Consider the following 1,031,210-nt stretch of genomic DNA (forward strand, 5'->3'; position numbering starts at 1 on the left):
CTGGCGGGAACTGCGTCCTTCTGAACCCAGATCAGGCCCAGGGAGACCGTGGGGGCGCCGCGGCGGGCGGGGTCTGGGTCCTCGGTGGTGACTGAAGCCTCGGTTCGCTCTTCTGCAAGGTGCGAATCCAGAGCCTCCAGCTCGGGAGGGACCTGACGTGCCGGACGCGTCCAGCTCAGAACTCGAGGCGCGGTAGACACTCGGCAAAGGCCTCCGGCGTCCCTGCAGCCGTGGGAGGAGACTGGGGACGCCCGGAGGAAGACGCTGACCCGGCGAGCACCTGAGCGCCCACCTGTGGCTCATCCCGGAGACCGCCCCCTCCCCCGCGACCCGGGCGGGGCCTGAGGGGGCGTGGCTCCCGTCTAGCTCAGCCAATCAGTGCCCCGGAGCCGCCGCCCGCCCCCTCCTGAGGAGACAGCGCTTGCGTACTCGGGCCGCGGTGCTCCTCGGGCCCCGCCCCCGGGGCGGTGCTGACGCTCGCGCCGACGCGCTCGACGTCGGGCACGTAGACGCCGGCGCCGCGCAGCCGGGCCCGCTCCTCCTCCGCTCCGCCAGTGTCCGGCCGCGGGCCGGCCTTAGTGACTGGGGCGGCGGGCCCCGGGGCCGCGGCGTGGGGCGGGCAGGCGGACGCCGGCCGCGGGCTGCTTTCGTCGGCTCCCAAGCTCGCCCGGAGCGAGCAGCCGCCCGCGAGCCGCCGCGGAGCCTCCTCGCCCGCTCCCGCCGGCGAGCAAGGTAAGGGAGCGGGACACTGAGGCAGGCTCGGGGCCCAGGCGTCACCGGCGCGTCCCGGTCTCCGCGGCGGCCACGCAGCCGATTAGATGTCTCCGCGGGGAAGGGTGCGCTCCGGGACGGGTGGGGGCGAGGCCGCGGCGCCGGGTCGCGCTGGGAGAGCTCCGGCGGGACCCCCGCGCCCCAAGGGACGGCTCCGGGGACTGCGCGCTGCCCCTTCCCGAGCCCCGCGCCCCGTGACCCGGGCGCTGGGGCGAGGGGCGGGGACCTGCGGCCGCTGAAAGCCCTGGCCCGAGCGGGCTCCGTTGTCAACGGTCCTCACCCCCCGGGGTTCGGGGCTCCCGCCGCACCTGATACAGGAGGGGAGGAGTGCGGCTCGAGCAGGCTGGAGGTCACCATCCCCATCAGGTGCGCCGTCTGGGGCATCCCCCTCTCAGGGGTCCACCGCGCCCCCAATACTGCCCGAAAGGCTCAGAAGCGACTTCCCCTTTCCCTGGCGCTGTCTTTATATCCCAGACACTTAATAGACTCTCGTAATCTCACCTTTCACTTTTCCCTCTTTCCTAGCCGCCGCCGGCTGTATCGACCTACTATGTTTCCATTGTGGATTTTTTTTTCGGTTGTAAACTTACGTAAGTTAGGTTGACCAACCGTTGCAGCCATTGGATTTAACGAATCCGGTTCCTTTTAGTGCTCACCAAATCCAGCCCAAGAATTCAGGGAGCCGTCAGTTCTTCCCGGGAGCTGACTGCACACATTCCTGCAAGATGCCTGATAGATTTTGTACTTGTCAGTTTTGCTGGTTGTATGCTCCTTCTGTGCTTTTTCTGAAAAATGATTGGGTGACATGTGTTTTGACTTTCTCCCCCCCTACCCCCCCCCTCCCCACCCCACTGGGAAGTAAAAAAAATAGGTAACAGAAGCACACTTGTTTTCAGCAAAAACAAGTACAGCTTTGCAAACAGACTACCCCAGGGTTTGCCCTTTTTTGTGAGGGTAGTCCTCTGGGATCTTGACCCCTTCCCTGGATTTTTGTCTATGTTAATGTCTTCATGTTGTGTATTTTTGCACTTAATATTTGCCCTGTGTATGTTTTCCCAGCTTATTTACACACAAAGCATAACAGATCTGAGCATAATGAGGCTGCCCATCTTTTTAGCTACAGATACCTGTAAAGTTGCATATTTGTGGGAACCTGTATTCTGCGCTTAATGACTGTAGCCTGGGTCTTTCATTTCAAGATGATGTGCGAGGTGATGCCGACCATCAGCGAAGCAGAAGCCCCCCCTGGAGGAGGTGGAGGCCATGGTTCCGGCTCCCCTTCACAGCCAGATGCAGATTCACATTTTGAACAGTTGATGGTCTCCATGCTAGAAGAAAGGGACCGCCTTCTTGATACACTGAGAGAGACTCAAGAAACGCTGGCCTTAACCCAGGGGAAGTTACACGAGGTTGGTCATGAAAGAGATTCCTTGCAGAGACAGCTCAACACGGCACTTCCACAGGTATGAGTGCTTTTAACCTGAAACTATAGATTTTTCTCCACTAAATGTTTTTTTATTGGTGTCATCTTTTGTTAATGTTTCAGATGAGTATTTTCCGTAACGATTTGTGAAATGATAGTTGCTGGTGTTTGTAAGTCAAATACAAAGTTCCTAGGGATTAAACTTCTTAGGGAGAACAAATCGTTGTACTCTAAAGTCATGTGAAAATACCTCATTATTTTCATTCCTATCTTTGGGAACTGCCTAGGTTCAGGAAGTTCTCCTTTTTGAAAAAGGGCTCTGAAGCAACCAATCTATTTGGTGCCTCCATTCTGTTGTCTTAAGCCTTTTCTGGCTAAACTTGTACTTCCCATAGATTATCTCATGTATTTCTAATTTCCTAATGTAATTTAATAGACAAATAGGATTGATTTCACGGAAAAAAAATATTATTTTGATAGCCCACCTTTATCAGAACATCTAGGTTTTGTAAGTCACATTTGTTTTAGGGGATAGAAGACTCGAGATTGATTGCTTAGCAACTTTTTCCTTGGCAGATGAGAATTTTAAAGCTTAGGCCGGGTGTGGTGGCTCATGCCTGTAATCCCAGCACTCTGGGAGGCTGAGGCAGGCGGATCACCTGAGGTCAGGAGTTTGAGACCAGCCTGGCCAACATGGCAAAACCCTGTCTCTACCAAAAATACAAAAATTAGCAGAGCGTGGTAGCGCGCATCTGTAGTCCCAGCTACTCAGAGGCTGAGGCATGAGAATCAGTTGAACCCGGGAGGTGGAGGTTGCAGTGAGCCAAGATTGCACCACTGCTCTCCAGCCTGTCTCAAAAAAAAAAAAAAAGATTTTTAAAGCTTAGAACAACTGAAATTGTTTCTCTGAGTATGTTACATTTGGACCAGTGTTTGAAAGACTTTGCTCATGGAGTTGAATGAGGATTTACTTAATGGTAGGTAAAGGGAGAAAGTAAAAACTAGAAGAGTGTAAGGTGAGTGGCATGGGGCATAGTGGGAGAGAAGTGGGTTATTTATGTGTTTCAAAGCTGTCTAGGCGCCACGTTACTCATCATAAGTGCCTTTGGGGTGCATTCAGGTAGACCCGCATAAGCACACATTTATACTCGCATGATGGGTCTGCAGTGATAAATTAGTAAATGAATAAGTACTAGCCTTAATGTGTTTCTTGGCTGTAGTCAGTTCTCCTGAAAGATTGATAAGCCAAACGTGGGTTTCCTTTTTAGCAACAATAATTTGATGTTAGCGCTCTATGTTCCTTTTTTGTTGGATTAAAGAATCATTAAGATTTTTCTTATTTCGATCTTATAAATTACCAAGTTTATTTATGTTGAATTTTATTACTACAATTTTAAAAGAAGTAGCCAATTTATGTTTTACCAGGATTTTATTGTATTTGTAGTTTAAGGTACACGTATTGAAGTGTATATCAAATACTAATATACTTAATAAGGTAGGTTTTGGAAAGAATGGGCACACAAGACATGTCAGGGAAGTGACAGGAGTTTTGTACAGTTAGTCGCAGGCTGTGGAGGTTGTCACACACACTGGTGACATGGTTGCTCAGTGATTTGTTTCTGGCACTGCTCAGTGTAGCAGCCTGGGAGTGCCTAGTTCAGTGGATAACATGATGATGCCGACGGTTCACGTTACCACCTGAGCACCTGATTCCAGCCTTTCAAAAATGGAAACTATTAAGTAAACTTGTTTTGGACCCTTCCCTTTCCTGGAATCTGGTTCATCTTTGGTGGCTGGTAGTGTGACCAGATAATGAGTCCAGGAAGTGCATTTGTGCTCCTGGCACATTATGGAGGCAAGTTAGAGTGTACTTAAAAATATACATAACTATAGCATACAGCAGAAAAATTCACAAATCGTAAGTATACATCTCAGTGGACTTTTCACAAAGTTAACACACTTGCATACCACCACCCAGATCAAGAAATGGAACATTACCAGGCTTCCTAGAAGTCCCCTCCTAACTATTCCCAGTAGTTGTCCCCCAGAGCTAACCAAGGTCTTGACCTTTCACCATTGATTACTTTTGCCTGTTCTCGACTTTGTTTAAGTGAAGTAAAATAATCTGTATGTTTTGCTTCTTCATTCTGTCGTTAGCATCATGTTTGTGAGATGCAGCTTGCTCATTCTCACCTGCTCTCTGGTCATCCCGTGCACGAACAGACAGAACTTATTCTTTCTACTGCTCACAGACATTTGGGGTTGTTTCCAGTTTTTACACATGCTCCCCTAATATTGTTTGTTTTTTGGTGCAGATGTCTATAAACTTTTTTTTTTTTTTTTTTTTTTTTTTTTGAGATAGGGTCTCACTCTGTTGCCCAGGCTGGAGTGCAGTGGCATGATCTCGGCTCACTGTAGCCTCCACCTCCCAGGTTGAAGCAATTCTCCTGCCTCAGCCTCCCAAGTAGCTGGGAATACAGGCACGCATCAACACCCTCCGCTAATTTTTGTATTTTTTGTAGAGGTGGGGTTTTACCATGTTGCCCAGGCCGGAGGATATGTATACACTTCTGTTGGATTTCTACAAAGAAGTGGAATGCAAATGATGGTGTGTGCATTTGTTCAGCCTCAGTAGAGAGTGCCAAAAGTGGTGGTTGTGACAGTTTGTACTACCCCAGCAATGTATGAGAAGTCAGTTGCTCCTGTACTCTTCAGCACTTGGTATTGTTGGGTCTTTACATTTTAGCTGTTCTGGTGGCTGTTAGCTGGTAGGTGGCTCAGTATGGTCTGAATTTGCTGCTCCCTGATGGCCAGGAACATGCAGAGGTAAAGCATCTCTACCTGTGTTCACTGGCCACCTGGATGTCTTTTGTGAAACGGTTATCTTTTGCCCATCTGTTGATTGGGTTGTCTGTTTTGTTTTTTACTGATTTGAAGGAGTTTTCTCTATATTCTGAGTACATATGTGCATGACAGATTGTTTTTAGACTCTTGTGTTTGCCTTTTCACTCTCTCAGTCGTATCTTTTGATACATAGAAGTGTAAAATTTTTAATGTAGCCCAGTTGATCCATCTTTTCAGTAATGTTTAATGCTCTTTGTGTCCTGTTTAAGAAATTTGCTAGGTCAAGTTCATGAGATATTCTACATTGTCTTCTAAAAACTATTTTTTAATCTTCCATCTGAAATTGACTTTGTTTATGGTATGCGATGGGGCCAAGAGAGTCTCTTTCTTTTTTTAAATGGATATCTAGTTGACCTTGCATAATTTCTTAAAAGACTATTCTTTCCCCAGTGTACTACATGCAGTGTCATCTCAGTCCAGTGACTGTAAGTGTGTGGGTCTGTTTCTGGACTCTCTTCTGCTCCTTTGATCTTTTTGTCATCTTTGCACAAATAGCACAATGTCTAAATTCCCATAGATATAGTCTGTCTTGAGATCTGGTAATTTAAGAAAAGGGTACTCACTCGGTTGCCCAGACTAGTCTCCAACTCCTGGTGTCAAGCGATCCTCTCACCTTGGTCTCCCAAAGTGCTGGGATTACCACTGTGAGCCACCACACCTGGCCCTGTAGATATTCTTTATCAAAATGTAAAAATTCTCCTCTTCTTAGTTTGCCAAGAGTTTTTTAAAAACCATGAGCAGGTATTAAATTTCTTAACATGGATTTTCTGCATCTTTTGAGACAGTCATGTGATTTTTCTGTTATGTGGGAATTTAACTGTTTTTGTTTGTTTATTTTTGAGATGGGGTCTTGCTCCATTACCCAGCCTGGAGTGCAGTGGCACCATCATAGCTCGCTGTAGCCTTGAACTCCTGGGCTAAAGTGATCTTCCCACCTCAGCCTCTCAAGTAGTTGGAATTATAGACGCACGCCACTGCGCCTTGCTTTTTTTTTTTTTTTTTTAATTGCATATTGTTTGTAGCCTGGGGAAGCAACCTCAGGAGCTCCTGAGAAAGAGCACCTCCCTTTTAAAAAAAATTTACAATTGTAGAATAATTCCAACCTGATCTTGATGTATTCTCCTTTTACTGGATTATATTTGGTAGTATTTTGTTTAGGATTATTGCATTTATATTCACGAGAAAGATTGACTTATAATTTCAGTTTCCTTCAGTGCCCTTGTTGGGATTTGGTATCAAGGTTATGCTGGTTTCTTAAAACAAGGTGGAATGTATTCCTTCTTTTTCTACTCCCTAGAAGAGTTCCTAGGAAATTTGTGTTTTCTTCCTTAAATGTTTGAAGTAATTCTTTGGCAAAACCAGCTGGTACAGGGTTTTCCTTGTGAGAAGGAAAAATTTTAGAATTAATTTTGTAGGTAGATGTAGGATTTTGAATATTTCTTCATGTGTCTATTTAGATAAAGCATTTTTCCCCGCTAGAGATTTGTTCAGGCCACCCAGACTTTCCAATTTGTAAGTTTAAAGTGGTTTATAATCCTTATTATCTGCAAGATCTGTAGTGATGTTCCCTTTTAATAATTCTTGATATCAGTAATTCATATATTGTCTCTTAATCAGTCTTGTTGGGGGTTTGTCAATTTTGTAAGTTCTTTTAAGGGACCAGCTTTCGGCTTTACATTTTTTTCTACTTACATTTTTTTTCTATTGCATTAATTTCTACTTTTTTTTTTTGCTTTTTTTTTTTGTTTGATTGAGAGAGAGAGAGAGATATATATATATATATATTTTTTTCCAGGCACAGTCTCATTGTGTCTCCCAGGGTCAAGTCCTTAGATACTTGAACTGGATTTAACTCCCTCCTACCTTTTGTGTCATTGTTTTATATATTTCAGTTTAATTTATATTTATTTTTAAAAATAGAGACAGTGTCTTGCTGTATTGCCCCAGCTGGTTTTCAACTCCTGGCCTCAGGTGATCCTCCCCACTTAGCCTCCCAAAACAATGGGATCCAGGCGTGAGCCACTACACGCTTTTAGCTGCATCTTACAAGTTTATGTACTTTAATTTTAGATATACTTTTTGCAGTATCATAATTATTTTGTACAGTTAATGTTTATTTAGATTTATCCTCGTAGTTTCCATTTTTGTTGCTCTTCATTCTTTATTATTGTTTCATGTTTCTGCCGGGGATTATATTTCTTGTTTTTTTTTTTTTCTTTTTTTCTTTTTTGAGACAGAGTCTCGCTCTGTTGCCCAGGCTGAAGTGCAGTGGCACGATCTTGGCTCACTGCAACCTCCATCTCCCGTGTTTGAGCGATTTTCTTGCCTCAGCCTTCTGAGTAGCTGGGACTACAGGCATATGCCACCACATCCGGCTAATTGTTGTATTTTTAGTAGATACTGGGTTTCACCATGTTGGCCAGGCTGGTCTCAAGCTCCTGACCTCAAGTGATCTGCCTGCTTCAGCCTCCAAAGTGCTGGGATTACAGATGTGAGCCACTGCGCCCAGCCTATATTTCTTTTCCCTGAAGAACTTCTACGGTATTTCTTTGAGTTCATATCTGTGGATAATGAATTGTCATTTTTGTTTGCCTGAAAATTTTCTATTTTGCCTTTAGTTTTTGTTTTGTTTTGTTTTGTTTTGTTTTTTAAGATGGAGTCTCGCTCTGTCACCGGTCTGGAGTGCAGTGATGTGATCTCGGCTCACTGCAACCACCGCCTCCCGGGTTCAAGCAATTCTCTTGCCTCAGCTGCCCGAGTAGCTGGGACTACAAGCACGTGCCACCACGCCCAGCTAATTTTTGTATTTTTAGTAGAGAAGGTGTTTCACCATGTTGGCCAGGATGGTCTCTATCTCTTGACCTGGTGATCTGCCCTCGTCAGCCTCCCAAAGTGCTGGGATTACAGGCGTGAGCCACCATGCCTGGCCTTTTTTTTTTAAAATGTGATGTTTCACCATGTTTCCCAGGCTGGGGTCAAACTCATTGGCTCAAGCAGCTGCCTGCCTCAGCCTCCCAAACTGCTGGGATTACAGGTGTGAGCCACCGTGCCCAACTTGCCTTCAGTTTTGAAGGATGATTTTGCTGGGTATAGAATTCTGGGATCGTGGTCATTTCCTTACACCATTTTGTAGCAGCGAATTCATTGTTTTTTTAGCTCGCTTCCTTTTTCTTGACAAGTCAGCTTTTGGTGTTATTGTTGTCCCATTTGAAGTAATACTTCTTTTTATTTTCCCCTCTGGTTGCTTTTTATTTTTATTTTTTGGAGAGGATATGACTTTTACTGAGTTTATCCACCAGAGTGGAAATAATGTTTGTGCAAAACCAAATGTTTGTTACTATAACTCTCCATCACAATTAAAATCCAAACAGTTTTTTGAAAACAGTCAACTCAATCAAAACCCACTACTTCAGAATCAATAGCTTCTTTGAAGCCACAGTAACAAATATGGTTAAGACTTGAATGTAGAAATTTGTTGGTTGGAAAGCTAATTAAACTTCCAACTTGCTCAAGTAGAATTACAGAAAGGCAGAATTGTGTTTTTCACAGAGATATAGTTCACTGGAATCAGCCACACTGGACAGCTGGTAGAGTGTTTAGGGTCCTGAGATAATAAGGAATCCAGGCAGCCTTTAGACAGTCTGCTGTTGTCCTTTCTTCCCAATTAAAGATTTGTGGATGTGTGGAATGACACCTTTACCAGCAATTGTAGACTTGAAGAGAGAGCCCAATTCTTTATCTCCACGAATGGCAAGTTGCAAGTAATGAGGGGTAGTATGCTTTACTGTGAAGTCTTTTGATGCATTTCTTGCCAGTTCAAGTACCTCTGCGGTGAGGTACTCCAGGATGGCTGTGCTATTCACAGCGGCAGTCGCGCCCACACGTCCAGGACTGATTGTCCTAGATTTCAGGTGTCAGTGAATACGGCCCACCAGGAACTGCAAATTGGCTCTCTGTGAGTGGGAAGCTGCCTTTGTTGGCCTTTCTGGAGTCCTTCCCAGCCTTACTGCCAGCCATTTTCAATTCTGCTGAAGCTCAAACAGGCAAGGCAGAGAAAGGACTAATCAGACACACAGCAAGATCTCACCAGCTACTCATTCCTCACACCAGGATTTGAAGCTGCCTCTGGTGGCTTGTAACATTTTCTTTGCTTCAGGCATTAGCAAAACTTGGTATTTGTTGTATTGGTGGCCTGGTTCCTAATCAATTTTGGAAGTTTTGGCTCTTCTCTCTATAAATATTCCTATTTTCCACTCATCTTCACTCAGAGGGCCTCCATTTTTGTGTACATTAGGCATTTTTTTTTTTTTTGAGATGGAGTTTCGCTATTGTTGCCCAAGTTGGAGTGCAATGGTGTGATATACATTAGGCTTTTATCATGTCCTATGTGTCTCTTGTGCTCCTTTCCGTATTTTCTAGACCTTTTCTGTGTATGTGTCTAGGGGTGTGTGTGTGTGTGTGTGTATTTAGTTTTTAGAGACTGGGTCTCTCTGTTGCCCAGGGTGGTCTTGAACTCTTGGGCTCAAGCAGTCTTCCTGCCTTGGCCTCCTAAACTGTTGGGACTACAGGCGTGAGCCACCGTGTCCGGCCTGTGTGTAGGGGGGGATGTGTGTGTGTGTGTGTGTGTGTGTGTGTGTATATTTTTGGGACAGGGTCTCGCTCTGTTGCCCAGGCTGTAGTGTAGTGGTGCAGTCTCAGCTCACTGCAGCATCTGCCTTCTGGGCTCAAGCGATCCTCCCACCTCAGCTCCTGAGTAGCAGGGACTACAGGTGCGTGCCACCACACCTGGCTAATTTCTGTATTTTCAGTGGAGGTGGGGTTTTGCCATGTTGCACAGACTGGTCTCAAACTCCTGGACTTAAGTGATCCACTTGCCTCAGTCTCCGAAAGTGTTGGGATTACAGGCATGAGCTAGCATGTGTGTATATATATATACATACATACATATATATATAAATCTATATGTATATAAAAATTTTTGAGAGACAGGTGGCTGGGTGCAGTGGCTCACGCCTGTAATCCCAGCACTTTGGGAGGCCAAGGTGGGTGAATCACTTGAAGTCAGGAGTTCGAGACCAGCCTGGCCAACATGGTGAAACCCTGTCTTTACTAAAAATACAAAAAATAGCCGGGCATGGTGGCACATGCCTGTAATCCCAGCTACTTGGGAGGCTGAGGCAGGAGACTCACTTGAACCTGGGAGACGGAGGTTGCAGTGAGCCAAGATCACGCCATTGCACTCCAGCCTGGGTGGCAAGAGCGAAACTCCGTCTCGGGGTAAAAGAAAAAGACAGGCACCCTGTTGTTGCCGAGGCTGCAGTGCAGTGGCGCGCGTGATCACTGTTCACTGCAGCCTCAAACTCCAGGGCTCAAGCAATCCTTCTGCCTCAGCCTTCTGAGTAGCTGGGACTATAGGTATGTGCCACTGTGCCCAGCTAATTTTTAAATTTTTTGTAGAGGCAGGGTCTTGCTATTTTGCCCAAGCTGTTCTTAAACTCCTGACCTCAAGTGAGCCTCCTACCTTGACATGTCAAAGCACTGGGATTACAGGTGTGAGCTATTGTGCCCAAAATCTAAAGTCCAGATTTTTTTTACTGACCCATCTTCCACTTCACTCATCCCCTCTTCATTTGTGTCCAATCTGCTGTTTAGCCCATAGATTGAGTTCTTAATTTCAGTTATAATTTTCAGTTCTAGAGTCTGCTTAATTCCTTTTACTATTCTAGTTCTCTAGTGAAATTTTTTCCTTTTGTCAAGTATATTTTTGAATAGTTGACATTTGCATCTGATAACTCTATTATATGGGTCACCTCTGGATCCATTTCTGTTTTTCTTTTTTCTCTAGGTTCATTTGTTGATACGCCCATTTTTGTTTTTTTAATTGAGTCAGACATTATGTATGAAAAACTGTAGAAAGCGCTGGGTGATGCTGTCTTCCTTCAGAAAGTTTCCCTCTGTCATCTGGCACATGCCCAGAGTAGGGACAGATCATCTCAGCTCAGTCAGGGCCTGGGTGACCAGAGGCTGGGATTCAGTCAGTAAGCGTCAGTTGAAGCTGCCTTCCCCCAACCTCCTGCTCCTGGTGTAACCATCCGGGGGTTCCATCTGAAACCCTGGAGTGTTTCCCAGGGCCCCTCTTTCTTGGCGTGTCCTGGAGCCCAAGTTTTGTCTCCTTAACGCCATGAGACTACTGAAAGCCCAGCTTCTCGGCCAGGTTTGCAGAGTGTTGGGCTCATTTCCTGTGTCTCCCTTTTCTCTGGGATCTTGGCCCCTTAAGTCCTGGCTGACTGTCAGGCCTGTACTTCTTTTTGTCTCCCCAGACCCTTGGGGCTTTCTAGAGCTCTGTAGCCTCTACTTTCTGCTGAGTTTTCTTCCCAGTTATCAGTGTACTCCTCCCAAATCCTTCCAAATTGTCAAATGCACTGACAGAAAGAGTGGGGGCTCTGAATAGTGGACTCACCTCAGTGGGCCTCTCTTTGGTTTGGAATGTTGGTCCCTTCATTTGTGGCTGCCTTGGCATCTCTTTGATGCCTGCAGACTTTCAAGTCATACTCACCTTTTCTAGTTTTTGGTGGGTTGCCGGGCTACAGGCCACCCCGCGTATCACTGAAACTGGAGCTGAAGCGGGCGTGCTCTCTCTGTCTGCAGCATATGTGGAGTCTGGAGACATTGGTTATCATTACTTGATAGGGAGCGTACAGAACCCACTCACCTCGCTTAGGCTACCTTGTCCAGTTTCTTTTTTTTTTTTTCCAGTCTGCTTCTCATGACATTGTCCAGTTTCTAATCAGAATCCCCCATTTGCCCCTGCCCAGTCACTTAACCACTTAAAGACAGTAGAGCAAGTGGCCCGCCCAGCGGGAGACACAGCCCTTGGCCTCCAATTCCCGTCTTGGCCACTGTGTGGGCTGTTCCACCCTGCTGTAGTCTCTACTCTTCCCCATGCCCTGTGTCAGACCGAGGGAGGGTTTGTGATGACATATCTGGCAGTGGCAAAGAAGGAGGCTAGGGAAGTAGGAGAGGTTGTGTGTGTGGTGTTTAGTCTTACTTTGGAGATGGGGTCTTGCTATGTTGCCCAGGCTGATCTCCAACTCCAGGGCTCAAGCCATCCTTCTGCCTTGGCTTCCTGAGTAGCTACCACTACAGGCATGAACCAGTGTGCCCAGCTACCTAATGTTTATTCTATGACTTGATCCCATGTATGTTTTCTTTTTGAGTGCTGATTTTTTTTTTTTTTTTGAGATGGAGTCTTGCTCTGTCACCCAGGCTGGAGTGCAGTGGCGTGATCTCGGCTCACTGCAAGCTCTGCCCCCTGGGTTCACACCATTCTTCTGCCTCAGCCTCCCCAGTAGCTGGGACTACAGGTGCCCGCCACTACATCCAGCTAATTTTTGTTTTGTATTTTTAGTAGAGACAGGGTTTCACCATGTTAGCCAGAATGGTCGCGATCTCCTGACCTCGTGATCCACTGCATGCCTTGGCCTCCCAAAGTGCTGGGATTACAGGCGTGAGCCACCGTGCCCGGCTTTTTTTTTTTTTTTTTTTTTTTTTAAGAAGGAATTTTGCTCTTGTCGCCCAGGCTGGAGTGCAATGGTGCGATCTCAGCTCACTGCAACCTCCATGTCCCAGGTTCAAGCGATTCTCTTGCCTCAGCCTCCTGAGTAGCTGGGACCATAGGTGCGCATCACCATGCCCGGCTGATTTTTGTATTTTTAGTAGAGACGGGGTTTCACCATGTTGGTCAGGCTAGTCTCGAACTTCTGACCTCAGGTGATCTGCCCGCCTCAGCCTCCCACAGTGCTGGGATTACAGGCATGAGCCATCATGCCTGACCGACCGACCGAGTGCTTTTTTTTTTTTTTTTTAAAGCAAATATTGCCTTTGGGCTTCTCTCTAATTTCATTTTAAAGTTTCAGTTGCATTTTCAAATGGAGATTTTATTTTAAACTGGAGTGCAGTGATTTTTACAGTCTTTTTGAAAGCAACAAATGAGATTTTTAGAAGACCTCTTGCTTGAAGAACTCTTTTGTGTGAAACCTAGAAGAGAGACTGTTCACCTTTCATTGCAGGTGAGGTCCTAAATTTTGCCAGTCTCTGTCCCAATCTGCCAATCCCTGAAGCAGGGAGTACAAAACTCAGAAGATTCTAAGGAATGAGGTCTTCAAATCAAATCCAAACTTAGTGAAAAAGAAGTCTACCTGTGTCAGAGGTGTTCCCTGTCAAAGTGATGGGTGAGCTTCAGCTGGTTGCAGTGGAAGGTGTGCTGGATGGATTGAGGAGGCGAGAGGGTGCAAGACAGCCCATTTAGGAGGCAGTTCCTGCAATGTGGGCATGAAGTGTTACAGCCCAAACTAGGATGCTAGAATCCGAGGGCAGAGGGCAGTAGAAAAGAACAACCTGGCGGAATTGTGTAGGACTAGAGGATGACAGCCGAGTGGCAGATACCAGGGTCAAGCTTGCGGGGAGAAGGGGGACGGGGGTGGGGGAGAGTAAAGAGGAGACACTGGTGTTTGGCGGTGTTGAGAGGTATTTGTGGTTGTCACAGCTAGGGCAGGGATGCTCCTAAACATTCTGCAGTGGAGCCCCCTCAACAAAGAATTATCTGGCCCCAAATGTTGGAAGTGTCCAGGTTTAGGTATAAAGAATCAGAAGCTTTTCTCAAGTATTGCTGTTAGGTTGGTGCAAAAGTACTTGCGGATTTTGCTTTACTTTTAATGGCAAAAACCGCAATTATTTTTGCTTCAACCTAATATGATGCAAAATTGGCTACAACTGTAATTTGTTGAGTGCTGCAAACAAGGTACTTGCTAAGCTTAGCTTTAGTGAACAAATTAGGAAGAATTGGAATAAGGTAAAACTAGCTAAATGACTCTTCCCTGAGAATAAATACTAATGACTGCCCCTTCAGATGGTGCCCCCTCATCTGCTTTACTGACTGTTTCTTAGTAGTAGTTGGCAAAACACCTCTTAAAATACCATGCTTGTTTTCATCGTCTTTGGTGTATGAAATAGTTGAATATATCCTTTCAGAATAATATTTGGCCATTTACATCTCTCTTTTGCACACACTGAATTTGCCATCTTGTCTTCCTGTTCCTACACCTTTAATTGTCAGCAAGGAGACAGAGTCCTTCCTCCTATTTTGTTGAGCCCTGTGTGAATATTACTGTTCTAGGCTCCTGCAGTCAGTGGTAGAGACAGACAGGGTCTCTGCCTGCAGAAGACTTTCACAATATACCCATGCTCAAAGCAGTTGCAGGTTGCGAGACACATCCAGATAGAATGAAGTGGTTCAGAAGAAATCCATGATCTCGACTGAGTGGGGTGGGCTGCCAGGCACACTGTGGTCCAGAAAGGTGAGGCTTTCGAGGGGATTGGCTTAGAGCTGAGGGATGAAGGCTAAGAGGAACCAGGTATGAGAGCTTTCTTGGCAGTGGGGCTACTTGAGCAAAGGCCAGAGCAAGGGAGAGCTTAGCATTTAGCTGAGTCAAAGCTGGGGTCTGTGGCCGTGGTTACTTGGCCTGGAGGGAAGGGAAGAGTGAACATGGTAAGGTTGGCTAGGTAGGTTGGGATGGGATCAGACAGAGGTGAAGACTTGCTTGTTTTTGTTTTAAGTACCTTAGGGCTTCAGTACTTTGCGTGCATCATGGCCTCAGGGGAGGGAATGATGTGATTTAGCTGCGTTGTTATTTATTTATTTTTATTTATTTATGTATTTCTTTATTTAAGATGGAGTCTTACACTGTTGCCCAAGCTGTAGTGCACTGGCATGATCTCGGCTCACTGCAACCTCCGCCTCACAGGTTCAAGCGATTCTCCTGCCTCAGCCTCCCAAGTAGCTGGGATTACAGGCGCCCGCCACCGTGCCCAGCTAATCTTTACTAGAGACGGGAGTTTCACCACGTTGCCCAGGCTGGTCTTGAACTCCTGACCTCAGGTGATCCTCCCTCCTTGGCCTCCCAAGTTTTTAAAAGATCATGCTATGTGGATAATGAGCTGGGGATGGAGGGAAGAATGGACCTAGGGTGGAAACCACTGGTTAGAGTAGAGCCACTTCGAGTGCATGGGTTTGGGCTATAAAGTTAGTGCTGTGAGCAAAAATTAAAAACTCTTGCCGGGTGCGGTGGCTCACGCCTGTAATGGGAGGCCGAGATGGGCAGATCACGAGGTCAGGAGTTCGAGACCAGCCTGGCCAACATGGTGAAACCCTGTCTCTACTAAAAATACAAAAATTAGCTGGGCGTGATGGTGCGCAGCTACTCGGGAGTCTGAGGCAGGAGAATCGCTTGAACCTGGGAGGCGGAGGTTGCAATGAGCTGTGATCGCACCACTGCACTCCAGCCTCGGGGACAGAGGGAGACTCTGTCTCAGAAAAAAAAAAAACCTCTTAACATCACCCATCACATAAAGCACAGAACAATGTGTACCTTTTAATTATCATATACATAAATGCATACTGTTTTAATGCAGTATACATAATGTTTATGTATATAGTGTATACATGAATGTATTCAGGTATTTTGAGTGTCTGTATGTGCCATGCACCGTTCTAGGTGCTGAATATTCCATAGGTAAAAAGGGTTATTTAGCCCACATTTTTTTCGTTGTATGAAGAGAAATGGAAAAAACCAAACTTACATAGTTCGGTTTGAGGAAGTTAAATGCATGGATGATGTAATGTGGGAGCACTTTCCACTTTTCGTTGATGTTTGTGTAGGCAGAACTAGGGAGGTGGTTTTCCTTGGGAGTTTCAGCTGCCCACTGTACTCCTCCACTCTTGGCCACCGTGCCTCGCAGGTGCCTTACCTGACTGCCATGCTGTATACTTTCATTTGGGCAGGCTTTGGGCTCCTTAAATTCAATATTGGCTCAAACCATCTTTCCCCCGCATCCGTACCCCGTCCTGTGAACGGTAGTTTTCTACGTAGTCAGGTGGCTATGTCTCTTCTTTTCTTTTGAGATGGAGTCTCATCCTGTTGCCCAGGCTGGAGTACAAGGGCACAATCTCAGCTCGCTGCAATCTCTGCCTCCCGGGTTCAAGCGATTCTCCTCCCTCAGCGTCCCAAGTAGCTGGGACTACAGGCACGTGCCACCGCGCCCTGCTAATTTTTGTATTTTTGTAGAGACGGGGTTTCACCATGTTGGCCAGGCTGGTCTTGAACTCCTGACCTCTGATGATCTGCCCTTCTTGGCCTCCCAAAGTGCTGGGATTACAGGCGTGAGCCACTGCTCCCGGCCCTATCTCTTTTCTGCGCTAACCTTATCCTTCTAGTCTCCAGGACCTGTGGGATGGACCTTTCCATCTCTTGGAGGTTACCCCTGAGGCCCACTGACTCTCAGACCTGAACCCTTTGTCTTCACTGGGTTGACTCCCATGGCCCCTGTTCTGGAGCCTCTCTGCAGTATCTTATCCCTTTTTGCAGCAAGATCTTTCTTTCTTTCTTTTTTTTTTTTTTTTTTTTTTGAGACAGGGTCTCACTTTATCACCCAGGTGGAGTGCAGTGGTGTGATCGGGCTCAAGCAATGCTCCTACCTCAGCCTTGTAAGAAGCTGGGACTACAGGTGTGCGCCACTATGGTTGGCTAATGTTTTTTCTGTGTGTGTATACACACATATATATACACATATACATATACTATATATATACATATACATATATATGCACATACACACACACACACACACACATATATATGTAATTATTATTATTTTGTAGAGCAGGGGGTCTTGCTATGTTGTCTAGGCTGGTCTCGAACTCTTGAGCTCAAGTGATTCGCCCACCTCAGCCTCCCAGAGTGCTGGGATTACAGGCGTGAGCCACCACACCGGGCCAAGATCTTTCTAAAACGCATGTACAGCTGCCTTTCCTTTGCTCAGAACACTTGAGCTCTCCATTCCTCCTCGGGCTGAAGACTCCTGTGTCATCACATCCTGGCCCAGCGCCTCCTTTCTCTCCCAGTTGTGGATAGTTCCTCACTTGCAGACTCCTTTTTTTTGTACAACTTTGTAAATAAGCTGTTGTCTGAGATTAGGCCTTTCTTATCTTCTACTTGCCAACTTCATTCTAGCTACAACCAAGTAATTTGGTGCAGCTCTTTCAGCGATCCGGTTTTGCCCTGTGTATACTGATCCTCAAAAATGCCCATATTCTGATGCAGTGGTTTGACTTCAGCTAAGTTTTTTTTTTTTAGTAGATACAGGAGTCTTTATGTTACCCAGGCTGGTCTCCAATCCTGGTCTCAAGCAATCCTCCTGCCTCAGCCTCCCAAAGTGTTGAGATTACAGGCATCAGCCACTACACCCGGCCTTTTGTTTTTTGTTTTTTAAAAAATTTGTTTTTAGAGATGGGGTTTCACTCTGTTTCCTAGGCTGGAGCGCAGTGACACAATCACAGCTCACCGTATCCTCAGCCTCCCTAGCTCAGGCAGTCCTCCCACTTCAGCCTGTTGAGCAGCTGGGACCACGTGCATGTACCGCCACACCTGGCTAATTTTTTGTTTTATTTTTGTAAAGATGAGGTCTCCCTGTGTGCCCCAGGCTGGTCTTGAACTCCTGGGCTCAAGTGATCCTCCTACTTGGCCTCCCAGAGTGCTGGGATTACATATTGATGTTGGCCCTAACAACTTGTATGGTTAGATTTTTAAATTCAGGCGTTTGTAAGAGTTAAAGTCTAAGTGTGTGTAGGTCCCACTGCGCTGGGGCTCAACATCTCTCACTTGCTCTCCAGCCATGCCTCATCTCACCTCTGCTTTTTTTTTTTTTTTTTTTTTTTTTTGAGACGGAGTCTTGCTCTGTCGCTCAGGCTGGAGTGCAGTGGCACAATCTGGCTCACTGCAACCTCTGCCTCCTGGGTTCAAGCAGTTCTCTGCCTCAGCCTCCCAAGTAGCTAGGATTACAGGTGCCGCCACCATGCCCGGCTAATTTTTGCATTTTTAGTAGAGATGGGGTTTCACCATCTTGGCCAGTCTGGTCTTGAACTCCTGATGTTGTGATCTGCCCGCCTTGGCCTCCCAAAGTGCTGGGATTACAGGCATCAGCCACCGCGCCCGGCCTCCCCTCTGCTTTTTGTATCCCTTCGAGGCTCACAATTCCCAGAGCTCTCCTTCTTGGTGATAGAAAGTGGGGCCACTGCCTGAGGTGTGATTGCAGACCTCTCCTTTGACTCTCTCTCTGCAATTACTTGTTCCTGGGAGACCTTCAACCTCATGGTTTTAGTGTCCATGGTGTTCCCTGCTCAAATCACTTCTTCCTGGAAGTTGCAAAGAGGTAATTTTTCCAGCTCTCCATCCGTGTACAGTGATGAACAGATATTCCTGTGTGAAGAAGAGTGTTCTCCTTTGTTCACTTTCCAGCTCTCTCAGTCACTGAGGACACTGCATATTAGAGTCAGGCATCGTCATTACTCCTTGGATGCTCATATTGTCCCTTTCAGATTGGCTCCTGTGTCTTTTTGCCAAGACCCCATTAGTTCTTGAGTGCTTCATTGCTTTCTGGCACAGAAATTTGTCCCAGGCCTACTTTGTACTTTTCCTGCCTCAGATCTGAAATCATTCCTCTCAGGAGCCCTGGTTCCCTTTAGTGGGAAGTGGCATTTAGAAATCAGCATTTGGGGCTGGGTGTGGCCACTGTCACGGGGGTAGCATCTGGTTGTTTTTTTTTTTTTTTTGGGGACGGAGTCTTGCTCTGTCGCCCAGGCTGGGGTGCAATGGCGCCATCTCAGCTCACTGCAAGCTCCGCCTCCCGGGTTCAAGCAATTCTCCTGCCTCACTCTCCCAAGTAGCTGGGATTACAGGCCCACACCACCATGCTTGGCTAATTTTTTTTTGTATTTTTAGTATTGATGGGGTTTCACCATGTTGGCCAGACTGGTCTTGAACTCCTGACCTCAGAACTCCACCTGTCTTGGCCTCCCAAAGTGCTGGGATTGCAGGCATGAGCCCCTGTGCCTGGCTGAAGGTAGCATCTTTTATGTCCTTTCATTGGACAGAGCTAGAAAAAAATGTTCATTAAAAAACCTCCAATTTCATACTGATTCTTTAAAATAAAAGTTTTTTCCCCTTATTTTATATTTACACAGCTTAAACTGATGATTTTGATTTCTAATGGTATTAACATTGTTTTCCTTATCTATGATATTCATAAAATGGGTTCAGCATTTTAATACATTGTTCTTACAAACAACCCTTCGAGTGAAGTTTAGGATTCCTTAGCAATTCTTTTGGCTTTAGAAATAAATACATCTTGAGAATATATAGTTAGAGTAATGGGTTTAAAACAATTTGTTGTAACATAACCAAGGTAATTACCAATTTGATAAACAGGTTCATTTGTTCCTATTTATTCTTAATTCAGAGTTTGCATTTTGTAAACTTTTTAAGTAGCTGGGACTACAGGCATGCGCCACCACGCCCCAGCTTTTTAAGTGTTGGCATTACAGGCGTGGCTCACTGCGCCCAGCCAAGTTTATTCTTTTTCAAACCAGGTGTGGTGGCACACACCTGTAGTCCAAGCTACTTGAGAGGCTGAGGTGGGAGGATCGCTTGAGACCAGGAGTTGGAGGCCAGCCTGGTTAACATAGCAAGACCCTGTCTCTCAAAAACACATTTTTTAAAAAAGTTTATTATTTTTCAGCCAGGTGCAGTGGCTCACACTTGTAATCCCACACTTTGGGAGGCTGAGGCAGGTGCATCACTTGAGCCCAGGTGTTCAAGAGCAGCCTGGGCAACATGGTGAAACCCCGTCTCTACAAAAAATAAAAAAAATTAGCCAGACTTGGTGGTGCACATCTGTAGTCCCAGCTACTCAGGAGGCTGAGGCACGAGAATCGCTTGGGCCTGAGAGATGGAGGTTGCAGTGATCCAAGATCATACCACTGCACTCCAGCCTGGGTGATAGAGCAAAACCTTGTGTAAAAAAAAAGTTTATTATTTTTTAAATACACAAAACATTTACATGGTTCAAAAGACCAGAACTTTGTAAAAATGTAAACTCAGAAGTCTTGCACCTAGCCCTGTCGCACCCACCTCCGATAGGTGGGGTGAGGACGTGTCTGGTTTGCATGGAATAGTCCCGGTTTTTGCCTGTTATCCTGGAGCAATTAGTGACAGTGCCTTCTTTCACTCTCAGAAATGAAGCATAGCTAAGGCTTTGTTGGCGCCTGCTAATGCTAATTTAGAGATGTGGACAAAATGGTTCCACTTTGTGGATTTTTTTCCCCTGTAGCTAAAAGTAAGGGCTTGGCTGAATCCTGTAGACTTGGATTGAGGTTCTCTTGGCAGGGGAGGTCCAACCATGGAGTTCATACTCTTTTCACAGAGTCTCATTCTTATTCGGAGGAGGAAATTTCATTTTACTCTGAAAATTTGGGAGCTTGAAGCATATTGTACATTTCCAAGTTTTTCTGCTTTGCAAAGGGCTAATTATTCCTCCTGCCTATGTAGTTTTAAACCTTTGCCAGTACTAATATAAAAATTGATTTCAAGTAGTGACATGCTGAAGTTGTTGAATCATATAGAAAAGTTAAAGTTCTACTTGAGATGAATCAGTGTTTCTGAGCGATTGATCTCTTGAAATCTCTTTTTTTTGAGACAGTTTCACTCTTGTTGCCCAGGCTGGAATGTAGTGGCACAATCTTGGCTTACTGCAACCTCTGCCTACCAGGTTCAAATGGCTCTCCTGCTTCAGCCTCCCGAGTAGCTGGGATTACAGGCATATGCCACCACGCCTGGCTAATTTTGTATTTTAGTAGAGACGGGGTTTCTCCTTGTTGGTCAGCCTGGTCTTGAACTCCCGACCTCAGGTGATCCACCTGCCCCCGGCCTCCCAAAGTGCTGGGATTACAGGCGTGAGCCACCACGCCCGGCCGATCTCTTGAAATCTCAAGGTGCTGTGAGGAAGCTAGTGCAGTCTCTTCCACCTTAAAAAAAATTTGTGGGGGAAACATGAATGACAGCCAAGGTCATGGTATCCTACGTACCCTTAAAGAGAGATGTGGCAGGATGAGATGATTTCGAATAGCCTGAGTATTAATTTGAATAGTGTGACGTGGTATTTCTTTTCATACAAATTAAAATCTAAAGAACTTCACTTGTGATTAAGTGTGAGATCCCATTGATGCAGAAAGGCTTAAAGAAATTCCAAGTAAAATTTTACTTAGCAGCCCTGTGGCTCAGCTCATTTTCCTCCACCATAGATGCTGAGGTGTTCACACTGGAGGGCGATCTCAGCAGACAGGCACTGTGCTCTTTGTGTTACCTGAAGGCACTTTACAAACAGGAATTCAGTGCATTGCCCTTCCTCTGTTTCTTTTTGTGATTGATGGAGATCTGCTGACTTAAATGAATAGTTATTTATTTATTTATTTATTTATTTTTGAGACAGGGTCTCACTCTGTCATCCAGTCTGGAGTGCAGTGGCATGGTCACAGCTCACCACAGCCTCCACCTCTCTGGGCTCAGGTGATCCTCCCACCTCAGCCTCCCCAGTAGCTGGAACCACAGGCATGTGTCACCACGCCTGGCTAATTTTTTTTTTTTTTTGAGACAGTCTTGCTCTGTCGCCCAGGCTGGAGTGTAGTGGTGCGATCTCGGCTCACGGCAACCTCCGCCTCCCATGTTCAAGCGATTCTCCTGCCTCAGCCTCCCGAGTAGCTGGGACTACAGGTGCGTGCCACCACACCTGGCTAATTTTTTGTATTTTTAGTAGAGACGGGGTTTCACCATGTTAGCCAGGATGGTCTGGATCTCCTGACCTTGTGATCCACCCACCTCTGCCTCCCAAAGTGCTAGGATTACAGGCGTGAGCCACCGCGCCTGGCCAGTCGCCTGGCTAATTTTTGTATTTTTTTGTAGAGACAGGGTTTTCCCATGTTTCCCAGGCTGTTCTTGAACTGCTGGGCTCAAGTGACCCCCCTGCCTAGGCCTCCCAAAGTGCTGGAATCACACATGTGAGCCACCACACTCGGCCAGTGAATAGTTTAGAAGCAGGCCATGTGCGTCCTTTCTGCCTGCCTCTGTAGGTAGATTCCACTCCGCCTCCCCTGTGTGGATTCCCACATTGGAGCGCAGGCTGGGTGGGTGGCAAGGAGAGCAGTAGGTTTGTGTGGAGCATGGGCTTGGAGCCAGCTGGACTCGCATGTCCCCTTTCCCTTGCTACCTTTGTCACGTTCCCTCATCACTGAGCCTTCTGTTTGCTCACAGTAAATTAGAGATAATAATCATTTGGGTATTTTTTTAGCAAATTCGTATTGTCTACTGTGTGTAAGGTACCGTCCAGGGGCTGGGTATATGGATGTTTGGGAGATAGAATGAGATCATAGTGAATGTTTATTGCCTCTAAGCCTCTTTATAGGAATGAGCCCCCACTGAAGCCTCGTGACAGTGCTATAAAGCAGGACACTGTTATGACCCCATTTTCTAGATGAAGAAATTGGAAACTCACTCAGGATCCCATAGATATTACATGGTAGAGGCTGTATTTGAACCCAAGCAGTCTGACTCCAGAGTTCTTCAACTGCATGAAAAAGAGTGGGCACAACAGTATCCTTCAGACCCCTCTGCCCCCTTATAGTATTACTGGAGTGCACACACTTATGGTTCTTTAACGGAGGGACTTGTCTCTCAGTTAGATCCCCTTCCACCCCTTCGCACCTACTCCACCTTTGAGCATCCGGGGCAGCTGCTTGGGCTTCCCCTGCCTGGGATGGGAGCCTAGTCTGAGCAAGGTGCCTGCCCATGTGGCCTGCTGCCTGGTGCTATTCTGTCCCCATTGTTGAGCGTAGCCTCTGGCACACAGTAGACACACACACAGTGATGCATCCTAGAATGATGAAATAATTTCCTAAACGGGATCTTTTAACAGTTACCTACCTGTTCTTCAGTGGCTCATCTAATTCTGTTCCTAGCTCTTCCACGTGGTTAATCCAAGGCATTCAAAGTTTCAATTTTTTTCCCCTTCTTCATTGCTTTTTCCAGAAACTTTTTCACAGTGCAGAACAAGGGGATTTAAGTGTGCTATATGTTGGCTTCATAGCAAGTGTATGACACTATTGTTTGGTTTCCCATCAATCAACTCTTGGCCCATGATAACATTAAAATTTGCTAACCTGCAATTTCGTTGGTATTTTGATGATAACTTGAAACAAATCACTGGAACAGTAGAGAAGCAAATAAAACCAATGGCTTTGAAACATAATAGAGTCGCGGTGGCAAGGCCAGTCCCCTACCCCACTGCCTTTGGCACGTGGGAGCTGCCGATTAGCAAAGTGTGAGAGCAGGTGGCTCAGGAGCCAGTGGCGTCTTCTGGTCTGCCATCACTTAATCTGCTGGAGTCTTGTGTTACTTTTCCACATGTATAAACTGGGTGGACTGGGCCCTGTAGTTTAAAGCTTTCTGGAAGAAGCCAGTCTCCGAAGGGTCTTTTTCCATAGGTAAAACCATGCAGAGTGGCTCAGGGCAAAGTCAGCTGCCCTGGGGAGCCATTTGCTGAGACCCTCAGCCTCTGCTTTACCCTGCCCTCGAAGGGGTCCTAGGAAGACAGTTGGAAAGCCCTAGGACTAGCGATTTGATCCCTTTCAGCTCTCTGATTCTTTAAATACTCTGTAGTTCCTGCACAGTTCTCTCTCTCTCTTTTTTTTTTTTTTTTTTTGACAGGATCTTCCTGTGTCGCCCAGGCTGGAGTGCAGTGAGATCAAGGCTCACTGCAGCCTCGACTTCCTGGGCTCGAGCAATCCTCCCATCTCAGCCTCTCGAGTAGCTGGGACCATTGGTGTGCAGTGCACCACCATGCCCAGCTGAGTTTTGTATTTTTTGTAGACCCAGGGTTTCGCCATGTTTCCCAGGCTGGTCTCAAACTCTTGGCCTCAAATGATCCTTCTACCTCGGCCTCCCAAAGTGCTGGGATGACAGGTGCGAGCCACTGCACCTGGCCTGCACAGTTCTTTTGTTGCAAATTGTAGAGAAAGGTAAACTTTGATTCCAGTATTCACCTGCAGAAGACCTGAGTGAATGTTTGGAGATGGCGAGGTGATGGAAGTTGGCGAGGGTCAAGGGAGAGGAACACTGGGAAGGAAATCCAGTGTTTCTGCTGAAGGGATATGCCCACGTCCTTTAGACATGGGACAGAAAGCAGGATTTTGGTGTCTTTGAATGGGGGATGTAAATCCTACCTTGAGTGTAATGAGGCTTTGTGACAAAGGCAAAAAGTCAAAAGGGAAATGGTGAGAATTTTTTTTTTTTTTAATTTTTATTTTTATTGATCATTCTTGGGTGTTTCTCACAGAGAGGGATTTGGCAGGGTCATAGGACAATAGTGGAGGGAAGGTCAGCAGATAAACAAGTGAACAAAGGTCTCTGGTTTTCCTAGGCAGAGGACCCTGAGGCCTTCCGCAGTGTTTGTGTCCTTGGGTACTTGAGATTAGGGAGTGGTGATGACTCTTAACGAGCATGCTGCCTTCAAGCATCTGTTTAACAAAGCACATCTTGCACTGCCCTTAATCCATTTAACCCTGAGTGGACACAGCACATGTTTCAGAGAGCACAGGGTTGGGGGGTAAGGTCACAGATCAACAGGATCCCAAGGCAGAAGAATTTTTCTTAGTACAGAACAAAATGAAAAGTCTTCCATGTCTACTTCTTTCCACACAGACACGGCAACCATCCGATTTCTCAATCTTTTCCCCACCTTTCCCCGCTTTCTATTCCACAAAACCACCATTGTCATCATGGCCCGTTCTCAATGAGCTGTTGGGCACACCTCCCAGACGGGGTGGTGGCCGGGCAGAGGGGCTCCTCACCTCCCAGTAGGGGAGGCTGGGCAGAGGCGCCCCTCACCTCCCGGGTGGGGCGGCTGGCCGGGCGAGGGGCTGACCCCCCCACCTCCCTCCCGGACGGGGTGGCTGGCCGGGCGGGGGGCTGACCCCCCCACCTCCCTCCCGGATGGGGCGGCTGGCTGGGCGGGGGGCTGACCCCCCCACCTCCCTCCCGGATGGGGTGGCTGGCCGGGCAGAGGGGCTCCTCACTTCCCAGTAGGGGCGGCTGGGCAGAGGCGCCCCTCACCTCCCGGGCGAGGCGGCTGGCCAGGCGGGGGGCTGACCCCCCCACCTCCCTCCCGGACGGGGTGGCTGGCTGGACGGGGGGCTGACCCCCCCACCTCCCTCCCGGACGGGGCGGCTGGCCGGGCAGAGGGGCTCCTCACTTCCCAGTAGGGGCGGCTGGGCAGAGGCGCCCCTCACCTCCCGGACGAGGCGGCTGGCCGGGTAGGGGGCTGACCCCCCCACCTCCCTCCCGGACTGGGCGGCTGGCCGGGCGGGGGGCTGACCCCCCCACCTCCCTCCCAGATGGGGCGGCTGGCCTGGCGGGGGCTGACCCCCACCTCCCTCCTGGACGGGGCGGCTGCTGGGCAGAGACGCTCCTCACTTCCCAGACGGGGTGGCTGCCGGGCGGAGGGGCTCCTCACTTCTCAGACGGGGCGGCTGCCGGGTGGAGGGTCTCCTCACTTCTCAGACGGGGCGGTTGCCAGGCGGAGGGTCTCCTCCCTTCTCCGATGGGGCGGCTGGGCAGAGACGCTCCTCACCTCCCAGACGGGGTCGCGACCGGGCAGAGGCGCTCCTCACATCCCAGACGGGGCGGCGGGGCAAAGGCACTCCCCACATCTCAGACGATGGGCGGCCGGGCAGAGACGCTCCTCACTTCCTAGATGGGATGGCGGCCGGGAAGAGGTGCTCCTCACTTCCTAGATGGGATGGCGGCCGGGCAGAGACGCTCCTCACTTTCCAGACTGGGCAGCCAGGCAGAGGGGCTCCTAACATCCCAGACGATGGGCGGCCAGGCAGAGACGCTCCTCACTTCCTAGACGGGGTGGCGGCCGGGCAGAGGCTGCACTCTGGGCACTTTGGGAGGCCAAGGCAGGCGGCTGGGAGGTGGAGGTTGTAGCGAGCCGAGATCATGCCGCTGCACTCCAGCCTGGACACCATTGAGCACTGAGTGAACCAGACACCGTCTGCAATCCTGGCACCTCCGGAGGCTGAGGCTGGCGGATCACTCGCGGTTAGGAGCTGGAGGCCAGCCCGGCCAACACAGCGAAACCCCGTCTCCACCAAAAAAATACGAAAACCAGTCAGGCGTGGCGGCGCACGCCTGCAATCGCAGGCACTTGGCAGGCTGAGGCAGGAGAATCAGGCAGGGAGGTTGCAGTGAGCCGAGATGGCAGCAGTACAGTCCAGCTTCGGCTCAGCATCAGAGGGAGACCGTGGAAAGAGAGGGAGAGGGAGACCGTGGGGAGAGGGAGAGGAGGGAGACGGAGAGGAGGGAGAGGGAGAGGAGGGAGAGGGAGAGGAGGGAGAGGGAGAGGAGAATTTTCTTTATCACATTTGTTTCTGTGCTTATGGAGAGGATTGCTTGTTAATGTGGTGTGATATTGAGGTTGTGTGTAAGAGCATGGCCTCTGGGTCTGGGCTGTCCCCTTAGCTCTCCGCTGCTCACTGTGAGACGTGCCTCACAGACTCGTGGTGAAGATAGTTAATTCATGAAGCTCTCAGAAGAGAGCCTGGTATTTAATAAGCATTCAATACATGTTAGTCATTCTTCTGATAGTCATTATTGAATGGGCTAAAGAAGTTTGGTTTTGGTGAAGAATGCTTTTCCCTGTAATTCCCAAAGTTAATTGTGATCAGTAGAAAACAAAACCAGAGAGGCCGGGCATGGTGGCTCACGCTTCAGGCTCCCAGCACTTTGGGAGGCTGAGGTGGAAGGATCACTTGAGGCCAGGAGTTCGAGACCAGCCTGAGCAACATAGCAGGACCCTATTTTTACAAAAAATCAAAAAGTTATTTGGGCGTGGTGGTGCGTGCTTGTAGTCCCAGCTACTCAGGAGGCTGAGGCGAGCGGATCGCCTGAACCTAGCAGGTTAAGGCTGCAGTGAGCTATGATCATACCACTGTACTCCAGCCTGGGTGACAGCAAGACTTGTCTCTAAAATGAAAAAAAAAGAAAAAATGAAAAAGAAGATGTAAACAATATGGAAACATATGGTGTCCACAGTAACAGTCTCTCCTTGCACTCAGTGTGTCCACAGTGGGTGTATTGTCTGAAGGGTGCATTCATGTGTGAGAAGAATGGATGAAATTCAAAATTACTCATATTCAAAATATGAGTAATGGGTAAAATAAGCCTGCTAAGTCAAAGGGCTTGTTACGCACTACCTGTGTGATCTGCACAGAAAAATTATTGTGAGGATTCTGACTGGGTCACAGTGTCTCTGGGAAGGTGGAGAACCGGGTTTGGAGGACACTGGTTAGCCAGGCCCTGCTAGCCGGGCCCCATTTCCCCGTAATGTCTGTGCTCCGAGGTTGTCACCAGCAGATGCAGTAGAGGCTGGGAGAGCAAGTTTCTGGTGCTTTCAGCCCCTCGTCTGGGCCACTTGCTTTTCCTCAAGAGTGGACCATTTCCCATCCATAGGAAGAGGCTCAGATGCTGGGTGGCCAGCATGCCTGACAAATGGCAACAGCATGACTAAAACCCTTGACAGCTGTGCCTCGAGATCTGAAGAGAGCAGTTTCGCATTTGCTTACATGGTGGTGGTAATGCTCCTTCCCTCTAGAATTATCAGGAAAAAATGCCATGTGATTCTCTCCTCTCTGCTCTGACTTTCCTCTAGAAAGAAAAAAGAACACATATTGAATGAAAATCCAAATCAGATGTTTGGGTTTCCTTCCTTCCGTCAACTTTTCTGTTATATCACTGCCCATGTTACTTTTATTCCTGTTCCTGATTACTCCATTTAAAGGAGAAAGGTTCATAAACAAGAAATATTGCCTTTTTGGTTGTGTGTAGGGGGGTGCTGAGCTGAGTGGTAGAAGGCCTATGCAGGAGGCAGTAGTGGGTGGGTAGAATAAAGGTTTTACATCGGAAAGAATCTACATTCCAAGGTTGTTTTCTTGTACAAACCATAGAAATACTTGTTCCTGAAACAGTTTGATGATGAATTAGGAGACTGCTTAAAAGCACATTCCTGTAGATAGGGTCTGGGTGCTTTTCACAAACCCATGAATGCCTGGCACTTTCTTTTTTGTGTTCCCCAAACTATTTTTACTATAAATGGTTGTTATTAAAAGGCCCAGGTGCTGCCAGGAAGTGACATTTTCTAGAGTGTACCTAGAAGTGTTCATCCCAGAACCTGTTCATTAAAAGACTTCCAGGCTGATCTGTCCCACGGTGCTGGCCTGAAAACATCAGCTGCTGCTCAGAGGGCTTCCCTGGGCTCGGGGAAGAGCTTCCCTGCCTCCCCACCTTAGAGTGCTGGTTCTCCTGTGCTGTGACTCACTATGGGGATTGCTGTTACATTCATCTTTACGATTCTCTTAGAAGTTTACAGTGATACTGCATAAAGAGATACGGACACTTACCATAGTAAGTTACAGTCACTTTTTAAACTGCCAGTAATTTAGAGGGTAAGTGTCTAGATACAGTTATTCTGTCATCATTAAACAATTTTACCATGCCTTTTTATTTAAAGGAACATGTTCTGGGCCGGGCACAGTGGCTCACACCTGTAATCCCAGCACTTTGGGAGGCTGAGGCAGGCAGATCACTTGAGCTCAGGAGTTTGAGACCAGCCTGGGCAACATGGCAAAACCCCGTCTCTACTAAAAACACAAAAATTAGCCAAGCATGGTGGCGCACACCTGTAGTTCCAGCTATTTGGGAGGCTGAGACAAGAGGATCACTTGAGCCTGGTAGGTTGAGGCTGCAGTGAGCCAAGATTGCACCACTGCACTCCAGCCTGGGCAACAGAGTGAGTCTCCGTCTCAAAAGAAAAGAAAGAAACAGATTCTGGGTAGGCCTTTTGTTAGCTGCAGCTTTAGAATAAAATGGTTTTCTTTTTCTTACAGGGGTCAGACACCATAGGATAAAATGTTAATACCGTGCTTCTGCTGACATCTCTCTGTTTACTGCTCAACACTGGCAGGCATTAGGGATTTCTTTTCATGTTAGGTAAACCCCTGTGAAAAGAATCAAGGGAAAGGTAGCACTTGCTATCCACAAAGATACTGTTCTCGGACAGTTACTTTCATCTGAACAAACCCTCTCCTCAGCCCCTCCAGCAGCCTTTATCGTGGGGTCTTCTTCCCTTCTGGATGCTCCGGGGACCTCAGCCCTGTGTTTTGTGATTGTTTCAGACATGTCCATTGGGTGTCCTGCTGTCTCTCCTGCCAGAACTGTGCTCTCCTTCCCTTCCAAGTCAGCATTGCCCTCTGCCTCTCATCCAAGCTTCGCTCTTGGCCCCTCTGCTCCCCTGCTGCCACTCAGAGGCTCTGTCAGGGGTTTCTTTCCTGATCCCCCCGATACACACTCGCCTTTGATGTTCTCGTCTCAGAGCCGGGACCTCGGTGCCTGTGGTCCAGGCTGTGCTTCTGCACTCTCCCTTTGGAGTCCACCCAGCACACTTGCCACAGCCACCAGCCTAACCTCAGCCATCGCTTTGGGAGGGTTTGTTCAGTGTCTGTCTAGGCGCAGGAACAGAATCTCGACTCGCTTAGCCCGGCTACCGACTCCGTGTTTTGGCTCCCTCCACCTGCCCCACAGATCTCCCTCCATCAGTGCCAGCCATGCCCTCTGCCCCTTCCACCCGCCCCACAGATCTCCCTCCATCAGTGCCAGCCATGCCCTCTGCCCCTTCCACCTGCCCCACAGATCTCCCTCCATCACTGCCAGCCATGCCCTCTGCCCCTTCCCATAGGCCTGGACTCCCTTCTCCTGAGATGTCCCGCAGACTCCTCTTCATTACCATGCGCCCCTCAAAGCCAAAGTCAAGCCTGCATGGTTTCTTCTCACTCCTCATAGGTGCTTTTTCTCCGCCAGTTCCTACTGGGATTCAGGGGCTTGGGGCTGATTTTACTATTTATTCCTTTTATGTTTACTCAAGCTTTTATTTTTCTAATTTTTATTTATTTATTTTGAGACGGAGTCTTTCTCCATCATGCAGGCTGGAGTACAGTGGCCCGATCTGGGCTCACTGCAGCCTCCGTCTTCTGGGTTCAAGCAATTCTCCTGCCTCAGCCTCTCAGTATCTGGGACTATAAATAAGCATGTGCCACCATGCCCACCTATTTTTTTTTTTTTTTTTTTGAGATGGAGTCTCGCTCTGTCGTCCAGGCTGGAGTGCAGTGGCGTGATCTCGGCCCTCTGCCAGCTCCCCCTCCTGGTTTCATGCCATTCTCCTGCCTCAGTCTCCCAAGTAGCTGGGACTACAGGCGCCCGCCACCACGCCCAGCTAATTTTATGTATTTTTAGTAGAGACAGGGTTTCACCATGTTGGCCAGGATGGTCTCGATCTCCTGACCTTGTGATCCGCCCGCCTTGGCCTCCCAAAGTGCTGGGATTACAGGCATGAGCCACCGCTCCTGGCCTATGTTTTGTATTTTTACTAGAGACGGCGTTTCACCATGTTGGCCACGCTGATCTCAAACTCCTGACCTCAGGTGATCTACCTGCCTCAAGCTCCCAAAGTGCTGGGTACAGGCATGAGCCACCGCGCCCGGCCTACTCCAGCTTTTAAAATGCTACCGGCTTTAAGAAAAACACAGATGAAATATTAGGATCAAGATAAGCCGTGAGGGGGCAAAAGAAACCACCAAAAGATACCCTGGGAGGTGAGGCCAGCATGATTCTCTCCATTTAAGGTCATGGGTTTACTGTGTAAACAGGCCCTTCATTTTTGCTAACTGCTGCAATGGCAGTCTGTTGTTTTCTGCCCAGTCACTCCTTGTTCCCTCTCGCCTACATACCTGTTAAAAGTTTTGGGTCCTCTGCTTACCAATTTTCTGATCTTGGCCAAGATAGTTCACCTCTAAGACTGTTTTGCCATCTATAAAATCTGTAAAATAGAGATACTACTTATTACCCAATAAGTAGACTTGATGAGAACTAACATAAGGTATCTACCATGCTAGCCTGCACAAAGTAGACATTCATTTGATGTGAGGCATGTCTCTGCAAACCACTCAACACAGCCCCCAACACAGGGAAGATGGAGAGAACTCAGCTTCCCTGCGCACTTGGTTTTGGTCCTCACCATGGTATCTTCCCCTGAAGATAACATCTGCATTGGGCTGCGAGTCCCAAGCCACTTACTAGCTGAGTGACCTTTGTACCTCTCTAATCTGCCTGGGTCTGTATTCTAATTTGTAAAATAAGGTAATTATGAGTGCCTTACTGGGTTGCTGAGAGTAAAATGTGATAAAATATATGAAAGTATTTTGAAAATCATAAGGCATTAGACAAATATAGTTATTGCAGTTTACATCTTTTGAGTACCTAGCATATAGCACCTTAGAAATATTTTTTTGTTCAGGAAAGTGCTTGAATTAATAGGGGTACTTGTTCTTAAGCTTATATGTCTATTTAGTAAGCTTAATAGAACCACAGAGAGGAAATTCTTAATAAAGGACCTTCGTTTACAGTTGTGTGTCTGGATCTTTGGCTCATTTTGAGATGCCTTCTTGTTAAAGTAGAGGGTGAAACCATTCATAGAGCTCTCGTCAGACTGCTTTGCCAGACGCAGTACGCAGCACATGAATGTTTCACGGGACCACCGTGCAGTAATGTGAGCTGTCAGTATTACTCAGTTAATTCCATATGCAGTGACCGTGTGAACATGGCTGCTTTGCTCGGTTCCTTGTTGTGGCTTGGGGTTTTAACAGTGATGGTCACAGCCTTTCAGCTGGGAAGCATGGAGTCTAAGTAGACTCACGAAAGTGCAGTGAAGCGGTGGCTGTGCAGTGGCACAGTAGACAGAATCCAGCGTAGCACAGGAAAGGAGCTGGCCAGGTTGCCCTCAGGGGCCAGAAGAGCCTTCCCAGAGGAGGGGGAATGGTTGAACTGAGGGTTGTGAGGTCCCATTCAGCATCAAGGGGATCGTGGGGGTGGCAGCAGTGGGAAGAGAGGCTCGATTGGAGGAGGGAGCAGCCGGCAGCTGCGTAGGGTGGGGCAGCCACACTGGTCCTTAGAGGGGGTGCTTCCCCAGGGAGCAGTGGGAGAAGGGTGGCTGACCAGGAAACAGGAAAGGCATGGAGGGCTGTGAGCTCACAGGAAGGTGGCTATCCAGGGCTGGAGTGCATTCTCTGAGAGCCTCGTGGGAGGATGGAGATGGGCAGTGGAGTCTGGGCGGGCAGAGGGAGTGCACTGCGGCAACAGAGCTGTGAGCTGGAGACAGGGCACTTGAGACGCTTCCTTGGTTGACAATAAACCCTTTCTTTTTATCATTTCTGCCAGTCAGTTATGTCGTTTTCTGGTAGGCAATGTCGTGCTTGTTAAGAAAACTGCATGAGACAGAATCAAAAGCTTTAACAAGTCCATTTATATTTATACATTCAGCCTTAGCTGTATGGTCTCGAACACTAGAGTGTTGTGTTTTCTTGACTCATCAGCAGAATATCAGGAATGTAAATGTAAATGTAGCCGTAGATACTCTCAACACCATTTTTTTTTAATTTTTTTTTTTAAAGAGATGTGATCCCAGTATGTTGCCCAGGCTGATCTTGAACTCCTGGGCTCAAGCAATCCTCCTGCCTCGGTGTCCCAAGTAGCTGGGACTACATTTGTGCCACCACACCACAGGAAGAAATCCCTAATAAGGCGTCTTTCAGTTACAGCTTTATACGTAGACCTTTGATTCCTCTGAGATACCTGTTTATTAAATTAGCAAACTTCCCATCTTTTACCTGACATCTCTTAAGACCATGTCACAGGCTGAAAGGAAAGTGGCAGCCCAGTTTTCCTTGGTCTTGCGTATGCTGAGGCTTGAGTTTTCAGTTGTGGTCTCCCATGTCTGTTAAAACACTGGCCACCGTTCTCAGTTGGCGTTCCTTGCATTCTTTCAGCATTGCACTGTGGTTCTAGACCCCGGTCTGACGCAGTGTCGGGCAGCCCTACCGCGTGTTCGAGTGCTGCTCTTCGGTAGCACTTGGTCTAGCAGAATATACCGAGTCCTGTCTGCAGAACCTTGACAAGTCTTGGAAAGCGGTCTCAGAATGCTTACTCACACACATCTGGGACATTTCCAATTTAATAAATGTCATGGAAAAAGTTTGGCAGATTGTTTAATTACATGTAAAAGCTGCTTGTGGCTTTCCTTGCTAATATGAGCCTGAAAAATGCTAACTACAATTGTAATGAAATCAGGGAAAGCTTGCGCATACCCTAAGGTTTTTCTGGAGAATTGCTTACCTGTGAACTCTAAAGCCATTCCTGAGCGGTGCCAAGTGTGATATTGTAGCATAAGAAGAGATGTACATTTGGTCTGTGCCCTGGCCCCTGGCACAGAGCTTCTCAAACTCCTGGACTCTCTGGAGTACTGAGTGTGTCCTTATGTGCTGATCAGGTGACTGGTGACTGGCTACCCCCTAGGTAGCCTCAAGGTAAGGACTGGTAACTGGAGGCCTGGCACGGTGGCTCATGCCTATAATCCCAGCACTCTGGGAGGCTGAGGCAGGCGGATCACTTGAGGTCAGGAGTTCAGGAGCAGCCTGGCCAACATGGTGAAACCCCGTCTCTACTAAAAATACAAAAATTAGCCAGGCGTGGTGGTGTGCGCCTGTAATCCCAGCTACTCCGGAGGCTGAGGCAGGAGAATCACTTGAACCCAGGAGGCGGAGGTTGCGGTGAGCTGAGATCGCGCCACTGCACTCCAGCCTGGGAGATAGCGAGACTTCGTCTCAAAAAAAGAAAAGACAAAAAAAAAGAAAAAAGGACTGGTCACTGGAAAGACCTAGGCAGGATTAGAGGGTTAGGACTTTGAGCTCCATGCCCTAGCTTCTGTTTGAAGGTTGGGTTATCCAGTGGCCAATGATGTTAATCAGTCATGCCTATGTAACAAAGCCTAAAACCCTAAAAGGATAGGATTCTGGGGGCTCTGGGTTCCTGAACATGTAGCAGTTTCTGGAGGGTAGTGCCCTCAGAGGGCATGGAAGCTCTGCACCCCTTCCCACATACTTTGCCCTGTGCATCTGTCCTTCTGCTGTTCACCTGGGTCCTTTGTGATAGCCTTTAAAAAAAAAAAATTAGAGATGGGATCTCACTATGTTGCCCAGGCTGGTCTCAAATTCCTGGCCTTAAGCAGCCCTCCCGTCTTAGCCTCCCAAAGTGCTGGGATTACAGATGTGAGCCAACATGCTCAGCCTGTGATATCCTTTATAATACATGGGTAAATGTAAGTAAAGTGCTCCTCTGAGTTCTGTGAGCTGCTGCAGCAAATTTAATCGAACCCGAGAAGGGTATCATGGGAACCCTGATTCATAGCTGGTTGGTCAGAAGCACAGGTCACAACCTGGGACTTGTACTTGGCACCTGCAAAGGACTGGGGGAGTGGTCTTGTGGGACTGAGCCTTACCCTGTGGGATTGATACACTCTCCAGCTGGACAGTGCAGAATTGCATGGAATTAGAGGCACACAGCTGCAGAACTGCATGGAATTAGAGGCACACAGCGGCAGAATTGCTTTACACCCCCGACATCTGGTGTCAGCAATGGTGGTGTGTGTGGAAGTAGGGAAAACACTTTGATTTTTCCTATCCTCATTAGCCAGGGAGGTCAGCACCCCCTCATTTTACTAGAGAAGTGGGGATGTTAATCAAGTGCCCTGCCCTTCTCAAGTTCAAGGTGCCTGAGACACTGGCACCCCTCCTGTCACCTGCATATATTTACTTCATGTTTCGATTGTCCCATCACTGCCAGCATCACCAGGCATGACCACCGTGTTCCAGAGCATGGTGGCAGTTTGTGAGTGACAGAGTGGCAGCCAGTGGCCTAGTGTCCCACAGGCAGAGCAGACTCTTTGTTTCTCCAAGGCAAGGATGTGGCAGTGCCACCAAATGGTGGTGTCAAATGATGCCCAAATGGCTCACCAAAAGCTGAGTGACAGTTGCCACAGCAAAAAAAGGGGAGAAAACATAGGTTCAGAATTTCTTGGAAATGTTTGAAATGCATGTGATAGAACTCTAGGTGGGAAATTGGCTTGTTAGATACAGTAACTTAGCATGCAACTAGAGTAAACAGTTTGACCTACCAACCCACCGACTCATCTGTTTATTTTACTTCTTTTTTTTTGAGACAAGGTCTCACTCTGGCCAAGCTGGAGTGCAGTGGCATGATCACGGCTCCTGCAGCCTCGACCTCCTGGGCTTAAGCGATCCTCTCACCACAGCCTCCTAAGTAACTGGGACTGCAGAGGCACACCACCATGCCTGGCTATTTTTTGTAATTTTTGTAGAGATGGGTTTTCACCCTGCTGCCTAGGCTGGTCTCGAACTCCTGAGGTCAAGCAGTCTGCCTGCTTCAGCTCCCAAAGTGTTGGGATTACAGACGTGAGCCCCTGAGGCTGGCCCCATTTGTTTGTTCTAATAAAAATGTAGGACTGAATTTGACTCACTGTTGACTAATTTACATTCTAAAGTGGCCAGAAAACTTCTCTTGGTAGTTTCCTTCATAGGAAAATTGGGAGGTTCTCACTCAAAATTGGCTTATATTTGGGCATATGTTAGGATACATGTAATGTTTAAGTAAAAGTAATACTTTGAATATCAAGCTAACTAGTGATAAGTTTATGGTTATTTATACTGTTAGGTAATAGGGTATTTTAATCTACCCCTTATTGCCATGGGGAGGTTTAAAAAAGCAAAATTCAAAACGGAGAAATTGCGCTGACATTTGAACAAAATAAATGGATTATTTTTCAAGTAATATTTTGTTTTTAGAAATAGTAAGGCAGCCCTGGTTTTGCATGGTGGTACTGTGGGACTAGAAAAATGGCCTTTTGGGGCAAACTGGTGCAAAGTGACCTTTTTCTTTTGGAGTAAAACATGCATGCACACACGCACGCTTACCTGCGAAGCAATCTTAATCGTCAATGGAGAAATGGATTGCTTGTGATCTTTAATTTTTTTTTTTGTTAAGGCACAAAAATCTCTTACTGTAAATTGTAAACGTATAGGGGAGTGACAAGCAGTAAAACATTGATTAAATACACTGTAATTTATAACATTAAAAACATTGATAGTTAAAGTACGTAACCCTTTGACGCAGCAGGTTCATTTCTAAGTGGATAGCTTAGAGCAATCTGGCGTCTCCTTTTAATAGTATTTTAAATTATAATTTTTATCATAAAATGACATTCATAAAAAAATCCTACCGAAACACATAATTTTAGAAAAATCAATACAATGCCTCAATTGTGATGTAAAATAAATAAGGGGAAATTAGTTTACAGTAAAATGTTTTGTTGTGTAAATGCTTGGGCATGACAACCCTAGAAGGCATAAGGCCCGATGTGTGTACTTTCTGATAACGAATGTTTGACTTTAAGAGAAGATTGTCAGAAGCTATTACAAAGAAGAATATAGCAACACAAAAGAAGAGGTGACTCTGCTGGATAAAAATGTGTTAGGATAGGTAAAAGCAGACCAGTCATTTATACGTAATAAGAGAAAAGGTAAATAATGAGGTTAGAGATAACATGCCATTCATATTATAGATTGTCACCTGGAGAAAATGAGGAAGTATTATAATCTCACAAAAAAACCCCTAAGCCTTCTTTGTTTCCAGTGAAACGTCAGAATCCTTCCCTGGGTCATGACAGACTCAGAGGAGCAACAGGGTATCACAGAAAACATATTGCTTCCCACCTCTCCCAGCAGATGGCCAGACATGCACCCAGTTGAGTACATGAAGAGATTTTGGAGATTCCTGTATGATAGGCAATGGCGAATGGAGAATGGATCTGAAAAAAGGGAAAATTAACCTCAAGGTTTAATAACACACCAGGGTGGTAAGCCACAAGGAAACAAGCATTTTATTATGTTGCTGGCCTACTGGGGATAATTTCGCAGTATCTTTTAAATTACAAATTCCCTTTGACCCAGAAATTCTAAGGTTTTATCTTACTGGTATAGATGCACGGGTATAGAATGATGTATTTACAAGGTTATTCATTGCCATATTATTTGTAATCGCAAAAGATTGGAAGCAGGAACATAAACCTCATCAGTAGTTGAACAGTTAAATTATGATTCATATTCTTTGTATGCCAGGAAGCTGTAAAAAGGGAGGAGGATGTTATGCACTGATATGGAAATATCCTTAACTGAAGAAAAGCAAGGGCGAAAGAATAGATTTGTTCATATATGCATTAAAAAATCTCTAGATAAACAGGAAAGGCACAACTTTAGTTACCTACTGTGTGGAAGAGTGAACAGGGCTGAAAGGGAGATTTCTCTATATACACCTTTATTACTGATCCAACAAAATTAAGTACTTTTTCTAAAGGTGTGTGTAAAAAAAAAGAAAGAAAAAGGTCTGTTAGGCTGGGTGTGATCGCCCCTGTAGTCCTAGCACTTTGGGAAGCCATGGCAGGAGGATCCCTTGAGCCAGGAGTTCAAGACCAGCCTGGGCAACATAGACAGACCTTACCTCTACAAAAAGAAATTTTTTTAAATTAGCTGGGCATGATGGTGTGCACCTGTGGTCCCAGCTACTTAGGAGGCTGAAGTGGGAGGATTGGTTGAGTATGGGTGTTCAGGGCTCCAGTGAGCCATGGTTACAGCACTGCACTCCAGCCTGGGAAACAGAACAAGACTTTGTCTCCAAAAGCAAAGAAAAAAGCTCTGTCCTAATCCCCTTTCCTTTGCTGCTGCTACCACTGTTTTTAAACCTTGTTAGGGCCAAAATGTATTTAGAAATATGGGTTATACACTGACCTTAGTGATGGCTTATTTATTTATTTATTTTGAGACGGAATTTTGCTCTTGTTGCCTAGGCTGGAGTGCAATGGTGCAATCTCGGCTCACCGCAACCTTCGCCTCCTGGGATCAAGCGATTCTCCTCTGTCAGTCTCCTGAGTAGCTGGGATTACAGGCATGTGCCGCCACGGCCAGCTAATTTTGTATTTTTAGCAGAGACGGGGTTTCTCCATGTTGGTCAGGCTGGTCTCAAACTCCCGACCTCAAGTGATCTGCCTACCTCAGCCTCCCAAAGTGCTGGGATTACAGGTGTGAGCCACCACACCTGGCCAGTGATGGCTTTAGACTGTCAAGTTCAAACAGGCATTTTCTGATTTCATGCTTTGAAGACAGTTTATGATTCATTGATTTTTTGGCACATGCATAGGTCTATTAAATATTTGAAATTGAAAAATATTTTATATTCCTGTAAGCATGATCAATGCCAAAAGTCACATACTTGCTCTATTGGGAACTTTGAAAAATACTATAAATATAAACTGGATGTCATATGTTTGTATTTTGTTATTTTCTAGTGTTTTAAATGTATCCGAAACTCTTAAGTGAATATTCTTTTAAAAAATTGATCGCAGAGGCTGGGCGCAGTGGCTCATGCCTGTAATCCCAGCATTTTGGGAGGTCAAGGTGGGAGGTTTGCTTGAGGCCAGGAGTTCAAGACCAGTCTGGGCAACATAACATCTCTTAAAAAAACAAAACAAAACAAAACAAAAAAACCCAACTTGAACATTGTGGTGCACGTCTGTAGTCCTAGCTACTTGGGAGGCTGAACCTAGGAGTTGGAGGCTGCAGTGAGCTATGATTGTGCCACTTCACTTCAGCCTGGGTGACAGGGCGAGACTCTCTCGAAGAGATAAACAAATGTAAGAATAAAAAGGTGATTGTAGAAGGCTTTCATTTCTGTTGGAATCAAGGGTTTCTGCCCTTTATTTATTTTTATTTTGTTGGTTTGATTCTGCCCCTCCCCTCAGGCTGTTTAAACATGTTAATTAGAATGTATTTTCTTTGGGTTTTTTTTTTACTAATATATACTTGAATTCTGAAGTATATGAAATATACATTCTCAGTAATATTTCAGGTTGTTTTGAAACATACATGCTAATTTTTTTTTTTTTTGAAATGGAGTCTTGCTCTGTCACCCAGGCTGGAGTGCAATGGCGCGATCTCTGCCGACCGCAACCTCCGCCTCTCGGGTTCAAGCGATTCTCCTGCCTCAGCCTCCCGAGTAGCTGGGATTACAGGCATGTGCCACCACGCCTGGCTAATTTGTATTTTTAGTAGAGACGGGGGTTTCTCCATGTCAGTCAAGCTGGTCTCAAACTTGCGACCTCAGGTGATCTGCCCGCCTTGGCCTCCCAAAGTGCTGGGTTTACAGGCATGAGCCACCATGCCTGGCTGCTAATATTTTTAATTGTCTTGCTTGCTTATTCTATGCAATTATATGTGTTTAAGTATTGAAACGCTAACAACAACCAAAGATAGTTTGGTTTGCTCTTAGCAGAATGATAAAAGTACAGGAAGCAAAACTTAGAAACTCCCATGAAAAAATCCCAGTTTTGCCTAAAAAAAAAAAGTTTTCCAAAAAATAAAAAGGAATAAAAAGGAGTGGAGCTACCATATGCTACAACATGTCCGATCCTTGAAAATACTATGCCAAGTGAAAGAAGCCAGGCACAAAAAGCCACATAGTGTATGATTCCATTCCTGTGAAATGTCCGAAACAGGCAGATCCACAGAGACAGAAAGCAGATTGGTGGGTGCCTAGGGTGGAGAGGGGAGGGAGGGTCGGTGGTGATTGCTGATAGGTATGGGGTTTTTTTGGGGGGTGACGAAAATGTTTCGAATTAGATAGTGGTAATGGTAACACAGCATTGTGAATATACTAAAAACCACTGAATTGTACACTTAAAATGGTTAGGATGGAGAATTTTATGTGACCTTTATCTTGACAAAAATTTTAAAACATAAAAGCAGTATGGTCATAAATTTTTTGAATGTATATTCACATCAGTATTTCAGTTACTATGAAGTAATGCAACTCCCTTCAGAGTCAAAACAAAAAACAAGTTAAATCATTAAGGATAATATAGTTTCAGAGCTGACGGACCAGATGGATTATAAATTGCGTTTATTATAAAGTGGCTGGCAATGCCACTGTAGCTGGTGAAGAGACCACGTCTTGAATTAAGGTTTCTCAGGTTTGGCCTTCAGTGATACTGATCTGACATTTAGAAACACACAAATGCACCCTCCTTAGTTGCTAAGCCAGAAGTTAAGAGAGAGGCACAGTGCATTTTTATTTCATCCATGTACTTTTTTTTTTTTTTTTTTTTTTGAGACGGAGTCTTGCTCTGTCGCCAGGCTGGAGGGCAGTGGGGCAATCTTGGCTCACTGCAACCTCTGCCTCCCGGGTTCAAGCGATTCTTTTGCCTCAGCCTCCCGAGTAGCTGGGACTACAGGTGCGCGCCACCACGCCCAGTTAATTTTGGTATTTTTAGTAGAGATGGGGTTTCACCATGTTGGCCAGAATGATGTCCATCTCTTGACCCCGTGATCCGCCTGCCTCAGCTTCCCAAGGTTCTGGGATTACAGGCGTGAGCCACCACACCCGGCCCCATGTACTTTTCTAAAAGCACTAAGGGCTTTTTTCCTCTTTTTCTCTTCCAAATGAAAACCCCACTCTGTTTTTGTTAAGTTCAAGCTGCGGTTGGTAGTGGTGAGCTCCTTGTCATTTAACGGAGACTGAACGAGTTCTGGAAGACAGGACCAGGTTTCAGGGCCAAGTGCTGTTAGCCTTCCATCCACAGGCCAAGGACCCAGTATCGGGAGAGCAGAGAGGCCGAGGACACACTGGTTCTTAGGAGCGCTCAAGGTTGTTCACCCTTGGGAGCAGTTTGTGAGCAGTGAAGGCAGGAAGGCAGGCCGTGAGCACCCAGGAAGCAAAGGCAGAGAATGCAGACATTCTTGGAAGATTTTTGTTAGCAAAGATAAAGGCTTCGGGAGGCCGAGGTGGGCGGATCACCTGAGGTCGGGAGTTCGAGACCAGCCTGACCAACATGGAAAAACCCCGTCTCTACTAAAAATACAAAATTAGCCAGGCGTGGTGGTGCATGCCTGTAATCCCAGGTACTCCGGAGGCTGAGGCAGGAGAATCGCTGAACCTGGAAGGTGGAGGTTGTGGTGAGCCGAGATTGGGCCATTGCACCCCAGCCTGGACAGCAAGAGTGAAACTCCATCTCAAAAAAAAAAAAAAGATAAAGGCAGGTGCAGGGTAGGCTAGAAATCCAGAAAGTTGTCCATAGACTGACAGTGATGAGGGCGTGTGTGATCATTTTCCACTTCATGCGTCGGAATGCACACAACTGCTTTCTTCAAACTGTTAACAGTACTGCTAAGAACTGAATTAACAGTTGAGATATTAAGTAACTTTATTTTAGCCATGTGGCAAAAATCAACCAGTCCATCACAGGCCAAGGATTTGCATTTGAGGAGCAGACAGAGAGGAGGTGTTAATGTGGAAGGGGCTGTGGGACACCTGTCGAGCTGCTCTCCTGGGTTAGAGGGCTGGTGGCGATACTGCCTTTCAGTTGAATGGCACTTTTGATGGTTTTCCCATTTGATTGTTACGGTTGTGGACCATGGGTAGAGTGTAGCTGTCTTTGCACACATTTTGTAGATACATAAACCAAGAGGAATAATAACTTAAGTGACATGTTTGAGGTTGGAAGGGTCAGTTCGTTTCAAACATGGAAGGACAGACAGTGAGTCAGCTTTTTTTTTTTTTTTTTTTTTTGAGGCAGGGTTCACCTTGTCACCCAGGCTGGAGTAGAGTGGTGTAGACACAGCTCACTGCAGCTTCAACCTCCTGGACTCAAGCAGTCCTCACACCTAACCTCCCGAGCAGCAGGGACTACAGGCATGCACCACCACGCCTGGCTATTTTCTATATTTCTATTTTAGAGATGGGGTTTCACCATGTTGCCCAGGCTGCTCGAACTCCTGGGCTCAAGTGATCCTGCCTGCCTCAGCTTCTCAAAGTGCAGGGATTACAAGCGTGAGCCACCACTCCTGGCCGTGAATTAGCATTTTGTTGTCTTTTTTTATTTGTTTTGAGACAGGGTCTCAAAACAGCCTTGAGCACTGTTGCCCTGGGCACTGTTGCCCAGGCTGGAGTGCAGTAGTGTGATCATGGCTCACTGCAGCCTTGACTTCCTGGGCTCAAGTGAGGCTCCCACGTCAGCCCGCAAAGTAGCTGGGAATACAGGTGCACACCACCACACCTGGATCATTTTTGTATTTTTGGGAGGGACCAGGTTTCACCATGTTGCTTGGGTTGGTCTCAAACTCCTGGCCTCAAATGATCCTCCCACCTGAGCCCTCCAAAGTGCTGGGATTACAGGCAGGAGCCGCTATGCCTAGCTAGCGAATTAGCATTTAAAAAATATATACTTCCTGGTTCCCCCTACAGGAGTGTTGATTCAGCAAGGTGAGGCCCAGGAGTCTGCATCTGAATCAGCTCCACAGGTGGTTACTGTGCAGCCAGTCTGTACTTCCCGTCTTGCCTGTGCCGCCTCAACATCGTGGAGCCTGCGTGTTTTGCTAACTCGAGAGCCCAGGTGTGCAGTGCATTATTTTTCCTGATAGGCAGCATTCTGGTTTTGTGAATGGGTGTGCCTTTGGTCCCATTGTCATCATCTGGGCTGTGGACATTGACTGGGTTCCTCCTGGGTGCCCAGCACTTTGTCACAGGTCCGGGCTTCTGCTTTTCAGAGTAGAGTGGGGAAGACAGCTGGACATGCAGCCGGGAAGTGAGGAATGCCGGGGCTGGGGGCGGGTGTGACCACCTAGCAAGGGGACCTGTCCATGCCCACGTGGGAAGTAGAGGAGGCCTCTGCAGGAAATGGCCTCAAGCTGTGAACATCAGGTAAGTGGGAGCTGGTCAGGGAAAGGTGGCAGCTTCAGAGGTCAGAGGGAACAACCGTGGTGTGGAGGGCCAGCAGAGGAACAGACGGCATGTTGAGCGAGCTGTAGATTGCTGTGACTGATGTGCTGTGAGGCATGAGTTGAGGAGGGAGACGCCGGAGTCAGAATGGGCCGAGCTGACTTCTAGAGCGGCCACTCTGACCTCTCTTCTCTGTGCTCATGGTGTCACCTGACAGAGTATCAAGGTCTGGATGAGACAATCCATGTTAAGTGCTTAGAACAATGTCTGGCAGATAATGCAACAGAAGTGTGTGTTATGACTTCCCATTTGGGTTAGAAGTTATTAGGGGGGCTTTGGGCTTGACCTTAAGGGCAATGGGAAGTTACTGAAGGATTTTAAGCAGGAAAGTCAGAGTCTGATTTGTTTCGGAAAACATAGAGAATGGATCCGAGCGGAGAAAGATTGAAGGCAGGGATGAGTTAGGCAGCTTTTTTAGTAGACCAAGGAGACACAGTGGCTTGGATAAAGGAAGCTGGGGCGAGGAGGTAGAGGAGTGGGCAGTTCTAGAAGATATGTGTGTGAGGGCGAATTAGGGGTCCTCAGCCAGTGGTTACTGTGGAGGAGGAGGCGATGTGATGTCTCAGTGTCTGACTTGGACAACTGGATGCTGATGTCCACTGCGTGAGAGCTTATGAGGAGTTGGGAGCTTGGGCAGGAAGATGATGATGAGCTCAGTGTGGACAAAGGTTTTTGAACCTCCAAGATATCTTGCCTGTAATCCCAGCACTTTGGGAGGTGGAGGCAGGAGGATCACTTGAGCCCAGGAGTTTGAGGCCAGCCTGGACAACATGACAAACCCCCATCTCTCCAGAAAATTAGCTGGGCATGGTGGCGCGTGCCTGTGGTCCCAGATACTTGGGAGACTGAGGCAGGAGAATCACCTGAGCCTAGGAAGTCAAGGTTTCAGTGAGCCGTGATTGCCCCACTGCACTCCAGCCTGGATGAGAGATTGAGGTCGTGTCTCAAACAGAAATTTTAAAAAGTGCGGTTGGGCATTTGCCTAGGGTAGGTGATTGAAGCCACGGACACTGGCCGGATCAGGCAGGCACACTGCATAGGGTGAGCAGTAGACCGGAAATGTGGAACCCCAGGAGCACCAGCATTCTGTGAATAGACAGACAGGAAACAGGGTGAGGTGAACAGATGGGGGTGAACAGTCAGAGGCTACCCAGTAGGTGAGGACTGGAGCTGGCCTTTGGGTTTAGCAGAGGAGAGGTGGTGAGTGCCATGAAAGCAGCAGGCGCTGGAGACAATTGCAGTGGTGAGTAAGGGGGCAGGAAACAGAACTGAAGACCGAGACGACGCAGGCTGGGGAAATGTTTCTGAACAAGTTACGTGTCCATGTGGACACCGTGTATTCTGGTCATGTCCTTGGGTTTAGCATTGTTTAGAAAGACAGAAAGGAGGACTGATCTTTTTTGTTTTTAATACTAAGCAATACAGACTTAAAAATTAAAACAAAAAAAATTATCTTACTTCCAACTCTCATTCCCAACTGTAGTGGGTAACCAGCATCAGCAGCTTGGTGTGTATCTTTCTATATTTTATCTTATATATACTTGAAAAATACATAAAAGCGTGTGTTTGCTTTTAACCAAATAGGATCATATGGAAATGCGGTTCTGTACTATGTTTTTTTAACTCAATATTTATGTGGTCCCTAAATACTAGGTTTGGGCATACATTTTTTCAGCATGTATTTCTTAAAGAGAAACTGACAGGGAAAATAAATATGATATTGTATTAGTCCGTTCTCACACCGCTATGAAAAAATACCAAGACTGGGTAATTCATGAAGGAAAGGTTTAATTGACTCACAGTTCCGCATGGCTGGGGAGGCCTCAGGAAAGTTACAGTCACAGGGGAAGGCAAAGGAGAAGCAGGCACCTTTTTCACTGGGCGGCAGGACGGAGTGCATGCAAGCAGGGGAAATGCCAGACACTTATAAAATCATCAGATCTCGTGAGACTCACTCACTATCACGAGAACAGCATGGGGTAACCGCCCTCATGATCCAGTTACCTCCACCTGGTCCTGCCCTCGACACATGGGAATTAGGGGATTATAATTCGAGATTTTGGGTAGCTTCACAGCCATATCAAATATATTGGAACTTTAAAAATGTTTATGTAATCTGTTATACGCAAATATTGTCCAGTGATTGAAAAGCCAGTGCTACTTCAGTCACAGTGGCTTTGAACATGTTTAGAATTCAGTGAGATGATGAGACCAAATTTTTATAAAATTTATAAAATTGTGAAGTTTGTGGTCTTCTTTTCTAGTGTCCTCCTGTCCCCCTTTTATCATTAGGAGTGATGCACCCTGCCATCTCTCTATGGACTGACGGGCAGATAGATATAGATGTTTATTAGCATACTTTTAATCGTGGCACCAGGGTTTCAAAACATGATTTGCTCATTCATTTTAATATATAAACTTCTAATTTTCTTTATTTCAAATTTGACATGCTTTTAAACCTAGACTGAGGCGAGTAGCTTCTACTGCCTGAAGATCACAGTGTGAGCTCTGCATGCCGGTTTCTCATGTCCTTGTGTCCATTTATTAGACGTCTTTTTGACTGAGAAGACACAAGACTTTGCCTTCTGTGAAGTTCTTTTTTTCTGTTTTTTTTTTTTTGGTGGTAAAATACATGTAAGATAAAAATACCATCATAACCATTTTTAAGCACCCAGTTCACGGCATTAAGTATATTCACATTGTTGTGCAACCGTTACTGCCACGCATTTCCAGAACTTCCTCATCTTCCCAAACCGAAACTCCATCCCCATTAAACACCAACTCCCTATCTCACCCTCCCCACCCAGCGTTGTCCGGACACCTACCATTCTATTTTCTATCTCTATGAGTTTGACTGCTCTAGAGACCTCATATAAGTGGAATTCTACAGTGTTTTGTCTTTTCGTGACTGGCTTATTTCACTCAGCCCAACATCCTCAAGGTTCACCTATATTGTATTATGTGTCAGAATTTCCTTCCTTTTTTTTTAAATTTTTTTTCTTTGAGACAGAGTTTGGCTCTCATTGCCCAGGCTGGAGTGCAGTGGCGCAGTCTCGGCTCACTGCAGCCTCTGCCTCCCAGGTTCAAGTGATTCTCATGCCTCAGCCTCCCAAATAGCTGGGATTACAGGCATGCACCACCATGCCTGGCTAATTTTTGTATTTTTAGTAGAGACGAGGTTTTGCCATTTTGGACAGGCTGGTCTTGAACTCCTTGCCTCAAGTAATCTGCCTACCTTGGCCTCCCAATGTGCTGGGATTACAGGCATGTGCCACCATGCACTGCCAATTTCCCTTCCTTTTTATGGCTGAATAATATTCCACTGAGTGAAGTTTTATTTCATTTTCAGCAAAAGGTTAGTGAAATGTTGAAAAGCAGTTAAAAAGCAAAACAGAGCTATTGAAGGAGATTATAGAGAGTAAGAGATGTGGAATTGTAACATGTTATGGCCAAGTAAAGAAAACGGGAAGAGGAAAGGGTAAGGGGTGGGGCCCAGGCACCCACGTGAGGTTGGGGACCATAAGGCTCTGTTGCCCCTTTCCCACTGGCGATGGGGCTACTTCAAGGCATTGGGATGATGGGAAGAGGGCCCAGGCACCCACGTGAGGGTGGGGACCATGAGGCTCTGCTGCCCCTTTTCCACTGGCGATAGGGCTACTTCAAGCCATCGGAATGACGGGAAAAGATGGATCACTTTTGGCAATAAATGTCACATCTGATCTTAACTTGAAATTGACCTGATTGTGGCTTTTGAGTAATAATGTCTGGTCTATATAATATGAACCTGTTAGCCAGATCTAAACCTTTCGTTCAGAAGTGATAAACATCAGCATTATCAGGCATTATGTGAAACCAAGTTCTTTAGCTGATTTTAGTGTTACTTTCTGTTGTCTCAATCCTAGATAATGTCAAATAGAAATACATATTTGCATTCTTCAGATTTATATTTTAAATGAAAATATTCCGGTAATTATTGCATCTATTCTATTTCAGAAAATACTTGACAGTTTAATTATTAAATAGAATGTCACTTTAAACTAGTGATATATTTGACTTACAGTATTTTTAAACTTAACATTTTTTTTCCTAAATAGGAAAAAATGTACACTGACAATTAGATTCCTCTGATGTAATAAGGTAGATCATTTATTGCACATATTTGGGGTTCCTACTATTTTTTTTTCTGCAATAATAATGCAAGCAGTACATACAGGAACATGCTTTTGGGATCTTAAACTTTGGAATGTCCCGTCTAATGTTTACCTAAACTGCTAAGTTTAAATTTGCTTTGATATATTTTCAGTTGTTGGATTCTTCTGAGCAGAGAGAAAGGTTTTTTTCTTTAAGTGGAGTAATCATGAACGTCTATGAATTCGTTTTCTACTGTAGCCACAGCAGTATACCATAGAATAGTTTTGGTAGTTGAATATATTGGGAATACTTACATTTAACCAAAATAATAGAAATTCCCTGTATTCTCTTTGGTTTTAGAGGCAAATCTAAAATCTGGAAGTTGAAATGAGGATAGTTTGGGGCTCTTAGGAAAACCTTAGGGAAACTGTATGAAACAGAAAAAGGCTTGCTGCTGGTGCCGGAAGAGTGACAGCGTGCTGGGGGGTTTGTGCGTGAGTGAAGGTGGGGCCAGGTGGGAGCCTTCCTGTTTCTGGATGGATGGTCTGTGCAGTAGTAACTCAGGCTGCATGGTTCTTGCATCATCCGAGTTGTGAAGTGCTCTTCCTCCACTTCCAGGTCCTCCTTGTTATGAGGACTTAGGCTTTGACTAGGGCTTTCATTTAAAGGTGACGAAATTTGTTCATAATAGACTTTTAAAAATAAAACACCGATATTCCACCTTCCTGGGACCAACAGTCCTAAGACCCTGCCACCTTGTCAGGATTCTTCATCTCCCCTACTGGTCCATTATTACCCTCCCAGCCCTGCCAGCCTTTCAGCTCCCTTGCCTCTTCCACTTCATTGCGCTTACCTGGCAGAAACCACCCCATTCAGTCCGTTCTCCATGCCCATTCACCTCCACTGACCCGCAGAGGCCCTAAGTGCCGCCAGCATCTCTGTTAGTGCATCCCGCCCTCTTTCTTCTACGCGGCATGCTGCCTACCCGTCCTCTCTTCTAGATGCCATTTCATACCTTCTCCCCTCCTATCTTCCCCAAATGTAAATGCAGAATGATGACATTGTGTTTGTTTTTTCTGTGTGAAATTGGAAGAAATCAGAAAAGAAGTTCCGCCAACTCCCACCACACCTCTGGATCTGCACCCCATGTCGTCTGCCCTCTTTCCCTTTACTGCAGGTGATCTGTGTGCCCCAGAAAAGGTCAGCCTCTCCTCTTAGTCACTTGACTTACCTGCTTTCAGCTGGACTCATCAGTTCCCACCTCCCCACTGGATTCTTGCCCTCACTATGCAAATGTCTGTCTCATCCTGCAAAGGTCTTTCTTGACCTCATATCTTCTCCAGCCACTGCACTGTTTTTCTTCCCCTTTACTGCAGAGTTCCTTGGAAGAATTTTCTGTACTCCCTACTTTACTTCCACTCTTCCCATTCTCTTTGAACTCAGTCCAGTGCGGGTTTTGACCCACCACTGCAGCATGCTGCAGATGTCACAGTCACCATCGATCTCCATTCCAGCAAGTCCGACCAACGAGCATCAGTCAGCTCATTTGATCCACTGGCATCAGTGAATACAGTTGATCATCCTCCTGGAAATAAGGATCTTCAAAGATCTTGAAGGGTTTCCTGGTTTTCCTCCTCCTCCCTGATTGCTCCTAGCCTCTTTTGCTGATGCCCCTCAATGAGACTGTTGGGGGCTTGATCCCCATCTCTTCTCACCCTCCACCCAGGGCCTCACTGACTTGCATGGAACAAAATGATTATCCCCATTTGCAGTCTCTACAACACACCCAAAAACTCCAGACTGTGAATTGCGCTCAACTGTCTAATAACCATTTCAAATTTAGCACGTCCAAACCCAAACTTTTACACCTTCCCTTCAAAACATACTCTTCCCGTAGTCACTCCCTTCTCAGGAACCAATGACTCCATCCTTCACTTGCTTCCGCCAGAAACCTTGGACGCATCCTCGTGCCTTTCTTTCTCTGCGATCTTTGACCTGTCAGGAGCTCCTGCTGGCTCTGTGGTGAACAGGTCCAGAGTCCCTGCTTCTCACCACCTGCGGTGAGCCCACCCAGGTCTGCTGCATAATTGCAGTCATTTCTTACCCATCTCCCCACTTCTGGCCTCACCTTCTCACAGGCTGTTTTGAAGACAGCATCCAGGGGAATCCTTTGAAAACTGGTGAAGGGCACGGCTCATGAGAATCCTTACTTAGGCTCTTTCTTTTCTCTAATATTGATCTTAGTTCAGATCCTCATTAATCCCTGGGATTATTGCAGTGAACTCACTGCTGATTTCCCAGTCTTAATCTCCTCCAGCCCAGGGGTAGCAGTGCTTCCAGCGACCTTTCATTGCTCCAACACACCCATTTTGAGCACATCCCTTATGCTAATGACTGACTGAGACTTTACCAGTTTTGCCCCGTTTTCTGTTCAGAGTCCTCAAAGCCTGTAGATAAGGTGATTTCTATAGCCTTCAACATTAAATCCAGGTTTCATGCTGTGTGCTGTTGTTCTCTGAAGGGCTGCCCACTTATGACCTCACCTGCTTCCTCCATACACGCTGCCCATGCCCCAGCCCTGCTGAAGCCCTTGCTTATCAGATACCTTCTGCTTTTGTGAAAGAGGCTCTCACTGGCTATACAGCATGTTCAGAATTCAGCTCAATTCAAGTGCTGTGTCCTTCAGCAAACCTTCCGAGAAGCACTCCCACTTCCCATCATGGATGGCTTCAACTCAGCTCCCGCAGTATCCTGGTCACCTCTCACCCAGAGCACGTACTGCTCTGAGGTTCCTGCCAGCTCGTCTGTCTGTTCTTTAAAGCATCCTGAGGAGTGGACAAGCCCTGTTTCTGTGTTGCTGCAGCGGCCAGCATAGACGAGATATGCACTATTTCTTGAAAGAACTGTAACGTCCGATCGAGGTGGAAGCACTCACTTGTGCTTTGATGCATCTCCCCTCCAAACACAGCAGTGAAAAGGTACAATTTAAGTAGAGAAACTAACCAAAAAGCATAGCCAGCCCCCCAAGCAAGAGGAATACCCTTCAGTACACAAACAGACTAGAAACCTAGCATGGTAAGCCTGAATTGACTGGATTTCACTGGCCACCGAGCTGCAGGCTCCAAGCAGGCAGTGTCAGTAGGAAAGTGGGTTCTTATAGGGGTAAGGGTAACAGGGACTAAAGTGTTCAGTGGAGTTAGAACTAGATGTAGCTACTTTTTTTTTTTTTTTTTTTTTTGAGACACTCTCGTCACCCGGCCTGGAGTGCAGTGGTGTGATCACGGCTCACTGCAGCCTCAACCTGCTGGGCTCAAGCAGTCCTCCTGTCTCAGCTTCCTGAGTATCCAGGTCTATGCTACTGGGTCTACGCATGGTGTGTGCCACCATGCCCGGCTAATTTTTTATGTTTTGTAGAGATGGGGTCTCACTATGTTGCCCAAGCTGGTCTTGAACTCCTGGGCTCAAGCAGTCCTCCAACCTTGGCCTCCCAAAGTGCTGAGATTACAGTCAAGAGCCACCATGCCTGGCCTTAGATAGTTTTTGGAGCTGGAGTTAGATAAGGTTTCCCCATCTAAGGCAATTCTCTGCTATACAGATTGGGGCTCTATTGGCAGTTGTGGTCCTAGGGAGGTAGAATGCAAGGCCTGGGATGAGCCATGCTATTCCATGGTTCTCTACCAGGGTCTGCACTGTTGGTGACATAACCACGCAACAGAATCCTGCATCACCATGGAAAACCTAGTTCTGGACGGAGGCCTTGGAAGGCTTGGAGGGCAACAACCACAGAACACTAGTGCTATGGGCTGAATACTTTTGTGTTCCCTGCTCTGCCAAAGTCATATGCTCAAATCCCACTCCCTGGTTTCACTGTATTAGAAGGTAGAGCCCTTGGGAGGGGATTAGGTCATGAGGGTGGACTCCTTGTGAATGGAATAATGTGCTTAGAAGAGACCCCATAGAGATCCCTGGTCCCTTCCATCATGTGAGGACATAGAAGCTGGCAGTTGGGCCCTCACCAGACACCAAATCTGCTGATGTCTTGCTTCTGAACTTCCAGCCTCGAGAACTGTGAAGAATGAATTTCTGTTGTTTATAAGGTAATGGGAGTTGGTTACAGCAGCCTGAATGGACTGAGCCACTAGACAGGGAGGAGAGCACCAGCAACAGAAAACCTTCTGTCGCGATGAGCCCGAGACCCCAATTCCTCTATGCTCAAAGACCTCTAATACACATCCTCACAGAGCTGATGCCTTACAGAGCTGTACATTTACTGCATCGGAAATTTAAGGACAGTCTGGCAAAAACTGTCAAAATAAGTATGTTTAAGATGCTTAAAAAGATAAATTAGCATCCATGAAAACAAACAAGAAATTTTCCAAAAGGAAACAAGAGCAAGAAGATATGACCCAAAAAAGAAAAAGAAAAAGGAAGAAGAACTTGAAATCTAGTAAATGAAAAGGATATTAGCCAGGATGATAGACTCTGGACCAGACATAGTCAAAGACAAAATTAGTGGATTGGCAGTTACTTCACAAAATTGACCCAGATGACAGGGACAAGATGGAGGGGCACAATGATAAAATTCAAGGTCCTGAATTCAGGCAGGCCTGGAGCCGACTCTGTACTTTGACTTGACAGTTATGTGCCATATTATGGCTATTTATTAATTATTATTTTTTGAGATGGAGTTTCGCTCTTGTTGCTCAGGCTGGAATGCAGTGGTGCAATCTCGGCCCACTGGAACCTCCGCCTCCCGGGTTCAAGCGATTCTCCTGTCTCAGCGTCCTGAGTAGCTGGGATTACAGGCATGCACCACCATGCACCACCATGTCCAGCTAATTTTGTATTTTTAGTAGAGATGGGGTTTCTCCATGTTGGTCAGGCTGGACTCGAACTCCCGACCTCAGGTGATCTGCCTGCCTCGGCCTCCCAAAGTGTTGGGATTACAGGTGTGAGCCACCATGCCTGGCCTAATAATGGCTTTTTAACTGAAGCTAGTTTGAGTCTGTTTGCTTTTTGCCTGCAAGAGAAATAATCTTTCCTCACGTACGAACCCCTTCATGAGATGACAGTGTTTCGTTAAAGTTAGGCATTAGATGATCTGACAGTCAGCTAGAGTTAATTATCAGAGATGTAAATCAGTATTTGATATGATTAATATTGGCACATAAGAAATCTCAGAAACTTAGGAAGGAAAACAAACTTGGTGGGAGGACATGGACAGAAGACTGGTCTACTCGGCGGCCTGTCCCTACCCTCCTCCCGCACGCTGCCCAGCCCAGGAGCCCGCTTCTGAATGCTGCGTTCGATCTCTGAAGAGGTTTCAGCACTTACAGATCCTTACCAGGTTTTAAGCCACATTTGGGTGATCTTCATTAGTATTGTTGGCATTTCTTTGTGTTTGCAAGTATGCACTGAAATACTGAATTGAAGAGCTATTCATGTTCTTTAGCTAATTTTATGGTCTCAGGAGCAGCCTTGTCTCCAAAACTCACTGTATAATATGTTTATAATGTCTATATATATTTAATTGCAATAAAATATACTAAGATAAAACTTGCCAGCTTAAGCAGTTCAGTGAATGCTAGATTCATGTAGTGGAATGTGCTTGTGTCCCCTCCCCACCCCCGCTGTGTTCAGCCTCTGCTGTTACTCCCCAGCCAGGCGCAGCTTTGGATGTGTCCACAGTCACCCTGCTGCTGTCTTCCGCTCTCTCTGACCACACTCAGTTCTGAGCCCCACATATGTTTCTGTTGTCTTCAGCAGTGCCCTGGGATAATTAGAAACCAATTCAGTGAAATTGTGGCTAATTCTAAGAAACAGTTTCTGAAGTCATTTTAGGAGATTTGTTCCTACTCTGGAGGGCTCCTGCAGCAAGAATTCTCCAGCTCTCCCTGCTGACTAGCCAGCCGCAGTCCAGGCTGTGCTTCCATTAAACCCACACCTCCAGTTGCCTTCACTAGGACCTCCCCTGCTGCTAGGTTTAAAGAGAGTGCCCTTAGGTTTAAACGTCACCAAACTCGTTTCTCCCTGAATGACGCCCCTGGTCTTATGGCGGCAGCCAGGGCCCTCTCAGCTTGTCACTCCAGCCCTGCAGCTACCGTCTTACAGAGCCAGGGCACAGCTGATCAGGACCCCCAGTATTCTTAGCCTGCCACACTCAAAGTTGAGCCTCCATTCCAGAATGGAGGCTGGACAGAGGTAGGAAGGCCCACTTTGCCCATGACTCCACTAGCCAGGATGCAGCATCAGCACCACGTAGCTGGGGTGGGGTGGAACTGGGGGAGAGGGCACTACATTATCAGCTGCAGCAGTCTGGAACAGAGTCGCTGCCTCACTGACCTGGAAAGGGGAGGCAGGGAGCAGTCTTGGTTCAAATACAACAGACTCTGGCCTTTCTTACTGAATTTTCAGTTGTTTGCTGTGAACCCTTAGAATGATCTCCAGAGTCTTAGAACAGTTGTTTTCTTACAATGTTCACCTGTTTTCCTTGGGAGCAAGCAGGTCAGTGGAGCTTCTTGTGCTGTCATGCTAGAAGTTGATTACCCACAGTAGGGATTCTTGCAGAAGAAATATTACTTTAGAAGAGAGGCTGGGCACAGTGGCTCAAGCCTGTGGTCTCAGCTACTTGGGAGGGTCACTTGAGCTCTGGAGGTCAAAACTGCAGTGAGCCATGGTCACACCATTGCACTCTAGCCTGGGTGACACAATGAGACCCTGTCTCAGAAAGAAAAAGGAAGAAAAGGAGGCTAGGACAGGGGTGGTGGCCTTCTAGGCCATCTTTCCTCTCTCTCCAGCAACTCTAGATCACATGTCTGTGAGTCATTTAAAATGTCTTCATTCAGTTCTTGTCAGGATCCTGTTCAGGAAAATGTTTTGGACTTCTCTGGCTGCTGAGAAGGTGGACTTGGATTCCCCTTCTTTCCCTGCTGTCCTTGTCCCAGGGCGCAGGGATAGAGGGAAGTCAGATGGTCTGTCAGTGTTGTGATTTGTTAGGGAATCTGTGTGGTCCATTGATGCCCTCTTTCTCTGGAGGATCACTGAGATCCCTTCCCCATAACTTGTAATGAGGTTGCCTTTGTGTGAAGACTGTGGAGCCTTGATGAAAGGCTTTCTTTAGGGGGTCTTTCTTATTTATTTAATTTTGTTTTGTGATTTTCTAGGAGTTCGCAGCACTTACTAAAGAACTCAATGTATGCAGGGAACAGCTCCTTGAAAGGGAAGAAGAAATTGCTGAACTGAAAGCAGAAAGGAATAACACCAGGGTGAGTGTGACCTTTCTGTTCACCGCCTGCCCCTGGAGCCACTGTCAGGAGGAGGGGCGCTGTGTCAAAACGAAAGGACGACCCACTCTGTCCGGCCTGAAATACTTTTCATACCTTTTCCCACTGAGCAGACTGTGATTAGTCAGCATGATAACACATTAATGGCTTGAAATTTGTGATGAGAATTTGTGATATTTTAATACAATTGAGAGGAATTTGTTTTTCTGCGGAATTGAAGGGACTTCATTTTAGTATGAGACTGTAAAGGAGTTATTTGCCCCAGATTCAATCATGAAATTAAAAATGCTCTTTAACAAGTCTTTATTTTGGCCTTTTATTTCAGCTGCTGTTAGAGCATTTGGAATGCCTTGTCTCCAGGCATGAGCGGTCTCTTAGGATGACCGTGGTGAAGAGACAAGCGCAGTCTCCAGCAGGCGTGTCCAGCGAAGTGGAAGTGCTGAAAGCACTGAAGTCCTTATTTGAACACCACAAAGCTCTGGATGAAAAGGTGCCATCAGCCACATAAGTCTTGGTTTGTGCACATGCTGTGTATTAGGCCAGCTTCACAAGTGTTGGTGTAACTTTTGTTTTTTGAAGCTTCTTGAATTCTTGGAAATAACTTCTCTAAGAAGACAGGGTTTTGTAGGTTTAAAAAGTACTAATTGGCTTAAATGTCTTAAAATTACTAATGTATATTGATTTGCTGTTACGAATTGGGTAGTATTAGGTTGTTGCAAAAGTAATTGTGGGCAAAACCTGCAATTACTTTTGCAACAACCTGATATTTCGGGGGAAGATTTATTTTTCTGAAACTTAATTTAGAGCCATTAACAAGTTTTCTTGACAGTAAGATCAATGACAGACATTAATGGTATTTTATTATGTTATATTACACTAATATATACATTAAGTGTATATATTACACTTAACTATATATTAAGAATAAAATAAACAGTATACACACACACACAAACTCAACCCCTTTTATTTTCAGGTGAGAGAGCGATTACGAGTAGCACTTGAAAGATGTAGTTTGTTAGAAGAGGAATTAGGTGCCACACACAAAGAGGTAAGCTTGAGACTTCATCATGAGTTCAATTGGGGGGGTTTTATTTTTATCCTTTAATTATTAAAAGCAGCATAAGGCCAGACGTGGTGGCTCACACCTGTCATCCCAGCACTTTGGGAGACAGAGGCGGTCGGATCACCTGAGGTCAGGAGTTCCGAGAGCAGCCTGACCAACATGGTGAAACCCCATTTCTACTAAAAATACAAAAATTAGCCAGGAGTGGTGGCATGTTCCTTTAGTCCCAGCTGCTCGGGAGGCTGAGACATGAGAATTGCCTGAGCCCAGGAGGTGGAGGTTGCAATGAGCTGAGATTGCACCATTGCACTCCAGCCTGGGTGACAGAGCAAGACTCTGTCTCCAAAAAAAAAAAAAAAAAAGTAAAAGAAGTATAAGGACTGTAGTTGTACATATCACATGTTACTTATCTTCCCAATTGAGGACCAGCCTATCTGAGTCATTTTAAGGACTACAAAATGATGGTTACCTAAGGACTCATCTGGCCAGTGGATAATAAATTCCATCTTTAATGATCTGGTTATTTTCAGATTGGGTAGCATTGCCATATGCTTTCTCTTTTATACTATGTTAAGCAGTTTTTAGTTGTGTTTTTCCAAAAGGAGTTTTGCTATCTTTACTTATTTCTCTTATGTAAGGTATTTTACACTCATATTCAATTTTTTGCTTTCAGCTAATGATTCTTAAAGAACAGAATAATCAGAAAAAAACTCTAACAGATGGAGTGCTGGACATAAACCATGAACAAGAAAATACACCAAGCACGAATGGAAAGGCAAGTCTGTAGGCTTTGTCTTTATTCTGTTTGATTTCATTTGTTCACAGTATGTGTCGGGTTATGTGGGAAACAGTTGCTAAAGTACCGGCTTAGAGCTGAAGTGGTCATGAAAGTTGTGTAATCCAACAGATTGCATAAGTCAGTTTTGATTTTAGCTATTTCCTGGAAGTATTTTTATTTTATAGCTCACCAAACAAGGGTATTTAAGGATTTTTTTCCCCCTATCAGAGATCTTCTGATGGTTCTTTAAGCCACGAGGAAGACCTTGCTAAAGTAATTGAGCTCCAAGAAATCATAAGTAAGCAGTCAAGGGAACAGAGCCAAATGAAAGAACGCCTGGCTTCCCTTTCCAGTCATGTGACAGAACTGGAAGAGGATCTGGACACCGCTAGAAAAGATCTCATCAAATCTGAAGAAATGAACACAAAATTGCAACGAGATGTCCGTGAAGTGAGCAATAACAAAAATTACAGTCTTGTCATGAAGTTGTATGTTTGGGATGTTTTAGTTAAATGATTTTTTTTCTCTGTTTGTCTCTTACTCTCCCAATTACTTTCAACCTTTGGATTATTGTATAAGTTATATTGAAAAAGAGAGAGTGCTGTGAAACTGCCATAAGCTACCTCCCCATTTTTGTTGTGAAATCTCCTGTCCCTGAGCTCTTCAAAGTAGAGAACTAGTCCCACTGACTGACATGGCCATGGAGTGGACGCCACACTGGTCTCTCCTACCTGTGCTGCTTTAATATTCTTTAATGTCCTTGTTTGTAGATTCTTCATCTGTGCAATTTCTAGGCTGTCTTAATTTGTTCTTATGTTCAGATTGCCTTCTGTTGCACACATACTTAGCAAGCAGATATTGATACTGGCTGTGCTAGTTCACGTAGGGCAATGTGAGTATAGTCTCTTAACTGTGGGAGGGGGCGTTGCTGGTGGTCTTCTCATTTTCTGACCTGCTCCTTCAAGGAATTTGTGGCGTTGAATATTAATGGTCAGACAAACAATCAAGAGTGGAATTTGCTTCTACATGGGTCATCAGGATCGTATAGCAAAAATATGTCACAATATACTCATTGCTGACAAATATTTCTGCCATTATAACTGTGAGAAACTATTTGATCATGAATGCCGGGCGTGGTGGCTCACACCTGTAATCCCAGCACTTTGGGAGGCTTAGGCGGGCGGATCACGAGGTCAGGAGATCGAGACCATCCTGGCTAACACGGTGAAACCCCGTCTCTACTAAAAAATACAAAAAAATTAGCCAGGCGTGGTGGCGGGCGCCTGTAGTCCCAGCTACTCGGGAGGCTGAGGCAGGAAAATGGCATGAGCCCGGGAGGCAGAGCTTTCAGTAAGCCGAGATCGGGACACTGCACTCCAGCCTGGGCGGCAGAGCGAGACTCCGTCTCAAAAAAAAAAAGAGAGAAACTATTTGATCATGAAACAGTGAGGCTGAGTGCTTTCTCAGGTGCCCTTCCTGTCACTTTCTAACCTGCGCTTTGTCCCTTGTCAGGCGCCTCAACCGTTGAATGTCTGCTTTTCAGTTTGGTAGTTTGACGTTGAGTAATTTCATGTAGGAATTCACCACAGGAAGAACATTTGCATGTAGTATGTCACCTAAGGTTCTATTCTTTGGCTACAGCAGGAGATTATGTGGCAGAGATTAATATGCAGAGAATTTTGAAATTCTTTTAAGACCTATCACTTTTATTTTTTAATTTTTTATTTTAACTTTTAAGTTTGGGGTACACGTGTAGGTCTGTTACATAAGTAAACTTGTGTCCTGGCGGTTTGTTTTACAAATTATTTCATCACCCAGGTACCAAGCCTAGTTATTTTTCCTGATCCTCTTCTTCCTCCTACCCTCCACCCTCCACCCTTTGATAGGCCCCAGTGTGTGTTGTTCCCCTCTGTCTGTCCCTGTGTTCTCATCAGTTAGCTCCCACTTATAAGTGAGAACATGAGGTATTTTGTTTTTCTGTTTCTGTGTTTGCTAAAGATAATGGCCGCCAGCTCCATCCATGTCTCTGCAAAGGACATGATCTCATTCTGTTTTATGGCTGCATAGTATTCCATGGTGTATACGTACCACATTTTCTTTATGGAGTCTATCATTGATGGGCATTTAGGTTGATTCCTTGTCTTTGCTGTTGTGAATAGTGCTGCAGTGAACATACATGTGTGTGTGTCTTTATAATACAACGATTTATATTCCTTTGGGTATATACCCCGTAATGGGATTTCTGGGTTGGTATTTCCATCTTTAGGTCTTTGAGGAATCTCCACACTGTCTTCCACGATGGTTGAACTAATTTACCCTCCCACCAAGAGCAGGAAAACATTCCTTTTTCTCCACAACCTCACCAGCATCTGTTACTGATTGACTTTTCCACAATAGCCATTCTGACTGGTGTGAGATGCTGTCTCATTGTGGTTTTGATTGGCATTTGTCTAATCGGTGATGTTGAGCTTTTTTCCCCTATCACTTGTAATATTTAGACTTTGCTAACTTTAGTCATTTTATAAATAGGGAACAACTTGAAAATAGTGAATTCTGGGGGTGGAGGACAGGTATTTCTCAAGCAAAAAGTTCTGGTCCTAGCCTTAAGTGTTTGAAACTGTATAGTAATCATCTTGTAGACTTCAGGTAGTTGCATCCAATTAAATTAAACTGGTACTTTTGTTTCCATTTGTCAATATGCTTGAGTGTTGTAATTGTATGAGAGTTCATCCAACCCTTATCCTAGAAAGTGGGACTTGTATCTCACTACTGTGTCCACTGAGAGAGGCCGCACCCTGTCCTGTGTGAGACCATTTGTAGCGTGAGGCAGACGTAGACTGCGTCTTCTTTGAGGACACTTTCACCTCCTTGAAAAATATTTAGATATTTGAGTGTATATATTTTTATAATATTATGTAGAAACAGGAAAGCTTGGTCAACTGAGTGGCCAGACATAGTATTAAGAGAGACAAGTCTTTGTTAATCGTATAGGTGAATATTTATGGTATTTGAGGTAGTTACATTTTCATTCACATTTGAGAAAATTGACATCTTCATCAATTTAATTTTGAGGACATTATTATTTATTTATTTTTTTTTTTAAGACAGGATCTCTCTCTGTTACCCAGGCTGGAGTGCAGTGGCGCCATCATAGCTCACTGCAGCCTTGAACTGCTGGACTCGAGCAATCCTCCTGTCTCAGACTCCCAAGTACCTGGGACTACAGGGGCGTGCCACCATGCATGGCTAATTTTTGTTTCTTTAAAATGTTTTTGGCCAGGGACACTGGCTCACGCCTGTAATCCTAACACTTTGGGAGGCCAAAGGAAGGCCAAGAAGGATCTCTTGAGCCCAGAAATTCAAGACCAGCCTGGGCGATATAGTAATACCTCTATTTCTACAAAAAATTAAAAATTAGTTGGATATAGGGGTGTGCACTTGTAGTCCCAGCTACTGGGAAGATTGAGGTGGAAGGATCCCTTGAGTGTGGGAAGTCAAGGCTGTGGTGAGCCTTGATTGCACCACAGCATTCCATCCTAGGTGATAGAGGGAGACTCTGTCTCAAAAAACAAAATAAAATATTTTTGTAGAGACAAGGTCTTGAACTCCTTGCCTGAAGCCATCCTCCCGCCTTAGCCTCCCAAAGTGCTGTGATTATAGGAGTGAGCTGCTGTATCTGGCCTGAGGATGCTAATTTTTAATTTGATTGGAAATTTGGGATTTACTTCAGTTTTTTTCTCTCTTAAGTATCTTAATGTGTAATCGTTAATTACCTACTTTTTTGTCCCCTCTGAAATACCTAATTTAGGCCATGGCCCAAAAGGAAGATATGGAAGAGAGAATCACTACTCTTGAAAAACGCTACCTCGCTGCACAGCGTGAAGCCACATCTGTGCATGACCTCAATGATAAACTTGAAAATGAAATTGCAAATAAAGATTCTATGCATCGACAGGTAATGGATTTTATCGACCTTTGTCTGGCTTTAGTTAATTATTAATGAAGTTAAAGACCCTTTTTCTCTCACTTTCATGTTGGAAATCAAGTCCAAATATCAAGTTTTTATGACCTTAGAATATTATGTTCAAGACATGTGGGAGTTCCTTCAGTTTAGAGGTTTTGATTACGTAGGATTTGATTTAACCAATTTTGTCCTCAGTTTTTTCTTTTGTTGTAATTGAAAGTTAATCTATTGCTTGTTAGCATTTTTACCAAAGGAGCAGAGAGTGGCAAAGAACTTCAAGGCAATTGGCTATTTGTAACTAAGTGGGAGCACTATGATACATGAATAGTATGACAAATGAAGTCTTGGTCGGATGCGGTGGCTCATGCCTGTCATTCTAACACTTCGGGAGGCTGAGGTGGGAAGATCGCTTGAGCCCAGGAATGTGAGAACAGCCTGTCTCTACAGAAAATTAATAAATAATTAGCCGGGCATGGTGGCATGTGCCTTTAGCCCTAGCTACTCAGGAGGCTAAGGAGGGAGGATGACTTGAGCCCTGGAGTTCAAGGCTTCATTGTGCTATGATTGTGGCCCAGTGCCACTGGACTCCAGCCTGGGCCACAGAACGAGACCCCGTCTCTAAAATAAAAAATGCGGCCAGGCGCGGTGGCTCACACCTGTAATCCCAGCACTTTGGGAGGCCGAGGCAGGTGGATCATGAGGTCAGGCATTTGAGACCAGCCTGACCAACATGGTGAAACTGCGTCTCTACTAAAAATACAAAAATTAGCTGGGCTTGGTGGCGCGCATCTGTAATCCCAGCTGCTACTCAGGAGGCTGAGGCAGGAGAATCGCTTGAACCCAAGAGGCGGAGGTTGCAGTGAGCCGAGATTGTGCCACTGCACTCCAGCCTGGGTGACACAGCTAGACTCCGTCTCAAAAAAAAAAAAGGGCAGTGAAGTCTGTAATAAGAAATTGTGTCTCCTGTGGTTTCGTAAATCATACTTATTCTTGTAATTACGAGTATCACTGTATTCCAGCCTGGGTGACAGAGCAAGACTCTGTCTTTAAACAAACAAAAAAAAAGCTTCTTAAAAGTTATTTAGGAAAAGCAAACACTTTGACAAGAGGTGTTTTGCACATTGAAACCAAGACCAGGAAAGTGGGCATGTACTCCTGGCAGCAAGAAAACCTTACCCAGGCCGGGCACAGTGGTGCACACCTGTAATCCCACCACTTTGGGAGGCTGAGGCGGGTGGATCACTTGAGGTTAGGAGTTCAAGACCAGCCTGGCCAACATGCCGAAGTCCTGTCTCTACTAAAAATACCAAAATTAGCCAGACCTGGTGGCACATGCCTGTAATTGCAGCTACTCAGGAGGCTGAGACAGGAGAATTGCTTGAACTCAGGAGGTGGAGGTTGCAGTGAGCCAAGATTGTGCCACTGCACTCCAGCCTGGGTGACAAAGCGAGACTCTGTCTCAAAAACAAAAACAAAAACCTGACCCAGAAGCAACTCCCATCACTGTAGCTCTTCCATCATGACTCTCTTAGTCTGTATCTGCATTTCAGTTTGTTTCAATCTGTTAAAAACTGATCAGCTAGAAGATTTGTTGCATTTTGATGCTTTGCTCTCATTTTATAGACTGAAGATAAAAACCGCCAGTTACAGGAGCGCTTGGAATTGGCAGAGCAAAAGCTGCAACAGACACTGAGGAAGGCAGAGACGCTCCCGGAGGTGGAGGCGGAGCTGGCCCAGAGGGTGGCAGCGCTGTCCAAGGTAGTGCCATGAGCTTCATTCTGGTTCGGCTGCCAGGCCTGTGACTGTGCCTTGCCTGTGTACCTTGTTTGTCACTGTTCTTATTACATCAGCACCTAAATCCGTGGAAGAGCACGGATTTGGTTTGAGTGCTCTTTCATCTGAGATTGGAACAGTTTGTAAATGCCAGACATGATCCTTTTATCCCGAAGTCTACCTTGGTTTTGTGCGCTGTATACTATTTGTCCACGGCATGTGTGATCTGAGAGTTACTGCTTCTTAGAATTGTTTTGGTCACCAGCTTAAGCATAGGATAGAAGTCTCTGTAAAAGAAGGGTAGTTTTTCTCAGAAATAGGAAGATGCCGTTCTTTTAAAAACACCATCAAGATAAATTCTTAATAAACACATTTTTAAGTAATTTTATTATTTTGAAATTACTTAAAAATGTGTTTTTAAGTAATATTTATTCATTTGTCCAACAACTGTTGACTAGGCATGTGCAAGACACAGTCCCTCCAAGTTCTCCCTATTCATGAGGGAAGCAGCTAAAGAGGCAAATGCTGTCATAGGTCCTGGGATCGGCGAGTACCCAGGGAGCGCATCACCGGGCACAAACCCAGCCTCTGGGGCGTGGGGAGCCCAGCACTGCAGTGCCAGGCAGGCGAGCAGCAGGAGCTGAGGCCCCTGTCTGTCGTCCTGAGTCTTCTTGCTCAAGCTTTTCAAGCTGCTGGGGAGGGCATCCTTCTGGACCATTCAGATGGTTTTAGGGCTCACACACCTGTTCCTTCTAGCAAGTTTGTTGCTAACAGCTGTAAGAACCTATCCTCCCACTCCATGATCTGCTTTTAAAGTCTCGATGTCTTTTCTCCCCTGTTATCTTTCCTGTCCCTTGTCGGCTTTGTAGTCTGACCTTTTGTCTTCTGGGAGCTCTGCTGCTAAGGAAGCTAAACTGTTGGAACTTACTTCCAAGCTTAGGAAGGTAGAATGGGTCCACTGCTCCTTGCTTGTGCTTGCCGCTGCTTTCTGCTTTTCATGCTTACTAACCAGAAGCAGTCCAAGGATGTGAGAATCACGACTCCATTGAGATTGGGCATAGGGGTTGGGGGGAAAACACCCAGTCAGTCGCCAGCAGCAGCCATGCTTCAGAATCACCAACACAAGAGGGCTAGCCACCTCACGGCCCAGCACGTGAAGCCCCGTAGGCTGTGTTGATGGATGAGTATGTGCTTTCCATTTAGTATGGCGGAGCAGCCCACGCAGAGCATGTTGTGCCTGTTGCCACTGCAGTGGTATGCAGCATGTCGTTAATGAAGTGTAAGGATGACGTCAGCGTACGCTGTTTCTGCTGACAGGCTGAAGAGAGACACGGCAACATTGAAGAAAGGTTACGACAGATGGAAGCACAGTTGGAGGAGAAGAATCAAGAACTGCAGCGGGTGAGCATGCAGCCCTGAGGGCGGGGGCGCTGAGTGGGTGCTGCAAGGTCATTGCTCGGCTGTGGGGAGCTCAGGGCCTCCCACCCCTGACTGAGATGTTGGTCCTCCAGCTCAGTTCTGGTCGCGTGCATTTGTTTTGCGCCCTCATCTGTGAGTCGCCTGCTAATGCGTACATCCCACACAGTAGTCGTTTTCAGTCAGTATTGGGAGCTGCGGAAGAAATTTGAGATCCTAGGCAGTACTTCAGGTGTCCAAAAATGCTTCTTGCTTGTCTAGCGGCCCATCAGGGGAACTGTTCTAGGTAGCTGTGGTACCGGCGTGGCCCCCCTGCCCCCTGCAAATGTAGAGGCAGGTCCATTGTCCTGGATGACTAGTCCACTTGTCTAGGATATGGCACTGAATTCCCACATGCAGGTCAGAGGCCTGACCTCTGTCCCAGGTTAAAATACTCCAAACATAATGGCGTGTTGGAATGAATGTTTCTAAGCAAGAGCAACACCGTAATTGAGCTACAGTAAAAAGCACTAGGAAGGAGTGTGGCAGTGGAGACTTCTGTCCATTGAATCCTAAGATTGTTTTCCTGAAAGAGTTGGGTGGATGTCAATATGGAACATCCAGGAAAAAGTTATAGCAAGAGCAGTCCCAGGGCCAGCTGGTACCAGGCCTGGGGTTTGGGGTAGATTTCTCTTTAACAAGTAGGTGGAGAAAGGAAGCATGCAGTGTCTAATTTTAGAACTCTTGCACCGTCACATCAGCCCACTTTATAACATTAATTTAAGGCTACTAGATTTTGTTTTCACCAGAAATCTGTATTCTTGGCTATGCCCTGCAGAGAATCAAAGGAGCTTCTGGGAAACGACGATTCCGACTCCCAGTGAGAGGGTGCATTTTAGGCAGTCCCCACCTCCCCTTCCAAAATGCACACTCATGCTCACAGACACAACAGTGAACTTTAAGCTGTGTTCTTTAAAAATTATTTAAATGCTGACGGAAAATAAGCACAAAGAAGGATATTGTTTCTTTCCCAAGAGGAAGTATGCGATACTCCGTATGGCACATGATGTGCTGGACCCTTTCAGGTAATGATAGTTGCTACATGTTAGACCTTATGAGAAAAGGAGAGGTCACTACCCATGTTTTCCCAGTGCAGAAATTGGGCGCACGGGGTTCGAATGCACTGCTGATGGTGCGGTCTCATGGCTGTCTCCTCCTGCCTGGGCAGCATGACTCGGGTGCACGTCGTAACCCCGTGCCATTGCCTCCTGCCTGGGAGGAGCCCCCTGAGCACTGCAAGGGCACTTGGGCGATGAGGGCATGGAGGTGCCACCTGGACAGATGCCACCTACTGACACTTCCTGTCCCTTTCTGCCTGTCATTTGAGAAACAAAGGTTTTAAACCATGAACTTGATTATGGTTTTATAAAATAATAGACATGTCAGTTTTGTTACTACATATTAAAATTACTTAAGGTAATTATTTATGATTTTTGAATGTAAATTTCCATTACGAGAAATTTAAGCAACGTAAAGATATAAAGAAAAAATATGAAAGTCTCTCTAGCACAATTTTTTTTTCCAAAACAAACTTTTTAACTTTTTTGCTTTGTAAATTAAGTTCACCCTTCCTCCCCAAATCCAGACCCAAGCTTTTAGTTACACAAGGGGAAATTCCTCTACCAGCGTGGAGACAGGCTCATCCTCTAAATATCTGCTATAAATCTGCTCCTTAAGTCCCTCTGACAGTTAACAACTAGTGACATTCCTGAGGAGTCCTGTGGCAGGAGCAGTGGGACCTTCTAGTTAATGACCTTTCCAAGACTTGTCCTGTGTTCCCTGTGTCCATGAGTTGGTTCTGGTCACCATGCAAAAGTCCACTCAAGATGGCAGTGTGGGGAGCAACCGGGGGAGGGGAGGGCACACATGGGGCTCACCCTGTTGGTCCTTGTGCTTTTAAAATAATGATTGAGGATTTACGTGAGGTTTATAAGACTTTGTTTCTCCTGCTTTAGGCAAGGCAAAGAGAAAAAATGAACGAAGAACATAATAAACGTTTATCAGACACTGTTGACAAGCTGCTTTCAGAATCTAATGAGAGGCTTCAACTTCATCTTAAAGAGAGAATGGCTGCTTTGGAAGATAAGGTAAGTTAGATAACACAGACATCGCTGGAGCTTTCCCACCCTCTGCCAAAAGATTGCTCATCTGCCCCTGAGCAGGCATGTGTAACAGTGGTTAGCAGCTGTTACCGAAAATGGGAATTATTCTTTAAAGTGGAAAAGGTACGCACAGTTATCCAGTCATTGAATTAACTTATTGTTTGCTAAGTCCATGCCCCATTTGTGTGTATGGGAAATTGTTTATCATTCTTATTCTCTAGAATGAGAGTAGGTAAGTGGTTTTTATAAAGGGCCAGATTGTAAATATTTTAGGCTTTTAGTAGTTATGAGTAATTAAATAATTTTATGCCAATCAAGTCATTAGCACAAAAGCAGCCATAAATAACATGTAAATGAATGGGTCTGGCTATGTTCCAATAAAATTCATTTGTAGAAACAAGCAGTGGGCTGGTTTTGGCCGTCAGGTTCTAGTTTGCCAGCCCCTGCACTAGGATCATTTTTTGGGCCCAACCCTCACCCCTTTATTGTTCATGCATTAGAAGTTAATTTCTGGCTGGGCGTGGTGGCTCACGTCTGTAATCCCAGCACTTTGGGAGGCTGAGGCAGGCAGATCACTTCAGCCAGGAGTTCAAGACCAGCCTGGCCAACATGGCCAAATGCCATCTCTACTAAAAATATAAAAATTAGCCAGGCCTGGGGGCACCCGCCTGTAGTCCCAGCTACTTGAGAAGCTAAGGCATGAAAATCGCTTGAACCCAGGAGGTGGAGGTTGTAGTGAGCCAAGATTGCGCCACTGTACTTCATTCAGCCTGTGTGACAGAGCAAGATCCTGTTTCAAAAAAAAAAGTTAATTTCTGTCTCATTTATAAATAGGTCACTTAGGTTGTATCGTGTACTAGAAAGGGTTCAGTCAGCTGAAACCAAATAAATATTCCAACCTCTACCTTCGTTCTTTTTCATTTGATTTGGAAAAAGTTTAAGCCTGGACTCTGAGTACTGTCATCATGGAAACATGTTAGCTGTCACCAGAGCGAAGGGATATCCTAGAATCTGTGTCGGAGAAGCTCTAATGGGCAGCAGCTGGATTCCCGTTTGATAAAGCCTGTCCTGACTGTGCAGTGTCCCTAGCGATGGGACTCAGAAACTGCCCTGAGATTGGTTGTTAGGATTGGGGTCTGCTCATCTGAGAGACTTAATGATTCCCGCTCATTGCATGACACGTTTATTTACACGGTGCTGACCATGGAGGGCATTTCCAGAGACCATACAGAGTCGTTATCCCACTCACCTCCTTGATCAGTGGGTCAGCCTTAATGGAGCAGTGTTTTTATCTTTGATTTTAATTATGCATTTGAAACTTAAATTCAGGTTTCCCAAGTGACCAAGAAATTGTAAAGCCTAAAAGTTAGTATAAGCCAGTTTAACTGATTAAAATGAACTTGCACCATGAACTTGACATACCTACCTTTAGGAAGTTCAGTTGGTGAGGAGTAGATATATTAGTAAGAGATATAAGAGAAGGTGTCGCCGCCTCACGGTCTAACCCTGGGACTATAGCAGTGCTTGCTGGTGTGCTCTTTTACTCCGTTCCCTTTGTGTGGTCCTTTTTTTTTTTTTTTTAAACGAATACAGCCATGCTATATTTAAATGGGACATTTTAAAGAAACACTAAAGGACTATCTGTCTTTTTTCAGAACTCTCTTTTAAGAGAAGTTGAAAGTGCAAAAAAGCAGTTAGAAGAAACACAACACGATAAGGTACTGAAATCTTCTCTAAATCCATGAAGAGCCAAGTTGAACTGAGTTGATGATGATGATAGTTACTGCAGATGTCTGACAGTGGAGAGCAGCTTGGTTTGTGGCTCTCATAGTCCACTGCCATAAGTTTCTAGCACTCTCAGGCTTGTGTGTTGAATGCCTTTGTATTTCAGGTGATTTTGAGTCTGGCTATGCATATGGTTCAGAATTCAGAGTCCTTTCTGGGTTTATTTGAAGCTAAAATATTAGCATCAATGACAGTGCTGTCCAACAGAAATATAATATGAGCTGCATATGTAATGTTTAATTTTCTAATAGTCACATTTTAGAAAGTAATAGGTAAAATCTATTTTATTTAATTCAGTATATGCAAAATGTTATTATTTCATAATGTATTAATAGAAACAAGTGAGCTACTTTGCGTTCTTTTTCCACTGTGTATTTCCTAGTCATAGCACATCTCCATTTAGACTAACCCATTACAGGGCTCAGTAGCCACGTGTGGCCAGTGTTGGACAGCACAGCTCTAGAAATGAGATCAAGTATACCCATGACACAGGGATGGGTGCATACTTGATGTAAGACAATTAAACACAATACAGAGATGCACAGGACGTGAATATTGTTCCCCTTCTCCTCTAAAAGTGTCTGCTTCTCTACGAAACTAATAATTGTTAATCATTTGGTGTTTATCTTCTGAAAAGCTTTTCTATGACTAAGACACAGCTTTTCATTCATTAGGGCTTACAAAGTTAATATAGTAGTCTGAGTGTTTATGTTTATTGCAGTACTCTTGGAGAAAATTTTCCCAGAATTAAAATGTTTGGTATTTGTAACTGCTGATTTAACCTGTTAGGGTTATGCCCAACATCTGAGCACATTTGAGGCAAGTGGTTTTAAAATCTAAAAGAGATAGCAGTAATGTAAGTCTTTTGCTTTTCTGTAGGATCAGCTTGTCCTAAACATTGAAGCATTGAGGGCTGAACTAGACCAGATGAGACTAAGAGGTGCTTCACTTCATCATGGGTATGGTATTAACCAGTGAGCAGCCATATTGTCAGCACCTGTGGCAGGCCAGTTCTTGGCTATGTGGGCAGCCTAACTGGATGTGGCTAATGGTGTGACCTCAAGGAGCCTGTAGCTTAGTAGGAAGCGAGAGAGAAAAGTAACTCAAAGGTTAGAGCTTGGTACTGAGGAGACACATCATTGGCGAAACTCCAAAACACAGGAGGAGTTTTGATCAGTTAATATTTGGATATCTTAATTTAGGTGCCCAGCAGAGTGTGACACTGATGATGTAAGAGCAGAATGACAGATCCCAAGATCTCACACCACAGATGCTGGCATGGGTGGGACAATTGCAGAGTAGTTGAAGGCCAGCAGTGGCATGTGGCTGTGTTTTTCGTCAGCCCTGGGAAAGTGGAGCAGAAATGCAGAGCCAGACACCTGGACCCAGAGGAGGGGTCTCTCTCATCCTAGACAGCTGGGCTCCTTGTGGCTCATCACCTTGGCTGTCTGCACAGCTTTTCCTGGAGAGCTTTCTACCTGGTAGGGCTGAGAGACTAAAACTGTTGGCCTGGAGCAGGCAACATGTAGCTCTTGGGGCAGATGAGAGCATTGCCCTCCCTGGAGACCCTTTCCTGTGTGGAATAACTTTTCCAAATTGATAGATTCTGCCTTAACTAAAAGAGAGTTTATTTTCTTGTCTTCTAATAATGATCATTCTTATTTTTCATGTTTCAGCCGACCCCACTTGGGCAGTGTCCCAGATTTCAGGTTCCCCATGGCAGACGGCCACACAGACTCCTACAGCACCAGTGCAGTGCTGCGGCGCCCGCAGAAAGGCCGGCTGGCAGCCCTGCGAGATGAGCCTTCCAAGGCAAGGTCTTTGTGTGAAATACCTCTGCTTACGTGAAAGTTACCTACTTATCCCGTGGCTTTCAGACTACTTTGGGATAAAAATGTTGATAGGTCATTGCTTTCTTGCCCTCCTCTCATTTTCTATTTTCTGACTAAGAGTTTAGCTTTTAGAGCATTTTTTAAAATAGGGTTTTGTTTTTGTTTTTGTTTTTTTTTTAAAGAGGTAGGGTCTGTGTTGCCCAAGCTGGTCTTGAACTCCTGGCCTCACACAGTCCTCTTGCCTCGGCCTCACAAAGTGCTGGGACTACAGGTGTGAGCCACCGTGCCTGGCCTCTGTAGTTTTTTTTTTTTTTCCTTTTAATAGGAATTCTTATAAAAATACAGTCATTTTTAAATACAATGATAATCATGGATTTAAAGTAGTGATTAAAAATAAATGAGTAGGCCAGGTGCAGGTAGCTCACGCCTATAATCCCAGAACTTTGGGAGGTCAAGGTGGGTGGATCACCTGAGGTCAGGAGTTTGAGATCAGCCTGGTCAACATGGTGAAACCCTGTCTCTACTAAAAATACAAAAAATTAGCTCGGCACAGTGGCAGGTGCCTATAATCCCAGCTACTCAGAAGGCTGAGGCAGAAGAATCGCTTGAACCCGGGAGGCGTTGCAGCGAGCTGAGAAAGCACCATTGCATTCCAACCTGGGCTACAAGAGCGAAACTCCATCTTTAAAATAAAAAGCCGAGAGCAGTGCCTCACACCTGTAATCCCAGTGCTTTGGGAGGATCGCTTGAAGCCAGGATCTTGAGACCAGCTTTGGCAACACAGGGAGACCCCTGTCTCTATTAAAAAAAAAAAAAAAGAAAAAATTAGTTGGGTGTGGTAGTGTGTGCCTATAGTCCCAGCTACTCAGGAGGCTGAGGCAGAAGGATCCTTTGAGCCCAGGAGATTGAGACCAGCCTGGGCATCATAGTAGGACCCTGTCTCTACAAATAAAGAAATTAGCTGGGCATGGTGGCATGTCCCTGCAGTCCCACCTATTCTTGGGGCTGGGGTAGAAGGATCCCTTTGAGCCCCGGGAGGTCAACGCTATGGTGAGCTATGATTGCACCACTGCGCTCCAGCTTGGTCAACAGAGTAAGACCCTGTTTCTACAAAATAAAAGAAGTAATTGAATACATATATTCGTCATTTAGTGAAAGAATTCACCTTTGAATGTTTACCTTCTTACTTTGGTCTGTTCAGCAGCATTTGTTTCAATACACGCAAGTATAATTTTAGCCCCCATCGTCACTCAACAGCTAGTTTGGGCCAGGCCCCATTACAGACCTGTAGAGTCCTAGGCCTGCAGCAGTGTGTAATAAAACAGGAAGAATGCCTGCATCCCAGAGGACACAAACAGTCGACAGATAGAGCCTGGTAGTGTGTGTGTGTTGACTATTGGTGTGGAACAAATTACTACGGAGCTCAGTGGCTTAAAACAGTGAACATTTCGTAGTTCACAGCTCCTGTGAGCACAGGAGCAGCAGAGCAGGACAGTCCCAGCTCAATCTGGCAAGGCTGGAGCCACAGAAAGACCCAGCCGGGGCAGGAGGCCTCGGGGCCGTCACCCACCACTTGGAACTGGCCACCGGGGCTGCTCTAGGGTCCTTGCATTGTGATGCAAGCAGCCCGTACTCTAGGAGAGGGCGAGGAGAAAGTCCCACAGCCTTTCCAGTCCTGGTCTTGGAAGCCACAGCCTTCACTTCCTCTCTATTCTGTTCATTTGAGTGAGGTGCTGAGTCCTGCCCACACTCAGCGTTTGGGGTGAGAATCACCCTCCACCTCTTAAAGGGACGAGTGTTAAAAGTGTTTGTGGACATATTTTTAAACGATCCCTGTACGTCAGATGGTAATAAGCATGGAAGTGGGACTCAGGGCGGCCCTGAGTTGTGGAGTGAGCAGGGAAATAAGAATTTTAAGAAGGGAGGCCAGGGAGTCAGTATAGTGAGGGTGACGTCTGAGCAGGGGCGTGAAGGAGGAAGGAGAAGGAGCACATGGAGCGTGTTCAGTGTATTGTTATGGAGTGCCAACAGGATTTGCTGAGGGATTGGATCCAGGGTGAGAAGGAAAGAGAGGAGTCAGAGATGACTCCAAGCCTTTGGGCTTGAACAGCCGGAAGGATGGAGTCTGTTTGTTGAGATGAGGAAGACACTGGCTTAGAGGAGACTAGGAATTGAGCCAGGGCCATGTTCAGGTTGATGGGACTGTCAGCTGTCCAGGGGAGGTGGCAGGTTGGCTGTTGAATATCACAGTCTGGAACCCAAGAGACATCTAGAACTAGAGATGAAAATTGGGGCATTTTGCGCATATGGATGGTATTAAGAAACATGAGACAAGACGATGCCACCTCATGGGTGCCTGGATGGAGACAAGGTCTAAGAATGGAGCTCTGGGGTGCTCCAATGCCATCAGTGGGGAGACTGGGAAGGAATGAGACAGAGGCATGACTAGCGAGGGGTGGGGTCCTGGGACCAACTGGGTAGAGTGCTCAGGGAAGAGAGGAGAGCAGCGGAGCCCACCCTGCTTGTGGGCCAGGTCAGATGGGAGACGGGACAAAGGGACAGCTGGTGGCCTTAGTAACGGGGAGCACGTTGGAACTGCCATAGAGTAGTCCCGCTGGCAGGGAAGTAAGCGCTGAAAGCTGGCCTGCAGCAAGGTCTAGAGAAGTGGGGAGAGGAAGACAGAATGGAGGTGGCTCACCAGGATCTTTTACTCTGGTTGGGAGCAAAACAGTGGAGGGGTGGGTGAAAGGAGACCCGCCCGGGCAGGGACTGGGGAAGGGCCTTGGTTTCTGCCGTGGTGTTTTAAGGTGAGATGGGGGAGAAGATGTCCTTATGCTAATGGAACGAGCTAGTGGAACTTGCTTATCCAGAGAGGGAGCTGTGATGGCCGGAGATCCGGGTGTGAGCCAGGGCTTGAGGCTGCTGCCCAGCAGGTGGGGCTGACCTCAGAGAGGAGGAAGGCCGAGTGCAGGCCTTGGTTTTGTCTCCATGAAATGGGAAGGTCGCCAGCTGGGAGTGAGAATGGGAGAGGAGGTGTTGGGGGCTTGAAGAGTGAGGTGGCATGAAAGAATCACCCCTGGGGGGATTGCGTAGGTCCCGGCACACACACTTTTCCCTCTGCATTCTGATGACATACATAATGCCTCAGTCAGACACGGCCACTCAGCACTGAGCTGCCCATGCCGCATACACTGCCATTCTTGAGGTTGCCCTTGATTCTCTCAGTTGCTGCTGCCCTCCTTTTCCTCGTTCGAGCTTGGTAGTGCCAGCCTCAGGTAGGGCGGGATGTGGACACGCAGGTTGGTTAGAGGGAACTTGAAAACACTTATGAAATTTACAGCAACTGAGTGAACTCAGTTGATATGGATTTAAATCTTTTTTTTTTCTGTAACTTTCCAGTAGCATGTATAATTGGAGTAAGGTGTATTTTTTTATTGATCCATATTAAGTATACATATTTTGGGGATATATGTGATAATTTGATACATTCGTATAATTAAATCAGGGTAATTGGGATATCCATCACCTTACGTGTTTCTCTTTTCTTTACACTAGGAACATTCAAGTTATTCCCTTGCAGCTATTTTGAAATGTATCACCTTTTTTTTTTTTTTTTTTTTTTTTGAGGCAGAGTCTCTTTCTGTTGCCCAGGCTGGAGTGCAGTGGCGCGACCTGGACTCATTGCAACTTCCACCTCCCAGGTTCAAGCAATTCTCCTGCCTCAGCCTCTCGAGTAGCTGGGATTACAGGCATGAGCCACTACACCTGGCTAATTTTTGTATTTTTAGTAGAGATGAGGTTTCGCCATGCTGGCCAGGTTGGTCTCGAACTCCTGACCTCAGGTGATCACCCACCTCAGCCTCCCAAAATGCTGGGTTTACAGGTATGTGCCACCACGCCTGGCGTGTATCACCTAGTAATGTTAACTTTAGTCACCCTGCTGATCTGTCCAACACCAGGTCTTATTTCTTCTAAGGCTCTATTTGCAGCCATTGATCAGCCTCTCTTCATCCTCCCCCTGCCCACCCTTCCCGGCTGATTTTCGGTTTTTGTTTCTGACTCTGCCATCTCCCAGTTGTGTATTTCGCCATGGAAATGCCACATGTCCATGTTAGGGCGTTAATATCACAAGGGTCCAAGGAATGGATTGTTGCCCTCCCCAATTTCTTAAATACTGCCTGCTTCATGTCAGTACCTTATAAGCATGGCCCATCTTTCTAAAATCTTTTGGGCTTTCATTAAAGAATTCCTAAATTTCCAATAGATTTATGTTTCTACAACTAATGTTGTTACTTTATCTACTGAGATTTGGTTTTCTTGTTTATAGGTACAAACTCTTAATGAGCAGGATTGGGAACGTGCCCAGCAAGCTAGTGTCTTGGCAAATGTAGCACAAGCATTCGAGAGTGATGCTGACGTGTCTGATGGTGAAGATGACAGGGACACTATCCTCAGCTCAGTTGACCTGCTATCGCCCAGCGGGCAGGCCGACGCGCACACACTAGCCATGATGCTTCAGGAGCAGCTGGACGCCATCAACAAAGAGATCAGGTGTGTGCAACCGTGCATGACACTCACCACACGCATGGGTGTCTCTGAGGAATCTCATCCTGCCTGGAAAAGTCTGGATGAAATACTATTAACATTTTCTAAGTATTACATAATAATAGAACTTACTTAACTTCTGTTTTAAGAATTTTAAGGTCTGAAATTGCCCTTGAATATAAAATTCAGGTAACCAGGGCACTCTCCCCACAGTTACGGCACTAGTACCTTTCTGTAGGACATTGTGGGACCTGAGAGGTCCTTCCCCTGAGAAGCTTGCCACCTAGCTGGAGGGTGCTGAAGGGGCTCAGCCCGGCTCCCACTGCCGTCCTGAAAGCTGCACCTGGAAGGCCACATGAGCTGAGCACATCTGGAGGAGGCCGATCGGCCTACCTTCCTGATCCGGAGTGCAGATGAAAGGTGTGCACGGTGGTGGGCTGGGAAGAGATGACGGACTGAAGCCTGCCTTGAATGAATAGCAGTGGCTGCCTCCACAGGCCAGTGCCACTCACCAGAGAGACCAGCACTCAGAACACATGCACGCCGGAGCGGGCGCATATGGTGGGAAGCGGGAGGAAGGGTTGCTTATCAACCCCCTTCTGGTCTTAGTGTCCCTCCTTGACCCTGAACCCTGAAAGGAGCGCATTGCTATCACCTGCCGCATGTGCAGCCTCCTGCACAGAAGAGGCTGTGTGTAGTGACATTTAAAAGTGTAGAACGTTTACCTTCTTACTTTGGTCTGTTCAGCAGCATTTGTTTCAATACACGCAAGTATAATTTTAGCCCCCATCGTCACTCAACAGCTGGTTTGGGCCAGGCCCCATTACAGACCTGTAGAGTCCTAGGCCTGCAGCAGTGTGTAATAAAACAGGAAGAATGCCTGCATCCCAGAGGACACAAACAGTCGACAGATAGAGTCTGGTAGTGTGTGTGTGTTGACTACTGGTGTGGAACAAATTACTACGGAGCTCAGTGGCTTAAAACAGTGAACATTTCGTAGTTCACAGCTCCTGTGAGCACAGGAGCAGCAGAGCAGGACAGTCCCAGCTCAATCTGGCAAGGCTGGAGCCACAGAAAGACCCAGCTGGGGCAGGAGGCCTCGGGGCCGTCACCCACCACTTGGAACTGGCCACCGGGGCTGCTCTAGGGTCCTTGCATTGTGATGCAAGCAGCCCGTACTCTAGGAGAGGGCGAGGAGAAAGTCCCACAGCCTTTCCAGTCCTGGTCTTGGAAGCCACAGCCTTCACTTCCTCTCTATTCTGTTCATTTGAGTGAGGTGCTGAGTCCTGCCCACACTCAGCGTTTGGGGTGAGAATCACCCTCCACCTCTTAAAGGGACGAGTGTTAAAAGTGTTTGTGGACATATTTTTAAACGATCCCTGTACGTCAGATGGTAATAAGCATGGAAGTGGGACTCAGGGCGGCCCTGAGTTGTGGCGTGAGCAGGGAAATAAGAATTTTAAGAAGGGAGGCCAGGGAGTCAGTATAGTGAGGGTGACGTCTGAGCAGGGGCGTGAAGGAGGAAGGAGAAGGAGCACATGGAGCGTGTTCAGTGTATTGTTATGGAGTGCCAACAAGATTTGCTGAGGGATTGGATCCAGGGTGAGAAGGAAAGACAGGAGTCAGAGATGACTCCGAGCCTTTGGGCTGAACAGCCGGAAGGATGGAGTCTGTTTGTTGAGATGAGGAAGACACTGGCTTAAAGGAGACTAGGGATTGAGCCAGGGCTGTGTTCAGACCAGCCTTGGCAACATAGGAAGACCTCATCTCTACAAAAAAAAATTTAAAAAATGAGCCAGGTGTGGTAGTGCATACCTGTCACACCAGCTACTTGGGAGGCTGAGGCGGGAGGATCCCTTGAGCCCAGGAGTTCGAGGCTGCAGCGAGCTGTGATCATGCTGCTGCCCTCCAGCCAGGATGACAGAGTGAGATCTGTCTCAAAAAATACAAAAATTAGGCCAGGCGCTGTGATGAGTGTGCGTACATCAGAGCCTCACATGTTCAGGTCTCGTCACACAGTGGCCTGGCACAGAACACTGGAGCTCTTCAGGAGTGCATGGCTCCACTCCAGTGTGCCTTTCCCTGTGTGAAGTTAACATGGACAGTGAATGCTCAGAGTGCAGGTTTGAATCTTTCTTGTCTCGTCAGTATTTTAAAGGGTTTTTGTTTAGCAACTTTAGCAGTTATAATGCAGAACTTACAAAACGGGCCAACTGTAGAATGGAATCCAAGAATTGCTTTTATATTTATGAAGAGACCGGTAAACCCTGCCCACGCTGGCTTGGCCTAGGGACACAGCAGTGTGACCAGGGGGTGCCTGGGATCTACCCTCGGGCCCTGGCCTGACGTGCCGCTTGGCCAGCCTGAATCCAAGTGAGGAGCAGGTGTGTGTGTGGAGTCCTGCAGCAGGTCTGGGTGGGGTGCTGCCACGACTTGCTTGTGAAGTTTACGTGGGTGGAGGTGCCAGTCCTGGTCAGAGAGAACAGGAGGTAAAGAAGAGAAGGTTAAGAGAAACATCAACAAGAGCTGTGTTACTCCAGCTTTTTTTTTTTTTATTAAAAAGAAAAAAATAGGGCTGTACATTCTGAAGTAAGAAGTTGGTGTGCTGCCTGTGTTTTTGACTTTATAACTCCCATTTCATGTGCCACCTTGAAAACTGGCGAAGAGACCCCTGCAGCATCTGTTGCCAGGCATGGGGGCCCTTTGAAGGAGGAGGTGTAAAATAATTAGTGTGATGAAGCGTTCAGAAAGATCGTCTTTCCTCATCATTATGGGAGCTGGGAAAGGATTATATACCTTTTGTTTTTATTTTTTATGATGTATAGCTAGATAAAAGTGTTTCCTCTTTATGCAGAAAGTTGACCTGATGTAAGTGTTCTGTCCACGGACTTGTGGATTTTCTTCTATTAATAACGATCAAAAAGCACTTTTCTTAGAAATGTAAGTAGAACTTTAATTGGAAGGGTTATTGCAAGGTTTCTATATTTTAATACTAGAATAATTATTATTGGCACAGTCAAATATTAAAACTGCTGTCTAGTGATCCATGACACTCTAGGAGAGAGGAGCGTTAATCTTGAATTCCAAATTAATGTAGCATGGTTGGCATGAATCCAGAAATTTAGATGAGGATGGTAGAGAATCCCATCAGATAACGCTCTGGTTCAAATTTAAACTAAAAAAAAGAACCAACTCAATATTTTCGTTTAGTCTAAACAGTTAAGTGTTGGGAAACTCCTAATTGTTTTGTGCATCTGTTCTTTATATTAGAGTTCCTGATTTCCAGTTGAAGAAATCTGTAGATTTCTTCAGCTTTGCTCTAAGAATAGGGGAGATAAGGGTCATAAAATTTTAAAATATTACTTAGTAAGGAAATTATTAATTGCAACCATAGGAAAAATTGCCATCCAGCCTTCTCCAGAATTTTTGTGTAAATAAGTAAAATCAAATGTTAATGATATCCAGAACCAACAAGACTCAATGGAAGGTGTACTTTTTGTTGTTGTAAGATGTAGTATATTAAAAAAGATTGAGGCCAGTGTGGTGGCTCATGCCAGTAATCCCACCACTTTGGGAGGAGGCTGAGGTTGGAGGATGTCTTGAAGTCAGGAGTTTGAGACCAGCCTTGGCAACATAGGAAGACCTTGTCTCTACAAAAAAAATTTTAAAAGATGAGCCAGGCGTGGTAGTGCATACCTGTTGCCCCAGCTACTTGGGAGGCTGAGGCAGGAGGATCCCTTGAGTCCAGGAGTTCGAGGCTGCAGTGAGCTGTGATCATGCTACTGCACTCCAGCCGGCATGACAGTGTGAGACCCTGTCTGAAAAAATAAAAAATTTGGCCAGGAGCTGTGGCTCACGCCTGTAATCCCAGTACTTTGGGAGGCCGAGGCGGGCGGATCACGCGGTTGGAAGTTCGAGACCAGCCTGGCCAACATGGTGAAACCCCGTGTCTACTAAAAATACGAAAAATTAGCCGGGCATGGTGGCACGCGCCTGTAATCCCAGCTACTCAGGAGGCTGAGGCAGGAGAATTATTTGAACTCAGGAGGCAGAGGTTGCAGTGAGCCGAGATCGCGCCACTGCACTCTAGCCTGGGCAACAGAGCGAGACTCCATCTCAAAAGAAAAATAAATAAATAAAAATTTAAAAAGAATAGAACATTTTTGCTGAAGTGTTCATTGTTTGAGCAGCTTATTACTGGAGTTTACTCATAGTAATACAGAGTATAAGCATGGTTTTTCTCATGCAAACACATTAATCTGTTTGCCGAAACAGGAGGACTGACTGCTTTTGTTTTATTTTAGGTTGATTCAGGAAGAAAAAGAAAATACAGAGCAGCGGGCAGAGGAGATTGAAAGTCGAGTTGGCAGTGGAAGTCTAGACAATCTTGGTCGTTTTAGATCAATGAGCTCCATTCCCCCCTACCCTGCTTCCTCGCTTGCTAGCTCCTCCCCTCCGGGCAGTGGGCGCTCCACCCCACGAAGGATCCCTCACAGTCCAGCTCGGGAAGTGGACAGACTGGGCGTCATGACCCTTGTACGTATCCGCCCTTTCCCTGCTGTGGCTGCCCTCAGCATACCTGTATGAAATCTTGGACACTACAAATCTACCCACAAGAAAATCAAGTACATTCATTATTCTAAGAGGTTCAAGATTATAAAAACTAGTTACTATTTAATCATTAAGTTATGACAAACTAATTTTAATATCTGGGGCCGGGCATGGTGGCTCATGCCTGTGATTCCTCACACTTTGGGAGACTGAGGTGGGCAGATCACTTGAGCCCAGGAGGTCAAAACCAGCTGGGCAACATGGCAAAACCCCATCTTTACAAAAAGTAGCTGGGCCTGGTGGTGTGTGCCTGTAGTCCCAGCTACTCTGGAGGCTGAGGTGGGAGGATCACCTGAGCCCAGGAGGTCGAGGCTACAGTGAGCCATGATTGCATCACTGCCCTCCAGCCTGGGCAGCAGAGTGAGACCCTGTCTCAAAACAAATCCCAAAAAATATTTAAAAAAATTTTAATATTTGGATGACCAGGCTAGCATGCCACCATTTGTTTGTGTGACATTAGGCATGACATCTGTGCAAAGTACAGCAGCCAGAAGGGGAAATATTTTCTGTTTTATAGGAAAAACCACTTAGCAAAAGTAAATAAAGGCAGACATCAGAGCATATGGGAAAATGCACAAAGGGAGTCAGTGCATTTCTTTCCTTTCGGAGTGCCCAACCAGCTTCCTGGGCATCTACTACCAAAAAAAAAAAAAAAAAAAAAAAGGAAAAACATGAAATGGGTTCTGCATTTGAAGCCGTGAACAAGCCAGCTGCTTCGTGGCTCCCTAAGGAAGCAGATGGGCTTCTTCCCTTCACAGCTTAGGGTCACCTCTCACCTGGAAATGCAATGACCTTCTGGTGTTTGGTGTTTGCAAAGTGTGCAGATCTGAGGAATGTTTAAAACTTTCCTTTGGGCCTGGCATGGTATTTCACGCCTGTAATCCCAGCACTTTGGGGAGGCCAAGGTGGGAGGATTGCTTGAGCTAGGAGTTAAGAGACCAGCCTGGGCAACATAGTGAGAACCCCATCTTTATCTAAAAAAAACCAAACTATCTTGTATATTTAGAATTTGTCAGTGTGTTGTCAATGAAATATTTCATATTTACACCATTTGCTTTTTAACTGTGCTTCTATCATATTTTTTCCCGTTACCATCTATTTTCGTTTTTAGTTGTGTTGTTAGCCAGCATGCAATTAAATCGACGGTGAATCATTTTAGTGGCATATGAGGTGGTAACTAGTCTATTTTGCAGTGTTTTGAAATACTGTTTTTATAATTTACATCATCTACTAATTAGGTAACATTTTAAACTCTTTGACTGTTTTATTTGTGGGTTTGTGCTTATTTCTGTCCAGAGAATTCGTAAAAACAGTTGTGTATGTATATATATTTTTTCTGGTTTTGTAATTCTGTATGCTGGCTGACAGTCTCTATGCTTCCGTCATTGGTTTTGATTTCCTGTCATCCTTTTGTTTTATTATTTTAGCCATCTCCAGATTCATTTTTAATCCAGACCTCAGGTCCCCATCAGTCAGTAGTTTACTCATCCACCTCCCCTCCCAGTTCCACCCCATGCTATAGCGATTCTTCACAGCATGCTCAGGTAACCACGCAACTGTGTGTGTTCGATCATGTGTGAGTTTGTGCTGTGATGACTTTATTAATGGGTTGTTTTTTTCTCAGTTAAAAGTATCTTTTTCTCAATGGTAATTTAAATTAGTGTATTACTATATAGTAAGTATGGATACAGGCAAGACATAGGTGTTTAAGAGTTTTTTTACTCAAATTACGTAGGATTTGTGTAATTCATAAGTGTTTCCTACATAACTAATCTAAGCGTAGAATTAATGGAAGCTGTTTACACAAACAGTATGCTTTCTGGTTCTGATGATTGTGTTCAAGACTGTAAATCTCATCAGCCTGTTGAGTCTCATCAACTATCTCTAATAGGTTATTTTTAAATTAAAATATCTTATGTGAATCATAGGATGGATGTAAAGATTCTACCTAATATTATGCTAGCTTTTGTTCTTATATATTTTCACAGGATACCTTGCTTTAAGCAATAAATTTATTTTTGAAAAGTGGTAAATCAAATTCTAGGTAAGGATTTTACATTAATGTCCAACAGGTGATTAACTAAAAGTAGGTTTGTTCAGTTTTATAATTGGTATTGCAGTAACTTCCTCATCCGTTGGAATATTTTTAATTATAACATGGATTTTATTAAAGAAAACTAAGTTATAGAGAGGTTTGGCTTAGAATAGATGATTGTTAGGGCCTTTTATTATATAGAATGCCATATTTTAATAAAACACATGAAATAGAATTTTATCTAAGTAATAATTTATAGTGTTTCTCTAATAAACCTTTAATAACTTATATTTAAATTTTTTGGTGAAAAAATGGTTCTGTATCCAGTTACATTTTCTCTAAATCCTGTCGCCTGTCATTTCTATTTTAATATATTTGCTTATACTGATCCTTGAATTTTTAACTTCAAAGTGTATATAGTAAATCTGGTTTCTCTTCATTTCTTTGCATGCATCTATCAGCCTAGTGATTTAAGGAAACATCGTAGAAAGGTAAATTGTTTAGTAATTTAACATATCTTTGTATCTCCATAATGTATTGAAGAGTACCTATCATATTTTCCATAAATGTAGCATTATGTAGTTGTATAATAATGAATGGTTGGCGTTTTAATGGAAGTGTTTAAAGTGACCTAGCACCTTACTGACAATTGTTCTATTGGAAATTGGTCATTAGCGGTTTTCACAGAACACTGGGACAAATGTAACAGCTTGCCATTCTTTCACCTTTTCAGCCTTCTGATCATTACATGCTTATTCATAGACGTAGTAGTTTTAAAAATAAGAAATTACTAGTGCAAAGCTATAGAATGTAGATGCGGGGGGACCCATTTTCATAATAATCACAGCTAGCATTGGGCTCTTGCTGTATGCCAGGCACTGTGCTGAGTGCTTTCCCAGTCTGGTATAGGCTGAGTGTCCCTGATCTGAGATGCTTAGGGCCAGAGGTATTTCAGATTTCAGATTTGTTTAAATTTTGAAATATTTGCATTACACTTACTAGTTGAGCCTCTCAAATCTGAAAATCCAAAATCTGAAATGCTCCATTGACCATTTCCTTCAAGCATCATGTCAGCACTCAAATTATAGATTTTGGAGCATTTTGAATATCAGATTTTTGGGTTTGGGATGCTCAACCCGTATTTAATCCCCATACACATCCCTGTGAGGTTACTGTTGTTATCCCCATTTTACAGATGTGGAAACTAAAGCTTAGAGAGGCCCCACAGTGCACAGTGCAGATTTGAGTTCAGATTTGTCTGATTTCAAAACCTGACAGTTGACCACTTCACCATCTAGCCTTACTTGTCTCAGATACTCTGACCTCCCTGGCAGCGTTCCTACAGAAGGAGGCCCAAGGCCACTTCTCTTTAGAGATAACTGTGGATTGGGCCTTCCTGTTCTCGAAGGAAGTAGAGCACATTAGGAGGAGATCTGCTCAGCAGCTTTTCTTTATGTTGACCCCAAATCTCTCCCTCATAACTTTCATGCTCTGGTCTGTATTCTGTGCCCCTGTTTGAAACCCGCCTGATGGTGCAGTGACTGGACAGCTCTTCAGAGATACCTAAAGGCAGCTGTCCTCTGACAAAAGTGTGGGACCTGGTCAGCAGCTGTCTGTGAGCTGCTCTGTTGAGTGATTTAGTGAAACTGCTTGGGTTCAGATCCTAGTTCAGTCACTGATGAGTTTGTGACCTGGAGTCTGTTTGTACCTTGGTTTACTCTCCTGAGAAGTGAAGATAATGATAGAACAGTGCCACTTAAAGTGGCATTGGACCTGTGGCTGTCTGTGGTGAGATAAGGAGCTTACAGCAGCAGCAACAAGACACAGAGCACGGCCTTCAGTTCAGCTGACTTCTGTTGGATTGTTTTTTCTTTATTTTTTGATGGCAAGATTTTCTCAGTGAAGGAAGTAGCATGTTGATTGACACTTAGGCATGATAACCTGGCCCTGTTGGTCACTGGTAACTTCAGCATGCTACTTGGTGTCTTTGAGGAGCCTAGGCCTCGGGTGGTTGTGAGGTTAAACCAGGGGTGCGTGCAGAGTGCCAGGCCTTGTCTACAAGAGACTGTCGCCTTCCTCCTCTGTGTCAGTGGTGTTGGTGTAGACCAAGAGGACTTCCCTGCTTTCTAGTAGGCCTGAGCTGGGATGGAGGCAGAAGTCTGGCGCGTGACAGCACTACAGCGTGTGGAGGGGTGCGGAGGGCGGCGTGTGGAGGGGTGGGAGGGCGGCGTGTGGAGGTGTTGGAGGGCGGCGTGTGGAGGGGTGGGAGGGCGGCGTGTGGAGGTGTCAGAGGGCGGCGTGTGGAGGGATGAGGAGGGCAGTGCTGGCCAGGCTCACGGGGCTTTCCCCAGACCCTGTTAACAGCTTATAGCTGGCTGCGTGTCAGCTTTCTCTGTACCCTGTTTTTGGTTTTGTTTTTTTAAAACAGATGATTGTTTTAACCTGAATTTTGAAACTTAAGCTTCATATTGATAATTTCTAGCTTTGAAAGCCTTTCATTGTTTTGTGATTGCAACTGGAAATTAGGAAAGGATGCAGGATTCATTTGCATTTTAACTGTTAGTTGAGATTCTGTCCTAAATGAGCACAGCTCCATTTTGCATTGAATGCACTTGGTCCTCTCTGAGCCACAGTGGGGCTACAGTAGGATTGATACACTTTACACAATCCCATTTAAGAAGCAGAAATTCAAACTGAGCCCAGTGGTACGTGCTTGTAGTCCCACCTACTTTGGAGGCCGAGGCAAGAATCAGTTGAGCACAGGAGTTTGAGGCTGCACCGCACCATGATCACACCTGCAAATAGCCACTGCAGTCCAGCCTGGAATCACAGCAAGAACCTGGCTCTTAAAATTTATTTTTAATAAAATAAAGTTCACTGTTCAAGTCTTGCTGTTTATAGTAATGCTTGCTGAACATGTTTTATGAAATCCAGTCCCACTCAAAACCAGAAAACACAAATGTATAAGCAAGATCTGCCTAGACCCTGCAGGGGTGAGTCTGTTCACTGTTGTTAACCACCATCCTGCTCCCTCAGCACATGGGCGTATTCACGTTCCACTGCAAAAACAAAAAAACCCTGGGAGTCTGACAAAGATCATCTTGTAATGATAAGCCTAGAAGTATTTTCTTTTAAGCTATATTGAACAAAAATGTTTAAACTGCATAAAAGTGCTTGAATTTATAGTGTCCATCCAAACATTATTGAGAAATATGAGCCATACACATGTGTATGGGGGTCATGGGCTGTTCCTTGTTTATTTTTACCCGGTTCAGACAAAAAAGGTATTTGACAATTTTGCCCAAGTGGTTTCTTGCCCTCTCTAGTGTTTCTTTTGAAGGACATCAGGAGATAAACGTATTTGTTGCTGGCTCTTCATTAGTGCAAGTTAATGCTGTCTCACATTTGTAACGATGTGGTTTATCGGTGTTGTTCAGATCTCTGCTGCCCCTTCAGAGACTGTCCTCATGATGTGCCTAGGATTCCGGGGAGGGCAGAACCTTGGGCTGCATGGAGGAGGCTGAGGATGAGGGGCATACCTGTGTCCTGTTGGGCCCCAGCGCACGCTCGTGGGGAGGCAGACCAGGAGTCTGACAACTCTGTGGTGCTGTGCTGCGTGGCCCTTCAGAATGGTGCCAGACTGAAACAAGACTTTCTGTGCTGGCAGAAAGCACAGCAAATCGATTTTCAAAGAAGTTTATGGCTATAATTTAAGGCCCGAGTTTTTCACAGTCTGCTGTTAACTAACTTGGCGCTTCTCTCACCCCTCAGTTGCCACCTTCCAGAGAAGAGGTACGAGATGACAAGACAACCATAAAGTGTGAAACCTCCCCGCCTTCCTCCCCGAGAGCCCTTCGGTTAGATCGGCTGCACAAAGGGGCGCTGCACACCGTCAGCCACGAGGACATCAGGGACATAAGGAAGTAAGGAGCCTGCAGCAGCCCCATGCAGAGCGCACTTGTCTTTTCGTTTCTGGTGTTGAGAAATCGACAAATCTTTCCTTGAGTAAAACAGTGATTTTGTAGAATTACCCATTAATTCAGTTGAGTGTATTTACATGTTACACTTAGAATGCTTACCACTGCTCTGGGCTATAGTGAAATCCAGCAGAAGATGCATATCTGTTTGGGCAAGCTTAGTTTGGAAAGAAAGGAGTTAAATGATATCAGCAAGTTTTGGAAAAACTTCATGTCTTCAGAGTCTATAAATTGACTACTTTCTATTCTTGATGGAGAGTTTGGCAAGCAGATGACAGGCTTGGTATTGGAACCGCTCTCTAGGACAACCCGTGCCTTTCTTGTGCCTTTTGTAAACTGTGGAGAGTTCCAAGTTGTACTTACCAATTTAGTGAGTGTCCCCTCTCAGGAAACCAATCAGCTGTTTTGTTACTAGTATGCTATCTATGCTATCTTTTTTTTTCTTTTTGAGACAGAGTCTTGCTCTGTTGCCCAGGCTGGAGTGCAGTGGCATGATCTTGGCTCACCACAACCTTCGCCTCCCGAGTAGCTGGAACTACAGGCGCACACCACCATGCCCGGCTAATTTTTGTATTTTTAGTAAAGATGGGGTTTCACCATGCTGGCCAGGCTGGTCTCGAACTCCTGAGCTCATAATCTGCCCGCCTCGGCCTCCCAAAATGCTGGGATTACAGGCGTGAGCCACTGCGCCCGGCCCCTCTTTTTTTAAATTCCATTGGATTTCGGTTCTGTGCCAGGCAATATGCAGGGGAGGCATGTATATTAATTTTTGCAGTAACCCCTCAGGCAGTTAACATTGCCGTGGTTCTCAGCTGAGCAGAGTAATGCTCAGGGCGGTTGTGGGAGCTGCTGGAGGGGAAGCAGGCAGACCATTGGGCTTTGGCACCTGATGGCACGGAGTCAGGGCCTCCCCTGAAGGGGAGGGGAGCTCCATGTCAGAGAGAGTCTCAGCTGCCCAGAATGGGTCTCCGCGCTGGCCTCGCCGGGAGTCTGCCTTTATCATGCATGATGCACTTGGTGAGGAAGATGTGTGTGAAAGAGACTGGAAGTGCTTGTAGGGAAGTTTGCGACTGTTAATATGTGAAGTATCCTACAAGGGCACATTGTAAAGATCCGTTTTCTTTCCTCGAAGCTCCACAGGCTCCCAGGATGGTCCCGTGAGCAACCCCAGCAGTAGCAACAGTAGCCAGGACTCGCTCCACAAAGCCCCAAAGAAGAAAGGCATTAAGTCCTCCATTGGCCGCTTGTTTGGCAAGAAAGAAAAGGGCCGACCTGGACAAACTGGCAAAGAAGCATTAGGACAAGGTTGGTTGGTTTTCCGCACCCTTCTCAGCACCCAGGGGTCGGGGAGGAAGGCACTGCCTTCGGTGCCAGCAGTTCCCACGTGGTGCTCCAGGAGCCGTGTGCTCTCCAGGGAGCAGCAGCTGTGAAGGCATGGGAGCTAGAGAGCAGCAGTTTATGCTCACTTGCCACTCAGGTACAACACATTTCCCGTCTTGAGCATTTCTGTCTTGCGCATTTAGTTGTCTAGTCAGAAGCTTAGCCTTAAGAAATGATTTAAATCTGAACCTGCAAATATTCATCTGCCTATTTATGAAAACATAGAGCTTTGTCATGCTGATTTTTACTTCTGGGCTGTTCTGCTTCCTCACAGCTGGTGTTTCCGAGACGGATAACTCATCTCAGGATGCCTTGGGACTTAGCAAATTGGGGGGACAGGCTGAAAAAAATCGTAAACTTCAAAAAAAGTAAGCTTTGTATTATTTCTTCATCTCATTGAATGGTTTTCAGTTGTGCCTAAGCTCTAACTAGTGTTTGTTAATTATAATAGCTAGCTATGTATATATACATTATATTCTGAAAGCTTTACCTACAGCCTTAATTAAGCTGTACTTTCTGGAAGATTTAGTGTTTGTGAAATTTCGAAGAAACTCACACTGGTATCCCTATCATCTTGGAAAGCTGTCCAACCAGGAGATAGGGTGGGTGAGAGTTGGACTCAGCTGCCTGAGCACTGGAGTCGGCCCTGGCGCCTGCCCAGGTTCACTTTGTGACGTTGAGGAAGTGGCCTAGCATCTCTGTGCTTCAGTTTTCTCATCTGTAAAGTGGGGATCCTAGTAGTACATACCTTGTATGGCTTTTATGAGAATTAAATGGGATAATGTGCATACAGTTCTTTAAACAGTACCAGCAAGTCATAAACAAGTTGTAGCTGTGGCCAGTGCAGCGACTGTTGCTTGCCAGCATTCAGGATTTGCTCTTCATACTGCTGGTCTGTCCGAAACAGTCGCCATGCTGCATTTTTCTCTCTTCCGTAGATCGGGTAGTTTTATCTCAAATAGACTCCTGATTTTATAGCCCGTTTATTCAGTTTTAATTCTAAACTAAGTCTGCTTCTGACAATAAGCTCTAATATTTGGGATGGCTTTGAACAAAGGAGAACAGGCATTGTGATGCCCCAGGGTGAGGACGTGGAGGAATCGGGTTTCTGTCCCTGGGCCTTCTGGGATGCAGGGTGAGTTGCGTGTTGGCTGACTGTAGATGAAGTAGATAGGCTGAGACAGTGCCCAAGTGAGCCAACAAATGTAGAACAAAACTAAACCCAGTTCTGCAATAAAATAGGCAGTTTGTGTAGTCCATGGGATAAGGGCTGAGCTTGAGCAATGTGGAAGATGGTAATGCCAGGCTTACAGGGTGAAACTTGACGGGCTGTGTGATGACTGTGACTGTGGGAAAAATCATCTGGCCGCTTTTAAGTGCCCTGAGAAACCAGTGCTCATCTGGAAATTGGGGCCCAAAGATGCACCAGAGCCTATGGGGACCCTCTCCCCTAGAGGCCCCTTTGCCTTTAGCCCCTAGAGTTGCCAGCTGATTTTTTTCTGTTGTGAAATCTATCTCATTTTAGTTTTCTTTTCAAAGCCTTTATAAATGCTGTATTGAGGCCGGGCGCGGTGGCTCATGCCTGTAATCCCAGCACTTTGGGAGGCCGAGGCGGGCGGATCACGAGGTCAGGAGATCGAGACCATCCTGGCTAACACGGTGAAACCCCGTCTCTACTAAAAATACAAAAAATTAGCCGGGCGTGGTAGCGGGCGCCTGTAGTCCCAGCTACTCGGGAGGCTGAGGCAGGAGAATGGCGTGAACCCAGGAGGCAGAGCTTGCAGTGAGCCGAGATCGCGCCACTGCACTCCAGCCTGGGCGACAGAGCGAGACTCCGTCTCAAAAAAAAAAAAAAAAAAAAAAAATGCTGTATTGATTATATTTTAGGTAAAATGCTCTTATGTTAACAGTACCATAGGAAGACTCAGTTTTTTGGTTCCCTGTAAATGGAAATTTATCGAAACCACGTAACAGCAAAATCTGATTTGAACATTGCTATGCTTGAACTGTGTAAGAATTTTTTTTTTTTTTTTTGAGATGGAGTCTCGCTCTGTCACCCACGCTGGAGTGCAGTGGCGCAATCTCAGCTCACTGCAAGCTCTGCCTCCTGGGTTCACACCATTCTCCTGCCTCAGCTTCCCGAGTAGCTGGGACTTACAGGCGCCCGCCACCACACCCGGCTAATTTTTTGTATTTTTAGTAGAGACGGGGTTTCACCATGTTAGCCAGGATGGTCTTGATCTCCTGACCTCGTGATCCGCCCGCCTCAGCCTCCCAAAGTGCTGAGATTACAGGCGTGAGCCACCGCGCCCCGCCAAGAATGTTTTCAAATAACTTGGGTAATTGCCATTTGGCCCTGTGAAACTTAATGTTAGAGCTAAACTTTCTGCCTCCTGGAAACATGCTAGGAAAATTTCATTCCTTAGATTTTGCTAATGTTACTGTTTTTATGATAGTAAGTATGAGGAAGTGAAATAAAACTTCTCTGTCCTTTATGTTGTGCTTGGGATCCATGTGGAAGTTCTGAAATGTACCAGCTCCTTAGTGGGGAAAATTTCCAAGTACAAAGATTATTTGTCTGACTATAGAGGGCAGTTTCGTTTCTTTCACTTAAACTGAGATAAAACTGATTTTAGAAAAAGTGCTTTATTTATTGATTGATTGATTGAGACGAAGTCCCTCACTCTGTCGCCCAGGCTGGAGTGCGATGGCACGATCCTGGCTCACTGCAACTTCCGCCTCCTGGGTTCAAGTGATTCTCCTGCCTCAGCCTCCCAGCAGCTGGAATTACAAGCGTGTGCCACCGTGCCCAGCTAATTTTTTTGAATTTTTAATAGAGATGGGGTTTCACCATGTTGGCCAGGCTTGTTTCGAATTCCTGACCTGAAGTGATCTGTCTACCTCGGCCTCCCAAAGTGTTGGGATTACAGGCGTGAGCCACCACGCCTGGCCTAAAATGTCTACATATAAATGTGAAAAAAAGTTTGCGTTTTCCAGAAAAAGTATTGTGTGAATACAGTTTAATATTTATGCCATCTTAAGAACGAACGTATATTTCTCAGAATTATTTTCTTCTTATTAACCCCTGATTTAACTCAAAGGTGTGTTTTAACTGCAAAATTTACACAGCCAGATGCTTTCACTTACAGAGAACTTAAGGAATCTGGTGAGTTTGGTGGCAAGCTGATTTCAAGTTTTGTAAGACACAGCATGGTGGGCGCGTTTGGTGCCTGGGATACGTAGTAATGAACCCGCAAGTCGGGGCTGGCTGTCCTAGAGCCATTCGTCAGCTTTGATAGTGCATAGTGCTTCCACAGCACTTTTAGAATTCCCCAGCGTTATTGAAACACCATCTCTTGAAGTAACCTTGCTTTTAAAGTGTTCCCTTTTCATGTTCTCCTTTTTGTCTTCGTAGTGCTTTCTCAGGGTAAGCAGACTCGGGAGATTTGCTGGGCTGAGTGTGGGCAGTCACCAGCCACAGGCTCTATGCTGAGCTTCCTGAGAGGATCTTTTTATTTTTTTATTTTTGCCCTTGCAAAATAAAAGAAGGCCCTTGCACCGTTGCCCAGGCTGAAGTGCAGTGGCGCGTTCACCACTCACTGCAGCCTTGACCTTTATTTTTAGTAGAGACAGAGGTCTCAATATGTTGACCAGGCTGGTCTTGAACTCCTGGCCTCAAGTGATCTTCCTGCCTCTGCCTCTCAAAGTGTTGGGATTACAGGCATGAGCCACCACACCTGGCCCAAGGATCTTTTTAGTTTTGCATGAGAAATGCTGACTCCATCCATTTCTCATCAGGGCGACCCTACATCTTTCCTCAGGACTCTGCCAGTGTGCCATGGCAATGGAGCATGGGAGGGGCTATGCCTGGGTCACAGAACTGTACTTGTGGTGGTGGTGTTTTTTTATGGGTTTTGGAGAGGGTCCTGCTCTGTCACCCAGGTGGCAACTGTACCTGTGAAAGCAAGTCTTATTCACTCTATGCAGGGTGCCAGAGGATTGAAAAGCTTCAGTCTTAAGAAAGTAAGGCAATATATTTAGTTTCGATAGTTGAGAGAAAGCACTTCCTCCCATCCCTTACATACTGTTTGATCAGCAAAAACTCACACAAGCTTCTCATTATGAAAGACAACTTTACCGTTATGCTATGTCTTAATTATAAAATGTACAACATTATTCACAAATTATATGACCTTTTTGCATTATAGCATTCTCAGTAGCAAGTGAAAGAGCCAAGTCTGAGATCAAGCAATAAAGGAGGAATGTAGTTGTTCATGTAAATGAACGGCCCAGAGGGCCAGGGTGGAGTGGCTTCAGCCATCTCCAGGCTCTGGACTCTGCATCCCCTCGACACAGGGGCCTTCTTCCCATGATTGGAACAGTTCCCCCAGAGAAAACAGGGGCTCTGGTGTTCCCACCTGGAGTGCCAGCCCAGGGGCATGGTCCCATGTTTGGTCTTACAGATCATGGACTGGTCTGATAGGGGAGGGGAGCCAGGACACACACCGAGGCCTGGGCCCGCCACCCAGATGGGGTCTCCTCTGCCTTCTCCCTAACTTCCTGTGACTCTTAGACACATCCGTCTACCTCCACTGTCTTAACACTGTTTCCACTGTTGCCTCTGGACCCAGAAGCATCTCCATTCTGGAAAAGACTTTTTATAAAAGCTAGTGATCATTGCCAGGAAGAGGGTGCTGGTGAAGTCTAGGACAGTGTACACCAGTCTCCAAGTAATAGAAGTAAAGAATTATTTTTTGACAATTATTTTTATTTACAGTGAGTATCTATTACATGTTAAAAAACGAAGTCTCTGGCAGAGTGCCAAGGCTGAGCGTAAGTTGGGAACCCTCCTGACTTGGCAGCAGTCAGATCCTCCCTGCGCCTTGGCCAGGCCCCGGACGCTAAAAGCCTTAGCAGTTAACCAGATTGTTAGCGTTCAGAGCTTTTTCTGGGATTGATGTGGCAGCAATTACCTGTACTACTTCCTAGACCCACTGGTGTGTGAAGGAAGCTCCACTGGCTGTCTTTGAGTGGCATTTGTCCCAAGGGAACGGAAGGCAGGGTTTCAGCCACCACCTGGTGATTGGCGCCATGCAGCGCGCCCTTCCTCCCAACCCCTTCATTTCGCATCTTGCGATACCACTTCATACTCCTAAGAAAAGTCTGCTGCTATTGAAATGTATTGAAGAGCCAATATCAAATTTTTAAAAATAAGTGATTCTATGGTATATGTCTTATGAAATTATTATAGAAAAAATGGACTAAAAGCAGCCTAGGGATGTTTGAATGACTTGGGGATATCTGTACTTGCAAACCAAATGTATGTGTCCTCTCCATTACAATGACACCTTCTCTCTGAGACTTTTTATTTTTTAAAACAATTAGCCTCTTTGAAAGCCTTGCAGGTAAACACTTGAGAAATAAGATGAGATTCACCAAGCTTATAGTGTTATTTCTGAAATACCTATGTTAGAGAGCATTATGTTAACCTCTGATTCTGTAAGGAGACGGGGATTCTGTAGAGAGTCAGAGGGAGTCATTCAGTATTTTCTCACTCAGGCATTCTTTGTAGTATGCACAGAAGTAGTGTGAAATGGATCGTGTTGATACTGTTAAAGCTGTAGAAGATGAAAGGAAAATGATGAGAATGTATAGTCGTCTCTCAGAGTCTATGGGGGATTGGTTCCAGGACCCCTCCTGAATACCAAAATCCATGGAAGCTTAAGTCTCCTGTATGAAATGGCATGGTATTTCCGTATCACGTAGGCATAATCTCCTGTAGACTTCAAATCATCTCTAGGTTCTTTACAATACCCAACGGAATGTAAGTGCTATGTAAATAGCTGTTGTACTGTATTGGTTTTTTTTGTTTTTTCCCACTGAATATTTTTGATCTGCAGTTGGTTGACTGTGTGGATGTGGAAGCCGCAGATACAGAGGGCAGACTGTATACTGCTAGACTTTTGCAAATGCTCAGAACACTTCGTTAACTAATTTTATATATGTGTATAATAGTGGTTCCTTGATTTTGTTTTTGCTGGTTGTAATTTTTTTTTTTTTTAGAGATAGGGTCTCACTCTGTTGCCTAGGCTGGAGTGCAGTGGCACAGTCATGGCTTACTGTAGCCTTGACCTCCTGGGCTCAGGCAATCCTTCCACCTCAGCCTCCCAAGTAGCTGAGACTACAGGCATGCGTCACCATACCTGGCTGATTTTTTTTTTTTAATTTTTGTAGAGATGCATCTCATTATATTGCCCAGGCTGCTCTTGAACTACTGGCCTCAAGCAGTCTTCCTGCCTCAGTCTCCTGAGTAGCTGGGACTACAGGGGTGTGTCACTACACCTTGCAAATTTTTAAAATTTTTTGTAGAGTTGGGGTCTCGCTGTGTTGTCTAGGCTGGTCTTGAACTCCTGGGCTCAAGTGGTCCTCCTGCCTTGGCCTCCCAGATAGCTGGGATTACAGGTGTGAGCTACCATGCCTGGCTGATTCTTTAATTTTCAATATCTTCTCCTTTATAGGCATGAATTGCTGGAGGAAGCCCGGAGACAAGGTTTACCTTTTGCCCAATGGGACGGGCCAACGGTTGTGGTCTGGCTAGAGGTACATCCTTCATTTAACATGCAGTTGCATGGGTTACAGTATGTGAACTTACTGTTCTACCTTGTAGACTGTACCTCACTGTGCTGACTTCCTTCCGCTTTCCGCCTCCAGCTCTGGGTTGGGATGCCAGCCTGGTATGTGGCTGCCTGCCGAGCAAACGTGAAAAGCGGGGCCATCATGTCGGCCCTGTCCGACACAGAGATCCAGCGTGAGATTGGCATCAGCAACCCCCTGCACAGGCTGAAGCTGAGGCTGGCCATCCAGGAGATCATGTCGCTGACCAGCCCGTCTGCCCCGCCCACATCTAGAACGGTACGTTCAGAGACAACCCCTGCATTCTTTGGAAACAGGGAATGCCTCTCTGAAGGTATCACTGCCCTGTTTACATTGCTTCTCCAGTTCCTTAACAGCATATGAAGTATAGTTCTAATTCAAAATTTTAGCATCACATACATTAGAACTTTTAATTTTGGGGAATTGGATGGTCAAAAGAAACTTTATTAAATGCTTTTATGAAAGATTGTCTAGAATGGCTTCATACTATAAAAATATGAGCTTTTTTAAACATAGAAAAGCAATTACAAATTTAAATATGGAAATATGAAAAATATGAAATACGAAAATACCAAAACAAATTGGTAGAGATGGGGGTCTCGCTGTGTTGCCCAGGCTGGTCTTGCACTCCTGGGCTCCAAGCAGCCCTCCCACCTCAGCCTTCCAATGTGCTGGGATTACAGGCGTGAGCCACCACGCCCAGCTGAGTTTATCAAAATTGAATCAGTCTAAGGGCCTCTTGAAGGAAAAAGTTAATATTTTAAGGACACATTTTATAATTAAATGTTTTGAATTTCATTTTTCAGTTTTCATGATTCAAACTGAGTAATTAACATTTGTACTATATATAAAGATGTTTGCTAAGCCAATTATAGTGTATTTTTAAATGTTACTGCAATATAATATACATATAGAGAAATGCACATATGAGTGAACAGTTAAATGAATCTGTAAAGTCAGCATCCCCTGTGTGGTCCACACCTACATTGAAAAATGGGATCTGACCAGGGCTCTGGAGGCCTCCTGCTCCTTCTGAGGCACTGCCCCTTCCCTAGGGATGAGCGCCTGGCTCCTGGTGCCATAGACTGCTCTGTTTGTTTCGTTCTTCATGTGTATAAACAAGATCATGTAGTATTCACTCTCTTGTGTCTGGCTTCTTTCACTTAATGTTATGTCTGTGAATTCATCCGTATCATTCCATGTGTAAGTAGCATCTTGAGTAAAATTTTTCTGTCTAGTTCAGAGGACTGGCTCTTCCAGGCTTCTTAGAAGCACCCATTTATTTATTTATTTAAGTTTTTTATTTTTTGGAGGCAAGGTCTTACTCTGTCACCCAGGCTGGAGTGCAGTGGCTCAATCATAGCTCACTGCAGCCTCAACCTCTTGGGCTTCAAGCGATCCTCCCACCTCAGCCTCCCAAGTAGTTGGGACTACAGGTGTGCACCACCACACCCAGCTAATTTCTAAAAACTTTTTAGAGACAGGGTCTTGCTGTGTTGACCAGGCTGGTCTGGAACTCCTGGGCTCAAGCGATCCTCCTGCCTCAGACTCCCAAGTAGCTGTGATTACAGGCATGCACAGCCATGCTTGGAAAAGGTCCCTAAAGAATTCTAATCCTCCCTTCCCCATCATTCCAGTTTGCGGACATTTTTTAAAATAAAAACTAAAGGGGAAAATAAAGATGAGATCACTGGTTGCCTTGTAACCAGTGTTTTACTGTATTTGATTTGTTTGGCCTGTAGGTGTTTTCCATTTGGGGAGCTAAAGACCCTGGGAGCTCAGGATTTCAAGCAGTTCACAAATCTGCAAATGTTCATCCAACATGAGCTGTACTTATACAGTTTCTTTCCATGTGGGAAGTCCCTGAAAGTCCTTAAGAAGGGTTATCCTACTTGAAAAAAGAAGAACTATGTTAATAAAAACAAGAATGGTTATTGGGAGATAAGGGCAGGCCAACTCCAGATTTATAAAGTTCAGACTTTTTACACTGGCTGGATTCCCAGTCTCTGCTTTTAGTCTCCTCAGGAGAAAACAAATTCTTGTTGCAATGAAGAGCCTCACACATTGCTCCAAGGAGCACGTCAGCGCTGGATTTAGGGCTCCCAGTTACCTTACAAAAAAAGTTTTGAGGGGTTTTATTTGTTTTATTTGTTTTTTTCTTCTTAATGAACAAATTATGGTGATGAACAATAAGCTTTGTCCTCCCCTGTTGCTCCAAGAGCTCCTTTCCCACAGCCTGCCTCAGGAGCAGGGTCTGAGCTCTTCCCTGGTTGTTTCACATGACAGTGGCCTTGCTGAAAATGAAGGTGCTGAGTGGTTTCTCCCATGTTTATCCACTGTCTTCAGTAATGATGGAGAACACCTCACATAAGGCAGACTCTTCACACCATGTCAAAGTGCAAGGAAAAAATCTCCCTCAAGTAGACACACAGGCCACTGTCTGTCTCGTGTCTGGTTCTGATGGCTGCACAGAGCCATCAACACTGCTTAGCACATCCGTGACCCCCTCTGCCCTGTGGCCTGCCTTCAGCCTTTCAGGCCGTCACGGAACATCTGCGAGAAAGCCCTCCAATAGCCAAAGCAAGAGTTTCATGCTGGGTTCTTTGTTGTTAATCTGCTTTAAATATATTGAATCAATAGTTACTTGAGAATTACTCAAAGTTTCCAGAAGTACACAACGTGTTTTCTTCTCTTGATATTTCACATACCTCGGGTAAGCATGGCATCTAAAGCTCTCGTCATCGTGTGCTCTTCTCCTGATGGTGTTGACCACCCGGTGTTAACAGGGAATGGTTATTCTGTACGGGCATCTGAACTGAAAAGTGAGAAGAGCGAACTTTGCCTCCTCGGCCCCTTCTCTGTGCCTGTGGCTTATGCGTGTGCCCCTCTCCTCTTTGTCACTGCTTCCCTTGCCCTGGATGTGGTTGGTGCACTGGGGTCACCTTAGACCACAGGAAATGTCTGGTTAACACACGAAGAGATGGAAACGCTCGCAGCCACGCCGCAAACGGTTAGTCACGCCCCACAGCCTGCACTCCTCCCGGCGCGTTTTCCACTTAAGACCGTCCGGGTTCTTTGCCTTTTTGTTGAAAACAAAATGTTGTTTTCCATTCAGTCGTTCCAGATAAGTATTTCCTTTAGTTATTAGTTGAAATGTGTAAGTAGAATTTGTATTTTATTTTAGATTTTTTCCAGGAACTTCAAGTTGTTAGACTCTGTCTTTTAGAATAGCTTTAATCTAGCTCTCCTTTTGGAGAGATCTCAGTTGAGCCTCCCTGTGACTGACCGTGTGGCCCTTTCTCCTTCCATGAATGTGCTTGGCATGGAGAGAGTCTGCTCCTTGCATGAGAAGTTGAAATTGTTGGTTTTGCATGAGTTTTGCATGATGCTTTGATAGTCTGAACTTTTTCACTAAGTGAAGCTGCATCTTCCCTGCAGAGTTGCGTTGCCTGCATTACCGAGCTCACCAATACTAATAGTTATGTTCTTTTGCATTCCTAACCACGTAACCCCAGGAAGATGAGGAGGGAAGCTGGGCTCAGGTTGGAGTCTTTCTCTAATATATTCTTCACTACATGTACAGCAGCAAAAAGCAATTGGAGTATGAAAACTTGTGTAATCTACTTTTTTTGATGTTTATAGCATCTTAGTTTATTTGGAGTACAGGATTGTTAATGATTTGAAAGCACTGGTCAAGCAAAACATAGCATCAAAGAGTACGTCTCATGGACAATTTTGAACATTTCTCATATGGTGCCATGGCAGTTATTTTTAATTAATATAGATTGCTTTGTTTAACATATGATCTTGTATACAAAGTCTTGTGGCTTAGGCAGCTTCTGAGATTATGTATGTAATTTCCTGGTAGGGTAATGTTATTACAAGATATACTGATAGGGAAATTGTGCTCTAATAAATTTCCAAACACAAAAATTGGCATAATGACTTTTCCTCTGTGTCTTTGTGTTGATTTTTTACTAAATACTATCCTAATACTATGTCCACTTAAAGATTTTCTTACTAATGGAATCCTAAGGAATTAAGCCTCTTCTTGAGTACTGTATATTTGAATTTTCAGCTTCTCAATTCTTTAACTCACCAAAAACTCTATCCCAACTGTTTTGCATTCTGTATGTTCAGACAGCTTGCCGAAATGTCATGCGACGCCACTGGCCTTCTGTGGTCAGAGTGTATGTCTCAGTGGCACATTGCAGCCATGAGGCATGGACAGGCAGTTCTAGAGGCTTTCCCGAATGGACTGTATTTGAGGGCTTCAGAATAATCATTATATATCTGAAAAGAATCAAAAGGATTTTAAATAATAATTTTCCTGATTACGAGGTGATGGTTGAAGCAGCTGTTTCCTTCTCTTGGTACTCCTAAAATCTAGCTCATTAGACTGTCCCCCCACCTTTTTTTATTTTTATTTTTTATTTGTATTTTTTAACAAAATAGAGTAGCTATAATGTGATTCTGTGGGCTTTTTTCTCTCTTGATTTAAGCATTCTGTGCCTCTCCTCCAGATAAATAACCTCATTGTTTAACTTGTTAGATATCCCTTTATAGGACCAATAATGACCATAAATGAATTATACAGGGTACATTTCATAATTAAATTTCAGTATATTTTCCACCAAGGAGCAGAACTTGGTTAATACTTCAGTATGAAATTGCCTGAGTCAGGGACAGGAAGTGTAAATTAAATAAGCTTAACCTTGCTCTTTGCGGTGGAAATATAAACAAGACTGAGCTGTGGTGATGACTCCAGAACTAGCCGACATGCAGTCTAGTGGAAGCTCGTATCACTTTTCCCTCCTTCCTCCTTCCTGTCTTCCAGATGGGACTGCCACCTGCTGCCAAGGGCAGTACACAGTGGCCAGCTCTTAAACCAGGGAGAACTTTGAGCTGCGCCGAGACACTAGGGGAGGAAGACATCAAGGCGTGGTCAAAACCATTTATACCTCATTTAACAAAATTAGTAAGAGTGCTGGCTGCGTGGAGCATCTATGAGCAGGACACCCATGGTCCCCCCGTCATGGAGCTCCCATTTTATGGAGTTCATAAGACTGGGTTGTACTTGTGGCTGTTTCAGTGCTGGGAGTAAACACTGTGCAGTGGGTGTCTCTTCTAGTTCAGATGTTCTCTGGACTGACATCACCTGGTATGTTTTTTTTTTCCAGAAGGCTGCTAAGGCAGTCCAGGAGAAGAGGTGGGTCTCCCTGGGATGGAGCCTGATCCTTCTGGGAGTTCATGTTATAGGCCACTTCAGGAGTCTGAGCAGAGCATATAATGAGGAAACAGAAACAAGTAGGGTTCTGCTTCCATGCAGTTTTCTATTTAGACAATTCCTTTGTTTAATTTCCCCATTTAAGAATACATAATCAGCAAGCAAGAGAATAATACCAGATATCCCTGCTACATGTATCAGGCCTAGGCCAGGTGCGGTGGCTCACACCTGTAATCCCAGCACTTTGGGAGGCTGAGGCAGGTGGATCGCTTTCAGCCCAGGAGTTCAAAACCAGCCTGGGCAATGTGGGGAAACCCTGTCTACAAAAAATATAAAAATTAGCCAGGTATTGGTGGCTTGAGACTGTAGTCCCAGCTGTTTGGGAGGCTTAGGCTGGAAAATCGCTTGAGCCCGGAAAGTGGACGTTACAGTGAGCCGAGATCATGCCACTACACTCCAGCCTGGGTGACAGAGCGAGACCCTGTCTCTAAATAAATAAATAAATATCAGGCCTGTAAGGGTAAGGTTTAGAAGAGTGAATCAAGCATGGTGATGCTGTTATGTAGCTGATAATTACCCAAAAATGTTTGGCGTATTTCTCTCTTTTTAGAGAAGGTAGTGAAGCATTTTTTTCTAGTAGAATTTAAACATTCTTTGTTTAAATTTGAGAATTTGAGTTATTGCTTAACTTAAATTTAGAATTTGAGTTATTGCTTCTAGTTTGGACCAAATAACAAATGATACTGGAAGCCATAGTTTCAAGACCAACATGGTGTTAGTTGAGAGTCACTACAAAGATACCATAAGGTAGCTATGACTGGTGACCATAACTTAGTCTTCCTCAGCTGCAGACTTCAGGTACCTCGGGTACCTTCCTTCGATATGTGTGTGTATAGAATGTGTTCTTTTTCATTGTACACATTTTGCATGCATTCTGTTAGATTTATCCCTGAGGATTTTGCAGGTTTTGATGCCACTGTAAATGGTACTTTTTAAATTTCAATTTTCAGTTCATTGCTAGTATTTAGAAATATAGTTCATTTTTATAAATTGGCCTTGTATCCTGCAACTTTGCTTAAACCCACTTATTCTGATAGCTATTTTGTAGATTCCTTTTCTACACTGATAATTTTGTCATCTTCAAATAAAGACAATTTTATTTCTTTTGCAATTTATGTGCTTTTTATTTCTCTTTCTTGACCTCTTACAGTGACTGGGATTTCCAGTACAGTGTAGAATGAAAGTGATGAGAGTGGACATCCTTCATTTGTTCCTTATCTTAGGAGAAACACATTCAGTCTTTTTTTTTTTTTTTTTTTTTTAAAGAGACAGGGTCTCACCATGTTGCCCAGGCTGTTCTCAAACTCCTGACCTCAAGTGACCCGCCCACCTCTGCCTCCCGTAGTGCTGGGATTATAGGCATGAGCCACCATGCCCAGCTGAGCAGTCTTTTACATTAAGTATGATGTTCACTGTAGGGTTTTTGTAAATGCCTTTTATCCAGTTGAGGCACTTTTCTTACATTTCCGGAATGCTTGGAGTTCCATAAATGATGACAAATCTTGTCAAATGCTTTTTCTGCATCTTTTGAGATGATATGGTTTTTTTTCAATCTCTTCATATGGTGAGTTTCATTGATTTTTCTTTTCAAATGTTGGATCAACTTATGTTTCTAGAATAATAAGCCATACTTGTCATGATATCTTATTGTTTTAATATGTTGTTGACTTGGCAATATTTTGTTACATATTTTTGGATCTGCCTGAGGGCTATTGATCTATAGTTTTGTTACATCTTTGGTTTTGCTCTCAGGATGATGCTGGCCTCATAGAATGAGATGAGGTGTTTCAAACTTTTTTGGAACACTTCGTGTAGAATCGTGGTTATTTATTTATTTTTGTTGATAAATGTTTGGTAGAATTCACCAGTGAAGCTATCTTGGGTAGAGATTTTCTTTTTTGTATGTTAGAAGATTTATGATTACAGCTTCAGGTTCTAATAGAGATACGTGTTACCTGTTTCTGAGAAGCTTTGGTAGTTTATCTTTTAAGAAATTTGTCCATTTCATCTAAGTTGCTTAAAATTGTTCACAGTATTCCCTTATTCTTTCAATGTCTGTTGAATCTGTATTGATGTCCCCTCTTTGTTGTCATTTTGTGTTTGTTTTTGAGACAAGGTCTCGCTGTGTTGCCCAGGCTGGTCTCAGACACCTGGACTCAAGCCATCCTCCTGCTTCAGCCTCCTGAGTAGCTGAAGTTACCGACATGGCCACCATGCCTGGCTGCCCTCTTTTACTCTTTTTTTTTTTTTTTCTTTTTTTGAGATGGAGCCTCGCTCTGCTGCCCAGGCTGGAGTGCAGTGGCTCAATCTCAGCTCACTGCACCTCCGCCTCCCGGTTCAAGCAATTTTCATGCCTCAGCCTCCCAAGTAGCTGGGATTACAGGCACGTGCCACCATGCCTAGCTAATTTTTGTACTTTTAGTAGAGAAGAGGTTTCGCCATGTTGGCCAGGCTGGTCCCCTCTTTCATTCTTGATAGTGGTGATTTATATCTTCTGTTTTGTCTTATCTAGTCCGGCTAGGGTTTGTTAATTTGATTGATATTTATGAAGTACTAGATTTTCATTTCACTGGTTTATTTGCTGTTATTTTTCTGTTTTCTGTTTCATTGATTTCTGCTTTTTTACCTTGTTCCTTCTGCTTGCTGTGGATTTCATTTGTTCTTCTAGTTTAAGTTTTAATTTTTTTTAATTTTGAGACAGAGTCTCGCTCTATCTCCCAGGCTGGAGTGCAGTGGCATGATCTCGGCTCACTGCAACCTCCACCTCCTGGGTTCAAGCCATTCTCCTGCCTCAGCCTCCTGAGTAGCTGGAACTGCAGGCATGCACCACCATGCCCAGCTAATTTTTGTATCTTTAGTAGAGATGGGATTTCACTATGTTGGTGAGGCTGGTGTTGAACTCCTGACCAAAGGTGATCTGCCTGCCTCGGCCTCCCAGAGTGCTAGGATTACAGGTGTGAGCCACCGCACCAGGCTAGTTTAAGTTTTTAAAAGCAGACTCTTGGATCACTGATTTTCGAGGTCTTTCTGCATTGATAATCCTTTGTCATGATTTTTGCTCTCAAGGTATTGTTTTAACTGTTTCCCACAATTTTTGAATTTTTAAAAAATTTTCTTTAAATTAAAAATATTTTCTGGTGGGGCGCAGTGGCTCACGCCTGTAATCCTAGCAGTTTGGGAGGCCAAGGTGGGTGGTGGATCACTTGAGGTCAGGAGTTTGAGACCAGTCTGCCCAACATGGTGAAACCCCGTCTGTACTAAAAATACAAAAATAAGGTGGGTGTGGTGGCTTGTGCTTGTAATCCCAGATACTCGGGAGGCTGAGGCCGGAGAATGACTTGAACCCTGGAGGCGAGGTTGCAGTGATCCGAGGTCGTGCTACTGCACTCCAGCCTGGGCGACAGAGGGAGCAATTTCCCCTTGTAATTTCTTGCTGTGAATTATTTAGAAGTATGCTAATTTTTAAATATTTAGTAGGGGGTTCTAGATAGCTTTTTATTATTGATTTCTAATTTCTGTTGAAGTCAAGAGAATGTACCTTGATTTCAGTCTCTTTAAGTATGTTGAGATTTGTCTGTCTTCGAGAATATACTATACAGGCATTAAAAGCATATATATTCTGTTGTTGGGTGGCATGTTCTATATTCTGTTGTTGGGTAGAGAGTTCTATATTCTGTTGTTTGGTGGTGTGTTCTATATTCTGTTGTTGGGTGGCATGTTCTATATTCTGTTGTTGGGTGGCATGTTCTATATTCTGTTGGGTGGATTGTTCTATATTCCGTTGTTGGGTGGATTGTTGTATATTCTGTTGTTGGGTGGTGTGTTCTATATTCTGTTGTTGGGTGGCGTGTTCTGTCTTCTGTTGTTGGGTGGCGTGTTCTATCTTCTGTTGTTGGGTGGCGTGTTCTATATTCTGTTTTTGGGTGGATTGTATATTCTGTTGTTGGGTGGATTGTTCTATCTTCTGTTGTTGGGTGGAGTGTTCTATATTCTGTTGTTGGGTGGAATGTTGTATATTCTGTTGTTGGGTGGATTGTTCTATCTTCTGTTGTTGGGTGGAGTGTTCTATATTCTGTTGTTGGGTGGAATGTTGTATATTCTGTTGTTGGGTGGATTGTTCTATATTCTGTTGTTGGGTGGTGTGTTTTATATTCTGTTGTTAGGTAGCGTGTTGTATATTCTGTTGTTGGGTGGCGTGTTCTATATTTTGTTGATGGCGTGTTCTATATTCTGTTGTTGGGTGGATTGTTCTGTCTTCTGTTGTTGGGTGGCGTGTTCTATATTCTGTTGTTGGGTGGATTGTTGTATATTCTGTTGTTGGGTGGCGTGTTCTATATTCTGTTGTTGGGTGGATTGTTCTATCTTCTGTTGTTGGGTGGCGTGTTGTATATTCTGTTGTTGGGTGGCGTTTCTAAATTCCGTTGTTGGGTGGATTGTTCTATATTCTGTTTTTGGGTGGATTGTTCTATATTCTGTTGTTGGTGTAGTGTTCTATATTCTGTTGTTGGGTGGCGTGTTCTATATTCTGTTGTTGGGTGGCGTGTTCTGTATTCCGTTGTTGGGTGGATTGTTCTATATTCTGTTGTTGGGTGGATTGTTCTGTATTCCGTTGTTGGTGTAGTGTTCTATATTCTGTTGTTGGTGTAGTGTTCTATATTCTGTTGTTGGTGCAGTGTTCTATATTCTGTTGTTGGTGCAGTGTTCTATATTCTGTTGTTGGGTGGCGTGTTCTGTATTCCGTTGTTGGGTGGATTGTTCTATATTCTGTTGTTGGTGTAGTGTTCTATATTCTGTTGTTGGTGGAGTGTTCTACATTCTTGTTGTTGGGTGGCATGTTCTATATTCTATTGTTGGGTGGATTGTTCTATATTCCGTTGTTGGTGTAGTGTTCTATATTGTGTTGTTGGGTGGATGTTCTATATTCCGTTGTTGGATGGCATGTTCTATCTTCCATTATTGGGTGGATTGTTCTGTATTCTGTTGTTGGGTGGCATGTTCTATATTCTGTTGTTGGGTGGCATGTTCTATCTTCTGTTGTTGGGTGGCGTGTTCTATCTTCTGTTGTTGGGTGGCGTGTTCTGTATTCTGTTGTTGGGTGGCATGTTCTATCTTCTGTTGTTGGGTGGCGTGTTCTATCTTCTGTTGTTGCGCGGCATGTTCTGTATTCTGTTGTTGGGTGGATTGTTCTATATTCTGTTGTTGGGTGGCGTGTTCTGTATTCTGTTGTTGGGTGGCGTGTCCTATCTTCTGTTGTTGGGTGGAGTGGTCTATCTTCTGTTGTTGGGTGGAGTGTTCTGTATTCTGTTGTGTGGAATGTTGTATATTCTGTTGTTGGGTGGATTGTTGTATATTCTCTTGTTCGATGGCGTGTTTTATATTCTGTTGTTGAGTGGCGTGTTGTATATTCTGTTGTTGGGTGGTGTGTTCTATATTCTGTTGTTGGGTGGATTGTTCTATATTCTGTTGTTGGGTGGCCTGTTCTATCTTCTGTTGTTGCGTGGCGTGTTCTATCTTCTGTTGTTGGGTGGATTGTTCTATATTCTGTTGTTGGGTGGCTTGTTCTGTATTCTGTTGTTGGGTGGCGTGTTCTGTATTCTGTTGTTGGTGGAGTGTTCTATCTTCTGTTGTTGGGTAGATTGTTCTATATTCTCTTGTTGGGTGACGTGTTCTATATTCCGTTGTTGGATTGTGTGTTGTATATTCCGTTGTTGGGTGGTGTGTTCTGTATTCTGTTGTTGGTGGCGTGTTCTATATTCTGTTGTTGGGTGGAGTGTTGCATATTCTGTTGTTGGGTGGTGTGTTCTGTATTCTGTTGTTGGGTGGATTGTTCTATATTCCGTTGTTGGTGGCGTGTTCTATATTCTGTTGTTGGGTGGAGTGTTGCATATTCTGTTGTTGGGTGGCGTGTTCTATATTCTGTTGTTGGGTGGCGTGTTCTATATTCTGGTGTTGGGTGGCATTTTCTATATTCTGGTGTTGGGTGGCGTGTTCTATATTCTGTTGTTGGGTGGCGTGTTCTATATTCTTTTGTTGGTGGAGTGTTCTATATTCTGTTGTTGGGTGGAGTGTTGTATATTCTGTTGTTGGGTGGCGTGTTGTATATTCTGTTATTGGGTGGTGTGTTCTATAATCTCTTGCTGGGTAGAGTGTTCTATATTCTGTTGTTGGGTGGCGTGTTCTGTATTCTGTTGTTGGTGGGGTGTTCTATATTCTGTTGTTGGTGGAGTGTTCTGTATTCTGTTGGGTGGAGTGTTCTATCTTCTGTTGGGTGGAGTGTTCTGCTGTTGTTGGGTGGCATGTTGTATATTCTGTTGTTGGGTGGCGTGTTGTATATTCTGTTGGTGTAGTGTTCTATATTCTGTTGTTGGGTAGTGTGTTCTATATTCTCTTGTTGGGTGGTGCGTTCTATATTCTGTTGCTGGGTGGATTGTTGTATATTCTGTTGGGTGGAGTGTTCTATCTTCCATTGTTAGGTGAAGTGTTCTATATTCTTTTGTTGAGTGGAGCATTCTATCTTCTGTTGTTGGGTGGAGTGTTCTATCCTCTTGTTGGGTGGAGCATTCTATCCTCTGTTGTTGGGTGGAGGGTTCTGTCTTCTGTTGTTAGGTGGCGTGTTCTATATTCTGTTGTTGGGTGGATTGTTCTATCTTCTGTTGTTGGATGGCTGTTCTATCTTCTGTTGTTGGGTGGATGGATTGTTCTGTATTCTCTTGGGTGGCGTGTTCTATCTTCCGTTGTTGGGTGGAGCGTTCTATCTTCTGTTGGGTGGCGCATTCTATATTCTGTTGTTGGGTGGCGTGTTCTGTATTCTGTTGTTGGGTGGAGTGTTCTATCTTCTGTTGTTGGATGGCATGTTCTGTCTTCTGTTGTTGGGTGGATTGTTCTATCTTCTGTTGTTGGATGGCATGTTCTATCTTCTGTTGTTGGGTGGATGGATTGTTCTGTATTCTGTTGGGTGGCGTGTTCTATCTTCTGTTGTTGGGTGGAGCGTTCTATCTTCTGTTGTTGGGTGGAGCGTTCTATCTTCTGTTGGGTGGAGCGTTCTATCTTCTGTTGTTGGGTGGAGCGTTCTATCTTCTGTTGGGTGGCACGTTCTGTATTGTGTTGTTGGGTGGCGTGTTCTGTATTCTGTTGTTGGGTGGCCTGTTCTGTATTCTGTTGTTGGGTGGCGTGTTCTATATTCTGTTGTTGGGTGGCATGTTCTGTATTCTGTTGTTGGGTGGCGTGTTCTATATTCTGTTGGGTGGCGTGTTCTATATTCTGTTGTTGGGTGGTGTGTTCTATATTCTGTTGTTGGTGGCGTGTTCTACTGTTGTTGGGTGGAGTGTTCTGTCTTCTGTTGTTGGGTGGCATGTTCTATCCTCTGTTGTTGGGTGGAGTGTTCTGTATTCTTTCGTTGGGTAGATTGTTCTATATTCTCTTGTTGGGTGGCATGTTATATTTTCTGTTGTTGGGTGGCGTGTTCTATATTCTGTTGTTGGGTTGCATGTTCTATATTCCATTGTTGGGTGGCATGTTCTATATTCTGTTGTTGGTGGCGTGTTCTATATTCTGTTGTTTGTGGAGTGTTCTATATTCTGTCGTTTGTGGCGTGTTTTATATTCTGTTGGGTGGTGTGTTCTGTATTGTTGGGTGGCGTGTTCTATATTCTGTTGTTGGTGGCATGTTCTGTATTCTCTTGCTGGGTAGGGTGTTCTATATTCTGTTGTTGGGTAGAGTGTTCTATATTCTGTTGTTGGGTGGATTGTTCTATATTCTGTTGTTGAGTGGCGTGTTCTATGTTCTCTTGTTGGGTGGCGTGTTCTGTATTCTCTTGTTGGGTGGCGTGTTCTATCTTCTGTTGTTGGGCGGCGTGTTCTACATTCCGTTGTTGGGTGGAGTGTTCTATATTCTTTTGTTGGGTGGTGTGTTCTATGAAACATCAGGTCAAGTTTGTTAAGGGTTGTTAGTTTAGGTTTTCTATATTCTTAATTTTTTTCTTTTTTTGCTTGTTCATCAGTTGCTATGAGAAAGAAGTGTTGAATTTTTTCAACTATAATTGTGAATTTGCCTGTTTCCCCATTTAGTCCTGTTGGTTGTTGCTTTATCTCTTCTCTAAAACTATATTTTAACTGACTTTTACTGATTTTGAAATGGATTTTTTCTTTAGGAAAACAAAGTGTTAAAATGTAAACCAACCAGAGATAATTTTAGTGAGCAGTGTTGAATTGAGCCTTCAAACTTGTTCATGAGTCGTGATCAATCTTTGTCACATTATTATACTAAAAACTATCTCAGAGAGGAAATTTATAGCCAGTTACAGTTTTTTTGTAGTTTGATTTAAAAGTTAAATTTATCACAACGAATCATATATTTTTAATGTTACTATTCCTGTTGTATAAAAATTTTACTAACAAATTTAAAAGGTGAGAAGAAGAGATCAAATTATTTTGCAATTATAAAATTATCATTAGTTTAGCCTTTGAGAATATAGGTAATAGATTAAAAATTCATTTTAAAAATGATATAAACTACTTTTGAGACTTCCTCCGTAACTGACCTTTTCCATTTATGAAAAGCAGACACTCGCCTATGGGGACATGAACCACGAGTGGATCGGCAACGAGTGGCTCCCCAGCCTGGGCCTCCCCCAGTACCGCAGCTACTTCATGGAGTGCCTTGTAGACGCCAGGATGCTGGACCACTTGACCAAGAAAGACCTTCGAGGGCAGCTGAAAATGGTCGACAGTTTTCACAGGTAACTTAATGGAGATAGCTCTTAATAATTCGCTAAGATTTTTCACTGTTATCATCTCTAAATCATCTCTCTTTTCTTCCAAATAGAAACAGTTTCCAGTGTGGAATTATGTGCCTGAGAAGGTTAAATTATGACCGGAAAGAACTGGAAAGAAAAAGAGAAGAAAGTCAGAGTGAAATAAAAGGTTAGTACATGACATTTAATTGATTCGGTTTACTCCTACTTGCTGGTGTGTTTGGAGCCTCAGTGACTTCCTATTTTTCAAAAAATCAAGAAAGGCTAAATTTAAGTGGAGAAAACTAACTAGTCTAGTGTCATTGCAGAGGAGGGCTGGATGAAGTTGAGTGCTTTTGAGATTCTCTTCCACAGCTAGAGAACTGTTCCCTGTGTTCTCACACATCAGTCTGGAGGTTAAATGTCTCCGGCTAGTCGTTTCCTGTGAGTTGAGAGTTTTCCTTTGGTCATGCCCTGTGTACTCCTTCACTCCGAAATGCTGTTCCACACTGTTAGATAACAACAGAGCAAAGCTCACTTGATGATTCAAGTGTGAGAAATATGACTGGGGGCTTATCCAAGGGGTTCAGGAGAACAGGAGAGCGCCGTGTAGTTCTGCTCCCGGAGGGGAAGGAGAGGCAGCGTCCGCATTTCAGCTGGTCCTTGAAGAAGGAGGAGAAGCTGCTTAGGGTAAGGAAAAGGCATTTCAGTTGGAAAACACAGGCCAGGGAGGCGTTAGAGGATGTGAGACATTCATCCAGAAGACGTGGAGTTGGTTCTCTTCTCCGTTGGGGAGTCCCTCACTCCGTACTCAAATTTATTTGTTTGTTTGTTTGTTTATTTATTTAATTTATTTTGAGACAGGGTCTTGCTCTGTAGCCCAGGCTAGGCTGGAGTGCAGTGGTGTGATCACAGCTCACTATAGCCTTGAACTCCTGGGCTCAAGTGCTCTTCCTGCCTTAGCCTCCCTAGTAGCTCCTGGGAGTACAGGTGTGCTCCACCATGCCTGGAATTTTTTTTTTTTTTTTTTTTTTTTTTTTTTTTTTTTTTTTTTGTAGAGACAGGGTCTCGCTATGTTGCCTAGGCTGATCTCGAACTTTTGGGCTCAGGCGATCCTCCTACCTTGGCCTTCCAAAGTGTTGGGATTACAGGTGTGAGCCACCACACCCAGTCAGAATTTGCTTTTAAAATTAGACAGTAAACATTAAGCTCAGAGTAATGACTCCCAGAATTCCTGGAATGCAAGGAAGTCACCAATAACAATAATGATAAGAAGAGGCCAGTCTTACTAACAGTGAGTAGGTGCCAGGTGGTGTTCTAAGTACTCAGGGGTTGCTTTCTTTCATCTTTACCTTAGCCCTGTCAGTCTAAGTGCTGTTTTCATCCCCACTTTATACTAAGAAAGAAACTAAGGATAAAAATATGGTTGGGAGATGGCCCAGTTGAAGGGAAGTTTACTTGTGATTGAGTTAATGTGAATCAGGAGAAAAGTCGTAAGTCGACATTTATACAGTGTGTGTATATGTATGGACTTTTATCCAGAAAAGGGCATTGGCAATGAAATATGTCCATCTGTTTTGTTTTCTGTATCTATTTTACATCTTTTTCCAATAGACAAAGATCTTTGGAAGTGTCTTTGGAAGTGATTGGTGATCATCTGCATATATTTTTAGAGTGGCTATTTTTAGATCTAATAGAGCAAATTGAATAATTTGTTAATTTGCATAAGATATTGTGGCCAGGCATGGTAGCTCATGCCTGTAATCTCAGCACTTTGGGAGGCCAAGGCAGGAGTATTGTCTGAGCCCATGAGTTCAAGACCAGCCTGGGCAACATAGTGAGACCCTGTCAGTACAAAAAAATTAGCTGAGCTTCGTGACACATGCCTGTAGTTCCAGCTCCTCAGGAGGCTGAGGTGGGAAAAATCACTTGAGCCCAGGAGGTTGAGGCTGCAGTGAGCTATGATGGTACCAGGCTGTATCCAGCCTGGGTGACAGAGCAGGACATTGTCAAGAAAAAGAGAGAGAGGAAAAAAAAAGATTTTCTGCAAAGTCTCTAATGTGCTGGATGATATTGTTAAGTTTCTCTCATTTTAAAATGAGACAAAGACTTCGAGATTAGAAATGAGAGGTTTCTGTTGAATTGAGCAAAGTGTTCATATTATTATGGAGCCAGCTCCATCCGTGATGAAGTATTTCAGAAGACTCTCCAGTCTGTGTGTGAAGCATGTTTATACATGTTAGGTATTCAAGTTCTTGCAGTCCTCTGGCTTCTGATCCCTGGATCCTCATCATCTTCTTTTCTCTAGAAATAATAACTTCATTCCTCTCGTGCTCACTGGAAGGATGAGTTCTAATGGGAGAGTCTCCCTGAGAGTGGAGCAGGGCCAGGACACCATTGTCTCAGTGCAGCAAATGGTTGTCTATTTAGCAGTGTCTCCCAGCACTTTTCTCAGGAGCCGAAGGATTAGGAACCATGGTAGGAATCTTTCTCCTGCATTACAGGGTACATGTGATAAAGATGGCTTTCTGAAGCCACTTTTATAATTGTCTTTATTCTTTTGCAGACGTGCTTGTTTGGAGCAATGATCGAGTGATTCGCTGGATCCTGTCAATTGGCCTTAAAGAATATGCAAACAATCTTATAGAGAGTGGTGTTCACGGAGCACTTCTGGCCTTAGATGAAACCTTCGACTTCAGTGCACTGGCACTGCTGTTACAGATCCCGACGCAGAACACACAGGTGACGCCAAACCTGTCTGTGTCTGCACTCATTGTTCAGTTGGCACCCTGATTATAGACAGCTAGTTATTCGAATAGAAAGAAAACTTTAAAAAAAAAAACAAAAAACCTCGGACAACTAGTTTTTGGTGTTTTTTTTTTTTTTTTTTGGTCTATTGTCTTTCCCTTTTCTGTTGGAAGCATGAGAGTCCTGCAATAAACCAGATAAGGACGATCTTTCATTCCAGCCCATGTGCCTGATCAGAAGAGTGACATATATTTAGTTCTTACATGGAAAGAGAAGTGTTTTTAGGTGTGCCACATGAAGATTTTATTAATTTTGTTTTTATGGGTAATTGCCTTATGCCATTCTTTTTGACTCATGGGCTCATTTGAAAAACAGGGAACTTTTATTCCTCTACAGAACATTGAATATGCCAGGCAAGGTGGCTCATGCCCACAATCCCAACACTTTGGGAGGCCCAGGTAGGCAGATTGCTTGAGTCCCCAGGAGTTCGAGACCAGCCTGGCCATCATGGTGAAGCTCTGTCTCTACAAAAAAATACAAAAAAATTAGGCGGGTGTGGTGGCACATGCCTGTAGTCCCAGCTACTTGGGAGGCCAAGGCAGGGAGATTGCTTGGCCTGGGAAGTGGAGGTTGTGATGAGCTCTGATTGCGCCACTGCACTCCAGCCCGAGTGACAGAGTGAGACCCCCATCCCAAAGAAAAAGGAAAAAAAAAACAAAAAAAAAAACATTGAATATCTTTGGCCAATACCCCTGACCAACCCACACAGCACACCCTTGTTAATATGACTCCAAGGATCATGGATCCCTTTCTGCAAAAGCCCATCCATTGAATCCACATTAGATGCCCTGATTTAAAATATTATTATGGTTCAATGTAGTCATAGCAGTGAGGGAGTTGTTTTTTTGTTTGTTTTGAGACGGAGTTTCGCTATTGTTGCCCAGGCTGGAGTGCAATGGTGCAATCTTGGCTCACTGCACCCTCTGTCTCCCAGGTTCAAGTGATTTTCCTGCCTCAGCCTCCCAAGTAGCTGAGATTATCGGCACACGCCACCGTGCCCGGCTTATTTTTGTATTTTTAGTAGAGATGGGATTTCACCATGTTGGCCAAGCTGGTCTCAAACTCCTGATCTCAAGTGATCTGCCTGTCTCGGCCTCCCAAAGTACTGGGATTACAGGCATGAGCCACCACACCCAGGCCCTAATTTTTGTATTTTTAGTAGAGACGGGGTTTTACCATGTTGCCCAGGCTGGTCTTGAACTCCTGACCTCAGGTGGTCTGTCCGCCTTGGCGTCCGAAAGTGTTGGAATTACAGGCGTGAGCCACCAGACCCAGCCAGCAGTGAGGGAGTTTAAGTCTTGGTTTAAAAAACAATTACGATGCTAACACCCTTCAAATTAGATTTGATGAAAGTTTTATTTGTTTTTCTTTGGTTATTTCAGGCCCGTGCTGTCTTGGAAAGAGAATTTAACAACCTTTTGGTCATGGGGACTGATAGAAGGTTTGATGAAGTAAGTTTTTGGCCTAATGTTCTTTAAATGTCTGAAATGTGTGTAAATGTTTAAATGTGTGTGAAATGTAAGCTGTTATTATTATTATACTTGGGACATCATGTAGCTAGGCAGTCTCTCTGGATGTTAGAAGTCAGGCTTTGCTCTTATACATTTATTCACAAATGAGCCTTTAAAAACTAATACCTGGGCCGGGCATGGCGGCTCGCGCCTGTAATCCCAGCACTTTCGGAGGCTGAGGCGGGCGGATCACCAGAGGTCAGGAGTTTAAGACCAGCCTGGCCAACATGGTGAAACCCCATCTCTACTAAAAAACACAAAAATTAGCCGGGCGTTGTGGTAGGTGCCTATAATCGCAGCTACTTGGGAGGCTGAGGCTGGAGAATCGCTTAAACCTGGGAGGTGGAGGTTGCAGTGAGCTGAGATCGCACCACTGCACTCCAGCCTGGGCGACAGAGAGAAACTCCATCTCAAAAAGAAACCCCCTCCCTGCAAAAAAAAAACCCACAAAAGTAATACCTTCAAGAAGGTAGTTTTGTTTTTATTTTTGCTATTTAATTTTTGACATCCCTCAAAAATGGTTTTCACATCATAAAACATTGGTTGCAGCTTAGGAACAGAGTCTGTAAGTTGGGTTTTGGGGACCAGTAGGTATCCTACCCCAGTCCAGAGTGTACCCCCATACTCCTGTGCATGGGTGGGGTGGCATGTTTCAGAAGTATATTAAAAACACAAAATGTTAATTTCCCCTTAAAACCATGACTCATTTGTTCCACACGATTAGGAGTCTCTTAATTGGACCTTAAGAAAAGTTGAGTTTGACAGAGAGAATAGAAGACCACCTCTAAAGATGAAGCACTTGTTGCTATATCCTGGCATAAGATAAAATTGTTTCTAGTTAAAAATTGTTTGTAGAGCTGCGTGTGGTAGGGGCACACCTGTAGTTCCAGCTACTTAGGAGGCTGCGGTGGGAGGATGGCTTGAGCCCAGGAGTTTGAGGTTACAGTGAGCTATAATCACACCACTGCATTCCAGCCTGGGCAACAGATCTAGACTCTGTCTGTAAAAAAATAAATAAAAATGAAAAATAAACTTTTTAAGATAAAAAAAAACGTATTACGTAGCAAGAAAGTGATTCCTGCGAGGTGTAAGAAGTAGAACATGATGCTGGGGAGAAGGAGCACATCCTCATGGCCCAGCACCGACCTCACTTCACCAGCTGAGGCCCAGCCGGACCATCACCATGCCCCATTTCACGCTGAAGTTCCAGGTTGGGCAATATATTGTGTGGTCATCAAGAAGGGATTAAATACATGTGGACAATAATACATTCTCGAGTTCAGCAGTCATTTTAAAGGACATGTAACTTTACATCTCTGACCTTTATTTTTTAAATGAATCTTGTTTTTTGTTCCTTAATTTACCAGGATGATGATAAAAGCTTTAGGAGAGCACCTTCATGGAGAAAAAAGTTTAGACCAAAGGACATTCGTGGCTTAGCTGCTGGGTCAGCAGAGACTCTCCCTGCAAACTTCCGGGTGACTTCTTCTATGTCTTCCCCCTCTATGCAGCCAAAGAAGATGCAGATGGACGGTATGTGATGGGTCACACTAACCTGTCACTTGTTGGGAGCATGAGCAGCTTTCTGTCTGGAACATTAATAATGATCTAAAACGGCCTATTTAATATGTTACAAGGCACTTGAGTATGGTTGCATGTCCAAATATAAATGTTTTTAAATTAACTCTAACATTTGTTTATAAAAGTTTAACCATAATAATAGAATTTTTAAAACACGCTTGTCTGGTTGAATCTTAGCATATTTTTCCAACTAATAAAGCTCAGTATTCGTCTGTGTTCTCAGAGAGAGACTGAGGCATACTTGTAAATATGTGTCTGTGACAGGCCGTGCTAGAAAGCTCTTTCAGGAAATAGTAGTGTAGTAGTAGCTTCCAAACCACATAATTTACTGCTGTCCACACCAGAGAAAATAACTGAGTACAGTTTTAAGAACACACAGTTTCCAGCTTGTGTGAGCTCTGCCTATGCTTTCTGCCCTCCCTGCTGCTGCTGTTCCGTGCAGTCACATGTCTACCCATTAGAGGGCAGGGAAGGGAGGAAGGTGAACCTCCAAGAAGTCCCCAGTGGAGCGAGGCAGCTATTGACTATACCAGCCAGAGAGAGAGCATCACTGCCATGATTTCACATGCAGTTTGGGATTTTCCCTTAGACGGCCACTTTGATTTGAGGTTAACAGTTGACCATGGCTTCCTTACAGGTCTCTCAACTCTGCCCTTGTACTCATCTAATGAAAGGCAGTGCACAGGTTGAAGAGCCAGGCTGCCTAGGTTTGACTCCAGCTCTGCCACTAGGAGGTGCATGACCCTGAACAAGTCATTTAACTACCCTGGCCTCGGTCTCCCCATCTGTAAAATGGTCGTCATGGTAGTGTCTTCCTCATAGAGTAGTTGCGATGATTGATTGCCTCATTCATTAAGCTGGTGAAGTTCTGAGCCCGTGTCAGTGGGGGCTGTTTGGCAGCCCCTGTGCTACACACAGGTCACTCATGCTCACTTCTGAGGCCAGTGAGCAGACTGGAGGAAAGGAAGTGGCATTAAAAACTGTGCTAATCCTTGAGGCCAGGAGTTTGAGACCAGCCTGACCAACATGGCGAAACCCCGTCTCTACAAAAAAAAAATACAAAAATTAGCCAGGTGTGGTGGCACATGCTTGTAATCCCAGCTACTTGGGAGGCTAAGGCACAAGAATCATTTGGACCTGGGAGGCAGAGGGTGCAGCGAGCCGAGATTGTGCCGCTGCACTGCAGCCTTGATGACAGACTGAGACTCTGTCTCAAAAAAAAAAAAAAAAAAAATTTTTTAAGTGCTAATTAGGGGCCAAGCATGGTGGCTTATGCCAGTAATCCTAGCACTTTGATAGGCTGAGAGGCAGGAGAATCACTTGAGCTGAAGTTTGAGACTAGCCTGGGCAACACAGTGAGACCCCATCTCTACAAAAAAAAAAATAATAATTGAAAACTGTGCGAATGGGGTTTTTGCCAATTTTTTTTGTCATCAGTCCCTCCCGTACGTAGGTTCATAAATTTTGTTCTCTATCACCTGTATAAAAATAAAAAGAAAAGTACATTTATATAAAACCTTAGTTAAGCTGGACGCTTTGGGTGAGAATAGCTTACTTTGTGGCATTTTTAGTAAAAAGCTGTATTATTTATTTATTGTTTGCCAGAATTTGATAATATACTCGAGGGGGAAAACCCAGTATATCTTTTAACTAGGAACTTTTTACAAATTAGCATTTTTCTTCCAAGAGTCATGCATATAATTCTTAGAAAGCAGAACTGTGACTTGGCCTTCAGCTCAAGCTCTGTCACCTGGAGTCCACGAGTGCTTTCTTGTTTTACTTGTGGCTTCAATTTCAGTTTTCCTTCTGATAAATCACATCTCCCTTGTTAAATGTTAACAGGAATATTAAGAATGAGAGTTTGGATGGATGAAAAGTAAACCTAGGCCGGGCGCGGTGGCTCACGCCTGTAATCCCAGCACTTTGGGAGGCCGAGGTGGGTGGATCAGCTGAGGTCAGGAGTTCGAGACCAGCCTGGCCAACGTGGTGAGACCAGCCTGGCCAACGTGGTGAAACCCTGTCTCTAGTAAAAATACAAAAATATTGGCCGGGCTCGGTGGCTCACGCCTGTAATCCCAGCACTTTGGGAGGCCAAGGCGGGAGGATCACGAGGTCAGGAGATCAAGACCATCCTGGCTAACACGGTGAAACTCCATCTCTACTAAAAATACAAAAAAAAAAAAAAAAAATTAGCTGGGCACGGTGGCAGGCGCCTGTAGTACCAGCTACTCGGGAGGCTGGGGCAGGAGAATGGCATGAACCCAGGAGGCGGAGCTTGTGGTGAGCCAAGATCACACCACTGCACTCCAGCCTGGGCGACAGAGCAGGACTGTCTCAAAAGAAAAAATTTGCCAGGCATGGTGACACATGCCAATAATCCCAGCTACTTAGGAGGCTGAGGCAGGAGAATGGCTTGAACCTGGGAGGCAGAGGTTGCAGTGAGCCGAAATCATGCCACTGTACTCCAGTCTGGGCGACAAGAGCAAAACTGTCTCAAAAAAAAAAAAAGTAAACCTAAAAGGTATAGGGAATTTATTATAAAGAAGACTTTTTACCCTTACATTAAATAACTCAGGCACAAGCCTGCTAAAGGGATTATTATTATTGAGACAGGGTCTCACTCTGTTGCCCAGGTTGGAGTGCAGTGGCTCAGTCTCGGCTTACTGCAACCTCAGCCTCCCAAGTAGCTGGGACCACAGGTGTGCACCACCATGCCTTGCTAATTTTTTGAATTTTTTGTAGAGATGGGCTCTCACCATGTTGCCCAGGCTGGTCTTAACTCTTGGGCTCAAGCAATCCTCCTGCCTTGACCTCCCAAATTGCTGGAATTACAGACGCGAGCCACCGTGCCCAGCAAAGTTGACTATTTTAATGGCTTTTTAATTAAGGGAATGTGGGGTAAACTCCAGCAGGTCTCCCAGGCTCTTAGAGTCAGAGGGTTTGTGAAGATCATCTGTCCTCACCAACAGTCCCAACTGTCTTAACGTCTTTGCTGGAACCATGCAGGATGTTGATTAAGTGTTCCTGGTATACCTGTGGGAAAACAAAAAACATAACCGGGAGCAGCCAGTACCTGCTTCCGATTTGCAAAAACTTAAAATCCCAGTTGTTAATGGAAATCGGGCTTACTTATGGCCACACGTGTTTCTTGAACAAGACCAAAATCTGTGGTCTCTATGATTAATATTTCTGGTAGGAACTGAGACTGGGCTTCAGTTTTTAGATCAGCTTTCACCCCACTCCCTGGCCAACGCCCCACCCCTGCAGCCAGATCTCTGCACCTGCTCTGCTCCTCCCCAGGAGAAAAGGGCAGCGGCTTCCCAGACACCCAGCTAGTGCTGGGCAGCAAGGTTCTCTCCCTCCTCTTAGACTGGTCTTGTACCCGACGTCGTTGGACTCTGCGCTCAGTGGGGCTGGACAGCATCAGCAGTGCCGCTTGGTGTTTCCTTCATACCAGTGTTAGAGATGGAGCACTTAGGGCAGGGAGAAAGCCCCATTGGTCTATGAATGCAGAGTTTAGTAAGAGATAAAGGGATCACTCTAAGTAGGGGTCATTTATGCAGATGTACATTTTGAAATTGTTACTGTACCATTTGGTGCTTGGTATTTCGGAGTAGTGTTCCAGAGTCTCCCGGGGCTCTTTGGGAGCTGGGGAGAGCCACCACTGGGTGACACTTGGATCTCTCTCTGGCTCCATCCCGCCCACTCAGGCAGCTCCCCTCAGGTCCCTCCGTAGGCGCTGCTGTAGGTGTGAAGATGTGTGTCTACTTGTGCCCTCATGTGATGTTCTAAGACTAACTGCACGCTGTGTTTGCACGCTTCCTCTCGTGGCTGTTGAAACAGGCAATGTATCAGGAACACAGAGGTTGGATTCTGCTACAGTCAGGACTTACTCCTGCTAAAGTCTCCTGTTGGTGAGTAGAGAGCACCACAACCCCTAGAGATGGCTCAGAGGCACAGCAGGAGTCATCGGAGCTGCAGTGCCAGACTAGGGGTGTGGATCATGAAAGCCAGTGCAGTTTTTGGGGAATTTAAAATATATAGAGACACAAGCTCTCCGTACCCATTAAGATCATTTTGTTGTTACAATTGATCATAAAGAGGTTGGTGTGTCCTCTTTTTTTAAGGAAAAAAATGTATTTTCACCTTTTCCTTAAACCTGAAAATGCTGACTCATTTTAATTGTCTGTGGATGTCATGGGGGTGGAGTGGGGAGGAGAGCAGAGCATGGCAGAGAGCGTCAGGGGAGAGTCTCTCCTCCTGACATCGTTATGCACATTGCTGTGATTCCTAAGCTTGCTTTGTTTTAAATACACATTCTTGAATGAAACAAGCCCAAAGTTTTGTGGTTAATTATATATTATATTAAGTGTGACACTAATAGCCTTTCAGTTTGGAGAGACTGGTTCTTAAAACTGCGGACTCTGGCTGGTGAGTGGCCCGCCCTCTCCTTGCTGTTCTAAGCAATTTTAAGGTCTCCGTTGGAATATTTGACTAGTTTGTTCATCTTTTATTTGTAATTGGTAACATGGAGACGTAAGCCAAAATGAAGTCAGCCAAGGAGCTGTCTCATTGATGTGCATAGCCCTTGATGTTCTAGCCAGTGATTCTCAGAGCAGCTACGGCACAGAAAGTGAGGGGTCCTGGAGGGGAGGGGTCAGTGTCGGGGGGACGTTTGGGCCCCAGCATCAGAAGTTCCCGTTCGTCAGTATGGCCCGGCCTGTACTGAGTGGTTTTTTGTTTGTGTTTATTTTCCAGTTTACCCACACTATTTCTACAGATGATTATGCAGCATTTGAATCCAACAAAGACTACATTTTAGAATCCAGTGGAATCTTTAATCTTGTTAATACTTGTTATATGGACCCTAAGATATTTTATTACAGAGTTTTTAATTAGTGAAAAATTCATGAATACCATAGAGAAAATATTTTAGAATTTAATGTTTCTTATATTTATGTAAACTTATGACTCTTCATTTATATAGTTACTTACTTTTTCATGTATATCCAGGCTATAAATATCCTTTCAAATCATGTTCTTATACCTAATTTTAGTCTTTCAAATGAATGTACTGTAATGCTTGTATGTATAAATCCTATGAATAGAGGGCTTTTGTAAATTATGCATTTATTGTAATTATCATTAATTTTTTAATGATAAACCATGACAAAGGATTTTACTACATTTATAAAATTATGACAGAAGCCATGTGCATTATCCTTTACAGACGCAGCCTAGCTCTACAGCAATCATCCTGAAATAAGCATACCTAATTTCAAGCAATTGTTGTATTTTCATGACTGACCTTAACTGTACTTTTTCTAGCAAGAGATGCTTTATTCTGCAGCATGAACAGATTTAAAATGGCTGGTGTTAAATATCAGCTCCTAATAAGATGTGGACTGAAAACACTATCACAACACTATGAGAAGCCCCTAGCACTGGTTAACGCTTTCCTAGCCTAGTCTCTGGATTTGGGGAGCTTGTCTTCAGTGGCTGAGACCGTGAGCTGGGAGCAGTTCTCTCAGCTGGAGAGACTCGGGATGGGGTAACCTGGGGACCAGTCTAGCCCCTGCACCCTCTTCCCTGCCTCTGCTCCTTGGGAGCGGGTGGAGAGACACCCATGTGGCTCCCCTTAGGGCCAGCACCAAGCACCACGCTCTCATCCTGCAAGTCGGCGCACACAGTGGATGAAGGCAGGAGACCCAGAAAGCAGTGCAGTGCAGCTCTAATAAAGGCCTTATTTTTCTTATGTAAATCATCTTTTTACATTTGTTTGTAAACATGTTTAAAGAACGAACCTAGTGGGACATTTTTAGACTTTGATGCTCTAGCCATTTTGGATTGTGTAAGTTGCAGATGTGGCTTTTACTTTTCAAATGGCATATTAACAAGCCAGCAAAGTGTGTCAGACCATGGCGTGGTATTTATTGTGCAGCAGATCCAGAGACAGAGGCAGCCTGTCTTTTCAGTTGGTTTCTGCTTTTAATTTACTTGTACAATTCATTGTTACTGTTCTGTTTTTCTATTAATCTTTTGTCAACTTCCTGATTATGTAACAAAGTATGTACAGTCTACTTTTGAACTATTTTTATCACAGTATTATTTATTGCTTTCTTTCAATAAAGTACTGAAGCATTTTCCACTGCCAATGAAGAATACTGAGAATAAGCTCTAACTGTTTTGGAAGGCAGTGTCACCATATGGAAATTGTGTTACAGAAGTCAATTGACAGAATAAAGCAGCCAGGAGATGAAGTGCAGGTTCAGGGTGTCATCCTGCCCGCTGCTCTGGAGGTCCCGAGCCTGCATCACTGCAGGAGACAGGTGCCTGGTGTTAAATTGTTAAATGCAAATGTGGGGGCTCACATACACAGTCGGTGGGTAGGGCCCAAAGGCAGAGCCTAGGCCGTGGACCGCGCGCATGCACGCATGTCCCTTAACACCGTTTCCCAGCTCTGCTTCCTTCCTCGGTGCTGGCTTCACACTCCCACCTGCTCTCCCTGCCTGCTCACAAAGGTGGCTCCCAGGCCTGCACCCTTCCACACTGATGGCCTCTGGAAATCAGGAAGCCTGGTTCCCTAATAGCTCACATCCCGTCCTGAGTTGTGAAGCAGCCCAGTGTGGCAGAGGGGAGGCGACACGCTGACAGGCTGGGGGAGTCAAGCAGGGCCCACCCATGGAAGTTGGTGAGCTCAGGCTGAAGGGCTGGAAGCTGATGCCCAAGAGGAAAGCCAGACACCAGCAAGTGTCCCTTCCCCTCCTCCCACCTCAGTGTTGCCATTGAGCCTGGGATTCGCAGAGCCCATGGCCACCACCACCCCACCTGGAGCAGGCATCAGCGGCCACTGCCAACGTCACCTTGGTCTCCGTTTCCTCATTCTGTCTCCGTTGCTGACACCTCGTCTGAGTGGCACGTGCTGTCACATGGGTCAGTGTGTCCTGGGATGTTTCTCTCAGGCAGCCATCGGGTGTTCAGTGCTTTCCTGTTTCGAACCTGTGTTTGCTGATCTTCCTGCTTAATGTAGGGAAAGCCTTGTTTTCTGTACTTTCTAGTTCTTGAGGTTAACTTCAGTGTGAGCTTTAAAACATAATGTAGTGCCTCCTTGCTTTTTTCCATTTAATAGTCCTTTTTGGCTGAACAAAGCCAAAGGCATGCGTCGAGTATCATAAAACTTCCAGAAAAAAAGAGACTGGGCAGGGTGTGGTGGCTCACGTCTGTAATCCAGCACTTTGGGGGGCCGAGGTGGGCGGATCACGAGGTCAAGAGATCGAGACCATCCTGGCCAACATGGTGAAACCCAGTCGCTACTAAAAATACAAAAATTAGCTGGGCGTGGTGTCGCACGCCTGTAGTCCCAGCTACTCGGGAGGCTAAGGCAGGAGAAACGCTTGGACCCAGGAGGTAGAGGTTGCAGTGAGCCGAGATCGCACCACTGCACTCCAGCCTGGCAACAGAGCAAGACTCCGTCTCAAAAAAAAAAAAGGGACTGGGGGCAGTGGCTCGTGCCTGTAATCCCAGCACTTTGGGAGGCCAAGCTGGGAAGATCACTTAAGGCCAGGAGTTCAAGACCAGCCTGGGCAACGTAGTAAGACCCCCTTCTCTACCAAAAAAAAAAAAGTGAAGACATTTTAAAATAAAACGACACTTGGCATGCAAATAGGTTTGACGTCTAGGACCGTTAATCTTCAAACTTGAGTGTGCGAAGCATCACCTGGCAAAAGATGCAGTTGTGGGCATCCCCTCTCCATTCAGAGCGATTCAGCACTCATTCATTGAGTATCTACTCTGTACCAGGCTCTTTTTGGTGCTGGAGAGACCGTGGTAAGAACATTATTTCACCCTTCCAGGAAAAAGAAACATTTCTAAGCCTGTACATCCAAGAGACAGCCCAGGAGTACAAGTTGCGCCATGACATTGGCATGGAGGGAGGGAGAAGTCCTCTGGGGAGGCCTGCATCACACAACATCAAATGCTGAGAACCATTTCATGTTCACGCTACATATTTACTGTCTCCTATGAATAAAACTCCAGACAGGGTTTCAGAGAACACCAATGCAAATGGACCTGTATTAGGTAATATGCCACCTTTCTTCATGTGACCTGTCATGCACCAGCTCTTGTGAGGTTGTTTTTTTGAGATGGAGTTTCACTCTTGTTGCCCAGACTGGAGTGCAATGACACAATCTTGGCTCACTGCAACCTCTGCCTCTTGGGTTCAAGTGATTCTTCTGCCTCAGCCTCCCAAGTCACTAGGATTACAGGTGCACGCCACCACACCTGGCTAATTTTTTGTTATTTTTCATGGAGACGGCGTTTCGCCATGTTGGCCAGGCTGGTCTCGAACTCTTGACCTCAGGTGATCCACCCACCTCTGCCTCCCAAAGTGCTGGGATTACAGGCGTGAGCCACCGCGCCCGGTTGTGAATTTTTTTTTTTTTTTTTTGAGACGTCTCACTCTGTCACCAAGGCTGGAGTGCAGTGGCGCGATCTCGGCTCACTGCAAGCTCGCCTTCCGGGTTCACACCATTCTCCTGCCTCAGCCTCCTGAGTAGCTGGGACTACAGACGCCCGCCGCCATGCCCAGCTAATTTTTTGTATTTTTTAGTAGAGACGGGGTTTCACCATGTTAGCCAGGATGGTCTCGATCTCCCGACCTCGTGATCCGCCCGCCTCGGCCTCCCAGAATGCTGGGATTACAAGCATAAGCCACCACGCCCAGCCACCAGTCGTGAATACTTTAAATAGGTCTTGCCAATCGACCTCAAAAGAAGCCAACAGAGCACAATTTTTCACTCCTGATGAAGGGCGGTCGACAAGCACGACTCTGCCTTAACACTACACGGTTCTCATCTTCAAATAGACCAAAATGTGCTCATTAAACAAAATCAATATAACTTAGGAATGGGGGTATTACAGAAACTGTAAGTCTTGAGGGAGTTGAATCACCAATTCTCCAACACCCTATTTTCATTTTTAAGTTTTTTGTTATAATCAAAGTCATACATGCACATCATTTAAAGTAAAAACAAGCCGGGTGCAGTGGCTTACGCCTATAATCCCAGCACTTTGGGAGGCTGAGGCGAGTGGACTGCCTGAGGTCAGGAGCTCAAAACCAGCCTGGCCAATGTAGTGAAACCTCATCTCTACGAAAAATACAAAAAAAATTAGCTGGGCGTGGTGGTGGGCGCCTGTAATCCCAGCGACTAGGGAGGCTGAGGCAGGAGAATCGCTTGAACCCAAGACGCAGAGGTTGCAGTGAGCTGAAATCACACCATTGCACTCCAGTCTGGGCAACAAGAGCGAAACTCCGTCTCAAAAATAAATAAAAATAAAAAAAGAATTAAACCAGCAGCCCTTGCCCTTGCCCTTCCTCTCTTTCTCCCCGCTCCCTAGACCATGGGGAATGGATTTGGCTATTCCTTCTATTTGCTTTCTTACTCCCAAATGATATGCGCTCAGCGTGGCGTCCTGCTTCCTCCATTTTGGGCCATGTCTTGTGGCTGATGAGAATTTGAGCACCTGGCACCTCCCTTCCCCTCTCCCAGTCTCCCAGCTGAGGTTAAGTCAAGTTGTTGGGATCAAATCCATGTTCTCTGTTTTCATTATTATGACTATATTATTTATTGGTGAGGCAAGTGGGATACTTTGATTATAACACAGGGGGGCACATGGTAAGACTATATTCCCCAGTATTCACAGATGAAATAACACGATGTCTGGGGTTTGCTTTAAAATAATCTTAGGGGGCCGGGCACGGTGGCTCACGCCTGTAATCCCAGCACTTTGGGAGGCCGAGGCGGGTGGATCACGGGGTCAGGGGTTCGAGACCAGCCTGACCAACATGGTGAAACCCCGTCTCTACTAAAAATACAAAAATTAGCTGGGCGTGATGGCGGGCGCTTGCAATCCCAGCTACTCAGGAGGCTGAGGCAGGAGAATTGCTTGAACCTGGGAGGTGGAGGTTGCAGTGAGTCGAGATTGCACCACTGCACTCTAGCCTGGGTGACAGAGCAAGACTCAGTCTCAAAAAAAAAAAAATCATCATCATCATCATCATCTTAGGGGAGGGAGGGCTTATGGATTGAACAACACTGACCATGTGGATTGGTGACTGTTGAAGGTGGATGGTGCATTCATGATGGTTACATTAATCCACCTTCACATTTGTGTGAGATTTTCCATAATAAAATGTTTGCTGGGTGCAGTGGCTCACACCTGTAATCCCAACACTTTGAGGCCAAGGCTGTAGGATTTCTTGAGGCCAGGAGCTCAAGACCAGCCTGGGCAACAGGCTCTGCCTCTGCAGTAAATTTAAAGATTAGCGGGGTGTGGTGGCACACGCCTGTAGTTCCAGCTATTCTGGAGGGTGAGGTGGGGGACCACCTGAGCTTGGGAGGTCGAGGCTGTAGTGAGTTACGATTATGCCACTGGACTCCAGCCTGGGCAACACAGCAAGACCCTGTTTCAAAAAAATAGTCCAAAAAACAATTTTTAATAGTTGTCTCAGGCAGACCCTCTATGTGATAAACTGTCTTCGTCTTTGGATGTCTGAGAATACTGCTGCTTACCCCTTCACTTCATTATGGTAATTTTGCCCAGTTTCAAACTCTAACTGCAGCCCACAGCTGAAATATTTTATATCACAACCCAGCATGCACACACTACATTTCATCAATTCTGCTGTGAACATTTTTTCATATTTTGTTATCTTAAATTAGGATGTGTCTTATAAGCAATGATACTGAAGCACTCTGGGAGGCTGAGGTGGGTGGATTGCTTGAGCTCATCAGTTCGAGACCAGCCTGGGCAACATGGCAAAACCCCGTCTCTACAAACAATACAAAAATTAGCTGGGTGTGGTGGTGTGTGCCTGTAGCCCCAGCTACTCAGGAGGCTGAGGTGGAAAGATCGCTTGAGCCCAGGAGGTGGAGGTTGCAGTGAGCTGTGATCAGGCTGCTGCACTCCAGCCTGGGCAACAGAGCCGGACTGTGTCTCGACAACAACAGAAACATTTACTCCAAACTGTATTTTTGACATTATTTGTAATGGCTGTTATAGGGCCAACAGATGAAGTGGCCCTGCAAAGCTGTCTATTGTCAGGGCAATTTGCATCTGTAGAGAATCTCCATTACTGCACCCAGGCCTTATATAACACCTTGAAAAGTCTGAAAAGAGCCGTTTATCATCCCTGACGACTTCTACTTGTGAGGTTTCATCTATGTAACAAGACCCCGTTTGCTAGCCAGACCTCTTCCTCCCGTCTTCCCAGAACCTCATTTGCCAGGATCCAAGCCCTCATTCATTCTGTGGCCTCAAGACCTGACAGTGGTGCCCAAGGAGAGAATACAGTCATGGCTTCCTAGTCTCTTTCTGGTTGGCCCAGTAAAGCCCCTTCCTTATCCCTCTTTTCTACTTATCACTAGAGACAGAAACTCAAAACCATGGCGTTGGGCTGCCAAAAGCCTAGAACAGAACAACAAAATAAGGCAGGTTGGACAAGCCTGGATAAGCTCCTGTACCTCCTGGGGGGCTGGGTCTCTATTCTGAAGGCTCCTGTGTATACATGGTAAATACATGTGTGTGCCTTTTCTCCGATTAGCCAATCTGCCTCATGCCAGTGATTTTTCAGCAAACCTTTAGGGGGCCAAGGGCCTTGGCTCCCACAACATGTTAGACTTGATGAAACACATACAGTATGTGACAAAACATTTAAGACAGGCTGCAAATTCTCTGCTACTCCTCACAGTGAAAGGTAAGAGTCTAACTCCCCTCCCTTAAACCTGGGCTGGCCTTAGTGACTTGCTTGACCAAAAGAATGCAGCAGACATAACTTTGAGACCTGGAGCTAGGTCACAAGACGATTTCCTGGGTTTTGTGGAATTCTCGTTCTGAAAGAAACAAGCCACCAAGTGGCCGGGTGCGCTGGCTCACGCCTGTAATCCCAGCACTTTGGGAGGCCGAGGCGGGCCGATCACGAGGTCAGGAGATCGAGACCATCCTGGCTAACATGGTGAAACCCCGTCTCTACTAAAAATACAAAAAAATTAGCCGGGCATACTGGCGGGCGCTTGTAGTCCCAGCTACTCGGGAGGCTGAGGCAGGAGAATGGCATGAACCTGGGAGGCGGAGGTCGCAGTGGGCCAAGATCGCGCCACTGCACTCCAGTCTGGGTGACTAGCAAGTAATAAGTCCTATTACTCCAAGACCACCCCGCTGTAAGGAGGCCCAAGCTAGCCACATGAAAAGACTGGAGAGAGCTGTCTAGTGTCTGTCCCCAGCTGCTCCCGCCATCCTATTCGAAGTGCCAGCCATACACGTGATGAAGCCAACTTGGACATGCCAGTTCTCACAGCCGTGCTGGAGGAGAAGCCATTCTGACGTACCCAACATTCAGAAGCGAGGCCCAGACATAGAACCCCGGTCTTCATCGCAGCCATGGCTGACCAGATGAGCCACTCCAGTGGAGACCATTGAAATGAAGGTAAGCCGCTCCCACATGCCCCGTCTGACTCACAAAATTATGAGCATGATGAAAGGTTTCACCAGTAAACACCACCACCTTTTATGGTTTATTATGTTTGGGGTGGTTTATTATGTTACAGGAAAGAGGTCCAGATCCAGGCCCCAAGAGGGGGTTCTGCACAAGAAAGAATTCAGGACAAGTCCATAGAGTAAGGTGAAAGCAAGTTTATTAGGGGAGCAAAGGAACAAAAGAATAGAGCAAACCTTTAGAATAGAGCAGCCCCAAGGGCTGCTAGTTGCCCATTTTTATGGTTATTTCTTGATGACATGCTAAACAAGGGGTGGCCGATTATTCATGCCTCCCCTTTCTAGACCACATAGAGTAACTTCCTGACGTTGCCATGGCATTTGTAAACTGTCATGGCGTTGATGGGAGTGTAGCAGTGAGGACGACCAGAGGTCACTCTCGCCGCCATCTTGGTTTTGTTGGTTTTGGTGGGTTTTGGCCGCCTGCTGCTGCTTTTTTTTTTTTTTTTTTTTTGAGATAGAGTTTCACTCTGTCACCCAGGCGGGAGTGCAGTGGTGCGATCTCGGCTCACTGCAACCTCCGCCTGCCGGGTTCAAGCAATTCTCTGACTCAGCCTCCTGAGTAGCTGGGATTACAGGTGCCCGCCACCACGCCCAGCTAATTTTTTTGTATTTTTAGTAGAGACGGGGTTTCACCATGTTGGCCAGGCTGGTCTTGAACTCCTGACCTCATGATCCACCCACCTCCCAAAGTGCTGGGATTACAGGCATGAGCCACCACGCCTGGCTATGGCCGGCTTCTTTACCACAAGCTGTTTTATCAGCAAGGTGTTTATGACCTATATTTTGTGCTGACCGCCTACATCATCCTGTGATTTAGAATGCCTCAGTCGTCTGGGAATGCATCCCAGTAGGTTTCAGCCTAATTTTACCCAGCTCCTATGCAAGATGGAGTTGCTCTGGTTCACACGCCCCTGACAATTACACAGCCATTGATATGGTATGTAAACCAAAAGTGACTCTTAAGCACCCTCAACCAACTGAATAGACCCTTCCCCCTTGGCCAAGAGGATGCCAAAGAAACCAGAAAACCGGCCAGGCACAGTGGCTCACACCTGTAATCCCAGCACTTTGGGAGGCTGAGGCAGGTGGATCACGAGGTCAGGAGTTCGAGACCAACCTGACCAACAGGGTGAAACCCCGTCTCTACTAAAAATACAAAACTTAGCCGGGCATGGTGGCACAGGCCTGTAATCCCATCTGCTCAGGAGGCTGAGGCAGAGAATTGCTTGAACCTGGGAGGTGGAGGTTGCAGTGAGTCGAGATCATGCCACTGCACTCCAGCGTGGGCAACAGAGTGAGATTCTGTCTCAAAAAAAAAAAAAAAGAAAAGAAAATCTGAGTCCACCTATGCCCTGTAAGCCCCCGCTTTGAGTTGTCGCGCCTTTCCAGATGGAACCAATGTATACCTCACATGCACTGACTGATGTCTTATGTCTCCTTAAAATATATAAACCAAAGCTGTAACCCAACCACCTTGGGCCCATGTTCTCAGGACCTCCTGAGGCTGCCTCATGGGTCATGGCCCTTGCATTTAGCTCAGAATAAATCTCTTTTAATACTTTCCAGAGTTTGGCATTTTTTTGTCAATATGTATATGAAATATACCCTTAGGTTTTCTGTCTAATATGTTCTATGCTGTCCCCTGCTCCCACCCCACGATCATCTGCTATATTTTCTTATCCGTTGCTGTATAAAGACCCACCCCAAAATGTAACGGTAAAAAACAACCAAGATTTATTGCTTCTTTTGATTCAGTGAGTTGGCAATCTCGGTGACTTTTTTCCTTTTTTTTTTTGTAGATGGAGTTTCACTATTGTCACCCAGGCTGGAGTGCAATGGTGATCTCGGCTCACTGCAACCTCCACCTCCCGGGTTCAAGTGATTCTCCTGCCTCAGCCTCCCAAGTAGCTGGGATTACAGGTGCCCACCACCACGCCCAGCTAATTTTTGTATTTTTAGTAGAGACGGGGTTTCACCATGTTGCCCAGGCTGGTCTTGAACTCCTAACCTCAGGTTATCCTCCCACCTCGTCCTCCCAAAGTGCTGGGATTACAGGCGTGAGCCACAGCGCCCAGTCCCATTCCCATTTTTTTTAAATCAGAGTCACTCTGTCACCCAAGCTGGAGTGCACTGGCATGATTATAGCTCACTGTACCCTTGAACTCCTAACACCTGGGCCTAAGGGATCCTCCCACCTCAGCCTTATGAGTAGCAGGGACTACAGGCATGAGCCACATGGCCTGGTTCTAAACATAATTTTAAAATCATACTCATGTTCTACAATATAAAATTCAACTTTAATAATTCATGTTCCCATTGTTCACAGTATTGGCTTTCTTATTTATTTTATTTTATATTTTGAGACAGGGTCTCCCTCTATCATTCATGCTGGAGTGCAGTGGCGAAATCATGGTTCACTGGCAGCCTTGACCTCCTGGGCTCAGCTGATCCTCTTGCCTCAGTCTTCCAAGTAGCTGGGACTATAGGCACAGGCCACCACACCCAGCTAATTTTTTTAAAGTTTTGTAGACACAGGGTCTTCACTATGTTGCCCAGGCTGGTCTTGAACTCCTGAGCTCAAGCAATCCACCTGCCTCGGCCTCCCAAGGTGCTGGATTATAGGCATGAGTCACTGTGCCTGGCCTTTGGCTTTCTTATTTAGTATTCATTTTTACAATCCCTTTGGAACTTACATTCTAGGTTCATTTTAATTAGGAAATGTTTCATTTTCTCTCTTCCTCACTGTGTGTGACGCTGTCTGTCTCCCTGTTCTGCAGTTGCCTCAACCTCTCTGTATTAGGGTGGGCTAAACATCTGGAACAAATGGACTCCAAACGCAATATCTTAAACACAACAGGATTTTCTTTTGCTTTCACGTAACAGGTCAGGGTGTATGTCCAGGTCAGGCAGAAGAGGAGAAAGGGATAGTAAGGAAGATCTGTTCCACGCAGTCTTGGAGGGATGCAGGCTGGTGGGCTCTGCCATCCTCAAAACAGGGCTTCCAAGGTTGTACCTGTCACCTGTAGTAGGCTGAATAATGGCCTCCAAATATGTCTGCATCCTAATAGTCAGAACATGTGATGTTGCTTTACATGGCAAAAAGGAGTTAGCAGATGTCATGACATTAAGGATCTTGAGATGGGAGGATATTCTGGGTGGGTCTGAAATGGGATCCCAAGTGTTCTTGTAATAGGGAGGCAAAGAGACATATCCGTACAGAGAGAAAACAGGTGTGAAGATGAATGCGTGGGTCTGAGGGATGCAAGAAGCTAGAAAGGCCACAGATGGTTCCTCCCCTAGAGTCTCCAAAAGGAACAGGCCCCACTGACACCTTGACTTTAGCCCATGAAACTGATTTCAGACTCTGGCTTCCAGAGCTGAAGAGCATATATTTGCATTGTTTTGAGGCACTGAGTCTGTCATAATGTGTTGCAGCAGCCTAGGAAGCTGGTCCACGGTAGGAGGCAGCCCCGGGGAGGAATGATGGTCCAGGCTCAGAAGCCATGCATGTCACCTCCCCTCATGTTCCATGGGCGAGAACCTGGCCACGTGGCAGCTCCCAACTCCAAGGGAAGCTGGGAAATGTAGTAGAGCTGGACACTCACATGTCCACTTAGTACCAAGGAGGGTGGGGGCGCTGGGTGGACAGCTACATCTCCGTCACATGTGTTGTGTTGAGTCCTACAGTCCTGCGTGGTGGTGCAAATGCCCCAGGTCCAATCTGCACTCTAAGTCAGGGACTCGTTTGCTCAGGTCCTGGACATAAGGCTGTCTGGACATCCCTCTTTGGCTGCATGGGTTTTTAAAATTTTTCTTTATTTTTATTTTTTTGAGACAGGTTCACACCATGTTGCTCCAGCTGGTCTTGCACTGCTGGGCTCAAGTGATTCCTCCCACCTCGGCCTCCCCAAGTAGCTGGGACCACTGGTGCGCCCCTGGCTGCGTGCTTCTTTTACAAGCGTGGGTGACCCAGGCCCAGCAGCTTTGCAGTTGCAGGCCCACTCAGCACTTTGCATTTCTCTTCATTTCTGGCTCACAGAGATATCACTTTTTTTTTTTTTTTTTTTTTTGATAGAGTCCCGCTGTGTCTCCCAGGCTGGAGTGCAATGGCGCGATCTCAGCTCACTGCAACCTTCACCTCCCAGGTTTGAGCGATTATCCTGCCTCAGCCTCCCAAGTAGCTGGGATTACAGGTGCCTGCCACCACGCCTGGCTTATTTTTGTATTTTTATTAGAGACGGGTTTTCACCAGGTTGGCCAGGATGGTCTCGGACTCCTGACCTCAAGTGATCCACCTGCATCGGCCTCCCAAAGTGCTGGGATTACAGGCGTGAGCAACCACGCCCAGCCACCAGTTTTGTTTTTGTTTTTGTTTTTATTTTTTGAATTTTAGTAGAGATGGGGCTTCACCATGCTGGCCACGCTGGTCTCAAATTCCTAACCTCAAGAAATCCATCTGCCTTGGCCTCCCAAAGTGCCGGGATTATAGGCATGAGCCACGGCGCCCGGCTTCGACCTATTTTTGAGCACAGCTATACTTCTTGCTTTGCAAATTTTACACTGTATGTGTAATTCCTGTGGCCAGCCTCAGTCTCTGCCACACATTCTCCCGCGGAGCACAATGGGCATGTGGAAGAGTGTGCTGCCCCTTTCTCTCTGGGAGCCACTCTGAAGCACCCTGCTCTTCACCGGCAGCAGACTGGTCTTTCTAAGCCACGAACGCTGCCCTCCTGCTGAAAAGTCTGCAGTGAGCTTTGTCTTTCCTTCTCTGTAAAATTAGCCCAGCTAATTTTTGTACTTTAATTTTAGAGACGGGGTTTCACTATGTTGGCCAGGCTGGTCTTGAACTCCTGACCTCAGGTGATCCACCTGCCTTGGCCTCCCAAAGTGCTGGGATTACAGGCATGAGCCACCGCGCCTGGCTGCTATATTTTCTTTACATGTTTTCTTGAATAAAATACATTTTCTTCAACCTAAAAGTTCATTTTTCCAATTTTAATAGAAATAAGAACATTTCCGTGGGCGCCCAAAGATATGTCCACAGCCTAATCCTCAGCACCTATGACTATGACCTCTTATGGCAAAAGGTGTGACACAGTGAGGGACTTGAGAGGAGGGGTTTGTGCTGGATCAATACAGTCACAGGGCTCCCTCTGAGATGGACACCACCGGCTATGCCTGCTTTTTTGACTAGATGATTTCATACCTCTGTAGAGGCAGAAATTAACCTTTAAAAAACAGGCAGCGATGTGGCCTGGCAATGTGGTGGCTCACACATGTAATCCCAGTGCAGGAGGGTCACTTGAGCACAGGAGTTCGAGACCAGCATTAGCAACACAGCAGGACCCAGTATCTACAAAAATATTAAAAAATTAGAGGCCGGGCATGGTGGCTCATGCCTGTAATCCCAGCACTTTGGGAGGCCGAGGCGGGAGGATCACCTGAGGTCGGGAGTTCGAGACCAGCCTGACCAACATGGAGAAACCCTGTCTCTACTGAAAATACAAAATTAGCCAGGCAAAGTGACGCACGCCTGTAATCCCAGCTACTCGGGAGGCTGAGGCAGGAGAATTGCTTGAACCCGAGAGGCAGAGGTTGCAGTGAGCTGAGATGGTGCCATTGCACTCCAGCCTGGGCAACAAGAGGGGAACTCCATCTCAAAAAAAAAAAAAATTAGCTGAGTGTGGTGGCACGTGCCTGTAGTTCCAGCTACAGCTACTTGGGAGGCTGAGGTGGGAGGATCACTTGAGCCCAGGAGATCGAGGCTGCAGTGAGCCTTGATTGCACCACTGCACTCCAGCCCCTGTCTCTAAAGATTAAACAAACAAACAAAAAAAAACAGTCAGCAATGTAAAAAAAAAAAAAATTTTTTTTTCAGAGATGGGGTCTATATTGCCCAGGCTGGTCTTGAACTCCTGAGCTCAAGCAATCCTCTGGCCTTGCCGCTCAAAGTGCTGGGATTACAAGCCTGGCCAACAATCCTTGTGCACAGAAAATGCAAATTAGCTGTGTCCAGTTAAATGCAATTGACCTTTGCACTAGAGATAGATCAGTTTTTGCAAATTCATTTCAGCATTCGTCCTCGGTTTTTTTTTTTTGACACAGGGTTTCTGTTGCCCGTGCCGGAGCGGTCCTTTTGCCTCAGCCTCCAGAATAGCTGGGACCACAGGTAAACGTCACCATGCCTGGCTAATTTTTTTCTTAAAAAAAATTTTTTTTTGGTAGAGACAGGGTCTTGCCATGCTGCCCAGGCTGGTCTCAAACTCCTGACCTCCAGCAATCCTCCTGCCTTGGCCTCCCAAAGTGTTGGGATTACAGGCGCGAGGGACTGCATCTGGCCAAATTCTTTAAACAATTTGTAACAACTTATGATGTATTCATTATCGAGTTAAATAAAATATTTGACGTGTTCATTTTATATGTGTATGAAGGTCATGATTTTACCTTTAAAAAAATGGTCAACACCTGACATTTCCTTCCGCCACCCGCACTTCCAATTCATCCTCACATCTGACAGTTTAGCTTTCTAAATGCCTCTTGCATCTATCCACTTCTCCCCATCTTACCTGCCACCAGCGGTCTGCCCGAATTGGCTACATTAGGCTCTACCTGGCCCTTCTCCCATCCATTCTCCACACAGCAGCCAGAGTGATCTCATTACAATTCAAACTTCATTATGTCTTATTTATTTATTTAGCGATGGCGGGCGGGGGCGGGGGTCTCGCTATGCTGACCAGGCTGGTCTCGAACTCCTGGCCTTAGGCGATCCTCCCATGTCAGCCTCCCAAAGTGTTATGATTACAGGCGTGGGCCACTGCGCCTGGCCCAAACTTCATGATGTCTCTTATCAGCTTAACTTCCTCCGAGGACTTCCCGTGTCTCCCAGAATAAAGACCGAGGTCTTCGCTGTGCTCTTTCGGCCTCTGCATGACCTGGCCCCTCTCACACCACAGCTCCGCTGCACCACCAGCCCTCTACCATGCTGAGCTGAGCCTCCTCCAGTTCCCCTGCTGCAAGACCGTTCCTGCCTTGGGACCTCTGAACCTGCTGTTGGCCTGCCTGGAAAATTCTTCCCTCCTTACCTTGTTTACTCTTATAGGGCCTTCACATCTTGGCTAACATGTGAATCGCCCAAAGAAACCTCTGGTCTCCCAGGGGTTCAGGTCCTACCGTCTCCCCAATACGATGTTATGAAACTCTCACTTCTTGGCATTTATCTCATTTCCCAGGTGAGTACCCATGTGGTTTAACGCTTGACTCACCTTCTAGGCTGCTATGTCCCTGTGGCCGGGGCTCACGTCCCTGGCACGCATGTGGTCCTTTCTTGGGGGGGAGGTGCATGGTGAGCGGACGAGGACGGCTGAGGGCGCGCGCGGAGGGAGGATGGAGAGACGAAGAGGCTCCCCGCTCCCAGACTCAGGGCACGTGCGTCTCCTCGGCTGGCTTCCTTCCCCCGGCCCCGGGCAGCGCCGCGGATCCTGAGACCCCGCCGCGGGCTGTGTGCTGCTCAGCGCCCATCCTCTGCGCGCGCAACGCTACTTCCGGGCGAGCTCTGCAGACTCGCCACAGGCCGGGCTAGCGCTTAGCCAGCTGCGGGCGGACCCCCGGGGCTCTTGCGGGCCAGGCCGCGGGAGGAGGCGGGGCAGGGGGCGGGGTCGCGCGGGGACCCGGATGCGGCCCCGCCCCCGCCCGCGGAACCGGAAGTAGAGCCTGGCGCCTGGGAGCGGCTGGCGCGGCGGGATCCAGGGCCGACCCGGGCCGGACCGACCCCAGGCGGCGGTGAGCGAGCGCGGCGTCCGCCCGGGGTGCAGGCCGGGCTCTGCTTCTTCCCTCCTGTGGCGTCGCCTGGCCGCGAAAGGGGAAGGAAGCGGCGGCCGCAGCGGTCTCACCGCTCTTCCGCTTGCGGTTTCGGGGGCCGGGGCAGAGTGGCGAGGCTTTCCCGGCCTGGGGCGGGGCAGGGCGAGGGCCGGGGGTCCGCGAGGGCCACGAGGACGGGTCTGGGCCCAAGGAGGCCGGGCAGGGGGCAAGGGGGCACGGAGGGCTTGGGGCTGGGGTCCGCGGAGGAAGGTTAGAAAGGGGCCAAATTGGGGTATCAGCTCTGAGGGGAGGGTCCCTGGGCGCCGGGGGGCTCCAGGGCAGGAGAGGGGCCAGGCTGGGAGGGGTCTTGGGTCCGAGGGAATAGGAGAGGGGGATGGGCTCCGAGGGGGAGGGTATTGGGGCCCGAGGGAGATGGGCTGGGCCTGTGGGGTTCGGGGGTCTGAGCGGAGGGGGCCGGGGTTCGAGGGGCCAAGGAAGGTGGGTGTGGGGGGTCTCAAGGAAAGGGCGAGGGGTCTGAGAGGGAGGGGTCTGGGAGCAGAGGGAAAGGGATGAGGTCCGAGGGGAGGGGATTGGGGTCTGACGGGAAGGGGTCCAGGCGCAGAGCTACTGGGATGGGGTCCGAGGGAAGGGAATTGGGGTTCGAGGGAAGGGAATTGGGGTTCGAGGGGAAGGGGTCGGGGCTCGGAGGAAAGGTATAGGGTCCGAGGGGAGGGGATTGGGGCTCCAGGGGAAGGGATCCAGGCGCAGGGAAAAGGGATGGGGTCCGCGGGGGTCAAGGCGGTTGGGGTGCGCGACTTTGAGGGGCTCGCTGTGGGACGTGGCGGAGCAGCTGGGGATCCCCCCGGCCTGCACCTGAGCGGAGATTTTGCAATCAGGTCAGTGGAGGCAGCGAGGCGCGGCTGCAGCTAGTCGTGAGGCTCTAAATTTGGAACCGTCCCTCCTTCGGGGTGTGTTTAAAATCACCAGAACGGTGCTTTGGGGCTTTCTGTTACGTTTCTATCACCTGGATAGTCTAAGGGATGCCTGATCCCTGAAGCTGGAAGGCCTTGGGTGAGAAGGGACAGGGCTTCCTCCCACTGGAATCTGTGGACGTTTGGGGCCCCTTGGGGAGGAATTCATTTTCTGCTGAAGGAAGCTCCGGAGGCATCCGGTGAGCGCTCCCTGGAATCCCATGCGCTCCCTTTGGGCTCAGTGTTGACTTGGCTGCGCAGGCTCTGAAGGGGGGACTTCACCCACTAGGTCCTTCAGGCATGATCCAGCCCTCAAGCCCGGCCGGGCCCAAGGCCGTGGCGCAGGAGGGGCTGGCCGCCTGCCCCTGTCTCCATTCACGTGTTTGACCGTGTGGGTGAGTCACTGGCTCCAGAGCACTGAGTCAGTCCTGTTTCTCCTCTGGTTAGAGAAGTATTCGCCAGATACTCAAGGAACAAGGAAGAGTCTTTTAAGTGGGACTCAATAAAAAGTTGGGGAGGCAGGGTTGTTTTGATATTAGGTCCCCTAGAACTAGAAGCTAACCTTCTGCTAAATCTTACTGAAAAGAAATTTCTTTTGACCTGGGGCAGGGGTGCGGTGGCTCACACCTGTAATCCCTGCACTTTGGGAGGCCAAGGTGAGAGGATCGTTTGAGGCCAGGAGTTCCAGACTAGCCTGGGCAACACAGGGAGACCTTGTGTCTACAAAAAAAGAAATTCGCTGGGCATGTTGGCTTGCACCTGTTGTCCTAGCTACTTGGGGCGCTGAGGCAGAGGATCTCAAGCCCAGGAGTTGGAGGCTGCATTGAGCTCGATCGCACCACTGTACTCCAGCCTGGGTGACAGAGCGAGACCCTGTCACCCAGGCTGGAGTGCAGAGGCTCTTCACAGGTGACATCTAGCACACTGCAACCTTGAACTGCTGGCCTTAAGCAATCCTCCCACCTCAGCCTCCCAAGTAGCTGGGACTGCAGGCCCAGCTAAAGCTGACTTTTAATTGTAGCATTTTGATGGACTTGTTTTTAAAACACTTTTAAAATGACAGCACACATAATCGGCAATTCAGATCTTCAGTCTGTGCCACGCAGTAGGTGCTCAGAAAAGGTGTCCTGAGAGTGTGAATTGCTGTGAGCGCTGGTTGCTGCCTTGTGTTGCAGTATTCCCATGGCCTGGGCCAGCCAAGAGCAGGGGACTGTGCTCCAGGAGCAGGCTTGGCTTTCACTGTGGCCCAAGCCCACCCCATCTGCTCAAGCACTGCTTTGAGTAAACTGAGTAAATGTTGGGGGCGGGGTTTCCCTTGAGTAAGTGTGGTGTAGGGAGTGTGCCTGTGATGGTGATTTTGGCTACGCAAGTGTCTGTTTCCTTTCTCCTCCTGCTCTACCATAGATGCTGAGGCTAATGGAAAGCTGATGGTGGACGGATGGTTCTGTCCTGTCATTTAAAACATTCTTCGGCCAGGCTCGGTGGCTCACACCTGTAATCTCAGCACTTTGGGAGGCTAAGGGCAGGTGGATTGCTTGAGCCCAGGAGTTTCGAGATCAGCCTAGGCAACATGGGGAAACCCCATCTCTATTAAAAATAGAAAAATTGGCCAGGTATGGTGGCTCACACCTGTAATCCCAGCACTTTGGGAGGCTGAGGTGGGCAGATCACGAGGTCAGGAGATTGACACCATCCTGGCTAACACAGTGAAACACCGTCTCTACTAAAAAAAAAAAAATACAAAAAATTAGCCGGGCGTGGTGGTATATGCCTGTAGTCCCAGCCACTCAGGAGGCTGAGGCAGCAGAATCGCTTGAACCTGCGAAGTGGAGGTTGCAGTGAGCCGAGATCACGCTATTGCACTCCAGCCTGGGCAAAAGACTGAGACTCCATCTCAAAAGAAAAAAGAAAAATTAGCTGGGTGTAGTGACAGGTGCCTGTAGTCCCAGCTACTCAGGAGGGTGAGGCAGGAGAATCGCTTGAACCCAGGAGGCGGAGGTTGCGGTGAGCTGAGATCACACCATTGCACTCCAGCCTGGGCAACAGAGTGAGACTTCGTCTCAAACAAAAAAAAAAAAAAAGAGAGAGAGAGAAATCAGCTTGGTGTGGTGGTGCATTCCTGTAGTCCTAGCTACCTGGGAGGCTGAGGTGGGAGGATCACCTGAACCTGGGACACAGAGGTTGCAGTGAGCTGAGATTGTGCCTCTGCACTCTAGCCTGGGCCACAGTGCAAGACCCTGTCTCAGAAAAAAGAAAAGAAAAAAAAAGGCTGGTGGGGGGCTTTTAGGCGCGGTGGTTTGTGCCTGTAATCCCAGCACTTTGAGAGGCTGAGGCTGGCAAATCACTTGAGGCCAGGAGTTGGAGATCAGCCTGGACCAACATAATGAAACCCCATCTCTACTAAAAATACAAAAAATTAGCTGGGTGTGATGGCGCATGCCTGTAATCCCAGCTACTCGGGAAGCTGAGGCAGGAAAATCACTTAAACCTGGGAGACAGAGGTTGCAGTGAGCCGAGATCGCGCTGTTGCACTCCAACCTGGGCAACAGAGCAAGACTCTGTCTGAAAAAGAAAAAAAAAGTTATTGTGTAGAGGAATTTTTCACTCTGTCTAGACAGCAAGATTACTTCACGTTTGTGCAATCTTGATTTATACACTGACGTTTGCAAGGAAGGTTTAATGTTGAGGTTGGACAGAGTCATTATCTTCTTTTGAACCGTATTGTAACAGCTTTATCGAGATATAATTCACATACCATACAATGCGCCTGTTTAGTGTGTACTCTCCACTGGTTTTTAGTATCTTCATGCAGTTGTACAACTGTCACCACAGTCAATTTCAGAATAATTTTATCACCTCAAAAAGAAGCCCTTGTACCTTTTAGCCATGACCTCCCTATCCTCACCACCACCATCCGCCCAGCCCTGGGCAACCAGCAATGTATCTTTTGTCTCTGTAGATTTGTGAACTCCAGACATTTCCTAGAAATTGAATCGTATAATATGTGGTCTTTTGTGCGTGGTTTTCCTTTGTGCAATGGATTTGAGGTCCCTCCACGCTGTAGCAGGTGTCACTGCTGGATCCTCTTTGTGGCAGAATAAAATGCCTTTGTGTTAGGTAGACCACATGTTATGTATCTTATCAGTTGATGGACATTTGGAGTGTTTCTGTTTTTTGGCTGCTATGAATAGTGCTGTTCTGAACACTCATGCACAAGTTTTTGTGTGCTTATGCTTTATTTCTCTTGGGCATAGACCTAGGAGTGGAGTTGCTGAGTCATACAGTACCTGAGTTTAACCTTCTGAGGAACTGCCAGACCTTTTCCATTTAACATCCCTGTCAGCAGTCTATGAGGCTTCCAGTTTTTCCACACTGTTGCTGAGACTTGTCATTGGCTGTTTTATTTTAGTCATCCTAGTGGGTATGAGGTGGGTTCTCATTGCGGTTTTGATTTGCATTTCCTTGGTGGTTAATGACATTGAACAAACTTTTCCTGAGCTTGTTGGCCATTTGTATATCTCCTCTGAAGAAATGTCTCTTCAGATCCTTCAATCATTTTTAAATGGGGTTATTTGTCCTTTTTATTGAATTATAAGAGTTCCTTTTTTTTTTTTTTTTTTTTTTTGAGATGGAGTCTCACTCTGTCGCCAGGCTGCAGTATAGTGGTGCAATCTCAGCTCACTACAGCCTCTGTCTCCTGGGTTCAAGCAATTCTCCTGCCTCAGCCTCCCAAGTAGCTGGGACTACAGGCATGCGTCACCACGCCCAGTTAATTTTTGTATTTTTCGTGGAGACGGGGTTTCACCATGTTGGCCAGGATGGTCTCGATCTCTTGACCTAGTAATCCGCCCGCCTCGGCCTCCGAAAGTGCTGGCATTACAGGCGTGAGCCACCGCACCTGGCCAAGAGTTCTTTATATATTCTGGATCTACAGTTCAAAATACTTTTCTCTCGGGATCGTCTTGTCACCTTCTTGATGAAGCACAAAATTTTTAATTTTGTACAATTTATTTTTTTCCTCTTGTGTTTTGGTGTCATATCTAAGAAACTATTGCCAAATTCAAAGTCACAAAAATTTACACCCTTTTTAGGATTTTAGTTCATTTTTGAGTTAATTTTTCTGTATGGTTTTGAGGTAGGGCTCTAGAGGCTTTTTATCTTTGGATCCACAAAACAATCAAACTTATTTTCTATTGGTTATTTTTGTGATTGTTTTTTAAATTTCCAATATTGAGAGTATAAAATTGTGGATCTGAGCCTATCCTTAGCTGCTCATGAGTAGATTTTTATTATTTACTTTATGATTGATTTATGTATGAGACAGGGTCTCTCTCTGTCTCCCAGGCTGGGGTGCAGTGGTGTGATCATGGCTCACTGCAACCTTGAGCTCCTGGGCTCAAGCAGTTCCCCCACCTCAGCCTCCTGAGTAGCTGGGACTACAGGTATACACGACCATGCCTGGCTAATTTTTTAGGCAGAGTTGTATAGATGCTTGCCGATTACACTAATTACTGCAGTAACCAGAATGTAGCAAGCAATCTGTAGAAGTTAGGATTGCCGAAGGGAACTGGGGAGAGAGATGGAGCAAACAGTTGGGTCAGAAACCAGATAGGAAATTAATTAATTACCAGGAGGGCCAGCCAGGCACCATCCCCTAGTTCCTAATGCGTGAGGAACCACTCTGCCTGTGACCGGCTTGTTCCTAGGGACAAGGGGATTTCATTCGTCCATGTGTGTTGTCTAGCAGTATGGTGTCCAGCTGAGGCTGATGTGTGGTCCTAGGGAAGGGGTCGTGTGCTTGGCCACCCTCTGGGGAGCTGGAGTCTTGCTCCCTGCGCGGTAACCGTGTACGTTCATTAGGAATGCAGCCCGCCTCCTCCTCGGCTCTCCAGCTGCCAGTCTCATGTCTTGTTAGACAGTCACCATACTGGTTTTTCCTCCCGGCCATATCATGATCCTCTCAAGGAGTGTTTTTCTTATATTATTGTTTTAAAAAGCTCACAGTAACAATTTTATTTTATAATGTCATTAATTAGAATGAATAAAAAGTGAAAATCTCTAAGAATTATAGCAAACAGTAAATGCATACTAGCAATTAAGGCAATAATTTTTGTTTGCATTCGTAAGAAACATCATGTAGGCCGGGCGCCATGCCTCACACCTGTAATCCCAGCACTTTGGGAGGCCAAGGCAGGCGGATCACCTGAGGTCGGGAGTTTGAGACCAGCCTGACCAACATGGAGAAAACCCGTCTGTACTAAAAATACAAAATTAGCTGGGCGTGGTGGCGCCTGCCTGTAATCCCAGCTACTTGGGAGGCTGAGGCAGGAGAATCACTTGAACCCGGGAGGTGGAGTTTGCGGTAAGCCGCGATTGTGCCATTGCACTCCAGCCTGTGCAACAAGAGTGAAACTCCATCTCAAAAAAAACAAAACAAGACAAAAAGTCATCATGTAGTTAGAAATCTTTTAAAACTTATTTCTTTAGTTTCTCTCTGTTGAACTTTTTTATTAGTAAAATGCAAGTCTTCCCATCCTCCTCTCAGATTTCATTACAAAACCTTGCTACGTTTGGGAAGATTTCTGAAGTTTTCTAAAAAGATCTCCACACAGAAGGGTTTGCCCAGGGAGCTGCTCAACAGACATCCTTCTCAGCTTTTTACTCTTAATCTTTTTACAGACGGAATCAGTCCCCAATGCCTGGAAATTCCTCATTGGATTACTGTGTTTTAAACAGAATTTTGTGAACAGCCTTTTATCTCCAAGCGGAAAGAAAGGTACTTGTGCATTGTGAACATCCTAACATTCTTTTCCTGTGGATGGTAAGGGCAAAAATCCCTTTAACAGGAAACGGGGGAGGTTGCTGTTTCTGTGGATTTACTGGGAGAGAGATGATAATATTCTGGAAGGAAATTTCATTGTTTAAAAAATAAAGTCAGGTTTCTGTTGCATATGACTTAGAGGAGACAATTGCAGAAAACTCTGGAATTGAGGAAGAGAACCATTCCTGTCCTCCCTGAGGGGAAATCTGGCCCCTTCCCCACCCCATGAACATGGGTGGGGCCCCCAGGCACAGGATTGTGAAGCTCGCAAGTGCCCACCCCGCTCGCTGGTGAAGCTGCGTCCGGGAAGATGAGCAGAGACTGTGCTCTGCTAATCTCTCCCCATGAGCCTGAAAAAGTACCAGGCAAAGACACCTGCCGCCTTTCTCCTTTGCCTTGGGGGTGAAGGTGGCCTCGCCAGCCCTGCAGGGACTCCCATCCTTTCTTGCAGCCACCTTCTCAGTGGTGGGAACCATGGGCAGCTGAAGTCCTGCAGGCGGGCAGCCCCCTCGCCAGGGCAGCATGGTGCCATGGGGCGGCCGGAGACCAAGCATCCCGTTTCTCTTTCCTGCAGCCGTTGCTTCATTTATAAATGGGCGCGTTGGGACAAGACGGACTGGTTGTGCCTTTCCGTTCTGAGATTCTAGTTCATCTGTTTTCTAAAATCCTGGCAAAAGCAGATCACTCTGGAAATTCTTGCCATGCTTTGGGCATTGACAGAAGGTTCCAGGGGCACTGTTAGTCCTGCTACACCCCTTGGCAGACGGTTCTTCCCCAAGAGACAAAGTCGCACCTAGAAATTTGAGAGCACGCTGCCCTGATTGGTCCCTCACTGTCACATTGGATTTGGACTTGAGACCCAGCCAGGCTGGAGGGAGAGGAGCCAGATGGGACATTCTCAAGCTGCGAAGGGGTTTTGTCCAGTCCTGATTCAGGGCGCTAGAGTCCCAACATGGCGCCTGAGAAAAAGTGAATTGGGTGTCCTTAGTTCAGACCCCTGGGCACAGCTTATGGTCGTTTGATTTAAAATAATCTCTCAGTTGCTCTGTGGCCTATGTGTAATTGTATTACTATTTCTGTGGAAAAGGAATCACTTCTTTTTATACGTAGTTTGAAAAAAAAAAACCTTAAAATTTTATATTTTACCACTGCAGTTACAAGAATTGTCTTGTTAGGGTTTACAGATGTGCCATTGTTCTGTATAACAGAGAAAACCTTCCAGTCTTCAAGGGCTGAGGGAGAAGGTGGCTGCCCACTTGCAGAGCTGCCTGATAGAGGAAAAGGTGGCATTTTATATTCCTGTTTTCTTCCAAGTAGAGAGTAAAGCAATTCTCCAATAAACTACTTGAAACATTTATTAAATTGTAAGTCTGAATTAGGAAAATTATTGTTATGGTTTCAGTAAGCACTTGAAATCAAAATGGGCGCACTTTTTAAAAATGTGTGATAAAATACACATACCATGAGATTTACCATTAGTAACATTTAGTATATTTATAATACATAATCCAAAATGGTGCTTTTATTTTTGGTTGGAAACTATCATCATATGATTGAACAGAACAGGAATATGTTCTTAATGAATAAATAAGTGCACACCCGACTTTTTTATTTTCCAGAAAATTTTCTCACTCAAGGTGAAGCCAAATAGTATTTCCAGTATATTTCTGACGCCAGGTGACGGCAGTGTTAGAACCCCGAGGTGAAGTTTCTTTTACTCCTGTGGTTGTCACTCAGGCTTATGGATCATGAAGGATTGGCTGGTCTTGCAGCCTCGTCCTGCTGGGTTGCCTAGAATCTCGGTAGTTTTGGCCAAAGGGCTCATCTGCTGGCCTCTGTGGATGGCGCCCTGAGGCCTCCATAACCCTCCCCGGCTGCTCTTTCAGATGTGGAAAGCTTCAGCAGGCCACGCTGTGTCCATCGCCCAGGATGACGCGGGGGCCGATGACTGGGAGACCGACCCCGATTTTGTGGTAGGAGCCGCCAGCCTTTGCTTTCCTCTTTCATGAAGTGGAAGTGGCTCTCCTGGGTTTTTCTTTGATGGGGTGGTGGTTTGTCTGTGTCACAACCCAGGCTGTGAGATTTACTGGTCGCTTTTCTTTTCAGAATGATGTGAGTGAGAAGGAGCAAAGATGGGGTGCCAAGACGGTGCAGGGCTCCGGGCACCAGGAGCATATCAAGTAAGAGGCGTCGCCACCACCCTCCCGAGGGCCCCTCTGCGGATGGAGCCCCAGGTGCAACAGGGCTCATGGTCATCTGTGGAGGGACAGCCCGTGTGGAAACTGCATTTATCTTCTTGACCTGATACCCATGCAGTAAATGAATATAAGACACACACATATATGTGTATTTGTGTAATGTGTGTGTTTATATGTGTATATTTAGATACTTCTGTGCTCAGTAATTTTTAAATTCCCATTGCAAACAATTTCCATATTTATAATTTTAGAGTGTCCGCTTCTCAGTATTGTGGCTTTTATCAGGGAACATTTGTCCCTAAGCTCTACCTTATAAGCGAGAGGTTTCTAAAGTATGAGATGTCTGAATAACTGAGACCTTAAATGCCCTGTCCCTTTTTTTATTATCTGGAAATGATTATGTGTTAATAGTGAGGTACTGTGAGCTTTGTGTTCTTATCAAAAGCCCAGAGTCGGGCACTGAGTGAACCCTGTCATTGTTTCTCACTTGGCACTATCTAAAATGCCAGCTCTTGGGGCAGTTTTTTTTTTCGTCGGGAAGTGTAGATAAAAGGAACTTTTAAAATATGCTCAGACTTTTATTTTAGGCCACGCTGGGTTCAGAGTGGATCCTCCTTTCCCTGGCTGTGAAGGCAGCACCACTGACCCGGTGACCGCCTCAGTATCCTGGGAAGACTGTCCCGCTTGACCACGGTCCCTTCAGCTGAGAAAGATTTAGTCCTTCCTCCAGAAAAGAAGGCACAGTCTGCACAATGGCTTTTTATTTTGTTTTTAAAGATTTATTTATTTATTTATTTATTTTGAGACAGGGTCTCACTTTGTCACCCAGGCTGGAGTGCAGTGGTGCAATCATAGCTCACTGCAGCCTTGACTTCCTGGGTTCAAGCGATCCTCTGACCTCAGCTTCCTGAGTAGCTGGAACCATGGGCGCACACCACCATGGCTAGCTAAGTGCTTTTATTTCTTGTAAAGATGAGGTCTTGCTTTCGTTGCTCAGGCTGGTCTTGAACTCCTGGGCTCAGGTGATTCTCCTGCCTCAGCCTCCTAAAGTGCTGGGATCACAGGTGTGCGCCGCCGCACCTGGCCCCCAGTGGCTTTTTATACACAAGTTTTAGTCCCTCTCTGGCTTGCTCAGCACACTCCCTTCCACAGAAGCAGCTTCGGAACTCCAGTGGCCGTGCGGCTGCCCAGGACAAGAGACTGGAATGGGGCTGACTTGGGAGTCCACTGTAGCCTTGGGTATTTGCTATGGCGTTAAGCAGACTCCTGAATTCGTTGAGTCATCATACCTCTTCTCATCTCTTCTGTTCCCTGTGGCTTCAAAACATGTCTCGGAGGGTGGCTTGGAGAAAAAACAACTCTCCAGTACAAAACCCTTGGGCTGGTTAGGATTCAGAGAGGAACACATGGGGAATAAGCCCATTCTTCATGCTCTGGGGCCTTCCCAGGTTTTAGGAGTGGTGTCTTTCTTTCTCCTGCTCATAAGGGTATTGGGCGGTTTCCAAGCCTGGTTTGTATTTCATCTTCAATTCTAGGATTGTCGTCCAGATGTCAAAGGTGGCGGCCTGGTGTCTCCTGGGCAGAAAGTCCGAATGCCAAAGTGGCCTTCTTATCACTCTGGGGTCTCTCAATGACAGCTGTGTCCGGCCTACCAGATTTGAGCAAACCTTGTCATCTGTTTCATTATCTGCTGTATTAAAATTTTTTAATGGCGTTTAGATGTTAAATTCTGAAACGCTTTCCTCTCATCTTTGAATGTATAAAAAAGCTGGAGTACTTCAAGTACAGACGAATCATCTGAATGTTCAGCACCACTGGACTTCTGCCAGTGGCCGAGGAAGGGACCATAGCCTCGTGTTTCCCCCTCTACCTCTGGATGATTACAGACTAGCTTTCCTATTTTCTGCGTGTGAAATAAAGGTCAAGTTTCAGTAGAGCCATCTTTAGCGGGGATTTGGGATGATCCCACTGTCTGCCTTCAGATTCGTGTTCTGTCTCCCACAGAGCATGCGTCTGATACTGCAGACTGCCGAAGTGGGTGTACCAGCCGGCAGAATAGTCAGGAAGGCACAGTGCAGGGAGAGAATCGGTGAACATCAGATAAGCAGATTTACAAATTTACAAAGATAATGTCACCTGTTCTTATTTATCATACCAGGAGGCAAAGCTGCACGTCTGTTTTATTGATCTGTTCCTATTTTCATCTCTTCCATCAAGCATACACAAGCTGAGGGAGAATGTCTTTCAAGAGCATCAGACCCTTAAGGAGAAGGAACTTGAAACAGGACCAAAAGCTTCCCACGGCTATGGAGGGAAATTTGGTGTGGAACAAGACCGAATGGATAAGGTAAGTGGCCCGCGGCTGCCTATGCCAGGCTCCTGGTGTGCTTGGACCACTAGACTGGGTGGCAGAGTCGTCCCTCAGTCTTTCCTTAGATCAGCAGTTTTGAGTCCATCTGCTGAGGTTGCGATTTGCCCGAAGTAGACCCCTGTTGATTGGACTTGCTCATGAAGTACTCTAGCTTTCTTCAAAGCTCTTTAGGAACCCTCAGAGGTGCTGGAGCACGGGTGTTCCGTGGGGAGGCCCAGAGAGGGAGATTGGCCCTCAGAGGCAGCCTTGTGATAGGACAGAAGTCCAGAAGCATCCTGGCTCTAGGTGTCATCACTGTCAATGCCTGCGGTTCCAGCCTGTAGCCTAAGTCATGCCAGTCCGAAGACCAAAGTCAAATCTGTAGGCCCCCATGGTTCACAGCACACACGGAATCCAGCCAAAGGCCTGGCTAACATCCTTCATGCGTTCAGTGACCATCAGAGCAGTCTCCCTCGTGTAAATTCGGCGCGTACCAGGCTGGGGACAGTGCTCACTCTATTCGAGAGGTCTGGGCAAGCCTCCCAGCAGCTGTCATTGATGGGATGCAGACTGCCACGCAGACGTTGATTGAGGACGTTGGCCAAATGCATCCGGCTGCACCCGTGCTTTAGGTCCTCTCTACCTTAAGAAAGGGAGCCACGTTAGCTCAGGAGGGCTACCTTTTCCTTCCTGGAGAGAAGATGGAAGAGATCGCAGTGTGTTTGCATGTTTCTTCAGTAAAACAGACATCCTGGAGGTGAACTTTTGAGTCTGAGCAACATAAGCTTGTTCTGACCTGACAGATGCTTGCCTTTACTCTGTGGAAAGAAGTGTGTCAGCCAGTGTCGGATTCCAGCCGGTAATTCCATACCCCTCTCCCACCTCATGCACCAGCCAGATGAACATTTGAGCTGGGCACGGGATGATGTTGCCGTGTCACAGTGAGCTGTACCTTGCTCTGTCCCCCGCAGAGTAGATGATGTGGTGGGCCGGCAGGGCACCCCAAACCACGACCATAAATAGCCTGGGGGAGGAGTGGGGTGAGGGACCTTCTGCAGGAAAGAGACATGGATGTTGCTGTGTCACTACCACAGAGATGCCCTGACACCGAGAAGAGCAATGTGTGCAGAATCATCATCTTTAGAGTCTAAAAAAAGTCTGGTAGCTTTTAGGAGTGTAAACAGGCAGACGGACCCCTGAGTTCAGTGCAGCGAGCAAAGCATTTGCACACGGACAGACGGAATCCATGTGTTCAGTGCAGCGAGCGAAGCATGTGCACACGGACAGACGGAATCCATGTGTTCAGTGCAGCGAGCGAAGCATGTGCACACGGACAGACGGAATCCATGTGTTCAGTGCAGCGAGCGAAGCATGTGCACACGGACAGACGGAATCCATGTGTTCAGTGCAGCGAGCGAAGCATGTGCACACGGACAGACGGAATCCATGTGTTCAGTGCAGCGAGCGAAGCATGTGCACACGGACAGACGGAATCCATGTGTTCAGTGCAGCGAGCGAAGCATGTGCACGCGGACAGACGGAATCCATGTGTTCAGTGCAGCGAGCGAAGCATGTGCACGCGGACAGACGGAATCCATGTGTTCAGTGCAGCGAGCGAAGCATGTGCACGCGGACAGACGGAATCCATGTGTTCAGTGCAGCGAGCGAAGCATGTGCACGCGGACAGACGGAATCCATGTGTTCAGTGCAGCGAGCGAAGCATGTGCACACGGACAGACGGAATCCATGTGTTCAGTGCAGTGAACGAAGCAAGTAGATAGGAGCCTTTCCCACTGCAGACTGAGGCGAGCCCTGTGCTTAGGGGGCTTGTGGGGAGTTAGCGCAGAGAGACGTTTATTCTAAAAATGGGACTCCCTGCTGTGGGTTGGGAAAATTACATATTGGGGAAAAGAAAGGCAACGTGTCAGGAGAGCCTGGTAGGGAAGCTGCTGTGGCTTCTCTGCTGCTGCTCGGCCTGCACCTTTTTTCAGCGCGAGTCTTGCTCACCCTAGAACCTGCAGCTCAGGCCTTCCCGAGTGCCAGGAGCTCCCTGGAAGAGCCCTCACTTCCCTCTCTCCTGTGCGGTCTCCACAGCAGCCTCTGCTTCCCTCATGAGCTGTCCTTGCCTCATCCTGCTGTCCTTCCCAGGGAGACTCCCCTCTGGGCTGGGCTTTTCAAGGGTCGGGACTTGTCATCCTCACCTTGTGCCTGGCTCAGTGCCACGTGCCCCCCCCTTAGGCCAGTGCTCTCATGGAACCAAGGAGGCTTATGGAGCCTTGCTCTCACCTCTCAGCCGGCAAGTTGGAGAGCTGTCCTAGCAGGGCGAGTCCAGCAAGGGATGCTGCTGCTGCTCAGTCTCAGCCGGCATCGGGGCCAGGTTAGCGCTCAGCTCAGGTCAGCACCATGGGACAGATACATTGTCAAAAATAACTCAGGGCCAGGTACGGGACTCACACCTGTAATCCCAGCATTTTGGAAGGCCGAGGCAGGATGATCTTATGAGCCCAGGAGTTTGAGACCAGCCTGGGCAACATAGCAAGACCCTATCTCTACAAAAACATAATTAACTGGGCATGGTGGTGCACACCTGTAGTCCCAGCTGCTTGGGAGGCTAAGCTGGGAGGATCACTTGAACCTGGGAGGTGGAGACTGCAGTGTCCTGTGATCGCACCATTACAGTCCAGCCTGGGTGACAGAGAGAGACCCTGTCTCAGGAAATAAATAGATTAAACTCAGATTCCAAACCGAAGGGGAAACGGCTTAAGTTATTTGTAACTTGCCTACTCCAGAAACTAAAAAAAAATAAAAAATTGAAATCTCTGCGTTAAGACTTGAGGAATATGTGCTAGAGACTTCCAGAACAAAAGAAGACATTGAGGACAAGCACACGCAAGAGGAGCCTGGACGGGCTGTCAGGATTCTGTTTATGCTGGGGCCTGAGCACACTGCACCTTTCCCTTGTGGCCAGCGGTGGCTGCATCCATCACGCGGGGCAGGCTTCCTTCTTGATCCCTTGTCTCCTTGCATCCCGTAGCCCTGAGTCTACACATTCAGGCTTCAAGATACAGTCTCCCCAGCGTGATTGTTTAATAACAGATGTGATTTTGTCAATGTGAAATCGAAGGCAATTTTGGAGATGAATCCCTTTCAATCAAAAAGCTGGAAACTTTGCCTAGTTGTCATTCTGGGCATGTCTTTAGATCAGTTTTCCTGTAACTTCCTTCTGATGAAAACCCATGCTGGGGAATCCCTTTGGCACGTCTGCCTCTGCCACTCCTTCATCTCTCTTTTCTGGGTGAGACCCCGGAGGACACAGATGGGCAGTCTCTGCCACAGAGGGTTTGGAGGTGATGGCTCATGTGGATAGAGAGTCAGCTGCCAACCTCAAAACAAACGTGGGAAGAAGAGGGCGCAGCACAGGCCCAAGGCTTAGGGCAAGACCTGCTTTTTCAATAGGGGAAATAGTGGACGCTCTCTGAGTTGCCTGCTGCGTCAGCACCGGTGTGGGATGCTGCTTGGGTTAGCAGGTTAGCATGAGTGGCTCCACATGCTAGAGGGAGTGAGAAGAGGGGTCCCGATGTGCCGTGGACTTTCTCCACGCCCTCTGCTGGGCCATGTGCCCGCACTGTCTGTGAAGGAGTCCTTGACCCGGCTCTGCTGTGAGGAGGGAGCCTCAGAACCCTGGGGCCTCGGTGTCAGGACTGGAGCAGGGCCAGTGCTTTGAGGTAGGAGATCTTTTCCACTTTGTGGACCAGAGGGTCTCTCAATAGAACTGCCGAACGGAGTTGCTGAATCACACAAGCAGCTGTGGACAGCACACCTGTGAATGGCTGTGGCTGTGTCCCAGAGGCGTTATTTACAGAAGAGCTGGGTGCCGGGTCTGGAAAGCCCAGGGGAACCTTGGGCTTTACCTGCTGGCTTTGGCGAACAGAAGGTCCCTAAACCTGTGTGCGCTGATGGGGGCTGACGACATTAATGATGCTGAAATGAGCTGGCATGGGAGCCGGCAGCTGGCTCCTGCCTGAACAGGGTGCTGCTCAGCGGAAATCCAATGTGAGCCTGTGTTTTGCAGACTATTTTTGTTTATAGTCTATTAGAACAAAATAGTTTGCTGGCAGACTATTTTTTGTGCCGATTCTTTGGTCATGTGATTCACAGAGGTCCCACTTCAGTAGATGCCAGCAGTCTCCACACCAGCGGGTCTCACGGATCCTGCCACAGGCTGCCGGCTCTGTGTACCTTCTTCATGCCCGGTCGTGTCAGAAATCCCCACTGGTGGCCCCGACCTGTGTCCAGGGTTCGTGTGCAGCTTCCAGGAGCCCAAGGGCTGGGGTGGGCCATGAAAGCCTGCACCAAGGGCTGGGCGCGGTGTCTCACGCCTGTAATCCCAGCACTTTGGGAGGCCGAGGCGGGTGGATCACAAGGTCAGGAGATGGAGACCATCCTGGCTAACACGGTGAAACCCCGTCTCTACTAAAAATACAAAAAATTAGCCAGGCGTGGTGGCGGGCGCCTATAGTCCCAGCTACTCGGGAGGCTGAGGCAGGAGAATGGCGTGAACCTGGGAGGCGGAGCTTGCCGTGAGCCGAGTCCCCGCCACTGCACTCCAGCCTGGGCAACAGAGCAAGACTCCGTCTCAAAAAAAAAAAAAAAAAGCCTGCACCAAGGACCTGGGCCTCCCAGGAGTCGTGTCGCCTTCCTTGGCTCCCCAGATGGGTGTGTTAATGTAAGGTTCCCCTGCACTGACCAGGATGTGGCCTCCCCCAGCCCTGCTCTGGGAGGAAGTGAAGCGCCGCAGTGTCGTTGGTGTCTAATGCTTTGTGTTTGAACCCTGTTCCAGTCAGCTGTCGGCCACGAATATCAGTCGAAACTTTCCAAGCACTGCTCGCAGGTGGACTCGGTCCGTGGCTTCGGAGGCAAGTTTGGTGTCCAGATGGACAGAGTTGATCAGGTGAGTGATGTGGCACTGGGACTGGGGCAGGTTGGGGCAAGGGGGGCGTTCCCCGTAGATCTGAGCCCTGTTGGGCCACTTGTAGTAGCAGGCAGGTGCCCTCCAGCTCTGGGGGACTGCAGAGAGGGGCATCTGCCTCCCAGGATGCTCTGAGAGCCTGGGCTCTCAGAGAGAGGAAGCAGGATGCGGCGGGCTTGCTGTAGCAGTCCCTGCGGTCGCTCTTCACTACGTGCCTCAGTACTGGATGGCCCTGTGTCTGTCCCAATGTGCCAGCAGGGACCGTTTCCACCCGTGTTTCTCACATGTGTGTTACTGTGACAGAGTGACATCAGAGCCTATACCGGGGGGCAGGATGCGCTCGTGTCCAGGACCCAGGCTTTGCGTCCAGGTGTTGTTGCAGTCATCCTAGGCCCGAGCCTCTTTGATTCTCTTCGGCTCGGGGCTGTTGGCTCTTTTGTTTAATAGAGGAGCGATCAGGAGCCTGGAGGGAGCAGGGAGCTGATGCTGGTGGCAGATTGTGGCTTTGTGACATATTAGCCACGGTTCTGAATTTATGTGTCTGTGAAATGAGGAGGATGATCATACCTATCTCACAGGTGTTTGCTCAGATGCCCATCGCAGTGCCTGGCTGGTGGGAGTGCACCCCTGGTGGCCACTGCTATTCTCATTACTAATATTAATGTTCTCAGCATGACTTATTTGAGAAGCGAGTTTTTGTGAAGCCCGTGGAATGAATCAGCTGAGCATTCCCTGCTGCCGCATGCTGGGGAGGGCAGGTCGCCAGGGATATGGCTTGGCCCGCGCCGCCCACTGGGCCTTGCAGAACGTTTGCTGGCCTGTCTATTTAGGATGCCAGAGCTCTTGCGTCACTGCCACCTGCACCTGGCTTAGGAACCCAGAGGTCACAGCATCATGTGTTTCATATTTTTTTAAATGTCATGTCATGAATTCAGAGAGATTGTTTCAGGGACATTGGAAAGTATTTCTCCCCACTTTTTCATGTGTTTTTGGTTGTCACAGTCTGCTGTAGGCTTTGAATACCAGGGGAAGACTGAGAAGCATGCCTCCCAGAAAGGTAAGACGCGAAAGGTGCAGAAAGAGCCCACTCCGGGGGCCCCGATGGGGAGAGTCACAGCCACCTGAAGCCGTTTCCCCGCGCTCCGGGGGCCCTGATGGGGAGAGTCACAGCCACCTGAAGCCGTTTCCCCGCGCTCCGGGGGTCCTGATGGGGAGAGTCACAGCCACCTGAAGCCATTTCCTGAGCGGTGGCTGTTGCCACAAGGAGGACTCTGCCCTCCTCTTCATGTTTCTGGATCATCTGGATACCACATGATGGATGTATTCCCCGTTACACATCCCCCTCGGAGCCCTGGCATCTGCTGTCATTGTGGGGCTTCTCCCCGTTGTAGCGGAAGCCGCCTTCCCTTCATCTGGGCAGCGCTCCTCCTGGAAAAGAGAGCTCACAGATTGATCGGCAGAAAGCTAACTTCCCCCTCTAAGGCTAGAAACCAGAGCTGTTAAATTCTTGTTTTCCTTATACACATACGGTCTTAACTGCTGGTGATTAATCTTGATTACATCATGCAGTCTCTTTTTTGAAAGACCAAAGCATATCGCCACCTTAAAGTTCTCAGTTTATTTTTTGCAAGCTTATTTAGTTCTTCCTCCTTTGTGTCATTGCATCATCCGGGGAACAAGCTCTCAGTCCTTACGCAGTCTCGGTGCAGTCTAGGTGGAGGTAGCTGTGGTGTGGGCAGGCGGAGGATCATGGTCTTGTCTCCCATGTTCAGCTGCATGGCTTTCTTCATATGAGGCTTTCTCTTTCCATTTTTTTCATTTTGTTTTGTTTGTTTGTTTGTTTTGAGACAGAGTCTCGCTCTGTTGCCCAGGCTGGAGTGCAGTGGCACGATCTCGGCTCACTGCAACCTGCGCCTCCTGGGTTCAAACGATTCTCCTGCCTCAGCCTCCCAAGTAGCTGGGATTACAGGTGTGTGCCACTACCCCTGGCTAGTTTTTCTATTTTTTAGTAAAGATGGGGTTTTGCCACGTTGGCCAGACTGGTCTCAAACTCCTGGCCTCAAGTGATCCGCCCACCTCAGCCTCCAAAGTGCTGGTTCTTTGTATGAAGCTTTCCAGCTTTTACCTGAGCAGTTGATTTTCAAAGTGGGCATGCAGCGTCATTTCTGACTACACAAAGGAACTGCCCTGTAACAGCTGACAGGGCCCAGAACCCCCCCATGCACCTGTTGTGAAACAGGGTCCAGCATCACCTGTATGGAGCAGTGGGTGGCTTGTTGTACATTTTAAAATGTGCGCTTGATGTGTTTGTGAGTTGTAACCCCTACACACTTTTGCTTAGTTTAACAAAAGGAACAGTGTAGTTCGTCCTCAGGCCCCCGTGCTAATTGCTGCCCTGTCTCTCCAGACTACTCCAGTGGTTTTGGCGGCAAGTACGGCGTGCAGGCCGACCGAGTAGACAAGAGCGCGGTGGGCTTCGACTACCAGGGCAAGACGGAGAAGCACGAGTCACAGAGAGGTGGGGCGGACCCCACGGTCTGTAATCACGCGTTTGCTCCAGAAACACCCACGAGGGCATTTTCTCTCTGCACGCGTGATTGTTGTAGATTTTTTAACTGAAAATGTTTGGTGTTCTTTTCGTACCAGTGTATGTGGGCTTTTCCTAATTCGAATGGCTGTACAGTTCCCCATCGTATGAGGATTCCATAGTCCATGTAACCATTCCTTTTTTGAATGTGGAATTTAGGTTATTTATTTATTTATTTTTGGTAGAGATGAGGTCTTGCCGTGTTGCCCGGACTGGTCTTGATCTCCGTGGTCTCAAGCAATCCTCCCCCACCTTGGTTTCCTTAAGTGCTGGGATTACAGGTGTGACCTGTAAATTTTTTTTTTTTTTCTTTTAGACGGAGTCTCACTCCGTTGCCCAGGCTGGAGTGTAGTGGCGTGCGTGATCTCTGCTCACTGCAACCTCCACCTCCCTGGTTCAAGCAATTCTCGTGCCTCAGCCTCCCGGCTAGCCAGGATTACAAGCACACGCCACCACGCCCAGCTAATTTTTGTATTTTTAGTAGAGACGGAGTTCTGCCATGTTGCCCAGGCTGGTCTTGAATTCCTCACCTCAGGTGATCGCCCTGCCTTGGCCTCCCAAAGTGCTGGGATTACAGGTGTGAGCCACTGCGCCCAGCTGAAACTTGACTGCAGGGAACATTCTTGTACCTGTGTTTTGTTCACAAGTGATTATTCAAAAGAATCAACTCCTAGATATGGAATTGCTGGGTCGAAGGCTATTGAATGTAAAATTTCCATAGATACTGCCAAGTTGTCCTTGGAGGCTGTGCTGAGTTCTTCCTTCCCCACTGCATAGCCTGTACACCATCACTCAGAGCATTTCCCAGGGCTGCAGAGGCTGTGGCCTGCCTGTTTCCCTGTGCCTCTTGTTTGGCCTGCACATTTAAATTTTTAAAAATATTTGCCAACATTTGAAAACTGAGAGCTTGACTATTTAAAAACTCAAAAAAAAAAAAAAATTACCCCAAAGCAAGAAACACCACTGGAAGATCCAACCACGCTGGCTTGGCATTTCCCTGAGGAAAGTGCCGGTGGCCTGGAGGGCAGCTTGGCTTGTAGTTTGTCGCGGCCTGGCCTGGCCTTCCTGCCAGTCAGGCCTTGCCTGCTGCACAGAGCTGCTTGCCTCTGCTCTCTGCCTCTTTCCTGGGAACAGTCCATTCCTCCTCTTCCCGACGCCACACAGTTGTGAGCAGCGCATGCTCCGCGAAGCTGCATGAGTGTGTGACTCCAGGGAGCCAGGGAGCACAGGCCGAGCACCTGGGCAGACGCAAGGCTCCTTGGATGCTTCAGGCCTTCTCTCCCAGGCCTTGATCCTCTGCCTTGTGCTGTTAGTGGGTCCATGAGAGAGTCATGTTTTGGTGTCACAGTGACATGCTAAATGGCTTCATTCTGAGTAGAACTGGAGTTTCTGGAGGATGCTGTGTGTGTCCTGTTTCCTGGCATCCCCCTGCGTGCTTCAGTTTGTGAAGAGTGGCCTTTGAAAGCCTTGCCCTTCTGCTGCCTCCTGAGCTTAGAGCCTTATCATAAACTCTCATCTCCTGCTAGCTTCTGGATGCAATGGATGATGTTACAGGAATTCATCTGCTGTACTTTATTTCTTTTTTTTTTTTTTTTTTTTGAGACGGTGTCTCTCTCTCTCGCCAGGCTGGAGTGCAGTGGTGCGATCTCAGCTCAGTGCAACCTCCACCTTCCGGGTTCAAACAATTCTCCTGCCTCAGTCTCCTGAGTAGCTGGGATTACAGGCATGCACCACCAAGCCCAGCTAATTTTTGTATTTTTAGTAGAGGCGGGGTTTCACCATGTTGCCCAGGATGGTCTTGATCTCTTGACCTCATGATCCGCCCACCTTGGCCTCCCAAAGTGCTGGAATTACAGGTGTGAGCCACTGTGTCCAGCCTCTGCTGTACTTTAAAAAAAAAAACTTTTTTTCTTAATTCTTTTTTTTTTTTTGAGATGGAGTTTCACTCTTGTTGCTCAGGCTGGAGTGCAGTGGCGCAATCTCGGCTCACTGCAACCTTCACCTCCTGGGTTCCAGTGATTCTTCTGCCTCAGCCTCCCGAGTAGCTGGGATTACAGGTGTGGGCCACCACGCCCAGCTAATTTTGTATTTTTAGTAGAGATGGGGTTTCATAATGTTGGTCAGGCTGGACTTAAACCCCTGACCTCAGGTGATCCACCCGCCTCGACCTCCCAAAGTGCTGTGATTATAGGCGTGAGCCCCCTCCCCCAGCCTGTTTTTTTAATTTTTAAAAGATTAGCTAATGATTTAACTTAGAGATGGGGTCTTGCTATGTTGCTCAGGCTGGACTCAGCCTCCTGGGCTCAAGTTATCCTCCCTTCTCAGCCTCCTGAGTAGCTGGGCTGCAGGCACACGCCCCCACCTCTGGTTACCACTGTTTGTGTTTCTGTTATTACACATAAATAGCACCTTTAAATACTGTCTGTATTATTCAGTGGTCCTACAGTGGACCTGAAAGATTTTTGTTTTTTTTAATCAAAGGATAAAATACTTGCATGTTCACTGATTTCGTTGCTCCTTTTAAAGTAGTCCTTTTTTGTTTGTTTTTAGATTACTCCAAAGGTTTCGGCGGCAAATACGGTATCGACAAGGACAAAGTGGATAAGAGCGCCGTTGGCTTTGAGTATCAAGGCAAAACGGAGAAGCACGAGTCCCAGAAAGGTGTCTTCCGTTTTATCTTACCCTCCAGCCAGCAGCTAGTAATGTGACAGGTGGTAGCCACACCGGAAAAGGAAAAACAAAGCATTATTGATAGCCCTTAACGTAGATGTCTCTTTTTCATGAAACACCCAACTTGAAAACGGCACATCCAGAAACACAGCTGCTAAATAGGAACTCGCAGCTTGAGTGTTATGGCGCTCCAGCCCCAGCGGCGTTGCTTATCGTGGTGGCCACACCCCGCACGTCTGTGTTGCCCGTGTGAGCCTGTGCTGTCTCATGGTGCAGGTGGAAGCCGCATGCGTGGGAGCTTCCATGGGGTCCTGTCTGGCTTAGTCACGATGCTGAGGTCATAGACTAGGTTATTTCCTGCCACTCTCCAAGGAGGGCCTCTTCATGGATGTTATCTAAAGTATTACCAAAGATCCGGAAGGGAAGAGTAGATTGAGTGAATCATATGTGTTTAACTGTATTGAAAACATACTTTCCACCTGTGACCTGCACTACCTGTTAATGATGGGTTCTGGCCTTTCATTGTGCATGTAGACTATGTGAAAGGGTTTGGAGGAAAATTTGGTGTGCAGACAGACAGACAAGACAAATGTGCCCTTGGCTGGGATCACCAGGAGAAATTGCAGCTGCATGAATCCCAAAAAGGTACATTCACTCTGCCTGTATGCGAGATGGTTTTAGAAGTTTGTTTTTGTTCCTTGCGGGGTCAGTTGGTATGTGTTGTGTCTGCGTGTGCCTGCTGCACGTTGTTTTGTCTTCACTGTTTGAAGTTGTCCTGTGTGCCCCCCCAATCCCCCAGTTCCCTCCAGCTAGTGTAGTCACAAACCCTCCCTGCTGACACGGGGGTGGTACCCCAGAGAGCTGGGTTTACCTGGAAGTGGGTTGCACGGGCCAAGCCTGCAGCAGGGGGCTGGGTTTACCCGGGAGTGGGGACATGGGTCAAGCCTGCAGCGGGGGGCTGGGTTTACCCGGGAGTGGGGACATGTGTCAGGCCTGCAGCGGGGGGCTGGGTTTACCCGGGAGCGGGGACATGGGCCAAGCCTGCAGTGCTCCTCGTCCAGGCTTCTTGTCTATAAAGTGGGCCACGGTTTTTGGCAGGAGATACTTACTTTTGAACCGAAAGTGTTTTCTTGTTGGAATGGGTGCCCCTTCCCTGGGAAAAGGAGCCTGAGGGGGCTGAAAGCCTCTCAGTGTGACCCAGCCCTGAGAGAAGCAGGAGCGGGGCTAATGGGGCTGCAGCGCCCTCTGAATCTGCAGGGTCTCTCCTCCCGTGTACACAGATACGCACACTCGTCTGCAGTGTGCATAGGACGCTAAGAATGAACTGCACAGCTGGGAGTGCCTTTACTGAATTATTTGAAGTACAGTTCTTAGGCTGTTTCCAGATCTTCGCTGAGTGTTCAGATTTTAAGTTCATTCTTTAACGTTGACCTCTGGAGCCACCTTCTGGCGCTGAGCCTGGGAGTAGGATCTCAAAGGCCCTAAGCTCAGGAGAGCCCTTGCTTTCTGGAAACTGTGTTTGATTTTTGCGCATGCTCATGCAATTCTAACCCAACTGTGTTTCCTCTTTTGGTTGTTTTCCCCACCGTTGCTTGTGGATTTTCAGATTATAAGACTGGTTTTGGAGGCAAATTCGGTGTTCAGTCGGAGAGGCAGGACTCCGCTGCTGTGGGGTTTGATTACAAGGAGAAGCTGGCCAAGCACGAGTCCCAGCAAGGCACAGTTGCCACCAGCCTCCTACCCTCCCCCCCACCCTCCTGTGCGGCCACTTCTAGCACAGACTTCAGGGCTCACCGTCAGCACCTGCAACACAGTCCTCCTGTGTCACCACTTGTCAGCTGTCAGGCTGTTCGGCACTTTAAACCCATTTCTAGTAGAGCGACACTGATTTTGAGTGGTTCCCTTCTCTTCCCCCCTTCACTTTCTTCCCTGTGAACTTGTGATCTGTGTATGGCAGGATGCGCCAGTTAGTGTGTGGGTGCCATCTTTCTAACCCGGTGACCCATCCAGTCTCTGGACTGGGGCATCTCCGGTCTCCAGCAGCATTCTGCCCGAGGCTGTTCTGCTGTTATTGGTGACTGCCGTGAGCCACTGAGTCAGGCCTTCCAGATGAGGAGAGAGGTGTTGGTTCAACCAAACCACTGGCCATTTGACCAGGGGCTTCGTAGCAGCAAGGGCCAGGAGACAGGCGTGTTCTGTGTGGTTTCTGTGTTTCATTTGTGGTGGTGTTTTTGGCCGGGGTTGGGAGGTTTTTTGTTTGTTCTGTTTGATGACACCATATGTGTGTAACATCTCCACACAGAGCCACACAGTATGTACGTGAAGCCAACTGTGCATCCTTCCTTAGAGCAGTTATGTTGTTACCTTCAAAATTTGGACTTGGTTATTAGAACCTGAACACATAATTGGAAAAACAGTAATTCCCTAACCTTGCAGGGAAGACTCTAGGCTTTCCACCTGCAGCGTTAGAAACACACAGCAGTGTTCAGGTGTGGGCAGGTAGACACACCTGGGGTGGTCCCGCAGACTGCATGGAGATGGCAGTGGCTCTCCGTGGCATCACTGCTGCATGACAGTGTGACTTTCATGTGGATCTGTGTTGCTGCAACGGAAGTATTTGGCTGGTAGAATTTCCACATGGATTTTTTTTTTCTCTTAAAAAGCAAGAGAACAAACTGCGATTGAGCCTCTTTTTAGCGCTCAGTAGAGCAGGCGCACAGGAAGCAGATGAGAATAAGCCCGTGCTGGTGCGGAAGACTGTGCTATTGAAGTGGCGCGTTGCAAAGGCCTGTCCGTGCCCTCTTTCCTTGCTTAGCTCCTGCCTGCTGCCCGCCGCCCCTCCTGCCCCTCCTGCCCCTCAGGGAATGCTGAAGCCTCTGCCCCTGGCCTGTGCTCTGCTTCTCACTGCCTGGGTCTCATGACCATGGGTGGAAGCAAAACTTGCCTTGCAAGTGAAGCCTTGCTTGGCCATTCTCGTTTCTTCCCGCTGTGGTGCACCTTCTTGGGCTGTTTCTGGATCTGTCTGCATGCACCCACGGCCACCCCCACGCTCGCCTCCACCTCAGAGTAAGTGTTGTGTTTTGCCACGTTTCAGACTACTCCAAAGGATTCGGCGGGAAGTATGGGGTGCAGAAGGATCGGATGGATAAGGTAAATATTCCAGCCCCGGAGCTTAGTGTCTTCTGCCTGCAGGGGCTCTTGGTGGGCGTGGCTCACAGTGCTGGCCAACATCCACGCGCTGGGGTGGGGCACAAGTGATTTCCGTCGTGGTGGTGGTGGTGGTGGCGATGACTGACTCGGACAGTCTTGTGCTCCTCATGGCCGTGCTGTGGGATAGGCGCTGGCACCGGCCCACCTCTTAATTGGGGGCCCCAGGCCAGGCAGGCTCAGCACCTGGCTGCGGCACAGCAGTGGACGGCTGGGCAGCCATAGGAACCCAGATGTTTAACATGAGAGGTGAGAGCCTCGAGGGCTCATGTCCATTTGAACTTAAATTCTTAATAGTAAATCAGATTGGAACCTGAGTGTGTTAGACTGCGTGTGGGGCTACCTTGCTGGCAGCCAGCGCTGCGTGTGCGGTGATGAGCCATGTCTCCCGTCTTCAGCCTCATAGAGACGCGGGCTCCACACTGCCTGCTCCTGCGCGTGGCCTGTGGTCAGGGGTGGCAGGGTCAGTCCTTGCCTCGCAGCTGACCACGCAGCACCATCCAGGGGCTCCTGATGTGGGCTCCAGGGGCATAGGCGGGCAGAGCAGGTGTTCGGGCTGGGCTCCCCAGGGAGCGGTAGCCTGGGCTCATTTCTGAGGGCAGGCGCGAGTTCACCAGGAGAGAAGGCTCAGGAGACCACGGAGGGGCGAGGTGTGGGCCTGGGTGGGACAGGAGTCACTGCAGGTTCTCAAGGAGCCTAGCTGCAGAGGGAGGGTGGGGAGCGGGGATAGAGCTGGCCCTGGAGAGCCCCACACACCACAGAGCATTCTGCATGTCGTGACATGCGTCACACACCACAGAGCATCTGACGTGCATGGCCCCAGAAAGGTTAGCAGGCAAGGAACACTGGGGGGGGTCTACTTTGAGAAGCCCCCGGCCTCAGCGTGGAGTCTGGGTTGTGGGGGTTGGCCTGGGCAGGGGGGTGTGGTCCTGAGGAGAGCTGGAGGGGCTCGGGTGGTGGAGAAGCAGGGCATGGTGTTTGGCGCCAAGGGACGCAGGGGAGGGAGCAGTCGGGTGGATGTGGGGTGGACGTGGTGCCAACTGTGGAGCCGAAGAACTGGGAGGAGCAGATGTGGGTGTCAGCGAGAGAGAGCTGGGGTAGGGCCGGGGCCGGGGCCGGGTGGCGTGCAGAGTTGGGAGGGGAGTAGGCACGTGGTCAGAGGACACTGGGCAGGGGGACCCAGTGAGGTAGCAGGGGCCTTGCAAGGCACTGGGACAGACGGAGGGAAGGAGCTCCCCTGTGGGTGAGTCAGAGGTTGTGGCTTTGAGGCCGGAACCTGAGGGACTGCCTGTGTTGTGGGTGTCTGTGGTCAGCATTGCTGGTGTTGGCGGTGACCACTGAGCTTGTGAGCACATGAGGAGGCAGTGTGGGGGTGTGGCCTTTCGTGTCATTGTCTTTCATCCAGGAGGGGGTGGAGCTTCTCTCTCTGTTTGCTGTGTGATGGAGGAGTCCAAGGCTTAGTGAGGGTGACGTAACTGCCCGGGTCCCCGTACATTGTGGGGATAGGGCTACAACCCAGGCTGGGAGGTGAGGTTGCCCCCTCAGGGCAAGGTGATGTCTGCAGAGGGCCCAGTGGGTGATGGGACCCAGTAAGGCTGATGGCCTTGCCTTTGAACAGGTGCAAGCGGCTCAAGGGACATGGAGTAGACGCTGGAGCTGACTGATGGGAGGAGGGAGCGGGGTCCGAGGAAGGACAGGCGGGCCAGGAAGGGGGCAAGCAGGAGGTGCTGGGCAGAAAGGGGCCATGGTATGGGGGCTCTGGTGGCTTCTGAGCCTCAGGTGTTCTCATCAGAGGTAGTGAAACCCACAGTGAAACTGGGGACGGCCACTGGTCTCCATGAGCCCTGACAGTCTCCACCTGAGTCAGCACGTAAGAGTCATCGCCGTCGCTTGGTCAGACCATAGTTGAGTCCCCTGCAATGCAGAAAGGTGTGATTGCACCACTGGGTAGTGTGGAGGACGGGCCACTGGAGGCTTGCATGTGTCCCCAGCGTCTTTGCTTCCTGTAAATGCTCACACTTCTGGGTGGCGACGGAGGGTGGGGAAGGCTTGAGGCTGATCCCAGAATTGGTTTATGGTAGAGCAGATGGAGATACATGCATTTCTTATGCTAATGCTGACCCACGATTGCCTGCAAATGTGGTTGGTAATAGTTTTCATGCCTCAGTTAGTTTGCAAAACCGAGAGGCCATGAAGAGTGCTCTGGGCTGTGTGGCTGGGCCTTTGGGAAGATCTGGGGAAGGCATTTGCATCTGGCAGGAGCTACCACAGGGCATGGAGAAAAGAGAAAAGTGCTTTCCTGACGCCCACGTCCTGTCTCTGCAGAATGCGTCAACCTTTGAGGATGTTACCCAGGTGTCCTCTGCCTACCAGAAGACAGTACCTGTCGAAGCTGGTGAGTCCCGGCTGATACCAGGAGCACCGTGTGGTTTCCCAGGAAAACACTGAGGGGAAGGACAGTTGTGAAACAGCCAGGAGCAGACGCACCACTAGTTGAAAGCGTGGTTGTTGCTGCGTATTTTTGGGAAAGAAAATGATCGTTCTGATGAAGATCTTGTTTCTCCTGCAGAGGTTTAGAGTCACCTTTTAGATGCAGCATGGTGCAGCCGTTTCAGTGGGGCCTGTTTCAAGGGGCTCTTCCCAGAGCAAAGGGGCTAAGTGCACATTCACAAGGGCCTCCACACTGCCAGTGACCAGCTTCTGGGAGCAGCTGGGGCCTGCCCAACTCCCTGAGCCGCTCGGTCGCAGCTGTGACAGGAGGAAGACATCATGACGTCGATGTGCAGGCGACAGCAGACATTCTCTCTGCTGCTCGTTCTTGGGCCCTTGACAGGGAGCTCGAAACCTGTCCTTTTCTGTGCTGGACACACGATGGAGTCAGATGTGGGCCCTGCCCCAGAGAGTCAAGTAGTTGGGGAAAATGTTATACATGAGAGCAAGTGCTAAATTTAACACAGGATGCAGAGAGCCACCACTGACTTCCTTCGGGGGCTATGGACCCACAGTTCTCAGAGTTTGAGGGCCCAGGACGCTTTGACACTTTGACCACTCGTGAGAACCCCCAAGATGTTGATGTATTTGATGACATTGACTATATTAGAAATTAGAGGAATGTGGCCCGGCACAGTGGCTCATGCCTGTAATCCCAGCACTTTGGGAGGCCAAGGCGGGCAGATCATGAGGTCAGGAGATCGAGACCATCCTGGCTAACACGATGAAACCCCGTCTCTACTAAAAATACAAAAACAAAATTAGCCAGGCATGGTGGCAGGCGCCTGTAGTCCCAGCTACTCGGGAGGCTGAGACAGGAGAATGGCGTGAACCCAGGAGGCGGAGCTTGCAGTGAGCGGAGTTTGCGCCACTGCACTCCAGCCTGGATGACAGAGTGAGACTCCGTCTCAAAAAAAAAAAAAAAAAAAAGAGAGAGAGGAATGGTTTATTTATTTATTTATTTTGAGACCGGGTCTTGCTGTGTCATCCAGGCAGGACTGCTGCCTCAGTCTCCTGGGCTCAAGCAGTACTCTTGCCTCAGCCTCTGGAGTAGCTGGAACTGTAAGCGCATGCCCCCATGCCCAGTTAAATTTTTTTTTTTTTTGAGACGGAGTATCACTTTGTTGCCCAGGCTGGAGTGCAGTGGCGCGAACTCGGCTCACTGCAAGCTCCGCCTCCCATCCCGGGTTCATGGCATTCTCCTGCCTCAAGCCTCCGGAGTAGCTGGGACTACAGGCGCCTGCCACCACGCCCGGCTAATTTTTTTGTTGTTGTTGCTATTTTTTAGTAGAGACGGGGTTTCACCGTGTTAGCCAGGATGGTCTCGATCTCCTGACCTCATGATCTGCCCGCCTTTGCCTCCCAAAGTGCTGGGATTACAGGCATGAGCCACTGTGCCCGGCCAAATTTTTTTATCTTTAGTAGAGATGAGGTCTCACTGTGTTGCCCAGGCTGGTCTTGAATTCCTGAGCTCAAGTGATCCACCTGCCTCAGCCTCTCAAAGTGCTGGGATTACAGGCATGAGCGACATTGGAAAGTTATTAATTGGTTCACTTAAAAAGAATAAACCTTGGCCGAGTGTGGTGGCTCACACCTGTAATCCCAGCACTCTGGGAGGCCGAGGTGGGTGGATCACCTGAGGTCAGGAGTTTGAGACCAGACTGGCCAACATGGTGAAACCCTGTCTCTACTAAAGATACAAAAAGTAGCTGGGCATGGTGGTCCACGCCTGTAATCCCAGCTACTCAGAAGACTGAGGTACGAGAATTGCTTGAACCTGGAGGCAGAGGTTGCAGTGAGCCTTGATTGCGCCACTGCACTCCAGCCTGGGCGACAAGAGCTAAACTCCATCTCAAAAAATAAAAATAATAATACAACTGGCCATGCACAGTGGCTCATTCCTGTAATCCCAGCACTTAGTGAGAAGACCGGCATTGTTTTGTTTTGTAAATCTCTTTAATAGAAGATGGCTGCACTCTCACATCTGCCTCTGCAGTCTATCGATGTTACGTTGTTTAGGAAGAACATGTGGAATCACCTAGGTAGGCGATTGGGAAAGGGAGGAGTGTTTGTAACCTTGAGGGCAGCGTGAGTGTCCTTCTGCGACGCCGCCCAAGCGTGCCAGGCAGTGGTGGTCCTGCAGGCCGGCTCCTCTGGCCCTGTGAGGGACTCGCTACCCACTGTGCTTGGGCAGCACTGTGTGTTGGTCATTTGGAAAATGCTGGGTCTCTGAGTTGTGCTCGTCTTCCAGTTGTGGACACTTCTCATTACACAATACCAAAAAAAAATCACATTTGCTGTCATCATCGCTTTCATCTGCAGAGGCTGAGTGGAAATCAGCATGTTCATGTGGCAGCCTCACATTTTTCAAAATTCTGTCTTTTACTTGAAAGCTGGAATTTTCCTGTTGGCAACAAATACTCCAGTAATTTTTCTTGACACAATAGGCTTAGTTCATTCACTTGGAAGAAAACTGTTGCCAGATACCCAGCTTTGCATAACCATAGTTGGACTGTCAGTTGTTATTTCAGGGAAAAACGCTATTCCATGAAAAAACAGTCAACTTGCAGCTCTCATGGTTCCATTCATGTTCCTTGAAACACAGACAGCCACCGCCGCAGTCCTGGACACAGCAGGGAAGGCTCATGTGTCTTCCCACTTTTTTTTTTTTTTTTTGAGACAGAGTCTCGCTCTGTCGCGAGACTGGAGTGCAGTGGCACAATCTCGGCTCACTGCAACCCCTGCCTCCCAGGTTCAAGCGATTCTCCTGCCTCAGCCTCCCGAGTAGCTGGGATTACAGGCGCCTGCCACCAAGCCCAGCTAATTTTTCTATTTTTAGTAGAGACAGGGTTTCACCACGTTGGCCAGGATGGTCTCGATCTCTTGACCTCGTGATCCACCCACCTTAGCCTCCCAAAGTGCTGGAATTACAGGTGTGAGCCACCATGCCCGGCCATATTCCCCACTTTTGACTTAAATTTTTATCATTTTTTCTTAATAGACATGGGGTCTCACTGTCTTTCCCAGGCTGGTCTCAAACTCCTGATCTCAGTCTTCCCGTCTCAACCTCCCAAAGTGCTGGGATTACAGGCATGAGCCACTGCCCTCTTTTCCATTTTTGTCACACACAATATAAAAAAATGTATACTCTGGTTGAGATTTACTAGACTCAGTATACGTCAATTACAGTATACATCAGTACCTTAACTGCTTTATCAAGGACAGATGTCTTTAAGGGAAATTGGCTGTTTTTATTTAAAAAGGTGAGTGTGGTGGTGAAGATACCGTCTTATTTAGAGATCTTCCTGATGCCAGGCTTAGGGGGATTGCCAGTCCCACCAGGTACGCAGTGCCCTGTGGCAGGCACCCAGTGCTGGCTCCGGACCAGTGGGCTGACCTGGCAGCTGCAAGAACCTTTCCCTCCTCGGGGGTTAGGGGGATGACCGGTTCCTGGGGAGGTCACTCTGTGTGGGTGGGGCTGTTGTCCAGGAGCAGTGTTTTTGCTGTGCTCAAGGCACACGTCCTCCCTCCTTCCTCTATAGTGACCAGCAAAACAAGTAACATCAGAGCTAACTTTGAAAACCTCGCTAAGGAGAAAGAGCAGGAGGACAGGCGGAAGGCGGAGGCGGAGAGAGCCCAGCGGATGGCCAAGGAGCGGCAGGAGCAGGAAGAGGCCAGGAGGAAGCTGGAGGTGAGCGGCAAGGAGTGGGCCGCAGCGCACCCTCCCTGGGACCTGTGCCGAGGGGATTGGGAGCTCTGGGGCCTGGGCGGGGCTTATTCTCTCCTGGCCAGGTTTTCCTTGGAAGGCATGTTTAACTCTCCTTTAAGGCTCTCCATTAAGGCACTTGTCACTTGCAGCCACACATAGGCTGAGTCTCTGGCCACAATGCTCCAGGCAGCCGGCTAGCGCTATCCTGGTCTTGCCGGTCCAGCCCCAGGACCCGCCAACCTGCCCTGCCCTCTGTCCCTGAGCTGACAGCAGAGTCTTGTCGGCTTCCACCTCCACGGGGCTCCTGTCCAAATGTCAGCCTGAGTCTCTTCTCACCCATCCCCCTCTGGAAGCCCCTCCTTTCCCAGGTGGAAGTTTGGGGTTTGGAGGGGACTCTGTGCAGAGGCAGCCTGCTCTTGGGGCCTGCTTCTGCTTGGCCAGCCCAGCCCCGCTCACCCAAGCCCCTGGGCTGTGGAGAAGCGCTCCCAGAGAAAGATGCCAGAAGCGCACCCCTGGCAGGGGCGGAGCACGAGCCTGTGTCTGGGTGCTTTGGGTCTAGCCTGGGTGGCTTGCCACCGACAAGGACTTTCCTTGTGCTCAGCTGGATCGGGGGGTTGTGAATAGAGCCTGAGGCCTACAGATGTGTGTGTGTGAAGTTACCAGGTGTGGTTCTGCAGCTGGGGCGTCTGCAGTGTGGGGCAGGCCCAGCCTGTCTGGAAGCCTGGGCTTCTCCTATCCACCCCAGGCCCTGCCCCTGCCCCTGCAGGGCCACACAGGACGTGCTACTTTGGGTGTTTAACCTGTGGATGGCATCAGGTGACGTGGGAATTTACAACTGTCCTGTTGGGGTCAAGCAAGGCCATAGATGCCAGGAACCGTGCTAGGGTCTCAAGACCAGGGGTGGTTTTCTCTTCAACAAGACAAGACAGCACTACCATTGTTCCCGTTAGAGCAAGGCCGCCTGCAGAGGGAGAGGAGGGAAGGGGTTTGGAGTGGACACCTGGGGTTCAGATCCTGCCTGGGCAGCTCCCTGGCCGGTGTGCCTGTGCCTGCCACCTCACCCTCAGACTCAGCGTCTGGCACTGGAGCCCACAGGCTGTCAGTGAGTTTCCTGTTGCTGCCATAGTCACCACCACACACAGCACACAGCTAGTGTCTTATAGCCCTGGAGGTCAGAAGTCCTCAAAGATGTCAGCAGGGCTGTGTTCCTCCTGGTGGCCCCTCGGCCCTGTCTTCCCATCTCCAGCCTCTGCTTTTGTTGTCACCGCCCCTCCTCTGTCCCTCACACTCCTGCCTCCCTCCTCTCAGGACCTTGTGATTACATTGGGTCCACCCAGGCAGTCCAGAGTTCTCCCCATCACAGAACCCTTAGTTTCATCACATACACAGTCCCTCCCCATGGGGTCTGGGGACTGCGATGTCAGCAGCTTTGAGGGGCTATTATCCTACCCCAGTTCATCCTTTGGCCCCTAAAGCTTCATGTCCATCCCATGTGCAAACATACTCAGCCCATTTTAAGGTCCCCAAAGTCTCAACCCATTGCAGCATCAACTCAGACTCCCAAATCTGTGCCTAAACTATCTAATCGTGTGTGGGCAAGAATGAGCTGTGGCCCAGTCCCGGCACTGTCGCGTCACTGGCTGTGTGATCTCGGCCTCAGAGCACACCTGCCCCTCGAATCCTGCCTGGGTGCTGGTGGGATCTGAGGCTTGGTGCTCCAGCTCACCTGCCTCTCGTATCCTGCCTGTGTGCTAGTGGGATCTGAGACTTGGTGCTTCAGCTCACCTGGCCCTCGGATCCTGCCTGGGTGCTGGGGGGATCTGAGACTTTTCGTGCTCCAGCTCACCTGCGCCTTGGATCCTGCCTGGATGCTGGTGGGATCTGAGGCTTGGGGCTCCAGCTCCCCTGCCCCTCGGATCCTGCCTAGGTGCTGGTGGGATCTGAGGCTTGGTGCTCCAGCTCCCCTGCCCCTCGGATCCTGCCTGGGTGCTGGGGGGATCTGAGACTTTTCGTGCTCCAGCTCACCTGCGCCTTGGATCCTGCCTGGATGCTGGTGGGATCTGAGGCTTGGGGCTCCAGCTCCCCTGCCCCTCGGATCCTGCCTAGGTGCTGGTGGGATCTGAGGCTTGGTGCTCCAGCTCCCCTGCCCCTCGGATCCTGCCTGGGTGCTGGGGGGATCTGAGACTTTTCGTGCTCCAGCTCACCTGCGCCTTGGATCCTGCCTGGATGCTGGTGGGATCTGAGGCTTGGGGCTCCAGCTCCCCTGCCCCTCGGATCCTGCCTAGGTGCTGGTGGGATCTGAGGCTTGGTGCTCCAGCTCCCCTGCCCCTCGGATCCTGCCTGGGTGCTGGTGGGATCTGAGACTTGGTGCTCCAGCTCCCCTGCCCCTCGGATCCTGCCGGGGTGCTGGTGGGATCTGAGGCTTGGTGCTCCAGCTCAGCCTTGGTGTGGGTGTTTTCCGCTCCTTTCCCCAGAGCATGCCTAGAGCTTGCGCACGATCTTCTGAAACACGGCAGGCGTGACAATGCAGAGTGTCATGGCAGCATTCTGATTGCTGTTTGTTTTCAATCACAGGAGCAAGCCAGAGCCAAAACGCAAACGCCCCCTGCGTCGCCCGCACCTCAGCCAACCGAGGAGAGGCTGCCCTCGAGCCCCGTCTATGAGGTTGGTGTCTTTGGTGTTTGAATGAGCGTGAGTGACTTACTGCCAGAACCCAGGTCCTGTTTGTGGAGTGGAGGAAGCCCTTGCAGGCAGGCAGTGTGGCGTGGGTGTAGAGGGCATCGCTGCATTCCACGCCCGGAGAGGGGTGGGCCAGGAGCGCCTGGGGGGTGGGTGACATGCCTCAGTGCTGTCAGGGGATAGCCGTGCAGGCCCACATACCATCCTTTCACCCCTCTGCAGCCTGTTGTAGTCTGGCCACTGTCACTGCAGTCCCTGCTGGAGTCACCTGCTATCAGATAATCAGATGGGGGTGTCTTCACCCCACTTGCTCTCTGCTGTGCAGGACGCCGCTTCACTCCTTAATGGCAATGCTGCCCTCCTTCATCACTGAGCCCCTGCCTCCCGCACAATCTGCCTTCTATGCCTGCCCCATTCAGCTCTCCAGCCTTGCAGCCCCTCATGAGTGTGGCTGCAGACATGCTGTCCAGCCCCTCCCTGTGCTGCTGACCCCCTCTCATGGGTCCCCCAGTGTTCCGTCCCCATCCCTGAGTTACGGAGCCACCTGCCGATGCCCTGCCCATCCCTGACTTTGGGTCTCCTGCTCCCCGCCAGCACCTCTGCGCTAACCACACCCTCTACCTGTAACCACCTCTCCTGTCCCCAGCCCTTGCCCTTTCTCCATCCCATGGCCATCATCCTGGTCTATGCATTCATCTCTGCTCGCCCAGGAGCCAGTCAGTTACAGGGGTCACACTCCAGACCATGGTAGTTCAGGAGCCCAGAGAGAGCCCTGGAGACAGGCCGGGTCTGGGATCTGGGCCTCGCTGGCCGTGGCCTTGTCACCACCCGACTGTCCCTCCTTGGCTATGCTGCTGCCTGCTGCCTTTACCCTGCTGGGCCCTGGGGGGATGTGGTAAGTGAGGCCTTGCAGCTTGTCAGGAACCGGCCTCCCCCTCTAGTCCCTCCCCTTGGCAGCCAGCGCCATCTGCCTCAAGGAAGCTCCGACCCTGCCCCTCCCGTGCAGTTCAGCCCTTGTGTGGTTCCCGGTGCCTGTGCTGAGGGTGGAGTCGCTCTCCCTGCCCGATTACTCTCCCTGGCTAGCAGCTCTCCACCACCGGCTCTTCCCAGATCTCCTGGGTGCGCGGTTCTGAGCTGTCGGCATTGCTTTCTTTCAGTCACTGCTGGTGACATCAGGTGGACCCTGGTCAGAAACATTGATTAAAGCCACTGTCGGTGATGAGCAGTTCAGAATTTTCGCTGGGGCTCCGAAGCGGCAGTGGTTATAGATAGAGAGGTATTCCACTGCGCACCTTTGTAGTTGAATGTGATTCTTTGGCGATGCCCTGTCTGCAGGCTCAGCTGCTCTGGAGCCATGTGGTGAAGCCGCTGTCAGGCAGGGCCAGGGTCGAGCAGCACAGGCAGGAGGGTGGCCGTTCAGCCCAAGGGTGCCTTGTGTGGCCTTGGAGATGAGGCCTAAAAAAAGAAATCAGCCAAATTAACCCAACAAAGACAGGCTCTACCCCCAGGCAACAGTGTGGGCAGGGGCGTGTCTCCTAACCTGCTGTGTGGGCGTGGTTATTGCAGGACTGGAGTGTCGGTGGTGAGGACCTGGTCATCATCGGGAAGGAAATGGCATGTGGGCACTCACCACCATGGTGAACACACCGGCAGGCCTGGCCTTCCTATACCGCGTCTGTTTTCTCAGTCCTGGCTGGGACTGAGAATTAGATGGCCCGTGGGTTTCTGCTGGCTGTGGCAGTACAGCTACTGCTCTCTAGAAGCCAGCATGGGCCCCGTGCCATGTGCATGTGACCCTTCCCCAGGATGCGGCTTCCTTCAAGGCAGAGCTGAGCTACAGAGGCCCTGTGAGTGGGACGGAGCCGGAGCCCGTGTACAGCATGGAGGCCGCTGACTACCGAGAGGCCAGCAGCCAGCAGGGCCTGGCCTATGCCACAGAGGCTGTCTATGAAAGCGCAGAGGCCCCGGGCCACTATCCCGCAGGTACTGGGGCCCCACGCTGCAGCGCCCTGCCCAGGGCAGGGAGCTCCCGGGACATCCTGCTCGACCTGTGGCGTCGTTGCGAGGAGCATGGGTTTCCCACTGACACGCCTCTGCTTGCTTGCTATAGGGTCTTCTTGTCCCTGGAGGGAAGTGCTCTAGGCACATTTGGGGCATCGGCTCCTGTGCTGGGTCCCAGGAAGATCCCCATTGTGCTGGGGAGGGGTGGGCAGGGGCAGAGGAAGGGAGGGTTTCAGCTGCCGTCCTGTGTCCTTGAGACAAAATCTTAGGAAGTGTTGTCTAAAACTTGAGAAGGCTGGGAACCTGTGTGGGACTTTGTATTGTTCAGCTCTGTCATGGCTTTCTTTTAGAGGACAGCACCTACGATGAGTACGAGAATGATCTGGGGATCACAGCCGTCGCCCTGTACGACTACCAGGCTGGTGAGCGGCCTGCAAAAGCACTTGGAGGGGAGACCCAGGCAGCTGCGCCTGCCTCTGCTTGTTTTCTGAGGATTCACTTCTCTAGCGTTGTTAGTTTTAGAAATAATTTATGTTGAGATAATTTCAGAGATATAGAAAAGTTGCAGGTATAGTGCCAAGAACTCCCATGTTCCCTACCCGGATTCCATCTCTGCACACACACGCACACACCCTGTTATCTTTAGTATTCTCTGAACCCTTGGAGAGCTGCAGGGGTGCTGCCACCCCCAAAGACTCCAGCGTGTTTCCCAAGATCAAAGATGCTGTCCCACAGGGACACCCCACCCTCCAGGTGAGGGGGCCGCACAGATGCCTTGATGTTCGAGACCCCATTCCTGCCTGTCCTGCCCCAGCCGCCAGCTCCCGTGTGGCCTGCGCGTTCCCCTGAGTTCCCTTTGCGGCCTTGGCAGTTTAAGAGCAGCCTCAGCTCCTGGGCTGGCCTCAGCCGCCCACCCCGTGTTCCCTCAGGGCCAGGCTGAGCTGTGCTCTGGTGGCGGTGAGGTCTTGGAGACCATGCGGTGGGGCTCCCTGCTGGGCCGCATAGCATCCACTTGTCCCTCTGTCTCAGCCACCACCTGGTCCACAAAGTCACCACCACCCCTCTGCAGTTGACAAGCATCTTACGGGTGGCGTGGGATTCCCCTCAGAACCCCCGGCCTCTGCCTCTTGAGTGCTTCCCGTTTGCAACTTTGCATCAGCGCGGAAGCTGGCGTTCTACCATAAGTGAGCGCTGGCCGTCCCCGTTCAGTGCCTTTTGCACACGTGCATTTGCATGCACGCATGTGGGTGTGTCTGTGGCATCTCAGCACCTGTGCGTGGATTCTCATCACCGTGGCTTTTGCCCTCCATTCCCATTTCAGCCATCACCTCGGGCTTCTCTCCGGGTGTCCCCTGGCTGTCCTTCCACTGCGGCCTCCGCAGCCCATCTCCCCACCCCCTCCACAGACACGTCTGCCAGAGAGAGGGGAAGGGAGGGCGGGCGGGGCCGGAGTTATGTGGTGGAAACCTGCTCCTGAGGAAGGGGTCCGGGTGGGGTTGGTGCTTGTGTGAAGGGCTCTGTGCCTCTTTGTACTCTCTCGGTTCATGTTCACAAATCCTGGCCTTGGTGGCATGGCAGAGGCAGCAGGAGCCTCTGCGGTGGCCCGCATCTCTGCAGGGGGCATCTCTGAGCAGGCTGCCTGGGAGCTTGCTCTGGGTTGTGCTTTTTTTCTGGCAGACCAGGAAACGCTTGCACTTCAGCATCTTTCTCTGTGTTCTCTTCCCCAGCGGGCGATGATGAGATCTCATTTGACCCTGATGACATCATCACCAACATCGAGATGATTGATGACGGCTGGTGGCGCGGGGTGTGCAAGGGCCGGTACGGGCTCTTCCCAGCCAACTATGTGGAGCTGCGGCAGTAGGGCCCCCAGCCCCCCGGAGCTGCGCCCTGGATCCTCACACTACAGATCAGGCCTTCTTTGGTTCTTGGGTGGTTTTGGGTTTTTTCTGTTTTTTTTTTTTTTTTTTTTGAAGGTGGGGAGGGGAATATACACATTGCTTTTATATTTAATACTTTTGCTGATGCTTTTGAAAATGTTTATGCCACAGAATTTGCTAATATATTGTAATCACATTCCTTAGGAGGACTTTGGTAATTGGTTTTATGCATTGATGGTTTTTTTTTTCTTTTTTGCCAAATTGACTGTCACGCGGCAGCTTCAGGGAGCTCGCATTCTCTTGTGTGCGTGTTGCCCTCGTGCCCATCAAGTGCAGTCGGGACCTCCCAGGACAAGCACGAGGCCTCAGGTCGGCCCTGTGGCGGGTAGGCAGGAAGGACTGTCCCAGACGAGGGGCCTCCTCTAGAGTCTCACTGCTGGGGAGGAGAGGACTGGGCCTGATGGAAGTTAACCCGGAGCTAAGTCACCCAGAGCACAGGAGCTGCCATGTCAGATGGGAAATCTGCCTATGTCATACCGTGACAGCCCGCAGGATCAGGTGACTTCTAGCAGAGACCCTGGTTTTTTTCCTGTGCCCACTCCAGCTTGTCCTCATCTCTACCCATCCCCTGATGCCCAGGTTGCCGGGAGGGCTGCTGGGAGCCTCTCCTGCCCCCGCCGGGCAGTGTCACTGAGTCCTTGAAATCCTCCCCTGCCCCGCGGGTCTCTGGATTGGGACGCACAGTGCAGTTGAGGTCTGCGTCGGGCTTGGCTTTTCACAGAGGCTGATGCCTTAACTGTCACCCATATGGTCCCTGGGCCACCGGGCAGCCTGGGGCGGTGTGTGTGCCATGTCACAGCATGGCCTCTCGGCCTTGGGAAGGAAGGCAGTGCCTGCTCTGCTGTGAGCCGCCAGGAACCCTCCTCCTGTCAATGGGGGTGTAGTATTTTTGCCAAAATATCATGTTCAATTACAGTAGTTTGATCAGTTGAAGGCTAGAAGTGTGAAGTGCAGATGAGTGTGTGTTCTTCCCCAAGGTCCCCCCACAGCTCCAGGACACCGCTGTCCTGGCATTTGTGGCCACTCACTTTGTAGGAAACTCATCTCCTTCCTGAGGAGCCGGGAGGCTGGACCAGTCCTGTCGTGCAGTCAGGTGGGCGGTGTATCTTTCCAGAAGGTCACGTGGAAATGTCTCGGGACTTGGGTCCCGGAGTGCCCGTGAAGCGTGTTTTTGCTCCTGAGGTGCATTTTCTCATCATCCTTGCTTTACCACAATGAGCAATGAGGTCGGGTTTTATATGCAACTTATTGTATCTGAATTCCTGTAGCACACCTCATAGGTATGATTTTTTTAAATTAAAGAATTCAGAATAAACTTTTTTTGATCCACTTGCGTGATTTGCTTTGGTCTGTGGTCACTCCGTTCTGCAGTGGAAGCTGCGTCGACACTCTCGGTGTCCTGCGCCCCGGACCTGGGCTGGCGGAGGCTCTCCCGCCGTCCAGTGCGTCTCGCGCGTTCTGTTCTGGCTTTAGACCGAACCGTACGTTCCCTTTTCAGTGTTCCTTCAAAGGTGCTGCTTATGAACTGAAATGTGTTTACTCTGGCAGATGATTCCGTTTTTTGCACAAAGGTTCCAAGCAAAATAAAACACTCTGTGCTTAAAAGTCATTTCTGAATTACAGTTCTCAAATCCTGAGAGGGATTTTGCTCCCAGTCTCGTTTTGCTCAGGGGCACCAGAAGTTAAAGGCTAAGGGGAACAGTGGCACTGAGGGAGCAGGTGTGCCCTCGGGAGCCGGGGGTGCTGGGGAGCTGGGTTCCGGCTCACACTTCTGCCCATCAGGTGCTCCCAGGGAGCTTTCGGCTGCACGATATGCCTGCTACCCCTTCCAACCTGGGTGGTGACGGAGCACTGCCTCCTCCCTTGGGCTGTCCCACACCTGCCTCTGGCTTAGGAAACAGTGCCTCTGCCAGCTCTGCCCACAGGAGCCTAACGTGAGAGTGCCCCTGCCCTCCTGCCACAACCGGGCTGCTGTGGGTTCTGCATCACAGGGTCGCAGCCCTAACGGCGAGCCCCGTCCCACACAGGGCCTGTCTGCTGGGTGAGATTGCAGCCACCTGCAGGGAGCTGAGTCCTGAAGAAATGAGGCATGAAGGCTTGTGAACCAGGGGAAAGTCCCAGCCGGGGTGGGCAGACGGGGTCGGGGGCTGGAGGGCAGGGTGTGACGAAGGGAGGGGTCCATGCAGAAAGGGCCCCTGCTGGCCCACTGTCTGCCCAGTCGGTCTGTGCCTGTGCCGCCTGCGGATGAGCATGGCAGGGGCTCAACAGGAGCGGGGCACATCTTGAGTGGGTCTGTGTTTCTGTTCTATTGGTGGCCAAGCGTGGCCTGGCAGCTTGAGTGCCTGGAGCCAACCACCTGAATCTTAGCCGCTTTCTTTTTAGATGTGGTTGGGGTCTTTTGTTTCTGTTTTTTGAGAAAGGGTCTTGCTCTTTCGCCCAGGCTGGAGTGCAGTGGCGTGATCTCCGCTCCTGCAACCTGTGCACCCAGGGCTCAAGCAATCCTCCCACCTCAGCCTCCCAAGTAGCTGGGACTACAGGTGCACGCCACCACACCTGGCTACTTTTTGTATTTTTAGTAGGGACGTGGTTTCACCATGTTGCCCAGGCTGGTCTAGAACTTCTGACCTCAAGTGATCTACCTGCCTCGGCCCCCCGAAGTGCTGGGATTACAGGGATGAGCCACCGTGCCCAGCGTAGATGTGGTCGTTTTAATGTCAGCTCACCGTGCCTTCTGTCTCAAAGTTGGATTCACTCCCCAGGTCCCCTCTGGCCTGAAGAACAGCCTAGGGGCATGCTTGCCTGGGAGCAGCTTGCTCTCAGCCTGCTGGAGGAGGGAGGGCAGGACATGGACGTGCTTTTCTCTCTTGGTGCCCAGACATGGAAAACGATTTTGTGGCACATAGGGAGCCGTCGGCACACAGGCACCTCCAAGAGCCACTGGAGCCACTGCTGGCCACTCTGGGCGCTCAGATGTGGGCACAGCGTGGAGAGTGCTTTGTCGGGGTGAAAATGCTTACTTTGCTCCTGGAAGATATGCTGGCGAATGCTTCTTCAACCCAAGATGTTCAGAGAGTGGCTGACATGGTATTAACTGTGCACATACTGTGTGCTGGGCCTTGGAGGGGAGATGTTGAGTAAGAGAGATGGCTCAGCACTGGGGAAGCTGACACAATAAATCTGATTCCACCACTGTGCTGATTTTTATTTTTTTAATCAATTTATTCTTTTTGAGACAGAGTCTTGCTCTGTTGCCCAGGCTGGAGTGCAATGGCACAATCTCAGCTCACTGCAACCTCCACCTGCCAGGTTCAAGCAGTTCTGCCTCAGCCTCCCGAGTAGCTGGGACTACAGGTGTGCATCACCACGCCTGGCTAATTTTTGTATTTTTAGTAGAGACAGTTTCGCCATGTTGGCCAGGCTGGTCTCAAACTCCTGACCTCAGGTGATCAGCCTGCCTCAGCCTTACAAAGTGCTGGGATTACAGGCGCGAAGCCACCGCGCCCAGCCCCCACCACTGTGTTTAATTCTAACCAAGGAGAAGAGGAAGTTCTGAAAGGAGAACAAGGAGATCTGAGAACACGGCTCGGGCCTGGCCAGGGGCCTCCTCTCAGAGGAAAGCTCTCCCTGTTGCGTCCCTCCACGCCAGGGCCTGCGTGGAGTGGGCACGGTTTTTGATACCTGCCTTGCTGACCTTCAGCTCCGATTTCTTCATCTGAAAGTGAGGATAAAAGAATTAACCCCTCTTTCTAGTCAGATGCCTGCTAGATCCATTTACCTGCTTGAATTTGAGATGTATTGGCAGGATACACCTCCACAGTCTGATGGAACACACTGAAGATATCTGAACAACAAAAGGTAACAATAGATTTTAATAATTTTTACTTGTTTTGCCTGAAACATGAGGATTCTCCCCTTTTCTCATCTCAGTCCCATGTTTTTTGGTTTTGGGGTTTGAGACGGAGTCTCACTCTGTTGCCCAGGCTGGAGTGCAGTGGCACAATCTGAGGTCACTGAAGCCTCCGCCTCCCAAGTTCAAGCAATTCTCCTGCCTCAGCCTCCTGAGTAGCTGGGATTACAGGCACCTGCCATCATGCCTGGCTAATTTTTGTATTTTTAGTTAAGATGGGGTTTCACTGTGTTGGCCAGGCTGGTCTTGAACTCCTGGCCTCAAGTGATCTACCTGCCTCAGCCTCCCAAAGTGCTGGAATTACAGGTGTGAGTCACCGCACCCGGCCCCTCAGTCCTGTGTTTTGAATTCTGTTGTTTCTTTTCTCCCATTTTCCCTCTGATTATTTCTTCTGACCTGTTTGACCTCCCATGGGAAGACGAGCTCTGCTTTTGTTGATGATTGTGAAAATGCACACAGACAGCAACATAGTCAAAGAATTGTATGTTGTGTGATAAGGTGCTTTTTTTTCCTACCTACTGTCATTGTTATAACAGTGCTTCTTCGATTAAAAACCATTTGAGACAGCTCCGTTGTCATTTGTGAGCTGTCAGCTTGGCCCAACTTAGCTATCTCTGGATTTAATGTTTGTCCATATTTTCTGTGAATTACACCTCCTGCTATTACCTAGGAATAGAGCTGTCCCTCGGTACCTGCAGGGGATTGGGCCCAGGACCTCCCTCCTGTACCCAAATCTGCACATACTCAAGTCCCCCAGTCCCCTGCAGAACCCACATCTATGAAAAGTTGGCCTTGTGTGTGCAGGTTTTGCATTCTGTGAATACTATATTTTTTGTTGTTTTCGAGACAGGGTCCCTGTCACTCAGGCTGGAGTGCAGTGGAGTGACACCATCATAGCTCACAGCAGCTTCCACCTCCCTCACTCAAGCAATTTCCTATCTCAGCCTTCCGAGTAGCTGGGACCACAGGTGCACACCTGCCATGCCTGGCTAATTTTTTTTTTTAGATCTTTGTAGAGACGGCATCTCACTATGTTACCCAGGCTGGTCTTGAACTCCTGGCCTCAAGCCATCCTCCTGCCTCAGCCTCCGGAAGTGCTGGGATTACAAGTGTAAACCACTATGCCCAGCCCGAATACTGTATTTTTTATATGTTTGGTTGAAAAAATATGCGTATAAGTGGACGCTCACAGTTCACACCCTTGTTCAAAGGTCAGTTGTGTTCTCCTGAGTAGGTTGTGTGAATGAGATGCACGTGAGTCCCTGCAGGCCCAATCTCCCTCTGGTGGGCAGAATCCTGGCCTCCCAAAGATGTCTAGATCCTAATCCCCAGAACCTGTGATGATGTTACCCCGCATGGCCAAGGAGAATTAGGTAGCAGATGGAATTAATGTTTCTAATCAGCTGGCCTTCAAATTGGGAGATTATCTTTTCAGCACATGGCACTGGGAAAGTGAAATTCACATGCGAAAGAGTGATGTTGGTCCCTTACCTTTCACCAGACAGAAAAATTAACTGAAAATGGATTAAAGACCTAAACACAAGACCTAAATCTATAAAACTCTTAGAAGTAAACGGGGAAAGCTTCATGACATTCATGATTTGGCAATGATTTCTTAGATACGCAACCAAAAGCACAGACAACGAAAGGAAAAATAGCTAAGTTGGGCCGAGCGTGGTGACTCACGCCTGTAATCCCAGCACTTTGGGAAGCCGAGGCGAGCGGATCACTTGAGGTCAGGAGTTTGAGACCAGCCTGGCCAACATGGCAAAACCTGTCTCTACTAAAAATACAAAAATTAGCCAGGCGTGGTGGCACGTGCCTATAGTCTCAGCTACTTGGGAGGCTGAGGCACGAGAATCGCTTGAACCTGGGAGGCGGAGGTTACAGTGAGCCGAGATCATGCCACTGCACTCCAGCCTGAGTGACAGAGCAGGACTCCATCTCAAAAAAAAAAAAAAAAAAAAAGGTAAGTTGATTGTCATTTAAAAAACAGCATTGAAGGACATAACAATGAAAAGGGAACCTAGAGAATGGGAAGAAATATTTGCAAGTCATACGTCTGATAAGGGGGTAATGTCCAGAATATTTAAGGAACTACAGCTAAACAACAAACCCAAAGCATTTAAAAACGGGCAAAGGATTTGAATAGATGTCTCAAAGAAGATACACAGATGGCAAATGAGCAGGAGAAAGGATTCCCAGCATCACCCATCATTAGTGAAATGCAAATCAAAACCACATGGAGGCTGGGCACGGCGGCTCACGCCTCTAATCCCAGCACTTTGGGAGGCCAAGGCGGGCGGATCACGAGTTCAGGAGATCGAGACCATCCTGGCAAACACGGTGAAACCACGTCTCTACTAAAAATACAAAAAAATTAGCCGGGCATGGTGGCGGGCGCCTGTAGTCCCAGCTACTCAGGAGGCTGAGGCAGGAGAATGGCGTGAACCCAGGAGGTGGAGCTTGCAGTGAGCCGAGATCATGCCACTGCACTCCAGCCTGGGCAACAGAGCAAGACTCCGTCTCAAAACAACAACAACAACAACAACAACAACAACAAAAACCACATGGAGGCTGGGCAGGGCAGCTCACACCTGTAATCCCAGCTATTTGGGAGGCTGAGGCAGGAGGATCACTGGAGCCCAGAAGTTTGAAACCAGCCTGGGTAACATAGGGAGACTTTGTTTCTACAAAAAATTAAAAATTAGCTGAGTGTGGTGGGACCCGCCTGAAGTCCCAGCTACTCAGGAGGCTGAGGCAGGAGGATTGCTTGAGCCCAGGAGGTCAAGGCTGCTGTGAGCTAGGATTGTACCACCCCACTCCAGCCTGGGGGACAGAGCCAAGACATTGCAATAACATCTCACACCCATGAGGGTGACTACCATGAAGAAAACGGTCACAAGAGTTGGCGAGGATGTGGGGAAATTGAGCCCCTCATGCACCGTTGGTGAGAAGGTAAAATGTGGCAGATGCTGTGAACAGTATAGCAAATCCTATTAAAAAAAAAAAGTACCATATGATCCAGCAATATGTCTTCTGGGTATATACTCCAAATAGTTGAAAACAAGGTCTCAAAGAAATATTTCTACACCCATATTCATAGCAGCAGCATTATTCTCTGGCCAAAAGGTGGAAGCAACCCACTGTCCATCTGTGGGAAAGTGGGTAAATAAAATGTGGTAAATACATAAATACAGACAGTGGAATATTATTCAGCCTTTGAAAGGAAGGACAGTCCTAGCTATTCAGGAGGCTGAGGTGGGAGGATCCCTTGAGCCCAGGAGTTCAAGGTTACAGTGAGCTATATAGTCCCGCCACTGCACTGGGCAACAGAGTGAGACCCTGTCTCTTAAAAGAAATCCTGACATGCTACAACACAGATGAACCTGAAGATGTTATGCTAAGTGAAAGAAGCCAGTCACAAAAAGACGAATGCAGTATGATCCCACTCGTGAGGTCCCTAGAGCAGTCAAATTCACAGAGACAGAGAATGGTGGCTGCCAGGGCCTGGGGGGCGGGGTGGGGGGTGTGGAGCTAACGTTTAATAGGCACAGAGTTTCCATTTGGGAATATACCTTAGTCTCTTTGTGTTGCTATAAAGGAATACCTGAGGCTGGGTAACTTCTTTTCTCTTTTTTTTTTTCTGAGACAGAGTTTCGCTCTTGTTGCTCAGGCTGGAGTGCAATGGTGCAATCTCGGCTCACTGCAACCTCTGTCTCCTGGGTTCATGCGATTCTTCTGCCTCAGCCTCCCGAGTAGCTGGGATTACAGGCACCTGCTGCCACTCCCAGCTAATTTTTTTGTATTTTTAGTAGAGACGGGGTTTCACTACGTTGACCAGGCTGGTCTGGAACTCCTGACCTCAGGTGATCCACCCGTCTTGGCCTCCCAAAGTGCTGGGATTACAGGCATGAGTCACCGCACCCGGCCGAGGCTGGCTAATTTCTAAAGAAAAGAGATTTGGCTCAGGGTTCTGCAGGCTGTACAGGGAGCATGATGCCCGTGTCTGCTCCTGGGGGAGGCCTCAGCTGCTTCCACTCATGGGGGAGGGGAAGGGGAGCCCACGTGTGCTCAGATCACGTGGGGGAGAGGAAGCAAGGGGGGCAGGTGCAGGCTCTTGAACAACCAGCTCTGGAAAAAACCAACAACTCCCTCCCGCCCCTGGGTAGGGTATTAATCTATTCACGAGGGATTTGTCCTCATGACCCAAGAACTTCCTTAGGCCTCACCTTCGATATATGGGATCAGTTCCAACTGAGGTTTGGAGGAGTCAGACAAACCCTCGCGAACTCTAGCGGAAGCTGCGGGCGTTCTGGAGCTGGACGGCGGCGACGGCAGCGCGACAGTGTCACTGTGCTGCAAGTCAACGAACTGTTCATGGAAACACGGTTAAAATCGTGATTCTTACGCTTTGAATATTTTACCACATTTTTTTTTAAGGCAGATTCCTTTCAATCATCTGAGTGAGCCCAGTGCAATCTGAAGAGTCCCTACAGGTGGAAGAGGCAGGGGCCAGGATCCAAGGAGCACCACAGCCTCTGGAAGCCGGGGAAGGAAGTGGACACCCCGGGAGCCTCCAGCAGGAAGGAAGCCCTGCGGACGCCCTAACTTCAGCCCAGCAGACCTGGTCAGATTTCCGGCCTGCAGCTCTGTTAAGGGGAGACGTTTGTGTTGTTTGAGGCCACCGAGCCTGGTCATCTGCGCTGGCAGCCGCAGGAGCCCAGGCCACCATCCCCACGAGGTCCGTATACTGTGATGTCTGCCTGGGCATTCTGCACAGGGTCTTTATTTTCTCTTCCCCTCCCCTGCAAGGTCAGTCCCGGGAGCCCAGAAGGTGCTTGATAAATGATCTGCAGCTGATTGAGTGAAGGAACGAGTGAGCCGAGCCAGTCAGCAGCATTAGTGTGATACGTGTTGCTTTTCAATTAAAGCTCTCTGCCTCTCGGTTGAGCAACTTTGAGAGCCGGGGTCCCCACCCTTCTGTGCCCCTCATGGTGGGTCTTGTACCCAACAGCTTGCCAGAGCAGAGAGCCATGAATAGGGTTTGGTTTCAGGAAAGATGACCAGGAGACTCAGCCCAGGAGTCAGCCTGAGTTCAAATCCTGGCCCCACGCTTCCTGCCTTGTCACTCTGGGCATGTGATTCAGTTCTTGGCTCTTGTACATTTGGGTGGAAACTGACAACTGCCTGCCATGGGGAGAACCAGCTTGCCTGCCTTCTGCACCACGGCTGGCACTGATCATTAGCAGGTTAAAAAAAAAGCTTTGCCAATAGGCCGGGCACAGTGGCTCACACCTGTAACCGAAGCACTTTGGGAGGCCGAGGCGGGGGCGGGGGGGAATCACGAGGTCAGGAGATCAAGACCATCCTGGCTAACACTGTGAAACCCCGTCTCTACTAAAAATACAAAAACAAAAAATTAGCCTGGTGTGGTGGCAGGCGCCTGTAGTTCCAGCTACTCGGGAGGCTGAGACGGGAGAATGGTGTGAACCCGGAAGGCGGAGCTTGCAGTGAGTTGAGATCGTGCCACTGCACTCCAGCCTGGGCGACAGAGTGAGACTCCGTCTCATAAATTTAAGAAAAAAAAAAAAAAAAAAAGCTTTGCCAATAGGTTGAGGTGGTCTCATATTGTCGGTTTAATGCACCTCTCACTATGAGAGGGTAACAGCTTTACATTTGTTTAGGAAAGATTTGTTTTTCTCTATGTGCTGTATATTTATAATATTTGCCTACCTTTCTCCCCTATTTTTCCATTTGTCTTTCACTTTGTTTACGGTAGGATTTTTTTTCCTGCAGAATTTTAGAATTTTGATGTGGTTTAATTAATCTGCAGTGCACGGCTCAGAATTCATCTTCCCATAGAAACAACAGTCTAAGCAATGGTTTGGTTTCCAGACCAGCTCACTGAAACGGATTTCATTCATTGTCTAATGAGAACACTATACACTATGCGGTGCGGACTTCAGCCTGACCCTGAGTGAAATGGGAGCCACTCCAGGGTTCACAACCAAGCAGGGAGATGAATTTGTGTTCAGAAGATCTTTAGGGGGGCACAGGAGGAGGAAGGAACCCCAGTTAAGAGGTCAGTTCAGTAACCCAGGCAAGAGGTGTGGAGGCGTAGACAGGGGTGGCATCAGCGGAGTGGTATACGCGGGCCTTAGCATCTGGCTATGCTTTAACGATAGACCCAGCGAGAATTGCTAGCAGATTAGACACAGCAAGAGGAAAAGAAAGGAGTCAGGATGATTCCAAGGTTTTTGGTGCCTGCAGCAGGAAGTATGGAGTTGCCTTTTATTGAAACGGGAAGGACTGAGGGAGGTTCCTTGACTGCCCGTTAGACATCCAAGCACCTGCTGGAATTCGGTGTGGGGTTCAGGGATGAAACCCAACTGGGAACGTAAGTGTTAGAATTGTAAGCATGAGTTAGAACCATGGATTGGATTAAACCCCTAGATGTGGGTATTTGCAGACTGGGAAGATGGCCAAGGGTGAAACCCGGGGCACCCCAGGATTTAGAGGTCAGGGAGAAGAGAAGAGACCCCTAAAGAAGACCCAGAAACAACAGGCAGTGATAGGATGATGGGGTCCTAGGAGCCGGTGGCCAGGGCATCCCAAAGAGGAAGTGCAGCCGCGGTGTCAGAGGCTGTGGCGGACACAGGGGAGATGAAGATAGATCTGACCGCTGCTCCAGCATGGGGGTCACGGGGACCTTGAGCAGGAGGCTGGCGCAGCAGAGGGAGGGGAAAGCTGGTGGGAGCAGGCCCCAGGGAAAATGGAGATACACTAGCCCTAAAGGAATGCAAGAATATTTCTCAAAGCCATCATTCCAGCCCCAGCAATTACAACCAAAGAAAGTAATTCAGAAGCTGCATTTCTCTTGAGTGTTGCACCTTCAGAGCCTGGGATGGGGGAGCAGGAGGGTGTGGCACAGTCTGAGGGAGGCCTCTAAGCAATTGTCAGACCTTTTTATTTATTTTACTGTTACTTTTCTGAATGAACATATTTAATATAAAAATATGAGTTCAAGCCGGGTGTGGTGGCTCACGCCTGTAATCCCAGTACTTTGGGAGGCCGAGGCAGGCGGATAACCTGAGGTTGGGAGTTTGAGACCAGCCTGATCAACATGGAGAAACCCCATCTCTACTAAAAATACAAAACTAGCCAGGCATGGTGGTGGGCCCCTGTAATCCCAACTACTCAGGAGGCTGAGGCTGGAGAATCGCTTGAACCCGGGAGGCAGAGGTGGTGAGCCTAGATCGCACCATTGCACTCTAGCCTGGGCAACAAGAGCAAAACTCCATCTCAAAAAAGAAAAGAAAAGAAAAAAAAAAAAAATATATATATATATATGAGTTCAAAAGCAATCCAGACAGTACAGATCAGTGTAACGTGAAAAAAATAAAGCCTTCTTCCTCTTTTTTCTCCCTTCTTAGAGGCGACTTTGTCAATAATTTATGGGTAATTTTATAAATTTTCTCTGCATATAGGAGCATGTATGTATAGTACAGAAATCCCTTTTTATATACAAAGGGATCATACTGTACTTCACCTTCTACAACGTGCTTTATCAATGTGATATATTTTGCCCATCTTTCTCTTTTTTTTTTTTTTTTTTTTTTTTTTTTGAGATGGAGTTTTGCTCTTGTTGCCCAGGCTGGAGTGCAATGGCGTCATCTCAGCTCACCGCAACCTCTCTCTCCTGGGTTCAAGCGATTCTCCTACCTCAGCCTCCCAAGTAGCTGGGATTACAGGCACCTGCCACCACACCTGGCTAACTTTTTGTATTTTTAGTAGAGACAGGGTTTCATTTTGGCTAGACTGGCCTCGAACTCCTGACCTCAGGTGATCCACCCGCCTCGGCCTCCCAGGGTGCTGGGATTACAGGCGTGAGCCACCACGCCCAGCTTGTCCATCTTTCTCTGTCTCATTCTTTTTGTACCCTCTGCAGAGAATCTCATTTGTGTGTGAAGGTCAGGTCAGCCCCATCAAGGGACATTTACTGGCTTTCCGCGTCTTTCTGTTACCACAGCGCTGTCCTGTCCTGAGACTCAATGCACACTTGTGCGCCTGAGTCTGGAGGGTGAATATTCAGCAGTGGGATTGCCCAGTGTGACACTAATAACCAATATGCCTTCCCTGCTCTCCTCTTTGTTACAGTCCCAAGTTTCTTCAGCATTGCAATGCGGTTGAAAGACTACAGTTGTCTGTCACTTGTCATCTGATTTAGCTCTGTGACTGTTCTGGAAGCAAAGCTCAATTGTGGAGGATTTCTGGGACTGGTCATTAGAAGGACAGACAGCTGGAGTATCCTTTGATCTCACCACTCTTCCCATTTCTCCCTTCTATCCTCTGGAATGTGGGTGTGATGGCTGATGGCTGGAGCTCTGCCAGCCATTTTTGACCATGAGGCATCCTGAAAGATTTTAGATTCATGTTTGCATCATGGAGCTGCCGCACTGGTCTTGCCTGCTTTAGGACTTTTTTTTCCTTTGAGACATGGTCTTGTTCTGTCACCAAAGCTGGAATGCAGTGGCGAGGGCTCAAGCCATTCTCCCACCTCAGCTTCTCGAGTAGATGGGACCACAGGCGTGTGCCACCATGCCCGGCTTTTTTTGTTTTCATTATTATTTGCAAAGATGGGGCTTGCTATGTTGCTCAGGCTCGTCTTGAACTGGGCTCAAGCGATTCTCCCACTTTGGCCTCCCAAAGTGCTGGGATTACAGACATGAGCCACCACACCCAACTTGCTTTAGGATCTTTTTAAAAAATGAGACGAAGAAGTAAGCTTCTATTTTTTCTAAACCATTGTTATTTCTAGTCTCTATTATGAGTCCAAGTACGAATCCCAATTGATCCACTGAGTCAGTGAGTACGAAATTTCCCTCTAGCATGTTTGGCACTCATTTACATGTGAGAGCATGTTTCTTCTTATTTTTGCAGAATTCAGGTATAAAAATTTTAGGCTGAGCATGGTGGTTTACACTTGTAATCCCAGTACTTTGAGAGGCCAAGGTAGGAGGATCACTTGAGCCCAGGGATTCAAGACCAGCCTGGGCAATGTAGTATGACCCCATCTCTATGAATAATAATAATAGTAATAAATTAAGCTGGGCATAGTGGTGTGTGCTGTGGTCCCAGCTACTTGGTAGGCTAAGGTGGGAGAATCACTTGGGCCCAGGTGGTCAAGGCTGCAGTCAGCTGTGATCATGCCACTGCACTCCAACCTGGGTGACAGAGCAAGACCCCATCTCAAAAAGAAAAACCTCTTTGCCAATCTAAGAGGTCAAAATGCATATTATTTTTGTTGCTTTATCTTTAATTCTGCTTCCAAAGAATGGGCCCCTCTTTCCCTCCTCCTCTCGTTTAATTTTCTGTTTGCTTCCTTTCTTACAAATACACAAGTGATTCATTACATGCTCATGGTGAAAACTCAAACAAGGACTTTCAGTTCTGGAAGTATTTTTAACTAGACATTATGAAAACTCTTTTGCCATACAACACCAAAAATGGTAGATAAATTGTAATAGGTATCTTTTAAATGTAAAGTTGAGCTTGCAAAAAGATCAAGAAAATCTTCAGGGGGACAAAGGAAAGAGGAAGCAAGAACACAGAATGGAAGGCCAGCCCTGAAGTCTTGATCACCGCAAGACCATCCAGGCATTTTTCTGGATGTCAAACAGTAACAATATACTAGAACTTTCAGCCTTGGGGTTTAACAGATGTGTGGGGGCAGGAGTGCGCATTTGGAAAGGGTACCTGAATAAGGCTTGGTCCTGAAAGGGATATGACCTCAGGGAAAGGGTGGGAGAGTGAAAAATCTGTCCGTGGTCGAAGAGTGATATTGACCTAATTTGTCTAGTCATCTGATCTGGGTGGGGAAAAAAGTTGTGTGATATTTGAGCAAGATTTTGCCTAAAGGAGATTAATGACTGGTGCAAGGAAATACAGAAGGCTTGCTGGACCAGGATCCCCAAGGGGGCTGGAGCGACCTGAGAGGGGGAAGAGAGATTGACTGACATTTCCCACACTAGCCACTAGGTGGGGCCATTAACTCAGGACAGCTTGGTTGCCCTCTCATTGTACAAACTGGATTTCCCACTCCCGCCTCTTTGCTTAAGAATTGGTGATGGAAGGATAAAAGAGACAATCTCAGTAAATCCAGAGACAGAAATCAGACTCGTGGTTGTCAGGGGCTGGGAGAAGAAGGGAGTGGGGAATGACTGCTAATGGGTACAGGGTTTCCTTTTGAGGGTGATAGAAATGTTCTGGAACTAAATAGAGGAAGTGGTTGCACACACTGTAAATGTACTAAATGCTGCTGAATTGTGCACTTAAAATGGTTAATTTTTAAAAAAGCAAATAGAGAATGATTCAGTCTTGAAGTTTGTGATGTAGTGAAAAACAGACAATTTTGATACTACATGAAAGGTACAGAGGCCAGGGTCACTCAGAGGAAGGAGGGTGGATTCAGGGGAAGATTCTGGGAGAAGGTCAGGAGTGAGCTGAGTCTGAAAGAACAAGTTCAAGTAAACCAAGAGAAACAGGGAACTCTGAGTAGCAGGAGAGGCAAGGCTGAGACGTGTGTGTGTGTGTGTGTGTGTGTGTGTGTGTGTGTGAGATCAAGGGCTTCGATGCAGCTGAAGCATCCGGCACATGTGGAGAATAGAGACACAGGCAGGGGCAGATCAGAAAGGTTCATAGGTCATCTCAAGACAATTGGATTTCATTTTAAATGCAGTGAGGAGTTACTGAATTTTAAGCAAAGAAGTGACCCGATCTGTATTTTGGAAGGATCATTCTGTCACTGATGTGGACAAAGATTTAGAGGACACAAAAACTGGTGACAGCTTTATTCAGGGGCTTCTGCAGGATCTGAGGGGATATTATACTAGGAATGGGGGGGGGGCCATGCTGCTGTTTGAGATCATGCATTTATACAATAAATCCTCACTTAATGCCCTTGATAGCTTCTTGGAAACTGACTTTAAGCAAAATTACTTACTGTATGCTGTGAGAACTTAACTCTTGTTCATATGAGTTAGTCTATGGTAAATTAGTTTTGTTATGCAGACCATTATTTCACTTAAAGTCAGTTTCCAGGAACCTATCGACTGTGTTGTGCTAAAACTGACTGAAATTTCAGTCTATACTTGTTCATTGCTGGTATTTGGGAAAGCAAATGGCTTTTGTACATTAACTTTGTATCCTGCAACCTTGGTATAATTGCTTATTAATTCCAGGAATAGATTATACATTTATAGTGGCATTAGTTTGTATGGCCGTGTGATTTTTCTGGTGTAACCAGGACTCAGGACTTGGCAAGGTGAGGGAGTGGGGGTGAAGAGCACACGTGACTTTTTTAGCCTTCCAGCAGTAAGTGGGGATCTGCATATTCAGGAGAATAACCAAGGCCGGTGCTGCAATACAACCCTAAAAATGGATGTCTGTGTCATCTAAACAAGCAGCAGCTAAGCTGGGTCTCTCAGAGGCCTTGTAGTTATGTGGGCCAGCTGTGATAGCATTCTGTCTCTCCTTTAATTCACTGTACCTTTTCTGTGAACATCCTGGGAGCCTCAGATTGACCCACACCAGAGAAGGTTTAACTTCCTGCATCAGATAGAAAATGAGTGATAAAAGTTGCAATCAAACTGGCTGAGGCAAAGAAGGGAATTTGTTGGCTTGTGTATTGGAAGGCCAGAGGTACCTCTACCTTCAGGTAGGGTTGGATCCAGGATCTCTGCTGTGTTCTCGGGCCTTGGTCTCTCTATTTCCTGGGTCTGTTTTGCCCTGTGTCACTTCATTTTAAGGCAGAGTCTCCTCATGAAGGGACGGGCAATGCCTAGTGGTACATAGCATGGGACCCCATCAGCGAGAGCCCTTCTTCAGCCCAGTTGTTCCAGTGCAGATCTCTGGATTTGGACTTATTGGTTTGACTTTGGTCATGCACCCATTCCTGAACCAATCCGAATAGCCAGGGATGGAAGATACTAGCCAGGCCAGGTCACATGGGCCATCCCTAGAACTGGGGGCTGTGTGCAGGGGAGGGGCTCCCACAAAGGAAAGCCAAGGTGGTCTTAGTGGAGGGGAGATACCCAACAGGCAGGCAAAGCACCAGGGCCCTCTCCCCTTGCACTGGGCAGTCCTGTTTGGTTATAATTTCATTATCCTCGGGAGTTGCTTCGCATGTGGCCAGCTGTGGCTATCCAAGCATTCATGTGCTCTGTGACAAAGGAAAGGTCAGAACTTTACCGTGACCAGGACTCGCATACACTTCTGTCCCACACTCTCACCAAGTGAAAGATGGTTTTTTAGAAATAGTGGCTGGGCATGGTGGCTCATATCTGTTCTCCCAGCACCTTGGGAGGCTGACACAGGAGGATTGCTTGAGGCCTGGAGTTCAAGACCAGTCTGGGCAACATAGCAAGACCTCGTCTCTACAGAAAATAAAAAAAAAATAGCTGGGTGTGGTGGTGTGCGCCTGTAGCCCCAGCTATTTGAGAGGCTTAGGGGAGAGGATCACTTAAGAGACCCTGTCTCTTTAAAAAAAAAAAAAAAAAAAAAAAAAAAAAAAACTGATGCAGAGGGTTTTTTTTGTTTTTTGTTTTTGTTTTTTTTTTTTGAGACAGGGTCTCACTCTGTCACCCAGGTGGTGCAAACTCGGCTCACTACAACCTCTGTCTCCTGGGTTCAAGTACTTTCTCCTGCCTCAGCCTCTTTTTTTTTTTTTTTTTTTGAGACGGAGTCTTGCTCTGTTGCCAAGGCTGGGGTGCTCAGCTCACTGCAAGCTCCACCTCCCGGGTTCACGCCATTCTCCTGCCTCAGCCTCCCGAGTAGCTGGGACTACAGGTGCCCACCACCATGCCCGGCTTATTTTTTGTGTGTGTTTTTTTAGTAGAAACGGGGTTTCACCATGTTAACCAGGATGGTCTTGATCTCCTGACCTTGTGATCTGCCCACCTCAGCCTCCCAAAGTGCTGGGATTACAGGCACGAGCCATGGCGCCCGGCCACCTCAGCCTCTTGAGTAGCTGGGATTTCAGGTGCTCACCACAATGGCTTATTTTTGTATTTTTAGTAGAGACGGGGTTTTACCATGTTGGCCAGGCTGGTCTTGAACTCCTGACTGCAAGTGATCCACCCGCCTCCGCCTCCCAAAGTGCTACGATTACAGACGTGAGTCACTGCACCAGCCTGGGTTTTTTGGGTTTTTTTTGCTTTCAGTAAATGAAATATGAGGACCCCTTTTTTTCTATAGCATACACAAAGTGAATGGGTAGTAACTCTTGAAATACAAAGGATTAAATTCTAAAAATTTGTTATTATTATTATTTTTTAATTTTAGACAGTCTCGCTCTGTCGCCCAGGCTGGAGTGCAGTGGCGCAATCTTGGCTCACTGCAAGCTCTGCCTCCCAGGTTCAGGCCATTCTCCTGCCTCAGCCTCCCAAGTAGCTGGGACTACAGGCGCCTGCAACCACACCCGGCTAATTTTTTGTATTTTTAGTAGAGACGGGGTTTCACCGTGTTAGCCAGGATGGTCTTGATCTCCTGACCTCATGATCCGCCTGCCTCAGCCTCCCAAAGTGCTGGGATTACAGGCGTGAGCCACCGTGCCCGGCCTAAAAATTTAATTTCATTGATGATACTCATCTTTAAGGACTTTGCTCCTGAGAAGTACAACACTGACGTCCCATGGGAACTCCCTGTGGGTTCTGGGGCTGAGGAGTGCCCAGCAAGCTCCTGACTCCCAGCACTTGGTGACCCCCACCTCCTGCCTGTTCCGTGTCACTGCACTAGTCCAGCTCATCCAGAGAGTGACATTGATGAGTCAGGGCTGCGTGCAGGAAACCCATGTGGTGCCAACGAAGAGCCCACAAGGATGGAGGGTCTGCCCACTGTGCTCTTCCAGGGGCTGAGATTTTAGTATCATTTAAATTTACTTATTTATATTTACTTTTTTTTTTCTCATTCAACACCTTCGGTATGTGTCATTTTTAGGTTTTTCTTTGTTTTTGTTTTTGTTTGGGACGGGTCTTGCTCTGTCATCCAGGCTAAAGTGCAGTGGCACAATCACAGCTCAACGCAGCCTCGACCTCCTAGGCTGAAGCGATCCTCCCACTTCAACTTCCCAAGCAGCTGGGACTACAGGTGTGAGCCACCAGACCTGGCTAATTAAAAAAAAAAAATTTGGGGGCCAGGTGGAGTGGCTCACACCTGTAATCTCAGCATGTTGGGAGGCCAAGGTGGGTAGATCACCTGAGGTCAGGAGTTTGAGACTGGCCTGGCCAACATGGTGAAACCCCATCTCTACTAAAAATACAAAAATTAGCTGACTGTAGTGGTGCACACCTGTAGTTCCAGCTACTCGGGAGGCTGAGGCAGAAGAATTGCTTGAACCTGGGAGGCAGAGGTTGCAGTGTGCTGAGATCATGCCACTGTACTCCAGCCTGGGTGACAGAGTGAGACTCTGTCTCAAAATAATAATTTTAAAACATAGAATAAAAATAAAATTTTATAGAGATGGGGGTCTCCCTATGTTGCCCAGGCTGGTCTCAAATTCCTGGACTTAAGTGATCCTCCCTTCTTGGTCTCCCAAAATGCTGGGATTACTGGTGTGAGCCCCCTTGCCTGGCCTTTTTTTTTTTTTTTTTGTAGCAAGTTTTCTAGAATGTTTTTTGGTGGATTCCTTGGGATTTTCTACATAGACAATCACGTCATCTGCAAACAGGTGGTTTCAGTTCTTCCTTTTCAGTGTGTATCTTTCTGATCTTTTATTTCTTTTCTTACCTTATTCCAGTGGCTAGAACCCTAGCACCGTGTTGAGTAAGAGTGGTGAGAGTGAACACATTTGTTATCATTCTTAGGAAGAAAGCATGCAATCTTTCACCCTTAACGTATGTGTTACCTGTGGGATTTTTTTGTAGATGATTTTTTTTTTTTTTTTTTTTGAGACAGGGTCTCACTCTGTCACCCAGGCTAGAGTGCAATGGCATAATCTCAGCTCAATGCAACCTCCACCTCCTGAGCTCAAGTGATTCTCCTGCCTTAGCCTCCCAAGTAGCTGGGACCACAGGTATGTGCCACCATGCCTGGCTAATTTTTGTATTTTTTGTAGAAATGGCGTTTCGCTGTGTTGCCTCGGCTGGTCTCAAACTCCTGGGCTCAAGCGATCTGCCCACCTCGGCCTCCCAAAGTGCTGGGATCACAGGCGTGAACCACCTCGCCTGGCCTGCCTTATTGTTTTAGATCATTAGCTCCTCGAAAAGCCAGCGAGCGCCCTGTCATGAGGACACTCAAGCAGCTGTATGGAGAGGTCAGTGTGGCGAGGAACTGAGGCCCCCTGCCAGTATCCTGGTGAGCAAGCTGCTTTGGAAACAAATCCTCCATCCCCAGCAATCTCCTCCATCCCCTCCACGTCCTCTCTCATGAGAAAGTCAGCCAGCCTCACTCTCATGAATCATGACTTTCTGTTTTTCATCTCAGCTGAAATCTCATGAGACCCTAAGCCGAAACCACCCAGGTAAGCTTCTCCCCACTTCCTGACCCTCAGAAACAGCAGAAAATAATACACATTTAGGGCTGTTTTAGGCTACTACCTTTTGGCATAGTTTAGAAAGCACTGCAGGGGAGCCAGAGGTCACCTCCTGCCCCTCTTTAGCTGTTAGTGGGCTCTTCAGCCAGCTTTAGAAACTAAATCAACACCAGGCAGATGAGCAGGAGAAAAGCACACATGCTGTATGAGTTTTGAATGCTTGTGGGGATCTTCACAAAGGAGGGAAGTCTGGAGATGTAGCCCAAGCGAGATGCTTTTACTTTATTTTTGTCCTTCTTTTCTTTTTTCTTTTCTTTTTTTTTTTTGAGATGGAGTCTTGATCTGTCCCCCAGGCTGGAGTGCAGTGGTGCGACTTGGCTCCCTGCAAGCTCCGCCTCCTAGGTTCAAGTGATTCTCTTGCCTCAGTCCCCCGAGTAGCTGGGATTACAGGTGTGTGCCACCACGCCCAGCTAACTTGTTTGTGTGTTTTTGTAGTGGAGACGGGGATTCGCCATGTTGGCCAGGCTGGTCTTGAACTCCTGACCTCAGGTGTACCACCCGCCTTGGCCTCCGAAAGTGCTGGGATTACAGGCCTGAGCCACCATGCCCAGCCTCCTTTTTCTTTCTTTCTTTTTTTTTTTCAGACCCACCCGAGAATACAAAGATGCTTTTATGTTTTTTAGGCAAAGAGTAATAAATTTGAGAAGAAACAACAGGACAAAGAAAATCTAGCTGGGGCAGTCAATTTTCTGGGGGAGTCACTTGGAGACGTACAGGGGCATGTAAAGTAGGTGGAAGATGAGGACTACTGCATTATCTATGTTTATTCAGGCCCATTGCAGCCCCCGATGTCCGGTCTCTGGTGATAAGGGCTGCTTTCTTGCCCTGGCACAGAGAGGGGACCCCTCCGAGAGGCATCCTTATGCTACCTGCATGCAGGAAGTGACAGGTCACCGCACCCTTTCTGAAACTACTGGTCATGGTTCCCAGGCATCATTTCTCCAGTTTTCAGTTCCTCCAGTTTTCAACATGAAATAATTGTAAACCAAAAAGTGTCTGAGACAGGTCTCAATTTATTTAGAAGTTGATTTTGCCAAGGTTAAGGATGTGTGCCTGGAAGACAGGCCTGTGCCTTCCTTCAAAGGTGGTTTTGAGGGCTTCAGTATTTAAAGGGAAAAGCAGGCAGGAGGGGAAGGAAGGGAGGGCGTGGCCACGTTACGGAATTCCCATGATGCAAGAGAAAAGGGGCAGTAGGGGAATCGTCAGTTACATATTCGTTACACAAAACCCGGTGAACAGAGTGGGGACATTTCGCCTTTTATCCGTCACTCTCTGCTTGGGAACAAAAGGAAAGGCAGCTTCTTGCACGACTCAGCTCTCAGTTTAGTTTTTTCCTTTAGGTGGAGTGGATTGGGGTCCTGAGTTTTTCTTTTCCTTTCACATAATCGATATACCAATCTGGCATACTGGGGGATGGTGTGTCCCTCACTCCTTCAGCAGCAATGGTAACTGTCAGAGATGTTTGCATTTCTTATTTGGATCCAGCAAAAAATGGGCATGGGTTCGCGCATGGAAAATGTTGCCATGCTGATGTGCGTGCCTGATACCATCTTGCGGGAGGGGGGAGGGGGTGGGCAACAATTAAACATGTCCTTCAGCTCACAGTTCGGCTTCTAAGGATTTATCTTCGCTACAGGAGCATGTTCATAAAGGAGACAACTTTTTTTTTTTTTTTTTTTTTTTTAGTATTTATTGATCATTCTTGGGTGTTTCTCAGAGAGGGGGATGTGGCAGGGTCATAGGATAATAGTGGAGAGAAGGACAGCAGATAAACACGTGAACAAAGGTCTCTGGTTTTCCTAGGCAGAGGTCCCTGTGGCCTTCCGCAGCGTTTCTGTCCCTGAGTACTTGAGATTAGGGAGTGGTGATGACTCTTAACGAGCATGCTGCCTTCAAGCATCTGTTTAACAAAGCACATCTTGCACCGCCCTTAATCCATTTAACCCTGAGTGGACACAGCACATGTTTCAGAGAGCAGGGGGTTGGGGGTAAGGTTATAGATTAACAGCATCCCACGGCAGAAGAATTTTTCTTAGTACAGAACAAAGTGGAGTCTCCTATGTCTACTTCTTTCTACACAGACACAGTAACAATCTGATCTCTCTTTCTTTTCCCCACATTTCCCCCTTTTCTTTTCAACAAAACCACCATTGTCATCATGGCCAGTTCTCGACGGTCGCTGTCTCTTTGGAGCTGTTGGGTACACCTGCAGAAAGGCTGTCACTTCACACTTGGAAGATTACACAGCGGCCAGGCAGAGGTGCTCCTCACCTCCCAGGCGGGGTGGCCGGGCAGAGGCGCCCCTCACCTCCCAGACGGGGAGGCCGGGCAGAGGTGCCCCTCACCTCCCAGACGGGGAGGCCGGGCAGAGGCGCCCCTCACCTCCCAGACGGGGCGGCCGGGCAGAGGCGCCCCCCCCATTTCCCAGACGGGGCGGCCCGGCATTGGCGCTCCTCACTTTCCAGACGGGGCGGCCATGCAGAGGCGCTCCTCACCTCCCAGACGGGGCGGCCCAGCAGTGGCGCCCCTCACCTCCCAGACTGGGCGGCCGGGCAGAGGCGCCCCTCACCTCCCAGACTGGGCGGCCGGGCAGAGGCGCCCCTCACCTCCCAGACGGGGCGGCCGGGCAGAGGCGCCCCTCACCTCCCAGACGGGGCGGCCGGGCAGCGGCGCTCCTCACCTCCCAGACGGGGCGGCCAGGCAGAGAAAGGAGACTTCACTGCCCATCCACAAGGGCTGGTTGCATACACTGCAGAACATCTGTGCAAAGAAACTGGACAGCCTACAAAGAACAATGATGCCTGGGAACCATCGCCAGCCTACGCTGTTGACTAACAAAGGCACGGGCCCCGCAGGAAACAATTCAGTAATTTCCACAGGGTTGGAGATGACTCAGCAGTTCCACTCCTGCACGAGCACCCGAGAGTTGCCCTGATAGCCGTGCACTTGGGCGTTCATCACAGCATTTGCTTTTTACATGAATTTTTAATTTTGGAATAATTTCAGATTTACAGAGAAGTTACAAATCCAATACAGAGAATTCTTGTATACTACCCTGCTCAGTTTTCTCCTACAATTAACATCTTAATCATGATACATTTATGAAAACCAAGAAATTAACATTGGTAGAATGTTATTAATTAAACGACAGATTTTATTTGGGTTTCATCAATTTTTCCACGAATGTCCTTTTTCTGTTTCAGGATCCAATCTAGGATCCCACATTACATTTAGAAAAGCATTGGTTTTGGTTTTCTTTTTCTTAAAAAATAGATTTATTAAGATAATTTGCATACCATATAATTTACCTATTTACATTGTACAGTCCAATGGTTTTTAGTGTATTGACAGAATTATGGAAATATCATCACTGTTTAATTCCAGAAAATTTTCATCACCCCAGAGGAAAGGCCCTACCCATCAGCAGTCCCTCCCATCCTCCTCCTCCCGCCACCCACACTCCTGGCAACCGCTTGTCTACTTTCTGTCTCTATGGATTTGCTTGTTCTGGACATTTCCTGTAAATGGAATCATATAATATGTGGTTGTGACTGGATTCTTTCATTTAGCATAACGTAGAAAATCAGTGTTTTAAAATTTTTATTTGAGTTTTTTTTTTTTTAAGACAGAGTCTCCCTCTTTTGCCATGCTGGAGTACAGTGGCACGATTTCGGCTCACTGCAACCTCTGCCTCCCAGGTTCAAGTGATCCTCTTGCCTCAGCCTCGTAAGTAGCTAGGACTACAGGCATGTGCCACTATGCCCGGCTAATTTTTGTATTTTTAGTAGAGACAGAGTTTTGTCATGTTGGCCAGACTGGTCTCAAACTCCTGACCTCAAATGATCCTCCCGCCTTGGCCTCCCAAAGTGCTGGGATTACAGGCATGAGCCACTGCACTACCCAAGACTAATTTTTTTTTTTAATAGCAGTTTTAAGTTCACAGTAAAACTGAGTAGAAGGTACATAGATATCCCATATATTCCTGGCCCCGCACACAGCAGCGTCTCCAATGTCAACGTTCCCCACCAGAGTGGTCCATTTCTTACAAGCAATGAACCTACATGGAAACATCGCCATCACCCACCTGCCAGTGGTTTACGTTAGGGTGCACTGTTGGTGGTGTGCATTCTATGGGTTTGGACAAATGAATAAGGACACGTATCATACAGGATAGTTTCACTGCCCTAAAAATCCTCTGTGCTCCACCTAGCCATCCCTCCCCCTCAAAATAGCATTGTTTTTAATAGTGAAAAATTGGAAATAATTTGAAGATCCATTGACAGATGAATAGCTAAATAATTTTGATATATTCACAGAATACTATTCAGCTGTGAATATAAATGATTTAGACTACATCTGTCATCTTGGATGGATCTCAAAATGCTAGTGAACAAAATAAGCCAGCTGCAGAAGGATTCGTGATTGCCAATAACTATAATATCAATGATAATTGTGGCCAACACTTAATTGAGTGATGACTGTGCTGGGCATGGTTCTCTTCATAAGGATTGCTAATTTATTATGCATGAGCTAGAGGCCATTTATATAAGGTTTTAAAATGAGCACAATAATACTACATATTGTTTATAGAAGCATACATATGCAATAAACGAATAAAAACAGGCACAGAAATGATGAACGCCAAGTTCAGGGCAGTGGTTGCTTCTAGGGTAGGAGGAAAGAGGGTGGAATCTGGACAGTATGAAGGATTTGTATTGTACCTGTAATGTTTGATGTCTGAAGCTGGGTGGTGGGCATGGCTGTTTGTTATTCTCCATCCTTTTGGTATGCCTGATACATTTCATAATAATTTTAAAAAGGACAAGACTACTGCAGAGAAATGCATAGAGTGAGCTCTGTTTGGGTTTTTAAAATGATTCCTACATCTATGCTTGCAGATGTAAGCACCAGCCCTGGAAAACATTGCAAGGGATTCTTAGTAGGCCCAAGCTTTGGGAAAGGGCCCAGGGGGCTGGGGAGCTGATTAGGAGGGGATACATGCTTTTTCCTGCTGCCTTTTGAATTTTGTACCACACATAGTATTACTTATTAATTAAAAAATAATCTGAACTAGCCAGGCATGGTGGCAAATACCTATAGTCTCAGTTACTTGGAAGGCTGAGGCAGGAGGATCACTTGAGCCCAGGTGGTTGCAGCCAGCCTGGGCAACATAGTGAGACCCTGTCTCTTTAGAAAAAACAGGCCAGGCATGGTGGCTCACACCTGTAATCCCAGCACTTTGGGAGGCTGAGGTGGGTGGATCACCTGAGGTCAGGAGCTCGAGACCAGCCTGACCAACAAGGTGAAACCCCATCTCTACTAAAAATACAAAATTAGCCAGGGATGGTGGCAGGCACCTGTAGTCCTAGCTGCTCGGGAGGCTGAGACAGGAGAATTGCTTGAACCTGGGAGGCGGAGGTTGCGGTGAGCCGAGATCGTGCCACTGCACTCCAGTCTGGACAATGGAGCGAGACTTCATCTCAAAACAAAACAAAACAAAAAACACACAAAATAATTCAACCTCTAACCATATATTTCCTTTTGCTTTGCTAGGTAATTTCCTACCCAGGACCTCATTTGCTCCCGCAAAGGCTCTGGGGTTCCAGCGACTGTTAGCCCCTTTAAGATGAGAAGGCAGAGGCGCAGACAGGTTCCTTGCTTCCTTGGTCAGTGGTTGGTGTAGTCTTGGAACCCAGGTGGCTGGTTCCCAGCTGAGGTTCTTCCTGCCCTGGACAGTGGAGCTCAGTGGGAGGGGTACCCTGGCCAATCCTCAGCATTAGAGGCCACAGTGTGCTCTCTCTGGTGTTCCTTGTGGCCAGATGAGCTGCTGCAGAGGTGTCCACAGGCAGAGCTTGGGCAGTGCTGTGGTGCGGCCCCTTCCTCATGAGGTGGCCACTGCCTCTGGGACTGTGGGGCAGTGCTCAGTGCTGCATGGCCATATGGGAAACCACAGTGGCTGCAGTGGTCCCCCTGTGTCCCCTGATGTCCCACAGCTGGAGGTTTGGGGGAGGTTTATACTGCAGGAATGAAAGTTTTTATGTGCTCAGACTTAAACAGGCATGGGATCACCTGGAGGGCTTGCTAACACACAGCTCACTGGGCTGTGCCCGGAGTTTCTGATTGCGTGCGTGTGTGTGTGTGTGTGTGTGTGTGTGTGTGTGTGTGTGTGTGTGTGTGTTGGGGGTCAGGGGAACTTGCATTTCTAACCAGCTCCCAAGTGATCTAATCTGCTGCAGCCAGTACAGGGACCACACCCTGAGAATCACTGCCTTAGAGCCTCCTCTTCTGTAAACTAGGGGCTGATGGAGCCACAGGGGACTGCCAGACAGCCGGTATATAAGCTGCCCTGCCACTAAAGTCACCCATGCACCCTGCACTCTGAGGGCCTGTGGCTGTAGCACTGGTGCCTGTCACCCACCCCTTGCCCCAGTCAACTGAGGATGGGGTTATATGGAGCAGTTTCTCCACCTTCCCATCAGACTCCCCTGGGAGCCTGTTGAAAACAGATTCCCAGGCTTCCTTCCTACTGAATCCGAGTTCCCAGAGGAGGCCTGGGCATCCCCCTTTTCACAAATGCCCCCTGCTGTGCTCAGGGAAGTGGAATGCAGGGATGCAGACCTAGCCTCGCCAGCAGTGCCTGCATCCTAGCCTCGCCAGCAGTGCCTGGTGCGTGTGGAGACGCAGAGTCTCTGACTCTCAAATCCATCCCCAGTGCCTGTGCTGCACACAGGAGTGAGATGGATGGAGCTTGGCCCCTTCCCAGCTCAAACATAACTCCCCCGGAGAGGTGCGGCAAACAGAAATGGGAGCCCCCATGCACTCCAGGCGGCATGTCAAATGGTGCCGCCATTGTAGAAAACAGCTTGGCAGACCCTGAACAAGTTCAACATTGCAATACCACAGGACCCAGCAGTTCTACTTTTCAGTATATGCCCCCCCAACCCCCGCCAAATTGAAAATAGGTGTTCAAACAAAAACTCATGCACAAATGTTCACAGCAGCCCTGTCCACGATAGCCAAAAGGTGGAAAAAACCCAAATATTCATCAACTGACAAGAGAATAAACAAAATATGATCTACTCATTCAGTGAAATAATATTCAGCCATAATAAAGAGCAAAGTTCTGATACCTGCCACAACTTGGATGAATCTTGAAATACTGCAGTAAGTAAATAAGCCAGTTACACAAGGACAAATATTTCCTGATTCCGTTTGTACAAAATGCTCAGAATAGGCAAATCCATAGTGATGTTAAGTAGATTTGTGGTTGCCTGCAGCTGGGGATGGGGTGGTGGCAGGAACAAGGAGGGCCTGCTCACTGAGTACGGGATTTCTGTTTAGGGTGATGGAACTAGGTAGTGGTGATGGCTGTACAACATTGAATTTATCTAATGCCAATGAACCATACACTTACACATGTTCAGTGAGGACACTCCACCTGAACACACTCTTGCTAGCATCTGCCACGTGCCCACCCATTGTCCATTCCCCTTCTGCCTTGCTAACATTTTGTCCTCCATCCCACCCACCCCATTTTGTTCCTGGCAGCACAGTGCCAAGCTAACCACTCACTCTGCCAGTCTGCCTTGCTTCTAAGTTGCTGCAGACACCATTGTGGCTGATGTGTTGGTAGACATTTCTGGGAAAGCATTGACTTTTCTGTTAAAAGAGAGAGACTTGGCTGTCATAGTCTTGTCCCTTCTTCCTACCTTGGAAGAGAATGTCGTGTGTGGAGTGGCAGCAGCCTTTGGGTGCTGTGAGGTGGTAAGTTTGAGGGAATCTGAGACTTGACACTGTTGAGCTGTCAGACCAAAGCCGGGAACCACCCACCTCTTCTCCAGCACATACTAAGAACATCCTATTCTAGGTGCTGGGGCAGTGAACAAGACCGACAAATCCAGGCCCTTCTGGAGCTTACATTTTTGTGTGATATGAAAAGAATAAACCATTATTTGTTTAAATTGCTTTTAATTGGAGTTTCTGTTATTTGCAGCCAAACATGATATCAACAGACACAACTGTTTACTTCCATTGTTTGATGTACGTCCAGGGGTCAGAGTGAAAATGTTCACATCTGTGTTAAGGTGCCCTGGCCACATAGCTAACAAGCTCCAGAACTTGGATGAGGACAAGAGTTCTTTAAGGCTGGAGCCCTGACTCTGTTTCAATACATGTCCTTTTTATATCTGTCCCACCGCTCTGCACAGACCCTGCCTAGGGTCTGTCTCGTGGGTTGAAGTGTATGCAGCAGCACCATAGTGATGTGAACACCACACCTTCAGAGGACTGGATGTAAGATGATACCGTACTAGCGAAAAGTGGTCGTTATCCCAAATGCCAACTAAAAGGACATTGTCAAGGACATCACACCATACCACTCAATGGGATCTCACACCACCATTTCCATGAAGGGCTGGGGACTGACGGCCATGCAAGCAAGGTTTGGGGGCTAAACGGAAGCCAAGGAAGCAGGAGTGGAGGTGTAGGTGCGTCATGATTCAATGCAGGGAGAAGGTGGGTGTTAGGACTGGAGGTGACTTGGGTGACTGGATGCGAACTCAGCTTGGTGGCAAGGCTGTGGCAATTCTCCATTTTCCAGGGTGTGCCTAATGTGGTTACATAGCTTTGAAATTCAAAGCCATAACTCTTAAACAAACCTCAAACATGTGCACCCCCACACTGAAGGAGGGACTTCTCACTGCTCCCTTAGGAGGATGCAGGCACCTAAGGGGACATCAATATCCCGGCTCCCTCCCAGGGCACCTGCCTCGTCTGTGGACCCGCCTCCTGGTCCCAGGGATTGGCTGATAGCTGCCCCGCCTACTCTAGCTCAGCCAATCGTGGATCCCCATTATTTGCCAGTGATTGGTCAATGTGAGGCATGTGACCAGTGGGCCCAGAGTCCTCTGCGCGCCTTGTTCAAAGGCGGGAGTAGAGCGCAGGCCAGGCTCAGAAGGTGGGATGGCGGCCGTGGGTGGCTGCATCCTGCTTGGGACCTGGGTGAGGTGGCGCGGGGGTTGTTGTGGGGAAAGGTGGGCCTGGCTTTGGCCCCTTCCAGAGTGGGGGCCCCCAGTGACCAATCTCCTCCCCGTTCTGTGGCCCTCGCCCTCACCCAGATCCCTGGCCTGGGAGCCGGGGGCTGCGGGCCGCGAGGAGGGCGAAGGCCGCGCCGCTGCGGCGTGAGGACGGCTTCGCACGCGGGAGCAGGCCCGGCGCCACCTGAGCTCGGCTGCCTGCGCGGAGGCGCCCTTCGCCTACTGAGAGGACAATGAGGGTGAGTAGGGGCGCAAGTGGAGCGTGCCTCGGGGCTGTGGGTGTGGACGCGCCGGCAGGTGTGGCGGTTTGGGTTCTGCAAACCCTCCCTACGGCGGCTCTCGCGTCCTGGAGCGAGACGCCGGGTGCACGACGCCAGAATCACTGAGGTGCCGGCTCCCCGCGGTGAAGGCTCCAAGGAACGGGCCTGGGCCCGGCCGGCGCGGCTGGAGCAGCAGTTCTCCGGCAGCCCTGCCCTTCCTCGAGTTGGGCCTTTGAGGGGCCTTGGGGCCTCCCGGGGCGGCGGCCTTGAGCCATTAGTGTTGGCTGAAGTCTTAATAACAGGCGAGAGGTGGGCGGAGACATGGGGTTTGAGAGGCTGTCGTTTCCATAGGCCGAGGTTAAGCCTAGGCCAGGTGAGGGCTCCGAGGCGCCCGGCTAGAGTCGGGCCAAGGCTGGAATCTTTGTCCTCATTCAGGGACGCCTTTGCGGTCTTTGAAGCTACGCTCAGGTGAGCCGAGGGCAGACACTGTGTCTCCTTCCGGAAGCTCGGGATTGCGATACGCGACCCCAAACACCTGATTTTGGGAGAATGGCTGCACTCCCAGCCCCTCCACTGTGGGCCTCGGTGCACGAGTCGCGCACCCTCCCAGCATCCCCTTAGTACCCCAAGGAGCTGTGGGACTTTCCACTCACTGAAACGGGGCCAGTCTATACAGGCATCTTTCCCTTGTGGAGCCCAGCTCCGTGTGCCAGAAACAGACTCGTGGGGTTTGGGGGTTTCAGCCCAAGCATCCGCCCAGAACACAGTCTGCTTCTGCTGCGGCCGCTGAGAGGACTAGGGAAGTGTTCCTTTCCACACCCTGGGACAGGACGGGCGAAGTCCGTGGGTCTGGTGGCCTCGGGGAGCAGGGCAGGTGGAAGACTCCCAGGCACTTTCCAGGCAGGGGACTAGGAGGGCCCGTGGAGGGGCAGGCAGTGCTCCGAGCCTTTGGGGAATCCCCTCTTCCTTACCCGGTGTCTGAGGACCAGATGGAAGCTGCAGGAGTGGGAGTGGCCACAGCATGGGCACAGCTGCAGTGGGCTGAGGCTGTGAGGGGGCCTCTAGGAGGGGCTGTCCCTGCAGACATTGCCTGGGCCAGGGTTACAGCAGTGCATGAAACAGGCCGTGCCTCCCCCACGGGGATTGTCTTCCAGAGGCATGTGTGGGCGGGGTGGGGCGGTGGGCACTAATCAGTGAGCAAGTAAGTAAAGCAATAAGCCAGTAAGTGCCCTGGGGATGTGGGAGGGGGTGATGGCAGTGAGTCCCATTCTAAATCAGGTGATCTGGGAAGCCGTGTAGGTACGGGGACCCCACAGGGAGGCGGCGCTGAGGTGGCACTGTGGCTGGAGCCAGGTGAGCAGGGAGGAAGCCCGAAGAGGAGGGTGGGTGGGGCTAGATGGCTCCGGACCTGGTGGGCAGAGTGGTAGAGCTGAGGTCAGTGTGGCCGTCTCTGTGTCGCTGCTATGAATGCACAGGTGGCTTGTGTTTCCTGCTATTTCTAGACCTCTCTTTTTGTGGTCTCCTTCCTTCCCACCACACTCTCCACTTAGCCCTCCTGGGGCCTGCCGGAGAAAGCTGGTCCCATGCCTATTGGCGAGGGAGGCTGGTCTTTCCCAGCACGCATGCTGGGTGTTAAAGGTCTCAGGCTGTGTGGTTTTCCCTGGAGCCTCGATGTCTCTATCGGGCACCTTGTATAAACTCCCACTTGTGAAGATGGAGCGTTTCTTAGCTCTCCCAGGTGGCTCCAAGGCCAGGAGGGCAGCTGGCCATGCCCTTGGCGTTAAGTGGAGCTTCACAGCTGCATGGGGCTGGCAAGCCATTTCCAGGCTCACTCGGGAGCCATGAGACCCCCTTCTCATTCTTCATTAGCTCCGCCTTTCTCTTCTGCCAATGGGGGTGACAGTGGAAGGAGAGGAAGGGGCTGCCCCAGTTCTGACTGGCAGAGGGAGGCCGTGGGCTGTGGGAGAAAACACATCATCATCGTGGGGGGCTAGGAGCTCTGTCATATGGTGGTTGTAAGCAACAGAAATGGGCTCTGGCTGGCTGAGGCCACAGAGGTGTGTGTTGGGAGGGCTCTGGGCAGTTCACAGCCACAAGAGGAAGGCTTCACGGAGGACCTGGGAAGGACTGGCCTCGGGCAACTCTGCCCCCATGGTGAGGGCCCACAGTCTGGGGATAACTTGTGTAGCTGCCTGGAGGCCATGGGCAGTGGCAACTGGTTCTCCAAGCCTCAGTGTCCTCGTGAGAAAAGGAGATAGTCACCTCAGTGATACTTAACCTCATAGGATTCTTGTGGGAATTAAAGCAGATCCATGTGTCACATGCCCTCTAAGCCAAGGGGACTTTACAAACTTTGGGTCCTTTCTCTGAGAAACAGGGGTTTCTAGGTCTTGGTTCTCCTGATCCCGGTGGAGTGAATTAAGGTAACCAGATTGCCACTGAATTCGGTCTTCGTTTTCCACAACCCTGAGGTGATTCAGCTGGTAGGGACTCCCCCCTTGCCCCGCCTCCTGAATTCTTAGCCCTGCACATATGACATCAGATGGGGCAGGAAGAGGAAGCACCCTGTGGGTGGAGCAGATTCGGAGCCAGCGATGGTTCCCAAGGCCCCGGGCTGGGTTCTGTCACCTGTAGATAGACTTGGGAAGCTGCACAGCAACCTCTGCTTCTCCACTTGCTGTGGACCTTGGCAAGACTTAGTTTCCTCATCTGGGAAATAGGGCTTTAGTTGTTACCTCACAGGGCTTTTAGCCACTTGGTGGGTGCAGTGATCTGAACGGTGCCCGTCCCAGATAGCACTAGGTAGACTGAGTGCTGTTTCCAACCTGTACCGCCTCTTGGGTATACACACAGAATGCTTGTGCTTGTGGCCACCTCTGCAGGGCTGCAGGGGCTATGTGTTTTTCCCACTCCCTGGGTTCTGGGGTTTGGAGAACACGCTTAATTCTGTTTTTGCAGTCATCTTGGGCAGAGATGACTACAGTTGGGCAATGGCAGGATGGCTTGCCTTCCAGGAGCACCGCGTCAGAGGGGCCGGCCCCCAGATGCAGGTGGCTGGTGAGGGGTCTCCACACTCTGTCCTATGAACTGGGCCATTTCCGTGGTCCCTACCTCACGGGGGCCTAGGGCCTGGCTGCCAGGTCTTACCCAGTGGCTGTGAGCAGTGCCAGGGCCCCTCCTCTGGCTCTCAGACACATGCTTCATACTTGGAGCGGAGGTAGCAGCACATGTGGAGCAGGGTGATCAAGAAGCTTTGGCCACATCTCCCTGAGCACCCTGCAGGTTCTTGGATTATTGGCTGCATTGTTGCCTGAAACTACACAATCTGAATTCCAGTGGACTCTTCTGGCTGGTAAATAGCCACACCGATAATAGTCTGTGAGCTGAGCAGGCACAGTGGGGAGTTCTGGATCTGAGTAGCTCCTCACTCCCTGGAGAGATGTGTGTGGCAGGACAGCCTGTGGCAGTGCTCTGCCTCCAGAACTTCTGCGGCCTGTTTGCAGGGGGGCCCCCGAGAAGATGGGGCTGCTGCCGCTCCCATCTGTCCGGAATCCCACAAACGCTCACTATTGCTGTGGCTATTCTGGTCCCACAGGCAGATGGCAGCCCTAATATGCTCACTACACCCCAGGCTCATCCTCTAGAAAGGCAGAGGCTGCTCAGGGAAGCTTCGCACTTAAAGCAAATGGAGCATGACAGCATTGAGACAAGAATTACGCTGATGTACTTCTCACATCGTTTTTTTGTGGAAAGAAAAACACACATGTTGCCACTTTCACTTGTGAAAAATGGAAACAGTTTTCCTGCAATGAGTGGCCTCAATCACTAAAAATGAATTTGTGTATATTTATAACAAAACGTCGAAATGATTGATATTGATGGCTTCGTTAAGCATTACCAATGAGTACCACCGGGGGGCGGCACAGCACAAGGGGAGTAGGTCAGAGAGCCCAGGGCTCCTGTGGTTAAACTTTTCTCCTTTCCATGAAAATCCTCAAACACATTTTGTATTTTAATTAAATGAAAATACTGAAAATGATACAGTAGAGAGCACTTTTAATGGAAAATTAATTGATAACACAATCTTATTTCAATTTACTTTTTATTTTTAACTTAAACGACTGTGTATTTTCCACAGTCTTATGATGAGAAAGGCTCCAGAATCACGTGTAGGTGTCCTCAACATTTCATAGCTCGAACCGTCCTTTCTTTACGTTGTGCATTGATATGGGCTTCTCAGTTCAGAAAACAAGGCACTATAACTATTTTATCAGCTACATTAATACATTGAAGATATATTTATCCTTTCATGAAAGATACAGCATTTGAATACAATATGGTTTTATGCAGATCAGGTTCAAAACACCCAAGGCACACACTTTATTTTTTTCCTTTTTTTTTCTTTTCTGTGTTTATTTGAAGGCTCGTATTAAAATTTCAAAATTGGCATGAACAAAGAGTTCCAGAGTGGAATCAATGGACAGGGATTGTTGTAATTTTGAACATAAAACGGTAAAGACTGTGGAATGTAGAACAAGTTACAGGAACGATAAACAAAATCACCAAGACAGCATGGATTAGAAATCAAAGTGATGAGATCTGCGGAAGTCTGAGAAACAAGTTTGGAAATTCTCTGATTCCCCACAAAGCACGGGCAGTCCTGTCTGCATGCAGCTGCTGTGGTCACCCAGCCACGGTGGAATGTTCACCTACTTGCATGGGTACATGGTTGTCTACAAATACAGAAACACATTCCAGTTCGCCAGTTAGTAAAATGCCTCCAATTTCAAGTAAAAGAAAAAATCTTCCAATAATTTTCCTAGTAAGGTAAACGAATATATTCATCTAGGAAAAGTGGTCTGGAAGAAACCATTGGAAGCAAAGTCTAGGGGGGTGCCAAGGTTTGGGAGAAACTATTGGATGGTGAAGCGGGAGGGCTTGAGGGTGAACTACAAAAGATATGAGGACTGGAATTTTTCCTGAACATGGAAGCATAGAGGCTGCTGCTCAACTGGGGAATGTGCCAAAGTAGAAGAAACTTTAGGAACTAAAGACAACAAGTTTTCACTGGTGAGGCCAAAGAAGAAGTTCAACGTTTAGGTTTAAAATATGCTTCCCTAAAGAGGAGGGATGGCCCATGTCTTCCTGGCTTAGTTCTTTGCCAACAGACACAAATTCTCTCTTGCTCCAAGCCTTAGCATGTGGTTTGCTTGTCAACCAGAGAGGCGGCCCAGTTCTGCCACTCCCTTGGCCTTATGGCTAGAAGACACCCTGCTGGGGTGTGGGGAGACTGGACCCTAAGGGAAGGGTCCGGATCTGGCTGGCCCTCCGCGGCACCACTGCTTCCACCCAGAACAAAAGGAGAAGCCGAGCCTCAGCTCCACGCCTATAGCAGCGGTCACAGAAGCAGATTTTGACGTTTTGCATAATTCTGAAATAACATGCACGTATCCATTGATAAATTGAGAATAAGGAAATGGAACCAAGGCAGATTAGCTCAGTGACAGGAGCCTGTTTACTCGATGAGAGAGATTTTTCTGGTCAGTTTTAGAGAGGCAGAGCTGGCCACAATGCTTGAGATAATCTACATTAGATTGCAAGTCGGGCAGCTTTTTGTTTAATTCAGACAGTGTTCACTGTTTGTTTGCAATCAGAACCACAACCTTAGTGCAATAGTATATTTATTTTTTTACAGTAATTTTGGTTGCCATACAAGAGATTTAAGGATTGGGAGAAAGTGCAAATTACAGGAGCTTTTTTTTTTTTTTTTATAAAGTCTAAAAAGAATAAAAGCACAAAAGTAACAGCAACATAGATAATGCGAACACGTGTTACACAAACTATAGTGTGAAACATATTAGTATTTAAAAAACAAAAAAAAATTGTTAATGGGAAAATCAATATTGTGGCCCACACACAAAAAGTCATTGCCAGATCAACTGGATAATGCTTGCTTGTTCAATAACTGAGAAAAAAATTTACCATTTTATTAACTAAAGTATCACAAATAATTCACTTTGTGATATGTAAAGTTCAGCAAATCAACAGTCACATTGAGTAATTTTTATATTATGTGAATTAACTTAAAATGTGCGCAGACACCCTGGAAAAGGTATCTTGGCAGGTATACATAATTTACATTTTGAGAGATTTGGGTTTTGTATACACAATATTACAGAAACTAGGCATGTAAATGCAGTTTATTTAAATTACAGTATGTAACAAAAGTTGATCTTAAAACCTGGAATAATATCAACATGATCTTTAGATGAGCAGTTTAACATTTGTTCCACCATTAAAGAGGGGCATGGAATAGGGCCTCGTCCTAACATGTCCCAAAGGGGGAGAACAGTGGGTGGTGATTTGAATGAGGAACTATTGCTTTCAGTACCAAAATAAGCAGATAGAGATAGAGACCGATTCATCTTGGCAACATGTGTTTATTTGTTGGTCAGTGCAGGTTCTGATAGGTCTATTACTTCTCTATAATAAGACAGTGTAAAAATAAACTATGTTATCAGCTCTTTAGTCTTGCAGCCAGCTTGCTTGTGGTTAGTGGCATGTGGCTTGGAGTATCTTTAAGAAAGGGAATAACATCTGGCCCTCACCAACTGGCTGCCAAAGTTCAACAAACCGAAGTCACGAGTTTCGACTGGTTGTCGTCTGCCAGCGGTTTCCTTGACTCTCCTTTGAGCTAGTGTTTTGCCTGGCACTGAGCACAGAGGTAATACCAACTGTAGGCCCAGGGAAAGCGCCATGCCAAAGGAATGGACTCATGGAATTTTGCGGTATCATCAAATGGAAGACAAATTAATGGCCAAACCACCGTTTTTACATTTTCTAAAATATGGGGCAGCCTCAGCAGGCCACCTGTAGTATCCTGTCTTGAAATTTATCTAGAGTAATGCTCATTCATCTCATGATGGAAAAACTGAAAGCACACGGAAGTAAAGCGCCTTAATATTCAATTGACTTCAAGTTGGATTGGATCATTTCAAATACAAAGATTGACCTGCAAAAGGTTTTGGACCAGAAGGTCCAAAAACTTGGTTCCAACATCAGGGGTGTGTGACTGGAAAAGCGCGTGTGTGTGGTGTGTGTTTTGTTTTTGTTTTTGGAGAAACTGCTGCATTATGAATTGTAACCACTTTGAAGAAATTGTCCTTCAATGACGAAGTTCTAGCAAAGATAGAAAATATAACACAGCTCTGCTGGTTCAGATGCATCCAAATAAGGTTGATTTAAAAAGGTCATACTTTTATAATTATTCCACAGAAATAGTATTATTAAATCACAAAAGTTTTTTTTTTCTTTAACTTTCTAGCACTGAAGTGGCACAAAGGCTGCCTAGTAGACCAGCCACTTTTTTTTCTTAAAATATTGTGCTTATAAACTATCTGTACAACTATTTAAACTTGCAGTAAAGAAAGATTTTAAATTGCTAAATTTTATGTGTTCATTCTAGAGCTGTTCCAGACCTAATCAAGAAAAAAAGGAAAAAAAAAACATGTTTTATAATTAGAGATGGGCTGAGCTAGTTCTGAAATCATAATAAAACCAAAAACCTGACATTCGAGTATCCTCCAAATGGGGGAGAATGTGCTGGAAGCCTGACTGTGTGTTTTGCGGCCCATGTGCATCTGGTAACCTCTTTTGGAAATTCGAGGTATTGTTATGGGGTGGAGGGACTCCGGGGAAAGAAAGGGGCGGGGCTCAAGAAAGCCTTGCCAGAGAGGCTGACCCGGCAGCCCAGGAGACCTCCCTGCTTTCCTCTCCTCACGCCTCTGCTTTCACTCTGATCCTGCCGCCCACCTTCTGTTCTCAACCCTGGGTTCTGTCTATACTCCATACCCACTGGGTCCTCAAAGAAGCTGTTGTACTGTTAAGACAAGCTGGTGGGATTCCTAGACACCCAGAGCAATAGGGGAAAAGCCTCTAAGTACCATCTTCCCTGGCCTCCGAGAGCAAAAGGACTGTCTCAGCAGAGATGCTCACCCTTGGCTGGGCACAGAACTGAGGATGCTGTGCCCGCCCAGCTCCCAGAGGAGACGCTGTCTCACTGGCAGCCGCATGTGCCCGCCATGAGCCATGCGTCTTCTTGTCCTTCATGTCAAAGTGGATGCTCACCTGCTCTGATCTTTGCAGAGCTCAGGACATCTTCAATTAAAAAGAATTCTGAGAGGCAGAGAAGCCCTTATTCTCCATCCTGGATGGGTGCTCGTGGCAGACAACTGCTCTTGTCCTGGAGACCTGGAGCTTGGGCAGCTGCACGCTGGCTGGCTCCCTTGGCCAGGTCTCCCCTCCATTGTGGAATCGTGACTTTGTGCTTTGACTAACTCCATGTGACATCTGCTTGGCCACCTTGGAATTATGCTAACAGATTTGCAGAAATAAAGAAAGCTAAGCAAAGCTGGGCACGATCCCATCCAAACTCCCAGCACTGCCAGGAACCTCATGGCCAAAGAGCCATGGATGCAAACCACAGGAGGAGATGGGGAAAAGAATCTGTGTAGGAAAAAGTTTCTCTGCCTTTCAGGCCCATGATGGGGCACTGGACAAATGCATCTGGGAGCATCTCACTGCAAGCCAAGTGCAGGAGAAAGAGGGGCAGGTGAGCATCAGGTGTCCTCCGAGAGGCCACAGGACTGAGGAAAGGCCTCATGCCGGGGCCTGGGGTGGTGAGAGCTGCCCGGAAAGCAGAGGACGGAGGTCTCAGGAGGTATCTAGAGTGCACTGGTGTCTGCCTACAAGAGCTAGGATCCCGTGCAAAATTGACGGGGAGCCTCTCGGACCCGGCAAAGCGAGGCCACCTGCATGCTGGGCGGCAGGCTGGGAATCTTTTTCCATGTTAGAAAAACTCCCTCCCCTTGTCCCATGTGTGATAGAAACTGCCCAAGACACCCACATGGTGAGCCAGGGGTCTGAAGACCCAGCCATGTTGTGGACACAACTCAGTATTTCTTTGGGTACCAGGAGACAAACCCATGGAGTGGGGTTGATGCTCACAGACTTCGCTTGGCATTCAGATGTTTCAGCACGAGCCCATCTCTACTTATAACAAGAGCAGTCTGCGAGGTGGAGAGCAGCCGTCCTTATCTGTCCAGCAGCTGTTTCAAAGCCCTTTCTATGTTCATTCTGTGCCCGACTCGAGTTACCCCAAGATCGATGAGGTCCTCCTTCTGCAGGTTTGGTAAGTGACTGCCATCGATCTCATTGTCCATGAAGGCCTCTTTATGTTCACCTAAGTTTAGACTTTCCAGCCAATCGGCCACATCTGGTTTAGTCCACAGGTGGACAGGTTTAGTTGTAAAAGGCTTATTTGAGATTGGCTGTTGCAGTATCGAGGGGGATGGCGACCTACTGCGTCCCGCTGGGTTCAAGCCAAATAGATCCCCAGAAGGGGGCTGGCTTGGAAGGCTAAAGACATCTGAGAGAGCGGGAGAAGGAGAGGCGGTGGCAGCAGACAGGGGGGCGGGCAGGGTCTCTTTGTTCATCTCTGTTGGTGAGACCACAGGGCTTGGGGCACGTCTTGTTCCTGAGGTCCTGCTTTCATAGTCGGGGGGCCGGCTCTGCAGGGTGATGGGCTGGGAGGTGCCGGGGCGAACAGTGAAGGTGACCGTCGTGCTCCGTGTACCTGAGATGGTGCTCATGATCTCCGGGCTTCTGAAACAGCAACACAGAGAAAACCATCACAAGGCAGGTCACCGAGTCAGGGCAGCTGGCTGCAGATCACCAAGGAAGGCGAGGGAGACGCCCAAACCATGCCAGAGTGTCTAGTGGCAGATCCACTGGCAGTGAACGAATGATTTGCCATGCCAGGGTCGGGGAGGGGGAGAAAGGGGCCAGAGCAAAGTTGGAGACACCAGAGCACACCACGTCAGCCCACTCACCTGAACTGGGACAGAGGGGCTGGGGGACCTGCCTGTGCTGGGGGGAGCACACCACGTCAGCCCACTCACCTGAACTGGGACAGAGGGGCTGGGGGACCTGCCTGTGCTGGGGGGAGCACACCACGTCAGCCCACTCACCTGAACTGGGACAGAGGGGCTGGGGGACCTGCCTGTGCTGGGGGGAGCACACCACGTCAGCCCACTCACCTGAACTGGGACAGAGGGGCTGGGGGACCTGCCTGTGCTGGGGGGCAGGGCCGGGGGACCCTCGGGAGGGTGGCCACTGAGGCACTTGGAAGGGGTCCCTTGAAGAGGGCATGGAGACAGGGACAGAGTGGGGTCCTGTCACCTGGGTAGAACGTGCCAGGCAACATCTCCAGCGCCTCAGCTTCAGCAGGTGGGAGGGAGCACACCTGGAGGACAGGCCCCTCAGCCGCCTGGCAGCCTTAGGCTTTTTGGGTAAATGGACAAGAGCAGGGCAGGATCCTTCCCAGGTGGCCCCTTTCAGTAACTGGAACCCCTGTAGCTACGCAGGGCACTCAGGGTTTGAGATCACCCGGAAACCCAGACAGCAGGGCGTGGCTTGTGTGGCCAGTGTGGGCTGCGCTCACCTTCCTGAGGCAGCACTGTCCAGCGCCCACCCAGTGGACAGTTTTGTTGCAGAAGGAGCTGGGGTACCCTGTGTTATTTTTAGCCCCTTTCATGTGAGAGGCTCACTGGTAGGACACACGGGCCTTACTGAAAAGCAGAACGCGCGAGGAGCCCTGTCTTCCCCAGGGTGGCCATGGGCGTCCCCGAGGGTCCCCTGTGCCTTGCCGCTCTGGCTGGGCAGGCAAAGCCCTCAGAGCTCAAGTCAGGGAGGATGACCCTTCTAGCTCCAACCTTTACTGGCCCCAGGGTGGTGGCCAGATGACTCCCACAGGCAGGAGGTCCCATCTCAGTGCCAGAGAAGTCCAAGTCCTCACGCTTACCCACGTGGAGGTGGCCTTTCACACACCACTCCCTCACGGGCTCTGGCCAAGGCCTGTGGCAGGCACTCTCCACACCAAGAGAACTGCCACTCTGGGCCCTAGTGCATGTTTTGCTGTCCCCACACTGAAAGCCCATTCATCCTATTGTCCCTAGGAAAGCCACAGCCACTGGGGAGGGGAGGAGAGGTGTGGGTCTCCTGCCTTTTGGGCCCATTCACGTGGATGTGAACGGCCCACCCACCGCTTCTGAAAAGATCCATCCTACCATGGCTCTCTCTTCAAGACCTGGACTTGAGAGATGTCTGCTGGAGCCCTGGCTCTGCCAGATGCCAGCTTGGGTGCACTTTTCTCCTGTCTCCACATCTTCCCACATGAAGTGGGCTCCTCTCCCTCCTATGTGGTGGGTTACCCTGGGTGGAGGGGCTCTGGAGAGCATGAGGAGTGCACTGATGTGACATCATGACCGTGAATGGTGGTGGGCTGCAGTGTCTCAGTGAAAGGGTCATGGGCAAGAGGGGGAGAGCTGCAAACAGTAGAGATGCTGCCGTGTGGGGAGACTCCCTGGAGGGCAAGACTGAAGCCCCTGCCCGTCTGCTGGGGGCCAGTTCATCGACTTGCACTGGGGCTGTCTTTGGAGCTCAATGGCTGACCAGTTAGAGCAGCACTTCCCAAAGAGGAGCCCACAGACCCTTCATAGAAACCACCTGGGACACTGGTGGGCCGTGAGGACTCCTGAGCTCGTCTCAAACCTGTGGAAGCAGGAGTGCTGTGCATGGGGACCAGGTGTCTGCAATTAACAAACTCCCCAGACACTGAGAGACCCTGAACCTTAGAGGCCATTTGGTTAGGCCTTGGTTTTCATTCCAGGGTATGCACAAAGCTAATGGCCCAGAACCCTCCAGGAGCTAAAAGCAAAGGGAGTGACCTGGAGACGGGCCCCGCTGCTGGTCTAGTCTGTCTCTCTCCGTTTTTTTCTTTTCTCTTTCTTTACCATGGATGTATATTTGGGTGAAACCAACCATCAGTTACCTAGGTTCCCCTAAGCTGTGGGTCAGTTTCCTACTTGATGTTAGTCACTGTTGCTTAAAGTGTGGACTAGTCCATAGTGAGAAAGGAGGGGCAAATCTGAAAGGGGCCTGTGCTGTGGACTGAGGCTTCAATCCTACTGTGAGAAGTGTTTGCAGGGGCTGGTGGGTGCACTGCTGGGCCAGGGACCCCATCCACCCATAGGGTGTTCACGTGCTATTTTCCAGAGGGCTGGGTGCCCCTGAGTGGGAGATGTTACAAACCAGGCATCCCCATCTAGAACCTGCCCCCACCCTCAATGGTGGCTTGCTGGTCATTGGTTATACTGCTCACACCAACAGGCACAAGGCAGGTGAGACTCTGAGGATTCCTCCACTGTTTCTGGGCCCAGTTACTCACAATCAAGAAATCAGAGGCTGCACACGGTGGCTCACGCCTGTAATCCCAGCACTTTGGGAGGCCTAGGTGGGTGAATCATTTGAGGTCAGGGGTTCGAGACCAGCCTGGCCAATATGGTGAAACCCCATCTCTACTAAAAATTAAAAAAAAAAAATTAGCTGAGTGTGGTCGTGGGCGCCTGTAATCCCAGCTACTGGGAGGCTGAGGCAGGAGAATTGCTTGAACCCAGGAGGCGGAGGTTGCAGTGAGCTGAGATCATGCCACTGCACTCCAGCCTGGGCGACTGAGCTAGACTTCTTCTCAAAAACAACAACAACAACAATAAAAAAAACCCCAAAAAACCCGAAATCAAATCAGAGCCCAGTGGGGCTTCACAGCAGGGGAGAGGGGCCAGCACCCTCTAGTATCTCAAGAGAGAGGTGGCCTATGGACATAGGATACACGAAAAAACCTGCAACCCCCCCCTTCTCTGGTCCTCAAAGAAGGTCGAAAGACCAGCTCCAGTTCCAACTTAAAACTGGGGGTGCTGTGGCCTGTTCTTCTGTGTTTATTCCAGAGTCACAAGAGCACAGGTTTTGGGGAAGGCTTATTTGTCCACGTTGATAAAACAAGCCAAGATGATTGAAATCAAATAATGGGTAAGTTGAAAGCCACTGCATTCAGAGGTGATTTGGGGTGTTAATTAGGGCCAAGGACCTTGGGGCACAGGGAATGTTTCCTATAAAATGGGAAAACATCTTACAAGAAGACATATGCCCACAGAGGACTAGAGGAGGAGGGGTAGCTGGGGTAAAGTTCTGGTCTCCATGTGCTTTTGCTAAAGCTGACTACATGGTGACTGTGCCTGCAGCCCTGACTCTGGGCAGCTCCACCGTGGCAGCATGACTGGTGCCTGGCCTTGGTGCTCACCAGGCCTGTGAAGCAGAGGCAAGTGAGCCCCAGAGTGAGAGCACCTACCTCACGCCTGGGCAGTATTCACCACGGGTATCTCTGGCCCAGAGGGTTGCCCCAGTGCCGCCCTCACTGGGAAAATACCCAGCTGTTCCCAGGTAGTTGGGATTGATTTTGGTTTTTGTAAGGAAAGGCTCTGCAGGCAGCTGTGTGTGTGGTTAGGAAGCGAAGAGGAGGCTCTGCAAACACCTCGGTGGGCAGCGGGAGCGCAAGAGTGGCACACACGGGGTCACGCAGCAGCATAGCAGGTGGCACTTACTTCTGTTCAGCACGACCCTCTTCTGTTAACACCGGTCATGGGAGCAAATGAAAATGACAAATGGAATGACTTGAGACAACACTGCAAAAATTAATGAACAAGAAAGGAAGAAACAGAAAAAAGCTGCTTTCGACAGATGAAATGAAGGCAGTGGGGCAGACCCTGGCTGACAGCCCATCCGTGGTGGTCCCTTCGGCCTGCCACAGCCTGCCCAGAGCTGAAACATCAATATGGCATCACTTTCATAGGGAGCGTGGGAAACTCACAAGCTTGTCTTCTCCTTCTTTGGCTTGGGATAATGTAACCACTTGTAAAGAAGAAAAATAACCAGGAAAAAAGAAAGAAAATAGTAGCATTGGAGTGAAGTTCGCCTCTGCCTGAAGCCCACTGAGAAGCAGCTTATTGCCAATTTCCTACCTCAGGTGCCTGAACCGTCTTTCCTGTGGCTTAGGGAGGATAAACGAACATTCCTGGTGGGGGAGGGCACCCCAACAGGACAAGTGGTTTGCTTCAAGTCTACATCATGAGATGACAGCCCAGCCGTTAATCACATGGGCGTCACGTGCTTGGGGCCTGCCAGTGTCCTGCCCAACATCGCTATAGAAAGTAACCACCTGCGAGTGTGAGACGCAGGGTGAAGGCCACCCTGGGCTGCCCACCCTGCCCTCCTCAGCAGCTTGACTCTCTTGGTTAATCACATTGATGATATTCACTGGATCTTCCCGGTTGCACAGATGGTTACGTTGCTAAGCAACCGCTGGGTTCCCAGTCGGAACACACAGGAATCTGCTGCCCTGATTTAGAACACAGACACATATACATACTCACCCAACTCCCCACCAGGTCACCACTGTCTACCCTGCCTTTTAAATCACATTCATGTAGAAATGTGAGAATTAAAAAAAATCAAGGTAATTGAGGCACTCAGAGAGGTGCTCTTATTTCATCAGTCAGTACAAGTTAATTGGGGTGAGGTAAGTAAAGAAGCAAGTGGCTTTTTTACTGTTTACAAATTCAATTTGGCTTTTTTTTTTTTGGAGACGGGGTCATGCAGCAATCATAGCTCACTGCAGCCTCAACCTCCTCAAGTGATCCTCCTGCATCAGCCTCTGGCATAGCTAGAGTAATCTGCTATTTAACTGTAGCTGAACATGGGCCAGGGGCTGGTCAGTGATGCTGATTAGGCATGCTGGTTCTGTCCCTCCCATGAGCCGCCTGTCAAGGGCCTGCTGGGCCTGGCCAGCACTGAGGCTGGACTTGGAGCCTGTCAACATATGTTCTCTCCAGCACACCGCACGCCTCTGCATTTTAGTGATGAGCCCCCATCTTGCATGAAAATAGCACTTATTTCCAAACTGCTTTCTTATTTTTTCCATCTTTACAGCCTCCTGATAAGCAGGGCATTGAAAAGATAGAACCGGAGGCAGCAAGTCCTTACCTAGCTTCCCCGAGGCCTGGATGTGGGGACTGGAGCCCACACTGCTCAGCTGTGCCATGTGTTATGTTGTGTGTCTCAGCAGCTGCCAGGGCTCCGCCTCACCCCCAGCTCTGAGTGCCATGAGGGGGTCCTGGTCTAGTTTTAGTCCTCGAGGTCTGGCCCAGAACAGGGGTGCGATAAGTAATTGTTGACTGAAGTGTTGATGGATAATATATCCTTTTCCCAGATCAGAAAGTTAAGTGACTTGACCGAGTTACAGAGCCAGACCTGGGAGCGGGGCAGGCAGCCTGAGGCTCCGCGGCAGTTCCACCAGGAATCCAGGTCTTCAGGCCAGGAGGTTCGCAGCTAAGATCAAGAAGGTGCCCAGCTCTTGGGAAGAGAGATTAACCCTGTGATATGCTTTTGCCAAAAGGGCCTCATGTCCAAAATGGGGAGGAAGACTCTGACTTGAGATTCGCCTGTTGATGGGCAAGGACGAGGCACTCCCATTCATCCTTGCCCAACGCCCGCAAGTACCAGCCCCGATGGACGCACATCCTGACTAGTGCTCCCAGCCACCCACAGTCGCATTCACTGATGTCACATTCACTTTTCCATCAGGGCCTGGAAACCCTCAAACCACCTAGTGGTCCTGAGATGCTGAAAACACCGTGAGGCAGCTTCTAGTACCAAGTCAGTTTTGAAGCAGTCTGTGCTCTGGGACCAGCTGGGCAGAGATAACTTTTTAACAACCCAAAGTTATTTGAAAATCAAGAGGCTGTCAGGATAATACTGCAGAGAGCCCAGTAGGGACTGGAGGCCTTGGGAAGGGGAGGCAGGTACCGTGAGGCAGCAGGTGCAGGGGCCTTGGGAGGAAAACTCGCCTGAGCTCACATCCCAGGTAGCCTGAACTCCCTCAGGGGCCTCTGGGACCTGGAGTTTCACAGGACAAATCTCCCTGAAGCCCATCCATCCCATGGGGAAGCGAAGGCCAATCTCGAGGTCCCTTCTGGACCCCACCCACTGCAAAGGGCTGGCGACCTAGAGGGGACTCTGGGGAACTCTTATAGGCCATGCACCCTAACAGAAGCCATGGGGGACCCCCACAAGCACATACTCACTGCTCTGTTGCCCCCACATACAGAGCAAATGTGAAGCTGACCTCTGCCATGGAAGCGATGGTAAAGAACATCAGATTTATCTGGCTTTACTATCGGCGCCTGGTATGTGTCAATATCTCTCAATAAAGCTGGAGGGCACATGACACCTGGGGCTCCTGGGTCATAGCAAGTTTGTTTTGGGTCAAAGCATATAAGTCAGGCAAGCTGCTGTGTTCTCCTGGGTTCCTTAGGCACTTAGCCCTTGAGTCTCCCTGCTTGTCTCCAGAGTGCAGGCCCTACACTCCCACAGCAGCCTCCCTGTGCCACCAGTGCATTCACCTGATCACACAGCTACCTGGGCCATCTTCAGGAAACAAAGTCTGGTCATGCCAAGACTTTGCTGAAGCCCTCTGAAGGCAGCCATATCTGGAACTCCATTCAGCTCATGCCCATTACCTGCAAGCCCCTTGTGACCTGGCCCTGCCCAGCCCTCCTCATCTGGCCATGGTTTCATGAGCACAGAAGGCACTTTCTGGCCTCAGGGCCTTGTACGCTCTGTCCCATGCCTGGGATGCTCCACTCCTGGTTTTCTGCAAGGTTGGCTCCTTTTTAAATTTCTGGTCATTCAAATGTCATTTTCTTGCAGAGTGTCAGTCCCTTTCTGCACATGCTCACTGTAACCTGCTAGGGCATCCTAGTCCGCCCTTTCTGCATGTGGTCAGGGTTAACCTGCTGGTGTCCCGTGGCTCTCTTCTGCACGTGGTTATTTTTACCTGCTGGTGCATCACAGCCCCTTTCTGCACTGGTCACTAACCTATTAGCATGTTGTGGCTCCTTTGTGGCATTTGTCACAGTTTGGGTTTGTCTTATTATTTGTTGTCCATTTCTCCCCTCGAGAATTTGAGCTCCCCAAAGGGAGGGGCATCTGGAATGTTTTCTTGTTCAGTGATAAATCCTGGGCACAGCATGGCGCCTGGCACATAAAGGCAATCCCTAACTTTGTTGAGTGAATGATTAGTGACGGAATTGCTGCCCCATTCTGAGGGTCCAGGCATCCTTGTTGGTGTATTCCTCGTTACTCTCTAGCCTCAGCCTGGCACTAGGCTTATAGAAAGTAGCTCAGTGAACTCCTGACTGGTGAATTCAGGAGACGGTGGGGCTGGGCCATGATTCCAAGTCTGAGTGTCCAGTCAGTCTCCTAGGCCTGCACCTGGGGAGATTCCGGCTCTGAGCTTTTGCAGCCCCAGGCTCCTGTGCTGGGACCCCCAGCGTGCAGCACTGTCAGGCCTCTGGGCTGGCAGCTGTTGTCTTGGCATTCTGCTGAGGAGGGACCACTGACTCTTCACAGAGACACACTCACTCTTCCTTCCCCAAACCAGTTTCCTTCACTTTGATCCAGTTTGAGATCAAAGATGAGACTACCTCCTGGAATAATCAGGCCAGGTGGTCCTGGAACACTTTTCTTAGAACTGACGCCTCCATTCTTGGCAGGGTGTTTTCAGATCACCCTGGGAGATGCCTCTAATATGATGTACTTTTTTCTCTTTTAACATTATGTACTAAAGAGAACTACTTCATCATCTTCCTTTCGTCGGCGTATTTGTAATTAAGACGCCTGCAAATTCCATGTCATCCTTGATTTCAGGGAAGAGCTTTGAGCAGCAGAGACTCATTCACGGCTAAAGTTAAATCAAACATACCCAAGGAAAACAAGGATCTAGTTGTTTAATCTTCAGCTGCTTCCTTTGATCCCATCCTTGATTCTTGCAAGAAGTGAAAAGAAAGGAAGAATCCAAGGATGAGAGGAACTTTAAAAGGGTCAAGTTCAGCTGAGGTTTCTGCCCATTTCATGAATGAACATTTGAGGAACAGCTCTAAAAATTGTCCCTTTCTTAGGCAGTCAAAACTTGTTTCTATGGAAATGGGATTTTTACACCACTGCTTATCTGTCATTTCAAAAAGCATGGCTGGTTTTCAATTTTCCCTAGAAAAACTCATTTCTTTTTCCTCAGTAGGAATTCCCTTCATCCAATTTCGTGCCTCATTTTGCCCAGGGCCATTCACAGCTCTTAATTTTTAGATGCATTTAAAGGTGGTGGTGAGTCGCCCAGGCAGTGAACTCAGGTGAGAGTTCTTAAGGCTCCCTCTGATCCTCAGATGATCAAATGCCTAGGGCCCATCAATGAAGGCCACGCCCAGCAAAGGAGACATGCTCAGAGATAGGTCTGTGGCTGAGAGGAGACAGCCCTCACGGCAAGGGGGACAGCTTTGTTGCCCTGGCAACTCTGTCCTGGGCCCCCCCCCCAGTGGTGGTTCTGACTGCCCCCCACTTGTCCTTGTCAGTGTGTCCCGTGGCCGTGGCGCACCTCCATGGGGGCTTTGTTCCAAGTGCTCAGCCTGGTGAGGTTATTAGATCCGAGAAGCAAGGGCGAGGGAGAGGATTGAGCCTAGTTTAGTGCCTACAGTGAATGCTCTTCATCTTTGTCCTCTGGCCTCAGGCCATCCTGTTTCTAGTCCAACTCTGAGTGTAAAGTGTAACCCTTGGCCGGGAGCAAGAAGGGAACAGACATGGCCTCTGGGAGCTTGGCAGTGCCAGTGAACCCCTAGTGACTAAGCCTGCTGTTATCGGCCGCAGGGTGACCTCCTAGTGACTAAGCCTGCTATTAGCCTCTTGCTGACCAAAGAGCTTGGCCTAAGGACAGTCAGAGGCCTGAGAGCAGCCCCGCCCGCGGCAGTCTCAGCCTTGCAGGTGTTCGGTTTGCCAGTTGGTCATTCCTTCCAAGGCAGTCCCTGGCTCCCACAAGGTCAGGAGTCAAACCCTGAGCCAGCTCCATGGGTTGGAGGTCTAGTTCCGCGTCTTCCTGTGAAGTAGCCTCGGCTCAGTAGCTTCACCGCCCTGCCTTCGGCTTCCTTGTTTGCACAGTGGGAAAAATTACAGGCCCTGGCTCAGGGGTGCCGTGGAATATAGTGCCTGGCGTTTGGTGAATGCTTTGTGTCATAGGTGTGGGCTCCTGTTCTTACTGTAAGAGAGCCGGGCTATAAATAACAGGACAGCTGGGAGGCGGCCGTTCTTGGCACTCACGCGTGGGTCGGCGGTGGTATGCAGCTGCTCTCCTTCAGAGTACAGCAGGATTCTGCCCTATGAAGTCTGCTTTGAGCCAGCCCCCTCTCAGGGTCCCCCTGGAGAAATGCAGGGCAGAGAAACCCTAGAGACGCTGCAAGTTGGGGTCCCACTCCCCTGTGGGCACCCCAGGAGCTGGCCCAGCCTGAAGACGAGTAGAGGGGATGAGCTGTCCAGCTGCCACTCAGGGAGAGGTCTCCATGGACGGGGTCCCTGGACTCCCCGAGTGGAGTGCTCAGGGGAGCACAGCTTGGTGCAGGATGCCCTGCTGACCTGAACAGTGGATTCCTTCCTCCAGCCCTAGAGCCATTCCCTTCCAGCTCCTTCCTTACTGCAGACATTGCTTACAAGGGGAAGTGAGAGTCAGGAAACCCCAGCCTGTGTCCCAGCTCTGCCTCCTGCTGGCTGTGTATGTGGACAAGCCGCTTATCCTCTGAAAAATGGGTGTGACTCATACCTGCTCCCCAGCTGTCATAAAAATTACCCACCCATGAGAAAGTGTTTTGTAAAAATGTGAAACACTAAGATAAGGCCTCTTTAATTATTGCTTCCACATAGAGTAATGACGGAAGAGCCACATTAGTATGTAATGGGGAAGGGTTAAACTAGTCAGTTTTTCAGATTTTTGGCCCAGTGCAGTGACTCATGCCTGCAATCCCAGCACTTTGGGAGGCTGAGGCGAGTGGTTCGTTTGAGCCCAGGAGTTCGAGACCAGCCTGGGACACATGGTGAGACCTCATCTCTACAAAAAAAAAAAAAAAAAAAAAAATAGCTGGGTGTGGTGGCATGCGTCTATTGTCCTAGCTACTCAGGAGGCTAGGTGAGGTGTGAGGATTGCTTAAGCCCAGGAGGTCTAGGCTGCAAGGCTGCAATGAGCCGTGATCACGTCACAGCACTCCAGCCTGAGCGGCAAAGCAACACCCTTTCTCAAAATTCCTGGAGGCTGTTGAGTGTACTTGTAGGTGTATACGTACATAATTCTTAGACTTTCTCCTTGACTGAAGGCACTGTCTGAATGTCTGCAGTGTAACTGTGCTTCTCTATACCAATGCCAGCCTATCGATACTCCTTTAGAGTAATAGATGACATCCGAGTCATTTATTTACATCCACACTGAAAAATAACTGGGAAAATTGGGGCTCTCAGGCTGCATCTTGAGCCCCAGCTGTATGTGATGCCACTGATTAATGCACTGAGTGGCTTAAATCAAATGCCTGCCCAGCAGGGGTATGGAGAGAGGCTTCATTAGTCAAAATGATGAAACCCAAGATCAAATATCAGTGGGAGAGACTGAAGATGCTGCCACCTGGGGAACAGCAAAATGGTGCACACCACAGGGAAGGAGAACCAAGAACCATAAGCCATCACGGGAGCCAATGGGGCTCCCCAAAGCCACAGACTGCTGAGCCCTGATACGGTTTGGATCTGTGTTCCCACCCAAATCTCATATGTGAAATTGTAGTCTCCAGTGTTGGAGGAGGTGCCTGGTGGGAGGTGATCAGATCATGGTGGGGGAGTTCTCATGAACGGTTTAGCACCATCTCCCCTGGCTACTGTACATAGTGAGCTCTCATGAGATCAGGTTGTTTAAATAGACTGTGGTACCTCCCCCGACTCCCTCTTGCTCCCCCTTTGGTGATCACTGAAAGTTTCTTGAGGCTTCTCCAGAAGCCAACATCATGCTTCCCATATAGCCTGCAGAACTCGAGCCAATTAAACCTCATTTTTTTATAAATTACCCAGTCTCAGGTATTTCTTTATAGCAGTGCAAGAATGATCAAATATAGGCTCCTTCCAGACAGCCTCAGATAGAGCCCTCTGGTTGCGTCTAGAAATGACTCCTGACTTATTCTACGTTCAGTTCCAATGGAAATTATGTAAACCCTGCACAATACTGTGAAGGGCTGACATGGACACAGCTAGAGGCTTCTGCCCCTGGGACAGGATGGGCTGGCAGGGAAGAATGTACTGCACTTAGAGTTCACCAGTACAGCCATGACCCTGTGCCTCCCTAGCCCGCAAACCTGGTAGTGATGGGAGGGGAAGAAGAACCCACACGTGTATTCAGACACCTGCACCCGCTGCCCACCCACTCGCTGCCCTCTTGGGGCAGCTAGTCTCCTGCAACCAACTCGAAGCTTGGTTTGGGCTTTGGCGAGGCTCTAAACGGCCTTCTAGGTGGTCCTGGCAGAGATCTGGAGGGCACAGAAGAGAGAGTGGAGCTTCTCTTTGGAAGCCAAGGTGAGGAGGGCTTCCAGCAACCTCATTTCATTACGAGTCTTTATGAAGGAGTGCTGTGTCCCACCAGGATGGCTGTGATCATTACTCGGCTGTCCCGGAGTCCAGGAGCATGAGAAAAAGAAGTGTTACTGCATTAACAGACGTGGCCCACACAGGCTTTACGAATTCCCCTCTTCGTGTCCGCTGGGGCTGCTACCCGAGGGCCTTTCCTGGTCAGCAGGGACAGTGCACGCAGAGTGGTGTGCATGTGCACCAACCGCGGACTTACCTTGGAGCGAGGCTGGCGGACTTGGCTCCCATCGGTGAATCCAGTCCTTCCCCCGGCTTTGCCGATTTCTCTCGGTTCATTTGCTGTAGGATAGAGTTCAATTCACTAATAACGTTTGCCTTTGGGCCTGAGAGAATCGGGCTTTTGATCTCTGTGACGTCGCCCCACAACTTGGAGGTCCTTGGCTGGAGAACCTTGGCCATCCCAGGCTGGGCACTGCCCGGCGGGGGCGGGGGAGCGGGCGGGGGGATAACAAAGCTATCTACATCCTCTTCCACGAGCGCGTCTTGATAAAGTGCATTGCTTTTGTGAATGATGGGCTTCATTTTTGGCTTAGGAGGTACTGGGGGTTTGTCAACCATAAATGCTTGCCCATCTGCATAGACTGTGCAGGTGTCCACATTCTCTCCACCTTCGGAAGACAGGGTGGAGATGCTAGACACGGTGGAGATAGTGCTGGTCGTCTCGAGGTGGTGGTCGCTGCTACTCCGGCTGTCCACCTCCTCGATCCCAGAGTCGGCGACGGCGTCAAAGCTTTCAGGGGGTGGCAGGAATGAGGCAGGCAGACAGTTTGAAAGACTGGCTGGCTTCTTGCTGTCTGCAGAGTTGGTTGGTTGGCTGGAGTTCAACGAAGGGGACTGAGGGGTGTCGCTTTTCTTCTGCTTCACTAAGTCTGAGAGAGCCGGGACAGAAGCTGCCCGGTCATCGGGGATATCAAAACTATTTGCAAATTCCAGGGGAGGAGGCAATGGCTCTGTAAAAATAAAATCCTCATCCAAGTCCACGGATGCCAGAGGGGGAGGAGGGATGCGGAATGGCAAAATCACCGCCTCTTCCATGGAGCCCACCGCGACGATGGTTCTGCCGGGCACGGTGGTGGGCTCGGGGGCAGCGGAGATCTGTAAAGCACCTTCGGTTTCGGAAACACCTTCTGGCACCTCGGACGGCGAGCTGTCTGGCTTCATCTCCACCTCTGCCTTCTCGTCCTCTTCCTGCAGGGCGTTGTCCAGCTTAGTGGCGTCCACGGTGTGCACCATCAGCAGGCCAGCCGACTTCTGCTGGGACGTGTCCATGATGTCGATCAGCATGTTCTTCTTGTCATCGCCTTTCCGGTCTCGGCCCAGGTCGGTCTCGTACTTGTTCTCCGTCTCCTGCCGCCTCAGGGGTCCCCGGGTGTTCTGCCTGGTGACCGTAGGGAAGCCGGCATCCAGGCTGGGCCGCATTTTGGTATCAATGTAAAGAGGTTTGTTGAGGTCGGCCTTAGGGGCCTCCCCTTTGGGTCCCTGCTGAGACTCCTTCATGGCTCGGTCCCTTGCGGAGAGTGCCAGGGCCAGCGGGGAGCTGGGATCAAGCAGCCGCCCTGTGAGTGGGTGGACATAATTCCCGGGGCCGGCTGTGCCGCTGCTCGCGGAGGGCACTGCTGGGCTGCTCTCGGGCCCCTGGGCTTTGGACGTGGAATTCAGCAGCCTCCCAGCCTCACCCTGAGCACTGGCCTCGGCGCCACCCACGAAATGGTTTTCGGGCTCCCTGGGCGTGGCACTCGGCATGGGGGATGACAGCTGCTCAGCGCTGTCCTCGTCAGCAAAATCCCCCTCCTCGGGGAACATGGAGGGCCGCGTCCTGGGGGCGGGTGGCCCCAGGCCCACATCCTCATCCCCCAGGTCTGTGGAGAGGAAGGCCGGGGAGTTCCTCCTGGCTTCCAGCCGCTTCTCACGGTCGCGGACGGCTCCGGCGATGGCGGCGGCGAAGGGGCTGCTGACGGTCAGGCTTTCGTCAGGCCGCAGCTGGCTCGGTGGCTCTGGGGCCTGGGGGTCGATCTCCATGCTGCTGCCCTGGCTGCTCTTGCCACTGCTGCTGGTGGACGGCTCCTTCACGATGATGGTCGGGATAGGGATGGAGCACGTCTTCTCGGGGCTGTCCTCCACGTTGGACTGCTTCACCAGCATCCCCTTCCGCCTGGCGGGCTTGGCGGGGACGTAGACGGCTTTGCTGGCGATCTTCCCCACCTCTGAGTATGGGTTTTCGGGCATCTGGCCTCTCTTGTTGCGGAAGTTGGCTTGCGGGCCGGCATTCCGACTGTAGAGGTCTTCAGAGTCCAGGGAGTAGCGGTCCAGCTCTCTCCTGAAGTACATCCCCTTCTCCCTCATCATGGTGGCCACGGTGTCGGACCTGGTGGCGGGGGACACCTTGGCAGCAGAATTCTGATTCAACGCAGGCTTAATCGTCCCGTAGACTCTTGGAGTTGGGGACTTGGGGCAGTTGTAAGTGGTTGGGGAAGGTGGTGGTGGGGACGGGGGCACAGACTGCGGTGGAGGGGGGATGTCCTCAGAGGTGTCCGGCATGGACAGGCTTCTGGTGAACTTCAGCATTGGAGGAGCCAGAAACTGCCGCTCTTCCTCTGTTATTCCTACAAGCAGAAAACAGGTTTAGCTTTAAGTCACAATAGCAACAAAGCCTAAGTTCCTAGGAACGTGCGATACGCTACATCTCCACAAACTCACAAATTCAGATGATGAACCGGGTGTTCAGGAAACACAGCACAAGCCACGATGCCGAGTGGTTAGTCACATGGCCCGTTGTGAGCCAAAGGACAAGAAAGGGAAGAACAGAAAGGCACTGGGGATGCTGTGAGTACGCTGCTGCTGTGGGGCCTCCAGGCACAGGCTGCAGCAGGGGAGCTGTGTGAGGCCAGGGCAGGAGGGCCCCTGACGCTGAGCCGTGTGCCAGTCTGCAGGCCAAGTGGGCAGCTCGCCTTGGGGCTGCTTGTGCGTGTGTGTGTGCGCGCACGTGTGCTTGTGCTGGCATTGTGCTTGGGGCGGGGTTGGCTAGACCAGGAGGTATCCTTCCACCATGCCCCTTCAGGCATGGTAAGGGCTCCTGGGGGTGTTTTTAGGGCAGGGGTCTAAGGCTGTCACCTGTGCATCTGAAATGAGAGCAAAGGGTTGCAGGTATTGCTGTGTTTATGTGGCAAGGATGGTGTGCAGTCCACCGTCCAGATGGCACTTGAGCCCCACGGCTGCCCAGATGTACAGGGAGGCCTCTGCCACCCTGAGCGAAGCCATCTGCCCACAGTTGGCTCTGTGCGTGCTGGGAGGAGGTGCTTTTCTTCCAGGGTCATGTGAATCCATTCATTGCCTGACTTCACTGGGCCCCACTAAGGGTTCTATGTGTCCTCGAGCTCTCTGGACCTTCAGAGAGATGGATGGCTGGGGAAGTGCAGCTCAGAGGAGGGACCATGTGGGCTCTAGAGCCTGCCCCTGAGGGGAGGGAGCCCAGGTTCCTTTAAAGTCCTGGACTGAGCCAGGAATAGGATCCTGAGCCAGGCCTCAGTGAGCCCCTTCTGGGTCCCAGCGGCAGTCCTGAAAGTGGTCCTGCCAAGACCCTCTGGAGCAGGGGCTGAGAGCCCAGCGGACCACCATAATCGCAACTAACCAGGGTCCAAGTGTGGCTGACCTGGCACAAAGTATGAGTTGACCTAATGAAAATACGTGGATGTTGAATGTGTGGGGATGCGGCTGAGGTCCTACGACAGCCAGCAGCGTGGCCTGAGGGTTCTCTGGGTGTGTTGCCTAGGTGTGACTTTACAGACTGTTCAACAGCTGAAGACACAGACACGTCAACAGGAGCACTTGGAGAAGGGAAGCGAGACACGCACACACACCGACAGACGCATGGCACAGGGATTTCATGTTGGGAGCATGCAGGTTTTCAAAGAGGTAGCAAAATAAATTACTTGAAATGAAAAAAAGTCCTAGGACAAACTACAATAATTTATTCCAATGAAAACTTCCATTCGATAAGGGTATTCCAAATTTAACATACTCCTTGTGGGAGGACATTTTGGCATTGCAAAGATGGCTCGTTCAAGGTGTTCTCCATTGACCAGTCACTCTGAGTTGGCTGTCTGGCAATTATGTTCCCAAGGAGTACTAATTTAAGAATACACCTTATAAAGTAAACTGGGTTACATTCACATTACAGATTCCAAACCGTAAGGTTCACTAACCTGATAGAAAGATTCTGCTGTCTGACAGGAGGAAATCAGTTGTTATTAACCAGTAACCGCAAGACAAATACGCAGCTTTCCCTGAGTTTGCTGGTGCAGGGGGAGCTTTAAGCACAGCAGACACCACCTCCACGGCCACTTACTGCCTAGTGACTGCCTACAGTTATCCACCTCAGACTCACAAGCACGCTGCGCTTTTGCACAGCAGCCCAGAGGCATTTCCAGAACACACAGGACAGTGCCCCTGGGGTGGGCTGGGCAGACCAGAGTCCCAGGGTTGCCTCCACAACTCTCACAGGGCAAGGGCCTTAGCTTCTACCAGAATTGACACAGTAAAGGCAATGCTGAATTATCTCACAAAGGGACTGTCTCAAAGGGTCAAGTGTGACCTTGTCTCAAGGTCAAGTGTACCTTTGCCTGCAACAGAGTCAATAGGAATAATTGTGACATTAAGAAGAAAGGAAGGCAGTTTTCTGCAACACACAGTACATTATTTCATTTCGAGACCCTGACCCAACCACCCTTGGAAGTACATCTGCTGAGCTCATACTCCAGGCCTGGTGGTGGCTGGGGAATGCAGGGAACCCACTTACCCTTCCCACCCTGAGCAGGGCAGGGTGGGGGAGGGGGGTTGGCTCGCACCACCCCGCCCACCCTCCCGCTTTACCCTGCTGGAATTATCACAGATAACTGGGCTTCAAGATGACAGAAGCCACCCTGGATTTTGTGTCCTTCAGGGGGGATGAGTTTCATGCCACTCAGATGTTCCAATGGCTCCCTAGTGGGCAAGGCCAGGTTCCCACCCTCTGGTGGGTGGGCTGGCAGGGCCTTGCTGGGGTGGGACGCCAAGGCAACTGTGAGAGGCCCAGGGCTCAGAATTCCTGAGGGGCCTAAGGCTGTGTTTGAAAGCCCAGGGGCAACTTCTGTGGGGGAGTGCCACACTTCTTACCTATTGATTTCTGCCTTCGCATCGTACCTCGAGGGATGCCCAGAAACGGGGCTTTTGGGCTCCCAGGAACAGTGGGCGTCATCACGGCGATTCCTTGGCGTTCGTACACAGACTGCAAACCAGAGAGCCTAGGGTGAGACGCAGCCCTGGCCAGCCCCCACCCACGGTCACAGGGCCCAGAGACCACAAGGGAACTTCCGTCACTGTGGCTTCCCCAAGCTGCTTCTGGAGCCACCTAAAGTCTCCAGTGGGGCTGATGAGAACCACAGCATTGAGGACCCAGGAAGGGCCCTCTCTAGGTGCCTTTCCTATTCGCTGCAGCTACTATTGGCCTTTGGCCCTGTTAGGATGGCAGCATGCCCTGTTCCATGGAGATGTGGTCTGCTGCAACACCATTTGCCAGAGCAGCTGGACAGATACGTCTCTCTGAGAGGGGGGCCAGGCTGGATGTCCTGTGGGAAAGGGCACAGAGTGGTGGGCAGTGGGGTCTGGCCTGGGTCCATACCCCACTCCCCATGTGCCATGTGACCATCAAGTCCTTACATAGGAGTCACCATCTCCTCTTTCATAAAATGGGCTCCTGACACCAGCCCTACAGTGTGTGCAAAGGCCAACCAGGTATTGTGGTGGTGTGTGGGTGAGCATGATGTGCCAGCTAGCTTAAGCCCTGGAGCTGCTCAGGGGCACAGCCTGGAGTCTGCAGCAGTGAGCTGTCCCCAGCTTCCTCCCTCCTCAGCCTGTCCCAGGAGGAGCCTAGAGCTCCCCTCCTCCCCTCCACCTTGGAGGCAGAGTCCTGGTGCTGCCAACTCTTTCGCTTCCCCAGGCTGCTGTTTTGTCTGCAAAACTGAGATGGCTCAGGGCCCCAAACCTGTAGTGTTGAAGGCCAACCCGGGAAAATATCAGATGCGGACGCTCAATGGAAATATTCGTGTGCAAGCTTTTATTGCTCCAGCTTGGAGATGCAGTTTCCATGTGTCCACAGCCTCTGTTTGTCTCACTCTATGGCCCTGAGGCTGAGGAGCAAAGTGGGACCCTTTGGGAGGTCAAGGGCACCGTGTCTCAGACACCCCCCCAACTTGGTGGGGCATGTGGGTGCCACGAAGGACTGGGAACAAAGTGGGAGGCAAGGACCGGCAGGCAGGGCCTGGAGGGGAAGTCCCCTTGTGGAGTTCAGAGGTGATGGGAGGAGGTGTGAGGGCAGATATTGTAACTGTAATTATTAACAGTTGTTTAATGCACATTACAGAAAAGCCTTGTGGTAAATTTATAATATTTATAGGTGTTATTGTTCAAGAAAAGGCTAGACATAGGCAGTTTGATACTGGTTCAAAGAGAATACTAAGGTAAGCAATCAGGACAGGTAGGCAGTGCTAGAATCTGACATCAGGTTCAGATGGCTGCCTCTGCACAATGGAGAAGCAATCCAAGGGTCCAGGAGGCCACACCTTGTTCAGGACGTGCCTGGGGGAATCAGCAGCCTCTGCCCCAGGCCCTTTTCCAGCTGTGTGCCCTCCTGACTGCCTAGGGAAGGTGACCGTGGCACGGGCAGCCTGCTCTGAGCCAGGCACCCACTGCGCCCAGCAGCCACTGAAGCCCTTCATGGCACTTCTGGCTCCGAGGACAAGTGTTGCCCAGGATCTTGGAGAGTGTGGGGGACTGCCACATGGGATGTGGGACAGACGGCCTCTTCCACACCGGAGCATTTCTGTGCTCTGGGTGGACCAGGAGGCAAGACCCCCTCTGTCTGAAGAGTGTGTCAAGGCCCCTTACTTCCATGTGCTCACAGGTCCTCAGCCAAGTATGACGGGACACCTTCGAGGCTCAGGGCACTGAGTGAGCAGAGATAGTCAGTGCGGTAAGGGCAGGGCTTGGATGCAGCCTGCTCTGTCCCACCACTGTGAGTCTGCACAGACCCGGCTCTTTGTCCTGTGGCCACTTAGATTTGGGCCCCACCTCTGGACAGCACGAACCAGACATGAAAGCGTGTGCACCTCAGCTACTGAGACAGCCCACCCACTTCCTGGGCACCGTCGGCCCCCGCCCTTGTGGTCCCAAGGTACGGCCACTCACGTTCATGTCTGAGCCCGCCGGGAAGCACCGGCTGCTGGGCCGCTGCTTGATGGTCGCCACCCTTGGTTCCACAGCCATGTTCTCAGCAGCGCGGGAGGGCTTGGAGGCCGGGACTATCTCCTCGGGTTTATCTGCAATAGAACCATGAGGATTGGAGCAGCAACACCAGTGGGGGAAGCTGGGTGTAGATAGGAAAGCGCACAGGTGCAGCAGCCACTCCAACATCCAAAACTGTGCAGGGGGCATTTGTTGCTGCTGTGAGGAGCATGCGTGTGCCTCTGCCACATGCATTCCCACTGGGGCATGGGCTCCTTCCCAGGACCTTGCCCTCGGAGGCATGCACGAGGCATGGACATAGAAGACCCTCCACAGCTCGGCCACCTTCTCGTAAGTGCCCAGCCCCCAAGGGCTCTGAAGCTTTTTGGGACATTTCTGTTTTTTGGGACATTTCTGTGTTTTTTTTTGTTTTTTTTTTTTTGAGACAGTCTCTTGCTCTGTTGCCCAGGCTGGAGTGCAGTGGCGCAATCTTGGCTCACTGCAACCTCCGCCTCCCAGGTTTAAGCAATTCTCTTGCGTCAGCCTCAAGAGTAGCTGGGATTACAGGCACCTGCCACTACGCCCAGCTAATTTTTGTATTTTTAGTAGAGACGGAGTTTCACCATGTTGGCCAGGCTGATCTTGAACTCCTGGCCTCAAGTGATCCACCAGCCTTGGCCTCCCAAAGTGCTGGGATTACAGCCATTTGGGCCATTTCTTTAGTGGAATCACTTTATTCTTTCTAATGGGATTTATTCTTGTGAGGGTTAACTAAACTGACTTTTTGAAGTTTTTTTTTTGTTTTTTTTTGAAGAGACTCAGACATATGGTTCCTTTGTAACTGTGATTGCCAAGACATGAGGACCTGCCACCCAAGGCAGCGTGGGTGTTTCAGAGGCCAGGGTGCTCGTGGCCCCAGGCGTTAGTAAGTGTTGCAGAGGGAAGGTCTCTGTTTATTTTCCCCAATGCAGAACCTTCCCATTTCCTTTAAAAAAAAAAAAAAAAAAAGAAAACCAAAGTTTAGTTATAAGGGATCCTTAGCAATTAACAAAAGTTTTTAAAAGAGGACATTTGCAGCACATTTTTTTTTTTTACTTGAAAACTGAAGCACATCCCAGAGCTCTCCTGACGCCTTAGCTTCGTCTCAGGGTGTTTGGGATCAGGCATAAGGGTGTGTCTAAGGCTGTTTAAATGCAAGGGCCCTGTGCCACTGAGACCTGGAGAGCTGGTCTTCCAGTCGCGATGTGCATTCTGGAAAAGGTGACCCCAGCTGTACTTCTAAGATGTCACTGGGTTGGGACAAAGCCAGTGTGGTGTCTGGTGGGTGTACCCCATTCTGAGCCTTTGAGACAGCACTGGCCTTACTCCCTGGGGAGAAGCAGGCCATCTAGAACATTCTGCCTTCTGGCCACCCTAAGCCCACTCTTGGGGTCTGGTGGCTCCCATGAAGTGTATGCTAGGGCCTTGCCCAGACTTTGAGCCATGAGGCTATTGTGCAAGTTGGAGCTGAGCAGAGTGCAGGGAGGAAGGCCCCCATCTCCAAGTTGTTCTTCAAGCTGAGGCGGAAGTTACCTGTCATGGCAGCTTCTCACGGGGAGCTGACCCACGGGCAAAGCTCCCAGAGCCACGGCACGGATCAGGGTTGTCCAACACAAAGGCATCAGGCTCCTGACAAAGGCAGCCCAGACCAGAGGTCCCCACAAGAGGAAGTTTGGGGAGAGGAAATGGGGGTGTGCAGGGGACACTGAGCCAGGCGCCCTGTGATGGCCCCTCAACCTTGCAGAGCAGCTGAGACGTACACAACTCTGACACCTATGGACACTCTCACAGTAGAGTCTGCATGAGGGGCCTGGTTCCAGGCCTGTGTTCCAGACCCTTGGGCCAGTCCTGCCCCCACCGGGCCAGAACCTCAGGGCAGTCTATACTTTTTTTTCTTTTCTTTAAGATGGACTCTCACTGTCACCCAGGCTGCTTGGCTCACTGCAACCTCCACCTCCTGGGTTAAAGCAATTCTCGTGCCTCAGCCTCCTGAGTAGCTGGGATTACAGGCGAGCACCACCATGCCCGGCTAATTTTTGTATTTTTAGTAGAGACGGGGTTTCACCATGTTGGCCAGGCTGGTCTCAGACTCCTGACCTCAAGTGATATGCCCGCCTTGGCCTCCCAAAGTGCTGGGATTACAGGTGTGAGCCACCACACCCAGCCATACACTTTTAGTCTTCAAACAAGGATGGGGAAGAAAAGGCAGGAGAATGTGCAGCAGAGGCCATATGGCTGTCACGCCCAGCACACTTACCATGGGGCCCTTCAGGGAGGTGTTTGCCGACCCCTGGCCTGGACCACGTTTCCAGTTGTCAGCAAAATGCCAAGTGTTCACGCAAAGCAAGAAAGCCCTTGCCCCATAGTGTCTGGGCAGCCAAATCTCCCCCCACAGCACTCTCTCCCTTCATGACCAAGTCCAGCTGACCAGGCCTGCAGGCTCACTGGGCCCCAATTCTGCGTCCCTGCTCACGCATTCTCTCCTGTGATTCCTGGACCCACAAGCCCTGCTGGCTCTTCGATGAGCCTGATGCCTCCTTGGGGGCCTTGTCATTCCCCCAGTGGATGCTAAGCATCTGCTTCTCAGGGAACTGGTCAGGCACGGTAGGAAACACCCGATTCTCATCTCACTTGGCAGTGGGGACATCCTGGCTGTGACCTGTGACCCCAGTCCAGAGCCGTGCTGTCCTCACCTGCGTTCAAGGCCCTCATCCCAGCTCCTCCGGCTGCAGCAGGTGCTGCATGGCTGCCTCATCTCACATTCCCTTTGCTGGGGTCCCTGTCAATCTCCCTGGGCTGCACGGGCTGGGTCCACCTTCCATGGTCCCAGCAATTTGCTTCCTCCAAGGAGCCTTTCTCCTCCCAGGGCTGGGCTGGGACTCCTTGGATGGCTGGGGTCGAATTGGTTTCTGTGCAGGCCTCTCTGCCCTGGCCTCGCCGATCAGCTGGGCTTCTCCCCCTTGACTCGGGACCAGGTGATGCTTGGGTGATCTCCTCTGGCCGGCTGTGATGTGCAACTCCAGCTTGGTCTATCCCTGGAAATGGGGGCGCTAGGCAGTGGCTGTTCTTTGCCTCAAGTGAGATGTGGCAGCTGGTGGCCCCCAGAGTATTTTTCTCCAATGAAACGGGGGTTGAGACGTGTCTCCTGCACCAGGGAGTTATGTCCCACAGCTGTGGTGAGCCAGGGCACTGCGGGGTGGGGATACCCCGGGACCTGCTTCCTGACAGTGCTGGCCCGGGCCCCTCCTCTGACCCCAGTGGAGCGTGAGGCCTGAGCGGGGTGCAGCAGCATGTACCTCCATGAACATGACCCAGAAGGGATGCCACCAAGTTAGGGGAAGAGCAGCTGGAGCCCAACAAAACATCCCACGGGGGCATTCCAGGTGGCGAGCTCTGGGGGCAGCCGCAGAATCCAGCCCACCTGATACTGTACACAGGTGCAGACAGGGAAGAGTGCCTTCCTGGCTGCCACCTGCCTGTGCTCAGACCTGCACCTGTGGAGATGCAGGAAGGCCCATCCGAGCCAGAAACCCCTGGGCATCCCTCCAGGCCTGACTTCCAGGCTATGGTAAGCTCAGAGGCTAAGGTGGCAGCTGGGGCTGAATAGCGGAGGTGAGGGAAAGTCATCGGCATTGAACATTGACAGGTGTCAGACCCAGAAGATGCAGGACGGCCGAGGCCCTGCAGGGGAAGGCCTGGGCGCAGGTGGGTGTGGGAAGGCTGTGGCCAGGCTCTGCTGTGCTGTTGGCCATGTCTGGGCACATCAAGGAAGGTGGGACTCTAGGGCATAACAGCTTTCCTGGGATTACAATTTAAATGAGCCAGATCTTCAAGAAGCTCCCGTTTCCAACTGGGCCCTTCCAGAAGCCATGTGTCTGTTTTTTATGTATTAACAAACCCCACAGCTGATGAGGCTGATTCATTTCCATCCACTGCACACTGAGGGTCTGCTGCCCGGCCTCCCCGGGGCACCACCTCGACTTCTCACATTCCCAAAATGAACAGGCTGCAGGCTGCGATTTTAGGACCTCAGGGCCTGCGGCAGGCATCTTGTTAAATACACCTCATGTAACTGTGTGCCCAGGGTGAAGGAAAGGTGTCCTGGTCAATAATGACAGCCGTCCCTGAATCGGGTGGAAGTTCTGGGCCGATCATCCTGTTTCTCATCCTAATGAGAAGCTGGCTGTAGTAAAGGGATTGTTCCCATGTCGAAGGGAAAACATTTCAGGTCTGAGATGCGTAAGGCCATATGGGGGCAAACCATGGGACCAGGCGGGAGCTGGGGCTGGCGCTGGGGTCCCCCAAGCCTTGTGCCTGCCATGTGATGGGCTGCCCAGCCCTGGGCCCTGGTGGGCAACGGCTGCAGAAAGTTTGTTTGGAAATGGTTGGGGTCACCGTTGGCATGGTTTGCCTCATCCAGGAGAACCACGAGGCAGGGGTGGGGGCACCCTACCCATCATCACAGTCGCCACATCAGAGGGTGGGGCTGGTCATGTCATTGAAGGTGCATCCCTGAAACTGTGGCCACCTTGCCTGTGGACATCTGGTCTCTGTTTTAAACCTTTCCCTTCCTAATAACCCCAAAACAAATGTTCTTTTGAACCAGAGCATGTGAGAGCAGCCGGGCGTGTTGGGGTGGTAGGGTCAGGGGCTAGCATTCGTTTTTAAGTTAGAGTTAGTGTAATTCAAATGAAAAAGGAAAACCCTGCATTGGCTCCCCACAGGGGTGTGGGTCCCTCCTGGCCCTTGTCTCTTGGGGACGTGGCCAGTGGGATGGTACTGGCCTGACTTGCTCAGTCCCTATCTTGGAGATCTTGTTTACCAGGATATGGAGACTTTTCAGAAAAGCCACAGGACTGAGATTCCTGCTTCTCATTCTAGGCTCCTAAGGATTATGCTTAATTTATAAAAGCTCAGAACTAGGTCTTTATTCAGGGACTCCGGATGAAGGGGATTAGCGAATGTGGCCCCTGGCAGTCTTAGAATGAAGTGTTCAGTGACAGAAAACAAACAAGCCTCAGACAGATTTGAAACTGTCAAATCCCAAAACACTCCAGTGAGGAGCTGATGAAGATGCCCCAGCAGTCACCCGCATTTCAGCCCTCTGAGCAAGCATGTGTTCTCTCTACTAGACACGTGATGCTGACCAGGCACAGGGAAAAGGGAGGGGAGGTAGGTTTGTCACCTGCCTGCCCTGCCTGTTACCAGAGCCCCCCAGCCCATGAGCTGACTCTGGACCACGGCCTGACTTCAGTGCAGGTTCCCCTGATAGGGGGCAGGAAGCAGTGTGCCCTGTGCTAGAGAAATCTTGCCACTGCTCTGCATCCTCAGCAAATCACAAGGGAGTCACCAAATCGAGGAGTGACACGACCCCAGCGTCCATGCCGAGGCTGGGAGGCCCAGGACCACCCAGGCACCTGGTGGCCGAGTCTCCTGGAAAATAGGCTCTGCACTGAAGCGACACTAGGTCCACTGTCCAGCGAGTACCTTTGCCTGTGGCCACACAATAGGCCCAGAGCCTGGGAGCCAGCCCCATTGAGGGGCAGAGTGCCCAGCTGTTTGCCTGTTGACTCTTCAGAACCTTCTGGGGGAAAGCAGCAGACCAGACCTGTGGAGGGCTGCATGGGGCTGCTCCACCTCTTCAGCTTTCCTGGGACCTGATTCATGGTCTGCTTCACATCCTCTGGCATGATCTAGGGACCCTGTCAGTTCTCAACCACTGCTCTCTCCCCTTATGTGGGCTTGAAGTGGTCTGTCTACTTCTCTGGAGTTGCAGTGCCACTACATCCTGTCTCTGGGTGAGAGAGTACAAATGTCACTCCATTTCCAAAAGGAAAACACACATCTGCAGTGCCAGATGTTAGAGGACAGAAGCCGCGTGTGTTAGAAGCAGCGGCTGTTGCCAGTTGGCTGGCCTCTTGGTTTAATCTTCCAAAGAGGCAGTGCAGGGTGGGAAGGGTGTGCTTGGACCCTGGTGGACTGGTCCTGGCCTGCAGGCTCTGAGTCACACACCTTCCAAGGGCTAGAGTCTGAAGGTACAGCCATAGGTGCCTGGTAGGGTGAAGGCCACAGTCCCCTTCATGTGCCCAGGGGCAGAGGCCCCACCCCAAATCCTGCCTGACAGCCGGCTTCTTCCTGAGCCCAGCACAGGGTCTGGGCACTAGGGCAGGTGCTCAGAGAACACTTAAAGACTAAACAAGGATTTTACAGATGGAGAACTGAAAACCTGGGATCACTAAGCAGGGTAAAGCTAGCGGGGACAGACCTGGGATTTGAGGTGCTTTGCCAGGGATGTTACGATAAATGACCATGCACGGGGGGCTTAAAACAATGGAAACATATCCCTGCACAGTTCTGGAGGCTGGAAGTCCAAGGTCAGGCTCCTTCAGGGGTCTGGGGAGGATGAAATCCATGGTGTTTCTTGGCTTGTTCCTTCCTTCTTTACAAGGACACGCCACTGGATTTAGGGCCCACCCGAGTCCAGCATGACCTCATCTTGATTAGATCTACAAGGATCCTATTTCCAAATAAGGTCCCATTCACAGAACTTTGGGGGTCACTTTTCAACCCAATACAACTGTAAAGGCCTGACTTTTGTTCCACATGGCCTTTCTGGAGTGTGACGAGTGCTTTTTCCGAGGCGAGGCCAGTCCTCCCAGAGACAGGTGGAGGCAGCACGAGGGGCCTGGAGCATTTGCCGTGCATCCACTACGTGCCCCGCACTTCGCATGTGCGCCATGGGATGCCCTCATGGCCCTAGAGGCAGGGGCTGTCAACAATGCTGAGTGTCTTCAGTCCCCAGCTGGATCCCCCAGTGTGACCAGGCTGGGCCACGGCTGCTGGTCCCTTTGGGGTCTTCCTGCCCACACCCTTGCCCCCTGTTATATCTGGGGTTGAGGCTCTTGCTCAGACGGGAGGTGGATCTTCTCTCTGGGGCTCCTGCCCGTGCTCTGCGTGGACTCTGCCTGGCCCTGCAGGCTGTCACTCTTATCTTCTGATGCCACCCTGGGGGAGGAGGGTGGTGTGGATGGGGCCAGGTCCCAGCAGGCCACAGGCGCCCACGGTGGCTCAGCCACCTGAGTCCCGAACTGTTCTCCCTGACAAGGGACTTCTGTTGTCCCACGCTGTTCTGGCAACTGGGTCCCTGGCAGCCATGGTGGGGCATCTTCCTCAGGTAGGTGATGAATAGAGGGCCATTCCCGTGAGCTGGGGTTTGGCCTTGGATTGAAGGGGTGTTCGCACAGAAACGTAATTGCACGACATAGAAAGAAGGGTATTCTGTACCCCGGGCGTCCACCACATCCTCGGCGCAGCAGTGGGGCCTAGAAAGCCCGCTGGGAGTTTTCTGGGCAGCTGTAGGATGCTGGTGCAAGCCCGGGGCTGCTGCAGAGAGGCCGCTGGGATGACACAGGTCGGGACAGTGGTGGTTCTGTGCCCATCTCACCCATTCTCATCTAACATGATTGGGACACAGTTAAGATGTGCCTTAGGGCCGGTGCCTCTGGCCAGGTGCTAGGCTCCTCCCAACTCCAAGGGATTAATTAAAAGCTGGGAGTGCTGCTTTTAATTGTTGGGGGAGCTGTGTCCAGCAGCAGGCGAGCAATACCCCCCGATGTGCTTGCTGCTGTGAAAGGGGGAACCTGAGTCTATCTGGGGCCTGCGGTCCGGCTGCCCACAGCCACAGTGACTGCCAGTCTCCCACTCCACACCAGCCCTGGGTGGGGAGGTGTAGCCAAAGGGCTCACACTGCTCCCTTCTCCTTCTAGTGCCCCACAGGGCACAGGGCAGCCTCTTGCGGAATGGGTGATTTCCGGGCCTTAAAGGGAGGCAGTTCCTGCCCACCACAAAGGGGTCCTGAGGGCCAGGAATGCAGCCAGAGGCTCTGCTCATCTGCAACCCCCCATCCAGGCAGCCCCAGCTGAGACCAAACAGGGGTCCGGCCAGCTTCACGGTCATGACGATGTGAACACAGGTCAGGGAAGAAACACAGGACACGCTGGGGAATCACAGACAGAAGCCAAGCAGAAAGAACAGACAGATGAATGTGCTCCAGGGCAGGGCTCCTCGGGCAGGACCCGGCAGGAGAAGCCAACAAGGCTTTGCGACACATTTGAGACTTCACGGCATCACAAAGGATGTTTCTGTTCCACAGGGGGGTGATGGGCAGGGGGCTGAGACAGACACTGGGCCTCCCTTACCCTTCTTCTTCCGGACCGAGGCTTGCAAACAGAAAGGGGACCGCCATGAGCCACCAGGATGCAGCGCCCGCCCGCAGCCTACACTCGGGCCTTGTCAGCTCAGGGCGCCTCAGGAGCAGGCTGGGCCGGCAATGGGGCGGCAGGCAGGGGCTGTCTGGAACGCTGCGAACGCAGGCTGCGCTATCCATGGAGTGGCTTTCCCCAAACCTTGGCTGCCCGCACAACTCTGTCCTGTCTGCCCTGCTCGTTAACCTACTGCCTGGCAGTGGAAAGGGGCTTTCCTTCTTCCTCAGCACCCCTTGTCCCACCAGCACCCTGCCAAAGTAGGGAGGAGTTCTCAGAGCAGACATGAGCAGAGGTGGTGGGGCCAGCCTTTAGAGTGCACCTGTGGCCTTTCCTGCCTCATTCTGTTGTTTCTTGACTGAGCTGAGCTCTCAGGAGCACCCCTTGCAAAGATGAGAGCTGCTAGGCTTGTCCCTCTGGGGAGCCCCAGGACAGGCCTCTGTGGAGAGGGCCTGGAGGCTGGTCACCTCCTCCGTCGCCTGTGAGGCTGGGGCATGCGGGGCACTACTGGTTCTGGGTGGGTGGGGCAGCGCCACTGCAGGGCTGCTGTTTTGGACTGAGGCCTCATGCCCATCCTCAGACTCTAGCCCCAGAACCTCGTGAGAAGCGGCCTGGCCGGCCTCAGCGCCCTGGGCCGAGGAAGGATGACTACTGCTTCACTGCTGTGGCAGCACTTGCTAGACCCCTCTCGGGAAAGCTGCCTGTGCCAGAGTGCAGGGAGGATGGGGCCTGTGAGTGAGAGCACCGGCCAGGGCTTGGCTCTCAACCCCCCAGGCCAGCCGGACTGGACCGTGGGCCTTGGGCGGGGGCTCATTTCTGCGCCCATGTAAGCTGCCTTCACCAGCTCCAATTTGTGCTCCAGTGGAGCAAGCGTTTCCACCTACACGCCATCTCTGTGTGTTTCAGAGCCACCCTCTTTCCAAAGGTGTCCCTGGCTCCATGGTGACTCCCCAGAACAAACAGGATCCTGCATGGCCAGCATGGCCCACGTGACTGCTAGTCGCCCTTCCCCTGTCTACAAGATGGAGTCAGAGGGCCAGAGCCTCTCTCTGTTGCTTGCAGACCTTACACAAAGGTGCCGGGTGTTCCCTAAGCCTGCTGTGCAGACCAGACTGCTCTGCCAAGCCCACGCTATCTACACACAGATCCCCGGAGGATGGAGCCTTCTGGTCTGAGCCACGTGGGGAGCAGTTCACACAGGCCTCCGAGGCCTGGGCTGAGGTGGATGTCAGTGGGGGTGCCCTAGACAGCAGGGGGAGCTGCTTTGGGGACCCAGTGGGGCTGCTTACCTTTATCCACTAGTGAGAGGCCCAAAAATTCAAAACAAAACAATGTTAGATAAACAGAAAAGAGGAAAGGCAGGACTAGCAACAACGCCCCGCGAGGCTCCGAGGGAGGTGCACACATGGGGCTGCGGGGCATGCGGGGGCATTTCCTGACGCACGTCTGGGTACAGGGGCAGGAAGGGGGTAGCGAGCAAGCGTGGGGTCATGCACAGCCTGGTGCTTTGCAAAAGGCAGCTCAGGGACCGGCATGGTGACTGTACAGGGCTGGGCCGGGTGTGCGACTTACCGAGCTCCTCCAGCTCCGAGGTCATGGACTTGGAGCGCAGGGTGAGGGCTGTGGTCGGTGCCCGCTTTGGAGGCGGGGGAGCTGGAGGGCAGAGGAGAGATGGGTGTGAGATCCCAGCCCATGTTTCCAGATATGGGAATAAGGCCAGCAGTGGCCCTGTGGCTGGCAGGTGGGTCTCAGGCTGTTTGGCTGCAGTGGTCAGGGATTGTGCAGGTGTGCTTATGATGGGAAAGGACAGGTGCTCAGGAGGATCTTGCCATATCCCTGAACTGCAGTGCAGGCCCTCATGGGTGGGCCTGGGCAGGGGGAAGGAGGGGACAGGGCACTGAGTGGGAAGCCTGCGGAAGGGATGCCTGCTAGTGACTAAAAGGGCACTCCTGGTGGGACATAGATGATTCCGGCAGTGTGTGAGCCCCAAGTCATTGTCGTGGGCTCTGGCGGTAAATTCCAGCCTCACCCCTGTGCCTGGGCTCTCAGAAGTGTGGGATCAGCTGGAGAGAGGGCCCACTGCCCCCCAGCTGTCCTGCCCGCCCCCCCCCCCCGGTAGGGCCCCAGGCTGGAGCTGGGCAATGTGGGGCATGTACCTTTCTTCCTGGCGGTGTCGTCGGGGTCCAGATTCCTGGTCACCGTGACCACCTTAAGGACCAGGTGATTCCCTCCCTGCCGGATCATGTTCACCACCTGCCTGTGGCCGACTTTGACAACATTCTCATTGTTAACCTGTGGGAAGGCGGAGAGGACGGCGTCAGTGAGAGCCAGCGGAGAGGAAGACAGCTGGCACCCACCCAAGGCAGAGACATGTGGGCTCCTAAAAAGGGGGCGAATGCAGGGAAGCGAAGGGAGTGAGACCATCATCTTTTTGGAAGCAAAGGTGCTTTTGGGGAAACCAGAATGAATGCTGCTGTGACTGTGGAGGTCACTTAACTGGCTCAGGAGGTTGGGGGAGGCCTTCCTCTGACACTGCAGCTCTCTGCTGAGTCCTCCACAGCTGCTGCAGAGGAAGGGCTGATTTCTACTTAACCTGAGCATCCTTAGGTGCTTACTTTTACAGGCCTGGGGCAATTTTCAGGGCCACCAAGAGACTGCATGTGAAGAGCCTGACAGGCGAGTTCCAGGGCTGGGCTGCAGTGCCAGGCTTTGCATCCTCACAGGAGGAGGAAACGTGGCGCTTAATTGCTTCTCATGTATTCTGGGAATGCACATCACACTGACGCGGCCCCTTTCCTCCCACTCCCTCCCTCCCTGCTCTCCCGCTCCAAAAGCCTGGGAAGGCAGAAAAGCCTGGCCCAGCAGGGCGCTCACAAGAGTGGGGGCCCTGTCCCTGTGCTGGTCTGTACAACTAGCTGCCCCAGTGCTCCTGGGACGGTGAGTGGCAGGCTGGGGACCCCCAAGGCTGCCATGCTATGGCCACTGCCCTGCAGTTGAGGAGCTCTTAGTCCCTTTAGGAGCCGGTTACCTCCTGCCCTATTTGTCCTCACCATGGCAAATGCACCTGACACGGAAGTAGGAACGGACTCAGGGTGCCATCCCCCTGGCCCCTCTGCTGTCTGCTCTTCTCACCTCCCTGAGCAACGCTCAGCAGCAGATGGCCTTGGCCTCTGCCTCCCAGCCCCACGCTACTCCCAGAGGAAAACCCAAGTGATGGAGACTGGAACTGGGTGGGCGTCTGGGCTGACACTGCCCACCCTGGCTACTGCAGGAGTAACACTTAGTGGTTTTCAAATGTTGCTCTGAAAAGGCCCCGGCCTCACCCCTGCCCATGGAACTGAGCTCCACAGGGGGCCTCTGGCACCTTCATCCCAGCAGCTCCTGAATGGGAGCGCAGCCCAGAGGCAGCTGTCTCTAGGTGGCAGCTGGGAGGGGGAAGCCCCGGAAGGTGAAGTTTACAGCTGCTTCACGCGCCACCTTTGAACAAAGAAAAGCACCCTGATTGTAAACAACAGCCAAGACGTCATGCCCCTCACCAGCCACACTGTGCTGTACGCATATCCTCCTGCTATGGATTCTTCAAAAACTAAACATCTGGTATACCCACAAACAGCAAACTTAAAGCCTGTGTGCTGCTTGGTGGATTTTTCACAAATCCAACATCCCTGTAAGAGCTGGATAGAAGCAGGTACTGCCTGGCTCCCCATACTGTTGACAGGCCCAGGATGTGCCAGTTTCGGTCACCTATGAGACGGCTGCAGAGCTCCTCCAGGCAGGGCTGCGAGGAGCCCAGGGAGGACTCAGTGGGGCCAGGGCAGTCCCCGTGCCAGCTGCTTTGCAGTCTCTGCTGTGGGACCGGCTCATTCCCATGTACTCAGACCCACCCGGTTTCAGCAGTGAGTATCCAGTGTCCTGGGTCCACTGGACAGCTGGTCACCCTGCACTGCCCTGAAGATACAGTCTTGGGAGCAGGACCATCCTAGTGGGGCCTTGGGAGAGAGGCCCACCTACAGCGGCAGTGGTCTTTGCAAAGTGACTCCTGGGGGCTGTTCCTTTCACTGAGGTTCTCAGAATGTAATTAGGAAAGCAGATGGATTTAGGAAGTAAAGGAGCCGGATCGAGGAAGACAGCACCGGGAGTTCTCGGAGGGCAGACCTCAGCTTGCAGGACCCTCGCTGCTCTGGTACAGACAGGCAACCGAACACCAGCCACGCGTTATCGGGTTCTCTCCCCTCCCATGAGCACACCCGGGTAGTGGCTGTTGCTCATTCATTCATTCATTCACTCATTCCAGTGTTTCTGTTCCCCGTACCACTAAAAGCCATGAGGCACAGGCAGTTCAGCTGTCTCTGCCTCCATCTGTGGGAAGTTTGCGTCCTCATCAGGGAGTTTTGGCCGACACACAAAGAAGTGAACACATAACTTCAGGTGGCTGAGTACCACCTAAGAAGGCAGAACCAAGTAAAAGGAGACTGAACAGAGGCCTGGACCCACCAGGAAAGAGCAGTGTGGGCGGAGTCATGGGGTGGGAATGGGCAAGGAAGCGGTAGGCAGGGGGGCGCAGAAAAGGCCAAGGCCTGAGAGCAGGGCCTTGGATGCCAGGGTGAGGTTATGGGCCAGGGAGTGCTGAGGCCCGATGCAGAGATGAGGCATCTGACCCAAGCAGCTGTGAGTATGAGGTGCCAAACACACGTGGGGGGCACCGAGACACTGGGGTCTCAAGCTGAGATGGAGGAGGCAGGCTGCCCAGGCTCAGGAGCCACGAGGCCAATGTGTGAGGCCTTGGTGAGAAGACCTGGCAGTAGGGAGCCCCCAGCTGCCTGGCCACTAGATCCCCAGGGATCATCCCTTGCAAGGCTGTGGGGAGAGAGGGGAGGACTCGGCCCCACCTTGAGATGGGCTGGGACCAGCTTTCCTGCTCTGGGCAGGCCCCCAGTGCCGGGCCTTGAGGGGGCTCCAACCAAGAAAGTGCATATTACTGCCTGCTTGCTCCTGCCACCCGCTGTGGGGCATTCTCTGGATCTGATGCTTGGGGAGAGTATGAGACTGGGCTGCCAGTCACTGGAGAAGCCAAGCTCAAGTTGCGGCCTCCTGAGGGCTCGTCGGGCTGATGGGGACTTTAACAGCCTGGCCACTTAGGCAGGGAGGGGCTGGGGATGTGGCCTCCGACTGCAGCCTGCTAACCATCACGGCCTTGGGCTCATTCCCTAGAATCCTCATCCTCCAGAATCTCCTGTGGTTCATTTGTGGTGGCTGGATGCTGTCCTTCTGTGATCTTGGCCAGAGCTGGCCCTTGGCCACTTTGGGAGAAGAAGTTTGTTCCTGTGCCTTGGAAGGGTCAAGGGGCTGGAGGGCCCTTTTCCTCAGAAGTGTCAGAGACAGACATTACTCTTTTCTGGGCAGGGGAGGCAAAGGACCAAAGAAAGGCCTCTCGGGGAATGAGCCACTCATGGGGGATTCTCAGGAAGCTTGGCTGCGGGGCCAAGGACCTTGGCGGCCCCAGCACCTTCCCTGTCTGTAGCCGACAGCCTGGGTGCACGTTCTGGTGGCACCTCCACACACTCATGCTGCCCCAGCCAGAGCTGCTCCTGCACAGGGCCAGGCTGGCTGCCCAGATTTGATGTCTCATATCTGAGTCTGCAGAAGCTGCTGTTCCCACCCAACTCAGGGCTCCCCAGTTCCTGATTCCATCCCCTGTACCCCTCGTAGACCTGCTGCCCTCAGCAGACTGCAGCAAATGGCAGGACCTGCTCAGGAGAGCTCAGAGGAAATGAGGCTCCCATGGGCCCTGGAAACATCACTTGGCCTTCTCTGAAAGCTGATGACAAAGAGGCATACAGGGCTTGCAGGGGTGGAGCTAGGTTTGGAATCAGTTGTTGGGCATCTGATGCCCCTCTGACGTCCAGAATCTGTCTCGCCCAGGTCTTTCGGGGTCATGAGCCACTTCCAAACAAAGTTGCTTTGGACGAGCTTCCCTGCAGTCCCAGCTCCACTTGGAGGGCCCTCCCTCCTGCTTCATGGAGGGATGGTATCCGGTGAGCCCTGGTCCTGGTGGGCCTGCACCCCTCCAGAATCAGCATATTATTGGGTCCGGAGCCTGTGGGGGCCCTGCTGCTTGCTGGGTGCCCGTGGGCAGGACGCCTGCCTCTCTAGCGGGGTGTCCTCAGTAAACAGCATGGCTTCCTGCCCTGGCAAGCACTTGGGGGCAGGGAGGTGGTGCCAACAGGGCCTCAAACCATCCACACACATCCTAGGATGTTCCCTTTGGTCCCCATCCAGCGATTACCAAGGGTCAAATCCCACCCACACAGTGCCTCAGTCAGTTTTAACTTAGCTGTCACAATTTAAAGAGTATAAGACCTTTGCATAGAAAGTCTAGAATTTCAGTTTTCATTGAAAAATGAGAACCCTCGCACTTGGGGAGTTGGGCCTCCCACTTGCATGCGGCATCCTCCCCTGCTGTTAGCTGGGGCTGTGACTGCTGCTGTGCCCGCCCGCCCCAGCCTCCTGGGCCCTGACATCACCTTCTCAGCTTGAGGGGGCATTGGATTTGTGGCTCTTGCCAGCCACCAGTGAAACAGAAAACGGCTATCACTGCCTTTGATGCCATCTGCGTTTAGAATTTTGGGAAGGGACAGATTGAACTCTGCACATTGCTGGTCTCAAAATCAGCCTGGGTGACATTCATGAAACTGATTTCTATTTCCTACGGGAGCCGCAGGTGACTGGTGAGCCCTGTATCAATATAAGCTTCCCAGGCCAGTCTCCTGTGTCAGAGCTCAGATCTCAAAACACATTGACCTTGTGCCCAGAATCTTTCCCCTGCAGAGGGAGAGGGATGTCTGCGAGGGGCCTGCAACAGCCTTTCTGAGCATGAGGAGGAGGCAGAATGGGGGAATGTCATGTGGGCGCTGGGGCAGAGGCAGGTGGCCATCCCGTCTGTCACCACTCCGCATTACCCTGAACCCTAGATGCAGGCCCAGTGGACAGACACGGACATGAGGTCTGGAGGGGCCTGTGGGGGACCCCAACTCAAACTTGGGCTTGCAAAAGCCAGGAAAGTGGCCCCGAATCTTGCACTTAATATAGAAACCACATCGTTTCCATCAATGAAGAGCCAGTTCCAGCACCAAGCATGTGGTCCCAGTGACGCGCGTTTGTAATTAGACCCTAAATACCATCAAGACACTAAAAATGCCGACTTCCCCAAAGCAGCTGGGGCTGGGAGGAACCCGCGGGAGCGGGGCTTGTGATTTTTTGGAGTGTTTAGAGGCTCTGCAAATGAACTCAGACCGGTAGTAACTCCTGCAACACACATTTGCTTTGCACCCCTCCAGGGTGTGGTTTAGATTCTGCCGAGAGGGCACAGGCCGTGACAGTGTGCCACAGGAACCTCTATCATACAGGCCCAGGACAGGAAGACCCCTTGGTGAGAACCTGGCCGCACTGACAGCCTGTGCCCGGCTCTGACCTCAGGCAATGAGAGCCTGCCTACTGGGAACACCACAGGGCACCAGGGCTCATGGGGGTGGATGGTGCCCACGTGCTGCTGGGCACACACCTGCCCTGTCCCCCTCAGCTGAGCACAGAGAACCCATCCCAACCTTCCACCCACACTGACCTTTCCCGACAGAATGCTCAGCACCCCTCCCCACATCCCATCCCTCCAGCTTCCCCTAAGGCCGCCATCAGGGCTAAGTCCTGGGGCGGGGCAGAGTCTGCCCCCTGCCCTACCTTGCCTACTGGTGCATCATCTCTGTGTCCCCAGACACTTGTTCTGGACTGAACTGTGTCCTGCCCAAATTTATATGCTGGAGTCCTAATCCCTAGTATCTCAAAATATGACCTTACTTGGAAAGAGGGTCTTTGCAGATACAGTCAAGTTAAAAAGGGGCCATTAGGGTGAGCCTAACCCAGGTGACTAGTGTTCTTATGAAAAGGGGAAATTTGGGCCAGGTGTGGCGGCTCACACTTGTAATCCCAGCACTCTGGGAGGTTGAGGTGGGCGGGTTGCTCAAGCACGAGTTTCAGACCAGCCTGGGCAACATAGTGAGACCCCATTTCTACAAAAAATACAAGTTAGCCAGGTGTACTGGTGTGTGCCTGTGGTCCCAGCTACTTGGGAGGCTGAGGCAGGAGGATCACCTGAGCTCTGGAGGTCGAGACTGCAATGAGCCATGATTGCGCTACTGCACTCCAGTCTGGGCAACAGAGTGAGATCCTGTCTCAAAAGAAAGAGAGTCGGGGGAGTCTGGATATAGAGATATGCACACAGGGAGAAGGCGCCATGAAGGGTGAGATCAGGGTGACACTTTGAGATGCTAAAGGTTGCCAGGAAACCGTCAGCTCCTATGGGAGAGGCCTGGAAGATTTTCCCTCACAGCCTTAGAGGGAACCCATGCTACTGCCACCTTGATCTCAAACTTCTTGTCTCCAGAGCTGTGGGACAGTCCCTGTCTGGTTGAAGCTGCCCACCTGCAGTGCTTGGTGACCAGGCCTGTGCCTTGCCTGGCCTTCTTGGTTACCACCCTGAGGACTGTTCTATCGCAGCCCTCAGCCACAGTGCATCTCTGTCTGCTGCCCACTGAGGCTCACCTGCCCCTGCAGCACCAGCTGTTGCCCATGCAGTGGCACAGGTCTCCAGTGCTGCCCAATGTGAGCAGACACTGATTGGGCCACAGTCTTGGCTCTTGGTCTCACGACCTCCCCCAGGGGCCCAGTGTGGGGACACTGGCTATTGGCCTCAGAGCAAAAATGGCCTCAAGTCCCATTTATCCCATTGAGGGGGGGCTCCCAGCATGGAGCTCTGCACTCTTCCTTGCAGGAGCTCAGAGCACGGCCAGCTGGCATGTAGCTCTGAGTCTTCAGCATTGGTGTAGCCTTCGGGTCAGCTTTCCTCAGCTCCCCTGCCCCCTCGCCCTGACTTTCAGCTCTGACTCAGCCCACCCTGCTGGCCATGACTTGAAGCTGGGGACTTGCAGTGGCTGCATGTCTATGTCCCCCCAGTCTATGTGTTGAAACCCTCACCGCCAGTGTGATGGGGTTGGGAGGCGGGGACTCTGGGAAGTGATTACATCATGAGGCGGAGCCTTCGTGAATGGGATTAGTGCCCTTATAAAAGGGATCCTGGAGCAACCCTTTGCCCTTTCTGTCCTGTGAAGAGAAGATGGCTTTCTGCAAACCAGTTTGCCGGCCAGTGCCATGATCTTGGACTTCTGGTCTCCCGAGCTGGGAGAAATAAGTGCTGTTTAAGCCACCTGATCTGTGTATTCTGTCGCGGCAGCCCAAATGGACTAAGAACTCAAGTGACAAACCATAGCTGTGCTTACTTACCCAGGAGCCTGGCCACAGCTGTTCCCGCCTCCCATCCCCTGCAATTACATATATTGTACCAGGCTTGAGATGGGGAGGGAGGAGGTGTCTTGGCCAGCAGGTGACCCAGGAGTGACTGGTCTTAAAGGGAAGCTGGGAGGCAGGGACTGGAGGAGCAGACCCTGGGGCCGCAGTTCACCCAGACCTGCAGAGATGGCAGAGGCAGCTCTGGCATGCAAAGGCCACAGCCCCCAGATGCTGCTGCTGTTAGCAAACCTGGGGCCAAGGTTGGTGGCTGGAGCATCTTAAAGGTCCTGGGGGAAGGGGTGTTGTGAGTGGGAACTCAGAGGCACTGTCATTGGAAAATGACTGCCGCAGCCCTGGGAGGGAGTGGGCAGTGCAGGCTGGAGGCCACAGCCCTCCCGCGCTCATGTTTGTAGCAGAGCTTTTGCCCTTCCCCACCCCACAGAGGTCCTATTGAAACTGTCCCCTTTAGCAGGGCTAACTGGGGCATGTAATGTGGGTCCCTGAGAAGAGATTGTCTTTCCTGCCTCTGCCAGCGCCGCCACCCCCAAGTTTCTGCCACTGGACCCAGCTGTCTGTGAGGCCTCTGGATACAGATCCTGTCCCTCCTTTCCCTGCTCCTCCTCTGTCCAGGAGCTGGGGGAACCTGTCTGCAGGAAGAGGGTGTCCTCCAGGATGGGCCCATGGGTCTTCTACCTTTAGAGGAAGTGTCTCTGCCTTGTGTGAGTCATAGCACAGTGAGTCCTAGGGGTTCCTGGAGTCCTCCCTAGGCTGGGCACACAAAGGGTGGAGCCCATGCTCCCAGCTGCCTTCCCCTTTCCTGGTGAAGAGGAAGTGTGACTCCATTTTCCGGACAGAAGCTGCGCAGCCACATGAAGTGGCAGCACCTACTCCTTGCTGCCTCAGAGCCAGCCCCAACCAAAGAGGCTGCGCCAACCTCCTGTTGACCATGCTGGTCTTAAGTTCTCATCCTATTCTGCAAAATAAACAAGCTTTGGATGAAGTCCTTCCCCAAAAGTAAGAAACATACCAAGGACAAAGCTGTGCGTCGTGTGGCTTTGGGTTTTTGTGCACCTGCTCCCCGTGTGAAGGTGAGCACTTTGACAACAAGGCTCAAGGATGCCAACGGAGTGTGCCCCAGCGCCCATCAACACTTCTATGGGAAGAGTGGGGCAAAGGCACATGGCTGGCAACTCAACTCAACGTGAAATTAATTGACAAGACCAGCACGCAACAAGGCAGGACTGGATACTTCAGTTACATTTCCCTACCCAGTTCAGCAGGGACAGAGGAAAAAAAGCTTTAGGATCTTTAGAATTTCCCAGCCTTTAAACAAACCTAAAATCAGTTTAACCTGCAATGAGACTTTGGAACCAGCTACAGTCCTTAAAACAGATGCCAGAAATTGCTCATGTGGTGACAGAAACTGCAGAATAGGTGAAATGCTTGCTGTTTCCTCATATGCTCAGGTTGGCATCTTGAGTTTCCATGGGGTTTCGGTGCCCCTCAAAAAACCTGGACCTGCAATTCTGGAATGCTGCCACCAGGGGAAGGTATGGCTTGATCACTTGCCAGATTTATAGAAGGCTCAGGTAAGTACTGCAGCTCCTGGGGATAACTGCCTTGGAGTAGAGAGAAACTGTTGAGAAATCATGGATCCAGATAACTCCAAAAAAAGAGTAATGTGCCTGTCCATGCATCACCCTTACATACAGACATGGAGACATTTACAGAGTGAGTGAATCACAGCCACATCCAGGTAGATGGCAAGAACCCAAGCCTATCATCAGCCACAGTCCAGGGAATTTCTGTGAAGAATGGGCATACCTGCCTTCCTTTGTAAATAATTCTCTTCTTCCACTTAAATCGTTATTTAAAATATCAAAAGTTGTACATACACAGAGTTTACAGAAACAAAGAGTTCCACAAGGATTGTCATGATGAAACCCCACCAACCCAGCCTTACTTCTCACTCTGAGCCTTCAGCTATTTAATTTTATATCTATCAATCACTCCATCTCTGAACACCTATTTTTGCCACTTGATATTTACATTTTCGATATTATCCGCTGACACACTGTGATGGAAAAGGATGACTTGGCTCAGAGTTTGTGAAATGTGGCACTATGGTGATTTTGGACCAATTAATTCTTTGTTGTGGGTGTGCACTGTAGGATGTTTAGCAGTGTCCCTGAATTCTACCTGCCAGCTGCCAGCAATAATCTCCACCCCCAAGCGTGAAAATCAAGAATGTTTCCAGATACTGCCTAATGTCCTATGGAAGGTCAAGACACCATCAGTTGAGAACCACTAATTTGGCTCTTTTTAAAAAATCCTCCCTCCTCACTATTTTCCCAGTACCACCATCCTCTAGATGTATTGATATCAAAATTTTAACTAGATCACCATTCAGGATTTACATCATGACTATGTAAAATCTATTCATAGCTTAAACTATATAGTATACTATGGTTACTTCATCTTTTCCTGTACATTTTGTTCTCCCTAGAGCAAAATAATTTTGTTTGTTGGTCGGTTTTTCTATGTACTTAACAGTAATCCAAATCCAAATGCTTCCCTAATTATGTAAATCTCTTTTCAGAGTCTTCAAATACATTATCCATTTTAAGTTTGTCTTCCTGAAGAAATATTTCCTGAAGACTTTTGATCTGCACTGAACAACCAGGATTAAGTGTTTTCTAGCAGCTGTCCCCATTACTCTAATCCTCAGGATTCCTTTGACTGATTCTTTCCTGTGTTGGATCTCCTGAATCCCTGTATTTGTTTATTTGGTTCAAAAACCTCATTTTTTGTAAAGGACATCCTCCAGTATCTTCTCCCCAAATGGAGTTAGGACATAATTTTTTTGAGACTTTGACTATTTGAAAATGGCTCTATCTGTACACTTAATTGGTAGTTTGGCTGGGTATAAAATTTGAGGTTGGGGAATAAGGTAAAGTAAATTCCTAAGACTAACTAACTCTTCTGCAGGTAATAGCTATAAAATCTAGACAGAGTACAATCCCCACCCCCAAACCAACAAATAAATTCTCTGAAGGTTCTGAAGAGTGAACAAAGACAGGCAGATTTTAGATGAGAGTTGAAAATTAGAAGCTTTGTGCAATGGATGTATTATGGTATGAGTCACCTGCAGTTTTTTTTATTTTTTATTTTTTTTAATCCAGATCCTGCACAAACCTGCAGTTCTGATAGAAATCAGAGGATACAGCCCACAGTGGCCATAGCAGCCAAAGTGAGGGGAGAACTCCAGAAAAGAGAGAGCCAGAGAAGGGTAGTTTCATATTCTGTGTGTAAACTTTTCATAGGTCTTTGGTTGATGTCTGAGCTGAGCTGTGTGTGTAAGGAAGACTCAAATAGGCTTGCTGATAAGGCTGAAATTTGAGCTGCTGCCACTGCAGGGCAGACAAAGGTTGCAATTTGAGTTTAACCAAACTCATTATCAGCTAAAACAAAAACATTAACACCCATCAAAGGAATGTAATATAATCCAGAGTTGCCAAAGCATAACATTCACGAAATTTGGGATACAACTCATTTAGCAAACCCAGAGATGACCCAGATGTTGGAATTATCAGAGAAGGACTTTAAAAAACAGCTACTGTAACAATACCCAACTAGGTAAAGGAAAATAGGCTTATAATGAATAAAAGACACGAAATCCCAAGGAAATTTTAAAAAGAATTATATGGAATTGTTAGAAATGCATCAGCTGGGCTTAACATCAGCATGGATATGACAGAGCTAATTGTTAGTGAATTCAAAGACACGCCAAGAGAACATATCCAATCCAAAGAAGAGAGAAAAAAAGATTTTAAAAAGTAGAACAGAGAGTATTAAGGATCAAAAGGTCTAACATAACATGAATGAGAGTCTCAGAAGGGGGGAAAATTAGACTCAAAGACAGACAGAGAAAACGAGTCATAAAAAATACTTGAAAAAATGGTACCCAAGGAATTCCTCAATTAGGTGAAGGACATAAATTTATAGATTCAAGAAGCCTGTGAATCCCCAAAAAGATAAGTATTTAAAAAATTATATAGGGACATTATAGTCAATTCTGCTCAAAGCCAAAGACAAGGTGAGAATCTTAAAGCAGCCAGAGAAATTATTTACATTATTCACACTCTAAATAAAAATGACTGAATGATTGCAGACTTTGCATCAGATACCATGGAGAAGAACCTCTTGTAGAAGACTGCGGAACAACATCTTTAACAGGTGAAAGTAAAAAAAACACAACTAGAATTCCATTTCTGGTGAAAATTCTTTAAAGAATGCAGGCAAAATAAAGACCTTTATAAAAAAAATGAAAACCAGGTTATTTGTTGCCAGAAAGCCTGCACTAAAGAACGTTCTTCAAGCTGAAGTGAAGCGGGACTGGATTTATGGATGGCACAAAGGGTGCCACAAATGGTAAATACCTGGATACAAAATAAAAGATGATTCTCCCTCTTAATTTTAAAAGCAGATATCACTGTTTTAGGCTAAAATAATACTGATTTTGGGGTTTACAAGTGTGTAGATGTAACACACATGACAATTATATAATAAAGTGAGGCAGGAGTGAAGAAGATGCATCTATATGGTTGCTGGGTTTTTATATTTTACATGGAGTGTACAATTTGAACTCTAAGTAGACTATGGAAAGCTAAGAATGTATACTGTAATCCTTGATCCACTGCTAAAAGAATGTGAAGAGCTACAGTGTAACGCCAACGGAAAAATTAAAATAAGGTTCTAAGAATAGTTAAATAATCTAAAATAAGGCAGAAAAAGGGAAAAATAAAAACTGAGGAGATAAACAGAAGACAAACTTGTAAACCTAGATGGAACCACATGAACAATTCTATTAAATGTTAAATAGAATAAAACTCCAACTAAACATCAGGCCTTATAAAATGGTTTAAAAAGAAGACCTAATTATGCTGTCCGTACACTTTCAATACAAAGACACTGAGAGGCTGACAGTTAATAAATGAGAAAAGATAGTTCCTGGGCAGAATGGCTGTTAATATCAGACAAAATAAATTTTTGACACAGGGTCTTGCTCTGTCGCCCAGGCTGGAGTGCAGTGGTGTGATCGTGACTCACTGCAGCTTTGACTTCCCAGGCTCAGGTGATTCTCCCACCTCAGCCTCCCAAGTAGCTGAGACCACAGATGCATGTCACTATGCCTAATGATTTTGTATTCTGTGTAGAAATGTGGTTTCACCATGTTGCCCAGGCTGGTCTTGAACTCCTGGGTTCAAGTGATCTGCCCACCTTGGCCTCCCAAAGTGCTGGGACTACAGGCATGAACCACTGCGCCTGGCCATTCAATGACTTTTTAAATATTTCTTTTATTTTCTCTTTGAGGTATCCTTATTTTATACACAGTAGACCGTCTGGACTGACCTTCTAATTTTATTATCTTTCTTCTTCGAAGGCCATATCTTTCTCTTTTCTGAGAAATTCTTTTCAAGTTTATCTTTCAATCTATCTTTCAAATTTTTAATGCCAGCCCGGAGCGGTGGCTCATGTCTATAATCCCAGCACTCTGGGAAGCTGGGGTGGGACGATTGCTTGAAGCCAGGAGTTTGAGACCTGCTGGGCAGCATAGTGAGACCTCGTTCCTCGAAAAAAAAAAAAAAAAAAAACATTTAAAAGTTAGCCAAGCATGGCAGCACGTGGCTGTGGTTCCAGCTATTCAGGAGGCTGAGGTGGGAGGATCCCTTGAGGCTGAGGCTGCAGCAAGTCCTGATCACACCACTGCACTCCAGCCTGGGCAACAGAGCAAGACCTGTCTCAAAAAAATTTTTTTTTATACCTGCTATAATATTTTTAATTTTCAGGAACTCTTATTTTGTTCTCTGATCATTTCAGAAAGAACATTTTACTTTTTTTTTCTTTGATCTCACTGAGCATATTAATAATACATTTCTTAATCTTACTCTTCCTGCATATTGGTTTCTTCAATTGTTTTCAGTGTGTTTGTTTTGGGCTGTATTTCATATTAGTTCATCAAATGTCTGATGTTCCTTGGAAGGCAGCTCATATTTCAGAGTAGCTCCTAAAAGACTAAGTTCGATCACAGCCAGTTATTTTGTGAATACTGACAAATGGATCCTAAAGTTTATATGGAAAGGTAAGAGGCCCAAAATAGCCAACACAATATTGAAGGAGGACAAAGTCACAGGGCTGACACTCCCCAACTTCAAGAGTTACTATACAGCTACGGTAATCAAGGCAGCGGGGTACTGGTGAAAGAACAGACAAATAGACCAATGATCAGAATAGAAAGCCCAGAAATAGACCCACACAAATATAGTCAACTGATCTTTGACAAAGGAGCAAAGGCAGTTCCATGGAGAAAGGACAGTCTTTTCAACAAGCCATGCTGGACATCCACATGCAAAAATGAATGTAGAGACAGACCTGAAATCTTTCACAAAAATTAACCCCCAGTGGATCACGGACTTAAATGTAAAAAGCAAAACTATGACACTTCTAGAAGATAAGAGAAGATCTAGATGACCTTGAGTTTGGTGATGATTTCTTGGATACAACACCAAAAGCATAATCTATAAAAGACAAAATTGATGTTGGACTTCCTTAAATTAACTCTGCAAAATGCACTCTGAAGAGAATAAAAAGATAAACCACAGACTGGGGGAAAATCTTTGCAAAACAAACACTTATCAGATAAAGGACTGGTATTTGAAATATAAAAAGAAAGAACTCTTACATCTCAACAGTAAGAAAACAACTGAATATAAAAATGGGGCTGGGCATGGTGGCTCATGCTTGTAATCCCAGCACTTTGGGGGGCCGAGTCGGGTGGATCACCTGAGTGAGGTCAGGAGTTCAAGACCAGCCTGGCCAACATGGTGAAACCCCGTCTCTTATAAAAGTACAAAAATCAGCCGGGCATGGTGGCACACATCTGTAATCCCAGCTACTTGGGAGGCTGAGGCAGCAGAATCGCTTGAACCTGGGAGGTGGAGGTTGCTGTGAGTCCAGATGGTGCCATTGCACTCCAGCCTGGGCAACAGAGTGAAAAAAAGGGCAAAATATCTGAATAGACAACTCACCAAAGAAGATACACAGATGGCAAATAAATGCTCCACATCATGTGGAATTAGCAAATCAAGCCAACAGTGAGACACCACTACACACCTATGGAATGGCCAGAATCTCAAACACCGACAACAGCAAATGCCGGCGAGGATGTGCAGCAACCGGAATGCTTATCGTTGCTGGTGGGAACCCAAAATAACACAGGCACTTTGGAAGACAGTTTGGCAGTTTCTTACAAAACAACACACTTTTACCCTATGATCCAGCAATTGTGCTCCTTTGTATTTACCCAAATGAGTTGAGAACAGGTTCATACAAAAACCTGTATGCCGAGGTTTAGAGCAGCTTTATTAATAATTGCCAAACTTGGAAGCAACCCAGATGTCTTTTGAGAGGTGAGTGGACAAACACACTGGTCCATCTAGAAAACGGAATATTAGTTAGCACTAAAAAGAAATGAGCTACCAAGCCATGGGAAGGCCTGCAGGAAGCTTACAAGCATGTTGCTAAGTGAAAGAAGCCAATCTGAAAAGGCTGCACACTGTATGATTCCAACTACATGACATTCTAGAAAAGGCAAACTATGGAGAAGGTAAAAAGATCAGTGGTTGCCAAGGGCTCAGGGGGAGGGAAGGAAGGTGGAACAGAAGCACAGAGAATTTTTGAGGGCAGTGAGGCTGTTCTGTTTGATACTATAATGGTAGGTACAGGATATTATACATTTGGCAAAACCCACAGAATGTACACCAAGAGTGAACCCTCATGTAGACTACGGGCTTTAGTTAATAATAGTGTATCAATATTGGCTTCTCAACTGTGTGGGACATTTGCTACAATTGACAAGCCAATTGAAAAATAGGGAAAACAGGGAGAGATATAAGGGGTTATGTGGCAAGTCGATACTTTTCACTCATTTTTCCCCATAAACTCCTCAAAATATAAAGTCTACTAATTAAAAAGAGGCTCATTTCTACAAGTTTTTATTATGGAAGAAGCCCAATGTTACATGACAGTAGAGAGATGAGTACCCTGAGCCAGTGCCGTCCCTTCAACCAGCGTCAGCCAATGCTGGCTCCGAGAGCACCCACCCAGCCCCTGGGGCGATCATATCCCTCTGCGTTCCCTGGAAATGGCTTAGCGTGCTTTCTATGAAAAGACAGAGACTCTTATTAAGAAGAAACACAACTGAAGTGGGAGGATTGCTTGAGCCTGGGAGATTAGCTGCAGTTAGCTGGGATCACACCACTGTACTCCAGCCTGAGCAACAGAGAACCTGTCTCAAAACAAAAACCAAAAACCACAATGCCATTCTCATGCCTAAAAAGCGACTGCATTCCTGGTATCATGAGGCACCCCGTCATGGCTCAGGCTCCCTGAGTGTACAGCTGGTTTACTTGACTTATGAGCAAGATGCACACGTCACATCTGGCTGGCACGTCTCTGAAGCCTTTTTACATCTCTAGGCTTTCCCCATTCCTCTTTTATCCCTTTGCAGTTCATTTGCTGAAGAAACCGAGTCAATTGCATCCTGCGGCATTGCTTCTATTAGTGGTGGTCAGAGGCGGGATTGCATCCAGGCGCCCTTTGCAGGCGGTGCCGGGCATACCCACGCCAGGAGCCCCGGCACAGCTGCTTGGGTCTTTCTGCGACGAGACAGCACCGGTGGGTCAAGCACCCTCAGCCTGTCCCACTCCCCGTCAGCTTGCCACTTAGTGTTTTTAGCAGCCACTGGTAAATGCCATGCCCAGATCCTTCACCTCCTGGGAGCTGCAGAACGCTGATGTTCAACTTCTGTTGCTCCTTCTCCACTTACTAGTTGGAATAATTTTTATTTTAACTTCTTGAGACAGGGTCTTGCTCTGTCACCCAGGCTGGAGTGCAGCGGCATGATCTTAGCTCACTGCAGCCTTGACCTCCTGGGCTCAAGCGATCCTCCCACCTCAGCCTCTCGAGCAGCTGAAACCACAGGTGTGTGCCACCACACTGGGCTAATTTTTGTATTTTTTTGTAGAGATGGGGTCTTCCTGTGTTGGCCAGGCTGGTCTTGAACTCCTGGGCTCAAGTGATACACCTGGGCCTCCCAAAGTGCTAGGATCATAGGCATGAGCGCTGCACCCAGCCACACTAATTTTTAAGAAGAAACTTTCCCTTTTCAACACTTGGATGACCCTGAGGCACAGTGTATGTGAGAAGGTCCAGATACGGGCCGGATACTCGCCTTTCATCAGTTTTCATGTGAATGAGTCACTTCTTTCAAGTGACCAGTTCTTTAAAAAGTGTCATTATGGGCGGGGCATGGTGGCTCACGCCTGTAATCCCAGCACTTTGGGAAGCAGGTGGACCATCTGAGGTCAGGAGTTCGAGACCAGCCTGACCAACATGGAGAAACCCTATCTCTACTAAAAATATAAAATTAGCTCGACGTGGTGGTGCATGCCTGTAAACCCAGCTACTCGGGAGGCTGAGGCAGGAGAATCGCTTGAACCCAGGAGGCGGAGGTTGCCATAAGCCGAGATCGCACCATTGCACTCCAGCCTGGGCAACAAGAGTGAAACTCCGTCTCAAAAAAAAAAACAAAAAGTGCCATTATGAACTCAAGAATGTTTATAAGAACATAGCTGATAAAAGTTTGAATCCACTACAATTACTATTGTTTTTATTTTATTGAAACGGGGTCTTATTCTGTTACCTGGGCTGGAGTGCAGTGGCATGATCTCGGCTCACTGCAGCCTTGATCTCCTGGGCTCGAGTGATTCTCTTATCTCAGCCTCCCAAGTAGCTGGGACCCAGGACCACAGGCATGCACCACCATGCCTAATTTTTTTTTTTTTTTTTTTAAAGGCGAGGTCTCACCATGTTGCCCAGGCTGGTCTCAAACTCCTGGGCTCAAGCAGTCTGCCTGCCTCAGCCTCCCAAAGTGTTGGGATGACAGGCGTAAGCCACCACGCCTGGTCTAGTCTTTGTTTTTAAACAAATCTTTTATTTTAGAATAGTTTTAGATTTACAAAAAACATTGTGAAGACAGTATCTGGAGTTCCCATACACTCAACACGGTTTCCCCTATTATTAGCATCTCACACTGGTATGGGACATTTGTCACAATTAATAAACCAGTATTGATATATTTCATTAACTAAAGCCCACATTTTATTCGGATTTCTCTAATTTTTACCTGACGTCCCTTGTCTGTCCCAGGATCTGTCCAGAACACCACATTACGTTTAGTTGCTGCTCTAGGCTCTGCCTGCTTGGATGGTTTCTTAGACTTTGTTTTGTTGACCTTGACAGTTTTGGCTGCTGGTCAGGTCTTTTGTTCTACCCCTGAATTAAGATTTTTTTTTCTCATTATTAGACTGAGGTATATACGGGTGTTCAGGAGGTAAAGAGCCATTCCTGTCACATAGTATCGAGGGCACACACTGTCACCAAGACTTTTCGCTGTTGGTGCTGGCCCTGCTCGCCTGGCCAAGGGAGGGCTCACTGGGCTCCCCCGCTGTGAAGTTACTCTCCTTTCCCTGCTTTCCACACTGTGCTCTCGAAAGCAAGTCACTGCATACTGCCCACACCTAAGGGGTGGGGAGTTACACACCACCTCCTTGAGGACAGAGTATCTTTGCACATGTTAGGGAAGATTTGTCTATTCCTCCCTTTATCTTTCAGTTGTTTATTTATCAGTGTGGACCCATGAATACTCATGTTGTACTTTGAATGCTAACCAAATGTGACTTTATTTTCTAGCTCAAATTGTCCCGGCCGTGGTCTTTGGGAGCTCCTTGGCCTCTGGGAGCTCCCTGGGATTTGCTCCAGCCTTTTGTTTTTTGACCACTTCCTTCCTTTCCGGTTCTACAAGATGCTCTAGGCTGCTACCTTTTGCCGTGCTTTCGAATCCTCCACTGTGCTGTATGAGCAGCCCTTCCTCACACTGGCTCCTGAGCCCATCACATGTGACTTTGTGTCTTCAATACCTTCCTCGCTTTTGGATGTGACAAAATATTCTACACTCTTCATGATTATACTGATAGCTTCAACAGAATTTTAGGATGATGCTGTTTTTACTTATTTTCTTTTATATTGGTGTCTCTTTCTCTTTGCTGAAAATCTAGGTTCCTAATGACTGCCATTAAGGTCATGATCTATTTGCTCTATCATTTATTAATCATCTATCCATCTATCATTACTTTCAGACTAACACCACCAATGTCATTACTCATAACAGGATTACTGAAAAGAGGTTATGATTTCTTTCCAGTTTGCAATGACATGCAAATTGCCACTTGACATAATTTGTTAATGCCATTAATTTAATTAGCAGTTATGTTCATTTCTATTATTTTGCTTTGGATTTTGAGATTTTTGAAATTTTGACTGTGTTTTACAATTACGTGAAATATTTACTCAATTCCAAAATTTAACCTGCTACTCTCTCTCTTCTACTTCCTCTTCTTGTATTCTCCCCCTTGAGGCAATGCTAAATTAAAACAAGTTATTTTGGTGGATTATCCTTCCATTAAAAAGGAGAAATGAGCAGATACCTGTGTGTTTCTGTATGTGTATGTGTGTGTGCACGTGAGCATGTGTGTGGGTGAGTGTGAGCATGTGTGTGGGTGAGTGTGCACGTGTGTGTGCACATTCCCTCCCCACCTTCCTTGGGTAAACAGCAGCACGCTGGTCACATTCTTCTCGCCTTGCCTTTCCCACGTAACAACACCCCCTGGAGACGGTGCCACGGCAGCTCCCAGAGACGCTCCCTGCACCTGACTGCAGCCACATGTCCTCCCCGCAAGGCTGTTCCGCGGCACACACTGCAGGCTCCTACTGGTGGGTCTCGTCCCCTGGAGACGGTGCCACGGCAGCAATCAGAGATGCTCCCTGCACCTGACTGCAGCCACATGTCCTCCCTGCAAGGCTGTTACGCGGCACACACTGCAGGCTCCTACTGGTGGGTCTGGTGCTTAGTGTTCTGCTCTCCAAACAGAGCTGAAAACAGCCACGTGAGTCCTTGTTCTAATTTTCCGAGTGCACCTTTGGGCTATGTTCACATCTATGGGGTTGCTGGCTCTAACGGTTTCTTATCCAAACTACCCATCAGCCCTTAGCCCAGGCTACCTCCACCTCCTAGGCAGAGGCCACAGCCTCTTGCAGTTCTGCCACGTGATTCTGACTGTCCCAGCTTTCCCCACCACAGCCCCGCTCCAGCTTTCTGAGGCCTTTGAGTCCACTTGCTGTGCAGCCGCCATCGCCATTTCTGCTCTGTCCTTGTTGGTCTCTGCCTCTTTAAGGATGGCTTATCCTGCTGCATGCATGGCTGAATGCACGGCTTAACCTCTATCTAGATTTGATTGATTGGCAGTGTCCCTCTTTTGCTGGACGTTGCCAATCAAACCTCTAAAAATTCATTTATTCTTGAAAAAGATACAAGAAAGTACCAAAGGGGTGGCCACAGCATGGCTGTCCAGGCACGGGCGCCCTCCCAGGGCAGCCACACTTCTGCACGTGCAGGGTTCTCATTAATTCTTAGCTTGTCTCCAGCCATGGCTTATTCAAACCCTGATCTTATTTCCTCCTCTGACTAGAAAGCTCTCTGGTGGTACCCCCTCTATCGTCTCTCATCCTACCCAGGGGCTCTGAGTCCCTGCTGGCTCAGGCTTTGAAAGCCCAGGCCCCTTACCCGGCTCCAGCTCCGCAGGCTGGCTGGCCACCTGCTCACACTGTCTAAGCTTTTTCAAGGCTGTCCTTGGCATCCATTCGGACCGTGTCCCAGTCCCTCAGTTATTGCAGCCATCAGAGGGGGAGAGGAAAGAAGGAAGAGAAGGGCACTGCCCCCACCTCCAACCAGGCGGCATCATTTGAGACTTGTGCAGAAGGGAAGCTGCCCCAAGCCAGCCAGGCATTTGGGCCCCTAAATGCCACAGCTCCTCTCTTAGCGGCCACAGTTGCCCCGGCAACGTGCGGCTGCGGGCAGGCTACCTTCACTGAGGCCTCCCTCCAGACCCGCAGCTCCAATCCACACCCTCTTTGAAAAATGTTTACACACAGTGCCACGAGGTCTCCGGCAGAGGGCTTGCGGGTGCAAGGAAACCCACAGGCCCACACCTGCAATGCTGGCGTGGGTGTGGAGGGGCGGCTGCTTGTCTCCTGCTCCTCCCCGAGCATCAAAGCACGCGGGTGGCACAGCAGGGTGTGCTTCTGCATCCGCCCAGGCCAGCTGGCTGCTGTGTGCACACCGGGAGGCCTCTCTGTCCAGAGCACCAGGAGGAGGCTGGCCTCACACCTCAATGCGACTGGTTACAAATACAGATTCCCAGCCCTCACAGCAGCAGGTGCTCTATAAATACTATTGAGCAGTTCTCTTTGGGACTGTGGTAAAACACAGCAGGGTAGGAATGCCTGGGTTCAAGTCTCAGCTGCCCCACTGTCTGGTGAGTTTGTGACCGCAGAGCAGGGCTCTGGCCCTCATCAGCTCTATCTGCAGCAGGGGAGCAGCAGCTCTGGCAGTCTATCCATGAGAATGCCTGAGGACGGGTGTGTGACTGGAAGGGGGGATGCAGAGGCCCTGCTCTGCTGGGGAGGATCCCCGGTGCTGCCCCGAAGCCCTGTACTGCAGCCCGGCTTTCCCACCTAAGCAGGCTTTGTCTATGGTCCTGCCCCCTCCCTGGCTGTCCTTCCCATGTACCCTGTGCAGCAGCCGGTCCTGGAGGGCAGTGTTCACTGCTTCCTGTGTCAGGAGGTGCTCGCTGCTGGGGCTGGGCTGTGCACGAATCAGGGGCTGTACGGGATTCTCAGTCCACTATCTTGTTCTCAACAAGAATATCCATAATTTCAGTTCAAAGCAGTGGAAGAGCATCATATGGAGGCAGAGTCGGAGAGCTGGGGTAGCTTCCTCTGACAGCACCCTTCATCCTGCTGTGTCCTTCAGCTGTCCTCCCTCCCCTGTGCTGCTCCACACGGCCACTGCATGCTGGCTTCAAGGTCCCTGTCAGGGGTCAGGGCCCAGGCTGAATACCTGGCACATGAGGGGGCCTGGCCATATTTGCAGCGTGACTAGCAAGGGAATATTAACAGCCAGTGTCAACTGAGCACTGACGACGTGGCTGCCCCTGGGCTAAGGACTTTACATAGTTACACCATTCAGTCCTCACTAGCACCCTATGGACCAGGTGGCGACGGGATCCCATTTTACAGATGAGGGACAGAAGCTACAGCGGAGCCCTGGGTCCTCCCCTCTCTACCAGGAGAGTAACCAAGAGCAGTCCCACCCCCTGGGGGGCAGTGCAGCTGTGAATGCCACCATCGGAGATGGGAAAGCACCAGGGGCAGCTGTGTTGCTCACATCCATGCTTGCCTTACCAGCGTGGATGCACAGAGTCCCAGGGAGCCTGGAGAAAGGTATGGACTATCTTCAACTTAATCTGGTGGTGACACCCACTGAGGTTGCTGTTCCCAATGTGCTATCTTTACCAGAGCAAATTGGTACAACCCCAGACACTCGGATGCAGCTAAGACCTTGTGAATTCCTTTGCTCCACATTGATCTGCAAGGAGTACCAGTAGGAGTCTGCTTTCACCTGACAGCACCAGTGGTCCACATGCACAGCCCGTCCTCAGGCTACCCCGAGCCTCCTGCTCTCTGCCATCCCGGGGCCTTCAGAGATCCCATCAGCTCAGCTTTCCAGAAAACATCATGCTGTCCACGATACTGATGACATTACGGTAACTAGATCATGAGCAGGAAGTAGCAAATGCTTCGGATGCCTTCTATGCAAAGAAGGGTGGGGGAAGCCCACAGAGATGCAGGGGCCTGCCAGTTCAGTGAGGGTTCTGCGTCCTCAGTGCTCTGGAACATGTTGAGATAGCCCCTCCAAGGGGGGAACATTCCACTGCCTCTCACCATCTCATGCACACATGCACACATACATGCTCACACGCACACAGGCACGAGGCTTGGCAGGTCTTTGTGGAGTGTGGAGGCAACACAGGCCACATTTGAACATTTTCTCCAGCCCATCTACAAAGTCCTTTGCAAGCCTGCCCGCTTCTAGTGGGGACCAGAGTAAGATAAGGCTCTGTGCAGGTCCCAGCTGCAGCAGCACAGGCCTTGCTGCCAATCGGCTTGACAGCCCGGCAGCTGCAGCGACGCTTACAGTACCCATGGCAAACAGGGACGCGTGTGGAGGCTCTGGCCAGCACCAGCAACAGAATCCCAGTGCAGGCCTCGAGGACTTGGGAGCGCATCCAGGCCCTTCTCCGCAGGTAACTCCTCTTCTGGGAAACACCTCTCTGGCTTGCTCCTGGGCCACAGTGTATACCCTGCCCAGGCTTGCCCAGCTAGGTCACTTCTGTTAGCTTTGTGTACCAGTCCCCAGGCTCACCCAAGGAACAGACTCTCTGGGTGGCAGCCCCTCTCCAAGAGTTAAGGACAGCAGCCCCTAACACCCAGGACAGCTCATCCCGGGTCTGTGAACCCCAGCCAGCAGGCCCAGGGATGGGCAGGGGATGGTGGATTTTTTTTTTTTCTTCCTTCTGCTAGGAGCATGAGACAGACTAAGAGAGAGGTGAGAGAAAAGGGCATTTGGAAACGAGCTTCGAGGTAGGGGAGAAAACAGGCTCTTTCTTTTGAAATGCCAGGGTTGGCAGCATCAGAACAGGAGCGAACAGGGTCCTGGTACTGTGCAGCCCCACCTCCCAACGCCAGGGGAAGGGAGCCCTGGCACCCCCGTAAACACACACACCAGGTCCTGGATGGGACCAAGCCACCACTTTGCCCCCTGAACAGCACACTCAGAAGGGGATCTCTGCTCTCCAGCTAACCCCCCTCCTGGCCCCCAGGGATGTGGCTCCTTTAGTTTTGTGGAGGTGATGGTGGGAAAGTCCTGTTCTCAGAAGCTTCCTTCCCCCTCCCTGCTCTGTGACTCCTGTCTCCTCTGCTGGACTTCTCCACCTTAGTCTTGGTGGCCTGGGGGGCAACTGCCCATCATTCTCAGCCAGCAGGCCTCTCTCAGGAGGACAGGCCCTGGCATACTCCGCCCCCACCCCCCACCCACCTTTTCAATTCAGACACAACTGGCCAGCACTCACATTAAAACAGAGATCCGGAGAGTAATGGAATGAACTCCTGGTAGCAATAAGACACCAAACTATAAACAAGACCTGAGGCCATGCCAGGCAAGGTGATCCTGCACCCTAAACCTAAGAATAAGGTGGATTCTGGCCGCCACAAGGCTTTTCTGATTCTCTAGCAGCTAAGCAAGCGCTGGCCTTGGGATAAGCAACATTAATATAATTGTAGCTCATCCACCTCCAGACACTGACAGCTGGCCCGTGTTCCACCAGCCATAACCACAGCTGTGACTGGACAAGAGACTGATTTCAGTGACTTTCTCCTGACAAGAGACCACTGGCCGTGGGCTGGCTCTCGCTGGGTCACAGAGGCTGCACTGAGCCCCTTTGAGTCCCTGCTTCACCTTTCCACACGCAGGGCCTGATTGCCATGCCTTTCAATGTTAAGTCTCTACCCCGAGGTGAACATGGGAGGCGTGTACCATGCATGTGTGCTCAGCGCACACGCGTCAGGGCCCCTGTGTGAATACTCACGGCTTCTATAACCTGCTGAGTGTGCTTAGCCAGCGTATCCTCATTCCAGCCCCACTCCCCTGAAGTGCCTGCTTCCGGCTTTGGCCAGAGGCTATGCTTCCCAGCTGGTCACAATGCCACCTCGCAGGCGTAACCCTTTACAAAATAAAGTCTCCTTTCAAAATTTTATGATTTTGTGATTTCTTTTCAGTTGACACCACTCCTCCCCCTCCCCTACTCTCAGGCAAGGACCCCCTCCCTCCCTCCTGAACACCCCCTATCATGTGCTGCCGACCTCTGCAGGCCTGGCCCCCTCGGAATCACATCCCGGGGGAGCCCCTCTGAGCCCACTCTCCTCCCTGTACCGGCCCCATCTGGCCACCACCCTGGGAGCATCCCTGTCCTCGTGTCAGAGGTATGCCAACCGCCCAGGTCACCTTGGCTGCTGACCAGACGCTCCCAGTCCTCAACGCTTCCTACATGACCACATCCCAGACCCTCCTCACACTGTCCCCTTCCCTGATCCTGGCCTCCAGGCCTCCTCCACATCGTGCTGGTGTTCTGACCCACACACGGCTCTGATTCCACAGCTGTGGTCTGGGCGGGCCCTGTGTGGGGAGGGAGAGCCCAGAGACCTGGTCCTTTATTGACCAGACGCTCCTGAACATTCTGCCTGGGTCCTGTCCCTGTCCCCACCCCCAGGACTCCTGTAGTTAAAGCCTCCTGGGGAGGGTGTGGTGCCGGCCTGGCTGTGGACTTGTGCTGACCCCTTCTGGAGCTGGGCTGGACTCACCCTGACCTTGTTCCTCTTGAGCAGAGCTTGCAGTCACCTGCAGCTCATTCTAGAACGACCCCCATAGTCCCAGCTTCCCAGTGGGCCCTGGGGAATGGTGTGGGCTCAGGTGGGGCCTGATTCAAGTTGGGGAATCCTAAAGTGGCATGGCTTCCTGGTGTGTTTAAAATACTCATTTGCTCCTCACTCAGAAGGGCAGTTGCTATAAATGGCCTCCAGCAGCCTGGAGATGGCACTGATGGTGTCATCAGCCAGCTCGGGTCTGAGAGGCACCTCCTCCCTGGAGCCCCCGTGGTGGTGAAAGGAGCAGGGGCCCTGAGGCCGGGCCCCCAAATCTCCCTGGCCATTCATGTGGCCTCTCAGGGGATGTGGTGGTGACTCAGACTCCGAGGTCATGGAGAAGGCCCCTCTGATAAGCTGAGCTACGAATGTGCCTGACTCTCCTTCAGGAGGCTAGGACAGAGGACAGAGGACACCCAGGGACAATGGCAGACCAGGGCAAAGGGCAGAGAGGAGGCTGCGGAGGCAGCCAGGCAGCCAGACTCCCGCCCATGCTCCTTCACCGGGCGACCCAGACCTTGCCAGGGTCAGGTGTCTCAGCCACAAAATGGGATGGTGGTGAGAGGGAGGGGCCTGAGTGCATGTTAAGGACCTGGAGAGCTGCCAGGAGCATCTGGAGCAAATGGGCAGGCCACACTCTCATGACCGTCCTCCCATCCCTGCAGATGATCCGGACCCAGACGACAAGGCAGGAGGTGGAAACCAGGATGGCGGTGCAGAAACCAACCGAGCATCAGGTGCACCTCGGCGTGATGCTGCCAGCCCCAGCTGAGGACCTGGCAGGCCAAGAGGCCGAGACCCCGTCCCCAGGTGTCCCTGAGTTCTGAGGGTCAGGTTGTCCATGTGTGGGACGAACGTGGCTCTCGGGCTGCTGTGGTGCCCTAGTATCCGGTGGAAGCAGGAAGGTTTGGCAGGTCCTCAGCAGGGGTGCAGCCTCCTGGGCTGACGCGAGGCTCCTTGCCAGTGCCTCTACGCGCAATGCAGGTGCCACCTGGTGCCCATGGGACCCTGGAAAGGGGCTCCAGGTCCCACGAGAACACCCCAGTTCATGGCCCTTTATGGCACCCATGGGAGGGGCTGGATGGGGCTCTTTCCCGTTTACTGCGCAGTGTTCAAGTTGCCCAGAGCTCCGTTAGCCTGCCCCGGTCAGCCAGCGTGGGGGCAGCAGAGCTCCATGGGGAGGGGGGCTCCTGCATCCTGATGAAGGCTAGGCAGAAGCAGGCCCGGCAGAGCCTGAGGCTGAGGGCAGAAGGAGGTCTCTCCTGGGCGATTCTTTACTATGCCCTGACAAGCGGGTCAGCTCGCCGGCCCCCCAGGGGCATGGAAGGAAGGAAGCGTCCTCAGCATCCGTGCGGGAGATCACCTACGCCAAGTGGGGGAGGGTGAAAGGTGAAGGGGGGTCCGTGGCAGCCGGCGAGCTGGGAGAAGCACAGCACCCAGAGGAACCCAGGTGGCGGCTCCTGCTCCAGGGTCCCCACACCTGCCTCTCAGGAGGGGCTCCCCTGTTTGAAGAAATAAGAGGTCCTGGGGAGGCCCCCGTGACGATTTCCCCCCACTGGTGGCCTTGTGGGAGCCTTAGGGGAGGAGACGGGATCTCCTCAATGTGATGATGGGGGCAGATCATGGGGCATCCTGGAGCCTGGGTTGGGGTGGAACTCAGTGGGGTTCAGACACCCTGGTCACTTACTCCCCTTCGGGACCAGGGAGTAAGAAACGGGTGCCTGGGGAGCCAGTGGCACACCAGGCCAGGACCAGTGTCTCATGTAGCACCAGCTCAGGACCCGTGTCATGCTAGGAAACCATCATGGCACCCACTACTTGCAACAGCAGGGTCTGTACCCACTGCAGAATCTCACCCAGTCCTCCCAGCAGCCCTGTCAGCAGCCACTACTGCATCCCCATCTTCCAGATGGGAGGCTGGGCCCAGAGAAGGCGGGTGACTTGGCCAAGGCCACACAGCTGGTAATGGTGGCTGGTGCAGTGGAACCGGGCAGTTGGGGTTCAACACACGGGTTCCCCATTACCACCCAAAACCCCCTACAAGGTGCCGTGGGATGCAGGCTGCAGTGCGGCAGATGCAGATTCTGGGTTATTTTAGAACAGCCTAGAAGGTCCTCCTCTCCTGACAGGGATTCCAAGATCTATACACCTTCGCATTGTGGTAAAATACACGTGGCCTAACACTGACCATTGATAACATTTAGTACAGTCACAGCACTTTGCAACCACCACCTCTATCTAGTTCCAGAATGTTTTTGTCACCCCAGAAGGAAACCCTGCACTCATAAGCAGTCACTCCCCTCCCCCTCCCACTGGTAACCGCTCACCTCCTCCCTGTCTCTGTGGATTTGCCTATTCTGGGCATTTCATGTGAAAGGAATCAGACACTATCTGGCCTTTCATGCCTGGCGTCTTTCACCTGGCCTCATGTTTTCAGGGTTCACAACGTTGGACCAGGCATCAGTCTTCTGTTCCTCTTTATGGCTGAATAATATTCCATTGCACAGACAGACCACAGTTGGTTTTTTTGCTTACCAGTTACGGCCATTTATGGTTTGGGTTGTGGGGATGTAGGATGGTGCAGCTGCTATGAAGACAGTATGGCATTCCTCAACACTCAACAGAGTTACCACATAATCCAGCAATTCCACTCATGGGTACAGAAGAAGAGAAAGGAATGCAGGGACTCAAGCAGATATTTGCTCACCATGTTCACAGCAGCGTCATTGCAATAACCAAGAGGTGGGAGCAACCCAAATGTCCCCTGATGGATGAGTGGATAAACAAAATGTGGTCTATCCATGCAATGGAATATTACTCAGCTGTGAAAAGGAGGAGGCTGGGCACAGTGGCTCATGCCTGTAATCTCTGCACTATGTTGCCCAGGCTGGTCTCAAACTTCCGGGCTGAAACAATCCTCGCACCCAGGAGTTCGAGATCAGCCTGGGCAACACAGTGAGACACCATTTCTACAAAAAAATTAAAAACTAGCCGGGTGTGGTGACACGTGCCTGTAATCCCAGTTAATCGGGAGGCTGAAGTGGGAGGATTGCTTGAGCCTGGGAATTTGAGGCTGCACTGAGCTATGATCATACCACTGCACTCCTGCCTGGGTGACAGAGCAAGACCCTGTCTCAAAAAAATTTAAAAACACAAAAGGAAGGAAGTGCTGACACATACTACAACGTGGATGAGCCTTGAGGACATCATGCTCAGCGAAATAAGCCAGACACAGAAGGACTAATACTGTGTGATTCCATTTATCTGCAGTCCCTAGAGTAGCCAAATCCACAGAGACAGAAAGTAGAACAGTGGGTGCCCGGGGCTGGGAGAAGAGAGAATGAAGAGCTGGTGTTTACTGGGGACGGAGTTTATTGGGGACAGTGTTTATCGGGAAGATGGAAAGTTCTGAGATGGATAGTGGTGATGATTGCACAACAATGTAAGTATACTGAAGTGTATGCTTAAAAATGGCTGAGATTTTGTCTGGGCTTGGTGGCTCATGCTTGTAATCCCAGCACTTTGGGAGGCCGAGGCAGGTGGATCGTTTGAGGCCAGGCCTTTGAGACCAGTCTGGACAACATAGTGAAACCCCATCTCTACTACAAATACAAAAAAAAATAAATAAGTAAAGCATTCGTCGGGCTTGGTGGCGCACGTCTGTAATCCCAGCTACTTGGTGGCTGAGGTGGAGGTTGCAATGAGCCAAGATGGCACCACTGTACCCCAGCCTGGGCAACAGAGCACGACTGTCTCAAAAAAAAAAAAAAAAACAAAAACAAAAAGGCTAAGATTATAGATTTTACATGTATTTTACTATGACTTAAAATAATAACTTTTTAAAAGGGAGAGGCACGGCCCAGGCCCAGGCGCCTCACCTGCCAGCCCCATGAGTGGCTCTCTGGGCCTTTGCATCCATCTGTGCTGGGGGCTAGTGGTGGGGCCACTCTTTGGGGTCTTGGAGGATCAAATGCAAATGCACCCACGCGCCCGGGGGCCTGAGCCTGGGGTGCATGCTTGGCAGAGGTGAGCTGGGGTTTTCTTTGTCCCACACTAGACTGACTGCCTCGCGGCTGGACGACTGTTCCCAGGCCATGGTTGAGGGTGAGGCCCCAGGGAGGCCTGGGACCATGCCAGGGCAGGCAGGGTGACTGTGGCATGCAGCAGGGCTGTGAGGACAAGTCTAGGGCTAAGGTCCCATCTCAGTGTCCCCAGGCCTTGCTGTGTGGCCACAGGCATTTTGCTGCGCCTCTGCGTCCTAGGAGTGGGGATAAGCAGCACCTCAGGGCTGGCATGGGGACTGGGTAGGAGCGCAGAGACACTGAGCGCCTTGGGAAGTCCTGGGCCTGCATGTCACTCGGGGGCTGGAAGTGGCTTCTCCACACCTGGTCACTTGCTGGCTAGCCCCCCACTGATGAGACGGGGTCCTTGCAGCTCCGCTTCTCCCCATACATTTCTTTCCTGCCTCGCAGCTCTGGGTGCTGGGGCTTGTCTCTGCCAAACCTTCCCGGAGCTGACAGTAGGGACCAGATCTCTCCTTGTCTGCCTGGACCGTGGTGTGTAGTGACAGTTCTGGGATATATGCCCCTCTCTAGGACAGAGGCTGGGTACGGAGCTCTGAGCATTTTCCTCCAACCTGGGCTTCTTCCCTCTGGATCACTGCACCTGGGCAGAGAGGCCCAAGGAAACATCTCCTTGATTCTTTTGCTTGTCATTGAGAAACTCAATGCTGAGCATGAGTTGAAATTTCAGGCATGCTGAGCTGAAATTCCTGTGGCAGCAGCTGTTCTCAGGAACGTGTCAGTTCCATAAGGCAGGTGCCCCCACACTGTGCAAGATAAATGTGTTTCCGGGTGTCAGCAGGCAGGACTGCCCTGGACAACTGTGTAGGTTGTTCACTCCACAAGGGCGTCTGCTGGGGGTGGTGTTCAAGTCCACTCTGTGCTCTGCCCCCCATGCTGTGCACAGCTGCTGGCATGCCCGCCTAGAGTGGGGGGCCTTCTCACATTTGCACAAAGGTATTGTGGGCTCACAGAGGTGGCCCATCAGCAAACGCCTCAAGTCTATGGGCAGAATTGTGGGTCTGTGTGCGTGCATTTTCCTAGAGGGAGGGCCCCTGGTCCTCGCCAGACTCTAAAATGGAGTCACAACCCAGAAAGAGGCCCAGAGCCCCTCTTCCAGGGAAGCAGGCACAGCACAGTGAAGCCAGCTCCCAATACAGTCCATTGTCCGTGGGAAAAAAAAAAAAAGCATTTAGTGGGAATGCAGAATGGTGCGGCTGCAGTGAAAGAGTTTGAAGGTTCCTCAAAGAGTTAAACACAGAATTACCCAATGACCCAGCAATTCCATGCCTACTTATAACCCCAGAATAATTCAGAGCAGGTTCTTAGACCGACACGTGCACATCAGTGTCCACAGCAGCACCATTCAGTAGCCAAAAGATGGACGCAACCCAGTGTCTATGGACAGAGGGATGAATAACACTCTGTGGTCGAGCCATACAGTGCGACACTCACAGAAAGGAATGAAATGCTGACACGTGTTCCAACAAGGAGAGCCTCAGAGACATGATGCTGAATGAAAGAAGCCACAAAGCACCCCACTTTGCATGATTGCATTTCTATGTAATGTCCAGAGTAGCCAAATTCACAGCGGCGGAAAGCAGACGTTGCCGGAGGCTGGGGGGAGGGGCAATGGGAGGGACGGCCCTTGGGGACGGGGTTTCCTTCTGGGGTGATGGAAATGTCCAGGAACCGGAAGAAGGTGATGGTTGCACACCCTGTGATTGTGTCGAATATCACTGTACACTTTTGAATGGTGAATTTTATGTGTATTTTATGAACATTTTACATATTTAGACTTTTATTTTTGTAGAGATGGGGTCTTGCTGTGTTGTCTAGGCTGGTCTCAAACTCCCGGGCTAAACCGATCCTCCTGCCTTGGCCTCCCAAAGTGTTGGGATTACAGGTGTGAGCCACTGTGCCTGGACTTCTTTTTAAAAAGACAATCGATTCAAGGTCTCAAATACAGAGACTCCTAGGTGCAAATTCTACATCCTTATTCCAGTGTCAGAACTGCTGAGAATGTCCAACCTAGCTCCAATCACAACCCAGGGGCCCATGCCATCTGGCCCCTCCCCCTGCTTGCCTGGCATTCCCTCTGCCGCAGCCATGCTGGGTGCCCCTCTGTTCCCCAATGACTGGCTCCCATCAGCTTTTTGGGGGACATGCATATTTTTTTAATTGAGATGAGCTTATATAATGTAAAATTCACACTTTTAAAGTGTGCGACTCCATGGCATTTAGTACATTCACAGTGTTGTGCAAGCACCACCTCTAGTTCATCCCCCTACAAGGAAACCCCCTACCCATTAGCAGTCAGTCCCCACTCTCCCTTTCCCCAGCCATAGGCAAGCACCAATCAGCCTGTCCTGGACATTTCATGAAAATGGAACTGTGCACCATGTCTCCTTTTGTGTCTGCTTCTTTTACTCAGTGTCACCCCTTCCATGCTCACCCACAAGGTGGCACATCTCAGCGTTTTCTTCCTTTTTATGGCCAAGTAGTGTTCCACTGCATGGGTGCCCATTCTCCAAGAGCTGTGGTACATGGCTGGTCTGAGCTCATCCCAGCCCAGTGTCTCTTGGTGAAGGAGGAGTAAAGGCCAGTATCTACTAGGCGCTGCCCTAGAGGGGCAGTGTATTAGTCTGTTTTCCTGCTGCTATTAAGGACATACCCAAGACTGGGTAATTTATAAAGGAAAGAGGTTTAATTGACTCACAGTTCTGCATGGCTGGGGAGGCCTCAGGAAACTTACAATCATGGCAGAAAGGGAAGCAAACACGTCCTTCCTCACATGGCGGCAGGAGAGAGAAATGCTGAGTAAAAGGGGGGAAAGCCCCTTATAAAACCATCAGATCTTGTGAAAATTCACTCACTATCATGAGAACAGCATGAAGGTAACCGCCCCCATGATTCAATTACTTCCCACTCGTTCCCTCCCACAACACATGGGGATTATGGGAACTACAATTCAAGATGAGATTTGGGTGGAGATGCAGCCAAACCATATCAGGCAGTAACTCACTTAAGTCCTTGCTCAGCCCTGGGAGGCAGGTGCTGTCCCCATTCACAGACAGAAGCCACCATGGAGGGCCCAGGGCAGGACACAGGGCTGGGACAAGACTCCAGGTGTCCTGGTCTGCAGTCTGTGGTCTTGCCCCTGAGCCAGGCTGGCTTCAGCAAATGCCAGCTGGATGAAAGAATGACAGTGTCCTAAGACTGCTGGGGAGTCCAAACTGGTGGCTTCACTCTAGCATGTCACTTCTTCCCATAAATGACACAGTTCATCAGTTCAGGTGACCCTTCAGATACTACTGCACAGACCGAGGGATGTAGAGGACAATGGCGAGGTGGGGACTCACGATCTGCATGATGGTCTTTCCCTTGACTGTCTGCCTCACCGAGAGTGCAGTCAGGCCATGAAGCTGCTTCGGCCCAACAGAGATGAGGATAGTCAAGTTCGTTAGCTATGCAGGGGCAGGAGATGTGGATAGTGCCTCTGGCTGGGGAAACACTGACAAAGGAGCCATGGCTCCAGGACCCTGGTCAGGGTGGTCCTCGGCTCTCACACTCTGCTTCCCACCCATGTTGAACAGGGCAGAGCTGACCTGGAGGGAAGACTGGCTTTGGGGCAGGTGAGGCAGGCACATGAAGTAGTGCTCATGACCAGGGATGGTTCCCACGAACACCTTCCTCCCTCCCACCCTCTATTATCCATTTTCCATCCATCCGCTCACCTAATCCATCTTCCCACATGAGTCAGTCCATCCATTGCTCTATCCATCCATTACTCCATCCATCCATCTGTCCTTCCATCCATCCTCTATCCTCCATCATTCAGTCCATCCATCACTCTATCCCTCTGTTCTTCCATTCTTCCATTCATTATCTACCATCATCCATCTACCATCATCCATCTGCCATCATCCATCAGTCTAACCAGTCCATCCATTTATCCATCATCCATCCATCCATCCATCTGCCATCATCCATCAGTCCAACCATCAGTCCGTCCGTCCATCCATCCATCCATCCATCCGTCCATCCGTCCATCTATTCATCCATCCACCATCATCCATCAGTCTATTCATCTGTCTGTTCGTCCATCCCCCCGTCCTTCTGTCTGCTGGTGCATCTCATGTCTGTCAGGTTGCCTCTGTGAGGTCAAGTGTTGTGCTAGACGCTGGGGAATGAATAACTCCTGGCCCCGCCTTTAAGGGCTGCACAGTTGGGCAGGAGGATGGCCACCCAGAGGGACCGAGGCCAGCCCTGCAGCAGGGCCACCCAGCAGCACTGTGGGAAGTCCCTGTGCTCCACGGGGCAGGAGAGGTTCGGGTGGGCCATCCGCTGGCAGGGAGCTGGGCCCAGGCACTTGGGAAGCTTGGGAGCCTGAGAAGAAGGTGTCAGGGCCTGGTAAGCTGTGGGGGAAGCAGTGACTGGCTGGAGACCCCAGGAAAGGCACATAGCCCAGAATGGACATGTGGCTCACCCGAGGCTGGGTGACTGAGGGGGCTGCGTGGGGGCTGGGCCTGAAGCCAGACCAGCCCTACAGGGCCCAACTCTCTGCAGGTGCACACACTGTCGCCAAGGCACGTGGACACACCTGCACCCCCAGGCCCCAGCCACCGACAGCACCATGCCTGCCCCCTGGGGGCCCTCACCCTGGGCTGAAGCCCACCCAGGTCTGCTGGAGGCACCGACCCAGGAGACCTCCTTACCCTGGCCTCACTGCCCGGCTCTGTGCTGAGCCTGCCCTGTGTGGTCTGAGCGGAGCTCACAGTGCCAGGGGCTGGGCCAGCTGTAAGTGGCGGGCTGTGGCGGGCTCATCACGCTTGTTGTTTGTTAAAGTTCAACTCCGTTGGACCAAGTTGAGATGAGGCTTGGTCTAAAATAAAACCGGAGCTGCGTCAGCGTGTGGGCCGGCTCTGTAGGCTGGAGGCCACTCCACAGCCAGCAAAGTGTGGCTGTGCACCCCAGGGCTGTCCCCACCCAGGCTGGCGAGCTGTCCCCATGAGGCCGAGCTGTGGCCTCTGGTGAACCCGAGAGGCAGAATGGCCGGCCGATCCTGAGGCTGTGTCTGCACCCACATGGCTGCGGTGGGCACAGGGCCCACTCCCAGGGACCCGATTCCCACACTCAGTGTCTCCCATGAGCTCCTGGGCTTCAGGCTTGTGGCTCCCCTTCAGCTGGGGTCAGACACCTCAGGCTTGGCTCTCACTTCTTGAGCCAATGTCTTGGACATTTCGTGAAAATGGAACCGTGCACCGTGCCGCCTTTTGTATCTGCTTCTTTCACTCAGTGTCACCCCTTCCATGCTCACCCACAAGGTGGCACGTCTCATCACTTTCTTCCTTTTTATGGCCAAGTAGTGTTCCACTGCATGGGTGCCCATTCTCCAAGAGCTGTGGTACATGGCTGGTCTGAGCTCATCCCAGCCCAGTGTCTCTTGGTGAAGGAGAGAACCATGGGGTGAGGACAGAGCAGAGGACCCTTCTTACTCCAGGAAATAAACAGCATTTTCTGAGCCGTGTTGAGTGTTGGGCTTTGTGTCGTACGTCAGCTAGAAGAGGGTTCCCCAGATGAGGCTGGGGAGGGGTGGGGGCACGGTCTGCCCATGCTCCTTTTGCTCCCTCAGGGCCTCCCAAACACTGAGATCCTAGTTTGAAAGGATCTGCCAAGTTCCCTGAGCGCCCCCCTCTCAGAGTCCCCTGCAGGGGTGTCCCCAACAGCCCCTCCAGAATTTAGGCCTGAGAAGCGGAGGAGGGAAACCTCCCCCCAGGATGCTCATTAGGAAAGAAGCCCCCAGTGCCAGCATGGCAGCCCCCAAAAGATATGTCCTAGCCCCCGGAAGCTGTGAATATGACTTTATTTGGAAAAAGTCTTTGCAAATGTAATTATGTTTCTCAACAGAATATGACCCGGGATTTATGGTGGTTTAAAATCCAATGACAAGTGTTCTCGTAAGAGACAGAGGAGGAGGAGACACACAGCTGGGAGAGGGCATGTGGAGATGAAGTCAGAGACAGGATGCAGCCAAGCCAAGGAACGCTGGGAGCCCCCAGAAGCTAGAAGTGTCAGGAGGCCTCCTCCCCGGAGTCTTGGGATGGCACGGGGCCCTGCCACACCTGGCTGCAGCCCTGTGAGGCTGCTGTCTGACTTCTGGCTCCCAGGACTGTAGGGGAACACATTCCCCTTGCTTGAAGCTGCCCCGTTTGTAGCCACTTGTGGCAAGCCCAGGCCACTCAAACACTCCCAACAAAGTGAAGAAATAGGCGGCTGGGCCCTGGCTCAGTCCTGCAGAGGCACGAGTCAGCTCTGCGGAGGGGACCCTCGACATTCTGTTGGCAACAGGGACTGTGTGTGTGGGGCCAGGCCTGGTGCAGCCGACGTCAACCCTGCAGCAGGTCACAGAGGCCCGTGGGGGGTCTTCCAGGAGGCATTTTATGGGGCACGTGCCCTGAGGAACTCTCTGGCCAGTCACCTGCCCTAGCTGGATTTACATTGAGAGGGCAGCGAGAGACCCCATGAGTGTCACAAAACAGTGATCTCAAAGTAGCTCACTCACTTGCAGAGGGGCGTTACCCTTGAACACTCGTGACCATCCTGGGCCCAGCACACCCACGGGGCAGTAGCGAGCGGTGGAGATGAGGGGCAGAGACCAGTGGGGATTCAGGCGGTCACTGTCACCTCCCCAGCCTGAGGTCTGGGTAAGGCCAGAAAGCTGAGTCACCCCACCCGGGGGCTCCTGCAGCCCTGACTGTGGACATAGCCAGCAGCCCACACGGAGTCCCTGGGCGCTGACCTCTTCCAAACAGCCTTGCCAGTCCTTCCCCCAGAATTAGCCGACAGTGACCCGGAGGGACCAGGGGATCTGAGGCCACCGCCTTTGTCCCGAGGGGCTTGGCCAAGGATGCACAGTGGAGTGGACACTGCCTGCCAGGCCTCTTGTGGACTGCACGCTAGGCCTCTGTGCCAGGCTCTGGATGGGGCAAAATCACAGGTGGCACATGGCTCATATGGTATTCTGGGGATGCGTCCTCCCCTGAGCCAGTGCTAAGGAGGTGGCTCCCACTGTCCCATGCAGTGTCCTGGCCCTTGGTCAGAGTAAAGCTCTGGTCAGGAGGAAGGAGCAGGATAACGTGGGGCTAACCTGTCTGCTGCAGGAAATGCATGGAGGAGGAGGTGGCTGTCACTCTGGCTCCGTCAGTGGTGGAGTCTGTGCTGGTTCCCTGGGGCTCTGCCTGCTCCAGGGGGAGATAAGATCCACCAGCCAGGGGGCAGAACAGCCCCCGGGGCAGAGCCTCCAGGGAACAGCCCCATTCCACACAGAGAAAGCACTGGGTGGGGCGGGGGGCACGCACAGACGGTGGGGAGGGCTGAGTGTTGGGGGCAGCCCTGAGTGCTGTCTCAGGGGCACCCCCCAGCCTCACCATCAACCACCCCTCCATCAGCCTTGGCTACTGAGACGCAGCCTAGAAGAGGACGTGGGCTAGGAAGCCTCTTGGGTCACCCCGTCGGCCGCCACAAGCCTGGCACCCAGGCACTAGGCTTGCAGAACTACTCTGCCTCTCGCTCGGGGCCGATGTACGGGTTTACTTTTACCTTATGCAGAGTTCTAACAGGGTGGCTAACTGGATCTGTGGCACACAGAGGATCAGGATCAGGAAATCAGACAAGGAAGAAGGGCTGCAGAGGCAGGCCCATGCACACAGAGGGAGAGGCCGGATGGCAGAGTGTGCACGGCCAACCCCAGGATGCAACAGCACCGAATGCCAGCGCCACAGAGAGCAGGCTGTGCCACACGCGGGCCTGGCACGGCTTGGTGCCCAAACACAGCTGGCAGGACAGCCTTGGATGGACTGGAGACATTAAATGATGTTCTCCATTTAAAGAAAGTAGAGTAAATGAAGAACATTTTAGAACATTCCATCCCAAATGGGGGCCAGACTCCGAGTCGGGGTGCCCAACAGATCTGCGGGGGAAAGGTGCTGTGACACCGCGGTCTGGGGGGTTTAGGGCACACGGAAAGCTCACTCGCCACGCTCACTCGCCACACTCACCACGCTCACTCGCCACGCTCACTCGCCACGCTCACTTACCATACTCACCACGCTCACTCATGAGTGGATGAGCAATCACAGACAGCACCACAGGCTGGCGGCAACTCCGGCGCTCTTATCTACCCAGCTTCTCCCTGCCCAGACTCTGCTGTGGGGACCAGGATGTAATCTGGGCGCTGACCCATGTCCACCCTCTCCTCGTTCAGCTGGGATGAGCCATGACCCAGCAGGCTGGGGTTTCCAGGGAGTGCACTTCTCTCCCGGGGGGGCCGTAGCAGAGGGCCTGGGTGCTTTAACCACAGACGTTCATGTTCCTACAGTCCTGGAGGTGAAGTCCAAGATCAAGGTGTGGGCAGGGTGGGTTCCTCTGGGGACTGCGAGGCAGTTTCTGTTCCAAGCATTTTTGTGCCCCTGGTGGTGGCTGGCAAGCCTTGGTGTCCCTGACTTGGAGGAGCATCACCCCCCTCTGCCTCCATCTTCGCCTGGCCTTCCCGCTGTGTGCCTGTCTGCGCCCAAACCTCCCTCTTCTTACAAGGACGTGGGCCAGTAGATCAGGGGCTGCCCTACCCTTGTGACCCCATCTTAACCAGTCACATCGCAATGTCCCAATTTCCAAGCAAGACCTCACTCTGAGGTAATGGGGGTTAGGGCTTCAACGTAAGAATCCAGGGGAACACGATTCATTCCACAGCCATGAGTTATGGGCATGCTTGTCTCATCTCACACGCCTCCCCCAGGCCAGTGTCCCCAAGGGCAGGGGTCAGGGCTCACCCATCTCTGCAAGAAGGAGAACAGAACCAGCAAGCGGGGCACCCATGGGCAGGTCAAGGGGATGGCATCTGAGAAACCCAGGCAGGCTGGGGCCCCCTCCCTCCTGCGGAGTCGAGGTGATGAAGGCAGGCTGGGGCTCCTCTCTCCTGCGGAGTCGGAGTGATGAGGACCATTCTCATCTTACCACCTCCTCCCTGCCCGCGGGAGCCTGGGAGTCTCATGTCCAGCCTGACACACACACGATACCCATGGCCGCAGCTTCACGATTAGCGACGGGGGTGAGCTGACTCCATGGAGGCCTTGAAACCCACCCTGTCAGCCCCACCCAGGGCTGCATCTTTATAGTTTTAATTTTTAACTGTACTGCGGTAAAATCCATATAACATAAAACTTCCAACCTGCCCAACATGGTGAAGCCCCATCTCTACTAAAAATACAAAAATTAGCCGGGTGTGGTGGCGGGCGCCTGCAACGCCCAGCTACTCGGGAGGCTGAGGCAGAGGTTGCAGTGAGCTGAGATCACGCCACTGCACTCCAGCCTGGGCGAAAGAGTAAGACTCAAAAAAAAAAAACTCAGACATAAAACTCAGCACGCTAACCTGTTAGCGCACAATTCAGTGTCACTGAACACACAATGTCCAGAACATTCTCATCTTCCCAAACTGAGCCTGTCCCTGTGAACCACTAACTCCCCATCTCCTTCCGCAGCCCCTGGCACTCACCCTCCGACTTTCTGTCTCCATGGACTTCGCTACTCTAGAAGCTTCGTATGACTGGGATGGTTCAGTGCTGAGCTTGTCTCCCGTGACTGGCTTATTTCACTTGGCATAATATCCTCAAGGGTCCTCCATAGGAGGCCTTTGTAGCCAGTGTCGGTTTTCCTTCCTAAGATGGAATGATGCTCCCTGATCGGGATACACCACATTTGCCTTCCTCCTGCACCCGTGATGGACAGTTAAGCTGGCCCTTTCACCTGAGAACACCTGTCCTTCCGTCAGCCTGGCTGCACCTCTAAGCCTTCCCTACTCATCAGCCTGGCGGGAACAGTAGGAATAGCCACCGGCCCCCCACCAACCATCCTTGGCTTCATCAAGAAAATGGACAGCTGGCTGTGCTGGCTGGGCAGCTTCCTGGCGTGCCCTCCTGGCCAGTCACCTCTGCAGGTAGCAGGTGGGCTGGCAGGCACGAGCCAGCTAGGACACGGTGAGTGATGACTAGATGTGTAGGTGACTGTGGGCCTCACCAGAGACCTCTGGGCAGGCAGGGGTGAGGCCAGCAGGCACTGACAGATGTGGGGCGTGGAGCCTGGTGTCCAACTTGGCTCTGAGAGCCCGGTTTATGGCCTAAGGCAGTGGTTTTCAAGCGGGGGCAACCCCCCCACAAAACACATTCAGCCATGTTGGGAGATATTTTTGGTTGTGACAACAACTTGTGTTGCTACTGGCATCTTGCGGGTGGAGACCAAGGAAGCTGCTATACATCCTACAAAGCACAGGACAGTCCCCCACAACAGAGAATTGCTGAGTCCCAGGTGCCACCAATGCCGGGGCTGACCCTGCCCTAAGGCTGAGGGCAGCCATCTTGGAAGGCAGCCTGCAGTTCTTGTGGCAGCTGGCACAGAGCAGGACCCATGCAAACCAGAGAGCTCCTCACTCAGAAGCTTCTGCACACCCCGTGACAGTGGCTAGAGGGGGTTTACTGCCCAGGATCCACGCTACTCCTCTGTGCACAGGCCACTGAGTGCCCAGTAGTGCCTGGGCAAATGCTGAGTGGCTGCTGCATGGCATGGTTGAGTTATTGCAGAGAAGTTACAAAAACAGACTACATAGTGAGCTGACCGGTGGCCCTCGAAAGATATGTCCATGCCTTTAACCCCTGGCACCTGCCAATGTGACCTTATTTGGAAACAGCCTCTTTGTAGATATAATTAAGTTAAGGATTCCGAGATGAGATCATCCTCGGTTACTGAAGTGGGCCCTGAATCCAGTGACGGGTGCCCTTATGAGGGATGAGAAGAGAGAGGAGGATGAGGCTGTGTGACGACAGAGACACAGGTTGGCACCATGTGGCTAGCAGCCAAGGAATACCGGGAGCCCCAGAGCTGGAGGAGGCAAGGAAGGACCCTCCCCTAGAGCCTAGAGGGGGCTCATGGCTTTGCCCACACCTTGATTTTGGAATTCTGGCCTCCGAACTGTGAGAAAATCCATGTGTGTCGTTTGCAGCGCAGCCCCTGGAGGTGCATGTGGGCTGTGCTCAGCCCTGCTTATGGGACACGGCCATAGCCTCCTGACCCTCACTGGGCAGGGCTCTGGGACTCTCTCCAACACCTCCACTCTAACCATCAGGTCCTTCCTGGAGCACAAACCCAACAGCCCAAGAAGGTTGGCAAACGACTCAGAAGTCATGTGGGCCTGAGTGGCTACTCCTGGAAGCTGGTTCCCAAAGAAGCATTTTCACAAGACGACCTGATCACGCAGCTTCCTGCCTGTACCCTGGCGGGGTTTCCAATGGGCCTCCTAACTCCCGGGCACCATAGCCTCAGTTTCCCCACTGCCATGAAGAGAGGCAGGAAATGTTCCCAGGGGATTTCTCTAGTATCTCAAGGGCTGACTGTCCCCCCATCTGGAGATCTCAGCAGGAAGGGGGCTCCCCCGGGACCGCTGACCAATCCCACAAATGAGAACTTGAACAGAGCAAGCAGGCGGGTAGAAGGGCAGGGGCGGCATGCGCTGGGTGAGGAGTCAGAGCCCTCAACCAGCCTGGTGCGGGGTGGCGGCTGAGCTCCCCAGGGTAACTGCATGTGCTTTTCATGGAACTGGAACTGCAGTTTGATGGCCAGGCACCTTTCAGATCAGAGGATGCTCTGTTAGAGAAAGGCATGGAGGAGCCACACACAGTCTGCGTTGTGAAATGGGTATTTGGTTTTCCTCTCCTCTACTGACACATGGCTCCTAAAATCTCAGGACCCTCCAGAGTGCTGAGTGTCTTTGTATGCTAGTGAGATGACTGGTGGCTGGGGGTCCCTAGATAGCTTCTGAATGGGGGCTGGTTACCAGAAGAACCAATCCCAAGATTAGAGGGTTGGAATTTTCCGCCCTGCCCTCCAGCCTCCAGGGAGGAGAGAGAGAGGCTGAAGGTTGAGTCGATCACCAATGGCCAATGATTGAATCAATCATGTCCGTGTAATGAAACTTCCATAAAACCCCCAAAAGGACAGGGTTTGGAGGAGTTTCTGAATAGATGAACACATGGAGGTTCCTTGGGGGTGGTGTGCCTGGGCAGGGCATCAAAGCTGCACGCCTTCCCCTGTACCTCACCCCATACATCGCTTCATTTGTAATATCCTTTATAAGAAACCGGCAAACGTATTTCCCTCCATTCTGTGAGCTGCTCTAGCAAATTAATTGAACCAGAGAAGGGCATCATGGGAACCCTGATTCATAGCTGGTCGGTCAGAGGCACAGGTCACAACCTGGGGCTTGTTCTTGGCACCTGCAAAGGACGTGGGGCCCATCTTGTGGGACTGAGCCTCACCCTGTGGGATCAACACACTCTCCAGGTGAGCAGTGCAGAACTGAATTGAATTAGGGGCACCTGCTGGTGTCCGAGGGAACCGATTGCTTGCTTGCTGTGTGTGGGAACCCCACTCATCTGGCCACTGAGGGCTCTGTGTGGATTGCGTTGAGAGAGTATAGTGGGAAGAAACTGAGTTTGCTTTTTCCTATAGCCTCACAGTCCCCCCAAATTTGGCCTCAACGAGAGGCTGTTAGCAGACACGTTCCCATTTCTTTTTTTTTTTTTTTAATAAAATTTTTTATTGATCATTCTTGGGTGTTTCTCACAGAGGGGGATTTGGCAGGGTCATAGGACACTAGTGGAGGGAAGGTCAGCAGACAAACAAGTGAACAAAGGTCTCTGGTTTTCCTAGGCAGAGTGTTTGTGTCCCTGGGTACTTGAGATTAGGGAGTGGTGATGACTCTTAACGAGCATGCTGCCTTCAAGCATCTGTTTAACAAAGCACATCTTGCACCGCCCTTAATCCATTTAACCCTGAGTGGACACAGCACATGTTTCAGAGAGCACAGGGTTGGGGGTAAGGTCACAGATCAACAGGATCCCAAGGCAGAAGAATTTTTCTTAGTACAGAACAAAATGAAAAGTCTCCCATGTCTACTTCTTTCTACACAGACACGGCAACCTCCGATTTCTCAATCTTTTCCCCACCTTGCCCCCTTTTCTATTCCAGAAAACCGCCATCGTCATCATGGCCCATTCTCAATGAGCTGTTGGGTACACCTCCCAGACGGGGTGGTGGCCGGGCAGAGGGGCTCCTCACTTCCCAGTAGGGGCGGCCGGGCAGAGGCGCCCCTCAGCTCCCGGACCGGGCGGCTGGCCGGGGGTGGGGCTGACCCACCCACCTCCCTCCCGGACGGGGCGGCTGGCCGGGCGGGGGGCCGAGCCCCCCACCTCCCTCCCGGATGGGGCGGCTGGCCAGGCGGGGGGCTGACCCCCCCACCTCCCTCCCAGACGGGGCGGCTGGCCGGGAGGGGGCGCTGACCCCCCCACCTCCCTCCCGGACGGAGCAGCTGGCCGGGCGGGGGACTGAGCCCCTCACCTCCCTCCCGGACGGGGCGGCTGGCCGGGCAGAGGGGCTCCTCACTTCCCAGTAGGGGCGGCCGGGCAGAGGCGCCCCTCACCTCCCGGACGGGGCGGCTGGCCGGGCGGGGGGCTGAGCCCCCCACCTCCCTCCCGGATGGGGCGGCTGGCCGGGCAGGGGGCTGAGCCCCCCACCTCCCTCCCGGATGGGGCGGCTGGCCGGGCGGGGGGCTGACTCCCCCACCTCCCTCCCGGACGGGGCGGCTGGCCGGGCAGAGGGGCTCCTCACTTCCCAGTAGGGGCGGCCAGGCAGAGGCGCCCCTCACCTCCCGGACGGGGCGGCTGGCCGGGCGGGGGGCTGAGCCCCCCACCTCCCTCTCAGACGGGGCGGCTGGTCGGGAGGGGGCGCTGAACCCCCCCACCTCCCTCCCAGACGGAGCGGCTGGCTGGGCAGGGGGCTGAGCCCCCCACCTCCCTCCCGGACGGGGCGGCTGGCCGGGCAGAGGGGCTCCTCACTTCCCAGTAGGGGCGGCCAGGCAGAGGCGCCCCTCACCTCCCGGACGGGGCGGCTGGCTGGGCGGGGGGCTGACCCCCCCACCTCCCTCCCGGACGGGGCGGCTGGCTGGGCGGGGGGCTGACCCCCCCACCTCCCTCCCGGACGGGGCGGCTGGCTGGGCGGGGGGCTGACCCCCCCACCTCCCTCCCGGACGGGGCGGCTGGCTGGGCAGAGGGGCTCCTGGCTGGGCAGAGGGGCTCCTCACTTCCCAGTAGGGGTGGCCGGGCAGAGGCGCCCCTCACCTCCCGGACGGGGCGGCTGGCCGGGTGGGGGGCTGAGCCCCCCACCTCCCTCCCAGACGGGGCGGCTGGCTGGGCAGAGGGGCTCCTGGCTGGGCAGAGGGGCTCCTCACTTCCCAGTAGGGGCGGCCGGGCAGAGGCGCCCCTCACCTCCTGGACGGGGCGGCTGGCCGGGCGGGGGGCTGACCCCCACCTCCCTCCCGGACGGGGTGGCTGCCGGGCGGAGACGCTCCTCACTTCCCAGATGGGGTGGCAGCCAGGCGGAGGGGCTCCTCACTTCTCAGATGGTGCGGTTGCCAGGCGGAGGGTCTCCTCACTTCTCAGACGGGGCGGCCGGGCAGAGACGCTCCTCACCTCCCAGACGGGTTTGCGGCCGGGCTGAGGCGCTCCTCACATCCCAGACGGGGTGGCGGGGCAGAGGCGCTCCCCACATCTCAGACGATGGGCTGCCGGGCAGAGACGCTCCTCACTTCCTAGATGGGATGGCGGCCGGGATGAGGCGCTCCTCACTTCCCAGGTGGGATGGCGGCCGGGCAGAGACGCTCCTCACTTTCCAGACTGGGCAGCCAGGCAGAGGGGCTCCTCACATCCCAGACGATGGGCGGCCAGGCAGAGACGCTCCTCACTTCCCAGACGGGGTGGCGGCCGGGCAGAGGCTGCAATCTCCGCACTTTGGGGGGCCAAGGCAGGCGGCTGGGAGGTGGAGGCCGTAGCGAGCCGAGATCACGCCACTGCACTCCAGCCTGGGTACCATTGAGCACTGAGTGAATGAGACTCCGTCTGCAATCCCGGCACCTTGGGAGGCCGAGGCTGGCGGATCACTCGCGGCTAGGAGCTGGAGACCAGTCCGGCCAACACAGCGAAACCCCGTCCCCACCAAAAAAACATGAAAACCAGTCAGGCGTGGCGGCACGTGCCTGCAATCGCAGGCACTCGGCAGGCTGAGGCAGGAGAATCAGGCAGGGAGGCTGCAGCGAGCCGAGATGGCAGCAGTACAGTCCAGCTTTGGCCCGGCATGAGAGGGAGACCGTGGAAAGGAGAGGGAGAGGGAGACGGGAGACGGGAGAGGGAGAGGGAGACGGGAGAGGGAGAGGGAGACGGGAGAGGGAGACGGGAGAGGGAGAGGGAGAGGGAGAGGGAGACGGGAGAGGGAGACGGGAGAGGGAGACGGGAGAGGGAGAGGGAGACCACGTTCCCATTTCTTAAGGCAACTTTCCAGAAGTCAGGAAACAGCCTATTTGGAAAACCCAACCCTGACCTCCCACCCTGTGCCTCTCCCTGGGGATGACAGGCCCGGTTCAAATCTCTACTCTCCACACGCAGGAGAGAGTCCTGGGGCCGCAGAACCTCTCCAGCCCCGGCCTGCCCACTCTGTGCCTCAGTGTCCTCATCTGGAAAATGGGCCAGTCCCAGCAGCTACGGGGGAACATAGCTGCTGTGAAGATAAAATGAGCCCCCAAAGGTGGAGCCCCACGCGTGGGACCTTCCAGATCAGCTGTTAGCAATTGTCATTGTTTAGCCTGGGGTTTGGAGGGGGGCAAGGCTACTGCCCCTGTCTGTCCCTGTGAGACCTGGAGCAGCTGCCCGTGGGAGAGTGACTGACGGATCTCACTGTGGGCCGTGCAGTGTGTATGGTTCACCAGGGCCCAAATCCCTGCCCAGGGAGAGGCACTCAGCAGGGTCAGGAAGGGCCACCCCGCCCTCAGGTCACAGTAGACACCATCCCATCCTGACACCCCCTCCCTGGCCTGGACCAGCAGATGGACTTGGGACCAGGAGCGGGGTGGCCACCTCTGCAGGGACACGGGTCTTTCATCTGGTAGGCGACAAAAGGGGAGGCCCCTGCTGCTGCTGTGACCTGAAACCGCAGTCTCACTGCGACGACAGAGGCGAGACCTCAGCCCACCCTCAGGCTTCTGATGCCACAAAGGAGCAAATGTCACCGGGGCTGTCCTGGGCAAGGCACCGGTGTCCCCACCCACAGGTCCTTCAGGGATTGCATCCTCTGAGCCCACGTGAGCACTAAGGACACCGTCGCGGGACCACGTGGGGCTGCGGCCTCTGGGGATGGGCCAGCTGCTGTGTCTCCTGCTGGGGTGGCGGTGGACCTCGGGAGCTTCTCCCACAAGCCAAGCACGGGCACAGGATGGCCTCTTGGAGGAGGACGGGCCGGTGGCAAGAGCCCAGGCCAGGGCAGGCAAGGGCCACTGGGGCCTGGGAGGGGTTGCGCTCTGATTCCCTGATCACCACCCCAGCCCTGCCGTGGGCGTCTCTTTTTGCCTGAGAATGGATGGAAGTGGCTCCTGCAGTCCCTGGGCTCGCGCTGTCTGAGCTCCTAATCCGGCTGGCCGGAGGCAGCCTCGCATTGCTAATCAGCTCCTTTGTGTGCCAGTCTCGTCTTCCTGACCAGCTCCCAGCTCCTGCCTGTCTGCAGCTCCTGCTCCAGAGACATTCACGGCCCCTGACTCACTGCAGCCTTCGCTGGCTCTGGGGTGGGGCTCCCAGGGAGGGGCTGGCCAAGCAGGGGAGTCAGGGCAGCTCTGGGAGGCCCCGAGCCACCGCACGCTCTCTCCTGGATGGCGCCCACCTCAGCGCCCACTGCAGAGCTGAGGGTCCTCACCTCGGGGTCTTGGTTTTCTCCCCTGAGAGCAGCTCAGTGACAGCACCGTCTCCCTAAGGCCACTGGGACGGGATAATTCACGCACGCCCTCCGTACGGCGCCTGCACACGGTAATTGCTCATTAAACAGCTGGTGTTGTATTTTTTTCTGACACCAAATACATCATTCCAACATCAACCAATTCTCTAATCCCTGCCAGCTGGGTGTCCTACTGCTCAGTTCAATTCTGACAGTACCTCCCAGAGTCAGTGCAGACCCTGTGGGCGAAGGGCCCAGTCCCACAAGACTGCCCCGGCCGGAGGCCAGTTGTCAAGAAGTGGCTCCCCAGATGACCCACACTTCTGCCTGGCTGACTACGAGTCAGAGCTCCCATAACCCTTGCTCAGGTCTGATATTTGCTAGAACCATTCACAATACTCGGGAACATGCATCACTTATGGCAACCGGTTGATTATGGAGGCTGCACCTCTGAGCAGCCCACAGGGAAGAGAAGCTCGGGGCAAATGGGGGGTGCAGAGCTTCCACACCCCCTTGGGTACCACCAGCTCGGAACCTCCCAAGCCTGGTTGTTTTTTAAAAATTTATTTATTTAAATTTTTTTTGTTTGTTTTTTGTTTTTTTTTTTGTAGAGATGGGGTCACACTATGCTGCCTAGGCTGGTCTTGAACTCCTGATCTCAAGGAATCTGCCCGCCTCGGCCTCCCAAAGTGCTGGAATCACAGGTGTGAGCCACTGCGCCCAGAGTTTTAATGGAGGTTTCAATACTTAGGTACAGCTGATTAATCATTGGCCAATGGCAATTGAGCTCAACCTCCAGCCCCTCTTCCTGAGCCTTCTGCACCTCTAGAATCATGCGGTTGGTTTTTCTGGTGACCAGCCCCTGCCATCCTGAAGCTATCTAGCCTCCGCCTCCCCTAAGTATCATCTCATTAACATATAAAAGACAGGAAATTCAAGAGGTTTTAAGAGTTCTGTGCCAGGAACTAGGGACAGAGACCCAATGCATGCTTTTTTATTATTCCAAGTTGTCAAGTTGTCGAGAGTCCAGACACCTTGCCTCATTGGTCAGTCTTTCCTCAAGATCGAGACCCTCCCAGCTTCCCTGACCCTCATGCTACAGCCCAGTCCCATTGAAGCCTCCCCCTGCCGACTGGGCTGGTGTAGACCCCTGGTGGGCCTTGGTGGGAGGGCGTCCACTGCCTTGCTGGCCTTGGCAGATGCTGGGCTGCCCCAGTCCCCTCCCTGGGAACAAGGGGTAACAATGCATACACCTCCCTGCTGGCTCTGGGTGTCTCCAGCGTATCAGGCCCTCGAGGTTCCTCCAGCTGCAGAACCTTCTGGGGGGCATCCTGCCTTGGCCAGCTCTGTGCTTGCCAAGCTATGATTAAGATTCTTTGCTTCACCAGGCTCCCTGGACTTCTCCTGAGTCCATCTGTGCGCTTCCGTATCAAATCCAACTTTAGCAAGAACTCCCGACCCTGGATACCTGATCAGGCCGCTCACCTCCCACCCCCACCTGGGATGTCTGCTCACCCCAGCCTGCCTGCAGCAAGAATCCCGTTAGGTCAGTTTACCCAGAATCTCCCTCACCCTTGATGCTTCCACTCAGGAATTTTCCACCCTCTCACTCCCACCCACTCCTGGGCCCTAAATCCCCACTAGCCCATGCAGTATTAGGAACTGAGTCCTATCCCGTACTAAGTCTCCTCCCTATTCAATATTCTGCTACTCCCCTACCGCAATAGTCCTGGATAAAAACTGTATTTATTAACAACTTTTTTTTGAGACGGAGTCTCGCTCTGTTGCCCAGGCTGGAGTGCAGTGGTACAATATCGGCTCACTGCAACCTCCGCTCTTGGGTTCAAGTGATTCTCCTGCCTCTGCCTTCTGAGTAGCTGGGATTACAGGCACCTGTCACCACACCTGGCTAATTTTTGTGTTTTTAGTAGAGATGCCGTTTCACCAAGTTGGCCAGGCTGGTTTCAAACTCCTGACCTTGGGTGATCCACCCACCTCACCCTCCCAAAATGCAGGGATTACATGCATGAGCCACCGCACCTGTCCTATCACTTTAACTTCTGTTCAGCTCTAGTCACCCCACAGACCAGCACAGAGCAGGTGCCTGTAATCCCAGCTGGACAGCGTGTCTGAGTATCAAACAGCTATTCCTCAGTCTTGAGGAAGGTACAGATCCGATTTGAAAAGAAAAGCAACTTCTCTGGGACCCCCACTTGAATAGCTGACTTGAAAGGCTGAGCTCTTACTCTACGTAATTGTCTTCCAAGTGCAAATTAACTCTGCTAAAGGAATCCTTGGTCCCCATAACCATTTAGACACAATCGAGACAGAGAATTTCAATGTTCTTGGCAAGCCCCTGCAAGCCCGAGGCTGAGCTTCATGGCAGCAGAGTGAAGATAAGCTTGTTATCAGCTCACTGAGTTTGAACTAGAACCGGAAACATCCTGTCTCCCTGCCAGCCACACAGAATGCCCTAGAAGGCTGTGGGTGTGGCTGGCATCAGCATCCTGGCCTGGCCTGGTGCAGCCTTCTGGGCAAAGGAGGCGCTGACATATGTGGCTTGTACTGGACAGATGTGGGAGCCACTGCCCTCTCACTCCGCCTTCCTTCCCAAGGATGGCCGGCAGGGGTTGCCAGCGTCCGGGTGGGCTGTGCCCAGACACTGGCCACCCCTGGAGCAGGCGGCTGCTCTCCCCACTCAGCGGCCCGCTGCCTGAAATAGATGCTTCCAGTTTTCTCCTGTGATTTTGATCTTTCTGAAAAGAGCCTCTGACACAGACGTGCACACACAGCCATCTCTAACAATCGATGGATGGCTGGATTTCCCTTCCTCCTGGGACTGCCCTGATCCCAGGTGGGGAGACTCTGCTTCTAGGGCTGCCTAGCCCAAGTCCCGTCCCGTCCACCCGCCACTTCCCTGCTCTTGACCTCAGTCTGCCTCCCTCTGGGCTCCGTTCTCAGGGCAGCACCTAGAGTTTGGTGGGAGGCTGGCCGGCGCCTGTGCCCGGACATGGAGCCCACTCTCTGTCCTTCCCCTTCCAGAGTCCCCAAGGATGAGAACAGAGGCTGTCACTTTCTCCCCTAGGAGGCGGGTGTGGTCTATGGGAGAGGCTGCCCTGCGCAAGTGCTGAACCCTGGCTGTTGGGATCACGGGTTATTGTGGGTTGAAAAGTGTTACCCCCAAACCTATGTCCATGTCCTAACCCCCGGAGCCTGTGAACGTGACCTTATTTGTAAACAGGGTCTTTGTAGATGTAATCAAGTTAAGATGAGGTCACTGGGGTAGATCCTAATCCAGTCACTGGTGTTCTCAAACAAGAGGACAATGTGGACACGCATGGTGGGAAGGAGGCCAGGTGAACACCGATGCAGAGATGGGGGCTGCTGCTGCAAGCCAAGGGGTGCTAGGGGTTGCCAGCAGCCACCGGGAGCAGGAAGAAGCTGGAGGAGTAGGCAAGGCTCCTCCCCCAGGGCCTTCCGGGAAAGCATGGCCCTGCTGACATCCCGACTTCAGACTGCTAGCCCCCAAACTGTCAGAGACCACGCCTCTGTTGTTCTAGCCACAGGGTCTGCGGGACGCTGTGACAGCAGCCCCAGGAAATGGATTCCCAAGCACAGCTGTGCACACGGGGGCGCTCGACGTGAAAGCTCATGCTGACCACACAGGCCCTGAGACCATGGTTCGACTTACGTAGGTACTTATCACAGGCTGCAAGCACCGCAGCCCCCAGTGACCTGTGCAGCGGAACAAAGGATTCCACGCCGACTGAGCCAAAGGCATCCCTTCCAGACATGGATGAGGTGCGGGTCATTTCAAGTTTCTTCTGCCTCTCTCACCCCAAGCCCACAGTCACACTGGTCCCCCTAGTGAAGGGCCCTTAAAAATAAGCTCCTGATGGCCCAGAAAGGTGCTCCTCTGTATTTAGGAAATGGAGCTGCCTGCTTCCTCTTTGGTGATGGGACATCGACTAGGACGGCCTCATGACATTTGCGAAGCGAGGTTGCTTCCGCTGTCCTCTCCTTTGGTGCTCGAGGCAGTGTGGCCAGGGGCAGGCGGGGGCCGTGGCTCCCCTCTCAGAAGCTGGGCTCAGCTGGGAAGTGACCCGAGGTCCCCGGCCAGGGACTGGGGAGCTTGAGTGGGACACCAGGGTCCCAGAGCTCTGTCCCTAGGATGGGACGAATGTATTAGGACCTCGAAGGAATCTTCAGTCCTGTTGGAATTCATGCCTCTTGGAGGTGAGACCTTTTCCACAGACAGTTAACACCGACACAGGTGCTCGAGGAAACAGAGCTGCATTTTAGGTGTGATTCTCACCATACCTCCACGTTTGGGTTTTTCACCAGGCAAGGGGCTTGCAAAAGACACAGCGAAGCTCCGGTTCACTCGCAGCCACCGCCTCTGGGGGACTTGGTGGGCTCTCTCCTGCTGGGCTCTGTCAGGGCTCTGTCCAGTGCTGGCCGAGGCCTCCCCATGTGCAGGGCACTGCCCTGTAGCCTCCCCGGTCCCCCAGAAAAACCGCACTGGCTTGGCCACCACCCCAGAAGCCAGGAAGCCAAGAGCAGCTCAGGCCTACCAGCCCCCACCAGGCTCCCCTCTTCCTACTCCTGCCTGGGGTTCCTGTATCCCTGGAAAGGGAGGCACCATCAACCCACCCCCTCTATGCCCACCCAGCAGCCCAGGTGTTCTGCTGCAGACCCACTCCCGGTAGCACCTCTGGGAGGGGACACATCCCTGCCATGAATGACCTCAGCCCCCTTACAGCCCTTTCCCCATGTCAGTTAGGCAGAGGAGACCCTCCCTACCTGGAGGGTGGGCAGGAGCACAGCTGGTCTTGGAGCAGACGCCACCCCTCCCCTGCTGGAGCCTGCTGCATGCGTACCCCCAGGTGGGCTGGGGCAGGGGATGCTCTTCGGTTTTTGGCAAATGCTGCGTTCTACACCCTGGACCCTGCTTCTCACTATACCAGGGTCTTTCTATTCAAGACTAAAGTCTAGCCCACTGCTACTGCTGCTCAGTGAAAATCTCATCTGCTGGATCTGCTGGCGAGGCCTCCGTTCAGGAGGAAAGACCACATCCAAGGGGTCGGCTCGCATTTGGTCCCGGATTCTCGTGGGTTGGTGGGCTAAGAACTGAGCGATGTTGTTAGCGAAGGTCCCACGTGAGGGAGAACCCTGGGGAAGGGCCCGGTGGTGAAGCGGGTATACCCTGTAGGCTCAGCGCCCAAACCTCCCTTCAGTCCTGGGCCACGGGGCTCTCCCAGGCAGTCAGCGGGTGGATCTCAGGGCAGGACAAGCTCCAGGAGGGCCCAGAGGTGGTGGAAATGTGAGTCCAGCCTCAGGGCCTCCACGGAGCAGGTCTGAGAAACATCGAGGTGTGGATGGATGGTTACAGAGAGGAACTTGTCTAGCCTCATGAGCAGACACGTGTGGACCCAAACAGCCACCCTGCGGTGGTAAACGCTCTCTGGGAAGGTCCAGGGACACTGAGAAGGCGATGCCCCTGAGGGCCAAGCGGGGAGGGCCAAGGGGCTGGAGTGCCAGCGGACCCCCTCCCACCCCCTCCGAGACCTCATCCCTGTACTTTGCTTGGGGCTTCACCGGGGTCTGCATTTTCACATATGCTCACTCTGCCTGTGTCTGCCGCAGCAAATGTTCTTTATGAGGGAGAAAACACATACAGAAACTTCCCCTGGTGTTGCCTATGATGTGGCTCTTTCAGCTTCAAAGACGTGTCTGAGGCTCTTTCCCGAGGCCTTGAGAGGGAGGCTGGAGCCTCTGCTCTGCGCCCTGCCCGCTGCCCCTCCCCCTCCCTCCCACCGCCTCCCCCATCTCCACCCGGCCAGTCTGACCCTAAGCTGCGTGGACGGGGAGTGGAGCTCTACCTCTTAATTTGTGGGCAGAATTCTCAAAACATTCCTACCACATGCAGAATGTCACACCTTTCGCCCCAGCATCTGGGCTCTGATGGCAACCGCATGCCTGTTATCTACCCCCGGCCTCGGCAGCCCCGGTGTGATGCTTGCCATGGCCTGCATTCCAGGCATGGCTGCTTCCTCAGGCTGACTCAGTGGTTTTTTTCACTCAAATTCCCAAGCCTCCACTAAGCAGGAGCATGAATAGAGCTTTAATTCTACAACGATGCGCTAGTTACGTCTTTGTACTAAGACACTAAAATAAATATGCTCCATCAACATGAAGCATAGCCCTATATCCCACTTAGCCTCAGCTGCGGGCCCCACCTGGGGATGTGGTGTCTCTGCTCGTCCACCTGGTCCCTGGCCTGGAGTGATGTGAAACTCCCGCAGGCCTGGACTCTGGGTTCTGTAGCAGGCACAGTCAGGAGTGCTGGGCTAGGACCCTGCTGTATGGCCTTGAGGCTGGAGGGCTGGGGAGCGAGACTCTCTATGCGCCAAGCCTGTGCTGCCAGCTTCCCAGCCCGAGGCACGGGGGAGCCCGTGGGGGCGTGAGCTTCCTCCCTCCTGGGGTCTGTACATTTTATTGGAGAGCATGGATGAAACTTGAATGCGATGAGTAATTCCAGGCAGTACCCGAGACCACGTTTACCAGTGACAATGCCTGAGGTCAGGGTGATTCCCAGGAGGGCTGCATGGAGGAGGCGGCCTTGACCTCGGCTTTGAAGAATAATATGAGTAGGTGAGGTGACAGTTGGAAGGGGCAACCGGCATTTCCCAGGTACAGCCAGGCTGCCTGCGAACAAACGCACACAGGCGAGCAGACAGAGTGGGCCTCTCCTGGGAGGAGAGAAGCTGAGAGAATGCCCCGGCGCCTCCAGCCCAGGCCAAGCCTCGGGAGGTTGGGACTCCTGGTGCCCAGCAGGGCCCTGGAACACTCGTGCACCAAGCTCAGGGAGATTTATAGCTCAATTTAGTTCCTGTATGTCCCATGTCACAGCGAGTCATTTATCGAGTGCTTCAACTTGACAACAACTGAAAAATTAATCCCAACAGCAAGCGATTAACTCTGCAAGGGGATCAGATGTCTCATTTCCCAGGCTCTAATCTCCAGGCATTCGTCTATGAAGCGATTCGTCACTTTCTACCCAAGATGACACAGGCAGAGGCTGATCCTGGGCAAGCCGCGGGCCACCATGGGCTGCCTCTGGGGCTCGTCGCTGGGCGTCATTAAACCTGTGACTCGAGGGCTCTCCGTGGCGCAGAGGGCCAGTGACAGACACAGCCTGGGGCGCAAGGGAGTCGCCGTGTCCAGCTGCATCGGGACGTTTTCCTTACACACGTGTCTCAGGACGGAGGGTGACTCTGGTGCCCACCTGCCCTCTAAGCTGGACCCAGTTCCGGAAGCCTCTAGTCATCAGCTTGGGCTGCCCTAACAGAGCACAGACAGGGCAGCCTAAACCACAGACAGGCTGGAGGCTGAGGTCTGAGAGCAACGTATCTCAGTGTTGGCTCCTCCTGAGGCCTCTCTCCTTGGATGGCCGCCTTCCCCCGTGTCCTCATGTGGTCATCCCTCTGTGCATGTCTGTGTCCAAATCCCCTCTTAAGGACACAGTGATATCGGATTAAGGCCCCCTCTAATGGCCTCATTTGACTTTAATAATCTCCTTTATTTTTTTTTGAGACAGAGTCTTGCTCTGTCACCAGGCTGGAGTGCAGTGGCGCGATCTCGTCTCACTGCAGTCTCTGTCTCCCAGGTTCAAGCAATTCTCCTGCCTCAGCCTCCTGAGTAGCTGGGACTACAGCTGCCCACCACCACGCCAGGCTAACTTTTTTTGTAATTTTAGTAGAGAAGGGGTTTCACCATGTTGGTCAGGCTGGTCTTGAACTCCTGACCTCAAATGCTTCGCCCACCTCGGCCTCCTAAAGTGCTGGGATTACAGGCGTGAGCCACCGCGCCCGGCCTGATCTTAATCATCTCTTTAAAGACCCTGTCTTCAAATACAGTCACATTCTGAAGTACTGGGGATTGGAACACTAATGCATGGATTTTTGAGGGACACAACTCAGCTATGACGATCCCCAGCAGCCCCCTGCCATCCTGACTGCCGGTCCCAGCTCCTGTCCTGACAGCTCAGTCACTGGAACACTCAGCCACGTGAGGTGCAGGAGTGCAGTGGGACGCACGTCGATTCAGGGTCAGGAGCCTGGCACCCGGGCTCTTTCACCAAGGGCCATGCGATCGTCAGCAAGACGCTTCTCCTCTCTGGGGGAACATGCAGCAGAACAAGACAATGTCAGAGGTTTGCTTCTGCCCTGCCACTTGAGCTTCCAGTGATGATCTGCGTGACATAGGGTTGAAGTCAGGATGTGTGATACATCCCTATATTAGTTAACACTCCCTCAGTGAATAAAAGCCCAGTCACATCAGGAGTCACTCCTCATCCAGGTGGGGTTGGGATAAGCTCACTTGCAATGGGTGATTCAGGGGTCCCTGCGTGTGCTGCAGAAGAGGCTACAGGCCTGGTGGACAGGAAGTCAGCAGCAATCTGAATAAAGTCATGAAAGAGAACTCGAAATGGCCTGGGGTCGCTGACCGGACTGGCTGCAGGAAGTCCCCGCTGGGGACGACAACCTTGCTTTGCCTTCTCCTTTGTGGGGAGCAGATGGTAGGAACAGCCTGTGCTGATAGGGGAGGAACTCCCGAGTCCAGCCCCTGTCCCCAGAAAACACAACATCTGCAACCCTCCCCTCCTGATAAGAAATCACAGGCACCTCCTTGACCCTCCAACCACTTCTAGAACATTCCATTCCCCTCCTAAGACCCTGGCTTTGATGAGCCCCCAAGGGGGTCCAGTCTCAGATGGCCTCAAAAGTCAATGCGTGCTCAGATGATCACTCACAGTGCAGCTTCAGGGAGGGTTCCAGAGCGGCCTCTTTTCCACCTGTTCTGTCCTCTCGGATAATGGGTTCCCCTTGTAATCCTGGATTCCACCATGAGTCAAAGCTTGCAAGGACCTACCTGATCTTATTTTAACAAAGACTTTATATTTTGGAACATTTCTGGGTTTACAGAAAAATTGCACAGAAAGTTCAGAGCTCCCAGATTCCCTCTCCTCCCCCCTCCCCCAGGTTCCTCTGTTAGTAACACCTTGCATGAATCGGCTGTTATTTGTTGCAATTAATGAACCGATACTGACACATTATAATTAACTAAATCCACAGTCATCAGAGGGTTCCTTCTGGGCATTGTATATTCGTTGGTTGTAACTATCTATAACGCCCCGTTCCCCCACTCCAGTGCCATACAGAAGAGCGCCACTGCCCAACAATGGCTGTGCCCCGTCCTTCACCCTCCCTGCCCCCAATCCCTGGCAACTGCTGATTTTTCACTATCTCCATCTTTTTTTTTTTTTTTTTTTTGAGAATGTCATATACAGGCACACCTCACTTCATTGCACTTCACGAACATTGCATTTTTTTTTTTTTTAACAAATTGAAGGCCTGCAGCCACCCCACAGAGAGTCAGCCCATCAGCACCATTTTCCCAACAGCACGTGCTCACTTTGCATCTCTGTGTCACATGTTGGATAATTCTCACAATATTCCAAACTTTCTGTCTGTTATCGTGATCTGTGATCTATACTTTTTGATGCTACTATTGGATTTTTTGGGGGGTGCCGTAAAACACACTCAAATAAGATGGTGAATTTAATCGATAAATATTGTGTGTTCTGACTGCTCCACCGACTGTCCACTGCTCCATCTCTCTCCCGCTGCGCAGGCCTCCTTACTCCCTGAGACACAACACTATTGAAATGGGGCCAGTTAAGAATCCTACAATGGCCTCTAAGTGTTCAAGTGAAAGGAAGCGTCACACATCTTTCACTTTAAATCAAAAGCTAGAAACAATTAAGCTTAGTGAGGAAGGCATGTTGAAAGCTGAGACAGGCTGAAAGCTAGGCTTTTTGTGCCAAAGCTAGCCAAGTTGTGAATGTAAAGGAAAAGATCTAGAAGGAAATTAAAAGTGCTACTCTGGGCTGGGTGGAGCGGCTCACGCCTGTAATGTCAGCACTTTGGGAGGCCAAGGTGGGAGGATCACTTGAGCCCTCGAGTTTGAGACCCCATCTATATGAAAAATAACAAATAAATTAGCTGGACATGGTGGCATGTGCTTGTAGGTCCCAGCTACTCCAGAGGCTGAGGCAGTGGATCACTTCAGTGCAGGGGTTTGAGGCTGCAGTGAGCTATGAATATGCCACTGCATTCCAGCCTGGGTGAAAGAGTGAGACCCTGTTTCAAAAGAACAACAACAACAAAAAAGCGCTACTCCAGTGAACATACAAATTATCAGAAACTGAAGCATCCTCATTGCTGAAATGGAGAAAGTTTCAGTGGTCTGGATAGAAAATCAAGCCGGTCACAACATTCCCTTAAACCAAAGCCTAATCCACGGCAAGGCCCTAACTCTCTTCAAGTCTATGAAGGCTGAGAGAGGTGAGTAAGCTGCAGAACAAAAGTCTGAAGCTAGCAAGGGTGATTCATGAGGTTGAAGGAAAGAAGCCATATCCATAAAATAAAAGTGCGAGGTGAAACAGCAAGTGCTGATGGAGAAGCTGCAGCAAGTTCTCCAGAAGATCTAGCTGAGATCACTGATAAAGGTGGCTACACTGAACAACAGGTTTTCAATGTAGCCTGTTTAGGTTAGCTTCTTTTGCTTAATGATACGGATTTAAGTTTCCTCCATATATTTTGTGACTCAATACACCTCATTTCTTTTTTATGCCTCGATAGCCATTTCTTTTCATTGCTGAATACTTTTCCATTGTCTGAATATATCACAGTTTGTTTGACCACTCACCTACTGAAGGACATCCAGGCTACATCCAGTTTTTGGCAATAAAGCTGCTATAAACACTTAACGTGCAGCCTGATCACATTTATTTTCTCTCTGTCTCTTTCTTTCTCTCTCTCTCTATCTTTCCTTTATTTTTTTGTCTTGCTCTGTTGCCCAGGCTGGGTTGCCAGGATGCAGGCACAGTTCACTGCAGCCTCAAACTCCTGGGCTCAAGTGATCCTCCTGCCTTAGCCTCCTGACTAGCTGGGACTACAGGGACCCACCGCCATGCCCAGCTAATTTTTTTCTTTTTTTTTTTTCTTTTTGAGACAGGGTCTCACTCTGTCACCCAGGCTGGAGTGCAGTGGTGTGAAATCAGCTCATTGTAGTCTCAGCCTCCCAGGATCAAGTAATTCTCCTGCCTCAGCCTCCTGAGTATCTGGGATTACAGGCATGTGCTACCACATCCGGCTAATTTTTGTATTTTTAGTAGAGATGGGGTTTCTCCATGTTGACCAGGCTGGTCTCTAACTCCTGGCCTCAAGTGATCCGCCCGCCTTGGCCTCCTAAAGTCAGCCATCGCTCCTGGCCTCATTTTTTCTCATTTTAAATTTTTTTTGGTACAGATGGGGTCTTGCTGTGTTGCCCAGGCTGGTCTCCAATTCCTGGGCTGAAGTGATCCTCCTGCCCTTGGCCTCCCAAGGTGCTGGGATTATAGGCATGAGTCACCACACCTAGGCGAGCCTGACTGTATTTTTACAAAGCCAGGGCCATAAATGTAGTGGCATTGCTGGTGTGACTCAGAAGGACCCAACCACTTCCATATTTCAAGTGCTCACCACATACCAGGCATTGCACTAAAAGCCTCATTCATTCATTCATTCATTCACCTCTTCACTCAATATTTACCAAGTGCCTCCTAGATGCAGGCTGTGTCCTGGGTGCTGGGAATGAAGCTATCAACTGGCCTCAGGATCTCATGAATTACAGACAAAAAGCAAGCAAGCAAACAGATGATCACATGTGAGTTCCAGGGCAGGGACTGAACCCAGGCTAGCCCACCCTGAGGCTCTTGCTGCTAACCACCACCTCCTCCTAAGAAGGGACTCACATGGAGAGCGTTCCATATGGAAGCTTCCAGACACATGTTCTGGATGCTCAGCAGTGGGGGAGGAGCCCAGATGGAGTTGGCAGTCCTGGCTCTGAGGCTGGATGTGACCCTTGGGAGGCTCATCCCAGAGCTTGATGTCGGTCTTGCTGCTAAAGCCGGGAGCAGGGAGCAGGCTGGCAGCACCGCGGGGCCAGGGCAAGAGCTGACAGTGGGGCCTGGCGGAGCTGTGGGTGGGGGGCCCTCACAGCTGTGTCCTCCAAGATTCCCACAGTCTGGAAGGACAAGCAGAAAGCCCCCTGACCTGGGCTTTCCTGTGCAAAGGCCCAAGTGGTTCCGGAGATCCCCAGTGATCCCGAGGAGGCTGGGCCTGCATGTTTCCAACAGACAAGCGGCTTTCTTCATGTACACAGCTGCCCAGTGCATCTGAGCCCACCTGGACCCTGCAGCTGGGCTTTCTGCAGCCACAGCTCCCAAGCGTGCCGAGCCGGGGCTGAGTCACTGCTACTATTTGAACACTTTCCCCTTCAAAATGACAGTCTTTGGCAAATATGTTAAATACCAATTGAGAACAAATGCCACCAGGAACTCTGATCATCCTTCATCTGCTGAGCAAGGAAATGCCAGGGGAGAAGGGAGAGGAGGCGAGACCGTGAGGGGGCCCGGGGTCCATGCTCTCCGGCTGTTCCGTGGCAGGGGTCCAGCTGCCCACCAAGGAGGCCTGGGTCTTTCTGGGGATTCTCGGAGAGGTTCTTTCTATCTGGAGGTGTGTGAGGGGCAGCCCCCTGGCCCCCCGACTGGAGGCTCATTCACCTGCCCACTGGGGCTTGGGTAGGAGCATCAGGCCATGGGCTTGTGGGCTTGATGTCATGTGGGGGACACCCGTACCTGCCCTCTGGACAATGCCACAGGAGCTCTCAGCAGGAAGAGAGCAGCCGGCTTCCCCCTGCGTCAGCATCGGGCTCAGCCCATTCGGCGTGCACGACCCAGCCCAGTCGTGCCTGTCACTGCCACAGAGCTGGCCTTCAAGACAGTGCCTGGACAGAGCTTCGGAGCTCAGGCTGAAGCCAGCCTGCCAGGGTTCCAAGCCTGGATCTGCCAGCTCTCACTTGGATGGTCTTAGACAAGTGGCTTACCTCTCTGTGCCTCAGTTTCCTCATCTGTAACACAGAGGCAATATCAGTGCTCCCCCATGGGGATGCTAGCTGGGAGGCCACGTGGGGAGGTAGTCAGTCCAGGGCCTGATGCACCTTGGGCCCCTGAGTTTTGCAGAGAGTCAGATTCTACACTGGGCACCGGGGGAGTGAACCGAAAGAGACAGGACTGTGCACCCCTGAGCGGGAAGCGACCAGAAAGACACACTGACGGCCCAGAGCGCAGGGATGAGGCAGCTACAGGAGAGCACAGGAGGGCTCCGGCTTCCTGGAGGATGTGAAAGAAAACAGCAGCACAGCTGCTGCATGGAGAGAAAGCAGCCCCCGTTGGAGTCGGCCTGCAGCGCGTCTGCGCACGGAAGAGAGATGTGCTCGGGGCGATGTGCACACACACGCCTCTTAATAACGATTTCCTCATTTCGGAGACTCTTAATAACAATTTTCTCATTTCACAGACGCTATATATTTTTTTTCCAAGATGGAGACTCTTTCTGTTATCCAGGCTGGAGTGCAGTGGTGTGATCTCGGCTCACTGCAACCTCTGCCTCCAGGGTTCAAGCTATTCTCCTGCCTTAGCCTCCTGAGTAGCTGGGATTACAGGCACCTGCCACCACACCCGGCTAATTTTTTGTATTTTCAGTAGGGATGGGGTTTCACCATGTTGGCCAGGCTGGTCTTGAACTCCTGACCTCAAGTGATCCATCTGCCTCGGCCTCTCAAAGTGCTGGCATTACAGGCGTGAGCCATCACACCCGGCCCATAGACCCTAGTTTTTTTAGAACACTTTTAGCTTTACCAAAAGAAACCAATGCAGAGAGCGTTCAGAGAGTTTCCACACACCATGCTTCTTTTTCTCACACAAATAGCAACACAGTTAACAGTCTGTCTGCTCCTGGCTTTTTTCACCTCAAATCACTTACTCAGGAGATCATTCCCTAGCAGGACCCCCAGAGCTGCCTCAGCTTTCTGACAGTGGCACGGCACTCCTCACACTGGGCGCTCCATAGCTTACCTGGCCCACGCTTTCCTGGGGACACACCTGGACAAGTGGAGCTGTGGGATCCAGTCCTGTTAGCACAGAGGCTGGGCCAGAGGGCATCTGCATCGATCATTTTCATAGGAATTGATGAGCTGTCCTCCAAGGAGGACGTGCATCGTAACCTCTCCCCAAAACAGAAGACGGTGCGCCCTGCCCAGTCCCCTCCTGCCCAAATGGTAGATGATCAGACTCCAAAAAAAGAGCCCTCACACAAAACAGCCCTTTCCTCTTCCTGTCCCAGACCACCCACATTCTGGGGGTTGCTTTATTTATTTATTTATTTATTTTGAGACAGAGTCTCACTCTGTTGCCCAGGCTGGAGCACAGTGGCGTGATCTCAGCTCACTGCAGCTTCCGCCTCCCGGGTTCAAGTGATTCTCCTGCCTCAGCCTCCCAAGTAGCTGGGATTACAGGCACACACCACCATGCCAAGCTAATTTTTGGATTTTTAGTAGAGATAGGGTTTTGGCATGTTGACCAGGCTGGTCTCGAACTCCTGACCTCAAGTGACCTGCCCGCCTCAGACTCCCAAAGTGCTTGGATTACAGGCGTGAGCCACCGTGCTCGGCTTGGGGTTGTATTTCAAGTGGAGCAGAATGTCCTGGATCCTCTGGACACCCTGGTGAGTAATTCTATATACTAGCAAAAAATGATCACAAACAGAAATTCAAAAATACCTCTACCATATCTTCAAAAAATACAAACTAGGAATAAATAGAACAAAAGATGTGCCAAGACCTGTATAGCAAAAGCATTAAACATGGCTGAGAGAAATGGAAGATCTCAATAAATGGAGAGGTTTTAGATCATGTGGCAGGAGACTGAATCTCTCCCAACTGGATCTATGGACTCAATGTAATTCCTGTCACATCCCCAGTAGGAGTTTTGTTTTTTTTTTTTTTGATTATAAAATTCATGTGGAAATGCAAAATATCTAGAGTAAGCAAAACAACTGTAAAAAAGGACAAAGTTGGAGGACTAACTTGATCTGATTCCAAGACTTTTTTTTGTTTGTTTGTTTTTTGAGACTGGGTCTTGCTCTGTCACCCAGGCTGGAGCGCAGTGGCACGATCTCGGCTCACTGTGACCTCCAACTCCCGGGTTCAAGCGATTCTCCTGCCTCAGCCTCCTGAGCAGATGGGATTACAGGCACCCACCACCACCCCCAGCTAGTTTTTGTATTTTTAGTAGAGACGGGTTTCACCATGTTGAACCAGGCTGGTCTCAAACTCCTCAGGTGATTCGCCTGCCTCGGCCTCCCAAAGTGCTGGGATTACAGGCGTGAGCCACGGTGCCCGGCCCACTTACTATAAAGATACAGTAATCAAGACAGTGGCACCAAGCTAGACAAATAGATAATGGAAGAGAATAGAGAGCGCAGAGATAGCCCCACACACACACGAAGAACGGGTTTTTGATAAAGGGCAAAGGCAATTCAACAGAGTAGGAATCTGCAGGATTCTTCCTCTCTCATTTCTGCTGTTGGCTGTGTGTGTCTTCTCTTTTCTCCTTCTGGATCAGCCTGGCTAGAGGTTTCTATTTTTTTGAGACATGGTCTCACTCCATCACCCAGGCTGGAGTGCACTGGTGTGATCATAGCTCACTGCAGCCTCTACCTCTGAGGCTCAATCAATCTTCCTGCCTCAGCCTCTTGAGTAACTGGGACTACAGGCATGTGCCACCATGCACAGCTAATTTTTGTATTTCAGTAGAGACAAGGTTTTGCCATGTTGCCCAGGCTGGTCTCAAACTCCTGAGCTCAAGTGATCGCCCAGCTTGGCCTCCCAAAGTACATCGATTTTCTTGACGTTGCCAAAGAACCAACTTTTGGTTGCTCCATTTTCCTTGTTTTTCTATTTTCTATGTCATTGATTGCTGTGAGCTTAATTACTTCTTCTGCTTGCTTGTTGTTGTTGTTGCTGAGACAGGGTCTTACTCTGTTGCCCAGACTGGAGTGCCGTGGTGCAATCATAGCTCACTGTAGCTTCAAACTTCTGGGCTCAAGTGATGTTCCCACTTCAGCCTTCAGAGTAGCCAGGACTGCAGACGTGCACCGTCACACCCAGCTAGTTTTTAACTTTTTGTAGAGATGGCAGGGGGGGTCTCACTATGTTGCCCAGGCTGGTCTTGAACACCTCGCCTCAGGTGATCCTCCCATCTTGGTCTCCTAAAGTGTTGGGATTACAGGAGCGAGCCACCACACTTAGCCTTACTTTGGTTTTAATTTGCTCTTTTCCTTTTAGCTTCTAAAGGTAGAAGCTGAAGCAGTGATCTGAGGCCTTTCTTCTTTTCTAGTATAGACATTTTGTGCCAGAAATGTTCCCTTACAGACACTTTAGAGGCATTCCACACATTTTGATATGTTGTACTTTCATTTTCATTTGGTTCCAATATTTTCTAATTTCCCATTTGATTTCTACTTTGATCCCGGTGTTATTTAAAATAATACTATTTACTTTCCTAATATCTGGGGGATTTTCTAGAGATCTTTCTCTTACTGGTTTCTAATACGATTCCGTTTTGGTTAGAGCACACATCTGTATGACTTGAATAGTTCCAAATTTATTGAGACTTGTTTTATGGACTAAAATATGGTTTATCTTAATAACCCTTCCAAGTACACTTGAAAACAAAGCACAGAGGATTCTTTCCACAACTGTCAGTTAAGTCAAGCTGGTTGATGGGTTTGTTCATGGTTTCCTATATCCCGGCTGACTTTCTGTACACTTCCATCAGTTACAGAAGGAGAAGTGATTATACTTGTAGTTTTATCTATTTTTCCTTGCAGGTCTATTTTTTGCTTCATGTATTTTGAGGCTCTGTTATTAGGTACATACATGTTTAGTGTTTTTAATGTCCTTCCATAGAACTGATCCTTTTACCATAATGAAATAACCTTCTTTAATACTGTTAACATTCTTTGTTCTAAAATCTATTTTGATACTAATATCATCATCCCAGTTTTCTTTGGATTAGTGTTAATGTGGTATATGCCTTTCCACCTTCTTACTTTTAACTCTTTTGTGTCTTTATAATTAAAGGGAGTGCTCCTTGGAGGTGAGCATTTATTCAACTTGAAGAATCTGCCCTTAAAATAAGGGTGTTTATATCGTCTGCATTTAATGTGTGATTATTGATAGGAAGTTTAACTCTGTCTTCTTTCCATTTTGCTTTTCATTTGTCCCTTGTACATTTTGCCCACCCCCGCCAATTCTCTCATTTTCTGCCTTCTTTTGGGTTGATAATTTGTTTGTTTGTTTGTTTTGAGACAGAGTCTCGCTCTGTCACTAAGGTGGAGTGCAGTGGCACGATCTCGGCTCACTGCAACCTCCACCACCTGGGTTCAAGCAATTCTCCTGCCTCAGCCTCCTGAACAGCTGGGATTACAGGCACCCACCACCGCGCCTGGCTAATTTTTGTATTTTTAGTAGAGAGGGGTTTCACCATGTTGGCCAGGATGGTCTCGATCTCTTGATCTCGTGATCCGCCCACCCTGGCCTCCCAAAGTGCTGGGATTACAGGTGCTCGAGCCACTGTGCCTGGCCGGGTTGATAATTTTTTATGATTCCATTTTATTTCCTCTGTCACCTTATCAGCTATTATTCTTTGTTTTGTTATTTCAGCAGTTGCTTTAGAATTTATATTTATAGTAGACACCCTTAACTTATCACTGCTGATAATCAAGTGATGTTCTACCACTTCGTGTACAAGAACTTACAACAGTACACTTCCACTCTTCCCCTCCTACACTTTGTGCCATTGTTATCACACCTACGATCTTTCCATGTCGTAATCCCCAAGCTACATTTATTCTTCTGTTTAAAGACAGTTATCTTTCGAAAGAATTAAACAAAACAAATTTTACATATATAGCCATGCAGCTAAGTCCTTCGTTCCTTGGTGTATTTCCATCTGTGGTCACTTTTTTTTTTTTTTTTTGAGATGGAGTTTTGCTTTTGTTGCCCAGGCTAGAGTGCAATGGTGTGATCTTGGCTCACCGCAACCTCCGCCTCCTGGATTCAAGTGATTCTCCTGCCTCAGCCTCCTGAGTAGTTGGCATTACAGGCGCACGACACCACACCTGGCTAATTTTGTATTTTTAGTAGAGATGGGGTTTCTCCATGTTGGCCAGGCTGGTCTTGAACTCCCGACCCCAGGCACTGTCTTTTTATCTGAAAGACAACCTTTCATATTCTTTATAGTGTACCTGCTGGTGATGAATGATTAAACCTTTTGTATTTTTCAAAAGTATTTTACCTTTGTTGAAATAATTCTGTTTGAATAATTCTGCTTGAATTCTGTTGAAATAACTCTGTTGAATAATTCTGTTTTTTCTTCTCTTTCAATACTGTAAAGGTATTTGTCCACGATCTGCTCACTGGCATTGCTTCTGACACTATGCCTGCTGTCATCTTTCTCTTTTCGTCTTCATGTGTCACGTGTCCTTTTATCCCCATGTGGCTGCTTTTAACATATTTGTCCTTATCTCTAATTTGGAGCAATTTGAATCCTATGTGCCTGGGTGTGTTTTTGTTTGTTTTTCTCTCATGTGTCTTGTGCTTGGAGTCTATTGAGCTGCTTGGGTGTGTGAGTTCATTGTTTACTTCAAATTTGGAAAAAGTTCCCTCATTATTTCTTCAAATATTTTTCTTTTCTTTTTTTTGAGATGGAGTCTCACCCTGTTGCCCAGGTTGGAGTGCAGTGGTGCGATCTCAGCTCATTGCAACCTCCGCCTCCCGGGTTCAAGAGATTCTCCTGACTCAGTCTCCCAAATAGCTGGGATTACAGGCACCCACCACCATGCCCAGCCAACTTTTCATATTTTTAGTAGAGATGGGGTTTCACCATGTTGGCCAGGCTGGTCTCGAACTCCTGACCTCAACTGATCTGCCCGCCTCAGCCTCCCAAAGTGCTGGGATTACAGGCATGAGCCACCGCACCCAGCCTTCAAGTATTTTTTCTCCCCTCCCCCTACAATCGCCCCCTCTTCAGGGACTCTACTTACATGTATATTGGGCTGCTGGAAGCTGTCTTGCAGCTCACTGACTGATGTTCTTTTAAAAAGAATTCTTTTTTTTTCTCTGTGTTTCACTCAGGATAGTTTCTATTGAGACTTCTCTGAGTTCACTATTACTTTTTAACGTTTAATCTACCCTCGATCTCATCCTGTGTATCCGTCATCTCAGACACTGTGGTTTTCATCACTGGAAGTTTGATTTGGGTTAAAATGTAAAGAACTGCTTTATGCTAAAATACATACAACAAAATTTATCATATTAACCATTTAAAAATGGACATTCCAGTGGGCTTTCAAAATATCTTCTGTGTCTATATTTAACTTTTTGGACATATGGAATACAGTTTTAATGATTCTTTTAATATCCTTGTCTGCTAACTCTAACATCGGTGTTAATCCCCAGTCAATTTTGATAATGGATTTTTCTCTTCCTTACGGGCTGTATTTTCCTGCTTCTTTGCAAGACTGGGAATTTCTGAATGGATGCCAGACATCATGAATTGTACTTGTTGGGGGCGCTGGGTAGTTCTGTATTCTGGTCTTGAGCTTTGTTCTGGGTGTAGTTAAGTCACCTGGAAGCAGTTTCATCCATCCATCCATCCATCCATCCATCCATCCATCCATCCATTTATTTATTTTTGAGATGAAGTCTTGCTCTGCTGCCAAGGCTGGAGTGCAGTGGTGCGATCTCGGCTCACCGCAACCTCCGCCTCCCAGGTTCAAGCAATTCTTCCTGCCTCAGCCTCCCGAATAGCTGGGATTACAGGCGCCTGCCACCATGCCCGGCTAATTTTTGTATTTTTGTAGTAGAGATGGGATTTCACCATGTTAGCCAGGTTGGTCTTGAACTACTGACCTTGTGATCCACCCACCTCGGCCTCCGAAAGCGCTGGGATTACAGGCGTGAGCCACCACGCCTGGCCTCAATGTCTTCAATGTGGATGTTCTTCCAGTCTCTGCCTGAGTTCCCTCTCCCTGCCCCACAGCCTGGAAACGCTCAGTGCAAGAAGCTGGGGCAAGTATAGGGCTCATCCCATCTGTTTCTCATGCTTTAGTGATCACTATCGTTTATTACCTGGTGTCTGGTTGTAAAACCTATTACTTTATATATTTTATCTTTTCTTTCAGTTGTTTCATGAGGAAAGGTAAATCCAGTTTCTGTTTCTCCATCTTGGCCACAAGTAGAAGTTGGAGTAGAAGTAGGCATTATTATTATTATTTTTTTAATTTTCAAGTTTCTTTTCTAATGGAAAATTGCAAACATAAAGCAATGTAAAGAGTAATACTGTATTAGTCTGTTTTCACGCTGCTGATAACGACATACCTAAGACTGGGTAATTTATGTAGAAAAAAAGGTTTAATGGACTCATAGTTCCACATGGCTGGGGAGGCCTCACAATCATGGCAGAAGGGAAAGGGCATGTTCTACATGGCAGCAGGCAAGAGAGAATGGGAGCCAAGAGAAAGGGGTTTCCCCTTATAAAATCATCAGATCTCATGAGACTTGTTCACTACTATGAGAACAGTATGGGGGAGAATGACCCCATGATTCAGTTATCTCCCACTGGGTCCCTCCCACAACACATGGGAATTATGGGAGCTACAACTCAAGATGAGATTTGGGTGGGGACAAAGCCAAGCCATATCAAATACCATGATGAGCTCCATGGTCTACCCTGAAACTTCTGCCATCGTCCATCTCATAGCATTATTTTTAATAAGACAAAGACCACACTTCCCTGACTTTACACCACCTCACTTCTCAGGGATGCTGTTAAGAGTTGACCCCAAATGGGAGTGGAAAAGTGACGCTGCACCCTCGCAGGACAGGGATACTCCCCTCATCAAATCCAGGGCTGGGACCACAGTCCCCAGTCCCCAGGCTCATTTGCAGAAGCATGGCTCCCACTGTCTGAACCCCAACATGGTTGCCAAGACTTTCCACTCTGAGTCCTTCTGAAGTTTGCAGTCACAATTGACAAGATATGGGTGACTATTGATCCTGAAAAGGAAGAAATTCTGGTGTTTCTAAGAGTGAAATTTACCCCACCCTGCCCTTCCCCTCCCGTGTTTGATGGTGAGTGTGCCCCGAGCAGCTATCCTGGCTTGCACAGATACTACCAGAGCAGACAAGGGTGATTAACAAGTAATTCATTTAGTCTCCATCATAACCACTTAGCAATCCATTTCCTCTCTATTTCCTGTTCAGAGACCTTTGGATATGCCAATCTGAATAATTGATTGGAGCAGAAAAGCCTCAGGCCTTTGAAGTCCCTCATTAATTACCTGGACAGGAAGAAGGAAGAATCTCTACTCAGCCACAAAGCGGCTAAACACGATCAAAGAAACCATACCCGGCTTTGATGGTTCCCTCCGTTAGCCAGAGGCACCATTTCCCCTCGAGGCTGGAGGAATGCTTCTGGAACCCTCTGAGCTGCTGCTGAATGCCACCACCATTGTTATCGGGTGGTGCCACCATCTACTCTAAGTTAAACACACCGGGCTATGATTGATGGAGAGGTGTCTGCAGAGCATCTGTTATGAAGCTGTGATTGGCTAAATTGTGTCCCTCTTAACTCCTATGCTGAAGACCTAACCTCCAGTACTCAAGGGTGTGACTCTATACGGAGACAGGGCCTGTAGAGAGGTAATTAAGTTAAAAGGACATCACGAGGATGAGCCTTAATCCCGTCTGACTGGTGTCCTTATAAGAGCTGGAGATGAGGCCGGGCGTGGTGGCTCATGCCTATAATCCTAGCACTTTGGGTGGCCGAGGTGGGTGGATCACGAGGTCAGGAGTTTGAGACCAGCCTGGCCAAAATGGTGAAATCCCGTCTCTACTGAAAATACAAAAATTAGCCGGGTGTGGTGGCGGGTGCCTATAATCCCAGATACTCGGGAGGCTGAGGCAGGAGAATTGCTTGAACCCAGGAGGTGGAGGTTGCAGTGAGCCAAGGTCGCACTACTGCACTCCAGCCTGGGTGACAGAGCAAGACTCTTGTCTCACAAAAGAAAAAAAAAAAAAAGAACTGGAGATGAGGACACAGACACACATAGACAGACGACTATGGGAGGACCCAGGGAGAAGGCAGTGCCTACAAGCCACGGAAGGAAGACCCAGACCCTGAGACACCTTGATCTTGGACTTCTGGACTCCAGAACTGTGAGAGTCAACGTCTACTGTCCCAGCCACCCTGTCTGTGGTGCTTTGCTGAGGCAGCCCGAACTAAGACAGATGCCACACCCTGGAATAGCTGCAGGGCTGGGAGGGAAGCTGTAGACACTCTATGTATTTGTCCAACCCAAACACGTCAAATGGACTGAGCTATTCAAACCAAAACTCAGCGAGGAGACGGGCAACAAAAGAGTTAATGGGGAGACAGGATGTGAAATGGGTCTGGGCCATCAGCTGATGGCCAGTACTGGAGGCTGGGTGCAAAACTGCGGTGAGGCCAGCAGTGGGGTGGTGGAGTCTGGCTCCGATCCTGCCTGCAATGGATCCAGTGAAAGGGTCAGGGCAAAGCTTCCAACAAGGATAACCTAGAAAGCAGGCCCGCAGGCAGCTGTAGTTGCAGCCTCTTCCGCGAGACTTAAGCTGAGGAGGCTGGAGCCAGGGATCCTTCGAGGGGCGGCGCCGTCTCCAACACCAGGAAGAATCTTCACTTCCTCTTCGAAACCGCCCTGGAAGTGAGCTTAGGGACAGAGCTCAGGCAAGGCAGTGCCTCACTCGGTGGGTGAAGCCTCCTTGCCTCTCTCACAGCTCCCTGAAAGCTCCTTGCAAAGAACTTCTCTGTTTAATAACCTCGGAAAAGCATTAAAAGCGAGTCTGAAGAACTCATTTAATGGATTCTTGGAGGCGGCTGCAATCCTCGGAGCTCCGTGAAGCTGGGGAACTTATTCTTGGTGGAGCCTCCAGCTGGAGAGAAACTGTTTGAATTTCCCCAAAGCCAATTCGAGTTGTTGTTCCTTCTGGGAGGATACATCTCCCAGCACCTCCCCTCTCCCATGTGGGCAGCGGATTCCTGCCCCCCGCCCACTTCAGCAAAGCCAAGAGTAGCAGGCAGGGGCGCCCCAGGCCAGGCATGGTCCGTCTGGAAGAAGCCAGGTTCAGGGAGCAATTCTGCAAGATAAACCACCCTCTGGAGGGTGTGGCTCCAAGACTTTGATTCTTTGAGCCACCATGGCTAGACAGCCCCCTCCTTCCTTTCTGACAGAGGACTTGAGCCCTTGGCACTGCAACCCAGTTGTTTATAGATGGCTGAGAAGCCTGCCTATGTCCAGCAAGAGTGCAGCTGTGTGGCCAGTGGACTCAGCATCCACGTCCGAGGGACTGCTCACATTCTCTGAAGATGTTCAAGGCTGCCCATGTGCCCTTTCCCCGTTTTCAGGCATGCAGCATGCAGGCCCCACTCCTGCCGCTGGACTTACAGTGAACGGAGCCAGGAAAGCGAATCTGCCCTGACTTGCCCTGGATTCTGCAGGAAGGCCCCACCTGAACCACCTCAGTCCCACGGAGAGGGGGATCCTCTGTCCTCTCAGGGCCAATCGGACTGAGGACAGTCCCAAACCCCCGGGCCATCCCAAGCCTAAGTGTGTAGTGACCCCAGGGGAGGCTGGTGGCTAAGCCATGCCGCTGGGGTCCTGGGGGGTCAGGCTCGGGAGCGTCTGGGGTGATCCTGCTCATGCGCCTCGTGGACGCATCTTGCCCCGGTTTCCAGGTGCGGTGGAGCGGGGAGCTCCGGGGCTGGCAGAGTGAGCAGGGCCTGGGTCCTGAGGGAGAAGGCGGCTCGTAGGCTGCTGTGCTGGGCAGAGGGTGGATGGCGGGGTTGACCAACGATGAGGCCCCAGAAAGAGAGGCATGGGTAGTGCTGCCGGCTGCTTCCCCATCTTACCTCTGCTGGTGCCGCAGCCCTCTCCTTTCTGTGGCCCCTCCCCACGTGGAGGAGCCTGAGGAGGTTAGGACAGCCCTCGGGCTCAGGAGTGCCCAGTGACCCAGTCCTGGCCAATCAGGGGTTCCCGTTTCCCAGGCCACAGTGATTGGTTGAGGGATGGTCATCCAGGCCAATCAGAATCCTGCCTGGGTTTTTCCTCTACATCTACTGGGGAAGATGCTCTCCTGTCCCTGGGGGGCTGTGATGCTGGCAGATGTGTGAGCACGGAGGGGGTTCCTCAGCCCGGGAAAAGGCTGAGGCCGGCACAAAGAAGCAAGGGCAGGAGGTCAGTACGAGGAGACGGGGACGACGGTACAGAGCAAGACAGAGACACTCACCGAGACAGAGACACAGAGACAGAGAGAGAGAGAGAGAAGGGAGTGAGAGACAGAGACAGGCCCCCAGCACCATTGTGGACTCCTGCCTCCAGCTGTTGAGTCTCCCCCTGCACATTATTCACCTATGAAACTTGAGCTGTTCGGTTGGGCCTCCTCATAAGCTGTCGCTACCTGACTGTTTTTTGACCTATAAAAATGGCAGCTTCACAAGGCTTGACTGAATGACAAGAGGGAACTTCTGTGGCTTGCCGCCGAGAGTCCTGGAGAAAGTAGGTTTGGCCGGCGGCCACGCCGACCCGCAGGAGTCCTGCCCATTTGAAGCCCTTCCCTCTTTTAGATCTGCCGGGTTTACAAGGGGCCCAGGTCTCTCCCGTTCTTGATGATTAATTTTCTAAAACTGGTATTTCTAATTCCTGATGGTAGAACTTCAGGCCCCAGTGCCTCCCTAGGGTGCACGCGTGGGTGCCCCTGACCCAGGATGGATACTGTCTGGCTCTCTTTAGGAGCTGTGGTCAAAGTTACCCCTGCTTGCTGCAGGACCAGGACCGGGGTCCCACTGCCAGGCTCCCCAGGGAGGCCTTGCCCTGAAAGGGGCCCTGGGCAGCCCGCACTGTGAACTCCTCCTTTGGACAGGGCTAGCTCCTCACCTGCTCTGCTGCAGGCCCGGGTCTGCCTCCACAGCTGCGGCCTCCAGTGGTGTGTGTGGGCTGCAGCTTCAGACAGGGTCACCCTCCAGGATCACTGCAGCCCAGCTGGCTCCATGAGAGGGAGTGCCAAGGGGCTGGAGGATGTGGGTGTACTCGAGTGGGGAGTGGGGAGTGGGGAATGGGGTGTCATAGACCGAGGCCCTCTGGGAATCAGTGCCCACTCACACCCGGGGCCCACACCCACCAGGGCCTCACACTGAGCTCCCTGTGGAGCTATGGGTGCAGTTCCAGGGACATACACTGCTTGTCACCCAACTGGAAATATGGGTGGGGCTCTGAGAGTGGACAGTTTCATAAATCTTGTAGTTATCTTGTGCATAACATAACTATACTGCATCTTGGGGGTCAAAGCACTCCTGTGCGGTGGTGTTCATGGGTGTTAGCATTTCTTTCTTCTGAAGCAATCCAGGAGGCTCAGAAAACCACAGCAGCTGGGTCCTGGAGGCGGATTCTAGGGAATGACTCTCCCTGGCTTCCCCCAAGGCCTCTCTGACCCTGTCCAGCCTCTCCCCCACTCCCTGGAGGTCAGGAGTGTCCACTCTGGGGTCAAGGCCGGGCTCTGCGTCTGCACCCGTGTTTGTGACTCTCCATTGCCCTGCAGAAGATGGCATTTAATCCTCCCCGCTGCGGGCCAAGGACAGTGTTGTGAGCATGAAGTAAGCATCAAATACCTTGTGGGTATTCACCTTAGAGGCTGAGTGACTTCTGGTGATCCACAGCCCGAAAATGGAAGGGCAGAGAATCAATGCCAGGCTCTCGGCTAGGCCACTGGGCCCAGCCAGACCTTCTGCAGAGAAAGGGCATGGCAGCAGGTCCTGGATACTTGGATACCATCGTGCTACTTTTTCTTTGAAATAAAATGTTCATTTTCCAGTATAAAAGTCTAGATGCTACCCCCACCATATGCCCCACCCCAGCAATAGCTGGCTGAGCCGGAGTGGTCCCCTGACCCCACAGGCTAATACAGTGGCCTTGGGTCTAGGGAGGAGAGGTGAGCTGAGCCTAGCAAATTCTGTCCTTGGGGCAGAACCAGGGGATCCAGGTGTCTGTGCAGGGAGCTCAGTTGGAGGCCCCTACAGGCAAGGGCTAAGGTCGATACTGGAGGAGTCGGCAAAGGAGGGTGGTGCGTGCAGGGAGAAGTGATGAACCCTGAGGAGAGGGAGGGGTGCGGCATCAGGGGGCCCCAAGGAGGAGTGGAGACGAGGGGAGAGGGAACTGGAAAGCGAGAGAGGAGGAGGAGGGGTAGGGCTGGGTGCTGTGGGCTGAATGTCCATGTCTCTGCAACATTCCTGGGTTGGACCCTAACCTCCAATGGCATGGTGTTGGGGGTGAGGCCTCTGGGAGGAGACTGAGCCCTTGTGATGGGATCGGTACCCTTATAAAAGGGACCCCAGAGAGCTCGCTTCCACTTTCTCCCTCTGCCACTTGAGCACAGCGTGAGAAGGCGGCCATCTCCACACCAGGGACAGGCCCTCGCCAGAATCCGGCCCTGCCGGCATCCTGCTCTCAGGCTTCAGCCTCCAGAACTGGGAGAAAATCAACCCCTGTTGGGTTTTGAGACGGAGTCTCACTCTGTCGCCCAGGCTGGAGTGCAGTGGCACGATCTCGGCTCACTGCAACGTCCACCTCCCAGGTTCAAGGGATTACCTGCCTCAGCCTCCTGAGTAGCTGGGATTACAGGTCCCCACCACCACACCCGGCTAATTTTTGCATTTTTAGTAGAGATGGGGTTTTGCCATGTTGGCCAGGCTGGTCTTGAACTCCTGACCTCAAGTGATCCTCCTGTCTCGGCCTCCCAAAGTGCTCAAATTACAGCCGTGAGCCACCATGCCTGGTCACCCCTGCTGTTTTGAAGCCCCTCCATCTAGGGTATTTTGCCCTAGTGGATTTAGCTGACTCAGACAGAAGGGAAGGGAAGGAAACTAAGGGAGGAGAGAGAAGAGGGAAACAAGGAGAGAAAGCCTCTCTGTTCCCCACAACGTTCCACTTCTGGCTTCACAGAAGAAGAGACAGGGATGGTTGGCAAGAATAAGAAAAGAGGCCCAACATCAGGGGTCTCCAGGGAAATGTGAGCTAAAGTCACAATGAGACGCCACCTCACACTGTTCCAAATGAAAAAGACGCCACACACCAAGTGCCAGCGAGGCCCAGGAGAGGCTGACCCGCCACACGTGGCTGGCAGGGATGCAAGATGGTGCGGCTGCTTTGGAAGACCGCTTGGCCGTCTCTCAAGCTTACACATCCATCTATCACGTGACCCAGCCTTTCCTCTTCTGAGTATCCAAGAGAAATGAAGGCACCTAACTACCCCAAGTCTAGTGCATGGACATTCACAGCAACTTTATGCGTGGTAGGTCGGAGTGGCTGCAACCAAACGCCCATCGATCGTGACTGGTCACCAAATTGTGGGCCATCAACACGATGACGGCCCATCACTCAGCAACGCGAAGGAACGGGCTGCCGGAACACACACGCCTCAGAATAATCACACTGCCTGAGAGGAACCAACCCAAAAAATAGCATCAGTCGCGTGACTCCATTTTATGTGATGTTCTAGAGGGTGCAGGCTGCTGTGATGTGACGGAGCTGGGCAGTCACTGCAGCGGTGGGGGCGGGGCGGGGCTGTGATGTGAGCTGGGTGGTCACTGCAGCGGTGGGGGCGGGGGGGGCTGTGACGGAGCTGGGTGGTCACTCCAGCGGTTGGGGGGGGTGGCGGGGGCAGGAGCAAGCCGGCTGGTGGATGGACTTGTCACCTTGACCTTGGCGATGGTTTCCCAAGAATACACACGTGAAAACTTAATAGAATTGCACACTTTAAATATGTGAACTTGACTGGACATTGATTATGCCCCAATAAAGTTTTTAAAAAGTGTATCATGATATGACTGATACCACAGGAGAGGTTGCCCCATGTGTCTGTGTGTGTGGGGGCGGGGGGGGGGTGGGGCATGGCATTTGATATAAAGAAAATAGGAGTTACTGGGACCAAGACATGAAGATGACCCCAGTGGCCCCTCCTACATTGACCAGATCAAGCTTCAGGTTCTGGGAGAGAGCTGGAGTCCACATCCCACGCAAGCCCCTGGCTGCCCCTGAGGGTGAGGAGGGGAAACAGGGCGCCAGCCGATGCCCCAAGCCCCCAACCCCACACCTCACTTCAGCCAACGGCCACTTTTATGTTCTGTCTGACTTAGAGTATGCAAAGTACTTCTCACACCGAAGACTTCAAGGCACACTTACCATCCTGGTGACAGCGGAACCCGCTGGGGGCCCTGAAAGGCCTGGGCTGATGATGTGGTCTTGGGCTCCACACCCTGCCCCAGGGGCGGATGGCGCTATGCCAGTTTCTCTCCAGCCACCAAGACCCATGCACCTGGCCCCCAGCCCGGGTCCTTCTCCAAACATGGACACTTCTCAGGAAGTCTGGTCTCCTCCTGCCAGCGCTGAGGGATGGCCAAGCCCCCAGCATGGTGCTGATGGAGAACTCGGCCAGTTCCTCTTGTCTATGACCACAGGGCTCACAGCACTCATGGCGGCCCCTGCCCAATCTCTCAGACCCTGCCTCAGTTTACCCTGCTGATCAATCTCCAGATGGGCCGACACAGACTGCGGAGGTGTGGCCCAAAGCCAGCCCGTGCTTGTTTGGGGCCTTTCTTCTGAGCTTCCCCACACTCCCCACAGCCTGCTGGGAACTCATACCACAGGGCACTAAATTCCCCACCTTCCCCACTGGGAGAGGCAACATCAGGGTAGGGGGTGGGGGTCTTTGGAGGCAGGAGAACAGGCTGGCTTGATGCCTGCTTCTGCTCCATCCCAGCACTGCAACTGTGACTGATCACCTAATGTCTCCCATTCATTCATTCAGTCATTCTTTCACTCATTCATCTGACTCTGGGGCCATGGCTCCTCCCATTTTCACACATTTGTACTTTGCCAGGGGACTTCTAGTGACTGTCCCTTTGCCCATGGGGGTGGCGTGCCCTGAAGGGTCCCCTCCCCTTCTCTGACTCTGCATGCAGCCCTGGCTTCACCATGGAGCAGGAAGAGAAGGAGGGGCTGGCTCTGATGGGATCCACCCTGTGCACTGGGGACCACGCCGTTCTGCAGCATGGAGCACAGACCGGGGGTCTCAGTCTATGAACTGGGGGATTAGGTCACATGTTTGCTGTAGTGCGAGGACACCCAGGACATGGAAGCCCCTCTGAAACCATCATGGTTGGCAGCCTTACAAAACTCTGACCCCAAACCTCGCTGCCCGGCAAGCTTTCTTTGCTTTCCTTCCCCATCCTCTTCATTTTGCCATGATACCCGGAGGCTGAGCAGAGAGGCCCCGCTATGAGTCCCATCTATTCTGCAGGCCCCACCCAACCATCCCCATCCCCACACTCACACACAGGAAGCCACACACACAAAGGGCACATTTCTGTTTCAAAGCCTTCATTGCAGCTGATCCTCTGCGGTGCATTCAAGCTGGGCCCTCCTTGCTCCCTGCTCTGGGTGGGGACAAGGACAGCACACTGAGTGGGAAGGACACTGGGGTCCAGGCCAAGCCACCCAGGCGGGCAGCAGAGGAACGGTCACCCAATGGTGACTGTCAAAGTACAAAGGCCAGCCGGATGTGGTAGTTCACGCCTGTAATCCCAGTACTTTGGGAGGCCAAGGTGGGCAGATCACCTGAGGTCAGGAGATTGAGACCAGCCTGGCCAAAATGGCAAAAACCCATCTCTACTAAAAATACACACACACAAAATCAGCTGGGCATGGTGGTGGGTGCCTGTAATCCCAGCTACTCAGGAGGCTGAGTCAGGAGAATTGCTTGAACCCGGGAGGCAGAGGTTGCAGTGAGCTGAGATTGTGCCACTGCACTCCAGCCAGGGCAACAAAGTGAGACTCTGCCTCAAAAAAAAAAAAAAAAAAAAAAACAAAGTACAAAGGCCAACAGAGTCAGCCCCAAAGCGGGGACACAGAGTCCCCTGGGGTGGGGAGGAGACACCAGGCTTTTCTTTATCATTCCCTCTGCCTCCACCTTTGGTGTTTCCACATGTGTTTTGCAATGTGTGAGCGCTTTACAGACTGCAAGTAAGTCGACACTCAGGTGGTGGGTGGGGGGCGCAGGATGAGATGTGTGGAGACTCTAGGGCTGTGAGGTGGCTGCTGACTGGCTTCTGCATAGCCCCCGCCCGTGGTGGGTGATGGGGTGGCAGACTTGGGGGGCGTGGGCTGGATAGGGTGGAGGATGCTGAGCTCCTGTGAGGTTCCTCGGAGCTAGGCTGGGGCCCTGGTAGGTTTTAATTCCTTACCGCAAAATCCCCTGGGCCGTGCTGCAGCCTGGCAGTGTCAGGGACTCAGTAATTATTTGTTGGTGGAGTCACCTGAGCATTGAGAGTCAGGAATGAGCTTCGGTGTGCTGCATGTCCCATTTCCCAGAGTGGAAATGTGTTCCCCCCTCTCCCCACAAGGAGAGCATTTCATGGGCTTAAATTTTGGCAGACAGACTCTTGGAATCTGAGCACCAGGCCATTTGTGTCTACGGGGAACTACCTGTCCCTCAGCACTTCTTACAAGCCCTTTGTTGTCACAGGTGCTGGGATGCAGACGAGGAAAGGAGAGGCTGGGGGTACAGGGACACGGAAGCTGCAGGTGAAGATGTGGTGCAGAGCCCTCCTGTGAGGGACAGCAAGCGGCTGCGGCAGACCCCATGCACCTCCTGGGGAGACAGCCGTGCCAGTGGGGAGCACTGGACTTAGAGTCAAAAAACCCACACTCACGCCTGTAATCCCAGCACTTTGGGAGGCCGAGGCGGGCAGATCACGAGGTCAGGAGATCGAGACCATCCTGGCTAACATGGTGAAACCCTGTCTCTACTAAAAAAAATACAAAATATTAGCCAGGCATGGTGGCGGGTGCCTGCAGTCCCAGCTACTGGGGAGGCTGAGGCAGGAGAATGGCATGAACCCGGGAGGCGGAGCTTGCAGTGAGCCGAGATCTTGCCACTGCACTGCAGCCTCGGCGACAGAGCGAGACTCCATCTCAAAAAACAAACAAACAAACAAAAAAACCCCACACTCCCAGCCCTAACTCTGCCCTTACCAGCCTGAAGAAGCTACCTGGCTCTCCCAGGGCCTCCGTTTCCCCATCAGTAAGACTGGGATGCCCAGGGCTGCTGTGAGGCAATGAAAGCCCCTGCAAACAGGTTTCATCATACCCTTATCCCTCACTTTTCTCCCCTACTAAATAGGGCAGTAGTGCTGCCAACCCTGAGGGACTGTAAAGGGGCCATGAGTCAGCACCAAGGACAGAGCAGGCAGGTGGTAAATGCCTGGTGAGTGCTGGTGGCTCTCTAGAAATAATGAGTATCACGCAGTTAGCGGAAGGGGTGGCCAGGACACTGTGGGAGCCCAGGAGAGCGCCCGTCCTGCACCTGCCACAGAGGCCACGCCGCTGCCTCCCTCCCTGGGGATGAGCTCCCCCAGTGTCCCCAGCCCCACATCACCAGACGCCAGCCTCTTCCCTCAGTCTGGATACGGTGACACAGACGTGACACCGTGGAGCCCAGACACCCCCAGGAGGACTCGTGATCCCCGTGCGGTGAGAGGAAGGAAGAGTGACTCAGAGCTACATTTTTCTGGAAAGCATGATAAGGGATCATCAGTGTCAAAACCCCGAGCTCCAGGCAGGGGCCATGATTTCTCCAGTGACCCCAAGACCACCAGGAATGACCCAACCATGTGGAGAGTGAGGAGGGCCGCGGCCATGCCTGTCTCCTTGGTGGAGCCACTTCATGGCACCCACGGACCACGAGACATCTCTGGGCTGGGGAAAGTCACACGATTCCCTGAGCCTCGATTCCACTGCAAATGGGGACCAAAAGCCACAGGCGGGTTTGCAGAATTGAACCAGGTAACAGGCGTGGGGTCCTGGCCAGTGACCACCCCCAGGCCCACAGGCACTGCTGCTACTCCTTTTGCAGGGGAATCATCCTTTCCTGATGTGCACAAAATAGATGAGGCAACAGATTGATTTGAGGGGCCAGGACTGGTTTCCCACCCAGGCCCACCCCCACCTGAGCATTCAGGCACTGGACTCGTGGCTCCCTGCCCTGGCCGCACTGTACCCCACAGCCAGGTGGGCTGATAAACGGAGGCAAACTGTGGGTCACCATTCCTGTGTTACAGTCCCGACCCCCACAACCTCAGAACGTGACTGTATTTGCAGATAGGGCCTTGAAAGAGCTGATTAAATTAAAATGAGGCCATTAGGGTGGGCCCTACCCTAGTAGGACTGGTGTCCTTTAAGGAGATGAGGACACTGACACACTGGTGGGGATGACCTGTGAGGGGACAGGGAGAAGGCGGCTGAATGCGAGCCCAGGAGAGAGGCCTCAGGAGGAACCAGCCCTGTTCCATCTTGATCTCCCACTCCAGCCTCCAGAATGTGAGCCCACCAACGTCCCATGTAAGCCGCCCAGTCTGTGGGGCGTTGTGGTCAGCCTGAGTTGACTCAGACACACGAAGACACACTGACTTAGTGCGGTGCCATGGCATCTCGTACACTGTACTCTCGCCATTGCACAGACAGGGAAGCGGCCTAAGATACGGCGCCTGTCCAAGGTAGGACTCGAATCCCGGCAGGATGCCTGCAGGGCACACTGTACTTCCCAGAACCACAACAGGCTGCAAGAAACAGAGACTCCTGCTCCCCCAAGACGGGAGGAATGCAGATTGCTTTTGAACTTTTATTCCAGCCCTGCAAGAGTGGGTTTCAGGAACGGCACCTTCCCTGCTCACCTGAGGATGGTGATGTTGTTGGCGCAGAAGGCGAGGTCTCAGGGGGACAGGCGCATCACGACGCACAGCCTTCCCATCCTGGACCACAGCATTGCACGGCCCAAGAGCTCGTGGCCACGACGGGCTCCGGAGGCCCACATCCTTCATTTGCACCATTCTGGTACTGACAGTGGTTCCTCCCCTGTGGAGTAGACAGCGAGTCCCCGAGAAGGTGGGGGGCCCTGGGGCACGTCTCGCAGGCAGAACCTTCATCTCACACCATCATGAACCAGCCAGGTGTGTGGCCTCATGCTTGGTGTCATCGAATCTGCTAATTTACATGAAATGGAGCAACAGGATGGCCCATGGAAGATTTTAGCCCAGTTCAGAGATAACCAAGAGATTGGTTTTCTTCTCAAAGGGGGATGATTGCTCTTTCCTTGGAAATGTTACTTATTCATGATGGTTTAGATGTCGGGGATGCAATGAGCCCAGAGACCATCTGCCGGATCACTCTCAGCTCTTCCCTGGCCTCCCCACAGGATGGGCGGCCTCCCCTTACAGCGCATTCCCACACACCTCAGCACCAGCCGGGCGACCCCATCCACCCTCTGCCCAGCTGTTGCTGAATACAGGGACGTGGGAACCTGAACACAGAGGAGCATGAATGCAGGTGAGAACAAGGCCTGTGCTGGATCCAGGGGAGTAGAAACACAGGGCTACACACCCTAGGCCCTACTCTGATTTATTAAATTAGGTCTTGCTCAGTCTCCAGGTCCAGCTCACCCCTGGCAAGGTGGCCAAGGGCATGGATGCATCCCCAGTCCAACCCTGCCCTGTGCTGGGCGTGGGGCATCATATTTCTCAAGAAAATCATTTCCAGCCAGTGAGCTCACTGGGCTACCTTAGCATCTACATGAAACACAGATCAAAGTCCCTCATAGGAGCATGAAGTGTCCCCGAAAAGGCCCAGCTGTGGGACAGGACAATGGTGGCTGCCTCTGAGGACAGCCAGAAGAGGCTGCAGCTGGCACTACATCCCTTCCCTTCCTTCTGCCCAGAAAGTGGCGCTTGCAGGCCACCCCATAAGGCAAAGCCCAGTCTTGGGTGATGGTATGAATGTAAGACAGGCATGGATGAGGCTGGGCCCCAGGTGGCATCTCCCAGGCCTGGGCGGTGATGGCATGAATGTAAGACAGGCATGGATGGAGCTGGGCCCCAGGTGGTGTCTCCTGGGCCTGGGCCGGATCCCAGGACCCCCGGTGTCCCTGGGACCTGTCCTGTGCAGGTCAGCCTGCTGTGGTCAGCAAAGCCACGGCTGCAAGATGTCTACGCCCTAATCCCTGGGACCTGTGTGACCATAAGCCGCAAAAGGGACTTTGCAGATGTGATGAAGGCCTGGAGATGGCCCTGATGTTCAGCGTCATCACAAGCGTCCTGATAAGTGGAGGAGGAGCCAGGAGGAGCAGAGCTGGAGAGGTGAGGATGGAAGCAGAAGTTGGAGGGATACGCTGTTGGCTGGAGATGGAGGACCACAAGCCAAGGAACACAGGCGGCCTCTAGAAGGTGGAAAAGGCAAGGAAACAGGCTCTCCTGGAGCCTCCAGCAGAAACCAGCCCTGACCACACCTTGACTTTAGCCCAGTGAGCCCTGCATTGGACTTCTGGCTTCCACAACACTAAGATAATAAACACGTGTTGTTGGAAGCCACCAGGTTCCTGGTGACTTGCTGCCAATGCCTCAGCCACGGGAAGTGCACAGCTGATTTCTACAAGGCTAAGAACATCAGAAAGCCGTGGACATCCACCAGGCTGCTGCGAAGGGACACTTTGCAGACCAGCCCCTCCCTTTTGGTTATTAATAAACAGGGGCACGGGGCGGCTGGGCTGAGGCACAGCGCAGCCTTACTGGCTACATTTTGCAACTGAAGACCCTGTAATGAGCCACAAGGTGAGAGCTCAGCCCTGTACCCCAAATGGCCCCAGTGTCCAGGGGGCCACCAGCAGGGTGTCTCTGAACATCCCTTTGTCACTGCAGACCATGCCAGCCTCCAGAATGCTCAATCGTGTCCCTTACCCTCCTGCAGGATGAAATTGGACCGCCAGTGAGCGGCGCAGGCCTGGAGCCCGGGCTGCTGGGGACCCGGCCTTGTCTGGGCAGTCTGGGTCTGCTCGGTGTTGCCAGAAGAAATTGTGGGCACTTGGTGGCACCCATGGGGGCTCAAGATGAAGGAGGAGGGAGTGGTGTTTTGCCAGGACCAAGGACAGCACCATGGCACTGGCTCAGTGGTTACAGGAGCCACTTCCTCCCACTCTTCAGGCCTGAGGCCGCTTCCCTGCTGCTGGCTGCCCAGCCAGAGCCAGGGCTGGGGCAGGCGGGAACAGCGAGGCCAGCAGGCCACGGGCCACATCTTCATGACACCCTGAGAACACAAAGCCTGTGCTGCTCTCAAAGTCTGGAGCCAGTTTGGCTGGGGGGACCCTGGGGGGCTCACCTGCTGTTCCCTCTGTGGGTCCCAGGATGCTGCAGCACACACATGTGGGTATACACCCCACACTCCTCTGTCACTCTGCCCTGACCCGGAGCCCACCAGGTCCAGGGGCTCTCAAAGTTCTGGCTCTTCCCCGTCATCAGCACCTAAGTGTTCGTCACTGCGAGGCCTTCTGAGGAGCCACCAGGGAGGGGGGTACGCCAGATCTAGGGACAAGAGGCACCTGGACCGAGAATAGATTAAGGTTCAGGGCACTCCCTTCTCCAGAAATCACCATGAGGATCTCCATCAGGGACGATGGCAAAAGTAAGTCTAGCGTTTGAAGGGCAAGGGAAGAAAAGCTCTTGTAGTCACTGAAATAAAACCACAAACCCGACTGGCTGTTCCAGTACCTTAGGAAAAGCCTCTGCCTTCCTCAAAGATGGCATCTTCCTATCTGAATGGTATATTTTGTGTTACATTAAGGTTGTTGGTGCTTCAGTTTTTGTTACTGCTTTTTTTACTTCTCACCAACACCATAACTCACTGTACTTTAAAGCTAGCTAGGCCAGGTACAGTGGCTCATGCCTGTAATCCCAGCCCTTTGGGAGGCTGAAGAGGGCAGATCACTTGAGGTTGGGAGTTTGAGACCAGTCTGGCCAACATGGCGAAACCCCATCTCTACAAAAAATACAAAAATTAACCAGGTGTGGTGGCACGTGCCTGTAATCCCAGCTACTCGGGAGGCTGAGGCAGGAGAATCACTTGAACCCGGGAGGCGGAGGTTGCAATGAGCTGAGATCATGCCACTGCACTCCAGCCTCGGTGACCGAGCGAGACTCTGTCAATCAATCAATCAATCAATCAATCAAGCTAGCTAGCTGAAGGCAAAGACTGAAGTTGGGGCCTGGTGCACACAGCAGCATTCCATGAGTATAGAGAGTCCAGCCCTGGAACTGGAGGAACTCACCCCAAGCCTCACTCTGCCAGCTCTGAGCTGTGTGAGCGGTATGGCCCCTGGGAAGCCACTTAATCTCTTTGGACTATGATTTAATGTCCTGTAGAGCAAAGCTCCTGATCTCCTCTCTTGGGCACATGAGGGTTGGGGCCGTAAATATTTGCCAGCTCTGCCCCGAGCCTGATGCCCACAGAGGCCATCCTGCCTCCCCTAGGAGCTGCTGGTCAATGGGAGGGGACAGATCCCAGGCCAGGCCCAGTCTCCTTTCCCTGCCGAAGAGCTGAGGCCAGAGGAGGGGTTGGCCTGGGGAGACAGCAGACAGACCCAGGGTGGAGAGTCCAAGGTGCCATCAGTCAGAGAAGGCCTTGGAAAGAAAGCAGAGAGGGGCTCCACCCCAGGGGGCCAATGCCGCCATCCTCATGATGAGAAGGGGCCTGGCATTGGCACCAGCTGAAAGGACCACCTAACTGTTCCCACACATCCAGGGCCTCCAAGCCCCTAACTCTATTACTGCTGACTGAATGCCATGGAGGCCGCCAGCCCCGGCCGGATCCAGTTAGCTCATGCACACATCTGCAAGTGACGGGAGGGCTGGGTTGAGATGCTCTCTGCTCAGCCTCCTCGGCAGATGGGACCCACTCAGCTTCCCTGTGGAGTCCCTGAGCCAGTGTGTCCCTCTGAGCTCCCTACAGAGGCGGCAGGCAGCAGATATAAGCTCAGTTCCATATCTGACCAGTGCGTGCAGGCTAGGCAGCGGGAGGATATGCAAACCTCTCCCCTCGTTCACTGAGGGTGGCCCTGGAGCGATGGGCCTTCACAGGTCCTGGTGGGCACCCAGTCGGGTGTGGGGTTGCAGGGTCTCACTTCCGATGCTGTCGGGGTCCCTGAAGGGGCCTTATCCCAGAGATGACAGCCAAAAACACAGCGTGTCACAGGCAGCATCTGTGTGTGCTATGGTGGTGTTCTAGAAGCTGGCGGAGCTTCAGAACCATCTGGGGGGCTTTGGACAAATGTAGACCCTGGGCCCTCTCCCTGGTGATCTGAGTCAGTCATTCTGGGCCAGGGATGGGGGTGGGGTGTGCGTGTCTGATGAGCAGGACCCTCAGGTGTTGGTGAGGTCTGAGAAGCCCCAGGAATCACTGGCAGGGTCTGCTGTGCAGCTCACTCTTCTGAGGCTTGCAGCAGCCTCGTGGGGCCAGGGTGCTGCCCTGTGGCTGGGGGTGCAGCTCAGCACTCCGACAGCCACATGGAGCGGGGGACAGAGGGAAGATTGGGGGAGAATCTGCATGGTGCCTGGCCCTGGGGCAGGGGCACTGGGCTGTGGCTGAGAACATGTTAGGGAGTTATGGAGGCCAGAGCGAGGATGCCTTCATCTACCTACGGGCTCAGGTATGGCTCCACAGATGGAGGATTCCCAGGCTGACTCCAGAAGGCCTAGCAGCATGTCCCCAACTGATGCAAGAGGTGGGAGGAGGCCTTGCTGGCAGAGGGAGCATGTGGCGAGAAGGTGACCTGGAGGGCAAGGGTACAGGGCCAGGATAGAGCCAGAAGATTCAGCTGCAGAACTGGGGCCAGCGTGTGGCAGCAGCATCCACAGTGCCCTGATCTTCGGGGCTGTGGCACAAGCAGAGGGAGTCCAGTTCTGCCCTGTGCCTACAGCACAGCAAGTGCTCGGTGAATACTGGCAGGTGCGATTTTCATGAGCTCTGATTCTTGCAAGGGGCTGGCTGACTTCTGGCTCCAAGGAGGGCAGTGCCAGGAAAGCACAGCTAAATGCCAGCTGCCCAGATGGCACGGAAAACATGCACTCCGGGTCACCGAATCCCAAATTCACTGGGGTTGAGCCCCCTCCATCTTGAGTGGCTCAGGATAAAACCTGGAGCCCGTCCACCCCACGCTCACTGTCAGGAGCCTCCTAATGACCCATTGAGGCTGTGTGTCCCTTCTGCAGTCTTTTGTCCACCCAGTGGCCAGAACGATCCTCCGCAACCCAACAAGATCTCACCACCACCCCACGGTATAACGCCCGTGGGCTACCCGCTCCTCACAGGTAAAAGCCAGCACGGCCCAGTGGCCCACAGGTTCCCACGGCCTGGCCCAGCCATGCCTCCCCTCTCTCCCCTGCCACTCTCTGCAGCTTGCTCAGCCCAGCTGCACAGCTCTCCTGCTTCCCTCCAACCTCCGGGCATGGCCTGACCACCGTGCATGACTCTGCAGCCACCCCGAGCATGCTCCTCAAGGTCTCATCCCCGGCCAACCCCCAGAACCATTCAATTATCGGCCGTGATGGCTGCCTGTGACTCGGGTCTACCTGCCAGCGCTTTGGCTCCACTCTGCCCTTGGTTGGCCCCTGACGTGTCCCCAGCTCTGAGAGTGGGGCCTGGCTCAAGGGCACACTTGCGGGTCCGGTGAGTCCGAAGGTAGGAGGTAGTTACTAAGCCAGGCATCCTGGCGCTCGAATCACGTGCAGGGCTGAGTCTGTGTTCTGATCCCGTGTGACCGGGCTATCATCTGTGTCTTTTATTTTCTCTTTCTGATGCTCTGGCATCTAGGGTTTTGCTGACCCTGGAGGGACGGCCCCTCGAGAATCAGGCAATCCCTAGAGAAAGTAAACAGCTCACCTGAGAGCTGGATTTTCAAATGCTAACCAACTAAAACAGAGGCCACCCCACCCCTCCTCTATCTGGGTCCCATGCTCCCAGCCACTAACCCTGCCCCCATCACCCCAGGGCTGGGTACCAGACAGCCTAGGCCCCAGAGCTCTGAAATGATTCCAGCTGCCAACGCTAAACCCACTTATACTGCCTGCTTTGTCCGCTCCTTCCTGCAGAAATCATGGTAAAGCTCCTGTCCACATTTCCCCCTTCTCTCCCTCTGCCTCCTAATGGACCTTGTGCTTCCCTGAATGGCCCCCAAGGCATGGCCTCCCCTACCTCCTGGGAAGAGTGAGTTAGCAGCTGTCCCCCTGATCCGTTGGTCTCGCCATACCTGAATAATAATAAAACCTACATTTTAAAACACTGGGGTACACAGGACCTGCCTGACAAAGGATCCAGGAAAGCAAGTCCCTGAAGGCAATTGTTTTGTGTCATTCCACTACATGTTCTGAAAAGAGTGGCAGTGCTGGCATGGTCTGGTGCATGCTGGTGCCTGAGATCGTCAGCGGAGACGCAGAGGCCTAAGGGCTGGAGGACAAGCCCCTGAGCTCTGTGGCTACCACCCCAGGGGCTTGGATGCACTGGATTTTGTGTGTGGGGGCATGGTGAATACCGCCTCGCAGCCCCTCTGAGCTGGCACAGCTCAGGCCACAGCACGCCCACTCTGGCTCAAGGGAAATGGTGCCATGCTCTGGGCCCTGGGAGACCGCCTGACTCGAGGGTGGGCTCCTGATCACAGGTGGTCCATCCACTGGCTGGCAGGGGCTAAAGCCAAGAGCTGATGCAAAGGGCACTGCCAATGGGGCAGGGATGACCAGTAGAGCCAGCTGGACGGGCTGTTTTTGAAGCAGAGAATTTGGGACCAGTGACAATAGAACAGACTGGCAGAGTGGGGCAGGGACAGCATGAGGGAGGAACAGGGAAGCAGCCAGTCGGTAAAGCTGCCCCAGGTCCTCACAGCTCTAAGTCCCAGGCCACACTGCCCTGCAATGCTCTCCAATTTCACCTGGCATTTAACACAAATTGACCAGAATCATTCCCTGTTCTTTGTTCCTAATAAGGATAGGCTTGCTTTTATCCACACATCCATTCATCCATCCACCCGCCCACCCACTCACTCATTCATCCATGTATTCACCCATCCATCCATCTCTCCTTTCATGTATCCATCTACCCATCTATCCCTCCGTCCATTCATCCACCCACCCCACTACCCACTCATCTATCCATTTGCCTACCCATTCACCCACCCATTCGTCCATCTAATTAGCCATCCATCCATCCATCCATCCATCCATCCATGCATTCACCCATCCTCCATCCATCCATCCACTTAACTACCCAACCACTCATCTATCCATTTGCTCACCCACCCATGCATTTGTCCATCCAATTAGCCATCCATCCATCCATGCATCCACCCATCCTCCCTCCATCCATCCATCCACCCATCCTTCATCCATCCATCCATCCATCCATCCATCCATCCATCCATCCAACAGCTATTTGAACTGTTTAATGACAACCTCCCATAGGGAGACAGCTAGGAAAAAGACAGATTCAACCCTGACCTTGTGGAGTTTGCAACCTGCAAGTGACAACTGAACAAGCAGCCACGAGTGTGGTGAAGTTTCTTGGAGAATCGCACAGGTGCCTGCCCTGGGTTGTGTAATATGGTGGAGGCTATTCTAATTAGGGGGAAGGTCAGGGAAGGCTTCTCTAGGATGTAACTGGCAGGACTGAATGTCGCCCAGGAGTCAGCAAGGGAGAGAGGAGTGCTTGAGGCAAGAGAGCTGTGAAGTGGGCAGTGGGGGCAGATCAGGAAGATGGGAATGGGGTGCCTCCTCAGGGACCCTCTGGAAGAATCTTTAAAACATGGGCACAAGGATCACTTGTGCCTTAGAAGGCTTGCTGTGGGCAGGAGGGGCAGGTGCGAATGAGGGAGGTGCTGGGGCCGGGGTCACCTATTGGCTTCTCTTAAGGCATGGCCGGGGCTAGTGGCAAAGAGGGCCCCAAGGTGCTGCATAGCTTGTCACTCAGAGCTGGGCAGCCTGGACACACTGCTCTTCACAGGGACCTTGGAAGCTAACTCCAAGGTGGCCCCTGCATGGCCGGCCAAGGGGCACATGCTGGGACGCAGACTCTCAGTACAGATCGCCAGCCTCTGGCACCGTCGCCGTGGAAACCAAGTGGCAATGAGAAATTTAGCAATTTGAAAAAAGCATTTCCTTCCCTTATTTATATCTCTTGACCCTTATCCTAGGGGAATGGCGAGGGAAGCACGGCTCGCAGCTGGAGCCGGGAGTGGGCAGGTGTCTCGAGGGTACCGCTCCCCGGAACGGGGAAGGACACCAGTAACTCACCCCCCAGAGTGGGCAGAGCCTAGAGACGCCGTCCCAGAATACGTCACTCCTGGGAAAGATGAAAATAATGCAGAAAAGGCAAAGTCTCCCTCTTCCCTCCCCCACCTCACTCCTCTCCCAGAGACGACCTCAAACGTCACTCCGAAGATTGTTATTCCAGGTCTTTCTCTATGCACCGCTGGGCACACGCAGGAATACAGACACATGCCAGTGCTCTTGTTGAACAAAATGGGGTCACGCTGTAGCCCATGGCTCCTCTGCAGCCCACTCCCTTTGCTGAGGGCCTGTGTTGCTCTCCCGACCACAACACTAGGGTTGTTGCGTCACTTCCACTGCCGTACAGAGTTCCACGGTGAGCTGGGCCGGGCTTTATGAAAGCAGTTCTCTCAGATGTCCAGGGATGCCACGCCACATGAACCACCAAGAAATGAAGCAATGCACTTGCCAGTCCCTCCTCTAAATGCTTTCTCTAAAGGCAACCTGGCCAACAGGAACCCTAACTAGACAGGCCCTAATGGGGCAGAGGGGAGAAGCGGGGAGAGCGATCTGGAGAAAGGAGCCTGTCGCGGCACCACGGGTACATCTGTAAACATGAGAGTCAGGGAAAAACGAAATTGGTCTGGGGCATTCTACGCAGCCATCAAAGGCATGGATGACAGTGCTTACCGACAGGAAAAAATATTCCCCACACGTTCAGAAAAAAAGGGTAGGTTACAAAATGGTATGGAACAGCGAGTCCGACATTCAGAGAAAACGTGTAAAAAAGATGCAGAGGCATATCTTGTTTTATTACCCCTTGCTTTATTGTGCTTTGGGGATACTGCATTTGTTACAAACTGAAGGTTTATGGCAACCCATTGTTGAGCACGTCCAGTTTTTTTTTTTTTTTTTTTTTTTTTTTTTAAGAGATGGGATCTTGCTCTGTCACCCAGGCTGGAGTACAGTGGCGAGATCACAGCTCACTGCAGCCTCAAACTCTTGGCCTCAAGTGAACCTCCCACCTTGGCCTCCCCAAGTGCTGGGATTCTGGGTGTGAGCCACTGTGCCTGGCCTGAGGCAAGTAAATCTGTTGGCACCATCTTTCCAATAGCATGTGCTCACTTCATGTCTCTGTGTCACATTTTGACAATTCTTGTAACATTTCAAACTTTTTCAGTATTATGATATGTCATGGTGATCTGAGATGACTGATCTTTGATGCTTCTATTATAATTGTTTTGGGGTGCCATGAACTGTACCCATATAAGACAGAGAAATTAACTGATAAATGTTGTGTGTTCTGACTGATCTACCAACTGGCTGGTCCATCATCTCTTCCCATCTCCTTGGGCCTCCCTATTCCCTGAGACACAACAATATAGAAATTAGGCCGACTTTAGCTCTTATTTCACATGCCAAGGGAATAAAAAAAGAAATAAGGCCAATTAATAATCCTACAATGGCCTCTAACTGTTCAAGTGAAAGGAAGAGTCACTCATCTTTCACTTTGGGTCAAAAACTAGAAATGATTAGGCTTAGTGAGGAAGGCATGTCAAAAGCTGAGATAGGCTGAAAGCTGAGACAGTCCTCTTGCACCAGTTTAGCCAAGCTGTGAATACAAAGAAAAAGCTCTTGAAAGAAATTAAAAGTGCTACTGCAGTGAACACACAACTGATAAGAAAGTGGAACAGCCATATCACTGATATGGAGAAAGTTTTAACTGGTTTGGATAGAAAATCAAATTGGCCACAACATTCCCTTAAGCCAAAGCCTAATCTAGAGCAAGGCCCTAACTCTCTGCAATTCTATGAAGACTGAAGAGCTGAGGAAGTTGCAGGAAAAAAGTTGGAAGCTAGCAACTTCCATCAAGTTTAAGAAAAGAAGCTGTGTCTGTAACGTAAACATGCAAGGCAAAGTAGCAAGTCTTGATGGAGAAGCTGCAGCAAGTTCTCCAGAGGATCTAGTTAACTTCACTGATGAAGGTGGCTACACTAAACAACAGATTTTCAATTGAGACAAGACAGCCTTCTTTTTTTGAGATGGAGTCTCGCTCTGTCACCCAGGATGGAGTGCAGTGGCACGGTCTCAGCTCACTGCAAGCTCCGCCTCCCAGGTTCATGCCATTCTCCTGCCTCAGCCTCCCGAGTAGCTGGGACTACAGGCACCCGCCACCACACCCAGCTAATTTTTTGTATTTTTAGTAGAGACGGGGTTTCACTGTGTTAGCCAGGATGGTCTCGATCTCCTGACCTCATGACCCTTCCACCTCGGCCTCCCAAAGTGCTGGGATTACAGGCGTGAGCCACTGCGCCTGGCCAAGACAGCCTTCTATTGGAAGAAGATGCCATCTAGGATTTTCATAGCTAGAGAGGAGAAATCGATGTCTGGTTTCAAAGATTCAAAGGACAGGCTGACTCCCTTGTGAGGGGCTAGTACAGCTGGTGACTTTAAGTTGAAGCTGGTACTCATTTCCCATTCTGAAAATCCTAGGGCCTTAGGAATTATGTGAAACCTACTCCGCCTGTGCTCTATAAATGGATCAACAAAGCCTGGATGACAGCATATCTGTTTACAGCATGGCTATTTACAGCATGAATATTTTAAGCCCATTGTTGAGATTTACTGCTCAGAAAAAAGAGATTCCATTCCAAATGTTACTGTTCATGGACAATGAACCTGGTCACCCAAGGTCTCTGCTGGAGATGTAAAAGGAGATTAATGCTGTTGTCATGCCTGCTGACCCAACAGTCATTTACAGTCTATGGATCAAGGAATAATTTTGACTTTCAAGCCTTCATATTTAAGAAACACATTTTGTAAGGCTATAGCTGCCATAAATAGTGATTCCTCTGACGGATCTCGGCAAAGTCAATTGAAAACCTTCTGGAAAGGATTCACCATTCTAGATGCCATTAGGAACATTTGTGATTCATGGGAGGAGGCCAGTATGTCAACATGAGCAGGAGTTGAGAAGAAGTTGATCCCATCCCTCATGGATGGCTTTGAGGGGTGCAGGGGAAGAGGTCACTGCAGATGTGGTGGAAACAGCAGGAGAACTAGAATTCGAAGTGGAGCTGGCCGGGCGCGGTGGCTCATGCCTGTAATCCCAGCACTTTGGGAGGCCGAGGTGGGAGGATCACGAGGTTAGGAGATCGAGACCATCCTGGCTAACACAGTGAAACCCCGTCTCTACTAAAAATACAAAAAAAAATTAGCCGGGTGTGGTGGCGGGTGCCTGTAGTCCCAGCTACTCGGGAGGCTGAGGCAGGAGAACGGCGTGAACCTGGGAGGCGGAGCTTGCAGTGAGTTGAGATCAGAGATTGCGCCACTGCACTCCAGCCTGGGCAACAGAGCGAGACTCTGTCTAAACAAACAAACAAACAAAAACAGAAGTGGAGCTGAAGATGGGACTTAAATGCTGCAATCTCATGAGGAACTTGAATGGATGAGGAGTTGCTTCTTAGGGACAAGCAAAGAAAGTGATTTCTCAAGATGGAATCTACTCCTGGTAAAGATGCTGTGAACACTGTTAAAATGATAACAAAGGATTGAGAATATTCCATAAGCCTAGTTGATAAAGCAGCAGCAGGGTTTCAGAGAAAAGACTCCAATTCTGAGAATTTCTGCTGTGGGTAAAATGCTATCAAACAGCATTGCATGCTACAGAGACACCTTTCATGAAAGGAAAAGTCAATTGATGTGGTAAACTTCATTATTGTCTTATTTTCAGAAATTGCCACAGTCACCCCAGCCTTCGGCAACCACCGCTCTCATCAGTCAGCAGCCATCGACATTGAGGTGAGACTCTCCAATAGCAAAATTATTATGACTCGCCGAAGGCTCTGATGATTGCTAGCATTTCTCAGCAATAAGGTATTTTAAATTAAGATATGCACACTGCTTAGACATGATGCTATTGCACACTTAACAGACTACAGGATAAACATAACTTTTCTATGCACTGGGAAACCAAAAAAAAAAAAAAAGTGTGCATCTCGCTTTAATGTGGTATTTGCTTTCCTGTGGTGGTCTGGGGCTGAACCCACAAATATCCCCAAGGTCGGCCTGTGCAGAAAACAAGAGCTGAGAGTCATCCTGGAGTTAACGAGGCTTCTCTTGGGGCCAAGGCTTTCGTGCCTGGCAGATTCATTGCTTATAATTAGTATCCCTCTCCCCAGTAGATGTTATCTTTTAAAAAAGGAAAAGACAAAGAAATGGAGGGAAAGGGAAGGTCTACAAATGGGTCAGAAAAAGGAAGGTAGAGACCAGGCATGGTGGCTCACGTTTGTCATCCCAGCACTTTGGGAGGCCGAGGTGGGCAGATCACTGGACCTCACTTGAGGTCAGGAGTTTGAGACCAAACTGGCCAACATGGTGAAACCTGGTCTCTACTGAAAATACAAAAATTAGCTGGGTGCGGTGGTGAGTGCCTGGGATCCCAGCTACTAGGGAGATTGAGGCAGGAGAATCGCTTGAATCTGGGAGGCAGAGGTTGCAGTGAGCAGAGATCACGCCACTGCACTCCAGTCTGGGCTACAGAGACAGACTCTGTCTCAAATAAAAAAAAAAAAAGAAAAAGAAAAAGAAAAAAAAGAAAAAAGAAGGTAGAAAAGAAAGAACCAAAAGATAGAAGAAGGAGCCGGAATCCACAGAGCCAATCTGTGCAGATAAATTAGAGGAGTAAGCGCATTGCCCTGGACTCAAATGCTGTCAACTTCTGGAGATATATTTGCTTTTCTTAAAAAAAAAAAAGAAAAAGAAAAAAAAGCAACATCATAGCTCCATTTTTGTCTTCTCCAAGGAAACATAACACATTTCAACAACTTAAAAAGGGACAGGAAGACCATGTGAAAACATCCTGAAATAGTGTTTTCTCTCAAGGGCAGACCTGAGCTACACTGATCTCCTGAAACATTTTTTAAAATGCAGAGATGTGGGCCGGGTGCGGTGGCTCACACCTGTAATCCCAGCACTTTGGGAGGCCAAGGAGGGTGGATCACTTGAGGTTAGGAGTTCGAGACCAGCCTGGCCAAAAGGGTGAAACCTCATCTCTACTAAAAATACAAAAAAATGAGGTGGGTGTGGTGGTGTGTGCCTATAGTCCCAGCTACTCGGGAGGCTGAGGCAGGAGAACCGCTGAAACCGGGAGGCCGAGGTTGCAGTGAGCTGAGATGGCACCATCCAAGATCGCGCCATCGCACTCCAGTCTGGGCGACAGACCGAGACTCCGTCTAAAAAAAATATAAATAAATAAAAAATAAAAATAATAAAAAATAACAAGCAGAGATGTGGAGACTACATTTAAACAGGGCATGTAGGAAGCCCAGTCCCTGTCAAGCCTCTAATACTCTCCTGTGGCTCAGGCTGTGAATTGATGTGTGCCGACCGCCGGCCTCCTCACTCTACCTGCTCCGTCTTCCCTCTGCACGCAGGGGACAGGGGAAAGACAGAGGCAGCTGTCGCTGGTCCCCCAAGGGACAGCCAGGGCAGGTGAGGACTGGGTCCTGCCTGGGGAGGCTGGCACTGTCTTTGGGTCAGTCCGAGAGGAGATGCAGTCTGCTCCCACTCGGAGTGAGAGGCAGGACTTCTGCTGACTCGGGTGGAGCTTCCACGCAGGCTTTTGGGTGGGACGTGGCCACCAATCTGATGCAGCCAACACAGACCCAAGCAGCACACACCCAGCTCTGCATCCCAGCACCCCCCCCCGCCGCCACGGCCAGGGGAGTCTCTCTGAAGGCCGTGCGGCATCTTGGTGGCCCCCCTTCTGCCCAAGGCGGGTCTCGGGAAGCCTCTGTCCCTCTGTCTGCACCCCCAGTTGAGGGCAAATGTGTGCAGCCCTGGTCCTGGCCTGCTTCACCTCTTAGAACAAGGGCTGCGTGGCTAGGCCAACTCCCTCCTCCAGCCCCCTCCCATTTCTGCCCATCATCTAAGCAACAGTGGCTGCGTCTGCCCTTTCGCTATGACCCAAGGCAGCTGCGGATTCCCACCCATGCTCCTTCAGCCCTGCAGCCATGTCCCTCTGCATGCACCTTCAGGGACCCGATGTCCAGCAGAGGGACACCCAGACATCCCCACCTCGCCTGGGGTAGCACTCAGGGTTTCCAGCCTCCTCGGCCCTGCCCCCAGGCCTGTCACCTACATGATGCAACCCCAAGATGTCCAGCAAACCCTCGCCGAAAGGAGGGACTCACGAAGGGAGCCTGCAGCTGTCGGAGGGGTAGGTCCCAGCCCTGGCCTCGCTTGAAAAACTCCTCACGTCTGTCTGGCCCCATAGCTCGGGGAAGGCCTGTGGCTGCCCCTGCTGCCTGTCAAAGTCCTCCCAGCACCATTTCCAACATGAACGCACACTGTCCCAGCACGCGTAGGACTTTGGTGGCATTTTTGGCTAGGTGTAGCTCCTCTACTTATTATATTCTATAATTTCTCAGCAGTCTCCACGCAGTTCTGAGAACTCTTGCCGTGTTGAGAAAAATCTAACCTACAGCCTGTTTTTAAATGAATGTTGCATTTAACAGTAAATGAAGGTAGGATATAGTAATTAAATATTTACTAATCTGAACATTCTTACTGCCTTTTTTTATTCTGGGGCTGTGAAATGTTGTTTCTAGATCTGGATCCTGGAATGCTCAAGAGCTCTTACACCAAAGTGGTCCTGGAGGAGGCTGGTGCTGTTTCATCAGACTAAGCCTCAGTTTCCCCACCTGGGCATGGTGGCTACCTCGCCTGCCTGCCCCACGGGACGTCTGAGCAGGTGCGTCAGAAAATACTAGAGTGGCAGGAAGGCACCTCCCACACCTACAACACCCCCAGGGAGCTCGGTCCACAACCCACTCCTGTTGAGTGAATGAACGGAGTGAAGAGTGAGCTAAAGGGCATTCAGTGTCAGGAGGCCTGGGGCAGGGTTGGGCAGGTTACATTCCTGACTTTGTGGGCAAATGGAGTGTCCACCTTCTCGAGTGACAAGGACTCCAATCTGGATCCCTTTGGCCTCAGCTGGAGGGACCTATGCAACTGTTATCATTAGTTCCTTCGTTCGTTTGTTCGTTCGTTCGTTCATTCATTCATTCATTCATTCATTCATTCATTCAATGAATTGCTACAGTCCAGATGCTGTTCTAGGCTCTGGTGATACAATAGTGACTGATGCGCATGTGGGAACTGCTGGTGTCAGACGCTGAGTGAACCCACGTGGAGGGTGTGAGGAAGGGATACAAGTGCCAGGGAGGGGCTTGCAGAAAGAAGGGTGGACCAGATGTCCTCCAGGGCCTCTTCCTAGGCACTGCCGTGTTGGAGCTGCCCAATTCATAAATCGCTGCTTGCTCACATCAATTCTTTAAAATTTTATTGTGCCTCAGCTGACTTTATAAACAATGCCCATCCACAGATGAATGAGTCAACAGTTGTGGTCTACCCACACCATTGGATATGATTCGGCCACAAAAAGGACCGCAGCTTTGACACGCCGGGGCGTGGGGGATGCTCAGCAACTTCATGCCAAACGCGAAAGATCGCGTTACGTGAGTCCACACACGGTTGCCCTCGGTGCACTCTGGAGATCGGTCCCAGGACCCCGGCACAGACCCAAATCCAAGAATATTCAAAAGTCACACAGTTGGCCCTGAGGAACCCACGCATATGAAAAGCCAGCCTCCTTTCTACGTGGGGTGGGTTCTGCATTCCACGAATACTGTATTTTTGACCCATGTTTGGTTGGAAAAAATCTGCATGAAGTCAACCCAAGGAGCTTGAGTATCAACAGTATATGAAAAGCCTGGAATAGACACACTTTTAGAGGAGAAGTAGCTTGGTGGTTGCCAGGCTGAGGGCGGGTGGAGGCAATGGGGCGCAGGTGCTTACTGGGTCCAGGGTTTCATTCTAAGGTGAGGAAAATGACTGGGAACTGGATAAAAGTTGTGGTGGAACAACACTGTGAACCTCGAAATGTTACTGATTATACACACTGAGTGAATGAATGGAGTGAAGAGTGAGCTAATGGGCGTTCGGTGCCCACCACGTAAGCAACAGTGGCTGCGTCTGCCCTTTCGCTATGGCCCAAGGCAGCTGCGGATTCCCACCCATGCTCCTCCAGCCCTGCAGCCCATGCCCCTCTGCATGCACCTTCAGGGACCCCATGTTCATGGTTCATTTTACCTCAGTAAAATTTCAAAAAAAGTGACCTTGAACAAACGATGAGAGAAAGGCTTCAGGGCCAGGAGCCGGGAGCCGGGTCTCTCTGAGCCCATTTCCTGGTAGGCTTCACATCTGGGTGGGCCTCATTCTTCCTCATTCCCCAAGGTGGTTTCTGCAGCCTGCAGGGCCCCCCACCTCTCAGCCCTCACCTGCCAATGGGCCCAATGCTTGCTCTCTGCCAGGGTACAGGAAAAACCCAGGCTGGCCCCTCACATCGGCCACCGGATGGAGTGGGGGGTGGCCCTCCAGGCAGCTTTGGCCAGGAGGGCAGTTTGAAGGGTGCAGCCCGGCCGTCCACCCCGACCCCCTCTCAGGAAGCCCCGGTGCCAGCGCCACCCTCCACGCGCCCCCTCGCAGCCAGCCGAGGCCGCTGCGTTTGTTAAAAATACGCAGCACCATCTGCAGCAACTTGGAATTTAATAAATTTATTTATAAAGCGACTGAGGCTTCTTTTAAAGTCGAGCTTTTATCCCTGAGATGAGGCTCCTGAGGCCTATGAGGCTCACCCAGCTTGGCTCACTCTCTCTGAAAACCACACACTGACCCAGACAATCCTCTGCGAAGGCGGCGGTGGACTGTGGCCTGGAGCCCAGCCTACAGCCCCTGTCACAGGAGAGGTGAGGGAAAGTTGAGAACCACAGGGCTTCCACGGCTCAGGTTCCCCTGGACTGTGCTGAATGGCATCTGCCCAAAATTCGTGTCTACCCACAAGGGGCTTGCCAGCCCTTCCCCAGCTGCTGGGAGGCCCCACCGCCCTGGGTAGCGGGGGAAGATTGAGGCTCACCCAGACGTGGACTTCACCAGGAAATGACTCAGAGAGACCCAGCTCCCAGCCACAAAACCCTTCTCTCAAACTGCGGATTGTGGCCTGATTTGGACACGGGGTCTTTGCAGATTTAGTTAAGGTAATGTCATGCTGGATTAGGGTAGGACTTTATTCCAGCGATTGGTGTCCTTGTGAGAGAAAACAGAGCGGGGTTTCAGTCGCAAACACAGAGGAGAACATCGTGAGGATGAAGCAGAGATTGCGGCGACCATCTCCACGCCAAGGCATCAGGGGCACCTCGCCAGGATACGGGAAAGGCAAGAAAGCCCCTCCCCAAGAGCCTCCAGAGGGAGCCCACCCAGCTGACACCTTGGTTTCAGAATTCTGGCCTCTAGAGCTGCAGGAGGATCAATCTCTGCGGTGCTGAGCTGTCCTGCGTGTGGTGATTTGTTTGGCAGCCCAGGCGAGCCCCCTTCCCCGCCTGCTCTGTGGGGCACCTGGGCCAGGGCTGGGCCAGAGCCCGGACGCTTCCCAGTGCCATGGTGCCTCCTGCTGACTTCAATTCCCACAGGCAGACCTGGCGCCTGGGAACCAAGAGGGGAGGGGCATGGGCACCAGTTCCGGAAGGAGCCACAGGCACCAGGCAGAGAAACTGTCCAGGGTATTTCCAAGGGACAGGCCAGGGTGGGTGGGGCAAAGGGAAAGAGCTCCGAGGACCCCCTACCCGGGTTCTAGGGTTCTGGGGTTGGAAGGGGCATCAGGGTCCTGGTCTGGGACCCACCCCCACCAGGCCTTGCTATGCCAAGAGGACTGCAGGACTTTCCTGAAGTAGAAACCGCTGAGGGCAGAATCCTGATGCGGGGGGTGGCAGGCCCAGCAGGGCAACTGCCAGGACAGCAGGGCCAGTGCAGCGCAGGGACTGGTGGCTGCCCCTTCCCTCAGGCCTTCCTTCCTTCCTGCCTTCCCTGGGCTGCTGCAAGGCTCACCTTCTAGACCACAACAGTCCACTCTCTCCGGGGTCACGGGCACTTTGGTGGGGTACACTTAGTGGCTGTCTGGAGCTGTGCTCTCCCCCAGTGTGAGGAATCATCGAGGCTTCTCGGAGGAGGAGAGAACACAGGACAGTGCGTCGGGCTGTGGCACAACATGGGCACAGGCTCGGAAGCAAGGGGCCTTTCCCATGACTGAGGTCTCCTATGGTCTATATCTATTTTGCAAGCGCAGACATCCTCAGATCCTATGAACAAAGCTGCATACTTGTGCACCGGTGCTCGGGGGTGACTGGTCTATATCTGTTTTGCAAGCGCAGACATCCTCAGACCCTATGAACAAAGCTGAATAATTGTGCACCGGTGCTCGGGGGGTGACTGTTCCCTCCAGACTCAGGGGCGCAGCAGCACAGAGGAGCAGGTTTCGCACAAAATGGGCACAAGGTCACTGAGCCCATGATTACTCCTGGCACTCATGCCAGGCTCAGCACCCGCCGCCAGGGGAAACTCCTCCCTGTCCCTCATTCTCTCTCCACCCACTGCCCCCCGCCTTTGAGCTATTCCCTTCCGCTACCCAGGCACCCCATAATAACTGTGGAGATGCCAAGAAGCAGCAAGTACTTAGTAGACACAGGAAACCTGGAGGAGCCCTGGGAAGGGGTTGCCTCTTTGCCACACCATGGATTCGGGGCTCACAGGGAAAGCCCCCTGAGAGGCGGCCAGTGGAGCTGGCGGCGGTAAGATAAGAGGGTAGAGAGGATAGAGAGGGTAGAGAGGATAAGAGATTTTTCTTTACCTGGCAAAGTCCTCATGGGACTTCTGAGCAGGCACATCAGAAAATACCAGAATGATGGGCCAGGTGCAGTGGCTCACTCCTGTAATCCCAGCACTTTGGGAGGCCGAGGTGGGTGGATCACCTGAGGTCAGGAGTTCGAGACCAGTCTGGCCAACATGGCGAAACCTCGTCCCTACTAAAAATACAAAAATTAGCTGGGCATAATGGTGGGCACCTGTAATCCCAGCTACTTGGGAGGCTGAGGCAGGAAAATTGCTTGAACCCAGGAAGCGGAGGTTGCGGTGAGCTGAGATCGCACCACTGCACTTGAGCCTGTACGACAAAGCAAGGCTCCATCTCAAAACAACCAACCAACCAACACCAGAGTGGCAGGATCCAGACCCCTTCAGACCCCACCTGAGATGCAACCCCTGAGAGAGGCCTTGCGGGCACCCCTGCACCAACCAAGTCTGACAGCAGCTCCCGGAAGCTGTGCTTCGTCTCTGCACAGCACACAGGGCAATGCTGTCCGTTAACTGCCCCTCTGGACACTCAGGGGTGGAGTGGGCTGCAGAACTCTGGCCATGCGCTGGAGTCCAGAGCCAGCAGGGGAACGTGCCGTGGACAGGGTCCCATAGAGGGGCAGATGGAGCCCGTTTGCAGCTGCAGGCGATGGGGCAGGACGAATGACTGGATGTTCAATACGTGTTTGTCGAATGACCTCAGGGCCACACAAGTTGGGCTGGAGAGAAGGGTATTGGAAGGTGGAGAAGAATAGAGGAAGAGGCTGGAAATGGAGGCTTGGCAGGGAGCCCTTGACTATCTGGGAAGGAGCTGAAAATGGATCTGAAGTTAGCACAAATGACACAAGAAAAAAAAAAAAACTCGAAGAGTTCTGTAACCTTGAAAGAGATTGAACCAGAAGTTGCAAATCCTTTCATAAAGAAAACATGAGGCCCAGATGGCTTTCTGAGCAGGGTCAAGCCATCGCAGAAGGAACACATAATTCTAACTCGAACAATGTCTTCTGGAGAAAAAGAGAGAACACTCCCTAGCTTCTTGGGAGACTGGCAAGAGCTTGACTCCGGTTGGAAAAGAATGGCCTCAGAAAGGAAAATTACAGACAAATCTCACTCATGACCTTGGATGCAAAAATCCTAAACACAATATTAGCAAATGGAATTTGGCAACATATTAAAAAGATTACTACATCATGACAAGTCGGGTTTATCTTAGGAAGCTAAGACTGATCTAACAGAAACATCAATTAATACAATTCATTAGCAAAGAAAAGCCGTGTAATTTTTGCAAGTGATACAAAAAAGGACTTGAGGAAATTAATTATCCGCTTGCAATTAAATAAAAATCTCTTGCACACTAGGAAAAGAATAAAATACTTTAACCTGATAAGCTGCATGTCAAAAAAAAAAAAAAAAGACTAGAGTCAACAGAAATTTTGAAAGCTTTTTTTTTTTAAAGATCAAGAACAAAGCAGGTATTCCCACTATTCCCACTTCTATTCAGCATTTTATTGCAGGTCCTAGCTAGCGGAGAAAAAAAGAGAAAGGAAGAAAAAAGATAATCAGTCGATAAAAGATGAGAATTAATAAGAGAATTCAGCAAAGTGGCTGGATAAAATAAAAATCAATATACCAAAGCCAGCCATATTTCTACATTTCAGCAAGAATCAGCAAATGCAATTCTGAAAAATATATCATGAAGTGACATCAGTGAAACTACCTAGGAATAAATCTAAAAAAGATTTTGCAGAAGCTCTTTGTGGAGACACTTAAAAAACCAGTTTGAAAGAGAAATGTAGGCAGGGCGCAGTGGCTCACGTCTGTAATCCCAGCACTTTGGGAGGCCGAGGCGGGTGGATCATGAGGTCAGGAGTTCGAGACCAGCTTGGTCAACATAGTGAAACCCGACTCTACGAAAAATACAAAAAAATTGGCTGGGTGTGGTGGCGGGCACCTGTATTTCCAGCTACTCAGGAGGCTAAGGCAGGAGAATTGTTTGAACCTGGGAGGAAGAGGTTGCAGTGAGTTGAGATTGTGCCATTGCACTCCAGCCCAGGTTACAGTGTGAGATTCTGAAAGAAGAAAAGAAAAGAAAGAAGAAGGGAGAAGGAAGGAAAGAAGGAAGGAAGGAAGGAAGGAGAGAAAGAAAGAAAGAAAGAAAAAGAAAGAAAGAAAGAAAGAAAGAAAGAAAGAAAGAAAGAAAGAAAGAAAGAAAGAAAGAAAGAAAGAGAAAATGTATCATGTTCTTGAACAGGAAGACAACATTGTGAAGGGGTTAATTTTTCCCAAATTGGTCTATTCTGGGTCAATGCAATTCTAACCAAAATCCCAATAGGGTTTGTTGTTGCTGTTTTGTTTTGGTGTAACTTGATAAGCTGATTGGAAAATGCATATGGAGCAGGCACGGTGGCTCACACCTGTAATCCCAGCCATTTGAGAGGCTGAGGCGGGTGGATCACTTGAGGTCGGGAGTTTGAGACCAACCTGAACAACATGGCGAAACCCTGTCTCTACTAAGAACACAAAAATTAGCCGGGCGTGGTGGTGCAAACCTGTAATCCCAGCTACTCAGGAGGCTGAGGCATGAGAATTGCTTGAACCTGGGAGGCGGAGGTGTCAGTGAGCCGAGATTGCGCCACTGCACTCCAGCCTGGGTGACAGAGCAGGACTCTGTCTCAAAAAAAAAAAAAAAAAAAAAAAAAAAAGAAAAAGAAAAAGAAAAAAAGAAGAAAAAGAAAGAAAATGCATATGGAAATGTAAAGAGCCAACGATTGCTCAAATAATCCTGAAGAGATAAAAGGTGGGTGGGTTGGGGGTGAAGGGGAGAAATATTCAGAGGTAATGAAGGTGGTGCTCAGATAGACAAATGGACCAACGGACAGCCAAACCACAGACCTGCATCCATGTGGAAGTTCGGTTTATGACGCCTCCAGCACGGAAGATCTTGGAGAAAAGTGTTTTATTCCACCAATGCTGCTGGAAGGATGGGGTGTCCTCAGGGGAAAAAGTGAAATTAGATCCATGCCTCACATAACACACACACACATACACACACAATCTGAATTCTTGGATTAAGGACTTACATATGAAAGACAAACTTTAAACTCCTGGAAAATAGGATTGGGAAACAGCTTTACAAACTCTTGGGAGAAGATAATTTCTTAAATAAGACAGAAAAATCACAAACTCTGAAGGAAAGTTTGATAAATTCATCTACATTAAATTAGAAAGGACTTGTCATAAAATGAAAAGACAAGCTAAAGATTAGTAAAGAGAATATATCTATATCTATATCTATATTTGAGATGGAGTCTTGCTCTGATGCCCAGGCTGAGCGCAGTGGTGTAATCTCAGCTCACTGCAATCTCCACCTCCTGGGTTTAAGCAATTCTCATGCCTCAGCCTCCTGAGTAGCTGGGACTATAGGTGCATGCAACCACGCCCAGCTAATTTTTTTTTTCTTTTTTTTGAGACAGAGTCTTGCTCTGTCATCAGGCTGGAGTGTACTGGCACGATCTCGGCTCACTGCAACATTTGCCTCCTGGGTTCAAGTGATTCTCCTGCCTCAGCCTTCTGAGTAGCTGGGACTACAGGCGCGTGCCACCACGCCCAGCTAATTTTTGTATTTTTAGTAGAGACAGGGCTTCACCATGTTGGCCAGGATGGTCTTATCTCTTGACCTTGTGATCCACCTGCTTCAGCCTCCCAAAGTGCTGGGATTAGAGATGTGCACAACCGCACCCGGCCAATCTTTGTATTTTTAGTGGAGACAGGGTTTCACCATGTTGGCCAGGCTTGTCTCGAACTCCTGACCTCAGGTGATCCACCTGCCTTGGCCTCCCAAAGTGCTGAGCTTACAGGCGTGAGCCACCGCGCCCGGCCACTAAAGAGAATATATAAAGAACACAAATCAATCCGAAAAGGATGAACAACTCAGTAGAAAACTGGCAGAAGATGAGAATAAGCATTTCCCCGCAAAGGCACCACAAACAGTCCAGAAACATAAAAGATGCTCAAGTCCATTAGTAATCAGGAAATGCACATTCAAATGGCAATGAAAAATTATTAAGTGCCTCCCAGATTGACAAAAGCTGCCAGGTCTGAACCAGAACAGGGGCAGCTGCAGCATGGAGCCAGGAGACCTGCCACCCAGGTGGCTGGAACGCAGCTGATACAGTTTGGATATTTAACCCTGCCCAAATCTCAGGTTGAAATCTAATTCCCAATGTTGGAGGTGGGGCCTGGCGGGAGGTGTCTGGGTCTTAGGGCGGGTCCCTCGTGGCTTGGTGCTGTCCTTGCAATAGCGAGTGAGTTCTCGGGAGCCCTGGTTAAGTGCGTGGCAGCTCCCCCTGCTTGCTTTCGCTCTTGCTTCTGCTGTGTGAACTGCCTACTCCCATTTCACCTTCTACCATGAGTAAAAGCTCCCTGAGCCCTCCCCAGAAGCAGATACAGGCACCATGCTTCTTGTACAGCCTGCAGAACCGTGAGCCAATTACACCTCTTTTCTTATAAATTACCCAGTCATAGATATTTCTTTACAGCAACACAAGAAGGGCCTAATGCAACTCCCTGCAGAGAGGTCTCGGCCTCCACGTGGTAGAGCTGAACACTTGCCTCCTAGTGATCTAGCAGCTGCTCTCCTAACACCTACACTCAGACATCAGGAGAATACGCAGGAGTGCTCAGAGTTCCTCTGTTTACAGCCACCCAAACCAGGAGGGGGTCACACGTCCCTCAGCAAGAGGACAGACACATCAGCGATGGGACAGGTCACAACACCAGACCCCAGATTCCCACCTCCACGAGGCTCTGGAAACAAAAACATTTCATCCTCTTCTTTTCGTTAATTATACTGGTGGCAACGCCTGTATTTACTCTCTGCATTTATCCCACTGAATAGTTGGACATTTTGATGCAGAAAAATCAGTGTGCTTGATTACATGACATGATTGGACTGGAATTATATATAAAATACATAAAATGTTACATCCTCTGAAATTTATTTTATAGTATAAATTGTATAACATTACATTTTACAATATTAAACAAATACATGCATGATGTATGTTTATTCTGAAATGCACGTGGACCCACAGGCTTTGGATAGCGACTAAGAAGCTGTCTATCATATGATAGAGTCCTATACAGGTGGGAAAATGAATAAACGAGACACACACACCGGGGAGGCAGAACCCCAGAGCATACTGCTGGCCCGTGGCAGAGGTCGGCAAAGAATGCAGGTGGCAAATGTCCATTTACAGAAAGCTGGAAAACAGGTAAACGTTAGCTTTGTTTAGTGATATCAACACAGGTGGTAAAACCCCAAGGAAAATCCTGAGGAAGCGGTGGTGGGGGACCCCTCACAGCCCTACTGGCTCTGCACGGTGTCCCTTGGCTCAGGCCAGCACCTCCGTGATGCTTCCATGACATGGGGAGAAACCGCCAACCATGGGCCATGTACACCAGATGGGTCCAGGCCCAGATGGCAGTTGAGCCCGAGGCTCAGGCCCCATGAGCAGTTGTGGGCAGGAAGCTTGGCTGCCGTCCTGAGACCAACACCAAGCCACAGCCATCACCGCTCCTCCTCCAGGCTTCCCTTCCTCCTCTGGGGCAGCAGCCCATCTTCCCAGCTGCCTGAAGGAGAAAGGCATATCCCCAGTGTCCCTCCACATCCTGACCCTGACCCTGTCCAGCAGCTGGTCCACAGCTGCAGTAAACCCAGAGTCCAGCAGAACCTTTGCTCAGTAGGCACACAAATCATTCTTGAGCAGGTGAGCCACTAATAATGTGTCACCGACACCAAGGAACAGAGGGTTGAGTGACTTGCTTCAGGCCACACAGCTAGTGAGGTACCAAGCTGGGACCTCGGAGAAGGTGCCTCCTCCATGCTAGGCAGCCCTCTCCTGGGCCAGTCCTGCTCCCCACTCCCAACAGCCTTGGTGCTTTCAGAAAAACTCAAGAGGTGCCAGGAGAATCCCACAGTCCCCCTTCTCAGCCTAATTTGCAGGCAAGGAAATGTCTGTGGAGCTCTCCACTCATCAGGATCCATCCCCTGCCCAGGGGACAGGCAGAGACCTGCCTGATGCCCTGGTGGTGGCCACAGGAATGCTGATCAGATGGTGCTTGGCACCCAGAAGAGGGGTGAGGAGAGCAGAACGACCCGATAAAATTATTTATGCAAATATTTAACCACAGGCACTGCAGCAATGCAAAAGTAACATCGAGGGGCCCATGAAACGTTAGCTGCCTGCCGCCCCAAGTGCCTGTGTGCAGAGCTGGCAGCAAGCCAGAGAGGGCGGGAGGGTTTGGGGAGGAGACGGTGCCTTGGAGGGAGCAGCCGGGAGGGAGGGACAGCCCCTCTGTCTCTGCGCAGGCCCAGCTGCTCAGGCAGAGTCTCCCTTCTCCTCCCTCCTTTAATAAACACCCATGAAGGGCTCTCTCACCCATGGTGGGGCGTTTCCATGGTGAGCAAAACTGGGAGACACAGGTGAGCGGAGCAAGAGCACGAGAGTGAAGCTGGATGCCCGTGGGGGGCTACCCTGCGCTCCCTGCTCCTCCCAGCCTCTCTGGCAGATCTGTACATGGCAGATGGGAACTGTGGGGCACACAGCTACGTGGAGGACCCTCCAGACCCCTCTGCCCTCTGAATGGTTGGGACAGTGAGTCCAGGAGGGCCAGGGGGTGGCCTGGGAGAGGTGGTGCTGGTGCTCTGGGCTGCAGTGGGCACTATGATCACGCCAGTTTACAGACATAGACGCTCGGCTCGGGGAGGGCAGGCGCCTGACCCGAGACCCCCTGGTGAGTGGTTGCTGCGTGGAGACAATGAGGACCGCACTGAAAACAGTGGCAACAAAGCTTCCCCAATGTCATACATGATGCGTTGATATACTACACATGTATACATACAACACGCATTCTACATACAACATGCATTCTACATACAGCATAGCGGCATACCGCAAGCATACGCAGTGCTTTTCATAAACAAAACCACTGAAGTCTCACAACGGCCCCTGAAGGGGGTCAGTCATATGATCCTCACCCCATTTCACAGATGACAAACTGAGGCACAGAAGGGCTGACGGTGGCAATGGGACGGAAGCCCCAGTGGCCTGGCTCTGGCCCCCTCCCAATCCATCTGCACTGGCCACACAAGGGTGCTGGACACAGGGCAGTGGGGTGTGGGCAGCGTGTGAGTCACAAGGCAGGTTCCGCGGTTTCAGGGCCCATCGGGATTCACCAGCAGCAGCACCAGGCTCTACAGTCGGGGCCAGATGGGCCTTGGTCAGGCAGCCTGGGGCAGGGCCAGGGGCCTGCAGCAGCCCTCCGAGGATGGGAGGCTCTGAGAATCCTCAGTGAAGGGCAGGGCTTGAGCCTGGGTTGGCGCTTTTTAACAGGGCCACGTGTCTTTCTACATAAAAAAAGCCCCCTGTCATGCCAAATCTTAAAGTAAACATGCCTCTTCTGGAAGATGCTCTCCCTGCTAGGCCTGGCCACTCCATCGTTGTGAGCCCCGGGGGTGGGAACACCCAGAGTGAGAAGTGAAGCCTCCTGCAGCCCAGCCCGGAGACAGCCTGGCTGGCCATGCCCAGAAGGCAGCAAGCGGGTAAGCCCGCGACAGGCGCACCTTCAGTGGCTAGGAAAGGGCCCTTGGCAGGAAGCCCCCCTGTGACCACTCATGTTTAGGCTGGACACTCCACACTTGCATTTTCCTAATGCAGCTGGTCTCTCACCCTCCAGTGATTAGCACGCTGGGACCACAGAGCCATGTGAGCTCCTGCAGATTTCTTAATGGCCGGCTGCCTCCGGTGGCCTTATTTTTAGCCATTTCCACTCTATTGACCGCTCAGTGAAGCTCAGATGTATCAGGCGCACGGGGAGCATGTCCATATCGAACTCTCTCCAAGGAGGCGGAGGGGGACGAGGAACGCAGAGCTCAACTGCGCGTTTCCCTGGGCTCATTGCACAAATTGAGTTACAGATGCAGATTTCCAACCCATTTCTTGATGTTTTCCTCCTGGAACCAGAGCAAAGAAAACCCGAGGAAACTGCACGGCAACAGGCCCCAGGACGGCAGGTGGGCTGGCAGCAAGACCACTTTCTTATCTAGAGCTGGATTTAGGGGCCTGAAGCCAGCGAGGAAGGAGGAAGGAGGAAGCACAAATTTAAATGACCCTTCTAGAACAACCTATTATTCCCCCCCCTCCTTGGGGTAAAAAGATGGCATGAAGTACCCTCAGTTAAGAATCCTGGGGAAAAATAACCATCCGAGGGTCGGGCTCCCCAGACAGACGACAGCAGATCGGGGCTGCTTCATGAGTGCTCTGCTGCCAGGAAGTGTGCATGGCACGGGGGCAGCTGGAAGGTCGTCCAGAGCCACCCCAATACCAGCAAAGACCCCACTCAAAAATCAGCCCAACCCATGTCTGGAAATCAGCTCTTCTGGCTCCATTGCCCATCCTTCCCCCACCTTTTCCACTGAAGAGACTCCTACTCACTCTTTAAAGATCCTAGCATGAACAGGCTTGGTGGCTCCTGCCTTTGATCCCAGTGCTATGGGAGGCTGAGGTGGGAGGATCGCTTGAGGCCAGGCGTTTGAGACCAGCCTGGGCAATCCAGCAAGATCCCATCTCTACAAAAAATAAAAAATTAGCAGGGTGTGGTGGCACATGCCATCATATGACCCGGGGGGGAGGGTGTCACATGATTGTACCACTAAACTCCAGCATGAACCACAGAGTGAAACCTTGACTCAAAAAAAACAAAAACAAAAACAAAAAAAAGGCCCTAGCTTGTATCCTCAGCCTTACTGTGCAGACTTCAGAGTTTGAATCAGCAGGTCCTTTGTGGGGGGCCAAGTCCTGCAGTACAATTACCCCTCAGACTCCCCTCCTGGGCGTCTGTGTCTTTGAGGGCCTGTGGTCATCCTCACCATTTCTGTAACTTCTAGGTCCTGGCTTGGGGTTAGGAGCTGCCCAGGTGCAAGATGGAATGGACCGTCTGCTCCTTGGGCCTCAGGTGCTTCTGCAGTCCTGATTCCTGTTACTGGGTCAAACCGCAGCAGGAAGATACGGAAGGGAGGTACGCTAGGTGATGTCTCTGAGCAACCCTGTTCTTCGGCTGTTTTCATCCTTCAATGCAAAGCCCTTAAATCTCTGCACAGCCCTGGAGAAGGATGAGGCTCGGGACCTGAGTTCCCAGTCATGTCGTCTGTGTCTGCAGCTCCTAGACAGGTACCTGGAGGGGCAGGCCAGCAAGGGGTGCCCACACACTTGGCCCCTCCACATAGCCGGGGTCAGTGGAAGTCCAAAATCCACACTCGGATCTGAGGCCTCAGCCCTCCTCTGTGGCCCCTCAGAGGGGGGCGGCCTTCCTGGAAATATCCGCCTTCCTCCCCGGGCACCAACAGCAATATGTGCCTTTTCAGGTCTGGGAAGAATGTGGCTCTGGGGTCTGGGTACTGCAGATTGCCCAGGTCACGTACCCTAGGTCCTAGGGGAATTTTAACAGATGAACTGGTTTCCAGGCTGAACTCTGAGCCCAGCCTCCGTGGAAGGTCAGAGGTGACCAGCTGGCAGATTCTAAGAACCTGGCCACTTTCCGGCTCCTCTCTCCCTATGTGCCTGCCCCACACCCAGCTCCCCAACCAAGTACATGCTTGGCCAGGTCTTCCCGGAAGTCAGAGGTGACCAACTGGGTCCTGGTCACCATCACACCCCACTCCCTGTCCTCAGGTGCCCATTCTGTGCCCAGCACCTGCATGCACACACTGGCTCTAGGGCCTGTTTGCCAGCATTTACTCCCTGGGCCCACGGGTCCAGGGACTTCTTGGAAAATGCCTGTGGCCATCAGCAAACAGAGAAGATCAGCTTGGAAGAAGGACTGGCCTCCCTGTATACCCCTGGCTTGTCCAAGGAGAACAAGGGCAACTCCCAACTCCCCGCACCACAGGGCCCCCAGGACATGCCACCATCCTGTGAGCAGGCAGCGGCCAGCTCTGCTCTGTGTTGAAGCAGCAGCACCGCCTAATGCCAGCCTGGCTGGCCAGTTCCGAGAGTTGGGGTTAAGTGGGAGAGGCCGCAGCCCATGGGGTGGCCAGAAAGAGTCCACTGAGTATTCTGTCTCTTGGACAACATTTAGCCCCCCTTTCAGAAAGAAGAATCTGGTTCCAGCTCCATTCTTGCATTCCTGTGGGGCAGCATGAGCAGCTGCTCATTTCCACAGTTGACCCTGACCAGAGAGGCTGAGTGGCTTGCCCAGAGTCACACAGAAAAGGCAGTGCCAGGGCTCCTGACCACTGCCCGCCATGTCCGATTCCTGCTGCCTTTGCCAGATAAAGGTAAATGTGCCAGCTGCTCTTGTGGGAAATCGGAATCTGACCCTAATTTGCAAGAGATTTTTCTTTTTCTTTGTTTTCTTTTAGAGACAGGGTTTTGCCATGTAGCCCAGCCTGAGCTCAAGGGATCCCCCTGCCTTGGCCTCCCAAAGTGCTTGGATTGTGGGTGCGAACCACCTCACCCAGCCAGAAGGGATATTTCTTTCCTCTTTGTGAAAAGAGCTACTATTTTCAGCTACTGACTGGGCTACAGGAGGAGCTCCCTAGTTGAACACGTAGGGGGCCTGCAGGCTTCCAAGGCCACCTGGTGATGGGAACTTTTTCTCTCGAACACCCCAGCTCCTGATGGGGGATCATGGGGTCTGGAGGGTAGGTCTGCACCTCTGAGTTCTGGGACCTGGGCTAAGTCACCCAGCCTTTCCCTGAGCCTCAGCTTCTTCATCTGTAAAATGGGGTCATGTAAAGGCTCTGCAGGTGGGCAGGACACAGCACTCAGCAGCAGGGAGCCACTGAGAGCTGCTGTCCCTCCTCCTCTTGGCCAAGCCTGGGCCCCATCAGCTGCAGGAGCGCTGCTTCCTCAGGGCCTCTCTCCCTGCTTCACCCACCTCGAAACGGGGGTGAGGGCCACGGGCTCCCGGAAACCCATTCACAGCCGAAAGCTCATGCTATTTAGTCTCATCTGTGTGCAGCCGATCAGAGAATTGATCTCAAATTACAAACCTCTCAGCTAAACGCGGTCTATTACGCAAAACCTCATTCCAGCGGCTATAAATAACCCTTACAACATAGTCCCCAGGAACTCTCTGGAAAGATGCGGCACGGTTTTGAATAACGAGATAATGGAAACACAAACCCATGCTAATTAATTTCACTGCTCAGAGAGAGCTCGCTCCTCGCTTAGCCACGGTCAGTGGGACTCAATCAAGAAAACCCTGGGATGAAACGGGAGACGTCTCAAGGGAAACCTGTTGGCAGGAGGGCCCAGCCACGTGGAGCTGCAGCAAGTGGCCGCGTTGTTTGTTCAGGGACCTGTGGCACCGGGCGGCCCAGAGAGGGCCTGGCCGGCTCCCACCTCTCAAAGCCCTGCTCGGACAATGCTGCTGAGGCGAGGCTCCGGGACGGCCCACCCAACAGAGGAATCAGACACAAAGGCAGCCCTGGGCTAGGTCTGACGGCAGATGGTTTCAAAGTGAAAGAGGAAGAATCCGAGGACTCCTGTTGCAGGGTCACAGGAGGCCCCAGGAGATGGTTTTATCTGTTCAAATTAGAGACCCCCCAGAGAGATGATGACCTGGCGTGTGAAGAAACCAGCATGGGTCACGGGACGCATTCAGAGGTTCCTCAGTAAGTTAAACACCCAACCACCATGTGACCCAGTAATTCCACCACACAGGGAGGCAAAAACAAGCACGCACGGCCATGCTCGGAGCAGCCCCATCCGTGATGGCCAAGAGGCGGTGGAAACAGACCCAACGCACATCCACTGGTGAATGAACAAAAAAAACGTGGCACATACAAATGATGCGGGATATATGATAGAGAGAATGGAATAGATACATAATATATCTATATTGTATATTGTATATACTGTACATTGTATCTTGTATATACTGTATATTGTATATTCATATACTATATTGTATATTGTATATACATGTACTATACTGTATATTGTATATACATATACTATATTGTATATGTATATAGATATACTATATTGTATATTGTATATGTATATAGATATACTATATTGTATATTGTATATGTATATAGATATACATAATATATCTATATTGTATATTCCATAATATACAATATGGAATATGTATATTATGGAATATTATTCGGGCATGAAAAGGAATGAGACACAGATCCACACTACAACAGGGATAAACCTTGCAAACATGACGCCGAGTGAAACAAGCCAGGCGTAAAAGGCCACATTCTGTGATTTTATTTATAGGAAATATACGGAATCAGTGCATCCATAGAGACAGAAAGCTCACTGGGGATGGCCAGGGACCAGGGAGGGGTGAGGGGAGCGGCTGCCAGTAGGTTCGGGGGTTCCTTTTGGGGCGGTTAACTAGGTCTCGGTGGTGGTCACACAGCCTTGTGAATGTACTAAATGCCACTGAATTATTCCCCCTTTAAATGGTTAAAATGGCACATTTTACATTGCATGTATTTGACCACAATGAAAAGAAAACAGTTATGGGACCAATGGGAGCTTTGGTGCCCCTAAAATTCCATCAGCATTGCCTGTTCTTAGGCTTGTTCACCTCTTAATACGAGGTGCGCAAACTCAGCTCCCAGTCCCCTCTTGCTGCTCAGCTGCAAAAAAATGAATTATTGCCTGGTTTTATGAGTCTAATGTTGTGACCTGCTCCTGCCACTGATGCCAAAGCCAGGAGGTCTGTCAGTCAGGGTGGCACATGACATGCCTGTGCCCCCGGCCAGTCCCACTGTCCCTGATCTCAGCTTCTCCCATGCAAACTCAGAAGCTAGAAACAGGCTGCTGGCCTTTGTTCTTCTCTCCCTGAATCCAAGGATGATGGTTTTCCAAGCAGGCTACATTTGTAAAGTAATCCTCGACTCTCCGTTTTATATTAATGAAAGCCAGCCAGAGCTGCTGATCGGCTCCAGTGGATGGGACAGGCCCGGAGAATTCCGTGGGGCAGCCGGCACAATGCCAGCCCAGAGCACAGAGCGCGGCGTGGGGCTGGCGTGCAGGAAAACCAGGCACCCCTGCCGGCCCCTCTGGGCTTTCTGCATCTTTTAAGCAGCTCTCAGAGCCCACAGACTCCATTCCAGGGCCTGTGGGGATCCACAGGACTCATGCCAAGAATGACGGAAATCTTTCTGAGCTCAAAACTCTCTGAATTTGAAAAACAAATGGTCCTTTGAAGAATGCTGCTTCCATATGGAACCATGGGGCACGGTGATCAGAAGAGCTCCAGCCTCTTTAAAAACCAGCAAATGATGCACCCTGATCCCTTTGAACGTCCAGAAAAAGGCTGAACCTAGAGCCATAGTGACTAAGAGGCAATTGCAGCCTTTCAAAATCTCCACAACCCAAGAATTGCCTTTTCACATGTGAAGCCAACGCTTCAGAATGCAAGAAAAGTGGCAGCTTTCAAAAGGAGTTTGGGGGTTCTCAGATTTAAGCGCAAATGCCACTTCCTGGGGCTGGTGCTAAAACTGCAGGAAAAGGCTGGTTGGCAGAAGCTCACAAAGGGGAGTTTATCAGTGTTGCAAAGGGCATGTTCACGGACACCTATTGGTGTTGGCCTTGTTCTCTGTGGGGATGGTGAGGCGGGGCCAGCAGCCTGCAGGGCTGTGGCATTACCCATTCCTCGACAGTTTTCTCAACTCATCGTCACTCCAGCCAGAGCCCTGGGCTGCTCCCCACCTGCTCTGCTTCCCCATCTTCCCTGCAATGCCCCATGGCAGCCCTGGGTACTTGGTTACTACCCCACGACCCACGTCCTATCCTTCAGGGACTGCCTCACCTCTGGGCTGTTTGGAAGGACAGAGTGACATGGGACAGAGACAGAGGGTGTCTGGTTTAAGGGCTACTTCTGCATTTATCATTCCATTCTTTATTTTGGGTCTAATTCAAACCATGATTTCAAAAAGGCTAAGAATGTACAAAGGGAAGGGACCCACTGGCCCCAGGGCAAGATGGGAGGGTGTCCTGGTGGAGGTGTCGTCTGAGACTCCTTCACTCCTCTAGCCATTTACGAAGAATTTCTAGGTAGTCAAGCACCCAGGATGGGCCTTCCAGGATGAATGGGGGAGTTTAGGAAACTGCCTTCGTTTCTACTGAAAATGGAGAAAAAAGGCAATTTTCAGTTCTTGCAGCACTCAGCAGTGTGAAACTGGGCTGCTGCTGAAAGGGAACGAGAAGCCTCGCTCCAAATTTACTTGCCATGGGAGGTGGGGGGGGGGCGGGTGGCGAGGGGCGTGAACACTGGGAAGGCATCACAGAAGGGGAGTGTCCTGAGCGTTCTGCCCAAGATCCAGGAAGGAGGCGGCGTCCGGGCGTGACACAGGCCCAGGAGGGGAGCTGGATGGGGTGGTGGGGAAGTTGCCTGCGACACCTGCCTGGGAACCAGGGCTCTGTGCTGGTGGTGGGGCCCCTGTGGGGATGTGTGTTCTCACAGAGAGGACTTTAATAAGGGTTTTGAAGGCGTCCTGCTGCTGAGTATGGGAACTCACACGTGCCGGGCGGGAGAGAATCAGGGCTGGGCTGATCAGGGAAACGCAGAGGGCAAAGGAAGCCTACCTGTAGCCCCCATCTCTGACAGAGGCAAGATGAACAAGCACCTGCCATTTACCTGATAGCAGCTGCATCTCTCGCCAGGTACAGCTGCAGGCGAAGGCATGAAAGGTTGGGTTTCTCTACATACGTGTGTACACATATACATACACATATGCATGCGTGCATACATATTCTTGGGGGTGTTTTGCCTTCTTTGTACAATTATGAATATCTTTAGATCCATGCATACTTTCTGATGGAACTTCATCCCTGAAGTATGCATACTGTACAGGCAAGGTTAAACGAAACTCCACGAAGAAAAATGCAAAACGCTCAACGCTCCAGAAGCCCCCAGCGGCCCCCAGCAGCCACCCTCCTCCCGGCAGAGGCACCCGGGGTCTGCGCGTGCAATTACCACGCTCTATCTAGCACTCACTGTCACCTGCTCACTTCCTTAAACAATACATGGATTCCCTTTGCCTTTTTTCAAATTTTACAGATATCATTTTGGCCTTTTTTTCTTTGGAACTTTCCATACGCAATATCAGAGTCTATGTATTCCTCTGTGGCCTCCATGTTCCCCTCCACAGCATGTCTGAGATTCACGCGCCTTGATGAATGCAGTTGGCATTCATTCATTCTCCCACTGGCGCACTGTACTCCACGTGTGAGCAACTCACGGCATCCGGATCCTTTCTTGTTCACAGGCACTTGCATCATTTCCAGCGTCTTGCTGTTATGAACAGAGGTGCTTGGAAACTTCTCGTGTGTGTCTCCTGGCCCACGTGGGAGAATGTGTCAGGGGTGTGTGCCATGGAGTCACATGCTGGTTTGCACAGCAGGTGTGTCTTTCATATTAGTGGGCAATGACTACTGTTTTCTAAAGAGGTTGCAAGATTTGGGACTTTTTTTCATGTTTTTCTTTTTTCTTTTTTTTTGAGATGGAGTCTCACTCTGTCGCCCAGGCTGGAGTACAGTGGTGCGATCTTGGCTCACTGCCAGCTCCGCCTCCCGGGTTCACGCCATTCTCCTGCCTCAGCCTCCCGAGTAGGTGGGACTACAGGCGCCCGTTGCCACGTCCAGCTAATTTTTTGTATTTTTAGTAGAGACGGGGTTTCACCGTGTTAGCTAGGATGGTCTCGATCTCCTGACCTCGTGATCCGCCCACCTCGGCCTCCCAAAGTGCTGGGATTACAGGCATGAGCCGCCGCACCCGGCCATGTTTTTCTTTTTTTAAAAACAAAGTGTAGAAACTCAAAAGGCTCTGGAAGACCTGGCCATGTGCAGCAGTGTTATGAGTTAAACTGTGTCCCCCAAAAAGAGGTGTGGAAGTCCTCACCCCAGGACCTCAGAAGGTGACCTTATTTGGAAGGAGGGTCATTACAGATGTAATTAAGATATCAATTAATGTGAGGTCATAGGGGAGTAGGGTGGGCCCTACATCCAATGACTGCTGTCCTTGTAAGAAGAGGGGAACTTGTTTGTTTCTTTTTTTTTTTTTTGAGATGGAGTCTCACACTGTCACCCAGGCTGGAGTGTAGTGGCACAATCTCAGCTTACTGCAACCTCGGCCTCCCGGGTTCAAGCAATTCTCCTGCCTCAGCCTCCCAAGTAGCTGGGATTACAGGCACGCACCACCATGCCCAGCTAATTTTTGCATTTTTAGTAGAGACAGGGTCTTACTATGTTGGCCAAGCCAGTCTCCAACTCCTGACCTCAAATTATCTGCCCACTTCTGCCTCCCAAAGTGCTGGGATCACAGGCATGAGCCATTGCGCCCAACCAGAAGAGGGGAATTTGGACACAGACACACAGGGAGCCCACCATGTGACAATAAAGGCCGAGACTGGAGCCAGGCAGCGCAAGCCAGGGAAGGCCAAGGAGTGTCAGCACGACCAGAAGCTGGAAGAGGCCAGGAAGGGCCTCCTGGAGCCTCTGGAGGGAGGGCTGCCCTGCTGACACCCTGACCTTTGTCTTCCAGCATCCAATGATGCAGTAAAAGTTTGCTGTTTTAAGCCAGACAGTCTGTGGAGTGCAGTGGCGTGATCTCAGCTCACTGTAACCTCTGTCTCCCAGGTTCTAAGAAATTCTCCTGCCTCATCCTCCAGAGTAGCTGGGATTGCAGGCATGCCCCAACATGCCTGGCTAATTTTGCATTTTTTAAGTAGAGATGGGGTTTCACCATATGGGCTAGGCTGGTCTCCAACTCCTGACCTCAGGTGATCCACCTGCCTTGGCCTCCCAAAATGCTGGGATTGCAGGCATGAGCCACCATGTCCAGCCCAACCTGTGGTTTCTTAGCAGCCCTAAGAAATAAGTACAAGCAGCATTCCAGGCCCTTCCTTCATCCCATCCTCCAGTCTTTGTCTCAGTGACCAAATAGGCCTTGGGTCTGTTGCTGTGAGAGCAAGGATGACCAATCCCTTCTGCAGATCTCCAAGAGTCTGTGTGCTCCTCTGAGCCTGGGGTGAGCCTCTGAGCCCTTCTCAACACAGGGCTGCAGGCCTCCCCTCCCCACTAACTTAACAACACGGGAGTACTGGATGTCCCCATGGCCGTGTTAGAGGCTTCTGGAGAGGGAAGAGGAAGTGGGCAACTATGCTGCTCCTGGCTGGGGGGCTGTGGTCCCAGGGCCTTGCTTTAATGGGTTAACTGGAAAGGCAAAAGGAAGGAAAGAAGAGAAGCCTGCTTAGATTGGATTCCCCCCATGCACAGAACCCATTCGTGGACATGCCATCTGCAATGCTTCATGGAAGACATCTTCCGATGGCAGAGGGGGATCATGAACTCAACACTCAGCCTCCCTCTGAACCAAGAGCTGTTGGGGAATGAGTGGGGGGTGGAGAACAGTGGGTGGGCCTAGAAGGAGAAGCTGAACATTGCCTAAACACCTCTGCCTAATGCAGCCCACACCCTGCTCCTCCTGGTGGACTCTGTGATGAGGGCCTGACGCCTGGTGTGGGACTGTCCTCTAGGTGGCCTTGGACGAGCCCAGTTCTCCCCTCTCTTTTGCTTTCAGTTCTTAAGAATAACCATAGAATGTGCTAGAAATGCAACACCCTGAGAGAGGGAGGGCTGACTTGGAATAGCCTGAGCTCTGTCCCAGTCTTCCCCGGAAACATGATGTCCATCAACACTTTAGTCCAAAAGTCATATGGCCCTGGGGTATAAAACCCAGGAGGAGCTGCTTTCCAGGGTCCCTTAGTGGCGGCACAAGGGGGCACATGCAGTCAAGACTCCGGTCAGCTTCCCTGAGCCTTACAGGCTGGCTCGGCCAAATCCCAGGCTTCTATTGTCCCTTGCTGCATATCTGTAAGCAACGAACCAGTTCATGGAACTCGCTGTGTGGGCGGCTGGCTCACCAGGCTAGGACAAGGTGGTAAGCGGCGTGTGGTGAACCTGCTCCACACCTTGGGGCAGAGCTGTCAGGCCATTCAGTCCAATCCTGGGGTTTGGTGGTAGAAGGAAGCCCACCCACCCACAGGTCTAAGCCACCTTGGCCGGTATTGGCTTTGTTGGCAACAAGGGAGGAACTTGCTCTCTGTGGCTCTTATATCCTCGGTCTGTCTCTTTGTTGGTTAGTGGGGAGGTGAGGGTGGGCACCAGCATTTACTGGGGCCACTCAGACCCCAGCTGTCCCTGAGAGGGCTGCTGAGGAAGGAGTAGCAGACAGCGTGGATGCTGAGACCAGAGCCTGCCTCTGGGAAATGGACAGAGGCCTTGGAACCCATCCTCCCTTCACTGTCCTTGCCATTAGGATGCCCTTCCCTGCATTCAGGGCCTCAGCTGCTCATCAGGATGGGGGGCACATGAGATTGCCATTCTTGTAGGTTGACAAGAGTTCAATATTTGCTAGTTTGACATGATGCAACTGAACGGACCCCACGGCCGACTGCTCCTTGCTCCGATAAGTAGCTACTGAGCTGAAGGTCCCCGAGAAGTCCCAATGAGCAGAAGGCCCAGGCCCTGCGTCTGTTGGCGACCCCACACTGGGCTGTCGGAACTGGCTCCAGGGACCCCGAGAGGAGGCCCTCCCCAGCCTGGGAGGGGCCTGGATGGCACCTCTGAGTTGGGGCCTACACTGAGATCAGAGGGTGAGCTGAGCAGAGGATGTGAATTCGAGTGCTAGGACCGCCCGAGGAGGGCGCTGGGTGGTACTGGGGAGGCAGAGACAACTCAGGAGGCTGAAAGTCCAGGGATGAGGGAGGCAGGGCCAGGCCACGAGGACAGATGAGGCACTGTTCCCCACGGGCCCTGGAACCGGGTCCCTGGTGCCCAGTGCTGGGTCCTGAGCAAGTTCTCCTGAGGGTTAAAACATTCACACCTGAGAAGGAAGGCAGGGTGGGGTGTGGGGGGATCTGAGGCCTCCGGAGGCTGCTGGGTGAAGGCTGGGAGTGCCAGAAGGGAGTACTTCCAGGCTGGGGTGGCCCAGAGCCTCTCCCTGGCCCAGGGGACTCCTGCCAGGCTGGCTCCTGACCAGTCCCCAGGCGAGGGGAGCCTGCGGGGCGTCCCCCGACAGGGGCCGCTGAGGAAGAGGAGATGACAAATGCCCCGCAAAGGGCCACAGGGTGCAGCAGCCAGGGGCAGAGCCGTGTGTGCTCCTGTGTGTGTCTATGATAGTGTGTGTGTATGTGTGTGAGACAGTGTCTGAGAGTGTGTTGTGTGTCACTGTGTGTCACTGAGTGTGTGCCTATGAGCATGTGTGTCTATGAGTGTGTGTGTAGGTGTGGCAGTGTCTGAGTGTGTGTATATGTGTGTGTCTATGAGAGTGTGTATGTGTGTGAGTGTGACTGAGAGTGTGCTAGTGTATGTGTGTCACTGAAAGGGTGTGTGAGCTGTCTGTGTGTGTGTGTCAGTGTCTATGAATGTGTGAGTGTGACAGTGTCTGAGTGTGTTGTGTATGTGTGCATGTGTGTCACTGAGAGTGCATGTGTGTCAATGTCTATGATGGTGTATGTTTGTCAGTGCCTGAGAGAGTATGTGTGTGTGTGTGTGTGTGTGAAAGTGTGTAGTGCATGTACGTTCATGTTAAAACCCTTTAAAAATGTAAAAATCTTCCTCAGAAACTCAGTCATGGATGGAATGTGGCCCCCAGGCCAGAGTTCACCCAGCCCTGCCATAAAAGAAAGAAACGCGAGGACGGGAGTGGGGAGGTGGAGCAGATTTGTCAAAACAGGGGCAGTCAGAGCCTCTGCAGAGCTGGTCGTGGGCTTCAGAGCAGAGCTAGGGGGCAGACGCAGCTGTCGCCACGGGAAGCATAGGAACCCTCAGAACCCCACGGGACCTACAAAGCCTAGAGCAAGCTCAAGTTCAGAGTTAACGGGAGAAGGTGGCCGGAATGAGGGAAAGAGGCTTTCATGATCAAGGTGGAGTTTACCCCACGTGCATATGACCAAAACTCTGAAAAACAGTATTTTTCTGAATAAACATCTACCATGCCAAGCATGTTAGAAATGTTTGATTCAAAGAGAACACATGGACACAGGAAGGGGAACATCACACACCGGGGCCTGTTGTGGGGTCGGGGGAGAGGGGAGGGATAGCACTGGGAGATATACCTAATGCTAAATGACGAGTTAATGGGTGCAGCACACCAACATGGCACATGTATACATATGTAACAAACCTGCACGTTGTGCACATGTACCCTAAAACTTAAAGTATAATAATAATAATAAGAAGATGTTTGATTCAGGCTGGGCACAGTGGCTCACGCTTGGAATCTCAGCACTTTGGGGGGGCGAGACAGGTGGATCGCTTGAAGTTAGGAGTTTGAGACCAGCCTGGCAACATGGTGAAACCCCGTCTCTACTAAAAATACAAAAATTAGCCAGACGTGGTGGCACGCCTGTAATCCCAGCTACTCAGGAGGCTGAAGCAGGAGAATCATTTGAACCCAGGAGGCAGAGGTTGCAGTGAGCCAAGATCACACCACTGCACTCCAGCCTGGGCAACAGAGTTAAGACTCGGTCTCAGAAAAAAAAAAAAAAAAGAAATGTTTGATTCTGATGTGATTCGTGCAGGGGTGATTTCAGAAGGTCAGAATGAACTCACTGAGAGGGAAAAGTCTTTGAACAAAAGGACAAAAGTCTCCAGAGTTAACCGCCATTTATGTCTAGCCTAACCATCCGAGGAAGGAACGTTCTAGAATCCCAGGGCCACCCCCGCCCTAGGTTCCAATGAATGGCCCCTGCCTCTGCCCACAGCCAGGCCTGGCCTCACCTGCAGGTGATGTGCATGGCTCGGATTCAGTAATTAAGTCATAAAACACAAGCTGGCTACTTAGAGCAGAATTACGAGGCATTGCGGCTTGTGAATACGGTAATCCAGCTTAATTAACACCGACTGGGAGAGCAAGGTGCAGGCTTCTGGGTTAAATCAGCCCATGCGGAAACCCTGGCCGCCGCTTACCCTCATCACACTATGCTGAGCATTTGTCATTGTGTGGAATAAAAATAAACCTGAGCTTGGAAAACTGGGCAGGTAACCCTGGAAAGGCCCGGAAACCACCCAAGGCTGGCTCTCCAGGGCCTTTGTGTTAAAATGGAACAAATCCAGCAACCCTGAGAGGCGTATCCAGGGCAGGCGAGCTTCTCTGTGACAGGGGACACACAGGCTGACCCGGCAGATGGCCAAGAGATGGACGGGGTGAATCATTGCAGGTGCCGTGCACAGCCGCCCCAGTCCCTTACCCACACCCTTCGTCCTGCAGGCTCGATCCCCCTTCAGGACCCCCGCTTTCTGTCCATGGCCCTACCCAGGGGAGGCGGACCCCAGCCCAGCCTGTGACACTCTAAGGACTTCCTGAGGGTTCATCATTTCAGCCTGACAACCACCCTTGGGTTAGATTCTTATTGCTCGCTGTAATTAATTACTACAAATTTAGTGGCTTAAAACAACAAAAATGTTCTTATGTGCCAGTTCTGTAGGTCAGAGGGCCAAGCCAGGGCTCAGGGGGCTGAGAGAGCGGCGTTGGCAGGGCTGGCTCCTTCCGAAAGCTCTCAGGGAGGGTCCTTTCCTGTCTCTTCCAGCTCTGGGAACCCCTGGCGTTCCTTAGCTGAGGGTTCATTACTCCAAGTTCTGCCTTGGGGGGGTCCCATGGACTTCTCCCCTGCATGCATCAAATCTACCTCTGCCTCCCCCTTATAAGGACGCCTGTGGTCACACTCAGGCCCCCCTAAGCGATTCGTGATGACCTCCTGATTGCAGCAAGATCCCTCAGTTCATTGCATCTGCAAAGCCGCCTTTCCCATGGAAGGCAGTCGGTCGACAGGCTCTGGGGATAAGCACGTGGACATCTTGGGGACCCTTATTCAGCTGGCCACTGGCAGGCACAACTGGGCTCTGCGGAGAGGCTGCCCAGGGACCCTTCCAGGCAGTGATAATGCCTCAGGGCCCCTCTCTTCCCCATCTCCCTCATTCTCTTTGGGGCTGTCCTGGCTGCCTCCATGAGGCGTGCTAGTCAGTGCCGGCTCACAGGGAGGAGGCCTCCATAACAGCAAGGCCCTTGGATGCTGGAGGGTGAGACGCTGCCCAGTGTGAAATCTACCTCTGTTACCATGGGACTTGGAGGAGCACGTTTGTGGCTCAGCTCTGCTAACTGATGCTCAGGAAGGCAGGAGGGGAGAGTTTTAAAAGAGCCACAAAGTACCCCGGAACTTAGAAGGACACTTGAGGACCTTGTTAAAGACTGGAACAGAATGTCTATCTTGGGAGAGGGCGTGCTGGTCTCCCTCTCTCTTCTCATAAGGACACGGATCCCATCATGAGTCCCCACCCTCTGACCTCATCAAGCCCTAGCCCCCTCCCAAAGGCCCTGCTCCTGATACCATCCTGGTGGGGGTTAGGGTTCCAACATTTGAGTGTGGGGGTCACACAGACATTCGGTCCACGGCACCAAGCTGATGCTTCTTGGTGTCTGAGATGGGGAGAGGCCTCTGCATAGCCCGGCTGGCTCTTCTCTTTCCCAAGGCAGAAGAATCATTACCTTGCCGGGGCCTCATCAGAACAAAAATGTAATTGTTTTGTGCCTTTTAGAAACCTCCTGAGTTGGGAGAAATGGAGATTTTGGTGGCTGTCCATGAAGTACTTAATTAAGCAGAACAGGTAATCCCATTGTTATTACAAGAAACACACAGAGCTCCAATATCTGTGGAAATGCAGTTGCCTGTGGGCCTGGAGGCTGCCTGCCCCGCCTGGTCTCCCCCACCCCCACCATGGGCGCCTTCCTTCCCAACTATCTGGGTTGTTGCATTAAGGCTTGTCTTGCCCCCAGACAAAATGTGGAGTCTGTTGTTACCGTCTGAATGTCTGTATCCCCCCAAGTTCCTATGTTGACACATTTGGAGACAGGGCCTTTATTGGAGGTAACTCGGGTTATACGAGGTCATAAGGGTGGGGCCCTGATCCAATGGGATTAGTGTCCTTATAAGAAGAAACTCCAGAGAGCTTGGTGGCACTTTCACGCACACTCTCTCTCTCTCTCTCTCCTCTCTCTGCCATGTGAGGAAGCCAGCTGCCTATAAGCAGGAAGCGACCCCTCACCAGGAACCAAATTGCTGGCACCTTGATCTGGGACTTCTAGTCTCCAAATAAATGCTTGTTTAAGCCCCCTGGTCTGTCGAACCTTATTACAGCAACCCAAACTGAATAAGACATGTGGGGCCCGGTATGATGTAATATCTGTGTGACCACAACAGGCCTCAGTTTCTCCATCTGAAATGGGGATGGATGGTAACAGCACCTGCCTCAAAGGCTGTGGGGGCTGAAATGAAAGCTCAGGCACCAAGGCACTGGGATCGGGCAGGGTGTGGTCCCGACTTCACCTCTACAGGCTCACATCAATGACAGCAGCCCCTGGGCAGCCTGCTCTGACCTCCCAGGAAGACCCCATTCCTGGGGTGTCCAAGGGGCAGTCCTAGACACTTGAGGAGATTAAGTGTCATAAGACATCAGCCCCTCTGTCCTGATCACTATTTTACAGATGAGGAAACTGAGGCAGGAGCGGCCAGGGTACTCACTTGAGGTCACAGGTGGAACATGCGAAGCAGAACCCAGACCAGCTTGGAGCCCAGCACTGCATGGCTATTGCTTATGCCATGCACACCATCTGCCCATTTCTTTCTGGCCTGGCTCCTGCCTCTGCCCCACCACGCAGCCAGATGCACACCAAAGGCTGTGCCCCTACAGCACCCTTGGCGAGGACGTGGCCCATGGCAGGTGCTTGGGAAATACGGGTGGACTGGGTGGAAGGAAGGAAGGAGAGAGGGGACTGGAAATTCTTCCCAGCTCCTTCATTTCCCAGATGGAAGGTGATTTCATCAGATGGGAGGTCTGATACGGTAGCCCCAGCCATGCGCGGCTGCTTACATTACAAAACAACCCAGGCAAGTGAGTGTAGAAGGGGAGACTCTGCCTGAGGACGTGGGTATGGGGAAGAATGATGGAGATACATGGGGATGATCCATTGCTGTAACTCTTCTGGAGACACCCATAAATGATCCCAGAAAAGCATGATTGAGGGCTTAATGGCAGAGGTGATCAAGTGTGACTGACAGGTGTTGCCGACAGACATCCCAGCCTGCACACCCCCAGGCCTGGCCAGCTCTTCCGTCCACACAGGAGGGGTGAGGGCCAACTTCTGAGCTCGTTTCTCTTCCCGGCTCTGTCCACACGGTGCCGGGAGGTTCTGGAGCTGAGCCCAGCGCCATGTGGAGGGGCCTGGCCCACCTTGCTGGGCTGGCTGCCCCAGGCACATTGGGGCAAAGGGGTGTTTGCCTGTCACCAGTGGGGTGGGTGAGCCTGACAAGAACAGCTGGTCAACCACTCCTCGGCTCCTTCTAGAACCATCCAAACCCAGCAGGATGTCCAATGGAATGGACATCTCCAATCCAACACAGCACCGCAACTTCCCCTGCCTGCCAGAGGCTTCCCCGTCTCAGCAAAGGGCCCCACAGCTGCCCGGCAGTGTATGGAAGAGCCCAGGACTCACTCATGTCAACCCCCGCCCCCACCTGTGCTGTGCCCCAAAACCACCCCCAGCCTCAGTCCTCTCCACCCCGGTGTTTGATGTGGAACAGCCGCCAATGGGGCTTCCTGACCCTCTGTGCGAGTGTCCTGGGCTTTTGTTACAAAGCACCACAAACTGGGGGGCTTAAAACAACAGAAATTGATTCACTTACAGTTCAGGCGGCCTCCAGTCCAAGACCAAAGCTTCTAGGAGGGGCCATCCGTTCCGGGGCCCTCCCTCAGCTCCAGGGGCTGCGGCCACCCTGGTGCCCTCCCTTTGGCTTGTAACTGCACCTGCCAGCCTCTGCACGTGGCCTTCTGCTCATGATCTCAAGATCTCATCTCAAGATCCTTAACTATAAATGACATCTAAGGACATCTGCGAAGACCGTGTTTCCAAATGAGATTCCCAGTGGACACAGTTCTGTGGAACACCATCCAACCCCCTACTGTCTCCAATCCAGTCTCCGAACGGAAGTCAAACAAGCTGAACAACACACACGCGCAAGCACCACTGCTCCCTGCCACAAACCCTGTCACCTGGGGAGTAGAGTCTAAATTCTTCTCCACAGCCAGGTGCGGTGGCTCACACCTGTAATCCCAGCACTTTGGGAGGCCGAGGCGGGTGGATCACCTGAGGTCAGGAGTTTGAGAACAGCCTGACCAACATGGTGAAACCCCATCTCTACTAAAAATACAAAATTAGCCAGGCATGGTGGCACACACCTGCAATCCCAGCTACTAGGGAGGCTGAGGCAGGAGAATGGCGTGAACCCGGGAGGCGGAGTTTGCAGTGAGCCAAGATCGCGCCACTGCACTCCAGCCTGAGTGACAGAGCGAGACTTCGTCTCAATTTAAAAAAAAAAAAATTCCTCTCCACATCCTGTGGGGCCTGTGCCTGCCTCTCCCACCCTTCCCACACTTGGGTGCATGGCCTCTGCCCCTCCAGGTCCCCGGGCGGTTTTTGCCTCTGGGGCTCTGAGCCCACCTCCTCCGAGGCTGTTGCCGACCTTCCCTGCCGGCCAGCACTGCACAGCTATTGCTTATGCTCCGCGCACCATTTGCCCTTTTGGAGGATCATCGTTATTTATTCATTTCTTTCTGGCCTGGCTCCTGCCTCTGTCCCATCATGCAGCCAGATGCACCCCGAAGGCTGCGCCCCCACAGCACCCTTGATGAGGACACGGCCCATGGCAGGTGCTTGGGAAATATGGGTGGACTGGCTGGAAGGAAGGAAGGAAGGAAGAGGGGACTGGAAATTCTTCCCAGCTCCTTCATTTCCCAGATGGAAGGTGGTTTTCATCAAATGGGAGGTCTGATACAGTAGCCCCAGCCACCCGCGGCTGCTTAAGTTTAAATTAATTGATATTAAATACGTAAAACTAAGAATTAGTTCCTCAGCCACACTGGCTGCATTTTGAGTGCTCAGTAGCTGTGTGTGGCCAGTGTTGCCATATCGAGCACATGGGACATTTCCAGAAAGTTCTACCAGACAGAGTTGCTTTAGACCAAGGAAGGAGAGAGAATTCAGGGCTGTCAGCATTATGAAGATGTCCCAGGGCATCTCTTCCAGCCTATGGCCCCTCCCAGGCCAGGGCAGGGTGTGGACAGCAACAGAGACCCCACTGGGGAGCTGGGGTATAGGATGGGTCACAACTCAGGGCTAAGGGTGCGCCCAGAGCTGCCACCAAGAACTGGAGCCATGGGAGGCAGGGCATCTTCGTCCCTGTGCAGGGAGGGGCAGCCTTGGGTGTGGACTCCTGGGAGCAGAGGCCCTGGTTTCCCTAGGGGAGGGGTGGGCCCGGAGCTTCCTGGGAGCCTGCAGCCTCAGGAGGGGCTGAGGCCGAGGGAGTGTGCAGGACTAACGGACACCATGCCTGCCACTTCCTGAGCTGAGGGCAGAGCTGATGGGGGCGGGCTGTCACCTGCATGGTCTTATTCCCAGACTTGCATCCTACCCCTCTCCCCCATGGAGGAGGTGGGAATGGAGCAACGCCCCCAGCCAATCCCCTGGTTCCCTGGTGCTCCCAAGGGATTCCTGCCAGCTCTGCGGCCCTCAGACTTGAGGCCAGGGGGTGTTGGACACACTGCACCCCTCACAGAGAGAGGAACAACCATCCCCTCCTGCCTGAGCCAGGATTCACCCCCAGACATCCCTCAGAATCCATTTCCATCTTTCCAAAGAGATGCTCCCATGGCCACAACCTGCTTCAAAAAAAAAAAAAAAGCCTCAAACCATCTTTCCCTTAAGGCAGCAGTCCTCAGCCAGGGGCGATGGTGCCCCCCCAAACCCCAGGGAACCAGAGGAGGAACCAGGGAACCACGTGTCAACGTCTGGAGACATTCTTGGTTTTCACAACTGGGGGCTGGTGCTGGCATGGAGTGGGGAGAGGCCAGGCTGCTGCTGGACACCCCACAGTGTGCAGGAGGGGCCCGCAACAGAGTGATCCTGCTAGAAACGTCCCTGGTGTCGTCCTGGGGCAACACTGTCCCAGTTCCACACCTGGCAGGGCGGCTCTGCGAAATGCCCCCACCCAGAGCCTGGTCTCTATCGGCTCCCTCACCTGGTGGCCTGCGGGGGGTGTCCCAAGGGTTCTCACCAGGAGTTTAGCCAATGTACAGTTCGAGAGAACAGCCCCCACAAGACCACCCTTCCTCAATTCAGACACCAGCTGCAAGTTCTGGGGGTCTCCAAGACCACCCTCAGGTTTGGTGATTTGTGGGAAAGACTCGTAGAACTCACTAAAAGCACCTATGCTCACAGTTATGGTTTATTACAGCAAAGGGATCCAGGCTGAGATCAGGCAAGGACAGGCAGGCATGGGGGGCAGAGTCCAGGAGGGTCCAGATGTGGGGTGTCTGCCGTCCTCCCCGGGAAAGTGGGGATAAGTCCCTCCCAGAGATGACGTGTGACAACACGCAAGGGGCATTGCCGCCAGGGATGCTCCCAGACCTTTGGTGTCCCGAGTCTTTGCTGGGGCTCTGTCACACACTGCCTTGGTGGCAGGGCTTTAGTTTCCAGCTCCTCCTGGAGGTTAGGGCTAATCCTTCTGGTCTCCAGTTTCTTCTGGAGGTCCAAGCTGATGTGGCATGACCCAGAGCCCCCACCATAAATCACACTGTCAGACTGTCCAGCAGTCAAAGCCCCCAGGCAAACAGAGACACATACATCAGGCAGGATATTCTGGGAGCCCAGAGAACACCTCCCAGGAGGTGAAGGCAAAGGTTAGCTCTCTCTTTGGATCAAGTTGGTGCTTCACTACCCAGACCTCCCTCCCTCCATTTTAGATCAGAAAACTGAGGCCCAGACCTTAGGAAATCTGAGCAGGCTCTGAGCAGTGGAGGATGTGGGCTCTGAGCCAGTCCCTGCACTCTCCTCTTTTACTCAGGCCCCTCCGCTCCCCAAGTCCCCTGCCTCCCAGCGGTCCACAAGCCCAAGCTGGGGGAAATCTCAGTGCAGCCTCTTGGATCTCTGTGCAAAAATGAAAAAAAAAAAAAAAAAAGACACGTTTGTGCATAAAATACACACTGTAGAGGAAGGAAAAATGCAGGAAGAGAAGTTTCCAGTAATTCACCCCATGGCAACCACCAGGCCAGCGTGGGACCTGGAGTATTAATCCTCTAAACCTGGGGCCCCTCCCGCTCGGAGGGCCGAGGGCTGCAGGCCTCTGGGCCCTCCCCGCCTCCAGTTCCGCTGCCTTGTTCTCACTCCCAGGCAGCCTCCGTCCCAGCCTCCCATCCCGGCTGAGCATGGTACCCCGCACACACGGTTGCTAAGAAACCGTTGCCAAGAGTCACAACTCAGCTGGCAACGGAAAACACCCCCAGCAGCACCGTTTGCTGGGCCCATTTAGGAAGACATGTTTTCTGGTCCACTCAATGCCTCATCCTCTTTGCAAACATTTCAAACGTTTTCTTTTACATGGCTTCTAGATATCACTTAGCATGCACTCTATATTTAGGAACGGTTATGAAACAAACATATCACCCACAATATCTGCACTGACTATGGCATGAAGCCTGGTACTGGGATCAAGAGGCAGGGAGACACCAGGGAAAAATCCTGCCTCATATCACAGCGAAGCCTGGTGCTCCTGGCTGATTTGGGAGCTTGTCGGTAAGTCTCATCTGGTCAAGTTCGACAACCCCCAGGTGGCAAGCTTTACGCCACAAAGCCCATTGGACTGCAGGAAACAGGAAAGATGGACAGCTCCAGTCCTCGGCCAGAGGCAGAGCTCGTCAGTCAGTCTCATCTGGTCTAATCCCACAACCGCCGAGTGGCAAGCTTTACGCCACAGAGCCCACTGGACTGCAAGAAACAGGAGAGACCGATGGCTCCAGCCCTGGACCAGAGGCTACTATCCCTGTAGTACCTCTGAAAGGCCAATCCTTGTAGCAGCCCTGAAAGGTCCAGATGCAGCCCCTTATTCTGAAGAGGAGGAGTCCAAGGTGGCCCACCCACAGGAGGCAGAGCTGGCCTCTGTTGCTGTAGTGGAGAAATACTGCACCCCAAGCCACATCATGACACTCTTCAGCCCAGAGTGGGCAGCCTGAAGAGGAAAGACTCCATCCCAGCAAGGATGAAGGCTGCGGTTCCCAGGTCCTCCGTCAGCACGTATCTCATTTCCTGGGCACCCAAGACAGGGACCCCGGGAGGCCCTTTGGTTGGCTTTGGCGCAGCCGTGAAGGTCAGACGGGAGCCTGGAGGTGGGGGGCATGGGGGTGGCATGGCGTTGGGGGACTTTGTCCCTGAAGTGTCTCCTCTCACAACTCGCTCTAGCACTAAAGGTTCCTGTTTTTGAGGTTTGTGATATTAGAGTTGTTCCCCAAAATTCCGATTTTCCTCCTTCTTGGGCACACACAGGGCTACAGGTCTCCACCCTCCTGAAGTTAGGTGCGGCCAAGTGAGCCGGCGGCTGCAGGGACGTGTGTCACTCCAGGAAAGGTGAAGACCAACTCACCACCCACCACACTGCCCTTGAACCCAGATGTGGCAACTATAAATGGATGATGGTCCAGCTGGTGGGGGTGTCACCCAACCCGGTTCCTAAGTGAGGAGGGCAAAGGACAGCACCCAGCAGACCTGACAGGGCAGTGAGAGTGAGCAGGAAATAAGCCTTTGTTTTTTTAAGCCATGGCAACCTGGAGATTATTTGCTACTGCAGCCTAACCCCGCTGTCCTGACTGTTACAGGTCAGGTGGCTACAGCAGAATAGCCCTTATCCTAAACGCTTGGACTAGAAGTATTCTGGATTGCATATATTTTTGGATTTTGGAATATTTGCATGTACATTTGGTATATCTGCACATATAATCACATATATCCTGGAGATGGGACCCAAGTCTAAATATGAAATTCATGTATGCCTTATACACATAGCCTGAAGGTAATTTTATACAACATTTAAAGAATTTTGTGCATGAAACAGTTTTCATTGTGTTTTGACTGGGACTTACCCCATGAGATCAGGCTTGGAATTTTATACCTGTGGCATCATGTTGATGCTCAAAAAGTTTGGGGTTTTAGAGCATTTTGGATTTTGGATTTTTAGATGAGCTCAACCTGGATTGGACCTCAAAGGGTGCCCTTATACAAGGTCAACATGCCTAGCAAGGAAGAGAGTTGTTTTTTGTTTTTTTTTTGAGACAGAGTCTCGCTCTGTCGCCCAGGCTGGAGTGCAATGGTGTGAGCTTGGCTCACTGAAATAGCGGCCTTCCAGCTTCAAGCGATTCTCCTGCCTCAGCCTCCTGAGTAGCTGGGATTACAGGCGCATGCCACCATGCCCAGCTAATTTTTGTATTTTTAGTAGAGACGGGGTTTCACCATGTTGGCCAGGCTGGTCTCGAACTCCTGACCTCAGGTGATCCACCCGCTTCAGCCTCCCACCGTGCCTGGCTGAGAGTTCTTAAAACTGAAGATCTCCCAGGTAAGCCCATCTTTGTGTGGCAGGATCCACAGGTTAGGCTGGGAGGGTCCGGGAGCAGAACATGGAAGCCAAATTCTGATGGGCGCAGCAGGGGTGGAGGCTGATGGCACCAAAGTCGGGGGCGGAGAGGGCAGTAAACACATGTGCCCCCCTCTGTCCTACCCAGGCCTCGGTTTCCCTGCTCGCAAAGTAAGCATAGTCACTACTAAGCAGTGCCTTAATATATCAAGAGCTCTTTTCCCCGGGGCCTCCTTCAGTCCTTATAGTAGCTCTGAAATGTCCTGCAACAGCTCCCTATTTTGCAGAGGAGGAGCCTAAGGCGGCCCACCCATGGGAGGCAGAGCTGGCCTCGACGCCAGCCCCATGCTCACTCCACACCCAGCATCATGATGCTGCTGTCATCCCCCAACTTCCGGCTTCCCGAGCTGCAGGCAGTGGAGACCCACCATACAGCAGGCTGTTAGCACCGACTCTGGGTGGTGAGGGGCTGCCGAAGGTTCGGCCCACCTGCCCTCCCCAGGACAGGCTCAAACTGAGTGTCTAGGAAGAGTCTCTTGACTAGGGGAGTGAACAGGTCCCAGAGGATCACAGTACTGCTGTGGGCTCTGGCTGGGTAAATCATCCCAGCTCTGGGGCTCTGGGCTGCAGCGCGGCAAGGCAGTGTGTTCTGCACAAAGACAGGATGTACTTGGGGAGAGGCTGCACCATTGTTGTGAGCGGAAGAGAAATTAATTTTAAGCCTGGAGTTGATTCCAGCCTGGGAGGGAAACGCCAACACTTGGAGAGGGATGGTTTCAGGCATGTGCGTGCCACAGCTCACGTGCTCACTGCAGCCTGAATTCAGTGGGGAAATGCGCCCCGGGCACCCTCCCTCCTCTGTCAGTGTTCCAAGCCACCCCCACATCCCAGCACCGGAAGAGCCTGGCCCCTCCTTCCATCTAGAGAGCCTTGGGTGTGTTCTCCGCTGAGCCACACCCTGTCCCCTGCCCCACCAACTAAAACACACCACCCAGGCTGCTGCCGAAAAGGCTGGGAGAGGGGCAGCGAGCCAGACTGAAACCGCCTCTTTCGAACACTCTGAAGGGTTTGGTCAGTTCTCTGTCATTTAACCCAGTGCTTGGTGATGAGGACACAGAATAGAGTGTGGCTCCGCTGATGGCCTCCCGGGTCTCCAGGCCTGATGGAGTGGGACACATGGACGTCCAGCAGGTTCCGGCCTGGCGGGAGAGGGAGGTCTGGATCACAGGCTGCGGGCCACCGTGACCCTGGGGGCCGCATGTGGTGGGAAGGGCAGCGGGATGAGCTGGCAAACACTGGGGACTCCAGCTCCCCTAAGGGCCTCCGAACTGCCGCCACAGCCACTACTGCTAGGTGCACTCTGACATCAGCTCCAAGCCGGGGAGAGGGGGGTGCTGCCGTCAGGAAGGTGCCACCTGGGCCAGAGGCACAGGACACCAGGGAGCACCTGCTGCAGAGCTGGATGATCCTGGTGCCCTCTAATGCCCTGACTCCAATAAGCCTATCTCTGGGCCTCAGTTTCCCCAAGTGTGCAATGAAGGGCCTGGCCATCCAGACCCCCAGCAGATCCGGCCCCCTGACATCCATTCTAGTCCCCTTCCTCACTATGAGGACCCTAATATTGTCTTGGCAGTTAACAGACCCAGCTACAAAACCCCTTTTCTCAGTTTCCCCTGGCTGCTAGGAGTGACCAGGAGACCCCAGGGTGCTTATCAATGAGACAGGAGAGGACATCATCTGTGGGCTTCCAGAGAGGGGCAGACAGCATGCACACTGCTTTTGCTCCTGGCCCTGGTCCTGGAGATGCACTGCCGTGGGCTTTGGCCCCCACTCAGCTTGCCCTATGCTAGAAGGTTCCCTGATGGCAGTGGGGTGAGGTGGGCTGCAGGGCCCATGCTTAGAGCAAGAGAAAAGTCAGCCATCCTGCTGGGCTGGCACTGACCGTGCAGGTGCCCTGAGGCCAGACAGCAGGCAGCAGCGATGCCCCAGGTCCCAGGCCCCAGAAGGCTGGTCAGCCCCCAGGACAGGAACCAGGCCACGGCTGAGGACTGTGAGGGTGGCAGACAGAAGGACAATCAGACCCAGGCTGCCCAGACAGAGGCGGGGCCAGGAAGAGATCTGCGGACAAAGTGGCATCTCTAGGCCTCTGGAAATTGTGTGTGATTTCAAGCAAAGAGACGGTAGTGGTTGAATTTTGTCCCCCTAAAATCCACGTCTATGTAGAACCTCAGAGTGTGACCTTCTTTGGAAGTAAGGTTGCTGGAGATGCAATCACTTGGGATGAGGTCATCCTGGAATAAGTGGGCCCTAAGTCCACTGGTTGGTGCCCTTATAAGGAGGGAAAATACAGACACACAGAGACATGGCCACGTGCAGATGGAAGCAGAGACTGGGGGATGTGGCCACAAGCCAAAGAACACCTGGACGCCCCAGAAGCTGAAAGAGACAAGGAAGGGTCCTCCCCTAGAGCACTGGAGGGAGAGGGCCCTGCTGACACCTTGACATTGGTCTCTGCCTCCAGAACTGTGAGGGAGACACTTCTGTTGTTCAAGCCCCAGCTGGTGGCTTTGAACCCTTTGTGAGAGCAGCCCCAGGACACCAGCACAAAGGGTGAGCATGTAGGAGGCTAGTGTGGTGACCTGCGCATCCTGTGGTCCCTCCCTCCGGCGCCCAACGCATCCTCAGGACTAGCCGGGGCCTGGGGACCGGACAGGGAGCAACTGGCAGCAGAGGGTGATGACAGAGCCTGCATTCCGGAATCTGACCCACAAAGGGCTGTGGCATTCATAGGAGAAGCCACGGAAGACTGGCAGGAATGACAGAAGCAGCAGCGAGAGCCCTTCAGAGGACCGCGAGACGCGAACTCCCACCCCAGCAAACCACCAAGGGGAAGAGGCGGGCCCCCATCCAGGAGGCCTTAGGAAGAGGAGAGCTGACTTTTCTAAAGCAAATAAGGTCCAGGTTGCCTAAAACAGGGGAGGGTAGCCTAAGGCTCTCCCAGACTCATGACAACTTAGAATTGTACAAGTGGCACATTTAGCTAGAATCTGGGAGGAGCCTGCTGGGGGCCGTGCCGTTCTGAGGGTTCCCGGAGTTACACACACACACACACACACACACACACACAACCTCCCTCCCACCTGCCTTCTCCAAATAAAACCATGTCCCTGGTCCTTTTCTCTTGGTATCCACCTTCTCCATCATGGAGGAGGTCTCAGCTCCTAATCCACTCGGCAAAGTCCCAGCAGACAGTGAGTCACTGAGTGCTGGGCCAGGCACAAGCTGAGCTCAGGGCCTCCAAGGCAAGGTGACCCAGAGGGCGCTGGGAATAGGACAGCGTAGGTGCCCCCGCAGTGGGGGATGTGGCCGGGTGTCTGTGAGGATGCTTCCTGCATGACAAGCTGGGGTTATAAGAACACAAAAGCCTGTAGGATGAAGCCTGGCCCAAAGCAGTCGGGGTCCCCTGACCTCCCCGGCCTCTCTCCAGGCAGTGTTCTCCCCAGGGCGCCAGGCTTCCCCAGCTCCAAGTCTGGGCGTCTGAAATCTGCTGTGTAATTGGATCATGCCCCGGCCCGTGCTGAGCGCCCATCTGCGCCCGTCTCGGAAAACACAAGTCTCAGAGAAGGAAAGCAGTTGCCACAGGTAATTTTCTATCAAATATATTACATTTCTTGGAATCACATGCAGAAGTTAACTAATTAGATTCCCCCTTATTTTTGAAATGCTTTCAGAGGACAATGGAAAGGTTCACTCTGTTCTGGGAAACGCTTCATTTAGACGCTAAACATTAGAATGCGATTTGTCCTTCAATCAGGGAAGAGTGGACTGAGCGGACATTTTTGTTTTTGTTTTTGAGACGGAGTCTCTCTCTGTCGCCCAGGCTGGAGTGCAGTGGCACGATCTCGGCTCACTGCAAGCTCTGCCTCCCGGGTTCATGCCATTCTCCTGCCTCAGCCTCCCGAGTAGCTGGGACTACAGGTGCCCACCATCACGCCCGGCTAATTTTTTTTTTGTATTTTTAGTAGAGACGGGGTTTTACCGTGTTAGCCAGGATGGTCTCGATCTCCTGACCTCGTGATCCGCCCGCCTCAGCCTCCCAACTGAGCGGACTTTTAAGGATGCTATCCACGCTCCCTGCTCCTGGTTCCATCACGGGCCCCGAACAGCCGCAGGTGTGTGAAGGCAGGCTGGGAAACACTTCTGAGTCAGACCCACCTCTCTGGTTCAACCAGAGGCTCCTTTCTCTCCTTGATAACAATCCAAATTGTGATTGTTTTATAGAACCGCCTTTTACAACAGAATCGTCTCCCCACATACCATTTTCCCTGATGCTGCCTGACAATCCTTGTCTCCCAGGGATGTGGGCACACAGCCACATGCTGCTCTACCTCCCACCCGCCCTGAGCACTCGGCGGATGCTGGGACTCTGCCGGCCAGCCAACCAGAAAAGAGCGCATGAGGGTACATCCGGGCTGCAGAAGAACATACTAATTGGTTTATTTTTTGAAACAAGGTCATGTTGATCTGGAAGGTAACTCGGGGGAAGAGTAGACAGGACCAGAGGGAGGACAGAGGACAAGGACATCATTCAGCAAGATGAGGGCCTGGGAAGCTGGGTCTCTGAGAAGCCTGGGCCCCTTTAATCCCAGTGAGCCCCTTGCATGGAGCGTTGATGGATGAGGGGCAGGGGGACAAGGACAGGCGCAGGTGCTCATTGAGGAGAGAGGTCCTGGGATCCCCAGACCTGGGCATGAGGGGGCTGCCACTGGGCACAGATGGGCAACCTGGGCACCATGCAGAATAGTGTCTGCAGCTGATTTAGACACGTTGAATATATAAATACGTTATATATATTATGTATGTTATATATAACATATTTATACATATATTCATATACATAACATGTTATATTTTTATATATGTATTACATAAAAATATATTGTATATAATATATATTCTATATAAAACATGTATAAGTGTATTTATATATATATAAATAACACTGAGTTGAATATACAAAAATCCTGAGTTCATAATGACATACTGGTGAGGAAGAGAGAGACAGACCAGGGCAGAGAAGACACAGGGAGAGAGAAAAAGACCCTACTTCATCCCTCAACAACATGATAGAAAACCAACTCACTGGACATCAGTAGAGATCACTGAAGCATCAGCTTCCTATAGAGAGACTTGACAATGAAAAAGAAAGAATTAAGCATTTATCTTGCCTTCTTGTACAAACAGTGTTCAGCTTAACCAAGTCATCTTATTTGATATGTGAAAGTTCTTTGAGATGGAAGAATCTCAGCTCATCACTGCAAAGGAATGCCAGGATTAGGAAGTCATCAGATGCAAGCCTGCAAGCCTCAGTGTACTCCTCAATGTCTGCAGGGCCCACCCCAGAGAGAGGCCCCTGGGTGACCAGCCGGTGAGGAGCTTCAAGAGGAAGGATTCACCATCACCACCTGGATCCCGCGTGCAGCTTTTGTCACAGCGGTGGCGAGCACAGTCTCTGCCTCCTGGGGAGATGGGGTGTGAAGCTCACAGCACCTGCGTGTGGCTGGGCCCAACATTAACAGCGCTGCAAGAGCTCACCTCCATTTATAGGAAGTGGGAAGGACCCAAGGACTGGCCGATGACACCACAGGAGGCAGAAGGCACATCGGGGGTTGGGGGCAGCCTATGGCCAACCTACCCTGTCCCTCTAACAACCTACCCTGTCCCTATAACACGTTGCTGGCAGGAAACACGGGAGATGGCTCAGACTGGAGACCTGGGGACATATCTACCAAGTGCCACGTGGGTCCTGGGTCAAAGTCACCACCGTGAAAAGACATTTCTGAGATAATTTGGGACATGTGCTAATGGAGGGGTTTCAGATTCCACCCAGAGACCACTGCTGGGTGCGTGGATGGGACAGTGACACTGGGGCCCGCAAGAAAGATCCCATGCTGTGAGAGACAGACTGAAGGGGAAGAGGGAGTGACGCGATGCCTGGGATTTGCTGAAGAAAAAAAAAAGAATAAAAAGGTCCGTCTGTATATGGATGGCAAGAATTTCTTGGTAACAAAAGCACAGCCAATAAAAGAAAAAATAAATACTAAAGTCGATGAAAATTTAAAACTTTTGTGCATCAAAGGGCACCATCAACAGAGCAAAAAGGCAGCTAAAGAATGGGAGGAAATATCTGCAAATCATGTATCTGGTAAGGGGTTAATATCCAGAATGTGCAGAAAACTCTTACAACTCAACAACAGAAACAAAAATCTAATTTAAAAACGGGCAAACTGGCCGGGTGAGGTGGCTCATGCCTGTAATCCCAGCACTTTGGGAGGCCGAGGTGGGCGGATCACTTGAAGTCAGGAGTTCGAGACCAGACTGGCCAACATGGCAAAACCCCATCTCCACTAAAATTTCAAAAATTAGCCAGGTGTGATGGCACGTCCCTGTAATCCCAGCTACTCGGGAGGCTGAGGCAGAAGAATTGCTGGAACCCAGGAGGCAAAGGTCGCAGTGAGGTGAGATCACGCCATTGCACTCTAGCCTGGGTGACAGAGTGAGACTCCGTCTCATAAATAAATAAATAAATAAAAATGGGTAAAGGACTTGAATAGACATTTCTCCAAAGAAGAGATACAAATGGCCGATAAGGACTTTTCCGAAAAGATGTTCAACACCACTAATCAATTAGAGAAAGGCAAATCCAAACTACAACGGGACACCATCTCACACCTGTTAGGATGGCCACGATCCTAAAACAGAAAGTAATGATGCTGGTGAGTATGTGGGGAAACTGGAGCCCTTGGGCACCGCTGGCAGGAAGGTAAAGTGGTGCAGCCCCTGTGGAACATGGCACGGCTGCTCCTCAAAACCTTAAACACAGAACGAGCACGTGAGCCAGCAATACCACTTCTGCATCTATGCCCGAAGGCATTGACAGAGGGGTCTTGAAGAGATATCTGCACACCCACGTTCACGGTGGCAGCACTATTCACGGTAGCTAAGAGGTGGACGCAACCTAAGTGTCCACCTACAGATGAACAGACACACAAAAGGTGGTGTTTCCGTAGAGTGGGATAGTTATCATTCAGGCTTAAACCAGAAGGAGATTCTGACGCATGCTACAACACGGAGGAACCGTCGAAGGTATTACACTGAGTGAAATGTACCAAGCACAAAAAGATAAATACTGCAGGATTCCACTGACCTGAGGTCCCTAGAGTGGCCAAATTCATAGGGAGAGAAAGTGGGATGGTGGGTGCCAGGGGCTGGGGGAGGGGATGGGGATGAGTGTTTAATAGGGAAGAGTTTCAGTTTGGGAAGATGAGAAGGTTCTGGAGATGGATGGTGGTGATGGTGAATGGAAATGTACTTAATGCCACTGAAATGTATACTTAAAAATGGTTAAGATGGTAAATTTTATGGTATGTGCACTGTACTACAATTTTAAACATAATAAAAAGTATAACTGTAAAAAAAAAAGGGGGAGGAAGTGAATGGAGCAAATGGGGGCTGTGATCTCTTGGGGGCCAGCTCTCCACAAGGTCTTCATAAACCCTCGGTCACGCTCATCTGCTGCTCAAGGGCCTCCAATGGCTCCCCATTGCCCTGGGCCTTGCCACAGCCTGAAAGGCCCCGTAGGGCATGGGGCCCGCCCCTTTCTCTGCCATATCCACCCCTCCCGAATGTTCCAGAACATGCAGAGTCCTTCCCTGGTCCAGGTGGGGCCTTGCACTCACCACCCCGGTGCCCGGCCCACGCTCACCTCAGCTCTACCCTCCTCTTCAGGTCTCAGCCTAAATCCTTCCCCTTGGGGAGCCTTCCCTGACCACCCTGTCGACAAAGGTGTGGTCTCTGCCCTGTAGCTGCACAGCATCCTAGTGTGTGTGTGAGTATATGCGTGAGCATGTGTGAATGCATGTCAGCACGTGTGTGTGTGAATGTGAGTCTGAGTGTATGAGCATGTGTGTATGTGAGCATGCATGTGTGTGTACATGTATGAGTATGTGTGTGAGCATGTGTGTGAGTGTGTGAATGTTAGCATGTGTGAATGCATGTTAGTACATGTGCATATGTGTGTGTATGAATGTGAGTCTGTGTGAGTGTATGAGTGTATGTATGCGAGCATGTGTGAGCATGTGTGCAAGTGTGTGCGCATATGAATATGTGTGAGAACGTGTGAGCATCTGTGTAAGTGTAAGCACGTGTGAACATATGTGCAACGATGCATGAGGATGTACGAATATGTGTGAGCATGTGTGAATGCGTGTTAGTACATGTGCATATGTGTGCGCGTATGAATGTGAGTCTGTGTGAGTGTGTGTGTATGCGAGCATGTGTGAGCATGTGTGCAAATGTGTGAGCATATGAATATGTGTGAGCACATGTGAGCATGTGTGTGTAAGCACGTGTGTGAACATATGTGCGAGGATGCATGAGGATGTGTGAATATGTGCGAGCATGTGTGTGAGCATCTATGTGAGCATTGTGAGCGTGTGTGTGAACATGTGTGTGGGCATGTGTGAGCACTTGTGTATTTATAAGAATGTATGTAAGCGTGTGTGAACATGTGTGTGCACATGGTAGCATGTGTGTGAGTGTGTGTGTGAGCATGTGCAAGCGTGTGTGTGTGTGTGTGAACATGTGTACCGTTTCCTGGGGTTGTCACGACAAATCACCGCAAACCAAGGGGCTTCAAACAACAGGAATTTTTCTCTCAGTTCTGGCGGTGGGAAGTCTAAGATCAAGGTGTAAGCAGGGCCACACTCCTCTGGTGGGCACGTATGTGGGTGCATTCATGTGTGTGCACGTGTGTGTGCATGTGTATGGGTGCCTGTGTGTGTGTATGTGCACGTGTGTGGGTGCCTGCGTGTGCATGTGTGTGTGCATTAGTATGTGTGTGTTTCCATTCACAGCACAGCCACAGCCTCCAGTTATGGAGCCTGTTGACCCACATAGTGCCTGTCAATCTGTGCAGCGCCTGTTTCCCCAGCACTCAGGCTCTGTGAGGGCAGGGCCTGCTCTTCCTCTCCGCAGGATCCCAAAAAGGCCCAGGCTGGTGCTGAGTACGGAGTCAGTGTGTGGCCCGCACACAACTGATTAGACCCAGGGTGCCTATAGAGACCCTCCTGCTATTCACAGATGGGGGCAGGTGGGGCTGGGCTGGGTGTTTACTCCCCTCCTGGCCGGGCCACGGCCAGCTCTCCTCCTGTGGTGCAGAATCCAGGTGCCCACAGAGACAAATGAGCGGCCGGAGAGCCAGCCCATGATAGGCAGCTCCTCAGACCTCCCCCCACCAACCCATCGGGAAGCAGCCACTGCAGAGAGGGTGTGACCCGTGGGAGGCCGCTGCCCAGCGCTCAGGAAGGCCGGGGCACAAAGGATGCTAGGCACTGGGAGTGAGGCTGGCGCCCTGGCGAGGGGAGACTGGCTGCCCCAGACCCTCGAAAGCCCTGGGGCCCAGATCCTGGCAGTCTTGCAAAACAGACCTAGGTGTCAGACCCCTTTCCTTCCCGCACCCCACACTCTAGGCTGCCCAGGGGAATCCCAAGGAGCCTTGGTATCCCAGCCAGCCTCAGGCTGACCAGTGAGTCTACCCAGTGACGGGGCTGGAGCCCCGTTTGGGGTCTGCGAGCTGCCCACAGCTCACGCCAAGCCGGCTTCTGCTCTGTCCATCAATTCAGGCCCACTGAGCACAGCTTCTCGGGGAATGCTCAAGAGCCCCATGCCAGGTGGGTCCCATTCACAGATGTCTGCTCGCCAGCCAGCAGGAAGCTGGAAAGTACCCCCAGGACAGCTAGCAGCCCACAGTGAGCTGTGAGGCACACAGCAATTTGGGGCTAATTTTCTCCTGCAAAGAAGTTGATCCCATAATCTGGCAAATACACTAATCATCACTGCACTGCTCAGAGCAGGAGCTTAGAGCTACAGAGTCCGGGGGGAACAGGCTCGGCATAGAATGAGACCACGGACTGCCGGCTTGAAGAATGTGCTGCCAGGATATGAAATCGAAAGCTGGCAATGGACCACAAGCCGCTCCCAGTGACAGAGGACCCAGGCCACAGACCAGCTGCTGTGCTGGGCACAATGCTTCTATTGTCACGGAACCCTGCATCCACGCCCGGCCCCACTTGCAGATGGGAAAGCTGAGGGTCTGGGGCAGCAGGATGTGCTCGGCGCCCTGCTGATGACCTTCCCTGGGCCAGCCTGACCCCCGGCTCCTCTGATCCTCTCTGCTTAAATGGAAGCAAAGAATAAGTTGTAACAGCCGAGGACCAAGGAGCAGCTCTTCTGTCAACAGATGCACCGGAAAATCCGTGGTGGCCAAGGAAGCCCTATTTTCTTTAGTCTGCTCAGCATTTCTTGTACAATAATAAAAACATCTGAATTTCCAACAAATATAATAGAAAGATTTCCTAGAAAATGATCTATTCTGGCTTTGGTCAAAAAAGTTGAGAGTCCAGCCGGGCACAGTGGCTCACACCTGTAATCCCAGCACTTTAGAAGGCCGAGGCGGGTGGATCAGGAGTTCGAGACCAACCTGGCCAACATGGTGAAACCCCGTCTCTACTAAAAATACAAAAATTAGCTGGGCATGGTTGCAGGTACCTGTAATCCCAGATACTTGGGAGGCTGAGGCAGGAGAAGCATTTGAACACGGGAGGTGGAGGTTGCAGTGAGCCGAGACCATGCCACTGCACTCCAGCCTGGGCAACAAGAGTGAGACTCCATCTCAAACAAACAAACAAACAAACAAACAAAACATTGAGAGTCCATGGCTCACACTGCCCTGAGTCTCACAGAGCCAGCCTGGGCTGGTGCTGGGAAGGGCTTCCCCTGCTGGCTGAGGGTCTCTGCAGCCAGGACGTGCCACTCCCTGATGGCATCTAGAGGCCTCTGTGTTGGGGACCCAGATGGCAGCCTCAAGAAATGGCCAGTTTGGGGTGGAAGTGGGCTCCGCAAGTGCCTGAAAGGGAGTCTCAGTCCATCAGGCCTTTGCTCAGGGTGCCGTAGCAAAATGCCACAAACTGGTGGCTTCTAGACAACAGAAATGTATTTCTCACCATGCTGTGGGCTGGAAGAGTCAGTGTCTGGTGAGGGCCCCCGTCCTGGTTTCTTCTCTTGGTGTCTTCAAAGGGCAGAAGGGGCAAAGGGGCTCTCTGGGGTTCCTTTTATAAGGGCACTACTCCCCCTCATGAGGGACCCACCTTCATGACCTCATCCCCTCCTGAAGGCCCCACCTTCTAAAACACCATCACACTGTGGATGAGGATTTACTGTATGAATTTTTCAGGTGACACAGACCATCACACCACAGCAAAGAGGGCCTGGTTTTTCTTTTTCTTTTCTTTTTGAGAGTCAATTTGCATCTGATTTTCCCAGCAACACATTAATTGGGTAAAGCCAAATCCACATGAGTAGGTGGGGTGGGTGCAGGAAGGAGGGTGGCCTGAGGCTCCCCTGGCTGGCCAGGGACATGAAGGTGCCCTGCAGGTTCTGGCCTCCAGGGCCTGAGCGGACCCCCCTTGAGCCCCAAGGGGTCTTTACCTGGCTCCTCTCTAAACTCTCGGCCTCTCAGTGGTGGAGTTCTACATGGCTGGGATTGGGACATCAGTGGACCCAGGGACGGCCCCAAGGAAGGGGCTAGGTCTCAGACATAAGGAGGAGGGGGCAGGTCTTCAGGCCCACAGGCCCATCTGGGGCTCAGAGGGCTTTGCCCAGGCCGTCCAGGGGGCTGGGGGCTGCAGAACGTGCAGGTGCAGCTGGGATGTGTCGCCAATGGTAAGCAGGCAACCTGGGGCCACGCACAGCTAGTGCAGTGGGCTGAGTGGTGTCTCCCAGAAAGATGTGCCCAGGTCCTACTAATCTCCGGAACTGAGAATGGGATCTTATTTGGAAAGAGTCCTCACAGACATAATTAAGTTAAGGACCTTGAGATGAGAAGATTATCCTGGATTACCTGGCTGGGCCCTAAACCCAGTGACAAGTGTCTTTATAAGAGAGAGGCAGGGGGAGATTTGAGACACAGAGACGCAGAGAGGAGAAGGCCACGTGAAGATGGAGGCAGAGACTGGAGCGACGCAGCCATGAGCCAAGGGACGCCTGGAGACACAGGAAGCCGGAAGAGGCCGGGAAGGATCCTCCCCTAGAGCCACCATGGGGAGCAGGGCCCTGCCAGGCCCTGGATTTCAAACCTGTGGCCTCCAGCACTGTGAGTGAACGCATCGCTGTTGTCTCAGGCCACCCAGTTTCTGGTCATTTGTGACAGCGGCCTCAGGACATGAATACAGCTGTGCTTCAGAGAGGACTGCACGAAGCTGAGGCCCGAGCCCTGACCTGGGATCACAGGCATGTGCTGGAGCTGGGGGCCCACTATGAGCAGGGGAGGGCTGGGGTAGGAGGGGCGCATGCCCAGTCAGGATCCCTCCCTGTCCCCCGTTCTCTAGAACAGTCCCTCAAGGCTGGGCTCTGGAATCCTCTGTAAGTTGCTCCATCTCAGAAAGCCTCAGTTTACTCATCTGTAAAACGGAGAGTCAGGCAAGTCCACCTTGCAGAGCTCCTAGGAAGAATCGAGGCGACTGCTGGGTAACCTGCTTAGCACCATGAGTGCAGGCAACGAGCGTCTACACAGAGAGCCTGGGGACTTAGAGGGATGCAAAGAGCCTCTTCGCTTGAGGCCTGAAGGTTCAGACAGCTAAAACATGGGCTGGCTACTGCCTGGCATCCCTCCCTGATGAAAAATAACAATAGATCATGTACAGAATTTTTAAAATTCTAAGTATTTTTTTTTCTTTACTATGCTTTTTTTTCTTTTTTCTTTTTTCTTTTTTGAGACGGAGTCTTGCTGTGTCGCCCAGGCTGGAGTGCAGTGGCACGATCTTGGCTCACTGCAAGTTCCACCTCCTGGGTTCACACCGTTCTCCTGCCTCAGCCTCCTGAGTAGCTGGGACTACAGGCGCACGCCACCATGCCTGGATAATTTTTTTGTATTTTTAGTAGAGATGGGGTTTCACCGTGGTAGCCAGGATGGTCTCGATCTCCTGACCTTGTGATCTGCCCGCCTTGGCCTCCCAAAGTGCTGGGATTACAGGCATGAGCCACTGCGCCCGGCCTATGCTTTTTTCTTAAACGTGCTTTAGCTTGTCTAGGAGGATCCAGTACAAGGCATTGTGAGATCAACAGCAGAGAATGGCATGTGCTCTCCTTCCAGAGGCACAGCAAGACCGCCTGCCCCAGCCTCCCCTGCAGGGAGGAATGACCGCCAGTTGAGATTGCAGTCAACGGAACAGAAACAGAAGTGATATGCACTTTCTCTTCTGCCAGCCAGAGGCAGCCGAGCCCGGTGACCCGGGCATCTGCATGTTCAGGATGGAGGAGCTGGGAGCTGGGATGAGCCTGAAGCTGCTTGGAGGAGAGCTGCCTGCCTGACTTGAAAGGGGCAATAAATATCTTTCCACGGCTCAAATGAACAGCCAGTTTTCAGTATGCGGCTTGTTACGGTGTCCAGCATTGCAGGCACGGACACACAATGTCTAAAATGGGTGCAGTTCTACAAAGCACACCCGAGATCCCTGGGCTGTGGGCAGTCCAGCGGGCAGGCAAGCCCCTGCCCCAGCTTGCAGCTGTGCTAGCACAAAAGGGCCAATCTCTCTGGGCAAGGGTTGCACTAGGCAATCCCACTGGGGATGACTCTTCTGGGTGACCAAGGTTCAGGCTCTTTCCTGAGAGTTCCTGGGTCTGGAGAGAAGGCTACGGGGGACTGGGTACCAGGATGGGTAAGGTCAGAAGGACAGGGGCTGGGGTCACTGGCATTCCCCTGAGGGAGGCCGCATTTCACAGGCTTTTCCAGTTGGTGAAGCCTTTGCCCGCAGGGTCTCTTTAAAAGGAAACCAGACAAAGCCAACCCAATACTTGCTGCGCTGCGCCCTGACCTCAAACCATCCTGCCTAGCTACTGGCAATTAGGCTGCCTTTGAGATAAATTTTCTCGCCTAAAAATGCCCATGGGTCTTACAACTTTGATTTTCCGTTCGATTCAAATTTAAATCCAGAATCGCAGTGCTGTGGGGGGTGGGGGGGAAATGCCCAGGATAAAGACAATGTCCTAGCTAACAAACCAACCAGTGAGTGACAGAGGGGCCTCAGCAGGAAGTCTGGGCAGAACGGAGCTTGCTAGGTCACCCCATGTGAACTGCTTTGGAGAACAGAGTGGTAGCTTTGTTAGATTTATGGGGACGGCGGCTCAGCCTGTCTAATCGCAGTTGAGGCGGGGCCGAGAGGTGTCTCCCCTGTGTCCACGCTAGCTGGGTGCTTCCCTCCCATGGACGCAGAGGCCGGGCTGCCACTTCCATCCTTCCCCTGACACCTCCCATCATCTTCTGGGAAACACCAAGTGACACAAACAGGACACTGATTTCCTGGAGATTTATATCTGGCTCAGGAGTTGCACCTGCTGAAGAGGTGAAGATGACAAAGGCCCTCCATGCGACCGAGAATAACGCAGAGATGGTCCCTCGGGCTTGAGAGCCATAATTTCACCAGGTCGTTTATTTCTAATTAGATAAAGAATACAAGTTTTTAAAAAAAGTTACTTCACAGAAGAGCCAAGGTGACTATAGTTAATAATAATTTATTGCATATTTCAAAATATACAAGAGAAGATTTGGAGTGTTCCCAGCACAAAGAAATACATGTTGGAGGTGACGACATCGCAGTTATCCTGATTTGATCCTTAGACATCGTGTGCATGTATCAAAACGTCACATGGGCCCGTACATATGTACAATTACTAGGTATCAGTTAACAAATAGCTGAGCCCCCTGTGACTCACCCTCCACCCATCTCTTCCTCCAGCGGGTTACCTTGGAGGAAGGCTTATCTTGAAGGATTATCACATTGGTGTGGAGCTTTCCAGAATTTTGCATAACATTTATGTTCCCTTGGAAAATGTGGAGTACAGAGAATACATATAATATTTTTGCATGCTTTTTTAAAAAGCAGAGGCCGGGTGCGGTGGCTCACACCTGTAATCCCAGCACTTTGGGAGGCCGAGGCGGGCGGATCACGAGGTCAGGAGATCAAGACCATCCTGGCTAACACAGTGAAAACCCGTCTCTACTAAAAATACAAAAAAATTAGCCGGGCGTGGTGGCAGGTGCCTGTAGTCCCAGCTCCTCAGGAGGCTGAGGCAGGAGGATGGCGTGAACCCAGGAGGTGGAGCTTGCAGTGAGCCGAGATCACGCGCCACTGCACTCCAGCCTGGGTGACAGAGCGAGACTCCGTCTCGGAAAAAAAAAAAAAAGCAGAAATATTATTATACTACAGTGGTTGGTCTGTGACCTGTGGTTGGTATTTGGGATGGTGTCTTGGGAATCACGTCGTGGTTGGTATGCAAATATTCCTCTTTCTTTTATACGTTGGCATTGTTTTTGGTCATTTGAATGAGGGTTGAGCTCCTGCCATGTGCTGGGTGCTTTCTCTTGTAGGTGAGCAAGAAAGACAGTCTTTGCTCTCATCGAGTTATGGTCCCATGGGGGAAGACTGACCAACAACAAAAGGTGAATAGAAACCATACCGTGTGCTGGCCAGAGCTATGAATAAACAGGAAGCCGACTAAGGGACTGCAGGTGGCGGGGGGAGGAACAGAGAGGGGCAGAGGAGATCTGGGGTCGGGGGCTGAGCTGGAGCTCTGCCCAGGGTCTCAGCTGACCCAAGGGTTGTACGTGGCGGCGAGCAGGGGTTATCACTGGTCCTGTTTCAGAGCTAAGGAAACATGCTGGGACTTGCCCCAGATTTAACAGGAAAGCCCAACTGTTCAAAAGTTAAACAACAAAAAGTGAAGAACATTGCTTTTTTAAAAATTCCAAATTTAAAAAAATGTAGTAGAAGACACAAAGCATAAAATTTGCCATTTTACAGTGGCCAGTTCATGGCATTAACTACATTTACAGTGTGTGCAGCCATCACCAGCATGCATCTCCAGAACTTTCTCATCCTCCCAAACTGAAACTCTGTCCCCATTACACACCAACTCCCCATCCCCTTCCCCAGCCCCCGACACCCACCATCCTACTTTCTGTCTCTATGAATGTGACGGATGTGACTACTCTAGGAACCTCACTTGAGCGGAATCATACAGTTCAAAGGAAGAGAATGTTGTATTTGGCCACTCCTGGCATCTGTCCATCTGCTTCCCGATGGGTCCCAGGCTGGATACCTCCATGTGGGGTGGACGCAGCGACAGGAACTGAGGGGGCCCCCAGCCAAGGGCAGGACCAGCAGCCCTCCCGCATGGCAGCTCCCGCCTGCTGCAAATGCAAGAGGGAGGTTGATCTTGGAAGAACACACCTTTCCAACATGCATTCCCAGAGACAATGCAGATCTCAGCAAAGTCAGGGGTGAGGACAGTGCTGAAATACATCTCCAGACCTGCCTGCCAAACCCCACAGAGTCACTGAGTCCCACTTTGCTGTGCTCATTTCATTGATTCCTTCCTTTATGCATTCAGCAAACAACAGCCCATGCCTTTTGCCAAGACCGACACCTGTGCCTCAGACAAACACGTGGAGAAGAAGGTGACTGCCTTTAAGATGACCCCAGCCTGGCAGGGACTATGAACAAGCAGGAAATTCATCAAAAGATCTCGTCAAAGGCTGGGCATGGTGGCTCATGGCTGTAATGCCAGCACTTTGGGAGGCTGAAGCGGGCAGATCACCTGAGTTCAGGAGTTCGAGACGAGCCTGGCCAACTTGGTGAAACCCAGTCTTTACTAAAAATACAAAAATTAGCTGGGCACCTGTAATCCCAGCTATCTTAGGAGGCTGAGGCAGGAGAATTGCTTGAACCTGGGAGGCGGAGATTGCAGTGGGCCGAGATCACGCCACTGCACTCCAGCCTGAGCAACAGTGAGATTCTGTCTCAAAACAAAAACAAAAACAAAAATAAAAAACACATCAAGAATGCTTTGAAGAAGCACACAAGGTACACACAAGCTTCATCCTGCTCAATGCCAGAATCCTGGTGTTGCTGGGCTGAGGCAGGGGCTGTCTAGGGGGGCTATAGGCTGGGGATAGGGCTGGACATGGGGCTGCTGGGCACACAGCCTGTTCTCCAGGAACAACAACAACAACAAAAACAAAAAACAAAAAACTGAACAACAAATCAGTCCACTGTAATCAGAAGGCTCATCGAAAAACACTCCGGAAAAATTAACTGACAACAAAAAATGTCTTCCTGGAAAAGATGAGGCTGGGCCCAATACAGGAATTAAAACCAATCACTGCTGACCCCACACGGGTGCTGCCGAGGTTCAGCTGCTATATTTACAACAAGAGAATGATGCATATGTCACGAATTGGAGGCAACGCCACCTGCCACAGGCCCTCAGGGCTGAGTCCCCTCAAATTCAGTGGCCGACACCTCGCAGTTTCGCTTCAGTCCAGCAGCAGACTGGGGAGCTGGGGCAAGGCAGAGTGCCCTGGGCTTTGAGTCCAGCATCGGGGTGGCCAGGACCCCCGAGAACCCTCTGACCCCCTGCCCTGCCACAGCAGGAGTCACACACAGTGTTCAAGAACTCTGGAGCCGGAGCCAGACTTGGGTTCGAATCCTGCCCTGTCACTCCCTCATCATCACCTGTGATGGGTCATCCTACGTTCACCAAACCTCAGCTGTTCCATGTGCAAACTGACACTAATGCCATCTCCTTCCTCACACTGCTGAGCGTGGAAGGGGACCCTGGCATACAGTAAGTGCTCAAGAAGTGGCAGAGGTCATTATTGAAACAGTCCTTGTTATTGTTCCCAGAGCTGTGTGGACCCCCAGAACTCGCATGCTGGTAGCCTGTGGCGGCAAGGGCAGCGTTTGGATCTCCTGTGCTTGGTGCCCCCTCAAACCCAGGACATTGAGTGTAAATGACTGTGAGCCTCAGGCTGGAAAGATCATTTCCCTTCCCAGCTAGAAAGACTCATCCATCAGGCTGTGTCAGACGCACCTGAGCCCTCCAGGGTGGTCAAAGGTAACGAAGCTTGTGTCCCAAGTGCAGCATTTAGGGCTTCCCAAGGCAAAGTGCCCAATCAGGCTCTCTATTCTCCAAGTTCATGGTGCATGGTAGCCACAGCTCACCTCTCCCAATACACAGGATCTCCAAGGGCCACCCTGCCATCCCTCAAGTTCCTCAGCCCATGTTTTCCCTCCTTCCTTCAGTTTGACAATATGGGTGAAGCAACCACTTTGCAGGATGTCTCTGCTTAGGGGCTATGGAGAAGCATGGGACCTGAACTCTGCACTCTTTGGGAAGAAGGATCAGATAGGATTCAAATCTGTTTCACCAACCACTAGGCTCCAGGCTTGAGCCTAACAAGCAGTTGCTCAAAATAACTTGGTAGATGTGTGTAACCCAGATAGATACCCTAACCCCACGTGGTCCAGTCCTTGTTGGAAAGATTTTCAAAGAATCACAGTCCAGATACCAAACAGATAGAAAACAGCGTTTCTGATCTTTAATAGTACTTCTCCAGTTATTAAAAGGAATCTAACTTTTATTTAATTTATTTATTTATTTATTTTTGAGACAGAGTATTGCTCTGTCGCCCAGGCTGGAGTGCAGTGGCACAATCTCGGCTCACTGCAACCTCTGCTTCCTGGGTTCAAGCGGTTCTCCCTGCCTCAGCCTCCCGAGTAGCTGGGACTACAGGTGTCCGCCACCACGCCCAGCGAATTTTTGTATTTTTTTTAGTAGAGATAGGGGTTTCACCACGTTGGCCAGGCTGGTCTTGAACTCTTGACCTCAGGGGATCTGCCTGCCTTGGCCTCCCAAAGTGCTGGGATTACAGGTATGAGCCACCGCGCCCAGCCAAAAGAAATCTAACTTAAAGCACAAAGCAATATCTTTTGGTAGCCCCAACTTTTATCATCTGAATGTAGAAGTAAGCCCCCAGTTTTCCTTCAAGTCTTGCCTGTGCATAACTTTTGTTCCTTCCGGCTTTCTGCCTAAGCTCCCTCTGTTTCTTTGTTTTCCTCTTTCCTCTAGAATCTGCATCACAAAAGACATCCAGTTGGGCAAGACCCCGCCTCCCTGACAGGTGGCACAGGAGGGTGGTTGGAGCAGGAGGGTGGGAAGTGATACATGGATCTTGGAAGAACAGCCTGGCTCTGCCACTCGCCGTGTGTCTGTGGGTATGTGAGTCCCCACTCTGTGCTGTGGCCTCCTCATGCAGAGAAAGGAGCTGATAAAAGTAACCGAGTTAAACTTAACACAAAGTGAGTTCATGTGTGTGAACTCTCTCAAAAACGGTGCTGGCACACAGTAGGTGCTCAAGCAGCGCGAGCATTTTACACAGTCACTGCCGTGGCTGTTCGGAGTTTTATTTGCAGTCTGTATCATGCTGCTCAGCAGTTAAGCTTTTGTTGGATCTCAGCTCTGTCTTAACAAAAGGGGACAGGACCCCCTTCCCTCTGCGGTCCTTCTGCCCAGGCATGTGACGAAGGTGGTGAACTCAGCACTCACTGAACACCCGCCCATCCCACCCCGGATGGGGACTCTGGGGTGTGCATCAGCAGTTTCAAGAAACACAGAATGACCACCTGACCCAGCAATTCCACTCCTAGGTATGTACCCTAAGGAACTGAAAACGAAAACTGGTACAAAAACGTTTACGTCGACATTATTCACAACCATAAGTTAGAAACAGCCCAAGTGTCCCTGAACTAGTGAATGGATAAACTAATTGTGGTCTAACCACATGGTGGAACGTTATTCACCCACAAACAGAAGGTAGTACGGACACACGCTACCATACGGATGAACCTAAAGCACACGATGCTGAAAGAAGCCAGACAAAAGGTTGCCTAGAGCATGATTCTGTGGGTGGAAAATGCCCGGAACAGGCAGACCCAAGACCCAGAGGGGATGAGTATTTGCCTGGGGCTGGGAGGGAGATGGAGAGTGAGTGCTAATGGGTTTGATGGTAAATTTTATGGTCTGTGTATTTTACCACAATAAAAAAGACATACCCAAGTGAAAAAAAAAGTGTATAAACACATGACAAAATGTATTACTAACAGACACATATAAAGAAGTAAAATTCCACAAAGATAAGCCTTGTTATGCGGACACTGTCTCCTGGTGGCAGCATCCCTGGTTTTTTCTTTGGCTTCTCTGCATTACCAATTTTATTTGTGTCTGACATGATTTACTCGAAACACAGTGAAATAATGCTAATGTAAAAGCTGGCTATCAGGCAGATATGGGGGTAAAGTTTACTCAAAATTTCCTAGGACCAGGGGTACAATTCCCCCTGTAAACCCCTCAGGATTCCAGTGGGCCTGGGGAGAGAAGGCTGGCACCTTCCAGGGAAGGGCTGGCTTCTCACGCTCTCTCTGATGTAAATGAATCCACCCCTCCACCTCCATCAGCTTTTCAAGTTCAGGCCCTGATGGAGAGGGGCAAGGGGTTTGGGAGGAAGGAGACCCTTGTCCAAGACGGAAGTTCTATCCTGGCTGTGCTCTCCTCAGTGGTGCCTTCCTTTCCTTAAGGAATATTTATTGGTGGCCTGCCATGTGCTCGGCTCTGGGTGGTCCCTTATCTGATGGGGCATGTGCAGGAAGTGACTATGGCAGAGGGTTATGAGTGGGCATCACAGGCAACTTTCAGGGAGCAGATGCAGGAGGTGCCCTGGTAAAGCAGGTGGAGGAGGCAAAACTGTGGGCAAGTGTCTGGGGACAGGAGGGGTGTGGCACATTCCGGAGACCAGAGAGAGCGTCCAATGGCGACGTTCATCTCCTCACTGGCCTGGCACATGTGCCATCTCCCCTTCTCACTCATATAACCCACTCCTCCATCTGCAGCCCCAGCCCTGAGGGTGCTGAAGGAGGTGCACATGCCCAGGACCGTCCCTGTCTATCTCCATGACCCCCTAGGTCCTGCCACGGAGACTGAACACAAAGGAGATGCATGGGAAAGTCTGCTCCATGGGACCCATCTGAAGATCCTGGGGAGAGGGAAGTAGAGAACTTGCTGGTGGGTGGTTTCATGAGACCACAGCGGGGCTACCATTCTCAGGGCTCCACAGCATCAGCTCTAACTCCCCTTCTCATCCCACTCTGCTTACTGTTGGCGCGCACACACCCTAATTCCCAGGGCTGACAAACTCCATCAATTAAAAGATCCTGTGGGGCATTTAGCACAGGGCCTTCCTCCAGTTCATTTGCCAGTCTAATCACTTGTATCATGAAACTCCCCACGAAAGGGCACCAAAGGCGAAGAGAAATCAATGCTAACAAGAGCCTGCTGAGAACACTGGGAGGTGGGCAGTGGGTGTATGGGAGGGAGGAGGGGGGCAGGTGGAGAGGACCCAGAGGCACCAATGGGTGCATCAGAGGACCTGGCACCAGCAGCTTCCAACATGGAGATGTCAGCCCACTATGCCTCCTGCAGCCTTCGCTCCATGTAGCCTGGGGCTGGGTGTACAGCATCCACACACAGAAAAAGATGGCTGTAAGATTACATCCCAGTGATCTGGGACTTACCTGGAGCATCAGACAGACACAGTGCAAAAGAAACAAGCTTTGGAGTCAGCTTAGATTCAGACCTCCCTGGAGGGCCCTGGGCAGGCTTCTTAATCTCTCTGAACTGTGCTGCATGCTGGAGATGTAGCAGAGACCTGGTCAGCAAACTCTCTGACCCACAGGGAATGTTCCCTGAGGGAGGTGGATAGTAAGTCAGTCACCTAACACGGGAGATGTATGATTCCTATGGTCATGGAAGCACACGGTGTGAGTGTGAGAGTCAGGGCAACCTGAGGGTGCCAAGAGGGGCCTCTCTGAGAAGGCATCATGTGAGCCGAAACCTCAGTGGTGAGGGGAGTGGGGCTCGAAGCAGATGCAGATGGACATGGCAGGACATAGCAGATGCTCAACCATGTTGGCTCCTTGGCCCCTCCTTGTGGAAGAGATTTCTCCATCGAGTAGATGAGACTGTCACTAAGTAATGAGCCTCTATGCCCAGAAACTCCAAGGACACAGGGGACAGAAATGAAAGGTGCAGGGATGGAGGGAGGGGACATGCTGAGGGCTTTCTCCAGACTCCTGAGGAAGGCTGCATCCAATCCTCCCAGCTGTCTAGTTCAGCACCCTGCAGAGAGCCAGCGCCCTGGAGTGGTTCAGCACCCTGGAGACAGACCATGCCACACAAGGGTTCAGCACCCCGGAGAGATCCAGCAATGCTCTTGCTCTGTGCAGCTGTACAGCCACACACATTTGTACCTACTTCACTAACAACCCAGGCCCCCACTAGACCAGCCGGTCACGCCCAGCTTCATAGCATCTGATCACTCCCCAAATCCACCTTGAACATTCCTGACCCCCTAAGCTTTTGCTCAAGACCTTCCTCCTCAGTTCTGCCTGCAAAAACCTCACTTACCCATCAAAGCCTGGAGCCAACACCATCTTTCATGAAGCCCTTTTCCTGATTTACTTTGGGGCCTTCACCACACTCTGCTTTTTGCCTACCCCTTCTAGACTGTGTGTTCCTCAAGGAACTGTGTCTGATTCACGTCTTTCTTCCAGCCCAGTACCTGGGAGGCAGAATGTATGCTTCAGAAATGAATGAGTGAAGCTTCAGAAGTAATTTTTACAATTGCCACCATTTGTTGAGAACTCATGATGCCAGAAGCTGCTACATGCTTCACACACACTTTTATTTACAGTTCAAGAAACTGAGGCCAAGAAATGAGCAACCTGCCCAAGTTCACACAGTTAGGAAGAGGCAGAGCCTGGATTCAAACCTGGATCATATGGCACAGCCTGTGCCCTTGACCGCGGCTCCTCTCTGCCTCTCTGCAACCCTGTGTGCTGCCATCTGCCAGTCCCATGGCATCTGAGCACAGCAGCCATGGTCCCCTGAAGTGATTCTGAATCTTTTTATAGCCTGAAATTGAAATCACTGATGCTTCAAATTAGAACCCCAAAATGAACGAGCCAAGACTTCAGATTTGCAGTTGCCGAGCTGCCCGCATCCACCTTCTCAGCAAGATTCCTGGGCCACTCCTCAGCCCGAACCACCTGTTCCCAGTCAATATGGAGGACAGAGAGAACGACCTCCCCAGGCCCAGAAGGCCACATGCAGAAAAGGGATCCAACCTCCCCGCCATCCAGGGCTCCCCACAGAGCAGTGGCCTCTGTCTGGGAGAAGAAAGACCACAGTGCATTAAGCCTCAGAGAGCAGACCCCAATGCTGTTGGCCTCAGAGACTGAAGATCCCCAGTGCTATTAGCCTTAGAGAGTAAAGGCCCCCAATGCTATTACCCTTGGTCAATGGATCCTGACGACACGGTGAGAAGCCACTGAGCTGCCAGGACAGAAACACCCCACACTCAAGAGGGATGCAGGACAGACCCTGTTTGTCTTTGGTGTGAATGCAATGAAATATTGGCCTTGATGACCAAAGCACCAATGTGACCCTGGCTCAAGAATTCAGCAGTCACCCTGGGTTCCTGCTAACATCAGCTGGTGTTTGGTCTTTAACTTGGTTATTAAGTAGCCATTCAAAACCATCTAAATAAGAGTGGAAGAAATTTTGGGGATGGGGTGGAGAGTTCCTAGATTGGTCATCAGGTCCACCAGCAGGACATGTGACAAAGTCTCTCACAATACCCCAAAAGGCAAGCTAGAGAAATGTGAGCTGTGTGATGTGGCTGAACCACTAAACCCAAGGGATGCTGGCACCAGGCAAACCACAACAGGGCTCTGGCCTTGGCCCTGGGATTTGCTGCTAGAGGGCAAAGTGGGCATCAGGAATAGGAATTCCAAGGTGATCTAAAAGCCAGACCCATGCCAACAGAGAATTGTACAGGCTGGTAAGTGCTCTGGGAGCAGTGGTTTGAGTCAAAGGAGGAGATATGCCTGCCAGGGACTTTGGAGGCTGGCGGGTGGGGTGGGACAGGTACCTCTATTAGTGATATTCCCCACAACAGAGGCACAAGGAAACCATGGCTCATGTACTCTTGGCTGGAAGTGTCCGACGTACTTCGCACATGGTGGGTGTGCCCTGTGACTGCTACATGCTTCAAATAATAGTGGTAACAAACATCAGTCATTATTATAATATTATTATCCCTGTTTGTTCAACTAATAGCCACTGGTTGCCTCTTCTGAGTCAGGCATCATTAATGATGATGAAAGACAAGATGATAATCAATGACAAATACTGACTGAGGACGGGTGGGGTGCATGCATCTTTAGTCCCAGTACTTCAGGAGGCTGAGGTGGGAGGATCATTTGAGGCCAGGAGTTTGAGACCAGCCCAGGCAACAAAGCAAGACTCTGGCTCTATAAAAAAGTACAAAAGTTAGCTAGGTATGGTGGTGCGTGCCTGTAGTCTGAACTACTTGGAAGGCTGAGGTGGGAGGATCTTTTGAACCCAGGAGCTCAAGGCTGCAGTGAGCTGTGATTGTGCCACTGCACTCCAGCCTGGGCAACTGAGCAAGATCCTGTCTCTAAAAAAGAAAGTTGATTGAATGCCAGCCCTGTGCTCAGCGCCTCTGACCAGCAGTCCAGTGCTAAGAGCCCAGTTCAGCACAACCACCCATTTTATCAACAGGAATACTGGGACCCAGCAAGCATAATGACTGATCATGATGCATCTGGACTTCATTTTCTTTCCTTTTTCTCTTTTTTTTGAGATGGAGTCTCGCTCTGTCACCCAGGCTGGAGTGCAGTGGCGCGATCTCGGCTCACTGCAAGCTCCGCCTCCCAGGTTCACACCATTCTCCTGCCCCAGCCTCCCGAGTAGCTGGGACTACAGGCGCCCACCACCACACCCAGCTAATTTTTTGTATTTTTAGTAGAGACGGGGTTTCACCATGTTAGCCAGGATGGTCTCGATCTCCTGACCTCTTGATCCGCCTGCCTTGGCCTCCCAAAGTGCTGGGATTACAGGCGTGAGCCACTGCACCCGGCCTGGACTTCATTTTCTTTCCTCCAAGTAATATTTAACTCTGAAGCTTTGGGGATTGACCCTTGAGCAGCGAGCTCTAACAACTGTTCTTCACACCAGCTTGGTTGCAAAGTCAAACATGCTAGAGGCCACCTCACATTTCTCAAGTGCCATTTTAAAATACCAGCCCAAGAAACATATATATTTTTTTCAAGACAGAGTCTTGCTCTGTTGCCCAGGCTGGAGTGCAGTGGTGTGATCTCGGCTCACTGCAACCTCCCTCTCCCGGGTTCAAGTGATTCTCCTGCCTCAGCCTTCCAAAAAAAAAAAAAAAAAAAAAAAGAAAGAAAATGAAGTCCATATTCAGCATGATCAGTCATTAGGCTTGCTGGGTCCCAGTATTCCTGTTGATAAATTGGGTGGTTGTGACAGTAGCAGAATCACCTGAGATGAGCTGGGCTCCTCAGCACTGGACTGCTAGTCAGAGGCGCTGAGCACAGAGCTGGCATTCAATCAATTGGGATTAACAGGCACATGCCACCATGCCCAGCTAATTTTTGTATTTTTAGTAGAGACAGGGTTTCACCATGTTGGCCATGCTGGTCTCGAACTCCTGACCTCAAGTGATCTGCCTGCCTTGGCCTCCCAAAGTGCTGGAATTACAGGCATAAGCCACCACGCCTGGCCTTATGAGATACTCCCAGGGTCTCCGAGGAAAACACCAGGGCATCCCTCTTAGCATCCTGACTTAAATACAAACCACGAGTATAAAGAAGATCCACGCCCTCTCTCGTGCAAGTATTTAATACGAGGAAAATGTAATTAGCAAACTCGAGCACCACTTTTCAAGGATGAAGGATACTGCCACCTGCTTTAACTGCAAGGGAAAACCTATTTGGAGAAATTAACACAAAAATGAGATTGGCCACTTCAGGGCCAAGAAAACAATCACAAAAACCATAGGCGTCATCAGAGCCCTGCAGCAGGCGGGTAAGGAATGGCCCCGGGAAATTAATTAATGCCCAGGAAGGCTTTTTCCTCTGACAGCAAACAGCACTATCTGTGCCAAGGGGGCTGGACATTTGTCTCCTCTGTGAGATAACTTTCTTCTAAGACACAGATTCCTATGTATGAAATGGATACTTTTCAAAATATGAATACTTCGATTCTAGGAAATCTGAGAGAAACATCTGAAAGAAAGAGAAAATAACACAATCTCACCACCTAGGGGTTAATATTTCCTTTCCTTTTTGTTTTCTATTCTATGACTATACTGGGGAAAGATGGTATTAGATGATATTGTGCTGATCATTTTGATTCTGCCTTTCTCACTAAGTAGAATGTAACCTTTTCTGGTTGGTATTAAGAGCTCCTTGTAAACATCATTTTTAATGCTTTCTTATGAATTCACAACAGATGTCCACTGCCACTGAACCATTCTCCTATTAGCCCCGCCCCCTCCCTGCCCCAACTCCTTGTTTTTGCCACACTGTAATTGCTACCTGTTTTTGTTTTTGTTTTTTTTGTTTTTTTTTTTTTGAGATGGAGTTTTGCTCTGTCACCCAAGCTGGAGTGCAGTGGCGTGATCTCGGCTCACGGCAACGTCCGCCTCCCGGGTTCAAGCGATTCTCCTGCCTCAGCCTCCTGAGTAGCTGGGATTTCAGACATGCACCACCACGCCCAGCTAATTTTTTGTATTTTTAGTAGAGACGGGGTTTCATCATATTGGCCAGGCTGGTCTCGAACTCCTGACCTCAGGTGATCCACCCGTCTTGGCCTCCCAAAGTGCCGGGATTACAGGCGTGAGCCACCACGCCTGGCTGATTTCTACCTGTTTTTTAAAAAATTATTCCCTTAGCATGGATTCCTAGATGTAAAATTCCTGGTTCAGCTTTATGTCTCTTGTTACACACTACCACACTGATTTTGAAAACATTTATGGCAACTTAGGCTTTCCCCCAGCAACACATGAGTGCTGTCACCAGCAAGGAGTATAGTCACAAAAAAGTATTTGCTAATTTGAAAATAAAACAGTCACCTCACTGCTTTTCTTTTTACCGTTTGCCCATTTATACATAAAGCACATCAAAGTGTTGTTCAGGCATCTTTGAGCCATGACATTACAGAGTCAGACAATGTTGGGTTGGAATTCCACCTTCTCCACTCACCAGCTACATGGCCATGTAGTTACTGCACCTATGTACCTCAGTTTCCCCATCTGTAAAATGGGGAGGAACACACTTGCTATATGGATGACTGTGAGGGTTAAGCGGAGCACTGCAGGGCTTGTAGGGCTTGGAGATCCAGCTCAGCTGCTATAAACAAGGACACAGGCTTCTTGGGACATTTGTTGCAAATGTTGTTTGCCCTCTGCCTGCCTGCTGTTGAGTTGAACTGTAAGGATGTCTCAGTTACAGGATATTTTAGATCACAAAAGTCATTCAAGAAACAACATTTAGGTTGTCAAACAAGGGGTTTGTGGAAGACAGTCCTAGTCTTAAGACTAGGAGATTAACGCAGCACCTGCTTGTGTTTGGGTCGAGGAGACTTTAGTTGGCAGGCCACATCAAGAGGCTGGAATGTCAACTTGCACTGGGCCAGTGGGTCATCGCCTGCCTGTTGGGACCCCCGGCATCACCACTGCAGCTTTCATGGATGCCCAGCTCTCGCCTCATGCTTCTGATTCAGGGCGTGTGGGCTGGAGACGAGGTTTCTATAACCCTCAGGTGACTGACACCCAGCCAGGTTTCACTGAGTGAGACCTACAGTGAGCCCTGCATGACATCCAAGTGGCGTCCCCACCTCCACATCTCCTTACACACTTGATGCACTACCGTCATCCAGGAACCACCCACATCCTCCTTAGCACATGTCGTGAACTTCAGAAGCAACCTGTGATCTCTCCAGCCCCATGTTGTGGGAGTGAAGGGGCCTAATAAGGGCCATCTCAAAGAGACAGCAGACAAAGTCTTCAGCAAACTCTTACGGCAGGCTCACTCTCCTTTGAAACTCTCTGGTCTCAGCTTCCTGACAAGCTCTAATCATTATGAAAACCAGTTTGGACTGGGTTTCCTGTTGTCACCAGAGGGACATGGGCCTCTGTCACTCCTGGCTGGTGGAGGCCCCATCCTCACCTCTGACCTGCATAGAAAGAAACACCTGCCCTGCTTCTCTCGGGGGCTGTCACTGCTCCAAGCCTCGGCTTCAGCCTCCCTCAGCAGGTCCCACGGGCATTCTCCGCAGGGGCATTCAACTTCCCGCCGCCCTGCCCCTCCCACGGCCTCTGAAATCTCTCTGGCTCCTTCTCCCCTGGGCTGGCTGACATTTCACAATCTGGGACGGCTTAGTGTCACTGGCTATCCTGGGAATTCCGGCACACTAGCTGATCTGAAATGGCAAATCGCACCATCCATGGGGCCACTGTGATCAAATGTCCCTACCCGTGGGACATTCACTTATCTTTCACGTCCACCTCTGAGGTGAACCTTTTATTATGACATAGCTTGAGTGATAACATCTATCTGTCTCATGAGACTCCCGATTTGGAGATAGCTCAAAGCCTTTGATTGTGGTTGGTAGGGTCAGGGGGTGGTCAACCAAGGAACAAAAACAACAGCAAAAGAACAAACTCTTCCCAAAAGCTTAGGTAGGAGAGAAATAAATTCTACAAGCTAAGTACCCAAGAAAGTCATGCACAGCAGGAAATCATGACAGGCACCAAGGCCAAGAGCTGGATGGCCACGTCAGGGCATTCTCACAAAGTTAACGAGGGAAAATGAAGTTCTAGAGATACCAAAGACATTAAAAACCAACATTCACTTCAAAGGGTGCCCATTGGTCCAAAAGTTCAAACCGCAGCATGCATTTTTAAAGAGAAAATAAAAATCTGTCACACTTTCAAGGTTCTTTCAAAATAGCAGAGAGAAAGGAAGGCTTGCCAAGGGCTGCTTGGGGTAAGGAAGACAGAATGCCTGCATTTTGGGCAGCTTTTCACATGGAGACCTTGCACCTCACCGGGAGCTCAGAAACCCCACTGACTCTAGGACTGGCTGCTCACCAAAAAGAAAATTCACGTGAGACATGTGAGGCTATTTCACACCATCCCTCCAAGGTCAAAGCTCTTCACTAAAAATAGAGAAACATGGTCTGTTGGAACAAACACACACCTATTATGCTATACAAGATTTTAATATTCCGGTGGCAAAATCCAGTGCTAGGAACACAACTCAATGGAATTCTCAGTCTTAAGCCCCTAGAGGAGAATTTCTGAGTCCCAGAGGCAGCTGTGGACATGAACTGGGAGGAGCCAGGGTTGCGCAAGGGTCCAGCTGCCTGAGCCCCGCACCCTCATTAGTGTATGACTGGTGTGGAGCAGCCTCGTAGGGCTGTGGAGGGCCCAGTGCTCCTTGGGTTATCTGTGATAATCATAATGCAGGCGCAGCCCTAATGCATCTCAGGACCAGCCATTCCTAGAATACTGGAAGTCAGAGGTTACCCAGAATATAAAACCTGCCCCAAAATGGCAAATCTATTTGCATACCAGAGGTTAAAAGCAATGTCAGAGGAGGTGCTTAGAAACAGAAGTGTGGAAACTCTCAAAGCTCCAAATTTCCACAAAGGCTTCAAACCGACAGGACAGGTCCACCTTCTCAGCCCCACCCAGGTGAGCGCTGCAGCCACAGACAGCTACATCTTCTAACCCACTGAGGCTCCGCTCACTGGGCAAGTGCAGGGCCCACACACGTGCCTCAGCAGGCCACGTTTCTCTTATTGATGAGTTTATCCAGGAAACAGTCCAATGAGCTGAACAACGGGGGTTGTTCTTGCATCTGCAGCCCTCTTTTATTATTGAAAATCAAGAACCAAGAGTGACCTATTTCAACACCCCCCCCACCCTGCCTGTCACACGTGCACACACTCTTACACCACCTATAGACTTCAGCCCTGCTGCTAGGCCCAAGGCCACGCCCCCCCCAAAAGACACACACACACACACACACACACACACACACACACACACACACACTCACACACACGAAGGGGACTCACATCCCAACTGCATCCTACAGAGGATGATTCAACCCAGGCCCTCTGCATTTCCATGAAGGTTACAAATCGAGTTAGCCCACAAAGCCACGGCGGGCTCCGGTCTCTGTCATTCTGGTGGTGCACCCGACAGTTTCAACACACAAGAACCCAAATAAGCTCATTTCTCATTCAAACCAGGTTCTGATTGGTCAATAATAATTTAAATGCATCTTCCAGCAAATCAAAGAGATCAACATGAGGCACTCAGAATAAGTTTAAGCACCTGCTCCATCTTACCTGGCTCTCCAATAGTCTCTTCCCTTCTGACTTTCCACTGCCCCCTAATAGTCCTGAGGATCTCTAAGGAGATCACTAGCAGAATCATAGCATGAACAAGAAGCTTGGGAGCTTAGGCCTGATTGGGAGAAATGATCGCGGGTAGCCCTCTCACCACGGGTGGAGATGTGGGCTCCTCATTTACAGAACGAATGTCTGTCTGTCCGGCCCAATGGCAGGGACCACCAAATGACTGGCTGGATGCCACGTACCCACCCCTTCCACCTGCATGTGGAGTTCTGATGTACACGAGGCTGGGCTCAGGGTGACATGGAAGAGCGTGTGCATCCAAGAAATGCGCACTCCCAACAAGGACCATTCGAGTCTACTGAACCTTTAAAATATCATCTTTTTCAACCTGTAACATTCTTTTCTTCTTCCTACTTCCAAAGAGTCACATGTTCCTTTGCATAACAAGATTAAAACTGAACACCTAAACTCACAAAAAGGCCAGGTGATCAGATGTACTGGGGCCTCCGAACCCCTCGCACACACCAACGTGCCAACCCTAGGGACTGTTTGCAGAGCCGGAGCACCCAAACCTCTATTCTCTAAAGGAAGAGAATGCTCTTTCCTTTTCAGTACCAGCAAAAGTTCATTTTCAAAGCATCTGAATTCCTAAGTTTCCTTTTTGCACCATCGACACCAGCCATCCCTCTTGCCTGGGCTCCTTGGTCTTGGAAGGCCATCGTCCATCTGATGGGGTGGTTACCACAATCTGCAAATCTACAAGCTCTTAGCCATCAATGTTACAGACCTCACGCCAGCAACTGCCACACAAGAGTGCTTGCCGACTCACCCATAGGACACAAGAAGGGACGATGACTCCTCTTGGTGCCTATTTAGTCACAACTAAACCACCCACAGGTCTGCACATGTCCCCAACATCATGGTGACCACATGCCTCCTCTTTCTACCTTCTACTTCAAGACCAATGACCAAATTCCACAGACTTTTCCTCCTTCCAACGGGTTACGGCCAAGGCCTCCAAGACAAGCCCAACACCAGGTACACAGGCAGTGGCACCCACGGTGGGAGAAACTGACCAATGAAAGTTCATGGCAGCCTCCACAAGCACCCCCAGACTGGGCCTCGTGGCTGTGCTGCCAGGACTATGACCCTCTCCCCGAGAGTCGGCGCTCTCCCCAAGCAGAAAGATACAGACACCTGTGTCCCTACCTCAATCAAGAAGTCCCCGGTCCTTAGTCCGGCTTGCCATGCCACCCCACCTTCATCCACGGACTCCAGGTACTGTAGGGCTGGGAACGCCGGTGTTGGTGTGAATTCTTCAATGGGTGTGTCAGCTGGGAAGACAAGCAGCACCTGGTTACAAGCCTGGGAGATGTCTTCCAAGTTCACATTGCCTGACCTCCCCACGGGACCCCGGGAGGAAGTAGGCCCACTCATCTCCCATTGCAGGTGGCTAGTCCAGGCCAACTCTCCCCCAGGAAGGGCTTGAGATTCATACTCATGGGCTGATGCAACTCAAGCAATGAAGTCAATCGCACTTTGGGGCCGCCATCATATTTCTTGGCCTCTCTGCTGAAACCACAGGATAATGTGCTCTGTGGTACATGTCTACACGCCCATCATTTTCTTTAAAAGCATCAGTGACTAAACATTTTCGGTTCTAAAAATGGAAAAGTTCCTCCCCTGCCACACAGAGCTACAGAAACACCACACTAAACCACTTGCCAAATTTACATCTACGTAGACTCGCAACCAAGGGAATTCAACTTGGAACGCGGACGGAACATCACGCTGACCCAGTGGGTGGCTACAGATTTGGAATGTGCTCATGAGTCCTCTCTACAGGGAGTCCAGGCCTCTGTGACCACTCTGTGTGTGACCAGTGTCCCTGGGCACTGGCATGTGTGTGTGTGGGTGCTGAACCACTACTGCCCAGCACAGTGAGGCTTGGCTTCTGGGGCCCCACACAGCTGCCAGGTGCAACTCCAGGGCAGGAGATGGACTTTTCTAGGGAGGCATGAGTGGCCAGGGGTGGGTGGGTGTGGAGATAAAGATTCCAGCAGGGGGAGGGGAGAGCAAATCACACAGACAGGCGTGGATGCTCTCACAGAGACAGATGCATCTGCTCTTTCTCTCTCTGGACAGCTCGCTATGGAGCTGCCTGAGTCTGAGGCAGGTGGGCATGCCAGCTGGGGAGGAGGCCTCCTGCAGCACAGGTGCGGGACCCCTGACACAGCGCGTAAGCTCCAAGATGAAACTTCCACATGGCTGAGCCACACACGCAGTGGGCGGATGTCCCCTCTCATGGGGAGGCGATGCCATTTTGTTTTCTTTTGGAGGGGAAGCTGCGCGTGCAGGGTGACTGGGAGGTGCACCGCCATGGACTGCATTCCTGAGCCTCCCACGACGGGCCACGTAATGTGTGTGCTGCCGGCTCAGTCCACGGCAGAGGGGACCATCTTGTCACATTTCCTTTGCAAAGTCACCTTAGAGGTGAGCACACAAATGCCTGCCGCCCTTGGAGCCAAAGCCCACTCCCAGAATGGGGCAGTTTCTAGGTGCCTGAAACTCAGGCCAGGGCAATCCTGGGGATTTGAGACCCGGAGCTCTGAGGGTAGCCACAGTCTGGCTCAACTAGAACACAAAATACTGACCACCCCATCATTTAAAAACAAAAGGTAGGAGGGGCAGGAGGGAGAGAGAACCCATTCAGAACAACATCATCTACAGAAAATTAAAAACATTCCTCAAGGAAGCCCTAACGTTTTCTGAGTAAGGCACAATGTGAAGGAACATGGTTGTCTAGCAACCGAGTGCCCCCAGGAAAAATGCTTATTTAATGCTTATTCCTGAGCTGGGGAACGTTTTTCATGCAGGCGTATATATACACACACACACACACACACACACACAACATGGGAACATATTCAGGCTCGGAGCGGCTGCTCTTACCTTTGGCCCCTCGAAGCACGAATCCAAAGCCCTCATTGTCTTTTTTCTGCAGGACCACCGTCTTCTCCTCAATAATGCAGTCACTGTAGAGAGAATTCCGGGGACAGCGACCATTATTGTAGCCCGTCATCATCACCGCGGCCGCTCCTCCGCCGGGGACGTTCATCATCATAGCCAATTAATCACCCCAGCTCGCCAGATCCAGGCAGCATGGAGGAAAGAAGGCAGCGAGGGTGCAGGAGGAGCGAAGGAAGAGGGGGGTGGCTACCGGGATAGGCGAGCGTGGCACAATGAGACTTGCAGGGTGGGGGCAGGCAGAGCCGGAGCCAGCCGGAGGAAGGAGTCATACATGGTGGGGCGGCTGCCGAGGGATGGCTGAGCTGGAGGCTCAAGGGGGGCTGGCCAGGACGCCGCCCAGGGCAAAGAAAGTAAGTGGCCCGAACGGCGGCGGCGGCAGCGGCGGCCTCAGCAGCGGCGGCGTCGGGAATGAGCTCCTCCGGCTTGTCCCGACCACACGCATCTTCCAGGGAAGCCCGGGAAAATCAGCCAGAGGAGAAATGAGGCAGCAGTTTTGTTTTGCTTTTCCTTGAAGGGGGTTTAAAATAAAATCAAATCCTATCTGCTCCCCGCACGAGCCGGCAGCAGGCACCAGAGACGCAGGGACCTGCGCGTCGCATCCAGCGCCCCCTCCCTCTCCCGTCCCGGCGCCGGCGGTGTGCGGCAGGCAGGAGCCCCCACAATCATCTGACGAGCCCACAGTGCGCCCGGCGGCTGCCTGGGCGTCATCCCGCGCGAGCATCCGCAGGCTGGGCTGGGAGCGGGCGGGGAGGGGGGAGCGGCTGGGGCTCTCTCTGCATCCCCCCCTCCAGCATCTCCCCGGTCCCTCGCAGCCTTGGAAGGTGGCCGGTGGCCGGTCGGGGGGTGGTGGGGGCTCCCTGGCAGAGGACTCAGGACATTTCGGTGTTAAAGCCCCTGAGGACACCAGCCCCCTCTGGGGATGATGAATTCATTGCTGGGGAACTGGAGGGGGTATGTGGCTGCCCCTTTGAGATGACAAGCTAAAGCCACAACTGCTTGCCTCTAGCCATGGCATTTTTTTTTTTAAGGCAAGAAACCAAAAAAGCTCCAACTTTGCTCTAGTGGCCACAGTGTCCTCTCGCTTTTCCTGCTGGCACTCGCCACATGACCATCCAGCCCCCGAGGCACCCAGAGTGTGTGGGACAGTGCACTGCTCAGTGAGCCTCCAGGCTGCGGCTGAACTGTCCTCCACCCCCACCTTCTGGGTGGCCCGCGGGGGCAGAAGGGGAGTGAGATGAAGGCTGCCGGCACCTCCCCCCCCCCCCCCCCCCCGCCGTAGGACTCTGCTGCTGCCCGGAAGTTAGTGGGGAGCTGGGAAGGCCTCTGCGGAGGGGAGCAGGGAAGGGAGGGAGGCAGCGTGGAGGGAGGCCTCTGCAGGGTCTTGCGGGGCTGTGTGTGAGCCTCGGGGGTGAGGAGAAAGGACACCAGGCCAGCGGCCCAGCCGGAAAAAGCTGCAGATGGGTCATGAGGAACCCACCAGGCCCCCGTCGCACAGGGGCAGTCCCAGGGATGCAAATTTCAAACAAGGCCATGTGCTGACGGACTCTTGGTCCCAGAGGAGTGCGGGTCAGCTCTGCCTGGCACCAGCACCAGGTTCACGGTCTACAGGAAGCACAGGGCCCCAGGTGCAGCCAGCTGGTGACAGCACAGCCACCCCGGATTGGGGGGCCCTGGGGAGGAGGAGGGACGGGGCAAACGTGGATGACAGGGCTCAGTATCCTGGACAAGGGACGAGCAGCGGCCCCTCGATCCTCCCATTTTACAGATGAAGCTGGTGAGGCTCAGAGAGATCGGAGGACCCAGCTAGGGAACGCGTGCTCTTCTCACCACTCCACGCACACACCCCCGACAGCATCAGAGGGTCGTGCATGGAGGCATGCTGGGGTGACCCTGTCTTCCAGGAATAGCCCAGCATGAATGATAGCTTCACAGCCGAAGACCAGGACAATCCAGGTGACTGGTCACTCCCGTTGTCAGCAGCTGGGAGGGGGGTTCTGGCCCCTGACCTTCCTTACCCTGCCCCCTCCCCAGAGACAGCCTGCTAAGTGCAGGGAGGTCCACTCTGGGGAACTCGGTCACAACTGTGAGCCCCTCTTGGCTCATCCCTGGAAGCCCACTTACCCTGCTCAGGGCCACCAAACAAGGGCTGACACAGGGTCAGAGGTCCAGGACCCTGGGAGCCTGGGGGTGAGGTCACATGGTTATTGTGACCTTTAGAAAATGATGGGGCTCTCTAAACCTCAGTTTCCCTGCACAGCAAGAGTGGGTAAGAACAAACCTACAGGCCTCTTGGGATCACCATGGGGTCAGATGAGGCCATGCCATGCTGGTGTGGTGTAATAGGATGCCTCAGGCCGCTGTCCCTGTGACGGCTGCCATTAACCTCCAGCAGGCCTGGTAGGCGGCCAGGACTCTGCAGCCCTAAGGAGGCTGAGCAGGGAGAGCTGGGGCTCTACTGCCATGGATTTAGGGGTCCATGAGACATTGATGAGCAGACCCTCTACCAGGTCCCTCGACCTGTCTCCATGGCCCCCCACAATGAGAACACAGACTTGTGTCCCTCATGGGAAATGCCTTCTAGTCACCACCCATTTTCCCTCTGAACTCCTGAAAGGGGAGTCAGCCCACCCCGGCCCCATGGCTCACTCACGGCCGGGGAGGCGCAAGCTGTGTGACCAGCCTGTGTGTCTCCTGTGTCTCCTTCATGGAAGGTTCTCTAAAGGCCAAGGCTGCCAAAGCCAAGAGCCTCTGCTCAACCCTGCTGTGCACCTGCTGTCTGCAAGAGGAGCTGCTGAGGGTGACCGCCTCCCTGAAACCCTGGAAGGATGATGCCGAACCCTGGGGTCTGGAGCTCAGGGCCCTGCACTCTCCCTGGGGACACATGGGCTGATCAAGTCCATCTCCACCCAGCTCCAAGGGGAACCTGTCATGCGCTCCAGGCGTGCTCACTTGCACTGCTGGGCAGCTCCTCCTGCAGTGCCCAGCGCCATCCAAACCTTGCATCTCCAAGATGACCCAGACCACTTCCTGCCAGCATACCCTGCGACGGGAACTTCTTAGGGCCAGGGGGGCTGCCCAGACACTTGCTAACTGTCTCCCATAGACTAGAGAAGGGCAGGGGCATTCCAGTGTGGCTGGTGGAGGCACAGGCTTTGGCATCACAAGGAGCGTGGTTCAAATCCCAGCTTTGCTTTGACCCCGAGGTCACTGACCTATCAGGCCCCAGAGCCTGCTCTGCAAAATGAGAACAACAAGATACACCTGATGGGTCCTGAGCTGGAGGCCGTGGAGTCGTGCATCCATGCCTCAGAACCAGCCCAGGCAAGCAGCACATGTTCATAACTCCAACAGTTACAAGTGGGATCCCTGTCTGCACACGCCACCCTCTCTTCCCCGGACCCCCTTCCTCCTACAGGGACCCCTCTGATCTCGACATCCAGGGCTAAAACCTTTTCAGTGATTCCTAATGCACCCAAGAACTTAGTTTTTTAAAATTAGAGACGGGGTTTTGCTCTGCCACTCAGGCTGGAGTGCAGTGGTGCCATCACAGCTCACTGTAAGTTTGAACCCCAGGCAGTACGTGATCCTCCTACCTCAGCCTCCCAAGTAGCTGGGACTACAGGCACACACCACCATGCCCAGCTAATTTTTAATTTTTTTGTAGAGACAGGGTCTCACTGTGTTGCCCATGATGGTCTCAAACTCCTGGCCTCAAGGGATGCTCCCTTCTCGGCCTCCCAAGGTGCTGGGATTATAGACATGAGCCACCACACCCTGCTCCATCTGAGAATTTTCTAGCCCACACTTGTAACTGTGCAAAGATCTTGCCCCAAGACTGTAATGGCCCTGTCCTGTTTACTCAGTAAAACACCAAACTGCTTAGTCTCTGACATTAAGAAGGACTGTTTCTAACTTCTCTTTCCGGCATTGTTTCAGGATCTAAACAGCCCCCACTCCCCACCCACCATGAACCCATCTCACTTTCACTCGCAGACAGACATGGGTTTGAATTTCAACCCAGACATTGACCACCTTGACTACTTACAGCCTCAATTTCCTGACCTGCAAAGTGGGGGAGAAACCTCTGGCTTGTAAGTTTTAGGAGCAGCAAGTGAGGCGATGCCCAGTGAATGCCCCATGAGCAGGAGGCTCCTTGTAACCAGGGGAAGCTGCTCTTCTTAGCATCCCCGTCCATCTTCTTGAGCTGGGTGACCCTGGAGAAAACGACCCCTCTGAGCTTGTCTCTTGTGGGGGAGGGGACATTTTCTACAGGGTCAATGGGGGCAGTGACCTCATCCTGCAGACCACCCCAAATGCCCACAGCACCCCGCATAGGCCAGGTGCCCCATGTGTGCCCAGAGGGGATGCAAAATGGGTATGAACTCAAGTCAGGAGCACAGCAGGGAGAAACGGATGTTGGGTGGGAGGTGGGCGAAGGATGACTACAGGGTTTTGAGTAAAAAGGCACCAGAACAATCCCTGGATTCCTAGTTAAACCCAGAAGGTAGACTCAGTGCTGCAGAGGACCTACGGCATGCACCTGGCTTGGCCCAGGAAGTCAGAGAGGAAACAGAAAAGGCAGCCCCAGGCCCTTAGAAACTTTCAATGTTTTGGGGAATTCATGAAAAGCAATGGGACACTCTAGAAGAGTCATTCCTTGAAAGGAGCTGCAGTCACTGTGTCTGAAAGGCGGAACTTGGCAGCACCCCCCATCCCCATGCAATCAGACAGGGGGGTCTCACACGCAGGCCTTAGGAAGGGGCCTTTCTGGAGACAAGAAACCCTCAGAGGCTCCTTCTGCTGGTTCATGAATCTAAAACCTATCCCAGGATGACAGCTGCGGCTGGGTCCGGAAGTTGTGGCATTGAGTTCTGTGTGCTGCCCTAGAACTGTGCTGAAGTCCCTGTGAACCAGAGTCTGCCCTGACCTTGGCCCCTGCCAGCCTGCCCTGCCCCTGCACCAGCAGACCCACTCTCCACATGCAGATGAGATGCACTGCAATCCAGTTTCATGGGGAAATGACCGAGGCGCCTGCACGTTCCCCATGCTGCTGTTGGGACAGCCTTCTCCAAGCCTGTCTCACCCCCTAACCTGCTCACTGACCATGTGCCTGAAGTAGGCACTGTGGGCTCCTTGTAAGCAAATGCCATGCCCTGATCCTCTGAGTATCTCCATGCAACACAACATTGACCCCTGCTTATTGATTGAACAAAAAATGTAATCCAGCGGCGCACTCCCCAAATGTTTTCTGAGCTAGGTGGAAGGGCACTTTGACATGCCCCAAATGTACCCTCTTTTGCCAACATCTGCTTGCAGCAGGAGCTGTGGAAGGTGAAGGGGGTGGGCAACCAGCCCCACCAAGTACAGCTGTGCAGATTGTGCACTGTACAACTATGGAGGAAACCATTGCCATCATGGCCATCACGGCACAGGTACTAATGGTAATTTCGGCACAGAGGGAAGAAAAATGTCTTAAGGAAGGGGCAAGCACCTTTTCCTAGTTCAAACAAAGATGGGGTCTAGGCTGCCCTGGCCACGCTGCCATGGAGAATGCAAGAGGTATCCCTATGGGAGCCATATTGGCTTCCCGGAGACACAACTACCTCCATGTTGATGCCCTCCTGGGAGCCACTTGGAGGAGAGAGCATCAAAGGTTTGCCTGTTTCTGCTCACCCACGGTCCCACTGTATGCTGCAAGAGAGCTTATGGGATACACTTGGAGCACTTAGCACCTTGAAGCAAGACAGGAGGGTTGTGGAGACCCAGGGATGGCCACGCAGCAGGCCCCAGAGGTCTCTCCCCGCTGGCAGGCCTGAAGATGCTCCTGGTGTCTGCCTCGCAAGACCACAGGTGGCCACACACCCTGTGGCTTTTAGCAGTGGCCCGGGTTCCCTTTCTCCCACTGGGCACCATGACAGACTCACAGGGAAGGCTGCGCTTTCCCTGGTCCAGCGGGCAGCAGGTGCCAGTGATGACAGTTGGCGTTTAGGATCTGTCAGTCACTTTAACAAGCTCCCTTGGCAGCAGCACCTGATCCTGGAGGTGATGTCCATTTGGAGGCATGGGAAGCCAGGCCTGAGCTGGCCCAGACGTATGGGCCTGAGGGGCTCTGGGTGGCTCTGTGTGCCTCCCCACACATGGGGTGGATAGATGTGGACATTTTAACTCTGAACACCAGTGTTATTGGGGTAGACCAGATGGCTTTACTCATAGCTCTCAGGATCCCAGCTGGGTTGGTGGCCCCGTCTGGTGACAGCTTTAGTTATTCCGTGATCAGCTGGGACTGGGTTTCAAAGTTCAGAAGTAACTGAGGCCAGTGTCAAGCCGCCGTGTAAATCAATAAATCAATCCAGCTGTTACATCCTGAATACCCACTGAGAGTCAGGGGATGAACTGGGTGCTGGGCATTTAGGAAGGAACAAACCAGGCCCAGTCTGGTCCTTATAGAGTTGTCTGGTGTGGTCAGTTGAATGGTGACTCAACCCACCCAAAAAAATGTGTCCAATTCCTAACCCCCAGCGTCTGTGAAAGTGACGACACTTGGAATTTGGGTCTTTGCAGGTATAATTAGTTAAGGGTCTTGAGTTGAGATCTTCCTGGATTTAGGGAGGGTCCTAAACCAATGACTGTGCCCTTACGCGAGAAAAGAAGAGGGAGGTTGACACCCAGAGGCAGTGCAGAGGAGGCCATGGGAAGGTGGAGGCAGAGGCTGGAGTGATGCGGAGGCTGGAGTGATGTGGCCCAGCTGAGGAGCACCGAGGACTGCAGGCCAACAGCAGAGGTGGAGGAGGAAGACTCTCCCCTGGAGCGCCCGGAGGGAGCGCGGCCCTGCTGTCATCTTGGTTTTGGACCTCTGGCCTCCAGGGCTGTGACAGGTAAGTGACTTCTCTTGTTTTGAGCCCCCTAGTCTGTGGTGATCGTTAGAGCAAAGGCCGGGCAAGTGAGGAAGATAAACATCAATCCACAGTCACAGAAATGTGTGCCTTCAACAGTGCAGGACGTGGTTCTGTGAGAACCATACGGGCACCTGGAAGACTTCCTGGAGGAGGAGGACTGAAGTATACATAGGAGAATGGGTTGGAGGACTGGGGAGGGGACAGAAGAGAAAAGAACATTCCAGACAGAGTGGGGTTGGAAGGTAGGCAGCCGGCCCTGATGTCTGAAGGGCCGTGATGAGGCGGGAGGGCAGGAGCAGCTGACCACAGGGGGCTGCAGACGTTGGCTGCCTACTCACCCAGGGCAGTCTAGGGACACAGCTTGGCGGTGACGCACAAGTGCAGGTGTCAGCAGGGCCCCAGCCACTCACGCTTTACCCCAGTTTCACCCATGAGGGCTGAAATGGCAGAAGAGCTGTTGCCCTATGGCTTTTCCTGGCGTTCTTTCCGGTGAGGCCCGAATCCTTCTGGAATGACTCAGGGTCAACTTGCACCTGTGCCAGGAACTTCCATCCAATGATCATGCTTCCATCTGAACAATGCACAAGCACGAGTCGGCTGCTGCTGGCTGAGGAGGCTCCCTGGCCATCAGCGTGAACACTGTCGTGCTCCTGCCTAGAAGCCCTGGCTGTTCTCTTAAAGCAGCTGTGAGTGGTCTGTGGGGAACGGTGGATGACAGAGTTCCCACCTCTGCCTCTGTGCAGGGTGGGGCTTCCAAGGTCAGAGTGGGGCTGAAGCGACGGTGGTTCCTTTGGCAGGGGTTGGACATCGGATGAGGCACTGATGTCAGAACGTGTGCACGTGTGAGGTCCAAGGTCCAAGACCAGCAGAGGAGGGGGCTGCACATCTGAGCATTCGGTGGGGGGCGTTGCACATCCCAGCACTGGGTGGGAAGGCAGAACTGGAGCAGCCGACCTGCCCTGGGTGTGCGGAAGGGGCCTCCAGAGCCACCGGGCAGGAGGCAGCGGGGCTGTTTCCACAACCAGGCCCTACAGGTCCAGACTCCAGCTGTCTCCGAGGGTTGCAGGGACCCCCAAATGTGTCTGCAACCTGAAAAATAAAATTCACCGGCTCCAAAATCCAAAGAGAAAACAACAGTGCAGTTAATCTCTGTTGAATTCAGTGTCTCTGATATTTAACATGGGGTCAACGTCACGACCCATTTAAGCTGGTATCCATAAACGCATCACTTCATTGCGTGTAGAACCACTCGGAGGGCAGGTGTTCCCACCTTGCAAGAATCCTTGGGTGTGCTGATGGCGGCTGGGGAATCACAGGAGCTGCTGGGGAACGATCAGTGTATCACTCATGGCCAAACAAGTTCAAAGGCGGAATGATTAAATCACTTCCGAATGTTTTTCATGGCAGAAAGGTACATTGAACATGGGCTGTGGGTGTGATGTCTGATCAGACCCAGGCGGGGGCCGCTGGAATGCAGGGGGGTGGAGCAAGGTCCATAGAGGTGGGTGGTGGGACCTGGGAAAGCCAGGAAGGACTCCCCACAGAGAGACTGGGTGGTACGTTTATTGCCCCTGAAAGTCCTTCCCAGAGCAGCTGGAGCCAGGAGATCTGCCTTCTCCAAGGCAGGGAAGGGCCTGAGAGCAGCTTCGCTAAATCATTCCTGGTGTAATCGCATTTCAGTGGCAGGGCCTGGTGAAGGCAGGAACTGGAGCACTATATTAGAAAGAGGATCCTCCAGGGAACGGTGATGGCAGTGGATGTCCTAGAAATTTCCGGGCTCTGCCAATCAGGAAAGATGAGGCTAAGCAGAGAGCTTTCAGCAGTTCCGTGGGGGGTGTTGAGGTGAGGACCCAACAGGTGTCCCAGCTCAGCGGAGATGCCAGCTCGGGCGCTTTGGCCGCCGGGTGCGGGCAGCCAGCCCAGCTCACCGTGGCAGAGCTGGCTGCAGGGCAGCACAGAGGGCCGCTTGACAGGCGGGGCAGGCTGCGGGAGAACAGGAGGGTTTCCCCGTCATCTGTCACTCCCAAGGGGCATGGGGGAGCTTCTCAGCCCATGACCACACATGCAGCTGCTCCCAGCATCCTGCTTCCTGGTCGGAGAGTTACAGTGTGTGATGCTGCTCTCTTGCCCTTCCTGCATAACTCACAGGGGAAATGATGCCCAACACCCAGTGCCATCCTGGTGCCTGAGTGACAGCCCCGGCCAGCCTGCTCCTGGGGAGGCCATTGCTGTTTCCAGGGCAGGAGGTGATGACTTTGGGCAATTCCTGCACGGAGGGGACTCCTCCTGGCTCCCAGGAGCCACTCTCACCCACGGGCAGGGGGCTGCGTCGCTTCACGTGGCATCAGGAGGGCAGTGGTTCTGTACTCATGCAGCCCGCACACCCGTGCCCAGAGACGTGCGCTGGCGGAAGCCATTTCTCAAATCGGCAATTATGAAAACGCCCTGCCTGGCGCTTATTATGACCATTTTCCTCCTCATTGCTAACATGATAAGCAATGCAAGTTTTTCCTAATAGAAACAATAATGTACAAAGAACTTGATTCAAATTAAATTGTCTCATTACTTTGTAATAAATCACCCACAAGCATTTCCTGAGCACTACCAGGCATGTTACCTGCCAGGAACGGCTGGCGGAGGAGACAGATACGGCTTAACTGCGCTCATGATCATGACGGGGTGTGATCAGCGCTCCCTGCCGAGACGAACGGAAACGTCGTCTAGGAGGGAGAATGCTAGGAGGGAGAATGCCGGCCTTGGAAGCTGAGCACCCCGGTGGAACCCCAGCTTCCCCAAACCAGCGCCGTGCCCCTGGCCAAGTTCCTCAACCTCGTCGAGCGCCAGTATCCTCACTTGCCGACTACAGATGTCAACCACAGCCTTGAGACCACAGTGGGGTGGGAAGCTCCTTGTTTAAAAGGCCCCTGGCCAGGATTCAGCACTCAGCAGGGGCTGGAAGCCTATTAGCATGTGAGAATGCACCTTAGAACTTGCTTCATTCTGGAGACCTTATGCATAAACAGATATTTTCACTTGTCCCCAGGTAAAAGACTCTCCTACTGAGATCAGCAGAGGCCTGCCCTTGGGTGTCCTTCCTTATGGAGAGCAAGACACACGGGTGTGTTAGCCAACAAGGAGAAAGTCTCCACACTGTGTGTGTCTCACAGGTGGGCGGGTCTCTGCACACAGGGCTGTGGGCAGATGGGATGAGGGCAGGGGGCCCCCAAGCAAGGGATGCCAGGATGCCTCCCTGTGCTTCCAAAGCTGGCACGGACTCTGCGGTGCCAGGCAGAACACCCAAGTGCTGGCCCAAACCCGAGGAGCTGTCCCGAAGTGAGCTCTTTCCTTCCCCCACAGCCAACCTGTCTGCAAGTACCATGAGTATCTCTATTCTGAGCCCACCGAAAAGTCTCCTCTGAATTCACTCTTTATGTAAAAACCTTAAATCGCACTGTATCTCCCCCACTTAAAACACCCCAACAGATCCCCACCATACTTTTCTTTTCTTTTCTTTTCTTTTTTTTTAGAGGGGGTTTTGTTCTATCGCCCAGGCTGGAGTGCAGTGGCGCGATCTTGGCTCACTGCAACCTCCATCTCCCGGGTTCAAGCGATTCTCCTGCCCCAGCCTCCTGAGTAGCTGGGATTACAGGTGCCCGCCACCATGCCTGGCTAATTTTTATATTTTTAGTAGAGACAGGGTTTCACCATGTTGGCCAGGATGGTCTCAAACTCCTGACCTCAGGTGATCCACCTGCCTCGGCCTTCCAAAGTGCTGGGATTACAGGCGTGAGCCACCGCACCCAGCCTCCCCATTATAATCGAGGATAAAATCCAAATTCTCCACCATGGCTAAGACCTTTTGTGATCTGATTCATGCCCCTTCTCCTCCTGACTCCTCCCATTCCAGCCATGCTGCCATCCTCTCTTCCTCCAGCAGGTCACACTCATCTCCATACAGTGCCTTTGCGTTGCCTGTGCAATTCTCAGGACACTGCTCCAGGTCTCCCCGAGCCAGGCTGCTGTCCCTGCAGGTCCCCTGGGTCACCTCCAGAGATGGGCCTTGCCGCCTGGTGGCTGCCGTCCTCCTGTGTCCCCAGCCCTCCAGCTTTTCTCTCTGCTTTGCTTTCTTCTGGCCAGTTACTATGTTTGAAATTGTGATTTGCTTGTTCACTCATTTGCTGTCTGACTCCCCCAGTAGCATGTGAGTGCCCCCGAAGGCAGGACGGTTCTGCCCACCACACTCTGCAGCCTTGGATGGTGCCAGCCACCGGTGTTATTTTTGGAAGGAAGGAAAAGTGCTGTTCTAGGTGGAGAAGGCCCACTTTCTAGTCCTGGCTCTGGCAAGAACTGGCAGTGGGACCCTGGACAGGACCCTCAACCACCCTGAGCCTGGGTTTCCCTGTCTGCAAAATGAAAGACCAGGATATCTGAGCAGAAGCTTCATCAGTGCTCCTGACGCAGTGAAGGAAGCCTGAGCTGGAACCTCCTATGTGGTCTTTGATGCAGGCTGGGTGTCCCCCTGTCCTGATGTTTCCTGACAAAGGGGTTTTCTGGGATATGGGGCTGTCAGTTTTAAAACCAAGATGGTCCTGGACAAATGGGGTGAGTTGGTCGCCCTCCCAGACCACCCCTTGTGCCTGGAGTACAGTACTCGTGGCTCTATTCAAAACCATTCTCCCACATCCCTCCAATTCGGCGGCCCTCGAGACCCTGCAGGCTGGTGGGAGCACCGCCACTGAAGGTCCAGGCAGCCTGCAGCGACAGGTTTGCCCAGGGCACATGCCTCCACTAGCAGCAGGGCCAAGTCACACTGAAGCCTCAGCCTTTGACTCTGAACTGAATGTTCTTTAAAAAAAAAAAAAATCAGGGGAACAGTACAACTGCCTGGCATTTTGCTGTGAGTGCAGGAAGGGACTGTTGATGACTTTTCCTTCATTCGTTAATTAAAATGACAGGCCAAGCCTGCCCCATCTGTCTGTCTCAAAGCTCGCCCACAAAGACTATGCTGGCGGGCCATGGGACAGGCCACAGGGGTCTCCTTGTGAGGCAAGTTCCCAAGTCCCTCTGGTGGGGGTGGGGAGTAGATGGCCCCACAGCTACAAAACCAGAAATGTCCTCCTCTCCCGGGAACCAGACTCAGTGTGACAGTCACCTGATGTCCTGGGCTTTGTAGGGAAGGCTGATTCTAGGGCTGGGGGCCCACCTGCAGCCCGTGGTCCCCCCACCAGGATCACCTGCCCAACCTGGATGGCACAGAGCTGTTGAGTGGGAGGCCATGAGAAACCCAGGCCAGGCCCATGCCGGAGGAGAAGGCCACCGCTGCCGTCCACCCCTGGCCACCAACCTCCCTCCACTCACTAGGGCCACTGAAAAGTTTGCTTCTCTTCCAAGTGCTGATGCTTCATTAAGAGACTGGTGTCACCAGAGGGGCAGTTGTAAAAACAGTTAAAAGTAGGAGGCTCATATAATTTGGCTATCTGTCCCCTCCAAATCCCATGGTGAAATTTGATCCCAATGTTGTTGGTGGGGCCTGGTGGGAGCTGTTTGGGTCATGGGAGTGGATTCCTCATGAATGGCTTGGTTCCATTCTCCCGGGGCTGAGAGAGTTCTTACTCCTAGTTCCCACAAGATCTGATTGTTAAACAGAGTCTGGCACTTTCCTCTTCTCTCTCTTTCCTCCTCTCTTGCCAAGTGATGCCAGCTCCCCTTAGCCTTCCGCCATGAGTGGAAGCTTCCTGAAGCCCTCACCAGAAGCAGATGCTGGCACCATGCTTCCTGGGCAGCCTGCAGAACTGTGAGCCAAAGAAACCTCTTTTCTTTATCAATTACCCAGGCTCAGGCATCCATTACTGCAATGCAGCTGAACTAAGATAGAGGCTGACACATTGTAATGGGAAGTATTTTAATGATGTCCCTTTTTTTTTTTTTTTTTTTGAGACGGAGTTTTGCTCTTTTTACTTGCCAGCTTGGCATGATCTTGGCTCACTGCAACCTCCAACTCCCAGGTTCAAGTGATTCTGTGACCTCAGCCTCCCAAGTAGCTGTAATTATGGGAGCCCGTCACCAGGCCTGTCTACTTTTTGTATTTTTAGTACAGACGGGGTTTTGCCATGTTGGCCAGGCTGGTCTCGAACTCCTGACCTCGGGTAATTGGCCTGCCTCGGCCTCCCAAAGTGTTGGGATTAGAGGCGTGAGCCACAATGTCCAGCCAATGATGTCCTTTGGAAGGGGTTCTGCAAATGTTCTAGACCAGGCAACGGCCCAGAGAGTGAACATTCCAGGCTTTGAGGGTGGATGGGTGGTCCCTGTTGCAACTACTCACTCTGCTAGTTGTGGCGCAGAGGCAGCCATGACAATATGTAAATGATGGGTGGGGCTGTGTTCCAATAAAACTTTATTTACAAAAACAGGCAATGGGCCAGATTTGGCCTGTGGGCTGCAGTTTCTAAAGATAGGCTCTAAATATTCTAACGACATTTAAGTCCACACAAATAATACATGTACATGGCATATAACTATGTATAATAAAAACTAAGAAAAGTCTCAATCTTGCTGCAGAAGCCATGCTGACATTACTGTGTACAGGTGTGCCTGGCTTGATGTAACACCTGAGCTCTGGAAAAGAGGCGAGGAGAACGCGTTTTAGAAATGAGATCATCTGTGAGATGCCTGAGAGGTTCAGAAGGATCACATGGGGAGTACTTTCTGGAAAACAAAGAAACACCTCTTTACTTTGTCTAGGTTTTTATGCTCTGGTTGGCTCCAAGTGGGGATAGACCTGAATTCTGGCTTAATGAGTAATAATTCATAATTAGAGTAATTAGTGTAATTATTATGCTACGGCCTTTGAGCACCTTCCACACACCAGGCGTTGTTCTAAGTGTTCTGTGGGTTTAACTAATTGAATCCTCATAATGACCGTATGAGGCAGGAGCTGTGATGACGCTCACTTTACAGGGGAGCAAATAAAGCAGAGAGGTTGAGTGATTTGCACCAGAACACAGAGCTGGAGGCAAAGCCAGGCTGTCTGAACCACTGTGGGTTACTGAACGATAGTGATACTGAAGCACTGTTGATTCCTGGCCAGGTGGGAGCCAGTTCCCCGACAGCTCACAGCCCTCCCAACCCAGACAATGACAGAGAGAAAGGAAAGAACCCTCAGGGGAGGCGTTGGTCCTAGCAGCATGTTCTGGAGAAAGAACTGGAGAAGGAATTGGTGATTTACTGTCCTGCCAGTATCTGAGCTGCTGGGAGGGCACCCTGGGATGCTCTGAGAAGATTTTGCCAGGAGATCCTGCTCTGTATCAAAAAATTTGAAATTGGAAATGGTGGACCAAATGCTGGGCTGGGTAATGCCAGGGAGGAAGGACACGGTGGGGTGAGCAAGGCCAAAGGCAAAGCAAGGCCCCACACCTAAAAATGGGTGCAGGAACATCTGGATAAACGTTTACAGTTCACGCCCCATGCTGGTTATGCCTGTGTTTTATGATTCCCATCTCAATGAACTGGCAATGTGTCAGAAGACAAGGCATCTCCTGGGCACAGCAGGTGTGTGCTGGTCTGTGGTTCACACTTTTACTCCCACCTACAACACTCTATACCTGCTATCTCTATCAGTTGAACTCCTATTCATTCTTCAAAGCCCACTGCAATAGCCACCACTTCCGAGAGGACCTTAATGCTGTCCCTCACGTGACACTGTGTGCTTAGAGGGAGGGGACTAAGTCTTCTTTCTCCCCCACACCCAGCTCCTGGCGCAGACTCTGGCACTCTTCCCAGCTTGCTGCCTGCTGCAGCGGCTGGAAAAGCCAGACACTTGCTATTGCAGCCTCTCCTGCAGTTATGGATGGTCATGACCCTATGGAATAGTTTTGGCCAAGGAGACCCAAGGCCAAGCGGACCCAAGGTCCGCTGGGACCTCTGGGAAAGGCTGGACTATTTGGAAAGGGAGTGGGGGCTGGGGAAGTGCTCCCTGGCACCCCCTCCTTTACGTTCCTGAGTAGGACGTGCTATGGGGACATCATACTTGGAGCTATGGCTGCCATCTTGCCACCATGAGGGAGAGGCCAAGAGGCCTTCAGAGATGTCACTGCCCATGCAATGGATGCTAGCTGTGCCCTCCTCTGGACTCGCCATTGTGGTCTCAGCCACTGTGAGTGAGGTTTTTTATTACTTGCAGCCAAATGCTTTCTAATGAACATAATGTGAATATTTGGAGCTTGGAGTGAGGGGGCAGGGTAGTTATAAATTAGAAGATACGGGCAAAACACTGGGATGGCTTCCTGACAACTTAAGAGGTCTCCGAGTTATATTCTGGGTTGGGAAACACTGACCCAGCCCTTATTCCTTCAAGGACTCTAGTCATTGGCAAGGAGGATTCATGAGCCCCGGTGACACAGATGGGGGCCCTGCTCCATATTCAACTGTCCAGAGAAGATCTAGTCACAACCCCTCATCTCAAATGAACTTTGGTTCAGAAAACAGAGAACTAAGGAAAAGTGGTTTCCTTGGACTCAACCGCTCTGAATTTCCCACTAACCACAACACTGACTTCCTGAGCAAGCTGGCTAATCCCACGTATACAGGCAATTACTTGTACATCACAGGGCTGGGGACAACACACACCAAGGCTGAGAAATCTCTAAAAAGCCAAGTGAAGTAAAGAGAGACAGAGTTTAGGTACAGAGGGGAACTTAGCAACGGAGTGGATCAGAAGATACAGCCAAGGCCCACGGTCTGGTCTGGACCTGATGAGTGGATGTCTGAGGCCAGACGCTGCCTCTGCTAATGGGTCCCTCTGCTAGACCTGAGGACCAGCCTGTCCACAGACTGGGCTTCCAGACACCCCAGACAAGCCACACAGTTGCAAAGTCTTTGTCATTCAATGCATCCAGCTGAGCGGCCAACATCCTCCTCTTGGATTCAGCACGTGGTGCCGAGTCTCCTCTATCCTTTAAGTGTTCCTAGAACCCGGGCCACCACCCACGATTCTGAAAGTTGGCCTCGCTCGAATGAAACCCTGCCTTCCCTCTGACCTTCCATGACACCACTGATGCCCTGTCTTTGTGACCGGACCCTTGGCCACAGCATGGGGGCTGAAGCGTCTCCCAACAAGATAAAGGTAAGGCCGGTTGCCCCTGGACAACCCTGCTCATTGCACCCACCCAAGGAAGTCCACCATTAATATGACCACGTCCACTGCTGAGATGACCTCCAAGAAGCGGGCAGGCAGGGAACCCTCAGAGCACCAGGTCCAACACAGCACGTCCCACCAGAAGCCCCGTTGAGGGCTCCGGGAGCCAGGCTCCCCCTGAGCCCGAGATGCCCACTCCCTCTCACACTGCTCTGCACTCGACCACCAAAGCCAGGGTCCTTGCATACCCATTTCCCAGATGTGTGCAAACTTCTCACTGAGGAAGACACATCTTAAGAACGAGCTGCTTGTCCCAGTCGTAGGCTCGCTCCTTCTTTTTGCAGAAGGTTCCAGCCCTCTGTTCCCTTCCACCATCTCCACTGGCATCCTCACTGCCATTTCCCATGGTGTCCAGTTCATTTATTTTGTTAGGAGGCCCCCTCCAAAGACAAAAGACAACCCCTTGCACCAATTTTCCCAGGTCTTCAGCCCCAGCCAGTTTCTCACTTTAAATCTTCCCCATTCTCCAGGACTTCCTGATTTCCTTCTCATTTTCCTTCTTGTTCTTTTGTTGTGTTGTTGTTTGTTTGTTTTTGAAACAGAGTCTCACTCTGTCACCCAGGCTGGAGTGCAGTGGCACGATCTTGGCTCACTGCAACCTTCACCTCCTGGGCTCAAGCGATTCTTCTGCCTCGGCCTCCTGGGTGGGAATACAGGCATGCGCCACCAGGCCCAGCGAATTTTTGTAGAGATGGGGTCTCGCTTTGTTGCCCAGGCTGGTCTCAAACTCCAGGGCTCAAGGAATCCTGATGCCTCAGCCTCCCAAGGTGCTGGGATTCCAGGCATGAGCCACCACACCCAGCCTCCTGCTTGTTCTTTATTAAAGCTGGAGTTATCTGTCCTGCCTCTCCCTGCCTCTCCCTGCCTCTCGACCTGCTCATTTCCAGTCTGCTAAGAACAGGCTTTTTTTTTTTTTTTTTTTTTTTTTTGAGATGGAGTCTTGCTCTATCACCCAGGCTGGAGAGCAGTGCAGTGGTGTGATCTCAGCTCACTGCAACCTCCACCTCCCAGGTTCAAGTGATTCTCCAGCCTCAGCCTCCCAAGTAGCTGGGACTATAGGTGTGCACCACCACACCCAGCTAAGTTTTGTATTTTTAGTAGAGACAGGGTTTCACCATGTTGGCCAGGTTGGTCTCAAATTCCTGACCTTGTGATCAGCCCGCCTCGGGCTCCTGAGGTGCTAGGATTACAGGCATGACCCACTGCGCCCAGCCCAGAACTGGTATTTTTCTAACTGCGAACTGTTTGGTCCATGCCCCTGACCCCAAGTCCAGGCTGCACAGGTATTCATTTGCCTTGACATACGTCCTCCAGATATCCCCAGGTTACCTCCAAGCTCCAACACACTCACTCTCCTTAGCCAGGGGATCTCAGCATGCTCGCTAGGACAACCTTCCTCCCCCGCCCTCACATGACTGGGAAGAAGAAGACACCAGGCCCGTAACAGGTGACGGCACGGGGTCATCCGTGCAAATGCAGGTAGTAAAACACGCCTGACCGCAACGCTGGGCTCTGGCAGGTTGGGTACGCACACCATGCCAAGCCCCATGGGGAGCCCCTGCCCTCATTCTCTCTCTCACACAACATACTGTGGAGGGAGGCACCGTTTTCTTTCCCATTTTACAAACAAGGAAGCTGCGGCTCAGAGAGGTCCAGTGAGGAGCTCAAGGTCACACAGCTGGCAAATGGTGGAGCTGGGCATCCAACCCCCGAGGCCAACTGCAGAGCCTGTTCCCACCACCAGCAGCCAGTCAGTCCCCTTTTGAGGAGCAGGGCAGGCCTATCCCCGGATCATCAGGGAGGTGGGAGATCTCCCTGCACCCTCGGCCCCCTCTTTTGGGGTGTGCACCTGCCTGGGGCAGTCCCTCTGTGCCTGGCAGCAGCGGAGGCTTCCAGCCATCAGCTCTCTCCCCATGACCAGTACAAAGGGCTGTGTCCCATTCCCCTGTGCCGGGGAAAAGTGGGTCAGGGCTGGGCCTGGGTCCTGCCGAGGAACAGAGGGCACCTCCACTGAACGGGAGGCTTGGGAGGCCCGGTGCCATCTGTCGTGCTGACTATACGCCCCAGGGCCTGGAACGGTGTCTGGCGCATTTTGGGGTATCATGAGGATGTCTGTGGCCTGAGCAACAGAGGCCACCGCTGCCCGCTGCCACACCCCAGCCAGGCCCTCTGGCCCATGGAGTGACAACTAGAACCGGTGCCCCTCCCTCGGGACCCTGGACGTCCACCTGCCAACAGTTGTGTGATCCATTCCCAAATCCACAGAGCCCAGGGTGACTGTGGCCTTTGGGGCTGCACAGTCCCTTCCCAGACCCCTATGATCACTGTGACTGGAAATGACTTGGGGTCCCACGGAGGCCGACGGGTGGGACAGGGGTCGGTGGGGCAGGCAGCATGCAGTCTGCACAATCTGAGAGAGGCGGCGTTTCCTGTCCTTTTCTGCTGCATGTCCTGGCCCTGGGGAAGGGAGCAGAACTCCTGCAGCCTCGGTTTCTCCATCTGTAAAGTGGGGCCATCGCACCCCATCCCAGGGAGTTACACACTCACAGCTAATGTCAGCCAAAACAGCCTCTGTCAGAGTGGGTTCTCAACCTCTTCAGTCTATGCACTGAACGCTCGCAAGCACTCTGTGAGTGTCCTGTGACGGCTGTAACAATGTAACACAAACTTGGCAGCTAGACACATTTAGCCTCTTACAGTTCTGGGGGCCCGAGGTCTCACTGGGCTAAGACTGAGGTGTTGGAGGGCGGGCTCCCCACCGAGGCTCCAGAGGAGGGGCTGCTTGTGTTCTCTGGTTTCTAGTGGCCACCACGTTCCCTGACCCATGATCATTCCTCAGATCACTCCAGCCTCCACTCCCATCGTCCCAGCTCCCCACTCTCTGCCTCTGACCCCCTGCCCTCTGATGAGGACTCCTGTGATGGCACAGGGCCCACCTGCATTCGCCAGGACCATCTCCTAATCCACCACCAGCTGATTAGCTGACAAGTCTGAAGCTTCATTCCCCTTGGCCGGGTGAAGTCACACACTCACAGGCCCCAGGGGTTAGGACATGGATGTCTCTGGGCTCCACAGTTCACTTGGCCATGCCACCCCAGCCTCTCTCTCTTTCCCTGGTGAGGCTCAAGGTGGATGAGGCTTTAATATGGAGTGGGGGTGTTTTCAACAATCTTTCGCAGATTGTGGGCTGACTCATCCAACTGCAGGCACCGTCCTCCTTGTGGGGACTCTCAACAGGATGCAGGCACACCTCAGATTGGGCACCAGCAAGCAAGCAGGCAGGTCCTGCGGCCGAGATACTCCCACACTCTTCCTAGTAAATCACACTCTCCCTGGGTGTGAACCATCCCCGTCAATGCTCAGACCACAGGCCAGTACCCACTTAAAAGGCAACTGGCTCTGGGGTGCTGGTGGCCCAGCTGACAGGTGCCCTGACTTGCAGGAGGACTCAGAGGACACTGGCTGCTCAGGGATGCCTCTGCATCTGTGCCTTGGGGCTGCCGGCACCTGCTGGGAGGGTCCTGCCTCTTGAAGCACACAGCGGCACCGGCTCTGCCAAGTCCCCCGTTCTCTCTCTGCTGCTCAGCGTGGGGTCCCTTTTCTCTTGGCAAAGTCTGACGGCGGAAACCCCCTGAATAAACAGCTCCTGCACAGAGATGTTTCTCCGCGGCTCAGGATTCGCACTGGAGGAGAATTCAGAAGTCCAAGCCCATCATTCGATGCTGCCAAATTTCCGCCAGCCTCAGCGGTAACCTTCTCTGGCAAGGTTAAAGGGTCTATCAGATTCCCGGCCCAGAAACTAATTAGATAAAGAGGAAACCTGGGCCCCCTGGGGTATCTCTTCAAAGGCCGAAAGGTGCACATCCACCACATCCACCCCACCATGCCCAGAAATGGGACCCACCAGCGGCACTGCCTCAGCCACCCTGGACTGTAACCATCCAGGCTCTCAGCCGGATCCCTGCTGTACCTCCACAGGGGAGAGGCCAGCTCATTCGCATGAAGGGAGACTGAACGGACTCTGGGGCACACTGAGCTCCCCAGATCACTCACAGCAACCCTCCTGCCCATGCCTTTTGGTTTGGGAGGCGACCCAAGCCCAGTACCTAATGGAGTGACTGGGGTGGGAGCAGGAGGCAAGGGTATCCAGGCTCCACAGAGAAACCCCTTTCTGGATCAACCAGAGCTCTAGGTTTTAGCAACAGAAACCACCTCCAGAGATCTTGAACACTGTGGGGTTCTGCACGGGCTTCAAGTCAAAGATGTGGAGGGGCGGACATCACCGGGCTTTATAATAACAGGGTCTGGGCATGCTCGGGGTGAAATCTAAGGGAAATGCATCTGGGTGTGGCCTTCCCCCAGGCGAGGGGCTGCGGCTTTTCCCTTTCAGAGAAACAGGAGTTCGACAACCTGGAGAAGAGTATAAGGCAGCCCAAACCTGCTGGAGGGTGCTTGGTGAGAGGGCCTTTGACCTACAGGTCAGGTTCCAGGACTGATCCGACAGAAACGCACCCTCAAGAGCACCACAAGGCAGGGCCAGGGCTGCTGCTGCTACTGCCACTGTCTGAACTGGAAACATTTCAGCCATCTCCAGGGGACATGCTGGGTCCACCCCACCCCCGGACGGTTACTAGGAAGGACACTGTCTACACGAACCCATGGGCATGGAAGCTGGACACCAACAGAGTGCAGAAACAAACTGCAGGATGGCGTGTGGCGGAGCCCGCTGTGCCCCACAAATACACGAGAGGAGGACACAATGATGTTGCAAAGGCTGGCGGGAGGATCACCGAAGGTCAGGAGTTTGAGACCTGCCTGGCCAACATGGTGAAACCCTGTCTCAAACAAACAAATAAATAAATAAGGCTGGCGGGCACAGCCAGCCATGCACAGTGGCCCCTTCTGGGAAGTGGGACCAGGAGGATGATATTGACTTTCTATATTTCTGCATTCTTTGAATATCTTGAGATGGAAAAGTGGGCACTGTTGTTTTCTAAAACAGACAATGAAGATGGGAGGGAGAGAGGGAGGAAATGGGGGAGGCAGGTAGGAGGAAGTTTCCGGTTTGCCCAAGGCCACAGAGAAGGAGGCCTGGAGCCCTTGTCCTCCCAGGTGGGGGAGCATCCTGGTTCCTTTGTTGAACTCACTCTCTCAGGACCCAAGAGCAGCCATGGATGGAAGAAAATGAAAAGACAAAACGCAAGTCCTAAGCACAGGAGGATGACGTGAGGATGGGGAATGACACTGCTCTTCACCGCACCACCGAGGCATGGGTCAGGTGTTACCCTGAAGGTGAGGAAACCGAGGCCAGGGGTTAGGTGACAAGTCTAAGGCAGATTGGCTGGAGAGGGGCAAAGCTGGGACGCGGCCGAGAGGGTTGGTGTGACCGCTGAGCCACATCCCCTGTAAGGCGCCGTCTCCCTGATGACCTCAGTTTCCCTGCTGGTCTCTCCACCAGGCTCACCGCTGGCTCAGGATTTGACAATTACCGCTCCCTCCTTTTTTACTGAAATTTTTAAATTTTATTTTTAGAGATGGGATCTTGCTTTGATGCCCTGGCTGGTCTCAAACTCCTGTGCTCAAGCAATCCTCCCACCTTGGCCTCCTGAAGCTCTGGGATTCCACCGTGCCTGGCCACTTCCTCCTTTCTTTTCCTTAGTCCTAACCTTCTTCCTGTCTCTGGCCAGCTCTCACCTCAGCGAGCTCCACTCTGCCGTTTCTGTGTAATTCAGCAACCTGCCCTCTTCCCCACCCAATCCGTGCTGCTTTTAACACTTTCCTTCCACCCCTGGAACTTGCTGCCTTCTACCGATGGTGCATCTCTGTGTCTGTTAGCTCACTGATATGCCGCTACATGCTCTTGGAGTTTCCTGTGGACACTGTAACAAATTGCCACAAACCGGGTGGTTTAAACAGCAGAAATGGGTTCTCTCACAGCGCCGGAGGCCAGAGGTGCAGTATCAGCATGACCACTGTGGTGAAATCAAGGCATCAGCAGGGCCACGCTCCCTCAGGAGGCCCCAGGGGAGGAACCCTCCTTGCTTCTTGCCGCTTCTGGTGGCTGCAGCGGGCATTCCTTGTCTTGGGGTCAATCTCTCTAATCTCTGCCTCTGTGGTCATGTGGCTTTCTCCTCTTCTAGCTTCATGATCTCCTTTTTTTTTTTTTTTTTTTCAGACAGAGTCTCCCTCTGTTGCCCAGGCTGGAGTGCAGTGGCGTGATCTTGGCTCACTGCAACCTCCGCCTCCTGGGTTCAAACGATTCTCATGCCTCAGCCTCCCAAGTAGCTGGGATTACAGGCCTACACCACCACGCCCAGCTAATTTTTGTATTTTTAGTAGAGACAGGATTTCACCATGTTGGCCAGGCTGGTCTCGAACTTCTGGCCTCAAGTGATCCACCTGCCTCCACCTCCCAAAGTGCTGAGATGACAGGCGTGAGCCACTGCACCTGGCCCTGGATGCATAGTTTTGAATAAATGAATGAAAAGAGAGAGAGACCTGGGTCCCTGTTCCTGCTACTCACTCTTCATATCCACGGCCCCTCTCCCAGGGTCTTCACTGTCCCCGTCCCCCTACCCAGTCATCACCCTTGAAGTGTGAAAAATGGCTCCCAGAGCCTGAAACCATGAAGGTTCAAAGGCACACTCCTGGCTGGGCACGGCGCATGCATCCCAGCAGTATGGGAGGCAGAGGTGGGAGGATTGCTTGAGGCCAGGAGTTCAAGACCAGCTTGGGCAACCTAGAGAGACCGCATCTCTACACACACACAAGATTAGCCAGGTGTGGTGGTGCACACCTGTACTGTGGCCCCAGCTACTTGGGAGGCTGAGGTGGGAGGATCACTTGAGCCCAGGAATTCAAGGCTGCAATGACCTATGATTGCACCACTGTGCTCCAGCCTGGGCGACAGAGGGAAACCCTGTCTCTTAGCCCCCTACCCCCACCCCAAAGGCATACTCTCTGGTTTCCTAGGAGAATCTGGTTTGGTATCTCACACTCCCTTCACCCAGGAAGCACAGGCTGTGGAAAGAGTGTCAAGGTGGGAGCAGGTAAACCCTTGGCCCCTGTCCGTCACTCAGTGTGACTCAGTGAGTGCCTGAGTCACACTCAGGGCCAGGGACAGTGCCCCTGGCCCTGCCAATCCAGTGAGCATTGTTGGTCCCAGCCCTGCCCTGTCTGACCGGTTGCAGCCCTTCTGATAGGTCACGTGCCTCACTCTGTCTCAGTGTACCCTTTAGGAAGAAGAAGGGACTCCAGAGATCCCTCTTGGCACAAATGCAAAGGTGAGGATAATTTGGGAAAAGAGGCAGGGCAATTACTTTGTGCATTTTGGCAGTGGGAATGCTGTGCTGCAGAAAGGTGAGGCAAAGGACCCTGGGCAAGGCCTGACCCCAACACCACCTTAGTCCCTGCCTGGGGTCCCTGACCTCAGTCCAAGCCATTCCCCCAGATGGTGTGGCCAGAGGACTCCAGTTCTTTAATCCCTGCCTTCCCATCTGACAGTCCCAGAGGCTTGGCGAAAAACCCCCCAAAAAACAAAAAACTGGCAAATGAAACCCAGGAAAGAAAAAAGCTCCCAACCTCCAGTCTGGGCCTCTCTCTTCCAATCTGCTTTTGAACTCGCTTTTTCCACCCTCCTCCTGCCGCCCAGAAAAGAGCTGCCATCTTCCTGGCTCCTCCCCTTCACTCATCTTGGAGGCCTCAGAGCTCCACGGGGCCAACTCCAGGCCAGGGGACCTGGGACACATGGTGCCAGCTGTTATACCAGGCATTAGGCCACCAAGCCAGCCTCCACCTTGACCTTGGGGGCAGTAGAGTCAGGTTTTAATCAGCACATGCCCTGAAGAGCTAAGCCCTGCTTGTTGGTTGGCAGGGCCTGGGAGTGCAGCCTCTAGTCCTGACCCATCTGACCAAGCTCCCTGACAGGGAAAGAGAGGGAAGCAGATTCTAAGCTGGACCCTCCCGAAGACTTGGATGGGCTGCATCTCTTTGTAATCCTAAGCATGGGGACAGGTGCCCAGTGCTTCATTCTGTCCTGGAGAGAACGGGGCAGCAGAGCCCTAGGGAGGACAGGAGGCAGTCTCAACTCCTTAGACTGCCCTGAGCACTTTTCATGGCATACTCCTTGGCACTGGGGACACAAGTCTCCTTCTCACTGGGGCCATGCTATCCCCTCCTTCCCATGAAGTGAAAATTTATTGAGTGCTGACAATGTACCAAGTACTGCCTATAGAGAGGTCTGAGCACACTGCCCAAATTTGGTCCCCACCCTTACCCCAAGTCACAGATTCAGTCAGCCACCCACCCACTCACCCATCCATGCATCCATGGGTCCACCCATGCACTCATCCATCCATCTGTGTACCCATTCATTCATCCACCTATCCAGCCATGCCCCCACCCACCCACCCATCCACACACCCATCCAGCTCCCCTTCCTTCCTTCCTTCCATCCATCTATCCATCACCCATCTACCCATCCATCCATCCATCCACCCATCCACACACCCATCCAGCTCCCCTTCCTTCCTTCCATCCATCCATCTATTCATCCACCCATCCATCCACCCATCCACACACCCATCCAGCTCCCCTTCCTTCCTTCCATCCATCCATCTACTCATCCACCCATCCATCTATCCATCCATCCATCCATCCATCCATCCATCCATCCATCCACCCACCCACCCACCCATCCACACACCCATCCAGCTCCCTATCTATCCAGCCATCCATCCTTCCTTCCATCTATCCATCATCCATCTACCCATCCATCCACTCATCCACCCATTCACACACCCATCCAGCCCCTCATCTATTCATCCGTCCATCCATCCATCCTTCCATCTATCCATCATCCATCTACCCATCCATCCATTCATCTATCTACTCATCCACACACCCATCCAGCTCCCCATCTATCCTTCCTTCCTTCCAGCCATCCATCATCTGTCTATCCATCCATCTTCTCACCTCTCCCTCCACTCAACTCTCCATTCTCTGAGAGCTGGACATTTGCCAGACCCTGTGCCAGATGCCAGGGAGAAGGAGACAAGTCAGTCAGTCCTGGTCCTATCTGGAGGAGACACAGGTGTAGGACAGGGGTGGGCAGAGAAAAGGCAGTCCTGCATGGCCCAGGTAATGTTGAGTCAGGGAGGTCTGATTGCTTCTCACTCTAGCTCTACAAGTCAGGCACCAAAGACTCCTCCCTGCTTCCTGGAGGAAGGCCCAGAGCACCAGGCTTTGGGCAGAGGCGGGGATCAGTGTGAGCATTTCCCAAAAACCTGCTGCTTCCCAGGCACAGCCTTGGGTATCCCTCCAGAACCAGTCTCCTCATCTGCTCCCTGGAGAGGCACCCCTTGGCCTTGTATGCCACTGATGGCCCCTGCCTGGACCCCAACTAAGAGCACTCCTGCCCATCTTGGGCTGCCCTCTGGATACCTCTGCCCACTCTGGGTCAGGCCCTGGAATTCCAACCCTGCCCAGCCTGTCTCAGGGTTTGCAGTTTTGTCTAAAGCGCATTCATTCATCATGACCACTGGCCAGTGGTTACGGCAGTTTCAGGCCCAATGTGTAGAATTTTATATTCACAAGAGATCTCAGCAATGATGTAGGCATTTTACAATGTAGCCATCTTACAAATGGGGAAACTAAGGCCCGTGCAGGAAGGTGATGTCAGAACTGGGACCAGGACCCCTGGCACCTGAACTCCCAGGCCTAGGCCTATCAGGCTTGAAACCTGCTTGCTGGAGCTTCAGATCAGCACACTTCATTACCCTGTGTAAGACCCCGACTCAGAGCACAAGGTTGGAGCAGGGGTGCAGAGGCACGGATATTGCCCAGGGATGAGCCGAAGCTGGCTCTTAGGAGCTGCCAGGGCTGACTGTGGGTGCCTCTTTCCAGCTTGCTCAGTGACCTCACATTGGCAGCTCGGAATGGGCCATTGTGGGGCAATTTGCACCACTGAAATCAGTAAATGCTACCAATCAAGGTGGATATAAGACAGGAGCACGAGAGGGGCCAGGTACAGTGTGGGGGTAGGGGGGTGGGCGGGGGCGGTGTGGAGGCAGAGGTCAGCTTTGGCAGCTATTGTCAGAACAGCTCCAGAGAGAACATGACTAACTCCTCTCCTTTGCCTGCCGGCGGGGCTCAGGGATTTTAGGAGACAGAAGATTCCTGCGCAGCTACAGAGCTCCTGAGCTCTGGGGGCCCCTGCCCCATCCAGGTGGGGAGCAAGGCAGGCCTCTGGGAGTGCCCTCAGTGGGGCCCTGCCTGAAGGTGCTGAATCCCAGCCCCCCAGGCCCTCCTCTGCTGCTGCTCCGATGGCCCCACCCACCACCGGTGTCCCCACCATCCACCCACTCGCCACCTGGGAAATGTACTAAACGTGGTCTGAGGCTGCTCTGAGCCAGGAGCCTCCCTGTGGTGAGGAACTCAGCTCCCAGCCCCAAAGCAGGGTACTTGGGTCCAGAACAAAGCAGCCAGACCTTCCTGCCTGGCCCCACAGAAAAGGCCATCATGAGGGTGTCCAGGCTGCTGAGAGCTTGGCCTCCCCGCTCTCCAGCCAGAGTGGTCCTGGAGCCACTTACCCCAACCTGAAGACCAAGTGCGCCCAGCCCCAGTGCAGAACAGTTGCTGAGCTGGATCCCCCCTGCAGGGCATGAGGAGGCCCCTCCCCTTCTCCACCCTCAGAACCCATCCAACTGTTTTCAGAGGGTCTGAGCGTACCTCCAGCCAGAAAAACCTACCCTCACCTTGGTCTGGGGCCAAGGTCCAAAGTCCCCAAGTCAGGTGCTTGACGTCATAAAACTGCAAGGGGAAGTTGGCCATGGCCAGGTCGGAGCACACCTAATTTCGCGCACCTAATTTTGCATCACTGAGTACTGGAGAAGGAGGAGTCCAGGCCTGGCCCAGCCAAGCCAGCAGCCCCGGCCATCCCAAGAGACTCATGACCCACTGTGCACCCAGGAAACATAGCAAGTGTCAGCCTTGTGCTTGGCTCTTTGAAATTATATATTTCACAGATGATATCTAAGAAATCTGAATCTCAAAGCTCCGTGACAGAGGCAGAATCACAAATGCTCATTTGCAGATGGCACAGGCAGAGCTGAGAGTGGATGATCTTGTCACGGGGCTGGCAGGTGGAGAGGCTGGGAGGGAACACGGGCTTGTCTAACTCATGAATCTAGGCCCTTTGTGCCTCACTGCCCCCTTTCCCATCAGAGAGCCTCCTCCCCTTTCATGACTCGGCAGGGACACTGCGCTCCTGGGACCATTTCTCCCCACCACAGCTCTATCACCTGGCCATCTGTGCAGCTCACTTCAAGATAAACAGACCAGCACTTCAATTTTCAATTTGGATCCTACTACTTATCCTATAGGTATGCATGAGAACCTATGTCTATCTTTGCTTAGAACTTCTGGTGGGAGTGGGGCCAGGAGCATGTCTCTAAGCCTCTCTTTTTGGTGTTTGACCTGGAGGAACGTGCAGTTCACCTGAGCTCTGCCGTGAGAGCAGTTACGTGCAGAGATCTGCCCATACCTGGCTGGCTGGTTTGTTCACAAAGAGATCCGGAAACCACTTCTCTCAAGCTTTAGAAGCTTATCCCATTGTTGAAAGGAAAAGCTCTTGGACAGTAACAGTGTGATTGACAAAATAATAACTTACATAGACAGGTTGGAAGTTAAGGACATTTCCCAGAATACAGAGCAAGAAGGCAGAAAAAAAAATCTTGAGAAAGAATAAGTGACAAATGGGGAGAAGGTAAATGGTCTAATAGAGGAAATCCAGAAAGGCTGAACTGAAAGAGGAAGCCATGGAATTGCCAAGGAGGTAATAAAATACCTTCTTGAAGTGGAAGCTGCTTCAGTCTGGAGGGGCCTCCAGAGCAATGAGCTCAATGTGCAAAGGAAGTGCACACTCACATCCACCATCAGATTTCAGAACACTAAGAAAAAGTAGAAAATATGACATTCCTGCAAACTTCTAGGGAGGAAAATAAAGGGTCGCTACCTACAGTGGAATGAGAATCAGACAGTGCTATAACTTCTTACTGGCAATTCTCACCTGCCAGGGATAAACAGGAACATTGAATAATGAGAAAAAGATCAATTCAGAACTGGGAACAGAACCCCCAGACACCTGAACTTCCAGGCCTAGGACCATCACCAAGAAGATAAAACAGTCCTGAATGAGTACAAACCTAACATCAGAACTTCAAAATACATGAAGCAAAATCCGAGAGAACTGAAAAGAAAAAATAGACAAACACAATAATATTGGAGAATTTCAGCATTCCTCTCTCAAAAATTGACAACAGAGGACAAGTCAGCAAGGCTCTAAGCCATGAGTAGAGACGGGATGGCGATGAAGCAATGCCTGGAGAGTTTTGAAACTGGAGTTCTACAACCTGGAGAACATTTGATAACTAGGGAATTTCCAGACAGGGAGGTTACATTCCAGATACCTTTTGTTGAAGTGGAGGATGTATCCTGACAGAACAAGGGCAAAGACAAGAAGCAACTCACGTATCCACTAGCTCAGTGAAGTGAAGTTGCAGGATGATCATTGTGTACTGAGAACTGGAGTTCAAATTGGAGCAGAATGTCAGAGGACTCCAACAAGAAGAGGACAGATTCCAGTGATACATCAGAAAAAGAATGATATTTTAGTGGTATGCTCAAGAAGCCATAATTTTTCTCCCACGAGAAAAAAAAAGGCAATCAGAAACTCCAGGAAAAACAAAATCTTCATGTGAAAATCATGATCCTAATATTAAGCTGAAATGTAGAATTACTCTGAAACACTGATAGAGTGGAAAAAAAAACTCATTGGGTTGTGATACTATTAGTACCCTTCTTCTCATAGGTCTGTAAAGAGGAATTGGAATACTAACCCCATTTGTGTTATCATCATAATGTAATACTTCCCATGTGTTTTTTTTTTTTTTTTTTTTTTTGGTGTCTATGCTGGTCTCGAATGCCTGGGTTAAAGCGATTCTCCTGCCTTGGCTTCCCAAAGTGCTGAGGTTACAGATGTGAACCACTGCACTCACCCTCCACTGTTTTTTAACTTCTGAGTCCAACTTGGAGACAAAACTTAGAACCCATAAATATAAATATAAATATAAATATAAATATAAATATAAATATACCAAAGGGTCGAGTGATAGTGTCTAAAATGTATTAAACAAGAGAGAGAAGTTTGAGAATGTTATTTAAAGGTAATCCATTAGCATACTGGCAAGAACTATTCAAAATTGGAGGTGAGGGTCAAACTATGAAAGCCTCATTTTTTCCAGCAATGTGTCAAGGATGTTTCACATTTTAAAATTAAGAAATACGGGAGTAATCATCACGTTGGGAAGATACCCACCAGAAGAATGAAGCAGACATAATTTAAAAACTGTTTTTTCTGCCAAGTGGGGCTGTGTGGATGAGGCTGGGTCAGAGTGGGCACATAATAATTTATTTCTACTCTTAGCCCTATCTCTGTAGTTTAATTAATTACTTTCATTACATGCATGCAGTACTTGGATGAAAATTTATGGAGGGAGGAAAAATGTGAAACTGAGAGTTCACTGAGAATGGATGAGGGGAGGGGTCCCTGGGGCAGCCGGACTGTGGGGTGCTAAGGGGAACAGAGAACATGGACAAGAGCCAAGGGGCCAGCCCAGGGAAACAGCAGGAGGACGAGGAGAAGACAGGACTCCTTGACCCTTGTGATGGACTAAAGGAGGGAAGGAGGGAGAAAGGCAAGGGAGAATGAGGAGGGGGACACTCAGGTCCCCCGTTTAGGCATTGGGAGGGCTGTCCATCACAATAGAGACCACAGAGAAGAGCAGTACTCCCTGGAGAAATGACTCACCCAAATGGAGACCTGGTTCCGGCCACCATCTTTACCATGCTGAGAGAGCACAAAGGAAGAGCTGGGCCATCTGTGGTTGTGATGCCTTCCTTTGCCTACGCCCAGAGAAATACCTCTCTGTTTCAAAAAACTACAAAAGAACTATATACTTGCAAAAATAAAAATAAAAATACGGGCCAGGTGCGGTGGCTCATGCCTGTAATCCCAGCACTTTGGGAGGCTGAGGCTGGTGGATCACTTGAGGTCAGGAGTTCGAGACCAGCCAGGCCAACATGGTGAAACCCCGTCTCTACTAAAAATACAAAATAATTAGCCAGGCATGGTGGCACATGCCTGTAATTCCAGCTACTCAGGAGGTTGAGGCAGGAGAATCACTTGAACCAGGGAGGCAGAGGTCGCAGTAAGCTGAGAGCATGCCATTGCACTCCAGCCTGGGCAACAGAGCAAAACTCTGTCTCAAAAATAAATAAATAAATATTAAAAAAATAAAAATACAGAAAATGTATGAAATAAACAGTGAAATAATCTCTTGCCCTGCCCCAAACTATGCCTCAAAGAAGCCGCCATGGGGGCTTCCATATTAACTGCGAGGCTCAGCCTTCAGTTGAGAGTAAGGAACAAATGGGGTGTGCTTCCTTCTGTGCCCAGACAGTAGACATACTCAGGGATAAAGCCTTCTTTTCAAGTCTAAGAAATAAGAAAAAATATATAAAAATACAAAATAATGGCGGAGGAAGAATGAGGGAAATCAATGTTTCTTGCCATTCAGTTCTTACAACCTACACACTGAGGCAGTCTTCTAGAGCGCAGAGTTAGGGTTTCAAAGGAAAGCCAGCTACCCACACACACTGCTCACAACTCAGCACCCCTCTGGATTTATATAGCACATGCCTCTTAGGAGCTGCAAGTACTAAACATATTTTCTCATTCATCCTTAACACGAACACAACTGGAGATACAGAATGAGTTGGAAGCAGCTCTACTTTGCAAACAACAGGAACTGAAGACTCAGGGAGGGGAGGCGAGCTACCCAAGGTTGCATAGTGACTTAGCTGGAAAGCCAGAGCGATAACTTAGGACCGGTGATTTCTCAGCATCTTTAGAACGCTTCAGATAACATGCATATATGCTTCTATTTGCAGGGCCCTTCTCTAGAAAGAGCCTCAGGAACCCAGCAACAGAGATTCTCTCTAGGGAGAAGAACTTCGGGACCAGAAGGCAAAGATGGGAGACCTACTCTTCACACTCTATCAATTTCCTGCATATCTTGAATTTTTAAACCAGGTATATGTATTTCTTATTACTGATTTAGAAAAGATAAAAATTGGGCTGTGAGGCTCGAAAGCCATGAAAATAGGGAGCTGTGGACAGTGGATATTCAATGGTGAGCAGGCATACTTTGCCATCCTTCTAATTCGCTCTCTAAGAGAAAACTGGTTTTCTCTAAGGGAGAACAAAAAACAGATGCTCAGCACCTTCTTAAATCCTTTCCTTGAGTGGCATTAATGGACATGTTCCTTTTGAGCAGACCTTGCTGCCAGTAAGGATGTGCCTCTGGGAGCTCCCAGCAAAAACGAAGAGAAGGTGAGAACTAAGTCCTCCATGCTCTTCCTCACCTCCATGTCCATGCCCCTATCCAATCTAACTCCATCCTACCCCTCAGTTCCATCTACCTCTCTACCCCACCTCCTCCACCAGCCCCAACCACCACTGTTGCTTGGCCTGGATAATGGCAATGGGCTCCTCACTGGTTTCCATCCATCCTGCCATCTGCTTTCCTCCAGAAAAGTGATTCAGATGATGTCTCTTCTGCCTAACGCCCTCCAATGCCTCCACTGCAAGTGCGAGAAGACCCAACTCCTTTCATGAAGCACGAGGACTTTCTCTGACATTACTGCCTCTACTCTCTTCTAGGCCATGGCTATTCCTGCAGTATCGAATCTTCTCATCACCCCAGTGCTTCTGCACTTGCTGAACCTTCTCTTGAGGGGTGATTCCTCCTCAATCTTTGTGTTTCAACTCAAAAGTCACTTCTTCAGGGAGACACTCCCTCCCTGGCATCCCTACATAAAGCCGGCATGACCCAGCCTCCCAGGATTCTATGACAGCACTCATCTGCTTCATAGCATTAACTACAAAGTGAGATCCTCTGCTTCATTTGTTAACTTTATTGTGTACCTTTACTAATTAGACTGTAATCTACTTGAAGTCAAAGAATGTGCTTGTCTTGTTTATCTCTATATCCTCAGCTCCCAGAATAGTCAGATCTTGATAAATATTCATTAAACAGATGGACAGATGAATGCAGTGGTTGGGTGGATGGGTGGATGGATGGGTGGGTAGGTAGGTGGATGGACGGGGGAGTGAACAGATAAATGGGTGGATGGATGGATGAAGAGATACATATGGATGGAAGGATTCATACATGGATGGATGAATGGATAGATGGATGTGTGGATAGATGGACAGGTGGACAGGTGACTGGGTGGATAGATAAATAGGTGGATAGATGAGTGATAGAAAGATAAATGGCTGAGTGAGTGGATGGCGGGAAGGATGGATGTATAAATGGAGTCCGTTCAGCCTAAAGTGAGACCCTGAGTTCTCCCCCATCCCACCAGGTAGATTTCTCTGGGGTATCCCATGATGAGGCTGGGGATTTGGTTAAAGAGGAGTGGGAACTTAAGATTCCCATTCCCTGAGTGGAGACATCTTTTTAAAAATGACATTGAAATATCTGTAAAGTCCCAAGTAGAAATGGCCCTTAGGGCCTCTGCTGTTTGACCTTAATTAATGTGGCCATTTCTAGATCCTTCTCTCACTGTTTTCCGAGTGAGTGGAGGGGAATCCCAGGGAGGGAATTGGCTGGAACAGCTGAATATGTTCACTAATGAACTGGTGTGTTTCAACATTCGGCTCTCCAGCTCTGAGACTCTGAGCAGTTTTTGACATAAGAGGAGGTTGGAAGGGGAGAAACCTCCTGACTGATTCAGAAAATGTCTCCACTGAGTCTCACTTCCCATGGCATTTTCTCTCATTACACTTGCATCGGCAGTGGGGTGGCCTCAGCCCTGTGCTGTCTGCCCAGATTGTGACCCCACAGCCTACTGTGGATAATTGGCCCACAGGGCTGGCACTGCACCCAGGTTCCTGCTGCTCATTAGTCTACTTGCAACATGAATGCCGACAAGGGTTTGTGAGCTACAGGCTGTTCTGCACCCATGCCCTGGTGACCATGGCCTCCAGATGCTCCTCCTGCTCCATTGGAGAAGCTGGCAGTCAGCATCTCACTCCACACCCACTCCAGAGTTATGCCATTCCAGGGTCACAGGGGTGCACAAGACCTACTCATCTCTGTCCACAAGCTCCCATGCTGCCTGCCCTCCTTCCATGCTGCCTGCTCTCCTTCCACACTGCCCGCTCTCTGCCTGCACTGCCCACCCTCCATCCGTGCTGCCCACCCTCTGTCAGCACTGCCTGTCCCCCTGTCCACCCTGCCATGCTAATAGGTTCACAGTCTGGCTGAGGCCAGTTCTGCTGGTCCTGGGCAGGGTGGCCTCCCTCAGGCTAACCCTGCACCCGTTATGAACCAGCTCACAGTCAGGGATGAACAACGATAATACCATCATCCTGAATATGTCAGGATTCCACTCATCTGAGGTTCCTAGAGTCATCAAATTCATAGAGACAGAAAGTAGACAGGTGGGGGCCAGAGTCTGAGGGAGGTGGAGCGGGGAGTTTGTGTTAATGCAGACAGAGTTCCAACTTTGCAAGATGAAAGACCTCTGGAGCTGGACGGTGGTGTCGGTTGCACAACACAGTGAATGTCTTAATACCACTAGACGAGTGATTCACTTAAAAAATGGTCAGAATAGGAAAGTTTATATTATGTGTATTCTACCACAGTAAGAAAAAATGGGGGGGTGGGTAAAGAATGAAGTACTGGTGTGTGTCACTGTGTGGATGCACTTTGAAAACATGATGCAGAGTGGAAGAAGCCAGACACAAAAGACCACGTAGTGGCTGATTCCATCTATGTGCATCTCTCCCAACAATGCTTTGGGAGGTGCTGACTGTTACCACAAGAAACACTGGCCCTCCTCCTCGTCAGTTTCCCTCAACCCAGGCTGGCTTTGGGCAGTAACATCCTCACCGCGGGAGGGTGGGGCCTGAATGCCAGGGCTCTACTGCCCACAGATCAGGCCACATACTCAGGCTCAGATGCTCATTAACTTGGCCTTCCTTTCCCTCCATCAGTGTCCCTCTAGCAGGTGGAATGTAACACCTGCGTTACCAGGTTGCTGGGAGGCTCAGCTATGAACAGGGCTGTGCTCCATGCAGGGTGGGTGGCGCACGGGAGGAGTGGATAAGCAGTGCTGTTGTGACTCTTGTTTCTTTCAATGAACCACAGGGTCACATGAGGCCCACAGCTTGTCTGATCCCTCGCCGTGGGAGTGCTGGAGCTGACTCCTAACTCTGATCAAGGCTGAAGCTTTTTCACCATCTGCTTAGAAGCTACCAGTTGACCCCCAATGTGGTCTGCATGTTCCTCCTCTCTGAGGTGAGGTCCCAGGACCTGGCAGAACAGGTGTTCAGTACACATGTAAAACAAAAGCCCTTGACTGGACACCAAAACAGGGATGCAGAGTTGGTGGGGATCTTGGAGGTCATCCAGTCCAATCTTCTGTGACATTCTGGCAAGAGAATCCTCAGCCCTGCTTGGCTCCTTCTAGTATGGGGAGCTCACTACCTCCTGAGGCAGGCTGAACAGCCACAATAGTTCTGCAAGTCTTCTCTTGGCTGAACTCCAGCCCATGTCCCTGGTACTTTCTGGCCCTGCTGTTAGCCATGTGTCACACCTTTGCTACAACACCCTAGCCAGCTTTGCCCACAGATGTCTCTCTTCCCAGGCAGGTCCTTCCTCTGCTCCTCTGTGGGGAGACTCAGGCACTATGTATCATTGTGCAGACTCTGCTTGCTATCACAGATCCTATCACAGTGTGATAGGCCCACTGACTATGACCACCTGCCCAGGGTCCACTTCTACAGGCAGCCTTCTTCTGCTGCTGCAGAAACAATTCATCTGGCTCAAATAAAGGCTCATCAGGAGAAGCTGTGGTCAGCCCCTGACCTGCCTTTAGGGCTGCGTTTGTGGCCAGGCCACGGATCACACTTGGGCTTCAAGGTCACAAAGTGGGCGAGTGTAGCAAGACCTGGAAAGTCTGTGACATTCCCTGGAGGGGTCTTGGCTCCTCTCCTGGCTATGGCATTCCTTTTACAGCACACCTCATTTACGAGAGAAGCGGTTGGGACAGGTCAGCATTATAACTGAGTCCAATGAGCAATTCTGCTCCTAAGTGTACACACATACTTGCATGCAAATATCAACAGCAACCAATACCATTCACAACAACCAAAAGGTGGAAATAACCTGTGCTCACTGATGGATGAAGGGATGAGCAAAATGTGGTCCGTCCATACAATGAAACATTATTCAATCCTAAAAAAGGGAAGAAAATCCAGACACGCTACAACACGAATGAACCTTGAAGACATTATGCTCAGTGAAAGAAGCCGGTCACAGAAAGATGAATACTTCGGGATTCCACTCATCTGAGGTTCCTAGAGTCATCACATTCATAGAGACAGAAAGTAGACAGGTTGGGAGCTGGAGTCTGAGGGAGGTAGAGTGGGGAGTTTGCATTAATGCAGACAGAGTTCCAACTTTGCAAGACAAAAGAGCTCTGGAGCTGGATGGTGGTGTTGGCTACACAACACTGTGAATGTTCTTAATACCACTAAACTAGTGATTCACTAACAAATGGTCGGAATAGGAAACTTCATATTACATGTATTTTACCACAATAAGAAAAAATTGGGGGCGGGGAAGGAATGAAGTACTGGTACGTGCCACCATGTAGATAGACTTTGAAAACATGATGCAGCGTGGAAGAGGCCAGACATGAAAGATCACGTAGCGGCTGATTCCATCTATGCGCAGCACCGAGGCAGGCAGAGCCCACAGACAGAAGCAGGTGGGTGGGTGCGAAGGGCAATGGGAGTGGGAGTGACTGCTAATGGGGTGACAAAATGTTTTGGAAGCAGATAGTGGTGATGGTTGCCCAATATCGTAAACGTACTAACTGCCACCTTATTGTACACTTTAAAATGGTAAGTTTTAGGTTACGTACATTTTACCTCAATCAAAACAGACAAACAAAAGCAAATCAATCAGCTAACCCAGGTTGGATCCCTCCACAGGCAGGTCTAAGAGTCGAGTGTAGGGGTCTGGGCTGCTCATCACAGATATCCTGGAGGTCGGGGAAGAACCCAGGGTAGGGCTTCTGGACCCTCCCACCTCTGGAGGAGATGAGTGGGGTCAGCTTCTGAGAAGGGGCTCCTCAGCCAGCAGGGCCGGGCGCAGGACCCTCACATCCCCGGGGCCTCCACCTGCACCTCCTTCTCTTTTCTACCTTACACACTGGCCCTTGTTGAGCTTCAACATCCAGGAAGAACCCTCTATCTGGGGCTCCCCACATGGAGGGGCCTTTCCCCACACTCGGGGCCAGCAGGACACCTCCCCTGCCCAGCCTCAACCTCCCCTGCAGGTACCCCCCAGCCTCAACCTCCCCACAGAGACCCAAGGATGTTCCCACAGCTGGTGACACACAGGTGTGGTTTCTGCAGAAAAATCCAACCATGTGCCTGTGCCAGTCACATTGTCAAAGATGCAGGGCTCTTTCCACACATCAGACGAACTCAAACCTGCTGTGCTTAGAAGATCTGGCTACCTGGTGGCTCGCCTGCCCCCTTCCTTCACAGCCATTCCACCTAAGCAGAAGTGGCAGGAATGGATGAGAACCCGAGGACCACAGAGAAGGCAGAAACCCAGACCTGAGGCATCCGAAATACTCCCCCGGGGGATGCCGCTGCCCCAATACTGCCTCAAGGCTCCTGTGGCCCACTGCCGTCATCCTTGACATTTGCATGCTTTCGCAAAAACAATGCTACCCAGCCCTCTCCCTGGGGCCACCACACAGGTGTGCTCTGGCTGGACACAAACCGAAGGTGGCACCAAGTACACCTCTCAGGCAGGGGCTCCAGGAGATGGTGGCTTCCATAGTCCTAGCCCGGTAACACGCAGAGGGAGGCAGACACGAGGGGCCTGAAAGCTGCATGCAAGGTGGTCCAACGCATTTGCAGCACAGACGAACAGCTTTGACCAGAGGGTCCTGGAAGAGAAAGCAGCGCGTCTTACCTGGAAGTGTCGAAGCTGTCATAGGAGCCCACGGTGTAGTGCCTGAAAAGCTTCTTGCTGCGGTCAGCGCGGGTTTCTGTACAGAGAGGGAAGAGAAACACCATTCAGAAAAGTCATGGTCCCCGAACGCGGAACCCACAGCACGTGAGGCTGGTGGGCCCTCTCACCTACTCCCCAAAATGTGAGATGCACTGTCCTGGGGAAGAGTCTGGAGGAAAATGAGGCCTGGTTCTGGGGCTCAACTTTGTGAAATTTGGGGAATGCATGTGCACCCCAATGCTGGCTACTGAAGAGTCAGGAGCACCACTCCCTAAGGGAGGCAGAGTCCCACAGGCCTCAGCTCACAGAGGAGGCAGGAGGAAGCAGCCTGCAAAGATGAGAGGGCCAGGCCAGCTCAGACCCCAACAGGGCAGCCCGCTTGGCTCATGGAATCCACTAGAACAGCATTCTGCCGTGGTGCTGCTGAGCCTTCCAGCAAAACTGAAAACCTGCAGACAACTGCCATTTGGGAAAGAAAGAACATTTATTGTCATTTTCCTGATTATAGTTCCTTTCTCCTAAAAAAAAAAAAAAGCACCAAACCCACATGATTAACATTTCTAATTAAGTCCTCTGCTTGCTCCCCTTACTCAGCAGATTGAGACATAAATTTCATGGGAAATGATATGAGTGATGTAATTAGATTTAATGGATAGCTCAGTGCTGGAGGGAGAAAAAAAACACACACACAACAAAAAGACATAAAACATAGCAGCTCACGAGTTCCTGTTTACTTTCCTCCCAAACAGGATTTCCTGCATGATCTCCTACCTAAGCCCTGCAAAACATCCAAAGAAATTATGCAACTGACTTCAGGAAAATGGCCCAAAGTTTAATCTAAACTCTGTAAACAACCTTCTCTGTTGTTAGCCTCCTCCATCCCAAATTCTGAGGTGAAATCATTTTTTCTTCCGCTCAAACCCCAAAATGCACATTTGCGGTTCAAAAGTAAATAAGGGAATTGAGAAAGGTCTCCACACCTTTCATGTGCCCAGAGGCAGCCAGCTGTTTACCAAAAGCACATGTTCCAAGAACCCTTTCCCTTTTCCAGCAGTGTGGTGTTGCCCTTGAGGGCAGGAAAGGAGGCAGGTGTTGAGCCCAGGACTACATTTCCCAGCCTCCCTTGAACCCAGATGTGGCCACGTGACTAGTTCTCACCACTGAGATGTGAGCACAAGCAGGGTGGGAAGGGTCCCTTCCAAGCTTAGGCCTTTTAGAAGCCAGTGTGCTCTCCCGACTCTGTCTTCCTGCTTCTGCCGGCTCAACGCTCAGGCCTCTGAGACCCTGGGGTCAACAGCTGGGTCTCTGTGCCCTGGACTCTTACGTAAGCAAGAGTTGCATTTCTACCACATTAGGCTGCAGCCTTGGATTAATTTGACACAGTGGCTAAGTCTTTCACATGGAAGCTCCCAGCTGTCTCCACCCCTTCCACACTGCTCCCCACAAACCCCCGAGGCTCCTACAAAACACAACAGGACTCCCCAAACAGCCACATCATCACCATCTCCATCATCATCACTGACACTTATTGAGCACTTACTCTGTACCAGGCCCTGCTATAAAGTGTTGCCCAAGTATTCAATAGTTTAACTGCCATGACCACCCAGGGAGTGGGGCACACTCCACTTCGCAGGCCCCTCCAGTGCAGCCAGGGGCACCCTCTGCCCTCCACTCCATTGAATGCCACTCCTCAAAGCCTTGCTCAGGGCCATGGGAGCCCTCCTTGTACAACCAAAAAGACGCATTGCACGATTACCAGATAAAAACACAGTATACACCATCAGATTGGTCAGAGTGCACAGGGCCCTCACCAAGCCAGCACCGGTCCAGCCAAGCTGCACACACCTCCCCTTTGCTTGGCATCTGCAACAAATAGGCCCAGGTGCAGGAGGACACCTGTGCCCCCCTCCTCCCTGGCATCCAGCATCTTGCACAGGTCCAATTCCAATCATCATTTATGAAGTCTGCCTGGCAGCCAGGCCCCGTGCCTTGACTGCAGGGATTTGAAGAATTCAGCAGGGCAGGGCCTCAGGATCCCAGGGATGGGGCGAAGGAGGAGCCCCAGGGTGCTGAGCCTCCACAGGCTGGATGAGGGGCCCAGCACGTGGGTAGCTGTGAGGTGGGAACACATGGTCAGGCAATCCCTGTGACATTTATGTTGGGCCATGCATGTGCAGGGACAAGTGAGACTTGCACCTTTCCCTAGGGTTAAACAGAGCAGCTCACAATGCCAATGAAGGGCCACAGGGACTGGCTGTTAATTGCTATTATTACTTTTAATTGTCTCTGCTCCTTACACCCTCATGTGGCAGCTTTGTGCTGGCTCTCTAGGGAACTGCTGGGCGCTACCAGCTGATTGGTGCAGGATCCTGGCTGAAATTGGAGGCCGGGGCCAGAAGCAGAGAGGAGTGTGTAGTGGAATGTGTGCGTGTGTGTGTACGTGTGTGTGTGTACGTGTGTGTGTGTGTGTATTTACCAGAAAAAAAGACTATTTCAGTAAAGGAACCATTTCTAGGCTAGGTAAGGTAGCCAGTGTGTCCCAGACTGGAGTTTCATGGACCAACAAAACTTTAAACAAAGAGAAAAAGGGTGTAGACTAACATAACATTCACCAAGTTTTACATTTGGCTCAGTAAGGATATTAAGAACAGTAAATTCCCCTCTGCTATCAAAATTGTAAGAAAAAGGAATCTTTTTTTTTTTTTTTTTTGAGATGGAGTCTCACTCTGTCATCCAGGCTGGAGCGCAGTGGCGCGATCTCAGCTCACTGTAAGCTCCGCCTTCCAGGTCACGCCATTCTCATGCCTCAGCCTCCCAAGTAGCTAGGACTACAGGTGCGTGCCACCACGCCCAGCTAATTTTTATATTTTTTTTTTCGTAGAGATGGGGTTTCACCATGTTAGCCAGGATGGTCTCAATCTCCTGACCTCGTGATCCACCTGCCTCAGCCTCCCAAAGTGCTGGGATTACAGGTGTGAGCCACTGCACCCGGCCAGAAAAAGAAGCCTTTAAAAGGACATTATCTCTGACTGCTTCATGCAGGAATCCCCCTGCACAGGCCTTCCCTGTCTCCTGGTTCCCAGAAACAGTTATACTTGGGCTCTGGGATATAGTCCCTAAGGGACAGGAAAGGGACCCTAAGGGACAAGATCATTATCACCATCACCACTCCCATCATCATCACCACCACCCTCCATCATCACCACCATCATCACCACCACCATCACCACCACCATCATCACCATAATTACTGCCATCATCACCATCATCACCACCACTATCATCATCATCAGCATCACCATTACCATCATCATCACCACCACCACCATCTTCTTCACCATCATTACCAACATCACCACCATCATCATCACCATCTTCTTCACCATCATCACCACCATCACATCATCACCACCATCTTCTTCACCATCATCACCAACATCATCACCATAATTACTGCCATCACCACCACCATCACCACTATCATCATCATCATTACCACCACCAGCACATTCTTCACTATCACCAACATCATCACCACCATCATCATCATCACCACCATCTTCTTCACCATCATCACCATCATCACTACCACCATCATCACCACCATCATCACCATCATCACAATCACCATCATCACCATCATCATCACCAACACCATCACCACCACCATCATCACCACCAACACCACCACCATCATCACCATCATCACCACCATCCTCTTCACCATCATCATCACCAACACCATCATCACCAACATCATCACCACGATCATCACTATCATCACCACTAATCATCATCATGACCCCCATCACCATCATCAGCACCACCATCCTCTTCTTCACCAGCATCATCACTAGCGTCATCACCACCATCATCAACCACTATGACCACCACAATCATCTTCTTCACCATCATGATCATTGCCATTATCACTGTAATCATTATCATCATCACTGCAGCAGAAGACATATTTATGTATTGTCAAGTGTGGAATGCTCTGCTAAATTATCTCATTTCATTAAAAGTAAGTCTTTACCCTTAATTGGTACTCACACAATATCCCAAAGTAAGCAGATTTCTTGTCCCTGGTTTACAGAAGTAGCAGAGTGCAATGATAAGGGATGTGGGCTCCAAGGCCAGGCTGGCTCGATTCAGAACCCAGCTCTGCCACTTACTGGCTGCAAGTCCTCATTATTTCATCTTTAAAAGGATGATGATAGTAACAGTCCCTCCTTAAAGGGGAAGGATTGAGGAATCAATACATGTAAGGCACTAGAACGGTGCATGGCATGTTGAAAGTGCTATGTAATGTTAACTAATGCTGTCGTGGTCATACATTAGATTAGAAACCTCTGCCTCCCAAGGTGGCCTCTCAAGGTCATGGAGTCCGTCAGCAGCAGTGTGGGCCTCTGATCCCAGATCTGTGCCTCCACAATCAGTGCTGACAGCAACCAATGGCCATAGTTGGTGATCCACTTACCAGGGGCCACACGTATTCTAGGTGTGTGTGCTTCACCTGTCTGAGCTCAGTAACGTTGCTGTGTCTGGTTTACGGGTGAGGAGGGGGAGGCTCACAGAGTTTGAGTGAGTCACCCAGCCAGGAAGTGGCAGAGCCCATTGTGGTGCAGCCTCCGGCGGTAGTACCCATATGGGGCTCCTGGGAGGTGGCATCTCATGAGCGACCTGTGTAAATCCAGGTGGTCTTCTTAACTCTGCCACATCCTGTGGAGGTGCCCTCAGCAGCCTCGGTTTCTAACCTGGAAAAAGCGGGGTGGGCTAGACGGCCCTTGGGACCCTGCCCCCAGTGTTACAGTGCACACTTCATGGCATGTCCAGGCTTGGCCCCCTGGTACTTGCTGTGCGCTGCGCTGAGAGGCAAGGGCTGCTGGGCTGCCCCTTCCTAAGGCTCCCTGGATCTCACTGGTGAAAACGTGGGTCACAAATAAAACACCCTGAGGCAGACGAGGGGAGGAGCAGGAGGTCAGGGGCCACACCAGCCTCCCTGTGCACCAGTGACAACAAAGGATGCTGGCTGTTTCCTGCTGCTGAGAGGTCGGCTTCCCAGGTGCCGGGGCCCGAGGTCAATTCTGCCTCAGAGCTGACCACACCTTCAGCCGGCGCATGCACCTGCTCACCTGGCTGGCCACATCCTCCCTGTCTTCTGTGGGACCAGCCCTTTCTCAGCTCCAGCCATGTGGTCAGGTGAGGCCACCCTGCCCCCTCCCCACCTGACTGCCCAGCCCTGGGCTCCTGCAGTTGCCATGGGAGCCCGGCTGGAATGTCCCTTTGATCCCAGTGAGTGACGGGCTCAGGGGAGGGGCCTGGGACCACAGCGGGGACAATGCCGCCCTACTCCTGCTGCTGGGGTTCCCACGCCTCAGGCCACAGAGGGAGGCCAGCCTCCTGAGGGGGATACCTATGTGCAGGATGGCACAGGGCTCGGGAGGAAGAAGGGCAGGAACAGAGACAGAGAGACCCAGAGAGACGGGCGACTGCCCTAGAGACACAGCTGGAAACCCTGGACACAGCCATGCCTGGCTTCTCACTTGTACAAACTAAATGCATATCCTTGGTGGTATAAAAAAACTTGGCTTTCTGTTGTTTACAATGGAAAGAACTAGGAATGATGCAGTAATGCATTTAATAGTTGTGCTGCTGCATTGCGTGGCTAAGAAACTGCCGTGGCCACATAGCTTCTCTGGGGACACAGCCGCTTCCCTTCACCATGGGAAGGTCCTGGTGAGGCTGACCCTCAGGAGACCAAGCAGCCCACCCGGCACACAGTGGTGCATGTGTGGGTGTGGTCTAGGGATCCTGCTGGACTCTCCTGGGCCCTGTCATTAGCAGTAAGTGACCCAGGGCCCACTTAAGGACAGGTGGCTTTTTTTCTGAGATGTTCTGTAGTCTGACTGCTGAGAAAGGTGATCTTGGCTTCCTTTTAGAGATGCAATGGAAGGACACGGGCTATGGCCACCATTCAAAGCACAGGGAGGGAGTGAGTCCAGCAATGAAGCCAGCTCATGGCGGAAGACAGAACCAAGTTCAAGGTCTGGGTCAGGGAGAGATGGACACAAAAGACCTTGATGCTAGGAGTCCCCGGATTGTGGCTTGTGGTGGTCACTGAGGCTACTAATCAAATACTTCTGGCTTTCCACCAGGGCACATGTGGTCAGACACTACTTCTTAGCTCTCCTGTGGTTGAGTAGGCCCTTGAAATTAATTTTGGCCAGTGAATTTTGAGAGGAAGTGAATTCTGTTATTTCCTGGCTGGAGGTTTTAATTCCAAATGCAAGACCCCCACCCACCAGCATTGTCTTTTTGTCCTTGGGCATGGCCACCAAAACATTTGAGAAGCTGGTGGTTCTATTAGTCTGGGTCCTCAAGTCACCCCCTGTTGATGTATGATGGGCATAAGGTGTGAATGAGAAAGAAACTTTTGTTGTTCCAAACCACAGAGATTGGGGAATTTTTTATTTTTTATTTTTTAAGGCTAGTCAGGTGAAGCAGTGGGAATGGAGAAGGAACAAACAAAATCTGTAACTGGTTGTGATCAATGAGTTGTAAACACTGCTGCACTCAGAGCAGCCAAGGGGAATGCTTGTTACTGCAGCTTCATATAGGGCAAGCTGACTGATACACATCTCCATGGCCCTCTTAGTCCTGTGGGCCAGTACATCCTAGGCAGAGATGGGTTTCTGTCACCAGCAACCAAAATTGTCCTAGCAAGTATAGGAGGGAAGACCAGACAAAATCAAGGCAAAGGCTGAGTTTGGCCTCCTCTGAGAGAATGGCTGTACTTTCTAGGAGAAAAGGAAAAAACCACCTACTAGACAATGGAAATGGATCCCATTAAGCATGGCCAGAACACAGCATAGAAGCAGGTACTTTATGTGTCTCAGAGGAGACCCCTCTGCCTGTGATAAAGAAGCCAGGGAAGCCAACCATCCAAGAGGGAAGTATTGACTTGTCTGCTTCCTTAACCATGGAGAAACTTCTTGACGTCAAAACCAAGCTTCCAACCAGGCCTTCCTCCCAGTCAGCGCTGGGATCAGTTCATCATATAGCAAGGGCTCAGCAATGTTTGTAGTGCTCCAGATACATGGAGGCTAGCAGTTACTACCACTCTAGTCTGAACCACCATGATCTTGCACCTGGACTGTTGCAGCAGCCTCCTGCCTCCTTGCTTCCATGCTTGCCCTTCCCTTTACTGATACACATTCTATAGAGACAATAGAATGAGCTTTTAAAAAACGTAAATCAGGTGATTTTCAACTCTGCTGCTTAACGTTTTCCAACAGCTTCCCAATGCAACCAGAGTCACATTCAAGCTGCCTTCTATGGCACAAGCCAGACACCACGTGGCCCTGCCTGCTCCCTGGCTCATCTCCCACCGCTCTCCCCTCCTCGGTCCCCCCAGCCGTGTTAGCCTCCTCTTTGTCTCTTGAACAAGTCGAGCTCATTCACACCTCAGGGCCTTTGTGTGTGCTTAACTCTGCCTGGAACATTCCTTCCCCAGCTCACATTTCACTGCAATGCTAGCTCTCCAGATCCTACAACACAGCCTGGTGCATAGCGGGCACTCAGTAACTCTGGAGAAAGTGAGCGAATGGGTCAAAGCCACACGCCCTTGGACCCTTTGCTCATATTCCACGTTGGCCACGTCATCTCCTTGGGTCTGAATGGGGCAAGTTGGAGATACAGGAAGCTGGATGATTACAGCTCCAGCTGGGGATTGCCGAGGCAGGGGACACAGCCCTGGCTGGGGCAGTGGCTGGCTGTGACCTCCTCACTTTGCATCTCTGGGCCTTCCCCTTCTCAGCTGTGAAGTGGGCCGGTGGGACTAAACAGCTCCTTAGGCTCTTGAACTTGTCAACCCGACACATCCCTCTGGGTGTAAGGCGACTCACCCCATGTCCCAGGAGAGGGCCATCGGTCCAGACATCTCACACATGCAGCATTTGAGCATGCAGGGCCTGAAAGCTGTTTTCTGAGTATGGCCTAGAAAAATCTACACTGAAAGGAAAAAAAAAAAAAAAAAAGGCCAAACCTAGAAATCCCACTTAATATACCTTTTGGGACTCACGAGAGGCAGTGACAGATTGCGTGACAAGCTTCAGACTGTCAGCATTTAAAATAGACCTTTAAGCAGGGCTGCTGGAAAGAGGATGCTGTACAGCTTGGCAAGGAAGCCAAGATGGGGCATCCGGGGAGATTCCAGTGGCCTCTGATCCTGGGCTCTGACTGTTTCTGGAAAAGGAAATAAGAGGATTTTTCTCAAAGAAATTTACTAAGACACTGAAAGGCCAAAAGCTAATCTTTAAGGATGGGTTGGGAGGAGGTGGGCTATAGAACTAAGAGATAGAAGGTGGGGCAGGTGTGGTGGCTCACACCTGTAATCCTAGTACTTTGGGAGGCTGAGATGGGTGGATCACCTGAGGTCAGGAGTTCAAGACCAGCCTGGTCAACATGGCAAAAACCCATCTCTACTAAAAATATAAAATTTAGCTGGGTGTGGTGGTAGGCACCTGTAATCTCAGCTACTTGGGAGGCTGAGGCAGGAGAATCGCCTGAACCCGAGAGGTGGAGGTTGCAGTGAGCCGAGATTGTGCCATTGCAGTTCAGCCTGGGCGACAGAGTGAAAACTCCATCTCAAAAAAAAAAAAAAAAAGAGAGAGAGAGAGAGAGATAGAAGGTGAGAGGTGAGGACAGGGTCCTGTGAGCATGCTGACCTCTACACTCCAGCCACATTCCATGGGCAGTGGTCCCCTCTGTTCATGAGACACACGTGGACAGACAGAGGCAGGAAGGATACACAACAGTCCATCTTTAGACAAGACAAGCTCGAGCTTAAATCTCTCGCTAGCTACACAACCCCAAGCAGCAAACCATCTCCCTCCAAGCCTCAGTTTTCTCAACTGTGCCCTGGGCCAAGAGCAGAGTTTACAGGGCTGCACTGAGGACAAGATGAATGCACACTTCTAAATAAATCCTTTCCCCAGCATCCGGCCTGGGGAAGCCGTCGAGTCACGTTGGCTACTGTTGTCTGTCCAGGAATCCAGCTTGGACATTCTGGTCTACAAGTCTCTCTGAAAACATCCCCCTGCCCTTTGCAGACAGGAAGCTCTGCTCCCTGACCACCTCTGTACCACCTCACCCCACGCCCCAGTTACAGAGGGCTGGGCCATGAGATGGCACCTGTGTCAAGCCAGGCCAATCATCAGAACCTCCCCTGGGAATCTGGAGTAGATGTGGACAGTCTGCTCCCGGTGTGCACCGAGGACATCACAGCTGGGGCGACGAGGCTGTCACCACACAGCACCAGTGGAGAGAGGCATGTGCTTCCAGGGCCTCAGGAGGCAGGGCCCTGCCTTCTGCCCTCGATGACCAGGAAAAGCCCTGGCGTCCCTAGACCAAGGTCCATTTCTTCATGCAACCCAGCTCAGGCAAGCTTTGTATTTCTTGCAATCGGAGGAGTGCCATCTTTCAGTCTGTCTGTCAAGCTGGGTGGAACCTGTTGTTACCCAAGACGTCATCTCAGGTCCTGGCTCGGTGGCCCATTTCTCCCGATGGACTGCCCTGGACACTGCATTTCTCCTGATGGACGGCCCTGGACACTGCATTTCTCCCGATGGACTGCCCTGGACACTGCAGGGCTTTGGGCATCCTTGCCTCCAATCTCTAAACATTGGGATTCACGATGACAACCAAGTAACGTCCCCTCCACGTTTCCAATCAGTCCCCGCACTCCCCCACCACAAGAGCCACACGCTGCAGACATTTCTGGGTTACTTTTTGTCAAAGGGCAGTGACAATGACCAGACAGAGGGCACTGAACAGGCAGGGGTCAGATGTCTCCTGTGTCCATGACAAAGACAGTGAGGCCCCGAGGTTTGGCCAAGGACCTTAAGGCTGACTTCAAATGACCACAGAGCACTTCCGGGTCAGGCAGCCTTGGATCGTCTGCCTTGGCTGGGAGCCGCTCCTCCAAGCCCTTTGAGGGGTCCCAGATGATAATATACTGAGCTTTTTCATTCTTTTCCCCAAGTGCTACGTCCCAAATTTACTTTTGTAAATTGACAATAAGCACAAATGCCACGGGAGAGTGGGAAGATGATGCCATGCGTCCTGAAGAGGGGATTGAAAGGCCTTCTGATGTGTGGACCCCCTGCTGACCTCCAGGGCAGGTTTTAAAATACACAAGAAGGGCAGGGCGTGGTGGCTCACACCTATAATCCCAGCACTTTGGGAGGCCAAGGCGGGTGGATGGCTTGAGGCTAGGAGTTCAAGACCAGCCTGACCAACATGGCAAAACCCCATCTCTACAAAAAATACACAAATTAGCTGGGCATGGTGGCATGTGCCTATAATCCCAGTTACTTGGGAGGCTGAGGTGGGAGGATCACTTGAGCCTGGGAGTTTGAGGCTATAGTGAGCTGAGATCACATCACTGCACCACAGCCTGGGTGGCAGAGTGAGAACCTGTCTCAAAACAAAACAAAACAAAACATACTAAGAATTCCGATGTAGGCGAATTCTGAATGGGACATTTCAGAAGGTGACTGCAGAGAGCTGAGTCACATCAGCTAAAGCCCTGAACACACATGAACACGGGCCCAGGAGCCTGGGCAGGTTATTTGACTGTGTCCTCTGCCACATGGCAGGACCTTAGCTAATGCTGGCTATTGCCAAGGCTCCTGCTGGGAATGGGGAGCAGGGGAGAACCCTGAAGGTTGAGATCAGGTCTGACCTGGCTGAGGAAGGAGGAGGAAGTCTCAGCAGAGATGGGGAAATGTTATATGTCAGCTATAGCTCGACAGAGCCTACTCGGTGACCACAGCCATCCTGACATCCCATGGGTAAATGCTCAGGACAAGCCCTAGAAAAATTCTGTAGGATGCCCATTTCACAGACACGGACACTGAGGCAGAGCATAGTTAAGGGAAGGCTTAGCGCACACACTCAGTGTTGGGCCGATGGAGCGTGTGGCTGTGGCAGAGACAGCTGGCAAAGGTACACAAGTATCATGAGATTTGGGGTTGGGGAAGAGACTTGGGGGAGCCCTGGCGAGCGAGTCCATGTGACGGCTGAGCACAGAGGCTGGGGAGAGAGGAGAGAAGAGGAGCCAGCCGCAGGCCTCAGGTCACCAGTGGGGCGGGTGGGCTCCCGGGGTCCAGGGTAGGATGTCCTCGGAGCTGAGTCTATGCTTTCAGGGACGGAGGGGGACAGGTGGTGAGAACGGTTCCCACGGAGAAGTAAAGGAGGATGAACACTGAGATTCCCTGGCCGCTGGACTTGAAATTCAGAGGCCAGGAAAGGGTGGGGCAGCAGAAGAGGTTTTCTAGGCGCTCTCCCAGATCAAAATCCACCACCACCTTTGCACTGAAAACCCCTGTTCTGAGATGAACGCGATTTTAGGGCTGCTGAGCGCCTCCTCAGTGGCCGTGGGAAGACAGGGCCTTGACCCCTACTGGCTCTCCCCACACCTGGGGGCTGTGCCGTCCCCACAGGCGGGGCTGGCTCCCTCTTCACAACGGCCTAAGAGCTGCCGCACGACAAGTGACCAGGCTCTGAAGTCAAGGGTGAGCAACCACTGCACACAAACTTTGACCTGCAGAGAGGACTGTAGGAGACTGTGTCCCACTGCCCCCTCTCGGCTATGGAATGGGGTAGGAGGGAAGCTTAAAACCCAAGGAGGGCTGCAGACACCCTGCTGAATGCGGACTGTGCCGGAGCACATGAGGCCGGCGAGGGAGGCAGAACTGACAATGCCCCCTCGACCTTCGCCCCCTGGCATCACCCTCACAGTAATGTCAGGGTTGATCAGGTGGGACCGAACTAATCTCATCATCTCATGAGCCCTTTGAAAGCAAGTACTTTTCTCTGGCGGGTGGCAGAAGGGGAAGTCGGAGAGACTAGATGAGTTGGGGAGGCCAGTCCCATAGACTCAGGGAGCCAAATCCTGCCCACAACCTGAATGTGCCCAGAGGCAGACTCCTCCCCGAGCCTGCAGCTAAGGGCCCAGGCCTCAGACCCCTCCACCGGAGCCCTGTGAGAGCCTGGGCAGAGAACCCAGTCCAGCTGCCTGACTTTGGACTCACAGAGCCTCGGGGTTGGGGGTGTGAGCAGACACGCCTGTGGTCACGGGTTCTGTAGCACAGGAAACGGAGGGAACTGGGGCTGCAGGTTCCTTCACAGATCTTTTTTTTTCTTTTCCTGAAGATTTATCTGCAATCTCACCCAAGACGGAGATTGAAAAAGAGAGAGAGAGAGGGAGGGAGAGGCATGTGGGTGAAGGGAAGTCCCAGAACATCTTCCCTTCTTCCCTCCCTTGAAATCCATCATCCTCTCTGAACTCTCACTCTTCACTCTTTATCCCAAAGAGGCAAAAATCACAGCAGTGGGCTCTGGGGCGGGGTGGGGTCCCCAGGACTTCCGTGTCATCCTGGTTGTGATTGCTGAGCTCCTGCAACGTGCAGCCTTGAGTCCGCTCTGGCCACCCTTCCTGCCGTTTAGAGGGCTCAGGGTCACCCGGGTGGCAACGTGGCTGGGCTGTCCAGCTCCGAATCCCCCCAGTGTTGCACCCGAACGCCTCCCTCCCACGCAGCCTCCTGCCGTCTCCACAGGTTTTAAATCAGACGCCGCTCAGGCTGTGCCCAGGCTGCTGAGCCAAAAGCGGGATCAGAACCACAAGGAGGAAGAAATTACTGATGGGGATGAAAGACTGAAATAACTTTTCTTTTTTAAAACCAAAGATGCTGATGGGCTCCTTGCAAGGCAGAGGAACACACAGGCAGCAGTGCCGCAGGCAGGAATGCTAGGAGTGTGCGGGGCTTGGAGCCAGCACGCCCGCCTGGCCTCCAGGCTCAGGACTCCACTCTTGGGGCCCAGTCTCTGCTCTGGCAAGCTGTTGGGTATGGGACCCACCGCGAGGGGGACAGAAGGGTGGGGACCCTGGCTCTCAGAACTACTCAACTGAGAGGCACAGAGCTTTGATTTGAAAAGCAACACGTATCACAAAAATGCCGCCAACTGGCTCGGCTCACTTGTTCCTTTGCTCAATCAGCAGCAGATCATTCATCAAGCACCTTCTGGGCTCCCGGGACTGACCTTGCAGGGGAGGGGAAGAGAAAATAAGGACCCTGTGCAGAATGCCCAGGCACACGTCACAGCACACGGACCTCGTGGGGATGGTGGCCTGGGCTCCTGCGGCTGCCGGCACAGACGACCAGGCTCGGTGGCCTCAAACAACACAAACGTCTCCCCTTACAGAGCTGCAGGCTAGAAGTCTGACCAGGTCTCTGGGCTGAAGTTAGGGCATTTGTGGAGCTTCCTTCCTGCTGGAGGCTCCTGGAGTGTAGGGGATCCACTTGCTTCCCCCACCCGGCTTCCAGAGGCTGCGGTGTTCCTTGGATCCCGGCCACTGCCTCCACCTTCAAAGCCGGCAAAGGCGGGACAAGTCCTTCCCCCCCACCGCATTGCATCCCTCTGACTCTCAGCCCTATGCCTCCTTTCCCACATTTAAGGACCCTTGGGGTCACACTGAACCCATCCAGATAACCCTCAGCTGACAGCAACCTGAGTTCCCTCTCCGACCTCCACTCCACGTGACCATGAGGCTGATGTATTCAGAGCTTCTGGACATTAGGACGTGAACATCTCTGGGGGCCGCTATTGTGCCCACCATAACCACAAAGAGACCATCCCTGTCAGACAGCACAGCTGGGCAGGCTGTGCTCAGAAAACTGTTTACCTCCCCATCAGCAACAGAGCTCAGAACTTTCAACAGGACAGAAACTATGAGGGTGGCAGAGAAGCGGCTTCCAGGAAATGCACTTCTCTGTTCCCAGATACAAACAACACTCAGTTCCAATTCGGATTCTGCCACTTATGGTGAACCCTAGGGTGGAGCCCAGTTCCTGGAGACTCCTCCTGTAATGGGTGGGCGTGGCCCTCACTCAGACTGAGCCGCCAGCACGATGGTTCCTCGCTCGGCTAAAAGCGCCCAGCTCTGCACCAACAGCCCTTTTCCTGGTCTGCACCACATGCTCGGGGGGCCATGCTCCCCTTCCTGGAATCACACTGGTTTCCAGTAGTGGAAGCTGCCTATCTGCTGGAATTCAGCACCAACAAGCACCCGAGTCCATAGTTCCACTTGTTCCCAGCTCCCTGGAAGATCGTGGTTCCTCCCATGTGCACACATGTGTGTGGCGTGTGTCATCCGCCCTGCTCCTCTTTGCCCGATGCTGGGAAGAACAGCCTCGTGTCACATGCCTGGGTAAGACCCCAGCAGCGAGGTGCAGGGGAAGTTTGCCAAAAGAATCACGTGCTTTGAATTCCCTTAACATTGGCATGGGTTTGTGTGTGGGCAGGGGAGGCACCAGCCCTGTCGGGCACGTGCCAGTGGGTCCTCAGCACTCTGACACCACACAAGGGCCAGATCTATGGACTCCAAATCCAGGGGCCAAGGAAGCAGGTGCCAGCATGCTGGGCTGTGTTTCCATCCTCCAATAAACAGAAATCACTTCGGAGAGCCGGCTCCGTCTGCTCCTGGCACAGTTGGTTTTTCTTAGTCATCTCAGGAAATTGTTGGTTGTACTGCAAGATGAGTGAAGCACCTTAAGAAGAACACGGGTTGCAGTACTGACTTGCCACTTTACGAAGCAGTCTTTTTGCCAAGCGTAGCTGTGTCCGCTTTCACAGAACCCCCGTAGCAGCAGGGCTTGGGCGTGGAGCAGCCAAGGCCCACGTAGCAGTGGCTTCATGTACGGAGCCGAGGGGGAGGCTCACAGGTTGGCTGAGGGTGCCCAGCAAGGCGGTGGCTCAGTTGCATGTTCCACTGATCATCAGAAAGCCAGGGTGAGGTGTCAGCCTCCAAGAGTCTGAGGAAGAGAATGGGAGGGAGATGCCTCCAGGCGGCAGAGCTGTCACAGTGCCGGGTGTCCGTCACAGCACCGGGTGTCCGTCACAGCGCCGGGTGTCCGTCACAGCGCTGGATGTCCATTGCTGCCACCATGTGATCTTGATCTGTCCTTTTCCACCAACCGTCATGCCTCGCCGTGTGCCACACGCACCATTTAAGTGTAAAACACACTCTCTTCTGAATGCTCCCAGCAACACTACAAGAAAAGTGCTAGCAGCGTTGGCCTCTGCTGTACAGGTGAAGAAGCTCAGGTGCACACCAGCGATCTGTGCCAGTGTCCAAGCTCTGGGCACTGCCTTGTGGCCGTGCTAAGTGCCTTCTTCCTTCCAACAAACTGCTTTGGCTCACTCAACAGCTATTTGCAAGCAGCAGCTCCTCCCTCTACCCCAGGGGCCAGGAAGCTCAGCGCTTCTCCCAGCCTCCCTCCAGGAGTGCCTAGGTCCTGGCCAATGAGACAGGAGCAGGCGCCTGCCAGGAGGGGCTTCCTTTCCCCAAACCAAACCTCCCCAGAGCCTGAAGCTTTTCAGCCCTTCCTTCTTCCCTGTCTGGAATGCGGAAGTGGCTCTACATCTATGCTGCCCCCAGAGCATGCTGAGGACACGGAGGAGAAGGAGAGAAAGAGCCACATGCCCAGATCACCGTGGCGCAGCTATGCCCACCTGGCCCCTGCAGCCTGGCCCCTGATGTCTGTTGGGTGAGATGAGTAAAGCCCTGTGTGTTTAGGCAACGGTTTCTGTTTCTCCCAGCCAGGCAGGGTCCTAACTGCAAGGCCTTATCTCGTTTAGCCACAAACAGCCCCATGAGACAGGCACTGTCATTATAATAATCACTTATCAGATGTGGAAATCGAGGCACCGGAAGGTTAAATGATATTCCTCTATAACACAATCAGCAACTGATGGAGCTGGTGATTACATTAATATCTTAACATTTCTGCAGTATTGCACACAGAGACTCCACGAGAGGACTCGACCCAGGAGAAAATCAGGTGTGATCTGATCATTTCCAAGGTCACCTGGCTGCTGAACATCAGAGCTGGGATCCAAACCCAGGTCCTCCTGGCTCTGAGAGTCAAGGTCACCCCATGGCCTCTGGCTACATCCTCCCTACGGCATTTTTCTTCCTTCCTTTTTTTTTCTTTTGCAAAAGATTGGTTTTACCTGTAGCATTTCTGTCTTATAAGAGACAGAATCTTGTTCTATTGCCCAGGCTGGAGTATAGCAGTGCAATCATAGCTCACTGCAGCCTTGAACTTCTGGGCTCAAGCAATCCTCCTGCCTCAGCCTCCCGAGTAGCTGAGACTATAGGTGTGCACCACCACACTTGGCTTTTTTTTTTTTTTTTTTTTTTAACTCTCTGTAGAGATGAGGTCTATGTTGCCCAGGCTGGTCTTGAACTCCTGGCCTCAAGCAATCCCCCCACCTCAGCCTCCCAAAGCACTGGGATTACAGGCATGAGGCACCACACCCAGCCCCACCTATAACATTTTTGAAAGGATAAATCTCAGAGGTGAGTGGTGCCCTGTAGATAATATTTTTTACAATGCTACACTGGAGAATTATCCGGGAATGTGGGAAAAACCTGGAATCCTAGGTTCTTGGAGGAAGGACCCTCATTGGAGAATGGGACGGGCTGTGCCCAGGGTCACCCAGCCGGGAAGGGAGGATGCTCAGCTCTGCCCTGCTGCCCTCCCGCCACTGGGCTCCTTTGCCTGCTTTGTAAGCTCGGTGGACGCCTCCCACCCTGGGCACCCAGTGCCTATGGGGAGGGCAGTGTGGACTTCTCTTTTGCCCACACTAGCCCTTCTTGCAGCTCTCGGGCCAAGCCAGGCTGGGGACACCGTAGGAGGGGAGGCTACACTCAGTCTCTGGTGATGCTTCCCAATTACCACCCTCCCAAATTGGCTGGACAAATGAATCAAGCTGTTGGCTGTCACTGAGTTGGTTTCTACTCTATAGTAATTAGAATGTTTTAAAAAAAAAATCAGCCCAGGAGCTCAGTGGAAGCATGTATACCAATACATCGAGCCAAACTCACAGTTTAAATGGAAATTAGAGTAAATGGATGAATCTGTGCCTGATTTGCATTTGCTGATGAGCTCGGCTGGGAGTGTCCATGCCGAAGCAGGCTCCGTTTCAAGAATGGCTCTCTCTCCTCTCTCTGTCCAGAAGGACGCCTGGCGAATGTGACCCACATGCCCCTGGACCCGGCAGCCCAGGGCTGGAGTCGCCAGTGGGGAGGAGGGGTGGGGTATTGTGGCCAGACTCCAAAAGACTTGTCCACGGCTGAGCTAATCCGGCCTGGGCTCAGAGGGGAGCAGAGCCTGCCTCTGGCTGTGGACAGGGCGTCTGGAGGGGCCTCACTCTGTGTACCCCTGCCCCCCATGCCTGCCCCTCCAACACCCACTGCCTAACCCCAAAACTGTCTTAGGGCTCTGCCCCCCATGCCTGCCCCTCCAACACCCGCTGCCTAACCCCACAGAACATCCTGTCTTAGGGCCCTCTTTGTGGTCGGCCTCTTTCCCCGGCCAATCAGAGCACCTCGAAGAAGGCCGATGATAATCAGAGCCACCATTCTCAGAGCAAACACCCCAAGTATCTCCTGGCACGAGGTGCTCAACACTGCTCCCGGCCAGGCCTTGTTACCCCCAAGAGAGGGCCCAGGAGGGGGCCATGTCCAAGGGCACGCAGGAGAGCCTGGATTTAAATCTAGGAATGGGTGGGGGCGGGAGGATTCTTTTTAGCTTTATAATCTTTTTTAAGGATGCCGGCAGCTGAGGCTTCAGAAATAGGACATCTAGAAAAAAGACCTGTTGAGCTCAAGGAAACCGCCCTGATCGTGTGGGAAGACAGCTGCTTCTTTATTGCTCGGATTTCGGTGCTGGGACCTTGGCCAACCGAAGTTCTTGGTCAAGGGGACCCATCTCCATCAGGGTGCCTTCTTGGGGAGGATGAGGTGGGTCCCACTGGTGCTAACAAAGACCACCCGCCCTCCGCCCCTGGCCGTGACCTTAACAAGCCAGGGCCAGATGCTCAGGGCTCATTCCCTGCCACTCACCAACACGGGGCACCCCCAAAAGATTCTACATGTCGCTGACAAAACCCAGAGTTGCCAGGCGGGTGAAGACCAGCGGGGAGACTGGGCAGGGGTCACCGTAGTCTCGACAGCTCATGGCTCACATGGATCTCTTCAACCGCAAAGCAACATCTGGGAGGGACGCTCCTCGGTGGCAGGCGCCTCACATCTCACTGGACCGGGTCCCGGAGCGCCCCCCCGCCAACTGGACCCCTCCCAGCCTGGCCATTCCTGCTCTCCTCGGCCTTTGTGGGCAAGAGGGAGCAGTTGGTGAGAAGCTACTGGAGAAGTTGATATAAACCATTATGCAGCCTGCAAACGCACAGGGTGTTTCTCCCTCTCCACCGTTACCACGCGGAAGGAGCACACCGTCCACTTGGTTAAAACAACAACGGAAATCCACCCAGCCATGCTGTCTTTGGAGAAAGGCAGGCTGCACTCGGGAGCAGGCACGCTGCCCCAGGCCAGCCTTGCGGGGACTTTCAATACAGTTTGTCGGGTTAGGAAAGAACACGCCAGAAAATGAACAAGCCACATCTGTAGCCACAGCACCTCATCATGCAACCGACCTCCCTTTGAGGTTAACCACAGTGCTTACTAGGAAGAGATGTATGAGTTTGTCTTAAAAACCCACCAGCCGCTCAAAGGGACCCTTGAGACTATAAACAGGATCCCTGGGATTCTGGATGCAACTGAGAAGCCTGTTTCCTCCCGAATGATCTGAGGCTATATCTTTATTTCCATTATAAATCAGAAGCAGGTGAAAGCCGTGATGGAAACAATAGCCTTGGGGCGCCCAGCAAGCAGGACACAGTCCCCCTAAAACACACCAAGTGCAAAGCCATTGCCACCCCATCTCACCAAGCGCCGGCAGGACTGCCCGAGTCCCACGGTCCTCCCGTCCCTGCAGCTCTCGTAAAGAACAAAGGCTCCGCACACCAGCCCACAGCGTACCTCCAAAATGAACTTTCTTCTTGAACCGTGAATTCTCGGCCATCCTTTCTAACCTGGGTGTGACCATCTCACTCGGACCACTGCTCCTCGGGGTCTCCGCGGAGACTGAGTCCGTGGGGCGGCCTCATCTACTACTGCCTGTTAATTCAACAGGAAAAAAAAAAAAGTTGCAGCCCTCTGGGGGCAGAATTGAAGAAGAAAAGAAAAAAAAAAATCAGATGAAGAAGAAAGATGGCTCCGGGAATGTTTCATCCATGAGGAAGTTCACAAATTTGACTTCTGGGGACTGAACATCCAAATCAGATGAAAATTCGCTTCTTTGACACAAGTTGTAAGCCCCAGACTGGAGCTGCGTCCTTCCACTTCCCACTGTACCAGGGACTTTTTTTTCCCCTAGTGCCGGTTTCCATGGCAATGCATCAGTCACTAGTCTAAATAAGTACGGGTGAAGGACGCCTGAAAAACCAGTGCAATTACGCATGCCATTAGCAGGGAGAGGCAGTGATTCAACCCGGCTATTAGGACGGGCCGGAGGTGTCACTTAGAGGCGGTGGCTGTCCTCGTCCCCAGTAATTGCTTTCTCATTTTGCAAGGCTTGGTGTTTCCTCGGTCTTGGCCGTTCAGAGCCCTGCTTTCTGTGAAGGGGCAGCCGGGCAGCCAAGCCCATTTTGGCTACACAGACGCCCTGAGCCTACGCTGGAGGGAAGGAACTGCGCCTCGGTGGAGGTGGCCCTGGCCCAAGGCGTGCACTGTGCCTTCCTCTGGGCAGTGGGTCCTTAGTGGGGCTTGGGGCATCAGGAGGCAAGGAGGGATTTGGGGAAAAATCCATGGACATGCTGCCGAGTCCATCTGCAGGGTCACGGCCAGCACTCCACCCTGTATCAGGGTCAGGGCACAGGGCTGGGGGCTGAGCCTCCTTCCAAATACCTGCAAGGACTTCTCGGCTTTCAAATACTTCCCAATCGGTACGTCCGGTGAGAAGGGGAATGTCACAGCAGGGCAGGGAGGGAGTGCTCCTCCCTTTTTGATAGAGCTTATTCCCTTTTTTTTTTTTTGAATTGCTGGCCTGAATGTCCATCATGGCCCGGGACAGAAGCCCTCACCTTCCTGAGCTGCAGGCTTTCAGTGGGTTAGAAAATGGATTGGAAGGGGTTGGGGATACTCGATGGATGTCCTTCATCCCCCTGGAGAGGCAGAGTGTGTGGCAGGGAGGCAGCCTGGACTGAATCCCACTTTGCCGGTCACTGGCGCTATGAGCTTGGGCTTGTTTCCAGTTATCTTGATTTGTCAGCTGGGGATAATCACGAATTATCGGTAAGATGGAAATCAGGGTCATGAGAATACAATGAATTAAAGAAGGGTGCCTGGCATACAGTAGGCACGCAAGGAAGATCAGCTTTGTTCCTGTTCTTACGTTCACTGCCCATGTGAAGAGCACGTCAGGTGCCATCACCTGCAAGCTCGCCGTGGCGCAGTGAACACTGCCTGGGGTTCCAGATAGCGTGGGGTGTAACTCACTCCTTTGATTCCCGTTAGCCCACCCACGTTGGAATAGACACTTTGTAACGGTTCAAATAGACACTTTGTAACAGTTCAAAGATGAGAAGCGTGGACCTGGAGAAGGTTAGCGACTGGCTCAAAGTCACACAGCCAGGTAAGGGTGGACTTGGGGCTGGAACCCAGCGCTGTGCCCACCCACTATCCATGCCTGCTGCCCCAGCACTCCTGGGGACATGGACGTCATGGTGCTGTGTGCATGGGCACCCAGCGGGTTGCTGGGGATGAGGATGGAGCTGGGCTTCACTCTCATGGGTGGCCTGGCAGATGCTGAACCTAACCCTAATCCTGCCCGCATGCAGCATGGTGGAGGGGTGCGGAACCCCGACCTACGTGGGATCCTGGTTTCTGCGGCCCTTTCCTTCTGCCCGTGGTCTGATGTGATCTATGGGCAAATCGGAGGGTCATAAAAATAGCCCTGCCTGGCACGCCAGGGGCCCAGGGGGCTGCTGCTGCTCGCTGGGATTTCAGTGGGAGGCAGAAGCTGCGGAGACAGGAGGTAAAAATAGCAAGGGTTTCCACAACAGCCCCGCGCTCCCCTGCTCCAGCATTTGACACGGCAGCACACGAGATCCTCTCGTCCCACTGCGCTGGAATCTTAAAGGTTCCTGTCCTTGGAGACACCCTATCTTGCCAGGAAAATGAGGAGCTCGCAGCTGCACACAGCAGAGGCTCCACCTTCCCTGAAGTCCTTAAATCCCCCACATCAGGCTGACTAGGAAGGCCAGAAGTGGGTGAGGGCTGAGCTTCAAAGCAAAAGGGTTGGTCCCTTCCCAGTGGGTGACCCCAGGCAGGTTCCTCAACCTCTCTGAGATTCAGCTTCTGCATCAAGAATAAGCAGGCAGACCAGAACAGCTCCTGCTGGAAGGCAGAGCCAGAACCATCGGACCGCTGGAACCAGCTCCATGAGGGCAGGGTCCACGTTGCCCCTGGATGCAGCTGCACCCCCAGGGCCTGGTACCTGGGAGATGCCCATAAACACCGACTACCTGCACACACGTGCTTATAAACTGTACAGTACTGTACAAAGTGCCACGGTCATTACTGATGTAGGGGTCATCACCTCGTCTAACTGGTTTATCACAAAATGGACGTGATCCAGGGACATCTCCAGAGGCTATAGAGAATGAGCCTGGGGTCTGGTGTCCACAGCCCCCGCCTGTCAATCTGCTCCCTGATGCCATGGGTGATGGGACTGGAGGAATGTCCCTGGCATTCTTGGCCCTGTGACTCCTTCGTTGGTGAAAAAGTGGGGATGGAGAAAGTGCAAGCTCCCAGGGGGCCACGAGGAGAACCCATGAGGGTGTGTGGAAAGTGTCTCAGTTGAAATCCACTCATCCGTCACACCCCCATGGCAGGGAGGCCCTAAGAGGTCCCCAGGAGGGAGGGCTGGAGATAGAGTTGTTTACGCTGTTCTTGGCCCAACACCAGTCTCTAATTACCCAGAAACATGCAGGAATGACAGGTGGGACTGATAGCTGTGTGTTCTTGAGGTATACATGTGCCGACACACGTGAACACACATGTGAACATACATGCACACATTCATGTAGCACACCGGCGTGCACAATGCACACGTGTGCATGCACATATATACACACATGCTCACATACATGCAAACACATCTTCACACACACGTACATGTATGCACACCCATGCATGCACACATACACATCTGTACACACATGTTGGGGAGGAACAGAGGAGAGACTGGGAATTGGGAATTCTTTTCTTTGGAAAAATAATCTCAAGGCTTTCTTTCCTTCTGGAACCCAAAGGAGTCCAGTCCTCATTCCCCCAGTGACCTGAGCCCGGGCTTCCGTGTGCCAGGCAGGCCTGAGGTGAGATCCCTGACTGACTGGCAGTCCGGGCATCTTCTCTCTGTGCCCCTCCCTTTCCTCCAGTTAACACCTGGACATCTCTCCACCGACGTCTAGGGAGACAAAGGTCTCCCTGGCACGCTCTGCTGCTCCTTCCCGAAAGAGGCGAGCAGCTCTTGAGTTTCATTTCAGGCGCATCACACCTAGTGGGGCTGTGAGGGTTTCCCTCAGGGACTGCAGCCGCTCCCAGGCACACTCTGAGGCTTCCTCCCCAGTGTCTCACATGGGCATGCCTGAAGGTCGGTTCTCAATGAACTCTTGCCCATTTGGATTTAATACATGAGTCAGGATTAAATGCAGGGGTCAGAGATGCCAACATCTTGGGGCAGACCGTGTGTACAGGAGCTGGTGCTCCACCACAGGGAATTGTAGGGGCTGCGCTCCACTGAATATTGGAGGTGTGTACACCCCACTGTTGGGGAAGGCCTGTTCTTTCTGAGGCCAGCTGTGAGTGGGGCTGGGCTCAGGGCACCACTTTGTGAGCAGCGTTCTTGCTGAGGCAGTTCTGCCCCCAGGGTGTGGTCTGGAGGTTCGTGGGCCAGCTAGTGCTGTCCCAGTGCTGGGGAGGTACCACTGGCATGCCACAGGCAGGGCTGGGATGTGGGACCGTCAGCAGCCAGTTACCCTGCATGCAGGACTTCCAAAGGTCCCACCCAACCCTAGACAGGTGCAGTGTCTTTTCCTAACCATCTGAGCTCAGAGCCTAAACTCTTTTCGCAAGAAGCACAGCGTGTTTTGAGCACGGCTTGAATACATACAATTCTTCAGGAATGCCAATGACTTCAACATCAAGGGAAGAATGTCCTCTGTTTAGCTGAGGCTTTGAAAGAACTGCTCACCAATTCCCCCAAATGATGCCACTGGTGGCAGGGCCCGTCGAGGTGTGAGTGCACCTCATGTGGCACTCAAGGTGACTGCAGGATCATCCATCCCATCCTTTGTTTTCCCGTCCAGTGGCACCCAAGTGCATGGATCTGGAAATCATCTTCCCGCTTTGTCATGCCATCCTCTCCTCTGTCCTCACTGTCACTGCTGGGATGTGTGCTGTCTCTTGGTACTCAGCCCCATTCCTGCCCTTCAGTGCTCTCAGGGGCTAAGTATGCACGCTGCATTTCCCACTCTCTTGCCAGGGCAGCAGTCAGGCTCTGCTGATGGGAGGCATTTGTGCAAAGTTGGCCTTAGTGGCTGGCACAGGTGGCCACTGAGGAATGTCAATAGGATGCTCCTCACGCTCTCAGCAATACCTCTTGGTTCTTTTTACTCCTGTAACCCTAAGGGACATGAAGGCTTCCTGCAGTGACCAATCTTTGGGTGACATCACCTGTCCCTTTCTGCTCCTCCAGCCTTTCCAACAGTTTTGGAAACAATTTCCTGTATTCAATGCCCTCTGTTTGAAATACCTACATAGGCGATTGTTTTTTCTGACTGCATGGATTCATAAAAGGTATTAGCTTGAGTTTTTTTGAAATTATGTATATTGTTAATTTTATTCTATAAGAATTTCATTTAAAGATAACAAGGGGAATCCTTGCACATCATTGTTTGAAAAAATGGGTGCAATGTGTCTATTAGAGGTGAGAACCACAGAGCAAAAATGAGAGCTGGTTTCTTAAAGGGTTGAGGATGGTGGAGCTAGGAATAAAGGTCAAAACCACTACCTCCTAACATAGTGTACCTCGAAGGCTGCTGGTGGCTTAACCTGGAGACTTATTAAAAGAATCTCTTAGCTTAAAAGCAGGACTTACGACTTATGAGAAGTGGCAGGAGAATAATGTGCTCAGAAAGATTCTAAGCCTCCTGAAAAAGAGGGTTTTGAAATAACCAAATGCTTTCAAAAGAAACCTACTTTGTTAGATAAAAATCTCACTGTTAATAATGAATAAGCCTCAGTTTTAACTTTTCTGCCTGGTCCCTCATCTCCTTACCTTTATGGGACTTTTTTACAAAGCACCGTCAGACCCCATGTGGGGCTAGAAATATGCTCATGGTCCTTGTGGTAGACAAACTCATAAGGTGGCCCTGGATTCTACCTTCTGGTCTTCAGGCCCTGATGTGATTCTCTCCCACTGAGTGTGGGTTGGGTCTCAGACTTGCTTCTTCCAAGTAGAATACAGCAAAGGGGACAAGATATACGTGACTTCATGCACATGATTATAGGATTATACGATTATATTAGATAGTAGCGATTTTCTTGCTGGAGGGTCTGTCTCTCTCTCTCTCTCTCTTGCTGGCCTGATGAAGCAAGCAGTTGCCTTGGGGAACCCCATCTAGCAAGGAGACACAGGTGGCCTCTGGTTGCTGAGAGCAGTCTCCAGCCCCCAGCCAGGAATGAAGCCCTTACTCATAAAAATACAAGGAACTGAATTTCTGCCAACAACCTGTGAGAGCTTGGAAGTGGACCCTTCCCCAATGAGCTTCCAGATGAGAACGCAGCCCAACCCACAGGCTGAGTGAAGCCTTGCAGAAGACTCAGCTAAAGCATGCCTCTCTCCTAACCCAAAGACACCATGAGAGAGTAAATGCATGTTGCTGGAGCCACTGATTTTATGGTAATATTGTCATGCATTAATAGGTGACTAATCAAGTCCCACACTGTTTAGACTTATGAGCCATGCCATATAGCCTTACTTGGTGTAACACTATAAAATATTCTATGGGTGAAACTGTCTCTCCTAGACCTGAGGAAGAGGATGTAGAGAGGCAATGTGGGAGAAGCAAACTGAAGAAAGAAACAAGAGCAGGTGTCCTCAAATAGTAATGAAGCAGCTCCAAGGAGCCAGCACTCTCCTAGGTGCTCTTCTGAGTACTCTAGGGACAGAAATAAGAGCAGTTCCTTTTCACAGCTCAAGACCTTGCCAAATCCACTTAAAAAAAAAAAATCCCGTATCAAACCCTGACTCCTCAAGAGGTGTGTTCTGGAGGCCCCAAAGTTCATTCTTTTTTTTTTTTTTTTTTGAGATGGAGTCTCACTCTGTTGCCCAGGCTGGAGTGCAGTGGCATGATCTTGGTTCAATGCAACCTCCGCCTTGTGGGTTCCAGCAATTCTCCTGCCTCATCCTCCTGAGTACCTGGGATTACAGGTGCACACCACCACTCCCAGCTAATTTTTGTATTTTTAGTAGAGACAGGGTTTCACCATGTTGGCCAGGCTGATCTCGATCTCCTGACCTCAAATGATCCACCTGCCTCAGCCTCCCAAAGTGCTGGGATTACAGGCATGAGCCACCGTGCCTGGCTCAAAGTTCATTCTTACACTTTGCTCAGTTAAGGAAGAACCATCAGTGCAGCAGGTTTTGTTGTGGTGGTGGTGGGGTGTGTGTGTTTTCACGTGCCTGTGGCCATAGGTGTAAAAATGTCTCCAAGCACTATTGCTGTCAGAGGACTCCATGTCACTAAGCATCCTGCTAAGAGCACTGTGAGCTCTTCTGGGTCTTTTCTGAGTCATCCTCTCCTCCTTTGATCTCATCAAGCATGGTATCCTTTTGGAAATATCAGACAGCATCCAATTTGGAGGATGCAAGAGGTCCAGAATTCCCGAGCCGGGAGGCTTAGAAGAGTTGTGGTGACCAGGTGACTGCCGCCAACCACGTCCTGTGGAGAGCTGTGTCGACACCTGCGGCCAGGCTGTCTGGGCAGCCTTGTGTCCAAACACCAGCTCAGAGGCAGCAGGAAGACGCTAACTCTGCATTCCGGAAATGTCACCTGCTCAGTGTTTGGGAAGGGAAACCTCTCTCAAGATCTAACGGGGTGATCAGGTAGCAGACTCTAGTCAGAAGAAGCAACTTGCTGCTGATGCCCATACACCCTACAGGGGAGGAGACATTTGAGATGGGTGAGATAAGAAAAGTCTTCAAGGTAGTTAAAACCAGTCCCAACCAAATGTCGGTCTAAAAGGAAGGAAACCAACATTTGCTAAATGTCTACTATGTGCCATAAGCTTTCACAGGTAAGAAAAGATTTTTTAAAGTATGTTTTAAAAAAGGAATATTCCAAAGCTTGATTCTTTGGGGGGAAAATACTTAAGCTAAGGCCATTATAAGACTATCGTTAGCGTAAATAACATGGGCAAAAATAAGCACCGTACAGTGTACTAAAGGGAGGGATGTTTTTCTACTGTGTGGAATTTTAGTGAGTAAATGTTTCCCTACAATATTCATAAATGCCACTAACACCCCAAAGCAGCAACATTTAACTTATTTGCAGCTGGTTCTGTGTCATATTTAAAATGAATCATTTTTCAACATTTGCGGACTCTTAAAAGCTGAGCGTGGCAGGAGGAATTTCCTTGGGTACTGGGACAGGAAGGCACATGGCGCTGAGGGCTTGCCAGGGTGCGGTGGCCCAGACCCGCTCCTCCCAAAGGGCCTGGGGCCTTTGACAGCTGCATGTCAGCTGCAACTGCTGGCTGGAGCCCGAGGCTAATGAGGTCAGAGCAAGGGCCTGGTGCCCAAAGAGGCTCACTATGGACCGAATCACTTGGACCAGTGGGTGTTGTTCAGATGAACCTCACCCCAATACCGCACGATCCCAAGAGGATGCGAGGAGAAAAGATGCATCCATATCAACACAGAAACACTGCTATCCACAGCAACACTGAGAATGTCATTTATCAAAGGCCCACTTCTTGTCAGCACATTGTCAGTACTCTACGTATTTTATTCCCTGTCTTCATGGATGACCCGGTAGACCTCTGAAGACAACTGAAAGATGGTGTACAATGAATGAAAAAATGTGTACAGAAGCATGGGGGGAAGAACAGCCACCTTCTAAGCTGCATCATCTCTGTTCCTCACAAATACCTAGACAAAGCAAGGCAGACGTGTTGTTCTAACTGCTCTGCCTGACAGTCCATAAAAGCATGTCGAAGCAGCTGGATGCCCAGGAGGGTATGCGTGAACTCACACACACAGGCAGTGGAGGGACAGAGCTCAACTCGGAGCACCAGCTCTCTCCTCCATGTAAGCTTCTCCATGCTCAGCTGAGTTTCTCAGAGCTGTACTTGGTAAGTGCATTGAGGGCTTTTACACCTCCTTCCCCGCTTTAGGGATGGGTGCCTCTTTTTCAGTGAAATCTTACCCAGAACCTAACACAGAAGCAGCAAGTACAGAGGCCCTGCCCCCTCACCTCCCACCAGCATCTTGGAGGGACCTGAGCTCCCTGGGGCTGGGTTTGGAAGCTGGGGATAAAGAGCTCTTGCCTGTCTGTACCAAAAGCAAGGAGTGCAGAGGTCTGGCCACTAAAAGGAGCACCAGAAACCTCTGGTCAAGATGCACTTTGTTAATTCACCAATGCCTTATGGAGCTCACATGCCAGGCTCTGATCAGGAGGCTAGAGATGTGGGGTCTTTGCCCTGAAGCTGTTCTGAGTCTGGTGTGGGTGGGTGGGGTGGGCAGATAAATTAGACCCCCTTGGGATCAGGGCTGGAACGGAGGTGGACAAAGCTGGTGGAAGCCAAAAGGCAGGGGCAAGTGTCTCTGTCTGTGGAGATCAAAGATTTTCAGAGAGGGAGAAAGTAAGCTCATTTGGGAAGGCAGGTGGGGGTTGGCTGTGGTAGATGGCAACAAGACCTAAAATTATTCCCCTCCCTGAACCTATACCCGTATGCGATATGACTTTGCAGCTCCTCTTATCAAGAGACAAAGCCTATCTGCCCAGACCTTAAACTTGGTCTGGTCCTGTGATACTGGCCAATAGCATGTGGTGCAATTGACCAGTTCTGAGTCTAGACTCCAAAAGGCCTCATGTGCTTCTGCTCACTCCTGGAAGGCTGTACAGCTGCCATGTCAGTAAGCCTGGGCTAGCCCACTAAAGGATGAGACCCAGATGCCCTGGTCATCCCTGCCAACTTGCTGAGAGCTCACCAACTGCCACTACAGACACAAATGGAAATCTACCTGGGAACAGAAGACCCTCCCTGCAGAACCCACCCTAATTTGACTTACAGAATCATGAGACAAATGATGGTTGTTTTAAGCCACTAACTTTTGGGATAATTTGTTATGCAGCAACAGCTGACTAATACATTATGACTCTGGGCAAGCCACTTGATAATTTAGCAACAGTTTTACCATCTACAAAATGGAGATGACAAATCTTGCCTCTGGCACGGAGCAGTTGTGAGAGTCACATGGGAAACTATGTAAAAATGCATTGCGAATTTTAAAGTGCAAGGTAGCTGGGGTGGAAGTATTACTATTAGAATAACCTGGAAGACAAAATGTGGGAGGTTGGCCAATACTTCACATATGAACTGCTATATTCGGGGTCTTTCTCCAGAGAACAGCAGAATTCCCTGAGGGGCTCCTTCGGGGATGCCAAGTCTCCACTGACTCTTGTGTAGTTTCCAGGGCTTTCTGGCAACTAAGGTAGTAGGTAATTTGTTCCCTGATGTAAGAGGCACCATGGTAGAGCAGGGGTATCCTAGGAGCTGGCATCCCAGGCAAGGTGTTGGTATTCTGGCCCTATTGCTTTGTAGCTTATGCTCTAAGCTAAGACTGTTCCTCTTGCTAGGTGGTTTCTTTGTGGGTAAATGGATGCTGCTACCCCTGCTCTGCACTCCACATGGGGCAGGCATAAGGTAAAAATGAGGTGGCCCATGTCAAAAATTGGTACCACCTTGGGTTAAGACTCAGGATAAAGGACCTCCCAAGGTCCCGGGTTGGGGGCCCCAGCCCTACCTGCAAGCATTCAGATGGTGTGGTCAGCAACACAGCCTCTGTTCCCCCAAGATGTTGGATGGGGGCCATGGGCTGTCCTCAGTTTCTGTGCACAAACATTTACATCAACAAAAGAAAACTTCCAGAGCAGTAAGTAATTTTCCTCAAGGGACAAAGGAGGCGAGAGGTGTTCTGACGAGTTTTGTTGGCTGACATTTTTCAGAAGTTATTTACGGGCTCAGCGAAGGCATTTATTGTGTTTAGTGTTCTATGCTATAAATGCTTTGGAAAAGGAGAGTAAATGAATATGCAAGCACCCAGTGTCAGGGCAAGAACAGGCAGGTGTATGCGGAGCCTACAGCTTCCCTGGCGGCTCCCTGTTGACTGTCACCATAGAAACCGAGCCATGGGGTTAAACCGACTCCCAAAGGGCAGTGCTTGGTTAGGAACACAGGGAAAAGTACTCCCCGGTTGGAATCCAACAAATGAGAGTGTCCCACGCCTCCCCAGATGCAGATGGGTCCTTGTGGGATCCAAAGAGGATCCCTCTGGGATATGGGAGAAGGGACAGAGGTTTGTCTGCAGCCAGAGGCCGGATCCGAGGCACTGTGACTTGGGAGTGGTCACCCTCGGTTCATTTGGTAGAAGGCAGCCCCCTTACTGCCAATATAACTCAAGACAGCCTGGCAGCTGGACTGGTTCATCACGCAGACTCAGGAAGCGTCCTGAGCGGAAGCAAAGTCATCCCAGGGCTTCAAAGAGCTCCAGATGAAAGCCACAGGTCCAGAGCTTCTGAGTGGAACGGGGCTGGGCTTTTGAGTCTGATGGACAGAGATAATGGATTCTTACCCAAACAACACATCTGCCTGGAAACAAACAAGGCACAAACAAATACGCACACCCAGAACACTGACCATGGGTGGTCTTTCTTCTGCCCAAGGTGCTGTTTGAATTACTGTGTTACCCCCAATTCAGGTTTGCTTTAAAGAAAAACAAAAAACCAGTTACAAACACTTTCAGTGACACTCACACCTTCTCCTACGCATGCCCTCTGATCACGTAAGAAGGCCTGCAGCTAAACATACCCATAAGGGGTTCAAGAAAATGATCCTCCCAGTGGGAGATGGCGCAGCACGGACTGACTGGTGTTGGCACCTGAGAAGGAATGAAGGGCCGGGCGTGGTGGCTCACGCCTGTAATCCTAGCACTTTGGGAGGCCGAGGTGGGTGGATCACCTGAGGTCAGGAGTTCGAGACCAGCCTGGCCAACATAGCAAAACCCTGTCTCTACTAAAAGTACAAAATTAGCTGGGTGTGGTGGCGGGTGCTTGTAATCCCAGCTACTTGGGAAGCTGAGGCAGGAGAATCACTTGGACCCGGGAGGTGGAGGTTGCCGAGATCGCACCACTGCACTCCAGCCTGGGTAACAGAGCAAGAATTCATCTAAAAAAAAAAATTAAAAAAAAAAAAAAAGAAGAAAGAAAGAAATACTGATACACGTGGCAACACAGATGCGTCTCAGGAACTTCCTGCTCAGTGAATGAAGCCAGACACTAAGGGCTCTATCTACACATGTCCAGATACACATGTCCACAGAGGCAGGAAACAGACTGGTGGGCTCCAGGGACTGGGGGCTGGGGGAAATAGGGAGGAAGTAACTGCTTCATGGGCACGGGGCTTCCTTTTGGGATCTAAAAGTATTCTGGAGTGAGCGAGAGAGAGGTGGCGGTTGTACATACCTGTGAATGTACTCATGCCACTGCACTGTGTACTTTCTTCATTTTTTTTTTTTTTTTTTGAGACGGAGTCTCGCTCTGTTGTCCAGGCTGGAGTGCAGTGGTGCGATCTCGGCTCACTGCAAGCTCCGCCTCCCAGGTTCACGCCATTCTCCTGCCTCAGCCTCCCGAGTAGCTGGGACTACAGGTGCCCGCTACCACACCAGGCTAATTTTTTTTTGTATTTTTTTTTTTTTAGTAGAGACGGGGTTTCACCATGTTAGCCAGGATGGTCTCGATCTTTTGACCTCATGATCTGCCCGCCTCCGCCTCCCAAAGTGCTGGGATTACAGGCTTGAGCCACCGTGCTTGGCCTGCACTGTGTACTTTAAAAATGGGGATAGTTCTGGCGTTTGAGAATGATATCTCAACAAAGTGTTACTAAAAAAAAAAAAAAAAAGCCGATAGGTGCCTGAGCCAGGTGGTCTAAGTCCCAAACCTGCTCCACGACCTATGGCTTCATGATGTGGGGCAAGCAAAACCACCTCCCCCTGCCTCGGTTTTCTCCTTTGTCATGATACCTACCATTGCAGATGTGTCGGGCCTGGATGTGTCAATGCACGTGAAGCTCTTAGAAGGGCCTTGGAGAGGAGGAAGTGGGACCTGTGTGCCAGCTGCTATTATGTGTTTCAATCTTATCATCAATGCTATTTGCAGCATGAGGCTCCAGGAGCTGGCGCAGGTGAATCTCCCTCTGTGGAGTTCCCCGAGCTCTTTGAAGCAGGATGTGTACATTGGTTCAACAAACACCTAGACTGAGTTCCTGGCCTGTCAGTTCCTTGCCTTCTCCACTCCTGCCCTTGCACCTGCCTAGTGCAACAGGCCCTGAGATTGCAACCTCCCCACTCACGCCCAACTGTCCCCATGATCTCATCACAAATAGATGCCCAGGACTCACCCCCAAAGCCCAGCCCTATAAAGCTGTGCACACCCCTAACTGGACTGCATCTCACCCGACTATCCCAGACTCAACCCCAATGCCCACCCCTGTAACGCTGAGTGTGCCCCTAACTGGACCGCATCTCCCAGCCCTTCCAGCACTGTCCTCAGAGCTGTCTGATGAGCTGATGTCTCCTCACATCCATTCCTACCCTGGGCACCTGGTCCCTGCAGATGAGCAGCCAGGCTCCTGGCCAGGCCAGCATCTCCTCCTCTCCCTGCTGAAGGATGAGGCTGCTGCGGCAGGGCCACCAACTCCCAAATCATCCAAGACATCTTCTCTGGACCCCATGTCTTCATTTCAGCAACTTTCCTTCCCAAAGTGGCGTCTGCTCACTGCTATGCCTGGGACCTCTCTTTTTTATTTCTTTTTTTTTGTAATTGAGGTGAAATTTACAAAACTGAATACTAATCTTTAAAAAAGTACAATTTGTTGGCAGTTAACACATCCACAATGCTGTGCAACCAGCACTTTTATCTAGTTCCAGAACATTTAAATCACCCAAAAAGAAAATCTCATACCCATGAAGCAGTCACTCCATGTTATGGACAAAACTGTGTGCCCGCAACACACATATGTTGAAGCCCCAACGCCTAATTTGACTGTATTTGGAGATGGGACCTTTAAGGAGATAACCAAGATTAAATGAGGTCGTAAAGGTGGGGCCCTGATCCTTAGGATTAGAGTCCTTATAAGAAGAGAAAGAAACACCTGTGCACCTTCTTGCTCTCAGCACACACAGAGAAAGGCTATGTGGGGACACAGTAAGAAGGTGGCCATCTGCAAGCCAAGGAGCGAGGCCTCACTGGGGACTGAATTTGATGGCACCTCGGCCTCTGACTTCCAGCCTCCAGAACAGTGAAAAAGTAAGTGTCTGTTGTTTAAGCAACAGTCTGTGGCATTTTGTTATGAAAGTCCAGGCTGACTGACATACTCCCCGCTCCTTCTCCCCCATCTCCTGGCAACCACTCATCTACTTTCTGTTTCTACGGATTTGCTAATTCTGGGCATTTCACAGAAATGGAATCACACAGTACACAATGTGTGGCCTTTTGTGTCTGACTTCTTTTACTCAGCATCCTGTTTCCCACACTCATGTGTGCTGTGTCAGTCCCTCATTCCTTTTAAGGGCTGAATAATATTCCATTCACTGGACAGACCACAGTCTGTCCATCCATCCACCTGCTGGTGGGCATCTGGGCTGCTTCTGCTTTCTGGCTATTGTGGATAGTGCTGCTGTGAACATCTGTGCACAGGGACTTGTCTGGACACCTGTTTTTAATTCTCTGGGGCTCTCTTCTTTCTTGAGCCCTCAAAACCAGATTCACACCAGCTACCAGCAAGGTGCCTGTGGCCTCCACGCTGCGAGGTGGAACGGCTGATGAGCAGCCCTCGTCTCAGCTGACACAGCCGCCTCCTCCTCCTGCATGTGCTCTGCCGGGCTGGGGCGTGGCCAGGCTCTCCAGATGTCCCCTTTCTCACTTCCTGGATGCTCCTGGCCACTCCTGTGGCCTCCTCCTCAGCTCCCCATCTTCTGAACGCAGTCCTCTGTGTCTTCCTCTCTGGCCACACACACCCCCAGGGTGACCTGCTCAAGTCTTGGCTTCAGATGCCATCAGACTCCTGTGGCCCCAGCCTCACCCTCCAGCCCAACCCAACCCACGCAGGCTCCGCCCTGACACACTACAGGCTGCTCAAATGTAACTCGCCCAACATTACACGTAACATCACCCCATCTCTGCCCTGGCGCCTCATCCAGTTGCTGAAGCCGCAAGCCTCGCCTCTGCTCTCACCCTCCACAGCCAATCAGACAGCGAGTGCCTGCAGGTCACAGACAACTCCGGACCCTTCTTGCTGCCCATTCACAATCTCTGCTCTGGCCTGAGCCACCTTCCTCTCTCTCCTGGGCCCTGTGCCTGGCTCTGGACCAGTCTCCCCACTTCTCTACTGCTCTGTCCTTTCTCCACCTGGCCCCAAAGCCATCCTTAGAAAGCCGAACCCATCACATCTCTTGCCTGCTCAGACCCTTGCATGGCCCAGGATTTTTTTCTGTGTCCCCCAGCCTCACTGAGCTGGGCTCAGCCTATGTGACCACACCTCCCCGACCCTCCCCTCCCTAGAAGCTACAGCCGCGCTGCCCTTCTTGCTGTTCCCCAAGCACAAGTCCATTCCCGCCATGGGGCCTTTGCACCTGCTGTTCCTGCTGCCTGCAGTGCCCCAGCCCATGCCCATGCAGCCCATGCCCTTGCTTCTGTCCGGTCTCTGCTGACACATCCCACCTCTAGGTGGCCATTTTTGTCCTGCCTAGGAAGCCTGCCCTCCCCTCTCCAGCACTCCCCAGCCCTGCAGCTGCTTCACATCCCCAGCAGCTGCCATTTCCCTGCAGGGGACAGGCCTGCCAGCTCTGTGAGGGCAGGGACTCTCTGTTTTGCTCCCGGCTGTAACCCCAGCTCTGGAAATGGTGTCTGGCACACACAGCCCGCGCGAATAGCGCTCTGCGGAATGAATGAATTCTAAGCTTCTCCTGCATGTCAGATGCTGCCGATGGAGTGATGACTAAGCAGTGGCGAGGGCACAGGCTGGGCGGGGTGGGAGAGACAGACGCGGAGCAGATCATCTCAACTGAGTGGGATCATCCGCGACAGAAAGACGTGTCACATGCTACCGGAGCCACTGAGAGTGCCGGAAGAGGACTTCGCTGGAAGCGTGGAGAGGAGGGACTGTCACAGCTGGGTTTTGCAGGATGAGTAGGAGTTGGGTAGATGGACACGTGAGGGAAGGGCATCCCAGGAAGGAGGAAGAACATAAGCAAAGGCCCAGAGGTGTGAAAAAGTTTAGTATGTTTACACAGAAGCAAGGAGTTGATTCATATTAACAATTTATGTGTGATACAGAATGTCTCATTCAATGCACATGTTAGCCCTGTGTGGTGGGTACAGTGATCATCGCCATTTTAGGATCTGAAAAAAGAATGTGAGAGGCTCCATCCCTTTCTGGAGGCTTCACAGCTATGGGTGACTGAGCTGGAATTGGAACCCAGGGCTGCTGCCTGCTTTTGTCAATAAAGTTTTATTGGCATGCTGCCACTCCATTCATCGGGGTACTGTCTGTGGCTGCTCCCTGCTACAAAGGCAGAGCTGAGAGGCTGCCACAGGGAGCACGTGGCTCCAAAGGCTAAAATATTTACTCTCTGGCCTTTACGGATAAACTCTGTGGACCCCTGGCCTAGGTCATGGAGAGGGGGGTGGCAGGTAAGTTAGGGTGGGCCGTGCCCCACTAGAAGAGGGACCCGGGAAGGAGGGCCTGGCAGGTCTGGGGAAGAGGGAGGCCCAAGAAGAGGGGCAGGCTCAGCTCCCATGAGGTGTCTGTGCAGGCACAGGGAACGGTGAGGACAGGGACTCAGCTGCCAAGGCGGGGAGGGTGACCCCCCCAAGCACTTGCTACCCCTGGGTGCCTTTGCTAGGCCCAGCTCGTGCCTGGCCAAGGTGGGACCTGGAGACAAAGCGAAGCCATGGCTCTGTGTACTTGCTCGTGCACTCGCACACTCATGGAAGACAGGGGAGGGTGTGCAGTGACTGGGGAGAGGGGAAGAGTCACCAGGGGCTGGGAGGTCCCTGGCGGCAGGGAGGGGGCAGGAGGCACCCTCTGAGCAGCGCATCTGGGAGGAGCAGGTGGAGTATGCAGAGCAGAGCCCGCAGGAGGGAGTGCCGGGCAGCAGGTGCGGCAGGCAGGGGCAAGGGTGTGGAGGCCCCTCCAGGGCACCGTGACAGGGGAACTGGCTATGTGAGGAGATGTTTTAACTGGGTTGTTCGAGAATGTTTTGCCTGATGCTTCTGAGCAGGGATTGAACAGGCAGAATAGTTAAAACCCGAGGGAGGTCGAGTGAAGGTGTGTGAAGGTGACTTCAAAGGTGAGGCACATTTCATGATGAGCGTGAGGGCGCCAGTGGGCCACCTGACTCTCATACCCATCCACACGCTCCACGCTGACAGCTCAGGGTGCCTGTGGCTGGGCTGGCAAAATTCAGCCAGGCTTCACCAACCACAGGCAGAGTCCAGGAGCCCAGCGGACACAGAGCCCTCCTGCTGTGTGCTTCAAAGGATCCAATGGGCGAGGACCAAGGGGTGGGGTGGGGAGGACACAGGCCCAGCCAGGGCCCCCGGACCAACACCAACTCTCCTCCCAGCCAGAGGCTGCCCTGGCCCAGGCTTTCAGCAGGGGCCCCACGGCCTGTGCCCTGGAGGCCACGGGGTGTCCTCAAGACCGAAGGGTGCTGAGGGGTGGCCTGGGGACCAGCCAGTGTTACATAGCCACAGGAATGGCTGCTGGCCCCCAGGGCCTACCCAGCAACCACCTGAGTGATGAGGACCCTTGGGGATGGCCGTCCTGCCACCACCCTCCCCCAGGCTTGGGAAGGAAAGAGAAATTCTGCCAAGAACAGAGTACAAGGCCCATGAAGCTGGGAATGGCAGGATATTTTAAGCAGTACAAGGGGGATTCTGGGTTGCCCTGGAGACGAGCGGGCCCAGGCCTCGGCGGCTGTAGCACATCTGTGCTCTGTGGGGCCAGTCCCATGTCTGGGCTCAGGGGCGAAGGGGACCCCTCCATCGCGGGGTCAGTGTGGGAAGGTGGGCGAGGCCGTGGCCTCCCCCCGGGTGGGCAGGTTTTCGGGACTCTGCCCAATCTGTCAGGGAACCCACTGCCCTGTGTTCAAGGGACTATCTTCCCCGAGAGAGGCGGCAGGGACTGAGGACAGAGGCGCACCTTGTGAGTGTTCTGCAAGTGTCCCAGGTGGAGCTGGGCAACCAGGCAGGGTCTTGGGAAGGCCTGGCTTCCCAAGAGATCCTTCCTTGGGGAGGAGGGATGTGCAGGGAACTCCAGAGAGGAAGAGGAAGCCACACCTGTGGAGGCTTCCTGGGGTCCCGCAAGCCAGCCTCACCCAGCATGATAGAAAATGTGCAGAGGGCTGGGTATGGTGGCTCATGCCTGTAATCCCAGCACTTTGTGATGCTGAGACAGGCAGATCACGAGGTCAGGAGTTCGAGGCCAGCCTGGCCAACATGGTGAAACCCCATCTGTATTAAAGATACAAGAAATAGCTGGGCGTGGTGGCGGGCGCCTGTAATCCCAGCTACTTGGGAGGCTGAGGCAGAAGAATTGCTTGAACCTAGGAGGTGGAGGTTGCAGTGAGCTGAGATTGTGCCATTGCATTCCAGCCTGGGTGACAGGGTGAGACTCTGTCTCAAAAAAAAAAAAAAAATGTGCAGAGGGAGGGAAGTGGAAGGCCGAGTACTCCTTCTCCCAGTGCTCACTGGCCCCGAGGTCCACCTCCCCAGAGCACCATGCACTGGCCCAACTTGAGGTTCTTGTAGCTCTCTCTTCAGCGTGTCCACCCTTCAGGCAGGTGGCTGCGTGGTCATGTTCTCCAAACCCTACACCCATCACCATCCTAGCCGCTCACCTCCACAAGCTCCATTCACCTCCCTTGCCCTGGGTACACGCTCCTTATGATGTGACCTCAGATCCTGCCACTTGCCATGTTTTCCTGATCCAGGCCATCGCCTTCCTCCACAGCCACTAGAGTAGCCAAGGATGGGCAAACTAGACCCAAGCCTGACCCAGGTCTGAGGCTCGGGAACAAGAACCCAGCCAAGCCCAGTGGCAGAGGAGCCAGTCAAGGCCCCTGGCTGGGTTCTGAAACCACACACACCTGTGTTCACATTCAGGCCATGCATGGCCTCCTGGTGGCCAACCGCTGGTTTCAGAGCTCACTCATTCAGCAAATAGTTACAGTGTGCCCCTCTCTAGTTGTGAGGATGTAACTGTGTGGGCGGGGTGAGTGCTGGTCCCCAAAAGATGTGACTGTACCCTAGCCCCCAAAACCCACGAGTGTGACCTGATTTGGAAAACAGCTCCTTGTAGGTGTGATTGAGTTAAGGATCTTGGGATGAGGAGATCACCCTGGATTTCCCAGGGGGGTTCTTAAATCCAATGATACGTGTTCTTCTGAGAGTCAGAAGAGAAGACGCAGACACAGAGGAGAAGGCCATGGGAGGACAGAGGCAGAGATGGGGAAATACGGCCACAGCCGATGAATGCCTGGAGCCACCAGGAGGTGGACGAGGCAGGAAGGACCCTCCCCTAGCAACTGTGGAGGGCGCACGGCCCTGCTGCCACCGTGATATTGGACTTCTGGACTCCTGAACTGAGACAATCCGTTCTCTGCTGTTCTGAGCCACCCAGTTTGTGGTCCTCAGGAGAGTCACACAGCTTCATTCCATGGCGGCTCCCCGCCACGCACCCCAACACAACCCCCACCCCACCCTCACACCCTTCAGATCCCAGGGATGAAGCAAAGGACAGCACCATCTCCCTGGGGATGAAGTGGCTTCTCCAGAACCAAACGGTTTGCCAAGATGTGGTCAGGGCCAGGGACTGAACGTGAAATGGGAACGGAATTCAGCCTCTTCCTTGCGAGAACCTGGGGGTTCTGAAACGTGGCCTCTAGAATCCCAGTTTCTGTGTGAATTTCTTGTACCATGTGTGTTCCCAGGGGCCTAGGGAACCTGTCCCTACTCTCCTTCACCCGCGGCCAAAGTGGGGATAAAATCCTTTCTGAGCCAAAGTCCCTACTCTCCTTCACCCGTGGCCAAAGTGGGGATAAAATCCTTTCTGAGCCAAAGTCCCGAGCCGAGGGCTACACCCCTCAGAGACTCCTGGGACTGCCAGCCCTGCCCAGCCACCCTGGTGGAGTCAGGTCCCTCACAGGCTGGGTGCAGCCCCCCAGGGGTGGGGGACTGGCTTCTGGGTGCAGCTGCATTCACTATCATTTCCCAGCCATGTGGCGCATCCTCCCGTTTCAATGTTAAAATAGAAACAAGTTCAAGGAAGATGCATTCACCTGCCTGATCTGCCTGCCAGCTTCCTGTGAGGTGGCAGCCCCAACGGCTCTGAAAATGATCCTCACCCATCAGGGTCCTGGGCTCAGCTCTGTGCCCTCTGCACCTGGGACACGCCAGCCCCCAGGTGGCCTGGCTTTCTTTGAGATCTGTCCAGAAACACATCCCAGGCACAGGTGGCTCAATGAGACTCTGGCCGAGTTCCCCAGCCCTGCATGCATCTCGCTCCAGACATCCCTGGCCACCTCCATCGCACTGAGTTCAAACCCACATGATACGCCCCATTTCTCTCCAGGAGACCGTCTGCAAAGGCTTCCGCCCTCCCTGACCCTCTAGAGAGGGCAGCCCAGGCCCCAGTGGGCAGCCAGTATAGGACGGGCAGCCTGGGGCAGGGCTGCAGCCTCAGCCCCATCTGGAATGCGAGGGTGGTGCTCCTCCCACAGACCCTTACATCGCAAACATTTTGAGGACAAATGATTCCAGAATGAAGGCTTCTTGGGGCCGGTTTTCCCTGCACACAGATGGCAAGGAGGCCCGTCATTTGCAAGAGCTGGCACTTAAATGAAAAAACACTAAGTATATTTGCTAATAAGGTTCCAGGGTGAGCATGTGTGACAATGACAAGTGTGAAGGTGCCCTACGGTGAGCCGCGGAGACGTGGGCGTCACACCAGAATCTGGGCCCAGGCCTCATGATGCCAGGAGCCGGGTGCCGGGCTCGGCAGCTACTGCACCGGCTGGCTGCACGGTGACAAAGCCCGCAAGACGGTGGCAAGAGCTCCCTTGCATATCGCATGGTTGGCTGAAAGCCCCGAAATCTGTCCTGACACCAAAGCAACCATGCATCGCACAAGAGAATCAGCACACGTTCCAGGAGGGGCTTGGCAGCAATGCCACGAGTTTCAAAACTGCTAAGAGACCTGGTAGATGCTCGAGCCTTACAACAACCGAAGCTTCCGAGGAAACCGCGTGTGGCCTGGCAGAAAGCCGGACTCCCATCAACAATGTGCAGGGAAAGGCGCTCCCCTCTGTCTTCTGTGCACCAGCCCCAACCATAAACACTCAGTGGAGGCTGCACCACAGCCCTGAGGGGCGCTGTGCTTGTTTGCAGGTCACAAGTTGGACGCCCAAGGCTCCGAGCAGTACCGTGGCTAAGGCTGCACAGGAAGAGGCCGCCATCACTGCCCCTCGTGTGCGGGGAGCAAGTGCATTCCCAGGGCCCATCGCAGGGAAGTCCCCGGAATCTACAAAGCTGCCCCATGGTGTTCTGGTCTGTTTAGGCCCAAACTTATCCACTGTTTCAGCTACCCAAGGGACCAATGGAAGCACAGCCAGCCGCTGGACCCCTTGTCCTGTCTTTCTGCAGTGGCCACCGTACTCATTCTTATAACCCCCATCAGTGCTGACCCGTCTCCAGCCTGTGTCCCCTGACAATAGAGCCGACTAGCCAGAACGCCCACCATGCCAGAAGCCTCCCGCCTCTTTGGAGGGAAGTGGTAGTTTATAACAAAAGCAGTAAGCAAACCACCTCATGGCCTCCAGCCACGTCCATGCACTGCCACCAGCCTGCCCAGGCCCCAGAGGGTTCTGCTGCCCCCCTCGAATGGAGATCCGGCCCATGGAGAAAGACAGCGGGGTCACTGGACTCAACTTTCCCATGTAGGGAGGGGGTCTGTGGCCCGACGGAAGGACCTGTGGTGTTCAGACACCCCTCTGGATTCAGTGAGTAGGGCTGGTGAGTTTCTCCAGCCAAGATGCTGCATATCCCACCATCTGGCCCCATTGTCTGGGGACAGGACACACTCCACTTTATCTCCTGGCCAGTGAGTTAGGCAGGTGGCGTAGCTGAGCCCCATCAGGAGCCTGACCCACCAGCAACCAACTGAACCTCAGCCAGAGGGCCTGATGGTGGGGATGCGGCATGTGAACTTCAGGGGCACACAAAGCCCAGATGCAGACCCGGGGCATCTCCCATCTCCACCCATCTCCACTCATCTCCACCCATCTCCACCCATCTCCACACATCTCCACACATCTCCACCTCCCCACAGAAGGGAAGAGGCCAGGAGGTGGACAATGAAGACAATCGTGTGGAGCAGCTGCTGCAGTGAGGCCAGGCACAGACCCCAGCCTTGACGCCCAGGCTTCCCCGTCCTCTCCTCTTGCCCCTGAAGTCTACCTGTGCCCACGTGGGGAGGGTGTATGTGCCTGTGCCTTGTCTGGCGAACACCTGGATCATGACCTGTGGCTGCTGGGCTCTGCCAGATCATGTGATTTGTCTTGTTCTGGTTTCAGATTCTGAGCCTGGTGAGGTTGGTCTAGGGTCCCACCACCAGCTAGGGTCAGCTGGGCCCCAGGGAGGCTGTGATGGGCTGAACGGAGTCCCTCCAAATTCATATGCTGAAAGCCTAACCCCTGCTCCTCAGAATGTGACTGTATTTGGAGGTAAGGTCTTTAAAGAGGTGATTAAGTTAAAACGAGGTACTGTGATGGGCCCTCGTCCAGCATGACAGTGTCTTTGTAAGACAAGGAGAGCCAGACACACGAGGCACCAGGGAGGCACCCACGGAGGACGGCCACGTGAAGACAGGCCAGAGCCGCCGCAGAGGATGATGATCCCGAATCCTGGCATTCGGTGGCACACAGGTAGGGCACAGAAGGCCAGCTTGGCTCCTTCGCCATCAGGAGACCTTGGACAGTCACACGACCCAGACCAGGGGCCCGGCAGGGGCAGGAATTTTGGGATTGTTAATGGCTCCGTCCACAGCACCTAGGACAGACAGTGCCTGCCACACAGCAGGTGCTCATGGCTCCGTCCACAGCAGCTAGGACAGACAGTGCCTGCCACACAGCAGGTGCTCACTGGACACAGGAGGTGCTGAATGAAGGACTGAAAGGGCTTCTCTGCCCCTGCAGCCCACATCTGTATGAATGAAAACCATAAAGGTTGTCCGCAATGGGTTCTCTTGACAACCCATGAGAAGGGCTCCCTCTGGGGATAGAAACACTGTATGTGCTCGACAAATAAATGCCAGCCCGTTTATCCTGACCTCTGCTCTGTGTCTCTGTGGCCTGAGATTCCCCTAGGCTGGGACCACCCACCCTCCACCTTGAGTTCCTGAAGCTTCCCAGGTCTTTTCTGGGTCTCTCAAATCCTCGGTTGTAAACAGGGAGTAGCTGAAGCGCCCTCATCCCCTGGGGTGATGCGTCAGAGGAACTGGAACTGAAGTCTTCCTGTTCCTCCCCCTCACCCCCTGCCCGGTTGGATAGGCCCCAGCAAGCAGCATCAGTCAGCCCAAGTTTATTTTTAATCACATGATTACCCGGGGTCTTTTGTCACTTAAGCAGTTTAACTGGGAGTGCAGCACTCCCACAGCAGAGCAGCCAGAAGAAGCGTCAGCTGGCACAGCCTGGTAGCAGTGGACAGAGGGAGCCAGTCCTTGGAGCCAGCCTCTCCCCAGAGGCAGTTCTGGATGTCCAAGGCCAGTCTGGTCCTATCCAGCAGATGGGAAAGGGCAGAGTCCCTCACTGAGGGAACATCCTGAGCACCTGCAGCCCCTGGCCAGGTGGTGCCCATGTATGTTGATCAAGGGGACAAACTATGACTGAGACTGATTTGATGGGCAGCAAGGTGGAGGGGATGAGGTTATTTGTGTTATCTCTTGCTTAACTGTTCATCCATTCAACTTCCGCTCATCCCATCTGTCTATCCATCCATCCAATCATCCATCTCATAAACTGAGCTGTTGCTCATTGAGCACCTACCTGATATACCTTCTCCCACTTTTGAACTCCCTCAAATTCTCAGAGGTGTCGCCTACCCATCCATCCATCCATCCATGCATTCAACCACCCATCTATCCAAACATTCATGCATTTAACCATGCATCCATCCATCCATCCATCCATCCATCCATCCATCCATCCATCCATCCATCCGTGCATCCAACTATCCATCCATCCATGCATCCAACTACCCATCTATCTATCCATCCATCCATCCATCCATCCATCAATCCCACCCATACATTCATTCGCTGTTCACTGAGCACCAACAGGTATCTTCCTCTACCTTCAGACCCACTTAGCTTCCCAAAGGCATTGCATAGTCACTCATCCATCTGCCCACCCATCCACCCCATGTATCTGTCTGTACCTCACTGAGTACCTACCAGGTACCTTCCCCCACTTTCTTGGAGGTACTGCCTACTCATTGTTCCCAGCTGCCTGGGTACCCTGTGTGTCCTCCCCAGGCCCCTGACATGTCCCCTGCCAGGTTTCCAGTCTCCTCTGCACCCTATGCCTCACCATAACTTAAGTGGTTGATGCTTACCTCCTCGGAGAAGGAAGGAAACTAACAGAAAACCTACTATGTGTTGGGCACACAGGCTGCCTCTGTTTTCTCATTAAACAGTCATCACACGTCCATAAGGGACCATCCTACTTTTCTAAGAAGTCACAACTGGCAAGGAGTAAGGAACAGAAGGCATATTTAACTCTAGATCCAGGATTCCTTCTGCTGCCCCCAGCAGTCCCACAGGAAGTAGCCCCCATGATGGTGGACCCTGAGAAGTGTTAAGGAAAGAGTCAGTGTCCAGAATTCCAGATTCCCACCTGGTTCCCCTGCTGCCCCAGCTACAGGACTGGTCTCTTCCAAGTTCCCACCTCCTCATCTGTAAAATGGAGTAATGAAAACCACTCACAAGGTAAAACATTAGATACACTGGCTGTCCACCTAGGAAACTCCAAATTCTGACAGCTTCCAAACCCTGGAGGCCACTGCCCTGTCCCTGAGCCCACATCCCCTGTGGCCTCATGGGCCAGGGAAGCAGACAGCTTGCAGTCCTCTATGAAGCAAAGCCCCTTCCTCCTCCTTCTGCTGGCAATCTCCTACTCATCCTTCAAAACCCAGGTGGACTGTTGCGCACTCTGGGAAGTCAAGCTCTCCAGACCCTATTGTCTCTTGGTTTCTACCGACTGCTCTTGAACCCACAGGGTGAAGGAAAAGGGCCTCTCCCTCAGGCCACTGCACAAAGTAGAAGTTTGGAATGCTTTTTCAAAAGCTAGGCATATTAGTTCTCTGCCTAGGTCCAGGACAATTCTTGGCAGGTTTCTCTTACTAGTAACTACCCAGGCCAAGCTCTGAGAGGGATGGGGAATCCTAAGCAGTCATCACATATTTAACTCCAGATCCACAGTCCCAGTCCAGTTCACACCACCCCCCACCCGGCTCTGCCATCCCATAATCCAGCACTTCCCCGCATGACAGACAGGCAGGCCCAGGACGCGGAATGAATGTCAGCACTAATCTGTTTAGGCTCAAAAGGAGGCAGATTCAGAGCTCTCCATGCACAGCCACCCCACTGGGCAGCGTGGCTGACTGGCTGCCTGAGATAAGAGGCAAGGGGGCGGCCTGGAGCGCAGGCATGGCCACTCCCTGCTGGGGGTGGGGGCTGGAGTCTCCCTGCACAGGTGTGACCAGCACTGATAAAGGAAATGGAAAGAAAGTTTGCCTTGGGCTGGAAGTAGAAAATTCACACCTCTGACGCCTTGCACATATTTGATGAGCCGGCTCCTGGCCTGGCGTCCTTGGATGTCTGGCATCTGGAATTCTGCAGAAGCTTCGTGCATATTTGGTGAACACACCATGTGGCTGCAGTGCTGGTGGGACCTGAGAGGGGATCAGAACCTGGGAGAGGGGAGGTGCCTGAGGGCCAGCGTGCATCTGCCGGTGCTGAGCGGTGGGGACACAAAGGCACAGGGCAGGGGCTGGAGGGGAAACCTGCTGAATGATCGATAACAGCACAGCCAGGAACGCAGGAGCTGCAGGAGCTAGAGCTGCCAGATGCCAGGGGCAGCGCTCGAGCTGCACGTCTGTGTGCCCCCCCAGTTCATATATTGGGGCAGAAATCCCCGGTGTGAGGGTGTCTGGAGGTGGGGGCTTTGGGAGGTGATTAGGGTTGGAGGAGGTCATGAGGGTGGGCTCTGGTGATTAGTGTCTTTGCGAGAATAGACACCAGTACCCCTCTCCCCTCAATGCGAGCACATGGCACAAAGGCTGCTGTCTGCAGACCATAAAGGACTTTCCAGCCTCCAGAGGGCTGAGAAACACTTCTGTTGTTTGAGCCACACAGTCTAGAGGATTTTTGTTACAGCAGCCTGAGCTGACTCAGGAGGAGACGTGATTCCTACTGGGACTTTATTCATCAACATTTACTGCACACACACTGGATGCTTTGGGATAAGCACACAGCTACAGAAAAGCTTCTCTATAGAGCGACGACAGCAGTTACCCTACACAGAGGGGCCGGGAGAGCCCCCACGGGAAGTTGCTCCATGTCCCCCTCACCTTCTCCTCCCTCCTCCAGGCGGGATCCTCAGATCCTGGTGAACTCTGCCCAGCTCCTACATTCCCTGCCCACCAATTCTTGTGGATTCAGGCTCCAAAATGTCTTTCTTTCTCAGGTCTCCTTCCCTCCTTTCCTACCGGGCTGCTGCGACACCCCCACATGGCTCTTTGTGGCTCTGTGAGGCCCTGCCAAACCCTCAGGGTCCTCTTCCTAAGACCCCGTCCACTGCACCTCCTTCTGCCTGCAGAGACTCAGCTGCTCCCGGGCCCAAGCCCTCAGCCCCACACCTGGCCTCAGCCTTCCCTCCGGATCTAACTCCAGCTGGGCATCCCGGGCCACACTTCACGCAGCAGCCACCCTGAGCTGCCACCAGTGTGTGGCTGCAGGCCCCTGCCTCCTACCCAAGGGGAGGAAAGTGGAAGAACCAGGAACACACAGGGCCCCAGGGCCACATTCACGCACCTGGCAAGTCACCACCCCCATGGCCGAGGCTTTAGCCCAAGGCACAGGGTGGGTCTCTGGCCTCCCCCAGGAAGCTCCTGCCCTTGTGGGCTCGGGCGATCAGATCCCAGGGAGGTCTTTCCATGACTGCAGTAGAGGCTGGTCACACCCTGCAGCAAGCATCACTGAGACCCATGTAGGGAACCCTGCTGGGCCCTCCTTCCTCACCTCTAAGCACCCTCTCTGCGCTCTGCAATGTGAGCCTGCAGTGGGGCCTGGCAGGCTATGCCCCCGGCCCCCTGGGGGGTTCCTGCTAGGATCTGCCTACGGGAGGAATGAATGAGCCCAGAAGGCTGGAGGAAGGCAGGCAGCTTCCTCCCTCCTCCTTGCTCCTTTCCAAGTCCCTCTAGGGCAGCCCACAGCAGCTCCAGCGTCCTGGCATCTCTCCGTGCTTCCACTGCCCACCTGGCTGTGCCCCTGCAGCGGTGACCGTGGTGGTGGAATTGTGATGGCTGGGGACCGAAGTGCCAGCGTTCCTCCAAGCACTAGGACATCGCACAGCCAGACGAAGTTTCTTGGGGCCAATAGCCCTGGGCTGTGGGAGCCCCGGCTGGGCCACACCCCACCTCAGGCATCTGAGGGGCCCCTTGGCTGCACCCCTGCAAGATCTCAGCTTGGTCAAGCACACAGGCCACCTCTTGAGCGATAAGCACTGTCTTGCTCCCCACCAAGGCTTGAGTCCAGGTAGCCACTTCCCCCAGCCCAGGCAGTGGCAGCTGCACCCTGCAGCTCTGAAGTGAGAGTGAAGGCACAAGAGGACAGACACCACGGGGGACACCGGCGCCCTGACCCAGCATCTGCGGCAGCACCAGGAAGCCAAGCAAACCTCTCAGCAAAAAGCCGCCCCAAGCAGCCAGGACTCCTCATCAAGGATTGTCATTTTCACCCCAATTTCTACCCGACCTCCAACTCAGGGTCAACCAGAGAAAGCCAAATCTGCTCCCCCGACCAATGACTTAGAAGGCCCCAGTGCTAGTGAGCCCCGCCTTTCTCTGCTACAAAGCGTTTCCCTCACTGCCTGCCTTTGAGCCTCTGCCTCATGTAAGTAGCAGGGCCTGGCTGTTGCCACAGCAAGCTCGTGATACCCAGCCTCTGCTTGCTCTCGGTTGAGTGGTCTCCACGTATTTCCATGCCAGCCCTGGGTGCCCACATCTCTCATCTATCACCCTCCCTGGGTTGAAACACCCGTGTCTCAGCCCTGGGGCTCACAGTCCCTCAAAACAAACCTCCGGGCCTCCGTCCCCTCCTCCTGCTGCCTTGAAAACACAGTCTTGGCTGTGTCCCTTGGCTCTGTCCCACCCCTATGAGTGGTCCTGCCACTCTGGTGACTACCCTTGGAGTGTCCTGCCCTGCGGTAAGGCCTGAGGTAAGCCTGGAACTCAGAGAGCCCCAATCCTCTCCTGGGAACGTGGGTCTCGTGTAGAGTAAGCTTGGATGGGTAGAGCTGCTTGGAGCTGGCCTGGCCCCCACCTGGCCCAGGGTCTGCCTCCTACTTCTGTGAGCCATCCCACTCCCTGCCTCACCTGAGCTGTCCCTAGGTCACCCGCCGCCTTGGAAGTTGCAGAGCCTTGGTGGGAAACGCATTGCTGAGGATGCAAATGCAACTGAGGCTCAAAAGGTGGCCTCATGCCCTGATCCGCCACACCTGAGACCTCGAGCGAGTGTTATTCCTTCATCCGTGTCCTTCACGGTTGTCAAAAAAGGCCTCGGATGTGAAACCATTTGGGCGCATTTACGGAAAAGAAGGCAGCTGAGCACATGCGTGCTGCACCCTCCTCTCCAGCTTCCAGCCAACCCGGGGCCTGGGGGCTTTCATGGGAGTTACTGAAGGGAAAATCACACAGGTGCTGACCCGAGACAGGGCTGAGGACCTGCTGGGTCAGAATCTCACACCCATGCTTCAAAGGTGACTCTGACACGGTCCAGGAGGCTGTGAACTCACCCAGCAGATCTGGGGGCAGAGCCCAGGGCTGGGTAGCGTGCCCAGCCACACTTGTAGCACAGAAGCAGCCTCTCCCACCACACTCTCCCGCCTCTCCAGGACAGGGAAGGCTGGGCCTCCCTTCAGGGTGGGGGATGCAGGCTGCCCCGTGCTCACAGCCCCCATCTCCTCTCCCACCACACTCTCCCGCCTCTCCAGGACAGGGAAGGCTGGGCCTCCCTTCAGGGTGGGGGATGCGGGCTGCCCCCTGCTCACAGCCCCCATCTCCTCTCCCACCACACTCTCCCGCCTCTCCAGGACAGGGAAGGCTGGGCCTCCCTTCAGGGCGGGGGATGCGGGGTGCCCCGTGCTCACAGCACGCATCTCCTCTCCCACCACTCTCCCGCTTCTCCAGGACGGGAAGGCTGGGCCTCCCTCCAGGGTGGGGGATGCAGGGTGCCCCGTGCTCACAGCCCCCGTCTGCCCGCTGCTTTCAGGGTCACCCCTAGGAGGGGCCGATGGGAGCCTCTGGGTCTGGTCCCTACCCTCCATCTTGTTGCTCCCCTTTGGTCATCAGCACTTGCAGGTGGCCTTGGGTGACTCTTCTGTGTCCCCAGGCATGTCACACGACCTCCCACCTCAGCTCCTCTATGCCCCGCTGCCCCCACACTGGGGGGAGGGCTCTGCCCTACCCTTCCCATCCCAGCCTCAGATCTGGGCTCTCCAGATCTCTCTGCCACAGCCCCTGGGGATGAGGGTGGCTTGTCTGCTTCCCTCCACCGCTGTACTCCCTTTTACCCTTGCACCCCCCTACCCCTGCACTCCCCTCCCTCCACCCCAGCACTCCCCTCCCTCCATCCCTGCACCCCCCTACCCCTGCACTCCCCTCCCTCCATCCCTGCACCCCCCTACCCCTGCACTCCCCTCCCTCCACCCCTGCACTCCCTGCTCAGTCTCTTCCCCTGGCTCATCCATGGTCCCCACGAGTGACTGGGGACTGGGCTGCATGGGGACAAGCCCAAGGTGGTAAGACTCCGCTTGGGTTCACAGAGGTAGGAGACTGAAGGGCTGGGTGGGGTACACCACCCTGAAGTGGAAACCGGTGGCAGAGTTTGCAGCAAGTGCACAGGGAGGTGGCAGGCGGGGAGGTGGGGCTCGGTGCCATGCTTAGGATTGCCCTGCTCTCCAGAACTAGCCCTGGGCAGCAGGGATGGGAGGGACCCGGGCAGTTACCAGCTGGCTACCCGGAGAACACAGTCCTGTTTTCTGCTGGTGGAAAAGTCCTTTCATGGCCTGACATTCTCAGGCTCCTAATCACCCCAGGCCAGGAGCCATGGGGGCCGGGTTTCCTTGTCACATCCTGGAAGGACAGCTGAGTAACTGAAGATTGGCTTACAGACCAGTGTTGCGATTTGGAAGCCTGTTTCCAGGGCAGCCTTTAGACCTGGCACTGCTGGTGGCCACCGGGCTTGCGTTGGAGATAGCACTGTTTGGGTGGGGCTGACCTGGCCCTCCCTCCATATCCCCAGGTGCCAATTCCATGCTGAATAGCAGAGACAACAGCATGTGTGTGCACATGAGTATGTATGTGTGTGTGCATGCATGCTGCACATATGTATAGTGTGCATATGTGTGAACAGGCATGTGTGTGCATGTATGCCACATGGTACATGTATGTGCAGTGTGCATGTTTGTGAGTGTCCACGTGTGCATGCGTGCTGCACGGTGCATGTATGTGCAGTGTTTGTGTGTGCACACATGCACACATGATGTACATATAGCACACACATGAGCATACGTGTATGTGCACATATGTGAATGTGTGTGTGTACATGGACAATAATAAATAATAGACGAAAAAAGAGGAGAGGGAAGGAGGCAGGAGACTGCACTGCTATATGGAACAGTGGAGCTGAAACGGGGGTTATCTTGTCCACTCTGTACACCTCCTAGTCAGGAAAACTAAAGAAGTCACATGACTTGTCTGAGATCACACAGCAGAGAAGGACCCTGGGTCTTGACTCCCAGTTCATTTCTCAGCCCACTGCACCACACTGCCTGGAGGCTCTTCCTGTTCCCAGGAATTCTGAGCTGCTCCCAGGATACCCACCACAGACAAACCCTGCACTGAGGAGGCCTCGCCCAGACATAAATCACCAAGAGACACGCTGTTCTGAAAGCCACCAGTGCCGCAGGTCCCCCATGGATGGAATCCCTGGGGCACAAGGTCCTTTTGGCAAGAGTGAGGAAGTCAAGGGTGAACATCCACTAACCAGAAAAAGGGACCATCCCCTGCCCACCCCCACAACCATGGTGGGTGCCTGGCTAATGCCTGGTGCTCCCTGGAGGGACTGCTGGCAGGAGGGCAGGAAAAGACACTCCCTAGAATCAGGGAGGGCCAGTGCCCAAAGGGGGCCCCATCAGCACCTAACCCATCAGCTCCTAATGACCTCAGATCCAACAGTCCACCTTTAAAATAAATATTTTCTAATGCCACCCCGATATTGCCAGGAAATAAAATTCACAGATACTAGAAACTTTCAGTATACCCACCCCCAATATAATTCCTTCTAACTGTTAAGGTGCAGACAAACTAGAAGAAGGACATTGTTTACAACACAACCGTCTGCATCTCCATGTGAAATGCTCATACCTACACAGATGGAGTGACCGTGAATGTGAAGACCACTAGTGCAGAATAAGCTGGCAACCCCCTCCCACCAGCCCTGCTGCTTAACGGTGAAGTGGAGAAAAGCTCTTGGAAAAGTTCCAAATTAAAAGCCAGCACTGGAGAGTGCTGCCCTTAGGACACTGTAGAACAACCCTCCACTGACAGCAATCAGAACACTACACAACAGAAACAATAACGAATCCCCCCATCACACACACACAGTGACCTGAGGGTTCTGAAGAGTAAATAAGAGCAGTCAGATGGGCTCAGGTGTTAGTTTGCATTTCATGGGGGCTTTGTCCGGAGGACCTGCTGCAGACACACAACCACGTGGCACAGGCGACTAAAACCCCAGTACAGCTGACATCTTTCAGGCTGAAGGATTCAGGGGAAGAAGTGCAGGCAACTGTAGGGGAACTGGGGAGTGAGAGGAGAGCCCTGGAGGGAGAAGAGCCAGAGGAAGGGAGTCCCCAGTTCTGGGTGTGCACTGCAAAAGCCCCAGGCTGACCCCAAAGCACGCATGTATAGGACAGGCACAAAGGAGTGGAGCAAAAGCTTAAATGAGTGATCTGAGACTTTAACCACTGAAGGCAAGATGGAGATTCCAGTTTGAGTCTAATCATAGTAGCTGTCAGCTCAAACAAATCATAAACATCCTCCAGAGGAATATAACACAACCCACAATCTACACAACATAATACTCACAATATCAAGCAAACAATCCAAAATTCCTGGGAAAATATGACCCCATTCTCAAGAGAAAAGACAAGAGATAGCAGGCTTGAGATGATGCAGATGCTGGAACTAGGAGGCAATGAGTTTAATGCCACTATTGTAACTATTTCAACAAGGAAAGGTAAATGTGGTGAACATTTTCATAAAAAGGAACCAAATGAAAATGTTAAAGTTGAAAAACACAATATCTGAAACAATTCAATGGACAGCCTTAGTAGGATAAAAGTGACGAAGACAAGACTCAGGGAACTTGACAAATCAATGACATTTGTCTAATCTGAAGAAGAAAGAAAAAAAGACTGAAAAAAAAATAGACAATGTCAGGGTTCCAAAGGACAGTATTACAAAAAATCTAAGGATTGCATAATCACAGTCACAGAGAACGAGGCAGAAAAAAGTATTTTAAGAAATAATAAACAAACTTCTCAAATTTGATGAAAGAAACGAATGCACAGATTCAAGAAACTCAGCAAGTACTTCTAGTTCCAGGAAAGATGGAGTACACACACCACACTCTGTTTCCCTAGTTAACGCAGCTAGCAAACCTGGGCAGATGCTGTTATTTATGGACTCTGAAAAATAAAGAGTAGCAGGCAATTGGAGAAGAAAGGCAGATTTCCAAGTACCACTAAAGAAGCTGTGAGTTTCCCATTTTTTCCCTTGGGCTGTCACCTGGCTGGGACTCAAAGGTAGCCTGAAAGCCACATGTGTATAACAAGTGTGGATAAAAAGAGCTTCAAGAAAAGGGAGCCCCAAGGTTCAGAGCACATGGGAGATCTTCCCTTTCATTCTTTATTGCCTTTTCTCCCACCCACAGCCTCAAGCAATCCTGTGGTGGCGGAGGTTGGGCAGGCACCTAAAACTCTGGAGGAGGGGATCCTTCTTTCTGGCCAGAGGAGCTGTGGTCCACACACGTGGAGGAATCCCCATTGCTTTTGGCCTCTCTCTCTCTTTTTCTGCCATTTGACCATGGATGAAGATCCATTTGCAGTAAGTTTATGGCAAAGCAGGGAAATTAATTAAGGTCCCAGTTTTTCATCCAGAAGCCTGATAAAGGGGTCTCCATGGACACGGAAAATGTCAGGGAGACTGTAGTGAGGAGGGAGCAGAACAGGGATCGTGTGAAGTGGTGTGTGAACTTCTAGGCTCAGCTCCAAGTTGTGCACAGGTGGATCTGACCTCGAACAGCATATCAATGATATTCAGAAAAGAACTAAGAGATAAAAACCACCACCATCTCCAAGCTTGGCGAGTGTCTGTGCATACGTGGGACAAATCTCAATCGCAAGCCAAGGGGTTAGAAGCTCATTTGACGTTGGAAACCATGCATATTCTATAAAAGGAATTTAGGGCTTGATCTCAACCAAGTGCTCAAGTCAACCTATTCCATCGGGTTTAAACAAGACCCAGAGTATCTTAACAAAATATTCCAAACGTCCATGATACAGGTTTCATTTACTTGGCATACCAAGAACTAGAAATATGCCAACTCTCAACGGAAACAATACAAATGAAAAAAAATTACTAGATGTGTCAAAAGCAGAATATAGAAGACAGAGGAAAAAAATAGTGACCTTGAAGACAGATCCATAGAAATTATCCAATCTGAACAAGAGAGAAAAGCACATAAACTTACAGATTCAAGAAGCTCAATGCATCCTAAACAGGATTAGCTCAAAAAATCCATTCCCAGACACGTCCAAATCAAATTGCTGAAGACTAAAAACGAAAAAATATATACTGAAAGCAGCTAGAGAAAAATGACATATTTCATACAGAAGAAAAACCACAGGAATTACTGCAGATTCCTCATCAGAACTATGGAGGTCAGAAGGAAGTGGAACAGTATTTTTAAAATACTGCAAATGCAGGATTCTATACCCAGTGAAAATATCCTTCAGGAATAAAGGTTAAATCAAGACATTTTTAGATGAAGCAAAACCAAGAACATGTGTGGCCAGCAGGTCAACTTTAAGAGGAATGCCAAAGATAATGCTTGGAATGGAATGGATATGATACCAGAGAGAGCCTTTGAAAGTCAGGAATAAAGAAGTACAGACAAAATGGTCAATATCTTTTAATAGACTATACTTCACTTCTTACATTCTTGAAAATACGATGGTTGAAGTAAAAATTATTATATTTTATGATAGTAGTTTCAATATATGTGGGTTTAATACACGTGATAGCTACACCAAAAAAGGGAGAGAATAAAGCGATCTATATGGTGGTAAGGTTTCCATGTTCTACTTGCAGTGGTAAAGCATTAAGTAAACTGGGAAAAGCTACATATGTGTATTGAAATCACAGACTAATTGCTTTAATCAAAAAAAAAGCTATATAATTGTTTTAAAGCCTCCAAAATTAAATTAAAATGGAAAAGTAACAAGTCAAATAATAATCCAAAAATTATCGGGAAAGAAAAATAGAGAATAACATGCAAAGGAAACAAATAGAAAATAAGAAATAAAATGGTAGATATAAATACTAACACATTAATAATAACATTAAATTTAAATGCTCTAAACACATCAAATAAAATAGATCACCAGATGGAGTTTTATTTTTTTATTTAAAAATTTGACTTCTTCATTATTTTTTTGTAGAGATGTGATCTCACTTTCTTATCCAGGCTGGTTTTGAACTCCTGGCCTCAAGCAATCCCTCCCCCCTTGGCCTCCCAATCAGATGGACTTTCAGAAAACTAACCAATGACATGCAGTCTATAAGGACTCAAATTTACATATAACAACATAGGGAGGTTAAAAACAAAGGGATAGAAAAAGACATACACACACTAATAAGAAGAAAGCCAGAGTGGCTATATTAATATCAAAGTAGTCTCAAGTGCAAGGAAAATTGCCAGGGATAAATAGGAACATTGAATAATGATTTAAAAAAATCAATTCGGCCGGGCGCGGTGGCTCACGCCTGTAATCCCAACACTGGGAGGCCGAGGCGGACGGATCACGAGGTCAGGAGATCAAGACCACGGTGAAACCCCGTCTCTACTAAAAATACAAAAAGTTAGTCAGGCGAAGTGGCGGGCGCCTGTAGTCCCAGCTACTCGGGAGGCTGAGGCAGGAGAATGGCGTGAACCCGGGAGGAGGAGCTTGCAGTGAGCTGAAATCACGCCACTGCACTTCAGCCTGGGTGACAGAGCGAGACTCCGTCTCAAAACAAAAACAACAACAACAAAAAAAAATCAATTCACCAAGAAGACACGCCAGTCGTGAATAACCTAAGTATAATAATACCTAATGCCAGCATAAACCTACAACCTAACATTGGAACTTCAAAATACACGAAGCAGGCCAGGTGCAGTGGCTCACGCTTGTAATCTCAGTACCTTGCGGGGCCGAGGCAGGCAGATCACCTGAGGTCAGGAGTTTGAGACCAGCCTGGCTAACATGGTGAAACCCTGTCTATACTAAAAATATAAAATTAGCTGGGTGTGGTGGCAGGTACCTGTAATCCCAGCTACTTGAGAGGCTGAGGCAGGAGAATCGCTTGAACCCAGGAGATGGAGGTTGCAGTGAGCCAAGATCATGCCACTGCACTCCAGCCTGGGTAACAGAGTGAGATTCTGTCTCAAAACAAAACAAAACAAACAAACAAACAACAAAACAAACATGAGGCAGAAAACAACAGAACTGTAAAAAAAACAAAAAACAAACAAAAAAAACAAAATGGACAGCCACACGATGATACTGGAAAATTTCCACATTCCTACGCTCTCAGCAATCAACAACAGAGGACAAGTCAGCAAGGCTATAAACACTTAAAAATACCATCAAAAGGACCGAATTGACATTTAAAGAGCACCGCACTCAACAATAACGAGCATAATATACATTCTTTTCAATGTCCATAGAATATTCGCCAAGATAGACCACAGCCTGAGTCAAAAAAATAGAAAAAGAACAAGATCAACTCAAAGCATGGAGAAGGAAGCAAATAACAAAATAAGGACAGCAATCAATAAGCTAAAAGCACAGGGAGAAAGGAGAAAACTTAATGAAGTTCAAAGGTAGTTCTTTCAAAAGATCAATAAAATTGATAAAATTTTAGTAAGACTGACAAAGAAATAAAGAGAGAAGACACAAATTACTAAAAGAGATGATATCACTACAGGGCTGACTTTAAACAGATAATGAGGGAATACTGTGACCAAGTCTAAGATAAATTTGACAATTTAGGTAAAATAAACTAATTCTCTAAAAGTTGCAAACTTCCAGAACTCACCTAGGAAGGAGATAAATTGTCTTACATCTATTAAAGATATTAATTGTGTGTGTGTGTGTGTGTGTGTGTGTGTGTGTGTGTGTTTGAGACAGAGTCTCACTCAGTCACCCAGGCTGGAGTGCAGTGGTGCAATCTCAGCTCACTCCAAACTCTGCCTCCTGGGTTCAAGTGAGTCTCCTGCCTCAGCCTCTTCAGCAGCTAAGATTACAGGCGTGCACCACCATGCCTGGCTAATTTTTGTATTATTAGTAGAGATGGGGTTTCACCATGTTGGCTAGGCTTGTCTTGAACTCCTGACCTCAAGTGATCCACCCACCTCGGCCTCCCAAAGTGCTGGGATTACAGGCGTGAGCCACTACGCCTGGCAATTGTGTAGTTTAAAAAGCATCTGAAAAAGACTTCTTGACTCCAGTGGTTTCGCTGGTGAATTTTGCCAATCATTTCAAGAAGCAGCAACACCAACTCTACACAATTCCTCCCAGAAAAGAGAAGTGGAGAGAACGCTTCCCAAATTAATTTATAAGGGCAGCATTATTCTGATACACAAACCAGACAAAGACAGCATAAGACATCAATACACCAACATCCCTCAGGAACATAGACACAGATCCTTAAAATATTAGGAAGTCAAATCCAGACATATATTAGTAGAAAGGGAATCACGAGCAAGTGTGCTTTATCCTGGGAGTGCAAGCCTGGTTCAATATTTGAAAAATTTATTGATGTAAGCCACCATATAAACAAACTAATGAAGAAAAACAGATAATCATAGCAACTGGTGCAGAAAAAGCCTTTGAGGAAATTCTACATAGGTGACAGCCTCCCTCCGGTGAGCTCAAGCAGAGCCCAGCCTGGAACCTGTGGCCCATGCCTTCCACATTTGGGTTCTGAGTAGCCTGGCAAAGGCAGCGGTAGGAGGAGGTGGAAATAAAGAGCTTTCTGGCCCCCATGGTCTCTGACATTACTTGAATACCATGGACCCATAAGAGTTAGTGGCGGGGCCTCAGTGGCAGGAGAGGGAGGACAAGGATGAAAAGTCCAGGTGTCTGGGCAATGCTGAACACCTTCCAGACAGCACGTTTCCAAGAAATGCTGACAAAACCGAAGAGCTGGGAAGTGCTGCTTCAAATATCTAGATTTAACACGGCCCCAGATGCAGAGAGACATCGATTACAGGGAGGCACCTGGGTCCCTAAGAAGATACTAATACAGCAATAATAACGGCTATGATTACAAAATAATAAGTAACGATACTAGTAAAAGCAAGATCCCAGAAGTACTTTGAAATGTCCTGCACAATTCCTATGTATGAAAACCCTGTTCATAATCTTTTTTTTTTTTTTTTTCTGAGATGAAGTCTTGCTCTGTTGCCCAGGCTGGAGTGCAGTGGTGTGACCTCGGCTCACTGCAACCTCTGCTTCCCAGGTTCAAGTGATTCTCCTGACTTGGCCTCCCAAGTAGCTGGGATTACAGGTGGCCACCACCACACTCAGCTAATTTTTGTATTTGTAGTAGAGACAGGGTTTCACCATGTTGGCCAGGCTGGTCTCGAACTCCTGACCTCAGGTGATCCACCCGCCTCGGCCTCCCAAAGCGCTGGGATTACAGGTGTGAGCCACTGCGCCCAGCGCGCAGGCAGCCTTCTTCCTGTGGGTGTCCACCCTCCAGGGGCTTCCTGCAGAAACTGTGTGCAGGGGTGCACCCCGGCCCCTCATCCCATCCCTGCCCTGTGAGCGTCCAACCTCTTGGCCTCTCTGGTGCCCTGTGGGCACCCGGGCAGAGCCAGTGGCTTTCCAGGCACGTCCCCAGCCCCGGCCCTGGCCTGCAGTGGTGGCAGTGGGACCACAGCGGAGATTCTGGGGACAAGGCCCGGCAGGTTCTCCTGGCAACCGGCCTTTCTTGTGCGGAAGGGACTCACTCCTGGAGGCCGCCCTCGGCTCCGCACCCCGCGGCTGCCATCTAGTGGCCACAAGCAGGGACGCCAGTCAGTGAGTCCGCTCCTACCAGGCGAGCGACAGGCCACAAGAGGGAAGACACCGCGCCAGCAGATTCCTGGAACGCCGCGGCTTCCGGAGGGGCCTCCCAGTGCTGGGGCCATCGTAGGGCCACTTTTGCATCACCCTCCGATTGTTGGAAATACAAGTTTATTTCCATCTTACAGGATGGCTTTCCGTTGCCCAGCTCTTGAATACCCAGCCCTCCCAGCTGTGCCTGTGCAGAAAGCCAAGCCTATGACTTAGCCGCTTCACCGAGCCCCAGGCCCCACTGACGTCCTGGGGCCAAAGGCCTCTGTGATCTTGCGGAGATGGCTCTGCTGCTCTGAGCTCGTTTCCTCACTGGCCGCAGCGGGTTCAGGGTGACAGCTGCAGCCCCCGTGCGAGCAGGTGCAGGAGACATCCCCAGCTCCCCCAGAGGCAGGTTCCCAGAGCGAGGCAGAGAACCTTCCAGACTCCAGGCTGGAGGTCTCTCTTCCACCCTCCAGCCAGGGAAAGCTCCCTTCCTGAATGTCCAGGCTCTGATGGGAAAGATCCTTTACCTGAAAATACTCAAATGCTGGCCTGGGTTCTCTGAGCCTTAGAGGCACATTTTCTGAAACAGGGATAATAAGGGTTCCAGGAGCACTCACTGATCCTGGGGGCTGGCCACGGTGCTGGGCCTAGGGATAGACAGGAGGTGAACCAGAGAAGAGCCCAGGTTAGCAGGTGAAGTCCCCACGCTGCCTGGCACAGAGCACACCCTCTCCCAGAACAGGCATTTGAATCCACCGCCGCCTGCACGCTCCTTCCCTCCAGCTGTGTGGGCAGGGGCTGTGGCTACCTCTCTAACTAGTCTCACAACCCCTGCTGCCCTCTCTGGGGTCCAGGCAGGTTCCATGGCATCATGCTGGACCCTGCTTTCTGCCACTAGCAGGGGAAGACGGGGAGGCTTGGAGCTGCTGAGGGCAGGGCCTCGGCTGCACACTCTGGGGCACCAGGCAGCCCCACACCCCTATCATCTCAGTGGCCACGCAGCCTTGAACATATTCTGACATACGGAATTTTGCTTTGTAAGCTGCTTTGTCTTTCTGGGAACGTGTCCTCTAAGCTCACCTTTACACAGATCTGCAGCTTGTCTTATGTAGATCAGCACAGAATGTTACAAAAGAGACCGGATACATAGAGCAGACCCTGGGCTCAGACCCAGGCTCCAAACCTCCTGGGCCAACCACTCCACTTCCCCAGGTCCTTGCGCCCCCGTCTGCAAAATGGAGCACTAGCAATTTCCATGATATTGGACGTTTGGCAAGGATTATGGAGGGGAGCCGTGTGAAGGTCAAAGGCTGGCAGGTAACAAATGCTTAATAAACGTGACTATTCTTATTTTTATACCTCCATGCATCCCTTTAGTAGACAAGTATCTACTGAGCCCCTGCCCTGAGCAGGAGAGACAGGAAGCAGGAAGGTTAATAGCAGTGTTAGGAGCTGGACTCCTGGGTTTGAATCCCACCCAGCTTTGCCATTTATGAGCTGGCTGACCTTGAGCAAGGGGCTTACACTTTCTAGCCTCGGTTTCCTTATCTGTAAAAAGGGATAACAACCATATCAACCCATGCAGATAAGAGTGAGCATAGCAGGCCTGTGGCTGCTGCCCTGAGAAAGTCCTGCCTGCAGGGCTGGCCCCTAGCTGGCATCTGGGAACTGAAATGTCCCCTACATGGAGAGGCCGGGACACCCAGCCCTGCGGCAGCAGCTCCCATGGCGTGTTGAGCCAACACTGTGGTGTATGCAAGCAAAACCCCAGCTTTCCTTCCAGAAGTCGGGAATTGTGGCACGTGCCAGGCTGAGGGTGCCTACGTGACAGGATTCCCAAGGGAGAAATATTTCACACATGTGGCTGCATTTTTTCCTAGTGGGTGGGGAATGTGCTGTGTCCCCTCAAGGAGAGAGGGAGGGGGCTTCAGTCTGCTCATGGATGCCTGCAGACTCCGCCTAAGCTGTGGCACTGTTATAAACCTTAGACAACAGGATGACTCTATATCGAGTCCTGCGAGTCCTTCCAGAGGACCCCAGAATGTGTGGGTGGGGTCCCCCGACACACCATCCCATAGGCCTGCATGAATGTCCCAGGGTTGCTACAACAAATGACCCCAGACCAGGAGGCCTGGACGACAGATGTTCATTCTCTCAGTTCTGGAGGCTGGAAGTCTGAGATCACGGTGTCTGTAGGATGGGCTCCTTCTGGAGGTGAGAGACAGAACTAGATGGATTTCCTAGGCCGACTAAGAATCCCTAAGCCTAGCTGGGAAGGTGACTGCATCCACCTTTAAACACGGGGCTTGCAACTTAGCTCACACCCAACCAATCAGATAGTAAAGAGAGCTCACTAAAATGCTAATTAGGCAAAAACAGGAGGTAAAGAAATAGCCAATCATCTATCGCCTGAAAGCACGGGGGAGGGACAATGATCGGGATGTAAACCCAGGCATTCCAGCCGGCAATGGCTACCCGCTTTGGGTCCCCTCCCGTTGTATGGGAGCTCTGTTTTCACTCTATTAAATCTTGCAACTGCACGCTCTTCTGGTCCGTGTTTGTTACGGCTCGAGGTGAGCTTTCGCTCGCCATCCACCCCTGCTGTTCACCGCCATACCAGACCCGCCGTTGACTTCCACCCCTCCGGATCTGGCAGAGTGTCCGCTGCACTTCCGATCCAGCGAGGCGGCGCCCATTGCCACTCCCAATTGGGCTAGAGGCTCGCCATTGTTCCTGCGCCAGCTAAGTGCCTGGGGTTGGTCCTAATCGAGCTGAATAGAGCTGTAACACTGACTGCATGGCCCAAGATTCCATCCCTTGGAATCTGTGAGGCCAAGAACCCCAGGTCAAGGAACAAGAGGCTTGCCACCATCTTGCAAGTGGCCCGCCATCATCTTGGGAGCTCTAAGAACAAGGATCCCCAGTTAACAGAGGCTCTGAGGAAGAATCTGCCCCAAGCCTCTCTCCCAGCCTCTGGGGCTGCTGGCACCCCTCAGCAGTCCCTGGCTTGTGGCCGTATCCCTCCAACTTCTGCCTCCATCTTCACATGTGAGAACTAAAAATAAAATCCTAAGCCCCCGACTGACTGGAACAAGGGGACACCACAGAAGCCTTAAAAACTGAGTTCTGGCCGGGCGCGGTGGCTCACACCTGTAATCCCAGCACTTTGGGAGGCTGAGGCAGGCGGATCACGAGGTCAAGAGATCAAGACCTTCCTGGCCAACATGGTGAAACTCTGTCTCCACTAAAAATACAAAAATTAGCCAGGCGTGGTGGTGTGTGCCTGTAGTCCCAGCTACTCGGGAGGCCAAGACAGAGAACTGCTTGAACCTGGGAGGCAGAGGTTGCAGTGAGCCAAGATCACGCCACTCCAGCCTGGGCAACAGAACAAGACTCCATCACAAAACCAAACCAAACCAAACCAAAACAAAACAAAACAAAAAAACTGAGTTCTGGCCGGGCACAGTGGCTCACACCTGTAATCCCAGCATTTTGGGAGGCTGAGGCAGGCAAATCACTTGAGGTCAGGAGTTGAAGAGCAGCCTGGCCAAACCCTGTCACTAGTAAAAATACAAAAATTAGCTGGGCATGGTGGCAGGTGCCTGTAATTTCAGCTACTTGGGAGGCTGAGGCAGAGTTGCTAGAACCCGGGAGGCGGAGGTTGCAGTGAGCCCAGATCGCACCACTGCACTCCAGCCTGGGCTACAGAGCAAGACTCCATCTCAAAAACAAAAAACAAAAAAGCAAAACTGAGTTCCAACCATGATGGGACAGGAGGTTGGGCACGTCTTGTTATGCTGCTCCCTGTTGAGGTTTAGCCACAACTGGCCGGCGTTAACACTAAAGGAGAGATTGTGAGACTGATGGAATGGGCTCCTGGTGGCAATAAGAGACTGGATTGTAAGCAAGACCTAAGACTGTGCGAGGCAAGGGTGAAGTCATGCACCCCACACTTAAATAAACGAGTTCTGGCTGTCATAGTGCTTTTCTCTTCCTCTAGCAGCCAGCAAGCCCCGGCCTTGGGATGGACAACATTAAAACCATTGCAGCTCCACCAGATGCTGATAACAGACCCCATGCCAGCAGCCATAACTATAACTGTGATTGGATAAGAGGCTGATTTCAGTAGCTTTCTCTTGATAAGAAACCACTGGCCAAAGACTGAGGCATGGGACAGATTCTACCTCGGAGCTTCCAGAAGGAACCCACCCCGCAGACACCTTGATTTCAGACTTCCAGCCTCCAGAACTATGAGAGACCGGCTCTGCCGGTTTACAGAGGCTGCACACTGAGCGGCTTTACATTCCTGCTTCACCTTTTGACATACAGAGCCTGACTGTAATGCCTTTAAATGTGAAGCCTCCACCCCAGGTGAACATGGGACGCATGTAACACGCATGTGTGCTCAGTGCACATGTCAGGACCTGCTTTGTGAATATTCACAGCTTCTCCTGTAACCTGCTGAGTATGCTTAACCTGCCATAACCTTAGCCAATGCATTCAGCATAAAGCCCCATTCCACCCTCTCCTCCTCGAAGCGCCTGCCTCTGGTTTTGGCTAGAGGCCCAATTCCCAGCTCGCAGGTTGTAACCCTTTATAATAGTCTCCCTTCTAAATTTATAAATCGTGCAATTCTTAGGCTGACATGTGACTTTCTGCTCCCCACGTTTGTTCCCCCTCTCTTCTAAGGTCACCTGCCATTGGATTTGGAGGCCATCGTAATCTAAGATCTCATCTCAAGATCCTTAACTACATTTGCAAAGATGCTTTTATTTTCCAAATAAGGTCTGACTCACAGCACCTGGAAGTTAGGACACATACTGGTCATGGGTGGGGCCAGCATTCAGCCTGACAGGACCCTTGAGGGGACTCGATGAATCCCTACCCTACAGCGCTGTGGGAGGGTGCAGCACAGGGAGCGGCTCGGGAAGGCCCCATGGTGGCTGCTCCCCTGAGCATTGCACACCTGTCCCTGCCTAGGCAGTGGCCTGGAGGCTTCCAGCTGAAGGCAGTTGCTGAGGCTGCAGGTACCCCAGGAGCAAATGAAGGGATTAACCTGGAGGGTGGTAGTCAGTGTAGGAAGGCTCCCAGGAGGAGTGACCTGTGGGGCAGAGGCTGGAGGATGAGAAGAGCCAGCAGGAGGCGGGTCCAGAGCCATGTTTGCAGGGCTTCAATGCGGCGAGGTGATGGTCCCCTGGAGGATGTGCTGAGGGAGCTGCAATGCCCAGGGGCAGTGGTGGAGGTGCCGGCTTTCCAGGCTACAGGTTGGGTGGGAGAGGCCCCACTGGGAGGAGAGCGTGGGACCCTCCTCTATCAGTGTGCTGGGTCTCTGGATAAATGAGACAAAGTCATCTGCTGTGGACTGAATGGTGTCTCCTCCCCACAAATTCAAATGTTGAAACCCAAACCTCTAACAGGATGGTATCTGGTGTGGGGCCTTTGGGAGGTGACTGGGGTGAGATAAGGTCATGATGGTGGGGCCCCTATGATGGGATTTGTGCCCTTACTAGGAGAGATAAGAGAGTCCCAGTCTTTTTCTCCCTCGGCCACACGGGGGCATAGTGAGGAGGTGTCCATGAGCCAGGCAGGCTCCCTGATCTGGGACTTTCACTCTCCAGCACTGTGAGAAAATTGATTTCTGGTGTGTGAGCCCCAGTCTCGATTGTGTTTTGTTTCAGCAGCCTGAGCTGAGACATCAGCCTTCCCCAGACCCACAGAACGAGGCACCATGTCTGCGTGGGATGATGATGATGGTGAAGGGTGTCCAGTGAGTGACGCGCCTCTACGGGTCCTCTGGCTCATCCCGGGTGCACCAGTGTTCCCCTCACATTCTGGAGAAGACTCTGAAACCCTCCAAGGTGCAGGGCTTCCCCGGCTTTGCCGTGTGTTCCAGTCTCTGGGGGTCTTGCCAGCAGGCAGGCTCTCATTCAGTAGGTTCTGGGGGCCTGGGAGCCTGCATTCCTAACAAGCACCCAGGTGACCATGCCCATGCTGTGCTCCATGGGCCACGTTGAGTGGCAAGATCTTCACGAGTGGCCCTTGACCTCAGCCATCCTTGTGCAGATATCCCCAAACCTGAGCTGCCCCGGAGGGCTTTTTAAAGCATAGAACTTCAGATTCCAGGGTGGAGCCTGGGATTCTGCGTTCCTAGCAAGTTCCCGGCTGCTGCTGCTGGTCTGGGGCATCCAGCTGGAGCAACACTGCCCAGGTGGTTCTCAGCCCTAGCGGCTTTTCTCAATGACTGCTGCCCTGGCCCCGCCTACTCCATCAGCATCTGTGGGCGTGGGGTTCTTTTTGCAGCGCCCCAGAGATTCAGAGAACCCCTGACTTCGCTCCTGCTCTCTTTTCCTCAATCTGCCAATGCTCATCTCATGAATATTTCATCTTTAAAGCAGACAGAATAGAGCAAAGCTCCAACAAAGCAAAACCTAAGCCAACGCGGTAGTTCTCAAAATTCTGTGGTTTTACAAACGTGGCCTGAAATTAGCTTATTTTTAAGCCGAAGGAAAATGGGGCCCATGTTAATCGCAGACCTCCCAAGTGTCCTGGCTGGAGACAGAAGTTCTCCCTGGGTGGGTACTGCCAGGCTGTCGGTTAGTGGCATCCAGGGCCCCCCAGACCAGCAGGATGCAGAGGAAATGAGAAGGAATGTCAGTGGTGGGGGCACCTCTTTTGAGTCTGTATTCTGGAGTTGGTGGGCAGCTGGTCTGAGGGCCATGGTGAGAGTCTTCCACCAGGGTTTTTGTGGTGCCAAGTGTCCGGGTGCTTGGAGACCACCCCAGGGTGCTGCCCCTCCAGTCTAAGCCCAGCCACTGGATGACAGGGCTGACGGTCCAGTACAGAGGTGCACAGACCCCAGGCCCCAGGTCCACAGATCGATCCCACAAGCAGTGGAGGTCATAGCTCCTTCCTCAGTATGAGCCATCTGGATGGCCTAGTGTCTACCTTAGGGCAGGTGCCCCTGGGTCCTCTCAGGTAAGCCACACTGACCTGGAGAGGCAAGAGGTGAGGGGCATTAAGGCCACCTGGCCCTCTACAGCGGCCACCTGAAATGTGTGCCCTTATTTCAGCCCAGAGGAGGAGGGAAGCACAGACAGGTGGTGGCCTTGTTAGAGAAGCTCAGAATGGAGGCGGGAGAGATGCTGTCGCTTTTCAAAGTCATGGCTGGTGGCCAGGCCACGTGATGGGAGCACGCTCACCTGCACACCACCATGAGGCCCGGCCACACTGCATTCCACCCGGGCACATCCCTCCCAGCCACTCAACTCTTTCCTAACCACCCCCTTTCCCTGCCAAAGAGCCTGATCTGAAGGAGCAGGGTGTGACAGGGGAACTCCTTGGCTGTGCGACCTGGAACAAGTCACTTAACCTCTCTGAGCCTTAGTTTTTTCATGTGGAGGATAGAGCGAAAACCAACCTGCCTTGGAGGGTGGGTCTAAGTTACAACAAATGCAACCCAAATGATGCATCGTAATGAACACCAGTGATGAAGCACCTGCCACGTGCAGCAGCCACGTACATAACCATCTTTGAGACAGGGCCATGGGATGGGAACTCCCATCCCCATGGGACAGCAGGGGACACAGGGGCACAGAGGGTTTGCTGGCAGGGGTGGAGCTGCTCCGGGATAACTGTGCTGCCCTGAGGATTGGGTGAGTGGATGTGGGTGAAGCATCAGGGCCTGGCTCTGCAGGGAAGTGTAGCAGAAGTTGGATGTTCTCATGACTCCCATGCCCTTCTGTGCTCTGAGCTGCTCGGGACCAGGCTGGGCTCGCAGTGGTCAGTGAAAGGCCGCCTACTGGGGCCAGCCTCATGAAGGGGCTGAGGGCCATGTGCTTTCGGGCCAACAGCACCCACAGAAAGCACCCTGTGACCTGGACAGCAGCATGCCTGGCTCTGAGCCTGTTGGGCCATATGGATGCCCGATGCATAATGGTCTGCAGCTGACTGCAATAAAGAGCAGGCAGGCAGAATGCATTTGACAGGAGGGTGTCACCCCTAGAACCACACCCAGGGAGACGGAGAGGCCCAAGCTTCAAGGGAGCACAGCCCCATTGCAGGCTTACTCGAGAGAGAGGCTCAGCTGTCCTGGGCCTCTGGGCACACTGTGAGTGGATGTGACTCAGCATCAACCACACTATTAAACCGCTTTTTAAAAGGGTGGAATGTATGAAAGTTAGATGCTGACATGAAATCATACCACATTAAACTGCATGTATTTAATCAGAGCTGTGGGAATCATAGAGCAAAGTTTTCCATTGCTCAAACTATCTGATTATTAAGTCATCCATATACCCACCAATCCATCCATCCATCTCCATCGATCCATCCATCCATCCATCCATCCATCCACCCACCCACACATCAAGCCTTCCTTTATCCCTTCCTTCCCCTCTCTCTTTTGTCCATCTATCCATTCACCCACCCACCCACCCATCCATCCACCCATGCATCCACATATCCACCCATCCATCTATCCACTCACCCACCCATGCATCCATCCATCCATCCATCCATCCACACATCCATGCATCCATTCACACATCAATCCATCCTTTATCCCTCCCTCCTCCCTCTTCTATCCATCTATACATTCACCCACTCACCCACCCATCCATCCACATACCTACCCACACATCCATCCATCCATCCACCCACCCATCCATCCACCCACCCATACATCCACACATGCATCTATCATCCATCCATCCATTCACACATCAATCCATCCTTTATCCCTCCCTCCCCTCTCTCTTCTATTCATCTATCCATTCACCCACCCATCCACCCACCCATCCATCCACCTGTCTACCCACACACTGATCCATCTACCCATGCATCCACATATCCATCCATCCATCCATCCATCCATCCACCCAGCCACCCATGCATCCATTCACATATCCACCCACCCACTCATGCATCCACACGTGCATCTATCCATCCACACTTGCATCAATCCATCCATCATCCATCCATCCATCTACCCACTCACCCATCCATTCACACATCTATCCATCCACTCACACATCCATCTGTGCTTTATCCCTGCCTCCCACTCTCTCTTCCATCCATCCATCCATCCATCCATCCATCCATCCATCCATCCAGTTGGTCACATATTTATTAGCACCTGTTTTATGCCAAGTTCTATGCAGGGCAGGCACTGATGAATCAGAGAGGGTGTTACATATGGCCCCTCTCCCAACAGATTCTTAGGCCTGGAGGGAAGTAATCCATTAATGAAAGACAAGCCACTGAACAACAGCCCAAGGGAAGAAGACTACACCAGTTCTGTTTTGATCGGGGAGAGAAGTGGGGAGGTGCAGAACTGAGGTGGAAGGGAAGAGGGAGTTGGGCCTGCCTTCCATCCATTTCCTGTTTCCTGGGGAAACATTATAGCCCACGTCTGTGTGCCAGTCTTTGTGACCCAAGTGGCACGGCTGGCCGCCTCCAAAGATATGCATGCAATTCAGGTCTGGTCAAAGGGTTCATCCAACTCCCTTGGCCAGCATGATTGGGTCAGGGATGGGCAGTGATTCAAATCAGTCCAGTGAAATTAGATCCTGAACCTTTTTTTACAATGACTGGGAAAGAGGCAGTCTTGCTCTTATGTGACTACTAAAACAGCAGAATGCTAGCCTGGTGCTGCCGGTGACCACCTCTGCATGGCATGGGGGAGTTCATACAGACAACACCAGAGAAAAGAGAATGAGAGCTTCTTAAGGCTCCCTAAGCACCTGGATCCAGCCAGGACTGAAGCTGTTATTCCTAAACTTAAAAGCCGTTAAATTTCTGTTTGGTTTCAGCCAGGATAGGCTTGTTTTCTGTCATCTGTAACTAAGTGTCCTTAATAACATGGCAGGGTATAGCCTCAGCAAAGAGATCCAGGAGCTCCCAAGAAGCAAGAACTCCCATGAGGCTCTGAAATCCCCTGCGAGAGACCCAGGGTGGCTGGTGTAACATTAAGTGGGCACAAATGCATCTGGGGCAAGTCCCTCCCCAGCTCAGGCTTCAGTTTCCCCATACATGAAATAAGTTTTGTTTTCTCACTTAAAGCTTCCCAACACTTTTCTTGAATGACATTTTGTACCTTATATCCTGAACTGCTCTGAAATTGGGAGGAAGTAGAGGACATCTGTACGGGGTGAGCACCTTGGAAATGGGAAGAAAGCCATTACCTAGGAGGTACTGTGACAGACGTGGCCAGCTGCCTACTCTAACATCAGTTCTAAACTTACTCACCCATAGCAGGTTATCTGGAATAAAGCCAACAGCTCAGCCTCCTTTGAGATGATGTTATGGCTGATCATCCATAATTGGAAGCAGAGTGGACAATGTGCATGTCCTTAAAAGAGGGAATGTTTTCTTGAACCTTTCGCTCTTCCTCTATTGGAACGCAGATACAATGGCTGGAGTCTAAGCAGCCACCTTGAACTGCGAGGCAGCCTATTAAGGATGTTGGAGCAGCAAGAAAGGCAGAGGCCAGGTCCCTGTATGTTTGAAGCCCTCATATCAGCTCTGGACTGCCGCCCTCTGTCTTCTTTAATATGACAGAGAAATATGCCTCTGTGTCATGTAAGCCATGTTCTTTAGTTGTTTTTCTGTCACATGTGGCTGATGGGACTCTGAATAGCAGCACGTCTTGGATAATCTGGCTGGGAGGAAGGAGAAGTCAGAGGGGAGGAAGGGGTCTCTTCTTTCAAGATATGGATATTTGGATTTTTGTGTTAATTTGAAAGCATCTTATTTGATGCTTTCGAATTACAGAACATTTCCCTCAAACACCTCCAGGCCCTGGTTTAAGTCACTAAAATAGTTTCCACTCCTAAGCAACCGCATCAGGGGTTTAATCAAACAATAGAGCATTGTACGTGGATATCAATGCCCCTCAGAACAGACGGGGCCGGAATGCTCCTTGCTGCTCTAACAGGTAGGCAGGGATCGCTCCTCGCTTGTTAAAATGTACCTGTCGATTTTCCTCTTGTTTCATAACAACTCCATTTTGTCACTCTAATTTTAGTGGCAATGTTTTTGTTCCAATCAGCGATCATTTTGGAAAAGTAGGCTGCTGGAAGAGCTCTTGGCATACAAAATGACAAGCAATTTTTAAACGGCATAAGACGGGTGATTTTTAACCACACGGAATTCTAAATCTGTTTTGAGCTGGTTAGCGCTCCTTAGAAAATAACTAGCTGTCCGGGAGATGTGATGTCCACTCTGCTAGCTCTGGCGTGGCAGGCCTACTGTGTGCCAGGCACGGACACGGGGAGGCATCAGACAGGGTCCCTGCCCCAAGGAGTTGCAGAGTGGGGACACAGATGAGAGAAGTGAAAATGGACATGGGCGCTGGGCTTTAGAACTGAAGGCTGGCTGTAGAGATGATGTTAGGCCAAGCCGCTGGGAGAGCCTCACCTCTGCCTTCCAGCCCAGGGTCCTGCCCAGCCCCAGGAGAGGGCCAGGCAGCAGCCAGACTGACCTCATTCTCTGGGCTCAAGATCCCAGAATGTAAGAAAGTTTGGCGGTTTTTCGAAAAGTTAAACACAGAGTTACCATATGACCCACCAATTCCACTCCCAGGTAGGCACACCCAAAAGAAAAAGAAGGAAAAACAGGTAAGCATATCCTTACATATGGACGTTCACAGCCGCACCACTCACAGATGCAGCCCGAAGGGTGGGAGCAACCCAAGTGTCCCTCAACAGATGAGCACATAATGAACATGGTCCATACACAAAAGGAAGCGCTACTCAGCCTTCAAAAGGAGCGACGTACCACCACAATGCCACAATGTGGACGAGCCTTGAGAACATGGCACTGAGTGAAGGATGCCAGTCACAAAGGCCATGCTGGAGGATTTCATTGATAGAAAATGCACAGGAAAGGGAATCCGCAGTGATGAGAAGTAGATTAGTGGCTGCCAGGGGTCGGGGGGGGGCATGAGGAGTGACGGCTAATGAATATAGGGTTTCTTTTTGGGGTGATGGAAATGTCCTCAAATTAAAAAGTGACAATTCACAACTCCAGGAGTATCTAAATGCCACAGGATTTTGTACTTTAAAATGGTTAATGTCAATTTCGCCTGAATCAAAACACAAAAACCTTCCAGAATGGTCTGCTGGGGCTCAGATATGCCAGTGCTCCCTTTCCCTCTGCTTCTTGCACTCAGATTACCACCAGGGGTCCTCTGGGTCTCCCCTGCCTGACTCTGCAGGGATCCGTGCAGAAAGGCGGGGCAGGGTGCTAGAAACAACACCCAGACCCCCTTTAGATCCAAGCTGGCCACTTTCTAGCTGGGGTGGGGGTGCTGAGGATGTTGCTGAACTTCTTGGAGCCTGTTTCCTTCTCTGTAAAGTGGCGACAGCTGCACATCCCGGGGCCAGGAGTGGCATCAAAGAGACGATGCAGCATGCAGTGTAGATGTGAGCTCCCTCCCTGCCTGTCTACTGGGGCAGAGGCCATGTCTGATGGACAGGGTAGTTCTGCCAGTGGCTATTTACTGAGCAGGCCTCTGCACCAGACAGTGAAGTAGTGATGGAGGAAGTCGTGGACAGGGAGGATAAAGTCCCCAGCATCACCTGAGAGATAGGCAAGAATAGAGCTCCCCAAATCAGCCAAGTAATTCTGGCCACAAGAGTGTCACCACACCAAGAGAAGGATGAGGTGAGGAATGTGACCCGGAGGCAGTTCAGGGAAGGCCCTTGGAGTGGCGGCACAGTGGGGAGGTGGCCTGGCCCTGTGGGGAAGCTTGTTGTCAGCAGAGAGAGCTGGGTGCCTGCAGGAGTGAGGGCCGGAAGGAGGGGCCGTCTCTAACCACTTTGGCATCTCAGGAGTCTGTGGGGCACACACCACAGCCTGCACCCCTGAGTTATTTAACTTGCAAAGGAAGGGAGTAGCCATTTGCAGGAGGTTTTCCAGGCAGGTTTCCCTCATCAGGAGAAACAAAGCTGGGGGAAGCCTCAGGCCATGGGGAGCCTGGAGATGCAGGGAGGAGGCGGGCAGTTGTGGCTGCAGGGGTGTGAGGGTGAGGCCAAGGACTTGGCTGCTCAGGCCTCAGCTCTGGCTCCTGGCTTCCAAGGTTCCCACCCTGCACATGGGAAGAGGGGCCAGGTGGGCACCAGTGGCGGTGTCAGGTCCAGAGACCCACTCCAGGCGGGTGGGGAAGGCAGGTGTCTCCAGCTTTCCCCAAAGGTGTCTGCACAGGTGGCCGAAGCTTCCCAGGCTTTGGTCTCACATCCACATCTTGGGTCTGCCTCGTCGGGGTCTGTCCACGCTAGGCCATCGCTCTTCCCCAGGTGTAATTCACTGAGAGGCTTTATTCCCTGGAATGCAGGGCCTGGCATCCTACTTGTTCTAGTAAGAGGGTGGCGGGGTGAATGAATGGGTGGGTGGCTGGTTGAGTGAATGACTCGCCTGAGAAGTTCCAGTTCCGGTCTCCTTCAGCGGAGCAAGTGCAGCCCATCATCAGGGCCTGTGCTCCTGGCAGTAAGTAGGGCAGCCCTGCTTCACGCGGCGGCCCCAGGGACGGTACCCACTGCCCTCCTTTGCTCGCAGACATGTCCTCGTTTGGATGATAAATGATGCGGTCACCCTGGCACACAGACTCCTTCTAGGAGGATCCAGGAGAAATGCCAGGAGCTTCAGGAACAACAAATAGGTCAGGTCGCCACTGGGGTTTTCTATCTGTGCCAGAGCTCAAGGACAGAGCATGTCCCTGAACAACGCTGGAGCTGCAGGGTGACCTGAGCTTGTGCTCAACGGACGTGATGCATACCTGGTGCACACGGCAGGGGGTGGGGCGGGGGGGCTCTCTGAGCCTTCCGCGAGAGCACATGAAATGGCATGTGCGTGCATGCACATGTACACATGTGTAAATGTGAGGGTGTACGTGTGCTGAGCACAAGTGAAGCATGTGCAGCATGTGTGTAGTATGTGCATAAGCACACATGTGCGTGTGTTCTATGTGGGCATGTGTAGGCATGTGTGTGTGTTCTATGTGGGCATGTGTAGGCATGTGTGTTCTATGTGGGCATGTGCAGGCATGTGTGTGTGCAGGCATGCACGTATGTGCACATTTGCACGTGTGTAGGTGTGTGGGTGTGCATGGGTATCTTTCATCTGCTACTCAATGAGGTCTGTGGCTGCATGTGTTTGTGAGAGAGGCACCAGCCAGCACACCCTGGGTCCTGCAGGTGCTGGAGGCTGAAGGGGGTGGGCATCCATCATCTTCCTCTGCCATCTCCTACCCTATCCCTGGGCCATGGAGGAAGGCCTTACGTAACCTTGTGTTGAGCATGTACCTTCCCAGTGGCCCACGGACAGTGTGACCTGGGCCCTCTGGCTCCCTCTGATTCTGCTCGCAAAGCAGCTGAGGGGAAGATGAATACCCTTCTCAGCTGAGTATGTGGGTCAGATAAAGCTCTGGTCTAGGGGAGAAAGTTCTAGTCTCTGCTGCCGCCCACTTGATGTGTGACTTGGAGCTCAGCTGTGTCTCCTGCTCTTTGCCTCTGGTGTCCTCCTGGGAATCAGCACCACCAGACCAGCCTGGTCTCTGATAGTAGGAATCTTGTATACACAGCAGACTTGGGAAGGCCCTTGAGGGTGACTGGTGTCATGGCCATGGGCCTGTGGTCCTCATGCCTCTGCTCATCCGCCTGGGTGGGAACTTTCTGTGCCCAGCACTGTAGAGGCCAGCTGTCCAGCTGTGTTAACGCTGAGGCCCCCAGCTGGCCTGAAAATGCCCACCTGGACAGAAGCCACTGTGCCTGGAGCGGCCAATGAGCCGGGGTCACCATGTGATGGCTGGGAAGTTACTTAGGCCCAGAGGCCTTCTCTCTAAAACGGGTCCTCAGATGCAATTCTGGCCCTGTTTATCCAATGGATGGCTCTGGGAAAGGGCTTGGGCACCTTGAGAAGTTGTAACCGTTTACAAATAAAAAGCTCCACAGTGATGATGAAAGTGACACCCATTTCGGTTCTCTGAGAATCAACTGGAGCATGGGCCTCCTCTCTCCGAGGAAAAGTAACCTTTCCCCCAGGTTCCTGCTCTGGGATCAGTCCCTCTCCGACACACAGAGTGCTCCAGAAGTTAACAGGCACAGTTAATCTGTGCACAGTTAATCTGTGCACAGATCTGCAGGACCCTGGTAGTCAATAAGAGATCCCTCCTTCTCTCCTTCCCTCCCTCTTACTTCCTTTTTTTTTTTTTTTTTTTTTTTTTTTTTTTGACAGGGTCTCACTCCGTCACCCAGGTTGGAATGCAGTGGTGCAATCTTGGTTCACTGCAACCTCCGCCTCCCAGGCTCAAGCGATACACCCACCTCAGCCTCCTGAGTAGCTGGGACCACAGGCATGTGCCATCACACCTGGCTAATTTTTTTGTATTTTTGGTAGAGATGAGGTTTCATCATGTTGCCCAGGCTGGTCTTGAACTCCTGAGCTCAGGTGATCTACCCTTCTCAGCCTCTGAAAGTGCTGGGATTACAGGCATGACCCACGGCCTTCGGCCCAGAGACAGTTTCTATAAAAGACGGATTCTTGCCATCTCAGCACACCATCGCGAAGGAGTGATGGGCTCTTTCAGAGACATGGAGGGCGAGGCACCTTGTGACCACATGCACAAGTGACCAGCACACAGAAGTGGTGGGGGCAGCTGGGTCCCTGGGCACCTGACCCAGGTGGGGCCCATCCCAGGGCAGTGGCATCTGGATGGAGATGCCCAGTGGCAGCTCATCTTCCTGCATGAGGACTGCAGTGCTGGAACCTTCTGAGCACATTCTCAGGGTTAAAAAGGTGAACGGAGCAGCTGGGCTGGGTGGAGCGGGTGGGTATCCATCGGGTCGGACGATGGCTCCAGGGGATCTGGCAGTTTTTGGCAGTTACTTCACGGGACAGAGGCTCTCACCCAAGCCACCTGGAGGAGGGGTGTAGAGCCGCGCTGGGGGCCCAGCGAGCTTCTGCCTCCACCGGGAGGGGTGACTCTAAGCTCATTCCAGGAGCAGCTGGGCTGCCGGCCAGCCTGCCCCACTGTGGCCACACACGGCCACTGATGGATTTAGGATTTGGAGGTTCATAAATAATGAACACTTCCTGGAGCCAAATCCCCGTTCCCAGTTGAGCTGCCAGGACTCCAGAATCTGCCCCTGGTCTGTGCCATCAAGGTGAGGAAGCCAGGAAATTGCAACTGGGCCTGGGGGTTTTCACCACAAGGTGTCTTTGTGTAAAGGCAGCAAAGCTCTGAGGTCTAAAAGGTGAAGGTCTCTAAGGATGAGGACGGCTCAAGTCAGTGGAACCCACTGTGTAAGCTGTGAGACCCCGGGCAAAATGACAAAGGGCCCCTTGTTTAAAATGATTCAGAGTCTCCGGGTGCTGACAGCAGAACATTACACAAGCATGGGGCCCGTGTGACAGTGGGTACAAGCCCCCCTAGTTTGAGAAGTGTATTGGTGTGGTGCCTCACGCCTGAAATCCTAGCACTTTGGGAGGCTGAGGCAGGTGGATCACTTGAGGTCAGGAGTTTGAGACCAGCCTGGCCAACATGGTGAAATCCCATCTCCACGAAAAATACAAAAATTAGCCGGGGGTGGTGGCGCATGCCTGTAATCCTAGCTACTCGGGAGGCTGAGGCAGGAGAATCGCTTGAACCCAGGAGGCAGAGGTTGCAGTGAGCCAAGATCACACCACTGCACTCCAGCCTGGGCAATAGAGCAAGACTCTGTCTCAAAAAAAAAAAAAAAAAAAGTATATTATTCCATGCCTCTGAAAGAGTGAAGGACAGGCCATCCTCACATATGCCTGATTATACTGACTATATCATGTTGAAACATTGGAGAAACTATAGTTTCAGAAAGGGTGAGCTGACCTGTTGCTTCCTACATGCAGCCAGTGATAGAGATGCCTCTGGAAGGGGTCCCCTCTCTGCACCAGGGCGAGAAAACGGCCCTTGTCACCAGAGGCTGGGCACTGGAGGCTGCAGTGGGCCTGAGTAAACATACGTAATGGAGTAGCCCTCATCTTCCACTGCTTTACACCACCTGTACATGTCCTAGGGACTCCACTAGAAAATTTACTGTCCTAGCCAGATTTTCTTTGCCCTGTCATTTCTTTTCAAATTTATCATTCTTTGTCTAAAAAGTACAAAAGCGTCTTGTTTGGGTCACTTCTTTGCATTTCGCTCTCTTGCAGAAGATCCCCATGTATATGTAAAACCAATACAATTGGTATGCTATTCTTATTAATCTGCCTGCTGTCAATCTGGTTTCTAGATCCAGCTGAAGAGCCCACTAAGAGCTAAATGGCAGTTGGAGGTGACCTCTGGCTCCTCTAAACCCCCAGTCTCTGCCCACCCCCAGGGCTGTGGGCAGGTCTTATCTTTACTGAGCTGCCAAGAGCTGAACCAGAGAGAGGCCTTCTAGAACTTGTAGGAGGAGCTGGGGGTGAGGCAACCACACTACTGGCCTGGATGCCAGTGCACCGCTCAAGAACAGCTACAAGGTGATGTCTTGCTGTGCAAAGTAGCTGGGCGAGTGGCTCACAGGGCAGCGTCCTAAAGACAAGAGCAAAGCTTTGAGATGATGAGGCCGTTCCTGAAGCGTTATTCACAAGAGGGAAACATGCAAACAACTGCAGTATCATAAGTCAGAAGTGGGGGGAACAGGCGACAAATGTCACACATCTGTGACAACTGGAAGAGCCATTAGCAATGGTGCTTTGGAAGGATCTTTTCAATTCATGACATCTCTTTTCACTTGGAAAAATGCAGATTCATAATCATAGAGAATGAGCTTAATGTTGCTGAATATACATTTATGCTCAAAGGACTACAGCCTCAGTGGTGACTATGAACGTGGGATAGACTCAGGAGTGATTTTAATTTTCTTCCTTATACCTTTCTTTATTTTCCAAATTTGCTACAGGACTAGATATTACTTGTATAATAAAGTATTAGTTTAATAAGTGACCTTCTCTCCAAAGAAGATGCACAAATAACCAATAAACACATGAAAAGATGCTTCACATCATTAGTTATTAGGGGAATGCAAATCAAAACCACAATGATATATAGGTCTGATACCCACAAAGATGCCTATAATGATAACAACAAACCAGATAATAGGTGTTGGCGAAGATGATGGGGAAAACTGGAACCCTTCCTACACTGTTGTCGGGAATGTAAAATGAAGCCACTGTGGAACACAGTCTTGCAGTGCCTCAAAAGGTTAAACCTACAGTTCCCTTGTGACCTAGCAATTCCACTCCTAGATATATACCCAAGAGAAGTGGAAACAGGTGTTCCAACAAACCATGCACACAAATGTTCACAGCAGCCAAAAACTGGAAACAACCAAAGTGTCCATCTTCTAATAGAAACAAAGTATGGTATAACCATACAATGAAATACAACTCAGCCATAAGAAGCAGTGAGATTCTGATACATGCTATGGCATGGGAGAATCTCAAAAACACTGTCCTAACTAAAAGAAGCTGGTCATAAAGGACCCCACATGGATGATCCCATTACATGAAATGGACAGAACAGGCAAATCTAGATTGAGAAAGTGGAGTCATGGTTGCCACGGCTCCGGTAAAGGGGAAATCGGGGAGTGACTTTTGTTTTTTTTTTGAGATGGAGTCTTACTCTGTTGCCCAGCCTGGAGTGCAGTGGTGCGATCTCGGCTTACTGCAACTTCCACCTCCCAGGTTCAAGCAATTCTCCTACCTCCACCTCCTGAGTAGCTGGGACTACAGGTGCATACCACTATACCCAGCTAATTTTTGTATTTTTAGTAGAGACAAAGTTTCATCATGTTAGCCAGGCTGGTCTCGAACTCCTGACCTCAGGTGATCCGCCCGCCTTGGCCTCCCAAAGGGATTACAGGAGTGAGCCACCGTGCCTGGCTGGGAGTGAATTCTAATGGGTACAAAATTTCTTTTGGGGTGATGCAAATGCTCTGAGATTAGAGAGTGGTGATGTTTGCACAATCTCGTGAACATGCAAAAAGCCACTTAATGGTGCACTTTAAAACAGTAAATTTTATGGCATTGAAATTATATATCAATTTAAGAAAAGAAAAAAAGGTTGGTGTCCTGTGTGAATTCCTTCGGATCACAGAATAATATAAAACTAAACAGGCGAGGGTTAACCGTCAAAATTTGATTTTAGGCCAGGTGTGGTGGCTCACACCTGTCACCTCAGCACTTTGCAAGGACGAGGTAGGAGGACTGCTTGAGGCCAAGAGTTAAGACCAGCCTGGGCAAGACAGTGAGACTGTCTCTAAAAAATAAACATTGCTTTTAGGCTGGGTGTGGTGATGCACACCTATAATCCAACACTTTGGGAGGCTGAAGCGAAAGGATCACTTGAGTCCAGGAGTTTAAGGCTGCAGTGAGCTATGATTGCACCACCGCACTCCAGCCTGGGCGACAAAGGCAATCCTGTCTCTTAAAAAGAGAAAAAATTGGCTGGGTGTGGTGGCTCAGGCCTCTAATCCCAGCATATTGAGAGGCCGAGGCAGGCGGATCACAAGGTCAGGAGTTCAAGACCAGTCTTGGCAACATGGTGAAACCCCGTCTCTACTAAAAACATAAAAATTAGCTGGGGGCATTGGCACGCGTTTGTAATCCCAGCTACTCGGGAGGGTGAGGCAGGAGAATCGCTTGAACCTGGGAGGCGGAGGTTGCAGTGAGCCAAGATGGTGCCATTGTACTCCAGCCTGGGTGACAGAGTGAGACTCTGTCTCAAATGAATGAGAAAAAATTATTTTGCAGCCTGCTTTGATTCAATTAACCACTTTGAGGTATCTGGAGGTTGCGTCTGCTGAAGATGAGTGTTGACTCTAGACCCACATTTGCAGATGGTGCCCAATCCACCACTCGCGGCCATGTCCTCTTGGCTTCCTGTGCCATGTCTCCTAGAAACACGGGTTCCTCCCTGGACCCGGTGCTCCTAAGCCACACAACCTGGCTGTGGACAGGGGGCTACAGAATGTCGTCCAAGATGCTCTGCTTGGTTACATGATTTGTTTGAGCAGGAGCCTGCCCTTTACACATCCACTCTACATATGCCTGTCTTAAATTTAATCTGCAAATGTGGAGGTTTCATCGTTACCAGCACGCGGCCCCCATAAGCCAATGTTTATTCATAATCCCCGAATCTGTTTCCCATCGTCTATTTCAGAGGAGCCAAAAACAACATCTTCATTCAATAACAGAGCACCATATGACAGCTTTCATTTCCCAGAATGAGCCATGGCATGCTCTGGAGGTTGCAGCGGGGGCAGGGGTGGCCTTTGGCCTCCATCTTTGCCCCAGCTAGAAGGGGGCTCCCAGCCCTGGCTGACCAGACCCAGACTTGGTGTCCCAGTGCCAAGCGAGAGAACGCAGGTCTGTCCTCACTAGGTTCCCATCTGACAGATGGCACATCAGTGTTTCCACTGCATGTACTGGGAGCAGCCCATTCCTTCCACCTTTTCAGGGCATGACAACATCAGACTTCTGGAACACCCAAGAATCCAAGACACTGATGGCATGAGTGAGTGGGGGCAGGTCACCCACCCCTCCCATGTGGATGTCCAAGCCCCAACCCCATTCCTCTGGCTCCACAGGGGTAGGGCTGAGGCCTGCAAACTGGACTTGGGGGATAGGACAGGCATGCAAAGTCTAAGGCCACAGTGCATCTGGGTTGGCTGAAGGTAACTGATACCTTAACACTCTCTAGGGGCCAAAGACTCGAAGACAACCTGGCCTGGGATGCCAGTGATGTTGCTGGTATCGCCAAGAGCCTCATGCACACCTCACTGCCTTCCCTGTTGCTCACAAACTCTATGGTTTTAAAGACATCTCATTGGGTAATGTAAAGGTTTACAATAGGAAGGGATGCACAACTTGAATTGTGGTGAGCTGTGTATGAAAGGTAGAGTGAGTATCTATAAACATCCCCAAGCAAAGCCCATCCATCCATCTACCTAGTCACCCATCATCCTCCCACCTACCCACCTAACTGGGTGGGTCTTACTAGATTCCCACCTACTCACCTATTTATCCAACTACTCACCCACTCAGCCACCCATCCATTCACCCATCCATCTATCCTCCCACCTGTCCATCCCTCATCCACTCATCCATCCATACATTCATCCATGCATCAATCCATACATCCACCCACCCATCCATCCACCCACCCACTCACCCATCCTCCCATCTACCCACCTAACTATTCATTTAGACATCCATCCACCCATTGAGATACCTACTAACCCATTTATCCATCTACTCAGCCACGCTTCTGTCCTCCAACCTACCCACCTACCCATCCATTCATCTACCCACCCACCCACTCATGCATCCATCCATCCATTCATCCACTCTTTCACTCACCCATCCTCCCCCACCTACATATGCATTTACACATCTGCCCATCCATCCACCCACTCATCCATTTATCCATCCACTCACTCACTCATCCACCCATCCATTTACCCATCCACCTACCCATCCATTCACCCATCCATCTATCCTCCCAGCTACCCATCTATTCATCCACTTATCCATCCATCCATCCATCCATCCATCCATCCACTCACCCAGTCATCCATCCACTCACCCACCCATGCATCTATCTATCCATTCATCCATCCTTCTACCTACCCATCCATTTATCTATCTGTCCATCCATACACCCATCCACCCACCCATTTATTCATCTACCCATCCACCCACTCACCCATTAATCCATCTAACCTCCCACTACTCTTCATCCTTCCAACCCTGCTAGCCCATTCATCCATCTGATCACCCACCCATCCATCCTCCCACCTACCTATCCATCCATCCATCCATCAATCCATCCATCCATCCATCCATCGGAAGTACTTTCTCAGCCCCTACTCCATGCCAGGCACTGTGTGAGGTGCAGAGAATACTGATGTGAGTCAACTGTATCCTCCTGATTCTTGGCTCTCATGGAGGGTAGTAAACCTTGATCAATTGACCCCACAAACAGGCGTTTACAAATTAATTAACCTCCAGGTCCTTGCCTTCAGTCCTCTTGGCTTGCACCATTTGCACTTATTAAATCTGCTCCAACACGAGGTTCCTGATCCCAGCTCATCAAACATATCACTGGGAAAGCTGCTTAAAAATACAGATTCCCAGGTCCCACCCCAGACATTCAGGTTTCAGGAGGTGGAGATAGAGCCCTGGCATCCACATTACTTTTCTATAGTCCAGGTTGAGGGCCATACCCTAACACATGGCTGTCCAGACACACACAACCCATGTTTTCTGGGTATCTGCAGCTGAGGAAGGAGAATAATGATAGGAGAGCTAGCTTGCTCCTGGTGCTTTCCAGGTTGAATTCATTCCCCTCTCATAGCAGCCCTGTAGCAAACACATTACTGTCAATGCCAACAGAGGCTCAGAGAAGCTGAGTAACTTGCCCAAGGTCACACAGGAGACATAAATCAGGAGTCATGGACTCTGATGTTTGCCTTTTCAATGGAAAAGAATCCAGGTCAAACCCCCAGAACAGCCTTGAGACTGACCTAAAAAGGCTTCTAAATGCTGATGGGCCAGGGTACACCCTTGTCAAGTAGCAGTCTCTGCCTTCGGCTCACACAACAAAATGGCCCCACAGAGGATGGGATTGTGTGGTAAGAAAGGGTGAAACTGAGAAGTCATCCACAGAATGCAGCTTGGTTTACAGCTGTGACTCTTTGCCTCTGAAATAGACTAAATGTGTGTGTCCCTCTCAAAACTCCTATGCTGAAGCCATGACCCCCTCAGTGTGACTGGATTTGGAGAAAGGACTTTAGAGAGGTAATTAAGATTAAATGAAGGTACAAGGCAGGGCCTTGACCCAAGAGGACTGGCATTCTTAAGAAGAGGAAGAGAGAGCAGAGGTGTGCATGCACAAGGAAAGGCCCTGTGAGGACACAGCGAGAAGGCGGCCATCTGCAAGCCAGGAAGAGAAGCTCACCAGGAACTTCCCCTGCCAGCCCCTGATCTGCAGCTTCTAGACTCCAGAATTGGGAGGAAATACATTTCTGTTGTTTAAGCTGCCCATTCTACAGTATTTCATGATAGCAGCCCAAACTGACTAATATAGACTCTTCCCTGCCTACTGCCCTCCACACTGGCAGCCCAGTGTAGCACTAAGAAGGTTTCTAACCCCATGAATGTCCGGGCCATGTCACTGCCCCTCTCTCCTGAACCCTCTGCCCACAGTGGCCACTGTACAAGGTGACTTTTGCAGACACCACATCCTGTAGCGGCAGGAGGGGCTGTGGAGAAAAAAAGGACAGGGTTGGTACCTAGCATTACCAGGTTGCCATAGTAACCCAGAGCAGGCACCACCACTGCTGGGAGGGGACGAGGAAGGCCTGGGCCCCACAGCAAAGCCAGAGACTGGATCCTCCCAAAGGAACCTGAAACAACACACAGACCTGGCAGAACTCTATTTTGAGGGTGAACCCAAGCATGGAAGCTGGTCCTTAAAACACAGAGCGGCTGCTACGAAACAGCAGCACATACTTCACGGCAGCGAGGCTCTGAGTGTGTTTTAATAAAGTGGCATACGAGACAGAAAGGGCGGGGGATGCAGGAGTCTGCCACAGTTGTTTAACAAAAACATAATCATTAGCAGACAGGACAATGCGTCCTCATAGCTATTTTATGTTCTGTGAGGGAACAGCTAGTAACTTCTTTGGAAGCTGGCTTTTGTGGCTTATTAATATTTTAGATTACAATTGTGCTAATAGAGTCATTTGCCTGTATTTTTAAATGCTCTAAAGATAACAAAGACATTCTATTTTGGAAGAACCAAACATGGGTATGCTGATGTTTTGCCGAGGGTTTATACACACTGTGACTAACGACACTTCTGTTTAATAGGACTGTACCATGCCCTGTTCCATGGCTCCAACCAGAGCCGCCCAGAGATGTGGGTGACAGCTCCCACCCCTTTCACATCCTTGGGAGGGCATTCCTACTCCCTGAGAAAGCAGGTCACAGCAATATCCTCCTCTGATCTTCAAGGAGCTGAGGCGCTTGGCGTCCCTGCTGAAGGCATATCTCTAACTATGGCCTGCAGAGGTCCTGCCTGCCACCCCCTCCTTCTGCTGGTTCCAGCACCCCAACTGTCCTTGGCAAGCCATCTTCCCTACACCCCTGACCCAGACCCGGCCAGTCACCCTTGCTGGTGCCCCCACCCCCTAGCCAGAGTGACTGGTTCTGGGTGGGCATGGACATCATTCAGGTCGGTCCCATCAGGGCACATTGCAGGACTCTCGCTAAGAAGCTAGCACAGAGCCATTTTCTTTCTGCAGGACTTGGACCTATAAGGACATAAGCCCTGGAGCTGCCAGGCACCATCCTGAGAGGGAGCTGCTCAAAGAATAAAGCCCCCATGGAGAAATCAGGCCAAGAGATGGAATGAGAGCTCCCTGGGGATACCATTTGAGCAGCTGGATCCAACTATGCCTGATGCCAGACAATTTTAGGCTTCTCCATTATGTACACTAATAAATTCCTTTCGTAGGGACAGGGGTTGGAGGGAGCCCTGGGGTTTTGTCGCCTCCAATTTAAAAAGCAATAATGACCAGAGAAGCCCTTGAGTTGGTACAAGGGAAGGGAGAGGCCCTGGGTCAGAGTTTAACCCCAGGGCTCCAGGCCAGCTCTGCCATGAGCCAGGCATTCGATCCCCAGTAACCAGAAGCCCAGATTTCCTTCTCTGAAAAATAGAGGCCTGGCTCTAAATGAGTTTTCCCAAATTGGAGTCCAGAAACTCCAAGTCATCTGAGGGGCATCTCATGTCTGTTTATTTGGTGCCAACATGTAGATGATAACCTAAATACATGACCCTATACTTATCTTTAAAGACAAAACTGTTTTTCCCTGGTAATGCACTTTTTTTTTTTTTTCAGATAGAGTCTTGCTCTGTCACCCAGGCTGGAGTGCAATGGCACAGTCTCGGCTCACTGCAACCTCTACCTCTGGGTTCAAGCGATTCTCCTGCCTCAGCCTCCCGAGTAGCTGGGATTACAGACGCCTGCCACCATATCCGGCTAATTTTTTGTACTTTTAGTAGAGACGGGGATTCACCATGTTGGTCACGCTGGTCTCAAACTCCTGACCTCAGGTGATCTGCCTGCCTCGTCCTCCCAAAGTGCTGGGATTACAGGCCCTGGCTGTAATTCACATTTTCAAAGACAGAACTTCTGTTTCACAATAGTTTTTTTGTTTTGTGATTTTGTTGTTGTTGTTTTAACGCAGGAGATTTCCCTCTTAACAGTGACCTACACGTTACTAAGTCAGAGAGATTTTGAACTAAGCAGTAACTATCATCCCTTACGGTTCTCACCTTCTCTGGATGGTGTTTGTGTCGGTTCTCTGTTTATGAGCCCAAGGAGTGAGGGGTTCCATTCGTCAGCTGACCCACATGTAAATCCTCAGGCTGAAACTCATAGGGCTGTGAGACCCCGGACCGGTTGCTTAATTTCTCTGAGCTCACATCCTTACATGCAAAATAGGAACGACAATACTGAACACACAGTTCAGGATTGTTCTGGAGATTGGAGGAAAACCATGAGAAACGTCCGGTTTGAAGCCAGCTGCCCAACAGGCACTGGCTGGTGTCAGAATCGGGGTCAGGATTATTGTCAGGACCCTCAGAGCCCCATGGTACCCACTGCCCGGTGCAAACCTCTGAAGCTCCCCCAACCCAGGCATCTCTGAGAGCCTTAAGTTAAGGAGCCTGTCTGGGAAAGGGACCATTGCTTGGTCATCCTCAAAGCTGCAGGGCAGAGTTTTCCAAACACAGTCATTCCTACACATTTATTTCTAAAAGCAGCTTGCAATTTACTTACTTATTTTATATATATATATATATATATATATATATATATATATATTTACTTATTTATTTATTATACTTTAAGTTCTAGGGTACATGTGCACAACGTGCAGGTTTGTTACATATGCATACATGTGCCATGTTGGTGTGCTGTACCCATTAACTCGTCATTTACATTAGGTATATCTCCTAATGCTATCCTTCTCCCCTCCCCCCACCCCACAACAGGCCCCAGTGTGATGTTCCAAAGGAATATAAATCATGCTACTGTAAAGACACATGCACACGTATGTTTATTGTGGCACTACTCACAATAGCAAAGACTTGGAACCAACCCAAATGTCCAACAATGATAGACTGGGTTAAGAAAATGTGGCACATGTACACCATGGAATACTATGCAGCCATAAAAAATGATGAGCTCATGTCCTTTGCAGGGACATGGATGAAGCTGGAAACCATCATTCTCAGCAAACTATCGCAAGGACAAAAAACCAAACACCGCATGTTCTCACTCATAGGTGGGAATTGAACAATGAGAATACTTATTTATTTATTTAGAGACAGTCCGCTCTGTTGCCCAGGCTGGAGTGCAGTGGTGTGATCTCGGCTCACTGCAACCTCTGCCTCCTGGGTTCAAGTGATTCTCCTGCCTCAGCCTCCTGAGTAGCTGGGATTACAGGTGCCCGCCACCACGCCTAGCTAATTTTTAATAGAGACAAGATTTTGCCATGTTGGCCAGGCTGGTCTTAAATTCCTGACCCCAGGTGATCAGCTCGCCTTGGCCTCCCAAAGTGCTGGGATTACAGGCGTGAGCCACCGCGCCCAGCCTTAAAGCAGTTCTTTAAGTCACCATTTTAAGTGGAAAACCAGCCTCCCTGGCATAGATGGAAGGAAGCCTTCACATTCAACAAGGGGGAAAGCAGGCTATGGGGTCCCAGTCGAGCTGCACTGCTGTCTGTGGGAGGCACTGGGCCAGGCCCGCCTTCTCCAAGTTATAAGGAGGACTACAGACCACAGAGCTGTGTGGAAGAGTCCCCAGCCCCCAGAAAAAAAAGGCAAACCACACTGTGGGAGCAGTTATCTGCACACCTGCACCACTGACAAAGGTCTTGCTTCTGAAGTATACAAGGACTGACCACAAATCAATACGAAACAGACAAGCCTGAAGAAAAACAGGCAGAAGACCCGAACTGGCGCATGGCCAAAGACGACACACAAACAGTCACCCAATACATGCACAGAAAGGTGCTCGGCCTCAGAAGTAATAAGGGAACCGCAAATGGCAATCACAACCATATCATCATCGCACACGCAGCGCGTCCGCAGCGGAAGGGCCCGTCAGTAGTGAGCTGGCGACACGTGGGCACCATTACTCTTACAGACTAAATGTCTGTGACCCCCTCCAGAATTCACAGACCTGCAATGTGATGGGGACTTTGGGGTGTGATTGGGTTTAGATGAGTCACGAAGCTCGGGTCCCCAAGATGGGATTCCTGCCGTCCTAAGAAGAGATAGCACAGTGCTTTTCTCTGTCTCTGTCTTTCTGCGGATGAGGACACAGAGAGACAGAGGCTGTCTGCAAGCCAGGAAGAGGGCTCTTCCCAGAAATGGCCATGCTCGCACCCTCATCTCTGACTGTCCAGCCTCCAGAACCAGCATTTTAGCCCTCCAGATCTCAGTGTTCTGTTACAGAAGCCTGGACTGACAATGAGGTCCAGGCAGGACAGGGTTGCAGAATTCAGAAAAGCAGAGGACGTGTCCAGCCTGACCACGGTCACCCCTGGGGTATGGGCGATGGAAGGGCACCCACGTTTACATCGAGACACAAGGGTAGGGACTCCCACAGCAAGCGGACTATGATTGCCCACGGCGGGACAGAGGGACAAATCCCCAGTGAACGACCTCACAGTGAAAACAAGTGACCCAGATCTACTCACATGGCCCAGATACCAGGGACAGCTGTTGGGAGAGAAGCCAGCACAGCACAGCACACGCCAATCCTGTCTCCATATGGCTCACGAGTGGGCAGAGTCCCACGACACTGTCTGAGGCTGTGTAATAAGAGCCTGGGACTAGTAATAAAATCAGGAAGCAACTGTGTGCGAGACCAGCCCTGGGCAGAGACAGTTATCCTGGGGAGGGAGCTGAGGAGGCAGAGGGGGTGTGTGGGTGGGGTTGGGGGTGCTGGGTCCACAGGGTTTGTTTTATAACTGCCCACTGGACGTGCGGTTGTTTTGTGAACCTCTCTGTATGCTTGTTACGCGCCACACAGAAAAAATAAAAATAAAAGCATCACACAGGCACCAAACAGGATCCTCCCATCTATTTGGAAGGCCCGGAAGAGGAAGGAGTGAAGGGGAACTGCTGGATTCTGGGTCTGACCTGCAAGGTCGTCTCCCAGATGCCTGCCCTGGGCACCCACTGTGTGAGCCTTGGAGGTGACACAGACTCAGGGGGTGTGAGACACAGGGCAGGGGCCACTGGGGACAGGCTGGAAGTGGGAACAAGTGGCTGCCTGAAGGCCCCAAGGGTGTCTCCGGGGCAAAGCCGGGATGTTTCAGGTGCTGCAGGAAGAAGCCGGGCACCCTGTTCACCCAGCCAGGGTCTCACTTGGCACAAAGAGGCCTCGGGAGAATACACAGAAACCCCTGCTTTTTTTTTTTTTTTGAGACAGAGTCTCGTTCTGTCACCCAGGCTGGAGTGCAGTGGCAGGATCTCAGCTCACTGCAACCTCCGCCTCCCGGGTTCAAGTGATTATCGTGCCTCGGCCCCCCAAGTAGCTGGGACTACAGGGCGTGCGCCACCACACCCGGCTAGTTTTTTTTTTTTTTTTTTTTTTTAAGTAGCGACGGGGTTTCACCATGTTGGTGCAGTGCAGTAGTGTGATCTCGGCTCACTGCAACCTCTGCCTCCTGGGTTCAAGCGATTCTCGTGCCTCAGCCTCTCGAGTAGCTAGGATTAGAGGTGTCATGTTGGCCAGGCTGGTCTCGAACTCCTGACCTCTCAGGTGATCTGCCCACCTCAGCCTCCCAAAGTGCTGGGATTACAGGCATGAGCAACTGTGCCTGGCCATAGAAACCCTGAGTTCTAATCCGCATTTGCCATTGACCAGCGAGGTGATGTCCCCAGGTGTTACTGTCCCCCTCTGTGGCATGGGCTGAGCTCTGTCTGCCTCCCCGGGAGCCTGTGGCTGAGGTCCAGGGAGATGCTGGGTGGGGAAGTCAGGACTCCTCTGGCTTCCCCATCTCGGTAAATGTCAGGGCCTCTGCCCAGAGTCCTTCAGCCCTGGGGCCAGGGCCCACGCTCCAACCGCCACTGCTAAGAGCCCTCCTGCTATTGGGGGCTGCTGTCCTGCCTCCCATCCATGGACACAGGAAGCCACAGGTGGTCCCCTGCAGGCTGAGCTGTCAGGGCCAGGGACACGAGGTGCCACTTTCAGCTTTTGGTCCCAGGTCCTGAGCACAAGTGGTGGCTTCCCAGGAGGGCCATCTGCAGAGGGTCTCTGGGTTTCCATGGGGTGTCCTGGGGCCTGTGTGCCTGCAGCTGCTAGGCCCGTAGGATGCCTCCGTCCAGCACAGACCTGATTTCTGGGTAGCCTGTGAGCCTCCGGGAGGACCCAGGCTATGGGCCCGATGGGCATGGCCAGGAGGGGACAGGAGACCTGCACACCACACAGGACAGACCCCTGGGGGCGCCTGGGCCCCCTCCTACCCTCGTCCACACACCATCTTACCCCCCCAGACTTGAGGAGGCATGAGGTTTGCTGCTAAAAGTGTTGGGGTGACCCGAGGGGGAGGGGCCCTCACTCATCAAAGCAGATCTCTGCTTTAAACCTGCGTTGCTCCAGATGCCCCCCAAAGCTCTCCTGTCCAGGGTGGTAGCCCATCCCCTTACCTAACTCTCCTCTCTCCAAAAGTCTCCTCTCTCCTTCTTTTTTTGCCAGCTGGCCCTGCTCCCCACAACCCCGCCAAGCTCCATCACCCGCTCAGTGGAGCAGAGGCAGCCTGCCGGTTGCAGGGAGAGGAGTCTGTTCCCAGTGAATGCCACTACCTCTGTCTCTCCAGCACCCCCCAGGGGCTGGGCAGGGCCTGTCAGTGGGGTGAAGGGAGGTCTCTAGAGGGTGTTCCAGGTGGCCGGAGCCGCCGTTAGTCTCAGGCTTCCAGGTGGTGCTGGACCCTGCCACACCTTCCAGGGGCTCACATGTTCCAGGACAGGGGGTGCAGTGACAAAACAAGAGAGGTAACAGCGGCCTTGGGCGTCATCCCCCATCTCGGGCACCAGGCTGCCCAAACAAAAGCCGAGATTAATTTGCACCAGGTCGAGGGAGTGGACATGGGGATGCTCTGTCCGCTTCAGGGACTGTTTGGTTTCTAAGCACGGGCTCAAAGAGGAGGGGTTCCACTACCACCTGAGGGTGGTCGCCTGGGCCCACTGATGGGCTGGTGTCCTACCTGCTATGCACAGATGGGCCCGGGACCAGACCTCTAGCAGTGTAGAGGTTCCCACACTGCAGCCCAAGTCTCCTCTCAGGGTAAGCGGGACCGTGCCAGCGTTTGCAACAAAACCAGGAGTAACTTTCAAGTGGAAACACAGCTGGCACGGGCAGCACAGGGCTTATCAATGATGGGGCAATAAAGTGGAATTATGACCTTTGCACCTGTCCTTTGCTTCTGTGCCTTTCTCCTCTGCAGCCACCCTGGGCTGTCTCTGGCCTGGCCTCCTTTTACAATGGAGCTGGGGGTAGGATAGTCTATTAGACCAAGCCTCACAAAGCAGGGAAGCAGATGGGCAGGGGCTGGGTGGAGGTGAGGGCAGAGCAGGAGTGACAATGACCTGCTACTGTAGCCACAGTGCCCTGCATGGCCAGAGCCTTCCTTGGTGGTGCTGGTGTTCCCAGGTATTACTATCAGGAAGCCCATTCCATCAGTGCTGTTGGTAACAATTCTTGTATGCGTATGGACTTTTATACCTTTGCATTCTTCTCTGTGAGCCACTGCAACAACCCTGCAGGGCGTGTCTATCTGCAGGGCATATAAATCCAACTTACAGATGAGAAAGCTGAGACATACAAGGGTAAAATAATTTTTCTCAAGGGCACCAAGTGTGGTGTTGATTTCTTTACATCAAGAGGGGATGTGAGGAAAGAAATGAAATTTCAAGAACTAGAAGGGGAAAGCCAGGAACCTCCTCCAAACAAAGGGAAGGCTGCACAGGGCTGGGATGAGGAAGAATATTTGTTCATGGCCAGAGCAGTAGCGTTCACCAAGGTGGAGTGCCAGACTTGACTAGCATCATCCCTTTATCATCTTAAAACCTCTGACACCATCACCACCAGCATCATTGCTAGTCACATCACTACCACCATCAATCACCATGACTATCACCATCAATAGAATCACTACCATCATCACCAACAAAAACAGCATCACCACTATCATCACCATGACCACCACCACCAGCATCACCACCATCATCACCACGACCACCATCACCAGCATCACCATCATCACCAAGATCACCACCATGAGCATCACCATCAGCACCATGACAACCACCACCAGCATCACCACCATCATCACCATGACCACCACCACCAGCATCACCACCATCATCACCACGACCACCATCACCAGCATCACCATCATCACCAAGATCACCACCATGAGCATCACCATCAGCACCATGACAACCACCACCAGCATCACCACCATCATCACCATGACCACCACCACTAGGATCACCACTATCATCACCGTGACCACCACCACCACCAGCATCACCACTGTCATCACCAAGACCACCACCACTAGGATCACCACTATCATCACCGTGACCACCACCACCAGCATCACCACCATCATCACCAAGACCACCACCACCAGCATCAACACCATCATCACCATGACCATCACCATGACCACCACCACCAGCATCACTACCATCATCGCCATGAGCACCACCACCAGCATCACCACGATCATCACCATGACCGCCACCAACACCACCACCACCATAAACAGCATCACCATGGCTGCCATCAACCACTTATCATCATTACCACCACCACCACCACCCCTGGTCCCTGACTCCAAGGCCACAAAATCTTAACATCTCAGAGGCTGGCTGACCCTGGGGATGCTCCAGCCTCCAGGTAAAGGAAACAGATGTCAGCTCAGATGTATCTATGTTTATTTAGGTCCTGGGCTGGCCACCCATGCTTCTGAGCAAGTCACTCACCATCTCTGACCTCGTGTCAAATGGACTAACATCACTGCATGCCCCCCTCCCAAGTTTACTCTGAGGATCACATGAGTTACCTATAAACATCAAATGAGAGGTGAGAGGATGCAACCACAGGGACAAGGTTTGGAACTGTGTGCTCTGAAAAGGCTGGAACGATAATGTTACATGGCCTGCAGGATGGGGGAACATGACTTACTCCAGTGCATACTTGATATGGCTCCCGAGGGAGAGCAGGTGGATCCCAGAAGCTGACCTAGTGTTGAACTGGGAGGCGTGACAGCCAAGAGGACAGGTCCCCCACCAGGGCCATTGTGGATGAGGACTTTCCTCATTGTGTCATCTTCTTATCAATGGCCACATACAAGAAATCTCAAAGGACGGTGGCCCCAAGTCACTTGTGACTTCAGCAGCTTCCCTTTATCCATGGTTTCACTTTCTGAGGTTTTAATCACCCACGGTCAACTGAAGTCTGAAAATATTGAACAGAAAAGTCCAGAAATAAACAGTTGAAAAGTTTTCAATTGCATGCCATTCTGAGTAGCGTGATGTCGAGTGCCGTTCCGCCCGGGGGAAGTGACTCATCCCTTTGTCCAGCGCACTCCTGCTGTCCACACCACCCACTGGTTAGTCACTTAGGAGCTGGCTCTGATATCAGACCAAAAACACAGTGTATGCAGTACAGGGCAGTACAGGGTTCAGCGCTGTCCCCCATTTCAGGCACCCAATGGGGGTCTTGGGATGTAGCCCCTGAAGATAAGGGGGGACTGCTGCAGTCACAAAAGAGTTGGTAAAACCAAGAGGTCCCCATCCTTCTCCTGCCCAGCCCCGACCCCAGGGTTGGATTTGGGAGGAGGAGATTTAAACTCCAAGTGTGTCCTGAAACCCCGACGAGGCCACACAGGGTGTCCTATAGGAGACAGGAGGTGACGGCTCCAGGTGTGGCTTCAGATGATAGAGGAGCAACGCACTGCGCTCAGGGCGATTTCTGGGAGGAGGAAACACAGCCAGCCTCACCACCACCCTGTCGGGTCCACATGATCTGAAGGAGAGATCCGAGAATGTTATGCCCATTAGTCCTTGGGGTGTGGGGCTGGTGGCGGTCCGGAGACACTTCTCAGAGCAAATGGCAATGCTAAGCTGTAAGATGCTCCCAGTAAGGGCCCCCTACACTGGTAAATTAGAGAGTGGCTGGAAAGGAGAGTCCACGGCAGGGATTCTGAATGGGAACAGTCCATGGGAAGAGAGCTTGGGAATCTGGACAGCCTGGCACACATGCTTCCCAGACACATACACAACACGTGTTTTCTTATGAATAAGCGGGGATCATAAAGGCACCTCCCATTAAGGGCAATTACGAGGCTCAAATGAGGTCCTCTCTCTTCTCCATTGAGTGCCACAAAAAAGTAGAAAAGACACACTGCAAACCACATCTGTTTCCTGGTCAGAGCTCTGACTTTCTGATCTAGACCCTGTGCTTATGGCTAGCTTCTAGAAACTTCTAGAGAGCCATGGGGACTATTCTTAAATGCAGACTTACCCCACAAGAGTGGCCAGTCAAGGGAAGGCACGGCTAATCCCATCCTACACTCACACCTTCTACCCAGTCGAGACCCCTGCACCAGGGAGTCAGCCAGAAGATTCCGGAAGCCCATTCTGCAGAGAATCCCATCAAGTCACTTCCTCGGTGGTCTCTGCAGCTGATTGAGGATCCCAACTCCAACAGGCTCTGGCGGTGCATACGGCACAGGACATGCCAAAACTACACTGGGTAGGTGCTGCTCATCTGGGTAGGTGCCCAGGAGTGAAGTAGGAGTTGAGAATGTGGCATCTTACGCCCCAGTCTGAGCTGCCTGGCTGTGAGTCCCCCACTCCTACCTCAGTGGCTTTCAGGTGACCAGATCCTACCTGTCTCTGGAGGATGGAAACAGGGATGTACAGCGGTGACTCATCACACCCATTTTCTCACCATGTTCTACATGAATGGTGCTCACTGATAGTCAAGTCTTTTGTTTGTTTCAGCAACTAAAATACGATTTGCTCTGGTGCTGCTTGGCCTTGTCATTTTCTCAGGGATAAACAGAGAGCCCTGGCCTGACAGTTTCCATGTACACATAAGATGTGTCGCTGAAAACTGCACACACGTGCATTGCATTCATTTTTCATAAACTGCCTCATCCATGGGTGCCAACTGATTACTTCGGAAATATTTTATCTTTGTTTCTTAGTCAAGATACATCAACAGGGGCAGCCCTGATTTCAATGTGTAGAATTCTGAGGAGGAAGGATCAAGTGATTCTACAATCCACCAGCCTGAATTCACAGATGAGGAAATTGATGTCTTGGAAGATGCGGAAGGCAGTCAAGTCCCCAGCAGGGGAGGTGGGCACTGTCTCTCCACCCAGGGTGCATGTCCACCCAGGGCACTGTCTCTCCACCCAGGGTGCATAAAGAGGGTCAGCTTTATGGGCCAACGGACCAGGCTATAGCACCCAGTTATGCAGCCAAGCACTAGCCTAGGTGTTGCTGGGAGGGTATTTTGTAGATGTGGTTAACATTTACAGTCTGTTGGCTTGAAGTCAACATTTTTCTCAGTAATGTGGGTGGGCCTCCTCCAATCAGTTAAAAGGCCTCAAGAGCAAAATTGAGGTTTCTTTGAGGAAGAAGAGATTCTGCCTCAAGTTTGCAGCACCAGCTCCTGTCTGGGCGTTCCAGGCTGCTGGACTGCCCAGAGGATTTTAGACTTGCCCGTTCCCATGATCGGGTGAGCCAAGTCCTTGAAATGAGTCTCTTAATACATACGCTCTATCTGTATCTACATCTGTGTCTACGTCCTACTGGTTCTGTTTCTCTGGAGAATCTTGACTCAAACAGTCACCAGGAGGTGGCTCCTGGCCTGGGACCACAGGTCCCAGCATCTGCAGCATCCAGGTCCCCTCCACAGGGTGTCACGGGCGATGATGTGTGTCCCTGCTGTGCCAGAGCCTCACACAAGAGGGCAGCGTTTCTCCATTCTCTCTCCCCGTCTCTGCAGGCTGGGGGCAGGGGACCCTAAGGTCCTCGAGGATGACCAGGACACAGAATGGAAGGGCCTGGACTGCTTGGTCACATCATGGAGAAAATCAGCCCGTCTGCTGACCAGAAGAGACCACACTGGGTGGCTACTGGGCAGGAAAAAAACCTGCACTCCATTAAGCCACTGAAGTTGTGGGTTCACTTGTTGTAGCAGCTGACATTGAGCTACCTAATACAAATGGGTGGAAAGCTTTAGAGTCTTGACAAAAGCCAGACCTTCCAACTCCTAACTGATCAAGTGCAACACCACCCAACCTCCTTTTCACAAACGCGGTGGGCCAACTGACATGCACTCTGTCCTGGATAGGCACCATGCAGAGCACAGGTGTCCCTGCCCTCAGAGAGCCTAAACTCCAGCAGGATGGGGTGAGGACATGCATGTAATTAAGCACCAATTTTCTAGAGCACCATCTTCCAAGATGCATCTCCTCTTGCATATAATAACAACATAGTCATATGTGGCACTTAGCTCTCAGGTCTCTGGGCTGATGCATGCAAACAAGTGAGATTTTATAAGTCTGGGCATGCCTCTGTCTCTTACGCACAGAAACAAAAAAGCTATGATCATAAACTTCCCCCCAACTCTTCATACGCATCATCTCCAGGCTTCACATTTCAGATAAAGAAGTCTACTCAGAGCCAGCCAGAGACAGCTGAGCTGAGAATAGACCCGGATATGTTTCTGTTTCCCCATTGCCTCAGGTGGATGTGCAGGAGGATTAATCACTGGCAGTCACACCAGGATCACCACCCTGATCACTGCATGAGAAACACTGTCCTGATGCAGGTACAGGTCACAGCTCAAGCATCAGTAGTTACAAATAATGGGTCATAGTCCCTGCCCAGTAACTCCCTATCTGTGTGCTCCGACATGCTGAGATGGGGATGCTTATGTGTACAATGCAGGTGATGATTCCTGCCCTACTTATTCCAGAAGGTTGGATGAGACAGCATGCAGGAAAGCCCACTGGAGACTGTGAAGTCCCATAAACATGCAGCCTTAAGAAATTACAACTAAGGCTCAGGTGAGTAAGCCCACTATATCTTGAAGGCATAACTACCAAACTATTCATGGAACTAAGCTGAACTTGTATCATTTGACCAACCATCCATCCAACCAACCAACCAATCAGCCAGCCAGCTAACCAACCAACCAACCAACCAACTAACCAATCAGTCAGTCAGCCAACTAGTTAATCAACCAACCAACCAGTCAGCCAGACAGCTAATCAACCAACCAACCAACCAACCAACTAATCAGTCAGCTAGACAGCTAATCAACCAACCAACCAACCAGCCAGCTAGCCAGCCAGCCAGCCAAGCAATCAATCAACCAACCAACCAACCAACCAACCAGCAAGCCAGCTAGCTAATTAACCAACCAACCAATCAACCAGCCAACCAGCCAACCAACCAACCAACCAACCAACGAGGACCACCATTTGATTTTGCTGTTTGTTATCCCCAACCTCCAGCGACTGTCATGAGGCTATGAGAATTCACTGGGTCCTGAGCAGCCACTTCTTTACTGAGTTATTCATTCTGTGAGTCACCCACTTATTTCATTTAATGTTCACGAATGGAGTTTACCAACTAAATGTTCATTTTACAACATAAAGCAATGGTGCTCCATAAAAGAGAAACAGCTTCCAAGGGTGCAAGCAAGGTCTACTGTGTAGAAAGAGCTTGGTGGATGGGAACATCTAAAAACATTTTGTACCATCTTCCAGATTCTATGTATATCCAAAGTCTTCTAATTTTCAGCATCAAAAAAAGCTACAAAAAGGGCCAGGCATGGTGGCTCACACCTACAATCCCAGTATTTTGGGAGACTGAGGCAGGAGGGTCACTTGTGCCTAGGAGTTCAAGAACAGCCTGGGCAACATAGTGAGAACTCGTCTCTACAAAAAAATATACTAATAAAATAAATTTTAAAATAAGGCAGGAGAATCATTTGAGCCTGGGAAGTCAAGGCATGTAATGAGCCCTGATGGCACCACTGCATTCCCACCTCGATGACACAGCAAGACCCTGACTCAAAAGAAAAAAGTGACAAAAAGCACTAACGTGGAAGAAAAAAAGAATAATTTGGATTAGATTCAAAATTTTAAAAACCCTTCTACTCATTAAAAGACATACAGTTGACCCTTGAGCAACATGGGTTTGAACTGCATGGGTCAACTTACATGTGGATTTTTCAACTAAATGTAGATTAAAAACACAATATTCGTGTAAAATAAAACCTGCATATACAGAGGGCTGACTTCACATACACAGGTTCCATGGAGATGACTGTGGGACTTGAGGTGGATTTTGGTGTATGATGTGAGGTGGTGGTGCCCTGGAACCAATCCCCACGTATACCGAGAGATGACTGTAGTTAGAAAATGAAAAGGCAAGTCACAGGCTGGGAAAAATGTTTGCAGCATATATTTGACAAAGGACTGATAAACAGAATATATAAAGAACTCCTACAAACCAATAAGGAAAAGATGAATACCACCATTAAAAATGAACCAAAGACTTAAAGAAGCTATACATACAGCAAATGAGCACACAAAGAGACGCCTAATCATCATCCCCAGAAAAATGCAAAATTACACCCACAATAAGATATCATTTCATATCTATTAGAACAGCTGAAGTTAAACAGACCGATATTGCCAAATGTTGATGAGAAAGTGGAGCAACTGGAACTCTCACACACTGCTGGTAGGAGAACAAAATGGGACAGCACTTTGGAGAACTGTGTGGTAGTTTCTTATAAAATGAAAATGTTATCATACAACCCAGCAGTTTTCTACCTAGAGAAATAAAAATGTATGTCCTTAAAAAGACTCACACAAAAACCTTTTTTAGCAGGTTCATTCATATTAGCCAAAAGTGAGAAGCAATCCACATGTCCATCATCAGGAGAATGATCAAACTGTGGTGTAAATACACCATAGAACACTAGCCAGCAATAAACATTTATAAACTGCTGTCTGGGCATGGTAGATCATGCCTGTAATCCCAACATTTTGGGAGGTCAAGGTAGGTGGATCCCTTGAGTTCAGGAGTTCAAAACCAGTCTGGCAAACATGGTGAAATCCCCTCCTTACTAAAAATACAAAAATCAGCCAGGTGTGGTGGTGGGAGCCTGTAATCCCAGCTACTAGGGAGGCTGAGGCATGAGAATCACTTGAACTCTGGAGTGGGAGTTTGCAGTGAGCTGAGATGGTGCCACTGCACTCCAGTCTGGGCAACAGAGACTCCGTCTCAGAAAACAAAAAACAAAAAAAAAACATATAAACCACTGAGTCCTGCAATACATAGCTGATATCACAGGCATTAGGCTGAGGGAAAGAAGTTGGGCCCGAGAGTACAAGTTGCAGGGTCTCATCTACATGAAATCCAGTGATAGGCAAAATCTATGGTGACAGAAATCTATGGTCTATGGTGACAGAAATCAGAATCACACTTGCTTCCGGTGTGGGATGGGGAGGGATGGCTGGAAGACAGCCTGAGATCACTTCCTGGGGTGAAAGAAAGGTGTTTTTAAAAATTATTTTATATATTTTTTGAGATGGAGTTTTGCTCTTGTCACCCAGGCTGGAGTGCAATGGTGCGATCTTGGCTCACTGCAACCTCCACCTCCCAGGTTCAAGTGATTCTTATGCCTCGGCCTCCCAAGTAGCTGGGATTACAGGCATCACCATCATGCCCAGCTAATTTTTGTATTTTCAGTAGAGACAGGTTTCACCATGTTGGCCAGGATGGTCTCAAACTCCTAACCTCAAGTGATTCACCCGCCTTGGCCTCCCAAGGTGCAAAGATTACAGGCATGAGCCACCACACCTGGCCTGTGAAGGAAAGGTTTAATATCTTATTTGCGGTTGGAGATGTGGGTATATACATTTGTCAAAATGCACTGAACTAGATTTTTCTTATAATCTGTGTGTTTTCCTGTATGTAAATCACACCTCTATAAAAGAATATAATACAAAAGAAGGTGCTAAGTCACGATCTTAGAACACCCAAGGGCAAGCAGAACCCAGCAGGAACCACTGTGGAATCCTCCCCACCCTCCTCGACTCCTCTGTGCTGTGATCTTGGTGTACCTCCTTCCACCCCAGGTCACAGAGATGCCTTCCTTCCCTGACCCACAGCCTTTGTGTTAGAGGAGAGTTCTGATGTTCATTTTTGCCATCTGTGTTAGGGAGAAAGATGGCTCCTCCCTAGGATGCCCAGGTCCTAATCCCTAGAACCTGTGAATATGCTCCCTTAAGGCAAAAGGGAATTAAGGTTGCAGGCAGAATTAAGGCGGCCCATCAGTTTACTTGACCTGGATTAGCAAGGTGGGCCCATCTAATCACACGGGTTCTTTTCTTTTCTCTCTTTTTCTTTCTTTCTTTTTTTTTTTTGAGATGGAGTCTTGCTATGTTGCCCAGGCTGGAGTGCAGTGGTGCAATCTCAGCTCACTGCAACCTCCGCCTCCCAGGTTCAAGCAATTTTCCTGCCTCAGCCTCCCGAGGAGCTGGGACTACAGGTGCATGGCACCATGTCCGGCTAATTTTTGCGTTTTTAGTACAGACAGGATTTCACCATGTTGGCCAGGCTGGTCTCGAACTCCTAAACTCAAGAGATCTGCCCACCTCAGTCTCCCAAAGTGCTGGGATTACAGGTGTGAGTCACTGCACCTGGCCATAATCACACAGGTTCTTAAAAGTGGAAGAAGAGGAGGCAGAAGGGAGGGTTGGAGAGATGCAATGGAAGAAGGACCCTACCAAAAGGTGCTGGCTTTGGAGACGGAGGAAGGGGCCATGAGCCAAGGATGCTGGAAAGGCAAGGAAACAAATTCTCCCCCACAGATTGCAGAAAGGAATGCAGCCCTGCTGATGCCCTGACTTTAGCCCAGTGAGACTCACACCTGCATCATCCCAGGTAGAAAATACGGTTTTATCAAGGACATTGTCCTGGGAGTGTGAGCTGGAGCAAGATCACCCTTCTAGAAACCTCTGTCTTACCCCTTAAATAACCTCCTCCCACAGTAAACACAAACACAAACCACCGCCCCTCTGGAAGCTGCCTGCACAGGATGTACATCTTCTGGTAGACTCAACCTCGCCCACCTGCCCTGGGTGGGGACCCTGTCAACGGGGCTAGAGAAAGCCATACGTTCTCATCTAGGGCACACAGGGTGATGCTGGCAGGTGGACGGGAAAAGCCCACAGGAGAGAGGAGGAAGACAGGTTACTCCAGCTGCCCTGCTTCCTCCTGCACACTATCCTGGAAGCCGCTACTCTCTGGAGGATGGAGAGATCAGGAAGCTCAAATGATCCCCCTACGCAGCCCTCCAGGACTGCCCCATCCGGGTGTGGCACAGCCAACAAAGCCCGGTGCTGGCACAGTTGAGTCCTTCCAACAAAAGAGTGGAGGGAGGGCAGCCAGTGTGGCTCTGAAGGTGAGTGCCAGGAAAGGGAGGAGTGGTGGCTGCTCAGGAAGAGGAGGACTGGAGGACAGGGAGAAGGAAGGCATTGAGCAACCCTGGGAGGCAAGCTGAGCTCCGGGGCCTGGCCCTTCTCAGACAAGCGAGGCAGGGGAAGGTTGCTTGCAGGAGAGGGTGGGTGTGGACCAGGGGTGGACGGGCAATGGCAGGGCTTGGAGGTCTGGCCTGTGCCAGTGCTCAGTGTGATTGCTGCCCAGTGTAAAGCCCATGTGGTCTACCTGGTTCAACTCTGCTTATCTTGAGGCAACAGGATGCCTGAGGTCAGAAGCTCCCCCTGGTGACCAAAAAGGCTAAGACTAGTGGGATCCAAGATGGCAGCTCACTTGGCTTCTGAAGAACCTCTAACCTCATTACAATCTGATTTCCATGCTAAATGACCCTCCCCCCAGCACCAGGATAGTTGACAATCACCATGACAACAACAGAAAGAAACCGTAAAAGGACAGAAAGGAAGGCGGCACACCGGTTCTGAGAAGCTCTCTGCCCATTTCCAGAAAAGACATGAATATTCCTCCCCTTGATTTAATGCCCAATCCCTTTATTACAGAGGCCCCAGCTCGGTGACTTCCCAGCCCTCGGGAGCTGATAAATGGATCTGTGAGCCAAGCTCCCGCTTCTCGGTTCCATGGACAACAAATAAAGCCTGTGCTGCTTGAAGCTCACTTTTGCTTTTGGATACTGGCTGTGTAGCACACAACAGAGAAAGACCCCATTCTTGGGAAGACCAGCTTTGTTGGTAACATTGTCATCGCCACATCCAGAAAAACACACTCTCTCCCACCCAGCCTTCCAAGTGGAGCACATTCCCAGCTTCTCCTTCATGGTTAAGTTTGGGACATGTCTTACCTCGATACCCCACAATACCGTCTGGTGTCTAAGCCTGAGCAGGGACTCATCAGCAGGGAAGCTGCTGCACGAACTGAGTCCCCGTTGAAGCCAAGATCTCAGACAGAAAACCTACTGAGCCTCCCTGCTAGAGACTGCAAAGCCAGCCAGGTCCAGGACAGACTCCTCCTTGCTTTCCAGAACACACGTTTGTAGGGCCTGGCTGGCCCTGGCAGATCTGATCAGGTGGCAGAGGGCTACCTAGTGAGCCCACAGACTAGGAACCTCAAAAACAGGGCAATGGGCCCGTTTGGACAGAGCTCAGAGGCGGCAGGCTCCGCACAAGAAGGCGTGCATGGTTGGTGGCCGCAGCGTCCATGGCCACTTGACACGTGTTCTGTGAGCCTGGGATTCTACTAAAAGCCAGATGCCGTTCACATGCGGACTGCTTTCTTCTTATAAGACACTTAAGGCTTCACTTTTCCTCCACTCTCATACACACACACACACACACACACACACACATACTCGGTATCATTTTATATAAGTGGTCTCCTCTTCACATTTTAATCAATTCAATCTCTCGGCAATCAATTTTGAAACGATTTTCAGCAAGTGCTATATCTGGAGGTTCTAAGAGAGATGCTGGAATGGCTTCCCGTCGGAACACTGAACTCTTTCGAGCAGTTTTTACGGAGGCGTTTGCTACGTGTTCTCAGGGCGGCACGGGAGCATCTCGCCTGCACATGGGAAGCTGCCTGTTTTATGCCATCGATAGAAGAGATCGAAAAAGAAATCTAATCAACCCCCAAAAGTCTCTCTCTGATGGCTAGAACATACGGTCCAGGTTTTCTGGGACGTGTACTGAGCAGCCTTTTAACTAAAAGCTTCCACACCATCTTGTAAGGAATTTCTGGTTTGGATGAAGCCCAGAGGAATGAAAGCAACCAACCTGTTTCCAAAGATCTAGAAAGTCCTGAATTCGCAACTCAGCCTCCCTCTACGACGCAACGGCCGAATCTTGCCACGGACAACACCGACCACGGGCCTGAGATAGGCCTGCGGGATCGAGGGTGGGCGGCCACTAGCGCTCGCCTTACCTGCCTGGCTGTCCCTGGGCTTACACTGGACCTCCTCCACGCACTCCGCCGGAAACCATCCGATGTGGCCGCGGGCGCTGCCTTCCCAGAAGCCCCCTTCGCCGATGCTCAGAACTAGAGACGACAAAAAGGGAGAGGTGTTAGCAGGGGGGACGTGGAGGGCCTGAGGGTGAACAAGACGAGTGGGGCTGGGCAGAGGCAGGAGAATCAGCGCACCCCTGGCCAGGCCTGCAGAGCAAGTGGCTCTGGTGTGACTGCACTTCCTTCAGCTGCTGATAGTGCTAAGAGGCATCGGGGCATCACCACTGCAGATCACAGGTGCCCTCTGCCCCTTAGGCGATGAGACAGGAATGAAGCACTGACATGTTTGCATCTTTATGTATCTGACACCACGTCATATGAATGGATGTGCACGGCGGCCCTGTAGCATCTCTCAGTGTTGCACGTGAGACAGGACAGTGGTGCTTGGCTGTCCTTACCATCAATGATTTCAGATATAAAAGTGGAGTTGGGGGGCACCGCCACAAAGCAGGGAGGAAATGATGAGGTCGTACCTTCCCCTCCTAAGCTGGGCAAGAACCGGAGGCAGATGGCCTGGAGGAAAGAAAATCCACCTGCCCGGCTCTGTCTGGATCTTCTAAACAAGCGTGCGGAAGGAGAAATCACAGCAGAGGTCTGGGCGCGGTGGCTCATGCCTGTAATCCCAGCACTTTGGGGGGCCTAGGGGAGTGGACCCTCTGAGGTCAGGAGTTCAAGACCAGCCTGGCCAACATAGCCAAACCACGTCTCTACTAAAAATAGAAAAATTAGCCGGGCATGGTGGCCCATGCCTGTAATCTCAGCTACTCGCTCAGGAGGCTGAGGCAGGAGAATCACTTGAACCCGGAAGATGGAAGTTGCAGTGAGCCAAGATTGCGCCACTGCACTCACAGCCTGGGTGACAGAGTGAGACTCCATCTCAAAAAAAAAAAAAGAAAGAAAGAAAAAGAAATCACAGCAGAGGATGGGCGAGCAGCTCACGAATCATCTGACAGTGGTGTGGACGTGGAATTATCTTCACTTAAAATGGAAGAAACTGCACTAAAAACCTCACACAGTCAGCACCAGCCCCTTGGAGGCCTGGCCCACAGGCGTGCTGGCTTATTAATCAGGAACCTATTCATTACGTGGTTGCTGGCAAGGACTGCAGGTTTCTTTCTGACTTGTGGTTGAAAGAAGCCAATTCCCCAGGAGAGAAGGGATGGTGGCCACACAGTGACCCTGTCCTGGCGACCACGTACATCACTGGACAGACACGGCCGCCCCAGCCTACAAGGTGGAAGTTGCTGAGTCCAGACACAGGCATCCCTCCCCAGCCCATGTACTGGGTACACAGTAGGCCCTCAATGAACATCCGCTGGAAGAATAAAGCATGTTTGTTTTTAAACTCAACTGCTGAGCATGGGTGAGGGACATAAGCCCAAAGACACCATGGGGTGGGGGGAAGGTCAGGAGGACCCCGCCGGTCCCCATGGCCCTACTGTGATAACTATTTCTGTCATAAAGCTTGCAGTGGCAAAGTGAGGAAGGAAAATCTTTATATCTTAGGGCTTTTTTTTTGTTTTTTGTTTTTTTTAGAGGCTTTGTCACCCAGGCTGAAGTGCAGTGGTGTCATCACAGTGCACCGCAGCCTTGACTCCCAGGCTTAAGTGATCCTCCCACCTCAGCCTCCTGAGTAGCTGGGATGACAGGCGTGTACCACGACACCTCATTATTATTATAATTACTTTTTTAGAGACAGGGTCTCACTATGTTGCCCAGGCTGGTTTCAAAACCCTAAGCTCAAGCAATCACCTGCCTCCGCCTCCCAAAGTGGTTCGGATGACTGGCATGAGCCACTGCACCGGTCTGTATCTTACTTAGGACTTTGGTGCTGGGCCAGGGATGCCCTCAACACCTTCACTCCCTCCTAATGTGTCTAAGCAAGGAGGAAAACAATCTGATTTCTCCACATCTTTACCTTCTTTTAAATTACTCAGGATCCAAAGGCACCAGCCCTGCTGAAAGAGGAATTATGGCCCCAGAAGTGTTTTCCTCTAGCCCTCATTTGAATCTTAAAGGCCAGACAGAGAACCACTCAGCCCATGATTTTTGAAGGTTAATGGAACTGAAAACCCCACTTTATAAGTTCCTAATAACCTGAAGAAATGACCTAACTGAAACAGATCAGCCACATCCCAGGTGACCAGGACAATCATCACTGCCTGAAGCATCTCCTCCAAAACTCGATGCAGGGCCTGTGGGCTCCTCTCAGCCCAGCTGGCCGGGATGTGCCTCACAGTTTCCCAGCAGAACCCTGGACCTGAGAGGGTCATCTCAGAGCAGTAACCCCGGGCTGCAAAGGGAGGCCAAGGACTTGCTGCTGCGCCACCAGGAGCCAGTGCCCACAGATACCCACACTCTCCTTCCTTCACGGCTGTGAGGTCATTCTGCTGTTTTATATGGGCCTGGGGAGAAGGGAACTGCATAGGTAGAGATTGGTATCATCTTCCATGGAAGCTCTGCCCTATCTTAGCTATGTGATGCTTGGGAAAACTCGGTCTCTCTGTACCTCGGTTTCCTCATTTATCAGAGCATGACAATACTATCTAGCTCATAAGTGTTTCTATGCGTGAATCAGAGGCACGTGAGCCCAGTGTGGAATGAGGACTCAACACTCCTGCCTGACTTTCCTTCCAAACTCCCCTCTCCAGGAGAATCACACCTTTTAGTTCCATATTTAATCTCTATGAAGTATGCACTTCAGGATGTGTTATTGTTATTACAAGACCAACCAAAAATATGAAAGGCTGTTTCCAACGGGCTTGTACAAGGAGGCAGAGGTGACGTGCCGCAAGGGGTCCCCCCAACACGGGGAGCCTTCATGTCAGGGGTGTAAAAAGAGCAGGACCTGTGCCGAGGGTGCAGGGGAATGGAGGAGGGGGCCCCTTCTGGGTTTCTGGTTGTGCAAATGGTACCTGCTGGTCCTCTTCAGAGAATGGGGAGCAAGAGAGGGGTTTGTGCCTTGAGTGCCTCCCTGACAGAACATCTGCGTCCAGGTAGGAATGGGTGTTCCTCATATGGTGAGGAAGGGGCTGGGCTTGGCTACCCCATAGTTTGCTGATGCAATTCATTCAAAAGTAAAGACTCCACACCCTGGGTAAGAAGAGGTGGAGGAGAAGAGGAAGTCCCCATCCACCCAGCAGTACAAGAGCGAGCACTGGGCTGGGAGGTGAGAGACTTGGCCCCATCACTGGGATGCTGAGGGACCCCGGGGACTCCTGTTCTCTCTGTGGCCCCACCTACTCCATGTGGAACACTAGGGTGAATTCTGAGAGTGAATTCTGACCAGGCAACCAGGGGAATTCTGGAGTCTGGAGTCCTGCCTTGCTCTTGGGTGCTCCGGCTAGAAAAATTGTCAAGGACCCTGTCCCTGGAGCCCCAGACTTGCAGGGGAATACGGTGTGATAGGACTGACTCTACCACAGAGGATCAGATGAGAATCGTCCCAGCCAAACCGAGGGGCAGGAGGAAGACTACGGAAGCAAAGAGGGGGTGTGGCGAGACTTGGGGCAACCCTGCAGGAAGAGGCAGTGCTTTGAATGGTGGGTAGAGAGCAGGTGAAGGCACTGCACCCAGGGCATGAGGACCGGGGGAGGGGCACATACGGCACGGCTGGGGACCCTGGGAAACCTGGCTAGAAAGAAGGTTCATCCTCAACACCATGTCTGCTCCAACACAGACGATGCTTTAAGGCACCTATGAGAACCAACTGCGGATCTCTCTATGGGCCCCACATGCTTCCTGAGGCCACAGTGGGGATAAGCTTGTTGGAGAAGGGCCAGCCCTGCTGTCCTCACCATGGCCACCACAGTGGGCTGCTCCCTGCCTCAGCAGCTCTCTTGCAAACTGGAAAGCAGCGGTGATTCCCTGTACTGGATGGGTCAGGGGTGGCTCCGACCCCACTGCTACACTCCACCTTCTCCCCGTTGACCCCAGCCTGGGCACAGAAACCTGCCAGGTCACTGTGGAGGAGGGAGGAACCGAGACCCAGTGTTTCTCCTGTTCTGTACCAAACACGCTGGTTTCTAATGTACCTCTGGGCCATCTTCAATTTCAAACCATGCATGGTGTTCTTGAATCCGCATATCCTTCTGCTTAAATTGACACAGGACTTACTTGGGTCAGGGACTGTGCTGGTGTCTGGGGTCACAAAGATGGTGCAGGATTTGGGGCAGACACCTGGAGGAGCTTCAGAAAAGGAGGATGGCCTTACTGTCCACCTACCTAATGTCACAGAGCAAAAACGCTGGCGCCCCCTGTGCCCCGACCCCCCAGCATTGGCAATGCTATGTCATGGGCTTAGTTTTTTGCTTGCCAGAATGGGGGCTTGCAGTAAGCAGGGTCAATCATCACTGCTTCCCTAGGCCTCACCCATGGCCAGGAACCCTCAGGGGTTCATTGTGTGTCTGTTAAATAAATGAACCCCTAAAATGACCACGCTCACTGTGCTATGTGCTGCATCAGAGGCCTGTGTGGCCTGGGCCAAAAAGTAGAGAGGGAGCATGGCAGGTGGGGGTGGGGACACTCCCAGAGGAAGGGACATGGCAGCCGAATCCTGAAGGAGGAGCTGATGGGAAGACACAGGGATAGCTGCTGTTTGAGCAGAGGAAAAGCAGGATGGAAGCATGGTGGTGAGAGCGTGGGACAAAACACACACTGCTATTTAGAAAACTCTGTCATTCTTTCACGCTGCCATGCACTCACTCACTCACCACCTATCCAACTACCCACCTATCCACTCATTCACCCACCTATCAAACTCAACCGCACATCCATCCATCCATCCATCTTCCAACCTACCCATCCATCCATCTACCCATCCATCCATTTACCTATCCATCCATCCATCCACCCACCCACCCACCGATTCATTCATCTTTCCATTTACCCATCAACCCATCCATCTATCTACCCATTCATCCAACTTCCCATCTACCCACCCACCCATCCATCCATCTACCCATCCATCCATCCATTTACCCATTCATCTATCTTCCCATATACCTACCCATCCACCCATCCATCTACCCATCCATCCATCCATCCATTCATCCATCTACCCATTCATCTAACTTCCCATCTACCCACCCACCCATTCATCCATCTACCCATCCATCCATCTACCCATCCATCCATCTTCCCATTCATCCATCTTTCCATCCAACCATCCATCCATCTATCTATCCATCCATCCATCCACCCACCCATCTACCCATTCATCTATCTTCCCATCTACCCATCCACCCATCTATCCATCGGCCCATCCATCCATCTATCCATCTACTCATTCATCCATCTTCACATCTTCCCATCCATCCATCCATCCATCCATCCATCCATCCATCCATGAATCCATCCATCCATCCACCCACCCACCCATTTATCCATCTTCCCATCTATCCATCCATCCATCCATCCATCTTCCCATCCATCCATCTACCCATCCATCCATCCATCCATCCATCCAACCATCCATCCATCCATCCATCCACCCACCCACCCATTCATCCATCTTCCCATCTACCCATATACCCATCCACCCATCTATCCATCCATCCATCCATCCATCCATCCATCCATCCAACCGTCTGCCTGTCCACCCATTCGTCAATTCATCTGCCTCTCCATCCATCCGTCCATCCATCCGTTCATCTGCCTGCATGCCTGCCCATCCATCCACCCACCCACCCAGCCATCCAGCCATTTCATCCGTCCATCATCTATCCCATTCCAAGCACAGTGTCACATGCTTGGGAAACAAACAAGAAGAAGACAAAGTCCTGCCTGCAGAGGGTCTACAATCCGTCAGTCAGGAATGCTGCAAAATCACCTGAAGAGCTTGTTAACTATTCAGATTCCCAGGCTGTGTCCTTGGAGACACAATTCTGCAGATGTAGGGATGGATGGCCAGGAGATCTGCACATTTAACAAACTCCCCTCATGTCTCAGATGCAGGGACTTTGGGAAGAGAGGCTGAGAAACTGCACTCAGGTACACAGCTTGGACAGGAGCCTCTGGCTCAGGAGCCTGATGCCGGATCTCGCATAAAGAACTATCGGGAGTGGAGGGAAGAATGTGCCAGGCACAGTGAAGGACAAAGAAGAGCCCTTGAATTAAAAAAAAAAAAAAAAAAAAAAAAAGGAGGGTCAGTAGGGGAATCAGAACATGTACACACCTATTTTTGGGCACCCCTTATTTTAGGAGAAAAATGATGGGGTATGTTTTCCCAGGTACATGGTATGCAGCTGTCTACTGGGAACGTCAACCCCTTCCCAAATGGGACCGAGCGGAGGAGATGTAAATTAACCTTCTGAAAGAGCCAGGAGCAGCAGTGTTATCAGCAGGACCCCAGGGCCACCCTGGGGCCCGTCACAGCCACCCTGCCTGCCTGCTTCCCAGACCCGACTTCCACTGCAAAAAATGAGTTTGGTTTCTCTGGAAACCCTCCCAGACCTGCCCCTGCCAGCCAGGCAGCTGGGTTTCCTGCCCACAATGGTTGTTCCCTTGATATCAAGGGGACAGAATTCCTCCAAACGGCCTTGGCTCTGCAGGCAGTGGATCGGCTCGACCCGCCCGCCTCTAAGCACTGCCATGCAGGCAGCAAGGATGTGCGGGCCACCCCACGATGGGGAGGAGGCACCGACAGCTCGGCAGGAAGGAAGAGCGGCGCCACTGGCAGCAGGAAGAGGCTCCGTGCCAATTGTGTGCAAATGGCCTGCGCGGCCCACTCGAATCTTTTCAGAACAGCAGTCCTTTGCCATCGATCCTTTGAAGTGTGAGTTTTGGAACCGAGCTCTGTCATTTCTGTTCTCCCTGGGAGACAGGCCCAGCTCCCTGCATGCCCCACGCTCCTGCGAGGGGCGGGTTCCAGTCTGGTCATGTTTGAGGAGGTGCTGCTGGGTTCCAGTGTGCTGCGGATAGGAGTCACGTGACCTCCCTTCTTTCCTTTGTTGAATCATTCTATCAAACCCAGGGAGTTGGACAGGGGAAGGCCCCCCCAGAGCTTCTGGGAATTAAGGTGTGAGATGTGGATTCGCCTGCCATGTCCCAGGACCCCTGCGAGTCCTGGGTCCTCAAGTCTGCCTACCACTGCCAGCCTGTGGGAGACTCAGACCCACTGATGGGGCTCATCACCAGCTCCCCCTCTCCCTTGAGCTCCTGCTCATCCATGCTGCTACTCAGGGTCCCCTCTAAGGGACTCTCAGCTGTTTAGTGCCCACTCCCACGGGCCTCTGCTCTATGTCTAAGGGACTGGGGACAAGTGCCAAGTTCACAGCATGGGAGCCTGTCTGCAGCTCTGCCCCTCTCGGAGCATGGGTCAGCATGCCTGAGTGAGTCCACAGATGCCCAGCCCCAGGCTCTAGGTTCATCTTCACAGGCCTCTCTGCCCCTTTGGAAGTCCAGGACTAACCTGGCTGCCCTACAGGAACTGCCAGCCGCACCCCAGCCTTCTCCTTGGGCATCAGTGAGCTCCAAGCAGGACTCACAGAGGAGCAGCTCCCACCCTCCGACCCCTGAGCCCCAGGCTTCTCCTCTTTACAATAGGGACAGGCCTGGACAAGAAGACCGTGTGTCCCTTCCTGCTCTGGAGAGACAGTGAGCTTCCTTGGCTCCCACTTGGGCCTAGGGGGTGGCCCTGAGTGTGCAGACCAGTCAGAAAACACTCTAGGAACTTCGGCTCTCACTTCCTAGAACGGGGTTGCTAACAAGGCCAGCATCGGCCCTGATCCCTGCACAGATGGCCCCTCTTGCTCCCCCACTGCGGGGCCTTAACATCCTTGTCACCCGACATCTCAGGGCTGGCCTCAGTGGGGAGGAGGGAAGGTGGCTCTCAGCACTAGTCCTCAGAGAGACAGCCAAATTGATGGGGTAAGTGTGAAGGATTTTAAAGTGGCAATTACACCAACCTACAGTGTTGTAAAAACAAAACAAAAAACTAAGTTTTTAATGAACAAAAAAAATCTCAACAAGGTAATAGGAGATCTTGGCAAATAAAAGGCAACAATAAAAACAGATAAACAGAAAAGCTAGCAAACATGATTTATGAAATTATAAAACTCAAAAGACAGACTTAACAGCTACAGGGACATTTCAAAGGAAAGGGTAAGTGAACTTAAACAATAACCAATAGAAATGATCTAATGTAAAGAAAAATGACTGAAAAAAATGAATAGAGCTCCAGAGACTTGTTTGATGCTATCAAATGATGAAATATGTGTGCAGCAGAAACACTGGCCATCAGGCAAGAGGGCGGGGCTCTGCCATCATTAGAATGTTGCAGTAACCCAGGTCAAGCTGACCTGATCAGTGTGTCGCGCAGAGAAAGGAACTGAGTCAATTACCTGCTGGGGGCCAGGAGGCAGCCAGCTGGGGAAGGCAGGATTTGAACCGGGCCTACTGACCTCTAAGGGCCGCACCTTCCACCCATGCCACTCCAATGGCAACCTGCCCTCCAATGGCAAGGCCCTCCAATGGCAGGGCCCGGCGTGCTGCCCTCCAATGGCAGGGCCTGGGCATGCTGGCCACGTGTGCTAGGCCTTTCTTGCTCCACCCAGTGAGTTCCTACCACCCCACACAACCTCCGCAGCCCACACCTGCCATGTTGCTTCTGCTATGCGCCTCAGATGCCACCACTGCCAACTTCCCTCCAACCCTACTTTTATCTTCCTGCAGTGCTTCACACACCTGATTTCCCCCTGGGCAGAAACCATCACTGGCTCCCCAGTACCCTAGGAACAATGTCTAACCCCTTCTTGACCTGGTGTTGACAATGGCCCCCCCAGAGGCTTCTCAACGCTGGTTCTCAGGATTCTGCTTTGAGAATCTTTCCTTCCAACCTGGTAGAATTCCTTCCTTTGAACACTGCAGGCCCCGGGCCTCAGGTCACACCGGACCATCTACCTGGAGACCCCAAAGCCGACCCATGCCAGGGCCCACCCCGACACTTCAGACTTAGGGGATGGAAAGGAGCTCTGCTCTTCGATGCCCTCATCTGGCTCCCCTACTGCCCTTCGCAAGTGGAATCTCATTCCCAGTGGACATGTCTCCTTCGATCCCTGAGACCCAGCACTGGGGAAGCCGCAGCAGCTCCCTGGACAGTGAGGGAAAGGGTCTGGGAAGGTCACTCTGTTCCCCATTCCTGCCCTTCCAGGGGCCCGTATTTTCCATGGAGAAGCACAGCCTTGGACATCGTCCCCACAGCAGGCCGGGTGAAGGGCCCCAGCCTGACCTCACTCCAGGAGCGGAGGACAACCAGCAGACACTGACCTTTGACCCTGTCGCCACGGTGAAGGGGGATCTCGCCGTCCACTTGGGGTTGGTATGGCTTGACAGCGACGAAGAGCCTCCCGGGCACGGCACTGTAGAGCTTCCGCTTGGGCCCCGGGTACTCGAAGGCCGAGAGTGAGTCCTTGTTGGCACCAAGAGCAAAAGGCGACCTGGACCAGGTGAGAGGGGCAGAGAGAGAGAGAGCAGAGTCACAAGGTCACAAGCCACATGCCACAAACCACAGCCAAGCCATTCAACGCATGCTGCGCCTCGGCTGGCCGCATCAGAACTCCTGATGCCAGACAGGAAGATGGGAACGGGCCGGGGCAGCACTGTGGTCAGAGGCTCAGGCAGATCCAACAATCCCACTCGCAGGTCTGCCCCGCACAGACAGAAAGCTGCCACTCGGGGAGACGTCTGCACACGTGTGTTCACAGTGGCACCGTTCACAGCAGCCCAAGGGTCCCTCCACAGAATGGAGAGACACAGGGTGGTCCAAACATACGATGGAACGCTGTTTAGCCTCCATCAGGAATTAAACTCTGGGCCAGGCGTGGTGGGATCACATCTGTAATCCCAGCACTTTGGGAGGCTGAGGTGGGCAGACCACCTGAGATCACGAGTTCGGGACCAGCATGGCCAACATGGTGAAACCTCGTTGGTACTAAAAATTCAAAAAATAGCAGGGTGTGGTGGTGAGCACCTGTAATCCGGGCTACTGGAGAGGCTGAGGCAGGAGAATTGCTTAAACCTGGGAGGCAGAGGTTGCGGTGAGCCGAGACTGCACCATTGCACTCCAGCCTGGGTGACAGAGTGAGACTCTGTCTCCAAAAAAAGAAAAAAAAAAGTAAACTGTGACACAGGCTACACCGTGGGTGAACCTTGGGGACACTGCTCAGTGAGATACACCAGACACAAAAGAACACAGACTGTGTGATCCCAGCCATGCGAGGGCCCGAGAGCAGTCAGATTCATGGACACAGAAAGTAGAATGGCGGGTGCCGGGGGCTGGTGGAGAGAATGGGGAGTGAGGGTTCAATGGGGACAGAGTTTTGGTTTCACAAGATGAGAAGGTTCTGGAGATGGATGGTGGTGATGGTTGCACAACACTCGAATGTATTCCACTGAACGCCACTGAACTGTGCACTTCAAAATGGTTCTAAGGTGATAAATTTGATGTTACACATATTTCTCCACTATTTTACTTCATTTTATTTATTTATTTGAGACAAAGTCTCCCTCTGTCACCCACGCGGGACTGCAGTGGCATGATCTCGGCTCACTGCAACCTCTGCCTCCCAGGTTCAAGCGATTCTCCTGCCTCAGCCTCCTGAGTACCTGGGATTACAGGCGCCCGCCACCACGCCTGGCTAATTTTTGTATTTTTAGTAGAGATGTGGTTTCACCATGTTCACCAGGATGGTCTCAAAGTTCTGGCCTCAAATAATCCACCTGCCTCGGCCTCCCAAAGTGCTGAAGTTACAGGTGTGAGACACCGCACCTGGCCTATTTTGCCACTATTTTAAAAAAGACTAGCCTGGGCAACATGATGAAACCCTATTTCTACAAAAAAAAAAAAAAAAAAAAATTGGCCAGGCATGGTGCTGTGCATTTGTGGTTCTCGCTCCTCGGGAGGCTCAGGTGGGAGGATTGCTTGTGGCCAGGAGGTCGCGGCTGCAGTGAGCCATGATTGTGCCACTGCACTCCAGCCTGGATGACAGAGTGAGATCCTGTCTCAAAAAAACAAAAACAAACAAATCCCAAAGAGACTCAGGTGGAGACAGAAATCCAGGAAGGCCATGGGTGTCCGACACTTCATCCACCTCACTGTGAGCGTCAGTCACACTGGACGAGGAAGCACCCAGGGCCTTCCATCAAAATGGGTCACGACCTCGGTTCTCCCAGCGCAGTTCCCAGCAGCCCCAGCGAACCACGCTAGAGGAACTCATATCCGTTCTTGCTGTATGTCATTGATTTTGCACAGAGCTATGTTTTAAACCTGACTTCTACACCCGACAGTAAGACACACCTTAACAGGGCCCAGCGACAGGACACGCAACACAAAGTACTCTGAGATGCACCTACACAGTGCCAGGACGGGCGTCCTTAGAAACAAACACATCTACACGGAGGAAGTTGTCCAGAAATTCAGGACGGCCCTCCCAGGCACATGCTCAGAAAGACAGGGAAAGCGTCCACCTGCGGCTGGCATCCTCCAACAGGGCGCCTGGCTGCAGGGAAGCGAGTGGTCTCTGACCATGGTTCCCCTCCCAAACTTTAGGTGCTGTGGCCTCTGAGGCGATGGAGGCAGCATCAGTCTTTCTATGAGGACAGGGAGGAAGGGCCCATGCACACAGGGACCCACGCAAAACAGGCTTGCAGGGAAAGTTCTAGAAGCGGATGTGACTACCCTCTTTTGGCATTTCACATAAGCCTCCCCCTCATCACGTGCCTTCACTACTGTAATCACCCGACTCATGTGTCCCTGATAATTGCCTTATAGTTTGCTCTGTGCTTGTATAAAGTTACAGAAGGGCAATGGGGCTGTATTTAGTTCTGATTCTTACTCCTTCTCTCAGCATTAGGATGGTGAGATCTGGCCATGGGGACCTTACCCATGTCAACGTGTTTGAGGAGCCAGGGCTCCATGTACTCCGATTACTCTGTAGGGAGCAGATTGGGCCTGAACACTCAGTCTGTCTGCCTGACTCCAAATCTCAGATTTGTCCTGAAACCATGGGGAGCAGAGACAGGGCAGGACAGTGGCCTCTTCTGGAACAGGTGGGCGTCTTGGATGCTTACCTGGGCTCTGAGGACATTGAGAGATGGGGGAGGCTGCAGGCAGCTAGGACTTCCCTGTCCCGTCCCTAGGGATGCCATTCCTCCCCCAAGTCACAGCCACAAATGTGGCAGTCACAGACTCCTGGGGGCACAGGTGTCTCTGAGCTGTCACTGCCATGCAGCCTGGGCACAATATGGAGCCCACCGGGCACGGTGTGGCACAGCAGTGCATCGATGTGCACAGCCAGGAGAATTCCAAAGGACCACTGTTCCCCATCGATGGACATCATCTATCCCCAAACACCCCAGGAGTTCCTGGAGCAGGAACTCCTGCAAAAGCTAGGTTTGGTGGCCTCCTCTTGTCCAAAGGCATAGCTCAGTGAGCCACCAGGGAGCAGAGGGAAAGGACACTGGGCACTTCCTGCTCTGCAAGGGGAGCTGATGAACGCAACAGCAGCGCTGGGCCAGGCCCCCACCTGAGAGGCTTCCCTGCCAGCCTGCCCAGCCATCTGCACGTGTACCAGCACTCAGACACATTCATTCAACTCAGCCTGACTCAGGCAGGGCTGGACTGGCACAGGACCGAGAGCTGGGAGGGGTGGGAGCCTGTACTGCAGGCACTGAGCTTCTCACAGCTGTCTCCTCTCTGGCTCCCAGGCCAGCAGGGACGCCGGGAGGAGAATCCCGGCAACCAAGGGACTCCAGGAGAATACAGCACCCCAGGGTCAGAATCCCTCCTCTCCTTGAACTTCCCTTAATGCACCTGCCCACATCTGCCCCAAGTGATGAAGCCAGCAAGGCTGGCGGCCATCATGGGCTCTGTGGACGGCCTGAACCTCCCGTCACTCCCAGGCTGATCTGCCCCAGCTGTGTGACCTTCAGTGAGTCACTTTACCTCTCTGAGCCTTAATTTTCTTATTTGTAAAATACGTGGTAGAGGGTGGGGGTAGGGCGAATCCCCACCACCTGTGGTTGCTGGGAGAATAATGAGAAAATGCAGATGAGAAGCTCAGTTCCCAGCCCCGCTGCAGCTCCGAGGGCAGTCACTGTCTCTGCATTGACCATTATCCAGGCTGGACCGGCAGCAGCCAGAACACAGGGCTATGCCGACATCATCTCAACCCCCTCTCCTGGCCGGTGATGCGACATGGGCGATAGGAGGAGCTGGATGCATTAGGCCCCATCAGGACTGAAGGTTAGTCCTAGTGATGAGGTCACAGGTGGCCCCAGAGTCCCCTGGGCTGCATGGATGCTCTTCAGCAGGTGGAGTGGCTGCAGGTCAGGTCAGCCCAGCCCCATGATCAGTCCCCAAGCACCCGGATAGGTTGACTCCAGGGGGAGCAAGGTGAGTCTTGTGGGCTTCCTCCCGAGGGGAAAGGGTGGGTCAAAGTCTAGAGGAAAAATCAGATGAACAAGGCTGACAGTAGCTGGGGCAGGGCAGAGGGTGAGCCACAGAGCAGGAGTCACAGGGTCTGTTCACAACTGTTATGTGTCTGACACAGCAGCTGCTTAAGTCTAGAACTTAGGAACCAAATGAGGAGTGCGTCTTCTCAGGATTTCCACACCCAAAGAGCTCCTGCAAGGAACCCCACGGCCCCACTGTGCATCCTCAACAGCAGCTGGCAGGGGACACTGAGCCTGCCCTACTTGAGAAGCCAGTTAACTTCATCAGAATTAATCCATCCACTCATCTCTTCTCTGTTATCCACCCAGGCCTCCTTGCCCAAATACCTGTTCTTCCATCCATCCACCCACCCACTCATCCACCCACTATCCATCATCGATCCATCCATCCATCCATCTACCCATCCATCCATCTACCCATCCATCCACCCATCCATCTATCTACACATCCATCCATTCATCATCTACCTATCCATCATCCATCCACTCATCCATCCATCATCTATTCATCCATCCATTCATCCAACATCCATCTACCCATCCATCCACCATTCATTTATCCATCCATCTACCCATCCATTCATCCATCATCTATCCATCCATCATCCAGCCATCCATCCATCATGTATTCATCATCCATCATCCATCTACCCATCCATCCACCATTCATTCATCCATCCATCTACCCATCCATCCATCCATCTTATCATTTTTCTGAACACCTATTCACTCATCTACCCAAAGTTCAGAAAGATCTTGCCTGAAGCCCAGCTGAACACTTACTATCCATCATTGGACAAGTTAGCTACCTCTCAAAGCCTCAACCTCCCCATCAAAAAAGGGGATGATCAGGAGTAACTGTGATAACGCACTCTGCCAGGTGTTATGCAAACATCAGCACCTTCACACTGCCCTGCTGCAGCTGCAAAGTCAGTAACAAAGTGCCTGTCTCACCTCACTGGTCCAGCTGGCACCAGAGTGCGTGTCACTTGACAGAGAAGTCAAAGTGAACACAGCTCCAACCTTGAAGCTCTGTTTCTTGATTCTCTTTGCAGGAATCAGTTCCCTAACCCATCAACCCCAGAGCCTGGGGAACCTTTATCTAAAAACAGGAAAGCCTTATTTCTTCTAGACCAGAGTGGTGTACACGGTTGCAGGCAGTGATTACCGGGCAGTGACGTACGGTTCCAGCCAAATGCTCACATGTCTTTTTATTCACTGTTAATTTGAACCTCAAAAAGTCCCACAAAGGCAGAAGATGAAAACCTTTGTCCCCATTTTACAGGTGAGAAAATGGAGGCTCCATAAATGGTGACTTGGGTATGGAAATACAGAGCTGGTCCTCACATCCTAGCTCGGGGTTCCCTGCTCTGTCTGGTGACAGAATGAGGTGAACAAGATCTCACCTGCTACAAGGTGTCTTATCCTTGTGATGTCTCATTTGATGAACTACATCCTCCTGCCAGGTCCCACTCTTCCCACAGCAGCCACAGTCAGCAGCAGAAGCCAGACCTCTGCAGCCCAGGGAGAAGAAGGGCTGCCCCGCTCAGGAGACATGGCACCCGGGCCACGCTGGGGGTCCCTCCTGCTGTCCTGCCTGCACAGTGAGGACTGGTCTGAAGTTCCTGCATCCCAAACTATCCATGTTTTCCTTATGTTCTGGCCAAGAACAGCCAGGAGGGATTCTAACCAACTTGTTTGGGTATAAGGGCCAAATCACTGAATTCTTAAAATGAAAAAATTGGTAATCTTCTCGGTGGGGTGACTTGGATCAGTGAGTTGGGCCATTTCCCAGCCAGCCTGGGTGAACAGGAACTGGCCGACATACTGACCTTTCTCCATTCATTCATTCACCAGTCAGTTACACACTCATTCATTCATCCAGCAAGTACTTTGCGGGTGGGCTGTGAGCCCATCGCCATGTGGGTCTGCAGACCCCCGTGAATGGTAGACACGGATGCAGGCCTCAGGGAGCTGACGGTCAACTGGGCAGAAGCACAGGTCAGCAGATGCATTTCCGCCCATCTGAGGGGTCAGCACAGAGAACAGGGCCAGGACTTGAGGTCAGGGTTAGAGTCCACAGGGCCTACCCACAAAAGACACAAGAGGGGACAGCTGGGTAGTGCAGAGAGAAGGGCAAGGGCACGGGAAAGGCTCTGCAGGGATGTTCGGGGAGAAATGGATGCCCCACAGCGCAGTGGTGCCAGTGAACGAGCACCAGCTCACCCTGGATGCAGCCTCAAGGCTGGACCGGAGCAGACAGAAGGTGGAGGTGGGGAGCCCCATTGAGGGCCCCTGTGGCCATCCCAGGGGAGCTAGGGGAGCCCCTGATGTGTAGAATTGTGAGAAAGTTGGAGGTTTCAAGAGGCACAATCACCCAGGCCTGGGACCTACTCAAGGTGGGTAGGTGGGTGTGTCTTCCAGGTTACGGCTCACGCAGAAGATGGCAGTAGGGGAATAGAGAAAGCTGTCAGCTCAGGTCTCTGGCACAGAGGGCAGCACAGCAAATGCAGGAGGTCCCAAGCCCTTAGCGTCTGTCAAATGTTACTAAATGCTATTGGCTGACAGTTGTTTTAAAGTTGAAGGCTCAGGTCCTGTGTCATCTCCTGTCTGGTCAATATCACCTCCCTCCCTGGCTTCCCAGGACTGTGAAAGTCAGCCCGCACCCAAGCCCTGTGCATCTCGGGCCTGAGGGCTTCACGCTGCCTCTGTGATTCTGGTGACGGCATCTCTGAGGATGCACGACGGGGACTTAGGATTATTCGCAATGTCTCACCTTGCTGGCTGCAATGACTGCTTCAGGGACGGACACAGGACACCGGCTACCCCTCCATCTGGCCCCGGCTGTCTGCCAGACTAACCCTGGGCACAGGTGAAAGTCAGTCTGGGCATGGTGGCTCACCCCTGTAATCCCAGCACTTTGGCAGGCTGAGGCAGCTGGATCACCTGACATCAGGAGTTGGAGACCAGCCTGGCCAACATGGCGAAACCCCATCTCTACTAAAAATACAAAACTTAGCTGAGTATGGTGGAGCATGCCTATAAGCCCAGCTACCTGGGAAGCTGAGGCAGGAGAATCGCTTGAACCTGGGAGGTGGAGGTTTCAGTGAGTCAAGATCGTGACACTGCACTCCAGCCTGGGTGACAAGAGTGAGACTCTGTCTCAAAAAAAAAAAAAAAAGAAAGTCAGGGCCACCGGGAGAGCTCCCAATTCCACACCTCACCCCTACTCTGCCAGCAGGGCCCAGCCACCCCCACTTTCTGGGTCAGGATGATGGGGCACAGGAGGGCAAGCAGGAGCCGCAGTCCTGGCACTGACTTGAAGCCCCTCTGCGGGCCCCACACCAGCAGTGTCCCTGGGCAGCCAAGGCCCCTTCTGCCCATTTCATCCGCCTAAAACCCTGAACGCAGCTGCACCTCAGTTCCCATGCCAGTTTCAGGAAAACAGAGGCCACTGGGCCAAAGACGGGCTTCCCAGAGCCCCACTGGGTCCTGCCGGGGTCCAGCCCCTGCCTGTGTGGCCAGGTGGGTGCCGCTCTTTCATGCGTGCAATGGACGACGCATGGACAGGGCGGCAGCATTCATCTCCACCAACTGAACTCAAAAGCATGAGTCCTTCTTTCCTGCTGAGCTGACCCCACCCAAGCAACGTTCTTGAAGGAGAGGGTGGCCAGGACATTCCCTGGTGGGTGAGGCCAGGGCACCCCTTGGGACTGGCTGCCACTTTGTAGAAATACATCCAGAGTTGTTCTGAACCCGGGAAGGCCAACCAGCCCCTTGGCAGCTGGGAGAGACCCAGAAGGAACAGGGATGCCCCCACCCCACACACTCCCAGAGCAGGGACTCAGGTGTCTCAGGAATGTTCTCAGGACAGTGGTCCAGCAGTGCCAGTGGACGCCACCAGAGGGCGCCCCCAGGGGCGGAGCTGGCTGAGCCTCACACCTGAGGGAGCAGAGGTGTGCAGGTGCACTGGCTCCTACCCTCCCGGACCAGCACCTTTAGGAGGATGGGAGAAGACACACACACACACACACACACACACACACACACACACACACACACACGAAAATGAGAAGGAGGAGGCACAGGGAGGAAGGAAGAACACAGGCCAAGGGACAGGTGGACAGGTGGGCAGGAGAGACTGTGGGGGAGGATGGGGGCAGGGACAAGTGTGGGGCGTGTTCCTCTCTCTGTCTCAGAGGGACAGCCCTGCCACAGGCTCTGGCTCACCTGGGAGGGGCTTGTGCAGTGATGGGCAGCGAGGGACCCTGTGGTGTCTCCACTAACAGCCCTCACCTCCCAGCGGACACTCACCATCCACAGATCGGCCCCCTCACACCCCTTGCAGCCCCCTTCCTGTTACACCATCACTGCAACACCAGCTCCCAGGCTGGGCCCGGTGAGCTCCTTGGGGCGCTCGCCATTGTGCAAGCTGGCTCAGGGCAGCTTCGAACCAGGGTTGGCACCTCCATGCAGGAAGCAGACCCTGCCTACAGCTCTGAGCCCAGGCCAGGAGGCACTGGGTTGCTTGGTGCCAGCAGGAGTCCCGGTGGGGGCCCTGGGGAGGCTGGGAGGCCTCCCTGAACCCCATCAAGGCTGCACTTGAGGGTGTGACCTGAGGCTGGTTCTGACCACACTGCCACGCCCACTGCAGTCCTGGCCAAGGTTTCTGGGGCTTTGGGTCAGCGTTTAGGCAAATAGGTCTGGCCCAAGAGGGGTGCTGAGCATGTGCAGAGGGACAGGGGACCTGGCCAGTCGCCTCCCTGCCCAGGACAGTCAGCCTCCTCCTACCTGGCCATCTCTGCTTCCCCTGCTTCTTAGCCCACACAGGCCTCTGCCACCGGGACAATAACACCTGATACCCTCTGCTCCCTGCCCCATGGCAGCCAGCGGGGTCTTTCTACACTGTCCACAATGAGGATGAAGATGAAGACGACCCTAAGAGCGGCCGACGTTTCTACAGAACCGAAGACTGTCTATGAGCAGCTGTGGATGTCAGTGCAGGCCGGGTGCTGAAAGCCACTTAATCCACCCAGCACACTCGGGAGGGGGTGAAAGTCATCAGCCCCACTTTACACAGGAGAAAACAGAGGCACAGAACCAGCAAGTGACTTGCCCAAGGTCAGCCGGCGGGTGGGTAGAGCCAGGTAGCCCTGGCGGTCAGCACCGCTTGGGGGATGTTCAGCACCAGTTGCTCAGCATGGGCTGATGGGCAGCTGCTCCACCCTTCAGACAGGAGGAAGTGGGGAGGGCTTTCCCCTCCACGACAGGGAGAGCACGCTGTCACTTATGCTTCTGATGGTAACCAGAAAGAGCTCTGGGTCATCCAAGGCCCCCAGAGGCTGGGAGCTAGCAGCCTCCCTGAAAGTGGCCTGTTAGTGCCACATGGCCAGGGCCCGTTGCCCTAGGAAAGAGCTGGTTTTTCAGGAATAGTAAGGCAGGCGCACAAGGCATGGGGCTGAGCTCTGAGCTTTGAGCTTCGAGGATGAACAAGGAGCAGAGGGGCTCAGCCACCTCCTGGAGCCTCCAAAAGGCCCTGGGTTGGGTTGCACAGTCCTGTGATCCACCATCCAGCATCACCAGGGCTGGCCGAATGAGCATTTCCCTATCTCAATAAAGGCCACTTCCACACTGGGGCCTCGGTCCACAGCCAGGAAGCAGACAGCTCTAGCCAGGCCCCCCTCCCCTGGCTGTACCTTGTTTGCAGGACATTCAGACCAAGTGTGCTCAGGGCACCAGCCTTTGCACCCCGGCTGTGTCACCTGAATGTCCCTGCGCCCAGCATGGGCCTGGGTAACTGCTCCATAAGCAAACAATGTGCAGTGAACTGGCTCCCTTCTGTGCCCCTCACCGTGCAAAGACACTTCTGCCCCCCGAATGCATATGGCCCTATGCAGGGACAGAACACAACAGTGGCACCTGCATGCCCCATCCTCATCCCAGGGGACCTCAAAAAGATGCCTGGAAAAGCATGCCTGCCTCCAACTCTCCATCCCACCTGGTCGCCTCAAAGGCAAATGCTCACCACTGCCGTCCCATAGGAGGGGACGTCAGTGCCACTGGCAGGTCCTAGTTAGGACACGGGTCTTAAGGGAAGGACCTCTCAGCTCATCAGTGCCCATCCAGAGGGTTCCTCCTACAGCACAGCTATTGCTACCATTGAGGATGCTGAATCCTGGACAGATGGATATGGACAGGGAGGCTGTGAAGGGGTGGGGAAAGGGAAGGTGGAACAAGGCCAAGAAAGAAGGGACTGACGGGTCAGGGCCACCAGGTAAGAGCAGTACCCCTCGACTTGGGACAGGCAGTGGCCCACAGTTAGGGGGACCAGCTGTCCTGATTTTAGCACTGAAAGTCCCGCATCACAGGCAAACCTGAATGGTTGGTCACTCTACCAACGGTTCTAGGTGACAAAGGGGACAGTCTTGGCCGAGCTCTGGGTCTTGGGTTGGACATGGACCTGGGCTCTAAGAACCAATGTGGAATGCGCACTGGCTGGACAAGGTGCTGTGGGAGGTGGCCACCCTGAACGCCTTCAGCTGATCTTGAGAAAAACCTGAAGTTGGTCTTTCTGGGACCCTTTTTTGAGATGGAGTCTCGCTCTGTCACTCAGGCCGGAGTGCAGTGGTGCCATCTCAGCTCACTGCAACCTCCGCCTCCCAGGTTAGAGCGATTCTCCTGTCTCAGTCTCCTGAGTAGCTGGGATTACAGGCATGCGCCACCACATTCAGCTAATTTTTATATTTTTAGTAGAGATGGGGTTTCACCATGTTAGCCAGGCTGGTCTCAAACTCCTGACCTCAAGTGATCTGCCTGCCTTGGTCTCCCAAAGTGCTAGGATTACAGGTGTGAGCTACTGCACCTGGTCCCTTGTTTTATAATTGACAAAGATTAGGCAGATTGGGTTTTACCTGCCCAAGGTTATGCAGCTATACAATGGTACAGTCCAGAAGCGTGTATGCAGGAGGCCAGGCAACGAGCATTTGAGGCAGGCAGGCCACCATGATGACCACACACACACACATACACAATGATTCTCTCTCTAACATGCACGCGCATGTCTACACACCAGCATGCACACAGGCAAATGCACACAGACCAAAAAAACACAAAAATGCATGCACATACATACACAGGCATACACAAACACATACACACATGCACACACACATGTGCATTCTGTCCCCCGTTCCTCACACATGAACAGGGAAACAGGGATGGTCAGACCGCAGCTGCAATACACCCGGCTGCTTCTCTCTCTCCCGAGCCACATCTAGCACATCTAGTCTGCAGCCAGCTCAAGTCCCTGGCCACGCTGCCTTTGCTGTCTTATTAGATTTTGTACTGGGTGAAGGGGACACACTCTTTTTAAAACTGTAGTCAGAAGTCTTGCTAAGTGTGTGAAGTGGAATTGGCTGCCTCGGGGGAGCCCTTTAATTTAGCTTCCCATTGTTCTCAGCACCTGGGACTCCTCCCTTGGGGTCCTTCCAAGCAGGAATCTAGACCAGAGGCAGCTGGACCTCCTTGTTTGGCTCTGGTGGGAAGCGTCTGTGGGCTAAAGGCCAAAGCGTTGAGAGGACGTGGGGTCTGCCAGCTCTAAGAGGGTCAGGCCTCAACCCTGTCTAGGGGCCGGGAGAAGTGGGCTCTCACCGGCATGTTCTCCCCACAAACTCCTTGGCTGTGGCCCCAAAGCCTGGGCTGCTGGTCATAGTCAGGGTGATCAGCCCCTCCTGGGACCACGTGAGGCACTGACCCTCCTCAAACTCACACGGAGCTTGCCAGGTGGAGCCCCTGGGGGCAGGGGTGGTGGCGGTCTTCCTCCCTGACATCTCTGACCTTAGCTGGCAACAGAGCATGACCCAGGCCTGCAAGACTCCCTGCAGCCAGGCTCTGGACCCCGAGTGGCTTTGAGGCCAGGGAGGAAACAGGAAGCATGTAGGATGGGGGCGAGGGTCAGGGGCCTCAGCACTGAATGCCGACATCACCAAAAACATGGCAACGGCCGGGGAAGCACGGGTCCAAGGCCCAAATCTGAGGGAGTGCCAAGTCACCAGATGCCAGAGCCAGGGGCCTGTGCCGAGTCCTGCCCTTGCTACGTTCTGGCTGTGTGACCTCGGGCTCCTCATAGAGGCGTCTGCAGCAAAGAAGCCAGCACAGTGAACTCCTGGAGCAGCTGTACCCATGAGAATGTGGAGGCATCGGTGGCAACGGCCACTGCCCCTGCAGGTGCAGCTTTCGTGGCTGGAACCAACACCAACCCTAGCACCTGGGGCCCCGACAATGAGCTGATCCCTGGGAAGTCTCTTCCTCGCCTGAAAATTGTGGGAAGTAGCGTGAGAAAGGCAGAGACCTGCTTGGGAGTTGGAGCTCTGAGTGCAAATCCAGCTCCCCTGGCTGCTTGGGAGGCAGGAGGGTGGGGAGAGACCCAGACCTGGAGTTGGACGCCGAATGGGGTGCTGGGCAGGAGACCACAGGCAGTTCCCAAAGTCTGCCCTATGCTGCCCATGTCCTTGGCTAGGAAATGGAACGAGGCACAGGCTCCTGTCACCTGGGGCTGCTTCAGAGACTGACAGACATGCCCTCTGTGCTCCTGCCATGCTGGACCCAGGCCTGCAAGTGCTCCCCTGAGGGTTAGCGCTACCTGAGACCATCCCTGCAGCTGCTGAGACAGCCAGATGCCAGAGCCCTGAGCCGGCCTCTCCGGCCCCCAGCATTCTCCTCTGGGCTGGGTTTCTCCCTGCCACCCGCGTGTGCACCCTCAATTTGGATAAGGTGTGTTTGCAGGCTTGCAAACATGGCCCTTGGGAGGGCACACACCCCTGACCAGGCTTGCAGCCCTGCCTCTCTCCCTCTTGACATTTCACTTAGGACCAAGAAGTCAGTACACAAGGAAAGGAAACAGGACCCGAGACGCCAGCAGTATCCCCAGTCCACCCCAGGATGCTCAGCTCAGCCTGCACACCTGCCCCGAGCTTTCATCGTGTGCCTCCATGAGGCTCGGGAAGGTGACCCCAGCCCCCCCGGGGGAGACCGTGCCAGCAGGGACAGTGAGCAAAACTCAGGCATGAAAGTTTCCTCAACACCCGGGTTGGAATAAAATGGGCTTCCTGCTCAACTTCTGGGCCACCCCAAGTTGGAGGAGCTGGGACCCCCAGCACGTAGCGGTCTTCCTTCCCTTGGCGTCTGCCACTCCTTACCCGACATGCCAGAGAGGCTGCGGCCTCTTGCCGTCCTCGCCTGCGCCGCCCAGCCTGTTGAGCGATGGGGACCGGCTGCGGGGCCCGGGCACGTAGCTCCCAATGGTCTTCGCGGCCCCCTCGGGCTTGCTGGGCATCTGCTGCAGCAGCTGGGGTGAGAGGCTGCGGTGCGAGGTGGCCGTGGAGCAGACGGCCCAGTCAGGAGCGCTGGCATTGAGGTTGTTGTCACTGTTGGAGCGCAGCAGGACCCGGGGGGCGGCCAGCGTGTTGGGGGGCCGCCGCCGGCGGTTGGAGTACGCCGGGGCCTCTCGGAAGGGCACTGGGGAGAAGGACATGGAGAGAGGCCGGTGAGTGCATCTGTGTCGTGGTCAGCTGGGTGGGGACCCTAGGGAGGTGCAGGCCTGCGTGCGTCCAAGCCCCCATGCGAGCCCAGCAGAGGGGAGCTGTGAGTTCTGGGCCGAGACCCCAGCTGGACTCCACCAGGCCCAGAACTCACCCCTGACACGGAAGCAGAGAGACAGGCTGGGGACGGAGAACATCTCCACGGCACGGAGCTCAAGCCAGTACTTCGCATGGAAGGGACGTGGGGTCTGAGCTTCCATCTGGCCCGGGAGACGTCCGGCTGGCTTGGGCATGTGTAAGGATGGGCCACCCCATCACACAAAGCAGAGAGGGCACTGAGCTGCCTGCCGCAAGATGCCTCCTCCCCACAACCTAAGTTGAGCCTCTGGGGTGGGCTGAACTGTGTCCCCCAAGTTCGTGTGTTGACGTCCTAAACCCCAGTTTTCAAAATGTGCCAATATTTGCAGGTAAGGTCTTTACAGAGATCATCTGCGTGGAGGGCCATTAGTGGGGGCCCTGATCCCATAGGATTGGGGTCCTTATAAGAAGAGGCGATGAGGACACAGACACACACAGAGGGATGACCCCATGAGGACACAGGGAGAAGGTGGCACCTGCAAGCCATCAAGAGAGGCCTCAGGAGGAACCAGCCCTGCGATGCCCTGATCTCAGACTTGTAGTCCCCAGGACTGGGAGGTGTAAATATCTGGTTGTTTTTTGTTGTTGTTGTTGTTGTTGTTGTTTTTGAGACAGGGTTTCGCCCTGTCACCCAGGCTACAGTGCAGTGGCACGACCTCGGCTCACTGCAGCCTCCGCCTCCCAGGCTCAAACAATTCTCCTGCCTCAGGCTCCCAAGTAGCTGGGATTACAGGTGCCCGCCACCACACCTGCTAATTTTTGTATTTTTAGTAGAGATGAGGTTTCACCATTTTGGCCAGGCTGGTCTCGAACTCCTGATCTTGTGATCCGCCTGCCTCAGCCACCCAAAGTACTGAGATTACAGGCATGAGCCACCATGCCCGGCCAATATCTGGAGTTTAAGCCACCTGTCTGTGGCGCTCTGCCACGCCTGAGCCAACCATACAGTCTCCGAGTCCACTGGCTGGATGATTCAATCTCAGTCCTCACTAAGAAGGTGCCTTCCTCCCTCCCATGAAGTGGGGACTGTGTGAGGAAGCAGGGGCTGGGCACCCCTTATCTGGCATCCTACAAAGCTCTAGACAGGGCCAGGCCCTCACTCTCCTCACTCAATGAGACCAGGGGCTTAGAATGACAGCAACAGCCCCTGGGAGCTTTGAGGGGTGGCAGCCACACCGCAGCTGCCTTGGTTTACCCAGAGCTCCAGAGCCTAAGACAGCGAGTGCCCTTTCCAAGAAAGAAGACCTCCTGAAAGGCAGCCCTCCAAGCTCCGCAGGAAACAGCAGAAACCACCATCACTTGGGGGCCAAAGGCACGGGCTTCTCCCCGGCCCGTGATAATCGTGCCTGCAGCAGCTTTTCACCGGCTACAGGATTCAGCCCTTAGGCTGAAGCCACGCTTGGCTCTGAAGTTTCCACTGCACAGGACCAGGGCTACCATCTGACAAACTGCAAGGCAAGAGAAAACACGTGTCCTCCCTGGGATTGGGTCTGGGGGAACCTTCATGCCTCAGAGGAGAAGAACGTCACAAGTAGTTTAGGACACAGGTGGCAGTGACGAAGCTCTTGGGGACACGGATGGTGCTGGCAGAACTCAAGGGGGATAGAGGTGGTGCTGGCAGAGGTCACAGGGACAAAGATGGCACTGGCAGAGTTCATAGGGGACAGAGGTGGAGTTGGCAGAGTTCATGAGGGACAGAGGTGGCGCTAGCAGAGTTCACGGGGGACAGAGGTGGCGCTGGCAGAGTTCACGGGGGACAGAGGTGGCACTGGCAGAGCTCACGGGGGACAGAGGTGGCTCTGGCAGAGCCCATGGGGGACAGAGGTTGCGTTGGCAGAGCCCACGGGGGACAGAGGTGGCGCTGGCAGAGTTCACGGGGGACAGAGGTGGCGCTGGCAGAGGTCACGGGGGACAGAGGTGGCGCTGGCAGAGCTCACGGGGGACAGAGGTGGCGCTGGCAGAGCTCACGGGGGACAGAGGTGGCGCTGGCAGAGGTCATGGGGGACAGAGGTGGCGCTGGCAGAGGTCATGGGGGACAGAGGTGGCGATGGCAGAGCCCATGGGGGACAGAGGTGGTGCTGGCAGAGGTCATGGGGGAACAGAGGTGGTGCTGAGTTCAGGGGGACAGAGGTGTCACTGGCAGAGCCCATGGGGGACAGAGGTGGCGCTGGCAGAGCTCATGGGGGACAGAGGTGGCGCTGGCAGAGCCCACGGGGGACAGAGGTGGCGCTGGCAGAGCTCACGGGGGACAGAGGTGGCGCTGGCAGAGCTCACGGGGGACAGAGGTGGCGCTGGCAGAGCTCACGGGGGACAGAGGTGGCGCTGGCAGAGCTCACGGGGGACAGAGGTGGCGCTGGCAGAGCTCACGGGGGACAGAGGTGGCGCTGGCAGAGCTCACGGGGGACAGAGGTGGCGCTGGCAGAGTTCACGGGTACAGAGGTGGCGCTGGCAGAGTTCACGGGGGACAGAGGTGGCATTGGCAGAGTTCTTGGGGGACAGAGGTGGCGCTGGCAGAGCTCCTGGGGGACAGAGGTGGCGTTGGCAGAGTTAATGGGGGACAGCGGTGGTGTTGGCAGAACTCATGGGGGACAGAGGTGGCACTGGCAGAGTTCATGGGGGACAGAGGTGGCGTTGGCAGAACTCGGGGGACAGAGGTGGCATTGGCAGAGGTCATGGGGGACAGAGGTGGCGTTGGCAGAGTTCATGGGGGACAGAGGTGGCGTTGGCAGAACTCGGGGGACAGAGGTGGCATTGGCAGAGGTCACGGGGGACAGAGGTGGCGCTGGCAGAGCTCACGGGGGACAGAGGTGGCGCTGGCAGAGCTCACGGGGGACAGAGGTGGCGCTGGCAGAGTTCACGGGGGACAGAGGTGGTGCTGGCAGAGTTCATGGGGGACAGAGGTGGCGTTGGCAGAGTTCTTGGGGGACAGAGGTGGTGCTGGCAGAGCTCCTGGGGGACAGAGGTGGCATTGGCAGAGTTAATGGGGGACAGCGGTGGTGTTGGCAGAACTCATGGGGGACAGAGGTGGCACTGGCAGAGTTCATGGGGGACAGAGGTGGCATTGGCAGAACTCGGGGGACAGAGGTGGCATTGGCAGAGGTCATGGGGGACAGAGGTGGCATTGGCAGAGGTCATGGGGGACAGAGGTGGCGTTGGCAGAGTTCACGGGGGACAGAGGTGGTGTTGGCAGAACTCGGGGGACAGAGGTGGCATTGGCAGAGGTCATGGGGGATAGAGGTGGCGTTGGCAGAGTTCACGGGGGACAGAGGTGGCATTGGCAGAACTCATGGGGGACAGAGGTGGCACTGGCAGAGTTCATGGGGGACAGAGGTGGCGTTGGCAGAACTCGGGGGACAGAGGTGGCATTGGCAGAGGTCATGGGGGACAGAGGTGGCATTGGCAGAGGTCATGGGGGACAGAGGTGGCATTGGCAGAACTCATGAGGGACAGAGGTGGCGCTGGCAGAACTCATGAGGGACAGAGGTGGCGTTGGCAGCGGTCATGAGGGACAGAGGTGGCTTTGGCAGCGTTCATGGGGGGCAGAGGTGGCAGTGGCCGAGTTCATGAGGGACAGAGGTGGCGTTGGCAGAGCTCCTGGGGGACAGAGGTGGCACTGGCAAAGCACATGAGGACAAAGGTGGTGCTGGTAGATTTCACTGAGGACAAAGGTGGCACTAGCAGAGCTCACAGGTAGAGAGGTGGTATTGACAGCTCCCAAGGACAGAGGTGGTGCTGGCAGCGCTCACAAGGGACACATGTGGTGCTGGCAGGTTTCATTGAAGACAAAGATGGCATTGGCAGGGCTCACAGGACAGAGGTGGCGTTGATGGAGCTCCTGAGGGCAGAGGAGGTGCTGGCAGAGCTCATGGGGGATGGAGGGTGCTGGCAGAGCTCACGGGAGACAGTTGTGACCCGGCGCACCTTCCCCACCTCCCCAGGACACAGGGCAGCCCTGGAGACAGAGCTAGAGCCAAGCCTGGGGGGCCGCACAGAGCTGCGCAAAGCATCCTGAGGTTGGATACTTGGACTTGACACACTTGGACGTCAGTGCCTGCTGTCGGTAAGAACCTGGAGGTGGTACATTGGGGAGGTCGCGGTGTCACACCTGCTCTGATCTGGTTCCTCTGTGAAGCCTTTCTGTCATTGAAGATGCCCCGCTAAGCAGCCAGGGCTCCTCAGCCAGGACTTTCATCCCACTCCTAATTTCTCAAAGCACACGGATCCATGAACGCCACCCAGGCTGGCCGGGGAGAGACAAGGAACGGAAAAAGCTGACGGCACTCTCCGTGGACATCTCTCCTTCCAGAGCCCCTCGAGGGGCTTGGCCTGGGATCCACAGCCACCACCCACGAGAAAAGCCTCATCCCTGGGACAGGTCACCGAGTCTGTTTTGTTGGTCTTGAGGGAAAACCATGTTGGTGCCCTCCCTCTGGACCAGCAGATACTAAAAAAAACCTTGTAGATCACTGAATGTTTGCATGGAGGCTTACAAAGATACGACTGGCCCAGAGGGCTTCCGGGTGATCCGGGAACTGCCTGTCATTGGAGGGGGCTGGGCGGGTGGATTAAAAGACCTTGCAAAGGGCTGATGAGCCCACAGTCTCAGAGAGCGATTATCTTTCATTTACAGAGATTACGTGTTGGAAGACTGTATTGGTGTGAGAGCCAAAATCTCAAACAGACACAGCCAGCAGAAAGCAGCCGCAGAGCCCCCAGCTTCCTGGGGCACCCCAGGAGAGGCCACGGCTCTCCCTACCCACGTGGAGGAGACATCACAGGGCCCCCAGTCACGGAAACGCTGCCTCCCACAGCCGACTGCCTCACGCCCAGCTTCCCCGCCCCGACAATGCAGCCAATTCTCTTTTTCTGACCCTTGTAACTGGGGGAGGTATGCATACTCTTCATAGCAAGTGATGGCATTTGGGGGAGTCCTGGCAGTTGCTAAGATAAACTCATTAGGAAAAAAAAAGTCTATAAAAGAACAGAACAGATACAGAATTAACCTAACACCAAAACCCCCAACTGAAATTTTCATGCTGTTCATGGATTATAAAAATTGAAACCCCAGAAGGTGAATTTTGGTGAATAATGTCAGAAAATGGGCACAGACAAAGGTTGTTATTTGTATACATTCCTAAGACTCTGTCAGAAGAGTATGGACTTAGAGGGGGGAAGAATTCACATGGGGAGGCCACCCTTGGAGGATTAAGGAATAAAAGAGCTGGGACATTTTCAAATACATTTTTACTCTGTAGACCACGCAAGTTACTCAAATGAAATCTCACAGGTGACATCAGTGTGAACATTTTAATGAAAATTACCTCGCTTAATTACCAAGATTCATATTAAATTCGTTTCCTGAGTACTGAAATTTCTTCGGTGTTTATTTTGCAACGAGCTGGGGCTGGGAAGTACCTTCCTCATTTCTCTAAAGTCACACCTTTTTATGATATCTGATTTCCTAAAATGAGAGCTCTCTGACAAAACTCTCTAACTGGAACCATCCATGGAAATGATGATTTTTTTTTTGTGAAAAGGGTTAAAAATAACTGTTTTCTGTCTGAAAATGATTAATATTCCACCCAACTGTTTCCTTCTTTTAGGCAATCTGCACTCTAAATAGGTGGATATTTTCTTAGCTGGCTTACATGCATTTATTTATACATTTTTTTCCCCACAATAAAAATTACACAAGGTATGACAAAGAGAGTGTGCACTTTTAAAGTTGGCCACGCTCCCTTCCCATCCATTCCATGTAACTGCAACCCCGGGATGGGAGAGCCGGGAGCGGCTCGGAAGATAGCCACCCATTTGGTGCAGCCAGCCATGTGCCCCGACCTGCCTCGGCCAGTGCCTAGCAGCCCTCTGGTCACTGAGGACTATAGTCAAAACTTCCTTTATTTTCCCTAGGACTTAGTTCCTAACACACTTCGTGGCACGGTCCCCACGGATGGCCATTCCGGAATGCAGTTCCACAAGGGCTGAAGGTTTGAAAGCAGCACACGATAAGGCGAGACCTTCCACCGCGTTATATTCCGGACCAACTCAAACCAAACCGTATCCCAAACCAAAGTCATTATCCCCTGACATGCCAGGGATTAACAACTGGCAATTTTAGGAGGAACTGGAGTCCTCCCTCTCCCCCACCCCGAGAATCAGCAAGCAGCTGCTAATTCCCATGCACCCGGCTCCCGACAGCTTTTTCCTTACCTTCCTTCTTGGTGAAGGCATTTAACAAAGACTTCATTTTCCCTCTGACTTTGGCAGCGGTCCGCTCATTATATAACCTTCCTGGATGGGAGGAAGGACAGGCGTGCAGCCCGGCCCCTCGGTGCTAGAGCAGCTGGGACCCGGGGAGAGGTGGCGGGTGTCTGGGCACGGTGCACTTCCGAGCATAGCTGGGCATGCCAGACCCAGCGTGCTGGTGACAAAGCCCACCCCATATTCTGTCTGTCAGCTGGGAACCAACTGCACGTAGACGGGCTGCTCTCAAACCCGGCTACCTCTCGCGGCGCGCGTCATGTGAGCCGGGCTACTCTGCTTTTGTGCTCAGGGCATTGAGGAAGAGGCACCGCGGAGGGTTAACGCGGATCAGGCGTCCTCGAGCTGGCAGCTGGGAGACGCCGGGAGGCATGAGTGAGCTCGAGCCCCAGTTATCCAAGGAAACTCGGGCTGGTGCTGGGCGCTCCATGCGCCTGTGCCTAAATATACTGCACTGTGCTTTTCTATTTTTTTTAAAAAAAAATTTTTTTAAAGAAAAAGCCAAGTTTGTTTGTCAGCTAGCAGATGTGGTAAGACAGACAAGGGGGAGGGAAGCGTACAAGTACCAGATAAGCTTCACACCAGACCCACGTTCCCCGGGCAGACATGGCCAGCATTCTGGAATTTCTGAACACGACCTACATTTCTGTTCAAAAGAATCAGACACAAGTGCCCATGACTTCTCTGGCTCCCCACCCATCGAGGTAATTACCCTGGAAAAAACAGGACTCCACCCCCTCCTACTTTTTTTTTTTTTTTTTTTTTTTTTAAGAGAGAGATAAAAAGACAATTAAACTGAGACCCTGCCAAGGATGGCCCCGATTCCAGGCAGCTGATAAAAGCGAGCTCTTCAGGGTCACTTTAGGCATTTCCTCAGCATTTCCAACCCAACAGAAGAAGAGAAAAGAGGAAAGCTGCCCCTGGGAAGCCCTACATGGAGAAAGTCAGATTTATAAAGCAAACACAGAGAAGTGGATGCAGGCTGGTGCCCTGTGGCAGGTGGACAGTGAGTTATTTCTACACCAGGAGAAGGAGCTTCCTGAAGCTATGTGGAGCATCCAGGGGCAAGGTTCTGTTGCCGGATGCCTCTGCTGGGCTATAATTTAGTGTGCTGTGTGTGTGTGTGTGTGTGTGTGTGTGTGTGTTTCTGGTTGCTAAGAGAACTGCTTCAGAAATTTAAAACACACACACACACACACACACACACACACAAACACACACACATACACACAACCAGAGAAAGACGAGACAAGACAAGGAAAAAGCAACCAGAGCACTAAAGTTTAATTCCATATGGTTGACACACTTTGTGTCAATAAAAATGGCGGTGTGAGAACAAGAAGGCTGGGGGCCCCCCAGGAGCCTTTCCCTGAAGGCGTACCAGGGACGGGACTGCGGCATGCCTCGGTGAGGGCCTCTGGCTTTAGGGAGAGCAGAGACTGCCACAGAATCACTGAGTGTACGCCCTATATCAGCTGAGCACCCGAACAGCATCTCTTGGCCGGGTGCGGTGGCTCACGCCTGTAATCCCAGTGCTTCGGAAGGTGGAGGCGGTTGAATTGCTTGAGCCCAGGAATTTGAGACCAGCCTGGGCAACACAGTGAGACCCCGTTTCCATGAAAAATAATTTAAAAACATTAGCCAGGTGTGGTCGTGCGCCTGTGGTCCCAGCTACTCAGGAGGCTGAGGCAGGAGGATTGCTTGAGCCTAGAAGTTCAATGCTCCAATGAGCTATGATTGCACCACTGCACACCGGACTGGGGATAGAGCAAGATTGTCTCCAAAAACAAACAAAAAACCCCACAAAAACCCAGAAATAACAATAAATTTCATCTCTTATTTAACTCACACAACTCATGGGCCGTGTCAAAACTCTGCCGGGGTGACATTCTCACCCTACCATGCGTCGCTGACTCATAAAACCGAGTCAAAGCCATTTCTAAGACTTGCATTAAGAAACGGTTCTGAGGTCAGAGCCACCAGTGTGTCCCACAGAGTTCATGCACCTCCTCGGACACTCTGAGCAAGGCTGAACAGCTTCCAGAAGAACCCTCCTCGGATGCACAAAGCGTTCCCCCACTTCGGGAGGCCTGACGATGTGTCCTCCGGGTGGACCAGCCAGGGGGGCCAGAAGCTTTCCAGATGGTGAGTGTCTAGTTCATTGCCATGTGCTGGCCTGGCTGCCTGCCCTGGCTGGCGAGCGCTGGGAGGCTGAGACGGGGATGCCACCGTGTCCGTATTGGTGTGTACAGGGAGCTCCTCCAAGGCTGGGGGACCCGGCTGGTCGTGTGCTCAGCCACGTGAGCCCAGAGGACTCACCAAAGCTCAGGGAACTCTCGGGGAGACTCAGTGACGCTCAACACCCCCTCCATCTGTCACTGATCGATTCCCTCCCAAAAGCACAGAGCCTCATCCCAAGCCAAGTTTCTGAGCCAATCACTGCTCCGGCGCTGCTGCCTCTGCGGCCTGCCGTGGTGTGGGGAGAGCCTGCACGTTTCTGGGCTGGTGAGGCCAGGATAGCCCTTGGCCTGAGGCCAGCGGTGTCCTGTCATCTTTGGCTGCCTTGCCGGCCACGGAAGACCTTGGGTGGAGGGTGGAGGGAAGAAGCCACCTCCCTGGGACCATGTGACAATCCTGCATCTGTTTTGACTGGTGGACCAGGCAGGGGACAAAATGGAGCCTTTTTCCCCTCACGGGGGCCTCCAATGTCAAATATGTCAAAGGACCAAGAAAAGGCCCTGCCCCGTCTAAACCAGAGAAAAACCCAGAACCTCTGGACGGGAGCCACGCAGCAGCACTCACAGCTGGCCCAGAAAGGACCCTCAGCGGCCACCGTCAGGTGCGTGTGCAGCAGCTGCTCCTGGAGGTGCATTTGCCCACAAGCAGGAGCCCAGGCAGGGGTTCCATGAACCCTGGGCTGCCCAGGGAGAAGGGAAGGAGCCTTCCCAAGACAAGGCCCCGTCACCAGGAATATAGCTGGCTTCCACCCCTGGGGTCCCTCTGCCCCGCCCACCCCCACCCCTGCACCCCATGTCCCATCTGGTTTGGGGGCATGCGCAGAAGACAGCCAGCCAGATCCGAAGACCCAGGCCTGCTTCTCAGCCTGTGCAGGGGTGAGGGGCGGGGCACGATGAGGCTTTGGACACAAGACGATTTGAGGAATCCAGGGAACACCCCCAGGCTAAAGGATCCCTTTTCCAGACACCTTCAATTCTTTCAATAAGCAGACAACTTTTCCCGCCCACACTCGGAGGAGGCTGAGTAAACCATTCACAAAGATCAGGAGCGGTGGTGGCTCCATCACTCTCATGCACACACCTACTGAGTGCCCGGTCCTGGGCCAGGCTCTGCCACACGGGTCTTCTGGTCAACCCCACAGAAATCCTGCCAAGGGAGTTGGGCCATTCTTGACACCACTGTCCTGGCCATGTGGTAGGCTCTCCGTGGATAATTCCAGCGACGGGGGGCTCACTACCTTTGCACAGGGGTTCTCGCTGTCAGACGCGGGCAGCAGCCTATAAGAGCCTCCTTCCCCCACACCCACCACTTGCCCCCTTCCCTGGTGGGTGCAGACCACTTCCTCATTTGCCAGGAAGTCTGGCGCTGAAGGCACAGACTCTGCCCCGACAAATGCAAACCTTTGTGCAGCCTCCAGGGCGGTTTTCATCTGGTGTCCCCATCCCTGCCTTTCTGGGGGAATATTTATCTTCCAGCCCTGGGATGTGGCCATGGGAACATCAGCATTCCTCCTGCCCCTCGTTTTATGAGCATGTCCGTGGCCTGAAGCCTGCCCTGCCTGCCTGGCTGGGAGGGAAGTTCTGTGTGGACAAATGTTCCGTGTGAGTGTTTGGGGTCCAGGCCCTCCCAGAAATCCACACTTGGGGTTATCGCAGGAGACGAGCTCACCCCTGAGCCCCAGGTAGATGGTTCGCATTCTCCTGCCATCTGCACACAGGCCCGGCCCTTCACCCTCCAAGCCACGGAGACCCAGAAACCTGCCACCGACCAGGTGACCTTGGAGAGCTGGGGCAGCAGAGGCGGGCGCACAGCCTCCCGCAGAACTCCGGGAATTCGCTAGCGCCCTTCCCATCTCTAAAACAAGTATTCCGAGGATGACCGAGCGCTAGTGGTTGAGATGAAAATTAAGACGAAGATAAAAGATGAAACTTAAAAACCCATTTTCCCTGGAGGCTTCCAGAGATCTTCTTCTCTGAGAAAAGCCTCAGGCTTTGGGAATGTCCCCGTGGAGCTGCCATCCTGGGTCCCTGAGACCAGCAGCAAGGCTGTCAGATGAGACAGACGAGGTTCAGAGAGGCTGAGCGCTAAGCTGCCCAGGGCCCGGGAAGGGTCAGACATCCCTGCTGCACCCACATAGGTTTCCACGCATTGGAGCCCAAATGCCCACAGCATGGCTGAGCCCTCCCTTCCTTCTGCCTTTAGACCCACTGTTCCTATAGGGGTCCTGCGTGGAGGGCCTACAACGACCCTGGAGGCTTGTGCCAGCCACATTCCTACTGAATGCAGATGAGGTTTTATTTCAAATGGATTTCATTCCGGAAGAGGGAGAGATTGGAGGGGAAGAACTTCCGGGTGTGAGCTGGGCTGGGGGCAGGCGGGTAGCAGAGAGGGTGGCAATGTGAGTGGTTGGTGATGAAGCTATCCACCTGCCTGCCTGCCTGCACACCCACCCGTCCCAAAACTCAGGCAAGCACCTTTTGAGTCTGTTTGTTGCCTGCCCGCACGCCCACCCATCTCAAAACGCAGGCGAGCACCTTTTGAGTCTGTTTGTTGTCTATGGACAGATGAAAAACCAGGAGGAAAGAGGAGAGGGAGGCTCTGAAGTCAGAGTTTCCAGAAAGGAAAAGGGTCACCCCCAAATGAACCCCAAACTCTCAGCCACCCAACCTGGCTCTTCAGACACCAACTCAGCTCCACTCAGCCCAGTTCCAGTGCCTGGCCCTTGGTGCTTCATGAGCCAGTGACATCCAAAGCCCCATGCCCCCTTGCCTCCCTCCCTGCAGCCCCTGCCCACAGGCACCCCACAGACTCACCCCATACACTGCACCACCCCCTCAAACCCTGAGACTCACTAAGCCCTTTATTTGCCATGTCTTTTGACAACTGCCTGACAACGGGCTGAAAATAATTTCACTTCTTGCATAAAAAAAAAGCTCTTCACACATCAGAACATTTCAAGGTGCTCTGAAGTCCTGGCGGGGACGCCGTACCAGGTGTTATAAACATGCCAGCGAGACTCAGAGGTGCTCACGGGTCTCAGAAACGTCCTCGTTCAGTGGCGATCAGACGCCCGCCTCCACTTGCTGTGGCTTCAGTGCCCACGTGGTTTGGAAAGAGCTGGACGTGGGAGTCAAGACGCAGGTTTGGGTGCTGACTCTGTATCATGCCCCCTGCAGCCATGGGCCGGCTGGACACCCCCTGGCCCTCAGTTTCCCCATCTGTAAAGTGGGAATAGCACAACTTACCCCACAGGGTGGAGCCACCCGAGCTTGTGTTTGAAGCACAAAGGAGAGGGGCTTGGTGCACGCAACACCGTGGGGACACCTTTGGGGACAAGTCTCAGCTCTGTGAGCCCGGAGAAGTCCCGTGATCTCTCTGTTTCCTAGTCTGTTAATGGGGATATTAATGGTGCCACTTCACAGGAGAGTCATAAGGATAAAGTAAGTTAATATTTGTAACAGTAGTACCTGGAGGCAGTGTCAGTGATCCCTGAATGAATACATTTAAGTTTTAAAAAATCTGTAAGTGGATAGCAAGGCAATCCTCCTGCTTTGCCCTATCTCTATAATAAACAAGTCCTGGTCTATTGCTCACGATGCATTCACATTATCCTTCTGGGTGCTGCCTCCTCCAGGAAGTCTCCCTGACTGATCCAGGCAGCAGACAGACCACTCCTCAGGGCTCCCGTGGCAGCAGTCAGCCCTTGGGGCATGTTGTGGAGCCAGGAGCCTCCCAGCTTCTCAAAGGCAGGTTCTGTGTCCAGCCCTCCTCCCTGCCCTGCACACTGGCAGTGATCCCTAGTGCTCTGGAGATGAATGAATGAATGAATGGAGTGAATTAACAGAGGGGGTGAGTCCTAGCTTTTTTTCTGAGTGTTCCAAAGCACTTTACTAGGTTCACCAGGCTGCTCTCTAGTTGTGCTGCTCTCCTGAGGCCAGAAGCCACCTTCCTTGTCCAACTCCCACCCTACTCCCACCCCCTCTTCTGCCCAGGGCCTTGCATGTACCCAGTGGAGGCCCAGGGAGGCTTGGGCTAAGCCACAGCCACGCTACCAGCTGCCCCAGACCCTGAGAAGGCCTGTACTGCCCCGCCTTGCCCCACGAGCAGGTGCAGCCAGGACAGCATCCTTAGCGTCCTCACTGCATCTGCAGAGCAGCTAGGCTGTTGTTCTCAGCATCCTCACTGCATCTGCAGAGTGGCTGAGCCAGTGTCCTCAGCATCCTCACTGCATCTGCAGAGCAGCCTGGTCAGCGTCCTCAGCGTCCTCACTGCATTTGGAGTTCCCTGCACCCCATGTCCTGCCTGGAAACAGTGAGGGCTCATCCCTCAGCTTCCCCAGCTGCTGTGGTTTCGAGTTCGAGCCCATCAGACACATGGGCCAGGAAGGCACTGATGCAGAAGGAACAACTCACGGAAGCCGGCGGGTGTGGCACGGGGCTCCAGCACAATGTCAAGCTCCTGCCAGCGCCTCTGACTGTGCACAGCACCAGGTATTCCATATAGCCCACCTGTGGCTAGACGCCCCGACTGGCCACCCCGGCTGGCCGCAGTTCCCAGGCCTGGCTCTCCAGCCCTCTTGGAGCACAGTGACCGCCTGACATCTGTCAGAGTCTTCTGCCTCCTGCATCAACAAGCCAGGGTGGACTCTACTGCTGGTGACCCAGACCCTGACCGGTAGAGCCCGTGAGGCTGGGTCTCGGGCAAGAGAGCTGGGCATGCGACATCTCTCAGGGAGGCCTCTGGTCCAGGGACCCTGACAGCATCTCTGCAACATCTGCAGCTGGACTTTCTGGGTTCAAATCCCACAAGGTAACTGTCCATGAGTCACAAAATGTCCCTGGACTCTGGATCCCCAAAAACAAAGCAAGCACAGTGATGATGGTCACTTCAAGGAGCTGCTCGGGGGGTTAAGTGCTTACTGGGTGCAGTACTTACGCACAGTGAGTGCTCAACAGAGGTTAGCTGTTGCCACCACGACTGAAGTTTGTTTATTATTGCTGACTGTTCATTATTGTGATTATTACAACAGCTTGTTGACGAGGGAGGTCCTGACAGGCATTCTCAGTCTCTCTGGGCAGCTCAGGTGGCTGCAGGCAGTGGAAGGCCATCAGGCCGCTAGAGACAGGGTCCTGACCCAGGCCAGGACGGTGTTGTCTCCCCAAGACACTGCTTCTGTGTAACTCAGACCCAGGCCCTTCTGCCAGGAAGGAGCTCCAAGTTGATGAAGGCACAAGGGCCAGCTTTGAGCGTTACCTTCAACTTAAACCCTGGGCAAAACCCTGAGCGTGATCACAACCAAACCAGAAGGGAAGAAAATAAAATGTTGGGATGTAGGAAGCAATGCCAAGAAAATTCCCAGGGTTCTGGGGCAGGGGATGCCCTGATATCCCGGAGATTTATTAAGGCTCCACCCCATATTTCAGGGGGAGACGCATGGGAGCACCTGAGCCTATTTCCACCTTAACACAAAATACACAGGAGGTGGCTCTAACTCTGGTCCCACCCCATATTTCAGGGGGAGACACAGGGGAGCACCTGAGCCTATTTCCACCTTAACACAAAATACACAGGAGGTGGCTCTAACTCTGGTCAGACTGAAGGCCCATGGGTAGCTGAAAAAAGAAAAGAAACTCTAGACGGTCTCAGTGGCCCACCAGCCCAAGCTCCACTTTATCTTGCAGAAACAAAGACTGAATGCTGAGAAAGTATGTATGCAAGAGCCTCAGCCAGCGGGGGCCAAGCCAGGAGCAGGGGTGGCAGGTGCAGGGCAGGTACAAGCTAGAGCGGGATTCTTCCTGCCCATCCCCCACCAGATCCAAAATAGCATCTCTTGCTTCTTTCCCTCGTAGCTTTAGATAACTGCAATTTAAATATTAGTAGGCAACATTTCTCCATCTCACAATAATTGTTAAATGAATCATGCTTTTATAAATAACACAAGATATAAAAAGGCATCTCAGCAATAATGCGTGGTTATCTTTGCACAAAGAGGTAGGAGTCTGTGGTGTTTGTAATGTTCCCGTCGCTGGAGTCATTGAGGGAAGCTTTGCTCCTGCAGGATCGAGGGAGGCCTGTGGAAAATCGGGGTGAGGGCACTGAGGAGCGGGCGTCGGAACCTCCCACAGGGTCTCTCTCCCTGGTTGGAGAGCTGAAAGGGGCTGGGGGTGTAACTCCAAGAGATACCACTCACCGGTTTTCTGACCCTGAATTGAGCTTTAGGGCCAAGAACATGGCTATTTTGGGGGGCAGTGGGGAGGAGCTCTGGAGGGTAAAGGTGGGTCTGACCACAAAGAGAGGTGAGGGGTTCCCAAGGTATATTCTAGAAGAATCACAGCCTCCAGACATTGCCTCCTCTGCCCTCCCTCCACGCAACTCCAGCCTTGGCCACAGGCTCCCTGCAGAGCCACAGCCCCAGTGCACAGGACACTACTGTGTGCGGGACACGCCTGAAGGAGGAGGGGTGGAGCCAAGGGGCGTGCAATGGCTTACGGGCAGCATGAACCATCCCTGTGGTGGCCCTTCTGAGAGCTGAGTGACTGTGGATACCTGGGCCTCCCACAGGGGAAAATGAGGCTTATGTGCTGAGACGTGCTCCGCCAGTTCTCGAGGACACAGGACGCTCAGTCAAGAGGCTCATGTGCTGAGATGTGCTCCACCAGTTCTTGGGGACACGGTCCGCTCAGTCAGGAATCACAACCAGGGGCCGAGGTGCAGGCCAAGTGGGCTGGGGGCTTATGGAGGACCCTGGGGCCAGGGTGATCTTGCACCATGAGAAGAGATGTCCAGTCCCTGGGAGGAACTAGAGCTGAGCTGGAGGACCCCTCTTGGAGTGAGCCATTCTCTTTCCACAGGACCTGATGGGGTCCTTTGTTCCAGCTTCTTATAAAAAGAATGAAATCTGAGCTTGGTGGTGGAAGATGTGAGTCCTGGGTCAGTCTCTGACTCAAGGCAGGGTTCTGGGACTCAGTTTTCTCATCTGTAGAATAGGGTGACCAGCCTCACTCTGCTGAGGTCTCATGAGGTCTCTGAGAATCCTACAGGCTAGACAAACCCAGGGAGGAGAAGCCTGGAGATCTAGGGGCAGAGTGGGCTCCCTCTCAGACCTCAGTGGAGGCTGGGGGAGTGGGCACCCCGAGCCCACTGCACCCCGAGCAGGGCAGCAGCTCTCCCTGTCTCAAGCCACACTGGGGTGGGCTGCCCACCACCTCCTCTCCCATACAAGAGAGCCCACCAAGGTGCAGGAGGGACTCCTGAAATGTGGGTAGGAGTGTCGCTCCGTTTCCAGCCACAGACACCCTTTCACAACATGGCCTGCTTGCCCATGGGGGGCCAGGGGAAGGCCCAGCTCTCAGTCCTTAAGGGAACGTGCCTGCTGCCTCCTCTTTCTGAGCGGCTGCACACTCAGAAGCAGCATGGCTCCTTAGCCCTGATTCTCAGGCCGGCTCCACACAGCTGCCACTGGGCACAGAGGGAAAGCTTGGGCGAGACTGGGGGTGAGGACAGTGCCCGCTTCCACCCTTGCTGCTTGAGACCTCAGGCACGTGGCTGTGCCTGTCCGAGCCTGAGCCTGCAAGTTGGAGAAAGGATAATAACAGCAGCTGTCTCGAAGGCCAGCAGTTGTGCAAGTCAACATTTACAAAGTGCCAGGTACGGAGGGAAAGGACTTCCCGTGGGTGGCCCCGGGTGCCACCCAAGGCCTGGACCTCTACATCGTTCCTGTTGCTCCCCCATGGGTAGACGCTGTCTGGAGGGCCCTGCCTGCCTCCATCACAGCCTCTGCTCACTGTTCATAGGCTCCTCACCGCCTGGGCATTTGGTGCCAGACTGCAGATGCCAGGACCACACAGAAAGAACCACTGCAGCTGCCCAACGCCTGGGTGTCTCAGGACACATTCAAGCGCTAGGCCCACCCAGCAGCTCCCCTCACAGACTGACTTTCGTAAAGCAGCACCTGAGACCATCTGAGGCTGACTACAGTCACCAAGTCCTGTGGCCTGAAGGTTTACATCCCCTCCAAATTCATGTGTTGAAACCCTAACCTCCCACATCATGGTATTTGGAGATGGGGACACTGGGAAGTAATTAGGGTTGGATGAGGTCAAGGAGGTGGGACCCCATGATGGGACTGGTGTCCTTGTAAGAAGAGACTTGAGAGTTGGTCGCTGTCTGTCTCTCTGTCTCTCCACCATGGGAGGGCTCAACCAGAAGGCTGCCGTCTGCAAGCCAGGAAGGGAGCCCTCATCAGACACCCAATTAAGATCCAATCAAGGCTGGCACCTTGATCTTGGACTTCCCTCAGAACTTCGAGAAAAATGTTTCTGTCGCTTAAGCCACCAGTCTATGGTATTTTTTGTTAAAGTGGCTGCAGCTAATGAAGACACCAGGCAGACTGAGCATGCCACTGCCCCCTTACAGGCCACTGCCCCTTACAGGCTTCCAGGGGACTTACGCCATTGCCTCTGCTGCTCCTGCTCCTCCAGATGCCCCCTCACCCACACGGGCCCTGTCAGCTCCCTCCCAGTGGCCTGGACACACCTCTGCCCCTGCTGTGCCTACCCCCCATCTGGCATTCCTCTGCCTGCTCTTCCCATGTCTGGCTGCTTCCAACTCCAGGCCTTGTGTACTCATGCTCATGGTCAACACATGAGGAGGCTTTCCTTCACCATCCTGCCCAAGAGGGTTACTCTCTTAATCTCTATGCTAGCCCCTTGTGACTTTTTCCTTCATTGTATTTATTGAACATTGAAGTTACGTTAGTTTTAAGTTTGCTTATATGGTCTTTCTCCCCCAAGTAAAATGTCTGTAAACTGCTGACAAGCGCAGTCTGTCTTAATCACCACTGCATCACCAGCACAGAGCCCAGCCCCTCTCAAAGATGTGTGTTGAGGCCAGGCACGGTAGCTCATGCCTGTAATCCCTGCACTTTGGGAGGCTGAGGCAGGCAGATCACTTGAGGTCAAGAGTTCGAGACCAGCCTGGCCAACATAGCGAAACCCTGTTTCTACTAAAAACACAAAAAATGAGCCAGGCATGGTGGTGTGCCTGTCATCCCAGCTACTCAGGAGGCTGAGACAGGAGAATCGCTTGAACCCAGGAGGCGGAAGTTCCAGTGAGCCAAGATGGTGCCATTGCACTCCAGCCTGGGCAACAGAGCAAAACATTCTGTCTCAAAAAAAAAAAAAAAAAAAAGAAAGAAAAAAAAAAGATGCATGCTGAGTAACTTCATCCAATAAATGAATAAATAAAAGGAAGGCACGTTCCTACCTTCCACCCTGGACTTGTATGGTGTTTGCCTCACCGTGTGAAATGTCTTCCCACCATGAACACTGCCTCCCTTCAATTGGGGCCTTCTGGAAGACCTGGGGCAGGGGAGGGGCCTTCACACAGTTTTCTATGCTCAGGACACAACAGAAGACCCCGCACAAAGTGGGAGCTTATCAATACATGTTCTGGTTATCTTAGGTCCTTGTGTGCCTGCTTCAACACTTGGGTTGTTTGATGCTGCTTCTAACAATTGTGGCTTCCTTTGGTTGCACATTGCATTTTCCTTCTCTTCCTAGCTAGTAATTTCTGATTCTATGCTGGTCATTGTGTTTGTTATGTTGGAGAGACTCTAGGTTCTGTTATCTTCCTCTGAGGTGTGTTTAGTTTTTCAAGTAGGTAGTAAAACTATCAGTGCAATGCCTTGCCCCGTGGAGGTGCAATCTGAGGCTTTGTTGGGGGAGTCTCTGTTGATTTGGTCCTGGGATGGAGTCCTGACTCCTAGGGCCCCTCTGTGGCTCCAGCTCTGGATGTTTATCAAGCTCCTCTAACATGCTGGGACTCAATTCTATACTCTGTCTCTCCTGTGGAAGAAATTACTGAAGTCTCCCCAAGGCACTTGGGCTTTTAGCTATTGTTTTCCACTGAGTCCCTGGACTCTCACTCTGCACAGGCCGATTCAACAATCCAAAAGGAATTTATGTGCAGACTTCAGGGCCCTCCACTTTCCAGGATTTCTATTGACTTCCAGTCTCTCAGGCAACTCTGACCCCAACCTCCAACCCCTGAATCCACAACACAGTAAGACTCCAGTTTATGTCAGGGGAAATCTAATTAATGTGGGCCTTACAAGGGTGGGGGGCCCCTCTTCTGTCGAGGGTCCCAGCATCTCTAGTTCTGTCTAATTTTGGCCACTTGCCCAGGCCTACAAGCAGCTGGTGTTGGTGTTTATATAGAATTTGTCCAGCGTTTGCCACTGTAATTAACAGGAGGGTTAGTCTGACATGAGCTGCTCCATCACTATGGGAAAGCAGAAGTCATGGGCTCATCAATACATTTATAATTATATTTAATACAACACACTTGCGGATATTCAGTAAAGTGGGGGAGAAGTCATCCAATAGGCTCCTTCAAATTACTTTTTCATTCTAAATAAAACTAAGGACAATGGTAAAACATGTGGGCTCCAGAACTCAGACCATGTGCTTGGAGGTGTCTTGGTTGCTTTATTTGGTAACTCAGCCTAGAAAGCCCTCAGGGAAAGGGCGGGTCTGGGTCAGTGGCCCTCCCCACTCCACTCCACAGCCCGTGGTATCCGGCAGCCAGCGCACTCTCCCCAGGTCTGGAGGCAACACACAGCCCCCTGGTAGAGAGGGCGGGTACCTCAAAGGAGAGAGGGGAACAGGATGTGCTGGGACCACTGACTACGTAAGCCAAAAAGTCCTGAGCAGACAGGAGGTGCAGCCTTCCTGTGCCACTGGGCTCCTGGACCTGGACTTCCTTATACCCCATCAGGAAAGGACCACAGCCTTGGAGGGGGTTTATTTCAATACAAGAATCCAACTTTTGTAAGGTTTGAGTACCTCCAGGAGGCTGGAAGTGAAGGTGGGTTGAAGGGGAGGTCCCTTTTTAGATCGAGGTGTCCCCGGTAAAGCTGCCAGGCCGCCCTGGAAAAGGAAGCACTCACCAGGCGGCTGAGTGAGGCTGGTTCTCCACCTCAGTTCTTCACCTAGTTAGCGAATTCTAATGCACATTTATATTTTGGGAACTAATTAAGGCTCAGTGACTGATTTAACCTTCAAATAAATTCCTCCCAGGGCCAGGCTGGCAGCATAGTGAATATCAGGCACCACATCTGCAACAAGAAAACCTCAAAGTCTAGGAAGAACCAAAACCCAAAGGGAAGGGACATGGAGAGGAGGGAATGTCAAGCGTGAGGTGGGCTCAGCCGGCCAGCAGCTATGCAGCCCTGGGGCTGAAGGCAGAGGGCGTGGGGCCCACCGGCTGACTCCCCACATGGTGACGGCGTACAGTCTGGGAAGAACAGTGTGAGGGGCTTTGAGGACTCAGGCATTGTCACGGTCACAGCTTCCCAGGCAGTGAAGGCCTCACTGTGATCGCCACCTCAATGTCAAAGCCAACCAGAGGTGTCCCGACTCCTGGACAGGGAGGTAGTTGGGTGGGTGCCTCGGAGGGCAGGTGAGAGCTCACCTGGCACACTACAGAGCATGAGGCAGAGATGCCCAAGGGCAGGTCCGCAGACCCACCTGCGTGTTCCGGGTGCTACCTCTGCCTGGCTGGGAGTCCCAGCTCCCTGGAGCCTCAGTTTTCCCATATATCAAAAGGAGACTAGAATGCACCCCAGAAGTCCTTCAGGCTGCAAGATCCCCCCTCTCAGCTCTGAGGAGCATCCTTGTCTGGGAGGAGCCCTCAGAGGAGCAGAGTGTCCATGGGCCTGACTCCTGGGATTCTAGGGGCATTAACTGACACAAAAGGTGGGGACCTGGGAGGGGAGCCCTCTCCCTCTGAACTGTCCACAAATAAAAGGGCACACAGCAGCAGCCACATACTGTAGCTCAGTGGCCAAGGAGAGCTCTTGGGACCTCAGCTATCAGGGCAGGGCTCTTCCAGGCAGCGGGAGCCTGGGGAGGGCTGGGGGGCCATATCGGGAGGCTGGAGCCTGCAGACTCAGGATCTCCCTCCAGGGTGCTGAGGACAGGGACAAGGAACTGCAGTGGGGGTTCTCATGCTGCAGCCACCCCAGCACCGGGCACTTCTAAGAGATGCTGATGAGGCCACCCCCATCCATCAAGACTTGACTGTGCTTCACTGGAGCTTGACAAGACTTCACCTGAGAAACACTCTGGCTGGCTCTGATCTCTTCCAGAGGTGTATAAAACATATAGGAATAGGCCAGGCATGGTGGCTCATGTCTGTAATCCCAGCATTTTGGGAGGTTGAGGCAGGTGGATTGCTTGAGGTCCAGAGTTCAAGACCAGCCTGGCCAACATGGTGAAACCCTGTCTCTACCAAAAATACAAAAAAAACAAAATTAGCCAGGCATGGTAGCGGGCACCTATAATCCCAGCTGTTCAGGAGGCTAGGGCAGGAGAATCGCTTGAACCTGGGAGGCAGAGGTTACAGTGAGCTGAGATGGCACCACTGCACTCCAGCCTGGGTGGCGGAGCGAGACTCCGTCTTAAAAAAAAATAGCAATTATCACCACAGTGAAAGGTGGGCAGTGGCAGCAGGTGATGCCTGTGACACGCCAGGCATGGAGGGCAACAGCTCACGGCTTCCATCTCTCCTTCCTCCACCGCCACCCAGGGCACAGCCATTTTCCCCATTACACAGCAGAGGAGTCCAAGGTTCAGAGCAGGTCAGCAACTGGATGGAGGTCACACAGCCAGGCCAAGATGTGCTTGGGCTGAGCCTGTGGAGTCTGCCTTTGGCCCCATCGCTGACCCAGCTGCTGAGAGTGAAACTCAAGCCCTGTGGTGCCACATTCCAGGAGGGTCTCCACCTTGGTTCTTCAGGAATTCTGGCTTGACCTGGGTGCCTGCAATCACTGTTGGAAGGTCCAGGGCCCCTTTCTGTCTGCTTCTCCCTTAGGCACTAGAGCCAGCTACTGCAGAATCGGGGTGAGTCTCCAGCCCGCAAAGCCAGGATGACGTGACTGCTCCTCCTGCCTGGCTTCTTGCTTCTCTTCAGGACCCAAGCATGCAGTGCCACTTCTGATCTACAGACCTTCTCAGGCCTCAACCCCAACCCTGACTGTGCGTGTCTGCTCATCAGCTCCCAAATCTTCTCCAAGTCTTGGCTACTGTCACCGACCTGGGCAGACATCCCTAGAGCCCACACCCTCCCAAACCATCCTTTACACACGGTCCTTGTGCTGTCACTGCCCTTATTCCTGGGACCTAACTGCCCTTCTCCCTTAACCCTGGGCTCCTGCAGGACAAGAGACCTTGTCTCTCTCTACTCCACATGCCCTGAAGCCTGGATGGGTGTCACAGCTATTTGGCCCATGCTTGCTCAAATCACGAACAGAACAAACGCAATATTGGCGATATCTGACAACTCACCAAGCATTTACTTCCAAGTATATGAAATCTCATTATGTTATTAAAATATTTAAACATTTTACTAATTTCTTTTTAGTAAAATTTGAGGATGGTTTTGCTTTCCCTTGACTTGGGGCCAAAACCCATGCTGGAAAGAGACAGACACTCCAGGGAATAAAGCATATTCCCTGCCGGGAGGCTCCAGACCTTTCTGCAGCACCATGGTGACCCCGAGGTGGTCAAGCTATGAGTCATGGAGGCCCATGGCCCACTCTGCTTCAATCAGCACTGGGGTTTCGCTGTGCCACCTTGGCCAGGCTGCATAACCTGTCTGAGCCACTGTCTCTCCATGTGCAAATGGTGTTCTAGGGCCCTCTCTGCACTTGTCCCTTTCAGGAGCTCCTTTAGCTTCAAAAGCAGAAGAGAACTGGGCACAGGGAGGGGTCAGCAGCCCTGCACTGTGAGCTCCTGCCCTGGAGCGAGCACGAGCCTCAGCCTAGGTCCCTCGGCCAGGAGTGTGTCCTGCTCCCTGCTGTGCCACCTGGGATTCCCGTGCAGCTTAAATGGAACTCGGCAAGGAAGCTGAGCCCTGTCCTGAAGCTAAAGGAGACACTGCTGGAGGCTCCCAGAGGGGTGGGGGGCAGCACGCAGGTCTCCCTACCCAGAGGCCCAAGAGACGGCCGAGGTGAAGCTCCCTCCACACGGTTTCCTCTTAGCATCTGAGCTTGCATGGGGATCTGTGAGAATAACACGGACGGTGGAACCTTCCACTCCACAGGCTCAGGGGGCCGGGCTGGGCGGCCATTCCCTCGTGTCATCTGACTACCCTGACGCAGTGTCATACCCCTAACACAGGTGTGGCTCGCATCTGCACAGAGCTGCCCACACCACACCCTGGGCCTCAGACTCCCAGAGCGGGCTGGGCAGACCCTGGACTCTCACAGCATGTGGAAGGCTGGGGTGTGAGCCCAGAGCTGAGGCTGGAAGGTACAGGTTTCAGGTCATGGGGTCAGGGAGCAGAGGCTGCAGTGGAGATGCTCAGGTGGTGACTGTGACCGGGAGGTTGCAAAGACAGCTATTAGGGTGGGCTGGGCTGCTATGGGGTGGGCTGGGCTCCTATGGGGTGAGCTGGGCTGCTAAGGGGTGGGCTGGGCTGCTATGGGGTGGGCTGGGCTCCTATGGGGTGGGCTTGGTGGGCCCCAGGAGGAGGAAGGGAAGCAAGTCTTGGTGGCTTTTGGGAAGAGTTTATGGATGGCTGGCGCTGTAGACAGAGCTGAAATTCGTATTGTGAGGTCCTGACTCCTAGTGGGACTGCATGTGGAGCAGAGTCCTTCACGGTGGTTAAGTTAAAGGGAGGCCACTAGGGTGGGCCCAAATCCATTCTCATTGATGTCCTTGAAGAAGAGGAGATGAGGACAAAGACACGCACAGAGAGACGACCCTGTGAGGTCACAAGGAGAAGGCGGCACCTACAAGCCGCAGAGATAGGCTGCAGGAGGCCCCAGCCCTGCGACACCTTGATCTCGAGCTCCAGCCTCCAGGACTGTGAGAACATAGAGGTCTGCTGTTGAATGCCCCCCAGCCCACCTGCAGGGCTCTCTGCACACGGCAGACTGATACAGGGCTCAACCGATTCTTAGAGGACACACGAGTCAACTTCCCTAAAACAGAACTGCTCCAGCCCTCCCAATTTGGTGCTCAGGGCCCAGGAGTTCACGAATGTCTCCTGGTGCTTCCGTCGGAAGGCCTGTGAATGCCATCTCCTTGGGTGGGTGGCCATTCCATCTTCATCTTCCTCCTCAGTTTGGGGACACGGCCTTCGTGGACGATTCTCCAGTGAGCCCTCAGTTTTCCTAGGGTAGGACCACACTGTGCTGCGTGCACCATCCCCTGTCCCATCTGAGTCCCCATGGTGGTGGGAGCTCCCTGGGGGATGAGTGGGCGCCTACATCCATCCACACACACCCAGCCCTCGCCTGGCTTCCCCACATCTCTGGACAGGAGGACTCTTCTGGCAGTGTGTTCTCCCTGCCACAGGCACCCCTACAACATTAGTTCAACTCATTAATACTCTGCTTAAAAAGAAAAATCTAATGAATGCCCCATTTTCCTAATTGGGTCAGCAGAGCACGCCTTGAATAGCATTCAAGCTGTTCAGTTTCTACCTGAAATTGCCATGCGTTTTTCCATTTGGGTTGGGGGGCCGGGGGCGGGGCATGAAAATCTCTCCCCCTAAATCCTTACTCCAGCCTTCACAGCCAGCATTCTCGACAAGGGGATCATCTAAAACGCTGGGCACGTTTCTCGACATAGCACAAACTCACTGGAACCATGGGGTTCGGGGCCACAGTGGAGGAGTTGGAAACACAGGCTCCACGCCGGGCACTGCCCTTCACTCCCCACACTGAGCACCTGGCCCTCCTGCGGCAGCCCTTTGAGTAATCTCGTGGGATGTTACGTAATATTCCTGGAGGACACATGCTGTTCTTTTACATGACAAATTCCTCAGACAGGGATCATCTCAGTCCAGCTGAGATGTTTTTCAACTTTCCCCATGATCAATAACACGGCGGAGAACATTTTCACGCAGGTGGCACCTTTCTTCATTTGAATATTTTACATTCCCAGGAGCGGAAATGCCAGGTCAAAAGGTCTGAGCACCCCCATGGCCCTGGGCACGTGTCTGGCCAATTGCTTTCACCAGAGTTATGCCAATTTATATGACCAAATCACTGGGACCCAATTTCTTCTTATGAAAATAAAATAGGGCTGGGCGCAGTGGCTCACACCTGTAATCCCAGCACTTTGGGAGGCTGAGACGGGTGGATCACGAGGTTAGGAATTCAAGACCAGCCTGGCCAAGATGCTGAAACCCCGTCTCTACTAAAAGTACAAAAATTAGCCAGGTGTGGTGGCACACAGCTGTAATCCCAGCTACTCAGGAAGCTGAGGCAGGAGAATCGCTTGAACCCGGGTGGCAGAGGTTACAGTGAGCCATGATCGTGCCACTGCACTCCAGCCTGGGTGACAGAGCAAGACTCTGTCTCAAAAAAAAAAACAAAAAGAAAGAAAAAGAAAGAAAAGAAAAGAAAATCTTTTTCTAAAATGAGGTATAGAGAAAATGGGTTTCAACCAGAGGACAATAAACTTCGAAGATGAGAGGACTTTCCACTGGAGTGGATTAGGGGAGACATAATTTCACGCTGAAGGACTCATCAGAACAGAATAGTTTCTCCTTCTCACAGAGAAATGGACTCTGATAACATCAGGCCTATTCCAAATCTCCAAGTCCGTGGCATTTTTCCTACTCGGCTTCGTGAACTTCCAGTGGAATGTGCTTGTTGGCCCCGGGGCCAGCACGGGGCCATCTTAGGTGCCGAGGATAGAGAGGGGGTGTTGGAAGAAATGGGTGGGGATGCCTCCAAACCACCCACAAAGACCGTTCCCAGAGACCAGAGGCAGGAATGGCAGACAACCTGGTGACACTGAGATGCCAATAAAACCCAGGATTGATTGATGGAAAGACGAGCCAAGCCAGGGAAAATCAGAATGAAACGGACGGCCCCGGGTGAATGAATGCACATTTCCCATAATTACATAGAGATGGAAATAAGCAGCACAGAACAAAGCGAGAAGGACAGCCCACTTCCAAGTTGTTTGCAGCAGAGGCTGAAAATAGACACCGGAGAGGTGGTGCTGGATAGAAACCGCCAGTGTTTGTCTCCGAGCTTCCTGCAATGAAACAACAAGCAACACACTGGGGGCAGGAAACGGAGCCGTCAGAGGAAAGCACCCTGGAGACGCTGTTCCCCGTCCCCCGACACTGGAGAAACAGGTGGCCAAGGGCAGCCGCCAAGGTTTCCAGAGGCTGGTGCCGAGCCCAGAGAGACCTGAACTGGGTCCCTGGGAAAGCGGAAGGGCAGAAAAGTGAACTGGAGAGTCTAGAGTGCACTTCCAGTGGGACGGCACCCCCAGGCAAAGTCAGCTAAAGAGGGTGCCGGTGGTGGGGTCTTTCTACCGTGGCAGAAAACGGAGGCACCCCTCTTCTTAGGGGTTCCTGGGAGGACAACTGAGCCTTCAATGCCTCAGGTTATTTTTCTGTAAATTAGTATTATTATTATTATTAGAAACACGGTGTCACTCGGTCGCCCAGGCTGATGTGCAGTGGTGCGGTCTCAGCTCACTGCAGCCTCAACCTCCCAGGCTCAAGCGATCCTCCTGCCTCGGCCTCCCAAGTAGCTGAGATTACAGGCATGTGCCACCATGCCCGGCTAATTTTTAGTTTTTCATTTTTTGTAGAGATGGGGCCTTGCTATGTTGCCCAGGCTGGCCTCAAGCGATCCTCCCACCTCGGCCTCCCAAGGCACTGGGATTATAGACATGAGCTGCTGCGCTCGGCCTCATCTGTCAATCAATAACAAGGATGACGCTGGGAAGCACAGGTCAACTGCTGGTGTCCCAAGCCCTGCTCTCAGCACTCCACGGACCCCAGGTGCCTAGCGGCCACCTCATCTCAGCACAGAAGGCAGCGTCATCATCCCCATGACACAGATAGTCCAGTCACCTGCTCCCGGCCACACAGCTGGGAAGGAGCCAGCGCTCCGAGGTCTATGTTCCAATGTAAAGCACCACACTCTCCCTCCCACCCTTCTCTGAAAAATGGGGGCTAGAACAGGACCACTGGGTGCTGTGAGCATGAACGAGGTCGTCCAATGGAGAGCCTTCGGTGCCTCCCAGGCCCAGAGCATGGTTCAAGGCCCGTGGTGCTATTTAAGAGTTTCTCTGTGCTCATAAAAGAGCCTGCTGCCACGGGGACTGGCTGCTGCTCTCTGATCTGAGGATGGGCAGGACTGCAGCTGGGGCCTGGGCATTCCCATCCCTGAGCAAGATGGCATCACTTTACAGAGGAGGGGTGGAGGCCCCCATCAAGAGGAGGGGACCTCTTCCCCGGCCCATCATCAATCTTGTGAGGGTCCTCGACTGTGCTGCGACCCCCACCCCAGTACAGGGTCCTGGGAGTGTGCTAGGGAGACAGAGACACAGGTCTACGTTCCAGGCCTCAGCTATGGAGTCCCACCATGGCACCCTGCAGGAGGCCGTCCCTCCTGCCCACTCTGCACTTGATGAGGTCCACGCCTCCTACCGCTGCAATTCTGTTGAGGTTCTAATGAGACAGGGTCCCCCAAATGCAGCCTTGTCTCACAGGGTGGTGACGGGGTTGGCAGCAGCAGGGCCTCCTCTCTGAGATTTTCAGCAAGAAAGTGATGCCAGGAGGCAAAACCGTCAATCCCAGGATCTGCTGTCAGCGTTAAAAATAGGGGGAAATGTGCCTGACTGCCAGATCCCCTGCCAGGGAGGGTGCTGCCCCCCTACCCCACTCAGCATTTTAAATTAATTTAAAATTGCTCTGGAACGGAGGACCAGCACTGAAAACCTGCCCGAGCATCTCTCTGCGCTCAGCAGCGACCCCATCCAGGGTCTCATCTCTGCTCCTGAATTTCCCATGCTCCCTCTCAATTCACTCCACTCAGGTTCCGAGTTCACAAGCAGAGTCTACCACGCAAACTCTCCCACATCCCCACAGAGAGGAACCAGCCTGGCTTTGCCTGGGGTGCCCCCACCCACCCAGTCCTCATCATCTGGCTGCAGGGGTGGGCCAAGAGCCAGCCCAGGGCCTGCCCAGCAAGGCCTGGACCAAAGAGGGGGACAGGGCTTGGAGACGGTTCCCAGTGGAGGCCCACCAGGAGACCACGTCCTCCCAGGCTTCACAGCTACAGGAGACCTGGGGAGCCCAGGGCTGCTGAGGTGACCGTGGCTGGAGGGGACCAGCCAGCTGGGGTGTGGCTTCATCTTGCTAGAAGGCATGGCAATGCCTGCGGTAGGGAGGGCGGCCCCACACCTATTCCCAGTTCCCAAAAGGAGTCTGAGGTCCGCTGGGCTTCATTTCACAGCCAATGAAACAGAAGACGAAAGGCCCTCTCAGGACAGCCGTCTCTCCACGGAGGCTTAGCGACAGCAATCTTATCACTGCTGCCTAAAAAAGAAGCCAGAACTCTGGATTTTTATGTGAAATCTCCTGATTTTAAATACCAGCAACGAGTTCCTATTTTATCAAAATGTGCCTTACAGCATGGGCTAAAAGAATCTGCCCGTGAGCCGCCAGGAATTGTGGGGTGGGGGGTTTGAAAGACGGGCAATGTCAGGGCCTGGCGGGGGTGATGAACCCACCCGTTCCTGCCACTTCCCAAAGTGAGCTCCGCGGGACCCTGGAGACCCTTGAAGATGACTGTGCAAAACAGGTTCTACAGTCATGTTTGGGAAACGCCAGGTCAAACAAAGCTAAGGGGCTTTTTTATTGCAGGCCTTACCAGGACCTTAAAGGCCCTAAAGTGCACTGCAGGCCTTATCCAGGACCTTAAAGGCCCTTAAGTACATTCTGAGGGTCCAGGAAGGAAGTAAAGCAGGTAGCGCTTCCAATGCGATTTGACCACAGACCTGTGCTTTGCAGAGCAGCCACGGCACTCACTAGAATCCAGCACCTTTACCTTGAAAGGTAAATGGCAAGTGTGCAGTTCAGGGTCCGAGAAGCTTGGGCAGGGATGTACCACGTCCAGTGATGCAAGCCACCCTCAACTGTGCAGTCTGGCTGTGATCTTAATTACAGAATGGGAGAGCCAGTCCTTTCCCCGAGCAAGCAAGCCTGATGCCAGCTTGTTTCAGGACCACCAGGAATGTCAACAAGTGCATGATGCTGGGAGACAAATTGAGCACCATACAGACAGCTGGGCCTCTGAGTGGGTGAAGGGGGACCTTGCTCTGAGGCTTGATGCTGCGTGAATGAGTCAGAGAAGGATGTGAGTGGTGCCCAGGGACGCTGGCTGCAGGGCCACTGAAAATATGAATGGTAGAAACGGCCTGGACCTCACACTCTGGAATGTTCAGACATAGGGGCACACACCCCCTCCCCACCAGGACACAAGGCACAATTACCAACAAGATAAATACACTCATAGGCAGGGTGTGAGGATGCATACCTGAAATTCCAGATACTCAGGAGGCTGAGGTGCTATTGTTTGAACCCAGGAATCTGAGACCAGCCTGGGCAACACAGTGAGACCCCATCTCAATATATTAATATGTATATACATGCATGCATGCCAATGGCTGGTCTAAAAAGGTGAGGTAGAGAAAAAGACACAAATCCACAATCTACTCTCCCTAGATCACATCTGTGTGAATTCTGTCTACGGGTGCACAAATGGGGCTGAACAGGGACATGGAACCTGGAAGTCCTTCTCTGCACTGGAGGCCAGCAGGCTGCGGCAGGCCAGTGTAGGAAGTGGGTGCCTGGGCTCAGGGTGGACCCCAGAGCCAAATGTACTAGAGCATAACCCTGGGCAAGTGCCTACCCTTTGTCAAATGAAAATACAAGGGATCACTGTGTGAGAACATAACACCCTAATATACATGTTAGCATGCAGTAGCCATACTCCTTCCTCTCTTTGAATTTTCTTATGAGGGCATTTATGTCAAAAGAATGAAACCACAGTAAAAAATATATGCAAACAGCAGTGTTGGGTCAAATCTGTTAATAGCTGCCATTTATCAAGTCTCCTGGATGGTGATCTGGGGTCCATGATCTCCCTACGTTATCTCTTTTTTTAAAAAAAATGTTTTTACTCATGGCAAAATACATATAAAATTTACCATGTTCATCATTTTTAAGTGTACAGGTCAGTGACATCAAGTATATTCACAGTGTTAGGTGACCATTACACCATCTGTCTCCAGAACTTTTTCATCTTCCCAAACTGAAAATGCTGTCCCCATGAAACACACATGCCCTATTCCCTCTCCCCTAGTCCCTGGCCCTCATCATCCTACCCTCTGTTTCTATGAATCTGACGACTCTAGGGACCTCATATGAGTAGACCGGTACAGGATTTATCATTTAGTGACCAGTTTCTTTCACTCAGCACAGTGCCCTCAAGGTATCTCCATGTTGTAGCCTGTATCACAACCTCCTACGGTTCTCCTTCAATCTTCACAACAGTGTCAGCGGTCAGTACTCAGGTGACCAGATGGGATCAGAGAAGCCAAACAACATGTCCAAGATCACACAGCTGCACCTGAAACTTGAACCTAGAGATGTCTGTCTCCAAGCTTCCACCCCAGGTGTTATACCTCCTGCCCCCAAGGCCAGAGAAGCAGTGGTTTTTGATGCATTTTTTTAAGCAACTGGCTCACTTTACCCAAATGAGATGCTCATACTCACTGGGGGCCAGGGTGGTGTGGTTTACCAGCTCTCCCTCCTGCCCATCAGACAGTCCCTAAAGCACCTGTGAGGAACTCTCTGGGACAGTGTGTAGAAACCATACCAAGGATGGATCCTCAGCCTCCCCTCTGCCAAGAGCCACGTGTCCTCACCATGCACGCCCGAGCTGAGCTCTCTCCCAAATTCCAAGATCTAAGTGTAGTGGGGGCTTGGGCCTCGAGTCACTGTGCCTGCAGTTCCCGTGGGCTCCTGGGGAGAGTAACTTATGACTCTGAGGCACCCGGACCTTCTAGTCAGTTCTGGATCCCATCAGACTGCTGGCGAATGGGGAGAAGTTGGGAAAGGTGACCTCACAAGGCAGCTCCTGATCTCAGCTTTGGGCAGGGGTCCCTGAGTCCAGACCAGCTGAAACAAGTACCCGAGAATCCTGACAATTGTGCTGCCGGGCTCTGCAGCCCTGACAACCCCTTCGCCCTCCAAGCCACACATTTTCCACTTTTAAAATGGGCTCACGGCCACTCTTCATGCTTGCTGCAGGGGTAGAGTGAGCCAACACAAATTTGGAGCATCCGTACCCCAAGGTGACCCATTAACAGTGGCTGTGGCTCTCACAGGAAGGCTGGGACCCAGCCCTGTAGGGACTATCAGTCCCTGGTGAGAATTCCTGAATCCTCTCCAGGATCCCTCCCTACTCTCTGGACTTTCCACTTCATGGAGCCCTTAACTCTCAGATCCAAATACCAGAGCCTTGCAGAACAAGAACAGACTTTCCTTCAGAAAAGATCTTCTCCCCAACAAAGGCACAAGAAAGGGCTGTTGTAGCTGGGGCTCCTAATTGTCCCCCACTTCCTGTTCTCCTGTCTTCCTCTGAAATGTAACCTGGCCCTTCATCTGGTCACCTGGCTGTCCACAAAGAAGACGGTTTAAGAACATGGCTGTCCACTTAAGAAGGGAGCTGTGTGATAAGATCCTGACCACTGGGACATAAATAAAAGAAACAGGTCCACTTAAGGAAAGTGTCCTTATAGGAAAAGGGAATAATGCCTTTCTCCTGCCCCTTTCTCCTTTCTGCTGATTGGAATGATGATGTAATGGGTGGAGGTGAGGCAGCCGCCTTGGACTATGAGGGCAATTGAGCACGGAGTCCACACATGATGAAGCAGTAAGTCAGAAGAACATGCATCTCAGACACCACAGAACCCTGCCTCAGTTATGGACCACCTAGCTGGACTTTTATGGAAAAGACAAACTTTTTTAAAAACTTAGGATTTTTAGTTACCCACAGCCAAATCTCACCATGACTATTAGAGGCTAGCAATGCCAATTTAGAAATACTTGAGAGAGCAGTAGCATCGTTATTAAGGACCCAGAGCTTGGGGTCCAGTTGGACCATGCGTGGAGGTTCAAACTCTTGCTAATCATCCTGAGTGGATGCAAAAGTCAGAGCCTCCCAGCCCCCAGGCTGGTAAAGTGAGGCAGACTCATAAACGACTGTGATAGAATGTGATCAATTAATAAGAATCACTGCCCCATGAAACTCTGCCAGGCAGTCTGTTCCCATTCCCACCTACTCCTGAAAGCCGTGAAAATAAAACACAGTCCCTTTTAAAACCAAGACCTTCTGGGCCACTCTGTGCCCAGGGAAGCAGGACTACTGCAGGAGTCCCCTGGCCGCTGGGGAGGAGCATGGGCAGGGTCTGCAGAGGCGAGAGAGAGCTCGGACTCAGACATGACACACGGCCCACCTGTTAGAGCATATAGCTCCTCATCCTGCCGTTTCCAAAGCATTTGCACAGTGCCAGATTGTACAGACCACAAAGAAAACTGGCTCCTGCTTAGAAGCTTTAAAGAAAGAATATTGGGAGAGCGACGAACGTAAACCCCAGTCAACTTCAAGGCCATCCCAGAGAAGCCCTTCAGAAAGAAGTTTCCTCAGAAGGCCATGCAGGGGCTCCACGGGGCCTGCAAAGGGTGTTGTGTTTGTGGGATGCAGAGGCCAGGGCAGGAGGGTTGCAGGGGAAGGGCAGGAAGAACGGGGTGGCTGTCCATTTCCAGCAGGACACTGCCACAGTCTGCACTCCACGAAGGTCCCCAGGTTTCTGGGGGACTGTGTGTTCCTCAAGATCCATGACTGGCTGGGCACAGTGGCTCATGCCTGTAATCCCAGCACTTTGGGAGGCCAAGGTGGGCAGATCACGAGGTCAGGAGTTCGAGACCAGCCTGGCCAACATAGTGAAACCCCGTCTTGACTAAAAATACAAAAATTAGCCAGGCATGATGGTGCATGCCTGTAGTCCCAGCTACTTGGGAAGTTGAGGCAGGAGAATCGCTTGAACCCAGGAGGCGGAGGTTGTGGTGAGCCGAGATCATGCCACTGCACTCCAGCCTGGGCAACAAAGCAAGACTCTGTCTCAATCAATCAATCCACGACCAGGATGGCTGTGCTGTTAGGAAGAAGCCCAAGGTAGAGGCCAGGGGAGGGGTTGCCTTGGCAAGGCCTTGAGTCTCCACATCACTGTCAGCCAGAGGAAGTCAATGTTCCCTGAACCAGTGGGCCACGTGGGAAGTTCTGCAGAGCCCCACAACCCTGCCCTGGGGAAGCAGAGCCCTCAGGCCCACTCGACAGGCCATCTGGGGTGCCCCCTGCTGAGACACCTTCAGTGCCTGGCATTGGGTTTACGGGAGACAGCAATCCTTGGCAGGGTCCTCCTGGGCTCCTTAGAGCCTGTGGGGAGAGTGAAGTTGGGGGAAATGAAACATGAGCAACACTCCGTGAGCTCTGGAAACAGAGCCAGACTCTTTCTAGGGAGCAGACACTGGAAACTCCAGCCAGGTGGACCTGGACCAGGCGTCCCGGCGCCTCCCACGGGCCCTGGAGCTCAGAGCACAGCTTCCTGGGAGAGTCCAAGTGCGGGAGAGGGTGTGAGTCATGGTGGCCGTGGGGACAGACGAGACCCTGAGGCTGCAGTGAGGCTGAGTGCGTCGGCCATTGTCACCCAGTGACCGAGAGAGGTTTGAAGCGGACTGGTGCTCAGTTCTGGGTGCAGCCTTAAGCGTCTTTCTCAGTCTCTTTATGGCCAGGGGGGATGCCTCTCAGCAGGCAGGGCAAAGGCAAATGTCTCCTCCCAACAGCTCCACCAGCCCGGAGCGTGTGATGTGTGTAGGATGCTTCCTGGGCATCTGCCTCCACTCTCAGTAACGGGAGGGAGACAGACTGAAAATACAGGATGCGTCCCATGTTCCTGGAGCTGCCGTGACTGCTTAATACACAATGGGTGACTTCAGACAACAGAAATTCATTCTCTCACAATCTTAGAGGCCAAGAGTCCAAAATTAGGGCTGTGGCAGCACTTCCTCCCTCCAGGGCCTCTAGGAGAGGACCCTCCCTGCCTCTTCCACTCCATTCTCTGCCTTCGTCTGTGTGTGGCCTTCCTCTCTTGGTGTGCCTCAGTGGGTTCCTGTGTCTGAATCCCCCCTCCTTCTTCTTATAAAGACATCAGCCATTGGTCATACTAATCCAGCATGACCTCATGTTAACCACACCAATTAAACCCACAAAGACGCTATTTCTAAATAAGGTCACATTCTGAGGTTCAAGTTGGACATGAAATTGAGGGGACATTATTTGACCCAGAAGAAAGACCCTGCAGTGTTAACAGTGATTCACTTGGGGAGTGGGGGAGAAGAAGGTTTGGATGATTTTCATATGTACACGCATTTACCCCTTGCTTTTGTGTAATTTCTACGAAGACCACATATTACCTCTCTATTCAGAGGCAAATAAATAATAGTATATTTTTGATTAAGAGAAAATTATTTAAGATCTCAAAGGTCCTTGTTGACTGTCATGAGTAGGAAAGTTACCAATGCTAAAAATGCTGAGATCGAATCTGATGAGTCCAGCAGAGAGAAGGCTGCTGGCTCATGGCCCAAGAAACCCAGTGCCTTGTAACTATGGCTAGTGCTGTTACTAGCACTCAGCCCAGCCAACAAAGTTGAGAGCTTGAGCAACAGGAAAGTGAAGTGAGCAGGTGCCTCAGATTCCACCCCCAGTGGCCGACATTCAGCCCTGTAGCTTGAAATCCAACTGAGCGCATGCACGGCTGGATTGAGGGAGAGGGACCAAGGTCCAGAGGGTGAAACACGTGCTTTCCATCCAGGCAGAGGGAAGGAAGGGCCTTCTGGGGAAGGAGATGCAGAAGTGGCCCAAATGGAAGATGGATGCAGGCCCACACAGTGAAAGGTCCCGCCAACGCTGACAAGCACAGGAAGGCCAGTGAAATGTCCCTCTCTGTTCTCAATGGGGAGCCCAGGGAGAAACACCCACAGCTGGAAGCAGGCACCACAGGAGGCAAAGCTGCTGGGGTGTGAGTACACTGCCCCATGGCCTCTGGGGTCCTGGACAAGCCCTCTGTCCACCACAGAGCAGGGACTAGGCACTGGTCTCCCTACTACACCTGTGGTGCACGCAGGGAGTGAACAGCAAGAGCTGTACTTTTTGTTTTTGCAGAAATCCAGATCACGGTTCACCCACGACTATCAGAAACCCACCCCCAGATGTTCATGACTGTCCATCAATCTAGGAGGTCTGGGCCTGGCCCGTAGTCCTGAAAATCTGGACACTCTCAGTGACCTGCTAATAAGAAGGGACAGCCATTTGGCTAGATGCCAGCATATGGCCCAGTGGCTCTGGCTGTTTGCACAGCAGGCTCGGCTGCCCCTCAATGACTTCATGATGAGAGATAATTAAAACGGCTTCCCTGCACGTTCTCCTCCCTCATCCAATTTGGTCACGTGATGAACAAGCTCAGAGGAAATTAGCAAGGTATTCTAAGTCCTACAGGACAGACATTCTAGCAGGTGAGGAGTAAGCCAGGTTTCTGGAAGCTTCCCATATCTAGAATGTTGGGTTCTGGGCAAATTGCCCATCAGTCTGGCCCAACTCAGTCACAGAAGGTTTCAGATCCCTCCTCTTTGCTTCCCCAACCCCTTGCTCAGATCTGATCCTATCAGCTCTTCCAACAACCTCCAGGCAGGTCCCCCTTTAGCCAGCTTCCCCTTCCTGATTCTTGAACCCCAAAGTTATAGCTCTGACCAGGGCATCTGCTTTAAAAATCTTCAACAGCTCCCATGGTTAGAACAAAAGTGAAGGAATGGGAATTCCTACATTCAAATCCTGGTCTCCAACTTCACAAGAGGTAACGCTAAACCGGCAGACCCTGAGGGCAGAGAAGCTGCCTTCCATGGCACAGGGCCTGGCATGTGGTAAGCTCACAAAAAATGTGAGATGAACAGAAGAGAGGAAGGAAAGAAAAAAGAAAGGTGGGAAGAAAGGAAGGAGGTAAATCGATGGCAGGATGGGTAACTGCATGGATCGTTGGATGAATGGATGGATGGGTGGGTGGATAAATGAATGGATAAATAGATAAGTGAATGAGCAGAAACACTAATGAATGGATAGATGGATGAATGAATGGATAAAGAGATGGATGAGTGCATGGATAGAGAGATGGAAGGATGGATGGCTGAATGAAGAAATGGATAGATGAATAGATGAATGGATAGATGGATGGATGGAAAGACAGATGAATAAATTGATGGATGGATGGATAAATGAATAGGTGAGTGAATGGGTGGGTGGGTAAATGGATAGATGAGTGGGTGGGTGGTGGGAGGATGGGTGAATGGGTGGTTCAATGGGTGGATGGATGGGTGGATGGATGGATGAATGAATAGATGAATGAATGGGTAGATAGATGGATGAATGAATGGATGAATAAATGGACAGATGGATGGATGGGTGGATGGGTGAGTGAATAAGTGGGCAAGTGAATGCGCAGATGAATGGATGGGTGACTGGATGGGTAGATGGGTGGTTAGGTGGGCGCATAGATGAATGGATGGACAGATAGATGGATAATTGACTGGAGGAAGGAATAGATGAATAAATGGATGAATGGGTAGATGGATGGATGGATAAATTAACAGATGGATATTTGGATGGATGAATGGGTGAGCAGATAGGTGGGTGGGTGAATGGATAATGAGTGGATGGATGGATGGATGGATGGATGGGAGGATGGGAGGTTGGGTGGTAGGTGGCTGGATGAATGAATGGGAGGGTAGATAGATATATTAGTTGTATATATAAAGGCAACCTTCCCCTCTTGGACTGTTTTGCCCATCTATTATATTTCCTTGCCTCTGGGGGGTGTGAGTTTAAACCATGCTTGATACATTATTTCATTAAAAACACCAACAGCCTTATAAGGGAGGCATCTGATTCCTGCTTTATTGAATCAGAGAATTTCAAGGATCTTACACAGAGTCCCACTCAATAAGCAGGTGGGACAGCTGGAATTCAAACATCTGCCAATCTGTGCCCAGGACTCTTTGCCCAGTGTGGTTCTCCCTGCTCTTCCCAGCCCCAAGCATCATTTGAAACTCTGGATACACACCAGATGGATACCCCTGGCTGGCCCTTCCTTAACTTCTGTCTACCTCGTCTCTATCCTTAGTCTGACAGGGTTGGTGATACCTGTTTTGGACTTACATCTCTTCCTGCTAACTTATGCTCTCTGCAACAGCCTGCCTCTGCGTGCAAATGTTCCTGCAAGAGGGATTAAGCAAACATTTCCCTGACGATGGCCCCAGCAGCCAGGAGGCAGTCTCAATAGCTGGTTTCCATGCTTTGCATAAACTTCAGTGGACTCCAAGGGCTGGAGCCTGAGAGCCCAATCGGGCCACAGGATGACTGACACTGGACAAGTAAGCGGGCCTCAGCTCCCAAGCTACAAAATGGGAATAATGCAAGTAGCACCCACAAAGGGTTGTTTTAGGAATCAAATTGGATAATGCACAGGACTTAGCACCCAGTAAATACTCAATGTACGGTGACCCGCTTTTCAAACACCTGCTCCTAAGCAAAGCGTTCTCAACCTAGCCACAAGCAACCTGGAGGCTAAGCCCTCCCAGGCTGACTCTGGCCTTCCCTAGCACAGGGCTCAGTCATGTGCCCAACAGAAGACTGCTGGGTCTTGGATATCCTATTTCCTTTTCCTCAAGTGGCCTCACTTCCTGATAAAGACCTTGGTGCCTTTCTCAGGACTTGGGAGGGCCAAGCCCTTGGGCAGTGCCCAAGAGAGCACAAGCAGTTGACATACGGGTTCTGCTGCCCACCCCATCATCCTCAGCACTTTAGTTGACGTGATGGCCCACCTCTTGCTATTAGGGGCATCACGGAGCACAAGGGGAGATCTAAGCCCACAAGACTTGCAACTCTCCAGGAAGAACTGACGGCAGCCTTAGCACATGACATCACGAAGACACAATGACCCTTGAAGGCCAAAAATGGTGGTAACAGCAGATCACAGCGATGGGGCACTTCCATGAGTCACACACCATGTTCCACGGCTCACACACATCCTCTCAAGATGCTGAGACCCAGGATGGGGCTACATCTGACCTAGTGTGTGGGTGCTTCACTGCAGCCTCCACCCACCCCACCTTGGAATCCTTGTACTGTAGCATGATGGATTATCTGGGCCTGTGGCAAGTTGCAAGACACCATTTGGAGAGGGTATTATTCAGATCATAGCACACCCATGACCTGTGCTTCTCAGCTTTCATCCCAGCCCAAATGTGCCAGGAGCTAAATTTAGGGTGAGGGTTGTACCCAGCCTGTGCTCTGTCAAGAAGGAGCCGAGTGCTGCTGCGAAACCACCCCAAAGCATCTGCTTCCTGTCCCCTGTTCATAATCCATTTTAAATGAAGTCATCAAAATTCACTGCCATGTTCATATAAAATAACAGCAGCAGCTGCCACTAAATTTGTATTGCACTGTGCGGCCAGGTTGCTCTTCTCTTAGTCATGGCCATGCCAGGTAGGCAGGGTGCATGTGATACCCATGTCTGAAGCTGCAGGCATGGCAGTGTGCCATGCAAAAGCCCATGGCCTCCTGTAGTCTTTGCCATCCACTCAGTGGGCTAGACTGGAAACCCAGGCATGACCTGCACACCCAACACCTAGCAGCAAGGCAGATTCCAACCTGACCATGGCTCTCCAGTCTCATGCCCATGGCTGAGTATCCCATGGACATGGCAGCAGCCTTCCAGTGTGAGCCCTGCTTCCTTCCTTGCTAAAGACAGTTATCCACACAACAGCCAAAGGATTCTTCTTAACAACAGCAATCATGGAAACTTCTTTGTTAAAACTCCTTAAAGGTTCTCCCCATTTAGAACAGAACCCAGACCCCTGATTTAGAACATGAGGCTCAAGGGACTTGGCTCCTATCTCCAGCCTAACTTTACTACCTCTTCTCCTGGACTATGCACCTCCCACTCACACCTCCATCTGGTTATCCCTGGCATCTGGGAGAACCCAAGCAAGTTCTTTCCCACTGCAGGGTCTTGGCCAAAGCTGTTTTCAGGAATGTGCTGTCCACACACCTGTACACGCTCGTCCCTCCCAAAGGCATTCCTGAGCACTTTGTTTTTACTACTGGGCAGTCCACCTTGCCCTGAGTCTCATGCTGTCCTTTCCACACTGGAGCACTGGTGTTGGGCCTAGAGTCATAAAATGTTTACATACAGCACTGCTCTGGATGGGTGGGGTAGATGAATGGAGAGGTGAGTGGATAAACAGAATGGTGGGTGGGTGAGTAGATAAATGGATAGGTAGGTGAGTAGATAAATGGATAGGTCGGTGGATGAATTGGATGGACACGATTAATGTATAGATAATAGAGAGATGAACAGATGTCTGGATGGATGGTTGGATGAGGGTAAGTTGGCAAGTGGGTGAATAGATGAGTAGATAAGTAGATGGATAGTGGATGAATGAATAAATGGATATACAGATGGGCAGATGGATGGGTAGGTGAGTGGAGGGATAGATGAATGGACTGATGAATGGATGGATGAATGGAGAAGTTGGTAGGCAAGCGAGTAGGTGGACGGAAAGATGGGTAGATGGGTGGGTGGACAGATGGATCGATAGATGGATAAGCGTGTGGGTGGATGGATGGATGGACAAATGGATGAAGTGGGTAGGCAGGTGAATGGATGCATGGAAAGATGGGTAGGATGGATGGGTGAGTGGATGGATGAATGGGTGATAGGTAGATAGGTGGGGATGGATGGACTAGTCAGAAAAGTGGATGAATGACATCATAGGTAGATATCATCACCTATACAACTGAGTCAGAGAAACTTCTTCAGAGAAGCTGAGAAACTGAAGACACAGAACCAGCAAGTGGCAAAACAGGGTCAAGTCCCTGCCCTTGAATGTGGTTTGACCTCCATGAAGTGAGAAAACGTGCCAGGAAGCTTGTTACCCACAGATTGGTTCTACCCTCGAGGCTGGTGTCCAGCATAGCTGAAGAGATGCACTAAGCCCTCTTTCCCTATCAGGGCTAAACACAAGGACAGATGACCAGACTCTGGAGCACCGCACCTCCAGGGACAGTCAGAAACCATGTCCCGGGGTCCAGCTCACAGTCAGGATTGATCAATGGGATGCCAATGACTTCTAAATTCAGCTTTGGCAACAACCTCACAGCGTCCAGGCTTGGCAGTCATCCTCGTGTGTTCCTCAAAGAACCCCGACTATCTCCCTCCCTGTGGAGCAAACATCCCCACCTCCAACCTCCCCCAACATCCGACCCTGTCCCTTGCTCCCTTCACATAGTAGGAGTCCCTTTCTCTCAGAAGCCTCTTTGCTCCAGACCAAGGTGAACACAGCCCACCTGATCCCGCCACCTCCATACCCTATCACACCTGGTCAAACCTTCTCTACCTGCCCCAAAGCCCCCATGGCTATGAGTTACTTGGGTGCGGGGGATTTTCTCAGCTCTGTACTTGGCACCCCCAGACTCTCATCAGCCTGAATGTCCCCTTAGGCCATGTTATCCTCGTGCACACCTGCCCATCAGATCTCTCCCACCACCCATTAAGGTGACGGGTCTCTTTATGTAACCCCAAGAAAGAACGTTTTGAAGGTGGAAATTGTCTGTGGAATGCAGGAAGGAATAAGGGAATAAGAATTAGACCAACAGAGTGTGTATTTCATCTGTCCATCTTCAATCCCGATGTGTGCAGTGGGAGACTGCGAGGTCCCCAGGGACTGGGACTCAGTCTTGCTTTTCTACCAGTTGGGTGAATGAACCAGGACAAATGATTAAGCATTTCTCCCTTACTCTCTCACTTGAAGAAAATGGATGAATACTTGTCCTTTGACCTCTCAAAGTCATAAAAGTATAAAATGAAATGCGAGCATGCATTTATAGTTTTAGAAAGATACGCAAGGGGCCTGGCGCGATGGCTCATGCCTGTAGTCCCTGCACTTTGGAAGGCTGAGGTGGGAGGATCACTTGGGCCCAGGACCAGGTGTTCGAGACCAACCTGGGCAACATGGCAAAATCCCATCTCTATTTAAACAAACAAACAAAAAATAAATAAAAGAAAATGTGTATGTGAATCACACCACAAAGCCCCTTCATTCCAAATTCTTTCTGCAGGAGCCGCGTGCATCTCAGGGGATACTCTCTTCCCAGGAGCCACGGAAAGGACATCCCTCGACCTGCTGGGCACACGGGGAGCAGCGCTGGCCTTTCTGGGCCCCCTTGTGGGAGGGAAGTATTCCGACCTGCCCCCTCTGCAGGCACTGTCAGTCCAAGCTGGCAGCCACCACCAGGCATTTTAATCAGGCCCAGGTTAGTAAATCCTGCCACTTCCCTGAGGGTTTTAACCCTGCAGTTGGAAGGTCATGTTTAACAGCAAGACCTACTATTATGCCTCTGTTTCCATGTGAAAATAAATGAGTCCCAAACCTACTAATGGTTTTGCTCCTCCAGTCTGTCCTCTTAAAAATGGGTCGTGAAGGACTAATGCTTTTAAAACACTATAAAACAAGGTCTGTAATGGCTCTGATGCCTCAAAAGTGTATTAAGATGAATATTTATGTTTTCCTACACCATACGGCATTGAAATACAAGCTCTAAAATAAGAGGCAGAATTATTGTGTGTTCTGACAAAAAATCCCCAGCCCTACCTGCACCTGAACTTGCATCAAAACATGATTTCCATCAAAATTCCCATCAAAAGTCTTATTTGGTATAAAGCAGTCTTTTTGGGTTAATTTTTTTTTTAAACCATGCAAACATCCATGTCAGAGTTAATTGCACTGAGTTGGCCTCCTCTACGAGCCAGTTAACTCTGTAGCTCAGGGCCTGGGGTTTGTTTCTTTGACTCCTCTGGGCAGGTGCAAATATAGCAACCTACAGTTGCCTCTGCAGGCTGCAGGGTTTGTGCCTTGAGACAATCCCAGCAGATGCTGACCTCAGGCCAAAAAAGAAAGGCAGGGAATAAGCCAGACCTCAGGGAGCTCAGAGCTAGACAATAAATAAGCACAGGAATAAATGAATGATCCAACTGGGAGGAGAACCAAAAGAACAAAGCAGAGATGTGATCAGTTAGAAGAGGAGCAGAGCCCAATTTGGATAGGGTGGTCTCGGAATAGTGGGACACAGGTGCAGCCAAAATGCAGAGAGCAGGGGGCAGGGGCAAAAAAAAAAAAAGTGAAAACCTGGCAAGGATCCTGTCGCACTGGGTCTCCCAGGCCAGGGGGAATCTGGTGTGGAGCCCAACCTGGATGGACTCCATGAGGTGACACCTCTCCCCACAATGCAGCTGTCTCTGTTTCAGCTGATCTAAGCACCAGACACTGAACTGATGGCACACCTGCCCAGTGCCCAGGTGCCAGCTCCCCGAACACAGCCTGACTTCATCCCAGTTCATCCAGATTCCTGCTGCAAACCTGCTGCGATTAAGTGTCTCGGGGGAGGGTGTGTGACACAATCTGATTTATGGTCTTTGTTGAAAGATCCCTCTTCGAGCTCCTGGGGTGAAGACTGGGTTGTAGGTAAAAGGAGTAGAATGTGGAGCCCGGCTGGGAAGCTACTACACTGGTCTGTGTAGTCTCTGGAATGGGCTTGAGTAGAGACAATGAAAACGGAAAGAAGTGCAATACGTCAGTTGGTATTTGGAGCCTGGACTGGACTGGCTGATAGACTGGACTGGCTGATGGACAGGACTAGACTGGCTGATGGACTGGACTGGCTGATAGACTGGACTGGCTGATGGACAGGACTGGACTGGCTGATGGACTGGACGGGCTGATGGACTGGACTGCTGATAGACTGGACTGGCTGATGGACTGGACGGGCTGATGGACTGGACTGCTGATAGACTGGACTGGCTGATGGACTGGACTGGACTGGCTGATGGACTGGACTGGCTGATAGACTGGACTGGCTGATGGACAGGACTGTGGATGATACTCAGGCTTCTGGCTTGAGTGGATCATGAACAAAGAGGGAAATCTATGTGCTTGGGGTGGGGGTGGGGAGCTTGGTTTTGGACACATTGCACATTTTGGATCCTTTGGGATTCCCCCATGGGAGTAGTCAACTGGGCAGCAGGACACAGTCTAGAGTCTAGTAAACTGGAGGTAAGAATTTGGGAGGAGGAGACATGGGTGTGGGGCTGATTTTGCTGAAGTGCCCGTCTTGGGGCTCTTGGTCTCAGCAGGAGACAAGCTGCCTTACCTCAGTGATTCAGGGACTCAGGGACATGGGCTAAAAGGTGTGAGCTGGTGGGCAGGGCAGAGGCTGCTCCGCAGGACTTATGGAACAGGGGTAGCATCCATCTTAGATGGCAGGGATCAAGGGGTTTTTATACCTGGGTAGGTCTAGAGAAACCGTGAACACTGTCACATTCCAGGGACAAATCTCAAAAATAATTTGTAGGCCAGACAGCAGGTGAGAGAGGTCCCTGGTCAGGAGGGGTTGGCCTGGGTTGAGTGGCCCACTGGTGTGGGCTCCATGAGGTGACACCTCTCCCCATGACATGGCTGTCTCTGTTTCAGCTGATCTAAGCACCAGACCCTGAGCTGATGGCACACCTGCCCAGTGCCCAGATGCCGGCTCCCCGAACACAGCCCGACCTCATCCTGGTTCATCCAGTGCTGGCCCTGTCTGGACGAGCCCCAAGCATCCTGTGCTCGGTGCCCTGGGACGCCTGTGAAGTCCTGGCCACGGCTATGTGGTGGAAGACATGGATTCTGTGGGGGGTTTTCCTTATCTCTAGGACTCGCCCACCTGCTCCCATGCAAATCTTCATTTTAACTCTGGATCCCAGTGAAGGTACAATTTAGAGTCTAAAATAACTCAGGCTGGTGCAAACGGAGCTTTGCTAGGCCTGGTGCCTCCTTTCAGTCAACATCTGGTCCACTCTCTCTGGCATCCTGGGCTGGGGGTATGGGGAAGAGGCACTGGCACCCCGTTTCGGCCTCTTTATTTGGAGATGAGATCTTTACAGCTACAGAGAGTCTTTAAAGTGGAGTCACTCAGGTAGGTCCTCATCCAACAGGAGAGGTGTGTTGTAAGAAGAGGAAACCTGGACAGACAGGAAGAAACCGAGTGAGGATGACGACAGCCACCTGCAAGCCAGGAGGAGAGGCCTCAGGAGAAACCAGCCCCGGGACACCCTAATCACAGGCGTCCACCCCCACAACGATGAGAGAATGTTTCTGATAAAACCACCCAGTTTTTGATACTTTCTTACGGCAGCCCCAGCAAACAAAAACTGGCTCCATGGCCTCCCCTGTCCTGCCCCTCCGTCTCTACGACCTGGGCACCTTGCAAGCACAAGGAAGGGACCCTCCAGTTCGGGGTGCCCACTCACCTTGCTTTCTTCCTTGAGCTCTGGTCACCAAGGAGGCAAAGGGGAGAGAGGCTTCCAAGGGGCCCATCATTTGGAAAGGGAAAACCAGCTTCCGTTGCCATGGCAACTCCACTGGGATGCTCTGCTATTTGCACATTTTGAAATTGGAGGTGGGTAGTGAGAAGGGAAAAAGGAAAGAAAAATTGAGGGAGATGAGAGTATCCAGGGCAAAAGAAAGGAGAGAAAAGCAAATGAAGTTTAGGAAAAATCCAGCTTCGGACAGGTGACCCTGACAGTGCTTAATGAGCTCAGATGAGTCCCAGGGGCTCGGGGACTTCCCCATTAAGTCGTGGTGGCTCCAGCCAATGTCAGCCCAGGTCCCCCACTGTCAGAGAGGAAACAGAGGCTCGAAGATGAGAAGTGCCCTGCACAAGGTCACCTTGTGACTTGGAGGATTCTCCAGGTAAAAGCAGCCGTACTGGGGGAAGGCCTCTATTCTTGTAATGAACCAAACGTTTGTGCCAACCCCCCAAATTCATATGTTGAAGTCCTAACCCCCAACGTGATGGTTTTATGAGGTGGGGTCTTTGGGAGGTAAGCAAGTCATAAGTGTAGAACCTTCATAAATAGGATTAATGTCCTTATAAAAGGGACCCCCAGGACCTGGATATGGTGGTGTGAACCTGCAATCCCAGTGCTTTGGGAGGCTGAGGTGGGAGGATCCCTTGAGGCCACAAGTTTGAGACCAGCCTGGGCAACATGACAAGACCCCATCTATACAGAAAATACAAAAATTAGCCGGGTATGGTGGTGCACACCTGTAGTCCCAGCTACTTGGGAGGCTGAGGTGGGAGGATGGCTTGAGCCCAGGAGTTTGAGGCTGCAGTGAGCCATGATTGCACCACTGCACTCCAGCCTGGAAAACGGAGTGAGAGTGTCTTAAAGAAAAAGGGGCCCTAGAGAGTTCTCTGGTACCCTGGTTTCAGACTTCTAGCCTCCAGAATGGTGAGAAATAAATATGTATTTTTACGAGCCATCTAGTTCATGGTACTTTGCTGCAGTGGCCTGAGCGGGCTAAGACCTTCCTCCTTGGAGATCCCATGGAGTGGGGTTCAAGGGGTCCTTATGATACCCGTGAGAGGATTTGAGTCAGACCTGCATCCCACCACAGGCTCTAAGGAGAGACTCAACTTCTAGGGTCTGGCTGGCAGACTTCTCTCACTGGACAAACCATTCTAGAGAAAAGCAAAGATGCTGCAGAACTAGGCGACGTCTAAATTTAGCCTCACAAAGAATCTAGAGCACGGGAGCAGGGAAATACTATTCTGAAGGGACAAGGAGAAGAATACAATGGGCCCAGGAGGCTGAATTCACCGCGAGTAAGGGCACGCGGGGGGCGTCTGAGAAAGTGCAGAAGTCAGGTGCCGGAATGGCCAGGCTGAGATGCAGCTGCACGTGCCTCATTTCCCAACCACCCATTGGATAGAGGTGTGCCTCAGGGTGGGGTGGGGTGGCCAGGCAGGCTCAGCAGCAGAGGGTGGGGCCACAAGCATCCATCTCCAAAATTGCTCTTGAGTCTGCTAGCAAGGAGCCACAGGACACTGCCTGGCACCGCCTTCTGATGTAGCCGGACAAGAAGTGTGTTCTTTTCCAGCATTGAATCAGATCCTGTCTCTCAAAATGAGCCTCAGATAGATAGATTCATTCATTCATTCATTCATTCACTCACTCACTAATTCCTTCACTCACCCTGCAGAAACCAAGCACCTGCCTTGTGCTAGGTACTGCTCTACCCAAGCATCAAGGAATATGCCCACAGTGCTGCCCTTCTGCAACTTCAAATACCTGGCTTTCTTGGGTTGTGGCCCCTCCCTGGCAGTCCCAGCCTCGGGCACTGCTCCCCTGGGCCCTCTCCTCCCCGGTGCTTTCTGCAGTTTCTTAGTGGGGGGCTGCCTGGCTGTTCTCCAGGGTCCACGGCCTGTCCAGCATCTTGGTCACTAATTCCGCACGCAGATGCCTCTGTCGGAAAGGCCTAGGGTGGTCTCCACTTTCTGGATTAGACTCTCACCCCCAGGCCACCAGGGAGCGGTCTGCTGCAGTCTACACCCTCCTGGTGAGACTTAGGCTCCATCCAGACAGCACCACCGAGTGGCTCCCCTGCCATCAGAAGGCAGGGGCAGAGAGTGCAGCTCAGAGGAGCCATAGCCCATCGCACCCCACGGCACCAAATGGGGGGAACCATTTGGGAGGGATCTAGTCACAGAAAATGGAAGTTGGGAACCGAGACTCATTTTTGAGAGAAATGGTCAAAAGAGCCACACCCGGCTAATTAGGATTCTGAGAACGAGATGCTGCTGAAATAAGAAGGGAATAGATAAGACCAAGAAACATCCCAGACCTAACATTTGGCTACAAAGGAGTCCAAGTGTTCTTTTGTGTTGATGTTCCGGAAAGTCAAAATTGCACTTTGCTGCAGACGTCAGTAACTCTAGCACCAAGGGTTCACGGAGCTTGCATTTGGGAATCCGAGGAGAGCAATTTACAAGGAGTAAGGATAAAATCTAAAGTCCTATCTCAGTAGGAATGACTTTTCTTATCAGTTCACGCAGGGGCCCGGAGACACACAAGTCAACAAATAGGAGATTTTTGTGATTTCTAAAGGTCCACTTTTGCTAGAGTTTTCCTATGTCTACCCAGCAAATTTTCATCTCTCCGTTTCCCTAAGGAAACATTTCTTAAGGGGTGACCTAGAGGCAGCCACTCTCTGCCTGCACATGGACTTAGCAGGAGCTTCATGACGGCCCTTGCTGGTCTTGAGAGCATCTCTACGTAACAGAGGAGGACAGATCAACAACCACACCAGCCTCTGCCTTCACTCCCTCGCTGTGGCTCTCACCCCAGCAGACAAGGCCTGGGGCTGACATTCCATGAAGCCAGGAGCCAAACGAATGATACGTCGTGGACACCACCATGGACAGCACAGAAGGGAAACAGGACCTCGTAGCCCAGAGGGATTTGAATCCAATTAGGTGTATTAAAAAAAAAAAAAAAAGAGAGAGAGAGAGAATGAGGTCCCTTGGGGTAGTGGATCCCCACTCCGACTCTCTCAAGTTCTAGAATACGAAGGTGCCATCCTGAGGTCAGCTGTCTCCTATCCGGGTAGGGGTAGGTGGAGGGTGCTGGTGGAAGGACGCTCTTGTCCGAGTCCTCAGTAAATCCTGAACACAGGGGAAGACCAATGAGGAGAGTGCACACGTCTTGGCTCCACACGGGCAGCAGGGCCGAGAGCAGGTCCGGAGGCCAAGGATCAGGCCAGGACTCCACCAACGGAGGACGAGAGGCAAGAGCCGCTGTTAACAGCAAACAGCTATGTCCACTGCCGGGGAGTACGGCATGCGCATGAGGGCTGAGGGCTGGGGCAGGACGGGCCAAAGCTGCCTGAGCCAGGGATGCCTTCACAACCTCGCTGCCCCAGCCAGAAAAGTCTGCCCAGGCCACCGGCTCGTGAATGTGGGGTCAGCTCAGTCATGTTCCCTCTTGAGAATTGATGCTATAGATTTGTATTCATTACCCACTGAATTCAGAGCCAGCCAGACATCCACGTCTCACCCCAATAAAAGCTTTAACATTTACCCAGCGGCACAGAGTCATTATTCTGTGACAATATTCCACTGCTGACCTTTATTGCCTACGACTCTCTGTGAAGTTTCCAAGGAAGCATTTCAGCGTTCAGCACACAGGACCCAGGTCCACCGCCTCCACTGCTCCTGCACCGGCCGGCCCCCGCCTCCCGCCCATCCATCTCTGGGCTGTTTGCCTCTGTCTGGACTTCATGTACTGACAGTGTGTTTGCTACCACTTAATTCCATCACTGACTGTGCCTCCCTCTAAATTGATCAGTGTCAATTCTGGGCAAACAATTGGGTGGAATTACCAGCGGGTCCACCCGTGCTGATTATGCAAATAATGTACGCCATCACCAAGGGCCCGGCGCTGGCAGTAAGTGTCTAAACTCCTTAGCATTTGACAGCATAATTGAAGACAGAAATATGAAGCCTAATGAAGAGTTTCTTTTCTCGAGGAAGACTCCCTCGTTCTTGCTTTCAATGGCTTGGCCCAGAGGGTGCAGGTGAAGAAGGTGGGTCGCATAGACACAGAGGCTGAGGGGGTCGGCATACGGACACCTGTCCACGGACATGGGGCGGTGTGATCTGCTCTTGGACAACCCCAGGGTCATAACCTGTGCCTGCTATGATAAGCCTGGTCAAGCTGGATAAACTCCCAGGCCTCGGTTTCTCCATGTGTAAAATGGAAATAATACTATAATAAACAATGACAACAGTCCAGAGTCCCTCTACCACCACTGCTACTAGCTGGGCACGAGGCTATTGACTATTATTTATCCCTGTGATACAGAGGAGGCAACTGTGGCACAGAGAGGTTAAGTAACTTGTCCAAAGTCACACAGCCTGTGAAGGGCAGAGTCAAGACACAAGCCAAGAAGGTGGGTTCCAGAGTCCAGGCTCAGCCTGTGGACTGAGCTGGGCCATGTCCACATCTTACACAGTCAGCCTCACACCCCACGGGGGCAGCCCAGGGCCCCACCCACACAGGGAGCACAGTCACTGGAGCTGCCATGGCCAGTCCTAAGTCCCGTCCGGGAAAGGGCTCTGGCACGGAAAGCCCTCTTTGGACACATCATGCGGCCTCCTCATCCTCACCCATTCTCTTCCACAAACCTGCCCAATTCTCACCCAGGGTGCCAAAGTCCAGAGGATGTTGGGGGAGGGCGTCCTGCAGTTAGAAGCCACGTCCAGGTAGGCGCTGAGTGCTAGAGGCTGAACTGTGTCACCTGCAAAATTCATGTGACGCAGGCTTAACCCCTAGGATGTCAGCATGTGTGCGACTGTATAGGGAGATGGGCTTTAAAGAGGCAACTAAATTAAAGTGAGGCCAGATGGGGCAGGTCCTAAATCCAATCCAACTGGCGTCCTTACAAGAAGAGATCAGGACACAGACATACAGACGGATGACCCCATGAGGATACAGGGAGAAGGCAAAGTCTACAAGCCAAGGAGAGAGGTCTCCGGAGGAACCAGTCCAGAGACCCCTTGATCTCAGCCTTCCAGCCTCCAAAACGGTGAGACGATAAATGACTTGTGTAAGCCTCCCTGTCTGTGGTGCTTTATGACGGCAGCTGGAGCAAACTCATACACCATAGATCCCGACAATCTGTCCTAGAGGCCTCCAGACCAGCAGGTTTCGGAGGGAGGTCAATGTATCGGTCCACAGGCCACAGAATGCTTGGGATGCACCGATCGGCATGTTATTAAACCCACTGGGACCAACAGAACTCCACACATCCCATACCAGAGTGATTAATGCTTCCAATCTCAGCCTGTGCTGTAGAAGGCTTTCATATTTCACGGCAAAGTTGTGCAGACCAGTTGGTTCATGGCAAGCTGTCTGTCCCACCTTGCTGCCTACGGCCTCCCCACCAAGCCAGGCTCGGGTATGGAGCTCCTGACCGTCCACAGCACTCTGTCTGCTCTGTGTCCTGGGCTAGAAACCTGATAACCAGCAGAGACTTCCTTGGGTTGGGCACCCTGGGCTCGGTGACCACCGTGTCATCTTGGCATGTCCCCATCATCTCCTTGATTGTCCTCCCCCAGACAGGGGGCTCGACGGGGAGTCCATGGTGGTGTTGTTGGAAGATGGGATGAGAACTGACACTGTGGTCACTTACTGCCGCACTGGGTGCTCAGTCACCGCTGGGTCAGTGCAGGGACCTCACCACCAATTATGTGAATGCCTCCCCTCTGCCTGAAGCTCCCCAGGCTCTGCCTTCTCACACACCCAGAAACCCTCACAAAAGTCCACAAGAGTGTCCCCCCAAATCCATGTCCACCCAGAACCTATGAATGGGGCCTTAACTGGAAATAGGGTCATTGCCTCCTTGCAGATGTGATCAGTGAGGTTGCGACGAGGTAATACTGGATTAGGGAGGGTCCTAAATCCAATAATTAGTGTCCTTATAAAGAGAGTGTGGCCCAGGGCACTATGGAAGAGGTTTGAGGATGAGCACAGCAGCAGAATCTGAGTGCTGGAGGCTCACCCGGGCAGAGTGTGCTCCACTTCGTTCCAGGGGACTGAGAGAAATGAACCCGGGGTGAGACCCAGAGCCGTCCCCTCCTGCAGTCCATCCGGGCCAAAATGAGAGCCCAACCAGTGGGGAGGGAGGGGCAGATTCAGGAAATAGAAAAAGTGGAAGGGGCTGGTTCTGGACAGATGGGGAAAGGGCAGGTGAGCGCCAGGAAAGATCTAGGAAGGTTTTTGGGTTTTCAGTTCCTGGGCCATAACTGAGATGGGGTGCCCAGGAGGAAGGGCCAGCTGGCCAGGAAAGATGGGGTATGTTCACTGGAGCTGCTGTAACCACAGCCTGGGTGACTGAAACCACAGGGATGAATTGTCTCATGGTTCTGGAGGTTGGAAGTCTGAGGTCAAGGTGTTGGCAGTGGGGGGGTTCACACTGGGGACTGCAGGGAGACTCTGTTCCAGGCCTGTCTCTCCAGCTCCCAGTGGCCGGTAGGCAATCTTTGGCATTCCTTGACTGACAGAAGCATCACCCAGAGCTCTGCCTTCATCTTTGTGTGAGGTTTGCTCCGAGTGCATGGCTGTGGCCACATTTCATTCATTCATTCATTCATTTATTTATTTGAGATGGAGTCTTGCTGTATCGCCCAGGCTGGAGTGCAGTGGCACGATCTCGGCTCACTGCAGCCTCCGTCCACACAGATTCAAGTGATTCTCCTGCCTCAGCCACCCAAGTGGCTGGGACTACAGGCACCCGCCACCACGCCCGGCTAATCTTTGTATTTTTAGTAGAGACGGGGTTTCACCATGTTGGCCAGGCTGGTCTCGAACTCCTGACTTCAGGTGATCCATCCGCCTCAGCCTCCCAAAGTGCTGGGATTATAAGCATGAGCCACTGCACCCGGTCCCATTTCCTCTTTTTTAAGAATATCAGTCCTACTGGATTAGGGCCCAATCTAATGACCTCATTTTCAGCTGATGACTTCTGTAAAGACCCTACCTCTAAACAAGGTCACACTCAGATCCTCAGGGTGATACTTCAACATATGCATTTGCAGGGACACACTTCAAAGGGGAGTCAGGGGTCTGGGCTCGCCTGGTGGCAGGCTCTGCAGGAGATGAGTCTGAGGGTCCAAGAGGAGGTCCAGGGAGCGCTCTGCAAGCCACCAGCCCTGAAGATCACTGGCACCATAGGAGCAGGGCAGGATGGGCGGGGGTGGGGAGCAGAGAGCAGAGCAAGGGCAACCACAGAACCTGGGGCCACACCACCTTCTGAGATGAGCCACATAGCCTGGCACTGAGCCTCCTTCACGTGCTGAGGCCACATCTGTGTGCCATGGAGCCTGTGAGCCCCTGGAGGGAGAGGCTGTGCCTGGGACCCTGCGGATTCCCCAACACATTTGCTGAACAAGCAGGGCAGGGAGAGAAAGGAAAGTGAGGTTGAGACAAATATTATAAATATGACCATATCCCTGATGGAGAAGAAAGTCAAGAAAGAGTTCATGTTGAAAGGCAACACGGGCCAGACACACCTGGTACTCAGGGGCCCTGCAGGGTTTTACAGCAAACTGTGGCCACATGGGGGCTGGGAGGGGACAGCCAGGTAAGAGGCACAGTCCCCATCTGAATTTGACTGAGAGACTCTTTGAAGCCGTCTGAGATTTCCATATACGATTTCTATTAATATTTAAGGCAAGACGCATCCCATCCTCCATAACAACACGGTCTTGAAAGAAGCCTTTGAACTACTTGAAAGGTAAACCCAGCATTATTCTTGGATTAAGAACTCTTGTTCATTCAACAAATACAGCCCCACGACGACATCCCTGAACACCAGAGCCAGAGGTGCCTTGGCATGTGCACGCTGCCTGCTTCTGCAGCAGTAGGATGATGCGTGTGTGGCCTGTTACGTCACACCGCCAGTGGGTCTGGGCAGTGTCCCATTGCCAATCGCGGGAGGAGTCCTTCAGGGCACGGATGAATAATCACGCTAAGTAGGATAAATAAAAACTATAAATAGCCTCAAATCAGTTCAGGTCAAGTACTACTGCCAACGAGTTACGGAGAAGGCATTCGCTTTTCAGATCTTTTTGCAGATCCACATTGAAGGTAGGGAACTCTGTCTTTACTCCTGAGAGCTCATGTTGGAAGGTACTCACGAGTGAAGACAGAGTTCCCTACCTTCAAGTTTACAGAGGAGACGGGGTGCACAGTGGAAAGGAGGGGAAAAAAACCCCGCACGCATGAAGAGGAAAGACAAGTAGGATGCAGGCTTGGAGGTGGAGGCTCGGTGGGACGGGGAGAAAAAAGGACAAGACCCTTCCCTAGAAGCGCTTGGTGGACACAGTGGGTGCAAACGACCAAGTGGCTGGATGGAGGGAAGAGAGACCCTCAGATGGAGGGAATAGGGGGCCCCCATACAGAGGGGCCCCCCACAGACCAAAGTCAGGGGCACACAGGTCCGTGAGCTACGTGGAATGAGAGATGGGTCCCTGGACCACATTACTTCCGGCTCCCTGGTGTATCTCCTCCATGTCCTGGCCACCTGCGGGTCCCTGTTCTCCTCCACACTGGCCACTTGAAAATTGATGGGTGGCAATTTTCACCCCTCATTGTCCTAAGGGTCTTGGGGGCTGCTTTGCTTGGTGCTGGAGTCTGGGGTCACAGTGGAACATGGCATTGATTGCTAAGAGGAAGGGACCCCACGATGCCCTGTAGAGCCCAGCTCCTCGGGGCAGGAGGAGCACATATCCACTGTCTGCCCTCTCCCCACACTCATGACCTCCACCTCCCCCAGCCCCAAACATTACAAAAGCTAAAGACATCCTGGGCACCTGCGAGAAAGGAAGAGCGGAGGTAGTTCCCACGTCCATCCTGGTGCCTCTGCCTCCCGGGTGGCGACCTTCAGGAAGGTGAAACCTGCAGCTTGGGCCCTGCAGTTTATAGAATGATATGTTTGTGGTTCCCTAAAACAAAGAGCCGTTGCCACAGCAACCGTGGCATCCCAGCACTCAGAGGCTATTCTCAGACACTAAACAATGAGTTTTGCCTTTCAAATGCATTTGATACAATTTGCTTGGAAGGCATTAACATCCTCTGACAAAACCCATGAGGAAGAGGAGGGCAGGGGAGAGCTGACAAGGTCGAGACTTGCAGGGCTTCCAGGAATCACACCCATTCATGAGACAGGAGGGCCCAACAGCCCCAGACACTTTCAATAGGCAAACAGGAAATGGGAAACAGCAGAGGGGAGGCAGGCAGGATCCCTAACCTTCCAGCAGCAGTTCCGTGGAGGAGGAGGGGCTGCCCAGGGGTGAGGCAGTTGGGATCCCTAACCTTCTAGCAGTGGTCCCATGAAGGAGGAGGGGCTGCCACACACCCTTTCGGGGCTTCTTCAGGAGAGACGTTCCACAGTCCCATCTGGGGCAGTTCTCTTCTTCAGGGTCACTGCAAAGATGGCAGCACAGGCCAGAGCCCGCAGCAACCACTTAATCCACCCTGCTCACTCTGCAAAGGACACTGAGTGCGTCCCCTGCTCACAGCCAGCCATTGCTTCCTCCATTTACCTTTTTTTTTTTTTTTTGCCAGTTCATGAACAACTTTGCTATTGTTTACAACGATCTCATGGGATTAGAATACCAAACAGTGATGCCAGTGAGAAGACCAAATAACCTTCATTCCTAGCACCAGCCTCCTGTCACTAGCACGCTGGGCAAGCTGCCCTCAAAAACAGCCCCCGGGCGTCAGTGACAGGAACACGTGTCATCAGGAAAAAGGCATGATGTAGGCAGGCTGGGGGCAGCATCCCAATGCAAAGTACATTTTTGAACAGACTAAAGAACATGTGAACAGTACACAGAAATTCCTCCATCTAGCCATCTATCCATCTACCTATCGATCCATCCATTCATCCATCCATCCATCTTATCTATCAATCCATCTATCTAATCTATCCTATCTATCCATATCCATCTATCCATATCTATCTAATCTATCTACCTACCTACCTAATCTGTCCCTCCATCCATCCATATCTATATACTCCATCTATCTATCCATTCACCCATTCAGCTATCCATCCAATCTAATCTAATCTAATCTAATCTAATCTAATCTATCTAATCTATCTATCTAATCTATTTATATGTAATCTATCTATCCACCATTTATCTATCTATCTAACCTATCTATTGAGACAGGGTCTCTGTTACACACACTGGAGTGCACTGGCCCAGCCGTAGCTCACTGTAGCCTACAACTCCTGAACTCAAGCGACCCTCCTGCCTCAGCCTCCTGAGAAGCTGGAACTACAGGCACATGCCCTCCTCTGTATGGCAAAATTATTTTCATTAACAGTCATGTAACAACCATCATTTTCTTGATTTGTGCATCAGTTTTAAAACCAAATATTTTGAAAGAATGAATGTCAATTTTAAAGGTATTATCCAAATTCAATAAAATAGTTCATGTAAGCATTGAAATCTGCATATCTGCATTTACTAAAAGAAAAAAAAATTCCACCTTGTAGTTCACATCCACTGCCGTTTCAAATTTTAAACACAGATGAAAACTCCGAGTGGCTACCTAGAATGACAGCACTGAAGGAACACAAGTTCACTTTGTCTTTATAGTTACTGTGCCCTCATGTCTGTTTCAAATCTACCGTGCAATAGCAGGAATGGTGATCACAGGGCATGGAGACCAGGCCATTCCGGACCCTGCAGACTTCACTCCAGTCAAAAGGCTGTAGCTAAGCCCACTCATGCCTGAGAACCACATGTAACTGTAACAGGCTTCCCCAAGTTAATGTTCATACAGAATATGGTATTCACTAAAGGATACATTATAAAAAGGTGCTAATTTGAAGTTCACAGATACATTTCAACAGCAAATGTAGCAATTGCTTAGATCTTAGACCAACGATTGGGGGAAGGAGTATTTTATCATTGGCGATTTTTAGAACGGGGGGACACGGTGATCATTAAAAGGGAAGGGACATTTAGCTGGCTTTATTGTTATTTGGAATTCTCTCCAGATGAAGCAATAGAAGTGCCCTCCTATTGCGCGTACCTGGGGCAGACAGCGTCACTCACTCCACTCCCAGTAGAGCTCTGCTTTCAGAACATGATGATAAAGCATTAATATTGCATGTTTGGTGAAACCCCGTCTCTACTAAAAATACAAAAAAAAAATTAGCCGGGCGTGGTGGCAGGCGCCTGTAGTCCCAGCTACTCAGGAGGCTGAGGCGGGAGAATGGCGTGAACCCGGGAGTGGAGGTTGCAGTGAGCCGAGATTGCGCCACTGCACTCCAGCCTGGGAGACAGAGTGAGACTCCGTCTCAAACAACAACAACAACAACAAATATTGCATGTCTGGGAGCTGGGCATGGTGACTCACGCCTGCAATCCCAACACTTTGGGAGGCCAAGGCAAGTGGATCACTTGACCCTAGGAGACCAGCCTGGGAAACACAGTGAAAGCCCCGTCTCTACAAAAATATAAAAATTAGCTGGGTGTGGTGACGCATACCTGTGGTCCCAGCTACTTGGGGGGATGAAGTGGGAGGATTATTTGAGCCCTGGGAGGTCGAGACTGCAGTTGGCGGCGAATGCACTGCTGCACACCAGCTGGGGTGACAGAGTGAGACACTGTTTCAAAAAAAAAAAAAAAAAAAAAAAAGAGGCTGGTCACAGTGGCTCACGCCTGTAATCCCAGCACTTTGGGAGCCCAAGGTGGGCAGATCACCTGAGGTTGGGAGTTTGAGACCAGCCTGACCAACATGGAGAAACCCCATCTCTACTAAAAATACAGAATTAGCCAGGTGTGGTGGTGCATGCCTGTAATCCCAGCTACTCGGGAGGCTGAGGCAGGAGAATCGCTTGAACCCGGGAGGTGGAGGTTGCAGTGAGCCGAGATCACACCATTGCACTCCAGCCTGGGCAACAAGAGTGAAACTCCATCTCAAAAAAAAATTATATATACATATACACACACATGTATATACATAATACACACACACACACACATATATAGACACACACACACACACACACACACACTTGGCTGGGTGCGGTGGCTCACGCCTGTAATCCCAGCACTTTGGGAGGCCGAGGTGGGCAGATCACGAGGTCAGGAGAGGAGACCATCCTGGCTAACACGGTGAAACCTCATCTCTACTAAAAATACAAAAAATTAGCTGGGCGTGGTGTCGGGCACCTATAGTCCCAGCTACTCGGGAGGCTGAGGCAGGAAGATGGCATGAACCCGGGAGGCAGAGCTTGCAGTGAGCCAAGGTCACGCCACTGCACTCCAGCCTGGGTGATGAGTGAGACTCCGCCTCAAAAAAAAGAAAAAAAAAGAAAAAAATTATACACACACACACACACGCACGCACACACGCATACACATGCATATATTGCATGTTGATTCATTAACGAGGAAGCTGAGGTTCAGAGGAGTGTTTCATCCATGTGGGCTGCAGCAGGTGACAATGCTTCTAGGGTCTGCGCAAGTGAAGGCAGGAAATAACAGGGCTGCTGCTGAGCGCAGAGTCGAGTCTCGTGAAATGCTCTGAGCAACGGTGGGGTCGGGGATGTTCCATCGGAAGGGGCCAGCATGCTGAGGCGGAGCGCCCTGTCTAGTGGCCACTCCAATACTCTGGTCCCGTGACTGCCTCTCAGCCTGGGCCATCTGGACACTGGCCAACAAAGGGCCTCACCACCTGGACCTTGGAGAAATTCCACAAGGGACTGAGACCCGGTGAGATTCTAACAGCTGGAACACACACATGGCCCTGGTGAGAAAGGAGTAACTATTGCTTCCTGTCCCAGCCACACAATTTCCTCCCATCTCTTCCTCACTGATATTTTTATTTCTCTTCAGGACACAGAAAAAGAATATGGATAATTCATAACTAAAGGAGCAACAATGGTGTTCTGAATTATTTTCCCCTCTTTTTAGAACGCATCAACATGTAATTTGTGCCCCGCTCGCTGGATAACTCTGAGAGCAGGCAGGTGTTCCGAGGGCCTCAGCCAGGGTCAGGGCCAGGAGGCCTGGGCAGAGCCCTCACCCTATGCCGATGGCCAGCCTGTGACCTCGCATAAGCCAAGAGGCTTTCTGGGCCGGATTTCTATAGTAACCGGCCACTGGGTCTGCCGGCATACGTCGCCTGACTTTCTGCTGTTCTATTCTTTGGCAGAACACCCTTCCCCTGCCTGCTGGCTGCCTGGAACTGAATGAAGCCACCGTGATTTCAGGGAGAGATCCCGGCTCCTGCCCTCCCCACCAGCTTCAGCAGAACTCTGCCCTCTTGGGTCACGCCTTTCCTTTCCTTACTTCACCAGCTCTGGTTGTACACATCCGAGACTCCCCAGGACTCTACCAAGGGCCTGATAGAGGGGATAGAACATGAACACCTTTGGCCACTGTGATTGGTTCAAGGATGGTTGATACCCAAAGCCATGTCATTGGCTGGACTCCTGAAGCTCTGGCCAGAGCAACAAGGAGTAAGAAGCTTACTTACTCAAGGAGTAAGGCTGAGGCCAAGCAGAGGGAAGCCAAGTATAGACACGGATAGACGGGCACATTCTATAAATATTCCCTGCGGAGAAAGTGGCTGTTTCTCTCCTGCACCAGGAAAGAACAGGTCTGAATAGTCAGCAATTGACTCAACAAATATTTGTCAAGCACCTACCAGGTGGCAGAAGCCATATTGGTTGGGTGCGCTGGGGAAAAGAGAAGACGTAACACCTGCCTTTGTGCAGCGTGAGTCCGGCGAAGAATGCAGAGAAGCAGGAGGGAGAGTCAGCGGTTCTGAGAATGGCTCAGCCGCCATTGACTCGGCCTCAGGAGCAGGGCACTGGGGGTCCCAGACACAGGAAGGAAGGTGTCACCTTTATGGCCTTCGCTCTGTGGATGAAGTCAGCACTGCAGAAGGCTGCCCCATCCACATCTCTCTTACAAAACCAAGCCGCAGCTGCCTCCTGCTGAGCTGGGATGCAGATGAATATTCATGGAGAACTGGGAATTGGGAGTTGATGACCAAGTCATTCCAAAGGCAGGACCCTGGGAGGGCCTCGACAAGGTCTAGACCCTAACACTGGGCCACACCTCTCAATGCAGCCCTAACTTCCCCTCCACATAGAAGGGAGAAAATTCGGAACAAACATACAGGGCATCATCACACGGGAATTCCCCATCCTGCTTTCTGGAGCAATTTACCATATTAATTGGCTGTGGCTGATGCTCAGAAATCATGGAAAGCCACGTTTCAACCCACAGGAACCCAGGGACCTCCCTCTGGCTGCATGGTGGGTTTGGACCCTGCCTATTAAGCCAATGGTCTTGCCCAACTCAGGGCACCACCATGACGGCCTTCCTCGGGGGTGGTCTTGGACAGGGGACTGGCAGAGGACTGGAATGGGATCTGTTCTTATTTTTCAGCCTCTACTTGATAAATGAGTCCATGAGTTTGCCATGAGAGGTGAACTTCCTCCTGCTCCATCAGAAGGGACCCTGACAAGCTCTCTGCTGCGCTGCCCAGGGCTCAAAGCAGCTCCCTTCCCACCAACTCCTATGAGCTTGTTCCAGGGTCATGAATGAATGCTGAACGATTTTGGAGAAGGATCTGGTCTAAGGCCAGGAATGAGGCTGCTCCCTGCCCTCACCTCCAGCTCCAGCCAGACTCTCTGCCCCTCCAGGTCATGTGACTTCTCCTTTACCATCTGTCCCCCAGGGGACATCCTGAAATCTGGTCCTGGGGAAGGAAAATGTTTCCTGAGGCTATGTATCTTCCTGAAGCTGCCCCCATCTTGGTGGACTCCTTGGTCAGGGCAGCCCATGTGCCCGGTGGTCCTAAGGACGAGGGTATACTGATGCCTCCATCTGGCACCTGGATCCACGGAGAATTGGGGACCAGAATCCCATGAACTGCTGCTGCTTCATTAGCTGTTTAATGTGTCCCTTCTGGCTTGGCTAAAAGCAACAGCACTTAGGTACATATGCGTACAAGTTCTTCCTTTTCTGTCTGAAGCCTCCATAACGTCTTTTCACTTATGCTTATTAGAACCAGAATTAGAAACCTTTCCTCTGTGCAATTTAATTCTACCCAGCATATTCTTACGAGGCTCCGATATTTGAAATCCCAAAAGGCACTTCAAGAAAGGACTCTCGATTCTCTGTCTGAATTCGGGCTCAGCTCAAAAGAGGGTCTCAAATGCAGGGAGTGGTGAGGGAGAGAGGTTGTTATCTGTGGTGGCTTCTGAGGCTCAGAGAGGTGCCGTGGCTGGTCCAAGACCACACAGAAAATTCCAGATTGGAACCCTCGTCCCTCTGGGATTTGGTCAAACGCTTTTTCTTCAGCTCCACTACCCAGGTGCTTTTGCATATTAACATAAATTAAGATCTCTGTGACTATTTCCTGACTCCAGTGCCAGTGGCTAGAAATTCAGGGGTTGAATCCCTTGCCCCAAAGGCCATGCGGGGCCCCCCTCCCAGGCTTATGGAGGATCGATGGGCTCTGACAGCAGGACACCGGCGGTGGGACACTCTCTCCTGGCACCAGCTGAATGGGGCCTCGGCTGGCTTCCTGCAGTTGCTTCCAGGCCTGGAGAGCCAGGGACTCCCCAGGGAAGGGCACAAGCAAGGAGTCAGGGAAAGCAGAGTCCACAGGGATCCCAGGCCTCTCCCAGGAATGGTGACAGAGCTTCCTGGCTTTTGAGGGTAGCCAGATGTTTCTCCGAGTTTCAGGACCCTGCTGTTGCAACTGTGCTGTGCTGTGGCCCACTCAGTGGTAGATGCTGTGCAGCTCTCCAGTGTGAGGCCCAGGGGCCGGTGCTGTGCCTGCCAGGGCTCCAAGCTCCCCGGCTAGCCTTGGGATAGTTAGCCCAGGCACCCCAATGTCTATCCCGAGCTCACCAGCTAGCCTGGGCATAGATAACCTGGGCAGCCTGATGTCTACTCTGAGCTTCCTGGTTAGCCTGGGTATAAACAGCACACGCACCCTGATGTCTATGAAGCCAGCCATGACTCTAAATGTGAAAAGGCAGGTGCACTAATCGGGCATCCTGGTCAAAAGAAGGGCTGTGGTCAGCTGGGGAGGAGACTGGGCTTCGGGGGCTGCTGGAAGAGTCTACGAAGAAAGTTGGGGAGATGGATGGAGGTGCGCTGAGAAAAGGAACACCCTGAACAGAGGACTGAAAGATGGGGCAGGGACAGCTCCTGCCTGTGAGCTGCCTGGAAGGGGCTTGGAAAAGAGAAAGCCGGAGAGGCAGGTGGAGCCATTCAGATTAGGAGCTTCTGAGACTTCCATTCAAGTCACCTGGAAGCGGGCATGCCCCCTCTGTGAGGCCGGGGGCATGTGCCCATGGAACACAGAAGTCAAGACTCTTCTCTGCTCCTCGCCCACCCCTGGGCTTGCCCCCTATGCTGGGATGGGGAGACCCTGGGCTGGGGCTGGGGAACACGATGTCTGCTCCCATCAGTCTGTGTACCCTCACCAGAACCTCTGCCCCACTGACGCATAGATTTTCCCTCCACAGAACAAGGAGGACTGAAGGGGCTAGGGTCCCAGCTGCCACCTGTGGATAGGCATCCTGAGAGGATAGAGCTCCCGGGGCCATCAGCCACATTTGCTCAGGTGCAGAATCTCCAAGGGGGATTTCTCGCTGGGTCTGTGAGTCATGAGACTAAGCAGGGGTTGCCAAGATTCCCAGGAGCCTTTCACATTCTGAGTCTGTGTTCCCTGGGGTCACCAACTTTTGGGCATCCCAACCCTGAACGACAGTTACTTCTGGAAGCACCTTGAGAGTCTTTCTTTTTGTTAATAGAAACAGAATCTCTGTCTGTCATCCAGGCTGAAGCACAGTGGCCCGATCATAGCTCATTGCAACCTTGAACTACCAGGCTCAAGCCAACTTACCATTTCAGCCTCCTGAGTGGTTGGGATTACAGGCCTGCACCACCACGCTTGGCTAATTATTTTATTTTCTAAAATTTTTGTAGAGATGAAGTCTCACCATCTCACCCAGGCTGGTCTTGAACTCCTGGGCTCAAGCAATCCTCCAGTTTCGGCCTCCCAAAGTACAGGGATTACAGGTGCGAGCCACCTTGCCTGGCCAAGAGTCTTTCTACAGCTTCACCATGAAGCAGGTGGGTGAATCAGGGGTACAAGATAGACACAAACCTTAAAACAATGGCTAATGGGGTTGGTTACAGTGTCTTATGTCTGTAATTCCTGCACTTTGTGAGACTGAGGTAGAAGGATGACTTGAGCTCAGGAGTTTAAGACTAGCCTGAACAATACAGGGAGACCCTGTCTCTATAATAATAATAATAATAATAATAATAATAATAATAATAATAGTAAACTCCAGGGGGCTTGGATTGTCCTCTTCTGGGTAGATCCCAATAATCTTTCTCCCCAGGTGGATGGGTGAGCACAGAGTTCTAGAATTCCAGAGCTCTTTTGAGTATACTAGATCCTTTGGCTTTAATTTTAATTTTTTTTTAAGAGACCAGGTTTTGCTCTGTTGCCAGGCTACAGTGCCGTGGCCCCATCATGGCTGTGGCTGCTCACTGCAGCCTCAAACTCCCAGGCTCAAGTGATGCTCCCACCTCAGCCTCCTGCACCCAGCTAATTATTTATTTATTTTTTTGTAGAGATAGGGTCTCGCTAAGTTTCCCAGGCTGGTCTCAAACTCCTGGCCTCAAAGGATCCTCCCAGCCCAGCCTCCCAAAGTCTTGGGATTATAGGTGTGAGCCACCACACCCAGCCTGGATCCTTAATTCACTTGCAGGAAGGGAACCCTTGCTAGAGAGGCGGAAAACATCAGTGTGAATTCTCCAAGCCCCCAGGGGGACACACTGAGGACCAGGGTTAAAGGGTGACTCACTGGCATGATGCTGGCAGGTGAGACAAACAGCATGGAGGAGGAGGAGGGAGGAGGAGGAGGAGGAGGGAGGGAGTGGGGAAAGGGAAGGAATGAGCAACGGAGAAGGAAGTGGAGGAGAGAAGAACGGGTGGCTCTGCTCGGCCCATTCACCAAGTGTTTCCAGGCCTGGTGAGCTCCGGGGTGGGATGGGAGAGGGGCCACTGCAGTGTGGAAGGCAGGCAGAAAGGCCCCTGGGCTGTGCCTGTAGCTAGGAGCTGGGAACCAGTTCTATAGCCTACAAGCAAGGGATTTAATACATATCTCAGAGTGATGGGGAAATTGATTTTCCTTGATAAAATGGTCCAGTGAAAAAGATCATGACAGAAGCTGCCAAGGATTCCTTTCCTTGGCAGTATCTGGTCACTGCTGCAGGCTGACATGTGACTTGTCATTAATAGGTCACAGAACAGGAGCAGGGGCCAGCTGGGCTAGTCTGTGCAGAGGCAGGCTTAGGTCAGAGGTAGGGCAGACCCCAAAACTTGCTTGCAAAATCAGCCAGGAGCACAGCGGTGAGGGGTGGCGGTGCAGGGAGAGGACGGTGATCCCCACGGCTTTGCTAAAAGGCGGCAGTGGCTTATCCTCATGTCCACAGGAAAGGCCACCTCTGTGCCATCTGTCCACGCTGGCCCAGCATCTGCAAGCACAGGAAGCCAAGAGGCTGGCCTGGTCCTCCAGGAGGGCAGAACTGTGTGGATTTTGCAGGAGTGAGGGGAGGTCCTGAGGAAACAGCTGCAGGTGAACAGCAAACTGCAGGGCAGGCAGGAGGCAGGTGGAGGTGAGGGCGGGCTTGCCTGCGGCCTGTGGGAGGGGAGGGCAGGAGCCACGGTCCCAGAGGTCAAGGTGGCAGAGAGAGAAGCAGTGTTATGGGCAGCCTTAGCAGGAGTGAAGGGGTGGCTCCGGAGTCAGGGCTGTCGGTTCCAGCCCCAGCTCCATCCCCACCCTGGGGACCCTTGTCAAGTGTCTGGGCTCCAGGATCCTCATCCTCCTGCGCCGAAAACGGGGCAGTGAAGGCGCCTCCCTAACAGGGCTGTCATTAGGATTGAGCACTGAGCACTGAGCCCAGGCCTGGCTCTGAAAGGGCTGAAGGCACAGGAGCTATTTTTGCTGCTCAGATCAAGGCAGCAGTTGCCTCCTCCTCTGGGAAGCCATCCTGACTCTATGCCCCATTGGGATTTAGCACCCCCTAATGCTGGCCTCAGCCTTCCCACCCTGATACCTACGGCAGGTATAACATAAATGTCCTCCATCTGTAGGAAACCAACAGCCAAAAGTCCAGCTCCTCAGCTATGGCACAAAGTCCTGGTACACCTGACCCCTGGACCTGGCGCAGGGCCTCCATGTGGAGAAATGACCTGGGCAGGGACAATCCAGAACCTGACCCGAGCAGGCAGGACCAGACCAAGAGAACAAAGGGGGCCGGGAAAGGGGGCAGAGGCCACACAGGACTCCGGGAGCCCACCTGAGAGGGTGTGCTGCGGTGTGGAGCAGGACAGAGCAAAACCAGGGGGCCCGGGAAAGCCCCCAGGGTGCACCTCACCACCCTCCTGGACCCACGCCGGAGGCACAGAGAAGGGGTGGGCAAGACCACGTGGAAACAAGACCCGGCCTCCACCTGGGCTAGGACATGTGCCCTGAAAGGCAGGCGGGGCTGGGGAGGCCCAGGCAAGGGGAGAAGGCGCTGAGGATGCTGGCAGGGCACGGAGGGAACACCTTACAAGAGGGGACCAGGAAGGAGGAATCTGCCTTGGTCATGACCTTGGTGGTCTTCAGCCCTCTGCAGGAGTCAGAGCTGAGGAACCAGAGGCCAACCTGCTGGGCCAGAGTCCTCGGTCTCAGAAGGGTAGGAACAGAGATCTGCAGGGAGCCAGGAGCAGGGGTGGGTGGCGCTCAGGGGCAAGGGAGGAACTTTCTGGGAGAATGGATGCAGAGAGCAAGAGGAGAATGCACCAGCCCATGCTTGGCTCAGGCCAGTGCACCAGGGCACACCCTGTGAATGCCCGAGTAGTGTTTCCCACCAGGCTGGCATCCACCCCATCAGAGAGGGCTCGGGGCTGTGATAATAATGGGGTCAGGGGGTGCTTCTCACACGTGGTGGGCAGGGGCCAGACAGGCTAAAGTCCTGCAATGCGTGGAACGGGCCCCTAGGGATTGTGAGTGACCCACCAGATGTTCAGACAAATGCAAAACCTGTTTATCTGCACAACCTCCTGCGTGTTACTTAGAAACACCACACAAATCTGCACAGCTTTAATACTCCCCGAATTTTCCAGGAATGCAATGAAAGACAGCATGGGCTTTGTTTGGTTTGGAACTTTCCTAAGAGCTGTTGACCATTTTGGAAGCCAGCCCTGCCTTGGACCACACCCGACCCATGGCTGAGCATCTCCCAGCTGCCGGAGGAGCTCTGGGGTTCATGGTGACCGGATTGGAAGGGAATGACCATTGAAACTGCACTGGGTCTTCTGGGACAGACCCCTCCCTGCCTACGGTGTCCGGTCCCCCCCACCGAGTGTTCCTGCTTCATAGAACAGTGTTCCTGCTTTGTAGAATACAATGGGTATCTTTTCTTTTCTTTCTTTTTTTGAGACGAAGTCTCGTTCTTGTTGCCCAGGCTGGAGTGCAATGGCGCGATTTCGGCTCACTGCAACCTCCGCCTCCCAGGTTCAAGCGATTCTCCTGCCTCACCCTCCCGAGTAGCTGGGATTACAGGCACGTGCCACCATGCCTGGCTAATTTTTGTATTTTTAGTAGAGATGGGGTTTCACCATGTTGGCCAGGCTGGTCTTGAACTCCTGACCTCAGGCGATCCACCCACCTCAGCCTACCAAAGTGCTGGGATTACAGGCATGAGACACTGCGCCCGGCCGGGGGTCTTTTCTAAATTCCACGTGTATGTCAGGGTATGTTATCTAAGAGTTTCATTTGAGGATAATGAAGGAGATGTTATACAACACTTTTTCTAAGAGAACTGGGGTCTCGTGTGGTTGGGAACCAGGGAACAAAGTCATCTCCCGTAAGTGCCCTGGGAGCGCTGTATAGAGGGGAACCGCGCAGGGACCGCATGGTGAGGGTCAGGCTAGGGCACAGTGGAGACTCTCTGAGCTTCTGCCCTTCCGTGGGGGATGGAGTGGGAAAGGCTCTTCTCTAAGGGTGCGAACTGCCCAGGACCGGGGAGCAAAGAGCTGGGAGAAGCTCAGGTTTGGGGAAGAGTTCAACCCAGAAGACGGAAGGAGTCGATCTCTGTGTGCACCGTGGGGGATCCGCAGTGGGACACGCTTCCCAGCAGCCACGTGTCCACTGTGCGGGAGTCAGTGCGGCCAGGGACTCTGTGTCCTCCACCCAGTTCCCCTGAACAGTGCTCCATTTGGCTGAAGAGGGGACAGGCCGCAGGGCGGGCTCCAGTGAGTAAAGGGGCTGCGCAGGAGGCATGGGGCAAGGGTGTGGACAGAATGTAGCAACGAACATCAACAAAGACAAGGCACACAGAGATGCATGCTGGGCAGGAGCTCCGGCCTCACTGTCACTGCAGCATCCCATCAGGACAAAATCCACAATTGCCCCGGGAGCACCATGTGCACAGCATTCGGGGCAGGCCACACAAGACGGCTGATCCTCCAGCGGACACTCCCTGGGCGTCGGTGCTGGAAATCGGCCAAATGTAAAAATACCCTCCCAACCCAACACGCTGGCCACCTGTGGCCCTTACACAAAGCCGGTCACCTTGGATCCCATCCCCGCCAGTCAACTCCGCTTTACAATTTGGAACAAAACTTCTAGACAGATACGCACGGGAGAAAGTAGGACCACAGCAACACGCACGTGACCGACCCCTTCAGCTGACATGAAAATGACACCAAGCAAGACTCCAGAGTGGCAGACGAACAACAGAGCTGGTTATGTCCGGATAAAACCAGCAGCCCGGCATGCGGAGTCAGCACCACACACACACACAGACCGGAAACCACACGCAGACTTGCACAGCTCACTCGGTCCCGCGAAGAGGGACGAGACAAGACGCAGGTCAGTCCCAACAGACAGGTCACAGAGGCGGCCGACTGCTCCCATATGCCTTGAAACTGCTGTGTCTGTTGGGGGTTTTCTGTCCTTCCTCTCCGGCAATTTGTTTTGAAAATATTCTATGGGAATCTGGTCAACAGCTGTGTGACTGCTGCAGAATGCTAAGTAAAAATACAATGTTGACTTTCCTTGGGAGGGTTTATTCTTAACACGCACAGGAGGGGACTCAATAACGGGGACCCCGACCACTCTGATCTAATGAAATGAAATAGGTGAGGATTTGGGGTTTTCCTTGGAAGCTGCTGGTTCTACTTGCAAACACAAAGGCTATTGTGATTACTGCAGATCATCATTTGTGTCTCATTGGAAGGAGCACATTTCACAGTCAAAATGCCAGGTAAACTGAAATTTTTCAAATCAGATCTATTTTATTTCACAGCAGGTAGTATCTAGCAAACAGGTATATTTTTAAAGGATCATGGCTCAAAATCAGCCTGAATTTTACTTTCATACACACAATCAATCACACAATCACACACACACACACACCCCTAACATATTACATTAAGCAATCTGTTTGAAAACACCACCCTCTATTCATCATCTATACATATCTAAAGCATAATTATACAGGCACCCGGTCTTGAAACCTAGCAACAGTATCCAAGTATTCCTTTGTCGGCTAATCAGGCACCCAAACTCACACATCAGCTCAATGTGCCTCCTTTTAAAATATAAAAACCCCTCGCTTCTCTCTCCATAGCTGCGGAAGGACAAGATGTATGAAAACAAACCTTGTTCGGTTGAGGAAGAACAACCCATGTCATTTAATCCATCTGACAGTGCATCTCCCCACAAAGCCGGGCAAAAGCAAAAACAACAAAGACCGTAAAAAATAGGTTATCCCAGTCCAAAGCTTATCAGCTGGCAACATGCTTAATGTGTGCACGACTGTTTCAGATGCGGGCTCCCCGGCACCCGGACAGTCTTGCTATTTGGGATCTCCATCCCACAGAAGCCATCGTCCAGGCTCTATGGCAAAGCTTTTATAACCTGCTGGGCTCATTTACTTGGCCGGCTAAACACTGGACGACAACAAGCAAGGATTAACTTTGGTATTCATGTCCACATTTAAACCATCACTTTCTTTGAGTTGGCAAATAAAATCACCAAACAGAGGTCCCATTTAATTTTTTTTTTTTTTTTAAGAGGAAGGGGACAGAAACAGCATCACAGCATCAGACAACAGCAACATACATGCTGGCCGGATTGTGAACAGAACGCTTCGCGGCAGGCTGAAACCTCTCTTTTAAAGAGATACACTTGAATCCATTTCTGGGTTCTACAGACCTCAGAGCACCCATTCATCACCTCGCAGTGTTCATTGTCTTCTCCCCTAAAGCCACATTCCAGCATCATAAGGGCACTGATTTCCTGGCACTGATTGCTTCTGTGTTTGGGAAACAAAGGATCCCTCCTCAGTAGCAGGGAGGCCACTTGATCCTTTAAAGAGACTTTTTAAAGGAAAACATCCCATTGACCAGGCTGTACACGGCAAGTCAGAAAAATGTGTGGTATTTTAATTTACCCACTTTGAAGCACCAACATCCACCCCACACCGACCTCTAGCTTGGAATTTGCTTCCACCAGACCCATATTGAGAAGTGTGACCCAACCCCATAGAGGCAAAGGTGAGTCTCACCTCCACTTCTCGACAGGAGAAAGCTCTGCTTGTGAGCACCAAGGGTTTGCCCTGACGCCAAAGCATGAGCCAACAGCCTCAAGTTTAAGGGACAGGCCTCGCTTCATCCATATGTCTCCTAAGCTAAGTTGTATAAGACAAGTCTTGCTGAAGACCATAATGCAGAAACACCATGATTCCTGAGGTTGACAGAGATAGACAAATGGCAGGCGAAGAATCTAGAGTCCTCTGGTGATCATCTGACACCACCCACCCCCACCCAAGAGGCCAGGAACGGACAAAAGATTCACCCTGAGGAAGAAGGACTACAGCAGCACCCTGAGGTTATGGAGGATACGGGGTGGAGGAAGCCAAGCCACAGAACCTAGAATCAGGAAGCCACATGGCCACCCATGATCTAAAGCAGAAATCCAGAAATCCCTGGCTTGAGGACTCACGACATCAAACCCAACACAGCCCACTTCCTCCAACTGCCTCCTCTCCTCTGTGCCTCTGAGCTCGGCTGCTCCTGAACTCTGAAAATGTTCGAGTCAGATAAAACACTGCCCTCTTGCAAACACACTCAATGCAGCAACTGATTTGCCAATATGTGTCCCACCCTTGACACTCAAGACCGGGTACCAGGGAAAGCAGGTTTGAGGTAAAGAACAGAGAGTAGGGCCGAGCGCGGTGGTTCACACCTGTAATCCCAGGACTTTGGGTGAGGCTGAGGTGGGTGGATCACCGGAGGTCAGGAGTTCGAGACCAGCCTGACCAACATGGTGAAACCCCATCTCTACTAAAAATACAAAAATTAGCTGGGTGTGGTGGCAGGTGCCTGTAATCCCAGCTACTCGGGAGGCTGAGGCAGCAGAATCGCTTGAACCTGGGAGGCGGAGGTTGAAGTGAACTGAAACCGCTCCACTGTACTCCAGCCTGGGCGACAGAGGGAGACGCCATCTCAAAAAAAAAGAAAAAAAAAGAGAGAAAGAGGATGAGAGAAAGGCTGACTTGGAGTGAACAAGAGCTGGGGGAGGAGCCATCCATCCAACATGCATTGCCCGAGGCCCCACCACGTGCCTAGCACAGTGGGGATGGCAGAATCAGATACCATCTGTCCTTGAAGAGGTAACAGCCTGAGAAGACAAAAGTCATGAAGCAATGTGAGTTCCCTAGAGTGGGTGGAATGGTGGTCCTCAAAAAGATGGGCCCAAGTCCTAATCCGTGGGACCTAAACTGCACCCTCATTTGGAAACAGGGTCTTTTCAGGTGTGATGAGTTGAAGGATCTCAAGATGAGATCATCCTGGATTTAGGGTAGACTCTAAATTCAGAGACTGGAGTCTGTATAAGGGAAAGGAGTAGGACCTCTGAGATATACACAGGGGAAGCCATGTGAAGACAGAGGCGGAGGCTGGGGTGATGCATCCACAAGCCCAGGAACTTCAGAGTCAAGGAAGGATTCCTCCCTTGGGCCTGCAGAGGGAACCAGCCCTGCCAACACCTTGAATTTGGACTTCTGGCCTTCAAAACAGGGAGACACAGTCAATTCCAGTTGCTTGAAGCCACTCAGTTGGTGGTCATTTGTTGTGGCAGCCCTGGGAACCGGGTACACAGCCCATCCCTGGGTCCTGAGCAGGCCCACGAAAGATGTGGATGAGCAGAAACGCCTGGCAGGTCCTGAGAAGCAAAGGAGGAGCTGGTGCTGGGACGTCCGGCATGAGAACCACCAGCAGGATTTGAAACCGCAGTTCCAGAGGGCTCCTCGACCACTGAGTCAGACTCTGATGGTGGCGCTGGGCATCTGCATTCCACACAAGTTCCCCAAGGGACTCAGATGCACCCCAAATCATACAGGCCGCTGGGCAGCGGGGGCCTCAGTGGGTAGGAGAGGGTTAGGGCAGGCGAGTCAAGATGACAGGACCAGGACCAGGACCAGGAGTGGGGTGGTTCAGAAGCTGTCTTAGGGGCGGATGCCAGCAACATAGAAGGCTCCTGGGAATGGAGGATGGAGAGAGAGCAGAGGAGGCAGACGCAGCTGGAAGACTGGGGCCAGGACATGGGGGAGTAGGAGCTGCAACAGCCAGAGAAGCAACGTGTGCGGAAAAGCCTGTTTTCCTGAGCAGGTGTGGTGTGTGCTCCCATTAAACAGCAACAGATTAGTAGCTCACTCCACCTAGGAAGGGTGCACAGGATCCACCATCCTTCAAACATCACTTTTAGATCTGGGGGGTAGAAGGGGACAGAGGGACATTATCTTCCATGCTCATCCCCTCCCCCAAAGAGCCTGGGACATGCAAATATTTCTGAATCTCCAAATTAGCACAGGGTCTGTGAAAAAGGTGCTCAATGAAGAGTTGTCACCAGGCTGGGCGTGGTGGCTCATGCTTGTAATGCCAACACTTTGGGAGGCCGAGGCAGGCAGATCACCTGAGGTCAGGAGTTCAAGACCAGCCTGGCCAATATGGTGAAACCCCGTCTCTACTAAAAATAGAAAAAATTGGGCCGGGCCCAGTAGCTCATGCTTGTAATCCCAGCACTTTGGGAGGCTGAGGCATGTGGATTATGAAGTCAAGAGATTGAGATCAAACTGGCGAACATGGTGAAACCCTGTCTCTACTAAAAAAAAAAACAAAAAAAAACAAAAAAACAGAGGCCAGGCATGGTGGCTCAGGCCTGTAATCCCAGTACTTTGGGAGGCTGAGGCGGGCGGATCACCTGTGGTTCAGAGTTTGAGACCAGCCTGACCATCATGGAGAAACCCCGTCTCTACTAAAAACACAAAACTAGCCGGGCATGGTAGCGCGTGCCTGTAATCCTACCTACTCGGGAGGCTGAGGCAGGAGAATCGCTTGAACCCGGGAGGCAGAGGCTGCGGTGAGCCAAGATCGCACCACTGCATTCCAGCCAGGGCAGCAAGAGTGAAACTGTCTCCAAAAAAAAAAAAAAAAAAATTAGCTGGGCATGGTGGCAGGCGCCTGTAATCACAGCTACTCAGGGGGCTGAGGCAGGAGAATCGCTTGAACCCGGGAGGCGGAGGTTGCAATGAGCCGAGATCGTGCCACTGCACTCCAGCCTGGGTGACAGAGTGATAGACTCCGCCTCAAAAAAAAAAAAAAAAAGAGTTGTCACGGGAAGATGGTGACCACATAGGTGTTTGAGCTGGTGAGAGTGCAGGCATCTTCAGGACCTGCCATTTCAGGTACCTGACATGTGCAAGTACAGCCTGGGAGAAAGGATGCCTCTCCTCTAGCACAGGCAGTCTGCCTTCCTCAGCGTATGCGGGCTCCTCTCTAGATGGGAAGAGACTGGGGCCATATCTTCCTGCTCAGTTGGTGGCAACAACCACCAACGGAGTGGCTGAAAACCACCAGAGGCCGGGCACGGTGGCTCACGCCTGTAATCCCAGCACTTTGGGAGGCCGAGGCGGGCGGATCACGAGGTCAGGAGATCAAGACCACAGCGAAACCCCATCTCTACTAAAGATACGAAAAAGTAGCCGGGGATGGTGGCGGGCACCTGTAGTCCCAGCTACTCCGGAGGCTGAGGCAACAGAATGGCGTGAACCTGGGAGGCGGAGCTTGCAGTGAGCCGAGATTGTGCCACTGCACTCCAGCCTGGGTGACAGAGCAAGACTCTGTCTTAAAAAACAAAAACAAAAACAAAAAAACACCAGAATTTACTATCTCATAGTTCTGAAGGCCAGAAGTCCAAAATTGATGTGTTGGCAGGGCTGGTTCCTTCTGCTGGTGCTCTGGGTGGACAGCCTCCAAGGTCTCATAGTTGGAATTCTTTCGTTCTGTGATCCCACAGAGGTGACTATGCAGCACCAAAAGCGTGTCCTCCTCCCTCCCTCTCTCGGTCTCCATCCCCCAGGGTAGAGGGCCAGGCTGCACCTCCCCTCTGAAGGTCTCCTGGGTGACCATGATGGACCCTCACCCTGACACTGCTAAGAGCATTCTGGGAAGGAGCATCCCAGTGACAATTGAAAATTTCATGGTGGGTGAGAAATGCCACAGAAGACATTCCTCTTTGAAATGTTAATGTGGAAGGTGGAGGAATCTAGGCTTTGCAGAGAAAACAACAGATTCTGTGGGTGAGAAGTTACTCTGAGCCCCGGCTGAGGACAGGGGTGGCCAGGACCAGTTCTGACTAAAACATGATGTCTCTCGAAAGCTCAGAAGATGAGCACCTCAAGCCACCCTGGTGAGAGACCACTGTGAGCTACAAAGGCTTCCCTCGGGGGCTGCCAGGCAGCACCGTCACACCGTCATGAGGCTGGCACCTTAGTCCATCAGTCCATCCATTCTCAGACAACTCTCTCCAGCCGCCAGGCTCCGCCCCATGCGGTCTTAAGCATCATCTTCCTCCAGCCCTACCCTGCCTTCTAAGCACAGCTGGGGAGCTGGCTAGGAGCTGACAAATGCTTAGCTCTAGTAATCCTAGAGCGAGGGAGCCTGGATGAGGAAGCAGAGAGGAGAGACCCCTCTAACTATGGGGGGGGACTGCCCTGTTGGTGATCTGTGGCCCAGGAAGCCTCCTCTTCCCTCTGGCCACCTTCCCAGCTCTGGTTCTAGGTCCAGCCTCTATGAAGCCTCCCCAGCCTGCCCCATCCCAGTCCACACTGATGCCTGCAGCTCTTGTATGGTGGAAGGTTTTTCTCAGCTTCACCAAGGAGGCAGCAGCATGTGGTGGTTGAAAGGACAGGTTCTCAAGGTAAGTACTTCAGCATCAGATGGACATGGGGTTGAAATCTGGTTTGCCCAATTCCTCCAGCATGTGGCTCTGGAAAAGTTCTGAATTTAAGATGTCATCGGTGCCCTGCCTGCATCTCCTTGGCACTCACTGTTCCCAGGTATGTGCACTGCTTACCCCCACAGGCCCCTGCAATTCCCCAAATCTCTGATGGGGGTCTTGGTACCCAGAGGGAGCATGCATAGGAGCTGGAACTGGTGGGTAAATACATGAACTGCTTCATAATGACCAGGCACACCCTCTGCAGGTTCCCAGAGGACCCCAAGGGCCTGAGCCTCCGGGGCCCACAGAGTCAACTGCTCATGAACACATATGTACAGCTGGTGCCCTGCCCTTCCCTGACTTCCTTCCCTAAGTCCCTGCTGGTGCTTTCTGTATCTCCTCCACAATAAACAACTTGACCTCAAATCCTCACCTCAAGGTCAGCTTCTAGGGGAGCCCCACCCCAAATGCCATGTCGCCTAGGCTCTTCTTCACATGGAGACCACAACTGCATCTGGACGTGGAGGTTTGCATGGCTGTGATGCTGTACGTGAAGTGCTGGCCTGTAGTACTTGGTAAGTGCTAACTGTTTTCACTGTGGTTACTCATTCATTCACCCAGAAGTTGGGCAGCTTTCTTAAACAATGGGCAAAGACCCGCATGCAGGAGTTAGCAAGACACATGCAGGCAAAAAACGCACAAGCTAGTGGGGAAGAGAGTATGAGACCCTCCCCACCACATACCCAGCACCTGGCCCCTGCCAGAGGGGCAATGCAAAGTGGGGGTGACCACAGGGGAGGGGGAGAAGCAATTGGGTTCCAACCTACAGGTTTAGTTAAGAAGGCATTAGTTCAGGATTTCACAACAGATTCACCGTTCTTGGATCAATCAACACATTGAGAGATGTCAGGTTCCTAGAGGACTCAGCCTCCACACCCTTCATCTCTCTCTCCGGGAAACTTTCAACACAATTGATCTAAATGGCACAGTTTTTGTTGATGCCAGTTTGCTAGTTCATAATCACGAACCCTTAGATGACTCAGATGAAACAAGAGGTTTTTTTTCTTCTTCTTCTTTGTAGATGCACAAGGAACTGCATGGGCAAGTATAGATTTTCTAAACTATCCTTTCCCTTTGGGGCCCTGGGAAAGCCCAAAAATCAGGGAACAACAGACACTGACTCCCTGCGTAAGCTGATTGTAAAAGCCAGTCCTGCTTCTTTCCTGCAGGACTGGGGATTTTACAAACATACGGACATGAGAGACTCAAACCTCGATCCTGGCACTTCAAAATATGTTAGTCACGTGAGCCTGTGGTGGGTGCCCCCCTCTCTCAATGGGGGGTGCTGTTTACAGTTAATAATTGATCAGAACAGGTAAAGGGTAATTAAAATGTATTCGCCCAACAAATGGGCATTCCTTTTATAATAATGAAAAAAACCTCTCTGTTCATAAAGAGTTGTCTGCATCATAAATAAGAAAGGTATTCATAATAATTATATCCCAAAACTGAAAAGACAACAAGTGTCTCCCAAGCTGGATTGTGAAATCAACTCGGTGCTTCAACGTACTTGGAAAGTCAGCCTGGTTTTTGTTTTGTTTTGTTTTTGTTTTTGTTTTGAGACGGAGTTTAGCTCTTGTTGCCCAGGCTGTAGTGCAGTCTCGGCTCACTGCAACCTCTGCCTCCCGGGTTCAAGCGATTCTCCTGCCTCAGCCTCCCGAGTAGCTGGGATTACCGGTGCCTGCCACCACACCCAGCTAATTTTTGTATTTTTAGTAGAGACAGGGTTTCCTATGTTGGCCAGGCTGGTTTCAAACTCCTGACCTCAGATGATCCACCCACCTTGGCCTCCCAAAGTGCTGGGATTACAGGCGTGAGACACCGCGCCTGGCCCCTCCTGTTTTTGAGTAGGGGGGTTTAGTGGCTGGACCTTACCTTCTCAGAAGGGAGGAAGGGTGGCTGTGACTCCATGGGGCAACACTTAGGGTCAGGGGTAGCAGCCCCAATATCTCTCAGCTCCATGTGGAGAGCTGGGATAAGGAGGCCACTTCACCCCTTCCTCTTTGTAGTGCAGGCCCCAGTGAGGGTAGCCCAATGGGGTAGCCCTTAGCTTGTTACCATCCCAGACAACTCAGGATCTGTGGAGCTGGCGGGGGCTCTGCCTCCAGGGGTGCCAGCAACAACCCCTGTCGTCATGGGCGGGACCTGTGCTCAGACTCCCTTACCTCCCTTCTTCACTGTGTGCCCCTGGTCAAGAAAGTCCCACTCCCTTCACAGCAGCCGATATTTTTAGCTCTCAAACCAAAGCTATCCTGTGTGCTGCTCTTTCATATTAGGGAGGCAGCAGGAAGACGGTCTCTGGCACTCTGAGAGCTCAGTTCATTTTCTAAATCATTTTGCAGACATTAACTCATCAATCTCTATAATGCGCTCATGGAGGTGCTGAGGCAGCCCTGGCAGAACCCTGGATCTCAGAGCAATTAAGTGATTTGCCCTGGCTCACAGGAGGGATGTGCAAGTCAGTGTCAGGCGCAGCCTTTGGGAGGCCCCGAGGCTCTGCACAGATGCTTGATGATGCAAGCCATGCATCTGGCTCTGCATCCTCGTGCGGTTCTCCAAGGCGGGGTAGGTACCGGCCGTGGTTGACATAGGGCACACATGCCACACGGTAAAGCCTCGACAGCCAAACACAGTTCTGCTTTCCCTGATGCCAAAAATGAGGTGACGGGCACAGGCAATAAACGACACCCAGGAGCACCCCCCTGACCCCTTTGATGGGGTGATGCCATCTTCGAAAGCTCACCACTGCCGGTCCAATGGGACTGCTCCCCGCTGCAGGTCCTGTGGAAGCGCGGGGCTGGAGGAAACAGGCCAGTGGGCTCGTCCAAGTTGCAAGACTGGGCCCAGCCAATGGCAGGGCGATAGGAGAGAGGAGGAGCCCCAAAGACTCTCCTCCTGGTTGGCACAAGGGGTACTAAAAAGGGGAACGGCCATCAGCACAACTGCGGAGGAAGTGAAGCAGAGGCAACCAGAGGGGAGCCGAGAGGATGCCACTGGCTCTCTCTCCACCCTCATCGGGTCACCAGCTCTTTGCCTAAATAGAAGCGTGGATGTTACGGCACCTTCCAATAAACACATCCAAATCAGCTGCAAATTAATTTGTTTCAGCAATCAAGAGCCGTGCCCTACATCCATTGCTTGATGCTTAGCACATTCTCCAGTTTGATTTCTTTTCTTTTTAGATTTTTAAAAAAGATGTCTTATTTTTAGAGCAGTTTTAGGTTCACAGTAAAACCAAGCAGAAGGAATAGAGCTTACCCAGAGAGCCCCTGCCCCTCACGTGCAGTCTCCCCAGTCATCAACACCCCCCTGGAGTGGGCAATTTGTTACAACTGAGAGCCTACAGTGTCACTCGAAGTCCATAGTTTACATTAGGGTTCACTCTTGGGCTTGTACATTCTACCAGTTTGGACAAATGCGTAACGACATGTATCAATTTTTACCATTAATGGGGAAAATCAGATACATACATCAGATAGGGAATCCTAGAGCCAACCCTTAGCATAAATTAAACACTTCCTGTTCCTCTCCCCATTTTACTAAATCAATGATGTTCACATGGAAAGAAACCTTGCAACAGGGACTGTCAGAATAGATCAGAACATCATCCTTCTAGAGAGGCATGTTTCAGACAGCCTAACCTCTAAGGTCTTCCTTAGCCCCATCCCCACTATAAGTTAAAAAAAGTTAAGACCAGAGACAGAAAATGGGCTAATACTATGTTAAGTTTTGCTAAAAGCAGGCTCTAAACCAATCTTAGGAGAATTTTAAAAAGCTGGTGAGTGACTGATTCCTCAGAGCATCTCCAAACCAAATCCCAACACAGTTTCTTCACGTGCCTACTCACCAATGTCTGTTTCCTTGTGGTTCTTGATGTATTCTGCCAGCTCAAAGTTGCCTGCTATTATGGCCACCTGCAAAGTGAAAATCACATTAAGTTAAGTGTCACCTGCAGAACAATGATTTCTGCATATACTATTACATCATTGAAGGCCTAACACCAAAAGAAGTCCAATCAGAACCTTTAAAATGGCAGCCGCAATATCTATCAACACTCATCCACTCACCTTGCCAACCACCACACTCGCTTCTGTCAAAGCAGTTGGCTGTTCTATGATGATAAGGTTGTCATTGCTCTACAACCTATATGAGTGGGGGCCTCTGTCCAGAAGGCATGTGGGGCAAATTACCCATAGAGCAGCTGAGGATTCAACCAGGCCTGAGTCTGGAAATCTCCCCATTGACTATGTCCTGTGTACCCACGGGGCTTGACTGGTTCCAGCTCTGACACCCCGGAGCCCTGTTTATCTGATTAGATGCATGCCAATCTACATAACTGGAAAGAAGGGGAAACCTCAAAAAAAAGCATTTAACACTCATCAGATTTCAGTTATGTGGGAAAAATTCTACCCATAGATGTATGCACAGCCAGATGAGTGGCACCAAAACCATCACCTACAGGAAATTGTTCCAACTCAGGCCCTACAGATCTGTTGCCTAAAGATGCATGATCTTTGATATGGGAGAGCAGTCAGGCAGGTAAAGCCAAGTATCCTAGGATGGCCATGGAGACCCATAAGGAAGGCCAGGACCAGAGACCACACGGGCAAGGCACACAGTGCCTCAGAAGGACAGACCTTGGGCTCAGGGCAATACATATAACCCACAAAAGGAGCCAGGCATTCAGATGCCAGCCTGGAGAAATACACATACATCTACAATGCGCTGATGTCAAGTCATAATGTAAGTGGACCTTATCCAAACAGCTGGGGGCCTTATGAGCAGAAATTGAGGTTTCCTATGGAAGAAGTCTTTCCTTAGGACTAAGGCATCAACTCCTGCCTGAGTTTCCAGCCTTACCTACTGATTTCAAATTGGCCAACCTCATAATCATATGAGCCAATTCTTTACAACAAATTATAAACAAATGCAGACTTTAGTGCCAGGAGTGGGGTGTGGCTATAACAAATATCTATAACATCTTCCCAACATGGGCTTACTTCATTTGTTTAATTTAAATCAACCTTTCTTCTTGTGTGTATGAGGTGATCTGGTAAGGTAGGGTGGGTGATTTTTGGTTTTGTGTTTTTTCTTCCTTACTTAGGGCATCTGTAGGCCTCAAAGGACCTTTCCTTTAGGTCATATTCCTCAGAAAGTCTTCGCTCTTCAGTTTTTATTTTTTCTTAAAGAATATTTTTAAAGCTCAAATTTGTGTAATAATTTGGGACTTTATTTAGAATTATTGGCTGCTGGCAGCAGCAGGCTATTCTGAAATGTCTCATAATATACATATACACACACACACTTTTTTTTTCTTTTTTTTTGGCAGGGTCTTGTTCTGTCATCCAGGCTGGAGTGCAGTGATGTGATCTTGGCTCACTGCAATCTCTGCCTCCCAGGCTCAAGTGATTCTTGTGCCTCAGCCTCCTGAGTATCTGGAATTACAGGCATGTGCCACCATGTCTGGCTAATTAAAAAAAAATTTTTTTTTTTGGTAGAGACAGGGTTTCACCATGTTGGCCAGGATGGTCTCAAACTCCTGGCCTCAAGTGATCAGCCTGCCTCCCAAAGTGCTGAGATTACAGGCATGAGCCACTGCGCCTGGCCAAATATATACACACACGCACACACACACACACACACACATACATATATATATATATACATTTAATAAATATGGTGTTGGTGAAAAAAACCAAATACCTAAAAATATTATGGAAATGCTTTGGAACTGGGTAATGATTACAGGCTGGAAGAGTTTTGAGGTGCATGCTAGAAATATGAATGTTAGAATGATTCTGCTGAGATATCAGATGGAGATGAAGAACACGTTACTGGAAACTGGAGGAAAAGTGATGCTCGTTCTAAAGTGGCAAAGAACTTGGCTCAACTGTGTTCTAGTATTTTTGTGGAAGGTAGACTGTGTGAGCGATAAAATCAGATATTTAGCTGAAGAGATTTCTAAGCAAAGTGCTGAAGGAGCAGCTGGATCCTCCTGACTGCTTATAGTAAAATGCAAAAGGAGAGAAATGAATCGAAGAAGGAATTGTTAAGCAAAAAGGAACAAGAGCTTGAAGATTTGGAAGATTCTCAGTCTATCCATACCGCAAAAAGTGAAAAAGCCTAACCACATTGCAACAAAACGAACACTGAGGGTATGGCTGGAACATCACTTGATAATGTATGGGATTATAAAAGCAGGAACACTGCCAGTTTGAATGGAAGGTGATGGAGATAAGACAAATGAAAGAAGACTATCGGACTTAATGGATTTGACAGAAGAGGGTAACAGAGCTGTCTGGTCACAAATGTGTGCTACTCTTCAGGAAGAAGGCAAAATAACCCTGAAAGGAATTCAGAGATCATCAGATCCACCCCTTGGTTTCAACAGTTAGATGGTCTCTGCCCAAAGACTTATGGGCAGGACCACAGGGCAGAGCTGTGAGGTGAGATGGTTTGTGTGTGTCCCCATCCAAATCTCATCTTGAATTATAATCCCCATGATCCCCATGTGTCGAGGGAGGGACCCGGCGGGAGGTAACTGAATCACGGGGGTGGTTTCCCCGTGCTGTTCTCGTGATAGTGAGTGAGTTCTCATGAGATCTGATGGTTTTATAAGTGTCTGGCATTTCCCCTGCTGACACTCATTCTCTCTCCTGCCACCCTGTGAAGAGGTGCCTTATGTCATGATTGTAAGATTCCTGAGGGCTCCCCAGCCATGCGGTACTGTGTATCGATTAAACCTCTTTTCTTTATAAATCACCCAGTCTCAGGTATTTCTTCATAGCAGTGTGAGAATGGACTAAGATGTGGGGGAAGCCTCCTGAGTGGCGGCTTCCCTTGGGCATGAAGGTAGAAAAGGTGGCTTTAGAGATAAGCATGTCTCCAGGCCACATTCAGAGAGACAGAAGCTGAGGTGCCCTCCTCCCAAAAGGGGACCATCTCTTCCTACAGCCCACCTCCAACTCAGCTTTGGGAACTGGACTTAGGTGATGTGGACCCATGCCCTGGCCTGCTCAGGCTGAGCCAGACATGTCCTTCTCCAGGTCCCTGATGGTTGTGCTGGCTCAGGATGGCACTAGGCCTCCCTGCCCACAGGCCCAGGCATCTCTCCTGCACTCCTACAGACCAGCCCTTGCTGAATGCCTGAGGTGATACTGGCAGACTGGCGGAGGGATGCGGCCCCAGAGGTGGAGGGCATGGGCTCTGGCCTGGGCTGCCTGGGTGTAAATCCAGACTTGTACTATGTGACACTGGGCATTACGTGTAACCCACAAACCTAAGTTTTCTCACCTGTGAAATAGGTTTGGTGTGTGGATTTATTGAGATCTCACAAGTAAAGGTTTAGAGCAGTGCCTGGCACATGGCCAATCAACCCTAAAAAACTATGCTATGGGCCAGGCGCTGCGGCTCACACCTGTAATACTAGCACTTTGGGAGGCTGAGGCAGGCGGATCACTAGGTCAAGAGATGGAGACCATCCTGGCCAACATGGTGAAACCCCATCTCTACTAAAAATACAAAAATTAGCTGGGCATGGTAGCATGCACCTGTAGTCTCAGCTATTCGGGAAGCTGAGGCAGGAGAATCACTTGAACCTGGGAGGTGGAGACTGCAGTGAGCCAAGATCGTGCCACTGTACTCCAGTTCGGTGACACAGCGAGACTCGGTGTCAAAAAAAAAAAAAAAGTTTGCTATGATTAGAAAAATGATGACTATGTCTTCAAACACTGCAGACTGCTCATTGTAAAGGTAACCCACCCCCAGGTCACCCAGCGCCCCACAAAAATGCACAGTCAGATACACACAAGTGCACACCCACATCTGCACTGGAACACACACCTAGGACAGCTGCTGAAATAACACGTACGTGGACCATCCCCTAGTGATTCCGGGATTCTCCTTCCAAAGAAAAGCCCTAGGAGCTTAAGCCCAGGCACCTCCCTGCTGGTCTAAAGGACTCAACTCACAGTGCAAATGAGAACAATGCAAACATTTACTTGTGATAATTGCCTGACTGTTTCTCCCCTTGATGATTTCAAGGCCTAGAAATTCCTCTTGGCAGAAAGCAGCCTCCTGCCTGTCCTCTGGCACTGCCCGCCCTATGCTTGGCTTATCATGGATTCCCAGTAAAAGTCTTCTGGGAGAAGGAAGAGGGAACTGGGTCTTATGTGACATCTCAGCATTGCTCAGTGTCAGGCTGGTGTCAGGCTCAGCATTGCTGGTGTCAGGCTGCTGGTCTGGGTGCATGAGGAAGGCAGAGTGTGGGGTCTGTCTCTGTGGCTGCAGGTGTGCACAGCAGTGAAAAGAATACTCACAGCAGAGACACAGCCGAGGCTCAGGTGCCACACACTGCTCTGAGTGAGTTCCCAGGAGCGACCTCTTTTGATCTTAACAGCTCTATGAAGTGGGCACCATTATCTCTACTCGACAGAGGGGGAAACTGAGGCACAGAGAGATAAGGAACGGGCTCCACATCACAGTGAGCACCAAAGTCAAGACATTCACTCAAGCCGTTTGGGTTCAAACTCTTCATCTAATCACCTTAGCTTATAATATGCTGTCATTTTCATGGACTATGGCATTTTTTTAAAAAGTTATGATATAATCACAGGTCAAACACCTTTGTAAAAAATAGAAGCATAAGAAACAACAAATGACAAATTATTCTCGAGGGTTATGACAAGCCACACTCAGGCTGGGCACCCACAGAATCTTCTATGGTGAAAAGTGCCCTGCGCAGGGGAAGGACTAGTCCTGTAAGAACGGACGCTGCTTTGTCCAGGTTTTTCAGAGCCCTAGAGGCCTGGAGGGGAGCCAGTGAAGAAATGAGAACTCTGCTCTCTACAGCTCGCCTGTTTTTCCCCCATTAATTCAACTGTCCTCCTCCTTCCTTGTTTCAAATAACATTTCGGTAATACAGACAGATGCCTGCCTGCAGGGTACGGCCATAATGCAACCTTGAGGGGGAAATGTTAGGGTTTAAAGAAACCCAGAGCAGGAAGGAGCCCCTTACCCCCACAGGATGTAGAGAGACTTCCTGTCGCCTCCCTCTGCAAGCCATCGCCAGCTTTGGAGTACCCGGAGAAGGAGCACCTGGTGGGGGTTACAGCTCAGGCAAAGGTTTGGAGGATGGATGTCAGATGTGGTGAATGTGCCAGCAAGACAGGCAAGATGGATGTGTGGAGGGAGGAAGGTCAGAGGTCAGCACAGAAGGCATCGACTGGTAAGTCATGGGAGGAATCCACATGTGAAGCCAAGGGAACCCTGGCTTCTGCGGCTAGGAGGTGACAAGAAACCATGGCCCTGGGAGGCATCTGGGGACAGACCATACGAGGGAGCCCTGAAAAACAGCAACAGGCAAGATGTCTCCATGGCCCGGGGCCCGGCCGGCACCCTTGGACAGACAGGAGGCTGGGAGAATTCAGACGATGGGCAGCCAGTTCTGTGCCATGCCACTGGACAGCAGAGCAGCAGGCGGCCACCCGGGCAGTGTCACTGCACCACACTGGGCATTTGTATGAGACGCCTCACTGGCATTCTAAATCATCCTAATTCTCACTTCCGTATCTGCTGGCTGGGAAGGAGGAAGGCCTTTTATGGACATTTAAACAAGAGTTATGTAACACAAAGCAACAGTCTGTGTTTCTCTTCTGTGGATCTCAAAGGAAAGGGAGGGGCGGAGCCTCCAGGGAAGATGCAGAGGGCATCCTCCCTCGCTGGCCTCTCAGCCAAGTGTGCGGCCGAGGTCCCAGCCCCTGCCGCCTCCCCACCTGTCTCCCTCAGAGCTGGGATTTCTCGCTGTGCCCTTGGGGGCTGCCTCTCAGGGGGCTCCCCTTAGCTCTTGCCCCAAGACAGAGCTAGCATCACTTCCTGGAGCCTTTGCTGTGACCTTATGATTGACATCCTGCATTTGAAGTGTGATCTACAGTTCCAGGCGGCATCGATGGCTGAAGTTTTGTGTGATGAGGGCACCACAGGATTTTTTTGTGGGAATCACCCCCAGTTGTAAGTCCTCAGTGCCCTAAACTGGGTTTTCCTGGAATGAAGCAATCATATCTGAGATGGGAACCTTTTGCTGGTGCTGACAAAGCCCCCTGCAAGAGTTGGCACTGGGATTAACAAGTAGAGGAAAGCAGATGGACACCCTGCCAGGGGCCCTGGGGGCTCTGCCCTTGGCACTCAGAGCCACAGGGACCCCTACAGATGCAGGAATGTCAGGAGGGAGCCCACATTTTTTTTCAACAGCAGTCACTCTGCAAGGCAGTGCATCTCCCCAGGAGAGAGCACGGCCCCCCTCCACTGATCTACCAGCTGGGGGAGAAGGGGGAGTTTCCATCTATTCTCCCAACTCAAGAATTGACAACCATCTCCTCCTTAGCACCTCAAGTGCTTACACCTAACATTAAGTTAGCCGGCTGGACTCAGTGGCTCATGCCTGTAATCCCAGCACTTTGGGAAGCTGAGGTGAGTGGATCACCTGAGGTCAGGAGTTCGAGACTAGCCTTCCCAACACGGTGAATCCCCGTCTTTACTAAAAATACAAAAATTAGCTGTGCGTGGTGGCTGGCACCTGTAATCCCAGCTACTTGGGAGTCCGAGGCAAAAGAATTGCTTGAACCCGGGAGGCGGAGGTTGCAGTGAGCTGAGATTGCACCACTGCACTCCAGGCTGGGTGACAGAGCAAGACTCTGTCTCAAAATAAAATAAAGTAAATAAAATAAAATAAAATAAAATAGCATTATCTTAGCCTCAAGCTTTGAAGCACATCTTTGAAGCCTATAATATGACAATCACAGCCCACTAGGACTTAGGATCACAGAAAGACTGGGGACTCGATCCATCACACTCATCATTGGCAAGCGTCATTGGGAAAGACAGTAGAGGCACCCAGGGCTTGTCCACGAGGGGCTGGGGTCCCAGGGCTCGAGGTTGGTTCAGACCCCTGCCACATACTCTGTGCATGACCACTGGCTGGAAGCCCCGACTTGTGAAGCCCTGTTGTCTCTTCTGCCACATGCATTGCAACACCGCAGAGACTTCCTGTCCCTTCTCTTCTTAAGCCATTGTCCAGCTTTGCAGTACCAGGAGAAGGTGCTGTGTGCCAGATGCAAAGCCCTGCAAAGCTGGTGAAAATGCCACCTGCACATCTTCCTAGAGCCCTGAGCTCTGCCGAACCCCAAACCCTCCTTCTCCCCAAAATGCCCCACTTTGATGCTGTGTAAGCAGGTAAGGCCCATTCCAGGAGCAGCACCCCAAATTCCCAGCACAGACCCTCGTACCTGGTGCTTCCTCCAATCCCCTAATCTGTATTAAATTAGGCAGCCCCTGCTATCCACCCAGTCCTTGCACCCACCCCATCAAGGACACCTGTAGACTTCATGGGGGCACTTGTTCCTCGCTTGGTGTTGCCTGCCCCACAAACTCAGAAACAAACCACTCAAGTAGTAAGTGGTGAGAAGGATCAGACCACCACAAGGTGGGTGCCTGGAAATTATCTGAGTCTCATGCCAAAGGACAGTGCTTGGTGCCCACAGGGCCCGAGCGTGTTCAGGAGGTGCAGGCAGGCTGGGGGCTGGTGAGCACAGCAGGTAAAGCTACATGCTCAGGTCCCGCAGGTGGCGTGGACTGCAATCCCATGCCATCACCTAAAAAGCTGCACCCTCAGCCTCTGAGGAACTTAAAGACCAACACGGGTGACATGGCTTGGCTCTATGTCCCCACCCAAATCTCATCTCATAGCTCCCATAATTCCCACTGTTGTGGGAGGGACCCGGTGGGAGATCTGATGGGTTTTTTTTTTGTTTTTTTTTTTAATGGAGTCTAACTCTGTCACCCAGGCTGGAGTGCAGTGGTGCAATCTCAGCTCACTGCAACCTCCACCTCCCAGGTTCAAGTGATTCTCCTGCCTCAGCCTCCTGAGTAGCTGGGATTACAGGTGCCTGCCACCACACCTGGCTAATTTTTCTAGTTTTAGTAGAGATGGGGTTTCACCATGTTAGGCAGGCTGGTCTCGAACTCCGGACCTCAAGTAATCTGCCCACGTCAGCCTCCCAAAGTGCTGGGAGTACAGGCATGAGCCATCGTGCCCAGTCAATCTGATCGTTTTAAAAAGGGGAGTTTCTTTGCACAAGCTCTCTTTGCCTGCCGTCATCCATGGAAGATGTGACTTGCCCCTCCTTGCCTTCCACCAGTATTGTGAGGCCTCCCCAGCCATGTAGAACTGTAAGTCCATTAAACCTTTTTCTTCCCAGTCTCAGGTATGTCTTTATCGGCAGCGTGAAAATGAACTAATACAGTGGGGAAATGGGAGGAACAGCCTGGGTGCTCTTAGGCATGGCATGGTCTCAGGATGGTGGAAGGTGGAGTGGGGTGGTGCCAGGAGCAAGGACAGCCCCACAGGGACTCAGGACCTGGACAGGCTTGATGGTGGGAAATGAGCCAGCCAGACAGGCAGGCGAGGAGGACCTGGGGCTGTCTGGTTGGTCCTCGCCACAGTTCTCTGAGGATCTGAATTCCACTGCTCCTATTATATCAGGCAACCCCTTTCAAGACAGCTCCCTAGACAGCTCCAGCACTGTGTGCAAAATACCTCCCTGGGCTCAAGACGCCCACCCGCACACCCTTCACTGAACACCACAAAGTGCCGCATCCTATACCACCTAGCACTGAACTTGGCCTGCTGTGATGCTCTTCCTGCTTCGTGTAAGCCTGCATTCTGAATGACGAAATGACTCTCCCTGAGCCCAGTGGCCGTGCGGATTTCTGCCATGGTCTGGATATTTGAGGCCCCCTCCGAATTCATGTGTTGAAATGGAAGCCCCAGTGTGAGGGTGTTAGGAGCTGGGGCCTTTGGGAGGTGATGAGGTCATGAGGGTGGAGCCCTCATAAATTAGATTAGTGCCCTTGGAAAAGAGGCTGCAGAGAGAGCCTCACCCCTTCCGCCATGTGAGGACACAGCAAGAAGACCGCCATCCAGGAAGTGGGCCCTCATCAGACAGCCCATCTGCTGGCCCTTGATCTTGAACTCACAGCCTCTGGAGCTATAACAGATCCATGCCTATTGTTTATAAGCCACCACCCAGTTTATGTTTTTTTGTTTTTTTTTTTTTTTTTGAGACGGAGTTTCGCTCTTGTCGCCCAGGCTTGAGTGCAGTGGCACGATCTCCAGTCACTGCAGCCTCTGCCTCCTGGGTTCAAGCGATTCTCCTGCCTCAGCCTCCTATGTAGCTGGGATTACAGGCACATGCCACCATGCCCGGCTAATTTTTTGTATTTTTAGTAGAGACAGGGTTTCACCATGCTGGCCAGGCTGATCTCAAACTCCTGACCTCAAGTGATCTGCCGGCCTAGGCCTCCCAAAGTGCTGGGATCACAGGATTGCACCCAGCTCATTTTATGGTATTTTGTGATGTGACAGCCTGAACAGACAAAGACAGCACCCAGCCTATTGCACCTGTCACCCAGGCCAGCCCCAGGCTCCGACAAGGTGCCACAAAGCCCTGCCTTCCTGCTCAGGGCTGGGACATGGGCAGCACATGCGAATGCTCTTCACAGTGGTGAGGGCGCCACGGAGCGGGACTGTCGCCTTTGAGGGTGGCTCTCGGGTGGCCAGGGCCCTGGAGAGGCTGTGGACTTGCTGCAGTGCCCACAGTGTGACCTGTTCCCTGACGCCAAGAGGTAGAGCCCAGGCGAGGGTGGAGGCCACCTCTCTCCTCATCACTTGCTCAACAAGCTCCTGGGATCCACAGCCAGAACTCAGAGGAAAGCCACTCCACCGCCCCGACGAAGCCTCCTTCTCTTGCCAAAACGAAATGTGCCTCCCGACACAGAGAGCTATTTAGAGGCGGCTCTGTGATCCTGACACCCCTTCGCCATAACTGGAAAATGGCTTCTTGGAAAGGCACGAGAGAAACCGAGCACTTGGGATGTCCCCGTCTTTGTTTCCTTCCAGATAATGGTGCTTCATTTATTTCAGACTCCTGTGGCAACTCAGGAAGCCACTGATGCCCAAAGACCCCAGGGCCTGGTAAGAATGTTTTAATTACAGGCATCCTCCAAGCACGGCAGGGAGTGGGCCTGGGCTCCTGGCTCACCAAGGTCAGGGGTCGCCGAGTTCCCCTGCAAACTTCAAGGGAATCTCTGCCCATCCCCAGGCTAAAACCCAGAATCTGGAGAGGCAGTTGAGGCCTATGTCGTTCCAGAACAGCTCCCTGGGGCTTTGCGAAAAACCCCATGCGGGGCCAGGGCCTTTGCAAATCGATGTGTATTACCCAGAAGCCCCTGGTTGCTCCGGGACTTTACATCTAACTTGACAGGGCTGACCAGATAGAGCCAGGGCTGACTCAAGCAATGTCCACAACTCCTGAAGTGCCGGCTCAGGGGCGTCGTGGGCCAGGACCCCCGGCCAGAGGAAGCAGCTGGGGACTGGGAAGCTATTGTAGGAGCAGTTCCATGCTGGGTGACCCAGTGAGCCTCCCAGGTTAGAGGAAGACCCTGAGCATTTGAGTAAGACTTGCCTGGGTCTCGTCTGCCAGTATCCCCAGAGGCTGGGGATGAAACAGCCCCTCAGTCCCACAGAAGGTGGAGCAGGTCCAGCCCTCAGCACCCCTCCCATGGCTGAGTGAAGGGGACCCCCTGGGTTGTGGCCAGATTTCACTCAGGCAGCACTGTGCGGTGGTCAGGACCACAGGCTTGGACGTTGGACAGCCCCAGAGGGAGCCTTCTAGCACCGATACCACAGACAACCTCCCCCCTTCTCAGGCTCCTGAAACTGAGAATAAGAATAAAAGTATGATTCTTCTATGACTATCATGAGAATTAAAATAGTTAATTAGCAAATAATAATTGGCAAATGACTTAAAATAGCGCCATTCAGTATCACCAAATTGAATGCAGAGATCCATATATTGAGATGATATCATGGCTAGGTGAGTTTATTTTAGAAATAAGAAAATTGACGAATATAATTCATCGTATTAGCAGATAAGCAGGGGAAATCTACATAATCATCTTTGACAGTTGCAGGATCGGATTTTGGATAAATATTTTATCAAGACACATCGGATATAACATAGATTCATGATAAAACTTAATAGACTGGGTCAGACATGAAGGCTCATGCCTGTAATCCCAACAATTTCGGAGGTCGAGGCAGGCAGATCACTTAAGGTCAAGAGTTCGAGACCAGTCTGGCCAACATAGCAAAACCCATCTCCACCAAAAATACAAAAACTAGCCAGGCATGGTGGCACGAACCTGTAATCCCAGCTACTTGGGAGGCTGAGGCAGGAGAATCGCTTGAACCCGGGAAGTGGAGGTTGCAGTGAGCCGGGATCGTGCCATTGCACTCTGCGCAACAGAGTGAGACTCCGTCTCAAAAAAAAATAAAAAAAAAAATCTTAATAAACTGGGAAGAAAAGTGAACTTTGCCTGCTAGTGCAGCAGTGAAACAGATTGTTGCTTAAGAGACCACCCTAAAACTAAGGGCTGCATGGGTCTGAGGACTGCCGCTCTGGACTCCCTCACGTGACTGCGTTTAAGTGGAGGGTCAGCCTGGCTGGCACGTGCAGGATGGCCTCACATGGGCCTCGTTGTTGGCTGGAACACATCTGTTTTCTTCCATGCATCCTCCCATCCCCCAGCAGACCAGGCTGGCTTCCTTACACGGTGTCCTCAGGACAGTGCTCCACATAGACAGCATGTCAAGCTGCCAAGGAGGGAAACAGACTCCGCCTGTGCATGGGAGTGGCTGCACTTTTCTTCCTGCCACAGTTTCATTCTGCGATTTTGCCATGACTGCAGCTCAGACATGGTCATGGGGATCTGCAGGTGTTCTGGGTGACCTTCTGGTTGACCTTGTCCTTTTGGTCCTGGGATCGAGCAGAAGCTCCGAAGGCTGCACAGCAACCTGGGATTCGGACCAGGCCTCCAGAGCTGCACCGACATTGGCAAGTTACCTCCCAGGGATGCTGGGGTTCAGCACCAAGGTGACTCTAATTACAAGGGAAATGCTGAAACAGGGGTTGGCGGTGGGGGATCATATATGAGGAGGAAAACCACTTTCAGCGTTTGAAAGTTTCTGACCTAATCAACATCAACGTCAAACCACGACCCAACTGATCTACCTCCATTTAGTCGTTCAGTTTCCAGCCAAGATGTTGAAACGTCAGCCAGGGGAAAAACTGGCCACCTCCTTGGAGGAGGCCACATCCCCTTACCCCTCTTAGGGTAGAAGAGACCTTCTGGGCAGTATTATCCTCTGTCCTGTGAAATACGTATGGCAGTCAAGGGAATAAAAACCTCGAAAAACATCAGCATGTAAGTTTAACAAACACACAAAAGAATGGGAAATAATTCTTTCATGTGGACCAAATGCAACCTCCCTCTCCCAGAAGGATTTGCCAATAAAATGTAAATTTTTCCTTTGAAATAGCAATGGCATTGAAGGACATCATTTGCTCCCAGAAATCTTGATAGAAAAGCAACAGTTCTTTGATGTTTGCAGAGGAATGATTTTCAAGAGAGTGGCTCTGGTGGGACCCTGGGGCTAGAAAGGCGTGAGCCCACAGGGCAGTTAGACTTTTCTACTTGGCTTCCAGGAACCCTAGACTCACGGCACAGAATGAGGGAGGCTGAGTCTAGTGAGAAGAGGAGATTTCTGGGGATTACAGATGTTGCTAGGCTGGCTTTCCTGTGCTGTAATGATGAGGAGAGTGATCAAGCTGATCATAATGATAACTACCCATGTTTACCCAACACGACACGCAGCCCAGCATCTAAATACAGTCTCTAAATTCCACCCTCACGGCATGCCTTGAGGAAGTAGAGCTGTCGTGATCCTTGTTCTGCACATCAGACAACAGGCTTCGAGAGCTCAAATGAGTGAGATTTCTTCATTGCATAAAGGAAGGCCCTGTCCATTCGATTCCAAAGCCTAGGAGAAGGCAGGCATTACACACATGGCTTTGTGTGGCTCTAACTACAGAAAGTTCTCTTGCACAGCAGCCCAGGCACAGCCTCCCTGCTTAAAAAAGGCAAGAGGGAGATTAGCAACGAGATTTGGTTCCAAAGCAAGAATTGAACACCATTTTCTGCAGGACAGTAACCAAAGAAAGAAATCATGGCTGACAACGGGGTACGCTTGTGTATGAGTTTGATCAGGCTGCTGTCACTAAGCACCACAGACTGGGCTGCTTAAGCCACAGACACTTATCATTTCACTGTCCTGGAGGCTGGAGTCTGAGATCAAGGCATCGCAGGGCTAGGTCCTCCTGAGGCCTGTCTCCTTGGCTTGCACTGGGCTGCCTTCTCTCTGTATCCTCACACCGTGGTCCCTCTCTGTGTGTCTGTGTCCTCATCTCCTCTTCCTATAGGGACACTGGTCATATCAGATTAGGGCCCAGCCTAGTGACCTCAATTTAACTTAATTACCTCTTCAAAGGTCCCATCTCCAACTACAGTCACATTCAGAGGTACTGAGGATTAGGGCTTCAATGCAGGAATTTAGGGGGACACCACTCAACCCAGAACAACTTGCTTAGCACAAGAGTATGCAGAATCTCTTTGCCTTCCTCAGGGACACCTAGGGTCCCCCGCAAACACCCAGGTCAGAGGTGTCTGGGGCCTGCACAAGGCTTGAGAATCTCTCCCCTCACGTGGTCTGTTTTCAGGGAGCAAAGGGTGGGAAGAGGCTACTGCACACTCGATTGTCACAGATGGACACACAGGAGCAGAAGCAATCACTGCCTCTCCCATCCCCATGATTTGGTTATGAAAAGTGTCACACCCACCGAAAAAGTTGAAAGAATAGGCTGGGTGTGGTGGCTCACACCTGTAATCCCAGCACACTGAGAGGCTGAGGTGGACAGATGACTTGAGGTCAGGAGTTCGAGACCAGCCTGGCCAAAGTGGCAAAATCCTATCTCTACTAAAAATACAAAATTAGCCGGGCGTGGTGGTGGACACCTGTAATCCCAGCCTCTTGGGAGGCTGAGGAAGCAAAATCACTTGAACCTGGGAGGCAGAGGTTGCAGTGAGCTGAGATCGCACAACTGCACTCCAGCCTGGGCAATAGAGTGAGACTCCATCTCAAAAAAAAAAAAAAAGTTGAAAGAATAGAGTGATGAAAATCAATACACTGCCAAACTGGATTACACAATTGTTTACATGTTGCTTGGTGGTGTGTGTGTGTGTGTGTGCACGTGCATGTGCACATGCTGGGGGCACATGTGCACATAATTCGATTTTTGCTAAGCCATGATGATGCATCCCTCTCTAAACACCTCAGCATTTGCAGAAACGAAGGGGGTGCTCCTGTAAGTAATGTCACACTCAGAAGATCGGCATTCACCCCCAGACTTCCTCCAAAATCACTCCACAGGCACAGGTCTCCACATGCCTCTTTCCCCTAATTTTTTGTACTGTTTTAATTCAGCTAAAAGTACATGCCACGAAACACGCAGGCCTTAAGCACAGAGTTGGATGAGTTTTTTGTTGTTGTTGTTGTTCTTTTTGTTTTGTTTTGTTTTTGAGATGGAGTCTTGCTCTGTTGCCCTGGCTTGAACCCAGAAGGTGGAGGTTGCAGTGAGCCAAGATCGCGCCACTGCACTCCAGCCTGGGCAACAGAGTGAGACTCCATCTCAAAAACAAAAAAACAAAAAAACAAAAAACAAAACCTGCCTTCTCAGAGCAGGGGGTTAGCATTCCATGCCCTAGTTACTCCACATTCTCACAGACAACACTTGGCACTGTCCATCTTCTTAATTTTGGCTATTTGTGTGTGTGTGAAGTAGGTGGTTTTAAACTTTATTTGCCCCCCAACTTCTCCTTTTTTGCAACCTCACCATTGCTATCATTAGAATAAAATTAATTATCTGTTTTCCCAGAGGGTGGAAAAAGGCAGTGATTCCAGGACTCAGGCCAAGAACTGGAGACATCAGCCTCACAGAAGCTGTGAGTGCACCTGCAGCTTCTATGGGCCAGGGAGTACAACTCATGGCTATTGTTGTTTGCTCAGGAACATCATCTCCTACCCCAAAATGACAAGAGTGAGAATGGTGGTAGAAGTGGTCAGTGGCCAGGCGTGGTGGCTCACACCTGTAATCCCTGCACTTTGGGAGGCAGAGGTGGGAGGATCACCTGAGGTCAGGAGTTTGAGACCAGCCTGGCCAACATGGTAAAATCCCGTCTCTACTAAAAATACAAAAATCAGCTGGGCATGGTGGCAGGCACCTGTAATCCCAGCTACTTGGGAGGCTGAGGCAGGAGAATTGCTTGAACCTGGGAGGCAGAGGTTGCAGAGAGCTGAGATTGCACCACTGCACTCCAGCCTGGGCAACAGAGTGAGACTCTGTCAAAAAAAATAAAAATAAAAAAAAGAAAGAAAGAAAGAAAGAAAAGAGAAGAGAAGAGAAGTCAGCTTATGAAGGTGGTGGTGGTGACACTTACCACGTGACCTTATGCAAGCAGAAAATATTTTACTTCTTTCAATGATGTGAAGGAAGTTTAACAAATTATATAAGCTAAAATCATGCTTATGGGGTATCAACTACATTTTTTAAAATTGGACTAGTTGGGTGTTGATATGGTTTGGCTGTGTTCCCATCCAAATCTCAACTTGAATTGTATCTCCCAGAATTCCCACATGTTGTGGGAGGGACCCAGGGAGAGGTAATTGAATCACGGGGGCCGGTCTTTCCCATGCTATTCTTGTGATAGTGAATAAGTCTCAGGAGATCTCATAGGTTTACCAGGGGTTTCTGCTTTTGCTTCTTCCTCATTTTTTCTCTTACTGTCACCATGTAAGAAGTGCCGTTTGCCTCCTGCCATGATTCTGAGGCCTCCCCAGCCGTGTGGAACTGTAAGTCCACATGCTAAACCATGATGATGCATCGTGCACCACGATGATGCATCTCTAAACACCTCAGCATTTGCAGAAACGAAGGGGGCGCTCCTGCAAGAAACGTCACACTCAGAAGATCGGCACTCACCCCCAGACTTCCTCCAAAACCACTTAAACCTCTTTTTGTTTCCAGTTTTGGGTATGTCTATCAGCAGTGTGAAAATGAACTAATACAGGTGTTTACACGGGGTTTTATTTGGTCAGCTTCTACAGAAATCCAAATTAACAATTTCATTAAAGTCACTATCATGTGTCACATCGGGGAACAATTTCTGAGACAGGAACGAAAATTGACCACAAAAAGATCGCCCGGGAAAACTGTCTTATTTCCTTCAGTTCTCTGGACTTGTCAATTTACAGTCTCAGGGAACTGAACTATAGATTCTAAGCCAGTTCCTCATTCATTTCCTTTCTCCTCCACTTCTCCAGCAAAGAAAAGGAAATTAAAAAAAAAAAAAACAACCTACCCTCCCATCCTCTCACAGCCTCCTGGTATGTTTATAAATAAATTCAGGTTAGGTCATGTCGTTTAGAAAAAAAGGCATTCAATTTATAATTAATCCCAGTGAGAAAGAAGAAACTTATTATATAAAGAGATTTGTTTTCCTTCTTTTCCTTCATTTGTCCTAAATGATAGACCCTATTATGACAACTTGGACCCTTCAGGGACCATATGGAATACCCAGGGGGCTCTACGTGCTAAAATGGATGGGAGGTATGAGAATTAAATTCAACACAATTAAATAACATAAAATTGCATTTCAATTCCTCCGGGAATAAAAAAAAATCAAAAGGCATTTACTGTATTAGGAAAATTCTAAAGATCATTATTAAGTTCCTTGTAACTGGCAGGTAAAAGTTCAGGAGAAAGAAGCAAACAGAGAGAGGAGAAGGGAGGGAGACCAAGAGGGAAAGAAACAGCAAAGAACCAGGGATGGTTTTCCTCAATGTTGTTTTTAAGATCCTTGCAAATAATTTAAAAACCACTAAAAATATAAGCTAAGGCCTCAGAGTTCCCACTTTGGGATCTGGGGGCTAAAAGAGAAGATTCTGAGTTTAGACGTTGGCTCTAAACCCTGCCCCAGACTTCATGCGGAAACATACCCTAAAAAGGCATCCTCTCCAGAGACGAGGAGCAGCAGGCATTAGGACCCTACATGGTGTCATTGCCGGATGGCCAGGCTCTCTGTGCTTCTGGTTCAATCAGAGCCGGTCTTTTCATTTCCATTCGGAAAACAACACTCACGTTTAACCACACAATCATCTCATTGTTCAGGTAATGCTGCCACACTTCATTAGGGAAAGCAGCTGGCATCAGGGTGTTCTCGTTAGAGCAGTGCTGTCAGTGTTTATTGCTTTTCAATTAATCCACTTTTGGATTTAGCATATTTACACTGGGGCGGCAAGCAGAGAACAGGGCGGCGGTGGGGGATTTCTGTAAGGAGTTGTCGGGCCCTCAAAGCAGGTGCAGGGCCCCGCCCAGCCACACTGCCACTGCAGCATCTTGTTACAGGGCCCTGAGAAGGCACACCCTGCTCAGCTGCATTGGACAGCCTGTTTCCGGAAATCGGGCTCTGGGGCTCATACAGAGCCACAGGAACAAGTGTGCAATGGGGTTCCGCTGAGACACAGAGTCCCTCCCCCGACCCTCTTGGTCTTCCTCTCAGGTAGAATCCACCTGGCACCAGGAGAGCATGAGCAATACCCAGGCTTTTCTGGCATCCCCTCAAACCAGGGGCTAGAAAAAGGTCATCACACCACACCTCCCACCTGTCCATGCTGGGGCCTTCCCGGGAATACAGAGAGAAGCTTAAAAACCCAGCCTCGCACAGAAAGGCCTTTCAAAAACACAACACCCTTGCAAACAAACACAAGAGGCTGAGTATATGAAGAGGAGGGTTGGGCACAGTAGCTCACACCTGCAATCCCAGTGCTTTGGGAGGCCAAGATGGGAGGATCACTTGAAGCCAGGAGTGTAAGACCGGCCTGGGCAAGGTCTTAAGCAAGAACCCTACCTCTACAAAAAAAAAAATAAATAAAATAAAATAAAATAAAATAAAACAAAACAAAACAAAACAAAATTAGCCCAGCATGGTAGCGCACACCTGTAACCCCAGCTATTCAGGAGACTGCGAAGGGAGGATCCCTTGAGCCTAGGAATTTGAGAATTTGAGGTTGCAGTGAGCTATAATCGCACCACTGCACTCCAGTCTGTTGACAAAGCGAGACTCTGTCTTTAAAAAAAAAAAAAAAAAAAAAAAGAAAAAGAAAGAAAGGAAAAAAAAAGGAAGAAAATTCAGTTGTTAAAGTATTTAACTGGAAACAGCAGGAATCTTGTAGGCTACAACACCATTCACTTTGGAAATGCCCTTTCCTCTCCACAAGCTGCATCTCAGCTTCCTTTCCCTAATCTTAGTAATGTGATCTGTGGGTGAAGCCGACAGCTATTGGCTGGCAATGACTTTCCAGATGATTTCTGGGTACTGCTGGCTTGCGGGACACGTTCATCCTCAGCTCCCAATATGATCCCTCAAAAATACGGATGCCTTCTTTAAACACAGACGTTGGGCCCTCGGAGACACTTTGCTGCCACTGGGAATCTCATCTCAAATGTGCAGGGCTGCTGTTCCCAAATCCGCCAGCACATGTTAGCAGACTGTACACACACCCCCAAAAAAATCCCCTAGCAACTACACGCTGGCGCCTAACATTTTAATTCTTTCAGTTATGATTCATGGTGCCATCTGTGGACAGATAATGAGAGACAATAATCCAAGAATAGCTATCAGGCATTTGTTCAGCAGAGTTTCAGCATCAGTTGCATCCAAGTATGGGAAGGGATGGTGCCATCCCAGGAGTGCCTAACCACTCCCACAGCTAACATGGGACTCAGTGAATCAGATCAGCAGGTCTGGCCGCCGAGCCCACCCGAGTGACATCATGCCCTCAACTGTGCTCAAACTCCTGAGAATACTGAGAGCATGGCTGCAAGGTCCAGGAGGGAGTTAAAGGCAACAGGCATAAGAGAATTCACAGGAGCCCACCCCATAAAAGGGCTGCCTGCCTCGCGGGACGGACGGGATGATGGAGGGGCTGTGGCTATGAGAAAGGGGACTCCCTTGAGGCTTGCTTAAGCTTGCCAAGGAGAATGATGCGTTGCTCAGTCATAAAACCAAGGCCATGCTTTAAAGACTTCTGGATGACTTGACTTATGACACTCAGGCACAACATCATTTTTTTCTCATTCTAAACACTGTGTGTGTTCCCTGACCTCCACTTATTTCAGAGCACAGGCCTGGCTGTCAGCAGACACAGACTTGGGTTTCTGGACACTACACCCTCCACCCTGTTGTGCTCTTCCCTGATTCACATCACCTTGCTCTTGTTTTTGGGAGCCAGACATGTCTAGGGAGGCCTACATATTTTCTGCAGAAAAGAATTAGAGAAGAATGAAGGGTAATTACCACCTTCTTTCAGTGGTTTGCCCAAAGCCATTCTAAACCGGGCAATGTGTCTACCTGTGAATCCTGAGGGATAAAGGACATTCTTGGCCGTCCCTTGCCTCTTGGGAGAGGGTAGAGTTCAGATAAGCCGAGCCCCATGCCCCGTGTAACAGTTCATGCTGAGTTTAATACTCACGGGCACTGTCTGGGGGAAAGGTTGGGGGACACGGAAATGGCCTAGTTGCAGCAGAGTGGGAGGCAGCATAGAACAGTACCCCTCGCCAACCCGGCTGGCCATCACATGGCCACACAGTGGACAGAGGTACAGAAAGCTCTTGGCACTTCTGAAATGCGAGGCTGGCAGACAGCAGAAAAGCTAAATCCTAGCATCAGTCACTCATGTGTATGTGTGTGCGTGTACACACACACACAGCTGCCCCGCCACCCTTTCACACAGTAGCACAGCAAGCTTCAGGAATTATTTCCAGAATTCTAATGGAGCATGATTCACCGGCAAGAGGATGATGGCCTAATTATCCACCTGTGTCAGTTAAATGGCAAGAAGCCCCCTCGCCCTCCCTTCGCCTGGCACAGCATTCAGCATCTTCCTGCTGTCTGAAGAGAGGCTTGCAAAATGCTAATGTGACTCCAGGGTCTCTATCCTGAAAGCTTGCAGGTATCCAAGCAGCCTGGGGAAAGGGAAGCCAGGAGCACATGGAGTCCAAGAAGAAACTGAGCCCCAGCAGGCTCTGGTGTCTTAATGTACAAATGTCCTCCTATGATAAGCAAATGTATCATTTCTCAATCTCCACGGTACCTGCGACCTTAAGCACCAGGTGCATGTGGGGAGGGTATGGAGGGAAGTTAGGAAACCATTGCTTTTGGATGCTTTGCTTAATTTTTATTAGGACACAGAAAATGAAAAGTCAGCGTGAGGAGAGGGAAAGCGACCAAGAGAAGCCACTACGCAGCAGGGCAGTGAGCTGCTTCGAAGGAAGACAGCAAGTCAGGTCTTGGCCCCGATGTCAGCTGAACATCCCAGCCTACTCCAAACATCACAGGAAGTTAAGGATGCAAGAAAAAAACAAACAACTCCCTTGAAAAGTGGGCAAAGGACATCAGCAGACACTTTTCAAAAGAAGACATACATGCAGCTAATAATCATAGGAAAAAAAGCTCAACATCACTGATCATTAGAGAAATGAAAATCAAAACCAGAATAAGATACCATCTCATGCCAGTCAGAATGGCTATTATTAAAAAGTCAAAAGACAACAGATGCTGGTGAGGAGAAAAAGGAACTCTTTTACACCGTTGGTGGGAGTGTAAATTAGTTCAGCCATTGTGAAAGACAGTGTGGAGATTCTTCAAAGACCTAAAGACAGAAATGTCATTCGACCCAGCAATCCCATTACGGGGTATATACACAAAGGAATATAAATCGTTCTATTATAAAGATACATGCACACTTGTTCACCGCAGTACTATTCACAATAGCAATGACATGGAGTCATCCTAAATGCCCATCAGTGACAGACTGGATCAAGAAAATGTGGTACATATACACCATGGAATACTATGCAGCCATAAAAAAGAACAAGATCATGTCCTTTGCAGGGGCATGGATGAAGCTCGAGGCCATTATCCTTAGCAAACTAATGCAGAAACAGGAAACCAAATACAGCATGTTCTCATTTATCAGTGGGAACTAAATGTTAAGAACACATGGACACATAGAGAAAAACAACAGACACAGGGGCCTTTCAGGGGGGTGGAGGGTGAGAGGAGGGAGAGGATCGAGAAGAACAACTAATGGGCACTAGGTTTAATACCTGGTTGATGAAATAATGTGTACAATAAACCCCCAAGACATGTGTTTACCTAGGTAACAAACCTGCCCATTCTGCACATATACCCCTGAACTTAAAAGTTTTTTGTTTTTTGGTTTTTTTTTTTTTTAAAATAAGGCCAACAGATGAACATCTCAAGGCAACCCATATTTTAAGTCATTTTACTGTGAGGACCCTGACCCAGGAAAGAAAAGCAATTGCTATAAAACAGGTGGCCCACTGATCTGCCATGAGAGCCAACTCAACAAGAGATTCATCTCCCAAAGGCAGAACGCTTGCAGCCGCTCCATGCGGGGCGGGGGCCTAGGGAAGAAAGGTCACTAGACTCTCCTAACAGGGCTCCTGCATCAGCTACAAGGTCAGGTCAAGTCAGACGTGTACCCTCTCCACGGAGAGAGGCCGATTGGTATCAATTTTATTGATACAATTTATGTCCTAGAATCACAAGGTCACCCAGCACCCACTCGTAGTTTCATCATCCATGCCAGGTACAGCCCAGGTGGCTCTGCCAGTCGAAGTGGAATTGGGGAAGAATGTGCCAAAGTCTACATGGATATCCTTATTTTAATTGATTTTTTATTTTTTTGAGACAGAGTGTTGTTCTGTCTTCCAGACTGATGGAATGCAGTGGAGCAATCTCGGCTCACTGCAACCTCCACCTCCTGGGTTCAAGTGATTCTCCGGCCTCAGCCTCCCGAGTAGCTGGGACTACAGGCGCCCACCACTACACCTGGCTAATTTTCATATTTTTAGTACAGATGGGGTTTCACAATGTTGGCCAGACTGGTCTTGAACTCCTGACCTCAAGTGATCTGCCTGCCTCGGCCTCCCAAAATGCTGGGATTACAGGGCATGACCCACCATGCCCAGCCTTAATTGACTTTTTAAGTTGACAAATAAAAATAGTATATACTGATGGTGTACAACATGTTTTGAAAAACGCATACAGGCCAGGCACAGTGGCTCAGCCTGTAATCCCAGCACTTTGAGAGGCCAAGGCGGATGGATCACTTGAGCCCAGGAGTTTGAGACCAGGCTGGACAGCATAATAAGACCCCATTTCTACAAAAAAATTAAAAATGTACCGGGTGTGGTGGTACGCACCTGTGGTCCAAGCCACTCAGGAGGCTGAGGTGAGAGGATTACTGGATCCCAGGAGATCGAGGCTGCAGTGAGCCGTGATCACCCCACTATACTCCAGCCCAGGCAACAACAGAGCAAGACCCTGTCTCAAAAAAATAAAAAACAAACAGAAAGAGAAACATGCATACAATGTGCAATGGCTAAATCGAGCTGATGAACACGCACACCGCCTCACATGCTGACCATCTTTTTGTGGTGAGAACACTCAAATTTGACTCTCTCAGCTATTCAAGTATACAATGCATTGTTAACTGTGGCCACAATGTTGTACCACAGATCTCAGAACTTACTATTTCTTTTTTTTTTTTTAACTCTTTTTTTTTGAGACCGAGTCTCACTCTGTTGCCCAGGCTGGGATGCAGTGGCACGATCTCGGCTCACTGCAACCTCCGCCTCCCAGGTTCTAAGCAATTCTCCTGCCTCAGCCTCCCGAATAGCTGGGACTAAAGGCGTGTACCACTACACCCAGCTAATTTTGTATTTTTAGTAGAGTCAGAGTTTCACCACGTTGGCCAGGCTGGTCTCGAACTCCTGACCTCAGGCGATCCACTCGCCTTGACCTCCCAAGGTGCTGGGATCACAGGCATGAGCCACAGTGCCCAGCTGATCTCAAACTTACTTCTCCTATCTCAGCGAAATTGTGTATCCTTTGACCAACACCACCCCAGCCCCCTCCCCAACCTCCCAGCTTCTGGTAGCCACTATCCTACTCTCTGCTTCTATGAGTTCAACTTGTTAAGATTCTGCACATAAGTGAGATTGCATCATGCTTGTGCCTGGCTTGTGGTGCTTAACATTATGTCCTCCGGGCTCATTCCATGGATGTCTTTTAAATAATCAATCAAGAGCAACCAACCCAAGCTTGGTAAGTGGCAGCTTCCAAAGCTGCAGAGACATAGCCATGTTGGGATAAGACCTGGCTTCTAGTCTCAAGTTCAAGTTTACCAGCTGTAGCACTCTGGCCAAGTTACTTAACATCTCTGAGCCTCAGAGTTTTCATGTGTAAACAGAGGTAATAACAGACCCTAACTCACAGGGCATTTTGTCAATTAAAGTGAGATAGTGCATACAGCATAATTATCAGTACTACCCAATACACAAGCACTTAATAAACAGTAGCTACTAGTATAATCATAATTATTTTAAAAGCACTCTCTATAAATAGAAATATTATGTATGTATGCACGTATGCATGTATGTAGAGATGGGATCTTGCTATGTTGCCCAGGCTGGTCTCAAACTCTAAGCTCAAGCCAGCCTCCTGCCTTGGCCTCCCAAAGGGCTGGGTTTACAAGTGTGAACTGCCACACCCAGTCTATTTTTAAAAATGATTACCTATGATGAAGGAAGAGACAAGAGTGGAAAGGAGAGGGGGAGGGTGGAACTTCTTTGTGTATAACTTGGTTTATAGATTTGACTTTAAAATGCAAATATTCTATAGAATTACAAACCAAAATTAAAATTTAAAAAGCAAGTCATTAAAAATCAAAAATAAAATTAAACAAATGAACCTAAATCCGTACATAGCTGCTGGCAAAAACAAATAGAGAGAAATTATTCCAAATGTCTCTCAAGCACAGTAGTTTAATTGCATGTCCCTAACGGGGTCTACTCCAGTGACAGCACGCCACTGCAGGGGAGAATCTGAAACCACTACAGCAGAGTATTGCTGGTAAGTGCTGGCAGCATTACGTGAAGAATTTTTTGTGCATGGTAGAATAAACCAAAAGAAGAGTGATGTTGCTCATTAAAAGTTAAAGTTTTTAGCATAGCTGAAGGCGATACAGATGTTAAGATCAAGGAGGTTAAGTCAAAACCTTGTCCTGAATCACAACAGGCAATATCAATATAACTCATGATGCATATTACCTAAAAAGTAAGCCCCCTTAAACTTAGACATGGCCCTTAAACACCAGTTTCCACTAAAAGAAACAAGCTTCCCTGAAAAATGGCTGATTCCACGTCTGAGACAAGAAATCTGAAATGTCTCGCCATACCAGAAAATCAGGAAGCTATCAATGACTATGAGGTCATGTCCAAAAGACTCAGGAAATGGTTGGAATCAGCCTCCACTGGGCACAGACAGATATGATGAAGTAGCTAGAGGCAGATGAATGCTCCCACCAAAAAGAGAATAAACAACAAAAGACAACAGTAAACATATCTTTCAAAGCATCAGGGATCTACTGAAGCTACAAAGACCACAGGTGCCAAGGTTCGGAAAGAGGACAGCTGTCGAGAGGTGAGCAGATGTGCTAAAGCTGCTTCTCCCCTAGGATCATTTGTACATCCCAGACTCAGGGAAAGGGCTGAGAATTGGTCCTTGGGCCAAGAGCCGATTCCTGCTAGCTGTAGAGAAATCCCTGGAGTTTTTAGCAGTGAAGTAGGGCTCCTAAGGCAAAAACTGCAGACCCGAAGGGGAGTTGTCTGGGCTAGAGGAAGGAGTAGAAAAATGAATGAGGCATTCGGCTGCTTTTCCTTTCAATATTTGCCGAATTCTGAAATTGGGAGGAGCAGAAGGTGAAAAAGCGAAGCATAAGAAATGGAGGGCAGGGCCCACCCAGGAGAGAAATGCTGGTAAGCACACCAGGCTCTCACTTGAAAGTGCTGAGGGCTACAATCTAGAAGGAAAGGAGAACTGGAGTTAGAATGAATCTTCTCAAAACTACAACCCAGCCTTGACTCAGCTCAGTCTCTGACTGCATCAAGGTGACAAGGCTTCTCTCTATCTGCCTAACAGAAGAAATGATAATCCTCTCTGAAAGAAAATAACATTACCTAGAGTCTCCATAATTTTTAAATATATATGCAATGCCTGACATTCTATAAACAATTACTAGTCATTCCCACAGACAGTACCATGTGTTGGAAAACAAAGAGAAAAAACAGTCAATAGAAACAGACCCATGGATGATCCAGATATTGGAGTGAGCAGCGAAGAACTTAAAAATGATTAGTATGATCAAGAAGGTAAAAGTAAAACTGAAGAAAGGAGCTGAAAAGATGGAGAATTTCAAGAAACAATTGAATGCAGAAGGGAATCAATCATAAACTCTAGACCTTAAAATCCAGCGTCTACAATTAAGGACCTCAAAGGTAGGCTTAAGATCGGATTACATGTAGGAGATGGATAAGGAAATTGGAAAATTGGTCAATAAAAAATGCACAAACTGAAGCATAGAGAGAAGGACAAATGGAAAACAGAACGGACACATATAAGACACACTGAAAGGCTCTGACATATATGTGAATCAAATCCTAGAAGGAGAGAGGATGAAAAATAGAGCAGAAGTACTACATACATTAAGCCTAAACTGACAAAACATGTAAAACCACAGACTCAAAAAGCTCTATAAATCTCAAACGAAATAAACACAGGAAAAAAACATAGCTAGGCACACAAATACTGAAAACCAAGGACAAAGAAAATTTCTAAAGCAACCATAGCAAATGGCCATTATCTACAATCACACCGACAGCAGTCTTTCAAAAGAAACTAGATAAGGGATGTGACAAAGAAAAAAGAAAATAACTACTGATCTAGAACCTGTACCTCACAAAAATATCCTATTAATAAGGCTAAATAATGACATTTTTGGAAAAATCAAAGCAGGCATTCTATCACCAGCATGAATTCTAAAAAGGACTTCTTTTAGCAAAAGAAAGATGATCCCATAAAAAAAATTCAGAAAGGAATAAAAAGCAAATGGAAAATAAGTGAGCAAGTAATAAAGAACAGGAAGATGTAGGAGTGGTGAGTTTCTAAACGTGTTACCAAAGCTAGGAGATGCAGGGGAGGAAGCTGACCTGGTGACATAAACAAAATACAACATCCCCTATACTTTAAACAAACAAACAAACAAACAAAAAACCCATAAGCAAAGTTGAAAGGAGATAAATTTGAAAAAAAAATCCACACATTTGTAACTTATGATTAATGAGTTAAAGTACCTATTATATTACTATAAATCTACAACACAGAAATCCAAACCCAAAACCCAAACAGGCACAATCCAACTGACACTTTTTATGACAGGGAGTCATTGATGGTAAAAACCCATCAACTGTAAGGAAGAAGAAAGAAATTTGCAGTTGCATGGTCAGGAGGGGGTGATAATAGATGATGGGTCCCCACTGTTTCCCTCCAATATGACTGCCCTGATCCTCAGCTTTCCTCTTTTTGTTTTGTTTTGCTTTGTTTTTGAGATGGAGTCTTTCTCTGTTACCCAGGCTGGAATGTAGTGGTGTGATCTTGGCTCACCGCAACCTCCGCCTCCTGGGTTCAAGAGATTCTCCTGCCGCAGACTCCCAGGTAGCTGGGATTACTGGCATGAGCTACTATGGCCAGATAATTTTTGTATCTTTAGTAGAGATGGAGTTTCACCATGTTGCCAGGCTGGTCTCAAACTCCTGACCTCAAGTGATCCGCCCGTCTCCACCTCCCAAAGCGCTGGGATCACAGGCATGAGCCACTGCGCCCAGCTGCTTGCAACATTTTTTGAGAGAGACAGGATCCCACTCTATCGCCCAGGCTGGAGTGCAGTGGCGTGACGTAACCTCAGTTTACTGATAACTCCACCTCCCAGGCTCAAGCAATCCTCCCATCTCAGCCTCTCAAGTAGCTGGGACTACAAGTATGCACCACCATGCCCAGTTTGTTTTTATATACTTTTTTTGTAGAGTCAAGGTCTCACTATGTTGCCCTGGCTGCTCTTGAACTCCTGGGCTCAAGTGATGATCCCGCCTTGGCCTCCCAAGGCGCTGGGATGACAGGCATGAGCCGCCACACCTGGCCAAGCATCAATGTCTTAACCCTGATTAGCCTAATTGGGCAGCTCCTCTTCTCTTCCAGCCAGTGACACCCAGCCTATAAGAATGCAGACCGGTGAACCACTGCCCAGTGATGGCTCCCCCAGTGCCCTTGTGAGACACTGCAGTGAGCCCCGTGTCTGCTCAGGGGGAGGCACGAGGGAGCAGACAGGGGCAGGAGGCTGGCCAACTACACAGAAACCAATACCATCACAGGGAAAGCCTTGCCGGGCCCTAGGTGCCATCATAAAACCTTTGCTTTCAAATGCACAAGACTCAGCATCCCTCCTGCCACACTCCCCACCACCCTGCACCGTTACCAGAGTCCCCAGGAGTCCCTCCTGACGGTACAGATACTGACCGGCCTGACCTGCCATATTGAGGACATGCCCCAGAGCAGGTCTCTCCATGGACAGGAGCTCAGTCCGTGCCTCCTGGGTAAGATGCTACATCCCAGTCTCACCTGGGACACGCTGCTCCTAGATCTCGGGGCCGGGCTCAGGTGTGAGAGTCAAACACCAGGGGCTCTGTCCAACAGCCAGCGAAATGGTGGGGCTGAAGGAAAGCCATGCCCTTGCCTGATACTTTTTTTAAAATTTTTATTTTTAAGACAAAGTCTTGCTCTGTCACCCTGGTTGGAGTGCAGTGGCACGATCCTGGCTCACCACAACCTCTGCCTCCTGGGTTCAAGTGGTTCTCCTGCCTCAGCCTCCCGAGTAGCTGGGATTACAGGCACCCGTGACCATGCCCGGCTAATTTTTGTATTTTTAGTAGAGACAGGGTTTCGCCATGTTGGCCAGGCTGGTCTCAAACTCCTGACCTCAAGTGATCTGCCTGCCTTCACCCCCCATAGTGCAGGGATTACAGGTTTGAGCCACCGTACCCAGCCCCTTGCCTGATACTTGATAAGGGTTTTACACTTTTATTATTTCATTAGGCACCACAAAACCTTATAAGAGAAATGGGGCTTATTTCAGAGAACAGATAAAGGAAAAGCTACGCAGACAGCACAGGGTCTGCCACTCCCAGAACAAGGCAAGGCTGGAGCTGCTAACTTTGTATTGGAAGCGTTCACCAGGACCCTCCCTTCCCATCACCATCCGGGCTCACAGGGGGGCAGATTGAGCACCCACTTGCCCAGCAGAGATGCGCACTCTAAGCTTCCCTCCACCAAGCGGTCAGGAAATAGACAAAGCCAGATACAACTCTCCATAGCGGTCGACACTGCAGAGGGGAGTATGTGTGGGGGTTTCACAGTGGGCCACTATTTATATCTGCATGAATCAGCAGCCTTAAGCTGTTTCTGAAAGCTTAAGCAGTTCCTGTATGTTTAAGAAAGCAATGGTTAAATATATGCCCTATTTCATCAGCAACATTATGGAATAAATATTTCAACGATACCCTGCTATGTTGACTCTGTGCTAAGAAAAAAACAAGCATTTTTATTAAAGACGACCCGCCAAAGTGAAGAAAGCCCTGTTAATTCTTGCAGATTAGGTGCCCAATAGGAGTAGGTACCACCTGGAAACCAAGCTGTGTAATAAGGAAACAGCATGTTCACAGAACATGTCTCTTCCAGTGCCTGGTGCCCCACCCCATGTGTCTATAATCAACACCAAGCAGACAGGCACCTGTGCAAAAGTCAGATACTTAAAAACTGGTAGAAAAAACATATGAATCAAATCATTCCTATGGTAGAGCTTCATGCTTGTGTTAGGTTAAAATATAAAAGCAAATCCACTACAAATGACTGGTAGGAGCACCCTAGTGGGAAGAAAAGCCGGATTTGCACAGCGTGCCTACTGGATGTTACATGAACATGAACTTGAGAGGTGCTTGACCTCCCCTGCTTGCCTTGCCATGTGCAGACAGCACTAACTTCTTATTGTCCAGGATGTGTAAAGAGATTATTCTCATGGTCTGCGGTGCTAACATCCTATAAACCTGCCACAAATACAAAATTAGCAATACTGAGCTGTTGCTCCTAGGAGAAACACAGTGTTAGGTTCCTGAGAGCCTCTGGTCACACCTTCATCAACCCATCAATACATAACCTAGTTTTATGTATACTCTTGATTAAGGACACCTTATTTATACACATTGTTGACTCATTAACATTGTATTGGCTGGGTGTGGTGGCTCCCATCTGTAATCCACCAATTTGAAAGGTTGAGGCAGGTGGATTGCTTGAACCCAGGAATTTGAGACCAGCCTGGGCAACATGGTGAAGCCCCCTCTCTACCAAAAGCACAAAAATTAGCCGGGTGTGGTGGTATGTGTCTGTAGTAACAGCACTTTGGGAGGCCAAGGCTGGCAGATCCCTTGAGCTCAGGAGTTCGAGACCAGCCTGGGCAACAGAGTGAGACTCCATCGCTACAAAATACCAAAAAAAAATTAGCTGAACATGGTGATACGTGCCTGTAGTCCCAGCTATTTGGGAGGCTGAGGCGGGAGGATCACTTGAGCTCAGGAGGCAGGGGTGGGAAGGACATGCTTGGCTCAGTAAGACAAGATGGTGCCACCGCACTCCGGCCTGGGTGACAGAGCAAGACCCTGTTTCCAAACCAAAACAACCAAAACAAAAACGGTGCATTCACGGCCAATGGCACTATGACTCACACATGAATGAAGTTTCTCTAAAGTGTGTTTTCTTCATGAGCACACCACAGCCTTCTCGCACTTGGGAACCCCAGACAGCACTGCAGCACTACGATAGGGGCCATTCCATACAGCAAAACCACCAACAAACGGCACACAATTTCAAAAACCACAGCACTAAAGAGATGGCAAAAAGGACACTTGTTTAGGGTACAAGAGCTGAGACCAGAAGGCAGAGCGTGGCCCCATTCAGCCTCAGCTGGGCACCTGCGGGCTGGATGACTCAGACTCTCCACCGCTCTGTGTGGCTGTGAATAACTGTGAAGGCGCATGAGCTTTTATATTTCAGTGTTACAAATAAATTTTAGTGAGTAGGCAAAATCACAAATATGGAATCTGTGGATAAGGAGGACGAACTGTGCAGAAGTGTGCGGCGTCCATGGTCTGACCCACTCGAGCTGGAGGAGGCATCTGATCCTTACTTACCAATAACCACTTGTCTCTCTTCTGCCTCCTGCTGGGTCCCTTTCCACCTGCTTAAAACAGGCAAAAGCCGGTGATCAGAATCTCTGCCGCACGACGTGGCAGGGAAAAAAAGAATACCAGGCAGGCACACATCATATGCTTGCCAAGGCATCTCAATATGTTAATTTCTTTGTTTTAAAAAAATAAGGGCCTAGAGTAATAAGAAATAGACTCCATTGCAACACACGGAGACAAAAGATACTTTGTAGCTATTTTATAAACAATAATACTTCCCATAGTGTTAAAATAAATAAGAGTCCCTGAACGCTGACTCTGAATTCCATTTAAATATTCATGAAGATTCTGAACTCGATCTCCAGAAAAGATTTCACAATAAAATATTCCGTTTATCCCATCTCTCTTGCTATGCTCCCAGGGTCATTTCACTGCCTGGTGTGACGGACTTGAGAGCCGTCGGAAGCAGAGGAGACTCAGCTTGTTCTATGTGACCAGCGAATCTGGGCCAGGTTGGGACTGATGGGGCCCGACATGGGGAGAGGGCAGGCGAGTCAACACAAGGAAAAGAACCCCAGAGAGCAGCCATCTCCACAAGCAGTGAGTTCCCCATCTCTGCAGGGGTTCAAGCAAAGGCAGGCAAGATCTTAAGGAGACGGAAATTCCCATTAAGACACAGGCAGGGTCCTGGTGACCTTCAAGGCCAGTGACAGTTCATTTTATGCATCACCTTGACTGAGTTCCAGGGTCCTCAGAGTAAACTGTTATTTCTGGGTCTATCTGGGAGGCTGTTCCTGGATATATCTGGGAGAATGTTCCTGGATCAGCATTTGAATCGGTAAACCCAGAGAAGCAGATGCCCTCCCCAAAGTGGGTGGGCCCCATCCAATCCGTTGAGGGTCTGAATAGAACAAAAGGAAGAGGAAGGGGGCATTAGCTCTCCCCAGCTGACTGCTGGAGCTGAACACAAATCATTTTCTGCCCTTGTCCTGGCATTTACACCACCAGCTTTCCCAGGTCTTTGGTTTGCAGATGGCAGATTGTGGGACTTCTCAGCCTCCGTAATCACATGCGCCAATTCCTTATAATAAATCTCTCCTCATTCTCTTTCTATATATATGTATATATTTATATATGTACACATATATACATGTATCTTATTGGTTCCATTTTTCTAGAGAACCCTGGCTAATACAAGGCCTGTCGACACCACAAACTGCATGCCCTGAAACCCAGAGGGAAAAGGGCATTGTCGCCGATACCTGTTCCCATCGATGGAGACCCCAGCCATGGAGCTGCCCCCTCCACCATGCATTCCAAAGGTGTCTAGAAGGGAAAGAAAGGCTTGTATGCTTGAAGGGGGAAAACTGGAAGGCAGAGATCTGAGACAGCTGGTCAACTTGCTACAAAGCCTAATTCAGGGCAGAACAGGCTCTTGTGGCGCACCTGGCATGGATCAAGGGCTGTCCAGGACAGTCCTAAGATGCATTTTTTGACATGAGAAACAGAGCATGGTTGCCAGAACAACCTCACCCCCAGAAGATGCAGCAAAGGGTTTACTGCTTGCTTTTATGTGGAACACGAGATGGGATCACAGGGCCTCAGAATGGAGGAAAAGCCTGTGGTAACAGAAAAAGACATTTGTTTCAAAGCAGATCCCTGGGGGGGAAGACGAAGACTGGGTGGGGGCATAGGAGGTGCTCCCCTGGAGGAAGAACCAGCCCCTCCAATGGGATCCATGGGGCAGAATTAGGACCAAGGGAGAAAAACTTGCAAGCCGGCCAAGATATGAGCACTGATAAAGGTGCCTAGGGCTGGAAGTTAGGAGCCCACCTACGACCGTGAACCCGGACAGGTGGTAGAGCTGCCTTCAAACCCCCACACCAAAAGCCTACACCAGAGGAGAGAGGCAGGAAGATGCACACACTGAAGAACGGTAGGGGGTGACCTGAAAGTGACTCCCCATCTCTCCTGGGAGGGTGGGGCTGGCAGAGTCAGGAAGCAGACAAATGGTAATGCAGACCCTGGGGGAGTGCAGACCTGTGGAGGTGCACACGTGTCTTGTGGAGAGAGAAGCTGGGAGGGCACTACTTTTTCAGCAAAAGAAGCAACACCACCCACAGGACAGGGAGAACAATGCGCCCAAGGGCTTGTCACTTCCTTACTCTCTAGTGTGACTTCCAGAACTTGTACCTGAGGTTGCCATCTGTTCGTGGTGTGTGTATCATAAGGAAGCCTCTGCTTTTGCAGAAATATCTGAGGGGTAGAATGGAGAGACAGGATGCCGAGGTTTAAATGTGGCTCTGCCCCAAGGCACTTACTACTCAACCTCTGTCTGGGCAATTTCCTCATCTGTAAAATGGGACGTGCCTCAAAGGGCTGCTGGGAAGATTCAGTGACTTGCACGTGAGTGTCAGTTCCCTGTTGCTGCTGTAACAAATGATGCAATGTGAATGTATGCTCTTACTGTTCTGGAGGTCAAAATCCTGAAATAAAGGTGTGCTGTCAGCAGGGCAGCATTCCTCCTGGAGGCAGTAAGGAAGAATCCATTTCCTCCCCTCTGCCAGGTTCTAGAGGCCATCTGCATTTTTGGGCTCATGGCTCCTCCTCCATCTTCAAGACCAGCATGGCAGCATCTTCAAATCTCTCTCCGACCTCCATGCCTGTTGTCACATGACTGCTGACTCTGACCCTCTGCCTTCCTCTTATAAGGACCCTTGTGATAACATGGGGCTGACTCAGGTAGTCCAAAACTATCTCCCCAACTCAAGATCTCAAACTTCATCACATCTGCAAAGTCCCTTTTGCCATGTAAAGTAACATGTGCACAGGTTTGGGGGATTAGGATGCAGACATGTTTGGGGGGACATTCTTTTAGCAACTGCAATATTGAAAGCTGTCAGATCCTGGGTGACTACAGAAACGTGAGCTTTAAGTGCCACAGACCGTCACTGAAATGACAGTGGTGAGTAGGATGCTGATGAGGACACACATCTGGTGTGAGCAAGCCCTGCAGAAAGCCAGAGAGTAAACACCTTCAGCTTTGAGGACCACACGGTCTCTGTCACAGCTCCTCAACTCTGCCCTCCTAGCACAGCAGTAAACACAGGTAACATTTCAATGAACAGACATGACTATGCTCCAGAAAATTTTTATTTACAAAGATAAGGCTATGGGCCAAGTGCAGGACCTACTGTGTAAACCTCAATGCAGAATATTTTCTTGGTTCCAATCATTCAATCTCTCCCTGGATGAGGATCAGAAAGTCCTGCCTTCTGCCTCCCTGTGGAAGGAAGCATGTCCTTCCCACACCACAGATGTCATGCTCTGCCGGTGCTCTGCTCCCTCTGCCCAGAGAACCACAATGTCTCCTTTTGTCTGGATCCTGGGACACAGAAGAAACTGGGGCAAATTGATGGTCAACCTTTAGACGCAGTTACCAGATGGCTTGAAGCCACTGGGAATGCGGGGATGTTTGTTATGAGGCATAACTGGGTCCAAGCTGACTGATGCAAATACAAAGTGTTAGTTATTAATATTGTATTTATTGTTTTAGTGCTATTCCAGCACCTTCTCTGTTATCTCACCTGGCCAATGTGAGCTGCTGAACCTAAGCCACTCTCAAGTCACTGCCACGTCTGGGTAGAGGTCATTGGTCTCAGAGGTTGATCTTGCAAACATAAATGCCTTTTCTCTTGTTTTTATTTCTTTGTCTTTTTTTTTTTTTTTTGAGACAATGTCTCACTCAGTTTCCCAGGCTGGAGGCTGGAGTGTAGTGGCACAATCATGGCTCACTGCTGCCTCGATCTCCCAGGCTCAAGCAATCCTCCTGCCTCACCCTCCCATGCAGCTGAGACTACAGACATGCCCCACCACACCCAGCGGTTTTTTTTTTTTTTTTAGAGACGGGGTCTCACTATGTTGCCTGGGGTAGTCTGGGGCTCCTAGGCTCATGCAATCTTCCTGCCTCAGCCTCCAAAAGTGCTGGGACTACAGGCATGAGTTACCATGCCCACCCACAAATGCATTTTCTGGGTACGGCTACAGAAGCCATCAGTGGATAAATGGATGCACAAAATTCAGCCATGAAAGGGAATGAAGCCCCAACACACGCTAACACATGGATGAGACTTGACCACACCATGCTCAGTGAAAGCAGCCAGACACACACAGCCACATGTTACATGATTCCATTCACATGACATGTCCAGAATAGGCAAATCCATAGTGACAGAAAGTAGACTCGTGGTGCCAGGGGCTGCAGGGAGGGAGGTTAAGGGGAGGCTAGTGATAGGGTTTCTTTTTGAGGTGATGAAAATGTTCTAAAATTGACTATGGTGATAGTTGCACAACTGTGAATATACCAGAAACCCCTGGACTATACACGTTAGATAGGTAAATTGTATGATCTGTGAATTACATCTCAGTAAAGCAGTCTTTTAAAAGAATAGCACAAAGCACTGGGAAACCAGCACCAGGGATGTCTGTCTACCCCTCCGCACAGCCCTCAGAGGGTGGCAGCGCTGGGACACCCTTGACCACAAGTCAGAGCTGCTGGCATGGCCACGGCAAGTCAGGAAAGGGAAACCGAAGAGGCTCCAGAATCACCCGTCCTTGTGTTCTCCTTCCTGGTGGCGGCACTGTCCACCGGTCACCAGGGCCAGCCCTTTGTAGGTCATCTCTAAGCCCTCACCCGCCCCTCTGAAAGGGGCAAGAGAAGGTGTCTGGATGCCAAGGACACAGCCATAATTAGAGACCACTTAGTGGCACACAGGGCAACAGCAAGGTGCTGGCGCCAAGCGTCTATCACAGCAATGAGGTCTCACATCTAGAAAGCCACTGCCTGCTGCTGAAGGGCCAATCTCTTCTGAGCAGACACCCTCTCAACGATGCTTATTATTTTTCCAAAGTGAAAATCATACTAATGTTTTTTATAAAGAAAGAAAAACATCATCCATCTTCAAGCCTGTAGAAATCCTAGCAATTCGAAATTAGCATAACAAATATTTTTTTAAGAAACACTGAAAGAGCCTCTACGTGCAGTATTTATTACCAATTTCCATAAGCCCACTCTAAACTTCTTAGAATTACCATAATCTCTATGATACGGTATCTTCCATCGGAAATGAGTGGAAATGTCTTTTTCAAGCTGAAACTGTGATGTTCTGAGAAGAAAAGAAAACATTTTGCAGACATCTGGTTCTGGACAAAAGTGTTGCTTCTGCCTTAGCCATGGAAATCCACCCCTTGGGGAAATCTGAACAGCCGAAACAAAGTTCCGTGGAGGAAACAAAGGCAGTGTCTCTGATAACAGCCACGGGAAATATTAATTTCCAGATACACTCATTTTTATCTTAAAATCTTGTCCTATATAAAGCAAGGCCTCATCTTAGACACTCCGGGAGCTAGAAGGAATAAGGGGTCTTCAGACCCCCTCCGCAGCAGAAGCAGCAGGACTCTGCTGGGTCCGCACACATGCGGCCCCGCTAAGGGAAGCGGATGCATGGAAACTGTCCAGACCAGAGGCAGATCCATGCCCCTAAGACTTCAGACCAATTCCCAGGAAACTATCTCTGTTTACAAAGATTAAAGCCAATTTCCAAGTCAGGCATCTGGGCCACACCTTCCCATCCTGTGAGTAGAGATCCACCCTCAAGCATTCAATCTTCTGCAAACACTGACCAAAGCAAACGCCAGGGTAGCTTTGAAGTGGCCAGGCCCCAGAGACCCCATGTGGGGACCACCTGGCGGGGCAGGGGCTCTCCTAACTACACCCCCTGCCTAGGCTCATGCCTTCCATACAATATTGTCCTGGTGGTTGCCACAGAAAACAGAAACTATTGAAAAGCACAGCATACCACTTCACATGAATTAGCATGGCTACTACATAGAAAAAAAAAAGGAAAAAGAAAATTACAAGTGCTGGTGAGAATGTGGAGAGACTGGAACTCTTGCACACTGTGGCTGGGAATGTAAAATGATGCAGCTCCTATGGAAAACAGTACAGCCGTTCCTGGAAAAATCAGAAATAGAATTCCTATATGACCCAGTAATTCCACTTCTGGGTCTATACCCAAAAGAATTCAACCCAGAGACTCCAACAGGTATTTGCACACTCATGTCCACAGCAGCATGATTCACACTAGCCAGAAGGCGGGAGCAGCTCAGTGTCCACCGGCAGATAAATGGATGAACAAAGTGTGGTGCATCCATGCAGGTGGAATATTATTCGGCCATGAAAAAGCAACGAGATTCTGACACAGGCTACAACATGGAGGAACCTTGAGGACACTGTACTGAGTGAAATAAACCAGTCACAAAAAGATGAATACTGTAGGATTAAACTTAAATGAGCTCCCTAAAGTTCTGAGATTCATAGAGATGGAAAGTAGAATGATAGTTACCAGAGGCTGGGGGAGGAGGGAACAAAGAGTTGGTGTTTAATGGGGACAGAGTTTCAGTTTGGGAAAATGACAAAATTCTGGTAGTCATGGCTACACCACCCCATGAATGCGCTTAATGCCACTGAAGGGCATGCTGAGAAATGATCAAAATTGATAAATTTTAGGTTATGTGTATTTGACTACAGTTGAGAAAAATATGAATTTCTAAATTCTCTTGAAAACCAGGAAGATCTGACAACAATGGGTATATGTATTTATTGTAATTTTTTAAAAAAGCAACAACAGGCCGGGTGCGGTGGCTCATGCCTGTAATCCCAGCACTTTGGGAGGCCGAGGCGGATGGATCACATGAGGTCAGGAGTTCAAGACCAGCCTGGCCAACATGGCGAAATCCTGTCTCTACTAAAAATACAAAAGTTAGCTGGGCATGGTGGCGCACACCTATAATCCCAGCTACTCGGGAGGCTGAGGCAGGAGAATTGGTTGCAGTGAGCTGAGATTGAGCCACTGCCCTCCAGCCTAGGTGAGAGAGCAAGACTGTGTCTCAAAAAAACAAAACAAAACAAAACAAACAAACAAACAAAAACAACAACAGCTGGGCGCAGTGGCTCATGCCTATTATCCCAGTGCTTTGGGAGGTCAAAGTGGGAGCATAACTTGGCCCCGGGAGTTTGAGACCAGCCTGGGCAACATGGCAAAACTCATGTCTACAAAATATCAAAAGAATTAGTGGTGTGTGGTGGCACATGCCTGTAGTCCCAGCCACTCCATAGGCAGAGGCGGGAGGATCACTTAAGCCTGGGAGTTGGAGGGTGCAGTGAACCATGAGTGTACCACTGCACTCCAGCCTGGGCAACAGAGCGGGACTGTGTCTCAACAACAACAACACCAAAAAAAAAAAAAAAAAAAACAAAAAAAAAAACAGCAGCAACAACAATGCCCACTGCACATTAAAACCAGGTAGTCACTTCCTGCTGCACACTCAGGTTCCTCACCCCAGGTAACGGAGGCCCGTGCAGCCGGCCGGCCTCCCTCCTGCTTCTCAGGCCGCCTCTGCTTCCTAAACAGCCCAGCCCCGCCCAGGGTGCAGCCTCAAACACAGGGGCTCTGCCTGGGAAGCAGTCCTTGGCCGTCCCCACCCTGCTACAGGGTAAGCTCCTTGGCTTTCCGAGGCCAGATGAGATGATGCTCCCCAGGAAGGCCACTGGGTCTCAGACTAAGTCACCCCCAGATAGCCTCTCCTGGCATTCTTTGCAATTGTCAGACCAAATTCCATCAAATCAAAGCCACCATCAATTAAGGAGGCTCCTTATTTTATGTCCCAATGATAAGAGAAAATGCTGCTGCTGAATATTTCAAATACTATTGATTATGATATAGAAGAGGCGAATGGGAACCCCTTAGGCTGACATGCCACGTGTGGGTAAATCACGAGTGGCGTGATTTTCCTCCCAGAGACCAGTGTGGCCGTTCAAAGAGGAGGACCTCCTTGCTGGGGAATGTCCTGTCCCCAGGTTTTCAATAAATGGGGGTTGGATGATGGACAAAGCAGGAACATTAGGTAACAGTCAGGGACCAGCGGGACAGGGGCGGAAACCTCTCAGGGTGTAGCAGCCAGAAGCAGGGTTGGTCTCTTAGGAATCAGAATCTTAGAGTGGGTCCTCCTGCCTCCAGGACACACCAAACTCACTGGTGTGCTGGGCACAGATGGGCGTCAAAAGGTCACGTGGGCTTTCTAGAGCTCCAACAGGGCTCTCCTGAGAGCCCACTGACTCTTGAGAACTGGGTAGCAGTGTGGGAGCCAAAATGTGTCCCCTCATCCATGGGCTGGGCCAATGTCACAGACATTCATCCTTAGTGCTGATGAACAAGCGACCCCGATGGTCACAGGAGCACCCAAGGTGGACAGGACTGTCACCGTTTAACAGATGCAGGGCCTGGCACTCAGAGGGGAGTTACCAAAGAGACGAGCTGGTCGGGCTTAGCAGGGTCTGCCGTCTTCATAATGGGGCTTCGCTTCTGGAACTGACTCCCTTCTTGAACTGCCTGCATTTTGCCGGGGACCGCGATGCAAACCAAAGCGACGCAGCGGCCGTGTGGAAGCATTCACGGAGAGAAGGGACGGGGCAGGTCTGGAGCTAGCCACCCTGCTTCCTCTCTCCACGGGTAAATGGCCGTGCCTATGACAGGAGCCCTCCTTACCCGCGGTTTCAGTTACCTGCAGTCCAATGCAATCCGAAAATATGAAACAAACAAAAAAAAATTCCAGAAATAAACAATTCACCTGTTTTCAATTGTGTGTCATTCTGGGCAATGTGATGAAATCTTGCCTCCTGTTGCTCCGTCCTGTCCAGGATGTGAATCATCCCTTTGTCCAGCGTGTCCGTGCTGTCTAGGCCACCCACCCATTTGTCACTCAGGAGCTCTCTCAGTTCTCAGATGAAAAACACAGCCCATACATGTAGGGGTCTGTACTATCCTCTATCCTCCATTTCTGGCATCCACCCAGGTCCTGAAACACAGCCCACACAGGTAAGAGGGGTCTGCTACAGTCTCATTTTGCAGATTGAAGAACCGAGTCCTCAGTTTGTAATTAGCCCCTATCACGTGGTTAGCCAGGAGTGAAAGGGAGAGTGACAGCCAAGCAGACAGGTTCAACGACACCTCTGAACCACCTGGAATCCATCTCAGGAGGTCACTCCCCCTGGGTCATGCTGAACTTTCCAACAGCCTAACACCTAAAACCACAACCGAGTCTATTCTGGCCTGGACATGAGGTCTTTTCTGAACCTGGGACGCTAACCTGTTATTTATTTATTTAATCAGCAAACACATCTACCATGTGCCGGGCCCCGAGTGGGACAGCTGCCTTGAATGAAGACATGAAAAAAACAGACTCTGTCCTAAATAGACACTTTCCAAGATCTGAAAGGCCTCCTCCAAGAGACAGCAACTTGGGAATGTTTTAAAACTCCATGTTCTGAAAAGCATAGCGACTCTTTGTCCTGAGTTCCTCGTCATGTGAGCGGGCCTCTTACACCGCCCCCGCAAAGGTAAACCATTCCAGGTTAAGCAGGGATTTGGACGTGCCCATCATGAACAGCCTTGGGTTCACACCCGCCAAGGACCATCTCTTTCCCCTACCTGTCCCTGCTGCACCGGCTGAAGTGAGCACCATTCCTGGAGGCCTGCGGCTGAGGTCTCACACGGATTGAAATCAATTTGGCCACATTAATGTCTCAGCTGGCTGAGATTTCTCTTTCTCAAGTAAACACCATTCCTTAAATGCCAGCTCTGTGGAGCTTATTCTCAAAATGTTCAGAAAAAGGAAAAACCCATGAAGAAGAATCATAGCACTAAAACCAATGCGAGAGTTTTCAGATACCTTTAAAGCAACAGGCGAGGCCAGGCGCGGTGGCTCACGCCTGTAATCCCAGCACTTTGGGAGGCCTAGGCAGGCAGTTCACCTGAGGTCAGGAGTTTGAGACCAGCCTGGCCAACATGGTGAAAACCCATCTCTACTAAAAATACAAAAATTAGCCGGGCATGGTGGCACGTGCCTGTAGTCCCAGCTACTGGGGAGGCTGAGGCAGGAGAATCACTTGAACCCAGGAGGTGGAGGTTGCAGTGAGCCAAGATCACCCCACTGTACTCCAGCCTGGGTGACAGAGTGAAACTCTGTCTTAAAAAAATAAAAAAGAGAGAATTATATAAAAAAGTAAAACTAAAATAAGGCAACAGGCAAAAGAAGCAAGACCATGTGTTTGTGTGTTTGTCTTTGCTATTTATTTCTCTATCTTGTTGACAATCATTTTGGTCTCTGAAGATCATGTTAGCAACCAAAAGCCAGAGCTGAAACAGTTCTCCACTAACGAACAGGTTCATAGAGAGCTGGTGCAGGCCGGGTGGGTTCAGGCCTCCTCGCTTCCCGGACTCCAGCCCATGTGCACCCTCAGGGTTCCCAACAGCCCTCCCTAAAGAACAGCCAGAGACTGTGAGCAGGAAAACACCTCCAATGACGGGTAACGCACACTGGTACCCACTGTAAGTCCTCAAGGTGATTCAGCCAGCACTGGGTTTCCAGTTCCAAGGAACCTTCATTTCTCCTTGGTACTGACTCTTCCACCTTCCTTTCCCTCCCTGAGATGTCTTGATTGGCCTGACCTTTTTTGAAATGTCACTGTTAGCTGTCGCTTTTAAGTTGGAAGATCGAGATTGCTGTCGCTTTTAAGTTGGAAGATCGAGATTTGTAGCATCAGTCACATACTTCTGCCCTGACAAACCCCAGTCCTCCGCGTGGAGTCAGAACATGTCACTTACCAGCCCTGTACAAGCTAAGATGCTGTGCAGGGACCTCTGGGTTCCTCAGGATCGATAGAGCCTGTGTCTAGAAGAGTTTAAGAGTCACCAAACACTAGATGCACAGATGCTCTCAAAGCTCAAAGGAGATGGAAGAAAACATCCCTTGGGGAGAACAAGTGACGGGAGCACAGAAATCTTTTGAAACTCCCCAAGTCATGTAGTAACAGGGACGTGTCCAAAAAAAAAGCCCCAAATGCCTTCAGTGATCACTGCTGCCTGCCTGATGGAGGCTCCCCAGGACCTCGCTTCCCTGAGAGCCCGGTGAGGCCCCTCCTACGTGACCTTCGGATGATGGACAAGTGACATCGTCAGCCCCCTGGGGTCTCCCAGATCCTACAACTTCCTGAGGACATTTACCTTCATCAATTGGTGGCCAATGCACCTGGAGTACCCAGAGGGCCTGGCCTTGGCAAGTGTGCAAAAGATGGGGGTGGCCACCATTGGATCATGTGCATTCTGCTATCAAAGATCACGGTCACAGTGGCTACTCCCATCTTTTGAGTACTTTATAGTGTGTGTGCGTGCATCTTTTTTTTTTTCTTGAGGGGCAATAGAACATTTTTTAAAAGGCAAAGCTTGGAGAAAAAAGGTCTAGGTCAAGTCCTGGTGTTGTCCCTGTTTACTCAGGAACTGCTTATTGTTGAGGAACACAAATCCACTCAGATGGGCCCAGTCCCAGAGGCAGAATCTCACAAAAACCTAGTGCAGGGTGTGTGACCTCTCAGAAGCCAGAGGGCCTTTGGGGCCTCTCTCTTCATTTGCATGTGTGTGTGGATGCCTGTGTGCATGCCTGTGTGTGTGTGTGCATGTGTGAGCGTGATCTATCTTATTCTCTCCGGGTCTATATCACCTTCTCACTTTACTTTTTTTCTAGCATGTCCTTCTCCAGCTTCTGCCTCCCTAGGAGCAGAGGGCTCTTCACAATTCCAGCAGGAATGAGTCTCTGCCCCAATCCCAGTTTCCCCAAGGACAAATCCGATTGGCTCAAAATTAGCCAATTGGCTAGGGACAGAGTGGGGTGAAGGTCGGAACAGAACCCAGAGAGGGTTTTCAGGTGGGACCAGCATCACTGTATGTGTGGGTGTGGTAGAGGGGGGTGTCCTGGGCACAACTTTAACCCCTTTGAGCCTAGAGGAGATGTGCTGAGGATAAAATAACACAGAAGGAGCAAACGAAGGTAGAACCACTTCATGAATGTGATCCACTTAGTTAATACTCTGGAATATTGTTGAATACAGGATTCCCTCCCCAACAAGGAAAGGCATGTTCCTGAAAACTTATATGCAGCTCTACTCAAGGGATTACTGAAACAAAAGACGGGAGGCACAGAGGCTATCAGGGGACTTATAAAAATACATATATGTGTCATTTTGCTCACTAAGATTTAGCCAAAGAAACAGTATTTACTGACAGCCACCTGTACGGGTCAATCCTGAGGAATGTGCTGAGCACAGGCAGTCCCTGCCCTTTGGAAACGCGGCTTCTAGTCGAGGAGATGATAAAGAGCCCAGAAGGCAATGGGCAGCCAGCCAAGGACAGGGAGAGGGAAGCCCAGGAGCTGAGGAGGAGGAGGAGAGTTCCAGGCAGAGAAACAGCATATGCAAAATGCCAGAGATCAGAGTCAGGCTAGTGGACTCCAGTTCCACACACCTAGAGCATGGAATGCAGTGAGCACGGCAGAGAAGGGAGGTGACGTGATAACCACCACACTCAGAGGGCCCTTCTTAGCGGGGCAGCTGCAGGGAGTGACACGACCCCATGTGTAATCTAGAAAGGTGAGGAGAGGGTCTGGGCCACCAGCAGCGGGAGAGAAGCTGGTGGCTAATCCAGGAGAGACACTAGGGCGCCGGAACTATGAGTGGCAGCAGGGACAGAGGGAGGCAGACAGGCTGGAAAGACCTTCCAAAGGGAGATGACAGACCCTAAGGGAACCCGGAGTGACTTTCTTTCTCATGAATAAGATGATGAGGACCAGGCTGTTCTTTCTGACTTTCCCTCCCAGGCTTTGGGTTTTGCTGGGAGCTTCTCAAGATCTCGTGCACTTACGTTTAAAAAGAGGATAGCTCCAACATGTTGGGAGGCCAAGGCGGGCAGATCACCTGAGGTCAGGAGTTTGAGACCAGCCTGACCAACATGGTGAAACCCCATCTCTATTAAAAATACAAAAATAATTAGCTGGGTGTGGTGGTACGTGCCTGTAGTCCCAGCTACTCGGGAGGCTGAGGAAGGAGAATCACTTGAACCTGGGTGGCGGAGGTTGCAGTGAGCCGAGATTGTGCCATTGCACTCCAGCCTGGGCAACAGAGTGAGACTGTCTCAATAAAAATAATAATAAAATAAAACTAATAATAATTCTAAAAAAGAGGCTAGCAAGGTGCTAGCAAGGTGCTCCATGTCTGGGGCAGCCTGCTCACCAAGGCCTCTCCTGAGCTTCGTTCTCCATCCAACAGCTCAACAACTTTGGGATTTGCTGACCTGGGCCCTCCTGGTCCACCCTGGTCCTACAGAACTTCTCACACCTCATTCCCTTCCCCATGATGGACCAAGAAAGGCCCCGTCCTACCCGTAGCCCTCCCCGCTGTGTGGCTCCTCTCTTTAGAGGTAGGCAGAACAACGGCCTAGAAGAGATCAAGTCCCAATCCCTGGAGCCCATAAATAAGTGACCTTTGTCTTCATAGATGTCATGAAGTTAACAATCTTCAGATGCAGAGACTATCCTGGATCATCCAGGTGGGCCCTAAATGTATCCCAAGTGTCCTTCTAAGAGGGTGATTTCACACAGAAGAGAAGGTAATGTGACCACAGGGGTTGAGCTGGGGTGGGGGTCCAGAGATTGGTGTGATGCAGCCATAAGCCAAGGAGCACCAAGACTGCCCATCACCACCCAGAGCTGGAGGAGATGAAGAATGGTTTTTCCCCAGGGCTTCCAGAAGGAAGGCAGCCCCACCCACACCTTGATTTCAGACTTCTGAACCCCTCAACTGGAAGAGAATCAATTTCCTTCCTTCCTTCCTTCCTTCCTGCCTGCCTGCCTTCCTCCTTCCCTCCCTCCCTCCTTCCCCCCTCCCTCCCTCCTTCCCTTCCTCCCTCCCTCCCTTCTTCTCTTTCTCTCTCTCTCCCTCTTTCTCTCTTTTGAGACAGAGTCTCACTGTGTCACCAGGCTGGAGTGCAGTGGCGCGATCTCGGCTCACTGCAACCTCTGCCTCCTGGGTTCAAGCGATTCTCCTGCCTCAGCCTCCTGAGTAGCTGGGATTACAGGCACATGCCACCATGCCCAGCTAATTAGCTAATTTTTGTATTTTTAGTAGAGACCAGGTTTCACCATGCTGGCCAGACTGGTCTTGAACTCTTGACCTCGTGATCCACCCACCTTGGCCTCCCAAAGAATTTCTGCTGTTTCTACCCACCCAGGGATTGGTCACTTATCACAGCAGGCCCAGGACACAAAGGCATCTCTCCCATTACCCAGTGCCCCTCCTCCTCTGATAATTCCCCCCAGAACCGACTCAATTTTTCTAAGAGGATAAATTACAACTGCCGTAAACCATTGTCAAAAGGGGTGACAGCAACACCCTGATGAGAGGGTGAACATTGGTTGCTGGAGGGGGCTTGAAGCACAGCAATGCAGTGATAACTAAAAAGATTTAGAGCCTATGTGGGGCATTAAAACTTCATGGAGGGTGCAAGAAAAAAGGAAAAAATGGCTGAAAAAGCACCAGCTAAAATGAACTAGCACCACACAGGGGTCATGGGCACTTCCTTCCTTTAGTCATAAAATATCTGCTGAGCTCCCAAGTGTGCTATGTGGCGGGGAGATGATGACCACGGGACTGGCCTCTGCCCTTCTGAAGCATTCTTTCTGGTGGGAGACAAAGATAGAGATTTATGGGTTTGAATCCCAGGAGGCAGAGGGGCTGATGGAAAACAAGTTTGGTGTCTGATAGTCCCCAATTTCAATTATTCCTCATAAGCTTGTTGGTAAAATTGGTTCATAATATTTAAACATGCAGAACATTCAAGGACCATGTCACACCAATAAAGTATCTGGCCCCTATGTGTATATAGTGGATACTCAATACACGTAGTCCTCTCTCCCCTCCCCCGAGTTCTATCTATTCATGAACTAGACAGATAGCTAACTCCACACACTGCACAAAAATGGAGGCTGACACACTTAGACACATGATGCCTCCCAGAACTACATCTGAAGGATGACAGCAGGCCGTGTGTTGAAAGCAAAATATTGCAGAACTACAGATAACAGAAGCATTACGGTAAACTGAGAAAACTACTTAATACTCCTGACCTGAAACATATCTCCTAAACTTGCTGTTGGGGTCGCTATGGACTAAATTGTGTGTCCCCTCCCAACTCTCCCAAATTCATATGTCAGAGCTCTAATCCCCAAGGGGATGGCATTTGTATTGGGACCTCTTAGGGGTGTTTAGGTTTAGGTGAGGTCATGAGGGTGGGGCCCCACGATAGGATTCGTGTCCTTATAAGAAGAGGCACCAGAGAGCCAGCTCACTCTTTCTTTGCCACATGAGGGCACAGGGAGAAGGAAATCAGCCCCCATGAGAAATGGAATCAGCCACAACCTTGCTCGGACTTCCAGCCTCCAGAACTGTGAGTGATAAATGTCTGTTGTGTAACACCTCCCAGCCTACAGCACTTTGCTATAGCAGCCTGTCTTTGTCTGTTTTGTGTTATAACAATAATATAATATATAATAATAATAATATAATAATACTGGAGACTGGGTCATTTCAAAAGAAAAGAGGGCTGTGTGTGGTGACTCATGCCTGTAATCCCAGCTATTTGAGGGGCCAAGGTGGATGGATCACGAGGTCAGGAGTTTGAGACCTGGCCAACATAGTGAAACCCCATCTCTACTAAAAATACAAAATTAGCTGGGTGTGGTGGTGGGAGCCTGTAATCCCAGCTACTCAGGAGGCTGAGGCAGGAGAATTGTGTGAACCCAGGAGGCGGAGGTTGCGGTGAACTGAGATCACACCACTGCACTTCAGCCTGGGCGACAGTGTGAGACTCTGTCTCGAAAAAAAAAGAAAAGAAAAGAAAAGAAAAGAGGTTTATTTAGCTCAAGGTTCTGTGGTGTGGGAAGTTCAAGGGCATCGCCTTGGCTTCTGGTGAGGGTTTCTGTGCTGCAACACAACATGGTAGAGAAGGTCAAAGGGGAAGTAGACACATGCAAGGAGGAACCACACCTGAGGGGTGTCCTGGCTTCATAACAAGCCATTCTTATGGGAACAAACCCATTCCCATGAGGACTAATCCCATCTAGAGAGTGAAATCTCACTCACTACTAGAGAACACCACCAAGCTATTCATGAGGGATCTGCCCCAGAACCCAAACACCTTCCACTAGGTCCCACCTCCCAACACCCCCACATTGAGGAATCAAATTTCAACATGAGATTTGGTGGGGACAAGCGAGCCATATCCAAACCATAGCACAGCCCTAGCAGACTAGCAGAGTGTCATTTCCACTTCACTTCTAACAGATGAACTTGAGGATGTACATTCAGGGACAGATACTTCTTCAGGATAGAAACAGTGGATTATAAGTATCTCACCAAGCATCAGTTGCACTCTGCCCTCACCTTTTGCATTTCACAAGCCCTTCCTCCTTAACTCTGCACCAAGCTGTATCAGGTTAACACTGCCACTCAGTGGCCAGCTCAAGAAATTACATGGAGCCATAAGACCAGACAGGCCCTTTGCCTGTTCACTTACATTTGTTACTGAGGGTTCTGGGTCTGGTGCTGGGTGCCAGGAGAATAAAGATAGATGGGAAAGTGCATCCCTCTCAAAGCACTTTAAAGTTTAGCTTGGGAGACTTATGCATGAACCATTCATTGTAATACAATACAGAAAAGGTACCCAGCAAGTACTGTGGGAATCAAAATAAAAGCTTCCTGCAGAGGAAGCACTTTGGCTCTGAGGGGTGGGAAGGAGTTCACCTGGCAAAGGTCGTGGCGATGGAGCAAGCAGTCTCACCTGGCTGGAGAGACATCACATCATTGAGAAGATGGTGCTCAGTCACCGACATGTTCAAAGGGGTCTGTCTGTGTCTGGAGGAGATTATGTCCCCTGTTGGAGGTGGCTCAGCAGCAGAGAGGGTGGCTAAGGCACTTCTTAGATAAACTCAAGAAAGAAAGTGTGGCCGTGCTAGGGAGGGCACCTATAGAGCCCTGCACATGAAACTGGCTAGGACTACAACCCACTCTAGTGTCCTTAGGTGGAAACTCAATTGGATGCCCAGGCTTGAAGCACCTTGAGAACTAGGGATCTGGCCAGGCTGCTAAGCAGGCCAAACCCAGGAGTAACCAGGAGCTTTTCCCATGCAAACAGAGATGGCAATGGGTCCAGATTTAGGGCACAGCAAACTCATGGGGTGAGCAGGTGGCAATACCCCTGGGCGGCAGGGACAGGGGCTGAGGAGGCAGGAGAAGAGCCTGGGCCAGAAGGATGGCAAGTCCTGAGTGCTGTGGAGCACTGACCCTGAAATGCAGTCTTGTTTGCAACACCCAGTGCCAGATCAGGAGACGGAGAAGAGGTAATATTAAAGATTTTCTCTAAACAAATGAAATTTAACTTTTACAGCAACAATGTCCTGTCTGGATGGATGCTTTGTTCTACATGGGGTATGAGCTGCTCCCCTCCCACCCAATCCCTTCCTCACCACAGGGCCAACCACATCCCACGCCACAGTGCTTTTTCAGGTGCTTGCTGCCTATTTGTAAATAGCAAACATCTGATCATCCGTCTTGATTTCCTTCTGTTTAAATATTACTTGTTGACTTCCTGCCAGGGAAGATGAGAGTTTCACTCATTTATCACACAGCCCAAGACAGCCACAGGCCCACTTGGTTAAATCATGGTTCCTGTGTTTATGCTATTATGGCTAGCTACATCTTGTCCACAGCAAGGTAGGCAGTCGACTGCAATTCTATTTCCCTCGAGTATATAACAGCTACATTTTGAAATCTGCCTTTCTATTTACATGTAACGAATTTATCACCAAGTTCTGACAGAGGTGTAAATTGCAGAGCGCAGGTCTCTTCCTGTAAGGTGCAAACACATCTGGCAATCTCTGTTGCCTGGGTTTCTGAGTCACCCTCTCCCAGAGCCATCCACCCTCCTGTGCCCACCTAGGCTGAAGCTCCACACTCATCCCAGGCCCGGCCCGGCCTCTGCCCGGTGCCAGGGCCCTCCCCGGAGTCCAGGTCTTCCTGTCCCCTGGCTCACTCCCTCTCTGGGTGAAGCTCCTCTCCAGCAGCTTCCTGAGAAAGCAGCATAGGAGGGGCCGATTCGAGAACACGTGCATCTGAAACACCTCTGGGACTGTCTCACTGATTTGCTAGAACACTGGTTTGAAAGGATTTTCCCACTGCACTTCCCATATGGCTGCTGAGAGGACAGACCCCAGATCCTCTATGCACAACTTGATTTTTCTCTCTTGAAACTTTTAAGATTGCGTTTCTGTTTCTATTCCCTGAGTTCTGAGCTTTTAGGACCTCCATCCTGCCTGGGGGTGTCTTCTCACACCAGGGCCCTTTCAACTGGGAATCACATCCATCTGCTCAGTGGCTTTGTCTTGGATGATCTCTTTGTTTATTTCTCCCTCATTATTCAGATGCTGAACCTACAAGATGACTCCTCCAATTCTACCTGATTCCAGGGCTCTCTTCCACCTCCTTGTGTTCATCTCCAACATTACTGCTATGCCATTTTTTGCAATCATTATTGATCTTCAAGAGTTTCTCAAATGCTCCCTGTTTCACAGATGCTATTATATTCTCTTACTGCACTGAGGATATTAGGTACAGTATCTCCTTTGGAAATTCCCTTCTGTTCCCCAAATTGTCTTGGTTTCCGCCCAGAGTATTTAGTTCTGCTTGTTTCATATCTGCCTTTGAGATGACAGCTTTCCTTTAATGACAGGTGATTATCAGCTGCCCATCTCCATCTTCCACTTGAGGCACTTATGCAGGGGATGGAAATTGTGTATGGGTGGCTCTTGTCAATAGAAGGACTTCCCTCGGGGTGCTTTGCTGGAGAGATGAACCATAAGATCCTTGGAGGAAGCATTCTAGTCAGAGTCCACAGCAGTGCAAAGGCCCTGGGGTGAGCATGTGTTTCCTGTGCTTGATTAAAAGCAAAAGTGGAGGCCTGGGAGGCTTGAGCAGAGGGAGGAGGTGAAGGCAGAAGGCTGGTGAGATCAGCAAGGCCCCCACCAGCCTGGTCGTGGTTCCTCCAAGGTGCTGTTATCAGCCACACCTACAGCCTCATGTGGAAGGGCCAGGCCTCCAATACGCTGAGCTCCGACGGCTTCCAGCCCTTCCTGCTGCCATCAGGGATGGTTTTCTCCAGACTGCCACCTCACCACAACCACTTCTTCATTTCACACAACGGAGCCCAGGGTTGTGTGCCTGCCAGGCCTTCAGCATCACTAAGCTCATGGAGAGCCTTGACCCGCAGGTACCTTGCAGGCCCCAGCCTGAGTGCATCAGGGCATGTGGGCAGGGTTGACCTCAGGTGGCTTTGCTTAGAGAGACAACAGAATGACTTTAGACTCCTGAGACACTAGGTTACCACCAAAGCTGCAGGTGCCTGGGGATGCAGCACCCCTGAGTGGGAGGTTATGGGGGAAGAGCTCGAGGGCTCACCCTTCCAGCGCACAAGGAATGGCTCTCCTAATTCTTGGATCTACAGCCCTTGGTGGGAATGAACGTGACCTCAAGTCCTCTCCTTCACAGCCTCCCTCTCCACTAACCAAACCTTCCCAGTTCAACCTCCCTCTCCACTAACCAACCCTTCCCAGGCTCTACCTCCCTCTCCACTAACCAACCCTTCCCAGGCTCACCCTCCCTCTCCGCTAACCACCCCTTCCCAGACTCAACCTCCCTCTCCGCTAACCAACCCTTCTCAGGCTCAACCTCTCTCTCCACTAACCAACCCTTCCCAGACACAACCTGCCTCTCCGCTAACTAACCCTTCCCAGGCTCAACCTGCCTCTCCACTAACCAACCCTTTCCAGGCTCAACCTCCCTCTCCACTAACCAACGCTTCCCAGGCTCAACCTCTCTCTCCACTAACCAACCCTTCCCAGGCTCAACTTCCCTCTCCACTAACCAACCCTTTCCAGGCTCAACCTCCCTCTCCGCTAACCAACCCTTCCCAGGCTCAACTTCCCTCTCCGCTAACCAACCCTTCCCAAGGCTCAACCTCCCTCTCCACTAACCAACCCTTCCCAGGCTCAACCTCCCTCTCCTCTAACCAACCCTTCCCAGGCTCAACCTCCCTCTCCACTAACCAATACTTCCCAGGATCAGCCTCCCTCTCTACTAACCAACCCTTCCCCAGGTTCACCCTCCCTCTCCACTAACCAACCCTTCCCAGGCTCAACCTCCCTCTCCACTAACCAACTCTTCCCCAACATCAGCCTCCCTGTCCACTAACCAACCCTTCCCCAGGCTCACCAACCCTCTCCACTAACCAACCCTTCCCCAGGCTCAACCTCCCTCTCCACTAACCAACCCTTCCCAGGCTCACCCTCCCTCTCCACTAACCAACCCTTCCCCAGGCTCACCCTCCCTCTCTGCTAACCAACTCTTCCCCAGGGTCAACCTCCCTCTCCACTAACCAACCCTTCCCAGACTCACCCTCCCTCTCCACTAACCAACCCTTCCCTAGGCTCAACCTCCCTCTCCACCAACCAACCCTTCCCAGGCTTAACCTCTCTCTCCACTAACCAACCATTCCCAGACTCACCCTCCCTCTCCACTAACCAACCCTTCCCAGGCTCATCCTCCCTCTCCACTAACTAACCCTTCCCAGGCTCAACCTCCCTCTCTACTAACCAACTCTTCCCCAGGCTCACCCTCCCTCTCCACTAACCAACTCTTCCCCAGGCTTACCCTCCCTCTCCACTAACCAACCCTTCCCCAGGCTCAACCTCCCTCTCCACTAACCAACCCTTCCCAGGCTCAACCTCCCTCTCCGCTAACCAACCCTTCCCAGGCTCAACCTCCCTCTGCACTAACCAACCCTTCTCAATTAACCAACTGACTTGGAAAATCTCCCTGTGCTGACCCCAATCTGGTGAAATTCTTGAGGCACCTCTCCAACACACACACACACACACACACACACACACACACACACACACACACACACACGCCACCCACCCCCAACACACACACACACACACACACACACACACACTCGTGACGTTTCAAGGTTAGAAAACAGCCCTGCAGTACCCAAATGTAAGGAACAAGGCCAGCATTCTGGACTAAGGACCCATCAACTTCCAGAACATTGTGCAGTAGGGTCTGGCTGCAGAGCACCTGAAACATGGGAAATGTGCTTAAGGAACTGACATCTACATTTTTTTTTTTTTTTTTGAGATGAAGTCTTGTCCGTCACCCAGACTGGAGTGCAGTGGCACAATCTTGGCTCACTGCAGCCTCCACCTCCAGGGTTAAAGCTATTCTCCTGCCTCAGCCTCCCGAGCAGCTGGAATTACAGGCATGTGCCACCACCATGCCTGGCTAATCCTGGGTAATTTTTGTATTTTTAATAGAGATGGGGTTTCACCATGTTGGCCAGGATGGTCTTGACCTCCTGACCTCAGGTGATCCTCCTGCCTTGGCCTCCCAAAGTGCTGGGATTATAGGTGTGAGCCACTGCGCCTGGCCTGAACTCTACATTTTAAAAAATTATAGTTACATATAAATACCCATGTGCGTCCTGTGGTTACTGGACTGGACAGGGAGCTCTAGAATATTCTGCCAAATCCAGATGCCTCACTCAGCATCTTCATGAGATTTTACCAACATTGCTCCCCATCCAGGATAGCATCTGGGTGGGTGACGGATGCACAGATTAAATGCCATTTTAGAGTTCTCTTCTGCACTGCTGGCACTGTACATCTCCCCCAGAGTAAAGTCCCTGCCAAGCAGCGTGGCCCTCTGTGGTCTCATTTCCCACCACTGGTGTGGGCACCATCCCACCCCCACCTCTGCAGCTAGCCAGTCTCCTGGCTGCTTCCCACACACCCCAGGCATGCACTGACCCCAGGGCCTTTGCACGTGTCAGCCCCACTCTTTGAGATGCCTTTCCCTCTGACATCCTGAGGGCCCACTCTTTCCTTCCTCTTTTCCTGGTCTTTGCCCCAAATGTCACAGAAGCCGCCCTCGGCTCCCAGCGTGAAGGAAACTCGCTTCCGCATTGCCAGCTCCGTACCATTCCACCCTCACCCTGCTGTATTTTTCTTCCTGTCATTTACCAACCCCGACATGTTGCACGTTTCTCTGCTTACTTGTTAATTATCTAATGTGCACTTCCAGAGAGCAGAGTGTGGTGTGGCTCACTGATGTGTCCCCAGCACCTAGAAGACAGCGTGGCTCTTACGAGAAACTCCATATGTACTGGTGGAAACAATGAATTCGATCCCTGATTACTTTTCATCATAGATATGCACCAAACATCAGCCACATTTTGGGTTACCCAGGTTTCTACGCCCTAATCTAGAAATACAACTTCCACTTCCCTGTTTCTATGGGAACACAGAGTCTGAATCCCAAATAAGACTCAGAGGAACTTTTAAAAGAAGCTACTTCTAAATGACTGACTCCGCCAACTGCGTGCCCTCAGCAGGGCCACGACGCTGCAACGTGGAGGAGGTGGACCAGGGGCGGGCTGCAGGGTGCGGTGGGGAGTGTGGCAGGCTGGAGAGCACAGCCTTTCCAGAGGGGCCACGCTCCCAACCCCTGCCGAATGTCCACATGCACAGAGGCTGCCTGGGTGTGGCCACGTTTCCTAATTTTTCAAGAGAAGCTGGAAAGCTGAATTTTTTAATGAAATTCCTGGAAGTTTAAATACCAGCAACACATTCAATTTTTTTTAAATTAAAAAAAATTAAATTTTAACATCTGGGCAGGTTACAATCAAGCTCTCTTGGGTCAGATCCAACCTCCAGACGGCTGACGGTGAACTTTACACTACGGCTCATTCTATCAACCAAACGAGAGCTGGGCCCCGGGCCCAGACTCACTGCCTGCCCTGCAGGAGGTTGACTGATCACAAGATGAATGGCAGGTACCAGCCAGTGCCCAGCTCCCTGCCAACCAGCTGCTTCTAAATACACTGGATAAACACACCAAAAGAAGGGAAAAGAAATAAAAATAATGATTTGCTTGGTCACTCACATGTGGAAGAGAAAAGGCTAAAATCGAAGCTGATACTCCCTCATTCAGTCTGCAAGAGCCTCAGTACCGCCCCTCCCGGCTCCGCCCACAGAACACAGGCAGCGGGGGTGAAAGTGGGCGAAGAACCCTGTGCACAGCAACGTCCCCAGGCCTGGCATGCTGCCCGGCAAGCAGCTCCCCCGGGGCGCATCATCTTGGCAAACTCTCCCAGGACCCTGGGCTGCACAAGCTCAGAGACTCCGCCCGTCATGTGGGGAGACGTCCTCACTCTCAGGCTCCACCTGCTCACCCTCCCTTCACACTGAGAATAGGAAACCTGAGATGGACCAGAATCCTGGAGGTGGCACCAGCCATGTTTCTTCACCCTGCTGCATAGCCACCCAGGAACCCACAGGGTGACCTGGGCTCCAGACTAGGGCACCAAGCCTCACGGTTGGAGTGTTTGCAGGGATCATGGGGGGCCGGCCGGACACAACCACCTCCTCCTGCCATGGAAGGAAGTCTCCGTCCTGCACACTCGCTGGCACTGCCCTGGCCCATGCTGCAGGCCTCCCTGGGCCCCCGTGGCCTGGGCCAGCCTCTCTGGGCTCCCAAGGTTGGCCTGTTCCTACGGTAGGGTTGATGCTGATGACAGTACCCACAGTCATGAGGCACTGTCTGACCCCTCCACCTGCGCGTCTTAGTGAGTCGGGGCCTCTATGCCAAAACACCTGAGGCTGGGTCGATTATAAATGGCAGAAATCTATGGCTCACAGCTCTGGTGGCCGGGAGTCCAGGATCAAGGAGCCAGTAGGTGCGGTGCCTGGGGAGGGCTGCTCCCTGCTGCACAGGTGGTGGCTCTCAATGTGTCTTCATGGGCGGAAAGACAAGGCAGTTGCCTTCAGCCCTTTTTTTTGAGATGGAGTTTCGCCCTGGTTACCTAGACTGGAATGCAATGGCGCTGACCTCAGCTCACTGCAACCTCTGTCTCCCGGGTTCAAGTGATTCTCCTGCCTCAGCCTCCCGAGTAGCTGGGATTACAGGATTTCGCTCTATGGCCCAGGCTGGAGTATAGTGGCAAGATCTCTGCTCACTGCCACCTCTGCCTCCCGGGTTCAAGTGATTCTCCTGCCTCAGCCTCCCGAGTAGCTGGGATTACAGGCGAGCACCACCACACCCAGCCCATCACACCCAGCTAACTTTTGTATTTTTAGTAGCGACAGGGTATCACCATATTGGCCAGGCTGGTCTCGAACTCCTGACCTCAGGTGATCTGCCCGCTTCAGCCCCCCAAAGTGCTGGGATTACAGGCGTGAGCCACTGCACCAGGTCCACCTCCAGCCTTTTGTACAAGGGCACGAATCCCATTGCGGGGGCTCTACCCTCATGATGTAATCACCTCCAAAAGGTCCCACCTCTTCGTGCTGCCACACCAGTGATTAAATTTCAACACAATTTTTTTTTTTCTCAGACAGGATCTCGCTCTGTGGCCCAGGCTGATGTACAGTGGCATGATCTCTGCTCACTGCCACCTTTGCCTCTCAGGTTCAAGTGATTCTCATGCCTCAGCCTCCCAAGTAGCTGGGATTACAGGTGCATGCCACCATGCCCAGCTAATTTTGTGTGTGTGTGTATGTGTGTGTGTGTATGTATGTGTTTTTTGTTTTGTTTTGTTTTGTTTTGTTTTGTATGTAGAGATGGGGTTTTGCATGTTGGCCAGGCTGGCCTCGAACTCCTGGCCTTAAGAGATCTGCCTGCCTAGGCCTCCCAAAGTGCTGGAATTATAAGCATGAGCCACTACGCCTGGCCAACACATGAATTTGAAGGCACATTAAGACTACAGCACCTATATGTGATGCTATGCAAACTTCTGGACACTCCCTTAACTGCAGTGATTAGCCCTATTTCAAAGAAGTAGAGAGGGGTTGCATTCATCTCCCCTGACTGCTGCACCGTGACGTCATAAATTCATTTCCCCTGGCTGCTGCACTGTGATGTCATACATTCATTTCCCCTGGCTGCTGTGCCGTGACATCATAAATTCATTTCCCCTGGCTGCTGCACCGTGACGTCATAAATTCATTTCCCCTGGCTGCTGCGCTGTGACATCATAAATTCATTTCCCCTGGCTGCTGCACCGTGACGTCATAAATTCATTTCCCCTGGCTGCTGCACCATGATGTCATAAATTCGTTTCCCCTGGTTGCTGTGCCGTGACGTCATAAATTCATTTCCCCTGGCTGCTGTGTGGTGATGTCATAAATTCATTTCCCCTGGCTGCTGCGCTGTGACATCATAAATTCATTTCCCCTGGCTGCTGTGTGGTGATGTCATAAATTCATTTCCCCTGGCGGCTGTGTGGTGATGTCATAAATTCATTTCCCCTGGCTGCTGCATTGTGACATCATAAATTCATTTCCCCTGGCTGCTGTGTGGTGACGTCATAAATTCATTTCCCCTGGCTGCTGCGTGGTGACGTCATAAATTCATTTCCCCTGGCTGCTGCGCTGTGATGTCATAAATTCATTTCCCCTGGCTGCTGCGTGGTGATGTCATAAATTCATTTCCTCTGGCTGCTGCACTGTGACATCATAAATTCATTTCCCCTGGCTGCTGTGCCGTGACATCATAAAGTGGGTGGCTTAAACAATGGAAGTTTCTACTCCCACAGTTCTGGAGGCCAGAAGTCTGAATTCCAGGTGTTGGCAGGGCTGCCCACCCCCACCCAAAGGCTCTAGGGGAGGGTCTTTCCTGCCTCTCCCAACTTCAAGGACATTCCTTGGCTTGCGGCCACATCACTCCCATCTTGGCCTCCATCTTCACGTGGCGTTCTAACCCTTGTGTGTCTGTCTCTTTTTGCTTTTCTTAAGAGGACATCTTTCAAGATTAGGGCCTCCCCAATCCAGCATGAGGTCGTCTTAACTCAGTGACATCTGCAAAGGCCCTAGTTCCAAACAATATCACATTCACAGGTTCTAGATAGACATGAATTTACGGGGCAAACGCTTTGACTCAGTAAGGGAGCATTTGGAGACTTTTAAGTAAATCCTAAGTGGCCTGCCCAGGGGCACCAGCTGAGAAGAAACCCAAGCCGGATTTAAACCCAGGTTCTGCAGACGGGAATGCTAGGCCCCTGCTGTGCCCTCTGGCCAGATCTGTGGCTGAGAGTGGGCCGGTTTCCTTGGGGCGTCTCTCCTGGCCGAGGTCTTGTGCCTCAGTAAATGCAGACCCAAAATAAACCACCTTCTTGGGTGACTGAGAACCAGGAAGAGAATTCTGGAAACAAGTTCCATCTTGTTCATAGAAATGGTGTTGGACACAACACAAAACCTTTCCAAGGGTGCGCTGTGGAAACCGTAGTCCTTTGCCAATTCCCGGCTGCATTTGCTCCCTCCTCTTTTAAAGTGGATAGACACAAGCTGTCTAGCTACTTGGCTGTCTTGTTCAAATAAATGGAATTTTATCAAATCACCCAGTAAGTGCAAAATGCAGTCTCTGGGTGGCGATGGAGCTAGTACCCGTCTCAGTGCTGAAACTGTTCTCAAGTTGGCTCCTATGCCGTGGCTTTTCTGTGTGGCTTTCGTTGGTGGCAAACAGCAGAGACGCACCCAAGCTGCTTACGATTTTCATGCAAAGGTGAAGCTGCTTCAGGGCGGCACTCTGGGGGATGCAGATGGCAGGGCGGCCCTGGCTTCGTGTGTCCGGGGGGGCCTGAGCAGCAGAAGTGTGGGAACTCGCCACTGACACCCACCTATGGTCTCTGGTAGCTGCTTTCTGTGGCTGTGGGAACAAATGATCACAAACAAGGTGGCTTCAAGCAACAAACCTTCCATGCAGTCCTGGAAGCCAGCGTCCAAAATGGCATCACTAAGCTGACCCCGAGGTGTCATCAGGGCCATGTTCCCCAGGAAGGCTCTGGGGGAGGGTCCTTCCCAACCTCCTGGCAGCACCATCTGATCTCTGCCCCCATCCCACGTCCCAATTCCACCGCCTCCACCTTCACGCAGCCTCCTTCCCTGTGTGTGTCCTACGAGGACCTTGGTGATTACACTGGCTTACCCAGTGCTACACTTTGAACACTGGCCCTTTCCAATCCTCACATTAAAATTTAATCCCCAGTGTGGTGGTGTTGGGAGCGGGGCCTAGCAGGAGGTGTCCGGGCCATGGGGGTGGATCCCTCATGAACAGATCCATGCCCTCCCCTCCGAAGTGAGTGTATTAAATCAGGGATCTCCAGAGGGACAGAACTGATAGGATACATTTACACAGGAAAGGGAGTTTTTTAAGGGAGAATTGGCTCACAGCATCACAAGCAGAAGTCTCACAACAAGCCATCTATAAGCTGGGGAAGAGAGGAGCAGGTAGTGGCCCAGTCCAAGTCCGAAAGCCTCAAAACCAGGGAAGCTGACAGTGCAGCCTTCAGTCTGTGGTCGAAGGACCAAGAGTCCCCGGCAAGACACTGGTGTAGGTCCCAGAGTCCAAAGGCCAAACAACTTGGAGTCTGCTGTCCCAGGTCAGCAGTGGAAGGAAGCATCCAGCATGGGAGGAAGAAGGAAGCCAGGAGACCCAGCAGGCAAGGTCATCCCACCTGCATCCACCTGCTTAGTTCTCGCCGTGCTAGCAGCCAACTGGATGGTGCCCACCCATATTGAGGGTGGGTCTTCCTCTCCCAGCCCACCGACTCAAATGTCCACCTTCTCTGGCAACACCCTCAGACACACCCAGAAACAATACTTCACCATCCCTGCGGGCATCCCTCAATCAAGTTGATGTGTAACATTAACCATCACAGTGAGTGGGTTCTTGCTCTGCCAGTTCCCACTGAGAGCTGGTTGTTAGGAAGGGCCTGGCACCTCCCTGCCAGGGAGCTGGGCCAGCTCCCGCCTGTGGACTGACAGGCACGTGCACCTCTAGGAGAGCCGTGTGTGTATGTGTGTGTGTGTCTAAGAGACAGTCTTACATGAACTTTACAATTTGCCCACATCAGCTCATAGAAATTGCAATGCAGACGGCAGCACAACAGGGACGTCCTGGGACCCCGCCCATGGCACTCATCGGGGAAGAGGAAGGTCCTGGGAGAAAACGCCATGACCTTGTTCCCACATCCACGTGGATTTCCACAAAACAGGGAAGGCACAACCAAACAGTCTTGTTGGGGCTCATTTAACAAGGAGAGAAACTCAGAAAGCCACCTGGAGGGAAGAGAAGGGTCCGCTGAGCAGATTTCGTGGGTTTCTGAAAAGTGCAACGCCAGGAACCACAATGTCACCCACGGTGTCAGGCGGCCTTCATCACGGACTGTCCCTCAACCACGCAGTTGCCTCCACCAGCATGATCAGAGGAACTGCAGAGTGCACAGCCACTGGCAGAGTGCTCTGGCAGCCACTACCATGCGTGGCATGAGAAAATGTACTCATCCCCCTCTGGCTAAATTGCTAAATGTGGGAACTCAGTTTGGAGCTCTGTGCAAAAGGAAATCAGACGAAGGGTCTGGGGGGCAAAAGCCAGGCTCTGACATTTCGGGAGATCCGCCCTCACTTTCATGGGCTGAGTCCTCCCCCAGTGAATGCACTGGGGACAGGCCACATCCAAAAACGCCTTGCCCGGGATCCTTGAGTGAAGAGCGCAATACAACACAGAACCATTGCCAACGGCATTCCTGGGCCTCTGCCATCACCGGCTTAGCCTGTGGCGATGCTGGGGTCCATCACCTGATTGCCAGAGAACTGGAAATTCAGTTCTTTGTTTCTGGCTTCGGCCTTTCTCCTCCTTCTATGTGCAGTGTTAAGGGTTAAGGAAGAACACGGGGTCTGGCATGCAGCAGCCTATGCCCTGTTCATTGTCCCTTTAGGAGCTGTGTGACCTGGGCTCTTCATCCACAGGAGGCCCTGCTTCGTGGGACCACATGGAAAGGGCTCAGCACAGGACTAGGCAGGGTGCCCCCATGCACTGAAAGGTACCCAAACCACCAAGCACAGTGTCATTCATCAGAAAGACATCCACATCAAGGCCTTCTTTGTCTTTTCCCTCCCATTTCATCCTTGTCCTTCCCTGCCCATATTAAATTTGGGCCTTATTAAAATGGAGCCATTCTGAACGTCTCTCATTGCCACTGCTTTTTTTTCCTGATTTTCTCCACCCTTTCTTTGCTTCTGGATGTCTGGTTAAAAACTGTTGAATACAGCCTGGAGACCGACAGAATGACGGCACGTGGGGAGAAGGCTGCCCTCTCCAAAAATACAATGCCAGGTGCTAAAGTCCCTGTATCCAAAAAACAGTGGAAGCCCCTTTCAGAATGCAGCTGCTGGGAGGCAGGAACAACTCCTCCAGTCAGTTCCCCTATGCTTCAGCCAGGGTTCTCCAGAGACACAGACCCATGGGATGTGTGTGTGTGTGTGTGTGTGTGTGTGTGTGTGAATGTACACACACTTACAAATACATATATATTTACACATATATTTGTAATATGTGTCTATGTATATATTTGTGTATGTGTGTACTTTACGTGTGCATGTGTACACATGCAAAGAGATTTATTTTAAGGGATTGGTTTAAATGATTGTGGAGGCTGACAAGTCCAAAATCCATAGGACAGGGCAGCAGGCTGGAAACTCAGGCAGGAGTTGATGCTGCAGTCTTAGGGCAGAATTCCTTCTTCTCTGAGAAACTTCAGGTTTTGCTCTTAAGGCCTCCAACAAATCGGATGGGGCCCACCCACATCATGGAGGGTATACCTTTACTTAAAGTCAAGTGACTGTTGATGTTAATCCCATCTACAGAACACCTTCACGATGACCCCTACATTAGCATCTGAGTAGATAACCGGGTGCTAGAGTCTAGTCAAGCTGACATATCAAACTACCCATCACATGCAGCCCATTTCTGCCTCTCTCCCTTGCTGTACCCCCTGCTTGGCTTGGGTCCTCTACTGTTTAGACTTCTATCCATTCTGTTTCTCTTTGTCTTCAGAATCAGGAAGTTCACTATCTTGGACTGAGCAATCCAAAAAGCAAAGGGTCCCTGATGATGTTCATTTCACACTTGGTTGCAAGAGAAGTGCCTGTCACAAAGAAGTCTCTTCCTCACCGCAGATCCCAGAGCCCTGAACTGGAAGTCAGAAGGCCTGGGGACCGCTGACTTATCACTAATTTTGGAATTCTTACCATCTGTCTCTCTAGATTTCCATTTCTCCTAAAAACTGGGGATAAAAAAGCCAACCTCACTGGGTTGCTGAACATTAAACAAGAACATATAGAAAAGCATTTGTGAACTTTAAAACTCTGTGCAAATGGAAAATTCATCACTATCATCATCACTATCATTTTCAGTATCTTTTTTTTTTTTTTTTTTTTTTGAGATAGAGTTTTGCTCTTGTCACCCTGGCTGTAGTGCAATGGCACGATCCTGGCTCACCACAACCGCTGCCTCCCAGGTTCAAGCTATTCTCCTGCCCCAGCCTCCCGAGTAGCTGAGATTACAGGCATGTGCCACCATGCCTGGCTAATTTTGTATTTTTAGTAGAGATGGGGTTTCTTCATATTAGTCAGGCTGGTCTCGAACTCCCGACCTCAGGTGGTCCGCTCACCTCGGCCTCCCAAAGTGCTGGGATTACAGGCGTGAGCCACCATGCCCGGCCCATTTTCAGTATCTTAATCACCATAATCATGGCCATCAGCAAAACCATCACTATTATCACCATCACCATCAACATTACCATCATCATGACCACCACCATCATCATCAACATGACCATCATGAACACCATGACCACTATCAACATTACCATCATCATAACTACCATCACAACCATCAACATTACCATCATAAGGAACACCACCATCACCATCAACAGGACCATCATGAACACCATGACCACTATCAACACTACCATCATGATAATTACCATCACAACCATCAACGTCACCATCATCATGACCACCATGATCACCATCAACATGACCATCATCATGACCACCACCACCACCACTGACATCACCATCATTATCATCATTATCAATATCACCATAACACAATCATTATCACATCATCACCATCATTCTTCAACATACACCCAAAATGTTTAAGTGCTTCATCTCTACCTTAGATAAATCCACTTCTGTCCATCTTCTGATTCTCAAACCAGAATAAACATTAGAATCCCTGGGGAAATTAGGAGAACACACAGCACTGGTCCCTGCCCCCAAGAGTTTCTGATCCAGTGGGACTGGGGTGAATCCTGAGAATCTGCCTTTCTCTCAAGTTCCTAGGTCTTCTGATGCTGTCTGTCCAGTATTTTAAATCATTAAGCAAGGGTCAGCCAGATGAACTCCAATAATCCCAAGACTTCTTAGAAAAACCTGCCTTTGCAGCACAGTTGTACATCATCAGCACTTTCCAGATGAACATATTTGATCCCTTTTCAGTGGTGCAGCCAGCCATCATTTCTCCCACAAACTCAATATTAAATGATTCATTTTTCATAATTGGGAGGGGAAGAACAACTGTGAATGAAAAATAAAAGCTGGGGATGTTTTATGGGCAAAGATCCACAGAGTGAATCCAGTCTCTTTGTATTAATAAAACACAAGGCAGGAAGATAAGGAGGAGGAAGCTGGCTCCTGACAGGCACTGCCAGGGCCCATTCTGGGCACATAGATTGGCAGAGACCTCATTCCACCAGTTACCTGGGCAACGTCTACAGCATACAGAGTCTGATCAGTTCAGGGACAGTGAGTATCACTTTCTTTTGGAATCATTTGTGGCACTGATTGATTGTCCTTAGCAAAATAGAGACAGATGGCACAGGGTTGGTGCTGGTGCAGTTTTGCTGCTGTGAGGGCGTACTAAGCATCCTGCCAGGTCTCACGTAATAAGGGTATCCCCATCCCAGGTGGTCACTGCACCAGTGGTGACAGGGCTGTAATGGGGACTGACAGGGAGGGGGCAGGCCACCCAAACTGACCTTTCATCCGGGTGCCATGGAAGACTCACTTCCCTGGAGTGCCGTGTGGCCGTTGTAAGTCACCGCCCAGGAGAGTCAGAAATGGCTTTTGTATTACCCAAGTGTTTGCCTTGAGTCAACGGGTATCAGCAGCTGTTTTCTGAGCAATTTAAGCAACTATGTGACTTTTTAAAATAAAGGACCAAAGAAATATATTATTTAATGCCCCAAAAAATAATGTTTAATCCAAGCCCATGAATGCACAGCTAACCCCAAAGGGGCAGGCGCAGTCACACCGTGAAATCAAAGAAACTCACACCCTCCTCATATTCACCACTGGAAAGAGGACATTTTCTTGGAGTGTAACTGCAATCTCTATAGACCCATCAGCAAACCAGAGACCCATTTCAACAATCTACTTTATATTAGATATTTGCAAACTGCCAGATTTAAGACTAAAATCCAGGCTCACCATGCTTGAAGAGTTACATAAACTCCCTAATGGCTGATATGGTTTGGCTGTGTCCCTACCCAAATCTCATCTTGACTTGTAGTTCCCATAATCCCCACGTGTCATGGGAGGGACCCAGTGGGAGGTAATTGAATCATGGGGGTAGTTACCCCCATGCTGCTGTTCTCATGATAGCGAGTGAGTTCTCATGAGATCTGGTTTTAAAAAGGGCTTCTCCCCCTTTTGCTCGGCACTTCCCCTTAATGCCACCATGTGAAGAAGGATGTGTCTGCTTCCCCTTCCACCATGATTATAAGTTTCCTGAGGCCTCCCGAGTCATGCTGATCTGTGAGTCAATTAAACCTGTTTCCTTTATAAACTACCCAGTGTCGGGTATGCCTTCATTAACAGCATGAGAACGGTTATAATAGTGGTTATGAAACATCTGGGCCCAGTTGTTGGGCTGAACTTATTCATTTTCAACAAAACAAGCCTGTATATATTAGGAATGTCTAAGAAGAGTATTAGTAAAATCATTCGTGGAAGCCAATTCTAAACTAAAGTCCTCTCTCAGTGCAATAAGATACACAAATCATTTCCAAATGAGGAGAATCATGGAAATGTCAATTTTCAGTTCAAGTGGATCTGACTGTGTATAACATCAAAAAGCATTTCTATAACTCGTTTAGCTAAAAAAAAAAAAAATACAAGCATTTAGCTTAAAGGATTTTATTTTCACCCTAAATGGTTCTCTGGACAACTGCATCAAACGTAGATGAGTTCCATATCTGTGCAACAGAATATTACCCAGCCATGAAAAGGAGTGAAGCACAGGTGCAGGCTACAATGCAGGCGACCCTCAGCAACATGATGCTGAGTGACGGAAGCCAGACACAAAATCTCATCTATTATATGATCTCATTCATTTCACATGTTCAGAATAGGCAAATTCATGGAGATGCAAAGTCATGAGTGGTTTCCTAGGGGCTGGGGGAGGGGGAGTGGGGAGTGGCTGGTTAGTGGGTACAGGGTTTCCTTTTGGGAAAGGAAAGTTCCCAAAGCTAAGTTCTTAGCTAGACAATGGGGATGGTTTTGCACAGCATCATGAATATTCTTAATACCACCAAAGTGTACACTTTAAAATGGTTCAAATGTTAAATGTGATGCTATATGTATTTTGCCACAATTTTTAAAAAAGTTTAGGACCTGGGCTTGTGCATTACACCACAGAACACCCTGGCCCATGATTGGCTGGGGTTGTTCTCCCTCCACTCTGGGACAGCGGACCCCATGGGGGTGCCGATGGAAGGCAAGTCCCCTCCTGTGTGATCCTCAGGAAGCTTGTCCCACTGGATGGAGGGGCGGCAGAGCCAGCATCTCCCAACAGCTGCACAGTTGGAAGCACTTACGTCTTTGCTGCCTTTCCGGCGCTGACTGCTGCATGCATTTCCACATTATTTGTGCCATTTGCTCTAATAGGAAGGAGCCAGTGTGAGCAAGCACACTGAGACGGGGCAGCAGCTTTGCACTAAGAGAGGGAGGCACCTAGAGCAGCCTCCGAATAAGAAAACATCCGCAACAAAACGAGCCGACCTCATGTCACACATACAAACACGACCGTGGAGACGCAGAGCCATCACCCACTGTGATCCACACACATCCTTCCTGATGCTGAGATCTCTTTTACCTGAAATGGAGTCTGGCTGTTGTAGTTTTTTAACTCCTTATTTCCGCCTCGAAACAGAAGCACTCTTGCACAGCTGTCCTGCAAATAGAAAAGGAGAAACCTGTTTGTAAAATGGTAGCACAGACATTCTCCAAAGAAATCTGTCCAGAGTCTCAAGCTCACAGGAAACCAGGGAAACAGAAGTGCACAGTTAAAAGGGAAAGCATGTTGCTTTCATCTGGCTCCTGTATGCTGTCAGGTGAGGCTCACCTGCTGCCAACTATGGCCAAACAATTTCACTTTTTAAGACTATATCCTATAGAAAGTCTTGCACATGTATATAAAATATACAATAAATGAAATATCTTCAGTAAAATACAGAAAGGAAGAAAGAAGAAAGAAAAGAAAAGAAGAAAAGAAAAGAAAATCTGGAGCTAGCATACATGTTCTAAAATAGGGGAGAGTGGGGATATATTCTAGAACATTCTTCACCTAGGCAGTCTCAGGACAAAACAAGGCAGATGACTATGAACTGAGAAAAACATATCCAGGAACTTCTAAATAAAAAAGGCAAGTCCCAAAACAATAATATTGGCCGGGCGCAGTAGCTCACACCTGTAATCCCAACACTTTGGGAGGTCGAGGTGGGCCAATCACCTGAGGTCAGGAGCTTGAGACCAGCCTGACCAACATGGTGAAACCCCATCTCTACAAAAATACAAAAATTAGCCGGGCATGGAGGCATGCGCCTGTAATCCCAGCTACTCAGGAGGCTGAGGCAGGAGAATCACTTGAACCCAGGAGGCGGAGGTTGCAGTGAGCCGAGATCGCACCCACTGCCCTCCAGCCTGGGCAACAAGGGTAAGACTCCATCTCAAAACAAAAAACAAACAAACAAAAAAAACGAAACCCCCAATAATATTGCTTAAGTTCATTTACATTTTAAAGGCTTAAAGAGAAACTAATAAAGGCTTAAAGTCTATATTATAGAAAAGCAGGGACTATGTCTGGAAGGATATGCACCAATTAACGGTATTTACTTTCATGGAAAGGAAAAGGATTAGGGAGAGAACAGAAGGAATCTTTTTACACTTTATTTTTATTTTTTGAGACACAGTCTCGCTCTGTTGCCGAGGCTAGAGTGCAGTGGTGCAATCTTGGCTCGCTGCAATCTTCATCTCTTGGGCTCAGGCAATTCTCCCCACCTCAGCCTCCTGAGTAGCTGGGACAACAAGCATGTGCCACCATGCCCAGCTAATTTTTTTTTTTTTTGGAGAGCCAGGGTCTCACTATATTGCCCAGGCTAGTCTCGAACTCCTGGGCTCAAGTGATCTGCAGGCCTCTGCCTCCCAAAATGCTGGGATTATAGGCGTGAACCACCATGCCTGACCAGAGATTCTTTTTTTTTTAATATGTGGGCTTATATTATTTAATGTTGTTAAAAGCAAGCAAAACGGTTTTTTTTTTTTTTTTGAGACAGGGTCTCAGTCTGTCACCCAGGCTAGAGTGCAGTGGCGCGATCACAGCTCACAGCAGCCTCGACCTCCCACCTCAGCCTCCTGAGTACCTGGGACTATAGGGATGCGCCACCATGCCCAGCTAATTTTTGTATTTTGTTGTGGAGACGAGGTCCCCCGTGTTGTCTAGGCTGGTCTCAAACTCCTGGGTTCAAGTGATCCGCCTGCCTCAGCCTCCCGAAGTGCTGGGATTACAGCGTGAGCCACTGCACCCAGCCTCTTATGCATTTTCATAACAAAAATGAATCTGCATCCATCCATTGATTGGGCATCTACCATTTGCCCATGAAGCTGATGGAGAACTTCTCGCCAACCCCTCTGAAGCTCCCAGTGAGGACTGCAGCAGCAAATAACTACTAATAAAAAGGCAGTGGTAGAATGTTGACGTAGCCAATAAAAGGCAGCAGCAGAATGTTGATGTAACCAGTGGGGACTGCAGCGGCAAATAACTACTAATAAAAAGGCAGCAGTAGAATATTGATGTAGCCGTACCGACTATTAGAATAATTTTGCCTAGCAAATGCAGTTGGCTGTTTAGAATAAGCAAACTCTGTTTTTGGAAGTGCATTTAAATGATCAGGGGCTGGGCTGGTGCTTGTGCCTCGGCAGCAGGGGCCTGACACCGGGCTGGGGGCACCTTCTCCTACAGGACTCTGGGCCTCAGCGCAGGTCACAGCCGAAGCCTGTACTGGGCAGATCCTGGGAATTCCATCCTTACCTACAGTCTAGTGTACAGACAACAGGTGTGACCACCTGGACTCAACACTGCACAAATATACACCGAATAAAGGGGTAAGTGGATTAAATGACCAGGGCTTCCCACCCATGACAGGTCAGAGACCCCAGCCCGGGCCCCGGGGGAACCCCATCCCTGGGAACAGCAAGATGCCAAGCTGAGTGGACACTGCACAGGCGGCGGGACCTGGCAGATCAGCAGATTTGAAAGAGAGCTGATTGGTCGGGCGCGGTGGCTTACGTCTGTAATCCCAGCACTTTGGGAGGCTGAGATGGGCGGATCACCTGAGGTCAGGAGTTCAAGACCAGCCTGGCCAACAACATGGTGAAACCTTGTCTCTACCAAAAATACAAAACTTAGCTGGGTGCGGTGGCAGGTGCCTGTAATCCCAGCTACTCGGGAGGCTGAGGCAGGAGAATCACTTGAACCTGGGAGGTGGAGGTTGCAGAGAGCCAAGACTGTGCCATTGCACTCCAGCCTGGGCAACAAGAGCGAAACTCTGTCTCGAAAAAATAAATAAATAAAATAAAAATAAAAATAGAGAGCTGAAAATCTAGAAGGAAATAGGGAGCAGCTGCCAACAGGTCCTGGGTTTCAGTCTGGGTGAAAAAAAATGTTCTAAGGTTGACGGTCGTGATGGTTGTTGGTGGTGATGGTCGATGGTGGTGATGGTTGATGGTGGTGATGGCTGCGCAACTCTGTGGACAGACCAGCGGTCATGGAGCTGTACACTTTAGATGAGTGAACTGTATGGTGTGTGAATTGCATCTCAATAGAGGGTCACATGCATATTTAAGAGGACAGACAGCAGGAAGGCAGGCCACCCTGGCAAAGAGTCTTCATCCCTGGCTGGGTGGGTCGGGCAGGCCAGGAGCACCCTGAGCTCTCAGGATCCGGCTGATTTCAGGGTGGGGAGCCCACCAGGCCTCCACCCCATGATGGTGATTATTAATGAGGGAACCACACCCTCTCCGGCAGCTAAGAGTGTGGGCTGCGCTCACTTGGGAGACACAGGTGGGCGGATCTGAGTTGGGTAGTAAAGGCCGCCCCGTCTCTGCGTTCTCCAGCATCCTGGGGCCTCGGTGACTGTGGCCGGCTTTGTTCATCGACTGTGTAAAAAGCCACCTGCATGCTTGGGGGTGCACTCTGCCTCAAGCCCCACTGAGGCCGCCTCTGTACAGAGTGGGGGGCTCTGGCCACAGATGCCAATGAGTCAGGCATGCGGAAGTGAGTGTGGACCGCTCCACAGACCGTGCTGAGTGTTCTGTCCCACCACCCTACAGGAAGGTCAGGTTGGTTAGAGGGGGATCCCCAGAGCCCCTGCACCCCGATTCCAATTAGAAGCAAAACCACCATGGTTTCCCCACCCTCTGACATAGTGGTTCTCAACCGGGGGTAATTTTGCCTTCACGGGAACATCTGGCAATGTCTGGAGACATTTTTGGCTGTCACAATTGTGAGTGATACTGGCACTTACTGGGTTAAGGCCAGGGATGTTGTGAGGCATCCTGCAATTAATAGGACAGCCCCCCATGGCAAAAAACCATCCAGCCCCAAACCTCAATAAAGCTGAGGTCAACAACCCCTGTCTTCATGGCTCCAAATGTTACTGATGATAGATATGAGTCGTGAAGAGCTGCATCCCTAGAACGGTCTCAGAACAACACGGACTGTATGAATCACATGCCACTCCCCAAGCCCACTGGCCCCTGGCCCCAGCCGGTCAGGCCTCAAGGGGACGCCAAGCCCTATGCTATTCAGGGTCTCGCCCCTGGAATGTGTCCTCAGACTCAGGGACAGCCCAGCAGGTTTCACAGAAGATGTTCACCCACTCCTGGGGAGCAGGAAGGCAGAGGCGGCTTCTGTCACCTCTCACTATGAGGACCATGCATGTCAGCAGGGGAGGGACAGATGCCCATGGAGCTGTCAGCCTGAGGCCCACAGGGCAGTGGTGAAAGGAGAGCCGGCAAAGCCACGTGTGAGGCTCGAACAACACTGCAGATGGAGGCTGAGCTGAGAAAAAGCAAACACAAGGAAACGAGCTGCTAGAAGCCCATGGTGTTTCAAAACAACGTGTGAGTCTGCAAAAGCATGCAGCAGCCGATATAGGGTGACGCTCCGCGCAGGGTTTCAGGGTGGGAAACCCCTGGAAAAAGCACAAATGTGGATTCCAGTTTTTACGCTGAGATTTCCATACTCTACTAATTATTGCCATAAATATATGTTGCTTTGAGTACAGGAAAAAATATGTAAGGGAATTTTCAGACATAACTATGTTCAGCAAACGAATCTTTCATTTCTGGGGTACAATTAAATCCAGAGTTTCAAAAACAGAAAGCCCTGGCGTCAGTTCTGCTGTGCCCAGGGTCCACACCGTGGGAGGTGCAGGTCAAGACTGCAGGCCTGCTTACTTCATTTTAGGGTTGCAAACTACGGCCCTTGGGCCTAATCCTGCACATCTAATTTTGTAAATAAAGTTTTACTGGGATGCGACCACATCTACTCACCTGCATATTTTCTGTGGCTGCAAAGCCTGAGGTATTTACTCTCTGGGTCTTTACAGAAAAAAGGGTACCCAGCCCAATTTTAATAAAGCAGTCCTGCACCTCCCTAACGCGGTCACACATTCACAGAAATGACCACACTGGCAGGATGCCCTAACAGTGGACATATTAACAACGGTCTTCAGGCCCCACTTAGGCTGATGACAGGGAGTGCAGGGTGATAACCAGCTTCAGCACTGAGAGAGCGGTTCTGCCTCTTGTCTTCTGAGCCTCAGTTTCCTCCTTTTTAAAGTGGGGATACCGGGCCCATCAGGGTGTCACCGGGAAACTGGGAATGGTGAGTTTCTGCAGGTGACCGGCATTTCAAGAGATGCACAGAATGCAGCCTTCTCCACCGGGATGAGACAGAGTGTGGAGAGCACTGGGCAGGTCCCTGGCTTTTCCAGTCCCAACCTAGCCCTTCCCCCGCTCTGCCCCAGCTGCAGGACTTGCCCTGTGTCCTGATCATGAGTCCAAAATTTCCTGTCAAATCACCCCCAGTGGGGTCCTGTTATTTCCAACCCCAAAAAGTCTTTCTTTTTTTTTTTTTTTTTTTTTTTTCTTGAGACAGGGTCTTGCTCTGGTGCAATCTCGGCTCACTGCAACCTCTACCTCCCAGGCCCAAGCGATCCTCCACCGCAGCCTCTCAAGTAGCTAGGATTACAGGCGCACGCCACCATTCCGGGCTAATTTTTGTATTTTCTGTAGAGACAGGGTTTCACCATGTTGCCCAGGCTGGTCTCGATCTCCTGGGCTCAAGCAATCTGTCCACCGTGGCCTCTCAAAATACTGAGATGACAGGTGTGAGCCACTGCACCCAGCCCAAGGTCTTTATCAAAATCACAGTATTATCAGGCTACGGTGAGCAAAAAGTTTGTTTTTTGCTTTGGTAAGAGAGAAAACGAAGAGGAGGCGGAGAGACCACAGGGCCAGGAGAATGGGATGATGGCTCTCAGCCAGTTCCCATCTGGGGCCTGGTGGGGGCAGCAAAGGGAGAACAGGGCAGCAAGAGAGGAGGGACCTCATGGGGGTGGGCATCAGTGGGGACATGAAAGCTGGCCCCTGGGGGTCTTGCTCACCCATTTGCTCTGGGCTGTAACTGCACCCTGGCCCAGTGGCCTAGAAGAATCACCCAGCACCGGCAAACCCAGATGGCTGAGAGTGGCCTGGCGAATTGGAATTCAGAATATGAGAGCCCTGCTCAGGGAGGAGCCTGGGACACTCTTTCCCATCTCCTCTTATTTCTCAGTAAGAACTTTTTCTGAAAATTCCCTATTATAGGCTGGGCATGGTGGCTCACACTTGTAATCTCAACACTTTGGGAGGCTGAGGCGGGAGGATTGCTTGAGTCTAGGAGTTTCAGACCAGCCTGGGCAATATAGCAAGATCCCGTCTCTACAAAAAATGAAAAAAATTAGCCAGGAGCGGTGGTGCGTGCCTGTAGTCCTAGCTACTTGGGAGGCTGAGGCAGGAGGATCTCTTGAGCCCAAGAGGTCGTGGCTGCAGTGAGCTGTGATCGTGCCACTGCACTCCAGCCTGGGTGACACAGCAAGACCCTGTCTCAAAAAAAAAAAAAGAGAGAGAGAGTAAGAGAGAAAGAGAAAGAGAGAGAAAGAAAAGGAAGGAAGGGAGGGAGAAAGAGAAAGAGAAAGACAGGGAGGGAGGGAAAAGAAAGAAAAAGAAAAGAAAAGAAAATTCCCTATTATAAAGGACACGTACTTCCTATAGAAAGTTAAGAATAAATCCTCAGCAGGCACTGCCATTCCAGGGCGATACAGGTAGGATCCAAGAAAAATCCTCCACTACCTCCAGTCACTCAATGACTTTGACGGAGTCAATATCATACCTCCGACCCATTACCACAGTGTTTCCCAGATGTCAAAAAGAGCTCAGGTTCCAGTTAGTTATTTTGAAATTCAAGGGTACATGGTTCACTTGGCTTAATAACAATGATACCTCCATGTATGTATGCATATCACACATGTGTCTGTGTACACGTGTGTGAACATGTGTGTTTGCAGTTCAAAATGCACATCTACCCGCTCCTTCTGATTTAACTCTCAAGGTATGGGAGAACTCTCTGCCAGGGAGAACAGGAGGCCCATTTTACAGAGAAGGTTAATGTGAAAAACTGCAACAACTTGCAGCTTCAGAAAGAAGGAGAAAGGAAAAACTGTGATCCAGGAGGTGCTGGTGGGAGCTTTTGGCTCCCTTGCAAGGCTGCTGGCTGCCCTGGATTCCTTTCAGAGGTGTATCTTATCTGACAGGTCTTTATCCTTTTAAATAATTCAGTGAAGTATAAATATAGAAGCAACTGGAATGCTTTTTGAAGACCCGAGCATCAAGAAGAATATCATTTTCACTGCCACTTTTTCTCTTGGCATGAATTTTCCGAGACACTTCCCTTAATAAATGTACCTCCCCACGAAGGAGCGTTCCTGGGGCTCGCACTGTGCCCGCTGAGAACCCAGTGTGCCTGCAGTTCCCATCAGCTGCTGGACCCCCAGACCCCATCATTTCCATTTACAGATGAAGACCTGCAGTTCCCACTGGCTGCTGGATTCCCCAGACCCCATAATTTCCATTTACAGATGAAGACCTGCAGTTCCCACCGGCTGCTGGACCCCCAGACCCCATCATTTCCATTTACAGATGAAGACCTGCAGTTCCCACTGGCTGCTGGATTCCCCAGACCCCATCATTTCCATTTACAGATGAAGAGACAGCCAGAGGAAGCCACTCATCGATGCATGCAGTGAGTCCTCATGGAGCTGCCAGGTACTGTCCTAGTCCCTGGGGACACAGATGCAAACCAGAAAGTCAAGGTCTCTGCCAGGCTTGGGCTGGAGAGGGGGCACAGAAAACAACCACACAACCTCAGGACGGGTGGGTCTGATGCAGACAGTGGAGAGGATGCGGCTGGCTGGGCAAGCTGAGTCCTGGGATGGGAGGAGAGAGAGCCTGGGGACAGCTGGGCGGAGGCAGAGGCCATCCCAGCAAAGCACCAAGAACCGAAGTAGAAACCGGCAAGGGGCCGGGAGGCAGGAAGGCAGTGGTGGGGCCAGGCAGCAGCAAGCTGGGATGAGCTGGGCTGGATAGGAGAGAAGGGCACAGGACACAAGCCCTGGGTTATGCAAAGAGGGTTCTCAGCAGGGGAGGGATGAAGAACTTGGGTGACAGAAAGTGGATTTGAGGGAAGACAGACTGGAAGGAAAGAGGCTGGATGGTGAATACATAGTCCCGGGGAGAGACGGCAGGGCCCCAGGCAAGGGTGAGAAGGGTGGTGGGGACAAGAGGGGTGGAGGGGACAAGAGGGGTAGACGGGCCCAGAGAGGGTGGAGAGGGAATGGACAAGTCCCGGGATGAGAGGGACGGTGAGAAACAGGAGGTGGCCAGGTTTTGGGCCTGAGCTCCAGGGGAAGGGTGTTATTTACAGAGTGGGGAGCAGCTGCCGCACTGGAGTCTCCTAAGAGGTCGGCACGTGGGGCCATTGGCAAGGAGCAGACATCACTGCCAGAGCTCAGGGCAGAAGTGAGCTGTGAGACTCCGACTGGGGACTCTTGGGGTTTTCTAGAAGGCGTACAAGGACACAGACAGGCCCGCCGGAGGTCACCTCGGGAGTCACTGCAGGAGGGAATCTGGGTAACAGGAGCATGCAGTGCAGACACCGAGAGATGCCACAGAAACGTTGAGCTGGATGGGGACAGAGACGGGACCATGGAAGTGCCATGTGGGTGTGACTGGGTTTGAGCAAGCAGGGGTGAAAGTCTGACCACACTGTCTCAGTGAGACAACAGCCATGAGAAGGTGGAAGCCATGTGTGCAGAACTCTCCCGGGGAGATGAGCAGTGAGTGGGGAAGTTGGGGGGGGGGGTGTGTGCAGAACTCTTCCAGGGAGATGAGCAGTGACTGGGGAAGTTGGGGGGGGTGTGCAGAACTCTCCCGGGGAGATGAGCAGTGAGTGGGGAAGTTGTGGGGGGGTATGCAGAACTCTTCCAGGGAGATGAGCAGTGAGTGGGGAAGTTGGAGGGTGTGTGCAGAACTCTTCCAGGGAGATGAGCAGTGAGTGGGGAAGTTGGGGTGTATGTGCAGAACTCTCCCAGGGAGATGAGCAGTGAGTGGGGAAGTTGGGGTGTGTGTGCAGAATTCTTCCAGAGAGATGAGCAGTGAGTGGGGACGCTGCGGGTGTGTGTGTGCAGAACTCTCCCAGGGAGATGAGCAGTGACTGGGGAAGTTGGCGAGGGGGCTGTGCGGAACTCTTCCAGGGAGATGAACAGTGAGTGGGGAAGTTGGGAGTGGTACAGAACTCTCCCAGGGAGATGAGCAGTGAGTAGCGAAGTTGGGGAGGAGGGGTACAGAACTCTCCCAGGGAGATGAGTGGTGAGTGGGGAAGTTGGGGGCGGGGCATACAGAACTCTCCCAGGGAGATGAGCGGTGAGTGGGGAAGTTGGGGGGGGGGGTACAGAACTCTCCCAGGGAGATGAGCACTGAATGGGGAAGTTGGGGGGGATACAGAACTCTCCCAGGGAGATGAGCAGTGAGTAGCGAAGTTGGGGAGGAGGGGTACAGAACTCTCCCAGGGAGATAAGTGGTGAGTGGGGAAGTTGTGGGGGGTACAGAACTCTCCCAGGGAGATGAGCGGTGAGTGGGGAAGTTGGTGGGGGCGGGGTACAGAACTCTCCCAGGGAGATGAGCAGTGAGTGGGGAAGTTGTGGGGGGAGTGCAGAAGTCTCCCAGGGAGATGAGCAGTGAGTGGGGAAGTTGGGAGGGGAGTACAGAACTCTCCCAGGGAGATGAGTGGTGAGTGGGGAAGTTGGGGGAGGGTACAGAACTCTCCCAGGGAGATGAGCAGTGAGTGGGGAAGTTGGTGGGGGTGTGTGTGCAGAACTCTCCCAGGGAGATGAGCGGTGAGTGGGGAAGTTGGGGGTGGTGTGTACAGAACTCTCCCAGGGAGATGAGCAGTGAGTGGGGAAGTTGGGGGGGTGTACAGAACTCTCCCAGGGAGATGAGCAGTGAGTGGGGAAGTTGGCAGGGGGTACAGAACTCTCCCAGGGAGATGAGCAGGGAGTGGGGAAGTTGGGGGGGGGTGTGTGTGCAGAACTCTCCCAAGGAGATGAGCAGTGAGTGGGGAAGTTGGCGGGAGGTGGGGGGTGTGTACAGAACTCTCCCGGGGAGATGAGCAGTGAGTGGGGAAGTTGGGGGGTGTGTGCAGAACTCTTCCAGAGAGATGAGCAGTGAGTGGGGAAGTTGGGGGGTGTGTGCAGAACTCTTCCAGAGAGATGAGCAGTGAGTGGGGACGTTGCGGGGGGGTGGTGTGCAGAACTCTCCCAGGGAGATGAGCAGGTGACTGGGGAAGTTGGGGGGGAGGGTGTGCGGAACTCTTCCAGGGAGATGAACAGTGAGTGGGGAAGTTGGGGGTGGTACAGAACTCTCCCAGGGAGATGAGCAGTGAGTGGCGAAGTTGGGGAGGAGGGGTACAGAACTCTCCCAGGGAGATGAGCAGTGAGTGGGGAAGTTGGGGGCAGGGCATACAGAACTCTCCCAGGGAGATGAGCGGTGAGTGGGGAAGTTGGGTGGCGGTGTGCAGAACTCTCCCGGGGAGATGAGCAGTGACTGGGGAAGTTGGGAGGGGGTGTGCAGAACTCTCCCAGGGAGATGAGCAGTGAGTGGGGAAGTTGGGAGGGGGTGCAGAACTCTCCCAGGGAGATGAGCAGTGAGTGGGGAAGTTGGGGGGGTGTACAGAACTCTCCCAGGGAGATGAGCAGTGAGTGGGGAAGTTGGGGTGTGTGTGTGTGCAGAACTCTCCCAGGGAGATGAGCAGTGAGTGGGGAAGTTGGTGGGAGGTGGGGGGTGTGTACAGAACTCTCCCGGGGAGATGAGCAGTGAGTGGGGAAGTTGGGGGGTGTGTGCAGACCTCTTCCAGAGAGATGAGCAGTGAGTGGGGACGTTGCGGGGGGGTGTGTGCAGAACTCTCCCAGGGAGATGAGCAGTGACTGGGGAAGTTGGGGCGGGGGGGTGTGCGGAACTCTTCCAGGGAGATGAACAGTGAGTGGGGAAGTTGGGGGTGGTACAGAACTCTCCCAGGGAGATGAGCAGTGAGTGGCGAAGTTGGGGAGGAGGGGTACAGAACTCTCCCAGGGAGATGAGCAGTGAGTGGGGAAGTTGGGGGCAGGGCATACAGAACTCTCCCAGGGAGATGAGCGGTGAGTGGGGAAGTTGGGGGGGGTACAGAACTCTCCCAGGGAGATGAGCGGTGAGTGTGGAAGTTGTGGGGGATACAGAACTCTCCCAGGGAGATGAGCGGTGAGTGGGGAAGTTGTGGGGGATACAGAACTCTCCCAGGGAGATGAGCGGTGAGTGGGGAAGTTGATGGGGGCAGGGTACAGAACTCTCCCAGGGAGATGAGCAGTGAGTGGGGAAGTTGGCGGGAGGTGGGGGGTGTGTACAGAACTCTCCCGGGGAGATGAGCAGTGAGTGGGGAAGTTGGGGGGTGTGTGCAGAACTCTTCCAGAGAGATGAGCAGTGAGTGGGGAAGTTGGGGGGTGTGTGCAGAACTCTTCCAGAGAGATGAGCAGTGAGTGGGGACGTTGCGGGGGGGGGGGGGTGCAGAACTCTCCCAGGGAGATGAGCAGGTGACTGGGGAAGTTGGGGGGGAGGGTGTGCGGAACTCTTCCAGGGAGATGAACAGTGAGTGGGGAAGTTGGGGGTGGTACAGAACTCTCCCAGGGAGATGAGCAGTGAGTGGCGAAGTTGGGGAGGAGGGGTACAGAACTCTCCCAGGGAGATGAGCAGTGAGTGGGGAAGTTGGGGGCAGGGCATACAGAACTCTCCCAGGGAGATGAGCGGTGAGTGGGGAAGTTGGGTGGCGGTGTGCAGAACTCTCCCGGGGAGATGAGCAGTGACTGGGGAAGTTGGGAGGGGGTGTGCAGAACTCTCCCAGGGAGATGAGCAGTGAGTGGGGAAGTTGGGAGGGGGTGCAGAACTCTCCCAGGGAGATGAGCAGTGAGTGGGGAAGTTGGGGGGGGTGTACAGAACTCTCCCAGGGAGATGAGCAGTGAGTGGGGAAGTTGGGGGGTGTGTGTGTGCAGAACTCTCCCAGGGAGATGAGCAGTGAGTGGGGAAGTTGGTGGGAGGTGGGGGGTGTGTACAGAACTCTCCCGGGGAGATGAGCAGTGAGTGGGGAAGTTGGGGGGTGTATGCAGACCTCTTCCAGAGAGATGAGCAGTGAGTGGGGACGTTGCGGGGGGGTGTGTGCAGAACTCTCCCAGGGAGATGAGCAGTGACTGGGGAAGTTGGGGGGGGGTGGTGTGCGGAACTCTTCCAGGGAGATGAACAGTGAGTGGGGAAGTTGGGGGTGGTACAGAACTCTCCCAGGGAGATGAGCAGTGAGTGGGGAAGTTGGGGAGGAGGGGTACAGAACTCTCCCAGGGAGATGAGCAGTGAGTGGGGAAGTTGGGGGCAGGGCATACAGAACTCTCCCAGGGAGATGAGCGGTGAGTGGGGAAGTTGGGGGGGGTACAGAACTCTCCCAGGGAGATGAGCGGTGAGTGTGGAAGTTGTGGGGGATACAGAACTCTCCCAGGGAGATGAGCGGTGAGTGGGGAAATTGTGGGGGATACAGAACTCTCCCAGGGAGATGAGCGGTGAGTGGGGAAGTTGATGGGGGCAGGGTACAGAACTCTCCCAGGGAGATGAGCAGTGAGTGGGGAAGTTGTGGGGGGAGTGCAGAAGTCTCCCTGGGAGATGAGCAGTGAGTGGGGAAGTTGGGAGGGGAGTACAGAACTCTCCCAGGGAGATGAGTGGTGAGTGGGGAAGTTGGGGGAGGGTACAGAACTCTCCCAGGGAGATGAGCAGTGAGTGGGGAAGTTGGTGGGGGGGTGTGTGCAGAACTCTCCCAGGGAGATGAGCAGTGAGTGGGGAAGTTGGGTGGGGGGGGTGCAGAACTCTCCTGGGGAGATGAGCAGTGAGTGGGGAAGTTGGGGGGGGTATAGAACTCTCCCAGGGAGATGAGCAGTGAGTGGGGAAGTTGGCGGGGGAGGTGCAGAACTCTCCCAGGGAGATGAGCAGTGAGTGGGGAAGTTGGGGGGGGGTGGTACAGAACTCTCCCGGGGAGATGAGCAGTGAGTGGGGAAGTTGGGGGGCGGGTGGTACAGAACTCTCCCGGGGAGATGAGCAGTGACTGGGGAAGTTGGGTGGCGGTGTGCAGAACTCTCCCGGGGAGATGATCAGTGACTGGGGAAGTTGGGAGGGGGTGTGCAGAACTCTCCCAGGGAGATGAGCAGTGAGTGGGGAAGTTGGGAGGGGGTGCAGAACTCTCCCAGGGAGATGAGCAGTGAGTGGGGAAGTTGGGGGGTGTGTGTGTGCAGAACTCTCCCAGGGAGATGAGCAGTGAGTGGGGAAGTTGGTGGGAGGTGGGGGGTGTGTACAGAACTCTCCCGGGGAGATGAGCAGTGAGTGGGGAAGTTGGGGGGTGTGTGCAGACCTCTTCCAGAGAGATGAGCAGTGAGTGGGGACGTTGCGGGGGGGTGTGTGCAGAACTCTCCCAGGGAGATGAGCAGTGACTGGGGAAGTTGGGGGGGGGTGTGCGGAACTCTTCCAGGGAGATGAACAGTGAGTGGGGAAGTTGGGGGTGGTACAGAACTCTCCCAGGGAGATGAGCAGTGAGTGGCGAAGTTGGGGAGGAGGGGTACAGAACTCTCCCAGGGAGATGAGCAGTGAGTGGGGAAGTTGGGGGCAGGGCATACAGAACTCTCCCAGGGAGATGAGCGGTGAGTGGGGAAGTTGGGGGGGGTACAGAACTCTCCCAGGGAGATGAGCGGTGAGTGTGGAAGTTGTGGGGGATACAGAACTCTCCCAGGGAGATGAGCGGTGAGTGGGGAAGTTGTGGGGGATACAGAACTCTCCCAGGGAGATGAGCGGTGAGTGGGGAAGTTGATGGGGGCAGGGTACAGAACTCTCCCAGGGAGATGAGCAGTGAGTGGGGAAGTTGTGGGGGGAGTGCAGAAGTCTCCCTGGGAGATGAGCAGTGAGTGGGGAAGTTGGGAGGGGAGTACAGAACTCTCCCAGGGAGATGAGTGGTGAGTGGGGAAGTTGGGGGAGGGTACAGAACTCTCCCAGGGAGATGAGCAGTGAGTGGGGAAGTTGGTGGGGGGGGTGTGTGCAGAACTCTCCCAGGGAGATGAGCAGTGAGTGGGGAAGTTGGGTGGGGGTGGTGCAGAACTCTCCTGGGGAGATGAGCAGTGAGTGGGGAAGTTGGGGGGGGTATAGAACTCTCCCAGGGAGATGAGCAGTGAGTGGGGAAGTTGGCGGGGGAGGTGCAGAACTCTCCCAGGGAGATGAGCAGTGAGTGGGGAAGTTGGGGGGGGGTGGTACAGAACTCTCCCGGGGAGATGAGCAGTGAGTGGGGAAGTTGGGGGGCGGGTGGTACAGAACTCTCCCGGGGAGATGAGCAGTGACTGGGGAAGTTGGGTGGCGGTGTGCAGAACTCTCCCAGGGAGATGAGCAGTGAGTGGGGAAGTTGGGAGGGGGTGCAGAACTCTCCCAGGGAGATGAGCAGTGAGTGGGGAAGTTGGGGGGGTGTACAGAACTCTCCCAGGGAGATGAGCAGTGAGTGGGGAAGTTGGGGGGTGTGTGTGTGCAGAACTCTCCCAGGGAGATGAGCAGTGAGTGGGGAAGTTGGTGGGAGGTGGGGGGTGTGTACAGAACTCTCCCGGGGAGATGAGCAGTGAGTGGGGAAGTTGGGGGGTGTGTGCAGACCTCTTCCAGAGAGATGAGCAGTGAGTGGGGACGTTGCGGGGGGGTGTGTGCAGAACTCTCCCAGGGAGATGAGCAGTGACTGGGGAAGTTGGGGGGGGGGTGTGCGGAACTCTTCCAGGGAGATGAACAGTGAGTGGGGAAGTTGGGGGTGGTACAGAACTCTCCCAGGGAGATGAGCAGTGAGTGGCGAAGTTGGGGAGGAGGGGTACAGAACTCTCCCAGGGAGATGAGCAGTGAGTGGGGAAGTTGGTGGGGGTGTGTGTGCAGAACTCTCCCAGGGAGATGAGCAGTGAGTGGGGAAGTTGGTGGGAGGTGGGGGGTGTGTACAGAACTCTCCCGGGGAGATGAGCAGTGAGTGGGGAAGTTCGGGGGGGGCGGTACAGAACTCTCCCAGGGAAATGAGCAGTGAGTGGGGAAATTGCTTGGGAGGGTACAGAACTCTTCCAGGGAGATGAGCAGTGAGTGGGGAAGTTGTGGGGGGTGCAGAAGTCTCCCAGGGAGATGAGCAGTGAGTGGGGAAGTTGGGGGGGGTGCAGAAGTCTCCCAGGGAGATGAGCAGTGAGCAGGGAAGGTGGGCAGGGGGTCTGTGAAGCCAAGGAACTTCTGGAGACAGAAGTGGGTGGAGTGTCTTCATAAGCAAATGGGCATGACGTAAGAGAAGGCAGAGGTCAAAAGCAGAAACACTGGTGGCAGACATGCCCACAGGCACAGACAACGTTGCAACCAGGATGTTAACTTGGAAGCTCCAGGCCCTGTCAAGCCATTTCCTTTCAACGGCACTGAGGCTGTCTTCACTTAAATGTCACAGATACAAATTACTGCACACTCCAAAGTGTAAATTAGGAGTTTGTTTTCAGGTTAAGCTATCTTTTGAAATAAGGCCTTTTGGGCAGCCATAAATGTAAAAACAACTAAGATGTCTGCATGAGTAAAACGGGGAAGTGGCTGGGACGCTGGTGTCATTGGGACAGGGCTGGAACCTGGTCCCTCAGACCAGCCCTCCCCTTGAAGAGCTGTGCCTGTAAGTAAGGGCCAGGGTAAGTACGAACACACCCCTCACTGCCGTGGGCATAGGTGCTTCTGCCTGACCTGTGCCCAGTAGAGGCCCCTTCCCCAGTCAGTGGGTTACAGGAATGCATCCACAAGGCATGGGTTGGAAACCTGGCTTCCTCATTTACTAACGGAGCGGCCTTTGACCACTCCTGCATCTTCTGGCCTGTATAAAGGGAAAGCCAACCAAGCCAGCCACCCACCAGAGCTGGGGGAGGTGAAGGAAAGGGCGTGTGGACACTGTCGCCATTCAGCGAGACCCACACCCACAATGCCCAATGCTCAGGGGGCCATCACCCCATGATGGCCCCATGGGAGCTGCCACAGCTCGGACAGTTTCCCCGTGGGACACCAGCAAGGGCACAGACGCAAACAGGAAACACCACGTCTTCCTACCCTGGCTCGCGCTGGTATCAAAGACAGGCAGACTGTTTTTTATTATTTTTACCTTCCAGACAAATTGGCCTAGCCTAGTAACCTTTGATATTTAAAACTTGCTTCGCTCCTTCGTCATCCAGGGCAGAAAAATGAACCCCAGGCTGCTCCCCTCCCTCTGGAGCTCTTGGAGAGCCAGGATGAGGTGAGGGGTTGACAGATTAGACACAATTTGATACTTACAATCAAAGCCCTAATTAGGTGATTTCATAAAAGAAGAGAGAACATTCTAATCATAGTGTATTTTATTACAAGTGTGGAGGTGGTAAGGCCTGCCTAAAACTGATAAAGCACATGTAACAATCCATACACCTGGGTGCTTTTAGATCTAACAAGGAGAGGCTTGTTACAGGAATATCGTCAATAGCAGCATCACCATCATCATCATCATCACCAGCCTGCATCAGTCACCATCAATGAGACCATCGTCACTATCACTGTCGCCACCATCACCATCACTGCCATCATCACCACCACCACCACTACCACTATGACCATGAACATCACCACTACCACCACCATCGCTCACCAACAATATGACCACTGTCACCATCACCATCACCACCATCATCACCACCACCACTACCACTAACATCATCAATATCACCAGCATTACCACCATCACCATCATCATTATCACTGTCACCACCATCCTCACCACCATCATCATCACCACCACCACCATCACCATCATCACCATCCATATCATCACTAGCATCATCGCCACCATCGCCATCACAACCATCATCACCATCACAACCATCACCATCACCACCATCATCACAATCATCATCACCATCACCTGCCGTCACTCACCATGAACATGATCACCGTCACTATCATTACCATCAGCACTGCCATCATCATTAGTACCATGACTTAATCTACAAGTAGAAAGAGGAAGGGGGTGATGTACACAAGTAGTCTCAATGGCACACTGAGTGACAGACACTCCTGCTGTTTAGAGCCCAGAAACTGTGAATCCTAAATGCCCAGCAATGCTTGGCACAGTCCTAGACAACAGAAGACTGCATCCTGACCCCCAGTGTCTGTAGCAGAAAAGCTCAAGGGCTGTAAGACTCATCCAAAGAGACTGGAAGAATCTGAATATCTAGGGAAGGCAAATAAAGTGCCTTTGCTTGACAAGTTCCCCAGCAGCACAATGCAACACTGCAACCATGACTGTGTATTTGGCGACCACAGGCCATGTTCAGGGAGAAGGGCTGTCAAGCCACCATTAGATGCCATAGTGACTTTGGTCATGCTCTGTGAGGGCAGAATGGAAAGAGACTTTAATGGGCATGGAGTCTGGTATGCTGGTCCTGTCTCACAGTGGAGCCAGCTGCTGCTCTGCAGATTCCTCAGCATCACTGGGATTCTGGGTTATGGGCTGGAAGCCTGGCAGCTGTACTATTCACAGGTTCTTTGGGTAATTCCAATGTGGAGGTTACAGCTCAGCTAGAAACCTCATTTATTCTGCTGCACTGCCATCACCATCACCATGACCATGCTCACCACCATCATCAGCACCATCGCTGTCGCCATGACCACTGTCATCACCATCACCATGATTACCATCACCATCACCACCACCATCATCACCATCAACCACCACCATCATCACCATCAACCACCACCATCATCACCATCACCATGGCCACCATCACTATCACCATGACCACCCTCACCACCATCATCAGCACCATCACTATCAACCACCACCATCATCACCATCACTGTCGCCATGACCACCATCATCACCATCACCATGATTACCATCACCATCACCACCACCACCACCATCATCACCATCATCATTATCAACCACCACCATCATCACCATCACCATGGCCACCATCACTATCACCATGACCACCCTCACCACCATCATCAGCACCATCACTATCAACCACCATCATCACCATCACTGTCACCATGACCACCACCATCACCATTACCATGGTTACTGTCACCATCAGCACCATCATCATCTTCACCTTCACCATCATCACTATCAACCACCACTATCATCATCACCACCTTCATCATTGCCACCACCACCATCACCGCCTTCATCAACACCTTCATCATTATCACCATCAGCCTCACCATCACCACCTTCATCATCACCACCATCATCAGCACCACCACCATCGCCAGCCTCATGACGACCATCAGCAACAGTATCATCACCACCTTCACCATCACCACTAACACCACTGCTATCATTACAGCCACTATTTACTGAGCATCTACTATGTTCCAGGAATACCATATTACCATATATTTGTTTTCTATTTTTAGCCTCTTAGCAACCCTGTGAATTCGGTTTAATTATCCCCACATTACAGATAAGGAAATTCAGGGCCCTAGAGAGACAATAGGTTGTCCAGGACAGCATAGCAAGGCAAGGCAATGGGCTAGTCCAGATGAAACCCAGACCACCATGCCTCTTTGAATTACTGTTCCACTTCCTCAGGGCTGCCTCCTGACTCCTTTCCTTGAATCCTGTCTTGATTCAAAGGCACCTCTGTCCCATCCCTGAACAGTCTGTTGTTCAACACTACTCCCTGCATGCCCTGTGTGTGTGTGCCCTGTATGGCACCCTTTCTGCTTAAAGTTGCTAGAGTGGTTTCTGCCACCTGCATGAGTGCCTGCTCTAATGAACCACATGCCTCATACATGTGTAGACAAGGGGGAGTGAGTATAGCAAGGTGTTCAAATGGTGACTCAGGAAGGAAAGAAGCTTTGGGTCAAGTACAACATGCAGTGCCTGCAGGACAAAGGTAGGGGTTCTGCATTCCTCCCGGTCACTTACTGGCACCTGGAAGATGCAGACATGAAGCTGTGCCTCTCTTGGCATCACACGAGATGTGGTTTGGACCAGCTTCTTTAACTACATCAGTGAGACACTCCAAAGAGTTTGGGGAGGGCATGAGGGAGGAGATTAAAGACACCCTAGAACCCTAAGGAGGAGTATGAGGGATATACGAAGCTGGATCCTAGACCACTCGCAGACATTCCGACTGACACTGTAGCCAGAGGTCAAGGGGCCAACCAGTCCAGAGCCTATGACCCTGCCCATTGGTTCTTGGAGGCTAGGCAAGGCTGGAAATCAAAACCAGGGGAGCCAGCTAATGCATTTCTACCCAGACAGAAGAGGGGGCACACAGGCGGGAGTTGGAACAGCTGTCCGCCCTGGAATGGGAGAGCTCTCCATACTACCTCCAGAGGCTTCCTGGCTGCAGGAGAAGCCACTCAATCCTGGGGAGGGGGATCCATCAATAAGACAGATGGGGGAGAGGAGGAGATGCAGCCTTCCATTCCAAGGCTTAGAGAAGAATGGCCCGCAGGCCAAATCAGCCCACTCCCTGTTTTGTAAATAAAGTTTTATTGGAACATGGCTACACTCTGATTTACATACTGTCTATGGCTGCTTTTGCACTACAGTGGCAGTTGAATCATTATGACGGAGTCCATGCGACACGCAAAGCCTAAAATGTTACCCAACTGGCTCTTTATAGCAAAAGCAGATGGCTCATGTGCTAACCTGAGGCCCGAGGTGGGGAGAGGATGTCCTGAGAGCCCCAGCCAGCTTGGGACCCTCCTGGAGCCGGCAGCTGAGGCATAGGACAGATATGGGGCATGTGGAGTGTGGAGTGATACCAAGTCAAGCTCAATACAGATCATCAAAATGTGTTAACCTTTTCTAATCAGAAAGAAACATCAACACTTTCAAATACCATCTTGTCCACAATTATTTCAAGTGACAAAAAACAGACTTTTCTTGAGTTTTCAAGATAAAATGTGCTTGCAATCTACTGGGGAAAATTAAGGAATGTTTTTTCCATCCAAAGCAGTAATTAGGAAGCAGATGTTGGTGCAGATGTGTTTACCAGCCACAGCCAAGCCTCATGATGTGTTTTTCTAATGCAGCTGAGTAATGTATCTCCACACTCACACAGACATTTCAGCATTCACACCCCGTGGCATACCTAGGGACACAGCTGCATACAAACTACATCAATGTGCTTTCTTTGAGTGGGGGAAGTCTGCAGCTCTGCAAAATGCTGCTCACAGCTCAGCTGAAATGCCACCCAACCGCAGCTATGAAAGATGGCGGCTTATGCCTCTGATGATATCCACACGTGCTTCCTCTCAGGTGGACCCAAGGGGAAGGGAGCATCAGCAGAGAAAACAGGGAAGGCATAATAACTGTCTGGTCCTGGACATTTTGCCCTGGCTATGTCTCGCAAAGGGCTGCAGAGAAAAATGTACAACTATGTGAGGGAGTCATCAGCAGAAGGCTTGACTGAGGGTCAGGAAGTCTGAATTGGATCTTGAAGGATGCATAGGAGTTTTCCAGGGCAAAGAATCCAGGAAGATTGAACAGCTAGAAGCAAAGTGGGACTCCAGCAGAGTGGCTGGAGGGGCCTGGGCTGGTGAGGAGCCATGGAAGGGCTGGGGAATGGCTTGGGTAAAGGATGAGGCTTGAGATTCCACCCCGGAGGCCACCATGAGCCAATAGGATGGGAGCACTGCTTTGGGATGGGAAGAGAATGCTGACAGCCTGCAGAGGATGGACTCTGGCACAAAGAGCCCTGGGCATCCAGCAGAGTTCCTCCTCTGAGATCTCCCTCTGTTCCTCGAGGATAAAGAGCCACATCCCCTCCCACCCCACGCTGCTCTGCCGCTTAGTGTAGCATCCACATCTCGACACCCTCCAGATTTGAAGTTCCTTGAGATCAGAGAAAGAGAAAAAAGAAGGCACGGACAGAGAAGTCCTTCAATAGTGATGTCCAGGAATTCACCTGACTTTGAGCACCAAGGAAACAGAGAAACAGCCCCCTGTCCTCCTAAAGCAGTGCCTGCACCCCACCTATGCCCCCGTGAGCCCAGGGCCCCTTCTCACCAGCTCCACTCCACAGGCCGCCCCCACCACTTAACCCCCCATGGCTTCCCCGCTCCTACAGGACCAGCAGCCTCCTGCGGGACCAACAGCCCCCTGCGCCCCCGCTTCACCTCCCCGTGAGGCCACGGTGCACACACTGGGCGGGGTGTCACTTGGCCTTGTCATTTAGGATGCAGCCTCCCAGAAGGCAGGGCTCACATCCCAGAAGCCTTCAGTGTTTCCTAGACACATTCACTTCCTGCTCTCCTCGGCTCTCACACTTGGTCTTACAGGGAAGTGTGAAGATGATTTGCTTTTTCACATCAAGGTTCCACTTGTGGGCATTTTTCCCCGAAAGAAATGAAAACAGGGTCTTGAACACATGGTTGCATCTATGCTCATAGCTGCATTATCCACGACACTCAAAAGGTGGAAGCCACCGAGGGTCCCCTGACAGATGTCCACGCACATGATCCACACAAGGGAGTATTATTTACCTTAAAACTATTATTCAGCTTAAAAAGGAAGGATCAAAAATTCCGACACAGGCTACAGCGTGGACAAACCTCAAAAACATTGCACTCAGTGAAATCAGCCAGACACCAAAGGACAAACACTTTATGTTTCTACTCATATCAAGTCCCTACAGCAGGAAAATCTACAGACACAGAAAGTGAACAGGGGTTGCCAGGGGCTGAGGAGAGGGGAGAGTTACATTTGATGGGGACAGAGTTTCAATTTTGCAAGATTAAGAGAGTTCTGGAGATGAATGGCAGGCAATTGCATAGCCATGTAAATGTACTTAATGCCACCGAACTGCATACTTAAAAGTGGTTAAAATGGCATAAATTTTGTTATGTGTATTTTACCACTTAATGAAAAAGCACATTGGGGCGTATCTGTCCCATGCAGTGGTGGAAGGCTTGCTTTTTGTTTTTTTTCTTTTTCTTTTCTTTTCTTTCTTTTTTTTTTTTTTTTGAGATAGAGTCTTGCTCTGTCACCTAGGCTAGAGTGCAGTGGCACTATCTCAGCTCACTGCAACCTCCGCCTCCCGGGTTCAAGCGATTCTCTTGCCTCAGCCTCCCGAGTCGCTGGGATTACAGGCACATGCCACCACACCCGGCTAATTTTTGTATTTTCAGTAGAGATGGTGTTTCACCACATTGGCCAGGCTGGTCTTGAACTCCGACCTCAAGCAATCCGCCTGCCTTGGCCTCCCAAAGTGCTGGGCTTACAGGAGTGAGCCACTGCGCCTGGCCAGGCTTGCTTTTTTAATTTTTATTTTGGAGACAGGGTTTTGCTCTGTTACCTAGGCTGCAGTGCAGTGGCATGATCTTGGCTTGTTGTAGCCTTAAACCCCCAGGGCTCAAGTGATCCTCCCACCTCAGCCTCCTGAGTAGCTGGGACCACAGGCACATGCCACCATACCCGGCTGATTTTTAAAATTTTGTAGAGATGGGGTCTCACCATGTTGCCCAGGCTAGTCTCAAACTAGATCAAGTAATCCACTCCTCCCTCGGCCTCCCAAAGCACTGGGATTACAGGTATGAGCTGCTGCACCTGGCTGGAAGGCCTGCTTTTTTCATGTGATGGTGCCACGCATGCCTGGTGGGGGTACCAGAACTATCCTGGGGCTTTGTCCGCCACGTCCTTCCCCATCTCATGACTCTGATCTGCCCCTCTCCATGTTCCATATAGAGACCTGCTGACGGGGTAGATGGCTGACTCCAGAACTGAACAGAGTTTGCATCCCAGCTACAGAGGATGGACAAGAGAGCCCGGCTCCTCACGCATCTTATGGAGCATGGACAGCATGGAGGCGTGGCACCGACCAGACCTGAGTCTTGAGCCCAGTTCTGGCACCAGCTGTGGGAGTGGGATGCTCGCCTTGCTTTCCTGGGGCTCTGTTTCCTCCCTTCTACAACAGGGTAACAGTTCCCACCGAGGCAGCAGGTGAAGATGACCTGAGATGCCCCCTGCAAGGCCTTCCCGGTGCCCCCCAGGGTCAGGGCTGGCTGGGGTGCGTGCCACTGCAGCGTGTGAGAAACAAACTTACCCGTTTAAACCCGACGAATGGACTTAGAGACCCGGAGAACAGCGAAAGTGAGACTCTTAATGATGGTTTTGCAAATCAGGTGTCTGATGGGCAGGCACACCCGGCATGGTTTCAACAAGCAATTTATCCCCCAGTGCACAGGTCCCTCCCCCAGCTCCTCAAAGGCTGAGTACTATGGGTTACAATTTTTCTGGACATTGCCTATTGGTTGTTGGGTTGGGGCTTTACGTGTTTTTTTAAGGATTGTTTCGCTGTGTTTTGCTGCAGTCCACAATGTGTTGCAATTTTAATTAACTTAGGGGCTTTTTAAGTATTTGACTTATGACCCAAGTAGCTGGGCAGGCTGATAAGAACAGACAATGCGAGCTATTTTGCAAGCTAGCAAAGTTTCATCTTAGACTAAACTTTTTTGGTTTGGGTGAGGGCCACTAAGGGGCAGGGGCTGACAAGCAGGCATTGGCTATTTAAGCAGGGGCTTAGTATATTTTGTTTCTTTTGTAGTTTGCTGACCTAAGCCAATTTTTTTTTTTTTTTTTTTTTTTTTTGAGACGGAGTCTCGCTCTGTAGCCCAGGCTGGAGTGCAGTGGCACGGTCTCGGCTCACTGCAAGCTCCGCCTCCCGGGTTCAAGCCATTCTCCTGCCTCAGCTTCCCGAGTAGCTGGGACTACAGGTGCCTGCCACCATGCCCGGCTAATTTTTTGTATTTTTAGTAGAGACGGGGTTTCACCATGTTAGCAGGATGGTCTCGATCTCCTGACCTCGTAATCCGCCCGCCTCAGCCTCGCAAAGTGCTGGGATTACAGGCGTGAGCCACCGCGCCTGGCTGACGTAAGCCAATTTAAGGCACTTTGTTTTGGAAATGGACCACTGTATACATTATTTCCTTTAAACGCGCTCAGCACTCACCTGGTTGTAGAGGGCGCAGATGTGCAAGGCCGTGTTCCCCGAGGCATTCTGGGCACTCATGTCTGCCCCGTAGAACAGCAGGTGCTCCAAGTGCTGCACGTGCCCGTACCTGCAGGCCTGAAACACAGAACCCAGGCTGTGAATCAGGAACCCTCTGCCACGACGGCCGCATGCACACACAAAGTACACCAGCCACTCGGCTGCTCCACCAGAACCCCAAGGCAGGGCAGGGCCTGTGCGGACCCCAACCACCCACCCACCATCTGGGCAAGCGCTCTAAAGACATCAGCATGTACCACCAGACCCCTGGCTGTGGATCAGGGAGAAAGACCTTCATGGTGGGATTGGGGACTGGTGCTCAGCTGTGAGACAGAGGGTCTGGGAAGGGGCCCCAACGTCCCTTCCATCCTGATCCCAGGGCCTAGAGCCCAGAGGTGCAGGACGTCTTTCTCCCAACCTCAGTGCCCAGCTCCACAAGATGCAAACCAGAAGGCTCAGACCCGGCTTCGGTTACCCAAGCTCCCCCTTCCAAGGGGGCAGCACAAAATGGCCAGGAGAGGCCTTCACAGCCCTGCACTGCATCCACAGGAGTGAGCCCTGTCCTTCGACGTGCGACGGACGGCCCCACGACTGCTTTAATGCAGTCCAGCTCCTAAGTAAGTTGCAGGATGCAGGGGTAGGGCAGACCCACACTATGATAACTCCTCTCTGAGAACTGCAACATGTGTGACTTGTGAACCATCAGGGCCCAGGGGTCAAACAGACCCAGGCCTGAACCATTTATCAGAACTTTCGCCTGAGTACCTATGCGCACCCTCATCTGTAGGCAGAAACAACCCTCAACCCTCACAGGGCTCAGATGAGAATCATGTGGGACAAAGAACACCACAGGGCCTCACACGAGGCTGGGCACTGAGTCAGCACTTGGTGAGCCAGTGATGCCCCTCCCCACCCAAGCTCACAGGGGCCAGGGAGGTCCCCGCGCAGGTGATGAGGGCCCCTCTGTCCAGCCACACACTGCTCGACATGGTGGCCACAACCTTGGACCTGGAGAAAACTCGGTCCTGACCTAACACGTCTCACTCCCAGGGTCGGGAGGGAAAGAGGTGAGCCCCACCAAGGGCAGGCAGCCTAGGGGTGTTGAGAGCAGTAGGCACCATGGTAGCCCAGGAAGGGGTTCTCATGAATCCTGCTCTACTGCTAATTGAGACAGATAGAGGTGAATTTCACCTTCTCAGGGTCCATGAGAAAGAGCTACACCTCAGCAATTAACAGTAAGGAAAGATGACAGGGAAGATATTGAAACTATTAATTGGATGAGCTATAAAAAACAAACAAACAAACAAAAACAAACAAAAACAAAAAACAAAAACCACACACACACACGAGAAATTTCCATTTACCATTGCTGTGTCTCCCACAAATCTCATTAATTTATAAAGTAGATCCCTGTTGCAGGTTTCCTTGCTGTCACCTGCCTGGCCCCCATGGCCCCTTCTTCTGGGAACTCCACCTGCGTTTGCCTTTGGGGGCTACCCCAGCTCCACTCTCAGAGGTCCAGGAAAGGCCTCCCCACCCTGCTCCTGCAGAGGCACAGGACACAGGCAGGAGCCATCAGGTTCCATCTCCCCAGGCACAGTAAGGGACGCCCAGCTGACCTTAGAGAAGCTGCCAAGTTCCAAGCTAGAACATTCATCAGAACTACTGGGGAAAAAGTTATTTCTTTCTTCCAGAGTGGGGAGCAGAAAAGTGACAGAGCCCGGGAGCTGCTGGGACCCTCAACACAGAAGGGATGTGTGACAGGGGCAGGGAGAGGAAGAAAGGAAAGGAAAGAAAGAGAGAAAGAGAGGAGACAGGAAGAGACATGCACAAAGCCAAGATGACACTGTCTGAGCCCCTCTAAGCTGCAACTGACCCTGGAATTTCAGGGACATAACAATGAGGCATAACTCCCTCCCCTCACCCAGTCGTTTGCATTGGGATTTGTGTTCCTTGAACTGAAGGATCCCTGGCTATTTGGCACTCCCCAAAGGACTTCTGGGAGGCAACACTTTGTTAAAGCTTAATTTAATTGCTCTGTGGTCAATAAAGACAACTAATGTTAGCATAAAAACACTGAACAATTAATCCACACTCATTATTCCCCTTCCCCCAGTTAATCTGAATTTATGAGCTTGTAAGTTCCATCAGTCAGATGGCACCAGAGCACTCTTCCCTTGCAAGGGCAAAATAGGCTCAATGGGAAGAGATGAAACGGAGCCGCTGACTCCGGGTGGATGTCTCGTAGGCGTGTTCCCAAGAGCATGCTTCCATTTTCCACTTTTCCCACATCCATTGTTTTATAACACACAAACCCGGGAAATACAGAAAAGGGCTGAACAAAAACCAAAAGTCACCCAGAATCCCACAGTCTTAGCACTAGCAGTAATTTTTTTTTTTTTAAGTGTCATTTCAGCTAGTCCCTTCTTTCTGTTTTAACCCCTGGTGGTTGAGGCACAGAGCTCACACCTGCTGAGGAAGATGCAGCTACCATGCAGGGGGGTGAGGGGGATCCAAGCCAGGTGGTGGGCAGAAGCGTCCACAGACAGCTGCACGCAGGGCTCTGCACACACAAGGACACTCAGGAAAGGGAATGGGAGCTGGGCTCTCACTGTCAAGGAAGTTACAAATACAGTACAGGAGAAAACTAGAATATGCCTTGTGGTGTTGGCTTGGAATGGGAGTATCAGTAGAAACTCACGGTTCCTAATATAGAGACTAATAAAAATGAAAATGTGGATGCCCGTGTGTCTACCCATCCCTAACTCTGCCTACTGAGAGGGTGTGGGACCAGCAACAGCCCAGCAGCCATCAGCACCCCAAGCACCTGCACCTTGGCTTCTAAATACCACTCCACACTAAAAAGAATCAGGCTCCTTGGAGAAGCAGCTGATTCCTGAGGCAAGGAAAGAGCAAGGTGAGCTTGAAATATCTTGTTGTGCCAGAAATAAAGGAAATAGTAAAAAAAAAAAAAATCAGTGGGGCTGTGTCCCAAGGACACAGGAGCCATCCTGAAGGGACACCCACTGGCTAAAACTGGGATAATAATAACAGATTATTACCTCCTGAATAAAGAGAACTCTGCAAGTCTGCCTTGTTGTAAATATATGAATAAATAAACAAGAAGAGAAAGCTTTTCTTTACAACAGCAAGCCAACTAATAATGTAGAAGCAATGGTAGGATTAAAAAAAAACTCCATTTAGCAACCATAATAGCATTAATTCTGGCAAGAAAGGCCAATGGATGCCAAAACTGTCAGGTGAAAGGGGTATGAGAAAACAGATTTTTGCATAGCCTCAAAGATCACCAAACAAGATCTATTAATTACAAAGGAGCAAAGTAAGGCAGGAGGTGGGACTCAGGAAGCGGGACTCAGACACCGGACCAAACTGAGGACTAGCTAAAACAGGGCGGGGCAGAAGCAGCTTTCCATAAGACACGCCCATCAGTGTGCCACATCAGTTTACTGTTGCCATGGCAACACCCAGAAGTTACCACCCCTTTCCCTGGCAATGGCCTGACGACTCAGAAGTTACCACCCTTTTCCTAGCAATTCCTGCAGAACCTGCCCCATAATTTGCATGTAATTAAAAGTGGGTATAAATGTGAGTGCAGCCCGGCCTCTGAGCTGCTGCTCTGGGCACACTGCCTCTGGGGCAGCCCTGCTCTGCAAGGAGCAGTCTCTGCTGCTGTTCACAGCTGCTTCAATAAAGGTTTTGCCAACATCACCATCCTGCCCTTGAATTCTTTCCTGGGTGGAGCCAAGAGCCCTCCTGGGCTAAGCCCCCATTTTTGGGCTCACCTGCCCTGCATCAAAAGACGAGAAACCCAACAGACCCCACCTGACTAGGTGGTTGGTGTGACCTCCACAATGAGTACCAGGCGAATGGTCCCCATGTGTCCCCGTGAGGGCATGATGCTGACAGCACAGCATCCTTTCTAAGGCATTCCTGCCAAATGCATATGCTGGATCCCATCACGAGCGAACACTGAGCAAACCCAACAAAATGACCACCCCAAAATCTTCAAAACAGTCACAGCCACAGGAATTAAGGGAAGCCCGAGGAAGTCTCCCAGATGGAAAGGCTCCAGGCAGGTCCCAGGCTGGATCCTCTTCTATCAGGGATGTTACTGGGACACCGTCACCACTCAAATGTGCTCTCCACGTGGAGGGCATATGGGAGTTCCTTGTACTATTCTTGCAACTCTTCTATAAGCTGGAAATGGAAACAGTCATTTACAATTTTAAAAAGAAAGTTAATAGGCCGGGTGTGGTGGCTCATGCCTGTAATCCCAGCACTTTGGGAAGCCGAGGTGGGTGGATCACGAGGTCAGGAGATCGAGACCATCCTGGCTAACACAGTGAAACCCCATCTCTACTAAAAATACAAAAAATTAGCCGGGTGTGGTGGCGGGTGCCTGTAGTCCCAGCTACTTGGGAGGCTGAGGCAGGAGAATGGCGTGAACCCGGGAGGCGGAGCTTGCAGTGAGCTGAGATCACGCCACTGCACTCCAGCCTGGGAGACAGAGTGAGACTCCGAGAAAAGAGAGAAAGAAAGAGAGAGAAGAGAGAGAGAGAAAGAAAAAGAGAAAGGGAAAGGGAGGGGAAGGAAGGGGAGGGGAAGGAAGGGGAGGGGAGGGGAAGGAAGGGGAGGGGAGGGGAAGGAAGGGGAGGGAAGGAGAGGAGAGGGAAGTGGGGAAGGAGGGAAAGAAGGAAAGAAAGAACGAACTCGCTTGACACAAAGATACTGAAAGCTACCAAAGTGTTAAAAGAAGGAATTCATCCTCCCGCAAGAGAAGCAACACTAACCTCCTTTTCTTATTTTGAAAAGGGTGTCTGGTCTCTGGCTGTTGAGAGACAGCTGAGAGGGTGATAGGAGGGTGGAGAGTAATGGGATGAAAGGCAAAACACTGCCCTTGACACCTGCACCCCGTACCCACTCTCCTGAGGTGCTTTTTGGAAAATGCACGTGTGGGAGGCTCCACCCATGTCTGCTGCCTCTGAATCTCCTGCTGAGGCCTGGGCAGGGGCACCTGGAGATGGCTCCCCTCGAGACTGTTTGCCCCAGCGATGCCTAGCGTCCCACCCGCCCTGTGCAACCACAAGACTTGGTGTGAATTAGAAAAAAGGGTGCTCCTTCCTTCAAGCCATTTAACGCCACCTGCTGGACACTGGTGATACATCTACAGGACCTAAAACTATGGCAAGAGGAAAGGCGCCACCTGGGGTTGTGCAATGCCCAGCACAGCAACCAGAGCAGCAGGGAGGTCACTGCACTGCAGGGGAGCAGCACAGGTCGGCTGAGACGAACCCCCTATCACTTCTGCTTGGCTCTGTGCCCCAAACAAAATTGTTCCCAACCACACTTAGGCATTTCTCCCAAAACATATGCCTTGTGACATGAGGTAGAGACACCACAGCCCACACAACAAAGAGTCACATCATTTCAGCTCTCACTGGGTCAGGAAGTGCGCTGCCCGTCAGTAGAGAAACAACGTCTCGTCCAAACACAAGCAAATCCCCCTCGCATGGCCTGAGCCACCAGCTGCTCTGTGGCCCCGCATACCACGGTTTTCAAAGGCTGGCTGTGGTCTTCCTGCTGGCCCAGTAGTCAAGGAGGCCAATGCACCTGAATGAATGCAGGAACACGGGCAGCAGACGAGCTGTGATGCAAACCAGAAAGTGGCTAGTTCGGTTTTGTTGGTGTTGCGGGCTGAATTGCATCCCTACAGCATTCATGCGTTGGAGTCCCCACCCCCAGTACCTCCGCATGGGGCTGTATGTGAAGAGGGTCTTTCGAGAGGTGATTAAGTTAAAATGAGGCCATTAGGGGGCCCCTAATCCCATCTGGCCTGGCTGGTATCCTTATAAGAAGAGGAGCTGGGGACACAGACACACAGAGGGACCACCCTGTGAAGATGCAGGGAAAAGGCGGTGTCTGCAAGCCAAGGAGAGAGGACTCAGGAGGAACCAGCCCTGCGACGCCTTCGTTTGGGACTCCAGCCTCCAGAACTGTGAGATAATGAATGTCTATTGTTAGAGGAACTTTGCAGTGGCAGCCCTATGCAGCAAACACAATCACTTTGGGTCTACTAATGTGTGCTGTTCAGCCTGAAATGATCACAGACAAAAGACATCATGCTATAATTCCAAAAGGAGAGATGACTGGCATTCCCACATAAAGCTGCGGCCCTTGCCCACCTTCCCCACGGAGCCCATCGCTCTCATAACATGATTTTTGGAAAGATGAGGTCTCTTAAAGATGTCACCTATGTCAGGAGGGCAGGATAGAGGACCTGCCAAAGTGCAGAGGGTGGGGTGCTGGTCTCGGGGTCTTCACCCATCCCCTCTCCTGTTCCCCGCATGTCCCTGAAGAGTCAGGGCTGACTGGGAAGGCAGGTACTCAAGGGTCCTCATTCCCTCTGGAGGCTCAGAGAGAGAGAATGCCTCTCTTCCTTCTCCAAACAGAACCTTGCCAGGCCAGAGGGGCTCAGAATATGGAACTGACCTCCCAGGTCAATTCAGAGCTGATCCCCTGAAAGCACAGCTCACTGTTGCGGCTCCAGACATGGGGGCCACAGAGGCTCGGCCGCTCGTGCCCAGGGGCAGACCCTGAGCCCCAGGTCCAGAGTGACACGGGGAAGGGCTCCCGTGCTCCAGTCCTGCCACCTGGCAGGGACCCCACACTCTCACACCCTGGAGGTGCTCATCTGGAAAGGTGCAGTACCTGCCAGCACCCACGTCCCACAGTGAGGCTCGGTCCCAGTTCCAAGGCTGCCAAGCACATGCCAGCACAAACGGCCAGAACCCTGTTCACAATGTCCCCCCGGGGCCAATTCATGCCAGCTGCCCAGATCTGAGGGTCACCTGCCAGCACCACAGCCTGGTTCCAACACTGCTCCCACGTCCCCTGGCCAGAATGAGCCACTCCTGGCTGGCACTGTGGAGCTCCTGGGCTCTCCACCTGGCTGCTGTTCACGCTGGCCCTTCCTGTGCTACCTGGCATTGTGCTTACTGTGACCAAGCCCAGGCTTGGACACCATGGTCACTGCGGTGCCTGAACAGTGGTCATCTCAGTGCCTAGGCAATGGTCATCTTGGGGCCTGGACACAGCAATCACCTCAATACCTAGATGGACAGTGATCGCCTCAGCACCTGGACATGGTGGGTACCACAGTACACTAGAAAAACCTCAATCTGAAGGAAGACCACACCCCATGTGGCTCCATCCCATTCTAAATGCTAACTTTCCAGTCAAGCATTGACTCCCATCTCTACCAGGCAGCTCACGCTGGGCTGTACACAGTCCCACCCTGGCCGGAAGGTAACCAGAAAGCTTGGACCCAGAACGACATAACGTGGGGCTCCAGCAAAGAACCTCCCACAGGCCTGGGAGGATCAGGGGCCTGTCCCCTCGCCGTGGGGCCCAGAGAGGCTCAAGAGCTGAGGGCGTCCGGCCAGGGATGGGCAGGGGGCAGCCTGGAGCAGGAGGAGAGGAGAAGTCACTGTGGCCCGAAACTATTTCTTTAAGGCGGACACTCTTCATTTAAATGTGATAAATAACAAATAGCAGCCAGTAACAACATTCAGACTGATGTCACACCCATTGCACAATGGGAGCAAAATCAAACGAGGGACTGGGAGCAGGTGTGGTCGGCACTCTCTGAATACAACGGATTGTTTCTTAACGCCCGCCCCCCCCCCACCCTTCTGAAACAGGTTCTCACTCTGGTTGCCCAGGCTGGAGTACAGTGGCATAATCTTGGCTCACTGCAGCCTCCACCTCCAGGCTCAGGGGGTCCTCCCACCTCAGCCTCCCAAGTAGCTGGGATTACAGGAATGTGCCACCATGCCCTAATTTTTGTATTTTTGGTAGAGACAAGTTTTGCCATGTTGGCTGGGCTGGTTTTGAACTTCTAGGCTCAAGTGATCTGCCTGCCTCAGCCTCCCAAACTGCTGGGACTATAGTGTGAGCCCCTGTGCCCAGCCTAATGTATTATTTACTTCTAATGATGACGTCAGACGCGGCCACATGATGATGACAATGACAACAATGAGGATGATGATGGGGGGACAGATGATGACAATAATGATAGGGACATTTATTAAGCACCTGGTCTATGCCGGGCACTGCAGAAAATGCCTCACGTAAATTCTGTCATAGCTGTCTCCAGAGCTCTACAAACTGTTACTCAGCCAACCTGAGAGATTAGCACACAAGCTCAGAGAGGGTGGGGCACTTGCTCAGGTGAGCCAGCGAGCGATGAGGTGGGTTTGCAACCCCAGGCTGCATAACACCCAGGCCAGAATATGGCCAACAGACAGCATGAGGAGAGTCCCTCATCCCGAAGATACTGAGTCAAACTCAGAGAGGGAGGGAGGGAGCCAGGCTCTGCCCCAAGGAAGGTACCGGGGTTCAGCACATGGAAACGCAGGGTCTGGATCCCTCACCAAGTGGCATCCTCTCCAGGACCACACCCCCTGTGGCCAGGGCCAGCGTGCTGTGAAGTTGCACGGTGGATGTAAAAGTCTTTAGCAATTAAAAATACAGAATGAATACCCCCAAATCTGACCCCTGATGTCCTTGGGTTGTGGGAATGCATTGGGGTGTTTCTTAATTTGCTTCTTTATACTTCTTTGTATTTTCCAAGATTTCCATGATGCATGGGTAATTTTTTGGTAATCAAAAACAAAACAAAACAGGGTAATTTGAATAACAACATTTTTTCGGGGGGGGAGACAGAGTCTTGCTCTGTCTCCCAGGCTGGAGTGCAGTGGCGCAGTCTCAGCTCGCTGCAAGCTCTGCCTCCTGGGTTCATGCCATTCTCCTGCCTCAGCCTCCCGAGTAGCTGGGTCTACAGGCACCCGCCATCACTTGCTGCTAATTTTTTTTGTATTTTTAGTAGAGATGGGGTTTCACCGTGTTAGCCAGGATGGTCTCGATCTCCTGACCTCGTGATCTGCCCGCCTTGGTCTCCCAAAGTGCTGGGATTACAGGCATAAGCCACCGCACCCGGCCCGAATAACAACTTTTAAGATAATTTGCAGACAGCCTGAGCTCAAATGGGGCTCTTCTAACATCAGCCTGTTGGGACGGGGCATATCCCCACTGTGTGAAGTGGAGGGTGGATCTGAAATGTGTCCTTAGGCCATGTGCACCTGGCCTGAGACAATGATGGGAAAGCAGCGGGCTGGGGAACACCTGGAGTACACCTGCAGCATCTGTGAGCAGGCCTGGCTGTGGCCGCGCAGGCTCTCCCACACGATGAACGCCCAGAACCCTGGGACAGGGCTGTCCATTCTCCAGGTGCTAGAACGGAGACACAGACTTTAAATGCAAAGCCCATCAGCCTGAGAGCTCGGAGGTGCTTCTCCCGAGAAGGCAGAGCCAGGCACAGCCCAGTGAGGTCCAGGAAAACCCACCTGCCCCTGTAATTTCTTCTGCCACAAACGTGCTGTGAGTGGTTTGGATGTGAGAACCCTACAGGCAGCATAGAGAACCAGGCTTCTGGTAAGAGACAGGCCAGGAGTGAATCCAGCTCAGCCAACTGCTTGCTCCGTGGCCTTGGGCAAGTTACCTGCCCTCTCTGGGCCTGTGAACTCATATGGGAAACAGCAATGAGAAGTAACCAGCTCTGAGGATATAGAATCATAGTGCAATTAAAGCAGCTCGGGACAATGAATGCCCCCAAATTGCTACGGGTCCTATACACATTTGACCATTTTTACAAAGACAAGCCTCTGTCATGTGCCTGGGTTTGCTATGGGTCCTATACACATTTGACCATTTTTACAAAGACAAGCCTCTGTCATGTGCCTGGAAGGGTTTGTTCATTAAAGGAAATCTGAAATTAAATGTTCCTCTTCCAGGAGCACTCCTGTTTTAATGATATCAGTGACAGCTCTCAAAATCAGTAGACTTTAGGCTAGGCATGGTGGCTCACTCCTGTAATCCCAGCACTTTGGGAGGTTGAGGAGGGCAGATCACTTGAGGTCAGGAGTTCGAGACAAGCCTGGCCAACATGTTGAAACCCTGTCTCTACTAAAAATACAAAATTAGCTGGGCGTGGTGGCACACGCCTCTAATCCCAGGTACTTGGGAGGCTGAGGCAAGAGAATTGCTTGAACTCAGGAGGCGGAGGTTGCAATGAGCCAAGATTGCCCCACTTCACCCCAGCCTGGGCAACAGAGCAAGACTCCATCTTAAATATATATATATATATATTAAATATATATGTTATATAACATATATACATAATATATACTATATATGTTATATAATATATACTATATATATTATGTTATATAATATATACTATATATATTATATGTTATATAATATATACTATGTATTATATGTTATATAATATATACTATGTATTATATATGTTATATATTATATATGTTAAATAATATATGTTATATAATATATAATATATATGTTATATATGCTATATAATATATATTATATAATGTAATATATAACATATCATATAATATATTATATTATATATAATATATTATATATAATATATTATATTATATATAATATATTATATATAATATATTATATTATATATAATATATTATATATAATATATTATATATTATATATATAATATATTATATATAATATATTATATATATAATATATAATATAATATAATATATAACATTATATATTGGGCCCCATCCAATCAGTTGAAGGCCTTAAGACTGAGGTCCCCTGAGAAGGATGAGATCCTGCTAGAGATGGACTTGAGACCCGCACTGTGGCATTTACCGGGCCACTTGGCAGGGTAAATGTGAGCACTGATGAGGATGATCTGGGAGGCAGGCGGCACTGTCCGCTGCTCCTGCAGGCCCGTGCAGGGCACCCGCACCCATCCCTTATCTGCTCCGTCCCTTATCATCTGATAGGCACAAGGGCCCTGCAGATGAATGAGACGAGGCTCGCGAAGGCAAAGTTGCTTCACATTATCACTGAGAGTCTTTAGCAGGGGAGAAAATGGCTTTCCGGGCCTTTCACGAACAGGCAGCAGACCACTAGAGGGCAGTGAACGCACCTGGCTGGCTTTCCAAACCCTGCTCCACATTTTCTAAGCTGAGGTGGGAGCAGGCGCACTGCCCCAGAGCTCAAGCCTCCAAGGTACCAGTGCAGCTGCACAGGCTCAGGCCCCGGGACCAAGGTGGCCGGGTGGCTCTGGGACAGCCAGGCTCTGAATGCAAAGCGCAGGGCCTCAGGGACAGAACCTGGCCCTTTGCAGGCCAGGAGTCACAGCTGAGAGCTGCAGTGAGTGACTGATGGTCAGGGCTCCTGCCAGCCTCCACCGTTACCTCCATCCCAGGGCCAGCTGGAGAGATGGGCCCGGAGACATTTGCCTGGTTGGGAGAGAGGGCAGGAAAAAGGAAAAAGGAGGGGTGTGGGAGGGGAAAGGACGGAGCTCCAGGAATCCCCAAAGTTGAGACACAGGGGCTATTCTGGCAAAAGGGCTGGCGGCTGGATTCAGGACTCTGTGAACTACTCCACGTTTAAGGAGGTTTTAGCCTGCATCACACCTTCAGAGCTCAACAGGAAAACAGCAATGCAACCAGAGCACTGTGATGTCTAAAGGGAAGACATGTCTGAAAAACACAAATTCAAGCAGGCATTCTCAGAGAACAAGCGAGCTTCGGGTCCCATACGCATTTAGCTGGTTTTGTTGTTGTTGTTGTTGTTGTTGTAGTTTTGCTCTTATTGTCCAGGCTGAAGTGCAGTGGCGCAATATTGGCTCACTATAACCTCTGCCTGCTGGGTTCAAGCGATTTTCACGCCTCAGCCACTCAAGTAGCTGGAATTACAGGCGTGGTACCTCCACACTTGGCTAATTTTTGTATTTTTAGTAAGACAGGGTTTCACCATGTTGGCAAGGCTGGTCTCGAACTGCTGGCCTCAGGTGATCCACCTGCCTCAGCCTCCCAAAGTGCTGGGATTACAGGCGTGAGCCACCGCACCTGGCTGCATTTGACTATTTTTATAAAGAGACGCCTCTGTCCTGTGCCTGGAGGACTCATTCACTAAAGGAAACCTGAATTTAAACCTTCCTCTTCCAGGGGCGCTCCTGTCTTCATGAAGTCAGTGACTGCTCTCAAAACCAGTAGACTAAATTGATGATTCTCCATAATGTGAGTGGGCCCCATCCAATCAGTTGGAGGCCTCAAGAGAAAAAAGACTGAGGTCCCCTGAGGAGGAAGAGATTCTGCCAGAGACAAACAGGATCCACGCAGCGGCATCAACTCTTCCTGGGTCTCCAGCCTGCCCTGCAGATTTTGGACTTGCAGCTCCACCACTGCATGAGCCAATTCTTCAAAATACTATTTTAAAAAATTCTGTATCTGTACACACACACACATGCATGCATGTGCACACCCTATTGGTTCTGTTTTTCTGGAGAACCCATCACACCTGAACACACAAACAACATTGAGTGGTTTCTATGGTGTCATCCAGCGACATCAAATGACAGTTCTGTTCACGTGAATCACCGACTTTGAGTTGACTGAGAACAAGACTCATTCTCCATTTGGCCAGGCGGGAGGGACGTCCCCAACGTCCATGTCTCTTAGAGACTCACAACTCAGCCTTGTCCCCTGGGGCCGGCAGCTGTTAGGCAGAGACCCTGTGAGACTTGAGAAAGATGTGGGTGTTCAGGGTTCCATGACTCCCGCCCCTCGCCCAGCCATGTCTGCTGGTAGAAATGTCTCGTGGGTGACTGCACCACCCCACCAGGGGCCTCCCCTCGTCCTGAACTTGACCTTGTGGGTGACTGCACCACCCCACCAGGGGCCTCCCCTCGTCCTGAACTTGACCTTGTGGGTGACTGCACCACCCCACCAGGGGCTGCCCCTCATCCTGAACTTGACCTTGTGGGTGACTGCACCACCCCACCAGGGGCCTCCCCTCGTCCTGAACTTGACCTTGTGGGTGACTGCACCACCCCACCAGGGGCTGCCCCTCATCCTGAACTTGACCTTGTGGGTGACTGCACCACCCCACCAGAGGCCTCCCCTCGTCCTGAACTTGACCTTGTGGGTGACTGCACCACCCCACCAGGGGCCGCCCCTCGTCCTGAACTTGACCTTGTGGGTGACTGCACCACCCCACCAGGGGCCTCCCCTCGTCCTGAACTTGACCTTGTGGGTGACTGCACCACCCCACCAGGGGCCTACCCTCATCCTGAACTTGACCTTGACCTCAAATCAGCCTAGTGAGTTTTAAAAACCAAGCTCATTAGCGCTTTGGCAGTCCCAAGAACTGCCCTTTTCCAAGCAGGTCACCTTGGAAGCTTCGGACAGCTCCCAATACGCTGAGATTCTCCTTTGGGAGCTGCCTCTTCCACATCCTCAACAGGAGCCGAAGCTCACGCCATGCAGACGGGCTTGGCCTCGAAAACACCAGCACAGAGCTGACAGCCAAGTGTAGCAAGGAGAGGAGACGGGCAGAGGAACGGGGCCATGTCTCAGGGCGTGAGCCTTCTGCATGGCCACTGCATGAGCACCAGTGCCCAGAAACACAGAACACTGTCAGGCCTGCTCAGAAGCATGTCCACGCACATGTGGACCTGTATGTACGTGCGTGCGTGCGAGTGTGTGTGTGTGTAATTTATGTTCGTCTTTCTGTCTCGTGTCTGGTTTCCCCCCACGGGAACACCAGGGGCTTGCATCAGGCATTTCTGTTCACTGCTGCAGGCTGTGTATTCAGGACACCGAGACACCTGGCTGGGGCTCACACCCAGTAGATGACGTTTGTGGCTGATGAGCACCCATTAGCAGTGGGTGGGGTCTGTGGTGCACCCGGAATGGCTGGAAGTGGGTCAGGCGTGAAGAGGCGAGCGTGGTCAGGCCAGGAGACCTCTTGGGGACCCCCTGAAACAGCTCAGACACAAATGAGGAAGGGGCCAGGGAATGAGCGTGGCCAGGGCCAGATGCTGTGGAGAGGCTCAGAAGGGCCAGGCCTGACACTGACACACAGCCGAGGGATGGCAGGGCCATCTGGGGCTGGAACCGTTGGTTGACAAAGGGGGAAGAGGTCAAGGGGAGGAAGGAGGAGAGAACAAGGACAGAAACACTGGCGAGTTTCCACCAGGGACAAAGCGAGGGCAGGGCAGGAGACAGGAGGGGAAGCAGCTCCCCCAACCCAAAAATTTCCGAGTGCTGTGCAAGAATTCACCTGCTGCTTCCACATTCAGGATATATCAGTCAGGGTTCTACAGAGACACAGAATGTGTGTGTGTGTGTGTGTGTATCCTGCTGCTTCTACATTCAGGGTGTATCAGCCAGGGTTCTCCAGAGAAACACAACGTGTGTGTGTGTGTGTGTGTGTGTGTGTGTGTGTGTGTGTGTGTCCTGCTGCTTCTACATTCAGGGTGTATCAGCCAGGGTTCTCCAGAGAAACACAGCCTCTGTGTGTGTGTGTGTGTGTGTGTGTGTCTGTGTACATACATACATTTATATGTTATATATGTATATGCACGCAGAGAATTTTTAAAAGTTTAAAGCTTAAAAAAGACACATAAAATTAAAGATAGAAATATTTTAAAGAGTTGGCTCATGCAATCACGGAGGCTGTAAGTCTGAAATCTGCAGGGCAGGCTGGAGACCCAGGGCAGTGTTCAGCGGGAATCTGGAGTCTTTTTCTGGCAGAATTCCTTCTTTCTTGGGATCTCAGTCTTTTTTCTCTTAAGGCCTTCAACTCATTGGATGGGGCCCACCCACATCATGGAGGGTCATCGGCTTAACTCAAAGTCCACTGATTTAAATGTTAATCCCATCTTAAAAAACACCTTCTCAGCAACATCTAGAATATTGTTTGATCAAATATCTAGGAGCTAGAGCCTAGCCAAGTTGACACATAAAATTAATGATCACAGGGGAAAATTATTTTCCTTTTTCATAAAGAAAAGCACAATAATGACAAGAAATCTCATGGCGGGTGCATGGAAGAGGACTTCCAAAGACCAGTCATTACTGCTTCCCTGCCTGCGGGCTCCAGCTTGGGTGTGGGCCGGGGGCTGCCATGAGCAGCCCCACAGACCCCTACTCATCCCTCGGGAGGAACAGGGGCTTCTCCAGGCTGCAGGGCCGACGATGAACCAGAACTGACCTAGCACAAGAAAGCCCAGGGAGGGCGGGGCCTGCTGGCACCCCCGCTGCCCACTCTGACCACAGTGGGCAGAGTGCATAACCTCCCTTACAGGTGTGTAAGGTGGTAATGGCAGAGGAGAACACAAGGTAGCCAGAGAAACCATGGCAGTCACTGTGTAGAGGACCAAGCAAGAAACCAGTCAGGGCCCTCTGTCCTTGACCTCCCCTTGCTGTTCCAGAGCCTCCTCTTGACCTCCTAGGTAGACAGGTGCTATCAGCTCTCCCAGACCCACCTCACCCCTCTGCCTGGAGACCCTGGCCTGCAGCCTGCACCACAGCACTCCCTCACTGTCCTCCAACTCTGGCAGGGCTCAGCCAAGAGAAGAGAGGCAGATATTCCTTCCCTGAGTCCTCCCTGACATGGGCCTGCGGGCTCCCTCCTCAGCCCTGGCTCTCCTGCTCCCGGGAGCATCATCTCCTCTCCCTGCCCATCAGCTCACAGGTGCTGATGGCTCCCCAAGACTGCTCTTCTATGGGGTCCTCAGCCTTTAACCCCATCCACACCTCTACCTGATCAGGTAAAGACTTTTCACTGGAGACAGCAGGTGAAGTCCGTTTCTTGCCAAGAGCAGGCTGACCTACCTCCTAACCCAACTGTTGCAAGGTTGGGCCTGAAAAACACGCCCCTCGTGCGTGCAAATCAGGCCTTCCTGGGGCTCACCTGTGCTCAGAAAACACCGGTGCTTTCTGGTATCCTGCCCTGTCAGGACGGTAGGAAGTTGGAGAGGGCAGGGCTCCTGGGAAGGGGGCGTCCACCCCATAACTGCAGGGCACTCCTGCTGTGCAGAAACTCAGCAGCCTTGCCTCATCTTCCAGTTTCTCCAGTGAAGTCAGAAATGTCTATTTCTATGCAAATGTGTCTGTTTTCAAATACTGACGTTCACATTTTAAAATCATTTTTAATTCACACATTTTCAGGAACTCTGGGCAGGCCAAACAAAATACCTGAAGGCAGGATCTAACCTTTGGGCCACCCTGCGTATCTGTGGGATCGGAGGAGAAGGGGAAGTCAGTTCCTGGGTACAACAGAGTGGAGAAGCGGGCCCACGTACCTGGTGGATCTCGTGCCAGCCATTCTCATCTTTGCAGCACACAGTGGCGTGTTCGTGCAGGAGAAGCTCGCAGCAGTAGGGATCACCTCCCACGATGGCTGTGTGATACAGCGGGGTGAGGCCGTAACTGTCTTTATAATCTGGGGATGCACCAAGCTCTAAAAGGGTCTAGGAAAAAAAATCGAAAGCCGTCGTTATTGGTCTCATGACCCCTTTTGCAGAGTGAGGTGATCCAGAAAGCAGCACCAGGACCACCCTCCCCCAGGTCAAGGCAACCCACACCCTGAGTACCCAGTGCTTCTCCTGGGCTCCCCAGAATTAAGAAGGGTATAACCTGGCCGGGTGTGGTGGCTGACGCCTATGATCCCAGCATTTTGGGAGGCTGAGGCAGGTGGATCACCCAGGGTCAGGAGTTCAAGACCAGCCTGGCCAACATGGCAAAACCCTGTCTCTATGAAAAATACAAAAAAAATAGCCAGCGTGGTGGCAGGTGTCTGTAATCCCAGCTACTTGGGAGGCTGAGACAGGAGAATCGCTTGAACTTGGGAGGTGGAGGTTGCAGTGATCCAAGATTGCACCATTGCACTCCAGCCTGGGCAACAAGAGCAAAGCTCAGTCTCAAAAAAAAAGGAGGAGGGGGGGCAGGTATAACTTTAGACAACTACATTTCTAGTTCTGAAATAGCAAACAGTGCCCAGAAATGCAGGGCAGGCTGACATTTGGGAGACGAGGAGACCTGCAGCACTCAGACCCTTCCTCGGCCTGGTCAACATTTTGTGCCAGTGGTGTGGCATGGGCAGCAATACAGTGACTGCAACATTTGCGGAAGAGAGAAAAGGTGCATGGTTTAACCTACATGCCCAGTGGAAAACCACCTCATTCAGCACGCTGAGGGTGGCGAACCTAGCAAGCATCTCATCTTCAAGAATGCTCCTGATTTCCAAGGAAGCCAACGGGTACGGTGTGGCTCTGTGTCCCCACTCAAATCTCAATTCAAATTGTAACCCCCAGTGCTGGAGGTGGGGCCTGATGGGAGGTGATGGGTCATGGGGGCAGATTCTCAGGAATGGCTTAACACCACCCACTCAGCGCTGCTTTCGTGATAGTGAGTGAGTGCTCATGAGATCTACTGTTTAAAAGTGTGGCATCTCCTCCCTCTCTGTCTTCCTCCCACTCCGGTCACGGGAACTGCCTGCTCCCGCTTCACCTTCCACCATGATTGGAAACTTCCTGAGGCCTCCCTGGAAGCAGAAACTGCTCTGCTTCCTGTACAGCCTGCAGAATCATGAGCCAATGAAACCTCTTCTTATAAATTACTCCGATCTCACATTTCTTTATTGCAACGCAGGAACGGACTCACACACCAACAGAAGGGGTGCAGCTGAAATGAAGTGAAAGTCCTGAGACTTTAGGGACAGCGAGGCCCCCGTCTTAGGGGTCAACCTGCAGCGGCACGTCCCATCCCTGCTGGTGTGGGCTCTGGTGGAGGATGCCTGGGCGTGCACCACCCTGTCCAGAGGCACCGTGGCTGCAGTGTGAGGCAGGGGCACGGAGCAGTAAGACAGCAGCAGGGGAAGGTGAGGCGCGGAACCCACAACAGGGCAGGCTCCCCCGGACCCACCACAGGGTGCTGGGGGGATCTACCATGTGGCTCTGTGTCCCCTCCCAAATCTCAATTCAAATTGTAACCCCCAATGCTGGGGGTGGGGCCTGGAGGGAGGTGATGGGTCATGGGGGCGGATTCTCAGGAATGGCTTAACACCACCCCCTCGGTGCTGCTCTCATGATCATGAGTGAGTCTTCCTGTGGATGGGGTTGGGGTTCACCACTGGCCTTACGGGTTGAAAAGACAAGTCCCTTGACTGAATAGAAGGTGAAAGATGACTTCTTGGGAACCATTAATTCTGAAAGCATCAACAACCAGGAGAGAGAACAGGAAAATCTGAAACCTGGCTTCACTTCCAAGCTCCGGCCAAAACACTGTGCACGGACTCCTAGGGTGGGCCGGAACACTGTGCACGGACTCCTAGGGTGGGCCAGAACACTGTGCACAGACTCCTAGGGTGGGCCGGAACACTGTGCACGGACCCCCTAGGATGGGCACTGCGGGGATGGGATGGGGCAGCCGCGCGGAATCAGAGCACGGGGTGGCACCCACGTAAGATGGGCCCGAGTTTACCTTCAGGGCAACTTGGTTCCTCGCTCGGGCAGCTTTGTGTAGGGCGGTCATCCCATCTTTGGCACGGAAGTCCAGGTGAGCTCCACCATTTTTGAGAGCTTTGATGACCTCCACAGAGTCGTCCAGCTGAGCGGCTAAGGTCAGGGGGGTCTCTGAGGAACCCAAACACACACACTTTAGAACCAACATTTGTCACACTGCTCACAAAGCCATATTCAGATGCCCAAAACTAAGCTGAAAGAACTGACTCCCCTCCTCCACCTCCAGGGTGTTTACAGCTCCCACCACCTGGGAACCCCAAGAGTCCAGGCGGGCAGCGTGGCTCAGGCACCCCCGTGCGATGCAGTGACACGCAGGGCCACGCGTACAACACAGCGGTGGCAGAGGCAGGGATTCAACAGGACTGCTGTGTGGGCCACAGTCCAAGAGGCTCCCTTGCTGCCCTTCTCTCTGAGTACGCAGAATCCTGTGGTACCATCTGGGTGCTTCCCGTACAGAAGGAGTGACGGACTAAAGCCCTCATTGAGATGTGAAAGGCAGACACCCACCTTTCCTCATTCAATGTCACATTTATGGGCATCTTGGGAGATGCCAGCCATGGGCTGCAGGGACACAAACACAAATGAGACATGAAGTCCGTGCCCCCTGGAGCTCCCAATCTGGGTAAGTGGAAACCTTCCTTCATTAACGCGGCGCAGGATGACCCAGGAGGCAGGGCAGAGGCCCAGCAGACAGAAGGATGCCGTCTGCCTTTGTAGGGACAAGGGTCCCGTGCAGATGAGCCTGGACCAGTCTGCAGATGAGCGTGGCTAAGGACGTCAGTATCTATTACAACAAATCTTTCCGTCCACTCTTCATCTTTCTAATATGCCCACCATGGCCACTGCTAAACAAGAGGAACTACTTTGAGGTCCTCTTTTGAGAGTTCCTCATTTGAGAGGCTCTTAACGTTCCAGAAAAGTGCACAGAGTACCAGGACAACACACAAGTTCCCATGACCCAGAAACACCAACAATGAATATTCACTCGGTCTCGAAGCACATTCCAGTGAAAGAAAACTCGGATGCCTTCCACAAGGCATGTGTCTTGCTGACCCCTCACCCCATCCCATCCCCCTCCATCCCAGAAAGGGCACCTGCCTTGTGAGTGTGCACTGACTATTCCCATCTATTTTTAATTCTGATGTTTACTTATCCATACATGGGTACCCTCCTGAGGACTTTTAACATTCACCCTAGGAACCACTCTGCAGCTTGGCACTTCATGGTGATATGCACATGCTTAACCCCTCCATGTCAGAAGTGTGCTGTGTGTAGACATGCCAGCATCTTCATTCATCCTGTCTCCATGTGAAAAGCAGGCTTCCTGTCTTCCCCAACTAGGATGCCATGTGTAGACATGCCAGCATCTTCATTCATCCTGTCTCCATGTGAAAAGCACGCTTCCTGTCTTCCCCAACTAGGATGCCGTGTGTAGACATGCCAGCATCTTCATTCATCCTGTCTCCATGTGAAAAGCAGGCTTCCTGTCTTCCCCAACTAGGACGCCGTGCGTAGACATGCCAGCATCTTCATTCATCCTGTCTCCATGTGAAAAGCAGGCTTCCTGTCTTCCCCAACTAGGATGCCGTGCGTAGACATGCCAGCATCTTCATTCATCCTGTCTCCATGTGAAAAGCAGGCTTCCTGTCTTCCCCAACTAGGATGCCGTGCGTAGACATGCCAGCATCTTCATTCATCCTGTCTCCATGTGAAAAGAAGGCTTCCTGTCTTCCCCAACTAGGATGCCGTGTGTAGACATGCCAGCATCTTCATTCATCCTGTCTCCATGTGAAAAGCAGGCTTCCTGTCTTCCCCAACTAGGATGCCGTGCGTAGACACGCCAGCATCTTCATTCATCCTGTCTCCATGTGAAAAGTAGGCTTCTTGTCTTCCCCAACTAGGAACGATGTTCTCATGAATGAATGCCATTGCACATGACTCTGTTGCATACCCTCCTGATGCAGAAGTTTTAAAGAAAAATAGAAATTTTCTGGGACTAAGGGACTTCAGTGGCAGTGGGGGATGTTTCTTGCACAGAAAACAGCTACAAGGCAAGGAAGGCTCAGCAAGGGGTGTGGGGATTGAGACCAGTTGGAACATGGCCAGAGTTCCACATGTGCACAGAGAGGTGGAAATGGGGCAGACGCCAGAGAAAAACAAACTCAAGGGGTGACCCCTGCCTGCTAGAGAGAGGAACAGTCAGCCCCTCGTTCTCTGTCTCTTCCCCGGTGGCATCCAGGCTGAAGCACGAGTGTCCGAGGGCATCTGGGGGGTTTATTCCTTGGAGCATAAAGGCCACCATGGGAGAGTGGACAGTCAGGGAAGTGACTGATCCTCGAAGGGCACGAAAAGACTGGGGCTGTCGGGAGCCACCAGTATCGACGCTGAACATTCAAATCTTACAGCGACTTAATGAGCGTGTGACACTCGTTCGGGGCAAGGTTAGCCTTCAAAACAGTTAGGATTTTCTTTCCCATTTGACTGTTCCCTTTTGCCCAATGCAAAAAGGCAGTCCAAAGCAGATTTTTTAAAAGATATTTTAAATTAACATATAATTTTCATAGCTGACAACCTCAGCTGTTCCATCTTATAAATGAGAATGCTGTCTCAGAGAGAGCTGGTGGCAAGTGGTAAAATCAGATCAGAGGCTTGAATCCTGACTTTTGACTCAGAATTACAGATGCCTGCAGCCAAACCACGTCCTGTTGGTCAGTGCCAGGCAGTTAAAGGTGGCTGCATAAACGCACCGGTGGAGAAAATGATCCCACTCTGTTCATGGCTGTGTCTCACGTGCAGGATGGGGAGCTATGTGTGGTCCTTGGGTGGCTTCCAGGGCCATCCAATGACAAGTGGCAGCCTTCTCAAGGGTTCCGGAATCCCTCCTCAAGTGATATTCCAGACTTGCATGTTCACCTCTGGCCAGGACCCACCCTGGGGAGGTCAGGAGACCCCCTCTTCCCGCCCTGGCTTAGCCACCACATTTGCAAAGAGCACGTCCGCTCAGGTTCCACATTTGGGGCTGATGGAATCACCCCCGAGAAGATGCTGGTTGATGAGCTATAAACCGGTGACAGATATAACAGCGCTGCCCGGGATGCACACCCAGTGACTGCACTATCACTCCCCTGATGAGCATGGGAACCACACAGTTATCTGGCACCATGATTCTTAAGACTATTCCTCAGGTTTTGCATTTTGAAATTTCTTTAGTTTTAAAAATAGACTGGAACCTCAACAAGCATAACCTCAGAGTGGCCCCAGTCTCCCTCAACGTGAACAACGGGTGGGAGTAGAAACACCTGCAATATTTTGAGATAACCTCAGAGACACGCAGACCCTCCAACTAGAGGCTGCCCAGCAGCCTGTTGGCTCCAGGGATAAGCAGGATGTGCTTTGAAAGGGTGAGAAGTGGGGGCTCCCGGAAGCGCAGCAGGAGGGCACTAGCCACGGCTGTTTGTCCTGACACTGGGAGGTGGCACAGCAATGGGGGGTGGGGTGGGGGCAGGAGGAGTGTAAGTGTTTAAGACAGCTGCTGCTACCCAGCGGGCACAGTGCAGTGCAGGCTGGAGCATGTGTACGCCAGTGTATGTGTGCACACCTATGTGCATGCCTGTGTGCCTGTGTGTGCATGGCTGTGTGTATGCACACCTATGTGTGCATGCCTGTTTGTGTGCACGCCTGTGTGTCTGTGCATGCCTGTGTGTGCATGTGCCTGTGTGTGCATGTGCATGCCTGTGTGTGCATGTATGCCTGTGTGTGTGCATGCCTGTGTGTGCATGTGTGCATGCCTGTGCGTACATGCCTGTGTGTATGCATGCCTGTGTGTATGCAGGCCTATGTGTGTGCATGCCTGTGTGTATGTGTACTTGCCTGTGTGCATGCATGCCTGTGTGTGCATGTGCATGCCTGTGTGCATGCCTGTGTGTATGTGTACATGCCTGTGCGTGTGCATGCCTGTGTGTCTACATGCCTGTGTGCATGTGCATGCCTGTGTGTGCACATGCTTGTGTGTGTGCATGCCTGTGTGTGCATGCCTCTGTGTGCATGTGTGCACACCTGTGTGTGTGCTCCTAGGTGCATCCTAGTGTCCAAGATCAGTGGGCTGCAAAAATCAAATGACTGGGCGAGCGATTCTTCCTATGAGGGGAAGTGACTGGTGTCAACAAAACCCAGCTCTTTCCCTGAAGGGCTGGGTGGCCTCCAGCAGGTTTTTTAGAAGATGATAGTTCAGGAGGCTGGGGATGCTCAGAAGGAAACCATGATGTGAGAGAAGACCACAGAACGTATCACAGGTGTAGGAATCAACCTCGCCGAAAGGGATGGGGAATGAACCGCTGACCTCAGTAGCTCCAGACATGAGTGGAGTCTGTAAGACTAAAGGCAAAAGGAACAGAATAAATAAAGCTGGGTTATAAGTCAACCAGAAAGTGAGTGCAACCACACTGATAGAAATAAGCAAGGGATTCACATGTGAACGGGAGGAAGGGGCCGATCTTGCAATGCAGACAAACTCCAAGCAATTCGCATCACTTCTCTGTCCTCAGGGGGTGATGCGTAGCCCGCACCACCCCCCACCCCGATCCCCTTATGTGTGGGCTGTGCACAGTGGCTTCCTTCCGAGAGCATAGTGTGGGAAACAGAAAAACGGGACCATCTCTCCGTGGGGAAACCTGATGGACACGAGCTCAGCCAGGAGATGGGGGGGCAGCATCGCCCACGATGAGCCAATGAGCCACACCAACAGGACGGGCCCTCGGCACCAGGTGATGAGAAAGGCTCTGTGCTCTTCCTCCTCACACCCACAGCCCCTAATCGTGAAAACACCAGATGGATCCCAATAAGGGGCACCCTACAAGCACCTGACCAGTCCTCCTCTGAAACTGTCCAGGTCATCACCAACAGGGAGAGCCTGGGAAACAATCACCACCAAGAGGTGCCCAGGGAGACGAATGAGGGAATGTCATGTGGGAACCCGGGTGGGGCCCAGGGACAGGAAAGGACAAGCAGGTAAATGCTTATGAGAGAAGAAAAAGGTGTGGACTTTGGTTAATAATAATGCATCGATATTGGTTCTCTAACTGTGAGAAGCGTACCATACAACTTCCGCTCAGAAGAATACTGGAGTAAGATGCTGATAAGGGGGGAAGCTGGGTATAGGATATATGGTAACTCTGTGTACTATCTTTGCACTTATTCTGTAAATCTAGAACTGTTCTAAAATGAAAAGTTTGTTTACAAATGTCTCCTGGCTATTGTGCGGGTTAACAGATTTAATGTAAAAAATGCTGCTGCTCAGAGAGGCAGAAAATGTTTGTGAAAAGCATATAAAGTACTTGTAGCCAAAATATACAGAGAACCCTTAAAACTCAACAAGAAAGCAAACCACCCATTTAAAAAGGGAACAAAATATTTAAATGGATACCTCACAACAGAAGATATTCAGATGGCCAACACACACGAGAAGATGCTCCACACCGTATGTCATTAGGGAACTGTGAACTAAGACAGCAATTAGAGGCTGTGTTCAGTGGCTCATGTCTGCAATTGCAGCACTTTGGGAGCCAAGGCAGGAGGATCATTTGAGCTCAGGAGTTCAAGACCTGCCTGGGTAACATGAGGCCTCACCTCTACTAAAAATTTAAAAATTTGCCAGGCATAGTGGCATACGCCTGTAGTCCCAGCTACTCAGGAGGCTGAAGCAGGAGGATCACTTGAGCCCAGGAGGTCAAGTTTGCAGTGAACCATGATCACACCACTGCACTCCAGCCTGGGAGACAGAGTAAGACCCTGTCAAAAAAAAAAAAAAAAAGATACCTCAACACAATCGTCAGAATGATGAAAATCTAGAACACTGACAACACCAAATGCTGGTGAGGATGTGGAGCAACAGGAACTCTCATCATTGCCAGTAGGAGTGTAAAATGGCGCAGTCCCTTTGGAAGACAGTTTGGCGAGTTGACACAAAACTAAACACGCACTTACTCCACAATCCAGCAACCCAGCTCCTAGGTGTCTCCCTGAATGAGCTGAAAACTTACGTCCACAAGGAAATCTGAATGTTAGTGTTTACAGCAGCTTTATTCATCGTTGCCAAAAATGGCAAACAATCCAGAGGTCCTTCAGTAGCTGAGTGGATACATTATCCGTTGCACATGCAGACAACAAGATGTTGTTCAACACTAAAGAGAGACAAGCTGTCAAGCCACAACACGATACGAAGGAAGCTTAAATGCATATTGCTAAATGAATGAAGCCAATCTGAAAAGGCTGCATGCTGTGTGATTCCAACTCGATGACATTCTAGAAAAGGCAAAACTACAGAGCCAGTGGTTGGCCAGGCACAGTGGTTCACACCTGTAATCCCAGCACATTGGGAGGCCAAGGCAGGCAGATCATGAGGTCAGGAGATCGAGACCATCCTGGTTAACACAGTGAAACCCCGTCTCTACTAAAAATACAAAAATTATTCAGGCATGGTGGCACACGCCTGTAGTCCCAGATACTCAGGAGGCTGAGGCAGGAGAATTGCTTGAACCCGGGAGTCAGAGGTTGCAGTGAGCTGAGATCACACCACTGCACTCCAGCCTGGGTGACACAGCAAGACTCCGTCTCAAAAAAAAAAAAAAAATCAGTGGTTATGAGGGGTTAGAGGGAAAGGGAGGGATGGACGGGTGGAGCACAGAGGAGGGAGGGATGGACGGGTGGAGCACAGAGGAGTTTTAGGGTAAGGAAGCTATGCTGTGTGATTCTGTAATGGTGGGTACAGGACAAGATGCATCTGTCCAAACCCATAACATGAGCAGCACCAAGAACGGACCCTCATGTAAACTATGGACTTCAGTTATTGCAACAAATGCCCTAAACCAGTGCATGCTGTCAATAACAGGCGAGCTGGAAGTGAAAGTGCATAGGGGAAAACTCTGTGCCTTCTGCCTGGTTTTTCTGTCAACCTAAAACTGGGCTCTGTCCCCGACTCCAAGACAGGCTCCTGTGGACCCTGGCCCCTGCCTCCGTGTCACCCTTACCCTCGCCACTCCCTCCGCCGCATTTTCCTTACTGAAGGCACGGCACCTCGCTCCATCTAAGAGTCACCTATATTCCCTTTCAGAACATGGCAGTGTGTACATAAGAAAAACCCTGAAAGAATGAGACACTGTATTTGAAATAATTGGACCCTTAAAAACAGGTCTCTTTTTATGAGGAACTGTACTGAACAAACCAAAGGCACTGGTAGCAAAGGGAGTTATTTACTCGAAGTCTTCCAGCTCCTTCATTGGCACTGGGTAATTTCTGCACCTCTCACCCTCTGCAGATGGAGGTTTACGAGGTTCCAGAACCATTATTCTCTTGAATTGCCTCACATTCCCGGGTGCCGTTAGTTCTGGGGAATCGCACTTGGCGATTCATTCAGGGGCCAACGTGAGACTGCGGAGCATGAACCGTCAGTCACTGCACGCATCAAACAAGCCCCTTCTGCTCTTCAAGAGGATGCTCTGAAGGTGCTCAGTGCACCGGGACCCAGAATGTCCTCGAGGCCTCCTAACTGAGCGGTGCGGGAGCTGGGAAGGGGCTCCCTGTGACACAGCTACAGCAGCAAGAAGGGGAAGCCGGGGCTGGGGGGCGGCCGAACGGGAGGAGCTCAGCCTGGTATGCAATGAGTACACCCCGACCCTGGAAACAGATTCAGTAACTGGATCTCATCAGTGAGGTCCAGACACATCACAGGTGCTCTGCAGAATCTGGATCCGTAAAGGAATCATCTCTTTTTGACTTCTCATCCAGATACTAAAAGAGTCGAAAGGCATTTCTAGCTTTATTAACCAGATCTCTTTTGTGGTGCCTGAGGCTTCTCTCAAATTTGGAGACAACGGTGCAAGATAAAAGGGCCAACCTAAATTTTGTTCAAGTTGCCAGGTTCGCTTCCTGTTTGGGGCTTGGAAACACAACTGGTCTCATCTCAGAGGTTCCAACCAAAGCAGGAGAAGAGGCCTGAGACTCTGCTGGAGGAAGTCTTTATTTCTTTTTTACACTACTTTTATCATTGTTACTTAATAAAATTTACATTTAGAACAGGTACCAGCTGGTCGCCTGCAATCACACAGGCTGTTTTGTTTTCATTGACAGGTCGTTCCACTGGGATTTAATTATCTCAGGCTAGAGGGCTGCTTCCCTCCGCTCTGGCCCCATGTCCAGCCCCAAAACAGGGACGCGGGGCCCAGGTCTGCAGGGTCTGGGACTGAGCATGGCGGCATTTCCTGAGCTTAGCAAAAAGGCTGCTTTCAACTCTAAGCACAGACTCTGCTGTCCCCTGGGTGGCTTTGAGAAGTCACCAAACTCACTGTGGAGAGGCTAAAATATGGGATGGGAACATGCCCAGGCTGCTGCCGACAACCAGGAGGAAAGTGTGAATGTGAACAGCTTGTCCCCGACCTGGGCCTGCCTGGGTCATCCACGTCCAGCCAGGCCGGCTCATGCCAAGAGACCCCTGTTCGTCCCACTGCCTTTTCCCCCAGGAGTTGAGAGCAGGGACCCCCCAGGGCAAGTGGAGCCCAGGCCCTGCCTCTGCCCTCCCTGGTGACTCAGTGACTGGCCCAGACTGGGCTGTGGTAACAAGATCCCAGAGGCTAGGTGGCTTAGAAGTGACAGACATGCATTGCTCATGGTTTTGGAGGCCAGAAGTCCAAGATCAAGGTGCTGGCAGATTTGGCGTGTGTCTACCTGGTTCACATAGGGCACCTTCTTGCTGTGACCTCACCTCACGAAGTGGAAGGAGCAAGGGAGCTCTCTCTGCCTCTTTTGTAAGGGCACTAATCCCATTCACAAGGGCTCTGCCCCCAGGAGCCCATCACCTGCTGAAGGCCCCATCCTCCTAATACCATCACCTAGGGGGTTAGGGTTCAACAGTATAGAGGATGCAGACATCAGCCCTAGCGGCCACCCAGTTGGGCTCTCAGAGCTTCAGATTCCTCCCAGGACAGCGGTGCCTGCAGGGGACCCCCTTGATTACAGAGCTGAGGCCTGGCAAGGCCCTGTGTGCTGCTGGAGCACAGCAGGTCACCAATAGACTGCAGCTATCACTCTTTAAGTGCCCTTGTTACTGGTAGGGTGGGTAACAGTGCCAGTCTCCCTGGGACCAACAGGCTTCCCAGGATATGAGGCATTCAGTGCTAAAACCAGGGCAGTCCCAGGAAAACCGGATACACTGGTCACCCTGCCTGTTTCCTGGAGGCAGCCCGCCAAAGCCAACTCTGTGTTTCTCCCTCTGCATCCAAAACCAGGAGAAAACAACATTGACTGAGCTGCCGTAGTTGATGCTGATGACAGGAACATTCTGGAACTCTATTAAAGGTGACGCATACCCCATACGCTTAACCACTGATATGGTTTGGATGGGTGTCCTGCCCAAATCTCACGTGGAAATGTAATCTCCGGGGTTGGAGGTGGGGCCTGGTGGGAGGTGACTGGATCATGGGGGCAGATTTGTCATGAATGGTTTAGCACCATCCCCTTCCTTGGTGCTGTCCTGACAATTGTGAGTGAATTCTTGCAAGATCTGATTGTTTAAAGGTGTGTGGCACCTCTCTCTCTCTCCCTCCCTCCCTCCCCCCCTCCCCTTCTCCCTCTCCCCACCTCTTTCTCTCTCTCTCTCTCTCTCTCCTGCTTTCACCACGGGATGCACCTGCTCCTCTCTCTCTCTCTCTCTCCCTTGCTTTTGCCATGCAATGCACCTGCTCTTCCTTTGCCTTCCGCCATGAGTAAAAGCTCCCTGAGGCCTCCCCAGAAGCAGATGCCACCAGCTTCCTGTACAGCCTGCAGAACCTAGAGCCAATTAAACCTCTTTTCTTTATAAACTACCCAGCCTCAGGTATGTCTTTACAGCAATGTGAAAATGGCCTAATAGCACCACAATGCTCACCTAACGCTCACATTTTCCTGGCACCACCATAGGTGTTATCATTCAATTTAGGAGACAAGAGGATGGAAGCTGAGAGAGGTTCATTAACCTGGTCTTCACACAGCCAGCTGCAGAGAAGTAGGGGTTAATGTCTCCTCTCTGGGGGCTCTCCATGGCCTGGCACTGAGCTGGGCATTGGAAGGGTCGCCTCTGCAGTCCCAACACAGGGCACCCCCCATCCTGCATCTCTGAAGCCCAGTGTCTCCAACAGTGATGTCATCCGTGTGGCCAGGTAGTGTCTGCATTTCAGTCAGGAGGATGAATATCCGTCCCTTACACTCTGCCTTGACAGAAGCAAAGTGAAGGTGGTGTCTTCCCTGGCAGCACTGGGCTCTGGCCCCTCGTTGGAACTTGTGTTTAGCTTGTCTCCACTGATACTTGCTCCATGTGTGCCTGAGGGTTGCTATAAGCCATTGTGCTGGAATTACCCACAGCTTCCTTTGTTTCTGAGAGCACCCACCCTGGTTCACTTTTCTCTTTTCCCCTGTCACCCTGGGTCCCCACTTCCCTGCCCCTCCAACAGCACTGCTGGTTTCTCTCCTGATTTGGAAAAAACAAATGAGAATTCTTGAGACACTGGTGGCAGGCGCAGAAGCTGGGGAGCAGGGTGGTGTGAGACCAGGGCCATCTGCGCTGTCTGCAGCCGACCTGTGGGTCTGCACTTGGCCTTCGGTTTCAGAACTTTCTGCCTTAGTTACCCCTTTTCCCTTTTTATTTGCCATAAGTAATGTTTTTGGCCTTACAAAAAAATGCCACTGTGTATGATCGCTATTAGTTTGATCTGTACAAAAACCCACACACGGGTGTTTATGGCAGCTTGACCCACAATTGCCAAAAGCTGGAAGCAGCCCAGATGTCCTTTAGGAGGCAAGTGGATAAGCAAACTGGGGTACATTGGAAAATGGAACATTATCCAGCACCAAAAGGAAACACGCTTCCAAGCTGTGAAAGGGCCTGGAGGCACCTTCCACACATGCTGCCATGTGAAAGAAGCCGATCTGAAACCCACTGTGTGATTTTAAGATTCCAGCTCTAGAACATTCTGGAAAAGGCCAAACTACAGAGACAGTGAAAAGGTCAGCAAGGTTGAGTGCGGTGGCTCACACCTGTAATCCCAGCACTTTGGGAGGCTGAGGTGGGTGGATCACTTGAGGTCAGGAGTTTGAGCCCAGCCTGGCCAACATGGTGAAACCCCGTCTCTACTAAAAATAAAAAAATTAGTTGGGTGTGGTGGTGCACATCTATAATCCCAGCTACCAGGAGGCTGAGGCAGGAGAATCACTTGAACTCGGGAGGCGGAGGTTGCAGTGAGCCAAGATCACGCCACTGCACTCCAGCCTGGGTGACAGACAGAGACTCAGTCTAAAAAAAAAAAAAAAAAAAAAAAAGAAAGGGTCAGCAGCTGCCAGGGGCTCAGGGATGAAGAGGGGCACAGAGGAGCTCTCGGGCAGTGAAGCTGATCTTTATGATACTGTGACGGTGGATACAGGACATCTGGCAAAACTGACAGAACGTACAACACCAAGAGTGAACTCTCATGTAAGCTCCGGACTTGAGGATCACTGTTGGGTACAACTCCAGGCGTAAACCCTCACGTAAGCTCCGGACTTGAGGATCACTATTGGGTACAGCACCAAGCATAAACCCTCATGTAAGCTCTGGACTTTAGGATCACTGTTGGGTACAGCACCAAGTGTAAACCCTCATGTAAGCTCTGGACTTGAGGATCACTGTTGGGTTACGACTCCAAGCGTGAACCCTCATGTAAGCTTGGACTTGAGGATCACAATTGGTTCACTGATTGTAACAGATGTCCTATACTAAAGCAAGATATTACTAACAGAGGAAACTCGGGGAGGAGTCAATATGGGAACTCACAGTACTTCTATTCAATTTTCTGTCAGCCTAAAACTGCTCTAAAAAATCGGCTCTGCTCATTTCACAAAAGGGAGGCAGGGGAAGAGGAAGTTCTGCTTTATAGAGAAGTATCAGCTACTACAAGAAGAAAAACTGGTTCATAAAATTGCCATTTGGCAACAACCAGGAGAGAACTGATTCCATAATTCTGCCTTAAATTTTAAAATTGAAAATAAGAGGCTGGGCTCAGTGGCTCACGCCTGTAATCCAAACACTTCAGGAGGCTGAGGTGAGAGGACTGCTTGAGCCCAGGAGTTTAAGACCAGCCTGGGTCACATAGGGAGACCCCCATCTCTACAAAAAAACACAAAAATTAGCCCAGAGGCTTGTCATCATGAGAATATTTCAGAACATTCATAAGGTAACTCCGTGCTACCGTCTCCATGGATCAGGCTCCCAAGCCGTTTCTACTCAGCTCTGGAAAAAATGGTCAAGTCTTTCTACTTTAATTATGCTGCTTCACAATGGCTCACAACAATTATGGACTTTCTGCTTTGGCACCAGCCTAATCCAGAATTCCAGCGGCAGAATTCCAAGTATGGTGGCACGTGCCTGTAGTCCCAGCTATTCAGGAGGCTGAGGTGGGAGGATCAACTGAGTTCAGGAGGTCAAGGCTGCAGTGAGCTGTGATCCTGCCAGCCTGGGTGACACAGTGAGACCCTGTCTCAAGAAGAAGGAAGGGGAGGGAAGGGGAGGGGAGAGGCCAGGCGTGGTGGCACACACCTGTAATCCCAACACTTTGGAAGGCCGAGGCCAGTGATCACTTGAGTTCAGGAGTTTGAGACCTGCCTGGGCAACATGGCAAAACCCCGTCTCTACAAAGAATACCTTGGTGTGGTGCCACATGCCTGTAGTCCCAGTTACTTGGAGGGCTGAGGTGGGAGGATCACCTGAACCTGGGAGGACGAGGTTGCAGTGAGCTGAGATTGTGCCACTACAATCTAGCCTGGGTAACAGAGGGAGACCCTGTCTCAAAAAAAAAGAAAGGGGAGTGGAGGGGTAATGATTTCTGTCAAGGCCAAAACCAAAACAAAATAAACCCCCAACCTCTATGTGTGGTCACCATCTCCCTGGGTGACGCAGGGAAGTGTCCCGTAAGGAAGCACGCAGGCATTCTTCCCTGCACGCGTTCTGTCCTTGAGCACCAGACCCACCGGGTCCTGTCCCAGACCCTGGCCCCGTGGGTCTCTGCCTTTGCTGGAGACCCTAGAATGCCTGTCCTTAACTATGTGCTCTTTCCCAGGAGCCACTTATCGGGGACCTGATGACACCAGGGGTTCCTCTGTCTTCTCTGGGTTTGGTCTTTGTGATCAGTAAACCAGCCCAGAGGCTTGTCATCATGGGAATATTTCAGAACGTTCGAAAGGTAACTCCGTGCTACTGTCTCCATAGATCAGGCTCCCGAGCCTTTTCTACTCAGTTCTGGGGAAAGTGGTCAGGTCTTTCTCCTTCTTTAATTATGCTGCTCCACAACGGCTCACAACAACTATGAACTTTTTGCTTTGGCACCAGCCTAATCCAGGATTCGAGTGGCAGCAGTTTTAACTCCAGGCAGGACCCAGAGAAATTGCTGCTTACCTGTTTCAGAGTCTGCACTGATGTGTTTTTAGCAGTAAATTGAGAGTCTATTCTGGAATAACAGTCATCTCAGAACCTTAAAGTCGAGACATTAACAGTCTGGTGGAGGAAGCCAGGGGGAGGCTTGGCTCAGGACAGGGGCCAATTACAGGGGGCACATCAGGAAGGGAGGTGCAGAGCAGCTCAGAGGGGATGTCCAGCCTCCTTCTACTGCTGGCCAGGCCAAGGCGAGACAGAGAGCCACGCTGCCCAGTCCCCCGCAGCAGCATCAGAAACAGCCCTCGACGAGGCCAAGATGAAGACATAAGTGGCTCTGCCAGGGTGGTGAGAGCCACGGCCAAAGGCTGCCTCCAGGGAGAATCCGGGTCAGCAGCTCAGAATGAAGGCTGCCCCTGGATGTGCCCCAAGGCTCAAGGTCATGCTCAGGAGCACCTGGGTCCATTTACCTTCACAGCCTCACATGGAAAGGGCTCATGCCCTCACAGAGCCGGGAGCTGGCACAGGGGCCATCACTGAAGGGAAGCTGCCACATCAGCGCAGCACGAGACGCATCCACGTCAGAGAAAGATGGTCGGCCAGGGCCCTCCCAAGCCTCCTGCAGACCTACACGCCCTCCATCGCACCACCATGCCTGAGCTCAGGCCTCTCTGCTTCCCAGCTCAGCTCCTCTCCTCCTCCCACTGCCTGCCCCACAGCTGAGGGCCACTGCAGCTGCCCACCTGCCCTCCAGATGCCCTGCTACCCACCTCTGCCCACCACACGCCCTTGTCCCAATCACTCCCTTTCCCCTCTCCCCCTCTCCAGATGTCCCTACCAACACAAGCCCAACCCAGCCTCCTGCTCCAGGCCACCGGCTGAGACCGCCCAGACCTCCAGCGGAAGCCCAGCCTTGTCCACGTCACTGCCCTGCAAGCAGACCCCCAGGCTTCCCTGCCTCATGGAGGATCGGCGCAGGGCCTGGGGCTGCTCAGCTGTAGCCAGGCACTCACCTTCCTTCTCTCCCCCTACCCCCGGGGGCACTCTGTCCCCTCTGAGCCTCGCTCATGCAGTCCTGCCTCCCAACGTCACAGGCATCAAAGCTACCAGCAGCCACAAGCCCGTGCCGGCTTCTCCTGCTGCTCACAGTGAAGCCTAAGGGACACAGGCAATTGCAAAAAGGCAAGGACAGTCCCCCGGCAGTGCTCAGACAGAGCTGTGCAGGCTGAATCCACACCCAGCGGGGCCCCCCCAGCGTTCAGAGGTCTGAGGGGGCTCCCACAAATGATGAGAAAGTGGCATTCTTTGGTTGACAAACACATTTGTTGTGTATTTTATATTTTTGAGGTGTGACACCAGTATGTGATGATGGCACTATACCATGCAGGGGCCAGAAGCAGGGCTGGCACACTCAAGACAAGAGGGGAGGGAGTCCAGGAGGAGTATTCCCAGCCCAGGACAGCCCACCTGAGGGGGCATACTCTGCGTTGCATGGAGACCCTCACCTCCACCACTCTTGGTTCTCCAATAGGACCTAACCTCTGCCTGCCAACTCCAGCTGGTGCCCTGCTGGCAAGAGACTGTCACCTGGGGTGACAGTGCCCACACCCAGGGACAGTGGGTGATGTCTGGAGACACTGTTGGTTGTCACAGCTAGGGGTTGCTATTGATGCTGAGTGGAGGCGGGTGCTGCCACTGAACCCTGTGATACATAGGATGGCCGCGCTGCAAAGACTCACACACTCGTGGAACCACCAAGGGCCTGGGCCATCTTTCCCGACCGATGCCCAGAGGCCCGCACTCATGAGGAATGTGGTTTCCAGCAGGGGAATAAGATGCATGGGTGCAGATGCCCATCTGCTGGGCTGCCCGTGCCCAGCGGGAGGCAGAAACACACATCCTCCACCTTTACAAACATACATGTCTGTAAAGATCTGTGTGCCCAAGGCTGGCACAACACATGCGTGTCATCTGCTCATTCATTCACTCATTCACTTCCTCAACAATTCTGCACTGAGCACCTGCCGTGCTCCAGGCCCCATGCAAGACGCTGGGGATGCCCCATGGACAAGGCGGGCTCGACCCCTTCCGACTGAGAAGACAGAGGAGAGTGAGAATGCACCTTTAAACACCAAGCAAAACCAAGAAAAACGTAACTGCAGCGTTATTCACAGGTAGCCTGAGCAGTGGGCTGGCCTTTTCTATGCTTCCGTAAAGCCCGGTAAGGTCCCCTCTAGCAAGTGCCCACCTCCGGTCTCCAGGTCGTGGAAATTGGGATCCAGGCCTCGGTCCAGCATCTTGGTGATCTTCTCCACCAAGCGATGCTGAATGTGATCCATGCATTTCTTCAGATTGGTCTAGAAGGAAAAACAATACAATTGAAACATCTTTATAAGAAATGTCCCAACCTGAGCAACAAAGTGAGACCCCGTCTCTACAAAAAATAGAAAAATTAGCCAGACATGGCTGCACACGGTGGCTCATGCCTGTAATCCCAGCACTTTGCGAGGCCGAGGCGGGCAGATCACGAGGTCAGGAGATCGAGACCATCCTGGCTAACACGGTGAAACCCCGTCTCTACTAAAAATACAAAAAATTAGCCGGGCGTGGTGGCAGGCGCCTGCAGTTCCAGCTACTCGGGAGGTTGAGGCAGGAGAATGGCATGAACCTGGGAGGCGGAGCTTGCAGTGAGCCAAGATCGCGCCACTGCACTCCAGCCTGGGCAACAAAGCAAGACTCCATCTCAAACAAACAAACAAACAAACAAACAAAAAATTAGCTAGACGTGGTGGCACATGTGATTCCAGCTACTTGGGAGGCTGAGGCAGGAGGATCGCCTGAGCCGAGGCTGCAGTGAGCTGCGTTCATGCCTCTGCACTCCAGCCTGGGCAACAGAGCAAGACCTGTCTCAAAAAAGAAAAACAAATGTCTTTCCAGGCTCTGGGAAAGTTCCTGACTGGTGCACTCGGGAGACCCACCCTCGCCAGGGCGCACCGCAAGCCCCGAGGCTCCTGGAGCTGAGGCTTTTGGAACCACAGGGTGAGCACAGTGTCTGGCACGTGGCAAGTACCATCGGCCTATCCTGGATGAATGTTTAAAATCCCCTCACTGTTCACCATCCTAGTGCTACAGACTTAACGTGTGTGTCCCCGCAAAATTCATAGGTTGAATAATCTCCAATGTAATAGTATGGAGAGGTGAGGCCTTTGGGAGGTGACGAAGTCAGGAGGGTGAAGCCCTTGGGAATGGGATTAGTGTCCCTGCAAAAGAGGTCCCAGAGAGCTCCCTCGCCCCTTCCTCCACGTGAAGACACAGCAAGACGATGGCCATCCAAACCAGGAACTGGGCCTTGGCCAGACGCTGAACCTGCCGATGCCACGATCTCAGACTTGCAGCCTCCAGAATGGTGAGAGACACACTTTTGTTGTTTATAAGTTACCCAAGGTATTTCGTAAAAGCAGCATAAATGGCCTTAGACACTTTGCTGAGAGCTACGGATGCTCCTTTGCTTTCCTAAGAGACAGTTGGGCTGCTGGAGCACTTTTCAAATCTCCAGTTTCCAGGACCCACCTCCCGCCTCCATCCCCAGGGAGTGAGGCCTGCAGATTGGTACTTAACCCACTTTGTGGTGAACCCCGTGGCCACACAGGCAGAAATAGCGATGCCTGGTCCCCGAGTGGCTCAAGGTGAAGTGCGGGACTCATTTCCTGTGAGGTCATGATGGTCCGCAGATCAACCTGATGGAGTGGGAACTTTCCCAGCCTCTGCCAGCCTCGCTGTAAGAAAAGTCATGATTCTCTGCCCATCCAGAGCCAGTCTGGGCTGTCTGAGCAGGACTGTGGGACTTGGCACCCTTCCGCCTGCTGCGTCTAACACTCCTCACCAGCCTAATTCTTTGCCCCTACTCCATACCTCTCTCAAAACACACAGAAGGGGGACAAAGGTGGCTTCTGACACAGCAGGTTCCTGGGCCCTTCAGCCTCCTGGCACGGGCAGGATTTCCACCTGCCCATTTTCTGTATGTTTCGGAACTAGAACTGACCAAATGCCCTCAAACACATGACTTACACGTGGTGTCACTGAAAATCTGCATTGCTATTTACGAATCAGCATTTTTAAAATTCACAAATACGTTTTTATCTGCACATCAGAGGGTGATAAAAAACAAAAAGCCAAAACCCAGAAGCACCCAGATCTTGCCGTCTGAATACCGCTTTCCAGGCAAATTCCAAGGCAGAGGCAGGGGAAGTATAGGAAGAGCCCAGAGCATCTTGTGCCATAAAGTGGCTGGTGTGTCAAGGATGGTGGGGATGCACCACATGGCAGAACACCACAGGAAGGGCAACTGCCGCCCACATCTGGACAACTTGAGCACAAAAATCAATAATGATAATGACAGATTAGAACTCAGTGAGCACAGTAAGAATCCTGCCAGGCACAGTGGCTCACGCCTGTAATCCCAGCACTTTGGGAGGCTGAGGCGGATGGATCACCTAAAGTCAGGAGTTTGAGACCAGCCTGGCCAACGTGGCAAAACCCCATCTCTACTAAAAATACAAAATTAGCCAGGCATGGTGGTGCGTGCCTGTAATCCCAGCTACTCAGGAGGCTGAAGCAGAAGGATCACTTGAACCCGAGAGGCGGAGGTTGCAGTGAGCCAAGATTATGCCATTGCACTGCAGCCTGGGCAACAGAGCAAAACTCTATCTCAAACAAACAAACAAAAAAGAATCCTCGCATGCATCTGATATAAGGAGGAGGGGCAGCAAAACAAAAACCGAGACGATCCTGCTGGCTGAGAAAGCCATTGGTGAGCTCGCAGCTGCAGGGGAGCTCACCTGGAGAGCATCAGGGCCCTCAAAGGGAAGCGCTTCAGGCAGCTGCCCGGACTCTCCATCCCATGCTCTGCAGGGAGTGCAACGGGGCTCTCCTTAGGAAGAGCACCAGGGGCCAGGGGCCAGGACAAAAGCCTCCTGGGTATTACAGATTCCTCCTCCTGTTGGTTAAGCAAAGTGCTCTGCCCACACACCCTATGCCTCAGCCCCCTCTCCACGCCTCCTCCTCGACTCGCACAGCACCCTGAAAGACAGCAGGGTGTTCATGGTGTGGATGTCTTATCTGGGACTCTGAGCTCAAGGCATAGTGCATTCCGCCAGGTTCTGAACACTCTGTGCAACGCCCCTGCTGCTCACCTGCAGTCTAACTTCAGTGCAGTTTATGTCAATAGCACTTTAACAAGGTTTTTCCTGAAGCAACAACAGCAGAACACTAATACGGGGCTCACTGTGGACCCTCTTCCCTCCACCATGCTGGGCGTCCAGATCCCACTCTCTTCAGAGCCGCCGCTTTTGAACCTCCCTGGAGCAGCCAGTAGGATCTGCCTCCCTTCCCCGAGCACCCACGGCCACACCAAGCAGCCCCTGCTGCCTCCCAGGTGGGTCTACGCAGTGTGCACCGTAAGGGCCAGTCTACCTGTACATCCCAGCCGAGCCACACGCCATGCCAGGTACACAGCAGGTGCCCCTGGAAGAGGAGCATCTAAAGATAACACAACAAGATAACAAGGAGGACGCCGCCCGCCTAACTTGTAAATAACAGCCCGTTCCCTGCATACCTTCGTGTGGAGCTTGGCCAACTGTTTCTCATCGAGACTGGCTTGTTTATACACCCGCTTCTTGTATCGAAACTGGCATAGAAAAGAAAACAAAAAGAGAGAAGACAAGTCAATACTTCGCATAGTTGTTCAGAGGGAAAACGGGCCTTTTCCTTGGCTATGTCACAGAAGACAGGGAACCCCACAGTAAACTCTTCCAGTTTTAAATAAATGACTGGTATTTGCACCCCAGAGCCTACAACATCCTAAGCGTCACTTTTGCCAAGATTCTGCAGCAGTTTAGCTAAAAAGCCATATAAAGAAACAGGAGCAAGGGGAAGGGAAGATCCTGCAGCTGAGAAGCTGGGAGGTCTCCCTCCCGGTGATCGGCTCTCCAGCTAACTGAGTGGTTATGGTTCCTCCCAGGGGAATGGATCAAGGCATTTTTGGTAAATGAGGATGCTGCTTCAAACACCAGGTTTTTCTCCTACATTGTCCACCTTTGTTAAAACACACCCTAAAAGCCTGGGCTGGGAAAGGCCCCACCTCCTGTACTCCTGCAACCTCCGGCCAGATCGCTGAAGCCACTGTTTTTCCCTCCAAACAGCAGCGCCTCCTTTGAACTGGAAATTACATCACTGCATGAACCGAGGAGCACGTCTTCCTCGGATGCACAGAGTAAGGAACATTGTCGGAGCGGGCTTGGTGAGTCTCTAAAATACCTCCTCCCTCCCCTAGACCCCCGCTTGGCTGGAGATGCTGCAGAAGGTCTGGGAAGGATGCTGAGCATTTAGGAGTCACTGAAGTTTGGAGCTGGGACCTCTGTTCCAATCCCAGCCCTAATGCTCTCAACTCACAGAGTTAACTCAGGGCTGGGCACTTTCCCATCTCAGTTTCCTTATCTGCCCCATGGGGATAATAGCATCCACCTCCCAGGGTGGCCTGAGCATTGAATGTGAGCTTCCTGGCACAGACCTGGCACTAGACAAGTCCACTTTATCTCTCCCTCCTTACTGCCCTTGATGCCGTCACCCTGCATGGTTACACATGTGCTCAGAGCCAGCAAAAACTGCCCCTGGGTAAAATGACGGTGCGGGGCAGGCGGCGGGTGAGCTCATCCTGAAACTAAAAGTCGCATCTCACAGAAAAGCTTCCAAATAAACAACCCTAGTCTCCTTTCTCCACCACGCCAAACAAAATGGCTATTTGACAAAAGACAAAATTCGTGTGCACAGACTGATACTTGTGGGGTTTTGTTTTCAACTGGCCAAATAAACCAGCTGTGAAATCAGAAAGTTCTGTGAAGTGCAGGCTGCACAGCGTTTGGGGAGAAAGTGCGCTGGTCAGAAGGGCATCCATTCATTGCCCAGAACAGAGCAGGCAGGAGGAGCTACAGGCCCATTTTAGAATTTCCACCTCTGATTCTAGATTCCAGGACACCAGGTTCTGTGCGGCCAGGCCCTGGGACCAATCACACCTCTGGTCCAGATTTCAGAAGCCACAAGTCACTGAGAATGATGCCAGGTGCCTTCTTAGGCTCACGATCACGTGGCTAAGCTTAAAAGTCTCAGGGAATTCAATTCCACAGGGTCCCCTTCCCAGATACAAAATAATCCACTCGGCCCATAGCATCTCTGGGCAGGAGGGTAAAGGACTCAAGGGGGGATTGTTTATTCCAGAGGCATAAACATTTATAGCCTGTGGCTACAGAGGACACCAGCTCAGGACCACAGACCCTTTTTCTTGCTATTTCTCCAACATTTCATAGGCAGCCCACCATATTGTGCTGAAATTATCTGAGGCAAAGAGCCCAGGCTCATGCCCGCCCCTAATGTGTCAATCCCTGAGCCAATCTCAGCCTTTGCAGTGGGTCATGCAAAGGAGATTAATAAACCTAAGTATCGGCATCAATTTTGGCCGGGCATGGTGGCTCACACCTGTAATCCCAGCACTTTGGGAAGCCGAGGCAGGTGGATCAACCTGAGGCCAGGAGTTTGAGACCAGCCTGGCCAACATGGTGAAACCCATCTCTACTAAAAATGCAAAAATTAGCCGGGCGTGGTGGTGGGCACCTGTAATCCTAGCTATTCAGGAGGCTGAGGCACAAGAATCGCTTGAACCCAGGAGGCAGAGGCTGCAGTGAGCCGAGATCACACCACTGTACTCCAGCCTGGATGACAGAGCGAGACTCGGTCTCAAAAACAAAACAAAACAAAAAACAAAGTATCAGCAACAATTTCATGACAATGAAACCAGAGCAGCAGCTGCAAAGTCAATTTGGGGACTTGTGGATGGCCAGGCTCACAACGCACACACTGCTCCATGAACACTTCCTCTGGGCCTCACGACCACTCCCGGACATCACTACTAACATTCACTCAATGTCATGAACGGGAATCTGGGGCTGAGAGAACATGGGTGGCTGGCTCGAGGTTGCACAGCTGCAGGTACTGGGGCCAGATGTAGAGGAGACTCCCAAATTCTCTGGTCTTCTCGCCCAGTTTTCCTGCCATTATGGAAATGATCAGCCCCTGAAATGAACTGCATGGATTTACTCTTCCTGGTCCATCACCTCCCACTGGAGTGTAAGGTCCGTGGGATCAGAACCTTGACTTTTCTGTGCCAGAAAAGTGTCTGGTCCTTAGTTGGCCCTCAATGACAAATTTTTTCCCAATGGATACCCATTTTACAGATAAGCAAACTGAGGCCAGGACAGCTGAGTGATTTGCTCTAAACCACACAACTTCCAAGTGGCATCTCATCTTTTTCTACACCGAAACCCCTCCCTGAATCTGACACATGGTCCACACTGGGGATCCCAATAACCTCAGCCTCAGTGTCACAACGGAACTGAGAAACGTGCAGACGCGGCATCACCTTAGCCCTGGGTGGGCGTCCATGACATCTTGGGCTTCAGAGGAATCTCTAGTCACTGAGTAGAGAACCCACTTAGGTTGCTCAAGTGCCAGCTGCAATTACACACGTGCAGCCTCTTGCTGTTGACTAAGCTAAAATGAGTGCAATCACTGAATGATGCCAACATGTTGTGCAGGAGTAGAAATGATCCGTTTCTGGCTTCTCTTAACTGACGTAACCCAACACGTATACACTGCAGGAAATAATGCCTGTAAACTTGGGGTGTAGCAAGCCTGGGTGAGAAAGGTAGGGACAGGGGTCGTGCATCACATGGAAATGCGTAGGGCTGCCCCGTCTTACTGATTGGCCACTTCTGGAGGGAGGCCCAGGAGCTTGTGGCTGCTGACAGCAGCTCAAAGAGCCCTGGTCACCCGGGCAGGAAGCAGAAGTGAAGCTGTGCTGTTGAGAACAGCTGGATGGTCACAGCCACCCTGTTACTCAAGGACTCAGAGATGAATTGGAGAATGGTATGGTTTGACCGTGTGTCCCCTCCAAACCTCATGTTCAAATGTGATCACCGGTGTTGGAGGTGGGGCCAGATGGGAGGTCTTTGGGTCCTGGGGCGGATCCCTCCTGAATGGCCTGGAGCCCTCCCCATGGTAGTCAGTCAATTCTCGCTCTGTTAGTTCACGGGGGAGCCAGGAACTACTCCTCCCCTGCTTGCTCTCACACCCCCTCTTGCTGTCTAACACCTGCTCCTGCTTCGCCTTCTGCCATGAGAACAAGCTCCCTGAGGCCTCGATGCTGAGCCCATGCCGGCACCACACTTTCTGTACAGCCTGCAGAACCGTGGGCCAATTAAACCTCTTTTCTCTTACCCAGCCTCAGGTTTTTGTTGTTGTTGTTGTTGTTTTAGACAGAGTTTCACTCTTGTCGCCCAGGCTGGAGTGCAATGGCACCATCTTGGCTCACTGCAACCTCCACCTCAAGGGTTCAAGCAATTCTCCTGCCTCAGCCTCCCGAGTAGCTGGGATTACAGGCACACATGACCACACCTAGCTAATTTTTGTATTTTTAGTAGAGCTGGAGTTTCACCATGTTGGCCAGGCTAATCTTGAACTCCTGATCTCAGGTGATCCACCTTCCTCGGCCTCCCAAAGTGCTGGGATTACAGGCATGAGCCACCTCACCCAGCCAGTTATTTCTTTATAGCAATGAAAGAACAGACTATCACGAGGAATATGATGTAATTTAAAAATTCCTTCTTTGTGCCTGACTCCTGGCAGAGTTCCTAAAACCCTTGGACTGTCCTCAGTAATAAGAGTATCTCTGGAGCACTAATGAGATGACTGTCAACTCCCAGGTAGCTTCCAGGATGGGGGCTGGTGGCCGGAAGGATCAGACTATGACTCGAGGGTCAGGACTCCCAGTCGCCCTGCTGACTGGCAGGATGGAGTCCAATCACCATGGTCAGTGATTTCATCCTATGTAATGCCTATGTAATGAAACTTCCATAAAAATCCCTCAACAATGGGGCCTGGGGGCTTCTGAGCCAGCAAACACATCCACATGCTGGGAGGGTGGTGCATCCCCAACTCCACAGGGACGGAAGCTCCTGCACGCTGGGCCCTCCCAACGTCGCCTAGTGCACCTCTTCATCAGCTGTGCATTTGTACACTTTGTAATAAGCCAGGGGTAGCAGTTAAAATGCCTTCTTAGGTTCTCTGAGCTGCTCCAGCAAGTGATAGAACCCGAAAAGGGGGTGGTGGGAACCCCTAGTTCACAGCCAAATGGGACAGAAATGTGGGTGGCCTGGGGACTTGACGTTTTTGGAGGGCAGTCTTATGGGACTGAGCCCTTAAACTTGTAGTTAGTGTCAGAATTGAATTAATTCTTGACATCCAGCTGGTGTCTGGAGAGGTGGAGAAGGAAAATACACCACCCATTAGGCGCTGGGAAGGAAAAATTTAAAACCCCTCAGAGAAGCATGGGGAGCCCCGTTCTCCGTGCCCAGGGCCCACGGTCCTGGTTATGAAAGCCTGAATCAGACCCACGGTTTATTATTCACAGCAAGATTTCTCTCCAGGGATTCTTTGAATCTGTAGTGAAAAAAAAATGTATAAAAGTTGTACAACAGTGTGAGATTCACGGCAAAATCAGAAGCAACCTTTTAATAGTCCATTTTCACACTGCTATAAAGAAATACCTGAGACTGGGTAATTTATAAAGGAAAGATGTTTAGTTGACTCACAGTTCCATATGGCTGCGGAGGCCTCAGGAACATTACAGTCATGGTAGAAGGCGAAGGGAAAGCAAGCACCTTCTTCACAAGGCAGCAAGAGAGAGAACAGCAAAGGAGGAACTTCCAGACACTTACAATAAAACCATCAGATCTCGTGAGAATTCACTTACTATCATGAGAACAGCATGGGAAACCGCTATGATCCAATCACCTCCCTCCCTCAATACATGGGGATTACAGGTCCCTCCCTCAACATGTGGGGATTACAATTAGAGGTGAGATTTCGGTGGGGACACAGAGCCAAACCATATCAAACCTCAAGTCCCCAGATTGATTTTTAAATGTGGGGATAATTTCCCAATGCAAATGGAATTGGTCTCGCCCCACCACCATGTCTCCCCAACCCACCACGGCATCCAGGCTGTGACACAACCACAGTCCATGCACCGTGGGCTGAAATATACCTCCAGGGAAGGAACGCCCTCGCCCACGGGCTGTGGGTACTCGCGCAGGAGCCGCTCCTCATCCAGGAACTTGCCGTCGCGCCCGTTGCTGGCCGGCTGGAACAGGCCGTAGTTCAGGACATCTTTCAAACTCTGGGTTAATGTACACAGGATCCGCTGCTTTGCAACCCACACCGTGGCGTCCGGGTTAAATCGAATGCATTTCTGCCAGGAAGGACAAAGACAGCTGATGAGTGACAGAGGATGCTACCTGATTCACCTATGTGGGGCGCGTGGTCAGAGAGGCAAAGCTGCTTCTACCCCTTCCCGACACTTCCTCTGAGCAGTGAACCCACGGCTTTTCACGATGAAAAATAAAGCCTACTGGTTGCTGGGACACAGACATTTGGTAAATATAAAAGGGAAAAAGGAAAGACCGAGGCATTGGTCTCTTTGGCCTTGATCTCACCATGAACTCAAATCTCCAGCACTGGCCGGGTGCGGCGGCTCACGCCTGTCATCCCACCACTTTGGGAGGCCAAGGCAAGCAGATCACAAGGTCAGGAGATCGAGACCTTCCTAGCCAACATGGCGAAACCCCATCTCTGCTAAAAATACAAAAGTTTGCTGGGCATGATGGCGTGTGTCTGTAATCCCAGCTACTCTGGAGGCTGAGGCAGGAGAATCGCTTGAACCAGGGAATTACAGGTTGCAGTGAGCCGAGATTGCACCACTGCACTCCAGTCTGGCGACAAGGCGAGACTCTGTCTCAAAAAAAAAAAAAAAATTCTCTAGCCCTCATAGTGTCTTTTTGGTCATCAATGATCACCTGTCGCCTCAGGGCCCTCTCTCACTTGCATGGCACTTCTCAAACTCCAGCAGTTTGAAAAACACAGGTCAGAGACCCCACTTATGTCTCCCTAACAGAATGTCTGATTCAGCAGGTCTGGGTGGGACCTGAGAACCTACATCTCAGACAAATCCCAAGGTGCTACTGCTGCTGCCGTCCTGGAGAACACACATTCAGAGCCACAGCCCGCGCATATTTCAGTGTGACTTAATTTTGACATGGATCGTTCTTTAGCATTTCAGATTCGGTGGAAGCCTTGTCTTATAACCACACTGACGAGAAAGTTTTCATACTACCCACGCTGACTCTGAACACAAAAGCTTTAAAAATGCAGTCATCACCTCTCCCAAAGGACACAGGAAAGCAATTACAGAAAAACGATTTGATGGAAAATCAAATCAGTTGCCATGAGAGTTCATTTTTGCAAAGTTAAATAGTGTCAACAGGGCCTGCAAACCAATCACAACACTTCAAACATATAATAGCACCTCTGAGGACTGAAATAACAACAACTTGGTCATGTTCCCAGGTCCCCTCTGTGAGACTCACCAGTGAGCCAGGAAAGGCAAAGGCCAGGCAAATACACTTCTAGCCATGACTTCTAATTTTTGTTGAATTAAAATTATATTCTACTGAACAGCTGTCAGCAGGGGCTCAATAATTCACTTTGTCACTGTCAAAGTGTTCAGAACAAAAGGAGGTTTGATTGAATATAAGACTCAAACCAATTCTCTATCTGAGGATTCTGTGGGTTTGTGCCCAAGAAAGCAAAAGGCCCTATCATCTTCCCAAGACAGCCCGAGGGTAAGTTCCTCATTGCTAGGAAAATGATCCTGGGACGGCCAACAGGAGGCCGGGTTCAGTGGGCGGCCAGAGTCCTCCCTGCCAGGAAACCTGACCCTGTGCACAAAAGCTCCTGTTTCTCCCTTCCAATGTCAAAGGCTGAGCTCACGTGTGGCTCTCAAAGCTCCCCACAGGGCTGTGAGGCTGGGTGGGGGCAGTTGTTTATTCCAGAAAGATTTCCAGACCCGCACCCTCCCTCATCCTTGGCTAAGCAAGGACTCTCTGGAAACTCCTGGCACAAGAAACAAGCTGTATCAGGTGTGACCAGGTGGGGCCACTCACTACTCACCCTTCAGTCGCAGGAATCCTTCTGGGCCCCTCCAATTCAAGCTCCAACATCCACAGAGCCCATGGCTCCCTCCCTGACACCTGTAGAGAAGCTTCAGCCAAGGGGCAATTCCTTGGAGGAGCACAGGGCTCCAAACTGCCTCTCAGGGGACTTCTGTGCCACTGCAGGTGATTGCAAAGATGGGTGTCCACCGTCATTTGTGGACAGGGTGGGGATGCTGTGTCTGTGCAGCACGGGGGCCAACCCCACAAAGCAAGAACCATCTGCTCCAGAAAATGCTAAGAGCACCACCTTGAGAATCATCTAGAAGGAGCAAGAGCTCAAAGGTCGGAAAGCCTGGGTTTGCAACCCAGTGGGGCACACCAACCTTGATTCCTAGGGAAACCCACCCACCCAGCAGTCCTCTGATTCCCCCATGAAAATCAGAGCCACTACTTAACTTCAGGGCTGCTGTCAGGATCAAACGGAATATAAATAAGACATGTTATTATGGGCTGAACTGTGCCCCTCTAAATAAATGTTGAAGTCCTAATGCCGATACCCTATGAATGTGATTTGTTTGGGAATAGGATCTTTGCAGACGTAATCAAGTTAAGATGATGTCATACAGGAGCAGGGTGGACCCTAATGCAATAACTGTGTCCTTAAAAAGGGAGTAAATCTGGATATTAGCCCTTTGTCAGATGGATAGATTGCAAAAATTTTCTCCCATTCTGTAGATTGCCTGTTCACTCTGATGGTAGTTTCTTTTGCTGTGCAGAAGCTCTTGAGTTTAATTAGATCCCACTTGTCTATTTTAGCTTTTGTTGCCATTGTTTTTGGTGTTTTAGTCATGAAGTCCTTGCCCATGCCTATGTCCTGAATGGTACTGCCTAGGTTTTCTTCTAGTGTTTTTATGGTTTTAGGTCTAACATTTAAGTCTTTAATCCATCTTGAATTAATTTTTGTATAAGGTGTAAGGAAGGCATTCAGTTTCTTCTACAAAGAACTTAAATTTATAAGAAAAAATCAAACAACCCCATCAAAAAGTGGGCAAAGGATATGAACAGACACTTTTCAAAAGAAGACATTTATGCAGCCAACAGACACATGAAAAAATGCTCATCATCACTGGTCATCAGAGAAACGCAAACCAAAACCACAATGAGATACCATCTCACACCAGTTAGAATGGCGATCATTAAAAAGTCAGGAAACAACAGGTGCTGGAGAGAATGTGAAGAAATAGGAATGCTTTTACACTGTTGGTAGGAGTGTACACTAGTTCAACTGTTGTGGAAGACAGTGTGGCAATTCCTCAAGGATCTAGAACTAGCAATACCATTTGACCCAGTGATCCCATTACTGGGTATATACCCAAAGGATTATAAATCATGCCACTATAAAGACACATGCACACGTATGTTTACTGCGGCACTATTCACAATAGCAAAGACTTGGAACCAACCCAAATGTCCATCAATGATAGACTGGATTAAGAAAATGTGGCACATATACACCATGGAATACTATGCAGCCATAAAAAAGAATGAGTTCATGTCCTTTGAAGTGACATGGATGAAGCTGGAAACCATCATTCTGAGCAAACTATCACAAGGACAGAAAACCAAACACTGCATGTTCTCACTCATAGGTGGGAATTGAACAATGAGAACACTTGGACACAGGGCGGGGGAACATCATACATGGGGGCCTGTCTTGGTGTGGGGGGTTGGGGGAGGGATAGCATTAGGAGAAATACCTAATGTAAATGACGAGTTAATGGGTACAGCAAACCAACAAGGCACATGCATACATATGTAACAAACCTGCACGTTGTGCACATGTACCCTAGAACTTAAAGTATAATTTTTAAAAAAAGAGAAAATCTGGACACGGCATCATGCACACGGGGAGACGACCACGTGAATGGGAAGGCAGAGACTGGTGTGTCCCATCTGCAAACCCAGCAACGCTAAGATTTCTGGTAAGCCCCCAGAAGCTGGGGTAGAGGTAGAGAATCTGGGACAGATTCCCCCTCAAGCCTCAGAAGGAACCAACCTTGCCTACCCCTTGATCTTGGACTTCCAGCCTCCAGAATTTGAGACAATACGTGTCTGGGATTTAAGGCACCAGTCTGTGGTTGGTTATGGCAGGCATGGGAACTCATAAACGTGTGAATCACCTGCCACTAATTGTGGCAGCAAAAAAACAGCAGCAGCATCATCTCTGAGAGCGGAACTCAGCAGGTCGAGCATTCCCAGCTCCCAGGGAGCTCCCCTCCCTCCATACGTGATGGGAGCCACCCACGTGTTCACACCAGCTCCCGGCAAGCCCACGACGTCAGAAGACACTTTGGATGAATCCTACTTCAATTCTTCACTTACCCATCATTGACTCACTGTCCAATCAGGCAAACCCCAGGTCCAAGAGCAGGCCTGACACAGTACAGGTGACTGACACTGGCTGAATGATGTGGGAGCCACAAAGACAATAAATAAGAAGCAAACCAGCCTGAGGTCACCATTTGTAGTGGGGAAAGACACCTACTCAACTGTCACACAATATGGAAAAGGTAAAAATCCATGCTAACACGAGCTCCCTTGGGGACCCAGAGGAAGGAGTAAGTGACGCTGCTTGGTAAGGAGCGTGCATCATAGGCTGCTGCCCAGGAACACAGAGGGATATGCGAGTCTGGGGTAGGACTTCCAGGTTGAGGGCCCATCATAAGGAGAGGGAGGGAGGCAAAGGTAGAACAGTGATGAGTCTAGCAGGTGGATGGCCCAAGACAGTTTCTGCCTTAAGTGACCCTTCCTGGTCCCACTGTTACCAGTGTGAGCCTTGGTCATGTCAAGTTCTCCTTGAGGAGAACAGTATCTGATTCTGGTCTCCCCACAGCCCTGCGAGGTGGCTATTCCTTTATAATTTGTTAGAGATGTTCTGAGTGAGTGAGTGATTTGTTAGATGACTCACAGATAGTACAGAAAGGATGGCAAAGACAACAGTGTATAGGAAGTCCCAACCCTGGCCAACTGGAGGAAACACCTCTCTTCTCCTTGAGCTTCTATCTTCTGTGCACAGGGTCCTATACCAGCACCAGGACAGGAGTGGGTGAGAGGACACGAAGATGACCAAGATGTGCTCTAGCCCCTTAAAGAGTTCAGTGTCTACAGGGAGGGGATGATGATGATGGTGGTGATGCTGATGATGAGGGTGGTTGTAATGGTGATGATGGTGGTGGTAGTGGTGGCAGTGATGGTGGTGATAATGGTGATGATGGAGATGTTGGTAATGGCGATGATAGTGATCATGATGGTGATGGTGATTGATGGTGATAATGGTGATGATGGTATTATGATAGTGATGATGGTGATGGTGATGATGGTGGTGACGATAATGGTGATAATGATGGTATGATGACAGTGATAATGGTGATGTTGGTGATGGGGATGGCAGTGGTGATGATTGATGATGGTGATGATGGTGATGGTGATAATGGTGATGGTGGTGATTATGAGGATGGTGGTGATGATGGTGATGGTGACAATAATGGTGATAATGATGGTATTATGATAGTGACCATGGTGATGGTGATGATGATGGTGATGCTGATGATGATAATGATGGTATGATGGTAGTGATAACGGTGATGATGTTGGTGATGGGGATGGTAGTGGTGATGAGAGTGGTGATTATGAGGATGGCGGTGATGATGGTGATGGTGGTGATGGTGATAATGGTGATAATAATGGTGATTATGAGAATGGTGGTGGTGATGGTGATAATAATGGTGATGATGGTATTATGATAGTGATGATGGTGGTGGAGGTGATGGTGATGATGGTGGTGATGATGGTGACGATAATGGTGACAATGATGGTATGATAGTGATAATGGTGATGATGGTGGTGGTGATGGTGACGATAATGGTGACAATGATGGTATGATGATAGTGATAATGGTGATGTTGGTGAAGGGGATGGTAGTAATGATGATGGTGATGGTGACAATCATGATGATAGTGATGGTGATCATAATGAGGATGATGATGGTGATGACAGTGGTCACTGCAATGATGACAGTAGTGGTGATGATGAAGATGATGGTGATGACAGTGATAATGATAACCATGACACAGTGATGATTACCATGTATTGAATCCTAATAAGCCAGAAATTATGCTAACCTTATCACCTTCACCACAACCCTAAGTGGATATTATTACTTTTTGTATAATATTATTATTACTGTTTATATAATAATATTATTCTCATTCTCTAGATAAAGAAGCTGAGCCTCAGAGACTCCAAGTAACTACCCCAAGGTCACACTTCTAGAAAGCAGTAGAGGTTTGGTTTAAACCCAAGTCAAATCTCCCAATCTCCCGAGTTCTTGCTATTCAAGTGATAGATGATGTTCCTCTCTATACACACCCACCGCCAATCTTAGTGCAGGCAAAACATAAATTAGAGGCATATCCCATTCTATTTCACTTGCTTTATTGAGCTTCACAGAGAAGGTGTTTTTGCAAATTGGAGGTTTGCGGCAACTCCGCAACGAGAAAATCTATCGGCATTATTTCTCCAACAGCACACGCTCACTTCATATCTCTGTCACATTTGAGTAATTCTTGCACTGTCAAATTTCTCATAATTATTATATCTGTTAGGATGATCTGTGGTCAGTGATCTTTGATGTTACTATTGTCATTGTTCTGGGGTGGCATGAACCACACCCACATAAGATAGGAAACTTAATAAAAGTTCTGTGTGTTCTGACTGTTCCACTGACCAGCTATTCTCCCACCTCTCTCCCTCTCCTTGGGCCTCCCTATGCCCCGAGAAACAATAATATTGAAATTAGGTCAAGTAATAACCCTACAGTAGCCCCTACGTGTCCAAGTGAAAGGAAGAGTCACACATCTCTCATTTTAAATCAAAAGCTAGGAGTGATTAAGCTTAGTAAGGAAGGCATGTTGAAAGCTGAGTCAGGCCAAAAGTGAGGCCTCCAGCACCAAACAGTAAGCCATCATGTGAATGCAAACAAAATGTTCCTGAAGGAAATTAGAAGGGCCACTCCAGTGAACACGCAAATGGTAAGTGAAACAGGCCTTGGTGCTGATAGGGAGAAGGTTTGAGTCGCCAAACTTTGATGATCAAGACGGTCACAACATTCATTTAAACCAAAGCCTCATCCAGAGCAAGGCTCTGACTCTCTTCAATTCTCTGAAGGCTGAGAGAGGTGAGGAAGCTGCAGGAGAAAGGCTGGAAACCAGCAGAGGTTTATTCATGAGGTTGAAGGAAAGAAGCCATCTCCATAACAGGAAAGTGTGAGGTGAAGCAGCAAGTGCTGATGGAGAAGCTGCAGCAAGTTCTCCAGAAGATCTCGCTCAGATCATTGATGAAGGCGGCACACTAAACAACAGATTTTCAATGTAGACAAGACAGTCTTCTATTGAAAGAAGATGGCATCTAGGACTTTCATAGCTAGAGACAAGAAGTCAACATCTGGCTTAAAAGCTTCAAAGGACAGGCTGTCTTGTTAGGGGCTAATGCAGCTGGTGACTTTAAGTTGAAGCCTATGCTAATGTATCATTCAAAAAAACCGAGGGCCCTTAAGAATGATGCTAAATCAATCGGCCGGGTGCGGTGGCTCACGCCTGTAATCCCAGCACTTTAGGAGGCCAAGGTGGGCGGATCATGAGGTCAAGAGACAGAGACCAGCCTGGCCAACATGGTGGAACCCCAACTCTACTAAAAATACAAAAATTAGCTGGGTGTGGTGGCAGGCACCTGTAGTCCCAGCTACTTGGGAGGCTGAGGCAGGAGAATTGCTAGAACCCAGGAACAAGATGTTGCAGTGAGCCGAGATCATGCCACTGCACTACTCCAGCCTGGTGACAGAGTGAGACTCCGTCTCAAAAAAAAAAAAAAAAAAAAAAAAAGAATTATACTAAATTAACTCTATCTGTGCTCTATAAATGGAACAACAAAGCCTGGATGACAGCACATCTGTTTACAGCACATGTTACTGAATATTGTAAGCCCACTGTTGAGACCTAATGCTCAGAAAAAGAGATTCTTTTCCAAATATTACTGCTCCTTGACAATGTACCTGGTCACTCAAGAGCGCTGATGGAGATGTACAAGGAGATAAACGTTTTCATGCTTGCATACACAATATCCATTTTGCAGTCCATGGATTAAGGATTAATTTCGACTTTCAAGTCTTATTATTTAACAATATATCTTGTAAGACTATAGCTGCCACAGATTCCTCAGATGGAGCTGGGCAAAGCCAAGTCAACTGAAACCTTCTGGAAAGAATTTAGCATTCCAGATGCCATTAAGAATATTCATGTTTCATAAGAGGAGGTGGAAATGTCAACATTAAGTTTGGAAGAAGTTGATTCCAACCCTCATAAACGACTTTTTTTTTTTTTTTTTTTTTTTTGAGATGGAGTCTCATTCTGTCACCCAGGCTGAAGTGCAGTGGGGCGATCTTGGTTCACCACAACCTCCGCCTCCCACCTCAGCCTCCTGAGTGGCTGGGACTACAGGTGCCCACCACCCCACCCAGCCAATTTTTTGTATTTTTAGTAGAGACAGGGTTTCACCGTTAGCCAGGATGATCTCGATCTCCTAACCTCGTGATCTTCCCGCCTTGGCCTCCCAAAGTGCTGGGACTACAGGCTTGAGCCACCGCGCCCAGCTAAGAATATTCACGATTCATAAGTGGAGGTGAAAATATCAACATTAAGTTTGGAAGAAGTTGATTCCAACTCTCATGGATGACTTTGAGGGATTCAAGCCTTCGGTGGAGGAAGGAACTGCAGATGTGGAAATAGCAAGAGAACTGGAATTAGAAGTGGGGCTGATGATGGGACTGAATTGCTGCTAATCTCATGATAAAACTTGAATGGATGAGGAGTTGCCTCTTTGGGATGAGCAGAGGAAGTGGTTTCCCGAGATGGAATCTACTCCTGGTGAAGATGCTATGAACACTGTTGAAATGTCCACACAGGATCTAGAATATTCCATAAACTCAGTGGATAAAGCGGTGCAGGGTTTGAGAAGATTTCATCCAATTTTGAAATAAGTTTTACTGTGGGTAAAATGCTATCAAACAGCATTGCATGCTACAGAGAAATCATTCGTGAGTCAATTAATGCAGCAAACTTCTTTGCTGTCTTATTTTATGGAATTGCCACAGCCACCCCAACCTTCAGCAACCACCACTCTGATCAGTCGGCAGCCATCAACATGAGGCAAGACACTCCACCAACAAAAACATTACAGGCCACTGAAGATGCAGGTGATTCTTAAGTATTTTTAACAAAGTATTTTTTAATTAGGGTATATACACTGCTTTTTTAGACATGATGTTATTACATACTTAATAGACTACATAGAGTATAAATATAACTTTAATGTGCATTGGGAAACCAAAAAATGTGTGTGCCTCATTTTATTGCAAGATTCATTTTACTGCAGTGGTCTGGAACCAGACTCACTATCTCTAAGATATGCCTGTTATGTAAGTCATTGAGAATACTGAAGAAGATGTTGATGTTCAGGTCATTTCTGGATCAGAAGACATATTCCCTTTGTTCAGACCTTCCAGGCTGCATACAACCCCGCGCCCCAGCCTCTGGTGGACCAGCCATCCTCTCCGCGTCTGCCGGCTGGAGCCCCACTCATCCTTTCCACCGGGGCCGAGGTCTCACGATGTCACCTCCCTGGCCTCCTGCAGGCTGAGCTGACCACTGGGCACCTTGGGTGGGAACACAAGGAGCTGCTCCGACTGCCCACGGCCCTCAGGCCAGCTGACTGGCCTTGCTCCCTTTCCTATCTGGCCCATGAGTCTCGGCCTCTTCACCTTGCATTTCCTGTCTCCCAGGAAGGTGGGAGCAGTGCTGAGTTTCATATTTTGCCTTAGGATGTTTCTCCTCACTCCTCACTCTCTCCTAACTGGCAGGCAGGAGTTGGTCCCTCTGTCACTCAATCTCCTAAAGGCTGTGATGTCCAGATCCTTCCGAAACCTGCTGCGTGCCTGGCCCAAGGGGCTCAAGACACAGAAAACCTGCAAATGGATGTAACGAGATCTCTGAGACACAAACCAGGCTGTCTTCTCCCTTATCTCCAGAAAGGCAGTACATACAGCATGAGACCTGGGTGGTGATGGAGTGGGACAGGGGCTGACATGGTCAGGAGCTGTGGAGACGGAGTTTGTGGCTGACACCAGCCTTGCGATAATGTACACACCGATCCCGGAAAGTTCTCAGGACTTCTTCAGGCCAGCCTCAGCTCTCTCTAAGTTCCCTTCATACCACAAAGGCCCTCAGCCACAAAAGGGAGCTGTGTCCTAGCACAGATGAACCATCCACATCTTCCTGTCCCTCGTACTTCTCCCCATCTCTCTCTCCCCCGACATCTGTCTCAGCACCACTGCAACGTCCAGCCAGTTAAGTGCTCCTCCCTGCCCCAGCCCGAGCTGCCTGAGGACAGGGGTTTCTTTGAGTCAGAGTCTCATTCTTTCGCCAGGCTGGAGTGCAGTGGTGCAATCTCAGCTCACTGCAACCTCCACCTCCTGGGTTCAAGCAATTCTCTTGCCTCAGCCTCTGGAGTAGCTGGGACTACAGGTGCCCACCACCACGCCCGGCTAATTTTTGTATTTTTAGTAGAGACAGGGTTTCACCATGTTGACCAGGATGGTCTTGATCTCTTGACTCCATGATCCATCCGCCTTGGCCTCCCAAAGTGCTGGGATTATAGGCATGAACCACTGTGCCCGGCCATTTCTGTCTTTTTCTTTGCATAACCAAACCAAAGCTAGTAAACGTGGATGGCATTGAACAGCATTGGATCAACATTCCAGACATGGAACACTCCTGGGTAGTATCATCCAACAGTCAAGAAAGGTCTGGACTTCACAGCGGGGCTGACGGGAGTTTCTGCCTACTGAGTCTTGCTTGTACTCAGTGGACTGTGCAGACCATTAACTACAGCAATGATTCTGGCGAGGGGAGGCTACGCCACCGAGGTCTGCAGAGCTGTAAGTTACAGAGCTAGGGTTGGCCATGCTGTTGAACAGAGTGATACATCTACACCCCTCTTAGTACAGTTCATGGTCAAGCTCAAATCAAAACCAAAGAGCAGGCGAGGCAACATAGGGAAACCGTCTCTACAAAAAATGAAAATTTTAAAAAATTAGCCAGGCATGGTGGTACGTGTCTGCAGTCCCAGCTACTCTGGAGGCTGAGATAGAAGGGTCCCTTGAGCTGGGAGGTTGAGGCTGCAGTGAACTATGATTGCACCACTGCATTCCAGCCTGGGTGACAGAGCAAGACCCTGACTCAAAACAAAACAAAAGAAAAAATGGAGACAGTGAGGGAAGGTCACTCACACTTGGTTCACATGAGTTACAAGTATTCTGCAAGGTGAGAGGCTAAGAACTGAGACTACTGGACTGTGGGCAGAATGCGGGCACTGGAGACAGGCAGAGGCAGCTGTGTTTGGCCTGAGTCTGCCACTTACGCTGAGTTATGAGTCACTCGGGCTGCTGTGGCAAAGCACCACAGAACAGGCTGCTTAAACCGCAGACATTTATTGTCTCCCATTCTGGAAGCCATAAGTCTGAGATCAAGATGTCTGCAGGGCTGGTTCCTCCGGAGGCCTCTCTTCCTGGCTTGCAGACGGCCACCTTCTGTGTGTCCCCAGGTGGTTGTCCCTCTGTGCGTGTCTGCGTCCTCACCTCCTCTTCTCATAAGGACTCCAGTCCGATGGGATCAAGGCCCACTCTAACAACTTCATTTAACTTGATTGCCTCTGTAAAGACCCAATCTCCAAATAAAGTCTCATTCTGAGGTCCTGGGCTACGACTTCATTCGATATAGAAATTTTGGTGGGGGAGAGACTTAGCCCACAACACTGAATGACCACGGGGCGAGTCTCCGCAACCTACCGAGGGCCACCACCTGCCTGTGGTGGGACACGTCCGCACTGCTGAGTAAGACACATAAACAATGGTGGAGCAGCAAACCAGCGCCGAAAAGTATCCGGCCTGCCAGGGTCACTGGAGCTTCTTGGGCAAGGCTGTTTTGATTTACAGCAATGTAGCAAGAAGAGTTTCCTGTGAGAGACTAAATTGCTTTCCAAATCTGTTTTGGGCCCTGTAAAATGGCGATGATGACGGGTGATTTTGGAAGATTGTAGTGAGGGCAAGGGAGTGTCTAGACAAAGCTTGAGAAAATGGTAAATATTATACCATATAAAATAGGTCTTATTGCCATGGGTTATCTGAAGGCTGTGGAAAGGGCCATCTACAACGAGGCTTGGATTACACAGATGGATTCAGGGACCTCCACCTTTACGGCATCTGCTAACTCACCTTCCTCAGATGAGACTTACATCCACCTTCCTCTTGACTTCTACCCAAGGAGCCCAGGAAAAGCCAAGAGAACAAGGGGGAGGAAATGCCAGAGCATCTCAGGTCCTGGCCCCACGGGGACATTCCCTATTCAGGATCTGGAGCCAGAAACGCAGACCCCGGGGATGATCAAGATGCCAGCTCTGCAAACGCGTGTAAGCAGCGTTCAGCAAGAACTTAGGAAAGCCGGAAAAAACTCCAAGTTTCTGAGCACGTCATTCATTACAAAGAAGCGCATTTCACATTCAGAATTTCCTCTGCAGTTACGGTTTCTGTCATCATCAAGTTCTGCATGATGCATTTTTAAGGACCCGTCTTAAACACAAGCTTGGCAGGGCCACGGAAAGGTGCGCGCAGGCGTCTTCGGGTCTTTGATAGCTGTTCACCTGCAATCCGTGTACTTGCATGCCTCCGACAAATAACCAACATCAAGGTCACCCCAAACTACAATTGGTTTATTCCCAAATGCAATTATCCAAAAAAAATAATACTTCTTACTGCGGACAGAGGCCCATTGGGCTGGTGCTCGTGGTGGCAAACACTAAAACCCCGGCACGGGTAACACACGAAGCTGAAATCAGACATGTCAATGGAACAGGGAAATGCGGGGTGACCTCGACTCAGAAGGACAGCCTAGTCGGGGGTTGCTGAGGTCCAAGAGTCAGGCTTAGTGCTTCTGCATGTTTAAACGCCAATAAAGGGTAACGGAGCTGTGGATTCGTTTTTCCAATCAGAACATTTTTCGCACAGTGAAAGCTTCATGGCAGCCACTGGATGCGGTGGCGAAGTGGTGGGCAGACTGTATCTCCAGGCGATTAGTAAGAGGCTGCCTGTCTGTCTCTGCTATTGTCAAGGTGATGCTAAACTGGGAGACACTGCTTGGTTCTGCCAGTGGTCCATGGACTCCTTGGGGGTGACTTAATCTTCCTCTTTTCATAGCCATGATTTCAGGCAGAGCCGTTGTAAAGCAGAGATCAGATGCTGGCCAGAGAAGTCCCTTTAGAAGCAATAAATTGAAGTGAAGTAATAGGCAGCCATGGAGGGGGGGTTATAATTAAAAAGTCCTGACTGCAGACACAAAACACTTACTATGCGCCCATAGCCTGGCTCGTAAGCATGTTAAACACATCATCTCTTCCTTATGTTCTCCGGGAGGCAGCATTAGCACCCCCAGGCTCAAAGAGGAATGCTCCAAAAATGCCAGATCATTCCCAGAGCCACACAGCTGCAAGAGGAGGAGCAGGGATTAAGGGGGTCCCTGAGGCCGAGCTAATGAGTCCAACTCGATCCTGGCAGCACACAGACGGAGCCATGAGTCAGGAAGATTAAGCCAGCAGGAGGTCAGAAAGTGGATTAGCGACGAGGCCACAGAGGCAGGTGAGGCTGCTGCCGGGACGCAGATGCTGCTCGGAAGCTGTGGTGTGGGAGGCCTTGTCCGCCCAGAAGGGAGAGCAGCGAGGGAAGGGTGGAGGCTGGCGGGGAGGCAGAGTCGGAGCCAGGCTGGAGGAATCGCCCAGGTCCAACCTCAGAGCAAAGATGCTGGAAAAAAGCCTCACCCTTGGATTTAACACAGAAAAGTAAAAACTGATGATCTGCGGCCCTGGTATTGCCACCCTCTGGATAAGCCTTACCAGCTTGGGATGCCAGCAAAGAGGGGACGGCTGCTCCTCACCAGCATGGCCCCAAACCACAATACTCCCCCTACACTGTGGGATTTACAGAGCTTTGCTACAGAACTTGTAGTAATTCCAGACCAAAGTCACTTTTCCCGTACATTGTTTTCTCCATGAGATTTAAGTAGGCATTAACTCTAAGGCAACGATGAAGAGCACCTCAAGTCAGACGTTTTATGTGCAGGCTACGGAGACCCTGCAAACTGGGCCAATCTCTCCCATATATAAAGCACGAACCCAATACGTAACAGAGGAAGGGTCCACATATAATCCTTACTATATTTGCTTTAAATGACGTGTAAGAAAACAAAGTCCTTCTCTGCCTTTATCGAGGATGCCCTGTGACGTGAATAATAACCAATATGATCAAGGCTTGACTTTCCATGGCAACTTCCACTGGAGGGCCCCACGGCCTTCCCTTTTTTTCTAAACAATTTGTAACTCACCAGTTTCTTGACTAAAATAGTCAAGTGTAAACCACTCCTCTTAAGGACAGGCAGGCTAGTTTTCATTGTTGTATTACAGAGACAGTGGAGGCAGAGGGAAGGCTGAGGGGCTGGGGAGCAGCACTCTCTTTGGTCTTAGCAACCAGTTAATGAAACCACAATCAGATTCCATGCCTTCTACCTCCCCAAGAGGTAATCCAAATGCATACTACAAAGGACATGGCAAGGCTACTCAAAGTGGAGACCAAAGATCCTAACCATGTATTTCTATAATCAAGAGAATGGATAGATGGGTGAATGAGTGGAGGGAGGGAGGGAGGGAGGGAGGGAGGGGTGAGGTGAGTAGGAGGATGAGTGGATGCATGGATGGGTGGCTGGGTAGGTGGGTGGCTGGGTAGGTGGGCAGCTGGGTGGATGCACAGATGGATGCACAGATGGATGGATGGATGGATGGCCGGCCGGCTGGCTGGCTGGCTGGCTGGCTGGCTGGCTGGGTAGGTGGGTGGCTGGGTGGATGCATGGATGGATGGCTGGATGGCTGGATGGCTGGCTGGCTGGCTGGGTAGGTGGGTGGCTGGGTGGATGCACAGATGGAGGGAAGGATGGATGGACAGATGGAGGGAGGGAGGGACGGACAGACAGACGGATGGAGGGAGGGAGGGAGGGAGAGACAGACGGATGGACGGACGGATGGATGGCAGGCAGACAGGCAGGCAGGCTGGCTGGCTGGATGGATATATAGACGGATGAGTGAGTGGAGGGGGGATGTGGATGGATTGGAGGGTCAGGGGATGGGTGGGTAGGTGGGTGGAAGCGTAGAGTGGAGGGGTGGTCTAGGGGGCCTCCCTGGTTAGGCTGGAGTCAGTGTTGGGCCACACTCCATGGACTCAAAGTTTTTGAATAAAGACCATTATCATGTTACCATCTTCTGCCCAAGTCCTTTTTGATGACTTTTCTTTTAGGACAGAAAATGTGCTCATGTCAAGGCCACATATACCTAAACTTCTAATTAAGTCTATAATCCCAGAAGAATTTCATTTAGCTAACAAGCAGCTGGGAGAGAACATTCTGGAACAAAACATCTGAAACTGAAAGGGCAGCCCAAAGGAAAACTATGTATTTTTTTTTTTTTAGCGAAGGGGTCTCATTACGTTGCCCAGGTGATCCCCCTGCCTGAGCCTTCTGAGTAGCTGGGATTACAGTTGTGCACCACTGCGCCCGGCTACATTCGTGGATAAAAGAGCTTTTACCTTTCTCGGTGGACTGGGTGACTTGACAGTGCAGAAAGCTCCTCCGTGGCAGGAGGCCTGGAGTGGGCACTGGACACAGCACAGGTGGGAGGGGAGGGGCTCATCTCCAGCAGGAGAGGCAAAGAACTGAGAAAAGGCTTCCCTCTCAGTCCACGTGCGGTGCCACCCCATCACTGGCGATGGCCAGAGCAGGCATCTGGGGAGGGGAGAGGGGGAAAGGGGAAGTGACTGCCAACAGGGGTGGGGTTTCCTCTTGGGGGGATGGAAGCTTCCTGAGATTCACAGTGGTGAGGGGCTCACTCATCCGTGAATTTCCTAAAATCCAACGACTTGCACACTTCCAATGGGTGAATTATATGGCATGTATATTACATCTCAATTTTTTTTTTTTTTGAGACGGAGTCTTGCTCTGTCGCCCAGGCTGGAGTACAGTGGCACGATCTCGGCTCACTGCAACCTCCACCTCCCAGGTTCAAGCAATTCTCCTGCCTCAGCCTCCTGAGTAGCTAGGATTATAGGCGTGCATCACCACACCTGGCTAATTTTTGTATCTTTAGTAGAGATGGAGTTTCACCATGTTGGCCAGGCTGGTCACAAACTCTTGACCTCAAATACTCCGCCCGCCTCGGCCTCCCAAAGTGCTGGGATTACAGGCATGAGCTGAGAAACTGCAAAGACGCAGGCCTCACATCTTAAACCCTCTCTCCAGGACAGCCCCACTGGCTTTGTCACAGGGAAGTGTCTGTGGGTCTCCAGCTTTCCCTGCACTTCCCAGGGTCCCAACCTCCAGCACCATTTACCTGGAGCCCCCATCTCTTCTAATCCTTCTCCTCTCACCAGAGAGGCCAAGATTACCCTTTTCAAATATAAACGATGTCACATGCTCTGTACCAAACCTCTGCCCATCAAATACAACCATGGCCTCCTTGTCATGACCCTATACCTGGACGCCCACCGCCCACCTCTGCTGCCTCACACACACTGCTCCCGCAGCCCTCAGCCTTCTCTGCTGAGCCAACACACCAAGTTCGTGCATACCTCAGGCTGGCTGTCCCTGAAGACCCTCACCCTAGAAGATTCCAAGCAAAGACCCTCTCCCATCCTCTGAGGCTCAGTACAGCCATTGGCGCCTCACCCCACAGAGGCAAGGGTTTAAATGAATTCACTCACTCTGTAGCCAGATACCCAGCATTCACTCGGTTGTACCGGCTGATGGGGTACAAGGATGAGCAGAGCCTGCACTAGGTGTCCTCGTGGAGCGGAATTGCTACCCAGCTGCCCCCCAGGTGCTTAGCCATGAAATTCCCCTGTAAACAAAGAGACCGAGGAGAAGCCATGGAGCCACGGAATCCTCAGGAAAAAGAATCCACTGACTTGCACACTTCCAATAGGTGTGTGCCCAGACTAGGGGGGATATGATTTTTTTTTTTTTTTTTTTGAGATGGAGTCTCACTTTTGTCACCCAGGCTGGAGTGCAATGGCACAATCTCAGCTCACTGCGACCTCCACCTCCCAGGTTCAAGCAATTCTCGTGCCTCAGCCACCACACCCAGGTAATGTTTGTATTTTCAGTAAAGATGGGGTTTCACCATGTTGGCCAGGCTGGTCTCGGACTCCTGACCTCAGGTGATCCACCTGCCTCAGCCTCCCAAAGTCCTGGGATTACAGGCATGAGCCACCATGCCCGGCCGGGGAGGACCTGATTTTTATCCTCAGACCGGGAAGAAGTCACAGGAGGGCTGGGCTCAGCAGTGGCCACGGTGTTCACATGTACACAACCACCCGAGGCCTCACCTAGAGAACTTCTGACAGTCTGGTCTGAAGCTGTTCCGGTTGCCCAAGAGGAAGACGACAGGAAAGGTGGGGTGGTGATGAAGGCTGAGGGAACAACACAGGCTTGCAGGGGTCTAGAAGGTACAGTGACCAGACTTAGGGAGGGACTGGCTATAGGAGCTGTAGAGATGGAAGCTCAGGAGGACGCCTACAGTCTGGTTGCGACGGCTGAATCAAAGATGGTCCCCATGGCGAAAAAGTGGAAAGAATCCAGCTGACCATTGAGTGGGAATGGACTCACAAGATGTGGTCCCTCCATGCAAGATGATGAGAATCAGAACAAGTCTCAACAGGGCTCTGCTAAACGCCACCCTGGGGATGGACCTCAAAGCCGTCATGCTTCAGCCTCAGCGTCCACCAAGAGTGGATCAAGGAAACGTGGTGCATATGTGCAACGGAATGCTACTCAGCCATAAAAAAGGAGAGCATGTCTTTTGCAGCAACAGGGATGGAACTGGAGACCATTATCTTACATGAAAGGACTTGGAAACTGAAACTCAAATCCTGAATGTTCTCACTTATAAGTGGAAGCTAAATAATGTGTGTGCAGGAACGCAGAGCGTGGAATGATGGACACAGGAGACTCAGAAGGGTGGTGGGGGGTGAGAAATTACTTAATAGGTACAAAGTACATCATTCAGGTGATGGTCACACGAAAAGCCCACACTTTACCTCTATGCAACATTCCCATGTAATAAAACTGCATCTGTACCCATTGAATTTATACCCAAAAAAGCTGATTATGCTGAGTCAAAGAAATCAGGCACAGAAGGCCACATGTTGTTTGACTCCATGTCTGGAATAAGCAAATCCACACAGACAGAAAGTGGCTTCCTGGTCGTCAGGGGCTGGAAGTGGGGTGGGGATCCACTGCAACCCAGCACAAGGGATGGAAACCTCCCACACCAGGATGGTGGTGACAGGTGCACAACTCAGCAAATCCACTAGGAATCATCAAATGGTATTCTTTTTTTTTTTTTTTTTTTTTTGAGATGGAGTTTTGCTCTTGTTGCCCAGGCTACAGTGCAGTGGCGCGATCTCCACTCACTGCAACCTCCACCTGGCAGGTTCAAGGGATTCTCCTGCCTCAGCCTCCTGAGTAGCTGGGATTACAGGCATGCGCCACCATGCCCAGCTAATTTTTGTATTTTTAGTAGAGACGGGATTTCACAATGTTGGCCAGGCTGGTCTCAAACTCCTGACCTCAGGTGATCCACCCACCTCAGCCTCCCACAGTGCTGGGATTACAGGTGTTAGCCACTGTGCATAGCCCTGAATTGTATTCTTAAAGTAAGTAAATCTTATAATTTATAAATTATAACTCAAGAAAACTTTTTGAAAAGAAGAAAGTTTTAGTCTTTTCTTTTTTTTAAATCCTTTTTTAAAATAAGTATTAAAATCCTTACTTAAAAAAAAAAAAAAAAGGTAACTGCTATCTAAGAGAGCAAATAACAGTGGGGCCAGACCTGGAGGTTCCTAGAGAAAGTTACGGTCATAGCATTGGTTTTGCACAACTTGAGTTGAGGGGCATCTGGGCTTTCAACAGAGAAGGTATGGAGGGGGAAATAAGGCCCCGCCCCCACAAAGGAGGCTGCAGCGGGAAATGTGACCGTGGATGCTGTGTGAACGGAAATTCTATTGCCGCCAGGGTGCTGGGTGCAGGGAGCCGCTAACAGAAGTTCTATCGGTGCCAGGGTGCTGGCTGCAGGGAGCTGGGCCTGGCCGAGAAGCCCTCCCGCCACCCACTCCCTGGCAGGCCCAGGTGTTGAACAGAATGCAGCAGAAGGTAAATCTGACCAGAACTGGCTTTCTACCTGGAAAAATCCACCCGAGGGAAACAAGGACAAACCTTCTTGAAGTGGAATTAAGAGGCTGCCATTCAGGATCACGACCACCCAAGCTGCCAATCTCTCAGGCACACGGACTCCATCAACTCCTAGAAGACACCCAGCTCTCACCTTGCAGGGTCCAGGAGCAAGGAATCAGACACACACACAGCAAAGCATCGAAACACAGCTTCTAACGGTAACGAACCACCCCTGCACCAGCCGCCCAGAGCCCTCTCTCACAATGGGGGGGCGCACACACACAGCAAAGCACCCGAATGCAGCTTCTAATGGTAACGAACCACACTCCTGCACCAGCCGCCCAGAGCCCTCTCTCACAATGGGTGGGTGCACACATACAGCAAAGCACCCGAACACAGCTTCTAACAGTAACGAACCACACCCCTGCACCAGCTGCCCAGAGCCCTCTCTCACAATGGGCGGGCGCACTCACACAGCAAAGCACCTGAACACAGCTTCTCACGGTAACTAACCACCCCTGCACCGGCCGTCCAGAGCCCCCTCTCACAATGGCCGGGCGCCTCATGGTCTCTGAGGATGAGGAGCCAGCCCCAGGTACAGGAGGGGAAGATAGGCTCAGACGTTGCCAGCACAGGTAGAGTCCTCCCAATATTCAAAAGTAGAGGAATCCTCAAATACAAAATGCAAATGCGGTAATTATGTGCCTGTGACCAAAAAGAGGGGATTAAATCCTGAAGGTGGAGGAGGTGAAACCTTACTTTTGGGGTTCTATTTTAATCCACAATAATAAGCAGACGGGCCAAGGCCACTTTGGAATCAAGCATATCCGGCCGGGCGCGGTGGTTCACGCCTGTAATCCCAGCACTTTGGGAGGCTGAGATGGGAGGATCACTTAAGCCCAGGAGTTCGAAACCTCTCTGGACAATATAGTGAGACTCTGTCTCTACTAAAAAGAAAAAAAAATCCCAGTGTGGTGACGTGCACTTGGGAAGCTGAGGCAGGAAGATCCCTTGAGCCAAGGGTGCAGTGAGTTGTGATTGCACCACTGAACTCCAGCCTGAGTGACAGAGCAAGACCCTATCTCAAAAAAAAAAAAGAAAAAGAAAGAAAAAGAAAAAGAAAAATCTGAGAGTCCATTTGGAAGCAGCAGACAGACGAGAGGACATCCCTGTCAGCAGGTGCATGCCACAGGGTGAGGCAGCACAGCGGGAATGAGAGGGCAGGGCCCTCCCAGCATGGCAAAGGTAGTGGGGATTTTGAGTGACTGTAGAGGCGGGGAGAGAGGGAGGACAGCTGAGTGACAATGCATGGTCTTTGAGGGGGTCAGGTTGGCAGTGCAAATGCTTTTTCCTAAATGAAGTACCCCACTGGAAGATGCATGTGCTTTATAAATGGAAGCACTGACTCAAGCACAGAATGGGACACTCATTTTCCCTGAGCGTCTGCTGGGAGGTGGGCCAGGTCGCAAGGATCAGCCCTCAGAGTGACAGCTTCAGCTGAGCTACTCGGTGCCAGGCCTCAGGGAGAGGCGGATGCGGAGCTGACGTACACACCCCAGGAGAGCCCGAGAAAGGCCGCCACAGCCCCGTTCTATTTTCTTCTCTGCTCTCCTTGCAACATGGCATTTACTGTGGATTAAAGGGGTAGGGGGAGGGGGGAGGGATAGCATTAGAAGATATACCTAATGCTAAATGATGAGTTAATGGGTGCAGCACAGCAACATGGCACATGTATACCTATGTAACAAACCTGCGCATTGTGCACATGTACCCTAAAACTTAAAGTATAATAATAATAAAATAAAATAAATAAATAAATAAAAGAAAAACCACTTTGGGCCATGGGGCCAGTTTTCTTCCCTCTTCCTCATTCACACTCCCCCAGAAATAACAGAGCTCACCATAGTTTGTATTGATTTTGGCACATGCCACTTGTTTTAAAGGCCATGCTGAATGTCCAAAGCCAGCACTCCACCACTGTGCATTTGAGAGGATGCAGAAAGGCTGCCCTCCCTGTGCCCAGAGCCCACCCCACCACTCCCTGCATGGCCCGGGAAGCCCACCCACACACGACTATTCAAGTGAGGGCTCAGGTTGTGCCTGAAGGGTTGTGAGCACTGCTAGAGTCTCTCACTCAATGACTTAAAGCTTCAGTTCCACTGGAGGGTGAGGCTCAGAAACAGCACTCACTCGGCCAGCAGCAGTGGGCCCGGACAGCAGGGGAGGAGGGGTGGCATCGGGGGAGAAAAGGGGCCGCCCAGGTGCTTCTCCAGCACCAACTCCCAGTGGACGGGCACTGGGGCCTCGGTGCAGACTCACTCGGCAGCTCCTGGCTGGCTCCTCCAGGCAGGGTTCCAGGAACTGTCTCGTGTCCCTGGCTACACAGAGGACTCAGCCCCACAAGGGATTTCTCACACGGGAACAATGTCTGCTTTGTTGCTGAGAGCTCACACCCGGGGGATTTCTGGTTTCAGCCTCCAGGGGCTTTGTTTGTCTTGAACAGAGTGAAGCAAAGTGGTCTTCAGAAGGTTCCAGAAACAACCAGGCTCCCACGAGTAGAGACTAAACCCTGAAGAGGCCCTGGCTTTCACGAGGAGGTGCTGTAGGTTAAATCTGGGCTGGAGCAGAGCTGTGGCTCCATCCATTACTCCAACAGGTCTCCAGTGACTCTAGTAAAGTGGGCAGAACACCTGCTGGGGAAACAGCCCCTGCCCTGCAAGGGGAAGATTACCCTGCCAAGGAAAGCGTCAAACAGGCAGGGAGGCAGGGTCTGGCCGGGTGTAGAAGGCCCCTGATCTCCCAACACCCTTGCCCCAGTGCCGATGGAGGACCTCGGTGGCTGAGATGACCGGGGCCTCCCTTCTACGTGGCTGATGAGAGCCTCCGAGTGTGGGTAGCACCAGCAGGAGGGTGGACCCAGGAGAACAGAAACAGTAATGGGCCCCTTGTGGCTGCTCCCCGGGCTGAACGCCAACCCGCAATGGCTCACTTCACAAGTGGTGTTTGTTCCCGACAGGTGGAACCCCGAGGCTCAGATCTTCAGACCCTCGCCCAAAAGTGTAGAGTGAATGGCGAGGGAGACGTGTTTCTGACTCATGCCAGGATGACTGGGGCCGGGGCTGCTTCCCACGCAGCGCTGCCTGCTGGCTGCCTTCCTGCCAGGAATTCAACTTGCAGGTGCAAATCAGCCCAGTACCAAGCAGTTGGTGGCACACCCAACGCCAGCCTCCCAGGGCTTCCATCCAGCAGGTTTCAAGGCCCAAGGCTGGGTATCCCCAGGACAGTGGCTCTGCCCCTCACTGGCTCTGAAGTCTGACCCTCCTGTTTCCATCTGTAAAGTGGGATTAAGCATAAACCCTCCCCATGAGTAGGAGGGAGCAGTGGGGCTCCCAGGGCTGGCTGGTGTCCTACGCCTTCCTCCGCCTGCAGGTTACATGCTGCGTTCCGTTTGAGTGTACGGGACACATGCCCTGTGGACGGGTGTGTTATCCTTCAACAAAGATGCTCACAGTGCTGTCTACCTCAAGGCTGACAGCAGTTTGGGAGATCGAGGTGGGCAGATCACCTGAGGTCAGGAGTTCGAGACCAGCCTGGCCAACATGGTGAAACCCCCTCTCTACTAAAAATACAAAAAAAAAAATTATCCGGGTGTCGTGGTGGGTGCCTGTAATCCCAGCTACTCAGGAGGCTGAGGCAGGAGAATTTCTTGAATCTGGGAGGCAAGAGACAGAGGTTGCTGTGAGGTGAGATGGCGCCATTGCACTCCAGCCTGGGCAAGAGAGCGAGACTCCTTCTCAAACAAACAAACAACAAGAAGATGTGACTTTGCTCCTCCTCCAACTTCCACCATAATTGTGAGGCCTCCCCAGCCATGTGGAACTGCGAGTCCATTAAACCTGTTTTTTATTATAAATTACTCAGTCTCCGGTAGTTAGCAGCGTCGTTATTACCAGCATGAGAATGGGCTAATACAATGTCTCAGGGAAGACAGGGATTCCAGGCCCTGCACGTAGACTCCACTCTCCCAGCCCTGGGCCTGCTCATCTGCAAAGGCAAACAGACAGCCAAATCTAACTTCATGATGGAGCCAAACGGAATTCACCCATGCGCTATGCGAACCAACAGAAAGCCCAAACTACTGACAGCCAACCGAGACGAGACAGGCAGAAACGTCAGGGAAGCCACAGGGACCCCGCACAGACACAAAATGAACCACAGCAAGAAAGACAGCACGCAAACCTCCAACGGTCTCCGAGCTGCATGAAAACTCACCACAATTAAAAGAAGAAAAGCCCCCAAGAATGCTTGATGCCAGGGAGGACAAAAATAAGACAGAAAACCTACCAAACAAACAACTCAAGAGAGTATTTTCAAAAAGAGAGAGTGCAGGGCTATGGAAACAAAAACTCAAAGGAGCATGACTACAGTAAATTAGAAATCACAAAAATTAGAACGGGTCTAACTGAGAACACAACAATTAAAAGCTCAAGAAAATCATGGCAGGCCGGGCGCGGTGGCTCACGCCTATGTAATCCCAGCACTTTGGGAGGCCGAGATGGGCAGATCACCTGAGGTCAGGAGTTGGACACCAGCCTGGCCAACATGGCAAAACACTGTCTCTACTAAAAATACAAAAATTAGCCAGGCGTGGTGGCGCATGCCTATAATCCCAGCTACTCAGGAGGCTGAGGGAGAAGAATCACTTGAACCCAGGAGGCAGAGGTTGCAGTGAGCTGAGATTGCACCACTGCACTCCAGCCTGGGCAACAGAGCGAGGCTCTCTTTCAATAAAAACAAACAAACAAACAAACAAAAAAATGGCAAACAAGCAGAAAAATGCCAAGCAATTAAAGCAATTAGAGAAAAAGATAACAGATATGAACAAGGAAAATCCAGTATAGGAATTATTACTATCCAACCAATAACACAGAAAAAGTAACAAAATACAGGAAAACATTCTTAAAATGAAAACGTCCTTAAACAGAATCTGCAGAGAGAAAGTTTTTCTAGGAAAAACCAAGAATGCCCAACACCAAACACTTCCTGGTGTAGCAACGGAAGCCACTTCTTTAGGAATCTAGTCCAAAAAAAAAAAAAAAGTCACCTATGAGATGGAAAAAATAAATCTGTTGGCCTCAAATGTATTCAAAGCAATGTTCAGGGCAGGAAGACAATCAAACAACATCCCCACAGACGGGAAATTGTGGCTCAAAAATACAGAGCAGGTCGGGCACAGTGGCTCAGGCCTGTAATCCCAGCACTTTGGGAGGCCGAGGCAGGTGGTTCACCTGAGGTCAGGAGTTCAAGACCAGGCTGGGCAACATGGTAAAACCCCGTCTCTACTAAAAATACAAAAAATTAGCCCAGCATGGCGGCAGGCGCCTGTAATCCCAGCAACTTGGGAGGTTGCGGTAGAAGAATCGCTTGAACCTGGGAGGTGGAGGTTGCAGTGAGCAGAAATCACGCCACTGCACACAAGCCTGGGTGACAGGGTGAGACTCCATCTCAAAAAACAAACAAACAAACAAACAAAAAACCCACAGAGGAAAAGAGTTTTCAAGCTGGAGGGAACAAGCTGACATTTTCAAAACACAGCCAATCCTCACCATTCATGAATTTTGTATTGGGGTATGCCTACTTGCTAAAATTTATTTGTAACCCCAAAATCCATGCTTTTCGCACAAAACAGCCAAAGGTTTCAGCTGCCCGATGCGCGGGTTCCCACGGGAGGTTGAACAACGTGGTGGTCCGACTTCTTGTCTCAGCTCTCATCTTGCAAACAAGCGTCTGACTGCAGCCCATGGAATGTCATGATTCTCACATTGCTTGTGCTTTTTGTTGGTGATTTTGCCATTTAAGAGGGGTCCCAGCAAAGGGCTGAAGTGCTGTCTACTTGTTCCTAAGGCAAGAAGGTTGTGATGAGCTTCACAGAGAAAACATGCTACAGAAGCTTCACTGAGGCCTGCCTGAGAGCGCTGTTGGCTGTGAGTTCCATGTTAACGAATCAACATTACATAGTAAATATGGCATCTTTAAACAGCAACACACATAAAGTAAGATTCCGTATTGACCTATGGTCAAACGTGACCAGGGGCTTGTAGGAATCAAACACTGCACTTCCTCTGGGAGCAATGGCCAAGGCGTCACTCATTCAGCATCTGTGGCAACTTTTTAGAACACAAGTACCACCGATAACGAGCATCGACCATCCATTCACTGAGAAAGCACTGCTCTCAGGAACTCTTGCTAAAAAAAACCCACTGAACAGTGAATTCCCTCCAATTAAAAGCAAAATAACAACCAGAAAAGGATCTGGCAAATGAAAAGGCCATTGCAAAGGCAAATGATGGCAGTGACCCCTGCAAGAGAGACAGAGTAGCTCCGGGCCCTGGAGGCACAGTGGATAGTAAGTGGGAGGGACAGTGACAGTGTGCAATTAGTCACTGTCCACACCCAACAAGGCTCAGGAGGTGGGGGAGGGAAAGTGTGCACGTGCGTGCACCCATGCACACATAACTAGCTACTCATTCACCAAACTGATGCCCTTTTCTTCCTGGGCTCAGACCTCCACTGCGTTTCCCAGCCTACTCTGCAGTCAGGTGCAACCTCCTCATGAAACGAGGAAAGGTGATGGATGCACTTTACAAGTTCTGTCTCTTCCTCCCTCATCTTCTGGGCAGATACAGAGGACCCCGTGGAGGATTCCAGAGCTCCAGGGAATGGTCCAGCTATCTAATGGAAAGAGCCTGGGTACCTGAATGTCTGTATGGATCAGAACTTCCCTCCTGTCCATCCTGCCAACCCAGGTGGACTGAGAAGAGAGAAAAAAATAAAGCATCTATGTGTTAAGTGCCTGACATTTGGAGGCCTTTTATTATAGCATTGAGCTTAATTTACCCCTAAATAATATAGGAAGAGGGGACAGTGAAAAGGGAAAAAAAACTGTAATAAGAAACAAAAACAAATTCCAGCCTTCCAGTGTTTCATAATCACTTCTTTTACCTTCACAGATTTAGCTGGAAAAAGTCTCTTGTGACAAAAATAAATAAATAAAAGAAGCATTTCCTTCACCATCTTTTTCTCCTCTTATATTCAAATAAAATAACAGTGATGATGCTCATTTCTTAAGAGCGTGTGTGGTTTGAGCCCACGCTTACCAAGGTATTTCTATCCATATGCACATCCAGCCACTGCCTGTAATCCTGCAGAGGGACGTGTCGGAACGGGGGTCTGCCAAGTGTTGATGTGATCACCATTGCTAAGTCTGGCATTTGTGCTTTCCTGCATTACTTGAACTTTTCATAACAATCATTTATAGCTTTTGTAAGAGGCATTAAATAATATAGGAGAAGGAACTCCAAAAGACCACGCCTATCCTCCTGAACAGCCTTTGTACTACCAGGGAAGCCCCTGGGGCCGGTGGCATGGCCAGATTAGCTCTAGGGCATCAGGCCACCCTGAGCTTCCCCCCCAACGGGTGTCTAATCTTTTGGCTTCCCTGGGCCACATTGGAAGAAGAACCGTCTTGCGCTACACATAAAATACACTAACACTAAAGAGAGATGATGAGCTAAAAAGAAAAAAAAAGTTGCAAAAAAACCCCTCAGAATGTTTTAAGAGAGTTCATGCATTTGTGTTGAGCCGCATTCAAAGCTGTCCTGGGCTGCATGTGGCCCACGGGCCTTGGGTTGGACAAGTTTGTCCTAGACAGTGAAGCCACTTGGCTGAGTTCATCCCTAGAGGGCACGTGTCAGCACGTTAGTCCCCTCAGCCCAGTTAGCGTCTCTCTCAGAGGGAGCAGGGCTGGGGGTGGGCTGAGCAGAGGGTCCCTGCTGGACTGCAAGCTGCTGGCACTGGGGGAAGAGGAGACACACATTTAGCCCTCGCTGGGGACCAAGCCCTGAGAGGTGCTAACCCCAGGGCATCTCTTAGCTCCTCCACAGCACCAGGAGCTGGGACCCTGGATGGGCACCAAGTGAGGCACCAGCAACACTCAGCCAGTAGGCAGCATGATGCTTCCCCGATCTCCAGCACTTGGGTCCCCCTTCCCCATCGTGGCTGGGGCCGGGAGACTGTATTCAGAGGTCAGGGTGGATGCAGAGCACTGGGCTTGCCCCCTCAAGCACCTGCAGCAGCCTACACCACCAGCCCACCTCTGCCCACTCCTTTAACCCAAAGCTAAAATGAGAAGGGTCCTCCCAGCCCACTGAGGGAGACCCTTCTAGAAAGCACAGATGGAGACTGTGACGAGCCTCACCCAGATGCCCCTCTGAGTCCTAACTCTTGGATGTCTACCATGTCTACTCCACAGCAAATGGGCTTCGTACCAACTGCCCCTACTACTGCCACCCCCACCCACATTCCCCAGGTGGACAGACGGCGTGTGAAATGTTCGCAGGCCAACCCTACTAGGCGCCTGCTTGCAACCATTATGTCTGCTCCACGCTTCCAGCTCTGTCCCACATCTCCGATTTGAGACCACATGTGGCACAGTCCCCACCATGAGCAAGAGGGAACGTGGCTGGGCGACTGGCCCCCAGCTTGCTCTGGTGGATTCAGGCAAAAGATGAAGCCACACCCCTTCCTCTGCACATGAAGCTCCCCTTTACAGACAAGATGAAGCCACACCCCTTCCTCTGCACAGGAAGCTCCCCTTTACAGAAAAGATGAAGCCACACCCCTTCCTCTGCACACGAAGCTCCCCTTTACAGACAGCCCCAGTTCCCAGGGGCCAACCTCCTCGGGGAAGGCAAATCCAACAAAAGGGACCCTCAGGCATAAGGACAGACATCCAGGGCACAGCCAGCGTGGGCCAGGGCAGCCTGAGGGCTCTGGGCGGCACAGGAATGACACTAGGCCCAGGGCTGGAGGGACAGGAGGAGGCGGACAGCAGCCACGCGGGAAGGAGTGCTCAGGGCTGTACCCCCTGGAAGTGGGGGAGCATGGGACGCTGGGCCTCTGGCACGGCGGAGTCTGGCACCAGGAAAAGGCAGGGCCAGGCCTGAGAGCCTCCTGCACTTGGTGCTAGAAGCCAGTTGTGGGTGCACCTGCCGCCCGGGTTTTCTCTATGAGGCTGTGAAACACTCCTCTCCATCTCTGGGACTCTTGCTTCAGGTCTGGCACATAGTAGGTGCTCAGTGAATGTTTGTGGATGGAGTTGGGGACAATGACAGCAACAGCATGATGTGAGGCCAGCGGCAGCAGGGAGGGGAGGCGGGCACGGCAGGGAGCCTGGGGGGACGGGGGCAGAAGTATGGAGCGAGGAAGGAGCACGGCGTGCCCAGAGCAGTCAGGACCGTGGGTCCAGGGAGGACCAGATCAGGCCTCTGGCGTTCAAGCCACAGGTGACATTGTCCAGATGTGAACCAAAGGGCAGACCACGGGGCTCACCGTCTGCTGCAGGTCATGGATGACCACGCGGATCACCAGCGTGTTGCTCTGGCTCTCCTCCGTCCTGGCACCGCCCGGCTTCTCCGCAGTGGCCCGGATCGTGTCATAGATGGTCTCTTCTTTGGAGCTGTCTGACTCCGACCCCACAGAGTAGTCGGAGAAGCTCTGGGCCATCTCGTCCTCGCTGGATGTTGGGCTGCGCGGCATGGCTGCCTGTGTCTTCAAGGTGGGGAGAAGGAAGACAAAGAACGGGAGATGTGAAAATGAAAGAAAACCCAGGGGCACCGTGGACACTGTCACTGGAACACACGTGGGCTCGGTTTCACAGTCCGTGTTTGTTGGTGTGACCACCAGCCGAGGGCCCCTGGTGTGCACACGTACAGATCCCAGAGGGCGGACACAAGTCGGCACCGCCTGCTCCTCCCTGGAGCTTGAGCCAGAGGCGGCAGCCAGGACCCAGGAAAACCCTGCAAACTCTGGTACCAGCGCCGTGAAACCCTGGCACTCAAAAGGAGCCTGAGCTAGCCACGGGGATGACCACAGCTTACAAAGATGATGCAGAGGGCCACTGGGGCTGTCTGAGCTGCCCAAGGTAAAAAAAAAAAGGCTGCCTTTTGTTTTCCTTGGAGGACAGAACTTCAGGAGAGGAAGAAACATGGGCTTCAGGTCAGAATGGCAGCAAGTTCACGCTATAATAACCCCCTCTGCTTCAAACACAGAGCAATGATAGGTACCGTGTAAAAATAGAACAAAAGGCCAGGGCCAGGCTCACAGATGAGAGAATCTCCCCGACCAGGACTGGAGTGGAACCAAGAGTCATGAGCAGACTGCAGCCATCAGACTTGGGGGTCCCCAAGAGGCAGGGGCAGCTGAGAGTGCAGCTTCCTCAAGGTCAAGTGCAATAAAAATTACCCCACAAAGAGTCAGGCCAGGTTGCCAATGGCCACCTTAGACCAAGGCTTCTTGTTTTTTTTTTTTTTTTGAGATGGAGTTTCACTCTTGTCGCCCAGGCTGGAGTGCAATGGTGCGATCTCGGCTCACCGCAACCTCCGCCTCCCGGGTTCAAACGATTCTCCTGCCTCAGCCTCCCAAGTAGCTGGGATTACAGGCATGCGCCACTACACCCAGCTAATTTTGTATCTTTAGTAGAGACAGGGTTTCTCCATGTTGGTCAGGCTGGTCTCAAACTCCCAACCTCAGGTGATCCACCCACCTTGGCCTCCCAAAGTGCTGGGATTACAGGTGTGAGCCACCGTGCCTGGCCAGACCAAGGCTCTTAAGAAGGACACAGAACTCTGGGAACAGCCATCCACTATTTGGTGGCTGCATCTATGACATCCCCCACCTCTGCAGGGCAGGAGTACAGAAAGGGTTGGATAAAAGTTGGCTTGACCCGGGGATGGCAGGGACTGGTGGAGGAGGGGCCATGCTGAACCAGCAATTCCACTTCTGGGTGCGTTCTGTGGGGAAGGGCGAGGCCACGTGCATATGGAAAGGCATATAAGATTGTTCCCTGCCAAAGCAGCATGTGGAAATGCATGGTCACCCTGATTGTTTAGGGACCCCTTGATCAAGCTGTGGTCTCTTCATTCCCATGAACTCCACAGCTGTGACAATGAATGAACCCAAACTACATGTGGATGATCCCTGAAACATAACACTGTGCAAAAGGAAGGCAATTCACGGAAGGATTCAAACCACATACTATCATTTCCAGATAAAGGCTGGAAAGATGCCACACAGTCCTACAGATGGTACATGGGCATTTTCACGTGCGTAACGGCACAGAAGCAGTCAACTGGAAAGGCACATGCCCAATGCAGGAGAGCAGTTCCCTCTCGGAGGAAGACAGGGTGGGCCGCGCTGGCCGCGCTGCTTAGAGCCATGAACTTCCTGAAAGCAATTCCAGCAACTACAGGACAAGGTCAAACTTGGTACAGTTGGGGACACAGATGTTTGCCGTATTATTCTCTTTGTTAGAAATCATTCACAAGGAGCAAGGAAGGAGGGCAGGAGTGCAGGGGGCAGAAGAGGCCACCCCAAAATATGCTGCCTGGGCATAAGGACAGTCCTGAGCTGAAGACAATGGAGGAAAAGCAGGTGCGAGAACAGCTCGCTGCCTTCCCCCGCCACTGGTGTGCCTCAAAGCAAGACGTAAATTCCAGAAGTTCATCACTAGAGACAGCTTTAGACCCTTGTCAGCCCCGCCCTGGAGGAACCTACAGAGCTGACTTCACCAAGAGACTAGCCTTCAGCTGCTGTTCCTTTCCTAAAGATTGGCCGCCCCATAATTTGCCCTCCAGAAACTCACAGTCCTTTCCCTTTGTCTTGTCGCTTCTCTACAAATGTACTGTTCCTGCTCTGAGGCACCAACCCAGCCCAAGCTGTAGGCACTTTTTCAGACGCTCGTCACTGACGGGTGCTCTATGTGTTCACAAACCGTTTTTCTCTTGCGACTCTGTCTTATGTCAGCTCAATTTCAGGGCCCCAGGTAGAGAGGAGGGTAGTAGGAAAAGAAATTTCTCCTCTGCAGGGAGAGGGATTAGAGGAAAGGAAGGAGGGGAGGGAGGTGGATAAATGAATGGATGGATGGATAGATGGCTGACTGTGTGGATACCCAAGAGGGAGGAAGGAAGGGAGGAGGGGAGGGAAGGAGGTAGATGGATGGATGGATGAATGGATGGATGGCTAACTGTGTGCGTAGGTGAGAGGGAGGAAAGAAGGGAGGGAAGGAGAAAGGAGGGAGGGAGGGAAGGAAAGAAGGAAGGTGAGAAGGAAGGAAAAAAGGGAGGAAGGTAAGAAGGGAGGGAGGGAGGGGAGGGAGGGAGAGGAGGGGAGGGGAGAGACAGAGAGGGAGAGGGAGAGGAATGGAGAGGGAGGGAGAGGAAAGGAGGGAGGGAGAGGAAAGGAGGGAGGGAGAGGAAAGGAGGGAGGGAGAGGAAGGAAGGGAGGGAGAGGAAGGAAGGGAGGGAGAGGAAGGAAGGGAGGGAGAGGAAGGGGAGGAGGGAGAGGGAAGGAGAGGGAAGGAGAGGGAGGGAGGGGGAGGGAGGGGGAGGGACAGAGAGGAAGGGAGGGAAGGGGGAAGGGAAGAAGGGAGAGGAAGGGAGGGAGGGAGAGGAAGGGAGGGAGGGAGAGGAAGGGAAAGAGGAAGGGAAAGAGGGAGAGGGAGGGAGAGGAAGGGAGGGAGGGAGAGGAAGGGAGGGAGGGAGAGGGAGAGGAAGAGAGGGAAAGGGAGAGGAAGAGAGGGAAAGGGAGAGGAAGAGAGGGAAAGGGAGAGGAAGAGAGGGAGAGGAAGAGAGGGAGACGGAGAGGAAGAGAGGGAGAGGGAGAGGAAGGGAGGGAGGGGGAAGGACTGAGAGGGAGGGGGCAGGAGAGGAAAGGAGGGAAGGAGGGGGAAGGAGGGGGAAGGAGGGGGAGGGAGGGGGAGGGAGGGGGAGGGAGGGAGAGGAAAGGAGGGAGGGAGGGAGAGGAGAGGAAAAGAGGGAGAGGGAAGGAGGGAGAGGAGAGGAAAAGGGGGAGAGGAAGGGAGGGGGAGAGGAAAAGGGGGAGAGAGGAAGGGAGGGGGAGAGAGGAACGGAGGGGGAGAGAGAAAGGGAGAGGGAGAGAGGAAGTGGGAGAGGGAGAGGAAGGGAGGGAGGGAGAGGAACAGAGGGAGGGAGAGAGAGAGGGAGAGGAAGGGAGGGAGGGAGAGAGAGAGGGAGAGGAAGGGAGGGAGGGAGAGAGAGAGGGAGAGGAAGGGGGAGAGGAAGGGAGAGAGGGAGAGAGAGAGGGAGAGGAAGGGAGGGAGAGGAAGAAAGGGAGGGAGGGAGAGGGCGAGGAAGGGAGGGAGGGAGAGGGCGAGGAAGGGAGGGAGGGAGAGGGCGAGGAAGGGAGGGAGAGGGTGAGGAAGGGAGGGAGGGAGAGGGTGAGGAAGGGAGGGAGGGGAAGGAAGGGAGGGAGACAAAGGTAGGGAGGGAGGGAGAGGAAGGAGGAGAGGGAGAGGACAGGAGGGAGTGGAAGGGAGGGAGCAAGAGGAGGGGAGGGAGAGGAAGGGAGAGGAAGGAAGGGAGGGAGAGGAAGGAAGGGAGGGAGAGGGAGAGGAAGGGAGGGAGGGAGAGGAAGGGAGGGAGGGATAGGGAGAGGAAGGGAGGGAGGGAGAGGGAGAGGAAGGGAGGGAGGGAGAGGGAGAGGAAGGAAGGGAGGGAGAGGGAGGGAGGGAGAGGGAGAGGGAGGGAGGGAGAGGGGGAGGGAGGGAGAGGGAGAGGAAGGGAGGGAGGGAGAGGGAGAGGAATGGAGGGAGGGAGAGGAAGGGAGAGAGGGGGAGGAAGGGAGGGAGGGGGAGGAAGGGAGGGAGGGGGAGGAAGGGAGGGAGGGGGAGGAAGGGAGGGAGGGAGAGGAAGGAAGGGAAGGAGAGGGAGGAATGGAGGGAGAGGGAAGAAGGGAGGGAAGGAGTGGGAGGAACGGAGGGAGAGGGAGGAAGGGAGGGAAGGAGAGGGAGGGAGGGAAGGGGAGGGAGGGAGAGGGAGGGAGAGAAGCAGAGGGAGGGAGGGAGAGGGAAGGAGGGAAGGAAGGAGGGAGGGAAGGAGGGAGGGAGAGGGAGGGAGGGAGAAAGATGGAGGGAGGGAGAGGAAGGGAGGGAGAAGAAGGAAGAGGGAGGGACAGGGAGGGACAGGGAGGGAGAGGGAGGGACAGGGAGGGAGGGAGAGGGAGGGACAAGGAGGGAGGGAGAGGGAGGGACAGGGAGGGACAGGGAGGGAGGAAGGGAGGGAAAGGAAGGAAATGATAAGAAGGAAAGCTGAGAAGACTTCCTAATGCAGGACCTAAGTCTGCTGCCAATTATTCACATTAGTGGAATGTCAGGGTAACAATGACATTGATAATCCCAAATCAATAGTTTAATCTTCTATTTAGTCTCTAGCTATAAACCAAAATATATTTACTGTGCACCAATTATACATGAGGGATCCCCCTAGGGTGTGTGTGGCTTCATGTCCAGCGCACGTTCTTTCTTTGTAAGAAAGGCGCCATGCCATGGTCCACAGTTTTCGGAGCACCCTGTGTCCAACCACCTAACACAATCCCCGCGTGGATATCCTGGGGACTCTTGGCTGCGTGGAGTGGGTGGGGGCAGGAACTTCTCACCCTGTGTTTAGACACTTCACAAGGCACAAATGACAGCACGAGCCAAGAAAAGGGGGCACCTGTTTCTTACCCTCAAGTTCCTAAAATGAGAATGGGCTTTATAAGAATCCTGAACTTAGGAGTTTTCACACAACATCTGGATTTCACTCATCTCTAGAAAAATCACAGGCTCCCGCCTCCTAAGCCCACTCCACCCACCTGGCAGCCATGTGGGCACCGAGCCGTGTGGCCCTCTCAACAGGGAAAGGGTGACATGATTCACCCAGCCCCACCTCACTATGCCCTCTGCACCCTGGGAGCCACTGCCCCTCACCATCCAGGTACACTGAGGCTCACCCTGCACTCAGCTCACCCGCCCCATCAGCCCTGGGACCTGGCAGCAGAATTGTGTACCCTGTGCTAGTGTTTTACAACTGGGGGGCCCTGTGAGTGTTCAGGAACCTACCGGGGAGGCCACGGGCAGTTCACCAGGAACCAACACTCTATGTCCAATTAGGAGAAAGCTGATACCCACTGTTGACTCCCAGCGCTCTTCCGGTGTGGGAAGAGCCTGCCGGGTAGTGGGGTGCACTGGAACCGTGTCCTCAGCAGGCACTCCAGCCTCACCCCTCAGCTTTACTGCCCAGAAACCTGACAGCAGCCAGTCCTCATCAGATATCCACCTCCACCTGTAGCTGCGATGCCACCCCCATTTCACCCGTTTTTATTCTTCGTCCTCATTCTCCTGGGCCCTGCTAGGTTGGAAAGCAGTGCAGGTATGAGGGTGAAGGGAAGGAGCCCTTCTTAAGTGGAGCCAAAGGTACTCAGAGCTCATGTCACTCATTAATGCAGAAAGAAGCCTAGTGTGGTAGCGAGGCCAGCCTCAGCGTCAACATCTGAAAAACGGAGGGCGGGGGGAGCCCGCAGCTCAGAGCCCTGGCACAGAGCAGACACGGCCTACACTGGTTCTGCCCCAGCTCAGGTCAGATAACGTCTGACTGGCAAGAGCAGGCGAGAGACCGTCCAGGCTCCAAGCTGCTTCCAGGGGTGCATGTGTAGGAAGCCCCCCTCAGTGGACAGTGGGCACCCAGTGAACACACGTTGGGTGGGAGGCCAGGGCTCCCGATCACAGACGCCCACAAGAGCAGTCAGGGGGGCACGAAGGGGGCGATGCTGGCAGAATGTGGTCCCCAAATCAGCCAGGCAGCAGCATTCCCACTCTGGCCACAGCTGGTAGGTAAGAACGCAGGTCTGGTGTTGCCAGGCCTGCAGATATCTTTTAGATATGTCAGATTTGACAAAAAAAGTGAAATTTATAAACATTGAAAATTCACTTTGTTTGTTTTTTTATTGAGACGGAGTCTCACTCTGTCACCCAGGCCAGAGTGCAGGGGTGCAATCTTGGCTCACTGCAACCTCCGCCTCCCAGGTTCAAGTCATTCTCCTGCCTCAGCCTCCCAATTAGCTGAGATTACAGATACCTGCCACCATGCCTTGCGAATTTTTTGTATTTTTAGTAGAGACAGGTTTTCACCATGATGGCCAGGCTGGTCTCAAACTCCTGACCTCAAGTGATCCACCTGCCTCCACCTCCCAAAGTGTTGGGATTACAGGCGTGAGCCACCGCGCCTGGCCTGAAATTCACTGTTTTTAACGGATTACTTTGCAGGCCACATAGTACACATCTACAGCTGGACCTGAGTCCAGGAACAAAACCAACAGCCCACAGCAGGAAGGGCGGCAAGGAGGGGCTCCTGAGGCCACAGCCCCTGCTGCTGCCGGCGGACACCTTCACCCCCTAGGACTCCTGTGTCCCCTTGGTACCGGCTCCGGGGGTGATGGTCACAAACAGGCACATCTGCTCCCAAACCATGGTGCAGAAGGGCTCCGGTGCTGGGTCCGAAGAGCAACCGGGATTTCGTGCAGAAGCAGGTGAGCAGAGAGGAGGAGAAGGCTGGGTCACACCTCCCGGGCTCTTTCCAGAACTATCCTGGGAGCTCATGGCCAGAGATCTGACTGGGAGGGTCTTGACCTTGGTAAGGGTCTTGAGTAACCTGATTAGCAGCTTCCTGGGAACAACAGACACCTGATCACTTCCTGGGAAAACATTTAATTATTAACTCCTGGGGAGAGCCACCAGGCAAGGCAGAAGGCGCAAGTCCCATCTGCATTTCAGACAAACAACAAAGACACTTTACTGCATGTCCCAAATAATTGCACGGGACATTCTTATACTAAAAAACTCTCTGCTGTTCATCTGAAATTCAGGCAGAACTGGGTGCACTGCGTTTTATCTGGCAACACCATGGGAGAGCCAGGGGGGCTGGGCTGAGTTCTCTAACCCCGTGAGGACCAGCACACCGGGAGGCTCCGCAGAGAGAATGAAAGCAAAGCCGAAGACGCAATCTGAAATCCTGGCTTCCCCAGGAAAAGCCAGTGCCAGGTCAGAGGAGGGGAAGGTTACTCACCACCCCGGGGGAAACTGTTTTCTGTGTAACTAATCTCTCGGGCAGGTCGGGGGGGGGAAAGGCCATAAAACCCCAGGTCCATGAACTTCAATGACTCTTAGTGTGTGTTTCTCTCCTTGGCCCTCCTAGGGTAGCTACTAATGAAGAGAAAAGAAAATCATCACAGTCAAAGCAAGTTCAACAAAAACAGCATTTTGCTGCTAACTTGCTCCAAGAAAACCTAAAATCTTCAACTGGCTCATTCGTCCTCCAGTACCTCTGATGAAAAGGTAGACAGACTTTTCCACTAATTATTTCAGCCACTGTGAAAATATGAGAGCTGACCTGGGAGAGAAGATACATAATAAAAACAAACAAAAAACCTCACGGCCAGCGCTGACTTTGTCAAGGTTAGAGTTGCAAAACCTTCGTAAACACCTTTAAAACTGCAAGAGTTCAGCCGGGTGCAGTGGCTCACGCCTGTAATCCCCGCACTTTCAGAGGCCAAGGTGGGTGGATCACCTGAGGTCACTCAGGAGTTTGAGACCAGCCGGTCAACATGGTAAAACCCCATCTCTACTAAAAATACAAAAATTAGCCAGGTGTGGTGGTGGGCGCCTGTAATCCCAGCTACTTGGGAGGCTGAGGCAGGAGAATCGCTTGAACTTGGGAGGCGGAGTTTGTAGTGAGCCGAGATCGTACCACTGCACTCCAGCCTGGGCAACAGAGTGAGACTCTGTCTCAAAAAATAAACAACAACAACAAAAAAAGTGCAAGAGTTTCCTCATCTGAACTCTGATTTAAGATACTTTTTCACCAAAACAAAAGAAGGTTTTTATTGATATGGAATCTCTGAGAGACACCCTGTATGTGAATCACATGGAAACCGAGATTTTGTGACTACACATTTCATTTATTTTGTGCATTCCTGTGTGTAAAATGCGCTCGGCCTCAAGGCAGTGAGGACCCCGAGGCTCCCCTGGTGCCGTTTACAGACATTTAAACTCGGGGTCAAATGGCTGCAGGACTGACAGCACTCCATTGGAACCTGTGGAACTAGAACAGAATATTCAAGGAATCCAGGTTCCATCGGATGTTAGAAAATTGCCGTTCTAAGAGCTGACATAGACATAGGGCTGAGAGCAAGTGCGAGGGTGTGGGCTTTGGGGAAGGGTGGGCTGCCAGCCAGTCCAGAGTTGGCCAGGTGCGAGGGAAGGGGAGGCCGGCCGGGCAGAAGAGAGAAAGGCACGCTGGCTTCCTTCTGTTCATTTAACCCACTGTTCTCCTCCCTGCACCTGCAAAACACATCAGCTGAGAAGGAGCTAGAACACAACACATGGGGGCCCTGGCCAAGGGGGTGGACTGCTCTGGAAGTTTCTGCAAAAGCAGACCTTCTGACCCACTGCCCCAAATACTGGAGGGGTGAACTTACCCCACCCACGCTCCCAGAGGGATGGACCTACCCCAGCCCACGCTCCCAGAGGAGGGATGGACCTACCCCCGCCCACACTCCCAGAGGAGGGATGGACCTACCCCCGCCCACGCTCCCAGAAGAGGGATGGACCTACCCCAGCCCACGCTCCCAGAGGAGGGATGGACCTACCCCCGCCCACGCTCCCAGAAGAGGGATGGACCTACCCCAGCCCACGCTCCCAGAGGAGGGATGGACCTACCCCCGCCCACGCTCCCAGAGGAGGGATGGACCTACCCCAGCCCACGCTCCCAGAGAGGTGGACCTACCCCAGCCCACGCTCCCAGAGGAGGGATGGACCTACCCCCGCCCACGCTCCCAGAGGGATGGACCTACCCCCCGCCCACACTCCCAGAGGAGGGGTGGACCTACCCCGCCCACGCTCCCAGAGAGGTGGACCTACCCCAGGCCACGCTCCCGGAGGAGGGGTGGACCTACCCCGCCCACGCTCCCAGAGAGGTGGACCTACCCCAGCCCACGCTCCCAGAGGAGGGGTGGACCTACCCCAGCCCAAGCTCCCAGAGGGGTGGACCTACCCCAGCCCACGCTCCCAGAGGGGTGGACCTACCCCAGCCCACGCTCCCAGAGAGGTGGACCTACCCCAGCCCACGCTCCCGGAGGAGGGGTGGACCTACCCCAGCCCACGCTCCCAGAGGGGTGGACCTACCCCAGCCCACGCTCCCGGAGGAGGGGTGGACCTACCCCAGCCCACGCTCCCAGAGGGGTGGACCTACCCCCGCCCACGCTCCCAGAAGAGGGATGGACCTACCCCCGCCCACGCTCCCAGAGGAGGGGTGGACCTACCCCCGCCCACGCTCCCAGAGGAGGGATGGACCTACCCCCGCCCACGCTCCCAGAGGAGGGATGGACCTACCCCCGCCCACGCTCCCAGAGGAGGGATGGACCTACCCCAGCCCACGCTCCCAGAGGAGGGATGGACCTACCCCGCCCACGCTCCCAGAGGAGGGGTGGACCTACCCCAGTGCACGCTCCCAGAGGGATGAACCTACCCTGCCCACACTCCCAGAGGAGGGATGGACCTACCCCCAGCCCACGCTCCCAGAGGAGGGATGGACCTGCCCCTCCCATGCCCCCAGCCACACCCTCAACATGGAGACACCACCAGCCCCCAGTAACTGAAGCAGAACCTGGCGGGGAGGTCTGGGGATCCCACCACACCAATGCCGGGATTCAGTCTAGCACCACCTCTTCCAGCAGTCTTGCCTAGAAGCTGTCCCCCAAACCCGCCCTGCTCCACTACCCCTCAAAGCCCCCCAGAGAGGTGGCCCCTCCCACCCACCCCAAGTAGAGTGACTATGGCCGTGGCCACACAAAACCACGTGGCAACCCCATGTCAGGGCTGTGCCTTCTGCCACGTAGCCCCCAGGCACCAGCATGGCATTAGACACACTGTGAGCTGAACTGTGTCCCCTGCTCAAATCCGTATGTGGAAGTCCGAATCCCCGGGGCCTGGAAAAGTGACAGTATTGGAGACAGGGCCTTTAAAAAGGTACTTAAGGTTCCACAAGGTCTTACAGGTGGGCCCTAATGCAAGGCTGGTGTCCTTTTATCAGAAGAGGGACTCTGGACACACAAGGGGCACCTGGGGGTGCATGCGCACAGAGGGATGATCACAGGAAGACACAGCAAGAAGGCAGCCACGTGCACGCCAGGGAGCGAGACCTCAGGAGGACCCAGCCCTGCCACACCTTGATCTCGGACAAACAGCCTCCAGGACTGTGAGACCATCAATGTCTGTCGTCTAGACTGCCAGTTCTGTGGTGCTCTGTGATGGCAGCCTGAGCTGACTCCTCCAGTCCCCAGGACCCTCCTGATAGGTTTGTGAAACAGATGCATGGAACAAACAGATTTCTGAAAAGAACCTCCATCTATCCAGGTTTCCTGGGATTTCCCTAATCACCATCAAACAAACACTCTGTTACCAGCCCTGCTGGCATCTCTGGATGAACTCAAGAAACGGGATCCTGCCTCTGAGTTTCCGCCCTCCACTGGTGTCACCGTCTCCTGTCCTGAGTTTCTCTCCCCGTTCAGCCAAATCCTTCCCTTTCAGACTCGCTCTACCCCAGGTCAGAACCAACTGCCTACGGTACACAAGCTCCCCTTCCTCTCACCTCAGAGGGCCTGGAGTCCACGCCTAATTCCATATCTAATTCCTTCCTAAGCTGTGCCTCCTGACTCCAGCTCTGAGAACTAATTCCATTACACATACACCCTCCAACCCTCCTCTGGACACATACATTTGTGAAATGTAACTGGATAGAACAAAAACACACAGGTCATTTTGCTGCTGAATTTTTAAGAGGGCTTTATATGGCAGTGTCTCAGAGAAAGGGGTAAACGCAGCATTTCCCAAGTGCACTTGCCCCAGACATTCTTTTCCCCTGGGGCTCATAAACAATCTCCCACAACAGGAAGAGAAGCTATGGTCTGAGTTGCCCATGGTCCCTTCCTTGCTAGACTCAAGATCTTAGAAGCAAAAGCCAATCACATACCTACAACGCATGGCCCACTGAGGCCAGCACCTTGCCAAGTATTATCGCCTGAAAGAGGGATAGCATTAGGAGATATACCTAATGTAAATGACAAGTTAATGGGTGCAGCACACCAACATGACACATGTATACATATGTAACAAACCTGCACGTTGTGCACATGTACCCTAGAACTTAAAGTATAATAAATATATATATATGCACACACACATATATATAAAGACACTGACAGCAGGAACTCTGCAATGGTTCTCTATCTAAAAGAAATGGGCTCTAGGGATATAACGGCTACTTCACACCTTCCTCTTAATGCCAAAACCAATATCCCCAAATCAGAAAACAAGCTACTAATAAATCAGATGCCTGAATTAAAATGATACGTCACTTAAGAGCACTCCCTTAGATGAATTGCAATGCCTCACTGGTGTGTTCTATTAAGACATTGGGGTGTCCAGGTCTTGAGAAGGACTGGTGAGATGGTACATTCATTAGGTAAGTCTATTTCTCTTCCATGCCTCAGCATTCATGTGGAAGTGTGCCGTTTTCTTGGTGGCACCAGTAACCACACCACTAAAGTGGTCTGCACCGTCTTTCTTTGGCCAGACTCAACACAGCCTCCAACAGTCTCTCAGCTTCTGCTAGAAAAGCCAGAGAGAAGAGTCTGTCTGGCTTTCTAATTGGGCCTCAGTGGGTTTCTGTCCAGGCTGCTGTAAAGAGCACATGATTTATAAAGAAGTCTTCATTTTATGACAGGTTTCCATTTCAGTTTTCTTAGAGCAGAATTCAAGGGGTTCTGGCCAGCTAGCATGAACCCACTCTTAGCCTGTTTGTGATACGCTGGCCTACCCATCTCACAGTTCTGCCGAAACCATTCACCGTGACCAGGAAGGGAGCGACTTGCCCAAGGTAAAAGGCTTCCTGGGAGACAACCTACAGAGAAGGAAACCAATCAAGACAACAGGTCAACAAGCCCCTCCTGGGACACTGCCCCTGTGTGCAGCTCTTAAGTGTGGGTCCAACAAGGCCCTGTGTCCAGCAGGAACAAGAGGCCCAGCCACGGACAGCCTGGGGGGACACAAACCACCCCTAGTCATGACCAAAGTCTTGGAAAACTGGGAATAGAAGAGAATTTCCCAAACTTGAACAGAGCACCTACTCAAATCCTGTAGCAAACATCAAAAATAAGTAAGCAAACAGATAACCGAATGCATTGTTTATGGACTAAAAGCAGGGAAATCATTATTTTCAGATAATATGCTTCTGTGAATAGAAAATCCAAGAAAATCTAGGGACAAATTAAATAATGTGTAACTGTAAAACTAGTTAAAAAAAAGTCCAGCAAAATGCCAGATAAGAATATACAAAAGTTAAGTGAATTGTTACATTAGCAATAAACAATTGAAAAACATTCAAAAAACACTATAATACCACCAACAATAACTAAAGTCAACTAAAAAAAAATCTAACACAATATGTATGAGACCTTTGTGGAGAAAAGTAATACTACATAGCATTATCTTTTTGAAATAAAGAAAGAAATGAAGGTAGACCCAAATAAATGAAGAGCTATACAATGATCATGGACATTAGGCTTTAATATCTTCAAGATGAAAATTCTCCACAAAATATAAACTTGATGTAACTTCTAATAAAACCCTGATAGGACTGTTGGTAGAACTTAACACTCTGATCTTAAAGCTCAAAGAAGACGGAGAGCCACATAAAACCAAGATAACTCTGGAGACTAAGAGGAGACTCATTCTACCAGATGCCGAGGCTTACCAGAAAAAGTTATAATATGAAAACAGTATGGTATTAGACAAAGACAAATAGATGGATTTAAAAAGCACAGAACCTTAGGCTGGGCTTGTGAATATCGGACTCCCACATGTGTCGGGGGAAAGAGAAGAATTAATAAACGTATGAGGCTGACACTAGCAGGTATTCACATGGAAAAGGTGAGAAATAGAGCCCCATGCCACTCCAGACACACAAACGCATTCCAGATGCACTGACTACTGTCACGTGAAAAGCAACACAACAAACCTCTAGAAGAAAAAGTAAGAGGCAATGCCTTCACATGAGGTCCCTAAGACGGGATTCTGGCTTCTCAATAAATGCTGCTTTATTGCTGTGTAAGAAGATAGCACAGACTTAGTGGGTTAGAGCAACAGAAATGTGCGGCAATGTACTCTCATCACGCTGAGGTCAGAAGTCCTAAATGAGTTTCATGGGGCTAAAGCCAAGGTGTTGTCAGAGCTGGCTCCTTCTCAAGATTCTGGGGAACAATCCACTTCCTTGCCTTTCTCGCATGTTGGTGGTGACCTGTACTCTGACACTCATGGCCCCTTCCTCCAATTTCAAAGTGGGCCACTCCTATCTCAGCTTCCACCTTCACATCACCATCTCCTCTTCTGCAGCCAAATCTCCCTCTTAAAAATAATGACCCTTGTGATGACATTCAGGGCCCACCTGGATAACCCAATTCCTCCCATCTCAAGATCCTTAACTTCATCACATCTGCAAAGCTCCTTTTGCCATATGAGGTCACACATTCAGAGGTACCAGAGACTAGAACCTGAATATCTTTGGGGGCCATTAATTAGCCAGCCACAAATATGTTCAATTGTTATTTGCTCAATAAAACAAGGAGAGAAAACAAGTGTTTCTTTCTACAAGGCATCGGGTACAAGGCATGAAGGGACAGACAAATTAGACAATGTAAAAGTTAAGACTTCCATCAGACACAACAGCAAGAAGACACCTCAGGCCAGGCATGGTGGCTCATGCCCGTAATCCCAACACTTTGGGAGGCTGAGGTGGGTGGATCACTTGAAGTCAGGAGTTCGAGACCAGCCTGGCCAACATGGCAAAACCCTGTCTCTACTGAAAATACAAAAAAATTAGCTGGGCATGGTGGTGGCACACCTGTAGTCCTGGCTACTTGGGAGGCTGAGGCAGGAGAATCACATGAACCCAGGAGATGAAAGTTGCAGTGAGCCTAGATCGTGCCACTGCACTCCAGCCTGGGTGGCACGAAAAAAAAAAAAAAAAGACACCTGAAAGGGACCTTTACAACATAGGACAGAGCGCTGTGGAAAATCTGGGAAGAATTCCTACAGGGCAAAAAAGAAACAATTCCAGATGCAAATGGGTACAGTCCATCGCAGGGGACACCTGAAGGGCTAGTTGGCATGGGAGAACACATCCCAAAGGTACCAGGAAAACAAGCAATGCCAAGGCCCACAGCGAAAATGCAGTCCCAGGATGGGGAAGGGAATGCAAAGTGGGACTGCTCCGGAGGCTCCTGGGGACTTTGTCATCCCCCCTTAAAGCAGCCCTCAAATTCTCACTGCTATGAACTGAACTGTCTCCCTCTAAAATTCATATGCTAAGGCCCTAACCCCCGGTGTGATGGTATTTGGAGGTAGGACCTTTAAGAGGTAATTCAGGTTATGAGACTACAAGGGTGGGGTCCTGATCCCATAGGACTAGCATCCCTATAAAGAAAGGAAGAAACATCAGAGAGCCAGCATGCGTGTTCACGTGTGGTCATGCATTCCCATCTCCCTGCAACCAACCATGTGTGGACACAGTCAGAAGGTAACCCTCTGCAAGCCAGGAAGCAGTCCCTCACTGGGAGCTGAATCAGCCAGCTCCTTGATCTCAGATGTCCAGCCTCCAGAAAGGTGAGAAAATAAATTTCTGCTAAGTCATCCTATCTATACTGTTATAGCCTGAGCTGCCCAAGACACCCACCTTCTACAACATCATGTGTAAAACATAACAGAGTTGATGGGGAAAAAGTTGAGGAGGCCACTCCAACGTACGCCATTTTGTCCCCAGAGCCCTGCAGAAACCAGGAAAATCCCTGCTGTGTTATTTCAGCTCCAGCAATGACACCTTAAATGACAGTCTATGTTGGCAGCCTTCATCCCTGGGCTGCTGAGCCTCCTGAGACATGTCTGTCTCCAAAGAAGATGGCTTCCAATAGAAACCAGTTGCTTCAAAACTGAAAACTAAGTTTGCAGACAGCCTTCTTTAAGAAGTTTACTTCTGTTAACCAGAAATAAAATTCTAAGTCCACCACCAATTGAATGGATCCCCCAGCTGCTCTTCGCCAAAGGCATTCCAAAGTAAAACTGAAAAACTAGTTCAAGGTATGATGGGAAGTGGGGATTGAACATGCCTCATTATATCTGCCTCCCTTTGGAATTCAGGCACAACTGACCAGCATTAACATTAAAACAAGAGATCTCAAGATGGACAAAATGGACTCTTTGTAGCAATAAGATACCAAATTCCAACCTGACTCTAGTATAGCATCACATGATAGATAGCAGGTCCTGAAAGAAAACAACGTATTTTTTTACCAAGATATATTTCTTTGACATATTTTGAAATGGCCCTGAAAAGCTGTCTCTTGTGGGGAAAATTTACACTCTATAGAGAATCCCCTTCCCTTTCCAGGTCTCTTCCTGATCCAGGAGAGATTAACTAAGAGCCTGGCATCTTTTTAGATCTGTTAAGAGACATTTGCCCTCTATTCTCCCTGAAGTCTGCTACCTGTAAGCTTCTTCCACATAATAAGAACCTTGGTCTCCACAACCCCTTATCTTAACCCAGACATTCCTTTCTATTGATTCCAGGTCTTTACATAATAACAACTCTTTCAACCAATTGCCAATCAGAAAATCTCTGAATCTACCTATGACCTGGAAACTCTCCCCTGACTCCACTTTGTGTTGTCCTACCTTTTTGGACTGAACCAATGTACACCTTACATGTACTCATTGATGTCTGCCTATAACTTCTACCCCCTAAAATGTATAAAATCAAGCTGCAACCCAACTACCTTGGGCACATGTTCTCAGACCTCTGGGACTATAAAATGGGCCTTAGTCACTCACATTTGGCTCAGAATAAACCTCTTTAAATATTTTACAGAGTTGACTATTTTTCATTGGCATTTTCTTAGACACAGGAGGAAATGTCTTCACAGTCTGTCCACAGGCAGGGCAGCATCCTCAAATCTGGTAGACAGTGTGGAGGCTCCCTAAGCCATTGCAACAGCCTCTCCTTACACTGAATGAGACATCCCTGTAGCATTTTCTGCTTTTTGTTCTGGAGCATCACATGATCTCAATGGACACTTGGTGAATTAACCAATGAACTGGAAACAGCTTAAATGCCACTGTCTTATTCTACTTTTTGTTGCTATAAAAAGATACCATAGGCTGGGTTATTTATAAAGAAAAGAAGTATATTTCTTACAGCTCTGGATGCTGAGAAACTCAAGAGCATGGTGCGGCATCTGGTGAGGACCTTCTTGCTGCATCATGATGTGGCAAAGGGCATCACATGGTGAGAGGGTGAGATCATGCATGTCAGCTCTGGTCTCTCTTCCTCTTCTATTGAAGCCATAAGTCCCATCATGGGGACCCCATGCTGACGACCTTATTTAATCCCAATTACCTCCCAAAGGCCCCACCTCCAATCAACAGATGAATTTGGGGATCAAGCTTCCAACACATGAAATTTGAGGAACATGTTCAAACCATAGCAGCCACCAACAGGAAACTAAGTAAATGATTGTATAGTAATATCAGGTAAAATTATAGAACAGTGAAGACAAATCAAGTAACATACGTTGGCATGTGACAGTGAAATGGGGAAATGTCAATTGCAAAAGAATAGATACATTTATCTAAACACTTTCATACACGAATTAAAAATATAGATGGCAATGGCTATCTTCACCTATCTATAGCCCAACTTCAAAACAGTGATTACTGCTTCAAAACAGGGAAAACTGATGAGAACAAGTGGCAGTTATCTCAAAATAAATAAATATATAGCCTGGGCGTGGTGGCTCACGCCTGTAATCCCAGCACTTTGGGAGGTCAAGACGGGCAGATCACGAGGTCAGGAGATCAAGACCATCCTGACTAACATGGTGAAACCCCGTCTCTACTAAAAATACAAAAAAATTAGCCAGGTGTGGTGGCGGACGCCTGTAGTCCCAGCCACTCGGGAGGCTGAGGCAGGAGAATGGCGTGAACTTGGGAGGTGGAGCTTGCAGTGAGCGGAGATCGCGCCACTGCACTCCAGCCTGGGCAACAGAGTGAGACTCCGTCTCAAAAAAAAAAAAAAAAAAATATATATATATATATATATACACACACACACAGAATATAAACAAATATGCAAATAGGGCAAAATCTTAAAATGTTTAATACTGATGGTGGGTATAGAGTCATTATTGTGTTTGTCTACTTTTCTGTGTTTATAATGTTTTTCACTAAAAATAAAAACTTTAGAAATTAGATGACCGTGGCACAGGGTCTGCCTGTAATGGTCTTTCCAGTGCAAGCCCTTGATAAATCAAATCTATTCATTTTGGAAGCTGGACAGATGTGCTTGTGGGGGGATCTCAGTGGGTGAGAACACGGCAGGCCGTGCTGCTGCAGGGAGGCAGAGCTGATGCTTCTTGAGGGCTTCCTGCACATCAGCCTACCAGCTAGGCCTGCATTTTAGTATCTCTTGTCAGTCCCAGGAGAATGTGGTAGGATGGCATTGTGACTTCCCCTTATCTGATAGATAAGGAGCCTTAGAAGATAAGCTCCTGGTGCATCACAGCCAGAAAGAGAGGCAGCTCACTCTCAATCCAAATTCAAGATTCTCCAGACGATTTTCAAAAGATAGTTTGCTTGTGCAAAAAGGAGCTCAGTGGAAACTGCCCCAAAAGATTGCAGTGTGAGCTCTTAGAGGAGTGAAATTCGGATCAATTCACTCCCCATCCTTTCACGCAAATCACACACCCTCTTCAACAGGGAGGCTGGAGGAGGACAGAAGGCAGAATGCAAAATATCTATACATGCGTGCTTTTTATTGTGCACTTCTAAATTAATAGGCTTTATTTTTCTAGAGCAGGTTTAGGTGTATAGGAAACTCAGCTGATAGTACAGAGAGTTCCCACTGATCTAGTTCCTAGTTTGTAGTCTGTCTGCTCTAACAAACCTGTTGCACTTAGGATCTAAAAGGAAATGTAAAATCAAAATACAACCCTCCCAGATGCCAGTGGTCTCCAAATTTTCAGGTACCCTGTGTTTGTTCCTCAGCCTCCCCGCAGTTGACTTGGGTCCATCTGGAGAGTTCTGGCTCCTGGGTTGTGAATGCAAGGGAGGGGTGTGGCAGTCAAGACTAGCCACTAAAATCATCCCCAGGTACAAGCCAAGTTCTTAAAATCCCAGTACCTGGCAGTGGAGGGCTGGGGGATTAACTGGCCTTTGAAGATTAAATAACACAGCACACTGCATCTCAGCAGTGTCTGTCTAGGCAGAGAGGCTTTGGCATTAAACAGACCCAGCAACCTAGGCCACTGCAGAGAAGACAGAAGCGTGACCGGGTTCTATTCCAGCTCCAGACCCAACACCAGAGCAGCCACAGAATAACCCAGCGGGCCCCAGTGTCCCCAGTGAGGGGCTGACCGCAGGGTGACCTACCTAAGACACCTCCAATTCACAATGGGGCCTCATGACAGCTGCCGCACCTTCTAAACTATGGGTTACCAGAAACTAAGTTAAATTACTGTGTCTAGGAACTGGGAACATCACACAACAAAATCACACAGCTCTGAGACCTCTATGGAGCGATGAAATGTCACTGGTAAATGGAGATGTGCCTGTTACTAAACATATTTAGTGTATAGATGTTCTTGTACACTAAACAGATTTCAAATCAAGGGTAAGAACTCTCGACAGCTTTCTGTGCCGTACCCAATTCCATCAAACGCCGGCCTCAGGCATCTATCTGTTGGGGGTCTAGGAGAGACGCCAAGTCCTTGAGTCTGAAGGGCACTTTCCAGTCACCTGCTTGGGGACGGCCATGACTCCACCATGAGTGGGGCTGTGGCTACTCCATCCTGCCATCATCTGTAATGACAGTATTTAAGCTGGAGGTGGGTTCCTTTAATTTCTATTATTCCAATGTTTGTGGGAACCCAGCTGTCCTTTGCAATCCTTAACTTTAATTTTCTTGTCTTCATTTTTTTTTTTTTTGAGATGGAGTCTCACTGTGTTGCCCAGGCTGGAGTGCAGTGGCACGATCTCGGTTCATTGCAACCTCCACCTCCCGGGTTCAAGTGATTCTCTTGTCTCAGCCTCCCAAGAAGCTGGGATTACAGGCATGTGCCACCACACCCAGCTAATTTTGTATTTTTAGTAGAGACGGGGGTCTCACCATGTTGGTCAGGCTGGTCTTGAACTCCTGATCTCAAGCCATCCACCCGCTTTGGCCTCCCAAAGTGCTGAGATTACAGGCATGAGCCACCACTCCCAGCCTTGTCTTGTTTTCTTAAGAGGAAATATTTTTCCCATCTGGGGCATTTTAAACTATCGCGCTAACCTCATGGCGAGAGAATCTCTTGCAGACCTCCCTGGGAGCTGCCCCCAGGTGTGTGTGCGTGTCCTCAGTGTATCCTGCTCCTAGGACGCTATGCTGTGCAGCAGCCCCACAGCCTCAAGGCCCCAACAGCATGAAGAATGAAGCCCAAACACCAAGCGAGAAGGCTGTTGTCGCTTCTCTCTGCGAAGCCTGGTCAAACCCTACAGCGAGATCATTCATCCCAGAAATCTTCCTCCTGGGAACTTCTCAGCCCTTGAGATTTGGATGCCAGGGGTTGCCGGGGGACCTGGTAATCATTCACCTTGAAATACCCCCAAGTGAAACAGGGGCTCAGCCAAGGTTGAGAACTGGCGACATCTTTTACGTGGTGTAGTCATGTAACCTTTTCTCAGGAGCAGAGACATGTCTCATCCTCGGGCCTCCCTCCTGGAACGCTTCCCGGCTGATCTCACAGTCCAGCCCCACCAACTCCTCAGGACCCAGTGCAGACCACGTCCAGGGAGCACCCTCCATGAGCACTCTGTCAGGAAGCCATCTCCTCCATCCTCTGCTGAGCGTGAGTGGAGGACAACTCTCCAACCTCCCGCGTGCTGCACAGACAGACGAATGTGAGTGTCCACACGCCCCCCAGCCTGGACCGACACCGACAAGCACACACTACTGCTCGCCTGGTGTCAGCCCTTCCCTTGAAGGAGGCTCCTGGCAAAAAGGCAGGGATGACAGGACAGACTGGGGGTTCCACAGATCAAAACTACACAGGCCAAGCACCAAAGCAGGTGCCGTCCAGGTACTGGGTCACCTCGCTTCACCCTCTCACGGATGTCCTGGAACAAAAGGTCTGCAACAGATAGTCTGTGGGCTGTGCCACAAAGACGCCAGAGATGGGCAGACAGGACCTCTGAGTGGGAAGAGAATTTGAGCACTGGAAGGATCTAGGTAAGGACAAGCCAAGAAATTAACCGGACAGCTACTTCTTTCCAGACAGCAAGAATGCAGTGAATTCTCATACAGCAATGCAGCACACCCCGGTATTACAAGACATGACTTTTCTTGGTTTACCTTCCAATCCACACGTCTTTTTTTTTTTTTTTTTTTTTTTTTTTGAGATGGAGTTTCGCTCTTGTTGCCCAGGCTGCAGTGCAGTGGCATGATCTCGGCTCATTGCAACCTCCACCTCCCAGGTTCAAGCGATTCTCCTGCCTCAGCCTCCCGAGTAGCTGGGATTACAGGCACCTGCCACCACACCCGGCTAATTTTTGTATTTTTTAGTAGAGACAGGATTTCACCATGTTGGCCAGGCTGGTTATGAACTCCTGACCTCAAGTGATCTGCCCTCCTCAGTCTCCCAAAGTGCTGGGATTACAGGCGTGAGCCACCACACCGGGCCCACACTTCTAAAAGTAATCAATATTCACAACACTGGCAGGTAGCATCTAGGGACCATTTGACAACACTGATAAAAGGTCAACTGAGGCAGAATAAGATGCATAAAGAGTTAGTTTGAGCAAACAGTGATTTATGAAATCAGGAAGCACCAAACTGAAGGTATTCGGTTGGTGCAAAAGTAATTGTGGGTTTTGCCATTTCTTTAAATGGCAAAAACTGCAATTACTTTTGCAGCAAACTAACAGTTTTGGGCTCCACCACAGGGATGGAAGGGGAAAGCATTATGGGGTGAACACAGACGCAAGGCAAAGGAGACACTTGGTTGGTTACAATGATGTGGTCGCCGTACTGGCTTATCCCATTGGAAAGTCCCTAGTTGAAGTTAATTGACAGCTTCTGATTGACTAAGCTCGTGTTTCATTTTTCTTTAATATAGACATTTATCAGAAATAGCTCAAGTTAGATTTCACTCAGGTGTTGCACATCCAGCAAGGCTGAGGTCACTTATGAAGTCTGACTGGCTTTGCTTAGGATTCTTTAGGCCTGTTTTCCTTTTTAATTTAACAATATAAAACAATTCATGTGACTCCAAAATATGTATGTACATAAGTCTACACAGAATGTGTATAAAACCAAGCTGGGTGCGGTGACTCACGCCTATAATCCTAGCCACTTTGGGAGGCCGAGGCGGGTGAATCACCTGAGGTCAGGAGTTCAAGATCAGCCTGGCCAACATGGTGAAACCCCATGTCTACTAAAAATATAAAAATTAGCCAGGTGTGGGGGAAGGTGCCTATAATCCCAGCTACTCGGGAGGCTAAGGCAGGAGAACCGCTTGAACCCAGGGTGCAGAGGTTGCAGTGAGCTGAGATCGTACCAATGCAGCAGCTCCACCCTGGGTGAAAGAATAAGACTCCATCTCAAAAAAAAAAAAAAAAAAAAAGAGAATGTGTGTAAAACTAGATACTGATTTTTGCATATCTCAGCGGTAGAACTGTGATTTGTTTTATATTCATAACAATATTTAGTGAGAGTAAATTTTCAGAAAACTAAATTAAAATGTTTCCATTTTATAGAAATCATTTAGATTAAAATTTTGAGGCCAGGAGTTCAAGGCTGCAGTGCTCTGTGACCTCACCTGTGAATATCCTTTCCAGCCTGGACATAATAGCAAGACCTCATCTTTTTTTAAAAAAGATATAATACTCATTAATTTTAACTTGTATTTTGCCTTTGAGCAGTTAATTTGGAATATTTTAGCAGATATCATTTTTGGAATCATGAAAAATGTTTAATGCTAAATTTATTTCAATTAATACTTTTATCAAAATACATCCAAATTTTTTTCTGTATTAGTTCATTTTCATAGACATCCAAATTTTGTATACATTGAATATATTAAATTTCTAATCATTTAGAATATTACTCTCAATGGAACACAGATTGTGCAAAATGCTAGACTAGAACAACGTAGTGGTAATTTTGCTGAACAGACTAGCAGGACAAATATATTTTCTGGCATATATAATAATGAATGACATTTATATTTATTACTTATCCAAATGTCACTATGCATCAATGAGATGCCTAAGTGTGTAGCAGAACAATTAAACTCAGCCATGTCTGGTGTATCACCAGCTTTCAATCTCATGAAATAGTCAATTCCCACATGATTTACATTTTGCCATCATGAAGGGATGTCTGTGAAAGCAGAAGAAACTATGATCTAATGTGCTAGCTGGGTGTGTACCTAACTTTCAAATAGGAAACACGTCACGTGGGCTTCCGCTGGTGCTCCTTGCCCAGACCCCAAATAGTAGGGACCGGCTGGCAAGAGGTGGGCACTGAGGGATGTGTTGCCTGTTCCCGACCTCCAAGGTCATGGCAGAGCCCACGCTCAAAGGGGTCTCCAAAGAGGCAAGGAGCTGGGACACTCCCAGGTGCCAGGAGGAAGCAGCTATTTCTCCCAGGACAAGGGTCGGACCTTCATGCATATCAAATCGCGAGAGCTTTAGGAAATGCGATGGTCCTCGTCCTCCCGGGATTCCTGCTGTTGCTGGCAGGGGGTGCATTAGTCAGCTCTGCCGCCATCACAGAATACCACGGCTGCGGCTATGACAGCAGAAAAGTGTGTGTGCTCACATTCTGGGGACTGGGCGTCCAAGATCAAGGTGCGGTACAATCAGGCTCCCAGTGAGAGTTCTTCCTGGCTCGTAGACGGCCAACTTCTAGCTGCTCTCAGCACGGCCTCGTCTTTTTGCACCCGCGGGGAGAGAGTGAGCCTTCTGTTTTCTCTTCTTCTAGGTGCACTGTATTGGTCCGGATTCTCCAAGGAGACAGCATCACCAGGAAATGTATACAGACACATGCAGGTGGGCTTGTCAGGGGGCTGACAGAGTCCCCGCGATGACAGAGGCTGAAAAGACCTGCGACGGGCTGTCTGCAGGCTGGAGTCCCTTGAGGCTGAGAGTGAGACTCAGTCCAGGTCCTAAGCCTCAGAACCGGGGAAGGTGATGGCGTAAGTCACTCTGAAGCCAAAGGCCAGAGAACCCGAGGGGAAGCGGCTGCCTGGGGATCTGGGGATCATTCAGCTTGAAATGCCCCCAAGTGAAACAGGGACTCAGCCAAGGTTGAAAATTGGTGACATCTTTTACATCTTACTGGCCGCTGGTCAAGTCCTGAAGTCCAAAGGCTTTGGAGTTGTCCAAAGACAAGAGAGGACGAGTGTGTCCAGCCCAGCGGCTCCATGCCCTCGCCCCTTCTCTTCATTGTTCTCTCTGGACCCCCAGCATATTGGATGGGCCCACCCATACCCAGGGCAGATCCCTGCCTCCAGTCCCCTCAGACTTATGTGCTAATCCCCTCCGGAAACCCCACACAGACACGCCCACAATAATACTTTACCAGGTTCCCAGGTGTTCCTTAGTCCAGTCGAAAGGACACCAAAGATCACCCCTCAGGGCACTAATCCCATCGGATTAATCAGATTAATCCCTGTGGCCTCGTTTAACCAGGATCACTGCCTTAGAGGCCCCATCCTCAAAGACAGTTGTGATGGGGGTCATGGCTTCCACGGAGGAATCTTGAGGGGACACAATCTAGTCCACAACGCCTGGGAAGGCCCAGCTCTGGTCCTGAGACCCTGGGCCTGGGAGGCCTCCTTGGGGCAGCAGCAGTGGGGTGATGGGAATGTCCCCTTGGGCAGTCCCCCATGGCTGCCCAAGGGTTGAACAAGGTGGCAGACTTCACCACTCAGCCCCATCCGTGGCACACTGACCATCTAACCAAAAGGAGCAAACAATTGCTAGGATTTCCAACACAGTGATTCCCACCTGGCACAAGGGAAGCCCTCAAAACATGCCACCATCCTGCCAGCTCTCTTCCCTGACCTCACACAAGGAGAAGGAGCGCCCAAGAAAGGCGTCAACCTCAAGAATGCAGGGGCCACGGTGGGCCACATGCTTTCTCTTGTTACTTTATTTACTTAAAAGAAACAGCCGCCGGGCACGGTGGCTCACACCTGTAATCCCAGCACTTGCAAGCGGATCACAAGGTCAGGAGTTCGAGACCAGCTTGGCCAATATGGTGACACCCCATCTCTACTAAAAATATAAAAATTAGCTGGGCATGGTGGCGGGCACCTGTTGTCCCACCTACTCTGGAGGCTGAAGCAGGAGAATCGCTTGAACCCGGGAGGCAGAGGTTGCAGTGAGCTGAGATCGCACCACTGCAGTCCAGCCTGGGTGACAGAGTGAGACTCTGTCTCAAAAAAAAAAAAGAAAAAAGAAAAGAAAAGAAACACCGTGAGCAGCATCTTCCCGTATTTCCAATGGCCTCTTGGGAAATGATCCTGAGAGGGGAATAACTCTCAGGGCACATGTACCCCCTAAAGGCACTCCCCCATGAGAGAACAGTCAGACTGCCACCCAGGAAGCCTGCATAGTTAACGCCAGGGCAATGCCTGCCTCCTGCAGGTGCATGGTCTAGCCCAGCATGCCAGGGCAGGCAATGGCAGGTACACACACAGTGACTGAGTCCCGTGTGAGAACGTGATCAAAAATGCACGAGCACAGCAAATTCGTGCTCCTTCAAAGACACTCTCGTGGGCTGCATTTCAAAGTGCTCTGGCCTCCGGGGCCATTGGGCTGCTGGAGGCTGAGAAGTGGGCATCCCAGCCAGCACTCAACCCTGTCACTGTGCCCTGTCGTCTCTTAGCAGGGAGAGGCAGAACGCCTTGTTTGATGAAGTGTCTTATAAATCACGCCTTGTTTGATGAAGTGTCTTATAAATCTATTACATTTATTTTTTCAAGCTACTGGTCTTTTGTGACTATAAAATACTGGACTATTGGAGTCAATAACCATAAAAGGAAAATCTGTCTCACCCCTCATGGAGGACAAGATGAAACGGAAGAGGGAAATTGATTCCAGTATAGGTTTCTCCTTCTGGCTGGGATCACTGCTGGAAGGCATCTGCTGTGACCCTGCCTGCTTTTGGAGCAGATGTAAAGGATGAAGCTCCCAGGTGCCTCCAGGCAGGGTGGCTGCTGGCCTGGCCTCAGGATTGGCACCACTGCATGTGGTCCAGGTGTGAGTTCACCCTGCTGGAAATATCCTGACTGTCCAGCACACAAAGCTAATACTGTTTTGAACCCTCTTCTTTGATGAACCAGGCGAATGTCCCCCTTGGAAACATTCTTTCACATCCACAAGCTAAGAGGACTTCCAGTACAACAATTTTAACTTCTGCCCAAAGAGTCAACTATTCCAAAACATGCTGAAACCTACCCAAGTGCACTGGCGTGAAGAGTGTCCTCTCAAAATTCGTCTTCACCCAAATCTCAGAATGAGATCTTCTTTGAGAATATTTGCAGATGTAATTAGTCAAGATGAGATCATATAAGGAGTGTGGGCCCTAAATCCAATGCCAGGTGACTTTATAAGGAGGGGAAATGATACAGAGGCAAAGACAGGGAAGTGACCAGGTGAAGACTGAGGCAGAGACTGGAGTGATGTGGCCACAAGCCAAGGAACATCCAAGGCTTCCAGAGGGGAGGAAGGACCCTCCTCTAGAGCCTTTGAAGTGAGCACGGCCCTGCCGATGCCTTGATTTCAGACTTCTGACCTCTAGAACTGTGGGAGTAAGTTTCTGTTGCTGTGAGCCACTAGTTTGCTTCCATCTGTTTCAGCAGCCATGAAAGCCCAATACATCGAGGCTTCACACTTATGGAAGTGGCACCATTAAAAACTGCTGTCGATGTATTTCTCTTTGGATGATATGTACGCTTCAAGTCTCATCCTGATATCTTTGCAGAAGGAGGAAATAATCATGGTAGTCATTGCCATTAACAAAGGTGCTTAGAAGCCACTGATTTAACACAGTATCTGTGACTGGAAACAGTCATTAAGAACACAGGACCAGGCACAGTGGTTCACACCTGTAATCCCAGTACTTCGAGAGGCTGAGGCGGGAGGATCATTTGAGTCCAAGAGTTTGAGACCAGCCAGACAACAGGGCAACGTTGTGAGACCTCATTTCTATAAAAAATCAAAAATCAGGCCAGGTGTAGTGGCTCAAGCCTGTAATCCCAGCACTTTGGGAGGCCGAGGCGGGCGGATCACGAGGTCAGGAGTTTGAGACCAGCCTGGCCAACATGGTGAAACCCCGTCTCTACTAAAAATACAAAAATTAGCTGGGTGTGGTGGTGCACGCCTGTTATCCCAGCTACTTGGGAGGCTGAAGCACGAGAATCACCTGAACCCAGGAGGCAGAGGTTGCAGTGAGCCAAGATTGTGCCACTGGACTCCAGCCTAGCGACAGAGCGAGACTCTGTCTCAAAAAAAAAAAAAAATCAAAAATTAGCTGAGTGTAGTGGCACATGCCTGTGGTTCCACTTATTGGGAGGCTGAGGCAGGAGAATTGCTTGAGTCTAGGAAGTCAAGGCTGCAGTGAGCTGTGACTGCACCACTGCTCTCAGCTTGGGCAACAGAGTGTGATCCTGTCTCAAAAGAAAAAAAAGAACACAAGCTTTGGTGCGGGGCACACAGGATTAGATTCCAATGCTGGGGCTCCCTCAGGGAGTAGATTGGACACAGTGAACATACCCAGCTTTGTGTTCATGATTTCTTCTGCCTGGAATTCTCTCCTTGTCTCCCCCTCCTCCTCTCCCAGTTTACATGTCATGCTCTCAGATAAGCCTTCCCCGGTTACCTTTCTGCAGCTACAAAACACACACACATGGTTGCATATCTGCATTTACCAGAGCAAGGGATTTTGTTAAATCTGTGCCTTATCTATTTTGTGTGTCGCTCCCAGGAGGGCAAGAGACAAAACCCATCGTCTTCGCCAGTGCTTCCTCGGCACCTAGTCCAACTCAGCACAAGTATGAAGAACGAATAAATGAGCAGTGGCAGGTTCCTGGATGGGCATGGGAACAACACAGCTGAGCATGACAGGTTGCCCCAGGAAATGCAAAGCTGATGAAACCTGAGCCACAGAGGTGGTGTCAGTGAGAAACCAAGGCTGCTGCTGGGTGGTCCTGTGGAAAGCAGGAAAGTGAGTCTGTAAAGAGAGCAGGAGGAAGGAAAGAAAAAGAGGGAGAGGAGGGGGAGAAATAGACCAAGGCTGGAGAAAGAGAAGTGGGGACAAAAAAGGCAGAGGGGCAGAAACAGACAGACAGACAGACAGACAGAGAGAGAGAGAGAGAGAGACAGAGACAGAGACAGAGACATCGCTTCCAGCCAAGATGGAGGAAGGGAAACTGGATTTAGCGTCCTACCTGAAACCACCCAAAATATATCCAAACCACCAAAATATGTAAAAAAGAAAAATAACATATATTTTCAAAGTATAGGACAGGATGCACAGGAGAGAGGAAATAATGAGGTGAGCCCTATGATAACTCCCAGCTTTCTGCCTCCTCAGGGTTTCCAGACCATGCTGCAAGCAAGGACCACCCAGGCAAACTCCCAGAGTGGATGTGATGGGGCTGAGAACACAGGAAGGCCAAGGTAGCTCCAGTTTGTGGGACAAAACCAGGAGGAGAGAGAATGGAACAGAGCCTAGTAGAGATGTGTTCCCTTATTCAGAATATGATGGATGCAAGCATGTAACAAACCGCCTTAGGCCGGAAAAAGAACCACCCAAAAGGACTGGCAAAAATAATACATACTAATTACATAGGCCAGGAACAGTGTCTGTTCCCATCTCACCATTCATGGGGCAGTGAACATACAGAAGGGTTTTGCCTCACTTAATGGGAAATAATCAGACATAGGCTGAACACTGCCATCATCCCGCCCAACGAATATTCAAAGCAAGACCCAAAAGGATCAAGCTGTTTCTAAGTAAATTAACTAAATCCCGCCCCCCAAAAAGCTCAAGAATATGTACAGAAATCCAAAACACACAGGTCCAACAAGATTAAATTCATATTTTATAATGTTTAGCAATAGAAAATTCAATTAATAAAACAATGAAAAATTATCACACATGCAAAGAAGAAAATATGACCCATAATGAGGAAAATAACCAATCAAAACTAAGCAAAAATACCAATGTTATAATTAGCAGACAAAGCATTCAAATCATATTAACTGTATTCTGTATGTTCAAAAAGGTAAGTGGCAACATGGAAAAAAATTAAACTTCCAAAGATAAAAACTACAATATCTGAAGTGAAAAATACCCTGAATAGAATTAATGGCAAATTACATATCACACAAAAAGATTTGTGAACTTGAAGTCAGAGCAATAGAAACTGCCTAAAATGAAACACACAAAGAAAATAATAATAACACCAACAAATGATAATAAAAGAAGAGAGTATCAGTGAACCATGAAACAATGTCAAGCAGCCTAATATGTACATAGTTGGAGTTTCTAAAAAAAAGAAGGGGGAACAGAACAAATATTTCTATTTTTGGCCAAAAGTTATTCAAATTTGATGAAAACTATAAACTCCCAGTTTCATGAAGCTCAATGTAACCTAAGCACAAGAATCATAAAGAAAATTACACCAAGGCACAACATAACAAAATGGCTCAAAACCAAAGATAAAGAAAAAATCTTAAAAGCAGACTAGGGAAGGGAGACATGTTACATCCAGAAAACAAACTTAAGAATGACAGCAGATTTCTTGATGGAAATGATTCAAGTGAGCAGACAGTGGACTGGCATCTTTAAACGAAAAAAGTCAAACTAGAATTCTATAAGCAGTGAATATATCTTTCAGAAATGAAGACTTTTCAAACATATAGTAGCCGAAAGAATTCATGACCAGGAGATCTGTCCTACAAGAAATGTTAATGGAAATTCTTGAGGCAGAAGAAAATGATACCAGATAAAAATATGAGTTACACAAAAGAGTGAAGATGATCAGAAATGGTAACCATGAGGCTAAATATGCAAGTTTTTCTTATTTAAACCCCTTTAAGACAACTGACTAAGCAGGAAAATAATGTATCATGGGGTTTACAAGACATATAGAAGAAAAATATACAACAATAGCACAAAGGTTGGAGTGGGAAAATGGAAGCATATTATTGTAAAGTTCTTATGCTTACCTGAACTGGTATAATACTACTTGATGATAAAAGTGTAGTAAGATAAAGATTTATGCTATGAACCCTAAGCCAACCATGGAAAGAACAAAACAAAGAGTAATCGCAGATAAACCAATAAAGATAAATGGAATCATAAAATTCTATTAATCTAAAAGAAGACAGAAAAAGAAGAAAAGCAGAATGATGTAACAAAAAGAAAATAAATAGTAAGATGACAGATTTAAATCAAACCATTATCAATTTTTCCATTAAATGTGACCCAACTCTAAGCTTTCTATAAGAAATGCACTTTAAACCAATAAGCCAATTCAAAAATAGGCAAAGAATTTGAATAGACATTTCTCCAAATAAAATATGCAAATCGCAAATAAGCACATGAAAAAAACATCCAACAGCATTAGGCATTTGGGGAATGCAGATCAAAACAACAATGAGATACCACTTTATATCTACTAAGAGGGCAATAACAATAATGATAATAATAAGTGGAAAATGACACATTTGGTGAGTATGTAGAGAAACTGGAACCCTCATGCACTGCTAGTAGAAATGTAAATGGCGTGGCCACTATGGAAAATAGGATAGCACTTTTCCAGAAGTTTAAATAGAGAGTAACATCTGATCCAGCAATTCCACTCCTAGTTATAAATCCAAAAGAAGAGAGCGTAGGGACTTAAACAGAGCTTTGTATATGAATGTTCATGGCAACAGTATTCACAAGCACCAAAATGTGGAAACAACCCTTTCACCTGTCCATCAACTGATGAATGAATAAATAGAATGTGGTCTATTCATACAGTGGAATAAAACTCAGTCTTAAAAAGGAAGGAAATTCTGACTCATGCTACAACATGCACAAGCTTTGAAAACATTATGCTAAATAAGCCAGACACAGTAGGAGACATCTTATATGATTCTACTTATATGAGGTACCTAGAATAGCCAAATTCGTAAAGCCAGAAAGTAGACTGGTGGTTACCAGAGGCCAGAAAGAGACAGGAGAGGAACTATTGTTTAATGGGCACAGAGATTTTGTGAAAAATGACAAAAGAAAGTTTTGGGTATAGACAGAGTGGTGGTTACACAATGTTGTGAATGTATTTAATACCACTGAGTCGTACACTCCTGAATGGTTAAGATGATAGATATTATGCTATGCACATTTTACAACAATTTAAAAAGTCTTTAAAAAGAACTATGCTTTAAAAATAAAGACAAATACAAGTAAAAAGTAACTGGATACAAAAAAGCATACTTAGTATTAATTTGGCCAGGCGCAGTGACTCACACCTGTAATCCCAGCACTTTGGGAGGCTGAGGCAGGTGGATCACTTGAGCCCAGGAGTTCAAGACCAGCCTGGCCAACATGGTGAAACACTGTCTCTACTAAAAATACAAAAATTATTGAGAGTGGTGGTGCACGCCTGTAATCCCAGCTACTCAGCAGGCTGAGGCATGAGAGTCACTTGAATCTGGGAGGCAGGGGTTGCAGTGAGCTGAGGTTGCACCACTGCACTCCAGCCTGGGTGACAGAATGAGACTTCGTCTGAAATGAATGAATGAATGAATAAAATAAATAAATGAATAAGTTAATATTAATCAAAAGAAAATTGGAGGATTATATTTTTTTCCAGAAAGCTGGATAAAAGGAAACATCCCAATGCCTTCTGTGAGGCCAATATTACCCCGATATGAAAAAGAAAACACAGACCAACATTTTTCATGAACACAGATGCAAAAAGTCAAAATAAAACAACAAATCAAATCCAACAATATGTAAAAAGGATATTTCATAACCAAGTGTGATTTTGATCAGAAACTGATCAAATTTAACATTTGGTTCAACATTTGAAATTAACTGTTGATTTAACATTTGAAAATCAAAGCATACTAACAAACCATATTAACAAACAGAAGCTAAAAACCCTATGAGTAGCTCAATAGTTGCAGAAAAAGCGTTTCATAAAATCTAACACAGATTCAGGATAAAATCCCTCAGCAAAGCAGAACTGGAAGGGAGTCTCCTCAGCCTGAGAAAAGGCATCTCTGAAAAACCCACAGTGTCCACCGTATTTACATGGGAAGACTGAGAACTTCCTCCCTAAGATCCTTGATCTTACAAGGCTGAGGCGTCCACTTTCACACTTCTCCTCAGCAAGACAAGAAAAATACATAAAATGCATCCAGAGTGAGATGGAAGAAATAAAACCATCCTTGTTTGCAGAAGACATGATTGTCCCCATAGAAAATCCATTGGAATCCTTGAAAAAACTACTAGAACAAGTGATTTTTAGCAAGACTGAAGAAGGCAACAGGAATATACAGCAATCAATTATATTTCTATATAATTGCAATGAATGATTGGAAGTTGAAATGTCAAAACAACTCTATTTACAAATGCCAACAGAAAATAAGACATGCTTAGGAGAAAATCTTGGCGAAAGATGTGAAAGATTTACACACTGAAAACAACAAAACACTGCTGCAAGAAACTACAGATGACTCGATAACCGAGGTGCCACCTTGCAATGCGAGTCTCAAAGTCCACCTTCATGCAAACCTCTGCTGGCCAATTAAGGTTACAGGACTTCCAGGCACAGGACATCCTGGGAGCTGACAACCAGCGTTCACGCTGTAACCTGCCTGCCACTTGGGAATGACAAGCATCTTGCTGAATTTCCCGGGGACAAATGTCATTATCTTCACTTTGCACTTGCAGAAAAACGTGACTCAGAAGCAAATAGCTCTGGGCATCCTTATTCCAGGTGTACTCACAATTACATCTAACTCCAGATGTGCCGACCAACACCTTGTTATTTATCAGAACAAACCACGGGGCACAGAATATGTGCTTTTCTTTGAATGGAGTCCACCTACTGGCATTCTTTATCAAGAGGTACAGGATAGAAGGAAAGAGAACAGAGGAAGTGGTTTCCAAAGAAAAATGTGGAGGAGGTGACAAGCTTTGTTAATTTATGGTCTGGGCAGTTAAAACAGCTTTTCCTACCAGGGTAGGAGCAGAGGGAAAGCAAGAAAAGACGAAGTTCCTTACCCTGTGCCCATCTAACAGCACTTTGTACAAGAAGTCGACAGTGAAAGTCTAGGTTGCAAAGAAAAAAAGAAAACAAACCCCCAAACACAAAGTTCAGTTTCTAATGAAAATACATACAGACTTCTAGAAAAATCTACAGATGGCATTTTTTTGGGGGGGGTGGCGGGAATGGCATGTTTGAACAAACCTGTCAATCCACGTAAACCACACCACACTAGGCCACACACCAATGTGGATCAAATGAATTTCAGCTCAGGAACTTACACTTTTAGGAAGTGCTGAAGCTACAACCCAAGAAGGACGGAATTTTTACCAGCCACCACTCTTACATATACCACTGGAGAGGAAGCAAAAATTCACGGGGCAAGGTCAGACCATCAGACAGTCCCTCCCCTCCACCAACGCCCACAAGGCACAGCCCCGTCCGGCTGTCTAGTGTATTTCTGGCCATAAAGCAACCTTCCACTTCCATGTGGCAAATCAGCCTTACCCCTGCTTGAAATCACACACAAAAAACAGCAGCGAAGGGATTTCATTTTTAATGCATATAAACACAAGGACAAACAGGAAAGGAGAAGCTGGGAAAGAAACCAGAGATGGAGGAAGATCCTTGAGTGCAACTGCTGCCGAGGGGAGGTCTGGAGAAGCCGACCAGCTTGCAGCACAGAAGTGCAAGAAGGCCCAGGAAAGGAATTGCAGGTTCCTCCCGCTGAGCTGAAGGCAGGAAGCCTGGTTCAAAGTTTGTTAATAAGGTAGCACTTGGATCCCCTCAACACAGCCAGCTCCTCTTTCTCCACTACATCACTCTCATGTGCAAAGAAGCCACTGGGTAACAAGTGGCACATGGCCTTTAAGAATGGCAATGACAGCTGGGCACGGTGACATGTGCCTGCAGACCCAGCTGCTTGGGAGGGAGGGCTAGACAGGAGGATCGCTGGAGCCCAGGAGTTCAGGGCCAATTTGGGCAACATAATGAGGCTCTAAAAACAAACAAACAAACAAAAAAGGCAATGGTCATATGACAATTCAGGATCTCAGAAGAATGAAGCCAAGGTCAGAATCTCATCTTGACAACCCCAGTGTCAAAGAAAACCAATCGGAGTGGCCACCAGCAAGAGGAAAGGGCAGGTGCTATAGGCAGGAAAGGAAGCAGCAGAAGCCTCCAAGCAAGGCGCCCGCTCATGGTGAAACACTGCAATACCCTACATCCAAGGCAACCGTGACACTGCATGCACAACGGAACCAGGACAACAAAGAGCCGCAGGTGTGGGGACGTGCCCAGGAATCCTCAATCCTGGACGCCGTCAGAGCCACCTGTGGAGCAATAAGATGTTCAGGTTCCCAGCCCCCCATCCCTCGCCAACCCAGATCTACTGAATCCAAATCTCCAGGGGAACAAGTGGGAAGAAGAATTTGTATTTTAGCAAGAAACCTACGATTCCAAGGGGCCACCTGGATGAAGCATCATGGGTGTGACCAACCTTGCCGGAGGGGCAGTGCCCTGCAGTAACCCTGGCAGGGGGTCCCTCTCTATCCCTGTCTCCCCCTCATAGAGGATGGCTGTGATGACAAGTGTTTTCTCTCCTGAGGAAGAACAGAAATCTGCTTCCCAGCAAGTTCCAGAGGCTAGGGCTTTTTCCTTCCCCAAGGCAGCAACTTCTTTAGGCAAAAAAAAAAAAATCTCTCCAAACATGGTCCTATTCCAGGTTCCCATGCCTGTAAGTAGCATGGCTGTCCATCTGCTGGGAGGAGATTGTTCTCGGGGCTCCTGAGCTTCTACACACAGAGCAGAAACAGTGCCTGTCTTTGTTCAGATGATCTTTTCAAATGTGCTTGTAGATGGAACAGCCTTGAAGATGGATTTGTTTCTTGGGACTACCACGACAAAGTACCACAAACTGGAATTGAAGCAAAAACGGCAGAAATGTATTATCTGACAGCTCTGGAGGCCAGAAGTCCAAGATCATGGTGTGGGCAGGGTTGGTTCCTTCTGAGGCTGTGAGGAAGCATCTGCTCCAGGCCTGTCCCCCAGCTTCAGGTGCATGGCCTCAGGCGTTCCTTGGCTGGTAGGTGACCATCTTCTCCCCGTGTCTTCACACGGTCTTCCCTCCATGTCTGTGTCTGAGTTCCTCCTTCTGATAAGGATGCCAGTCATTCTAGATCTGGACCCATCTAACATTTCATTTCAACTTGATCATCTGCAAAGTCCCTATTTCCAAAGAAGGTCTCATTCTCAGGTCGAGGGGTTAGGACTTCAACATATTTTATGGGGAGCGGGAATGCAAGGTAACCCATAACGGAAGATATGGTGTTTCCCTCTGGCGCAAACGGCAGACAGGCTCACTGTCTAGCATAAAATATTTCGCTTCCCTAAGCTCAATGTTTCTCTCCCACAGCGTGCCCCACCATGCATGCTGGCATCATCCATGCCTCTCTGCATCACAGTGTGGGAATCAGGGCTCAGTAAACCAGCACGAAAACCCTGAGGCTCTGTCTAGTGCTACTGGTGTGGGTAATAAACTCCTTCATCGCTGACCTGGGAGTCTTGTGTCTTCATGAAACTCTGGTGAGCTCACTTGTTAGCCAGCCAGGAGGGAAAATCTCAAAGCCTTCAAGGCTCTTGACAGTTTCGATGAGGAGGATGGGATACTCCCACAGACAAGGCTTTCTGGAAGACGAAATAAAGAGGCTCTGCAGGCTGGGCTCCAGGATATGAGAACCCTCCCTGGATCAGGCAGCAAATGTTCTCGTCCAAGTGATGGAGGGACAAGGGGCAAAGGTGCCGGAGTTTCGAGGCTGAGGATGAGACCCTGGATGGAACAGGCTGCCCGACTCATGCTGTGGGTGAAACTCACTCTCCCCCAGGTGAGCAGAGAGGGGCTCCTATCAGGACAATGAGGTGGTACTACCCGCAGTCCCAGCTGTGAGGCTACAGGGCTGCAGCTGCTGGGCCAAGACTCTGGCATGCTTTAGAACGGTGTCAGTGAGGAGGTGCTTGCTTTTCAATGCAAAGCTCTAAGCAAACAGAAAACAGCAGCCCTTCATCTGGCTGTGCCCTGAGCAACTGCGACACTGCTAGAAATCACTACATCAATGCATGCGGCTCACAGGCACAAGGCCACTCTCCCTCTGCTCCCATGGATCCCTGACACCCCTCTACCCTGACTGCAGCTGCTGTAAGGAGAGAGATGACTGGGGGCAGGTGGCTCCATCCCCAAGAAACCCCAAAGACCACCCAGGCCCACCCAGCATGCTGGGAAACTTCAGGGAGGGGAGGAGCTCCAGCTTTTAGGGCTCTGTTGGAGACAGGTGCCCAAGTCACAACCCCACCCGGTCTCATGGTGGGAGATGGTGCCTGGACCCAGCTGATGAGGCCAAGTTTATTGGGGAGAGGGAAGCTAACGTAACCTTGTAGGGGGAGAGGTTGGACCACGTGAATAAACTGGTTTTGTGGCCTCCACATCCAAAAGTAACATGGGAAGGGGTGTGTTCTACGCTTGTACTTCCCCATTTCACACGGGCCAAGAAGGACGCTCCTGACTGGGGAGCACTAACTAGAGCCCCTGGGCTACAACCCTGACGACTCCATCAAGCTGCCCATCTCTGAGATTACCGACTGGGCAGAGGGAGACAGCCCCTCCCCGGCGGCACCTGGACTTGCCTGGCACGGTTCCCAGGCACCCACCTGTCACTATGCTCTTTTTGAAACTGAGCATCTGATCCATGGAGGGAGGCCTTGAGATTTTCAGGCTTGATATTCCCATTTTTGGGTGGGCCAGCTCTGACTCAATGGCCCACAAGACAGGAAAGGCCCCACAAGCCTCGCTGGTCAAACAGCCATGGTCTATTCTACACTGAGGCCAGGCTGCACACAGAGGCATCCTGGCCCCCACGAAAAGCAATGGCTCTCGCGTCCATCCCTTGAAACAATGTCGCTGGTGTCATGGGGTCCTTGATTCAGAGTTTGCCCCTGAATGTCGGGGCTGGGTTCACTGATGGTTCAACAATACTGAAGCCCAATGATACCCACTGGGCTGCAGCAGCTGCTCAACCCGAGGGCTGGCTCTGTAGAACTGCAGGTGCCCACGGCCACGCCACTTAGCGGGCAGGACTCAGGGCCCTTCTCAAACCTGTGGCCAACTCTCCTCCTGATGAACTTGGTTATGTTTTTACTGACCCATGGGCAACTGCCGGCAGCAACCTCACTGTCTGGTCTGCCACTTGGAACAGTCAGATTAAAGACGTACTTCTTTGGGGCCACACATTCTGGCAAGTCACGGCGGCTGATTGAACATTCTGGGTCAGCATGTAGATGCCTGAGCTCAGAGTCCATTTGTTCTTTGATGAGACTGAATAAGACCAAGCTGTTGACTGGGCCTGCACTGCCCAGAGGCCACCACTACTACCCAGATGCACCATCATACCAGAGAGCACCCCATCCACCACTGCCTGGGCACAAAGCTAAACACTCCGTTCCTGACGCAGAGGCCACCTCTGCATACCAGACTTGTGACTCCTGCCCACGGCTGTCCCATCTGTCCCCCGTGAGGGCAGGCCCATTGCTCCTGCCTCCTCTCAGCCGATCAACCATCTCAAAATGTGGTGCTCTCCCCACCAGGGGTACCGGTGGGGGCCTCAGCAACACTGAGATCATTATAGGCTACCATGATGCTGTCCCAATACAATCAGCCAGCACTGCCCACACTGTTATGGTTGTTGAAACTCACCTGTGGCATGACTTCAACTTTCCAGACCATCTACACTCAATGATGGTGTACCTTGTATCACAAAAGCCACTTGCCAGCAGGCAGAGCGTTGAGACACTCGAGGGACTGTCTACCCTCCCTACTCTCCACCCTTCCTACCTTCACCTCCTTCTGGTCCTTAGTAGAAAAGTCTGATCACTATATATGGCTAATCCAGGAAGGAATCATCTCCTCTTGGCCACATTCTGAGTAATGGCCAGGAAGAGAAGGATGGGGATTATACAGACCAACTGTGAAAACTCAAGGTTCCACCCTGACCATTCTTGGGCATGAAGCTTCTTTCTTCCCTCTAGCAGCGAGCCCAGGCTGGTCTGGTTGGTGCAGCCTCCAGGTGACTACCCAGCCAAACGGGGACCTGGAGGGTTCAAATCTCATTCCAGTTCAGCCACCTGGATTCTCCTGTTGACTGACATGGTCCTGGGTTGCAAGGACAACACACACTTGGGAGAGTACACTGCTGACCATGTCCTTCCACATGGGACAAAGCAGATACAATGGGTCCTCCAGTTTTATAAAAATGCCTCTTGCACTTGACCCTTCAGAATGAAAGTCTGGGGGCAAGGAGGGGACAATCAAGGAAGAAGGTGAAGTTGCAGCTATTGTGACGAGACACCAATTTGGGGGGTGGGTGGGGAAAGAACAGCAACCCCAGAGCCTGGAGAGGGAGGGGGACATTAACAGTCTTGCCTGTCTCCCATGGCGCATTCCCAACAATGGAAAATACAATGGTACGGTGACACCCCCAAAGGGTGGTACATTTCACTGGCTGCTGGGTCTAGCATTCTCTGCCTTTCTGAGTCATCCATGGCTCATTCACCACGATGGAAAATACACTGGTACAGTGACGCCCCAAAAGTGTGATAAATTTCACTGGCTGCTGGGTCTGGCATTCTCTGAACCCAATTTGATGCCCATTCACCTTACTGTCACTGAGAAACCTGTCAGAAAGCACATGGGAGAACTTCAGTCCTGCACGTCCCAGGCAAAACACAAGTCAACACCTGCTGATGTCTTCCCCAGCCCCAGCCTCACCCCCACTCCTGGAACCACTGGCCAGTCATTCGGTGGAGTGGACAAATGCCGTCTGGCATGGACACATTGAACAGTTTGGACCCGCAGACTGAACTGAATTATTCTAACTGAACCAGGCGCCTTAAGGTCTATCAGTCATCCAGGAGTCCATGTTGGAGACACTGACAACCTCTATCCCCCAACCTATGGAGGTCCCTCTTGCGGGGGCTCCAGCAATTGTAAGCAACCCTTACTTTCCAGGGCACCGTGTGCCCACAGCTCTCTACTTCCTGTGTGGAAGCCAAGTGTCAATTGCTTCCCTCCTGAGAACACGGACACTCGTACCTTAGAGGGGTCATAAGAGACCTTCGGGTATATAAGCAGAAGCACTCCCTGCATGTCACATAGCCCTCGATCACTGAGAAGTTCCCTCCAAAGTGGAGCTGCCCTCAGTGACTTGGTTAACTTTTCGGGTTAGTGGCACATTATTTCTGTGAATGCTGCAGACAGCTATCCATAGGAGACATCTAACTAGAAAAGGTTGTAGGAAACGTGTCCCAGGACTTAGGGAAGGTGATCAATGCCACTACCTCGGCCCTCAGCATTCAGCCCAGCCTCAACTCACCATCCAGAAGTGTCACAGAAGACAGGATTGCCTTTGACTTCTTCCTTGTGGTTCAAGGCGAAGTCTGTGCAATTGCTGATTCCTCCTGCCGTAGCTGGTTTATTAACACATGCCGCCAAGCGGAAAGGTCAACAGAAACTTATGGAGAAACTAGCTTGGTTTCTAAGGGGACCCTGAAGGCTTGTGGGATTTGCTCAGCTGGCTGGATCCAGGACCCTGGAAGTCACAATTGAGGTTAATACTGCAGTCCTGTTGGCTGCCGTCTTAATTAAAGACTGCATGAGACAAATGGGGTGGATTTGGTCCCAATCTGTCTGTTAATCAGCATGGCCAACAGAATGGCACACTCAGGAAAATTTGCCAGGATGATGTAGACATGAGGGGTAGATATTGCTCAGGAACAGTTCTTCATGGGTTTCTCATGTTTTATTCAGGGACAGTTCTTCACGGGTTTCTCATGTTTTGTTTGGGGACAGTTTTTCATGGGTTTCTCATGTTTTGTTTGGGGACAGTTTTTCATGGGTTTCTCACGTTTTATTCAGGGACAGTTCTTCATGGGTTTCTCGTGTTTTATTCAGGACACTTCATGGGTTTGTCATGTTTTATTCAGGACAGTTCATGGGTTTGTCATGTTTTATTCAGGACAGTTCATGGGTTTCTCATGTTTTATTCAGCACAGTTCATGGGTTTCTCATGTTTTATTCAGCACAGTTCATGGGTTTCTCATGTTTGCCCAGGAACCATTCTTCATGGGTTTTCATGTCAGGAATGTACAGACCCAGGCAGAAGCCTCGGTGGGAGGCAGTACTTGGTGGGTTTCTCTTGTTCTGTGTGTTGCGTGGGCAGAGGCACTGACTCTGCCTTTTTCTGGCCCATCCTCTAAGATGTTTGTACAGCGAGCAGCCTTGGAAGTTAGAGACAGTGTCTTCCTCTGGAGCAAAGGGCAAGTGTGCTGAAGTCATCCTTTATCAAGGATTCTATTTCCCTAAACTCAGCGCTTCCCTCCCACAACGCAACGTGCTGTGCATGTGGTGCCGGGTGGCCTTCCCTGCACTGTCCTTGGAAATGCTCTTCCTACTGGTGTTGCTGTGAGGAAGGAACTGACCTTCATCTCTGATCCAGAGGCTTCGTGTCTTCTACTGGTATCACGAAACTGAGGTAGGCTAACCTGGCGGGTCAAAGGTCAGACCCCACACAGTCCTTGCCACCACACATCTGCTCCTCCCATTAGAAACTGAGACATCACCGGAGACGTTTCCCTCTGCCTCTGCCCCATTTTCCCAGCCACGCCTGAGACCTGGTGATCTTGCCACCTCCATCTCTCTCACATCCTGCTGAGACCTCCCCTTAGTATCCCCTGCTGGTGAGACTCTGGTCATGGACCACTGGAGCTGCCCACTCACCATCCTACCCCCATCTGCCCAGCCCCTTCCAGCATACGCCTGAGAATGTCAGCCCCAAACGCCCTCAGCAGCCCACGCCCAGGCCTCAGTACACACCATCCCTCAGCAAGCTGTGTGTTCCCAACCAGGACCTGCTGAGGTCTCTCCAGAAACAGAATCCCCTCCCTCTGGGGAGAAGGACTTCAGCGCAAGGGAACAGGAAAACACTGCAAATATTTACAGTGGACGTACGAAAAGGCACAGGAATACTGAGTAATTGAAAGGTGGAAATAAACGAGGCCCCATGAATTACCCTGGCAACCAGGTACAGCCGTGAAGACAATGAAATTCACTGTGCCTATAACCCAAAGTCAAGATGAAACTGAGATGTGGGCCCAAATGCACCGTGCTGGTGCCAGAGTGCCCTGCTCACTCATCTGTTGCCCACCACACCTCTTCTCATCTGCTGAGGGCCTGCCACGTCCCTGCACTGTGCTGGGTGCTGGCCTCACTGAGATAACTACGACCACCTCCAAATGGAGCTAAGGCCTACGTGGTCTCTCAGGGACCCTGACCTTCTCTGTAGCAGGGGTCACCCCTCACAGAGGCAAGTGATGGGTCAAGGTGGGTGGGAGCAAACCCTGGGGTTCTCTCAATACAGCAGGAGCGGGCTCCAGCTCCACGGCCCCCCACTCCCACCTAGATGGAGTCCCAGGAAGCTGCTCCACCACAGAGCAACAGCCAGGTCACAGCAACCACAGACGGCCAGGGAAGACGGAGCTCCCGGCTCCCAGTGATGAGGCTCTCCGGGTTGGGTTGTGAAATAGTCACATCTGCCATTCTCGGCTGAAATCCCCGACCACTCATTCCCTCTCCCTCCCCTTGTTCCAGGTTCTCATTCCTGAGGCTCCTCCTGGCCACCCCGGCTTCCCGCCATCCATCAGCAGGTGTGTGATTCCCCCAGGGGCTCCCAGACCCCGTTCTGTTCCATTTCCCGGCTCAGCGGTGCTGTTCAGGGCTTATTCCAGTCGCTGGTGCCTCGCTGGTGACCAATCAGTGCCTGTGTAATTGACAAACTCTACCAAACCTCAGAGAGTTTCTCAGTAGAGGGAGTCACCCCAACTTTATTATTTTTTATTCTTTTTTTTTTTGAGATTGAGTCCCATCCTGTTGTCCAGGCTGGAGTGCAGTAACACAATCACGGCTCGCTGCAGCCTCAACCTCCCAGGTTCAAGCAATCCTCCCATCTCAGCCTCCTGAGTAGCTGGGACTACAGGAGCTCAACCCCCACACCCAGCTAAGTTTTTTTATTTTTTGTAGACTCAGGGTTTCTCCATGTTGCCCAGGCTGGTCTCAAACTCCTGGGCTCAAGCAATTCGCCCGCGTTGGCCTCCCAAAGTGCTGGGCGTGAGCCACCGTGCCTGGCCATGGTCCCAACTTTACCATGAGCCCACCAACACTCAGAGAGGACAAGCTCTGTATCTGAGGCCAGCAGGTCTCAAGGACAAACTCCATGTCCAGAGCTCCCCTCCCAAAGCCTGTGCTGCTGCCCTTGGGGGTGAATGAACACGGGAAAGGCCGCAGCTGAGGCCTGGGGAAGCTCTTCTGCCAGCCTGGCTTCAAAGCCCCAGCATCTGGGGGAGGCTTCACCACGACTGCTAGGACAAGAGGGGCACAGTAAGGAAGCTGAGCACTCTGAGCACGAGGGCCCAGCCCAAGCGTCCAGTAGCATGGTGAAGAGCACAGCTGACTTGCTCCCAGCAGCCCAGCCCTTATCTGCAAGGAAGCCCCAAGTCATCCACACGTAGGTCGATCAACAGCAGAGACGTCCACCTGCAGGGCCCCAACCCCACGACTGAAAAAGAAACCAGCCAAGCACAGGCACTGCTGCCCAAACTGCCCAGTGGCTACAGCTGCCATTGTTCAGTCCTCACTCTTATCTAAGCTGGCCTTGGACTAGAAGATGGCCTTGCCCCTTTGGAGCAGAGGGGAAATGCTTCTGCAGCTGCAAAGGTGGGCGTTGTTGGCAGCAGCTTCAGAAGGCTTTCGCTTCTTGTGTTCTCCTTCCAAGTAATCAATAACCAGGCCCTAGAGGCAGCGGTGCTAAGTACTTAGCAAGGGGACAGCGTGAGGCTCCATCCAGACCCTTAAGCATCTCGGCACCCGTCTGCCGCACTCCTGAACTAATCCCTGCAATGGGAGAAAGGGACGTCTATACCACTTCTCAGAGGAAGTGTGGCTCACCATTGTCTGGAAAATGAGGCCTTGGAACCAACAGATGGTTGATGGGGAACAAGAGAAAGTGCGTCACCACCCACCAAGGCACGAGGCCTCTGCAGGGAATCGGCCTCTTAAGGCCTCTCCCCTTTCTGACAACGTATGTGCAGAAGTGTGTGACGTCCTGCAGGCCGTGACAGAATGCCAGGACATGGGAACAAGGGCTGCACGCAGGCGTTGAGAGGAGACTTCTGCAGGTCAGGCAGAGCCGAGTCCCAATCCCACGGCTCCACCCTGGGCTGCGTGGCCTGCACGAACCCATCATGTCTGTCTCGGCCTCACTTTCCCCATCTGGAAGGTGGACGTCCAGCCCCTGCGGTGCTGGAGAAGGCCATTGTGAAGCTTAAATGTGAGGTATCTCTGGTGCGTTTGTGCACACATATGCATGCATGCATCCCTTTCTCCCATGCAATGGGAGAAAGGGACGTCTACGCCACTTCTCAGAGGAATTGGGGCTCACCAAGAAATACCTCACACCAGAGATACCAGGCACAGTGGCTCATGCCTGTAATCCAGGACTTTAGGAGGCTGAGGCAGGAGGATCACTTGAGCTCAAGAGGTCAAGGCTGCAGTAAGCCACGATTGCTCCGGTGCACTCCAGCCTGGGCAACAGAGCAAGACCTTGTCTAAAGAAAAAAGAAAAAAAAAAACGCAAAAATGAACGCAGCACACTCAGCTGTATCCCCATCCATGCTATGTCTTTGTTCACAATTTAATACTGATAAACTGTGTGTTATGAGGGAGACAGGACGCTGCATATCACCTCAGATGTCTTCGCCTGGGCTACCGTACAAAGCCCCGCAGACAGGGCAGCTTACACAACAGACATTCATTATCTCACATCCCAGAGGCTGGAGTCCGCACAGGGCTGGGTCCTCCTGAGGCCTCTCTGCTTGGCTTGCAGACACCACCTTCTCACTGTGTCCTCACAGGGTTATCCCTCCACGCATCCCTCATAGGGTCATCCCTCCACGCATCCACAGGGTCATCTGTTTCCTCATCTCCTCCTCTGTTTTTTGTTTTGTTTTGTTTGGAGATGGGGTCTCACTCTGTCTGTCGCCCAGACTGGAGTGCAATGGCGTGATCTCAGCTCACTATAACCTCCGCCTCCCAGGTTCAAGGGATTATCCTGCCTTAGCCTCCCAGTAGCTGTGATTACAGACATGCACCACTACGCCTGGCTACTTTTTGTATTTGTAATAGAGACGGAGTTTCACCATGTTGGCCAGGCTGGTCTCGAACTCCTGGCCTCAGGTGCCTGCCTCAGCCTCCCAAAGTGCTGGGATTACAGGTGTGAGCCACTGTGCCCAGCCCTTAACTTTATTTTTTATTTTTTTTAAGATGGAGTCTCCCTCTGTCGCCCAGGCTGGAGTGCAGTGACGTGATCTCAGTTCACTGTAACCTCCGCCTCCTGTGTTCAAGTGATTCTCCTGCCTCAGCCTCCGGAATAGCTGGGACTACAGGCCCACAATACCATACCTGGCTAATTTTTGTATTTTTAGTAGAGATGGGGTTTCATCGTGTCGACCAGGCTGGTCTCAAACTCCTGGCCTCAAGTGATCCATCCACCTCAGCCTCCTAAAGTGCTGGGATTACAGGCGTGAGCCACCACACCCGGCCTTCATCTCATCTTCTTATCAGGACACCAGTCCTTTGGATTAGGGTCCATCCATATGACCCCAACTTAACTTGATTACTTGTCTCCAAATACAGTTACATTCTGTGGTACTGGGGGTTACAGGTTCAACTTAGGAATTCAGGGAGGGGACACAGTGCAGCCCATGACAACTCTCCACTCTGTTCTTCATGACCTGTGGTGACGGGGCTCCTTGAGGACTGTGACTATGAGAGCCCATTGACCAATACGTCAAACAAAACTGCTACTTTATGTCAGAATCCACATTTGTGATGCTTGTACCTCAGTCACTGCCTGGAACCCTGTTTCCTCAATGGGGCAGGATGACATTGGAAGGTCCCAGGCTGTCCCCACTGTAATTAGAAAGACCAGAACCTCAGCCTTTATGAAGATATTTTAAATGAAAAGAAACACAAGGTCCAGGTGAAAGGAACAACGTGCCCCACCCTGGGTGGAAAAGCCTCACCTTTCCCAGGAAAATGACCTAATCAATCAAATTTCATACTCTCTGTCTTCAGTCATTACTGGAATATTCACTTACAAATGCAAATTGCAAAGAGATCTATATTCATCAAGGCTTCCTTTTTCCTAGAGAGCTTATCAAGCTATCAGAGGCTATCAGCTCGTAAAGGTGATAGGAAAAGGCGACACCCAGAGAATGCAATCATGCCTGCTTAATTGCATCGCAGGCAGGGTGCTTGAGGAAAAGATGAAGCGCCTTGTATAAAATACTGCATCCTTAATGGGGGAACCTTCCTTGTCAAAGGCAAACATCCAATTCAAACAAGAGTTGGTACAGCTTACTCTTCCTCCTTTAAAGAAGTCTGCAAAACCAAACCTGGCTGTCTGGAAAGTATTAGAAAAAGAGAGAAATAAAATCCCTCCTCTCTTTATTGCCATGTTAGATACACAGAGACAAATGGCCTCCAGGCAATGCAGAGACATAACTCTGCTAAAGCCAGATTCCTCCACGAAATCATACTAATAAATCAACTCAAACCAAAGGCACGGGCCCCAGTGATGGTCACACTCACCAGAACCGGCTGAGAGGGCTTCTGTGGTGGGTCTGGAATCCCAGCCCATGGGTTCTGGGGCCGTCTCATCAGAGCCTTGCAGCAATTCCAAGAGGAGTGTGGGAGTGTGTGTGGGAGTGTGTGTGTGCATGCACACATGCATGTATATGTGTGCACAAATACACCAGAGATACCTCATTTCCTGGGCTCCCCTACGATCAGCAGAGCTGTTCCATATCCCAGGGCTTGACCTTGAGCTGGACGTGCAAACATCTCATGACCCCATCCAGAGGAAGGGTTGAGGTCTCTGTCATAACATGAGATAACAGGCTGGAAAGAGCCACAATTTCTGAGGTCAAAGGGTACTGGCGTGACTGTTAGGACCAGAGTCCCCATCCCATGTGCCCCTAGCCACTGCCTGCTCCCCGTCCAGAGCTCTCCAGCCTGCTCTGGCCCTGGGCACCTGCACGAGTTGGCCAGGGCTGCTATGGCAAAGTGCACAGACCAGGCATCTGAAACCACAGAGACACGCTGTCCCACGCCCCCGGAGGCCAGGAGGCCCAGGTCCAGGCAGGGTGGGTTACCTCTGCAGGCACAGATTGTTCCAGGGCCCTCTCCTTCGCCTGGGCACTGCCATTTTCCCTGTGTCTCTATACAGCTGTCGTCTTCTAAGGACACCAGTCACAATGGATCAGGCCCCACCCTACTGGCCTCATTTAACTTGATTACCTCTTTAAAGACCCTCGCTCCAAATAAGGTCACGTTCTGAGTACTTGGGGTTAGAGCTTCAACCTGTGAATTTGCGGGGACACAGTTCAGCCCACAGCAGTGCTGCTGGCGGGAAGGGCTGAGTCAAGAGCAAGATCATTCCCATTTTCCATGGAAATCAAGGCAGAGAGAGATCCCCAAGCCTTACTGACACCAAACACATCACCACCCACTCCAGGATGCGGTGGACAGCAGGTATTCGGGTAACCCAGGGAAAGTTTTGTGTTCAAAGTGACCTGAGGCCACATCTGGGGATGCTGGTCTGTAGGTGGCTGTTCTGATGGGACCACAGTTACTCACGGGGACAACTAAGCAGTGGGTGCCCGATGGAGTTGATGTCATGAAGAGACCCCAGCATCAGTGCCGCGCGTGACAGCTGAGACCTGGGGACCTGGGCGTGGGGGCTGCAGGAAGTCGGGGCAGGCTGCCACTGCCTCAGCCTCACTCTCTCTGTGGCCTCAAACCCCAACGCCACTCACCTGCACTTCTTTAAATCACCTCACCTTTGTGTCAACTGAGAATTAAGCCACCAAACAGGATGTTAACAGCTGGATCCAAAGAGCAGGTGCCAATGGGAGAGGGGCAGGTCCAGACAGACACAGAGTACCAGTGACCAAGGAAGTGGATGCTAAGTGACATGCGGGTGTGAAGGGATTGAGGAAATGGCCACATGTCTTCAGAGCCAACCTGCAAGTAATTAAAATGTCTAAAGACCGCAAAGAAACGCAAAAGACAACCAGACCATTAAAGTGAGCTCCAAACTTCCTGGCAAAGTATACTTGACAGAATAATTCAGGCTTCCATAACTTGAGCAGGGACTGGTGGACAGCAGGATCCAGCCCTCTGCAAATCACAGAAGACCTGCTACAGCTGCAGAGAGCAAGGACCATGAGGAAGAAGCAAATCCTGGGTGCCAGCGCTACACCCACCCCAGTCAAAGGTCAACTCCAGCTACTTAGACAGAAGGTCCAGTCTGCTTCCTTCGTGGGTTAATGGTTTACAATCCCAATAAGGCTTAAACCTGAGAACAGACATGAAGAAAGAAACCAAAGCCACCTGACGCATGTTGTATGTAAAATCCAGAAATAGAGCTCACTTTTTACGTAGGGCACCTATTTATATTTAGTATTAAAAAGTGCCTAACTGGCCAGGTGTGGTGGCTGACGCCTGTAATCCCAGCACTTTGGGAGGCTGAGGCGGGAGGATCACAAGGTCAGGAGTTCGAGACCATCCTGGTTAACACAGTGAAACCCTGTCTCTACTAAAAATACAAAAAATTAGCCAGGCGTGGTGGCGGGCGCCTGTAGTCCCAGCTACTCGGGAGGCTAAGGCAGGAGAATGGCGTGAACCCGGGAGGCAGAGCTTGCAGTGAGCCGAGATGGCGCCACTGCACTCCAGCCTGGGCGACAGAGCGAGACTCCGTCTCAAAAAAAAAAAAAAAAAAGTGCCTAACCAATTAATCTTGTCATCACAGCCAAAATATGCAGGTGAATGATTGATGGAGACATGAAATTTTATACTGAAAGCATAATTTTAAGAAAAGTGAAAACATTTCTTAGATGTTTCAGAAAATTTAGGATTCCCATTTTCAGTATATTGCAATTAATAAGGATTATTTACATACCCGAAACAGAGTTTTTTCATAGAATTTCAGGAATTCAGGTTTGTAAATGAGATCACACTGTAATCAGAGGCCCACTCTTAAAGGATCATAAAATCAACTAGACATAAACAGAGAAATCCTTGCAAAATTAAATTTACAAACTTAAAAAAAGTTTTTGAATTTATCACTCTAATAAATTAAAAGTTTAATGCTAAAATCACACATAACAAAAATACTCTTTTCTGAGGCGAAATCTTCCCTCGAGGAACAAGAAAGGACCTGGTGTTGGTACCTGCCTGCCATAGAGGAGAGTCAGTCATAAAAATAAATGTGATGGGCCGGGTGCAGTGGCTCACACCTGACATCCCAGCACTTTGGGAGGGTGAGGCAGGAGGATGGCTTGGGCCTAGGAGTTCGGGACCAGCCTGAGCAACATAGCGAGACCCTGTCTCTACAAAAATATATAAAAATTAGCCAAGCATGGTGGTGTGTGTCTGGGGTCACAGCTACTTGGGAGTCTGAGGCAGGAGGATTCCTTGAGCCCAGGAGTTTGAGTCTGCGGCTGCAGTGAGCCATGATCACACCACTGCACTCCAACCTGGGCAATAGAGCAAGACCCTGTCTCAAAAATAAATTAACATATATGTGAATAAATGGATGGTTCTTAAATTCTAGCTACATGCTTTAATCTACCCAAGGCTCTCAACCCACCTCTGGTTTTTTGTTTTTTTCTTTTTCCCGAGACAGTGTCTTGCTCTGTTACCCAGGCTGGAATGCAGTGGCATGATCCTGGCTCACCGCAACCTCTGCCTCCCGGGCTCAAGCAATTCTCCCGCCTCAGCCTCCCAAGTAGCTCGGATTACAGTTGCATGCCACCATGTCCAGCTAATTTCTGTATTTTTAGTAGAGACGGGGTTTCATCATGTTGGCCAGTCTGGTCTCAAATTCTGGGCCTCATGATCCACCCATCTCGGCCTCCCAAAGTGCTGGGATTACAGGTGCGAGCCACTGCACCTGGCCCTGCCTCTGGTTCTTTCTGCTAAAAAGGGAGAGAGACTAGCAAGGTCCTAGAAATGTCAAAGGCTCTCTGGCACGACAAACCAGGGGTCTCCCTGCACGCCCTCCCCCGCATGGCTCACAAAGACCCATCCCTGCCCGATGCAATGGCTCACGCCTACAATTCCAGCACTTTGGGAGGCCGAGGCAGGCAGATCACCTGAGGTCAGGAGTTTGAGACCAGCCTGGCCAACATGGTGAAATCCCATCTCTACTAAAGATACAAAAGTTAGCTGGGCATGGTGGCGGGCGCCTATAATCCCAGCTACTCAGGAGGCTGAGGCATGAGAATTGCTTGAACCTGGGAGGCAGAGGTTGCAGTGAGCCGAGATAGCGCCACTGCACTTCAGCCTTGATGACAGAGTGAGACTCTGTCTCAAAAAAAAAAAAAAAAAACACCCATCCCTGCTCTCAGCATTTATTGGATGAAGGCCCTCACGTGCCTCGCTCTCTCCCTAAGGGCTTGAGACCTCACATGGAACAAAATCAACATAAATCTCTGCCCTGGGAGACCATCTGTTGTCCTGGGAGTCACAGCAGAACTGAAGGTAGAAGAACTTAGTTCCGTGACTCAGTGTGACCCAACATGTTTGTATCCACAAAACCATTTCTTCATTTCCTTCCCCTCAGTGTCCAGCCTGAGCACATTGCTGGGCCCTCCCGGGTGGGGTGGAGGAGGGTGTGGGCAGGTTCCAAGATGCTACCACTCCAAGCACGTGCTACAGCCCGTGCCAACCTCAGCACACAACCCTGCTCAGGCCTGTCTCAAAAACAGATTAATAAATAAGCAAATAAGTGTGATGGCTCTTAAGTTCTAGCTCAGTTCTTTCATCTAGGGTTAGGCCTCCCTTGTGCCAGGCAAGCTGAGGCCGCCAACACCCTGCCCCACGAGGCCATCTTCTTCTCTGTCTCTCCATCTGGGAAAATCCCACCTGCTCTATCAGATGGTGAATCCTGGGGAGATGGACCCCATGGGTCTCAGATTTCAGATTTTGTCTGCATCTTCTGAAGGGAACCTGGCAGGCATTTTATTTATTTATTTATTTTTGAGACGGAGTCTCGCTCTGTCGCCCAGGCTGGAGTGCAGTGGCGCAATCTTGACTCACTGCAAGCTCCGCCTCCCAGGTTCATGCCATTCTCCTATCTCAGCCTCCCAAGTAGCTGAGACTACACTGGCAGGCATTTTATAAAACACTGTTGATTAACCGAAAGGCCATTTCTGAGCCACATCACTTACCCATGCTCAGCCCCACGGAAAGGGCATTTAAAGCAAAGAGTCTTAATCACCAACCCCAGCCAGGGATGAAGGAGTCGGGCACCCTGGTCACAAACTCCAGCATCAGAGAAGTCCAAGTTCAAACACAGGGGCAGTCACTGCTAAGGATGGTGAAAGCGCAGCAGTTGCCGAAGCTTCACTCTTTGTGCCGTTTCCAGTCAGCTCCACACCCAGCCTTCAAGGACAGCGGCTTGAGTTTGCATTTTTGCCTTGCTTTTAATTAATTTTTTTTTTTAGAGATGGGGTCTCACTATGTTGCCCAGGTTGGTCTCGAATTCTTGTGATCAAGAGATCCTCTCGCCTCAGCCTTCCAAAGTGCTGGGACTGCAGACATGAGCCACTGCACTCAGGCACTTTTGCCTTTGTATGTTATGAATGTTGTGGCTGGTGCTGGGGCCTCCTGCCCAGCATCTGTCCCAACAGGACAGTGACCCCAGTTAGGATCTCCCCCTGTGGGGAGTTTGGAGGGGCCGGCAGCTCTCGGGTTAAACAATCCCGTTCTCCCGGCCAGAGAATGGCTGAGGAAGGCTCATGCCATATGAGGAGAGGTCTCTAGAGGGGCCTCCAAGAAGGGTTTCTGCACCCTTGAGAAACAGCCCCACAGGAAACAGGCCTTCTCTTCCCTAGGACCCTGTCAGGAACATCCCACTACCACACCGTTGAGTCCACGAGCTGTGAGGGGTGAGACCACAGCTGACCCCGCAGACGCCATCCCCCACCAACCCCCATCCATGGCTGACTCCACACCACACTGGGGATGGGCCGAGACCAGACTCCCTTCCACGTCAGTCCCACCGGGGTCCCCTCCCGTCCAGCAGATGTCCTGGAGGTTCAAAATCCAGAAGACAGCAGTGAGCCTCTGAGGCAGATGTCTCGTGTCTGTGGGCAAGTGAGGTTGCGAGGCGGTGGGGTCTTCATAGGCAGAGTTGGTTCTGGATCCTGCACTGGCGGCCGTGGCTCATGGAGGCCTGAGCATCCCGTGGCAGGCTCCTTAGACTGCAGCTTTGAGAGTTGCCTGTGATGCTCGGCCCAGCATCGATGGTCATGACCAGGCCCATTTCCTCGAATTCCATCCCGTTCTGCTCAGTCACCTGCCACCATGCCGCAATGGACACGGGGCAGAGGCGTATTCAACGATGTGGCCCGGAGCCCACAGGTGAGGCACTCCAGGCCAGGGGGCATGAGGGACCCCCCAAGAAGGTCCAGAGACCAGAGACGGTCTCAGCAGTTACCAGTCACTTCCCTTACTCACAGGAACTGTAGGCCAGCGTTCTCAGCTCTGCCACTTGCTGTGTGACTTTGAGAAAGTCACCAGACCTCTCTGAACCTTAGCCCCTCCAACTGTAAAATGGGAGCTTTACTTCCCACCTCACAAGGCAAATCCACAGAAGTCAGCCTCTGCAGATGTGAACAAGCCGCATATTAAAATAGAAGACTCAGCCACAAACTGTGTCATCACCTGGAGGCAGCCAGGGTTTGCTCCAGGCAAATGGGCAGGCAGGAGCCAGACCGAATGAAATGTGACCTGCCGTAGAGGCAATACCTGCAGCTACACGTGACCACTCAGTCAAAATGAAGGTTGCAGTCACGTCCCAGGAAGAAGCACTTCATGGATGGGAGGAAGACACAGCAGCAAGGTTGCCTTGGCTCTCAAAGCCTTCGCTAAAACGTGCACACTCCCCAAGCCGCAGCCCACGCAAAGCAGCTGCAGCCTCGAAGGGAGCATGCAGGAAAGATGTGACAAGCCGGCCACTGCCCCTAGGACCTGAGCCCAGTGGATGCCCTTGAAGCAGCTGGGTCGTCAGGAACCGTGGAAGGAAAGCTGGCCGCACGGACACCGCACCCTGCCATAGGGAATCCTAATCCCCTGCGCTGGAAAGACCGAGGACAACCTTGGCCAGACGTGCAGACCCTGTAGCCGTGAGCTGCTGGGGACAGAGTTGGGGGTACTAAGGATTCAAGGAGACAGCAAAATGCCAGGCAGGAATCCCCTCTGGCAAAGAGAATGAAGCTTCATTTCCAAATAGATTAATCTCTCAAAGGCAGACATGGTTTTGTCTTTTAGGGCATTTGTTTCCTTAGCAATTTTTTAGACAGATAAAATTCACATAACATAGAATTTACCACTTTAAAGTATTTAATGGTTTTTAGCCATGTTGTGTAACCATCACCACTATCTAATGTCAGGACATTCTCAGCACCCCACATGGAAACCCTAAACTCATTAGCAGCCACCTCCCAGCCTCTGGCAACTGCTAGTCTATTTTCTGCCTCTGTGGATTTGACCAATCTGGACAATGCGGATAAATGGAGTCACATCACACGTGGCCTCTGTGTCTGGCTCCTTTCACCACACGTAATGTCCTCAAGGTGTATCTATGCAGTAGTCCTCATCCGTAATCCATTCCTTTTCCGGCCAAGTCACATCCCATCACATGGGTACACCACACTGTTTATTTATTACTCAGCTGACAGACATCTGACTGATTCCAGTTTTGGGCTATTATAAATAACGCTGCCATGAGCATGTATGTAAACATTTTCACTCGTACCTATGATTCCATTTCTCTTGGGGACACACCCAGGAGTGGAACTGCTGGCTCATGTGCTAACTCCACGTTTAACTTTACTCTACATTTGACTTCACTCTACATTTGACTTCACTCTACATTTAACTTCACTCTACATTTAACTTCACTCTACATTTAACTTTTTTTAGGACTTGCCAGGCCGTCTTCCTCAGCGGCAGCCACGTGTTAACCAATACCATGGGTATGGCTCAGACAGTAATTCTCTTCCCACTGCTGTCATTCTGTCTTCAAGCCTTTATCTGCATGCTCAGTCAGGAGCTTCACACCATGGTCAGATGTGTTTGTCCTCAGTCACCAGACCACAGAGAGGTATCAAGTCTCAATTAATATACACACACACACACACGCACACACACACACACACACACACTTCAGATCTTTATTTTAGTGACTGTCATATGGGGAAAACCCTACGTGTAAATAAAGGTATGTGCTCAAAGCTTTGTTCAGTGGTGCATTCAACCAATATTGGGCACCTGCAATGTGGCAGGGCCTGCCACGGGCCCCGAGGATGCATCAGTAAACAACATAAAGCCCCCACACCGACCTCCCCCGAGCCATCAAAGAGACAGACACGACAGTGATGGTTTAAGACAATTAGCAGTGCCCAAAAATTCCTCCCAAGATGGAAAATTAATCTTCCAATTAGGCCATGAGGAGCTCCTGCAGATGACATGCATTCATCTCCCTCAACTGTTCCTTCTCCACAGCAACCACGTGCCCTCCCCCGTATTCCAACTTGACAAAGCGGTGGAAATCTGAGGCACTGCAAAGAGAGAGGCCTCGGCTACGAGAAGCACCTCTTGTCTCATGGATATATGGGATCCGTTGTGATCCCGAGGACAAGCACGTCTTTCCACGCCTCAGGAGAGCTGTGCTGCCCACCGCTGCCTGCCCGGAGATTGCGCCGAGCTGGCGTGTGCCACAAAAGGTGATCACCACGCTGTGTCCACTGCACTCCAATGCCATGATGGTCGGAGCTGCTGCTGCTGCTACTCACTTGGCCACAGACGGCGGTCACTGACAGCGGTCACCTGCACAGCAGGGGCTCGTGAGTGAGGGTCCCTATGAGCCGGTTCTCTTTCAAGCCCAGACACCAGTGACCTCAGCTTTAAGATAAATCCAGTGACTATTCCCATTTTACAGATAAGAAAAGCAAGGCTGAGAAGTATAGGTCACAGGTTCACGGCCACAGAGTGGGTACAAAGCAGAGACTTGTCCACGCCCAGCACACAGACTCCGAGGGTAGTGGGGCTGGCTTTGAAGTCCAGAAGGAGCACGTTGTCTCCCACCAGGGGACGGGGGATGAATCTGTGGGAAGGAGGCAGGGACAAGGCAACTACTCCAGTTCCTCCAGTCGCCCTGACCCAAGGAACAAACCTGCCTCCCGGAACCTGCCCAGTGGCTTCTGTCAATGCCAAATTTCAAAGGCACAGCCAAGAGCCCTCCAAATGGATTAGGGTCCCCTGTTCTACAGGATACCGACCAATTATTGTTATTTGGACAAGTCCTGGTTTATCTGATTCTCTGATTCTTCACAGCTGTGTGGAGGAGGGGTGTGCCCACATGGCTCACGGGTACACAGTAGTTGCTTAATCACTGTGTGCCAAGTGAATGAATGGCTGCTTGACGATGAGGGTGCAAGGTGCACAAACAACTCCCTGCCTTTAAGGCATCTGCATGGGCCTGGTGGACACACCCTTCTGCCGGGTGGCAGCCCAGATCAGGACCTCACCTCAGAGGCCACTGGTTCCCCAGCCCCATCCCCTCCTCATTCCTCCCCTCAGGGCCTAGACAGGTCATGGAACCACATCTCAGAATGTGCACAGAAGCACAGAGGGCACACAACCAGCCACTCTCTGCAGCTCAGGTCCTTGTACCTTAAGAACAGCCTACCTGGCGGGTGGGCAGGTGACTGAACCCATTTCAGAGATCCATAGACTGAGGTCAGAGAGGTGAGGGTACTCCCAGCCCCTCGGCGAGACAAGGCAGAGCTAGGACCCAGGTCTTCCAACTCCACACTCAACATCATACCCACATCTCAGGCTACCCCCTCCTCAGGAGCTGGCTTCCAGTTGGCTCTGCCCAGGTGTCAAAAGGGGTCGATGTTGGCCAGAATGACCCACCGGGAAAGCAGCCAGCACACAGAGTCACTAAAGGTGACCTTTGGGAAGTCTCTGAGTCATAGGCCAGTCAGAGCACACCATGGACAATCCTCTTGTCCATGTGGGATTCCTGACCAGGTCCCACCCAAAGGGCACAGCAAGGCTGTCTCCATCCACCTGGCCGGCTCCACTGCCCGCTGTGCCAAAGTCACCTGCCCTGGTTAAGTCAATGAGCATGCAAGGGGCAACAATGAGCACGGCACTGACCCAGGGTCAAAGCCATGGGAAACTGCCTCGGAAAAAACGGAGCCAGATGCCACCAGGATAGTTGGCACTGGGGCTGGGTGACTTTGACCCTTTTTCTCTGTTTTCCAAATTTTCTGTGGAGCAGCAAAATAAGAAGTAAATTGAGATATGGAAAACACTGTGTGTCCGCAGGACTGTACACACAGGCATGCTCATGGAGCAGGTGGCCCTGTGGGGTTCCAGTGATCTCAGGTACCACCTGCAAGGGTGGGTCAGCTTTTGGAATCAAGGGTCACACCAGCGTAATGACCATCTGTGAGGGGGAGGCGCAGGGTCTAGGGAGATGTGCCCCAATTGTCTGCTGGAGATGGTGAGGAGGCAGCGAACCTTTGCCAAGACCTTAGTGGTCAGCATTTGCCAACAAGTCAATCTCCCACATGCCTAAGAGATAGGTGCTATGATAACCCCTATTTCAACAAGAAAACAATGAGATATAAGAAGTATCTAAATCAGAGAGCTAATAAATGGTCAAACCAAGATTTGATCCTGTGCAGCTTGGACCAGATGCCAGATATTTTAATACTGTAGTGCAATAAAGGGTTAACTCAGCAGGCCTGGGTTGTCCAAACCCCACACACTCCAAAGAAAGACTGGGTCCCCAGGACAATTGCTTGAACTGGGGAGGCAGAGGTTGCGGTGAGCCAAGATCGCGCCACTGCACTCCAGGCAACAGACCAAGACTCCATCTCAAAAGAAAAAAAAGAAAAGAAAGAAAGACGGGGTCCTTACCCAGCTCATGGGAGATCCCCTCTGAGCCCTGGGAATATCCTGTGTGGTAAGAGTGCCTGAGTTCACCTGGGGCCTTGAGTGACATCAGATGGCCTGTGCTAACAACACGCGTTACAGTGGGGACCCCAGGCCACATGGTAGCAGCGTGACCTCTCAGCGGCCTGGGGACTAAGGCCAGTCATACCTGTGTGAAGAACCCCCAGGAAAAGCCCTGGCTCCGAGGCTCAGGAGCAGGGTGCAGGGGGCTGGACTCCTTGTGTGCTGTCACACATCTTTGGGGGGAACCATCTACGTGCCGCCCCAGGAGAGAACACGGAAAGCGGGCGCCTGGTCTCTCCTGGACTCTGCCCCACATGCCTTTTGCCTTTGCTGATTCCACCCTTCACTGTGATGAACCCTGCCTGTCGCTAAAACAGCTTCACTAAGGACTCTGTGAGTCCTTCTCATGAATCAGTGAACCTGGATGGGGGTGGCCTTGGGGAGCCCTGAACACAGCTGTCCTGTTCCGAGGAAAACTGCAGGCCAGGGGTGGGGAAACTGAGGTCTGGCTGGGTTTACAAGAACATAAGTTACTTTTATAAAAGTCAAAGATGTAAATCCAAAAAAAACCCATAAACTCCATGGAAATGATCTGGAAGGGGCGTGCTCACATGGTAACTGCGGCACCAGGCCCCCGGCTCAGGGCACGGGCAGAGGGCCCCTGCTGGGCTGATGGTGCGGCTTGGTAGGAGTGTCCCACGGGGAGGTAACAGGACCCAGCGCACCTCCCATCTGCGCTGCCTGTAAAGTGAGCCTGTGCCAGGAAGGGACCCCATGGACACGTTCTCGGGTGACAGGCTCCGACGGGAAGAGGCACCACAGGGTGCCACTTGCTCACCTCCTCTCCCCTGGGTGAAGGCTGCGGCAAGGGACTCCCAAGGCAGGTGCACTTCACCCTGACACCTGGACGCCTGTACCCTGCCAGCCACGCCCTTGCGCTTTAGGGGAAGATAGGGTTTCTGAGAACAGGGTCCCCTCGAGGTTTCAGCTGGGGCCACTGTCTCCTTCCAAGACAGCCCCAGTCTAACCCTGACCAGAGACACAGAAAACAAGACCAAGAATGCACTCATTCTGGGACTGCTAAGTGATGAGGGCCACCCTGGAGCCACGCCGGAGAAGTCCTGGGAAGGGGGCAGGAGGCAGGGGTTCAGAGCACTCCACCTTCCCAATGGCCCATCCACAGGATGCTGACCACGGCCGGGCAGGGAAGGGACGCCTGGTCCCAGGTAGGAGGGTCCCTCTGCAGATGGAGATGAGGGAGGCAGGGGACAGCTAGCTCGGGTGATGTCAGCCTTGGGTGATGTCAGCCTGGCCTCCCTCCTCCCTCCCTCACCTGCCCTCTCTCCTCTTCCCCATGAAGGCAGCCCCAGCAGGGTGCCCCAGTTAACACCAGAGGCAGGAAGGCCCCAAGTGCCCAGGGAGTCCCAGCCGTGGATTCCGTAGCACCCTTGTGTAATGAGCTACTCAGACCCAAGTTCCCGTGGCCTTTGCAGCCAGAGGCCTGACCACAGAAGTACCCCAGGCCACGGCCTCTCAGCACGGGCCCATCCTGTGGGGTAGCCCCTTTTCTCACAGTCACCACCCCGCATCCAGCCCACATTCTTCCTAGCTTTGGGTCATCTGGAAATCTGGTGGTCATGCCTCTCTCTGGTCAGAGGGTACTGACCAGCACCACCCTGACCCTCAATCAGTGGCAAATCCAGCAGTGTCCTGTGGCTCTGCCTCGTGCCCCTGCTGGGCGCTCCTGCGAGAACCTCCACCCTCCAGCTCCTGCCTGTGCCCCTCTTGCTGGGCTCCAGTAGAGGCTGCACAGCCCCTCAGGAGGCAGTGCCAGGAGACCCACGTGCCAGGACGGAGAGTCCCCTTCAGCCTCCTTCCCCAGTCCCTCTAGCTGTTTGTTAGCATTCAACTTTGGGAAGTCCGAGTTGGCCACCCAGAGATTTCCAAGATGTCAGGGAAGCACCACACTTCCAAATTTTACCAGGAGGAAAGTTCCAGAGAGGGGTAGGTCTGCTAATGCTCCCTCCCCAACACCTACCAAGGCACTCCTAATGTGCATCTGGGCATGTTGGGTCAGGCGTGTTATTTATCCACTTGTTGGTGGCAGGGGGGTGGCAGAGTCCGCAGGGTCACTGTGGGAAGATGGCCAAGGATGGTCTCTTGGGGCCACGTCAAGAGTCGTTTCTGGATGGCTGCTGAGATCTGGGAGAAAGGAAAGGCCCCTCAGCCCTGTGTTCCCCCAGGGCTGCAGCAGGTGAAACGGGGCTGGGGACCTCTGGGGAGAAAAGCTCCAATCAGGGCTGAGCTCTCATCGGCCCCATCCCCATCCAGAGAGGAGCCAGGTCCAATTTCTCTCCGTGTGCCCCGCGCCAGCCTGCATGGAACCCTCCACGTTTCCTAAAGTGGCTACTCCATGAACACAAGGGGAAAGAATACGCGAACGCACTCTGCAAAGTACACATCTGTCCGTGCTGATGGAAGAAGAAGGATGCTAGTGCAAAGTCTTCTGTTTCTGAATTCCCTCCCATTGCTTCCCTCTCCGGACAGGCACACACACAGGGCGACTCCAGGAAGGGCTGGAACAACGCCTGCACGTGATCAACAGCATCCGCACACCCGGATCTCCTCTGTGCGTTTAGTTAACTATTCCTTAGAGGTTACATCGTGACTGTTAAACAGCTGTTGGAAGCCAACTCTTCCCTCTGAAAACATCCAGGCAGAATTAACACTGGAATGCGGATCTGCAACTGCCACTCAGAGTGTCAGGAAGCACAGGAGCGTAAATATTTAGAGAAAGTCGGGATCCAGCAGCGCAGCACCTCCGCCAGCCTACATCCAGACAGAGATCGCACTATTCTCATATCCACAGTTACAGAACCACAGCAAAATTACAGCGCTCATGTCCCCATACCTCCAAAAGACTAGCTTGCTACCTCAGTAAACAGTTGATAATTTGTAATATAATAAAAACGTCAAGGCTGGGTGCAGTGGCTCATGTCTGTACCCCCAGCATTTTGCAAGGCCGAGGCAGGAGGGTCACTCGAGGCCAGGCATTTGAGACCACCTGGGCAACATAGCAAGACGCGGCAACTACAAAAAATAAAAGTAAAAAAACTAGATGGACATGGTGGCACATACCTGTAGTCCCAGCTACTGAGGAGGTTGAGGTGGGAGGCTTGCTTGAGGCCAGGAGTTTGAAACCATCCTGGGCAACACAGCAAGACCCTGGTCTCTACAAAAAGTCAAAGTAAAAAAAAGATTAGCCAGGCATGGTGGTGCATGCCTGTAGTCCCAGCTCCTCAGGAAGGCGGGGAGTGAGGATCGCTTGAGCCCAGGAGGTCGAGGGTGCAGCAAGCTATGACTGGGCCACTTTACTCCAGCCTGGGTGACAGAGTGAGGCCCTGCCTCAAAATAAAAAAAAGAAAAGAAAAGAGAAAAAAAATCATGGAAGGAAAGAAAAAAAAAAATAGGAACATTTGGATTCAACCAACACTTTAAAATTCCTTTTTTTTTTTTTTTTTGAGACAGAGTCTTACTCTATCAACCAGGCTGGAGTGCAATGGCGCAATCTCGGCTCACTACAACCTCTGCCTCCGGGGTTCAAGTGATTCTCTGGCCTCAGCCTCCTGAATAGCTGGGATTATAGGCTTCCGCTACCACACCCAGCTAATTTTTGTATTTTTAGTAGAGACAGGGTTTCACGATGTTGGCCAGGCTGATCTTGAACTCCTGACCTCAGGTGATCTGTGCGCCTTGGCCTTCCAAAGTGCTGGGATTACAGGCGTGAGACATCGTGCCCGGCCCATTTTAAATTTTATTTCTAACAGTCTCAGATAGGCCAAGCCTCCTACATTAGGTTTGTTTGCTTGTTGTGGTGAATTACATTCTCTCTGATTTTTCCCTTCTTCTTTCCAAGAAAAGGGGAAATTAGCAAGTTTCTAATCTATTTTCAGTGCTTTGCTGAGATGCAGGTAAAGTTTAACCAAGAAGCAAAAACAAATCGACAGAGCAGGACAGCACTGACGCCAGGGCCAGCTGCCCCGTGTGACCCCGTCTCTCTCCCTCAGCCAGGTCTTCCAGTCCTCGCTTCCAGAATCTAAACAGCTCTAACTAGTCCTCAGTGTGACACCGTCACTGGAGGCTGACCCTGCACCAGGCCTCTCTGGAAGGTAGCACACTCAGGGTCACTCTTGCCTCTCCAGGCTGGAGAGCGAAATGCTGAGAAAAGAATTCCTCTGTGTTCCTGCCTGCTTCCCAGGCAGGCTTACCTAAATTTCAACAAATTCCACTGCAAAAAAAAAGAAAGATTGGTGTCCGAGAGGTATACTGGGTTTGGCAGTCTGAGGGCTCCCAAGAAAAGCTTTTAAGGGCCTTAAGACACCTAAAACCCACACATGAAGAAAACCACAGCTGCCCTGAACATCCAACTAGTCCAGCGTCCCTGTACTTAAACCCAAGGAGGGGCACAGAAAGCCATGCAGTGGTGTTCCCAGGGGCCCCACTGTGCACCCAGTGTGGCAGGAGGGTGCCCTGGAGGGGCATGAGCTGGAAGTGGGCATCACTGGTTGAGTGGGATGTGCCAGGGCAGGGAGAAGCTGTCCTGGGAAGGAGGGCAGCCCCAGCAGAAGTGTCAGGGGAGATGGGGAAGTGGGGGGGAGAAGGGACACGCACCAGAGCCCAGTATGTGCAGAAGGCTCCAAGGATGGACTGGGTGAGGCTATGGAACAAGGGGAGAAAGAATCTCAACCCCATAAACCCTAGCCCGATGCTGCTTTCCAAATCTCGGATAGCTCCAGGGGAAGTTACGTTGCCAGGACAGGGCTGTGCCCCCAAGTGTTCCTCCCCACCCTCCCTTCCCGAGTCCTAGGCAGGTGCTGTGGACATTACAGGTGGGTATAAAACAGCCCTGCCTCAAGGGAGCTCCCAGGATAGAGTGGCTGGCATAGCAAGGGAGACCAACGGGCAGTCTCTGGGATACGAAACACTGGCTTGGAATCCTGATTCCAATTCCCCTAGGTGTGATCCTTGGTGAGTTACTGAATCTCCAGCCTCAGTTTCCTTATTTGTCCAAGGCAGGTTGGAGGCTTAACAAGAGAGTCTAGGAAGACAGGACTTTTTATTGAGACAGAAGTGCTCAATAAATCGCATCTAAGGCACGCACACACACACACTCTCTGACTTAGAGCAGAGGTTGCTAAACTCTGGGAGATCACAGGCCAGGAAACAGAAGAAAAAGAAATTTCATGATCCTGTTGGGATGACCAACGTTGTATGTCTCCAGGAAAAGGCATCTGCAGAAGTGAGATGCACCGTCAGCCACTGTTCCTCACCAGAGAGGACACTCGGCCCCAATGTCAGGGGAAAGGTCAGAGCAGAATAAAGCCCAGTCCTCTGAGTCTAAGCCACTGTGCTTCAAAAGCAGAACGTCCCTCTCAGGCCCTGGCTCTCCTCATCTCACCACAGATGGAAGGAGCTGGTCAGGAACCAGCCAGGCTGAATCACGAAGCAGGAGGCTCCTCCAGCCCCATCCCCAGGCCAGGATAAATGTCGCTCTGGGTGAGGACTTGAGGAAAACCACGGGGCCTTGCAAGGACTGTCATGATTGTTCTCATCAAGAAATCCCCTTCACAATTTGTAGTGAGTGGGCCACTCCCGACGCAGGTCAATCAGACACACCCTCCCACGCCCTGCCTCAAGAAAACCCACGTGCAGGGCTGACCCAGGAGGGAGCTTCGGTTCGCAGGAGCCCAGCCAAGCAGGTGTGGAGGGGGTCAGGCTTCCCTGTCCAGGGACACACCTGGGTGCTCCCCTTTGCATAGGTCGTGCCTCCTCTCAGAATCAGGAACAGCCATGGTGCCCCCTCCCACCAGCACACACATGGTCATACCCAGACCCAGCTCCTCACTCTTGACTCAGTGAACTTCTGGGAGAGCTGCAAAGCCAGGCAGCAGCCATCCCTTGTGGCAGAACACACAGCAGACAAGAACCCTGTGTTGGTGTCAATGTGCTGGGTGCTCCTGCAGGAGACCCTCCGTACTGCGTGTCCCTGGACTACCAAACAGCGCATCTGCTCTGGAGGTGAGGGTCTTCGTCCCATCCCATCAACAGAGCACCTGCCGTGAGCTGCCTAGAGAGATATACTGGGGGGTCTCTGCCAGACTAGATCCCAGGGGCCTGCCTGGCGCCCCGTGGGGGCTCTCTGGGACAGCAGGACGTGTCCATTCTTCACAAGACTCATCAGATGCCTGGCGCCCGGTGGGGTATCTCTGGGAGTGGCAATAAACCACCGAGGATTCGACACAGGACGTGGGTTGTGTGCTGAGGCATCCATTCTTCACAAGACTCATCAGATGCTCAAACGAGTCCGTGACCCCAAAATGTGAACAGAAGCTTTTGATCATCTGCAAGGGAACTTCCGAAGGCAGCCTCAGTCCCAAGGGGTCTCCAGGGGCTGCAAAACCATCCCCAGTATTTAGTGGTGCATACCTGGTCTCAACCCTTGCCACCTGGTCCTCTTCATTGGAAATCCGCAGGTGTATATATATATATATATATATATATATATTTTAATTAATTTATTTATTTATTTATTTATTTTTTGAAACAGAGTCTCTCTCTGCCGCCCAGGCTGGAGTGCAATAGTGTGATCTTGGCTCACTGCAAGCTCTGCCTCCCAGGTTCACGCCATTCTCCTGCCTCAGCCTCCCGAGTAGCTGGGACTACAGGCGCCCGCCACCACGCCCGGCTAATTTTTTTGTATTTTGAGTAGAGACGGGGTTTCACTTGTGTTAGCCAGGATGGTCTCGATCTCCTGACCTTGCGATCCGCCCGCCTCGGCCTCCCAAAGTGCTGGGATTACAGGTGTGAGCCACCATGCCCAGCCCAGATACATATTTATATTCATGTAATGTGCTTTTGTTTCTGTTCACACTCATCTCACTTCTTCCCTACCGGCAGACTGTTCCACAAGTGTCAGGAAATCCACTGCAGCTGGAGACCAGATCACTCCATCCACCCACTTCCCTCCACTTGACCTGGGGCTCAGTGGATACCGAGAGACCCAGGCATCTGCTGAAGGAACTGGGGACAGAGAGCACCACTGTCCTAAATAAAACACACTCCACACCTGGACAGCACTCTCCCTGCTCCAAGAATGAGCCCGGAAGCCTCAGGACTGAAGAGAAAAACATCTTGGGGGCAGTGAAGAGAGTGTGATGCAGCGCCGGCACTCCCCTTGTCCTCACGGATTTGGGGAAACACAACAGGTCCAAGACAGACGCATGAGGAGAGGGCAGGGGTGTATTCCAGTTCAGTCCATCTGCACCGCTGACAGGATCCTGCCATTTGACCCCTCAGGGTCCTGTTTCAGGGGGGTCCCCCAGGGCTGCTGCAGCCCTAATTGCTCCCCTTATCAAGTTCACGATGACAGCTCCCTGAGACACCCACAGGCCCCATGGCTACTCCATATTCCCTGGCACCCAACCCTGGACTCAGTCCAGCACACTGAGTCCTATTGGTCAATTTCCTTTTTTTTTTTTTTTTTTGGAAAAAAACATTGAGATTTTAAAATTTACACATCATCGAATTCACTCATTTAAAGCATGTAACTCAGTGCTCCCAGCATTTTGGGAGGCCGAGGAGGTCAGATCGCTTGAGCTCAGGTGTTCAAGACCAGCCCAGGCAACATGGAGAAACCCTGTCTCTACAAAAACATAAAAATTAGCCAGGCATGGTAGTGTGTGCCTGTAATCCCAGCTACCTGGGGGGCTGAGGCGAGAGAATCACTTCAGCTAGGGAGGTCAAAGCTGCAGTGAGCCATGGTTGTGCCACTGCCCTCCAGCCTGGGCAACAAAGCAAGATCCTGTCTCAAAAAAAAAATAAATAAATACAATAAATAAAATGTATAATTCAGTGGGTTTTAGTGAGTTCACAGAGTAGGGTATCTATCACCACAATCCATTTTTGAGCATTTGCAAAAAAAAAAAAAAAAAAATTAACCTGTATCCCTTAGCCATCACTCCTCAAGCTTCCCATCCTCTCCCTCAGTCTCTCCCCAACCACTAATTATTTTCTCTGTATATAACTTGGCCACTTTGAGGCATTTCATATAAATGGAATCACATGATGTATGGTGAGTCAATTCTCTTTCATTCTTTTTTTCACTTCTTTTGAGAAAAGCTTTGCGGTTGTCCAGATCTCCTCTGTGCACGGTTCTTCAAGTTGCATGCCTGAATCACTTCAAAATATGAGATGGGAACACACTGGAACGACTCTGGCTTAACGTCCACCTCAAAGCCTATTCACTGTGTCTTCAGCTTTCACTGAGGTCAAAGATATTTGAAACCATTTTGTTTTTTGCAAAACCCCACCTGCAAACACCGTGTCGCATGAAAAAATTCTTCCTAGATGAGAGCACCAAGAAAAGTCTGCTTTCCAAATGAACTGATATTAGACAAAAGAATTCTGTTATTCCATCTTTCTCTTCTTGCCCTGGCTGCCAGGAAGCTCAGAGATTAAAAACCAGATGTAACTGTACAAATGCTCTCTTATGCTACAGTTGGGTCTTAGAGACTCCTCATGCTTCAAGCAGAGTTTTATCAGCGTGGCATGCAGCAGACTCATTTGGGAAATCAGCTAAAAAGGCAGATTCCTACTGAATCTGATATCCTATAGATAAGGTCTTAAAATCTGCAATTTAAATAACATGCCTAAAAATGTTCTCAGACCTGGCTTTAAAGCCAAAGCAAAATGTCACAGCCCATTTCCTAGGACTTAAAAGACATTCTGGGGAAAACAAGCCTCGTTCCTCCTCTTGTATCATCTTCGTCCTCACCCAGTGAGCATCCATGTGCATCATGTGGCTGTTTCCAGGGGCTGCAGTGAACAGAGCAAACGTGCCCATTCCACAAGAAAGGGCTGTCATTGCTCTAAGATGATGAGACCATCTTTGGCCAAGATGGAAGGATTTATAGAAATGAGCATGCTGAACACAATCCTGTTCCCTGGATGAATAAACTCAATCCAAGTCCTCAAAGGGTTCCAGCAGTTTCCATGAATCCACTTCCTCAACGTCAAACACCAGAGCTTTGCAAAGCTTTAGGACGTTCTTGCCACCAGGAATCCCTGCTCTGGTAGGAGAGGTTTCTTTCCCCATTTCCCTCACTGGGTAACCAGGTCGGAACAGCAGGTGGAGGCACAGGGAGAGGAGCACGGACCCCAGGCGGAGGCACAGGGAGAGGAGCAAGGACCCCAGGCGGAGGCACAGGGAGAGGAGCAGGGACCCCAGGCGGAGGCACAGGGAGAGGAGCAGGGACCCCAGGCGGAGGCACAGGGAGAGGAGCAGGGACCCCAGGGGGAGGCACAGGGAGAGGAGCAGGGACCCCAGGCGGAGGCAAAGGGAGAGGGGAGAGGAGCAGGAACCGAAAGACACTGTGCCCATTTCTACAGCGCTGCAGGGTGCAGGACTGCTGCTGCCACCCAGGTAAGTCCAGGGGGCTTAAGGGCTGAGGTTCTTTACAGAGAACAAGCAAAGGTGGAAAAGGAGAATCTTCCCGGGACAGCAGGGACTCCTAGCAGCTGAGGGGCCAGGCACAGGGAGGCTCTCACAACAGAGGCAGATATTTCCCACACGGCCAGCAGCCTGCACAGCTGTGCCTGCCAACAACTGTCTGGTATTTTGTGAGGACGCCAAGATTCCCGTACTCTTTCATCCCTCTATTCTGGAAAACACAGTTTGCTCCAACCTTTCACTATCCTAAATAGTGCCAAGTTGGACATCTTTATGATCACAGTTTCACTTTACTCTTCCCTCTGGATAAATCCCCAGGGGCAAGGTTTTTAACTCAAAGTCCATTTTCCTGTAAAACAGAGGTTCAAACACCACACAGAGGAGAGCACAGACTCTGTCCTCTGTGCTCTGGAATTGTTTTTAATCACTGCACGAGCCATGTGGGGCATTAGACCTAAATAGCATTGTTGAACTCTGAGGGTCTCCTTCTGATGTTCCCCACACTCGGAAACTGACTCCCTGTGGGAAAAGGTGGTGGCCACACCTGAGCACCGGGCTGATCTTCCTTCTACAAACATGTCATCTCCCTCTCTGGCTCTTGCCAGCCTGCCGCCTCCATCCACACAGAGGAACGGCCTTTCTGATAAGCAAACTGGACTAATCATGTCTTCTATTTTCTGTCTTAGGACGTTTTGACATCTAGGGGAGCCTCGCAGACACTGGGAGAGACCGCCCCTTCCAGAGCTGGCTAGTTCCCAAAGACAGTAAGTGGCTTCCTTGGGCCACTTACCATGCACTCGCATGCACAAGCCAACCACCCCTTTTTCAACTCCTGTTCACCCAGCCAATATGAACCACCCCTGCCCTAACGCGCCCCAGGACCAGGTGCCAGGCAAGCAAAGACCTCCCCTACAACCCCAGGCCTGCTGCAGTGACTCACCCAGCCTGGCCCTGCCTCTCTCACAGAAACCCCCAGAAAGGCTCTGGCCTCAGTTTCCTCCCACCTCCTGCCTCCTGACCAAACCCTGGGGCTTCCCCTGTGGCCCCAGGGCTCATGCCCCCTACTCTTGGGAAATGTAAGCCATAAAACCTTCTTTTGGGAAATCTTTTTGTCCTCACTCAGCCACCTCCATCAGTTAAAATCCCGCAGCACAAATGAGACAGACGCAGCAAGGAAGACAGTTTCCACGCAGGTGAGGAACCGCGTGCTGGCTCCCCTCTGGACCCCCCAGCAACAAACCAGGGCTCCCCAGGCCCTAGAGGGACACCCTCCCTTCTTTTCCACCCACAGCCGAAACACACACAGCTGGGACTTCTTTCTTCTGTAGCCAAAAGACATCGTGATTTAGCGCCATCAGCTTTGCTTGAGAAAACGACCTTCCCTAACCACACGTTTCCGAAGAAGTGTCATCTCTGCTCAGCCTGCTAGATTGGGAGACTAAAATGTGAAGATGGGTCTGGCTCAGGGTCCCACTGCTGTCTCAGCAAGTCTGGCCAGAAGCTAACTGGAGTCAGGCCAAGGGGGCATCACTGTCAGACCCTTGGCCCACCCAAGTGCCCACCCACACATCTGTCGCGTGCCACCCCGGGGCTGCCCTGTCCTCCGGGGTGGGGTATCGTGCAGTTCTGATTGGGACCCATGCAGCTGTCCTCTTGTGCAATTGCTAAGAAGGTGAAGTGGGGTCACAAAAGGCCATTCTAGACCAGCAGGTGCTCGATGGGAGGCCTGGGGGTGGCCACAGCCTTTCGTTCTGGTCTCCAGGTATTGAAGGCCACCAAGCATCCCGCCTTCCACACATCCTCCTCTCGGCAGGGAGGGAGAAGAGAATAGGGCTGCGTGGCGGTTTCCTCCTGGATCCCACATACACAGAGGAGCTGGCTGTGCTGCAGGTACATGGGGCTTTCCCTTCAGCAGACAGCTCCCTCCACCAGCCATTCTCCCACAGCCCACACACTCACACCATCAGGCAGGCATGCCCCGATGTGCGATGTCCTTCATCAAAACCCCTCGTGATAGTGCAGCTTAATGCCATCCGAGTGCTGGAAAGAACCACAGGCCCCAGCTCTCACCCTGGAGCCGCAGCAGGGCCCACGCTCTCTCTGAGCCTCGGTGTCCACCACAGTCTCAGCGGGGGCAGCATCAAGTAACATCTGGTCCCCCTGCCCCCTGCGTCTGTACTTTTGAGGCCTCCCTGGCTCCCCTCACCCTGTCTGAACACGCCACTCTGTCATCTCAAGGCTTTGTGTCTCCCATGAAGCCTTCAGCAGGTTCTGCCCTGGTCACCCCTGGCTGCGCATCAGCAGGGCTCATGTCCCAGAGGCACCGAGGGAGCTTCAGACGGTGCCTCCTGCCAAGACAGGCCCCCTGAGCGAACGTGAGGTCAGGCCTGAAAAGAAAGCAAGGAAGGCCTGCTGAGGATGTACCTCCTTTCCCAGGCAGGCACCTGCAGAAGGCCACAGCCCCAACTGTTCCCCGAGGAGGTGTCCCCACATAGCCATCCGTGGCACAGTGGCTCCCACTCAGGGCCCTGCTAATGTCCTCGGACATCCATCTACACCTCTCTCCCTGCACACACTGCAGGCGTGCCAGCTCAGGAGCTCAAACCTCTGCAAACACGATTATTTAGCAAAACCCAGACATGACACCCCAGAAGCGGCACCCCCACTCTGTAGTCAGACCACAACCTTTTTAGGGACAAGGAGTGGAGTCAGGCTCCCGCAGCACCTACCACCACCTTGGGCACATTGCTGATGCTCAAATCAAATCTTTCGAACCACAATGAGACAGCGCCTCCGCCACCCTCCAGGATGAAGATAACCAAGAAGAGAGATGGGAACAGAAGCAGGCAAGGGAGTGGAGCAAGTGGAGCCCTCATCCGACGCTGGAGAGGAGGTCCAACGGCGCAGCCACTCTGGAACACGGTTTGTCCCCCCTGCACTGAGGGACACACGACTCCACACGGCCCAGCAGCTCCACTCCTAGGAATCTACCCGAGAGAAACGAAATCGCGTCCACACAAAAGCCTGTACAAGAATGTCCAAGTGTGTAAAAGCCAAAAAGCGGGAACAACCCAAATGTCCAGCATGTGATAAACATAATATTGGATTAAAAAGATGCTGTATCATATGGTGCAGTATCACTCAGCCTTTAAAAGGAAGGAATCACTGAATCATGCTAAACGTGGTCAAGCCTTGAAAACATGATGCTGAGTGAGAAGATGGACACAAAGGTCACGTATTATACGATTCCATTTATATGAACTGTCCCAGATGGGCAAATCCGTAGAGATGAAATGGAAATTTGTGGTCGCCAGGGCCGGAGGTGATTGGTTAGAGGGATTCAGGAGGAGGGAGTGACTTCTAATGGTACAGGTTTTGGGGGGGAATATAAAAAAAGATTACTCTTCACAAATGTTAATATTGATTTGGGTGATGACTGCGCCACTCTGAAAATACAGCCACGTGCTGCTGTCAACATTTCAGTCAAGGAGGGACTGTGTATGCGATGGCAGTCCCATAAGATTGCAATGGAGCTGAAAACTTTTTATCACCAAGTGAGGTCACAGCCACAGGGACGTCGTAGCTCAATGCATTCCTCACGCGTCTGTGATGCTGCTGGCCTAAACAGACCTCCTGCACTGTCAATCTAATTAAAGTCTAGCACATACAATTTTGTAGGTACATAGTACTCAATAATAAGAAAAAACTATGTTACTGGTTTATGCATTTACTATATTTTTTAGAGTATATGCCTTCTACTTATTAAAAAATAAAGAGGCTGGGTGCAGTGGCTCACGCCTGCAATCCCAGCACTTTGGGAGGCTGAGGTGGGAGGATTAGCTGAGGTCAGGAGTTTGAGACCAGTCTGGCCAACATGGTGAAACCCCGTCTCTACCAAAAATACAAAATTAGCCAGGCATGGTGGTGCATGCCTCTAAGTCCCAGCTACTTGGGAGGCTGAGGCAGAAGAATCGCTTGAACCCGGGGGGTAGAAGATGCAGTGAGTCAAGATCGTGCCATTGCACTCCAGCCTGGGTGACAAGAGCAAAACTCCGTCTCAAAATAAAATAAGAGAGTAAACTAGGGGCCAGGTGCAGTGGCTCATGCCTGTAATCCCAGCACTTCGGGATGCCAAGGCAGGTGGATCACTTGAGGTGAGGAGTTTGAGACCAGCCTGGCCAACATGGAGAAACCCCACCTCTACTAATAAATACAAAAATTAATTGGGCACAGTGGCGCGCCTGTAATCCCAGCTACCTGGGAGGCTGAGGCTGAGAATCACATGATCCCTGGAAGTGGAGGCTGCAGTGAGCCGAGATCATGCCACTGCACTCCAGCCTGGGCAACAGAGCAAGACTCCATCTCAAAAAAAAAAAAAAAGTAAACTGTAAAACAGCCTCAGGCAGGTCTTCCAGATGTTCTAGAGGAAGGCACTGTAATCACAGGAGATGCCAGCTCCACGCATGTTACTGCCCCTGAAGACCTTTCAGTGGGACGAGATGCAGAGGTGAAAGACAATGGTATTGAATATCCTGACCCTGCATAGGCCAAGGCTAACGTGTGGATTTGTGTCTTAGTTTTTAACAAAAAAATTAAAAAGTAAAAAATTCTTTGAATAGAAAAAGGCTTATGGAATAAGGATATATGGAAACAAAATGTTTGTATAGCTGACAATGTGTGTTTTAAGCTAAGTATTACTGCAAAAGAGTCAAGAGGTTTTTTGTTTGTTTGTTTTTTGAGACAGAGTCTCACTCTGTCGCCCAGGCTGGAGTGCAGTGGCGCGTTCTTGGCTCACTGCCAACTCTGCCTCCTGGGTTCACACCATTATCCTGCCTCAGCCTCCTGAGTGGCTGGGACTACAGGCACCCGCCACCACGCCCGGCTAATTTTCTGTATTTTTAGAAGAAAGAGGGTTTCACCATGTTAGCCAGGATGGTCTCGATCTCCTTACCTTGTGATCCGCCTGCCTCGGCCTTCCAAAGTGCTGGGATTACAGGCATGAGCCACCATGCCCGGCCAAGAGGTATTTTTTTTTAAAAATTAAAGGTTTATAAAATAAAAAAGTTACAGTAAGCTAAAGTCAATTTATTATTGAAGAAATTCTTTTAATTTTCTTTTTTTTTTTTTTTTTGAGATGGAGTTTTGCTCTTCTTGCCCACGCTGGAGTGCAATGGTGCAACCTTGCCTCACTGCAACCTGCGCCTCCCAGGTTCAAGCGATTCTCCTGCCTCAGCCTCCAAGTAGCTGGGACTACAGGTATGTGCCACCACGCCCAGCTAATTTTGTATGTTTCATAGAGACGGGGTTTCTCCTTGTTGGTCAGGCTGGTCTCAAACTCCCGACATCAGGTGATCCACCCGCCTCAGCCTCCCAAAGTGCTGGAATTACAGGTGTGAGCCCCCGGGACTGGGCTGTTCTATTTTTAAATTGAATCTGTGGTGCCCAGGGATGAGCAGCGTGAGGGCAGGGTCTGGAACCTTCATCGCTACCTTCTCACCACCCAGCTGTCCCCATCAGCACAGAACACCTACACAGCCAATCTCCATCAACTCCAAGGTCTCTCGATGGGAAAGACTCACGTGAAAGTCCAATGACCCCTGAACCAGACACAAGTTGCAGTGGCAGCATAAACAGCACTGGGCATAACTAACTGGGAAGGAAGCCCCAGACTTGCTGTCCTGCCACTCAACCTGGCCTCGTTCTTCCAGCACTGCTGGAGACTGTGCCTGAATGCCTCCCTCTTCTGCAGCCCCCAGCAGGAAGGAGTCCCAAGCAGCCTTCTCTGTAGGGCACCCAGAGAGAGTGGCATCTGTGCACCCCACAGGTGGTCAGCATCCTACACAGACATCGCAGAAGAATGTAACGGAGCTTACCCAAGGCTCTGTGGGCAAGCTTCAGACCACGAGGACACCATCACGTGTGATGTCCCACATACCAGCATTTAGAGAAGCCAGATGAGGAGAGAGCATTTCTCAGAATCACATCAGAGAAAAGTGGCATGGTTCTAGGCAATGCGCTGAGATCATTTAGAACAAGGCCCACAAAATTTTCTGTAAAAGTCCAGCTGGTAACTACTCTCAACTCTGCAGAGCATGCAGTCTGTCACAACGATTCAACTCTGCCACACACAACGTGGAAAGAGATGAGCATGGCTGGGTGCCAATAAAACTTTATTCACAAAAGAGAACCCAGATTGTCAGGAAATATCACAAATTACACATCTGACCAGGGATTAGCATCTAGCATATATCAAGAACTCATACAATCCAACAACTCAAAAATAGGCAAAGAACTTGAATAGACATTTTTCTGAAGATATTCAAATAACCAATAAGCTCATAAAAACATGCTCCACATCACTAATCAATAGGAAAATGCAAACCAAAACCACAATGAAATACCACATCAACACCCTCTAGAATGGCTATTTTAAAAAACAAAAACAAAAAAAACAAACAGGCCAGGTGTGGTGGCTCACACCTGTAATCCCAGCCCTTTGGGAGGCTGAGGTGGGCAGATCAGCTGAGGTCACCAGTTCAATATTAGCCTGGGCAACATGGTAAAATCCCGTTTCTACTAAACAAATAAAATAAAATAATTAGCCAGGCATGGTGGTGGGTGCCTGTAATCTCAGCTACTCGGGAGGCTGAGGCAGGAGAATCACTTGAGCCCAGGAGGCAGAGGTTGCAGTGAGCTGAGATCACACCATTGCACTCCAGCCTGGGCAACAGAGCGAAACTCCATCTCAAAAAATAATTAAATTAAATTAAAAATTTACAAAAACAAAAACAGGCCAGGTGTGGTGGCTCACACCTGTAATTCTAGCACTTGGGGAAGCTGAGGTGGGTGAACTGCTTGAGCTCAGGAGTTCAAGACCAGCCTGGACAACATAGTGAGACCCCCCCCCCACCCATCTCTACAAAAAAATTAAAAAATTAGCCAGGCATGATGGCACATGCCTGTGGTCCCAACTACTCAGGAGGCCGAGATGGAAAGGAGGATTGCTTGGGCCTGGGAGGCCGACGCTGCAGTAAGCCTTATTGTGCCACTGCAATCCAGCCTGGGTGACAGAGTGAGACCCAGTCTCAAAACAGAAACAAACAAACAAACAAACAAAAAACAAAATACAAGTGTTGGCAAGGATGTGGGAAATTGGAACCCTTGAGCCTTGCTGGTGGGAATGTAAAATAGTATAACTGCTGTGGAAAACAGTACGGCAGTTTCTCCAAAAACTAAACATAAAAAACCATATGAACCTGCCATCCCATTTCTGGGGATAGGTATATGCCTGAAAGAACGGGTGGATATCTTGAGGAGATATATCCGCACACCTACGTTCACAGAACACTATTCACAACAGCCAAAAGGTTGGAGCAACCCAGTGTCCACCACTGGATGAACGCATAAACAAGGTGTGGTCCATTCACAGAAGGAGTATTTCTTAGGCTTAAAAAGAAATGAAGTTCCAATACATGCTACAGTGTGAATGACCCTGGAGGACATTACGTTAAGTGAAAGAAGTCAGGCACAAAATCTCACATGACCCCACTCCCATGAGGTTCCTAGAGTGGGGAAATCCATGGAGACAGAAAGTTGAATAGGGGTTGTCAGGGGCTGGGGAAGAGGAATGGGGAGGGAGGGTTCAATGCGGACAGAGTTTCAGTTTGGGAAGATGAAAAAGTTCTGGAGACGGTTGGTGGCGATGGTTGCACAGCCACATAAATGTGCTTAATGCCACTGAACGGCACACTTTAAAAATCGTGAAGATGGGCCAGGCACAGTGGCTCACGCCTATAATCCCAGCACTTTGGGAGGCTGAGGCAGGTGGATCACTTGAGGTCAGGAGTTCAAGACCAGCCTGGCCAACATGGTGAAACCCTGTCTCTACTAAAAATACAAAAATTAGCCGGGCTTGGTGGCAGGTGCCTGTAGTCCCAGCTACACAGGAGGCTGAGGCAGAAGAATCGCTTGAGCCTGGGAGGCGGAGGTTGCAGTGAGCCGAGATCATGCCACTGCACTCCAGCCTGGGCAACACAGCGAGCGAGACTCCATCTCAAAAAAAAAAAAAAAGATGAAGATGGTAAATTCTGTATTATGTGTATCTTGCTAAGACTTTAAAAAACAACAAAATTTCATTTACAAAAACAAGCAATGAGCAGGATCGGAACCTCACACCACAGTCTGCCAGCTTCTGGTTGGGCACAAGGCAGTGGGTGCCCAGCAGGAGACGGTGGCCGGAGCGCAGGTGCAGAGGACAGGGTCCTCACCCCAGTCCTGCCCTGGCAAATGCCGCTTGATCCCCTGTTTCCCCACCCAGGAGGGTGCTCTGGAGCATATCCTCTTGGGTCATGTCATTAATCATCAGGCGGTGTCTGATTACACCCACAAGTGGAAAATATAATTTGAGACAAAAGCAAAGAACACCTCAGGAAAAACCACATCTTCAAATTCATCTAATCTAGTGTCTTCAACAGTCAATGAGAATTGCAACATTGTCAATTAATTCCGTTACTCCTAAGTGGAACCCTTCTGCCACTAATTATGCGATACCCTGGCTGCTCACTAAATTACCCCTCGAGGGCAATTTTCCAGTTTTTTTCTGAGCAGCAAGGGGAGGTGATCGGTAGACAAGGCTAGAAACCCAGGATGTGTGCAGGTGCCTAGGCGCTGGGAGTCTCCACTGTAAAATGACGCTGCAGCCATGGCACGGGGGCGTGAGGTGCCCACACGACAATGTTCATGATGGATGAATGGGGGTCTGAGGACATTGGGAGAGCCACTGAGGAGTAGGGTCCCTTGGTGGCTCCTGTTAGGGCGGAACTGGGACACCTGAGGAAGCAGGAGAAGCCGCTGGAGGGTGAAGCGCCCAGGTGAGCATGGCCGGGTTGGTGATTCTGGCTCACCCTTCCCTGCACCAGGACCAGCACCGCCTGGGCCTCCCAGATCATTGACATCCCCAAGAGGAAAACCCCACCCACCCCACCCCATCCAGCACCACCATCCTGCCTCCAGCCGAGGGGACTGATCTTCCCAGAAAGCAGCACAGTTCCCCTGTCCCAAGGTCACCAACTGTGTGGGATGAAAGTGCCCTGGCCAGAAAAACAAAACTAAAACAAATTCACTCCCAGCCTTCGTGAGTTGCCCAGACAAGTTTTTCCTTCTCTCCTTCCCATTAATCGCAGCCGCCAGGGTTGCAGGGTTGCAGGGCTGCTGCTCTGGAAGCAAGCGCTCCCCATCACTTGTGAGCCAACGGCAGCTCCTGAGTGACAAGCAAAGGCTCAACCCAACAGCCTGAGTGTTCCTTTCTTACGAAGCTCCCAGAGGAGCTAAGAAGGGAGTTTCAGGGAGACAGGTCCCAGCTGTGAACCGAGGCCCAGCTGGCCGGACGCAGGCACCTTCCAAAGGCAGAAGCGCATGCATGCCATGGTTGTTAGCTCTGCCCCAGCCCCGGGAGACAGAATGAATAAATAGCAAGCCCCAAGTCCAAGCTCTGAGGAAGCCAAAGGCAGCTGACTGCTGACAACATCTTATGGCTTAACCCCGGGCCTGCAGGGACACGTGCTCCTTCCCGGGTGGACAGGGACTAATGTCCTTCCCTCTCTGAGTCTGCTCCTGCTCTAGGATAAAGGGGTGGACCACCTTCTCCAGCAGGGTCACACGTTCTCATATGCATCCTTGTGACACCTTTCGAGGAGGAGCTGTGTACTGGGCCAGTGCTTCTGCACAAGGGACAAGTATGCAGCATCGGCCAGAGACGAGGGGGACTGTGGAGGATGCAGACCCAGCCCTCAGCCAAGACAGCCAGAGAAGGCAGGAGCACCCTCCACGGAGCCGTGTCACCATCCCTCCACCTGGGAGGACACTTGTCCACATCTGGGAGGTGAGTGACAGCAGAGGCTAGAGAGGGAGCTCAGAGATTTGGAGGGACACGCAGGTGCAGAGAAGGGCTTGAACATGGGGAGGGAGAGAGTCCGACTGGATTTCAGACGGGATTGGTGAGCTGTAGAGCTGGAGACAGGAAAACCAGGCAGGTGAGGCCGCCCAACTGCGATGGTGGCCAAGACCAGGGTAGTCCTGCATGGGGCTGTGACTCCGACATTCCGCTCCTGCCTGCCACGTTTAGGACCCCAGGGTGCGCATTCTCATGGGGTGGTGGAAGGTGAAGCAGAGATAAACGATCGGCACAGCAACAGCCTTCCATATGCGTGGCTTCAGTTACCCTGAACTCAACCAACCATGCGCACATTGGAAATATTTTTTAGTTGCATCTGTACCGAACATGTACAGACTTTTTTCTTGTCATTATTCCCTAAACAATACAGTATAGCAAACATTTACATATCGTTTACGTTGTTTAGGTATCATACACAATCTGGAGATGTTTTAAAGTATATGAGAGAAAGTACTTAGGTTATATGCAAATACTGCACCATATTAAATCAGGGACTTGAGCATCCATGGACTTTTGTATTCATGGGAGGTCCGGGAACCAATCCCCTTTGGATGCTGAGGGATGGCCCTTCCACAGTATTAAGATCTCATGCTGCACACAGTTAGGAAAGCGTATCTGACGCAGCTTCTTGGGCAGGCCCGTGCAGCTGAGAGGCCCTTCCCTGCACGCGGGCACCACCAGGTACACCCCCATCCACGTGAAAATGACGGAGAGGAGCTGGAAGCGCCTGCACCACTCATCTGTCTGCAGCCACACTGTCTGGGTCTGGCATGGGCACGTTGGTGAGGATAGCTCAGAAGGATTGAGAAATTGCCCATAGGGCTCTGGACCACACAGATCTGTCTTTATGGTCCCTGGTATACAAGGCCATGCCAGGAGGCAAGGGTCCTATACCAGCAGGAGCCCAGTGTGCGGTCAAGCCAAGCTGGATTCAGCCACTCAATACCCACGTGACCGTGACCAAGTATCTAACTGCTGAGAGCCTGTGTCCTCACTGAAAATGGTGGTAATTCCACTTTCTGCATGGAGCTGGTGGTAGTCAGGGTCAACATTGATAAGATATTTGGCAGACAGGGCCTTTAAGCACATTACAGGTGAGGTGATACCAGCAAGGCACAGAGGAGGCGCTCAAGAATAGAGCCACTGAGCACCAGCCCACAATCTGGCCTCTGCAGAGCACACAGACCTGGGCTTCACTGCACCCTTCCCTGCACGTGGGCATCACGAGGCGCACCCCCGTTCATGTGAAAATGACGGAGAGGAGCTGGAAGCTTCTGCACCACTCATCTGTCTGCAGCCACCCTGACTGGGTCTAGCCTGGGCACACTGGTGAGGACAGCTCAGAGCACGGTCCAGTAGCCAGAGGCATAGTCCCTTTCATATCTCGCAAAGTCACACAAGCGGGCCACCAAGGACAATGCCATCCACCCTCTTCCCACCCAAACACAAGCACAGGGCACACAGGACCTGACAACAAGAAACTGAAAGTCCCTGGCCACAGTGCAAAGGTGGGGAGGTGGACCAAACCCAGACAGTGGCCACTGGCTTGCAGGTAACAAGGACAGGGGAAAATGTTATAACTCACCAGAGGTGTTGGGAGACTGAGCCCCACAGATGGCCTCTTAGAGCAGGAACTGTCTGTATTCTAGAGGACCAAAGCAGGGTGCCTGGAGAGATTTCCAGACCTGTGGAGAGATAATGAGACCGGGGCATGGTCAGACACAGACTGTTGAGAGGCACATGTTAAAACTTCATGTAGATTCTGATATTTCTGTGCTAAAAACCAGGGATCGAACTTCTGCTTCCGGGCAGATGGAGTAGACACATTTTTCCCTATTCCTCACACAAAGCACAACTAAAACTCAGGATGCTGTATATAAAACAAACCTAACACTCTGCAAGGTGGAGAGAAGGCAGACCAGCCAGGGACATGGTGTGAGCTCTCTGGGTTTTCTTCTTGCCTCATACATCCCAGACGTGGTGCTGAATAAGCCAGCAACCCAGAAAAGCCAACAGGAGCAGGAACAATACCACAACAAAAGCATATTCTCTTTAGTCGAAAGACTAGGAAAGCGGCAGCTAACAGGGCAATATATTTAGACAACAGGTCTACTCCAGCCAGACACTGCAGAAAAATCTGTGGCCTCAGCCCCACCCACAGCAGCAAAGGCCGAGTAGGGAGTCTAGATTTCCACCCTGTGTGGCTATAATGAAGCACCAAATCCCTGCCAGCGTGGCATCAAATAGACCAACGGAAGGAGCTAGCACATTCATCCCCACCAGGCAGTAACAAATCCTCCTTTCACTCCAGCATTAGTATAGGCAACATGGGGAGCCTGGATTTCTATGGCACCTGTCAGTAATGAGGTGACACCCCTTTCCACCTTCCCTTGTGGAAGTGGCGTCAGGAAAAGTTAGCTTACAAAAAAAGTTTAAGTAAGACTAAAAGTCTCATAACATCATACAAATATGTCCAAGTTTCATTAGAAAATCACCCATCAAACCAAGGATCAGGAAGATTTCAAACTGAAAAAAAGAAAATCAATGGATGCCAACATGGAGGTGACAGAGATGTCAGGATGATCTGACAAAGAGTTGAAAGCAACCATGATAAATGCTTCCACGAACAATTACGAACATGCTAGAAACAGATGAAATAACAGAAAGCCTCACCAGAGCAGTGCATTTCACCAAAGATATAAAAAAGAATCAAGTGAAAATGATAGAACTGGCCAGGCGCGGTGGCTCATGCCTGTAATCCCGGCACTTTGGGAGGCCGAGGTGTGTGGACCACTCAAGGTTAGAAGTTGAGACCAGCGTGTTCAACATGGCAAAACTCCATCTCTACTAAAAATACAAAACTTAGCCGGGTTGGTGGTGGGCACCTGTAATCCCAGCTACTCAGGAGGCTGAGGCAGGAGAATCACCTGGACCCAGGAGGTAGAGGTTGCAGTGAGCCGAGATCATGCCATGCACTCCAGCCTGGGCAACAAGAGTGAAACTCCATCTTACAAAAAAAGAAAAGAAAATGATAGAACTAAAGAATACAGTAACTGAAATAAAAGACTCAGTGGATGGACTCAACAGCAGAATGGACGGGACAGAGGAAATAATCAGTGAACTGGAAGACAGAACAACAGACATTATCCCAACTGAACAATAGAGGGAAACAGACTGAAAATAAATAAACAGAGTCTCAGGGAGTTATGGGACAATAATAAAATACCTAACTTTAAATGCTTGAAATCCCAGAAGGAGAGAGAAGAGAGGGAAGGTCTGAAAAAGTACTCAAAATGTCCCAAATTTGCTGAGAGATATAAACCTACAGATTCCAGAAGCTGAATGAATCCCAAATAGGATAAACCCAAGAAAATTCACACCAATATACATCAGAATTAAACTTCTGAACACTAAGAAAAAATGTTGAAAACATGCAGAGAAACCAATACTTACATTTCTCATCAGAAACTGTGGAGACCAAAAGAAAGTGGCACAGTAATTTTCAAGTGATGAAAGAAAAGTATTCTCAATCCATAATTTTACACCAACAAAAATATCCTGTAAGAATGAATGGAAAATTAAGATAGTCTCAGATGAAAGGAAACAAAGGAAATTTGCCACTGGCAGACCTATTCTAAAAGAATAGCTAAAAAGAAGCCTTTCTAAATAAAAAAATAATAATAAAAGAAGGAGTTTTGGAACATTAGGAAGGAAAAAAGTATGGTAAGCAAAATGTTTGGCAAATATAATAGGCTTTCCTTCTCAAGTTTTATAGATTATATTTGATGGTTGAAGCAAAAATTACAACACAATCTATGTGGTTCTAAATATATAGAGCAAATATTTAACAAGTATAAATGGAGAAGGGTAAAGAGACAAAGAAGATTGTATATTTCACTCAAACTGGTATTACAATAGATGATAAAATTAAGTATACATGATATAATGCCTAGAGCAACCACTTAAAAAGCTATACAAAGAGATATACTCATAAACACTACAGATGAATCAAAATGGAACCCTAAAAAATGTTTAAAAATGTTCAAATAACCCACAAGAAGGCAGGAAAAATAGAAACATGAAAACCTGAAATAACAAATGTAAGGCCTAATGTATCAATAATTGCATTAAATGTAAATGGTCAAAATATACCAGTTAAAAGACAGAGATTGGCAGAGTAGATTTTAAAAGATACAATTAAATGAGGTCTATAAAAATTTGCTTCAAATATAATGACATAGGTAGGATGAAAGTAAAAGGATGGAATAAGATACCTTATACAAACAGAAGTCAAAAGAAAGCAATCATGGCTATGTTAATATTAGATAAAGTAGACTTCAGGGCAAAGAAAATACCACAAAGAGAACATTACATAATGTAAGAGAGGACTCCACCAAGAAGACATAGTTATTCTAAACGTGTACCAAACAACAGAGGAGCAAAATACATGAAGCAAAAATGGATAGAACTGAAGAAAGAAGACATAAATCCACACTTATAACTGAATACAACTTTAACAAACCTTTCTCCACAATTGATAGAATAAGACAGGAAAATCAGCAAGGATACAGAACTCAGTAATATACCCAATCAACAAGATCAAAGTGATAGTTGTAGAACCTTCCTCCACCGTACTACAGCAGAATTCACATTCAAGTGTTCATGAAATTTATAGCATATATTAGAAAAGAACAATCTCAAATCAAATTCTAAGTTCCTACCTCAAGAAGCTAGCAAAAGGAGACCCAAACAAACCCAAAACAAGCAGAAGGAAGAAAATAATAAACATATGAGTGGGAAAAAATGAACAGGAAACAGAAAAACAACAGAGAAAATCAGTGAAACAATAAGCTGACTCTTTGTAAAAGTCAATGCAATTGACAAAACTCTAGCAAGACTGACCAAGAAAAAAAGACAACACAAATTACCAATACCAGGAATTAAATAGGAGACACCATTAAAGACCCTGCAGACATGAAAAAGATACTAAGGGAATACTAAATCAGCTCTACACACATAAATTTGACAATGTAGATGAAATAAAGCAATTATTCAAGAAATACAAACTACTTCACCTTGCCCAATTTGAAGAAGGTAGTTTGAATCATTTCCTACAACTATTAAGGGAAGTGAATTCATAATTTTTAAACTCCAGTTTTTTTGAGAAAAAGAAATCTTTAGACCTAAATGAGTTCACTGGAGAATTCTATGAAATGCTTAAAGAATAATTAATACTAATTCTACACAATTTCTTCCAGAAAGTAGAATAGGAGAGAACATTTCTTAATTTATTTTATGGAGCAACTACTACCCTGATACCAAAGCCAGAGAAAATGAGCACAAAAAGAAGATTACAGGCTGGGTATGGTGGCTCATGCCTGTAATCCCACCACTTTGGGAGACCGAGGCGGTTGCATTACCCGAGGTCAGGAGTTCAAGGCCAGCCTGGCCAACATGATGAAACCCTGTCTCTACTAAAAATACAAAAATTAGCTGGGCATTGTAGTGGGTGCCTGTAATCCCAGCTACTCGGGAGGCTGAGGCAGGAGAATCGTTTAAACCTAAGAGGCGGAGGTTGCAGTGAGCTAAGATTGTGCCATTGCACTCCAGCCTGGGCGACAAGAGTAAGACTCCATCTCAAAAATTAATTAATAATTTTTTAAAAAAGAAGATACCTTATACAAACGTAAATCAAAGGTCTTCATGAATATAGACATAGAAATCTTTAACAAAGGAGTAACAAATAGAGTTCAGCAATATATCAAAAGAATTATATACCATGACTAAATGGCATTTATTCTAGGGATGCCAGGCTGTTTCAATATTTTTTTAAAAAATCAATCAATGTAATCTACTATTATCAACAGAAAAAAAGATCATATCAATCAATGCAGAAAAAGCATTTAACAAAATTCAGCATCTTTCTATGAGAAAAACTCTCCCCAAAACAAGATGGGAATTTCCCCCACTTGATAAAGAACATCTACAAAGAAACACGAGCCAAGATTCACCAAATAAAAACAAAATGCTTTCCCCATATGATCAGGACCAAGGCAGAGATGCCTGCTCTCACCATTCTTACTCAACATAGAGCTGGATGTTCTAGCAAGTGTAATATGGCAAAAAACAAACGAAGATTGGAAAAGAAGGAACAAAATTGTCCCTATTTGCACACAGCATGAAAAATCACAAAGAAACAACCATAAAACCCCAAAACCTCCTGGAAATAATAAATGAGTTGAGCAAAGTCACAAGACACCAGATCAACATATTAAAATCAATTGTATTCTCTAGCAATAAACATGTAGATAGCAAAATTAAAGATACAATATCACTTATACTTGCTCAAAAAATGAAAGAGTTGGCTGGGCGCAGTGGGTCATGCCTGTAATCCCAGCACTTCTGGGAGGCCGAGGTGGGTGGATCACGAGGTCAGTAGATAGAGACCATCCTGGCCAACATGGTGAAACCCCATCTCTATTACAAATACAAAAATTAGCTGGTGCATGCCTGTAATCCCAGCTACTCAGGAGGCTGACGCAGGAGAATAGCCTGAACCAGGGAGTTGGAGGTTGCAGTGAGCCAAGACTGCACCACTGCACTCTAGCCTGGCAACAGAGTGAGACTCCATCACAAAAAAAAAAAAAAGAAAAAAAAAAGAAAAAGAAAAGAAATAGGTATAAACCTAACAATACATATTCAGGAACTGTATGCTGAAAGCTATGCAACACTGATGAAAACAAATCAAAGATCTAAAAAAATTTAGAGATATACCCTGTTCATGGATTGGAAGACTCAACATAGTCAGAAGGTCAATTTTTCCCAAATTGATGTGCAAGTGATGATGATGAACACAATTCCAGTCAAAATCCCAGCAAAATTTTTTTGTAGATATGGACAAGATTATTCAGCACTTTGAGAGGCCAAGGCAGGTGGATCACTTGAAGTTAGGAGCTCGAGACTAGCCTGGCCCAACGTGGTGAAACCCCGTCTCTACTAAAAACACAAAAAATTAGCCGGGTGTGGTGACGCACACCTGTAAGCCCAGCTACTTGGGAGGCGGAGGCAGGAGAATCACTTGAACCTGGGAAGCGGAGGTTGCAGTGAGTTGAGATCATGCCACTGCACTCCAGCCTCCAACCTGGGCAACAGAGCAAGACTCTGCCTAAAAAAAAGCTGAGCGCAGTGACTCACGCCTGTAATCCCAGCACTTTGGGAGGCCAAGGCAGGCGGATCACAAGGTCAGGATATCAAGACCATGGTGAAACCCCATCTCTACTAAAAATACAAAAAATTATCCGGGTATGGTGGCGGGCACCTGTAGTACCAGCTACTCGGGAGGCTGAGGCAGGAGAATGGCGTCAACCTGGGAGGTGGAGATTGCAGTGAGCCGACATCGTGCTGCTGCACTCCAGCCTGGGCAACAGAGTGAGACTCTGTCTCAAAAAAAAAAAAAAAAAAAAAAAGTATATGGAAAGGCAAAAGAACTAGGAAAACTAACAGTTTGCAAACAAAAAAAAAATGGGAGGAAATCAGTATACTCAGCTTCAAGATTTATTATACAGTATAGTAATCAAAGCTGTGTGGTTCTGGTGGAGGGACAGGCACATAGCAATAGAACTCAATACAGAGCCCAGAAAAAACCCACACAAATATGCCCAACTGATTGCTGATGAAGGTGCAAAAGCCACTCAATGGAGGAAGGACTGTCTTTTCAACAAATGATGCTGGAGCAATTGGACATCCATCAGCAAAACAATGAACATCAACCTAAGGGTCATGCCTTATACAAAAATTAATTCAAAATGAATCATGAACTTACATGTAAAATACAAAACTACAACTCTTAGAAAAAATGGGAGAAAATCTTCAGGATCTAGAGACAGGAAATGAGTTCATAGACCCAATGTAAAAAGCACAATCCACATACAAAAATATTGACAAATAGGTTCTCATCCAAATTAAAAACTTTTGCTCTGAGAAAGACCTGCTGAAAGGAGAAAAACACAAACCATAGAGTGGGAGAAAAATGTCTGCAAACCACATATTTAACAAATAATTCGAAATAGTATGTGTCTAGAATAAAGAACTCTCAAAGCTCAACAGTTAAAAAAAATGACAATCCACTTAAAAGAGCAAAAGATAGAAAAAGACATTTTTCAAGAGGATATACAGATGGCAATAAGCACATGAAAAGACGTTCAACATACCAGCTATTAAAGAAATGCAAATAAAACAAATATGACCATACACCTATCAAAACAGCTAGAATGAAAAATGGTGACACCAATTGCTAGTAAGAGAATAAAGAATCACATTGCCGGTGGAAAACTTGGATCTTACACGTTGCTGGTGGAAATACAAAATGGTACAGACATTACAGAACACAGTGTAGCAGTTCCTTAAAAACCTAAATATGTAACTCCCATGTGACCCAAAAACCACACTCCTAGGCATTCGTCCCACAGAAATTCAGACTTATGTTACGGGCCAGGTGCAGTGGCTCACACCTGTAATACCAGCACCTTGGGAGGCCAAGGCAGGTGAATCGCTTTGACCCCAGGTGTTCAAGACCAGCCTGGTCAAGGTAGCGAAATCCAGTCTCTACTAAAAATACATAAATTAGCTGGGCATGGTGGCATGCACCTGTAGTCTCAGCTACTTGGGAGGCTGAGATGGGAGGATGGCTTGAGCCGGGGAGACAGGGCTTGCAGTGAGCCAAGATCATGCCACTGCACTCCAGCCTGGGTGACAGGGCCAAGTGTCTTCAAGGAAAAAAAAAAAAAAAGACAAAGAAACCTATACACTAATGTTTATAGCAGCTTTATTCATAATAGCCAAAAACTGCAAACCACCCAGATAGCCTTCAGAAGCTCAATGGTTAAACAAACGGATACATCCACACCATCAATACTCAGCAATAAAAAGGGAAGAACTTTTGATACACAAGACCTGGGTGACTCTCTAGAAAGTTGTGCTGACCAAGGAGGGGAAAGCCAATCCCAAAAGGCTACTTACTGTGTGATTCCATTTCTGTATAATTACTGAAACGACAAAATTACAGAGATGGAGAACAGATGAGTGGTTACCAGGGCTTATAGAGCAAGTAGGGGTGGAAGGAAGTGTGTCAGGCCATAAAAGGGCACCATGAGGGGTCCTGGTGTGGACAGCAGCATTTGAATCTCGACCGTGTCAACATCAGCATCCCAGCCAATACTATCGTACTGTCCCAGGATGAGACTATGGGGGTAAACTGGGTATATCTCTGAACTATTTCTTACAACTGCAATCATCTTAAAAATACAGTTGGCCCTTAAGCAACACAGGTTTGAACTTCTCAAGTCCTCTTACACGTGGATATTCTCCCACCTCTGCCGCCTCTGAGAAGGCAAGACCAACCCCTTCTCCTCCTCCTCCTCTTTCCCCCCTCCTCTCCTCCTCCTCCTCCTCCTCTTCAGCCCACTCAACATGAAGACAATGCAGATGAAGACCTTTACTATGATCCACTTCCACTCAGTGAGGAGTGAATGTATTTTCTCTTCTTTATGATTCTCTTAGTAACATGTTCTTTTCTCTACCTTATTTAAGGTAAGGTTATTTGTTTGTATAACATACAAAACATGTGTTAATGGACTGTTTATGTTATCTGTAAGATTTCCAGTAAATAGTAGGCTATCAGTAGTTACATTTTGGGGGAGTCACAAGTTATACCTGGACTTTTGACTGTGTGGGAGTTGGAACCCCCAACCTCTCCATTGTTCAAAGGTTAACTGTAAAAATTTTAAGTCTTTTTAAAAGTACACTGTGGAAAACAAAAGAACAAAACTTTCACACAGCTTCAGTGAGAGGCAGCAATTTCACTCCTAGGCATACAACTAAAAATAATAAAACATACATCCACACAAAAACATGTAGGCCAGCCACAGTGACTCACACCTGTAATCCCAGCACTTTGGGGGGCCGAGGTGGGAGGGTGGCTTGAGCCCATGAGTGTGAGGCCAGCCTGCAGGTACAGGAGACCCCATCTCTACCAAAAAAAAAAGTGTATATGAATGTTCACGGCAGCATACCTCATAACAGCCCAAAAGTGGAGGTAACCCCAACATCCCTAAGCTGAGGAATGCATAAACATCTTGTGGTCCAGCCTTAAAATGGAATGTGATTCAGCCATCAAAAAGAATAAAGGCCTGACCCAGGCTACAACACGGATGAACCTCGGTAACACGATGCTAAGTGAAAGAAGCCAGTCACAAAGGATCCCATTTTGCACGATTCCATTTACGTAAGATGCTCAGAATGGGCAAACTCACCGAGACGGGAGACAGATTAGTCGTTGCCAGGGGCTGGGAAGAGGAGGAAAGATCAGAGTGGGAAGCAATGCTGATGGTTTTGGCGTCTTTATTGGGGGGATAAACATGTTCCTAAATCGACACTGATGGTTGCACAATCTCCCTAATTTACTAAAAAACACGGCACTGCAGGTTTTCAAAGGGTGAATCACAATGGTATGTAAATTATATCTCAACAAATTCTCTAAGAAATCCACAACTGGGTTCTAGGAAATTTTAACGGCATCTGTTAAAGGGGCATGCTCCTTCCCCCAGTAGCAAATAACTGAATTACTGAACTATTTAAAATGTTGGCCTGCAGGCCAGACACAGTGGGTCATGCCTGTAATCCCAGCACTTTGGGAGGCTGAGGTGGGAGGATCACTTGAGGTCAGCAGTTAAGAGACCAGCCTAACCAACATGCAAAACACCATCTCTACTAAAAGTACAAAAGTTAGCTGGGCGTGGTGGTGCACGTCTATAATCCCAGCTTCTCGGGAGGCTGAGGCAGGAAAATTGCTTGAACCCGGGAGGCAGAGGCTGCAGTGAGCCAAGATCATGCCACTGTACTCCAGCCTGAGCAACAGAGCAAGACTCGTCTCAAAAATAAATAAATAAATAGAGCCGGGAGTGGTGGCTCATGCCTGTAATCCCAGCACTTTGAGAGGCCGAGGTAGGCGGATCATGAGGTCAGGGATTCGAGACCAGCCTGGCCAACATAGTGAAACTCCCTCTCTACTAAAAAAAAAAAAAAATATCAGCTGGGTGTGGTGGTGCGTGCCTGTAATCCCAGCTACTCAGAAGGCTGAGGCAGGAGAATTGCTTGAACCTGGGAGGTGGAGGCTGCAGTGAGCCAAGACCATGCCATTGCACTCCAGCCTGGGCAACAGAGCAAGACTCATCTCAAAAATAAATAAATAAATAAATAAATAAATACAAACAAAATGTTAGCCTCCAGATGCACCTCTATTTTTGGAGGTGCTCATCACTCTTACAGAGGTGGAAACCATCATTGTGAGGAGTTCTGAAACAGCTCTGGGACCCACAGGAAATGCCCCCCCCCACAAGACTGGTCCTCCACGTGCTGGACTCCGAGTCGGGGGGCCTGTCTGTAGCCAGCCAGACCCAGCCTGCCCGTAGCCAGCCAGACCCAGCCTGCCCGTAGCCAGCCAGACCCAGCCTGCCCGAGCCTCGGTCCCCTTTTCTGGAAGGTGCCACAAAGCAGGGGCCTGGTCTCTGGAGCAGCCCACCTTGCCTGACCCCAGCCCCCTCCATGGCTTCCCCACTGCCCGCATTCGAGCTAAGTCTGCGTCCTCTTCTGTCAAGGAGGGATGAGTGACCACACTCATTCCAGAGTCCCGGGCACTGGAGGAGCATGGCCGGGTGGTCCTGCTGCCCCACAGGCACCCCATGAACGGAGGGAGGAAATGTCACACCCTCCCCCTCTAATATTCGAAAGATGTATACAAATGTTCACAACAGCACATTTTACAACAGCCAAAACCCAGAAAGAACAAAACACCCACCCACACACAATGGAGACACGAAACATGAGCTACCGTACAACGGAGTATCTCCAGCCATAAAAAGGAAGGAGGTACTGATCCACGCTACAGCACGAATCATCCTCTGTGGGATAAGAAATACACTGGGCTTTGTCCCCAGTTCCCAGCACAGAGATCCTAATACCCTTAGAATTTCCTGAGTAGCAGAAGTGAGTCCCTTTTGACCCTACTGGAGCTTATGCTAATGAGGTGACTTAGGGTGGGGGCCCCAGTCTCAGACTGGGACTGGTCACCAGGAACACAGGTGTCTAAGAAGGTGGGAACTTCTGGCCCCACTAGCTGAGCTCCGGAAGGTACTGGAGATTAAGCTCTATAAAAACTCTTGCACAGGACGGGCACGGTGGCTCACGCCTGTAATCCCAGCACTTTGGGAGGCCGAGGCAGGTGGATCACCTGAGGTCAGGAATTTGAGACCAGCCTGGCCAACATGGTGAAACCCTGTCTCTACTAAAAATACAAAAATTAGCCAGGCATGGTGACATGCACCTGTAATCCCAGCTACTCGGGAGGCTGAGGCCGGAAAATCGCTTGAACCCAGGAGGCAGAGGTTGCAGTGAGCCAAGACCATCCAATGCACTCCAGCCTGGGCAACAAGAGTGAAACTCTCTCGGAAAAAAAAAAAAAAAAAAAAAAAAGTTAACTTTATGTTACGTGTATTTTACCTCCATAAAGGAACTAAAAAGAACCTCTCATTCTCGACGGCTCACAAGGGTTCAGGATCCACTTCATGGAGCGAGGGGAAAACACTGAAGGCAAAAGGCCACCATGTACAGGCATGCAGCAGGGACAGAAGAGCCTCCGATCTTCAGTTTTTGTCGGAAGCCACCTCCTGAGGTCTATGTGACACAGCCTGTGGGGAGTGGCTGCTGTGACGATGGGCACACACTCTCTCACGTGTGTGTACACCATCTCCCATCCTGCCGGCTGCCTTTGCTGAAGTCTGTGCCAGAAGCAATGTGACTTTATCAGATGCACCCATTCTCCTGCTGAGAAAACTGAGGCCAGACCAGCAGGTGCTGGCGGCAGAGCCAGGACCAGGAGGAAGCCAGGCTGGCCATTCCGTTCTTCCTGCTCAGCCTCCTCCGCCCCCTCCATGGACACTGTTTGTTTCAAAGGCAGGACCGGACTGAGGGTGATGTTGCTCGGGACCCATCTCACCATCCATAGAACACTCCTCATTCTCCACATCCCCAGCTCAATGGCCAGAGAAGGCAACGGGGCAGACTGAAATTAGCTTATCAACAGACACCATGCAAAATTATTCAGGAACAAAATTTAAAAATGCATTATGCCTCCTGGTTGAACCACAAAATGCTGTGACCAGTAAAAGCATCAAAACCCAACATGAGGGCGGGCGTGGTGGCTCATGCCTGTAATCCCAGCACTTTGGGAGGCTGAGAAGGCTGGCAGATCACTTAAAGTCCGGAGTTCTAGACCAGCCTGGCCAACATGGTGAAACCCCATCTCTACCAAAAATATAAAAATTAGCCATGTGTGGTGGCATGCACCTATAGTCCCTGCTGCTCCAGAGACTGAGGCAGGAGAATTGCCTGAACCTGGGAGGTGGAGGTTGCAGTGAGCCGAGATCACGCTCAGCTTGTGCCTGGTTCCGGTAGGCAACTTACAGAACCATGACCTAAATAAATCAGGGTCAGCAAGAGACCGCCTATGGGCCAATTCTAGCCCAGGCCTGTTTTTATAAGTAAAGTTTTACTGGAATACAGCTGTGTCCATTCCCTCATGTATTGCCTTTGACTGCTTTTTTGGAGAGACACTGTACAGCACATAAGCACAACATTTTTACTCCAGCCTGGGTGATAGAGCGAGACTCTTGTCTCAAAACAAACTTACTTTAGCTTGGGTGACACAGTGAGACTCCATCTCAAAACAAACAAATAAACAAAACCCAATGTGGCACCTCCATAGTCCTATGAGGTCTTTCTGTGCCCAGAGGGCAACACTGCAGGCAGCGGCCGGGAGGGACTTGGCGCAGGTGGGACTGCGCTGCGGGCCTGGGAGGCTGTCACAGTAATGGCTCCAATCAGTCATACCTCCTGGATCTAGCATCTTGGGAAGTCTTCTCCCACAGTGACCCTGGAAATGGTCACCGTTCGCTCTGGCCACGTCAATAAACCCGAGGGGACTGCAGCAAATGTGATGCAAGCAGATACTGCAGACCACGGCATCCTGAAGCTCCCCCTCTTGCTGCCCTTGGGAGCCTAGAACCACCAAGTAGCCAGTGGGCAATGAGGACTGAGTCCAGGGACTGAGCCCGGCTGTAGTGGGCAACTTGCAGAACCATGAGCTAAATAAATCAGGGTTGGCAAGCGACCGCCCAGGGGCCAATTCTAGCCCCAGCCTGTTTTTATAAGTAAAGTTTTTATTGGAACACAGCCATGCCCATTCCCTCATGTATTGCCTTTGACCGCTGTTTTGGAGAGACACTGCACAGCACGCAAGCACGACATATTTACTATCCAGCCCTGAAGTGAACAGGTGTTTTACCCTTTGTCTGGGGTGGTCTGTTATGCAGCAAAGGTTAACTAACATGACCCTCAACTTAACAGCGGCTTATTAGATAGCTGTCGTTATCTCCAACCTAAAGATCACGAAGCCGAGGGCTGCAGCGAAGGATCCAGTCACTTGCCCAGATCACTTCGTGGCACTTACGGGGAGGCTTCGGCAAAGCAGGAGTTAATCCTGTTTGTCTAACACCAAAGGCCCCAAGCCCACCACAACGCAGGCTTTATAGGAGGGCCCCTAACTGAATCACTAGCTGTAGAGCCTACCCCATCTCCCCTTCCCAGGCTCCCCACCTCCTCTCTCTCTTTGGTAAAAGAAGGCAGGATGAGATTTCTGATGAACAAAGGTTCATCTATGTCAGGAAAAGCCACTGAGGGCCACGAAGGCTGACAAGGATGAACACACACCACTACCCAGGCTGGGGGGTGGTAGAGCAGCCCAGCCACCTGGAGTTCCCAAGGGATAAGGGGGTCCCCTCCCAAGGGGCTCTCCCTGTGACACACAGACTCACCTCTGTCCCCAGGCCCTGCACACATGCACACACGGACTGAGGGTGGGACTCAGGGGGCCCCCAATGTTGCCGATGTCCCTTGCAAGAGCTGGGAGGCTGCTGCTGGGCACCCCATCATCCTGAATCCCTGAACCCTACGCACTCATGACGCCCACGTGGGAGGCTCTGCAGAGAACAGGTGGAGACCCCAGCATTCCCTGCTCTGCCTGTAACAGGACCTGTGTGCAAACCTGAGGTCTCAACAGGCCAGTGGGCAGCCCTGACAAGACAGGCACTTTATAGACCCAACAATCCAACACAGATAATGCAAACATCACCACTAATGACAGTAAGAACAGTTGGCGGTACGTGGATGCTTACCATAGTCTCAGTTTTACATAAATTACCTTATTTAATGCTCACAGCTACCTGAGATATGTTAGTACCCCCATTTCAAGGATAAGAAAACCAAGGCCCAGAGAGGCCAACTGGCCTGTCCAAGGTCACACAGCAACACAGCAGAGCTGCTCTGCACTGCAACGTACCACTTACTACAGCAAGGAAAATGAATCCAACACTCCCCAAACCCCAAAGATGTCGAGGTAAGAGCGGAGAGGCCAGAGGCCCCTCCTGGCCAGTGCTATGCTCCCTCTGTGGCCCAAATTCTCCAGGCAGATCACCCATCACCACAGCCTAGAGAACAGGGTGCTGAAACACAGTGACACTCAACTCTGCTGAGCAAATGCACTGTCTGTGGCCAGAGCTTGCTCGAGTCAATCAGCAGAAGCATTGAAGAGCTGGGGCCCTCTGTGTCCTCTCTGTCCCTATGCTGACTGCACCTGCCGCAGAGGACTCTCCCCAGAAGAGGAGCTGTCCAGACACACAGTCACAGGGACAGACTTCATTCATGGGAAGATCCAACTCACAGTTTCACAAGCATTTTGTTCACAAATGCTCAGGGGGCTTGAGGAAGGACTGGCTGTCAACAGATGACCGGGAGGGGCCGCCAGGCAGGCCAAGAGAGAGGACTCACTGGAGTGAAGGAGATTAAATGCTCCCATCCCTTTCTGTTCTACTGGTTATAACACGCAACATGCTACATGGGTTCAAAGCCCAAGCCAATGCACCTCTCTGGAGCTCAGTTTCCCCTTCTGTGAAATGGGCATTAAAATACTCCCAGAGAGCAACTGGTGATTCCATGAGACCATATGCACAAAGCTCCTGGCTCACAGCAGGTACTGAAATGTCCTCCGACAATGTCTGCAGATAATACGTTAATAATGATAATGATGATGACTGACTAAGCTACCTACAAAGATACAGGTCACTCTATGTTATTACTGCACTGTTAATGGTAATTTTTTTTTTTTTTTTTGAGACAGGGCCTCACTATGCTGCCCAGGCTGGAGTGCATTGGCACCATCTCAGCTCACAGCAGCCTCGACCTTTCCAGGCTCAGGTGATCCTTCCACATCAGCCTCCCGAGAAGCTGGGACTACAGGCACACACCACCATGCCCAGCTAATACTTGTTTTTTGTTTTGTCTTGTTTTCTAGAGACAGGGTTTTGCTGTATTGCCCAGGCTGGTCTCAAACTGCTCTTAAGCAAGCCACCTACCCACATTGGCCTCCCAGGGTGCTGGGACTACAGGCATAAGCCACCGTACCTGGCCAAGAAGTCATTTTTGCCTCTACATGTGGAGTGTCCTGCAGCTGGCCGGATGGTCTGTGACCTCAGAGGCATTTCCTTTCGTTCAGAAAATCACCCACCCCACCCCAGGCCACTAAGCCCACCAGGCACAGGCTATGTCTCGCAGGGCGTCTGCCAGGTGTCTCAGGCAACCGCACATCCCCGGGAGCTGGGCAAACACCAGGCGGTGGCCAGAAAGCCGTCTGAATATCCAAGGGTCTCCATGAATGTTCAATAGTAATATGATACTTATTCTAGACTGCTTCTGGTAAGAACCTCGTTCTTCAGGAGAATGAACTCCAGAAGCTATTTAACCAGGCTTGGTCTACAAAGAGCCTGCCACGGGGTACTTGGAGGCTTGTCAGGATAGGGATTCTCGGATCCAGCATAAAACCTGCTGAAAACCCGCTGCGGGACCCAGACACGGTGTATCTTCTACCGAGGTCCATTGTTCTCCAAGAGGTTTGGACCTGGACTTTCCAGAGCCAGCAGTGCAGAACCCTGATTAATTCTCAATGAGCTCTGGGGTCCTGCCCACACTGGGGTCTCTCTGAGTGACAAGCCATGACAAGCTGTCCTAGTCCATCTTCTCTCCCTAGCCCCTCTCCTGTTCCTCCAAACAGAGTCTTTGCTGCTAACTCAAAGGAAGCACATCAGCAGGAAGGGGGCTCCATCCAAGGGTGAGAAGGTGGCGGTGGAGGCGGGGACACTGCAGGCCAGGGGGCCAAGCAAGAAGGGGCAGACCCCAGCCCCTAGAGAATGAAGGTTACAAATCCAGGTTGCCCCATAGCAATATAACTGGAGTCACAAATGTAATTTTAAATTTCCTAAGAGACACATCAAAAAAATAAAATGGGCTGGGCATGGTGGCTCATGCCTGTAAATACCAACACTTTGGGAGGCTGAGGTGGGAGGATCGCTTGAGCTCAGGAGTTTGAGGCCAGCCTGGGCAACACAGGGAGACCCCTCTAAAAAACAATTAGCCAGGTGTGGTGGTGTGCACCTGTAGTCTGTGTGTCTGTGGTCCCAACTCCTTGGGAGGCTGAGGTGAGAGGATCGCTTGAGCCACGGAGGTCCATTCAGAAAATGGAAAGCTGAGTGGTCGATGAACCGGAACTGGGAGCAGCTTTCTATGAATCAGAGAAAATGCAAGTTAAAAGGAGACACCATTTCCCACACATTAGACTGGTAAATATCAGGAAATACCAAGTCTTGCTGAGGAGGAGGGGCCCAGGGAGTTCTCACACCATGTGGGTGGGATTGTAACTTGGTACAACCCCTGGGAAAGCAATTTGAGAACATTGGTGAAAGCTAGCTCTGTGCACGGTGAAAGCCCTGGGCTAGGCAACTTCTCCTCTAAGGAGGTACCCGGGGAAGCCCCGCCAGCCCTGCATAGAAGAATGTTCCCTGCAGCACAGTCTGAAAGAACGAGATCCTGAAAACAACCCAAATGTCAACAGGAAAAGAAAGAATAAAATGCGGTTAACCATTCCATAGAATGTATAAACTGACCTACATGATCAACTCAGGGTGGATTTTTTTAAGTGACTATTAAGGAAACATCAAAGCAAAGCTTCCAGCGAGCAGGAAGTGCCCGGAAGCCCCGCTTCCCCTGCCCCACACAGGCGACCCAAGGCCCCATGGGACAAACAAACACGTACCTTCGCCAGCAACTGCATATGAGATCAGCAAATGACCCATTGCACAATCAGCCTGCGTTTAAGATCATGAGGCAACCGGAAAGCATCTAATCAGTTAATCAGCTACATTTTGCAGGAGACACTCTCCCCCCTGCTACTGTCTCTGGTCCCTGTTTTTCTTGGGATCCAGCCCTAGGCTGGGGCTGAACCCACAAAGATGAGACACCCCCACCAGGTTCCCAGGGAGCAGCACCTTGCCTCACTGGAAGACACCAGACATGGGAAGGAGTCATGTCCCACAATTTCTCCCACACTCAGGGTCACCCCTACTTTCTCCTGAGACCCATGAAGAAAGTTGGGGCCTCCTTCTGTGAGAAAGCAGCCTAGGCTGGAGCGAGTGGGTAAAAGATCTCAGCTTTAGTATCTCAAGACCAGACAGGCCTGGGGCTGGACGCTGCTTTTGAAGGTGTTTTCTAAAAGCAAGGACTCAAGATACTGGCACAACCATGTTCGCAGTAGCATTATTCACAACAGCCAGAGGGTGAAGCCACCCAGGTCCTCAAGGATGGATGAATGTAAAACAAAATGTGGCCCATCCACACAATGGAATATTACTCAGCCACAAAAAGGAAGGAAATTCTGACACACGCTACAACATGGATGAGGCTTGAGAACATTATGCTGAGTGAATTAAGCCAGACTCAAAAAGACAAACACTGCATGATTCCACTTGGATGAGGTCCCTACAGAAGTCAAAGAGACAGAAAACAGACTGGTGGTCGCCAGGGGCTGGGAGAAGGGGCTGGTTTGCTAGTGTTTAGTGGCGACGTAGTTTCAGTTCTGCAAGCTGAAGAGTTCTACAGATACATGGTGACGATGGCTGCTCGGCACGATGAGCGTCCTTAATGCCTCAGAACTACACACCCAAAAATGGTGAAAAGGGTAACTTTTTATGTTATAGGTATTTTGCACAATTTATAAAATGTGCATTGGGAAAAAAAGTGCTCTCAATTTCCACTGAACTCTTCCTGTATCACACACCGCTTCCTTCACCTCCTTTAAGTGTTTGCTCAAGGACCGCTACCTCAATGCAGCTCACCTCGACCATCCTGCTAAAACAGCAGCCCCCCTGGCTCCCAGCCCCCACCAGCAAGCTCTCCTTTCCTCCCGCACTACATCACTGCTTCTTTATGATCTCCTTTAATTATTGTTTGCTCCCCTGGCGAGGATGTCGACCCTACAAGGGCAGAAATATTTGTCTGTCTGGTTCACTGTTGTATCCCAGAGTCTAGAGCAGCCTAGCAGACACCTGCAGCACATGCCACAAAAGACGGCAGAATACGCATTCTTCTCAAGGGCATGTGGAACATTCTCCAGGAGAGGCCTCATGCCCGGCTATAAAACAGCCTCATTAAACATCAGCAGGACTGAAATTATACAAATAATGTTCTCCAACCACAATAGAATGAAATTCGAAATTTATTTTACAAATGCACAAATATGTGGAAATTAAACAGACATCTAAATAGCCAATGGGTCAGAGAATAAACCACAGGGAAATTGGAAAACACTTTGAAACGAGTGAAAAAGAAGACAAAACATATCAAAACTTATGGAATACAACTAAAGCAGTACTTAAAGGAAATTCAGATCTGTAAATGTCTATGTTAAAAAGAAGAAAAATCTCAAATCAGTAACCAAAACCTTCCACCTTGTGAGAGTCAGAAAAAGAACGGGAAACTGAACCTGAGCAAGCAGAAGGAAGGAAATAATAAAGGTTAGGGCTGAAGTTAATGAAATCTAAGCTAGAAAAGCAATAAAGAAAATCAATGAAACTACAAGTTGGTTATTTGAAAAGATCAACGAAATTGACAAACCTGAGCTGAAATGATCAAGAAAAGAAGGGAAGACTCAAATTACCAAACTCAGGAATGAAAGAAGGGATATTATAACCAACTTACAGAATTAAAAGGAATCAGGCCGGGCGTGGTGGCTGATGCCTGTAATCCCAGAACTTTGGGAGGCTGAGGCGGGCGGATCACGAGGTCAGGAGATCAAGACCATCCTGGCTAGCACGGTGAAACCCCGTCTCTACTAAAAACACAAAAAAATTAGTTGGGCCTGGTGGTGGGCGCCTGTAGTGCCAGCTACTCGGGAGGCTGAGTCAAGAGAATGGTGTAAACCCGGGAGGCGGAGCTTGCAGTGAGCTGAGATCACGCCACTGCACTCCAGCCTAGGCAACAGAGCAAGACTCTGTCTCAAAAAAATAATAACAATAATAATAATGAGACGGTGCTACAAACAACTACATAGCAACCACATTAGAGAAACTCACATGAAGTGGACACATTTCTGGTGGGACACAAACTAACAAACTTGACTCAAGAAGAAACAGAAAATCTAAAAAGACCTATGACAAGCAGAGATCCAATCAATAATTTTAAAAGTTTTCACAAAGAAAAGCCTAGGCCCAGATGGCTTTATTGGTGAATTCTACCAAACATTTAAAGAAGAATGAAGGCCAATTTTGCATAAACTTTTCAGAAAAAAATGGAAGACAATGCTTCCCAAGTCATCTTATGAGGCCAGTATTACTCTGATACCAAAACCAGACTTCACAAGAAAACTATAGGCTTCCTCGGGCAGCCAGACACCTACAAAGTCCTCTCCACTCTCCTGTCTACACTTGCAAGCCTGCCTCACTCTATAAATTGGCCAGGCTGCTCTCTCAGAGTCTCCTAAACTGCCTTAGGCTCTGCCAGCCTCCTTGACCCCACAGTCTGGAAGGTGCCTCTGCATGCTCCCACCATCCTAGACCCCACAATCAGAGGGCCTGCCCCTGGGGTCAGAACCAGCTGGTGGCTGTCTGAAGCCCCTGACTAAACTCCACAGACATATCCTGAACGACAAGAAAAGGTACATGCATCATTCAAAGCATCCCTTGGACCACATGGCACAGCCAGCTTTCAAACGGGACCCATGCACTGACAAGGCGGATCACACGCTCCTCCCAGAGGCTCTCAGCGTGCAGCCCCGGGAACCAGCCTATTCGAGAGATCTATGAAGTCAAACCATTCTCATCATAACACTGAGATGTGAGCTGCTTTTTCAAGCTCATCCTCTCCCAAGTACACAACGGAAGCTACAAAACGTGTGATATTGCAACAAGCTGACTGCAGGAGCAGATACGGGAACCCAGCTGTCTTCCATTAAACCTCACAGCAAAAAGACCACAAAAATGTTAAACAATGCCACTCTTCTCACCAAGTGTTTTTTTGTTGTTGTTGAGATGGACTGTCACTCTGTTGCCCAGGCTAGAGTGCAGTGGGGCAATCTTGGCTCACTGCAACCTCCGCCTGCCGGGTTCAAGTGATCTCTTGTGCCTTAGCCTTCTGAGTAGCTGGGACTACAAGTGTGCCCCACTGTGCCTGGCTAATTTTTGTATTTTTAGTGGAGACGGGGTTTCACCATTTTGGCCAGGCTGGTCTCGAACTCCTGACCTCAAGTGATCCACCTGTCTCGGCCTCCCAAAGTGCTAGGGTTACAGGTGTGAGCCACTGCACTATTTTTTTTCCTCACTCTGTCACCAGGCTAGAGTACAGTGGCGTGATCACGGCTCACTGCAACATCGACCTCTCAGGCTCAGGTAATCCTCCCACCTCAGCCTCCTGAGTAGCTGGGACCACAGGTGCGTGCCACTACACCTGGCTATTTTTTTATTTTTTGTAGAGATGGGGTCTCATTATATTGCCTAGGCTGGTCTCAAATTCCTGGCCTCAAGCAATCCTCCTGCCTCAGCCTCCCAAAGTGCTGGGATTACAGACCTGAGCCACCTCGACCGGCCTCACCAAGTGTTTTTCTTATTTTGAAAATAGTTGTTATCCATAAAAACACATTATTTATACCAACATGTCATGAGTTTATTACTGCTATTTTTAAATGCATTAATAATTAGATATTTGTAAATTCTAATAGCGTAAATAACAATAGATTCGTGCTCATACATAAAAAGCTTCTGGGTCCTTCAAAATGCTAAGAGAGCAAAAAAGATTCCTTAAGCTAGAAGTCTGACTACCACTGTGCTACCTCATCTGCTTTACCTGAAAGTGAACAGAAAAATAAACTGGTGTGCCACCCAGGAGGCGATCTGGAGGCCGGGGAAGCGACCGGTGCCTTCTTCTGCACGGTGGAGTGGGCAGCCGCCAGGTGTGGATCCCAGCTGGGCCACGCGACCTTCGGCAAGTTCAGCCACTGGAGCTGAATGACCCTCGAGGGAGGGAAAGTCCAGAACCAGGACGAGGGGCAGTAGCGACGCCATCGGGTCAGTATCTTCCCCTGCCAAAGTCCCCTGGTCCATGCTTGGGGCCACTGTAGGACCTTGAAATGCAGACAGGAGCAAGGCGTGGTCCCTTTCCTGGGGGACCTGTCCACCTCGTGAGGAGGGGTCAGACAGGAGCCCGGCTGGCCCAGGGGCAAATGCCTCTAGTTTGCAGGCCCCTGTACGGGAAGAGGGGAGTGGAGCAGATTCTTCAAATCCCAGGGACATTTGTGCGGGGTGGCAGGAAAAACATGGACAGGAACGGCTGAGCCCTATGCTCTCAGGGGTACAAATGAGGCCACAGAAGCGTCCCCCTCCACTCCCCAGGAAGCCTGCATTCTCCCCAGGGAAGGAATCCAGGGCAGGATTTTCAGGAAAGACAGGCTTGGAGGCTCATTTCCCACCTCCCAGGAGCCCGGAAGTCTGTGTCAGCTCCAGGTCTGGAAACCCAGGATGCCCTGCACCCCATTCCTTGGGCCCTAAGCCTCCCAGGACCCACCCCAGTGGACCAGGGAGCAGACTGCCAGCTGTCCAGACTCTTGGCCATTCCCCACCCCCACCGAGGACTCTAGGTGCTGACTCTGGATTCTCCTTGAGAAGAGGAGGGAACTGATGAGCCGGAGTGAGGAAGACGTGGGGCAGGACACCCCCAAGTCTGCAGGGAGGCAGCAAAGCCTGGCAGTATCCAGAGCACACACCTGGCATCACATGTCACTGCCTTCACGTAAGTATCATCACTGTCCCCAGGTAAGAATCACCTGCAGGACCTTGAGTACAGGTGTAATCTTGTGAACTAAGATCTCCCTTGCAGGGGGCTTCAAAATGAGGTGCAAGGACCCTTTCCACGTAGACCCAGCTCAGTCTAAAGGGTAGCCAAGTCTTTCCTGAAATTGCTCAGTGGAGAAAGGCCTTGGATCCCCTGCCCACCTCCCCTCCCTAACATCCCTGAGGCTCTTTTACATAAGAAAGGCATAGCTATCCCCTGGAAGCTGGTGAGGGGGTGGTGCAGCTCCAGGTGAAGAGCCCTCCTGATACCAAAACAAAAGGGCTAATGCAACTAGGGCTTCAATTAAAACACCAAAAACACCCACTGCCTTCTCACTCAGAGATGCAGCTCCAGTAACAGCTCCCCTTTTCCATTTCTAAAAATCTGTAATATATTTATAGTTTTTGACCAACTGCGCCCCAGCAATGACTGTACAGCTTTTTCAATTGAGAAGTAATTTTTTTAAATACTTAGCAACTCCAGGTCACGGGAAATTTTATGAAAGTCAATTTATGTATATTTTTCGTGCAGAGAAGTATGCTAGGTTGATTACTAAAAGACCCATGAGCATAAAAGTCTATTACATTAGGATAAAATTATTTGGGGAAGTGGCTGTATAAATTCAAGAACGATGAAAATGTCCTAAAGCTCACTTACGTATCCATCAAGAAAAAGTGGCTGTGAGTCACGATGGGTTTATATTACAGTGGGTAAAGAGTCAGGCAACAGTTCCTTTTAAAATATCGATATTTACCTCACAGAGGTACCGTAGCCTTTACAAATATTTAAACCTATAAAGAAAAATTTTAGACGTTGACGTTAAAATGTGTGAGAAGCTTGGTAAATGATGAATGGCACAATCTGAAAGGAGTTTACTGGCAATTCTTTCAGCTTTGCTGGATATTTGAATTTTTCATAAAAAATTGTTGCAGAAAATGTATGAGAGAACAAGCTGTTTTTTAAAAAAACAACACTTTCAGGGACAGACAAAAAAAAAAAAAATGGAAGAGGCAGGCCCCAGCCCAGCAGGGCCATGGCAGGGCTGCAGTGCTTATGACCTCTAATGCATGCCTCCTGGGGGGTCTCTGGTGAGGCCTTTCTAAGTCCAGCAACTCAGGGCTGCTCCAGCTGATCTTCCTCTCCCTCTGGGGGGCTCCCGTGCTGCCTTTCTGCTGCAGCAGAATTTCTGGGACGGGGAGCCAGGAGCCCTTCTGCATTCCACCATTTGGAATCTGCAGCCTCAGATTGGGAGTTTGTGGCCTAATTCCATTCACACGCCCCTCACTGAGCTAACCCCAGAGTAGCTACCATACCCAGCAAGGACAATTTTCAAACACTGTCCCCAGTCGTGCTCTGGTGCAGTGCCGGGTTCGGCAATGACATCTGGCAGCCAATCGGGGAGCCCAGCATGTCTCTGCTGCTGCCAGCAAACTCCTGGCAGCCCCACAGGCTTTTAAGAACTTAATCTCCCAGGGAGCGAGCTGCGTTTCAGCCAGTCCCTCCCTGAAGGCCCATCCCCGGGGTATGTGCATCCAGAGAGACCCAGGCTATGGTCCCTAAACCCAGGGCAGGCTCTGGGTAGTGGGCATGGGCCCATCGTCCCCCGCCCTGCAAAGAACGGAAACCCTCGAATGCAGGGAAGGCTTGCATCAGAGGCCACTGTACCCCAAAGCCCAGCATCAGTACTGGCGCCATGGCCAAGGAGACAGCCGTCCATCAGCGGCATCAAACCAGTCCTTGAATCTTCCTTCAACAATGGAAAACGTGGGGCACATCAAGAAGTATGATGAGAAACTGGTTTTCACCTGCTGACCGCAGCGCGATTTCATAGCACGGGAACGAGAAGACTAATTTTCTAACCGCTGCCTGGCGGCTTTCTCCAGCTGGGCAGCGTGCATTTAACCACCGGGCGGTGTGGGGTCAAGGGCTCCCCTACCCACTAGCTGTGTGGGCTAAGGCAAGCGGCTTCACTCCTCTGAGCTTCAAGCTTCTGATCTGTGAAATGGGAATCGTAATGAATCGGAGCTGGCTCATTGGACTTCTGAGATTTACTGAGGGAATAAATAGCAAGAGTGTGGCACTAATGCCAACCAAAAGGAAAATGCTCGATGAGAGTCTCACTACCCGCGCTGCAGCTGCTGACGTTATTATTGTGACTAGCGGGTGCCTCTGTCCCCACCCTGGGAACAAGGACTGGGTCATTCTGCCAAAGGCCCATGTTCAGTCCCAGGAGGATGCAATCAAACAACCCGGACCTCTTCCAAGGGTTTGTATACCCCCACCCCACCCCACGCTGGGTTGGGGACCCTTTCTATGCCCTGCAGCACTCGATGGTCACCTCCATCACAAGCCCTGTCACAACACGGACTAACTGGACTGTTACGCCTCTTCCTCCCCATTATCCTAGAAGCTCCCGGAGGCAGCCCTTGTGGCCAGTCCAGGCTTGGATGTGGCAGCAGGCACTCAGATGATTATTCACGCAGAAAGAAACAAATACACCCTAGATATCCTCTGACCATGAGAGAATGACAGGCCTCTCATTTTGGGTGGGAGGTTAGGTGCAGTGGCCAAGTCACAAAGGTCACTTAGCCCTGGGGGGGCTGCAGGCTCCAAGCCCTGCACTCAATATGCTTACAGCCTCTCAACAAGTGATTCATTCTCCGGGTGCCCAGGTGGATGGCAAGGGGTGGGGGATTCCAGAGATGGAAAAGACCCGCCTTTGTCTGGAGCGATCCTCCCTTCTCCCCTCTCCTTCCCTTTCTTCCACAAATTCCCCAGTCTATAGAAACGGAGAGGGTCAAGAACTTTGCTGGAGGTCATGTGGAGGCAAGAAGATTCTCAAGGGTCCCTCCCTGGGGCTCACAGTCCCAGTTACAGGACAAGTGGAGGCTCCTGAAGAGGCTGTGCGCATCCATTTCCACTGGCTTTTCTCAGCCACACCCTCCCTGCTGCCCTAAGGAGGGGCCCTCAGACTCCAGGTACAACAGCCCCAGGTGAAAGCTCCGGCTTGAGTTTACAAAGCAGGAGGCTGGAATTGCAGGCAGGTAAGACCTCAGGTGTCCAGGCCCAGAACTCTTTCAGAGTAGGAGGCACAACCTCAGGCCCTGCAGCAACTCCCAAGCTGAGCCCCACTTTAGAAAAGTCCTCATCAGGACTGACGGGGATGCCAGAACTCTCTCGTCTGCAACTCTGTTACGTATTTGGAAGTAAGGCAAGTATGCTAAAGCACTGCCTTCCTATAAAGAGCCATTTTTAGGAGTGTGTTTCTGTATACTGGTTAATTCCCGGCCCGTTTTTCTCTCCCATCCTTTTCCTCGTCACTAATGAAATATAAAATACAATGTGGTCTCAGAATCCCTTTACCTTCCTCTGGGCAGCACTCACATCTGATATCACCTGGCTCCCCAAGCCCAGGCCTAGACCAAGACCCCTAGAAGCCAGCATGGCCCTGCACACAACCCTAAGCACCTGAATGAAGAAATGAATGAATGAAAATCTTGAAACTCACCCAAATAGGAATACGGTTTTCTATAGCAGACTGTACTTGGAGACAGTACGCAGAAAGATCCCCCCAACAGACCGCCCCCCTCCCCGGGGGTGGGGGGGAATCTAATTTGTTAAAAGCAGCCAAGTGCTGTCAACCGAGCCCTCTGGGATCATCTTTATAGGTGAAATCACCTACTCGTAAAGAGTTACCTTTCATACTTGAATTCCAACCTCCTTCCAAAGGGACCCAAAGAAGCACCAAGCTTTCCACCCAATTCTTCCTTCCAGGAAAACGAGGAATTCCTGGGTGTAATAATGGAATCAGAGGCCTTATATAGACAGTGCTTCCCAGGAGCTGAATCATTCAGGCACTACTGGGACACCCAGATTCCTATCAGGACAAGAGTCTCCCTCAAGCCCCCTTAGAGGACAGTGACATCCGGCATAGAAACCCACAGCTCCCACCTACCAATCCCCCTCTTAGAGCAGACACGACGGCTTTCCCTCAGAATTAACACTGAACCCCGACGGGGGCCAAGCTCGCTCTCCTCACTCCACCCCCACAGGCTCAACCCTATTAGGACCCTCAACCTTGTTTCCAACTCACAAGTAGTTGGAAAACTCCAAAAGCAATCGGCCCGGGGCTGTTCTGGACCTGCTGAACCCTCTGGGGCACCAGGCTCGGTTCCTAGTGCATAGAAGGGCGTCACTAATTATGTGATGCGGACCGCAGGGCACCGGGGTTAAGGCTGAATCTGCCAGGTCCTTTTCCAGGGGCGCAGAACTTCCCTGTGACTGGGTCTGCAAAACCGAGGCCCACATCCCAGGTAGAGATCAAATCGCCCTCCCCCACCGGGGGACTTCCGAAATTACCTCTCTGGATCTGGAAGCTTAATTAGCTGATTGGCCTCATTAACGTTCGAACTTGAGTTTCAAACGAAAAAGAGGTCACTCAACTATCCAATTTACAACCTCGAATTTCCACCCGAAAACCACTTTATTTTCGGATGGCCTCTGAGGACGCCCAGGCCCCTGCTAGCAGCTGCCAGCCCCCGAGAGCCCTACGTACTTTCGCCTGACCCCCCCCACCACCCACCCCTCACCTGCCTGGCCCGAGCGCCTTCTCAGTTCCAGGCGCCCCGAGCCCCTTTAAAAGATCGGCTGCGAAAACCCACGGTCACCTGCACCACCCTTTCTCCCTCTGGGTGCTCCAGCCCCACGGAAAGGCAAGCCTCGCGCACGCGCCCACCCACCTCGAGCAGGGTGTCCGCACGCAGACCCGCCTGGAGGGCGCCGCGCTGCACCCCCACGCCAAGCCCCAGAACCCTGGCGGCGAGGTCCACCCCAGCCCCCGCATCCCCCCGAACCCGGGCGGCGAGGCCCGCTGCGGTGGTCGCACCTGCTGGCTCAGTCCGGCGGCTCCAGCCCAAGTGACGAGTGGGCTGTCGGCGTCTCCGGGAGCGGTCTCCGCGCCTGGCGCCCGGGGCCGGGGCCACCCGGTGGAGGCGCCTGGGCCGCGGGCTGGGCGGGCGGAGCTGCCCGGCCGCCGGGGAGGAGGGATGCCCGGGCGAAAGTTGCCAGGGAAACTTGATCAACTCGAGCGCGCCGGTGCCAGCTTCCTGCATAATTCACGGACGGTGGCGGCCGGGCTGCGCCCGCCGGGTCTCCCTATCCCAGCTGGTGAGCACTGCGGGCCGGGGTCGGGCACCCGGCTGTGGCTCAGCGCGACCCCCGGAACCTGGGCGCCCGACCCGCCACCCCCGGGCCCGTACCAGGCGCGCCGGCCCCGGCCTCTCCGCGACAGCTGCTGCTGCCGCCGCGCGCGCCTGGATGGGAGCTCTGCGTGCAGGGCCAGGGTGACCGCAGCGGGGTCTCGGGGGACCTGGCGGCCACGGTTCGGGTCTCCGCCCCCGCGCGCCACCTGGCGGCCCCGCGCCGGCTCCTCCGCTGGGCTCGCTGGCCCGGGTCCTAGGGCTGGCGGGCAGCGACCCGGGGCAAGGAGACCCCGGGAGAGCGGCGGAGGTCGCGCCACACGCGCTGTTCCAGAGGAAGGGGCAGGACGCGCCAGAGACAACGTGGTCCGTGCGCGCAGAAGATAAAGCGGGGGCTCCTTCCTGCGCCTGCCCCCACGCCGCTTCCAAAGCTTTCGACACCGGCCCCTGCCCGGGAAGAAAGGCATGCAGGGGGAAGGGCTCTCTACGGAAAATCGACCCCCACCTGGACACACGGCTCCCTCCCCACAGCGCCCACCTCTCCAGCCTCTCTGGGTCCAGGACTGCGCTTATCCGGTAGTTGGTGCTCCCAGAATCGAGATGCCACCAAAATGCCGTCAGTGAGCAGGATCGGGTGCCCAAGGGCCACCTCCCGTCCTCCCCGGCCCGCGCCCTGCGTCCCCGGCCGCCGCCTCACCTGGCTCGGCGAGTCGGGGGCGGGTCCGAGCCCCCCGGGAGCGCCAGCGTCCGCGCACACCTGGATCGGCCGCGGGAACCCGAGCGGCGCCGCGCCCAGCCCCGCCGGAGCGCGGGAGCCGCCGCCGCGGCTCAGGTGCAGGGGGTGGGGAAGGACCCGGCCCCGCCCGGCGCGGGAGCTGGCTCCGGCGAGGGTGGGGGAGGGGCCCTCTCGCCGCCGAAAGGACGCGTGCGGCCCAGGACCCGCGGGCGACCCGCCCTGGACCCCCACCCCCGCCCACGCCGCGGACCTCAGTCCCCCGCCCCGATCCCGCTCCCGCCCGCGGCTGCGGCTCGGGCGCGCGCGTGGGGTCTGTTGTGGCAACCCCGGGAGACCGCGGGGCGCCCTGGCCGCCTCTGCCCCGCCCCGGGCTGCGTGGCTCACGGACCTCCCCCTCCCTGGCCAAAGCCGGCGGACGAGAAAGTCCCTGATTTTTGTAAAGTCCGGTTCGGTCTGCACGGTTATCCCGAACGCAGCTGGCTCCCGCCACAGAGTATTTATAATAATAGGATTCGGAAATAGAGGCCGCCTGCACATCAAAACGTTTGCAGAGCAAATGAAAACTTTGTACCCGGGTGATACGCCGGCGTCTGCTGCCCAGGCCACCAGTTCTGGGGCGCCTTCCGCCCAGGGGTGCACAACGGTATCTCCGCCAGCTGCCCTCCAAGCCAAGAAAAGCCAGGGGGTGGGGTGGGGGGAGCAAAAGCCAACGGCTCGGGTGAATCCCAGAGGCCAAAGGCACCCTCCGGAGACTCCAGGAATCCTGTTATTATCCAGGACTCCGGATTGCTAGGTTTGCGGAAGCCCAAAGGGGCGGGTCCTGAGCTTGGAGCTGTGGCCGCAGTGTGAGCCATCGGCTGATAGATTTTCTCAAGGCCTTAATCATTCACTGGGAGTCTCCCCCATTACGAGCTGCGTGTTTCTGAGTAAGCTCTTGAGGTCTCTGTGTTCTGGGTTTTCCAGTATTCTGGAAGGGGTGGGTGGGGATCAGAGTCCAAGCTGTGGAGTAGAACTGTCTCCAGAACCCTGGAGCCCGGCATTATGCAAACCCCTAACTGTGCCCCCTACATAGAGTGTGTGTGTGTGTGTGTGTGTGTGTGTGTGTGTCAGTCAGTCTATCTTACAGGACATGCCTGAGAGGTTTGCATGGGCTGGTGACTTCAACATACCAAAGGCAAAGTTAAATATTTGCTCTAGATACTTTTTTTTTTCTGCTTGCATAATTGTCCCACATTTCAAAGAAGTCTTTAAAAGCACTTAGGTTAAAAAAAAAAAAAAGTTGTGTTTGGGGCCTGAATATTTCAGGACACACATGGAATAAATATTGTAACTCCTTGAGGGCGGCTGCCTTATGCAAACGTCCTTCTCGTCGCTGCTTCCTTAAGCATACACTTGATAAAATATTTGTTGAATGACTAAAGGAGTCAATCAATCAAAAAATTGTAATCCCCAAAACAGGAAGAAGGACGCCCTGACAGGATCCTGCAGGCATCCTTTGTTTGGCATGGAAGTTGGGGTGCCTGGGAGAGGTGTGAGCAGGACAATCGGATGTTCTTTGGGTTGGCCGGTGGCAGATGCAAGACCTGGGTTGCAGGGAGTGGGGGTGGGGGCTCTACCTTTCCATAACAGTCCATCAGTACCCTCCCCACCAAAGAAGGCAAGTCATCTGAATAAAGTGGTGTATTTACCCTGCAAACCCAGCTCAAAGACCTATCCTCAGGATATTTCCCTCCTCTCACCAGATTCCCACCCCTGGAACACCCCTTCCTAGGTTTCTAGAACCACCGCTGCAGATAGACCAGGCAGCTGGTCACAGTTCAATTGTGAACACTTTTCGGCTATCTCAATGCAAGGTTTAAGATCGATGCCATTATGCTATCTCCAAGAAATACTTCCCTAGGGACGCAGGCCTCTGCCAGCCTTCCACCCAAGTGGACACCCCTTGGGCCATCCCCCTCCAGTCCTTCTGATCTGTTAGCCAACAAGAGTGCTGTATGAGAGCCCCGACATTCGGCATTTTAAGGACAGCATCCTGCTTACGCCCCAGTTTCTTTGTGTCTGTTTAGAGATATCCAGTTCAGCCTTGTGCTCCGATGAAGCAACATCCTTCAAGTCTGTAAAAATCTCTTATGATCCCAAAACAAAGAAAATCAAGGTTACAGGTGATGGATACACTAACTTCCCTAATTTGATCATTACACATTGCATACATGTATCAACATCTCACACTGGACCCATAAATACGTACAATTATGTGTCAACTAAAAGTATTGACAGCCAAAAAAAAAAAAAGGCTCTTATGAAAAGGTTCAGGGTCAAATAACGCTGCCACAGTGCCTTTATTCACATCTTAACGCTCTGAGCAGGCATCTCAGGTTGAGGGGAACACCTAACCCCCGCCGCTCATTTGAAGTAGGACCTCTTTTGGCATTCTAATTTCTGGGGGGCCCATAGCCACACACACCACCAAGTGCCTTGTTTTAGGATCAGTTTAGGAAAAGAAGACATGACCCTCCTGGCTTCCTGGTTTCAGAACCCTCTGGTTTTGTTTCTGGAAGCTGCCTTCTAGGATTCACCAGGTTTTGCAGAAAGGAGTAAGGTTTTCCATCTGGTCATCTTGTCTTTTTTCTTGTCCAACCTGAACCATGAAACCATCAGCCACATCTGTGGAGTACACGCTGTGTGGTTCTGAGCACGCTAGGACTTTCTGGGAAGAGTAACTGTTTTATAGAGAACTGGAAACTGGGACACCGTACCATCAGGGATGTGAGATATAGCCACCTTTTTGGTCCTGGGGAAAACATTATAAATATTTTGTGGCTTAGATTAACCCAGATGCTCACTGCCTTCAGCAGCAGTCCCTTTCTCCCAGAGAAGCTCCTGGGTTTGGGGCTTAATGTATTAATAGTTGGAGGCCAGCACATCTTCAGAGAATGATTCTTAGACAGCCCGAGTGGCAGTGGCCTAACCCAAGGCAACCCTGTTATTTAACAGGTCGGAAGCTGAGGTCCAAGGAGGGGAGGAGACTCACTCAAGGGCGTGAGGTCAGAGCCACACAGGCAGGTGTGCACAGGTGAAGCCAGGTAAAGGCAAGCACACACAGCTGAAGCCAGTTAAAGGCAGGTATGCCCAAGTAAAGGTAGGTGCTCTGGCCAGCAAGTCTGCCACATCCCCTCGTCCCTGCCAGATTCTCCCATGCTTTTGCCATTTTTTTTCCTACTTGTTTTCCACTACAGCAAGAGGTCCACTTCCGTCCTGTTCCCGCCCATGTCAAATACTGGAAAATTCACTCATTTCTCCATAATTTTGTGACAACTTCTAATTCAATCACATAAACCTGATGCTGTAAGGATTCCCAGATTTTACACGTCCTCTCACTCCTGTGCAGAAGTGCCTCTCACGTCTCGCCTCTAGCTTACTGTGGATTTTTATTCCTCTCCATTAATTTTCCATGAGCTTATGTGGATGGATTTGCTGAGAAAAGTCTCCTGGGACTTTGAACGTAAGCATCTTGGCTGCCACCTGGGAGATTGGAGGGAGAGTTTGTTTCTCCTGGAATCTGAGCTGATGAGAGGGGATGGTCTGAAGCTTTTCCTGCTGCACTGGAGCGGGAGGATGTGGGGAGCAGCAGGCAGGAGGGAAAGCTGCAGGACAGGGTCTGCCAGGCTTCCCAGCCAGGCCATGGGCTCTTCCCTTGAGGCCCACGTCCGGAACAAGGGTGTCGTCCACCTTCTCCCAGGCCTCCCTTGGGGGTGCAGGGCATCCTGTAGAATGGAGGAGTTCATTCCCCGAGGGGCCACTTCCAGTCCTTGTGGAAGCAGAGCTGGGAGGCTGGGAGAGGGAGCTGCTCTGCCTCCATCCAGCAGGTGAACAGTCCTGCTGGGGCACACTCTCTGGCTTCTAGGAAGGGCCTTTGGAGCCTCCGTTGCTTACAGCAGGGTCCGGGACAAAATACCTTTATTTGGAGATGGCCTCCTTCTGCATCTCCCTTCCGCTGCTCCCTCACTCCTGCTCCCTGGAGTCAACTCTCAAATGGAGGAGCCTGCATCCAAGTCCTTGTTTCAGGGAAAGCATTGAGGGGAAACCCAAAATAATACAGTGCCCCCCCAACCCTTATTACAGGGGATACTTCGAAGACCCCCCAGTGGATGCCCGAAACTGCAGATAGTACTGACCCCGGTATATTACTATTTTTCTATCTCATGATCCGGCCGGGCAGGTAGTGTAGGCTGCATGGAGACACTGGACAAAGGGATGGTTCACATCCAGGGAGGGATGGGGCCGGATGCCCTGAGATTTCATCACACTGCTCAGAACAGCACACAGTTTAAAACTTATTAATTGTTTATTGATGAGATTTTCCATTTAATATTTCCATGCCTTGGTTGACCTGGGGTAACTGAGACCACAGAGAGTAAAACTATGGATAGGGGGCACTACTATATTAAAAACTGTCTTGTGGGCCAGGCACGGTGGCTCATGCCTGTAATCCTAGCACTTTGGGAGGCCGAGGCGAGCGGATCACCTGTGGTCAGGAGTTTGAAACCAGCCTGGCCAACATGGCGAAACCCCATCTCTACTAAAAATACAAAAAATTAGCCAGGCATGGTGGCGGGTGCCTGTAATCCCAGCTACTCTGGAGGCTGAGGCACGAGAATCCCTTGAACCTGGGGGGCAGAGGTTGCAGTGAGCCGAGATCGCGTCACTGCACTCCAGCCTGAGTGACACAGGAAGACTCTGTCTCAAAACAAACAGATAAACAAAACAAAACAAAACAAACAGGAAAAAAACCTGTCTTGTGTCATGGGTCAGGATGCCTGAAGTCACCAGCAGACCATGTGAGTTGAGGCTCCTGTGAAGGAACCTTAAGGCGGGAGAGGTTTCAGCTAATCCAAATCAATATCAGCAACTTGATGCTATTATTGAGAAATGAAACAAATTGGCCAGGCACGGTGGCTCATGCCTGTAATCCCAGCACTTTGGGAGGCCAAGGTGGGTGGATCACTTGAGGTCAGGAGTTCTAGACCAGCCTGGCCAACACAGTGAAATGCTGTCTGTACTAAAAATACAAAAATCACCCGGGCATGGTGGTGCATGCCTGTAATCCCAGCTGCTTGGGAGGCTGAAGCATGAGAATCGCTTGAACCTGGGGAGGTGGAGGTTGCAGTGAGTTGAGATCATGCCACTGCACTCCAGCCTGGGCAACAGAGGGTAGATTGTCTCAAAAAGAAAGGAAGAGAGAGAGAGAGAAGGAGGGAAGGGAAGGGAAAGGACAGGAAGGGGAGAGGAGAGGAGGGGAGGGGAGAGGAGAGGAGGGGAGGGGAGAGGAGAGGAGGGGAGGGGAGGGGAGGGGAGGGCAGGGCAATCAGAAGATCCCATTATAACCAACTCAAAGACCCTTGGGGTTTTTTGGCCAAGCAAGGAAATAAGCAAAACTGTTTTTTTGTTTGTTTGTTTTTTGTTTTTGAGATGGAGTCTTGCTCTGTCACCCATGCTGGAGTGCAGTGGCGCAATCTTGGCTCACTGCAAACTCCGCCTCCTGGGTTCACACCATTCTCCTGCCTCAACCTCCGGAGTAGCTGGGACTACAGGTGCCCGCCACCACGCCCGGCTAATTTTTTTGTATTTTTAGTAGAGATGGGGTTTCACCACGTTAGCCTGGATGGTCTCGATCTCCTGACCTCGTGATCCGCCCGCCTCAGCCTCCCAAAGTGCTGGGATTACAGGTGTGAGCCACCGCACCCGGCCATAAGCAAAACTTTTTAAATGATCAACAGGCAGAATACATCAAGGCTTTACAAAAACAGCACACTGTGACTAAGCAAGGTTTGTCCAAGTAATGCTGGAATATTTCAATATTAGCAAACCTATTAGGAAATATGTTTGATCAAATAAAATTTCTTGGTTAAAAAAGGAAACTGCTTGAGAATATTTTAGTATTATTCAATTTTGTATATCAAACCAGCACTGTGTCCAATATGAAAGGCTGAATTGCCCTCATTCAATTCAGGAACCAGAACTGTGACACTGCTAACATTACCAGAACTTAACATTTCTCTAAAATGCTAGCCAATGCAATCGAATAAGAAAATTAAACAAGAAAAATAAGCATTGGAAAAGAGGAGGCAAATTTACCATTTCGGGAGGTGCTATGATTTTCTTGATTAAAAACCTAAGGAAATAAACTGAAACTGGAAGTTCATGGAGGAGTTTAGTAAGACTATTCGAAAGCACTAGCTTTTCTTCACACAAACAACACGTCGGAAATACAAAGAAAAATAAAACCATAACTCCTGGTATCAACAAGACAAAAGGAAAAATATGCCAAGACAAATATAATAACAATATTCCTAGGCCTATAAGAAAAAACAAACTAAAAACCTTCTTGAGGAAAAGAAAAAAAAAAGTAGAATGAACAAAAAACAAGCATAAGATTGTGGTTAAGAAGAGGGACTGTTAAGACAAACTGCCTGGTTTCAAATCCCAGCTCTACCACCTATGAATTGGTTGGATGTAGGCAAGTTCCCTATCCTCTCTTTTTCTCCATTTTCTTTTTTTTTTTTTTTTAGATGGAGTCTCACTCTGTTGCCCAGGCTGGAGTGCAGTGGCACCATCTTGGCTCACTGTAAACTCTGCTTCCTGGGTTCATGTGATTCTTCTGCCTCAGCCTCCCAAGTAGCTGGGATTACAGGCGTGCACCACCACACCCAGCTAATTTTGTATTTTTAGTAGAGATGGGGTTTCTCCATGTTGGCCAGGGTGGTCCCAAACTCCTGACCTCATGATCTGCCCACCTTGGCTTCTCAAAGTGCTGGGATTATAGGCATGAGCCACCACGCCTGGCCTTTTTCTCCATTTTCATACCTAAAACGGAAGTGGAAGCAGCACCATCTTGCTGAGAAAGTTAAATGGACAAACTTATGTAATCTACTCAGAACCACACACCTTGCAAGAAGTAATTTTTTTTTTTTTTTTGAGACAGAGTCTAGCTCTATCACCCAGGCTAGAGTGCAGTGGCGTGATCTCGGCTCACTGCAACCTCCGCCTCCCAGGTTCAACTGATTCTCCTGCCTCAGTCTTCCAAGTAGCTGGAATTACAGGCACCCACCACCACATCCAGCTAATTTTTGTGTTTTTAGGAGAGATGGGGTTTCACCATGTTGGCCAGGCTGGCCTCCAACTCCTGACCTCAAGTGATCCACCCACCTCAGCCTCCCAAAGTGCTGGGATTACAGGCGTGAGCCACTGCACCTGGCCAAGAAGTAATTCTTACTAACGTAAGTGCTGCTGACCTTGCTGTTCTTGAATAGGGAGACGCTACTGCAAGGTGGCAACTCTTCCTCAATAGATCATAAAATCCAACATAGTCCTAAACACAATCATGGCAGGATTTTTTTAACTTGACATGCAGTTTATCTGACTGGTAAAATATTTATGTCTAGAAAATATAAAAGAATAAATTAAAAAGATAAAGACAAGTCCATGTATAAAGTGGGTGAAAGACTTGAATAAGGACCTCAAAAAAGAACCTATCAAGATGGCCTGTGAGCGTATGAAAAGGTCCCCAAGTTTATTTGTCATCAGAGAAACATGCAAAATAAACCGACAGCGAAATACCTCTGACACCTGATTGGCTAAAATGACAATGGGAGACCATGCCACGGGGCCGTGGACACGCGCATGTACTGCTGTTGGTAGTGTGAATTGGCACAGCTGCCTGAAAATATGTTGGCAGTGTCTACTATGACCCAGCAGGTCTGCTCGGAGGGAGACACTCCAGAGGAATGAGTGTATATGTGCATCAAAAGATGCACAGCAGGCCGGGCACAGTGGCTCGCGCCTGTAATCCCAGGACTTTGGGAGGCTGAGACAAGTAGGTCGCCTGAGGTTGAGAGTTCGAAACCAGCCTGACCAACATGGAGAAACCCTGTCTCTACTAAAAATACAAAATTAGCCAGGCATGTTGGCACATGCCTGTAATCCCAACTACTCAAGAGGCTGAGGCAGGAGAATGGCTTGAACCCGGGAGGCGGAGGGTGTGGTGAGCCGAGATTGCGCCGTTGCACTCCAGCCTAGGCAACAAGAGCGAAACTCCATCTCAAAAAAAAAAAAAAAAAAAAGGATGCATAGCAGCCAGGCATGGTGGTCACACCTGTAATCCCAAAACTTTTCAAGACTAAGATGGGAGGATCATTTGAGGTCAGGAATTTGAGACCAGTCTAGGCAACACAGCAAGACCCTGCCTCTTAAAAAAATACAAAAATTAGCCGTGCATGGTGGCAAGTGCTTGTAGTCCCTGCTACTCAGAGGGGCCTGAGGCAGGAGGATCACTTCAACCTGGGTGGTTAGAGGCTGCGATGAGCCACGATCGCACCACTGCACTCCAGCCTGGGAGACAGCAAAACCCTGTCTCAAAAATAAATAAATAAATAAAGAGACGTAGCATTCATTCTGTGGCAAAACCAGAAACCATCTGTTATGGACTGATTATTGGCGTCTCCCCAAAATTCGCATGTTGAAATCCTACCCCCTAATTTGGTGGCATTAGGAGGTGGGGTCTTTGTCAGGTCATTAGGATTCATTGAGGTCTTAAGAGTGGAGCCCCTGAGAATGGGATTCATGCCCTTAAAAGAGTCCCGAGAGAGCTCCCTTCTCTCTGTCATCTGTGGGAAACACAGAGAGAAGACGCCATCTGTGAACCAGGAAGTGGGCCCTCACCAGATGCAGAATCCGCCAGCACCTTGAGCTTGGACTTCTCAGCCTCCAGAACTGTAAGAAGAAAACTTTTGTTGTTTAAGCCACACAGTCTATGGTATTTAGTCCATCGCACCCTGGACGGACTAAAACATCACCCAAAACTCCATCAACAGTGAAATGAAAGAATAAATGAATGAAATACTGATCAGCAATAAAGATGAAGGAACTGTTGCTACATGCAAAAGTGGGAATTAATCTCACTGTTACCATTTTAAGTGAAAGAAGCTTTACACGTTGTATAGGAAGGTAATGTAAAATCACATTTGTAGAAGGTTGAGTAATAGGCAAACGTAATCTGTAGTGTTGGCAGCTGGGACTTGGGGAGAACATGAGGAAAAGCTCTAGATGCTGAGTGCTCTGTTTCCTGATCTGGGTCTGCTCACATGGATGTGTTCAGTTTGTGAAAATCCATCAAGTCATGCACTTATGATTTATGCATTTTTTATAGATATGCTAGACTTTGATAAAAGTTGACTTTAGAATAGCAAGGAAAACAGGCCCGGCGCAGTGGCTCACGCCTGTAATCCCAGCACTTTGGGAGGCCAAGGTAGGTGGATCACGAGGTCAGGAGATCGAGACCATCCTGGCTAACACAGTGAAACCCGGTCTGTACTAAAAATACAAAAAATTAGCTGGGCGTAGTGGCGGGCACCTGTAATCCCAGCTACTCGGGAGGCTGAGGCAGGAGAATGGTGTGAACCCCGGAGGCGGAGCTTGCAGTGAGCCAAGATCGCACCACTGCACTCCAGCCTGGGCGACGGAGCCAGACTCTGTCTCAATAAAAAAAAAAAAAAAAGAGAGAGAGAATAGCAAGGAAAACCTTCCAAGAGAGCAGCAAAGGAGACCGGCCCTACTCAAGCTTAAATATACCAAGAAGCTGTGATAATTACCAAGTGTGTAACAGGCACAGAAATAGACTGATAGAGCAAGCGACCCATCGGAAATAAAACCAGGTTACTCATTGCCTGCATTCTGTGCTCCAGCCACGATGAACTTCTTTCAAGTTTTCACAACGCCAGGCTCTCTCTTTCCTCTGTTTTCCCATTCCCACCATGCCTCTTTGACTGTCTATCAACTGTCACTCAACTTTTACAGCAAAGCTGAAATACGATCTGTGTGCCAGTGCCATGTGCTTCAGAGCATCTTGTCAACCAGTACATCTTAACTCTCTCAGGCCAGGTGTGGTGGCTCACACCTGTAATCCCAGCACTTTAGGAGGCCAAGGCTGAAGGATTGCTCCAGCCTAGGAGTTCAAGACCAGGCTGGGCAATGTGGAGAGACCCCCTCTCTACAAAAATAATAATAATAATAATAATAATAATAATAATACAACCGCAATTAGCCAGACATGGTGGCACACACCTATAGACCCAGCTACTGGGAGGCTGAGATGACAGAATCAGCTAAGCCCAGAAGTGGAGGCTGCAGTGAGCTGTGGTTGTGCCACTGAAGTCCAGCTTGGGCAACGGGAGTGAGACCCTGTCTCAAAACAATGAAACAACAAAACCTGTTAACTCGCTCCTGCTCACCTGGATCTGCAGCACTTACACGGAGCCTGGCTCTTGGTACGTGCTCAGTATGCTTTTAGCAAAGGAAGGCGGGGGGGAAGGAGGGAGGGAAACTGGGAGGAAATTTAGCGATCATAAATATGCTTTTAGAAATGTATAGAAAGAAGAACTATTCAATATATGGTGTCGTAGTACAAGCCTAGCAATTTTTGAAAAATATAGCTAAATCTCTAGCCAACTTCTCGTAGCAAAATAAATTTCAGATGAATTGAAGATTTAACCAGCCAGATATGGTGGCTTGTTCCTATAGTCTCAGCTAATTGGGAGGCTGAGACAGGAGGATGGCTTGGGACCAGGAATTTGAGACCAGTCTGGTTAACATAGTAAGACCCTGTCTCTAAAACACAAAATTAAAAAAAAAATTAACCAGGCATGGTGGCACGTGCCTGTGAGTCCCAGCTACTTGGCAGGTTGAGGCGGGAGGATCACTTGAGCCCAGGGGTTCGAGGCTGCAGTGAGCTGTGATTGTGACACTGCACTCCAGCCTGGGCCACAGAGTGAGACTTCATTTCTGAAAGAAAAAAAAAAAAAGGTTTGACAGTTCCTTAGAAAATTAAGCATATCCTTAATATATACAACCTATGTATTTACCCAAAAGAAATGAAAAGTCTGTGTTCACACTAAAACTTGTCTGAATGTTTATAGCAGATTTATTCATAATTGCCAAAACATAGAAACAACCCAGATGAATATCCTTCAGTGAACACTGCTCAGCAATAAAAAGGAACATCTCTGGACACATGCAACAAGGTGGCTGAATTTCAAATACGTTGTGCTATGAGAAATAAGGCAGCATCAGGAAGAAGGCTGCTTACTGAGTGATCTCACTGATAAAATATTCTGGAAAATGCAAAGCCCTCGGCATGGAGAAGAGATCAGTGGTTGCTAGGGTTTGGGTTGGAGAGAAGCTGCAGAGAAGCAGCAGGAGGGAATTTTGGGGGCGATGGAACTGCTTTTTATCTGGATAGTGTGGTGATGACATGGCTGTGCATTAATATCTTTATTTATTGATAATTCAAAATGATGAAATAAAATCAAAACTGTTTATTTCCTTTTCTACAAACAGAGGAGCAAAGACAGATGCACCCCAGTGTCTTCCAGGACATGAGAACAGGGGAGCCCGCAGGACTGGGTGACGTGTAAGAAGTAGCAAGCGGCCAGGCGCAGTGGCTCACATCTGTAATCCCAGCACTTTGGGAGGCTGAGGCAGGCAGATCTCTTGAAGCCAGGAGTTCGAGACCAGCCTGGCCAACATAATGAAACCCCGTCTCTACTAAAAATACAGAAATTACCTGGGCATGGTGGCAGGTGCCTGTAATCCCAGCTACTTGGGAGGCTGTGTCAGGAGAATAGTTTGAACCTGGGAGGTGGAGGTCGCAGTGAGCTGAGATTGTGCCATTGCACTCCAGCCTGGGTGACAAGAGTGAAACTCCATCTCACAAAAAAAAAAAAAAAAAAAAAAAAAAAAAAAAAAGTTGCAAGCAAGGTGACTGCAGCATGGCTACAGGTGTCAAAGGGAAAAGTGTAGGAATCCAGGAAACTCAATTCTAAGTTATTCTAAGGACATAATCACATCGTCGCCAAGGTATTTGTGCCTGAAGGAGATCACCTGTACATAGGTTGATAACCTCCCCAGTCTGGAAAGTATTAATAGCTGTGATGGTTGATTTTGGCTGTCCACTTGACTGGGTGAAGGGATGACCATATGGCCGGTAAAGCATTCTCTCTGGGTGTGGCCTGTGAGAGTGTTTCCAGAAGAGATTGGCATTTGAATCCGTGGACTAAGAAGATCCACCCTCACTCAACGTGAGCAGGTGCCATCCAATCAGCTGGGGGCCCGGATAGAACAGAAAGGCAAAGGAAGGGCACATTTGCCGTCTCTTCTGGATCTGGGACACCTGTCTTCTCCTGGCCTTGGGTATCAGAGCTCCAGGTTCTCAGGCCTTTGGCCTCAAACTGAGAGCAACACTATTGCCCCCCTGGTTCTGAGGCCTTTGGCTTGGGGTGAGCCATGCTATCGACTTCCCTGGTTCTCCCGCTTGCACAGGAGGTCCTGAGACTTCTCAGCCTCCATCATTGTCTAATCCAATTCCCATAACAAAGCCCCTCTCTGGCTCTCATGCTTGCTCACTCTCTCGTTCTCTCTCTTTCTCCCTCTGTGTGTGTGTGTGTGAGTGTGTGTAAATGTACACTGTTGGTGCTGTCTCTCTGGAGAACCCTGCTCACTAATACAGCACCCAAAAGCCTGTCAACAGTGCTATGAATGAACAAATCATGCCATCCTCATGGCAACAGAGTGAATGCACTATTACTACACAACATGTGGATGGATCTCAAAAATGGATTAATCTCACAAATATAAGTGCTCAGCACAAATAAAATGCAACACGGGAAAACAATAGAATACTATGCAGCTGACGCAAATGGGGATGTAGATCTCAATTTACAGACACAAAAAGAGGACCCCGATCCCTCACTGAGTGGCAGAAGTGCAGTATAGAACATCGCACACAGTCCTGTTCATGAAAAAGCACGCACAGCATCGCACACAGTCCTGTTCATGAAAAAGCACGCACAGCATCGCACACAGTCCTGTTCATGAAAGAGCACGCACAGCATCGCACACAGTCCTGTTCATGAAAGAGCACGCACAGCATCGCACACAGTCCTGTTCATGAAAGAGCACGCACAGCATCGCACACAGTCCTGTTCATGAAAGAGCACGCACAGCATCGCACACAGTCCTGTTCATGAAAAAGCACGCACGGTTGTACTTTCCATGCATGTGCGTGCAGGTGGGGAGCTGTGCTGCCAGACATTGTCCACCCAAATATTACCATGATGTGAACAGTCTTAAAGCTGCCAGAGATGAGCACAATGCATTGGGGTTTAGAAATATTTTTGCTGTTGCAGGAATGCTATTGCCAAACACAGTTGGATGTGCCTGGCACAGTAAACATTTGTTTGATCAACCAAGGGCCATTTCCAAAACGGTGGGGTTTCCGTCAGTGGCCTCCGAGTGGCTGACTCCCCACCGCCCGGCATGCGCACACCTTCCCCTTACACACCTTCAGAAGCATCCTGGGTCTCCACGTGTCTCACGCCTACTTTGAGCACCCTTCTGTGGGCCCCCCGAAACACTGGGGTCAGCCCAGCTCTGTCCCTGACCTTCTCCCTTCTCGCAGTTCCCAGTTTTCATAGGTGGCCTTGTCCACAGCCACGTCTGCTCTGCAGCGCAGCCTCTGCTAAGTGCCCCACTTGGACGTCCACGTCTGGTCACCTCACTAGGACTCCAGTCTCAGCACATCTGAAAGAGAGCTCAACATTCCACAGTGCTTGTTTCCCTCCACGCTCCCTGCTGGGGGCAGGGGTGGCAGTACTGTCACCTTAGTGCCCTAAGCGAGGACCCCGGAGGTATCCTGGACCCCTGTTGCTCCGCCACCAGCTCTCACATGTCCGAGCCCTTCAGAATCAGCCTCCTCCACCTGCCTTGGGTCCCGCTTGTCTCTCCACCTATCCTGCTGGGGCCTGCCGTCATCCATCTGTTGCTGATTTTGAATCTCCTTCAGCCCCTACGCCTGCCTCATTCACCAGCCCTGGAGCTCTTGGCCTGGCCTCCAACTGCACCTGGCTTTCACTCCTGTCTGGCTTCCATCCCTTCCGCGTCAGATCCAAACCCCTTCTCTGGGTAAACGGCCCCTTGGAGGTGCCGACCTTCTCACCCGGCTCCTTCCTCATCCCCTCTTAAGACTGGCTCGCACATCCACTCCCTTCAGAGAACTTCCCAGTTCTCCTGGCTCCACTGTTGCCCCTTCCAGGTAGGGCCAGTTCCCCGAGATCCTGCCCTCAGCTGCGCTTGCTCCTCCTCAGGGGGAGGGGCTGTATTTTACCTGCCTTGTTGTTTCCTGAGCCCAGCAACCCTCCACATTTGCAGAGTGGAGCCGGTAAAGGTTGGGACTCAGGCCTGGTTTCCAAACCAGTTCCATGTAAGAAATGTGGCAGAGCTGCTCCTGGGGCGAGTTACATGCGGGCCTCTGGGCTCAGAATCCAGCACAGAAAGGAGGTGCGTGCTGCCTGCTTTCTAGAAAAAAACCAGGCCCTGCCAGATGCTGCACCGCGTGCATCTGGCCAAATGCACTCTGCTACGATGCGCTCTGTGAAAATCCTCTTAAGGGGCACAGTGATTGAATTTATCCCCAAGGTCCAAAGTTTATTTTCGTTAGAAGAATCAACTTTGCTCAGGCGCGGTGGCTCACGCCTGTAATCCCAGCATTTTGGGAGGCCGAGGCAGGCGGATCACTTGAGGTCAAGAGTCAGAGGCCAGCCTGGCCAACATGGTGAAACCTCATCTCTACTAAAAATACAAAAATTAGCCGGGCATGGTGGTGTGCGCCTATAATCCCAGCTACTCAGGAGGCTGATGCACGAGAATGGCTTGAACCCAGGAGGCAGATGGGTGACAGAAGAAGACTGTCTCAAAAAGAAAAAGAAAAAAAAATCAACTTCTATGCATTCACTTCTCTGAAGGCAATGTGGGACGTTTTTTAAGTAAATGATCGATAAAGCAATGAATAGGGTCTACTGCTGCTGTCTGGGAAGGATATGGAGCCACTTGGTCAGTTTCCCACTTTTAAAAAGGCCTCCCTTTGCCCTTCCCCGGGTCACAGTTAAGGAAATTAATTCTAAATGGAATAGGCAATATAAAAGTCAAAAGAAAATGGCAAATGGTAAATTACTTGACTTTTTTTTGACAAGAGACCCAAGGCCTTCTCCCCCCGACAGCCTCCCCTAAGCATCTCATTCCTTATAGGAATCTACCCTGAGGCCAAATGCAAAGTGTACCAAGGGGATCATTTTGTTGGAGACGATTACATTCATTTCTTTGGAGTGCAGGATGCAGAGTACATAACTACAGGGTTTAGATAGGGTTTGCTCTATTATAACAAAACAGGGTGCTGCCTCTACTCAGTCCATCCCTCCCTCTCTGGCTGGGTTTGGGGGATCTGAGGCAGGAGGCCATTTCCAGGCTATGCAGGCTGGAGCCAGCAGGGATCCCCGGAACCCCAGGTCCCACTCCCTCATCCTCTAAGCTTCGCCACAGCCTCCACTCTTCCCCCAAGAAACTGTCTGTCTTGGGGTCCCATAACCACCCACCCCACCACCCAGGGCAGGCCCCTGGCCTAGAGGCCCGCTCTAATAGATAAACTAGAGCTAGTGCAGCTCGCAGGATCGAGCACCAGAGCTAGTGCAGCTCGCAGGATTGGGCAGTCGGGCAGAGTGGGAACCCCCAGCTTGGCAGCCCTGCAGTCCTCACTCCCAGCATCTCCCAGCCTTGAGTCGTTTGCAAACCACCATCAGTTCTTCCCCATCTGCCTGGTCCCTGCAGTCACCTGGTGGTCCCCCTACTGCCCTGTTGTTCCCTGGGTGGTCTGGGCTCCTCTCAGAATGAGCTCATGCACCTCGGGGAGCTGTGCCCTGGGAAGGCCCCCCTGCACAGCTCCCTCAGCCCCTGGCTCTTCCTCTGTCAACTTCCTCTACTAAAGTGAGGTGGGAGCCAGCCGTCGGCTGTTTCTATGGCAGTGGAAGTTCAGAGGCTGGCGGGGGCTGCATGAGAGGGCACAGCCGCCTCACCAGGCATGTCCTTCATCGTCCCACCACAGCGTCCCAAGCTCCACCAAACGTCCCTGGAGAGAGTGCAGACGTTGGAAACAATCCAGGGCTGCAACTAGGATGCTGGAGAGTCAGGCTTTCCCATGTTCATTCTCACTGCACTATTATTGTAATTCCATTACTGTTGATTGATTATTAACTAATACTTACATTCTTCATTGTTATTATGAAAATAACAGCATAATAGGTTAACCGATGTTTGTCAAGACAGACTCTAAAAATAAAAAGAGCAACCTCCCCCCTGTCAGTCCATGCCCCTCTCTCCATGCCCAGTTCTATCCCAGCTGCCTCTGCAAGGTGGGAGTGGGTCCAAGCCCAGGCTTTGGGAGGAAGAGGAGAAGGGAGGAGGAGGAGGGAGGAGAAGGAGGGAGGAGGAGGGAGGAGGAGGAGTCTGAGCCAGTCTTCCTAGATTCCAGAATCTCTCTGATTTGTGTTCCGCACAACATCAGTGGATGCGAATTGTGCCCCTGTGACTTTTTGGACTTTAAAACCACCCCACCCTCACACTCTCCACAGAACAAACAGAACATCGTGCTGTCCTTGTGTTTGTGGCAAGACAGGCCAGCGGAAGAATTCATTTCACACTTTGGAACACTGAGAATGGGAACGGCCTCATGGAGAGGCTGGCTGGGGGTCGGGGGTGGGTGGAGGAGAGCTGGGAGCTGGCCCTGACTGCGTGGGGACATGGCACATGGAGCCCTGGAGCCCTGGTCCCCTCTCTGCCAAGTGTACCATCTCTATGATGCTAAGGGGCTTACCTGGACATGCTGAGTCCCAGATTCCTTGTTAAATAGGGACAGCAGGCTGGGCATGGTGGCTCATGCCTGTAATTCCAGCACTTTGGGAGGCCAAGGGGGGCAGATCAGTTGAGGTCAAAAGTTCGAGACCGGCCTGGCTAACATGGGGAAACCCTGTCTCTACTAAAAATACAAAAATTAGCCAGGCGTGGCGGTGCATGCCTGTAATCCCAGCTACTTGGGAGGCTGAGGCAGGAGAATCACTTGAGCCTGGGAGGTAGAGGCTGCAGTGAGCCAAGATTGCACCACTGCAATCCAGCCTGGGCAACAAAGTGAGACTCTGTCCCAAAAAAAAACAAAAACTAAAACAAAAAAAATCCTAGGGACAACAATAGCGTGTCTTCATTGGGTCTTATGAAATGAGGGTAAATGAAATCTCACATAGAGTGAGGCTTGGCACAGAGCCTGCCACATAATAGATCCTCAGCAAATGTCAGCTATTGCTGTTATCACAACTGGTTGAGAGAATTGCAGGTATTGCATCTGGAAATAGAAGGCTGGAGGTGGCATTAGGGTTGCCATTAAGATCACTGAGAACAATGGCCTGTGAAGGTTGGATTAGACTTTGCACAGCTCCTGTTGGGACAAAAGTAACATCAATGGAACTTTAAAGTGATGATTCGGGTTCAATACAAAGAACTGGCCATGCCACAAGTTCAGTGGCCCAAGCTGCATTACATTCGGGGTGCACTTTCAGATTCAAGAATTTTGATGGCTTGTAAGGAGGGGTTAAGGCGTTTAAGACTCATTTTAAAAGAATTTCAGAAATCTGAGAACAAGAGTAAAAACTCCTGCATTTCCTACAATGCCTCTACAGCATGAAACTGCTGTCTGCACTGCCGTATATCCTCTCCCAGTTGCTGTGGCCACTCTCGGGTGCCTGCTGGATGGCCCCTCTGTCCACACCCTTTGTACACACAGCAAGCTGCACCTGCTCTCCTGCACATAGCAAGGCCTGTTTCAACCAAAATTCTTTCTTGAAGACAGAACCTTTACTATGCCCACCGTTGTAGCAACAGTTCATCTTACTACGTGCTGGACAAAAGATCAAAAGTTGGAGGCAGTTCCTCTATGGAGGTGTTTCCTACCCTGTGGGCCACCTGGGCACACCCCTTAGGCGCCCCTAGTCCGGCTCCCGCAGGAACACCCTGGGTTGTCTCACCGGGAGAACCATGTGGCTGGTGGGAAGGGTTCAGGCCAAGGTGAAACATGACCGGTGACCGGCGTGGAGGCTGCAGTGGGGATCCCTGTGTTGGCTGCAGGGCTGAATGAAAGAACAAGAGAGGTTTCCGCTGAACTCTTGGAAAATACAGAAAGCCTCCTAACCCTCCTTAGTTAGGAGTGATTAACACTCTTATTAAAGAAACCTTTGTGTTCTAGGCCCTGGCATTAACAGTTAATTGGCCCAATAATAACTTAATTAGGAATGTACATTACAGAGAATTATAACCAGGGCCTTTCACAGAGTGGTTTGCCCCGGCTCCTCTCCATGTGTTTCCTGAGAGCCTTTTAATGCAAGGGATGTACAGACTGGCAGACCAAGAGATGCCCGTCCTTTGCTGTTGCAAAGAACTCAAAGAGAACAAGAATGGGGCCTCCATAAAGGTGGGATAAAGATGCAGAGACAATTTGGAATAAGCAACTGATAATTTTAATAACAGCTAAATATAGATTACTTGCATATCTGAACTTTTTTATTGTTGGTTTTATTTTATTTTATTTTTGAGATGGAGTTTCGCTCTTGTTTCCCAGGCTGGAGTGCAATGGTGCGATCTCAGCTCACTGCAACCTCCGCCTCCCGGGTTCAAGTGATTCTCCTGCCTTAGCCTCCTGAGTAACTGGGATTGTAGGCATGCACCACCATGCCTGGCTAATTTTGTATTTTTAGTAGAGACGGGATTTCACCATGTTGGTCAGGCTGGTCTCCAACTCCTGACCTCAGGTGATCCACCTGCCTCGGCCTCCCAAAGTGATGAGATTACAGGCATGAGCCACCATGCCTGGCCTGGTTTTATTTTCAATTCTATAATGAGAGCTTAGATTGCTTCATAGGCTTCTGTGGGTATGAGTTTCGTTGTCACATTTTTTTTTTTTTAAGAGGGAGTTTCACTCTGTTGCCCAGGCTGGAGTGCAGCAGTGTGATCTGCAACTTCTGCCTCCCGGGTTCAAGCAAGTGTCCTGCCTCAGCCTCCCGAGTAGCTGGGGTTACAGGCACACGCCACCAAACCTGACTAATTTTTGTATTTTCAGTAGAGATAGGATTTCGCTATGTTGGCCAGGCTGGTCACGAACTCCTGACCTCAAGCAATCCGCCCACCTTGGCCTCCCAAAGTGCCGAGATTACAGGCGTGAGCCACCGTTCCCAGCCACGTGTGTTCTTAAAAATAGCAAATTAACCTGAAGGCGGGGATAGAAAATGAAAGCAACTAGGTAGATCTGGCCTTTTGTGGGGCTTCAGAATCTTCTTACCAAGTGTCAGGGAGAATAGGTACTCCCTCTCTTGAGTTGGGTCCTGTTTTGTGACACAGAAGAGGCCATGTGTGCATCTCACCGTGGCAACATGAGGTCAGGACTGAAGAAATTTCCACTCAGAACTCTGACTTGCTTCTGAAGGCTTTGTTCCAGCACCCTGGCAGCCTTATTCTCTGTGTCTTGGGATTAATAACTACTAAAATTTCTGTAAAACAGTCTGCAAAGCAAATTGTGGTAAAGTGCTGATGATAATTAGGCAAGGAAGGCTGGGAGCTGATTAAATCACAGTGGCTTGATAGATAGGGCCTGGGTGCCCGTTAAAGCTCTGGGCACTGTTAGCCAAACTCTAATGCTCGTCTGAGGATGTGAGTTCGAAACCTGTTAACTGCACAGAGGGACCTGTCTGCAGGGTCAGATGGCCTGGGGGCTGCTGTTGGCCCAGTTGGGGACAGCAGGGTCCTCGGGGATTCTGCTGTGATTTTCACAGTAGAGACCCCATCCCCAACCCACACCAGCAAAGGAGCCTGCCTGGGCTCTCAAAGGGGAGCTAGGTCAGTTGTAGATCAGAGGGAAGAATGTTGCAGGCTAACTGGAGAGCAAACCCTCAGAAGAGGAGAGGGGAGCAGTGCTGCAGGCAGCCAGAGGAGACCTGTGTCAGCCAGTATGGGCTGAGTTATGCTGTGGTAACAAACATCCCCCACTCCAGGTGGCTTAGCACAACAACATGATTTCTCACGTCATTTATTTTTCGCTGTGGGAAGCTGACCCTCCAGAGCAACTGTCCTCCATGAACCTCCAAAATTGTCACCACAAAGGAAGAGTGGGCGATGGGGATCACCCACCAGCTCTTAAATGCTCCCTCCTGGAAGTGGCACACCCCTGACATTCACACCCCATCAGCCAAGGAAAGCAACCGGCCAGGCCTAACTCAAGGAGGCAGGAAAAGGTCGTAGTCCTTCTGTGTTCAGGAAGGGAAGGAGAAGTAGAGCTAGGACTGATCGGCCTCAGCAGTGTTTACCACAAGGCCATGTTTTATGTAGAAACGCAGGGTCAGCTTTCCTGGGGTTGGGGCCTTCAACAATGGCTCCTGTCATTGGAGGGATTATACCCATGCAGGTAATGCCCCCTCCCTAAGAGCACACAGCCCGCCTCCCTCCTATATCAAGAAGAAGGAGGATATTAAAGCCACACACACACACACACACACACACACACACACACTTCTCAAACACTAGTGTTGGACTCTATAGTGTTGAAATGCTTGGGCTTCAAGTCAAACAACTGAATTTGAGTCCTGACTGTCACCCACTAGGGTGTGACTTTGGACAAGTAACTTAATCTTCTGAGCCTCTGTTTTCTCATTTTTGAAATGGGAATCATAATGATAAACTTCTCATCAGATTATGGTGAGAATTAAATAAGATAATTTAAGTGAAATCCTCATAAAAAGTGCTCTGAATGGTGAGATATTTGCAGCTATCACCATTGTCATTATTCGTGATATAAATTACATTCTACTCACTAACATTCATAGCAATTCAAGCCCAAAAAACAAAATGGAGCAAGATCTGAAGAATTACTGTAGCAGCCACAAAATACTAGTTCCAGCTTGGTTTCTAAAGCCCTCATTACTTATTCAGCAGAATCCCAACTTCTCTTTTTATTTCTTTTCATGCAGAGCACTGGATTGCATTATTGTTCAGCAAATATCGACTCTACTCCCCCACCCCACCCTGCCATTCCACCATGGGTGAAGTTTACTCATTCGCCCCATTGATGTTGCCTTGGCCAATGATATGACTTGCTTTGGCCAATAGAACCTGGATGGGACTGACCACCCTGACCTGGTGGTAAGGAACGCAGTGCAGGTGCCCACCAGTCCTCACTTACTCCTGATCTCCACTCTGAGCAGAACAGACCCCAGAGATGGCTGCCCCTTCATCCTCAGTCTCAGAAGGAGAGACTGTTAGAAATGCTTGTTCCCTGGTGCCACAAAGAAATAGCACTTGAACATAAATTTAGTTCTCTCAGTAAGGCAATTTTTACTTTCTGCAGAAAGGGTGCTCATCACAGATGGAACAATGGCAAGAGCACACCTGAACAAAGGAGAGAAGCAATTTTTTTCCCTTATGCAGTTTGTGCCTGCTACTGTGTCCTGTCTCCATTGGCTAGAGCTGGACCACACAATCTAAACTAAAACCCGACTGGGTAATAATTTTAAAACTTTTCTAAATAGGTAAAAGCAATGGAAAACAGAGGAAAAGAGGAAGTTGCTTATAAAAGGACTTAGAAAAGTAATAACATTCCCAAATAAGGAAGGGGCATGGGCTGCGAGCTGGGACAGGCCTGTGAGCAAGTCTAGCACAAATATTTTGGTGAAAGTACAAGGACATAGAATGTACTACATGCCTGTGAGCATGTCTAACAGCTACATAGGATAGGGCTTAACAAAGAGTTATTAGCATAAAGCAAGGAGGCTTGAAGGAAGTTAGTCTTTAAAAGAAACTTATTTGTTAACACTTATGATTTATTCTTTAATAAGAAGGGCAACTTTGAAGAGGAACTTTTACTTCTACAGAGACCCACAGAGGGGTCTTCTTGGCAGCGCTTCTGACCACAGCCTAGATCCCAGCCCAGCGAAGCCCGCTGAGTCTGGTAAGAAACACGTGCTTGTGATCAGAAGACGTTAAGGTTTTGGGGTTGTTTGTTACCACAGCAAAAGCTGACTAATACCCTTAGAATAGGAAAAGGACTTTCCTTGATCACAGATTGTCTGCCAAATACATTCAGCTTCAGCATTAAAGAAGAGACAGGTACACGCCATTTTATTTAGCTTCACTTTATTGCATTTTTTGCAAATTGGAGGTTTGTGGCAACCGTGTATCAAGCAAGTGAATCAGTGGCATCTTTCCAACAATATGAGCTTGATTCATGTTTTTTTGTCACGTTTTGATAAATATTGCCATATTTCAAACCTTTCTGTTACGAATAGTTCTGTGATGGTGGTCTGTGATCGGCAATCTTTGCTGTTACTGTTGTAGTTGTTTTAGAGCACCATCAACCAATTGATAAATGCTGAGTGTGTTCCGACCAATCCACCAACTGGCCATTCCCCTCTCTCCCTCTCCTCAGGCCTCCCCATTCCCTGAGACACAGCAGTATTGAAATTAGGCCAATTAATGACCCTACAATGGCCTCTAGGTGTCAAGTGAAAGGAAGAGTCACATACCTCCCTCTTTAAATCAAAAGCTAGAAATATGCGGTGTTTGGTTTTTTGTCCTTGCGATAGTTTGCTGAGAATGATGGTTTCCAGTTTCATCTATGTCCCTACAAAGGACATGAACTCATCATTTTTTATGGCTGCATAGTATTCCATGGTGTATATGTACCACATTTTCTTAATCCAGTCTATCATTGTTGGACATTCAGTTTGGTTCCAAGTCTTTGCTATTGTGAATAGTGCTGCTATAAACATCACTCACAGGTGGGAATTGAACAATGAGAACACAGGGACACAGCAAGGGGAACATCACACACTGGGGACTGTTGTGGGGTGGGGGGAGGGGGGAGGGATAGCATTAGGAGATACACCTAATGCTAAATGACGAGTTAATGGGTGCAGCACACCAACATGGCACAGGTATACATATGTAACAAACCTGCATGTTGTGCACACATACCCTAAAACTTAAAGTATAATAATAATAAAAGAAAAAAAAAGCTAGAAACAATTAAGCTTAGTGAGGAAGGCAGGTTGAGAGGGGCTGAAAGCTAGGCCTCTTGTGCTAAACGTGAGCCAAGCTGTGAATACAAAGGAAAAGATCTTGAAGGAAATTAGAGTGCTACTCCAGTAAAAACACAAAGGAGAAGAAGTTAAAACAGACTTATTGCTGATACGGAGAAAGTCTAAATGGTCTGCGTAGATCAAACCAGTCACAACAGCCCCATAAGACAAAGCCTGACCCAGAACAAGGCCCTAACCCTATGAAAATTGAGAGAGGTGAGGAGGCTGCAGAAAAAAAAAAAAAAAAGTTGGAAACTAGAAGAGGTTGGTTGATGAGATTTAAGGAAAGAAGCCATTTCCATAACATAAAAGTGCAAGGTGAAGCAGCAAGTGCTAATGGAGAAGGTGCGGTAAGTTCTCCAGAAGATCTAGCTGAGCTCATCGATGAAGGTGGCTACACCAAACAGATGTTCAATGTAGACAAAACAGCCTTCTCTTGGAAAAACATGCCATCTAGGACTTTCACAGCTAGAAGAGAAGCCAGTACCTGCTTCAAAGCTTCAAAGAACAGGCTGAATCCCTTGTGAGGGGCGAATGCAGCTGGTGACTTTGAGTTGAAGCCAGTGCTCATTTGCCATTCTGAAAATCCTAGGGCCCTTAAGAATCATGCTAAATCTACTCTGCCTGTGCTCTACAAATGGAACAGCAAAGCCTGGATGACAGCACATCTTTTAATGTTTACAGCGTGATTTACTGGGCTTTTTTGGGGTTTTTTTTGAGACAGAGTCTCTGTCACCCAGATTGCAGTGCAGTGGTGCAATCATAGCTCACTGTAGCCTCAACCTCCCAAGCTCAGGTGATCCTTCCACCTCAGCCTCCCCAGTATTTGGGAATACAGGTGTATACCACCACGCCCAGCTAATTTTTGTAATTTTTGTAGAGGGCGGTTTTGCCATGTTGCCCAGCTGGTCTTGAACTTCTGAGCCCAAGTGATCTGCCCACCTCAGCCTCCCAAAGTGCTGGGATCACAGGCATGAGCCACCGTGCTCAACCTACTGAACATTTTAAGTTCACTATTGAGATCTGCTGTTCAGGAAAAAAGATTCTTTTCAAAATATTACTGTTCATCGACAATGCAACTGGTCATCCAAGAGCTCCGATGGAGATGTACAAGTAGATTAATGTTGTTTACATGCCTGCTAACATGACATCCACTTGCAGCCTATGGATCAAAGAAGAGTCATTTGTAATTTCAAGTCTTGCTTTTTTTTTTTTTTTTTTTTTTTGAGACAGAGTCTTGCTCTTTGCCAAGCTGGAGTACAGTGGCACAATCTCGGCTCACTGCAACCTCCACCTCCTGGGTTCAAGCTATTCCCCTGCCTCAGCCTCCTGAGTAGCTGGGACTACAGGTGTGCACCACCATGCCCGGCTAATTTTTTGTATTTTAGTAGAGATGGGGTTTCACCATGTTATCCAGGATGGTCTCAATCTCCTGACCTCGTGATTCACCTGCCTCAGCCTGCCAAAGTGCTGAGATTACAGGCGCGAGCCACCGTGCCTGGCTTCAAGTCTTGTTTTTTAAGAAATACACCTTGCAAAGCTATTGCTGCCAGAGATAGTGATTTATATGATGGATCTGAGCAAAGTCAATTGAAAACCCTCTGGAAAGAATTCACCATTCTAAATGCCAGTAAAAAATTTATGATTCATGGGAGGAAGTCAAAATAATCAACAAAATATCAACAATAGGAGTTGGGAAGGAGTTGATTCCAACCCTCATGGATGACTTTGAGGGGTTCGAGCCTTCGGTGGAGGAAGCAACTGCAGATGTGGTGGAAATAGCAAGAGAACTGGAATTAGAATTAGAAGTGGAGCCTGAAGATGGGACTGAATTGCTGCAATCTCATGAGAAAACTTGAACAGGTGAGGAGCTGCTTCTTATGGATGGACAAAGAAAGTACTTTCTTGGACGGAATCTACCCCTGGTGAAGATGCTGTGAACATTGTTGAAATGACAACAAAGGATTGAGAATATTCCATAAACATAGTTGCTTAAGCAGTGACAGGGTTTGAGAGGAATGACTCCAATTTTGAAAGTTTTACTGTGGGTAAAATGCTATCAAACAGCATCATCAGCTACAGAAAAATCATTCATGAAAAGAAGAATCAATTGATGCAGTAAAATTCATTGTTGGCCGGGTGTGGTGGCTCATGCCTGTAATCCCAGCACTTTGGGAGGCTTAGGCCAGAGGATCACAAGGTCAAGAGATCGAGACCATCTGGCCAACATGGTGAAACCCCGTCTCTACTATAAATACAAAAATTAGCCGGGCATGGTGACATGCTAGTACCAGCTACTGGGGAGGCTGAGGCAGGAGAATCGTTTGAACCTGGGGGGTGGAGATTGCAGTGAGCCAAGATCATGCCGCTGCACTCCAGCCTGGTGACAGAGCAAGACTCCATCTCAAAAACAAAAAACAAAAAACAAACAAACAAAAATCACTGTTGTCTTATTTCAAGAAATTGCCACAGCCACTCCAGCCTTCAGCAACCACCACCCTAATCAGTCAGCAGCCATCAACATCGAGACAAGATCATCCACCAGCAAAAAATTCCAACTGGGTGAAGGCTCAGATGATCGTTAGCTTTTTTTTTTTTTTTAAAGGAATAAAGAATTTTTCGTTAAGGTATGTACATTTTTTAAGACATACTGCTATTGCACACTTAATAGACTCTATTATGGTGTAAATAAAACTTTTTCTTTTTTTGAGACAGTCTCACTGTGTCACCAAGACTGGGGTGCAGTGCCGTGATCTCAGCTCATTGCAACCTCCATCTCCTGGGTTCAAGTGATTCTCCTGCCTCAGCCTCCCAAGTAGCTGGATGCCCATCACCATGCCTGGCTAATTTTTGTATTTTTAGTAGAGATGGGGTTTCACCAAGTTGGCCAGGCTGGTCTCAAACTCTTGACCTCAAGTGATCCTCCTGCCTCTGCCTCTCAAAGTGCTGGGATTGCAGGCATGAGCCACCATGCCCAGCTGTAAATATAACTTTTACATGCAACAGGGCACCGAAAAATTTGTGTGATTTGCATTATTGCAATACTTGCTTTATTGTGGTGGGCCAGAAGCAAACCCAAAACATCTCCATGGTAGGCCTGTGTGTTGCTAATGCAGAAAGATGTCTCCAATAGGTTGTAGATTGAAAAGTGATTAGTTGGAAAAGATTTTTGCTAATGTATATTTATTCATAATGATGTGCATGCATACATACATGTGTACACACACAAACAAAACTCACCTGCAAAAATATATTTTAAAAAGTTAACACTATTTGCCTCTTAGTACTGGGCATTATGGGTGATTATCCACAAATACTGTTTTGAATTCTTTTAAAACTATGACATTATTCCACAGATGATAAAAGAACCCCAAACATCAGAAGTCAGAGGCCCAATGAAAAAAAGTACTTCTCCCATTCTAACCCCATTCTCACTCTTTGGGGACAATAGTTTCTTCGTATGGCTCTAGAAATGTTCTCTCTATAGCCATATTTTCTTTTCTTTTCTTTGTTGTTTTTGTTTTTGTTTTTTTGGAGACAGAGTCTCACTGTGTTCCCCAGGCTGGAGTGCAGTGGCACGATCTTGGCTCACTACAACTTCCTCCTCTCAGGTTCAATTGATTCTCCTGCCTCAGCCTCCCTAGTAGCTGAGATTACAGGTGCCCACCACCACGCCCAGCTAATTTTTGTATTTTTAGTAGAGATGGGGTTTTAACATGTCGGCCAGGCTGGTCTCAAACTCTTGACCTCAAGAGATCTGCCCATCTTGGCCTCCCAAAGTGCTGGGATTATAGGCGTGAGCCACCATGTCTGGCCTGTATTTTCAAGTAATTCCAATTCACCAACTAACCATGGAAGTAAGGTTTATCAAATCTCTGAGTAAAAAAAACCATGATGATCTAAAATAATATTCTAACCAGGACAAATTCTTCATGTATTATGCAGGGCTAATCTGTTTCTCATTAAAATTATGGATTAAAATTTAATCCTCACACTTTTAGAAACAAGAAAATACAGTCTTTGTACTCTATTTGTTTACCTAGTTGAAAGGTGTATATTTAGCTTTGAAAGAGAAATCTTAATGCAAGAATTCAGGATTATATATGATGTCATGGGATCACTTTTTAAATCTTTATGAAAGGATTTTAAAGAAAGGAAAAAATTTCATCAAGATTCTGGGTCAGTTCTCCAGGACTCCCAGACCTACCCTGCAGATTCAGAATCCTTCCATGTTAGCAGAATTGGCAGTGAAGATCTGAAGCCATGTGAATGGAGAGCAAATAAATTAGCATGGTAGCTTTTCTGGAAGTTTACTGTGGGTTCATTTCTACGATGTAAATATGTTATTCGCAGGTACAGCCGGGGGAAAAAGTTAAATAGAATTTGACTCTGCAGCAATCCACATAGGAAGCAGTCCTGTGAAAACAGATGGGAAGAGGAAGCTTCCCAAAAAGACATACTTTTTTTCTAGCGAAGGGTCTCTCCTGGTTTAAAAGATGTAAGGTATCAAAACTGATTACTATTTCTGTGGAATTGACCCATCCTGGGGCCAAGGGAAGCCCTGGGTTCCCAGGAATGAGATTTTAGCATCCAGGATGTGAAAGGTGAGAAGTGTGGAGTGAGGTGTGGGGGTCTGGCTGGGCAGCCACATCCTGGCTGGGGTCTGCGAGGGCCCCTATGGAGTGAATGGAGTCTCTGAACCCTCCCATCATGCCTCCTTTTCCTGGCCTTTTCTAAATGACTCAAAATTTCTCTCTGGCCTCCATTTAACTAGGGAATTCCACCCACCCTGGTCTGCCTTTTCCTCCTCCCCGCTGTCTCCAGATCTGAGAAGCCAGTGGGCGAGAACCTACAGAACTGACCCAGGACTCAGAAGCTATGGGCCACTTTGGAAAACAGCGTGGCCATTTCCTGAAAAGGTAAACACACCCCCGCCCTCCAATCCAGCCCCTCCACTGCTAGGTACTTACCCGGGAGGAATGAAAGTTCGTGTTCACAAAAGGTTTCAGGCATGAATGTCTGTAACAGCTTTGCTTGTCACAGCCCCAAACTGGAAACAACCTTAAAATCCATCAATAGGTGGATGGTGAAGCCAAGCACAGAGCATCCACACCACAGGAGGCAACTCAGAGCCCCACAGGAGTCGCTATGGACACACGCACCGTCTGGGGCAGCCTCAAAATTATGTGGCTTAGTGAAGCCCAGACCCCTCCAAGGTACCTGCTGTGCGATTCCAGATATATAAAAGCCTAGAAAATGTAAGCCAAGGCCAGGTGCAGTGGCTCACACCTGTAATCCCAGCACTTTGGGAGGCTGAGATGGGTGGATCATCTGAGGTCAGGAGTTCAAGACCAGCCTGACCAACATGGAGAAACCCTGGCTCTACTAAACATGCAAAATAAGCCGGGTGTGGTGGCGGGTGCCTGTAGTCCCAGCTACTCAGGAGGCTGAGGCAGGAGGATTGCTTGAACCCAGGAGGTGGAGGTTGCAGTGAGCCGAGATCACACCACTGCACTACAGGCTGGGTGACAAGAGCGAAACTCTGTCTCAAAAAAAAGAAAGAAAGAAAGAAAGAAAGAAAGAAAGAAAGAAAGAAAGAAAGAAAGAAAGAAAGAAAGAAAGAAAGAAAGAAAGAAAGAGAAAGAGAGAAAGAAAGAAAAGAAAATCTAAGCTGAATCCTCAGTGACAGGAAACAGATGGGCTGTTGCCTGGGGAAAGTGGGAACACAAAGGAGCGTGAAGGAATTGGGGGTGAGGGGTCCTTCATCACTCGATGGTGGTGGTGGCTTCATTAGTGGACACAAGGGGTCCCCAATCAGGGATTATTTTGCCCCTCACAGACTAATTAGACCCCTGGCATCTAGTGTATAGAGGCCAGGGATGAGGCTAAACATCCTGCAGTCCACAAGACACCCCCCGCCCCCCAAAAACAATTAGCCCCAAATGCCAGTGGGGCTGAGGCTGAAAAACCTGGGTGTATACACGCTTCACAACTTACATAATTGTACACTATTTATGTATGTATGTACGTATGTATTTATTTTGAGACAGAGTCTTGCTCTGTTACCAAGGTTGGAGTGTAGTGGTGCAATCTCGGCTCACTGCAACTTCCAGCCCCTGGGTTCAAGTGATCCTCTGTCTCAGCCTCCCAAGTAGCTGGGACCACAGTCATGTGCCCCCATGCCCAGCTAATTTTGTATTTTCAGTAGAGACAGGGTTTCGCCATGTTGGCCAGGCTGGTCTCGAACTCCAGACCTCAGGTGATCCACCCGCCTCGGCCTCCCAAAGTGCTGGGATTACAGACGTGAGCCACCGCGACTGGCCCAGCATTGCACGCTTAAAATACGGGCAGTTTACTGTACGTCAATTATACATCAATAAAATTGTAAAATCCGTGAAATCTCAGCCCTGCCATTTGCTGGTTGCGTGACGTTGGGTAACCCACATCCCCTCTCTTGGCCTGTTTCCACTGTGAAAATATGAAGGAGTGGGTAATAACATTTCTTTCCTAGAGCTGTTGAGCATTCAGTGAGACCCCGAGGTGTGAGCCAAATACTAGGTATGTAAGAATATGCAATGATGTCTAGACGCACTTCTGTTTCCCTCTGTTGCCATCGGAACTGACTACAGCTGTCAGGTGAGCCGCTTGGCAACACCATCCATGGAAAAGACATTTAGACTGAACACAAGTCCTTAGAGACAGCAGAGGACCGAGTAGAAATGGCCCCTGGATTTTAGGTAACAGTGCCAGGCCCGTGGGGCAGGGGAAGGAACACTGGACAGAAGCTGGAAGTCACTTTGCCTGTGGGTAACAGGGACCTTGGAGTGACCTTGAAGCCTGGCTTTCAGCCTGACCCCAACAGGAAATATGACTCTGACATGATTTATTTAAAAATACAAAATATTCATACATCATTATTATTATTTTGCCAAGGTTATCATTCACTGGGTTTCAGCCACAAAAACACTCAGGAAAATTGAAGAGACTCGAAGTTCTTAAATGAAAGCCCACCTCTTCCAGGCCACCCTCGAGTTTGGGCTTGGTGCCTGGTGAGGCCATTTTGAGGATTATGAGTGGTGCACATTTTTGCAATTTAGCTGGAGACCCAGTAATCATGGCATTATCCTCCCTGGGCCCCGTCCCCGTCCCCCCTCTTCATTCAATTGCACCTTGAGGAAGATAAATAGGAGAGCAGCTTAGGAAACAGGAATGAGAGTCCTCAATCACCTCTTTGTTCACTCCGACCACTGGGTGAGACAGCGAGAGTGACTCTGGCAGCAGGAACACACCACCTTTGTCTCACGCGTGGCTCCGGGGCCTTTTGGAATCCAGTGGCTGAGGAAGGTGGGTTCTTCCCCACTTGATCAGCCTGGAGCATCTCCAGGCACCCTTGTGTCTTAGGGTTAGCTAAGAGACAGCCGGGGCATAGCTAGGGCATAGCTGGGGCACAGCCAGGGCATTGCCAGGGCACAGCAGGAAACGTACTTGCAGCTTCTGGTCTCGTTCATTTAATGGCTTTTTCCCAAATGATGGCAGCAGCGCCAGAGAGCAGGTGGAGAAGACAGCAGGGGTGGGGGTGGATTCCAGGGAAGTCTGGGATGCCCCAGACTGTGGTCCTCAGGAATGAAGGGCTGTTTGGGGCCTCACTTCTGACCATGCCTCGTACCCACCCCGCGAGGACACTTCTCTGCTGCAGAGGGAACCCCATGGGCCTCAGGTTGTCAGGGAAGGCTGTCAGCTTGGCCCCACCTCTGGGGCTCCTCCTCGAGCTTGGGACACTCCATGGTTTGTGCTCTATGCTCCGGGGGAACCACATTCGCCCTGGGGCATCCTGTCTTTGCTGATGGTGTTCCCTCTGCTGACAGTGCTGTTCCCATTCTCTGGGCAATTCCAACCCTGGAGAGTCCTCAGGGTTCTTCCAGGACAGTGTTCCACCAAGTGATGCCTCCCCATTCCTGAGGCTGGATGACAAACTCATCCCCCGGGCTCCACGTATCTCCCGTTTCCTCCCACCACGGCATTGACTTTGGGTGCTGGCCTCGTCTGACAGGGGTCTCCCCACAATTAGATTGTGCCTTCATCATTTTTGAATCCCCAGTACCAGGCTCAGTGCCCAGCACAACTGATGTGTGTTGAATAAACGTGCTCCACAGAGGGTGAACAATGTGACTTTCCTAAGTGATTTTTCTTTTTCCTTTTTTTTTGAGATGGAGTTTTGCTTTTGTCACCCAGGCTGTAGTGCAATGGTGCAATCTTGGCACACTGCAACCTCCACTTCCTGGGTTCAAGCAATTCTCCTGCCTCAGCCTCCCGAGTAGCTGAGATTACAGGTGTGTGCCACCACACCCGGCTAATTTTTGTATTTTTAGTAGAGACGGGGTTTCACCATGTTGGCCAGGCTGGTCTTGAACTTCTAACCTCAGGTGATCCACCCACCTTGGCCTCCCAAAGTGCTAGGATTACAGGCGTGAGCCCCCGCGCCTGGCCCCTAAGTGATTTTTCTATATCAAACACCAAGCAGAAACAGGGGCAGCGGAATGGAAGGCTCGGCTGCTTTCGGACAGGGGAGAGGTCAGCTTCTCAGAGCCTTCTTGACCTTCAGCCTCTGAGGCTCGTATCAGGAGGAGGGGCCCCGCTGACGCTGTTGAGTGCCAGCTGCCTGGGTTCAGAACAGGCCAGGCTGGTTGGGTTGGTTGTGTGTGGGAGAATCAGGAAGAGGGAGCTTGTTCATAATCCAGCTCGTTTACCCAACAAACAATAAAACAGAAGGCGGGATTGTTCGGAGATGCCGGATGGCAGCCATGAGAAAGACCCCACTGGTCTGAGAGGTCTGTGCAGGAATGCACGGAGCCTGGGAAACACAGAGAGGTATGGGGCCTGAGGGTGAGGACGCAGGACAGGTTAGGGACGGGTGGCGCTGGGTGCTGGCTCTGGCAGAGAGCAAGCCAACTGGGAGCATTTCTTTCCAGCCCCGTGGCTGATGGTCTCGCCGTGCGTGATGGTGAATTTTATGTGTCGCCTTGATGGGACCTTGGGGGTGCTCAGACATTTGGTCAAGCCTCTGTGTTTGCGAAGATGTTTCTGGATGGGACTAGCATTCAAATCTGCAGACCGAGGCAAGCAGAGTGTCCTCCCCGCAGAAGGTGGGCCTCACCTCATCCATCAGGGGCCTGAATAGAATAAAAAGTTGAGGAGGAGAGAATTATTTGCCTCTGCCTGTCTTCAAGGTGGAACCATAGGTCTTCTCCTGCCTTTGGACTTAGACTCAGCAGAAAGAGCACCTCCCCTGGCCAATGCTTTTGGTAGGATTCCAGAATGTTCACTCCTGGAGCCCTGGACCACGGCTGGCTTGGTTCCAGCCCATCTGTGACCATCTCTCCTAGGATGCTGGGATGTTCTGTGGGGCCAAGCTAGGGCTACTTGCCTACTTCTGCTGCAAGGGAGGGGTCAGCCCCATGGGAACCAAAGTGTGGGGATTGGGGCAGCCTGATTCTCTAGGAAGAACTGCTGCACTCTTTCTAGAAAAAAGGAGAAGGGATTTCAGGCAGCCCAAGCTAACAGAGGCCTGCTGTGCACTTGTGTGTTCTGAGCACTGGCTAGGAAGTGCAGGGCTTCCAAGAAGACCTAAAATTCATGAGAACCAAGACAAGGCAGTGAAGGTGTGATCCTGATAAAAGGTGACCAAGACAAGGCAGTGAACGTGTCATCCTGATAAAAGGTGACTGCAGGGGCTGCCCAGGGCAAGGAGGGCTCAGCCTGGAGTGGGTCCATCCCGTCCTTGAGTCATTCTGTCCTTCCCCTCATCTGACAGGTGCCTGGCTCTTTGTTCTTCCTTCATCGTGGGGGACAAGGGTGCAGGGGACGACGTGTTCATTTTCCTCTCCTATGCTCAGCTCACGGACCCCCGCCCTCCACTCCCCGCCTCACACTGATCACTTTCCCATTCAGCAGGTTCGATGCACGCACAGGATGCACGCGCCTCCTTGCAGAACACCGTGTGGGGCTTCCGGTGAGCGCTTCATATTGTAAATGCCGCTGTGCCCCGGATCCCACTGTTTCACTCAACACTGTTCTTGATTGTTGTCATCAAGTTTAAAAAAAAATTATGGTAAAATACATATAAGCTAAAACTGACCTTTTTTTTTTTTTTTTTTTTTTTTTTTTTTGAGATGGAGTCTTGCTCTGTCCCCAAGGCTGGAGTGCAGTGGCGCAATCTCGGCTCACTGCAGCCTCTGCCTCCTGGGTTCAAACGATCCTCCTGCCTCAGCCTCCCAAGTAGTTGGGATTACAGGCACCCACCACCACACCAGGCTAATTTTTGTATTTTTAGTAGAGACGGGGTTTCACCATGTTGACCAGGCTGGTCTCGAACTCCTGACCTCAAGTGATTTGCCCACCTCAGCCTCCCAGAGTGCTGGGATTACAGGTGTGAGCTACTGCACCCAGCCCATTTTAACCATTTCTAAGTGTATTGTTCACTGGCATTAAGTTCATTCAAACTGTTGTGCAGCTGCCACCATCATCCATCTCCAGAACTTGTCATTTTTCCAAACTGAAACTCTGTTCCCATTAAACCCCAACTCTATGTTTCCTCCTCCCCCAGCCCCTGGCAACCACCATTCTACTTTCTGTCTCTATGGGTTTGACCATTCTAGGGACCTCATTTAACCTGAGGCCTACAGCCTTCACCTTTCTGTGAATGATTTATTTCACTTGGCGTGACATCCTCAAAGTTCATCCATGTTGTCACCTGTGTCAGAATCTCCTTATTTCCAAGGCTGAGTGATATTCCGTTGTGTGGATGGACCACACTCTGTTTATCCATTCACCTGTCAATGGACGTTTGGTCCATTTCTACCTTTTGGCTAGTGTGAAAAAAAGCAGCTGAGAACATGAATGTACAAATACCTCTTTGAAACCCTGCATTTAGTTCTTTTGGAGACAGACCCAGAAGTGGTATTGCTGGATGACATGCTAATTCCATGTTTAATTTTTGGAGAAACAGCCATCCCATTTTCCACAGGGGCTGCACCGTTTTACATCCCCACCCACAGTGTGCAAGGGTTCCATTTTCTCCATGGCCTCGCTGACACTTGTTATTCTCCACCTCGTTGACAGTAGCCATCCTGAGGAGTGTGAGGTGGTGCTGTGTGTTATTCTCCACCTCGTTGACAGTAGCCATCCTGAGGAGTGTGAGGTGGTGCTGTGTGTTACTTTTACTTGTCTCCATGCAGCTAAGGGCACGCCGGTGCACACCTAATGCAGGCAGGGTGACACCTGCACAGTTCCATCTGCTGCTTCACGACGTGTTGCTAACTCAGTCGCCGACCACTGGACTCTGGGCTGCTCCATTCCTAACTTCCACAGTGTTGTTGGATACCGATGCAAGCCCTTCTGGGGAAGACACAGTGAGAGCCTCTCTCAGGCATGCATTCCTCAGCCTGACTGCAAGGTCGCAGCCCCCTACAAAGCCCAGTCTGAGTGCTTCCCAGGCTGCCATGTGCCAGGTCTCCCTCCCACGGCTGTCCTGGAAGGCTCTGCTTTTCACCAACTTGCCAGCACTTGGCATTAGTCAACCCTCTAGCTTTTACCAATCTGATGGGTGTAAAGGGAATTCCTGCGTTTTACTTTGCATTTCTCTGATTCCTGTGGGTTTGAGCAGCTCTTCATTGAATTGTGTGTCATTTGCACTTTCCCTTCTGGGAATTGTCTGTTGGGGTTGGCTTTCTGTCAACTTAAACAGGAGCAAACTTGGTTACTTTTAATTGAAAGCAGGCTCATTGCAGCAGGGGAGTTTTACATGCATAGGAAGGTCAGGTCCAGCCCTGCCCGTCTTCGTGCATACTCTCTCTTTGGTCACTGCTGTGCGGCATGGTGAGCTTGGCACCCGGCCTTCAGAACGCAGCCACAGAAGGGAGTTCATGGGCTAGGCATTCTGCTAAGGGACACAGCTGTCTCTGGCCCCTGCATCCAATTACTGGACTCTCTGCTTCATTGCTGTGGTGGAGCTGCCAGCCTGAGTCTCCACATGTTCTTTCAACTCTCCCTTGGTGGCCAGCCCAGTGTGCTTTTAATCATTGACAAGCAAGAGGATGCCACAGAGAAGGATGTTGGCTGCTGTTCAGGCATTTGGGGACTGGCAGGGAGGGCTGCTGTCCACGACGGAGGATGCCACAAGTGGATTCAAGACTGAGTTTTTTGTTTTTCTATCCATCACCTCAAGCATTTGTTATTTTGTTTGTGTTACACATAGTCCAATTATACTCTTTTAGCTATTTTTAAATGTACAATAAATTTTTATTGATTCTAGTCACCCTGTTGTGCTATCAAATGCTAGATCTTATTCATTCTAATTACATTTTTGTACCCATTAGCCATCCCCTTTCTCTCCTTCCCACCCCCCAACTACCCTTTGCAGCATCTGGTAACCATCATTCTACTCTCTATCTCCATGAGTTCAATTGTTTTCGTTTTTAGCTCCCACAAATAAGTGAGAACATTTGAAGTTTGTCTTTCTGTGCCTGGCTAATTTCGCTTAACATAATGACCTCCAGTTCCATCCATGCTGTTGCAAATGGCAGGATCTCATTATTTTTATGACTGAATAGTACTCCACTGTGTAAACGCACTGCATTTTCTTTCTCCATTCCTCTGTCAATGGACACTTAGGTTGCTCCCAAATCTTGGCTTTTGTGAACAGTGTTGCAGTAAACATGGCAGTACAAATATCTTTTCGATATACTAATATCCATTCTTTGGGGTATATACCTAGTAATGGGAATGCTGGATCATATAGCAGCTCTATTTTTAGTTTTTTGAGACACCACCAAACTGTTCTTCACAGTGGCTGTACTAATTTACATTTCCACCAATAGTGTACGAGAGTTCCCTAATCTTCACATCCTCACCAGCATTCGTTATTGCCTGTCTTTTGGATAAAAATCATTTTAATTGGAGTGAGATGATATCTCATTGTGGTTTTGATTTGCATTTCTCTGATGATCAGTGATGTTGAACATCTTTTCATATGCCTGTTTGCCATTTGTATGTCTTTTTTTTTGAGAAATGTCTATTCCAATCTTTTGTCTATTTTTTAATCAGACTATTGGATTTTTTCCTGTTGAGCTGTTTGAGCTCCTTATATATTCTGATTATTAATCCCTTGTCAGATGGGTAGTTTGCAAATATTTTCTCCCACTCTGTGGGGTGGCTCTTTACTTTGTTGATTGTTTCCTTTGCTGTGCAGAAGCTTTTTAACTTGATGTGATCCCATTTGTCCATTTTTGCTTTGGTTGCCTGTGCTTGTAGGATATTACTCAGGAAATCTTTGCCCAGTCCAATGTCCTGGAGCATTTCCCCAATGTTTTCTTTTAGTAATTTCATAGTGCGAGGTCTTAGATTTAAGTCTTTACTCCATTTTGATTTGATTTTTTTATATGGTGAGAGATAGGGGTCTAGTTTTCTTCTTCTGCATATGGATATCTAGTTCTCCCAGCACCATTTATTGAAGTGACTGTCCTTTCCCCAGTGTGTGTGTTCTTGGCACCTTTGTCAAAAATGAGTTCACTGTAAATGTAGGGATATATTTCTGGGTTCTTTATTCTTTTCCATTGATCTATGTGTCTGTGTTTATGCCAGTACCATACTGTTTTTATTACCATAGCTCTGTAGTATAATTTGAACTCAGCTAATGTGATTCCTCCAGTTTTGTTCCTTTTGTTCAGGATAGCTTTGGCTATTTTGGGTCTTTTGTGGTTCCAAATAAGTTTTGGAATCATTTTTTCTATTTCAGTGAAGAATGTCATTGGTATTTTGATAGGAATTGCATTGAATTTGTAGATTGCTTTGGGTAGTATGGACGTTTTAACAGTATTGATTTTTCCAATCCATGAACATAGAATATCTTTCCATTTTTTCTGTCCTCTTCAATTTTAATTGCTTGCATCAATCTTCTATAGTTTTCATTGTAGAGATCTTTTACTTCCTAGGTTAAATTTATTCCTGGGTATTTTATTATATTTGCACCTATTGTAAATGGGATTACTTTCTGGATTTTTTTCAGATTATTTGTTGTTGGCATATAGAAATGCTATTGATTTTTGTGAGTTGATTCTGTATCCTGCAACTTTATCAAATTTTTTTTTATCAGTTCAAAGAGATTTCTGGTGGAGTATTCAGGTTTCTCCAAATATTGGATCATATCATCTGTAAACATGGTTAACTTGACTTCTTCCTTTCCAATTTGGATGCTCTTTATTTTTATCTTTTGTCTAGTTGCTCTAGCTAAGACTTACAGTACTATGTTGAATAACAGTGGTGAAAGAAGGCATCCCTGTCTTGTTCCAGATCTTAGAGGTAAGGTTTTTAGTTTTTCTTCTTCAGTGTGACACTAGCTGTGGGTCCATCATATATGACGTTTGTTGTGTTGAGGTACGTTCCTCCCATACCCAGTTCTTTGAGAGTTTTTATCATGAAGTGATGTTGAATTTTATCAAATGCTTTTTCAGTCCAATTGAAATGCTCATATGGTTTTAATTCTGTTGATATGATGTATCACATTGATTGATTTTCATATATTGGGCCATCCTCGCATCCCTGGGATAAATCCTACTTGATCATGATGAATTATCTTTTTAATATGTTGTTGAATTTGGTTTTCAAGTATTTTTTTGAGGATTTTTTTCATCAATGTTCATCAGGGACAGTGGCCTGTAGTTTTCTTTTTCTTTTTCTTTTTGATGTGTCTTTGTCTGGTTTTGGTATCAGGGTAACACTGTCCTTGTAGAATGAATACAGAAGTATTTCCTCCTCTATTTTTCTGCATGGTTTGAGTAGGATTGGTATTAGTTCTTGTTTAAATATTGTGGTAAAATTCAGCAGTGAAGCCTTTTGGGTCTTGGGCTTTTCTTTGCTGGGAGGCTTTTTATTATGGCCTCAATTGTATTACTTGTTATTGGTCTGTGAAGGTTTTGGATTTCTTCATGGGTCAATCTTTGTAGATTGTATGCATCTAGAAATTTATCCATTTCTTCTAGGCTTTCAAATTTATTGGCATATAGCTGCTCTTAGGTGCTTCTAATGATCCTTTGCATTTCTGTGGCATCTGTTGTAATGTCTCCTTTTTCATCTCCATTCTTATTTTTGGGTCTTCTCTCTTAGTCTGGCTAAAGGTTTGTTGACATTTTTTATTCCTTTCTCAAAATTTTTTTGACTTTCTTGTCAAGTTTTGTCAAGTTTTTCTACTTTTTTGTTATAGGCATTTATTGCTATAAACTTTCTTCTTAGTACTGCTTTCATTGTATCCAATAGGTTTTGGTATGTTGTGGTTTCATTGTAATTTGTTTTGAGAATTTTTTTAACTTTTTATTAATTCCTTCATTGACCCACTGGTCATTCAGGAACATGTTGTTTAATTTCCATGTGTTTGTATAGTTTCCAAAATTCTTCTCATTATTGATTTCTAGTTTAATACAGTGTGGTCAGAAAAGATACTTGGTATAATTTCATGTTTTTGAATCTTTAAAGACTTGTTTTGTGGCCTAACATATGCTCTATCCTTGAAAACAATCCATGTGCTGAGAAGAAGAATGTGTATTCTGCAACTGTTGGGTAAAATGTTCTGTAAATATCTATTCATTCCATTTGGTCTATACTGTAGATTAAGACTGATGTTTCTTTGTTGATTTTCTGCCTGGATGATCTGTCCAATGCCGAAGGTGGGATGTTGAAGTCTCCAGCTATTATTGTATTGGGGTCTATCTGTCTTTTAGCTCTAATAAGATTTTCTTTATATATCTGTGTGCTCCAGTGTTAGGAGCATATATATTTACAATTGTTATATCCTCTTGCTGAATTGACCTGTTTATCATTATATAATGACTTTCTTTGTTCTTTATATAGTTTTTATTCTTGAAATCTATTAGGTCTGATCTAAGTATAGCTACACCTGCTCTTTTTTGGTTTTCACTGGCATAGAATATCTATTTTATCCCTTTATTTTCAGTCACTGTGTGTCTTTGTAGGTGAAGCATGTTTCTTGTAGGCAATAGATTGTTGGGTCTTGTTTTTATATCCATTCAGCCATGCTTATGCCTTTTGATTGAAGAGTTTAGTCTATTTACATTCAATGTTATCATTGAAAAATTAGGACTTGCCCCTGCCAATTTGTTGTTTTCTGATTGTTTTGTGATCTTTTCTTCCTTTTTTCTTTCCTTCCTGTCTTCTTTTCAGTGAAGGTGATTTTTTCTCTGGTAGTATGTTTTAATGTTTTGCTTTTTATTTCTGTATATCTGTTGTATGTTTTTTGATTTGAGGTTACTATGAGGCTTACAAATAATATCTTCTTATAACCCATTATTCTAAACCCGTGAGAACTTAACACAGATTACATAAACAAACTACAAACAAGCAAATAGAAAACTAACAAAAACTCTACACTTTAACTTCATCTCCCTGTTTTTTTAACTTTTTATTGTCTCTATGTTTTACTATATCTTGAAAAGTTGTTGTAGTTATTATTTTGATATGTTAAACTCTACACTTTAACTTCATCTCCCTGTTTTTTTAACTTTTTATTGTCTTTATGTTTTACTATATCTTGAAAAGTTGTTGTAGTTATTATTTTGATATGTTAATCTTGCAGTCTTTCTACTCATAATATGAATAGTTTACATACCATAATTACAGTACTATAATATTCTGTGCTTTTCTGCATACTTACTATTTCCAGTGAGTTTTGTACATTCAGATGATTTCTTACTGCTTATTAATGTCCTTTTCTTTCAGATTGAAGAACTGCCTTTAGTATTTCTTGTAGGAAAGGTCTGATGTTGGTGAAATCTCAGTTTTTGTGTCTGGGAAAGTCTTTATCTCGCCTTCATGTTTGAAGGATATTTTTGTTGGATATACTATTCTAGGATAAAACGGTTTTTTCCCACATTTTAAATATGTCGTACCACTCCCTCCTGGCTTGTAAGGTTTCCACTGAGAAGTCTACTGCCAGATGTATTGGAGCTCCATTGTATGTTATTTGTTTTTTTTTTTTTCTTGCTGCTTTTAGGGTCCTTTCTTTAACCTTGACCTTTGAAGTTTGATTATTAAATGTTTTGAGGTAGTCTTATTGGGGTTAAATCTGCGTGGTATTCTATAATCATCTTACATTTGAATGTTGATATCTGTCTCTAAGTTTGTAAAGTTCTCTGTTATTATCCTTTTGAATAAACTTTTTACCCTGATCTCTCTCTCCCTACCCCTTCTTTAAGGCTAATATTGCTTAGATTTGCTTTTTTGAGACCATTTTCTAGATCTTGTAGGCATACTTTATTCTTTTTTATTTTTTTATTTTGTCTCCTCTGACTATGTATTTTAAAATAGCCTTTCTTCAGGCTCACTAATTATTTCTTCTGCTTGATCAGTTCTGCTGTTGAGACTCTGATGAATTCAATATGTGAATTGCATTTCTTGGCTTCAGAATTTCTGCTTGATTCTTTTTAATTATTTCAATCTCTTTGTTAAATTTATCTGATAAGATTCTGAATTCCTTCTCTGTGTTATCTTGAATTTCAATGAGCTTCCTGTAAATAGTTATTTTGAATTTTCTGTGTGAAAGGTTACATACCTTTACATACATACCTTTACATCCTGGTGTATGGTTACATACCATACACCAGGATTGTTCACTGGTGACTTTAGTTCATTTGGTGAGGTCGTGTTTTCCTGGATGATCCTGATACTTGTGGATGTTTGTTTGTGTCTGAGCATTGAAGAGTTAGATATTTATTGTACTTCACAGTCTGGGTGTATTAGTCAGTTCTTGCATTGCTATAAAAATATACCTGAGATTGGATAACTTATAAAGAAAAGAGGTTTAATTGGCTCATGTTTCTGCAGGCTTTATAGGAAGCATAGCAGTTTCTCCTTCTTGGGGAGCCTCTGGAAGCTTCCTATCGCAGAAGAAGGCAAAGGGGGAACAAGGCACTTCACATGATTGGAGCAGGAGGAAGTTGGGGGAGGAGGTGCCATACATTTTTAAGTGACCAGATCTCATCAGAACTCACTCACTGTCACAAAAACAGCACCAATGGGTAAATCTGCCCCCATGGTCTAATCACCTTTCATCAGGCCTCCACCTCCAACATTGGGGATTACAATTCAACTTGAGATTTGGGGTGGGAACACAAATCCAAACCATATCACTGGGCTTGTTTGTACTCATCCTTCTTAGGAAGGCCTTCCAAGTATTTGAAGAGACTTGAGTTTTGTGATGTAAGTCTTTGGTCACTGCAGCCATATCTGCATCGGGGGGCACCCCAAGCCTAACACTGTGGCTCTTACAGACTTGTAGATGTAATGCCTTGGTAGTCTTCGGTAAGATCTGGGAGAATTTCCTGGATTACTGGGTAGAGACTTGTTCCCTTCCCTTACTGTCCCCCAAACAAACAGAGTCTCTCTCTCTCTGTGCTGAACTGCCTGGAGCTGGGGGAGGGGTGATACAAGCACCCCTGTGGCCACCACCGCTGGGACTATGCTGGTTCAGACCCTAAGACAGCACAGCACTGGGTCTTACCAAGGCCCATGGTGACCACTGCCTGACTACTTCTTATGTTTACTCAAGGCCCAAGGGCTCTACAGTCAGCAGGTGGTGAATCCAGGCAGGCTCGTGTCCTTCCCTTCAGGGTGACAGGTTCTCCCTGGCTGTGGAGGGTTCCAAAGATGGCATCTGGGAACCAGGACCTGCAGTCAAGAACCTCAGGAAGATACCTGGTGCTCTATTCTACTGTGGCTCAGCTGGCACTCAAGCTGAAAAACAAAGTCCTTCTCACTGCCCGCTCTTCTCTCTCCTTTCCTCAAGCAGAGGAGTCTCTCTCCATGGCCACCACTGCCCCAGCCTTGTGGTGAGTACTGCCCAGCTACTGCTGATGTTCACTCAATGCCCATGAGCTCTTCAATCAGCTTGTGGTCAATGCTTCCAGGCCTGTGTCTCTCCTTTCAAGGCAGTGGGCTCCCCCTCTGGCCCAGGACAGGTACAGAAATGCTGTCCAAGAGCCAAGGCCTGCAAGTGGGGACACCAGCAGCCCACTTGGTGCTATACTCCACTGTAGCTGACCTGGTACCCAAGCTGCAAGACAAAGTCCCCCTTTCTCCTCTCTCTACTTTCCTCAAGGAGAAGGAGTCTCTCTCCCCATAGCCACCACATCTGGGAAGGTCCTGGGTCACGTCTGAAGCCAGCATGGCTCTGAGCCTCACCCAAGGCCTGCAACAAGTAATTCTTGGATAGTGCTGCTGATTATTCAGGACTCAGGGGCTCTGTAGTCAGTTGGTGATGAATCCTGCCAGGACTGGGTCCTTCTCTTCAAGGGAGCAGGTTTCCTCCTGTTCCGGGGTGTGTCTAGAAATGTCATCCAGGAGCTAGGGCCTGGAATAGAGGCCTCAGGACTATGCCAAGCAGAGGGATGGAGTCTCTTCTGGAGCTGTGAGCTGCACTGCCTGGGATTAGAGGATGGGTGGTGCAAGCACTCCCATAGCTGCCCCGACTGGTGTCTCACTAGGTCATGTGCAGCCCAAGTCCACTGGCTCTCAGCTCAGCACCAGGACTTGCCCAGGAATTACAGTCCTTGTGGCCTAGACTTCCTTCGAGTTTACTTAGAACCCCAGAGCACTTTAGTTCATGGTGTCAGGGCTTGCTGGAACTCAGGTTTTGACCACTGAGATGGGTGGTTTCCCTCCAGCTAAGGTTGGTCTAAATGCTCCCTCCATGATCACCAGCTGAGTTCTGCCATGTGTTGCTTTCTGCTGTGACAGCACAGCACAGAGTTCCAATGCAAAGTCCCACAATCACTGCATTATACCTCCCCAGAGTGCACAGATTCTCTCTCCATGCCAAGCGGCTGCTGCCAGGGGATGGGGGATAGGTGGCATCAGCAATTCAAGGCTGACTTTCCTGCCCTCTTCAGTGCATCTTTCCTTAATATGAAGTTAAAACCAGGTACCATGATTGCGCACCTGTATTTGGTTTTTACGAAGGTGCTTTTCTTGTGTGGATAGTTGTTCAATTTGGTGTTCTGTGGGGGGTGGGGAATGGTGATCACTGGAGCCTTGCATTGAGCCATCTTGCTCTGCTTCCCGACCTCGAGATTGAGTTCTATCCACAAACCAGGAGACACAGGAATTACACTTTTGTGGCTGATTACCTCCTTAACATTATTAAGACATGGAGCCATTTCCCTGGACACAAATGTGAAGTCACCGTGTAAAGGGCAGGAAGGAGCCTACCCTGGCAGTGATGTCAGGCAGGACCAAGATGGCAGCCATGGAGACACCTGTGAACGGGTGTGCTTGGGTTAGAAATGATTATCAAGCACAACAGCAACGTGCTACCAAGTTTGTGATCTGGGGAAAGAGAACACAATACAGAAACAAAGGGGGCATTGCACAGGGGAAGGTGCAACATAAAGCTACTGTCTATAGACTCAATCACCTACTGCACATGCACACGAGTACCGAGAACCTGCCTGGTGGTTGATGCACCCTTTTCCCAGATGCAGACATGAAGGAGATGTGGGTCCCTGCCTCATGAGCCAGATTCATGTAGAAACCAATGACTTCAGGGCAATATAGATGCCAGTGGCTTTTTCTGTGGTGTAGGGCTGCCAGATTCAGCAAATAAAAATGCAGAATACAAAAAGATGCTACACATCTCATGTCATCATCAGGGAACTGCACATTAAAAAAAACGACGTAGGCCAGGTGCGGTGGCTCATGCCTGTAATCCCAGCACTTTGGGAGGCCGAGGCAGGCAGATCACGAGGCCAGGAGATCGAGACCATCCTGCCTAACACGGTGAAGCCCTGTCTCTACTAAAAATACAAAAAGAAATTAGCCAAGCATGGTGGTGGGCACCTGTAGTCTCAGCTACTCGGGAGGCAGAGGCAAGAGAATGGTATGAACCTGGGAGGCAGAGCTGGCAATGAGCCGAGATCGTGCCACTGCACTCCAGCCTGGGTGACAAGGCAAGACTCCGCCTCAAAAAAAAAACAACAACAATGTAATGCCACTACACACCTGTTAGAGTGCCCCAAATCTGACACACTAACAACAACAAATGCTGGTGAGGAGGTGGAGCAACAGGAACTCTCATTCATTGCTGGTGGGAAAACAAAATGGTACAGCCACTGTGGAAGACAGTTTGGCCATTTCTTGCAAAACTAAACATACTCTAACCATATAAACCAGCAATCATACTCCTCAGTATTTACCTAAGGACTTGAAACTTAAGTCCACACAAAAATCTGCACACAAGTGTTTATAGCAGCTGTATTCACAATTGCCCAAACTTGGAAGCAACTGAGATGTCCTTCAGTAGAGTAGATACATAAGCTGTGGTACATCCAGACAATGGAATTCTACTAGCAATAAAAAGAAATGAGGTACCAGCCATGAAAAGAAGTGGAGGAGTCTTAAATGCATATCGCTACATGAAAGAAGCCAGACTGAGAATGCTGCACACTTTAAGATCCCAGATAAAGATATGACATTTTGAAAAAGGCAGCACTATGGAGACTATGGAAATATGATGGTTGCGATGGGTATGCAAGTACAATGGTTGTGATGGGTTGCGGAGAGGGAGGGATGAAGAGGTGGACCACAGAGGATTTTTTTTACTTTTTTTCTTTTTTTGAGACAAGGTCTCACTCTGTTGCCCAGGCTGAAGTGCAGTGGTGGTATCAGGGCTTGGCTCATGCAGCCTCAGACTCCTGGGTTCAAGTGATCCTCCCACCTCAGCCTCCTGAGTAGCTGGGACCATAGGCATGCACCACTACACCTGGCTAATTTTTCTTTTTTTGTAGAGATGGGGGTCTCACTATGTTGCCCAGGTTGTTCTTGAACTCCTGGGCTCAAGTGATCCTCCCTTCTCAAGTCTCTCAAAGTGCTGGAATTACATGCGTGAGCCACTGCGCCTGGCTTCAGGAGATCTTTAGGGCAGTGTAATGATTCTGTTTAATACTGTAATGGTGAAGACATGTCATTGTAATGTTTGTCCAAACCCACAGAATGTGCAACCCTGAGAGTGATCCCTAATGTAAACTATGGACTTTAAGTGACGACGTGTCCATGTAGGTTCATCAGTTGTAACCAATGCACCACTCTGGTAGGAATGTTGGCAATGGGGGAAGCTGTACATGTGCGGAGGCAGGGGGTATATGGGAACTCTCTTTCTGCTCAATTTAGCTGTGCACATTAAACTGCTCTTAAAACAAGGATGAGCTGTAGATGAATTTTTTTAAATGCAGGATTCACAGGCAATATGAATTTCAAGTAAGCAATGGATAAATGTTTTAGTGTAAGTATATCCCATGCTATATTTGGGACATACTTATCTTAAACATTTTTTTTGCTGGCAAGCTTAATTTAGAGAGAGATGTAAGAAGAGTCAGAAAATTCAGAGAAGTGGGTATTGTTTCTTAGTGAACGAGGGGCCAGAGGGTTTGGACCAGTGGTTTCTGGTTCTGAGGAGGGATGTGGCCACCTGACTGCCTCTGCTTCCTCTCCCAGATGGAAGGTGCAGGTCTCTGTTGTATAAAAGGAGGAGGCCAGAGCCCTAGGCTTTGCTTAAAACAGTCTCAGAAATAGGCAGGTCTGCTGTGTTTCCCCATCCAAGGACCCAGTCACACCTCGCTTAGAGGTGGACAGCATCCCCTGGTCCTGTGACAGCATCCCCTGGTCTGGTGTGGGCACCACAGGCACGGCTGTAGGGGCAGCCCACAGGCCAGGCTTCATGGACGAGCTGCTTCAACTTACAGCATTTCGGATGCCCTTCGGCACCTGCCGATGTTCTCAGGGACACTGAGGTTTTGGCCGTGGGCATTATGTCAACAGTTTAAAATAGGCATTTTTAGAATCCTGTGATATAATTGCTTTCAGATTCAGCCTTTAAAAAAAGTTTCTTTGAGCCTATGGTGGCTCCAATTCAGAAGAGAACATCTTCTAAGTCACTCCGTGAGACCCACATTTCAGTAGCAGTCTTATGCCATTTCGTTCATTAAACAAGTATTTATTGAGTGCCTGCTGTATGCCAGACACAGTCTGAAGATGCAGCAGGGAACTAGCCACACCCCTGCCCTCAGGAAGCTGACCTCCCAGTGGGGAGACATCAGCAATAGAAGTAAATAATCAATATGCTGGGGACCACCAGGGATGTAAAGAAAGCTGGGTGCGGTAGGCAGGGTACGGCCTCCCAGTGAAGTGTCCAATCCCGGGAGCCTGCGAATATCTTACCTGATGTGGAAAAAGGGACCGTGTAGATGTGACTAGGGCCTTGAGGTGGGGAGATGATCCTGGATTATTCGGATGGGCACGGTGTCATCACAGAGTCCTTAGGATAGGGAGGCGGGGTCCCTGTGGGTAGGAGATGTGGCAACACAAGTGGAAGTCTATTCAGCATGGGACAGAGACTGGAAGATGCTACGCAGCTAGCTTGGCCTCGCAGGAAGGGACCACGAGCTGAGCCAAGGACCACAGGCGGCCGCTAGAAGCCAGACAAGGCAAGGAAACAAGTTCTCCCTGGAGCCTCCAGCAGAATCCAGCCCTGATGACCCCTTGATTTTAGCCCAGTGAGACTCCAGACTTTCAGAATTGCTACAGAATAAATGTCTGGTTTGAAGCTACTAAGTTTGTGGTCCTTTGTTGCAGCATCCCCAGGGCACTCCTATGCGAGGTCAGGAAGTGAATTTAATGTTAGTGTAGGGACGGGGGACAGGAAAGTCCTGCCTGACAAGGTGACATTTAGGCGGATGCAGGGTAAAGCGTGGCTTGTTCCGCGGCAGCAGCCAGGCTGATCCAGAGCTCAGAGCCCAGCCCAACACTGGGGGACGTGACACAGTGAGGAAGTATGAAGCTCCAGCAGGAACTCCAGCCAGAGGGAGCACGAGGAATGAGTCATGTCAGCCTGGACGTGCCCAGCCTCAAATTCCAGCATAGCTGCTCACCAGCCAGTCACTTGACCTCCCCAAACGTGCTTGTTCTGTTTGTCATCAGTTCAGTGATGTGGCCACAAAATCCGCTCCAAAGGGCCGCGTGGTGGGTTGCGTGGTGACTTCCCGCAGAGGGTACATCCACCCAGGACCTGTGTGTGCGGCCTTGTTTGGAAAAAGGGTCTTTGCAGATGTGATTAAGGAAATGCTGAGGTTATTCTGCATGGGAGCGGCTGTACCTCCAGCGTCCTCATGAGAGAAGAGAAGGGAAGGGCAGAGGACACGGAGGGGATGTGATGGAAACACAGAGCAGACACTGGGGTGATGCATCTACATTCCCAGGAGCATCGTGGATCACCAGCAGGTACCAGATCCCAGAAGAGACAAGGAAGGACCCTCCCCTAGAGCCTCCAGAGGAACCAGCCCTGTGACACCTTGATTTTCAACTTCTGGCCTCCAGCCGGGCATGGTGGCTCACACCTGCAATCCCAGCAGTTCGGGAGGCCGAGGCAGGTGGATCACTTGTGGTCAGGAGTTCGAGACCAGCCTGGCCAACATGGTGAAACCCCATCTCTACTAAAAATACAAAAATTAGCCAGATATGGTGGCACATGCCTGTAATCCCAGCTACTCAGGAGGCTGAGGCAGGAGAATCGATTGAACCCGGGAGGCAGAGGTTGCAGTGAGCCGAGATTGTGCCATTGCACTCCAGCCTGGGAGACTCCATTTCAGACAAACAAACAAAAAACTGGCCTCCAGAACTGTGACACTAATAGATTTCTGTTGTTTCAAGCCCCCGAATTTGTGGTTCCCATTTGTTCTGGCAGCTCTAGGAAACTAAAACAAGCTTCGAGGAGGAAAAAGAAAACAAGCATGAAAAGTTCCTACGCACAGGAGGCCCTCACTACGAATTAGCCCTGATTGCTACAAGCCAAGAGCCATTTCTTTTTTTTTTTTTTTTTTTTTTGAGACGGAGTCTCGCTCTGTCGCCCAGGCTGGAGTGCAGTGGCGCGATCTCGGCTCACTGCAGGCTCCGCCTCCCGGGTTCACGCCATTCTCCTGCCTCAGCCTCCCGAGTAGCTGGGACTACAGGCGCCCGCTACCACGCCCGGCTAATTTTTTGTATTTTTAGTAGAGACGGGGTTTCACCGTGTTAGCCAGGATGGTCTCGATCTCCTGACCTCGTGATCCGCCCACCTCGGCCTCCCAAAATGCTGGGATTACAGGCGTGAGCCACCGCGCCCGGCCCAAGAGCCATTTCTGGAGAACAGACCAAGGAATAAAAATGTGCGCTCTGTTTATCACAACTGGAAAACCAAAGAACAAAAGGAAGAAGTGGCCACCCAGCGCAGATAAAAATATTTAACAATGTTCTATTTCACAATTTTGCCTGGTCTGCTACCCAGACTTGATGATCAATGAGGAGTTTTCTCTTTTTTTTTTTTTCGCAACCAAAAAGAACATGTTGCATAAATTCAGGTTTCCAGGGACCTGGGAAAGGCAGAAAAACAGCCTCTCAAGCTCTCCCCATCAGCCAGGCAGTGGCCTCAGCTTTCCAAACCGCATCAGTGAAACCCTGGGGACAGACTGATGTGGAATAGCCCAGGGAAGGAGGCAGGGGCCTTTTCTAATGACCCTGAAGAAGCCAGGCACAGCTGCTGCCAGGAAAATGAAAGACACAGGTACTGACAGTGGAAATTGAACAGAGGTTTTGGAGAAAATGCAGGCAGAAGCAAAGATTTAGGACGTATCTATATCCGAGGTCTTTCCTGGAGAGATGCCTTCTTGGAAGCTGGGTACATCTTCTTACAGAACAAATAGAAGGCTTGCCAGCCTTCTGCTCTCAGCTTCTGAGAATGACTCCATTTGTCACCGCACGCGCTTGTCCCATCTCTGCAGGCAGCTTTGGATGGTGTCCCCCAGGACTCCGTATCTGGCCAATTTTTGTATTTTTAGTAGATATGGGGTTTCACTATGTTGGCCAGGCTGGTCTTGAACTCCTGACCACAAGTGATCCACCTGCCTCGGCCTCCCGAACTGCTGGGATTGCAGGTGTGAGCCACCATGCCCAGCTGGAGGCCAGAAGTTGAAAATCAAGGTGTCACAGGGCTGGTTCCTCTGGAGGCTCTAGGGGAGGGTCCTTCCTTGTCTCTTCTGGAATCTGGTATCTGCTGGCAATCCATGATCCTCCTGGGAATGTAGATGGTGTTTACCAGGGTGCACAGGATAGGGGATAGTGAGAGTCTGAAATCACAGGGCCAGAGTGGAGTTGGAGGGTGACTGGAGGCCCTCTGTCCCTAGAGACCTGGGCCGAGCCAGTTTCCTCACCCGTTAGCCAGGCTGGGTTGCTCGGCGGCCCAGGACACAGCATGACCCCTGCAGGGGCCCAGCTGGGAAACTTCCAGAGCACCCTGCCTACAGGAGGGCAGTGCTGGTCTGACCTGTGTTAAGGAGGGACAGCAGGATGAACCGCCCACCTCGAACAGCCCCTCTTTCCCCGGCGTGTCATGAAAGCCTCTCCTCTGGGGACCCTGTTAGAGTGAACTGCTTCTTCCACAGTTCTTTCAGAACATGCGGCTTATGGCCTCATCACAACACCTGGCATGCTGCTAAGGCGCCGTCAGGAGACAGAAACCACACGGGTATTTCGGCAGCCAGAATTTAATAGAGAAGAATACAGAAGGGATGCTAGCTGGGTGCCAGTGACTTCTCCCGAGCTGATCCACACACGGTGAGAACTCAGGCGTCATGAAGACAGCAACAGCAGGACTCAGCCACTCCCACGGAGGTGAGGATGCCACCATAACAGCAAGGAAGCCAGGAAGTGCAGCCCACAGGGCGTAAACTGAGACTTCCAAGGAGGAAGCGCTGGCTGGCTGGCTAGCTGGGGGGTGTCTCTTGGGGATGGGGGACACAGGGTCCCTGGTTCTGTGAGGGTTGGCAAAATCATAGGCAAGATCCTTTCTGCTATGGGAAGGAAAGAAAAAGAAAGGAGCAGCAGCAGCAGCCGTAGGAGCAGCAGCAGCAGTAGGAGCATGGCCAGAACAGGATCGAGGGACAAAACCTTCCCCATCCAGCCCCGCAGTCCCCTCCAGCATCCCCTGTGCGAGCCAGCCAGGCGCCAAGAACGCCCAGTGTGTAAGGGCAGCTGTGACATGGAGAGGCCAGGGTCACGCACACCCCTTGGGCTGTGCAGCCTCTGTACGCACCCTTCTTCTCCTATTTGCACATCTCTCCAACAGCAAGGCAACTTAAGCTTCTGTCTAACAAGCTGCAAGCATCCTCCACACAAATGAAGATTTTTCTTACCCTCTCCCCCAACTGAGGAGCTGTAGAAGCCACCAGTCATTGTGTCTGTCTTTGGCAGCTGGTCCTAGCACTACCTCTGGGCCATGCCAGATCTTTCTCCTCCTCCTCCTCTTCTTCTTCTTCTTGACAGGGTTTTGCTCTGTCACCCAGGCTGAAGTGCAGTGGTGCTTTCGCAACTCACTGCAGCCTGGCCAGGCTCTAGTGACCCTCCCACTTCAGCCTTTCCAGTAGCTGGGACCACAGGCATGTACCACCATGCCCTGATAATTTTTGAATTTTTTGTAGAGATGGGGGTCTTACTATGTTGCCCAGGGTAGCCTTGAACTCCTCAACTCAAGGGATCTTCTTCTCTCAGCCTCTCAAAGTGCTGGGATTGCAGGTGTGAGCCACTGCCCCAGCTGAGATAGTTCTTAAATCCAATCACCACTTTGATTAGTCCTCTACAGCTGATGTAACAAATTACCACAAATGTAGTGGCTTCAAATGACACCAATTTATTGCTGCTGCGGTTGTGGAGGTGAAAAGTCAGACAAAAGTCTCACTGGGCTAAAGTCAAGGCATCAGCAGGGCTGGTTCCCTCTGGGCCCTCTAGGGGACAGTCTGTTTCCTTGCTTTCTCCAGCCTCTCGAGGCTGCCCAGTGTCTTGGCTGCTGGGCCCTTTCTCCATCTTTTAAGCCAGAAACATTGCCTGTTTCGCTCCACTCTTCCAGCTCCCTCTGAACATAGCTGGGAAAGGTTCTTTGCTTTTAAGGATTCATGGGAGTAGGTTTGGCCCATCTGGAAAATCCAGAATAACCTCCCTGTCTCTGAGATCCCACTTTAATCGCACCTGCCAAGTCTCTCTTGCCAGGTAAGGTCACATGTTTGCAGGTTCCAGGGATAAGGATGTGAATGTTTTTGGGGTCCATTGTTCTGCCTACCACAGAGTCCCTTCCGAAAATTCCGTTGGCTACAGACTAAATCAGAAAGCTGATCCCTAACAAAATATGTTTAAAGAATGAGAAGAGAGACAAAAAAAATAGTGAACGTCCATAAAAACAATCCCGTGTATGTAGGGATACATGTGCCCATCAGAAGCAAGGCCAGGACACCTGCGCATGGCCATGGTCTGTGTTTCTACAGCTGCCATCATGAGCCCTCTTCCACCGTCATTTCATGTCCCCTTTGACCTCAGTTGGGTGGGGTGTCTTACCTGGGTGGGGGAACCAGACACTCATTCCTGAAGGGTCTGAATCCTCAATGGTCTGTCTTTTTGGGGGATAGTTCACCACTCACTTGTACTATTAATTATGCAAGAACCAACAGGCACCCCAGAGAATCCTTTGGGTCTAGAACTAGTCTTCTTCCTCCCCACCATCCCACATCATGTAGCAGCAACTAAATTTCCCCTTGGCAATTGGGATCCATCACTCTGGCCGGTACAGTGACCTTCCTCTTTTCCTGCAGGTTCAGTGGTGTATGGAGCCCAAAATGGCCATGTAATCATCTCGTTTTCCACTTCACTGGAACCAATGTTGTGTCTCCAGGTGGAAACATCCTGTGCAAACCAGCAACACTCAAAATTGCAAAAATGGGAAGCAAAAACTCTGCAAGTGGGTTACGGGATGGCATAGCAGACCAACCATAGGCATTTACCTCCTTAGAGTTTCAGAAGACAGTGTGGCCTCAGAAGATCTGCAAGGATTTGAGGACTGGGCTCTTGTCTGAGTCCTTTCTGAATCCCTAAGGTCTTGTCCAGGGTTTGATACAGCAAGATGCCCCCAACTCAGCAGATTCTTCTAAATGCAGATGTACCCAGTCTTTCTTTTCCAGGACATCGTAAGCATCCAGAGAACCACCCTGTGTCTACATCCCCCCAAGAGCCACCTTGCCCAAACATGGACATGGTAAGGTCTCTAGTCTACATCCAAAGACCAACCCATAGAAGATTAATACATGTTTGAAATTGGATTGAATTTCCTTGATAATTAGTCAGAATATGAATGCCTCATTTCTTAAGCCATGATCAAGAATCCATACCCTACTATGAATTAGTCCATAAACTCTCCATCAAAAAGTGGAATGGGCCCAGGCATGGCGGCTCATGTCTGTAATCCCAGCACTTTGGGAGGCCAAAGTGGGAGGATCACTTGAGTCTGGGAGTTCAACTCCATCTTAGGCAACATAGCAAGACCCTATCTCTACAAAAATAACCAGGCATGGTGGCGTGCACCTGTGGTTCCAACTGCTCGGGAGGCTGAGGTGGGGGGATCACTTAAGCCTGGGAGGTCAAGGCTGCAGTGAGCCATGATGGTGCCACTGCACTCCAGCCTGGGAGACAGAGTGAGAGACTCTGTGTTCAAAAAATAAAAAAGGAGAATGGAAAAAGAGAGAGAAATAGTATGGAAGCCCAAGACATGCTGTAGCGGGTTAAACAATGCCCCTCAAAGTCCATGTCTAAGTCATAACCCTGGGACCTGTGAATGTCCCCTATTTGGAACTAGTATCTTTGCAGATGTGATTAAGTGAAGGATCTCTAGATGAGACCATTCTGGATTCAAGGTGGACCCTAAATGTAATGACACGTGTTCTCATAGAAGAGGGAAAGACTCAGAGCCTCCAAGGAGAAGGCCATGTGAGTGAGGACAGAGGCCAAGATTGGAGCAATGCGTCCACAAACCAAGGAGTGCCAGGCCTGCTGGCCACCACCAGGAGCTGGGAGAAGCAAGGAAGGATCCTCCTCTAGAGCCTTTGGAGGGAGCCCGGCCCTGCTGCCACCTTGATTTTGGACTTCTGGCCTCTGGAACTGTGAGAGAAGACATTTCTGTTGTTTAAGCCCTCCAGTGTGTGGCGAATCATTACAGTAGCCACAGGAAACTCATACTCATCCCTAGCGGGATGTCAGGCCAGGTGCAACCGCACAAGGGGCCCATATGGGCACCATCGGCCAGCAGAGAGAGCTGTAGAAGGCGCGGCAACAAAGAGGGGACGGGTGCCCCAGGAAACACACCCACCTGCCCCTCCCAACTGTGTCCAGCACTCCTGGTGGGCGGCAGACTCGGGGCAGTCGAAGTGGAACCAGCTCTGCCAATGGGAGCCTGGGGATCTGCAGTGGCCCCCGTGTGGGCTGGGAAGCTCTAGACTCATAATTGGGGACACGGTAGAACCCTTGGTCAAACTGACGCCCACCTCCAAGGGGAAGGATTTCCAGGCAAATTCAGCAGGTGGGAGGGGCTGTGCGTCTCCACACCTTACGTGACCAGGTCACTTAGGGCTTACGAGACAGTGGCAAAAATACAATTGTTCTCCCGCCAGGGCGGGACCCAGAATGAACTAACCCACAGCCTGAGAGGCAGGAGGGCAGCATGGAGTCATCCAGAATGTTTTCCTTCAATGAAAGAATGAGGAGGGACCAGGAAACCAGGAGAAAATGAAAGTGCCACTGGAAGGGCTGTGGGTGGGGGGCGGGGACAGTGGAGTCATCAGGGAAATGGGCAGACCTCAGGTTCCCTCCCGTTTGAACGTGTGGGGACTTAGAAAACCTGAAGCCATCCAGAGAAGAATGGAAGGTGGGCCAGGGTTTGCGGAGACACTTTCTTTTCTTTTTTTCTTTTTTTCTTTTCTTTTTTTTAGACAGAGTTTTGCTCTTGTTGCCCAGGCTGGAGTGCAATGGCGTGATCTCGGCTCACTGCAAACTCTGCCTCCTGCAATTCTCCTGCCTTAGCCTCCCAAAGTAGCTGGGATTACAGGCACCCCCCAAAATGCCCAGCTAGTTTTTTTGTACTTTTAGTCGAGACAGGTTTTCACCACGTTGGCCAGGCTGGTCTCGAACTCCTGACCTCAGGTGATCCACCTGCCTCGGCCTCCCAAAGTGCTGGGATTACAGTCATGGTCCACCATGCCTGGCTGTGGAGACTCATTCTAACCAGACAACTTAATCGCTTCTATCTGCAAATACACAATTCCTCTGGAAGCAAAGAATGAGGCCGCAATTGCGTAATTTGAACTTTTGTGCAGCCTTATGAACTGATGCCTGGAAAAGACTTTGCCTGGTTTTCCTGTGCAAACATGAAAAGTGGTGAAGTGTTAGGCGGGTGGTCCGTTTGGCTCCCCAGCAACCCCTTCCCACATGTCTGTTGGGCAGTGAACACATTTTTTTCTTTTTCTTTTCTTTTCTTTTCTTTTTTTTTTTTTTTTTTGAGATGGAGTCTCACTCTGTTGCCCAGGCTGGAGTGCAGTGGCGCGATCTCAGCTCACTGCAAGCTCCACCTCTTGGGTTCATGCCATTCTCCTGCCTCAGCCTCCCGAGTAGCTGGGACTACAGGCGCCCGCCACCGTGCCCGGCTAATTTTTTGTATTTTAGTAGAGACAGGGTTTCACCGTGTTAGCCAGGATGGTCTCGATCTCCTGACGTCGTGATCCACCTGCCTCGGCCTCGCGAAGTGCTGGGATTATAGGCATGAGCCACCTCGCCCGGCCCAAACACATTTCTTTTAAAGTGACACCTTTCCAGCAAAACGTTCAAGGTCCCGTGTTGACACAGCGCCTGTGAAAATCTGTCACAGGGGAGAGCAAAAGCAAACACAGCCTTTCTAGAGGTGCTGCAACCTCGGCTATTCTGTAAAGGGCATGAAGAAGGGTGATCCCCCTTAATATCTCTGTGCCCCTAACCAAGGGCTGCAGGCTGTGCCCCCAGGATCTTGCAAGTCACATGAGAACTTTGTTGCACGCTCTGGTAACGAGCCAGCCCAGAACCCAGCAGCTCGTAGCAGCTTTAAAGCAATGACATCATTTATGTTTCTCTTTCACACCACATGGGTGTGGGGGGTAGGAGGGACCTGGGCATATCTGCGGGGGGTTAGTGTGTTTGCGCTGCTCAGATGGTGGCTGCTCTGGGGTCATTTGAAGGCTTCCTCCCTCATCTGATGGAGGCACTGTCTGCCGACTGGGACCTTAGCTGGGCTGTTGGCCAGAGCTCTGTTAACTTAAAAATCACACAATCTGTAAATTTAGCAAAGGAGACCCTTCCATGTCTTGTAAAGGACTGCAGCCTGCAGGGTGCTCCTTTGGAGAGGCTGGGAAGCTTGGCCTCTGGTAGAGACTGGAAACTGGCACTTCAGAGGAGGAGGAGTTGGATGAGAATTTAAGCTGAATGGGTTGGCCCGGTATACATATTTAACAGGTTACAAGGGGAGCCATAATATGTTTATAATTTGGTCTCTTATTACCACAAAGAGTCTGTTCTATCAGTCTCATGATCTCTATTTTAACATTAATGCTGGTCACTCATGTCTAAACTGCGTAAAGGAATGGGTATAACGGGCTGTGTCTGACTTGCCATCTCCCCATGGTCATCTCTGACGCTGTGGCTGGCAGCTGTCTCTGCACATGTCTGCAGGGCTCTGCACTGGGTCCCCGTGAGCAGAGTCAGTCCCAGCTCTTCCTCTCCAGGGTCTGGGTTATACAACTCAGCAGGAACATCCCTAAATCAGCTCACTCAGGAGGCTGGAGGTGGTGGCAGGTTCTCTCCCTCTGCCCGCCCCAGCCAGCAGCAGCTGCTCACTGTCAACCCCTAAAGGGGACCCAGAGGATGCCAGGAATGGGGATGGGGGCAGCCTGGGGAGCAGCCCCTCCCTCTCTGCACTGCAGATGCTAAACCCTGCTGGGAATCAAGGGGGTCTCACACCCCACTGTCACTCTGGTTAATGAGCAATTTGCTGGAAATCAACTCCTCTGCCTTTGCTCTAGCCTATTATCTAGCAAATGAATAATTTTTGATCATTATTGACAAATTTCTGAAGCAGCATTATTGGAGTGTTTAGTGACTCGGAGCTTACACTATATGATGGCCTGTTACTCAACGGCAGCTCAGGGGTAGCTTTCTGCTGCAAAGTCAACTTTAATGGGCCTCAAAGCATCTGCCACAGGAAATCACAATACAGCCTTTGTGTATGTGCCTCCACCTGCCCCACCAAGCCAGGTAAATTGATGCCACAGTGGAGGACCCATGTGGTTATTTGGAATGAGAATAAGGTGGACTGGTAGAATTATCTAGAAGGAAAAAGTAGGGTTTAGTAAAGCCTTTAATTAGGTAGTGCTCTGTGCCACCAAGTCCATTATGATGAGTCAAACACACCCATGTCCACAGAGTGAAGCCAAGGAGATAGTTGGTGTCAGGGCTCCCTGACAGCATCCCTTTCTGAAGACATGCACCTTAACTCCTAAACTTTGACCCCTGAGCAGCAGGTGGTCTTAAAGAAGACACTCAGCCAGGCGCGGTGGCTCACGCCTGTAATCCCAGCACTTTGGGAGGTGGAGGCGGGCGGATCTCGAGGTTAGGAGTTCGAGACTATCTTGGCCAAGATGGTGAAATCCTGTCTCTACTAAAATACAAAAAATTAGCCGGGCCTGGTGGCTGGCGCCTGTAGTCCCAGCTACTCGGGAGACTGAGGCAGGGGAATCACCTGGATCTGGGGGGCAGAGGTTGCAGTGAGCTGAGCTGGCACCACTGCACTCCAGCCTGGCAACAGAGCAGGACTCTGTCTCAAAAAAAAAAAAAAAAAGAAGAAGAAGAAGAAGACACTCTAGGCTGCTCATCAGGAGGCCTGGTTTTAGTCCTCCGTGGGACCATGAGTGAGCACCTTACCCTCTGTCATCCACTCCGTGATGGTGTGCTTCCTGTGTACCAGGTGTGAACCCAAATATCTGAGACAGGCCTCAATCCATTTGGAAAGTTTATTTTGCCAAGGTTAAGGATGTGCGTGTGCCACAGCCTCAAGAAGTCCTGGTGACATATGCCCAAGGTGGTCGGTCAGGAACAGCTTGGCTTTAGGGAGCCATGAGACATCAATAGATACATGTATGATGTACATTGGTTCGGCCCAGAAAGGCAAGACAAGGCACACCACACCCAGCTGTGCACACGTCAGCAATCCAGGCAAGCTGTCCCCACTGTCGTTGAGCTCAGAGGCTCTCCGGGGAGGTGGACATTAAAGAAACGCTTAGACAAATAGGTCATTAAAATGGTGACAGACTCTCAAAGGCAAGATGCTAAGGCCAAGATTCTTAGATTCTAAGGCTTACAAAACCATGCAGAGTGCATCTACACTGGCTGTCCCCCCAAGTCTACTCCTATTCTCCTTATTCCTAATAACAAACAGATTTTCTTAGGGACTACCCCTCTATGGGGCAGACCTGGGATTGGGAGGGATGGCCCCTGCCCCCAGCTCAGGGTGGGCTCTGATGGGGATCACTGCTGTGATTGGTCAGTGCAGGGCATGTGACTCAGACCTAAGCCAATCAGCACACAGGCATCGCCTCTCTGGTGCAGCAATTGATTGGTAGATAATCAGGGTGGACCTAAGAATTTGGTACAATGTTTGGGGATGGGGGACCTTTGTGGCCCAGCAAGGTTGGCTGCAAAAATTTGGTACAAATTTTCCCCAGTTCAAATGAAAATGAAGAGCCTTTGTTCAAAAGTCAGGAATAACGTGTTAGTAAAGCTATTGTAAGATAAACTTGTCACTGATTTCTTCCATTCCTCTCTTGATGTCCTATTTTTAGATTTGCAATGAATATCATTCTAAATAAAGAAAAATTTAAAATTTAAATTATTCGTATAAATTGGTTTTAAGCTCATGTATAAGATCATTGAACCTGTGTGTGGAATTGGAGAAATTATACCATTTGTCTTTCATGGCTCACACCTGCACATGTATTGTGTTCTTGTAAGACAAAACAGCAGCTTTTCTTTTACTCCTCCAGATGCATACATTCTAAACTCTCTACCTTCCACTTACTGGTGGATAAGGAAGAAGTGAAAGGTGAGGGGACTTTTTCTTTCCTTCTGTGTCATAATTCTCAGCATTAATGGTTGGCTATAACACAGAAATCACATGAGTAAGAAAGAATATGACGAGGCCCGGTGTGGTGCCTCACGCCTGTAATCCCAGCACTTTGGGGGACTGAAGCGGGAGGATTGCTTGAGTCCAGGAGTTCGAGACCAGCCTGGGCAACATAGTGAGACCCTGTCTCTACAAATAATAAAAAATTAGCCAGGTGTGGTGGTGTGTGCCTGTAGTCCCTGCTAGTTGGGAGGCTGAGGTGGGAGGATCACTTGAACCTGGGAGGTCGAGGCTGCAGTGAGACATGATGGTGCCACTGCATTCCAGCCTGGGTAACAGAGTGAGACCCTATCTCAAAAAAATAAAAGAATATGATGGGTTGTTCCCCTCCACCACCAATTCATATGTTGAAGCCCTATCGCCCAGTGCCTCAGGATGTGACCACATTTGGGTCTTTAAAGACGCAAATAAGTTAAATTGAGGTCTTCAGAGTGGGTCCTAGTCCCACATGACTGTGTCCTTATAAGAAGAGAAGGACTCAGACACACACAGAGGGTTGACCCTGAGAAGACATGGGGAGAAGGTGGTATCTACAAGCCAAGGAGAGAGGCCTCAGGAGGAACCAGCCCTGCGACGCTTTGATCTCGACTTCCACCCTCTACGACCGTGAGAGAAAAAGTATCCGTTGTTTGAGCTCCCCAGTCAGCAGTATTTTGTTACAGCAGCACGAGCTGACTAACACAGACTCCTCAGTTGTTCTGGTTCTTATTTATTTATTTTTCATCTTTTTTTCTTAATAAAAATAAAACATAGAGATGGGGTCTTACTATGTTGCCCAGACTGGTCTGGAATTCCTGGGCTCAAGCGATCCTCCCACAGCCTCCCAAAGTGCCAGGATTATAGGAGTGAACTGCCATGCCTGGCCTGTTCCTTTTCTTCGAGGGCCATCTTTCTGCATTTGAAGCAGGCTCTGACTTAAGTGGAAATGGCATCCTCCGGGGCTGTACCGCGTTTAGGCATTTGCGGACCTTACACACTGGGCTTGCACTCTCTTGGAGTCTTGCTTAGCGACACTACAGGAGAACTGTGCAAGGCTGGTGAGCATACACCAAGCTTGAGCCTCCTGCCACAGACACACTCCACTGTCCCATTGGACTTCAGTTACAAGACACATGTTCAAAGATAGACTACTAAAAATGATAAGATGGTGACAGCAGAACATTAAACCGAGGCTGGGGCTGTTCCAAGCACAGGCCCCGTGTGACGGCAAGTGTTGTCCTGGGTCTAAGAAAGGAAGCACAGAAACCTCGTGCCCGGAAGGGGAGCCACAGCTCAGGGACAGAGCCGAGAAGCAGGGCTGAGCAGAGCTGGGGGAACCCAGGGAACACACCCATGGGGCACAGAGTGACCGCCCCTCCACACCTGCTCTGTGCTTCCAGCACCAGAGCCCTGTTGTTGGAAGCACTTTAGTCTCTCACTTATTGCAAAAGACTGACCTGATTCCCAGACCTCAGTCTCCCCATCCTGTGGAGTGGGGATATCAGGTGCCCACCCTGCCTGTCTGCTAGTGTAGAGGTGCTTCGTGAAAAGCCAAAAACTCAACAAAAATGTCAGAAATCATTGTGCATACGAGATGGGAGAATTCCCTTGACGCCTTCGCTGGACTTTCGACAGGGGTGTGGCTCACTTACTCGCACTCAAACCCCTTCGGGAGGGGGAGCATGCAGGCAAGCAGGTGCTGGGGCTAGGGCAAGCGCTTTTAGGCTCTGGCACCCTGGCAGTGTCTAGGGGTGTGTTACAGTTAATGCCCTTTTAGCAGTTGCCATCCACAGACAGCTAAATATTAACCAGCTCAATGGAGAGTCAGGGTGACAGTTTTTTACACCCTGCCCTCTTGGTACCCTGGTTATTGTTCGGCATCCAGGAAGAATCAGGTCGCACCAATGGTTTGAAAGGTGATGAATGCGGAGGATTTTATTAAGCGGTGGAAATGGCTCTCAGCAGAAGGTGAGCTGGAAAGGGGATGGTGTGGGAAGAAGGTGATCTTTCCCTGAAGCCTGCCATCTTCAGCTGGGTTCGTCTCGGAAGCTCTGCCGTCTGAAGTTAAGCTGTATCTATCCATAGTCTCTGATGTTCAGTTGCTTCTTCTCTCGATGTTCAGCCACTTGTCCTTCTGCCAGCTGAGGTCTAGGGTTTATAAGCACAGGATAGGGAAATGGGGCAGGCCAAAAAAGTAACATTTGGGTGGGAAAACAGGGATAACTGTTCTCTTTTAGGACTGAGGTTTCCAGGCTTGAGGGTGGAGCCTTTGCCGGGGAACTGCCTTCTGTTACCCAATATTTCTCTGCCTTCTGTTCGTATCACATATGCATAAAAACATAAACATGGCTGGGTATGGTGGCTCATGCCTGTAATCCCAGCACTTTGAGAGGCCGAGGTGAGCAGGTCACCTGAGGTCAGGAGTTTGAGACCAGCCTAGCAAACATGGTATAACCCTGTCTCTACTAAAAATGCAAAAATTAGCCGGGCATGGTGGCGCGTGCCTGTAATCCTAGCTACCCAGCTACTCAGGAGGCTGAGGCAGGAGAATCACTTGAACCCGGGAGGCAGAGGTTATGGTGAGCCGAGATCGCGCCAGTGCACTCCAGCCTGAGCAACAGAGTGAGATTCTGTCTCAAACACAACAAATAAAACAAACATATCTTCATCATCAGATCATTCCTGTGATTGTCCAAATTAACAGAGAAAGGTACTTCATAAAACAGCCCTTTTTTCTTCACACTGTAAGCAACCTGTTTCAGCTCCACAGGAAGGTCTTCTGCATGCTGATGTTGAACATCGATCCCCCTTCTTGGTGCACCTGGAGACCCCTAATTTCTTCCAGCTGCTGCACTCATACCGCCAGAAAGCAGCCAGAAAGGCTCTGTGATTTGGGACCTGGAATCCTGGGTCAAAATTTCTTGGATCTGAAACCAAAAGGCCAAGACAGTAGTATTAGTTTTCTGGGGCTTTCTGACACAAACTGAGTGACTTAAAACAATGGAAATGTACCCTTTTACCATTCTGGAGGCCAGCAGTCCACAGTCAAGGGTTGGTTCCTTCTCTGAGAGCTCCTGTTGCCCCGTTTGCATTCCCAGTGCTGGGATGAGAGCTCCTGTCCCCCCGTTTGCATTCCCAGTGCTGGGATGAGAGCTCCTGTCGCCGCGTTTGCATTCCCAGTGCTGGGATGAGAGCTCCTGTCGCCGCGTTTGCATTCCCAGTGCTGGGATGAGAGCTCCTGTCGCCGCGTTTGCATTCCCAGTGCTGGGATGAGAGCTCCTGTTGCCCCGTTTGCATTCCCAGTGCTGGGATGAGAGCTCCTGTCGCCCCGTTTGCATTCCCAGTGCTGGGATGAGAGCTCCTATTGCCCCACATCCTCACCAGCATTTGGTGCTGTTGGTGTTATGGATTTTAGTCACTTTCATAGGTGTGAAGTGGTATTTCCTTATTTTAATTTGCATTTCCCTAATAGCATTTTATATTGAGCATCTTTTCCTATACTTTGTTATGGACTGAATGTTTGTGATCCCCCGAAATTCCTATGTTGAAGCCCCAACCCCAATGTGGATGTATTTGGAGATAAGACCCTTATGGAAGTAATTAGGGTTAAATACAGACATTAGAGGTGAACCCTCATGATGGGACTGGTGTCTTTTTAAGAGGAAGAGAGACCCGAATTTGCTCTCTCTCCATACACATACACTCAGGAAAGACCATGTGAGGACGCGGTGAGGAGTCACCATCTATAAGCCAGGAAGGAGGTCCTCACCAGGACTCAACCCCATTGGCACCCTGACTTTGAACTTCCAGCCTCCAGAACTATGAGAAAACAAATTTCTGTTGTTTAAACCACTCAGTCTGTGACATCTTGTTACAGCATCCCGAGCTAAGGCATGCTTACTTGCCATCTGTATATCTTTTTTTAAAAAAACAGAGACGGGGTCTCCCTATGTTGTCCAGGCTGGTCTTGAACTATTGGACTCATGTGATCCTCCTGCCTCTGCCTCTCGAAGTGTTAGGATTACAGGTGTGAGCCACTGTGCCTGGCCTATATATCTTTTTTGATGAGATATGTTTTCAGATCCTTTGTCCTTTGCCCATTTTAAAATAGAGTTGTCCTTTTTTCTTATTGTAGTATTTTTAAAATTCTTTGTATATTTTGGATACATGTCCATTATCAGATATGATGCATTTTGCAAATATTTTTTTCCTATCTTGGCCTTGTCTCTTCATTCTTTAGCAGAGCAAAAATTTTTGATTTTAATAAAATTCAACTTATCTATTGTTTTCTTGGATGATGCTTTTGGTGCTGTGTCTAAAAACTCATCTCCAAACCCAGGGCACGTAGATTTTATTTATGTATTCTTCTAGAAGTTTTACAGTACATTTTATAGTATTAAATATAATCCACTTGGGTCTATAATCCATTTGAGTTAATTTTTCTGTAATAATTTTTGTCTAGATTCTCTTATTTAATGGCTATCTAATTGTTCCAGCACGATTTGTTGAAAAAGATTATTTTTTCTCCACGGAATTGCCTTTATGCCATTGTCAAAAATCAGTTGACTGTATTTCTACAAGTCTATTTCAGAGCTCTCTGTTTCATTCCATTGATCTATGTATTTATTCTTTCACCAATACCACAGTGTCTTAATTAATGTAGCTTTTAGTAAATCTTAAAATTGAGTAGTATAAGTTCTTCAACTTTGCTCTTCAGTATCATGTTTGCTACCCTAGGTTTTTTTGTCTTTCCGTATAAATTTTAGAATTAGTTTGTCAACGTCTACAAAATAGTTGGCTGGGGTTTTTATTGAGATTGCATTGAATCTATGGATCAAGCTGGGAAGAATTGATATCTGAGCAATATTAAGTCTTCGTATGACCCAGAAGTTCTCTCCATTTATTTAGATCTTATTTGACTACTTTCATCAATGTCCTGTAATTTTCTGCATAAAATCCTGGAGGTATTTTGTTAGATTTATACCTAAGTGCTTGATTCTTTTGATGCTACTATAAATAGTATTTTTTTCAATTTGAAATTCTAATTGTTCATTGTTGGTTTATTGGAAATCAATTGACATTTGTATATTGACCTTGTATCCTGAGACTTTGCTATACTTGCTTTTTAGTTCCAGGAGTTGTTTTTGTAGATTCTTTGGAGTTTTTCCCATAGCCAATTATGTCATCTGCAAAAAAATTGAGTTTCTTTTTCTTTCCCATCTGAATACCTATTTCGTTTTCTAAACTTATTCTGTTAGGCAGAACTTCCTGTACGATGTTGAATGGGAATGGGAACCTCCTTGCCTTCTTCCCAATGTCAGGGGAAAAACATTCAGTCTTGCACTGTTAAGTCTGATGTGAATCATAACATTTCTTTTTTAGAGTAAGGAAGTTGCTCTAGTCCTAGTGTTTTGAGAGTTTTTATCATGAATGAGTGTTAGATTTTGTTGAATGTTTTTATTCTATGAAACATGATGTTGACTGTTTCAGCAACTATTGATATAATCAGATGGTTTTTCTAATTCAATGTGTTAATATGATGAATTACATGGATTGATTTACGAATGTTGAACCAGCCTCACATTCTAGGAATGAACCTCACTTGGTTGTGATGTATTATCCTTTTTATATATTGATGCATTCCATTTGCTAATATTTTTTAAGGATATGTGTATCTATGTTTATAAAAAATATGGTCCTTAGTTTTCCTTTCTTGCAATGTCTTTATCTGGTTTTGGTATCAAAGTAATGCTAGACTAATAAAATGAGGTAGGAACCATTCCCTCTGCTTCTATTTTCTGGAAGAAATTGTGGAGAATTGATTTTACCTCTTCCTTAAATATAATATTTGGTGGAATTCACCAGTAAAACAATCTGGAACTGATTGATTGAATTTCTTTAGTAAATATAGGTCTGTTCCAGTTATTTATTTCTCCTTGTGTGAGTTTTGGTGATATGTGTCTTTCAGGAAATTGGTTCCTTTCATCTAAGCCATCACATTTTGGGGCATAGTTATTTGTAGTATTCTGTTACTATCCTTTTAATGTCCAAGGAATCAATAATGATGAAACTTTCTCATTTCTGACACTACTAATTTGTGTCTTCTCTTTTTTCTTGGTTAACCTTGCTAGAGGTTTATTAAATTGATTGATATTTTTAAAGAACCAGCTTTATTTTGTCTCATTGGTTTGCTTTATTGTTTTCCTATTTTCAATTTCATTGATTTCTAATTTTTGTTCTTTCATTCGCTTTGGGCTTATTTTGCCCTTTTTCCTTTACTTTCCTAAGATGGAAGTCAAGATTATTGATTTTAGAGCTTTCTTCTTTTAAATATATTCATTTAAGGCTGTACATTTCCCATTAAGCACTGCTTTAGCACATCCCACAAATTTTGATAAGTTGTATTTTCATTTTTGTTAGTTCAAAATATTTAAAACTTCCATCGAAACTTCTTTTTTGACACACAGTTTACTTAGAAGTGTTGCTTATTTTTCAAATATTGCAGAATTTTCCAGTTATCTTTCTGCTTTGGTTGCTAGATTAATTGCACTGAAATCTGAGATCATACTTTGTATGGATTCTGTTATTTTAAATATTTTAAGACATGTTTTATGACTGAGAATGTGGTTTGTTTTGGTGAGTGTTCCATGTGAGCTTGAGAAGAATGTGTGTTCTGTTGATGGAGTACTCTGTAAATGTCAATTAGATCAAGTTGGTTGCTAGTGCTATTCAGGTCATCAATATCTCTACTGATTTCCTGCCTGCTTGATCTATCAATTAGTGATAGAGGAATATTAAAGACTCCAACTATAATAGTACATTTGGCTATTTTCCCCTTCAGTGTTACCAGTTTTTGCCTTATTATTTTTATTTTTATTTTTGAGATGGAGTTTCGCTCTTGTTGCCCAGGCTGGAGTGCAATGGCACAATCTCAGGTCACTGCAACCTCTGCCTCCTGGGTTCAAGCGATCCTCCTGTCTCAGCCTCCTGAGTAGCTGGGATTACAGGTGCCTTCCACCACACCCAGCTAATTTTTTGTATTTTTAGTAGAGACAGGGATTCACCATGTTGGGCAGGCTGGTCTCGATCACTTGACTTTAGGTGATCCACCCGCTTCAGCCTCCCAAAGTGCTCAGATTACAGATGTGAGCCATCGTGCCCAGCCTGTTTTTGCTTTATTTTTAAGCTCTTTGGTTACATATAAATATTTAAGATTGTTATCTTTTTTGGAAAATTGATCCCTTTATCATTATCTAATGCTTCCCTTTGTTCCTGACTAATGTTCATGCTCTGAGGTCTAAGAGAGCTACTCCAGCTTTCTTTTGATTGCTGTCAGCATGGTCTATTTTTCTCTATCTCTTAACATCTATCCTAGCTGGGTCTTTATATTTAAAGTGGGTTTCTGTAGACAGCATATAGTTCAATCTTATTTTTACTCTACATTGGCAAACTTTATTTTTTTTAATTGGTGTAGTTAGACCATTCACATGTAAAATTGTGGTTGATATATTTGTTTTCTATTTGTTGCATTAGTTTTTCATTTCTCTCTCCCCTTTCTGCCTTTTCTGGTTTTGAAATTATATTTATTGTATACATTTTCCTGTCATTGTTCTAGAGTTTACAATATACATTTTAACTAATCTAAATTCACCTGAAAATACACTATACTACTTTATGTGTGTGGTAGAAGTAACTTACAAGAGTATTCTCTATTCCTCTTTCCTGTTCCTTGTGACATTGCTATTATTAATATCATTCATACATATGCTATAATCCAATATGTGTAACCCAATACATTGTTACCATTATTGCTTATGAAAAAAGTTATCTTTTAGGTTCATTAAGAATAACAAAAATAAATGATTTTGTTTTACTTTCACTTATTTCTTCTTTGATGCTCTTCCTTTCTTTGTGTAGATACAAGTTTCTGACCCATACCATTTTCTTTCTGCATGAAGAGCTTCTTTGAAACATTTCTAACAGGGCTGGTCTGCAGATGACAAATTCCTTCAGGATTTTCCTTTGTTTCCTCTAAGAAAGTATTTCTTTATTTTTCACTTCTGATGGATAATTTTTCTAGATATAGAATTCTTGTTGGTTTTAATTTTTTAATGTATTTTTTATTTGTAGAGACAGAGTCTCACTCTCTTACCCAGGCTAGAGTACAGTGGCACAATCATAACTCACTATAACCTTGAACTGCTGGGTTTAAGTGATTGTCCTGCCTCAGCCACCCAAGTAGCTGGGACTACAGCTGTGTGCCAACATGCCTGGCTAATTTTTTATTTTTATTTTTTGTAGAGACATGGTCTCACTATGTTTCCCAGGCTGTTCTAAAATTCCTGGCCTTAAGCCACCCTCCCATCTTGGCCTCCCAAGAAGCTGCCATGCTCTGCCTTGTGTTTTTTGTTTGTTTGTTTGTTTGTTTTGTTTTTTCAACATGAAGTATTTTATGCCACTCTCTTCTTGCTGGCATGGTTTCCGATGAGAAGCCCACTGTAATGTTCACCACTGTTCCCCTATAGATCAGATGTTTTATTCCTTTGCCTTCTTTCAAGAATTTTTCTTTATTTCTGGTTTTCTGCAGTTTTAATGCAACATGTCTGGGGGGATGTATGTTTGATATTTATCGTGTTCAGTGTTCTCCAAGCTTTCTGCATGTGTACTTATTGTTTCTCATTAATTCTGGAAAGACCTTTCCCATTATTACTTCAAATATTTCTCTCCTCTATCTTTTCTTCTTCTTCTAGTATTCCAATTACATGTATGTTACATCTTTGTTTTTGTTTCTGTTTGAGACAGGGTCTCACCCTGTGACCCAGGCTGAAGTACAGTGGCATGATCATAGCTCACTGCTGCCTTGAACTCTTGGGCTCAAGTGATCTTCCCTCCTCAGCCTCTTGAAGTGGCTGGAACAAGAGGCACACACCACTGTGGCTGGCTAATTTTTTCATTTTTTGTAGAGATGACATCTCACTATGTTGCCTAGGCTGGTTTTGAACTCCTGGCCTCAAGTAATCCTCCTGCCTCGGCCTTCCAAAGTGCTTGGATTGCAGGCATGAGCCACCACACCTGGCCTCTATTGAATCCTTGAGATGATCCCATAGTTCCTGTGTGTTCTATTCTCTGCTCAATTCTTTTTTCTCTTCGGATTTCATTCTGAGAGGTTTTCATTCCACTGTCCAGATGCTCAGACCCTTGCCAGGTTGTGTTGAGGCACTGATGAGCCCTTTGGAGGCATTCTTCTGACTGAGTTTTTCATCTAGCATTTTTTTTTTATTGGTTCTTAGAGTTCCTATCTCTCTGTTTACATTACCCATCTGTTTTTGCATGTTGTCTACTTTTTCCATTAGATCCTTTAACATAATAATCACAGTAATTTTAAGTTCCCTGTCTGATCATTCTAACACCTGTGTCACATTTGAGTTTTGCTCTGATGATTGCTTTGTCTCTGCAGACCATGTTTTTTTCTTGCCTCTGAGCCAATGCTAACCCTCTGCTGCTCTCCTTTAGAAAACTGGTTTACCAGCCCACACCTGCTTGAGACCTTAGGCTTGTATTCTAGGAGGGAGGGCCAAGACTCCTGGCCAGCCAGACCACTGACATGCTTTATTTTGTTTTGCTTTCTAGTAAATCTGAAAATAAGCCAACAAATTTGAAAAACTCCAGTTCCCTTCTGCTTCCAGGAGAAGGAGTTTTATGTCATCACTGCTGTCTCCAGCAAATTCAAAGGGAATGGTTGCCGGCTTGGCAAATGTGCAGGCAGTACTAGCTGGGTGTCTCAGTGTAACTTGTGTTACACTGAGAAGCAAACGTATCATCCCGAATCAATCACCTAATTCCACAACAATCACCCACATCAGACCTGTCCAATCTGTGTGACTTGGCTCACATGAAAAACCAATTAAAAGCCTGGTAACCTTGGGGTCACTGCATTGCTTCTAGCCTTGTCACCATGATGAGTTTTCATATTAGACTTGTTATTTCTGCCAGAGCAGTGGTAATTTGCTACAGCCATCGGCATACAGGTAAGAAGGGGAAGAGATGACGTTCTACAGGTGCTGGGGCCAAAGACTCACCAGAACTTGTCAACACAAAGGGCAGAAGGATGGCCCAGGTCATCCCCCTGGTGGTCCCACCTCCTGACTTATTCAAGGTCACACAGTAAGTGGTGAGTTGGGCTTTGATCCAGAGCCCTGCACTTTTACCCACTGGGAAAGGAGGATTAGGGCTGAGGCTTCCTTCTCTAGTGGCCCTGAGGCAGAAAGGAGGTCCACAGTCCAGGTCTCTCTGACCATCACCTCCCACCTGCCTCATGCTTTGTCCCAGTTGCAGTGTTGAGTAAGGAAAATCACACCACATCTGCAGCTGCTTAATCAGCCCTGGAAGGGTCACTGCAGGAGAAACAGTCTTCAAACTGAACCTCCTAAGCCTGGTCCTGTGCACATAAGTGTCCCATAAATATTATTATCCAAAACATGCTCCTCAACATACATTAAGATGTATATGATAGATGCTAACAATGTTCTTAACTTAAAAATATTGGGAGCTCAGTATAAGCCAGCCACCACACTGATCCTGTACATACATTTCTCTAATATCTGACCCCTGATCCTGAAATATATGTACCCGATCCTGTACATACATTTCTCTAATACCTGACCCCTCTTCTTACCCTGGCTCCGAGCTCCGTGAGGGCAGGGACCATCCCTGTACCCATTTGCTGTTGTCCTCTGGTTCCTCCCTCTCTTATTCTATGAGGAGTTATCAGAAAGCAGAACAAGTGAGGAGAGACACAGAAGCATTAGGTATCACTAGGCCCACGTTCATGAATGAACACGCTGGGAAGAGAATTCGAGGAGCTAGGATTTGGGAGTTTGGGATTCCTTGGTTTGCCCCTTCCTGCCTCCACTGCAGGGTGTCCTGACTGCAGCAAATCCCTTAGCCTCCCTTAACCTCAGCGTCCTCATCCTCAAAGCTGGCCCCATGACCCCTGATAGGGTTTGGATCTGTGTCCTCACCCAAATCTCATACTGATTTGTAATCTCTAATGTTGAAGTTGGGGCCTGGTGGGAGGTGATTGGATCATGGGGGTGGTTTCTTATGAATGGTTTAGCACCATCCTCTTGGTGGTGTCCTTGTGATACTGAATGAGTTCTCCCAAGATCTGGTTGTTTAAAAGTGTGTGGAACCTTCCGCCTCTCTCTCTTGCTCCTCCTCCCACCATGTGAGCTACCTCACTTCCCTTTCACCTTCTGTCATGATTGGAAGCCTCCTGAGGCCTCCACAGAAGCAGATGCTGCCATGCTTCCTGCACAGCCTGCAGAACCATGAGCCAATTAAACCTCTTTCTGTATAAATTACCAGCCTCAGGTATTTCTTTATAGCAGTGCAAGAACAGACAAATGCACCCCTGCTTGTAGAGTGGCTTGCATGAGATCATTGTGCAATAGCCTAAGATGCAGTCGACACATGGCAGCTCTCACTCATCGATTAAGGGTAGGTTGGAGGGTGCAGGGAGGTGTAGTCCCTGTGGGAGGTCGAAGGGCAAGGGTGTGGGCTTTGAAGTTCACATGCCACTGCTCTCCACCTGACCTGGGGAAAGTCACTTATCCTCTCTGCCTCAGTTTCCCTATCTTCAAAGGAGAATTATACCCTTTCTGGGTTACAGGACACACTGTGAACCAGGCTATGCATTTCATAAACTATTCTTTGGACGTGTACTGACACTGAGCTCATGGGGCATCCTGAGAGCCAGAGGTAACATCGGGCAAGGGCAGATCACATGTGCAGGGAGCCCAGGACGTGGCGGCTGTCACGTGGTCATCCCAGGGACCGCCAGGGGGTGACCTGGACCATCCTTCCGCCCTTTGTGCTGACAACTTCTGGTGAGTCTTTGGCCCCAGTGCCCTGCAGAACATCATTTCTCCCCCTTCCTTCCCGCGTGCTGATGGCTGTAGAAAATTACAACAGCTCTGGCAGAAATTACAGGTCTAATATGCGAACTCATCATGGTGACAAGGCTAGGAGCAAGGCAGTACCTCAAGGTTATGCAAACTCATCATGGTGACAGGGCTAAAAGCAAGGCAGTGACCTCAAGGTTGCCAGCCTTCTAATTGATTTTCATGTGAGCCAAGCCACACAGATTGGACACGTCTGATGTGGGCGACTGCTGTGGAATTGGGTGATCAATTTGGGAGGATACGTTTGCTTCTGAGGGTAATTAGCTCCGTTACTTGGCTTACCCAACCCCCACCTGCTGGACAGGAAGATTCCCCGGCTGGGAAGACCGGTTGCTGAAGCCGCTCTCAGAGTTCTGTCTCTGCTCCAACCCCCTCGACCCAAACCCAGTTGGGCCCCACCCAGATGCTGCCATGCCCTGAGGCCTGGGCGCCCATTCAGGGAGAAGATGCCCATTTCCTAATGCAGTGCCTCCGTGGCAGGACCACCCAAAGCTGCCTCCCGGGACAGACCTCATGGAGGTTCCAGAGTTGAGCATACTCTTGGATTCTTCTGTTGAGTATTTTAAATTAGGACTGCTCACTTTCATGCCTGGGTTAGCCTTTGTCAGACACTGTCAGGGCAGACTGAGGAGCAGAGACTTCCTTTCTTTTGATCTTTATCCCTCCATCCACTTACACGAAACCTGAATCTTAACCCCCAAGCATGAAGAAGATTGCACTCCTCAATTTACTTTAAATCAACCCAAACTCAGCCCCGTCTCCCATCTGAGGTGCTAAGGGACGATGCAATCTGTCACTGTCAAGACATCTTTTCCCCCTCCGGCCAACGCCTCCCTGGTCCTGCCAGGTCTGGGGTGCTCTTGTCCCCGCTGTGTTCTTAAGATGCTCCTGGCAGGGCCTGGGGATCTTCCCTGCTTTGGGAGGCCCCAAATGGAGGGTTGAACCACTCTGGGTCCCCTGATCCCTAACTTCTTCCCAGGCTGCAGAGCTGTGCCTGTCTCCCGTCTTGTGACCCTCAAGGGCTTCCCCCAACACGCCTGCATGAACAGTTGTTTTTTGCTAGTCCAATGTCCTCTGGCCTTCTGCTGGTGACAGTACCATGGTATTCCGGTGAGGTGGTCACCCCAGCCCACTCTTGGACTCCATGTCTTAAGTGTCTGTGTCAGTGGTCAAAGAGGAGGCTGCTGTTGCCAGAGGCTGAGGAACACACCCAGTGCCCAGGCCCAGGGAGGTAAATGCTGGGGATGCCAAAGCCAAGGACAGAGGCGGAAGAGCCAGGGAGAGCCAGTTCTGTGGGAACCTAGGGAGGAAACCAGTGCCAGGAGGCTCCATCCAAAGGGCCAGGGTCAGAGTCAGGGCCACCGGCTGCCACAGGAGGCCTGAAGGCAGGTGGAGCCCCAAGTAAGGAGGGATCGGAGAATCCTGGGGGACAGGGGGCTGCTCAGCCACAGCAGTGACTCCATCTTCCCGAGCCCACATTCACTGTGCAGGAAGAGGCTTTCTAAGCCCCATCAGAATCTACAAGGCCATCCTGTGTATCTGCTTGTTGAGGGTGCAGTCCTCAAGAGGACGGCATCCAGGAGGGCAGGGTCCTTGCCTATCCAGGGCTGTGTCACCAGCCCCTAGGGCGGTGCCTGGTGCTTAGTGGGGGCTCTGTAAATACCTGAACACTTAGATCCTATACTGAAGCAATGGCTTTCTATAATAACTCAGAGATGATGTCACAGGGCAGCTCCTTGACTATCCGGGAGGCTGCCTTAGCTCCTTCCCATTCGAGGTCCTGGCACCCAGGAAGTACCATCATGTCTCTAGGGAGCTGTCTCAGGCTCACCCACACTGGCCTGCACCCTGGATCTGCACAGGGCATCCCATCCCTGCGTCCCCTCCCTGGGTCATTCATTATTCCCATCACTCACCATGCACACCGGCACCTATTCCGTTGCCTCCAAGGAACTGCAAGTTGATAGGTGACACTCTGCAAAGACACCAAGAAACGTGTTGCTACAACCTGCCACGAGTGCTGTGCAGGACAGGCACAGGTGCAGGGACAGGGATTCTGGTGAGGTGGCCTCTAAGTGGGGGCCTGAGTGATGAGGAGCCAGTACAGAAAGTGGGGGTAGTATTTCAGGCAGGACGTCTGTGCAAAGGCCCTGAGGCTGGTCAGCATGAGGCACCACCCAGAGGGGAGTTCCAGATGAGAGGGCAGGGAGCCTCTGGCCCCGCAGGGCCCTATGGGCACAATAGGGAATGGACCATATTCTAAGAGTGGTGAGATTCTTCTGGAAGATTTTAAGATAGGAACTAACAATCTAATTTGTGTTTTAAAAGATTATGGCACCAGACATGGTGGCTCACGCCTGTAATCCTAGCACTGAGGCTGAGGCTGGCAGATCACTTGAAGTCAGGAGTTCGAGACTAGCCTGGCCAACATGGTGAAACCCCGTCTCTACCAAAAATATAAAAAATTAGCCAGGTATGGTGGCACATGCCTGTAATCCCAGCTACTTGGGAGGCTGAGGCAGGAGAATCACTTGAACCTGGGAAGCAGAGGTTGCAGTGAGCCAAGAGTGAGCCACTGCACTCCAGCCTGAGAGACAGAGGGAGGGGGACTCCGTTTCAAAAAAAATATATATTATGACATCCATTCTGTAGAGAGTGCACTGTGGGGAGCAAGAATGAGGCAGGAGCCCCCCCAGGAGGTTCTGTCCAAAGTCCAGGAGGGAGACAGTGGTGGCCGAGGAAAGGGAGAGAATTGGACCCATCCGTGGCTTTGGGGTTTCATGGGGAGTGAGGAGGAAGTAAGAGAGGAGGGTTGAGGAAGATGGCCAGCAGGAGCGATGGGAGGGTGGTGAGGCTGCGGCCTAAGCCCACTGGGAGAAGAAAAAGCACACAGCAGTGGGGAGGGAGCATGGGGTTCCATTTTGGGAACAATAGGTAGAGATGCCTGCAAGACCCACACGTGGAGATATGGAGCAGAAGGGTGGAGAAACACACCTGGACACCCAGCGCAGGAGTTTGGGTTGGAGATGGGAGGAGGCCTCTACCCGGGATGCCAGCATGGCACCTGCAGGGGCTAAAAGAGTCTGCCAGAGAGACATGTCTGATTCCTAACTCCCACCACCTGGGAAAAGAGTCCCCCAGAAAGACGTGTCCCTGTCCCAACTCCCCCTACCTGGGAATGTGACCCTGTTTGGAAAAAGGGTCTTTGCAAGATTTGATTAAGTTAAAGATTTGAGCCATGTTCATCCTGGATTTTCTAGATGGGCCCTAAACCCAGTGACGAGTGATCTTAGAAGAGAACGGATTGGGGGTTGAGACACAGAGAGAAGTGGAGGAGGCCCTGTGAAGGGGAGGCAGGGACTGGAGTGGAGTGGTCACGAGAGACGAGACCACCGGCACCGGAAGCAGGAAGGGTCCTTCCCCAGAGCCTTCGGAGGGGGCACAGCCGGGCTGATGCCCTGATCTCAGACTTCAGGTCTGCAGAATTGTGAAAGAATAAATCTGTACTGTTTTAAGCCATCCTGATTGTGGTCATTTGTGTCATTTGTTTCATTTGTTACAGCAGCCACCGACATGAATATGGCCCTCCAGGGAGGTTGGGGGAAAATGAAGGCTGGTTGGAGGCGACACAGCCAAGGTGGGGCTGCAGAACCACGTGGACCCGCTCTGCTCACGAGGGTGGGCCCCAATCCCATCTGACTGGGGTGCCTATCAGAAGAGGGGGCGAGGACACAGGCACACACAGAGGGATGACCGCGTGAGGACTCAGGGGAAGGTGGCCAGGAAGAGAGGCCTCAGGAGGAGCCAGGCCTGCCACACCTTGATCTCGGCCTTCCAGCTGCCAGGACTCTGAGACAGTGTCTGTTGCTTAAACCACACGTCTGTGGGGCTTTATTAAGGCAGCCACAGCAAAGGAATACAGGTGGTATTGCACAAATTCCATTTCCCAGGGGTGGCGGAAGCCAGCCTGGGCCTGGATCCTATTGCACTAGGAAGAGTGCCCTGGGGTCAGGTGCCGTGGGAAGCAATGTTCAGTCTTTCAGGACTAGGCACATCCTCATCTGTCCCCAGAACAAGCCTGGTCCTGGTGACCTCTTCCTTCAGAGCCTTCACAGCCCCTGCGGGTGGCCACAGGTTTGCACCAGGTCCAACTCGGTAGGAAGCGTCACTGCTGCTTCAGGGAAAAGCTTGGCAAATTGAGGTCACGTTGCTTGAAGGGCCAGGAAGGTGGTGTTTCCTTGCTGAGTGCGAGGATCTTCCAAGTTTCAGCACCATTCAATTACAAATCACCTACAGTTGGCCCGGCCCCAGGAGACCCTTCCAAGGTGTCAACAGCACAGCCCACTCCTGGATTTACTGCCACTCCAGAGGCCGGTTCTCCTTGGTCAACTCAGAGCCATGGAGGAGCCAGCCACCGCCAGATTCCATGCCTCTCAGCATTTCCAACACCAACCCCACGGAGGAAGATCTGTCACTTACTGGTGATTTGCTTGTCTGGGGTATTAAATGCCATGGCTGTCCTCTTCCTGGGATGTCCAGCAGACAAGTGGCTGCACTTTCGCCCAGTCCTCCTCTGGCCAGTCGGTGGACTGTGGATGTGTGGCATCCAAGAAGCAACCCCAGGGGAGGCTGGGAGGTGAATCAGGCAGCCATCCTACTTGCAGCCCAGAGACTTCAATAATATCCTGAGGCTTGGAGAAACGTGGGCTGCAGGCATGATGCCCTCTCAGGGCCCATGCAACTCCAGTGTTCATGGGGTCAATGCAGATGTGCACGTTTGGGCACACGAGCCGCACGACGCTGGCAGACTGCTTTCCTTACTCAAACTACCGCACCTGGGGGAGGCATGGAGCCTGCCTCAAGGGCAGGGGCCAAGTGCAGATGGACACAGGGTCTCCTGTCATCCAAGCCTCTCGTTTCTGCTGTGGTCTGTGTGATGCAGAGAAACACAGAACACATCTGAGGACCCATCTGCAAAATTGTCTGGGTCTGTTTTTCCAGCCTCTGGCTTTTAAACTTAGCACGTCCAGGCCCTGAGCCCTCTTGCCCTGGATGGTTCAGTCTCTCCTGTCTCCAGACAAGAGCAGTTGCAGGCAGGAAGCCGGCAGTGGCCTCTAAGGCCTCCTCCCTGTCCTTCTGGAGACCTGGCATGAACACTCCCTTCCACCTGGTGCAGGTGGCACCTCATAGCACTGCACCAATGTACCCCTGTCCCCACTCCCAGGCTGCACTTCTGCACCCCAGTGAACAGACAGGTTTTGAATCCCTGTTCATGCTGAGCTGCCTGACTTCTGGTCCAGCCTTGGCTCCCAGCACCTTGCTCTGGGCCCAGCCCCTGTCATTAGCCTGACTTTGCTTTTGAATCTGCCTGGTGGACTTGGTCTCTGCACCAAGATCCTGGGGACCGCCTGGGACTTGGCTGTGCATCCTGACCACGGTGTATGAGGAACTGCCCAGGACGCGGGCTCTGAACCCCAACTCGTGAGCAGGCGTCCTCTGCAGGCCCTGCTTGCCTGTGCACCTGGCTGTGGGAGCTGGGCTGTGTTTCTGAGCGTTTCTGTTTCCTCAGCTGTAAGATGTTGGTAGCGATGGTCCCTGCTCACATGGTGGTTTCGAGGACCTGAGGAACCCATCCAAAGTGCTTTCATTAGGGTCACTCAGAGTGACCACCGCATTGCCCAAGCACGGTCAGTCCTCAGTCCCCATCGTGTTGGCCCCAGGAACGTGTGGGCAGTGCCCCCTCCTCCCTCTGCGGTGTTGGCTTCCAGGGCTCTGTCGCCCAGGCTAGGGTGCAGTGGCATGGTCACAGCAGCATCAAACTCCTGGGCTCAAGCGATTCTTCCATCTCAGCTTCCTGACTAGCTGGAACCTTAGGTGTGCACCACCATACCAAGCTAGTTTTTATTTTTTTGCAAACGATGGGGTGTTGCTTTGTTGCCCAGGTTGGAGTGCAGTGGTGCAATCATGGCTTACAGCAGCCTTGAATTCCTGGGTTCAACTGATCCTCCAAACTCAGCCTCCTAAGTAGCTGGAACCTCAGGTGTGTACCACAATGCCCAGCTCATTTTTTTTAATTTTAAATTTTTATTTATTTATTTTCTTTGAGATGGAGTCTTGCTCTGTCGCCCAGGCTGGAGTGCACTGGTGCAATCTCAGCTTACTGCAACCTCCGCCTCCTGGGTTCAAGTGATTCTCCTGCCCTTGCCTGCTGAGTAGCTGGGACTACAGGCATGTGCCACTATGTCCGGCTATTATTATTTTTTTGTGTGTGTGTATTTTTAGTAGAAATGAGGTTTCACCGTGTTAGCCAGGATGGTCTCAATCTCCTGACCTCATGATCCACCTGCCTCGGCCTCCCAAAGTGCTGGGATTACAGGCATGAGCCACTGCGCCTGGCTCCTATCTTCCTCTTAAGGCTGGAACAGCCCAGCTGGACATGTTCTTTCTCTGCCTGCAGTCCCTTCCTTGCTGCTCTGCTCCAGGCGTGTCTCTCGTTCCACCCAGGTGCCCACACCCCCAGCCCAGACCTTCCTGCACTCCAGCTATATAGGCCTGAAAGCTCATGGCTGCATGTATGTCTGCCAGTATCTTCAGTCCAGCTCCTAACTGTCCCTGCCAAAGGTGCCACACTGGATCCTGCTACATCTTGGGTGGTGGCACCTCCAACCTTTGGGTTCGTTGCTCAGTTTAAAACCAGCCTCCCTCACTGTCTCACACCCAGATCAAACGTGTCAACAAGCCGGGCATGCGGGCACAGGCCTGTGGTCCTAGCTACTGGGGAGGCCGAGGTGGGAGGACCCTTTGAGCCTGGGAGGTCAAGGCTGCAGTGAGCTGTGATTGCCCCACTGCACTCCAGCCTGGGTGACAGAGCAAGACCTTGTCAAAAAAAAAAAAAAAAAAAAAGTCGATTCTGTTAATTCTGCTTTGAAGCTAAATCCCAGCATGAACACGTCACAGCCTCTCCACTGCCACCTCCCGGGCTGAGTGGCTGTGTCATCGTGCTTAATTGTTGCAGTAGCATCTTCTCTGGTCTGCCTGCTTCCACTCTTGAGTGCTTAGAGGTTCTGTGTGGCACAGATCCTGGTGTGATCCTTTAGAGCAGTGGCCCCCAACCTTTGTGACACGAGGGACTGGTTTCATGGAAGACAATTTTTCCACAGACAGAGAGGGCGGGGATGCAGGGGGGATCTTTTTGGGATGATTCAAGCACATTGCCTTTATTGTGCACTTAATTTTTGTTATTATTATTGTGCTATAATGAAATTACACAACTCACCATCATGTAGAATCAGTGGGTGCTGTGAGCTTGTTTTCCTGCAACTAGATGGTCCCATCTGGGGGTGATGGGAGACAGTGACAGATCATCAGGCATTAGATTCTCATAAGGAGCAGGGAACCTAGATCCCTCACATGTGCAGTTCACAATAGGTTTTATGCTCCTATGAGTATCTAATGCTGCAGCTGATCTGACTGGAGGCGGAGCTCAGGCCGGAATGCTTACTTGCCTGCTGCTCACCTCCTGCTGTGCAGCCAGGGTCCTAAAATGCTGGGGATCATTATCCTTGCTTTAGAGGGTGGGTCACAGCATGTGACTCTGTTCAAAACCCTAGAGGGCTCCCCATTTCTCCTTGAATAAAAGCCAAAGCCCTTACAAAGGCCCACTGGACCTGCACCAACTGCAGAAACCCCATTCCTTGCATTCCCTGCCTGGCCTTGTCTCCTTCTCCCCCCATCACTTGCTCAGCTCCAGCCCCACAGTCTTCCTTGCCCTTCCCCAGACTCCCCACCCGTGTACCCATCTGCCCTGGAGTCTTTGCATCAGCCATTCCTGCGTCTGAAATGTTCTTCCCCACGCCACCTCCTCGCCTTGACTCATACATCACCTTCTCAAGGTGGCCGTCCCAGACCACTCTATCTAAACGTGCCGTCTGCACCCAACACTCATCCCAGGTCCCCGATTGCCACTTTCCTTCCTCCTCCATGTTACCACCCTTTGACAGTGACCTATTTGTTAGGAAACTGACCTCTTCTCCAGGTCAGTTCTTATCCATCAGACATATTGTTAGGGCAGGAATCGGTCCCCTTGAACTCTGTTATGCTCCAAACGCCTAAAAAAATGCCTGGCATGGACTGGGGCTGGCTGGATGTTTGTTGGGTAAAGCACACGTGGGAGAGGTGACTTCCTGCGTGACCAGGCCCGTGCATTTCTGCCGGCCTCAGTACACACTGAAGAAACAGAATTCTAAAATGACAGCCAGAGGTGGGCCAGCCACTCGATTCTGTGGTGTCACAGTGAGGTCCGGGGGCCTGTCCTCCTCCCCCCACCTCTTTCTTGAGCCCAGCCTGCTGCTGCCTTGGCTCAGCTCCCACTTGGTGCCCCTTCCCCACCTCCACGCTGAAGGTTGGAGAGGACAGAGCCAGGTGCCCACGCACACGTGACGTCAGAGGCCTCCACAGGCAGCAGAGGGGCAAACGGCTGACAAGGACGTCTCATGACCATGGACATACCTCTAGGTTACATGCATACTTTACTTCATCATGAAGCATTTTTCAATCTGAGAAACACTCATGAGAAATCTAATTCTCAACACAGCCACCAATGGCCAAGGAAATAATGCATTGGTGAAAAAATGGAATCTCTGATTGTGAGGCAGAGCATCACAGCATTTAAAATAAGTGAGTAGGCAATGGTGGGCTTTCTTGTGTGTTTCTTGGGAAGTCTGATGATGTCCAGTTCTGGATATTTAAATTGTGCTGGGAGAGGTCCCACGAAGATGCAAATTTTGCAGAGCAGCTCCCATCACCTTGGTCTAGCCACACAAGGCCCCTCAGATGGAGAGAATGGAGGGATTACCCCTCCCTGCTCCCCAGAAGCACCTGTGGCGTCTCCCTGGGTAGGGACCTAGAGGCAGGTGAGGTGGGTGGACCAGATGCTCTGTTCTCTGAAGGCTTCTTTCTTCCCTGTGCAGCTCACTCCTGGATCCAGCCCCTCCTTCCCACGTGGGCCAGAGTCTCTGGGGAGTATGCGCAGTGACCTGGAGGCTCTGATGGACTGGGCTGTGCCGGGGTTCTCACTGCTTGAACAAAGATTGATGAAGATGAATGACTGAGGAACCCATGACACTCCATCTAATTTTTCTACGAATGCACATGTGCATTTTCCTGGGAGGAAGGTCAGTTCCTCTCATCAGATTCTTAACATTTTCATAACCCCTGAAATGTTCACACCACTGATCTAACTGGAGAGAAAAGCTGCTCCCACAATTTATTTCATGAACACCAGCTATATGCTGGGCAGGAGCTACAACATTTCTCTAATATCATCTCTTGGATATGGGGATGATTCTCTCAGCATTGAAGGGGAAAACACTGAGGCCTGGAGGTGCCTACAGACTCACCTGAGGCCGGCAGACACTGGGAAAACAAAAAAGCCTCCTGGATCCGAGGCTAGCGCAGGTCCCTGAGGACCAAGGGGCATTCCTGCTGGTGTTCCCTGGATAGGTGCATTCAGGAAAGAGCTGGGATTTGGCCAGAATGGGAAGGGCAAACAGCAAGGGTGCCAGGACCAGCCACCCAGTACTGCACAGAAGGTTGGCCACCAATGCCTGGGGCACCTGAGGTGGGGGCAGGGCAGAGAACTCAAATCTCTGTGAAGAAACAGGCAGGGTGGCAGCAGCAATGGAGCATGAGTTCAGAGTCAGGGGCCAGCTTCTAGGGTGACCCTGCATGCCTCGGCCGCTGCCCCTCCCTGACGGGGTTCCTCTCCTGTAGAAGGAGAATGGGGGCTTACTCACCCAAAGGCTCCTCCTCCTTCCTATGCTAAGCCTTGCTGGGAGCCCTTTCATGACAAGGGGCTACAGATGAGTCTCCAGGGCTGTACTCGTAGACTTGGGGGTATGAGGCTGGGGCTGTGCCATCAGCAGATGGCCAGTCCAGCTTTCCTCCTGCTTCTGAGTTTCGGCTCAGCCTGGGGACACCAGAGCAGAGAAAACTGCCTCTTCCCAGCCCACATCCTGGGAGGACCAGGCAGACGCTTGATTCAGTGCAAATCCTGGGGCCGCCTCCAACCTCATGCTAAGTATATCCACCCTACTCCTCTTCCCACATATTGCAAACCTGCCCAAGCCACAGGACAAAGGGGCTCCCATCTTTTCAGGGCTCATTGCCTTGAGGGTGCTTGGGCAGGAATCAGGCCTGATGGGCACCCTGGGCACTGGCCATAGAGGCCACAGCTGTAGCCCCAGCCACAGCGGCAGGTGGGACCATCCAGCACTTCCCCAGATGCTTGGCCTGCATGAGGGACATTAAAAGCATTGCAGCTTGATCCTGAAGATAGATCCATAAAACTGTAGCTGAAATGAGATAGCAAGTGATGGGCCCGCCTCTCCCTTTTCGCTAATCTCTTTATTCAACCTCAATTTGGTGTTGAAACACACCCCGATGCAAACCCTGCCTTTGCCAAAGAGATTTAGAAGGGCAAGGTAAAAGATTATGCAGTTGCACATTCCAAAGTGTGTGCATAAATCTGCATATCACATGCATATATTACAATGGATCATAAGTGCATAATCAACTCAAAATAATCGGTTTTTGTTTCTTGCATTTTTAAATTTGTTTTGTACAAATGACATGGATCCTATTACTCGTAGCTCTACAATGGAATTGTGCTGATGACTGGATGAAGAGTTGACGCCAAAGCACCTTTGGGAGGGAAATACTTTGGGATTCAAGGTGGGCAAGGATCCAAAGACTAGCACAGTAGGTTTCACTGTGTCTGTACCCCATCCCTTTCTTGCCCAGAGCTGAGTCCAGGGACTAGTCTTAGCACCAGGAACAACTCTGGCAAGACTCTGGGTTGATTATCCCCTCTGTGCCTCAGCACCCTAATCTGTGAAATAGGCACAATTTTTAAACATTTTTTTCCCTCTTCCTTTAATGAAAATCACCAGAGTCATCAGTCAAGCTTCAGCTGCAGGAAACAAATACAATCTAGATTCAGAGTTTAAGACAAGAAGAGTGGACTGGCCAGAGTGGCCAGTCCTTGGCTGGATATCCAGGAAAGTCTTAGGCAAGAAAATGGGGAGAAGAAGGCTGCCCTTGGAAATACTGACTTCCAGAATGTTCCATGGGGCTGTGATGCAGGGGTCAGCTGCTGCCACCTGCACAGCTGCCTCTTGACACCAATAAAGCAAGTGGCCATAGGCTAAAAGCTCAACATCCCTGTGGTGGTGCCCATCACAGAAGCTGAGAGCAGCTGTGGCTCACACAAGTGTATAATTGGAGGAAACTCATTTTCATACAATGCCTAATTTGCATACAGGGCCCACACTGCAAGGGCACCTGGGAAATGTAGTTTTTAGATTTCTGGCATCTGCAATACGAGAAGCCCCCCCAGAAGGGGTTGGATGGCCGAGGGCCCTTTCACCAGGCCAATTACACCTGGCCAGCTGGGCACTGCTGGCCCACCAAGAGGCTGACTCAGTTCCTATCCCCAGCTCATTACACTTCAGTGACTGGTGTTTCCTTGCGCAGTGATTGCTCTCAGATACGGGAGCAACCCAGTTCAGAGTGATGGAGAGCTGGGTTCTGCACTCAGACTTGGGCTCTCACCTGGACTCCACCCCTTCCTAGCTCTGCTGTCTGGGGCATGTTACAGAATTTCCCCAAACTTTAGTTCCCTCCGCTATGATGGGGATGGGATTAAGACAGAGGACTATTGGGAAATACAGAGGGCTATTGGGAAAACCCAAAAATATGATGTTTACAGCATCTCACTCAGTTCCTAGCAGGCAGTAAGTGCTCAGTAGACACAGGCCATGGTGGTTATGGAGGAAAACAAGGATGGGGGGTTGGGGAGTGGTCACTGTGGTACTGGACAGACTGGTCCTAGAATCACACACAGGGGTTGGGCCTTTCAGAGTCACCAGGCAGTGTTATGTCTTGAGAAAGCATCTTCCTTGTGGTCTCCTCATTTGAGAAGCAGTACTTGGACCCTGAGCACTTAAAGCCCTCCCAGCAGGGCAGATGTGCACCAGGGGAGGGGCAGAGCTCAGGCTAGGCCCAGGAGAAGGAGGGAGGAGGACTGGCTCCTGCATTTCCCCAGCACCCCACAGGTCCCTGCCCAGCTGGGCTGAGTTGGGAGGACAGCCATTTCCAGGCCCCCGCTGGGCTGTGCACATGGAGAGCCCATTGCCTGGCTCCTTCCCACTGGCCCCCATCTCTGCACCTGCTGTGCCCATTAGCCAGCCCTCCCCAGCTGCAGCCCTCCAGCCTCCCCAGGCTTTGCTGGTCAGAGGAAAACTGCAGACAGGTCTAAGAGGGTCATGCTGCTGTGGCCCCCCTGTCCTTGGCTGGGGGATGGGAGCTGGTTGCAGTTCTCCAGAAGCTTCTCAGAGGGTTTCCACATGGAAGTGGCTCTGAGAAGCTGCCTGCACCAAAGCCCTGCAGGGGGCATGAATCCACATCCCCAGTCCCTGCCATCTGTGTCTGTGGGAATGATCCTCATCCAGGGACTCGCTACTTCCTAAGACCCTTACTCTGTGGCTGACCTAGAAGCTTCAGGAAGCAGGGACAGGGTCAGTCACCTCCTCTGTCACCCCAGGGACCATAACAGTGTGGATACATGACTGTACTAGAAGGTTCTGTATGTGGAGAAGCATTTGTGGTTCAGAGCACAGAGGAGGCCTGAGCCCAATAGGACTTCAGGCTCTGGCTGTATGATGTGCACAAGTTACAGAAGCTCCCTTAGTTTTGGGGTTGGTGGGAGCATTGCAGGACTGCCAGTGCAGGGAGGTCTCCAGCCTTCAAAAGAGAGTGTGTGCACAACGTCCTCTCAGAGCCAGGCACAGGGTAAGTGCTCAGGACATGGGAGTTGTTGTCATGCTGAACTGACCTCCAACCTATAGCTCAGCCTTTTGGGGTGTGCAGGCCAGGTCTCCACTCTTCATGGGGGATGATTTCCACAGGAGAAAGCAGCTTGCTCTCTCCTGGGCATTGACTCTTCTCCAGGCTGCAGGGCTCCTGCCTTTGGTTGCTCCTGGGACTATTTCTTCTGGATCCATTCTGAAGGGGATCCATCCCCTTCCAGAGTCTACTGCTAGGAAGCAAATGCTGTACTCCACAGTGTTTGGGGTTGGGATCCCAGAGCCTAGCTGGGTTCTCGCCTCCCTTTTCCTGGACATAATACTCCTGTTAATGCAGCCCAGTTCTGGGGCAGCCTGGTGTGGTGATGAATGGCCCAGAGTTTGCAGTCCACCAGGCTTGCACAGGGAGGTGGACAACTCACCCTCTACAGAGGTGTGGATCTAGGGTGACTGCTGGGCACTGGCTTCTGCCAGCTGGCCTCTGGGCTGTGTGGCTACTTTTCCCACCCTTTGGTCCTTCTGAACCCAGGGCCTTTGCTTGGCCCAAGACCTCCACCCTGGTCAGCTGGCTCTCCTGCTTGGTTTGGGCAGAGCTTAGTCTGAGCAGGGACTCCTGGCCTGGGTAGGAGAGGACGGGGGACAGATGAGGCCAGGGAGATGCATTTGGCATTGTGGCTGTCCTGGGACTGGGCACAGTGAGCAGAGTGGCTGTTCATCAGCGAAGCTGCAAACCCAAGGCTCTGGGAGGTAGGACTGATGTTAACAGAATAGACACTGCAAAGCGTCGATGTTGCAGACCTGAGACAGAACCCAGAAGTTGGAAGACAGCCCTGGAAACTTCTGGGCTCTGGAGGTGGCTCTGTGCTCACCTGCAGGAAAACTTCCTCATTAGCCATTAGAATGATGGAGCTGCCTCCTGTGCTTTGGCCAAGGGCAGTTGACTGGAAGGTGTTGCTCTGTGCGGAGCCCTGAAGAGAAATCACCCTGACTTTGCTGTGTTCCAAGAGTGCAGCTGAGAAGATGTGATCTTGGGAGCCAGAGGCCACAATGTCTTTTTTATTCATCTCAATTTATGTTCCTGGCAAGAATAACAAAGGAAATGCTAGAGGTACAAATGAGCAGAAAAAATTATGAGGAAGACCACATCCAGGTGCACGGTGGTGAAATTGCACCAGGACGTGCCAAGCCCATCTTTAGTTCAGAATTCCTCCTCATCTGTAGGGGACCATCCATCATCCACATTGCACAGTTCTGAGAATGAGCGCCAGTGCCATCAATAATTCCACCAGGGCAACAGGTGTAAAACAGGGATTGTCCTAGAAAGCCGGACCATATGGCTGCCGCCCTTATCTGTGCAATCGGCTGATTTCAGGGATAATGAGATATTCGATGAGAAAGGTTTTGTGACTTAGAGCAGCACCAGAATCAGTGCCAAGCCATTTTTGTAGCTCACTTATTTGTCCCACAGGCAGTGTCCTCTGGCAATGTGCTTTGCTGTTTGAGCTCTGAAAGGTGGTGCTGGAGAGGCTTATAGAGAGGGGTACCCCATGGCTTGTGAGCCCACCCAGGGCCCAGGCTTGCCCAGAGGCAGCATGGAAAATGGAAAGAACAGGGGTTTTGGGGCTGGACCTGTCCAGGTTCCCTTTAGTTTCCCACCCCACGGCTTCATAGCTGAGCACAGATATTGGTTGTTGGTGCTGTGTTTCTCCAGGACCTGCCTCCTTAGGTCTTGGTAAGGATAACCTGCCCTTCTAAGACACACTCTAAAAGCACTGGTCCCTTCTGCTTTCCAGCCTCCCTGGAAGCTGGGCATGGGAATGTGGATTGACTCAGCCAATCAGATGAGCCTGCCCTGAGTCATTTGTCCAATCAGGTGTCCTTTCCCTGAAAGTCTTGCCCAATCAGATGCACCTGACCTAAACAGGGACAGTCAGATGCAGCCACTGTAAATTGTGTCCAATCAGATGTCTGCCCTGAACTGTGGATTGGAACCAACTGTGGATTGGAAAAGGAGGCTGAGATTGGGAGAGGCCAGTGTGACCTGGTGGCCCGTGTCTGGGGCCGGCAGGGCATATGTCCACACACACCTCCTGTCACCAGTTCCGCAGCGTTTTCCCTTCCTTCTGGCCATGTTTGTGCTGCCCTTTATTTTTCTAATACATTTCTGTTCTGCTTATGCAAGACAGAACCTGTTTTTCTCTTGCTTACAACTAAAGAACCCTGGCTAATGTGCTGCATGAGCTAGAGCAGTTCTTGCCATTCTCTGAGCCTTACACAGTTATCTTCACAATGGAACAAGGATCCCTACCCTGCAGGGTTTGTTAAAGATGAAGGAGCACGCTTTCTGCATAGCACTGCATCCAGCCACGTAGCCCTGGAGCAGCTGTGGGTGCAGCCTGCATAGAGGGGGAAAGGAGCTGTCGTGGTTTTGATGTTTGTCTCCTCCAAAGCTCATGTTGAACTGCAATCTCCAGTGTTGGAGGTGTGGGCCTGGTGGGAGGTGATTGGATCATGGGGGTGGCTCGTTCATGAGTGGCTTAGCACTGTCCCCTTGGTGATGATGTGATAAACAAACTCACCCATCCAAACCCAAAGAATGGACTCAGGCACCTGGAGAATGGTGAACATGAGACTTTTAATGATGGCTTTGCAAGATCAGGTGTCGATGGGCAGGCACACCCAGCACGGTTTCAACAAGCAGTTCATCCCCCAGTGCACAGATCGCTCCCCTGGTTCTTCATAGGCTGAGTACTGTGGGGTCACAATCTTCCCAGATGTTGCCTATTGATTGTTAGGCAGAGACTTCAGGTGTTTTGTTTTTGGGAGTTGTCCTGCTGCACTTTGTTGCAACCCACAATGCATTGCAATCCTAGTCAGCTCGGGGGCTCTTCAAGTATTTGACTTATGACTTAAGTATCTGGGCAGGCTGATAAGAACAGAAAAAGCTAGCTATTTTGCAGGCTAGTACATTTTCTTTTCTTTTTTTTTTTTTTTTTTTTTTTGAGACTGAGTCTCGCTCTGTTGCTCAGGCTGGAGTGCAGTGCCACAATCTCAGCTCACTGCAACCTCCACCTTCCGGGTTCAAGTGATTCTTCTGCCTCAGCCTCCTGAGTATCTGGGATCACAGGCACGCGTCACCATGCCTGGCTAATTTTTGTATTTTTAGTAGAGATGGGTTTACACCATATTGGCCAGGCTCGTCTCAAACTCCTGACCTCAAGTAATCCGCCCGCCTTGGCCTCCCAAAGTGCTGGGGTTACAGGCGTGAGCCACTGCCCCCGGCCTGTAAACTTTCATCTTAGACTAAACTTCTTCAGTTCACGTAAGGGCAACCAAGGGGGTTGGGGGGCTGGCAAGCAGGCCTTGGCTATCCAAGCAGGGGACTAGTATATCCTGTTTCTTCTGTAGTTTGCTGACCTAAGCCAATTTAAGGCACTTTGTCTTGGAAATGGGCCACTGCATACATTATTTCCTTCCATGAGTGAGTTCTTGCTCAGGAAGTTTATGCAAGATCTAATTGTTTAAATGTGTGTGGCCCCTTCCCCCATTGCTCTCTTGCTCCATCTCTCATGCTGCGACACGCTGGCTCCCTGTCACCTTTCACCATGATCGGAAGCTTCCTGAGGCTTCACCAGCAGATGCTGGCACCATGCTTCCTGTTCGTGAGACAAAATGACACCTCTTTTCTGTATAAATTACCCAGCCTCAGGTATTTCTTTATAGCAATGCAAGAACGGCCTGACAGAGGAGCCTACCATAGCAAATAGCAGCGTGTGAACTACCCATTAAAGTACTTGCTAAGCTAATCTCCTCCTTTCTGCCAAGGGGTTAAAATGTTCAGAAACAACAATTCAACCTTCAGAAATGATGGCAAGCCAAACTCATTTAATGTGCGGCAGGCAGAGCTTCGCTCCCCGTACAGGGCTGCCAGATAACATGTGGGATAAACAGTGGGTTATTATTTATTTTAGTGTAAGTATGCCTCATGCACTATTTGGACATACTTATATGTAAAAAAAAATACTGTGGGTCTGGGATTCCAATATAACTATGCACCCTGTTACTTTTATTTGCTAAGTCTTGGCCCCCTCACACCCTGGTTGCCTCCTCCAGGATTTTTTCTCTTGACTCTCATGTCCTACGTTTGCTTTGCTTTGGGGGAGCTCTGCAGACAGCCAAATGCTGTTTTTGCAGCGTGACTCTGAAAGCCTGCATTTGCTCCAGAGCTTATTAAGACAAGCCATTTCCACCACGATGAAGAGCACGCATGCACAGCCGTATCCCAGAATCAATGGTGTCTCAATGACAAAATTGAAAGCATTCTCACGTATTCCACCACTGGGAGTCCAATATGAAGCAGCAACACCCTTCTGGGTCATTATGGCTCATTTTCACTTTCAAAAGCACATGCTTCTGGGTGGTCTGGTCCCCGTGCCTGCCTCCGGCCCTCCTGTTCCTCACACCCATGCATAGTTAAGGTCCATTATGCACCCGACTCTGTCCAGGCAGGGAGCTGCCAGGGACAGTCATTTTCCAAAGAGGAAACACATTTGCTTAGCAAGTCTAGGCCTGCTGGTCTCCCCATCCAGACAGACATGGAAGCTTCTCGTTACTTCTAATGCATCGCCCTGGGAGGCCGAAGGAGACCATTTCGGGAACTGTGCTTCCCAGCACAGGCTCTACCTCCAAACACAGCAGGCAGGGGACAGAGCCTGGTGGCTGCCGCATGGTTACCTGTAACCAAGAGGTCACCCAGGGCTGAGGTGTAGGTGAGTCAGCGGCTACCCGTGTGTGGTCTCTCTGGAGCCCGCAGAGCTGGCAACTCAACTAGGAATTCAAAGCTGTGATTTTACGCGTCCGTGGAGCAGATATCAGGAGCTTAAAGAAATCATCTTCATCCCTTACAGTCCCTGGGGATGCATCTCCTGTGCTTCTCTGGTCTTTAAAGAGAAGGGCGATTTGGGTTAATTACCATAGTTACTGTCATTGCCTATTGGGCTCTGTGATGCTGGTTTCTCAGGATTAGTCATAAAATACGTGGATGGCCATTCCAAAGATGAGTTCTTACTGTAGTTGATTTTAAAGGCACTTCAGGGGAAGCCAAGGAACCAAGCTGCCAAAGGGCTACTGATGTTCTTTTTGGACTGAGCGCAACGGTCCTTTCACGTCTGCGTTCCTCCATCCGTCACTGATTCGCTCCAACGACACTGGCGGCACATTCACTGTGCACTGAGGCTTCTGGGTGGGGTGTGGGGCCTCTGTGGTGAAGGAGGATGAGATAGGGAGGCCCATGTCCTGCAGGTCACAGTCCAGTGAGGAGTGCTCCTGAGACAGAGTTCAGCCTACATGCCGTGGAAATGGTCAGCTCCACGGTGAGCAAGCCTTAGGGGGCTGCACAGCAGGCAGTGGGTGTCAGGGGTGCAGTGGGGGCAGCTCCAACTCCACCTGGCCACAGACTCATACTCCGTCTTTCTCAGCTTCTGCCCTAATCCTGGTCCTCCTCCCTGTGCCCCCCACCCCTGCATGATGACACCTAGCATTGGTGCAGGCTGGGAATGCAGCTCTTTAGCTGAGCTGAATGCCTGCCTCAGCCTCACCAGGCCACTGTCATAGGGAGAGGGAAAGGGTGGTATCGGAAAGGCCACCATCACGGTCTGATGTGCCCTGGGGTTTACACTCTCAGGGGATGGTCTGTCTATGCTTAGGTCAAAATTCCAGCATCTGCCTTGCTTCCTCTTCTCTGGCGACCTTTATTGACCCTAAGCAAGTTCTCTTAAATCTACTTTGAAAGCATAGACTAGTATGCACACATTTCTCCAGCTTTACTCCGTCGCCCTCGCCCTGGTCACTGGTAACTCTCTCCTGGGCTTCTATAGTAACCTCCTAAGGGGTCTCTTTGCATGTCCCTTCTCTGTTGATACTGTCTTCTTAGAATGGCCAGAGTGATGTTTTGTTTTTTGTGGTTTTTTTCTTGAGACAGGGTCTCACTCTGTGGCCCAGGCTGGAGTGCAGTGGCACAATCTCGGTTCACTGCAACCTCTGCCTCCCAGGTTCAAGGGTTTCTCCCACCTCAGCCTCACGAGCAGCTGGGACTACAGGCACAAGCCAATACGCCCAGCTAATTTTTGTATTTTTAGTAGAGACAGGGGTTCACCATGTTAGCCAGGCTGGTCTTGAACTCCTGACCTCAGGTGATCCTCGTGCCTTGGCCTCCCAAAGTGCTGGAATTACAGGCGTGGGCCACTGTGCCCGGCCCAGAGTGATCCTTTAACTGCATAAACCAGATCATGTCCCATCTTTACTGAAAACTCTCCAGTAGCGTAAGATCCAGACCCCTTGCCTGGGCTTACAAACTCTGCAGGCTTCAGTTCGCAGCCTCCCCAGGCGCTCGTGTTGCCTCCTTCCACAGGTTCCACCGATGGTCCTTTCTTCTCTTCCACAGACATTCCACGCCCATCTCTACCTCAGGGCCTGGGCGCCAACTGTTCCTTCCACCTGGGGTGCTCTTCCCTGGCTCCTTCTTGTCATGTGGGTCTCCACTAAAGACCATGATCTCCAAAAGGAGACCTCACTCTCCACCTGCCATTAGCCTGACATTGGTTTATTTTCCTTACCCGTCTGCCTGCTCTCCGCCTTGCCCTGCTGGAGCCTGTTTGTCTCGTGCATGCTCTATCCCTACAGCACTGTCTAGCAAGGAGCAGGTGCACGGTGGGCAGATGTGCTCGGGCGAGCTGAGGTGGGAGCACAGACATGCAGGGATGGGGTGGCTCCTAGGTGGACCCCCACAGGTGGGAGGAGCTGGCCAGGTGACGAGTCAGGGAGGACATCTCGGGAGGAGGCAGCAGCTCTGGACAAATCTCAGGTGAGGGAAATAGCTTGGGACATTCAAAAAATGGAAAGATGACCAACATAGACACGGCATGGGTTGCACGGCTGGCCACTCAAAATGTGGCTGAGAGGTCCATGCCAGGCAGGGCCCTGCAGGCCAGGCTGTGAAACGTTGTCCGAAGGGCAACAGGACAGCACTGAAGGCTTTGAGGAAGGGGATGACATGGTCCAGTTTGCATTTCACAAATGTTGCAAGGAGGAAAACGGAAGGGAGTAGAGCTGGGGGTGCCCAGGAGACCAGCGAGGGGCTCGCAGCCATCCAGACAAGAAACCAGGGGCTTGGGCAGGAGGTCTGCATTGAAGGGAGCGCCAACAAGTCCCAGGAGAGTCAAGGGTGACTCCTCAGGTCTCGGGGTGCTCATGAGGCTTCCCGGTGGAGAACGTGAGAAGTGGGTTGGGTAATGTGATTACGTCACATCTCAGAGCCGGAGGAATGCAGAGTCCTCCGACCACAGCCACGTCAGAGCTCAAGTTCAAGTTGCGACTGATCCCCGTGGGCTGAGATGTGTCTCCCCACAATTCCTATGTTGATATCCTAACCCCAGCACCTCAGCACGTGACTGTATTTGGAGACCGGACCTTTGTTTTGATTATTTATTTGTTTTTTGAGACAGAAATCTCTGTGTCACCTGGGCTGGAGTGCAGTGGTGCAATCATGGCTCAATGCAGCCTCGACCTCCTGGGCTCAAGGGATCCTCACACCTCAGCCTCACAGGAAGCTAGGGCTACAAGCGTGCACCACCAGCCCAGCCGACTTTTTTATTTTTTGTAGAAACGAAGTCTTGCCATGTTGCTCAGGCTGATCTCAAATTCCTGGGCTCAAGTGATCCTCCTGCCTTGGCCTCCCAAGTAGCTGAGACCACAGGCATGTACCACCATGCCTGGCTAATTTTTTAAAAAATATGTTTTTAAGAGACAGGTTCTCACTATATTGCCCAGGCTTGTGTCAAACTCCTGGGCTCAAACAATCCTCCTGCCTCAGCCTCCCAAAGTGCTGGGATTACAGGCATGAGCCATCATGCCTGGTGGAGATAGGGTCTTTATAGAGGTGATTATTTTAAAATGGAGTCACATGGGTGAGCCCTAAACCCATCTGACTGGTGTCCTTATCAAAAGAGGAGATGAGGACACAGGCATGCACAGGGGAACACAGGGAAGGTGGCAGCTATAAGCCGCAGTGAAGGGCCTCTGGAGGAACCAACTCTGCTGCCTTGATCTTGGGCTGCAACCCCAGAACTGTAGAGGATAAACACCTGTGGGGCTTTGTGACTGCAGCCCCAGCTGACTCATGCACTGATACTGAAGCAGAAGCAGGCAGGGAGTGGGGAGAGAGAGAGAACCCCAGACCACCTTTTCCAGCCAAGCTTCCAGAAGAGCCGTCCCGCTCCCATTTCGCCTCCTCACTTCCCAGCCCTGCATTCGGGGACCCTCTCTCCAAGAAGGCCTGTCCCCACGCCCTGGTCATGCTCCACTTGCCCCATTCCCGGGGTCCATTGTGGGTTCCGTCCCTTCTTCCACCCGTTCCGATGCTGTTTTTCCCGGGCTCTCCTCACCCAGGGAAGGGCCCTCGCCCCACCCACAGGCTGGGGACTCAGGAAGCCCATCTGCGGCCACATTCTCAACGCCCATGCTCCCATCCACCCTCCCTGCGGCCCCTGACACGGCTGCTCACACCCAGGCCTACCACGTCCTCCTCCCGATGTCCCTCTGCTCTGCAGCAGGCTCAGGCTCAGGGACAGCATTGTCATCGCCCTGAGCACCCATTGTGGAACCCCAAGGCCGCTCCATGCTCCTCCCTCCCACCCGGAACCCAGTCAGCCACCAACTCCTTTGACCCACATGATCCCTCTGCAGGCTGGGATTAGAATTCGCGTCCTGACCCGGAGGCCAAAGCCCCTGCTGGTCCCCTGCCCTCCTCGGGTTCTGCAGGCCAAGAGCCGGGGTTTTGGTGGAGCCCTGAGTTTGAGCATTGCCACTCAGGGTTGAATGGCCTTTGACAAGTTCCTGAAGCTCCCTACATCTCAGTTTCCCCTTCTGTAAAGTGGGGCTAGAAATACAGCCTCCCTGGCAGGGCTATTGTGTTATACCAGACACAGAGAGTGCACAACACCGTCCTGGTCATTGCTGAACTAGTGAGAGCTGCTTCCCCTCCTCTTCCTCTTGCCCTCTCCCTCCTCCTCCCTCCGCTCACTCCCACTCCTCTTCCTCCCGCTTCCTCCTGCCCGTCCCTTTCCTCTCCCCTGCTGCAGCCCCTCATCTCCTGGCTCACCCTGTCTAGATCTGCAGATGCTCTAGTTCTGTGCCAGGCTACAGTACAGCAGGTACATTTCCTTCAGGAAGCCATGCCCTGCTCCTGACCGGGACGAAGGAGCCAGTGCCCACCCCTCCGTGAGGCCAAACCTGCTCCTGTTCCCCGATCTGTGTGTCCCCTTCCCAGACTCCTGTACGGGAGTTCAACCATTTCCAGGGACCCCACGGAGGCTGGAGTTTTTGTTCTCAGCCTAAAGGGTCTGTGTTGTTTTCCCAACCAGGAGATTGGGGCCAAAGCGTCGAACAAACAGGAGAGCAGGCCCAGCATCTGCAGCCCCAGCCGCAGCTGATACACAGCTAGACGCCCCCTCCTCACAGCCCCCTGTAGAGTGTGCAGAGACATGGGATTTAGAGAAGGGAATGAGGTGGTCCTGAGCTGTTTACTTTGAGAAATTAACCCCAGAAACTGCTGAAAGTCACTGTAGTGTGAGTGGACAGGTACTTCTGCTTTTCTGGGAGAAGGAAGTTGCTGGGGGGTCCTCCAGACAGCATTCCCGGCCTTGCTCTCCCATGTCTGCACCTGGCATTGGAGAGGAGCAAGTGCTGCTCTTAGATCCTGCATTTATTTTAGGAGGTGGGGAGGGGACCCCTGGCCCTGACTACCCCAGGGTGGCCTGTGAACAGCAGCATTTCATCACGGGGGTGCTGGTCAGAAAGGCCAAACCCCAGGCCTGCCCCACGCATAGGCACCGTGCCTGGTGCATGTGGGCTTCGTAAGTCAACAGGAGAGTGGACTGTGTCATTGGTTCAGTGACCAGCCGTATTCAGAAGGACTGGAACACGGGGTGTACATGGCAGAGCCGTGGGAGGAAAAGCGAGTGGGGTGAGCGTCTGTGAGTGGATAAAACCCAGCTCCTGCCCTTGGAGAGCTCATAGGTGAATTGGTTCATAACCTCAATTTGCAGGATTTCCCGGGACTAGCCTGTGCCCCAGTGAGTTTGCTACTCAGGGTATGATCTGAGGTCAGCAGCAGCCCCTGAGAGTTTATCAGGAAAGAAAAGTCCTGGGCCCAACCCCAGACTGGCAAATTGGGTGTTGAGGCCAGGAATCTAGGTTTTAACAAGCATTCCTGGTGATTTTTTCTTTTTTCTTTTTTTTCTTTTTTTTTTTTTTTTTTTTGAGACGGAGTTTTGCTCTTGTTGCCCAGGCTGGAGTGCAGTGGCGTGATCTTGGCTCGCTGCAACATCCACCTTCTGGGTTCAAGTGATTCTCCTGCCTCAGCCTCACAAGTAGGTGGGATTACAGGTGCCCATGACCACGCCTGGCTAATTTTTTTATTTTTAGTAGAGTCAGGGTTTCTCCATGTTGGCCGGGCTGGTCTGGAATTCCTGACCGCTGGTGATCCACCCACCTTGGCCTCCCAAAGTGCTGGGATTACAGGCATGACCCACCCCGCCTGGCCTAGCCTGTCCTTTTTAAGCCACTTTCCCAGAGACTTCATCCTGCAGCTGCCAGTCACATCGCGTGGTTCTTAGATGTGTCGCATGATGAGACCTAGCAGGGGCGCAGGCTGGGAATGCAGCTCTTTAGCTGGGCTGCACGCCTGCCTCAGCCTCACCAGGCCCCTGTCATAGGAAGAAGGAAAGGGTGGTATTGGGAAGGCCACCATTGCGGTCTGCTGTGCCCTGGGGGTAACTCTTAGTGCTGCCTACCAGATTGTCTTGTTTTCCTCTGTGCATGAACATGGCAGGATTGCCTGTTCTGTCTCCTTTGCAGGGAGTAGTGAATATGGTACAAGCTACTCCCTGTGGACTGTGGGGAGAAGTAGGCAAAGCATTTAAAATGCTGGCATGCGACTCCAAGAGCACTCTTCCTTTGCCTGGCAGCTGAGGGGCTTGAGCACACAGCTGCTCCCTCCCTACACCCTGGCCCTGAGGGACATCTCTGCACAGAGCCTCCCTGCTCACTGTCCCTGCTGCCTGAGGACCTGCAATGGATATGTGATCTCAACAAGAGATGATCTGTGAAATGACTGGGATATGGGGGATGTTTGTTACTTCAGCATAACCTTGATCATCCTGACTGATACAACAAATATTGTAGTCCTATAAAATAATTTTTTAAACAAATTATTTCTTCATAATCTGCTCATGAAACTCTTGTCCCTTCTTCAAGACACAGTCCCTCCTCTGGGAAGCCTATCCTGACTTTCTAGAGTTGAATTGACCTTGCGTTTCCACTCTTCTTTACATGGTGCCTCTATAGAGTAGTGGCTTCCTAGATTGTCAGTTGTCTATGTACCAAACTCCCCTCCCCAAACTGAGTTTCTTAAGGCCAAGGTGGCATTTATCTCCATATCCTAGCTCCAGAACAGTGCCCAGCATGTATGAGGCCTTCAAGTTGGTCTTGCTGGATTGAACTGAAGTAGAGACACAGATAGACAGGTGCATCAAACTGCAGACTTTTCTTGTCCATATGCTTTTGCTCATTCTTCCTTCTGTGCTTGCAGTGTTCTATTTTGCTTCTTGAATCCCCATCTTTCTATTTATATCATAAATTATATTTATATTCACCTGTAAGAGTGCTGTCTCTTGTAGGGAAAGTGATTGATCATTCAATAAATGTTTTTTGAGAAACTACTATGTGCCAGGTACCTTTCTAGATTCTGGATATACAGTGATGGATGAAATAGACAAAGGTATGTTCATTCCAGTGGATAAGATAGAAATAAAAATACATTAGGATATAATAAATACATAACGTCAGCTGATGACAAATGCTGTGCAGAAAAGTAAATCAGTGGAAGGGGTTAGAGAGTGATGGGAGATGCTGCTTTTAAAGGGAGGTATAGAAAAGCCTCTTTGAGTAGGTAACATTTGAGCTGACCCATGAAGAAAATGAGGAAATTCACCATGCACATACCTGCAGGAAGAGCATGTCTAGTAGAGGGAACAGAAAATGTAAAGCCCATGGTGGGAAGCACAGGCAGGCCAGTGTGACTGAGTGCAGTGAGTGAAAGGAAGAACAGAGATGAGACTGCAGAGGCAGTTGGGGCTGGATCTTTTAGGGTCCTAAAAGCAGGGCTGAGCAGTTTGAATTTTACTGTAAGCTCAATGGGAAGCCAGGATTGTTTTAAGTAGGACAGAGACAAAATCCAGCTTGTGCTTTAGAAAGATCATGCTGGCCAATAGTTGAAGAATAGATTGGGTTGGGGGGAGTCTCATTAGGAAGCCATTGAGTGTCCCAGGTAAAGGTTGATGGTATTCCAGGTGAAAGTCAATAGTGGCTTGGGCAGAGGGTGTCAGGGAAGGTGCCACAGGGGAAGAACAGTTCTGAAGGCATGGGAAGTGTGAATCCCACACTGTATTTTGGACACGTCTGATTCAAGATGCCTGTTAGACACTGAATGGTCTTTCCAGGAGACCAGATTCACTAGTCTGGAATCGTGGCAGTGGATGGGGCTTGGCATGTAAGTTTGAGAGTTCTTAACATTTAGGTGATTTTTAATTCAGTAGGCTGGACTGGATCACCTGGAAAAGCTGGTAGATAGATCAGCACAGAGATCTGAGGACAAGACTGAAGGTTTCATCTAAGTTGTGAAGGAGAGAGAGTTAGCAAAGAAGGAGAAAGAATGGCTTGGAAGGTAGGCACAAGGAGAAGCGCAAAAGAAGAGTGTGTCCAAAAGGCAAAATCAAGACTCTCATTGAAACATGAAATGAGCACCTAAGATGCTATTTAACTGAGGAATAAATGAAGGAACTAATCAGATGTTACAACCAGTTCAAAGGAGGAGTCAAAGCCCCAGCCATTCTAGAGGCACTAAAGAAATTTGAATCAAATTTACAAACATTCAAGGCAGGTCTACCAGAGGCCAATAACCAATTGCATTCCAGCAGACACAACTAATTTGCCTTTCTAGAAACAAAAGTTATTTGCATTGTTCTCAGTTTTCTACAACTTTTCTCAATTTCTACAACTAGCCCAATGAAAGGTAGAAAGAACCCAGAGGGTGTACTAGACAGGATGCTCAGTAAAGTTTGCTTGGTTTTTTTCTTCCCACTTTAAATTCTTCTCCCAATTTTTCCTGACATAGGGACTACAGTGTCTTAAAACTCACAGGAATGAAGTCTTTCCCAAAGGAGAAAAGATCAGCTGTGTCAAAAGCTATGGTGAAAGGAAGATGAGAATGTGCTAATGGATTTGCCAGCATGGTGGTCATTGGTGACATTGACAAAGGTAGTTTTGGTGGATTGGGGGAAGAACCTCAGCTTGGATGGGGTTCAGGAGAGATTGCAGGGTGAAATAGTAGAGACAGAATGGACACTTTGGGGAGTTTAACCACAAAATCCTCTGAGAGAGGCTCAGAAGGAACAACTCTCAGGGCCCCACAGTGATAAGGTAAGTTCTTAACACATCCCTTGAGGCCACCTCCGGAGACTCGTTCCTTCCCTTGAAAATGCCAATCTAAGCCATCGTAAGCCACCTGTCCCATGGGAGAGCATTAAAGCAAAAACCCTAATTATCAAAGGAGAAAGAATTTTAGTCGGTGCAAACAGGATAAATACCATTACTTTTCCCAAGTGTGCATTTTCTGAACCCGGAATATTGGGGCCCACCAAAAGGCTGCAACAATTTTCTAGGTTCCAGGTCAGGGTTTTTCTCTTCTGTCAACTCCTTGCTGCCTCCATCTTCCAGTGCCCAAGTGCCCTTCTTTCCCTGCTCTCCCTCCTTCCCCTAAAGCTGCTCAGCACTGGCTCAGAACCAGTGGCTGAGGGCTGACAGCTATTATGAAGCGCAGCAGGAATTTAACCTGCATTCGGGGCTCCAGAGCCCTTGCTCTTTTAGCTGCATTGGTGCTGCTATGCTAGTGTCTTCTGCCGAGAGAAAATGTGTTGCAAACACCTATGTTCTTCCCCAGGTGAAGCGCTGTGCTCTGCAAATGTGTGATTTTGTGCACTTGCCTCAGATAATTATCTGATCATACCGAGGATTACCTTTGGGAAAAACAAAGAGGCCAAGGGAAACCGAGAGAGGAAGAGAAAATGAGGGAGGAGGTGGAAGGCTGGGGCTGGGGCGGTGCGGGAGGGGCTCGGCCTCAAGCCGCCCCATCCCCAGCACTCATGCTTTGCAGGTTCCCTCTCACTGAAGCCGTCTCACAGCAGACACTGTGGGAGTTGGGCTTCTTCCCACTTCACAGAAGCAACTGAGGTTCTGGAAGTTTGGTAAGGTCCTGGGCTGGGAATGACACCCATGTCCAGGTGACTACACGGTCCTATCCTCGGCCTCCCAAGCAGCTGTGAACCTGGAGGAGTTGCCTTTGAACTTGGAGCAGCACTGGATTTTCAGGAAAAGCAAAACTAGAGGCAAGCGGGAAAGAAGAGAGTGTGTTTTTGTTTTTTTGTTTTTTAGAGGAACCAACAGCATCGGCCAGGGGCTGTGCCCCCCCAGGAAAAACCCTGCTGTGGGGACGGCAGGCCATTGGCCATGGTTAAGTAGGGGCCTTGCTGGGGGAGCAGGTACAGCCTGAGGATCCCCTTTGTTCAGCCGCACATCTATCCGAGGCTCAGGCTGTTGTTCCCCGTTCACTCCCACAGTGAGTCAGGACTGGGTGGAAACAGGGCCAGTCACTCAGAAGGGTCTCGACCAGCTTCCTGGGTCGGGGATGACAGGGCCAGCCCGAGAGAGGCCGAGGGGAACAGGGAGCTCAGGTGGTTGGGCAGGAGCCAACGCTGAGAGTACAAGAGAGGTGGCTGCACAAAGGGAGTGAATCTCCATGACGTCTCTCTCCTGCACAGGGACCCAGAGTTCCAGAGTTACCCTGTGTGACATGCACGTGTGCAGCTGCAAGTTACGCAGCTCCTAGAAGCTGGTGAAGCGGGCTGATGTTGGTCGGAACCCACACAAGAGAAGAGCCAGCCTCCTGTGAGGCTTGTTCCCTCCTGATGTGGAGCCTTGGGATGTGGCTGGAGTGCCTTTATGTCCACCTCTAACCACCAAATACACCCCGTTTGCCACCAGGGGTTAGCTGGCCACTGTCACAGCAGGCGTGGCAGCAAAGGCATACAAGGACCAAGTGGCTGGACCACAGCTAAGAAGGAGACAGAAGCATAAACCCAAATCTCCAGGCACTCCTGGGTTTCACGATTCTCTGGTGTTCTTTGAAAGCATAAAGAAAAAAAATGAGGATTTTAAAATGGCATGTTCTTGTAATGATGATGAGATCTGGGGTTTTCCAGAGATGCACCTGTAAGCATTGTAACCCCTGTCACACTTTTTTTTTTTTTTTGAGATGGAGTCTCACTCTGTCACCCAGGCTGGAGTGCAATGGCACCATCTCGGTTCACTGCAAACTCTGCCTCCTGGGTTCAAGTGATTCTCCTGCGTTAGCCTCCCGAGTAGCTGGGATTATAGGCGTGTGCCACCATAGCCAGCTAATTTTTATATTTTTATATTTTTAGTAGAGCTGGGGTTTCATCATGTTGGCCAGGCTGATCTTGAACTCCTGACCTCAGGTGATCTGCCCACCTTGGCCTCCCAAAGTGCTGGGATTACAGGTGTGAGCCACCACGCCGGGCTCCCCGTCACAATTTCTTAGACATCATCACTATCTGTCCTTGTAGGAGGCAAGGGCTTGTTCTTTTTCTTCTTCCTTATCCTCCTTTTGTAAATCAAAGTAGGGCGTATGTGTGTGTGTCTCTGTGTGTGTGTGTGAGTGCATGCCACATAGTGCCAAAGGGCTTGTAAGGATAAACAGCAGCCCCCACATGCAACCCACCCAGCTTCTTTAATTCTTTTAAGTATTTAAGTATTTCTTTTATCTTTATTATTAAACAATATGTTGCTTTTGTTGCAATCTCTTGATTCATCAATTTTAGGCATCTCTACAGAATGGTGAATATTTACCTCTCTTTAAATCAGGATCTTAGCCAAAAGCACTGGCTCGTGCCTGTAATCTCAGGACTTTGGGAGGCTGAGGCAGAAGGATTGCTTGAGCCCAGGAGTTCAAGACCAGCCTGGGCAATACAGGAAAACCCCATCTCTACCAAAAAAAAAAAAAAAAAAAAGGGGCCAGGCACGGTGGCTCACTGTGAGTGCAGTGGTGCAACTATGGGTCACTGCCTCCTTGACCTTGTGGGTGCAAGTGATCATTCCGTCTCAGCCTCCCAAGTAGCTGGGACTACAGGCACACGTCACTATGCCTGGCTAATTTTTTGGTTTCACCATGTTGCCCAGGCTGGTCTCAAACTCCTGGCCTCAAGCGATTCCCCCACCTTGGCCTACTAAAGTGCTGGGATTACAGGCATTAGCCACCATGCCTGACCCAGGATCTTTCTTTTGAGCTGCTGCCTTCTTGGTTGTTTTTCCCACCTCTGCATAAGGCTTGATATAGTTTTACAACCATTTTCCCTCCTGGAATGTGAACTGCCAAGGGCCTAGGCAGCATGCATCATGATTCTTTGCCCAGAGCCCGTATTTGATAACCACTTTCATGAATAAAGATTGACATCCTTCCAGCATGCCATGCATGTGATCTTTAAAACCAACCGCACCCTTGGTGCTCTTAGATATCAAGAAAAGGAAAAAGACCTCCCTCACATGTGTAGATTTTGGCAAACATCTTTCACTTGGCCATTATTCACTCTGTATCCGTTTAGACTTGGTCAAAACCAAGTCTCCCAGGAAGAGTCTGCAATGAAGGAAAACAATCACAAAAACATCTTGAGTTATAGAACTAGTAAACTGTCTGGTTTTGTTGTTGTTGTTGTTGTTGTTGTTGTTTTGGATATTTACTGCTTCTCATAAGCAAGATAATCTGCCAGGGTTTGGGGTGTTATTGATCAAGCATTGGTAGAAACATAGCTAGCTTCCATCATTCCTACCAGAATTTTCCCAAACTGCCTCTTTTTTTCCTGCTGGCAATTATATGGGCTTCCCCGTCAGATGAGGGCACAGGACTCCCTCTCCCTCAGACTAATAAAGGCCCGCCTTGCAAGGCAGGTAAACAGGGCCGTCCTTTACAACTTTGCCAGTCTATTCTGCCCCAAGGCTGCTGGTAGCTTCTGTTGTGTTGTTAAAGACAATTTAGCCAAGTTTATTTTTTTTCTCAAAGACTTTGACTTTAAAAAAAAAAAAAAGATTCCATTGTGTAAATGTCTTAGTGCCTCACCCGCTCTCTAGATGAGGTTTTGGGCTGTGGAATTGGGGCCTCTCCATTTCTGACGTCCCCATTTCCCAAAATAGGCCATGTGTGAGCCAACTCGCTGGCCCAGATCACCCGCCGGGGCCCCTGGGTATGTGACTGCGCCTGCCACAACTCTCAACTTGACCAATACTTTGTTCAAATCCGTGCAAGGGGCCCAGGATGCCTTCAGCGTTCACCAGGTTTCATAGGGCCAGACTCAAGTTTAAAGGCCTCCTTCCAGAATCTTCAAAGGAGACTAGTTGGCTTCTAAGTCATTGAATAAAATAAAAATGCAGAATTTTCTTATAAATTTATAAGTATGCTCAGAAAAATGTAAAGTGTCTTCTTTCCTAGTGTTGAACGGATCATGAGAAATGTCTACCTCCCTCCCAGAACACTTTATTTCCTTCACTTGAGCCTCCCAGCCACCTCTCCTAAGATGGCACGGCTGCCTTGGACCAGAGAGTGGCCCGTTGCCACAGACAAGAAGTGGTGCTGGGATGGCCCCCTAAGAAACGTGACAAGTGGTTCCAAGTCTTGGCTACAGGCTCAGATTGAAGGATCCCTAAATCCCCTTCCAGCCTTCAAGGCCCTTGCCATGCTGAGAACTCAAAGGATCAAAGGTGAAGGTTTACACAACCTCAGTTACAGCCCAATCCATGCCTGGATGTCCTGACGTTGGCAGCTGGGTATTAAGGACAGGAACTTCCCATTTTCTTCCTCCTTGGCCCCTGCACTCCACCCTCAAGTGAACAGGGGCCAAGGGAGCAACAACTCTATTCAATGACTTTAGGATGTACCGAGCATTTACCCACAAAACAGGAATGAGATGGACAGGAGGCCCAGGGAGGGAAGTGGGGGTCACCACTGGGGAGGTTTCAAAGCAATCCCTGCCTCTAGGAGGTTTCAGTGTCATGGAGAAACATAATTTTTTTCTGAATCTTGGGCAAAGAGTAGCAAGTATTTTTAGAAAACCAACCAAAAGCCAAAGGGAATATTTTCCAGCCCCAACCTCCTTCATTTTCCTCCCATCCTAGCCAGTTCTTCTTTCCTTCACAGAATAGAGCACATTTGTAGTTATTTTACCTATTTGGCGATTATTGTTTTCTGCACCGCACACTTGGAAACTCATGTGGGCAGGAGCTGGGATGGTTTTGTCCCCCAGTGCCTGAGGGAAGTTCTCAACGTGGACTTGCTGAATTGAAGGGCAGGTGGATGATTGGATAAATCCTATTTATTAAATCAAAAGGCAGCATTAAGCATATAAAAGTAGGTTGGGTGTGGTGGCTCACATTTGTAATCCTAGTACTTTGGGAAGCCAAGGTGGGAGGATCACTTGAGCTCAGGAGTTCAAGACCAGCCTGTGAAACATAGTGAGACCCTGTCAAAAGAAGAAATGAAAGAAAGAAAGAAGGAAAGAAAGAAAGAAAGAAAAGAAAAGAAAGAAAGAAAGAAAGAAAGAAAGAAAGAAAGAAAGAAAGAGAAAGAAAGAAAGAGAGGAAGGAAGGAAGGGAGAGATGGAGGGAGGGAGGGAAAGAGGAAAGAGGAAAAAGAAAAGGAAAAAAGGAAGAAAAGAAAGAAAGAGAGAGATGGAGTGAGGGAGGGAGGGAAAGAGGAAAGAGGAAAAAAGGAAAGAAAGGAAGAAAAAGCAAGAGAAAGATGGAGTGAGGGAGGGAGGGAAAGAGGAAAGAGAGAAAAAGAAAGGAAGGAAGGAAGGAAGGAGGGAAGGAAGGAAAGAAAGAGAGAGAAAGGAAAGCCACAGACTGGGAGAAAATATTCACAGAATATTTATCTGACCATGGACTCATGTACAGCCTATATAAAGTACTCCTTCAACTCACTATAAGAATGGGCAAACTATATGAACAGACACTTCACAAAAGAAGGGAAAAATCCCTTCACAAATGGCATCTGTCACTCAACAGGGACTTGTTTCATTTGCTGATGGAGCATCCTCTGGCTTCTGGCATTGGCCCCTGGTCTCTTGGCCAATAGCCCCATGCTCCTCCTCTGTCCATCAGGTTGCGTGGAACTCACTCTCCCTCTGTGCCCTGAAGGAGGCCATCAGGACATTACATTCCTGTAATACAAAGTCACCTCCAAGATGGGCACATGACCCAATCAGAGACAGGGAATTCAGGGACTTTCTTTAGAGCTGTGGGGAAGAGAGACTTTTATCCCACCAGACCTGAGGTGGGAGGCCAGAGTCCCAGAGCTACAGGTGGCCAGCTTGCTGGGCCACAGAGAGAGCTGGCCTGAGAGTCGATCTGACCAAGAAAGAAGCAGAGCCAAGGGGGAGGAGACCAAGCCCAAAAGACATCACTGAGTCCCTGGATCCAGCCTAGCCTGAAATCCATGTGGTAGGGTGCAAAGGGGCCATACTCCTTCTGTTTCTGAACGCATGCTGCTCTTCATTGTAGCTTTAGAGTCCTCAGTCTCCACACCTTTGAATTTGAACTTGGCCACGTGACTTCCTTTGGATAATGCAAGTAGCAAACGCGACACAAGCAGAGGCTGGAAAAGTGCTTCTGCACAGGGCCTGCTCTCTCCTGTTGCTCTAGGGCCAGACTGCTGGTGGGTGAGAATTTCCACAAATAGCCCAGTCACCCCATCACCCTGCTGACTTTTGTACCAAATGACAGCCAGAGCCAACTGGCCGTGATGTGACTCAGGATGTCCTAGAACACTGGTCCCCATTTGCTTGGCCAGGTGACAGCCAAACTGCCCAGTTCACTCACGGCCTTGTGAGCAATCATCCAGTGGAGGTTGTTTCAATGCACTGTTTTGGGATGGTTTGCTACATAGCAAAGCTAGGGGGCACATAGATCAACCACTGAAGTTTTCAGTTATACAAGACAAAGAAATTGCTCTGGCTGGGTTGTCAAAGCTCTCTCTATTCTTCCATGTCATCCTGATCACCATTTATGGGTCTCATATAAGCATTTATCTAAAACATTTTTTAATCTACATACATATTTGAATCTCTTTCTACATATACACACACTATATATATAGATTCTATACTCACATACATAATACATATGTACACACACTATCTATATACACACACACAGTTGACAAGCGTCATATAGATATACAGTTGACCCTTGAACAACAAGGGTTTCAATTGCAGAAGTCCACTTATACTAGGATTTTTCTTCCCCCTCTGCCTCTCCTGAAACAGCAAGACCAACCCCTCCTCCTCCTTCTCCCCAGCCCACTTGTATTAGTCATGGTTCCCTAGAGGGACAGAACTAATAGGATACACACACACACACCCACACACACATATATATATATAAAGGAGTTTATTAAGTATTAACTTGCATGATCACAAGTCCCACAATAGGCTGTCTGCAAGCTTGAGGAGCAAGGAGAGCCAGTCCAAGCCTCAAAACTGAAGATCTTGGAGTCGGATGTTTGAGGGCAGGAAGCATCCAGCTAGGGAGAGTCCAGCTAGGAAGCATCCAGCTAGGCCAGTCTCGCCTTTTCACGTTTTTCTGCCTGCTTTATATTCACTGGCAGCTGATCAGATTGTGCCCACCAGATTAAGGGTGGGTCCACCCTGCCCAGTCCACTGACTCAAATATTAATATCCTTTGGCCACACCCTCACAGACATACCCAGGATCAATACTTTGCATCCTTCAATCCAATCAAGTTGACACTCAGTATTAACCATCACACCATTCAGCATGAAGATGACAAGGATGAAGAACTTTATGAGGATCCACTTCCACCTAATGACTGTCTTCCATCTTCCTTATGATTTTTTTTAGTAACATGTTCTTTAGCTTATTTATGGGAAGAATACGGTATAGAACACATACAACATACAAAGTATGTGTTAGTCAACGGTTGATGTTATATGTAAGGCTTCTGGCCAACAGTGGGCTATTAGTGAAGTTTTGGGGGAGAAATTTTGGAGAAGTTATATGCAGATTTTCAACTGTGCGGGGGAGGGGGTGTGGATTCCCCTAACCCCTGTGTCATCAAAGATCTACTGTATGTTTAGACTAACCCAAATCTTATTCAACACTTGGGTGCTTGTGCACAGCAAACAAAAGAGAATATTTTAATTTTGTCTCTAAGGCCACCTCTAGTGATGCCTGGAGGTTTCGTCTGCCATCCATCCACATTCTCTGGTCTTGGGCTGACTCTCACTCAGCCACCTTCTTCCTGACACCTTCCAGAAGCCTCTCCCCATTGGCTAGTGACATGTGCAGACTCAGAGGTGACATGTGCGTGCTCTTGGCCAGGGCCTCTGACAGTGACCCATTTCCTCTCCAAATCTGGGATGAGCTGTGTTCATCAATTAATCATGGTGACCTTGCTTAGCGACTCCCCTTCCTCTACCTTCAAATAGAGGGAGGCAACCTGCAAAGCTGGGTGCCATCCAGGCTCATGACGCACAGGCCTCACCCAGTGGGGTAGGGGTGGGCATGGGGTCCATCCTCCAGGCTGAGGCCAGGCAGCTGGAACTGGGTCTTGAGAGCTGAGGCTGGCCCCTTCTGCTTCCCTCACAAAGGCAGCATTCTGGGCCTGAGCAGGAAGGACAGGGCTTCTGTCTACTGCACCCTCTGGTCTCTGGGAATCGAAATGGAGGATGCCCCCAGGAGAGCCTGAATAACTACGGAGGGCTGCCCCTTCTGGAGCTGGAGGAGGCAGGGAGGCAGGCACACCAATTGTCCTGGGGCTCAAGGCTGGGGCTGGCCCCATCAAGAGATGCCAATGTTGGGGAGGTATGGCCGGGTCATGGAGCTGAGGCTGTACTTGGTGGGATGCTAACTTGAGGGCCACCAGGATCAGCACACCTGCCCTCAGGCCACCATGGTGTATTCTTCCCCTGTCTCACCTGCCTCTCCATCTCAGAATAGTCTTAGCTGGTCTGGCTCCTAGTAGGCATGCACAGCAGCAGCCCAGAAGCCAGGGCTGTCCTGAGGCTGTTGTGGCCAGCCAGCCTGGGCAGTGGTGACGCTAGGCCCTCAGGGAGAAGGAAATGAGTGGCAGGTGGGGAGTTTTCTGTGTGAGGCTCCAGGCAAAGGCTGACATAAGGTAGTCACTGGTGAAGGGAAAGGCTTCCCTCGAGTGCTGGAAAAGTCAGAGGACAGGAGGAGGTTGCCCTGGTGTGGATGGGAACAAAGCTCCCTGTGAGGGAGGGACATGAACATGTGGTCTTGGTGATCCTCCTTCCCTGCTCAACCCCGCAAGTCTCGGTGAGTGGCCCCCTGCCTTCGTGCCCTCCCTGGGGGCCTCTCCACTGGCTCTTCCCCCCGCCACAGGCCCAGCATCATCTGCTCTCTGCTTCTGAGTCCCACCCACGTGGAAGCGCTCCCACTCCAGGCATGGCTACCCAACACTGGCCCATGCAGAGGTCTGGAATCCCGCATCTGGGAAGGGGAGTTCAAACCTGAGAGATGGACTCGTCCTTCCTGAACAAGGAGTCCTGGGCTGGAAGAGGACAGAGCCAGGACCATCACCCACCGCCCCAAGATGCTGGAGGGAAATGCTCCATGGTCACACCCAGGACAGTGGGCCACTCTCTGCAGCCTGTGCTGGTTCTCCAGGGAGAGGCAGTGGATCCCAAAGGTGGGAAGGGACTTCAGGGCCCTCCAGGCTTGGCTGGAAGGTGATGGTGGGAATCCTGCAGTGGACTGCAGGATGCTGCAGGGACCTGGGGCTTTTGGGACCAGGAGAAAGACAGGGGCAGAGATGAAGAAAGACCCAGGTTCTGGAGACCAGCAGACCCCGAGGTTAAATTCCAGCTCTGATGTATACACTCTGCATCAAAGAACTCCCGCCAGAGGCCTGCCTTCCCATCTGCATTATGGGAGAGTATCAATAACTACCCATGGGGATACTGTGCAGATGAAATTAAATAATGCACAGCAGGCACTCGGTTCAGCACCTCACCAGTTTGGCACCATCAATAAGTGGGAGAGGATACTACTGATGCTGATATTGTCATCGCCTTCATTATCACCATCATCATCATCGTCATGGTCCTTATAACTGGTCTGGGGAGGCGGAACAATCACCAATATGGGACCAGGGTAATAACAAATATCCCTTAACTCAGCAAAAGCTGTACAATTACAGAGCATTTGGCTCCCTCTGCTCCTGACAGTATACTGATGCAGCACAGCAGTGATGTCCAGCACTGGGATGGGAAGGAGGGCCGAGGCTCAGAGAGGTTGACATCGGCCCCAGGCCACCCAGTTTGTCAGCAGCAGAGCTGGGAGGAGCGCAGCTGGCAGCTGCCATCCTTGTGTCCTGTCTCCAATCCCACCCTAGTCAGCCTGGACTCTGGGCAGGGCAGCAGCTTCAGGGGACCTCCTGGCAGTGGGACTTGCCTGCTTAGCTGCTGGTATTGTGAGCTCCCATCATGGGCATGAAGGAGTGGATCATTTGTGAGCACAGTTTCCCTGCCGTTAGTGCCCACCAAGGGGACCTCGTCGTCATCCACGAAGAGAAGCTCTGCACTGGGGAAATAGCAAGAAGGTCCTGAGTCTTCAGAAAAGGCAGTGGTGAGCAGGGTGTCTGGGTCTAGGATGGTCCCCTCTACAGCTTCCACCTGCCCATCTGTCTGTCTATCTATCTATCTATCTATCTATCTATCTATCTATCTATCTAATATATCTATCATCTATTTACCAACCTACCCATCTGTCCATCTACTATCTATCCATCCATCCATCAATCCATCTAGCCATCCATCCATCTATCCATCATCTTTCTATCTATCATCTATCTATCTATCAATCTATCATCTATCTATCATCTATCATCAATCTATCACCTATTTACCCACCCATCCATCTGTTCATCCAATATCTCAATATCTGTCTATGTATATATCCATCCATCCATCCATCCATCCATCCATCCATTTATCCATCCATCATCTTTCTATTCACCCATCCGTCTGACTATCTGTCTATCTATTATCTATCTTCTCTCATCTATCTTCTATCATCCATCTATTATCTGTCTTCTGTCTTCTCTCTATCCTTCTATCCATCCACCGATCCATCCCTCATCCACCCATCTATCTTCTATTGAGTCATCTACCCATGATCTTACCTATCGTCTCTTTAGCTATCCATCCACCTGTCCATCTATTAACTGTCTTTCTATTTATTCATCCATCCATCTATCCATCATCCACCTATCAATTATCTATTCATCCATCCATCTATCCAGCTATCTATCCATCCCTCTATCCATCCTCTCTCTCTCTCTCTCTGTCTCTCTACTAATTATCAACTCTCTGACACTACCAAATCTCTCATCTATGAATCATATGTCCCCCCTTCTACCAGACCTCAACTCTGCCTTGTTGTAGGGAGGGTATGCATGGCCACTGACCTCTGTAGCCAGGGTTGGCCTCACTCTTCCTCCTTGAGTGAAGCTGCTGACCATCGTTTGAGCACACCTGCCTGTGCACATGAGCATGTGGTAGAGTTGCAAGTCTTGAGTGCTGAAACTAGATCCTCATCACTTCTTTCCTCCAAGCCCATGTGACTTTGAGGAGGCCCCTCCCATTTTCTGGCCCTGGACAGTAGTGCCAACTCTCAGGACTACTGTAGGAAACAGATTAGTGGATAGGATGGAGCTCTCCTTAGTTACCAGCAAGGTGGGGGTGTGAGAACAAGAAGGGCTCAGTTGCTTTAAATAAAAGTTGTTCAACACTCATGCTTGGCCACCGACACTGTTGCACATGCATTTCAAACTGCCCCTTCCTGGTGGAGGAATTACCTAGCAGTCAGCTTCTCCATGCAGGAGGAAGGCTGGTGGGGTGCCAGTGCAGTTCAGGTGAAGCTGGGCTAGGACATTTGGATATGCCATTGAGAGTGCTCAGGCCCTGGGTGGGCTTTGGGAGAGTGGGTGCTTCCTGATCTTAAGGTGTTTCCTGATCTTGAGGTTTGGAGGTTCTCTTGAGGTAAGAGCCTGGGGTCTGCTCCATGCATTGCAAACTCCAGGGTAAGAGGAGATCAATCCAGGGTCTTTAAAGAGAAAATTTAAGAAGGTTAAGAACAAAGAAAAAATAGTGCTTTCAGAAGTATCAGCCAGAAGTCATGATTTGTATATAAGTTCCCCTAGTAAGTTTTATTGCAAGACCCCATAGTAATTTGTTTAAAATCAAAAGAGAACAGAGATAATAAGATTTTAAAAAGAGAAGTCTCTAGCTTCTGAGCAGCTTGTTTTAATGTCATGGTTGGGAGCCTAGGCTCTGCCACTGTGTGATCTTGGGCAAGTCTCTTAATATCTCTGCTCCTCAACTTTTTCATCTTTAAAATGGGTATAAATATATTAAAATAAGTTAGATGTTAAAAAATAATATCGACATAGACTACAAGAGTCACTACATGTCAAGTTCTTAGAACAGTGCCTGGCACAAAATAGGCCATCAATGAATGTTAGTTATTACCTAATGTATGATAAGCTTTGACTTTGTCAATAGAAAAACTAAAATACCAGTGGTTTGAACCGCATGACATTTTATTTATCTCTCATGAAAAATAATTCAGCAAATAGACAGGCAGGACTAGACTGGTGGTTCCATGGCCGTCTGGGACCCAGGATATTTCTGTCTTCTCTAGCATTGGCTTCTGCTCTCACTGTCCCTTAGAGCTGCTGGAGCTCCAGCCATCACGTCTGTACTCCAGGCCAGGGGAAAGAGGAAGGGGGAATGAATGAATAGACCACAGTTTTCAGATGAGTCTGTAGCATTTTTAAAACAGCTTCATTGGTATATAATTCAAATACTGGATAATTCACATATATGAGTGACCATCACCACAATTAATTTTAGAACCACTTCATCACCTCAAAAGGAATTCCCCTACCCTTTAGCTCCCCAGACCTAACCAACCACTAAGCTACGTCCTGTCTCTATGGATTTCCCTTCTTTGTATATTTTATGGAATCCTACAGTATGTGACCTCTTGTGACTGGCTTCTTTTACTTGTATTATGTTTTCAAGGGTCGCTATGGTGGATTTTGCCCCTCTCAGGCAGTCCTGGAAGTCCCACCTGACTCTTCTGCTTATATCTCACTGGGAAGAAGCTGGTCATGTGGCCATACCTCACTCCAGGAACATCTGGGACATTGTTTGTTCAGCTGGGCACATTGCAACTCCCAGATAGAACCAGGGTTCTATTTCTAAGGAAGAAGAAAAAAGGACAATGGATGGCAGCCAGAAGTCTGTCACCAAGTGCTGAGCACCACTCAGGGTTCTGCTGAGGATCTAACCCACTCTCTCTATCACACCAGATAAATCTTTCTAAAGTGACTTCCATTTCTTACTGTAAGTCCTGTTTTATCTTTAATCCTCACAATAAGCCATAGAGCCAGGCACTATTCTGATTTTATAGATGAGGAGACTGCAACTGAGGAGATTGGGCATCTTACCTGAGACCAGAGGGGGGGTAGGTGACGCAGCTGGGCCTGTCCGCCTTGAGAACAGGGTTCCTTACCTCGGCCCTATTGACGTTTGGGGGTGGGTCGTGTGCATTACGGGATGTTAGCACCATCCTGGTGACCACTACACACTAGATGCCAGCACCACTCTCTCCTCACCCAGTGTGACAACTAAAAATGTCCCCGGACATTGCCAAGTAGATTTTGATTAAGTGGAAGAGTGGATGAGTAAATGAGTGAATGAGTGGTCGAGTGGCTGAGTGAATGAGTAGTCGAATGGTTGAGTGGTTGAATGAGTAAGGGCATGAGTGGTTGAGCAGATGAGTGGACAAGTGGTTGAGTGGTTGATTAGATGAGTGGCTGAGTGAATGAGTGGTTGAATAATTGAGTGGATGAGTGGCTGAGTGGTTGAGTGGTTGAATGAATGAGTGGATAAGTGATTGAGTAGATGGGTGGTTGAGTGGTTGAATGAATGAGTGGATAAGTGGTTGAGTAGATGGGTGGATGAGTGGTTGAGTGGATGAGTGGATGAGTAGTTGAGTGGATGAAGGGTTGAGCAGATAAATGGTTGAGTGGATGAGTGGATGAGTGGTTAAGCAGTTGAGTCAATGAGTGGATGAGTGGATGAGTAGTTGAGTGCATGAGTGGTTGAGTAGTTGAGTGGCTGAGTGGGTGAGTAGTTGAGTGGATGAGTGGGTGAGTAGTTGAGTGTATGAGTGGTTGCACAGTTGAGTGGATGAGTGGGTGAGTAGTTGAATGAATGAGTGGATGAGTAGTTGAGTGGATGAGTGGATAAGTAGTTGAGTGGATGAATGGTTGAGTAGTTGAATGGATGAATGATTGAGTAGTTGAATGGATAAGTGGTTGAGTGGATAAGTGGATGAGTGGTTGAGTGGATGAGCAGTTAACTGGATGAGTGGTTGAGTACTTGAGTCGATGAGTAGATGAGTAGTGAGTGAATGAGTAGTTGAGTGGATGAATGGTTCAATACTTGAGTGGATGAGTGGGTGAGTAGTTGAGTGGATGAGTGGTTGAGTGGATGAGTAGATGGGTGGTTGAGTGGATGAGTGGTTGAGTAGTTGAGTGGATGAGTGGTTGGGTAGTTGAGTGGATGAGTGAATGAGTAGATGAGTGGATGGGTGGATGAGTGGTTGAGTGGATGAGTAGATGAGTGGTTGAGTGGTTGAGTGGATGAATGGATGAGTGGTTGAGTGGATGAGCAGATGAGTAGTTGAGTGGTTGAGTGGATTAGTGGTTGAGTGGATGAGTGGTTGAGTGGGTGAGTGGTTGAGTGGTTGAGTGGATTAGTGCTTGAGTGGATGAGTGGATTAGTGGTTGAGTGGATGAGTAGTTGAGTGGTTGAGTGGATTAGTGGTTGAGTGGATGAGTGGTTGAGTGGGTGAGTGGTGAGTGGGTGAGTGGTTGAGTGGATGAGTGGTTGAGTGGATGAGTGAATGAGTAGTTGAGTGGATGAGTGGTCGAGTGGATGAATGGGTGAGTAGTTGAATGGATGAATGGATGATTGGTTGAATATATGAGTGGTTGAGTATGTGAATGGATGAGTGGATGACTCCCCACATGGAAGCCAAGTCAGTGTCTGCTAACTGCCCATCATCTTCCCAAGATGCTATGGAGCTTGTGCCTCAACCCAGGAGACTTTGGCTTTACCTGGAAAGCCCAGGTGTCTCTAAATTGACTTGTAAGAGGGTCATAGAGTGAAAAATGAGGCCAGTTGCCCAGGCAGGTAGAGACCCTGATGTCTGGACCTGTAAAGAATAGTGACCTTAATGAAGGGGATATAAACACACCCCAAGCTGCTGTTCCCAGAAAACTGTGCTCAGAGAGGCTTAGAAGTGTGGTTCTCATGGGTTATCTAAGTTGAACCCAGAGAATGAAAAGGAACCTAATTCTGTGGGCAGGTTTGGACAGTGACCCTTGATGGGCACTCCTCCTTCATGAACCCACTGAGTGGGCTTACCAGGAGATTGTCCCTCTGCCTCTATTTCCACACCTGTGCCTGCATCACCTGCCAGGGAGAGGAACTGCCTAAGCCAGTCACTGTGGGGGCCCATTCTAAGGTCACCAAGGCCTCGGAGACGGCAGAGCCCAACCTGAGATGCCACTCAGCTGAGGCTTGACCTGAAACCAGCTCAGTGGCTTGGGGGAGGAGGCAGGCTGGGGAGGTGGAGGTGCGTGGGCCCTCTTTCAATAAATAGAATATTTGTCTTTTAAAACAAAGATCAGTCTCAGGCCTGAGGTCTCCCAGAGGCCCCATGGCAGCTGTTGGAGCCATTTGGAAAATTCTCCAGCGTGCTGGCTTTCTCAGGCTGATGTTGAGGGCATCCCCTGAGAGGTCAGAGGGAGAAACAGCCAGACATCCCTGCCTTGCTGGCTGCTCCGAAGCTTCTCCACAGATGGAGAGGGACAGATGGTGCTCACTGCCAACCCTCTTGCTGGGTTCCCTGACCTCATTTGTTTGTTTAGGAACATAGAGCACCCTCTGCTCTCAGCCACAGACAGCCACTGGCCAGGAGGAGAGGCTTGGACCAGACTCAGGAGGCCCCTTGTGCCCCCACGTTCTTAGTAGCTGAGTGGTCTTGGGCCTCTGATCCCCAGATCCCTGTGGTAGGTCCTAGCAGAGTGAGCCCTTTGGAGGTGTCACTTCCTGCTCTGGCCCAGCCCTGGCAGGGGCAGGGAGAGTGGGTAGGGTGGATGGATGGGCTTCAGGCCTGGCTGGGCTGAACAGAAGTGCACTCGGGTGGGAGGAAGGCCAAGCTGTCATCATGTTGCTGGGCCTGTGACCCGCCCCCCTACCCCATAACAATGGGAGCTACTGCAGCTGAGGCCACCATGGCACACACTCTGCCTGTGTCCTTCATTCCCAACAGCCCAGCAGAGTGTCCCTTTGTCCCCAGTGTCCCTCACTAATGAGTGAGGACACAGGTGGAGAAGCTCAGCGTGGAGGTGGCAGGGCTGAGTGCTGCTTTGGAGCCAACGTCCCTCTCTGATGCCCGGCCTGATGCCTACCCACTGCCCTTCCTGAGCCTCAGCCTCCTTCCCAATCTGGGTTCCCTGCTGGCTCAAGTCCTCCAATCCTGAGAGAACCAAAGCTCTTCACCTTCCAGCCAGGCTCAGTGGGCCAGGAAGGGGCCCTTGCAGGCCCTGGGTCTGTCCATCCCAGCCCAGAGGGGCTGCTTTGGCTGTCAGCCAAGGGAATAATAGGAAGGAGCCTTGGCCTCTGATGTCCTGAGTGAGGCCCAGCTGTAAGCTGAGGGTGGCTGCCTGGCATCTCGCAGGCCCTGGCCGACCCAGCCAAGGGGACACGGCCTGGCCCCGGTCCTTCCCCAGGAGCCCTGTCCCTTCCTCACTCCAGCCTTCCTCTCTGGAAAAGGCAGAACTTGAGAAAGCCTCAAGGAGGAGGAGGCCGCTTAAAGATAGATGTGCAGTTTGTGCATTGCACATGGGCATCACTGTCACCTGGCTTTGATGAGGTGCGTGTCCCAGTAGGCAGGAGTCCAGCACCTTCAAGGGTGCCACTTTCTAATGTGAGGAGTGACACCTTGTCCTGCCTTCATCTCACTGCAGATTCTGTTTTCCTGCCAAGAGCTGCTTTAGTCACATTGTCTCATTCATTCATTCATTCATTCATCCATCCATCCATCCATCCATCCGCTAAATATTTAAGATAACCGTGGTTTGGCCTCCATAGGTCTCATCTGCCTTGCATTCCTATGCCCTTGGGCAGCCCTCACTGAATAGGGTTTGTGTTCTTTTTTAAATTTTATTTTTTAATTAAAAAAATTTTCTAGACAGTGTCTCTTAGAACATGTGGAAAAAAGCAAAAATAAAATATAAAATAAAATAAAAGAGACAGGGTCTCACTCTGTCACCCAGGCTGGAGTGCAGTGGTGCAATCACAGCTCACTGCAGCCTCGGCCTCCCAGGCTCAAGCGATCCTCCTGCCTCAGCCTTCCAGAGTGCTGGGACTATAGGCGCATGCCACTGTGCGCAGCTGGGCTAGTGTTCTTAATGGCAAGGGCTTGACCTCTCCTCAGGACCAGATGCCCGCTGGGCATTTGAGAGCCTTGATTTCTGGACGCTGTCCCCAACTTGCAGATGAGGACACTGAGCCCTTGCAAGGCTCAGGTGCCTGAGTACCTGGCCCTCAGCACAGGAGGCCATGATTCAAATGCAGGGAGCTGGGTTCAAGGCCTCTGCTTCTCCTGTCCATGACAGAGAACATGCTTCCTCTATTTGGAAAGGGCTCCTGACTTTGGATTGTCACATCGGACTGGAAGTGTCTGTGCTCCAGGCTACAGGGTGGCCCAGGCTTTGTCACTGGATGGCCAGACCTGGCTCCCAGGATGCTTCAGAGCTCAGCCTTTCTTCCTGGGCAAGGGTGAGCCCTCCTGGCTGTAGTGCCTGGCTCCTTGCACCACGATGGCCAGGGCTCCCAGGAGAGCAACCAGCTGCTGAGCCCCAGGCAACTTCTGTGGGGTGGAGGTGAGAGGCCTGCAGCAGGGCCAGAGCCGGCAGGAGGGCATGTGGTGTGGGGGCACACCTGTTCATGACGTCCCCGGCCGTCTTGGGGTTTCCTATCAGAAAATGAATTATGTCAAGCAATTGGTGAACAAGGAACTGCCCTCTACTCGCTTTAGGGAGAGACTCTGAGCTGCAGGAACATTCGAGGTGGCAAAGCATGCTGAGCTTGCTGGTGTGTTTCTTTCCCGGGTTCTAAAAATGTTGACCAGACCAGGTGCAGTGACTCACACCTGTCATCCCAGCACTTTGGGAGGCCGAGGTGGTCACATTACCTTAGGTCAGGAGTTCGAGACCAGCCTGGCTAACACGGTGCAACCCGGTATCTACTAAAAATACAAAAAATTATCCAGGCATGGTTGTGCGTGCCTGTAATCCCAGCTACTCGGGAGGCTGAGGCAGGAGAATCGCTTGAACCCAGGAGGCAGAGGTTGCAGTGAGCCGAGATCACGCCATTGCACTCCAGCTTGGGCAACAAGAGCAAAACTCTATCTCAAAAACAAAAAAAAATGTTGACCAGACCCACAAAGTGGGACAAACACACTCCATGGCTTCTGCCCAGGCCCTGCACTGCTCAGGGCAACTGCCCAGCTTGCTGTACTCCTCTCCAGACCCTCATTTTCCGACCTCCGTCGTGCCCCCAACTCATCCTCCAAACTGTTGCTGCTGCGGAAGTTGTTCTAAAATGTAAATTAGACCAATTTCACCTGCCACCTCTCTCAGGGCCCTCAAAGGAAACAGAATTGACCCTGAAATGGTTCACCCTCCTGTAAGTACTGTGGGTGTGAATTCTTTTTTTTTTTTTTATTATACTTTAAGTTTTAGGGTACATGTGCACGACGTGCAGGTTTGTTACATATGTATACATGTGCTGTGTTGGTTTGCTGCACCCATTAACTCGTCATTTAGCATTAGGTATATCTCCTAATGATCTCCCTCCCCCCTCCCCCCACCCCACAGCAGGCCCCAGTGTGTGATGTCCCCCTTCCTGTGTCCATGCGTTCTCATTGTTCAATTCCCACCTATGAGTGAGAACATGCGGTGTTTGGTTTTTTGTCCTTGTGATAGTTTGCTGAGAATGATGGTTTCCAGCTTCATCCATGTCCCTACAAAGGACATGAACTCATCATTTTTCATGGCTGCATAGTATTCCATGGTGTATATGGAGTGTGGGTGTGAATTCTTACGCCCTCTGTGGGGTAAAAGAATTCACAACCACACTCCCAACAGGAAAACTCTGAGCAGGGCAGGAGGAACCCACGAGGCTGGAGAAGCACCCAGGCCTGCTGGCAGGGCTTGCTGTCACCACACCAGCGGGTATCTGGTAAAGTCTGAGTCTCCAGAGCCCAGAATGCCTTTCCAGAGCCCCCGAGCTGCTGCCCCAGCCTCTTGCTTCCCTGCTGCTGCACTGAGCCTCTTCTCTGCTCCACCAACGTGCTACACCGGGGCCAGCATCAGTCTCCAGCTCTGGACCCAGCAGAGTGCCTGGGGCTTCAGAGGTGCTCACTGAAATCTGCTGCATGTCAGATGCCAGCAGCAGCAGAACCACCAGAATTTGTGAGCACCACCATGGCTCCCCAGGGCGATGCCAACACTCCCACACATCCTTCCCAGCTGGTCCACATGGCCCTGTGATAGGGGCGCAGCCCCTGCCAGGGTGAAGTGAGGAACCAGGCATTGACAGAGCGGTGCCTCCCGTCCAAGCACGTGGTGGCAGCCCAGGGCACAATGCGTGCTGAGTCTGTCTTGGGAATCCCAGCTCAGCACTCGCTCCTCTCAGTGGCCCTCCCCTGCCCTCTCTGACCTCAGGACGTTTGTCAGGGATGGCCTTGAGTAGCTCCAATCACCCTAAATGCTCAAACACACACAGACCCACTCTCTTCCCCCTCAGGACTGGCTGACCCCCAGGCAGGCAGCCCAGCATGCCTGCTGCCCCTCGCCAGCTGTGCAGCCAGGATGAGGAGCCTAGTCCGCCACCTGCACCAGGGCAAGATCCACCAGTCAGTGCCAAAAAACTCTCCCCAAGAGCGCCAAGGGTGAGCAGGGTACCTGAGGCTGATCACAAAAGATCCCAGCCCCTCCCTAGGAGTCCCCAGTGGCAGGGTGAACATGGGGCCAAGAATCTGCATTTCTGACAATCCCAGGGGACATTGATACAGCTGGCCTGGGACCCCCTCCTGATCTTAATGGACATTCAGCCAGCATGAAGATTTGCTAGGAGACCACCCCAAGCCAGGCACAGGTCTTGGGACAGGGACCACAGCAGGAGGCCACACAATGTCTGCAGGGCTGTAGACAGCATGTGAGGTGCGGGTCGGGTGGTAGTGCCGCTGGGAAGGAGGAGAGTGGTCCGAAGTGCAGCCCCAGCTGGTTCAACCTTCACAGCATCCCGAGCAGCAGGCCTCAGAGCACTGTTTCATCGTCTGGAAGGGGGGACATGCAATATACCCACCGTTCTAGTCCCTATAGTTAAGCAATGGGAGCTCAGAATTCAGATCTGTGGCACCAAAGCCTGTGCTCTGTAGACCTCATCTAAACACCCCCAGAGCTGGGGGCTGCAGCGAGACCACCATGGAGTGCAAACTCCTGGGGCAGCATGTGGTGGCCACTCTTTGGATTCTTGTGAGTGACGAGTGGGAGGGCAGCCAAGAGCCTTGGCTGATGTGGCTTGGAGGGGGAAGCTCCGCCGGCAGGCTGCTGCTCCAGGGCTCATCCTTAAGGTTAAGTGGGGCATCTGGCAAGCAGGTGTTTCAGCAGGAGCTGTAACGCGGCCTTTCCTGATGTCTGAGGCAATGGGGGCTTCCTCAGCCAAGCGCCATGGCTGCACTGACCAAAAAGTGTCCCCACGGAGGCCAGGGAGCAGGGCAGGTGCCCGGGGCCCTCTGTGGTGTGAAAGAATTCACAACCACACTCCTCAGCGTCCTTGCTCGAGCAGGAGGGCCCAACTGTAAAAGTGGCCCCCGTGGGAGGCTCCTGCTGTGGGATCAGATCCCTGCAAGGGCACAGGTGCCAGAGAGCACACCTGGGTGATGCCACGGCAGCCAGAGGTGAGGGTGGCATGCATTCTGCTCCTCTACCCCTACATCCACCGTGGTGTACAGGCAACAACCCACCTCTCACATCCGCCGCTGCATGGACCCTCATCAAAGGGACCCTCCTGCCCACTTTACAGATGGGGAAACTGAGGCTCAGAGGACAAGCACGAGGCAGAGCCAGGAGTGGAACCCAGCCCTTCAGAGGCTGGACCAGGTGCTGGGTTGTTTGCGGTCTACACCAGAGCTGGCTCCTGAAGGGCCGCAGTGAGGCCACAGCCGGGCAGCCACCACCTGGTGCCTGTTGCAGGTACTGAGGGTGAAGACAGATGACTCCCCCGAACTGCCCTGGTGTGGGGTACTCCCAGGAGGCTTCCTGGAGGAGGGGAGCATGAGCAGGTCTGTGATCTAGGCAGGTCCACTGCTGGAACACACAATCCCCAAGTCTCGATTCTCAGATGCATTTCTCTGTCACGTCCAATCTGATGCCAGCTGAGTGGTGATTTGAGCTCTGTCCACCGGTGCCTCTAGTCTTCAGGGCTGGGAATCCTGCTCAGGAGAGACCCTGGGCCAGAACTGGGACTAATATACATTTGTTGTCTTAAGCTGCTAAGATCTGGGGCAATTTATTATGTAGCAATACACCCCATAGCCAAGATGGACCGGTGTGGGATACCAACAGTCTCTCCACCATATCTGCTCTTAACCCTGCATTCTGAAAACAAAAGACAGTGGCAGCAGCACAGCCAGAGGGGCCTGTGGAGCTGTGCCTTTGCAGGAGGCACGGCGGTGCAGAGCAGGGCAGGAAGCACTGACTGTCAGCCCCTCATCGCCAGCCAGCCTGGACCGGGGCATCTGCCTCAGCTGGAGCTGCAGCTTCCGGCAGGACCAGGGCTTCCCAGGCTGCTCACTGGCCTCCCTGATGATGGGCATGATGGGCTCAGGCCCAAAAATGGCTGAGGAGACCCAGACCAAGCACTGCAAGGTGAAGCAGCAGGCCTGGCTGCATGAGGGCCTGCTGGACAGAGCCCTGACCTCACAGACAACCCTAAGTGCACTCCAGCACAGTGCTCCTTGGCTCACTACTCCTTAGTGCAGTACTTCTTGGCTCAGAACTCCTTGGCACAGTACTCCTTGGCTCAGTACTCCTTGGCACAGTACTCCTTGGCTCAGTACTCCTTGGCACAGTACTCCTTGGTGCAGTACTCTTTGGCACAGTACTTTTTGGCTCAGTACTCCTTGGCTCAGTGCTTCTGGCCCAGCACCAGGTGAGGACCTGGTGCTCCCTGGAACAGTAAGTGCCTCTAGCATGGTGCTCCCTGTATTGATGGTCCTGGTCTGATGTTCCTTAGCCCAATGCTAAGAGCTGGTGCTCTTTGCACAGTGCTTCCTGGTCTGCTGCTCCCCACAGGGGTTCTCCATCTTGCCACTGTCCTCCAAGTCCATTTATGGGTTTTGTAGGTCTCACTGCCCAGTCTCCCCATTCACTTGGCAGCCCCCAGCCCTGGCTGGAGGAGGGAGAAGTTTCCATCTCACAGAAAAATCAAGGAAAAGCGCTGAGGGGGAAAACAAGCTGGTGGTCTGCAACCAATGCCTTGATATCATGCACCTGAATTTTGCATCAGCTTCCCTGGGAGGCCGCTGCACCCTCTTTCAGGGTCGAATCAGCCTCTCGCGAAAGGAAAAACGAAAATCTCCAGCTGGGCCTGTCAGCCAGCGGTCGGCTCGTGCTCAGCCCAGGCATGGGCGCCAGCTGGTGAGACAAAACCTGCACACGAGGCCTCTGAGTGGCCGCTTTGTCCTTCCAAGGAGAGCCACCTGCTGCATTCAGGTCAATTGCAGGCCTCTGAAAACATGACCTCGAGAACTTGTGTTTTCCTCACTTTCTCCAACCATGCAGCAGGGGCGAGCCTGCTTCCCGAGCGCAGCCACATTCTCAGACGAGATAAGAAGTGAGAAGAAACACAGCAAGCATGAAAACACACTCCCCACACTCCAGGCCGTCCATGTTTCCAATCCTCTGCCCAAACAAACAAAAATTCCTACAATTCCAGAGACTTCATGCAGTCTCTAACACCTGCACCAGCACAAAACTCTCTGCCTGACATTGGTTTTGAAAAACATACACTCAGCACAACTTAGACGCAGCCATTTGGGGATGCTGCTTTTCTGCTGCTCTGAGATGGAAGACCTCTGATCTGGGGACACCTGGCAGGGGCCTGAACTTGTAGGACAATGGGGCACAGCTTCCCAGAGGTCAGTTTCCTTCAACTCTTCTTTTAGAGGAAGAATTGGATAATTTAATCGGTAAGTAATTTAAGACATTTAACCATAAAACCAACAGGTCTACTGTGGAGAGGAGTATCAACCTGCACACATTTTAAAGAGAGGACGAGAGATCTGAAAGACACGTCTAGGCTGTAGCAGCTGCTTTGTGCTCTCTACTCTCAGATCCCATGGAGGGAAGCAAGGCCTCCTGCTCCACCATTTGTGTCCTGACCCCATAGGGCAGCTCATGGAACAGCAGGAGCTGTGTCCCTAGTGTGAGTGTGGGTCCTAGAATGGCCCAGCACCACCAAGCTGGGTACAGAATTCAGGCCTCTTGGTTCCTGGTTCTCTGTCCAGTACCCTGCACTACCCTGCTGGCCTCATTAGGGATGGCTTTGCAGAGCTTCCCATCCCCCCTGAGTTTGCTGCTTCACCTGAGGGATATCCAGCTTTTTCTAGTAGGCTGAGCCCCATTCTGCAACCATCAGCTTGTAAGAGAGGAAAGCTGCTTGCCCCAGAGCTCTGGCCTTCACTGGCCTCATTTGGCCAGCTCTGTCCCAACCCTACCAGAGGGGCCCAGCTAGACTCGGGGGTGGGGCTGGGATGAGAGTGTGGCATTGCAAGGAGGCCCAGGGCCCCAGGCGAGCAGGACACTCTCCCCAGAAGCAGTGAAGACAGGCACAAATGAAGGAGGATGAGAGGAGTCTATGAGGAGACCCAGGGAATCAAGAGAGGAGGGAGGTTGGAGCCTGGTGGGGAGAGAGCCAGGCCTCGCAGGCACCAAATGATCCACTCTGACTGAACCTTCCAGTTACCAGGGCTATCTGCGGCATAGATGACCATTGGGATTACAAGGAGTCTGGGCCACTTCCCTGCCCTTTTGCAGGGCCAGCGAGAGAGCAGAGGGAGTGGGTGTGCATGTGCTGAGCCCTCCACTCATGTCTACGCATCTGCTCCTCCAACACCCTGGGAGTTGGTGTTGTCAGCCCATGTGGCTGAAGAAGAAACAGGCCCTGGAGGGTGAAGTGATTTGCATTACAGCTTGTCCATACTGAGTGAAGCTGGAATTCACACGCAGGCTACCTAACAAATAGCAAGCATCCTTTCAATCCCCAGCCTCTGGGCCACACTGGCAAGAAGGACAATGGGGATTGTTGCTACCAGCATACCTGCCTCATTGCCATAGTCTCTTACCACCATCTTCATTCCTTGACCATGATGGAAAAGTCTATTCTCAACCTCCTTTGGAGAATGGATTTTTACACCAAAAGCACATGGAGCGTTAGCAACTACTGACCTCTTCTGGACTGAGAAGGCAGACCCAGAAGACGGATACCACGTAGTAGTCAGTCCCCTATGCCAAAGGCAAATTTCAGATGTGATGCCTTAGTTCCTTGAAAACAGGAAATATTTCTTCTATTTCTCCTGAAACTCTGCCTGGAGCCCTAGTAGAAATCTAGGCACAGAGTAGATGTATCAATCCCGCCACTTGGTGGCTTAAAAGAACAATTATTTATCAGGTAATGATTCTGTGGCCCAGTGACTTGGGCTGGGCCTCGCTGGTTCCTCTGCTTATTTTGGTTGGGTTTATTCATTCATCTGTGGGCAGCTGGTGGTCAGGTAGTTTCATACCTGCATTTGGCAGTTGGCTGCTGATTAGCTGAGAGTCAGATATAGTTAATGGGGGTTACTGGGCCATATGTCTTTCGTGCATCCGCCAGTTTGCATGGTGGTGGCTGCAGGATTTCCAAGAACAGCAAGAGAGGAATCCCAATGCACAGTTACTTTTTACCCCTTAGTCCATGGAACATTGCATCATGTTTGCTAATGTCCCATTGACTAAAGCTAGTCACATGACCAACCCATATTCTAGGGATGAAGAAGTAGTTTCCAGTTCCTGATGGAAGGGGAAGAATTTGTAGCCCTTTTCGCAGTCGCCACAGTTGGTGGTCACAGACGTTTCCTAGGACATTGTTGCCTCATTCTCTCTCCCCTCTTACCACCTGATACATAACATCTGCTGTGGCCATAATAGCCTTAAAATGCAGTGGTTTTATTTCTAGGCTTTCTCCTCCTTATGCAGCAGCTAAGCTCCCCCAGGCAGGAATTACAGCAGGTATGTCTGTTTCCCCAGCTCCTAGCATAGGGTCCGGTGAATGCTTACTCAGTGAATGTTTATTAAACAAGTCATTGAATTGTTGAATTGAATATAAAGTGAAAATGGCTTCAGGTGAGCAATGTGTTAATTAGACCCAGGAACTGAAACTCCAGATGGGCAGAATGCAAATTAGAAGAGCTTTTTAGAAGCACTATATTACCACAAGTTCAGCGTGATTTGATTCCCCTCAAGTATTCTAGGACACCTGCACTAGTGCTAGCCCACCAGAACTTCCTGTGGATCACAAGTGGGTGAGGTTCTTAGCCTCTCTCAGATATTTGCCCTCTCAGGAAGCTGGTGGGAATGATGGAGTATCTCCCTGGGAAATGCATACCTGCACTATATCACTGGGGCTCAGTCTCAGAGAACAGGATGCACTGCAGCTAGTTTAGCAAGAAGGAATTAGTTTCAGGTTACGGGGGGCAAATAGAATCATTGGAGAGGCTGAAGAAATGGTTGTGGAACTGAATATTCAGGAACGACTTTGAAAACAAAACCGAGCTAGCAAAGGAGCTGCTTCCTCTTTGCCAACAGGAAGCCACCTGCTCAACTGGGAAGCTGTAGCTCCTCCTCCAGCTCCAGAGTCAGGCCACCATCAGAGTCAGATGGCCACTGTAGACACCACCCAGATAGGGAAGCTGCTGGAGGAAGGGTCAACACCTCTGTGCGGGGGCTTGCCTGCAGGAATGCCAGACAGTGCTGGCAGAGCCTCTGTCCTGCAGGAGCGTTCAATTAGATACAGGTGCTTCCATTAGGAGCTTGCTGCAAGGGATTCTGGGAAATGCAGAACAGGGAGACACTGGGTAGGTTAGGATAGAGGGGGAGCCCTCTGATCTCCACCCTCGCTCACCCACAATTTCCCAATCTCAGCCCCCCACTATCCACTACAGTACATGGTAGTACCTTCATGAACCCCAAGTTAACAACTTTATTTTAGTTTTAGATATGTGGCAGAAAAATAATTTTTTCAAATACTTATGTATTCCTAGTGAGAACATTTAAAATCTACTCTCTTAGCAATTTTCAAGTATATAAGACATTGTTATTAACTATAGTCATCGTGTTGTACAGTAGATCTCTTGAACTCATTCCTCCTAACTGAAAGTGTCCTTTGACCAACGTCTCCCCAATCCTCCTCCCCTACCCAAGCCCCTGATAACTACCATTTTACTCTCTATTTCGATGAGTTTGACATTTTTAGATATCACATCCAGTATTTGGCTTTCTGGGCCCAGTTTATTTCACTGAATATAGTGTCATTCGAGTTCATTCATATCATTGCAAATGACAAGACTTCTTTCTTTTTTAGGGCTGAATAGTATTCTATTGTTTATATCTATACCACATTTTCTTTATCCATTCATCTGTTGATTGACACTGAGGTTGATTTCATAATTTGGCTATTGTGAACAATGAAGCAATCAGTGTGGGAGTGCAGACGTCTCTTTGCCAAGTCGACAACTTCATTCTTATGAGTTAAAAATCAATTTGGAATATTTTCTTAGAGAAAAACAGGCAGTACAGTGAGAATATGATCATTTGTTCTGAATTACAGAACTTGGTAGTGCATTAAAGAGAATGGAGTCAGGATTATGATTTTTGTTTGTTTGAGAAACAAACAAAACAAGTTCCAGTTACTTATCTTTCCATAGAGTTCCCTCTGTAGATGCCCGGGCTCCTGTCCACAGCCTTGGTGGAGGACATGGCATACGATGTGAATTATAGCAGATGCGAGCTTTTGTCCAAATTTACCCAGGAGGAGAAAGGCAGGAGGAAGAGAGAGAATGAGAGCCCACTTTCAGACAAGTGCCAGTGATACTAATCAGGGTGCAGACACAGGGCTTTTGCAAAGAGGGACTTGCCAAGGCTTGCAGTTGGCCAAGGATCGCTGTGCTAGGGTTCAAACAGAGACAGGGCATGCTCCCAAGGGAGCCCCTGGTTTGGGTCAGTTCTTGGGAAAGACCAGGTTGGAGGAAGGCAGTTCTAGAACTTTCTACCCTATCTCTGAACACCTTAAAAATATTTTTACTCAACTTAGGTCCATTGGTTAAATAAATACAGTACCTGTTTCATAGCATAATCATGATTAATAAACACATTTTTTAAAAAAATTCTGTAAGTGTTAACAAAGTATATCCTACTTTTGTGGTGGAGACTACCAGGAAGTATTTGCCTGTCCCAGTATAACCTAAAAAGACCACCTTAGAGATCCACAAGAAATGTTGGTCTCAGCAGTGGCACCAACACCTGAGAGCTTGTTAGAAATGAAATTCTTGCTGATTGAGAAATGCTGGGGTGGGGCCCAGCCATCTGTTTTCAATCGACCCTCCAGGTGATTCTGATGGATGGTCTGGGAACCATTGGTTTATGCCAGCATCCCCCTCCCTGAGTTTGCTGAGAACTTTACCGCTTACAAAGTGTCTTGCATTTGCTGTTTCACACTCATTTGTATAACAGCCCTACTGGTAGAAATTGGGAAAAGGATAGAGATAGAGATAGAGATAGAGCTAGAGATAAGGGTACGGATATGGATAGAGACAGAGAGGGATAGGGTTAGTGATAGGTAAAGGAATGAGATGAGGATAGAGTTAGGGATAAGATAAATAGGGATAGGGATTATCTTATTTCATTTTCTGCTGCTATAACAGAATACCACAGACTGGGTAATTTATTATATGAAGAACAAAGGTTCATTTGGCTCATGGTTCTGGAGGCTGAGAAGTCTGAGAGCATGGCACTTGCATCTGGTGTTATCCCATGATATAAGAGTGAAGGGTGGAAACAAGCACACAAAACAGAGTAAGCAAATGGGGGGATGAACTTATCCTTGTATCAGGAGACTACTCCCACAATAACTAACCCACTTCCAAGATAACAGCATTAATCCATTCATGAGGACAGAGCCCTGATGACCTAATCACTTCTTAAAGGCTCCACCTGTTAACGTTACTATTACAATGGAAATTACATTTCAGCATGAATTTTGGTGGGGGCATTCAAATCACAACAGGAATAAAGATAGAAATAGGAATAGGGTTCAAGATAGATATAGAGATAGGAGTGGACACAGAGATAGAGACTGGGATAGGGATAGAGTTAGGGATAGGGATAGGGATAGAGAGCAAATTGTCACCTCATGACTGATGAGCAGAGGGGGTATCAGAGTGGTGGTGCAACCTCCCTGAAATCACATATCACATAATGAGCCAGGACAGGCAGTTCCCCTTTCCCCATTATTTCAACCTCAGGAAGATAGGGATTGTTTGAAATGAGGATTAAACCAATGGCTTCTCTGTGCTGTACAGAATTTTAAATGAAAATACAGGCTTCCATCCCACATAGAGTGCAGAAAAGTGGCTGCCATGAGCCTGAGATAATAACTTCTGCCATGACTGTGATGACTGGCTGCTCCTTGCTCAGGGTGGACCAGCACTTCCCTCTCCTCCTCTCATCTTCTGGCTGCTGAGTTCCATGGCCAGAGCCAACCATGTGGGTCAGCAGACAGCAAACCTGAGGGCTTCAATAATACTTACTAAGTCAGTTCACTCATTACATTGGATCATTTTAATTTGTAAATGATCATTTTTCCTCTTAAGCTATGCCCCTCTTTCTAAAGAACACACACAGTGGATTCAGTCAAGGATTCAACAATCTTCTATACATAAGCAAGCTCTGATGCTGGCAAGACGTGCATGCAGAATAACTTTGGCCAGAGTTGGAAGCCATCTTGAAGATTATCTGGCCTGATTCTTTTTGGAGACACAAAAATTGAAAGTTGCGTTGTTCACTAACTTTCAGGAAATTGATAGGTTTCATATTGAAGCTTTCAGTATGTTCAAAAAGTCTTCTTATCTAGGGCTTCTTTAGTTTAACATTGTGTCATGATTTGTTTAAAAAAATTACCAAGTCTAAGCAATGACTTGAACAGAAATTAAACATATGAGTAAGATCACAGTATTGTCCTTATTTTTAAGTAGTATTTTAAGAAAGTTTCCTCTGGAAATGTTTAATTACCAGATTCCAAAGTTAAGTTCCTCTTCTCCTGAAATCTGAACAAAATTTAGTATTGTATGATCCCTGAACATGCTGCCAGCTCCTTGACACCTTACCCAATAGCCTCTCTGAATTCCAGAACTTTATCTATACATCTCTTTAAAACCATAGCATCCTGACTGACAATAAATCTTGGTGAATTTTAATAATTATGATAATGATAACAACAGCTAACATTTGTTAAGCATCTATTATCCCCACACCACTTTTCTAAGCCTCTTACAGGGATTAACTCTTTGACTCCCCCATTTTACTGATTATTATTATTCCCTCTCATTTTATAGATGAGGAAACTGCACCATATAGAAATATAAGAAACGTGCTTCAGTTGCTCAAACACTAGGCCAACTCCCTTTAAGCTTTCAATGCTCTTAATGTTTTAAGGCAATACATTTGAAATCAAATGGGTTGAAATCACATTCATAGAGCTTCAGTAAGAACAGCAGCTTATTCTTTACTTACACATGTCATACATGAGAGTTTGGTTGTGTGTCTTCCATAATCACCTTCCAACTCAATGGAGTCAGCGCTAGACTCCATTATGCCATGTACCACACAATGGCCAGGAAAAACAATGCCAGTGTCGCCTTCACAGCAGACATTTATAGCAGACATCAGATCACTACAGAACTAGAAAATAACATATTTGCAAATAAACACCCTGATATGCTCTGGATCTGTGTTCCCACCCAAATTTCATGTTCAGTTGTAATCCCCTATGTTGGAGATGGGGCTTGGTAGGAAGTGACTGGATCATGGGGGTGGTTTCTAATGGTTTAGCACAATCCCTCTAGTGTTGCTCTCGTGATACAGTCCTCATGAGATATAGTTGTTTAAAAGTGTGTAGCATCTCTCCTCTCTCTCTCTCCCTCCTGCTCCAGCCATGTAAGATGTACTTGCTTCCCCTTCACCTTCTGCCATGGTTGTAAGTTTCCTGAGGTCTCCCCTGCCATGTTTCCTGTACAGTGTGTAGAACTGTGAGCCAATTAAACCTCTTTTCTTTAAAAATAAATTTTAAAAAAAGAAACTTGGTGGAGGTCACACACAGTTAATTAATAATAGAACTAGACTTCAAGTACAGGTAATTTGACTAAAAAGAACCAATTCAGTATTTAATGAATGAGTGAGGAGTGGATGAATGGTTGGTTGGTTGGTTGGTTGGATGGATGGATGGATGGATGGATAGATGGATAGCTGAATGGATGGATGGTTATATGTATGGTTGGATGGATGGACAGTTGTAGAGCTGTATGTATAGTTGGATTAATGGTTGGAGAGACGATGGAAAGATGGATGGGGTGATGGATGGATGATGGGTGGCTGGGCAGATGGATGGAGGGACATGGATGAATGGTAAAAATAAAGAATAGAAAACAATACACTTGAGTCATCTCTAGGCTGGCCTCTATGTTCCTGAGCAGCCAGCACTGATGTGCATGGATACAGGCTGGGCTGGGACAAGAGGTTGTACCCAGAGCTGCATCCTGTGTGGGCTGGACAGGATTGCTGCAGTTGAACCAACTATTGCAGGATTGACCTGGGGATGACAGAATGGCCCCAGCTGACCCTTTTACCACCTCTTCTACTGCTGTTGTGTAGGGCTGGGGGATAATGAGTCCCATAATTTGAGACATGAGAACAAAATGGCCTCTTGGGAAATGATTATCCCTGAGGTCTGAGCTGCCCATTGGCTGGTACACCTTGGGGTAAGAATCAACTCTCCAGGAACACAGAAATCATCTGGGGACTGAGTTTACAGTTATTTACCCCAGTCTCTCAACTGGCTTTTAATGAAGCAATTTTCAGCATCAGATTGAGTGTAATGGACTATTAGGATCACTAATTGTTGTGTTTTTAATAGGAGAAACACTCTGGAATAGTTAGTATAAATAACTTGCTGAATGCTGGTAATTACACTCCTTTGGAGAAATCAGGCAAGCCAGGTTTCTGAGTGAATGTGTGTGGGCCCCAGTTATTGAGTACTCTTGATTTACTGTGCTATAAACATGGATATTTTTCTCAATTGCTTCCAGCTGTGCTGACCCCTTCTCTCACCCCTGCTCTTCCCATCAGGCAGCAGGCAACCTGAGTGATTGCTGATGGCTCATGCTGATTTCATTACTGTTTACATACTTCTGGTTCTACTGGGAAGCAGGCTAAGGTCTATACCTGCCTTGGGTTGAGACCCAGCTCCCCACTTTCTTAACTGTGTGACTGGGTGCTTCCACTTGTGTTCTCTAGAATAGGGATAACCGTAGCCCCTACTTCCACCATCCTTGTGGTGAGGACTGAGGTAGGTAACCTATGCACACCACTTAGAACAGGGCTGGTGTAAGGCAAGTTATGCTTTTATTAGGGCTGGGGCAGTCTCATTAATATTTTCTACAGCTTGGTCCTATATGTTTTAAAATGTTAATGTCATATTTGATTCAAGGACGTTCTCCCTCTATGCTTCCCCGTACCACCACTGCTCCAGCCTTGACTGTGGGTGGAAGGAAGAATGGATGGGTGGAGAGATGGTTGGATGGATGGATGAGTGGGTGGGTGGGTGGATGGAAGGAAGAGTGGATGGGTGGAGAGATGGTTGGATGGACGGATGAGTGGGTGGGTGGGTGGATGGAAGGAGGAATGGATGGGTGGAGAGATGGTTGGATGGATGGAGGAGAGGGTGGATGGGTGGATGGAAGGAAGAATGGATGGGTGGAGAGATGGTTGGATGGATGGATGAGTGGGCGGGTGAGTGGATGGAAGGAAGAATGGATGGGTGGGGAGATGGTTGGATGGATGGATGATTGGGTGGGTGGGTGGATGGAAGGAAGAATGGATGGGTGGGGAGATGGTTGGATGGATGGATGAGTGGGCGGGTGGGTGGATGGAAGGAAGAATGGATGGGTGGAGAGATGGTTGGATGGATGGATGGGTGGAGAGATGGTTGGATGGATGGATGAGTGGGCGGGTGGGTGGATGGAAGGAAGAATGGATGGGTGGAGAGATGGTTGGATGGATGGATGAGTGGGTGGGTGGATGGAAGGAAGAATGGATAGGTGGAGTCATGGTTGGATGGATGGATGAGTGGGTGGGTGGGTGGATGGAAGGAAGAATGGATGGGTGGAGAGATGGTTGGATGGATGGATGAGTGGGTGGGTGGGTGGATGGAAGGAAGAATGGATGGGTGGAGACATGGTTGGATGGATGGATGAGTGGGTTGGTGGGTGGATGGAAGGAAGAATGGATGGGTGGAGAGATGGTTGGATGGATGAATGAGTGGGTGGGTGGATGGAAGGAAGAATGGATGGGTGGGGAGATGGTTGGATGGATGGAGGAGAGGGTGGATGGGTGATGGGTGGATGAGTAGATGGATGGATGAATGGATTGTTGAATGAGTGGATGGGTGGGTGGTTGGATCGATGAATAAATTTTGTATTTGATGGTAGGTCTTTCTTTCTTTCTCTCTGTCTCCCTCCTACTGCCCTAGCCCTGACTCCTGCAGCTGAGTGAGGAGTGCTGGAGTGCCTGTTCATCTTATGTCCCTCCCTCTTCCCTTCACTGTGTGCTCCAGTGTGCGTAGGGAGGAAAGAGGAAGAAAAGATAGCTCCTCACCTGACTGTCTAGAGTGAGGACGCCATCCTTTCGTTGGTCATCCTTGCCGCTGTGGTCTGTGGCCTGCATGTGGGCAGGCGTGACTTCCCTGAGCATATAAGTGGTAAATTTTCAGAGTGTTTGCCTGTCCCCAAGTTATTTTTTTTTATCATTTCCACCTATTGGAAAATGTATGAGATTCTAGGTTCAAAATAATCCTTCCTCTTAACTTGATGGTTTTCTTGTCTTGTCTTCTACAACAATTTGCAGTCAAGAATTCTGATAATAATAATAACTGGAGTCACTTTCCCTTGTGATAGTGGCACCAGATTTAGCAAGTAGAGATAATGCACAACATTTGGGACATGCTTATACTAAAAATTTGTTACATTTCTGAAATTCAAAATTTAACTGGGTAATCTGGGTTTTTTTCCAGTCACCCTACTTTAAGTTAACCTGCGTTTGCTGATTTCTCTCAAAGCCTCTAGATGTCATTATTTTTGATATTCTGAAATTCCACTAGTGTCTGCAAGCAGGACCCTTCCTTGGGTCTGTGCAGCCCTCCGTGGCCCCTCTACACTGAAAACATGTGTCTTCTATTTGTTTGGTTGGTTTTTTCCTCTCCTTAGTTCTCTCTGTTCTCCTCTGGCATTCTTACTAGATGCTATTTACAGATTTAAACTGCCTGTTACACCTAAATAACCTTGATCTAGTTAATTCACTTCTCTTAGCACCAGTTTCTGCTTCATGAAATCAGCTATAATGAAACCAACCTCACAGAAACGTCATAAGGATTAAATTCATTGGAGGATGTAATGCCCCTTGCATGGTGAGGGCTATGGGTACTGCCCCGATCGTGCCTTCACGAGGCCAGAGCATCCATGCTGTTCTGCCCATGTGGGTACATCAGGCCTGTGGTAGGATGGCACTTCCTGCCTCTTGTGGTTGGGTAGGGCCATGTGACTTGTTGTGGTTAATCATGGCTATGTGCCCTGTGGCTTTTCTGGACTAATGTATTTAGTTGCCAA

The 1,031,210-nt window shown here is 50.4% G+C and overlaps 4 protein-coding genes, 2 long non-coding RNA genes and 1 pseudogene across 33 annotated transcripts; 4 read left to right on the forward strand and 3 right to left on the reverse strand.

Annotated features, from left to right (window-relative positions):
• The first annotated feature begins 506 nt into the window (after nucleotides 1-506).
• PPFIA1 (PTPRF interacting protein alpha 1) lies at nucleotides 507-118,336 on the forward strand. Of its 22 annotated transcripts, XM_055093702.2 has the most exons (33): nucleotides 540-732; nucleotides 1,971-2,234; nucleotides 54,180-54,281; nucleotides 54,625-54,789; nucleotides 55,276-55,350; nucleotides 56,039-56,140; nucleotides 56,372-56,593; nucleotides 59,952-60,098; nucleotides 61,731-61,865; nucleotides 62,750-62,824; nucleotides 63,198-63,281; nucleotides 65,291-65,422; nucleotides 67,093-67,155; nucleotides 68,102-68,181; nucleotides 68,899-69,034; nucleotides 73,382-73,605; nucleotides 77,904-78,135; nucleotides 79,638-79,754; nucleotides 80,707-80,736; nucleotides 84,017-84,168; nucleotides 85,355-85,527; nucleotides 85,877-85,970; nucleotides 92,121-92,202; nucleotides 92,314-92,514; nucleotides 95,204-95,266; nucleotides 95,772-95,798; nucleotides 106,105-106,280; nucleotides 106,367-106,464; nucleotides 108,841-109,016; nucleotides 110,465-110,533; nucleotides 111,961-112,126; nucleotides 116,018-116,088; nucleotides 116,933-118,336. In XM_055093702.2, exons 2-32 carry the CDS (start codon nucleotides 1,971-1,973, stop codon nucleotides 116,074-116,076), a joined length of 3,921 nt encoding a protein of 1,306 aa, XP_054949677.1. In that variant the 5' UTR covers nucleotides 540-732; the 3' UTR covers nucleotides 116,077-116,088; nucleotides 116,933-118,336. The 22 variants fall into 22 exon arrangements, with proteins under 22 accessions (XP_034789140.1, XP_034789145.1, XP_063464698.1 ...); XM_034933249.4 differs by lacking the exon at nucleotides 79,638-79,754 and having other exon boundaries at nucleotides 507-732; XM_063608627.1 differs by lacking the exon at nucleotides 80,707-80,736 and having other exon boundaries at nucleotides 106,102-106,280.
• LOC129393279 (histone H2A.Z-like) lies at nucleotides 8,620-9,920 on the reverse strand (annotated as a pseudogene).
• On the reverse strand, nucleotides 115,022-132,371 carry LOC134731245 (uncharacterized). Of its 3 annotated transcripts, none has more exons than XR_010113464.1 (2): nucleotides 131,995-132,371; nucleotides 115,022-119,891 (listed from the first exon to the last, which is right to left on the reverse strand). It is a non-coding gene; the product is annotated as an uncharacterized LOC134731245 (long non-coding RNA). The 3 variants fall into 3 exon arrangements; XR_010113461.1 differs by having other exon boundaries at nucleotides 115,022-120,020; nucleotides 131,995-132,191; XR_010113463.1 differs by having other exon boundaries at nucleotides 115,022-120,130; nucleotides 131,995-132,191.
• On the forward strand, nucleotides 132,372-171,450 carry CTTN (cortactin). Of its 4 annotated transcripts, XM_034933257.3 has the most exons (18): nucleotides 132,372-132,511; nucleotides 139,180-139,276; nucleotides 141,208-141,294; nucleotides 141,428-141,501; nucleotides 143,737-143,866; nucleotides 148,710-148,820; nucleotides 149,841-149,895; nucleotides 151,246-151,356; nucleotides 153,976-154,086; nucleotides 154,630-154,740; nucleotides 155,702-155,812; nucleotides 157,190-157,245; nucleotides 159,628-159,697; nucleotides 163,335-163,483; nucleotides 166,076-166,165; nucleotides 167,986-168,163; nucleotides 168,532-168,603; nucleotides 169,909-171,450. In XM_034933257.3, the coding sequence occupies exons 3-18, from the start codon at nucleotides 141,208-141,210 to the stop codon at nucleotides 170,043-170,045; spliced, it is 1,653 nt and encodes a 550-aa protein (XP_034789148.1). In that variant the 5' UTR covers nucleotides 132,372-132,511; nucleotides 139,180-139,276; the 3' UTR covers nucleotides 170,046-171,450. The 4 variants fall into 4 exon arrangements, with proteins under 4 accessions (XP_034789148.1, XP_034789149.1, XP_034789151.1 ...); XM_034933258.3 differs by lacking the exon at nucleotides 155,702-155,812; XM_034933260.3 differs by lacking the exons at nucleotides 154,630-154,740; nucleotides 155,702-155,812.
• A 33,129-nt stretch (nucleotides 171,451-204,579) lies between these two features.
• On the reverse strand, nucleotides 204,580-901,594 carry SHANK2 (SH3 and multiple ankyrin repeat domains 2). Of its 2 annotated transcripts, XM_063608635.1 has the most exons (24): nucleotides 901,369-901,594; nucleotides 873,130-873,229; nucleotides 795,963-796,181; nucleotides 767,196-767,399; nucleotides 761,655-761,726; nucleotides 758,289-758,397; nucleotides 742,574-742,725; nucleotides 740,395-740,562; nucleotides 724,119-724,235; nucleotides 700,250-700,327; nucleotides 635,811-635,877; nucleotides 559,145-559,463; nucleotides 545,763-545,932; nucleotides 536,415-536,528; nucleotides 436,710-436,785; nucleotides 399,418-399,500; nucleotides 397,675-397,799; nucleotides 238,076-238,211; nucleotides 237,492-237,572; nucleotides 227,584-227,714; nucleotides 225,541-225,625; nucleotides 224,565-224,585; nucleotides 220,559-222,965; nucleotides 204,580-208,578 (listed from the first exon to the last, which is right to left on the reverse strand). In XM_063608635.1, the coding sequence occupies exons 3-24, from the start codon at nucleotides 796,167-796,169 to the stop codon at nucleotides 208,008-208,010; spliced, it is 5,493 nt and encodes a 1,830-aa protein (XP_063464705.1). In that variant the 5' UTR covers nucleotides 796,170-796,181; nucleotides 873,130-873,229; nucleotides 901,369-901,594; the 3' UTR covers nucleotides 204,580-208,007. The 2 variants fall into 2 exon arrangements, with proteins under 2 accessions (XP_063464705.1, XP_054949693.2); XM_055093718.2 differs by lacking the exons at nucleotides 635,811-635,877; nucleotides 700,250-700,327; nucleotides 724,119-724,235; ... (6 more) ...; nucleotides 873,130-873,229; nucleotides 901,369-901,594 and adding an exon at nucleotides 565,835-567,020 and having other exon boundaries at nucleotides 225,514-225,625.
• LOC103783345 (uncharacterized) lies at nucleotides 359,242-381,451 on the forward strand. Its single transcript, XR_010113465.1, has 3 exons — nucleotides 359,242-364,944; nucleotides 365,121-369,843; nucleotides 371,446-381,451. It is a non-coding gene; the product is annotated as an uncharacterized LOC103783345 (long non-coding RNA).
• LOC134731167 (putative uncharacterized protein SHANK2-AS3) lies at nucleotides 602,699-603,272 on the forward strand. Its single transcript, XM_063607978.1, has 2 exons — nucleotides 602,699-602,924; nucleotides 603,151-603,272. Exons 1-2 carry the CDS (start codon nucleotides 602,699-602,701, stop codon nucleotides 603,270-603,272), a joined length of 348 nt encoding a protein of 115 aa, XP_063464048.1.
• Nucleotides 901,595-1,031,210: the final 129,616 nt, after the last annotated feature.

This window comes from Pan paniscus, chromosome 9 (genome assembly GCF_029289425.2).
Source record: "Pan paniscus chromosome 9, NHGRI_mPanPan1-v2.0_pri, whole genome shotgun sequence".
Classification (NCBI taxonomy): Eukaryota; Metazoa; Chordata; class Mammalia; order Primates; family Hominidae; genus Pan; species Pan paniscus.

What these genes read in the sequence shown, in the direction of transcription:
- SHANK2 (XM_063608635.1), bottom strand. Translation starts at nt 796,169, where the DNA reads ATGCCGCGCAGCCCAACATCCAGCGAGGACGAGATGGCCCAGAGCTTC. An exon ending in AGGGCGTTCCTTCCCTGGAG is followed by an intron (nt 761,727 to 767,195) that starts GTATATTTCAGC and finishes TTTCTATGCCAG; the next exon opens with TTTCGATACAAGAAGCGGGT. An exon ending in GGAACCAAGTTGCCCTGAAG is followed by an intron (nt 740,563 to 742,573) that starts GTAAACTCGGGC and finishes TTTTTTTCCTAG; the next exon opens with ACCCTTTTAGAGCTTGGTGC.
- PPFIA1 (XM_055093702.2), top strand. Translation starts at nt 1,971, where the DNA reads ATGATGTGCGAGGTGATGCCGACCATCAGCGAAGCAGAAGCCCCCCCT. An exon ending in TCAACACGGCACTTCCACAG is followed by an intron (nt 2,235 to 54,179) that starts GTATGAGTGCTT and finishes GTGATTTTCTAG; the next exon opens with GAGTTCGCAGCACTTACTAA. An exon ending in AAGATTCTATGCATCGACAG is followed by an intron (nt 60,099 to 61,730) that starts GTAATGGATTTT and finishes CTCATTTTATAG; the next exon opens with ACTGAAGATAAAAACCGCCA.
- LOC134731167 (XM_063607978.1), top strand. Translation starts at nt 602,699, where the DNA reads ATGCCGGCTCCCCGAACACAGCCCGACCTCATCCTGGTTCATCCAGTG. An exon ending in AACTCTGGATCCCAGTGAAG is followed by an intron (nt 602,925 to 603,150) that starts GTACAATTTAGA and finishes CTCATCCAACAG; the next exon opens with GAGAGGTGTGTTGTAAGAAG.
- CTTN (XM_034933257.3), top strand. Translation starts at nt 141,208, where the DNA reads ATGTGGAAAGCTTCAGCAGGCCACGCTGTGTCCATCGCCCAGGATGAC. An exon ending in AGACCGACCCCGATTTTGTG is followed by an intron (nt 141,295 to 141,427) that starts GTAGGAGCCGCC and finishes TTTTCTTTTCAG; the next exon opens with AATGATGTGAGTGAGAAGGA. An exon ending in GGGCACCAGGAGCATATCAA is followed by an intron (nt 141,502 to 143,736) that starts GTAAGAGGCGTC and finishes TCTTCCATCAAG; the next exon opens with CATACACAAGCTGAGGGAGA.